The sequence below is a fragment of the Kogia breviceps genome, chromosome 10 (genome assembly GCF_026419965.1).
Source record: "Kogia breviceps isolate mKogBre1 chromosome 10, mKogBre1 haplotype 1, whole genome shotgun sequence".
NCBI classification, from domain to species: Eukaryota; Metazoa; Chordata; class Mammalia; order Artiodactyla; family Physeteridae; genus Kogia; species Kogia breviceps.
The window spans coordinates 86914425-88067857 of NC_081319.1; the positions used below are offsets into that span (position 1 = coordinate 86914425).

The 1153433-nt window shown below is 41.3% G+C and overlaps 27 protein-coding genes, 1 long non-coding RNA gene, 2 other non-coding genes and 5 pseudogenes across 63 annotated transcripts in view; 19 read left to right on the forward strand and 16 right to left on the reverse strand.

Annotated features, from left to right (window-relative positions):
- Positions 1-5601: 5601 nt before the first annotated feature.
- H2AC6 (H2A clustered histone 6) lies at positions 5602-6150 on the reverse strand. Its single transcript, XM_059075517.2, has one exon. It carries the CDS (start codon positions 6092-6094, stop codon positions 5702-5704), a length of 393 nt encoding a protein of 130 aa, XP_058931500.1. The 5' UTR covers positions 6095-6150; the 3' UTR covers positions 5602-5701.
- Positions 6151-6333: 183 nt separating this feature from the next.
- On the forward strand, positions 6334-19203 carry LOC131763399 (histone H2B type 1-C/E/F/G/I-like). Of its 2 annotated transcripts, none has more exons than XM_067043166.1 (2): positions 6334-6819; positions 17182-19203. In XM_067043166.1, exon 1 carries the CDS (start codon positions 6430-6432, stop codon positions 6808-6810), a length of 381 nt encoding a protein of 126 aa, XP_066899267.1. In that variant the 5' UTR covers positions 6334-6429; the 3' UTR covers positions 6811-6819; positions 17182-19203. The 2 variants fall into 2 exon arrangements, with proteins under 2 accessions (XP_066899267.1, XP_066899268.1); XM_067043167.1 differs by lacking the exon at positions 17182-19203 and adding an exon at positions 15126-15217 and having other exon boundaries at positions 6340-6819.
- A 1596-nt stretch (positions 19204-20799) lies between these two features.
- Positions 20800-21472, forward strand: H1-6 (H1.6 linker histone, cluster member). Its single transcript, XM_059077194.2, has one exon. The coding sequence runs from the start codon at positions 20882-20884 to the stop codon at positions 21470-21472; it is 591 nt and encodes a 196-aa protein (XP_058933177.2). The 5' UTR covers positions 20800-20881.
- A 1881-nt stretch (positions 21473-23353) lies between these two features.
- On the reverse strand, positions 23354-23784 carry LOC131764234 (histone H4). The gene has a single exon (XM_059077195.2). The coding sequence runs from the start codon at positions 23782-23784 to the stop codon at positions 23473-23475; it is 312 nt and encodes a 103-aa protein (XP_058933178.1). The 3' UTR covers positions 23354-23472.
- Positions 23785-28966: 5182 nt separating this feature from the next.
- On the reverse strand, positions 28967-37962 carry HFE (homeostatic iron regulator). Of its 3 annotated transcripts, none has more exons than XM_059075473.2 (6): positions 37667-37962; positions 33952-34215; positions 33467-33766; positions 32349-32624; positions 32109-32222; positions 28967-31149 (listed from the first exon to the last, which is right to left on the reverse strand). In XM_059075473.2, exons 1-6 carry the CDS (start codon positions 37740-37742, stop codon positions 31109-31111), a joined length of 1071 nt encoding a protein of 356 aa, XP_058931456.1. In that variant the 5' UTR covers positions 37743-37962; the 3' UTR covers positions 28967-31108. The 3 variants fall into 3 exon arrangements, with proteins under 3 accessions (XP_058931456.1, XP_058931458.1, XP_058931459.1); XM_059075475.2 differs by lacking the exon at positions 37667-37962 and adding an exon at positions 35440-35494; XM_059075476.2 differs by lacking the exon at positions 32109-32222 and having other exon boundaries at positions 37667-37876.
- Positions 37963-48025: 10063 nt separating this feature from the next.
- On the forward strand, positions 48026-48801 carry H1-2 (H1.2 linker histone, cluster member). The gene has a single exon (XM_059075498.2). It carries the CDS (start codon positions 48074-48076, stop codon positions 48713-48715), a length of 642 nt encoding a protein of 213 aa, XP_058931481.1. The 5' UTR covers positions 48026-48073; the 3' UTR covers positions 48716-48801.
- A 4911-nt stretch (positions 48802-53712) lies between these two features.
- On the reverse strand, positions 53713-54204 carry LOC136794930 (histone H3.1). Its single transcript, XM_067043168.1, has one exon. The coding sequence runs from the start codon at positions 54202-54204 to the stop codon at positions 53794-53796; it is 411 nt and encodes a 136-aa protein (XP_066899269.1). The 3' UTR covers positions 53713-53793.
- A 1091-nt stretch (positions 54205-55295) lies between these two features.
- Positions 55296-55960, forward strand: LOC131763400 (histone H2B type 1-B-like). The gene has a single exon (XM_059075539.2). It carries the CDS (start codon positions 55330-55332, stop codon positions 55708-55710), a length of 381 nt encoding a protein of 126 aa, XP_058931522.1. The 5' UTR covers positions 55296-55329; the 3' UTR covers positions 55711-55960.
- Positions 55961-60389: 4429 nt separating this feature from the next.
- On the forward strand, positions 60390-60782 carry H2AC4 (H2A clustered histone 4). Its single transcript, XM_059075518.2, has one exon. It carries the CDS (start codon positions 60390-60392, stop codon positions 60780-60782), a length of 393 nt encoding a protein of 130 aa, XP_058931501.1.
- Positions 60783-61767: 985 nt separating this feature from the next.
- Positions 61768-62178, forward strand: H3C2 (H3 clustered histone 2). Its single transcript, XM_059075513.2, has one exon. The coding sequence runs from the start codon at positions 61768-61770 to the stop codon at positions 62176-62178; it is 411 nt and encodes a 136-aa protein (XP_058931496.1).
- Positions 62179-66879: 4701 nt separating this feature from the next.
- Positions 66880-67191, forward strand: LOC131763404 (histone H4). The gene has a single exon (XM_067043169.1). The coding sequence runs from the start codon at positions 66880-66882 to the stop codon at positions 67189-67191; it is 312 nt and encodes a 103-aa protein (XP_066899270.1).
- A 3568-nt stretch (positions 67192-70759) lies between these two features.
- Positions 70760-72081, reverse strand: H4C1 (H4 clustered histone 1). Its single transcript, XM_059075545.2, has 2 exons — positions 72011-72081; positions 70760-71144 (listed from the first exon to the last, which is right to left on the reverse strand). Exon 2 carries the CDS (start codon positions 71138-71140, stop codon positions 70829-70831), a length of 312 nt encoding a protein of 103 aa, XP_058931528.1. The 5' UTR covers positions 71141-71144; positions 72011-72081; the 3' UTR covers positions 70760-70828.
- On the reverse strand, positions 71903-72313 carry H3C1 (H3 clustered histone 1). Its single transcript, XM_067043171.1, has one exon. It carries the CDS (start codon positions 72311-72313, stop codon positions 71903-71905), a length of 411 nt encoding a protein of 136 aa, XP_066899272.1.
- A 2811-nt stretch (positions 72314-75124) lies between these two features.
- H1-1 (H1.1 linker histone, cluster member) lies at positions 75125-75778 on the forward strand. The gene has a single exon (XM_059075497.2). The coding sequence runs from the start codon at positions 75125-75127 to the stop codon at positions 75776-75778; it is 654 nt and encodes a 217-aa protein (XP_058931480.1).
- Positions 75779-91587: 15809 nt separating this feature from the next.
- On the reverse strand, positions 91588-105526 carry TRIM38 (tripartite motif containing 38). 4 transcript variants are annotated; one of them, XM_059075453.2, is made up of 8 exons: positions 105416-105526; positions 105144-105179; positions 103182-103727; positions 100536-100631; positions 98424-98654; positions 97393-97415; positions 97185-97297; positions 91588-92294 (listed from the first exon to the last, which is right to left on the reverse strand). In XM_059075453.2, the coding sequence occupies exons 3-8, from the start codon at positions 103578-103580 to the stop codon at positions 91771-91773; spliced, it is 1386 nt and encodes a 461-aa protein (XP_058931436.1). In that variant the 5' UTR covers positions 103581-103727; positions 105144-105179; positions 105416-105526; the 3' UTR covers positions 91588-91770. The 4 variants fall into 4 exon arrangements, with proteins under 4 accessions (XP_058931436.1, XP_066862674.1, XP_066862673.1 ...); XM_067006573.1 differs by having other exon boundaries at positions 105432-105520; XM_067006572.1 differs by having other exon boundaries at positions 105386-105514.
- A 32903-nt stretch (positions 105527-138429) lies between these two features.
- Positions 138430-202426, forward strand: SLC17A1 (solute carrier family 17 member 1). The gene is made up of 16 exons (XM_059077197.1): positions 138430-138563; positions 142671-142732; positions 143371-143418; positions 143952-144070; positions 144359-144461; positions 144567-144716; positions 172597-172769; positions 176591-176824; positions 176911-176998; positions 177338-177424; positions 183429-183547; positions 183651-183812; positions 184824-184956; positions 185048-185195; positions 194243-194333; positions 202292-202426. Exons 1-16 carry the CDS (start codon positions 138430-138432, stop codon positions 202424-202426), a joined length of 1986 nt encoding a protein of 661 aa, XP_058933180.1.
- A 16582-nt stretch (positions 202427-219008) lies between these two features.
- Positions 219009-237205, reverse strand: SLC17A4 (solute carrier family 17 member 4). The gene is given in 12 exon segments (XM_059077198.1): positions 219009-219155; positions 220528-220618; positions 221451-221533; positions 221535-221599; positions 221687-221819; positions 228286-228395; positions 228398-228446; positions 228558-228676; positions 230616-230702; positions 231144-231231; positions 231313-231546; positions 237062-237205. Coding segments are annotated over 12 exon segments (1350 nt in total).
- Positions 237206-248055: 10850 nt separating this feature from the next.
- On the reverse strand, positions 248056-248620 carry LOC131764237 (histone H2A type 1-A-like; annotated as a pseudogene).
- A 116-nt stretch (positions 248621-248736) lies between these two features.
- On the forward strand, positions 248737-249121 carry LOC131763535 (histone H2B type 1-A-like). Its single transcript, XM_067043172.1, is given in 2 exon segments — positions 248737-248997; positions 248999-249121. Coding segments are annotated over 2 exon segments (384 nt in total).
- Positions 249122-258018: 8897 nt separating this feature from the next.
- Positions 258019-258402, reverse strand: LOC131763534 (histone H2B type 1-A). Its single transcript, XM_059075818.1, has one exon. The coding sequence runs from the start codon at positions 258400-258402 to the stop codon at positions 258019-258021; it is 384 nt and encodes a 127-aa protein (XP_058931801.1).
- Positions 258403-258729: 327 nt separating this feature from the next.
- Positions 258730-259125, forward strand: LOC131763533 (histone H2A type 1-A-like). The gene has a single exon (XM_059075817.1). It carries the CDS (start codon positions 258730-258732, stop codon positions 259123-259125), a length of 396 nt encoding a protein of 131 aa, XP_058931800.1.
- A 26991-nt stretch (positions 259126-286116) lies between these two features.
- SCGN (secretagogin, EF-hand calcium binding protein) lies at positions 286117-317593 on the reverse strand. The gene is made up of 9 exons (XM_059077199.2): positions 317503-317593; positions 316497-316567; positions 310165-310221; positions 309793-309870; positions 298824-298879; positions 293506-293551; positions 293194-293258; positions 291593-291659; positions 286117-286582 (listed from the first exon to the last, which is right to left on the reverse strand). Exons 1-9 carry the CDS (start codon positions 317573-317575, stop codon positions 286424-286426), a joined length of 672 nt encoding a protein of 223 aa, XP_058933182.1. The 5' UTR covers positions 317576-317593; the 3' UTR covers positions 286117-286423.
- A 21466-nt stretch (positions 317594-339059) lies between these two features.
- On the reverse strand, positions 339060-665400 carry CARMIL1 (capping protein regulator and myosin 1 linker 1). Of its 9 annotated transcripts, none has more exons than XM_067006577.1 (38): positions 664496-665400; positions 660094-660191; positions 539660-539710; positions 534213-534272; positions 523446-523567; positions 512432-512529; positions 512025-512095; positions 511701-511774; positions 492984-493059; positions 487228-487316; positions 485698-485792; positions 473273-473359; positions 465531-465634; positions 462926-463003; positions 462703-462779; positions 459398-459502; positions 454581-454650; positions 446112-446193; positions 445295-445394; positions 445138-445192; positions 440300-440472; positions 438655-438723; positions 435279-435372; positions 428646-428744; positions 417561-417689; positions 416559-416690; positions 405382-405557; positions 401974-402061; positions 397156-397305; positions 370150-370216; positions 369732-369928; positions 361185-361297; positions 355646-356081; positions 351869-351950; positions 349939-350142; positions 348330-348470; positions 346215-346239; positions 339060-339342 (listed from the first exon to the last, which is right to left on the reverse strand). In XM_067006577.1, exons 1-37 carry the CDS (start codon positions 664533-664535, stop codon positions 346220-346222), a joined length of 4002 nt encoding a protein of 1333 aa, XP_066862678.1. In that variant the 5' UTR covers positions 664536-665400; the 3' UTR covers positions 339060-339342; positions 346215-346219. The 9 variants fall into 9 exon arrangements, with proteins under 9 accessions (XP_066862678.1, XP_058933557.1, XP_058933556.1 ...); XM_059077574.2 differs by lacking the exon at positions 346215-346239 and adding an exon at positions 345730-345876 and having other exon boundaries at positions 664496-665399; XM_059077573.2 differs by lacking the exon at positions 346215-346239 and adding an exon at positions 345730-345879 and having other exon boundaries at positions 664496-665399.
- Positions 339248-355378, forward strand: LOC136792023 (uncharacterized). The gene is made up of 5 exons (XR_010835129.1): positions 339248-339414; positions 339907-340085; positions 341563-341638; positions 354181-354427; positions 355287-355378. It is a non-coding gene; the product is annotated as an uncharacterized lncRNA (long non-coding RNA).
- On the forward strand, positions 557275-842882 carry LOC131764413 (cytidine monophosphate-N-acetylneuraminic acid hydroxylase). Of its 9 annotated transcripts, none has more exons than XM_067006584.1 (17): positions 557275-557389; positions 581050-581184; positions 712261-712322; positions 783402-783605; positions 787029-787120; positions 802730-802839; positions 805325-805515; positions 812927-813074; positions 813408-813489; positions 814263-814400; positions 817014-817149; positions 825140-825280; positions 828486-828660; positions 830213-830329; positions 835558-835673; positions 838777-838873; positions 841572-842874. In XM_067006584.1, exons 4-16 carry the CDS (start codon positions 783550-783552, stop codon positions 838850-838852), a joined length of 1578 nt encoding a protein of 525 aa, XP_066862685.1. In that variant the 5' UTR covers positions 557275-557389; positions 581050-581184; positions 712261-712322; positions 783402-783549; the 3' UTR covers positions 838853-838873; positions 841572-842874. The 9 variants fall into 9 exon arrangements, with proteins under 9 accessions (XP_066862685.1, XP_066862686.1, XP_066862687.1 ...); XM_067006589.1 differs by lacking the exons at positions 557275-557389; positions 581050-581184; positions 712261-712322 and adding exons at positions 753006-753479; positions 764428-764476; positions 783064-783161 and having other exon boundaries at positions 783402-783520; positions 842565-842882; XM_067006585.1 differs by lacking the exon at positions 712261-712322 and having other exon boundaries at positions 557319-557389.
- Positions 607709-611994, forward strand: LOC131763593 (small ribosomal subunit protein eS12-like; annotated as a pseudogene).
- LOC131764416 (tubulin alpha-1C chain pseudogene) lies at positions 708132-709454 on the reverse strand (annotated as a pseudogene).
- LOC131763594 (tissue alpha-L-fucosidase-like) lies at positions 810072-812844 on the reverse strand (annotated as a pseudogene).
- Positions 842883-865199: 22317 nt separating the features above from the next.
- On the forward strand, positions 865200-1080321 carry RIPOR2 (RHO family interacting cell polarization regulator 2). Of its 10 annotated transcripts, none has more exons than XM_067006653.1 (22): positions 865203-865285; positions 1025878-1026004; positions 1029699-1029854; positions 1030587-1030665; positions 1032364-1032387; positions 1035435-1035488; positions 1039097-1039246; positions 1042683-1042746; positions 1048197-1048240; positions 1049579-1049704; positions 1050015-1050163; positions 1051512-1051641; positions 1056110-1056787; positions 1059976-1060160; positions 1062648-1062816; positions 1065829-1065964; positions 1067229-1067390; positions 1068337-1068495; positions 1070710-1070912; positions 1072190-1072273; positions 1075917-1076007; positions 1079775-1080321. In XM_067006653.1, exons 1-22 carry the CDS (start codon positions 865210-865212, stop codon positions 1079873-1079875), a joined length of 3147 nt encoding a protein of 1048 aa, XP_066862754.1. In that variant the 5' UTR covers positions 865203-865209; the 3' UTR covers positions 1079876-1080321. The 10 variants fall into 10 exon arrangements, with proteins under 10 accessions (XP_066862758.1, XP_066862754.1, XP_066862753.1 ...); XM_067006652.1 differs by lacking the exon at positions 865203-865285 and adding an exon at positions 967158-967308; XM_059077577.2 differs by lacking the exon at positions 865203-865285 and adding an exon at positions 991431-991684.
- Positions 915127-915199, reverse strand: TRNAR-CCU (transfer RNA arginine (anticodon CCU)). Its single transcript has one exon. It is a non-coding gene; the product is annotated as a tRNA-Arg (tRNA).
- Positions 1010226-1010332, forward strand: LOC131764756 (U6 spliceosomal RNA). Its single transcript, XR_009337954.1, has one exon. It is a non-coding gene; the product is annotated as a U6 spliceosomal RNA (small nuclear RNA).
- Positions 1080322-1088561: 8240 nt separating the features above from the next.
- Positions 1088562-1091174, forward strand: ARMH2 (armadillo like helical domain containing 2). The gene is made up of 2 exons (XM_059077593.2): positions 1088562-1088882; positions 1090701-1091174. Exons 1-2 carry the CDS (start codon positions 1088621-1088623, stop codon positions 1091126-1091128), a joined length of 690 nt encoding a protein of 229 aa, XP_058933576.1. The 5' UTR covers positions 1088562-1088620; the 3' UTR covers positions 1091129-1091174.
- A 3645-nt stretch (positions 1091175-1094819) lies between these two features.
- Positions 1094820-1106159, reverse strand: GMNN (geminin DNA replication inhibitor). 2 transcript variants are annotated; one of them, XM_067043174.1, is made up of 7 exons: positions 1106046-1106159; positions 1103498-1103555; positions 1100461-1100538; positions 1099533-1099680; positions 1097076-1097158; positions 1096659-1096769; positions 1094820-1095233 (listed from the first exon to the last, which is right to left on the reverse strand). In XM_067043174.1, the coding sequence occupies exons 2-7, from the start codon at positions 1103546-1103548 to the stop codon at positions 1095072-1095074; spliced, it is 633 nt and encodes a 210-aa protein (XP_066899275.1). In that variant the 5' UTR covers positions 1103549-1103555; positions 1106046-1106159; the 3' UTR covers positions 1094820-1095071. The 2 variants fall into 2 exon arrangements, with proteins under 2 accessions (XP_066899275.1, XP_058933572.1); XM_059077589.2 differs by having other exon boundaries at positions 1106011-1106143.
- Positions 1106160-1118874: 12715 nt separating this feature from the next.
- Positions 1118875-1120346, forward strand: LOC131764414 (T-complex protein 1 subunit delta pseudogene; annotated as a pseudogene).
- A 31661-nt stretch (positions 1120347-1152007) lies between these two features.
- The window catches only part of C10H6orf62 (chromosome 10 C6orf62 homolog), a 15231-nt gene continuing 13805 nt past the window's right edge, over positions 1152008-1153433 (forward strand). Inside the window, exon 1 of one of the 2 annotated variants that reach the window (XM_067006668.1) lies at positions 1152008-1153433. This exon is cut by the window's right edge and continues 1019 nt beyond it. Coding sequence is in view for 1 of the 2 variants with exons in the window: in XM_059077591.2 (XP_058933574.1) it covers positions 1153062-1153103 (42 nt within the window). In the remaining variant the exon portion in view is untranslated. The other variant, XM_059077591.2, reaches the window with a different exon arrangement.

The window sequence follows — 1153433 nt, forward strand, 5'->3', positions numbered from 1 at the left end:
CCCGCGTACCGCAAAAAAAAAAAAAAAAAAAAAAAAAAAAAAAAAAAGAATATCAACAAGATGATTGATAGAAAGTAACTTGGAGTGTGACGTGAGCAGAGGGAGGTTAGTTACTTTTTTATTTTACTTTCTATACTTGAAGTTACAAATGTAATTCATGCTCCTTTTAACACTTTACACACGTTTATAGAGGTTAACAATCTCTCCTCATATAACCTCACATAATGGGGCTTTTATTTCTAGATGGTAGACACCCTCTCTTGGCCTAGTTTCTACTATCTATCTATCTATCTATCTATCCATCTATCTACCTATCTATCATCTATCTATCTATCTGATACTGCTTTGCTTTACAAAAGGTTGAGTGTCTTTTAATAAATTTTAATATATATTGCTAGGAAATTTTCTCAAAAGATAATATGACTGTGGCACTCCTTCCTCATCCTCAGCCTCCGAAGTATTACTGGTTTTAATGGTTGTCTATCCATAGGTGAGAAATGCTATTCCTTTGCATAACCTAACTTTTAGGAAGGTGAACAGTTGTATGTATTTTGGTTTGTTTTTTCTCATATGCACTGTCTATTTGAATTTAATAAAAGGTATAAAATATCCTGTTCAGTAATTTTTTTCTATTATTGTTTGCCCTTTTCTTAGCAGCCTGCAGGTCTTTCTTGTAAATTAAAGTCATTAACCTTTTGTGTATAATGTTTTACAAATGGTTTATCCCAATTTACTGCTTGTTTTCTACTCTTTTTATGGAATATTGCATCTTAAATTTATTTTTGTCCTATGTGGTCTGTGTCCCTTCCTATATGGCATTTGTGTTTCCTGCCTGGCTTAATAATGACACCTGCCCCTCAAAATACACACATACAAAACTGAGGATATACAAAGTGTATCCCTAAATTTCATCTAGTATTTGTATTTTATACTTAGATCTTTAATCCATCTGGGTAGGTCTATTTCAGATAGGCCTTCTGGAGAAGAGCTGAGAACACGCTTGCCAGAAGAAAAATCAGAGGATGGGCACTGCAGAGAAAGAGACCAACAGTACAAATGTCTTGAAGCAGCAAAGGGCTTGGCAGGTGGAAGAGAGATCAGTGTAGCTGAACAGGGAGATGGAGATGAAGTCAGGGAGGTGGGCAGAGGCCAGGGTGGTCATGGATGGCTCTTCAGGTCATGGTAAGGAGTATGGTAAATAAATTAAGATATGTATTAAAGCTATAGGTGAAGTGACTTACAGATAGTTTGGATTTGTGGAGATGAAGGAAAGGGAGCAAGGCTCATTCCTAGAATTTTTGCTCGAGTAAATGGACTTACAGTAATGTCATTTACTGAGCTGGGGAGGATTGGAGGGAATAACAGGCTTAGGAAGCATAATGTAAACTCTTGTGTCTTGAATGTATTTAGGTTGAGAGACCTGTTAGGGTTTCAAGTGAAGGGGTCAAGTAGAAATTTGTATGCACACATTTGCATTTCAGGGAAGACAGCAGGACTGGAGATGTAAAACTGGAAGTTCATTGCATATAGACAGACTTTGAAACTACAGTACTGATAAAATAATCAAAGAGACAGAGTAAACAGGGGCTAGTACTGAGCTCCAAGGTTCTAAAATTTAGAGCATTTTGAGATAGAGCCATTTTGAGATCAATTTTGAATGCAAGGGCAATTTGTCATGGCGTAAAGTCAGGGCCTGTACTTTCAGCTCAGGTTATCACTGAGTACAGGAAAGAATAGACACGCTCAGCTGCTGCTGCCTGGTGCCGTGAGAGTGAGGAATGTGGTAAAAGTTTAAGCTCCAACTGGCAGACAAGCAACTTACAACAGAGACCCTGAAGCTTAGCACACTTGCTTCTTTCAGAAAGAATCTCAACTGTAAGTAACATTTTAAGTCTAAGTCTTAAGAGATGCTTGTTCTATCACCCTGCCTAAACTACAACTTAACTAACAACTGTAATCTGATTAAGTTCAATGAATTTCTGATATTTTTTTCAATATGACTACATTAATTCCATGTCCTAGAATTCGTTTTATTTTAAAGTATACATGTTATGTTCCAAATTCTTTTGGTGTTATGATTATACTTATTGAGTTTTTTCATAAATTTGTCTACTTATTAATGATACAGTTTTATGGGTATGAATATAGACTATTATCTGCCTTTTGGTAGATCTCCTGGTGATGCTAATCTTATTTTGCTACAAGATCAAGGTACTGAAATAAAATAGAGAGGGAAGAATACTGGGGCTACATGTGAGCCCTTATTCTCAATTTTGGTATGCATGGGGATTCCTCAATTAAATTCTTAATGTCTTCTAGTAACCCACAAGCGTTATACTTAACAGGAATATTTACATTTATAATTATAATTATAATTCAGGCTCAACAGATGACAAAACCCTAGATGGAAACCTACTTCTAACCTTAAAATATACAATTTTATTTTTTACAATTGGTTATAAAATGTATCACACTTGGAAAAATAGAGTTCAAATGATACATTTAAAAAATAGAACGTGAATGGATAATGGATGGATGGAGTAAAGGAAAGGATATTGCTGCATAGATTATTTGGAAATTTTAAAGAAGAATTTATAATTGGCGATCTGTGTTGCTCGGAATACGCTGAATGATGATTCTGTCTCAGCCTCACATCTCAATAAATCCCTTTAATACATAGCTTGTCCCTGGTGTCCAGGTGTCTTCAGTAACTGGAAGCCCTGGGTTTACGATTCACATCAACTTGCCCCAATTTATATGGTCCTCTCCAGGACCCTTGAGGCATGGTAGATGGAGACCTACTCAAGGGCTGGAAACCAGCTAAAGCTACTGAGAGTTTATTGCCCACTAGAGAATTTTCCCAAGTGGTAACTAGGGCTTTTGGATATGAACAGTGACATTTCAAAGTAGCAGGCAAAGATCTATGTTGGAGAGGGGAAGCTAGGCCAGAGCTGTGAGGAATGTCCTCTGCTTGGGGAATAGCCTCTTAGCAGTACCTCTTAGGTAAGAGCTTATCAATTGGCACCTTCTGTGTTTCTTGAAGCTCCCAAAATAAGTTGCCAATGCAAATTGGATTTTTCAGAAGGGATTTTCTACCGGTAAGAGAAGATATTATTAGCAGCCTTTAGTCTGGCGTGTAATTAATGTCTCCTCTGGTAATAAACTGACCCTCTAGAACAAAGTACTTCCTGATAGCCCAGCCACTGACTCAGCTCAACCTTTACTCAATGTGGCCCAGCCACTGACACAGCTCAACATTTACTCAACGTCGGATTATCAAGTGTTTATTGTATGCCAGGGTCTATGCTGACTATCAACAATTTAACAAGATGTGGTCTTTGACTTTAAGGAGGTCTCAGTGAAACACACAAAATTAACAAAATGTATCATTCACTCTTAAGTAATCCAATACAAAGTTTTGTTATTGGAGCCCAGAGGGGAGAATTCAAATTCAAGTCCTCTCTAACTCCTTTCTTCACTTTCCACAATAAATTAGTTTATCAAGTCCTTTGGTTCTTTACTAAACCATCTCCCCACTTGTCCCCTTGTTTCACTTGTCACATACTAAATCAAAAGTGTATTGGTTAACACAAAAATATGTGGCTAGCACACTGTCAGGATCTACCTCCCTCCCTTTATGTAGACTCCAGGGAGATTACCTCTCCTCCTTCTCTTAAATTTTTCAGAGTTTAGGATACAATTAGTAACATTCTGGTATGTGGGCAAAGTTAAATCCATTATGTGTTGAATTTTTACTCGTTTCATTATTCTGACAACCTCTTAGGGAGCAATTGGTTATAAAATTGCCAGTGGTTAGAAGTACTGACTTCCTGACCTTGGGGCTTAGACAAGTTTTTTAAGCTGTCTTCCTGTTTCCTCATCTTTAAAATTGGGATAGGAATAGTACTTATCTCTAAGATTGTTGGGTTAAATTAATATGCTGGAAGCATGCTGACACACAGTAAGTGCTTACTAAGTGTTGGCCATTACTCGAACACCCCCGTGTTCTAAATTTCAGAACCCACACTGCTGAGCCCACTCTTTCCATCACAAGACAAAGGCATACAGGAAGAAATGGACGCAGGGAGAAGTTAAGCACCTAGCCCAAGGTCACCCACCTAGTTAAGTGCTGGAGCTGGGTTCAAAGGCAACCTGGAAAGTCAATGAGAAGTATCCCAAGGCTTATATAAAGCAATTGCAACCTAAGGATCCAAGTTCTCCAACATACAAGAAATGCTGGGCGTAAAGAACCTGGTCCTCTCAGTGGACCCCTACCTGACATGCTGTGAGGCCGGACCTTCCCCAAACTGATTTTCATTCCGGCTATCCTTAAAAATTCAGGAAATTCTAACGTGCGACCATCAAGGTGCTCACTTCTTTTTCCGCCAGTTTGCCTTCACCAAATACCCAGCCCCGGTTCTTTGGCTGGTAGTTTCAAGGCCGGCGTGGGGGTGGGGGGTAGGGGGCTGCGCGGGAGGAGGGGAAGAGAGGGATGGAGGCTGCCTCAAGACCGCAGAATGTCTGTCTGTGCCAACATGAGAATGAGAAAAGTGCGTTCACGGGAACCAGCTTCTGTTTAGATTCTCTCTCCCCACACAGTCGGATTTGAATGCTCCAAAAGAACTGATGCCGCGCAAAATGCTTCAGTGAAGCTCCGAAAGTGTTTGAATGAGGGTGCGTCTCCCTGGGCCGCACAGGTCCCAAGTTTTGGCCTACTCAGCCTCCTTGCCTACTCATCCAAGCACAAACCGAGTCATGCAGAAATGTTTACTTGATGAGACTCAATCCCGGAAAATAGAATCCTAGGAATTTTTGCACAGTACCAGGTCGACACTTTTGGGTTGGAGCAGCTAATTTACCAGTAGTTAACTATTTTAGGGAGGCCTGAAGCCCTACTCTATCACTTTTGGGGCTGTGTTAGGAGCCTAGGCATTTGAACCTCTATTAACTTTATTGTTCGTTGAATGACAGGCATTAAACTAGGTTACGGGTGTTAAGCAGTTTGTCAAAAAAAAAAAAAAAAAAAATCAATGGAAACACCATCACTCTATCCCCAATTTACATACAACAAAACTACCAGGTTAGAAATTGGCCCCAAATCTCACAATTTGTGAATGTGGGAAGAAGCCACAATTCAAGTCTAGATTCAGTCTGTTCTAAGCTACCATTATGTTAACTCCAGGTAATCAAGTTTTCAAAAGCCTCTTAAGTGGTAAATTTCAGATGATACGTTGAAAGTTAGCGGGAGCAGAGAGCCTAACTCCCTTGCGGGATTAGGAAAGACTAGTTGTCTGCAGCCTAGAACGAGGCGTCTAAGAGGTTCTGGTCACTTTACTCGTCATGTTCGTTTGAGACCACCGTATATCCACCCCTGCAATTAAACCGTGCTTAGGCTTTACTAACTAAAGGTAGATCACTCTACTACTACTGTCTGAAATGCCTAACCATTTCGTGGATCATTATACCTTAACCGATTTACCACTTCCTGCAAAGAGAAGCAGATTTTTAGTAACAATGAGAGCCTTTTCTAAAGAACTAGAAAGATTTTTCTTCCATTTCTTGTTATCTTGGATAAAAATTAACTTACCTTCCTTTTCCTTAATATTCCAAGCGGTGTTAGCTCTTCCTCTGAAATAGTGGGGGGCTCTGAAAAGAGCCTTTGGGTTTGAAAGCACTTCCGAAAACTCAAATCCCTGTCAAATCACTTGCCCTTGGCCTTGTGGTGGCTCTCGGTCTTCTTAGGCAACAGCACCGCCTGGATGTTCGGCAAGACCCCACCCTGAGCGATAGTCACGCGGCCCAGCAGTTTGTTAAGCTCTTCATCGTTGCGGATGGCCAACTGCAGGTGGCGCGGGATGATGCGAGTCTTCTTGTTGTCGCGCGCCGCATTACCGGCCAACTCCAGTATCTCGGCCGTCAAGTACTCCAACACCGCTGCCAAATACACCGGCGCGCCAGCCCCAACCCGCTCAGCGTAGTTGCCCTTACGAAGCAGGCGATGCACTCGGCCCACAGGAAACTGGAGACCTGCCCGCGAAGAGCGAGACTTCGCTTTAGCCCGAACCTTACCACCTTGCTTGCCACGCCCAGACATAGCAAAATAAACAAAACAAAGATAAACAATAAAACAGCACTACTCAAAACAAACCAAGTCAGAAAGCAGATAAAACACTGCTGCTTTTATAGGCATTTCCTGGGGAGTAAATCCGGTTGTCTGATTGGTTAGTACCAAGAGTCACCTAAGTAGCCAATAGAAAAGCTCCATTTCCATACCTCATTTGCATAGTTCTGCCCATAGATGACAGCCTTGCTGTTTGTCTTCCAATTAACTAAGACGCAGTCTGCATCCTTCATTAGCATAAAGGCCCTATAAATAGCAGAAATCCGCTTCTTATTTCCATTTTATTTTTTGTGTTTTGAGGTTTTAAAATGCCAGAGTCAGCCAAGTCCGTTCCTGCCCCGAAGAAGGGCTCCAAGAAGGCGGTGACCAAGGCACAGAAGAAGGACGGCAAGAAGCGCAAGCGCAGCCGCAAGGAGAGTTACTCCGTGTACGTGTACAAGGTACTGAAGCAGGTCCACCCGGACACCGGTATCTCGTCCAAGGCCATGGGCATCATGAATTCGTTCGTCAACGATATCTTCGAGCGCATCGCGGGCGAAGCGTCGCGCCTGGCGCATTATAACAAGCGCTCGACCATCACTTCCAGAGAGATCCAGACGGCCGTACGCCTGCTGCTACCTGGGGAGCTGGCCAAGCACGCCGTGTCTGAGGGCACCAAGGCTGTCACCAAGTACACTAGCTCCAAGTAAACTTGCCAAGTAAGCGTAAGCGTCTTTACACCTAACCCCAAAGGCTCTTTTAAGAGCCACCCACATGTCCACAAATGGAGTTGTAATCTGCTGCTTATTTTCTGTAAATTGAAGTTTGGGCCAAAGTACTGTGCATTAATTAGAAGACAAAGGTAGATAAATTTGTAAGTCTTATTAATGGGTCTAAGAAATGACAAGTGAAGGTGTTACACTGTCAGGTTATTGGGTTTTGGCATTGTTGTGTCAAATGTTATCCATTACCTGTTGCAATTAGGGACTCACCCCAAGTATAAAGTCAGCTATTTTTTGAGTCCCAGTGATCAATGTACTGTAATTGACCTACAGCTATCTGAACATGAAAGTTAACTGCGTAGGGGCCTGGTGGTTTGTAATACGCAGTCGGGGTTGACGAACTGTTTTAAGAGATACTTGCAACTTGGCAAGTTTCCATGGAGGTTGAACAGAGGGCTGGCACTGAAAGGCGGGGAAACTAGGCGGTAAGAGAAAGGACGCTATTGAACTTGGCATACAAAGTCTCTAGGAGAGAACCTTCCCAAACCAGGTAGTCGAGCGGCGGGGAGCGGGGTTGGGGGGGAGCTGGCAAGTTCCACCTTCCCTTAAGCAGTTTAATCTTTGTTCCAGGGGAAGATTTTAAGGTGAAAGAAACGCATTTTCCATTTAATTTATTCAAGTCTATAACACATTTTCAGCACCTAGGAGCAAACTTTGCTTTCTCTGTAAAAAAGTGGGAGACTACAGGAATAAAATTTATGTTACAAGGAAAACAGGGTTTTTTGTTGTTTAACGATTTGAGGTAAGATACAATGTGATTTAGATTAATTAACATTAAGACTCCGTGATTCTAAATGTGTAGTTTTCTTTGATACCTGGGAAAAATACTAAGGCCTGTCTGGCGCTAGACAGGCGTCCATTGGAACACGGCTGAACAATTACTGGCTGCCTAACCTGGAAGTTACCTGAGAATGAGGTGCGGGCCTGGCTTAATGGCACATGCTTATCACACAAGCTCTTCAGCCAAACTGTAAGGTTTCCCAAGTCCTTCAACAACTGAAATTGGATTTTTTTCTATACCCCTAATGAGCCTGCCCAAGGACTGATGATCCAAATCAGACCAACCTCTCCTCACTGCCAACTAATCATTTTACCCCCAAAATGTGCAAACATTCACTATCCCAGGCTGACTGCAAGGTTTTGTTTTGTTTTTGTTTTCTCCTTCTCTTCCTCTCTTTTCCTCACATATAAATTCTGGTTTGCCTTTGTTGGATGAAATAACAACTATTGCTTGATTTCTCTTCAATACAAGAGCGGGCTGGCTAATCATTAACACTTGGACCATTTATTTCTGAAGATTCCACCAAGACATTGTTTACCCGAGCCCTACCTTAGGAATCAATAGAAATGTGAACTGAAAATGTACCTTGTCTAGCCCTGTGCACTTTGAGTTTTCTGTTCATCTTCCCTTGGCTCTTGTATGCTAAAATTTATTTTTGCCCAAGTTTGTTTCTTATTTTGGTCCTTAGGTTGTACTTTGTCGATTGGACACACATTAGTGGTTTTATCGCTAGATCATTAATTAGTTGGTGGCAGAGGACAGGGTATCTGGAATCTGGTTCATTTGTTCATCTTTTTCGGTTTGTTTGTGTTTGTCTGAGGATTCTGGTCATCTCTGGCATTTGAGAACACAGGACCGGGAAGTTGTTGTTTTTCTTTCTGGCCTTTGATGGGATCCACTGTGTTTGGTGTTTGGTGTTTGTATACTGTGGGTTCTTTTAACTAAAAATCAGTTTCTTTCTTCCTTTCAAAACTGTCTGTTTTCGTGATTACTCAGTATGAGTCCAAATAATTGTCAGTGTCTGCAAAAATAACATTCCTACTTCAAAGATAAATGAATATAAAATGGCCGCCTAAAACTTTTAACTTTAATAAAGCGTTAGACCTGACAGGAGACTTAAGACAAGAAAGAAAACAAGGAAACAGCATCTCTAGCCCACAATTGGCCTGTCTCTTGCTATGCCGAAGCCTCTAAAGTTTATTATTCAAAAATTCCAAAAAAATATTGTCCCTTCTTGCTCTTTAAGTAAGGTCAGAGAGGAGAGAGAAGAAATATGTCATTATAAATAGAGCTATTGAGTCAGAAAAAAGAGAGGGCTTCCAATACCTGTATAAAACAAACATTAAATAGTTTATTAACCTTAATGAGTTCATTTTGAGGGCTATGGCACTGGAAACTAGAATTTCCTACCAAACGTAGAAGGATATCAGAGAATTTACTCATTCCCAGCAGTGGTGTACCCTGAGGGATCTCTGATCTTAATCACATTTGTTTCTTTACCTGATCAACATACTTAAATCTCTGGTTGATTTTAAATTAAATCTTTTTAAGTTTTGTTCCAGTTTCACAATTAGCTCCTCTAACTTGTACAATGACTGAGAATATTTTCTGCTTTATGAATACAAATAATTTTGGGCAAATTATCTACCTCAGCAGAAAATTTTAAAAGTTATAGTGTAAACTTAGATAGCTTATATAAAGACTAAAAAACATACATCAATTTAAAATAAGAGCAAAATCAAATTCTCCAGATGCTTTAAATGTGCTACCTCTTTAAGTTGTAACTCAGACAGAAAAGAAAGTTTAACTGAATTTAATTAGTGGTCTTAGTTAACACGTTACAAGATAAGAAACAAAACAGAACTATTCCATTATTTTTTAACAACTTAAATATTTAAATACATGGCATGTAGTTCTATAGGAAATTTTAAAATCACATATTTCTAATCGGGTTAACCCTTTGGATAAATTTGCTGGCTTAACAATTTTGCTTTACAAAATGGCTCTACATCTTTTTCTTTATTATTGTCATAATGTAAGAATAATATTAGTATAGTATTCTAGTTTACACAAGTTTAGGGGTTATTTTCTTTAAAAAAAACTAAGTTAGAATTACTAAATTTCTTTAACTCTACTGATTAAATGAGTTATTACTTTATTTAAATTTTTACATTACGTAAATTATGCATTGAACTAAATTATCACAAAATAGTGATACTGTAGACAGATAATGTCATTTTTAAAATGGAATTAATTTTTATAATGTTACAAATCATAGGGACTCATTGTGTCAGCTTAAATTCTGAATTCAAAGTCTATAGATAACTTTAAAAATTTAGATAAATATTAAATTTGGTAAATTAAATAAATTGGAGGGTACAATATACATATCACTAAAAACAGATCTATGCAAGTCTTTTATTTTCACACACTTGAGAATGATCATAGATTAACAGGTTAGAGAACATATAGATGCCATAGGAGAATAGAAATAGGTATGCTTGTTTTTGCTACTTTAAATTTGTAGAAGGGATATGTAAAGTGTATATGTGAGCCCAGAGGACAAGGCAGGTTTTGGACCACCTCCCGGTTTCCTTATGCCTATGAGGGAACACAGTTGCCTGCTTTTCTAAAGGGCTGTCGTTAATACAAACAGCTCTGACTCTACCAAGTACTATAGCTGCAGAGAAACACAAATATGTACACAAGCAATGGCTATGTTTGGTCTGTTTATTTATTAGAAAGTTGTTACCGTTCATTAATGTAGTAAATTCAATTTTATATGTATTGTCTTATTTATGTTGACAAGGTAAAAATACTTTAGAGCTGCCAGTAAAGACTGAATTTACAACTATACTAATTTATCAACCACCCCTCAATAAAAATTGACTATCCAAATCTCTCATCTCTCTGTAGCCCAACCACCTCCAGACTTCATGGTCATGTAACAAAAAATAACTCCAACAACAAGCACAAACTAGTTCAAGTTTTACAAAGATGTTGATTATCTCAAAGACTTGGCAAGTGTTTGAATCTTGCCATATATCCAATTAGTACAAATTGAAAAACAATAAAGGTGGGACAGTGCTTCAACCATATCTCAAGAACCACAGCATTAATAAATCAATTTCATGTTATTGTTTTGAAATATATGGATATTTTTTGCCACCTGGGAATACTTGTAATAGTTTTAAATAATAAAAAATGAGATCATGGATAAAATATAAAACTATTCTTATCAGAACATATCGATCTATATCACCCCCTAACTGCTGAGAAGATAATACAAATAATTTAAAGTAAAATTCCCAAAAGAACATAAACTTACTGTGCCAAAATTTTACTTCTAACCTTAATAATAATGATAATATGACCTACATCTAAATATTGCCATAAATTCTCATCATTTGAAATTGTACCACAAGATCCATGTGACTTGTCTTCTCTTTTGACATGTTTCATGTGTCAGATATTATCTAAAACTAATGTAGGCTACACTGTCATATATACAACAAATGCAATCTACATTTCAAACAAAGACTTCAACAGACACACCTCTACATAAAATACAATTAAAGATTGTATTAAAAGAGACTCCTCAAAGTGTCAACTTTTAACAATGCTTGAAAAGGCCATTTCCAGTATTTTTAACTACAAATGTTGTTTTTAAGCTTCAGGACAAATTGATTTTTTTTTCCACAGCATAAACATGTTTAGAATCCTACCACTTGGATATACACACTCACTGGAAAGCCAATCTTGACACATTAAAAGATTTCCAGAATTTTGGAAGTAGGAAGCTTCCTCCTAAGGATCTACAGATCAATATGAGATCTAGAATAGATAGCTTTTTCCTTCTCCTTCCCGTTGTGTTATTCTTTGCCCTTTTCTCCATTATCAGTTTTTCCAATGATTAGATTTCGGATTTGTTCTTCCCAAGTATTAGAAAAAAATTAAAAATCCTCAGAGCCTAGCCCTCTATCCATACCTTGACTAAAAGTTCCTGAACAAAAGAATGTGTACTACATAACTTATTTCTGAGTATGGCTCAAATCAAAGTTAAAACTGTGGTTAGGAAAAATGACACTTATTTAACTTAAATCCATCAAGGTAATCTTTGAGGCCTGTTCTTCTAATTAAGACATGTCAATTAAGTACTTGAAGATAATAGAGATTTCAAGTATTTCTTATTATATTTGTGATTGTCCTCATAACTTTTCTGTCTTCCTCCTCTGTCTAATATGCAGATGACTAAGTGTTACAAAGAGGAGACTAAAACCTGCTACTCTATTATGAGAGTCTTGACCAAAGTGGGGAAGTTGAGAGACTCTGATGCCAGAAATGGTGAAGATATGACCTACCTAAGATGGAAATGCTGACTGAGTCAGTGGACCATATTATACAGAGGCAGCCTGTCACATATTCTTCACAGCCAATCTTGAGAGTTTTTAGACAATCACTATTTTTCCTTTTTTTTTAATCCTCTTTGGTCTGTGTAAGAAGAGATTGTCCACACTGAACTCTTTCCTACTGAAAATAATGAACAAACATGATATCCTGTTCTTAGACAGTCCAAAGGCATTTCCTCCCCTCTTTCTCTTTCATAGTCATCTTTTTTGACTTTGTTGGATGAAATCAATCTATTGCTTGGCATACCTTAGACACAAGTTAACAGTGTGCTAATAATTAACTAAATGTCCCTGAGTTACTGTTTGACAAACCTAGTACTCTGAGCCTGTGGGGTGATAGTAAATACCTACTTGAGAAGATGGGGTAAGGAGTAAATGAAATAGCAAATATAAAATATTTATCGTAGAAATGGTATGGATGCCAATAAAATGGCTGCACAGCATTGCTCCCTGTTGACAGAAGTGTAGCCCCTGGGGATAGAACCTCCAGGTTTGACACTCAGCTTGCCACCTATTAGCTGTGAGACTGATGCAAGTCATTAATCTCTCTGTGCCTCTTCTATATCTTGAGGATGATGGTAATAGCACCTACCTTCTAGATGTTTGTGATGATCAAAGACCTTTAATGCATAGAACACACTTTGAGGAGTGCCTGGTACATGGTCGGTGCTCAGTTTTTGTGTGATGTTTGACAAGTTTCGTTTATAACCTTCTTTATACCCTAAAGGGAACTAAGGCAGCTTGTGACTGAAGACCTCAGTCGGTAGGAGCTGGTCTTTCTTAAATGATAGGAATTTCACAAGTGATATTAAAAGATTGCCAATGGATTCCTTTGCATTTACCTTGGTCCAACAGGTTGAAAGAAAATGCAGTTTTTTTCCCGCACTTGTACTTAATTAGCTCTCTAGGCGTATACCTAAGGACATAAGGAATGATAGCTGTCACATGTCTTGAAGCGTCCAGATTTCAAAGGGTGTGTAGATTCAGTACTTTGCAGTCCAACAGTCCTAAATTTAAAAGGTATTGAAAATTATTTAGCTTTTCCAAACTTTCACCCTGTGCAATCCTGGATGACTAAGCGTAAAATTAATTGGGCCAAATACACAGCTGCCTTTGACCTTGCCAGCAAGACATTCTAGGCTCTGACTAAATTCTTTGGACTCTGAAAATCAGCTTGACATATCTTCAGGTACTATGGGTTTATTATAAATTAGGAAAAAGTGAGTAAATTTGGAGAATCAACTACTTTCTTATTGTACCACCTCAGTTCTGAGGAAGGAAAATGAACCTTTGGTTTGCTCATTTAAAGACTTACATAATGTTATCATCCAATAAGCAATTTGTATAGTAATTAATGGAAAGAGCTGGTTTCGTCTTGCTATGGGTATTCATGGTATTAGATCTCCCCAGCTGCAGGCTCCAAGGGATGAAGGAACAGAAATGATGGGACTTGTCTCATTCTATGAGGAGACTGATATACTTAGAGGAGGCAATACTAGGGTAAAACCTTGACTTCATCACTTAGAGCTCTAAACTTGTCTTCTGACAAGATCGAGTTCTCCAACAGTAAAAGAATTGGCTTCAAAAGCAATAAGGAAGAAACTTTGTTCTCATTTTCTTTTCTCTCTCCTCTCCTCCTCTCCTCCCTTCTTTTCTTTTCTTTTTTTCCCTTATTTTCTTTTCACTTTTTTCCCCTACTATAATTGGCCCAAACTCAGCTGTAGGACGGGATATAAAAACATCAAAGATTAAAATTTGCTCATTTTGGGAGTCCCCTGGTGATCCAGTGGTTAAGACTTCACCTTCCAATGCAGGGAGTGTCGGTTCGATCCCTGGTCAGGGAGCTAAGATCCCACATGCCTCGTGGCCAAAAGACCAAAACATGAGACAGAAGCAATATTGTAACAAATTCAATAAAGACTTAAAAAAATGGTCCACATCAAAAAAAAAAATCTTTAAAAAAATGTGCCTTTTTTATTGTTAGATTTGCTTAAACAATTGAGGTGTTAGGTACTGGTCACTAAATTTTTAAACACATGCATTTGGGCTTTAATGCACTGAAATACATATATTTTTAAAAATTGAAATAAATAAACAAATACAATTGTGTGTTTAAGAATTCTACAGAGGTGATGCAAGTTCTAAGATCTTGAATGGAAGAAAGGCTGCTAGCCTCAAAGATGGGTTAAGGATACCCAGCAAGCATCAGGGTAAGAGCTTTTTGGAGCTTTTGGAAAGCGCTTGGCCTCCCTGACTCTAAGCATTAGAGACTGAGCCTGGCTCCATCGATTCTAGACATAAATAATGCTGAGTGGATTGGAATTTTTTTTCCTATATACTTTTTTTTAATAAGTTTTTTTTAAGAGCAGTTTTAGGTTTACAACAAAATTGAGAGGGAGGTACAGAGATTCCTCAAATACTCCCTACACCCACACACCCACACATGCATAGCCTTTCCCATTATCAGCACCACTCACCAGAATGGTACTTTTTTTTTTTTTGAAACCAAGGATGAACCTATACTGACACACATAATCACCCAAAGTCCATAGTTTACCTTAGGGTTCATTCTTGATGTTGTACAGTCTATGAATTTGGTCAAATATATAATGACTTATATTCATTGTTATAATATCATACAGAATTTTTTATTGTCCTAAAATGATCGGAAATTTTTATAAGCTGGAAATGAAGGGAAGGGGCTGTGGGGTTTTTGTCCTTCTAGCATGTGAGCTGGGGCATCATGGGTGGTCTGGAATGGGTCTGAAAGAGCTGTATCTTCCTTTAGGATACTCCAAAGACCTGAAACATGGTTTGACGGACTCTTCCCCTGCCCACTGTCTGCGGCCTCCTTCTCTCATGTTCTGTACTGCAGCCAGATTTGCACACACTCTGCTTTTCCTGGTTTTCATCCTCCCACATATGCTGGACCTCGTCTTTGATATTTTCACCACAGAGGGAATGAAGACAGAGTTTTGGGATGGTCTAAGGAGGGGATTTCTTCCCTTTCTCCTCTAGTCCTAAGGACCACCTTCTGGTTCTTGTTCTTCCAGCTATCTTCAGTGACTGTCTCCTTGGAAAAGGACAAAGTCACTATCCTCTTGGAGCTTACATCTCAGCTGGGGAAGAGAGACAACAAACTATTGTTACTATGAGTAATTATATAGACTATGAGAAAGGAATAAATGCTATGGAAAGGGAAAATGGAAAACAGGAAATGGGGGGACCAAGAGGGGAGGTAGATATAATTTGCACATTAGCACTAATTAAAATGCTTAATATAGCAAGAGTAGCTAACACTAGTGTAGCACTTAGTATGGGCCAGGTACTGTTCTGAGTGCTTTACACTATTAACTCAATTTATTCTCAGACAATAAAATGTTAGTTGGAAAGCACATACAAAGCTCTTGGAGGAAAACCCAGTAATGAAGAAAAGAAGAGAAATCAATGCCCTATTGGTTCTACCTTGAGTAACTGTCCCTCTTTTTCTAGTACCACCGTCACTGCCCTCATTCTGGGCGTGAGCTGGTGAGAAGAGCTGTGCTTCCCTCCAGCACAGTCCTTCAATTTGGTGCATTTTCAACAGTGTTAAGTAACACATGCCACTTGCAATTTTTAAGGTTGCTGCATCTGAAGCAACAGTGAGTTTGTTAAACTACTGGAACATCAGAGATCACACCATGAGTCAGCAGAGATGGTCAGTGGTTTGTGTGGGAGACTGTGGCCCTCACCAGCTAAAGAGAGGACTGCTTCCCCCTTGCCCACCCGCCACTACCACCAGGATCTGCTTCCAGGCAGAGGTTTCTCAAAACTTAAATGTGTAACTGTGACTACATTTTTACAAGCACACACAAACCATGTAGCAAGAGCCTCTCTCTGTAAAGTGGAGTGATGGCCTGAGTGTAAGCTGTGTCAAGCATGGCTTATAATTACAAGTATTCATATTACCCAAATATGCGACCAATTTTCACAGAAACCCATATGTCCCCGCCCCACTAATGTGTCAGCGCACAGGTAGTAAAGAGGAGTCCTTAGTAAGCAAACCCTGAATATATTTCCTTGCACTGAATTTGGACACCAAGAGAGCACAAAATCAGGTTTGCCTCTGCCTACTTGTGAAGAGGAGTTGGAAAAATGCATTTTAAAACAACCCACGAAAAAGACTAAGCATTTATTTGGGTACATTTCCATTAGATGTTTGATTTGGCTTATTTGAAAGTGGGGAATGATTTCACCTGCCAGCAGCCCGGAGAGATGAGCATGTGAGAGAAGGGAGGCTTCTGGGAACTGTTAAAACTGCTTCATGTGGGAGTAACAAGCTTGAACACTTCAACCTGTCGTCATTCAAGGGCCTTCCTCATCCTTCACAAGTGGTTCTACAAGGCTCACCCCCAAGCACCTCACCCTAGACAATCCCCACCACCTGGCCTTTGTCACTATGTCTCCTTTGTGAAAAGCCCTAGTACCCTTTCCTCACCTGACAAATTCCTACCCGCCCTTCAAGACTTAGCTCAAATGTAAGTTATAGGACACTGACTAGGCCATGCTCATCTTTTTTTTTTTTTTTTTTTGCGGTATGCGGGCCTCTCACTGTTGTGGCCTCTCCCGTTGCGGAGCACAGGCTCCGGACGCGCAGGCCCAGCGGCCATGGCTCACGGGCTCAGTTGCTCCGCGGCATGTGGGATCTTCCCGGACCAGGGCACGAACCCGTGTCTCCTGCATCGGCAGGCGGATTCTCAACCACTGCGCCGCCAGGGAAGCCCATGCTCATCTTTTATTGACGAGCACACATAGACTCAAATGCTAGAGGGCGTGGGCTTACTGTAGAGGATGGCTCACCATCCAACAGCTGTGCCACCTGGGAAACTCAGTCTCTCTGAGCCTTAATTTCCTCACGTATAAAGCAGGGGGGACCATCATGCGTACCTCAGAAGGTTGTTGCAAGATCAAATGCAATGGTATCTAAAGTGCTTAGAGCACTGCCTGGCACAGAACAAACACCAATGAACATTAGCCATCGCCATTATTACTGTTCTCCAAATCAAGTACATTATCAGATATTTGATGAATTATAGAAGTGAATTAATTAACCAATCTCTCTTTTTACAGGAGGAGCAAATGGGCTTTAGAAATGTATTTTCCCACCACTGGTCACTGCTGGACACTGTTGCATCTCAGAAATAAGTCAATGAAAATGACTGATACTAGAAGAAGATAAAAGGAGGTATTTTTAACAATCACGGAAGGATCAATAAGAACTTGGCTAAAACATTTATTTTGAGTATAAAAATATTAAATGGTAATTGCAGAAATTTATAAGAAGAGAAATATATAACAAACAAAATTAAAATAAATCTTAGTATCTCTTTTCTATATGTATATAAGGTATATGTATATATGACTATGAACATATATATGAGATCCATCTCTAATAAATATATATCATATATAAAGCAAATTTAGGTATCATGCTACATATACACATATAGCTAATTTTCTAGGTAACATGCCTAGAACTGCACATTTTTATAGATGTATTATTACTTATTAATTAGTCCTCTGTTAATGGCTATTTAGACTGAGTTCCATTTTTATGCATTATAAATCATACAGATCACACTTCTTTTTACATAAATCTTTGTTTAAATATTTGATTATTTACTTGGGACAGACTTCTAGAAGTAGAAATACTAAATCACAAGGTAAAACCATTTTTTAAGGCTCTTAATATATACATTCATCAAATTGCCATTCAGAAGGACCATGCCAACTTATAATACCAACATGATACAAAATTTCCTATTTTACAGCAGTCATATTTACTGAGAATATTTTTTAAACACTGTTAATCAGATAGACCAAAAAAAATATTGAAATGTAATTTCCTTCATTATGAGTGAAGGTAGTTTTTTCCCCATATTTTTATTAGCCATGACCCCATAAGAAATAAACTGCTGCAAAACAATGAACATGATTGCAATAGTTCCATGGGAAAGCACTCTGTAAAGAATAAGTAGGATCTTAGGTTAAGACCAAAAATGGGAATATTTATCAGGTGCCTCCTTTGCCCAGGACTGTGCTGGAATAAGGAACCATGTTTGGCTATGTGTAACTAAAACTACTTTTACCTGGGTTATCTCTAATAAGCCTCCTAATCATTCCATGAGAAAAGTATCTGCTATGGATTGATTTATGCCCACCCCTCCTCCAAAATTCATATGCTGAAGCCCTAACCCCCAATGTGACTATATTTGGAGACCGGGCTTTTAGGAGGCAATTTAGGCTACAGAGGTCATATAGGTGGGGCCCTAATCCAATAGGATTCATGGCCTTATAAGAAGAGGAAGAGAGAGCCATCACTCCTGGTGTGCATGCACTCATGAAAGGCCATTAAGGACACAGCAAGAAGGCAGTCATCTATAGGGTAAGAAAAGAGGTCTCGCCAGAACCTGACCATGCTGGCATCCTGACCTCGGATTTCTAGCCTCCAGAGCTTTGAGGAAATAAATTTCTGTTGTTTAAGCCATGCACTCTAGAGTACTTTGTTTGAGTTGCCTGAGCAGACTAAGAGTGAGATGGGAGAAGGAGAGCCCTTTGAAGCCAGACTTCTTGAAATCAAATCCCAGCCTTCCTGCTCACTAGCTCTAAGACTTTGGGCAAGTTATGTGACTTTTCTGTGACTCAGTTTCCTCATCTATAAAAGGATTTCCTATATTTTTAAAAAAAATTTTTTGAGGGGAAAATACTTGGGACAATGACTGGCACATATATATGGTGTATATGTGTGTGAGCTTGTTTTTATGGTATCTTTTAGATTTATAATGCAAAATATGAATCATGTTTTTTTCTCTAGATCTTAAATTATGGAAACTAAGAATTTTAGAAAACTATCCAATTCTCTGTTATTTTTACAGCAATGAGTGACATGTTCTGTCAACCTGTAAATATAAGGATCAATCTACTCATACCTGACCCTAAGCCACTGACATTTAATGGTACGACCTCTCAGGGATCACCGAGGTTCAGAGAAACCAAATACACGTTAAAAGAGAGCCCTTGGTAAGATGCACCCGTAATCTCCCTAAGGAGAAAAGAATTTTTCAAACTGAGGGTCACAATGTATTAGTAGGCTGTGAAATCAATCTCATGATTTGCAACCAGCATTAAAAAAAAAAAAAAAAACTAGATGAAAATATATCAGAATGCACTTAAGGCAGTATTGTTTTCAGAATTTATGTTTCAAATGTGTGTGTAAGTGCACACGTGAGCATGTATGTGAGACAGAGAGAGTGAAAGAGACTTTTCTACCTCACTTTGCAATCAGAAGTTTGAAAGTCTCATCATCTCATTTCCTCTTCAGAAGTATTTCAAATGTAGACTCTCTTTTCCCACACTCTCTCCCCAAATGAAGCTCTTGCCTTTCTTCTGAGACTATTACAACAGACAACCAACCTCTGACATTAGGCTCTCCACAATAATAATTGTTTATGTGAAAAATCGAAAATCAAGGCAGCTACAACAACCATACAGGAAGACAACTACTACAAAAATACGCAAAATCTCTCTTTAAAAGCCTCTAGTCGTTGCCCAGCCTGTAGAATGTTACCAAATTTCTCATGCAGGCCTTTGCGGATCTTTACAAGATGGTCCTTATGGGATTTTCCTTTGCTGAACCCTGGACTCTGGTCATATTACACCGTTCCCTCAACATCCTCCTGGAAGGCCAGGCCTTGAAACTCTTATACACCTCTGAGAAAGGTGAGTCCTAGAACAAGCCCAGAGAAACATCCTAGACATTATTCCAATAACTTTTCCCACAGCTCTGCAGGACACCTGCCAGCCCAGTCCTGTTAGAGATCTGGGTCTGTCGTTTCCACTGAGCTCTTCAGACCAGGGTTCCTGCCTCATATTTTATAGTTAATTAAGTGCAGGGATTGTATCTGTTTCCTTACATATTTTTTTTGAGGGTGGAGGGTGAAGGGGGTGGGGGTGGGTATAGGGGTAAGGTTTGAACTAATGAAACCAGAAGCAAAACTCAGTTCAAGATGCCCTCCGCAAGGGGGACCTGATTTGGGCCAAGCAGATATCATGTGTGAGATCCAGGTAATTTACTCCATGCTTGAGGGTCTGCTATCAAGCTTTAGGGACTGAGAGGTGGTTTTAGTCACAAGCAATCCACATGCCTGTAGATCATTGTTTATTAGATTGTTTGCCCAAATAAGGTGTTATCCTGAAGTTTTTTGACAATTCTAAAAGCATCTTCCAACTCTGCAGTGAGACATCTAAGATATCTGTGTTACTTCCCTCATATACATAAATAATTTTCAATAAAAATCAGTGCGTGAATAATTTATTTTCTCCACCAACTGAAAGCCAACCATTTGGAAGACCACTTAGAAGAGATGAGATAAGTCATTCGTTAAAAATTACTTTTATATTTACACGGAAAAGAGGAAGTTTTGTGCTTCCCTTTGAATTTTGTTGAAAATCGAGGGCTTTATTGAATAGTTTCGGCATGCAGGGTCATTTTTCATTAAAAGGCGAAAAGACTTGTGAAATCTGTATCTCTATGGATTATTCAGCAGTGGAACCTGGGCGATTCCGTGCAGAGGGTATTCGAGGTATTCAACTTTGGGGAATGAAACAAGCACAAATGCTCCTTCCCCAAGGGGCGGGGGCGGTGCCTGAGCGACGCACCAATCACAGCGCGCCCTGCCCTATATAAGGCCCTGAGGGCCGTGCAGCAGTTTACGCTACTTGCTAAGTGATACTTATTGCTTCATTCTAATGTAATGTCTGAGATCCGTCCATGGAGAAACCTCCCTCCAAAAAGCGGGGCAAGAAGCTGGTTGGCTTGACGGGTGGAAGTCACAACACCACAAGCGTCTCATTGTCCAAGTTGATCATTGAGGCCCTTTCCATTTCTCAAGAGAGAACTGGCATGTCTTTGGCAGCACTGAAAAAGGCGTTAGTAGCCGTGGGCTATGACGTGGAGAAGAACAACAGCCGCATCAAGCTGGGTCTCAAGAGCCTGGTTAACAAAGGAATTCTGGTGCAGACCAGGGGTACCGGTGCTTGCGGCTCTTTCAAGCTCAGTAAGAAGGTTGCTGGTGAGCCCACCAAGGAAAAGGTCGAGAAGCCTTCTTCTACCAAGACGAAGAAGCGGGTCTTGGCCAGAGACTCCAAGTCTCCACAGAAAGCTAAGACCAACAAAAGAGCAAAGACGCCGAGGACAGCAATGGCTGAGAAAGCTGGTAAGAGTGGCAGAAAAGCTAAAGGCATTAAGGGCAAACAACAACGGGAAAATCCAGCGAAGGCCAGAGCAGGAAAGCCAAAGGCTGGGAATTCTAAACTGACCCAGCAGGAGACTAATCTTAGGAAAGCAATAACCAAGAAGTAAAATTTCTGCAACGGCCAGTTTTCATAGAACCCAAAGGCTCTTTTAAGAGCCACTCAAATAATTTTAAGAGGGTGTAACATTGCGTTTTCAGAAGACTCTGGAAGAAAAGACTATTCGTCAACCTTATTGCTTGCCAATAAGGAAGTTTGTGATGCGGTGATAGAGTCTTGTCAGACAAACGGTACAGACTCTGAAGAGCTTCGGATACTTAATGGTATGCTGACTGCCCAGTTCCAGAAAGTTAGGTTGTCCATCCTAATAAAAATAAGGCACATTCATTGTATGTAAGTTCCTAAATGCTTACAGAAGTGCTGGATTTTAAGTCGAGAGGAGAGGAGATCAGCTCCGTGCCCAACCATACCTGGCCATGTTTTTTCACCTAATGCTATTCTAGTATATGATTTAATGTGCCTTTCCATGTAAGATTTCTGAAGTCAGTCTCCATGGACTTTACAGGGGTTAATATACAGAAACCAAGGTCACAATTTGGATTGGTGAGAAGTTTACTTCTGGTTAAACAGATTTCTTTCCACTATGAGTGATTAGTTGCATAAATCACAGATGTTTTACATTTGCAAGAATATTGAAATGCTTTTCACCTTCATTAGTTTGCAAGTAGTTACCAGATGACTTTATATATTAAGCACATACTGTTACATTAAAATTCGATTTGATAATATAGTCTTAATATAATTATTTAAGAAGAGAATGATAGGCTTGTTCAGATTGTGCTACACAGGCTGAAAAATGTTAACTAAAACGTGTGGAGATGTTGGAGGTTCAAATATTAGGGTGTGACCTTTAAATCACAAACCTGCTTGTACTAGGAAATGCTTAGGGTCGCAGTTAAAGCATCTTCTTCGCTTTAAACAGTTTAATTTGTTTTCACTTAGTTTGTAATTTAGCATTCTTAAAGATCCTCGTAAATAAATTTATACTGTTAATCTTATTTGGGCCTTGGTATTGGGGGCGACTTCGAACAAAGCCCAGTGCAAAACTACATAAGTAATGCAGTCACACAAACATGTTCTATATCCTGTCTGAATTCATTTGTATAATCGGGCCACGGAAAAAAATTAATTGTATCCTATATGGAAAACGACCAAATACAATAGTTTCAATTTGTACAGAATCAGCCACAGCCCTGCTTTGCTTGGATAAGACGGCCATTGTTTCCCTCTGAGGTTGGAGTTGGGATACTGCAGGAAAATTCTTCACTTGCCGAACAAGGCAGTGAGCTACTTCTCTGTGTCCAGCAGTGGACTGACCCCAGACTATCATCCCAGAGAGAAAGGAGGAACAACTGGCTTCATCCCGCCCAGAAACCAGCCGACCTCCCAGCACTACTCCAACCTGTGTAGAACCGGCTCGGCCACTCTGCGCCTTTGCTCCTCGGGCCCTTTGGCGCCTGGTATGCATCGGATTAAAAAGTTAACCAATGAAGGTTTTTCCTTAAGTTCCGGGTACCGGTATGAAACGCCTTGTTTTGGCCAATAGGAAAACAGCCTTGTAACACCACCCTCCGCAATTTAACAGTGGTTTCTTCGCCACACTGAGAACCAGCCAATGAAAGCTTGTCCCCAAAGAGCCTTCATTTGCATAGCTGTGTGTTGTGTGGGCGACACTGTGAACTTTTGTGCCATGGATGCCTCCAGCCGTCCACTTAAGGACAGTTCTTATATTTCCAGATGCACAAAATAGGCACATTTCTCTGATGGGTCTAACCTTATATCACTTCACGTTTCACCGTTTCTGAAAGCCTTTCTTCATAAAAACCCAAGTTTCTTAACACCTTAGTGAAGGGCAAGGCCCTAAGTATTTAGTTACATAACTACAGCGTTATGTAGCTTCCGACCATACTTCACATGTGAAATTAGCTGACATTTGGCTTTCACACACCTCCGCAACGTCCAACAGCCCTTCAGCGAGTTTGTGGGCGGCCCTGAAAAGGGCCTTTTTGTTTTTTTTAGATGTCGAGTCTGTCTCGGCCGATGCCGCGATCAACCACCGAAGCCATAAAGGGTGCGGCCCTGGCGTTTAAGTGCGTAAACCACGTCCATGGCGGTGACAGTCTTTCGCTTAGCGTGCTCGGTGTAGGTAACAGCGTCCCGAATCACGTTCTCCAAAAACACTTTCAACACCCCGCGAGTCTCCTCATAAATTAGCCCAGAAATGCGCTTGACACCACCACGGCGGGCCAGGCGACGAATTGCCGGCTTGGTGATTCCCTGGATGTTATCCCGTAGGACCTTGCGGTGACGCTTAGCGCCGCCTTTGCCGAGGCCTTTACCACCCTTGCCGCGACCAGACATGGCTGCTGTCGCAGTAATTCCTTGAGCTTAGCACTGCTCTTTAAATAGCATTCTTGCGGACCTGATTGAAAACGAGAGCCCTGGGGGATTTTCCAAATTAGGTCATCAAGGGGTGGGGCAAGGAGGGGCTTATTAACATTTCAATGTTTTGATTGGTCGGAATACGTCGCTCTTCGTCTGGCGGGCCGGAAGGTGAGGTGGCTTTCAATCAGCTGGAAAGCTTTAGTTTCTCTTTTGCGTTACCCTATTTTTCTTCTGTGTGAGTTTGCAAGTTGAGTGTATTCAGCTCAAGTACACGGAGCAAAGAGCTTCACTCCACATTTCCTTTTGGTAACTTGGTAACTAATAAGTTAGATAATGGTTCCTTGGGGAAGGTAAAAATAATGTGTAAAGGAAGATAGAGTTATAGGTCAAGGGACTTTTCCTTTCGGTCCTTTTAATGTTTCAATTTTAAAGGACGCATTTTGATGGGGCGAAGTATGAGCCTGGCCATGAAGAGGCTCTCGTCCTAAAAGATCTGTGTTTGGAAAGACAAAAAGGTAGACAAACGACTGCAAATTAAAACTTCTTCCTTTTCTTCTCTTCCTCAATTCAAGTATGTACTGGGTGACTCCTTTTTCTGCAAATGCATGTGAGAGAAGGAATTTAAAACTAGGCTTGGGTAATCAGTTACCTCTGGACCCTCCTCCTGTCTTATCTGCGCGTGATTGGCCTGCGGTTCCTAAAAGCTCCTTTCCTTCTTTCATTAATCCTTTCTCAACCTCTAGTTTTAGAGACAAGAACATACATTTGTTTTGTAGAGTACAGGATTAATAGTAAGATAGGGCTAATACTTGATTAAGGTCATTACAAAGCCTGCAGGGCCCTCCCCTGGGAGGCCTATTATGAGATTATGGGTGTTTTGAACAGGTTAATCCCATTTTTGTTTTCATTCTTTTTTTAAAAAAGCCGAATAGAACAGAACTGGATCTGAATATGGTTTGAAGAGGATTTCTCAAATCAAAAAGTTTCTATTTGGCTTCCTGACAACTTTAAAAAATTTCCACAGGAAGAGTCACTCTAGTTAAACTGAAAAAAAAAAAAAAAAGACACTCCTTCCCCCCCATCCAGGTTAATAAATAAATGTCTGTTGGGGAGATTTACAATGAGATTATGGCCTGAGAGAGACCTCATATAATAACCTCAGACTTAGGTAAAAAGGGAGAAGAGACCCAAAGATGGAGACAAAAGACCCAGGAGAGGGCAGGAAAGCTCTGGATGACATACGGTTTGTATCACTTCTGAAACAGTTAGATGGTTACATTCTTCTGCCCCAAAGTGAGTGTTTTTAGGCTCCTGACTTTCACTACCCTTTCCCACCACAAACATGCACCTTATAAGCAGAGACTTAGCTAGGAAGAAATGCCATTCATTACAGAGGAAAAGTGCAAGGTCAGAGTTCACAGGTAAACATGAAATCTCAACATGCTTTTTAATTCATGAAAATAAATTTAAAATAATATGTATGACATAGTTCTTTTTTTCTTATTCCCTTCTCCTAATTTCTTCTTTTCTAATTTTTTCTCAATGACATTGACTCAAAAGTCATGAATGTCAAAACAGAAATATTTAAGAGGTATACAATTATAGATTTATATTAAAAATGGATTCTTCCACTCTAGGAAGAGTTCAGGTATTCCTTGGTCCTGTAGCTTGGGAAAGGGTGGGTCACCCTGGAACTCTCCTTCTCAGAGTGAACCTGGCTTCACAGAGCCCCATTCATGTGAGCGAAGCTCTTCAAATAAAAACCCTGCAAACAAGTTGTGGCTAAATGGACGCATGAAATATTCACATAAATAAAACTGTGATGTTAAACAAAAGTCTTCTAAAAATATAAAATGCCCAGAACCACTCTCCACAAACTAACTCAATCAGAATATCAACGTTGAGATATATATATATATATATATATATATATATATATATATATATATATATATATATACACATATCATCCCATGGAATATATATGTATTCAAAAGACAATTCTGATACTTAGCCAGGGTTGAAAACTAACAGAATATACTAACACTTTTCAGGGTACAGTTGTACTTTAGGAAAAAGAAATCCCAGGGTAGAAATACTTTTGAGCAATATTGTAGTTGCAGAAATACATAAGTACAGTCTTACCCCACTTAGCCTGACAGGGATTTATAACATGACAGTAGTTAGCTCTGGGCATTTGGGGACACCACTCCTGGTCTGGGGCAGATAGCTCTTCTGACCCCTGGCTGATTTATCTCCTTCCTATCTAAGTCTTTAATGCATTTCTCTTTTTCAGCCACCTAATCTTTACTTTGGTACAATCTATTTTCTTACTTATTTTTCCTGAATTAAACTGTCATTCCCACTGGCATGTTTTTGGTTCCATAACATACATATACTGTGTCTCTCCATATTTTTCTCATTTCCTCTCCTTATCTTTCTAGGAAAATGTTCCTGCTTTTTCTCCTTGTTTTATTTTTTAATTTTGGGTGTGCCATGTGGCTTGCAGGATCTCAGTTCCCCATCCAGGGATTGAACCGTGGCCACAGCAGTGAAAGTGCTGAATCCTGACCACTAGACCACCAGGGAACTCCCTGCTTTTTCTCTTTAGTTCAAACTCTTTTACTAAAAGTTTTTGGCACTTGCACTTTCTAGGCCTGCTGTCCTTGTGTGGGTTTTCTCCCCTAAATATTCATAATACATTTTGACCTACTAAAGAAAATATTATTTGGAAAGAGAATTTCTAACAGTATCCTTTCTTAAACATTTGCTTCAAAATTTTTATAAACATGTTTGTAGTTAAATTTGATTTTCAAAATTCCATTGAATACTTCCTTAATCACACACACAAAGCCCAAAGAAAGGATTTTGCATTTGTTTTAATGATGAAAACTGAACACAAAGCAAAGAGCATTAACTGTTACATCCATGTTTAAAACAGGTGCTTTCTTGCACACATAGTGAAGCTCCTTTGTCAGTATCCAAGTTGCTTGCTGACTATCTTATGAAAATGCCATTGTAGTCACTCTGTTTACAGAATAAGATCCTGGATATTTCATCAATTCATAGGGTAAGGTTAACTGACAAGACTTTCACTGAAGTTTATACAAACATTGGTATTATCCTCACCTCCCCCTCCACACACAGATGCACTGAAGGCTCCAAAATTCTATTTTAGAATCTTTGGGTCAAAAGCCAGAATTTTTTTTTTTAATTACTTTATTTACAATACTTTCCATGCAAATCTGGTGAAAAATGATTCACAGGTGCTTCAATGCTACCCATCCCATAATACCTCCCTGAATGATAAATAGAATAAATAAAAATGTGAATTTGATAGTTAGAATTTTGTGTGTGAACAGAAAAAAAATTCCCAAATGTTTCAAATATTTATGAAAAAATTATAGAGTATATTCTGAAATGTTAAAACAGGTTCTCTCCTCACTCAGGAAATAATCAGAGGTGCTGACACTAGGTAGCAGAATGGATACTCAAAGGAGTATCCTAAAAAGATGGAACAATGCCAACCACACGTTTTCTTGATTCAGAGAGAGGGATTGTGTAGTGTTTATGAAGATGAGCCAGGCCAGCTGGGGAAAAAAATCAATACAATCATTTTCCAGCTGTGTAATCTTCAGCAAGTTAACCAACCTCTCTGTGCCTTGGTTTCCATACAGCAAAATAAGGGTCGCAGAATAACAAGAGTTTCTACCTCACAGGATTCTTCCGAAGAATTAAATTAATATTTAGAACAGGGCCTGGCATCTAGTAAGTACTCGATAATTATTAGCTGAAAAAAAATTAGTTTTAGAAAATATTTAAGCCTAAGAAGACTTTTCTGTGAATGAAAATTCATTCAGCCAAGAAATAGAAGCTACAGAAGCATCTGCTTAAAACACATCATATGTATCTCTCATACACATGAGTAAACACCTTAGAGAATTACTCAGAATCAGCATATGTGAGATACCAGCATGCATGCCAGGCCAAGTAATAAATGCACGCAGGATGTCAAGGCAACCCACGCTTTTTAATCAAATTGTCACATGAAATGATTTAATATTGTATTAATATTCTACATGTTAATCACTGATTCAAAAAGGGAGAAGAAAAAATGATGACCCAAAGTCCACAGAAAGAAATCAAAATTAAAAATATCACTCCACGCATGTGAAAGTCTCCCATGGTTAAAGTCATGCATTTTAAAATTCTAGTTATTATTAGTGTGTAGCTTATAAGAACCTTGCAGCATTTTAGAGCAGGTCTTTTGTTTTAAAGTGTGTGTGTGTGTACCTGAAGAATGTATCAAGTACACGGTACTCTAAGACTATATTATTACAGCTTAAGCCGAAGTTTTGCCTGTACCGCCCAGCAGCTTTAACCAACTGTTGGCAGGTTGCCTCAAAGATCAGCAGGTTTGTTCGTTTTCCTTCTGTTCTGTTCCCAGTTCAGGTAGCTCAACAGTGCCCTGTGATTCCAGCGATTCAAATAGCTGGTGAATAGTTTCAGCTTTGCTCTCTCAAATTTTCAGGGGCTTTTCTCCAAAAGTGATCCCCAGCGCCCCACACCCCTTGTTTATTCTTTGCCCCTGAGGAACCCCCTCCGCCCAACCCGTAGTCGAAAAACCACTGTGACATTTTTGGCCACCAGATGGCGTGCTTCTCCTTACTACCACCCTTGTAAGTGGTTTTGCCAGAAGCAAAATAAGATACAGATTTTTTAATGTACAGATTTTTAACTCTGACTTTTCAAATGTAGTTGACTTTAAGAATTGATGAACAAGGGCAGAAAAATTAAGCTAAGAAACACTGAAAGAAAATGGAGATTTATAACTACGGTTATTAAAAAAGAAATTAGCAGGCCACAGTTGCTGACTGTTAATAGCTGTGTATTACTGTGAAGAGTAGAATGTTTCTGGAAATTTTGGCCTGTGTGAAACAAAACCAATATAAGACAAATGTTGCCTAATTAATTGTAACATATCCTTAATGAGGTAGGAAGCTCAGTATAAGCCGGGAAGCTTTTTGGCAGTCTGCTGTGAGTATAGGATGATGTTTAAGAATTTGTCAGTGTGCTTCCACCAGGGTTTGGAGGTAAAATGACCAATGTGTTACAGCTTAGATGGTAATGTGTCTAGTGTGAAGAAAAACAATTAATTCAGTTACCATGGTTTAATGAAAATATTCCATGAAACAAAACATTAAAAAATTAGAATCAGTATAAATGTCCCCAAAATTAAATAATGATTAAGTCGATTAAGTCTATACATAAGATGGACAAATACATCAGGAAAACATGCAGTACACAACACAATGAATTATGCATTTATTAAAATATATTATCTACTAATTTTATATATTTTAATACAGCAATAACTGAGAGGAAATACGCAAATTTTTAATAGACTTTATTACTGGCTAATGGAATAATAATTTTAATTTAATTCATTTTCAGCTTTTCTGTAGTAAGCACAAATCCTATATACTTTTATCCACTTAACTTTGGGAACTGCAAAAAAAGAAAAGTTTAAAAAAATATTTGAGATCTCTTTGCCCAAGTTCAATATCTACCAAACAAATTTTTGAGCTGTATTTGGTCTGAGGCAGCTGCCCTCCAAGACAGAAAGCGTTGTTCACAGTTATGCCGCCAAATACACGTGGCAGCACAAGGTAAGCACAAGTTTTCTGCGTGTATATATTACTACTCTTTTGAATATGGTCAGACAAATTATTTTCCCAGAATCGACTAATTCCTGAGTGACCTGGTTAGATTAATTTTTTTGAATGTGCACAGCTGGGGATGAGAACCAGACTCTCAAGGACCCTAGGAAGATGCTGGGGTCAGCATCTTGGTGCTGACCAAGGCCACTTGGTGGCTTCTAGTTTTCCATCTTTAATATGAGAGAAGTTGCTCCAGATTTTGGAGGGAAATGCCTCCACCCTGGTGGTCCTGATTGGAGCAGGACACTGGGAGGTCCAAGACAGTAACTAACTGACACCCCCACCCACAGTCCCATGAGTGATGCCAGATAGAGCTGGCCAGTGGTGGCAACAGGGGTCACATTCCAGGGTTCTTCCCTCAGGGACTTTGAAAGGAAACATGGCTGATATTGTTTTCTGCTGTTTTTTCCCTTCATTTGGGTTGAACTCACCGAGAATACAGACAATGAGACAAGAGAAGAGCGATCTCCACAGCCATCTCCTTCCTTCCCTATTTACTCCAGGCATCTAACCATCTGAATGCAGCGCCAAAGAGCTGGATCACAGAGCCAGATTAACTGAGTTTGAGACCTGTCTCTGTCTCTGGCAAGCTGTGAGATACTCTATTTTATATTTCACTTTCTTCATCTTAAAAAAAAAAAAAGAGGATACTAGTACTTACATCAAACAACTATTGAGATAATGTATGTAAGTAGGCACTCAGAACTAAGTCTGGCACCAAGGAAGAGCTTTATAAATAAGTGTCAGCCACCTTATCATTATCATCATCATCTTAATTATCATTTTCATTGTCAGAACAAGGAGAGGGTGTGAGCAGAGATCAAATCCTGTGCTACTTCAAGTCTGGCATTGTACGTGCGGGTATCATTAACCTAAGGAAACCTACATGGCACCTTTGTGCAAATTAGAAAAAGACATTCCCTCAAGACACTTCCCACCCATTTTCGGGAAGACTATCATAACACGCACAAACATCCATGATGCCTCTTCTGGGAAGGGTCCCTCCTCGGGTTGTGCAGTGCACAACCTTCACTCTGTACAACGGTCCAGGTCTCCCTCTGATGGAAGAGACCACGGGGCTTGGAAACGGGTGAGTTCTTGTATAACAGAGAGAGGGTTAAAAGGAAACTTGAGTGGGTCCAGGAATTGTCTGGATGTGTGTGTCAAATTCTGGTAGGGGTATTAGAGTGTATGTCCTGAGGAGAAGGTTCAAAGCTATTCTCAGATGTTTAAAGGAATCACAAGCCCCCCCCAAATTTAAGGAGCCTCATTCCACCGTTAGGAGATGAGATGACGTAGGTGTATGGAGTCTGAGGTGATGCAGGAAATGGGGGCAGGCTCTAGATGCAGCTTGGGATTCAGGTGAGCCAGTTCTCGGGGAGAGGTCACAACTGGGGCCCTTTAACAAGTAGGAACTCAGAAACCTGGATGGGGAACTTTTTGACAGTGAACGGGGAAGGCTAAGAACAGAGGGTTCCTGAGACAGTTCCTATTTCCTAGGTCCAGCTGTCCGGAAACATGAAGAACGCCTCAAGTGCACCCTCTCTCTCTTTCCCCACAAGGAGTCCGCAGGCTGCACTTCATTCACATTCGGCTAAGACATAGTCCCCTGTGGCTCCTCCTGTAAAGACAAGATCCAGGAAAGAGGCATCACAGACCTACGATCCTCTGCCTCCTCCCCTCTCCAGCCACACATGTCAACTCTTACCACCCCCTTCCCAAGGAACTCCTGGATTTCAGGCACCATTATCTCATCTGGAATCGCTGAATAGCTTCCTAACTGGTCTTCCTGTCTCCCATCTCACCTCCTAACAACTCACTCTCCATATCGAGGAGACTGGGTTCCTCCTTGCTTATTTAAGTCCCTGCATTGATCACCGCCCCTCCAGTGCTCATAACATAACATCCCAAAGGCCCCCAGGGCTCTACAGGAGTTGGCTTCTGTCTGCCCCTCTTTCCCCTGCACCACCAATGTTCAGGGAGTAGAAATGCAGACTGAAAAGTACATAAAGTCAAGGGTCAAATTGATGATAATTTCTCACCTCCCAGCATGCCTCACACTCTCCCACTTGCACGGTTGCTTCATCTGCATTGACTTCCCCTCATCCTCAACCTCACCTAAAGAAATCCTACTTCTTCAAGATCCAGAAGCCTTTCTTGATCCCCAGACGAACGTGATCATCCCTTCCCTTGACACCCCAGAGCATTTGCTTCATATCTGCCTTAGGAACTTTGAGGGTCTTTAACTGCATTTACCTATCATGGATTTCATTCCTTACTAGACCTGGGTTCTGAGATAGCAAAGGTGACTTAACCTCAAAGCACCTGCACTACCTAAAACAGCACCTTGCAAAATAATAGGCGTTCAAAAATGTCTGTTGAATTAGGAGATTTCATTCTGAGGGAAATCATTAATTCCTGATCCCAGGGAGATGCCAGGGCTCCCAGAGAAAGACACATGAGAAGGCTCCTCGTGGATGCCAACTCCCCTTTGCCCTCCCCCTGCCCCACTTCCTGCAGGAGGGTTAGTGTGTCCTGGGGGCAGAGATGCTAAGAGGCTTCCTCCTCCTTCCTACTCACTGGAAGCCTGCCTTCTCCTCAAGATTCTGAACAAGATTCCAATAAGGAAGAGGATGATACAGACAGCAATTCCACTGACGATTCCAGTGACCAGGGTGCCAGACAGCGAGGGCTCTAAAATAGCAAAAGCAAGTGAAAGCCCATGATCACTGCCCCATCCCAGAGCCAACCCTCCCCTCACTGCCCTGTTGACCACTCCCATCCCACCCACACCAGGTTTTCTCAGCCCCTCTTCCATACCCCAGGTGGCAGTGAGGGACTGAGCCAGGCCTGTGTGCTCCACCTGGCAGCTGTATCTCTGCTCTTCCCCAGGGAGCACGGCCAAAGCCACCCAGCCCTGGTAGGTTCCATCCCCGTTGGGCAGCACGTCCTCAGGCTCGATGTCCTTGGCATCCAGTGGCTGCCTGTCCTTCAACCACCTCATGGTGATGTCCTGGGGGTAGAAGTTCAGAGCCTGACACCGTAGAGTGGTCACCGCAGAGGCCACGTGATGAGTCACTTTCACCAAAGGAGGCACTGAACAGGAAGGAGGGAGGATCTGGAGGGAGGATTCCTACCCATGCCAGGAAGACCAGAACTTTCACTTCACTTTCTCTACGGGTTGGAGGAGGGAGCTTCCCTGTGCAGACAGAGCAAGTTGCAGGAGAGACACACAATTTTGTGCCGTAAACATGTTCTGAGATTGGGTTCTGATGTGGTGTCACATGGAGAATAGTCACAGCCATATCAGCCTGTTCTCTGGTCCCACATGTAAATATGCATACCTGTTGCCTATGTCTTACGTTCTTTGTTAATATATTAAGTTGAATCAGATGGATGAGATTGTCCCTATGAGGCTCAAAAGTGATTGAATATGTACTACTGGTAATTTCACCTGGTTCAACCCAATAAGTATTCTTGTAAGAAGGGGCCTGGTAAGATAGGCAGCCTACGCGACTACTACCATGTTTTGTGAGCGTAACCTTTACCCTCCAAGATTCTGCTACTCTGACGGGTTGCCTCCTTGGTATTCATTTCTTGCCTTGGTATTCATGTGATAATTGGCATCTCTGAGTTCCTAAAAGTTATAAATATACATAGCGTTCTTGGTTAAATCAAGAGAAAAATCACAGTTACTTCTTCTTTAGCTACATGCATGGAAAAAAAAATGAAAACCATGACTCATGGCTGGATGATACATCTCAATTGTAAGGTGGAGACCTCAGAGCTGGAGACCTCCGGGTGGAAAACTCAGACCTCATTACTTTCCCAGAGAGTTACACTACCTCAACCATCTTTGCAAACCCAGCCGGGGATCCCATATGCCCTGCATCCCCCTCCCCTCTGTTGCAAGATGGGCAGAGCTGCTCCCGCCGTACCTTGCTGGTCCAGGGCCCCTCTCCCGAGCTCCAGCAATCGCCGCAGCTGTCCAGGGCAGTCCCGTTCGAGGTAGGCCCTGTTCTGCTTGGCCCGAATCTTGTTCACTTCCCACTCCAGCTTGGTGGTCCGAGCCCTGGGCTCTGCTGCTCTCCAATCCAGCGTCTCAGGGCAGAATTCAAGATGGTCCTGCCCATCGTACCCGTACTTCCAGAACCCTCTGGTGCTGTTGTCCTCTTGCACTTCACAGCCCAGGATCACCTGCAGGGTGTGGGACTCTGGCAGCACTCCCAGCTTCGTTACTGAAACCAAAGGAGCAGGCCCCTGTTTTCGCCATTACAGGGATCCAGTGACCTCAGGAATCAAACTCCTGCCCTCTTCCCTGGCCCCCCAGATCTCAAATAGCCAGTTCTCTCCCTCAAGTGCATCCCTGAGGCAGGGACACACTCCACCCACCTGGGGAAGGCGAGGCGTGCTCTCCACTTACCCTTGCTCTGGTTGTGGTTGTCCATGATGGTCCAGAAGTCCACAATGAACATGTGATCCCAGCCTTTCAGGCTCTGGCTCAGCTGCAGCCACAGCTGGCTGGTGGCCCTGCCCCAGAGCCACGGGGCATGAGGCTCTGCACGGCGACTCTCGTGATCGTAGGACACGAACAGCTGGTCGTCCACGTAGCCCAAGGCCTCAAACAGGGGCAGCCCAAGGTCTGGCTCTGAGGCACCCATGAAGAGGAAGCGCAGGGAGTGTGACCCTGGGGAGAGGGCGACAGGCCTTCTCTGTGGGCTGCCTGAGGAACTGGGAGGCGGACCTTCTGAATCAGCTGGTACCAGCTGTGTCTGGTCCCACCCTGTGAAAGTGACATGCGGTGCCTGCCTTCCCCCCGCATGCCCCTCCCGTCTGCTCTCCCCTTGTGCCCCTCTGCCACGTGTGCCTGCCACCCCATTGCAGGCCCCAGCCTCTGCTCCAGTAGTCACGATTACAACAGCCTCCCTTGGATCCAACAGATTCTAGAAAATCCCAAGGTGTGTCTAGCTAGGGCAGGTGAGCTCGAGAGTTAGTGCTCAGAGCCAATTAGATCCAAGTCCAGAGGAATTATTGTTTTTTTTTTTTTTTTTCCACTACTTCCATCTCTAAATGCTTTACTGTATACAGGCAGACCTCGTTTTCTTGCACTTTGCAGCTAATGTGTTTTTTACAAATTGAAGGTTTGGGGCAACCCCGCATCGAGCAAGTCTATCAGCCCACTTTTCCAACAGCCTTTGCTCACTTCGTGTCTCTGTGTCACATTTTGGTAATTCTCACAAGATTTCCAGCTTTTTCATTATTATTATATTTGTTATGGTGATCTGTGATCAGTGATCGTTGATGTTACTATTATAAAAAGATTTTGCCTCTCTGAAGGCTCACATGATGGTTAACGTTTCTCAGCAATAAAGTACTTTTAAATTAAGGTATGTACGTTGTTTTTTTAAGACAATGCTATTGCACACTTAATAGAATACAGTGTAGTAAACATAATTTGAATATGTACTGGGAAACCAAAAACTTCATGTGAGTAGATTTATTGTGACATTCCCTTTATTGTAGTGGTCTGAAACCAAACCCACAATATCTCTGAGGTCTGCCTGTAAATGTTTGCTGTCAAATGCTGCAAGATGTGCTGATAAACAGCTCAGGGCAGCTTTTCAGCAACAAAACAGTTCCAAATCAAATGCAAATATAGAAAAACCCCAGTAAGCCCAAGAAGACAGACTTCTGCGCAGGTGAGAGCTTCCTTACACCTCCCCTCAATTCCAGAATGAGGGAGTTCAGGGATGTATCTGCAATGCCTAGAACAGCGTCTGGCATGTAGTACCTGCTTAATACATACTTGTTGGGTGACTAAATGCTCACTTCTAGATTTTTGTCTCTGGCCATGAACTCTAGACTCTCACACTCCAACTGCCTACATGATACCACCAGTTGGGTGACTCACTGGAATCTCAAACTTGAACAAGTCCAAAACCAGGCTCTCGATTTCCCCCAAACTGCTCTTTCTTCTGTCTTCACCATCTCAGAAATGGCATCACCTATCCCCCTGTTGCTCAGGCCGATAAAATAAAAATAAAAATAAAATAAAATAATAACAGAGGCACCTTCGACTTTGTCTGTCATGTGATCCTTCATAGATCCCTCAGCAACTTCCTTCAGAATAGATTCAGAATACAACCGTTTCTCACCACCACTTCTGCTGCCACCGGCCCAGTCCATCAACTCCTGCCTGTCTGCTTGCCCTGTTTTTATCGTTGCCCCCTTCATGCTTTCCACAGAGCAGCTGGAGCAATCTTTTCAACAGCTGTGCTTGATCACATCACTCCTGGGCTGGAATCCACACTGTAGCCTGTGAGGCCCCAGGAGACTCGCCAGTGGCTCCTCTGCTGAGCCCAATGCCTATTCTAGACCTCCGGCTCCTGCGCTCCTGTTGCCCCCGTGCCCTTGCTCTTTCTTTAACCAGGACATTTCGTCTCTTAAGGGACACTTGGCAATGTCTGGGCACATTTTCTGTTGTCACAACTGGGGAGTGTACTAACATCCAGCGAGTAAAGGACAGGGATGCTGCTAAACATCCTACAATGCACACGACAGTCCCCACAACAACAAAAAAATGTCAGTAGTGCTGAGGTTGCAAATCCTTGCCAGATCTCCCCAGCCTGTCTGGGAAGCGCTGCTCCCAGGCAGCATCACCTCTATTTCCTTCAGGTCTCTGTTCAAACCCGGCCAGGAAGAGTGGCCTGCCCTGATCTCTGTGCTTCACACGCCTTCAGGGCACCCGTTACCTGATGCTCTCTATCCTTTTGTGTATTGTCAGCCCCATCTACTTGAAGGCAAAGCACCAGAGGACTAGGCTCCCTGCTCTCTCCTGGGTCTAGAGCAGCGTAACACATGGGTAGTGTTCCTTCAATACTTGTGAACAGTGAAGACGTGTGTCCAACAAATTTTATGATTCAACCTCTAATGCAGTGTGACTTTTAAGAACCGCAGCTATGAAGCGGAGACACGGGCTCTGCCTCAAAAGCCCTGAGTAACATTGAACAAAGTCACCACCTGTGAGCAAGTCTTACCTCATTCTCGTCATCTATAAAGTGTGGATACACATACTACCTACCCTCCAAGTGTAGTTCTGAGGCTACATGACACAGTATAAAGCATCCAGAGCTGTGCCAGACAACAGTAAGGGCAAACACTGTCAGCTAAGATTAGAACCAGTGGTACTTCATTTAATGTCAGAAAACCAGATAGCGTGAATTCTTTGTAACCTGGGGAAAGGATTTAACCTGAGGTCGTTAACCACTAGTAAAATCAACAAACGAATAGCTCCTACCTCACAAATGCATAGTAGAGTCAAACAAGATCACAGATCTGAAGGCGATTTAAAACTGAGGTCATTACTTTCATGTTAATAACCATCCCTTTGGCATCCTTTAGTAAAACCCTGTTAATTATACAATACTATTAACACTGCAAATCAACAACCCCGGGCTGAAAAGAAGAACTAAGAGATTCAGTTGAAAAGTTCAAAAACAGCAGATATGTTATTTTTCCAGGCAAAAGAACAATCACCAAGTGTCAGTCCCTAGGCCGACCTCTGTCAAGAACCTCCCACCCACAGCGCCAGTGGTTCTGAAATGGACACCCGGCTGGGTCCGCCGTGCGTTCGCTCGTCCCAAAGTCTCCCAACCCTTAGAGCGCCCGGGGAAGGAAACACCGAGGGGGCGCTCCGGCCGAGGTCGCCCTTGGTGAAAAGAACTTCCTGTTGGGGGATGATCGGCGGTAAAACGACACAGCCACCAGTAGAAACAAGAATACCGAGATCCGAGTCCAAAGACCACTAATCCGAGTGTGGCCTCGATGAGAAAAGGTTTATATCTAGAAACGTCACGGTCGGAGGAGGGAGTGGGTGGTTCCGAGTGTAACTCCATAGCAGCTGGGACAGAGACCTGGCCGAGGGTGGGGGTGGAGGTCTTGGGGCGAGAGGCCCCGTAATCCCATCTACACCCCAGTGACCCACGTCCCCTCCGGGGAAAGTTGGGGGAGGGGACCGCGCACAGGGCTGAGCAGTCGTTCCGAGCTTAGCGAACTCCCAATCGCTAGGAAAAGCTAGTTTCGATTTTTCCTCCCCCGCCCCCCTGCTCCCCTCTCTGGCCCGCAGCCCCCAGACTCACGCGGCGGTCGTCCCTGCGTGGCCACCGTCCGCAGGAGTATCAGGAGGAGAAGCGCCGGCCGGGCTCGCGGGCCCATTTCGCCGGCTCGGACCGTCCGTCCTGGCGCTTTTCAGCCGCTTGGGTAGGGCGGGGAAACGGGCGTGGCCCAAGAAGTCAACCTGGAGCCATTGCCGAGGCTCCCGGGATCCCAGATGAAACTTCCTGGCCAGTGGGATCCTTTTCCGGGGCCACTGGCGAAAAGAAATGGGTCTCCTGCACTTGAACTCTCCAGCAATCCAGAGTACCTGCTTGGGAAACACTCGGTGACCCAGCTGTCCTGGTTTTTAAACCCAGAGAGGATGTTGCTGATTGGGGAAAGTATATTTAACGATTTTCTGATCTAAATATTGAATAACTTGAAAATTTAATTATACATTTTCAAAAATTTTAAGTTCAACTTTTCAATCCTGATGTTTTTGCATAAAAATGTTATTTTATTCTTTGATCAGAATTAGTTACTTCATTAGATTAACAGGTTAGATCCTATCTATCGAAACATCTTTCACAATTTATATAGTTAAATTATATTTCACAAGCTACTGCACATTGGAATCACCCGGAGAATCGTTAAACCTACTGATGCCCTGCTATAGCCCCCAGACACTCTGATTTAATTGCTGTATGGTGCCACCAGAGCAACGGGATTTTAAATACCCCTCTTCCCCCCAATACACATAACAAAGTTTGAGAACTACTGTCTGAGAAATTTCAAAAGGATATTAATATCTGATTTTCCTGAAACCTTTAAGTGCCTAATAAATATAATAAGTGATACCTTTTAAAGCATGTATGCAAATTTTGGCCATCTCAGAAAAAATCAGAGTTGAAAATTAAGGCCTTTAACTGTGTGGGGATAAGAAATCAGGTGGGGAAAATGTTGAATATTGCTGATGAGCACATGGGGGTTGATTGTACAATTACTTTTTTTTCTTGGTAACAGCTTTATGGAGATATAATTCACGTACATACAATTCACCCATTTAAATTATAATATTCCACGGCTTTAGTATATTCATAAAGGTGAGCAACCATACCACAATCAATTTTGGAACATTTGTCATCCCCTCCACAATGAAACATTTTAGTACCGTTTAGTCATCATCTCCAAATTCCACCATCCTCCCTCCCTCTCCCCTTACCCAGTCACTAAGCTGCTGCTATAAACCATAATTCAGCAAAGTAAATTGTAAAGATTGAATTGGCTTTATTGAATGATTCATGAGTCAGGCAGCATACCATCTAGCAAGCAGAGGAGAGCTCCAAAGAGCTACAAAAAGGGAAAGATTTAACGGTACTATGGCCTTACTCCAGTTTCTCTGAACTTCAGTTTGCTCATCTGTGAAATGGGGATAATAATTTCTGATCACCAAATGATACTCTATGTGAATGACCTCTTACAGCTGTTAACAGATATGGACACCCCTAGAAGGTAATAATTACAGACTGGCAGATTAGGAATAAACTGTATGTTGTACGTTTTTGTTTAGAGTGCCATCAGAACTAACGAGATACCATGGTATAAATGTCTCTTTCATTTGGGAAGAGTTTGGGACCATTGCAATGACTATTTTTGTCAATTGTTATCTTTCAGCTCTTCCAAGAGCCTCAGAAATTTTAAGGGAGAAAACGTCCTCGATATTTAATATCTTCTAATGAAAACTGTCGCATATATTTTTTTCACTACCGATGAGAAGAACAACAAAGTCTACATTTTTCACTTTAGTATAATCAGAGTTTTTGTAAACTACCCTATTGTATCTCATTTCTGATGAGTATATATCTGTGCTTTAAAGGCACATGAATTATAATCAATCTTCAAGGGAAAGTTATACTGCAAAGCCACTGAAACTCTCTGTCTCAACTTTCTCATTTGTAAAGAGGTGATAATAACAGCTACTTCATAAAATGATTTTTAGAATTAAGTGAAAAATAAGAAAAATTGATAAATGAAGGCTTCAACAAGTGCCTGGCAAATAAGGCTAAACCATGTTTATTATTAGTACATATTCTAATATCATACTAATATTATCAATGACATTTTTTTATCTGAGGATGCTGCTTCCTACCAGGTGATAGGTCAGTATCCTCTTACAGATTGCCTGTATTGTGGTTATCTCACTATCAAAATAATAATAATTTAAAAAGATAAAACATATGCAGTCTCTTTAGGTCTTTGGGGTTCTTATGCCTAATTTGCTACTCACATTTAAAACACAGTTGAAGTGGCTTCTGCACAAGACTGTTTCTACCCCCATGATTTGGTAAAATTGGCCACGTCCTCCTTTAGTCTCTACTCCACACTATACTGCCAGATGTAAAACATTTCTGTCCATTCTCTTTCCATGCCTTTCCCCCTTACTTTAAATTGTATGCACTTCGAGGGTAGTTATCTGTGCTTCTCCTCCTTATTAATTGCTTGAGGAGTTGAATGAATCAACCATGGGTTTCTTGTCCATTTGGCAATTTATTTCTCTTTATAAAGATAATTGACTCCAAAGATCCGGGTAGCCAGCTTGGTACTTGGCTGCTCTGAGCCTTTACTCCAGTCTCACAGCTTCTCAATACTGTCACTGTCAACTGTAGGTAATAATCATTTCTGTCCATCAAAAGACTAAATATGAATGAGTTTTGAAATCTTCTGGGTAATATGTCAACCCAGAGTTAATGATTGATGACTTAGCCCGGCCACAAGGAGCATCAGCTGTCCACCAAGGACGGTGTTAATTTGGAGCTCCATCTAGTGCCTATTGGTGCCAACGACATCCTACATGGTAAATGCCTTTGGGCAGGGAAGGGTTGAAGCCAAAACAAACCCATTTATTAAATTGTTAATTGGACTTTTACACAACCTACACTTCGGTGCAGTCTGGAGCATGTGTGTTACAATGAAGGTGCTGGGTTGATCTTAGGCACACATTGCAAAGTCACAAACGCTTTAAATCTTTTTATCCTTATTAGCACATAGTGTGTAATAAATTTGCTATGACTATCACCATTGTCATAATTAATACACCTTAACCAAGATAGTACCAGTGTTGTTATCTTTGCACAATAGTGTTTTCTTCTGTCATCTGCCTCCTCACTGTGGTAATTTTTACTTTAAGAAAGGAAAGAAAAGTAATTTAGTATTTAAAAGTTGCCTTTGTTAAGACTATGGCTAACCTCCACGCCTGGGGAAAGTCGACTGTTTCCTCCTTTTCATGTCCACTCAGACCTTTTCCACAGTCATTATTCCATATCCTTTTCTAGGTCCCCATCCTCCAAATTCCACTATACGGGTAGAGCCTGTCTTATTTACTTCCTTATTCCCTAAACCCAGATGGGATTATAGAAGGTTCAGATTAATTTTTTGTGGAATGAAATAATTATCCAGCATGATATTTCTGGACTACTTAGACAACTGTCAGTCCAAGCCACTTAATTTGTTCCTCCCTTGCTCTTGCCTGCCTATAGACTTGCGGAAGTCTCAGGGCTTCACAGTGGTGTCAGGATCACCATCTGTCAAACGGGAATGAAAATTTCTGTTCACCAAAAGAGACAGAAAAGTGTTAAGTTATAACTAAAGGTTAAAAATTACATAAGGGCCTGGAGAAACTGTAACATGCCAGCCGCCAAAATGAGCTTTGGTTGGTTGGGTTCGCCATCTAGTGTCCATCAGAACAGACAGCAAGATGTGTTGTAAACACCTTTGATTCTGCCGGAAGGGTATGATATTCATGCAGAATTATTTGCAGGGGTGAAAACGCTTTCTGCCTACAACTCATTAAACAGACTAATAAGTAAGTAATAGTTACGGGAGTATTTTAATTTTATGCACTTTATAATAGAAAAACAAAGGTCTTTGACTTTAGTTCAGTTGGTGTGTGTGTGTGTGTGTGTGTGTGTGTGTGTGTGTGTGTGTGTGTGTGTTCAGGGTACATGAATTGTAATCAGTCTGCAGGGCTCTCCTAGGATAAATCTGAATTCTCAATCTCCATTTCCTTATTGGTGAAGTACTAACGCTTGTAATGGTAGTCATAGGATGGTGGTGAAGACAATGAAAATAGTGCATATAATGCCTGGTGCATAGAAAGTGTTCAATTAACTGTTATCTTTATTAGTATTATTGACACCCTTAAACTAACAATTACAGAATGGTGTTGCGTTTATAAGAATGTATGTAGGGCTTCCCTGGTGGCGCGGTGGTTGAGAGTCCGCCTGTCGATGCAGGGAACGCGGGTTCATGCCCCGGTCCGGGAGGATCCCACGTGCCGTGTAGCGGCTGGGCCCGTGAGCCATGGCCGCTGAGCCTGCGCGTCCGGAGCCTGTGCTCCGCAACGGCAGAGGCCACAACAGTGAGAGGCCCGCGTACCGCAAAGAAAAAAAAAAAGTATGTATAATTTTAAAAATATGTATATAAAAATTTGTACTTACAACATGGCAGATACTATTCTTAGAACTATATAAACATTAACTCATTAATTCTCATAGCAACCTATAAAACAAGTACAACTATTGCCGCTTTATAGATGAGAAAACTGAGGCATAGAGAAGGTAATAAAATTATCTAATGCAAAGTTGAGTTTGAACTCAGGCATTCCAGCTTCTGAGCCAGTCCTTTTGATAAATATACTATGCCACATCTGTATTTTTCCTGGACTCTTTTATAAAATTAAGAGGAAAATATAAGTGCTACTATCATTAACCATGAAAAGTATAAGAAATCTATGCATTAACTGAAGCATAGCTACAAATTCTTAGGTAAGCTAACGTTGTAAGAATTTGGTCCCAACCAGAAATTGTGTTTAACTTAAGAAGGTTTAGGTGAGTTCAGTAGTAAAAAATGCAGGGTGATGGGATACCTTGGTCCCTCTTCTGTATTGACAACACACGGTTCTCCCTGACAGTTATGCCTGTCTGCTGTTGGAAGTATGCACACACTTAGGATGCAGAATGCAGGGAATGTCATCATAATCTTTTCCTTTTGAGTTTTGGTCAAGGAGTGCGCTTCCAAGAACAGCAATGCAGGGGGTAGATTCTGAGTGACAGTGTTGGTCCTTGATTATGTTCTCTCCTCTCACTCCCCAGTACACATACACACACACACATCTCCCTTGTCTAATGGGCAAGCTTCTTCTCTTCTTATTAGAATCTCTTCTTGAGGTCTTCCTTGGGTTAGTTCCTAGGTCTGGTGACCTTTCAGAAGCTGCCAGGGGAAGCATTCATAATTGAAAAGAGTGAACCAGCTTGTTGGACTTGGTCTACTCTTACCCACTCCTCCAAAGGAAAGAGAGTATCAAGTATCTCAGGGTCACCCCAAGACAGGAGGCTCCCATGGTACAAAGATGTAATGGAAATAAACCTCAAATAACAGGCTACTGTGTGCTCCGTCCAATCCCAGGAACTGTACGCACATTATCTAATTCAATCTTCACTATATTCCTGGGGCGAGGGAGCAGTGGGGAGTGTTACAGAGGAGGAAATGAGTGTGCTGGCTCTAAAGCTGGTGTCTTGCCTTCCGCACTTTTGCACTAACAACTCAGCTATGCTCCCAACCTTCAGGCAGCCTTACAAGTCTCAGATTAGCCTGGGGCTGCCAGGATTTTGAATGGGCTAGGGAATGAGGAACTTTCCGGAGTTGACCTTCTATCATTTACATTTATAATACGTAATATTATATATATAGTATTACATATTATAGATTTCATATTCAAGTCTATAATATATATAAAATATACATACTATGTAGAGATTTATATGTAAAATATATAGTGGTGTGTATTTAATATTACATATTTATGCTACTATATATTTTACATATAGATCTCTATATAGTATATATAGTATTATGTGCTATACATTTTATGTACAAATCTATAGTATATAATGTAAATGAATATATTATATGCTGTTTGTTATATATAATTATGAATAGATATAATTAATTTTATAGGTAGTAAACATCATATACATGTGATTATTAAATTTTACTCAGTTTTAATTTCTAAAGTAGTAAATATCTACATATATATGTAACTTACATTAACAAAAGTTACCGGGGGGCTACTAATTTTTAGAAATGTGAAGGGGTCCTGAAATCTAAATTTTGAGAACCACTGTTCTAGCCTGTTCTCTGATGTCTTAATTTCCCAGTTGGATTGATAAGTACTTGAAGGCAAATGTTTAAGCAACACATGAACATTTTTGGTTTTTATACTTTTGTTCTCTCTGTGGTTTGTGCCTTTCTTATCAGATTTATCACACTGTATGATAATCATACTTGTCTGTGTCAGTCTCAAAACGTATAATTCCTTAAGAGGAGACACTTTGCTTGGCTAATCATTGTTTTTGTTACCTCCTGGTGTCCTTTGATTAACAAGTGCTCAGTAAGCATATGTGAAAAGCTTATGCATGGCATAGTGATTAGCTAGAAAATAAAAAGCAATAACATGTCCTAACAAATCTACCAAAATTTGCATGCCCCTGTTTCCTCAAAAATAGTCATCGTGTAAAGCCATATATTTATTCTGATTAAGGCTATTGCCTAATATATGTTTTCATCTTGTGCTTTATAATTGCCTTCATTAGCGGCCTAAACTGAGAAAGTGTAAAAATGTATATCTTCTCGCTATTGACAAATCCTTTTCTTTTGAGGGTAGATTTCACTTTTGAAACCATTTAAAGTCATTTGAAAACATGCTTGAAAAATAAGGTGGCTATTAATGCCCTAGTTTCTTGTGTCACTTATGTGATTCTAATAGCAGTTCCAAATGTTTTGCAATATATTGTTCCTTTTGTAATACTCTCTATGTAAACTGAGCTCCCACTATGTGCTTTACTACTATATTCTCTGTTGGTTTCCGCAGTGTATTTTGAGAGTGTGTCAGGGAATAAGATACAGAAACTTTAGTCTCAACCGAAAGTTTCCTTGGCGAGTCAGGAAAAAACAGGTTTTAATAACTTCCAGTTGGGGCCTATAATGGACAGAAGACTCTTCTGGCATGGTAGAAGGAGGAAGTGAAAGAAAAATCAGTTGTCAGCCCCTGATCCATACACCTGTCCCAACAACTCCTCTCACTCTCCTTTGAGTGTGTCTTGCTGTTTGAATCTCTCTCTCTCTCTCTCCAGCTCCGTTTGGGTTTGACATTCTGCTCTGCATCTTTAACTTTGTCCACCAGCTTTCCCGACCCGAAGAACATGAAACAAAATTAGCCAACTCATAATATTTAGGATGTGTGTAAATACAAGAATACACAATTTATTGCATGGCAACATTTAATTTTGTCCTCAGTTTATTGCTGGCTATCTTGAGACCATCAATTTTGAGTGGGCAGACCACATCCTTAATCTGAATTTTCCCTGGAGCTAATTTTAGTAGGTCCTTTGTTGCTCACAGGTTTGTTCAGTCTTATTTCAAAGCCTGAGACTTCATGGGACATCTACAAGATCTAAGGTGGCTTTCTAGCTCATGGTCAAAAAATCTTGTATCTTCCAATTTTTTGAATGGTTTCTAAAGATTCTGATTCAGAGCTTGTAGGACAAACTGAATAACCAAGTGTCAAAGTATAATTTTCAAAACATGACTCTCATACAAGTACTGTGCATAGTGAGCTTGTGCATGGGTCAGAGAATGATTTCAGTATTAATCACAGAGCAAGCAGAATGACAAAGTTAGTTCAAAGCAGGATACAGGAGAATGAAATATGGATTCAGTCAGGGCAAGAAAGAATGCTGGAAGGCTGAAAAATCAGATACAAAATTGTTTAATGTCCTATTAGGCAATACAATCATAACTTTTAGGGTTATCTTTTCTACTAGAAAGAATTCACTTGCATCTCTACTGAACAAAACCTTTATTAATGTATCAATCTTCTACAAGTAAATGTATAATTTTCCATACTCTGAGCCCAATCGAAAAGGAAATATTAAGTCATACTGGACAGCGTGCTGTCCAGTATGACAGCTATTAGTCACATGTGATCACTGAGCACTTGTAATGTGGCTAGTCTGAAATTTTACAAATGTAAAATACACATCAGACTTTGAAGACTTACCATATGAAAAAAAGAATAGAAACTGTCTTATTTTTTAAAATATCAATTACATGTTGAAGTGATAGTAGTTTGGATATACTGAGTGAAGTAAAATATATTATTAAAATTAGATTCATCTATTTCTTCTTATTTTTTCATTGTGACTACTAGAAAGTTTAAAATTACGTGTATGACTCCTATTCTATTTTACTGTATAGCATGGCCTTAGAGCATTAGATGAACCACAAGTGGATTTGTGGGGAATTCTCTACTACAGCTTGAAAAGACATGAAGAAATATCTTTGCTTTGTTTTTGACTTTTCTCAACACAAGTTACAGGGATCTAGAGAAGGGCTACTTGTTTTTCTGCCTTCTGGCCTCTACTGTGTGGCCAGGAGGTTGAGAGCAAGAATTTGAGTGGCTGGTGTCTGGTTCTGGACTTCAGATTTGCATATAGAGAGATGTGATTTGATTGATTTAAACTGAGTGGTCATATCAGAAAACTGAATTACAGTAATCAAATTTACATGCTGCTGATTTGCAAAAAGGGACACCAATTTATAGTGAAGGGAGGTTCAGTGACCTGGTAATCACGACTCCACACACCTCTTTTCCTGGTAGTTATGCATACTTAGCTGAGTTTCAGATGAAGAGGGGGCTCGTTGCACATAGAATCAGAGCAAAATGGCATGTTCTTATTTTATTTTTTTACCAAAACATATTAGCATGATGAAGGTGCTTTAGTTGTTCATACACTTTCAATGCTTTCATACAATTCCTATGCCCAAAGTCACACTGATGGATGGCAGGTCTAAAGCGATTTTCTGTGGTTGCTAATTCATCCATCACTAATCTTATTAGGCTGTTAATTCCCAGAGGACATGACCAATAGTAGACATAGTTTCCAAATGTTGAATGAATGCTATTCAGTGAAACCATGGGGTTATCCTTAGTCTAAAAGAAGATACCTCATTTTTCATTCATCACAGAACTTAATTTGTATAACCCCTTTTGACTATCACATCTAAGACTGACATCTTTAGTACATATTTTCATCTAGACGCAGTAGTAGTAAAGGGAGCTTTAGAATAGAATACATATGACCGGCTTTAGAGGGGATAAGAGGTGAGCTTAAAAAAAAAAAGTGGCATAATAATTTATTTGTTCTAGTAATTTTCCTCTATTTCTGTTAAAATTTTGCCGTTTCATGATTTCTGTTTCAAATCTGTAGTTCATCTTAAAAGTCAAAAGTGTATCTTGTTGAAGTCAGTTGCTTTATTTCCATCTGTATCTTTGGGTTCCCAGTTAGAGAGTGTCCTGTACCACGATATGTGTTAGATATTGTTACTGGAAGTAACCTAGAATTTTCATGTGCTGAAAGTCATCTCTTTATTGCAGCATGCAAAAATAAATAAATAAATGCTTGGTTTTTTTTGAAAACAGATCATCTAAACGTCCCTAGCTGCCAAGTCTATTTGGGGGTTATTTTCAGGCTTAGGGGGTCTCCTTTCTTCCTTCATCCCTATTCTTGAGGGCCAGACCCCCTGCCTTGCATAACCCAGAGGGAAACCTGAGAGCTTTTAAAAAACAGCCCAATTTCTCGCCTTTGGAGAAGTGAGAAGAGTGCCCCGCCCCCATCTATGAAAAGAGGGATTTGATAGAGTTTCAGTGTCTTCAAATCAAAGATTTAAGTCTCTAACCCCCCATCATCCAGGACCCCCCCCAAGGCTTACGAACCCCCTCCCATCCCGCCCTAACTGCTTTGGACTGGCCCCAGAATCCTGGTCCCAGTCCACAGTTCCTGTGGGTCTGTACGCAGAATTCACAGAGGACCTGTGTTACTTCCCTTGCGAAGAAACAGAATTATGGTGAAAATTTAGGTGGAAACCATTTCATTTTTGGCTCTAAAAGAAGGGAAGCATGTGCCCAACCACCCCTGAGAAAAAGAACTTTCAGGGGCAAAGGAGCGAACAGGTAATTTAGAAGAAAAACAGAAAGTGGTCTCCGACTGCCCAGGACTTCCCTAGGAGTTGGGGGAGTTGGGGACGTCTGGATGAGTAGTCTTTGTGGTTGCGGAAAAAATAAATGGAGAGCACGAAGCCTGAGGCTTCTCGGATCCTTTCCCGACCAAACTCGGGTGATTTGGTGCTGGGTATTTTAATATTTTCCCCCTTTTGTGAAGTGGAACAAACACAACTTGGGCGCACCGCGGCGGCTCAGAGCCTGCCAGCCAGGCGGGCGACCGGAGCACCAATCAGCGCGCGCCTGCGCTCTATATATACGGCGGCCCGGCCCAAGCGTAGATCCATCGGCGACTTGCCACTTGTACCCGAGTCCTAAATCTTCAGCATTCAGCATGTCGGAGACCGCTCCTGCCGCCCCCGCCGCCGCGCCTCCTGCGGAGAAGACCCCGGTTAAGAAAAAGGCGGCCAAGAAGCCGGCCGGGGCGCGCCGGAAGGCGTCTGGGCCGCCGGTGTCCGAGCTCATCACGAAGGCTGTTGCCGCTTCTAAAGAGCGGAGCGGTGTGTCTTTGGCTGCGCTCAAGAAGGCGCTGGCGGCCGCGGGCTACGATGTGGAGAAGAATAATAGCCGCATCAAGCTGGGTCTTAGGAGTCTGGTGAGTAAGGGCACTCTAGTGCAGACCAAGGGCACCGGTGCTTCCGGCTCCTTTAAGTTCAACAAGAAGATGGCCACTGGGGAAGCCAAGCCCAAGGCTAAGAAGGCAGGTGCGACCAAGCCCAAGAAGGCTGCTGGGGCAGCTAAGAAGCCCAAGAAAGCCACGGGTGCGGCTACACCGAAAAAAACCGCCAAGAAGACCCCGAAGAAGGCGAAGAAGCCAGCCGTAGCTACTGTGACCAAGAAAGTTGCGAAGAGTCCAAGGAAAGCTAAAGCTGCTAAACCCAAGAAGGCCGCCAAGAGCGCAGCTAAGGCAGTGAAGCCCAAGGCCGGCAAGCCTAAGGTTGCCAAGCCCAAGAAGGCTGCACCCAAAAAGAAGTAGGTTAATTGTCTACTTCTAAAACCCAAAAAGGCTCTTTTCAGAGCCACCACTGATCTCAAAAGAAAGACCTGTATACTCCTTCCGTACTTGCTGTTTCTGTATACCTGTCACCTTTCGCCTTTTAATCTAGATCAAGGTTGCGCAGGAGTCGTTGCAGAAGGGCTGCTCACTACCCTAAGATGAGCAGCGAGGGCTTGGCAGGGTGCCTGCTGTGACGTTGCAGGGCGTAGACCCATCCCTGTGGGTTGCTCCTTGCTCTGGGGTGTTTTGGTTAGTCTCCTGGTCAGTAATTACAAGCGCTGTCCGGAGGCTTGCGTACTTGGGCTATCTGCCTGCCCCACTCCACTCCCTTGAACAGCAAATACAACCACAAAGAAATTCAGCCAGTTTTAGTCTTAACGGGATATTCCGATTGGGCTAAGAACTCATTCAAAAGTCCCGCCCTGCTCGCGGGTTGGCTCACTTCTCCAGCCCGTGATTTTCACCCTGTATTTAATTGGATGGTGGCCGGCCTCCATCCTTAGTCTCCAATGTTTGTTTTCCTTCCGTTGGGTTAGCACAATATATTCGCTTGATACAGAAATGTTATCTGGTATTTCGGACATTTTCCATGTTTCGAAAGTCAAGTTGCTGGCTCTCGGGGGCGTTGGTATCATCCGATCTTGGGAGGAGGGTGAGTGCAGGTTCTCTTGCCTCGCATTCTTTTGTTAATTCCTGTGGGCTGTGGCAGCAAAGAAACATTTGAAAAACTGCTACAGCGGTAGCAATGAGTCTTCCACCCAGGGCAAGGCTGGACCCCAGGGGTCTTTCTGTTCCTCGCATCGTGTAACTTTCAACAAATGTGTGATGGATTTGAGCGCATGAAAAACAACTTCTGGTCGGCCATTTTGTCCTGGCCGGCCAGTCAAGGATCCTCATTTTAGGTGGACTTTAACATCTAAAAATCGAAGATACTTTAAACGCATTTTTGTGCAATCCAAAATTTTCTGCGCGAAAGAGAAAAAATATATTGGTAAAGTTTTGGAAATTGTGTGTGTATTTGGGGGGGTGATGTCTCTAATAAAGGGCTTTAGTTTTCATTAACAGTATTATATGTGGATTCTTTCATATTCATGGCATTTCTCCTGGGTAGAGAAAGTCCAGCGTCCTATTTCTATTCTGGTGGGCAGAGAATTTCTCAAGACAATTTCCTGGGTCAGGGGCTTCTTCAGACCTGCAGGTCAGTTCTTCAATCATTGCCACAAGGAGGAATCTGTGAGTTGAGTTATTTCCTGCATTAGTGGTAGTGACCATGGAGTTCATTCCTCGTCTTAGTGACTGTGTAGGAAAAACCAAGAGATCTAGTGGATAAAAAGAGTAGAATGGAGCCAAAGTGCATAGAAAAGCAGAGATGAGAGTTGTACAGAGAGTGCTGCAAGATCTGGGTTCCTGACACCTGAGTTCCTGGTTCTTTGAGCCACCTGAACTCCTGCCACCGGGGCCTCTCCACTTAGCTCAGTTTGGGTCAAGTTGCAAAAACCAGGAGACCTAATAAAGACACTCCAAATATAATCACAGATAGGGCTTATAGTAATAGCACCATGTACTTCTATGTTCCCTTTCTCCTTCAAATAATTTCAAGTCCACCCATTTGCTTGATTTTCACATCAGCTCTAAGAGGCAGAGAAGGAATCAACCTAAGCAAAGAGAGTTGGTTCTCTAATTTTTCTTCAAACCTCTTGTGAATGCCTTTTGGGTGTAAATTTATTGGGTTTATATATAGTTGATCCTATCATTGAATGTTTCCTGCAAATGTATTTGCATAGTTGAAACATGTCCTTTACTTTCAAGTAAAACATATTCCTCAAAAAAAAATATAACCATTCTTTAGTAAGGCTGCAGGAAGAGTTCATTCACAGAGAGCTAAGTTATTGTTAAAAATCTCTAATTTTACCTAGTCTTTAGATAGTCTTCAACAATGTTTCCTCAATTTTGTCCGTGTTCTTTAATTTTGTTCCATTCTCTCACAACTGTTCACATAATAAGACATTCATTCAATTCTAAAAATTGGCTAGTTTAACGAAAAGGTCTTTGTCACGATTTTGTTTAGTTTATAAAACCTATATTTTATTTTGACATTATTAATATTATTTTCAGTATTCAATTGTTATTATAAAATAATACTGACAACAGCAATAATATACTCAAACAATTGGCCAAACATGGCTGATTAGCCAAAAATGGCAATGAATACTGCATAAACTAAACTGCTGACTGATAATGATGAAAATTCATGAAATGTTCGTGTACATTGGAAGTGTACACAGAAGTGAAAAGCTCCTTGTAATGCATTATTGTAAAAAAATTTTCTGTACATACACAGTGCTCTCATGGCTGAAAAATTAAATATCCCAGTACTTCCCCTAGGCAGTGCTCTAGATATCATTTCTTCTAAGCCTGAGGGAGATGTAAAAGGTGGATGGATTTCAACTTTGTGGTTGAAATCCATGCCAGAGAGGAACAGGTCCAGTACAAGACGCGATTACATCATTAGAGAATTTCAGAAGGGAACAGGGATATAGGGCACAGTGGTAACAGCAATAGTGTTGACAGCTAGCATTTCTTGAGCACTAATTTACAAGAGTGCCAAGCACTACTGCTGAACACTCTTCATTTATTTTCAAACACATTCTTGTCACAGCACCTTGAGGTAGGCGCCATTATTACTGAGGCTTTGTCACGTTAAGGACATAATGAGTTAATATCTGATCAGTGAGCCAGTATAATTATCCTCCATGTATGAGTACTGTTCCTCACAAATATAATGAGCCACATAAGTAATCAAAAATTTTCTAGTAGCCACATTTTAGAAAAATAAAGCAAGTAGAATATATTTTAATAATATTTTAACCCACTAAAATAAAAATATTTCAACAAGTCATCTAAGGTAAAAATATTAAGGAGATTTTAAATTCTATTTTTCATACTAACTCTGAAATTTAGTATGTATTTTTACACTTAAGCTCATCTCAATTTGGACTAGCCATGTTTCAAGCGCTTAATAGCCACATATGGCTACTGGCTACTTTTTTTAAATAAATTTACTTTATTTATTTATGGCTGTGTTGGGTCTTCATTTCTGTGCGACGGCTTTCTCTAGTTGGGGCTAGTCATCGCGGTACACGGGCCCCTCACCGTCGCGGCCTCTCTTGTTGCAGAGCACAGGTTCCAGACGCGCAGGCTCAGTAGTGGTGGCTCACGGGCCCAGTTGCCCCGCAGCATGTGGGATCTTCCCAGACCAGGGATCGAACCCGTGTCCCCTGCATTGGCAGGCAGATTCTTAACCACTGCACCATCAGGGAAGCCCCTAGCTACCATCTTGAACAATAAAGATCTATAGTAAATGCTGAAAGGAACACACAAGAGAATACTTGCTCTGGAGTAGAATCAAGATGTTTCCAAGGAAATAATTATGCTGACCTGATCCTATAATTACGCTGACTCTATCTCAGAGTCCTGAGTCATCCAAGACCAGTGTTTCTCAACAGGGCAGTCTGCTGAGGTGTGGTATGAGTGGTAGGAGGGCAAGGAAGGCCATGTGTAATTTGGAAAAGCATAGCCAGTGCTGAGAAGCAGACTTACCTTGAAGTTAATGAAACTCAAGTGTCAGACCCTGTACCTCCAAGGTCCTGGGAGGGGCCCCTGGGGGTATAGTATGTTCACTTGCCCTCATTTTAAAAATACTTTTTTAAAAAAATTGCAATGTTGACAGATTTTAATCACAGCTGGTAAAAACCATTTATTTCCATTCAATCTTTTCTGTTACATTTCACCTTTTGTCTGATTATGTTGGGATGTTGATGAGAATATTTGGGACTTGAGAAAATTTACTTGCATCTATATTTTGTTTGGGGTTAATGACATATATAAAGTGATGTGCAGATGTGCTCATATATATTGATAGTTCAGTTGTTGCTAGCTAGTCTGATCTAAGAATGGCTTCAAGGAATACTTCTACTTCCCACTGATAAACTCACTTGGATTAATGGCAAGAAAATATGGGACTAGATGTCATATATCCATGTACCCAGCACTGGGAGTGAGTGCATAAGGGAGAACTGAGATTTGAAATGTATAGAGCCAGAAGCTAGTCTGTGAAGAATTCTTCCAAATTTTACAATTCACATATGAAAGTAGCTTGACAGAGGATTTTCCAAATTTGAAAACAATCCTAAAAACTTGACATCACCTACAGTGCTTTGAAGCTGAAATTCTTCTAAGTTATCAAGGGAATAAAACAAATTGTGATCAACCACCCTAGAGGGAATACTGAATTCTCTTCCTACTGTCTACACTCTATAGAAAATATTACTAAACAATTTTCATTTAAAGAGGGAGAGTATGGTCAAAAATATAGGAAAATAAAGCATTGCAGTGTGTATTCAACTTAATAAAATGTGCTATTTTTCTGAATTTGGTGATAGCTATGGTTTTCTTTTTGTAAAATTGGAATTTAATTTATTTTCTCATTATAAATATTCAGTATCTACTTTGTAATTTTGTTTGTAGTTTTAAGTCACCACGTTGTGTAAGCGTTAAGCCTCAGAAAACTATCTGCTCCAAGAGTTACATTGTACATCAATATGTGGAATTTTTTTAAAAAATTAACATTTAAATGTTCTTTGTATTAAACGGGGGCATGGGTAAAAAAAGCTCTACAGTTGGTATCCTTCAGTATCTCAAACCCCCTTGATTTTAAGATGCATAGGCAAATCTTAAGGTTACATAAATTTAATGGATCTCTGCTGGTGAGTACTGAGGTCAGTTCCTATTGCCTGAGCTACAACTCTATTTTAGGTAGACCAACTGACCTGAAGACAGTATTTCAATTATCAGAGATAATTCACTGAATAACTCTAACCCGAATAAAGGCTTACTTTGGCTTTTATTAATACTAAATTCCCTTAGTTGAATTTTTACTATACGCTTTCCACCATTAGTGATTTCTAACGCCTCAGCAATCATGTCACAACCCCCTTTAAGTAAAATTGTGGGTGGCTCTTAAAAGAGCCTTTTTTAACTTAGGAAGATAACTTTCTTTATGCTCTCTCCCCGCGGATGCGGCGAGCAAGCTGGATGTCCTTGGGCATGATGGTGACGCGCTTGGCGTGGATGGCACACAGGTTGGTGTCCTCGAAGAGCCCCACCAGGTAGGCCTCGCACGCCTCCTGCAGCGCCATCACGGCCGAGCTCTGGAAGCGCAGGTCGGTCTTGAAGTCCTGCGCGATCTCGCGCACCAACCGCTGGAACGGCAGCTTGCGGATCAGCAGCTCCGTGGACTTCTGGTAGCGGCGGATCTCGCGCAGGGCCACCGTGCCGGGCCGGTAGCGGTGCGGCTTCTTCACGCCGCCCGTGGCCGGCGCGCTCTTGCGGGCCGCCTTGGTGGCCAGCTGCTTGCGCGGCGCCTTGCCGCCGGTGGACTTGCGAGCGGTCTGCTTAGTGCGAGCCATTACGAGTGTTTGACCACACACCCACAGTCCTGTTGCAGGCTTAGGCAGTTGTCTTTAAATATAGTTAGAAGCATTCTGATTGGTCTTGTAGTTTTTCAAAAGTACCGCGCGTCAAAACCATTGGCTGAAGGTGACGGGGAAGGAGAATTAATTACTAGAGAATCTGATTGGATGAATTACTTTACCACCCATTCCCGGTGCCTTTTTTTGCTTCTGGGATCTGAAGGAATTTTCATACGTTCTATTTCATCCTGCCGCCAACTACGCGTGCATAACGAGACATTTAAGGACCATGTTAACTTCCGATTCAGTTGATGAGTTCCCGATATTCTCAATATTCTCAGCGTGTCAATATTGACACGCTCGCTGGTTGACAATACTGCTGGTCCAAATACTAAATTGAGTACAATTGTTTTTTTTCGCCCCCAGACAGCTGGGTTAGGTTTAAATAAATCTCGAATCGCCAGGACTGCCACTTTCTCTGAGCGATGGTGACTTTACCGAGCAGCTTGTTGAACTCCTCCTCATTATAGATGGCCAGCTGCAGGTGGCGCGGAACGACCCGCGTCTGCCGCGGGTCACGCTACCCGCCAGCTCCAAAATCTCGGCCGTCGGGTACACGGGGGCCCCGACACCGACCCGTTTGGAGTAGTTGCCCTTACGGAGCAACCAGTGTACGCGGCCTACTGGGAACTGCAAACCAGCTGGGGAAGATCGAGTTTTAGCTTTAGCTCGAATCTTGCCTACTTACTTACCACGTCCAGATGTAACTACCTTATACAATTTAACAACACATAGTGAGCAAAAGGAGAAACCGCTGGATGATATATGAACAAATCATTTTACAGACAGTACAGAGATGCCCCAGTAAGCTATCCGATTGGTCAAAAGTATGCTGTTTTTCTATCCAATAGAAAAACAAATAGTGTATCCTTTATTTGCATAAACCACGCCCATCCCGCCCTTAGTGAACCTTACTACATTTATCCAATCAAAAGTGAGAACTCTTGATTGCTCATTTGCATTGAACGACTATAAATAAATGGGTTCTGAACTCTTCACACTACTAACTTTAGTTGTGGAGAAGGCGGTTTCACGTTTACTACGGTTCTTCGGGGAAAAACTATGCCAGAGCCGTCCAAATCTGCGCCGGCCCCTAAAAAGGGCTCCAAGAAGACCATCACTAAAGCGCAGAAGAAAGACGGGAAGAAACGCAAGCGTAGTCGTAAAGAGAGCTATTCTATTTACGTATACAAAGTTTTGAAGCAGGTTCACCCAGACACCGGCATCTCCTCCAAGGCCATGGGTATCATGAACTCGTTCGTCAACGACATCTTCGAGCGCATCGCGGGTGAGGCGTCGCGCTTGGCGCATTACAACAAGCGCTCCACGATCACATCTAGAGAGATCCAGACGGCTGTGCGCCTACTGCTCCCTGGGGAGCTGGCCAAGCATGCTGTTTCCGAGGGTACCAAGGCCGTTACCAAGTACACCAGCTCCAAGTAAGTGTTTGTATAGGCACTTCTTAATCCAAAGGCTCTTTTCAGAGCCACCCACTTTGTCGAAGAAGAGCTGAAACTTCCGTTTGTTTGATGATGAGTGCAATTCTCCAGTGGTTATACTTACTTTCAAGTGTTTTTTTCCGGTGGTGTTGATAGTTAAAGCAAATTTGGAGCCAGAGCCCCAAGCGACTTGGAAGGTTTATCGGCTTTAAAACAAATTACTGTGTCGTATTACCCAGAAAACTCATCCTTTTCCCAGGGATTAAACTTCCAGATGCTTATTAAGCTGTTGGAAGTGTTCACTCCTTTCTACAAAGCCTCCTGAAATTTCTAATGGTGATGGGAATGTCCCTCGTTGGTAAGGAAGCGGTTAGGGGATTTCAGAGAGTAGAGACCCTGAAGGAGATGATTATCCAGGCTGTCTTTTCAGGGGTTGGGGCGGTGGGAGCGAGGGGGAGGGGGAGGGGGGAGAGCGGGGGACGAGGGGGAGGGGGCGGGGGCGGGGGGAGGGGGGGAGGGAGGGGGACGAGGGGGAGGGGGGAGGTGAATGAGGGGGAGAGGGGAGGGGAACAGGGGGAGGGGGAACGGGGGGAGGGGCGAGGAGGGGTCCCGACGGAACAAAGGGCAGGTAGTGGCATTTTCTCCGGGAGCATGAACTTCCCTGGGATTGTAAAAACAGTAAGCAAAATTGCCTGTTGTTCCTTTAACAAGCTGTGGGCACTTCTGTAGGGTACTACCTCAAGCTCTCTTCACACGGTTGAAGTGAGATTTTCTAATTTCTCATTAGAATTGTTTACTGATGGCAACAGCCAATCTAAAGCCGTTGCAATTTTTCTTTCATTCCTGAAATCTGGGCTCCCGTTTCTTGGGTCATTTACCGTTCAGGTAGAAGAGCTTGAAAGGGTGGCACTCAATCTCGAGGAGGGACAAAGGATTTGAATTTCCCGCCCTCCCCATCTGGTGTCACCTCGTCGCAGACCGGGAGGACCCCAGGTGGAGAGGAAAATGTGCTGATTTTTCTTGGAAACCTTTTTCAAAGAACCCGCGATTCCAACAATAATCCCGATAGGAAGGGCCTTGGTTGAGGAAAAGGAGTCAGTTGGGGCTGGGCTAGGCCTGGGGCTGGGGGAGGGGAAAAAGAGCCAGGAAAAGGGGCAGCAGTTGACAGCCTATTAAAAAGGTGGGGAAAAGTCTTTTCCTTTGGTTTATGAGCACCGTATGTAGGTGACATACAACAGTGTGTCTGGATGAAGAAATAAAACTGGAAGTATAATTTCTCAAAAAGGACCACTTTTAAAAGAAAATTTAAATTTAAATGATTTTTTCCCAGCTCCCACACAAATCAGCTGACTGCTATATGAGAAGCATTTCTTATCTCAGAGTACACAAAACATAGTTGTGAAAGAGAAGCTTGTCTTAGAAGTTTTAATTTTTGTTTTTTAGATTATAACACCCCCCCCCCCAAGCCCCGTAAAAAAAAAAAAAATTATTGAACTCAAGCTGCAGTTTAAGAATCACTCCCTGGAGGGGTGAGATCTGGGAAATAATCAGCCTCTTCAAAATGATCTCCTGAGGCAAGAATTATTTTTTCCCCATCTTGTCTTTCATAATATTTGCCTACTTGCTTGCTTCCATCTTTCTTCTCTCCTCTCCCCATTCTTCCTAATAGTTGATAGTTTACCTAAAACTATACCCTTAAATAAGAAGCCCAAACGTCCCCTAAACTCAAAGCTAGGCCCTTTTGACATCTATACTGATACCTGGCTGATCTTTAACAAGCAAAAAGGAAATTAAAAATCAGATTCCTGGACTCAGGGCTAGACTCCAAAACTATGTGGGGAGTTGTGAGAAGCCAGAAATAAAATTCATACATCTCCCCAGCTGATTCTGATGAGGCACCAACTTTGCTCATTTAAGTGTTTTTATGATGGCTGGTTTAGAATCCTAGTTGGAGAATTCTAACATATGTGTCTTTTGGTCTTAATATATGTTGATTATCTTTATTCACTCAAATGGAGACTTTGGTATGACAGTGATCTTTTTTTAAAATAAACTTATCCTGGGCATTTTGGGTATTGTTATGAGATTCTAGATCTTATTTAAATTTATGGTTTTAAGAGACCTCCCCCCCTTCCCAGCCCCCCTCCCGCCTGGGGTAGAAGGAGGGGCACCGCCTCATTGTCAGGTGGGAGTGGCATCCAAGTTTCTTGCTCAGCCTGTTTGACATTGACAGGGAAGAGGTGCCTCATTATTGCTGTGTAGCGGGTGGAAGTCCAGGATCCCCATGTGGCCTCTGTAGGAGGGAGAACAATTTTCTTCCGTTGGTCTAATAATTAAACTGATATGGCAGTGATGAGTTTCAGGGCAGGCCTTCCCAAGATGTGCCACTTTGGCATGCAGATAATTTAGAGCTGAAAGCAATCAAGGCCCAAAAGATGCAAGAAGAACCTCTGACCTTCCCCCTAAATGCCTAAAAGAATTTTAGATAGAGATAACTACCCTAGATAACTACAGTATAATTTGAACGAGGTGTGCAGACAGGGGGGAACCTAGCAAAGACTGTTCATTAAACTTTTTTTCTGGGTGCCATTGTTTCTGTTTGGCCCAGCAAACATTTGTTCACAAAACATTTTCTTTTTTTCATCTTCCTGTGAATTGCCTTCCTACCCTTTGAAGTCCCAAGCCCCTAACCTCTTCTCTCAGATGGCATAACAAGCCTCAACTGCCTAACTTGTCCTTGGGTCTCATTTTTCTTATTGTGTCTGACCCCCAAATGAAATGAAATTTAATTTTTTCCTGTTAATTTGTCTCGTGTCAATTTAATTCTTAGACCAGCCAGAAGAACCTAGAAGGGTAGAGGAAAATTTTTTCCTCCCCAGCGACCCCAAGGGCACACCATGTCATCACCTAGAACACTCTGGCACTATTTATTTATATTGAATAAATGCTAAATGTACAGCTCTTTCGAGTTCTCTTGACCCTTCTAATTCACAGTGATTACTCTTCTCCATGTGCTCTTATAATATTTATTGCTTAAAATCTTCAGTTTTGGATGCCAAAAATGCTGTACTATTTAAACTTCAGGTATACAACCCCCCAGCTTTGAAACATTTCAGACACTGAGCCAGTGTTGATGTATATTGCTGTTGTCCATAGTGAAAATAATAAATAATAAAAAGGAAGTGAATATTGTCAAGAGAAAACGTCATAGGAGTCAAAAGACTTGAGAGAAGGTAAAAAGGAAACAGGAAATGAGCATCTTTACTCTCCTGCTTGGTTGTCTGGGTCAAAATATAGTTCTCTGACCGAGTTGGTTTAGAAGTAATTTTCTCACACCCAGGCTCTTGTTCCTTTTACCATCCTGTTAGTTAGTAGACTTTTAGGCTGGAGTTCTCAAAACTTCCTGAAACAGTAATCCGCCTCCATCTGGGCCCCATCTATTTCTATTTCATGGACCATTAAAAGAAAAAACGGCAAGATCTCTCTCGGTAATTTCTCTTAATTTTATGTTCCTCAACATGAGCGCTTAAGACCAAACACTCTGTAGTAATATTAATATAGTGTTTTATAATAATATACTGTAATCTCATTTTGAGTATTTTTGTGCTGTGGGGTGTTTGTTCTCTCTCATTTCTTAGGAGTCCTTATGTGCTGCAAAATTTTCACTCTAACTGCAAGAAGTGCAGTACGATATGGAGAATGATGGAGGAGCTTTCTAAAGTAATTAGAATCCTGTGTGTGGTAGCCAAGTGAGAAAAGAGGGAGGGTAGGAAGGTTGAGAGTGGCACTGGGGAACGACGACAAAGTTTTTCAGCCAGGATTTTGTTGTCCTTGGTCCCATTAACCTTGGCAAAGGCAAACAAACTGGGTCTCTCAGTTTCGCAATCTCTCAAATGAGGACAGTAGTCACTCTACATATCTCCCAGGTGATCCTGGAAGGCCTCATAGGTAAGCTATGAATGAAACGGAAGACTTGCTGGATCATCAGTTCTTGCCTTCAGTTTTCATTGTTCAGATAGTTTAAGACTTGGGCCAGGACAAAAAATTGTTTCCTCTTCTCCCTCCTTCCTGTCAAGAGTTAAAGAGTTAGAAGAGTTAAAGTAACACTGGGCATATAAGTACCTACCTCTTAAATATTGTTTAGAAATTGTTCTGCGTTTATTCCTTTCCAAAAATCATGAGTCACAATTTCAATAGCAAAAAGTCAGAACAATAATAATAATCACTCCTGCTTCTGATTGCATTTAATAACAGTGCTTTGAAAAAACAAAAGACTCCTTTTATTTTTTTTGCGGTACGCGGGCCTCTCACTGTTGTGGCCCCTCCCGTTGAGCCCGCGGAGTACAGGCTCCGCGGCCACGGCTCACGGGCCTAGCCTCATCCCCTGCATCGGCAGGCGGACTCCCAACCACGGCGCCACCAGGGAAGCCTTAGACTACCTTATTAACTGTATTAAAAGCCCACCAGACTGTATGAGATTGGAGCAAACGGAAAACTCACACTAGAAGGAAGCCTTGTATGCAAATGAAGGATGCAGGTTCTGATTTCCCATTGGTTCTTAATAGTAGCCAATGGGAGAATAGCACAAGCCTAGCTCTGGTTAGTATAAATATTGCTCTCGCCGCTGTTTTATTTATTGTTTGCTTTTTATTTTGAAGGTTTTTAAGTTGTGGTCTAGTAGTTATGTCTGGTCGTGGTAAACAGGGCGGCAAGGCTCGTGCAAAGGCGAAGACCCGCTCTTCGCGAGCTGGGCTTCAGTTCCCCGTAGGCCGAGTGCACCGCCTGCTCCGCAAGGGTAACTACTCCGAGCGTGTCGGCGCCGGGGCGCCGGTGTACCTGGCGGCGGTGCTGGAGTACCTAACGGCCGAGATCCTGGAGCTGGCGGGCAACGCGGCCCGCGACAACAAGAAGACGCGCATCATTCCGCGCCACCTGCAGCTGGCCATCCGTAACGACGAGGAGCTTAACAAGTTGCTGGGGCGCGTGACCATCGCTCAGGGCGGCGTCCTGCCCAACATCCAGGCGGTACTGCTTCCCAAGAAAACTGAGAGTCACCACAAGGCCAAGGGCAAGTAAAGTGTTTATTAATTTTGCACGGCATTTTTGTTTTCTATTATCCAAAAAAAAAAAAAGTCAACTTGCAAAGGCTCTTCTCAGAGCCACCCACCCTTTTCGTTTAAAGAGCTGTCATGTTTTTCATTTCTGCCCATATGAGGGTTGTGACATCAGGCGAAAAATCACAGCTAATGAGTGTCTCGAAAGAAATCAATTAGAATATGTGTGAAATGACTAGCTGTGAGGAAAGCCACACGAGTTTAAATTGACCGGGTTAGCTATAGGTGAATCAGTTTATAGTCAAAGTACTTTCCTCTTCGTTCCAGCCATGACTTCTGGAAAGTTTTTCTCACAGGAGAGTGAGGAAAGTATACTCACTTTCAGTATATTGAAAAGCGCTGTATTCTTAAAAGTTAATCTTCAACATTTTTTGTTGACTTAAAGGGACACCCAAAACCTCTGCATCTATTCAACTTTATAGAAACATTACACATTTCCTGAAGGGACTGAGTAAATTGCAGATCCTTGGTACTTTGCGCGCGTGTCAGAAACATCTTCCTGACTCCACAATGTTTGTGCCAGACTCAAGAAAATCTGAGTATCATTTTAGATGCAGCCCATCTAATTTTTCTAAGCACTTCCAAAATATCTTTGGTGATTGTACTTTAAAAAGAGAAAAAAAGAAATACAAAAAAATCAATCCGTTGGCGGTGTCCGCGTTGCTTTGTGTAACTTTGGTGTACGTTTTGGGAGCGAAAGTGTAAATAAAATGACGTCAGGGCGTCGGAGTCGCTATAGTTAAAGGGCAGGGTTTCGGATTCATTCACCAACCCGAAAGCAGCTCTTAATTCTTCCGGGCCAGGCACAGAAATGGACCAATCCGAGGAGGGCGCGGGTACTTTTGAATGCTCTTGTGTCCAATAGTTGGTGGCCTGGCTGTATAAAAGAAGGGCGGCTGAGTGCTTTCCACTGGTTTTGGGGAGAACACTCGTCGTGAGGCTTTGTCATGGCTCGCACTAAGCAGACCGCTCGCAAGTCCACCGGCGGCAAGGCGCCGCGCAAGCAGCTGGCCACCAAGGCGGCCCGCAAGAGCGCGCCGGCCACGGGCGGCGTGAAGAAGCCGCACCGCTACCGGCCCGGCACGGTGGCCCTGCGCGAGATCCGCCGCTACCAGAAGTCCACGGAGCTGCTGATCCGCAAGCTGCCGTTCCAGCGGTTGGTGCGCGAGATCGCGCAGGACTTCAAGACCGACCTGCGCTTCCAGAGCTCGGCCGTGATGGCGCTGCAGGAGGCGTGCGAGGCCTACCTTGTGGGGCTCTTCGAGGACACCAACCTGTGTGCCATCCACGCCAAGCGCGTCACCATCATGCCCAAGGACATCCAGCTTGCTCGTCGCATCCGTGGTGAAAGGGCGTAAACGTGCTTTTCCATTAAGTGCCAATCTTGAACCCAAAGGCTCTTTTCAGAGCCACCTACAAATTCATTTTGGAGAGCCTGTACCGTAAGGAAGTAAAATTCTCCCCTCAACAAGGATGGGTTAGGGTAGAATTCTTCCCGTCCCAACCCCTTCCCCCACAGCCAAACATTCCTGGAGTTGTAAGTGAGGTGAGGGTCTAACAATGTTTCCCTAACAGGTAGTAGCCATCCAGGCATAGTTTATCAAACCTTAATTATGACCCTGTTTGTAAGTAGTCCAGTTGGTGGCATTGCTTTATTTCGCATTGCTTTTGTTTCTTCTAGGGCTATGTACCATGGTATCCTATGCTGTACAACTTTTTCACAATTCTTTGCTGTAGTTGTTACTCAAATATAGGACTTTAGCCATTTGACTCAGTGATCTTGCTTTTACGTTTTTTCTGTTTGGAGGATTCAGTACTGGGTGAAAAGTGACACACGGGATAGTGACCAAATGTGAGAAGAAAAATAACCTTTTTATTGTGTAGCTTTTACACTATGTTTTACAAACTATAAAACAATACAGAATGCTGAAAAACATGACAGCCACCAATTCCGAAGGCTTTGCTTCAGTTTTTTCCATACCTTATTCCTAGTCTCTGTCTACCTCTGAGATGAGAATTGATTCACCTTGCTAAAATGATTTGCCCAACTCCCACTTACAACAAAACCCACAAAATACACAGTAATGTGTGTTGTGTTGTTCACTTGGATTTATTTACATTTCAGGGTTTCAATAAAAACTTTGGTTTACAAAATAATGTATTTTTTGAAATGACAAAGATATTTCTCTCTGTGTATATTGTTTTATTTTAACATTTTATTTTTTCCAGACTTGTATAAGCCTCTGCCTGGCACAGACCTTTGTTACCCATATAAGGGGTCTGTCAGAGGCACCAATGCCCTTGGCTTAAACCAAGGTGATTTTGCCCCTCAGCTCTTGGCCGCTGCTGAAGTCCAGGTATCTTGGTTTTTCTTGTTTATTGCTGTGCTGGCTCTTATGTACACTGTTTGACTTTTTCCTTTAATATTTTATGTATCTTGGGAAAAAAGTTTTATGTATAGGGCCTGATAGGATAGCTTTTAAAAAGTAAAAGTGCCCATTTCTGTCTGAGGATCAGTTAGGCAGGGGCCGGTGGCTGGGACTGGCTGATACTTCCCCTCCCCAGCCAAGGAACATGGATTTGGCTTTAAGTCTTCATTTACTTGAGCCCCTCAACAGAACAACTGTGCAGTATCTAGGAAAAAGAGGTTAACACGGTCTTACAATTCATAACCTTGTTAATTTTTCTAGGGTATACTCTGCAAGCTGGCAGCATTTGGATGCTAGCTTACCCGGGTTCATATCCCAGCTTTACTACTTAATGTGTCATCTTAGACAAATCAATTTCTCCATCATCAGAAAAATGGGGGTAACACTACACACTTCGTAGGGCTGTTACTGGAATAATATGCATCAAGTTTGGGACACATAGCATCATATAAATGCTATTAATTTTCCTGAACTGTGTATCATTTTCTCTCATACTCTAGGATTTTTCGAAATTTGAAATAAAGACAAACTTTAGCTTCTAAATTTCCTTTTTATTTGGCATTACTTGCGTTGATTCTGCTCGGTTTAGAAATAAAATTCAGCAGACATTTTAAAATCAAACGTGGAAGAAAATCAAATTTGTGAAAGAAAATTTACTGAACACTTTGGGCAGGGGGGTGGTGCCAGCATTTTAATATCATTGCATTAAGCATCTATTATTTTATATTAGGGGAGTGACTAAGGTCGGGCTGAAGACAAAAGGGGGTGTTTAATGTACAGATTGTATCTTTCAAATGGCTGCTGCAAGGTCTTCAGTCAAAAAGGGTTTTTCTTACCCAGGCCCACAGAGTGATGTTACACCACAGGTTGAAGTTTACAGCTAATGCTGTTGGAGTCTAGAATGAGTTTTGGTTTGTTATAAAGACTCAAAGGAAAGGAGGAGGAAGTCAAGGTCAGGGTAAATTTTTCAGATTTAAAAATTTAGTAGTAGCCTTTCCAGTTGTCCCAGTAGAAGTGAGTTACTGCTCAATGAGTGTTTTCAAGAGATTTAACACAGTAGTGGGAAACTGGTATGGAGATTTGAACAGCACCCCAGGTATGGCTGCAGGATAGCTAGTAGCCTGAGATTGTCAGTGCACCTTGGCAGAGGGCCCAAAGGAACATATTTGGACCCACCATGTTTAACATGTCACGTATGAAAAACAAAACAATGCTTTGATGCTTTGTGCTTTATTAGATGCTGGGATTTAAAAAACAATCCTCATGAGTAAATGCATATTTGTGTGATACTGTGTTAGGAGTAAAGATGAGACCTCAGGGCAATATCTCAAGTCCAGGAAGATTCTTTAAGAAATATATACACTACCAAACATAAAATAGATAGCTAGTGGGAAGCAGCCGCATAGCACAGGGAGATCAGCTGGGTGCTTTGTAACCACCTAGAGGGGTGGGATAGGGAGGGTGGGAGGGAGGGAACCGCAAGAGGGAAGAGATATAGGAACATATGTATATGTATAACTGATCCACTTTGTTATAAAGCAGAAACGAACACACCATTATAAAGCAATTATACTCCAATAAAGATGTTAAAAACAACAAAAAAAGAAATAATACCAACTGACAAGTCACATTTATATAGGACTTCATGGGCCAATCTCTATTCCAATGCTTTGCTTACAATAGCTAAATTAAATCTTCACTAGAGTTCCATCAGTGTTATCATTACCCAGTTTTACAGATAAAGAAAACAAAGGCAAGGTTAAAGGTCACACAGCTGTAGGGAAGGAAAAATAATTTTCCCTCTACGAGACCCAGACCCCTGAAATAAAAGACAGATTAACAAGAGAAAAACAAAACAGAAGTAACATGTAGCCCTCATGTATACGTGGGAGATACCCAGGGAAAAATGAGTAACTCCTCAAGGTGGCTTAAAATTCAGACTTAAACACCATCTTAATAGGGAAAAGGGGTTGGGGGGTGGTATGTATGTAGGCCTCTTAGGGGAGAGTAAATAATTTTTAGGAGAGATGATTGGGCCCTTAGAAGAATAGATGGGAGAGGTATGACAGGATAAAATAAAATTATGCTTAAGGAAGGACAAGAAAATTTCTAAACATAAAATTTTCTCTCTGCTTATTTGGGCCACTATCCCTCTTTAGTGTGCATTGTGCACATTACAGATTGACCAGACTTCCTTAGAAGACACAGGAATGCCTGCTTCATTGAAAAGAGCAATTTTCTCCTGGTTCCAGCAAGGTAACTCCTTAGGGAGATAACATTCCTTTCTCAATCCTGTAAGGGATTGTGATGCCCCACTACTCACCTTGTACGTGAAGGTCTGGACCATGTAGACTCAATATGTAACTTTGATATATGATTCTTTGTCTCAAAAACTTATATAGCTGTGCTTTGACCTCTGACAAGCAGAACAGTCCTCAGAGTTTTCCAAAAGACTGTCTCCCAGGTTATAATCCTCAGGCTGGCTCTAACAAAATCCTCTTTCTTTCTTAGATTGACAATTAATTTTTGTGGACAATAGTTTGTGCCAAGGTTTGTCTGGGTGTGGTGTCAATTTTAGTGTCCTTTCCTCAGATAAGTGTCACTCTTCCCTAGTTAATGAAACTCCTTGGGAAGGGATTTATGACAAATGAGTTCCTTTTGGAGGATCTTTCTTTAGGCAGATAATGGGAGTTCAGAGAAATCTTCCCTCTGCATTTGCTGTTTTTCTGCTACAGCTCAAAATAATCAACATACCTATAAGGGAGGGAAAATAACTTTCCTTCTACCCTTCTAAGTTCTGGGCTGAGAACCACTGTATAAAAGGTAGATTAACAAGAGAAAAGCAAACAGAAGCTTAATAACACGTATACCTCACATAGGCTTGAGAAATACCTAGAAAAACTGAGTAAACTCCCAAAATTGGCCCAAGCCACCACCTTAAATACCATCTTCAGGTAAGAAGTGGGTAGGAGCCAGTTATGAGAGGTTACCAGGAAAAGGAACAACGAGGGTAAGGTTGTTATACAGAATTAAGTCTAGTGCCTCCTCATTGATGAGATACTCTGGTGATTTAGTCATCCTTCTCTTCCCGGTACAGAGAAAAAGACACAAATTAAAATTCCCTTTATAAATGTAAATGACCCTGACAAAAGAGTAAATTGTACTCTGTTTTTAGAAATGTTTTTGTGTATGGTGTTTTTAAAAAAATAATCAGCTCAAAAATAGTCCTTCTGCCAAAGAAGCATATGGGAGTGGGGGAATGGGGAGTCATATTCTGGTACCCTTAGCAACTAACAGTCACTTCCTCCTGAATGAGAAAGTACAGTATTTGCCATAAATACTGTATAAGCCTCCACTAAAATTCTCAGCCGAAGAAATAAACAGCCTCAGATGCAAAGAGCAAAGGGAGCAAAACAATCCAGAGTTTAAAAGCGAACCTCTTTACTAGCTTCGCTCTCCCACATAGTCATTGGATCACTGCCGAGAGGGGCGGAGCCAAAGGGGCGCTGTCAGTGACTCTTTTCCCGCCTGCGCTTTCAGTTCTCAACGAGGTCCGACTATAGCTTATAATTGCTCTTGACCAAGTAGTAGCCTATTGCATTCTGTACGTTTGCGATAATTTAGGTAATCATGTCTGGACGCGGCAAAGGCGGCAAGGGTCTGGGTAAGGGAGGTGCTAAGCGCCACCGCAAGGTTCTGCGCGACAACATCCAGGGCATCACCAAGCCAGCTATCCGCCGCCTGGCCCGGCGTGGCGGGGTGAAGCGCATTTCCGGCCTCATCTACGAAGAGACCCGCGGGGTGCTGAAAGTGTTTCTGGAGAACGTGATCCGGGATGCCGTCACCTACACAGAGCACGCCAAGCGCAAGACTGTCACCGCCATGGACGTGGTCTACGCGCTCAAGCGCCAGGGACGCACTCTCTACGGCTTCGGCGGCTGAAGTCTCGTTCTATATATTTTTTAAAGGCCCTTTTTAGGGCCGCCCACCTCCGCTCAGGAAGAGCTGTACGCGACTTCCGTGTTCAAAAAGCATCTGTTGGAAAAAAAAGTGGTTCTGTTTTAAGGGTAAATTAGCCTTAACTACAGGCCAAACGGTTCGCTTTCACTGCCGGTCTCCATCAGCCAATCTTCGGGCACCTGCTAAGAGTAGCGGTACCCTCGCCTAATCAGGCTGCAAGGGCTCGCTTGTGGGTGGGGCTAACGCTGGACTAAGGAAAGCTAATGAGAGAGGGGTCTGGAAGTCCCGGTAACCTCGATGAAGGACTTACGGCCCGGCGTCCCCAGCTTTTTCTAGCAGGAGGGATCCTGCCTACCCCACATCGTCTGTAAAAGGAGCATCAATTGCCAGCCGGAGTTTCGTCGAGGAGGAAGTTTCTTTCCTGGGAAGCGGGCATGCTTCGCTCACAAGAAGTCAGAAGCCAGATCAATTAAAATACATTGCCAGCAGGACGCCAGCTGTTAGTTCCTAGTGTATTTGCCTTTAGCAACGTCAGGAAAGATCTGCCTTCTATGATCTCTCCCTTCCCAGCACCTCCCCCTCCTCCGCTGGGTCGCGCCCCAGACCTTGGCCTCAGGTACCTCTAGAGTTTGAGCCAGGCATCATGCTGAGTGTCGTCACCCCCCGTAAAGCCAGTGATCTCGGGTTTAAAAATGCCTCGGCATTGCTGATTCTCATCCTCAGGCTGGGGGCCCTCCCTAATCCTCTAGCTAAGCAGAGTTTGTAAATTCCCATTTACTAGACTAAGGGAGTCTGTGCTGAACCCCTAGGCCTCTGTCAGGGCCTTTGAGGTTGTAAAGGAGAAGCTCCCTCTTTTGCAGTTAAGTGGCTCTTAGGTGGCTCTCTTACACCTTCACCTTCCTTCCAGCTCATCTCTTTCCTCTGTCTGCAGTAAACTGTATTTTTTTAAATGAAACTTTCAAACATGACAATATGGTTATTATAAAAGGTTTTTTAAAGTATGTCCTCAAATTGATAAACCAGCTAAATGAATGATCAGCACCTTTGATTTAATGTTTGAAAAGGGTGTGTACTAATGGCTGTTCTAGAAAACAGTTGGCTGCCTGGTTACTCTGCTAATGTCTCTCTCTTGACACCTACTGACTAGGTGGTTGGGAAAGTGAGATTCTAAAGTTCAGGTGAGAGGTCTGGACTAGATAAAAATTTGGGGACTCATCAACATACAAACGGTGAGACTGGATGAGATCACTAAGAACTTAAACATGGTTTAATGCAGCACATTGTTTATAATAATAAATGAGTGGAAACAATGTAAATTGTCATGAGAAGGGACCAGATAAAGAAAATATTATCTATATCCATAAAATGGTGTTTTGGTTCAGGCTGGTATAATAAAAACACCATTGACTGTGCTTTAACAACAAACATTTCTCACAGTTCTGGAGACTGAAGTCTAAGATCAAGGCACTGGACAGATTCAGACAGATCTGGTGTCTGATGACCCATTTCCTGCTTCATAGACTGCTGTCTTCCCTTGTGTCCTTTCATGGCAGAGTTGCATGAATGCATGCATGAATTTTCTACACAAGTGCTCAGGCCCTCTCCCACCCCCCTAGCCCACCAGAGGGCTGCCATAATTGATCCCCCATCTACAATTCCTTGACTTGGCACCGCCTGAATCAGTCAGCATGCCAGGTTTTCTCTGGCTCTTAGAAATGATGCTGGAGTGGCAAATCAGGCAGCATTATCTTTGTCCTGAACAAGGACTTCATGACTGTTAGGCCTGAGGAAGGCTCACAGATTTTTTACTCAGGTAGTGGCTGTGACTAAAATGAGTGTGATACTTTCTACACGGCTTATGAACTAAAAAAGACAGGCCAACCATAACAGAAGCTGGTCTATGGAGCAACCACACCTCCCTCCAGTGTAGGAAAACTATCCACACGCTTCATTACATACTCTCTGAATGGAAGACAGGAAATTCTAATTTGCTTACTGGTGTACCCCAATGCCTACAACAGTATCTGGCACATTACATGAAATCAATACATATCTCCTGACGGACACCAGGACACCAGCTAAGGAAAACATAAAGTGACCACTCTCCCAACCAGGCCCATTTTTGCTCCTCTAGTCATCTAGAATGCAGCCTTGAACTCTCCCCATTGTCAGTTTAAATTAAGCCAGGATCCGTACTTTTATCATTCCCCCCAAAATCTTGGAGGACAGTTATCAGATGGAAAATGGGACCAAAAAAACTAGGAGAAATACTCACCGAAACTGACACACTGAGGCTGAAATCAGCCTTCTATAAAAATGATACAAAAAGGAACCCAATGACAGAGGCATTTGTGAGTATCTTTTTAGATGAGGATAAGCTGTTTCCCTTTTAGCCAACTTTAAGTGAATTCACATCCCTTCTCCAGCTGAGTCCTAAAGTCTGGTATGCTACTGGAACATATGCTACTGGACTAGGGACATTCTTGCTTAAAAACCTCCTGTGGCTATAATGACAGACTAGACCAAGCAGTCCATACTTTCAACTTTAGCAAGAGAAGCTCTTCACAGACCAACAGTGCCTACCCTACAAACAATCTCCTGCTACCCTGCCTGGTGATTATATATGTGTGTGTTTGTGTGTGTGTGTGTATATATATATATATATATACACACATACATACATATATATACATATATGTAAAACAGCTTTATTAAGATATAACTTACATACCATAAAATTCACCCACTTTAAGTGTACAACTCAATGAATTTTAGAATATTTACTTAGTTGTACAACCATCACTACAATCTATTTAATTTTAGAACATTTCCATCACCCTAATTTCCATTCCTCTGTGAAGTAAGGAAGAAAGTACGGCTAATTGCTGAGGGCTGTGTTGACACCGAAAGAGAAGAAAGCGCGTTTTCTTCATAAACGAGATTTTAATTTCGCCTGAAATCAATGCCCTGGGTTTGCTGGCAGTCTGAATTCGGTTTCCCCTTCTGCCTAACATTTCAGAGATTATTTTTTTAATCGAGACAAATCATCCTATTAGCGGCGGTAATTTCAGTACTGTTCTCAGGACATGACTGAGAGCCATTCAGATGTCTCGTCGGAGTCTATTTCATAACCCGTAAAAACACAAATTAAAAAAATTCTCTAAACAAGGGCTTTGGCGTTTCTCGCCCGACTTCCCATCCCCCAAATTTGGGTCGCCGCGGGGAACCACATGAGATCATCAGTTCTGATTGGTTGAAATCCATGGATGGGGCTTGCTGATTGGGCAGTGCTTCTCTTTGTTCCTGCTAACCGATTCAAGTTTCTCGCCGTACTTGGTTCTTTTCCACTTTTCTTTAATAAGTTGGAGTATCATCTTTCCCCCCTGTGTCCAGTGAATGGAGGCAAGAGTGGGAGTTACATGGATATATACAGATATTAATTCCCGCAATGTTTTCTGACTCAGGGATGCCTCAGTTGTTTTCATTTTAACCACACCATTGGGCTGCAGACTCCTGTGCCTTGGCTAATGGTTACAGCTTTCTTTTATGAGTAGTTGGGTGGCCCTGAAAAGGGCCTTTGGTTGAGAAATGCTAACTCCTGATGGCGAAATCGGAAAGCTTAACCGCCGAAGCCGTAGAGAGTGCGTCCCTGGCGCTTAAGCGCATAGACTACGTCCATGGCGGTTACAGTCTTGCGCTTGGCGTGCTCGGTGTAGGTGACGGCGTCCCGGATCACGTTCTCCAGGAACACTTTCAGCACCCCGCGGGTCTCTTCGTAGATGAGGCCGGAGATGCGCTTCACACCGCCACGCCGGGCCAGGCGGCGGATGGCGGGCTTGGTGATGCCCTGGATGTTGTCGCGCAGAACCTTGCGGTGGCGCTTAGCGCCTCCCTTACCCAGACCCTTGCCGCCTTTGCCGCGTCCAGACATGGTTCTGATTGAAACAAACCAACAGCAACTGACAAAGAAGGGGAGAACGGATCCTTATATACCTACCACCTCTCCCCCGCCCAACCCCCTCCAAAGAGAGAATGAAAAGCGCGCAAAACGGAAGTGTGACGCCAACAGTCCCCTCCCTTAACCCCGCCTCCAAGCCCCGGGAACTCAAGCGGAAGGGCGGGGAGGGCGGGGCGGGTGGGGCAGGTGGGAAGAGGTCAGTTTGACCAATAGTCTGCTTCCTTGACTGGGCTACTGTTTTAACTACAGTACTTGGAGAAATTAGGCTTAGAGGAAACATGATTCCAAATATCCTAAGTAGAAGAAATACTTAAAAAGGTGAAAATTTATTATCAATAAATTTGATAATCGTAAAAATATCAAGATCAAAGTTAGAAACGTAAAAATGTTTATACTCATACTATTCCTGTTTGTTTCACAATACTCACAAGGCCATGTTTTAAAAATGCTCTGCAAATGCCAATCATTCCGCGTGCCTCTGAAACTGGCTCTTTACTAAGGTAAGAGAAAACGGTACTATTTACATAAACACAAAGGGCCAGTGTGTTCGCATACGCAGTGGATATTTAGACAAAAATTATCCATAATCTGACAAGTGTTGATGCATGTCTTTATACTCCCAAACAGATGCAGTTATACTGAACTTGAGTTAAGTTAGTTTCTTACAGCCCTTACTTGAAAACGTGGGTGGCTCTGAAAAGAGCCTTTGGTTGAAATTTCAGAGAAAAGCAGTAATTATGCCCGCTCCCCGCGGATCCGGCGGGCTAACTGGATGTCCTTGGGCATGATGGTAACACGTTTAGCATGGATGGCACACAGATTGGTGTCCTCGAAAAGACCCACCAGATAGGCTTCGCATGCCTCCTGCAGTGCCATCACCGCCGAACTCTGGAAGCGCAGGTCGGTCTTGAAGTCCTGGGCAATCTCACGCACAAGGCGCTGGAAAGGCAGTTTACGGATAAGAAGCTCTGTGGACTTTTGGTAGCGGCGGATCTCGCGCAAGGCCACGGTGCCAGGTCGGTAGCGGTGGGGTTTTTTCACGCCGCCGGTGGCCGGCGCACTCTTGCGAGCCGCTTTGGTGGCCAGCTGTTTGCGAGGCGCTTTGCCGCCAGTGGACTTACGAGCAGTTTGCTTAGTACGAGCCATAACAAGTGACAGGTAAACAGGCGTACCGAATATTAACGCAAAATACCGCCCAGCAGTTTGCTAGTATTTATAGTACCTAAGGTGAAGTGATTGGGCGAGAAAAATGTTTAAATATTACGTTACAGGTTCTGATTGGTCTACATTTAAACTTTCCAAAAACCGTGCAGTTTCGTTGGCCACTACGTTATATCTTTGGCTCTTTTCAAATTGTTTATTTGTTCTTTTCCGCACACGATTTTCATGAGAATGCAATGCCTTGAGCGTTACCTTTTCGAAAAAACAGACCTTAACTTCATTAGTACTGTAGTTCTGTATATTTATTTATGTTCTGGGGGGGAGGGGAGATTGAGGGAATATTGCCCTAATGTACTCTACATTCCCTGCTCGATAATCCGATAACGGATTATAAATTTCTAAAACCATTTCACAAAAGAAATCCCTCTGTAAAGCTTAAACTGAGAAACTAATTTGAAACCTACAAGATGTAAACTCAAGCATAGTAAAATCAAACTAGCGTTTCCAGAAATATTTCCTGTAACAAGGTACTTCTTTGTTAAGTGTTGTTTATGCTCTGACTTTACACTTGGAACTAACTGAAACTTAAGTTTTCTAAAGTTTAGAATACATTTAGCCGGGCACAACGCCGGACACACAATCACGCCACGCACGACGTCTCAGAGTTTACCTATGCGGAGCAGGCGACGGACTACGGCCTATGGATGTATTACGGACGAAAACAAGGACAGCTTAATATTGCCAACGACTATTCCTCTACGTCACGTAAAATAGTCGACTTTAAAAACATCTGATGAGGGTTTCCCTGGTGGTGCAGTGGTTGAGAGTCTGCCTGCCGATTCAGGGGACACGGGTTCGTGCCCCGGTCCGGGAGGATCCCACATGCCGCGGAGCGGCTGGGCCCGTGAGCCGTGGCCGCTGGGCCTGCGCGTCCGGAGCCTGTGCTTCGCAATAGGAGAGGCCACAACAGCGAAAGGCCCGCGTTCTGAAAAAAACAAAAAACACCGAATGAGAACCTTTTATACGAAGAAGCGGTAACCCAGATTCTACCTTCTGATTGGCTAAGTTTATTATACTGGGTAGCCATTAAGAAAGGAGATCTAGCATCCTTCATTTGCATGGAGGGTTTCTATTCCATTTGAAGCTGTTTAACCCATTAGACACGGGAGGTACAAATTATTATTTAAATAAGAACATTCTGCATGCATATTTTCTCTTTTAAAAGCTTTGTTTGATTAGAAGCCACGTTTATTACTCTAAGAAAAGTTTGTTTTTCCAGAAATTTTCACTTACGAAACCTTCACCTTGGAGATTCTATACCTGTTATAAATGACTATCCTTCAAACTAAGACGCATAGTTCCAACTGTTCTTTTTCAAGTTCTTAGAAATTACGTAATGCATTTTGTAAATACAGACTCTCAAGAAAACACGTAACAAAGGGTGGTAAAGAAGATGGACGAATCGTGCGTCTGGAACCCGTATATTATTGGCCACAAGCCGGAAACAAGCTCTTATGTGGTCTGAGGGCTACCAGGGAAGCTCGGGTTACTGAGGCCCGTGCGGACTTGTTTGAAAACTGCAGTCGCGCGCGCGGGAATGACTCGTCACTGCATTCTCCCTGCTGCTAGGCGATCCCAGGGCAGAATTGTGAGGGGATGTCATCCAGAACGGGGCTGTGAAAGGGGCATTTTATTGTCTCAGTAGTTAGCCTGATTCGCAGTCTGAAGTCGTTTTAGCATTGTTGATGCTTTTACAACCACAAACAAGTTAAAGCGAGACTTCCCTAAAATATTATCCCCGGGCTGTGCTTTCACACTAAAGCAACGTATCCCCCACCCTCGCCCCGACACCCACACCCACCGCCCTCCCGCGTGCAATGCCTGTCCGGGAACAGTTCAGTCCACCCAGTGCTTACTTGATGTTTCTCTTGTGCTAGGTTTTGAGCTTGGGATATGTTGTGAGGATGAAAAGGGGTCGAAAGTTCGTTAAGTGCATTAGACTGTAGAAGCAAGTTGCAATTACAGAAATTGTTTGCGTGCTGTTTTCCATCGGTGCAGCTTGAGTGTTAATTGCAGTATTAGCCAGTTCTTTTGCTTTCTACAATTCTTTTTTGCCCCAAATAGATGCACGCTGGTTCAGACCAAGGGCACCGGCGTCTTGGGTCTACCACACATCACTCAGCGCTGCCAGGAAAGGCAATGGCATCGATGAGAACTTGTCCCAGACCTGCAGACCAGGCCTACATCCCCTTGCTTTCTGCTCTCCCTCCCCAGTCACTTAAGACACAACGTTTTGCATTTATTGCAGATTAGAAACACATGTCCTTTTGGCATTGCTTCCTAGAGGCGAGGTTTCACGTGAAACTCCTTGGATTCTATGTGATTGCCTTTACAGCTCTTTCCCACCCCACCTCCCCCTAGGAAAAAAACCTGCTTTTTTAAAGGTAAGTAGCACCCTCTGATGGTAATGGGCGGCAGAGCCGTACCCTTCCCTGCCTAGTATTTGTTTCCATTAGGCGACCGGCGGGGGGGTGGATGGGGGGAGGAGGGGGGCAGGGTGCTGTCTGGGTGCCTCAGTGCAAGCGGCAGGGAAGAAGGCCTATAGGCCCCAGCGGCCGGCATTGGCCTTCGGAGACCCGGCGGGGCGTGCAGGGGGCGCTAGGGTGCCGGGGGCGGGTGCCAGCGCGCACCAATCACAGCGCAGCCTCGCCCTATAAATACCGCGCGCGTGGACCGCTCGGGTTTTACTCCCTTGTCAGGTCCTAGTTGATTACTTAGTTCTTCTTTACTTCCGTCATGTCCGAGACCGCACCACCGGTTGCAGCTGCTTCCACTCCCCCTGAGAAGCCTTCAGGTGGCAGGAAGGCGAAGAAGCCTGCGAAGGCTGCAGCAGCCGCCAAGAAGAAACCCGCGGGTCCTTCAGTCTCGGAGCTGATTGTGCAGGCCGTTTCTTCTTCTAAGGAGCGCAGTGGCGTGTCCTTGGCTGCGCTCAAGAAGGCGCTGGCGGCCGCCGGCTACGACGTGGAAAAGAACAACAGCCGCATCAAGCTGGGCCTTAGGAGCCTGGTGAGCAAAGGCACTCTGGTGCAGACCAAGGGCACCGGCGCCTCGGGCTCTTTCAGGCTCAACAAGAAAGTAGCCTCGGTGGATAGCAAACCCACCGCCACAAAGGTGGCAGCGAAAGCGAAGGTAACAAGTTCTAAGAAGCCCAAGAAGGCTACTGGGGCGGCTGCTGGTAAAAAAGGTGTCAAGACTCCGAAGAAGGCTAAAAAGCCTGCGGCGACAAAGAAATCCTCCAAGAGTCCCAAGAAGTCCAGGGTTGTGAAGCCTAAGAAAATAGGCAAGAGTCCTGCTAAAGCCAAAGCTGTGAAACCCAAAGCGGCCAAAGCAAAGGTGACCAAACCAAAGACTGCTGCCAAGCCCAAGAAGGCAGCACCGAAGAAAAAGTAAAAGTTCCGGTTGGAAGCCGCTTCCAATAACCCAACGGCTCTTTTAAGAGCCACCTACTTATTTCAAGGAAAGAGCTTTAAGTACACAGCTTTCCTGTCTTACAAGTTTCATAAATTTCAGCCCTATGCAAATACAGTGTGTTGAAGCCAATCGTTGCTCCACGTCAGAATTCTTCTGAGATTAAGTTAAATTCTCGTTGTGGGATTTGTAAATTGATTCCTGAGGATGCTGGTGGGGGTTTTTTTGGTTTGTTTTTTTTTTTTGGTCTCCCAAGTGATTTAAACTTCAACGCTCAGAAGCTATTTCCCTAGTCCCGTTTTAACCTGAAGCTTACATCTCTACCTGTACGTTAGAAGTACCTGGGGGAGATTTTTGAACCGATCCTGAAGTCCCACACCCCAAACATTTGTCCTCAGTGGTAACTACCTGTAGCTGCGATTGAACCCCCCGTGGCTGAGGCTGGGTCCGTCTACTATGTGCTCGTTTGTCTACTCAACATTTCCTTAGCGTTCTCTGAGAGACCAAAGTGGGCACATTATGTTCTTGGGCAATATTGCTAAATCGGCCTTTTCCAAAATTGGGTGGCCCTGAAAAATGCTTTTGAGGAGATGTGGCTCAAGAGCTGTCTGACCTTGGGAATGACGGTGATCCTCTGGTTTACATGGTACTCAGACTGGTGTCCTTCAGCTTACCAGGTAGGCCTCACATGCCTCCTGCAGCGACAACACAGTCGAGCTCTGACCTTGCAGTTCATTCACGCTCGGCGACTTACCCTGGGTCCATTTGCAGGTTGTCAGCTAGTCCTGGTTTCTCTTTATAGAAAAAGAACTGCCCTGATTGGATAATATTTGAAACTCCCACTCTGTGCCTAACTAGATCATATTTCTCCGCCTGCAGGGTTTTCAACCCTGGTGCCCTACGCCACGTTAAATACTCGGGGACACTTTCACAGAATTGCCCCTTTAAGCTTTTGAAATTTTAATTCTGGGATTCATTTTAATAACATCTTTTTTCACGTCCGAGAAAAAAAAAAAGTACCATATGTTGAACCAGGTTTACTCACTTTTACTTAACGAAGCTCAATTAGTTGTAAAACTTTTACATATGTGCATACAAATTTTTTTTTTTTTTTTTTCAGTACGTGGGCCTCTCACTGCTGTGGTCTCTCCCATTGCGGGGCACAGGCTCCGGACGCGCAGGCCCAGTGGCCACGGCCCACAGGCCCAGCCGCTACGCAGCACGTGGGATCCTCCCGGACCGGGGCACGAACTCGTGTCCCCTGTATCGGCAGGCGGACTCTCAACCACTGCGCCACCAGGGAAGCCCTAAGTTCTTTAATAGTCAATTGTTTTATGTTTTGTCTTTTTTTCCCCATTGTTTTGCATGGCTCCTTGCATTCCTTTTATGTCTGCCTTACTGTCACTTCACATACCTACTCCCCTTCCCCAAACAGGTATGTAGCTATTCATGTTTTCCTTTGAATTCAGTCTTTTACATTCACTTATCCATAAACATGCATGATTGTTTTCTTTTTCTGGTAGGGTTTTATTATTATTTACAAAATGGCGATATGTATGCTTCTGCTTTTCTCTTAACCTTAAAGGAAATCCTTTCAAGTCAAATCTTTTTTGTTTTAATGTCCTGCATGTGGAGTAGAATAATTTATTCATCCATTTCATATTGATAAGTATTGACGTCTCTGTTTACAACTGCTGAGCATGGTGCAATAAGCAATAGAATTACAAAGCTGAAATTGCTAGATTAGTTAGAGTGTAATTTAAATTTCAGTTGGCCCTGACATAGCCTGAAAATGGCTCCCCCTCCTGCATTCCAGCCACCAGGGTGTGATCTCATTAATTTCTGCCAGTCTAAAGGGGGTAAAATTATTTCACATTGTCGCTTTGATTTGCATTACCATGACCACCAGTGCATCCTTTCTTTAGGTTTATTGGCCTTTTGAATAAGCTTTTCAGAGAATTTCCATTTTTATCTCTGCTAATTTTTCATTGGGCAGTTTGTCTTTTTCCTGCCCAATTGTGTTTTTTATATGATAGAAAAATGAACCTTATGCTTATCACCTGTGTTGCAGATAGTTTTCTACTCTTGGCTTTTATCTCTATATTTCCTTTGTTTATGATATATTTTCCATTTATATGTATTATATAAAATTTATTAGATATGTATAAAATTTGAATATTAGACATTTTAATCACAAATGTATCTTTTATAGCTTCTAGATTTCCACTCTTGGTTTAGAAACTGAATCCCACCCCTCTATTATTTATTCACCTCCTAGCTTTACTTGTAAAAATTTTTGCTTCTTAAAAAATGTTTAGTTTCTAATCCATCTAGAATTTGTTTTATGTAGTTTAAGATAGAATCCAAGTTTACATCCTTCCAGATGGATGGCCAGTTGTTTTAACACCATTTGTTAAATAATCCATTCACTTCTCACACTGAACTGAAATAGATCATTTTTATTATTAAATTCTTATATAATGAGATCTATTTCTGTATTCTCATTCTTTTCTACTGTTCTCTCTGTATGAGTCATGTGTCCTTCTCAATTCCATTCCTAATTAATTTCCTTGTTTCTACTGTGAATGGAATACTCATTTCCTATTTTTAGGTCTTACTGCTAGGAAGGAAGAAATGTATTGATATGTTGTATCCAGCAAACTTACTGATTTCTATAATTCTACTTCCTTTAACTCCTTAAACTAAGAGCCCCTTGAGTTTTTCCTAGTCATTAGCAAAATAATTTTAACTTTTTTGTTTTCCTTAAATGTGAATACCAAGCATTTAATTTTCTTTTTGTATAGCATTTGCTAAGAATTTCCAAAATAAAGTTGAATAATATTTTTAGGAGGCATCCCTTTTTAGTTATTGGGTTTTTTTTGTTTGTGTTGTTTGTTTGTTTGTTTGTTTGCGGTACGCAGGCCTCTCACTGTTGTGGCCTCTCCCGTTGAGGAGCGCAGGCTCTGGACGCGCAGGCTCAGCGGCCATGGCTCACGGGCCCAGCCGCTCTTCTGCACGTGGGATCTTCCCAGACCGGGGCACGTACCCGTGTCCCCTGCATCGGCAGGCGGACTCTCAACCACTGCACCACCAGGAGAGCCCTAGTTATTGGTTTTAATTAGCATGGTATTAAGTGTTGTCCTTTAGAATAATATCTGTTATTAACTTTTTGTATGTCCATTATATTTAAATGGTTACCTTCAATTCCTATTTTACTTTAAAAAAATATTTAAATGGCTGCTGTACTTCATGTATTGATATAATCATATGGTTTTTCTCTTTTAATTTGTTCAGTGCTTTCTTAGATGTTAAGCCCTCAAACTCAATGTGGCTGAAAGAATGAGATGAGTTTCCTAAGATGGTCATCTATAAGAGAGAAGCAAGTGTGCTGTGGTGGAGTTGGGGGAGGGTGAATCAGAAATTCTGTTATGAAATTTGCAGAGTCCAAGAGATTACCAAGTGGATAAGGGAGTAATCAACTGGGTTCAACTGTTGATGATAGACTGAAGTGATTAGAAGCCTGAGAATAGTTCCTTGGTTTAGCAGTATGGAGGTCAGTAGTTTTGACAAGAGTAGTTTTGGGGAGGATGGAGTTGAATTAAGATGGAGTCATTGGTCTATGGATGGCATTTAAAGTCATGAGACTTGGTGAGACTGAGGTAGAGAAGAATATAAAGAAAGGGGAAAGGACAGAGGAGACCTGGCCCTGATCATTTATCATAAATCTGAATCATTATTCTACCTCTTTGTGCTTCCATTTGCTTATGTAAAAGCAAAACGGTTAGTATTTTTCATGGCCTGTTAGGAATAGAATAGACTAGAACATATTAGCGTGTGCACATTGTAAGGATAAATACGGCTTCCTGGAATTTAGGCTTCAGACACTTATGTTGTTAGGCATATGTGTGTATGTTCTGGGTCATAAAGAAGAAAGCATGTCTTATTGGGGTTACAGTCAAAGAAGTCTGAAACCCAGTGGTTAACATGCTCCTTATGGTCTTTTACAATTCCAGGAGTCTATTGTTTTGATGTTCTGACCACAGAATTATATCAGCTCTAACATCCATGTAAGAGGAGACAGACTTGAAATCAATCTCATTGATTGTCTGAGAGATCTTCTGAGACAAGTAGGTAAGAGTGGTGACACAGAAATTAAATTCTTTACTAATAATTGGTTTGATTATCCCTGCCTGTGGGGTTTTTTGAAAGAAAAGAAAAAAGAGAGGGACAGAGAAGAGAAGGTTATATGACTGCCAGAACAATTGAAGACCAGTGGGGCCTCCTTAAGAAGATATAAACCATAAATAAGGGGTTTTTCTGTGTAAGAAGTACAATAATAACACATAAAAGAAAAGAAAAAAACAAAGATGAGGGGAGAACTCTCTCATCTTGATGCTACAAGTTTTATTGTATCCTATGTGGCCAAAGTAAAAACGGGGAATATTGGGGGAGGAGAAGGGAATTTGTTTTTTTTTTTTATACCATAACATATTTTTCAGCTCTTCAACAATGTGCTCATGTAGAAAAATATAATTATTCTGTATATAAAAATAGAACTGGATTAAAAAAGAAGTACTAACTCCTAAATAGTAAAATGGCGGCCTTGCAAATACCCACAGTATTCCATTGTGCGATGCTACATAGTTTATTTCACCAGTCACCTATTGCTGGATTCTTAAAAATTTAGTTAACAACAATTACATAATCATTTTCAAGTGTGTCTCAAAAGTAGGTCTCCAGAAGTGGGATTTCTGTTTCAAAGGGTGAAAAGTAACATTGCAAATAACAGGGCATAGTAAAAGTATAACGATGGAAGCTTAAAAACAAATACAAATACCTGAAGACAAAAATATTACTAGATTTCAACTATCATGGGTCACATCTTTTTTAATTTTATTTTTTAATAAATAATTTGATTCAAAAATCAAAACCGTATGAAAAGATATGCACCTAGAAGTCAAGTTCCACACCACTGTCCCTGACGACACAGTTCCCCTTCCACTATTTCTTTATGTAAATAGAAATGAAAAATATATATACTCTTCCTTCTCACCCTTTCATAGGATAATATATACATGTTCTCTACCATTGTTCACTTAGCAGTATGTCCTGGAGCTGTGTCTACAACAGGAAACAGAAGTCTTCCTTTTTCTTTCCATGGGTACATGATATTCATTGTGTAAAGGAACAACGGTTTATTCTGGTTTCAGAAGCTCTATATATATTAGCGAGATTAGCCCTTTATAATAAGAGTTGCAAAATATTTTTTTCAGATAGTCATTTGTCATTTAACTTTGATTATGATAAAATTTGTTATGCAGCCTTTTTATTTTTACATAATTGAATTTACCAATATTTTCTTTCATGGATTTGGATTTTGAGTATTATTTAGAAAGGTCTTTCCCACTTCAAGAATCAAAGGAAAAAAAAAAAGAATCAAAGGAATTTGCCTATATTTTCTTTAAGTACTTCTGGCTTTTTGTTTTGTTTCACTTTTATGTTTCAATCTTTGATCTACTTGAAGTTCCTTCTGGTGTTTTACAAATGGCTATCTAGTTGTCTCAGCACTATTTAAAAAGTCCATCTTTACTCCTAGTGATTAGAAATGCTTTCTTTATTGGATACAAAATTCCTGTATTGTCTATTTCTAGACTTTCTATTCTGTTGTGTCAGTCTTTCTGTTAAGCACTAATACCACATTGTTTTAATTGAGGATTGATGATCCTTTATAAAATATGAATAAGATCATCCACTCTTCCTGTTCTTATTTTTCAATTATAGAGCAATTGTAGGACAATTCCAGCTTTTCAAATAACTGTGGAATTCTTAGAGCTAGAAAAGCCTTGGAAGTCATTTAGTTTTTGTTTCTGCCAGGGAAAATTCTGTAGGAACTAACATGCTCTCTGAACTCCACCCCACAGCATCTCCTTACCAGCTATTAAAGGCCAATAATATCTTAAGGGTAGTATGCTTTTATGTTGAATCTATACTGAGCCATGGTCAATGCAAAACTGTGAGAAAAAAGGGGAGTACGTTTTATAATTTGTGGGTTCTCTCTTTGAACTAATTTATCACTTCTTCCTTGAAACTCTCTGGAGGGTCACGATGCTTCCCTTTCCACATGGGAACTCCTAACTACAAAGGGAGATGTAAGGAAGTAGGTGAAATATTCTCATTCCAGTGCCTAGGAAGATGATGTAGCTTTGGTAAACAGCCACTCTCTGCCACACTTCTGCATGTTTCTGTTTTTAAAAGGCTCATTCACTTATTAGTTGACTCTTCAGAGAGAGGGCAAGGTCCAAGTGTGAAAGCCTAGACAATGTGTAGGTTGAATTATGTCCCACCCACTCCCCCTTCCCCCAAAAGTTATGTTTAAATCATAACCCCCATTGCTTCAGAATGTAACCTTATTTGGAAATAGGGTGGTTGCAAATGTAATTCAGTTAAAATGAGGCCACGGTTGAATAGAAAGGGCCCCTCTGATTGGCAATTCCTAGTAGACCAGCTCCGGCCTGCCACTCTCCTGCCAATGTGGAAGGGAGGCCGCAGCCCAAGGGCAGCCCCTGGGGGTCCTGCCGCCTGCCCTGCTATAGCTGGGGGGAAACACTTGGCCCGAGTGGGGGTGGGACCTTGAACGCCCCCAGGACCCGCATCAGGAAAGAAGTGAGAGTGCCCCGTGGAGGGGGGGAGGTGCTGAAGTTATCTTGTGGTTCGTCTTGGGTGTGGTGGGCCTGGGTAAGGCCAAAGAAGTGACACCCCGGCGACACCCCCCGGGGAGAAGACCCTTCAGCGTCACCTACAGAACCACAGGATGTCAGTCCTCTGCCTGAGCTCCCCTCCCTCACGTCCACACCCCTTTTTAATTTGTCTGGAGCAGGCCAGTCTTCAGTAAGTTATTTAAATGCTCTCTACATACCGGAATTTGCTTCAAGGGTTGAGAACCTCTGATCTGGGCGGAGCCCCTCACAGTAGTGAATGTTGTTTTTTCGACGATCTCTAAAACTGAGTTAATATTTTTCTGGAGTAATGGTAGGCCCAGAGAAAGATTGAATTGCCCAGGATTCCACAAAGATTAAGTGATGGTGGCCCAAGAATTCCTCTTCAGCAGGTCAGAAGTATAAAAGTGCTTTGCAATCATTATATAAATTAACAAAAATCTTGTTTATTGTGTTGTATACCTAGTGCTTTGTGCCTGAGCACTTCTCACTACAAACTGGGAATATTGCCCCACTATTACACTTGAGGAAGCAGATGGAGGCACAGAGGGGTGGTGTCACTTGTCTACTTGTAAGTAAAATCAGAAATTGGACATAGATCTGGCTGGATCATAGAAAGGTGGAAATTTTGTTTGTTTGTTTGTTTGCTTTGTTGTTGGTGTTTTTTTGGAAATTTTTATTTTTAAACTTTACCTAATATCTTTAATGGATCGCAGGATGTCCAGAGAACTAAAAAACTCAGGAGTGGCATCAAGAATGAAAAAAGGAAAAAAACCAGTCTCATCCTCAGAGAACCTAGAGAAAAGAGACACAGGAAGACTGATGGCTGAGATACAAGATGTGGGAAGGAGAAGGAGCTCTGAAGACTGGAGGCCCTGCCCATGAATTGGAGTGATGAGTGGACACCCAGTTCCTGGAATATGACAGACTGGATCATTTTTACTTGTCCAGAGGCATCAGGATAAACTCAAGGAGATTAGCATAGTCTCTTGGCCACAAGCTAATTAATATGCTAATCAAGCACCTTCTTTCTTTCTTTCTTTCTTTTTTTTTTTTGCGGTACGAAGGCCTCTCACCGCTGTGGCCTCTCCTGCTGTGGAGCACAGGCTCCGGACGCGCAGGCCCAGCGGCCATGGCTCACGGGCCCAGCCGCTCCGCGGCATGTGGGATCCTCCCGGACCGGGGCACGAACCTGCGTCCCCTGCACCGGCAGGCAGATTCCCAACCACTGAGCCACCAAGGAAGCCCCAAGCACCTTCTTGAACAACAATCACTGTCTTCCTTATTCCTGGTGAAGAAGGGACTTTTTTGGGGTGAAGAGCCTATGTGCAGAGCTCCTGCATTTCCAGTCCCAGCTGCCTGATAACGCCGTTCTCTCCCTGCGAGTCCCAGAGAACCGGTGCACAGACTCCACTTCAGGCTGTTGGTGTGAGTGGGCTTGAGAGGCTAGGCTGAGAGAGGAGGATGTGAGGAACCGTTCTCACAGAATCCCAGGCACTGAGGCTGTTTGTGCGGATGATGAAAGTGGAATTATTGATGGTGCTGAGAGCTCTAATAGACCTTGTCTTTGGGGAGAAACTGGTGCTGAATCTACTGACTAGGCACTCAGAATGTCTCTGCATCTCTGTCCCTCCTTAATTTAGATTTTGAGACTGTATGCAGCAAATTTCTTATGATAGATTTCAAAAATTGCCGTAAATTTATCTCATCTTATTGCTCGTTACAATGTGACATTGTAGCTCCTCTCATCAAGAGGTGGAGTTTATATCCCTGTTCCTTGAATCTGGGCTTGGCCAAGTGATCTAAAAAATGTGACCTGAGCAGATGCTTGAAAAGAGCCTGGCACATTGCAGCTTGTCCCCGTCTTGTTTCTCCTGCAGCCCTGAAACACCCATGTTACGAAAGAGACTGAGCTCGTCTGCTGGAGAATGAAGCACCCAGTCAACAGCCTACCAACTGCCAGACTTGCAGGTGAGGCCATCCTATATTACCCAATGCCAGCTGACTCTCCAGCTGATAGAGACACAGGAGAAGAACCAGCAGAATTCAACCCTGGCTATAAGAGCCACCAGCTGACCTACAGAATTGTAAGTGAATAAATGGTAGTAGTTTTAAGCAAATAAGTTTTGGGGTGGTTCGATACTCATCAAATATTGGCACATGCTTAGTGAATGGCCATGAATTAGTCTTCTAGGACAGTGACAGCTTTGCCTGTCCTTCAGGAGAAGCAACCATGCTTCTGCAGCAAATCCCAGATGCATCCAGCTCCTTGTTCTCTCCCCTCCCCCCTCCTTTTCTTTTTTTTCATTTTTATATCCCTCCCTTTCCTACGTTAGGAAACAGAAGTGGGGATTAATGAAGTGGTCTAGGCTCCAGTGATGTTTTTACCTGCAAACTTTAGCATTCTCCATTCCCATCTCCTCGGAAAGATTCTCCCATCTGATTCCACATTATCAAAGCCCCTCCAGGTTCCCAGCTCCTGGAGGGGTTGGCTGATGACAGTGAGAGTTATGGAAACATAAGAGATGGGTAGGGGAAGTGGGGGAAAGGGAAAGAGGAAGATAAGAATATATCAATAGTATTTTAAATAAATGTTCATATACTGTGACTCGAAAACTTTCTTTCAAAAACCCACCCTGATTTCGGTATCAGGGTTATGGTGGCCTCATAGAATGAGTTTGGGAGTGTTCCTCCCTCTACAGGCCAATATCAGTGATGAACATAGATGCAAAAATCCTCACCAAAATACTAGCAAACAGAATCCAACAGCACATTAAAAGGATCATACACCATGATCAAGTGGGGTTTATTCCAAGAATGCAAGGATTCTTCAATATATGCAAATCAATCAACGTAATACACCATATCAACAAACTGAAGGAGAAAAACCATATGATCATCTCAATAGATGCAGAGAAAGCTTTTGACAAATTTCAACACCCATTTATGATAAAAACCCTGCAGAAAGTAGGCATAGAAGGAACTTTCCTCAACATAATAAAGGCCATATATGACAAACCCACAGCCAGCATCGTCCTCAATGGCGAAAAACTGAAACCATTTCCACTAAGATCAGGAACAAGACAAGGTTGCCCACTCTCACCACTCTTATTCAACATAGTTTTGGAAGTTCTAGCCACAGCAATCAGAGAAGAAAAAGAAATAAAAGGAATCCACATCAGACAAGAAGAAGTAAAGCTGTCACTGTTTGCAGATGACATGATACTATACATAGAGAATCCTAAGGATGCTACCAGAAAGCTACTAGAGCTAATCAATGAATTTGGTAAAGTAGCAGGATACAAAATTAATGCACAGAAATCTCTAGCATTCCTATACACTAATGATGAAATATCTGAAAGAGAAAATAAGGAAACACACCCATTTACCACTGCAACAAAAAGAATAAAACATCTAGGAATAAACCTACCTAAGGAGACAAAAGACCTGTATGCAGAAAATTATAAGACACTGATGAAAGAAATTAAAGATGATACAAATAGATGGAGAGATATACCATGTTCTTGGATTGGGAGAATCAACATTGTGAAAATGACTCTACTACCCAAAGCAATCTACAGATTCGATGCAATCCCTATCAAACTACCACTGGCATTTTTTACAGAACTAGAACAAAAACTTTCACAATTTGTATGGAAACACAAAAGACCCCGAATAGCCAAAGCAATCTTGAGAACGAAAAATGGAGCTGGAGGAATCAGGCTCCCTGACTTCAGACTATACTACAAAGCTACAGTAATCAAGACAGTATGGTACTGGCACAAAAACAGAAATATAGATCAATGGAACAGGATAGAAAGCCCAGAGATAAACCCATGCACATATGGTCACCTTATCTTCGATAAAGGAGGCAACAATATACAGTGCAGAAAAGACAGCATCTTCAATAAGTGGTGCTGGAAAAACTGGACAGATACATGTAAAAGTATGAAATTAGAACACTCCCTAACACCATACACAAAAATGAACTCAAAACGGGTTAAAGACCAAAATATAAGGCCAGACACTATCAAACTCTTAGAGGAAAACATAGGCAGAACACTCTATGACATAAATCACAGCAAGATCCTTTTTGACCCACCTCCTAGAGAAATGGAAATAAAAAAATAAATAAACAAATGGAACTAATGAAACTTAAAAGCTTTTGCACAGCAAAAGATACCATAAACAAGACCAAAAGACAACCTCAGAATGGGAGAAAATAGTTGCAAATGAAGCAACTGACAAAGGATTAATCTCCAAAATTTATAAGCAGCTCATGCAGCTCAATAACAAAAAACAAACAACCCAATCCAAAAATGGGCAGAAGACCTAAATAGACACTTCTCCAAAGAAGATATACAGATTGCCAACAAACACATGAAAGAATGCTCAACATCATTAATCATCAGAGAAATGCAAATCGAAACTACAGTGAGGTATCATCTCACACCAGTCAGAATGGCCATCATCAAAAAAATCTAGAAACAATAAATGCTGGAGAGGGTGTGGAGAAAAGGGAACACTCTTGCACTGCTGGTGGGAATGTAAATTGATACAGCCACTATGGAGAACAGTAAGGAGGTTCCTTAAGAAACTAAAAATAGAACTACCCTATGACCCAGCAATCCCACTACTGGGCATATACCCTGAGAAAACCATAATTCAAAAAGAGTCATGTACCAAAATGTTCATTGCAGCTCTATTTACAATAGCCAGGACATGGAAGCAACCTAAGTGTCCATCAACAGATGAATGGATAAAGAAGATGTGGCACATATATACAATGGAATATTACTCAGCCATAAAAAGAAATGAAACTGAGTAATTTGTAATGAGGTGGATGGACCTGGAGTCTGTCATACAGAGTGAAATAAGTCAGAAGGAGAAAAATAAATACCGTATGCTAACACATATATATGGAATCTAAGAAAAAAAAAGATGTCATGAAGAGACTAGGGGTAGGATGGGAATAAAACAGAGACCTACTAGAGCATGGACTTGAGGATATGGGGAGGGGGAAGGGTAAGCTGTGATGAAGTGAGAGAGTGGCATGGACATATATACACTACCAAACGTAGGATGGATAGCTAGTGGGAAGCAGCCGCATGGCACAGGGAGATTAGCTAGGTGGTTTGTGACCACCTAGAGTGGTGGGATAGGGAGAGTGGGAGGGAGGGTGACGCAAGAGGGAAGAGATATGGGAACATATACATATATATATATATATATGTATAACTGATTCACTTTGTTGTAAAGCAGAAACTAACACACCATTGTAAAGCAATTATACTCCAATAAAAATGTTAAAGAAAAATAAAAACCAAGACTTGAAAATCACACACACACACAAATAAAACCCACCCTGAGGTAAACAAGAGAAATGGAAACCTACTTACATACAATGATGTTCATTTGAACATAAGTTATAATTGCAAGAAACAACCTGAGCATATGTGCTATTATGAGATCGCTATAGTCATTTAAAACCACATATTAGCATGTTTAATGCCATGGGGGAATGCTCACACTGAGAAAAACATGCAAGATCAAATATATGTATGAGGAAGGTGATTTACCACCACAGTAGGAGTGTTCATTCCTTAGAACTGAGAGTATAATTTATTGTATTTTACAGTATTCCATAATAAATATCTGTTAATTTAATCATTTAATATCTATATATTTATATATAGAAAGAGGACAAGAGTGGGGGAGGTAGCAGTGGTTGCTGTCTCTGAAAAGTTGAGCTCAGATCTGGTTGTGGGTGAAGGTGGTAACTAAGATGTGACCCCAGAATGCAGGGTGCTGGATAGGGAAGGTGGAAAAGGCAATCACAGGTGCATTCCTGACCTGCTTCCCACTTTGAGTACTTGCTTTCATTTCCCTGGATGTCTTTTGAGGCACTGCGTAGATGGGGTCTCGGAATTGTTCGTCTGAAGCTCATTTGGTTGAAGATTTATCCATCCACATCATTCCCTCTTAGTTGAAGTTTTGCTCCTGGGATGTTAATTCCCTAACACTTCCTGTCTGCCAAGCTGGTGATCAAAATGAACTCATCCGGCTTCAGAAAAAGCTGGGAAAGACTACTCTGAACGTAGAATACATTATGCTCAAAGGCTCTTGGACCAGAATGACCTTGGCATTGTCTAGGACCGAAGAGAAGGCCACTGTATATGGAAAATGAGAAGTGGGAGGAACAGATTATTAATCCAGAAAGGCAAGGTTTGCGGGGCCAGAATTTGCCTTCTAGGCCGTTATGAGGAGTTTGGACTTTACCTGAGAACAGACTCTTGCCGTGTCAGTTGGACTGTTTATGTTCCTCTGTCTCCTTCAGTTGCTATCCTGTCTGTCATTCCTGCTGTTCCCTGCCTGTCTGTGTCTCTGGTCCTCTGCTGCAGCACCACATACACTACACATACCTGACCCTTCATGCAATTACAGGGGGAGGGGGTGTCAAAAAGGTATCAGGAAGGGGCAACAGAGGGCCCCTCTTCTTTTGTTTCCTGGCTAATTATGTACCAGATGCTGAGGGTTTTCCAGACTGGGCACGTGAGACATTGGTCTGGGTGGGTGTGGGAGCCACACTCCCTGTAGCTCTCTGATGAATCTTGCTCAGAATTCTAACAACGTAGAGCTAAGCTGCCCGAGTTCATGTACTGCCTCACCAAGGTGGAAGGTGGCTTTGGACTAAGTTCTGGCTAATGGGATGCAAGCAGAAGGTTGTAGGTAGGTAGTAAAAGATAGCTCTTGGATACGTGCCCTTTGCTCAACTTCTGTATCTCTTTCACCATCTTACCTCTTGGAATGAAGGTGTGATGCCTGGAGCTTTAGAAGCTGTCTTGGATCCTAGGGATGGTGGGAGGGTTGCTGGAAGGCTTGGCGATTTTGTGGAGTTGCCATACCAGCCCAGGACTTTCTGGATTTCCTGCACTTCCCCATCTGGACTGCCTTTACATGAGAGAGACATGAACTTGTTTAAGCCACTATCCTTTTGGGTTTTCTATTCTATAGAACTTAATTGAGTCTTCAGCAGTACAATGAGTTGCTATCCTTAAAAAAAAAAATGCAGCCATAAATCCATGTGCTCTTGATTTGTTTTACTTTTTTCCCCTTATTTAATTGCAATTCTATAACTTTCTGAATTTCATTGGTATGTATTAGTCTGTTTAGATTTTCTTACCCCTTCTTCAGTCAGTTAGGTCTTTTAGTTCCTTTTAAAAAAAGTCACCTAGTCAAGATTTTCAGTTTTATATGCACATAATTCTTCAAATTGTTCTCAAAATTATCTCCAGTATATGCTTTTTCATGTTTCCATTTTTTTCTGTATTCTCCTTTTTAAAAAATCTTTATTAGAGCAGCCAATGGTTTATCTAATATAGTAGAATTTTTAACCCATAAGGACAAGTAGGACTTATTTTTCTTTCTATAACTTGCCTGCACCACAATCAACTTGTAATTTTATCTTTATTATCCTATGGTTTCCAAAGATTTATTTTGTTAATTAAAAATTTTTTTCGTTAGTTGAATGTTTATCATCACTTTTTCTTGGTCAGCAATTTAAATGTTTAAGGACATAGAATTTTCTCTGAGCAAAGCACCCTAGGTTTAAGTGTTTAAGGACACAGAATTTTCTCTGAGCAAAGCACTCTAGGCCCTGCCACCATTTTAAGGAGGATACCCCTCACTGGGCAGGACTATACTTGGATAAGACAGGACTGCAGGGCACCTAGAGGTAGAGATGAACTTAGCAATATCCAGATGGTGCCTTCACTTATCCTGCACGAAGGTGGGGTCTCTCAGTTATCCAGTGGGTCTGAGGTTCCAGAGTGGGTACGTGTGTTTGGACTATGGGGACAGAGAACAAATAACATTGGGGTTGCTTGTATAGGGGAGGAAACAATCATTTTCCTCTACCCATCTTAGGTTCTCCAACCAGGGACCTGTAAATTAGACTAAGAAGAGAAAAACAAAAGTTTATTAACATGTCGTGAAATAATAATAAAACATATGTATGTGTATATATACACACACACACACACACACACACACATATATATGAATACACACACACACACATTGGCCTCTTCCCTTGGTTCCTAGTACAGAGCTCCTAAATCCCTTGGAACTTCCTAGGTGATAGGAATGTCTCTTGTTCTAATGAGGCAATTCTTGGTGGGCTCCTGGATAGATCAGGATGGGGGCTGATCACCAGAAGGACCAGGCCATGATTAGTTGCTTGGAACTTTCAGCCTCACTCCCTAGCCTTTGGGAACAGAGGAGGGGCTGGAAATTAAATTGATGGATGATCATGCCCACATGATGAAGCCGCCATAAAAATCCTCAAAGTACAGGGTTTGGAGAGCTTCAGAGTTGGTGAACACATCCACATGCTGGGAGGCTGATGTACTCCAACTCCATGGGGACAGAAGCTCCTGTTCTAGGGACCTTTCTGGACCTCATCCTATGTATCTTTTCATTTGGTTATTTATTTGTATCCTTTATCGTATCTTTTATTACATAATAGACCAGTAAACAAAGTGTTTCTCAGAGTTCTGTGAGGTATTCTAACAAATGATCAAACCCAAAGAAGGGATCATGGGAACCTCCAATTTATAGCCAGTCAGTCAGAAGCACAGGTGACAACCTGGGCTTGCAACAGGCTTCTGAGATGGGGGTAGGAGGGTGGTTATTGCTCAAGCAGATCTCACCAGGTCTGGTAGCCATCCACACTTACTACATCAGATTATTGATGGCTCAGATTATTAATGGCTTACTATGGCTCAGATTATGAATCATGTCAGTGGTTAGATGAGTCATTGCATTTTTTATTTTCCTGCTCTTTTCTGCAGTTGACAGAGACAATTGCAGCTTTTCCTCATCCCCCATCTATGAGTTTAGATGGCACCAAACAAACTGGGAGAAGTCAGACCTCCTGGTCTCTGAGTCACCCTCCTGGTCACTCAAGAACTCTTAGAAATCAAAACTCTGAACCCATTGAAGAGGGATGGAGAGGACAAACCATAATCATCGCTATTATCTTGCTTTTCCCCAGCTCAGGCTGACCACTTGGGGTACTTTTACAGTCATTATAGTCATTTATTCAATACAGATTTATTAAGTATGCAGTAAAAACCCAGCACTATTTTAGGTACAAGGAAATAGCAGCGAAGAAAAGAGACCACATTTCTGCCCTCATGGGATTAAGATTATACTCTCTCTGCTAGTTAAAACAAGGAGGAGACTTTGCTCCTCCCCTTACATATCTGGGGGAGGCAGGAACAAAGGAGAATATTGATAGACCTGGAAGTAGGGCCGGAGAGTGTCAGAGAAGGAGGCCTTTGGGAAGGTGAAGATGTGGGAACCAGTGGTCATGTTGTAAAAGGATACAACTCCAGCCTCGAAGTCCAGAAAAATCCCCACAATCAGGGGCTGCTCCCTCAGATGAAGGAAAGTTAGGGGAGAGGTAAGCGCTACATAGCCTTTCTTTTTGCACAATCTGATGGCCCAGAATCCAGACTGGGGTGTCTGCACCATGACAGTGTCCCTCTGCACATTTTCCATACAGACTCCTAAATCCCACGCAGTTCCCTCTCCCACATCCACTTCAAAGTAATATTTTCCTGAGGAGAAGCCTTCACAGCCCAGGATACAGGGTAAGGCACTAAATCTCCTAGAAGAAGCATCAAGATTCTCCTGGGGGCATCCACGAGTCACTTGTCTCCGATCCTCAGACAGAATTAGTTCGTAATAAGCTGTATCTGGATCCAGAGTCACGCTGACTGGGGGGAGAAAAAGGACATGATTTTTGTAGCTGAGAGCAAAGTTTATTTTAAACCAGCCTGCATTCAAATCCAAGCATTGTTTCTTTGTTTATTTTTATTTTTATTGGAGTATAGTTGATTTACAATGTTGTGTTAGTTTCAGGTGTACAGCAAAGTGACTCTGTAGTACATATACATATAACCACTCTTTTTAAGATTCTTTTCCCATATAGGCCATTACAGAGTACTGAGTAGAGTTCCCTGTGCTATACAGTAGGTCCTTGTTAGTTATCTATTTTTTATATAGTAGTAAAAATATGTCAATCCCAATCTCCCAATTTATCCCTCCCCCCACTTGCCCCACTGGTAACCATAAGTTTGTTTTCTATGCCTGCAACTCTATTTCTATTTTGTAAATAGGTTCATTTGTACCATTTTTTTAGATTCCACATATAAGTGATATCATATGATATTTGTCTTTCTCTGTCTGCCTTACTTCACTGACAATCTCTACGTCTATCCACGTTGCCACAAATGGCATCATTTCGTTCTTTTTTATGGCTGAGTAATATTCCACTGTATATATGTACCACATCGTTTCTTACTAGCTGTTTGTGAGCTTAGGTGAATCATTCTCCGAGGCTCAGTTCTGTTAAATATAAAGTGGAAATCATCATATCTGTCACCAAGCATGATGGGGAGGATTGAAGGAGCTAATGTATGCTTAGTGCTTAGTAAAATTCCTGGTATATAGTAAGTGCCCTGTAAATGGCAGTAATAATAATGATATCATCATCATCTTCTTCAAGATCATCACCATCTTAGTCACTCAGAGAAGCCAAGGAGCAGAACTAAGCAGAGTTAACATGGTTACTGTCCTCTCCAAAGCCCTTCCTCTCCCTTGTAGGACTTCTAGGAATCATGGAAGATTGGAGCAGACATGAGCCCTTCATCATCTCTACTTAATTACCATTAACACTGAGGATCAGAGAAGCAAAATGACACAACTAATGTCATAGCTTGTTATTGGAAAACCCAAAATTTTACCCGGGCTTCGGGAGACACACCTAGTCCCCCAACTTTTAAGTGTAAGCTCTTCTTTCTTGCTTCAGGTAATGCTCTATAAGGATTAGTATAAAGTAACACACCAGAGACCAATATACATGAAAAATATCTGACTAGAGTCAAGTAAGACATAAAAAAGTATGATAAAGTATGATATTGGCCAGAAATGCAATTCTTAAAATGAAAGGTGGTAATGGGGTGGTCCAGCAACAGAGACAGCAAACCTCTGTGTTACTGGGTTAAACGCTGGTCATTTGGGCTGTGGCAATTCGGGAAATCAAGTATTAGGAAACACTTCCACTGCTGGATGTTCTCCACTTGCCCCTCCAGATCACTCCCCACCTTTCTGCAGCCTGCTCTATGTCCAGGAAGGCTAACCCCTATGGACACATCAACCAGACTCCCTTCTCTCTGACTGCTATTTGGTTAAGCCAATGAGAAGCACTAGAGGAGACCACAGGGCAAAAAGAAATAGAGTTAGAAGTATTTAGTACCCCAAGTCCCTCCCCACTAGCTATGATTTGGAGGGTCTGCATTCCTCTGCCTCTGGTTACAGCTCCCTCCATCTGCTACCAAAGCCTTGGGGAGGTGATGACTCCCTACCTATTCCTAGCCCTGGTTTGCTTCACTGTTCCTTGATGATCACCCAAATCCTCGTCTTTTTAAATAATCCCTATATTAAACTCTCTTCAGTCGGTCCTTATCATGAGCCTGACTCACAAAAGTTTTGGGCTTCATTAATATTCCCTGAATCATCCAGGAAAACCAAGCTGAGAAATTAAAATGTTTACCAGTTGTTAATACCGCTAGAAAGATGGTTGATGCCTGAGCTCTTTGGAAACAAAAGTCATAGAACTTGAAGACAAATGTGTATACTCTAAGTTTGAATCTCTATACATCAAAAGATAGAATGAAAATGTAAAATGCCATACACATAACAGAAGATATTGGCTATAATAAACTCCCATAAATCAATAAGGAAAAGAACGCAAAAGAAAAATTCTCAAAACACAGAAGAAGCCTGAAGGGCTAATAGACTTACTAAAAGCTCAACCTCACTAGTGACATTGAAGAAACTCAAATTAAGTCCACAATTAAGTACCATTTCAAATCCATCAGATGGCCAAAAATTATAAGCAGACAGTCAGGGAGATGTGAAACAGTGGGATCTTTTATGTTTCTGGTAGGGTATAAAGTGATACAATTGCAAGATCTGTAGTATCTAGTAAAATTAGTTGTGCATCCCTACACAGCAGCATTTTAAATTCAAGGTATATCCCCAGAGGAAACCATTCACAGGACACAAGAAAGCATGGACAAGAAAGTTCACAGTAGTATTGTGTGTAATAGCAAGAAACAAACAAAACCCAACGACACATACCTTCAGTGTCCACTCCACAAGACAATGAATTAAAAAATACATCATTTTCATTTTTTGCCACATTGCAGAGTGATTAAGAGAGTGAGTTCTAGAGAGATACTACCTGAGTTACCACCTGCTGGTTGTGGAAATTTACAACAGTCACGTAACCTCTCTGTGTTTTGGTTTCCTTATCTATAAAGTAAAACATGCTCCCTAGAGAGGCTTGTGGTGTAAAACAAGATAACACACGTGAAGCTCTTCTTATCTGTCACAGTAAGAGTGTTCAGTATATGTGAATCGTTTTTATTGGTGCTGGTGAGAGAGTGCATGTTGCTACACTGGAACAAGTAATATGGTAACGTGTTAAGATTAACAACAATCCCAGCTTTAGGTATACACCCTACAGGAATGAAAGCACCAGGATATAAGGTTGCATGGACTAGAAAGTTATTGCTGCAGATGTTATAATACCCAAGTGCTGAAAGCAGCCTGAAGCTCCATCCGTAGGAATATGGTTACATATAGTTATGAGGTACTATGGAATATTAGACAGCCTTAAAAAGCAATGGTTGACTAGGAAGAGACGATCTATGTATTAAATGTTTGTAAAAACATAGAGAAAGACCTAGGTCTTGTTACCTGCAGAAGGGTAATAGAAACCTTGAACTTTTTTTTCTTATCTCTCTATACTGTTTGATTACAATTTATTTATATTACTTTTTTAATAAGAAAAGCTTTAATAATGAGGGTTTCAAAAAGAATTATCTAGTTAAAAGATGAGCTCATTTTAGAAACAGATTGACTTGAACCATGTTGTAATGCCTTCTGTGAAAGATAAGAGTAGAAAAATCAACTCAGTTAAATCTGGACATAATTTATATAAAGTCCTTCCTTACATCTGTACAGGATCAAATACAGAATTGCTATTTTTTGGTAGTTGTTATTGTTGTTTGTTCTTGTTAACTTGAGGGGAAACTGTATACAGGTTCATAATCCTTACCTGAAACCCCTGGGGCCAAATGAGTTTTGAACTTCAGAATATTTTTGATGTTATAAAGGCAAACAATACAGATACTCTAAATTATGTGCCCACCCCTGGAAGGGTCTAAGGCATTGTCTTATAATCTAATGCATCAATATTTCTGCAGTAAAACATAAATTCAAGCTAAGCGGGATAAATAAAGACTTTAAATAATCTCATATCAGTGCAGTTCAGGTTTGGCCACCGTGTCACTCAAACACGAGGGTAGCCTTCCGTGATCCTGCCTCTTGGTGTTCATACCCTTATGCAGTTCCTTCCTTCTGAGTGTGGGAAGGACCTGTGAATTGCTTCTGACCAATAGAATATGGCAAAAATGATGGGATGTGACTCTATGACTATATTTCATTTTATAAGCCTCCATCTTTCTGGCGGACTTGCTCTAGGGACTCTCTCCTGAGCTTACTGTGAAGAAATAATTGGCCACGTTGGGAGGCCCATGAGCAAGCAGCTGATGGCTCACTTCTAGAAGCTGAGTGCAGCCTCTGGCCAACAGCCAGCAAGAAGCCAGGTCCCTAAGTCCCATAACCATAAAGAAATAAATTCTGCCAACAACATGAGGGAGCTTGGGAGAGGATTCTTCCCCAGTCTAGCTTCCAGGTAAGAGCATGGCGAGGCTAACACCTTAATTGCAGCCTTGTAAGACCCTAAGCAAAGGACCCAACTAAGCTGTGCCCAGCTGTATCTCACAAAACCTGTGAGATAATATATGTGTGTTGCTTTAAACCACTAAATTTGTCTGCAGCAATAGGTAATTAATACAGCCACCAAATCATTTTAGGTTAGGTCCAATTTTGCAGCCAAACAAGTTATGAAAAAATTGTCAGTTTTCAGAACTTTTGGAATCTTGTAGTTGTTGTGGATAGGGGGTGGTGGAAATATAGCAAGCACTGATGAAGAGAATCAAAGGAGCAGGAAGCTCAGGCTTTGAAATTGGTAAAACTTGGTTTTTGTTGTGGTTCTAACATTTACCATCTGTGTTATCTGGGCCAAGGCCCTAAAACATTTGGACCACAGTCATAATACTCACCTACCTTTCTTGCATTGCTCTGAGAATTGACCGAAATATTAACAATAAACACTATGTCCCAGACACTGTTAAGCACTTTACACATGTTGACATATTTAATTTTCCCGACAACCCAAGGAAGTGGGAGTTGTTAATATTTTCATTTTTCAGATGGGGAAACTGAGGTGGTTATTTGCCTGGAATGACATAGCTGATAAGTGAGAGAGCAGGAATTGGAAGGGTCTGCACAGATAATCAGTATGCCATGTCCCTGTCTAAGCACTGGAGCAAACTAACAAGGGAGAGGGAGACAGCTCAACTGAAAATATCTAAATGACCCCTCTGGCTGTGAGCCTGCCCAGGGATAGGTGGTGAACTTGGTTACCACTTAAGGTCCCTTCTGTCCGTAGCATTTAGGGCTTCTTCACCTACCTTGATGGCTCCTTAACACTTTCTTCACATCAAAGTAAAGCTCAGAAACATTGCACACAGTATGAAGGTCCAAAGAGAGGGCCTCTGGTTGTTCTAGCTTCACAGCCCAACTCCTAGAATAAGCAGAGACCAAGACTTCTTCAGTGGTAAATTCCATTCAGCTCTATATACCCACACCCCTTCCCTCCTGCATTTGTACAGGACTCACCTGCTCAAAGTATCTTTCACATCCTATGGAGAAAGACAAAATGTAAGTGTGGGAGCATCAGCATTTCATGGGACTTAGCATGTGGGGCTGTTCTTTATAAACACTCCTTACAAAGAAGTAAAGAGAGTAACCCTGGCCTTAGATATTGATGGATACCCAGATAGAATGATTTCCATCCCGACCCACTGGGATATTCAGCATATCAGAATGTTTATCTGTTATCTTCCTTGCTGTGGTCTGTGGAGAGCTGCAGTGTCTGCAATCACATCTACCTGCGGGCTGCTTAGGATAGAGGGCCAAGAGCTTTGCCCATGCTCCCTCTGGAAAGACTTGCTTTCAGTGACCTAATTTCCTTCAGAGTGAGCCCACAGTAGAGACCATTCATTGCAAAGGTCCGTGGTGGTGAATCCATGCATAGCCCCTGTGACTGGGCCATTAAGATGGTAGCAGCAGGTATTGTGTGGTGGGACAGTCATGCTACATTCTCAGGCTACAGTGTGACCTCCAGTTCTATTAGTGGGGAATAGAAAAAACAGCTCCAGTCATAGTTTGTCTTAATGGGCTGGATCCATTATGCAGCTGAAACAAGACCCCAAAAGAGCCCTGGAGGGCTCTACAAGCAAATCAGGGAGAAAGTTATCACTCATAACCTTCTTTTGGCTGCCCCACTTTGTCACCCACCAGCCATCTGGAGGAGTATTTCAGGAGACAGTTTGACAGTCAGAGTTTTGTGAACATGGGACAGAGGCAAATGGTAGCAAAAGTTATCCCATGGTTCCATTTGGCCAAGGAACCCACCATATCCATATTTTTTCTGATTCACCTAAAGCCGCTCTATAGACTAGTGAAGGCCACCTTGCAAATATTGATGTGTGTCCAAAAGAAACATTACTTTAAATTCTCTACACTAATGTGCCATTTTTGAGTGTAACAGGCAGGCCTCGCCCAGCTTCCCGTGTTTCCTCACCATTCTCCTCCTAAAAGCTCAGGAACAGATACCTTCCTTCCCTTCTCCAAGAGCATGGCCTTACCTGCAGCAGATTTTGGGCTGAGCCCTGACATTTATGCTCTAGTTCCAGGATGTAGCTCTTGAGTTCATGGCTCTGCTGTTCAAGATTGGCCTCATTGTCCCTCAGTCTCCTCAGAGTCTGCTCTTTTTCTTTCTCCAGTTTCCATAGGTAAGACTTCTCTTCCTCATGGAAGAAGCTCACGAGATTCTTAAAGTCAGACTGGATTTTTTGTTTCTGAACTTCTGTCTTCTCCTAGAGTCAAGAAAGGTGGAAACAAACCAAATGTCCATTGATGGATGAACTGATAAACAAAATGCAGTGTATAGATATAGTGGAATACTATTCAGCCTTAAAAATGAATGAAATTCTGATACATGCTAAAACATGGATGAATCTTGAAGACATTATGCTAAGTGAAATAAGCCAGAAAAAAAAGAACAAATGTTTATGATTCCACTTATATGAGGTATCTAAAATAGATACCTCATATAATAGATACCTCATAGATAGATAGATACCTCATATAATAGATAGGTATCTAGATACCTATAATAGATACCTCATATAATAGATAGGTATCTAGAATAGTCAAATTCATAGAGACAGAAAGTAGAATAGTGGTTACCAGGAGTTACGAGGAAGAAGGAATGGAGCTGTGCACATAAAAATAGTTAAACAGTAAATTTCTTTATGCATATTTTAACACATACATACAAAAAAGAAAGTTTGGTCAGCTACCATAACATTATTTTCCCATGAATTAGTAGAGCTGGAAGAATGTCCCAAATTGCCCGCTGCAGAGTCACGCCCGAAAGGCAGGTACGCAGATGTGGGAGAGGTTATCACCTTATCAATTTCCTTCTTCGGCCAAGGTGCAGGAGTGCTAGATAATTTAATCATGGGACTAGGGCCAAGGTTAAAAACTTCATCAGTCACAAAGATAAAAATGAGTTTTTATTCAGGATATAAGAAAGTAGCTCTGAGTCTGAGGGAATTTCTTGAAGCAAAAGCTTGTAATGAACATCACCAAGACTGGACATTAAGACAACCAGGCTATTAGGAGAGTCCATGATTCTCAGCAGTGGGAGGTCTGGATATCGGGCATTTGTCATAGTTAAGTACGAAATAGTCATCCACCAACTCAGGTCCACCTACTCATCCTTATGGAAAAGAAACCAAATGGTACACCTCGTCGGACTCAGCTTTCATTTGGGGAGATAAGAATTGCAATTTCCATGAGTGCTTTTTCCATTCACTCAGTGTTTTGATGACTGTGATGCTGTGGTAGAGTGTCATTGACAGGGTTTCCATATGTATTAGTTATAATCAAGATCCTCCCCATTGCCCAACATCCCAGAAATGACGGAAGCAAGAGTGTCCTCTGAGAGTTCAAGTTTAACAACTATACACAAAGGATTGTGCAGAGGTTGGAAGGTTGGAAGAGACCTCTGAAAGAGGCAAAATGGCTCACTAGCCTGTAGGATTTGACTGTAAGCCGATTAATTACATAAATATTTCCATAAAGGAATGCATCTCTGATCATGGGGAGGCTGGTCAGCCACGGAAACAGTCTTTCAGACCCTAGAGGCTACAGTGCCAAGTATGTAGGTTCTTGGAGCACTCTGGTCCTCCTTATAAATCAGATAGATTTCCTTCTTCAGTCTAATGAGCCTGAGGAATACCAACCTCAACCTGGAGTGATTCTGTTTTCTTAGTGCTCACAAAGGGTGGTTTCTGAACCTGTAAGGCTGAAAGCCATACCCTGCACTGTGGTACATGTGCCAAAGCAATAAGGTTAATAAGGCCTTCAAATCCAGAAGGTACTTTGAGATATTAAGAACTGAAACCCAGCCAAGAATGGCTCTAGGTAAATGGGCACACCAGTTCTGCTTCTCTTAACTGAGGTTTCGGAATTCTAGCCGGTTACTACTCAAGGGCTGAAGGGGTTGGAGATAAATTCTCATAGATATTAGACAAAGAGGGACATAAAAACAAATGTGGTTTCTTCTTTGGGTTTTATCTGTTTGGTCTGGTTTAGTGAGAATAAGCCATCACTATGCTTTGCTCAATCATCCCCTGTACCTAAGCTCTAGGATGGAAACTAGCTTGAGATCAATAAACCCAGACTCTTACGTTCCATTCGGTTATTTGCTTTGCCGTGAACACCTTCAGGTTCATACATTCCTCTTCCAGTTGCCTCAATTTTGTCACAGCTTCCTGGAGCTTTTCCTGAAGGAAGAATTGGGTGAATAAAGTCTTTTCAATTCAACAATTCTTCATTAGGCACCTAAGGAGCATCCCAGCCCTCCAAGACTATTAGAATAGCATGACTATTGAATATGTATTGAGTCCTTATACTTTGCCAGGAAGCATGCTGAAGCCTGTATAGGCAGTAACATATTTGATTCCCTTGGCAACACTGAGCAGTTAGTAGGATTTTTAACATCATTTCGGTGCCACAGAAACTGAAACTTAGAAAGGGGATACATAACTTGCTCAAGATGCTGTAACTGGTGGGTGGTTGGGCTATGATCCCAGCTCATCTGCTGACCCTGAGCCTGAGCTATATCCACCACTAACAGTCTTGCCAGGGAAATTCTGCACATAAAACAAGATAATAATCATCTAAAAAGATTTTAGGAAGTAATGTGCTGACCCAAACAGAACCAATACCAGAGTGTTTGGCACACATGGAACTTGGTATGTGTTATGGTGAGTCAGGAAGGAAAGACAGACTAAGATGCCAGCTGAAGTTATTAGAAACAGTGAATGGAGGAGGGGAGCTCTGAGACCTTTTGAAGAATGGTATCAGGAAGCCCTTTAAAAATGATTTAGTATCCTTATCAAGCTTTTAGGTTATTTTTCAAAATAGTTTCTCACATTTTCATGGAAAGCAAGTTTAAGCTAAACCAAATTGCTACTTGTGATCAACACTAAAAGAATTGGCTCCTGGGACTTCCCTGGTGGTCCAGTGGTTAAGAATCTGCCTTGTAATACAGGGGATGCAGGTTTGATTCCTGGTTGGAAAACTAAGATCCCACATGCCGCGGGGCAACTAAGCAACTAAGCCTGCACACTCTAGAGCCTGCATGCTGAAGCTGAGACCAGATGCAGCCAAATGAATGAATTAATTAATTAGCAAAAAAAGAAATTTTATCTTGATTTAAAAAGAAAAAGAATCATCTCTTGTCCTAAAGCCAATAAGTATACTCAATTCTCACATGCTCTCAAGAAAGGGCTCTATAAAACTTGTTAGCAAAAGACTGTATTGCCCTCACTATGTGCCAAGTGCTATTCTAAGCTTTACGTGTATTAATGTCCCTAAAACTTATAACAACCTCCTGAGCATGTATATTGGAGAGGAAGGGAACTACTGTTATCCCCATTGATAGTTGGGGAAACCAAGGCATGAAGACATTACATAACTTTGCTCAAAGTCACCCATCTAATAAGTAGCAGAACTAAGATTTCAAATTAAGCAATCTGACTCTCAAGGCTTAGAACCATCACCCCGTGCTGCTCCTTTTACTACTTGGTGGGAAAATAATTCCAACGGGAATATCCCAGTTACAGTAATTAGCTGCTCCCTGGAGTTTAAGGAAGAGCTGCCACGTGCCAAGTGGTGGTCAGTATTGACATGACCTGATGAAGGACCGAGAACCTTAATAGAAGACCACCTCCACGTCATAGGGGAGGGAAAAAGGAGCTCACACTGGGGACAACAATTTTCTCAAATCTAGCCAGGGCAGAGAAGGAATAAGGCAGCAGGACCATGCCCCCTCCTTCGTTCCACAATAGCAAAGGTCAGCCTTCCTTTATATGCTCTTAAGTGATAAACAGGAGTTGCCCCAAACCACTCTCTCCATTTCATAATCCATGACCAATCACTTCCAAACCCTTCCACTCATTCCCCTTCCTGAATCTTGCTTGGAACTGCTCCCTTTCCCCCTTCTTAGAGGAATAATCTGAATTTTACTCTTTGGTATTTCTTTCATTGTATCAGTACCAGAATGTTCTTTTCAATGTCAACACGATCCTTCACTGTGCGAATGCAAATCCACCCGTGTCCAGGACTGTTCTGGGCTAGGGCTTAGACTCTGAGCGGATACCAAGTTCTGGGCCCTGACTTCCTTTCCCATGACATCACCTGCCTTCCCTGCACACACCCTCTGGCCTGGTCTTAGCAAGTCAGGTACGCTCTCATGGCTGTGCCTTTGCACATGTGGGCCCCTCGGTCTGGAATGCCCTCTCTCTTCTCCATACTTCTATATCTGGTTAATTTTTATGTGTTCTTCTAGAGTCACTTTGGGGAAGATTCCTCAGTTACCACTCCACACCCCTTGGTGCTCCTCTCCACCATCCAAATCAGGGGACTCCAGGCAGCCTTGTTGCTGGTTTGTCTGCCCTACTAGACTGTAGGATACCTAAAAGGGGGTGTGTCTTCGTCCCCTGTGTTTTCAGACTCTATCCCATGGACTTGCACACTGTGGTTTCTCAAATTACACACTCGGTGTGAGGCAATAAAACATGCAGGTGTGCATTAGAGCACATGGTATTCTAGAGCAGGGAGGAGTTCATCAGAGCAAGAGTGGATAGGGACAAGAGTGACCATCAGGACTTGATTCAGTGAGGACCCATCATAAACTACTTTTCAGAAGAATGACATGATGAAAGCTGTATTTCAGGATCCTAATCTTGGGTTTCAGGCTAAATAATCTCAGGTCTTAGGGGGCAACACGAGGCCGGGTACTCGACAAGGTCCTCTGGCTCACCACTCACCTTGTAACCTTGGCATGCATCTTCCACCAGAGCTGTGGTGTGCCCTTTGTGCTGCGGTCCCCGATCACAGCGCCAGCAGATGAGCTGGCCCTCGTCTTCACAGAACAGATGGAGCTTCTCTCCATGTTCCTCACATGACATTTCCTGGTCCATCTCCTTGATGGCTTCGATGAGGTTTCCCAGCTGCTTGTTGGGTCGGAGGCTTGCCATTGTATACGGCGCCCGACACTGGGGACAGAAGAACATCTCCAGCCATGGTTGCATCTCAGAGAAGCTCGCTATGCACAAGTGACAGTAGCTGTGTCCACAGCTGATGCTCACTGGCTCAGTCATCAGTTGCAGACAGATGGAACAGATGGCTTCCTCCCTCATCTTCTTGGAGATTGGGGTTGAAGCCATGGCTTTTCCTGAAAATCTCTAATATTGGATCTAGAGACAGAGGTGAGGCAGCCAGAACTTTCCCACAGTGATGGAACTTCACCTTGTCTGAGCCTCTTTCCGATGCACTGGCTGCCACTGGCCTCCACAAGTCACGTGGTCTTCTCTCTAGAGAGAAGAAATAGATTGGAATTTAGAAGATGCATCAAATGTAGCTGTGCTGTGGAATATGGTAGTGACTATTACATGTGGTCACTTTGAATTAATAACAATTAAATAGAATTTAAAATTCCGTTTCTCACACCCACTAGCCGCATTTCAGTGCTTAATAGGCGCAGGTGATTGGTGGCTACATGAAAGCCCAGATAAAGAACATTCCATTATTGTGGAAAGTTTTCTTGGACCAAGCACTGAGAGAGATAGAGAAATGAGGCAGACTTCTTCACCAAAGTTGCAGCAAGATAGAGAACTCAGTGAGGGATTGTCAAACTCTTTCCGGCTCTAATGAATATTAAGAATAATTAGTACCAGAGTTATTTCTTTGTAACTGGTAGTAGCACTTACATCCAGGTAACCCAGGTAACTGTGTGGTCTATGAAGGATTTCATTGAGACAATCACATTTGATTCTAATTTTGTTTGTTTGTTTGTTTGTTTGTTTTGGCCGCGGCTCTCAGCTAGTGGGATCTTAGTTCCCTGACCAGGGATTGAACCGGAGCCCTCGGCAATGAAAGCGAGGAGTCCTAACCACTTGACAGCCAGGAATTCCCTAAATTTGACTCTAATTAAACCCTCACTCCCACCCCACAAAGAACAGAAGACACCAGGTTAATAAAGTCGCCAGTGGATACCCAACCAGGATGATAATGAAAGTAAAAAAGACAACCAGAAAAACCAACAAGTTCTTTTGACCTCCCTGACCTGAGGAAAAGGGAATTGGAAAGAGAGCTGGGAAGAGAAGGGGTTGGTCCTGGGGTGCAGAGCTCCTGGAGAGCTAGGGAGGTGACTATCTATCTTTTCAGGCCAGGACTTGTCTCTCAGGAGAAGTTCAGGGTGACTGGAACACAGGGGGTTGGCAGAACCCAGGATATGGGGAGGTGGGAAGCAGACGGGGAAGGTGGGGCCTCTGTAGGATCCTGGGTGCCGGACACCTAGTGTCCACCAGCGAGGACCTGACAACCAATAGACAAAGGAGGAGTGACTAGGAACAAAGGACTCGGTCCCTTCACCCACTGCTCCGGCTGCTTCGTGAACCTAGCCCTGTTCTCTGCTTCCCCATTCCTGGGAGTTTTTCAGGGAGGGCAGCAGAGGATGGAGGAAGAGGGTGGCCTTTACTTTGAACTGACAGTGGCAGAATTAAAAACAGGGATTCAACTAAAGTTACTGGATAGGCTATGTCCCTCTAATAACCAGGACAAGTCTCTTGGATCCGTAGAGAATTTCTTCCGGAGGCTTCTATTCTTTGGCAGGTTATCTCCCCCAAGAGATACACTAGGCTCCACTCTGACAGGGGTGCTTTGCTCCTGGGGAGAAGGCCCTCCCCTCCTCTGAGGCCCCAGGGTTCCTGTCCTGGGCCTTCACTCACCTCACATCCTGGATCTTCGGAGATCTGACATGGAGTCTGGCGAAAGAGAAAGCAGACAGGGTGTCAGAGCTATGGAGCACAGTCCTGACCATTTTCAGAGTTGCAGCAGCTGTTATCAGGAAACAAACTCCCTTCCCCGTGCCACCCACCACACACACACACACACACACACGCACGCACACACACGCGCGCGCGCGCGCACACACACACACACACGTCTCCTTTCCCTCCACCGAAAAAACCTGGGCCTGGACCCTTCCCACTCCCTTCACCATGCAGCAGGCACACATGCACTGCTAGCTCCCTCCGTAGCTGCGGGTTCCTGAGATCTGGGCGAGGAAGTTAACTCAGACTGCACTAAACTCAGAAGTGAAACTGCTGTGGGAGGTGCCGCCCCTTAGATCCAGGGAGGAAGCTCGTGAAATGGCCCGTCTCTTTTGCACTCAGCTTGTCCTGAAAGGGAGGGGGAACAGTAGGAAAAATATTTTTCTTTTACAGCAATAAAATGAAGGGACAAATTAATAATTCAGTAAAGTCTTTTGTGACCCCAGCTCAGAGGATCTAAAAGCAGGAAGTCTGAGGAGTTCACAGACTCTGACGTGAGATCTCTCTACTTTTGCCGCCACCCCCCTTGGGATTTATAAGCCTTTCTGGCGGATGTTATGCTTTACTATTTTTAATCGCTGATTGCTTTATAACTGCTCTGAAGGGTGTGGTGAAACAAGGGGCGGTACAATAATAGGGCTCATTGGTATCAGAGAATTTGCTCAAGCCGTTCTCCTATTCTTTTCTGTCCTGATACTGTGTCTCATTTTCCTCCTCGGTATCCCTCCGCAAGATTCAAATACTTATCAATAGTCAGAGTCAGGCACCAAGGACAGCAAATGGGAGCTGCTAATGGCCCAGCAGTGAGTGGCCTCAGCTGGGGGCCATGTGAGGCCTGGGGCCCATCACCTGCAATGTGCACAAAAGACTGTGGGGTCTGGGGTTGAGTACTTGGTGCCTCAGCTCCAGCCTCTCCAGTTCAAAGTAAGAGCAAAAATAATGTCCCTACCCAATTTAGAGTTATTATTTAATGGACAATAAATAAATAAATAAATAAGACCCTGCCACATTTATAGCCTTAGGTGTAAGAGGTATTTATGATAAGTGCACAATAAGTGTTTGCTTAGGAAATAAATATATGCAGTGGCCCAAACGAGCCAGTAAGGAAGGCTGAGGACACAGGCAGGGGAAGTTAAATTTGGCTTCTGAGAGCTGCCTGGGGCAAACTCTGGGCCCCTGGCCTGGCAGGTCAGCTGCTGACCCTGAAAGCTCATGGAAGCCTGTGCTCAGGGCAACGGACCCACAGATGGAGCCTGGGGGGAGTTGGGTGCAGCCACAGTCCTGCTGGTCCAGCAGCTCAGGCTGGAGGCAAAACTGTGAAGCAGTTTCCTCTCTTCCCACCCAAACAGGAGTCTCTGTTCAGCACTGCATCCTCCTAGGTGCCCACAGAGCCTTCTGCCAATTTGCCACCAGGTGACTGAATCATCGTGCCCAGGCATGTCCTGTGGTAGCAGGCCCGGCACACAGTACAGGACAGATCTACTCCTGAGGCAACCAGCACAGAGACAGAAGAGAAAGAACGAGCCCCTTTATCCCTGATCCAATGATGACTCCTGACAGATTCCCACGACTTTCACTGTTGTGGCTGTGACTCTGGACATAGGCACAGCTCGCCCCAAATTTGTCCTTTCAAAGGATCAGAAAAAGGAAGCTAGTGGATGCCCAAAAGAAAAAAGACTGCCACTACAGGCAACAAAACAAGACAAAAGCATCAACCTCATGATGGGGACTGTCTTGTGTCAGCTGCCCCATCTTGCACCTGTTTCTTGTTGCATGAAGGAGAGACTGGTTCACACAGAGAGCTGCAGGTCTTAAAGAGGAGAGGGATGCAGATGAGGCTTCAGAGATTTGTTCTCCAAAGGTGAGCCTAGGGAGAGACCAATCGGAGCTTCCCCACGGGAGATGCATCCCCTCCAGTAAATGAGGATGGGCTTGACCCCGTGAGTCTGGGCTGTAGGAAGCTGAAGATCCGGAATGGGGAGTGGGTCACTGGAGTCTCCTTAAAAAGTCCTGGACTCTGGCTGTTCATTCTGTGGGGAACAGTCATCCCTTAGATATCCCTAAGGTGCCTTCCCTCAACTCCTTCAGGTGTCCCTTCTCAGTCAGGCTTACTCTCACTACCTAGTTTACAGTTGCACCCCTCCCCCACTCCCAAGCCCTCTAACAGTGCTCTCTTTTGTTCCCATGGCACTTATTACTGAATATTTTATTTATGTATCTTGCTTATTGTCTGCCTCCTGCATGAGAATGCAAATTCCACAGCGGTAGAGAGTTTTGTCTGTGTTTTTAATTGATGAATCTCGAAAATCTAGAGTGGTTCCAGGCATAGTGGTATGTGTTAAACAAGAGAGTAACTTTCTATGCTGCACTAAACACACACCATAGGAGGTGTGCACACATGTGTGTAATGTATGTAGTGTGGCGTGGGTGATATGTGAGATGTGTGATGGTTTGTGCTATATGTAGTCTGTGATTCATGCTTGCATGAGTGTGATTTGTGTGATATGGTGTCTGGTACGTGTGTGTATGTGTGTGTGTATAGTGTATGTTGTGGGGTGTGTGGCAGTGTGTGCTAGGTGTGGACTGTGATACATGTTTGTGTGTGTGTGATGTGTGCGATGGGGTATGTCTGCGGAGTGTGAGCAGACTGTGTGTATGTACATGTTGGAGGTGGTAGGCAAGTTAACATGGCGAATAGTGCCAGAAAATATCAGAATCCATGATGGCTACTGGTTTTCTAGAGAACTGTTTCTCTCTCCTGTAGGATATATTAATGATTTGAACTGGAATAAAATGAAAATGAAAGAGAAGACCTAGGCTTCTGAGAAAGAGAGCTTAGCAGAGGTTTGATAAGAGCACACTGCAAAAGTGATCTTGAGGACAAACTTCTCAGATGAGCAAAGGGGAGAGAGGAAGCAACACCCAGAGGTAAGAAGAGAGGACACAGGATTATAGGTTTTAAAAAAAAAAGCCTGAGAGAAGACTTATCTGAGCTATTCAGAATGATGAACATAACAAAGACTTCTCCAAAGAAGTCTTAGCATCCTTTGCAAATAGTTTGTACCTATATCTCTCATGATATAGATGACTGTTTCACTGAAGCCTGCTCTGAGGTGAGCTGGGACTTAAAGAGGAGCATTTTCCTTGGCTGGACCTAGGAAGAGCTGGTAATAGCACACCTAATAAGAAAAGGATGTGTTTTCTTACCATTTCTGTTCAACATTGTACTGAAGGTTCAAGGAAATAAAAGGCATCCAGATTTAAAAGGAAGAAGACAAATACTCTATTTGCCAATAACATAATTTTGTATACAGAAAATCTTAAGGAATCTGTATACAAAAAATATAGATCTAATAAATGAGTTTAGCAAGGTTGCAGGATACAAGATCAATATATAAAATTTCATTGTATGTCTATATACTAATAATGAACAATCTGAAAATAAAATTAAGGAAATAATCATTTATAATAGCATCAAAAGTAACAAAAGACTTAGGAATAAAATTAACAGAAGCAAAACAAAATTGTACACTGAAATTTGCAAAACATCATTGAAAGAAATTACATTGACCTACATAAATAGACATTGCATGTTCATGGGTTAAAAGGCTTCATATTATTAATTAGCAGTACTTCCCAAGTTGTTCTACAGACTCAGTGCATGCCTATCAAAATTCCAGCTTGCTTTTTTTTTTAGACATTGGCAAGCTTATCCTAAAATTCATCTGGAAATACAAGAGGCCCACAATAACCAAAACAATCTTTAAAAAGATCAGAGTTGCAGGACTCGCAGTTTGCAATTTCAAAACTTACTATAACACTACAATAATCAAGGCACAAGTGGAGAAATTGGAACCACATACATTGCTTGTGGGGATGTAAAATGGTGCAACGTTTCTGGAAAACAGTTTGGTCGTTCTCTAAAAAGTTAAACATAGAGTTACCATGTAATCCAGTAATTCTACTTCTATGTAAATACCTAAGAGAATTGAAAACATACTCATGTAGAAACTTGTACATGATTGTTTATAGTAGCATTATTCACAGTACCCCCAAAGTGGAAACAACCCAAATGTCCATCTACTGATCAATGGACACGTACAATGTGTTAAAGCCATACAGTGGAATATTACTCAGCCATAAAAAAGAATGAAGTACTGATACATGTTCCAACACTGATGGACCTTGAAAACATACTAAATGAAAGAAGCCAGACACAAAAATAACACATATTGTATGATTCTTTTTATATTATATGTCTAAGATAGGCAAACTCATAGAGACAGAAGGTAGGTTAGTATTGCCAGGGTCTGAGAGGAGGTAATGGGGAATTGCTACTTAAGGATATAGGGATTCTTGTTGAAGATCTTGAAATGTTCTGGAATTTAGATAGTGATAATGATTGTACAACTTTGTGAATACACTACAACCACTAAATTGTACACTTTAAAAAGGTGTGTTTGGGCTTCCCTGGTGGCGCAGTGGTTGAGAGCTTGCCTGCCGATGCAGGGGACGCGGGTTCATGACCCGGTCCGGGAAGATCCCACGTGCCGCGGAGCGGCTGGGCCCGTGAGCCATGGCCACTGAGCCTGTGCATCCAGAGCCTGTGCTCCGCAACGGGAGAGGCCACAACGGTGAGAGGCCCACATACAACAACAACAACAAAAGGTGTGTTTTATGGTATATGAAATATATCTTGATAAAAATTTAATATTGGAAAAAAACAGATATGCAAACAAGAAGGAAAAATATATCCTAGGATAAGAGAGGAATCAATCAATCAAAATTCACCCAGAACTGACACAGGTGTTGGGATTAGCAGATAAGGACATTTAGAATATTTTTATAACTACATTCCATATGTTCAAAAAGTTAGAGACCTGAAAGATTTTTAAAAGACACAAATTAAACTTCTAGAGATGGAAACTATGGCATATGAGATAAAAAGTACTCTGGATAGGATTAACGACAGATTAGACTTTGCAAAAGAAACAATTAGGGAACTAGAAGGCATAGCAATAGAAACGATATAAAATGAAATGCAGGGAGAAAAGAGAATAAAAATAAAAGGTGACTACAGCACCAATGAGCTGTGGAAAAGCTTTAAGTCTCAAATATATATGTACTTCCTATCCCTAAAGGAGAGGAAATATTGGAAGAAGGGATAAAAAAGAATATATGAAAAAATAATGGCTGAATTTTTTTGAAATTTGGTGAAAACTATAAACCTACTAATCCATGAATCTCAATGAACCATAAGCGTGAGAAACAGGAACAAAACTAAACCAATACATAACATAAACAAATTACTCAAAATCAATGATAAAGAGAAGATTCTTAAAAGTAGCCAAGAACAAAAATCATATTATGTATAGAGGAACAAACATAGATCACAGATTTCTCATTGGAAACAATGCAAGCAAGAATACAGTGGAGTAAAATCTGTAAAGTAATGAGAGGCCTAGAATATTTTACCTAGCAAAAATATTTTTCAAAAATGAAGGTGAAATAAGGGCTATTTCAGATACATGAAAGATAAAGGAATTCATCTAGTCACATGTAGGAATTGAATGATGTTCATTACACCATAGATGTAAGTTTTCTGTTTTATTTTTTAAAATCACCTATACAATTAAATATTTTGTTAGTGGATAATCTTGTTTTTAAAAATTGACTCAGCCCTTAGCTGAAATATTGTAAAATATTTTTTCTTTATCTGACCAAAAGCAGTAAACACCTAATCAGCAGATTAGAACTACGAGAAATATTAAAGGAAGTTCTTTAGACAGAAGATACCAAATTGAAATACCAATCTGCACAAAAGAATAAAGAGCACCAGCAATTGTGCCTTCACTGGAAAATAGATTTAAAAATTTTTAATGTTATTTAAATCGCTGTAAAAAGTGGTTGACTGTTTTAGCAAAAATAGTAACAATGTAATGTGGGATTTATAAGATGTAAAAATAAAATGCAAGGTAACACCAGCACAAAAGTAAGAAAGAAAAATAGAATAACAATTTTAAGGTTCTTATTCTATATAAGTGATATATCACTTGAAAATGGATTGTGATAAATTAATGATGTACACTATAAAGTCTAAAGTAACCACTGAAATTACAAAACAAAGAATTATGGCTAATAAGCCACAAAAAGAAATAAAATAGAATCAAAAATATTCATGTTGTTCAATAGAAGAGAATAATGAGGGAAAAGGGAACAAAGAATCGATGGAACAAATGGAAAAGTAATAATAAGGTGTCAGACTTAAATCTACACATATAAATAATCACATTAAAAAAATAAATTTATTTATTTATTTTTGGCTGCGTTGGGTCTTTGTTGCTGTGCGTGGGCTTGTCTCTGGTTGCTGTGTTCAGGCTTCTCACTGCAGTGGCTTCTTTTGTGGAGCATGGGCTCTAGGCACGTGGGCTTCAGTAGTTGTGGCTTGCAGGCTCTAGAACACAGGATCAGTAGTTGTGGCACACGGACTTAGTTGCCCTGTGGCGTGTGGGATCTTTCCGGACCAGAGCTCGAACCTGTGTCCCCTGCATTGGCAGGTGGATTCTCAACCACTGAGCCACCAGGGAAGCCCTCAATAATCACATTTAACGTAAATGATCTAAGTACTCCAATTCAAAGGCAGAGATTGTCAGATTGAATACACACACACACACACACACACACACACACACAGATCAAGCCCCCTCTATATGTTGTCTACAAGAAACTCACTTTAAACAGAAATACACAAATCATCCACCGTCACTTTTCACAGGTTTATTGAAACTTCCTAACTAATCTCCCTTCATCTATTCTTGCTTCTCGCCCTCCAGTCCATTCTGTGTGCTTGGTTCTTTTACTGTTATATTTTTCTTCATTGTTCTGGTAAAATTATTTGTGCTTTTGAGGACTGGGATGAAAGTGCTTTCCTCCAGAGGTGATTTGTGTTTGCTTTTGCCTGGCAGCTAGCATACTACCAGTCAAGAAGTAAACTCAGTTCATGGCTTGAGGGTTTTTTGCTTTTGTTGTTGTTTTTTTAATAACCCAAGTGATGTGAAATTTTACCCCAAATATGTATAAAAATTGGCTTGTGGTTACAACTTACTAGAGTGTCTCTCTCTCTCTCTCTCTCTCTCTCTCTCTCTCTCTCTCTCTCTCTCTCTCTCTCTCTCTCTCTTTTTCTTTTCTTTGTTCCCTGCTCTGCTCAGCACCAGAGTTCCCAGAATTCTTGCAGTTTCCAGGAAGTGAGATCTGTTTACTTCTAGTTCACCTTTATCACCCTTTAGGATCTCAGTTTTATAGGTGGTGATGGAGGTGTGTGTGTTCTCTTAGATATACCACCTTCACAGGATCTAAGCTTTGATTTTTGATTATCTTTGTTTTCTAATGTAAACAGTTTATGCTATAAACTTTCCTCTAGGCACTGTTTTAGTTGCCTCTCACAAAGTTTTGTATGCCTTATTTTCATTATTCTGTAGTTCAAAATACTTTATAATTTTTCTTATGATTTTTAAAGTGGTAGACTATTTAGAAGTATGTTTAATTTCCAAATATTTGGGGTTTTCCCCTAGATATCTTATTTTTTATTGATTTCTAACTTATCCCTCCTGAGGTCAGATAATATACTCTATAGGATTTAAATTCCTCTAAATTTATTGACTTGTATAGTGGCCCAGTATATGGTCTATCATTATGAATGTAACCATGTGTACTTGAAAAGAATGTGGATGCAAATATTCAGTGTAATATCCTATAAATATCAATTCATTCAAGGTGATGGATAGGGTTTTTCAAATCTTCTATGACTTTTCATATATTTTATCTAGTTATTCAATCATTACTGTATGAAAGGTATTAAAATCTCCAACTGGGGTTGTAGAATTGCTTATTTTTCCCTTTAATTCTTTCCATTTTTACTTCATGTATTTTGAAACTTTGTCATTAAGTTCATACACATTTATGATTATGCTTTCCTGGTGAACTGACCCTTTTACCAATATAAAATGTCACTCTTTATCTCTGAAAATGTTCTCTGTCTGCAACTCTACTTTATCTGTTTTTAATATAGATAATCCAGTCTTTTTATGATTACTGTTTGCATAGTACATGTTTTTCTATATATTTATTTTAAACTTATCTGTGTTTTTATATTTCAGGTGTTTTTGTTCTAGCTAACATATGTTCAGTTCTTACATTTTTAAAATCCTTTCTAATAATCTTTGCCTTTTAATTGAAGTATTTAGACCATTAACATTTAACATTAACCTTTATTTTTCTTCCTATACTACACTGGCTAGTATATCCCATACAACACTGAACATAAATTGAAATAGTTGGCATCCTAATTTTATTCCTAATCTAGGGGGGGAAGGACAGAAGTGGAAAAAACTTTCAATAGTTTATCATTTTGTATAATGTTTCTTGTTTTACTGATTTCTTTTTCATTTAAAAATATCATTACATTTTGCATATATTACTAGTATAAAATATTTTCCAGGAAAATATCTTATAACACCTGTCAATTTTGCTTCCATCTTTCTTTCACATTTTATACAAGCTGAATAAGGAACACATTATTCAAAGTAAACATATTTTACCTGGTTTCTTAGTGCCTTATCTGTTTATATGTTTACCAATAGATGGCACTCTTGCATTTTTGGTGGCTTATGTTCCTATGGTTTTGCCTTTATGAAAACATAACTACTTTGACCAATATTAAAGAAATGTAAATTTAATCTGGCTCTTATGAATGATTTTAAGTGATTCATACTAACAATGGCAATTAAATCCAGTCATTTTAAAATGTATTCATTTATTCACACAATGAGCATTTATTGAACAGCTTTTTTATGGCAGACACTAGGCTGGACCCTATGGATATATCAACTAAAAAAAATATATTTCCTTTAAAAGTTTCCAGAAAGTTAAAATATCTCTCAAAAATTAATTATATTCTAAATGTTATACAAGGTAAGAAAAAGTGTTGAGGCTGAGGAAGAAAAACAAAGAAGCAAGTAAATCTTGGCAGAACTTGGATACTTCTGCAGAGGTGATAACCTCTGAGCTATGTTCTGTAGAAGAAGTAAGTTTACCAGGAGAAGAAGGGAGCCCAGGAATTACAGAAAGACTCTTGTAAAAATGTCAAGGGTCATTAAAAGTATTCCATATTATTTGGAAGTTCAGGACTGAGAGCCTGGACTACATGAGGTGGATTGATTTCAAATAAATCTGGGGGGACTTCCCTGGTGGTCCAGTGGTAAAGAATCCATCTTCCAATGCAGGGGGGATGCGGGTTCAATCCCTGTTTGGGGAACTAAGATCCCACATGCCGCGGGGCCACTGAGCCCGCAGGCACCTCAGTGAGAGAACGCGCATGCTGCAAACTACAGAGCCCACGAGCCACAACTAGAGAGAGAAAAACCCGCACGCCACAACCAGAGAGAAGCCTACATGCTGCAATGACAGATCCCACATGCTGCAACTAAGGCCCAGCGCAGCCAAAAAAAACACAAAAAACAAAAACAAATAAATCTGGGAATGAAATAGTCAGTCATCCAGCAGAGCTCACATCTCCTTCCTCCCGTTTCCCATGCACATTTTCTTTATGGAGTGATTACATGCCTGAGAAAATTCATAACCACCGTTGGTCTAGAGTGCTGGGGTAAGGTGGAGAATGAACCTGTTTGTTTGCTCATTCCGAGCTAGGCCCTTCCTCTTTCTCACCCAATCCCCTCCCCTCAATGGGGCCCAGACAGCCTAAGTCTAGATCTCAAGGACCCCTTACCTGCAGACAGAACCTGATTCCATCCAGAGATTAACAAAAACCCTTCCCTGACACTTAGCCACAGCCAAACCCAATCTCAGCCTCCCTTCCCATAAGTCTCCCACCTCTAGAAAGACTCCTCTACATTCTAACACACTTCAGGACAGTGAAGGTGCTGCCAGGTCCCTAGATCTATACCTGATAAAACAGTAGTGGGATGATAAGGCTTTCAGCCCTTGGATCAGACCCTTTTCTGTGGTTCCTATGTATCTTACAATTGTTTCAAACTCTGCTGCTAAAACATCTTTGGCCTTCAAGGGCACATTGCTGGGAAGTTTAAAAAATCAATCTATAAAACACCTCACCTATAATCTTTTAAAACTCATTGTCATGAAAGATAAAGAAGCTGAGGAGCTTTTCCAGATTAAAAGAGAATAAAGAAACATGACCACTAAATGCAATGTGTGATCCTGAATTGAGGGAGGGAAATGTTATAAGAGACACATTGGGACAGCTGGCAAAGTTCAAATTTAGGGATAAAGTATTAAAGCTAAAAGAGGATGAGACCTACAACTTATTCTCAGATGCTTCAGCAATTATATATATAGAGAGAGATACAGATCTATAAATAGATGGATAGGTGGAGAGAAGAGTAATATTAACAATAAGTGAATCTAGGTAAAGGTTATATATGAGTTCTTTGTATTCTTCTTGTAACTTTTCTGTAAGTCTGAAATTATTTCAAAATAAAAAGTTTTTTAAAAACCACAAGTCCTGTTGACCCTTGACCCATATCACTAAGAGTGCAGGCCAAGTAGGGGCCCTGTGTCTTTAGGCTGCAAGATGGAGGGATCCTAGGAAAGAGATAAGCTGTTTGGTTCCTCCCTATTGGGGCTAGGGCTCTATCTCTCTTTTTGTCTCTGTCTATGTCTGTCTCTATCTCTCTGTTTCTCTCTCTCTCTCTCTCTCTCTCTCAAATACACACACACACACACACACACACACACACACACACACACACACACACACACCCCTCTGAATATAAAATCACACTATCACTCCTTAGTCCGGTCTTCCTCTCTCTCCCCTCCACGGTTTTGTGTTGTGGTCGCTTCTTTGCTTGCTTGCTTGTTTTGTTCTTTTTCTCTTTCTGCAGCTGAGAGAACTTCCAGACCAACCTTTTGCCCATTAGAGTTATGATGGCTCTATTCAGCCTTCAGAGAGAGAGATCTGGGTCAACCCAGGGTCGGGCACTTGGGGTTCAGTAGTGGGGAGCATTTATCCAGTTCAAAATAATGCATTCTCTCCAATATATAATTTAAAATAAAACAATACTAAAACACAAAATTTGATATATGCTGAAAGTTGAATCATATTTTTCTGTATGTTTGGGATAGAAAGTCATGCACACACACCCACACACACTCCTGCTTTGTCGATTGACACAGTGGTCACTTTGGTAACACTTCACTGGGAATTAGTATTACAGTGGGAGAGGGTACAGTCTAAAGCCAAGACTCCTATTGCTTCATCCAGCATTTTCTGGAATATCTGCCCTGGTTCTGCTTTAGATACAGTGTGTCCAGGGCTGCTTTATACATCTAGAAGAGGGCAATGGCTTTCTTTGGGAAATGAGTCTGTGGCCTCTCTTTTATTTCTGGTGACTGATCCATGGTTTAGATCAGCTGTCCAGAATAAAATTTCCATGTGAAGGGTTTTAATAATTTCAATAATGTTCAGCCTGGCTGAACATTAGAATCACCCGAGGAGCTTTTAAAATTCTCATCACCCAGGACACACTTGAGAATAATTACAACAGGGTCTCTGGGGTTTGGCTCAGGCTCTAGTGCTCTTTAAAGTTCCCCAGGCAGTTTGAACGTTTATCCAAGGTTGAGAACCACTAGGTTAAGGCCAAGCTTTATAATAAAAATTTAAAAAGCAGTCTTCATTTGTCTAGAGATGCAGCAGCTTTTTTTTTTAAAGAGGAAGCTTTGCTGCCATCCACATGCTTAAGCTTCACTCCTGAGAAGCCCCGCACCTGTGTTTTCCTAAAACTCCCCAGGTGATTCTGAAGCTCCCTCCTAGATAAGAGCCAGTAACCCTGGAATGTCTCCACTGCCAATCTCCCCCATGAAACTTGGGAAGTGGTAAGTTGATTGTTGGAAGATCTTGGGACTTTAAATCCTGAAAAATATTTTCTATCACATTCAGACTAACATTTGGTACAGAGCAGCAAGTTAAGTGAATTTTGGAGACCGAGTCTTTTCGCAGCTTTTGCATTGGAAGATGCTCAGGTGGTAATTATGTAGTTAAAACTATAAGCTCGGCTGAAGGCTTGAGAGGCAGTGTGTTCCTTTGGATGTGGTCTAAAGTTTCGGTTAAGAATTCAGACAAATCCAGGTATCAATCTTCAGGGGTAACTGCCTATCCTGAGACCCAAGTCATGCAAAGCAATTAGGTGGAAAATGACATTGGAGGGACTTGAGGTTATGACGGATGAACATTTTTCTAAGAGGAACTTCTGCCTCTGTTCTGGAGGAGATAGAGTTGGTACTCCCAATAGCATCAACACAGGGTTATTGAGGACTTGGGGTTTTGCATAAATTAGAGAAATAAAAGCAGAAGAACTGGAGACTAGGATTGCATAAAGTACAAGGACATGGGCCTTGTTGGAGAATTGCCTGTTGTAAATGTGAAGTAATGACCACCCTGGAAGGCAGTCTCGTAGTAAGTTTTACAACTGAGCCACTTATTTTACTTCCAAGACATTATCTGAAGAAAATAATCAGACCAGTGTGTAAAAATATATGGGACTTTTGGGTTTTTTTTTTTTTAAGTTTTTAAGTGTCTTTTTAAAAAATATCTTTACTGGAGTATAATTGCTTTACAGTGTTGTTACTATGTTAGTTTCTGCTGTAAAACAAAGTGAATGAGCTATATGCATACATATATCTCCATGTCCCCTCCCTCTTGAGCCTCCCTCCCACCCTCCATATCCCACCCCTCTAGGTCATCACAAAGCATCGAGCTGATTTCCCTGTGTATGCAGCAGCTTCCCACTAGCCACCCATTTTACATTTGACAGTGTATATATGTCAATGCTACTTTATCACTTCGTCCCAGCTTCCCCTTCCCCCCTGTGTCCTCAAGTCCATTCTCTACCTCTGCGTCTTTATCCCTGTCTTGCCACTAGGTTCATCAGTACTGTTTTCTTAGATTCCATAAATATTTGGTTTATAATAGCATATGTTTAGGTAGGCATATATTTGTGATAGAAAAACACTGGAAACAAATTGCATGCTAAGAAATAATAAGTTAAATACATTATGATTCATCTATACAATATATTATATAGATATTTAAAAAGAAAGGTGCTCATATATACAAAGATTCAATATTATATAAAGATCTCAACAAAATATTATGTAAAGAATAGGTCACAAGACAACATGGATACTTTAATCCTATTTTTCCCTTAAAAAGTGCATGTTTTAATGACAATGAAAACATGACAACCCAGAACCTATGGGATGCAGCAAAAGCAGTTCTAAGAGGGAAGTTTATAGCGATACAATCCTACCTCAAGAAAGAAGAAACATCTCAAATAAACAGCCTAACCTTACACCTAAAGCAATTAGAGAAAGAAGGACAAAAAATTCCCAAAGTTAGCAGAAGGAAAGAAACCACAAAGATCAGATCATAAAGAAATGAAGGAAACGATAACAAAGAACAATAAAACCAAAACCTGGCTCTTTGAGAAGATAAACAAAATTGATAAACCACTAGCCAGACTCATCAAGAAAAAAATGGAGAAGACTCAAATCAATAGAAATGAAAAAGGAGAAGTAACAACTGGCACTGCAGAAGTACAAAGGATCATAAGAGATTAATACAAGCAACTATATGCCAATAAAATGGACAACCTGGGGGCTTCCCTGGTGGCGCAGTGGTTGAGAGTCCACCTGCCGATGGAGGGGACACAGGTTCGTGCCCCGGTCCGGGAGGATCCCACATGCCACAGAGCAGCTGGGCCCGTGAGCCATGGCCACTGAGCCTGCGCGTCTGGAGCCTGTGCTCCACAACGGGAGAGGCCACAACAGTGAGAGGCCTGCGTATGGCAAAAAAAAGGACAACCTGGAAGAAATGGACAAATTCTTAGAAAAGCACAACCTTCTGAGACTGAACCAGGAAGAAATCGAAAATATAAACAGACCAATCACAAGCACTGAAATTGAAACTGTGATTAAAAATCTTCCAACAAACAAAAGCCCAGGACCAGATGGCTTCACAGGTGAATTCTATCAAACATTTAGAGAAGAGCTAACACGCATCCTTCTTAAACTCTTCCAAAATATAGCAGAGGGAGGAACACTCCCAAACTCATTCTGCGAGGCCACCATCACCCTGATACCAAAATCAGACAAAGATGTCACAAAGATATTGGCCTGATACTACAGGCCAATATCACTGATGAACATAGATGCAAAAATCCTCAACAAAATACTAGCAAACAGAATCCAACAGCACATTAAAAAGATCATACACCATGATCAAGTGGGGTTTGTTCCAAGAATTCAAGGATTCTTCAATATATGCCAATCAATCCATGTGATAAACCAAATTAACATATGGAAGGAGAAAAGCCATGTGATCATCTCAATAGAGGCAGAAAAAACTTTTGACAAAATTCAGCACCCATTTATGATAAAAACCCTCCAGAAAGTAGGCATAGAGGGAACTTACCTCAACATATTAAAGGCCATATATGACAAACCCACAGCCAACATTGTTCTCAATGGTGAAAAACTGAAACCATTTCCACTAAGATCAGGAACAAGACAAGGTTGCCCACTCTCACCACTCTTATTCAACATACTTTTGGAAGTTTTAGCCACAGGAATCAGAGAAGAAAAAGAAATAAAAGAATCAAATTTGGAAAAGAGGTAAAACTGTCACTATTTGCAGATGACATGATACTATACATAGATAATCCTAAAGATGCTACCAGAAAACTACTAGAGCTAATTAGTGAATTTGGTAAAGTAGCAGGATACAAAATTAATGCAAAGAAATCTCTTGCATTCCTATACACTAATGATGAAATATCTGAAAGAGAAAATAAGGAAACACTCCCATTTACCATTGCAACAAAAAGAATAAGATACCTAGGAATAAATCTATCTAAGGAGACAAAAGACCTGTATGCAGAAAATTATAAGACACTGATGAAAGAAATTAAAGATGATACCAACAGATGGAGAGATATACCATGTTCTTGGGTTGGAAGAATCAACACTGTGAAAATGACTATACTACCTAAAGGAATCTACAGATCCAATGCAATCCCTATCAAACTACCAAAGGCATCTTTTACAGAGCTAGAACAAAAAATTTCACAGTTTGTATGGAAACACAGAAGACCCCGAATAACCAAAGCAATCTTGAGAAAGAAAAACGGAGCTGGAGGAATCAGGCTCCTGGACTTCAGACTATACTACAAAGCTACAATAATCAAGACAGTATGGTTCTGGTACAAAAACAGAAATCTAGATAAACAGAACAGGATCGAAAGCCCAGAGATAAACCCACACACCTGTGGTTAACTAATCTATGACAAAGGAGGCAAGGATATACAATGGAGAAAAGACAGCCTCTTCAATAAGTGGTGCTGGGAAAACTGGACTGCCACATGTAAAAGAATGAAATTAAAACACTCCTTAACACCATACACAAAAATAAACTCAAAATGGATTAAAGACCTAAATGTAAGGCCAGACACTATAAAACTCTTAGATGAAAAAATAGGCAGAACACTCTATGACATAAATACAGCAAGAGCCTCTTTGACCCACCTCCTAAAGAAATGGAAATAAAAACAAAAATAAACAAATGGGACCGAATGACTCTTAAAAGCTTTTGCACAGCAAAGGAAACCATAAAAAAGATGAAAAGACAACCCTCAGATTAGGGTTATATTTCAAAAAAAATTTACAAATGAAGTAACTGACAAAGGATTCATGTCCAAAATTTACAAGCAGCTCATGCATCTCAAAAAAATATCAAAATATCAAAAAAACAAACAACCCAATCCAAAAATGGGCAGAAGACCTAAATAGACATTTCTCCAAAGAAGATATATAGATTGCCAACAAACACATGAAAGAATGCTCTACATCACTAATCATTAGAGAAATGCAAATCAAAACTACAATGAGGTATCACCTCACACCATTCAAAATGACCATCATCAAAAAGTCTACAAACAATAAATGCTGGAGAGGGTGTGGAGAAAAGGGAACCCTCTTACACTGTTGGTGGGAATGTAAATTGATACAGCCACTATGCAGAACAGTATGGACGTTCCTTAAAACACTAAAAATAGAACTACCATATGACCCAGCAATCCCACTACTGGGCATATACCCTGAGAAAACCATAATTCAAAAAGAGTTATGTACCACAATGTTCATTGCAGCTCTGTTTACAATAGCCAGGACATGGAAGCAACCTAAGTGTCCATCGACAGATGAATGGATAAAGAAGATGTGCCACATATATACAATGGAATATTACTCAGCCATAAAGAGAACGAAATTGAGTTATTTGTAGTGAGGTGGATGGACCTAGAGTCTGTCATATAGAGTGAAGTAAGTCAGAAAGAGAAAAACAGTTACCATATGCTAACACATAAATAAGGAATCTTAAAAAAAAAAAAAAAAAAAAAAAAAAAAAAGGTCCTGAAAAACACAGGGACAGGAATAAAAACGCTGATGTAGAGAACAGACTTGAGGACATGAGGAGGGGGAGGGTAAACTGGGACAAAGTCAGAGAGTGGCATGGACATATATACACTACCAAATATAAAATAGATAGCTGGGGGAAGCAGCCGCATAGCACAGGGAGATCATCTCAGTGCTTTGTGTCCACCTAATGGGGTGAGATAGGGAGGGTGGGAGGGAGACGTAAGAGGGAGGAGATATGGGGATATATGTACATATATAGCTGATTCACTTTGTTTATACAGCAGAAACTACCACACCACTGTAAAGCAATTATATTCCAATAAAGATGTTTAAATAATGCATGTTTTTATGAATATGTGATTTGTCTGTGCACCAGAACAAATTATAATTAATAAACACCAAAACTATGATTATCTCTGGATTCCTATTACAGGTGATGCTTACTCTCTTCTTGATAGTTCCTGTGTTGCCTTTATTATTTTTAGAATCTGTATTTTACTCCTTTGGGTATAGAAGCCTTATTGCCATATAGATTCCTTTATCCTTCCTCATTTATGTTTTAGTCATCTTTTGTATTACATCTGCATACATTGATAATCCCATCAAAAAATGTTATAAACTTTGCTTCCAATGTCAAACATATTTTAAGGAACCAAAAAGAGAAGAGTGGTCTACTATTCAATATATTTGCCTAGGTATTCACTATTTCTGTTGCTCTTTCTTCATTCCTAGTGTCCAAGTTTCCTTCTGGTATCAGCTCCCTCCACCTGAAGAACTTTAGCAATTCTTTCTGAGCAGGTTTGCTGTGAATTCTCTTATTTTTCCTTCATTTGAGAAAGTCTTTATTTCACCCTCATTCCCGAGGGATATTTTTACTGGATATATAATTCTGCCTTGACAATTCTTTTCTCTCGGCACTTGAAAAATGTTATGCTACTCCTTTCTGGCTCTTTTTGGTTTCTGATAAGAAATATGTAGTCTTCAAATCACTGTTGCCTTCTAAGTTTTCCTCTGGCTGATTTCAAGATTATTTCTTGGTCTTTATCTTTCAGTAGTTTGATTATGGGCATAGATTTCTTTGGTTTTATCTTGTTTAGAGTTTTCTGATCTTCACAAATCTGTACACATGTTTTTCAGTGCATTCGAGACTTTTTCAGCCAATAGTTCTTCAAATATTTTTTTCTGCTTCTCCTCTGAGACTCTGATGACACAAATGTTAGAGTTTTTCAAGATTGTTCCACAGGCTCCCCAGTCTCTGTCCGTTTTTTAAAAATCTTTTTCCCCCCTTTCTCTCTAGTTCAGATTGGACTTGAAGAAAGAACACTACAAATTATTCACTGACTCTTTCCTCTGTCATCTGCATTCTGCCATTGAGACATTCAGTAAGGTTTTTGAGGGGAGGGGGTATTGTATTTTTCAGTTCTAAAATTTCCATTTGGTCCTTCTTTATATCTTCTGCTTCTTTGCTAGACTTTCTATCTTTCCAGTCATTTCAAGAGGATTTGCAATTTTTTGCTGGAGCGTTTTTTGAAAATAGTTGCTTTAAGTCTTGCCAGAAATTTTTCACATCTGTGTCATTTCAGTATCGGCATCTGTTGATTGCCTTTTCCCTTGTGAAATGTTGCCATTTTTCTGATTCTTCATATGCCTAGTATGTTTGGTTTGTATCCTGGCCATTTTGAACATTGTCGTATGAAACCCTCGCTGTCGTTTAAGTTCTGTTGAGAAGGTTGATATTTTTCCCTCAGTAAACAATCAACCTAATTAGATTCAGGCTGTATGTTCCCATCAGCTTGCTGTGGGTCAGTTCAGTTTTCAAGGCTCTTGCAATGCTATTCAGGTTTACCGCACATGTGTGCCACCCAGTGGTCAGTCAAAGTCCTTGGTGATAATATATCCATAGTTCATTTCTCAATTCTATAGTATACTGTTTAAGGTCGGATCCATGCACACACTGCTTGGAAGTGAGCCCAGGAGTTCATAAACAATCTCATGGGATTGCTTTTCCAAACCCCTCTTTCTTCAAGATCTCCCTGGCACTTTCAGTTTCTTGGTTCTCCCCTTTGAGAATCCCTTTGTCTGGAAAGCTGGCACTTTATTTACTCCATTCTGCTGCATTCTTCCTGTGACTGCACCTCTGTCCAGGGCTAAATATCAGAAACACTGAAAAAAGAAATGGGCATTCACCACATCATTTTGAGACCCCTGACATGAGATGAAGTTTCACTTTACTTGGAGTTTTGGCTATGGGATTGCTTGAGGGCTAGGGTTGGAGAGAACGGAGAAAAGAAAAAAATGGGTTTACGCCCACTCTTTTTAAGGGTTAGAAGAGCCTTTTTCCAGTCCTTGAGCCACAACTGGAGGGCTTCTTTTGAATTTGTCTTTGTGTCCCTGTACCCACTTCTGGGTTGTGAGCTGCCTGGAGGCCAGGTCTGGGGATACTGAAGAAAAATAAATGACTAATTCACTCCAGCTCAGTGGTACTTCAAATTCTCTTCTTCCCCTCTCTGCCTGCTACTGTTTATATTTCAGAGTCTGCAGTTGCTGCTCTATGCATTATTTCCAGGTTTTATAGCTGAAGTCAATGGAGGGACAGCATGGAGTATGTTTATCCACCTTACCCTGAAACTCCTAGGGTAGTTTTAAGGCAGAAGTTAACAAATAAGTTATCTGTTTCTTTTGTATATAGAAAACAATGAAACTAGTTTTATTTTTTTAAAAAACTTTGGTTAAGATGAATGTAAAATTCATTCTCCTTTATTTCATTTCATTATATTTTATCTATTTAATAGGTAAAATATAAATAGAAGAGGGAAATAACAAAACTTAGAAAGAGTATAAACATCCCTGTAAGCTAGAAAGTAAGGAGAAATCTTTGCACAGGGCTGAGGCCACAGGCCTACCGAACCCCAGGACTGAGAGCTGGTAGTATTGTCTGGGAATTTGACCTTTCCGAATTAAGAGGACAGAGATAAAGAGTGGTCTCTGTAAGGACATAGGACCAGAGACAGGCTCACTGTTTGACATCTAGTGCTGATAAACTCTACTGCTCATGGGTATTAGTTATCTATTGCTGCAAAATGAATTACTAGAAACTTAGTGGCTTGAAACAATGCATATTTATTTTTACCCAGTGTCTGTAGGTCAGTTCAGACATGGCTTAGCTGGGTTCTCTGCTTCAGGGTCTCACCTGGCTGCAATCCAGGTGTTGGATGAGCCTGAAGTTTCATCAGAGACATGATGGGGGAAATATCCACTTCCAAGCCCCCTCGAGTTGTTGGCAAAATCCAGTTCCTTGCAGCTACAGATCTGAAGGTTTAAATTTCTTGGTGGAGGCTGCCTCAGCTCCTACAGGCTCCTAGTTTCTGCCTGGGTGGGTGTTCCATAATACAACCACTTGCCTCCTCCAAGCCAACAAAAGCATAAGAGAGCAAACCTGTTAGCAAGATGGAGGATAATATAATATAATATAATACAATATAATATAATATAATATAATAATGGAAATGACATTCCTTCGCCTTTGTTATATTCTGTTGGTTGGAAGCAAATCACAGGTCACACCCACACTCAAGGGCATGAACACAGGCATGAACATGGAGGAGACAGGGGTGACTGAGGTCATCTTAGAATCTAACACATGATGAAAGAGGCGGCAGATCATTCTGTGACTGATGACATCCAGGGCTATGGGCCTTAGCAAGATAGAGTCCTGAGGAGGCAGGGGGGCAAACACAGACTAAGGCTGGCAACTGGGACCTCAATCAAGCTGCCTACAGGATCAGAGACCAGATTTGGGATGACCAGAATATTATCACAGGGCGGGAGACCTGGAATGCTAGGGTAAGCCCTGGAATGGTTCTGGAACATGAATCTTAAAATGCAGATGAAGGTGACACAAAAAATTCTAGACAGTGTAAGGTAAGCACTGAGAGAGACAGTGAGGGGAGAGAAGAGAGAGACTGAGAAAGAGAGATAAGTAAAGACACTAATTTGGTTTGTACCCCCAAATTTCAAAATGTATGAATATAGACCTAAAAGACAGCAGTCAAACTCAACAAACGGAACATGAATTTACTTTAAAAGAAAATAATTTTAGTCAGACAAAGGTAACGATGTTTAGACTGCTCAAAGAAATAAATGAAGGATTAACTTCTAGTTAAAATCACCAGGAAATTACGAAACTGAAATAAGTAGAAATTAAACAAGAAAAGTTGACTATTTTTACAATTTAGAAATCCTAGGAAAAATATGGGCATTGAAAGAAGGACCTCTATTGCTAAATAAATTTTTGACTAAATATTATTCCTAGAATGAATGATAGACTAAATACAATGGAAGAGAGTATAAGAGCATTTCTTTCTACACAAAGTAACAATGGGCCAGCAGCATGGGAACTTGCACCATCTGGAAGCTTGATACAAATGCTAAACCTCAGGCCCACCCAGACCCATATATTTAACACTTTAATAAGTTCCCTGTGTAATTCATATGCACATTAAATTTAAGAAGTGCTATTTTAGGGCAGTGGAAGAAAATTTTGAGAGATTTGTTCAGAATGCAGAACAGAAAAACAAAGAAATCCATCCATACATATATGTACGTACATGTACGTACACACATAGACAAATGTGTGCATATGTAAACTTACACACACACACACACACACACAATTCTACATGTATAGGCTGTAACTGTTGCTTTTTTGTAGTCACCTTTTTGTTTAGTTTTATAGGTTTCTTTTAGCATCTCACTCGTTACCCAAATCAGATAACCGAAGTTAACAGCCAGGTCTGGCTCATAGAATCTCATACAAAAATACTCATAGAGGCTTTTCTTGGGTGAATAAATTAGAAATTGGATAAATAAATTAAAACTTTAGAAAAAATGGATCCCTTTCTATGTACTCTGCATCTGCTTTACTCATTTAAAATTACATGACATTGTACAAAATCATCCAAGTCAAATGGTATAGGTGCAACTCATTCTTTTAAACTGTTGCTTAATTTTCTGTGATAAGGCTGTATCGCAATGTATTCTGTTAGTCCCATTGATTAACATTTAGGCTATTTCCAGTTTGTCCTTCCATCTTTTCTTCTTCTAGTTGGATTTTTACTGAATCTGTCTATTAATTCAGAAAAGATCAATATTTGTATGATATTAAGTTCTCCCACCCAATCATATAGTATATAGTTCCATTTAGCCAGATCTTGTTTTATGTCTTTTAATGCAATTTTATTGTTTTCTTCCTTTGAGTCATACTTTTCTTGTTCAAATAATTCCTAAAAATTTTAAAGTTTTTGTTACTAGAGAACATTAAAAGCTTCGTTCAATTTCCATTCTTGGCTAGTTATTTCTACTACTGAGAAAAACAGTTGATGCTTTTTTAAATGTTTGTCATGTTTCCCATCAGTTGACCAAATTTCCTTCATGCCTTTGTACTTTAATCGCCATGGATGTTGAACAATTCTAATTCCCCACACCTGCCTCTATGGCCTTGTTCTTTCTGGAAAGTCCTTTCCCTATATTACTGGCTCTTTTACGGCACCCATGAAGACTGACCAGACTGCCTTCTCCAGAAGGCCTTCCTCTGACACCACTGTGTTGACAGGGGTCATTATTTGTTCTCTCTTAGTGCTTTGTGCACGCTTATATTGTTAGTTTTTATTACTTTTCATCCTAGTTGTCTGTCTTTGTGTATAGTCTCACTCAGTGGACTCTGAACCCTGTGGAGTCATGGGTCAGGTCTTAAATTGATATTCTCAGGAGCTAGCATCCTGTCTGGAATATAATAAATTCTCAAAAAAGAGTGTGGGATTGAACTGCTCTGATTAGAAAAAGCTGCTAATGCCAGGCCAAAGAGACTTAACTTTTAAAGATTCTGATCTTTTCTGCTACATTACTCTTGATATTTGTTAATAACTTATAGATACTTATTAAGTGTGGAGCTCACTGAGTTGATTTAACACTTTGTTATGTGAAAATCATGATGGGGGCTAAGGGGTTTGGACCAGCTACAGAAATCTTGATTTTTAATGGCAAGTATGACTCAAGCATTCATCCATTCAATGAACTAATGTTTATCGAATATATTCTATAGTCCGAATACTGTGCCAAGAGCTATGGATATAGAAAGTCTCAAAATACACAAGATTCCTTCAGGGAGCTTGCAAAATCCAACTATAGGATTACACTATTTAAACAAAATATGTAGCTTGAAAAATATAGTTTGAACCTTACTTCTGGCGTTGGACACTGTTGATCACTCTTTCCTTATTATATTTAGTCCTATTTGGGGGATCCAGTCTCAGCTATTTTTTCTGCCAAGGCTGCTGCCAGATCATGCTGTACCTTTGCACAGATTAGAAAATGTCACACTTTCATTGGGGCAAACTAGGCAAAAGAAGTTCTCATTTGCCCTCTTTTTAACTATTTTTATTGGCTGACCAAGTACAGAATGACTTTATAATAAGTCATAACCAGAATTTTCAATTACAGGAAGGAAGATACTGTTGTTTCAGCTCTCCATGCTACTTCTCCACTTTTCAAAAGTGGACTGTGATAGGCTGAGTAATGCCACCTGAAGATTTTCACATCCTAATCCCCGGAACCTGTGAATATGTTACCTTGTATGGCAAAGGGGACTTTGTGTGTATGATTAAGGATTTTGAGACGTGAAGATTATCCTGGATTTTCCAAGTGAGCCCGGTATAATTACCAGGGTCCTTATAAAGAGGGAGGTAGGAGGGTCAGAGTTAGAAAGATTTGAAGATGTTATGCTGCTGCCTTTAAAGATGGAGGAAGCGGCCATGAGCCAAGGAAGGCAGGTGACATCTAGAAGCCAGAAAAAAAGAAATAGATTCTCGCCTAAAGCCTCCAGGGAGAGTGTGGCCCTGACGGCAGCTTGATTTTTGGCCCAGGGAAACCCATTTGGGACTTCTGACCTCCAGAACTGTAAGAATAAATATGTGTTGCTTTAAGTCACTAAGTTTGTGGTAATTGATTGCAGCCACAATAGAACACTAATACAGAGGAAACAAGTAGCTAAGCTAAGGTGCAGGTTCCAACAGACTCCTTGGGCAAGACTAACTGGGACAGGGAAACACAACTAAGGCAATTTAAAGGCAATAAAGGCAGAAAGGGCAGGACTTCACCTCATTTTATAAGGGTTGAGAGTCAAACTGGGAAGACCCAGTAGCAACCACAGTTCAAAATTTAAGAATCTCAAATAAAACACAAGTCCAAATACCAAGAGTCAAGTAGAGACTGGATGAGAAAGAGCACAGATAAGAGGTAGGAAGGAAGGATGCAGGGTAGCTTCATGGGAAGATGTCAGAGTAGCCAAAGTTCACATTTATTAAGTTGTGGGTACCAAATGCTTAAGGAAAGTCTAGCTGATTTAACAGAACCCTTTTATGGGAGCATCTCATTTATTCAGGACCTATTACTGGTTAGCATATGTATTTCATTTTATTTGCCCAATAACCCCATGAGTTGAGCATTAAACCCTTGTTTTACTAAGGTAGAAACCAGTTCAAGGAGGTTACATGACTTGTCCAAGGCCACAGAAAACACTAGGAAGTGAAGGTGGAGTTGACCTCATTCCTCCAGTCCCAGGAGCCCTGATCTTTCTTCCACATCATGCTGCCTTCCCTTCAGGAAAAAGTCGTGTTGACTTTTTCAGCTGTCTGCAGAGTTCAAAGCAGAAAAACGTGGTGTCATCTTTTGAGATTTTCTATCAGTGAGAACTTGTAAATGAAGTTAAAAATTAAGCGGCAAAGCCAAACCCAGGCTCTCTGCTCTGAGAACGTAGGGATAAACCTGATGCAGTCTGCCTGCTGTGTGACACATTATTTATCCTTGTGAAATTGTGGAATTATTTGAAAGAGAAGAAGGGACGAAAATGCCTTCCTTCTTCAAGGTAGCCTATAGTCTAGGGCTTACAATACTGATTTAATGGTGAAGGTAAGTGCATTTCTTCTTTTGGTGTCAGAGGATAATTACTAATCAATCAGAGATCTATTAAAGGGAGGGAACAGTTTAAGGGGAAGTCAGAGGAAAACATTATCAGCAGCCTAAGGATCTCTACCTGGGAATGGTTTCTGATGTCAAAATGAAGAAGAAACTTTCTAAAAAATGTAATCGACTCAATCAAGACACTACAGCAAGGCTTGAGAGGCCACCAGTGTCAATGGACTCTGTGGACAATTGTCATTTTTCCAAGGATTCCGTAAGTATTTACTGTGACACCTTTATGAGTCGAACAGGTTTTGGCTGCAGAATAAAATACTGGATCAGAACTAACGAAGTTTGGGACTGGGGACTGTGATTCATGGGCCTTTTCAGATTTCTGTATATAGTTGAAATTGTCTCTCAGGAAAAGGAGAATATGAACAAAGTTGTGGATAAGATTGAAGGCAAGAACACTTCTACACTTGTGGAGATCACCTGGTTTTTTGCCCTCATTGTACAGCTGAGAAAAGGTGCCCCAAGAGATTATGGTTAGTACCTATCAGTGCTGTGATGGGAAGCCCTAGGGGAAAAGACCCAAGGAAGGTGTCCTCTCCCAACCTGCCCAGAGAAAACCCCAATTCCATAGCAGAGATGGACTCATACAGGCCTGGAAGACATAGCCTGAGGTTGTTCCTTGGAGGAAAGGTACCCAGGCACTCCTGTGTTATTGCTTGGTGAGCAGAGCTGTGAGTCCCCTGTGGGCAGGGCCCCAGTTGCACCTTAATTTTGACCTAACCCTGCCTTCTAGGATTGGTGCTTAGTACATTTTTCTTTTTCTTTTTTAAGACCCTGCAAGGCACATGGTGCGGGCAAAAAAAAAAAAAAATTGTTTCAAAATATGCAATATTTAGTACTAAATAATTCTGAATTTTAGATTTAAAAGTACTTAGGGTACAGTTAATAACAATGATCTCATTTTAAATGATTTTTATTGAAGGATCACTTATAACAGGAAAGTTACACATATCAACAAGCTAAATTTTCACGAAGGACAGGCCCATATAATTAGTTCCCAGGTTAAGAAGAGAACCACTACTACCATCTAATAAGACCCTTCAGGCTCCATTCTAGTCTCTAGGCCTCTCAAGGTGACCCTTATCCTGACTTAAATTAGCATACAATTTTTTATTTTAGAGTAATTTTAATTTTCAGAAAAGTTGCAAAGATAGTACAGAGAGTTCCCATATACTTCTCGCCCAGTTTTCCCCCTCGTTAGCATTTTACACTATTGTGGTACATTTGTCAAAAATAAGAAACTAACACTAATACATTAATATTAACTAAACGCCAGAGTTTATTTAGATTTTACCACTTTTTCATCAATATTTTCTTTCTGTCCCAGGGTCCAATCCAGAGTACCACATTGTATTTAGTTGTCATATTTCTTTAGTCTTTCTTGTTTTTCAGAAACTTAGCAGTACTGAAGAGTCCTAGCTAGGTACCTTGTAGAATGTTCCCCAATCTGGGTTTATTTGTTTTTCTTATGATTGGAAACAAGTTATGGATTTTTTGAAATAATACCAAGGAAGTGAAGTGTGCTTCTCATTTCATGATATCAGAGAGTACATAATATTCACATGACATCATTGTGATGTCAACCTTCATCACCTGGTTGAGGTGATATTTGCCAGGTTTTTCCCCTGTAAAGTTATTATCTTCCTTTTCCTCGTCTATTCTTTGAAAGTGAGTCACTAAATCAAGCCCAGCCTCAGCTTATGAATTTTTTTCCCCATGGATCATGCTTTTGGTATTATAGCTAAAACTGTATGCCAAATCTCAAACTATAGCTAAAACTGTATGCCAAATCTCAAACCATACATATTTTCTCCTATATTTTACTTTAAAAGTGCGATAATGTTATATATTACATTTAGGTCTATGATCTATTTTTAGTTAGTTTTTGTGTAAAGTGTGAGGAATGTCTCTAGGTTCTTTTATTGGCATATGCACATCCAACTGTTCCAGCACCATTTGTTGGAAAGATTATCCTCTCTCCATGTCATTCCCTATTCTTCTTTGTCAAAAATCAGTTGATAATATTTGTGGGGGATTATTGACTCCAAATTGCCAAAGCAGTCTTGATTTAATAAAACAAAACTGGAGGTATCATGCTCCCTGATTTCAGACTATACTACAAAGCTATAGTAATCAAAACAGCATGGTACTGGCACCAAAACAGACACATAGATCAATGGAACAGAATAGAGAGCTCAGAAATAAAGCCACGTACCTATGGTCAATTAATTTACGACAAAGGAGGCAAGAATATACAATGGAGAAAAGACAGTCTCTTCAACAAGTGGTGCTGGGAAAACTGGACAGCTACATGTAAAAGAATGAGATTAGAACATTTCCTCACACCATATACAAAAATAAACTCAAAATGAATTAAAGGGCTTCCCTGGTGGCGCAGTGGTTGAGAGTCCACCTGCCGGTGCAGGGGACGCTGGTTTGTGCCCCGGTCTGGGAAGATCCCACATGCCGCAGAGCGGCTGGGCCCGTGAGCCATGGCTGCTGAGCCTGCACGTCCGGAGTCTGTGCTCCGCAGCGGGAGGGGCCACAGCGGTGAGAGGCCCACGTACCACACACACACACAATTTAAAAAAAAGAAAAAGAAAAGAAAAGAATTAAAGACCTAAATGTAAGACCTAAGACCATAAAACTCCAACAAGAGAACATAGGCAGAATGCTCTTTGACATAAATCATAGCAATATTATTTTGGATCTCTATCCTAAGGCAAAAGAGATAAAAGCAAAATAAATGGAGCCTAATTAAACTTAAAATCTTCTGAACAGCAAAGGAAACCATGGACAAAATGAAAAGACAACCTAAGGAATGGGAGAAAATACTTGCACATGATAAGACTGAAAAAGAGTTAATTTTCAAAGTATATTTACAGCTTATATAACTCAATATTTTAAAAAATCAGAAAATGGGCAGAAGAACTGAACAGATATTCTTCCAAGGAAGATATACAGATGGCCAACAGGCACATGAAATTATGCTCAACATTGCTAATAATCAAAGCAATGCAAATCAAAACCAAAATGAGATATCACCTCACACCTGTCAGAATGGCTATCATCAAAAAATCTACAAATGCAGGCAAAGATGTGAAGAAAAGGGAAACCTATTACACTGGTGATGGGAATATAAATTGGTGTAGCTACTATGGAAAATTGTATGGCAGTTCCTCAAAAATCTAAAGATAGAACTACCATATGATAGAATTCAGCAAGATGGCCAATACAATATTACATCACAAATTATCAGTAGCATTCCAACATAGAAAAGCAATGAAAAATATAATGGAAAAATTCCTTATTATATTTCCACCCAGATACATTAATTTTATATCAGATAAGGTAATAGACATTTTAAATAGAAAGGATAAGAGTTTACAAAGAGTGTCAACTTTACAAGACCCTGGACAATTCACAAAGAAGTAACACAGATATTTATATTAGAAATATAAATTCATTGTGATAACTATTAAATGAAAATGTTGATGGCTCTGAAAAGAGCTTTCATCTTATGCTGTTTAAATCCTCCTAACAGCAGCTTATTTGGGTAGAACTGGTGTACTTGATGATGGCCTTGATATCATCAGATACAACATGCTTAATCAATTCCCTGGGCAGGAGCAGGCTCACAGACAATCGGATCTCCCTGGATGGTCCAGAACCTGTAACAAGGAACCAGGTAGGAAGCATCTCCTACTAAGTGCTTGAAGATATCTTTGACAAAATGCTTCTCAATACACTTGGATGAAATGCCCATGTTGGGGTATACCTGCTTCAAAAGGTTAATAAGGTAGATGGACATCTACTTGTCTCTAAGCCATCTCTCCTGCAAATCTGAATTTTGGTAAAAGTTTTCTTGGAGTCATTTTTAGAGACAGCAATTCTTCTCAGAATCATCTATGGAGATAGCAAAATCCTTAAGGGAAGACCCAGGTATAATATATCCAGGCTTCCACTACTTCAAGGTAAAGAAAATGGCAGTTGGGACAAAGTGGGACCTATTTACAATTGCTGTAGTCAAATGAGGTGTTGGGGCAACCCAATCTTTGATTGGATGAAAAGTAGAAAAAAGAATACATGTAAATGAGCTGCTTGAAGTTCACCCTGATTGGATAGTATTAATACTTGGCATCAACCACTCAGGAAGCAAAGTCAACCAGACAGCCTAGTAGCTGACTGTGGCTTCTACCAAGAGCACTTTGAAATGATTCTCTCTACAGCACCTACATTTTGTAGATTTCAATTTCAACCACTTGAGAGAGACTGACCCCCTTAATCTAAATCCATGAGGAATAATGTTGGCCTACTTTGGGTCATATATCCACCCACCCACAATCAACTGTTGTTAGACTGGACCACCCCTGCATTGAGCAAGAACTATTTGACCTGGGGGAGGAGAATGATCTTGGAAAACATGGCACCTGGGCTGAGGCCACAGTGTCTCCAGAACTGATTGAAAAGCTCAGTAAGTTGGAAAAATACTAAACAATTTATAGAGAAGGAGTTGGACTAGCATATTAGGTAACAGATTAAATCAAGGCACCACCAAAGATTGAGAACATTGTGAAGATGGTATTTAAACACTGAAGAAAAGCTTTGAACATGGCATGAAATGACATTTAAAGCCTCTAATCAAAAAGTAAAGGGTAGAGGTTATCATTTCATAACTGGTACATCAGAGCACATGCACACAGTACTATACAACCTTGGAAACAAAAAACTGCAAAAGACGTATTTTATTCATAAGGAAATGTGTCAATGCTGAGAGAAAAATTAAACTGCCTTTTTTTCCCTGCCGTGTTAACTTGCTAGTTGACTGGGTGATTCACAACCAATGAATTATTAACAAAAACACACTCTAACTAGAACTTTAATGTTAAAAACTAAGATGGCTCTTAACAATGTCTTTGGTTTATGATATTCAAGTCTGGTTAAAAACAACTCGCAGCTGGTGTAGTTGTTGATGGCTTTGGCACCCTCAGACACAGTGTGCTTGGCCACTTCTCCAGGCAGAAGGATTCATAAATGTCTGCACATGTGGTAGAAGTTAGTCTAAAACTTGCTTTTATTAAACCTAACGCTAGACTACCTTAAGCTTCTTTAACAACTGCCATTGTCTAACAACCAGAACGTAAGCTCAGTTCCCAGAATGGACTGTGGAATAGAGTCTGATCTGGAGTGAAGAATGAGGCACAACTGCAAACCTTTTACCTTGGAGTTCAGAGGAGAAATGGGTGTATATTGCCGTGAATCTCTGTAGAGTAATGAAAAGTGATTATGTGATTAAGCAATCATTTTCTTTTCTTTTTTTTTTTCTTTTGGAACATCAAAAGCACAAATTTTAATTTATTATCCTAATTGTAATAGAACTTCCTGTGTTTTGTTCTCTTCTTTCCTGTGACTGCTATCTTCAATAGCATAAGATTTTGCAGTTTGAGTTAGGCATTCCTGTTACTGTAGTTGCAGAAGTAAGGGGCATTGAAACTAGAAAGTAGAGTAAAAGAAAGCCATATCTAAGGACAAAAGCAAGGAGTATTTGCAGTATGGCAATCTAGCACATACTTGAATGTGTTGTGTAGATAACAAAAGACATACCATTCTGATCAGCTGATAAAAGTCAGAATAATAGAGATGGTCTTCCAATATGAGCTTGATGACCAGATTGACCCCATTTGTTTATAGCGATGGTGAGGCAAACAGGAGTTTGACTTGAACTTGAAGAAAAAAGGATTTGCCAGTACCATGATGTGGACTTAAGATTCTGAGCAGACATGGCACATCATTTGGGTTCATGGTTTCCAACCCTTCGAGTGTGTGTGAAAAAGCAGCCAAGCTCCAGAGAGTGACCGTTATCATTTAGTCAAGTCTTTCATTTTAGGATTCAGATTCATCCGATGTGATTTCTCAACAGCTGTCCCTGAATCACTGCTAGACATTATGAGGATTGGGGCAGAGTGTGTACATGAGAGGTGCTTCCTCTGCCGGAGCCCCCTAGACTAGAAACAGCAGGATCTCTGTGATTACAACAGGACTGTACACTTGTGCCCTCTGAAACATCAGCCAGAATCAGAGCCCACATCTTACCGAGCTGTCATGTCTAATTATTTTTTATGCCTTTTTAAAAAAAATAAATGTATTTATTTTTTTTTTCTGCAACGGGTCTTCGTTGCTGCACGCAGGCTTTCTCTAGTTGCAGTGAGCAGGGTCTACTCTTCGTTGCGGTGCACAGTCTTCTCATTGCAGTGGCTTCTCTTGTTGCGGAGCACGGACTCTAGGTGCATGGGCTTCAGTAGTTGTGGCACTCAGGCTCAGTAGTTGTGGCTCACGGGCTCTAGAGTGCAGGATCAGTAGTTGTGGTGCATGGGCTTAGTTGCTCTGCAGCATGTGGGATCTTCCCGGACCAGGGCTCGAACCCGTGTCCCCTGCATTGGCAGGTGCATTCCTAACCCCTGTGCCACCAGGGAAGTCCCCGTGTGTCTAATTATTAATGACAGTTGTTCACAGTCTTATGAAAACAGCTCTGAGGATAAACTTCAACAGTTACCACAGGAGAAATGCGCACCCTATCCTTTCTAATAATTCTAGTGACTAAAAGAAAGCAATTTTAAAACCAACCCTTTTCAAAAGGAAAACATATACAAATGTTAAAAGGTAGATATCACAATCTAAGTCAAGATAATATTTCTATCTATATTCAAGCGTTTGAAAATTAATTATAGAAATGAAGCGAAGTTGGATTTTTTTCCCACACAGAGACAACTTACGTCTATTTCTACCAAATCAAAGCAAGTTTAATGCAAGCATGCTCCAAGTTAAGCATTTTAAGATGAAGTTAAAAATTAAATTGCAAAACCAAGTCACATTTTCTGACTTGGATAATAATTCAGGGTTAGATGTATTTGAATTCTAAAGTTGTTGATTATTTATCACAGGGTTCAGAGTCCTTCAAAAAATGACTCAGGGAAAAATTTTTTACACAGGAAGTTGAAATTTTCATCCCTTTCTTCTATATAATGGACTTAGATTATCCATGCTTAAATTCCCAAAGTGCAGATGGAACAAATCTGTTTTTCTTTTTCTCTTCTTACCTCATAATGAATATAATAAAACTTACCTGAAAGAATTGTGAGGAGGACATATAATAAATGCTTGAAAAATAGTAGCTTGGAGGACTTCCCTGGTGGCGCAGTAGTTAAGAACCCGCCTGCCAATGCAGGAGACACGGGCTTGATCCCTGGTTTAAGAAGAACCCACATGCCACGGAGCAACTAAGCCCGCGGGTCACAACTACTGAGCCCGCGTGCCACAACTACTGAAGCCCTCATTCCTAGAGCCTGTGCTCTGCAACAAGAGAAGCCACGACAATGAGAGGCCCAAGCACCACAACGAAGAGTAGCCCCTGCTCGCCACAACTAGAGAAAGCCCACACACAGCAATGAAGACCCAACGCAGCCAAAAAAGAAAAGAAAAATAGTAGCTTGGACTCCCCAAGACCCAGGCACCTCCTTCTGAATCCTTGATCTCAGTAATAGACTTTGCCAGGATCCCACTCCTCCACCAGACTGCTGGGAGGTGATTTACTCTCCCATGATATAGTCCAAATAGGTATAAAGAGTCAAACTCAAAATCAGAAGGAGATCTCCTCAGGGGCCATAAACTAAGAACTAAGAAGGAACTTAAAATCAAAGTGATGAGTCGGAGCTTAAGCCAGGAGAACTCAAAGAAATGCAGAATCAGGTTTAATTCTCCATGGCTGGATACTGACTCTCATGCTCACATAGGGAAAGGAGTCTGGGTTGCAAGCACAGAGCATGCAGGGAGCTGGAAATGAACTATCTACATAAAGCTGGAGATCTGAAGGCGTTGCTTCATCTCTGAGACAAAGACAAACAGAACCATATGCAAACTTGGAAAGCAGTGAGGATGTTTTCAACTGCATAGGCATGTCGTTAAAAAGAAGTCAACATAAACAGAGAGGCTGGCTTCCACTGTGCCCATGTGGGTGTTCCAAATGCATGTTGCTTATTCTCCAAAGTGAGTTATAGTGTGGCCCATACTGCATGATAGCATGTACACAAATTTAGAAATGATACAAAGCATTATTTTATATAGTTTGTGAACATACCTATAGATAGCAAAAATAGAAAAATGTGGAGAAACCTCATTAAATTTATCTGAGACATTATTGTTCGTGTGTGTGTGTGTGTGTGTGTGTAAAAGAGAAAGCATCAGGGAAAGCAATAGAGTGACGTTCAACTTTATCTGTTATAGTTCAATATTTCAAAGAAAAAATTAAAATTTCAAAGAGAAAAAACACAAAAACAACAAAGGGAAGAAAGTACTAAGCTGCATTTAATTATACTATTCTCTTTCTTTTTTTAACCTTTTCAAAAGAGAACTAAAGTCATCGAAGACACAGTAAAGCAAAGTAAAAACCACACGCAAATGTCTGAACTAGAGAACGCATCTGAGGTTTTGAGGAGATACACCTGAGGAGAAAGGTCGAGAATCACACGTTGACAGAGAAGCAGGCAGAACTGCAGAGGGGGTTCAGATTCCGAGTACTCAAGGCACACTTCTCTGAAAATTTCCCCAAAGGCCACTTGCCAAGAAGCTTTCTCATTCAACTTCTAGTTTGATGAATTTCACTAATGATTACCGAGTCAAGCACCAGGTGGCAAAGCATCTTCAGCTGCCTGCTGGCAAAACTGTGGAGGGAGAGAGCGTGAAGGAAGAGCAGGTACTAAGTCGAAGTCCTTCCTCAGACACTAAGTAAGTCACTTATCTTGGTGTTGCTACAAAAGCTCTCAATGGGTCCTTTCTGTGTAACAATTGGCAATTTTTGTATACCCCTCAAGTCGCAGGTTTTCTCATATTGAGTTTTTTTAAAAAGTGAATGAAGATGTAAAAGCCTTATCTCCGTAACAAGGCGGAGAGGAAAGGTAGAAGCAGGAAGCTGAAGTTTTGTGCCCGATCAGCCATAAGCTTTGAGAAAATGCCAACTGTGGAAGACATTTCCAAGAAACAGGCGCTCTAGTGAAATGTTTAAAGGCTGAGTTTTGGGAGTTTAATTTGGGGGCTTGTGAGCAAATATCAACTCTTTCATTTGCCAACGGGATGAGCTGGCTGCAAAGGGTCAGTAATAGCTCCATCTGGGATTGATGTAAACTGCCTGGGTTAGTGGGTAATAACAGTAGCTATCATAATTTCTGTTGTAGCAACAGCTGGTGGGAGAAGAGCTGCAGAGTGGTTGTGAAGGAACACTTCAGATAAGAAAGCCTTGGCAATCACAGCGCCATCTCTTACATGAAGATTCAGTGCCCCCATGAAGGTTGTGCAGGGCTTTTCTCCTGGGCAGATTCACAGCAGCAACAGGACTATTGCCAGTGTCCTGAGGTACTCCATCCTTTTGTAATCAAGTTCATTGCCTTAGTTTCCCACCCAGATCAATTAGGGTCCAGGGCTTTGACACAAGACAGGGCTGGGGGTGACTCTAGTCTAAGACAGCATCTAGAAGAATGTTGAGTCGGAACCAGCGAGATGGTGTGAAATTTAACCAAACTAAAATGGCTGGGGATAGAAGAAGAAATGTCGAGATGAGGCAATGGAACAGTCACCAGGGCCACCAGAAAATGGTAGGTGGGCTGAAGACAGTGGGAAGGAGGTGATCAGGGAGAGTCCTCAAGGCAGAGATGTAGAAGTTACAACTTTTTGATGGCACTTGTGCCCTCACAGATGTATAGGGGGGCTACTATGGGTTGCATACCCCCAGCCTTTAAACCCAGTGGTCTCTGCAGGAAGGTAAACCTCAGTATAATTCCTTGTGAACACTGCTTCGAACCAGAAACATCTCAGGATGCCATATAGTCTCTGACTCAGGCAACCAGCAGCATTTTCTGGACCAATAATGGAAAATAAGGTAGCTGTTAAAAAATACGTGTGCATGTGTGTGTGTATACACACACATATACAAAACATATATAATATATAAATATATATATATATATATATGTAGTTTCTTTTGTATAGTCCTATGCCTTGGAGGCTAGCGGGAGTGGAATTGTATTACCCTTGCAACCTCACTGCCGGGGCATCCAGCCAGAAAACTTTCCTGAGGTCACCAAGAAAGGTCACATTGCTTAGCAGTGTGTGAAAAAAGCCCATGTTGTACCTTGTGCATATGACAGCGTGCAAGAGGAAGTAAGCCCACTTGGAAGCATATCATGTGTTGATTTATTCATTTGTCAACACATCGGGTGTTGGTTGCATATGACAGCACATTATTTGACAGGACATTATTTCAGCATGGCCATTGTAGAATTTGTGATTTCATGAGAACTGTTCATCCTCTTCCTTGGCTCTAGATGAACCCACAGGTGTGAGGTCAATAGTGCAAATGGGTGTGTGTGTGTGTGCTGATCTCCAGAACAACCCAGTATTTGCAGCAACCTCTCTGAGTCAGAGTTTTTCAAGAAAAGGGAACTGATTTTTCTTGAGTAATAACAGTAGTAAACATTTCCTAAAAGTTGCAGAATGGTTAATTTGCTTGTCCAGGGTCACAGCACTGAGTAGCAGAACTGAGATTCAGTCTCAGGCAGTCTGACTGAAGAGTGTGTGCCTGAAACTTCTACGCTAAACTGCCCCTTAGAAGTATATTTTACTTGGATCAGGAATAGCTACTAGCTATCAAAAAATTATAAAATTTAATATAAAATATTTTATTAAATCTTCACAACCTTATGGATTAAGAAATTATTTCCATCTCCTCACAGGGAAGAGATTGAAGGGCCAGAAGGTTAAATGGCTTCCTCAAATGCTATTTGTGTTAGGGGCAAGAATTTTACAGCAGCCAAAATTCCATTGTATAGATTGATATAAATGTTAATCAAGACTGATATTTCTGTTGTTCTTCAAATACTTCGTTGATGTTGCACTGAGCACTTCATCATTTTATCCTGCTGGGTTGCTATCAAAGACCATTAACCATGAGCTATAAGTTTCATCTGCTGGTCCCCATTAGCTCAAGTCTCACCCCAGAACTAAGTGTCCATCAACCTGCTGGTCCTTCTGCACACACATTCCATTAGTTGCTATTTCACCACCAGAGTAAACTCTGAATCAGAGAGCAGGAAGGCCACATAAGGGTAGGTCAGCCATCGAGGTCTGACTTAACCTCACAGAGGAGGTCTCTTCTCAGAAACTAGGTCTTAGAATTGCTCCAGTCAAGGGCAAGAGAGTCTTACCTTTCTTCTCTTCGTATGTGCTCACCTTTATCGTTTCTGAATTCTTCAATTTGGGTCATTTGGACAGAAGTGACCAGTGTCCTCCATAAAGGCTTCAGCCATCTGGCCTCCCCATTTGAGCACATATATGACCAGAGATATGCTGACTGAGGATGGATTTTTGTTTGTATTCTGTATCCTTGCCTTCAGCCTATACACTCTGATCTCCCTTCTCATCGTTCTGTGTGCAAACAATTCATTACCAGGCATACACACAGCCTCTAGTACAACATCTTTCTTATAGTAGTTTTAACGTGAATTTTTAAGTAGGCATAATTTACAGGATACAAGGAGTGAGCTTTTAAGTGTAAAACTACTGAGCTACTTTATTAATATCACAAGTTTACAGGTGATATTCAAAAAATTATGGCATGTATTGTGAAACTTTTGTTTCCCCAGGCAACACCAACCTGGGGCGGAAGTGGGGGGAAATGATTCACACTTACAGGGGAAAGATTGCACTGATCTGACTCCAGCCACACCCTGCTCCTACCAAGACTTCACCCTCCAATAAAGCTCAAATCTTTCTAAGAATCCCAATGAGGGACTTATTATCATGAGTTTTGTATTATCATTGCTATGTCAATATTTGGTGTCCAACCAACAAGAAATTTAAAACCATTGCCAATATGCTCATTTGATTCACTCCTTTTCATTATTTGTAAATTCCATTACACACATGAGTAGTCATCGTGGATGATATAATAAGTATCCCAGGAAGCTGTTCCTATACCAGATTAGCTAGCAGTAATTTAACTCTATCCGTTTTTGACCCAAACCACATAAATGTAGCCTAATTTTTAGCCCGAATTAAGTATATTCCCATTTAAGCTTTGCCTTAGCAATATTAAACCATTCCCTCCATTGCTTCATCACCCATCACTAGGGGGAGTCCAGCAGAATGGTGATGGATAGTGGCCTTACACAATTGTGGTTAAAACTGGTTAAAATTTTCAAACACCTAAGACGACGTGAACACATTTCTAGTGCCCTGCCCCCCTCCACCGGGAGGTTGGAAACAGCCCATGCAAATGACAGGTTCTTAATCTTGTCACTGAGAGTACTATATGGATATGACTGAGTGCTGAAGGCCCTGACATGGCTGTGCCATGCTTCTTTGAGTCTTCAAAGTAAGCACATAATGAATATCTAGTAAACTGAACTGAAGCACCCGTGTGCGGCCAGGCCATTCGGGATGGCTGTTCTCTTGCTCTCTGTACATCTCCTGCTCGACCTACACCGGCTTCACCTCCACCCTACTTACAGGAACGTGCTTTCCCCCTGCCCCTTAGGCCAGAATGGCTTCACCTGCTAGTTTATGAAAGGGAAACAGCTGTCCTCAAGATGGTCGTTAACCTGAGGGGCTGTGAGGGACATGCCCCAGCTGCTGGTTTCCCTGGTAACTGATGAGCCAACCTGACATCATTCCCCCTATAAATGGTAGCCTCGCCACACCCACCCCCTCCATGGTGAAGGCTGCTGCCATGTCCTGCAGGCTGACTGCTGCACACAGTGGGGTGCTGCTCCAGGACCTGGCTTCAGACATGTAAGATCCCCTGTCCGATAAGCCACTGATGTCTCTGTCGCTGTCTCCAAGCTATTTCTTCGGTCTTGAGGCTGGGCAACTACAAGGCTTGCGGGCCTGCGGGGTGCAGACTGGTGAGTCAGCCAGAAGGCCAGGGAAACTCCTGTGAGCGCCACGATATTGGGAGATAAGGACAAGGAATGGAAAGTTGCGAGGAAATATGTGGCTGTCCACTCGCATGTGGGGGCCTGTAGCAGCTGTCAGCCGTGAGAGGTATCTTGCTCTTTCCATTATATTGACGATATCCTGTTAACCTCTGAGTCCCTTTCTAGTTTAGAAGTAGCAGCCCTGTGCTAGTGACTCATCTGATTGCACGGAGATGGCGGGTGAATAAGCCACTGTTTGGGGTCTAGAAGAGCTGTGTGTGAACTATAGGACCCCCATGGACATCAATAGTGACCAAGGGATCCACGCTGTCGGCCGTGAAGTTCAGGAATGGGCCTAAAAGAAGGACACGCACCGGCATCTCCCCCCCCCCCGCCCGCCACAACGCCACTGCTGCTGGGCGGTGAATGAGCTGCTGCAACAGCAACTGAGACGGGAAACCCGCTCCTTCAACGTGTGGACACGTCCCAGGAGCCATCGTCCCCGTGCTGACGCCATGTTAACCCAGAGGCCGCTAGTCTACGCCATTCAGGTTCAACTCTTAACCACCGAAGGACCGATGCCAACTGCTGGCCAGGGCGGTAACTCACTTGTGCCCTCGCCACAGGCTCTACCCCCAGGGGAACACATTATGACACGGCCCTGGGACTGGCAGGTAAGTCTCTGTGGTTTGGGTTTGCTGCCTCATGGGGCAGAGGATTCGAAGGGGACTTAAGGGGTTTCACCTGTCTCCACCCAGCCCCACCTAAGAGGACTAAGGTAATTAATCCGGGCCCCTCCTGGAGAAGGGCACCGTTACACTAAGCCTGCAGTCTGTCATTCGGCCTCTCCAGTGTTCGGCACTGGCTGTGGGGACTGAGGGTAGACAGGCCGTGGGGTCCTGCAGGCCGGGACAGGAACCACGGGCGGGGCTGCTGGGGTCTCAGAACGCTGCTACTGCTTGTATTTTGCTCAGCGGTCATCATCTTCCCCGTACCGTGCCTGTTACACACCTTGCACGTCAGCCCGAGTCTGACTAGAGGGAATCTGTTCACAGACTGGGCGCCAACAGTGGCCTCCCTGTGAAATGAGTCTGACGGCTGGCTCTACAGGAAGATGCCCTCATGGTCCTCCTCGGGCCTCCCCGTGACCCGATAAGCACCTGACTCCATGAGTTTGCCCACCTCTCGGCCTCCTGATACTCTTCAGCTGCTGTTGTCTGTATTGCATTTGTGGTAGCTGGTTGCAGTTCGCCTCTATACCTGACGCCTCGGACCCCTGTCTCCTCCAAGTCTGAGGGGACAACTCGGAAGGCGGGGGGCGAGATTGTAAGGGTCATGCGGGGTGTATAGGGGTGGAGTGTATGGTCAGGTCGCTCAAGATGGCTGCTCTCTTGCTCTCTGCCCATCCCCTGTTCGACCAGTGCCTGCTTCACCTACACCCTACTCACATGACTAAGCTTCCTACATACTTGCCCCGGCCCCAGCTAATGATTGTTCTAGCTTTAAATCAGGACATCTGCATCATAATAGCTTATCAAAGGGGCCGTGAGGGGCGTGCCCCTTTGCTGGTTTTCCTGGTAACCAATGAACCAACCTGACGTCAATTCCCCACAGGAACGTGCTTTCCCCCTGCCCCTTAGGCCAGAATGGCTCCTCCACCTGCTAGTTTATGAAAGGGAAACATCGGCCCTTGCGATGGCTGTGAACCTGAGGGGTTGTGAGGAAAGTGCCCCCACTCCTGGTTTCCCTTGGTAGCTGATGAGCCAACGTGATGTCAAATCCCCCTATAAATGGTAACCTCCCCCTCCCCTCCCCCCCGCAGTGAAGACTGCTCTCACTTCCTGCCCGCCTTCCACCCCACATGGTGCCGCCCCAGGACCCCGCTTCAAACATGTAACATCTCCTACCCATTACACCATTGATGTCTCTGTCACTGACTCCAGGCTCTTTCCTCCGTCTCGAGGATGGCCAAGTACAGGGCTTGCAGGCCTGAGGGGTGCAGCCCCACCAGTGTCTTCCAAATGTCCTATTCCACTTCATCATATGAGTTTCCAAGCAGAACTACCTTGTCCACTATGTCTTAAAGAAGTTTTGATAAAATTGCTCCTTTAGTTTTTATCTGCAAACCCATCGGAACCCTCTTCCCTCAAAGTCTGAGAGGCTGAACCACACTCACTTTTTCTCTCCCAGTAATTGCCTCTCTTTATTTCCTATGCAATTGTTACTGAGTCAGCACTATTGAAATTGTGTGCCTGCCTTCATCATCCCTTTGGGTAAGGTGTTTTCCCAATTTTCCTCATTCCCAGGGAGTCTTCAGTCACTTATGGAGAAGTTCCTAATGGATTCCTCCATAAACCAAGCATATCTGGATTTTACTGATTATTATCAATAAAAAAGCTTAGGTTCATCCTAAGACAATCTCTACCTTAGCTGTATGTGTGCTTAAAAAAAAAAAAAAAAATCAATGTAGAGGTTCTTTCCCATCAAAAATTAAGAAGTCTTGGGCTTCCCTGGTGGCGCAGTGGTTGAGAGTCCGCCTGCGATGCAGGGCGCACGGGTTCGCGCCCCGGTCCGGGAAGATCCCGCGTGCCGCGGAGCGGCTGGGCCCGTGGGCCATGGCCGCTGAGCTTGCACGTCCGGAGCCTGTGCTCCACAGCAGGAGAGGCCGCAGCAGTGAGAGGCCCGCACACCGAAAAAAAAAAAAAAAAAAAAAATTAAGAGGTCTTTCAATTAGTCAGTAACTGCAGTACACATTCTCAGTTCCCTTTGCCAGAACTACATACCATTTTGCAGTGAGCTTTCATTCCCAACACCTGACACCTATTTGCCTTATTGGGTTATAGGAGCCTGTTTTGCCTGCCAGCATGAATGTGCCTGGGAATTTATGTCCTCCTGGGAACAGGAGGCCAATAATTTATCTCCACAGAGATATAAATACTCCAGCTCCCTTGCTCCTACTGGGGACATCTCTGAGGCAAAACCTACACTGTCTCCCACACTCCTAAGAATTGATCTGGACCTTACTCGATATCGCTTCTATATCTTCTCTTCTCTGCCAGTTTTTCCTAGGAATGTGTCCTAACAGATCATTTTCACAGGAATCCTCATTTCAGGATCTGGTTCTTGAGAATTTGATCTAAGACAGTTGTTTCTGCAAGGGAACCTAAGATGCAGACTCTCAGGATAGATTTCTGGGGTTAAATCACTCACAGGTCAGATGGCACAAGGACCCTCTTGCTGTTAGTAAGAGCAGTGGTAATAATCCTTGCCTACTGTAGCAGTATGATTATTAAGACCCTCTCCTGTGGAACACTGGGATGGGAAATACTGGTGAAAGGACATGCACTGGCTTGGTTAATACTTCTAGTGTTGAGAGATATGGGGAAATAACAATTATTACAACTTCGAAGTTGGCTCTTTGTTGGTCAGTACCACTGAGGGACTCAAGCAGGAGAATTACATCAGAGCATGATATGAAAGTCAGAAAATCTCACTGGCAGCACTTAAAGATACCACGATCTCCAATAGCCAGAAGGAAGACCTGTTCTGAAGATCAGACTTAGGATTTGATGGTCAGACTAGCAGAAACACAAAGAAGACTAGATTAAAAGGCCCCAAAATTATCTTATACTAAAGACAAGTTTTGAGTAAACCTGAAACATCCTGCAGGAATGGCCACACCTGGTGCTGGCAGATAACAGCCTCTTTGTCTGAAGATCACAAAGAAAGCACAGTTGATACAGATGCCTTGCAAGGAAAAGCTTACTTCGTCAGTTTCTGTTATAGTTTCCTCTAATATCTGACAAGTAATAAACCTAATACTAGACAAATAACTAGGTCAGGTCTTAGTATGTCCTAACTGGTATAGTACTGGTCCCAGTAAGAGAGGGAAGGGATTTTTCACCAATAAAGTGTCAGGAATAATGAGAGTGTGTCTGGAATATGGGACCAGGGTTTTGGGGCAGAATGTAAGACTGGATAAGGGAGACTTTGTCAATATGGGGATACAGTGCTGTGACTCGGGACTTAATGTTATATAAGCCTAAATGGGATGCCTGAAATGGTCCACTCATGGAAAATTAGTAACTCAAAAGCAATACTGCATGCCAGGTGGAATGGCAGAGAGTAATGTCATTTTAAAAGATTTATAGGATGCTAGGATGATGGCCTCTATCATATTCCCATTCAACTCACCATTTTGTGGCCCCAGCAAAAATGGATTGTAACAGAAGATGAAGGATTACCATAGACTTAATCCAATGGTAGTCTTAATTGTGTATGTTGTGCCAGATGGCATATTTTTAATAGAACAACTTTATTTTCACCATGTATGGAAGTCCTAGTTCCCAGAAGAGAGGAATGCTTCCAGGAAAGGGCTTAGTAAGGCTTCCAAAAAGCCTAAAACTATGAATGCTGACTCGTCATGTTGGGATCCTCTTGCTGGTAGACCGAGAGTGAGTGAAAGAAAGAAGTCGCCATACTGGCCAGGAGTATTTAACCCTGATCATTATGAGATGGTTGGTTGCTACCACATAATAGGGACAGGGACAAGTGTTTCCAGAGCTTAGGGAATCCCACGTCCATTTTAACTATGAAAAGGTAATTACAACACCTACATCAAAGTTATGGCATCAAACCTTCAGAGATGAATTATTGGGTTACCCCACTCTGCAGGCAACCCAAAGCAGCAAAAGTGCTGACCAAGAGAGGAGACCTGTAATGGGTAGATGGAGAAAGATCATGAATATCAGTTAAGTCCTTGGGGCTGATTACAGCAGCAGGGGTGTAAATGTTTCATTAATCTTTTCTTCCTGAAGAATCAGTACTATGAACTTAATGTGAAGAGAGAATGGAACTGAAGAGTGTGAAGGATAACAGAAGCTGTTGGTGCTCTGCCCTTATCTCCTGGGGTCCTTTATATTTTGGAGCACACAAATTCCTCTTGTGCTTTCACTGGCAACAGCCAGCACACCCATCACTTGGTTTGAGGCCTGTCCTTGGGCTGCTGGAACCTACTTGATCTGTGCTCACTGAAAGGTAAAATTGGGGACTCAGGAATCCCAGAGGCAGCCCTTAGCCAGGGATTAATGGGTACTGGCATATACATACTCCAACTTCTTTAGCTTTGGTTAGGAAAACTCTGAGGTATGGTCAAGGCTGTGCCCACTGCTCCCTTGCAGAATGAACCCCAAATTACCTTCCTCCAGATTTAGCTTGTTACCGCACACTTGTTTGCTCTCCTTTATTCTTCTGCCCACTTCCCTCCTTCCCTGCTGTTTTCATTGTTTTTCTGAAAATACTGCCTATTAAATCACTTTTACAGGAATCTTAATGTCAAGATCTGCTTCTAGGAGAGACGACAAATTTATTTTGGTAATAATATTAGTGTTATTTTGATGTTAATTTGGGTATACTATAATAAAGCAAGAAAAGTAATTATATTAACTAAGATGTTCAACATAAGGGGACAATGCAAGAGTATAAAATTAACGAACTTTAAAAGAAATCACTCTAACATTCTATTTGAATTGGAAATATTAGAATTTATGATTTTTCTTTTAAAAACTGTTTCCAAATTCTTCCACTGAAAAGACCTAGATGCAATAAGCACCCCAGTGCCCAGTGTGTGGTCTCCAAATGTTATTTCTTTCTGAAAGGAACCAGCATTCCTTAAAGTCCAGGTCTGGGAAGAGAAAATAGTTGGGGACCCTAGAATGTAATTTGTGCTAGAAAATAAGGAAGCTAACCAAGATCAATAGGGTCATGTCATAATGACATAGAAGCCAACTTGAAGGGACTCTTGCTGGCCAAAGAGGAGACAATCTGAGAATCAAAATAGAGTAAGGACTGTGATGGATTAAAACACATCAAATTCCATGAGGTCATAATTTTACTTGGTCATCTTTGCTAAGGCACTAAATTATTATTCTGGAATTTTATAAAGTATTTATCCTGACTTTCCTATTAAATCTGTATTTAAGGGTAACCACATATTTGATTAGGTATATTTCCTGTTTTGTAGAAAATTCCAGCTCATAAGTGAAGGCATGATAGAATTACAAAATCACCATTTTGCAACTTCTAATGAAATAACAGTTCTAGGTAACATTAACAACAGCTAAAATCACAGGTGAAAGGTTAAGTACTTTATTAGTGGATAAGTCAGAGAATATCTGAACCCCCTGATCAGTCTTACTAAAAGTGAGACAACCTGCTATGGTGAAAACATCCAGCACCCCTACGAAGTATTCTTGTCCTGAATCTAACCAAGTCTCTCTATATACTTAGTAGTTCCCAGGATGTAAGGGGATAAAGAAATATATCAAATGACAGAGGAAGCAATCAGCCAAATCAATTACAAGAGTCATTCTGCAAATGACTCTTGTATTGTTGTTTTAAATAACAGCAAGTAGAAAATAGGGGGAGGAATTGTTGAGAAATTAAAAGAGAGCTGAGAGCCATAACAATTAACTGTCATGTGTGCGTCTTGTTTGGATCTTCATTAAATAAATCAAGTATAAATGGATAACCTTGAAGCAATTTGGAAAATTTTCATAATGACTGGATATTAGATGATATTAAGGAGTTATTGTTTATTTATTAGATGTGCTGATGGCATGTTATGTTTTCAAAAGTCCTGATGAACTATGTAGTTATGTTGTACTTTTTGCAGGAGAAATGATGTGATATAATACAGAAAACAACCTTTGGGTATATGGAAACTCGAATGGCCAATTATTGAAAATTGTGGAAACTGTAATGGGTACATGGTTATATTAGACCGGTCTACTATTTTTTTATGTTTGAAACTTTCCATAATAAAATGTTAAACTTAAAAACTTAATAAGGAAAACACAGAAGCCAGATGTAGAATCCAGAAGTAATTTCAAAGGGTATGACAGAGCAGTGTAAAGCTTTGGGGCCAGCAAATAGAATGATGGTTCCCCCCTGGGTAATCAGTACCTAGAACTGGGGATATTGACACCAGATAGGAAGGTTGTTTGCTTAAAACATGGACATTAAACAGCTGCTGACCTGGGACTTTCAATCAATAAAAGGGCCCCTTCCCAGAAAATGTCAGAAATTGCCAGCCTTCGTGTCAGACAGGACAAACAGCACAAACATCCTGGAACAGCCAGATGAAAATCAGCAGAACCTAGACTTCAGAAAAAGAAAAAAAAATCCAGCTGTATATGACAAGACATCAAAGTCTCTTGGGCAAATGAGTTAAGGTTTTCAACATTTTAAAAAACTTTTTATTGGAGTATAGTTGATTTACAATGTTGTGTTATTTTCAGGTGTACAACAAAGTGAATCAGTTATACATATACATATATCCACTTTTTTTAGATTCTTTTCCCATACAGTTCATTACAGAGTATTGAGTAGAGTTCCCCGTGCTATACAGTAGGTCCTTATTAGTTATCTGTGTTCTATATAGTAGCGAGTATATGTCAATCCCAATCTCCCAATTTATCCCTCGGCCCCTTACCCCCGGGTAACCATAAATTTGTTTTCTACATCTGTGACTCTACTTCTGTTTCAACATTTCTTTAGAGAGAAAACAACTTGTTTAATTTATAGAACATCTTCTATGTGCCAAACATTTATTGGGCACTTTAAAAGCACAATAAAACAATTTTAAATGCTTAAGTATGTAAGAAACTATAGTGCAAAATTTTTTATTTAAGGGTTTAGATGTCCCTACCTGCTCAGTAGTTTGCCTTCAAAGAGTTGCAAGGTAAAATGCTCCCAAGTACTGCTATAGATAGGAGGCTGAACCAGCAGAACTTACAGTCAATGCAGGAGAAGCCACAAGGGAATTCATACTCTTCAGAGGACACACCTCAATAAAATGTACCTCATTCTGAGTAGCTTGAATATCAAACAGATGTGACCTTTGGAAGAGATGAGGAAAGGAGTGTGGGGGGAGGAGGGGTGAGACGGAGGGAGAGGAAGGGAAGAGGAAAGAGAGGAGAGGCAGAAGGGAAAGGAGGGAAGGAGGAAGGGTGGGAAGGAGGGAGGGAAGAAGGGGGAAAAGCCAATAGGTCATTTATAAGGCATTTAGAAAGCCATAGCATGCCTGTCAAAATAGTACTGGACACACAGATCCATCCTCAATAGAAAAATCCTGGAAACTCTTATGGGGCAGGCAGGTTCTACTTCCTGGTAGGGACAGAGACTGGTGGTGTCTGTCTGTCATGGTCATGAAATTACTGACAGATTTCTAGGAGGTTTCTGGCCCATTGGATGACTTTAAGACTTGCACTCCTCCCCTGAAGATTCAAGGCAAGAATGTAAGTGAAGTTAAAAATTAAGTTTTCAACTTTGATCTAGGGAGATCAAAAGATATGGTGAAGAATTTAAATGGCTGAAATTAGCAAATCCAGTAATTCAGTATTTTTAAAAGTTGAGAGAAAAGTCTTCACAGGGGAAGAAGGAATCGCTTTTCTGTTCTGAATCAGGTTAGTGACTGTATGCTTATCTGCTATTCATTAAATGAAATTTACAATTAATTAATTCCCCAGAAGGATTAATCAGGAGGGCTCCTTTGTTAGAGATCTGATCAAAGGTATTTAGCAATCTGGGGAAATCTGGGGGGAAAATATGTATTTTCACAAGTTTTTCACAAGGGAAAGAAAAATTCATAGGGATGAATGTGAGCTGGACAGTTATGTGGATAGACAAGGAAAGAGAAGTGTGTATTGTGTGGTGGATGGTGCTTGTGTATTTGTGAGTGGTGTGTATGTGGTGGAGAGTACATGTGTGTTCGTGAGGTATGTGATGGTGGTGGTGGTGTCTGTGTGTACTGACAAAAACAGCAGCCAGACATTCCAATGTGTAATAATGGTAGTTGACAAACTGCTCATTTAAATACACTTTGCAAATCCAATCTTAGGAATTTTAAGTGTCTTTTGAGCATCTGATGTCGTATATGCTGATATGGTCAAAACTGTTTGATTCACCCACTTTTCTGGGCTTCCTACCAGCAAAGGCAGACCTGGCAGCAGGAGTTGTTTTGTCTAATGTGGTAGGGAGAATAATTTGCCTCTCCTTACAAGGGCGCTATTAAAAAGCAGATCTTAAACTCTATGAAGATATAAGAAAAATAAAGGAATTTATTTGACCTTTAATTCCTTTTCTGACATCTTTCTTTTTGTACATCCAAGTTTCTGACGTTTAGCAATCTCCTCCTGTCTGAGAAACTTCTTTTCATATTCCCTGCAGGGTAGGTTTCCTGGCAATAAATTCCCTCAGGATTTTTGTATTTCATAGTCTTTATTTCTCTTTCACTTTTTAAAAAATTCATTCACATCCTTGCATGTAGCTCAAGTTTCTTTTCTTTTTTTTTTTTTAACATCTTTATTGGAGTATAATTGCTTTACAGTGTTGTGTTAGTTTCTGCTGTATAACAAAGTGAATCAGCTATACGTATATATATATCCCCATATCCCCTCCCTCTCGCGTCTCCCTCCATCCCACCCTCCCTATCCCACCCCTCTAAGTGGTCACAAAGCACCGAGCTGATCTCCCTGTGCTATGCAACTTCTTCCCACTATCTATTTTACATTTGGTAGTGTATATATGTCCATGCCACTCTCTCACTTTGTCACAACTTACCCTTCCCCCTCCCCATATCCTCAAGTCCATTCTCTAGTAGGTCTGTGTCTTTATTCCCATCTTGCCCCTAGGTTCTTCATGACCATTTTTTTTTCTTAGATTCCATATATATATATATATATATATATATATATATATATGTGTGTGTGTGTGTGTGTGTGTTAGCATACAGTATTTGTTTTTCTCTCTCTGACTTACTTCACTCTGTATGACAGACTCTAGGTCCATCCACCTTACTACAAATAATTCAATTTCATTTCTTTTTATGGCTGAGTAATATTCCATTATATATATGTACCACATCTTCTTTCTCCATTCATCTGTCGATGGACACTTAGGTTGCTTCCATGCCCTGGCTATTGTAAATAGTGCTGCAATGAACATTGTGATACATGACTATTTTTGAATTATGGTTTTCTCAGGGCTTATACCCAGTAGTGGGATTGCTAGGTCGTATGGTAGTTCTATTTGTAGTTTTTTAAGGAACCTCCATACTGTTCTCCATAGTGGCTGTATCAATTTACATTCCCACCAACAGTGCAACAGGGTTCCCTTTTCTTCATAGTCTCTCCAGCATTTGTTGTTTGTAGATTTTTTGATGATGGCCATTCTGACCAGTGTGAGGTGATATCTCATTGCAGTTTTGATTTGCATTTCTCTAATGATTAGTGATATTGAGCATCCTTTCATGTGTTCGTTGACAATCTGTATATCTTCTTTGGAGAAATGTCTATGTAGGTATTCTGCCCATTTTTGGATTGGGTTGTTTGCTTTTTTGATATTGAGCTGCATGTGCTGCTTGTAAATTTTGGAGATTAATCCTTTGTCAGTTGCTTCATTTGCAACTATTTTCTCTCATTCTGAGGGTTGTCTTTTGTCTTGTTTATAGTTTCCTTTGCTGTGCAAAAGCTTTTGAGTTTCATTAGGTCCCATTTGTTTATTTTTGTTTTTATTTCCATTCCTCTAGGAGGTGGGTCAAAAAGTATCTTGCTGTGATTTGTCATAGAGTGTTCTGCCTATGTTTTCCTCTAAGAGTTTTATAATGTCTGGCCTTATATCTAGATCTCAAATCCATTTTGAGTTTATTTTTGTGTATGGTTTTAGGGAGTGTTCTAATTTCATTCTTTTACATGTGGCTGTCCAGTTTTCCCAGCACCACTTATTGAAGAGGCTCTCTTTCCTCCATTGTATATTCTTGCCTCCTTTATCAAAGATAAGGTGACCATATGTGCGTGGGTTTATCTCTGGGCTTTCTTTTTTTTTTGCAGTATGCGCACCTCTCACCGCCGTGGCTTCTCCCACTGCACAGGCTCCGGACGTGCAGGCCCAGTGGCCATGGCTCATGGGCCCAGCCGCTCCATGGCACGCTGGATCCTCCCAGACCTGGGCACGAACCCGTGTCCCCTGCATCAGCAGGTGGACCCTCAACCACTGCACCACCAGGGAATCCCCTATCTCTGGGCTTTCTATCCTGTTCCATTGATCTATATTTCTGTTTCTGTGCCAGTACCATACTATCTTGATTACTGTAGCTTTGTAGTATAGTCTGAAGTCTGGCAGCCTGATTCCTCAAGCTCTGTTTTTCTTTCTCAAGATTGCTTTGGCTATTCAGGGTCATTTGTATTTCCATACAAATTGTGAAATTTTTTGTTCTAGTTCTGTGACAAATGCCATTGGTAGTTTGATAGGGATTGCATTGAATCTGTAGATTGCTTTGGGTAGTATAGTCATTTTCACAGTGTTGATTCTTCCAATCCAAGAACATGGTATTATCTCTCCATCTCTTTGTATCATCTTTAATTTCTTTCATCAGTGTCTTATAGTTTTCTGTATACAGGTCTTTTGTCTCCCTAGGTAGGTTTATTCCTAGGTATTTTATTCTTTTTGTTGCAATGGTAAATGGGAGTGTTTTCTTAATTTCACTTTCAGATTTTTCATCATTAGTGTATACGAATGCAAGAGATTTCTGTGCATTAATTTTGTATCCTGCTACTTTACCAAATTCACTGATTAGCTCTAGTAGTTTTCTGGTAGCATCTTTAGGACTCTTTATGTATAGTATCATGTCATCTGCAAACAGTGACAGTTTTACTTCTTTTTCAGTTTTGAGGGATATCGTCACTGGGTTTAGAATTATAGTTTGGCAGGATCTGTTTGTTTTCTATAGTTTTCAGGTTTTCTGTATATTTAGTAATCAACAAATATATCATAAAAATGAAATGTGAAAGTAAGAATGTGATAGAGTTGAAAGGGTACTGGTATGACAAAGCAAATTTCCCTTGGATTAATGTTTTAAATCAGAGAGGAGTGCTAGATGGATTTTTCTCAGTTCCCTCCTGAGTTATGCTGACATCAGTGTGTTTTGCACTTGCAGTGGATAGAGAACAAACTCTTCAGCAAGAAGAGAAGCAACTGGAACACCCTTATGTAAATGGATAACCAGGTCCCTCCCAGGAAAGGTAGAAATTATTCTCTGTTCTGTCACATAGGTTTTCTCCTTCTCAAATGTGACACCATAGATTTCATGTGAGAGGCTTTTGTCCATAAAAGTATGTATGGGGTCTTAGAAATGTTCAGAAAAGGAGGTGAAAGAAAAGAAAAAAAAAGAGTCCTGCTATGGTTTTCCATTAGAAAAACCCTAAATAAAAGAATCCATGTACCTAGATTGTTCACACTTTGTTATTTTGATTCTCATACACTTGTCAGTTTATCACTTGGTGGAGAATATCAGAAAGAGGTGCACTATTTTGGTTTTATCTCAAGGAGAAAGAGATAGATCCATGGATGCAAGTGAGGCAGGATGAATGTTCTTGAGTCACTGCACCCTTGTATATCAACAGGTGGATATTTACAGAATATTTTTTTAGACTAACTGTTTATCTCAAGCAGGGCAGGGGAAAAACAATAAGGAATTACTGCTATCAGATTAGTGTTAGGTCCATGTCATGGGGGACAAAATTCTAGAAGAGAGGGTGGACAACAGATTGCATACTCTTTCAATTTATATAAATGTTAGTGGGCTATTAAATTTTATATTTCTTGTATCAATTTTAATATTTTTATATTCCTCTGAATTTGAATCTATATTCAAATTTATACATGAACATATAAAAGATTTAAACATGTATAAGATATAAGCATATATATATAATTGATTTTTGCCTTTATGCTTAACATTTCCTCCCTTTTAGGTTCTTTGGGTTTGTCCCTTTTTTCATTTTCCAAGTCTTTGAGTTCTCTCTTCTTTTCTGATAAATATGTTTAGGAGTGTACAATTTGCTCTAACTTTCCATGAGTTTGACATGTAGTATCTTACCGTTACTCAGTCCCAAGCACTTTAGAACACCCCTTGTGATTTATTTTTGATTTTTAGATTTTTAAATGTTTTATTGAAGTATAGTTGATTTACACTGTTGTGCTGATTTCTGCTGTAGAGCAAAGTGACTCAGTTATACACACATATATATTACACATAAATATACATATATATATTCTTTTTCTATATTATTTTCTAATTTCTTATGATTTCTTTAATTCAAGACTTATTTAGAAGTAAAACATGTTCTTCCTGGAGCAACGTAGAGGAAAACAAAACACAAAAGGGGACCCCTAACTGACCATGACAAGCCCTCCTCCATACATGGTGAGGATTAGGTTGTTTAGAAAGCTTTGGAGCAAGTCATCTTGGTGTATGTGTGTACATGCATGGTTTGAGATGTTTTTCAGATGGCCCAAGGCCAGTGAGTTTAAAATGAAAGGAAGGGCTCGGTAATGATTAAATTTCTTTTCTTCCTTCTGCTCAGTTCCAAGGTTAAAACAGGGCAAAAATTTTTGCCTGTCTCCCTGGAAAGTTAGGAGGCAGTGTATTTACCCTTCACTGACTCAGTAAGTCTTTGGCATCTAAACGTTTAGGGAAGGGGTCTCTTACTAGACCTTCCCACTGCCAGGGTTTTGGTATCTGACTCCTGTTGTCCACATTCCCTGGGAATCCAAAAAAAAACCTGAGATCAAATGTCTTCTGGGTAAAATCTGCCTTCAATGATCAGATTATGCCATGAAGACTGTCTTCACAAAATCTTTGGCCTAAATATCTCATCTTTCCTGCTAGGTCATCCACGCTTTCAATGAAATGTTATTTTAAATATATTTTATCTAATATTCTTATCTGTTTACAAAGGGAACCAGTCCAGAAAACTTATTTTCCAGACACTAATGTTTCTCTTTTCACTTAATATGTCTAAATAATATCCCACATTTGTACCTAGAGAGTTTCCTCATCATTTTTTAGAGTTGCATATGAATTTGGTATAAATATATTATAACTTATTTAACTAATTATTTATTTAATTTGTTTAAAATCTTTTACTGTTGTTACAAAAAATTCTTCAAAAATGGATAATGATATAAAATTCAATACAGTGAGATTACTGAAAAAATATTTATGCAACTAAATAAAATAGCCTCAAATATATAAAAGCAAAATTAACAGTACATTAAAAAGATACAAAAATCCTAATAAAATATTAGCAAAACAAATTGAAGAATTTATAAAAACATTTTTAAAAATCATGAACACTAAGTCCAGCTTAACCTAGGAAAGGAAGAATAGTTTTATATTAGAAAGTAGATAACTGTCATTCAACACAAATCAATTTAAAGAGGAAAACTCTATGATGATCTCAATAGATATACAAAAATATCTTTATGAAATTAACATTCATTCCCAATGAACACTATTAGGTAACTAGGAATATGTGATGGACAGCACTCTAACATGGCCCCTTTGCACTCTTGGGTGGAACCAAAGTACAAAGGACAAAGCAGAGAGCTCAGAGGACAGAGCCAAGAGCCACAGGGATTATCCCCAGGCCTTGAGAAAGATCCAACATTTGTCTAGCTGAACTTCAAAACTCTTATGGATCAATGACTCCTTTTTACTCTCCATTTTTACCTTTGGAACTAGAATGTCTGTATCAGTTATTCTGTGCCTGTCCCACCACCGTACAGTGAAAGTTTTGGGGGCATGTAACTTGTGTCCTTAGTTTCACAAGTCCACAGATACTGCACCAAGGGTGGTTTACTTTTAGAAGCCTCATCCACACCTGTTTTAGATGATTTGGATCATGAGATTTTGGAAATTTGAGCTAATGAGATTTTGATGAGGCTTTGGACTTGAGTTGATGCTATAATGAGATGAGACCCTTAGGAACCTTGGGAATGGGGTGAGTATGTTTTCCATACGGGATGAACATGGATCTTCTGGGACCAGATGGTGAACTGAAGTAGGTAGAATTCTAAGCCTGCCCACAAGATCCTGGTCCCTGGTATACATACACCTTCCTCCAGTTTTTTAAGCAAACACTAACCTAGGTGCTGCTTGAAGGGATTTTGCAGATCTAATCATGGTCACTAATCAGCTGATCTTAAAATACGGAAATTATCCAGGTAGGACTGATCTAATCATGAGAGCTCTTTAAATCTGTGTCTAGAGGTCAGAGAGCAGTTAGAGAGGTTCGATGCATGAGAGGGATTCAACATAAGAGAGATTCTACCTTGCTGGCTTTGGGGATGGAGGGGACCATGTAAGAAGGAATGTGCACAGCCTCTTAAAACTAACAGCTCTTAGCAGACAGCCAGCAGGAAAATGGCAACTTTTGTACTACAACCATGGAAAACTGAATTCTTCTAATAGACTGAATGAGCTTGGAAATAGATCCTTCCTTAGAACCCATCTTGGCTGATCCCTTGCTTTTAGCCTTTGAGACCAGGAGTGGAATATCCAACCACATCATGCTAAAACTTCTGACCTACAGAATTATGAGCTAATAATTGTGTGTTGTTTTAAGCCATTAAGTTTGTGAAATTTTTTTGCACAGGAATAGAAAACGAATACACTTCATAAAGCATATCTACAGCAGAAACTTCAACAAACATTATCCAAAATGTAGAAACATTAGAATCACTCTGTGTAAATCAGGAGCAATGGCATAAAACCAGGATGCTTGGTGCAATCAATAATACACTGGTGCTTCTGATCCAGTGAGACCATGAAATTAAAGACAGGAGGATAGGAAAAGAAGAAATAAAATCGTCATTATTTGCACACACCCTACATAGAAGACCTTCTCAAATTAGCAGATGAATTTTTAGAAACAATACTAACTTTGGCTAGCTAACTAGATATAACGTCAATATTTAAAAGTCAAATTTATTTCTTTATGCCAACCACAGACAATTTAAAAATATAACCTCCATTGGGTTGTAACAATGTAGGTTCACTCCTCTTTTCTTTCAGGCTGGCCAACAAATGTGCTTTTGGATCTATGCCAATCTGACATGTCGTTGTAGTTTCTCTCTCTACACAAATGTTTTTGGTGTGTGGGGGGCCATTATTCTGCTTATCACACATCCCATAACTGTTATTTGAGTTATAACAAGTTCAACCCACAATAACAAATTCTACTTAATTTAAGTTATAATTTTATTGCTAGAAATCTAATTGGCACAAACTTTTCTGAAACATATTTATTACTTAGACATTAAACCACATAATTTCCTACAGATTTTTTCTTTCTTCCTTCCTTTCTTCCCTCCTTCTGTCCTTTTTTTATACCTCCTGAACCCATTTTTCGTACCACCCCCCTCACCACTGGCAACCACGAATCTGTTTTCTATATATACGAGCTTGATTTCTTTTTTTAAAAAAGATTCCACATATAAGAGAGATCATACACTATATGCCTTTCTCTGTCTGACCTATTTAACTTAGTGTTAATGTCCTTGAGGTCCATCCATGTTGTCCCAAATGGCAAGATTTCATTCTTTTTAAATAAAAACACTAACTCAAAATGATACATGTACCCAATGTTCATAGCAGCATTATTTATAATCACCAAGATATAGAGGCAAACTAAGTGCCCAGCAACAGAGGAATGGATAAAGAAGATGTAGTATATATTTAAAATGGAATATTAGTCATCCATTAAAAAAATCAAATTCTGCCATTTGTAACAACATGGATGGACCTAAAGGGTGTCATGCTTAGTGAAATAAGTCAGACAAAGACAAATATTCTATATTGCCACTTATATATGGAATCTAAAGAATAAAACAAATTAATGAATATAACAAAACAGAAACAGACTCACAAATATAGAGGACAAACTAGTGGTTACTCAGTGGGACGAGGGAAGGGGGGAAGGAGCCAGATAGGGTTAGGAGATTAAGAGATACAAACTACCATGTATAAAATAAATAAGCAACAAGGATATATTGTACAGTACAAGGAAGTACAGCCGTTATTTGTAAAAACTTTAAAAGGAGTATAATTTTAAAATATTGAATTACTGTGATGTGTACCTGAAACTAAAATAATATTATAAATCAACTATACTTCAATTAAAAGAATTTTATTCTTTTTTAAGGTTTAATAATCTTCCATCATATATATAACCACATTTTCTTTATCTATTCATCCATCAGTAGATACTTAGGTTGTTTCCATATCTTGGTTATTGTAAACAGTGCTGCAATGTACATCGGGGTATAGATACATTTTCAAGTTAGTGTTTTCATTTTCCTTGAATAAGTACCCAGAAATGGAATTGCTGGATCACACAATAGCTTTTTTTCTTTTCTGTAATTTAATTTTAATTTTTTAAAATTTCATCCTATTTTTTTAATACAGCAGGTGCTTATCAGTTATCTATTTTATACATATTACTGTATACATGTCAATCCCAATCTCGCAATTCATCCCACCACCACCACCTCCTCACCTTTCATGTTCCCTCCTTGTGTCCATACATTTGTTCTCTACATCTGTGTCTCTCTTTCTGCCTTGCAAACCAGTTCATCTGTACCATTTTTCTAGATTCCATATATATGTGTTAATATACGATATTTGTTTTTCTCTTTCTGACTGACTTCACTCTGTATGACAGTCTCTAGGTCCATCCATGTCTCTACAAATGACCAAATTTCATTCCTTTTTATAGCTGAGTAATATTCCATTGTATATATGTACCACATCTTCTTTATCCATTCGTCTGTCAATGGGCATTTAGGTTGCTTCCAGGACCTGACTATTGTAAATAGTGCTGTGGTGAACATTGGGGTGCATGTGTCTTTTTGAATTATGGTTTTCTCTGGGCATATGCCCAGTAGTGGGATTGTTGGGTCATATGGTAATCCTATTTTTAGTTTTTTAAAGAACCTCCATACTGTTCTCCATAGTGGCTGTATCAATTTACATTCCCACCAACAGTGCAAGAGGGTTCCCTTTTCTCCACACCCTCTAAAGCATTTTATTGTTTGTAGATTTTCTGATGATGGCCATTCTGACTGGTGTGAGGTGATACCTCATTGTAGTTTGATTTGCATTTCTCCAATAATTAGTGATGTTGAGCAGCTTTTCATGTGCTGCTTGTCCATCTGTATGTCTTCTTTGGAGAAATGTCTATTTAGGTCTTCTGCCCATTTTTTTACTGCATTGTTTTATTAATATTGAGCTGCATGAGCTGTTTATATATTTTGGAGGTTAATCCTTTGTCTGTTGATTTGTTTGCAAGTATTTTCTCCCATTCTGAGGGATGTCTTTTCATCCTCTTTATAGTTTCCTTTGTTATACAGTAGCTTTTAATTTCATTAGGTCCCATTTTTAAATTTTTGTTTTTATTTCCATTACTCTAGGAGGTGGGTCAAAATAGATCTTGCTGTGATTTATGTCAAAGAGTGTTCTTCCCATGTTTTCCTCTAATTTTATAGTGTCTGGTCTTACATTTAGGGTTTTAATCCATTTTGAGTTTATTTTTGTGTACAGTGTTAGGGAGTATTCTAATTTCATTCTTTAACATGTGGCTATCCAGTTTTCCCAGCACCACATACTGAAGAGACTGTCTTTTCTCCATTGTATATCCTTGCCTCCTTTATCATAGATTAGTTGAACATAGGTGTGTGGATTTATCTCTGGGCTTTCTAATGTGTTCCATTAATCTATATTTCTGGTTTTGTGCCAGTACCATATTGTCTTGATTACTGTAGCTTTGTAGTATAGTCTGAAGTCAGGGAGTCTGATTCCTCCAGCTCCGTTTTTTCCCCTCAGGATTGCTTTGGCTACTCAGGGTCTTTTGTGTCTTCATACAAATTTTAAGATTTTTTGTTCTAGTTCTGTAAAAACTGCCATTGGTGATTTGATAGGGATTGCATTGAATCTATAGATTACTTTGGGTAGTATAGTCATTTTCACAATATTGATTCTTCCAATCCAAGGACATGGTATATCTCTCCATCTGTTTGTGTCATCTTTGATTTCTTTCATCAGTGTCTTATAGTTTTCTGAGTATAGGTCTTTTACCTCCTTAGGTAGGTAGGTTTTTTCCTAGGTATTTTATTCTTTTTGTTGCAGCGGTGAATGGGATTGTTTTCTTAATTTCACTTTCTGATCTTTCTATGTTAGTGTATAGGAATGGAAGAGATTTCTGTGCATTAATTTTGTATCTTGCAAGTTCACCAAATTTATTGATTAGCTCTAGTAGTTTTCTGGTGGCATCTTTAGGATTATCTATGTATAGGTATCCTGTCATCTGCAAACCGTATCAGTTTTACTTCCTCCTTTCCAATTTGGATTCCTTTTATTTCTTTTTCTTATCTGATTGCCTGGCTAGGACTTCTAAAACTATGTTGAATAAGAGTGGCAAGAGAGCACCTCCTTGTCTTGGACCTGATCGTAGAGGAAATGCTTTCATTTTTTCACCACTGAGAATGATGTTTGCTGTGGGTTTGTCATATATGGCCTTCATTATGTTGAGGTAGCTTCCCTCTATGCCCACTCTCTGGTGTGATGTGTTTTTGGATTCTCTTTGCTAGTATTTTGTTGAGGATTTTTGCATCTATATTCATCAGTGATATTGGCCTGTAATTTTCTTTTTTTGTAGTATCTTTGTCTGATTTTGGTATCAGGGTGATGGTGGCCTCGTAGAATGAGTTTGGGAGTGTTCCTCCCTTTGTAATTTTTTAGAAGAGTTTGAGAAGGATGGGTGTTACCTCTTCTCTAAACGTTTGATAGAATTCACCTGTGAAGCCATCTGGTCCTGGACTTCTGTTTGTTGGAAGATTTTAAATCACACCTTCAATTTCATTACTTGCAATTTGTCTATTCATATTTTCTATTTCTTCCTGGTTCAGTCTTGGAAGGTTATACCTTTCTAAGAATTTGTTCATTTCTTCCAGGTTGTCCATTTTACTAGCATAGAGTTGCTTATAGTAGTCTCTTAGCATGCTTTGTATTTCTGCAATGTCTGTTGTAACTTCTCCCTTTTCATTTCTAACTTTATTGATTTCAGTCCTCTCCCTCTTGATGACTCTGGCTAAAGGTTTGTCAATTTTGTTTATCTTCTCAAAGAACCAGCTTTTAGTTCTATTGATCTTTGCTATTGTTTTCTTTGTTTCTATTTCATTTATTTCCGCTCTGATCTTTATAATTTCTTTCCTTCTACTAACTTTTGGTTTTGTTTGTTCTTCTTTCTCTAGTTCCTTTAGGTGTAAGGTTAGATTGTTTATTTGAGATTTTTCTTGTTTCTTGAGGTAGGATGGTATTGCTATAAACTTCCCTCTTAGAACTGCTTTTGCTGCATCCCATAAGTTTTGGATCATTGTGTGTTTGTTATTTGTCTCTAGGTATTTTTTGATTTCCTCTGATTTCTTCAATAATCTCTTGGTTATTTAGTAATGTTTGTTTAGCCTGCATGTGGTTGTGTTTTTTACCTTTTTTTCCCCCTGTAGTTGATTTCTAATCTCACAGGGTTATGGTCAGAAGAGATGCTTGATATGATTTCAATTTTCTTAAATTTACTGAGGCTTGATTTGTGACCCAAGATGTGATCTATCCTGGAGAATGTTCCATGCAGACTTGAGAAGAAAGTGTAATCTGCTGTTTTTAGATGGTATGTCCTATCAATATCAATTAAATCTATCTGGTCTATTGTGTCATTTAAAGCTTCTGTTACCTTATTTATTTTCATTTTGGATGATCTGTCCTTTGGTGTAAGTGAGGTGTTAAAGTCCCCCACTATTATTGTGTTACTGTCGATTTTCTCTTCTATAGCTTTTAGTATCTGCCTTATGTATTGAGGTCCTCCTATTTTGGGTGCATATATATTTATAATTGTTATATCATCTGCTTGGATTGATCCCTTGATCACTATGTAGTGCCCTTCCTTGTCTCTTGTAACATCCTTTATTTTAAAGTCTATTTTATCTGATATGAGTATTGCTACTCCAGCTTTCTTTTGATTTCCATTTGCATGGAATATCTTTTTCCATCCCCTCACTTTCAGTCTGTATGTGTCCCTTAGGTCTGAAGTGGGTCTCTTGTAGACAGCGTATATATGGGTCTTGTTTTTGTATCCATTCAGCGAGCCTGTGTCTTTTGGGTGGAGCATTTAATCCATTCACATTTAATTCAATTATTGATATGTATATTCCTATTACCATTTTCTTAATTGTTTTGGGTTTGTTTTTGTAGATCCTTTTCTTCTCTTGTGTTTCCAACTTAGAGAAGTTTCTTTATTTGTTATAGGGCTGGTTTGGTAGTGCTGAATTCTCTTAGATTTTGCTTCTTTGTGAAGTTTTTGATTTCATCACTTTAAATATATCGTGCCACTCCCTTCTGACTTGTAGAGTTTCTGCTGAGAAATCAGCTGTTAACCTTATGGGAGGTCCCTTGTATGTTATTTATTATTTTTCCCTTGTTGCTTTTAATAATTTTTCTTTGTCTTTCATTTTTGTCAATTTGATTACTATGTGTCTCAGTGTATTTCGCCTTGGGTTTATCCTGTATGGGACTCTCTGTGCTCCCTGGACTTGGGTGGTTATTTCCTTTCCCATGTTAGGGAAGTTTTCAACTATAATCTCTTCAAATATTTTCTTGGGTCCTTTCTCTCTCTCTTCTTCTGGGACCCCTATAATGCAAATATTGGTGCATTTAATGTTGTCCTAGAGGTCTCTTAGACTGTCTTCACTTCTTTTCATTCTTTTTTCTTTATTCTGTTCCACAGCTATGAATTCTACCATTGTGTCTTCCAGGTCACTGATCCGCTTTTCTGCTTCAGTTATTCTGCTATTGATTCCTTCTACTATATTTTTCATTTCAGTTATTGTATTGTTCATCTATGTTTGTTTGTTCTTTAATTCTTCTAGGTGTTTGTTCTTTAATTCTTCTAGGTCTTTGTTAAACATTTCTTGTGTCTTCTCTATCTTTGCCTCCATTCATTTTCTGAGGTCCTGGATCATCTTCACTATCACTATTCTGAATGCTTTTTCTGGAAGGGTGCCTATCTCCACTTCATTTAGCTGTTTTCCTGGGGTTTTATCTTGTTCCTTCATCTGGTACATAGCCCTCTGTCTTTTCATCTTGTCTGTCTTTCTGTGAATGTGGTTTTCATTCCACAGGCTGCAGGATTATTGTTCTTCTTGCTTCTGCTGTCTGCCCTCTGATGGATGAGGCTATCTTTGTACATTACTTCTATTTTTATTTTTTTAAGGAACCGCCATATTGTTTTTCAGAGTGACTGCCACAATTTATATACCCACCAACAGTACACAGTTCCTTTTCCTCACCTCCTTTCCAACATTTATTTCTTGCCTTTTTGATAATAGCTATTTTAACAGGTATAAGTTGCTATCCCATTATGGTTTTGATTTGCATTTCTGTAATAATGAGTAATGTTGAACATCTTTTCATGTACCTCTTGACCATATGCATGTCTTCTTTGGAAAAATGTCTATTCAGTTCTTCTGCCCATTTCTTAATCGGATTTTTTCTTTGGTTTTCACTGTTTAATTGTATGAGTTTTTTTATATATTGTGTGCAAACCCCTTTTCAGATATATGATTTGCAAATATCTTCTCCCATTCAGTAGGTTTCCCTTTCATTTTGTTGATAATTTCCTTTGCTCTTCAGAAGTCTTTTAGTTTGATATAGTGCTCTTTCTTTATTTTGCTTTCATTGCTTTTGCTTTTAGTGTCATATTCAAAAAATAATTGCCAAGGCATATTTCAAGGAACTTACCACCTATATTTTCTTCTAGCAGTTTTATGTTTTCATGTCTTAAGTTTGTCTTTAATCCATTTTGAGTTAATTTTTGTATATGGTGTAAGATAGTGGTCAGGTTACATTGTTTTGCATATGACTGTCCAGTTTTCAGAACACCATTATTGAATATTTTTATTGAGGTATAATTATATAAAATAAAATATGGATCTTAGGTGTATATTTCGATTTTTTAAAAATTTTTAAATTTTATTTTATTTATTTTTTTATACAGCAGGTTCTTATTAGTCATCAATTTTATACACATCAGTGTATACATGTCAATTCCAATCACCCAATTCAGCACACCACCATCCCCACCCCCAGCCCCCATGGCTTTCCCCCCTTAGTGTGCATACAGTTGTTCTCTACATCTGTGTCTCAACTTCAGCCCTGTAAACCAGTTCATCTATACCATTTTTAGGTTCCACATACATGCGTTAATATACGATATTTGTTTTCTCTTTCTGACTTAATTCACTATGTATGACAGTCTCTAGATCCATCCAGGTCTCAACAAATGAATAATTTCGTTCCTTTTTATGGCTGAGTAATATTCCATTGTATATATGTACCACATCTTCTTTATCCATTCATCTGTCAATAGGCATTTAGGTTGCTGCCATCATCTGACTATTTTAAATAGTGCTGCAGTGAACATTAAGGTGCATGTGTCTTTTTGAATTATGGCTTTCTCTGGGTAAATTCCCAGTAGTCGGATTTCTGGATCATATGGTAATTCTATTTTTAGTTTTTTAAGGAACCTCCATACTGTTCTCCATAGTGGCTGTATCAATTTACATTCCCACCAACAGTGCAAGAGGGTTTCCTTTTCTCCACACACTCTCCAGCATTTGCTGTTTGTAGATTTTCTGTTGATGCCCATTCTCAATGGTGTGAGGTGATACCTCATTGTAGTTTTGATTTGCATTTCTTTAATAATTAGTGATGTTGAGCAGCTTTTCATGTGCTTCTTGGCCATCTGTATGTCTTCTTTGGAGAAATGTCCATTTAGGTCTTCTGCCCATTTTTGGATTGGGTTTTTTGTATCTTTAATATTGAGCTGCATGAGCTGTTTATATATTTTGGAGATTAATCCTTTGTCCGTTGATTCATTTGCAAATATTTTCTCCAATTCTGAGGGTCATCTTTTCGTCTTATTTATGGTTTCCTTTGCTGTGCAAAAGCTTTGAAGTTTCATTAGGTCCCATTTGTTTATTTTTGTTTTTATTTTCATTACTCTAGGAGGTGGATCAAAAAAGATCTTGCTGTGATTTATGTCAAAGAATGTTCTTCCTATGTTTTCCTCTAAGAGTTTTATAGTGTCCGGTCTTAAACTTAGGTCTCAAATCCATTTTGAGTTTATGTTTGTGTATGGTATTAGGGAGTGTTCTAATTTCATTCTTTTACATGTAGCTGTCCAGTTTTCCCAGCACCACTTATTGAAGAGACTGTCTTTTCTCCATTGTATATCCTTGCCTCCTTTGTCATAGATTAGTTGACCATAGGTACATGGGTTTACCTCTGGACTTTCTATCTTTTTCCATTGATCTATGTTTCTGTTTTGCACAAGTACCCTATTGTCTTGATTACTGTAGCTTTGTAGTGTAGTCTGAAGTCAGGGTGTCTGATTCCTCCAGCTTCGTTTTTTTCCCCTCAAGACTGCTTTGGCTATTTGGGGTCTTTTGTGTTTCTTTTGTGTCTTAAAGATTTTTTGTTCTAGTTCTGTAAAAAATGCCATTGGTAATTTGATAGGGATTGCATTGAATCTGTAGATTGCTTTGGGTAGTATAGTCATTTTCACAATATTTATTCTTCCAATCCAAGAACATGGTATATCTTTCCATCTGTTGGTATCATGTTTAATTGCTTTCATCAGTGTCTTATAGTTTTCTGAGTACAGGTCTTTTGTCTCCTTAGGTAGGTTTATTCCTAGGTATTTTATTCTTTTTGTTGCAATGGTAAATGGGAGTGTTTCCTTGATTCCTCTTTCAGATTTTTCATCATTAGTGTATAGGAATGCAAGAGATTTCTGTGCATTAATTTCGTATCCTGCAACTTTACCAAATTCATTGATTAGCTCTAGTAGTTTTCTGGTGGCATTTTTAGGATTCTCTATGTATAGTATCATGTCATCTGCAAATACTGACAGTTTTACTTCTTCTTTTCCAAATTGTATTCCTTTTATTTCTTTTTCTTCTCTGATTGTCATGGCTAGGAATTCCAAAACTATGTTGAATAATAGTGGTGAGAGTGGACATCCTTGTCTTGTTCCTGATCTTAGAGGAAATGCTTTCAGTTTTTCACCATTGAGAATGATGTTTGCTGTGGGTTTGTCATATATGGCCTTTATTATGTTGAAGTAGGTTCACTCTATGCCCACTTTCTGCAAAGCTTTTATCATAAATAGATGTTGAATTTTGTCAAAAGCTTTTTCTGCATCTATTGAGAGGATCATATGGTTTTTCTTCTTCAATTTGTTAATATGGTGTACCACATTGATTGATTTGCATATATTGAAGAATCCTTGCATCCCTGGGATAAATTCCACTTGATCATGGTGTATGATCCTTTCAATGTGTTTTTGGATTCTCTTTGCTAGTATTTTGTTGAGGATTTTTGCATCTATATTCATCAGTGATATTGGTCTGTAATTTTCTTTTTTTGTAGTATCTTTGTCTGGTTTTGGTATCGGGGTAATGGTGGCCTCATAGAATGAGTTTGGGTGTGTTCCTTCCTCTGCAATTGTTTGTAAGAATTTGAGAAGGATGGGTGTTACCTCTTCTCTAAATGTTTGATAGAATTCACCTGTGAAGCTATCTGGTCCGGGGCTTTTGTTTGTTGGAAGATTTTTAATCACAGTTTCAATTTCATTACTTGTGATTGGTCTGTTCATATTTTCTATTTCTTCCTGGTTCAGTCTTGGAAGGTTATACCTTTCTAAGAATTTGTCCATTTCTTCCAGGTTGTCCATTTTGTTGGCATAGAGTTGATTGTAGTAGTCTCTTAGGATGCTTTGTATTTCTGCAGTGTCTGTTGTAACTTCTCCTTTTTCATTTCTAATTTTATTGATTTCAGTCCTCTCCCTCTATTTCTTGATGAGTCTGGCTAATGGTTAATCAATTTTGTTTATCTTCTCAAAGAACCACCTTTTAATTGTATTGATCTTTGCTATTGTTTTCTTTGTTTCTATTTCATTTATTTCTGCTCTGATCTTTATGATTTCTTCCCTTCTACTAACTTTCAGGTTTGTTTGTTCTTCTCTACTTCCTGAGGTGTAGGGTGAGATTGTTTATTTGAGATTTTTCTTGCTCCTTGAGGTAGGCTTGTATAGCTGTAAACTTCCCTCCTAGAACTGCTTTTGCTGTATCCCATAGGTTGTGGATTGTCGTGTTTTCATTGTCATTTGTCTCTAGGTATTTTTTGATTTCCTCTTTGATTTCTTCAGTGATCTCTTGGTTATTTAGTAACGTATTGTTTAGCCTCCATGTGGTTGTGTTTTTTACATTTTTTTCCCTGTAATTCATCTCTAATCTCATAGTGTTGTGGTCAGAAAAGATGCTTGATATGATTTCAATTTTCTTAAATTTACTGAGGCTTGATTTGTGACCCAAGATGTGATCTATCTTGGAGAATGTTCCATGCAGACTTGAGAAGAAAGTGTAATCTGCTGGTTTTGGATGGGAAATCCTATCAATATCAATTAAATCTATCTGGTCTATTGTGTCATTTAAAGCTTGTGTTTCCTTATTAATCTTCTGTCTGGATGATCTGTCCATTGGTGTCAGTGAGGTGTTAAAGTCCCCCACTATTATTGTGTTACTGTCAATTTCCTCTTTTATAGCTGTTAGCAGTTGCCTTATGTATTGAGGTCCTCCTATGTTGGGTGCATATATGTTTATAATTGTTATATCATATGCTTGGATTGATCACTTTGTAGTGCCCTTCCTTGTCTCTTATAATATTTATTTTAAAGTCTATTTTATCTGATATGAGTATTTCTTTTGATTTCCATTTGCAAGGGATATCTTTATCCATTCCCTCACTTTCAGTCTGTATGTGTCCCTTAGGTCTGAAGTGAGTCTCTTGTAGACAGCTTATATATGGGTCTTGTTTTTGTATCCATTCAGCAAGCCTGTGTCTTTTGTTTGGAGCATTTAATCCATTCACATTTAAGATAATTATTGATATATATTTCCTGTGACCATTTTCTTAATTGTTTTGGGTTTGTTTTTGTAGGTCCTTTTCTTCTCTTGTGTTTCCCACTTAGAGAAGTTCCTTTAGCATTTGTTGTAGAGCTGGTTTTGTTGTGCTGAATTTTCTTAGCCTTTGTTTGTCTGTAAAGCTTTTGATTTCTGCATGGAGTCTCAATGAGATCCTTGCTGGTAGAGTAATCTTGGTTGTAGGTTCTTCTTGTCACTACTTTAAGTGTATCATGCCACTCCCTTCTGGCTTGTAAAGTTTCTACTGTGAAATCAGCTGTTAACCTGATGGGAGTTCCCTTGTATGTTATTTGTTGCTTTTTCCTTGCTACTTTCAATAATTTTTCTTTGTCTTTAATTTTTACCAATTTGATTACTATGTGTCTTGACGTGTTTCTCCTTGGGTTTATCCTGTATGGGACTCACTGTGCTTCCTGGACTTGGGTAACTATTTCCTTTCCCATGTTAGGGAAGTTTTTGACCATAATCTCTTCAAATATTTTCTCTGGCTCTTTCTCTCTCTTCTCCTTCTGGGACCCCTATAATGTGATTGTTGTTGCCTTTATTGTTGCCCCAGTGGCCTCTTAGGCTGTCTTTATTTCTTTTCATTCTTTTTTCTTTATTCTCTTCCACAGCAGTGAATTCTACCATTCTGTCTTCCAGGTCACTTATCCATTCTTCTGCCTCAGTTATTCTGGTATTTATTCCTTATAGTGTAGTTTTCATTTCATTTATTGTATTATTCATCTCTGTTTGTTCTTTAATTCTTCTAGGTCTTTGTTAAACATTTATTGCATCTTCTGGATCTTTGCCTCCATTCTTTTTCCGAGGTCCTGGATCATCTTCACTATCATTATTCTGAATTCTTTTTCTGGAAGGTTGCCTGTCTCCACTTCATTTAGTTGTGTTTCTGGGGTTTAATCTTGTTCCTTCATCTGGTACATAGCCCTCTGCCTTTTCATCTTGTCTGTCTTTCTGTGAGTGTGGTTTTTGTTCCACAGGCTGCAGGATTGTTCTTCTTCTTGTTTCTCCTGTCTGCCCTCTGGTGGATGAAGCTATCTAAGAGGCTTGTGTAAGTTTCCTGATGGTAAGAAACTCTACCAGGTGGTGGGTAGAGTTGGCTGTTGCTCTTATGGGCAGAGGTCAGTAAAACTTTAATCTGCTTTACTGTTGATGGGTGGGGCTGGGTTCCCTCCCTGTTCATTGTTTGGCCTGAGGCAACCCAACACTGGAGTCTACCTGGGCTCTTTGGTGGGGCTAATGACAGACTCTGGGAGGGCTCGCACTAAGGAGTACTTCCCAGAACTTCTGCTGCCAGTGTCCATTTCCCCACGGTGAGCCACAGCCACCCCCTGCCTCTGCAGGAGACCCTCCAACATTAGCAGGTATCTCTGGTTCAGTTTCTCTTGGGGTCACTGCTATTTCCCCTGGGTCCTAATGCACACACTACTTTGTGTGTGACCTCCAAGAGTGGAGTCTGTTTCCCCCAGTCCTGTCAGAGTTTTGCAATCAAATCCCGCTAGCCTTCAAAGTCTGATTCTCTAGGAATTTCTCCTCCCGTTGCCGCAACTGCAGGTTGGGAAGCCTGACTTGGCACTCAGAACCTTCACTCCAGAGGGTGGACTTCTGTGCCATAAGTCTTCTGCAGTGTGTGAGTCACCCACCTGGCAGTTATGGGATTTGATTTTGCTGTGATTGTGCCCCTCCTACCATCTCATTGTGACTTCTCCTTTGTCTTTAGTTGTGGGGTATCTTTTTTGGTGAGTTCCAGTGTCTTCCTATCGATGACTGTCCAGCAACTAGTTGTGATTCTAGTGTTCTCACAAGAGGGAGTGAGAGCATGTCCTTCTACTCCATCATCTTGGTTCCTCTCCAATGTCAGTTGTGGTTGTGGTTGTTGTTGCTGTTGGATAATCTTAGATATATTTTGAAAAATGTATAAACTTACAAACAAGACTCATAGAACACTACATTAAAGTCCCTTCTTCTCCTTTTGCCCTCCTCACCAAGAGGGAATTGTTATTGTAATATCTAGGCACATAAATTAATTTTGCCCATTTTTGAAATTCAATGAAATAGTATGCATAAAAATAGTATGCACCCTTTGGTGTCTAGCTTATTCAGCTGAGCATATTTTTGTTGAGATTCATCCAGGTTGTTGAGTTGTATCAGAGTTTCCTTACTTTGTATTTCTGAGTAATATCCATTGTATTAATACACTATGGTATGTTCACCCATTCCAAATATCCAGCTATTTTGAATAAAGCTTCTATAAGCATTTCAGTACAAGCCTTTTTTAGACACGTATTTTTATTTCTCTTGAGAAAGTGCCGTTTGTTGAAAAGACTGTACTTGCCTCCATTGATTTGCATTAGTGTATTTATTCAAAAGCATATGATTATTTATACTCCTCTCTTTCTGGGCTCCCTACTTTCTCCTATTGATGAATTTGTTCAGCCTTACACCAACACTACACTGATTACTCTAGCTTGAAAGTACTTCAAATACATTACATTTTTTTAAGTGCTCTTTTTCTCTGCAGTGTGCAATATGAGTTTCTCAACCAGACTAGTCATATAAGTTTTGAGAATAAAGCAGTTTACTTGAGGGAAGGTCTTTTTTGTTGTTCAGGGGACTTACTTCCAAAAGTAACTCAGGGTATTTGTAAATGGTCCCTTTAAAATAGACATGAGCCAAAGTACTTCAAGGACTGGCTCAATTTTCTGGGACATTCTATTAGGGATTATATTTTAGGGGGTATGAAATTATAAGATCAATTCCACATCTTATTGTGTCATAACTTCTCAAAAGCCATTTAGTACAATAAAATTTTAAATTAATATACAGGGGTCCAAATTTCTAAGTGGCACTTCCTAAAGTTAAAATATGTTTTTACCTCAGATGTGTTAACACTGGATACTTTCTGTTCTACATTCCAGTTCCAAATTTTTGTTCCATTCGTTATGGAGTTTCTCTCTTACTGCTCCTCTGTAATGTTATAATAATGTCACAGCGCGTGTGTATGAGCCTCACAATGATAGCCATGGTGAACAGCACAGAGCCACATGGTTTGTCCAACACCTCCACAAAGGAGCCACAGGATAACATAAAGGTATATAAAAAATATTATAGACAGTCATAAGTTTAAAATCCTATCTTGCTAACTAACTTGTGGAGAGGCTGAATGTTATCATAATTTATATGACAGTAATTATTAGAGAAAGAAGCTCAAGTCTTGATCTGCCTTGCCAGTAGTAACCTAAATAAACATGTCCCACAACTAAAATATGTCTCAGTATTTGTAAAGGGCAAGAGAAGTTTGGACAGGAGAAAAAAGGAAAACATCTTAAATGAGAAGTAGAAGTCAAGGCACTTTTTCTTTCTTATTTACATTTTTAACTTACAGTACATTTACATGTTTCATTAATTTCATCTATGGAAGGTAATGAGTTGATACCTGTCAGAAGATGTAGTATAGGAAAAAATGAAAATAGGTGGGAAAAATATTTTCCACTATATTCTTCCTATGTCCCTTTATGAATACATAGGCAAATAAGAAAATATTTTCTTATTATCATCCCTATTTACATTAAAAATAACACTATATGACGTATACTGTGCCCTGATTTTTTTTAACATAAGCATCAGAACCAGGCTGAGATTTGACACATATGTAGGAGTTCCTAGACAGGTAATTTTAAATAACTATAATTAATATGTCAAGGGCTCTAATGGGAAAAAAATGACAACATACAATACCAGATAGGTAGAGAGATGGTAGAGAGATAGTAGAGAGATGGATATTATTAGAAAGCATGAAAAAGAAATAGTAGAAATCATGGCAACTGTAACAGGTACAAAGAATGCCTTGATGGGCTTATAAGTAATCGCAACACAGCACCAAGATGTTCTATGAAAGAGGCTTATTTGCTTACCATAAACTGTTGGCCTGATGGGGCGGGCATCTAATTTAACACACATCTAGGGCCTGCTGGAGTTCTCTTTGGGGATGGAGACGAGCAGATGCCATCCTTGTGTTCTCTCTTTGCTATGCTCTGGAGAGCCAGTATCTCCCAAAGGGGAGCTTTTACATTCATCTGGCCTCTTGTTCTAGCACCCGATTTTTTTTTTTCTTTTTAACAGCTGCCGCCTTGATCATCTGGCTCTGGTGGCCATCAGGGTTTGACAAAATTAATATCCAAAATTCTAAACAAGTGAGTATAGAGGGAATGTACCCCAACATAATAAAGGCCATGTATAACAAGACCACAGATAAAATCATACTCAATGGTGAAAATCTGAAAGCTTTTCCTCTAATATCAGGAATAAAACAGTGATTCCCACTCCCACCATTTTTATTCAACATAGTATTGGAAGTCCTCTCCAGAGCAATTAGGCAAGGAAAAAAAAAGGCATCCAAATTGATAAGGAAGAAGTAAAATTGTCACTATTTGCAGATGACATGATATTATATATAGAAAATCCTGAAGCCTCCACTAAGGAAACTGTTAGAAATAAAAATGAAATCAGTAAAGTTGTAAGGTACAAAATCAATATACAAAAATCTGTTGCATTTCTATACACTATTAACATACTAACAGAAACAAAATTAAGAAAACAATTCTAATTGCATCAGAAAGACTAAAATATACAGGAATAAATTTAACCAAGAAGGTTAAACACCTATGCACTGAAAACTGTATGACACTGATGAAAGAAACTGAAGAAGACACAGGTAAATGGACAGATATTTTGTGCTCATGGATTGAAAGAATTCATATTGTTAAAATGTCTACAGATTAGATGTAATCATCAAAATTCCAATTGCCTTTTTCACAGAAATAGAACAAACAGTACTACAATTTGTATGGAACTACAAAAGACCCAGAATAGCCAAAGCAATAATGAGAAAGAAAAACAAAGCTAGAGGCATCAAGCTCCCTGATTTCAAACTATATTCCAAAGCTATAGTAATCAAAAAAGTATGATATTTGCATAAACTCAGACACGTCAATCAGCAAAGCAGTGTAGATAGCCCAGAAATAAACCCATACATATTTGGGCAATTAATCTATGACAAAGGAGGCAAGAATATAAAATGATGAAAAGACAATCTCTTCAATATATAGTGTTGGGAAAACTGAGCCACTATCTTATAATGTACACAAAAATTAGCTCAAAATGAATCCAACATTGGAACACTAAGACCTAAAAACATAAAACTAGAAGAGAACATAGGTGAAAAGCTCACTGACATTAGTCTAGGCTATGATGATTTTTTGGATTTTACATCAAAATCAATGGCAACAAAAGCAAAAATAAACAAGTGAGACTACCTCAAACTAAAAAGCTTCTGCACGGCAAAGGAAACCATAAACAAAATGAAAAGGCAACATACTGAATGAGAGAAAATATTTGCAAATCATATCTGATAAGAGATTGGTATCCAAAATATATGAAGAACTCATACAACTCTATTGCAAAAAAAAAAAAATCTAATTAAAAAATGGGCAGAGGATCTGAATAGACATTTTTCCAGAAAAGACGTACAAATTGTCAACAGGCACATGAGAAGGTGTCCAACATCATCAGGGAAATGAATATCAAACCCACAAGGAATCACCTCATACCTGTCAACATAGATATTATCAAAAAGACAAGAAATATCAAGTGATGACTAAGATGTGGAGAGAAGGGAACCCTAGTGCACTGATGGTATAATGTAAATTAGTGCAGTCACTATGGGAAACAGTATGAAGGTTCTTCAAAAACTTAAAAATTAAATTACCATATCCAGCAATTCTAGTTCTGGGTATTTATCCTAAGAAAATAAAAACTCTAACTTGAAAAAATATCTACACCCCCATGTTCACTGCAGCATTATTTACAACAGCCTAAGGATCCATCCAAGTATGAATGGATAGTGCAAATGCGGTGTATATATACAATGGAATATTATTGTCATAAAAAGTAAGAAATCTTGCCATTTGCAACAACATGAATGGACCTTGAGAGTATTATGTTAAGTGAAATAAATCAGACAAAGAAAGACAAATACTATACAATCTTGTTTATATGTGGAATCTAAACAAACAAATGAAACTGAGCTCCTGGTTACAGAGAATAGGCTGGTGGTTGCCAGTAGCAGGGGATCAGGGGAGGGTGGTGTTGGGCAAAATGGGAAAAGAGAGTTAAAAAGTGCAAACTTTCAGCTATAAAATAAGTTATTGGGGGACCTCCCTGGCGGTCCAATGGTTAAGACTTTGCCTTCCAATGAGGGGGTGCAGTTTCAATCCCTGGTTGGGGAGCTAAGATCCCATGTGGTTGGCAGCCAAAAAACCAAATCAGAAGAAATGTTGTAACAAATTCAATAAAAACTTTTAAAAAATGGTCCACATCAAAACAAATCTTTTAAAAAATTGTTATGGGGGTGTAGCATATAGCATGGTGACTTTAGTTAATGACACTGTATTGTATAGTTGAAAGTTGCTAAGAGAGTTGATCTTAGAAGTTTTCATGACAACTATATATATGGTGATGGATGTTAACTAGACTTGTGATCATTTCTCAATATATACAAATATTGAATCATTATGTTGTACACCTGAAACTAATATAATATGCCAATTATATCTAAAATTTTTTTAAAAGCAGGCATTAAACATCTATGTTGTGACAGGTATGGGTGGTATAAATGATGCCGTTGACTGCAAAGACTTTTCGTTATAGTTGAGGGTACCAATGTAATTGGTAAAATGTAATTACACACAGAAAATGATATTATTAGCAATAAAGAAGTCCCATAATAGAGGATTTTAGGCAGAGGGCAGCTATTTTACATGGGGTAAGCTGGAAGACCAGTTTTCCCATATTCCTGAACATCATAGAAAATCATCTGCAGAGTGGCAAGATGTGTCTGCTTTTTCCTTTCAGAGCCCTGTGTATAACTGGAGCACTGAAATCCAGGGGATCATGTTAAGTTCCATCTTCTACGGTCTACTCATCAGCCAAATTCCTGCTGGATATTTATCTGGAATATACTCCTTAAAGAAAATGGTTGGTTCTGCATTGTTCCTCAGCTCTTTATTTACTCTGCTCATCCCACTGGCAGCTGAATTTGGAGAAGCTTTGGTCGTCATATGCCGAGTAATCCAGGGACTATTCCAGGTATTAAGATAATACAAAAACTGAACCAAGAGTTTAAATTCACAGAAAGTGTCAGAGATCAAATGTTCTAATCATTCTTCTTTCAGGGGATAGCATTAACAACTCAGCAAGTAGTATGGATCAAGTGGGCTCCTCCCTTGGAACAAGTCCGACTTACCTCTCTGAGTTTATCAGGTAATGACTAAGGGCCTAGAATGTTTAATCTCATTGTCATCTTACTGTAGCATGTGCTGCTCTAGAGTCGTAAGAAACATGTATGTTTTGAACTGTCAAGGGCTTTGGAAACCATCCTCACTTTAAAGATATGGAAATTGTCTGGGATGGAGAAAAGGCTTCCTTATCTCAAACAACAGAGAAAAGAGAGAAAAGCAAATATTTTATTATTTTCTTCTGTTTGGTGTTATGTTATACAAATATTTCACTATAAATTGTTCACTGCTACCATGAGACTACATTATTTCTACTTCCAGATGCCTGCATTCATTGGGGGTGTTCTTTGTGCCTTCTGATTAGGACTTCTGCTAGGACCCTGTGTTGTCCTACTTATAACTGGATTCATCTGTGACTCCCTGGGATGGCCTATGGTCTTTTATATTTTTGGTGAGTCTCTTTCTATAAAAATCCCAGTCATTATTCAGAATTTTTAAAACTTAAAAATAAAAATGGAATATAGTAGTTTATATGAAGTTAACAATATTAGAAATCATAAATCCCATTGAAGGTAAAAGAGCAGTCAACATTCATGAATTTCTTGTTATAAGCAAGACATCATGCTCAGAACTATACGTGCATTACTGTGTATAATTTCACAATTCTACAACATTGATGCTACAGATGCATGTCCCTTACATGAAACTCTTGGGGAAAGGGATGATCAGAATAGATCAAAGATAATATGAGTATACTATTTATACTTAACATCCCAAGCAAAATTTAGAGGATCATCTCATAATCAAACACATTAATTTCTGAAGTGAAACATGAAATTCTCATAAATTGGACTAAATGAAAAACTATAAAGGATTGGGGTTTCTAAATAAGTTAGAAAATCACTTTTGGCTTTCAAATCTTGGTTTCAGATTTGTGGATAAGGGACTGTGAATGGGTGCTATTGTGCCCGTTTGATATGTAAGGAAAATTACAGAGGCTTAATTCAGAAGGATCTATTACAAAGTGATTCTTTAAAATGGTAAATAAAGATGTGGCAGAATCAAATGGATAGAGCAGTAATCAGGTGCTAGCAAAATGGAAGCTAGTACAATCCCCAGGTCCAAAAGGGCAAGCAAGTGTGTAGTCGATGGGAATCTACTAGGAGAGAGTCCTGTAGAGATGGCTGCCTCGAGAGGATCCATGACTTCTCATAAAAGAGCATATAGACTGAGGCAATGCTAGGGGAGGTGATAACTAGAGAAAAAGACACCCTAATCTCATTCAACTCTCTCCCTCTCATCTTCTGCTCAAGCTTTCTGCTGCCTAAATCTATCTGGAAAGCAGAGAACATAGGGGCCGTTGATATTCACTCAAGTCAGCCATCTGTGGCCAAAGCAGGGTAAAGAAGGGTGGAGAGTGGATCTAGAGGGACAAACAGGGAACCCCCAATACCCACAGTGAGCAAATGGCAGAGGCAAGTCTTCCATCCTCACAGTTTCATTGTTCTTCATCACTGCATTAGTCATCAGTAGTAAGTAATGGTCAGTATAGTGATATTACACAAACCCTATGTCAGGAAAGGGCTGGAAGACTTGAAACTGTCTAACCTGGTGAAATGAAAACTTGAGCAGCCATGCCTTGCAGGACTCTCATGTAAGAGAAATGCATACCTGCTCTGCATTACAAAACTAAAACTAATATGCAGGAAATTATAGGGAGGTGAAGTTTCGGCTCCATGTAAGAAAAACTTTTCAATAATTAACGCTGCCCAACATTGCTAACCAAAAGTTGGGTGAGCTCCAATATTCATGTTGTATTCATATTTCAACATCATATACATGTATACAGCAACATTTGTCATTTGCTATTCTCATGGGTGGCTCTATGAAGCGCAAAGAAAGGGACTATGCATTATACTACGATAACAGCTTTACCATGAATTGCCCCATCTGCTTTTTCTTATCACTTAGAATAGGAGAAGAGTGCCATCACTTAGATGGCAGCAGTATAGGGATTTAGCTGTTGCCTCCACAACTCTTACAATGAGTCATATGGTGCCCATAGATGTGAAATAACCTGCCCAAGTTAGTGGCAGAGACAAACTAAAACCAAGATGTTTTGTGGTTCCATTTGAATGCTCTTCTCAATAAAGTTAAATAAATCTAATCAATACTATTTTAAAGAACAAAATAATACCTGCTTTTAAGCAGTTGATAATTGCTGGGGAAAATTACCATACAGAACAAATTGAACCATACACTCACATTTGCACTTAAAAGGGCCTGACTGTCCTGACATGTTTCTCGCCATAAATACTATTTCAAACTTCTCAAAACTTCTCTACTCTCCTCAAATCTCTAAAATGGCTCCCTTTCCCTGCCGTCTCTTTCAAGTTACCTCCCTTTTAAGAGTCAAAATTATTGAACAACCTGTCTATACCCACTGCCCCCATTTCCTAGACAACCACTGTCTCCTCAACTTACATCTGACTAAGTGTCTGACCCATTCTACTATCAAGAGAGCCCTTGCCAAGATCACTTATGGCTTCCATCAGAGCTAGAGCTGCTCTGAAGCCCAGGCAGGAGGGGTCTTGCCTTGGATTCTATACTGTAATGAGCCCGTTCTGGCTCCCTTCCAGCAAAGCCTTCTTCATAAGGTAGAAGTCTATGACATCAAAATTATAGGCTCATCAGAGCCCATGACCTTCCTTCTAATCATCACTCCCAGAATTTTTTGCTCATATACAACCAAGGCTTTTTCAGACCTGGCAGGACTCTTCCCCACATTCACTGAATTGAGGCTGGGCCGGGAGGTGACAGGTAAAACTATTTGCAGAAAATGTAGATGGAGCATGATGGGGAAGCCAAGAATTTCTATACAGAGCCATTCAAAACCCTTAGTGGTGTGGGACTGGATCTGGGTGGGAACGGAAGAGGTCAAGTCCCAGATCAGTGACCAGTGGAATCTAAGAATTCTAAATTTAAACCCGACTCCCCAGGTCATTTTCTTTCCTCTGGCTTCTTTCAAAATTTTCTCTTTTATTTTCTGCAGTTTGAGTATGATATGCCTAGGTGTAAATTGATTGATTGATTGATATTCATCCTTTTTGTGTTCTCTGAGCTTCTTCTATCTGTGGTTTTGTGTCTATCATTACTTTTGGGAAATTCTCAGTAATTGTTGCTTCAAATATTTCTTCTGTTCCTTTCTCTTACTTCTCTTTCTGATATTCCCATTACACGTATAGTACACTATTGTAATTGTCCCACAATTCTTGGATATTCTGTTCTTTTTTATTCTTTTACTCTATTTGCAATTCAGGTTTGGAAGTTTCTATGGACATTTCTTGAAGCTCAGTGATTTTTCCTCGACCTTGTCTAGTCTCTTAATGAGCTCATTAAAGTCATTCTTCATTTCTGTTACAGTATTTTTTATTTCTAGTCTTTTCTTTCCTTCTTTCTTTCTTTTTTTTTTTTTTTTTTTTTTTTTTTTTTTGGTATGTGGGCCTCTCACTGTGTGCAGAGGCCTCTCCCGTTGCAGAGCACAGGCTCCAGATGGGCAGGCTCAGTGGCCATGGCTCACGGGCCTAGCTGCTCTGCAGCATGTGGGATTCTCCCGGACCAGGGCACAAACCCGCATCCCCTGCATCGGCAGGTGGACTCTCAACCACTGAGCTGCCAGGGAAGCCCTCTAGCATTTTCTTTTGATTCCTTATTAGCGTTTCCATCTCTCTACTTACATTACTCATGTTTTTGTATGTTGTCTGCTTTTTCCATGAACATTTTAATCATAATTGTTTTAAATTCTTGATCTGATCATTCCAACACCTCTGCTATGTCTCCGTCTGGATCTGATGCTTGCTCTGTCTCTTCAAACTACATTTTTTGTCTGTTAGTGAGCCTCATGTTTTTCTTGTTGAAAGCTAACAAGATACACTAGGTAAAAGGAACTGAGAAAAATAGCCCTTTCGTGTGAAGTTTTATGTTTTTCTGGCTAGGGGTTAAGCTGTGCTTACTGTGTGCCATAGTTATAAGTTTCAGAGGCTACAGCTTCCTCTGGTGTCTTTGTTTTTGTCTTTCCTTGTCTTTGAGTTTCTCTAGAGACTTCTTAAATAAGGTTTGTGATGTGCAGTTCTTCTACGTGGATTCCCAATAAAGTGCAGGACACTTTTGATGTGGTGGTAAGGTGTGTACGTGGGGAGACAGTGTTCTATAGTCCTGTGATTAGATGTCAGTATTTTAGTGAGCCTCTGCCCCGAACTTGACCTTCACAAGTCCTTCTCAGTTTTTTTCTCCCCTCCTTAAGTGAGATAGGAAGAAAGGCTGGAATTGGATATTTCCCTTCCCTTAAGTTGGTTAGGCTCTGGTAAAACAGTTTCCCTTTGAGCAGTTTTTGTTAAGAACAGAATGCTCTAGACATAATTGAAAATAGCTACTTTCCCCTTCCTCTCCTGGAAGAATGGAGGGATTTTTCTTTTATATTCACTGTGAGAACATGGTAGGTGTTCTGGAGATAAAACTTACAAAAGTGTGAGGGGTCTTCTTAAGACTGGGCCCCCTATCCCCAGACTTTTCATCTCTCAAACTTGTCTACACTGAACCTAAAGCAAGCCATCAATTGCTAGGTTTTCCTACCCTAGAAATGACTGATTCCAGTGGAGTTTTCTCTTTCTGTTCTTCTGTTCTGGGAAGTTGTAATTCTCTGTATCTGCCTGTCTGTCTCTCTAGAGACAGGAGGGCAGTGGTTTGCCCTGTGACCTCAATTATCTGATGGATCAAAGAAGAGTTATTGATTTTTAGTTTGTTCAACATTTTCCTTGTTGTAAGGATGGGAGTGATAACTTCTAAACTCCTTATATGCCTCCCAAATGCTGGCCAAGCTCCATGCCCATAAATCAAGTGGAAGTTTTTCAGTCCACATTTGACCTGAACTCTCAAGCATATTCAACAATACCATTCTTTCCCTCATGCCTTTGCCTCTGACTCCATGCACTGAACCTCAGTGATTGGACATTTCCTTCTCATCTCAGTCTCTCTGACCCTGTTCTTCCTACAATGGACTTTATCCTTCTGGCCATTCCCTCTCAGTCTCCTTTGCAGACTTCTCCTCTTCTACTTGCCATTAACTGTTGTCTTTCTTCGAAACTTTTCTCCAGCCTCCTCCTCTAGGGCTATTTTCCCTCCCTAGACAATATAATCCATGCTTAAGTGTCAGTTACCACTTACTAATCATGTGTTCCTGGGTAAGAAAGCAGATATTTCTGAGCATCAGTTTTCTTATTTTGAAAAAGAGCTAATAGTATCGAATGTATTTTCTGAGGGTTGAGTACAATAATATAGAGAAATATATGTATTGCATGTGTATTTATTAGGTGCTCACTTTTCTTCATTTACATTTTGCCTTGGGTTTGGGCTCTCAGGTCACAGAATGAAGTGGAAATGGTATATTGTTAAAATATTCTTTTAATGTTGTCTTAAAGTGTGTTGTAAACATCTGAGATCTTACAGTGGCTCCAGGTTTCCACATGGTCTGACCTCATTACCTCTCATCCTCATCCATTTCCACCCTCACCTTGCTCCTTGCCCAGTGACACTGGCCTCATAACTCTGGGCTTTGGTACTTATTTCTCCCTCTGCCCGCAGTATCTGTGCCCCATCCACATCCTAGCCTTCCCTGAACATGGTACTCTTTCCTTCCTCCCCCCATAACTCTCCTCCATAGCTCTTTTCACTGACATTTACTAGCTTTTATTTAATTACTTTTCATTATCTTTGTCTCATCCATTAGAAACTAAAGTCTGTGAAGGCAGGGTTTGTCTGTTTTATTCACTGTTGTATTCCCAGGACCTAGAATGGTTCATGGTACATAAGGGACATTTAACCAATATTTGTCAAATGAATGAATGCAATTCTGGAAGCCTGACTACTGAGTACTACATACTCCCTGTCCTAACAGAGGATTCCTTATGATCAGATCATTAGTATAAAAAACTGAAAAACAACAAATAATTTGGCAAACTCTTATGGGATTTGGACAATCCTTAAGGCCTGGGCTGCATCTTAGGAGCATAGCTAAGGCCTAGCTCTCAAAACTGGGTGATTGTCAAGCCCTGTGTGGGTTCAGCTATGCTGTACTCTCACAGTAGAACACATTAGGAATCTGTATAGATGATGGCCTAAGAGCAGGGTGGCCCAGCTGTCCTGCATGGAGAAAAATAGAGGCTAGGAGATCAGGAGAGGGCAGAGGTCTTACCACCATTTCTGTAAAATTCATTCTGTAGAGAGAGGCAGCTATGGATACAGAGAAAACTATCAAAATGTGAGCTTTGTTGCACAAAGTTCCAAAAAAGAAAAGAGGAGGTCTAGGTTCTCAGACCAATAATGAAAAATGCCAGTTTGGAAAAGAAACTCACTATAGACAGAAGCAATTCCAATTCTAACTTGTCCTGTTCCAATAGGTGCTTGTGGTTGTGCCTTAAGTCTTCTCTGGTTCGTTCTGTTTTATGAGGACCCAAAGGACCACCCGTGTATAAGCAAAAGTGAGAAGGAATACATCATGTCCGCCCTCGCTCAGCAGGTAGAACACGCATGCTCCACTTTCGTATCTCCCAGATTCTGTGCCAAATAAAATGTGTTCCATCTTGTTCTAATGTGCTAATGATTAATGGGTTCCTTTCCAGGTCAGTTCAAGTGCACCATCTCTGCCCATCAAGGCTATGCTTAAGTCTCCTCCACTCTGGGTCATTTCCCTCTGTAATTTTGCTTTTTTCTGGGCAACTAGCTTCCTGAGTCTGTATACACCAATGTTTATCAACTCCAAGTTTCATCTTAATGTAAAAGAGGTAAGTACACCTTCTGTTCTTCACTTTATGAAGGACTTTGCACCCATTTCCTTTTCTCCCATGACTCTAGTCCTAGCTCTTGCCCACCCCTATACTACTTAGCTGATGTTCTTTACCTGGAGATGTCACTGTTTCCAATTATTAGGTCAACATTGCCCAGAACAAAAGGTGTAGACATGGTGTCTAGCACTCCCACAACAATGCACACTCACCCACATTCCCACAGATTCCCTATCTCCCATTTCCTGTATAATCACCCTTATGTATTCCTCAAGGCTCAACGCCATTGTTCCCTGCAGGGTCGGATCCTTTCCTGAAAGTCAGTTGGCAGGCTCTACCACCCTTTCCAGCTCATACCAATTCTCTCCCCTGGGGAAAGGCAAAGAGTCCTGGGTTGTGAACCCATGACTCACAGCTTGCTCTGAAAGGACTGGCACTTTCATTGGTTGTCTGACTTGGAGAATTACTGTTGCCTGGAACCTTCTGTTGTTTGATGCCATAATAACCAGAAAAGACTCCTTTAGAAATGGAATCTGGGCTCGCCATTTTGAGACATTCTATAATGAACGTCCAGTAACCCAGCCTAGGGACCAGTGTAACAATGAGGTCATTTAAGCTCTCTGAGATTCAATTTTATCTTCCACGAGATCATGGATTTGCTGCAAGGATTAACAGCAGCTGGTCCACAATAAGCACCATATACATGTTTTCAATTGTTATCATTATCATCTCCATCATTTTCCCCACAGACAGCATTTCCCATTCCCAACATAGTTTTCCTCTCTACTATCTAGGACTTTCAGGTCCCAGCAGAAAACTAGGCAGATTGTGATGGTTGTTTCTGACGTCAAAACTATTTTTCTCTTTCTCTTGGGTAGTGTGTCCTCAGAAGTAACTCTGGGATTGTACGTTGATGGTTTCCTATATGACAATACAAATTTTAGATACTGAATTTCAGTGTAGGGATTATCCTGTTTCTCATACTCACTCACAATAACATTCCCTCCTCAGAATGGGCTGCTGTCTTCCCTCCCCCATTTGTTTGCCTGGATTTTTGCTATCCTAGCAGGTCATATGGCAGACGTCTTCCTGTCCAGGAATATTCTCAGCCTACTCACTATCCGGAAACTCTTCACCTTGCTAGGTAAGAAACAGCCAGGACATTCAAGCACTTTGGGGTATTTCACCCCCATCTTTGAGATGCACCTGACTGTGTTGTCTGAATCACTCCCCAGGACTTCTCCTGCCTGCCATCTTCAGCCTGGGCCTGCTTTACCTGAGTTCCAGCTTCCATAGCACTATGATTTTCCTGATACTTGCTAATGCAACAGGAAGCTTTTGTATGGGTGGAATATTAATAAATGTCTTGGATATTGCTCCCAGGTAGGGTTTTAAAAATCTCTTTCTTTCTTGTATCCAAGTTCTCAAAGTTTTAAGATTTCAAGTATTTTGGAACTGATGGTCAGCAGGCCAAAAGTTCTGAAGAAGCATCTATATAGGTCAGACATACAACTTAAATAATATTTATATACCAAATGATATATGCAAATGTATGCAACTCTCACATGTGTATGAAGAAGTATAGTCCCGTGATCAGGAGAACAGATTCTAGAGTCAGACTATTGGGTTTCATGACCATTTTCCTCAAGCAAATTACTTACTTTCTCAACACCTGTTTCTCACCTATAAAATGGGAGTAATGAGAAGATGCTTACCTCATAAAGTTATCCTCACAAGAGGATTAAACAAGTTAATATAGTCAAGTACATAGAATAGTGCCTGGAACATAGCAAACATGTATAAGGGTTAGCTGATCCATTAAAATTTTTATTATACCATGTTTATATATTATTACTCATGAAGAAAAGCCATCAGTTAGTAATATTTATTTTGTAACTAAGGAAACTGAGTTTCAGATACTTAATTGTCAGTCTAAGATCTCACCACTGGCTTGGATATTAGCTAGGATTTTAATCCAGATCTCTGTGACAAAGAACTTTTCCTCTTTTTACTATGTAATGCCTTTTTTTAGATATAATAAGTGTGACTAATGGAAGCAGTTCTGTCATTTGCATAACTCCAGGGGACACTCTTCACATTGTACTTTATGGGGCTAGCACTCTCTGGAGAACATAGTTCCAATATGAACAGAATTCTTTGAAGTTTTGTAAACTGGGGTAGAGAGGCAAAAATAAACCAAGAATAATCTACTTTGTCACAATTCTGTAAAGAATCTTGCCCATCAGATCTACACTAGGTGAGGGCCAGAGTAATGAAGAAATGTATCCATTTGATTTATTGAGTTCTGAGACCCTCCTTAAAAATGCCTGCAGGTATTCTGATTACTTGGAATTATATAAAGACATAAAAGGATTATTTGATATACAATACACAATGCCACCTGAGCCATATGCACTCTGAAAAACAGGTAAATTAAGAATGTATATACAAATAGATAAAGGAAATTATAAATAGCTACCATTTACTGAGTATTTTTAATGTGCCTGTTATGCTCCAGTGTGAGATAATATTGTCCACATAGTGTGGGTAAGGAAAAAAAAGACCAGGGAAATGAATGTACGTAAAGTCACATGATTCGTAATAAATAGAGGGAAGGTTCGTACCTAGATATGTCTGCCTCCAGAGCCGTCTAGATGTAGTCAATGCCTCACCAGTGTTATTAACCAGTACCTGGTCACTAAGATGGGAAATATCTCAGCCAGCAATGGCTTGGATAACATAGAACTTGACCTGAGTTGCATCATTCTAATGGGCTCAAATACCATGTTAGCCAGGTAATTTTGTAGCATCAGAGAATATATACTAATAGACAATTTGGAAATATTCTTAGTCTCTTAAGCTAATTCATCCTCAATATTTAGGGCATAAGTGCATTATGTCACAAACATATTAATTTATAATGCTTAAACTTTTTAATGGTTGGGGATGAAACTTATTCCTAATATTTCTAACCATACACTTCCCTTGCCTATTAAAAAGAGTCCCCTTAGAGGGTAAACTATTCAACTGTCCTTTTAGGGGAATTTGATCTTTGCTAGAACTGAGGAATAGGGCAAGTGATTATATTTTTTGAGTATAACAAAGGTGTCAAGGAAGAAGAGGAGACACAGATGTGGTTCTGTGAGAATATTGTTTGGGAAATGAAATTGAGTGAGACAGAGAAGACCTGGAAATGTAATGACCATCTCTTTGGTGGGTAGCATGAGTAGAAAAGCACAGAGGATTCTAAAGATGCTGTGTGATTCATTAAGCAGGCACTGTCATCCTCTTGACATTCTTAAAGGGAGACTCCAAAATTTTTTTAATAACTTTTAATTATTTTTGACTAATGGATGGGTCATGTACCTTGGAATTTCCCCCCATGTGAGACTGAAGTATAGTTCAGGTATCTGAATCTTATTTAGGTTCTACTAAATCATTATTACATCAAAACATAAAATCAATTAAATTGAAAGTCGACTTCAACAGCTATTTACCCTTCCAAAATGCTTTTACCATGGGTTATTGTAGCTGAAGAATAAGCAATTTTAGAGCTAATAGCTGTCCAGGAAACTGTCCTGCATTAAAACAATCTCAAGGTTGTTTTCATTCCCCATATCAAATACCTACTGTTTGGGATTTGGGTGGCATGAGGTATGGAGCATATAAAGCTCTCACCTTGCTACTCTCAGAACTGCTCCGTACTGTGGATGTGTAATGATTTTCAGAGTAATTGTCATGGCACTCAGGACTCTTGACACTGGGGATTTTGTTTATATCTCTAATTATGGAATGAAAGCACCATTTTCAGTAAATATAGGTTAAATCCTTTCCCACCACCACAGCATGCCAAAGACTTCTGAATCTGAAAAGAGAGCATAGTCATTAAAGGTGCTATAGTTACTGAATATATAATAGGATAAATACAAAGAAATACACACCTAGACTTGTTATTGCAAAACTGTGAAAAAGAGAGAGCTCTTTAAAAACAGCTGTATACAAAAGACACATTACTTTCAAAGGAGCAATAGTAATACTGACAACTGCCTTCTCAACAGAAACTATGGAAGCTAGAAGCCAGTTCCTAACATGTAAAAAAAAAAAAAAAAAATCATTGTTAACCTAGAAGTCTTTGTCCAGCAAACATTTCCTTCAAAAATTAAGGTAATATAAAAACATTTTTCAGACAAGTTGGGAATTCATCAGCAACAGACCTCCAGTGAAAAAATTATTAAATGGGAATTCTTCAGGCAGAAGTAAAATAATCACAGATGAAACATAGAGGTATAGAAACAAATGAAGAGAGATGGAGAGGAAAAATATTGGAGTAAATCCAGTAATTACTGAATTCACAAAACAAAAATAATAATACCCTATAGGGTATAAAATATATAAATTAAAATGCATAACAGGGCTTCCCTGGCGGTGCAGTGGTTGAGAATCCACCTGCCGATGCAGGGGACACGGGTTTGTACCCTGATCTGGGAAGATCCCACATGCCGCAGAGTGGCTGGGCCCGTGAGCCATGGCCACTGAGCCTGCGTGTCCAGAGCCTGTGCTCCGCAACGGGACAGGCCACAACAGTGAGAGGCCCACATACCAGAAAAAAATGCATAACAATAAATAGCACATAAGATGAGAGGGTATAAGTGAATTTAATTGTCCAAGGTGCTTTCATTAAAGGGAATTTTTTAAATATTAGAGCATAAGTCAAGGATACATGTTTTAATCTCTAAAGTAACTACTGAGGGATAATAAAAGTATAAAGGGAATGATATTTTAAAAACAATTAATGAAAAAGAAATCAAGTGAAATTATAAAGGAAGATAGGATAGAAGGGAAAAAATAGAATGATGATCATTTTAAGTCAAATGTGTCAGAAAAACATGAAATATAAAAGAACTAATTCTTCCAAATTTTAAGTTAATCTGGATTGAAATAAAAGCAAAAACAAAATGTAGTAGATTAAAAGTAAAATAAGGGAAACTAGATCAGACAATGTAGACTTTAAGACAAGATACATTACTAGAGATAAAGATATTTTATAATTATTTTAATCCACTAGGAGATAGTTCTATGCATCTAACATTTTACAACCATAAAGCAAAATTTGAGAAAACTGGTAAACCTCCTCATGGGATTGAGCAGCTTGTGTATGACTGACATTCTGGCTGGGAAAAACTGGAAAAGTCCAGATAAAATACCATGAGTATTCATTAAAAGGTATCAGACAGCAGCAGAAGCCAGTAGGACCAAAGACATCAGAGGCTAGCACCTCTGAGAGGTGAGCTGACAATCCCCACCAGTTTTTCCTTGGGGCTATTTGCCAATTCCAGAAATTGGCAAAAGGCTGATAATCCAGGTTTGGCCCTGGTAGAAGTCTGCAACTCTGGACATAGAAATTAGCCAAGCATTTGTCAGTTGAACAGGGCTAGAGTGGCAAAATTGGAAATTAAGGGAAATCAAACACAAAGTCAGTTTCTCTCCTTGAGATGTTTTTTGAATTCTGAAGTTTAATAGGGTAAGGGGCAAAAATTCTAAGCTAAAAATCAATGAGAAACATGGCAGAATTTCCCATACCATCTGTGCTAAGGAGACAAGATCTACCAGGGACTGGAGGGACCCAGCTGAGTATATCAAGCTCTCTATTTAACACCATGGAGGGCTATATTCAAGGAACAGGGGGTACCAGACATAAACTGAGTCTTATCAAAATTGACGCCTAGCCTCATCTCATTTCACTCTCTATTTAGGTTAGAGTGCTCAATTTCCTCCTCTCCAAATCTATCTATTAGAGAAAAGAGTAAATCTTTTCTGGCAAAATACAATATATTCCTAAGTCTATAGCTTCTTTATTTAATGTCCATCATTACATAAAAATTACTAGGCATGCCAAGGGACAGGGTCATTTGATTAATAACCATAAAATGCCATTAGAAATAGTCATACAGGGCTTCCCTGGTGGTGCAGTAGTTGAGAGTCCACCTGTCGATGCAGGGGACACAGGTTCGTGCCCTGGTCCAGGAAGATCCCACAGGCCACAGAGCGGCTAGGCCCATGAGCCTTGGCCACTGAGCCTGCACGTCTGGAGCCTGTGCTCCACAATGGGAGAGGCCAAAACAGTGAGAGGCCCACGTACCACAAAAGAAAAAAAAAAGAAAAAAGAAATAGTCATACAAATGATACAGATATTAAAGTTATCAGGTAAGGGCTTCCCTGGTGGTGCAGTGGTTAAGAATCTGCCTTCCAATGCAGGGGACACAGGTTCAATCCCTGGTCCAGGGAGATCCCACACACTGCAGAGCAACTAAGCCTGTGTGCCACAACTACTGAGCCCACATGCCACAACTACTGAAGCCCATGAGCCTAGAACCCATGCTCTGCAACAAGAGAAGCCACCGCAATGAGAAGCCCCTGCTCGCTGCAACTAGAGAAAGCCCGCAAGCAGCAATGAAGACTCAATGCAGCCAAAAATAAGTAAATTTTAAAAAAAGAAACTCTCAGATCTTTATTAAAAATAAATAAATAAATAAAAAGAAAGTTATCAGGCAAAATGAACTTCAAAATATCTATGATAATATACCCAAGAAACCAGGGAGAAAGCTGAAGAAAATAGATGAAAACATAAACAATTGACCAGCACTGGAATCTATAAAAACAATCAAATGGAAATTCTAGAACTGAAAAATAAAATGTCTGAAATTAAGATCTTCATAGATAGGTTTAATAACAAATTAGCCACAAGAGAAGATAGATTGGTAAACTGGAAAACATCATTAACAAAATCCAAATTGAAACATATAGAAAATAAAGAAATTAGCAGAAATGTGGAATTAAGTGAAAAGGCTAACAAATCTGTACTTAAGTCTCAGAAGGAAAAAACAGATAAAATGTGTCATAAGCAGTATTTTAACAGAAAACAGCCCCAAATAGCTCAAAAGCAATAAAAGACCATAAGCCACATATGCACAAAGCTCTGCAAATTTAAATAATGATACAATGTAAATTTATATATATATATAGTAAGAATGTTGAAAGTCAAAGATAAAGAGAAAAATCTTAAAAGGAACTAGAGAGAAAAGACATGCTACTTTCAAGTAGCAAGAATAAGCCTGACATCTGACTTTTCAACAGAAACTATGAAAACCAGAAGATAATGAAATGAGTTGTATAAAATGATGAAAAATAAATGCCAACCTAGAATTTTATGCCTAGTGAAAATATTCTTCAAAAACCAAAGCAAGGGCTTCCCTGGTGGTGCAGTGGTTGAGAATCTGCCTGCTAATGCAGGGGACACGGGTTTGAGCCCTGGTCTGGGAGGATCCCACATGCTGCAGAGCAACTAGGCCTGTGAGCCACAACTACTGAGCCTGCACGTCTGGAGCCTGTGCTCTGCAACAAGAGAGGCCACGATAGTGAGAAGCCCACGCACCACGATGAAGAGTGGCCCCCGCTTGCCACAACTAGAGAAAGCCCTTGCACAGAAATGAAGACCCAACACAGCAAAAATAAATAAATAAACTCCTACCCCCAAAATCTTCTTTAAAAAAAAAAAATCAAAGCAAAATAAAAATGTTTTCAGACAGGCAAACGGAGAAATTTTCATCAGCAGATTTTCACTAAAAGAAATATTAAAAGGAATTTTTCAGTCAGAAAGAAATTATCCCTGATGAAACCTGAAAATGCAAGACAGACTGAGGAGCAATAGGGGGGTAAATATGTGTGTAATTAGGAGACCATTGATCTCTAAAACAACAGAGAGTATCTTATGAATTGAAATGCATATAGAAATAAAATACACTAAAGAATGAAAATACAGGATGAACTGATGCAAAGAACTAAAAATGTTCTCATATTCTGGAATAATGAAAATAGTAAAAGTATAATTCATAATAAACTTAAGAAAAGTGCATGTTATATCTTCAGTGTTGAAAAGAATAGTGAAATAATGTAATAGTAGGAAAAATGAAATGAAAATGGATTAATCTAAAAGAAAAAAATGCAATGAGAAAAGGTAGGTCAGATAGAAAATAAATAGTGAGCAGATAATCACAAATATATCAGTAATTATATTAAATTAATATGGATGAAATACTCCAAGTAAGTAACAAGATTGTCAAGCTCAATAAAAAAGGAAATGCAGCTCTATGTTGCAAATAAAAGACAAACATGAGGATACAGAAATGATGAAATAGAAGGATAGGTAAAGATATGCCAAACAAATATTAACCCAAAGAAACCTGGAATGACTAGGTTAATATCAAATAAAATAGACTTTAATTCATGAAACATTACTAGAAATAGTGATATTTTATAATGGTAAAGAGAAAAATATCAGAATTCTCCTTCTTTAGGAACCCAATCATACAGTTTTAATTTATACTCATCATGAATTGAGCAAACTCAAAGAACTAGACAAATTTACAATGAAAGAAGGGACTTTCACACACTTCTTTCAATAGCTTATACCAAAAAAGGGGTAGACAAAAAGTAAGGATATGGATGATTAAACAACAACAATAACGAACAGAGTTGACCTAATTGACATATGTAGAACACTGCACTCAATAAGGAGAGAATTCACATTCTTTTCAATTGCCCATGGGACATTTTTTTATGAAATTAACAATATGCTGGATCATAAAGCAAGCTGCAATTCATTTTAAATGACTAAAATCATTCAGAATACATTCTTTAATCACTATGAAGTTAAGGTCGCTATCAAAAGCAAAAGATAGGTAACTGATTGCTTTGAAACTAATGTTTAGGTCAAAGAAGAAATCGCATTTGAAATTAGAAAATATTTTAAATTCCAATGAAATATGACATATCAAAGCATTTGGGATGCATTTAAAATCATGCCCAGAGAAATGTATAGCTTTAAACATATATACTGAAAGAAAATTAAGTCTTAATATCAATAATCATGTTTGTATCTCAGGTATTATAGGTAGGGAAAAAAAGCAGCAAAGTAAACCCAAAAAAAGTAGAAGGAAAGAAATTATGAAGAGTAGGACAAAAAAATGATATGTAAAGCCAACAATATCAAAAGTTACTTCTTTGAAAATTAATAAAATTAGTGAAATAAAGAAGATTGATCAAGAAAAAGGGAAAAATTATCAATATAAGTGATGAAAAAGGGTACATTGTAATAACTCAGCGCATAAAGAAAATAACAGAATATTATAAACAAGTTCATACCAATAAATCTGACAATTTAGATGAAATTGAAAAGTTCCACAACACATAGAGAGTCATAAAATAAAATTGTAAGTATTTTTTATGGTGGAAGGTGATTACGAAGGCAAAAGTAACAAGGGCTCCCAAAGGCATAAGTGGCCCTATTACCACTGAAAACCCAGGGGTTCTATTGTTAAAATGAAAAAGGAAAAAATGAATACTGGAGACAAGTGATGGTTTCTGCCCCAATCTGCACCCGCGGCTGCTCGTAATCATAAATGTTCTTCTTCACACATTAAAAGACACTTTCCAGCTCCCCCCAAAAAGGGACAACTCAAATTTCCACCATGTGACTGAATACAGCTCCACATTCCAGGGACTCTAGGTCCAGATGTGATGCTTCTCTGACCCAGGACCCATAAACTAATAAACTATACACTCTCTCCCATATTCAACAGGTTAAGGCAGAGTAAGAATGGAATAGACCCAAGGAAATAAAATAAGAGACAGAACAAAACAAACAAAAAGCCCTCACTTTCATAAAAGGGAAGAATTGAAAACAGAGAACATTTAATGGTGAAATCCGTTGGGCAGGAAAGGCACAGACTCCCTGTCCTGGGGTGAACTAATTTCTTAATTAGACATGGATTCTGTTCTGCAAGAGGCACTTCCTTGCTCTTTATGGCTGATGGATTTGATCCCCACTTTATCTATTATTCTCTGTGACTTCCCTGCTTTTGTAGCTCCACTTTCTGCTGAAGTTGGTTTTGACGCTCAGGAATGGCCAACCACAGTTGCTTGTAAACAAGTTTCTGGTTTCCTTGCCTGAATAATGGGAACAATCATTGGGGTCAGTAGTTCTGGGACTGTGAGAATAGGTCAGGTGAACAGAGTGCTTCAATTTTGTATTAATCCCAAACCTGTTCCTATTACCAACACACATCACCTTTGGAATTTCTCATCTGTATTTATAGATTTCCTAACTCTGCTGGCTTTCACTCTAATATGGCCTCATTTTCTCAATATATTAATATTCTTTACTGCTAAAGCCAACCTTTCTGGCTCTTCAGTGCAACCTGAAAGTTACTTACATCCATATACTTTTTCAGACATTTTTAATGGAATTTGAATAGTGGAAATGGGAAATTTAGGAAGTCAACAGTTATCTCTCTTAAATCTCACTTCATTAGGTTTTTCCTGTAGCACTTGTATTACTTTACATCTGTGTATTGTCTTTCTTTTTTGTATAGATATTATGGATTTCTTAAAGGATTTACAAATGTAATTGGACTAACAGGAGGGCTAGTTTCTTCCACTGTGACGGGAGTGATCCTTAGTCAGGTAAGGAACACCCAGACATGGGTAGTTATTTTTCTCATATTAACTGTACAGAAAAAGAAAGTGTAATGCATACAAAAAGTTGCAGAGGAGACATCAGCAAGAAGTGAGTTATGAGTTTTTGTGTCATATTAAACTTGGCATTCCCTCCAAACTTACAGATGATACAAGTTCTTTCTTGCTATATGTCAGTTAGTTGTGCTGGTAACTCTTTAATCATTAGTTATTGAAACAGAAGTGGACCTCTGTGATTTTTAACAATTAATGTGTGCCTTTATCAAAACAGGTAGTTGACTGGGTGAATGGTAATATAAGTAAGAAGATATAGTTTTGTCAGGAAAGGAATGAAAAATCAGGAACAAATACAATTTTTAAATGGCCAAAAGAAACAATTCTATAAAGGCTGGCTTCTGTTTCTATGGATGAGGTTACCCGAAATTCTCCTCTTAAATATACTTAAAATGCCTTATCTGGTGCTGAAGGAAAGTAACTACTAGTCTAGAATTCTACAATCCATCAAAAAAAAAAAATCCATCATAAAAAATGAAGTTTAAATTCATCCATTTTCAAACAGAAACAGAGAATTCATCAGAAGTAGGCTAGCACTGAGGAAAAAAGCTAGTTTTTAGGGAGAAATAAAATTATCCCAGATGGTAGATTACAGAAAGGAAAAGAGGCAACAGAAATGATCAATACATGAATGATTCTAAAGGAGTATTGTATAAATTAATAGTATTATGTAAAGAAACCCCAGTTCTCAAAGCTGGTTACCTAGTAGAGGCAAAACCACTATCATCACCCAGGTGATAACTGGAAACACGAGCTCGTTCCTCAACCATCACATTTAATCTGACTTTTCTTCTTAAGCCACAGATAATTTACCCGCTAACCATTAATACTAAGTTTCTTCATTATTTGTTAGATTAGTTCATCTTTGACCAGGATTTATTGATCTGTTATGATGACTCTGTTCTAATACACCTGAACATGCTTTCTCCAACACACTATATGAAAATGGCTGTACAATCTTTGCCAACACATTTTGATGAATTCTGTGGTCCCAGAATCTAATAATATATATTTAAAAAATTTTTAAATGCCTTATCAAATTTTAACAATCATGTTAAATGCATGCCTGATCTTGAGAAAAAAAAAAGTAAGGGAAAATTTCAGAGATTGAACATGAAGGAAGAGCTTGATTCCAGAGAGGTAAATGACCATCAAAGCCACTGGCTGTCTTGGAGAAATTGCCCATCCTGGGTGTTATAATGGACACCCAGTTATAATGGACAAGCAGAGCATAAGAGATAATATCCCAGAACCACTCATAAAAGAAGAGTCAGAATGAAAATGCTTATATATATCTGTAACCACTAGGGACTACAACCTCATACTACTACTACCATGTAGCTCATATATAAACTTGGAGGACAATCTCCAAGCTGAGAGGTAGCAGTGTTCAGGAAAATACTCCAATTGCTCTTTGTCCAACTTTGTCCAAGGAGAGACAATTTGTACTCACCATGGCCAAATTTCCCATAGAGAGGAGCCCCCCCGCCACCATCATGTGCTAGGACTTATGGTATCAGAAAGGCTAGAAACATCACTATAAGCTTGGAAGCTCCCTGATCAGAGAGGTAGCCTTACTAAAAAAGAACTCCAGGAGACCAGGGTGTGTTTTCTCCCCGTGAGCATGGAGCCCACTCAGCCTGTTCTTCCAATGAACTCATTCAGACCTGCTGAGCTGACTTCCCCCAAAGGTGGCAGGAAACATGGCTCCAGAACTGTCCAAAGTTGTCTCTGCCCAGTGAGGAGACTTATCTATTTCAGCCTCAGCTACGAAGGGAGAGGAAAAACTGAATAAAGACTCTTCTAAACGTTTGAAACAATAAACCAATCTTCACAATGGTTTGAGGCCCTAATTCAAATTCTATTGTGTCCAAATGCCATAAGCCAAGAATTGAATTTCTAGTAGTCCACAGATGCCTAATAAAAATAAATAATTTTTTTTCTGAAGAAACTCTAAATTCATACTCCAGAATTTCCTTGTACATAAAGTTTTGGTGAATATGATTTCACAATCAATCAAAAATTATAAAATGCTTGAGGAAATAATGTGTTATGTGAGAGATGAATAAAAACCACTGAATCAGATCCTCAGAGATATTGGACATATATTTATATATTTAAAGAAGTAAAATAGAGGATTGAAAATATAAATAAAATATAAATAGGAAAAGAAATATACAAATATAAACTTAAGAAACATAAGTTTAGGGCTTCCCTGGTGGGGCAGTGGTTGAGAATCTGCCTGCCAATGCAGGGGACATGGGTTCGAGCCCTGGCCTGGGAGATCCCACATGCCACGGAGCAACTAGGCCTGTGAGCCACAGCTACTGAGACTGCGTGTCTGGAGCTTGTGCTCCTCAGCAAGAGAGGCCGCAACAGTGAGAGGCCCATGCACCGCGATGGAGTGGCCCCTGCTCGCGGCAACTAGAGAAAGCCCTCGCACAGAAACGAAGACCCAACACAGCCTAAATAAATAAATAAATAAATAAATATGTTCCCTTTAGAAAGGGGAAAAAAAAAAAAAAAAGAAACATAAGTTTAGACAAAGAACTAAATTTAACCTCTGGCAATTAAAAATATAAAAATTAAGATTAAGTACAACTAATAAGAGAATTAGTGAGGCTTCTGCCTCCATTAATGGGAGAGTAAGTAATTTGGACCAATTCTCTTAAGAAAGACAATTTAAAAGCCTGAAAAAATGTATAAACCTACATGCACAACAATTTTACTCCTTCCATAAGGGAGTCAACAGACATCCAAAGTCACACCTAGTTATGGCATCAAGTTCAAAGTGAAGAATGCATCACCCTTTACTGGGGGATAATGCATAATGGCCCTCTGTATCAGGAGTTACGTGCTCCATCATGCTGTATACAATGGTAGCATAACAATCTAATAGCTGCAATAAATACTTCCTTTCAGAAAAGGAGGATTGGAAAACAAACAGCAATCATTTGTCCTTAGTAATGCTGACACACTGCTAGGCAGACATTTTAAGAGTCGCATCCTGATGAATGTTTGAATGTTCTTCAATCAGGCTCTGAAACAGATGAAGGTAGAGATTGGAGGGTCTTTGGAGTGGTCTCCCTTGATTAGTGTGTTTGGCATAGAGGAAGGTGAGTGAATCCAATGTTTGTGGAGCAGAGGGCAGGCTGGAAAGTAACTATTGCAGATACAATAATTTTTTTGGTTCTCCTCTTGGGCAATTCCCCACTTGCTTGAAGTTAGATATATTTATATAACTTATTTTGGCCAGTGACACATGAGAGAAAGTGATATGCATTCATTCATTCTCAATGCTTCAGAGAAGCATTGAGAACTAAGAGGCCACTCTCTTGGACACAGCAACTGGCAATAATCAGAATGTCAACTGCAACTCCATTGACCAGGATCCAGGAATGAAGAGATGTGGAGCATAACCTCTAGCCAACTTGCTATGGACATTTAGTTTAAACAAAACCAAAATCTCTGCCATTAAAAGCCACTAGGAATTGGGGGGGGGGGGGGCGGTGGGTGGGTATTGGTTACTGTAGTATAACCTACTCTATCCTGACTGGTCAGGAGGATCTATCCAGAATGAATCACATTAAGAAAAAAATTATAGAAAATACAGAATATGTGGACTCAGTGAGAAGGCCCAATATACATTTAACTGGAGTTCCAGGAAACAGAATAGGGCAGAAGTTAAATTTGAAGAGAAAATGATTGTTTTCTAGTTTTTCAGAAATATAGCAATTCACATCTTTAAGAAGTCCATTAATGACAAGTAGGATAAACAAAAGAAATCCGCAATTGCACACCTCATAGAGAATTTACAGAAAAGTAAAGACAAAAAGAAAATCATACTAGCAGTAAGAGAAATAAGAAAGGTTGCCTTCAAATGAACAACAGTTAAACTAATCTCTGACTCTTCATCCACAAAAAAGGAAGTCCAGAAGACAGTAGAATGATATCTTCAGTATACTAAATGAAAATAACTGTCAACTTAAATTTGTAAACTCAGTGAAAATATTTTTTTAAAGGAGACAACATATTTCAAGCAAACAAAAATCAAGGAAGTTCAATTCATTAATAGGCATTTAAAGAATGTTTTTAAGCATAAGAAAGTTGGAGGTACAAACAGGAATGAAGAACAGTAAAAGTGGTGTGTGCAAATCCACTTATTTACTTATTTGTTTTATTGTACAAAATAATAAAAGTGTCTTGTGGAGTTTTTTTTAAACTACGTGTCTAGAATGAATGAAGTAGAGTAGACAGTAACAATAGTAAATTAATCAGGAGAGGGTAAATGCAATAAATTATTCCAAAGACTTCATGTTCTCTTGCCATAGGATAAAAGTATTAATAGAGTTTGTTGTGCCAAGGATACATGTTGTAATTTCTAGGGTAATAATTTTTAAAATACAGAAAAATGTGTATAAATTTCAAAGTAACTGGAAAATGAAATGAAAAGCACTTTCTTTAATAAAAGAGGGCAAGAAACAAGAGAAAAAACAATATAGACCAGGAGTTGTCAATGTAAAGCCAACAAAATAAGTAGATAAATTAAAATACATCACTATTTATTCAGAGACTACAGAATTATTCTCCAGCTTTCATTTTTAAATTGCATAAGTGTGTGTGTATGTGTGTGTGTGTTAAAATAAAAACCACACAACATAAACTTACCCTCTTAACAAATTTTGAGTGTATATTACAATATTATATAGTTATTATTGTTAACTATATGCACATCATTGTATAATAGATCTTTAGAACTTTGTCATCTTGCATGATTGAAACTCTATACCCACTGAACAAGAACTCCCTGCTTCCCCTCCTCCTGGACCCTCTAATTTTTTAATACATAAAGATTAGTATTAAATTTTGGGGGTATGTGTATTAAAATTCCAAGACATAGAGTATGGAACTTTCAAACCAGGAGAGAAGGGAAAACATGGAATAAAAAAAATTTTTTTTTTTTTTTTTTTTTTTTTTTTTTTTTTTTTTTTGCGGTATGCGGGCCTCTCACTGTTGTGGCCTCTCCCGTTGCGGAGCACAGGCTCTGGACGCGCAGGCCTAGCGGCCATGGCTCACGGGCTTAGTTGCTCCGCGGCATGTGGGATCTTCCCGGACCAGGGCACGAACCCGTGTCTCCTGCATCGGCAGGCGGACTCTCAACCACTGCGCCACCAGGGAAGCCAAAAAAAAATTTTTTTAAAGGAAGCAAAAACCCCTCAATGTGAAAGAAGGTAAGAAATAGTGTGGGTGTTGGGGGTAGGACTATAGGTAGAAGATAGGACAAATTGAAAGCACAAAGACAGATGGTAGAAATAAATTCAAATATACCAAAGATCACAATAAATATAGATGGACTAAACTCTGCAATTAAAGGACACATTTTGTAAGACTAAAAACAAAAGCCATTCATATGCTATTTATATATAAAATACATACCTAAAATAAAGACATAGAAACACTGAAAGTTGTAAGGACAGCATAAAAAAATGAAGTAAACATTAACCATCAAAAGATGATATTATTATATTATCAGGAGAAATGTTTTTCTTTAAGCAAAAATACTAGAAACAATGAGAATCAGCTACTTAGTAGCTTACAGTGTATATTTCCCCAGCAAAACTATCTTGTTCAAGTCTTAGCTCACCTACTTATAAGATATGTGACCTGGAAACATTTCTTAATTGAAGTCTCAGTGTCACCAGCTGTAAATGGCTAAGATGACATAGAAACCTCATGGGGTTAAGGTAATTACCAAATCAGATCATGTATGCAAGTATCAGATGTTTATGTGTTCAATGCATAACACCTATAAGTATTTTTAATCTCATATACTTTTAAATCAGGAAAAATAAAAGTGTGTTTGCTATCCTATTGTTTAGCATTCTGAAAATGTTAGCAAACACAATTGTCAAGAAAACTTAATTACAGATATATACAATGTAAGTGTAGAGGAAAAATATAACATGTACAGAGAATGCAATTATCTTCCTGGGGAAAAAAAAATTAAAGTTAGGTAGCATACTGTGGAAAAATCTAAAGCACAGTATCAACAAATATTGCAAAATACCTATGGGTATTTAGAAAATTGTACAAAGTCCATATGAAGTCCAAATTGTACAAAGTCCAAAAAGTTGCTGCACACCTATTGAGCAACATCAGTGAAAATATTAGACGGGAGAGGCACATCAAGTTTCTAGGTAGGAAATGTATAATATTGCTTATATGTGGAATCTAGAAAAATGGCAGAGATTAACTTATTTGCAAGGGAGAAATAGATCTACAGATGTAGAAAATAAACTTATGGTTACCAAGGGGGGAAGGGAGGGTAGGATGAATTGGGCTATTGGGTTAACATATATACACTACTATATATAAAATAGATAACTAATGAGAACCTACTGTATAGCACAGGGAGCTCTACTCAATGCTCTGTGGTGACCTAAATGGGAAGGAAATCTACAAAAGAGTGGATATATGATTCACTTCGCTGTACAGCAGAAACTAACACAACATTGTAAAGCAACTATACTCCAATAAAAAATAATTTTTAAAAAGTTTCTAGGTTGGACTTCAATTCCAAATCACAATAGATTTTATTAACTTAAAATTACCACAAGTTTTAGTATTTATCATTAAATTTCTAAGCACATCTTGTTTTTTTCCTCCACTTTCTGTTTGCCTACTCTGTAAAATTTGTCAAATTTGGCATGTTTGATTATAGAAATCACTATAATTAAATATATTTAATGTCTAGTTTGTCAGGAAACATTGTTTTATTTTTTTCAGTGTCTACTCTTAATTATATTTTAAATGAAATTGATGATGATTTAATAATGGTCAAGTTCTGTAAAGAATACATTCTATATAATAAAGTTTCATTTCAAACCAGAAGGAATGGTTTGATTTTTTTGAAAAACATAGTGGCAAGCCCACCTGAAAAATACAATTACACTCTGTTCTCATATTTACCCCCAAGTTAATTCTAGGTGATTAAAAATGTAAATGAAGAAAGGAAACAATAAAGATACTAAAGTAAAATAGGAGTTAATAATTATTTAAGCTTTAGGCAGGACATCCTTGAAAAGCATGGCACCAGAGACCAAAACCCAATCACAATGCATTTTACATTTAACTACATAAAATTTAACCTCAGCTGATGAAAAAGTAAAGGGCAAAGTGGTAAAGAAAATCTGAAACATAACTGAAATTTAATGTCATCTTTGAATATGGATTCCAAAAATAAATTACCTGTGCACAGAATCCACCAACATATTAAAATATATATGACACCATGATTAAGTAGGCCATTTTCTGTGAAAGTAAAAGTGACTCTATCTATTAATAAAATCTGTTAATGAAACTGATCATATTAATAGGCTGAAAGAGAAAATGTGTCAACAATTTTTATAAATAAGGAAAACATATTTGAGAAATCTTATTCAAAAGCATTGCTGTATATGTAATTAATTCAAATTTATAGCACCAAAAAGTGAAAAACAACTTTAAAGAAATAAGGGATGCTTTTGTAAATTTTATAAATCTAAGCTCTGGATTACTGATCAGTCAGTAACAGTTATGATATAGTCAAATATTTCCTGATATACAAACATGTTTATGAGATATTTCTAAATGAAAAACCATATGTATTCTTGGCTTTAGCACTATATACATACAATGTCCTTTTTATACATGAAAAATTATATATACATAGATCTAAATCAAAACATGGAAAGATGAATAATGATTACCTTTGTAGAGTGAAATGGCTTTTTTTGTTCCTATGAGTGTTTTGCTGTGTTTTAGTGACCTGCGTTGAGCCTATATTAATTTTAATATTACATTTTAAATGTTACAAAACACAATTTATAATTTTTTGTACTTTAATTCCTCAGGATCAAGACTCTCCCTGGCTTAAAATCTTCTTCATGATGGTAGTCAATAATGTGATAAGCCTAATCTTCTACCTTATATTTGCTAAAGCAGAAATTCAAGACTGGGCTAAACAAACACAAAACACTTATCTCTGAAGGTAAGAAGTGATCCGATTAAGGGCAGATTTTGAAGCTGGGGATGCAGGAAAGAGAGGAGCTAAAATGGCCCCTGAGCAAACTGTGGTGTTGCTGACCAAGATGGGAAAAAAAGGGGTGCAGGTTTGGGGGAGAAGAGGGGGCCATGTAAAGTCTGAAACTATTTGACATCCTGATGAGATGGCATGCAGCCCAGCGGATATACCGGTCTAGAATTCTTGAGAGATACTGGGGCTAGAGATACAAATTTGGGAGCCTGGGCTTCTCTAATATCTAAAGGTGAGGAAGAGAGGGGGATGCTTGCAAGGGAAACTGGGAAGGGCCTTTGGTGAAGTAGGAAAAACAGTTGAAGAATGTGGTGTCTAAGAAGAAAAGTGAAAAAGGTGGGAATGAGTACCCGTGGCAAATGCTATCAAGGGGTCAAATTATATAAGGTCTGTGAATTTATTAATGGTTTTGGCAAGAGGTACTTTAAAGGTGATCCTGACTAGAGTGGTTTTCAAATGAATGATGGAGACAAAGTATCCATTAAAGTTCAAAGGAGAATCTGATATTGTGCCTTTCTTCTCTAAACTCTGTCAGTGGTAAATAAATAAGTAGGAAAAATGTATTTTTGTAGAATTAGTTCAGCTAGTATCCAAATAAGAATTGATAGATGTAGAAAATCCCCATTTTGCAAACCCCAGTGAATTAAGGGATCTAGGGTTGAGCATCAGTGGCTGATATCACAAAGAGACATTGTGTACATCCTGGTGAAAAAACCCACCACCACCAAGGTCTTTCTAAAAAGATCAAAATGAATGTGATCAAGCCTCAGGATACAGCTACTGTTTTGTAATAAATACAGAAAATAAAGAATATGTTGAACTAAATCCTAAGGATATCATCAGCATATCTAAACTGTCTTATAATTGTTTTTGCAAATGAATTATAAGGAAAAAGAAGAGTGATGGAGGGAGAGTCTCTAGATTCAAAGAGACTTAAAAGACATACAAAATTTTTAAAAACTGGAAAAACTAAAGTCTACACTGATACATATGTGGGTAATAAATCTACAGAGACATGCACAGAAGACATTACACTAAATGTCAGGATAGTCATTACCTTTAGGGGGAGGGAGAGGTTGTGATTAGGAGAGACCACGTGGAAAACTGCTGAGATGCTGGTGATAGTCTGTTTTTCATATCCAAAGTTATGAGTAAAAGAGTGTTCATTGGGTGGAGACTTTAGGGTTCTCTATATAGAGTACCATGTCATCTTCAACTGATGATAGTTTTACCTCTTCCCTTCTGATTTGGATACTTTTTATTTCTTTTTCTTGTCTGATTACTATGGCTAAGGAAGTGGAGACAGCAAGAATAGACAGCCCTATAAAGGAGAGCTGAGAAATGGCATGGTACAGCAGGAGTTTTTTATATGTTTGTTGTTTTAGAATTAGATGTAATAGTATATAAACTGATGGTATATTCCAATAGTGAGGTTTCACAACGTTGGAGAGAAAATGCACATGCAGAATTAAACTACTTGATTTACCAGGCCTCATGCATACTATGAGACTCAGGTTGAAGCAGCAGCTGAGGCCCTGTCCACAGAGAACTTAGAGAGCATGGCACAGGGATAGAGGTGTGCCTCAGTGGGCACTTGCAGTAGAGCTCTCCTTGAAGACTGTGAACTTCTGCAAGGTACAACCTAATGGCTTCAACCACTGAAAATCATCCCAGGTCTTCACCCAGGTCCCCTCTTCCTCTCCCTAAAAATCCATCATGATAGAGACAGAGAGACAGAGGCAGGCTGATGAAGGGGTTCTGACCAACATGCACATGTGTACATCCACAGAAAAAAAGTGGGGAGCAATGCACCAGGCTGTAGAAGTCTAGAGAGTTCTGCCTTTCTTGGCCAGGAAGTGCTGCTGCTACTGATAACAACAATTTTATAGGCAAAGAAAGTATTTGTGCTCAAGTAAGCCTTGATTACACAAATTATGTACATATTAAAAAATGGTGTGTATGATTCCTTGTTAAAAAAAAAAAAAGAAGTCCAGAGGGGATGAAATCCAAGCACAGTGCAGAGGCTGGCCTTGGATACAAACCCAGAGTTTACCCGTAGTAGCTGAGAGAAAGTATGGTTTATGGACACAGACTTGGTAGGTCAGCACATAGGTTGGCATTTTGTCTGTGCAATAAACAATGAGGTTTTCACTTAAACTGTCCTCACTTCTTTTCATTCTTTTTTTCTGTTCAGCGGCAGTGATTTCTCCTACTCTGTCTTCCAGCTCACTGATCTGTTCCTCTGTATCATTTAGTCTACTATTGATTCTTTCTAGTATATTCTTCATTTCAGTTATTGTATTCTTCATCTCTGTTTGGTTGTTCTTTTATATTTTCTAACTCTTTGTTGAAAACTTCTAATTTCTCATTCTGTGCATCCATTCTTCTCCCGAGTTCTTTCATCATCTTTATGATCAGTACTCTGAACTCTTTCTCAGGTAGATTGCCTATCTCCACTTCACTTAGTTCTTCTTCTGGGGTTTTATCTTGTTCCTTCATCTGGGACATGTTCTTCTGCCACCTCATTTTGTCTCAGTTGCTATTAGTATTTTTATGTATGTAGTTGGTTAGTTATATTTCTCGACCTTGGAGAAGTGGCCTTCTGTAGGAGAAGTCTTATGCATTCTTGCAACATACTCCTCTCTTGTCACCCAAGGTATAAGCTTTAGGGATTCCCCCTAAAAAGGCTGTGTGTTGTGGCCCTTCTGTTGTGGCAGTCTGACTATGTGGGTTGTCTGGTAGGCTTGGTTGGCCCCTGGCCCGGTTGGTTGCCAGACCTTGCCTTGTGTGGATGCTGTGCCTAGTAGGGCCTGGTCACAGGTGGCTGACTGCAGAGCCCCTCACAGGGCCCCAGGGTTAGTGCTGGCTCACTGGTGGGTGGAGTAAGGGTCCAGAAGGCTCCAGTGCTGCTTCCCCCATCATTGGTGGGTGAAGCCAGGTCCTAGTGTTAGTGATGGACTACTGGCAGGCAGAGCCAGGTCCTGGAGTCTGGCTGCAGGGCCCAGGGATCCCAGAGCTGCTTTCAGATTGCTGGGGGAAGGGGTGGGATTCCTGACACAGTTGCATATGAGGTCCTTCACGTCCCTGTGTTGTCCTGCTAGTGGGCAGGGCTGGGGCCCAGCTGGTCCCAGGGTAGGGTGTGGCCTGCTACGAGTGTGCTGTGTGGCGCTCAGTCTGTGGAACTGTGGTTTTCTTGTGTCTGGTGTCTGCCCCCTGGTGGGTGAAGCTGGTCTGGAAGCTAGTGCAGGCTTCCTGGAGGGCAGGGTCAGTGCCTTCCCACTGGTGGGAGGAGCTGGGTCTTGGTCTTCTGGTGGGCAGAGCCGTGTGTAGACACCATGTCTAGAGACAGCTGTGGGCTCAGGAAGTTTTTAGGCAGCCTGTCTGCTGATGGATGGGGTTGTGTCCCCACCCAGTTAGTTGTTTGGTCTGAGGCATCCCAGCATTCCAGACTGTTGGGTGAGACCAGGTCTTGCTGCTAACAAGCCAGAGAGAGGATCCCACCACACAGTGGCACCCGCCAGCATCAGTGGCTCCCAAATATGTATGCCACCAGTGTCTGTGTCCCCAGGGTGAGCCGCAGCTGCCCCTCACCTCTCCAGGAGACTCTCCAAGACCAGCAGGTAAGTCTGGCCCGGGCTTGTAACAAATCATTGTTTGTGCCCTGGGTCCTGGTACGTGTGAGTTTTTGTGTGCATCCCTTAAGAGTGAAACCGTGAAGCCTCTATTTCCCACAGTCCATTGGGACTCCTGAAATTAAGACCCAGAGGCCTTCAAAGCCAAATGCTCTGGGGGCTTGTCTTCCTGGTGTAGGACCCCCAGGCTGGGGAGCCTGCTGTGGGGCTTAGAACTCTCCTGTGGGGAAACCTCTGTACTATAATTATTCTCCAGTTTGTGGGTTGCCCACTTGAGTGTATAGGACTTGATTATATTGTGAATCCTCCCCTCCTACCCATCTCATTGTGGTTCTTCTTTCTATCTTTAGTTGTAGATCTTTTTCTCATAGGTTTCAGTCATTTTTCATAGATGATTATTCTGCAAGTAGTGATTCTGATGTGTTTGTGAGAGGAGGTGAGCTCAGGGTCTTTCTACTCCCACATCTTGGCCAATCTCCAAGGTTTTTACTTAAGAGACAGTAGTTGAGAGAAATGGAAAGGAAAGGAATCCACATTGGAAAAGGGTAAAATTACCATTATGAGTTGATTATATGATTGTTTACCTAGAAAATATAACTGGGTTGGCTGGAAAGCTATAGAAACAATAAGTGCACACAGTAAGTTTCCTGACTAACCTATTAATACAGAAAATTTTTTTCATGTTAAACAATAACTAGTTAGCAAATTTATTGAAAGAAATGATCCAAATGATGGTTGGAGGGAAATCTGATATGATCAATTAAAAATTTACTTGACTCAGTTTGCCAGCACCAAGAAATTTCCAAAATGGTGCACTCACAAAAATTCACCTGCATGCATTTATGCTCAAGATTGCTGATTAGAAATGACAAAAATCTGGATCTGGAATTAAACATGTCTATCAATGGCGTCTTCGTTAATAAATTTTGTAAGTAAATGGAATATAACCAACAGCTGAAAAATATGGGATCTCATACAAATATTTTAATATAGAAGTTACTGAGGCCATTGTTATGAATAAGCACATAACAACACTAGGAAATATTCCATAGGTGTTAGCAAAAGTTCATCTTCTATTTCCAAGGTACAGAGTTGGGCACAGCTATGGAAGCAATCACACTACTTTATTCAGACCCTATAAATCTTACTTGTTTCTATATATTTGACCTATTTAAATACTAAAAGTTATACTAAAGTTTTCCATGATTGTTATTTCTATTCATTTCTGTTTATGTCCAAGCAGTCATTATTGAATATTCTGATGTTATAATATAATTTCAAAAATATTTTGACAAGTATATCTTAATTGAAAATTTAATTTTGATTTTGTAAAGTTATCAGCCTTTTCCATTTTATGATTTTTTACTCAATTGACTTTCTGATATTGATATTACATCCTCAAATTTTATGCGTTTACGTGCTTGTTTAAGATTCCCAGGAATACTTTTTCATAGCCTTTAAATTCCGCCTTTCTGAGTCATTTCACTTAGTATGTGTTTCTTACAAAGGGTATATAGTTGGGTTCAATAATTTCACCCATTCCGAGAGTTGTCTTCTATATTAGATGAGTTTAACCCAACCCAAATATACTTCATTTTCTGTCATTTTATATTCCCTTTAAAAAAAGTCCTCCTCCTCCTGCCCCCTTGCCTGTCTCTAGTAATTTGGAAGGTTTATGGAATATTGTAAGTTTTGGTTGTGTTTGCACTCTAATGAAATCTTTGAATATATGTTCATTTTCCATTACCATGCTACATTCTTTTCCTGCCTTCTTTTCCTTCCAAAATATTTAACATATTCGACTTTTCTAATTACTTTTCTCTGGCTAGGACCGCTTCTCCCTGAGCTTGTAATTCCCCAGGCATGGTGTGGGTAGAATTTCCTCAGTTCTTCTGTTTACCTGGTTGCTGTTTCCATTTTCCCATCAGTCTGCAGCTGGAGGTCTGGGAAAGTGAATCTACTTTTCAGACCCTAGGCAAGAGGACAGCTCAGGGAACACCAGCCCGGGTAATGGGGTAGTTCCGGAGACGTTTTCCTTAGCTTTGCTTTTTGTTTTGATGCTCTGATGGTTGTTTCTTCAGTCATCTGTGTCTTCAGAGCTGTCAGCCATAATCAGTGGTATTTTTCCCTGTCAGTCAAACTGACACACTATTGCAAAGGTGATCAATCCCAACTTCCCATCTTTATTTAAGAAATTGGGGGAAAACAAGAAAGGGCTGAGTCACAACCACGTGTTTCTCCTCCAGCCCAGAAGCCATTGCCAAAGGGCCTGGGATGCCAGAATTGCAAGGGTCCACCTGGTTCCCAGATGCCCTGGCCGTGGGGCATTACCCTCTCTTACTTCCAGAGGAATGTACCAAACTTTTGAGTCTGGTAGGCATCGTGAGTTGATTTCCAATGTCGCTTTTTCATTTGATCTCCATTATTTTGAATTTAGCAAATAGTCCTTGTTGTTTTGGGCATGGTGTAGTGCTCTAGTCTTTGTAATTTTCTGATCTTGCTTCTTTGAATTTATTTCAGTGGGTTCCAGATATAGTAGTTGTGTAAAGGGACATACATTCTGCCTGTGAAAGTTCGTTTAGAGCAAGGTTTCTCAACTTTTCTGTGATGGACTTCAATTCACAATATAATGCCCAGAACTCCAAAGGAGAAAGATTATAGTGAAATAGTTATCAAGATATTTTAAAAACATGTTTATGATCATATATATGCTCCTTTATTAATTCATTAAATAATGAGAACTAATTACAGGTCTAATAGAACCATTGTAATTTCAAAACAGTGTTGAGCAAAACAGTATATTTTACGATATTGGTAATAACTGTAATGACACAAGAAGAAATCTGTGATTTCTTATGGTGTCAGTCATCGGTACTGCTAATATTACTGTGGTTTGTTGCCTACATCCATAATAGATAGAAATGTTAAATTTCAGCCAGAGGTTGGAGATATAAAGATGTAATTTTTTTCTATAAAGTTCACAGATCCCAGATTAAGAACCCCTGCTTTCTAATATTCAACCAGATTAAAAAGATACTTTTAAAGCATTTTTATAAGTGCTGAGAAGAGAGCTACATCATCAGGACTTCTATTCCTAAAGGAGATTTATGTTTTGTTGTGTGTGGTAGGGTGTGTGGGGAGGGGATTATAGGGAGAGAAGATGAATGATATCTATAGTTTAAAAGTTAAGACAATTCCAGGTACTAATATCCCATAAAGAACATGAAAGAGGGTAACATGATAGACAGAGTCCAGGAGAGTTACTTTAGTTGCAGATATAGGACGTGACATTTGTGTTGAGACTTCAGTGATGAGAAGGAGAGCCTCATGACAATCAGGGGAAAGAGTGCTCCAAGCATCAAAAATAACCAAGGGAGGGTTTCCCTGGTGGCGCAGTGGTTGAGAGTCCGCCTGCCGTTGCAGGGGACACGGGTTCGTGCCCCGGTCCAAGAAGATCCCAGATGCCGTGGAGCGGCTGGGCCCGTGAGCCATGGCCGCTGAGCCTGCGCGTCCGGAGCCTGTGCTCCGCAACGGGAGAGGCCACAACAGTGAAAGGCCCGCGTACGGAAAAAATTAAAAAATAAAAAAAATAAATAACCGAGGGAAGGACCTAGAGATGGGAATGAGCTCAGTCTACCTAGGAGGGAGAGCAGAGGGCAGTGTGGTTGGAATCTAGTGAGTGACGGGAAGTGAGATTGGGAACTAGTTAAGGGCCAGATCCTGTAGAGCTTGAAGATCATGGTAAGAGCTTGGTCTGAATTTAATTCTATTTATAATTGGATCAGTTAAATACTTTTGAGGAGGGAGGTGACTTGCCAAATTAATGCTTTATAGAGATCCTCTGGCTACCTTCTAGAAAAGGGTCTCTAGGAAAACAAGAGTGGAGGCAGGGAGACCAGACTGAGGCTGTTTCAGAAATTCATGTCAAAGATGTTCGTGGTGTGGGCTAAGATGGATGCAGAACGAATGGTGAGAAGCAGTTAGATGTAGACTCTGCAGGTAGAGCTGGGCAGACATGGCAGGGAGATTATGGATTGTGCAGGAGAGAGAAGAAACAAGGATGGGACCTAGGTTTTGGTTTTAACAACTAAGTGAATAAGGAAGTACATTACACAGAGCTCTCAGAATTTCATTCATGGTGTGTTGTCATACTTGCCTTTGCCACCTGTTTTCCATAGCGGCAGTACCATTTTACATTTCCACAAGCAATGTGTGAGGGTTCCAGTTCTCTGCATCCTTGCATTTGTTATTTCCTCTTTTGTTGTTTTATTATAGCCATCTTATTGGGTTTGAAGTGGTTTTGATTTGCGTTTCTCTAATGATTTCTTTTTAACATCTTTATTGGAGTATAATTGCTTTACAATGTTGTGTTAGTTTCTGCTGTGTAACAAAGTGAATCAGCTATACATATACATATATCCCCATATCCCCTCCCTGTTGGATCTCCCTCCCACCCTCCCTATCCCACCCCTCTAGGTGGTCACAAGGCACCAAGCTGACCTCCCTGTGTTATGTGGCTGCTTCCCACTAGCTATCTATTTCACATTTGGGAGTGTATATATGTAAATGCCATTCTCTCACTTTGTCCCAGCTTACCCTTCCCCCTCCCCGTGTCGTCAAGTCCATTCTCTATGTCTGTGTCTTTATTCCTGTCCTGCTCCTAGGCTCTTCAAACCATTTTTTTTTAGACTCCATATAAATGTGTTAGCATATAGTATTTGTTTTTCTCTTTCTGACTTACTTCACTCTGTATGACAGACTCTAGGTCCATCCACCTCACTACAAATAAATCAGTTTCATTTCTTTTTATGGCTGAGTAATATTCCATTTTATATATGTGCCACATCTTCTTTATCCATTCATCTGTTGATGGACACTTAAGTTGTATCCATGTCCTGGCTATTGAAAATAGTGCTGCAATGAACATTGTGGTACATGATTCTTTGAATTTACAGTTTTCTCAGGGTTTATGCCCAGTAGTGGGATTGCTGGGTCATATGGTAATTCTATTTTTAGTTTTTTAAGAAACCTCCATACTTTTCTCCACAGTGGCTGTATCAGTTTACTTTCCCACCAACAGTGCAAGAAGGTACCCTTTTCTCCACACCCTCTCCATCATTTATTGTTTGTAGATTTTTTGATGATGGCCATTCTGACTGGTGTGAAGTGATACCTCATTGTAGTTTTGATTTGCATTTCTCTAATGATTAGTGATGTTGAGCATTCTTTCATGTGTTTGTTGGCAATCTGTATATCTTCTTTGGAGAAATGTCTAAGTTTTCTTCCCATTTTTGGATTGGGTTGCTTGTTTTTTTGATATTGAACTGTATGAGCTCCTTGTGGATTTTGGAGATTAATCCTTTGTCAGCTGCTTCATTTGCAAATATTTTCTCCCATTCTGAGGGTTGTCTTTTCATCTTGTTTATGGTTTCCTTTGCCGTGCAAAAGATTTTAAGTTTCATTAGGCCCCATTTGTTTATTTTTGTTTGTATTTCCATTTCTCTAGGAGGTGGGTCTAAAAGGATCTTGCTGTTATTTATGTCATAGAGTGTTCTGCCTATGTTTTCTTCTAAGAGTTTGATAGTGTCTGGCCTTATATTTAGATCTTTAATCCATTTTGAGTTTATTTTTGTGTATGGTGTTAAGGAGTGTTCTAATTTCATTCTTTTACATGTAGCTGCCCAGTTTTCCCAGCACCACTTATTGAAGAGGTTGTCTTTTCTCCATTGTATATTCAGGCCTCCTTTATCAAAAATAAGGTGATCATAGGTGCATGGGTTTATCTCTGGGCTTTCTATCCTGTTCCATTGATCTACATTTTTTGTGCCAGTATCACTGTCTTGATTACTGTAGCTTTGTAGTAGAGTCTGAAGTCTGGGAGCCTGATTCCTCCAGCTCCATTTTTCTATCTCAAGATTGCTTTGGCTATTCACGGTCTTTTGTGTTTCCATACAAATTGTGAAATTTTTTGTTCTAGTTCTGTGAAAAATGCTATTTGTAGTTTGATAAGGATTGCATTGAATCTGTAGATTGCTTTGGGTATTATAGTCAGTTTCACAATGTTGATTCTTCCAATCCAAGAATATGGTATATCTCTCCACCTGTCTGTATCATCTTTAATTTCTTTCATCATTGTCTTATAGTTTTCTGCATACAGGTCTTTTGTCTCCCTAGGTAGGTTTATTCCTACTTATTTAATTCTTTTTTTTGCAGTGGTAAATGGGAATGTTTCCTTAATTTCTCTTTCAGATTTTTCATCACTAGTGTATAGGAATGCAAGAGATTTCTGAGCATTAATTTTGTATCCTGCTACTTAACATACTCATTAATTAGCTCTAGTAGTTTTCTGGTGATATCATTAGGATTCACTATGTATAGTATCAGTTCATCTGTAAACAGTGACAGCTTTACTTCTTCCTTTGTGATTTGGATTCCTTTTATTTCTTTTTCTTCTCTGGTTGCTGTTGCTAAAAGTTCCAAAACTATGTTGAATAATAGTGATGAGAGTGGACAACCTTGTCTTTTTCCTGATCTTAGTGGAAATGGTTTCAGTTTTTCACCATTGAGAATGATGTTGGCTGTGGGTTTGCAATATATGGGCTTTATTATGTTGAGGTAAGTTCCCTCCATGCCTAGTTTCTGGAGAGTTTTTATCATAAATGGGTATTGCATTTTGTTGAAAGCTTTTTCTGCATCTATTGAGATGATCACATTGTTTTTCTCCTTCAGTTTGTTAACATGGTTTATCACATTGATTGATTTTCATATATTGAAGAATCCTTGCATTCCTGGGATAAATCCCACTTGATCCTGGTGTATGATCCTTTTAATGTGCTGTTGGATTCTGTTTGTTAGTATTTTGTTGAGGATTTTTGCATCTATGTTCATCAGTGATATTGGCCTGTAGTTTTGGCCTTTAGACATCTTTGTCTGGTTTTGGTATTAGTGTTACAGTGGCCTCATAGAATGAGTTTGGGAGTGTTCCTCCCTCTGCTATATTTTGGAAAACTTTGAGAAGGATAGGTGTTATCTCTTCTTTAAATGTTTGATAGAATTCACCTGTGAAGCCATCTGGTCCTGGGTTTTTGTTTTTTGGAAGATTTTTAATCACAGTCTCAATTTCAATGCTTGTGATTCCTCTGTTTGCATTTTCTATTTCTTCCTGGTTCAGTCTCAGAATGTTGTGCTTTTCTAAGAACTTGCCCATTTCTTGCAGGTTGTCCGCTTGTAGTAATCTCTTGTGATCCTTTGTATTTCTGCAGTGTCAGTTGTTACTTCTCCTTTTTCATTTCTAATTCTATTGATTTGAGTCTTCTCCCTTTTTTTCTTGATGAGTCTGGTTAATTGTTTATCAATTTTTTTTTATCTTCTCAAAGAACAAGCTTTTAGTTTTATTGATCTTTGCTATTGTTTCTTTCATGTCTTTTTCATTTATTTCTGATCTGATCTTTATGATTTCTTTCCTTCTGCTAACTTTGGGGAGTTTTTTGTTCTTCTTTCTCTAATTGCTTTATGTGTAAGGTTAGGTTTTTTATTTGAGATGTTTCTTGTATTGCTATAAACTTCCCTCTTAGAACTGCTTTTGCTGCATCCCATAGGTTTTGGATCATTGTGTTTTCATTGTCATTTATTTCTAGGTATTTTTTGATTTCCTGTTTGATTTCTTCAGTGATCTCTTGGTTATTTAGTAGTGTATTATTTAGCCTCCATGTGTTTGTATTTTTTACAGATTTTTTTTCCTGTAATTGATATCTAGTCTCATAGCATTTTTATTGGAAAAGACTTGATATGATTTCAATTTTCTTAAATTTACCAAGGCTTGATTTGTGACCCAAGGTATGATCTATCCTGGAGAATGTTCCATGAGCACTTGAGAAGAAAGTGTATTCTGTTGTTTTTGGATGGAATGTCCTATAAATATCAATTAAGTCCATCTTGTTTAATGTGTCATTTGAAGCTTGTGTTTCTTTATTTTCATCTTGGATGATCTGTCCCTTGGTGAAAGTGGGGTGTTAAAGTCCCCTACTATAATTGTGTTACCATTGATTTCCCTTTTTATGGTTGTTAAATGCCTTATGTATTGAGGTGCTCCTATGTTGGGTACATAAATATTTACAATTGTTATATCTTCTTCTTGGAATTATCCCTTGATCATTATGTAGTGTCTTTCTTTGTCTCTTGTAATAGTCTTTATTTTAAAGTCCATTTTGTCTGATATGAGAATTGCTACTCCAGCTTTCTTCTGATTTCCATTTACATGGAATATCTTTTTTTCATCCCCTCACTTTCAGTCTATATGTGTCCCTAGGTCTGAAGCACATGTCTTGTAGACAGCATATATACGGGTCTTGTTTTTGTTTCCATTCAGCCAGTCTATGTCTTTTGGTTGGATCATTTAATCCATTTGCATTTAAGGTAATTATTGATATGTATGTTCCTATGACCATTTTCTTAATTGTTTTGGGTTTATTATTGTAGGTCTTTTTCTTCTCTTGTGTTTTCTGCCTAGAGAAGTTCCTTTAGCAGAGTCCCTTTTCTCTTCTTCCTCTGGGACCCCTATAATTCGAATGTTGGTGTGTTTAATGTTGTCCCAGAGGTCTCTGAGACTGCCCTCAATTCTTTTCACTCTTTTTCTTTATTCTGCTCTGTGGTAGTTATTTCCACTATTTTATCTTCCAGGTCACTTATCCGTTCTTCTGCCTCAGTTATTCTGCTATTGATTCCTTCTAGAGAATTTTTAATTTCATTTATTATGTTGTTCACCATTGTTTGTTTGCTCTTTAGTTCTTCTAAGTCCTTGTTAAAAGTTTCTTGTATTTTCTCCATTCTATTTCCAAGATTTTAGATCATCTTTACCATCATTACTCTGAATTCTTTTTCAGGTAGACTGACTATTTCCTCTTCACTTGTTTGGTCTGGTGGGTTTTTACTTTGCTCCATCATTCATACTTTGCTGTGCATTTCTCTGTCTTCTCATTTTGTTTAACTTATTGTCTTTGGGGTCTCCTTTTCATAGGCTGCAGGTTCGTACTTTCCATTGTTTTTGGTGTCTGCCCCCAGTGGGTAAGGTTGGTTCAGTGGGTTGTGTAGGCTTCCTGGTGGAGCGGACTGGTGCCTGTGTTCTGGTGGATGAGGCTGGAACTTTTCTTTCTGGTGGGCAGGACCACATCCGGTTGTGTGTTTGGGGGTGTCTGTGAACTTATTATGATTTTAGGCAGCCTTTCTGCTAATGGGTTGGGTTTTATTCCTGTCTTGCTAGTTGTTTGGCATGGGGTGCCCAGCACTGGAAGTTGCTGGTCGCTGAGTGGAGCTGGGTCTTAGCATTGAGATGGAGATCTCTGGGAGAGCTCTTGCTGATTGATATTACATGGGGCCAGGAGGTCTCTGGTGGTCCAGTGTTCTGAATTCGGCTCTCCCACTTCAGAGGCTCAGACCTGATACCCAGCCGGAGCACCAAGACCCTGTCAGACATACAGCATACCTCCTCACTGAGCCCAGGAATAGCTGATCTCTGCTAGGTGACCTGATGTGAGTTGTCCTGATGCCTCTCTTACCCAAACTCAGAGGCAGAGCACCACTTGGATGAGCATGGGAAGGAAAGTCATGCAGACCAAGCCCTGACCTTTGCTGCAGCCTTCACAACAAGGCCTGGGGCCTGGGCACTGCTGGTTCAGAAGTGGCTCATTTTAATACACTCTGGCCTAAAGTTACAGCTGGTTTCTAGAAAGGGAACAAAAACACCGCCTCCCTAATGATTAATGATGGTGAGCATCCTTTCATTGCATATTGGTCATTTTTATATCTTCTTCATAAAAATGTTTATTCAAGTTTTGCCCATTTTTTAATTGGGTTGTTTGTCTTTTTGTTGTTGAGTTTATATATTCTATATATAAGACCCTTATCAGATATGTGATTTGCACATAGTTTCTCCCATTTGGAGGTTGTCTTTTCACTTTCTTGACAGTGTTCTTTGCCACACAAAAGTTTTTAATATTTATGAAGTCTGCTTTATCAATTTTTTCTTTTGTTGCTTATGCTTTTGGTGTTATATCTAAGACACCATTGCTAAGTCTGAGGTTATGAAGAATTTACCCCTATGTTCTCTTCAAAGAATTTTATTGTTTTAGCTCTTACATTTAGATCTTTGATCTATTTTTATCTATTTTAATTTTTGTAAATGGTGTGAACTAAAGGTCCAGATTCATTCTTTAGAATGTAGCTATCCAGTTATCCCAGGACAATTTGTTAAAAAGACTATTCTTTCCCCATTGAATGGTCTTGGCATGTTTGTCAAAAATCAGTTGACCATAGACACTTTGGTTTATTTCTGGACTTTTAATTCAATTCCACTGGTCTATATATTTATCCTTATGCTAGTACAACTCTGTCTTGATTACTGCTGCTTTGTAGAGAGCTTTGAAGTGTGAGTCCTCCAACTTGGTTCTTCTTTTTCAAGAATGTTTTGGCTATTCTGGGTCCCCCCTTGCAATTCTGTATTAATTTTGGAATCAGCTTGTCAGTTTCCACAGAGATATTGCTGGGATTCTGATAGAAATTGCATTAAACCTATGGCTCAATTTCAGGAGTTTTGCCATTTTAACAGTATTGAAGTCTTCCACTCGATGAACGTCGATTATTTTCATTCATTTAAATCCTCTCTCATTTCTTTCAACAATGTTTTATACTTTCCAGAGTATAAGTCTTACATTTCTATTGTTAATTTTATTCCTAAATTTATTCTTTTTTATGGTACTTTAAATGAAATTAATTTTTGGATTGTCCATTGCAAGTGTATAGAAATATGACTGATTTATGTATATCAATCTTTTATCCTGAAACCTTGCTGAACTCAGTTATTAGTTCAAATAGTTTTTTAGTGGTTCTTTACAATTTCTATATAGAAGATTATGCCATCTGTGAATATAGTTTTATTTCTTCTCTTCCAGCCTACGTGCCTTTTATTTCTTTTTCTTGCCTAGATGTCCTGCCTAGAACCTCTGCTAGGATGTTGAATAGAAATGGCAAGAGTGGACATCCTTGTCTTGTTCTTGATCTTATAGGGAAAACACACATTTAAAATTTTTTTCAAAAGCCTTTCTCTAACTCCACTCTCCTGAGGCTTTTACTTTTATGTAATCCTAAATTGTTTTAGAACCATATGACTTTTAAAAAATCACATCCTGAGCAATATCTGTGAGGCACCCTAACACCTCACGTTGGAATTTCATGTCTGTTATATATGGCCACCTACAGCAAGTCTTCAATGTAACATCATCATACACCCTGTTACAGAATTAGTCACTGCAAATTTGGCCAAATACAGGCCATCCTAGGAAAGAGGAAACAGAGATATCTATTTCTTCCCATGGACTATGTGCACTTAAAGCAGTGATATTTTGGTGAGAGATGTCAACTTTTTTCTCAGTCTTGGGTGAAATACCTGTGTTGCATAGCATTTTCCCTCCTGTGGATAAAACGCATCATGGTTGCTTATGTTAAAGGAATGTTTATATTCAGCTAACATGTAGAAACACATGTGGGGGTACTTACTGGTAGTTATTAGGCAACGTAAGTAACTGTTTCTACAGGGAAACCCAGAAAACGTCTGTTTGCATGAATGGCATGTTTTAGTGTGCCTTCCTCATCATTGCCCCAGATAGGCTCCTGTACTGATATCCAAATTAAGCACCTTGGCCACTTCCCCTTTTTGGGTTTTGGAGAACATTACATTAGATGAGTTGATCTGAACACCTGCTAACCAGGTGAAGCTAGGTTTCAGTCCAATTTTCCAGATAGCACTGTCCCAGTTGCCACCGGTTTTGGTAGCGTTTTCTTTGAAAGGACTGAGAATGCTTCTGAGCAGAACCAGAGTGTGTGGTTGGTGGAGGATCACAAAAAGAAGTTTCATTTTCATTTTCTTAGTAACAAATATTTAAAAAGAATGGGAATTTGGTCAAGTACAAAAAGTGTGCCTTGTGAATGCTATGGATTAAATGTATTCCAATTAAGGAGAGCAACAATATCAAACTACATGAGTCCCAAACCCCAGGAGTGTGCAGTGTTTTTATTTTCAGGATACAGCATAGGTATAGAGCAGATGGTGGATGGTTTCATACCACGTGCTTGGACCTAGTGAGATATTGGAATTGTTCAGACCTCTTACTCAGAGACTTTTGAGAGTAGGAAGAAGTAAGGAGGATTAAATTGCACCATTTTTATGTCAAGAGATGAAAAGTGTAACAAATGCCTAGGATAAACGAATTGGGACAAAGAAAACAACTTGAAGAAAATATACTAAGCCAGACTTTTCCTTCGAACTGTTGTAAAGCTTTCTTATATGCACTAGGTATCAGGACTCAGTGACATTTATGTGTGCTTTTTTCTTTCTCTACAAAACTTAGTGTAAAACAGAGCACTAGGAGAGCCTGGGACTGAACTCCTTATTGAGGGGGAGAAGGACCAGCACACAAGCTGGGACTGAAGGACAGTCACCAGCCCAGGGAAGAAGATGGCATGGAGATTCCTAGGAGGCCAGTACAGGCCCCCACCCCCTGCCACCATGCACTCCCTTTGGGCATCTCTTTTGTCCATGTATTGTTTGTAACAAGTAACACATCTGGATTTTAAATTTGGGTTTATTTGTCTTCTGCTCTGCATTAGTTGCCTTATAAATGGTTGTTAAATAAACCGAAAACAAGCACAAGAAGATAAAATTTTATTCTAAGACTTTATGAAAGAGCCTTTCCATAATTTGCAACTCTCCTCCATGTCCTAGGTATATGGGCCAGTGGAAAATCTGAGATTTCTGTACTTTAAGGACAGCCCATTTTGGGGTAGAACTGTAAGTCAGAGGAATGTCCATGAGGGAATACAGTGAACAACTAAGCACCGGCATCTAATTCATCACTCGGTTTGCTCAGAAGCGGGTGCACATCTACCTTTAGCCCAGTCCTGCACCTCTGCTTGGCCGAAGATGAGGTAGAAAAACAGGCCTGCTATGTTCACAGCAGCTGAAAGCAAGAAGACATTCCTCCAACCGAACTCTGAGTCCTGGAGGCAGAAACTACAAGTTATTAACAGTCTCCTAGTTCTTGTCCCTCCTGGTTCAGAAAGGCATTGGCACCATGTTCTACTGCCCTCATCCCCAACTCTGCCACGCATTATATGTTCCTGGTTGTTCTTAGAATATGCAGGTATATTTCCGGTGCCCTGGCCTTTCCCTCTGCTGGAATATTCCTCCCTTCAAGTAGTCATTTGTCTCGCCCATGTACTTGCTTCCCATAAATGTTACTTTTTCAGTGAGACTTCCTCGGCCACCCTACTTAAAACTGAAATCCCACCCCCTCTTATGTGCCCTATTTTCCTCTCCTGCCCTACTCTTTTCTTAGCGCTTACCACCAATCACTATACCATGTTTTCGTTTAGTTTGTTAGTTTTCTATCGGTTTCTTTCCTACCGACTTCACAAGGGCAGGGACTTCTGTTTGTTTTATTCACTTAAACAGTGCATGGCACATGCTAATGTTCATTGCATATATGTCGAATGAATGAAGAGATAAATGAGTCAGTGAGTGAGTAATAAGAGAAATAAGAGCAGTTTGAGAATTTCTGTTTTAAACAGAAATTAGTTAGTGTTAGTTAGTTAGTGTGTTAGTTAGTGGCTAGAAGAGAACGGAAGCTTCAAAAAAAAAAGGACTTGGTGTCAAAAAGAATACCCTTTCTTTGTTATTCTCCATTCATTTTCCTGGCTTACTGGTGGAAACCACAGGAAACTTAAAGAATGAGTCGTGTGAATGTCATATGTATGTTTCTTCACATAAAGTCTGTATCAGTCTGATTCTTATGAAATTATCATCAGATTAATTTGTTTATTCTGACAACTTTAAATGCATCTCCCAGGATGGAAGGCTGTATGAATGTAAGAACACTATGTAAGCAATACTGGGCAGAGGAATTTCTGTACTAACCACTGATGAGCATACACGTAATGTACAGGTTGCTCCTTTGCTCTGTCATTCACTCATCCACTCAGCATCTCGTTCATTTGTTCTATCAATATTTTGGGGGTTCCTACATAGGGTGACCAACTCTTTTCAGATTGCCTGGAACTTTCAAGGTTTTAGTGTTGAAAGTCCCACATTCCAGGAAAACCCTCAGCCCCAGCCAATCAGAATGGTTGGCCATTCTATACTTCACAAGAAAGGTCATGATTATTGCTAGAAAATGTGATGATTAGCATGAGAAACTCATTCTAAGAACTCATAAAGCACAAACTCATACAATGGAGCATTCTTCTTCACTCCATACCCTGAACATGTGGTAATTATTCTGCATGAGCTGAGCCTAGGGTCAGAATGAGAGGCTAGATGATCTTTTGAGGTGACTCTTGTGAATATCATAATCATCAGAACATTTGACCTTACCTGACTGATGAAAAATCTGGCAACTGTGGGAGAGATGGCTTCTGCTATGTAAGAAAAGATTTGTGATAGTCCCCTGAGTAAGGCACTGTACCTCTGAGAGAGAAAGTGTGAGAAGACAATATTCCTCTGTAAGCAAAGTGTTAATCTCAGCTGATCTGTTGCAACTCCATGATTGTCTCTGGGGATTGCTGGAGTTGTGCTGACCCTTAGTCAAACCTGAATGAAATGTACTGACTAGTGATGAGTATAATCCAGTGCTAGGATCTGGGATTTACAAGGGGTAACCTGCACTAACTTGTCAACATTCATTATACAAAATGTACAGATTGATGGTTGGCAGCTGGTTTATATGTTCTCTTCTCCTATGGAGCCTGATCTCTCAGCCTTGCTTTTAGGTATAAAAGACCTCCCATTGGATGAGACATTGGCTTCCCTGAGACCAAGGTATCTCACATGTAATTTGGTGGTTCATTACCTGAAGATGAAGTGTGTCCTATTGACTGTGAACAGTCCATGGATGGTCCCTGGGAGCTATATTTGGAAGTCTCAGTCATCTGATATTTACCTATATCAGAGGTGAATGTTTCTCCTGCTATACTGTATCCTCTACCTTTATTAAAGCCTTACATGAGCATGTCCTCTGAAGTTTACGAGTCCTTTCAGTGATCCAGCCCTGTGTAACTGCTGCATTCCCCAACAGAAAGAAATTGGTGTGAGTCTCCCACAGTTGAACTGTGAGTGTAGCCACTGACTTATCCTGTTTTCATCTGGAAAAACTAAGTTCACAGAGGTTGGCTAGCTTTGGGTCCCTTCCAGGAATTATTTGGATGTACAGCTGGTGCTGAAATTTCCTGTGACCCATTGCATATGTCACATTTTACCCATGTGTAAGAGCAAGTTTAGGGATGATCACAGGTCCCTACCGAGGAGCAATATCCATGAAGTTGACAAGGGCTCCTGATTGGCTGAGGTTTTTGGTGGCAAAAGACAGTATCAAGAAGGCCACAAGTGACACTGAAGCTGGATCTGACCCAGAAAAGGGACACGAAGAAAGCAGAAGGGAGGAGAACCCCTGGGGCAGGAGAACAAACACGGAGTGAATAGGAAGCTGCCCTGAGCATCCCACATCCACCCCCTCCATGTCTACCTTTGTTCTTACCTATGGCAGTGAAGAGTTTCCTGATGGTATTGAGTCTGAGGATTTTTCTGGAGAGAAGAAAATCTGCCAGTAGATCTCCAGGGACAATGCAGATACAGGCAGAAACAAATGGCAGGGCTGACAGCATCCCACTCTGAGAACCAGAGATGAGGTGAGGTGCATGCCTCACTACACCCACCATGACACAGATTGACCCCTGGGTGGATTGTCTACATCTATAGCTTTTCTTTTATATATACTTCACCTTTAATATGAATTTCTGGAAGAGCCAATATAATTGTAGTGCCTGAGGAAAAATATGCATACAGTTCAATTTGAAAAAAAGATGGACCAATGCTGTCTTCATATATAAGGATCATGTAGAAATAGATATTAAAAAGAACAAAAGCCAGTAGAAAAATAGTCAAAGGATATGAATGGACCATTTACAGAAAAAGAAAAATAAGTGATCTCTAAGCATATTAAAAGGTATCCACCCTCATAATAGTAAAACTACTGTGAGATACCATTTTATCAAACTGGCAAAAGTGCAACAGTTTTTTGACATGATCTGTGGTGATGCCAGGGGGAATCAGGCACTTCCAAATATTATCAATGCCCAATGGAGGGCAACTTGACAATAAATATAAAAGTTTATAGAGGAGATAGATCAAGATAGTGGAGAAAGAGGACGTGGAGCTCACCTCCCCCCATGAAACATCAAAAATACATCTACATGTGGAGCAATTCTCACTGAAAACAAACTGGAGAGTGGCAGAAAGACTCTTATACAACCAAGTCTGTAAGAAAGTTTCACATGTAATTGGGTAGGAAGGGAGAGAAGTGATCAGATCGGGACCTACACCCCTGGGAGGGTACACAGAAGAGGAGGGGGAATTACACAGGCTCAGAGATCCTCCCTGGGAAGTGAGTGGTGAGAACCACTGAGCACGACACCTTAGGGTCTGGCACCAGGAGGACAAGTCCCCTTAGCTGATTCAAAAAACTGTGGGATTGACAGCAGGACTATAAAAAACCAAGGCTCCGCTCATGAAGAGCATGCACACACTGGCTTACTCCCCCCAAAAAGGCAGAGGAAGCAGATTGAAACTGATAGGGACTCTGGCTGGTTTCCCACCACTGCCTAACACACACCCCAGCCTGAGCAGAGCATCTGCTCCAGCCCCTCTTGCTCCCAGTGCAGCTCCACACCGGAGAGAGGGCTGCCATGGTTGAGAGGAGTATGCAGTTGTGAGGGAAAGAGGCAGCTCAGACTTAGCACAGCATCTGGACATTGCTGGTGCCTATGAAGGCAGAAGATCAGGAGTTGTCCAGGACTCTGACTAGTGCCGGCACTACCACAGTCTGCACTCCAACCCATACCAAGCACCCACTCCAGCTCCACTTGCTCCAGCACTGTTCCCTTCTGGGTGAGTGTGCCTGTGCTGGGAGGAGGGAGAGCATACACTTAGAGGGAATGGAGCCAGATCAGACCAACCCTCAGGTCTTCTGACCCAGCAACGTGGAACCCACCCCCACCCTGATAGTGTGGTGTTGGCCACCAAACCGAGGAGAAGCCCTGGCTCACAACTGGCTCTTGCTCTGGCCCTTCTACCTCCAGCCCTACCTCCTACCCTGGCGATAGCTGCCAGCACACCATGGGGGATGAGTGACTTATGCTCAACGTCAAATATAGCTGTGCCAGCAAAGACACTGGGCACATACAGACTGCACAGGGATGCTTCCACACAAGGACACCCCTTCAAGTCCAGGATAGCTAAATGTTTCACCTAATTTCATAGAGACAGAGAAAGTTAAGCAAAATGAAAAGATAGAGAAATTTAATTCAAAGGAAAGAACAAGAGAAAACCCCTGAAAAACCAAGTAATGAAACAGAAATAAGGTACCAGATAAGAGTTCAAAGTATCAGTAATAAGAATGCTAACTAAATTAAAGAGTAGATGAACACAATGATAATTTTAATAAGGAAATAGAAAACATAAAAATGAGCCAGCCAGAACCAAAGAATACAATAACTGAAATGAAAAACACAGTAAAAGGAATTAACAGCTGACTAGGTGATACAAAAGAATGCATGTGTGATCTGGAAGACAGAATAATGGAAATCGCCCGATCAGAGCTGCAAAAAGAAAAACAGAAGAGTTTAAGAGATCTCTAGGATAACATTAAGCAAACCATGATTTGCACTATAGGAGTCCCAGAAGGAGAAGAGAGAGAGAGAGAGAGACAGGTCAAAAATGTATTTGATAAAATTGTGGCTGAAAACTTCCCAAACCTGCAGAAAGAAACAGATATCCAGATACAGGAAGCACAGAGGGTCCCAAACAAGATGAACCTAAACAGACCTACACCAAGACATATCATAATTAAAATGGAAAAATTAAAAATAAAAAGAGAATTCTAAAGGCAGGAAGAGAAAAACAGTCATATACAAGGGAACCCCCATAAGACTATCAGCTGATTTTTCTGCAGAAACTTTGCAGGCCAGAGGTAGTGGCATGATATATTTAAAATGCCGAAAAGGAAAAACCTGCAACTAGGATACTCTACCCAGCAAGATGATCATTTAGAATTGAAGGAGAGATAAAGAACTTCTCAGACAAGCAAAAACTAAAAGAGTTAATCAATACCAAACCTACCCAAAAAGTAATGTTAAAGGGTCATCTCTAAGTGGAAAAGAAAAGGCTACAACAAGAAGTAAGAATCTACAGGAAAGCAAAAATCCCACTAGTAAAAGAAAATAGACAGTAAAGACTGTGGCTCAACCACTTAAATAGGCTAGCATGAAGATTAAAAGATAAAAAATTGTAAAATCAACTATAAATACAATTAACAGTGAAGGGATAAACATGAAGATGTAAAATATGACATCAAAACACAAAACATGGAGGAGGGGAGTAAAAAATGTCGATCTTTTAGAATGTGTTTGAACTTAAATGACTACCAGTTTAAAACAAGTAGATACAGGTAAATATACATGAAACTCATAGTAGCCACAAATTAGAAACCTACAATAGATACAAAAAAATGAGAGAAAGGAACACAAGGATACCACTTAAAAAAATCATCAAACCACAAGGGAATAAACTAAAAGAAAAATAAAGGAACAGAAAAGAACTATAAAAATAATCAGAAAACAAGAAACAAAATGGCAATAAGTACATACCTACCAATAATCACTTAAAATGTTAATGGACTAAAGTCTCTAATCAAAAGACATAAGGTGACTAATTGGATTTAAAAACAAGACCCATCTGTATGCTGCCCACAAAGACTCACTTCAGAGCTAAAAACACATACAGATTGAAAGTGAGGGAATGGAAAAAGATATTTCATGCAAATGGAAATGACAAAAAATGCGGGTAGCAATACTCATATCAAACAAAATAGACTTTAAAACAAAAGTTTATAACAAAAGACAAAGAAAGGCATTATATAATGATAAAGGAATCAATACAAGAAGATATAACACTTTCTAACATATATGGACCTAATATAAGAGCACCTAAATATATAAAGCAAATATTAACAGACATAAAGGGAGAAACTGACAATGATACAATAATAGTAGGAGACTTTAATACCTCACTTACATCAATGGACAGATAATTCAGATAGAAAATCAATAAGGAAACAGTGGTCTTAAATGACACAACAGACCAGTTGGACTTACAGGACATTCCATCCAAAACCAGCAGAATACACATTCTTTTCAGGTGCACATGGAATGTTCTCCAGAATCGATCACATGCCAGGTTACAAAAGAAGTTTCAACAAATGTAAGAGGATAGCAATTTTATCTGGCATTTGTTCCAACCACAATGGTATGGAACTAGAAATCAATTACAGGAAGAAAAATGGGAAAAACACAAACATGTGGAAACTAAAGAACATGCTACTTAAAAAAAAAAAAAAAAAGAGTCAATGAAGACATCAAAGAGGACATAAGAAATACCTTGAGACAAATGAAAATGGAAACACAGTACTCCGAAATCTGTGGGATATGGCAAAAGCAGTTAGTTTATGGCAGTATAGACCTTCCTCAAGAAACAAGAAAAATCTCAAAATCTAGTATTTGAAAGAGAATGAAAAAAGCCCAAAGTCAGCAGAAGGAAGGAAGTAATAAAAATCAGAGAGGAAATAAATAAAACATAGACCAAAAATAAATAGCTATAGAAAAGATCAGTGAAACCAAGACTTGGTTTTCTGAAACAGTAAACAAACTTGATAAACCTTTAGCCAAGATCATCAAGAAGAAAAGAGAGAGGACCCAAATAAACAAAATAAGAAATAAAAGAGGAAAAATACCACCCAATACCACAGAGATACAAAAAAAATCATAAGAGAATACTATGAACAGTTATATCCCAACAATTTGGACAACCTAGAAGAAATAGATAATTTCTAGAAACGTACCTGACTGAACCAAATATAGACAATCTGAACAGACCAATCACTGGTAGTGAAATTGAATCCATAATTTAAAAAATATATCCCAGTAACAAAAGTCCAGGATCAAATGGCTTCACAGGGGAGTTCTACCAAACATTAAAGAAGAGCTCATACCTACCTTTCTCAAACTATTCCAAAAAATGGGAGAGTGGGGACTACTCCCAAATTCATTCTATGAGACCAGTACCCTATACAAAATCAGACAAAGATTCTACAAAAAAGAAAATTATAGGCCAATATCTCTGATGAATATAGAAACAAATATCTTCAACAAAATATTAGCAAACCAAATTCAACAATATATAAAAAGGATCATACCCCCATGATAAAGTGATTTATTCCAGGAAGGCAAGGATGGTTCAATGTTCACAAATCAATCAATGTGAGACATCATATTAACAAAAGGAAGGGTGAAAATCACATAATCATCTCAATAGATGCAGAAAAAAGCATGTGACAAAACTTAATATCCATTCATGATAAAAACTTCCATCAAAATTGGAACATAGGGCTTCCCTGGTGGCGCGGTGGTTGAGAGTCCGCCTGCCGATGCAGCGGACACGGATTCGTGCCCCGGTTCAGGAAGATCCCACATGCCACGGAGCGGCTAGGCCCATGAGCCATGGCCGCTAAGCCAGCGCATCCGGAGCCTGTGCTCCACAACGGGAGAGGCCACAACAAGTGGCCTCAACAAGTGAGAGGCCTGCGTACCGCAAAAAAAAAAAAAAAAAAAAAAAAAAATTGGAACATAACATAATAAAGGCTGAGAAAACAGGGGAGATTGGGGACAGGAATGAGAGTAAGATTTTTCACTCTTTTACCTTTTTATATATTTTTAAAAATGTTGATCCCTGTTTTTATCAATTCAACTCCTAAATTAAATTGCCATTAAAAAAATGCAAGGAAAGGAGGCCATTCTTTGTTGTATGTAACCCAAACAGTGAAAAGGATCTCACTGTCAACTGGTCTGAGATGTTTATTTTACAGATGAGTAAACCAAGGCCATCAAGGTAATGTGAGTTACTGAGAAAAATACCCTAGAGCAATGGGAGTCCAGATCTCTTGGCTTCTCAAGCTGAGAAAACTCTACTGTCTGTTCTCAACTTGTCCTAATCATTCCCTCATCCTCCTCTTCCTCAGCCTGGCCTCTGAGGATAAAGAGCCTACCCCGCTTCACGCCAGGGACCAATCACTTCCAACAGCCAGCCTCAGAATGTCTAGATCTCAGCACTGGCATCCTGCTTGTCTGGCCCTCCTGTCCCTGATTCCCTGGCCTGGGATTCTGGTTTGATTGCCCGCTGCTGCCCACCCCACTCCTTTGGGAAGACCCATAGCTACTCTATCCTTGGGCTTTCTGTTATTAGTACTTCCAGCCTGCTTGCATGCATGCTCCCCAGACTCTGACCTCTGCTAAGAAGGTCAGTTCTCTGTTGACCACTCAGCGTGTTTTCACCAGATGAGCCCAGTCAACATGAGAGAACTGCTTTTTGAATACAAAGGACAAGAATAAAACACTAATTCAATGACCTAGTGAACTGTCACTAATAAGCTAGGAGATGATATACTCTTCACCAATTTTGAGACATTCATCTGGCAGGAATTGACAGGCTCCTCTCAGCCAATCAGAGCATCTGTTCATTTTTTGAAAAGTCAGAGAGATGTACACATATGTGCACTTTTCTTTATATATGTTATACTTGAATAAAATGTTTTTCTAAAAAGACATTGTCCACAAGTTTTTGGTATAAGTCCTATTTAGGACTTTATGTCCTATTAATGTCTTATTTTCAGCGTATGTTGTTTATGCTTCTCTGTCACAGCTTTCTGGAAGGCAGACTTTGTTACATTAATGCTTTATTATTTATGCTGCCAGCAGATGTCTTGTTTGCAAATGTTGATTGGACTGAACATAAAATTTCTGTATAAGTTCCTTTAAAAATACGATATTCTATGAATGACAAGTTGACCTAGAGCCATACCACTCTGCCCCCAATAAGCAGTAGGACACATTGAGTTGAATCAGAATTCAAGTGAATCACGTTGCGTTTCCTACATGAAGATCCTTGGCCTAAGCCCATGACCATAGGAGAAAGAAAGGATTATATATGAAGCAACAGAAGAGCAGAATGAGTTTTCTCCGTACTTACATCTCTGATGTTAGCTTGAAGTACAGAGCCGATGTATGTTGGTAGGTATGACCTGATAACAAAATAATGCCAGTAGTCACTGAAATAAAAGACGAGAATGCTCCAAAGTGTAGGGATTTGATCATAGCCTTAATGGGAAGAGATCAGCCTGGTGGAGAATCCTGGAAGAAAGTACATATAAATATCCCCTCCATCTAAAGACCAGAACTGTACTCTACTGAACTCTTCACCACTGAGACATAGGGAAATGGCAGAGGAGTTCCCCTGTGCACCTCTTGAGCCAGTGAACAGATGATGTATTCCTTCTCACTAGTGCTGATAAACGGATGATTCACGGGGTCATCATAAATGAGAGCAAACCAGAGAAAAGAACAGATGCAGCCAATACCACCTAAAAAAAACACGAGGTTCTGCTTAACACAGAATTGGAGTTCTATCAGTTTGATTCTGCCCTGAGATGATTCCTGTGGTTAACAGAATGGCCCCCATACTCCACTCCTTCCTGCATCTATCCCTTGCATAGTCCTATCATAGGTGGAGGGTACTTCCTCACCACTTGACTTTGGTCTTGGCCATGTAACTGGATTTTGCCAATGACATGGGGCAGTTCAGAGCCTAGGCTTTAAGAAGCACTGCAGTTTTTCACTTGTCCTCTCGAGTCTTATCAATTGGTATAGGAACAACATGCTCCAGCTCAGCCATTGTCCAAGACAGATGAGAGACACAGAGAGCAGAGCTGCCTAGCTGTCCCACAAAACTAAGAGACTAAACATTTGTTGCTTAAAATCACTGAGCTTGGGGAGGTTTTGAAATGCACCAATAATAAGGCTGTACGTTGTTGTTAAAAGTTATTAGTGTGTTTGCCCCATGTGCTTGAAAATGCCCTCACTGTTGAAGTACCAGTCAGCATCCCTCCTGCTAGTCATGCTTTTGCAAAGTTTATGTCTTCATTAAATCTTTTCTTATCTATCTCTAACATTTAAGAGTTAGCAGCAGTACATATGTGCAGCTGATTGCCCAGATAATTTCTGGATATGGAATGAAATTCATCCTCAGCAAAGAAATTTCTCTAATATACACATTATTACAGTGTTGTACAACACAACATTATTAGTATTGAGTGGAAATATGATTCATCTTAAAATTCCCTTTTTAGAATCTTAAAGTCTTGAATTCTCTTCACTTGTTAGCTTGTTGTTTATATGGTCTTTCACGAATATAGAACAGCCACCGTACACCAGGCATTTTGCTAGATTTTGAGAATATAAGAATACAATGACATAATTTTGTCATCAAGGAACTTAAAAGCAAGTGGGGAGTGACAGATATGAAAATTAGCACTGTTGCACGTTGAGGATGGAAGATATTAACACTAATTGAACAAATATTTAGTGAGTTCTTATTTTATACACATTGCTTACATTTTCTCAAAACCAGGAGCACAGTAAGACTCTCTCATTCCTTGAAAATTTTGTAACCCACCCTTTTGAAGTTTCCATGACAGACCCTTTGAAGGGTGATATGCTACAGTAATCAATCTTCATATACATTTTTTTTCTAGTAGGTGTATTGGTCTGATGCTATAAGAATCCTGGATCTAATAGTATTATCCTCTAATGAAAACACCAGTGGTATTTACTGGTCCCACTGGAATCAGGCAGTTTGCAGATGGGATTCCAGAGAATGTTTCAAGAATCAAACAAACACAAACATTAGCTGAAAGCATCTAGGAAGATCCCACCCAGGGCTGGGTAAAGGCAAAATTGAGAAGCAGTAGAATATTGTCTCTGAAACACTCTGATCTTTGGAAACTTCCACAGCATCTCTCTGTCTATTATGTCCAATCCTAAACCTCACATGATCTGCTCTGTCCTGCAGCCTTTACTGGTTGATTCTCTACTCCAATCAGTATTTTACCTATGATTAGGACACATTCCCACAATTTTCTGGTTGTAGTAATAATAGGAGAATTTAAAAGAATGTATTAAATAAATAACATAACTAAAAATATAATCCTACCAAGATTACATTTTCAACATCTTATGAAAGAAATCCCTCTGAGATCCTTTGTGGGTTCAATTTAGAAGCAGGATGGAATGTAACAATGCCTTTAAAGTCATCAGGTTATTCTAGCTATACACTCAGGATATTGAAACTTAAAAATCATTTTCAAGATTCACAACATGATTAGCTCTGAACATTATCAACTTTAGTTATATATTTATATCTACTAGGATTTGGTTAACCATAATTGACTTGCATCACAGAAATCATGCCCAGTAATCTGTGTCATAAAACAATATTCTGCGATTTGAAAAGCAGAAACTCACCAAAGATATAGAAGACATAAGGCCATCCTATGGTCTGGCAGAGGTGACCACCAACCAGGAGGATGATGAAGAAGCCCAGCACTGACCCTAAACAGAAGATGTGAGGATATTCTGGGTGAGAAGGTCAGGCTTGGGACTCTCTGTGCTTCCTGCAGATTGACTTGATCACAAAGCTAAGTTGCAACCCAGGCTACCTAGGTTCAGAATCTGCTCCTACACTCAGTAGCTGTGTGATTTTGGACAAGTTATTAGTCTACTTGTGTCTCAAATCCCCTTATGTGTGAAATGGAAGTAATTATATATAACTGAGTTGGAAGATTGTTCTGTGACTAAAAGGAAATTAAAAGCATTTGCAAGAATGTTTGGTGTCCAGTAAACATTTGGTTATGATCAAGAAAGATAGTATAGGGTAGTGCTTTAGAGCAAGGAGACAGAGTAGTTAGGATTTAAGGTTTGGCTTCTGTTGATAGGCCATGGCAGAGTACTCTTGGACAGTGCACATAAGGTGACAACTAAGTTATCAGTTACCTGATACAGCAATGGTGATGAGCTCACTCCTTTCCGTTGGTGGAACCCATCTGGCCCAGATTGAATACTGACTTGTTAATAACATAACCTGAACAAAAAGTTGATTCTTGGCTATCTGAGGTCATTTTGGAACCTATATTCTACTCGTACTTAGAAAACATCTTGGTACCTGGACAATGCCTTGGATGATCTGTAGGACAATGAGGAAAGTCACTCCAGTATCAGCTGCTAGTGGAGTGAAGATGGTCAGGACTGAGGTAATAAACATGCCAGCACCAGCCAAGTACTTGGTTCCAAATATTTCAGCCAGATAGCCACTGGGGATTGGAGCCAAGAATGAGCCATAGTTGAGTGAGCTAAGGATGATTCCCTGGATTTCAGGACTCCAGTCATACATAGCAGCCTAGATGACAAAGAGAAACTCACTGTTTATCTTTGGCTAGAGAGTTGACAATTTTTATCATGAGGACTTGAGATACAAGAAAATAATTGGCAGTTCTCTTCCTTTACTTCTCTCCAGTTCCTCCAATCTATCAATTTTATCAAGAAAACTTAAATAGGGCTTCCCTGGTGGCACAGTGGTTGAGAGTCCGCCTGCCGATGCAGGGGACACGGGTTCGTGCCCCGGTCTGGGAAGATCCCACATGCCGCGGAGTGGCTGGGCCCGTGGGCCGTGGACGCTGGGCCTGCGCGTCCGGAGCCTGTGCTCCGCAACGGGAGAGGCCACAACAGTGAGAGGCCCACGTACCACAGAAAAAAAAAAAAAAAAAAAAAGAAAACCTAAATATATGCCCAATATACTCTTTCCCCTTTCACAGTTTCCCCAGCTACACAATTAAATGACCAATTAAAATAGAGCCTGTAAAGAAAGAAAACCTATAAAGAAGAAAGCATCATAGGCAAGGTAACAAAAAAATATGTGAAGGAAGAAAGAGAAAATAGACATAAATCTGTGAAACTTATTTTGTGGTGATTTCCATCATTGTAGGGGAAGAATTTACCTCCACTAAATGGTAAAAATCTGTTTCCTTCATTCTAATTTTAATCCCCAGTCACGCTTATAGACACTAAGTCAGGATAAAATCTCAGATACATGTTATGTTTTTGTGTAATATAGTTCCTTGAACATAGTAGATGCTCAATACACTAAGTCCCCTACATACGTACATTCAAGTTGCAAACTTTCAAAGATGTGAAGGTGCATTTGCATGTCCAGTCACGTAAGTTAGTTCATGTGTCTGGCGTACATTGTCACATGTGTGTATCCTCTACAGTTGGTTGTGCTTTTGTGTACTTTACTGTATAGAGTACAGTAGTACAATATCTTTATACATCTTATACATGTATATATCATATACATGTTAATAAAACCCTTGATACCGCTCAAGGGTTAAGGTAAAAAAACTCTGTTAAATATTTTCATACAGTTTTAGAAATAGATTTTAGCTAAAACCTCCTTGATTTTCAGATTAGACCAATAATTTCAAAAGAATTGCTATTTCTTACAAAATCTACTTACCGTTTTTATAATTTTATTGCCCACAATAGTGTCATAAAATCAAACTGCAAATAACTGCTTGATTACTATCCATTTCATCACAGAAGTCACTCACACCACTGACCAATAAATATAGTCCTGACATAAATGTTGATTCTTTTTTTAAAAATTTCACCAAGTAAGAAAAACTAGGTCAGAACATTGCTCAGATGTCATTGACATGAGGGACTCCTTTGCTGAATCAGATAATAGTTTCTGAATACTAGAAAAATATTTCCTTACTATTTGGGGTTATTCACTGTGTAACAGCTGCAGATACACCACACTTTTAAGTTTAATGCACATTTTCTCCAAGATGTTTTTAACTCTAGATAATCACCAAAACAATAAGTTAAGTCCTGCCTTTATAGCATTTGTTGATTTCCATGGGGTAAAAAAATCCTACTAGGCTGATTCAGCTACCAGCACTTCTCTGAAATCAGAACTGGGAAGAGAGCACAATAGCAAGCCATTAAATGGCATGTCTATCATTTAGATCGAATTAAAGAAAATAACCTCAAGGGCATAGGTAATAGTAAACACTGGCAAAAATTAGAAAGTGATGTATATTTTTACCTGTTCTAAATTTATTTAATTGTAGTTTTATACGATTTAATTTTTAGTAATTGTCTTATTTAACACCAGCTTGCAAAATTCCCCCAAATTTAATGGTTGACCCTTGCAATCAGGTTTGCTCTCACTGGAGCCTAATCCATCACAACACTGGCTCCGTGAGTGACAATTTGTAGGGATTAAGGACAGAGTTCAATGCTTAAGAGAATCCCAACTATCTGGCTGAAGCGAACTCATTAGATGTGTTTCTTCAAACTTCCCTACATCCCCATTACAATCCATCCGCATTGGTGCCAACAGTCTCTCAATAACTCTCACATCTGACCATTTCACTCTCACACTCAGAAGCGCTGAACATCTACCCTTTTGATTAGCGATTCCAATCTCTTTAGCATCCCACACAAAAGTTTGTGTCAACTATCCCCAAGCTGCCATCCAGTCAAGCCTTCCCACTGTGTGCCTGTGTTGTCTAGTCATACTGGACTCTTTATTACTCAAAGAGGCATTCTCGCCACACCTCGGGGCCTTTGATGATGCTCTTCTATATCCCTCAGTCTGTCTTGCCCTTTCCTCTGCATAACATTTTGTAATTCCCTCATCCAGGTCTGGCTCACATAACCTTCTCCTTGGAAAACTTTTCTTTACCTTCCTCTCCCGAATGAACCAGACTTTCAATCCGGTAGCTCTTATACACTTTTGTACATATTATCTGCTATACAATAGGTTTTTTTTCTTAAGCACTTACGATTTTTCTAAAATTATCTTGTTCATTTATTTGTTCATTTCCACATCCATAAGTTCTTTGAAACATTGTCTGATTTGCCACCAATTCCCCGGGGCCAAGAGCAGTTATCATTGGCATGTGCATGCTCTGTAACCCTTGTTTAATGAGTGGGTGGAAGGCATTTTAAGTCCTTAAGTATACTGGCACTCCAAGGTTCAACCATCTAGCTTCACAAGGTATTTTTCCTTAATAAACTGCTTGCTTAGATTTTATATTATTCTGTTTAGGACTTTTGCATCTACTTGAGTAATTGAGATTAGCTTTGAGTTTTCCTGTGCTATCTTTGTCTAATTCTGATTTCAGAGTAATGTTAGCTCATAGAACCCCACAGAAGTTCCTTCATTTTTCTGTTAGTTTACAAAACCTGGGATTTCAATTTTTAATTTATTTTCTTCTTATTATTTTCTTTTTAATTTCTGACAGAAATAGAAGGCATCCCAATAAGAATATATCATCAGAGAATTGTGTTCAGAAGTCACTGGAAATAATCCATTCTTTGCGTATTCATGTTACCAATATGATATACAGTCACCTTCATTCATGTCAGTGGGTTTTCAGAAGTTGCTTATTTTCCTTTTGATGTAATTTTATTTCTTGAACCTCAAAATTTCTGTCCTTTACCCCAAAGTAGCACTCAATATGCATTTTTTTCTGCATTTCTTTCTTCACTTCACAGTATATCATGGAGCTCTTTCCCTACCAGCACATGAAGATGATTCTCATTCATTTTCATGGCTTCCCAGGTGCTCCAGTGTGAGTCTGTCCTGGAGATTATTCAACCTTTCCCCTATGGATGGACATTAACATTATTTCCATTTTATAATATATCACAAATAATGCTGCCTGAGCAACTTCGTACAGTTTTGTTAATTCATATATGTAGAATCATATTTTTCAGGTAGATTCTTAGAAGTGGAATTCCTGAGTCCAAGGTTAAGGCATATGTTACTTTGTTAGATATTACTAAACTTTCCCACCATATGTATTATATCATTTTACACTCCCACCAGCAATGTACATGTATGCCCATTTCTCCTTAGCATTGTCAGCTGGGTGGGCTGTAGGATTTTTGACTATCTGTTAGGCAAGAATTGATATCCCAGTGTAGTTTTAACTTGCCCTTTATTTTGATTATAAATGAATATCTTTCCACATATTTAAGGCTCATTTGCCTTCTTCTCCACTGCAAACTTTCTTTTCATCTTGTAAAATAGCAGCACTACATTGAATTTGACATCTTTAGGATGTTATATCATCCTGTCCACAAGTATAAGATGCTTTCTTGTTTATTTAAATCTCCTTTTGATTCTTTTAGGAATATTTAAAGTTTTTCTTATATAGGATTTACATTTCTTATTAAGTTTACTCCTAGATATTTCACTTCTTTTGAAAATTTGGTCTTTTCCTTTTTTATAACTTCTCACTGGTTATAGTTTATAATTAATGCTATTGACTTTTGTCTTAGTTTCATATCCTGCCACTTTACTGAATTATCTTGCTTTTCACTGGTTCTCTTGGGTTATCTTCAAGAAAGCTCTGTTTGCCTGCTGCCTACAGTTAGAGTGTGCCCTTTACTAATCTGATTCTTGGGCTCCCATTTGCTCCCTTTCCAGTGCTCCTTACGAGAGCACTTATACAACACTTTCTATGCATTCATTGGTCAGTGTTTGAAGCACTTTACATACATTTATACTTTTAATACTCACAACAAATCTACAAAATACTGTCATTATCCTTATTTCACAGAGAGGTTAAGTAACTTGCTTGTATGGAATGGAGTCGAGATACCAGCCCTTGACCCTGGCTATAGGGTCTGTCCTCTTACCCTCCACCTATTACAAAATAAAATCGCTTCTCTTAAATTTTCCTTCTTTTAGTTCAACCACCTTGGAATTCTTAGATTGGAGACAAAAGCGAGAGGTGTTTCTTTTTTTCTTCATTTTCTTTTTCTAATACCCAGTTCTCTTTAAGAATGTCAGGCATCCCTTCAGACTCTACTTGACTACTTTCCACTACAACCATTTACTTTAAAGCTTTTGAGTGGGTTTAATGCCATCAGGCTCCTCTCTCTCTCACTCTAATTTTCACTTCCCTTTCAATGAAAGATAAGTACTAAGAGCAAAGACATCAGTATTGTTGCTACAGAAAAAGAAAGGGCAGAAATAAAGGCAGACCACTTATTTGTTCAATATGCTAGTAAATGTGGAATTCTCATTGTGTTGAGTTAGTTTTGGCTTGGATTTGTCACACAATCTCTTGTTAGTGACCGAAGTCAAATTGAAATAGCATTTTAAAAAGAGAGACAGACAAAAGTGGAGGGTGGTGGTTTGTGCTAAGTAGACTGAGACACCTCACATTATAAGAGGCTTTGGAACAAGCACACCTGCTGAGACTGGATATAAATGTATCTCTCCATTCCTCACCCCAAACTTGCAAACTCATTTTTGTTGTTCCCCTTCACTTCACCTTTCTTCTCAATCTTTTCCAAGAGGCCAGAGACACATCCTCAGCCCCTCCAGTCTCATTCACACCCTCATAAAAGAAAGAAAAATTATGTTCAAGCCGCTGAAAATCTCAGAAAGTTCTTTCACTGGCTCAGCTCAGGCCAATTCCCTACTTTGGGGCCAATCACTGTGGCCCAGGAGAGCAGTTCTATTGGCAATAAGCCTGTGTAATTATCCCAGCATTTTTCAAACTGTAGTGTCCTGCCCTGCCTTGAAATCAAAACCAGAACATGGTTTTTAAGAAATGTAACAGTTAGAACAGGATTAAGAATCTAATGAAAATCTAAATTTCAAGAAAAATTAACTTTCACAGAGTAGTTACAAACAATTTACAAGGAAGGTGTCAAGATACATTTTTAACTGGACTGTTTTATTGAAAGATTATATATTGTTCTTTGGAATCTAGCCACAGCTCTTTCTCAGAAACTATGTGCTTGGCCTTTGGTTTTTGGTTTGTTGTTTGTTTCCATTCCCCAGAAATGCATATTACTTACTGGGCTTTGCTAACTGGAGACTTTACTGGCACTTGCCTCTGTGGTGGTGGCCCTTGGTTTCCTTTAATATCGGACTGAACGCCCGCCGTGGGCGATGGTTGTGCAGAGTCAGGCAGGATGATGCCTGACTTGTAGCTGCCATGTTGTTTGCCAGCCCTTGCATCGACCATCGCTCATAGCAGACTCGCTCCTTGCCAGCCAGGGAGAAGAAACGATAAACTTTTGCCTACCTGCTCCCCACCTTCAAAAGAGAGAAAGCTGAAAAACAAGAGTTAACACATGATTGAGGGAAATACCCGCAGGCTATTTTAGCTACTTGACTAAGGTATAAGGTGTGGTTAGTGTTCTGATTGGCTGATGTCAGGGAAGCATTTATCCAATCAGAGAGTTGAATTGGCAGTCCTACTTTTACTTTTATTCTACTGTAATCATCCTCCAATCAGACCTGGTTGTTTCAAAAGTTCATTTGAATACACGGACTATAAATAAAATCCCTCCCGCGGCATCCATGTAAATCGTCAGTCTTTCTTAGAGAGCAAGTTGCGTTACAATAACTGATTTTCTGAGGGGGTTTTGTGAGTCTCTAAGAAAGGCGATTGAAAAGCAAGGACTGCAGATGTTGACATTACAACAGGAGTTGTGCTTGTTTAGTGAGTTCCTAAAGCAAGTTTGCTTCAAAATCCAGCTGTGGTAATGGGGTCAAGTTTTCTGGGAAACACTGGAAGTTATAGAATTTGGTGCCTCTAGTACTGCCCAGAGAACTGCAAGGCTATTGGGCTGTTTTACTAGAACGCAAAGGGTTTATTCAGAGCCATTTCAAGTTCTTTCGTCAAAGGAATGTTTCCTGTTTATTGACCATCTAGGACATCAGCAAGAAGTGGTAATAATTTATAATTTATCTCTATAATTTCGTTATTTTTGAATGTTATATGAATGAGATCATACAGTATGTGACCTTTTGAGATTGACTTTATTTTCACACAACATAATTCCCCAGAGATCCATCCAAGTTGTTGCATGTATCAGTAGCTTGTTCCTTTTTATTGTTGAATAGTATTCCATGGTATGGATAAACAACAGCATATTTAACATTTACCTATTAAAGGACATATTAGTGTTTTTCTAAGCTTCGACCACTACAAAATAAACAAATCAAAAACAAATAAACAAAACCCTGGTATAAACATTCACCCGCAGGTTTTTGTGTCAAGGTAAATTTTCCTTTCTCTGGGATGGATGCTCAGTAGTGGGAGTGCTGGATTACACAGTAAGCATATGTTTAGTTTTTTAAGAAACTACCAAAATATTTTCCTCCACCTTCATGCCAGCATTTCATTTTTGTCACTATTTTTAATTTTAGTTGCCTAATAGGTATATATTAACATCTCATCATAGTCTTAATCTCATTTCTCTAATGGTTATTAATGTTAAACAGCTTTTCATGTGCTTTGCTTGCCATCTGTATGTCTTCTGTGAAATGTCTCTGTGACTTTTGCCCATTTTTTAATGGGATAATTTGGGTTTGGGGTTTTGTTGTTGTTTTTAACTATTGAGCTTGGAAAGCTCTTTATATACTCTAAAAATAAGCCTTTTGTCATATATGTAGTTTGCATATATTTCTTTTATGTCTATAGTTTGTCTTTTTATCCTTTCCACAGGGACTTTCACAAAACAAGTTTTTACTTTTGATGAGTTTTACCAACTTTTTCTTTTCTGGATCTTTGGGGTTTCATTTTTGCCTAGCTCTAGATCCCAATTTTTTTTTTTTTGCAGTACACGGGCCTCTCACTGTTGTGGCCTCCCCCGTTGTGGAGCACAGGCTCCGGATGCGCAGGCTCAGTGGCCATGGCTCACAGGCCCAGCCACTCCGCAGCATGTGGGATCCTCCTGGACCGGGGCACGAACCCGTGTCCCCTGCATCAGCAGGCAGACTCCCAACCACTGCGCCACCAGGGAAGCCCCCCCAAATATTTTTATATCTTTTTTTCTAAAAGGTTCATAGATTTATATTTTACATTTAAGTTTACCATCCATTTTGAGTTACTTTTTGTAAGTGGTTTGAGGCTTAAGTGGAGGTCCTTATTTTTTGCCTATTTCTCCATCATCATTTGTTGAAAAAACTATTCTTCTTCATTGTATTTTTCTTCATCATTGTCAAAAATCGGTTGGCCATACTTGTGTGGGACAATTTGTGGGTTCTCTGTCCTGGTCCACTGATACATTTATCTATCCCTTTCCTGTTACTATACAGCCTTGATTACTGTAATACATAATAAATCTTGAAATTGGGGCGAGTGATTCTTCCCACTTTATTCTTCTTTTTCAAAATGATTTTAGACATTGTAGTTGCTTTACCTGGCAGCTATTAGTTTTAGGAGGTTTTTTGTTTGTATTGTTTCATTTTGTTTGTAGATTCCTTGTTTAATTCTACACAGACCATCATGTCATCTTTGAACAGAAGGAATTTTGTTTTCTTCTTTTGGATCCATATGCCTTTAGTTTCTTTTTCTTGCCTGATTGCACAATGGAGGACTTCAATGTGAAGTTGAATTTAATGGTGAGGATGGATATCTTTGCCTCGTTCCTGACCTTATGGGGAGGCATTGCGTCTCTTCATTAGTTTTGTTGTTACCTGTAGGATATCTGTAGATGCCCTTCATTAGACACAGAAAGTTCTCTTCTACTAGTCTGTTGAGAGTTTTTAATCAGATAACATTGATGAATTTTGTCAAATGTTTTTTCTGCATTCACTGATGTGATCATGTTGTTTTTCTTTATACCATTAATATGATCAATTTTGAATATTGAACCAGTCTTACATTCTTTGATCTACATTGCTGGACTTGATTTGCTAATATTGTATCAATGTTCATAAGGAATATTGGTCTAGGTTTTGTTTGTACTGTTTTAGTCTGATTTTAGTATTAGGGTAATTTTAGACTCATAAAATGAGTTGGGAAGTATTTTATCTTCTTTTATATTCTAGAATAGATTGTGTGAAATCAGTGTGATTTCTTCTTTAAACATTCGGTAGCCTTCTCCAGTGAAACCATCTGGATCTAACAGTTTCATTTCCTGAAGGGTTTTAATTACTATTTCAATTTCTTTAAGATATGAGAATATTTCATTTCTGTAATTTATCTTAGATGAATTCTGCTAGTTTCTATTCCCTTATTATTTTAATAGTCTGTTATTTTATCTCCTGTTTTGAGATTGGTAGTTTGTGTCTTTTATTATCAGTCTTGATACAGCTTTTTCAATTGTATTGGTCTTTTTAAAAGACTTTTTGTTTCAATGATTTTTCTGTTGTTTTTCTGTTTTAATCTCATTGAGTCCTCCTCTTGTTTTTATATTCTTTATGCTTAATTGAACTTACTTTGCTCTTCTTTTTCATGTCTTAACATTGAAACTTAGATTAATGATTTGACAACTTTTACCTTCTCTGATATAAACATTTAGTGCTAAATTTCCCTCTAAGCATCGCTTTCACTGCATTCTACAAATTTTTTAAATTAAACTTTTAAATTTTGAGATCATAGTAGATTCACATGAAGTTGTAAGAAATAATGCAGAGAGATACCATGCACCCTTTACTCAGTTTCCCCCAAAGGTAACATCTTGCAAAACTTAGTACAATATCACAACCAGGATATTGCTATTAATTTAATCAGAATATAGAATATTGCCATCACCGCAAGGATCCCTTATGTTGCCTTTTTATGCCACAGATACTTCTCTGCTACCACCTCCTCAACTCTTAGGCCACTAATATATTCTCTGCTTCTTATGTCATTTCAAGAATGTACTATAAATTGAATTTATAGTAGGTAATCTTTTGGAGTTGGCTTTTTTTTAAATAGATTTTATTTTTTAAAGCAGTTTTAGGTTTAAAGCAGAAAAATTGTGCAGAAAGTACAGAGACTTCTCATATACCTCCTCTTCTTCTACATTAGTATGGTACATTTGTTACAATTAATGAACCACTATTGATATGTTATTATTAATTAAAGTCTATAGTTTGTGTTAGGATTCACTCTTTGTATTGTAAAGTTCTGTAGGTTTTGACACATGCATAATGTTGTGTATCTACCTTATAGTGTCATGCAGAGTGGTTTCCCTGCCCTAAAAATCCTGTGTGCTCCACCTGTTCATCCCTGCCCCCTCCCACCACCAAACCCTGGCAGCTGCTGTTTTCTTTACTATCTCTATCGTTTTACCTTTTCCATGATATGATTAGTTGAACTCATACAGTATGTAGTCTTTTCAGACTGGCTTCTTTCACTTAGCAGTATGCATTTAAGATTCCCCCATGCCTTTCCATGGCCTGATAGTTCACTTCTTTTTATCACTGAATAATACTCCATTGTATGGGTGTAACATAGTTTATTTATCCATTCACCTGTTGAACAACATCTTGGTTGTTTCCAGTTTTTGGCAATTGTGCATAAAACTGCTATAAACATTTTGTGTGTATGTGTGTGAATGTACATTTAAACTCATTTGGATAAATACCTAGGAGCACTATTACTGGATCAAATAGCCAATGTTTACTATTGTAAGAAACTGTGTCTTCCAAAGTGGCCATACCATTTTGTGTTACAAACAGCAATGAATGGGTGTTCTTGTTGCTTCATCTCCAACTTAGCATTTGGTATTGTCAGTGTTTTGGATTTTGGTCATTCTAATAGGTGTGAAATAATAGTGGTATCTCATTGTGGTTTTAATTTGCAGTTCCCTAATAACATATGGTATTGAATACCTTTTCATGTGCTTATTTGTTGTCTGTATACCCTTTTTGGTGAAATGTCCCTTCATGGTTTTTGCCCATTTTCTAATTGGATTCTTTAACATTTTCTAACTGTTGAATTTTGGAAGTTCTTTATATATTCTAGATACTAGCCCTTTATCAAATATGTATTTTGCAACTATTTTCTTTGAACCTGTATCTTGTCTTTTCATCCTCTTAATAGATTGTATTTCTTATGGTCAACGTAACAGATTTTCACAAACTGGGTAGTTTAAAACAACAGAAATTTGTTCTCATGTAATATTGGCAGTATGAAGTCCGAAATCAGGTGCTGGCAGAATTGGTTCTTTCTGGATGCTCTGAGAGATAATTTGTCCCATGCTTCCCTTCTAGTTTCTGGTGGCTTCCAGGAATCTTTTGTGTTGCTTGATCTGTAGCTGCATCTCTTCAATCTCTGCCTTCATCTTCCACGCAATCTTCTCTTCTGTGTGTCTTCTCTTCTGTCTCTTATAAGAATACTTGTTATTGGATTTAGGCCCTACTGGGGCCCTTGAGATGATCTGAGATCCTGGATAACCCAGAATGAACACAGATATCAACTAGAATCCAAGCAGAACCTGAAAGGTTGGGATTAAGGAGAATCAGAATAAAGGTATCAGGAATGAAATGACTTATATCACACAGGATTTATTTTTTATATTTCTTTATGGTAACAAGAGGAGAGACTATTCATTTGGGAAAACCTAAATTTTGCTGCCAGATTTTTTTTAACATCTTTATTGGAATATAATTGCTTTACAATGGTGTGTTAGTTTCTGCTTTACAACAAAGTGAATCAGTTATACATATACATATGTTCCCATATCTCTTCCCTCTTGCATCTCCCTCCCTCCCACCCTCCCTATCCCACCCCTCTAGGTGGTCACAAACCACCTAGCTGATCTTCCTGTGCCATGCAGCTGCTGCCAGATATTTTTTAGGGGGAAACTGTGATCTAATATCACTATTTCAGTGAATGCAGCAAGCTTAGCTCTTATTTCCAGCATCATGTTATTTGGGTGCCATTAGTATATGATGGTCATACATTATTGGTTGATTAACACACTGATGAGTTTAGTTGGACCATGTAAGAAAGTAAAGTTCAAGATGGAAAAGACAAGAAGGTGTCACTTTTATTTCTACTGGGTAGAAAGGGCTTGGAGGCAAACTTAGTTAAATGTGATTCAGGTCTGATAAAATTTCAAGATTTTAGATGACTCATTGGGTAAGAGAAGTAACCATGAGTGACAGACTGATGTCGTCTCACTGCCCTCATATGGATTCTGGCAGTAGAGGTAAGGATTGAAAAGATGACTCCATGGAATGGATCCCCACCCAGAAAGGATGACCCCGTCAGAATGTTCTGATGATCCACAAATACTCTCAAAGGGCCAGCCATACTCCTTTTTTGGTGTTATATTTGTCTTTTAATTGCCTTATATCATTAGAAGAAGGAGGAAAATTCCATCCCTTGACTAAATTTCATCCTTCTCCTCTGCCTCTCTGTCCCTTATTCTGTATTTATCTCTCAGTGGTACACCATGATTAAAAACAAGGCCATTTTCATTTCAGTACTAAAAAAAGTACTGAGATGAAGGGCCCAGATTAATGACCAAACACATTTCATTAACAGTGGTGCGGGACAGAGGGTTTTCGTTGTGTCAGGTTGAAAGCTGTCCCTTGAATTTGCCAGACAAATGTGCTTGCAAGTGAAACACGTAGTTGAAATATATTAAGGAAAAATAGGGGGGACATTAAAAGTAACCTGAATAACCCTGAGAACAGAAAGAAAAGCTACTGGGACTAAGTCCTTAGAGAGCAGAATCTCAGCAGCCACACAATTTCTTTTTTCTGATGTTGCCTTCATTTTCTTAATTTGTTCTAAGAACAAGAGATTAGCCACTGACAGCTCTAGATTAATTTTCTAAAGTCTTCAGATTGCCCTGCACCTGTACAAATGTGTCCCTTCAATTTCCAGGTCTCAGAATCCCAGGAAAGATTGGGTGGGATTCCCACTCTTTGAACGAATATTTTGGCTCAGTGAGTGCAGTTTCTTTATTGGCTAAACCTGTGTGCCTCATGAGCTGCTTGGATCAGCCATTCATTCCTATCATTTCAGCGTTCCAAACAGCAAATTATGAACCATTTGTGAAATAGGATACTCAAGAGAACAGTTGAACAAAATGGAATAATTAAGAATAGTAATCTCAGAATCCTTCCACAGTGGCATATTGTTTATGAAAACTTTTAAGTTATTTGTATGCATGTGTATTTCTGAGTGTTATTTTGCTCACGTACTAAAAGAGATTTCTTAATGTGTTGTAGTAAAAAAAAAGAAAAAGAAAAACTCACTGTCCTGCATTGAATATAAATTTGTGTATTTGAATTCTGTCAGTGCTGCTGATGCTTGTGTAACTCATTACTCACAGCAGTAAGGCAGTTTCCCCTGTTTTGCATAATAGACTGATTTAGAGCATGATTGCTCACTTAACCCCTGGGCTCCTCATTTACCCATTTAGATAGTAATCAGATGTACTTATTTCCCCTTCTGGGCTTCAGCAGCAAGCCTCATTTATCCTTGTTTCTCCTGATTTCATTTATCTTTAACGCCCCTTCTTCTCCCCAATTTTTCCATAGTCTGATTCCAGTGGAATATTACAATTCTTTTACTAAGTGTTTGCTATGGCCTTCTGAAATTATAAATGAAAAACTGCTATCAATCACCAAAAAGTCCGATTTTATTTTACTTATTAAAATGGCTTCTCAGTTTGCATGAACTGAGAATAAAAGATTAACACCAGCCAGCATTTAAAAAAATTTTTTTTAAATTTTTATTCTATTTTGGAGTGTAGTTGATTAACAAATGTTATGTTAGTTTTCCGTGTACAGCATAGTGATTGAGTTATGTGTAACTATTCTTTTTCAAGTTCTTTTCTCATTTAGGTTATTACAGAATATTGAGCAGAGTTCCCTGTGACATACAGTAGGTCCGTTGATGGACATTTAAGTTGCTTCCATGTCTTGGCTATTGTAAATAGAACACTGGGGTGCATGTATCTTTTTGAATTATGGTTTTCTCCAGATATATGCCCAGTACTGGGATTACTGGATCATACAGTAGCTCTATTTTTAGTTTTTTAAGGAACCTCCATACTGTTCTCCATAGTGGCTGTATCAATTTACATTCCCACCAACAGTACATTCTACGCTGTTGGTGGGAATGTAAACCAACCTTTTCTCCACACCCTCTCCTGCACTGATTATTTCTAGACTTTCTGATGATGGCCATTCTGACTGATGTAAGGTGATATCTCATTGTAGTTTTGATTTGCATTTCTCTGATAATTAGGGATGTTGAGCATCTTTTCATGTACCTCTTGGCCATCTGTATATCTTCTTTTTTTTTTTTTTTTTTTTTTTTTTGTGGTATGCAGGCCTCACTGTTGTGGCCTCTCCCATTGCAGAGCACAGGCTCCGGATGCGCAGGCTCAGCGGCCATGGCTCATGGGCCCAGCCGCTCCGTGGCATGTGGGATCCTCCCAGACCGGGACACGAACCCATGTCCCCTGCATCGGCAGGCGGATTCTCAACCACTGCGCCACCAGGGAAGCCCCTGTATATCTTCTTTGGAGAAATATCTATTTAGGTCTTCTGCCCATTTTTGGATTGGGTTGTTTGGTTTTTGATATTCAGCAGCGTGAGCTGTTTGTAAATTTTGGAGATTAATCCCTTGTCGGTTGTATTGTTTGCAAATATTTTCTCCCATCCTGTGGGTTGTCTTTTCGTTTTGTTTATGGTTTCCTTTGCTGTGCAAAAGCTTTTGAGTTTAATTAGGTCCCATTTATTTATTTTTGTTTTTATTTCCATTACTCTAGGAGGTGGATCAAAAAAGATATTGCTGCGATTTATGTCAAACAGTGTTCTGCCTATGTTTTCCTCTAAGATTTTTAGTATCCAGTCCTACATTTAAGGCCTTTAATCCATTTTGAGTTTATTTTTGTGTATGGTGTTAAAGAATGTTCTAATTTCAACACCAGCATTTTGAAGTAGCTATAATTAATATTACATTGACTATAAATGACTCATTGAAATGCTATTTTTTTTGAAACTTGGTCACAGCTCCTTTTCTGAAAGATGGCTCTGAAGAGAACTGTTGATTTCCAATATAATTATTTCTCAGTTAATTGTGAAGCATTACCCTGCAGGTGTTACTTGCACCTAATTTTATTTTCCTTCTGTTACAGCAGACTCCTTTTAATATTTCTAAATGATTTGTCTAACATAGTCCAGAATAGTATTAAAATATAATGATAAGAAAAAGTCTGGTAACAGTAACTATTATTCTACTAAGAAACAAAAACCATCCAACTAGGGCTTCCCTGGTGGTGCAGTGGTTGAGACTCCGCCTGCCGACGCAGGGGACACGGGTTCGTGCCCCGGTCTGGGAAGATCCCACATGCCGCGGAGCGGCTGGGCCCGTGAGCCATGGCCGCTGAGCCTGCGCGTCCGGAGCCTGTGCTCCTCAACGGGAGAGGCCACAGCGATGAGAGGCCCGCGTACCACACACACAAAACTATCCAACTAAAATAAACATACTAGCAAATGTTAAGCACCTTCTGAGTTTTAAACATACTAGCAAATGTTAAGCACCTTCTGAGTTTAACAAGACTATTTTTCCCTTTGGCTTTATAAAGTGAATTGTTTGCTTTCACTCAACATTGAAACAACCTCACATTCTTAGATCCCCATTTGTCATTGTTTGGTAATTTTTTAATGGGCTGCCAAAGTTAGTTCACATTTAATGATTTATGGATTATTTAAAACTTATATTGCACTGTACTTAGTAGCATACTTTTTTCATTAGATTTTATATTTCTTCAAAAATATACTTTTTTCCACAATCTGAAACCACTTCCTTAGCCATAGATTTCTCTTTTCCTTAAGTAAGAGGATGGTAGCTCATCGATGACTTTTTTTCCCATTTATCTTAGTCCTCACTGCCTTCTAGGTTCAATTTAAGCAAGTTATACTTTTCAGAAACTCTTACATTTCATCAGTATTTTTAAATGTGTTAACATAGTTTTTTTTAAACTATGCTTTTGTAATTTTAGAATACTTCAATTCTATATATAGGTTTGGGTATATATTTATAGACAAGAGTAGTGTTCAAATTTTAACTTGGCAACTGTTTAAGGAATTTTAAAATTATAAACATGTAGATTTTTGTTGTGTGTTGTGTTTGGAAATTTTTGATGCTTTCATTTTCGTACAAGAATTTTGTATTTGGCTGCTTTCTTATTTGTCAGTTGTCTCTGTGGGTGTTTACTCATAAGCAGTGCTAAAGGATCAACAAAATATTTTGCTTCATTTTCAGTGGTTAAATCCGTTGAATTCAGTGCCTGCTATTACTGAATAATTGGTGGTAGAAAGCTGCCTTGTCACATTACTTACCCACTGTAATATTGATAGTATTTTACCATAAAAATGGTATGCCTTGAGATTTATCCTACATACTATCAACCCGTTTGCTGTTTTTCACGTAATTAGCTGTCAAGTATGTCTTTTATCTTTTGGCTTAACATGTCATGCTTAGAGATTTCAGGATATGGAACCATCCTAGAACTCTTGGAAATCCCTTGCTAGAAGGCACTTGAGAACAAGAAGCCGTGATGCATGCTGATTTGCTAGCTGCTTGGCTGACATTCTGTAGACATGCTCTCTAAGCATGAGTTAAGCCAAAAGCTGCAACTTTACAAGTCTTTCTTTGCTTCTAATCCATTCATTTGGTCTAATTTTACCCTCACTAAAGATTATGCGTCTTAATTCTTTTTCTTGGGAATTGTGTTCATTGTCAGAACAATCCTAACTTTGCTCCTTTCCCCAAGGAGAATGGCATCTCCTCCAACCCCACCCCCATCCTGCCAGGAGCCCGCTAGGATGTTTGCTCTATCTACTCTAAAATTTACACCCAAGTTCACGAGTTTTGTTGTAAAAATTTTTATGAAGTTAAACTGTTTCAGAGGTGTCAGTCACCGGAGCTAGATACTTTTCAGAGTCCAGAGTTCTGTTAGCGTTAGGAGTTGTGGTGAGCTCTTTTTTGGTGCCAGTCACTGCTCTGTAGTCTCTTGGTAAACCTAAGCTGTTTCTCAGTAATTGAGTGGCTTTGGTTTCAGTTTGAGGCTTTTCTCCTCTAGGCGTTCAGGTTACTCGCTTGGCTTTGCAACTTGTGAGGTGTTACTTGCACTGGACCTTGTGGTGGTGGCTCTTGGTCTTCTTGGGCAGCAGCACCGCCTGGATGTTGGGTAGGACGCCGCCTTGCGCGAAGGTCACACCGCCCAGCAGCTAGTTGAGATTTTCATCATTATAGATGGCCAGTTGCAGGTGACGCGGGATGATACACATCTTCTTGTCACGGGCCGCATTGCCCGCCAGCCCTAGGACCTCAGCCGTCAGGTACTCCAGCACCGTGGCCAAGTAAACCAACGCACCGGACCCAATCCGCTCGACATAATTGCCCTTGCGGAGAAGGTGGTGGACTCGGCCCACAGGGAACTGCAGGCCGGCTGTGGACCAACGAGATTTGACCTTAGTACATGCCTTACCACCCTACTTGCCATGTCCAGACGTTACGATAAGAATACTGGTCTGTTATAATGGAAACAAGTACCGTTAGGGCAGGTATGTGGTCTATTTTTAGTCTCACAGTGTGTTTGATTGACTATTTGATTGGCTGATACCCTTATATCCAATCAGAGAACCATACTGGAATCACCTCATTTACATACACACCACTACCCATTATCCAATCAGATGTGAGCTGCCCAATACGTCATCTGAGCTCCGCGCATATAAATACTACGCTTCAGAGTAACAGCAACTGCTACTGGTTTGCTGTCTTAGAGTTGTAGGTTTATCATGCCAGAGCAGAATGCTAAAAGCAGTGCTAGTTCTAAGAAAGGTTTCAGAAAAGCCGTGACTAAAGCTCAGGAAAAGGAGAAGAAAAAGTGTGAGAGGTGTCGCGAAGAGAGCTACTCATTCTATATCTATAAGGTATTAAAACAAGTTCATCCGGATACTGGTATTTTTTCGAAGGCTATGAGCATCATAAGTTCTTTTGTTACTGACATATTTGAGCGCTTTGCGGCGGAGGCGTCCCGCCTGGCGCATTACAACAAGCCGTTCGACCATCACATCCAGGGAGATCCAGACAGCAGTGCGCTTGCTGCTTCTTGGGGAATTGGCCAAGCACGCAGTGTCCGAGGGCACCAAGGCTGTCACTAAATACAGTAGTTCCAAGTAAAGAGATTTAGCCACGAGACGACTTTTGTAACCCAACGGCTCTTTTAAGAGCCACTTAACTTTCTAGAGAGTTGTAGGCTTTTTACTTGGCTGCTCAGTGTATGTGGGCAGGCTTACTCTTTTAGAGTGAGCTATAGCTGTTATGCTAGTAACTGTCAGATTCACTTTGCTGCCTTTAGTGTGACTAAGAAATACGTAGATAACTCGTCTGTCTCACGTGACTATTAACCAGAATGATTTCAGGTGAGATCCCGGATCTCTTAAGCATATCGAAGAATAGAGCTCTCTGAGTTGAGAGCTCCTTTAAGTCTGTCTTCAGAGAGGGTAGGCCGAGTGCCATGAGAAACGTGGCTTGCTCTTCTCTGGTGTATGGCCTGTTTTAAGTACTTTCTATCAAGAGACTGAAAGGGAACTGAAGCTGTGGAAAGACAAAGAACATAGGCAAGTTCAGCATGGGAGTGTTAAGGCTGTTTTGCTTCCGCTCTGCATTTTCTTAGTGTGTTAAAATTCTTCCTATGGATCAGGTTAGATGCCCTACAGCTGCTGAGATTTCGAGTCCAATAGTTCCTTGGTCTGGTGATGTCATCTGTACATTATTGGGGTGTCTAAACTAGGCTGTTTGTTAAAAACAGCTTGATATTAGAGTGTGGAGGTGTTGCCATATCAAGTAATCCATATTGGAGTCAATCTGGCTAACCACAACCGACTGGCACACAAGTAACACTGACTGAATTTGGGGGGGGGGGGCGTTACTTTTCTTCCAAGTTATAATAGGATCACTTGCATTTTGTTTTATGAGAGGATCATTAAATTGGTGTTTGTGTCCTATATTACTGGACTCCAATACTAACATGTTCCAAATTGGGTCATAGGGTGTTTATCAAGTCAGGGGACTTTGGGTGCAAGATCTACTGTCACGATCGTCTGGACTCTTAGCAGACAAGCATTAAAAAGTGACAAATGACACAAATTAACATTAAAAAAGATCAAATTATTACTACTTCCCACAAACCAGTGGTTTAGGTGGACTCAATTTGTTAATTTATAGTTTTCATTCTTCCCTTTTAAAAACAAGATTTTGTGCTCATGTGTGTCTACCTTACAGTTAAAAAATACTTTAGTATCATTTGGTAGAATATGTGTACTAAAACTCCACAGGAAAAAAAAAAAAAGTACCCTACATTGCTGCACAGAAACAGCCCCTACAAGAACCTCTGAATATCTTAACTGGGAATCATCCAAGGAGTTAACAGATGGGGCATCTGTGCCACATTGTCTGGGAGGGGAGGCATCATCTCCAAGCAGGGGTCCCAGCTGCCCTCATAAGATCTTGTGAAACAGCAGATGTCTGTATAGCTCCCAAATCCTTGTCAACTCTTGAGTTGAAAAGCATGCAGTTTTTCCATGCTGGTTTTTGCCTTAGCAGCACGTGTTTAGATTCACCCATTTTGTTATGTGAATTAAGAGCTTGTCCCTTTTAATAGTTGACTAGTATTCCATGGTATGGATAAACCACAGTTTGTCTATCCATTCATCTAATGACGGGATCTTAGTTGCTTCCACTTTTTAGCTGTTATGAATGAGTTGTTATATAACTATTCACATGCAGGTTTTTGTGTGGACATAAGCTTTCAAATCAGTTGGGTAAGTATTACCAGGAGCACAGTTGCTGGATGGTAGGCTCAAGAGTATGTTTAGCTTTATAAGAAACTGTCAAACTGTCTTCCAAAGTAGCTGTGCCATTTTGCATTACTACCAACAATCAATGAGTGTTCCTGTTGCTCCATATCCTCCTCAGCATTTGGTAATGTACAATATTTTGGATGTTATCCATTCTAATTGATGTTTAATATCTCATTGTTTTAATTTGCATTTTCCTAATAAATGATATTGAGGATCTTTTGGTATGCTAATACCATCTGTAAATTTTTTTGGTGAAATGTCTGTCCAGTTCTTTTGCCCATTCTTTAATTGGGTTATTTTCTTATTGTTTAGTTACAAGCATTCTTTTTTCTATTTTCTTGGACACAGTCCTGTTTCAGATAAACGATTTGAAAATATTCTCTCCTGGTCTGTGGTCTACTTTTACAGTATCCTAGCAGAAGTTTTTAATTTCACAAATGTCTGGTAGAAATATAATACAAGCCACAAATACTGATCACATATGTCACATTAAACGTTCCAGTACCCACATAGCATAAAAAAAGTGAAATTAATTTTAATCAAATATTTTTAGCCCAGTTTAGCCCAGTTTATCTAAAGTGTCAATGTGTAATAAGGGTTAAATTATAATTATTTACATTTTAAAAAATTAGGACTTTGAAATTCAATGTGTATTTTATATTTACAGCATATCTCATATCAGCATATCTCATGCAACATTTCAAGTGCTCAGTAACCATATGTGGCTAGTGGCCACCATATTGGACACTGTAGCACTAAACTCTTTCTCCAGGCAACCTAAGTCATACCCTTGCTCTAAATACCTACAGCAGATGATTCACGAATTATATCTGCAGTCCAGGGCTCTCCATGAACTGCACACCAGTAACTGCTTACTTAATATCACCACCCTGATGGTGCTCATCCATCTCAAAAAATTTCTCTCCACAGGGGTTTCCAATGTATCCTGACAGACCCTGTTTTCAAATTCCAATGCTCCCTATATCCATGGGGCCACCCCAATCACATGGTTGTCCAAGCCAGAAATGTATTTTTTCCTTGATAGTACCTCTGTTCAACCTCCATTTCAATCTTTTGACAACATATGGAGATTTTATTTCCTAAATACTTTATTATTATCTGACTTCTTTTGTCTTCTCTACTGCCACAGTTTTTGTCCAAGTCCCCATCATCTCTCACCTGGGTTACTGTCTCTAACTAGACTCACTGCTCCTAGTGTTTTCTTTCTAAAATCCACTCTCCACACGACTGGCAAAGTAATCTTAGATAAGAAAAATATTTTCGCTAACCATTAACTGAAAGTTAGTATTTCTTTCAGTTTTGAATATAGCAAATAGACCAGTTGCATTAGCTATACCTGTGACTTTATTGCGAATGAAAACCATCGCTATAGTCCTAGCACTTATCCATGGTTACAGATATATCAAAATACTGTTTATGCTCACCCAACCTCAGAATATTAAATTTTGATCTTGCTATTTGAAGCACAAATAAAGAAGCACAAATAAAAAGCACAAATGTTACTGTATCAAACAATATTTTTTAAACTGTTTCAACCTGGCACTGTTTTATTATTAAAATTCATATTTTACTTTATGTATTTAGAAATTTATTTTAAGAAGATGTATATAAGATCAACTAGACTTTCAAAGAAATCCATAATACAATAAAAGCTAAGAACCCCTGTTTAAGGATTCCAGCAAGTACCTTACGTATAAAATAGACTAGAGACGGATGATATAAAAATCAGATGGCAGAATTCCACTAATAATCCAGTTGGGAGCAGATAACTGAATCTTCCTTAGCTGTTAGACTGATTCCTTCATCAAGGATGCCAATTCTACAGCCACAGGATACTGGGGTTACTAGGGTATCCCACTCAATTCATGCATGTGTGTCTGCTGGAAACACACATCTTTATTATTGTTTTTATCACTGAAACAACTTCTCACATGACTTCTGCTAACCATCAGCCCTCTAGTGTGATTGGAGATGAAGAGCTAAAGAATTTGTAGTGGGTGAAAAGAACTTGTAGTGGGTCAAATGATGACTAACCTCTTCTGGAGAGTGAATTCCTCATCAGAAAAGTCCATTTATTAGTTTCCTAGGGCTGCTGCAACAAGTTACCAGAAACCGTTTGGCGTAAAACAGAAATATATTCTTGCACTGTTTTGGAGGCCAAGAAGTCCAAAATCACAGTGTCAGTAGGGTTGATTCCTTGTGGAGGCGCTGAGGGAGAATCTATTCTATGCCTCTTACCTGGCTTCTGGTGGCAGTTGGCAATGTTCGATGTTCCTTGGCTTGCAGCTGCATCATTCCAATCTCTGCCTGTCTCAGTTTTCATATGCCCCTCTCCCTTCTCTTATAAGCATACCCTAAATCCAGGATGATCTCATTTCAAGATTCTTAACTACACCCTATTTCCAAACAAGGATCACATTCATAGGTGCCAGGGGTTAAGACTTGGACATGTCCTTTTTCAGGACACTCAACCTACTACACTTCACAGATCCTAAGGTTTAGCTTGACATTGACTCACACAAAATTTACATCACACTATCTGGATAGAAGTATTTTAGAGTAAATTACAGACAATACAAAGCTTTCCTTAGGCACCTTATTATCTCTCTCATTCATAATCAGCTGAAATGACCTTGTGTGTTTGTATCTGCCTCACTAAACTAGAAAGGAAACAATGAGAGTAAGGACCTCCTCTCTTACACACACAAACACACACACTCTCTTTCTCTATCAGTGAATGTTTGAAGAGTGAAGAAAAGGGAAACGATTTTTTAAAACCTTTTTGGAAAACAAAATAAAGAAAAATAACAAAATGCAGTCACTTGTCTATGACCAGCCCTGCACTGAAGAGCTAGCAATGTCCACCTGCCAGAATGATGCAGTAAGGGCTTGATGTGGTCTAGCTCCCTCTGGCCCTGCTACTTGCGAGGGTTTCCCTTGCCCTGCAGACCTCAGGGACCCATCTGAGATGAGAATAGAAAGTCTCTTTTTTGAGGGCTACACCAGCCCTCTTTCTCCTTTTCTGAATTCAGAGGCACTGTGGTGGCTTTTGGGTAATTACAGTATCTGGGTTTCTAAACAGGCCTAGTGGCTCTGCCCTTTTTCCAGCCCTCTTCTTACTGGCATCCATTATGTTGTTCTCTGTTCTGTGGCACAACAAAACCACAGCCTAGAATCAGGGACAGACAGCAAATATCTCCCCTGCTTCCATGGCAAATCTCAATGGGTAACCATTGCAATGATTTTAGGGTGAAGTTAACAGCCAGATGTAGCTTAAGGAGGGTAGCACCTAAAGGATCTGCTTTCCCCAGTTCCCAAAACAGACCTTATCATATTTAAAGCAGAGTCCTAACTTCGCTGTGGCCCTTTTCTCAGAAAATTCTGTCTTGCCAGTCCTTTATGACTTAGGGATTGAGATGTGGGTAGACAAACAGCACCTTTCTTAAACACTGTAACCTAAAAAAAATAATAAAATAAAATAAAACCTGTTTTCTCTGCTTTCACCTGAATAGTCTTGGACTAAAGCTTTACTCTTATTTCTCTGACATTATTAAAGTCTTTGAAGGTTGCAAACCCATCCCAACGTCCTGTGTTTGTCCCACCAAGTTCCGTAAAGCTGGGTCCTTGGTCTGCATTTGGTCTGCATCTCTGATGGAAGGAGAATTTGACCAGCTGCTTTGCTGGTCGATAACAGTGATTTCCAGGTTCCTAATAGGAAGTGAAGGAATCTGCTTTTCCTAGCATCTCTCTCACATTAATGAAAATTCATAATATATACAGAACTTGTGGGAATAAAGTGAAGCATGGCTCAAAGGAAAAATGAAAGATTTAAATGCTGCTTACATTAATAAATTAGAAAGTGTAAATGCAGGCAGTCCTTCAGGTAGTGTGAAATCTTAAAACTGACTATGCAAAGCAGTCTTAATAATCAATGGGAAAAATCATGATTGTTCCATGATCTTTAAAATTTTTTATCAAAACATTAAAAACTCACTATCATAAATATAAAGGGAAGTGAAAAACTAATATTAAGGACATTGTAATTTTAAATATTAAAACAATGAGAATTAGTATCATTTCTTTTTTAAAAACTTACCAAAAGTAGTTGAATGGTGCTTGATTTTTTTATCATGTAACTTATGATACAGAGTGAGTGTCCTTCCTGTGCTTTGGTGAATTGTCATGTTTCTTTCTAAGTTTGGATTAGCTTCCAACATTTTATCCTTTGCATTTTTAATGCCATGAAATATCTCTGAGAATTCATTTAATATGAAGTGTTTTGCCAGTGTCACTTTCTTTGGAACTTCTTCCTTTTCATCACAACCATTTTCTACATTTATCAGTTGGCCTTCACTAAGTTCCTCTGGTTTGCATAGCTAGTCTCTTCATATCAACAGTGTCAACATTTCCCCGGTCAACTATTACTTCAATAACTCCACTTACCTTCGATTCAAATTCTGCTTCCAGGGTTATTACTTTTTCTTGTCTTGCTGTACTTTCATCTTGTTGGCCAAATCCCTCTTGACTATTGATTTTTGTCATGTGAGTTTATCACTGGAAGACAAAGAGGCAACTAAACTACATGCTTTTTCCTTTTGAATAACATGTGCAGTAACCATGCCAACAAATTTTGGCCAACAAATTTTAAAATAAGTGACAGATTAGGTCACTGATCACAGTGTGTATGTGTTATTTGTGCAGTGACTTGTGAACTAAAAGAGCCAGCAGTGAAGTTTGTAGTTTATGCAATGACTCACCATGCAATGATATTTGAACTGTGTTTTTGGGCAAGTGGTGTCATTTAACTAAACTGTGGTAACTGAAATTCATTTATATCAACATTGCGCAATGTAAAGACTGTTGCTATCAAGTTAGCATCCCACTAAAGAAGCTAGGAAAAACAAAAATAAAGTGAACTACTGGAAGCAGAAAGGCTAAATAATGGAAAAGGGGAAAAAATAATTAGGAAAAAGAAAAAAGTAAAACTAAATGTAAGAGTAAAGAAATAGCAAATAAATAAACACACTTAAAAAATAAAAGATTAACCAATAACCATTGTGGTTTGTGAAAAATCAGAAGACACAAGTACAAAATTTAGAATATTAAAGGAGCTGTAGTTACAAAGACAGTGGAGGTTAAAATCATTAGAGACCAATTTGCTGATCTCTAAGAGAATATCTTTAAATAATTTTCTTGAAAAATACAATTTACCAAAACTTATTACAAATTATTAGCAACTCTAAATAGAAAAATTTCATTAAAGAAAAATAAAGATAATTGTCAAAGAACTGTCATCTGAAAAAGGGCACCGAGTACAAATTGTTTTAAAAAGGAAATTTACCAAAGTTTTAAAGAAAAGGGAATTCCAGTGCTGTTCAAACAGTTCCAGAGTATTAAAAGGATATCTATCCTCCATATTATTTTTATGAATTGAATAAAAATTGGTACCAGAACCTGAACATCATTGCACACACAAAAAAGGGATAATAGAGACCAATTTAATTTATAATATTGAAGCATAAATTGTAAATGATCCATTGGCAACCAGAGTTCAACAGAACATTAAATGAGTTACATATGATGCCCAAGCAGAGGGTTATATAAAAAAAATGCAAAGATAACTATTAGGAAGTTTATTAAAATAACTCATCATAATATATATAAAGAGGGAAGGCCTATGCTCATTCTTCAGAGATGCTCAAAAGGCATTTTATAAATTTCAACATGCATTCTTAACAATTCTCAATAAAGCAGACATAGAATTCTTCCTCATTGTATTATATATCTAATGAGGAATAGTGCAGATCTTCAGCAACGTGAGGGATAAAACAAGAATGGCCACCCTGTTTAACATTGATATGAAGGTATGAGGCACAGAAATCAAGGGAAAGAAATTAGAAGTGAACCAACTGAAAGGAAGCAGTGAAATGTTTACTATTTTCAGACATCATTGCAAACATATAAAACCCAACAGAATTATATCAGAAAGCCAATGCAAAAATTAGTCAATTCAGTAAGATATAATAGGGTATTAAAAAAGCACAAAAATCAGTACTTTCATATAGAAAAAGATGCTGGAAGATATGAATTGGGTAATACACTATTTACAGAAATGAAAACAAAATACCTAGAGCTAAATGTAATAAATATGCCACACATATTAAGTAAACTGGTCCACATCAATCACATTGTCCCAATTTCCCTTCAGATGAATGACTCATGCAGCATCTAGGACTAGGCTCAGTTCTAGAAAAGGGACTTGAGAGGAAATCCTCTGGGGAGGCTTTCATTTGCTCTCAATTGGAAACCCAGGGAGATAGACTGTCTTCCTGCCACTACTTTGACCTGTGTGAACACCTGGAACTGTGACCAGCATGAGGGTGTACAGCCAGGGTCGGAGAAGAGCAGTAAGACTGCAGGGCCTTGGAGCCTGGGCTCTGATCCATGATCATTACCACTGATGTTTCTTTAGTGCTTGTCTGCTGAGTCCAGGTGGTTCAGTAGTACAGGATCCCAACACCTTTTAAAATGATTCATCATACAAAACACCCACAAATGATCACACCTAGTTCATAGGAAAAATCAAAAAAGGAGTTTGTTACTGTTTTCTAGTTAATTGTGGTTAGCCAGATTGCTGGCTTCCAGTATGAGACAGCAATATTCCAACATCCCAGGTCAATATGCTCTGGACAACGTAGGTCACCAGAGCAAAAAGACCCCAAGTTGAGGATCTCAAACCACTTGAGCTTTCAAACAACTTCACTGGCCTATAGGATCCATATTTTTCAGACACAGTAGAAAAAAAAACAGAATAATGTCCCTTACAAAATCTCTCTACACCTTCAAGCCTTTTATAGAAACTTCAGTCAGTTGTAGACGCAAATGCATCTTTTGTACTTTACACCTTCTTCACTCTAAGAACACTCTCCACATGTATTAATCATAAGCTTTCCTGTTAAAAATCACTTCGAAAAATTTATTCACTGCAGTTGACTTCTGAAAGACCGTTGGAGCCTCCCGAGTTTATATACCCCGGAGAAAGTCCGTCACCAAATTACAAACACCAACTGAGTACTAACGTTTACAACATAAGTATCCTACTTAACGTCGAGTCCACAGCTTCCTTTCAGAATCGTGGGTGGCTCTGAAAAGAGCCTTTGGGTTAACTGGAGCAAAGATTATACTTTCGTAAGTTTACTTGCAGGTGGCATACTTCGTAACAGCCTTGGTGCCCTCAGACACAGCATGCTTAGCCAACTCTCCTGGCAGCAACAGGCGCACAGCCGTTTGAATCTCCCTGGACGTGATAGTCGATCGCTTATCGTAATGGGCCAAGGTGGACGCCTCACTTGCAACACGCTCGAAGATATCAACTACGAAAGAATTCATGATACTCATGGCTTTCGATGAGATGCCAGTATCCGGATGTACTTGTTTCAACACTTTGTAGATATACACCGAGTAACTTTCTTTTCTGCTTCTCTTGCGCTTTTTTTCCTCTTTCTTCTGGGCCTTCGTTACAGCTTTCTTAAATCCTTTCTTCGAAACAACAGTACTCTTAAAAGACAACTCCGACATAATTAGTGTTAAGCTCTATAGCGTTAACAGCTCTGACGTTACAGCTCTAACAGCTCCGGTCAACACCAAAAAAGCAAAAACACCTCTTAGCTGGAAAGGGTGGTATTTATAGGGGCAGCACTCGTGACGTGTGGAGAGGCCAGTATCTGATTGGATATCTGGGACTGTCGTGTATGTAAATGAGGTGATTCCGGGGAGCCTTTCTGATTGGATAGACGGCCATCAGCCAATCAGAAAGCAAAGCACACGCTACCGTGAGACTATAAATACGCCCAGTCGTAGACGATACAATTTACTGTAGTGGCGTTGCCGCTTTGGTTTTAAGAAATGTGTCGACGTGGGAAACGAGGTGGTAAAGCTCGCGGAAATGCGAAGTCTCGTTTATCTGGAGGAGGCTTGCAGTTTCCAGTGGGTCGCATCCAATGTCTGCTCCGCAAAGGTAACTATGCCGAGCGCGTTGGAGCTGCTTCGCCTGTGTATATGGCAGCGGTGTTGGAGTTCCTAACGGCCCAAATCTTGGAGTTGGCGGGCAGTGCCTCTCGCGACAACAAGGAGACGCGCATTATGCCGTGCCACTTGCAGTTGGCAGTCCGTAATAATGAGGAGCTCAGCGATCTGTTGGGCGGTGTGAGTATCGCTCAGGGTGGCGTCTTGCCGAACATCCATGCCGTGCTGCTGCCCAGGAAGACCGAGAGCAACCATCAGAAAGTGCAGAGCAAGTAATCCAAGTCGAGGTTACAGGTGAGCAGTCTAAACGGCTGGTGAAGGAACAGAGACCAAAGGCTCTTTTCAGAGCCACTTAAATTATCATTGAGGGCTGTGCCTGGGCTGTCTGTGTCTGTCATTGTGACGTGAAAGTAGGCCGCCAAAAAGATCCATTAACCGTAACTATCATGTTGATTCTAACACGTGAGGTCTTTCGCAACTTTTTTGTTACTGAAGGGCAACTTCATGGGCCTTCAAGATGCCTACCGGGTGAGAGAAAGAGAAAGAGCAAAGCTTCAGAATTCTAATACCCTTTTTAAGGCTCATTTTGATAAGTATTCGCGGTGCCTGTGGTTCAACACGTGCTTAGAAAATGTTTCTTAACATGTAATGTCCATTAAAAACCTAATAGAATAATAGAAATAAAGTGTATAATAAAAGGTAATGTACCCGAATCATCCCGAAGCCACCCCTCCCCCCCCCACCATCCATGGAAAAATTGTGTTCCTTGAAACCAGTCCCAGGTGCCAAAAAGGTTGGGGACTGCTGCTGTAGAGGATAGTCAAGAGTCTTGTCATGAGCCAAGTAGGTCACAAACGAGTTCAGTATTCACATGGCTTCCATAGAGATGCCAGGGTTAGGGCAAACCACAGCACTGTCTGACATCTCTGGTGCTTCTTGCCTTTCTTTTCATCTTGAGGATAGCTTCTTAGAGCCTTTCTTAGACATGACAGTAAGCTTAGAGAAAGAGTGGGAGATAGGATACACAGCCATTATCTACCTTGAGAAAAGAAGGATGGCAGGCTGTGAAGCCACAGAGCTTCTTTATATACTGTGTATTCAAATGAGGTATCGAATAAACAATTTCTGATTGGAATAAAAACGAGGCAACTGAATGCAAATAAGGTATTTCAGGTCAACTCTGATTGGATAGTACTCCTACTGGCATCAACTGCTCAGAAAGCAGAAGGCTATCATGTGAGGTCTTCCTCAAGAGCATTTGAACCCAGGGGTCCCTACAGCTGCTCAGTTTTGTAGATTTCAGCCTCAGCTTGTTTTGAGAGAGACCAACTTCCTTAACCCAAGTTTAAATTTCCAAAGAAATGTATCTGGCCCAGTGTGAATCGTATGTCCACTCACTGTCCATCAATAGTAGTCAGAAGACAATGATCCTGAAAACAATGCATCGGAATTGACACATTAATGTTAGGATTATTTGTTCTCAGTTTTCCTGATGCTGAATAGTATTTTATTATACTTGCCTGTTTTAAAAACCCTGTCCTGTGGTCAAACGTGGTTCTTATCTACTACCTGAGCAAGTGAAGGTGACTCACTGCTATTCAAGTTATTAGCCTGATTGAATTTCCACTTTTTTAATAGTGAGGTGAGGCATCATTTCATGTTTGGTGGTATCTTTTTGACGTTTTTCTTCCTCCTGGTTTTAAAGACTACCATAATGTAAGTACTTTTTGTCAAATGGTGTAAGTTGCCTTTTGTACTTTTCAGAATCAACCTGTGCATTCTCTTTTTTCATATGCATTTCTTAATCCTTTTCCCATTATGAAAGCCTACTTGAGTTATATTAAAGTAAAAGCTTGTATAGAATAAAATATTTGTAAACAACGTGAATACGTGTTTAGGGTGACATGTGCCTTGACTTTTTCAAACCTTTTGTGTATCTCTTATAAACCTTTATAATTTTCCTTATAGAGCTTTTACACATATTTCATGGAGTTTATATCCAGGTGCCCTTTTTTTTTTTATTTTAGGGGCATTTTGTTGTTGTTCTTGTTGTTAGCTTATACCTTTATTTCTTAAAATAATTTTTCACCTGCTGAAAGGAAACAGAGCACCTTGAAAGACAGGCTGATTTCAGGCCTGTGGCAGGAAATTAAGAGGAGTCTGGGACATCTTGCTGTACTGGAAAGCAAGGAAGCTATCAAGAACTAATGGGTCAGGTCAGGAAGACACAAGAACCAGCAGGGGTAAGATACTGGTAAAGGAATGAAAGGAAAGAAAGGAAAAAGGGAGAGAGGGAACAAATATGGCAAAATATTGATCATTGTTTAATCTGGGTGACGTGTATGTGGGATTCATTTTAATATTCTTTCTTGTATTTGAATTTTTTCACTATAAAATAAACATTTACATATTTAGGCCTTCTTTAATGCAAAGCAACGCATGTGTATTATCAATAAAATTAAGTAACACAGATGGGTAAAATAAAAAGCATTGATAATTCTATTAGATAATTAATGAACTACTACTAATAATTTGTTGTGATGCTTTCTCGATATTCTTCACTACATATGCAAATTTTCTAAAACTAATTTCGTCTTCAATTTCTCATATCATCTATGGCCTAAAAGCACCACTTTGATTATACTATTTCCCTGCTTTCTAATCCATTAGGACTTTCCACAATTAGCAAGTACAGTCCGGGCTCCTTGACATTAAAGGTCTTCCAATGTTCTTTCCAGAATTCTTTTTACTACCTTGTCTCCATAAAGCCCCCTATGCTCTAGCCACTCTGGATCTCCTACATTTGAATTTGTATTGGTTTCTGTATAAATGTCATAATTTATCATCTGAACGAGCACTCAAGACCTTTAAGATAATATATTTGGGGATTTCAAAGTTTAAGACTCCTGATACAACTAGCAACTTGTCCCAGCACAGAGCCTAATTTCTGTCAAAAGGCCAAGCTGTTACATAAGCATTGAGCCGAGATTCATGAAAAGAAATCAAGAGAATGCATCTCAGCCTGTAAGGGATAGCTTGAAAACTAAAAAAGAAGTGAGAATCTGCCTCCACAAGTCACAGTGTTTCTGCAATATTTGTTTCCGCTGGTGATGTTAGAAGAAGAAATAACGTCTGTTTTGCTGAATACAGAGAGTGTGAGGTCCCCCAAAGGTCCTAGGCCCTTGTTCAGCTATGCTGCGTTCACTGCACTTCTGCAACTTTGAGAGGTTGTAGTGTTGGTCCAAAAAAATGTAACTCCAATGTTGTTTCTAAACTTAAACAGTCTTGTATGTCAATTTTTAAAAAATATCTGTATTGGAGTATAATTGCTTTACAATGGTGTTAAGTTTCTGCTTTATAACAAAGTGAATCAGCTATACATATACATATATCCCCATATCTCCTCCCTTTTGCGTCTCCCTCCCACCCTCCCTAACCCACCCCTCTAGGTGGTCACAAAGCACAGAGTTGATCTCCCTGTGCTATGCAGCTGCTCCCCACTAGCCATCCATTCTGCATTTGGTAGTGTATACGTGTCCATGCCACTCTCTCATTTCGTCCCAGCTTACCGTTCCCCCTCCCCGTGTCCTCAAGTCCATTCTCCTTTTTTTTTTTTAAAGAAGACAGTGGGGATAGGAGTTAATTAATTTATTTATTTATTTTTGCTGTGTTGGGTCTTCGTTTCTGTGTGAGGGCTTTCTCTAGTTGTGGCAAGCGGGTGCCACTCTTCATCGCAGTGCGCCGGCCTCTCACTATCATGGCCTCTCTTGTTGCAGAACACAGGCTCCAGACGCACAGGCTCAGTAGTTGTGGCTCACGGGCCTAGTTGCTCTGTGGCATGTGGGATCCTCACAGACCAGGGCTCGAACCCGTGTCCCCTGCATCAGCAGGCAGACTCTCAACCGCTGCGCTACCAGAGAAGCCCTACGTCTGCGTCTTTATACCTAGCCTGCCCCTAGGTAGTTCATAACCTTTTTTTAAAAATTCCATATATATGTGTTAGCATACGGTATTAGTTTTTCTCTTTCTGACTTACTTCACTCTGTATGACAAGACTCTAGGTCCTTCCACCTCACTACAAATAACTCAATTTTGTTTCTTTTTATGGCTGAGTAATATTCCATTTTATATATGTGCCAAATCTTCTTTATCCATTCATCTGTTGATGGACACATAGGTTGCTTCCATGTCCTGGCTATTGTAAATAGAGCTGCATTTTGGTACATGACTGTTTTTGAATTATGGTTTTCTCAGGGTATATGCCCAGTAGTGGGATTGCTGGGTCATATGGTAGTTCTATTTGTAGTTTTTTAAGGAACCTCCATACTGTTCTCCATAGTGGCTGTATCAATTTACATTCCCATCAACAGTGCAAGAGGGTTCCCTTTTCTCCACAGCCTCTCCAGCATTTATTGTTTGTAGTTTTTTTGGTGATGGCCATTCTGACTGGTGTGAGGTGATACCTCATTGTAGTTTAGATTTGCATTTCTCTAATGATTAGTGCTGTTGAACATTCTTTCATGTGTTTGCTGGCAATCTATATCTTCTTTGGAGAAATGTCTATTTAGGCCTTCTGCCCATTTTTGGATTGGGTTGTTTGTTTCTTTGGTATTGAGCTGCATGAGCCACTTGTAAATTTTGGAGATTAATCCTTTGTCAGTTGCTTCATTTGCACGTATTTTCTCCCATTCTGAGGGTTGTCTTTTCATCTTGTTTATAGTTTTCTTTGCTGTGCAAAAGCTGTTAAGTTTCATTAGGTCCTATTTGTTTATTTTTGTTTTTATTTCCATTGATTAGCTCTAGTAGTTTTCTGGTAGAGTCCTTAGGATTCTCTATGTATAGTATCATGTCATCTGCAGACAGTGACAGCTTACTTCTTTTCCGATTTGGATTCCTTTTATTTCTTTTTCTTTTTCTGATTGCCGTTGCTAAAACTTCCAAAACTATGTTGAATAATAGTGGTGAGAGTGGGCAACCTTGTCTTGTTCCTGATCTTAGAGGAAATGGTTTCAGTTTTTCACCAATGAGAATGATGTTGGCTGTGGGTTTGTCATATATGACCTTTATTATGTTGAGGTAAGTTCCCTCTATGCCTACTTTCTGGAAACTTTATCATAAATGGGTGTTGATTTTGTCAATCTTTTTTCTGCAACTGTTGAGATGATCACATGGTTTTTCTCCTTCAATTTGTTAATTTGGTTTATCACATTGATTGATTTGCGTATATTGAAGAATCCTTGCATTCCTGGCATGAACCCCACTTGAACATGGTGTATGATCCTTTTAATGTGCTACTGGATTATGTTTGCTAGTCTTTTGTTGAGGATTTTTGCATCTATGTTCATCAGTGATATTGGCTATCATTACTATCATTACTCTGAATTCTTTTTCAGGTATACTGCCTGTTTCCTCTTCACTTGTTTGGTCTGGTGGGTTTTTACCTTGATCCTTCATCTGCTGTGTATTTCTCTGTCTTCTTATTTTGTTTAATTTACTGTCTTTGGGGTCTCCTTTTCACAGGCTGCAGGTTCGTACTTTCCATTGTTTTTGGTGTCTGCCCCCAGTGGCTAAGTTTGGTTCAGTGGGTTTTGTAGGCTTCCTTTTAGAGGGGACTAGTGCCTGTGTTCTGGTGGATGAGGCTGGATCTTGTCTTTCTGGTGGGCAGGGCCGCATCTGGTGGTGTGTTTTGCAGTGTCTGTGAACTTGGTATGATTTTAGGCAGCCTCTCTACTAATAGGTAGGGTTGTGTTACTGTCTTGCTAGTTGTTTGGCATAGGGTATCCAGCACTATAGCTTGCTGGTTGTTGAGTGGAGCTGGGTCTTAGCGTTGAGATGGAGAAGTCTGGGAGAACTTTCACCGTTTGATATTACATGGGGCTGGGAGGTCTCTAGTGGATCAGTATCCTGAACTCGGCTGTCCCACCTCAGAGGCACGGGCCTGACACCCAGCTGGAGCACCAAGACCCTGTCAGCCACACGGCTCAGAAGAAAAGGGAGAAAACAAGAAAGAAAGAGGAAATAAATTAATTAATTAAATAAAGTTATTAAAATAAAAAATAATTATTAAAAATTAAAATAAAAAAAGAAAGAGAGCAACCAAATCAAAAAACAAATCCACCTATGATAACAAGTGCTAAAAACTATACAAAATAATAATAATAATAACAACAACAAAAAAACATGGACAGACAGAACCCTAGGACAAATGGTAAAAGCAAAGCTATACAGACAAAATCACACACAGAAGCATGCAGATACACACTCACAAAAACGGAAAAAGGAAAAAAATATATATATAATTGCTCCCAAAGTCCACTGCCTCAATTTTGCGATGATTCGTTGTCTATTCAGATATTCCACAGAAGTACATCAGGTTGATTGTGGAGATTTAATCTGCTGCCCCTGAGGCTGCTGGGAGAGATTTCCCTTTCTCTTCTTTATTCGCACAGCTCCTGGGGTTCAGCTTTGGATTTGGCCCCGCCTGTGCGTGTAGGTCGCCTGAGGGCATCTGTTCTTCACTCAGATGGGGACAGGGTTAAAGGAGCAGCTGATTAAGGGGCTCTGGCTCACTCAGGCCTGGGGGAGGGAGGGTATATATATATATATATATATATATATATATATTTGTTTTTTCCAGTTAGTTCCATCTTGTGAAATGTCTCTTTCAATCCATTAAAAAATAATTTAAACAACAAATTTGGGGCTTCCCTGGTGGCGCAGTGGTTGAGAATCCGCCTGCCGATGCAGGGGACGCGGGTTCGTGCCCCGGTCTGGGAAGATCCCACATGCCGCGGAGCTGCTGGGCCCGTGAGCCATAGCTGCTGAGCCTGTGCGTCCGGAGCCTGTGCTCCGCAACGGGAGAGGCCACAACAGTGAGAGGCCCGCGTACCACAAAAAAAAAAAAAAAAAAAAAAAAAAAAAAAAAAAAAAAAAAAAAAAATTTGTTGTTCTCTAACATTATAAAACCTAAGTTATGTTGGACCCTTAATAGAATATTTGTGAAATCTGAGTAAAACAATTTACAATGTAGTCAGTAAGAGCCAGTTGAAATTTTTTAATTGCCACTTGACGGAGAACATATTCCTCATTAACTTGAATTGTGGTCACACTTGAGCTCCTTTAAAGGCAAATATAATCTTAGCTGACACCAGAGGGAGCCCGGTAGGCATTCCACGTGAAAGTATATCCAATTTTTAGCACATTTCTGAAATGACACTGGAGAATATATACAGTGAAATTATGAACACTGCACTTAACAGTCCTAGAGAGAAAAACAGAAATCAGTTCTTAAAATATATTTTCAGACTTCAACATTTCTTGAACTAGGAAAAATAAAATAAGAATGGTGATTAAATGAACAATTGTAGAACACTCACAAATGCCTTTACTGATCTTGTTTTAATTGTTAGTTCTGCTTCCTGTGAGCATGGGAATTAGTCGGACCTGCTTCACAGCCCAGCTCTGCTGCTTCTGAGTTGAGTGTTCTTAACCTCTCTGCCTCTGTCTCTTCACTTGCACATTGTAACACCTACCTCGCAGGGTTATTGTGAATGTCAAATTGTAGATCACATCAATAAAACATGTGGCGCATAGCACATGCTTCAGATATGTTAGCTCTTCATCTAGTGCAGTGGTTCTCAACTGGGGGTGACTTTGCCACCCAAAGAACATTTGGCAATATCTGGAGACATGTTTGGCTGATGGAACCTGGGAGAAGAAGACTTTGAGTCAGAAGTCCTGAGTTTGAGTCCTGGCTCCGCCCCTTTCTACCTGAGTGACCTCTCTTGATATGTCAAGCCTCTTTCCACATCTATGGCATGGAAGGAAGAATCCCTTATGAGGTTTATGTGGACTTTAACCATTCATTGCTTCACAAGCATCACCTATAATCCTCTCCTTTGCTTGTCAGGTTCTGCCTCACAAAGGAGTCTTGTAGCCAAGCTCAGAATTTACCACAGAATTACTATTGTATGGCCTTAAGTTGTCAGCAAGAGGCAGGTGGATTCACATTTATTGAGCATCTACTGTGTGAGGATTCCGTGTTCAACACTTCAAGCTTATTGTTCAAGATGCAAAAAATGGCAAAGCATTAAAAGGCAGCCAAGGGGCTGATCCAAGGAGCTATCTACTTTTTCAATGGACGAAGGTTAAGTGACTAAAATGTAATTGATGGCTTCCTAGGCCCTAGAATGGGAACGCTAATTTAGTTCCTCTTTTTTTTTTTTTGGTTCACCTGCCCTACTCACCTCAAAACTTGCTTAAAGGAGGAGGCCACAAATGAATCAACTAGATGCCTGCGAGGTAGGAGATAGGCTGGGGTGAGGAAAGGCTGAAGAAAGGAGATCTTAGGTAGAGGGCCCTTTCCTCCAGCAGCAGGGATTCCAGGGCTGGGGACAGAGCTGTAAGTACACAGCCATTCTATTCCCTCCTCATCTTGGCTTCTCTCTTCTCCTGAGCTGACCCTCTCTGCCCATCTACCTCCCTTGTTTACATATGTCTCTACCTACAGATCTACCTCTCTCAGGCTCAAATTTATCAAGAGTAGTGGGTTGTGGTGAATGCTGACAGAAAGAATGAGTACAAAACACATGGGCAGCCTGTTTTCAAAAGAAGGCTTGGGGCAGGGAGTTTAGCTTTACATTCTCAGAGTTAATGGATTTAATCTTGTTGGAGGGAGAGGGGGGTGTTTCTCTCCAAAAAAAAGTGAAAATGAAAATATCAAAAACTGGTTCAAGGGACTGGCAAAAATGGGGGTGGATTTGGTTGATTTGACCTCGGGGATACCCAAGCACAAGATCTGCTGGTGGGGCTGCTGGTCTGGTTCCTTAAAAGTTTTCAACCAAAGATGCTTATCCAAGCAGAGATGGAAAGATGAGGCAGCCAGCTACAAAGGCTCCCTCATTTATCTGCTCTGGACTGAAGGGTTTTTATATTGAGAATCTACATCTGTGAAAGGTCATCATCAATCCTAGGGCATGTGAGCCAGGCCTGCCAGCCCCCTGGTGACAGCGTGTTTGAGATAATTGCAGGCTGTCCTCTTCGACAGCTCCTTTTGACTGAACAAGTGCCGCCTTTCCCAGTACTGGCTTAATTTGGAGTGAAACAAATGCTGTAAAATTGATGCAACAGCTGAGAGTGGTTCTCAGATAATCACTGTGCAAAGCGATATTATTAGGAATATTAGCGCTTGTTGGTAGATTACTATAATTGTGCCCGTGGTAATCAATGCTGACTCAGAATGACACCGATTTATAAATAAGACAAAAAGTGCATGCCAAGCAAGGACTTCCATGCCAGACAGCCTCTCCCTCCCCCATCATATGTTCGACAACATTCTCACTCAGTTCTTCTACCATCTGCATTCGGATAACTAGGGAAGTAAATTTTGTTTTACTGTCTAGGAGAAAATGATCATTATATTTTGATAGATGAAATTGGGCTGCCTCATTATTTAAGTGGAAAATGTTGATCTCAAGACAGTGCAACAGAGCGGGACAATGGAAAGATTTAAGAGTCTCAAGTATCATAGTCAAGGCTGGCCATGCCATGAGGTGGGGAAGACCACTGCCCACTTTGGAAGGTTTGGGAAGGCCAGAATTCTCCAAAATTATTCTTGCAACTGAATATTGAAGTCTGAAATGCCTTTAACCAGGGACAAAACCTCTCATACTGGCAATAAGAAATGAGGTTGTTTTCTAAATACATTATTTCACTAAAACATCCTAAGAATCTATGCTCTTGTTCTTTCATTATTCCCCACTTTGCAAGAAGTTTAGAGAAGTAAAATCACACACAGCTAATTATATGATAGTAGCCAGGATAAACCTATTACATGCTGGTTCCTGACCCCATCTGACTGTTCTGCACCCCTATTTTACACTAGTGGTACCAGATTTTTCCCTGAAACCTGGCAACAAGGAGAAAACGTGAGAGAAGAATGGGTTTCTGAAGCAAAAGTCCCCTCAAAGGAAAAATAAAATAAAGATGGAAAGAGTAGGTGCCCCTGGGGACCATGAAGACAAGTTCTGTCACTTCCCACCTGTGCTGAGGACTGCCCCTGGGCAGTGTGTCGCTCCTTGACTTTGGCAGGAGTCATGGAGCACTATAGTCCTGTAACAAAAGTCTTGGGAGGCCAGCTCTGCCTGGGCACATTCTTTTGGAGACTAATACTGCTGTGACTAAATAGACCCCACCAGACCTCAGAGGCCCCAGCCTGGGGAAAAGGAAGTCTTGGTGGTTTATTTTATTGTGGTTATTTTCTTTACATTTTTCCCATTCCATTTGTCCTCAAATACCTTTCTTTAGTCTTTAATTGACTGGAAACAGTTGCCAGTAAGGAAGAGAAATATATTGTAAACTATTTGTAGGGATTCCATATTTGTCCAAAACTTGCTCTCTTGCTTCATTTCTTGTGGATAATTTTTGGCCCCCATTTACAATGGCGGCTTGGTCCTCCCCAAGAAAATTCATGGTATAATATTCCATTGAATATATGTGCCACATCTTCTTTATCCATTCATCTGTCACTCAGCCATAAAAAGAAATGAAATTGAGTTATTTGTAGTGAGGTGGATGGACCTCGAGAGTCTGTCATACAGAGTGAAGTAAGTCAGAAAGAGAAAAACAAATACCTTAAGCTAACACATATATACGGAATCTAAAAAAAAAAAAAAATTGTTCTGAAGAACCGAGGGGCAGGACAGGAATAAAGATGCAGATGTGGAGGGTGGACTTGAGGACATGGGTTGAGGGGCGGAGTGGTGGGCTGGGACAAGGTGAGAGAGTGGCATGGACACGTATACACTACCAAATGTAGAATGGATGGCTAATGGGGAGCAGCTGCATAGCACAGGGAGATCAACTCGGTGCTTTGTGACCACCTAGAGGGGTGGGATAGGGAGGGTGGGAGGGAGACGCAACAGGGAGGGGGTATGGGGATATGTGTATATGTATGGCTGATTCACTTTGTTACATAAAAGAAGCTAACACACCATTGTAGAGCAATTATACTCCAATAAAGATGTTGAAAAAAATTCATGGTATAAAAGACTATGGGAGTTCAGGTCTTTTGAGCATGAGATGCCCATTCTCCTTGCTGAGCCCTGCAATAAACCTTTCTCTGCTCCAGACTCCAATATTTTGGGGTTTGGGGCCTCATTGTGTGTCATGCACACAAACTTGTGTTTGTCAACCTTGCTGTAATAATCTATGCTGGTTAATAACCCTCAGATGGAAGGGAGGAGGACTCAGGTGATTTCAATCTCTTTTCTTTGGTATTTACCCTGTATGGTGTTCTCTGTGCTTCCTGGGTCTGTGGTTTGGTATCTGAAATTAATTGGGGGAAATTCTCAGTCATTGTTGTTTCAAACATTTCTTCTGTTCCTTTTATCTCTTTCTTCTCCTATTTCCCTTACATGTATGTTACACCTTTTGTAATTGTCCCACTGTCCCTGGAGAGTCTGTTCTGTCTTTTTAAGTCTTTGTTCTCCTTACTTTTATCCTTTAAAGTTTTGGGGGGATATCCTCAAGCTCAGAGATTCTTCTTTCCTCAGCCATGTCTAGTCTGCTAATGAACCCATCAAAGGCATGGCATTCTTTATTTCTGGTACAGTGTTTTTGATCTCTAGCATTTCTTTTTGTTTTTTTCTTAGGATTTCCATTTCTCTGCTTACATTGTCCATTTGTTCTTGCATCCTGTCTACTTTATCCATTACAGCCCCTACCATATAAATCATAGTTTTAAATTCCGGATCTGATAATTCCAACATCCCTGCCATGTCTGGTTCTGATGATTGCTCTGTCTCTTCAAATTGTCTTTTGTGATGTTTGCTATGCTTTGTCATTTTTTTTCTTGGTGGCTTAACATGATGTACCAGTTAAAAAGAACTGCTATAAATAAGCCTGCAGTCATGTGGTGGTGTGGTGTGGTGTGGGGCAGGGGAAGCATTCTACAGTCCGGTGGTCAGGTCTCAGTCTTTTGCTGAGCTTAGGCCTCTGGACTGTGAACTTTGCAAGAGTTTCTCGGTTTTTTTCTTCCCCCCTTAGGTGGAACAGGGTGGCTAGAGTGGGCTGGAGTTGGGTTTTTCCCTTCCCTCAAGTCAATCAGGCTCTGATAATAACCCAGCAGGTGAGGCTCTGGTTAACTAGTTTCCCCTGCAGGCAGGCTTTTTAAGTAGAACAGAGCACTCTGGGATATTTCAAAATGGCTCCTTTTCTCCTTCCCTCTGCTGGAAGCGGGAGAGGATTTTTCTCCGATGTTTCCTGAGGGAATCTGGCCGGGCTTCCGGAGGTAGAGCTCACAGTATTACTGGGTCCCTGTGGAGTTTTAACTCTCAGACTTGTTCCTGCTGAGCCTCCAGCAATTCGCCAATTACAGTTCCTGGTTTCCGTCCCTGCATGTCGGTTCCCAAAGGTAATCCCTTATATTTGCCTGTCTCTCTAATCTTGGGGGCAGTGGTTTGCTCTGCGTTCTCTCCTCTGTTGTGGATATGAGTTGTTGCTTTTTGTCTGTTCAGCTTTTTACTTGTTTGAATGGGGTTTCGGCTTCCAAGCTCCTTACATGGGGAACCAGAAATCAGACCCCATCCCGCACTCCCCCTCCATCCCAGTTAAAGCAGAGAGCTGCCTGAATAGTAGTAAGGAAAAAACAAAGGACTAAACATATGTGTGGGAGTAGGGAAGTGTGGAAAAAATTACCTAAATCAAGTGTTTATTGTATTTTAGATCTTTAAACAATGTGTGTCTTTACTCATCACAAAAGTCATATGCTGTGTTTTACTGCCAGACATCCCCCTTCCTTTTTCTGATAATCAAATGCTCTGTTGTGAAACATTCAGGCTCTTTTAGGAAGGTCAAACTCTGCATCAGATGCAGCTGGACCACCTAGACAAGCAATCAGCAAACTTTTTCTGGAAAGAACATGAAAAGATGTTCAGCACCACTAATTATTAGGGAAATACAAATCAAAACCACAATAAGGTATCACCTCACACCTGTTAGAATGGCTACTATCAAAAAGACAAGAAATAAATATTGGAGAGGATGTGGAGAAAAGGGAAACTTTTGGTAGGATTTTAAATTGATGCAGCCACTATGGAAACCAATATGAAGATTCCTCAAAAAATTAAGAATAGGGTTACCATATGATCCAGCAATTTCACTTCTGGGTATTTATCCAAAGAACATGAAAACACTAATTCAAAAAGATACCTGCACCCCCACGATCATTGCAGCATTATTTACAGTAGCCAACATATGGAAACAATCTAAGTGCCCATCAATGGATGAATAGCTAAAGAGGATGTAGTATAGGGCTTCGCTGGTGGCGCAGTTGTTGGGAGTCCGCCTGCCGATGCAGGGGACACGGGTTCGTGCCCCGGTCCGGGAGGATCCCTCATGCTGCAGAGCGGCTGGGCCCGTGAGCCATGGCCGCTGGGCCGGCGTGTCTGGAGCCTGTGCTCTGCAACGTGGGAGGCTACAGCAGTGAGAGGCCCGCAAAAAAAAAAAAAAAAAAAAGAGAAGATGTAGTATATATATACACGATGGAATTCCACTCAGCCATGAAAAAGAATGAAATCCTGCCATTTGTGACAACATGGACAGATCTTGAGGGCATTATGCAAAATGAAATAAGTCAGAGAAAGACAAATACCATATGATTTCACCCATATGTGGAATCTTAAAAAAACCAAACAAGCAACTCATAGATACAGAAATCAGAGTAGTGGTTACCAGAGGGAAGCAGGGGAGGAATGGGGGAAATAGGCAAAGGGAGTCAACTGAATGGTGATGGATGGTAACTAGCCTTGTGGTGGTGATCATTTTGTAGTATATACAGATATAGAATTATAATACTGTATACCTGTAACTTATGTAATAATAATTATATACACACACACACCAGATAGAACATATTTTTGGCTTTGCAAGACATACTGTCTCTGTCATAACTACTCACCTCTATGGGTATAGCATGAAAACAGCCATAGACAATATAAACAAATGAGCATGACCAGATGTGGCCTATGTGGGACTGGATTTGACCCCAGGCTTATACTTTGTCCACTCCTGATCTAGACCTTACTAGTTGAAGTGCCCTGCCCTCTGGCCACAGTGATTGGCTCAGGGATAGTATGTAATCCAAGCTAGACCAATCAGAATATGCCCTGGAATTTTTCTATTGAAGCTACAGAAAAGTTGGCCCCGCAGTTAGTTGTGAAGATGTGGATCTGGAGCTGCCAAGGGCCATCTTCTTTGCATGTTAGAAAGGTTCTGGCTGAGAAATGGAGAAAAGAGAGAGAGAGAATTATTGGTGTTTCTTGAGCCCCTAATCCCAGTCAAGGATCCAGATCTTCCTTTATGATTTATAGTTCTATGCACACAACTTTTTGTGGAAGCTAGTTTGAGTCTGGTTTTGCTCTTAAAACTAAAATATTCTGGCTAATATACTATAAGAAATCAACATTATTCCTGTTTTACAAATTAATTTGCATTCTGCTCTGTCACTTACTAACTGGGAGACCTTCAACAGTTTAATTACCCTCTCTAAGCCCAAATTTTCTGATTTGTAAAATAAGAATAATAATGTACATTCATCCCATGATTGAATGGGATAATTTATGTGTAGCACTTATGAATCTCTGTTCACAGATTCAGGTGATCAAGGAATATCGCTTTATTTTCTATGACTTCATTTTACTCTGAAGTCCCTTTTTTCCTGGCTAGTTACAACTTTTCTGTTATTCTTGCGTGTCCCTGCCCCTTACCATCATTGTATTACAACTCCAGAGAGAGTGTGTGTGTGTGTGTGTGTGTGTGTGTGTGTGTGTGTGTGTGTGTGTGTGTGTATGTATTATGTCGAGGGTATTTGTCATTTGGTCTCATAGAAATAGGACTTAAGAAGTGGCCAAAGGAGGCAGCTTTTATATTTTTTTAAGACAAAGAAACAAATTTGAGGGGAATTGACAGGACAAAGAAACTATGTTTGGGCTTTTAATGATAAGGAACATCAGCAAAGTTTGGTCTTTTGTGGTAAATTAAAGAAGTAACAAGGTTTGTTCATAGGGGCTTCTCACCCAAATTCTTCTGGAGATAAGGGTGTCCTTCTACCTCCAGATGCACAGAGGGCACCTTCTATATGAAAGATTTATTTCCTGCTTTCAGGGAGACAGGAGGGTCAGAGTGTTCTTGCATTGGCTCTTTCTTTAAGTAACTTTAATTCAAAATAATCAATATGCCGTTGAGGCACATTTTGGGGCCACCCACCCTGAGCCCCAGCAACTGCATGGTTACAAAATCAGGACTCACAGTCAGCATGATGTACGGACCCACAAGGGAACGTTGAGTAACTGTAAGGGATTTGGGGAGCAGGGATGGTACAAGGGAATGACAGACCTTTTTTGTTTGTTTTTAAGTATAGTTGATTTACAGTATTGTGTTTATTTCAGGTGTACAGCTCAGTGATTTGGGTTTTTTGCTGATCATATTCCATTTAGGTTATTATAAGATATTGGATATAATTCCCTGTGCTATACAGTAAAGCATTGTTCCTTATCTATTTTATGTATAGTAGTTTGTATCTGCTAATCCCATACCCCTAACTTGTCCCCCCACCCCCTTTGATAACCATTAGTTTGCTTTCTACGTCTGTCTGTTTCAGTTTTGTATATAGATTCATTTGTATTTTTTAGATTCCACATATAAGTGATATCACATAGTATTTGTCTTTCTCTGTCTGACTTATTTCACCAAGCATTATATTCTCTAAGTCCATCAGTGTTGCTGCAGGTGGCTATATTTCATTCTTTTTTATGGCTGAGTAATATTCTCTCATATATATATATACCACATCTTTTTTAAATTGAAGTATAGTTGATTTACAATGTTGTGTTAATTTCTTCTGTACAGAGTGACTCAAAAATATATATACATATATATTCTTTTACATATTCTTTTCCATTATGGTTTGTCACAGAATATTGAATATAGTTCTATGTGCTGTACAATAGGACCTTGTGGTTTATCTATCCTATATGTAATAGTTTGTCTCTGCTAATCCCAAACTCCCAATCCTTCCCTCCCCTACCCCCCATTCCCCTTGGCAACCACAAGTTTGTTCTCTATATCTGTCAGTCTGTTTTTGTTTCATAGATATGTTGATTTGTGTCATATTTTAGATTCCTCATATAAATGATATCATATGGTATTTGTCTTTCTCTTTCTGACTTACTTCCCTTAGTATGATAATCTCTAGGTCCATCCATGTTGCTGCAAATGGCATTATTTCATTCTTTTTAATGGCTGAGTAATGTTCCATTGTATGTGTATATATATGTGTGTATATATATATATATATATATATATATATATATATATATATATATACCTCATCTTCTTTATCCATTCATCTGTCAGTGGACATTTATATTGCTTCTGTGTCTTGGCTATTGTAAATAGTGCTGCTATGAAGTTGGGGTACTTATATCTTTTTGAATTATAGTTTTATCTGGGTATATGCCCAGCAGTGAGATTGCTGGATCATATGGCAGCTCTTTTTTTTTTGTTTCTTGAGGAATCTCCATATTGTTTTCCATAGTGGCTGCACCAATTTACATTTCCACCAACAGCGTAGGAAGGTTCCCTTTTCTCCACACCCTCTCCAGCATTTGTTATTTGTAGACTTTTAAATGATGGCCATTCTGACAGGTGTGAGGTGGTACCTCATTGCAGTTTTGATTTGCTTTTCTCTAATAATTAGTGATATTGAGCATCTTTCATGTGCCTACTGGCCATCTGTATGTCTTCTTAGGAGACATGTCTATCAAGGTCTTCTGCCCATTTTTTGACTGGGTTCTTTGGTTTTTGATATTGAGACACATGAGCTGTTTGTAAGTTTTCGAGGTTAATCCCTGGTCGGTCGCATAATTTGCAAATATTTTCTCCCATTTGCAAATATTTTCTACCATTCTGTGGGTTGTCTTTTCATTACGTTTATGGTTTCCTTTGCTGTGCAAGAGCTTGTAAGTTTAAGTCAAACTTTTGTTTATTTTTGCTTTTATTTCTATTGCCTTAGGAGACTGACCTAAGAAAACATTGGTATGATTTGTGTCAGAGAATGTTTTGCCTATGTTCTCTTCTACGAGTTTTATGGTGTCTTGTCTTATATTTAGGTCTTTAAGCCATTTTGAGTTTATTTTTGTATATGGTGTTTGGGTGTGTTCTAACTTCATTGATTTACATGTGGCTGTCCAACTTTCCCAACACCACTTGCTGAAGAGACTGTCTTTTCCCCATTGTATATTCTTTCCCCATTTATTGAAGATTAATTGTCCCTAGCTGTGTGAGTTTATTTCTGGGCTCTTTATTCTGTTCCATTTGATCCATATGTCTGTTTTTGTGCCAGTACCATGCTGTTTTGATTACTGTAGCCTTGCAATATTGTCTGAAGTTTGGGAGGGTTATGCCTCCTGGTTTGTTCCTTTTCCTCAGGATTGCTTTGGCAATTCTGGGTCTTTCATGGTTCCATATAAATGTTAGTATTACTTGTTATTTCTGTGAAAAATGTCATGGGTAATTTAATAGGGATCACATTAAATCTGTAGATTGCTTTGGGTAATATGGCCATTTTAACAATATTAATTCTTCTAATTGAAGAGCATGGGATATCTTTCCATTTCCTTGAATTATCTTTAATTTCCTTCATTCATGTTTTATAGCTCCGAGCATATAATCTTTATCTCTTAGGTGAGGTTTGTTCCTCACCTAAGAGTTTTTTTTTTGGGGGGGTGCGATTTTAAAAGGGATTGTTTGTTTACATTCCCTTTCTGATATTTCATTGTTAGTGTAAAGAAATGCAGCCGTTTTCTGTATGTTGATTTCTATCTACCACATCTTAAGCCAATTGTCTGTTGATGAACACTTGAGTAGCTTCCATGTTTGGCTCTTGTAAATAGTGCATGACAGACGGTTTTAAGCTTTATTACTTAAGATGGTGATGAAACAAACCTCCCCCTTTCCTCCCCACTGTTATTGTCTCACCTACTAATGTACGTGCAAAGCATCACAGTTTATTAAATATTTTCATGTACATTAGTTCATTCAACCACACAGTCTTTTCACCAATCATGTGAGGTAAGTATTTTTATTACTGTTATTATTTCCATTTAACAGATGAGGAAACTGAGGTTCAAACAGGTTGGACATGAGTATCCATAGATATGCATGAGTACATATAGCACATAGCTTGTGAGAATTTAACCAGGTTTCCTGATGCCAAGTTCAGTTACTTTTCTTCTCATTTGTGTAGGTTTTTTGTTTTGTTTTGTTTTGTTTTACATGTCCTTTCTGACCTGGAGTATCCTAGCATTTTCTGCACATTGGAGACATTTGTTTGGTCCAAATGTCCTGCACTTTCTCTCTCTCGTATATAACATACAGACAGGCTCTGTGAAGCCATTTAGTTCATAAAAGCAACTTTCATCTTTGAATCATCTTTGGGACAACAGTTGTTAGGAGGTAATTTTAAACAATAGTATCTGTAATTAAAATACAGAACGAAAACATTTGCTTACACTTCCATCATAGCAGATGTTTCCATGATGGTGGCTGCTCTGCTAACTCGCAAGCTACTGTTTTCATTAATAATGGTATTTTGTCATTCTACAAACAACCATAAGCAAGGGAGGGAGAGAAAGAGAGAGACATCAAAACAACCTGTTGGTTTTTATATTGTCAAGTACTTTTTTTCCCTTAAAATTTTTTTTGGCAAGTGAGGGAACGAGAAAATTGTTTTCTATTTCTGTCTTAGCAGGAGTCAAAACTGGTAAGGATTTCTCCGGACATGCCCTAACTTATTCATGTTTTTTAGGACTATTAGATTAAATGAGAATATTTATCTGACTCTTTTCCTTTAGAATATTGCAGCATTAGAAACATGTCATGAAATTGTCTCCCTTAAGAATGTACCCATCTGATTGATTTTGAATAATAGTTCAACTCATATATTCTCTTACCCTAATGTGAAATTCGTCAGGCCATGCAAAACAGTGACACAGAAACTAGACCAGATGGGAATAGGGATGGAGGAGAGAGTAGGAGTCTGGGGTCTGGTCTAGAATCACATGCCTACCAGCCTCCTTCCCAACCAATAACTTACTCTGAGCTCCTGGCCAAGACATGGTCTCTTTAGACTTAAGAACTGTGTTAATATAAATATGAATAGTTGTGTAAAATAACTTACATATTCACAAGGATATTGGGAAGGAAAATAAGAAACAAATCCCTGCTTTTCATTCAGTGGGGAAGCTTAATATGTCTTCTTACTAAAGACAAATAAGGGAATTGATGGTGTTAATTCTATTAGATTTTTCAATGTACTTGATTTTTTTTCTTTACTTTTCAAAATAGCAGACTAAATTATCTAGTTCTGTTTAACTCAGGCTATGGTAAAAATTCATCAGAACCCTTCAAATCTACTGTGACTGGCAGTGGGCCAGGCTAAAGAGGAGAGTGACAGGGACACACTATAAATAAATGGGGCCTGGTGACATGAAAGGGGGCCCCTGGGGCAAATCCCTGGTGAAGAGTTTGAGCCAGATCCTCCTGACTCAGGGGTTATGATAGGTAGGTCACAAAAATGGCTCGAATTCTTCTCTCCTTAAATCCATGCCCTTGCCATGTAATTTTGCAGTGCCCTCCTCCTCTTGGTCCTACTCTTTGACGCTGCTTTGCTTTGGTCAATGGGGCATTAGCAAATACTGCTCAAGAAGAAGCTTGAGCAGTGCCTGCCCACTCATATTTCTGCAGTTGCCATGAGGATAACATGGGCAGACTAGCCTCCTAGAGAACGAGACACACAGAGCTGAGCTGAGTTATCCCAGTTGCCCAAGCTAAGGCCAACCTCTATCAGCCAGTGGCCAGCTGATCCCCAGATATCTGAGCCAGCCTAGCCAAGATCAGCAAAGTGATTAGCTGATCTTAGACTGGTGAGCAGTAAACACTTAAAATTATGTTACTTAGATTATGTGGTTGTTTGTTTCAAGGGAAATGCTAATTGATACTGCCTCCACCCCCCAAGTTTTCTACCTGGACCCAAACCTAGTGGCCCTGGTGATAGGGAAAACTAACTTGGAGCTAATCCAGAATACCAATTAGCAGTAGGGGAAAGTCAGCCAGTGATTTACAGTTGAGCCAGGATGGTTCTCAATGGGACTCCTTCCCATGTGACCAGTTGAGCTTTGACCACATTTGTTATTTTCAATTTCTCCTTCCATCTGGGGACTGAGAAATGTTCTTTTTTTCATGTTCCCTTTTCATTCCTAAGACTTTTCTAAAGAGCTGAAACAAAGGAACACATACAGGAAACTAGAGAGGCAATCATTCATGTTGCTTGTTGTTAGGAACTCCAAGATGTATCCATGTCTCCCAGAATCTTTTCCACTGGCTTGTGTTTCAGAAAGCCTATCCACTCTTTTGAGAGAAAGCATTGTTCTCCAAAAACAATAACAAAATGATTACAGTGCTAGTATGCTCATCAAAAGGCAATTCATTAAGATATCAGTTCTGCCACACGGTTGTCATCAAGTATGTGGTTAAAATAGAAGGAACCTTAGAGATCTATCAGTCTCGTCTTTGATTTTATGTAAAAGAAGCATAATCCTAGGTAAGTTAGGTGACTTTGTTCAAAATAAAATAACCTAAGTTGAAACACACATTCAGGATTTCAGACCCCAGGTCTGATGCCTCTCCCACCATGCTGCTGCGTTTCGGGCAGCAACTCCCAGCCCCTTAGAGGAGAAAGAAACCCATATGTATCAGACGGCCTCTCTGGGTACTAGCAAGTGTTACCAAATTAAAATTAAGCAGCCTTGTGGCCTACTTATACACAGTGGTTTATTCAAGGAAACACCAATCCAATAACCAAAAAAAAACTTAAAAAGAAACTTAAATCGGGCTTCCCTGGTGGCGCAGTGGTTGAGAATCTGCCTGCAGATGCAGGGGACACGGGTTCATGCACCGGTCCCGGAAGATGCCACATGCTGTGGAGCGGCTGGGCCCGTGAGCCATGGCCACTGAGCCTGTGCGTCCAGAGCCTGTGCTCCGCAACGGGAGATGCCACAACAGTGAGAGGCCTGCGTACCGCAAAAAAAAAAAAAAAAAAAAGAAGAAGCAGAATTAAAGCCTATGGGTCTGGTAGTAGGGCCTCTGAAGCTTTTTTGGGGGTTTGTTTTTTTTTAATGCCAAGTCTTGTCTGAGTTCAGTCAGAAAGTCTGTTATTTGTGCAACTTTTAAATTTATTCAAACTGCTAGATTTTATAGGATTTTTGGCTGAACTGATCAGATACTGCAGTGTCAGGATAAAGTAAAGCTGGTACCCACATCAGTTTTACTGAACTTTTACAAAAATGAATGATTGGATTCTATCACTCAACCTTTTATTTTAGGCTACATTATGCAGCAAATATAATCACATTCTTTTTTGCTTTAATATCATGGAGACATTTATTAAAGCAAAATAGAATGTAATATATATATGTATATACATGTAGAAGAAGATTACATGTATATAATCTTTTTTATTTATTATCCATTGATGGGCACTTAGATGGTCTTTGCATCTTGGCTATTGTGAATGATGCTGCAAAGAAACGTGAAAGTGAAAGGTACCTCTTCAAGATCCTGATTTTATTTCCTTTGGCTGCATACCCAGAAGTAGAATTGCTGGATCCTATGGTAGTTCTGTTTTTATTTCTTTGAGGAACCTCCATACTGTTTTCCACAGTAGCTGAACCAATTTACCTTCCCACCAAGAGTGCACAAACGTTCCCTTTTCTCCACATCCTTGCAAACTCTTATCTCTTGTCTTTTTGATAATGGCCATTCTAATAGGTGTGAGGTAATATCTCATTGTGGTTTTAATTTGTATTTCTCTGATGATTAGTAATGTTGAGCACATTTTGACATACCTGTTGTTCATCTGTATGTCTTCTAAATGTCTATTCAAATCTTCTTCCCATTTTTTAACCAGATTGTTTGTTTTTTGCTACTGAGTTGTATGAGTTTCTTGTATATTTTGGATATTAACCCCTTATTAGACAGATGTTTTGCAAATATATTCTCCCATTCTGTAGTTTGCCTCTTCATTTTAACTGTTTATTCTGCTGTGCAGAAGCTTTTTCATTCGATGTAGTTCCACTTACTGACTTTTGCTCTTGTTGCTTGTGCTTTTGGTGGCATATCCAAAAAAATCATTGCCAAGACCAATGTCAAGGAGATCTTTCTGTGTTTTTGTCTAGGAGTTTTATTGTTTCAGGTCTTATATTTAAATCTTTAATCCATTTCATGTTACTTTTTGTTGAGTGGTATGAGGATCCAGTTTCATTCTTGTGCATGTGGCTATCCAGTTTCCCCAACTCCATTTATTGAAGACACTATTCTTTCTCTTGAGCATTCCTGGCTCCCTTGTCAAATATTAGTTGACCATATATGTGAGAGTTTATTTCTGGCCTCTCAATTCTGTTCCATTGGTCTATGTGTCTGGTTTTTTATGCCATACCATACCATTCTGATTACTGTAGCTTTGTAATATAGTTTGAAATCAGGAAGTGTGATGTCTCCAGCTTTGGTCTTCTTTCTTAGGCTTGCTTTAGTTATTTGAGGTCTTTTGTGGTTCCATACAAATTTTAAGATTGTTTTTTCTACCTATATGAAAACTGCTATTGGAATTTTGATATTGATTGCATTGAATATTAGATGGCTCTAGGTAGTATTGACATTTTAACAATATTAATTCTTCCAAATGATAAACACAGGATATCTTTCCATTTATTTGTGCCTTCTTCAATTTCTTTCATCAAAGTCTTTCAGTTTTCAGTGTACATATCTTTCACTTCCTTGGTTAAATGTATTCCTAAGTAGTTTATTATGTTTGATACAATTGTAAGTGGGATTGTTTTCTTTGTTCCTTTTTCATGTATTTCGTTGTTAGAATATAAAAATGCTATATACTACAGCCTTTTGCATGTTGATTTTGTATACTGCAACTTTACTGAAGTCATTTATTAGTTCTAATAGGTTTTTGTTGGAGTCTTTAGGATTTTCTCTATATAAGATCACATTATCAGCAAATAGAGACAATTTTACTTCTTCCTTTCTGATTTGGAATGAATGAGCAAACATCTTCAGCAAGGAGTACAGCTCTCTGGGGTGCCATCACACCTTTCCCCAACCCATCAAATATTTACAGTATGGGCTTTGATGAGACTTCTGCCTTCTGTCAGTCCCTTATTCAGCACCCTGTTCCCCTTTGGTGTTCCAGCAGAGGGCTAAGACCAGTTATTTTCCTTGGCCATTGCTATAGACTGAATATTTGTGTCCCTCAAATTTATATGGTGAAGCTTAATCCCCAACATGTTGACATTTGGAGATTTGGCCTTTGGGAGGTGACTAGGTCACAGGGAAGAGTCCTCCTCATAAATGAGATTAACGCCTTTATAAAAGAGACTACAGAGAGCTTCATTGCTCCTTCTACCATTGGAGGACACAGGAATAGACTGCAGGAGTCCAGCTCCTGCAGGTACAAGAATACCCGAGGGATGGACAGCGTCGGAGAGGGGAAGGTAAATAAATCAATAACACTGTGTATGTGTGAGCATGGTCTCACATTTTATTTTCTCACAGTCAGATTTATATACCCTAAGTGATTACATCATCAGCTGCTTAGCTAAAACCTCAGAAAATATTCATAATAGATTGTACCTAATATTTCTATATGTACTTAAAATAATTCTAAAGGTTCTCAAAACATCATTGTTTTTTCTTAGAGTAGATTCAATCGATACTAATAACAAAGCCAAGCTAATATGTAACAAGCCATTAAAAGAAACTATGAAGGAGAAAGTTTCCTAAACTTTCCTATGTGTCCCAGAGGTCCGCATGGACAGGTTTTAACAATGTATCCCCTAAATCATCTACAATATTTTTCACAATTTAATCTATCACTGTGTTTTTCTGGGCAAGAAGCCTTGTGTGTGAATGGACGAGTCAACAATTCCAATGTTGGCAGTTGACTCTGTATGATTAATTTATCCTTATACCAGAATCAACAATACCCATAATCATTTATTACTCCCATGTAGGGCCATTTTTTTTTTTTATTATTGGTGTTTTCCATAGAAACAACCCTACAATTACAGGTTTTTTGTTTTTTCTTCCACAAGCCAGAGGCTATTGTTTAAAAGTCCCAATTCGTAGGTTTTGGTTTGGGAGGGGGAAGAGGATGTTTTACACGGTTAAGCTTGGGACAGGGGGCAAATCCCCCATGTACTTTTTCAAGGAAGAAGCACAAAATTACAAAACAGATCAGAAGAGATGTAGTCAGCTTCCTGGGTGCAGCACTGCCCTGCAGTGCTGTCTTGGATTGTTGTTCCATGACCCTGTCATGGCACAGAGGCTCCAGGTTGGCTTCCAACAATAGACATCTGTCTGTGAACCAAGAAGCAGGTTCTTACCAGACACTGAATCTACCAGGACATTGAACTTGGACTTACCAGCCTCTAGAACTGTGAAAAATAAATGTTTGTTGTTTAAGCCACCCAGTCAATAGTATTTTTGTTATAGTAGCCAGAATGGACTGAGATAACTATCATTAATGAACATACCAGCACCTATATTATAGGACATGAGGCTCAATCTTCTTGAGAATGTTTTTGAGTGAACTCATTCCTTAAGTGGAACAAACCCACGTTCTTTCCACTTAAAGATCTCCACCAGCCCTTTCTTTGGATGCTGGGAAAGGTCTTTGCCAACCTAAGGTTATGACTGGGCAAGAAACCTGAGAGCTTCTGATAGAATCTCAGCCATATGCCATGACCGAAAGCTTGCTGGTGCTCAAGGCAAGTAGCTGCCCTCAATGAATCTTAACAAATTACCCTTAAAAGACTAAAGCTTCCCTTCCCCACTCACTTCCACCTCTGTTATCTCCAGAAAGACACTGAGGACCCTTTGGCTAAGAATTTATACAGTCATGGCTGGAGCAGTAACCTCAAAAGTTCTCCTCATGTAGCTAAAGGGAGAGTCATGAATTAAATGAATATATGTCAGCTTTGGGTCCAGTTTTTTTTTTTTTTTAATGTATTCATTTATTTATTTATTTTTGGCTGTGTTGGGTCTTTGTTTCTGTGCGAGGGCTTTCTCCAGTTGCGGCGAGCAGGGGCCACTCTTCATCGCGGTGCGTGGGTCTCTCACTGTCACAGCCTCTCCCGTTGCGGAGCACAGGCTCCAGACGCGCAGGCTCAGTATTGGGTCCAGTTTTTATTCTTTCCTCTTGTGAGCTTAGGTTGTCTCAACCCTGGAAACAAATGTTTGCTCTTTGAAGGGTGTGTGGGTACACAGTTAGCTCAACATTTGGACAATGAGGAGAAGTCTGCCTTCTTGGCTTGCCCTGTACTCACTCCTGGGCTCTCTTTAAGCTCCCATGAGGCATTAATCCACACTGAATGACCCAGACTCAGAGAAATGTTCTGCTGGAGGCTGCTGTGGACCCCACAGTGAGACCAAACCTGTGGGAAAGGGCCAAGGTTTCCTGAAAGATGCATGAAAATTGGCCATTATTTGTATATATGTCCCATATCTTCTTTATCCATTCATCTGTCACTGGATATTTAGGTTGTTTCCATGTTTGGGCTATTGTGAATAGTGCTGCTATGAACATAGGGATGCATGTATCTTTTTGAATTATAGTTTTGTCTGGGTATATTTCCAGGAGTGGAATTGCCGGGTCATAGGGTAATTCTATTTTCAGTTTTCTGAGGAACCTCCATACTGTTCTCCATAGTGGCTGCACCAACTTGCATTCCCACCAACAACGTAGGAGGGTTCCCTTTTCTCCACACCCTCTCCAGCATTTGTCATTTGTAGACATTTTAATGATGGCCATTCTGACAGGTATGAGGTGGTGACTCATTGTAGTTTTGATTCGTATCTCTCTAATAATTAGTGATGTTGAGCATCTTTTTAGTGCCTACTGGCCATCTGTATGTCTTCGTTGGAGAAGTGTTTATCAAGGTCTTCTGCCCATTTTTCAATTGGGTTGTTTGCTTTTTTGTTGTTGAGTTGTATGAACTGTTTTTATATTTTGGAGATTAAGCCCTTGTCTGTCGCATCATTTGAAAATCGGCCATTGTTGACTCCCTGACTCCCAACCAATGATATGTATGAGCACAGACATGCTGCTTAGCTTCTATTTGCCTCAGTTTCTTCATCTCTAAGGTGGGTGTCGTGAGATTACCTACCTCATAGGGTTTGGTGAGGACTAAATTAGTTAAGGCATGGAAAGCATCTAGAAGTACATGGCACATAGAAAGCACTTGATCAGCTAGTAATTATGGATCCTAATTGTCTGTATGTTGGAAGTAAGGGGCACCTAAGAGGAAGGGAACCAGGTTAGGACCTGTGTGTGCCAGTGAGGGACATCTCTCTGAGTGGTAGAATTTCTTGGGTTATGGTCAGCTCTAAGTGAACTATGCTACACTGTAATTTTTCTGAATTACCTACAACACTTCTTTAAACCTGAAATTCCTGCATACTCTGGTATAAGGTAGGGGTGTTCTGGAAAATAAAGTGTCAGGACAGCAGAGGAATCACTCTGTCTGCCCCTGCCCCAAGGGAACTGAGTCAGAGTTCCAGGAGTGAAGGGAGGGGGTCTGGTCCATGGGGGAGCCAGCAGCATGCAGAGGGGCCCACAATAGTCACAGGCATAGGAGGAGGCCTCAGGGGTCCCAGATTTGCCAGAGGAAACTATTGGAAGGGGAGTGGTTGGAGGGGGTGACGGATGCTTGGGTTACCTGGGAAAGATTTTCTCCAGATTTCTTCTGTATTCCTGCCTGCTTGGCCATGTGAGTTCGCAAAGCACCTAAGAGCAAAACCCAGCCCAGGAGGAATGTTCTGGTCTTTTCCATGCAGTGAGATGAAAATGACTATTGGCAACTCCTACTTTGACTCCAACTCATCCTGGCATCTGAGGACTACAGGATTGGTGATGTGGACTCCATCCAGGATCCGGCCCTTCTCTCTCCTTCTCCTCTTTCCCCCACGCCAGTTAGAGAAGTAGTTCATCCACCCATCAGGTAGAACCCTCCAAAGGTCACAACACAAAAACAGTTATCAGTGCATCTTTGTTTCCAGCTGCAGGTTTATTTCCACTTCAAAATCTATTTGTAAAAGTCACGGGACTGCCACGAATGCCACATACCATTCAACAGAAAGCCGACAAGAAGAGCACAGATAGATGGACTCAGCTGCCCCACCTCCCCAGAGACTGGGGGAGGACAAGCCAAGCAGATCCTGGAGGTCAACTGATTCTTTAGGGGGACAGGAAAGCCCAGGGTTAAGGGGAAAATAACAGATCCTGCATGGGGGTCTTCCAGTAAAAGCAGGGAAACACCAGGACATTAAAAAGAAGGCCCTCAGGTCCCTCCCCTTGCCCAAGAACACCACACCATTTGTTAGGAAGTTTGCCTACTGTGTCCCCAATAGCAAAGCGCAGATACAGTTTTACCAGCAGGAGCTCAGAAACACGCTAAGAGCAGAAGGCAAAGCGGTCTGGGATTAGGGGGTCGATTTTCAGCCCAAGACACAAAGCCAGCTCAGACTTCTGAATTTTTCCATCCTTATTCACATCGCAGTGATGCAAAAGAATCTCCCGGAACTTATCAAGGTCCACCCCGCTGATGCTGGGCTGAGGACAATAAAAATAACATGTCAGTAGGCAAGCCAATGGCAGTCCCACCCTTTCATGCCCCTCTGCCTCCCCTCCATGTTTGCTAAGCTTAGGAGACACCCTGCCTTCTGAGAGCCCCTCCCTGGAGACAGGCCATGAGGGAGTGAGTGATTCTGTCTCCTCATCCCACCAAATGTTGCCAAGGATAAGTTTTCTGCCAACAAGTTCATTTCTCAGCATGTCCCTTCAGGCAAAAGAATGTCTATTCCCACATCACTTCTCTGCAGTTCTAACAGAAAGCCTGCCTTTTTCTCAACCATAATAAAGATGTTTTGCCTTAGAGCAGAGGATCATCACCAAAATTCTGTCTCACTACACTGCTGAGAGAAGGCACATTTATTATCTCCCTGTGGGAGGTTTCTGTGCCTCTAGTTTTTAAAAGGGTTACAATGCATGAAAATCTAACTAAAGAATTATGTTGTTGAGCTAGATAGGCCCCATCACATTTATTCCAAGGGACTATTTCAGGAGCTAAGAAGGAATTGTGAATCAGGTCAGCTAGGAGAATATTCTAAACTCAAAGGCCTGCAAAAGTGAGCAATGCTGGAACTGAGTGATTCTCCCAGGTTATTTTATTTAATCCTCATGGTAACTTTGCAAAGTCAATGATTATGCCTTCTTTACAGGTTAGGACACAGAGGCTCAGAAAGCGCTGAGACATCTTGCCAAGCTAGAAAGTGGCAACAGCATTTTTGATCCCAAGTCTTTTGTCTCCGATTAAGTGCTCATTTCACCAGTTCTCTCTGCTCTCACGGCAAAATCACTGGCCTAATGAAGCTGTATGAATGGTGATGAATCTAAATTTAAAAGTCAGTGTCTGGAGAGAAAGGAAAAAATCATATTTCCAAACCCCTTGATTGTAGAGTAGTTATGAGTGTGCAGCAGAGGCTCACTCTGCAGGGTTTGATGTCAGGAACTCTTGGAAGCAGCCCTTATCACCCAACCCCACCCCAAAGTTTCCTCACTTCCAAAGAAAGCTCTAGAAAACCTGCAGTAGGAAACAAAACCTTTCATTCTGCAACTAGACAGCCATATTAAGACAAGCTAATTTGCAATGTCCCACGGGGTAAATGACTGACACGAAATCTACCCTGATAGCAGGTTTTAACAGAGCGAAGGAGGGGAAAGAGCAGCAGGTACTGAGAGCCATACGGCAGAGCAAGAAGAAAAAACACCGAAGTGGGGCAGGATTCTGGGAGATATCAGGAGGTGAAAGAGTCTGGGGCCAGAAGCTAAACTTGACGAACTTCACTCCTCTGCCGAGAATCCCTGAGTGATTGGACTAAGAGGCTAACATGTAACACATTTTCAGTAGGTTCTCTTTGTCGGAGCTCTAGAGGATAGCTCCCTGGGTGTCAGTGCCAGGCAGGTATAGATGTGGCCTGAGGAAATGTGGCCTAGAGGTCCTGAACACAGCCAGCTACACTCTGTGGCTCTGTATTAGAGGCTCATTTGTTGTATGGTTACAAGTGGGGATATTTGGTTTTCAGTATCCTCAAACCACTTTTGCTAAATCCTTTCTGCAGCAAGTGACACCCTGCCCCAGGATCCTTTTAGTAAATTCCCACACTTAGAAAAGACTCGGGTGGTAGTCATTTACATATTAGCATATATTAATTTGCCAAGGCATTTATGCAATACCAAACTATTCTAAGCTCTTTTTTTTTTTTTTCTAATTTGTTTCCCTTAAGTGAGTAGAAATAGGTTGTGTGCAGGCATGTGTTGGAGAGGTAGTTGTGGGTATGAATGTGGATGTGTGTATAAAGGAAGTTTCTTTGGATCTTCTGAGTTGTGGGTTTTGGATTTTGTGGGGGTTTTTTAAATTTATTTATTTATTTTTGGCTGTGTTGGGTCTTTTTTGCTGCACGCAGTCTTTCTCTAGTTGTGGCGAGCGGGGGCTATTCCTCGTTGCGGTGGGTGTGTTTCTCATTGTGGTGGCTTCTCTTCTTGCGGAGCATGGGCTCTAGGCATGTGGGTTTCAGTAGTTGTGGCATGAGGGCTCAGTAGTTGTGGCTTGCAGGCTCTAGGGTGCAGGCTCAGTAGTTGTGGCACATGGGCTTAGTTGCTCCGCAGCATGTGGGATCTTTCCGGACCAGGACTCGAACCCGTGACCCCTGCATTGGCAGACTAATTCCCAACCACTGCAACACCAGGGAAGCCCTTGAGTTATGTTTTTAATGCTTGACAAATCACCAAGATTCAGGAGGACTGAATGCCACTGCTAAAAAATGCTTGGATCACAGAAGACAAATCATTTGAAACCACTGAGGGCTTCCATTCTAATAACAAGTTGCCAATATCAATACATGCAGGTTCCTGATCTAAGGCCTTTATGAGTCCCCTCTTGCCAACCATCTTCTTGTCAACAACAGAGAAAAGCAGATTGTGTATCTACCAGGGGAAAGAATAAACTTTTGGAGGCCTGGGGGCAGGACCTCTCATCATCTCCAGGCAGACACCCTGGTCATCTCTGGCATCCCTTTTATTTGGCTTCCAACATTTTTGTTCACATTGCTACTTCTCCTTGGTGAGTGCTTGGAATCTTCAGTGTCTTGCCTTCCCACTTTCTAGTTTAGGTTGTAGATTCTTGTGTTGATTTTCTTGCTATGCTAAGTGAGCTACAGGCTTTCAAAAAGTCTATGTAGAAATTTTGGTGTCTGCTCCCTCAGGGACTTGCTATCTGATCACACTGATGGAGGACAGCCTTGGGTAGCATTTTCCAGAGGTTAAAGAAAAGGGTGGGTGTTCTGGTAACCAAATAACTTTGTTAACACAAATTCAACATATGCATCTTATATGACTGTACAAGAATTAAAAGGCTATAAAATAAGCTTACTTCAGGGTTATTATTGCAAACAGCAGGGATCCTGACCAAGACTGTATGTTCAGAAACTGAACCAGCTCCTTACTACCCCGTGGCATGCTCTGATAGTTGCTTTTAAAATAAATCCCAGATACTGGTTTAATTATCCCGTGGCCCTTTCTTATAGGATGAAAAGAAAGAAAAAAGTTACAGGAGATGCCTCTAGTTTATGAAGCTGAGAAATGTCAGATCCTCAGTGGTCTCAATGTCAGGGTCTCAATGACCCAGTGGTCATATTTCACTACATCTTTCAAATTGTATGTGAATATATATTGAAGCAACCTGGAAGACTAGAAAGTTCCAATAAAGATAGGCACCCTCAATCATCTGGCTTCAGGATAGAACATTAGTAACTAATTACCGTGTACATACTTTTTAGCTCAACAGATCAGCCTCTTATAAACTGCTTTTGTATTACTGACCACAGTCTGACCCAATCCTTGGAAAACAGCTGTCTCAAATTGTCTGGTATTGACATGGAGAAGTGCTTTTTGTTGCCCCATTAGCCCCACAGAAATAGAGGGGCAAGGACAGAAGTGGTGGGCATCCTCTGATTTCCCATAGAGGTGATATAAGCCCATCAAAGAGTGAGGCTGACTTCTGCCTCCAGCTCAGGTTTTTAGATGGTCATGAATTTTTCCCTTTAATTTTCTCTAGAAAAATGTCTTCTCTGCTCCGTTGCTGGTTTAGGTTTTACTTCCATCATCTCCCATTAACCTTTGGAGGCCATTGCCAAACCCAGAGACAGTTGAAAGATAATTGAAAGGATCTGAAGCCTCTGGGCTCTATACTCAGGCAATCAGGGGCCCTGGCTCCACAGCAAAGAGGAGGCCACACAGCTCTGGAAAACACGTTCCCCATCCCATTTATTCTATCAAAAGCAAATTAAAACTCCAGTTAGGCAAGGCCTTCTGCTGTGCACCTTTAATGTCCCATAGATAATTGCTCACTTTCTATTATAGAAGTCATTCTGGCATTAAATAGGTAGTGAGTGAAATGGGATTTTAATTTAGCAAGCAGTGTAAAAGGCAATATCACACCAACACCCAGAAACTATTCTGGCTGCACAAATGTTGGTGAAATCTCCAACAGGAGCACCACTTGAAGGGGGCAAAGAAGTGGCAAGGGGCCAGTTGGGATGGGACTAATGAGAGTTAGGAGGCATCCTGATAGGAGAAATCTCATCCATGCCTGCTTAACTGCAGTATGTAAACTTCCTGGAGATTTACACAAAAATCGGTATCTGGGCATTTTTCCACAGCAAAACTCCATAGTTTTAATCAGATTTTTCAAAAAGGTCTGAGACTCCAAAAACCGTTAATAATTGTTGCTACTCAGATTTATTGCCATCTGGGCCAATCAGGAAATGACCCTTGTGTCCTATACAAACCTTAAAATAAATCCCTAAGGATATGAGACTATGAAATTCAGTGTCTATACAGTCTCATAGGAAAACACCCACACAGGAGTTGGAAAGTATCTGTTTAACTGGATCGTGCAGCCAGTCAGTACAATTCATCAAGATCTCAAAGATTACTTTTTTAAACGTTGTTTATCCTACATGAAACAGCTCTGTGATGTAGATATAATCTAAATATCATCAGTCCCAATCACTGCCTTTCTCGGTAAAACAGCCATTTAGGCTAGGTGTTAGAACAGCCCCTTGGTGTTAAAAAAAAAAAAAAAAAAAAAGAGAGAGAGAGAGAGAGAGAATCCCAAGTATGGGATTTATTACATGAAATTAAAAGTTTTAGTTATTCTAATAACCAAGTCCACAAGAGAAGGACTTTCTGTAATCAAAAAATAAAGCAGTAAGATATACAGTGGCACTGTGCTCCTTTGGTAAAGTAGATGACATTCAAATGATGGTAACAAGAAGCTTCTATGGGGGCTTCACTTAATTGAAACTACAAATGATCTTAAGAGAGAAGAGAGATTTGGGGGGCTTCAAAGTTTGAAAGCTCAAAGTTTGTGAAACAGACTACATCCCTAGATTTTCTGCAGCATTGATCTTTGGCCCTTCTGATTCCCCAGAATAAACAGTGGAGTCAAAACGGCAACCCCAATCCATGATGGGGATGATCTACACAGCCTCGTGAAGTTACCTGGACAAGCTCCATCATGTCTTTGACAAACCCATCCACTTCTGGGCCTTCTAGGCCTCCAGTTTTACTCTGAAAAATAAAAGATCCAATCCACCAAATATCATTTTCTTAAGTTAGAAAGCTTAAAGAATGAATTATACAAATAGACCAAATCAGTATTCTTTTGTGACTGCAAACAAGTTTGGAAATGGCATGTTCCAACTTATCGTCTCTGTGCGGGATGTGAATGCTCCATATAAATCAGAAGCTCTCACTGTAAATAACTCCCTCCATTTAACCAAATGGGAAGCAGTAGTTTTGAGTTCCTTGGCTCTTACAAATAGCATTAATATGACATGTACCGACTTTATTTGCCTCCTAAATACTAGGACTCAGTTCAGACTAGTGCTAATTGAACATCCACTGATCCTTTGAAGGATAGATTGACATTTTTAGATTTTGCTTTATGGTTTAACAATGATTTAATAAGTATCAAAACATATTTTAAATTCAAGAGAGACTAGATTGAGTGAGCATATTAGAATTACTATATGGTTCATGCATAAAATCTTTTATTTTTTTCTACCCATTTTATAAGAATGCCTATAAAATATAATACATATATTTCAGTTTCTTCTCTAAAGTTCCAGTTAATGATAAGTCATCCATTCTCTTCAAGGTTTTCTAATCCTGAACTTTTAACATATTATAAAAACTCATTCCCTTAGTGTATTTACCAGACACTAATACAGTACTTGCCACATGCCAGGAACTCCTCGAAAAGCTTACGAACATGAATTCATTTAATTCTCATATAACAAGCCCATGAGGTAGGTATTATCATTATCCCCATCACCCTAATTTTATAGATAAGGAAAATGAGACATAGGGAGGTTAAGAAATTTGCCCAAGGTCTCCCAGCTCATGAGCAGTGATTCAAACCCAGGTAATTGGTCACAGAGTCCTATATACTTAAACAGTTTGCTAGACTGCCTCTTCTAGGTGATTTTCTTTTCTGCTCAGAATATGACACACAGATATCCAGTCTGATTAGTTTCAGGATCTCTTATGACCTTTCTCAACTTTCTTTTTATTTCCCTTGCTCCGTGCATCATACCACCTTGTCCTCAAGAAATTCAATCTCTTTGCCGTACTTCGTTCTTTAGAATTATTATTTTCTCCCCTCTAAAGAAGGACCAAATAATAGTCTTATAAGAGAAATAGATTTTGTGCCAAATATGTCTGACTTTCCCCCTATTTCTTTAGGTTGGTTGTGGTTTTTTTATTTGACTGTTTGCTTTTGTGTTTGAGCATACTATGATAGATAGAGACCAGGAAGGAGAAACTTTCTTTTAGCTTGGTTACAAGGAGCAAAATAATAATAATAATAATAATAATAATGTGATTTTATTCTCTTCTCCACCATAAGTACTCCTATGTCTATTTTTACTTAGCTCTCAGAAGTTTCATAGAGAAGCTGAGGGTACCTTGACATAGCAAGACACATGTGCGATAGCTGTTCATTATATAAGTTTAGGGTCTGTAAGTAAGATGACCCCACATAAGGGCTAAAAAAGCTTCCTACCTAAAGATGGACAGCACAATATATTGAAAAGGCACACTTAATGACATCATAGTGAGCAAAGATTTTCTCAAAGTCCCTCTTTCTTTCTTCAGTGGAACAAGCCTGTATATGGACAAAGCATTATGTCAATCAGTAGTGTGAAACTTCCATTGTACAATTCTTCCAGGGTCTTAGATAACTATTATAAACTTTGAGTCAACAGTTCCTAATCCCTTAATTCTGACACAGAGTCTTATCAGTCTCTAGATAAATTAAAGGCAATACAATTAGATACCTTTCTTCCCTCCCTCTCAAATCTATAGAGCAACGTGAATGATACAAATCCACCTAGAGAAATGCCACCACTTACACCCATTTTAAATTGGAGAAGGAAGTTTTCCTGAAGAGCCAGAATCCTAAATGGGGGAAAAAGAAATCAAAAAACATCATCCACATGATGTTCTATCAGCTCTCAATTACGAGTAGATTTATAACTCTGGTGTGAGGAAAAGGCAGGCAATTTCCAGGTTATTCTGCAGAATAGGGTAGGTGCTTAAAAATAGGAATTTGTACAATATGAAAACAAATAAAGATGGGAAGGACTTTCACAGGGATTAGTAGTCACCATAGAAAGACATCTAAAAATTCCAGCAAGGTTGCAGGTACACGATCAATATGCAAATTTCAGTTACATCTTGATATACTAGTAATGGCCAATCCAAAAAAGAAATTAAGAATACCATTCCATTTACAACAGTATCAAAAAGAATAAAATACTTAGGAATAAATATTGCAAAAGAGACCTAAGACTTATAGACTGAAAACTATAAAGCGATGTTGAAGGAAAACAAAGAAGAACTAAATAATAGTATTAAGGACATCCTGTGATCATGAGTTAGAAGACTTAATATTTTTAAGATGGCAGTGCTTCTCAAATTTACCTACAGATCCAATACAATTCCTGTAAAAATCCCAGTTGCCTTTTTTTGCAGAAATTGGTAATCCGATAATTGATGGTCTGCAATTAATGTGGAAATGCAAGGGATTCCGAATAGCCACAACTACACTTTTTAAAAGGGTAAATTATATAGTATATAAATTATGCTCAATAAAAAAGTATGTATTTCTCTTTCTTGCATAACTACAATTGTACTTCAGTGTAACAGAATCAGTTTCAAAAGACTAAAGCATTGGATTTGTGTTGAATTTATAATCATGGGTATATGTAGAGAAAGGCAGAAAAAATATCATACAACAATTTGGAAAGTTTTACTCCTTTGGATGCCCAGGGTAGAGAGAATTCAGGTGAGCCAAATAGAGGGTAAAATATCCTGAGACCCTGCAAGGAATACTGTCCTCATGTCTTTGCTGGCACCAAGCAGTCTAAAGTATGTTGCCAGTCAGAGGACATATACTCGAGAGGTGATTGTATAGGAGTAACAGGGCTACATTTCACAACTGGGGGTAGAGAAAGAAGATTCCCATGTGTAAATGTTTTAAGACCTTTTTGTCATTGAATTAGTTTCTTATTTGCTGCTATAACAAATTTCCACAAACTTAGTGGCTTAAAACAACACAAATTAATATCTTATAGTACTGGAACTCAGAAGTCTGAAATGGATTTCACTGGTGTTTCAAGATGTTGACAGGGCTGTATTCCTTATGGAGGCTGTAGGGGAGAATCTGTTTCCCTGCCCTTTTCAGTTTCTAGAAGCTGTCTGCATTCTTTGGCTTATGGCCCCTTCCTCTATTTCAAAGCCAGCAATATAACATCTTCAAATTTCTCTGTGATTCTGATCTTCTGCCTCCTCCTTCCATGTTTAAAGGACCCTTGTTATCACACTGCACCTACCCAGGTACTCCAGAATAATCTCTTTATTTTAAGGTTTTTAATTAGCAATGTTAATTCTATCTGCAACCTTAGTTACCTTTGCCATATAACATAAAATATTCACTGGTCCTGGGAATTAGGACATGAACATCTTTGTTCTGCTTACCCCAATTGTCATTTTCAAATTCCATAGCAAATTGGTTTTAAAATAATGTAGTAATTGTCTTATTGCTTTGCATCTCTGTTCAATGCCACTTAACCCTTTCTTCAGTCCAGAACTATTCATTGAATCCTCCCATGTACATAACACTCCACTGAGTGAGAAGCTATTCAGGAGATTAAGGCATAGTCCCTATCAGCTAGGTAAGACTATAGTAGGGGGTGTTTGTAAATCTGCAGGGAGGCTTTTTGTTTATCAAAGGGATAGAATGGCCATGACTAGTGCTCTGCTTCATGACTAGTGCTTCTGTCCAGTGTACAATTGCCATCCAGCCTGACCCTGAGGAACCTGGTATTATAGTTGCTCCCCCTGAGGGTTCTATCCATGTATTCTTTTTTTTTAACATCTTTATTAGAGTATAATTGCTTTACAATGTATGTCAGTTTCTGCTTTATAACAAAGTGAATCAGTTATACATATACATATGTCCCCATATCTCTTCCCTCTTGCATCTTCCTCCCTCCCACCCTCCCTATCACACCCCTCTAGGTGGTCACAAAGCACTGAGCTGATCTCCCTGTGCTATGCAGCTGCTTCCCACACATTTGGTAGTATATATAAGTCCATGCCACTCTCTCACTTTGTCCCAGCTTGCCCTTCCCCCTTCCCATGTCCTCAAGTCCATTCCCTACATCTGCATCTTTATTCCTGTCCTGCCCCTAAGTTCTTCAGAACCATTTTTAATTTTAGATTCCATATATATGTGTTAGCATACAGTATTTATTTTTCTCTTTCTGACTTACTTAACTCTGTATGACAGTCTCTAGGTCCATCCACCTCACTACAAATAACTCAGTTTCATTTCTTTTTATGGCTGAGTAATATTCCATTGTATATATGTGCCACATCTTCTTTATCCATTCATCTGTTGATGGACACATAGGTTGCTTCCATGTCCTGGCTATTGTAAATAGAGCTGCAGTGAACATTTTGGTACATGACTCTTTTTGAATTATGGTTTTCTCAGGGTATATGCCCAGTAGTGGGATTGCTGGGTCGTATGGTAGTTCTATTTGTAGTTTTTTAAGGAACCTCCATACTGTTCTCCATAGTGGCTGTATCAATTTACATTCCCATCAACAGTGCAAGAGGGTTCCCTTCTCTCCACACCCTCTCCAGCATTTATTGTTTGTAGATTTTTTGATGATGGCCATTCTGACTGGTGTGAGATGATATCTCACTGTAGTTTTGATTTGCATTTCTCTAATGATTAATGATGAGCATTCTTTCATGTGTTTGTTGGCAATCTGTATATCTTCTTTGGAGAAAGGTCTATTTAGGTCTTCTGCCCATTTTTGGATTGGGTTTTTGTTTTTTTGACATTGAGCTGCATGAGTTGTTTGTATATTTTGGAGATTAATCCTTTGTCATTTGCTTCATTTGCAAATATTTCTCCCATTCTGAGGGTTGTCTTTTCGTCTGATTTATGGTTTCCTTTGCTGTGCAAAAGCTTTTAAGTTTCATTAGGTCCCATTTGTTTATTTTTGTTTTTATTTCCATTCCTCTAGGAGGTGGGTCAAAAAGGATCTTGCTGTGATTTATGTCATAGAGTGTTCTGCCTATGTTTTCCTCTAAGAGTTTGATAAGTGTCTGGCCTTACATTTAGGTCTTTAATCCATTTTGAGTTTATTTTTGTGCATGATGTTAGGGAGTGTTCTAATTTCATACTTTTACATGTAGCTGTCCAGTTTTCCCAGCACCACTTATTGAAGAGATTGTCTTCTCTCCATTGTATCCTTGCCTCCTTTGTCATAGATTAGTTGACCATAGGTGCATGGGTTTATCTCTGGGCTTTCTATCCTGTTCCATTGATCTATATTTCTGTTTTTGTGCCAGTACCATATTGTCTTGATTACTGTAGCTTTTTATTACAGTCTGAAGTCAGGGAGTCTGATTCCTGCAGCTCCGTTTTTTTTCCCTCAAGACCGCTTTGGCTATTCAGGGTCTTTTTTGTCTCCATACAAATTTTAAGATTTTTTATTTTATTCTATAAAAAATGCCATTGATAATTTGATAGGGATTGCATTGAATCTATAGATTGCTTTGGGTAATATAGTCATTTTCACAATATTGATTCTTCCAATCCAAGAACATGGTATGTCTCGCCATCTGTTTGTATCATCTTTAATTTCTTTCATCAGTGTCTTATAGTTTTCTGCATACAGGTCTTTTGTCTCCCTAGGTAGGTTTATTCCTAGGTATTTTACTCTTTTTGTTGCAATGGTAAATGGGAGTGTTTCCTTAATTTCTCTTTCAGATTTTTCATAATTAGTGTATAGGAATGCAAGAGATTTCTGCGCATTAATTTTGTATCCTGCTACTTTACCAAATTCATTGATTAGGTCTCGTAGTTTTCTGGTGGCATCTTTAGGATTCTCTAGGTATAGTATCATGTCATTGGCAAACAGTGACAGCTTTACTTCTTCTTTTCCAATTTGGATTCCTTTTGTTTCTTTTTCTTCTCTGATTGCTGTAGCTAAAACTTCCAAAACTATGTTATGTTGAATAATGGTGAGAGTGAGAAACCTTGTCTTTTTCCTGATCATAGTGGAAATGGTTTCAGTTTTTCACCATTGAGGATGATGTTGGCTGTGGGTTTCTCATATATGGCCTTTATTATGTTGAGGAAGGTTCCCTCTATGCCTACTCACTGGAGGGTTTTTAATCATAAATGGGTGCTGAATTTTGTTGAATGCTTTCTCTGCATCTATTGAGCTTATCATATGGTTTTTCTCCTTCAGTTTGTTAATATGGTGTATCACGTTAATTGATTTGCATATATTGAAGAATCCTTGCATTCCTGGAATAAACCCCACTTGATCATAGTTTATGATCCTTTTAATGTGCTGTTATATTCTGTTTGCTAGTATTTTGTTGAGGATTTTTGCATCTATGTTCATCAGTGATATTGGCCTGTAGTTTTCTTTCTTTGTGACATCTTTGTCTGGTTTTGGTATCAGAGTGATGGTGGCCTTGTAGAATGAGTTTGGGAGTGTTCCTCCCTTATCCATGTATTCTTGATCCAATAATTTCAACTCTCTATCTGCTCAGAATCATCTCTTTTTACCTTTTTGTGGACAATCAGGTTGTTTTGGGGTCAGCTAGACTTGACAGAAACATGCTGACATCATCATGTGTCACAATACCAGCCTCACAGACAGCACTTTTGCAGATACTAGAACACTTCTGCTGTCATCCTCCCCTCTTCCACTTCTATCCTGCAGACACTTAGTGCCCCACGGAGGATACACCAACACTCAGAGACCACAGGGTGCAGCTGTGAGTCTGACTCTGTTGTTCTCTGTCCTGAACTAACTATTCAGTATGCTCAGAACCAGTGAATGGGATTCAGGACTTTTTTTTGTTGTGGGACACTTATGTAGGATCATGAATGTCTGGCCTTTGAGCGCAGGGCTGGCCCATTTATAAAATATTTTGAAAATGTTGTGCATTGTGCTTTTCTGGAGAGAAGTGTTTTTATGATCTTCACAAAGATATCTGTTACCCCTAAAGATTCACCTATTCTTTAAGACTTCAGGTGAGACTTGATCTCTGCCTTTCAAAAAGAAGTGTATGGTGTCAGTAAACCCCTAGGAACATGTTTCTGAATCCATGACACCATTTTCACACTACTCACCTTGCCAAGTCATTAAGATCCAACCGGCCATCATTATTTTTGTCAAAAATCTTCATCTGGAATGCAGAAGGGGAAAGGAGTGTGAAATACTTGTAATGGGAATTTATTTTGAAAGTCATTAAAATGCTTTTCTGTTTTGTTCTTCTGGTTATATATTTGTCTAAATTGGCTAAGGTTGACTCATATCATAGAGTACTCTCCATAGAGTATAGAAGAAATAGTTTTCCACGAAGGCAAAAGTAGCTGAGGAGGATATGATGTAGGAGAAAGTCTGCCTTGTGTATGCCTCAGAGGATTGTAGGAAGGAAAAGAGAGAGATAAGCAGAGATGGCAGAGTAAAGTAGATGTGTGACCTAGCTCTGCTGGAAGGGCATCTGGAAGGAGAGGAGAACTAGCTAAGGAAGGACAACAGTGAGCAGACAGAGTGCTGGGGCTTAGCTTTCCTGGGACCCTCTAAGCACCCAAGGGTTTGGAGGCTTAGCCAAGGACCCGTGGACCTTCCATTGGTCCAGCTGAGTATGAGATGATGCTAGAACAGAGGATGGGGGTGGATCACTGAGTCAGCAAGCTGGAAGGAGGATATGGCAAAGAATTAGTGGTCTGCACCCAGCAAGAGTTAGAGGATGGCTTCAACCATGAATGTCAGCCAAGTAGCAGCAACTGTGTGGTCCACAGACATCACCATGGAAACCAGAGCATTGTGCCTTGGGACCTCGACTCCTCCCCTTCACCATGAGGTCCTATAAGCTGCTTTTTCTCTCCTTACCCAGCTTGATGACATTTTTAGAGAAGGGTCTGGGTTGGAGCCAGAGAACTGAGAAATCTGAGAGACTGAGCTTTTCCTTTTGCAGAGACTTAGCCTTATTCATAGAGGCTGTTTGAATTTATTAGATCAGGCTAAATTTGCTTTTTTTCACATCTTTTTTGGAGTATAATTGCTTTACAATGGTGTGTTAGTCTCTGCTTTATAACAAAGTGAATCAGCTATACATATACATATATCCCCATATCTCCTTCCTCTTGCATAGATCAGACAAAGTTTTAAACAAGATATAAGAGGTTCGTTCTTAGAAAGCTAGATTATCTTGAGTTTTAAGCAAATAGTAGCTCAGCTTGAAAGACATGGGCCCATCTTCACTGCTGTGCAAACGTACACAGCAAGTGTAAGGGGGGAAAGCCCTTTGCTCAAAATTGGCTCAAGGAAGAACTGAACACTAATGTGTAAATTATGCTTCTTCCCATCAGAAAATTGGCTATGTGGTTCACTTAAAAATCAGAATCGGAAAAAAAAAATCATTTGCTTAATTTTACTACCCCTGTGTGTGTACACATGGGGGTGATTAATACACATATTCCCCAGTGTCTACTCTTCTAGTTGACTGGGACATCTTTGACTACAAGAAATACGCATAACAAGGGAAGCTTGAGACATGCCTATTGCACCAGACCAGAAATCAGACCTCTTGTCACATTAGTAAAGTCATATGATCTCTTTGGGTGCAGCTTCTTCAGCTATAACTGTGCCCGTGATTTTAACTTTCCTTATCAGAAGAACCCTATTTTCAAATGAAATTCTGCATGGTGCTTAAATGCATAAAGCAAAGAAATGGAGCTGTACAAGTAGTGGGTGGAAGTGGGCTGGAGCTTTGTCCTCTAGGTTCCCTCTCAATCCTGAACCCAAGGGTTTCTTGGAACCCAATAGTCCAATAACCACTGACCGAATTAGGGCCCAGATTGCATCCAGCTCTGAAAATTTATGATTTCATGACTCTGTCAAAGCAGTTGAAGGGGAGTAAGATTGATGCTGAGCATTTTTCCTGGTAAAGTCAGCAAACAGTCCTTCAGAGCAGGTTCCAGTGTGGCTAATGGGAGGACTGAGTTCTTGGGAAGACTGGGTTCTTAGGTATCCAGGGACCTCAGTGGCACCTGCCCTTGCACTTCACCCCTGAGTAATTGATGGTCAGCATCTCCTCAAAGGATGCTATATTACTACTGAATGGTGGTGTTCAGAGCACCCAAATTACATGCACCGCAGCACAGTTTCTTGTGCAAGTTCACTGCAACAGCCACGAGGGTATCTTCCACCAGAAGCCATCAGTAGAGTAGTAGCTTGTTGCTAATCCAGGTATATGAATTTACCAGGATTTTCTTCCTCCCAAAACTTGATTATGAAAAAGAAAAAGCCTCAGAAAATGACCGGTTTCTAAGAGGGAGGGAAGAGTAGGTTCCTAATAGTTCATGATCTCAGTAACTGAGAAAGTTGTTTGTAAACACGTCCGTACTAACTCACGGAAGTTACTAACGACCTTTGATGAATTTTGAATGTTTGGCAATTTGGGGTGGGCATAATGGCTTCTTAATTTTTAAAACTCTAATAGTGACCATTTGTAGAGCAGCCAAAACTTTGTATGCCATTTCATTTAATCATCCCCACATTCTCAGAAGGTAAGAAATAGCTGCATGCCACACATGCAAGAAACTGGAATGTAGAAAGACTGATTTGTCTAAGAAAGTAGCAAGATTTGAATCTAAGCATATCTGTCACCTGAGCTCTAGAGCTCTTCCCATAAACCAGGCTCTTACCTTTATAGAGTCTGGGTAGCTTATGGTTAATGTAGTTTGCTTCATGGTTGGTTATGAAATAAAACATCTGGTGCTATAGATTATGCCAGAGATGTAGTGTTTACCGTTTTTCATTGCCCTTTACTTCCTAGAAAAGCAAAAAAAGATTATATTTATGTGAGTTTCCCCTCTGACCTTAGTGGTCACGTGCTCATGGCACAGGTCCCTCCTGGAGAGCTGTGGTGATTCATGATGCTGGCCGTGGGGACAAGATTCCATTCTGAAGGGCTGATTATTGAAAGGTTGTGAAGGGTCCTTAACCACTGTTCTCACTTCTGCCACTGCCTTTTCCAAGATTGAACATACACACATTTTTGAGTACTAAGTACATGAAAGGTTCTATAAAGTCTCCTGGAAATGGAACACAAGGACTTACTGACAAACTCCTTAAAATTCTGTAGACCTATGATTCCCCTCAAGAGACCCCTCAGAGACTAGATCTACCCAGCATTCTCCTTAGATTGAATAATAGGTTTACCTTAATTTTTCGATTCCTTAAAGATGCCATGGTGATTGTGAAATGCAAATTCATTTAAAACCATTACTGGGTTAATATTGGGTTGGCCAAAAAGTTCATTCAGGTTTTTCTGTAACATCTTACAGAAAAAACTGAACGAACTTTTTGGCCAACCCAAATAATAATTTCTTACCAGAAACAGTAGATCCAAAGTATGACTGTTGTCATGTGGTGGGAGAGGCAGTCCGTGAATTTTTTAAACAATTGCTAATTGATAATTTGAGATGCAGTGCAAGGTCGAAATTCGGCAGATAGTTCAGCAGAGTGAAGAGTACAAAGTATAAGTCCTTCCTGTCCCTGTTGTAAAGGTAACTACCATTCACAGGACTGTGTATTCTTCCAGAAACTTCTTTATTTTTTTGGACAAATAGGACCACATTCTATGTATTATTTTGCAACTTGCTTTTTTTCGTTAAGCAGTATTCTTAGAAATCACTCCTTATTGGTTATCATATTTTTTTTTTACTTAAAAAGAGTTCCTCAAAAAAAAAAAAAAAAAAAAAAAAAAAGAGTTCCTCATTCTTAAAAAGTCTGGAAATTGTTGCCATACACAATCTCAAAAAGGATTTAGAGGGCCCCCCATATTACTGAATCAACAATTGTATGTCTAATAATCCCCATGTGTCTAACAACATGTGAGGCACTGTGAGAGATTCTCAAAAATCATTAAGGTGGTACAGGCGTTTAGGAGCTTACAGTGTAATTGGAACAGGACTGCGGAAGAAGGTCAGAATGTCAGTTTGGGACATGCTAGTTTGCGAGGTTTAGTGGGCATCCAGGTGGAGACACACACATCCAAGTATATGCAGGCAGCTCAGAAAAGTGCTCTGAGTCAGAGATATAAATTGGAGGCAGTCACCTTTAGTTAGAATTTAAAACCCTCAGACTGTTTGAGATCAACGGTAGAGTGAGGGTGGACGTGGAATAGAGATTTCAAGACAGCCTGGTGGCGGAGGGGGGTATAAATTGGGAGACTGGGACTGACATATACACACTAATGTATGTATAATAGATAACTAATAAGAACCTACTATATAGCACAGGGAACTCTACTCAATACTCTGTAATGGCCTATATGGGAAAAGAATCAAAAAAAGAGTGGATATATGTATATGTACAACTGATTCACTTTGCTGTACACCTGAAACTAACACAGCATTGTAAACAACTAGACTCCAATAAAAATTAAATTAAAAAAATAAAAAGCACAGACATATCTCAGATTGGCCTGGATCAGAGACCTAGAGGGAAGGAAGCAACTGGGAAGTCAGGTGCTTTAATCCAGGCATGACGTACGAGAGCTGGGACCAGGGTAGAGGATGGGGGTATTCTCTTTGCCTGCCACATTCTCAGATTTTAATTTATTGTTTTACAGTAGTTCAAGTTCCATGCTCTAATTAGGTACATGAGCTTAATATCTCCCACATGTATTAGCTTACATTTTACAAAGCTCAGTATTACCAAATAATATTCCATTCAGAGAGCTAATCTTTCCCCCTGCCAGGTGTTGGCAGCATCTCTTAACTAGATGTCATAATTGGATTTTGTTAAGAGTTTCCTTCCTTGTACAGAACATTAATTATGAGTTTAGATGAGACAAGGTCTGCAGACCTCAACTTTTCTCTTCTGATTGGATGTTCTGCCTTGACTTGTTGAATTCATTAGTAGGTTACATCTCTTAAGTAAAGCATTTGATGCTAAACCTCAGAACCAAATCTTTAATGCAGTGTTGCTGTGACTGTGTCCATTGCTCATTAAAAAGCCACTAAAGCAGCAGTAAAGTGATTTCACACTTGGTGTATCACTTAGAGCTCAGATCCTAGAAGATTTTTTTCAGAATGTTGAGTTTCTAAAAGTCAGTATAACCAAAAGTCTCTAAGGAAGCGTAGAGTCTTTAAAAAAAAAAACTGTAGTCCAGTTCCCATATCTGTTCATTGGAGAAGTATAAGTCTCCTTTACAATTTAAGAAAGAAAAAATGAAATAGATGGGCCAAAATCTCATTAAACTAATCTAGTCTTCAGGGCAAACTCAGATCCTTGGGTGGAAACTCTTTCACGAGATTCCTCAACACTTACCTATCACCACAGCACATAAAGAACCAGTGAGGGGCTACCTGGAGTTTAATTGATCATGGGCCTTCATGGGACAATTTAGAGCAAAAATGAATACTTAACTGCAGCACACATGAGGAGAAGAGCCACAGGGTTTTTTGTTTGTTTATTTGTTTGTTTTTGCGGTACGCAGGCCTCTCACTGCTGTGGCCTCTCCCGTTGCGGAGCACAGGCTTCGGACGCGCAGGCTCAGCGGCCATGGCTCACGGGCCCAGCCGCTCCGCAGCATATGGGATCCTACCGGACCGGGACACGAACCTGCGTCCGCTGCATTGGCAGGCGGACTCGCAACCACTGTGCCACCAGGGAAGCCCAGCCACAGGCTTTTAGCAATGAAACAGACATGTATAACAGGAGAAACAGGACAGTCTTGGTCAACTGTCATTTCTCAACCTCTCGATACTCAAAAGTTGGCTAAGACCACTCGGATTCCCCTCAGCTACTTCACAGGACTCTAAGCTTCTGCATCCAAGCTCAAAGCCATCAAAAGTGTACATTGCCATTTCTTTTTTCATTTCATAGATTTTCTTCAGCTCAGGGCATTGCACTGTTAAGAGCTGCCAGCCTGAGGTTTCTTAAATGTAAACCATAGAGCTATGAAGAAAAGAGCTCTGGGCAACTAGGGCTGCGGGGCTGATGCGTGAAGTGCAAAATCTCTTTTCAGCCCAGTACTGACTTTCTAAGCCGTCTGCATTTCTCCTCCTGGCCTGCTCCTGCCCCTTATAATGGGATGTTTGACTGAGGTGAGCCCTGGGCCTTTAGGCAACCACAATTCCCTCTTCTTCTCTTTCTCCCTTCCCCAGTTTAATCAGTGTTCCTCTTTTCTCCAGAACAATTTTGTGGAACCCTTTCTTGTTTCTTTCATTAATTTGTGTTCTTTTTGGTGTTTAAGAAGTTGTCAATTCTTAGGAGTATTTAAGGACTTCATGAGGAGAAAAATCCATTTTTCTGGGTAATAAATTCTGTTGTGGCTGTCAGAGCTCCTGTATTATCTTATCCTTAAAAATACTAAGAGAGGGCTTCCCTGGTGGCGCAGTGGTTGAGAGTCCGCCTGCTGATGCAGGGGACGCGGGTTCGTGCCCCGGTCCGGGAAGATCCCACATGCCGTGGAGCGGCTGGGCCCGTGAGCCATGGCCGCTGGGCCTGCACGTCCGTACCACAAAAAAAAAAAAAAAAAAAAAAAATTACTAAGAGAATCCTAATCTCCTAACATGGCTTTGTCCTCACCTTGCTCTTCACTTTATTCATAGAGATTCGTATCTCTTCTTGATCTCTCATAGAGCTCAGCCCTCCCTCTTTTGAAAGTTTTCATTTTAATAATTTGACATTTAGACTTTCAGATGTGAATGTTATTGTTTGAGTACAGTTTGAAGATGGATTTGGGTCTGAATTTCCACTCCGTCCTTATCATCTCTGACCTGTAATCCTCAGTTTTTTCATTTACAAAATAGGGGTTTAAAAATACTTATTTCATAAGGTTCATGTGAGAATCAAATAAGATGTTTGAAAAGTGCTTCACACAGGGCCCAGCACAGAAGGAACTCTCAATTATTAGGATTAAAGTATTTAATACTAGAACAAACACTGATTACGTTTCAATGAAAATAAAGTACTGTGTGTACTCTGTTAAGAAGACATCTTTTAAAAAATTTAACTTTAATTCTTTTCACCTATTTTTTTTAATTGAAGTATAGCTGATTTATAATGTTTCAGGTATATAGCATAGTGATTCAGTTATACATATATGTCTGTGTATATATACATTTTTCAGATTCTTTCCCATTATAGGTTATTGCAAGATATTAAATATAGTTTCCTGTGCTATATACCTACAAGTAGGTCCTTGTTGTTTATCTATTTTATATATAGTAGTGTGTATCTGTTAATCCCAAATTCCTAATTTATCCCTCTCCTGGCCTTTCCCCTTTGTCCACCTACCTTTTCTTGTCCTGCCTTTGCTGAAGCTCTAGAATTGCTGCCTCATTGCAGTCCATCTTATTTTTTTAAAAATCCAGAAAACTTTTCGAGAATTTTTTCATTGGATCTCAAGGTGAAATTGCTGTATTTAAGGGCTGAAAGGAAAATTGAACTCAATTCCTACTTATGGGTCGATACTCTAGGGCAGTGATACACACAGTGGGGATGAAAGGGAGGGACCAGAGGGAATGTTTGCTCCCTTTCCCGTTCTCAGCAAATTTCCTCCCAGTTGGAAGACTCCATAAGGTCAGAGACCATATCTTCCGTGGTAGGTTCTCCCTAAATATTTGTTGAAGGAATGAACTCACATCTTTGTATGAACTAGTTTACCAGAGCACATTCTAACCTGAGAGAGCAGCATTCAGAGAGTGGGGTTTTGGTGAGGGAGGGGATATTCTCAGTCGCTTTGAGACTCTATCTCTCAGCCCAGAAAAAGCATCTCAGACCCAGCTTAAGAAAAGGAGTGATGTGACTTGCGAATCCACAGGGGCATATACTAGGCTCGCCCTGCTCTGGCTCTCCCTTCTCAATCATCTCTGCTCTGTCTCCATGCCTCCAGCTCTAGCCCTCACTCCTGTCCCTCCCTGCCTCCAGTCATTCCCCCCCCCACCCGCCCCCGCCGTCTGTCTCTGTCCCCTGGGCTCAGCATGGCTCCTACCCACTGCCTGGTTGGGATCCTTCCGGGTGACTCTTTTTGATGAAGGACCCCAGTGAGAGACATAAGGAGGGAGCTCAGCACTTCCAGGCTCCCTTTCTGGTTCTGCCCTGGAGGGTCTGGTTTTAAACAAGGAAAGAGAAAAAGGAGAATTTCGGAACATGAAGCACTGCTTGAGGAAAGCTGGGTCTGTGCAGGATGCTGCGATGTGCAATGTGCAGTATGCGAGGCGCCTCGAGGCATCAAGAGTCATGATGGAGCTGGAGGGTCCCAAGGGACACAGGCAAGGGAGGCAGGAGGGTCCCAAGGGCAAATTTTACTCATATTGTTAGGGTTTATTCATAGCTGTTTATGAAGAAATAACTGAAAATTCAGTTCAGACAATTTACATTAAGTAGCCCACTGTGTGCCAGGCTCCGTGGGAGGGCTGAGAACACAGAGATAAGATGCCACCTTGCCCTTGAGGAATCACAGCCTAGTGGAGTACAGAATCCATAAACAGTGTCAGTGTCATCCTTGACACCCAGCTGCTTCATCAGGAAATCCTACTGATTCCGTCTTCAGACAGATCAAGTTCTCATCTCTTCTGCTACCCGACCCTGGTCCAAACTGCCATCCTCTCTCACCTGGATGGAGCAATGGCCTCTTAACAGGTCTTCCTGATTCCTTCCTTGCCCATTTTGGGCTCTTCTTAACACAGCAGCCAGATCATGGCATCCTCTGCTTCAAATCCGCCAGTGGCTCTCCATCTCCCTCCAACGAAAACCCCAAGTTCTCGCAGTGGTCCCCAAAGCCCAACCTGGTCTGGCCTACATCTCATCCTTGCTTACTCTGCTCCAGCCACACCGGTCTCTTCCTGTTCCTGGAAATCCCAGGCACACCCCTGACCCAGGGACTCTGCTTGCTGCACCTTTGGTCCTTTCTCATGTTGCATCTTCTTGAAGGGCCTCCCCTGACCACCCTATTGAAAATTACACCTCCCCAAGCTCCCATCCTAGCTGCCCTGCTGGCACTGCCTGGTCTACTTTTCAAGTTTTTCCATAACACTATTACCCTCTATCATGCAATGTAATTTATTATTTATTATGTTTATTGTTAGTGTCAGTCTCTCCTTTGTCTATTTCACTTACTGCTGAATCCTTGATGACTAGAATAGTGCCTGAGGCATAGCAGATATTTGAGGAATATATGTGGAATGAATTAAATGGATGACTATGATGTTAAGACAGTGAAATTCACAAGATACTATAGGGGCACAGAGGAGAGGCACTTGGATCCACTATAGAAGAAGGTTATGGAAGATCTTCTAGGGCAAAATGATGTCTAACTAAATATTGAAGGATGAGCAAGAACCAGGTAGAGAAAAGTAAGGAAAAAATAGCCAAGCTATGTTAAAAAGTCAGAAAGCAGTGGCTTAGTATTCTAGTTGGAGGTGGAGGGAAGCCCCTCAGAGTCAAAGGTATTCAAAGAAATACTGGAAACATGCTGGAGATTCTAAATGCAAGCCTTTCATTGTGTAGGGCCTGTTTTATACATTGATAAAATCAAGATAAAAACAACCAGTGCTAACATTGTTAAATCAATGTTGAAAAAAATGCCCAACTGGGAAAATAATCTCCTTGTTATTCTCTCCCCCAGGCAGTTTTAGTCTAATTTCCTTTTTCAGATTATTCATTCTATTAGAGGGTTTCAGCGGAACTTAGGTCAAAAGGAAACTAGAGATATCCCTGTAGCTGGGAACCTGCTTCTAAGGGATTGTCACTCTTTAGTGCTAAGTACCTATTTACTCAGGATTTCAAACAGCGTTTTGCATGCTATTACAACAAGTCAACATAGTAGAAAGCCAGATAATTTCCTTGATTGAGATCCCGGCCTGGGGTGTGATTCTGTCCTTGGCATCAGCTTTGCTCCTGTCCAGGCCATTTACAAGGTATCATGGTCAAGAGCACATTCTACCTTCCTGGGGCTGATGCCCTTGGCTGGAAGCAGCATTCAGAGTAGTCAGAGTACAGAGTGAGAGCCAGGAAAATGCAGGGTTGAAAGCCAGGAGAGCCCAACTTCCACTTTAACTGGTGCCTTAGGCTAGGCAAATTAACATTTCCCAGTTAATCTGATTTTTATAAAAGGAGTCGAGGGATTCAACTTGGTGGTGACTTAGTCACTTACCCTTTTCAAACCTCAATCATCAGATATACAAAATAGCAGGAACAATGCCAGTGCTATAGAGGAGTTGTTAGAATTAATACAGTATTCGGAAACATCAATTTAAGGCCTAAGTAGATGAACCTAGTGGTACACATTTTAACAGGGATCCATAAAACTCTTCTCAGTGATATGCTTCCATGGCTGTTCACAAGAAGGTTCAGTAAGATATGTCTACTCAAGAACTCTTTCTATAGTTAAGTGTAGCAATTGCACAAGTAATTAAACCTTTACCGGCAATTTCCTTGCTTGTTAATTAAGAAACCTACAGAGTCTGATTGGAATGAAGCACACATCTGGGGATGGGAAGGGGCTCGGGGGGGACATAAATGGTAGAGAAGCCAGATCCAATTCAATGCAGATTGTTGATTAGCACTGGGGGAAAAGCATCAAGTTAGGAACTGAAACAGAATATGAGGATGAGTTCACCAAAGGCAGCTTCTCCTACTTCAGCATTTTCCAGGGAGCTTTGATGCTGAAATAGTCCTGGGGTCATATGATGGCATGAGGGGCAAGTGAAATAATGACAAGGACCACAACAACCACCACAGGAAGTGCTAACATGTACCGAACATTTATTATTTCCTTGATGCTCCGCAAAGTGCTTCATATGCATCAACTCACTTGCCCTCGCAGTAACTAGATACTATTAATCTCCATTTTTCAGAGGAAGTAAATGAAGTTGAGAGGCTGGTCGGTTTCTCAAGGCCATGGCTAAAGATGGCAGAGGTGCGACACACATCCCCCATCTATCTGATTCCCAATTGCTCTAAATCGACTTGCTAAATGAGTAGAATCATCCACTGTACCAGACAATGTTTCTGGGCCCTGAGGAGGCAGCGGAGAAGCTGTCCTCATGGGGATGGCATTGCTCAGTTAGTCACCATGGTGCCAGTATATTCTTCCAGCCTAGCCTCAGAAATGGCCTTTTTGTGGTGGCGGAAGAGTTCTCGGAGGAAGTTCTGTGACATCAAGAGAAGAGCTGCATTTTATCTAGTGAGCAAATACACCTAAAAATCTCAAGAGGCTGTATTTTAAGAATTGTGGTTCGTTTGTTTTAGGAAGGAACTGAAATGCTTTTAGCAAGCAATAAATCCAACATACAGTTTCTAAACAAGAATCAGTTTTTTTAAGTAACAAATTCATATCCATGTTTCTTGGAAACACAGAAATCAAACTCATGATACACATATTTCAAATTCCCAGTGATGAGCAAACCCGCCCTTCACCCAGACACAGCTCCCGGCAACACTTACACAAAGCTCAGCAGCTGATACAAAGCCACTGCTGTCAGCATCATATTTGCGCCAAATCTGAAATACACAAAAGCCATTAATCCATTTATCCTCAAATAATCTGGGGTCAACTTATGCTGCTGTCTACTATGGTTCAGCATCTGATAATAGTACTTAACTGGGTGCAACTAAGACTTTGCATGGAGAATTTTAGGCTTTGTTTGGTGACAGCTATTGTTTGGGCAGAACTCACTAGAAACGACTCACTGCATTCACTTAGAGCCACTTAGGAGGACCACAGTGCACTCACTGAAAGGGAGCTACGGAAAGTTCAAAATGGAAAGATATCAAGGGATGGCCTTCAGTGGGCGGCAATATGGCAAACTAAGCAATCTTCTTTGTACTAAATTCCTAAAAATTCAGAGTACTCGAAAAATAACTCTTTAAATACATAGCTCAGCTGGCAAGAAAGTGAGGGGACTTCTAAGAGGTCTGACATGATAGGAAAGCACAAAATGCATGACAGAAACCAAAATCTATCCTAGGTACATCTACTGATCTCTGATAATTTAGCCTGTAGTTTCATCGGGAAACTGCACACAAGGTAGGCAGGAGACAAATCCTGGGGCCACCCAAGGTGGAAAGTCAAACTGAGGCACCTACATAAGACTAAAACCCCGAACAGCAATAACCTTAATGCAAAGGTGAACTTCCCCCAAATAAATTGCACAGCAGAAAGGCCCCCTAAAGAATCTTGCCTTTGTGGTCTTGGCTCCAGGCAAAGAGAATAAAACATCTCTGATAATTCCCAATAGCAAGCTAACCCTTTCATTGGTTTAAGAACAGCATTCATGGGACTTCCCTGGCAGTCCAGTGGTTAAGACTCTGCGCTTCCAACGTAGGTGGCTCGGGTTCGATATCTGGTTGGGGAACTAAGATCCCACATGCTGTGCAGTGTGGCGGAAAAATCCCACAAAAAACAGCATTCATCCAGCTGAAGATACAGTTACTTAAACTGGAAGACAGAACAGCTGAATATTTTTAAGGAAACACTGAACTGCTTTCTTTTGTAAATGGTGTGATTTTGACCACCTCTGATTTTTCCATAGCCAAGCCTCACAAGTTAACACATTCCCTAATGCCTATACAGAATGAAAAAGTAGCATTAAGTATTTTTTTTTAATTGACAGATGTTTCATTGATGTGGAATGGGTTACCTGAGTCATCAACTGCAGGGACCTTAATTCTAAATCACAGCTAGGGTCCTGCCTGAATATCCTGCAGGGATAGTAGGAGATGCTGATATTTAGTGAGAAGTGTTCAGAAACATTGCCCCTTTCAGTCCCTGTCACCGTTTCTGCCTGAATCTAACCAGGCTTAGAAAATCAACTGGTTAAACGTGATTTATATCCTAACTTTAATGTGTGACTATACCAGAACTAAGAATGAGAATTTCAAATAACAAAAACATTTTTACCTGCTTTTTTATGCTGTTCTCCAAACATTTGCCATCTAAATTATCTTATAGTTTTACTGCAACTGAGCTATTGGTGGGGCAAAAATCTTTATGTGACTACTATATATGCCTGTCTTTAAAGAATGAAAGCAAAATAAAGAGGTTTCCAGGCAAACAAAACCAGAATTTATTACCAACAGACTCTTGGTAAAGGATATACTCCAGGAAGGAAGAATACAAAGGAGCAAAATCTAAGATGAAGAAGGAATGATGTACAAACACAATGGGAAACGTGGGCAAATGGAAACATATCTTGTTAGCGTAAAATTTGTGGGATTAAAGAAAGCAAGATAGAGCTAATATTCAGGACAACAATGGCAAGTGAGCTGATTGTTAAAGTGTCTTAAGGTCCTGTAGTTCAGGGGGAATATAAAGACATTAAGGTAGGATTTCTTAAAATATATAAGAGAGTACATAGGTTGTAACAAATTTAATTTAAAAAAAAAAGAATTCAAGAATCCAAAATATTTTTTTAATTGGGTAGAGAAAGAGAAAGCACTTCTTTACAGAAGAAATTGACAAACTAGAAGGGAGGGAGGAAAAATGGAGAAATTTTTTTTTTTTTAAGATGGAAATGGCATTATGGAACCTTTCTTTTTCCCATTTCTCAAGATTATTCAAGCCTACACAGGCATAACATTTTAATTATTTCTACTGATTATAAAAGCAAATCATATTTATTGTATGAAATTACTGAAATAAAAAACACTAAAATCTTCTGAAATTCCTACCCCAAGATAGTCACTTGTCATTTCTGTGTTTCATTTTCATTGTGTTTCTATTATATATGTGACAAAATGAAGGGGAAGTCATATGGCCTACACACTTGGGTAGTCTATTATTTTCATTTAAAATTTTCTGTGAGCATTCTTAAACACAACTAAAATTATTTTGAAAATGTCATTTAAAATAATCTGTAAATAATAGAATAATGATTCTACACAACTGGAAAATACAGAAGTACAGAGAACATAAAGATTATCCAAAACCTTACCCCCCAAAAACCCAATATTTATCTAATGTGTATTTACCCATTGTCTTATTTACGTGGATGTTAGGGTAAAAAAATTTTTAAGCAAAGTTAAGGTCATAACGCATATACAATTTTGTTTCTTAACACCATAATGCATTTCCTTCTTGTCATTAGATAGTCTTTGAAAACTTGATTTTCAGTGATGCATAATGTTCCACAATGGGGTTTTTCTCTCATGAATCTCCAGGGCCTAGAACAGTTTCTGGCATACTGCAGGGGCACATAAGTATTTGTGGAATGAATGAATTGTATGAATGTATCATAATTTACCTAATTTTTCTTTCATGGTTAAGCATTTATGTTATCTTCAGTTTTAACTATACTAAGTAACAGAAATATTTAATGTACATCATTGTGTAGAAAACTTGTCTGCATCTCTGATTATATCCTTAAAATAGATGCTTGGAGAAGTAGAATTATTGAGTCAAAGGGTAAAGATTTTTTTAAATTAACTCTGGATTATGAAATTTTAAAGAATCCTGGTTATATTTTTGCAAAATCGCTCTGCATAAAATTATCCCTGTGTGCGTGCCTACCAGGAGAACATGAGCAACAGTCTCAGCGCTTGCTCACCAGCGCTGTATCTTTTTGTTGATCCTCTTGAAATCTTTGGGGCTTCCCTGGTGGCTCAGTGGTTGAAAGTCCGCCTGCCGATGCAGGGGACGCGGGTTCGTGCCCCGGTCCGGGAAGATCCCACATGCCGTGGAGCGGCTGGGCCCGTGAGCCACGGCCACTGAGCCTGCGCGTCCGGAGCCTGTGCTCCGCAACGGGAGAGGCCACAGCAGTAAGAGGCCCGCGTACCGCAAAAAAATATATAAATAAAAAATAAAAATAAAAGTAGGTGTCACAAGTGGTGATTATCCCTCCACTGAGGGGGACGTGCCCTCTTGTTAAGGACATACTTAGGGACTATTCATTTCTCAGCAGGAAAAAAAAGTCCAGAATTAGGAACAGTTTCCTTAATCATGGTTGTCCCAGTATCTTGGAGCGCTCAGTGAAGGTCCCTGTAACTATGTTCCCTGGGGTAATGCCTCAGCATTTTGAAAGGAAACAATGGCAGATGACAGCATTTCTTTCTTTTTTTTTTTTTTTTTTTTACATCTTTATTGGAGTATAATTACTTTACAATGGTGTTAGTTTCTGCTTTACAACAAAGTGAATCAGTTATACATATACATATGTCCCCATATCTCCTCCCTCTTGCATCTCCCTCCCTCCCACCCTCCCTATCCCACCCCTCTAGGTGGTCACAAAGCACCGAGCTGATCTCTCTGTGCCATGCGGCTGCTTCCCACTAGTTATCCACCCTACGTTTGGTAGTGTATATATGTCCATGCCACTCTCTCACTTTGTCACAGCTTACCCTTCCCCCTCCCCATATCCTCAAGTCCATGCTCTAGTAGGTCTGTGTCTTTATTCCCGTCCTACCCCTAGGCTCTTCATGACATTTCTTTTTCTTAGATTCCATATATATGTGTTAGCATACGGTATTTGTTTTTCTCCTTCTGACTTACTTCACTCTGTATGACAGACTCCAGGTCCATCCACCTCACTACAAATAACTCAGCATTTCTGATTAACAGTTTAAACAGCTTATCCCCTGGCTCCAAAACCTCTCTCCTTTGCCAAGTGCTGAGGAGAGGTACCAGGGGCTACAGCCACAACTCAGCAGGACTGGCCTAATTATATTACAGTCCCCTGTCTGACAGATAATCACTGTTCCTGGAGGGAACAGAGTGAAAGAAGATGCAGTGTGACTCAGGTAGCTTTTAAAATGCAAGACCCCAGACCGACCCCCAAATGTACTGAAATACCTAAGAGGTGGGACCTGGGGCTTTGCATGTTAACATATACAGGTAATTCTTAAGCACACGAAAATTTTATTTTCACTAGCCTAAGGACTCTGCAGCCTTCCAACCCCTTCACCTCTGGACTCAGGAATGCCTGCACTGAACACAGTTGCACAGCAGACTGGTGAGTCATTTGTTGTTTCCTGTCCTCCGAGGTCCATGCCTGTCCATGTGTGAGAAGCTGAGGCCATGGGCCAGATCTGAGGGAGGGGTGATGATAAGATCAGGCAAGCTATGGGAGATAGCATCCACCTTCTCCCTCACTAATGGGATCGATGCCTTTAAAGTCAGCCCAAGCCCCGAAGAAGGCAGCTCGCAGTGTCCTCACTCTAGAGCAGACCCCAGTGTTTGAGTAACCCTACCCCTCATCCCATGACTGAAAATTAGACACTTTCAGTTTCAGTAGTGACAGCAACTTTTCTCCTCCTTTTCTTTAAATCACTAAAGCAAGGAGCTTTCTGAAAAGGCGTGAAGTTCCAAGTCTCTGGGGTTTCGTTTTTTGGACCATCCAGTTTATTGCAAGACTTTGAATGGTTTTGCCTCCATCTTTTTGTTTTCCTCTAATACTCCTGTCATGTTTGACAAAATGGCGTCAGACCCATGGGTTCTGGAATGACACGAGCCTTTGCATTTACAGTAGAAAGTGGCAGCAGAGCAGAGAAAGAGAGAGACAGAGAGATAAGGGAAGGAAAGAGAAAAGGAGAGGAGAGAAACTGATAAAAGAAATGAAGGGCAAAGAGATAGGAAAGAGAGAGGAAAAGAGAGAGGAGTGACAATGAGAGAGCTTGAGAAACAGATTGAAGATAGAAAGCAGGAGAAACAAAGAGACAGGAGAGGGACAAAGACAGATGGAGAGACATGAGGAATAGAGCTGAGAGACAGAGCTGAGAGACAGAGAAGTCACAGAGAAAGTCAAGAGATGATGGGAGAGGAGAGCCATGAAACAGAATGAGAAACAGAAATGGGCAGAAACATAAGAGAAAGAGATCAGAAGAGAGATGGAAAATGAGAGGCAGACGGGCTGCGGGCGAGAGAGGGAGTCTACGAGTTCTGTGTATGGCTGTTAGAGGCAGATGGCAGCCTCTCTTATTCTGAGCTGACTGCCCTTCCCCCAGAAACAGCATCCCCATGCTGCTTATTCTCCACACTGGACTCCTACGTGAAAGTGTGATGCACTCCAGTATTCTTCCATGTAAACAACTATAGCTGAGGATAAGCTGGCACCACAATTCGTTTTAAACGCTATCGTCTCCAGAGCTACTCCTGTTACCATGTATCCCCTGATGGAGTCTTTACCAGGTTATCCCAGCCCCAGGCTGGTGCATCTCTGTGTGCGTTTTTCCTCTGCTTTGGTACAGCGCTCATCAAAAGGTAATCTGCATCTCTCAAGGCCAGATTTACCATCAGGGAGGGATATGGACACTGGATGGATTGGTTTACATTTATACTTGGGCTCTGGGTATGTGTATCATTTTCTGGTTTGCCATTTTCTAAGAAATTTGTAACCTTACTAACAAAATGAAAAATGATTTTGAATGGTTTGTTTGTGGTTTGCTATCCAAGTAATATCAAAGGCACTAAACACCCAGAGCCTCAATAGCTCTTAACATCGTTCTGAACAAAGTGAGCTACCTTATCTCTAGGTTTAAATCCATTAGCAGAGACATAACCAAGGAGACGTTCAAAACAGGGTTGTTTGAATCTACAGTTAAAATCTCTGAGTGGATGACAAATGTCACAATAAAAGTCAGTGACCAGCATGTCAAATGCTACAGCTGAACCTCATAAAACCTACCTAAATCCCTCTGTGCTGCTAGGAGAGGGAGAAAAATTACATGCAGGGGAGAAAAGAGATCAGATGTGATTAATAGGTACAAATCAACATAAGACTTGGATGCTTTTTATAATTCACTGAGAGACAGATAAATTAATGCTTAGTGGCACAAGTACTTACATCAGTACAAAATTTCGGCAACATGTGGTAAAAGAAAGCATCAAGCTCCTTCTCTTCTATGTAACCTTTTTCTAAATGCAAGAAGGTATCCGTAAATAATAGTTAATTACACAGAATAACATGTGACATTTAGTATTTAACATTTAACATCTAAATTTGTTTTTAATCTCAAATTTATAAAATCCCCATGGACACTATCTATTGTAACTCTAATTAAGTGCCAGTATCTACCTCTAGATGACATGGATGTGAATAGCCAATACGCATTTGAGAGTAAATGCTTTGTGCTGTGGTTTGTATAAGTATTGGGGAAAGGAAAGCTATTTGTACATGAATTTTAATCCACAAATAAACATGAGTTTTAGAATAAACTCTAACCCAAGGATTTTGCAGTCTTGGAAAAATTTAAGAGATGTAAGTATTGAATCTTAGTTTGCAAGGTTAAAACACACACTTTAGATATTTTCTTTATGTTTCTTTTTTAATGAAGACAAAGCAAATGTAAGTAGTTCTTTTCAAATAGATTTTTGGGGAGTGAGGGTAGTGTCTTTTTGAACGCTGATAAAATTCACCCTCTCTTTGAGAGACTGGGGGTTACACAACAAAGCCATTGAGTAAAAATGAGCATTTGAGTAAAAATGTCATAGAGGGCTGACTTCAGATACCCGAGTGTCAGCCCACAAGCCTCTAATATATACAATGATATTTGCCATTATATATATGGTATATCACTACACACACACACACACACACACACACACACACAGACACACACGTTGTGGGGTGGGGGCCGGGGTGTAATTTCAGGTCCGTCCTCCCGCCCTGAATGTTCACTAGGTATCAAGAAGTGCAGCTCCAGTACACCAAACGTCTGTTAGGTATACTGCGTTAGGTATATTGCATTAACAGCGCTGGAAGACAACTTTTTCTGCAGGGAAAGACGTATGGGGAAGAGAAAACTCTAGGTCCTTTCAGCAAGGCTGTACAGGTGGCTTATTTTACTCACCCTCCGAGTCAAAGCGCTGCCAGAAGCCAGTGGCGTCCAACCGCCCCTGAGCCGGTTCGCGGGCGCTGTCCATGGTATTGACAACGAAGCGCAGGCAAGAAACACCTAGAGAACTTTGATAAGGACTCCTTTACGGTATCTTCTGACACTCTTGCCTGCTTCTTTCGCCCTCTGATTTCCTTTGAGCACCAGTCTGAGGGGCGGGCACGGGGGCAGCTGGCGAGGCAGCTGCTGGCGCCTTAGCGTCGCTGTGCCGTCCCCAAGGCCCCCCTGCGGACTCTCGGGGAAACCAGCTGCTGGGAACCCGCCCCGCTCATGGCGCGTCGTCCCTGACCCGCCCCGTGCAAGCTGTCTGTCCTGGGCACATCCAGCGGGAAGCTCTTGTCTGCCTCAGCTCTGTGGGGAAGTGGGGGAGAAAGGATCTGTCTCCGGGCGGTCATGGTTCACTCTCCTTGTCCTTTAACTTGTTTGTCAAACTCAGAGAAAGTATCCCCCTTATGTTTCACTCACCTTTCAAACGTGTGTCTCAAGGGGTTTTCTAGAGACAGCTCCCCCATTTAGAGGGTTGGAAGGGTGTCAGTGTTAGGATCCTTTGGCCTGATGATTTAGAAATGTCTTGTGTGGGGAGGGTGGGGGTGAGAAGGAGAGGGGTGATAATGCTGGGGTAGGTAAGAGGTTACCAGTAAGCAAGGAGGCATCAACAGGGCAATTACTGAGCTCTGATTGTAGAGGGCATGCACGTTGCAGAGCTATAATGCACTATAAGGACTTGCATCTAAATAGAGATTCTGCAGGGAACTGTGGTCTAAATCAGGCTATTAAGATGCTGAGGGAAGCTCATACTGTGCCATGCTCTTCTAGGAAAGGATTGTCTAGGGGGAGACATGGTGGCCGACTGCAGAGTTCTTAGGTAGAAGTTTAGATGGTTGTGTCAGAACCACACTAAAACCAAAGGAAAAGCCATTTGGAAGAACACAGAGCTCTCGTGGTCAGAATTGTTCAAAATTTGACTGGAGGGCTTCCGTGGTGGTGGAGTGGTTGAGAATCTGCCTGCCGATGCAGGGGACACGGGTTCATGCCCCGGTCCGGGAAGATCCCACATGCCGCAGAGCGGCTGGGCCCGTGAGCCATGGCCGCTGAGCCTGCACGTCTGGAGCCTGTGCTCTGCAAGGGGAGAGGCCACAACAGTGAGAGGCCCAAGTAATGCAAAAAAAAAAAAAATTTGACTGGATGTTTTGTGAAATAGTGAGCTGAGTGATACTGATGGCTTCTGACCATGTGCTTAGAACCTTTTGTTGAGGAATCTATAGAAGGATAGAAGGAGCTTGGGCAATAGGAGAGTTGGACCAAATATCAATTTTTATGGCACTCTAACTCTGCTATTAACATTTAATATTATTTTTTAAAAGCACATGTACATAAGCCACCTAAATTAGAGTATTTAAAAGAACATGACACTAATGGTCAGACAGTCCCGGGTTAGGATCCCAGCTGCATCACTTACTAGCTTTGTGACCTGCATCATTAGTTTTCATCTCTAAGTCTCAGTTTTCTCAACTGTAGAATGAGGATTATAATAGCTTTGGAGAGTTGCCGTGAGGACCAAAGCCACTCTCAACTCAACAGTGCACAATAAATTGTAATTTTTATGGTCTTGTAGAGGATAAGAGGTGACTATATTGTAAAAACAAAAAAAGTTTAGAGAAGAAAAAAAGCAAAGTCTGAGAAACTGTCACAGCCAAGAGAAGTCTAAGAAGACAGGATTAAATGAAACATTGTATTTGTATTCTGGGTGGTATCCTAGAACAGAAAAAGGACATTAGGCAAAAACTAAGAAAATTTGAATAAAAATGGACTTTAGGTAATAATAATAATAAATTATGTAGAAGAAAACAGGTCTGGGTTTAGGGCCAGCTTTGCCTCTTACTAGCTGTGATATTAGTCAAGTTACTCAAAAGAAGCCTCACTTTCTTTACCTGTGGAAGGGAGATAATAGTAGTATTTGCCTTGTATTACTGTCATACAGTTTAAATGAAAAAAATTCTTATAAACCTCTAAGCACAGAAAACACAGTAAACATTCAGTGTAGGTTAGCTACTAAAATGATGAATCTTCCCTACATACACATTTGGAAGAAGGTGATATAGACTTCAGGATTTTTGAGGAATGTGGCTTAGGTTGAAGGAAGAAAAACAATATCTTCACTCTTGGGGAAAATGTTGGGTACAAAAATTGGAGAACAAAGCAGGAGGAGAGGATAAGGGACTCAGTAACCATATATCCACATATCACATGTGGTCCTGGGAAACTATTGGATATAATGTCAAACATCAGTCAGGAAGGCTGATAAATATGGACTCACAAGGTTGGTGACTGTTTTGTGATAAACAGTGGGGAAAAAAATCACAAGGCAAATGTCAGAAGTAATAATAAAGGTCTAATGTAGTGGATGGTTAAATGATGGTAAGTCACTATGATAATCTTTGCTGCATATACAGGAATCTTGATTTTCAGGCCTGACGACACACAAAAAATGCTCAGAACATATGGTTAAGATTAAAAAGCAAGTTACAGAAATGCACATGTTGCATGACCCAAATCTTTAAAATAAAATACATGTTTCTACACATAGGAAAACAATGGAAGAATATACATTAATAATGTAAATGATTATCTCTGGAATGGGGAAGGGGGAGAATAATGGGTAATTTTAATTTTGTTTTTTTGTAATTCTTCTACTTTAAAACTTTCTACAAAAGCATATAATGCAAACATAGTTTTTAAAAGTTGTAAAGGTGAAATCTAGAGAAACAAGGAAAGAAGTACAGCTACAAGGACTGCTGTTCTTCTCAGAACTCCGGAACAAATGGAACTTGGACCAATTTCCAGGAGCCTGGCATGTGGAGCTCTCTGGGGAGTTGTAATTTCCCTTAAATGACTTACTTCCCTTTTTTTAATTTATTTTTTTTATACAGCAGTTTCTTTTTCTTTTCTTTTTTTTTTTTTTTTTGCGGTACGCGGGCCGTTGTGGAGCACAGGCTCCAAACGCGCAGGCTCAGCGGCCATGGCTCATGGGCCCAGCTGCTCTGCGGCATGTGGGATCTTCCCGGACCGGGGCACGAACCCGTGTCCGCTGCATCAGCAGATGGACTCTCAACAACTGCGCCACCAGGGAAGCCCCAGCAGTTTCTTTTTAGTCATCAATTTTATACATATCACTGTATACATGTCAATCCCAATCTCCCAGTTCATCCCACCACCATCCCCCCCCCCCCGCCACTTTCCCCCCTTGGTGTCCATACGTTTGTTCTCTACATCTGTGTCTCAGTTTCTGCCTTGCAAACCGGTTCATCTGTACCATTTTCCTAGGTTCCACATATATCTGTTAATATACGATATTTGTTTTTCTCTTTCTGACTTACTTCATTCTGTATGACAGTCTCTAGATCCATCCATGTCTCAACAAATGAACCAATTTTGTTCCTTTTTATAGCTGAGTAATATTCCATTGTATATATGTACCGCGTCTTCTTTATCCATTCATCTGTTGGTGGGCATTTAGGTTGCTTCCATGACCTGACTATTGTAAATAGTGCTGCAATGAACATTGGGGTGCATGTGTCTTTTTGAATTACAGTTTTCTCTCTGCATGTGCCCAGTAGGGGGATTGCTGGGTCATATGGTAATTCTATTTTTAGTTTTTTAAGGAACCTCCATACTGTTCTCCATAGTGGCTGTATCAACTTACATTCCCACCAACAGGGCAAGAGGGTTCCCTTTTCTCCACACCCTCTCCAGCATTTGTTGTTTATAGATTTTCTGATGATGCCCATTCTAACTGGTATGAGGTGATACCTCATTGTAGTTTTGATTTGCATTTCTCTAATAATTAGTGATGTTGAGCAGCTTTACATGTGCTTCTTGGCCATCTGTATGTCTTCTTTGGAGAAATGTCTATTTAGGTCTTCTGCCCATTTTTGGATTCAGTTTTTTGTTTTTTTAATATTGAGCTGCATGAGCTGTTTATATATTTGGGAGGTTAATCCTTTGTCCATTGGTTCATTTGCAAATATTTTCTCACATTCTCAGGGTTGTCTTTTCGTCTTGTTTATGGTTTCCTTTGCTGTGCAAAAGCTTTGAAGTTTCATTAGGTCCCATTTGGGTTTTGTTTGTTTGTTTGTTTTTGGTTTTTTTAAAACATCTTTATTGGAGTATAATTGCTTTACAGTGGTGTGTTAGTTTCTGCTTTATAACAAAGTGAATCAGTTATACATATACATATGTCCCTCAGAATGTGAGAAAATATTTGCAAATGAAGCAACTGACAAAGGATTAATCTCCAAAATTTATAAGCAGCCCAGGCAGCTCAATATCAAAAAAACAAAAAACCCAATCCAATAATGGGCAGAAGACCTAAATAGACATTTCTCCAAACAAGATATACAGATTGCCAATAAACACATGAAAGGATGCTCAACATCATTAATCATTAGAGAAATGCAAATGAAAACTACAATGACATATCGTCTCACACTGGTAAGAATGACCATCATCAAAAAATCTACAAACAGTAAATGCTGGAGAGGGTGTGGAGAAAAGGGAACCCTCTTGCACCATTGGTGGGAATGTAAATTGATACAGCCACTATGAAGAACAGTATGGAGGTTCCTTAAAAAACTAAAACTAGAACTACCACATGACACAGCAATCCCACTACTGGGCATATACCCTGAGAAAACCAGAATTCAAAAAGAGTCATGTACCTAAATGTTCATTGCAGCTCTATTTAGAATAGCCAGGACATGGAAGCAATCCATTTGTGTTTTTTTGTTTTGTTTTGCTTTTACTTCCATTACTCTAGAAAGTAGATCAAAAAAGATCTTGCTGTGATTTATGTCAAAGAGTGTTCTTCCTATGTTTTCCTCTAAGAGTTTTATAGTGTCTGGTCTTACATTTAGGTCTCTAATCCATTTTGAGTTTATTTTTGTGTATGGTGTTAGGGAGTGTTCTAATTTCATTCTTTTACATGTAATTGTCCAGTTTTCCCAGCACCAGTTATTGAGGAGACTGTCTTTTCTCCATTGTATATCCTTGCCTCCATGGTCATAGATTAGTTGACCATAGGTGCGTGAGTTTATCTCTGGACTTTCGATCTTGTTCCATTGATCTACGTTTCTGTTTTTGTGCCAGTACCATATTGTCTTGATTACTGTAGCTTTGTAGTATAGTCTGAAGTCAGGGAGCCTGATTCCTCCAGCTCTGCTTTTTCACTCAAGATTACTTTAGTGGGCTTTCCTGGTGGCACAGTGGTTGAGAATCCGCCTGCTGATGCAGGGGACACGGGTTCGTGGCCCAGTCCAGGAAGATCACACAAGCCACAGAGCGGCTGGGCCCATGAGCCATGGCCGCTGAGCCTGTGCGTCCAGAGCCTGTGCTCCACAAAGGGAGAGGCCACAACAGTGAGAGGCCCGCGTACCACAAAAAAAAAAAAAAAAAAAAAAAAAAAAAAAAAAAACTTGCTTTGGTTATTCGGGGTCTTTTGTGTCTCCATACAAATTTTAAGATTTTTTGTTTTAGTTCTGTAAAAAATACCATTGGTAATTTGATAGGGATTGCATTGAATCTGTAGATTGCTTTGGGTACTATAGTCATTTTCACAATGTTGATTCTTCCAATCCAAGAACATGGTATATCTCTCCATCTGTTTGTATCATCTTTAATTTCTTTCATCAGTGTCTTAAAGTTTTCTGCATACAGGTCCTTTGTCTCCATAGGTAGGTTTATTCCTAGGTATTTTATTCTTTTTGTTACAGTGGTAAATGGAAGTGTTTCCTTAATTTCTCCTTCAGATTTTTCATCATTAGTATATAGGAATGGAAGAGATTTCTGTGTGTTAATTTTGTATCCTGCAACTTTACCAAATTCATTGATTTGCTTTAGCAGTTTTCTGGTGACATCTTTAGGATTCTCTATGTATAGTATCACATCATCTGCAAACAGTGACAGTTTTACTTCTTGTTTTCCAATTTGTATTCCTTTTATTTCTTTTTCTTCTCTGATTGTCATGACTAGGACTTCCAAAACTATGTTGAATAATAGTGGTGAGAGTGGACATTCTTGTTTTGTTCCTGATCTTAGAGGAAATGCCTTCAGTTTTTCACCATTGAGAATGATGTTTGCTGTGGGTTTGTCATACATGGCCTTTACTATCTTGAGGTAGGTTCCTTGTATTCCCACTTTCTGGAGAGTTTTTATCATAAACGAGTGTTGAATTTTTTCAAAAACTTTTTCTGCATCTATTGAGAATCTGTTCACAGACTGGGTGCCAACAGGGCCTCCCTGTGAAATGAGTCTGACGGCTGGCTCTACGGGTAGATGCCCTCATGGTCCTCCTCGGGCCCCTCCGTGACCCGATAAGCACCTGACTCCATGAGTTTGCCCACCTCTCGGCCTCCTGATACTCTAGCTGCTGTTGTCTGTATTGCATTTGTGGTAGCTGGTTGCAGTTCGCCTCTATACCTGACCCCTCGGACCCCTGTCTCCTCAAAGTCTGAGGGGACAACGCGGAAGGTGGGGGGGGCAAGATTGTAAGGGTCATGCGGGGTGTATAGGGGTGGAGTGTATGGTCAGGTCGCTCAAGATGGCTGTTGTTCCCTGCACATCCCCTGCTCCACTGACACCTGAGTCACCTACGCCCTACTCACAGGAACGTGCTTTCTCCCTGCCCCTTGGGCCAGAATGGCTTCACTTGCTCATTTATCAAAAGGAAACATCGGCCCTAGTGAGGGGCTGTGAGGGAGGCGCTCCGGCTGCTGGTTTCCCTGGTAACTGATGAGCCTAACTAACGTTGGTCAACTTCCCCTATAAATGGTAGACCACCCCACCCCCACACCCCCACACCACCACCACCACTGTAGCAAAGACTGCTGTTGTGTCCTGCTCGCTGCCTGCCTCACACGGTGGGGTGTTACTCCAGGACCTGGCTTCAGACTTGTAAGATCCCCTGACCAATAAGCCGTTATGTGTCTGTTGTTGTCTCCCGGGTCTTACTTAGGTCTTGAGGCTGGGCAACTATAAGGCTTGCAGGCCTGCAGGGGGCAGCCCAACAGTATTACAGTGGAAACTAATTACGTTGATGTGTACAGTTACTAAAAATATTTTTAAGACAAATTTTGATTTAAAAGTGAATGTGCTTTAGAGGTGAATATGCTTTAGAGGTGAATGTGCTTTATCAATTTATTAAATAACACGATCTAGCAGGATATCTCATAACTACCATAATTCTGAGTTGTGATGAGTGTGAAGGATGTCTTGCAACGCCTGCAATGATTGTAAACTGATAGGAAAATATCCCAAGTGTTGCTAATACAACTGTGGCTTGTTGCATATCCTCAAACTGAAGGAAATGCTAAATTGCATACGAGGTTAAAGAAAATAAAGATGTAATTTTCACGATCCAAGTTCACAGATGCCTTGAATCCTACCCAGCCCGTGGCCTGCAGGTTAAGGACTTTGTTTAGAGTTTGGAAAATCAGTGGCAGGTGGACAAGCTGGTCTCCTCTTTGGACTGAGTCTGGCTTCAGCTCAGGGGAACTCTCCAGGAGCCCAGCAGTTCAGGCCAGCAAATCATATCTTTGCTAGCAAATGGTCCCCCCTGCCCTCTGGCCTGGAGTGGGGAAAAAGCCATGCTTTTCCTCTGCAATCGTGGGCAATGAGGGTGCCATCAAAGTATCTGGGATGGGATAGACGAAGCTCGGCAACCTTTTGCAAAGTCAGTTTCCGCTCTATAGAAATGGAAGGGCATGGTGCTTCTGACCCCTTACCTCTGTCAAGAGTTGGGTCTTGTGAGTCCTAGATCTCTACAGTTATCACAAAATTTGATTTTTGTCATTACTGGGCATGCCTCATGGTCACTCTACACTCATGAATCACTGGTATTGGACACAATTATTTCTTTTTTTAAATGAATTTTTTTAGAGTATAGTTGTTTTACAATGTTGTGTTAATTTCAGGTGTACAGCAAAGTGAATCAGTTATATGTATACCTATATCCACACTTTTTAAAATTCCCTTCCCATTTAGGTCACCACAGAGCACTGAGTAGAGTTCCTTATTCTATACAGCAGGTTCTCATTAGTTATCTATTTTATACATAGTAGTGTATATATAACAATCCCAATCTCCCAGCTCATCCCACCCCCCTTCCCCCTTTGGTAACCATAAGTTTATTCTCTACATCTGTGACTGTATTTCTGCTTTGCAAATAACTTTATCTGTATCATTTATCTAGATTCCACATATAAGTGATATATGAGATTTGTTTTTCTCTTTCTGACTTAACTTCATTCACTTTATGACAATCTCTAGGTCCATCCACATTTTTGCAAAGGGCACTATTTCGTTCCTTTTTATGGCTGTGTAATGTTCCATTGTATATATGTACCACATCTTCTTTATCCATTCCTCTGTCAGTGGACATTTAGGTTGCTTCCATGTCTTGGCTATTGTAAATAGTGCTGCAATGAACACTGGGGTACATGTAATCTTTTTTTTTTTTTTTTAAACATCTTTATTGGAGTATAACTGTTTTACAATAGTGTGTTAGTTTTTCCTTTACAACAAAGTGAATCAGTTATACATATACATATGTTCCCGTATCTCTTCCCTCTTGCATCACCCTCTCTCCCACCCTCCCTATCCCACCCCTCTAGGTGGTCACAAAGCACAGAGGTGATCTCCCTGTGCTATGTGGCAGCTTCCCACTAGCTATCTAATTTACATTTGATAGTGTATATATGTCCCTGCCACTCTCTCACTTCGTCACAGCTTACCCTTCCCCCTCCCCATATCCTCAAGTCCATGCTCTAGTAAGTCTGCGTTTTATTCCTGTCCTACCACTAATCTCTTCATGACATTTTTTTTCCCTTAGAGTCCATATATATGTGTTAGCATATGGTATTTGTTTTTCTCCTTCTGACTTACTTCAGTCTGTATGACAGACTCCAGGTCCATCCACCTCATTATAAATAACTCAGTTTCATTTCTTTTTATGGCTGAGTAATATTCCATTGTATATATGTGACACATCTTCTTTATCCATTCATCTGTTGATGGACACTTAGGTTGCTTCCATGTCCTGGCTATTGTAAATAGAGCTGCAATGAACATTTTGGTACATGACTCTTTTTGAATTATGGTTTTCTCAGGGTATATGCCCAGTAGTGGGATTGCTGGGTTGTATGATAGTTCTATTTTTAGTTTTTTAAGGAACCTCCATACTGTTCTCCATAGTGGCTGTATCAATTTACATTCCCACCATCAGTGCAAGAGGGTTCCCTTTTCTCCACACCCTCTCCAGCATTTATTGTTTCTAGATTTTTTGATGATGGCCATTCTGACCAGTGTGAGGTGATACCTCATTGTAGTTTTGATTTGCATTTCTCTAATGATTAATGAGGTTGAGCATCCTTTCATGTGTTTGTTGGCAATCTGTATATCTTCTTTGGAGAAATGTCTATTTAGTTCTTCTGCCCATTTTTGGATTGGGTTGTTTGTTTTTTGTTATTGAGCTGCATGAGTTGCTTATAAATTTTGGAGATTAATCCTTTGTCAGTTGCTTCATTTGCAAATATTTTCTCCCATTCTGAGGGTTGTCTTTTGGTCTTGTTTATGGTATCTTTGCTGTGCAAAAGCTTTTAAGTTTCATTAGGTCCCATTTGTTTATTTTTGTTTTTATTTCCATTTCTCTAGGAGATGGGTCAAAAAGGATCTTGCTGTGATTTATGTCATAGAGTGTTCTGCCTATGTTTTCCTCTAAGAGTTTGATAGTGTCTGGCCTTACATTTAGGTCTTTAACCCATTTTGAGTTTATTTTTGTGTGTGGTGTTAGGGAGTGTTCTAATTTCATACTTTTACATGTAGCTGTCCAGTTTTCCCAGCACCACTTATTGAAGAGGCTGTCTTTTCTCCACTGTATATCCTTCCCTCCTTTATCAAAGATAAGGTGACCATATGTGTGTGGGTTTATCTCTGGGCTTTCTATCCTGTTCCATTGATCTATATTTCTGTTTTTGTGCCAGTACCATACCGTCTTGATTACTGTAGCCTTGTAGTAGAGTCTGAAGTCAGGGAGCCTGACTTCTCCAACTCCATTTTTCGTTCTCAAGATTGCTTTGGCTATTCGGGGTCTGTGTTTCCATACATATTGTGAAATTTTTTGTTCTAGTTCTGTAAAAAATGCCAGTGGTAATTTGATAGGGATAGCATTGAATCTGTAGATTGCTTTGGGTAGTAGAGCCATTTTCACAATGTTGATTCTTCCAATCCAAGAACATGGTATATTTCTCCACCTATTTGTATCATCTATAATTTCTTTCATCAGTGTCTTATAATTTTCTGCATACAAGTCTTTTGTCTCCTTATTCCTAGATATTTTATTCTTTTTGTTGCAATGGTAAATGGGAGTATTTTCTTAATTTCACTCTCAGATTTTTCATCATTAGTGTATAAGAATACCAGAGATTTCTGTGCATTAATTTTGTATCCTGCAACTTTACCAAATTCATTGATTAGCTCTAGTAGTTTTCTGGTAGCATCCTTAGTATTCTCTATGTATAGTATCATGTCATCTGCAAACAGTGACAGCTTTACTTCTTCTTTTCCTATTTGGATTCCTTTTATTTCTTTTTCTTCTCTGATTGCTGTGGCTAGAACTTCCAAAACTATGTTGAATAAGAGTGGTGAGAGTGGGCAACCTTGTCTTGTTCCTGCTCTTAGTGGAAATGGTTTCAGTTTTTCACCATTGAGAATGATGCTAGCTGTGGGTTTGTCATATATGGCCTTTATTATGTTGAGGAAAGTTCCCTGTATGCCTACTTTCTGCAAGGTTTTTATCATAAATGAGTGTTGAATTTTGTCAAAAGCTTTCTCTGCATCTATTGAGATGATCATATGGTTTTTCTCCTTCAGTTTGTTGATATGGTGTATCACGTTGATTGATTTGCGTATATTGAAGAATCCTTGCATTCCTGGGATAAACCCCACTTGATCATGGTGTATGATCCTTTTAATGTGCTGTTGGATTCTGTCTGCTAATATTTTGTTGAGGATTTTTGCATCTATGTTCATCAGTGATATTGGCCTGTAGTTTTCTTTCTTTGTGACATCTTTGTCTGGTTTTGGTATCAAGGTGATGTTGGCCTCATAGAATGAGTTTGGGAGTGTTCCTCCCTCTGCTATCTGTTGGAAGAGTTTGAGAAGGATAGGTGTTAGCTCTTCTCTAAATGTTTGATAGAATTCGCCTGTGAAGCCATCTGGTCCTGGGCTTTTGTTTGCTGGAAGATTTTTAATCACAGTTTCAATTTCAGTGCTTGTGATTGGTCTGTTCATATTTTCTATTTCTTCCTGGTTCAGTCTCGGCACGTTGTGCATTTCTAAGAATTTGTCCATTTCTTCCAGGTTGTCCATTTTATTGGCATACAGTTGCTTGTAGTAATCTCTAATAATCTTTTGTATTTCTGCAGTGTCAGTTGTTACATCTCCTTTTTCATTTCTAATTCTATTGATTTGAGTCTTCTCCCTTTTATTCTTGATGAATCTGGCTAATGGTTTATCAATTTTATTTATCTTTTCAAAGAACCAGCTTTTACTTTTATTGATCTTTGCTATTGTTTCCTTCATTTCTTTTTCATTTATTTCTGATCTGATCTTTATGATTTCTTTCCTTCTGCTAAATTTGGGGATTTTTTGTTCTTCTTTCTCTAATTGCTTTAAGTGCAAAGTTAGGTTGTTTATTCAAGATGTTTCCTGTTTCTTAAGGTATGATTGTATTGCTATAAACTTGCCTCTTAGAACTGCTTTTGCTGTATCCCATAGGTTTTGGGTCGTTGTGTCTCCATTGTCATTTGCTTCTAAGTATTTTTTGATTTCCTCTTTGATTTCTTCAGTGATCACTTCGTTATTAAGTAGTGTATTGTTTAGCCTCCATGTGTTTGTATTTTTTACAGATCTTTTCCTGTAATTGATATCTAGTCTCATAGCGTTGTGGTCGGAAAAGATACTTGATACGATTTCAATTTTCTTAAATTTGCCAAGGCTAGATTTGTGACCCAATATATGATCAATCCTGGAGAATGTTCCATGAGCACTTGAGAAAAATGTGTATTCTGTTGTTTTTGGATGGAATGTCCTATAAATATCAATTAAGTCCATCTTGTGTAATGTATCATTTAAAGCTTGTGTTTCCTTATTTATTTTCATTTTGGATGATCTGTCCATTGGTGAAAGTGGGGTGTTAAAGTCCCCCATTATAATTGTGTTACTGTCGATTTCCCCTTTTAAGGCTGTTAGTATTCGCCTTATGTATTGAGGTGCTCCTATGTTGGGTGCATAAATATTTACAATTGTTATATCTTCTTCATGGATCGATCCCTTGATCATTATGTAGTGTCCTTCTTTGTCTCTTGTAATAGTCTTTATTTTAAAGTCTATTTTGTCTGATATGAGAATTGCTACTCCAGCTTTCTTCTGATTTCCATTTGCATGGAATATCTTTTTCCATCCCCTCACTTTCAGTCTGTATGTGTCCCTAGGTCTGAAGTGGGTCTCTTGTAGACAGCATATATATGGGTCTTGTTTTTGTATCCATTCAGCCAGTCTGTGTCTTTTGGTGGGAGCATTTAATCCATTTACATTTAAGGTAATTATCGATATGTATGTTCCTATTACCATTTACTTAATTGTTTCGGGTTGTTCTTGTAGGTCTTTTCCTTCTCTTGTGTTTCTTGCCTAGAGAAGTTCCTTTAGGATTTGTTGTAGAGCTGGTTTGGTGGTGCTGAACTCTCTCAGCTTTTGCTTGTCTGTAAAGGTTTTAATTTCTCCATCAAATCTGAATGAGATCCTTGCTGGGTAGAGTAATCTTGGTTGTAGGTTTTTTTCCTTCATCACTTTAAATATGTCCTGCCACTACTCCCTTCTGGCTTGTAGAGTTTCTGCTGAAAGATCAGATGTTAATCTTATGGGGATTCCCTTGTGTGTTATTTGTTGTTTTTCCCTTGCTGCTTTTAATATGTTTTCTTTGTATTTAATTTTTGACAGTTTGATTATTATGTGTCTTGGCGTGTTTCTCTTTGGGTTTATCCTGTATGGGACTCTCTGTGCTTCCTGGACTTGATTGACTATTTCCTTTCCTATATTAGGGAAGTTTTCAACTATAATCTCTTCAAATATTTTCTCAGTCCCTTTCTTTTTCTCTTCTTCTTCTGGGACCCCTATGATTCGAATGTTGGTGCGTTTAATGTTGTCCCAGAGATCTCTGAGACTGTCCTCAGTTCTTTTCATTCTTTTTTCTTTCTTCTGCTCTGCAGTAGTTATTTCCACTATTTTATCTTCCAGGTCACTTATCCGTCCTTCTGCCTCAGTTATTCTGCTATTGATCCCATCTAGAGTATTTTTCATTTCATTTATTGTGTTGCCCATCATTTCTTGCTTCCTCTTTATTTCTTCTAGGTCCCTGTTAACTGTTTCTTGCAAATTGTCTATTCTATTTCCAAGGTTTTGAATCATCTTTACTATCATTATTCTGAATTCTTTTTCAGGTAGACTGCCTATTTCCTCTTCATTTGTTAAGTCTGGTGTGTTTTTATCTTGCTCCTTCATCTGCTGTGTGTTTTTCTGTCTTCTCATTTCGCTTATCTTACTGTGTTTGGGGTCTCCTTTTTGCAGGCTGCAGGTTCGTAGTTCCCGTTGTTTTTGGTGGCTGTCCCCAGTGGCTAAGGTTGGTTCAGTGGGTTGAGTAGGTTCCCTGGTTGGGGGGACTAGTGCCTCTGTTCTGGTGGATGAGGCTGGATCTTGTCTTTCTGGTGGGCAGGTCCACGTCTGGTGGTGTGTTTGGGGATGTTGGTAGCCTTATTATGATTTTAGGCAGCCTCTCTGCTAATGGGTGGGGCTGTAGACCTGTCTTGCTCTTTGTTGGGGATAGGGTGTCCAGCACTGTTCGTTGCTGGTCCTTGAGTGAAGCTGGGTCTTGGTGTTGAGATGGAGATCTCTGGGAGATTTTCGCTGTTTGATATTGCAAGGAGCTGGGAGGTCTCTTGTGGACTAGTGTCTTGAGGTTGGTTCTCCCACCTCAGAGACACAGCCCTGGTGCCTGGCTGGGGCGCTAAGAGCCTTTAATCCACACGGCTCAAAATAAAAGGGAGAAAAAATAGAAAGGAAAGAAAAGGAAGGAAGGAAGGAGGGAGGGAAGGAGGGAGGGAGGGAAGGAAGGAAGAAAGGAAGGAAGAAATGAAGGAAGAAAGCAAGAAAGGAAGGAAGGAAGGTGGAGAGGAAGAAAGGGAGGAAGGAAGAGAGGAAGGGAGGAAGGAAGGGAGGAAAGGGAGGAAGGAAGGAAGAAAGAAGGGAAGAAAGGAAGGAAGAAAGGAAGAAAGAAAGGGAGAAGACAAAATAAAGTAGGATAAAGTATAGTTATTAAAATAAAAAATAATTATTAAGAAGAAAAATTTCTATTAAAAAAAAACAGAAAAATGGGTCGGTCTAACCCTAGGACAAATGGTGAAAGCAAAGCTATACAGACAAAATCTCACACAGCAGGACACACATACACACTCACAAAAAGAAAAAGAGGGGAAAATAATAATATATCTTGCTCCCAAAGTCCACCTCCTCAACTTGGGATGATTCGTTGTCTATTCAGGTTTTCCACAGATGCAGGGCACTTCAAGTTGATTGTGGAGCTTTAATCTGCCGCTTCTGAGGCTGCTGGGAGAGACCTCCCCCTCTCTTTTTTGTTCGCACAGCTCCTGGGGTTCAGCTTTGGACTTGGCCCCGCCTCTGCGTGTAGGTCGTCCAAGGGCATCTGCCCTTCGCTCAGACAGGGCGGGGTTAACGGAGCAGCTGATTCGTGGTCTCTGGCTCACTCAGGCGGGGAGGGGGGGGCACAGATGTGGGGCGAGCCCGCGGCGGCAGAGGCCGGCGTGACGCTGCACCGGCCCGAGGCGCACCGCGCATTTTCCCGGGGAAGCTGTCCCTGGATCCTGGGACCCTGGCGGTGGCGGGCTGCACGGGCTCCCGGGAGGGGCGGTGTGGAGAGTGACCTGTGCTCACACACAGGCCTCTTGGTGGTGGCAGCAGCAAGCTTAGCGTCCCACACCCGTCTCTACTGTCTGTGCCGACAGCCGCGGCGCGCGCCCGTTTCTGGAGCTCCTTTACGCAGTGCTCTTAATCCCGTCTCCTCGCGCCCGAGGAAGCAAAGAGGCAAGAAAAAGTCTCTTGTCTCTTCGGCAGCTCCGCGCCCATTTCTGGGGCTCCTTTAAGCGGCGCGCTTAATCCCCTCTCCTCGCGCCCAGGAAGCAAAGAGGGAAGAAAAGGTCTCTTGCCTCTTCGGCAGCTCCAGACTTCAACCGGACTCCCCCTCCTGGCCAGCCGTGGTGCACTAACCTCTTCAGGCTGTTTTCACTCTGCCAACTCCAGACCTTTCCCTGGGATCCGACTGCAGCCCAAGCCTCAGCTCCCAGCCCCCGCCCGCTGCCGGTCGGCACCGATCCTCTGCGGGAATCTCTCTGCTTTGCCCTCCGCACCCTGTGGCTGCTCTCTCCTCTGCGGCTCCAGAGCTTCCCCCTCCGCCACCCGCAGTCCCCGCCCGTGAAGGGGCTTCTACTGTGTGGGAGTCTTTCCTCCTTCACGGCTCCCTCCCACTGGTGCAGGTCCCGTCCCTATTCTTTGTCTCTGTTTATTCTTTTTTCTTTTGCCCTACCCAGGTATGTGGGGAGTTTCTTGCCTTTTGGGAGGTCTGAGGTCTTCTGCCAGCGTTCGGTGGGTGTTCTATAGGAGAAGTTCCACGTGTAGATGTATTTCTGATGTCTCTGTGAGGAGGAAGGAGATCTCCGCGTCTTACTCTTCCGCCATCTTTAAGCCGTCTCCATGTAATCTTTTTGAATTATGTTTTTCTTCAGACATATGCCCAGGAGTGGGATTGCTGGATCATAAGGTAGCTCTGTTTTTAGTTTTTTAAGGAACCTCCATACTGTTCTCCACAGTGGCTGCACCAACTTACATTCCCACCACCAGTGTTAGGAAGGTTCCCTTTTCTCCACACCGTCTCCAGCATTTATTGTTTGTTCATTTTTTGATGATGGCCATTCTGACCTGTGTGAGGTGATACCTCACTATAGTTCTGATTTGCATTTCTCTAATAATTTGTGATGCTGAGCATCTTTTCATGTGTCTGTTGGCCATCTGTATGTTTTCTTTGGAGAAATGTCTATTTAGATCTTCTGCCCATTTTTTGATTGGTTTTTTTTTTTTTTTTTTTTTTGATATTGAGCTGCATGGGCTGTTGGTATATTTTGGAGATTAATCCCTTGTCAGTTGCTTCATTTGCAAATATTTGTTCCCATTCTGAGGGTTGTTTTTTCATTTTGTTTATGGTTTCCTTTGCTGTGCAAAAGCTTTTAAGTTTGATTAGTGGACATGATGATTTCTGATGCCCATGGGTCATCCTACTGATGCTGAAGAGAGTGGGAAGCAAGAGATGAGGGGGACGTCATCACCAAGATGCAAATTGTAGCCTTGGAAGGGAATAAGGTTACCTGGTGGTGTGATCAAAGTGAGAAGGTGGTCCATGAGGAGCCAGACTCAAAATAATTTGATTACTGAGAGAACAGGCTTCCAGGACTGGCCAGGCCAAAATGTGAATGTGCCACCAAAGGGTCAGATGTCCCCTTGAACTCTTTTGATCTCATAAGTAGGAAACAGCCTTTACTCTCCCCTCTGAGGACCTGAGAGAAGACGGTGACCTCTTGACCCCTTGGATGGATCTAGAAACATCCCTAACATGAGCTGCCCCCTGTACCAACACCTCCCACTCTGCAGGCCCAGTTCCAGGGCTCCCTCCTCCATGGTTACTGCCATGGGTAAGCACCCTGTTCTACGGAAGAATCCATGTATTCTCTGAATTCTCTGCAGGATTCAGTGTCTAGGAGGTCAAAGCACATCTTCCCAGCAGTGGTTTTTCTGCATCCAGCCAGGCTCCTCTGATCACATGGAAACCAACTCCGAGTGTCTGCCACCTTGGCAGTATTTGTCTTTGAGATAATTTCTTCACACCTTAAGAAACAGGTTAAATGTATGCTTTTATTGTCAAAAAAAGACTTCATGATCACAGTATGGCAAGGAGGTGCAGAGTTGTGCCTTATCCCAAAGTACTGGGTTGAGTATGGATGCATGAAACAGGCTCACAGTGTAAACGGTGCGTACAGTGTGACTGCCTCATTCTGAGTTAAATCTAATGCAAGCTGTAATTAGAAAGTATGGATGTATCACGCTAGTTCTATTCATATTTGCCACCATTGAATAACAGCATGGATATTACCCTCGGAGGGATACCCAGTGTGAGAAATCTCTAACAGGGGAGAGCATCTAATTCATACGAAATTTTTCCTTCACCAAGGAAGCTACAAATTCAAGGGGTGATTATGAAACAAGGTAAAAATCTGACCTTAGACTAAGAAATCTTGAGATGCAGTGTGTGGGTCTCACGTGCTTTGTTCTACATTTTGAACCTTGGCAATCTGGGGGATGGTGGCCAGTAGTGATCAACATTCCAAACCCCAGGCAGACGAGCCTGGCTCCGGGCAGGTGCTGACTGACCCACAGAAGCCAAATTCATTGCTCTCCGATGTCTAGATGTGAGACAAACATTGTGTAGATCTTAATATACGGTAATTATGTTACCAGCAGATGAAATCGATGGCCCATGTTAGTGAATCAAGCTTCTCCTGTGCTCAGCTTTGTGTCACATGGGGTGTGTGTGTGAGCTATAGTTGCAGGGGCCTGGGAGGCTCCATAACACAGCTCACTGAGCAGTCTGCCCAGCCCCAGGCCTGTACTGTGAAGGAGGAGAGATGAGGGCCACACTACTTCAAAGTATGGATTTTAAAATTTTATTTACTAAAAAAAATATTTTTACATAGTTTTTATTTTTAAAATTTTTATTAGAGTATAGTTGACTTACAATGTTGTGTTAGTTTCAGGTGTACAGCAAAGTGAATCAGTTATACATATACACATATCCACTCTTTTTAAGATTCTTTTCCTACATAGGCCATTACAGTGTATTGAGTAGAATTCCCTGTGCTATACAGTAGGTCCTTATTAGTTATCTATTTTATATATAGTAGTGTGTATATGTCAGTCCCAGTCTCCCAGTTTATCCCTTCCTCCCCCTTACCCCGTGGTAACCGTCTGTTTTCTACATCTGCAACTCTATTTCTGTTTTGTAGATAAGTTAATCTGTACCCCTTTTTTAGATTCCACATATAAGCAATATCATATGATATTTGTCTTTGTCTGACTTACTTCACTTAGTATGATGATCTCTAGGTCCATCCATGTTGCTGCAAATGGCATTATTTCATTCTTTCTTATGGCTAATATTCCATTGTATATATGTACCATATCTTCTTTATCCATTCCTCTGTCAATGGACATTTAGGTTGCTTCGATGTCTTGGCTATTGTAAATAGTGCTGCAGTGAACACTGGGGTGCATGTATCTTTTTGAATTATGGTTTTCTCCAGATATATGCACAGTACTGGGATTGCTGGATCATACGGTAGCTCTATTCTTATTTTTTTAAGGAACCTCCATACTGTTCTCCACAGTGGCTACACCAATTTACATTCCCACCAACAGTGTAGAAGGGTTCCCTTTTCTCCACACCCTCTCCAGCATTTATTGCTTGTAGATTTTTTGATGATGGCCATTCTGACTGGTGCGAGGTGATACCTCATTGCAGTTTTGATTTGCATTTCTCTAATAATTAGTGACGTTGAGCATCTTTTCATGTGTCTGTTGGGCATCTGTATGTCTTCTTTGGAGAAATGTCTGTTTAGATCTTCTGCCCATTTTTTGATTGGGTTGTTTGGTTTTTTGATATTCAGCTGCATGAGCTGTTTGTATATTTTGGAGATTAATCCCTTGTTAGTTGCTTCATTTGCAAATATTTTTTCCCATTCCGTGGGTTGTCTTTTCATTTTGTTTATGGTTTCCTTTGCTGTGCAAAAGCTTGTAAGTTTCAATAGGTCCAATTTGTTTATTTTTGTTTTCATTACTCTAGGAGGTGGATCAAAAAAGATCTTGCTATGATTTATGTCAGAGTGTTCTGCCGATGATTTTCTCTGAGAGTTTTATAATATCCAGCATTACATTTAGGTCTTTAATCCATTTTGAGCTTATTTTTGTGTATGATGTTAAGGAGTGTTCTTATTTCATTTTTTTTACATGTAGCTGTCCAGTTTTCCTAGCACCACTTATTGAAGAGACTAGCAGGGATTTTATAGTTCTACTTTGTCCAGTCAAAACTCAGAAGAGACAAAATGAAAAATCAAAATGCAAGAGAAGAAAATAATACACTCTTTTCATCCTTCCATTTTCCTTTGTCTTCCCTACTCTGTCTTCCTACTCTGGTCTTCTGCAATTTGGCCAAGGGGTTGGGTTCTGGGCTAAATGAGAGTCGGGAATGTAGGCTTCTAGTTGACTGCATACCTTAGGAAGGGCAGGACCCCAAACACAGCAGTGACAACCCTTGAGGGTCTGAAACCTCTATTTCCTTAGCACCTTATAGAGTGGACATGAGGGTCAGCCTCATAATCTAGAGCCTTCTACCAAGACCTCCCACTGGGCTCCTTCAGCATTCTATAGGTGTTGGTTAATGTTCTTGCTCTGAAGAACAAAAGAGGAACAAGCAGAGAATGAACTCCAAATAGTTTCTACAGCAGGGCCACACTTGGGCAGTGCTTTTAATCTAGCAAGTAAAAAATGCTAAATCTTTTCATGGCCCTCTCAATTTAGGATTTGCACACTAGGGGTTGAGGACAAGTGCAACATTTTTGAAAAACCAGGGCTGCCCTGCCTCCTTAGATTTTCTGTTGTAATTTTTCCATATATTTTCTTTCACAAAAAGAAATGAGTCATTGTTTTCCCTTCAAGTTTGCAAAATTTCCTCTGGGAATAATATTTTGCAAATGGAGAGTGTTAAAGTGGATGGTGAACGGAAGAAGCTGGATCACACGGGGAAACAAGCCAGCACAGGGCAGGATCAAAGGCATGAGAACATCTTTTCTACCACAGGTGGAGCTCCCCATCATAAATAACCAGCTGTCAGTTATCCTCTTCCTGGATTTTCAGTGACCAGTTTTAAATTGCAGTTTGACTTCCTTCCTTCCAGCACCTGACACATGCCTGCCTAATTGCTGGCCAATGGACTCTGCAAAGTAGACCCAGACCAACCAATGTTAAACTAAGGAAAAATAAATTTGGAAGGTCAGCCTGCCCAATCTAGCCATACAATGATGCGTCCTCAAAACAAAGTGATTCCTGGCTTTTTTGGCCCCTGTTTGGCATATCTGAGATGGGGTGTGAACTACTGATAGGCTGATTCTTAGTTTAGGGCTTGCACACGGCACCAGTAGGAAAACCATGGTCTGTCATTTAGGTGAAGATTCCCAGACCCCTCCTAGCAGCAGTCCTCATCTCACAGTGCCTTGGTATTTTCGGAGCGACTCAGGCCCCCACTCCATCATCTGGCCCTGTCATTTGGCCTGAGGGGGCTCTCTTTGACACTCATAATGTAACATTTGATGAATTTCATCCTTTTGCCAAAGGTGAGAGCAGGCCATGGAATTAGCAAGTTGCATTTATTTGGAATGTAATAGGTTTTTGATTATCTGGGAACTGTGGTTATTGTGGATTTTTGGAAAACAGTTCATCACCACCAGCCAATCCTCACTAAAAAAGTCACTGGAGAAAGTCACAATTCCACTTGTAAAATCATTTTATTGGTATAAATATACATATGAATAAAATACCTTCAGCGTGTAATGTAAGTGAATATTTGTGAAATGTCTTAAAAAGTAGTAGTTTGATTTTTTACAGGTGTTAAAGTATTCTCTCTTAATCACACGTTAAAAGCTAATATGCAGACAGAAATTAAAGGCCTTCAAAAAACACGAATATTCATAAAACCTCATTCCAGTCAACTATATACATTAATCTGGGCACATGGTAGAACCAGCCACGGGCCTTTCACTCGGTTCTTAACTTGCTTGTGGATGGTATCACAAAGGTCACCAGACCAAGTTTAAATGTACAATTCCACATCGGGAAGGAAGAAGTTCCCCATGGGAGAATGCAAAAACCATACCCAAGATCTAATATATATAATTTATACAAATTATTAGTGTGCTCTGTTAATATAATTACAGTGTGTAATTGCATACATCAAGAATAAATTGCTCTATCAAGTCAAGTGCAGATTTGACACAGGTATGTGCAGCAGTACCCCAGGGTCAGCTGGATGGTATTACTTGTGAGTGTGTGTCCAGTTACTTTGTTTACCTCCCAAAACTCATCTTACAGGGCAAACTGTAGCTGCCTCAGAGAAATTCAAGTAGGGCCCATGGGATAATTGCTGGCATTCACTGAAGGCATATGAAGGAATGCATAGAAATCAAATGCTAAGGGTTGGGAGAAGATCAGACATGTGCTTTGATTACTGAGAGATGGATCTGTTTCAGTTTTGGTGGGGGCGGGGTGGGAAGGACAAAGGAAAAAGCACCAAGAGAAGATGCTTAGGAAGTAGGAAGAGGTGTTGCCCTGACGGCCAGCAAACGCACCCCGCATGGTAAGACTTCTACATGGGTGACCATTACACAAAAATAAACTCTTTTTCTGCCTCTTCCCCAGAGTCACTGGATTTGCTGCCTTGCTGGCCATCTTTACTGGAGGACCACTGCTTTTGCTCTTGACACTCCTGGGCCTGCTGGCCCCAGCTTCTCCTGGACACTGAAACAGAAAGGAAAGGAAGTCATTACAGTTGATGAACAAGAAGATGCCAGTGGCCTGAGCAGTAATGGGGTGAGATGCAGGGGCCCTGAAGAGTGGGAGGGTTCGGGATGAACTTGCTCAAAAACAACTTGCCAAGTACATTTGAAGACTCTAGACAGAAATTAAAAACAAACCAACAAAACAGAAAACAAAAACCCCAGTCTATGAGACGGTGAGCCTCTCACAGATGTGGTTGCCCGTCTGAGGGCAAGGACCCCGGGAGGTGAGGGGGTGTGTGGGAGTGAAGGGAGAGGCCAGGAAGGAGGAGCACTGAAGCCACTCTGCCCCAGGTGCCCTCCTCAGTCATAGCTGCCCCCTCATGCAGCACAGAGCACAGGAAACAGAGCCCTGAGGTGGACCATTGAGGGTTGGCCGTACCTGCTTCAGGGACGGGATATAAGCAGAGGCCCCAGTAATCCTTGTCAGGGTTTTCTATGTCTTAGAAAACCTCAGTTTCACTCATTAGGAAATGAATAAAGTCTTGTAGAAATGAATTAATACTGCCTATATTCAATCCTCTAGGAACCAGCCTCCAGGTAAAAGAACTGCCATTTTTGTTGCCTGTTCTGATCACATATAAATATGAAGGATCTGCTGTGTCTCTACAAAGCAATGATGAGAGGATAATCACCGGACTAAGCCTTTGTGATGTGTCCTGCCAGGCGCTCTGTTTTATCATTGCTACTCTTCACAGCTACGGGGTAGGTTCCATAAAACTTGGAATCGGGATTTAAACCAAATCTTTCTCCAAAGCCCATGTTCTTTCCCACTAGATCATAGCTTCACTGCTACTATACCTTGGGAAAGGTTCAGAAGCCACACTTCAGCGTGACTGTTAAGGGTTATTAAATCTTACTCACCAAGTCTATTGTAGAGACACCACTTAAGCTAAAAATACCAAACCCATGCACTTTGTGTGGCTTGAAAGAATACAGCTACCTCACTACTCAGAAGTTTAAATGATCCAACCAGGAACATAGTCCTGGAAAAGCAAGAGGATTCATTTGATGCTTCTTATCATTTGGATGTTAGCATTATGCTAAAAAACTCATCTTGGCTACTTAAATGTTTACTCTGCTAAAGAATGGTGTTTCAGGAAGTGAAAGCTCATGAAACCTAATAGTCAAAATGCAAACATAATAAAGTACTTCTCCTGCCACTCCTGCTGTCAGGGCCAGATTCTGACCTTTAGACAATAAAAATTTAAGTTTAGTTAATTACATTAAATTGAAATTACTCAATTCTGAAAAGGATAAACTTTCAAATCTCACCATACAAGTAAGTAATTTTTAAAAATTTTTTGACTTCTTTTTACCCAACAGCTTTGAGCAAATTCTCAGATGGAGGGGAAAAGCAATGAATAAATGTTATATATTGATTTTTATTTTTTAGCTTGAATTGGATAAAAAAATTAAATGTGTTTGGTCCTTTGAAAGTTGTTAACAAGCCAGGTTTTGGAAAAGTAAATAATTTTCTATAAATAGTTTGCCCTTTATCACAAAGCCAATTTGATAGTATTCAATAATATTCAAAGTATTTAAGTTCTCAACTTGTGTGTGTATTATGAACAGGAGTTAATAGAGAAAATTTATAATATTTTCATCTTGAAATACTGTGCAATAAATAATCTAACCTCAAAGTAGAGCATTACTAGTGAAACTGCTAGGAAATTTTATTCATTCATTTTAAAACTAAAATAAGTATTACTCAAAAATTTCCAACACTACAAGCTCTAAGGAAAAAATAAGTATGGTGATACATTATTGCTCATTTGTCTTCAGAGCAAACATATTAGCTTTTTTTCTTAGATTAAAACTTTTCATCCTTCCCAATATTTTAGGCTTCCTCGAAATCCCAGGTCTAGGGCTTCCCTGGTGGCGCAGTGGTTGAGAGTCCGCCTGCCGATGCAGGGGACACGGGTTCGTGCCCCGGTCTGGGAGGATCCCACGTGCTGCGGAGCAGCTGGGCCCGTGAGCCATGGCCGCTGAGCCTGCGCGTCTGGAGCCTGTGCTCCGCAATGGGAGAGGCCACAGCAGTGAAAGGCCCACATACCGCAAAAAAACCAAAAAACAAAACAAAAAAAAGAAATCCCAGGTCTAATCGATGTAACATGATATGACATCAGATTACTCTCTAAAAATGGAGAAGTTGATGCAATCAAATATGTTTCTGTCACAGATTAAAAACTGAGAACCCTGGACCAGGACTAAGCGAAACTGAGAGAAATCCAACACAGGAATCTTCCCTGCAAAAAGTAAGACTGTCCTTTAGTCTCCATCCAAGTGACACTAGTTTTTGAGTCCTCCAGGGATGGGGGGTGGGCAGGGGGCAAGTTAACAGGATGGTTTCTGAGTTGGTACCAGTCATGAAAGCAAAAATTTTAATTTGTCCGACATAGTCACTGAGAGGAATAATAACATGCTCTTTCTGGGGGGCTGTCAAAGCAGTTCACTAGGATAGTGCGATTATCTAAAAATTTATTCTAAAAATATTCACTGTCATTGATTTAACTCTACCAATTGTGAATGTGACAATGAGTCTAGTACCAGGCTGACATTTTCTTTGTATCATAGGTAGGCACCTTTCTTGGATAGGAAAACTGAGGCATGGTGAGATCAAGGAACTAGTTGCACAACTAACTCTGAGTTTGGAAGCCAAACCACTCAGTATTAGTCCAGATCACTAGTGCAAACAACTTTGTAGGGGGAATGTTCTTTGTCAAGTTTGTTTTCCAGCCTTTAGGCAGCATTATTTGATTGCATGTGATTAGGATGTTAATTACAATTATATTGAAGTAGGTTCAATATTTCTGAATTTAGACTCTTTTTACTAATTCAGAAGAATCTTAGGCAGCCTGCTTTAATGTGTGAATTCTTACATTAAAGAAATGTAGTAAAACAATCTAATTTTTTTATACTGTATAAAGTCAAGCATTAAAGTGCTAGAGCATCTCTATATATGTGTCTATACACATATTCATTACCATTCCAGGTACCATTAAAATTATAAAAGATACTTAAGTAAACAGGCAATTTATTCAACACAGACACTCCATGTACATTCACATCCTGTCTACAGTGGCAATAACTGGCCCAGAGAGGCTCAAATGTGAAATCTGTCATTCTTGAAGATGATCTGATTTTGCATATATATATATATATATATATATATATATATATGCAAATACATACATATGCTAATTTTAAAGCTTCTGAAATGTGCATATAAATTCAGAATTAGAGATTCATATAAAAATTTGAACTTTTATTTTAAGCTCCACTGACCTCCATATTTCCCAGGAGAAAACATTATGATGACCTTAAAATAATATTCATAGTTGGCCCTGGTTTTTTAATACTTTCTGGCAAGGGCCCAAAGTGCCAACCAACCATTAAATTTCTTTTGAAGAATTCACGTAGGGGTAGTAGAACCCAGATCTGGTGAAAAATGGGGAACAGAGCACTGGCTTACAATAAGCCACAGCCAAATATTTGTTGGCTATAGGTTGAATTATGGAAGAAGCAAGTGATATATATAAAAGGAATCTCACAATAAGATGGCCTGTATAAATAGGATACATTACAATGTATACAAAGCCAAAACCAACTATTTTCTTCAAGAAAATAGGACATAATCTAATGAAAACATCACAGCTTATGATTAAACAGAGAGGAAATGATATGAAATTCATATCACTTGATGCAGTTACAAGTACTTCCAGGAAAAAAGAAAGTAAGCATTTTAGCTGTCACATCAATATTAAAATAGCCACACAATTAAAACATAATAATCATGATAAAAATAGGTAGCATGCTTTGAGAACAATAGCTTCTGTTTCACGGATACATGATTTAGGAAAATAAGAAAGCTCTTTTAGCATAAACAAAGCTGTTCTTAAAACATTTAAAGAAAAGTACACACCGTGGTTTAATAGAATTGCTCTGCTGAATGCTATTTGTTAACCAGGAAACTATTCAGAAAGACTGCTATGCAGTTCTCAGGGGTAAAGACAAGTGCTGGGAATAGGCACTAACAAAACAGGATTAAAATATTATACATAAAATTACTTTAATTGAAGCTCCTGTAAAAATTACATTTTTGGTTTCCTGTCCATAGTTCAAGAAATCAAGGCAGCAAAGCAAATCAAGATGGTCCTATTTAATTCCATCAAAATTTGATGCAGCCCATCACAATGAGAATTTTAAGCAGAAGAGGTCATGAAAACATCAGAGAGACACAGAATTTCTTGCCTTTCTAGGATCTGGCTTATCTCTGGCTTCATCTTATTTTTACTCTAACTCAAAGCCTCACTGGCTAATCCATGTGGTACTGGCAGGCGGGCTCCTCCTCTGTGTGTTGTATAAAGTGCTCTAGTGGCCTCTTGAAGAAGGAACATTACTTTGCATCAAGGGTGCTTTGTTACTAACAAGTGATATAAGTCAACTGATGCAATAGTTCAAATGTAAATTCCAAAATCTAGAAACATCTATGTAACCTTGGGTGTTCTTATCAAACGAGGCACTATATAGAGATAGAGCTTCTGATTTAATATACTCTAAGAATTAATTCTCTCTCTTCAGAAAACAAGTGTCCTAGGTGTTCAGTTATGTAATTTTTCTGTGACTTGAAGACAACAGATTTTCTTAGAAAATCTCTTGCAGGGAAAAGAGTTACTGTAATCGTGTGTCTATGAACACACCTACCACAAAGGAAGTACTTTAAAAGTGAAGGACCAAGTTGGTTGGTTTTCTCTAGGGCAAGCGCTACTCGGCCCAAACAGAATGTTCCATGCGGATCTACAGACTACGGACTTCGCTTTATGTGGTGGGCATGTCCTTAACTCCACCCTGTCATGTGGCTAGTGTGTGCCAGGCCACCAGGCAAGTCAGAGTACACGGCTCATCCAACGGTACTGGCCAAGAAGGCTGATTCCAAATGCTGTTGCTCGTGGCGGGGCTGGTAGATGTTTTCTTTGTTGTTTTTGTGTTTAAATCTGTCGAGGAAAGTCCTCAAAGACAATAGTTCCTACTTGAGAAATCATAACTCACTGGGCTACTAAGCTCTAAGGTGGTAGAGGTTTACCATCAATAATCAAGTGCTAAAGTTTGAGAACTGTTTAGCCTTTTAAAATAAAGGGAAATTATCCCTATTATAAGGTCACTTCCAGTGCCCTGCCCTCTTGAGGGGTTATGGCTAGACTGCGGGGCTGTGGGCACTTTATCCCTGGAGCCAAGACACTCATATGTTAACCTCTGATAAAGTTGTACAGAAAGAAAAAAAAGCCTTTTTCTAGGGGAAAAAGTCCCTTAAGGAAATTTCTCATACCAGAATACTTTATATTCTTTTTCTTTTATGATACTAAAATTTCCTTTAAAAGACTTTTCAAGTCATATTTATAAAAAGTTATTAACCAGGGGGATGATGAATAGTCATAGAAAAGCCATTTCCTCTCTGAATCAGCAGTGCTTGTTCTAAAATTTCCTATTGGAGACGAAAACTGATTTAAAATGTCTCCTGGGGCTTCCCTGCTGGCGCAGTGGTTGATGCAGGGGACGCGGGTTCGTGTCCCGGTCTGGGACGATCCCACATGCCGCGGAGCGGCTGGGCCCGTGAGCCATGGCCGCTGAGCCTGCGCGTCCGGAGCCTGTGCTCCGCAACGGGAGAGGCCACAACGGTGAGAGGCCCGCGTACCGGGAAAAAAAAAAAAAAAAATCTGTCTCCTTTTTCTCTCCTGGGACTGTCCTCACCTGAAAATAACTTTACAGAATTTACTGCAGTGTCAAATGGCAGACAGAAGTCATTGAGTAACTGCTGTAAAAGAGCATAAGTTGTTCCTAGAGGTTGAAAAGTTAATTGGTACTTTTCCTTTCTTACTAAAGGGTCACAAAATGTCCGCTAAAAGATCACGTGCATCCTTCCCTAAACGAGTGTAAGGTAAGGTGTTAGACCAACTTTCTCTAAAGGATAAACTGTGCTACTCTAAGAATTTCTGACCCCATCCCAGTTGAAATCTAAGAGAAGAGTAAAGAGAGAAAGGGAGAGAATAGGAGACATGACCCTGAATATAAAGATAAACCTCCACGATCACAGAAATTTGAAAGGACAAGTCACCATACTCCAAAGTAACTTGATCCTCCTCATAAGAATTTCTAAATTTAGATTTTTAAGTCAATACTTTTTGCCCCCAATGGAAGGACCATCCTGTTGCCATTTAGAAAAAAAAACCAGTTTATGAATAATCCCTGACCCAGTCCCAGGACAGAAGTTACTCAATTAAAGTTTGTTTTTGTTAGTGCCAGTTCATAAGCTTTGGGACAGTGAGGGATGATAATTGAAGACTCTAACCATTTGTTGGCTGTGACTTCCTGTGCCCAATTGCATTCACTTCCTCTTCTGCAATGGTGGAGTACAGTTTTGAAGGTCTTTTCCCTCTACTGGAAGGCTTGCCACTGTCATGATCTGAATGCCTTTTGTAATAATCTCCTCTTTGCACTACTGAGGAAAAGGGATTCATTTTACCCTTTGTAGTAGCAAATAACATCATGTTGACATTAATATTAAAAAATATTAATATATAAAACTTAAATATCAGCTTACCCACCCCACTTAAGATTCAAGGAACCTCCAGTGTTGGTCCTGAACAGATATACCGTTATCTACAGAATTCAACAGCCAACATTATGGAAATGTCGTGCAAAATGAGGTGAGCGCTGAGCCTGCCCCCAAAAGATACTAATAAAAAGGCCCCCACGTTACCATTTCGATTCCAAGATGGATTAACGAAAGTCACATTCACTATGGAATAATCCAGAAGAATCACAGCCATTTACCTGTTTCAGAAATGAGTTGGGCACGCTAGTCCAAAGGAAGGCACAGAACAAGGAAATGAAGTAACCAGCATGAATAATGTACAAGAAAATAGGAATGAGCACAGCAGGAACATTTTTCTAAAGAAAAAGAGAGGGCTCACAAGCGGCTCTCCTTCCTGGGCCAGCTTAGTGGACAAGCTGAAAAATAAACTGAAGTCAAAATATTACCACCTCAGACACTTACAAACCGTGCTCAGACCTCACATAGGTTTTCAGTCCAATTTCAGTATCAAGAGACACCATCAGAATGATCTCGGTGATTAACTTATCCTGGATGGCAGAGGAGAAAGCAATGGTTTCCCCAGCTCTACAGTCTTTAGCTGGAAAGATGGGGTCACAAACCATCCACGGTATTTGCTGCTGGGGGGAGTGAGGAAGGGAATCAAACATCTATCCCTGAAGCTATGAAATGTTTGTTTGAGAAGCAACTCACTCATTCCTAAGTTCCTGGGGAAAGAACACCTGAATTTTTCAAAGCAGCAATGGGCACATGAGCAGCATCCAGTATTTCACCCACCTCGTTAACTAGAGGCTCCATGGTACGTGCTGTTACTCACGAGGCAAGCAATTATTTCTTGTTCAACCTTCTCCCCCTTTCTTTTTAATCCTTCCATATTTCCAATGGCTTTTTGATGAGATGAGCATTCCTACTTACCCCTACCACCCCTCCATGCCTCCCCATTTCTCTCCAACAAAATTCTCTCAGGCATTTTCAAAGCTTCCTTATAAGTAAAGATGCAAAGTCAGCATGTGCAGAAAGAAGGGCAAATGAGGGGTGGGGCTGTGTGGTGTGACACTCGCTGGCTCCAGTCTCTCTGACCTGTGGCACCACCAAAGTTTCCTCTTCCTACACCAAGACTTCCAAAGGCCTTGGCTGTAGTACCAAGCCCTGTATTTATTGATTACCCCGTGTGAAATGACTATAGGCGTCAACCATTGTTCATGGCTTTAGTTTCTCTGACAGAAGTGGTTTGTCAGCTTTGGTCGAAAAACCCCACCTTTTAAAATTTGTAGCCAATAGGTGAGTGAAGCTTGTACCCACCAAGTAAATCTGCAGAGTGGAGATGGGAAAGCAGGCTGTGTTATTTTTAATTCGTCTCCCAATTAACAAAGACAGTACTCACAAACACTTTCTATTAACTTCAACCCAAGACCATCATGAATAAAAGAAAATGGCCCAAGGGAGGAAGATGTCAGAGCGGTCAAAATTCTAAAGCATCAAACAATAAAATAAAACCAAGCAACTCCAAACCACACTGAGAGCTATCTGGACATGGGTGACGATGGCGCTAGAATTTCTTTATAGGTGGGGCCTAGAGATGGCAGTTACGTTACACTTTACGAAGGACAGGACCCCAAAGGCAACTGTGCATTGAACAGAATGGGAGGAGTGGGGGAAAGACCTGGTGGGGTGCGGAAGACACCCCAAACACACCTCGCCTCCACTGATAACCGACATTTGATCTGACTCCGGGAGATGAGATTCAAGTCCCAGGACTACCTTGTTCTGCTCCCACCTCAGCAAATTAGAAGGAACACACTGGTGCCATGATGCCCTGAGAGCGTCCAGGCAGATGACACACTTCTAAGAATGAGGGCCATCTGACCTCACAACTGAGCGAGCTAACAAGCCACAGGGTCTCCCAGGCCTGTGTGGGCTGCTCCTGAACCATAGCAACGGTGACTGACAGACCACCAGGGGGAGCTCTTCTGAGCAATGATGGGACCTAGAAACCTGCAGGCGGCATCAAACGAGTCACAAAACAATGTGTGTGCACTTCTAATACACTGGCAGTCAGTTCAGGAGCATCTAGAGATTATTATTACAAAGATCTTTGGGCTGAGTGTCTCCATTACGATTTTATAACCTGTTTATGGTCCTTCTTTAAGACCCAGTGTCACCAACAACGTTGAATTAAGTTTCTGAACAAAGAACTGCACTGGTTCCAAAATTTAATCCAAGGGACGCTGAGCTGACCGAAAAACTCCAGGATACAAGTTGAGTCCAAGATTAATTCCTTCCCCTTGAAATGACTCTCCCTGGGGAGAGGCTCACTCAGAGAAGAAATGTCTTACCTTCCCGGGAAAACGTCCTGGGACTGGGCTGTGGGCTGCCCTGGCTCTCTCTCTCCTTGTCCGAAGGAACCTTTTTCAGGAGAGGTGGAAGAAGAGCGACTTTAGGGGAATCCGGGCTGGATGGAGAGTCTGGGATGTCCTCTATGGAGACACAAAGACATGAATCAACCTGTCCCACAAACTGGATTCCTAAAGCATAAGCTGGGTTAATCTTTAAAAACAAATGACTAATAATCTTTTAAAAAGCAGCAGAGAATTTTTCTGGCCAAAAACTAGCTTCATAGCTCAGTGAAGTAACAAACAATAGAGAGAAAAATAATGAAAACTTACGAAGAGTTAAAATCTGCAGATGTGAATCTATCTTGCAGACAGAATTTCAATTTCAGAATTTTAGTGAGCTGGTATTTGAAAATCAGACTGTAAGTGAACTAAATACTCCCTCTGCCTCAAACACAAAGGCTATTTGATTTTCTTAAAATACGTGATCGTTATAACCCATTGCCTTTACCTGTTGTCAAATCCAGTCAAGTGGTCACCATATGTATATCACATATATTTGCACTTTCAGGAGTGGAGGTGCATGTACCTACACACACATACTGAGATCAGTAAGAATAACTTAGAGTCATGGACTTTGAGAACCAGAAAGGGCTGTGGTGAGCACTGTACAACTGGAGAGATTGAATGACCTACTAAGCTAAAAAGATGGCAAAATAGGGCTTCCCTGGTGGCGCAGTGGTTGAGAGTCTGCCTGCCGATGCAGGGGACACGGGTTCGTGCCCCGGTCCGGGAAGATCCCACGTGCCACGGAGCAGCTGGGCCCATGGCTGCTGGTCCTGCACGTCCGGAGCCTGTGCTCCGCAACGGGAGAGGCCACAGCAGTGAGAGGCCCGCATACCGCAAAAAAAAAAAAAAAAAAAAAAAAAAAAAAAAAAAAAAAAAAAAAATATATATATATATATATATATATATATATATATATATATATGGCAAAATAGGTAGGATTAGAACTCTCGTCTCTTAATTCTAAAGGCTGTCCTGTTTCAGTCTAATTGAAAGGATTAACTGCCTTGCACTCCTTTCTCTGCTCTAGCACCAGCAAAGTAATTCTCAGTTTGGTGTGTGTGGGGGCCGGGCTGTGGTTTACACAGACAGTGGGGCTGTGTGCCCATGACATGTTATTTACAAAAACAGGCCCATAGTTTGCCAAGCCCTGTTCTAAACGCTAAATATTTCAGAGGATATGGGATTAAAAACACAGCAACTTATGCGTTCCCTATTTGTGGCCCTCATCCTTAAACTGTGGCCTTCTGAAGGGTCGGAGCACCAGGACACAGCTTTCAGAAAGCTACACCGAGCCCTGTCAAGGGGTCAGCACCCCACGAGGCCGCTTTATCCATCCGCCTCCGAGCCGTAGCCCTGAGCGCAAAGACAGTCCCTGAGCGGGTGACCTCAGTGCTGAATGAAGGCACCCTTCGGCCTTTGTCACTCTGGCAGGTTTCTCACGGCCCCTCCCGCACACATGCCCCCTCCACGTTCACCAGCTGCCCCGGAAACCAGCTGTGGAGGTCCGGTCATGGTGTCACTTCCTGACCAGCAAAACCCTTACCAGGCCGCGAGGCGGTTCTCGGTTTCTGCGGGATGGTGGGCCGCACCGACAGGCTGGGTTTGGGGGACTGCAGGAGGGGCTTCGGGCTGGTGGGCCTGCTGGAAAAGCTCCGGGACCTGGAGCCCGCCTCCACCTTGAGCTCTGCTTTGGTGTTCTTTTCTGGTGTTCCCAAACCGAAGCGGTTCTCTGGATGCACTTTAGTCACTTTTAAAATGAAAATGAGTACAGAAAGCACTTTACTGTAAAAATCAAAGGTGAAAGAAACCAGTCTTTTGAAGGCAGAAGTCTGGTGCAAACTGCTATAATGGTTTCTTGTCATTTCTCATCAGATATTTTAATTGAAGTATAGTTGACTTACAATATTATATTAGTTTCATGTGTACAACATAGTGACTCAATACTTTTATAGATTATACTCCATATAACGTTATTATAAAATATTGGCTATATTCCCTGTGCTGTACATTACAGCCCTGTATCTTATTTATCTTGTACCTAGCAGTCTATACCCCTTAATCCCTAATCTTGCCCCTCCTCCCACCCCTCACCCCACTGGTAAGCACTAGTTTGTTTTCTGTATCTGTCATCAAAGATATTTTAGAACAGGAACATGCTATTCTAGCATGTTTTTAGAATCAAAACACGCTAGTGGAAGACAAAAATTCTTGCTAGAAAAGTGGTGAATTTGGTGGTGCTCTTCCGATCACCCTTGACTATTCCAGAGATGACAAGCCTCATATTTAATAGGGTACATGTCCATACGAGCGTATGGGTGGGAGAGCAGGCCTCAATCCATTTGAAGCCATCAGATCTTCCTTAGACCTGGCACAAGGTACAGGTATAACCAACTGCAGGTGCTTCCGTTCTGGAGGACAGTCAGTTAGGTGTCTGGCTGCAGGTGTTGGGAGAGGAGTGCCGTGCTGATGCCCAGAACCTCAAGTCTAGTGAGAACCACTCCAGGAGCATCAGCTCACGCCCCGCCTCCACAGCTTTTGCTGCCTTGATTATCCAGATAAGAGGCAAAAATAAGCCAGATGAATATGAGTTTTGGTCCAACTCTTACCTTATGAAGATGCTAAAGCCAAACACATGAACGTCAAACAGTAAAATGAGGTAATTTCTGCACAATTTACAAGTTACTCTCCAGTTTGCATCTAAAGTCTCTTACTCTCTTTCTGCACCTGAAAAGTCCGAGGGTCAAAGGAAATCGGATATTCAGGAATATTCAAGCTGAAAGAAAAGAGCGTCCCCTCATGTCAGTTAAAAGGGCCTCCTCCCATATACCATGTATGGCCTATTTTTAAAAACATCAGTAAAACAGAAACAGATTCATAGATGCAGAAAACAAGCAGGTGGATTCTAGAGAAGAAATGGGTGGAGGGATGAGTGAAATTAGGCAAGGGAGATTAAGAGGTACAAACTTCCAGGGACAAAATAAATGAGTCACAGGGATGAAATGTACAGCATGGGGAATCCAGTCAGTGATTTTGGTATAACTTTGTACAGTGACAGATGGTACTTGACTTATCATGGTGATCATTTTGTAATAGAAATATCAAATCACGGTGGTGTGCACCTGGAACTAACAACACAGTGTTGTAGGTCAAGTATACTTCCATAATTAATTAATTAAATTTAATTAATTCATCAGCCATGTCCCCTCTCCAAATGCCCACAGTTTAGGAGTTCTTCTCATTGAAGTCTCTTCCCTTTGGGAAACAGGGAAAGGTGCCCTGCCCAGGTGCCAGGCTACTACGGTGGGAGGTGTCGGGCAGGTGAAGGGCTGTGGTCTTTTAGGTGAAAGCTGAGAGCATGTAACACAGAGGCCCATCCTTGCTCTCCATCTTTATTTGCCTTCTGTCATTCACACTTGATGCGTGGAATCAGAACGTGTATTTCTTAAGGGGGTGACGGCAATGGCTTGACTTACCTGCCCCACCTCCATCCAACCGTTCTGTGCTGCTCAAGGCCAGACTGGAAGAATCCTGGGAGATGGCATCATTTCCAAGTTTCTAAAAAATTCAAGTGCCCCGCCCCCAAAGTGCATAGTTTTTTTAAAGTGTAAGAAAAAGAACGAAGCAGATAATAACTGGCAACAAATAATGGCTCCTTAACTCTACTGTCATTACACTGACTGTGTCCAACCTCCCCATCTCCCTGAGGCTCTGCTGCTGGGACCAAACCATGAGAGACACGCTCTGTTCTGTGTTTACAATCAGGGCTCTGGGGTCCAAAGTGCGGCCAGTTCCTCAGGATGCTCCCCATGGACAGATGGGCGGGGCCAGAGGGAGCCAGTGGGCGTAGTGACATCTCCTGTTTTTCTGATTGAACACCTAGGCGGGCTCTGCAGCCCCTGATGCTCCACGTGATGGGGGCACTGATACTCTAATTGTTTCCAGGACCCTCTCCAGATTGTGTTCCACTGATCTAAAAGCAGTGGAAACCTTCCCAACCTCAGTGTACAAAATAGGTAGGAAGGAGCCTGAAATGGGCCGGGTCTTCCTTGCCACTGAGGCAGAAGGCACAAGACACACATCTATAGTTTAGGAGGCAAGTATAAATAGGTCTGAATTAATTACTTTTTAATCTGCAGGTGGGAGGAGTTGATGATGGCAAAGACAAAGATGGTGAGATGGCGAGGGAGGAATCAGCCTCTGCTTTATGGGGCAGGAAGTCCACAAGAGTGTGAGGCATTTAGATACAAAAAAGATATGGGAAAAAAAAAAAAAAAGGCTAGCGTTTGCTCAATGATACCCGAGAACCCTATTGGCGGAGATGACCGGAGGAGATGACCCACATCTGCCTCCCGTCTAAAACAACAAAAACAAGAGGGGCGGGGGGGGGGGGGACCAGGAGGCACGATGATTACTAAGACAGTTTGAGCTTCAGCCTGCCGGTTCCTGCTCAACTCACGCTTCTGACAAACCTAAAAAGCAAATATCTGCTGCCAATTCTGAGCTTTAAATTGTTTCCGATGATACAGGAGAGATGATCTGAAACACAGTTGAGATCTGCCTCGCTACAATCTGCCACAGCCGCGCATCCGGGAGCGCCAGCTGTGTCAGGAGGGAGCGGGGAGCATGGCAGGAGTGCCCAGGAATTTCTCAGCGAGCCTATGTATAGGCTATGAAGTTCCACTTTCACTAGTGGTGGTTACTGAGGTCTCAGAGGAAGTGTGTACACAAGTACCACAGCGAGAACGGCACGTTATTTGACATCATTATGGGAAAGTGACCCCAAGGAAGGGAAGCCCCGTGCCAGGGGCAGCATGTGGAGCCCTCTGAGCCCGGACGCAGGTCCGCAGGGCCAGGGGCTAGCCATGAACTGCCAGTCAAAACCAGCAGGGGGCGCTTTAGGTCGTCCCCGTCCCCCACCACCACCACCCCCGCCTCCAGCAGTCTAGAGGCTGGGCCAAACTGGTCCTCAAATGCAGAGTGCCTGACCTAGACTTTTATAGCTTCTTAAAAGGCAGGGGCGTGGGTATCCAAGCTCAGATAAAAATGATAAAGTGGAGTATTTAAACAGGGCCAAGAATGAAGAGAAGTTAAATTTGTGCCCTGAGCGCCTTACTAAAGGAGGAACTGCCTTTTAGGCTCATGCAAGTGCAGGGCTGGCATCTAAGAGTAAGGACCTCCTTAAATTTTATACCCTGGGTGCCTCATTTGCCTACATTTAAAATCTAATCCTAGGAGTTGTTTTCACTTTTTCCTTCCAGGCTTTCTGAGGTAGTTATAAATCCCCAAAATGATTGTGTGGAATGAGGATGAAATAACCTCATGTCAATTGTCTCTGAGTGCGGGCAGCAGAAAAGATGTGGCCGCTAAGCTTTCAATACCTCTTACTCTCCTTTGTTAATAAATAATAAACACCATACTTTCATTTTCACAGTTCTTTCTGTGAAAATATATGTATCTTTAAAATAAATACTCATATTAAAAGTAAGTAAAGAGAATTACTCCAGAGGAAAGTGAAGGCTATATATATATATATATATATATATACATACACACATATATATTATATATATATATATATATATATATATACATATTTTTTATCATAGTATATTCACTTCTGGTGCTTATGTTGCTAACTTTATAGGGAACACAGTCATGGAATTTTAGGGGAAAATATTCTAAAACTAATTTTCAAAACACGTTCTCATTATTTTCTAGTTCTGACAGAACACCCTTGACTGGTTCCAATTTTAAATACTAAGGATTTTTATTCTTGTTTTAATAGACACTAGATGGTGCTCAAAGATCATCAGTATAAGTCTTGAACAAATTCAACCGTAAGAATTTTGTCACTTGAAGCTTGGAGCCAATTTATCAAATCCAAAGCACCTGGAAGAAAACCCTCCAGCACTTCTCATCTTTCTACCAAAAGGCAGCTATTCATCAATGGAAACAGTGATAAAAATAAACCTCTCATTAGTGAAAACAGCACATTCCTTGTTGTAAGGAAAGTCTATGAAACAGATGAAAAGGTAAACATTTCCTTTTGGGTGTCTGACTCATCAATGATGTGGTCACAGTGTTCAGAATTCTGACCAGTGAGGCCACAACGTGCCTCCCACATTAACAGAGTCTAGTTTTAGCTCCCGAGCTCTTCTCTGTGGGCTAATGAGTGAGTGAGGAGGGATGTGTAGCTAGAAAATTGCTAGATAACGATGGTGCTGGCGGAAGAACTACGGTGAACAGCTGTAAAATCATGCGGGGTGCAGGATTTAATGAAAAAGTAATCAGTTGTTTAGAAGTAATATAAAACAGCCCTGCATGTCCTGGTAAACAGTTAACCATTTACTTTCTGAAAATCAAGGGTTCATTGGGATGAACTATTTTATTCTGATTCAAATAAAAATCGATGTGCAATTTTCCTTTCATTGGAAAAACAAACATAAAAGAGCTCAGGATAGTGCATAGAAACCAAAACCTGGGTTAAACATATTCATCTTAGTGATCACAATAAGGATACAATCCTCAAGTAGCTGCAGGAAAAAATAGAGGTAAAAGGAGAAAAAAAATAAATACACAACTTACATTTTAAAAAGACGTTCAAAAATAAGTAATGCATTAAGTCAGGCTTTGTGGGGACTCAGCAATTTTTAAATGATAAAAAGTGCTTCTTCATAGCAATAGACAACATATCTCAATGGTCAAGTATTCAATTAATTCTAACAGAATACTTTGACTTTTAAACCTGGAATTTAGCAAGGAACTTTCAGGTTTGGAAAAGGGCATAAATTCTGAAATAACTGAAAAATAGACCTCCCTTGATATAACTAGAATCTGGTTTCAATCATTTTATTTGCCTCTGTCAGCTTTCCTATCTCCCATCACCCTCAGGTCTCCATTTGGATTCAACAGTCTTTCCCCAGAGTGGAGCATGTCCCTGGCACAGCTGTCACATGTTTCTATGACACGCACAGGAGCACCTGAGCAGGTAAGACAAGGCCCGTGGACCTTCAGCCACTGCCTGACCTTCCAAGGCTGAGGCTCTCCGGGAGAGCGTGACCCTCATGCCAGCAGGAAAACATGGGAAGACCAGGCCCTCTGGTCTGTGTTCCGGGTTCTTTAGGAAAAAGTCGTTTGGGGATTTTTATTTAACCCACAGGTTAGTTTTCTGTACCTGTCTTGACCATAAAAACCAAGTGGAGACAAAAACGACAAAGGCAACCAAGTCAAAACAGACCCTCCTCCCTTACCTTCAGTGAGCAAGCAGCCTTGGCTTTCATCTCCTGCTTGGCCTTCATCTCCGCCAGCAGCCCACTGCCCATCATTTGGACCCTGTACCTTCGCCCTCCTTGGGGGCTGCCCTTGCTGTCACTCCGGTCCACCTTCCCCACGTCTTCCCCTTGACTTTCTTCCAGGGAGTCAGGTGTTTTGATCTCCTCTACCCGATCAGCACTGCCATTGTGCTCGGCTGGCTTCGTGTCCTTCCTGGGGGTGTCCACAGCTGGACTTCTGACTCCTGCCTTTGGAGAGGAGAGTTCTTCTGTCATCAAGACTGCTGGTGACCGCTCAGGTCTGGTCCGGGGTTTGATTAAGTTGAGAAAGCCACTTTTCCGAAAGTCTCGCTTTTTCTTCTCGTCTCCTCCTTCACTAAGTTCATGGGACTCTGAGCCTCTTGCTGACCCTCTCCTGTGATTCAAAAGAACAAATCCTATTGGGTTTACTGTAATTAAAGCTCCAGCAAGAATCAGTCAAAACAGAAATAGGGAGATTGCTGCTTATATAGCAACCATTCTGAAGCATTTAGAGAAAAGTTGACTTTGGAAATAGAAAGGAATGTTGAATATCATCATACCCACACAAGTCAACAATGGGAATCTGATGTGACTGGGAGGACTGAGGGCAGAAATGAGTTTATGTTTAAATGCTCTGGTCAAGTGCCTCTCCACTCGCAGGAACTTCCAGAAAAGGTGGCTCCACCCAAGACACAGGTGGGCGACGGACTGCCTTATTTAATTTGGCAGGCACTGCAAAGGGCCAGATTTCCCCTTAAGCCCCTAAAATCCTTCCATGGTCATTAGATAACATCTGAAATCCTGCCCTAAGCGCTCAAACCAAGATCCGGATCCCTGCTTACATGTAATACCACTGAAAGAGGCAACAACATGAAAAAGCAGACAGTAAGCTTTGGTAGAGGTGTGTCAGGAAATGGATGGGGAGAAAGTGTAAATGATGTGAGTTGAGTGGGAGGTATCATCACTGCCTTTCACTTAAGGGATTGAAAAAAGAAGGAAAAAAAAAAAAAAGGCATAAGCCCCAGAGGGGAGAAAAGGCAAGAACAACAACAGTTCCATCGGAAGCCAAAATAGTTAGGAGTAAAAACTGACTTAATCTGGGAAAGCTGACCTCTAAAGCACTAGTAGGCGAGGCCCTGAAGCAAATTGATTTCAGGTGCAGGGGAGCAGAATGTGCCACCCCAAAATATGCCTCTTTGGCACAGGATTATTTGAGGCTGATTATTTTTAAGGTACAGCAGACACGGGAGAAGCTCTGAAAACAGAGTAGTTACCCTTTTGTAAGAGAAATTTACATTTCTAAGGAAAACCTCCATTTGTAAGGGTGTATTCCTTTCAGTACCAGGAAAAATGGAATCACTAAATCCCTAGAAATTTATCAATGGAGAAGGCAGGGACTTAAACCTGCATAATGACCTTACCCTTGTTTTTCCGGTTCAGGATAACCTCCCCAAACTGTCCCCAACCCCATCTTTCTTCTGTCTTTAGCTGAAGATGGTATTTAAGGTGGTAGTGTGGGCCATTTCAGGGAATTATTGTTTTCCTTGGGATCTTCCATGTATACAGGGGGTATACATGTTAATAAACTCCATGAAACAAGAATAATAGAAAAATGTAATAGCATAAGTGGAAGACTCAAGGTTAGAAGATAAGACTGAGGAAACTGCACAGAAAGTTGATGGGGGGAGGCTAAGAAAAAGAATGAAGAAATAGAAGAGAAACAGTTGGAAAAAAAAAACAACTAGTGGATTAATAGAGGAAACAATAATGGGAGTTTAAGAAAAAGAATATAGAGAAAAAGGAAGCAAAGAAATTATAAAAGAAATAACTCACAAAAAACTCCAGAACCAAAGAATATAAATTCCCAGATTGAAATGGCTCATTCGTGCCTAGCAAATGGATTTCAACAAAACAAAATCAAAAAACCCACATAGAAGATATCATCATAAAATGTCAATATACCAGGAGCAGAAAGAAGATCCCAAATGCTTCCTGAGAAGAGGAAAAAAAGAACAAGCCACAAACAAAGGATCGGGATTCAAGGTGACACTGGATTCTTAGAGCAACACTAGAAGCTTGAGGATACTGGGACCAGGTTTTCAAAATTCTAAAGAAAAATGGATTCCAATCTAGAGTTCTATACCTAGTCACACTATTAAGCAAAATGCAAGACATACGCATTTCAGAAACTCACTTCCCATGCTTCCTTTCTCAGCAAGCAACCCGAGGAGGTGCTGCACCAAACAAGAGAGTGAAGTAATAAGACGACAACCGGGCCAAAGGAAACAGGAAAGACACAGGAATGAGTGAGGGGAGGCACCTAGCAGACAGCGAAGGGACATCCCAGGAGGACAGCAGGGAACGAGGCCTACAGGTCACCCTGGGGCGATCAGAGAGCAGTGAAGGATGTGCCCAGGAAGATGAAACTGAGAAGACTTGAGGAAATTTATACCTGTACTGGAGACTTAGGAGATATGTCAGAGATAGGAATACAGAAAACTAAGCGAATGCAAAAGGAAACAATTGTTAACTCCAGGGAAAATAAAAAGTTGTATAGCAGATGAACCTATTTGCAAAGCAGAAATAGAGACACAGACATAGAGAAAAAAACGTATGGACACCATGGGGGGGTGGGGGGTGGGATGAACTGGGAGATTGGGATTCACGTATATACACACTACTATGTATAAAATCGGTAAGTGATGAGAACCTCCTGTAGAGCACAGGGAACTCTACTCAATGCTCTGTGGTGACCTAAATGGGAAGGAAATCCAAAAAGGAGGGGATATATGTATACGTATAGCTGATTCACTCTGCTGTACAGCAGAAACTAACACAACATTGTAGAGCAACTATATCCCAATAAAAATTTTTTTAAAAAAAGTTGTATAGGAAAGGAAATGTAATCATACCATACTGTATAACTCAGCTGTGAATATTTACATTCTTATAATGAAGTAAACATTAAACACTGATGTAACCAACAGTTATGACATAACTAAATGAGATGGCAGGAAGAGGAAAAGTGTGTGTGTGTGTGTGTGTGTGTGTGTGTGTGTGTGTGTGTGTGTGTGTGTGAGTTTGCCTGCATGCTTTTGGTGGACAGAAGGGTCAGACTGTATAAGGGCTAAAGTATCATCCTCTATATAGTAAGAAGCCACCAGTTATGGTTACTGTTTAAAACTGAAAAATAAGAAATAGCAACAACAACAAAAAAGAAATATGGAAGCAAAATCAAAAGTAAACAGCTAAAGGAACAGGAATTAATTGCCTCTGGGGAATAGGGAAAGAAACAGCCCCCCACCTTTTTTGGTTAATAAAAAGCCTTGAAGAACATCTGACATTTTAAACTATGAGGGGCATGTGCAACTTTGATTTTCAAACCTCCTTTATACAACTTGATGGTCTGATCTGTGCCTACACTTCTATGTAAAAAACTGACAATGATCTGTTTTTATATAACAATAAAACAAATCACAACTTTTAGTAGATTCCATCATTATTTGACAAAAATTGATGTACCTAGTTCTATGTGTGCACTTGGACATGAAGATAATCCTCCTAGAGCAGTATCTTTGCAGAAAGTGGGTTTCACACCTTATAAAGTCTGCCCAACTTTCATTCAGAGCCCATTAAAGAAGGAGGCAGCTTTAAGGGCAGAGGACATCACACTGGCGGTGACACCACAGATGATCTAGATCTAACGCGCACAGATCTCTCCACTAATTCAATTTCCAAAGTTTGGGAAGAGGAGAGCCTACAATATTATCTGTTTATACAGATACAGGCCAAGACTGTCTTGATTCATTAAACCAATAGTGACTGAGGGCAGATGATACATTATGGGCTGTGTCAGATACTGAAGTTATAATGAAAAATAAGACCCAGGCATTGTTTGTGAAGAACAGCATCCTTTGGGAAGAAAAGACTTGAAAGCCAGTCATTAAGAAGGATTTTCCCATTTGGCTCAGTTTATGCTGGTATTGCTTGAATCTTTTGCGCTGAGAATATGTCCATCTATTCCCCACGCTGTAAAAAAATTAAAAACCAAACAAACTCTGGAAGGATTATGTTGCCCTAACAGGTGTGTGCAGAGGATGAAAAAAAAAAAAGGCGGGGGGGGGGTTGACTCAGCACTAGAGAAAAAGCAATTAATTTGGGGGGTTGGGGGGTTGGGGAGGAATAATCAGGGCTTTCCCCTGACTACAATAAATGACATTTATTTTGAATAAATGACATTCACATTGGATCTTAAAGGAGAGGAGAATAGAATTTTCCCTAGTATGCCAAGCTTCAAGTGTCAAAGAAGACAAATAATTGGGTCCTAAAGCTTATAACGTTAGGTAAGTTATACTGGTGTGGACACAAAAATTTAACTTATTCCCACCTCGCCATCCTGTTAAGGCAAGATAAGGCACATCAATCTATAGAATGGATTAGATTCTTCCTTCCCGGTGCCTGGCCTGTTCACCCTCAGCTTATCAGGATGGTTAAATTCGTTCTTGAATTTGATATCTCAAGGTGAGGAATACTTTACAGACACAAATCCATATTCAGAGTACTGAATATTCAGAGTACTTGGGGATGGATCTGCATATAGTTGGGGATTAAGTAACTTGGTACAAGTCATGCTTAAAGGCTGGAGTGTTTAAATTAAGCTCTTAATAAAAGTACTATTGAATTGTCTTTAAGGAAACTCCATGTTGTTAATAAGAAAATACAGAGAAAACTTTTTAGAGGCTAACTCTGAAGCCTCTTCACTAATTGTTGTCATTTTGACAGTGTCTGGTAAAGCTGTGCCATTTAGCAATGATATAGGGCCCCCAGATATATCAAATTATGAACGTGAGGAATTTTAAAATACAGCTGACCCCTGAACAATGAGGGGGTTAATTCACATATAACTTAGAGTAGGTCCTCAGTATCCGAGTTTGTCCACATCCACAGATCAACCAACCACAGCCTGTGCAGTACTGTAGTATTTACTGTTGAAAAAAATCCACAAATAAGTGGACCCGTGCTGTTTAAACCTGCGTTGTTCAAGGGTCCACTATAAGTAATTTCAGCCTGCCAACGCCCACTGTCCTAGATATACCCAGGTGAATGTGATGATGCCCTAAAAAAATACCTTGGGGAGGTACATTTTGTGGTCTGATTTAGAAGAGTACAGTGGTCCTTCAACTTGAGCGTGCCTCAGTATACCCTGGAGGGTTTATTAAAACACTGGCTGCTGGGCCCCACCTCTAGCTTCTGATTCAGTATGTCTGGGGTAGAGGTTTGAGAATTTGCATTTCTAATAAGTTCCCAGTTGATAGTGATGTCGCTGACCTGAAGATCAAATCTGCAAACCACCAGAACAGTAAATCCCCTGCAAAATGTGTCCATTTTATATACTTATATGAAATAAGAGCCTTAGTACATACTAAGTTTACTTGTAATTGTTAGTAATTTAAATATGAATTAAATAGTATGATTAGTGAAATGACTCTGAACTCACTTGGAATCCATTTTGGTCACCTTCTTGGTGAAAAATTCATCTACACCTTCATCCACTCTCCCCATAAGACCATTCTGTTCACCATCTTGGGAGACTAGGCTGGTAGCACAGCCCTGCAAACCAAACAGGTGTGATATTAATTTACATTCAACTTAATTCGGCAAACATGTATTGCTAGATTCAAGGCACTGTGATAAAAGCCATGGGAAGGACAAGACTGACTGACATAGGGCCCTTATATTCTACTGGAATAGAAGTCACATTACAACTGTAACAAGGGTAGAAAGAAACAAAAGTGAGAAATGCACTATAAACACAAAGCCTGCTGGAGGATTAAGTCTGACTGCTATCTCAGAAGCAGCTTGGAACCTAGCAGGCTATGAAGAGTCATGTGTTCTTGAAGCAGAGGAAGGCATTGCGGGCATATTGGTAAGGGAAGAGAGAATGCGTGAGAAAATGATACATACACTAAGTTTTGAGAACAGTAATAACTCCAGTGGTCGGGGCCTGAGGTTTAGGGATAGAGTTAACTGCTGAGTATTAACCCTAGCAGATACGAAAAATGGCCACTCCAAACACCCCCCAACACCACCACCACCTGCTTTCTTGCTTGCTTGCTGGAAGAACCCTGATTTCAAAATGGAATACTTATCTGAACAAGTCAAATACATTAATCTCCTTGTCTGTGACTGGTAGCATGGGCATGTGATACAGTTCTGGTCAGTGAGTTACAAGGGGGCTCATGGGCAGGTTTTCCTGCAGAGGAAGGAATGCATTTTTTTCTGAATGGTTGTGGGAGAGCAGATGTGATGTCTGAGCTGCAGCAGCCACCTGGAGTTCAAGAGGAAGCAAACCTGAGGACAAAATCCACCATGCTGAGGATGAAAGAGCAGAACAGTGGAAACCACCTGGGTGCTTATGCTGTGCTGAATAAACTAGTCCTGGATCCCGAGACTTCTGGATTTCTTGTTAAATAAGAAAATAAGTATTTCTCATGATTTAAGTCATTTTTAATTCAGTATCTCTCATTATCTCTAATTGAATGAATACTTCCCAACAAATAATACAAGGACTGACAGTGAACAACCTTGAATCCTATGCTAAAAAGTGCGGAATTTACTTTGTAGGTGAGAGGGAGCCTCAAAGAAATGCCATGGCCCAACCTGTATTTTGGTCAGATGATTCTGGGGCAGCATGAAGGATATACTGGAGAAGCCAGGGATTATAACTAGGGAAATCTGTTCGGGAACACAAACAAAAGACTTCTGTGATTGTTTAGTCTAATCTGGAGGAGATGAGGGACTAAGTACTAGAGAAATGAGAAGAGAAGGAAAGATGCTGCCTAAGATGAGGTTAAAGTTTCCAGGCTGGGTGAATGGGAGCATCATTCTAGGGAACATAGTTCAAAGATTCAAGTTGGGGAAGAAGATGATGAGTCCAATTTCAGGCAGTGTTATTTGAGGTGCGGTGGAAATCCAGGGGCAGATGTCAAAAGCTTGAGTCTCAGGACAGAAGCTGGTGAGAAGGTATATGGAAATTATTCATCAATCTAGCATTTCTCTTTGAATGGACAACTCATAGTGAACTCAGTAACATGCTTGGCTTGCTTCTGCAATAGTGTATTAATATTTCACACAGATAGGTTGTGGGCCATTGAGAAAGGAAATGTATCTTGCCCATTCAGTTGGGCAGAGGACAAATTCCCAGGTGGTTGCGATATCTGGGCGGGATGTCTTGCCATAGAGCCGTGGGAAAGTTCCTTCCTGTAATCTTGATTTGCAAGTCTCAAGTTGCCTCTGGGCGAACCTGGCTCTTGTCTGCACAGACACTGTTTAAAGAAAAGACCCATCATTTGCTTTAAACAATCATTCACTGGTAATGTCCATTATAAAAATGAGCTGTGTGTTTGAGTTCACATTTGTGAAATGCTGAAAAATGAGCAGATAATAGGTAATAAACCAAGAACCCTGTGAAATGTGAATAATGAAAACAATTAGACCTCTCATCTGAATGGCGCTTTATAGTGGAGCAAGGCTTTCTTGTGAATTGCAAGAGAGCAGAGAATCAGCCAAGTTCAAGAATTCAGTTATGGAGAGAAAGCAGCTCACTGAATAACTTCTGTTTCAATTACAAAAGACAAAGTAGCACAGAACTTGCTTGGATTGTCATTATTCCTTTTGTAAAAGAATGGAATCTCTACAGTAATAATAGCTCCCTAAATTTGTACAGTGCTCGATAGTTTACTATTTCATCTTCACACCTACCCTTTGAACTGGAAAGGAAAGATAGCATTATCCTAGGTTTTGGTTAGTAGATCAAACCATGGCTCAGAGGGTGAGGGGTGCCCACACAGGTCACCTGACTGATGGATGAGAAGGATTTGACCCCAGGACATGTGGTCCTAACATGGGGCTTCCTTCCAGGGCACCCTTGCTTGCCCTCAGCGGCTGCCTCTCCAATTCCTCTTCCCGTTTTGAGGGGGGAAAAAAAAGTTTTACTAGTATAATTTCTCCTTTCAGACCTTTTCTTTTTTGCCTGCTTTGAAACAATTCACAGCTAGCATAAAAGGTCTCTGGGGACATGAAGAACAATGAATGGATTTCAGAGATGGAGGCACACAGGGCTCAACAAAGCAATCTGGTTTCCTGTCCTGTAGGACAGGCCAGTTTTTAGGGCTGGACAGGACCTTAGAGACCCCACCCACCACCCTGGGTCCAACCCTATCATTTTAGAGATAAAGAGACTGGGAGTAGAGAGATTAAGAGAAGTCCAGGATCACTGGGAGACCTTGAGCGAGATGCACCTTAAAATGCATCTGTTAAAAGCAAGAGGTGTCAGCAGCCTGTAAGAAGAGCAGCAGAGAAGCTGAAGACTAAAATGACCTGCGGTTTGTCAGGACAGTTCAAAGCCAAACTTTTAGCTCAATATCCAGCAAAAGGAAAGGAAAGGACATACAGACATTGGAAGTTCTCAAAATTCCATTTGATTTTGGTCTTTAATGTCAAAGAGAATTAATTTCAGACTAAAAAGGGGAGCAGAGCTATTGCAAAGGGAGAGCAGAAACCTTAGCCCTGAGCTAGCTGGAACCGACCGCACCTGTGCTCAGAAGCAGGCCTTTGCAAATAAAATCAGAAATTGCTGTTGTTGGTATCTGAGAAATAAAGAAGGTAGATTTCACACCTCTGGTGTATAAGTAAATGCTAATAGGATAATTTGTGAATGCTTAGAAGATAAACCGGTGATTATGAAGACTACAGACAATCAGACCACCCTCCGTTCTCCTCTTCCTGGATTATTAAGATGAATGCGCCAGGGCAGCACTGTAGGGGGTGCACCTGGATTTTGACATGGCAGCTGCCAAATCTCTCATGTCTCCACAGGCCGGGTGGGGCGGGGGGGTGGGGGGGGGAGTTGGGCAGGAAGGAAGGACAATTAGGTACATTAGGGACTGAGCAAAAAAACCCCGAAGAGTGCTAATTAGTGAGTTGAATAATCTTGAAATTTTATATGCATACATTAGACAGTAAGAAACATGGAAAATTAAGAGCTCGATTAAGCAATCGAGCCAGGAATAAAGGAATCCAAGAGGAAGTAAAAGAAACAAAATATAATTTTTTTTAAAAAGACACAAATTAATGAACTTGAGAGGACTAGTAAAGCTAATTCTTTGAAAAAGACTAGTAAACGAGACCTTGCAAAATTAGGAGAGAGGAATTAAGATATATTAGAAATGGAAAAATGGGACACAGCTATTGATACAGAAGAGATTAAAAATGCAAAAGAATTCTATAAACAACTAAATGAACTATCAGACTAAGTGGGCAATATCCTAGAAAAACAGAAATTACCAAAGTGGTCTCAAGGAGAATTAGGTAATCTGAATAGACCTGATGAAATAAAATTCCTATTTTATGGCAAGATGAGAAAAATTTAAACATAAAATTTTTCTCTGTCTGTTTGGACTGACCTCCCTCCCTCCCCTTTAGAGTGTATTGTGCATTCTGCCTTAACCAGACCTCCTTAGGCAATAACCTTCCTTTTTAATCTTGTAAGGGGTCAGGATGACCCACTTCTCACTTTGTTCATGCAGGTCTGGATTGTGTAAACTGTCAGGACACCATTTGACATATAACCCTTTGTCTCAAAAACTTATATAACTGTGTTTTGACCTCTAACAGGCAGAAAAGTCCTCAAAGCTTTCTGAAAAACTGTCTCCCGGGTTATAATCCTCCGGTTGGCCGAAATAGAATTTTCCATTTCTTTCTTAGATTGACTACTATTCTTTTTCATCAACAGATCTATAACAAAAGAAATCAAATCCCTAGTTTAAAAAAATCGACATATCAGCATGACATGCACACAGACAGCACATCAGGCCCAGGTGGCTTCCCGGGAGAGGAACAGAAAATCTATAATACTTGCAAACTGTTCCAGAGCCTAGGAAAGGAGAGAGAGCATCCCAACTATGTCATGAAGATAGTTGTGATATAGTGATTTACAGTAAGAAATGCATATTTGGTCTTCATCCCCATTTCTGGCACAGAGCTCCTAAACGCTTGGAATTTCCTAACTAAAGAAGGTGTTTTGGTTATGTTAATGAGGTGACTTTGGAACCCACCTAAAAATGGGGGTTGATAGCCAGGAGACCCAACCACGTGATTAGAGGGTTTGAATTTTCAGTCCCACCCCCTGCACTTTAGGGAACTGATAGGGCCCAGAAGTTCAATCAATCACCAATGGCCAGTGAGTTACTCAATTATGAGTGTGTAATGAAGTCTCCATAAAAACCCCTAAGGACAAGGTTCGGAGAGCTTCTGGGTTGGTGAACATGTGGAGATGCAGGGAGTGTGATGTTCTGGGAGAGGGCATGGAAGCGCCGTGCCCCTTCTCGCATATCTTTCCCTAAGCATCCCCTCCATCTGGCTGTTCCTGAGTTATATCCTTTTATAATAAACTAGTAATCCAGTAAGTAATGTCTGGGTTCCGTGAGCTGCTATAACAAATACATCAAACCCAAGAAGGATTGTGGGAACCTTTGATTTATAGCCACAGTTGGTCAGTATGGGTAACAACTGCCAACTAAAGATTGTCGCTTGCCATGTGGCTCTACAAGAATTAAGCCATTAGCCACTGCAGTCGCTGACCTTCAACACACCCCAAAGGAGTTCAGGGTGCAGATCAGGAATGAGGCCCTCTGTGCTCAGGGAAAATTGGCAGAACAGGCCTTCAGATAGTTAAATATTTTCAAGAGAAAATTTTATGAACCCAATTTCTTGCATCTTCCCATACTTAGAAAAGAAGCACTACAATCATTAAGATATCTGTGCCCCATGACCAGTAGCAACCTTCTACCAAGATATGTGCTTGACTGCAAGTACCTGTTCTCCAAAATCACACATATGCTGACCTTCCCCCCACCTCTTTGAGCAGTTCCTCAGAGTCTTTGGAGAGGCTGGCTCCCAGGCTATAGTCTTCAGTAAGTCCCCCAATAAAACTGAAACTCACACTGCATGCTTTTATTTCAGTTGACAGTATCCTTTATAATAAACCAGTAATAGTAAGTAAAGTGTCCTCTTGAGTATTCGGAGCCATTCTAGCAAAGTATCTAACCTAAGGAGGGGGGCATGGGAACCTCCCATGAAGTCGGTTGGTCAGAAGTACAGGAGGCGACCTGAGACTGGTATCGGAAGTGAGGGTACCGCTGAGCCCTTCACCTGAGGGGTCAGAATTGAGTTGAATTGCGGGACACCCAGTTGTTGTCCAGAGTTTAAGAATTAGCAGGTGTAGGGGGAAGGAAACCACACATTTGGTATTAGAAATGCTGAAAGTAAAAACAGCCTCCATATCTTGGCTTTGAGAGTTCTGACATCCACAAAAGCTCATTAGGGGCATTAGGGGTCAAGGACAAGCTCTAGAAAAGCTAAGATCCATTTAGGGTGGACTAAGCCTACTCAATCCACCAAAACAAAACCAAAACGATAATATTAAATGACTGCTGCTACTCAATACTGCAGCCTTCTCACCCTCCACTGGAAAATGCGGACAATTGGGCCAGTGTGGCAGCTTCACAGAGGTGTTCAACGTGAGAGCATTTTGAAAATCACAAGCTCTGTGAAACCATTAGGCAGCATATTTTCACTGTGAAACCAAGGGAGAACAAGCTGTGCACGTTTCTCAGGCTACCAAGCCTCTGGGAAGATCTATGTAGACCCGGGACCGTAATCCATTAACCTAGGACATACCCTTGTGCTACAGAGTCCCTAGGATGGAGCAGCCTGGGGTTTGCCAACCCTGTGAGTCTGAGCTTTTCTGTGGACAAGGTTGAAATCACTCTAGAATAGACCTAAGTACACTCCTCCACCAAAACTCTGTCACAGCTTTCTTCCGTTCTTTCTCGTGTTTCAAATGGGTAAAGAAAAAAAGGACACAACGTTCTCTTTTCCTGGGTCACTGACTTAATCAAGGGGAACCTTAAACCATCATGTCACATACAAGCTATACTGCTAATGACCCTCCACAGGGAAAGGGCAGGAGGAACCATTTATTCAGTAACCATGTAGAATCTGGAGTGTGGGATGCTGTCTTTTTCCCCATCTAAAAGGCCTTTCCCTTATTTAAAAAATAAAAAACTTTATTCCTCGAAGAATACGTAAACAGTGCAATAAAAAGTTAAAATCAAGTAAGTTGGAAAAGAAAACAATTTACTAAAATTTTTTTCTTTTGTGTTTTTGAAACCATGTCAAGATATTCAGAATCAAATGAGAGAAATCAACCAAATACACCCAACCTGGATCTGGAATGAGCAAGTGACTGACCATGAAGATTAACTGGTTGTGACTTTTATCCATCTACAACTCCACTCATCCACCTATCATCCAATGAGTACTGAACGCCTGCTACATTGTATTGAATAAATTCGAACTGAGCTCTCAGTATACAACCATGGATAATAAACCACACACCTTCCTACATAGAGCTTATACACAAGGAGGACAGCGTGCTTAGAAAACACTGTACGGCGAGGGCTGTAACAGGGTAAAAGCCAGGCACTGGGGGAGCAGGGCCTCCATGGAAGGTTGCTCAGGCTGTGCACTGTGCACTAGTGTGGGAGAACAACCTTCCCTGGAGTCGTGCACCCCCAGCCATGTGGGAGAACAGAGGCAGAGACAGGGAGGGCTTCCTGGGAGAAGTCTTGCCTCAGTGGAGGTCTGCAAAGTGAGTGGTTATCCACCTAGGAGCTAAGGGTAGGGGGATGAAGGGGTGGGGGCAGGGGAAGCAATGACAAAAAAGGCTGCATCACTGGAGGCCTGAAACAGGGTGAGAGTGAGGGATGCAAGGATGATGAGGGGAAAGGAAGAAGGGGAGGAGCAAACAGGCATGGCAGTGGGGAGTGGTGTTCGGGATCATATCCAGGTTTCTAGCTTGTCGACTGGTGATGCTCCTTGTGGGGCAGGGCAGGTTTGTAGAGAAAGATAGGCTCCCAGTTTTGAATCTGTTGAACCTGAGGTGTTCCGGGACTTTAAAGTTCAGGAGGCTGGTGAACATCTGAATATGGAGTTCAGCAGAGGAGGCAGGAGTCAACAACAGGGAAACTGAAACCACGGGTTTAGATGACATCACCGAGACAAATAATACACTCAAAGGCCAGGCAGAGGAAAACTGAAAAGGCATCACTGGAGAGGTGAACAGGAAAGAAAAGAGAGTGATGACTCGGAGGCCCACAGAAGGATGGAGCTTTCTGGGTCAAGTAACTGCTGAGATGTCAAGTAGGCTGACAGCTGACAAGTGTCCACAGGATTAGGTTAGGAGTGACTTTGGCAGGGTAGTTTCAGAGGTGGGTAGGTACAGAATGAAGATTTTGGTGGGTTGCAAAGTGACAGGAAGGTGAGGGAGAAAGACCACAGGCAAAGACAAACTTTTTCAAGAAGTCTGACTGCAAAGGAGAGAAAAGACACTAACCAAAGAGAGACATGGGGTCCATTGCATTAAGGCTCCTTAGCGCAAACAATTCAGTCCTCTCCTGAGCAGAGAGCAGGAAGCTGAGAAACATGCCACCTGCATGGTTCTCCCAGGTACGGCCTCTTCTCCACCACTCAGCTTGTGGGTAATCAAAAGCCAGGGCACCAGAACAGGTGAGAACAGGTGAGAACATGGAGGTGGGGGAGTATACGGGTGCAGTCCAAAATCAAATGCAAACAATTTTTAATCACAAATCGATTCTTTGATACTTATTTTCCATCTTTTCATACCCGGACACTATACAATTCTATAGATGTAGCCTTTTTATCTCACCCGAGTGACTGATATTTTTCTAACAACTTCCAAGGGGCAACTCTGTTCTAAAGAGTTGAAAACCTTCCAGTGTTGTCTTTTCCAAAATTGTTGAGCACCAAATGAGACATTTTATGTGAATATCACACACACGTAGAGGTTCCACGCTCCTTAACTACAAGCTTTCAGGTATGCAACACGCTTTTATAAGACTCTCCAGGTTTCCCTGGAGGAGGACAGGGTGAGGGAGAGACGGGGCCCCTCCAGCCCACCTACCGCTGCGTGCGTGGATTGCTGCTTCTTAGTCCGTTTTGGTCTTAACTTGGTAAAGTGCTCCAGCTTCTTTCCTTCCTCGGACGGCAAGTCAGAGATAAACCCTGAGCTCTGCTTCTCTTGTCTGATGGATGGGAAAGGCGGGTCTTCAATGTGAATTGGCACTTCTTCCAGGGCTTTATCAAGATCAAATTCCATTTCTAAAATAAAGCAAAGCCCCAGGCTGAAGCTTACTACATAGAGATGGATAAAAAAGTTCCTAAAAGTAATTTTAAGTCTATCACTGAATAGCAAACACTCATTCACAAATCACTTACTTAGAGCATCCCTAAGAAATATCCTTGAAGTGGTCCGAGGTTCTTGCTGAGGGGTGTTTCACGGTTATAAGGAAATGACTGGCATTAGCAAAATACTCACTTACCAAATGCCCTGGAAACAGGCCGCAGCATTCGGCTATGGATAGTCTTCCTTTTGGATTTAGGAGTCATCTAGCAATAAAATAAAGAAAGTACTTAGACAGGCATTCCCAGAAAACTTAACTTTCAAAGTTTAGAAACATTGTTGGGGGGGTAACATTTGGGATCAACTGTTTTACGCTCAGTATTTACTTCTTCAGAGGATGGTTAGTAACGTCTGACAGCCAGACTGAAGGGGCCAAGCCAAGACATTTCTAAATGTTTACCACCTTCTCAAATGATATAGCCAACTTCTTTCCCCTAGCCCTATTCACTTAAATTCTATTTTTATAGCTAAAAGGAACAATGAATGATATAGGATTTAACTCTAACCTGCACACAAGGATGTTGAAACAGATATAAGGAATAAGAATGAAAGACTGTAAAAATCAGTCGCTAAAAATTGAAAACACCATTATTCACTGTTCATTATCACAGCAACATCAATATAAGCAACACCAAACTCTTTGTCATCTTAATGATTTAAGCAGTTTAACTGTTTTGTTTCACACTTCTGCCAGAAAAATTTTGATCTTTACATTATGGGCAAAGACCATAGACCAAAGACCAAAGAAAAAAGTTGCCATGATTTAGAAGTCTATCTGCTGTCACTTCTCAGTAAGACATCTTTGATCCTTCTTTTCCTTTTAAAAGAGGAGACCAAAACCCAAACCATGGCCAAAACTTCTTAGAGCATTTTTCTAGCATTGGTGTCAACTGTTGATTAATCATGTTAAGTCAAACCTTAAGGAAGACATTAGCTTCTTCCTCAACGCGATAACTCGTGTCAAAGCTGGAGGGGACCTTTGTCATCACCTCCACAAACAAACTGCAAAGAAGAAACTGAGTCATGGAGATGAAAAGGACTACCACTCAAGTCAAGAGGAGCAGGGCCAGGGACAGAGCCAGTTATTAAGGTCAGCCCAGCATCCCTCGTGCCTCACCACTTGTGATCAATCAACGGATGGATTTTAGGGGTGTTCACCGCTTTGTTACTGGAAACTGGTGTTCGTGTAAACTACGATGTAACATAACTGAAAGAACTTAGTTTGTAGGCTTTCATTTCACTTAACAGGTTGTCATCTAAAGCTTTCTCAAAACAAAAAAAATCCACAGGTTGATAACAAGGTTCAAAGAATAAATTGTTTCATACTGACCTTTAAAGCAAACAGCTTTACAGTTTTCACAATCTTATGTTATTTTTAACAATAATATCCTTTTGCTATTATTTATTATTGAGAGAAAAAGGAGATTAAAAATGGTGAGCAATAGAATTGAAATCCAGACTGGTCTTCCTGAACATAATGAAACTTGCTGATTTGGTTCTTTCAAGGTTTTCTAAAGGCAGACAATCAGAGGAAAATCTTTTTATAAAGCACCGGGCTTTGCAGATTCAATGAAAATACAACCAATCCAATGCAACTGGAAAGGAATCCAGTTTCAAGATAGTTCTCCCCAACACAGGCCTTACAGTTGGTTGAAGGTGGTGTGACTGGTCTATTCATTAAGTGAAACCTCTAAAAATAATTTTCAAGGAGACACAAACTATCAAAATATATGCTGTGTTTGGTCACGAAAACTTCTTCAGTATTGTATCCACCTTGTGCACAACCTTGACAGGTAAAAGGATTAACAAGTAGCTTGGGATATAATTTCCAGCCAATTCATTTAGACAGTCACAAATAGGAAAGAAGTTTAGAAATGCATAGATTGAAGATGTCTTCCAAAATTTTTTCCTGTGACTCCTGATTAGATTTTATAAGAAAAAGTGTTTGTGGACAAAAATAATCTGGGTCAAGTTTCCCTATTTAGCCTTTATAATGAATACCAAATACATGTTAAAACATATGACAATAATGACATTTCAACTATATTATAATTTTTAAATATATAAAAAGAAATACATATAGAATTACATATAATATATATTACATATATAAAAAATAGACAGAAACTCATTTACAAACTGATGCCCAACTTTAAATGGATCATTCCGCTCAATCTAATTTTACAGACACATTGAGAAACATACAAAATCATCAGGATTTTTGATGGCTGACATTAATCAAAGGGAAACCAGTTTGCCTTTCTTGGTCTAGCTTTCTAATGCCTCAAAACCGAGTACATAAAATTTGAATATCAGAAAGATGCATTCTAATGCATTTTCATTGTTTTCCTTCATTTCATATGCTCTTTACAAGAGCATATAACTTCCAGTTGCATTCTGCATAAAACTCTCTCTGTGTTTGACATATCTGTGAATTCTGAAGTTTTGCCATGTTTGGACAGGGCCAATGGCCTTTTGCTAAAATGGTCAGAGCTTGCAATCAGGCTGGTTTCTACAATTGGTGTTAAGAACGCAATCTGGTTTTATACATTTCTTTCGATGAATGAACTGTTTTACAATCTCTTTCATGAAAAAGAATAAATATGGATTTAAGTATAACAATGGAGAAAAAAGTGAATTTTATTTCTTCATAGTTTTCTTTCTTTTCTTTACAATTGTTTCTTCCCTCCTAACAGTTTTACAGACAGTGTGGACTTGCTCAATCTTATTGGCTCATTCCTATGATTTGATTACATATAAATCTAAAGCAAGAGGAAATGTAAGAATGATATGATTATCCACCTATGTGTACATTTAGGAACACATACTGTATGTTTCTCTAGAAAGATGGTTTCTATGCACTCTCTTTCCCCTTCTCACACCTGTTGGTTAGATAAATTGAATCCTGGAAAAAAAAAATCTGGCTTTACCACCCAGATTTACATTACTCTCTTCCCTTTTGAACCAAAATGAAAGGGTTAATTTTCTCACACTATGTCTTAGTCCTTTGTTTACTCTTCCTGGACATTTGTCAATGCCTAAGTATTTTCTGATCAGAGAAATCACAAAGTGCCCAACAGATGAAGGGGGTCAGCAATGGAAGCAGAAGAGGTACACACACCAAAGGGACCCTTCACAAATCGATGTATGATTAGCACTGCCAACTATTACTTCAGGCCTAGACAAAATTACTTTGTCTTTAAAAGTGCATTTTATGAGTAGTAAGTAATTTGCAATATTCACATCCTCAGGAAGTATGAGGAACAATGTGTTAAACCCTTTAAAGTATAACTTTAGAAGGAAAACTCTAAACATAGACTTATTCTGATATCACAAACATCAGTAAATCCCCATCGTGGCAGACAGTGAATGAAATGCATGGCTCTATTTTCTAAGCATTCAAAACCAGCACAATGTCTACATTGCTCGGAAATCTTACTCATTTGATCCAATTTTTATAATGGATTTATAACTATTCTCCATGTAGCTCAAGAGTGATACATATCCACTTTCACTGTAAGTTAAGGACTAATGTTAGAACCTTATAAACAACACATTTTTCCTGTTAAACTCATTTTTAACACATAATTCCTAGACATACTAATTTTTTTTAATGAGAGTTAAATTGTTTCTATCACCAGAAAAATAGGATGGAGTAGTTTCCTCATTCATTTTACCAAGTTTGCGCAAAGAATAATAAACAACACCCTCACTCCAAAGCTCAAGAATCCTTAATTACTTTTCTTTTCCTTGAGGTTAAAAAAAAAAAAAGAAAACAAAAACAGTTGGAAAGCAGATTAGTAAAATCTTCTAATACAAGAAGGTATTACGATGCCAGTTTTCTACAACTCTGGGAAACAAGTAATATGACAAGAATCAGAAATTAAAAACCTTGGAAGTTTAAGTAATCATGTCTTTTTTTAAAAACATGAATGGAAGAAGCACTTTTCTCCTCTTGAATGTTTATACCCTCTTCATCAACACTCTGCTTGCTTTCAGGCACATGGCTGGGAATATTTTAAATTCATCGCCTGTTTTGCTAAGCTGAACCATCTTGTAAAGTTCAATCTCGTCTCTAAATTGCTGCCTATTTATTCAGGATCCAAGATGGATGACGACACTACAGTCTCCTGGGAGATCAGCCAGGCAGCACGGAAGCAAATGGAGCACAAGAATGTAAACTAGTACAGCCAGAATCGGCAGAGCCACCAAAATACTTACACTTGTACAGCAGAGAGTCTCCATGCAGCAAAAAGAAAGGAAAAAAAAAAAAATTGAATGGAAGAGGAATAAAGCAACAGCATTACAAGAAATGGGGAGGGAGAGACACCATACACAAATAAACAGAAAAGCTACATAAAAAGCCTTCATAGCAAAGGAATGAGGCAAGAATGAGGCCAAACTATTATTAGCTTAAGGCATCCAACCTAGCTTTTCTTAAGCAGAAGCACAAGTACAGCTTGAAAACTGCAGAAACTCTTCAGAGATATTATCTCTTCTGCTAAGTGCATGCAAAATGCCATCTACCAACCCCGTAAGGTATTAATCCCACTTGGGAGATAGAGATGTCATCAGTTCCAAAGGCACATGGTAGACAGAACACTGGATGGACATTAGCAAACTCCATGCAGGTGTTAGTTCTTGGGCCACAGGGCTAGTCCCAGCAACTTAGTGGGGACAACATGTCTTTGGGCACATGTAAGCGTCCCTTCTGGGGGTCTTTACATCATTCTGTCCTCCCCGCTGTAGCAGCGGCTTTGAGTTCTCTCTCCCCCTCAGTCATGAGAGCATTTCAAGCAAGGGTCTGATATCAGGACCTAGCACAGTTACCTATCTATAATATCATTAACATTGATAGTACCTTATACCTTAGTGGGAATTTAGGTCACCTTATATTTCACATTAAATCTCTAATTAAAGAATTTTTAAAACCTCATTGGTCACCATTATTAACAATTGTTAGGACATGTTTAATATTCTGAACATTTATAAAAGAATTTTTAAAAGCATAACAAAACCGAAAAAGTCCCATTGTAGAATGTCAGATCTTTGTGAAGATGGGGGGCATCTTTTCCAAACTTCCTGAAAACACACTGAGGAAGGCCACCTAACTCCATCTACCTGGGGCTGACTTTTCTCCTTCAAGTTCCTTATTTTGTGTGTGTCGATTCTTCTCAATATACAGCAGGATGAAAATACAGGGCTTCTCAGTTTGTGACTGTAAACTGGTGGGTGGCACACAAGTAAAAGGCTTCCCATAACCATCACCACCATCGTTATGATCATCCTCGGTATTATTTGCTTATCAGAAAGGCTTCCATCAGCAAGGTCCTGAAAAAGTCTCAATCCACAGACTTCTAATTTCACATTTCATTAGGCAATTTTCTTCAAAAAGACCTCATTTTATGATACCTTAAATTAGATTGAAAACAGCCTTGCTGAATGAAAGGAGAAAAAGCACAAATGTACTTTCAAATATTCCTGAATGGCCCGAAATAAAGACTCTTGCCCCTGTCTTAACTATACAAACCCTCAAAAGCTTCCTTAAAGGTGTGACTATGGATACATACATACGAGAGTTATAGCTGATGGTTAAGTCCCACAGATAATTTTAGACTTTCTCTTTGTGAAAGGTTAATTCAACATGACAAGTACTCTGTCCCAATTATCCACCTAAAGGTCATTATAAGTGAAGGTAAGGAACCTTTCAGTCGGTTCAACTCCTAAAATGACAGGCAAGCAAAAAAATGTTCCTATGAAGAGTGAAACCATGGCAACTGACATTTCAGCTTTTCAAAGGAATCAACATCATTAGTTCTCTATTCCTTCAGCACACTTTTCGGAACTCATTTACCTATACTGACTTCAGCCTCTCCCCATCAGGGCAAGGGAAGGACTAGTGAGTATAGAGAGCTCATCCTCTCCCAAGAGTATGTCCCATGCTCAAGGTTTTGGCATCTGAGAACTGAGCTCGAATCAGTTAAGGGGTTGTGGAACTTTGGCCAATGTTTTTGTAAAGTCAGGCCTAGTTTTCTAGTTTGTAAAATAAACTGTTGTGAGGATTAGCACAGAGACTGGCATATAGTGCCAGTCAACGGCCCCACAGTGCTTCAACAACTGGCAGTGATTCTGAGCATTAGTAATATTATCATTTTTTCATTTTGCGACTCCCAAGGAGAAAAACTGAGGGGAGAGGAAGCATTTATTAGTAGCTTTATAATGGCAAAAATCTGGGAACAATCTAAAAGCCTATTAAACACAGGAATGGATAACTAAAATGAAGTATATTCAAATGATGGAACAGCAGTTAAAACGAGAAAAAACTTTATATATAGCAACATGAAAAATCTCAAAAGGTAATACTGAGTGAAAAAAGCAAGCTTCAGAAAGATACACATGGTATGATGCCATTTATGTAAATTTTAAAACATACAAAATAAACACTATATACTGTTATGAATACATTTGTTTGGAACATACAAAATAAACAGAAAGCATCCGAAATTGTGACAGTGGTACTTCTCAGGAAAGGGGGAGAAGAGTGAGACTGTCAGGAGAGGTCAAATGAGGCTATAATTTTATCAATAATGTTTAATATTATTTGAGATTCAACAAATATTTACTGAGCACCTACTGTGCACTGGGCACTCTTGGAGAAGGGGCGTGGGTATAGCAGTGAAGAAGACCGATGAGGTCCCTGCATTCTTAGAGTTCATATTCTGGTATCAAAAAAACACACTGGCACGACAAAGATGCTAACGTGTTGTTTGTTCAGGTTGGTGGGAACACAGTTTGACATTTTTTTGGTGTGCTTTTTTGTAATTTTGTAGGAACTCTCCAAAAAGCTTATTTAGGAATACTTAAAGGCATTCCTCAGGTCACTTGGTGCTGACTGATTGCCTGGACTTACTCTGCAGACACCCCAGTAGAAGCTCATCTGCAGGACCATATGCCACCACCACTGTGGCCACCTCTTGATGGGTAATGAGAAGAGACAAATTTTATCATCAGGTGGAAACTGACTGACTGTAATATATGTGAAGAAACTTTAAAGATTCTTAAAGCAACTCAGGGTTACACGTACCAGTGTTTTACAAGTGTTATTATTGCCATGAAGCATTCAAGAATAACTGCCATCTCACTAACAGGCACATGAAAAGATACTCAACATCACTAATTACTAGAGAAATGCAAATAAAAACCATGATGCGTTATCACCTCACACTGGTCAGAATGGCTATCATCAAAAAGTCTACGAAGAACAAATGTTGGAGAAGGTGTGGAGAAAAGGGAACCAACACTGTTGGTGGGAATATAAATTGGTGCAGCCTCTGTGGAAAACAGTATGGAGGTTTCTTAGAAAACTAAAAAAAGAACTACCATATGATCTAGCAATTCCACTCTTGGGTATTTATCTGGAAAAAACCAAAAATACCAAGTCAAAAAGACACATGTACCCCCAAGTTGACAGCAGCATTATTTACAATAGCCAAGGCATGGAAGCAACCCAAGTGCCCATCAACAGATGAGTGGATTAAATGATATGTATACACATGGAATATTACTCAGCCATAAAAAGGAATACTGCCATCTGCAGCAACACGAATGGACCTAGAGAAGAGTATAATGAAATAAATCAGACAGAAAAAGACAAATACTATTTAATATCACTTAAACATGGAATTTAAAAAATAATACAAGTGAATGTATATCCAAACTAAAACAGACTCACAGACATAGAAAACAAACTTGTGGTTACTAAAGGGGAGAGGGAAGTGGGGGAGGGACAAGTTAGGGGTATGGGATTAACAGATACGAACTACTATATATAAAAAGGTACGCAACAAGGATCTACAGTATAGCACAGGAAAGTATACCCATTATCTTGTAATGACCTACAATGGAATATAATCTGCAAAAAAACTGAATCACTATGCTGTACACCTGAAGCTAACACAATACTGCAAATCAACTATACTTCAATTAAAAAATAATTAAAAATCAATAATAATAATTTAAAATATAGCTGCCATCTCAACATTTAGGAGCCCAAGAAGCCAAATTAAAAAAAGAACTTGGTACCACTTCTAACTTTTTCATTTTCTTTACCACAAAACTCACATTTGAGGGAGTAAAAAAATTCAGCATGAACCTGGACAGGATTCACTCTAACAAAACAATGTAAATGTTTTGCTGGACACTTTAGTAATTCATATCAACAAGAACACGGAGATAGCAATTTGGTGTTCAAGAACCGGCCCAGACTGGGTGAGGAAGAAAAGCCATTTAGTTTAAAAAAAAAAAAAAAGCAAATGAGGGAGTTTACCTCCAAGCACAGCAATTTAGGCAAATCTGCCCAAAGACTGCAGAGGTGCCTTTAGGCTCCCACCTCATCGGCCCTCCCTCACCTTCCATGGGCAGAAACAGCATCACGTCTCTGAGGACTTCAACTATGGATAGTTGCCTAGTCAAGTATACTCACTTTTTAAAACTTTTGCAGAGATAAATTCTTTTTACAAGTTAATGGCCAAAGACATTTATTATGGGATCCTTTATCACACACACAAAAAGTTATTTTTTCCAAGTTTTTTTTCTTTTTAATATACAGCAGAATTCTTTTTGAAACATGTTGAACAGTGTCTCAAAAATACAGAAGAGTGAAATGGAATTAACTTGGCTGAAATAGGAAAACGCCTAGAGGTTGACTCAGGAGGTTTCCTTTAAGTGACTCCTCCCTACCCTTGTGGCCACAAACATCCTTGGGGGAAACAAAGTGAAAGTCTTTGGGTGGAAAGGATAAGCCAGAATTCTGTCTTGCTCACCTCTAAATCCCCGCAGCCTGGAGAAAGCCTGGCAAGTAGTGGGCATTCAATAACTGGTGAATGAATGAGTGAACTGACCCACTGTTGTAACCCAGTGCTTCCCTGCACTTGGATTTTATAGACTTGTTTAAAAGAGAACATCTGTCACTACTACCACCATCACTTCCATAAAGGGAATTTAGGCACAGAGATAGAACGGCACAATCTATTATAAAGAACAGGCCTTTAAATTAGATACATTTACATTCATGTAAAGTTTTTCTCTGTTGTCCTTATTTTTCCCGTTTTATGTTAGATTGATAAAAAACTTCCTAATGGACCTTAGTGGTTCACGGATTGGTGTCCACTTCTTTAACTTCAAATACGTACACCTACTCTTTGCTCCCCAACTATTCTTAACATTTTCAAATTTACCACAAAAATCGTATAATAAATACAGGTATACTCTTCACGTGGATTCTCTAAGATTTTGTCACATTATTTCCTCTACTTTCTCTTTTTATCACAAACACACAAATTTTTGGTTGAACCATTTAAAAGTTGTTGACATCCTGACATTTCACCTTTAAATATTTCTGCATGAATATCCTAAGAAGTATATTCTCCTACATAACCATACACCTAACAAAATTAATAGCAATTACATAGTATGTATGTACATACCATGGTCCACATTGAAATTGCCCCAATTGTCCCTCACATGTCTTACAACACTCCGCCTTGCCCCTTTTAGATGCAGGATCTAATGGAGAATTCACCCACGATATACGGTTATGTTTCTCTCATCTTTTTTATCTAGCAAACCCTCCTTCCCCCACCCCCAATCCTGCCTTTCTTTTCCATGATACTGACTTTCTTGAGGAATTCAGGCCAATTGTTTCACAGATTCTCCCACATTCTATATTTGTCTGATTGTCCCCCATAATTAGATTCAGGTGAACTATTTTTAGCACAAATGCCAAACGGGTGATGCTGTAAACGACTGAATCACAACAGGTGGCACCCAGATCAAGTTGTTCCATTCTTGGTGACACTAAATTTGATCACTTCAATAGGGCAGGAACCTCCCAACTGCTTCACAGGAAAGGTACCTTGTCCCTTGGTAATTTGTAAAGGTACCTTGCCTCTTGATAATAATAACACTGTGAGGTGATACTTTCAGTTTATGTGGATGAGCCCATTTGTAAACAACCACTGACAATCCTTGCCTGAATGAATGAATATAAGAGAGCTACAAAACTGTCACTCTGTACTTCTATCATTCCCACATTTTATTAGGTGCCATTTCTCTGTAAGGATCAAATTTCCCTTTTTAAAATCTTCTGTACCATCCTTTCTCTTTTATTTTCTTAGTATTACTATGGACTTAAGGATTTTTAAAAATTAATTCAATGTATCCTAAACTATTACTGTCATTACTGCTTTGGTTGCAGGGAGTATCCCAGCGGAAGCCATTTCAATCTGGATTTTGTATCCTTTGCAATGATCCCACTGGATTTAGAGCGAATCCTTGCTTTTTGATTCAAGATATCCTAGTGTCATCTTGTGCTTTCCTGTGCATTTTTTAAATGAATGTGGGTAATCCCTGTTTAATGAACTAGATTATAATAATGAAATATTTCCTACCACATTGTCATCTGAGTCAAAGCTCAAGGGGAACCCAAAGTTAGTCATTATTATTTTTACCCTCAAAATATCTAACCAAACAGTATCATCACATTTGTAGTTTAAAAAGTAATTTTTATGCATTTCTACTTGTTAAAGTTTGAGGCGGTATAAATCTTACTGAGAAAATGAGATACCTAATCCTTCCTATGATGACTGTTGGAGAGCAACAATCTTTAATATCTAGGAAGAGTAGTATATGGAAGCCATAACTCTGAGAGAGCCACTATAAATCAATGGACAAAAGGAGGAATGATGTGTAGAGATTTAGTGAGGCACCACATTTCCTACTGAATGCAATATTAAATCCAGCTATTTGCATCACACTCATTAACTTTTATATCCAGAATCTCATTTCATATAAAAGTTAAAATGGCATCATGATGTTAAAACAAAAACATTCAGGGAGGTGTACTGATGAGACTGTTGTGAAGATCACAGCAGAGTACTATTTTTATTTTTATTTTTTTTGCCGTATGCGGGCCTCTCACTGCTGTGGCCTCTCCTGTTGCGGAGCACAGGCTCCAGACGCGCAGGCTCAGCGGCCATGACTCACGGGCCCAGCCGCTCCGCGGCATGTGGGATCTTCCCAGACCGGGGCATGAACCTGTGTCCCCTGCATCGGCAGGTGGACCCTCAACCACTGCGCCACCAGGGAAGCCCCTATTTTTAAATGAACATGGTTTGTTTCCTTATTTTCCAGATCGGCACAATTTTTTTGATACAAGAAAATTAAATCTTTATCTTTGTCATGTTTTCTCCAGGAAACAGCCCACTTTTTATTCATTTTAAATAATCTTGCAACCAAGCTATAGTGGAAAGTTGGATAAACTGTCTATCAAACACACGTTTTATACGCCACTGTGATGTTGTATTACAACCAAAGAAGAATGGCTTTCAGAGCATATGTATGTAATCTCTGTTGTCCCGACTTAATATTAACTATAACAAACCCTGTCTTGTCAACGACTGTCTTTCATTAACATTTTCCAACATTTAAGGCTTCAGCATCAAATAACAGGATACAGATGGTCAACGGATTCAGTTACCTGGGGAGCGGAGGCCACACATTGCACAACTAGAAGCCCTTTCTGAGGTTTTGCTACGGCCGTGATACAGGATGCTCTGAAATCTTTTTCAGGGAAGGGCCATTTTGGCCATGCTGAACTGGGTATGGCACTTGGAGATTTCAGCTGGGTACAGTTGACCCTTGAACAATACAGCTTTGAACTTGTGCAGGTCCACTTAAGTGGGGATTATTTTTCAATAAATACATACTACAGTACTAGTCAATCTGAGGCTGGTTGAATCCGCAGAGACGGAACAACAGACATAGAAAACGGGCTGTACAGAGTTACAGCCCAATTTCTGCGGGGGGCGGGGGTGTCGGCGCCCCTAACCACCGTGTTGTTCAAAGGTCCAGTGCCTTCGTGCAAGGGCTGAAGTGGAATGAAGGCTGCTCCCAGAGAATCCTGGCTTGACTTACAGGTACCCACCCTACCGTTCAGCTCTGGTTAGTTGATCTCCTGTCTGGGACAGCAAAATGACCACATACCTCAGTTGTGATAAAGTCAGATCAGTTAGGTCTAAAGCTTGCAAGCACTAGTTCCCATGGTTAGGGCTCCACCTCACCCAGCAAGCAAAACAGAGCACCATGGAGTCATAGACAGGGACTGATCTTGAACTTTGCTGTATCATAACTTCATTCCCTCTTTAGCAAGCCTTTATTCTCAGGAGATATTTGGCTAACCCTCAAATTCTCCTAGGCAAGAAGGAAAACTGTCCAACTGAAGGTCAGGGCCAGTGGCATGGCCTGAGTAAGCAGGACTGAATTGGGGGTGATCACGTGTGTTCTCAGTACGCAGCTTCCAGAGGCAGACAGCCCTCTTTTCTCAGTTTTTTTGCTGCTTGTTCCCATCAGTTCAGACACCTACAACTCGAGCCATCACTTGCCCCATTATTTCAAGAGGTGGGATTTGCTACCACAGGTTAGAATCCCTCCCAGTTCACTAAGAGGAAGAGTAAAACCCTGGCGGGACAGAATTAGCCTGCAGTTAGAGACACCACCCACCAAACTTTCAGTGCAAACCCTCCGTGAAAAGGCTCTTCCCCAACCCAACCTTCCCTGGACTTTTCTTCCAGTGGCCTGGTCCAGCCTGAAGACCAGGGATGCAGCAGAGAGGGTACAGGCTTGGAAACTGGGTCATTTGGAGTTGAGTCCTCTGCTCTGGCTACCCCTAAACCAGCCGTGTGATATGGGGCAAGGGTATTAATGTCTCTGAGCTCTCATCTGAAAAATAGGTTAAAAGAATTACCACATATGGCTGCCATGACAAAGCTGAGGGCACAGTGCGTGTCTCACAGTGGGTACGTGGTTTTCTCCTTTTTTCCTATACAACTTGCTGAGAGCTTGGATCACTGAGGATATGACCTATAAATTCTCATTAATAGAACCTCATAGGTTTAAAGATAGCCTTTTCACACCAAGAATCATTTTCTAGAATTCCCAGAGAAATCTGTTACTGACATTTATTGCTGGCGTTAGCTGTACAGAATTCAAAGACATAACTCCCGTACCCTCAAGGAGCATAGAATCTAGCATGAAAGTTGAGCTAAGCAAGGAACTGCAATGCAAAGCCAAGGCATTAAACAAAATGTACTGAGCAATTATTATGTGCCAGGTACTGGGCACTAGATACTGGGGTTATGTGGTCCAAGTACAATCCCAGTCCCTGCCCTCTAGGAGCATATGCTCCAGCGTGGGGAGATGGCAAAAAGTACCTACACGAGTAAACAAGATCATTTCAAGTACTGATGAGTGCTGAGCAGATAAAACAGGATAACATGGTAGAGAGACTGGAGAGTTTCTTCAGCTCAGAGGGTCAAGGAAAACATTTGAGAGATCTGAGTTAAGACCTGAGTGGTGGGGAAAAGGTAGCGGAGGGAAGATCTGGTGAAGCGTGTTCCAAGCTGAAGGAAGAAAAGGATGGGACGGGAACCAGGGCAAGTTCTAGAGAAAAGCAATAAGGCCACAGTGGCTTGAGGGAAGTGAACAAAGGAGAGAGTAGAGCACATAAAGAGATGTAGGCCAGATCATGGAGGACCCTGTGAACCCGTGGGGAAGAGACTCCATTTATTGTGGGTGCAATGGGAAGCCATCAAAGGGTTTGACACCTCACACTCATTGATCTCTACTTTAGAAAGTTCCTGGGCTACTGAGAGGGGATTGATTGATTGCAGAGAGGCCAGAGTGGAAGCAGAAGTATAAGCGACAAGTCTATTTCAGGAGTACAGGCAAGGGTGGCTAGGGTGAGGGGCCGGAGTGGATATGGACAGTAAGGGAAAGGGTAAGACTGAGACTGACTGTGGAGTTAGGAATAAACAGGTAGAATAGAAGGTGGTGTCCCACACTGAGAAGACGAATGCTCCAGTAAGGGGAAGGGGAAATCAATGATTCTGTTTTGGACACATTAAGTTTGCGATACCCAGTAGACATCTAATTGAGATGTCAAGTAGGCAGATGAATATACAAGTCTGTAGCCCAAGGTAAATTGAGATAAATGTCATGAATGTAGGAAAAGAAAAGTGCATATAGAGCTGAAGGGACAGTGGTCAGGTGAGGGAAGGTGTCTGGTGAGCGCATCTGTACCATGGCTGTGCGTGGGTGATTTACCAATCCAGCCCTGGCTACTGAGCTCCGAGGCCGCCTCTACAATTCCCCACTGGACATCTCAAGCCAGGGTCTTGCAAACACCTCACCTCAACGTAACCAAAACGGGAATCACTAACATCTGTTTCTGCCCAAATCTGCCCTTTCTCCCATATTCCTCACCTTCAGTGTTGCCTTCAAAATAAATAAACAATACAGAAACAAGTAAACCCTTAGCGAGCTCTACAAGGCTCTTTGTGATATGGCCTTCACCCTCACCACCTATCCTCTCTCCTACCCTTTATTCCCGTTGTACCATAATCCCACAATAGTTCCTCAAATCGTGATGCTCTCTCCTCACTCCAAGCCTCTCTATAAGTACTATTCTCTCTGCTAAATTTACTTACTCATTTTCCTCTCGGCCAACTTCTCCTTCAAATGCTAACTCTCACTGTAACAACAGTTACTAAGGGCCTTATTATGTACCAAGCATGATGCTCAGAACTTTCCTCAGGAAGGCCTGCTTGACAATGGCCCTCCCCAGGCTAGGCTGGGCATCCCTTCTCTCCATAGCAACCTACACATCTCTATCAGAGCTCTTTCCCACCATATCTCATATTTCACTGTATTAATGGATAACCACCTCAGTCCAAAAGTGAACTGAGGCTCCTGCAGAACATCAAGTTGTTTTTTTGATTTTTTTTTTTTTTTTTTTTAGTTTATACCCTTTTACTAACCTATATCTATTCCCTAAGGCTCCCAGCCCCTGACCTGACAACCACTTTTCTACTCAGTTTCTATGAGTCTGACTCCTTTCTTTCTTTCTTTCTTTTGAATTTTATTTTATTGTTTTATACAGCAGGTTCTTATTAGTCAACCATTTTATACACATCAGTGTATACATGTCAATCCCAATCGCCCAATTCAGCACACCACCATCCCCACCCCACCCCCACAGCTTTCCCCCCTTAGTGTCCACACATTTGTTCTCTACATCTGTGTCTCAATTTCTGTCCTGCAAACCGATTCATCTGTACCATTTTTCTAGGTTCCACATATATCTGTTAATATACGATATTTCTTTTTTTTTCTGACTTCACTCTGTATGAGTCTCTAGATCCATCCACGTCTCTACAAAAGACCCAATTTCATTCCTTTCTATGGCTGAGTAATATTCCATTGTATATATGCACCACGTCTTCTTTATCCATTCGTCTGTCGATGGGCATTTAGGTTGCTTTCATGACCTGGCTATTGTAAATAGTGCTGCAATGAACACTGGGGTGCATGTGTCTTTTTGAATTATGGTTTTCTCTGCGTATATACCCTGTAGGGGGATTGTTGGGTCACATGGTAATTCTATTTTTAGTTTTATAAGGAACCTTCATACAGTTCTCCACAGTGGCTGTATCAATTTACATTCCCACCAACAGGGCAAGAGGGTTCCCTTTTCTCCACACCCTCTCCAGCATTTGCTGTTGGTAGATTTTCTGATGATGCCCATTCTAACTGGTGTGAGGTGATACCTCATTGTAGTTTTGATTTGCATTTCTTTAATAATTAGTGATGATGAGCAGCTTTTCATGTGCTTCTTGGCCATCTGTATGCCTTCTTTGGAGAAATGTCTATTTATGTCTTCTGCCCATTTTTAGATTGGGTTGTTTGTTTTTTTAATATTGAGCTGCATGAGCTGTTTATATATTTTGGAGATTAATCCTTTGTCCGTTGATTCATTTGCAAATATTTTCTCCCATTCTGAGGGTTGTGTTTTCATCTTGCTTATGGTTTCTTTTGCTGTGCAAAAGCTTTGAAGTTTCATTAGGTTCCATTTGTTTATTTTTGTTTTTATTTCCATTACTCTAGGAGGTGGATCAAAAAAGATCTTGCTGTGATTTGTGTCACGGAGTGTTCTTCCTATGTTTTCCTCTAAGTTTTACAGTGTCCAGTCTTATATTTAGGTCTCGAATCCATTTTGAGTTTATTTTTGTGTATGGTGTTAGGGAGTGTTCTAATTTCATTCTTTTACATGTAGCTCTCCAGTTTTCCCAGCACTACTTACTGAAGCGACTGTCTTTTCTCCATTGTATATCCTTGCCTCCTTTGCCATAGATTAGTTGACCATAGGTGCATGGGTTTATCTTTGGGCTTTCTATCTTGTTCCATTGATCTGTTTCTGTTTCTGTGCCAGTACCATACTGTCTTCATTACTGTAGCTTTGTAGTGTAGCCTGAAGTCAGGGAGTCTGATTCCTCCAGCTCCGTTTTTTTCCCTCAAGACTGCTTTGGCTATTCGGGGTCTTTTGTGTCTCCATACAAATCTTAAGATTTTTTGTTCCAGTTCCATAAAAAATGCCATTGGTAATTCGATAGGGATTGCATTGAATCTGTAGATTGCTTTGGGAAGTGTAGTCATTTTCACAATATTGATTCTTCCACTCCAAGAACATGGTATATCTCTCCAGCTGTTGGTATCATCTTTAATTTCTTTCATCAGTGTCTTACAGTTTCCTGCATACAGGTCTTTTGTCTCCCTAGGTAGGCTTATTCCTAGGTATTTTATTCTTTTTGTTGCAGTAGTAAATGGGAGTGTTTCCTTAATTTCTCTTTCAGATTTTTCATCATTAGTGTACAGGAATGCAAGAGATTTCTGTGCATTAATTTTGTAACCTGCAACTTAAATTCACTGATGAGCTCTAGTAGTTTTCTGGTGGCATCTGTAGGATTCTCTATGTATAGTAGCATCTCATCTGCAAACAGTGACAGTTTTACTTCTTGTTTTCCAATTTGTATTCCTTTAATTTTTTCTTCTCTGATTGCTGTGTCTAGGACTTCCAAAACTTTGTTGAATAATAGTGGCGAGAGTGGACATCCTTGTCTTCTTCCTGATCTTAGAGGAAATGCTTTCAGTTTTTCATCACTGAGAATGATACTTGCTGTGGGTTTGTCATATATGGCCTTTATTATGTTGAGGTAGGTCCCCTCTGTGCCCACTTTCTGGAGCGTTTTATTATAAATGGGTGTTGAATTTTGTCAAAAGCTTTTTCTGCATCTATTGAGATGATCATATGGTTTTTCTTCTTCAATTTGTTAATATGGTGTATCACTGATTCATTTGCATATATTGAAGAATTCTTGCATCACTGGGATAAATCCTACTTGATCATGGTGTATGATCCTTTTAATGTGTTGTTGGATTCTGTTTGCTAGTATTTTGTTGAGGATTTTTGTATCTATATTCATCAGTGATATTGGTAATTTTTTTGTAGTGTCTTTGTCTTGATTTTGGTGATGGTGGCCTCATGGAATGAGTTTGGGAGTGTTCCCTCCTCTGCAATTTTTTGGAAGAGTTTGAGAAGGATGGGGGTTAGCTCTTCTCTAAATGTTTGATAGAATTCACCTGTGAAGCCATCTGGTCCTGGACTTTTGTTTGTTGGAAGATTTTTAATCACAGTTTCAATTTCATTGTTTGTGATTGGTCTGTTCATATTTTCTATTTCTTCCTGGTTCAGTCTTAGGAGGTTATACCTTTCTAAGAATTTGTCCATTTCTTTCAGATTGTCCCTTTAATTGGAATAGAGCTGCTTGTAGTAGTCTCCTAGGATGCTTTGTATTTCTGCAGTATCTGTTGTAACTTCTCCTTTTTCATTTCTAATTTTATTGATTTCAGTCCTCTCCCTCTTTTTCTTGATGAGTCTGGCTAATGGTTTATCAATTTTGTTTATCTTCTCAATGAACCAGCTTTTAGTTTTATTTATCTTTGCTATTATTTTCTTTGTTTCTATTTCATTTATTTCTGCTCTGATCTTTATGATTTCTTTCCTTCTGCTAACTTTGGGTTTTGTTTGTTCTTCTTTCTCTAGTTCCTTTAGGTGTAAGGTTAGATTGTTTATTTGAAATGTTTCTTGTTTCTTGAGGTAGGCTTGTATAGCTATAAACTTCCCTGTTAGAACTGCTTTTGCCGCATCCCATAGGTTTTGTATTGTCGTGTTTTCATTGTCATTTGTCTCTAGGTATTTTTTGATTTCCTCTTTGATTTCTTCAGTGATCTCTTGGTTATTTAATAACGTATTGTTTAGCCTCCATCTGTTTGTGTTTTTTACATTTTTTCCCTGTAATTGATTTCTAATCTCATAGCATTGTAGTCAGAAAAGATGCTTGATATGATTTCAATTTTCTTAAATTTACTGAGGCTTGATTTGTGACCCAAGATGTGATCTATCTTGCAGGATGTTCCGTGTGCACTTGAAAAGAAAGTGTAATCTGCTGTTTTTGGATGGAATGTCCTATCAATATCAATTAAATCTATCTGGTCTATTGTGTCATTTAAAGCTTCCGTTTCCTTATTTTCTGTCTGGATGATCTACACATTGTTGTAAGTGAGGTGTTAAAGTCCCCCACTATTATTGTGTTACTGTCAATTTCCTCTTTATAGCTGTTAGTATCTGCCTTATGTATTGAGGTGCTCCTATGTTGGGTGCATATACCTTTGTAATTGTTATATCTTCTTCTTGAATTAATCCCTTGATCATTATGTAGTGTCCTTCCTTGTCTCTTGTAACATTTGTTGTTTTAAAGTCTATTTTATCTGATATGAGTATTGCTACTCCACCTTTCTTTTGATTTCCATTTGCATGGAATATCTTTTTCCATCCCTTCACTTTCAGTCTGTATGTGTCCCTAGGTCTGAAGTGGGTCTCTTGTAGACAACATACATATAGATCTTGTTTTTGTATCCATTCAGCAAGCCTGTGTCTTTTAGTTGGAGCATTTAATCCATTCACGTTTAAGGTAATTATCGATATTTATGTTCCTATTACCATTTTCTTAATTGTTTTGCATTTGCTTTTGTAGGTCCTTTTCTTCTCTTGTGTTTCCCACTTAGAGAAGTTCCTTTAGCATTTGTTGTAGAGCTGGTTTGGTGGTGCTGAATTCTCTTAGTTTTTGCTTGTCTGTAAAATTTTTGATTTCTCCATTGAATCTGAATGAGATCCTTGCCAGTAGAGTAATCTTGGTTGTACGTTTTTCCCTTTCATCAGTTTAAGTATATCATGCCACTCCCTTCTGGCTTGTAGAGTTTCTGCTGAGACGTCAGCTGTAAACCTTATGGGAGTTCCCTTGTATGTTATTTGTCATTTTTCCCTGGCTGCTTTCAATAAATTTTCTTTGTCTTTAATTTTTGCCAATTTGATTACTATGTGTCTCAGTGTGTTTCTCCTTGGGTTTATCCTGTATGGGACTCTCTGCACTTCCTGGACTTGGGTGGCTATTTCCTTTCCCATGTTAGGGAAATTTTCGACTATAATCTCTTCAAATATTTTCTCAGGTCCTTTCTCTCTCTTCTCCTTCTGGGACACCTATAATGTGAATGTTGTTGCGATTAATGTTGTCCCAGAGGTCTCTTAGGTTGTCTTCATTTTTCATTCTTTTTTCTTTATTCTGTTCTGCAGCAGTGAATTCCACCTTTCTGTCTTCCAGGTCATTTATCCGTTCTTCTGCCTCAGTAATTCTGTTATAGATTCCTTCTAGTGTAGTTTTCATTTCAGTTACTGTATTGTTCATCTCTGTTTGTTCTTTAATTTTTCTAGGTCTTTGTTAAACATATCTTGCATCTTCTCGATCTTTGCCACCATTCATTTTCCGAGGTCCTGAAACATCTTCACTATCATTATTCTGAATTTTTTTTTCTGGAAGATTGCCTATCTCCACTTCATTTAGTTGTTTTTCTGGGGTTTTATCTTGTTCCTTCATCTGGTACATAGCCCTCTGCCTTTTCATCTTATCTGTCTTTCTATGAATGTGGTTTTTGTTCCACGGGCTGCAGGATTGTAGTTCTTCTTGCTTCTGCTGTCTGCCCTCTGATGGATGAGGCTAACTTAGAGGCTTGTGCAAGTATCCTGATGGGAGGGACTGGTGGTGGGTAGACCTGGCTGTTGCTTTGGTGGGCAGAGCTCGGTAAAACTTTAATCCACTTGTCTGTTGATGGGTGGGGCTGGGTTCCCTCCCTGTTGGTTGTTTGGCCTGAGGCAACCCAACACTGGCAATTACCTGGGCTCTTTGGTGGGGTTAATGGCGGACTCTGGGAGGGCTCTCACCAAGGAGTACCTCCCAGAACTTCTGCTGCCAGTGTCCTTGTCCTCACGATGAGACAAAGCCACCTCCCGCATCTGCAGGAGACCCTCCAACACTAGCAGGTAGGTCTGGTTCAGTCTCTACTGGGTCACTGCTCTTTCCCCTGGGTCCCGATGCACACACTACTTTTGTGTGTGCCCTCCAAGAGTGGAGTCTCTGTTCCCCCCAGTCCTCTCAAAGTCCTGCAATCAAATCCCAATAGCCTTCAAAGTCTGATTCTCTAGCAATTCCTCCTCCTGTTGCCGGACCCCCAGGTTCGGAAGCCTGACGTGGGGCTCAGAACCTTCACTCCAGTAAGTGGACTTCTGTGGTATAAGTATTCTCCAGTTTGTGGGTCACCCATCCAGCAGTTATGGGATTTGATTTTATTGTGATTGCACCCCTCCTACCGTCTCACTGTAGGTTCTCCTTTGTCTTTGGATGTGGGGTGTCTTTTTTGGTGAGTTCCAGTGTCTTCCTATCGATGACTGTTCAGCAGTTACTTGTGATTCCAGTGTTCCTTGTTTTGTTTTTAATGAGTAAATTAGGATAAAAATGGGAAATAAATGAAGCCAGAATTAAGACTGAATACAACATACTATACTTCTTTAGGCCTGGAACTGCACCCACGCCCCTATTTTTTTGATGTGGACCATTTTTAAAGTCTCTATTGAATTTGTTACAGTATTGCCTCTGTTTTATGTTTTTGGTTTTTTGGCCACAAGGCATGTGGGATCTTAGCTCCCCAACCAGGGATCGAACCCACTCCCCCTGCATTGGAAGGCAAAGTCCTAACCACTGGACCGCCAAGGAAGTCCCAGGCCCAGAACCCTTTTAATATGTCAAGTGCACATATAGCTCTGAGCCTCTCAACTTACAGTACAAAAGGCAGGCATAAGTCATAGCACAATTCACTGTGTCTGAGACAGAGCAAACTAACGGCTCCAGGTTTCCACTCCTCTTGACAAAGAACTGCAATTTCTTCTGCATAGATTTGCAACAAAGGCATCCTGGCATGAAACTGAACAATGCCCACAACAGTGGTACAGACAGTAGAAAGAGCACATATGGTAACAATTTTTATAGGGATATTAAAGCGGTCCTTAATGAAAGTCAATGACATGATGCAAAAGCACAACACAGTAAGAGCAATGCTGTGAGGCCCAAAAGAATAGGGAAAAAAGGGGTTGAGTCTATTTAGCAGAGACTCTCCAGGGCACCACACCCTCTCCTACCCCCTAATCTCTGTTCAAGGCCCTTCTGGACCTTGGTCCTGAAGGAATGAGATCTGGAATGTGCTTCTGCACTTCCACAAACGGCTGTCAAAAAAATTACTAGAAATTTTAAGGAACATACATTTTAGCTGAATTATACAGATGGTATCATAGTTTCTGAAATTTGGAAATTAAGAGGTTTTCATATGTTGCTTTCTAGTGGTTAATAAGTGAAGCCTCCATTTTTCCAGAGTGATATCAATATGAAAATGACAGTACAGAATAAATAAAACTGTAAGAGGAAACAAACAGGACTTGAATGACCTTCTGTGCACAGTTAATATCAGTGTGACTAATTTTAAATGAGATATCAACTTAATAGTCTGTGCCTGGCAACACTGTTAATAGATTAGTTCAATTAATAACTGTTGGTATGTGAAAATGAGGTGATTTGTTTAAAAATAAAATATCATTTTGACCAAGACAAATGGATCTTAACTGAATTTTAATCTCTGTTAAAAAGCTTAAAAATTATATATGGAAATTTGAGGTTGAATTTGTTAAGGGAAAATAATTGCTATTTGGTCATTGGAGCAAGGATTCACAAGATATATTCTGTAACAATTCAAGCCTTTTAAAATTGTTTTCCTAGGAAAGAGCAGTAAGCATACGACCTGTTCCTCTGCATGAATATATTTTGATTTAAAACTGGTATGACACTCATTAAAATAACTGAAAGAATTACACACAATTAGTGAGCTAGTTCTGCCAAAGGAGCAGATACTGACTCTTCACCACTTGGCACATTATTTGAAACCTCAAACTTATGCAATTTTTTAAAGGTAGTAGACTATATATAGTGACAAATTGAATATGTAGACATTACCAGTCAGTAGAAGGAGAACTGTATCCTTTAATACCCCAAGGGCCAATGACAAACCGAAGTTGAAAGATATGGTGGGAAATACTGATTTCCTAAGAGCACCTGATAGCAGGAAAAGAACAGATGGTCTACGGACAATAAAGACTCTAAGTGAATACACGTTTCAGCTTGACATACAAGGCATGTATGTTGAAATGACAAGAAGCATATTGGAAAGCTAATTAATCACTGTCAGCAACAAAATAACACATGGAGAGGTACAGAATGTTCCAGGGAAGCCAAAAATAGACAGATTCATTTCTAACAATTGGATAACAATTAAGTGGATCAGATCCTTGATGCAGTTGTTTCCAATAATGTTTAAAAACTATGGGCTTACATTATGGTTAAATGGCACACAATTTTCACTTGTGTTTCTGTTCACATTAATTTAGTATGGAAATAGAAGCAGATATTTTGCATAAAACAATGCAGTCTATTTAAATCTAACTTGGAAAAAAAAATCTAACTTGGAATTTAATTCTGATTGCAAGAAATGTACCAGATATGAAATCAGTATACAGATTATAGCAGACTGGTTAAACATGCAATGGTCTACAGACCATTGGGCGCCTGCCTTTGGGTGACCTTAGATCACCTCGGCTAAGTTACTTAATATTTCCATGCCTCAGTTTCCTCATCTGTTAAATAGAAGGTATTAACAACACCTATCCTTCATGGGCTGTCATGAGAATTAAACTGGTTGCTATTTAACAAAAAGCTTAGACTAGTGCCTAGCATGTCAAAGGTGCCATGTAAGTGTTAAATAAATGAATAAGAAGACTTTTCAAGCCATCTGATTCCCAGCCCTGGAGTTAAAGGGTTATCAGAATCTCTGGCGCTACGACAGTGGATACAGGTTGAAAAACCCTGCAGGTTATTCTAATAGTTCTTGTTCTACGCTGCCTTCCTCCCCACCAGGTAAACTAAATTACCTCTTAGTTTCTTTCTAGTTAAAAGGAAAAAAATAATTACTTGATTGGAGACAGAGTTTTTAAAAATGATTCCCTTCTGCCATTTTGTTTAAAGAAATAAGCGTTCTTCTCCAACTTTATGAAATTAAGCTTGATGAGAAGCTCTCAGTCATCCTCCCAACAGATAACAGGCCCCATCAAATCATTCAATCATCCCTATTTCAGCCCTCAAAGTACAAGTTTAATAGGTGTTGACTAAGTGAAGAATTTCCTTCAAAGAAATCAATCATTGTTTCCATCTCCACGAAGGCAATCCTTAAGTTCAAACTAATTTGTATTTCAACAACTAATCTATGACTCTGAACCTTCCCTAGTGCTATCATAGCTATGGGTTCTTTAAAGAGACTTAAGCACTGAAATGGAATTGACTTTTGGACCACAGAGAAATGGAGGAAAACATAAAGATATCCAGGAACAGGGGGAAAAGGAGATGCCCAGAATATCCACTAAGTCTGTTAAAGAAATGTTCAAAAATGGATTTAGTAGATACCATGAACAGCACAAACAGAAAATGCCAGGACCTGTTTAACAATCTTGAATCTATAAGTAGAAGGTTGGTGATGAGTCAGAGTTACTTTGGAATGTCCTAGGGAAACTATTTCAGGGCTTTGGGCTACAAACAAACATTTTAGGGAATAAAGTTACAGCATCTCCCAGAGCAGTCACATTCAAGAATGCTCTGGCTCCATGTGGCACAATTTCTACCTGCCAGGGATGTATAATTCCATGTGGGAAAGGTTGTATGCATGTACTTAAATGCTTCTAGAATTTTCTATGCAACAGTTTATCTTGTGTCCTTCCTGGATCACTTAAGATCTAAACGCTGCCAAAGAATACATATAGGCTCATTTAGAAAATTATCACCAATTAAATGTCTCTCCCTTTGAAATATGTACTTCAAACCTTTTAAAAAATCATACCACATAAGGATAACAACTTGAAATATGTGGTAAGATGTCAATGAGAAACAAAAATGATTTGCTACTTTGATTATGAAAGGTGGCAGTGCAAGTAACTGAAAAAGGCAAATCTAATGCTCTTTTCCAATTAGATGTGAGTTTGTACCACTGGCTTAGGGTAAGAAGTCCAGAGCTTAGAAAGTTGATTTTCTTTCAGAGTGGGACCTTTGCACCTGGGGTAACTGCCACCATGTAAATGGGGCTATCTTTGGGTGGCTTAGAATCAATAGTTAGGCTGAGAGTATAGAGGAAATTATTACAGCACAAAATTCACTGACTTGCACTTTCTACACAAAAATGTTCTTTTTCATCAAACTTGGCTCTGGTTTTCTGCTACTTAACAATTCATTAGCCTTGTTAAAACAATGATCAAAGACAAAATTTTTAGAACTGAAAAAACTGTTATTTTTAATGGCTTAAAAATTCTGCCCAAGTATTTGTTTTCTTTATAGAGAACTCTGTCTTGTCTCAACAAGACACTCGACACCAGAGGCCCTGCTTCTGGTCCTAGGATTCAGTAGGTGCTCACGTCAGGAATGGCCCTAACTGCTTGCCTCACAGCCGTCTGAACCGGAAAAAAGCCACCCTTCTAACCTGGGTCATCCTTTGAGTGAAGTTCAGAGAGCTCTCCATCTAGTTCTGCCTCTTTCTGCATCATGGCAACAAGACAGTTTTTACAAAATGGAAGCCACACTGTGCTGCGTGTGCCTGCAGCATGGTTTGCCCTTTGGTCCTCATAGTGGTCCGGTATCTGCATTTTTTTTTTTTAAAGTACAAACTTCCAGTTATAATAAGTCCTGGTGATGTAAAGTACACCATGGTGACTGTAGTTAACAATACTGTACTGCCTATGTGAAGTTCCTAAGAGAGTAGAGCATAAAGGTTATCATCACAAGGAAAAAAATCATAACTATGTGTGGTGATGATGTTAATTAAACTTGTTGCAATCACTCTGCAATATATACATATATTGAATCATTATGTTGTACACCTGGAACTAATACAATGTTATGTCAATTGTATCTCAATATAAACTAAATTTTAAAAAAGGGTTCTTTTCCTCTATCCTCACCCCACCTACTTTATTTAAGGAGAACAACTTTTTTTTTTCACGTAACAAAAACAAATTAGTCAATCAAACAAAAACAGACCAAGCTTACACAATTTAAAACCATCCTTACATGAGCTAAGCCAATCATTTTAACCAACACTCCATCACCCAAAACCACATGACTTATAAACTCAAAAACTCATGCTTCCTATACCCCTTTCCAACCCACACACAACCAGATAATTCTGGCAGAAAACATCATATGTAGAGTTAATTTTAAATTTTTAATTCAAATCTATTTCCTATTACTCCTTTTTTTTTTTTTTTAGGGTTAGCCTAAGAGGTTTCCAGAATAATTACCCTGTGATAACTTAGTGTCTATTGCCTCAAAGTGTAAACAAAATTTAAAATATTTATTAAACATACATTTTATAACATACTGGACAAGCAAGTTTTTAAAAACTTGATATTCCCTCTACATAGACCGAATATATTTATAGATTATACAGTTATATATTAACAGAAAATTACTTATCTTTAGTTATACTAGAATGTTACTAGTTGAAATATATACTAACATACTAATGTTGAAATCTAAGTTATATTTTAGTCTTTCTTTGCTAGTCTCCTTGTATATGATAAGGTTTTATCTGGAGGGCATTTAACTATTTTATTCACAGATTTTAAAGATGATAGTAATGGTTTATAAATAAGGAACTACTTAAAGCATATTCTCTTCTGGGCTAGAAAAATAGTATCAGTCTCATCAGATCTTTGGTTTTGAAAGTTAAAAAGAAGTACCATTTCTTTACAATGGCTGCTTGAAAAATTACTAAGATCAGAAGCTGATATAGAAATATTTGGGAACATTTGTAGACCAAACCTAGTCTCACCAGCACCCTCTCAGATTATAAGAAATTACTAAAAATGAATGTTTTAGTAAAACATAAAAATACTAAATACAGAGGATGAAAACATACTTAATACAGAGGTACATATAACTATATTAATGGTAAAATGAGAAATAACTATACTAATACCACGAATTTTAGAATAAAATAAAAACTGACATCAAATTGTCCCCAGAAAAATGAAGTATCAACAACCTGAATACTCTAGTTTTATGGTCAGATGGACGCACCAGATTCCATCTTCTAAAGCACATCAAGTCAAGTCAATGAAAGAGAATATGAACTAAACAGTAAATGCAAATCTTAGAGTGTACCCCAAAATTGTGTAAAGAAAAAACAAGAAGAAGCAAGAGATTTTTTTAAAAAACCTATAGGACCAACAAAGAGATAATCATCCTACATATTTTTTTGGGGAAAAAGTCCTTCCCCACGTTTTTCTGAAGGCTTATTTATTTAAAGATATTTTCCTGTCACAAATGACCTTTAAAAGGTAAATAAATACTTTCTCCTAATTAATTTAGGAATTCCCACCCCCCACTATGGCTTTAGGGACAGATCCAAGTTTTATGTTCACTGCAATTTTCACAATTTTTCGTTTTTTGGGGGGTGAGTGGGGTGGGAGGAGGTACTCGTTAAGAAAAGTTTTACAAAATTACAGATAAAAAGTGAGTTATAAGGCCTTCGTGGGAACCATAAGGTTAAGCTTTATCAGCGTCATTAACAGACTATATACAGCAACAAGTTTCTGAAAGAACTATCTCTGCAGGGAAGTTTTAATTGGTCTGGTTTGTAAAGGTGAGATTTTTAAAAAATAAAAACAATAGCAAATCCAGTGAATGGGATAATGCTGTCACCAAAAGATGTGTCTTACCATACAAGTATCCAGATCTTCCAAACGTTCTATCTCTGTGAGCTCCTCCACCGTGATGATGGAGCGTTTAACGGGCTTCTCCTCAGGCAGCTCGATCTCCAAGGAATCTTGCTGAGGAAGGGCCTTGCCACGTCTGCTGAAATGGTCAGCCTAGAGAGTCAAGACACATCCAAGGAGAAATGAAAGTCCAGAGGCAAGGAACAGCAGGTCAGCTGAATTCCAGAAGATACCTTCCACAAGGCGGCGCAGTGAAGGATACTGTCTGCAGTTGGTTAATGGCGACTCTTAATACATTCACACTGGAGTAAGTTACCTCTTTTATCATCTTTCTTTGGAAGGTGGAGTATTTTAAACAAGAAATTACAAAATCTCCTTTTAAAACATCTTTTGAGACGTTAGTTGAAAAACAGGTAATTCATAAATCTTTGCCATGTTTGTGTAAATATGCACAAAGTAGGCATGTATTTTTGTTTTCCAAAAGATGCATTATGAACATTTTCAGGAAGCTGATGTGATTTTTTTCAGCTTTCACTCTTCAATACAATCACCTAAATGTCCGTCGACAGATGAACGGATAAAGAAGATGTGGCACATATATACAATGGAATATTACTCAGCCATAAAAAGAAACGAAATTGAGTTATTTGTAGTGAGGTGGATGGACCTAGACTCCGTCATAGAGAGTGAAGTAAGTCAGAAAGAGAAAAACAAATACCACATGCTAACACATATATATGGAATCTTAAAAAAAAAAAAAAAAAGGTTCTGAAGAATCTAGGGGCAGGACAGGAATAAAGATTCAGACGTAGAGAATGGACTTGAGGACATGGGGCAGGGGAAGGGTAAGCTGGGACGAAGTGAGAGAGTGGCATGGACATATATACAATACCAAATGTAAAATAGATAGTTAGTGGGAAGCAGCCACAGAGCACAGGGAGATCAGCTCGGTGCTTTATGACCACCTAGAGGGGTGGGATAGGGAGGGAGGGAGGGAAGGAGGGAGGCTCAAGAGGGAGGAGATATGGGGACATATGTAAGCATATGGCTGATTCACTTTGGTATAGGACAGAAACTAACACAGTATTGTGAAGCAATTATACTCCAATAAAGATCTATTAAAAAAGAAAAAAAATACACTAGGAAGAAAAGAAGTCAAAGGTGAAGGACAGATTGAAGTAGCTGGATTAGACCCACAACCATAGCAACTCGGGGTTGGTCTGGATGCTGATTCCAACATCTTAACTGTAAGAGGACATCTCTGAGTCAATTGGGGAAATCTGAATATAAAGTGGATTCTAACTGGTAATAAGGAATCTTTGTTGATTTTGTTAGGTGTGACTGTTTCGGCAATCATGTAAAAATCATGCTGACAGTTAGAGACGCTTTCTGAAGTATTTACAGCAAAATGGCATGGTATACGAGAGATGCTTTAAAATAGGCCAGAAAAAAGTGTGTGTGAGTGTGTGTGTGTGTGTGTGTGTGTGTGTGTGTGTGAGAGAGAGAGAGAGAGAGAGAGAGAGGGAGGGAGGGAGGGAGGGAGGAGGAGGGAGGGGGAGGGAGGGAGGGGGGGAGGGAGGGAGGGGGAGAGAGGGGGAGGGAGGGAGGGGGGAGAGAGGGGGAGGGAGAGAGGGGGAGGGAGGGAGGGGGGGGAGAGAGGGGGAGGGAGGGAGGGGGGAGAGAGGGGGAGGGAGGGAGGGAGGGAGGGGGAGAGAGGGGGAGGGAGGGGGAGGGAGGTAGAAAAAGCAAAGAGAGATCAGCAAAATTTGGGGATAATTGTTAAAACTGAATAGTGGGCAAAGGAGAGCTCATTGTCATACTTTCTCTATTCTTGTCTTCTTGTCTGTGTTTGAAATTTTCCACAATAAAAATGTTTTCTCCCCCCTGGAAAAAAAAAAAAAGTAACTGAAGCATGATGTCATTGCCACCAACATTACTGGTGGAAATATAAGGGAAATTTAAACCAGAAAAATAACTGACACAGGGTAAATGAGGAGACCACTTAGTACAAAAGAAAATAAGAAGTGTTCTTTTTTGTTAATTTTATTTCGTATTTCCTCTGAAAGAATTTCTTTCTATATCTAGTGCTCAAAAGTATCTAACGAGGGGAAATAAAATGATTCCAACCTTCATTATTTTTAAAGGACTGAAAGGAAAGCAATTGCTCATAAAATTTTATTTATTGCTAGCTTTCAATGTTTTCATGTAATAATTATTATATTTTACATGACTTATTAATTACCAGTGTTGTACTTTAGATAAACCTAAAAAGGTAAATGGTAAGAGATGAAATAAACTGGGCTGAAATTAATAAGCTCTAAGTGCTGAGCTGATTCATCACCAGGAACTTTGAAACGTTGAGAACCAGTTGACAATTCTATGGAACCTTCGGGAATATTTCTAAACTTAAGTCGGAGAAAATATTAATGCTACTGGAATGTCTTTGAAAGCAGTATTTCATTTTGAAGCTACAATTTCTTTCACACAGCAGTTAAGCTCTCAACTTACAATCCAAATCAGCAGTAAGAAATTCAAAACAAAAAGTGCATTCACACAATTCTTTTTCGATTGTAAAAAGAAAATGACAGTACTTAGAGATACCAAATTCTTCAAAGAAGGACAAATGCAAAAAAAGTGAAAAACTTCGAAGTGTCAGTGTAGTTCTCACATGTAGCCATACTGATACAACATCTAGTATTTGTGTCATCAAGTAGGCATCTTGAGACAGTCCCTGGAGCTGTAGGTTATCGATAAACTATTTCTATAAAGAATGCTTTATTGAGTTTGCTTCTGCTTATTAAAAAAATGTTTGAATTGTGATCTCTTGACAAGGTTGTAGCTCTTTATTGTGCAACGAACTGCAAACCAGTCCTTCTTAAAATCTCTGTGGTGATGAACCAGTTTTTTGTATTTCCAATTTGCCACAAACCAGTATATTGATAAAATACAATACAAATTTTAAAAACATGTGTTTGGATATTATTGCCATGTCAAATTGCTCTAGAAGTCTCTCCACGCTTCCTCTTAGTTTGTGAACTTGCCTTGTCACGAACTAGTAACCATTCATTAGTGGGCCAGCTCCAGTCCACAGGCAATACTTTGAGTAGCTAGAGATGTCCAGCTTATCTTTTATTTTTATTTTTTTAATTTTAATTTTTTTTTTTTTTTGCAGTATGCGGGCCTCTCACTGCTGTGGCCTCTCCCGTTGCGGAGCACAGGCTCCGGACGCACACGCTCAGCGGCCATGGCTCACGGGCCCAGCCGCTCCGCGGCACGTGGGATCCTCCCGGACCGGGGCACGAACCCGCATCCCCTGCATCGGGAGGCGGACTCTCAACCACTGCACCACCAGGGAAGCCCTAGCTTATCTTTTAGATTTTAGAGATGAGTCATATATTTTTCTCAAATGAATTTTTCAAAATACTCATTTTGTCTGCCTCCTCAGAAGAGGCTGTTGCTGCTCCTGTGATTTTGGTTTTATCTACCATCACTCAACAATTCAATGCCATAAAACTGTAGGGTATCTACAGCCTACATAGTTAACCTGCAATTCTTCTCTGGAGAAGACACTGTCATAACTTGTTTGGGAGATTTCTACTGCATCATATCACAAATATTTTCGAGACACAAGATATAGCCACTTATAAAACCTTCATCTGCACCTCAGAGGACTTTGTGAAGTTTCTGATATATTTTTCATATGCACTGATATTGGAAATATTTCTACCTAGTTCTACCTTGATGTAGAACCAGTGTCTAGATGAAGAAAATTTTAGTGTTTCACCTTGGTGATATCCAAAAGGCCTGGCTGGACACTCGGCAGCTATCAATCGCTGGAATATGTCCATTTTACTCTTGCACTCTCTTTGGACTCCAAACATTTCATTTCCATCATGTTTTTAAGAATACTCTGTTATCAGATAATCATATCAGAGAACAACAAAACGAGCACAGATAAATTAAATACAGGTGAGCCTTGTACTACATGGGTTTGAGCTGTGCAGGCCCACTTACACAATAATTTTTTTTAGTAGTAGTACTACAGTACTACACGATCTGGGTTGGTTGAATCCTCAGATGTGGAAAGCTAGCTATAAGTTATACGTGGATTTTCAACTGCAGGGAGGGTCCTGCCCCAAGCCCCAGTGTTGTTCAAGGGTCAACTATAATCTAAAAAAAATTCTCAATTTTAGACCTTAGTCACAACATCATGTCCTATCAAAATTTTTGACCTGTACGCATTATAAATGAACAACAACAGGGCTTCCCTGGTGGCGCAGTGGTTAAGAATACGCTTGCCAATGCAGAGGACACGTGTTCGAGCCCTGGTCCAGGAAGAGCCCACATGCCGCAGAGCAACTAAGCCCATAAGCCACAACTACTGAGCCTGCGTGCATAGAGCCCAAGCTCTGCAACAAGAGAAGCCACTGCAATGAGAAGCCCACACACCACAATGAAGAGTAGCCCCCGCTCACCACAACTAGAGAAAGCCCACATGCAGCAACGAAGACCCAACAATGAAGACCCAATGCAGCCAAAAATAAATAAATAAATAAACTTATGAAAAAAAAAAAACAACAACAATTTCTGAATACCATCGCTTCTGCTTTGCCCTGCCATTCTCTCTGGAGAAATTCTAACATGCTCTAGAAGAGCTGGAAGCAATGAAGAAGGAGGAGGAAAACTAGGATTTTAACCCATAAAGCTGCGAAGGAATAAAATGTAGAAAAGCAACCACATCCCCACGCTGGAGACTGCCCTGCATTACCGCAGACCAAACCAGGGGTTAGGATAAGGTTTCAAGATGTCCACAGCACTTACCAGTTTGTGATGGCAGTGTGAAAGTGCATCCAGAATTTCATCCACGATTCGGTCAGATAGGAAGGAGGCCACTGTCAACTTCACTTCACTGTGTGAAAATCAAAAGCACAGAGTGGCATTTTAGTTTGTGCAAGAGGGATAAAAAATCACCCACCCTTGATACTATGTTGATAAGGTCAACTGTGATTTTGTTTCTGTCTTTGAAAATGGCATACAAGAATGTGCCAACAGGGCTAAGGATTTCCAAAGACAAGCCTTAAACACTGCCATAAACACACAGGTAATAGACTTTCTTCACCAATTCCAACCTGCCTCTGCAATTTCAAAACTCAAGATTTAGTGGTAGAAATGAAAAACATCTGGATAAAGACAAACTTAATGGGAACCATATGTACCATGTGGGAGGAACAATTCATCCACTGACATAAATGAAAACAAACTTGGGCTGGAGTAAATTAAGAAAATCTAGTCTGCTTGTGACGTCTTGGTTATTTCTTTCATATGCATATCCACCGCCTTTTACAAAACTTTTTACCAGTCAAATGGTACCATATTGAACTGCTTCTGCTTTGACTTGCCATCAAGTCAAATTCACTGTTCTCTTGACTTTTATGAACAGAAGGTATCAAAATGTTTAGCTTTAGTGCCTCTTACCTAACCTTACAAAGATGCCCAGACAACAAGAAGTAGCTTGTAGTTTTTACTAATAAAAGACTCGGCCAGTAAGGTTTCCATCAGAGGGCTGGTATTTTAGTTAGCATTTTAGCTATTTGGCATTCCCAAGAATTCAACTTCCATGTGTGTCTTCAGTCTAAATAACCTTACCTAAATGCACACATGCACAAATGTGCATAAATGCACAATATATTGAAAGGTACATGTGCTGGAGAGATACATACCCACGTTCCAACATTGTCACATAATTTCGGCCTACTTCTGAAGTCAATAATTTTAAAAATTTTCGAGCAGGGAAAGGATTTATCAAAATAAGAGTATTTATTCCTAAAGCTAAAATTGAAAGTATATTTGGGTAATAGGGAAAGATCTTTCTAACTGAAAGGCAATAATTTGCATTGCAATGTTTCTGCTCAGAAGATTTCTGATGGTAGGGCAGAGGGGAAGCACCAACTCTGATGACTACAGTAAAAATTTTCCTGGGCTACATATAAAGGAATGTTTCTTTAATTCCTGTCTCTGAAACAAGGTCTCACTAGCTATTTGGTTTATCTAATACTATATTATTCCCCAGAGGTGTCCACTGATAAGGTTCACCAGGGTTGCTTATAAAAAATACATATAACTAGGTCCTACCCCAAACATCCAGAGAGGCCTGGGAATCTAATGTTAACAAGTACTTCCTCTGATGCTTTTAGACATGTTTGGGAATTCTGCTTCCTTCTAAGACTACAGAGTCAGTAGTTTGTTTCTCTTCCCCACCCCCCACCTCTCTGAGGTCGGGAGGGAAAGTTTATTGCAAGTTATAGCATAAAAAAAAGGTTCTTAAAAAGAAAACAATAGATACATGTATATGTATAACTGAATCATTTTGCTGTGCATCTGAAACTAACATAACATTGTTAATCAACTATGCTCCAATATAAAATAAAAATTTTTTTAAAAAGCAATTATTTTTTAATGTTTCAGGACCATTCTATCATTTTGCTACTGGATGCTCTACTTCCTTCCTGAATGAACTTCCAGTTTGCAAAAATTTTAAAGGAAAAGATTCAACTTAGCTTGCATGTGCCTATTTTCATTCTATCAGTGCTCAGTATAATGCATTATAAGAAGCCAAGTAAGGAGTTAGTGGACATATAACTGATTTATTTAAGTGAGGAGTTTTATGCTGCTATTCAAGTTTTAGAATTTGCCCATTTTCAAGGGAAATGAGCATATTTGACAGAATCTGGTACTCCAGGAAAGGCAGAATATGATCTACTGGCGGTTCAATCCACTATTATGAAAAATGGTGGTCAATACATTTTTTTTCTCCTTAATACTTAAGGGGCTTCAATAGAAATTCTGAAACTACATGTTACAGAAATATGTAAGCATACCTGGGCTAGAGTTCATAAAATCACAATCTATGGGGTCCTAAAAAGCCTCTGAAAGTCTTTTCTTAATTTCTCAAGTCCTTCCAGTCGCCTTACAATTCAGTTGAATAGGCATTAGGATCTTTGTTTGAAAGACGGACAAGACACACACACTACAGCTGTATCTTAGACCTGAAACTGTCTAGTTACTACAGAATTCCTAAACCCTCAAAGTTCTATAGTCTAGCTTTAAGGTTATCTATCAGCCTCTGATATCTACACTGTGATGATATAATTTTTTTTGCATATTTTGTTTTTAACTCTTATTTTTCTTGCAGGCTGTCATCAAGCTACATCATGATGTGTCAGTACCTCTCTCAACTCTCCAGATAGGAGCTGTTATTTTTGCTACACCTAATTATTCTTATCAAGATTTGGACATGGTTAAAATGGGAAATTTTTTTTTTTTTTTTTTTTTTTCCCGGTATGCGGGCCTCTCACTGTTGTGGCCTCTCCCGTTGCGGAGCACAGGCTCCGGACGCGCAGGCCTAGCGGCCATGGCTCACGGGCTTAGTTGCTCCGCGGCATGTGGGATCTTCCCGGACCAGGGCACGAACCCGTGTCTCCTGTATTGGCAGGCGGATTCGCAACCACTGCGCCACCAGGGAAGCCCAAAATGGGAAATTTTAAATGCTTCTGATTTTGGTTTTTAGTCACCTGACTCTCCGACTAGAAAAGATAATGAGAATTCGCTGAGCTAAAATGTAATACTGGTGATCATCCCAGAGTTTCTATGTAAAAATCCAGGAAAGTTTGTTGGTGACCACACCTTCTAAATATTTATACCTAGGCATAATTTTCAAACTTTATCAAGCAGAAATCTATGTAAACACTCCAGAGCACCATTAGCACATACAGAGTCTCACAGACCCATCAAAGAACCCAAAGGAAAATATGGTGAAGTCCTAGTGGGCCTCTTTGCCTATTTATAGGCTGTGCATCGGCTCAGAATATTCTGGTGGTAGGAAGCAAACCGACCTCAGTCTTCAAAAGTTAGTGATTTATAAAGGTGAAAGCTTCAGAAGCAGAAAAAAAGAGGGGATTACAAACAGGTACACCCCTCTTAAAAAAATAAAACTCTTAAAAAGAGCAGGTAACTGTTCCTCAGTAATGCAGGCATATCTGTGGTCATCTGTTTTGGAAATGTATTAAACCTATGCATTTATGCACAGCTATATCTGTATATAGTCGCTGCCTCTTAGACATGTCTAAACACATTCTGTACCAATAAAGCCAACGATAACGCTCTTCACAGCTGCCTCAACTGCATTCACAGACACTGCAGCTCCCTGGTTTATTAACATTATAAACCTACCTAATTTTGTTAAGGATATCAATTCCAGACTGCTCCAACAGGACATTTTTAACAAAGGTACGTGGGATGGAAATCTTTTCAGTGCTGGCATGAATCAAGTCTTGCCGAATGTGGGCTTTTTTCATCACATTGGGACAAAGATTCTCGGCAGCATCAACCATGGACTCAAGCAACGCCTGCAATGCAGCACAAGTGGAGAGAGAGATGATGACACAGCCCCGGAGGCGCCCACCATAAAACTGAAAGGTGGTTATTTATGACGCCAAGCTCTCGGAGAACAGGGACACAACAGAGTCCCAGGTGCGACTAGGGATTCGGAGCTGCCCTGGGGTGACTTGTGACTGCGGGGTGATCACTGATCTCGGGTGATCACTTTAAATCAGACACCTGGCAGATCCACGCAGGCTTCACCCTGGCATCTGAAGCATGATGGTGTGCTGGCTGTACTTAACACAGACGCATTCATGATAAGATTTAGAAAGACATATATACACCAATTTACCACACCAGACTGTTCTCCTGGGTATTAGCAAATAAATTTACAGATGTCCCTAGAACATACATCAAGTTAGAATTCTTGTGCAATTTCACAAATCACAGAAACCTCAAATCAGGGTGAAGTATTCAATAGCTCCATCAAAAGAGCAGTCACAGCAAACCACTATATAACAACTGCTAGTTTTCCCCCTTTAAAAGAAAAGCTTTAGTGTTAAGTAAAATTATAATTGTTATTAGAACAATAAAAAACATGAATAACAGACAAAAATATTAACAGAGCACTTTATAAACAACATTAATAATAACAGTCAAAACCTACTTATATAGCACTTCAGAATTTTTAAAATGTTTCCGTCCGTTTTATCCTTCCAACATCTGTGAAGATGGGTACAGAAGCTATTCGTGTGATCACCATCTTATAGTTGAAGAATGTGAGCTAAGGGAAGTTAAACGATTTGCCTGAGATGGGTGGCACGGCTGGTAAGTGTGGAAAGGGCAGCCAAGTTTAGCGTCAGACCTAAATTTGAATCCCAGCGGAGTGACACTGGGTTAAGTTACTGATCTCTCAATTTTACTTTCCTCATCTCTAAAATGGCAAATAAAAAAGTTCTTGCCTCATAGGATTACTGAAGATTAAATGATATTACAAATGTAAAGTGTTCAGTACCGTGTCTAGCATACAATAAAAGTTCAGTATATCACAGATAATGTTATTAATTTGTTTTCAAAGATGCTAATCCTCATGATAAGATCCCAGCATATACCCTGAGAAAACCATAATTCAAAAAGAGTCATGTACCAAAATGTTCATTGCAGGACATGGAAGCAACCTAAGTGTCCATCAACAGATGAATGGATAAAGAAGATGTGGCACATATATACAATGGATATTACTCAGTCATGAAAAGAAATGAAATTGAGTTATTTGTAGTGAGGTGGATGGACCTAGAGTCTGTCATATAGAGTGAAGTAAGTCAGAAAGAGAAAAACAAATACCGTATGCCAGCACATATATATGGAATTTAAGAAAAAAAAAAGTCATGAAGAACGTAGGGGCAAGACGGGAATAAAGACACAGATCTACTGGAGAATGGACTTGAGGATACGGGGAGGGGGAAGGGTAAGCTGTGACAAAGTGAGAGAGTGGCATGGACATATATACACTACCAAATGTAAAACAGAGAGCTAGTGGGAAGCAGCCGCACAGCATAAGGAGATCAGCTCCGTGCTTTGTGACCACCTAGAGGGGTGCGATAGGGAGGGTGGGAGGGAGGGAGACGAAAGATGGAAGAGATATGGGAACATATGTATACGTATAACTGATTTGCTTTGTTATACAGCAGAAACTAACACACAATTGTAAAGCAATTATACTCCAATAAAGATGTTAAAAAAAAAGAAAAAGAAAGCCAAGCTTGATCCCATTATTATTCCAGTATGAAGGGGACTAGTGGAGCATTATTATGGAAAGACTAGTCTCTCTGCTAATATAGTCACATGCAAAGCGCGTGCAAAGCACGATGCCAATAGTACAATCTCTCATTGAGCTGTAGGATGAGCAGCAGAGCAGCAGGATGTTTACAGAGATCCTGTGAAACGCGGAGAGGAGTGGGGGAGGCAGCCACTGAGAAGTTTCCAAAAGCCACTAGTATTCTGACAGTGCGCTGTCCCTGTGAGAACTCTGACTAATCACTCATTTAGTACATTATTCCAAGAGAGCTACAAGCAATGCCAAATGAGTCAGTGTAAGACAAATCATTTTTCTCTTTGGCATTAAAATAAACACATTCTGTTCCAGATGGAATAGCAGAGTCCAGCACTCCTGATAAGAACGACATCAGGTATCAATACGCTGTTTGAATTCTGTCATGTTCATCAATATAGCGTGACTTTCTGAAAAGTCCCCTGCATGACAGTGCTAATTCAGCTGGAATGAACTCCAGACCTAAGGAGGGAAACCTGGCTTCCGACGTAGACCCCGACGTGAAATTTCTGTGGAATGTTAAGTGCGCAGCATTAGGTGAAGAACCTTTGCAGATCTCTGCTTTCTGACCTATAAAATTATTTCTAAGGTCTCTTTCTGCTCTGCAAACTGACTACTACATGATTTTTGACCCTATAAAAAGGAATTTCATCCTGCTCTGGGCATCCAGTTCGACAGATATTTTGCAGTTAATTCCCTACCACCATCTCTAGCCCGACACTTTATACTCTACAAAGTGATTTCATCCATGATTTCCTTTGATCCACATAACAACCCTGTGAGTAGAGGTAGATTTTAGCAAGCCCATTTTATAGATGAGAAAATGGAGACTTGGAGATAAGTGACTTCCTCAAGGTCATGCAGCTGGTTACTGGAGCAAGTGAGAGGGGGACTCAGGTGTTTCGTCTTCTAGTCTTGTTTCCTACTCCAGCCACCCGTTTCCAATCCTCTGCCTATTGCCCAAAGGTGTGTCCCTTTTGGCTCTCTTCATTACCTACAATTTTCATCCCCTAATGCTGGTACCTAATGCCACCATGGTGGATTTTCTGGTGACAGGGCTGGTACAAAGGGGAGAACAGATCACAGGATAAATTTGTAATGCAGCCCCTGACGACTTCTTTCTGTCTAGCCCTCAGCTCAGGTCCTTAAACAGCATCTCCTTCCAAGTCCCATGGCCCTCTGCACACCAAACCATATTCTGCAACATCCATCCTTCCCGTGGCTTCAAATTACTACCTATATTCCAATGGTTCTCAACTAAATGTTTACCTATAGCCACCTACCCAAAACATCCAATGCATATATAATACAGCCTATTAGGAATTTCCACCTGGATATTCTACCATGGCAAGGTCAACTACAACATGTCTGCCCTCCCGTTAACCCCACCTAAACAGTAACTGCAACAGCAAAATCAACCATTGTTGCAAAGTTTTTATTGTGAGGTATGGTACCAAACTAGGGCAGAAATGTGCAACTCTCCTTACACTCCACCTACCTCAGCTCCTTCCACCACAACTATCTCTAAAACTTGTTAAATTTACTCCTAGACATTTTCTCAAAAGTGGAAATATGCCAAAAATATTACTCATTAGCACAGAATAGAAATCCCTGAAATATCTGGTAAATGCTCCATTTTCTAGCCTCATTTTTTGTCATATCTCTATATTCCCCTTATAACTATTCATATCCAGTTAGAGGGCAGTTCCCCACATGATCCAGGCTCTGTCTCTTAGCCTAGAATCCTGTTCCCCTCCGTAGCCAGAATAAATCATCTGTATTCCTCCCTACTCAGCTCAGCTCAAGCATCACTTCCTGGAGGAAATGTTTTTGCTCTTGTTCCTTCCACGCCCTTCACACTCCAAACTGCATTCGATGATCTCATAGCATCCAGTGGGGACCTCAGTAATCAAATGTGTTATAAAACGGTCAAGAATGCAGTAATCTGGGGACCAAAGAACGCCTTTGAGAATCGATGCACACTCATCCAGAAAAATTGGTATGAGATTTTACATATAACTTTGGAAGTTCATGGAGAGCTAGAGGCACCAGACTCCAGATACACAACTTGTACCTGATAGCAACTGTGAAGCCCTACCCTCTCTCCCCAGGGCCTAGAACACTTCTTGGAACAATCTCTAAGAAACATATAAAAAGTATTATAAGCTCAGGAACTTACTGAATGTGGGTTCTGAATAGTCCATCATTTTTCTATTGATCAATGATAACTCACTGAAGGTAGCATTATGAAAATTTGCATAGATGTATGGGTCCATTTCTGGGATCTCTCTGTTGCATTGGTCTGTCTACCTCTGCATGCTGTCCTAATTATGATAAGTCCTAATATGTGGTAGGGCAAGACCACCAACCTTCTTGTGCTTCCTCATATATTTCACTCTAAGTACTGGTTTTGCGGCATCTCACAGGTTCTGATTACTAACTACTTTGTTTAATTATAACTATCCTCAATTATGCCCTCCTCTTTGACCCTTGGGTTACAAGTAACTTTTAAATTTATAAACATGTGGGGTTTTTCCCTTCTTAAAATTTTGTTATTAATTTCTAATTTATTTTAAATTAAACCAGAGAATACCGCCTTTGAAAATTGTTGCGATGTTCTTATAGACCTCATGTCAAATATTTCACGTATCCTTGCAAAGAACTGATAGTCTCCTATTATTGGTGCACTGATCACATAGGTCCACTAGGTCACAATTGAGAATTCTATGGTTCAAATATTCTTTATCATTATAAAGAATTTTTTCAAATATTCTTTATCATTACTTGATCTATCAGTTACTGGCAGTCATTTTGAAAGATCTCTAACATAATAGTAAATGTTATCAATTTTTCTTTGTAATTTTGTCTACTTACTCATATATATAAAGCCATATAATTAAATACATACACAGTTGAAATTATCTTTGGCAAATTGGATCATTTTTCATTATTCACTGATCTAATTTATCTCTAGTAATGCCTTTTTTTTTTTGGCCACGCTGTGCAGCATGTGGGATCTTAGTTCCCTGACCAGGGATCAAACCCATGCCTCCTGCAGTGGAAGCGTGGAGTCTTAACCACTGGACTGCCAGGGAAGTCCTAGTGATGCCTTTTCTACTGCATCACTAGATTTTGAGTGACAGCATTCCTTCTGGTGTGGAAATGAACCTTGTATTACAGGATGTTTAGGATCATTATCACCTGCCCATGCCAACCCAAAATAATCCCAAACATTTCCTAATGCTCTTCTTGGTATGCAGTATGACCCCTGGTGTACTGCCTCTGTTTTGGTGGTTACACTAGAAATTTTAACCTGCATACTTTACTTCACGTCTAAAGTAGCACTGTCCAATAGAACTTTCTGAGATGATGGGAATACCTGTGCTGTGCAATATGGGAGCCACTAGCCACAGGTGGCCATTGCGCCCTTTAAATGTGGCTAGTACAACTGAGAAACTGAATTTTAAATTTCATTGAATTTTAATTAATTTACATTTAAATGACCATATGTGGCTAATGGAAAAGACAATGGACAACCCAGATCTAATGTTGATCCCTTAAGTCTTTTCCAGAATAAAACTAGGATGTTAGACTTCTTTTACTCACTCCTAACTGACTTAGATGCTCACTTCTAGTATTTTACTTGCATTTATTCTTAATATGACAGCAAAAATTAGACATCTATGTTGTTGTCTCATATAGTTGATGTTTCACATTTGGCATTTTCCCTGCTCACTATTCTTTCCTGCAGTTCAGACCCTCTTGCTTTGATAATGTTTCCTTTGTCCTAAAGCATATCCTCTAGATGTTTATTTAGTGTGGTCTACTGGCAGTAAACTATCTTGGATTTTGTTTGGATGAAATGTTTTCATTTCATCCTCATTCTTAAATAGTAGGTGTATTGAGTATATAATTCTTGATTTGTTCTCTCAGAAGCATGAAGATATATATATATATATATATATATATATATATATATATATATATATATTTTTTTTTTTTTTTTTTTTTTTTTTTTTTTTTCCAGTACGTGGGCCTCTCACTGTTGTGGCCTCTCCCGTTGTGGAGCACAGGCTCCGGACGCGCAGGCTCAGCGGCCATGGCTCACGGGCCCAGCCGCTCTGCGGCATGTGGGATCTTCCTGGACCGGGGCACAAACCCGTGTCCCCTGCATCGGCAGGCGGACTCTTAACCACTGCACCACCAGGGAAGCCCCAGCATGAAGATATTATTTCATTGTCTTTTTAGCATCCTGTCGAGAAATGAGCTGTCCTGTCAGTCTTAATTTTGATATTTTTTAAGTAATATGCCTTTTCCTTCCCTCTGGCTCCTTTTAAGATCTTCTCTTTGTCTTCAGTGTTTTCCACTTTTCATTACGATGATTCGAGACATGGATTTGCTTCTACCTTTCCTGCCTGGGTTTCACCGGACTTCCGGAATCTGAAGATTCTAGCCTTTCATCAATCCCTGAAATTCTCAGCCACCATCCCCTCAATTGTTACCTTCTCCTATTTATCTTCTCTTTCCTTCTGGAAATCTAATTTGGCTTATGTTACATTTTCTCGCTCTATCCATGTTTCTTAACTTTTCTTACATATTCTCCATTTTGTGAGTCTATGTGTACTACCTTGAGACAACTGGAACGAGCAGGCCCTGTATTTGAAAAGTGATAATCAGATTTCATTTTGCATGTATCTTCCAAATGATAGTTAGGAGAATCTATATTTCTTTACTGTAAAAATAACTAATGGTACTTAAAAAACCCTGTACAATATTTGTAAAATAAATTGAGTTAATATCCTTAACATGGCCGCTCTGCTCACATATTCTTGCAGTGAGCAAATGACTAGCTGTAATTCATTACAAACAAATACAACTTCCACACTGAAGTGCTCTGAAATTTCTCTTTCTTTTGCTTTGGAAAATATTATATAAAATGTAGGAAAATAAGAAAACTCAGAGAACCCTCCCAGCAAACTGAGTTAGTACTTGCCAAAATGCCACCTACACCCCTCAGGCCTCATTTCCTTGGTAAACCTGATATTTACCAGTGAAGTATTTCACAGTTGAAGCCCTGAAGGAAACGAAGCATTTTCAAGGCCAAAACAAGCATTCTAAAATGTAAGTCCAGAAGGGGAAAATGAAAGTTCCTTTATGTATAAAACATTCAAATCCCACTTATTCATCTACGATTACCCCAGGAATAAATGTTAGGATGAAAAACGGGGAAAACAGGAGGTGAGGTGTCATTTAAAAACACCTAAAACAGGCCAGTCCAGAGAAAATATCACCTCGTTTCAAAGAAGGACTTTCTCCACACTTAACTGCTTTCTTCTCCTCCAGGAAGTTTGCTAAGAAGGCTGGCTCTTCCGGCCATTTCTTTGGCTTTTCTGAACTAGTATTTTTTTGAAAGATGACTCAAAGAGCTATTTGAACTTATTCTTATCCAGAATTCAAAATGTGTACTGCTGGCCATGATACAGGATGAGTAAATATTAAGGAAAAAATCTCCCTAATTATCTTGAGACTAAGACAATCCTGCACAAGAAGGCTCAGTCCCAACAGATTAGGTGACTTGCTTGGAGCAAACAGCTAGTAGCAAACCCAGGTCACCAATCCAGGCTTGCTAGTCCCATTTTTTTAAAATCACTACAATAAAAACATATCTTTACAAAAAAAATACATTCACTTTAGCTTTTGCTAGTATAACATGTTAATCTTAGAGAATTTCAGAAATAGAGAAGGGACTCTTTTTTAACCAAAGTATAATACTACTAGTGAAATAAATAAGAACACAGTTGTTTAATTTAAGAAACTGAATATTGATTGTAGTAAAAATACATTTTTTTCCTACATAATTTTAAGAAAATCAAGGTGCTGGAAAGCTATATAAATAGATAAATGTTTTTTTTTTTTTAAATCATAAAATGATGTCCACTTGTCAGGTCAATTGGAAGGAAAAAGAAAGGAAGTAACTGCCTATAGTCTGTTGAAAGTATCAAAAACTGTGAACTCAGTGAAAGGGAAATTAATAAGTAACATTTAATTAAGAAGTTGTGGTTGAGGATTTGCTTTGATTCATGCCAGAAGTCCCTGAAGGGAAGAGAAGGGAAGAGAACTTGCAACTCAAAAGGACTGAGAGTAAAGAAAACAAAGGAGTGGGGAATAGAAAAAATCAGGGCATTTGGGAGCCTGGGACCTCAGAGATGGCAGGCGATGACACTTGCAAATAAGGAAGCTGTAATGAACGGAGAACACTGGCGACACTGACAAGTGGGGCCAGAAAGGTCAGCCTCAAAAAATCTGGGGAATGTCTATTTACAGAAAGATGTTTTTGGTCCTAAATATATTGTTATTATTTCAGGCTTTTAAAAATTCAAATGCCTTTTACTTTAGACCTCTGCCTTCTACTCCCTCCCAAGAAAGACTGGCAAGAGTCAATTCCAACCATCTGGTGTGCTGGGGAGGAAATGGACCAAAACTTCAAGGGATAACTTGTGGTTTAGACCAGTTGAAACAAGTGCCTGTAGGACGCTGTTTGACAGGAAAGTTCCAGTTGCAATGTTTCGTGCTGATTTAAATGACAGCCCATTCTTTGTATATAAGGAATTCTTACAAAAACTTTAAAGCAAAAAGTTAGGCAATAGATACAAATATGTAATTCACAAAAGAATACAAATGGATAATAAAATTACTTGATGCATCACTGGTTTTTAAAGAAATCCCAACGACAAAATGATTTTTTTTTAACCTGTTACACTGACAAATATTAAAACGTTAAAATGCTTAGTATTGGTGACCGTGTGACAAAACAAGCAATTGGGTACACTACTGGAAAAGGGTTTGTGAATACATACGAACGTATAAAATGTGTGTACCATTTGACCTCGGAATGGATCAACTACAGGCATTGACTCTAATAGGATTAATCAGAAATTAGAAAATAAATGATGCTGGCTGTGAGATAACAGAAAATATATATTGGTCTCTGCCCCCAGTTCCTGGCAGAGAGCTCCTGAAACCCTTGTAATTTCGTAAGTGATAAGAACACTAGGAGCATCTTTTGTTCTAATATTTGGTCCTTGATCCTGGTTCCTGACACTGGGCTCCTGAAACCCTTGTAATTTCCTGGGTGATGGGGGTGTCTTTTGCTTTATTGGGTGGGTTCTTGGATGGCTCCTGGATGCGGGCTGCTCACTGGAAAGACCAAGCCATGATTAGAAGCTTGGAATTTTCAGCTCCACACCACCCTCCTAAGGAGGGCTAAAAATGGAGTTAATGACTGGCCATGCCTACATGACGAAGCCTCCATCAAAACCCCAAAAGTATGGGTTCAGAGGGTTGGTAAACACGTGGAGGTGCTGGGAGAGTGGTGTGCTCCAAGAGAGCATGGAAGCCCTGAAACCTTTCCCACATACCTTGACCTGTACATTTCTTCCATCTGGCTGTTCATCTACATCTTTTATCATATCCTTTAATAAACTGGTAAACATAAGTGTTTCCCTGAGTTCTGGGACCCACTCTGGCAAGTTAATTGAACTGGAGGAGGGGTTATAAGAACCTCGGATTTATTGCCAATTGGTCAGGAGCTCAGGTACAAACTGGACTCCCAGTTGGTATATGAAGTGGGGCGGGGGCAGTCTTGTGGGACTGAGCCCTTAAACTGTGGGATCTAATGCTATCTCCAGGTAGAAGTGTCTGAATTGAGTTAAATAGTAGGACACCCAGCTCGGGGGAGAGGGGGAACCCCTCACATCTGGTGACCAGAAGTGTCAAAAGTGAGGAGTTCTGTGTGAAAGTAAAGGAGAGACACAGAGGAGGACTGAGCTTCTCCAGTATTCTGGTACATCTATACAATGAAATACCATGTAGCCACTGAAATGATGATGAGTACTCACTGACCTAGAATTGTATTCACGATATTGTACCAAATATTAAAAAGTACGTATAGTATGATCACATACGTAAAATTGTGTGGGTAGACAGAGAATGTTTGGAAATTCACTAAAATATTAAAGAATGATGCTGTCTCCGGGATTTCAAGTGATTTTTTACTGTTCAAATGTTTCACAAAGAGTAGTTTCATTTTTTACAGTCAGAAGTAAATAAGCAACAAAGATGACTTTATTTTAAATGTGTAAGAAAGTATCCTTTTTACATATTTGATCCTTCATGGAGGATAAAACAAGTGCTGTTAGGTAACAACTGATCTGGCAGAACTACGTACCAACCAACCAGTCCTTTTTCCACCCCTTTGTCTTTGCTCAGAATGTATTCAAAATAACCACAGTTAAGTAAAATAAAAATGATACACAAGAGTCTCTGTATTGTACTACAGGAAGAAAGGGGCTTAAACGCCTAAATAATCCACAACGTTCTCTCCCACGTTAATTAAATTTACAAACAGAATAATTAGCATGTTGCAAAGTTATGACTGAGTTGCTCATCAAATCCCTCTGAGCTACAGCAATTGTGTTCTCAGAAGAAAACAGACCAAATAAATACAGAAATTTAGACAAGGTCTTTTTAAGGCATCCTTGAACAGACAGATTGAAAATGATGAAAATTTTCGGAAAGTGAATGTCTTCTGCTGTAGCTGTTTTTTGAGGTTACCTTAGGAAAAAGCTGGTCTTAGGTTACTCTCGTCACTTAAATTTCAAAGACTTTTTTTTTTTTTTTCAACCTATGAGCCTATAGACAAGTCTCTGCTACTTTAGGCACCTTGTAACTTCATTCGAAATCCCTTTTTAATCCTTCAACCAGCTCTTTACCTAGTGGCAAACTCTCCATATATGCAGTAGCTTGGCACTGTAAGCACACAGCTCCTGTCATCTCTCCTATTCTCTAAATCGAATGTAATAACAGGAGTTATTTTTTTGCGAAGCAGACTTCTCTTTCTAAGCAAAAATCAATCTTTCCCTTATCAGTGGCAACCTGTCATACGTTAAATACCGTTAGAGATTTACCATCAAAAACAAAATTGAATTTGACAGGTTTTACTTGATCTTATTATGCAAAAAGTTATTCCAAAAATTACAAATGAAGCTGGGAAAGGCACGGTATTCAATTTTTACTACACATGCACACGTGCACGCACACACATGCCTATAAAATATAGGATAGCATGGTATGAAATGCTATCATACAGAGTTAAGTCATAACGATTTCATTTTCCAAAATAACAGAAACCACAAACCTTGAGTTGTTCATCTACAACTCTCGTAACTTCTCCAGCCATTGATTCCAGGGTCTCCTGAATTGGACTGGATAACAAGCCACTGGCTCCCGCCCAAGATGCACCACCAACGTGGTATAAATTTGGTAACAACTGTAAGAAAAATAACCTCTCCATAATAAATATTTAAATAAGCACCAAAGTCACTGCAGAGTTCATAAAACAGGGTCGAGAAATACTTGAGACAAACAAAGATCATCTTGATGAAAGGCCCTTTATACCAATTAAAAAACTGAGGTCCAGCTTTGAAACCAGAGGAACAGAGCCTTACCTGTTTGTGCCTTAATGTCTTCATTTCGGGTGTGAGAGTATTTGACTAATCCACGAGGTTCCTCCTACTTATAAAATTCAATGATTGTGTGATTCTAATAGCAGAGCCTGGACCAGATCCCAGGTTTTCTGACTCCCAGTTAGTCCTTTCTCTATGAAATCACACTGGGGACCACAATCTAAGTTGAGAAAAGCTTCCTTTTAGATGTGATAGAGGAGAGTTTCGTGCTATCAGTTTGGCAGTAGACTCATGTGCAATGAGTTGCTACTCACTGAAACTACAACTACCTCCCAGTTACTTAGAACCTGATTATACCCTTTGTAAATCACACTGACCCTCTGCTTTTAATTCTATACAGCCGGCTGGTTGTATCCGAGGCTGCAGAACCCGTGGACAAGGAGGCCCACCTGTGCTACACCATTTTATATATAAGGGATTTGAGCATCCACAGATTTTGGTGTCTGCAGGGGGTCCTGGAACCAATCCCCCCGCAGATTCTGAGGGACAACTGTACTTTGATTATTGGTAATTAGCACGGGTACAGAAAGCAGGCAAAGACCAACTCAGTTCACCTTGCCACTTGTTAGTAACCTTGAAATTGGGTAGAAAAGTAAATTTAGTTAGAACTAGTTTCTAAAACTGAAAAAGTCTTTTTATTCCACAGGACTCATGTAGCTGGAAGTGAAACTCACCGTTTTAGAGTTCTTAGCATCACGCATGAGCCTTTCTGCTGATTTTAGATCTTCCTGGACAGCATCTCCCCCACAGTTTCGTAAAGAGTTGAGATGATCTTGTACTTTCACACATATTCTGTCAATCATCTGCGCCACACATAACAAGGAGAGCAAGAATCCAAGTCAGCACAGCCAATGTTCAGACAAAAGGAAACACTGAATGAGGCTGAATACTTCTCCTAACTGTAATCTTCAAGAAGACAGCTTATAGCCAATTATTAATTTATCTATTTCTATAAGAAACCTTTAGCAACGTTAATTCCAAACACACATGTAAGGGATTTTGGTCCCCTCTCCTGCCTTAGGAAATGCAGCATGTAGAACAAAAGTGAATACTTCTTGATGATTCAGAATCTCATAGCTACTCAGTGACATTTTGCTTGATAGTAATTCTCCTTCATTAATTTTTATTGAGTACCCTCTATGTGTCAGACATAGTGCTGGGTACTGAGGAAACAGAAAAAGGAGATGTACAGTTCTGAGGCAGTTGATGACAAAATGATGCCCACAGCCAGTTGGTCTCAATATTATGGAAATCAGAACATCCCTGGAAATTAATATTTTTAATTAGTTCAATTATATCAGGTAATTTTTCTACCAAAAAAAAGCACAAGCTGAGGTTTTATTATATTAACATAGGCAATAATAAAGTTAATAACATCTAGTTTCTATTCTATTAAGGTCCTTCTCGACCATGTTAATTACATCTGAATCACTTTCAGATGTTTCATGGATTTAAACGTAAAACCCACAGGGTAGTGGCAGATCACTACTGTGGACAAAAACTAGGACAGAAGGATAAGATTATGCTCTATTCTATTTGTATGCATAAAGAGAAACACGAACAAAGCTAAGATGTCTGAAGAAAAAGATAACTAGTGTGGTTTTAAAAGTTTCTCTGAGGCTTCCCTGGTGGCGCAGTGGTTGAGACTCCGCCTGCCAATGCAAGGGACACGGGTTCGTGCCCCGGTCCGGGAGGATCCCACATGCTGCGGAGCGGCTGGGCCCGTGAGCCATGGCTGCTGAGCCTGCGTGTCCGGAGCCTGTGCTCCGCAACGCAAGAGGCCGCAACAGTGAGAGGCCCGCGTACCACAAAAAAAAAAAAAAAAAAGTTTCTCCAATATTTTTTTTAATAGATCTTTATTGGAGTATAATTGCTTCATGTTAGTTTCTGTTGTACAACAAAGTGAATCAGCCATATGCATACACATATCCCCATATCCCCTCCCTCTTGAGCCTCCCTCCCACCCTCCCTATCCCACCTCTCTGCGTCATCGCAAAGCTGATCTCCCTGTGCTATGCGGCTGCTTCCCACTAGCTATCTGTTTTACATTTGGTAGTGTGTATATGTCCATACTATCTCTCACTTCATCCCAGCTCCCACCCCTCCACCCCAGGTCCTCAAGTCTATATCTTTATTCCTGCCCTGCCACTAGGTTCATCAGTACCAATTTTTTTTTTTTTTTAGATTCCATATATATGTGTTGATCAGAGCTGCAGGTTGTCTATTCTTAAAAAAAATTATTTATTCCCCAGAGACCCTACATATCAAGTCCTATCCTACCTGATAATTCATTCGGCAGAGGTGACGATCCAGCAACAATCTTTTTTATTTAAATTCACACTTTTCTATTTATTTTGAATTATTTGGTACAACAGCTATAGGAAGCCAAAATCAGCCCTCCTTCCCCCATAAATTCCACCATAATAGAAACTTTACCACACTGCTCAGCAAACTGAAGGTCTGATTACAGATCCCGCGTCTACTTGCTGCAGCATCACCAATTCTCCTGCCTTTCTCTTTTAAAAAATCAGGTTCGTAACATCTATTCCATCTTCTTTTCTAGTGTATGATGAAGACGACCCAGTAAAATAACACCACTCAAAGCACTTAGTCTCTTGACAAAGGGTCAGTGATACTAATTTTAATGTATGACCTCTAAAAATGGTTCGTTATTCATCTGACCCAGAAAACCCCACAAAATCATGCAAGTCGAGAGGTTCAAATCATCGCGTTCACTTTAAGAACACTCGTCAAACTGCCCAGGCCATTAACGGTACGCATATCCGAAAAGCCACCAAGTATCTGAAGGATGTCACTTTAAAGAAGCAATGTGTGCCATTCCGCCGTTACAATGGTGGAGCTGGTAGGTGTGCCCTGGCCAAACAATGGGGCTGGATGCTTGGTGGCCCAAAAAAGAGTGCTGAATTTTTACTGCACATGCTCAAAAATGCAGAGAGTAATGATGAACTTAAAGAGCTTAGATGTAAATTCTGTGGTCACTGAGCACATCCAGGTGAACAAAGCCCCCAGGATGGGGGTGCAGGACTTACAGAGCTCATGGTCAGATCAACCCATACATGAGCTCTCCCTGCCACATTGAGATGATCTTCACTGAAAAAGAACAGGTTGTTCCTAAACCAGAAGAGGAGGTTGCACAGAAGAAAAAGATATCCCAGAAGAAACTGAAGAAACAAAAACTTACGGCCTGGTAATAAATGACACAAAAAATAAATGCAAATAAAAGTTAAAAAAAACGAACAGCTCCTATGACTGTAAAATGTACCAAGGCTACATAAGTGAACTATGTGCAACTCCTGTAGGAAAAAGAAGTTACATGAATAATGCTTCTCTTATAATAATCACCTCCCTGACCCAAATCTAAGCTTGTAGGCAAGGATCACATCTTAATTTTCTGCATTTACACAGAGCCCTGAAGAGAACTATGTTTTTTTAAATCTTAATTGATATAAATTCCAGCTCTTCCAACTATTGTATCGATCTGCGCTTCCTAAAACAAAAATGGTCATCAATAATTCATATCTCACCAAGAATGAATACCTAATTTCAAGAAACAAAATGAACCCCGTACTAAGAAAGAAACTGATATACATCTGAGGCCACAAAAGACTAATTTGAGAGGTATGTGGATGTGGCACCGTAAAATTGATCATCTTCAATAATCATGAGAGACCAGAGACCCTTGAAGCGTGTGCCATTAAGCACACACCAAGGAGAGAGGGTCTAAATGAACTCAGAAAAATGGTCTTTAAGTAGAACTTTAAAAATCACATCCAAAAGAAACATAAAAATTTCATTCTTCGATTCAAATAAGACATTAAATCTCACAAGTCTCAAAGATTCTTCTGTACACACACTTGCTAAGGTTCAGCACACCCCAATAGATCACATTCAGATGCTTTGCAACTAAAGACCTCAAGGCCCAGAAAAGTGAAACTATTTAAGATGACACAGAATGATTACACAGAGTACCAACTGGAAATTTTGAAAACAGGAAACCAAGGATTTTGACTCTCAGTTCATATTCAAGTCCCTAAGATACACAAATAAAAACAAAGGAAACTGCAGTCTGAAAGACTGTCATCTCTTTGGTTATCTCATGAAAGACCTCAGGGTAGATGACTGCATTTGGTCTTTTGATTTTCAACTCCCTACTTTACCCTAACCCCTAGTGTTCCATTTTCTAAAGCACCCCAGGAACGTTGTTAACTACCATAGTTTGAGAAGCTCACTTCTTTCCAAGGAAATGTACTTGGACTTGGTCTTCCCATGTTCTTCTACAGGTCACATGTCTTCCCCCTTGAGGGCACTCTGAACAGTCACAAGCTCTCTTCCATGTGACAGTCTTGCCCGTGTTTGAACACAATTATCTTTTCTTATCTAATCTTTTCTTCTTCAGGCTTAACATTCCCAGTTCCTTCTACCATTCTACTGTGACACCACTGTGTGGTCCCTGACTGCCACCTCCCCCTGTCCACCCCAGGTCACTTCTCTGAATTCTCCCTCCATCTAAGACCGTCACAAAACATGCCCCCCCCTCAATAAAATAGATTGTAACACAGGAAGAGTGGATCAGTAAGCTGAACGGGGCTATCACCTTTCTTACCATAGAAAGTATACTTTCATTAATGTGGCATAAGTCAAATTGGCTTCTTTGGCAACTAAATCACACAGCAACTCACATCTCACTTGGTGGTGACCACTTAGGCTTTTCCAAACATACTGGGCTATAGAACCCAAGTGCAGAACTTAGAACCATTAGCAATAAATGCCATCCTTGGTTGCTTGCAACTTGTTACAACTGTTCTCCGTCCCAGCAAATAGCTTACTCATGGAAAATTTTATCTTCCTCCACATCTATTTCTTTATTCGATTCAAAAGAAATATACTCAACACCTTGCACTGAATGAGATACAGTCCTGAGTATACCCTTTGCCACTAAGCAACGTAAAAATCTAGAAGTGGAAAGAAATATTCACAATAACACAAGATACAAAGTTTGCATAATGTAATATCCACAAAGACAGGCACATTTTGTTCACTGCCAAAGCTCCATCTCCTATAATAGTGCCTGCCATATCACAGACCCTTATAAGTGTTTATTCAATGACTAAATAAATGATAGAAAGTTCTAAAGGATTTCAGTCAAGGGAGGGATCACATGTAGCTGATGCTGAAGGTAGCTTTTAGACTGGGTCCTGAAAGATTTTTACAAACTGAGAAAAGAGAAGGGAATTTTAAAAGCAAAGAATGAACATAAGCAATGGCACATCCAGACACTTGTGATTCCTATTTCCTGATTAGGAACAGAGGTACTTTATTGTGGGAGATCAGACTGGAATGCTGAGTTGAGGCAAGATAGTATAAGACTCAGACACAGGCTAAGGAGTTCAAACACCATGTACAAGGCATAGAGCATCTATTCCCCCAGCTTCTCCCACAATTGTGAAGATCTAAAAATTCCTTACCCCATAACACTCACAGTGACTCAGCTTCGCTGATACAAAGGAAAAGGGCTGTAAAAAGCACAAGGAGACGTGCAAGATGAATAAACTAGTTCTTGCAGTGCTTGTAAAAGAAGACATAGGAGGGAGTTAATAAAAAACCTTAACAAGAGGAGAGGCAATAGAAACAGAAAGAAAAGAATGGCTGTAAAAGACGCTTTGAAGGTAAATGGGCAGTGAATAGTGACCTTGGATGAAGAAAACAAACGAGCCATCCAAGATGACTCCAGGAGTTCTAGCCTCAGTGAATGATGATGTCACCGAGAGAAACGGCAAAATCGGTTGTTCCAAGGGATGAGTTTGGTCTTAGTGACCGTGCTATCTCAGAGGGCCATCTGGATGAAGATGCTGAACAAGCAGTTGAAAAAAAGAATTTTCTGGAAAGAAACAGGGACTGATCCAGGAGATCAATAGATCCAGGAGTCATCCACAGATGAGAGAGTTAAAATGGCAGAAGCAGATCAGATAGCACTAAGTACAAAACTCTGGAAAATGATTGCATTTGAAGGATAAAAAGAGAAAGTTATGTAGAAAGGAGACAAAGAGCAGCAGAAAAATATTCAGAACAGCACACTGTCGGATGAACCAAGAAGTGCGTCTTAAGAAAGACGAAACAGTCTATAATGATAATAACCATGATAATAAAAATACAGCTACAAACAATGTTTACCAGTGAGGAGCCAAGTACTTTGCATGCATCACCTCACTGAATTGTCAAGTACTTCTGAGTCATTTTCCCCATTTTTACAGATGAAATCAAGCCTTAAAGAGGTTAGTAAGTGACTAACAACAGTTCCCACTGAGAGGGAATAGCAGAGCCTGTACTTAAATCCAGGTCATCTGACTTGAGAGCCCAAGTTCCTGACCACTACACATACGGATGGCCTCCTTTCATCGAAAGATGAAGAGGGAGAAAAGGCCTCTGACTCGGTGACCAGGCCCACTGAGAGCCACTTCAGCAGACAGGTTGGGACAGAGGGCACATTCTGAAAGGCTGCAAAGTGAGTGGGTAGCAAAGAAGTCATGAAAGCAAGTATAAAAATCTGCACATGAAAGGAAGGAAAGAGAGTGTGCCAATGTAAATAGGTCTAGGCAAAAAAATTGTTTTGTTTTTTCTTTTAAGGGTGAGAAGGCTTAGCATAGGTTGTCAATTCTGGGCCTGTCTTTGTAAATAAAGTTTTACTGGAACAGCCATACTCATTCATGAAGATATTGTCTATGGCTGCTTTTGCTCTACAATAGCACAGCTGAGTAGTTGCAAAAGAGACCATACAGGCTGTAAAGCCTATTTACTGTTGGTTTTTTATAGAAGAAGTTTGCTAACTCTTGATTAAGAGGGTTTATAAGATGGAAAAGAAGAGATCAGAAGCAGAGGTGGAATGTTGAGTCATGTGAAGGTCAGAGGTGGAGTGTTGTCATGTGAAGGTCTTTCCTAAACAAAGACTAGAGACAAAAACAAATATGTGAACAATTATGAAACTTCAATGTTTCATTGAAACATATTTTAATCCCTCAGTGTCACCCGGGAATGATGACTGGCTATGTGGCTGGCAGAAGTAGTCACAGAGGGTCTATTCTTTCTGTGTTCCTATTTCTGGAAACTTCAATAAGAAGTTTTCAATAAGAAGGAGATAAATCTCTCCTAAGGTGACTGAAACAATTAAAGTCTGAAAACTGCTAATCATCATGTCCTGTGAAAAGGTGGCAGTATACCTACTACATAATGACTCAAATAATTCAGAAGGATGTCACCCATGCAGCATGAAACATCTGTATATGCCTCCTGTGTATAATTTCCTCTTGATTGAGAAGACAAAACTTACTTTTAAGAATTAGCATTAAAGGTTGTGGCAGTAATTTTTTTGGATGAGCAAAACCCCTGTAAATGAGGAAAAAAGTTAAAAGGATATTGTATTAAGAAAAGCCTGGGGGGCTTCCCTGGTGGCACAGTGGTTAAGAATCCGCCTGCCAATACAGGGGACACGGGTTTGAGCCCTGGTCCAGGAAGATCCCACATGCTGCGGGGCAACTGGGCCCGTGAGCCACAACTACTGAGCCTGTGCGTCTGGAGCCTGCGCGTCTGGAGCCTGTGCTCCGCAACAAGAGAGGCCCCGATGGTGAGAGGCCCGCGCACCGCAATGAAGAGTGGCCCCCGCTTGCCACAACTAGAGAAAGCCCTCGTGCAGAAACGAAGACCCAACACAGCCCAAAATAAATAAATAAATAAAAATAAATTAAAAAAAAAAAAAGAAAAGCCTGCATATGGTAGCTCAGAAAGGAACACAAGGCAAAGGTTCAATGTAAGATTTTAGCACTCTCATTGCTTTTAATGTTAAACACTAAAACCAGCAAATAACAGTAAACCATATAGTACTAAAGGCTATTATTAGTCCCTTGCAGGAAAAAAATTTAGATTTTTTAAGGCACTGGTAAGGTCAAAATAATTTTTTCCTTCTCAAAACTCCGTTACTTCACTAATATTCATAATTACTATTTTTCTTTTTCTCGACACATATCGCTTTACTTTTTCTTATATACATAATACATGCTTACTGTAAAGCATTCCAACAATACTGTGCAGTATAAGAGAATAAAAATCACCTAATCACAGCACCTGAAAACCATCATTAACATTTTGGTGAACACTATTCCACAAATCTCCATGCATATCTAGGCAGTCATCCATATAATTTTACCTACTTAAAAGATTACACACAATTCATGTATTATGGACATCTTACCTTCATTCTCTTTTAAGAAAATGGAACAACAAAAAATTAAAATGATACTCCATCCCAAAGCAGTAAAATACATATTCTTTTCAAGGGCACATGGAACGTGCTCCATGATAGATCACATGCTGGGCCACAAAACAATTCTCAATATATTTAAGAAGATTGAAATCATATCAAGCATCTTTTCTGACCAGTATAAGACTAGAAATCAGCTACAAGAAAAAAACTTCAAAACCACAAACATGTGGAGGCTAAACAATATGCAACTAAACAACCAATGGGTCACTGAAGAAGTCAAAGAGGAAATCAAAAAACACCTGTAGACAAATGAAAATGGAAACACAACAATCCAAAATCTATGGGACGCAGCAAAAGCAGTTGTAAGAGGGACGTTTATAGCAATACAAGCCTATCCTGGGAAACAAGAACAATCTCAAATAAATAACCTAACTTTGCACCTAAAGGAACTAGAAAAAGGAAAACAAACAAAACCAAAGTGAGTAGAAGGAAAGAAATCCTAAAGATCAGAGTGGAAATAAAAGAAATAGAGACTAAAGAAAAAAATAGAAAAGATTAATGAAACCAAGGGCCAGTTCTTTGAAAATATCAACGAAACTGATAAACCTTTACCCAGACTAATCAAGAAAAAAGAGAGAAAGGGCTCAAATAAATAAATCAGAAATGAAAGAGAAGTTACAAGTGACATTACAGAAATACAAATGATGAGATTACTACAAATATACACCAATAAAATGGATAACCTAGAAGAAATAAATTCCTAGAAACATACAATCTCCCACGACTGAAATCAGTAAGAAATAAAAAATAGGAACAGACCAATTACCGGTAATGAAATTAAATCGGTAATAAAAAAAAAAAAACTCCCAACAAACAAAAGTCCAGGACCAGATGGCCTCACAGGTGAATTCTACCAAACACTGAGAGAAGACTTAAAACTTATCCTTCTCAAAGTATACCAAAAAATTGAAGAGGAAGAAGTGCTTCCAAAGTCATTCTATGAGATGAGTGTTACCCTGATACCAAAACCAAAGACACCACAACAAATTAAAATGACATATGCCCAAGGTAAGAAAATAGAACAAACCATACAAAATGGTCTCAAATGACAAAACTTTCCCTACCAGTCAGTTCCTCTCAATCTGCTGAAATAAACATTTTTGAAAACCCTCTGTTTTAATTCTTTTGGTGGCTTCCATTTTAAATTTAAATAGTAGATTTACATCTGTATTTTTGATTTATGAATTATAGAATATAGAGGATTAGTCCATGAAACAAAAAGTAAAAATTTAGTATACTTATACTACCACTCACCTTTCTCCCTCTTCAACTCCTAATTTCAATTAGTTTCATTACTTTTACATTAAGATTTCGAACATGTACATTTTTTAGTGTAGCAATAATTAGATGTTCCCTTCCTGTCTAAGTTGATATTAAAATTTTAAATCCACTAAAATGTAGCTACAAAATTATGATTATGGGATTCATAGAGAAAGAAATGTAATCCTGTATCTTTTAATTCTGCAGCTCAAAGCAGATTTTCCCAAAGTGGCAACTTTTGAAAGCTTTCTTTCAGCTCTTATAACTTCTATGATTTCATTTCTGGTTCAGTTTCTTATTTATACCTCATATTGTATACTTTCTTATTTTTCTTTGTTGTACTGGAGAATTTCCTCAAAAAGCCTTTTTCATATGAAATATTGAGGGTAAAATTTCTGGGTCCATGTCCGAGTACAGTTTTAGTCTGCCCTTGCATCTGTGTGATAAAATGACTAGATATAGAATTCTTGGTCCAAAACAAATCCCCCTCTGAACCTCATTTGTTTTAGTAATTGAGGTTGATGCTAAGAATTGGTTCCAGTACCTTTGTAAGATAGCCTGTTTATTCTGTCTGGAACTCTTTAAGATGTTTTTTCTTTATTCTCGGTGTTCTGACCAGGTGTGGGCCTTTACCTATTCATCCATATCAATTTCAGTAGGTCATATCAACCTCAAGATTCACATGAAATGCTTTTCTATTATTTTCTCTTTTTTAACTTCTTCTATTATGTCTCTGTTTAAATTTCGAGGTTCCTATTAGAAGGCTATTGGTCACTTTTAATCTCTTCACGATTCTGACTTACTTTTCTCTCATAATTTTTGTCTTTTTTTTTTTTTTTTTTTGCGGTACGCGGGCCTCTCACTGTTGCGGCCTCTCCCATTGCGGAGCACAGGCTCCAGACGCGCAGGCTCAGCAGCCATGGCTCACGGGCCTAGCAGCTCCACGGCATGTGGGATCTTCCCAGACCGGGGCACGAACCCGTGTCCCCTGCATCAGCAGGAGGACTCTCAACCACTGTGCCACCAGGGAAGCTCCTTTTATCTGTCGTCTTTTTACTGCATGTTTTAAGATTTTCTCTTGTTTTCTACCAGAGAAACAGCTTAATTTGTGCCCTATTGGTTAATTTAATTCTATATTACAGTTTTCATATTTTCAACTGTTAAGCATTGTTTCTTACTTTCTGATTATTCTTTTTCATAGCAGCTCATTCCTATTTTATAGATATAATGTTGTCTCAATTCCTTTTGAACTTACTAATTACAATATTTTTTTAAAGTCCTCTGCTGTACTCTGAATTATCTGAGCTCAGTTCTTTGGTTTATCTTCTTTTTTCTTTGACATCCTATAGGTTTTCCTGAAATATCTTATGATCCTTGGTTTTAGTTAATATTTTTGGAGGAAAACATTCCAAACATTTTTTATTCTAAAGTTGGGTAGTGAGAAGAGGAATGAAGTAAAAAACAGTTTAGTTTCTCTTCAGCACTTGTGTTAATTAATATTCAACAAATTCTTAATTATTCAGAAGAATAATTCTTAACAAATTCTTAATTATTCAGAAGAATCTGGGAATTTGTTTCCTACTCATAGAAGTGAGAGGGGGCTTCCCTGGTGGCGCAGTGGTTGCGAGTCCGCCTGACGATGCAGGGGACACGGGTTCGTGCCCTGGTCCGGGAGGATCCCGCATGTCGCGGAGCGACTAGGCCCGTGAGCCATGGCTGCTGAGCCTGCGCGTTCGGACCCTGTGCTCCGCAACTGGAGAGGCCACAACAGTGAGAGGCCCGCGTACAGCAAAAAAAAAAAAAAAAAAAAAAAAAGAAGTGAGAGGGAGTAGAAGAAAAGGAATAGGATGTCTCCAAAGTAGCAAATTTGATTACCCTCACACTTTTATCATCTGTAATCCAGGGTTCCTAATAGTTGTATATAAATCAAAGATACACCTTACTGACAGTCTTAAAAGGCACAAAATCATCAACAATGAAAAGCGCATATTTAGCATTTCTAAACTCTACTTAACATTTGTTGTCATTTTCAGAAACAGGTTCTTACTGCCCCATTGGGAATGATTCAAAGGATAAAAATCCTTGGCCCCTGGCTCTTAAAAGGGTCAGTTCATAATGAGTAAGAGGAGGAACTGTCACTGGGAGAAGACTGGCACCTTCTTACCTGCTGCGTGGTGCTGGTGACAATGCCCTGCTGTAGGCGGTAGGCCTGCTCTTGAAGGTATTTTCTAGTCTCGTGATTCCGGAGCAGATAGTTTTCTATCTGGAAATTAAGCACATGTCTCTCTCAAGAACACATTTCGACTCAGCAGAGAGTAAAGTCATAAGTGCAACAGCCAGCTGCTAAACTGAAGACCCAAGCAACTAATTCACACATCCTGCCAGGGCCTTGACCCCAAAAACGTATGAGATGGGGAAATTGGCTATTCTCGTGATGCATTATGGGTGTTTTTAGTTAGAAATTTCACTGGCAGGTAACCAGGGTAATTTTTATGTGACTCAGTAGTTGACAAAGATGAGCAAGTGTTTAATGGCCTGCAGGGTTAGAGACCCCTTTTAGTGACTTCTCATCACTTTCCTGTACACAATCGCAATCTTTCTCTCTCACAAATTTTTAAACACTAAACAGTTCAGAAGCTAAATAAATACCCCTACAGTGTATGGATGGTCCTTTCTGAACTCCTTGGCCTTATCCAACAGCACTCCTAAAATTCTTTATTTTAAGAGAAAAAAGGAGAAAACAGGTACAAAACTGGAAGGATACAAGCTGGTACAACTCAAAACCATATACCAATTTCCTTAATCCACCAGTTTTACATGTTTTCTCAAAAACAGGAATGGTTTTAGCAAAATTACCAAAAATAAGAAAATGGTTTTCTACAGAAAATGAGAAATCTTGAAGTTGCTTGATAATCTATATTTTTATACATAGACAATGTTTCATGAAAAATTCAAACATACAAATGATAACTAGATTGAAATAAACTATTGAAGAAGAACAATATACAATTGATATATAATACATTGAAAAATGTAAACTATTGATTATAATGAATACCTATTAATGTATTTTTTTAAAGAATGATTTGAGTTAAGTATGCCACCTATTTTTTTTTCAGTTGTTGATTTTATTTGTTTTCATAATGCAACTTAACCATTTGGCTTCTAATTTGTCACTACAGCTCCCTGGTTAAGAATTTCTAGTAACTGTGAGGCTTTCAGGATTATTATATTTTCATTTTCATTTTGTATATGCTAAAATGACTACTACTTAATACCAATTAGGAACAATTAAAATACAGGCTATAATTATTATCATCCTTGGAAACCACAAAGCAGAACAAAATGTACCATTATACTAAACATAAATGAAGATATTATAAAAACAAAAAGATCCCTGAAATGAAGCATCATTAAAGTGACACATTAATACCATGACATTATATTACATTAATTTTCTCTTGATGCTTCCCAAGAAGTCATCTCTTTCCAAGGTGACATTACCATCAAGGTAGAATGTCTTTGCTAAAAAAAGATTCTGCCTGAAATATGACAGGCACACATTGCCACCCAGCTTTGGGTGATTTTGTTTTGTTCTTCTACATTTGGCCTCATTAAGCCCTGGCCATGGGCCGGTTCTGAGAGCAGCTTGTTTATTCAGGAGGCTCAGCTCACAGACAGGCAGTGCACCCAAGGCTGGCCCATGCGCTTCCAGGCCTTCCCCAGGTGCACCAACAATGCTTCACAGACTGAGCCTGGAGGGAATATTTTAGGAAAAAAAATAATAGGCAAAGCTCATTTCTAAAAGCTAGTGCAAGGGGAAGGAAGAAAAACAATGCTTAAGTGTCTTTAATAACGGTCAGGTACACATCACTGCTGAAAGTATTTGCATCTGGAAAGTTTACAAGGTAAACTTTCCTTCTGTGCACGATTAGAGACCAAGACAGAGAACCAGGGCAGGACAGGGGCCCGACTCAGGTCAAAAGGAAAGAGGAAGAGCCAAAAGTGTCATTAATCATATTTGCCAGTACCCCTGGGCAGCAGTGACCTGGGAGACAGTCTACAGTTAGTCAGACATCTTCAGTCTCATTGCTGAAAATAGCAGCAGCACAGAAGGCAAAAAAATTCTGTTTTAATAAAGGAATCTTATATTAAAAAAAAATAAAGATTGAGTATAGAATCACAATATTGTTTTTCAGTAGAGTAAAATTAAAGAGCCATAATTCTTCCAGAGGAAAGTTCTGTTAAAATGAAAACCTGAATATATAAGAGCATAGTTAAATACTATAGGGAAAAAACCCCAATAAATATGAGCTTTAAAGTCACAAATTTTCATTTTAAAAAAACACAACTTTTATAATTAATATATTTGCATACTCCGCATTTGCTCTTTGTTTCTTCTTTTATCCTCCCCTCTTTTTCTGCCTTCTCTGGTTTTAAGTATTGTATATGATTGCACTTTTCTCTCCTTTCTTAGAATATTAAGTATACTTCTTTATAAATATCTTAGTGGTTTCCCTAGTGTCTGCAATATACATTTACAATTCATCCAACTCCTCTTTCAAATAACACTGCAGTTGTCCCTTGAACAAACAGGTTTGAACTGCACAGGTCTGCTTATAAGTGGATATTTTTCAGTAGTAAATACTACAGCATACATGGTCCATGGTTGGTTGAATCTATGGATGTAGACAAGAATGGCCAACTATAAGGTATACTCAGATTAAGCCCTGTGCCCTCCACGGGTCAACTGTATACCGTTTCACAAATAGCGCAGGTACAGGTACATTATAAGGAAGTATCACCAATTTCTCCCTTTCACCCCTTGTAACACTGCTGTCTTTGAAAGTATTTCTTCTTTATTTTTGAAGGAAAATATTGCTAGATACAGAATTCTAGGCTGCTGGGTTTTGGGGGGTTTTTTTCAATCCTTTAAATAAATATTTCACTCTACTTTCTTCTTGCTTGCATGCTTTGTGACTCAAAGTCTGATATAATTCTTACCCTTATTTCTCAATATGTAAGGTATATTTTTCCTCTGGCTTCCTTCAAGATTTTCTCCTTGTCTTTGATTTTCTGCAGTTTGAATATGATACGCCTACACATCATTTTTTTTTGTGGGGGGTGCAGTATTTATCCTGCTTAGTGTTTTCTGAGATCCCTGGATCTGTGGTTTGGTGTTTGGTGGTTGGTCATAAATTTTGGAAAATTGTCAGTCATTATTACTTCAGACATTTCTTCTGTTCTTTCCTCTTTGTTCTCCTTCTGGTATTCCCATTACCAGGATGTTCAATGTTTTGTAATTGTCCCATAGTTCTGGGATCTTCTGCTCTATTTTCCCTTTATTCTTTTTCTCCTCTTTGCATTTCAGTCTGGGAAATTTCTACTGACATATCTTCAAGCTCAATGATTCTTTCCTCAGCTGTGTCTAGTCCACTGATGAGCACATGAAAGGCATTTTTTTGCTTGTTACAGCATTTCTATCTCTAGCATTTCCTTTTGATTTTTTCTTAGAGTTCCTGTCTCTCTGCTTTTATTACCTATCTGTTCTTGCTTCTTTACTTTTTCCATTAGATCCCTTAACATATTTGATCATAGTTATTTTAAATTACCTGTCTGATAATTCTAAAATCTGTGTCATATCTGAGTCTGGTTCTGATGTTTGCTTTGTCTCTTCATACTGTGTTTTTTTCTTGTCTTTTAGCTTGCCTTGTAATTTTTTGTTGAAAGCCAGATATGATGTAGCTAGTAATAGGAACTGAGGTAATCAGTCTTTTAATGTGAGGCTTTTATGTTCATACGGCTAGAAGCTGAGTTGTGTTGAATGTCTGCTGTAACTGTATATGCCAGTTAATTTATTCTACTGACCTTGTTTATGTCTCCCCTGCTGTTTTGGGGTTTCCCTAGAAATGCCTCCTTAAATAAAGTGTCTTACAGCTTTGCTTAGTTGTAATTCAGTGTTATTACAATTGATATGTGATGTAAGTATAATAGGGAGGGGAAGCATTCTATAATCTTATGATTAAATTTAGGCTTTTTTTTTTTTTAAACCAGGCCTGAGTCCCTGGACTGTGACCTTCAGAAGTGTTTCTTGGCCTTTTTTTTTTCCTCCCTTACGTGAAACAGGAAGGCTGGAAGGGGCTGCAGTGGTCTGTCTTCTACTAGGTCAGATAAGGCTCTGGTAGAATAGTTTCTCTTCAGGGTAGGCCTTTGTTATGGAGAACAGCATACTGAGTGTATTTCAAAATGGTTACTTTTTCCCTTCCCCCTGCCAGAAACATGAGTGAATTCTCCTCCTCCAATCCTCACTGTGATAACTTGGGTTCTTGTAACTAAAACCCATGCAAAGGTCAGGGCTTCCCTAAGACTAAGGCACCTAGGAGTATTTAGTTTCTTCTTTTTCTTCTTTTTTTTTTTTTTTTTTTTAAGCTCTTTAACTAGTCCACACTAAGCCTCCAGCAATTCATCAATTACTGTTTAAGCATTCCTCTTGAGTTACCAGCTCCATTAGCTTCTGCCCCTGGTAAGCTGATCTCAGCTTTGATTCTCTGTATTACCATCTCTCCAGTTTCCAGGGTGACAGTTTGCCTTGTAACCTCAATTCTCTGGCAGACCTAAGAAAAGTCACTGATTTTCTGTTTGTTAAGCCTTTTTTTTTCTTGTTGTGAGGATGGGAATGATGACTTCCAAACTCTTTACATGTCTAATCTGAAACCAGAAACCTTGTTTCTGTAGAATATGTCTTTTGTTATAAGCTGACTAATATCCTTTAGGAAAGTGTAAAGATATAGAACATTTGTATATTGCTTTACCATCTACAAACTGCGTTTCACATATACCACCTCATTCCATCCTCATGGACACCTTAGGCAAATTACTTAATCACTCTGTCCTTCAGTTTTCTTATCTGTAAAATGAGCATATAATAGAACCTACCTCATGGGTTTATTTTAAAGATAACAGATGTTAATTTATGTAAATCATTTAAAATAGTGTTAGGCACCCAGTATGAACTATATGCTAAGTGTCAGCTAAATACAGTTATTGTGTAGCTTTATTTTTTATGTAGATGGAGAAACTAAAGTTCAGAAAAATTAAATACATACTGAACTTACAATGCTGGGAAGAGTTTGATTTAGTCAGATCTGCTGAATCCAAACCTTAGATGGTTTCTTTTGCTACACCACAGCTTCCTCTCCCCTCCACTCCCAACCTTACTCTCTTTAATTCATTGAATGTCTAAAGAACAGCCAAGCATGCATGCCAGCCAGGTACTGCACTAGCTTCTGAGAATAAAACAAGATGAAAAATATAGGCTCTGCCTTCAAAGAGCTCACAGTCACTGGGAGAAAAAAAAAAAATAGAGGCAGGTAACTTAAAACAATGTCACAAGGCCAGTGACAGAGAGAATCACAGGAAATTCTGAGAAGACCACCTACCTAGCAGGGAAAAGGGACTCCGAGAAGTCTTCCTGGATGAACTGACCCTTGATTTCAATCTCAACAGATACGCACAGTAGTGGGCAAAGCACGAGTATCATCTAGATTCGAGTATCATCTAGATTCGAGCAGTGATTCTCAAATGTTACAATCATCAGACAACTCAGAAAAACACAGATGGCTAAGTCCCACCCCTGTTTCTGAGGCCCAAGAATTTGCATTTCTAACAAGCTCCCTGAGGTAGAGTAAAACAAAGACTAAGGGTTGTTAAGAGATGAAATTGGTGGTGAATAGGAGGCAGATCCTGGGCAGAAATTCATGATAAGTTAAGGAGATTAGGCTTTATCCTAAAAGCCACCAGGAGGAATGGATTGAACGTTTTAGTCTGATCAACTTCACCATGAAGGAAGATGGCTATTTTTGATTGCAGCATGGAAAACAGACAAGAGGATGTAATCATCCTGGTGAGAGAGGATGAGGTTTGAATAAAGGCATCTGTTATAGGAATAGAGGGAAGGAGAGTTAATGAAGAGATTTATGCACTATAATCTGTAAACTTGGTGACTGATTGGCTACAGAAGATATAGAGGGATAAAAGTCAAGCTTAGGAGATTGGACAGAGGGTGGTACCACCAGATGAAACAACAAAGAGGGAAGAAAGATTTAGAAGATTTCCCAAATTAACACCATAATAAAGGTAGAGTAGGCTTCCTCAGATAGGAAATATTTGAGCACAGCTAAAAGTAGAGAGAAAGGTAGCCATAACCATAGAATGAGAAGGATGAAGATATGAAAGAGTGAGGGAATGACTCACAGGGCAAGTTTCCAGCACAGGGCAGAGTTGTTGGGGTCAAAGGCACTGAAGATGGCTGGGCTTTGAAGGGGAAGGTACCATCATCCTCTGGGGTTGCCAGAAAGAAGGTGGGCATGGGTGTGGATTCAGACACATTTATAGACAAAGGTGGTAAAGCGAGATCTCAGTAATGCCCTAAATTTCTCAATGAAGGAGGAAGGGAAGGCTCTAGCTGTTGAGGATAAAGCAGATGAAGGTTGTACTAGCTGTCATTCTCCTGTACACATTCTCCAATGGATGAAGAGAGAGTTATCAATGCCTAAGTCTGGCATGTTGATGCTGTAAGAATGTTATTTTACTCCACTTAAATTTCATGACAAGTTTTAGTCTTTATTTTATTCCACCCCCAGTCATGCATTAGGCCAGTCATGATCATAAGAATACAAGCTAATGTGAAAAAAGCTTTGTAAAATACAAAGCACTGTTCGTATGTTCAGAATGTATTATTTACACAATTCCACTTGAATGTGAATTTATTATAATTAAGTTACTGATCTTTCAATACCTTCTGCAGAGCCTCTTCTGTTTTTTCAGGGTTTGTTTTTAAGGCTTGAGAAGCATCATACATAGGAATTGGCATAAATCTCAACGTGTAGTTCCTAGAAAAAGGAGAAAATGGTATGTTTATTTGAAAATAACTTCCGATTATCTTAATTCAACACTCTCTTTTAAAATCCAAAAAGAGAGTTGCCAGAGTGTCTTAGAAAATTCTAAACTACCGGACCACCGACTGCAGGTCAGCCTTCTATCCTACCACCCGTGCAAAACCACAAGTGACCTCGTCAATTCACGCTGTCTACAAAACCTACACAACTTGAAGGAATCTGGTTTTGTTGTTTTGCTTTCAGTTTTCAATTACAGTAAGGACAGGATTTTCAAATTGGAACTGGAGAGATGGCCTGAGAGAAAGGCTAGGAAAAAAGTCCAGCATCAACTTGCTACTTGGATTTTAGTCACCAAGAGATCTGAAGGTAACTTGATTACCACAGTGACAATGTGACAGACAGACCCAGAACAGTAGAGGAAAAACCCAAAATAGAACCAAAACATTTGCTCGCCAGGCCAAGGATGTGAGCATCTACAAAAACAGTCTGTTCAGGCTCTGGGCTCCTTTAAATAACCAAGTCCAAGACCAGTGACTGTCTTTAGAAAACCTTCCTGCTGGCTCAACACCCTGACCTCTGCAGGTCCTGGCAGTTGGCACCCAAATCAGCCTGAGTGCCCCAGGCTCTAGACACCAAGTAAAGCAACTGTGGAACTCTGGGTCTATTTAATACCTCACACGGCTGTTGCCTGGCTGATTAGACACAAGAATGCAAGGGTGAGTCATTTTCGTGTGAGAACTCCAAATCCACACTCTGGCCTGTGTTCCTGAACTTGCTACAAAGTGTTATGTGTCTGGATGAACACTCACACCTGCTCCCCTACCCAAACTCTAGACCTGGAGATGCCTCCTCTCCCCCAACCAAAATGCATCTGTTTCTACAACAAGACACTCAGGAAGGATGACCTCGTAGGCCACGTGTTGGCAACTGGTACCTAGGCATCCCACGGCTGGCTTGTTTCAGGTCTAAACAGCAAGCAGCGCTCATGTTGTGACTCTTATGGATAGTCAGATGGCTTCTACTGGAAGAATAAATTAACAACTAATTCCTAAAATAGGCACTAATAATGAAGAAATAATAAAGAAAATAAACAGTCATCTTAATAAAAGCAGCCAATCTGGATGGTTACCTAATGGGAAAAAAAAAAAAAAAAACTGTTCTTCATCCAGTCCAACTGACAAGATGGCTTAAAGTAAAATAATCAGCAAAGACAAGGCTGTTATTTCTATAACTTTAATTTTTCCCTTAGCTTTGTTTGAGCAAAATTGCTTTTGACTTAAGAGGAACCAGCCAACTGAAACTAAGAGATAATGCGTCTCTTTTTGCAGCCTTGAAGATTTTCTCTTCCCTCATCCACTTTTCATCATGCTTCAGACCAGCGTGGTTTATTTAAACCAAATGTGATTTCACACCATTGGCATCTTGTAGCACAGAGTACATAACAGCCTGTGATCAGGGAGTTCTACTTTCAATCTGGAAATGTGGAATGTTGGGGCTGCATCCTCTTGGCTTCTCACAAAGACCTGCCTGGGCTGGCAGTCTGCAATATCATTAGAGTGGCAGCTGTGCTGTTAGCACCCAAATGCAGCAATCTGTAAATATATGTTTCCATTCAAAGGTTTTGTGGGCAACAGGTGTAATTACAGGAGGTTCTGCAGTCACAGAAGGCTCCTGGGAGAGGTGGCCATGATGACTGATGGTACAAGCTGCCTTATCCATGTTTAGTGACGGCCAGTGGTGGCAGCAACTTTGACTTCCTGGCTAAAGGAGAACCACGGGATTTAGAACTGAAGCCACTTAGAGATAATTTACTGTGATTTCTCACTTTATAAAAGAAAAATTCATCAATGAGGTGAAATGATCATAGGCTCAAGATCACAGGCTTACTGGTGACAGAGCTGGGGACTGAATGGAGGGCTCCTAATTCCAGGTCTAGGCTTTTATCCAGGTCACCATGTTGGGCATGACAGCTCCACCTGAGGGGCCGTGCATGGAGGAAAACGCAAAATAATGAGCACCCCCTCCCCCTCCTAAGAGGCCCAACTTCTATGCTACTGGCCCCCTAATTTCCCTCCTACATTTTAACTTTTTTTTTTTTTTTTTTTTTTTGGCGGTACGCGGGCCTCTCACTGTTGTGGCCTCTCCCGCTGCAGAACACAGGCTACGGACACGCAGGCTCAGCGGCCATGGCTCACAGGCCCAGCCGCTCTGCAGCATGTGGGATCTTCCCAGACCGGGGCACGAACCTGTGTCCCCTGCATCGGCAGGCGGACTCGCAACCACTGCGCCACCAGGGAAGCCCTCCCTCCTACATTTTGTAACCTCTCGTTTTTAATGCTATAAATCTGCTTTGATCATTTCTACCATTAGAATACAATATGAGGATTGAAAAGCTCAGAAAGAACCAGATTTCTAGCATTTTTTCAGCCACGTTTGTATTCTTCTTTCCTCATTTAGTTTACTGGGAAAGTAAATTTGACAATAAATAATAGTTGCAGACTTTAGTTATGAAGGTAATAAAAAAAAAAAAGCCTTTTACAGGGGCTCCCTTGGTGGCGCAGTGGTTGGGAGTCTGCCTGCCAATGCAGGGGATGTGGGTTCGCATCCCGGTCTGGGAAGATCCCACATGCCGCGGAGCAACTGGGCCCCTGGGCCACAACTACTGAGCCTGTGCGTCTGGAACCTGTGTTCCGCAACAAGAGAGGCCGCGATAGTGAGAGGCCCACGCACTGTGATGAAGAGTGGCCCCCACTTGCCACAACTAGAGAAAGCCCTCGCACAGAAACGAAGCCCCAACACAGCCATAAATAAATAAATTTCTTTTAAAAAAATGCCTTTTACAGAAATGAGACCAGTGAGCCCTGGCCTTGCCATTTCATCCATTTCATTTTTATTTTCTGCCTCAGCTTTCTTCTCACCACTGGATTCAGAGCTGTCATCCTGGGCAAAAAAAGTGAGATCCAGTGGAAGGAGATTTAAAACCACAAGGAGAAAGAAGCAAGGTGACCGCTGTGTAGCACCCTCCACCCCACCCCCCTGCAACCATGATCTTGTGTGTTCTGTGGAATAAGCATCTGTGCTCTCATTTTATAGATGAAGAAACTCACGCCAGAGGAAAGTCAACGTCTTCCCAGGTCCCATGGCTGGTTAGCAGGAGACTAATCAGACCCAGATCTTCTGATTCCCAATCTATTGCTACTTGTATTACCCCACAGAGACACAAACACCATTGGTTCTTTTCTATTTTTCTAGAAAGAAGTCCTAAGTAAAACTTACTTTTCCATAGCAACAGCTATATCTTGAAAGCCTTGGGCAGTAATGTTGTTCTTGTCCCATATAACAGTCCTGTTTGGAAACCAAATCACATAAATGATCAGATACTTAAGACTGGAGGAAATGATTCTCCCATTGCAGATAAATCTCTTATAGCCAACACTGTCTAGGTATTTTACTACAGTGAGCAAGGAATAATGTTCAGCTTTGTTTCAAACAAAGCAAGGATGAGCATTTCCCCCAACATTAGATTCCAAAGCCATTCTCTGCTCAAGTACTGTGAAAAAAACCATACTTAAAAGCAACAGCACACACATTAACTTACCATTAAGTCACCTAATGCTTTGCTAGCCAGAAAGACCTAAAACCTGATTTCCCTGATATTCTCCCAACATATTCTCCAAACAGCGCTCTAGTAGTCGAGTCTGAGGCTGAAGCTATTTATACAAGAGGCTAAACAGTCTCATGTCCAAAATAAAGAATTCCAGATACTGAGACTTTTTTCTATTCTAAACAACTAGAGGGACAAAGTGGTCATATTTTCTGACATTTCATCATTGCCCTGACGTGATATGATCAGCAACCCCAGCAACTGAGTTTACTCTGCTGATAAACCTCAGTTACTCTAGGAGATGGTTTACTTCTTAAATACAAAATCTATTTTGGAAGAAAAGTATTACTTTCCTTTCAGAATGTGAATACTTCAGAAGTATTTTAGGATTTGTCTATTCACCTGACACATGAAATGGCTTTTATTTGTCTGAACACTCCCAGGCTCACAACCTCTAATTGCTTTCTCTTCCTAACCTCAACGACCTTCTTCACGTACACACTGACCTTCAAAGAAACTGCTGCAGATTTTGGCTTTTGCCTTCAGTTTAGACAGAAGGTGCAGGCTCTGCCTTACACCGGGAAGCAAGGGAAACAGCCAGAAAAAGCCCTTGAGGAGCAGTGTGAATTATTAACTCTTCCTTCACCAGACTGCTGGGCTAGGTAGCAACTGGATCTCTCCGGACGATGGACGGTAACACGGTTACCAGATAACTAGTCCCTAAGAGAAGTGGTTACTGCATAGCTCATCCTTAAGAAAAGCCATGCTTGGGAAGCACTATGGATGAAAACCACTGAACAGAAGAGTTAGCAGCCAGTACAAACTTGCCTTTGACCCAGGGGACTTCACGGATCCCTTGGGTTTTAGGTCTTTATGTTGCAGGAGTGGGAAGGGAAGATAAGACGCTGGGCTCACAACCAAGTACAGGGAAGCCCCTCGTGTAATTCCTCCAGTCTTCCCAGCTCTGCCCCCCAAACCCCTCCTCCGCTGCCCCCTGCCTTTCCCGACACATCCGTCAGCTGCCAATGCTGCTGTGACATGGGAAACTGCAGTGGTCCTCAGCCAGGTTTACCTCGCGGTGGAAATCTTTAAGACAGCAGTTTGAAGGAATGTCTGCGTCTAAATTTGGGAACACCCTCCTCCGTATTTTGAAAAAAGACTTGAAGCTCTCGCTTCTGTCCCCCAGCTGGTCGCCTGGGAAACTCAGGCCTCACGCGAACACAGCCGGCCCCCCAGTGGTTGCTGGGTCAGACCCTCTTCCAGACCCTCCTTTGAGCCAGCATCCACTCCTCGGGGCCGAGGGCCCGGCCCGCGTACCTGAGCTTGGTGTTGATCTGCAGCGCTTTGGCCAGCATCTTTGCCCCCATGTCCCCCATGCCATTCCCACTGATGTCCACTGTGGTCAGGGAGGTGTTGCTTCCCAGGGCATTGATGATGATGGTGACCTCGGTCTTGAGTTTCGAGTCAGCCAGGGACAAGGACTGCAGAGGCTGTGGAGGGAACACCAGGCATTGCTCACACAGTGTTGTCAGAGCTGCCGCTGCTCGCTGGGACCCACTTCATGGAGAACGATCAGGGGAAGGACCCACCGCACAAACACCAAGTGCCTCATTTGGAAACTTCTGGCCAAAAGACACTGATGAATGGGACCTGAAGGTTCTGGACCCTTGGAGTCAAACATGAAGAGCTTGTGTCTTAATGCTGAATATCAGCCACCTCTCTTCTAAGGAAAGATACCCAGAGTGGCAGATGCCAGCTCTTCTGGAGTGGAGGAAGGGAAGAAAGAAATAAAAATACTACACGGAGGGCTTCCCTGGTGGCGCAGTGGTTGAGAATCCGCCTGCCGATGCAGGGGACACGGGTTCGTGCCCCGGTCTGGGAAGATCCCACATGCCGCGGAGCGGCTGGGCCCGTGAGCCATGGCCGCTGAGCCTGCGCGTCCGGAGCCTGTGCTCCACAACAGGAGAGGCCACAACAGTGAGGCCCACATACCACAAAAAAAAAAAAAAAAAAAAAAAAAATACTACACAGAAATGTCTGCGCTTCAGTATGGCAACACTGTCCCTTGACCCATTTTATTTCTATGCAAGGTAAAAGGACGTCTTAAAATACTAGTAGAGGAATACTAGTACTCAATTACTAGAAGTAGTAAATGCAAAATAAAAACCCAGCCAAGATCAATAATAACTGACATTTATTGAACACTTAACCACTATTTAAGCTTTTTACATATATTTACTCATTTAATCCTCCCAGTAACCCAATACTTAGGTATTATTATATTAGGTATTATTATCCCTACTTCTCAAGTAAGAAACAAAAAGGTTAAGTGATTCAACCAAGGTCACACAGAAAGTAGCTGAACAGGAAGCGGACAGACCCGTTACAGATTTTGTGTTTTCAACTCCTACACAACATTGCCCTTATCGGCTTATCCTATCCTCACTCTTAGCTTTGTCTTATAAGATCCAATCAAAAGACACACTTACAATTAAAAAAAAAAAGTCAAATGTGTGTGGCCTTTTCATTACTGTAAGCTGTGTGGTGAACCCAAGCCAATCCACTCACTTGTCTATTTAAACCAGAGACTGAAAGCCCTCTGCCTGGAGGCATGTTTTGTTTGGCCTATACAGTATCTGACAAAAAAAAAAGAATGGGCTCCCTACTTACACCCAGCTCACACTTGTTTCTGTCACCTTCCTAGCCCGTGGGTATATAAATTGCAGTCCCTGATTACAGCCATAACTGAATTAATGAGGTGGTGCGAGAATTCCAGGACTTAAGCCAAGGTTGCTCTAAAAGTCAGAACTAAGACTTCTCCGGGGGATTTGGATGTCTTCTGGGTTGCCTGCGGTGGTCTACACTGGCCCAGCCATAGTCAACAATTGTATATGCTAACTCCATAAGCAGTTTGGACATTACAGGGAGATGGATGCTAGAAGCAGCTTCTAGGATCATCTACGACCAGGTTCCATGGTGGCCCGTGGGACTGGGGTTCTTGAGATGTGCCTAGGTGGTCTGTAGGACCCCCGCACAAATCGTGGGGTGTACTCGTGTCCACTTAACCACTGAACATGGACCTCTAATAGAACACCTGTTCCAGGCACATCTGCCAAAAGGCTCAGGAGGCAGAATAAGAGTGTTGACAGTTTCAAGACTCATGTCCACAAACTAGCATTATGCATTAGGTTCTCGTTTTCCCGAGTGATTGTCCTTATTGTCCAAATTTGACCATGTTTTCTAAACGTAATACATCTATGGTAAAATCAAAAGGTAATATTATATAAATTAGAATCAAATTTTTTAAAGTTAAATGGCATAGTAAGTGCTAAGTCAATTAAAACCTCAGCCCAAAAGCCTGCATAATCTTAGACTCGGGCAGGTTTAGGGAGGGAGCTTCAATTTTCTTAAGAGTCTACGTTCCAGTAGATAGAAAAAAGAAACTAAACGAAAAACGCTTCAGACTCAGGAAACTTCATGTTTTAAATGAAAACATAAGCAATGCTGCTTTAATAAAAAGCTGTAATCTCATCTCCCATCATTTCAATAAGCTCCATTCAACGCCTACAAAAATGACACATTACGGCGTCTTCCTAATACTGGAAAACTGCCAAGTCTCCAAGCTGGAGAGCACCAATTCCAGTACTATATTCAAACCCTAACACACCCCAGTTAACACTTAAAAGTAATCGGCAGAGCCATTACTGCGAACAGAACAGCTGGAATTGCATGCATATTTATAAGGTCATCCCTTCTTGATTTACTGCATTTCCAGGTTACATTACTATTTGAAATCTTACTATTCCTGTTCATAGCTGAACACGCCCAATCGGACAATCTGTCTCCTTGCTACAGGGACTCCCAGGACAAACGCATACTGTTGTATTGTTCACAATACAGGTTTGTATTTAATACTTCAGAACAAGAGTCCCTGTCGCCTTGGCCCCTCAATGTTACCGTCCCTCGACTCTGGGAGCAGCAGCCTGACAACGACTGTCTAGAGTTGAAGGCGACACGGGAGTCCGTGCGTCTACGTTGTCCAAGTGAACATACTGTGCAATATCAGGAGAATAAAGCATTCCACACGCTGTCTAAGAATAAGCTCTACAGATACAAGGTCAGAATGTAAAAAACAAAGAGTTCACTTCCTTAGAAAAAATAAAACCAAAAAAATGAGCCCAATGGTGCCAGTTATGGGTGGAATTTTTATAGTCACAAGACTGAACTCCTAATCATTTTAAATAGTTTTGCACATTACTGATTCAGAAGTAGAAATAAAATAAAAAGAATGTAATTACTTATTGAAAAAGCCACCTTCTTTTCTGTGACATGAACATAAAAGGCTTTTCACTGTACATTATTAGCAGCAACTTTTCAAATTTATAACAGAGTTCACATTTTTGTTGCAAACTTTACCATCTGCGAATATGTTTTTAGGTGTACTTTAAATATCAAGATTATCTTTGAGTAAGAGACTTTAAAAATTATAGGAACAGAGTTTGAAGACCCTCGTGTAATAAGCAAAACATGAAATTAAGAAATATATTTTTCATAACATATAAAATTTCCTGAAATATGTGTTAAGGAACAAATATTTGGGAATGATTATTAAATATGATTCTGCAATACTGGCTTCCCCAACCTTTTAAAACCGGGCCAATACTAGGAAATCAAACTCTCAAATACAGCAGGGTGGTATAAAGTCAAATTAAATATGTAAAACAAACTGCATGAATTCTGAAAAGTGTAAATTACATTCTAATTATGCCTCTAACTTTAATAACCCAGTATAAGAGTAACAAAATATGGGGTTTATTAGCAAATGAGGACAAAGAGAAGTGTCTGAATTCATTTAATAATAATGAGTTTCATTTCTAGTCCACAGGTTGGAAATCATATCCACACAATGAAGAGGCAGGACAACAGAATTTTCTCCTGCCCTCCATGTCAGAGCTCCACAAAGAGATGTGGGCAAGGGTCAGCAAAGAAAAGTACCAGTCTCCATCTCTCCTGACTGCATGGCTTTCTCCAAAAATTTAGCTTATAGTTATAGTAGAATTTTCTATAACCCTATATGAATTCAAAATGGGAAATGATACTTTTTTTTAAGATTTTTTTTTATGTGGACCATTTTTAAAGTCTTTATTGAATATGTAACAACATTGCTTCTGTTTTATGTTTTGGTTTTTTGGCCGTGAGGCATGTGGGATCTTAGTTCCCCCACCAGGGATTGAACCTGCACCCCCTGCATTGGACCGCCAGGGAAGTCCAAAATGATATTTTTTTTAAATGTGACATATCTCACATGATTAATACAGGGAATCACTCTTATGACCTACAAAACTAGCTATCACCAAACATGAATAATATGAATCTTCATTATACAAATTGATTTGGATTTTAGGAACCATAAAAGCTCTTTGGTGGCTGAATAGGACTAAGATAGGAAAGGGACAAAATCTTAAAGAGCATCAGTAAAATATGAAATGCACCAGGTTTCAATGAAAGGAATTAACGGTAGAGCGCTTCTCACTTTGTCCATAAAATATCTTCCTTTATCCTAATGCATTTCTAAGGGCAGCCAAATAGGATACTATTTGACATTAAATTTCTTTACCCTGAACTGAGTCTTAGCCAGGAACAACTAAAGGGAATAAAAATATAAGAAGGATTATTAGAGCCCTAGACACAATTTAAGATGGGGGACAACTTTCTTAGTCTCTTGTAATTCTGCATAATTACTAGATGAAATTCAAATTAGCAACATGATGTTTCTCAGCATGATAGAAGGTTATAAAGTCAACTAGAGAGCAAAACTTCACACTTGCAGATTAGTGTATTAGCTGAAGCTAGGAAGTAGTAAGGCTTATTAAAAGATGGGCTTAGGAGTCAATGTATACCTCTTTTCATCTATTAGTTATAATCTTCCTTTAATTAGTGATAAGCTGAATAAAGTGAAGAGTAGGTAAATTTTAAGTACACCCTAAAACTGTACTAAAGCATAAATATTTATTGCACTTAAAAACAATGACAACAGAAAATGCATACAGAGATAAAATTATCTGAAAGCATATCTGCATTAACCCAGCAGACATAATTAGTAAGAAAGCAACAAACGGCAGATTTTAGGCAAGAGTGTTAAAAATAATACTCACTGATTCTTCATCTTGAATCATCTGTACTAAGTTGTCCAACACAGGTGTCAGATTTCTAAAGAGATTTTAAAGATGTGGACAGTGGAATCAAATCAAAAGCTTTCAGGAGGCTGGTTATTTTCATCATTGTCATATAAAAAAAATGCAAAACTCTTACTTGGATTTCATATTATTAAAATTTTTGCCTAACGCCAGGTGTTGTATGGATCTGTTTTTACTGAGCCACACTATTAAGGTAGATAGGTCAGATTCTAAACCTGGAAAGAATCAGAGTAAATGGAGAATCAACACACATGTGGATCATTCTCAGGTGCAGCAAAATTAAACAAAGGTGCAAGGCAGTGGATGACTTTCTGTACAGTCCTGAGATGCTAATCTTTTTTCCAGGGATAAACTCATTCTCCGCAAAGACTTATCTAAATCTCTTATGCAATCAGTGGCTAAATAAAGTCAACAAGGAATGGGGAGGCATGACAGCAGAAAATTTCCTCTCTCCCCATCCCTTTGTGAAAGAAGATTCTGACATACTGTTCACTGGGGGGTAACTGCAGTTAAAGTTGTCGTCTATGCAAGTTCATATGCACATGCTACTATAACCAGTAGAAATAAAGCTAATGAAACAAGTTTCTGAATAAATAAACAAGACCTCAATTTTATTACCACTAAGCATGCAAAAGGTTGGACTCAGATCTTTATCAATGTAATGATGACAACTTTTTTTTTTTTTTTTTTTTGGTCTGAATTGTTTTACTGCATAGACTTTTCATTTTTGGCCGTAGAAAAATCTTAGTAAGACTTTGGCACAGAATTATTCCATAAATAAACTCTGTTAAATTAAAAGGTCCTCTTAGTCAAGAAGTGAAATAACAATTTTATTAAGGTATCATCTAGATTGAGCTCGAAGATTATTTTCCCTTTCCCAACTTGCTTCAAATAACATTTCTATGTCTCTTCTTCTCTGATTTCTGACTTACCATTATCGGAGATGTCTAGGCTGGTGATGTTGTGAATTTCGGCGATGCAGCCTTCTAATACCTGCGCTCCTCCAGATCTCAGCTAGAGAAACACAAACCAAACAAGAAAAGTGGTCACTGGAGGGGTAAAGCCAAAACAATGAAAAATAGGAGATATAATCTCAAACTTAGCACCAAAGAAAAAGTGAAAACTTATCAACTCCAAAAAAGCTATCATCAATGTAAAGAGCTAATCACTAGTCATTATCTGGTTTCCCATCTCACATAAGTCTGAAAACGATTAGAAAAAGAAACAGAAGACAGAGGCCACCCCACGTCACCATTGCCAAGATGGTCTCCGTCAACCCACAAGAATTTTCTTCATTTCTGACTTTTGGAAAGCTAACAAGTCCCTTTTATACATTAGAAACTGCTACTATTTTATTTGATTACTACAGATTTCACGGTATCTCTCTCCACCATGTAGCAGCAAAACAACCAAAGGAGACAGTAAAGACCTATAAAACCCTTTTCATCTTTTCCCATAAAACCAAAAGCATATTTTACAGAGGTCAGAGTATTTTTGTTTTCTGTTCAGCAACTATCTGAGTTCCTACTATGTGTAAAACACTGTGCAGGATGCAGTTTCCCAAGCTGTGGCCCTTTGTTCAGTAAACTTAACAATCTAATAAGAGAAAAGAAATTCATTTATTGGGAACCTACTATGTGCCAAGGAACATGGTAGCTTCTCTATTCACTTAAGAAAATAAAAATGTATGTAAAACTTCTATACCAAATTAATAACACTTTCTACATGTTCAAGTTTTGATGTAAAAATTTAAAGAACCCTTATTTCACTGTTTTAGATGAAATATGTCTGCGGTACTCTGGACCAAACCCTGCCAATTTCCCTGGCTGCTTACAGGCTAATTAAGCAGAATTTTGCACAGATCTTTGCAACTGCTTTATTCAGGAGTATTTCAGATGGAGTGTTTAAATTCAGTCCTTTCTACTTTTTCAGGTGACAGCACGGTTAGGTGCCTGATGTGAACTCTGACGGGGAGTGTCACACAGAGGCAGACCTCCCCAGGAGGCTGGTCTACACACTTCAGGGAAACCAAGGCCAACCAACTCCACAGCTGCAGGGCTACAAATCCAGGGTGTGGAGCTATGGCCATTTTTATTATATTTTTGCCCAAGTACTGGTTTATGATTGGTTGTAAATTTAAAAACAACAACCAGATTCTTCACAAATACATTTGAGAAACACTGTTCCAGGTCACAGTTTGTTAATATTTGAAGAAGTGAATGTTATATGTAGACTATGTCAACATTAAAGTAGGAAATAATTTAGGCAAACACTTCCAAGGAACAAAATTTGATTTTCAGAGCATGAAAAAAATTATGCTTTTGAGAAGACAAACATAAGTTTTTGCAATTTCATTATTTGCTGTTAGTGATTTCTCTGTTGAGAAGTCAGATTTCTACAACAAAATCTCTACTTCTTATTATAATGTATAGTAAAAATATTCCATTTGCAAAAATGGAAAATAAAGGTGAGATTTCAGTGCTCATTTCTGTTTATTTTACAAATACTCCTGACTGATACTTGTAGCATAATACTAACATTTTCCAATACTAAAAAATGTCAACATACCCTAATTTACTGATTCATAAAGTACTTACACAATGGCCAAGCTAAGGAAAGCCCAAGGAGAAAAAACAAAAAATGTTAAGTAAGCAGAATAAGAACAGAGAAGTAGACGTCTCTATCAACACACAATGTAAAAAAGCAGAGTCAGAAAAATCACTTCAACTAAAATAAACTCCCAAAACAAAAATCCAAAACTTAGATAAGAAAATAACTGAACTTCAGTCACAAGAACATTCGATTGAACTCACAGGTTATTAGATGCCTAAAATTTCCCCAAAGCTTAAGGCTTTCCCAAAACAGTAAAAGCTTTTCCATTACTGTAAATGAAAATCCTTTTAAATAAATTTGCATAATTAGAGGCTGTGTCTGCATGTATGCACGTAAAACTGGTTTTAAATTACCCTCATTTGGATCCCACACACCAGCATTATTTAAAAAGAAAGCAAGATCAAAGAGGAGTAAATGTGACTGAATCACTCAATACTTTTTTGAAATGTTAAAAAATAAAACCACATTTCTTTCAAGAGAGAAGTTACCCATAGTTCTAAGTGATTAGTTCTATCTAATACAAAAACATCCATAATGGGTACAGAAACAAGGAAACTAAAATCTAGAGAACTTTTAATCATTCATTTTCCTTCCTCAAGAGCACTTGCCATTTAAAAAGAGGTGGCAAATATTACAGGTTTAAATATAAAATAACCTCCCTATTTATCACTTGTCCTCTACAGGGGTTCCATTTTTAATGAAAAAATAATTTCTATCCTGGGAAATTTTCTCACATGAAACTGTGAATACTATAAGATTCTCCAAGAACAGAAAATGGTTTGACATGATCCAGTTCAACACATCCTCGCTAGCAGGGTTTGATGCCAAAAGGTAATTCAGAACCCAAGAAAGATATATAATACAACTGACCCTTGAACAACTCTGGGGTGAGGGGAGTTGGGGGCAACCCTCCACACAATCAGAGATCCAAGTATAACTTTACAGTTGGCCCTCAGTATCCGTGGTTCCTTCCCCACATGCAGATTCAACCAACCATGATGTAGTACTATAGGAGGTATTTAGTGAAAAAAATCCACGTGTAAGTGGACCCATGCAGTTCAAACCCGTGCTGTTCAAGGGTCAACTGTATATATACTGTCATTTCCAAGAGAATGGAAATACTTGCATTTCCAAATAGTTGCATGCATTATATTGCTTATGTCCATCCTGTGGTGAAACATTTTCCATTTTGCATTCCACACCCAGCCTAACAGGAAAGTGACAGCAAGGGGTACAGCAATGATGACTCTCAACACACACAAATTGAATGGAATTGTCTGAAAAGTTACTAGTGACTTGCTGCAATGTCCTACTTGTTACAAATTTTAATATCTGATGCTCTTTTTTCTACTCATCATCAAAGCACACTGCAATGAATATGGCATAACGTGCAGGAAAATTTCTCCTTAAAAGAACCAACTCCCACATCCAGACTGCAACAAATCCTCAGTTATGGCTAGCTTTACGTCTTCTCTGAAGTATCAAAGATTTTCCTCTCTCACTTGGAAGGAGATTAAGCTTGAAGAATTCAGTCCCAGCACTGACTTATTCTTCCCTTGAAGTATGACTATGAAGTAATAAGATTTTTAAACACAAGCCAGGATGCATACACCCATTGCCTCCTTTCAGGCAGAGGGGTACATGGGGAGAATGCATATGAATGTCAACATCACTATCACCATATATAAAAGAGTTTTGAAACTCTTGTTTTGGAACTAACCTTGAGGACAAGGGAATACACACATTTATCTGCACAGATGCTAAGTCCTTACGCTTTGAGAGTGAGTTGGGATCAGCCACAGGCCATTCAGAGCCTGGCCGTAGAGGGTAATGCTGTTTTGTGTCCAAAACTAGGTGTGCCTATAAATTGATGAGACTAATTATTCTTGAGAGATTTAAAACAGCTTTGAAGGTGATTTTTTTTAATGGTTTAATAAAGATAGCTACCCTAGGCTTGGCATTGTGCCAAATACTATCTCAGCAAACTATTACAGTCGGCCCTCCGCAAAATTTCAGTCCTAGGTTGGTTGAATAAGCAGATGCAAAACCTGCAGATATGGAGGCCAACTGTATTTATTGTACTCCACTATTTTACATGGGGGACTTGAGCATCTGTGCATTTTGATATCTGTGGGAGCTCCCCAAACCCATCCCCAGCAGATACCGAGGGATGACTGTATAATCCCCATTCCACAGGTGAAAAATGAGGGCTGAAAGAAGGGAACCTTTTGGATTCCAAAGTGCCCACCCTTTGTTTGCTATGACACTCTGTTGCCTTCCATGACTACTCTGAGTCATTTTCTTATTCTTCTCAAAGAAAACTTTTCTGGTACTAGAAGACCAAGAAAATGAAATGATAACATAATTAATGTGAAACAGGTTAAGTTTTTTCTCTAAGTAGAGAAGTTATCTGTAAATGAAAGGTTAATTTCAGTACTGACTAGCTGAGCCCTCAAAGAGCAAAAGATTACAGGCCCAAATTTTGGATTGAAGTTTCTAAATATCAAGGATGTTTGTGTTGTAGGAAAGCAACTCCATAATTTATAAATATCTGCATGACACTTTTTTTTTTAACAGCATGAAGTGTAAATCTCCCTCATTCAAGCTGACAAATGTGAAATGCCTCTTTCAGGGCAGTACTGAAGGATAACGCACCAAGAAAGGTAAACGTGAAAAGTAAAGGAATCAGTAAATGGTAAAAACAAAATAATTTGCTTAAGGAAAGTTATTCTCAGTTTCCTGTCTAGACACTTTTAATTCCTATTTCAAGGTTACAGTCTCTCTCCTCCAAATAAACTCAACCACGATTTTAGATGATGGTCGTTTACTTTCTATGACACCCATATAAACCTAATTTTAAAGTTAATCAGTGGAGAGCAGCTGTTTTATAATAAAATAAGTGATCTATTTATAAGTATGAAAAAATTTTCAAGGTGTTTCACATTTGTTCTTTGCTTCCATGGTTTGGGTAGACTATTGTACTTAGAGGTATCTGTAGGGGGCACTGAACTCATACAGTGCCCACATCTGAAACTCCCCAGTATTATACAACAGACATTTGACCTTTTAGGTCTGTCAGTCCCTCACCTTGAGTAAGCCACCCCTGTAGAAATGACTTCCCGAGATGATTATGGCATCAGGGTGAAGCTTCTTTCCCCCCAACCCACCACAGGTGGGGGCATTTATCTGATCATCAGTTTCTTTTTATTCATCATTAAGTGATGAATTCTTCCATGGTTTTGACTGGCATGATAAGAGTAAAGAAGACTGTGTCTACTGTGGCTAAATAGAGAATGAACAGAAAAAATTCACATATGCATAATTTTAAACTTCCAAGTTAGTGAAAGCTTTTTTCCAAGAGCATTACATAAATTCTGAAGCAATGAATGATTTAAGGAGTAGTAGTTAATACTCTAAGTGGCAAGCATTCTAAACAGAAAATATTGTTAACTTCTAGTACCTTTATAGGAAAGAGGTCTACTGTATCATGGAGATGAGCAAAGTGAAATCTAGTTAACTTTGGACATCTAGCTTTAAGAAGAAAAATGTCACAAGACACCTTAATTTACAAAAATAATTTTGTGTTTCATTAATTTTTATGAGCAGCAATACAATGTGTGACTTTATAAACGTGGTCACCAGTGCTGTGATTCAAGCTGTAAGATGGTGGAACAACATGGCACTAAGGTAGTATTAAGGGGTCCCCATCTCAGCAGTATCATTTTATCATATAATTCATAAATGAATGGCCAAAATGAAGGTGGAATTAGCATCACAATGATGGTCAATCCTACCATCAGAATTTGATCTGGATTCCTGCTTTATTAAGAAAAATTATAAAGGAAAAAGTCTACTAGCCATTTGATGGATCCATATGAAACTGCCAACAGTCTGTCATTTTTTTCTTCCATTTGTGTAAAATATTTTTTTTAACATCTTTATTGGAGTATAATTGCTTTACAGTAGGGTGTTTCTGCTTTGTAACAAAGTGAATCAGCTATACATATACATATACCTCCATATCTCCTCCCTCTTGCGGCTCCCTCCCACCCTCCCTAACCCACCCCTCTAGGTGGTCACAAAGCACCGAGCTGATCTCCCTGTGCTCTGTGGCTGCTTCCCATTAGCTATCTATCTTACATTTGGTATTGTATATATGTCCATGCCACTCTCTCACTTCGTCGCAGCTTCCCCTTCCCCTTCCCCATGTCCTCAAGTCCATTCTCTACGTCTGAATCTTTATTCCTGTCCTGCCCCTAGATTCTTCAGGACCTTTTTTTTTAAGATTCCATATATATGAGTAAGCATGTGGTATTTGTTTTTCTCTTTCTGACTTACTTCACTCTCTATGACAGACTCTAGGTCCATCCACCTCATTACAAATAACTCAATTTCGTTTCTTTTTATGGCTGTGTAATATTCCATTGTATATATGTGCCACATCTTTTTTATCTATTCATCTGTCGATGGACACTTAGGTTGCTTCCATGTCCTGGCTATTGTAAATAGAGCTGCAATGAACATTGTGGTACATGACTCTTTTTGAATTATGGTTTTCTCAGGGTATATGCCCAGTAGTGGGATTGCTGGGTCGTATGGTAGTTCTATATTTAGTTTTTTAAGGAAGCTCCATACTGTTCTCCATAGATGTCTGCCATTTTTGACCCACAAAAATGTCAGTTTTATATGGTTCACCAAATATAACTGTCTCTGAAAGTTATTCTGAATAGGATCACAAAGGAGTTTTAAAAAGAAGCTGTGTGACAATCTAACACAGTGTTCTTTGGGCATATGGTACCTATCAACTTATTTGAGAAGAAAATGTCTAATTGTATAATATTCTAATAATTACTAGTATTAACAACAATCAGGAGAGCATACTTTGATTATGACTCTGCCATTAGTGAGCTGGATTATTTCAGCTTCTTTAGACCTCAGTTTCCTCATCAATAAGCATGAGAATCAGATGATCACTTAATGTCCATTCCAGTTTTGATTACAGAATTAAATGAATGATGTTATATTGGTAGCAATCATGATCTTTAGTCAGGATAGTAAAGCATATGGGTTATTGCTAATTCAGTATTTTGATCTAACAGAGCAATCAAGGTTATACCAACTTGCTTTTTTAATAGAATAACCCTTTCTATCCTCATTTGTCTTACGCCTCCCCTCATAAGGAATTTTTATTATCGGCATGCCCTTAATATTAAGTGCTGGTAAACAAATAATTAATTCATATTACCAGAGCTAGTTTCTGTTTCACGGTCTGTCTTTATAAATGAAAGAGCATTAATTTGCACATGAAAATTTCACAACGCCAGGTTAGGTTTTTAGGATTTTCCCTTTCCCGCACTCCCCCCAACAAACAAAAAGACTAGTAAATCACACACAGTTGGCCTTCACCCCAGCTCAAAATTAATAAAAAATCCTGCACTAACAATTTATATGGTTGATTTCAGACTTGTCAGTTTCTAGAATTTTCAGAGAGGTAAAGCATAAATCTTCAATATTTAGTGTTGGCTTACTGCTCAGCATTTTGTTAGTGGCTAAAGGAAACACAAAGCAAAGTAAGACACAAATACTGCCTTCCATAAAGTCACAACCCAGCTGGGAAAGCATACAGGAGTTAATTTAATAATTGTGCAAGGCACTACGCGTGGTTCAGTGTCCAAATGCATGTTACCGTCATTAAGTACTAGACAATTAGAAAAAAATAAGACCACAAAGTGCTGAAGCAGTCAGGGAAGAAATGTACAGACAGATAAGCAACAATAGGGAACAACCTTCGACATTCTAAGCATCACATTTCAAAGAAGAGCTCTTTTAAACCTCATAACAACCTACTAAGAGAGGCATTAATGTTGTTTCCTTTTTGCAGATGCAGAAATTGAGATGTAATGCTATCAAGTAATCACCCAGGACTGCACAGCTAGTTATGGCCAAACTCAGATCAAACAGTAGGAATCTGATGCAGGTACAGCAGAGACAGGACCTGAACTAGATCCTCAAAGAGAGGGAGGCCTTGGGGAAAAAGAGGGACATGGCAGGAGTGTTCCAGAAAGAGAGACGAGTGGGTATAAAGGCCCAAGAATAGGAATGAATAAACTCCCACCTCCAGCCCTGAGAAAAGGCACCAAGTTTGACATGGTGGGTAAAGTCAGGCTCTGAAGAGGCTGGATAGTTTGTACCCGGGTATTTTCTTACTAATCTCCACACAAACTAAAAGTTTCAAGATAGCGAAAAAGTTCAGGTACCCTCTAAAATGTAGAAGTTTTTAGTCTCAATTCTTCTGTGTGTACTTTGATAGAAACTGCTTGCAGTTACTATAATTTTGAGAAGCATCTTAATTTTCCTGTTTTAAAATGAAGATATTAAAAAGCAAAATTAATGACAAAGATCTTCCCTTTCACACTCTCCAAATCCAAGTTATGCTGGACACATCTGGCCCCTGCAAGGAAGGCTGTATGGTACAATTTTCCTGATGGTAAAGCTAGTTTAAGGCTTGATATCTCCAAGTTTCATCACAAAATACTTAAGCAACTGGCATGAAGAAGGGGAGAAAAAGAAAAGCCATTAAAAGCACATTTGACTGCTTTCTGAATGGTGTTCCATGGCTGTTTGTAGATAAAACTCACGATATACAGAACATCAGAAGTTTCTGTAAGTGTGTTATTCTGCTTCTTGTACACCATCTGGAATCACAGTATCACACTGTTTCCAGGAAAAAGACAAAGCAATTTTCAGGCTATTATCTATTCTAGTGCATCATCTAAAGGTGTTCTTACCTCACAGTTGCTGAGATCAAGAGAAACTCTCTTCAAGTTATGATTACAAGCCAGGCCCAATAACAGCGCTCTGAGGGGAGGAAACACACACACTTTAGATAAAAATTCCACTTGTTGCTCTAAAAATGTGTAAGCACACTGAACAAAACCCAGAGAAAGAAGAAGGCCTTTTCTGAATCATGGGTCAAGCACCAAGCAGCGTCTCACTTTTTAAAGTGCCAACTGCATTTCCGCCCACCAAGAGTAGTGACAAAAATGACAGGGAAACATTCTTTTGTTTGACACGGAGCAGGTCCCTTATAAATGCGAAACCCCACAGGGGTTGCTATTCCTAAGGAAAGAAACCAACAGTGCTCCTAATTGCACACTGAAATTAAATCGCGTTCATCACAGATAAACTGCCCCCTGCATCTGCTTGAGAACACCTTTAATAATGTTTAGAATATTATTAGGCAATTGTTATTAGAATAGCAAAGGAAAGCTAGTTTTCCCTAAGGGTTATGTTAATGGGGGAAGGCAGGCTCTAGAGTATTCCAGGATGTGAAATCATATCTAAATGAGTTTGTTAAAGGACTTGCAGAGGTGGGATGGGTAAGGGTGTAACAGCATGGAAGATAAGGTACTAGTCTTGAGTTTGAGTGCAGGATCCTGCCTGTCTATCCAACTACTAGCTGGTCACAGGATAAATACCATCACCACTCTGCAAAGGAGTTTTCTTATCTGCTTATGGAGGAGACTGGACTCATCATATGGATCTCGTATGTAAGAGAATGAATTGACTCCACTTTTACAAGTCAGTCCTATAACATCCAACACCACTGAACAGGCTTGAAACAAAAATTTCATACATGCACCCACATCCATTAATTACACCGAAAGAGACCCTCAGCTAGGCCCTGTGAGGAGTACAAAGATGAGCATGAGAGGGGTGCCAATCTGAAGCAAAGGAAACAAATATGTGTGCAAATAACCATAATGCAAGGCAGACAGTTGTAAATACTAGAGAGTAGAACCAATGCAACTGCCACCTGGGGGTGACTACCTGTTCTCAATGTTCCCAGGAAAGGCACCTCTACTAGCAGACTCCAAAAATACCCCAGGGGAAGGGGGAGGTGGGAAAGTAGGGAATTACTTCGTGCCAAAGTATCTGAGATTTACCCCCATCCAGTGATTCTCTGGTCTCATCCACTGAGAGAGAATCCCCGAGGTGGGCCGAGCGCAAGAACTTGGTTGCTCCCAGCTGCGAAAACAACCCCTGTGGTAAGAAGGTCAAGGGGACTGCGTGTCTCTTTGTTCCTTTAATCCAGTTCACTGTCCCCTCTTCTAAAACACTATCCTATGAAAAAGGCTGGGCAAGTCTCATCTGTGTGTGTGCCTCTGTTCAATTAATTATTCAAGCGTTTCTCTTTTCCTAAAAAGTGCCTTTTCGCCCTTTCGTTCTTGGACGCAGTATGGAGCTACTGAAAGCTATTGGTACTAAGAACCAAAAGGCCTGTCCTCAGGTCCTGATCCTGTTACTGAGCATTGGGTAGCCTGAAGGACATCACTTTTCCTCTCTGTGTCTCAGGTTCTCATCAGCAAAATGGGAGAGTCGGGACATTACCAAAGAGGTCCCTACATTTCTAAGTTTTAAGTTTCTAGGACTTAGCCACATATTTTAACATTGTATTTGTATAATGCTTAGATGGAGGGAAAACTTCCTACTTTTCTGACGTGTAGGTTAAGGACAAGGAAATAAATGGTGCCTTTTAAGATACTTAACTACAGAAGGCCAATGATTAAGAGGAAACAACTCATGAGACAAATATAAATAACCCACAGAAACTGTCCCTAGTAAAACAAAACAGAACTACAACAAAGCATCGCAGGCTCTGGGGGAAAACTCTATCACAAGGTGTGTTGTTTATTTTAACCCAGTGTGAACTGCCTTCGCAGTGTGATCCTCTTGGTCCTCAATCATCAGCGCCATAGTGACTAACAGAAGAATTTGTATTTCATTTCCATGGCTCTGGCAGCGTTACCATGTTCTTAAAAAGCGCCAAAATACTTCAATGTGGACAGAAAAGAGCCTCCAAGGAAAAACACAACTATGAAATAAGCAATTACATCAAAAGAAGTTGCATTTCTTTAGCTTACTCTCTTATGGCTACTGATCTCCCTTTAAGAAATGAGGGCCCCCCTTTGCCCCTCCTCTTGGTGCTTGGGGATACAACGTGGGTTTAGGAACAGGACGGAGCCAGTGTCCGCTGGCTGACAGCAGTGGACTCTGCAATGTACCTCCTAGAGCCCCCTCAGCTGTCGGTCCTCTTTGGGGGCTGCCTCAGCCCAAGACAAGGGCCTTGCCCAAGGTCACATCTGCTTCTGGGGCAGCCTGTATCCAAGGACTGATCAACACAGGGGTATAAAGGCGCAGCCTCATCGCCCAGCTCAGGGACATTCTAGCAACAAAGCTCCCATCGGGTTGGCTGAGGTCTTCACTGTGACAGCCCCAGTTCAACTTGCCCTCTGTCCCATCCTGCTTTCTTCCTGCTCCCCCCTCCACAGATTCCAAGAGCACTTCCTAATAAACATCCTACATGCTAATCTCCATCTCTAACTTGGCTTCCCAGAAAACCCAACCAGCGATGGCAATGAGTTTTCACAAATTACTTATCTTCTCTGAGCTTCAATTTCCTCAGCTGCAAAATAGGGATAATGATACCTTCCCACAGCTGTTGTCAACACTGCAGGTGACAGTTCGTGGGTAAGCACCCAGTTGTGTGTCTAACTTAGGGCAGTGCGTGGCAAGTTCCCTTCCATCCTCACCCCTTCACAGGCAAACCCAAGCACCTCGGTTTTGTTATATCTTTTCAAATTAGAGTATCACATTAAATGTACATCTGGAATTTAGTTTATAGAATCTTTGGCCATGAAGCCTTTTTCCTCATATTAAAATTTTTACTGAGTAAAACACAGACCTGAAGAGACTACAGGCATACCTCACCGTATTACATTTCACAGCTATTGCGTTTTCGTACAAATTGAAGGTTTACGGCAATTTGCATGAAGCAAGTCTACTGGTGCCACTTTTTCAACAGCATTTGCTCACTTCACGTCTGTGTGTCACATTTTGGTAATTCTCACAATATTTCAAAGCCTCCACCAGCAAGAAGATTATGACTCTCTGATGGCTCAGATGATGCTTAGCATTGTTTAGCAATAAAGTGTTTTTTATTTAAGATATGTACACTTTTTGGACATAATGCTATTGCACACTTAATAAACTACACTATAGTGTAAACATAACTTTTAAATGCACTGGGAAACCCCCAAATTCGTGTGACTCGCTTTACTGCAATATTCACTTTATTGCAGTGATCTGGAACCAAACCCGCAACATCTCCGAGGTCTGCCAGTACTGATTTATTATTAAACATTAACATAAATAACAACAGGTCACAAGATTTAACACTGACCTATAATAAAGTACAGTACATCCAGTGTTGTGGTGGTGAGGATTATTCTATAAAATCAATTGTACTAATCAGTGAAGGACTACTCTATATTTTACAGGAACCAGCAACACTGAATTAGTATACCATGTACCTATCACTTAAACTACTTTGAATATGCTAATCTCCCACTGATATGATATGACAAAAGCAAGTCTGGTTTTGCTTTCTACTCAGTGCCCTCCTGGCATCTAGTCTGCTGTAAATGCTCAATAAATATCAGTTGAATGAATGAGTGTGGTTAAATTATAATGGATCCCCTTTAGAATATTGATGCTGATAGCTTTATTAACATCCATACAAACAGCCTAATCATGATGTTGTCACAATTTGCAGCTGTTATATTTAGAGATCTCTAATACAAAGATTCAATTCTTCCTCTTTTTTTAAAAAAACAGGCCGCTATAACATCAGGATTTTTTTTTTTTGGCACAGGTGGATCAACTGTTCTTAAAGGCATCCATTGTTTTAGTCATATGGTACTTTGTAGAAAACTAATCAAGAACTTCATACCTCTCAAAAAGAAAAGAAAAGGCAATTTACAAATTAGATGATTAATTTTCTAGTAGAACGAACAGCAGACATTGATTTTAACATTTCATACAAATTGCAGGGGAACAATTGAATGCTGATTTACATGTCAGCTGGGGAAAGGAGAAATCTGTGCATACATCTGAACACATCTGACAACGTAGATATTCATAACTACTTGAAAATGTTCTTTTGACTCAAAGAGAATTAGATTCTATAGTCATTTTGCTTATTTCTGGCAATGGTGAAAAGAAATTCAAGGATAACAAATTATTCTAAAAAGTTCAACTTTACCATGACACCTACACTGAGGATATTAACCCATAAGTTGCCTGCCAAGTAAAAATACCAAACAAACAGATACCTAGGTAATTCAGAAAACAAAGCACCTAAAAACTGTTTCTGTTGCACACACGTGTATAGCCTTTGATTATTACTGTTAGTAGAAATATTGAGAATTAACAGATTTTAAAATGCACACAAGAATATACCTAAAATGGACTGAACAGAGGTCAATAGAAAGGTGATGGTACCTAGAAACACAACTTTTAAAGATCAGTGACTACTGCCAAGGTCACAAACCAAAGGAAGATTTTTTTTTTTCATAGAAGACGCAATAATATCAACAGCGTACAATGTACTCAGAAAGAATTTGACTTCCTTTGTGACCCAAAGTAAAAAGGCATTTATATCTGCCTTGTCTTAGGATTGTACATCTTTTTCCCTTCCCTCAAGCACATTTCTAATAACAAATTGAACCTTGAAAGCTCTGAAGAAAATGAATTAACCACTCACTTTAAGGGCTCAGGAGACAGTTTTGTGCCTGAAAGGTTGATTTGCATCAGAGCCAGAGAACTACTAAAAAACTGCTTGAAAGATGGGGGTACTTCTTTTCCTTTCCTGAAAAACAAAACACGAGAGTCTTACATGCAGTTAAACTTCCATCTCTGCACCCCACTTCCAAACTGGCACAATTATTCATCGGTAAACTCAAACACCGTGAAATAATCCATGAACTGGTTGTGTTTCAGTAGAAATTTAAAGGTAAAAAGAAACAAAATGTCTGAAAGTTAAATAAATGAATTCAGTGTACTTTCAAAAATGATATAGGAGAGGTTAAGAAATGTCATTAAGTCTTTAAAACATTTTATTCCTATACTTTGTAGCCAAAGAACTCATTGTGCTCCACCCCCTAGTTCTTCAGGAAACTCCATATTTGAATTTTTAAGAAATAAGTCAAAGAAGACACATATTTCTCACCAATTTAAAGAGCCTTCCCACTGGGTGGCATCAGATTGTTAAGGATCACTACCTGTGTTTGGCTATGTTTTCAGATGCAGCAGGTCTCAGACACAATGAGATTGTGACCAGATGTCAAGTCTGATTGGCAAGAAACCTGCGTGACAAATATCCTCCTCGGCTCTTTTTTTTTTTTTTTTTTTTGCGGTACGCGGGCATCTCACTGCCGTGGCCTCTCCCGTCGCGGAGCACAGGCTCCGGACGCGCAGGCGCAGCGGCCATGGCTCACGGGCCCAGCCGCTCTGCAGCACGTGGGATCTTCCCGGACCGGGGCACGAACCCGCGTCCCCTGCATCGGCAGGCGGACTCTCAACCACTGCGCCACCAGGGAAGCCCCTTCCTCGGCTCTTATATCCATACCACAGATCTAATTATTTCAGACCAAATATTAGAATAAAGACAAAACTCCAAAAAGAAATGCTTATACCTCCAAATATGTCCCCTTGCTATTCCAGTGGGAAGTACATGAATCAAATCATACAACTCAATAAGAGGACAGAGTAACACTGCACTATGAGGATTTAAGAAAAGATTCTAGAGTCAAAATTGGAATACGAATGCTTTGTTTGTTTTGTTCTATCTGATAGAACTGTTGGAAGGTTTGAGTAAGTACAGCATTTAGCCTGATGCATTGTAAACACTTATTCAATGATAGTTATTCACACTCTGTGGAGGGAATCATAGATGGCAGAGGCCATCCTAGGGGTCAAACTCAACCACATAACATTCAACAATATTTTATGTAGAGGTCTAGGAAACCTGTCAATATTTGAAAAAGGTTTTAAAACAGGACAATTTCATGCTGAGAAGAAATACGTAAGCAACCAGAATATCTATTTAAGAGGATGAAAAAAACACTTAAGAGGAAAGAGAATTCCGGTAGAATACATATTAGACATTTCAAACAACTCTGGTCCCCAACAGAAGCTTGTATACTCAGGTTCATTTTCTTTTTCTTTTTTTTTTTAATTGAATAATTGAAGTAAAGGTGAATTACAATGTTATGTTAATTACTGCTGTATAGCGAAGTGACTCAGTTATACATATATATATACATTCTTTTTCTGATGAGCAGACTTTGGCAGACTTCAGAAATGGGGTCTTGGCAACATGAATAAATTGAGGGTGGCTAGCAGCCAAAATCTCAGGAAAAACAAAAAAATTAACCTGCCTTGTATTCCCTGAAGTACAATGGGATGTGAGTGGAAGTGATGTGTGTGATTTCCAGAGACAAGTTTTACCATGATTCTTTCTCCTCTGTACTAGAAAGAGGCTGCTCTGGCTCCCAGAGTGAAGCGGCTAACCCATAAGGGACATGTCGCAAAATCGCTGTTGCTGAAAGCTGTGGAGAGGGTGGTGGGTTGGGGGGATCATTTGTTACTGGAACAACCTGACCTATCCTGACTGCTACACTTATGAAATTATCTGTGAACCAAAGTATGAATAGCCTGGCTAACAATCCACAACTCAGTATAAATGCAGCAATTTCTACATAATTTACTAAGGGCTTTCTATGGTTATATCTAGGTGAGGTAGTGGGTACTAAAACAGTTTAATCACAACCTCTCATTTGGAAGACAAGGAAATTTGTTAGCACAATTCCACTCTATAAGCTTAAGAGCTCTACTTAGGACCAGTAATCATAGAATTCACAGTATTATGAATTCAAAAGAGCAGATTAGATGAAAATCCTTATCGTCTATGATATCATTTCTAACCCAGTTCCTCAGTCTATCATAGCTCCACCAAAGCATGGCTTCATAAGCTGACTTCAAATACATGAGTGGTCTGGGCGGTCAAGTTAATACCCTCTAAGGCCTTTGAAATAAAGTATCTTAGAAAACTCTCAACTTCTCCCACCATTTTATCTCCTACATTTTACTCTCTCTGATCTTATCCTACTGAGGTACATGTGGCATATTTTTGCTATCGTAGACATTTACATACTATAGAAGTAATGGATCAAGAATACTTTAAAATACAGAATAACTCACTATGAGGCATAATTGTAGAATAAAGCATGCTGAACTGTGAATTTTCCAAAGAAGTGACTGTTATCCCCTTGAATATGTAAAGTTTTCAAAAAGTTAACCAATAAAAAAGGAGGTATTTCTAATATTAAGCAATTCTCCATGTTAATAAAGAGCATATAATGACTAAAATATTGTTTACGACTTGTGGTAATAATTACAAATGGTAAGTGTTGAACTGTATTAATACTCTAGATGGTTCCAGAACTCCACAGTTACATAACCCATGTCCTTTCCATAACTTTTCTGCATTCTGCCATTCTAAGTTGCTGCTGTGTGTGAATACTTTGCTTCTAATCTACTGCCTGATTTTGCAAACAATTCTAAGTTGGGAAGGTAGAAGTGAGGTACTTAGGCGGGCCCTCCACTTCTACAAATCAGAATGCATGAGCTCTGAGATGACGATTCTCTTTATCTCCCAGACACAGCTGATACTTAATTCAAAGTGCATTATTGAGAAACACCCATAGAAGTTTCTAAAAGGGTCTTTACCATATTAAGAGAGAATGCCTGTCCACATATGAGAAATAGTACATTATTACATCGTTCATATAGGCAGTCTGGAGTTATTGATAAGGACATTGTCCTGCAGGGAAAAAAGATATAATAAAAACTTGAACTTTCAAGGTCTAATATTCATAGATAATGGTTTAGGACCATCTCCTTTCACGCACAACATTCACCCTTTATCACTCTGTTTTCATCTCACTATAACTTTCTCTGAGAGAAAGACACTCCTAGATGATAATGATAGCAGGAATAAATCCATACCGGTGAGAAAAGACAGTTCTGGAGAGATTGAGCACAGCTAAATACTGAAGGCAGCCACGGAGAAGAGCTCCACAGACCTGGGAAAGAAACAAGGCTCTCTTATTTTCAAATATTTCTAGGACTCGGAGAATATTTTATTGGGAAGAAAGCCCACTGTTTCCCATCTAAATATGGGACCCCCATATTTGAGACACCCTCCCCGAGCAATATAAAAAAATATTACCATGTCCAGGGAACATTCTGTATTGGACAAATCCAGATGAGCAATGGCATTTGGCTGGGCCAAAAAACTGTACATGGACTTGAATAAAAAGCAAAAACCAAATATGTTAGGATCCAGAAACACACATGCACACATTCGCACATGCACACACGATGTTAAGTTAATATTTTAAAATCAAGTTGCCCAAATCCACTGAGGATCATCCTATACTCTTCCCAAAAGGAAGAGTATAAGTATAAGAAGAGTTTTTCACCTTCCCTGAGAGCCAAATTCCAAAGAATATTTTAAAGTATGTTTACGTTTAAAAAAGGCCAAATGGAGTCTTAGCTACCAAACTCCCTTTTTGTTACACATGACTTAGTTTTCCTGATTTAGCTCCATTTTTATTATACAATTTGGAACAGTGCTAATTAATTTTAACTGCTGACATTGAAATACCACCTGAATTGCAGCCACCCTATCAAAATGCGAATCACTTTTGAAAGTGTTTAAGGAGCCACTAATTTGAATTTGAAACACAGGATGGTGGTCTCGGGCTATACTCTCTTCAGTTCAAGAAAATAATTTTTCTATCCTTAGTTACTTCCAAAATCTAACAAGAAAGGGCTTGACAGCACTATTAGGCTTTTTTTTTTCTTAATCTCACTTATAACTAAGACCCTTCAGTTTCTAGAGTGTCACAATGCCTAAACTAGACCCTCATCCCCGTGCAAGGCTATCAAAACAATAAAATTAATAACTCTGTTATTCTCTAATAGCCCTGTGTAAGTAGTAACTGCCAGCATCCACCAACAGCACACCAAATCCAAGCTTCTGCCATCAGGCTAATAGCTACGTTCTGCTTTGCTTCACTGGATGCCACGAGATACTTGCAAAAACAAACAAGCTTACATTGAGATGTCCTAGCCCTTGGCAAAGACTCATAAGTGTAGCAGCTTAGCTATAGATGCTTGAGAAAACTCCTCTGGACCAAGGAATTCCGAATAGCAAAAGACTGGCCTATAAATATTTTAGAATAACCAGACATACAAGGTACTGTATCATGAAAAGTTCTGATTCAGAAAAATAATCGTGTTCTGACTTCGCGAAGATCTGATTCTCTGTCTTTGCCTGGCACTGTGATTTTACTCCTGGCCACCAGCTGGGGAAGCTCTAATCACCCTCAAGTGGTGACAAGACCCTACCTGGCCAACACTTCTCCAGCCGCCCCTGCTAGGCTGCTCTCCCAGAAAGCACAGGGCCAGGTAAGCCCCTCCCTGCACCTGCTGAATGGCTCTCAGAACCCCAGCCTGTCAGGGCTAGAAGCCCACTGTCACTCGGCTCTTCTTTTACCTTTCTCTCTATTCTACTAGTTTGTCACTGTAATGTTTTGGTGGTTTCACATCGGACTCCTTGTTTCATCTTGGGAGGGAGCAGATTTATGAATCATCAGTGAAAGTGACAACTACAACTGGAGAACACACTGAAAAAAGTCATGGCACACCAGGAAGCAAGTATTAATATTATGTAAATGAGTTCAAGTGTAAGGGAGAGGAAAATAACTACCAAGAGGGCTGTGGCAACATTCCCTGTCTTACAGGGAAAGGAAAACAGAAGAGAAATGAGAACACATGTCACAGTGTTTTTCACTCCCATAAACCAATGGAATGTAAATTAAGGTCCTCTGAAGAGGTCCATGTGCTGTGGGTCCCACCCCATCGTTAAGGGAGCATTTCTTCTCAATTCTATCCTGTGACTAGAGGGAACTATTCACCCCATCTGGCAGTGAGATCATACCTAATTCACTGTATCAGTAAGATCTGCCAAACATTTATATTACTGATTCAGCTGCATGAAAAATCTTGTTGTAGTTGAGGGGAAACTTTTTGCCTTCACACTCGAACTTTCAAGAGTGGCCCCAGCTGACTCCTAACCCTCCCCCTCTCTACTGTAATCATGGAATACGGGACTGACGTTCATCCCAATATCCCCTTTCCATCACAAACTATTTTTTTTTAAAAGGCACCAGTCTTCTTAACAATATTATTTAATGATGAAATAATTCATTTTACGTTTCCAATCTTTCTTATCAGGCAATTTTAACAGGTGCAATAACGTTTTGAAGTGGAGAAAAAAATTCCTTCAGAAAAAGTATTTCCAAAAAGAATTTAAACTTCAACAATCTTACATGAGGGGGGAAAAAAATCTCTAGAATAGGCTACATTTAGTAAAGGAAGGCTCTGGAACATTTCTCTAAAACTCTTCATAAGCTCATGACTAAATGATTTGAAGGTGTCATGATAAAGGGAGATGTCGGGAAATATGTTTCAAAATTATTCCAGGGTTGGGCTTCCCTGGTGGCGCAGTGGTTGAGAGTCCGCCTGCCGATGCAGGGGACGCGGGTTCGTGCCCCGGTCCGGGAGGATCCCACGTGCCGCGGAGCGGCTGGGCCCGTGAGCCATGGCCGCTGAGCCTGCGCGTCCGGAGCCTGTGCTCCGCAACGGGAGAGGCCACAGCGGTGAGAGGCCCGCGTACCACAAAAAACAAACAAACAAACAAAAAAAATTATTCCAGGGTTAGTAAGTACAGCTTCTTTGAAGATGGCAGTAAGGAAAAGAAAACCTACCGAGAGGTCATCTCCGCGAAGGATGTTCCCTGAGAGGTCCAGATGGTTAAGAGTGGTGGCGGTCAACAGGTTGGCACTGAGTGACTGAGAAAGGCTATTCACCCCTGCAACATTGATGAGATCCAGGCTCAGTTTCCAAGCCAGGAACCAAAATGAGGTTTGTGAGTTTCTTTAAATGGTCTCGCAGCCCCATCAACTTGCAGGACTGAGGTTAACCAAAAGCCCTGTCCCCAAAAGGCAGCTCCACGATGGTCTTCTGACATCTTCTCAGGAAGAACAGGTTAGTCACAGACACGACCAACTCACCGAGTAGGAGAAAGAAACAGAATCAACTTCATTTTGCTCTACTTCTAATGATGTGGAGGGAAAGGATTTTACTTTGAAGTCTTAAAATGATGCAAGCAGTCTAACTGATCATATTCGTCCTTCTCTTAATCCTGCCAGGTGATTTTTGGCTTAATGTACGGTATTGAAAGGATGCAGATGCAAATTCAGATATTTAGGCTATTGAAAGTACTTGGAAGTTAATACAGGAATGTACTTCTCTACTTAACATATTATACTCAAGGCAGAATTTAGATTGAAATGGACTTTACAAAGAGCTAATGACCTGTACACAATGGAAGAAGCAATCAAAAGGAAAAAGTGATAATTAACACTCTACACACTATTTATATACATAACATAAATGGTTCAAGTTAAAGTCAACTGAAATAAACTGATAATACCACCTCAAGAAACAAAGAATGAACACATGAGGAGGGTAAGATTATTCTGTGGAGAGAGAGGTATGGTCTACTGTCTGTGGGTAACAGGAACTGAAATAGGCCTGTTAGTCAGGAACTTGTGGTGGGTAGATTTTCATCAGGCCACTTCAAAATGGGAGCCCAGGGCTTCCCTGGTGGCACAGTGGTTGAGAGTCCGCCTGCCGATGCAGGGGACATGGGTTCGTGTCCCGGTCCGGGAAGATCCCACATGCCGCGGAGCGGCTGGGCCCGTGAGCCATGGCTGCTGAGCCTGCACGTCCGGAGCCTGTGCTCCGCAACGGGAGAGGCCACAACAGTGAGAGGCCTGCGTACCGCAAAAAAAAAAAAGGGAGCCCAGAAGAGGCTGGTCCCTTGGGATTCAAAGAGGTCAATACACACAATTATCACTGATGATTATTCTTCAGATAACTGGAATATGGATACTGCAAAGCTCTTCGTGTTTCTACTGAAAGTCCATAGTTCTAAATCATATATTTTGGAAATAAGGCTATTTCTAAGGTGGGTATACTTTCATAAATCATTGTTTTTCTTGTTTTTCAGTAAAATTCTTCTTGAAAATCCCAGCCTATCTTAACCACCCGAAAGGAAACAGGGAACGGGGTTTTTGTCTGCACATGGACAGAGCCTTAATCAGGATAAGGGGCAAGGGTCAGGCCAGAACTGGTCACGGCTGCAGGACCCAAGGAGGCACTCCAAGAAAAAAAAAAAAAAAAAAAAAAAAAGCTGAGGGTTACAAGTAGCACCCCACACTGGCACAGTACTCTGCCCCAAGTTTAGAATGTTTGGTGCATGGCACCCATGGAGGGGTTACTACCTCATTCTTCAGCTTTGGAGAGTTAACAGAGAACCAACTCCAGTGTGTGTCCAATAAAGGCTACTGAGCCATTTCTTGATGGTGAGTGTGCATTTGGGTTTGTAGAGAGAAGACTCAGGCAGAGAGGGGAAAATGTTTTACTTAAGTACATGGAAGAATTTCTTGGCCATCAACTGAACATTTATTAAGTGCTCATAACATGTTTATCAAATACTGGGGATTCGGGAGATATGTGTAAATAAGACCCATTCTTTGCCCTCAAAAAGTTCAAAGACCACCACGAAAGAAGCTAAATAAATTCCAGGATGAAAAGCCAGTGCTACACGAGGAATATTTATTCAATACAACAAATTTTTTTTTTTTTTTTTTTTTTTGCGGTACGCGGGCCTCTCACTGCTGTGGCCTCCCCCGTCGCAGAGCACAGGCTCCAGACACCCAGGCTCAGCGGCCATGGTTCACGGGCCCAGCTGCCTCGCAGCATGTGGGATCCTCCCGGACCGGGGCACGAACCCGTGTCCCCTGCATCGGCAGGCGGACTCTCAACCACTGCGCCACCAGGGAAGCCCAACAAATCTTTATTTAAGGTCTACTGTATACCAGGCGTGGGCTTCTGAGACCCAGGGGATACTCTTTTACCCTCTCAAAGCCAATCCAGTGGGAGACCCAGACAGTTGAATAATCATAATCTAGCCAGGTCAGTACTATCAAAGAGGTAAGAGACAAGAGCTTTGCAGTGAAGGAGGTGGAGATTTGATTAATTGTGTCAGATAAAAGGAACTTGCTATGGCCCATAGAAAAGGTTCATTTCTGGAGGCAACTTCTATGATTGTTTAAATGACCAATTTCCTTCAGTTTGTCCTGTTATTTGTAGTACCAATGTATTTTGAAATGGAATAATCGAGTCCAAAACCTGTGGAAAATCTCAGACTCTCATCAAGAAAATCATTTGTGAAATTATGTCCTTAGTGCGGTATAACAAAACTCAATAAATAAATTCCGAAATTAGAAGGTGAAATTAGTCTTGACAGCAAAACGCTCCTTGACAAGCGTGGGCGCTTGGCAGTTGGCCAACATCTGAATAGAACTGGGAGAGAATCAAGTTATCAGCTCAGCTTCAAGCTACTGGAAACAGAATGAAGGACTTCCTCCCCCACGTCTGGAGCCTACATCCACATGAGGCCTGTGTTAATAACACACTAATAGCAGGAAATCACAAAAATATAGGATGGAAAAAAATCAGGGCTCTTCCAACCCAAACTATGCACAGATTTTCATGCTATCCTCGACTCTGTCTGGTGATTTTGACCATTCTTATATTTATTATTGGAGTGTTTACAGCTGGAAAAAGGTGGTACCAGATGGCCCTGCATTGACATAATCTGGCAACCAGCAGGACATTTACTAGAAATCCAGAAAACTATCACTTAGCTAACATCTGAGGAAGAGAAAGGATATTTGGAGACAGTGTGGATGTCATGGGCAGATTAAAGAAAAAACTATGTCTTGAGTTATGAGCCATGAATAGAAATGTTTTCATAGAACAAAAATATAAATGTGAGTCAAATTCAGCAAAAGCTTAAAACTGCAATTTAATCTGAGTTATTCTGAACCTGCAAAACCTTTCAGATCCTTTGTGACAATCTGTAAGAATACTGAAAACCTTTAAGAAATCAATTTTTTGGGCTTCCCTGGTGGCACAGTGGTTGAGAGTCCGCCTGCCGATGCAGGGGACATGGGTTCGTGCCCCGGTCTGGGAGGATCCCACATGCTGCGGAGCGGCTGGGCCCGTGAGCCATGGCCGCTGAGCCTGCGCTTCCGGAGCCTGTGCTCCGCAACGGGAGAGGCCACAGCAATGAGAGGCCCACGTGTCGCAAAAAAAAAAAAAAAAAAAAGAAATCAATTTTTTTAAAAAACAACATTTCAAGATATGCATCTTAGGAAGGGCAACTTAAAATTCTTTGGGTCACATGTTATAAAACAATATCAATTCTCAAACACATTTTATTGCAGAGAAGAGATAAAGGTGTTCATCTTTATTTGTGAAGGGTATAGGGCATGTGGGGCTGCCCTGATTCACATGGAAGCTGAGGAATCCAGCTCTGCCTAGGGAATCTGCCCACTCTCACCACACTGGGAGGGACAGGGCATCAGTGAGTGGGTAGCACTCAGGTGCCTCAGAACCCAAACCTGCCCTCAGAAGGATCAATGATCATAGATAGCATCCCTCTATCTGTCTTACAGTAATGAACAAATAAGTTAAATAAATATAATCAAGTTTAAAAACAAAAAAACCTCTACCTAAAAAAAGAGTTAGACTTATGAAGCACATAATAAATGATTAAAATTTTAATGTGTGGAGAATTCAAATGAATAAAGAAAAAAAATGACGCTGTAAACCGAATAGTGACAGAGGAGGGGGACTAGCAATTTTCTCCAAAAGAAATACAAGTGACTAAGGAACAAGGCAGGAAAAGCTACTTAAGCAATAACTGAAGAAACTAAAATTAAAATATCAGAACACTTTTGTTCATATGCTTGATAAACAATTAAAAAGGAGAACAATATCCACTGATAAGAGTGTAAAGAGGGTTATATGAAATACTTGGAGGACAACTCGACAATAAATATCAGAAAAAGCTTTTAAAAATGTTTGCAAACTCTGATCTAGCAATTCTACTTACAGGAATGTATCCTAAAGAAGAAATTAACACATGACCATTAACTGGATATAGAAGTCATTTAGTGTTCTTTGCACTACTGAAGAATTTTAAATGATCTAAATGTACAACAGATCATTTAAATAAATTAGGGAACATTTTGCATACGCTGAACTATGGCATAGCCTTTGAAAGTGGACCAAGTATTTTCTGACACAAATGTTCACAATTTACTACAGCGGGCAGGGGAGGAAGCTTATGAGATAGTAAGCACAGTACAATCGCATATATGCATGTGAGTGTTTTTTGTAGGTATGTATATAAATAAACTATGTACAGGCAGAAAACAAGTGTGGAAGGACGGGTACCACGTTGTCCACAGTGAGAGTCTTGTAATGGCTTGGTACTGGCATTACAAGTAATTTTTGCTTTCTCGTTTATACTTTTCAGTATCTTCTAAATCTTTACCATAAATATGTAATGCATTGATAATCATCAGAAAAAAAGGTCTTTATGAAACTAATTTGCTGAGGTAGAACAGTGATAGCAAAAAGGGACTACACACACTTAGCTTTAAGATCTGTAGATGGCTTCAGGCATCAAGACAGAAAACACTGGCTCCTGGGGAAATGTTTCCCTTTGGAAAGTTACTTTTATGCCTTCATCTTAAACATGTGGGTACAAATGTGTGCACATAAAATCATGGGACATATGGAACCACCCCCAATTTCAAATCACTCAGTGTAACTGTATGGTCAGAATAAAGTATGACTAGATGGAGAGAAAACCATTCCGGAACCACTTTGCTTCACCCACTCATCCACGACACATTTAGTGAGAACATGCAGTGTGTTGGGTGCCAGGGACATGGCAATGAATGAGGCAAAGCCCTTACCATCCAGAACCTCCCAGGCTAGGACACAACCAAAATACAATGGGAGACGCACTAAAATTGAGGAATTTACAAATTCCTGTGCTATGGAACACAGAGAAGGGAACATCTAGTCCCACAGGGTGTGGTGAGAGGAGGCTGTCTGAGAGGCTTCAAAGAGAAAATGAAACTGCACTGTATGCGTATTAACCCATTTAACCCCACCACCTCTGATGAAGCAGATGCTCGTATTTCCATATTACAAATGAGGTAGGTACAACCAAGAGATTGTAAAGGCATATTTATAGTAAGCAAAAAAGTTAGGATTCAAACCTAGGCAATCTGCAAGAGAACCGGCAATTACTACACATACTGCCCTCAAAAGATAGTGATATAGTTAAGGAATGGGAAATTACTCAAATCAGGAAACTTTCACTAAACACCCACAATGGTCCAAGCACTATGCCAGGTGCTGGAGATACGGAGATGAGAGATACAGAGGCTGCAAGGAGAGCCCCCTTCGAGTAGAGAAGACACCACATTTATACAATAATGTTAGATATGACCTAGAAGTGACACAAAGGAAAGAGAAATTGATTCTTGTTGAGGCCTCAGGAATAAGACGTCTCAGAAGAGATGATCACAGATGAGGGTTTTATAAAATAAACTGAAGCTCTCCAAGAATATTTGGAGATGTGTGAGGTAAGAGAAAATATATATGGGTCTCTGCCTCCCATGCCCGTTCCTGGCACAGAGCTCCTCAAACCCTTGTCATTTCCTAGGTGATAACAGCACTAGAAACATCCCTTGTTCTAATATTTGTCTTTGACCCTGACACTGACCCAGGTCTCCTTAAACTCCTGTAAATTCTTAAGTGGTAAGAGTATTAGGAGCATCTTTTGCTCGAATGAGGTAACCCTGGTGGGCTCCTGGATGGGGGCTGGTCACCAGAAAGACCAAGCCATGCTGAGAAGCCCCACCCCCACCCATCAACACTTCTGCAGAAAAGGGAGAGGGCCTGGAAATGCAGTTAATAACTGACCACGCCTACATGGTGCAGCCTCCGTGAACATCCCAATGGTATGGGTTCTGGAGAGCTTCCAGGTTGATGGACACATCCACACCAGGCGAGTGATGCACCCCCGACTCCACAGGAACAGAAGTTCCTGGGCTCAGGACCCTGCCAGACCTCGCCCTAAATATCTCTTCATCTGGCTGTTCATCTGTATCCTTTATCATACCCTTTAATAAACTAGTAAACGTAAGTAAGTGTTTCCCTGAGTTCTGTGGACCACTCTAGCAAATTAATCAAACTCAAGGAGTGGGGGGGTCTTTGGAACCTCTGATAACCTGGGCGTGTGAACTGGTATGTAACGGAGGTCGGGGGGCATGGCAGTCTTGTGGGACTGAGCCCTTAACCTGTAGGATCTCGTGCCATCTCCAGGTAGATACTGAGCTGAATTGTAGGACACCCAGGTGGTATCACAGAGAATTGCCTGTTGTGAGGGAAAAACTTCCACACATCTTCTGGTGACCAGAGGTGTCAGAAGTGAGATGGTTTGTGTGAGTAGTAAAGGAGATGCACAGGAAAGAGAAACACAGAAGGAAGGCAAGAATGGAGGTTTTCCCTATACAAGATGAAAGACAAGCTTTTCAAGCGGAATACGAAGCGTATACAAAGGCATGGTGTGTGCAGGGAGATTTTAATTATTATTGTGACGGTGCTGATGTAGCAAACTAAGAACAAAACTGAAAAACTGAGAGGATGGTGAGTGGAGTCAGGAAAGAACCTGGGGAAGGAAAGGCAATTTCCAGGACAGGAAATAGAGCAGATAGAGCTACAGTGGTGACTGGGACTGGGCAGTTAGGCCCAACTGTTTTCTGTGCAGCAGACAGTCCATCTGGAGGGGAAGGGGGAACGGGGAAGTGGAGATGGCTGATGTCTTTCCAAGGATGAACCAAGAAAAACACAACCAGTGGTGACCATTTTGTCATATACAGAAATATCGAATCACTATATTACCCACTTGGACCTAACAGAGTGTTGTAGGTCAATTATACTTCAATAAAAACATTGCTAAATCGAAAACAAAAACAACAACAGCAAAACACAACCAGCTACCTCTAGGAATGTGAGGCAGGAGGCAGCCAGGTGAGCATTCCCTGACTCAAAGTTGAAAAAGTTGGAGACCACAGGTATACTTGAAAATTATTCTCTACTCTGAAAGCATTTCACTTTAGAACACCAGAAATCCAATCAGATAACTTCTTTATCTTAAAACTGCCAGAGTACTATAATACACATACAGATGACCCCTGAACAACACGGGGATTAATCTGTGTGATAATTAGATAACTAATCTTTAGTTAGATAACTAATCGTCATCTCTCTGTATCCATGGTTCCTCCACTTCTGCAGATTTAACCAACTGTGGACCATGTACTACTGTAGTATTTACTGTTGAAAAATACATGCATGTAAGTGGACCCGGGAAGTTCAAAGCACATTGTTCAAGGGTCAACTACATTTTTAAATGCAGATACACAACGAGTAATAATTCTAACTATGTAAGGTACCATGGGGCAGCAGAAATATTATAGACACACAGTTAAGTAAATAAGATATACTGTACCTTTAGGTGACAATGAGGTTTTAGATAAATTTAAATGCTTTAATCCCTTTGGGAGTTTGGCAAACTGAATACTTAAAGACGACACACCTGAGAAAGAAAGGGAACAGGGGGATTGTTAGAATTTTTAAGTTGTTAGGATTGCATTTGTTTTACAATGCCTGAAAATTAACTTTGATTCCAATTTAAGTGATCGTTTTTTCTTTCTAATGTTAGACACTGTTTTTTAATCATCTACCATCATGGCTCCTTTACTTTCAGTCCTACCTATAGGGTAAGAGAAAAGCACAATTATCGAAACTTTACCATTAGAGATGTTTTTCTTTGGACCAAGTATTATCCTCTCCTCACAGTGCTATTTCAAATGCCAATAGTCTTGGGAAGAGTGATATAATTTCGACCCTTTTCTTTTTTTTTTTTTTTTTTCCCCCCCGGTACGCGGGCCTCTCACTGTTGTGGCCTCTCCCTTTGCGGAGAACAGGCTCCGGACGCGCAGGCTCAGCGGCCATGGCTCACAGGCCCAGCCGCTCCGTGGTATGTGGGATCTTCCCAGACCGGGGCACGAACCCATGTCCCCTGCATCGGCAGGCGGATTCTCAACCACTGCGCCACCAGGGAAGCCCAGACCCTTTTCTTTTTAACCTGTGTCTTAATGAGCTGATCACTCTTCTTGGTTAACGGATGCATGCTATTTAATTATTGTCAAGAAAAACAATGTGATATTAACTAGTCAGATAACGGCTTCACTTTAAGCAGATGGATTCCAATATTTAATTGGCTTATGGCTAACAACCTCAGACAAAGCAACAGAGCATGTTTTAAACTACCTTTAACCTACGTTTGGTAACATAAAATTAATCCCAAGGAATTTACAGTAATAAAAATCAGGTGGTCTCTAAATTTAATGGCCAGAGTGGGCTACTGTGAAAACCAGCTCACTCATCCAAGGACTGTAATGAATGTAGACTCTTTTCTGGAAGGAAATAAGTAATAGATGAATGTATGCTCTTCCTACAGGTCCTTCAACCAAACTCCTGCTGTATCTCAGTTATCACCTTCCCAGGGGGCATGTTTTGGGAAGAATCCTAATACAGTATTAACTGTATGGTCCCACAGACTGATTCTCAAACTCCAAGCACCAATAAGGAAAAACTGTGCTGGCTGCTGCCCTATCACATAACCCCAAATTATATATAAATTTTATCAATTAATACGTACTACTCTAGAAATAACCTAAACGTCATTCAGCTTGATGAAGCTTCTAGATGGGCATTTCCCCAAGGATGGTAGGGTACTGGGAGACCCTACCTATCTCCCACAGCATTTCCCAAATAAGTTTGACAATCACTGGATTAAATAATGTTAAACAGGTTTTTTAATTTAAAATATTTCTAGAGATTTGAAAATGTTAATCCATAATGTTAATTGCAGAGAGGGAACAGGCCTGATATTTAGTCAATACATTCTTGTAAAATGTATTGGGGTGGGAGGGGAGAGAGGAAAAAGATGGAGAAATTTTGAAAACTCGATTAATCCAAAAGTCAAAAAAAGAGAGAGGAAAAGGGAACAACAACAAAAAAGTGATAAAGAGAAAACAAATATATAGTGGATTGTCACACAAATAAATCAATAATTACATTAAATATAAATGTACTAAGTATTCAGACTAAAAGTCAAAGATGGATTAGCTAAACAATAATATCAGATGGTTTCGAGAGACACACTTAGAAATGCATGTATTCCAAAGTGAACCTAAAAGCATGGAAAAAGATACATGCTGCAAATCTAACCAAAAGAAAGCTGGTTTATCTGTAATAATATAAAACAAGTTAGATATTAAGAAGTATTACTAGAGATAAATGAGGTATTTCTTTAATGAAGAAGATGTAACAGTTTTAAATCTGCACAATCTGAATATCATAGTCTCAAAATATATAAAGTAAATCTAATGGCAAAAAAAGAAAATACACGTATTATTATACATATATATGTGTGTGTATACACACACACTCAATAGTGGGAGATTTTTAAACACATCTCTGTCAGTAGCTGATAAATGGACAAAAAAAGCTATAAAATATACAAGATATCAAGAGCATAATGAAAAAAATCTATTTGATATATTTATAACACTGTACCTAATATCTATAGAATATATTTCTTCAAAGTACACAAGGAAAATTTACCAAAAGTGACCATCTACTGAGTCATAAAGCAAGTCTCAACAAACAGTATATTCCTTAACTTCTGTGAAATCATACAGAGTATATTTTCAAACTATTAGTATGTTCTCTAACTGCTACCATTACTATGGAATTAAGATAGGAATTATTAAAAAAATTATAGTTAGAAAATTCCCCAATAATTAGAACTTAAGCAATATATTCCTATATAACAAATGAGTCCAAGAAAATAAAATCACAATGGAAATCTTTTAAAAATTTTTATTTAAATTTTAAAAATTATGACATCAAATTTTGGGGATACAACTCAAGCCCTCCTTAGAGTGAAGTCTATACTCCTAAATACATATGTGAATAAAGAAGAAAAGCTGGAAACTAATTATCAAAGTATCCATCTCAAGATGTGAAAAAAAAAAAACCACAAAACAGCAAATTAATCCCCACTCCATTCCTATAAACAGAAGGAAAGAAATAACAGAGAGAAGACATCATTAAACAGAAAGCAGTCATAAAATAAGTAAATTTAACAAAGCTTGTTCTTCAGAAAAACAAACCAATAAATTAATAAATTCCAGCAAGACTTTAAAAAAGAGAGAGAAAGAAAAGGATCAAATAAAATTATATAAATCAGAAATGAAAACAGAATGCCAGGAGAGATCCTGCAGACACTACAAATAGAACTGAAGAGTATAAAAAAATCTAAAGATCAAAAAATGTATCATTTTAGAAGAAACTCCACATGAAAAATACAACTTAGCAAAATTTACATAAGAAGAAATAATCTCCTCTATTTAAGAAAATAATAAATCTATTATTAAAAACCTCTCAACAAAGAAAAGCAAAAGAAGACAAATATAAAAGAGTATGTATTATATAATTCTATAGTGGTGAGGTTCCAGAATAAATAAAGCTAATATGTATTATATAATTCTATAGTGGTGAGGTTCCAGAATAAATAAAGCTAATCTATCATAACAGAAGTCAGAATAGTAATTATCTTTTCTGGGTGGTGGAGGGGAAGGGTGGGGCAAAACAAAAGAGAAGTTTGTGCAGTGCTGGTAATGTCCTATTTCTTGATCTTTGTAGAGGTTACATAAGAGCATTCTCTTTGTAAAAATTCATTAAGATGTAAACTTGGGATTTACAAACTTTTATCAATGTACATTATACTTCAATGAAAAAAGTTACTTCAGAAAATTAGATACAGAAGATAACAGAGGAGAAAATCTAGATGTCTGTGGGTGGCAATGACTTTTTAGATACAACAGCAAAGGCACAGTCCATGAAAGAAATCTTGATAAGCTGGACTTCATTAAAATTTAAAAGTTCTGTTGGTTACCAAGGAGGGGGAAGGATAAACTGGGAGACTGAGATTGACATATACACACTACTATATATAAAATAGATAATTAATAAGAACCTACTGTATGGCACAGGAAACTCTACTCAACACTCTATAATGGGCTATATGGGAAAAGAACCTAAAAAAGAGTGGCTATATGTATATGTATAACTGATTCACTTACACAACATTGTAAATCAACTATACTCCAATAAAAATTAATTTTAAAAAATCAAAAAGTTTTGCTCTGCAAAAGACAATGTCAAGAGAATGAGAAGACAAGCCAAAGACTGAGAGGAAATCTTTGCAAACGGCACATCTGATAAAGGACTGTTATTCAAAATATACAAGAACTCTTAAAACTCCACAGTAAGAAAATAAACAATCTAATCAAAAAATGAGTCAAAGACCTTAACAGATATCTCACCAAAGAAGATATACAGGTGGCAAATAAGCATATGAAAAGATGCTCTACATCATATGTCATCAGGGAAATGCAAATTAAAACAACGAGATACTACCACACACCTATTAGGATGGCCAAAATCTGGAACACTGACAACATCAAATGTTCCAGGATGTGGAACAAGAGGAACGCTCACTCATTGCTGGTGGGAATGCAAAATGGTACAGCTGCTTTGGAAGACAGTTTGGTGATTCCTTATAAAACTGAACTTATTACTACCATGTAATTCGGCAATCACACGCCTTGGTATTTACCCACAGTAGTTGAAAACTACACGAAATTCTGGAAAAAGCAAAACTCTGGAGACAGTAGAAAGACCAGTGATTGCCAGGGGTTGGGCACGGGAGTGCACGGGGAGGAAGGATAAACAGGTAGAACACAGAATTTCCAGGCAGTGAAAATACTCTGCATGATACTATAATGAGGGATGCATGTCATTATACATTTGTCCAAACCCATTCAACACCAAGAGTGAACCCTAATGAAAACTATGGACTTTGGGTGATTACGATGCATTTATGGAGGGTCATCAATCGTAACAAATGTCTTAACTCTGCTGATGGATGTTGAAAACGAGGGAGGCTATGCCTATGTGGGCCCAGGGAATATATGAAATCTCTCTACATTTCTCTCAATTGTGCTGTGAACCTAAAACTACTCTAAAAAAGTTAAGTCTTTTAAAAAAAATTAGGTATGGAAGAGGAAAGGACCAGACTCTTACTTTAAATATTGACAAGACTTATCATTGACTACTCATGACCAATTCTTTCACATATTTTTTCACTCAGCAAAGTACATGCTATGACAATGTTTAAAAATGTATATATATATATCCCCAAATCATGCTGAAAATATCTATTAGATCAAAGTTAAACTTCAAATTTGCTTCACTCAGGTTGACTTGAGTTGTTTTGCTTTGTTCTTTGAGAAAATGATAATTTCTAAACTTTCAATATTTTCTTTTGTGTCAGACACACCTGGAACACCACATAAAATTGTAAATGCCTACAACCAAATGCAAGGACAGAATGAAACAACTATTTTACACTACTGGTGACACCCCACCCATCTGTTCATTCCTTAATCATAAACTTTCTTTTAAAAAGGAAGGTAGACAAAAAAGAATAAATAATCCAACAATACTTTTCTCTAGAAATAGAACTATCACACCCTAAGTAATGAAAGTTATAAAAAGTGAAGCTCCTAAGTTAGAATAAAGGTGAATAAAGTCATGTTTGAGGATTTATTTTAAACAAAACAAGCAGGATTAAAGGTAAACAGGATTAAAGGTAAAAAGGACTCAAGTCTCAGATACAAGATTGTTTGGTTAAAGTATTTTTTATCTAATCCCAGACTAAGTTACTAGCTTCTTTTTTTCTTGATGAAATGTTTTGTTTTAGTTTCCTAGGCATTCACAACTCATAAATATATTATATTTCTCCTTTAAAGAAACACCCTTGCTAAGTGCTAATGGAATGAAAGGCATAACTGGGGTCAGTACTGTTCAGTTTTTTGAAAATGAAAAAACTAAATTCATTTTTGATAAAAAGGTAACAGATTATTTACACAAAAGGTCCACCACTTTGGCATACTTCAGAAATGGGGTCTTGGCAACATGAATAAATTGAGGGTGGCTAGCAGCCAAAATTTCAGGAAAAACAAAAAAATTAACCTGCCTGGTACTTCCTGAAGTTAGTTACTCAATAGTGCCATGGAAGAAACTGATCATAGAAAATATTTCCCCACAAAGGATGGACTTTTCAACCTCGAGGCCAAAACTATTCAATTCTGCCCACCCCCCCCAAATAAAGCAAAACTTAGCCTTCAGAGCTGTGAATTAAAACGAAATTTATCACCAAAAGCTTTCATCTGGAGACTTACTGGATGAATAACCCTTCTTGTAATTTATTTTTGTTTTACTGTGTGTCAAATTTAGAAGAAAAAAATGGTTGAATTTTTATTTCTCCTTTCAAAACAAAACTATTATCGAAATATTTATGACTAATAAAAAAGTAATTATAAAATGTTTACAATTATAATTTGCCATCTGATGTAATTAACTTTCTAAGACAGGAAATTAAATTTGACATCGCAGTTTGAACCCACTAATCATGCATGTACTTAAAAGCTTATGACAATAACATATAAAACCCTAAAATTTTGATATTCTGGAATCAATGTGATTCACATGGTTGGAAAAAAACGGTTTAAGGTGGGCCCTTGTTGACTGAAAGCATAATATTAATAATTTAACAAAATCCTGCTATGGAGTTCTAGCAGCATGATAGAGGGAAACAAAAGATCTCTTTCTTGTCTGTTAGAAAGCAAACAGATTTGACACTGTAGATGTCAGAACACAGGTGAATTAAAATCTTTAGATTTCTACTAATTCCAGTGGCCTCCCTGGAGAGTTCAGAAACACTAAAAAAAAAAAAAAAAAAACCTAAGTAAATAAATAAAACACGATGGAGTATTTCCATTTCAAAAACAAGACTGAGAAAAAGAGATTCAAGAACTAGGAATATAGGAATAAAAGACTAGTGGGAAAAAATAGTCAACACACTTAATTTTTGAATGCCATAAAATCCAAATCTATGCAGTTTTTAAAATACTGTTTTACCTTGTATAACCATAAAAATATCAATTAAATATGGCTGAAATCATGACTCTAAACAAAAGTACTTTCTGCTGAGTAGCTGTTACGCAGAAACCTGGCCTCTTTAAATATCAAAGTGATTAAGAAAATGCATTGGGGCTTCCCTGGTGGCGCAGTGGTTGAGAGTCCGCCTGCCAATGCAGGGGACACAGGTTCGTGCCTCGGTCCCGGAGGATCCCACATGCGGCAGAGCAGCTGGGCCCGTGAGCCATGGCCACTGGGCCGGCGCGTCCGGAGCCTGTGCTCCGCAACGGGAGAGGCCACAACAGTGAGAGGCCCGCGTACCAGGAAAAAAAAAAAAAAAGCATTTACATGCTATGGGAAAAGCCAATGTTTTCCAAATCACATACACAAAATTATTTCCTTCCACTTCCAAGGGAAATCTAGACAGCCAAATCAGAAAATCCCAACCACAGTATAAGAGGCTGACTGATTGATCACTAAGGCAATTCTGAACAAGCGTCTGTCGGTACTAGGTATGACTCTGCAAGCTTTTCCAAATTATGTAAACATGGTTTCCTAATCTGTAAAGGGGAATAATAACATTTGTGCCATTTAACTTCACAAGACTATTTTATGAATCAAATATGGTAGTAAAAGTTAACACTTACTGAGTGCATAGTATGTGACAGGCGATTCTTATGGCTTTTATGTGTATTATCTCACTTAATCCTTAGAACACCGTTATGTAGGAGGTGCTATTATTATTTTAGAGATGGGGAATCTGAGGCATAGAGAAGTTAGGTAACTAGTCAAAGGAAACTCAGATGTAAAGTAGAGAAGCCCACATTTGAACCTATGTATTTTGACTCCAAAATCCACTGGTATACACTGAGATATGAAAGATCTACAGCACCCCAAAATGTAAGGGACAATTCTAGAATCTATTTATCTTGTCTCATCCAGAAAATCAAATCAGAGCCACCACTAGATGGTTGGAGGGAAAAAAAATAATATTTGGGTGCTTCAGGTCAACATTTCCAAAAGAAAAACACTCCAAGACAGGAATCTAAATCATCTTTAAACAAAATAATCCAATTTAGAACAAAGTGATGGGAGGAAATAAGGACAGACATTCCTGATGAGGCTAAGATCATAAAATCTAGGATAACTGGGAAGGGTAACTAGGGAGAACAGAACACAGAGCTTGTGACATTTAGGGAAGGAAAGTGTGTGAAATGAGCAGAGAGAAGAGTTGCATTCCCCAGAAACACTCAACTTTGATCCAAAAAGTCATCATATCCAAAGGATTAGTCACGAGGTGATGACTGAAACACCCTGGTTCAGATACTAGGTCAGCCCAGAGGACTCACCACAGAACTAGTTAATGAAGTTCAGCTAGAACAGGGAGTTCCAAGCCTTTTCGACCGTGACCCACATAAAGAAAGAGATGTGTCATCATGATGCAGGAACCTCATACCAAAATAAACACATACACATGTAACAGAAAACTAAAATCCAAGTTTTCCTGAACAATGCATTCTGATATTTTCTACTCTATTTCTTCTTCTTTTTTTAAAAATGCTTACCAGGTCTTGACCTACAATCTGAAAACACACTGGGCTAGACTAAGGCCAAGAGCAAGCTGGGGAGCAGGACCGGCCCCACCAACAGGATAAGAGGAGCTCGTGCATGTGTGTGGTCCATTCACTGCCCTGTGGGGCTCTCGCAGAGCGGAAGGGGGCATCCAGCGTTGGAAACGTTGCCCATACACACTACACCCCTCCTACTAAATCATACTTCAACCTCCTTCACCCCAAGCACCTTAACAACAGAAGGCTGCCTGTCCTCTGCGCATGAGGCTGACAGGGAAGCTGAGCTGTAAATATCGGGGCTTTGCTGCATCAACTTTCATATCACAAAGCTAGGAGCCAAACTTCCTCTCTAAAGTTTCCAAATAAGTCCCTGAAAGGATGGCTCAGGTACAAAATCAAATTCCACTTGGTGCTTAAATTCCTCCAGAATTCTAGGCTGCCAAACTGCCTTGTGTTTCTTTGCAATTCCTTGTAAATAATCTTCCTGGGCTCCGTCTCTCTTTATAGACTAAACAATTCAATTGCAAACTCCTCCCCCACGCTTTTTTATTGTTTTCCATTGAAAAGCTCAGAAAAAAAGTCATGAAAATTTTTCCCTATTTTGAAGTTTCTATACATATTCTACACTCAGTTGGATTTCTTGTGGACTTTCCATCCAGGAGCAGAAAAGCTACCAATCTCTTTCAGATATTTAGCCTGGATGAAAAAAATAGCCTGTAAAGAATTTGTGTTCAGGAGGGTCAGTCCCAAGAGTGAAAAAAGGTGGGGAATACAGGTGCTGGCAATTGTCCCAGAGCACCGGCAAACACAGCAACGAATGAATTAGAGGGGGCAGAAACGTGTCAGGAGTGTCAAAACTTGAATGTAAGTGAGCAGAAAACACCCGGAAGAGTCAGTATCTACACATCAAGCTGTGCAAAACATCCTTGGAAGGATTCATGGTTCTAACACCTGGGAACAGACTGCAGGTAGGTGAAAAGATGCACAAAATCAGGTCACACAGGTAGGAAAGTGGAGGAGAGAGGCAGGGAGATGTCATCTCTGAATGCATGTTCTGACTCTGTACAAAAGAAATCTCTATAAACTTCACCATGGTTTTCAACTGCAATTTAAAAACCACAAGAGGGAATTCAATTAAATGAAATCAAATTCAATTTAAAGAAAATATTTATTGATTACGTACAAGGTCTTAGGCTAGAGGTAGTGTGTCTTAGAAGGTCAGGAGACAATGACAGACAGAAGTCGGGAAGAGAACTAAGCTGGTGGAGAAACATCCACATCTAATTACAATGCGGCAGAATGAAGGAAGCACTGTTGCGGGAGTTTAAACCGAAGGAGAGGGTCCAGTAGGTAAGGCTGTCCAGTAGGGCTGCACCTCAGGGCACATGATGCACGTGACAAGAAAGATGAAGGGCCTCAGACTCATTACGCCCCTCACTGCCTCCCAAACCCAAACAATAACAAGAGGTCTTTGGGGTCTGGCTTCTGGCCCAAAGAGGTCTTTGGGGTCTGGCTTCTTTAACTGAGCATAACGTTTTGGGGGCTTCAACCGTGTCTTAGGCAGGATCTGTGCCACGTTCTCTCGTGCTACTGAGTAGTGTTCCACAGTACAGACACAACCATATTTTGTTTATCCCCTCACCAGTAATGGGCGTTTGGGTTTCCACTTTGGGGCGATCATGAATAACACTGCTATCAACATTCATTCACGAGTCTTCTTGTGGACACAGGTTTCATTTCTCTCGGGTAACACCTAGAAATGGACTTGCTGGGTCATCAAGCAAATTTGTGTTGAACTTTTGAAGCAACTGGTTAACCAGTATCCAAAGAGGCTGCCCCATTTTACACTGCTGCCAGTAATGCATGAGTTCCCATTTCCCACATCCTCTCCAACACTTACGTTGATTATAGGCAAACTATTGGCTCTGAAGTGGTATCTCAATGTGGTTTGAATTTGTGTTTGCCTGATGACTAAGGAGTGTCCCTTACTGCACTCTGGATTTCACATCCTTAGCAACTGGCATTGAACAACTACTGATTTTGTCCTGTGAGTAGATAAAAATGTTTGAGTCCCTTCCATCTTAAAAACAAAAGCCAAACAGCCCTCATGTCTATAGAAGGTGATTTATATGGTTTCCACTTTATTACAGTCACCTCTTTGTAGCATTCGAGTAATAGAATAGTTGTTTTTCTTAAAGAAAAGACTAAACCCCAGAGAAACTCCTGTTGCAGGGTTATGGATCCATTATTTTCAGCTTTGCCCTATATATCTATGAGAGTGTCTTTCATGTGAACTCATTTTCCAATTCAGTCTCAACCTTCCTTTAGGTTCACTACTTCAGATGCTGGGAAGTTCCTCTTCGAATGTTTGTTTGGATACCACATGGGTATCTTTTTCAATGAAGAACAATGTCAATATCAGGAATAAAAAAGCAGAATTGAATGTCTATATCAGTATCTTCAGCTCAGTTTAATAGTTAATCCTCATCAAATATATAACATCACAAGATGAAAGGCCCTTATTCAACAATGCTGGAAAACATCTGCAACAGATAATGAAAATGAAGTAGTCCCTCTCGAGATAAAGCTACTTCATCGTAAACCTCATCCATCAATGTTCCCCTACTGCGAATTCAAACTCTCAAGTTTCACTTTCTAGACCTACTGACTCTTCCCTCTACTCACACAAACACTTTTAATGAAAACTTCTTTTGCCTCATCATGAAATCTAGTCCTTCAACTTCTCTCTATTCTTACATTCAAATCTTGTTAAAAATTTTAAAACATTTGTGATGGTCACAATTGTAAGATGGTCCTCAAGATTCCTGCCCCCTGGTAAACGCACCCGCTATAATTTCTTCAAGTGTGTGGGCAGACCAATGAATATGCTGGGATAGTGAATGTGATTAGGTTACTAATCAGTCCACTCCAAGTTGATCAAAAGGGAGATCGTCTTGGGTGGGTCTGACTCAAACAGGTGAGTGGACTAAAAGAAAGTAGAGCATCAGAGAGATGTGCTTCTGCTGGCCTGGAACGCGAGGCAGACAAGCATGTTGTGAGAGGAGGGGACTACATGGCAAGGACCTGAACACAGCCTCCAGGTGCCGGGAGTGGTCCCTGGCAAGCAGCGAGCAAGAAAATAATGACCTAGTCCTACAGCCTCAGGAAACTGATTCTGCCAACAACCAGTGAGCTTGAGGAAGACCCCAGGTCACAGATAAGTTCACAGCCCCAGCTAACAGCTTGATGTATGCCTCATGACACTGAGAACCCACCTAACCTCTACCCAGACTTCTGACCCCAAAACACTGTGTCATAATAAATCTGTGTCACCTTAAGCTGCCACGCTTGTGGTAATTTGTTACCCAGCAATAAAAAACCAATACAGTAGTTTAAAAATAATATCCTCTTTCCGAGAAAGACAAATGCCATATCACTTATATGCAGAATCTAAAATATGACACAAATGAACATATCTACAAAACAGAAACAGACTCACAGACATAGAGAACAGACATGTGGATGCCAAGGGGGAGGGGAGGTGGGGGAGAGATGGACTGGGAGTCTGGGGTTAGTAGATGCAAACTATTTTGTTTGGAATGGATAGACAACATGGTCCTACTGTATAGCACAGGGAACTATATTCAGTATCCTGGGATAAACCATAATGGAAAAGAATATAAAAGAGAATGTAGGGCTTCCCTGGTGGCGCAGTGGTTGGGAGTCCGCCTGCCGATGCAGGGGACGCGGGTTCGTGCCCCGGTCTGGGAGAATCCCGCGTGCCATGGAGCGGCTGGGCCCATGAGCCATGGCCGCTGGGCCTGTGCGTCCGGAGCCTGTGCTCCTCAACGAGAGAGGCCACAGCGGTGAGAGGCCCACGTACAGCAAAAAAAAAAAAAAAAAAAAAAAAAGAATGTATATATGTGTATAACTGAGTCACTTGGTTGTACAGCAGAAATTAACACAACATTGTAAATCAACTAGACTTCAATAAAAATAATAAATAAAAATAATATCCTCCTTTCCATCTGTGTCACTTCAAGAATAGTTTATCAGCTGATAAAACTGTAGCATGAGTATTTTCACAAAAGGGTGCAAAGAATTAGAAGCCAACAAGGGCATCAGCAGCATTTATAACATAATTACAACTAAGCTTGACACTCTTCTTCAGGCAGGCAGGGCTTAATTAAAACTCCCTAATCCTCTTACAGTTCTGGCATCAATGGTCACGTCAATGTTACGGTACCTCGATCCTCCAGTGGGTTGCCAGCAAGGTTGATCGTATGGAGTCCTGAGTTGGGATTATGTGCTAGAGCACTGGCCAGTTTTTGTGCAAAATCTCTGCAAGTAAACAAAACAGTCAGATGAAATAACACAAAGTGTAAAACTGATCAAATAAAAAATTTAAAGCTAGAATAGCTAGGGTGAAATCCAAAAAGAGAAAAGCATTCTTTACAATATTAACCTATATATCATATATTTGTTAAGAACCAATCTATTTACACTAGGTTCATATCCTCATTAGAGAGTCTGTAAAGCCATAGCTAGAATATGGTTCATCTTGATCAGTCAAAACTTCATTCAAAAGAAAAAAGAAAATATATAATTGCCCCTTTAAAGACACACTGCAGGATGCTATTAGTAGTACTATTTGGCTCCTTCATGACTTAAAAAACAAATCCTGAACTGAACCTCCTTTTCATGAAAAGTACAGTAGGTTATTCACTATATCAGTTCTAATTTCATGCAATAATCATGAATGCAAAACTGACTGCCCTAATCATTGAATTTAAAGGCTACAGTTGCTAGCACTATATTTTAACAAAAGTCAAAAATCACTATTTCAGGTGTGTTTAACGTAAAATAACGCACTAAGTGCTATGACTATGAAACTGTCAACCCAGCTTCCCTGGTGGCGCAGTGGTTGGGTGTCCGCCTGCCGATGCGGGGGACACGGGTTCGTGCCCCGGTCCAGGAAGATGCCACATGCAGCGGAGCGGCTGGGCCCGTGAGCCATGGCCACTGAGCCTGCGCGTCCGGAGCCTGTGCTCCGCAACGGGAGAGGCCACAACAGTGAGAGGCCCGGGTACCGCAAAAAAAAAAAAAAAAAAAAAAAAAAAAAAAGACTGTCAACCCTCCTCACGTAGTAGCAGTAAAGTCTTTACTCCAGCAGATTCAAACTTGCCTGCCCCTGGTAAGGCTTGGGTATTGGTTACTGAACCACTAGATGAAGATTATTTAAGTATGAATCTGAAAAGGGAGAGAAATGGCTAAAACAGCTCAAAACAAAGCAGTAACATCCTATGAAATGGGTTATTACTATGACTACCATTAATGATACTAGTAAAAGCTAACACATGGCATCTATAATACGAAAGATACTTTTCTAAACATCCCATGTATTAATTCATTATCCTTACTACCATAGTCTATAAAGTAGGCATTATTATTATCTCCACCTTAAAGATGAAGAGACTGAGGCACAGAGAACTGAAACAATTTTCCCAAAGCCATCAGGCATCTGGCTCAAGGGTCCATGCTCTTAACCACTATACTTATGTACCCTCAAAACTACTGTGTGACACAACCGCAAAAGGTGTTAGAAAATCCTTGACCTTCATGATAATGAAGGGGATCACGGACTTTTTTTAAGAAGGGAATACACTATACTCTATACGTGAGTAGCCTAACTTTTTTCTCAAAACTATATATTAATTTTAGAGGAAATGGCAAAATGTTTTAAAGCAACACATTCATGTATTCAGGAAATACTCACGTTCTAAGTCCAGCGTTTTCCAACACCAGTTCTTCCAGTCGATTGGACCTACTCACCACCCTCAAGATCTGTTCGCAGACATCAGTGGACTATAACAGAAAATATTCTTTGACCATGTCATAAGTCTAAAAATAATCTCACTTCACTGTCATAAATCTATGCAGATGCAAAGTTTTAGTTAAATAAATCATGCATTCAACAAACTATGACTCAACATCTACTACCGCACACCCTCATGATGAAGGTCCTGGGAATACAACGTAGAGGACAAAGTCTCTGCCTTCAAGAGTGTACCCTCCGGAAGGCAATCAGACAAGAAGGAAATAAACAATTACAATAGAAAAATAGAAATATAGAAATAGAAAAATAGAAAGGCCATTTTTGGTAGTGCTATGGGCATACAGAGGCATATCTCACCCAATCCTGGGAAAACCAAAAGGAATTTCCAAGAAAGTGATATCCAAAATAACGAACTAAAGACTGAGTGGTAGCAACAGTGGTGATGAGGAGGAGGAGGAGGCTCTCTTTACTGAGCTAAGCCCTTTACGTGTATTTCATTATAAAACTGTTAATTAAGTATTCTTATTCCCTTTTTGTAATTAAGAAAATTAAAGATGTCATGTACTTTAAAAGGGAGGCTGAATAACCACTTGATAATCGTTAGGTATTACGATGTTCCTATTAGTAATCTCTAAACTAGGGTAAGGTAATAAGAAAGACTTCAGTAATTAATGGTCTCATGTTAATAAACCTCATGTTTACAAAAATTATGTAGTTGTAAACTTACATCTGTCACAATATTTTAAATTCTCATGATATAATGTTAAACGAAAATGCATAATTAAAATAAAATGTTTAATAAAGATTACAACAATTGAAATAGGTAAGGTATGTAGCAAAGGTCTTGAGGGGACTGTGAAAAATGAAGAGTTGTGCTCTGGTAGAATTGTGCATAATTTTTTCTTTTAAATTTTTATTTATTCATGTTTTATATTTACTTATATCCTGCCTTATTCCAAAAGTTAAGGTGGCTCCTGACCTTAAAATTATTTGGACATTAAAAAGTGATATTTAAATGTCATTATAATCTAGGGTCTATTTAAATCCTTTATATTATTTTTAAAAGAGACAGAGAAAGAAATCATTTTCTGTGTCATGCATACAAATGTCAAAGCAGTTTCTTTTCTTAAAATACCACATAAAAATATTATAGTTCTTTGATTTATCAGTTCATAAATACCCAACTGGATTAACTATTATGGGAACAGTATAAAATATAGCAAAAGTTCTCCAGTCAAGTAGCCTTTAGAAAAACTGACTTGGAAAAACCACCAAGTCACCCAGCATTTAAGGCTGTTATAATTCTTCTGTGCTGCTTGATCCCATTGGGTCTATGACGTTGCTTTCACACTATTCCTGGGCTTCTAATGTGTCCCACAGATTGATGAGGGGAGAGGAAAATTAATTCCAAGTGACCCAATGCCTGCAATTTATATTATGCTGACAGTGGTGATTTTCAAAATGGTGACCCCCTTATCAGTATAATTCTTGGCCTTACAATATAAAACCAGAGGAACTGATCTTATTCTGTGTCGTCATGATAAAAAGTGATTACTGGGTTTCCCTGGTGGCGCAGTGGTTGAGAGTCCACCTGCCGATGCAGGGGACGCAGATTCATGCCCCCGTCCGGGAAGATCCCACATGCCGCAGAGCAGCTGGGCCCGCGAGCCGTGGCCGCTGGGCCTGCACGTCCGGAGCCTGTGCTCCGCAACGGGAGAGGCCACAACAGTGAGAGGCCCGTGTACCATTAAAAAAAAAAAGCGATTACTCAGACATGTTTTTGCGAAGATTATTCCAATTTCCAGAAACAATCCATGGTATCATTACTGTTCCAGGGCTACCTCAGAGCATCCAGAAAAGTAATTTACCAAAGCCAGGATGTGAAGCAGGGCTTTCATTTACGCATTGGGCATAGTTACTGTAATAAGTGTTTTTTTTAATGTAAAAAGTGTGTCCAACTTTTCTTTAAGATGCTAGTAGGGGAGAGGTGTAATAAGTCATTCATGATTACATTAATTTTGCTACTTTTTATTAAGTGCCAACTACATGAAAAGCATTATTTGCTACACCAAAGAATATAAAGTGATGGACATTTTAAAGAGATACACATACAAACCTAGATAACAAGTAAATGTTACCATTATGTTGTCTTCCCCAAATGTCTACTTCATGTTCAGCACTACATATACAGATTTAGGGAAAATGTTTTTTAACAAATTAATACAATGACTCTCTAAGAGCTTGTATTTATTTAAAAATCAAATGTAGGACTTCCCTGGTGGTGCAGTGGTTAAGAATCTGCTTGCCAATGCAGGGGACACGGGTTCAAGCCCTGGTCCAGGAAGATCCCCCATGCTGCAAAGCAACTAAGCCCGTGTGCCACAACTACTAAGCCTGAGCTCTAGAGTCCGTGAGCCACAACTACCGAGCCCGCACACCACAACTACTGAAGCCTGCATGCCTAGAGCCATGCTGTGCAACAAGAGAACAATGAGAAGCCCGCGCACCACAACTAAGAGTAGCCCTGTTCGCCTCAAATAGACATAGCCCGCACGCAGCAACGAAGACCCAACATAGCCAAAAAAATAAAAATAAATAAAATAAATTTTTTAAAAAAGAAAATCAACTTTTAAAAAAAATTTAAAAATAAAAATAAAATGTACAGTATAAGAACTAGAAGAATCACTATAAAATAAGAAATCAACTAATCCAAAATAAAACAAATATGAAAATTTGGAACTAAGAGGAACCACGTGCATTATCCAGCCCAACCATATCATTTTTAAACGATTTTAAAAGACCCAATGATGCTCACTGAGTTGCCTAAATTCTAAAACAAAGAGCGCTGAGCAAGACCTCAATTCTACTGCTAATTTAATGAGTCCAGAATCTTGGTCCTAATTGCATATTCAGCATATCTTCAAAAAAAAATCCCTCTATCCCTCCATTTAAATTTAGGATACTGACTGCTAACTGGCTTCATAAGATCAGCATAAAGCATATGTCATATTTTTCCTGTGGTACCTTAAGCTCAGGAGACTTCTACTGAGCAAGCAGCAATCTTAACAACCCAGAGAATTAACAACCCAGAGAATTCATATAACTTGAGAGAAGGTTACTTCTTTTTACACTTCGTGTTTTAAAAAATTCACAGAGGGTGTAATGCCTTCCTTTGCCTCAAATAAACCAGGTGTTAGAAAATGTTCTGAGATTGTATACTGTAGAGCCATCAAAGGGGAAAGTATCATTTCTTTTCTTTTTTCTTCTTTTTTTTTTTTTTTTTAAATTTCTCATTTTGGCTGTGTTGGGTCTTCATTGTTGCATGCGGGCTTCCTCTAGTTGCAGCGAGCAGGGGCTACTCTTCGTTGGGGTGCACCGGCTTCTTATTGCGATGGCTTCTCTTGTTGCGGAGCACGGGCTCTAGGCGCACGGGCTTCAGTAGTTGTAGCACACAGGCTCAATAGTTGTGGCTCATGGCTCTAGAGCGCAGGCTCAGTAGTTGTGGCACACGGGCTTAGTTGCTCTGCGGCATGTGGGATCTTCCCGGACCAGGGCTCGAACCCGTGTGCCCTGCATGGGCAGGTGGATTCTTAACCACTGCGCCACCAGGGAAGTCCCTATCACTTCTTTTTAACTTTGAGTAACAAACATGGAAGAATTGCTAGTATTCTTTTTGCAAACTTGCAGAGAGATAGCCCAAAGACCATTTTTCATTTTTAAATACCAAATATTAAACTATGCACATTTGCATTTTTATGTTTAAATCTCAATTAATAGATAAGCAGTGAGGGCAATCCTCAAATCCTGTCACTCCACTTCCTGCCATCCCGGGACACCCAAGAAAGCATATGGACACTGACATGCTTTGTCTGGCCAAGACTGAAATAATTAGGTACGTGTTTTCTTCCCTAAACATCTAAGGCAGTTAAAAGGAGATGCTGGCTGGGAGGAATAATGACAGAATGGCAGCATCGGTGGCCCGGTACTAGTGATTTGGGACAATTTCCAAAAGTGGGATATCCACAACTTCCTCATAGCTCTCTTATGCCCCATTTTGAAAATCATGGGCTTAGGTGAATGTCTGAATGAACCAGGAAAACTGACTTGGTAGCAAAGCATTGTTTTCTCTGATCCCACAACCCCTGGGCTAATCTACTTCTCATTCCTCAAAACGGCTCCCCTCGCGCACCTGGAATCTCTGCTGGTTCAGTCCTGCAAATGGTGCCCATCCCTGCAAACAGCAAGGAGAGGCTTCTGTTCCCAGGTCTCCCATCACGGCTGTCTGTTTGTTCCCTGGGAGGTCACCATCCGTACCTCAATCATCACTGACCTCAGATACCACCACCACCCCCGGCCATGTAGCTGATACAGTTTCCATAATTCATGCTCCCCCATTTGTTCATTTCTCAGCCTCTTTGCTAATCTGATTGTGACATGCCTGTAATACGTTAGGCATTGTTAGAATTTCTCTACACATTATTTACTCATCTCAGTAACCTGCAAAACAGTTATATTGCTATGTCCATTCATTCATTCAACAAACTCATTTGCCATCTATTTATTAAACCAATTTTTACTGTGTAGCTATTGAGCCACGGATTCTGATAAGACATGAGCTCCAACTAGCTCACAATAATAGGGACGCAGGAAACAGAGGCCCTGGAAGGTCAAGTAATGTATCTAAGGTCACACAGCCTTGTAATAAGAGTCAGAATCTGAAACCCAGATTTCTGGGTTTCCAAGCTCACACTCTTTTTGTCTACCACACTGGCTCTTAATAATCCCCAAATGAGATCTGCCCATGCTCATACCTATAACGCCTTAAGCCACTCGCATGCCAGGCAAGTTCAGAGAACCAACAGTCTGGCCGCCAGCAAATCTCAACCCTCCACTTTCAACAGATCCATGTCTCAATCCAAATCCTAATCTCTTCACTTTTAAAATCTTAAACCCTCAGTTTCTATGACCTCTGAAAGTTGGAGGCTTGACTGTAAGAGTCTCCAATAAAACAACATCTAAATTATCTTCTGTGCTAAAATGAAGCAGCAGAAAGCTAACTCATGGACAAGCAACTGTGCATATGGCTGCTTTGAATTTGCAAACAAAACCAAACAAAACAACAACAACCCAACAGAGCATCTTATTTCCAATAGTAAAACAGACCAAAACTTAGGCTCCCCCATGCCTTAATGAAAACTAACAGATTTCACCTTGATTTCCTTTTCTTACATAGAAACCTGCCCAAAAACTCATCTAGAAAATTAATGTTAACTATCTTAATTCAACCAGACCAACTCTACCTTAGTAATATTTTCCTAAATTCTCAGGAAGGGAAGCTTTGTGGAGATGGAATGCAAGACAGGAACATAAAACTTGCTAACTGCAGCTGTGCAAATGTAACTTTAATAGTCTTTGCCAACAGAATGAGTGTGTACTGAAGGCTCCACTAAATGTGTCTTTCTGTTCATCATCTAAAATTGCCTAAAGCAGCTGAAAACATGAGGAAGTACTTCTCTGAAGCATCTCACATTACAAACTTTATAAAATGTTCTGCAGATCATTTATAAGAAAATATAACATGTATGCAGCTCACCAGCGTGGTAGAAAAACAAATGTGTGTTGTGTTTTTATATAATTATTATAATTATCAGGTTTTTGAAATTCAGCAAAGCTAAGCAACATCTTCAATTACTTACCAGTTTTAGATCCTTAGAGGACAGCTTAGTGAACCACTGATTGTACTCCAGAGCAGCAATGATAGGTATTAGGTCCCTAGAAGCAGAAATAACAAAATATATGAAAGCGCCCTTACAGTAGCCATATTGGCGCTTGACTTTTTAATCTATGACATCCCAGTTTACCTGTTAATTTCTATTATTTATAAGCACAACATTCAGCTATATCTATTTTGACCCCCAGACAACAATTAAATTCTCTAGGACAGATCTTCAGGATGATGTAAGCAGAATTCCTACAAGTTGAAGGTAAATTACCTCTAGGGACTCTGATTCCTATTTCCAAAGAAAAAGAGGTTGGTAGCAGTGTTTGTTTGAAGAACCTCCTTACTCTAAGAGAAATCATATGTCTGATTCCATACTAACAGGTCCTATTTCTTTAGACTGCTCCTTCATAAGTTCTTTCCCCATCAAGTATATCATATGCTCCCTAGCTAGAGGAGTTTATATGGCAAGCAAGGACAGTATCTAGCCTGATAATAAGTGACATCAGATGGGATCCCCAATGCTTATTGGCAAGCATCCCACAACCGTATGGTACCTTGCTTGCAGTTCTTAGTACTGATTATACACATGAGACAGCCCAGGTGTTTTTTTTGTCTTATGCTTCATACAAGTTCTTCAGCCATAGAGTGAAGCTATTTGTATCAGAGATCTGCCACCACACTACTTTTCCAGCCCCTAACTCATGCTCAAGCCAAAAAGCAGACAATTCACTACTCACCAAACACATGCAATTTCACAATCAGAGTTATCTTTTACTAGGAGGGAAGAAGGGTGGGGGGAAGGAATAGTTAGGGAGTTTGGGACTGACATGTACACACTGCTATATTTAAAATGGATATAAACAAGGGCCTACTGTAGAGCCCAGGGAACTCTGCTCAGTATCATGCAACAACCTAAATGGGAAAATGTATAACTGAACCACTTTGCTGTACACCTGAAACTATCACAGCATTGTTAATCAACTACACTCCAGTATAAAATTAAAAGTTAAAAAAAATTAAAAATTAAAAAAAGCTGTGTTCAGCTATGAAAATCCATGTATCTTTCAACGTCTATATCATAATCCTCTCCTCTATAAGTTCCCCCAAGTCACCTCAACCAGCACAATATTTACACCTCTACTTAGCATTTATTTTATTCTGTCTTATAGTATAATTTGATGCTTAAACATCTATTCCTTATCACCCCAGGTTGTTAAGTTCTTTGAAAACAACTTCCCTGTCTATTTCAGTTTTGTAGCTTCAGGGAGGCCATATCAGTTTTACCCTCAGGGCATGACAAGCAGCCAATGAACAAATTTTTACTGAAATAGAAACGAAAGATAGAAGTGGAAAGAGAACTGAAAATCACTATTATTTCAAGCTTCAAGGTACGAGGCCCCATGCTAGGCACTTTACATTTAAATCTCAAACAACAGCTCATTTAAATCTCAAAACAACACTAGGAGGTATTATTGTTTACATTTTACAGATGAAGAAATAGATGCTCAGAGAAATATAGTGAAACTAGGCCAAAGGGACAGTCGAAACCCAGCCTCTGAAGCACGTGTGTGTAGTTTCATCACATCTGCCTTAAAAAGGGAAATGAGCATCCACAGGTGTTAGAGAAAACGCCAAGGAATTAGTCTTAGTCAAGTGGTTCCACGTGCCATCTTTTCCACCAAAAAGCCTCTTTATTAACTTTGCTAAGTTTTAGATTTAAAAAAAAGGAGTTTCAGATTAAAAAACAAAAACAATTCTTCCCATAGTTGTTTTAGGGTCTCCACTCTCTCATCTCTCTCCACCGACCAAGGGCTCAGAACAAGTCCCAGCATTTCTCCCTGACGTCTAATGACAGTTGCAGCTTCTCTGGGAGTGAATTCCACCTTACAATGCAGGGCCCCCCAAGCCCACGGTATCTGAGAGTCCTCACCTGTACTTCCCCATTCAGGAACTATGGCAAATCATTCTCATCCCATCTCCTTTTGTGGATTTAATGTCAAGTAGTGACTACACTTCAGAACCTCTTTATTGTGTATTTCGTTCTGTCACGTGATATGACTTGAAGTACAGCTGGCTTTTGTCATAATGAATTCATTTCCAGGAGTGGAAGGGCACATCATTAACAGAACCAGGTTTCACGTTAATGCAGTGGGTAGGACAGCACCATCTCTATATATGACATGCAAAAACCTTGAAAATAATATTCTGGCACACTAAAAGTCAAACCTAACACTTAATGACACCAGAAATGTTTGGAGTACAATATTAAATCTTAAAAGTATACAGCGTTACAGGTGCATACTTGTGTGATCAGAGCCAATGAGTGTTATTAGTAAAAACTACATATAAAATGATAGATATAAATACACACAAATATAGACACTGTGTTGTCGTTTTTTTAAGAAGAAAAGTATAGCAAAATGTTACGAGAATACCTTGCCTGGGTGGTAGCATTAAAGATGATATGAATATTTTTTTCTAATAGAATTTTTGTACTATATTTTTAAATTTATCTATAATGATCCATATTCATAATCTAAAAGAATCAGAAAATTAAATGCTCTATGGATGGTGTAAACAAAATTTTATTATAGAAAAAATGTCCATGAAGATGATGGAGACTCGTGCATGCTGGCATGGTCTGCCCACCATGTTTCTCTAAATTATGTTAATGCCTAGGCTTTTTAATGTTAAAAATAAATTAGAAAAGGACATACATATACCGTAATTCATTCAATAAACATTTATTTAGTACCTACTGATTCCTAGGTAGGGATATTAGGGTCTGAGGGTTCAGTGATGAGTAAGGGCAGCTCTCCAGTGGTGCAGAAAGACCCCTCCTCAGCTATCTGCAGCACCACGGGAGACATGCTGAAAAGGGAGCATGTTCAAAGTGCCCTAAGAACACAGGAGGACATAAGCACTTCATCCTGGAGCAAATGGGGAAGGGTCCACAAGGCTTGAGAGATAGGAAGGGGCCAACCAGGCAGGGAAAAGGGAAGAGAGGGTTTCAAGTAATTAGGAAGAGCATGTGCAAAGGCATGGGAACTCGAAAATGACCAGCAACTCCATCCATTCACAGATCCAGCGTGTGCCACCCGCAGTGCATGAATCGCTGGGTTGAGGCCACAGTGAACACAGCACGATAGCCCCTCCCCCCGTGATACTAACCATCCAGCACAGCCTGGCAGAAGGCTCAGAAAATACAAGCAACTCTAATAGAGTGAAATAATCCCTCTGGCATAGGGGGAATATGAAGTACTACTGTGCAAATGAGATGTTAATCACGAAAAAGCAGTCACAAAAGATTCTTGCGGCAAGTTAGTGAGCCTTCTAGATGAGACACATCGCCATCCCAGAAGAAACTGGCAACAGAGTAATGTATGGCTTAGTCAAAGAGTCAAAGAGTTTTTATATCTGATGCCAAAAGCAAAGAAAAAACATTGATACACTGGACTTTATCAAAGTCAAAACGTCTTGCTCAGCAACAGATGCTGTTGAGAGAAGGGTAAGACAACCATATTCTGGAAGAAAATATTTGCAAATCCCAGTTCTGACAAAGGACTCGGTATTCAAAATGCATAAAGAACTCTCAGAAGTCAGTAATAAAAAACGATTAACTCAATTTTGTTCAAATGAGCAGAAAGCTCTAAACAGACACTTCATCAAAGAAAATATACTGGAGGCAAATAAGTACATGAGAGATTTTCAAAATTATTAGCCATTAGAGAAATACAATTTAAAGCCAAAATAAGATGTCACTACAAACCTACTGAATTGCTTAAACAAAAGAAAGTGACAATATCAAGCGCTGACCAGGATGCAAAGCGACTGAAACCTCATACACTGCTGATGGTAATGCAAATGGCACACTCAAGGTAGACAACAGCAGTATGACAGTGGCTTATTAAGTTTGTTGGTTTTTTTTTTTTGCGGTACTTGGGCCTCTCCCGTTGTGGAGCACAGGCTCCAGACGCGCAGGCTCAGCGGCCATGGCTCACGGGCCCAGCCGCTCTGCGGCATGTGGGATCTTCCCAGACCGGGGCACGAACCCATGTCCCCTGCATTGGCAGGCGGACTCTCAACCACTGCGCCACCAGGGAAGCCCAGCTTATTAAGTTTTATGTACATTTACCACGATCCAGCAACCTCAATTCTGGGTATCACCCAAGAGAAATAAAAACTTTTATTTACACAAAAACTTACATATTGGGTTGGCCAAAAAGTTCCTCTGAGTTTTTCCATAAGATGTTAAGGAAAAACCCAAATGAACTTTTTGGCCAACCCAATAGTATTGTTGATATCAGCTGTATTCATAATTGTCAAAAATTGGCAACAACACAGAAGTAGATGTCGTCCAGTGATGCTGTGTGACACCAGGTTAGAAAAGGTAATAATACGGCTGCTGCTTAGCCCATTCTCCCTGTCTCCCTCTTCCTCTGATTTGGTCCCCCTTAAATAGAAAACACACAAGACACTACATAACTAATTTCATTTCTGAGAGTTCATTTTCCGGGACGGCTTTCTCAGAGCACAGTTATCAGTGAGCACATACGCAAATCTTGGATAAATCTTCAATTTGCATTCACATGCGTCTCCCAGCTGCTGTGCTGATGTCACCTAGCTGCAGAGAACTCCCTGCACTTCTCTGATGGGGGTCTGTGTCACTCGGGAACAATTCTTGCCCATGTTTTCACTAAGTACTGCTTATATTACATAATGATTATATTACACGATGTAGAAAGCTTTCCAAACACCCGTGCTAGTCATCTTGACTGATTTTCTCATGGTGGGAAGTGGTTAACAGCTTTTTGCCAACAGTTCATGGCATTTATTGTATATCCCACTATGTTTTGCTTTGACTTCCTAAATGACTCTTCATTACCATGTGACTTCTGATCTGAAGTTAGCCTTGAAGAGTTACAGCCGGTGTGCGGGAAGCCTCTCCTGGGTCTTGGCAACCTCACAACACAGTATTCTCATGTATGTTCTCATGTGACACTTCTACCATTTCCTTAAAATGGGAGCAAAAACCTTTCAAGACTCCAAACCCTGAAAAGGAAGAGCCAGTGTGAATATCCTGGAGGGTCACATGGCAGAATTGTTTCTTATACTCTGCTGAACAGAGACAAAAGACAGTTCCTACCCCCTAACTTTTTGCTGACGTAAACGTACTATATATAGAGTTGGTTTGTTGCTGTTGTACGTCCAGCCTCTAGTTGGGGTTGCTAATAAAAGTTGGGATCCTTATTTCTCATTTCAGTTGACACCTCCGAATAATCCAAACTTTCCCTTAAAACTCAAAAGAACCAAGTATTCCGCTTTTATCTTTCCAGAAGAAATTACCAGCATAAAACTGACAAGACAGAAGCAACACAGAAAAGACCATAAACTACTCTCTGAAATATCTAAAATTTTCTGTAATGTAGGGCTTCTGTAACTCTAATCCTTTTTCTTTCAATTAAGAAAACTGGTCACTTAATATAGTTGTTCATTTAAAAAGAGGGCAAATCTTATAGAATATGAAAATAGCAAGTATTTATTTAAACATTTTAATGGACTAGCACGAAGTGTTTTAAATACATTAATCTATGTAGTCTTCACAGTAACTCCAGGAGGGAGGCACTGTCATTAACAGCACTTTATAGATGGAGACCCACCCTCCTCTCCCAAGGCACAGAGAGGTTAGCGAGCTGCCCATGGTCACAAAGTTAGTCTGGACAGAGACAGGATTCAGACCCAGGCGCTGTGACCTATGATCTGGTTGTCTTAACCACTGTGCTATCATCTCGCTAATGGGTCAGATGCTTTCCATATTGTCAAGAGTCTTCAACCTACTCTACAGGGGAATCCAGGGTGGCATATCCATGGGTTTCTAAATCAAAAATTTCCAACCCCTTTCATTACATCCAACCAACCACTTAGTTTCTAATTTGAAAGCCAACACTAAGATGTATTCTGAGGTGATTTCTTAAACAACGATTGTCCTCTTATTCCTTTGGACATCAAAAATAAACTAATATTGGGGGGCTATTAAAAGAAGTTAAAATGCAAAAACAAAGAAGCTGGCAAGCAATTTGGAGTCTAAATCACTTGCCACATTCTTTGCCACTCTAGATTCTAGATAATCTATTGAATTACAACTTCTCACCTGATCTTTATGATCTAGATGACTTCATAAGAATTCAAGTTTTCCAGTTATTATTTTGGGGCCAAATTTCCCTCCTTATTCCTTTGCCCCCGCCCGCCTCCTCCCTGAAACTGTAAAAACACTGTGACTTTCAAATAGTGTGAAATACTCCAGGACAGTGTTAACGAACAAAAATGACTGACAGATTGGAAGGATGTCAGCAGGCCCAATAATCTACAATGCGAGAAAAGCACAAAGGTACAGAGTAATTATCCAATGAACAATACTGTGATTATCTGAGTGTGCCCACATACCACAGGACTGAAGAGTTCCCCCCAATAAATCTTACAAACATTTAAAGGCTCGAAGGAAGTGTTTCATGCAAGAATACAGAGTTTTGCCACTCTCCTGCTTTCTGTGTGCACACAATGAAATATGCTCTGTAGCAGAAAGGCCGGTAAAACTCAGGACCACAGCAGTCTCTTCCTGACATATTCATTTGATAGCCTTTCTGGGGATAATTTAGACTTTTCTCCTTTATATCTAGTTTGAAAATGGGAGTGGGAGAGCTTTAAAATTTTTTTAATGTCATGGATACCCATCCTGCCTGATATGATCATTTATATAGATGTAGGTTGATGTTTGGGGACATCAACATATCAATGCATACGTCTATATAAATGAGTTCATGAGCTGGACCACTCACCAACTCTTGATGGATATGACAATCTGAAACACTTCCCAGACAAGGACATGCCAGAGGCCTAAAGGGGTATTCTCTAAATTTTTTGATCGTTCACTCCTAACTGAAAAGTATTTTGAGCACACATCTCCCCCAAATCTGTGTGTTAATCTATAAATTATATACATGTGCTACTATATTATTAGGCTCAGTTAAAAAAATGCATAAAATGGATAAGAAAAAAATAAGCATAAAACAAGTTCTACTCTTTTCTCCACATTCCTCAATATATCATCATTTACTGTGTTCACCATACAGTCCATCTGACCCGGGCTGGAGATCATTGTTTTACAGAATTATTTACAGAAATTTAGGAATGGAAATAGAAGCTAATGCTTCTGATTCCACACTCCAGACAGCATTTCTTCCTTTTTAAATGAGAGCAGGAATAAAGAGAAGGAGCTTAGATTAGGAAAGAAGTATACCAGTGTCTTCAGGACAACCTTGACAAACATTAATCCACACTCCAAACTCTTCCCTGAAAGCATCAGGCACATGAATATCACCTTGATGAGTATGAAATATGACAACACAAAAACATGAGTCTGAAGGGGATGAACTGCTGGCTGGGCTCTCATGAGCCAAGTTTAAGCTCGATGATGCATGTCACGGAGGCTTTAGAGGAGGGAGAAGATTAGCTCCTCTTAAAAATCTTCAGGGAACAAGAAAAATCGATGTAGTTAAAGCTATATATTCTCTTCTCCTCAGCACCACTACCTCTAACCTCATCGTTCCCTGCCACTCCAAATTACAGTGTAATTACATTTTTAACATGTCAGCCCACAGGCCACTGAGAGATCCCATGAGAAATGCATAACAAAGCCGTCTTCAATCTGTGCCATCCTTCCGGCCCACTGATACCTAAACTAGAATAAATTTTAAGAATACACTGGGCTTCCCTGATGGCGCAGTGGTTGAGAATCTGCCTGCCAGTGCAGGGGACACGGGTTCGAGCCCTGGTCTGGGAAGATACCACATGCCGCGGAGCAGCTGGGCCCGTGAGCCGCGATTACTGAGCCTGCGCGTCTGGAGCCTGTGCTCCATAACAAGAGAGGCCACGATAGTGAGAGGCCCCCACGCACCGCAATGAAGAGTGGCCCCCGCTCGCCACAATTAGAGAAAGCCCTCGCACGGAAACTAAGATCCAACACAGCCATAAATAAATTACTTAATTTAAGAAAAAAAAAAAAGGATACACTTAAATCAAATTTTGGAAGCTATAAGTAATAACTGAATGGGCAAGTACTTCCTAATTCCTATTCTCCTCCAGAGACTAACTGGATAGATCCAGGATGACCCATGTCATCCTCATACCTGAATGCTTATTCAGCAAGAACAGGGTACCTGGCCCTACATTTAATTCTGATGGAGCCACAGTTCGTTAGTTAGAATCAATTAATTCATTAATCAGTTACAGCATTCAAGTTGCTTATAAATCTACCTTGAAGCTCCTGGGCAGACCCTGAGTGGGCTAGTGAGGTAGCAGAATATATTGGAACAGAGAGGCTGCTCTACAGTGAAGAGAGAATAGCATGCTGGATGACTCCTAAGAAGCCTCAATATGATGTATATGCTTCTCTATTTCTCAGTACATGAGGCTCTACAGGTCATGTGATATAACATGTATCATACCACTGGGCATGTCTCTGAAGAAGAGCAGATCCCAGGCAAATCAGAGGGTGAGGACATTAGTAAGGTCTCTGTGATAAGAACAATGACATGGGCACTGCCCTGTCCCTAGATCTGCACCTTCTTCTAAATCCGTCTCCTATGTGTGATGATGGGGTCACACAGAGATTACTGTTTCTTCCATCTCTGCGCTCCAGATGATAAAGCTGCCAAAACCATGTTTGGTCCTCCCTGTTGCTAGACCTGCAACATTAACATCAGTACCACATACTGGACCCAGATCTCCCACTTTGTATCTGAGCTGGTCCTAGAAAACAGTAGTTACAAACCCCTGGGTGCAAAAAGGCAATGAACTGAAAGAGTGAACTGAAAGAAACAGATGGAATTGCACAGGAATCCACACAGGATTTAGCCCTGGATTGGAGTAGGTAACGCAGAGCAAAACTGGGTGCCGTTACAGAAATAATTGCCAACTTGAGTATGGGGAAGAAAGTATTTGAGTAATCTGATAGACTCTTAACACATTATTGACTGGGGGATTTTTGCAGGAACTAACACCCCTGGCTGCAATACATCTCTGGTCAAAAATGTGTTAAAAATTAATCCGCTCAGCCTCCCAGGATTCCGATCTGCTATCGTAGAGCAGTTCAGTTTCCCTTGAAAAACTTTCACTCTGAGCCACTGGTTTGACTGCAGAGTATCAGGTCATACAGTGTGAACAAGACAGAGAGAGCCCAGCCCCCATGGAACTTCCATCCTGGGAGCACTAATGATTTCAAAGACCCTTAAGTCATCTACCTCTGATGACTAAATGCAATGGGGAGAAAGAATGGAATGAAAAATAAAGTTTTGAATGATGGACAATCAGGAGAGCTTTCAGACTGACTATATGAAATGTGTACAGCTTTCTAGAAGGAAGTCTGATGAAATGATCAGGTTCAGGGACATCAACATATAAATGCATGCAGAATCTCATTTTAACTGTAAACAAAATTGCTTATTTGTACCTGAATTATGATCAAATAGAGATACATGGGAGCCAAATGCCACAGTGGGAAAATTCATCAGTACATGAGAACTATTGCCCCTATTTTCTAACAAACTCCAGCTCAACACACGGCCCATTTAATCTCTCCTCTTTCACCTCTAATTCCTCCGTTCTCTTCTCCCTAACTCATACCCAAATGAGAAAAATACAAACAAGGCGCGTTGTAAAATCTCTCAAATGACCCCCATAACACTCAAATTCTGCCATTATGAATCCTTCCAAACTACTGTGCCATTTAAGTACAGACTGTTCCTTCATGAGTAAGCATGCTCATTCTAATACAGAGAAATGTTCAGCCAATATAATTTGTTGCAACTTGATTAGAAAACTACTATTAATACAGGCCATCTAACAGGACTGGGGGTAGCCTCTTTACACAGAAGCTGGCTTCAATTTTAAGAGTAAGAACCATGGGAAAATATTAAATCCTCAAGAAGAGGAGATAAACTTTAAAGATTTGGGTGATTAAGATAGAACATCTGAAAAAAGCCAACTACTTAGGCATTAGCAAGAGAGATGACATCTAGCGCAGGCCCCCATTCTTATTAATCAAGCCCACTACAGTAAAAAAGTTTTCTAATTTTTTAGAAAAAAGTACTCTAATTTTTTAACATTCAGTTATTATATACTAAATATATCATCGTCATTTTATATTATAAAACCAAGATAGAAATCTTTTTTTTTTTTTTTTTTTTTTTGCAGTACGTGGGCCTCCCACTGCCGTGGCCTCTCCCGTTGCAGAGCACAGGCTCCGGACGCGCAGGCTCAGCGGCCATGGCTCACGGGCCCAACCGCTCCGTGGCATGTGGGATCTTCCCGGACCGGGGCACAAACCCGTGTCCCCTGCATCGGCAGGCAGACTCTCAACCACTGCGCCACCAGGGAAGCCCCAAGATAGAAATCTTAAAAGGAGTCAACAATAAAAATAAATAGAAGTTCGAATGTTTTTTACAGCTCATCTTGCATTTTCCTTTGGTTACATACATCCCACATAAGAAGCCACTGATCTACAGCAAGAGTCAGCAAGCTACAGCCCACAACATAACATATTTTTTAAACAATTCTTTTTAATGATTTATTTATTTATTTTTTGCTGCATCGGGTCTCTTAGTAGCGGCACGTGGGATCTTCGTTGAAGCACGCAGGCTCTTTGTCGCAGCACGTCAGCTTCCTCTCTAGTTGAGGCGCCTGCGGACTCAGTACTTGTGGCGCGCAGGCTTAGTTGCCCTGCGGCATGTGGGATCTTAGTTCCCTGACTAGGGATCGAACCCGTGTCCCCTGCATTTGAAGGTGGATTCTCTACCAGTGGACCACCACGGGAGTCCCCACAACATATATTTTTGCAAATAATGTTTCACTGAAACACAGTCACACTCATTCAGTTACATACTGTCTAGAACTGCTTACACGCTACAGGAGCAGTGATGCATAACTGTAACAGTGACTGTCTCATAAAGCCTGAGATATTTACTATCTGGCCCTTTACAGAAAATATTTCCAACTTCTGATCTAGAGTCTCAGGAATGAAAAAGTCGTTCTAGCCCTTAATGAAGTAAGAAAAGCAGATGATGGCGATCCACCCCATTAATGTGGTGTTCACTGATGAAATAAAAATTCTCCAGCTAAGAAATTAGGAAAAATCTACTCATGGGAAAATTCTAAGTTTTGACAGGGTTTCTTGATTTTGGACAGTACTCTACATATTTCAAGTAACTGTATTTAGTAGCTTCTCTGGATATAGTTTAATCACCAAATTAAGCACAGGGGATTAACTGGAAAGTTTAGCACTGATGCCACGCATAATCTATTAACAGTGTAAAAATCATGAAGAGCATACAAAGGAAAGCTGGAGAAACACCTCAGGCTGCCCTACATGTCTTCACTCCTACAGACCAGCTATTCTCCAAGTATGGTCCATGGACCCCTAGGGGACCCTGAGACTCCCTTAGAGGTTCACAAGTTCAAAACAATTTTCATAATAATACTAAAAAAATTTGTCCTTTCTATCATGTTGACATTGCATGGATGGTGCAAAAGCAATGGTGGCGAAAACTGTTGGTGACTCAGCACAAACCAAGGCAGTAGCAACAAACTATGCTAGTCATCACTGTATTCTTTACCACCACACAAACAAATATCAATTTCATTTAAGAATGTCCTTGATGGGACTTCCCTGGTGGTCCAGTGGCTAAGACTCTGCATTCCCAATGCAGGGGCCCGGGTTCGATCCCTGGTCAGGGAACTAGACCCCGCATGCCGCAGTTAGGAGTTTGCATGCCACTACTAAAGATCCCACATGCCACAACTGAAGATCCCACACACGGCAACTAAGATCTGGTGCTGTATGCATGCATAAATGAATGAATGAATGAATGAATAAATAAATTTTTTTAAAAAGAAAATAAAAAAGAAATCAAACTGATCTGCCAGACTGGTGGAGCTTCAAGATGGCGGAAGAGTAAGACACGGAGCTCACCTTCATCACCTTCCTCCCCACAAATACATCTACATGTGGAACAACGCCTACAGAACACCTATTGAACGCTGGCAGAAGACCTCAGGCCTCCCAAAAGTCAAGAAACTCCCCAAGTACCTGGGTAGGGCAAAAGAAAAAAGAAAAAACAGAGACAAAGAATAGGGACGGGACCTGCACCAGTGGGAGGGAGCTGTGAAGGACGAAAGGTTTCCACACACTAGGAAGTCCCTTCACTGGCAGAGACTGCGGGTGGCAAGGGGGAAGCTTCGGCACCACGGAGGAGAGCGCAGCCACAGGTGTGCGGAGGGCAAAGAGGAGAGATTCCCGCACGGAGGATCGGCGCCGACCCGCACTCACCAGCCCGAGAGGCTTGTCTGCTCACCCGCCCGGGGCTGGCGGGGGCTGGCGGGGGCTGGGGACTGAGGCTCGGGCTTCGGAGGTCAGATCGCAGGGAGAGGACTGGGGTTGGCAGCGTGAACACAGCCTGAAGGGAATAGTGCGCCACGGCTAGCCGGGAGGGAGTCCGGGAAAAGGTCAGGAGCTGCTGAAGAGACAAGAGACTTTTTCTTGCCTGTTTCCTGGTGTGCGAGGAGCGGGATTAAGAGCGCCACTTAAAGGAACTCCACAGACGGGCGCGAGCCACAGCTAGCAGCACAGACCCCAGAGACGGGCATGAGATGCTAAGGCCGCTGCTGCCGCCACCAAGAAGCCTGTGTGCGAGCACAGGTCACTCTCCACACCGCCCCTCCCGGGAGCCTGTGCAGCCCGCCACAGCCAAGGTCCCGTGATCCAGGAACAACTTCCCCAGGAACATGCACGGCGCGCCTCAAGCTGGTATAACATCATGTTGGCCTCTGCTGCCGCAGGCTTGCCCCAAATCCGTACCCCTCCCTCCCCCGGGTCTGAGTGAGCTAGAGTCCCCAAATCAGCGGCTCCTTTAACCCCGTCCTGTCTGAGCAAAGAACAGACGCCCTCAGGCACAGGCGGGGCCAAATCCAAACCTGAACCCCAGGAGCTGTGCGAACAAAGAAGAGAAAGGGAAATCTCTCCCAGCAGACTCAGGAGCAGTGGATTAAATCTCCACAATCAACCTGATGTACACTGCATCTGTGGAATACCTGAATAGACAACTAATCATACCAAATTGAGGCGGTGGACTTTGGGAGCAATGATATATATTTTTTTTCCCTTTTCTCTTTTTGTGAGTTGTATGTGTATGCTTTATTTTTTTTAATAATTATTTTTTATTTTAATAACTTCATGTTACTTTGTTTTACTTTATTTTATCTTCTTCTTTCTTACTTTCTTTCTTTCTTTTTCCCTTTTATTCTCAGCCGTGTGGAGGACAGGCTCTTGGTGCTCCAGCCAGGCATCAGTGCTGTGCCACTGAGGTGGGAGAGCCAAGTTCAGGACACTGGTCCACAAGAGACCTCCCAGCTCCAACTAATATCAAACGGTGAAAATCTCCCAGAGATCTCCATCTCAACACCAAGACCAGCAAGCTACAGTGCAGGACACCCTATGCCAAACAACTAGCAAGACAGGAACACAACACCATCCATTAGCAGAGAGGCTGCCTCAAATCATAATAAGGCCACAGACACCCCAAAACACACCACCAGACATGGACCTCCCACCAGAAAGACAAGACCCAGCCTCATCCACCAGAACACAGGCACTAGTCCCCTCCACCAGGAACCCTACACAACCCACCGAACCAATCTTAGTTAGCCACTGGGGACAGACACCAAAAACAACAGAAACTACGAACCTGCAGCCTGCGAAAAGGAGACTCCAAAACACAGTAAGTTAAGCAAAATGAGAAGACGGAGAAACACACAGCAGGTGAAGGAGCGACGCAAAAACCCACCAGACCTAGCAAATGAAGAGGAAATAGGCAGTCTACCCGAAAAAGAATTCAGAATAATGATAATAAAGATGATCCAAAACCTCGGAAATAGAATGGAGAAAATACAAAAAACGTTTAACAAGGACCTAGAAGAACTAAAGAGCAAACAAAAAGAGATGAACAACGCAATAAAAGAAATTTAAAATTCTCTAGAAAGGATCAATAGCAGAATAACTGAGGCAGAAGAACAGATAAGTGACCTGGAAGATAAAATAGTGGAAATAACTACTGCAGAGCAGATTAAGAAAAAAGAATGGAAAGAATAGAGGACAGTCTCAAAGAACTCTGGGACAACATTAAACGCACCAACATTCGAATTATAGTGGTCCCAGAAGAAGAAGAGAAAAAGAAAGGGACTGAGAAAATATGTGAAGAGATTATAGTTGAAAACTTCCCTAATATAGGAAAGAAAATACTTAATCAAGTCCAGGAAGCACAGAGAGTCCCATACAAGATAAATCCAAGGAGAAGCATGCCAAGACACATATTAATCAAACCATCAAAAATTAAATACAAAGAACAAACATTAAAAGCAGCAAGGGAAAAACAACAAGTAACACATAACAGAATCCCCATAAGGTAAACAGCTGATCTTTCAGCAGAAACTCTGCAAGCCAGAAGGGAGTGGCAGGACATATTTAAAGTGATGAAAGAGAAAAACCTACAACCAAGAGTACTCTACCCAGCAAGGATCTCATTCAGATTTGACAGATAAATTAAAAGCTTTACAGACAAGCAAAAGCTAAGAGAATTCAGCACCACCAAACCAGCTTTACAACAACTAGGCAGGAGACACAAGAGAAGGAAGAGACCTACAATAACAAACCCAAAACAATTAAGAAAATGGTAATAGGAACATACATATCAATATTACCTTAATTGGAAATGGATTAAATGCTCCAACCAAAGGCACAGACTGGCTGAATGGATACAAAAACAAGACCTGTATATATGCTGTCTAAAAGAGACCCACTTCAGAACTAGGGACACATACAGACTGAAAGGGAGGGGATGGAAAAACATATTCCATGCAAATGGAAATCAAAAGAAAGCTGGAGTAGCAATTCTCATATCAGACAAAATAGACTTTAAAACAAAGACTATTACAAGAGACAAAGGAAGACACTACATAATGATCAAGGGATCGATCCAAGAAGATGTAACAACTGTAAATATTTATGCACCGAACATAGGAGCACCTCAATACATAAGGCAAATACTAACAGCCATAAAAGGGGAAATCGACAGTAACACAATCATAGTAGGGTTTGGCCACTAAAAAAACTGGTGACAGCTTTTCCTTCTAATGAACTTAATAACTCCTAAGGTGTCTTGCTGCTTTTCTGCTTCTCTTGGACAAAATTTTGAGCAATCTGTCTTGCTCAGACGTGTGCTCTGGAGTCCCTAGGATGGTTTGGACTTGTGGCAAAATATCTTTTGTGGAGACACCACAGGTTGTCTCGTAGGACAGTCCTTGGCCAGTTTGTTCTTCTGGCTGGAAAGTAATCAAAATTATTTCATGGTAAGGATACCATAAACAAGACCAAAAGACAACCCTCAGAATAGGAGAAAATAGTTACAAATGAAGCAACTGACAAAGGATTAATCTGCAAAATTTATAAGCAACCCGTGCAGCTCAATATCTAAAAAACAAACAACCCAATCCAAAAATGGGCAGAAGACCTAAACAGACATTTCTCCAAAGAAGATATACAGATTGCCAACAAACACATGAAAGAATGCTCAACATCATTAATCATTAGAGAAATGCAAGTCAAAACTCCAATGAGATATCATTTCACACCGGTCAGAATGGCCATCATCCAAAAATCTACAAACAACAAATGCTAGAGAGGGTGTGGAGAGAAGGGAACCCCCTTGCACTGTTCATGGGAATGTAAACTGATACACCCACTATGGAGAACAGTATGGAGGTTGCTTAGAAAACTAAAAATAGAACTACCATATGACCCAGCAATCCCACTACTGGGTGTAGACCCTGAGAAAACCAGAATTCAAAAAGAGTCATGTACCAAACTGTTCACTGCAGCTCTATTTACAATAGCCAGGACATGGAAGCAACCTAAGTGTCCATCAACAGATGAATGGATAAAGATGTGGCACATATATACAATGGAATATTACTCAGCCATAAAAAGGAACATAACTGAATTATTTGTAGTGAGGTGGATGGACCTAGAGACTCATGCAGAGTGAAGTAAGTCAAAAAGAGAAAAACAAATACCGTGTGCTAACACATATGAAAATGGTCAGAAGAACCTAGGGGCAAGATGGGAATAAAGATGCAGACCTACTAGATAATGGACTTGAGGATATGGGGAGGGGGAAGGGTACCTGGGACAAAGTGAGAGAGTGGCATGGACATATATACACTACCAAAATAGCTAGCTAGTGGGAAGCAGCCGCATAGCACAGGGAGATCAGCTCTGTGCTTTGTGACCACCTAGAGGGGTGGGATATGGAGGGTGAGAGGGAGGGAGATGCAAGAGGGAAGAGATATGGGGACATATGTATATGTATAACTGATTCACTTTGTTATAAAGCAGAAACTGACACACCATTTTAAAGCAGTTATACTCTAATAAAGATGTTTAAAAAAAGAAAAGAAAAAACAAAATGATCTGCCAAAAATGTGAACTGATGCCACTTTTCTTGCTGACTGATAACTGTTTTGGAAAATAGTTATTTTTTATAAAAGTGCTTTCTATATTAGCATGTAATAGGTTTACTAACATTAGTGTTTTTTTGGGGGGTTTTGGGTTTTTTTTTTTTGCGGTACGTGGGTCTCTCACTGTTGTGGCCTCTCCCGTTGCGGAGCACAGGCTCTGCACGCGCAGGCCCAGCGGCCATGGCTCATGGGCCCAGCCGCTCCGTGGAATGTGGGATCTTCCCGGACCGGGGCACGAACCCGTGTCCCCTGCATCGGCAGGCGGACTCTCAACCACTGCGCCACCAGGGAAGCCCTAACATTAGTTTTAAAGGACTTAATAAACTTTTTATTTTAGTTTTAACTTCCAAGACAATAAACACCAAAAGATAAAACCCACGTGAACAATGCAACCATTTTTAAGAATATAAAGAGATCCTGGGACCAAAAATATTGAGACTGGATACTGTAGGCCTACCTACTCCTACCTTACTCTACATACAATTTTCTGTTTTTATTGAAAAATATTCACAAAATATCTTCCCTTTATGTTTCTCAGTGCACTTTTTCATGAGCTACACAGGAAACATCTTGCCTAAACGGGAGTATGATATTCCCTCAAATATAGGAAGATGGAGAACGGCTCTAAGCAAGAGAAAACTGCCTGTTCCACAAAAAGGAATCAAATCTGAGCTTGAGAACTGGGGTGTTTAGGCTTTAGCCACATCTACAGACACAGCTGAGCCTGCTTCACTGTCCACCGTAGACCCAGGCTGTGCACAAAGGCCATATCCACCCAGCACACTTTTTCTTTGCTCAATTCAGTTGGCCAGAACTCTTTGGGGACTCTGCTACAATTCTGGACTCCCTGCCAGTTAAGTGGAAAAATAATTTGAAATGGTATTTGGGGGGCAAGATGCTGGGGGTAAAAAGAGGCAACCATCCTCTCTACAATTCCAACTGTCCAAATGGCACGGAAAGTACAGCTGGAATCTCAGATTTCTCTCTCTGCATTCCACACAGAGAGAAAAGATTTCTCAAGCTGGGATTCATTGCGATGGAGCTATCATATCTGCCCACCTAAAATAAGTAGCATTGGGCTTCCCTGGTGGCGCAGTGGTTGGGAGTCCGCCTGCCGATGCAGGAGACACGGGTTCGTGCCCCGGTCCGGGAGGATCCCACGTGCCGCGGAGCGGCTGGGCCCGTGAGCCGTGGCCGCTGGGCCTGCGGGTCCGGAGCCTGTGCTCCGCCACGGGAGAGGCCACAGCAGTGAGAGGCCCGCGTATCGCAAAAAAAAAAATAAAAAAATAAAAAATAAAATAAAATAAGTAGCATCTCCAGGGTTGAGGAGATAGGGCGGGATAGATGACCAGAAAGACTTGCCAGGGGCAGGGGTGTGGGGTGAGAGGGAGGTTGCAACCCTCAGCTTTGTCAGGGATCAGAATCACTTTGCTAGGTCTGCTCTTACGGAGAGAAGGGGAACGGAATGAAGTTTTCTTCTCCGGGGCCTGATCACACAAGCCACAGCCCTAAATATAGTAAAGTCGACATCTTAAAACCTAAAAGTCTCTTAAATAACTTGTAACAGGCTTCAGTGTTTTATTATCCCTATCATAAGGTAGATATTGGCAAACTGATTTCCACCAATATATGCATATAAACCCTAGCCATCCCCAATAAAGGAACTGTAAACTCAAAGTCATTTGTTAGGGTTTTAGCATAAAGTTCTCTTATAGAAAAATGTTCAAAATGGCAATTAGGCAAAATAGTACTGTATTTTATATACAGGGTAGATTAAATAGATTTGTGGGCTGGCATAAGAACCTAAGAATTAAATTGTTTCCACAGTTTATAAGTGTAAATCCTGGACTTGAGGTACACTCATGCACCCCCATCCCAAACCAGTCGTAGTGATAAACACACTGGAAACTCTTACTTAGAAGGCAAAATCCAGAGATTCTTAGGTTCTCCTGATTCCCCTTATAAAAAAAGGATTCTCTGGAGATAATGTACACCTATAAGTACTGACAGACAAGGGCAGCTCTGAAAGCAAAATCAGAAGTGAAAGAAAGGAAAGAAAGAAGCTTACCTGTGGTCAAGATGACTGAAGTCTTGTAAATTCAATTCCCTGGTGTCTTGTGTCAGATAAATTGTATCCACATCCTATTTGAAACATAATTCAGTCATATAAACAGTCCCCATAGAGGATCAGGGAAGCCAAGAGAGATGCAAAGAGAATCAGACACTGACACAGGCAGATTTTTATGTAATCTGAGGAAGGAAGATTTTAAGCAAGCAATGAATGGTGGGGGGGGAAAGAGAGTAAGAGTGAAATAAGCCAGTCAAATACTGGAATATTCTCCAGGTATGTGTGAGAGAAAGTGTGTGTGTACATGCATACAGATACACTTACCCACTGTACTTCTTCCCTGTATGAAAATCCAAGCCAGTCACAAACACAGGCATACATCTGAGAAAATCCACCTGAATTATACAATAGAAATGTGACAGGTTTTCAACTAAATGTTTTTTAATTTAAAATTTAAAAGCTTAAATACGGACGATGTTGAGAATGCTGATTATTCTCTCCTTTTGGGAAAACAGCAAAGATTCTCCCCCCTGTTCTATAGTAAGTACATAGCAGGATGCAATATAGCTTAAATATAGGATGTTTGTCCACCAATCTAAAGTCTGTGTGGTGCTAATTACACCTTAAAAGTAATTGTACCTTTACGGTAGCACACTAGGAATAGACTTAGCTTCCTGGCAAAACGGCAGCCATCCAGCCATTTATTTTTTGGTTTTAAAATGCATGCTCACCACAGGGGCCCTGCTCGGCCACAGTCTGGCTGTCCCACAGAGCCTGGAGACTGGCCAGTCGCTCAGATGGCTCCATGCAGACTTTTTTCATGATTCTCCTGTAAGATCAACAAAAACAACGATACATTTCAAAAATCAAGTTTTCTGAAATGCACTCAGAAATTTATTTTGTGATACACCATTTTTTTTTTAAACCAAGATGAGTTTCAGGACTTCCCTGGTGGTCCAGTGGTAAAGAAACCGCCTTCCAGTGCAGGGGGTGTGGCTTCCATCCCTGGTCAGGGAACTAAGATCCCACCTGCCATGGGGCAACTAAGCCTGCGCACTGCAACTACTGAGCTCACAAACCTCAACTAGACAGCCCGCGTGCCGCAAACTACAGAGCCCATGTGCTCTGGAACCCGCACACCACAACTAGAGAGAAGCCCAGGCGCTGCAACGAAAGATCCCACATGCCTCAACACAGATCCCACGTGCCGCAACTAAGACCCGACGCAGCCAAAAAAAAGAAAAAAAAAAAGATGGGTATCACTTCAATTTTGGTAAATATAATTCCATTTTTTGAGTACTAGGAGCTGGAGAGCTATAGTAACTTAATAATAAAGCCCTTTATTTACGCCCATTTATAAGCTAAAGGTATCTAACAACATAAATATTGTCCATGTTTAGTTCTTTCACAACATTAGATTTTATTAGAATAGTTAGAAAATGGTGTGTTCCACTTAATTATCTAATTTATCTAATAATGTATTAGATTATGTGTACACTAAATATAAATTACTAATTTTCAAGGAATTAAAGTACAAATCTCCTCTTCTGTCCTTTAGGGAGCCTGTGCTTTCCAGAGACTGAACACAGTTCAAATCAGTTAGCAAACAATGTGTGATAGGGAGGGGATGACAGAGGAATCTAGGAGCTAAGTCAGCCTCAGAGGTCAAAGGAAGGGGTTGGGATTTTATTCTCAGGGCAATGAGGAGCCAAGAAAGGCTACCCAGGGAGTACAAGATGATCAGATAGCACTGTGAACAAACATCTACAGGGGTGGGGGATAAGCCTGGGGCAACCTTGGGAAATAAAGAGATAAAATAGATTGAGAAATTAAAAAGAACTTCACGGGACCAGTTAAGAGCCCAGTGAGAGTGAAGGTCATGAATTGTTGGTGGCACCAAGCTGAACAGCTGTGTGATCTTCTCCTGCAGCTCCCAGCAGCCCAAATGTGTGTGGAGAAAGGGCAGTTGGCTTGCTGCAGGGATGCAAGCTTTCCAGGCAGGCGAGCCAGAAAAACAGTGGGGACAGAAGGAGTGGGGCATACTGACAGGGCCCCACTGAAGTGATGGACACCACGGGGCTTGGCGATCAGGAAAGGAAGGGAAGGCAGGAAGGAGATGGAAACAAGGGGAAAGCCAAGGGATCCGTGGCCTGGAGGCCCCCCAGAAGTCCAAGTATGGGTACCGTCAAGGGAGAGAAAGTGAAAGACTAGAGGCTGTGGTCCGAGAGAAATGACATTAAAAGACGATTTCACCCCAGGAGAAGCCGTTCCAGGAGATGACAAGGTCTAGGGTGTGGCCATCAAGGGTAAAGCGGGGTGGAGGGGAAGAGGTCACGGGCTGTGAGGAAGGCTGCTGGCAGGTCGAAATCACCCAGGACCATAACAGGTCCTGGGTGCAAAGTGGTGAAATAAACATACTAAGTCATACTGAACATTATTTTAATCTTTCTTTAATGATTTAAAGCACTTTGGCTATGTGTATAATGCTCATCCTTATGAATTTCAATCACCCTGTAGAGCACTGGAAGAGAATGGTCCCAATTATTTCCACTTTCTAATTGGATGAATATTCCAGATAAAATGTGCTAGAGCCTGACAGGTTGCCTGGTTGGCCTGTCCTACTCCTAGAAAAAATTTCAAAAACATACCCAAGCATTTAAATACAAGCATTCTGCTAGCACTGAAACATACTCCTACTTCTTTATAATTTTTATGACTGAAGCATAAGCAGGTATTACCAATTGATGTCAAATATCAGTGATCCCTTCAAATTCTTGTGTAAATGCATGACATCTACAAATGCAGCATGATTTTTCCCTATTTTACCTGAACACACACACGATTAACTCTCATTATTCTAAAAGTTCTTAATTTGGGGACAACTGTGGGTTAAAGAAGATGTTCATAATGAAAGTGATATTACAGAATCTGGCAATTCGGAATGGTTCATCGCGGTTCAATACCATCATTCTGGTATTGCCGTGGCACTATTTTCTGGCTACAAGACAGCAAAGCTGGATATTATGTAAAGAAGGAGCAGAGTGGTTAGGAGCAGATGCATTTCCACAGATGAATTAAGTAAACCTTGGACACACCAAGCTGGATTTATGTCTGACTTCATCTGAGATCACATTTCTCTTCTAAAATTCCTGCTTTATTTCAGCTGAACTGTAGGGCATGTTGTTTCAATAACACACAGGATGAATGAAGTTGAGCTAGTCCAAAACTGACAGAAAGTAAGGCAGGAAGCTGGTAGGATTAAGAATAGGAAGGTGGCTGTCTAGGATTACAGGGAGAAATCAACTAATCCTTATGGCAGGTTCAGAAACCAGAGCCCAATTTTACTCCAAAAACACATTGGACAGTCACACTCAGAAGTAGGAGGAGGGCTTCCCTGGTGGCGCAGTGGTTAAGAATCCGCCTGCCAATGCAGGGGACACGGGTTCGAGCCCTGGTCTGGGAGGATCCCACATGCCGCGGGGCGACTCGGCCCGTGAGCCACAACTACTGAGCCTGCGCGTCTGGAGCCTGTGCCCCGCAACAAGAGAGGCCGCGACAGTGAAAGGCCCGTGCACTGCAATGAAGAGTGGCCCCCACTCGCCGCAACTAGAGAAAGCCCACGCACAGAAACGAAGACCCAACATAGCCAAAAATAATTGAATAAATAAATAAAAATTAAAAAAAAAAAAAAATAGAAGTAGGAGGAAATCATCTGGAGAGTGAAGGAAGCGGCCAGTATAGACATCCATGTGAATAGGGCCCTGCTGGGAGGAGGTTACACCTGGCATTTTCCCTAAACTTCAAACCACCCTTCAAAAGTATCAGTCTGAGCTTCTCCAAGTAGCTCCCCTTCTGTAACAGTTTTCATCTTTCTTTTTTCAGGAAGGAAAAAAAATTAGGTATCAGGAACTAAAGGAGTATCATGAAACAAGTGCATTTATTTACCTAAGAGTTAAACTCATAAGAACTAAACTTCCAGAAGGCGACAACTGTTTCTTACATATTCTAACACTAGACAGAGACAATGAGGAAAAGAAAAATCTACCCCACGTGAGTTCTGCCTGTAGCTAAATAACAGCAAAGAGCCATCTGTGTATGCACCACAGGGCACCCGCTCACACATACACACACAAAAAGAGCGCGTGTGTGTCAGACACAGACAGACAGACAAAGGAGTTGCTGTCAGAATAAGTGCCCTAAGAGGTAAACCACAATCCTAGCAAACAGATATGTATATCCTGCTACTCACTAACAGGCGGCACTGTACAGTTGAACCAACTATATTTACATTATGTGCACTTAATTTACACAAGACTCAGAAAATAGTTCTATGTGGTAAGAACAGTGAACTCGGTGACAAGCATGCCCGCTCTCTATGCAAATCTCATGCTTAAATTGTTGACATGGAAAAAAAAAATCTCAAATTATTTTAATCCAGGTAAATTAATTGGTTTATCAAAAATTCAATTCCAGTGCTCATCCTATACCATATGGCAGCTGTCTCCAGAAGAGGACACGTTTTATTGACATAAACCACACCACACAGTGCTACCTACTGCTTTAGAAAAGTATAGAAACTGCCACAGCCTGTAAAGCACCTTTCTGTTGTTTAACCATAAACTTCTATTTTGCCACTTCTCTTCACTTATAATAACCTCACCTTTTCATACTTAGCCGGCTTTCGACTTGAAAAGGGATTTGCAATTCCATTTTTATCACGGTAGTAAAGACACACTGTCCTAACACACCGACACTAATACCCAGCCAACTTTCAAAGTGTCACATACATGAAAGAATAATCCAATAGGATGAAAGCCTAGAAGAAAATCATGTTAGAAGGTTACTGTTCTGTCACCTAAAAAGGTGTTATGAGCCACATTTAACAACAAAGAATTAAAATAGAGAAATGCAACCAACTTACATAGAAACATATAATAATAATTTAAAAATCATAAACATCAAAGAAATTCCCTACGGATGTCACCCATTTCCTTTCCAACAGTGCAGGCTTTCATTCCAGGGCCTCTGGGTAAGAACAGCAACGGGCTATACAGCTAAGACTTGTGGAGCACTTGTTAAGCAGTCAGCCCGAGTTAATTGAATCCTCACAAAACTGCGTGAGTATCATTATTCCCATTTTACAGAGGAGGACACTGAGGCATCGAGAAGTGCATTAACTTGCCAAGAGTCTCGCCCCCTAAAGTAACCAGACAATCGGGCACCTTCTAGTTCCACCTGGAGGCTCTCTTTCCCCAGGTTCATAAATCAGTGGTACAAGAATGACTCTCCCTTAAGTGTAGCTGTCATTTCATTCTAAAGTTCAAAAGCCTTCACTAGCTCTCCCTACTGCCTATCCCAGAGGCTTTATTCAGGCCCTCTCCAGGTGTGCCTTACCTTTGTCTCACAGTGATATCTGCAGGCCCCCAATTCTAACTGCTTTAAGCTGGCTGCTTTCCTCCTAAGGCAAATTAAGTTACAGCTGCACCTGCCCTCACCTCTGCCTCCAGCCTCCAACCTCTGCCATTTTCCCCACAGAACTCTCCCTGGAGCTCACCCCCCAACAAAAGCCCACCTCTCAAAACAAAGAGGAAAACAGACACAAATCAAACATTATTTTCTTGACATCCCAAGTTACATGGAACTTTCCCTTCTCTGAAATCTGAGGATGTTTCACTCTCTTCATGATATTATTTGTGGAACTTTCTTACACTACCTTTAGACAATAAACTCTGAGATGGCAGGAAACATTTCACTCATCAATGTTCTCTAGTAAACATTTTCTAAATTAGTTCTAACTCTCCCTAATGATTTAATTTAATATAAAAAAAAATCTAGCTTGGATTTTGAGAACAGCCAGGGTTCTTGGTATTAGAAAAGCTAAAGGCCATTACACAAAACAGTTTCCTGAACGGAACTGCCATTACAGACATCGCCGTGAAATGGATTAAACAACACTTAGGCTACAAATATTTCCCTAGTTTCCTGCCAATATCACTGCCTTAGAGATGAGGCCTCCAGTGATAGTGACTATCACACAGCAAAGATGAGAATGTTGACAAAACAATGTTAATGGTGATTTGATTTTTTTTTTTTTTTTTTTTTGCAGTACACGGGCCTCTCACTGTTGTAGCCTCTCCCATTGCGGAGCACAGGCTCCAGACGCGCAGGCTCAGCGGCCGTGGCTCACGGGCCCAGCCGCTCCGTGGCATGTGGGATCTTCCCAGACCGGAGCACAAACCCGTGTGCCCTGCATCGGCAGGCGGGCTCTCAACCACCGCGCCACCAAGGAAGCCCTGGTGATTTGATTTTTAAATTTAAATTTTCTTCTTGAATCTTTACGTTTTCTCTATATTTTAAAATAAACTTTCCTTATTTAATGCGGGGGGGGGGGGGGGGGGCGCAGGAAAATGGCACTCTGTGAGGGAAAAGAGGGAGAGAGGGAGAGAGAAACATCCTAACACAGATATGTAGCAGGGAGGAGAAGATTCTAGGTGTAAAAACTTAATTTTAATTAAAATTCTTCATTTTGTTATCCTACCAGCATTCTCTTGACTACAGTCAAGGGGATTGGTTATATTTTATAGATATATATACTATTTTTATATATTTGATGTTTTTTTTTTAACATCTTTATTGGAGTATAATTGTTTTACAATAGTGTGTTAGTTTTTCCTTTACAACAAACTGAATCAGTTATACATATACATATGTTCCCATATCTCTTGCATCACCCTCTCCCCCACCCTCCCTATCCCACCCCCCTAGGTGGTCACAAAGCACAGAGGTGATCTCCCTGTGCTATTCAGCAGCTTCCCACTAGCTATCTAATTATATATTTGATGTTGATCATGGATGTTATTTCAAAATTATATTTAAAACCAGAAATTCAGGTCCTGGCAGGTTATCATTTCATTTATAATATATACAGCCAACCTTAGGTTATTCAAGAACATATTATGTTAACTGAGGCCCTGGCTGTGTTTTTCCTCCTGGTTCACCCAGTTTCTGATATCTGCTCATGAGACTTTTCCCCGATGATCAGGCTCTACCTGAGTAAGGAAGGAGGTGAGGGCTAAGGACCCAAGGGCCCCACGATGGGCTCAGGTAACACATCTGATGGGACAAATGACTCAAACAAGCCTTGAGAATTCCAAATCCAGTATCATATTCTCCAACTTACTATGAGTAGGTTGTATGACATTACCGGGGACCTGTTTTCTTTTGCGTGTTCTATACTGTTTACATAAAGGATCTATTTCCCTTCCTGACAGCGTTGACTACTAGGAACGTAGAAGAAAGGGTATGATTACCTCCTCCTTCGAACTTCACGAGTAAAGTGGAACATGCAAGTCACAAAATATGAAGAGTTTATTTTGACAAGCTAACTGTGCATGTTCGGTAAGAAAGCGAAATGAAAGTCAAGTATGTTTATTTAAATTCTCTGCCCAGTCATTTTCTAAATTACAATCTATACCGTCTTCCATGTTGGTATATTCATTTGAACTGCCTCTCCTTTCCCTACCCTTTCCTATAAATTCTCTCGATCCTTTCCAGGTAGATCTCCTCTGCACAGCCAGCCTCCACTCACTCACCGCCCACTTACACCCAATCATTTTCAGCTCAAGAGTCCATGGTTTGAGGGCAGAGCCACCATCTTGTAAGTTCTATACACTCCCAGGGCACCTCTCCCAACAATGTACTAGGCACAGAAGAAGCACGAATTGTATGTGCTCATCCAAAACCTCGGTGACTACCTACTATGTGCCAAGGGCTAGGGACTTAAGATTAAGAAAAAAATGTGGCCTTTGCTCAAGCAGCGCCCAGGGTAGAAGGAAGGTCAGATGTGTCTTGTGATCTCTACCCCTCTTACCTTCTCCAGGATATTGCTGGTTTATTACCAATGTCTCCAGCAACAATCTTTTTCTACTAGATCATTCCCCTTGTTACAGTCATATACTTTAATATCTCCCATTCTGAGTACCAAACAGAAGTTCCCTGCAATTCCTCATACCCGTCATAGCTAAACTTCTCTACTTAGTTTTCTACATTCTCACGTCTGAGTTCATCCTACAGCCACGGCAATCTGCCTCTCCCAATCAGAACACGTGAACTGCTCTGGTCAAGGTCGTCTGTGCCCTTCATGGTGCCAGTACACTGGACACCTCTCTGCCCTTGGCTTATTCAATGCCCAGTAGCATTCTGCAATCACCCACTCCTTCCTCCAGAAAATTCTCCCAGGCTCTGCTTTCCCACTGGAATCCACCAAAAAATCTGGTTTTCTACTAGAGTAAAAACCCAGCTCCCTTTGTGGTTCTTCCTCTTTTGCCTGACCTCTAAACGTTGGGACAGTTTCTCTTCTAGGTCCACATCTCTCTCCAGGTGATCTTATTAACAGTCATGAATTCAAGACCCTCTTTACACTAATGACTCTCACGTTTGCTACATCTCCAGACTTGGACCTCTCCTCCAAGCATATCTAACTGCCTATCTGACTTCCCCACCTAGATGCCCCAGATTTCAAATTTTGCATGTGTAAAACAAAATGGTTGGTAATTTCCCCCCCAAAAAAACTTGCCCCACCCTACTCTAGGCCCTCTTCACCTCACTGAAAAGTAGTGTCAGTCACTAAGTTATTGAACCAGAAACCTAAGAGCCATCCTTGGTTCTTCCCTTTCCTCACTGCTGTCACCTACCTACCTAATCCATCATCATGTCTTACATCCAAAATAAATCTTAATAAATCTACTGTCGCTCTCATCTTTATCTCTAATAGCATTACCTTTAGCTATTAGCTTTCAAATTAGCTTTGATAATTTCCAAGTTAGCTTTCTACTTCTTCTCTTTCCCCTTCACAACCCACTCTATCTAGAAGCGAAAATAATTTCCATAAAATATATAAGGAACCATGTCTTTCCTTACTTACAATCTTACACTGAGTTCCTAGTGGAATTCTACTAAATTCCAAACTCTTTACCAGGAGTCTCTATATGAACTGACCAGGGCCTATGTTTCCAGCCTGATCTTACACAATTTCTCATTTTTCTTTTTTGGGGGGTTTCTTACCCAGTGTAAGTAATGCAACTTCCCAAATGTAAGTTCCATGTGGTCAGGGACCATATTCACTGTTGGGCCCCAACACTTGGCACTCTGCCTAGCATATAGTAGAAAGTCAATAAATACTCACTGAATGTATAAATGTATAAACAAACAATTAGAACACGACGTGATATGTGGTAGTATAGGCAGTAATCACAAAGTTCTATGGAAACATAAATAAACGCTTGACTGATGAGAAACTCTTCACATATGTCTTTTGGGGTCAAAAGACATAGGGAGTCGGTCAGGATTAGGAGCCTATATAAAAGGCATGAAAATATACAAGAGGCTGATGTGGTCAACAACAGGCTAGACTATGGGGCAAGACGGCAGTGGTTTTCTACGCCAGGCCACACATTTTGGATTTTATCAGGAAGGATAGCCATTAAAGAGCTTAGGCAAGGAATAGAGACTATGTGAATTATGGAAAGATAAATTCTGGTGACAGTAGAGAAGATCAGTTGGAAGGGCAAGAACTAGAGACAGAGAAACTAGCTAGAAAAATGCTGCACCGGGCAAGTGAGAAGAAAGACAAAGGACCAAAGAGCTATTAAGACAGAAGCAAAAGAGCTTGGCAACTAATTAGACGGGCAAGTAAGGAACAAGAAATCAAAGCAGCTCAGCTTTTCACTTGGGAGACTATGTAAATGAAGAAGCCACTCACTGAGATAGACTATCCAATACGGGGAGGTTTTAGGGGAAACAGTAAGAAGTTCCGTTTGGGACATACTAAGTGTGAGGTGTGTGGGGACATCCTTGTGGAGATGCTTGATAAGCAGCTGGGGCACAGAAATGAAAACCAGGGTGAGGTGGAGGGTCATGGATTTAGAGACCTCTCTAGAGGTAACTGCCTCTCTAGAAATGGAGCTGCTTCTTTAAGACTTGTGGTTTAATATTTGCTGCCTAAACATTTTAACAAGAAGTTAAATGGAAGATAAAAGAGAAAACACTTTTCGGACACAACTTTCTCCAGGAAAAAAAACTGGGAGAATTCAAACCAAAAATAAAATCGATAATCTCCCCCCCCCACCAATGACAAATTCCTAGAGTATTAAACAAAGTTGCCTTTAAAGAAAATAGAGATTCTAACTATCACTCTGAGGGTCTTAAAAGCCCTTGCTGAATAAGGATGTACTTAATAATTTTCTTATTCCATCGGTGTTGATTTGGAATGAAAGGAAGGACACTGGAAGGAACCTCGTGTCCAAAGTCACATTACTCAAATGCAGTTGCAGGAAAACGGGTTGTATAATTACTGCTAACTCATGATTACCCAGGACAGTTCTCTGGCGGCTCTAAGGATCATGTGGAAAGCATTGCTGAGACTATTTTGCTTCTGGGTATTTCCCCATTGCCACGCCTCACTTCATCTCACCAACCGTCCCAGCTCTGGCGTCCCCTCCACACACACGAGACCAGAGACAGCTGGCCTTTCGGACACCTCAGACCTGGAGACGAAGCCCTGGCCCCCGCTCCGCTCCGCTGGGACGGGGCTGGGACCACTTAGCTCCCTCGGCAACCAGCTACCTGGATACTCAGAGCAGCACGAGGTGACTTCAGCTTCAGGAAGGAGGAAGCCCTTTCTGAACAGCCAGAAAGCACGGGGCCAGCCCCTGCACTGTGGTGTGTGAAGGGAGGGAAGGGACCAGGGAAGAGCTGTGAGAAGGACCAAGCGGGTATCCTGAAGCCGAAGAGACTGAAGGGAAGCTCCTATCCCCCAGACGCCACCAAAAAGGTTTGAAAGACACGAAGGCCAGGTTTTCCTGCTGCTTTGCCTCCTAATTTACACGCAGCAGCAGTGTAGGGACACGTTCCATGAAGGACAACAGCCCCGCAAATTCCCCTCCTACCCCCACCAACGAAGGCACACAGCTACCCATCTCTGTGCTCTATGGGAGGTTTCATGGCCTCAGCAGGGATTTCCTGCGATCTGTGTATCATCTCCTTCCATCAGGAAGGTATTCTGAATATGCGCTATTATTTTAGGGAGCTTTCTGACATAAGGATCTCTCTGCCTTCCCACCTCAGCCAATTTAACTCCCCCTTTCCAACAAGCTACACATTCCCTATGTTCAAACTCTGTTACCCAAGCACAGAATCCTAGTTTAAAATGCTTGACCAAAAAATATGAGGACATGTACAGACAAAATGTACTCATATCCTTGATGTGTATTCCAGAAAAGTGAGAGGAAAATGAAAGAGGCGAATTTTGATGTTCAGTTTTGGCTTTTTAAGGTTCCTCTTCCTGAACAGAAAAAAATAAGGAAAATGAAGCACTCTCACTCTTCATTAATACTCACTGCCGTCCTTTCAAAGCATGCAGCTCCTGGCATTCTGCTAGTAGCTGTGAGTAAAATACACACTAGGGTAAATCTCAGGTTACATTAAAAAGGCTTCTGTTTTAGTCTTAGGAGTAGAGGTTAAAGGACTGCCAAATCCCTTCTTCACTCCAGCTCTTTCAAGAGCAGCCATAGAGAAAATCTCAGACATAAAACGAAAAGGTTTGAGCGAGGGTTGTAACATGTGATGTTTAAGAGGAGAAGGAAGTATGAGAGAGGAACCAAGTGAAGGGGCAAGAGGAAGGCTGTTTTCATGTTGAGGGAGAGACCAGGTCTCTGGCTCTCCTCACCCTCCCGCGGGAGAACTCACACTGGGGAGAAGCCGGGGAAGATTTTCCGCAGGCTGGTGCCGATGTGCGCCAGCACCTCGCTCACGTCCTCAGGTGATGCCATCTTCAGGGAGATGCTGCACTTCTCAGTTTCCACAACCATCTGCAACAACCAGGTTGGACACTGCTTAATGATGAGTCCAATTCCTTCAACTTTCTTAGTTTAAATCATGTAAACTATATACAGCAGCCCCCCCTTAGCCGTGGAGAAACATTCTAAGACCCCCAATGGAAGCTTGAAACCTCGGATAGTACCGAACCCTATATACGCTGTTTTTTCCTATACATACATGCCTGTGATAGAGTTTAAGTTATAAATTAGGCACACTAAGAGATTAACAACAATTAACTAATCATAAAATAGAACAATTATAACAATACACTATAATAAAATTTATGTGAATGTGGTCTCTCTCAAAACATCTTACTGTTTAAATTTAATGCCTTTTCCATTTTTCTTAATTGAAGTATTGATGTACATATTATTACAAGTAACAGGTATACAAGATAGTGATTCACAATTTTTAAAGTTTATACTCCATTTATAATTATTATAAAAATATTGACTATATTCCTTCCTGTGTTGTACAGTATATTCTTGTAGCTTCTTTTCTACCTAATAGTTGTACCTCTTAATCCCCAGCTCATATATTGCCCCTTCCCCTTTCCTCTCCCCACGGGTAACCACTAGTTTGTTCTCCATATCTGTGAGTCTTTCTTTTCTGTTATATTTGCTAGTTTGTTGTATTTTTGGAATTGCACATATAAGTGATATCACACAGTATTTGTCTTTCTCTGTCTGATTTATTTCACTTAGCATGATGCCCTCCAAGTCCAACCATGCTGCTGCAAAAGGCAACATTTCATTCTTTTTTATGGCTGAGTAGTATTCCTCTGTGTATGTGTGTCTGTGTGTGTGTGTGTGTGTGTGTGTGTGTGTGTGTGTACACATACCACATCTTCTTTATCCATTCATCTGTTGGTGAACACTTAGGTTGCTTCCATATCTTGGCTATTGTAAATAGTGCTGCTATGAACACTGGTGTACATGTGTCTTTTCAAATTAGTGTTTTTGGGTTTTTAGGATATATACCCAGGACTGAAACTGCTGGATCATAAGGTAGTTATATTTTTAGTTTTTTTTTGAGAAACCTTCATACTGTCTTCTACAGGGGCTGCACCAATTTACATTCCCACCAATCATGTACACGAGTTCTCTCTTTTCTCCACATCCTTGCCAGTATTTGTTATTTGTGTTCTTTTTGATGACAGCCATTCTGTCAGGTATGAGGTGTATTTCGTTGTTTTGATCTGCATTTCCCTGATGATTAACAATGTTTTGCATCTTTTCATGTGGCTTTTTGCCATCTGCATTTCCTCTTTGGAAAAATGTCTATTCACGTCTTATGCCCGGTTTTTAATCAGGTTGTTTGTGGGGTTTTTTTGATGTTGAGTTGTATGAGCTGTTTATATATGTTGGATATTAACTCCTTATAGGTCATATCATTTGCAAATATTTTCTCCCATTCAGTAGGTTGTCTTTTCACTTTGTTGATGATTTCCTTTAATACCTTTTTCACCTTAATTAAACAGTTATCACACTCTGTGGTCATAACTTCGGCAATTTGAGGTGCAACAGCAAAACTCGCACAAATTTCTTTTTCCTGCTTCACAATTTCACAGATAGAAGATTCGTTCTTGCCATAGATCTTAGCATCCTCAGCATACAAATTTTTTTCTTTCCTTATTAAGTCAAGAACTTTCACCTTTTCTCTTAAAGGGAGCACTTTATGGCTTCTCTTTGGCACTTCCAAATTGTCAATGTCATGACTCTTGTGCTTTGGGGCCATTATTAAGTAAAATAAGGGTTACTTGAACACAAGCACTGCAATACCACAACAGTAGATCTGATAACGTAGCTGGCTACTAAATGACTAACGGGTGGGAAACGCTAGATGAAGAGATGATTCAAGTCCTGGGTGGGAAGGGGCAGGACAGCATAAGATTTTATCACGCTACTCAGAACAGCATGAAATTTAAGATTTATGAATTGTTTATTTCTGGATTTTTCCATTTTCCAACCATAGCTGGCCACAGGTAACTGAAACCACAAAAAGTGAAACTGCGGATAGCGGGAACTTCCGCAATACGGGGAACTTCTGTATTCACGCTGACATATACTAATACAATACCAGCTTTTTAAGAAGCACTTCCTTATAGGGAGGGTGGGAGAGAAGGTGATGCAAGAGGGAAGAGATATGGGAACATATGTATATGTATAACTGATTCAGTTTGTTGTAAAGGAAAAACTAACACACTATTGTAAAACAATTATACTCCAATAAAGATGTTAAAAAAACAAACAAACAAACAAACAAAAAAAGAAGCACTTCCTTAAAATAATGCTCTTAACCTTAAGACTCAAAGAACTGTTTGGGTAGAGGGTGGTTAGTTTGTCAGAAACGTCCAGAAACTGAAGCAAGTTTCTAAGGGCCAAACTGCAGATTCAAACAGACCACCCCCCCACCCCAGGTGATGGAAGCTGACTAGCCACATTTGCAGGTGAGCTCTCCTTTTACCAAGATTTCGTCTTGACTTACAAAGTCTGTCATATCCCTAGCATCTAGTGTAAGTAAGAATACCTCCTTCAGTGAGCACCGGAGGATAACCCAATAGTCACCTTTTTGTAAAATGTGTTTTTAAAACAAGACACATCGTGAGATATTTAAATAAAATGGTAAAACCTTTTGCCTGATAACAAAAGAAAAATCAAGTGCTTATAAAAGCTTCAACTTCTAAGAAGACAGGATACTTGGAAAGGATTATACAAAGGGAACAAAGTAATAAAGTTCATGCTAGGCAGAGACTCGTTCCTATGTTAACTGCTGGAGATGTCCAAAAATGCTGAACTGAGGTCATATAGCTAGTCCTACAAATAAGTATAAAACAACCTGATAAAAAGGGCAGGTCACAAAAGGGATGATACGTTGATTATAAACACGTTCCAAATAAAAAGAACTGACTTACTCTTTTAAAAAAGAAATTCTATTTATTATCTTGGATCTCAAAAATATTCATGTACAATTCAATCCTTTTGATGATCACTGCATCAAAATATCCTTATACATTTACCTCCTGTTGTTACTTAATTTGTACAAAAATATGATGGGGAAACACTACCCTTAATGTGTGACTAGCCAACTGGATTGACAAGGAAGCTTTTAGATTCGCTTTAGGTTGTCCTACGATTAGCTGAATCTTAAAAAAATAATCTGTCTTTCAAAGTGTTTATGTTAAAAGAAAAAGCAATCCAATTTATCTGTCAAAATGTTGAGATCAAAGAAAAAGACTTCAGTGATTTGCGTCCTTAAAATGTTACTTCTTCGTAAGTACCCCTAGAGGAATCTGTTAACAGGTATTTAATACATACCACCTTTGTACCAGTTAATTGGCTACCTATATAAAAAACATTTTTTAATCCTAATTCTAAGTACAGTCTTTCCTCAAGGAATTAATGGCATTGCCTTTGAAATTCTCTAGACAGAGATTGCCCTGGTCTTGTAGAAGCTGGTCCAAGAGATATTTCCCCCCAAAAAGGCAGCAAGCATTATTGTCCTTGGAGGTATTTACTGATATGACACTTCAGTGAGGTGTCTTAAGTAAGACTAAAACTGCTTTATGCAATTAGGCTCAGATATTTTATATGCACCTATCTGGGTGAATATATGTTTTAAAAAGCCAGATACTTTGGGATGCAGCCACCTTATCTATGTTCCACACCCCACCCCCTACCTCCCCACCACAGGTAACTATATTTTTCACTATAAGGTACTTCTTCTTTCTTCACATCTAGTGCATCTATTCAGTTCACAGTTTGGGTACAAGTAATTAGTAATTAGCTTATTCTAATTCCACTTAATCTTAATACCTAATCATCCTTAACTGCACAGGATTGAATAGAATGATATGGAAGAAGAAAAGGTGACAGGTGGGAAGAAACGAGGCCTTGAAATTCAACTTCACATAAAAGCATTCATCCAGCCCTGCATAATATGTCACCACCTTTGCATAATGTGTCACCACCTTTGCATAATGTAAAGAATTACAACAAAGTGATAGAGGTAAGACCAACACAGTAAATCATTTCATCAGGAAAAAGAACTCCCTCTCAAGTATCTCCTTCCCTCCTATTTCAGCTGGGGAAAAATAGAATGTTTGAAACAATTTTTGCTTAGACACCTAGCAGAACATAATTCATGACCACCAATACACATTTAAAATAATAGCGATATAAGCCCTAGTATTCTATTTAAGACTCAAGTTTCCAAACCTACTCTGCCTCTTGTTTTAAGGTAGAACCACCTGACACCTGACTAACCTTTAAGAAAAGCATTTTTTTTTTTTTGGCTGCGTTGGGTCTTCATTGCTGCGCACCGGCTTTCTCTAGTTACGGCAAGCGGAGCCTACTCTTTGTTGTGGTGCATGGGCTTCTAATTGCAGTGGCTTCTCTTGTTGCAGAGCATGGGCTCTAGGCCCGCGGGCTTCAGTAGCTGCAGCAGGCAGGCTCAGTAGTTGCAGCATGTGGGCCCTAGAGCGCGGGGGCTTCAGTAGTTGAGGTGCATGGGCTCAGCAGTTGTGGCTCACAGGCTCTAGAGTGCAGGCTTGGTAGTTGTGGCGCATGGACTTAGCTGCTCCATGGCATGTGGGATCTTCCCAGACCAGGGATCGAACCACTATCCCCTGCATTGGCAGGCAGATTCTTAACAACTGCACCACCAGGGAAGTCCAAGGAAAGCACTTTTTACTAAACCCCAGCCAACAGATCTGTAGTGTGTTTTTCTTTCTTCTAACAAAAACAGCCAGGTGTGGTTTACCAAAATCATTCTATGACATAGCAAATAATTAACTTATAATTTAAAAAAAAATTTTAGCAGGTACTTCAGTTGTACAAAAAAAGGTCCAAAACTTCCATAACTATACAACTGTTGGTCTCTATTTATTGACAGTGACAGCAAGAGAACTTGAACACCAGAAAGTGTGATGGCAAGGAGACTTATAATGATGAAGGTCTCCCCCATTTTCACAAGAAAGAGAAAAAGAGCAATAGTAAAATCACACTTCACAAACTCAATAACACATTCACTCACTCTCACTCATATACCATGAAATGTGTATACCCCATGGCATTTTATTGGAATTTACAAACTGTAATTAAATAATGATAAAAATAGCAATGACAGAGAAGTTAATAAACCCCAGAGAACATTAGAAAAAAATGTTCTAATCAAGGCTAGACTGCAAGTGCCACGGGCAGACACCATCATCCTTATGATTTCACATCAGAAAAAATCAACACCAGAGACATCAAGGGTCCTGAGGTTACACAGGTTATTCATTCTCAAACTTTGGGACACAACAGAATCAAATGCTCACCCCAGACATATCGAAGCCTAACTGTCATGAGTGTGTGTGTGTGTGAGAGAGAGAGAGAGAGAGAGAGAGAGAGAGAGAGAGAGAGAGAGAGAGAGAGAGAGAGAGAGAGAGAGAGAGGAGAGAAAGTGTGTGTGTGTGTGTGTGTGTGTGTGTGTGTGTGTGTGTGTGGCAGGGGGGTGGGGTGGGGCTGCTGGATGTATCATTATCTTTTTGATTTTTTTATTCAATTTTTAAAGGTTACACTCCATTTATAGTTATTAGAAAATATTGGCTATATTTCCCATGTAGTACAATACATCCTTGTAGCCTGTCTTACACCCAATAGCTGAGGTATCAGTATTTTTAAAAAGCACCATAGGCAATTTTGAAACATCAAATTTTGAACCCAACTAAGTGACTCGTATTCCAAGTGTCTGGATTGCTAGCTCCTTTGTGAAGTAGTACCACTGTTTCACTATATAGTAATTTCATTTCCAAGGTCTGTACCATGGGACAAAGTCAAACTGAGGTCATGTTGTAGAGCTATTTTTGTGGTACTTACAACCACAGAACAGCTCCATGGGACTAAAGTGGATTGCTTTACACCCAGTTCCTCTGAATGCTGGACACATTGAAGGGACAGGATCACAAGTGTGGTAAAAGCAGTTCCAGCAGCCACATGGGAAAATTAGTCTTGCTATAGCAACATCCTTTCTCATAATCAAATACCACAGTCTAATCATATTCTGAATATAACCTTGGCATTGGCATTTCAATAGCGCCCTTCTATTCCCATCCCAACCCTGAAATCATAAACATAAACATTCCTGAATTAAGAACATCAAGAAGGCCCTGGTTATGTCATCAATCATGAGTTATCACTCACTCCTGCATATGTTTGCCCATTTGGGCTAATATATGGTGCTGTAATTTTTCTTCCAAACTCCATTCTTGGAGAATAATAAACATAGGATAAAACATTGCTCTAAGATGAACTATGGAAAAGTTCCAAGGATTTGTATGTAATCTCAATCAACATAACGTGATGATTTTGACAATTTCTTTTACGAATGCTATCAACACACACACTCTTTCTCTTTCTCTCTCTCTCTCTCTCTCTCTCTCTCTCTCTCTCTCTCTCTCACACACACACACACACACACACACACACAAACATTTTCTTTAGAGATCTAAAAACCAAAAAAACATAAGAGGAAGGAAGGAAATAAAAAGATCAGAGTAAGAATCAATGAAATAGAAAACAATCAATGAAATCAATAGAGAAAAATTAATGCAACCGAAAAGCAAGTTCTTTGAGAAGATCAAAAGAATTGATCTAGCCAGACTGATATGGAAAACAGAGAAGAACCAAATTATCAATATCAGGAATGATATTCTACAGATATTTATTTATTTATTTTGGTGATATGCGGGCCTCTCACTGTTGTGGCCTCTCCCGTTGCGAAGCACAGGCTCCGGACGCGCAGGCGCAGCGGCCACGGCTCACGGGCCCAGCCGCTCCGCGGCATGTGGGATCTTCCCGAACCGGGGCACGAACCCGTGTCCCCTGCATCGGCAGGCGGACTCTCAACCACTGCGCCACCAGGGAAGCCCTCTACAGATATTTAAAGTGGACACTATGAACAACTTTATACCAATAAATATGACAACTGAGATGAAATGTATAAATTTCTTAGAAGACACAAACTACCAAAGCTCACTCAAGAAAAAAAAAATATGAATGTATCCATATCTATTAAAGAAACAATTTGTAGTTAAAAACCTTCCCTAAGAGAGAACTCCAGGCCCAGATGACTTCACTGGAAATTCAACCGAACATTTAAAGAAGAATTAACACCAAGACTACATAGAATTTTCTAAAAAAAATTGAAGAGGGGGTCTAATTCCCAAGTCATTCCATGATCCCATGATTGCTCTAATATAGAAAGCAGATTAAAACATTTTAAAAGACAGAGAGAAAGAGAGAATTACAGCCAATAAGTCTCATTAACATAGTTGCAAAGCTCCTTCACGAAATTTTAACAAATGAAATCCAACAATATATAAAATGAATAATACATCAGAACCAAGTGGGGTTAATCTCAGGAATGAAATGTTGATTTAATATTTGAAAAATCAATAAAATTTACCATATTAACAAAAGAAAAAAGAAAAGAAAAGCACACAATAATCGTATACAACAATAATTCCTAATAAAAACTTTCAGCAAACTAGGAATAAAAGAGAACTTCCTCAACCAGATAAAGGGCATCTATGAAAACCAACAGCTAAAATCACACTTAATGGAAAAAGAATGATACTTTCTCTCAAAGATAGAAATAAATCAAGAGTATCTGTTCTCACCACTCTATTCAGCACTGTCAGGGTTTCAGGGTTTCAGATTTGATTTTTACCCTACTTACAAGCCAGTAAGTTAGTCTGTTGCTGTTTCGTGAATGCTGGCAGGAGACAAGAAACTCCTGGGTCAGAGACAAAGGACTTTATCATTCATGGCACAGCAAGGGCATTAGCATCATGTTTGCTTAGATTCCTCCTTTCCCCAAAAGTCCCACAGGGTGACACAGAGGGCTCAGAGAGATGCCTGCACACACAGTGGATTGCTTAAGGAAAAGGAATTGTTGAGCTTAGGTAATCTGATTTTCATAGTAAATGGTAAGCAAGCCTGCTCTTCGTTCAGAAGGGGAACATCCCATCATCCCACAAGGCCACTCAATGCAAACATAACCCTGAGAAGTAACCTGGGTAAAGAGCAGTCACAGCACTGAATTCTTGGCATACTCATCAAGACATGTAGGAGTGTGAAAGATCCGTGAGAAATGTCTCCCAACAGCAATAAGGCAAGAATAAGAAATAAAAGACATCAATATTGAAAAAGGAAGAAGTAAAACAATCTTTATTCACAAACAACACAATCATCTACGTAAGTAATGGTAGAATCTATTAAAAAAATAAGCTGCTGGAACTAACAGATGAGTATAGTAAGGTGGCAGGATACTAGATCAATATGCAAAAATCCATTGTTTTTGTATCTATCAGAAAGAAACTACTGGAAATTGAAATTTAAAACAATACCATTTATAATAGCATCAAAACAACCATGAAATACTTAGAAATAAATCTGACTAAACATATATAAGACCTGTACACTGAAAGCTACAACAAAATACTACCGAGATAAATTTTAAAAGACCTAAATACATGGAGGAATATAGTTTTCTTGGATACGGGACTCTATTTTTTTAAGATGTCAATTCTTGTAAAGCAATTATACTCCAATAAAGATGTTATTTTAAAAAGATGTCAATTCACTCCAAACTGATTTATAGATTTAATATAATCCCAATGAAAATCTCAGCAGGCCTTGTAGAAACTCAGCTGAGTCTAAAATTCACATGGAATTGCAAAGAACCTAGAATCACTAAAACAACTTTGAAAAAGAACAAAGTTAGAGGATTAACACTATCTGATTTCAAGTCTTACTATAACAGCCTCAGTAATCAAGACAGTGTGAGAGCAGCATAAGGATAGACAAATAGACCAAAGGGACAGGATTAAAGGGACCAGAGTCCAGAAATAGACCAACATTTATCTGAACAACTGATCTTCAACAAAAGTGAAAGCCAGTTCACTGGGGAAATGACAGTCTTTCAAACAAATGGTACTTGAACAAGTAAAAATATTATACATAATGGAAAAAACAACTGATCCACATACTGCTTTATATACAAAAATTACCTCAAAATGGATCATAGACCTAAATGTATAACTCAGAGCTATAAAACTCCTAGAAGACATAGAACATCTGTGACCTTAGGTTAATCAAGGATTTATTCAATATGATACCAGCATGATCCATAAAAGAAAATACTGATAAGTTGAACTTCATCAAAATTTAAAACTTCCACTCTTTGAAAAGCACTGTAAAGAAAATGAAAAAAGAAGAAGCCACAGACTGAGAGAAAATATGTAAAAATCACATATATGATAAAGGGTTTGTATTCAGAATATATAAAGAACTCTTAAAACAATAAGAAAACAACTCAATTTAAATGGCAAAAGATTTAAACTGACACTTGAACCAAAAAGACATATGACAGCAGATAAGCAGATAAAAAGATGCTCAACATCTTTAGTCATTAGGGAAATGCAAATTAAAACTACAAATGAGAAAGCACTACAAATTTATTAAAATGGCTAAAAATTAAAACACTGACCATACCAGTGTTGGGAGGATGTGGAGGGACTGGAACTCTTACACAATGTTGGTGGCAACGTAAAGTGGTACAACCACTTCAGAAGACAATTTAGCTGCTTCTTAAAAAGTTTACATACATATTTACACTATATACATACATACATTTACATACATACAATTCAGCCACTCCACTCCTAGATATTTACCCACAGGAAATAAAAGCCAATGTCCAATCAAAGATTTGTAAATAAATGTTCATTGCACCTTTGCTTGTCGGCCAAAAACTGGAAACAGCACAAATGTCCATCAGTGGGTGATGGATAAGCAAACTGTGATATAGTCATACAATGGAACACTACTCAGCAATAAAAAGTAATGAGCTATTGAGACATGCAACAAAATTAATCAGTCTCAAAATAATTACACTGGCTAAAAGAAGGCAGACAATCAAGAGTACACACACTGTATGATTCCATTCATATGAATTTTTAGAAAATGCAAACTAATCTATAGTGGCTGAGAGTAGATGCCTGTAGATGATTATGAATGAGGAGGGGCAAGAAGGAATGTTTACTAAGATGCCTGAGAAAACCTTGAGGTGGTATGTTCAGCATCTTGATTGTGGTAATGGTTTCATGGGTCTACGTGTCAAAACTTACCAAACTGTACACTTTAGTTGGCTGCCCGTTACTTATAGTTCAATAAAGCTGTTGTTAAAAATCTACATTTTATTAATACCAAAAGATTCACTTATCACTCTATTCCCAGAAAGATCTTACAGAGCACTGTAGAATAGCTATGAAATTTTAGTGCTGTAACTTGTACAACACCTCTAAGGAACAGTACTCTCATGTTTACATGGCCAGGTAACATAAGAGCTAATTAGTTCTTTTCAAATTGAGTTATGGAGAACGTGTTTCCCTTATCACAAATTCCCCACCCCCTCCCACCTAACCCCTGTTCAGTCTCTCATGCAGAAACTTCCATTTTCCCTTACCTTGTTTTTCCACATTATCTCAAGAAACTTTCAATAGTGAACCAAATAGAAGGTATTAGCTGGTTTCAGAAACTCAAGAAAGGTTCTGACCTTGCAGTAATGACAAACAGGTTATTCACTCACCTGAGTTGGCTTGCTACACAGGACACCGTGAATCTCCAGGTAGCTGAAGGTTACCTCAAGCTGCAATTGAGGGAAGAGGGGGAAATAAAGACCTGTAATGAGGGTTTTAAAATCTATAATTCAAAGTAAAAATGCTGCAATTAGAAACAGTCCAGTGCAAACAAAACACTGGGCATCTTCCGAAGGTAGGCTGGTTTAATATCTCCATACATTCAATACGACATGACCTTGATCTATCATATTTCAGGAAAAGCATTATTCACTTTCCCAAAGGGCTGAAAGGAAACTCCAAGTCTGACTTTTAAAATTTCATCCAAACGGCTTAGGGCTTCCCTGGTAGCGCAGTGGTTGAGAGTCCGCCTGCCGATGCAGGGGACGACACGGGTTCGTGCCCTGGTCCGGGAAGATCCCACATGCCGCGGAGCGGCTGGGCCTGAGCCGTGGCCACTGAGCCTGCACGTCCGGAGCCTGTGCTCCGCAACGGGAGAGGCCACAACAGTGAGAGGCCCGCGTACCACGCAAAAAAAAAAAAAAAAAAAAAAAAAAAAAAATATTCATCCAAGGACAAACCCAATGGAAAGTTTCTGTATTTCTACTATATATAGTATTTATTTACTGAGAAATGAATATATGAAGAGAGCCATCTAAATAGACTTTTTTTCTCGCTTATTTCAAGATGTTGCTTCAGCAAATCAGATCAGGATAGAGACAATGTTTGTTTTCCCTTCTCTCTAAACCCTTATCTCTTTGGGTTACCCTCTGACCACTTACTGGAGTCCTCATTCCTTCTACTGTCTTTCATTAAAGTTCATATTTTGAATGGATTTAAAAGAATATTTAGGAATTTTAATCCGTGTGTCAATGAAACACACATAGTTAAATAAAAGTCTTCTCTCTCTCTGTGCATATACATAAATGATGATTTATTTCCTTTCCATTTTAACAAGTGCCCCTTCCTCCCTTCTCCTGTAATCAGCATTTCTTTTTCTTCAAAATACCTCTAGTCTCACACTCTTTGCCTATTTTTCCTGGAAAATAGCCACTAATCTTTCTCCCAGTTTTTCAGTCTCTCATCTCAGTACAAACAGTCACAGGACCTGGTACTAAAGACAATGAAGAACTGAGTTGGATAAGTTTATTTTACCCTTTCACCTTAAAACTAGAAATGTGGGGACTTCCCTGGTGGAGCAGTGGTTAAGAATCCGCCTGCCAATGCAAGGGACACGGGTTCGAGCTCTGGTCCGGGAAGATCCCACATGCCACAGAGCAACTAAGCCCGTGCACTGCAACTACTGAGCCTGTGCTCTAGAGCCCGTGAGCCACAACTATTGAGCCCACGTGCCACAACTACTGAAGCCTAGGCTCCTAGGGCCCATGCTCCACAACAAGAGAAGCCACCGCAATGAGAAGTCCGCTCGCCGCAACTAGAGAAAGCCCATGCGCAGCAACGAAGGCCCAACTCAGCCAAAAATAAATAAATAAAATAAATAAATTTATTTAAAAAAAAAAAAAAACTAGCAATGTAATGGGAAAAAGAACCCATTCAGAACCAAACCCATAGGACCCTTAGTTCTGCCTGCTGGTGCTATGTTGTACCTTTACACATTTGGTCGGATAAATTTTAGAACAGAGAACCCCTGAATCTCCAGTATGGTGATGAGGGCTGGAGGTAGAAAGATAATTCATTCTTTTGTCATTCACACAGTCAACCAGCAGAATTTATGGAAGGCCTACTGTGTGCCAGGACTGGAAAGAGGAATGAGACATTCATCTTGTCCTCCCATGGTTACATGCAGCATCGGGGGCACATTTTAAACATTCCATTAGAGTGGACGTCTTCTTACTTATCATTATCAAGATCTATACTTGGTGGATTTTGAAAAGTCATTTCAAGCAGGGAATCATTTTCTAAAAACAGTCCCTCTCTACCTTTATTTATTTCAAATTAAAACATAAACATATTTTCATCTTCTAGCCTTGGACACAGTGCCAAATTTTCTTCTTTGAGTCAAGTCCCATTGTCTGGCCCTCCAGTGGCATTTCCTCTGTGGACCACACCTGTAAATGCAGGGCACACAGCTTCCAACTGAAGCCCTTTAAAACGGAGTGAGAGCTGGAAGACACCGGGAAAGCGATGTGAGGGCATAAGTTCTCTAGATTATTATGTTCCCCAACCCCCCAGCCTTTAACAGTTGTCCGGTCCTTAACAAGACAGTAATTTTTTACAGTGAATTATTTTACCAACGTTCAGTACTTCACAGACACTCTCTCCTTTTGCAGCCTATTTCACTGATATGTAAAATATCTTTTTAAAAATTTACTATTGTTAATTATAACTGCTATGAATAGGTTTGGAAGCAAACCACTGACCCTTGGTGGGCATCTCATACAACTGGTGGCAACAGATGTAAACAGCTACATTCTCTTATAACCGAGCGGCTGCGAAGCTGCAGCTGGCATCAGTCAGTGTATCCGGACTAGCACAGGCAGCTTTGGTCAGTTTGGCTGGGGGAGGTTAGCTGGAGGTCAGTTAAGATGCTGCTGCACCTCGGTGCTGTCCCTGGAATAAGCAAAGTGCCAGGGAACCAGGAAAGCACTGAGACATTCCAGCTAGGCCCTGAAGAATGACTTCAAGTGTGTCAAACAAAGAAGGAGTGAAAAGGGAAATCCAGGCAGAAGAAAAAGAATTTGCAAAGGCATAGAGGCATCCAAAGAACAAGGGCAAGACAGAAACGAGAAGTAGACCCTGCAGTTTCAGGGATAAGTAAGGGGGGACAGGCCGAGTATGCGATTCATCGGAGCCCTGGTTCTTATCAGTGGTGAGGAGGGGAATCATGGAGACACACTGATTGACATCACAGCAGGGTTCACACCATTCTCTCTAATCTCACCCATTTTTTTTTTTTTTTTTTTGCGGTATGCAGGCCTCTCACTGCTGTGGCCTCTCCCGTTGCAGAGCAGAAGCTCCGGACGCACAGGCTCAGCGGCCATGGCTCACGGGCCCAGCATGTGGGATCTTCCCGGACCGGGGCACGAACCCGTGTCCCCTGCATTGGCAGGCGGACTCTGAACCACTGCACCACCAGGGAAGCCCCCACGGCTCTTTTTAACAGGCCTTTGCTCTCAGCTCCCACCACTGACCCTCCTGACTCCAGCCCACCCGGAAGACAGTTTAAAGAATGTCACTGGGCGGAGGGGGGGGTGGGGGGGGGGTGGGGGGACTAGTTACAAAGCTGAGACACAGGCAGGCTGCAGGAAGATCTGAGGACATCTTTAAGAGAGAACCACAGATACAAGTGATCAGTTAGATAAGAGGAAGGAATCATCCAAGGCCCACCTCTACCCTCAGCAAGACAGTCCCCACCCAACAGGCAACAGAGCGAATCTAAATGTGATTACGCGATGCTCCTTTGGGAACGCCAACTGTTCCGCGTGCAGAAACCCATGTCACGATTGCCCATCTTTCTGACCCATTTCCCTCCCTCCACAGCCTCCTGACTCAGTCCTGGGCCCACATCTCAGCTCCCCAAACACACTGTGCTCTTGCAAACTGCTAAACCTCTGCCCAGGGGGAGACCCCTTTATCTGCCTGGTTGGCGCAGGCTGGTCCTCCAGCCCAGCTTCTCTGTAGACCCTTCCCCGATATGACAATCACCGCCCCCCCCATCCCCCCTTCTGGAGGGAATGGCAAAGTTCTGTTTCTTCATCTGCGTGTGACTGCAGAGGTATCTGCTTTGCAATTAATCACGGTGATATACATTTCTCTTTTGTGCATTTGACTGCATATGTGGTACATTTAACAATAAAAGGACAAAAGAAGAAAATGTTTAATTAATCAGCCCCCGAAGAGAAGAAACCTATGTGAAAATCGGGGCTGTTGTACACTACTGTTCTGAATATAATTATTTCCCCAAAAAAAGGACATTGACACCGGTTCTGCTTCTCAGCCAAGGTGTACTGTGACACATGAAAACCAGCCTTCTGCAGGCAGGTCCCTTTGGAAGAAGATCTGCCTTTATATGTGATGCTGACAATATCAGAAATCAGAACCGATGTCCAAACTACCCTAGCCAGGCCGATGTGAGATGTTATACACATCTTGGCATGAAGCCGGGCCTTCCCTCAGGAGCAAAGCAAGGAGGGGGCAACAGAAGGGAGGCAGATGACCTCCCAAGAGGTAATACACCTTCTGCCGTGTCAGAACGTTTTTAATTAGGGTAAACATATCTTTCAGGAGCCTTCTACTCAATAGGCTGCTTGACTATTTTCTCAAGCCCATAAAATTTCCTTCCACAATTAATTTTTCACCAGTGGGATAATGTTTAACACTTCCTTATATCCTGCCTTCAGGTACTTTAGCTCATAGGTAATTTAGTCCAACATCACTTATATAATGACTGATTTCACTTATAACACATTATAAACATAAAGACTCACTTTATATTATCAAAAGGGGTGGGATAATATAAAGTCTCATTCCTCAGAGAAACTTTATAAAATTTAGCATTTGTATGATCAGAAAGAAAAAAGGCAGGATGGCCTTTGACTAGCAAATAGTGGGTTGGTTCCTTCTCAAAGTTCAACAAAAATCATGCAAATCATTCGTTTGTCAGTCCTACCAGGTCCACTGCATTACAGCACCGTGTCCAGCACATAAGTAGGTATTCACAAGACAGTGGGCTAAATGTTGAATTTTACGAATCAAGAAAGGACTGAGAAAAAGAGCAAATAACACTGCAGAGCAAACACAGGAGCAAGGCTGAAAGCATCTCCCAAACTCTCCCCATTTTCCTGGGTTTGTGGGCAGCTGAGTTCATATCCTATAAAATCAGTCAACACCTTTCTGTTACCATAAAGAAAATAAAAGAAGCAATTATGATGCCTAATTCATGAGCTATCAGTTCAAATGTTAATTTGCACCCTATAATGAAGGACATCTTATGGAAAATGTTAGATCTTTTAAAGAACCAAGTGGCACCGTGTTATTTTTTATGGGCAACACCAGAGTCTGCCCACGAAAGAGGGCTAGGTGGCTACGTTCCCAGTAATGCACTCTGTAGAGTTATGAAGGTTATTTCCCGCGTATCAAAGCCTTAGAAAAATGGGCCGTCACTGGACCCAAAGAAATAAGAACTAGACTTGAAGAAAGTGTAAACCCCGCTCCAGTTGAAAGAGAAAAATAACTGAAATCCACAAGCCTTGGGGATATGGAGCACGAAATGCTTCGCCACTTTTCTTGGGATGCCTTTAACACAGAGAGGGGACAAAGGAGGAAACGTTTCGGTGCTTTCTGGGAAGAAGGAAGGAAAATATGGTTGTGCAAAGAGAACTCTGGACACATTGGCCTAAATCCTAAGTCTACGCAATTGAGAAGCGAGTGTGTTTTGTGGTGTGTGTGTGTGTGTGTGTGTGTGTGTGTTGGAAGGAGGAAACTCATCAACACTCACCTTGGTGGGGATTCGTGCTGTGACAAGGAAGGCTCGGCATGATGTAAGCACCTGTAAGACAGAAGCAGCCACATCAGTATAAGTAGCGAAAAGTCAGCTGGTGGGCTTTGGTGTGACCCGCAGGCCTTTAATGATACTGAAGCCTCGAGAGGCTTGGTTCCTGACATGTAAGAAGAATAAGTGACCTGGGACAGCTTGTTGGCCTTGTAGGATTATTAGCTGTACTCTAAGAATTCACTGTATGAAGGGCCGTATCAAACAAATCACCTGCAAAATCTCAAGATGAGCAACCAGTCAGCAGCCCAAAGGAGCCACAGATTACTCCAGTTGAGTAAGCAAGACAGGTGTCTGACATATTAAAATACAGATATCTTATCCATAGGAGGAGCCTCACTATATCAACAGCAAACTTAACGAAGAAGCCAAGTACTCATTCACACTTTCCAAATTACAACCGCCACCCACCGTTTGCCCTCTTGCCTCCTGTTCTCTGTCCACTAACTGATAACATTTACATAACGCACAGGCAGCAAAACAGGCTCTCCTCCCAAGAAGTTAACCCCGACTTTGCTTCTCAGCTATACCTCTCTCAGTCCTAGAGAACATTTATCAATTCCAGTCCTCAGCTAAGAACATACAGATAGCTCATGGGGTCCCCATATGCCTATAGCCACCTCTTGCCCAGCAGGGGCCCTTGTGAATACAAAGGGGCTGGAACTAGTCTGAACTCCTAGTTCACCCCTAGAGCAGAGTCTACCAACTTTAACGTCTAAAGGTGCCACTCTGCAACCCGGAGGTTCGGGCAGGCCTCGGGGGCCTTTGCAATAAAGAAGGCGAACTCCAGCACTTCTCAAGTTCTGATGGGAGACCTGTCTTTGATTTTCCAAACAACTTGCTTGTCACTAAATTGATATGTAGCGAATGATACGTATGTGCTAGACTAAGAATGCTAGATTTGAACAAAACTTGAGAAATCATAAGTCAAGGACACTGAGGCCCAAGTTGCTACAGGATTTATCCAGATTCAAGCCAGGGCCCATCCTGTTCATTTACACACAGAAGGTGAGTCCATGCGTGTGCCTGTAGCCTGCTCTGTGCCTCTCCTTAGGCTCCCAACTCTAAACAGAAATGGTATATTTTCTAGATAACTCTTCTTTGAATAATCAGAGGTCACTGCTGCTGGGAATAACTCAAGTCAGGACCCTTTATGAGACAGATGATAAAGAGAGGTAGCCCAACACTGGCTGGGAGAGTCTGATAATGAACAAGGGGAAGGCAGAGAGGGAGGGGCACGGCCCATTGAAGACTTGCCACCCAGATGCCTTCAATCACAGCTATTCACGCGATCCTTTCCCACCTGGGTTCATTTTTGCTACTTGACTTTAGAGGTGGTGTGCTCTAAAAGACTATTAGTAAGTGACTTCTAAAAGTGGAGCCAACAAAAGACATCTATATTTGAATATTCTTAGGCCATGAACCGCAGTTCTTTTCCCAAAGGAATGATCCTTACTTTTTTTACTCAGGCCCTTCAGAGACGGGGGGTGGGGGTGGGGGTGGGGGTGGGGTGGGAAGCAACAAGCAATAGAAAGGGTAGAGGCGTGTAAGAAGTGGGGTCAGATGAGTGAGTGGAGGTCAACTGTAGCCCAGGAGTAGCAGGACTGGCTACATAAACTGCAGGGCCCTTTGTTCAAAAATTATAAAGAATTTTAAAGACAGTGACAGAAAGCATTTACCCAAGCGTAGGGCCCTTCTGAGAGCGGTGCCCTGTGTGCCTGTACAGGTCACATGCCCATGAAGCCAGCCCTGAGTAGTAGCTACCATTTATCAAGTGTTCCCTATGTGCCATAAATGGGCAAACATCCTTGGATATACTGATTCATTTAATCTTCTCAACAACCAAATTCTCTATCATTATTACCCCCATTTTACAGATGAATAGACAGATTCTGTGATATAACCCAAGGGCAGGAGTAGGGTTCGCGTCTGTCAACTCCAAAGCCTATGCTCTTCACCATTAGGCTACCTTTACACATTCTAACCCAATCTTGCCTCCTGGTCTCTAGCCCCTGGCAGTTCAGTTAGATTTGGGGTAGAAGGGTGAGAGCCCAGGGCCACCTGTGACTGGGAAGGGATTCACACAGCTCCCGGCTCAAACAGTATCTTTCTCAACATTCCAGTAGTTTAAAAGATTCTCTTTTCAAATCCAAGAATGGCCTGGAGAGCTAAATTTTTCAAGTCATCTGCACTAGCCAAGCCTTGACTAAGACAGCAGTACCCAGGGAAGTAGAGTTTGGCTGCCTTTGGGGAAAAGGCAAGAGGCAGTTTTGTTGTGTGAGACACACAGGGTTCAGTGGTGAACATCAGACAGTCAGAAGAGTCCTGACAGTAGTACAAAGGGAGATAAAAGGGGGCCAGAGACAGGTGTAGCCAGTGTTCTCATTTGCTTAGGTCTGGCAAACAGGTTATCTGTGACTAAATTACAAGATCAGGACTCATCTTAAAGGATGAAAAATTTGCCTTCTCTGAACTAAGACCTTGTCCCACAGCACATTTTTTTTAATTGAAGTTTAGTTGATTCACAATATTGTGTTAGTTTCAGGTGTGCAGCATAGTGATTCAGTATTTTTGCAGATTATACTCCATTATAGATTATCACAAGATAGTGCGTATAACTCCCTGTACTATACAGTATATACTTGTTGCTTATCTGTTTTATATACAGTAATTTGTATCTGCTAATCCCATACCCCTAATTTGTCCCTCCCCACTTCCCTCTCCTCTTTGGTAACCACAAGTTTGCTTTCTATATCTGTGAATTGGTTTCTGTTTTGCATATACATTCATTTGTATTACTTTTTAGATTCCATATCTAAGTGATATCATTTAGCGTTGTCTTTCTCTGTCTGACTTATTTCACTAAGCATAATTATTCTCTAGGTCCGTCCACACTGCTGCCAATTTCATTCTGTTTTACCTCTGAATAATATTCCTTTCCACGGCACATCTTGATGTGGCACCCTTTCAAACACTGCTCCTCCTCCAGGGGAAAAGGAAAAAAGAAAAAGAAGGAAATAATGCTGACACTCGTGATGACCCGCATGGCTATAGGAAGCCAGACTCCTCACCTCTTTACGTTGACCCTTGACCAATTTGGGGCTTAGTCTGCATATAACTTAGAGTGGGCCCTCCACACCCACAGTTCGGCCACATCTGAGGATTCAACCAACCACAGACCATCTAGTAAGTACTACAGTCTTTACTCCTGAAAAATATCTGCATAAAAGTGGATCTATGCAGTTCAAACTCATGTTGTTCAAGGGTCAATGGCAGCACACACGTTTCTTTCTTCCAGGGGTACTTGTATGATCAATCCCTGATTTTTCAAGAATCTTAAGTCCACAAAACCTTCGCACAGAGGTAAAATAAGAGTCAAATCATAAAACTCACATGCCAGAAAGGACTCAGTATCAATCACCTAGTGAAAGACCCCCTTAGAGTTTATAATCTGAGAGCAGATCCAAAGAAACTCATCTCATAGATAGTTTGTGCCGGAGCGTGACTAGAAGAGGCAACTCCTTATTCCCAGTGTATCACCTTTTCACTCTCTCCTCAAATAGCAATAAGGGTCAATGCCAAAAGCCCCAGACAGGAACACATAGCCTCTTCAGTAGTCAGAAAAATATGTTTAGCTCTGTGAACATTCCCTCTCAAAGGAAAATTGGTCCTACAACATCCAGGATCATTTTACAAGCATAGTAGTAATACCAGCCAATACACGTTGGGTACCATGTTCTCATCGGTTTGCATACATCATCTCCTTTAATCCTCACAGCAGCCTATGGGCTAGATACTATTATTAACCTCATCTTAAGAAGAAGAAACTGAGACACACAGAGAGTATATAACTTGCCCACGTCACCTAGCAAGTAGGTAACAGAGCTGGGATTTGAACCCAGATGGTCTGGCCCCAGAGATTGTGCTAATTACTTATAAAGCCTCTCAAATCTCACCTGTCCAAGAACCAGCTTCCTCAATAGTCTGCACACATGCAAAGACAGATGAGTCACAGAGCTTTAAAGCCAGAAAGAAGCAAACAGGTAAAAGCGTCATCAATAAGATGATGGATATTTGCATATCATAAGAACAAGGACCAGTCTCTACTGTCTGTCCAGACCAGTGTCTGTCTGTCTGTCTCTGTCTCTCTCTGATCATGGGTTAATCTCTGTGAGTCTCTATTTGGATCTGTCTACTTGATTCTACATGAGTATCTCTCAGCTTATCTGTGTCTCTCCTTGCCTGTTCCGCACCCCTCCCTCCAATCCCTTCTCTCTGCTACGGCCTCCGCTAACCCTTCCATGCCCCAACCCACCTTCTCATTCTCTTTTCCCTCCTCTGGCTCCCCCCTCCCTTCACTCTGCCCCCATTTCCCAGCGCTGTCTCTCTGCTAATCACTGAGAGCTTGTATCTTATTTATGCCCATTACAAAACAACAGGCACCCATCACAGAAGAAATACTGTGTTCTCAAAAAGAGTATTTCATTTGGAACAGAGTCACAGAGAAACTTGAAAAAACCATGAAATAAAAAGGACAAGACACCTTTTAACATTATTATACAACGAGCACATCAGTAACTAAGTGATTACAAGGTCCCCTGGGTGAATCTAGTTACTAAAAAACTAATCTCAAAACAGGCACCCACATAACTGACACACGGCAGCAATCTCCAGCATGAGACACAGGCTGGCCTTTCCACCCATTTACAAGTGTCACGTTTTGGAGAATAACGTCTCCCACAAGCAGCCAAGGCATCAGGTGACCTACCTGACTTCTCTTGATCTGCCCTCTCCTGGAAAGTCACCAGGGGGTTTCAAGGAGCCACTGACAAGGTATTAACTGGCTCAATATATTTTTTAAAAGAGAGGGGAAAAAAAGCTCAGCGTGTTCACACGGATTCACCTTTCGAGTAAACAGCAATCTCTTGACCATACGTAGATACATGAGGTTCTACGGATCACTTCTGCTTTCACTCTGGCAACAACAGAGCTCACAAGCTGTGGCCCTGCATGCCAACTCCCTTTTTTTAGAAATATTTTAAAGGCTGCGTAAGTACACGGTGTCCCTCAGAAGTTGGACACGGGCCAAAATCATTTGTTTGAAAAGAGACACACCCAAGGCTTTGAAGGCAGAAGCTTTGTGCTGGCTGGTCCCCATTTCTGGCGATCAGCTCAGGTTCCCAGAGGCACGAGGACTGTTCTTAGAAAGCCTTGAAGGGGATGGAGCCGAAGGGATGAAATTCACCGATGCTGACACCCAGCCTTTCCCAACACCATGCCCACTTGTGAGCACAAGAGCGTAGCAACGTTTTGAAGCAAGTGTGCAAAACTACGAACGCTACCATTCCAAGAATTGTGCTTTTTGTTTTATCACCCCAAACTGGGCCAATAAATGGAGCCACATTCATGCTGGGAATCCCGAAGAACTCAATCTCCTAGCTTTCCTGTTTGGGGCCAAGATGCCCTAGGATTTGTGGCCTTGGAGGTCTTACACACACACACACGGCTTCTAGCAGGTGAGGGGGGAAATCGCGCAGGAAAACTCCTCTTTGATTTATCAGGAAGTGTTTCCTGGTAGTGTGCACTACCCTGGTGCTAGGGATAGCAAGCATCTTCCTTGCAGGGTGAGAACATCTTCATTTCCAGTTTTAGCTCTCAGAATCCTGCCTCCCGGAAACTGGGATGCTTGGCTGCCCTACTTGCCGGGGTTTTGGAATCAGGAAGACAGATTCCAATTCTGGCTCTGCCACTTTCTAGCTGTTTAATGCTGACAGAGTTAGTTAACTTCTCAGTTTGCTCACCTGTAGAACAAGAATAACACTGCTCTGCAGGACTAATCTAATACTGTTGTTTTAAGTAAAATACAAACGTAGATAAAGCTCTAGCCCAGCACGCAGACGTCTCTGCTGAATATATCAAAATAATTGGTGTGAGAGCATCTTAAATTTAGATTCCCAAAGTAAGATGAACATCTATTGAATTTTTAAATAATGCTTTTTGTCAACAGAACAAAACAAACAACAGCAAAACAGAAACAACGATACTGAGACATCTCCTAGGCTGGCATTTTCAGTTCAATATATATACCTTCAACCTTCAAGGAGAAGAATTTTCTCGCAGAGTTAAAAAAAAACGGGGGGTGGGGGAGGGAGGGGGAGGGCATTAGAAGAAGTATATGTGCTGAGCCAAGAAACCTTAACCACAAAGGGCAAGCTAGAACTTCCCTCCCACCTCCTCTGCGAGGCCCATTCTTCCAGAAGAGTCTTAGCATGCAAACCACACTTTCAACCTCTATAATGAATTTCCTCTCCCTTTCATTGAAATGCAAGCAGCAGCTTGGTTCCCTTTGAGGCTTCTTGGTTCAACTTTTAACTTCAAAATTTCACTTGGAAACATTTATAAAAATCCTGCCTACTGTTAAGACTCATAGCTGAGCAGAGAAGCCTAAATTTCCTTATGGAAATGATACAAAATGAGGTCGCCCATGGAACCCTCTCGTGGCACACTTACGAAAAACAAAAGTATCTGTTTCACCCTCTTATAGGACTCCATTATCTAAAGCCTACCGCTGCACAGGCAATCCAGAAATTCACGGCCCCTAAATCCACATCCTTTCCTGCACATTACCAAAAACGCCTTTCCTGTAAAACTGGGCTCTTCATGGCAAACATTCGACCGATGGCCTTGTACCACCCAAATGCCCTCTAATTTGCAAGCAAACTAAATGATGGGTCCCGTTTAATACGTTTCCCCTCTTCCAAACCTCCAGACCTCATTAATCCGAGACACAAGCTTTGGGGAGGGAGAGGGGCAGGTGGTGAGGTCTGTTAGCGACACTGTGGAGAGTTATGAGTGACAGATGCTAAGGGACTTGTGCAAAGGTCACCCAGGAAGTTGAGAAAGAATAAAAAGCCCCTCTGGCTCTGAGCCTCGTAACAACCCACTGCACACAGCTCTGATGACCTTCACCCTCTCTGGCCAAAGCAGGACACTTCACCCAAAAGGAACACAAAACAACACATCGTTTTAGTGCAATTTCTGGCCCCAAATCCCTTATAAAACTGGATCACCACACTAGGAGGCAGCATAGTCCAGAGCAGGTCCTGAAAAACTACCAATCCAGCCACACCTGTTTTTTTATAAATAAAGTTTTACTGGGACGCAGCCCCAACCATGTTTAATGGATCATCTCCAGCTGCTTTCACACTATGAAGGCAGAGCTGAGCAGATGCAACAGAGATTTTTATGCCTCACAAAGCCGAAAATATTTCCTCTTTGGTCCTTTACAGAAAGTAAAGGTTTGCTGACCCCTTGCATAATGGTTTCGAGGACAAATTCTGGGGTCGGGTTGCCTGGGCTTCCAAGCTTCACCGTTTACTATCTGTGTGACTTGGGGCAAACTACTTAACCTTCTCAGTGGCTCAGTTTCCTCTTCTGTAAAATGGGAGCAACAAGGTACACCTCATGGAGCCATGAGGGTTAAATAAGTTAATGTGTGTCAATAAGAGAACATATGTAAAGTTCTGAGAAGAACATACGGCAAGTGCCAGCATATGGAAAGTGCTAGTGTTTGTTATTATTTATATTACAATAGTATAATAATATTATACATGTCCATTATAGTATTACACTAAGAACAGAGTTATTGGATTTAGCCTGGGTTTGGCCTCAAGCTGGCCAAGTGACCTGACTCTGAACAAGTTAACTGTCTCTGTGGACCTCAATTCACCCCAGTGTAAAATAAGGGGGTTGGAATAGGTGTCTAGCTTACCTTGCTACACTCTGGGTCATGACTCAGGCCCACTGTGGAACTGTCCCAGTTCTAGGACCCCTCTTCTCTTTGCTTTGCATGGACTGCCGAGAATGGCAAATCGCCAGTAAATATTTGAGAGGAATTAATTCCTTCTTGGGCCCCTGCTCCCCAGAAGGACAGATGCTCCCTCAATACCGGGGGCAAGGAAGTCACTGGAGTTTGGTTTTCGTCTTCTGATATCTAGTTTCAGGGGAAGTCTTTGTACTCTAACACCTGTGTAAATCCATTTCTTTTCACCTGGTTATTTATGCCATTATGCAGAAATGGAATGTTTACATACAGCCTGTCAAACACAGTCGCTTCATTCTTCATTCTGCAGTCCTCCTGTTGCAAATTGTAAGGTTTTATCAAAGCGTGAAAGAAAACAAATGTTTCTAATTTTTCCCCACGGATGAACATGTGGCTACTTCCAAACAACATCAATTCTTCTTGATGTCACTAACAGTTCAAATCTTCTTTTCAAAGCACTGGCCAAAACAAAACTCTGGAACCAGCTGCACTGATTCTATGATGATAACATATTTTTAAAGGCAGAATAATGGTGTGACCATAATCCCTGGAATGGGACCACCTCCTAGGCTAAGAGTAAAGATGAGCCCAACACCTAGAACCAGCCCCACAGGTCCAGGAAGGTCAGGTTAAGGCACTTACATGGGGCAGAGTTTCTGCCCAGACCTCTCAGCATTGGGGTCTCATGGGTCTGCACGGGGCACGCTTGGAAAGGGACCTCTACTAGTCATCACTGTCATATTTATGGTTTAAATGAATTCACCAACAGTAGAATCACAGTCATTCAAAGAATACAGAAGAATACAACATGAACGTAAAGGTCACATTAACCCAGTTAACAAAACTTCTCCTGCTTCCCTAACACAGGGCCAGCCAGTCTCTTCTTGAACAAGTCATGAGGCACCAGAACCTAACTCTAGCGAAAAATCACAAAGTTAAAAGCAATCTGGAGATAGGCGTATCTAATTCCTTTATTTTATAGACGAGGAAACAGACCAGGAAGGGTCAAACAATTGTCTGCATTTATCAGGGCTTGCTATTTTTTTTTTCCACCCCAAACAATGGAATTTAAGCACAAATAAATTTTTTAAAGGAAATGGGTAGCTCTCATAATAAAAAATTTTTTTAAAATGTTTTTCATTAAAAACCAGACCTCAAGCGGGACTGAAATCAAATCAACTCTACAGATTTAAGAAGCAAGAACTAGTGGGGAGTCCCTTCTGGCTGACCTGATGGAGTGAATGGACTCCAGCCACTTTTCTTCCATGTATGATTTCTCTCAAGATTCAAAACCCAGAAGCGAGAACCCCATCCTGGGCATGGCACCCAAAAAAGACCACAGAGAATAACTTGAAAGGAAAGACACAAAACAGTTACGGCTTAATGACAAAGACCGCGGGCTCCAGAGGCAGAAAGCCTGGGTATGAACCCCCGCTAGACCACTCACTACTAGCTGTGTGACCTGGGGCAGGTTACTTGGCTTCTCCATGACTTAATCACCCCACCTGTAAAAACATGGAGACAATACGCCTACTGAGATGACATACGTACACAGCACGAGACCTAGCACATAAAGGAGTCCAATAAACATGTCCTTGGACAAGTTCAGTGGTAATATTAGTTAACCAGCAATACGGCAGAGCTGGAACATGAAGTAAGTTTCGCTTGTCTTTTATCCGAATTCTCATGCTGTGGTCCCTCCCCAACATACACTATTTCAACTTGCAGCTTACAAGGGGGGGCCCTTAGATCCCCATCTTCTCAAGCCAAGGAGGCACAAATGTCACTTCCTTATTCTTCACCTTTTGTTAATTATCATTTTCACCAAATGAAAAAAAGTTCACATTTTCTCTCCTGCTCTCAGAGAAAATTTATGAAATATTCCTCCACTCTGCAGAAGTGTGGGTGGCATATGGTAGGGGGAATTGGCTTAGATTTAATACTGCTACATAAATAATCCGATTGAGAGATATTCTTCATTACATTCCACGATAAACAGGGAGAGAAGGAGAAAAAAGATTTGGTGATTATACTGAGAAATCCGGGTATGCACATAATTTTCAAACTGAGGGCTGCAGCCCACTGGTAGCTGGTTAAATCAATTCAGGAGAGTTTAACAAGCATATTAATAAAATAGACTGAACTGGAAGTGAAAAGAAAATCAAGTGCATTGCAAATAGAAACCAGAGCATTGTTTCATGAAACTTCTGTTCAGAGATATCAGTGTGCTCATGGCACACATGCATGAGTGTGTGTGTGCACACATGGGGGCGGGGTGCTTCTCAAAATCAATATAAAATGCATTTCTCCTGTGGGTCCAGATTTTGAGAGTATGATAAAAACTGGTTTATGGCACCATCTGCACCTATAAGCGTGATCCACCATGAGGCTATGAGAAGGTTGAGGCAGCGTGGTAGGATGGCAAGAACATGAGCTTTGGAGACAACAAAATCCCAGCTTTGGCATTTTGTGAGCAGACTGGTCATAGGCAAGTTCCTTTAAGTCTCCAGGCTGCAGTATCCACACCTCTAACTTGGAGACAGTATTTGCCCTTGTGTAAGAATTGGAGATTACCTATCAAGTGCTAAGCCTATAGCACACATTAATATAAAAGAAGTCATAACTGGCCTCAAAGAATACAGCTCTGAAAGTGATCTATAGGGATAAAAAACTGAGACCTACAGAGATGTGTACAAACTTGTTAGTTAGGGACAGAGACAAGCCCAGATGCCCCGTCTCCCGCCCTGAATCCCGTCCTCGACACAGCATCTCCAGGATGTAGCTTGAGTCAGTGCAGGGGGAGATTATTCCCATGGTAACTACAGCCTATCTGAGAATTAGAAAAGAATTTCCATGTCTGGGTGCGGATGTAGTGAAACCTGATATAGAGAAAGAACGGGCTTTACATCATAAGAGACTACTACAAGCAACTCTATGCCAATGAAATGGACAACCTGGAAGAAATGGACAAATTCTTAGAAAGGTATAACCTCCCAAGACTGAACAGGAAGAAACAGAAAATATGAACAGACCAATCACAAGTAATGAAATTGAAACTGTGATTAAATAACTTCCAACAAACAAAAGTCCAGGACCAGATGGCTTCACAGGTGAATTCTATCAAACATTCAGAGAAGAGCTAACATCCATCCTTCTCAAACTCTTCCCAAAAATTGCAGAGGAAGGAACACTCCCAAACTCATTCTATGAGGCCACCATCACCCTGATACCAAAACCAGACAAAAGATACTACTAAAAAAGAAAATTACAGATCAATATCACTGATGAATATAGACGCAAAAATCCTCAACAAAATACTAGCAAACAGAATCCAACAACACATTAAAAGGATCATACACCATGATCAAGTGGGATTTAATCCCAGGGATGCAAGGATTCTTCAAAATACACAAATCAATCAATGTGATACACCATATTAACAAACTGAAGAAGAAAAACCATATGATCATCTCAATAGATGCAGAAAAAGCTTTTGACAAAATTCAACACCCATTTATGATAAGAGCACTCCAGAAAGTGGGCACAGAGGGGACCTACCTCAACATAATAAAGGCCATGTATGACAAACCCAGAGCAAACATCATTCTCAATGGTGAAAAACTGAAACCATTTCCTCTTAGATCAGGAACAAAACAAGGATGTCCAGTCTCATCACTATTATTCAACATAGTTTTGGAAGTCCTAGCTACAGCAATCAGAGAAGAAAAAGAAATAAAAGGAATACAAACCGGAAAAGAAGAAGTAAAACTGTCACTGTTTGCAGATGACATGATACTATACATAGAGAATCTTAAAGATGCCACCAGAGGCATGGACATACATACTCTACCAAATGTAAAATAGATAGCTCGTGGGAAACAGCCACATAACACAGATCAGCTCACTGCTTTGTGACCACCTAGAGGGGTGGGATAGGGAGGGTGGGAGGGAGATGCAAGAGGGAGGAGATATGGGGATATATGTATATGTATAGCTGATTCACTTGGTTATAAAGCAGAAACTAACACACCATTGTAAAGCAATTATACTCCAATAAAGATGTTTAAAAGAAGTCACCAGAAGACTACTAGAGCTAATCAATGAATTTGGTAAAGTAGCAGGATACAAAATTAATGCACAGAAATCTCTTGCATTCCTATACACTACTGATGAAAAATCTGAAAGAGAAATTAAGGAAACAATCCCATTCACCACTGCAACAAAAAGAATAAAATACCTAGGAATAAACCTACCTAAGGACGTAAAAGACCTGTACTCAGAAAACTATAAGACACTGATGAAAGAAATCAAAGATGACACAAACAGATGGAGAGATATACCATGTTCTTGGATGGGAAGAATCAATATTGTGAAAATCACTATACTACCAAAGCAATCTACAGATTCAATGCAATCCCTATCAAATTACCAGTGGCATTTTTTTTTTTTAACAGAACTAGAACAAAAAATCTTAAAATTTGTATGGAGACACAAAAGACCCCGGATAGCCAACACAGTCTTGAGGGAAAAAAATGGAGCTGGAGGAATCAGTCTCCCTGACTTCAGAGTATACTACAAAGCTACAGTAATCACAAGACAATATGGTACTGGCACAAAAACAGAAACAGAACAATGGAACAAGATAGAAAGCCCAAAGATAAACCCATGCACCTATAGTCAACTAATCTATGACAAAGGAGGCAAGGATATACAATAGAGAAAAGACAGTCTCTTCAATAAGTGGTGCTGGGAAAACTGGACAGCTAACATGTAAAAGAATGAAATTAGAACACTCCCTAACACCATACACAAAAATAAACTCAAAATGGATTCGAGACCTAAATGTAAGACCAGACACTACAAAACTCTTAGAGGAAAACATAGGAAGAACACTCTTTGACATAAATCACAGCAAGATCTTTTTTGACCCACCTCCTAGAGAAATGGAAATAAAAATAAAAATTAAAAACTGGGACCTAATGGAACTTAAAAGCTTTGGCAAAGCAAAGGAAAACCACAAACAGGATGAAAAGACAACCCTCAGAATGTGAGAAAATATTTGCAAATGAATCAATGGACAAAGGATTAATCTCCAAAATATATAAACAGCTCATGCAGCTCAATATTAAAAAAACAAACAACCCAATCAAAAAAATGGGCAGGAGACCTAAATAGACATTTCTCCAAAGACATACAGATGGCCAAGAAGCACATGAAAAGCTGCTCAACATCACTAATTATTAGAGAAATGCAAATCACAACTACAAAGAGGTATCACCTCACACAGTCAGAATGGGCATTGTCAGAAAACCTACAAACAACAAATGCTGGAGAGGGTGTGGAGAAAAGGGAACCCTCCTGCACTGTTGGTGGGGAATGTAAATTGACACAGCCACTATGGAGAACAGTGTGGAGGTTCCTGAAAAAACTAAAAACAGAATTACCATATGACCCAGCAATCCTACTACTAGGCATTTACCCAGAGAAAACCATAATTCAGAAAGACACATGCACCCCAGTGTTCACTGCAGCACTATTTACAATAGCCAAGTCATGGAAGCAACCTAAATGCCCATCGACAGGCGAGTGGATAAAGATGTGTTACATATATACAATGGAATAGTACTCAACCAGAAAAAGGAACGAAATTGGGTCATTTATAGAGATGTGGATGGATCTAGAGACTCATACAGAGTGAAGTCAGAAAGAGAAAAATAAATATCGTATATTAATGCATATATGTAGAACCTAAAAAATTGGTACAGATGAACCAGTCTGCAGGGCAGAAATAGAGACACAAATGTAGAGAACAAACGTATGGACACCAAGGGGGGAAAGTGACGGGGGTGGGGGGGGGTGATGAATTGGGAGACTGGGATTGACACATATATACTAATATGTATAAAATAGATAATAAGAACCTGCTGTATAAAAAAATAAATAAAAGTCCAAAAAAAAATGGGCTTTGGACTTAGACCAATTTGAATTCACTTGCCAATTCCCCCACTTCAACTATATAATCTCTGAGACTTAATTTTCTTACCTGTAAAATGGGTATGGCATAAGCTCTATATGACAGTTGTGAGGATTAAATGAGATAACTTGTAAAAACCCTAGCACTCTCTTAGACACCCTAACATTATTCACTGATGATGCTAACACCTGGCTAAAAATCTCTATACACCATCTCCTCTCCAACTTCTGAAATCAGAGGTCAGTAATGCTTCCATTCACATAAGGGCACTGGACTCTGGAGATGTACTGGAGTTTGACTGTCCCAGTTCGAATCCTGACTCTGCCACTCACAAGCGTGGGTGATGTGGAGAATGGCCTCCCTGTGTCTCACCTTCTCATCTGTAAAATAAGGAATCATCATACATACCTCATTGGGGACTGTTGTGCGTATATACACAAGGTGCTTAGAACAGTGTTGCCAACAGTAGGGGTTAGCATCATTGTCATGCATCGGCAAGACTCAGTGATCAGGTGGCCTTCTCATTCTTTGACCTTTTGGTCCACGTAAGTCACTCCCTGGGCTGTGCTGTCTATCTGCTCTACCATTCCTAATTCATGCATCCCACTCTCTGACCACAACCTTCTAATTTCTCCTTCAGTGTGACCCATGGGCCAGAGGGGCTGGCATCACTTAGGAGCTTGTTAGAAATGCAGAATCTGAGGCCCCACTCCCAGACCTACTGCATCAGAATCTGCAGTTTAATAAGATCCCCAGGTGATTTATACACACATTACAGTTAGTGAAGCACGTGCATCTTTTCCTCTACTCAGCTGGGCCTGACACTCTGTTACTTGCCCCCTGACCCTGCCAGGTCACTGACCATCCTACATCCTCCCAGCCCAACTTCATCCCACTAAAACCCCACTGAAATCATTCCTCCACTGTTAATACCTTCGGCCTGTGTGTTCCCTATCCTTTCATCACGCCCACAGAGAAAAACCTCAACCCTGGATGAACCCACCCAGCCACCTATTCCAGGTTTGCAGTGGCGTCTGCCAAGTGCAGCTGGAGAACAGGTCTAACCCACGAGCTGATTTCGCTTCCTGCATCTGGAAAGACGACTTCATTCCTACTCCACTGAGTACACAGACTTCATCAGAATGGTACTGCTGACCATCCCACTCCAGCCCTCCACACCTGCCTGCCCCTGTGGCTACATCTGTCCTCTCATCTTCCTCTTCTTCTGAAGTGCTGGAGGTAAATGCCCACCCCCTCATCTGGGCTCTGGATTATATCTTGCCCACCTTTGCAGGAACTTTAAGTGACTAAGTATGCCTTCCATTCCATATGGAAATATCCAGAGAGAGAGATCCCAAGATCTAGATCTGTCTCCTGGATTCTTCACCCCTCTCGTAGCTCCACCTAACTCCCTCCTTCCTCTGAGCCCAACTTCTCAAAAAAGGATCTGCACCTCATGTCTTCACTTTTCTGCCTCAAATTCACTCTACGGTTCAAAATTGGCTTCTGTCCCCACAGCTCCACTGAGGTCCCAATCACTTGTTTGTTGCTGAGCCCCGTGTATAGTTCTTAACATTTCCTAACAAGATTTCTCCTTAGCACTGGGCGCAGCTGAATGAGATTTCTCCTTAGCACTGGCACAGCCCCTCAAGCTTGGAATTCTCTTTTCCACAGGTCTGTCCACCCACCTCCCTGGTCATATCTATTCCCCACTCCCTGCTACCTTCCATTCTCTCCCATGACTTCGATGGATCTCAGAGGAATCCCAAGTTCATGTGCAGCCCAGATCATTCTCGGATCATCAGATCTATCTCTCTAACTCCACTTGGATGTCTCTCCGAACCGTAAACTCAGCATGTGATCTTTCTTCCAGAAACTGCTCCTCCTCTAAGAGTTTGAGCTCAATAATGAGTCATGGCCATGCATACAGTTTCAAGCCAGAAATCCTGGCATTGTCAATGTCACTCCCTACACCTCAGTCATTCACCAAGTTCAGTGCAATCTAAACATCTCTTAAATCCAGTCACTTCTCTCCAGCTCCAGTGCAATGACTGTACTCCAAGCCACCATCCTCTTGCTCCTGTAACACATGCCATAGCCTCCCCACAGACCTATCGTGCCTCACCAAGTCAGCTGCCCATATAGAATCTTGATGCGATCTTCTAAAAACCCAAACATTATCTTATCGCTTCTCTGCTTAAGCTCTCCAGTGGCTCTGCATGACTTCACTGCTCCCTGCTTCCACCTGCAGCCTCCTTTCCCTGCCTCTCCTCCCCACCCCCCCCTCCAGTTCCAGCCACACTGGAACTTGGTCCCCCCAAGGGGACAGCTCCTGCCCCACCCTCTGCTCCAAATGCTCTTCCTTCCCGCTTTACCTTCACGTGATTCACACCTGCTCATCCTTCAAATCCCAACCTAAAGAACTTCCCTAAGAAAATCCAGACTAGAGGTCTCCTGATCATATATTCTCACAGTATTTGCACATTTCCTTAGTAATACCTTTTAATTATTGGTGGAATTGTGTATGTAACATCTAACAGCCCCACCAGACTGTAAGGTACCTGGGAGCAGGGACCATATCCATCCTAGCCAAAGTTTACTGCTCTTCCTCACCCCCTTTCCAGCTGCAAAAACTCAAGAGTTCAGAAGGTTAAAAGAGTTGCTACAGTCTATGAATCCAATTATAAAAATTCTGTTATGCCTGTTTATTCCTGACAGCTACCACATAATAGACACATCCTTCCTATTTAATAGTCAGTCATATCCTATAAGGGAAGTACCTGAAAATCTGTTGTTTGCAGCTCACCTCGACCCACTTCAAACAGATCTACTAGCTAATCCCCAACTCACCTGCCAAAAAAAAAGAAAAATAGAACAAGAAAAAGGTAACCTAGCAGAGGAAAGGTGTAGAAATACCAAATGCTGACATCCTTGCCTTTTGCCTACTGTGTTCAAAGAACTTCTTTACTCAAAAATTCACTACAGAAAGACTCTAGTTTTCTGCAGCTCCCAAAGGCTAGGAATGTCATTTCTAGCAATGGATGCAGGAAAAACAAAATCCACTCCAATAAATGATTTCAGGTCTCCTAAGGCTCTCTAGACCTTGATTTTGCCCTTGATTGTGCTAACAGAGCAACAGAGTTAAGTCCACAAAATGAAACAATTTACAAAAGGTGGGTCAGGGTACTGATGGGACATACTTCATACAAAATACAAGAAAAAATCACATGTTATTTTACTGACAATAGACCATTTAAACAGAAGCAAACTTATCTTTAAAATGCAGGCATAATGAAAGGACATGCCAAAGAGAGGAAACCTATTTTTGTAAATAGAGCATGTTTTTCTTTCTTGAAACTTCAGATACATGAGATTTGCTATGTGGAGAAGTGTTTTGCTCTGGGAACACAGAAACATCACTCACCTGTTCAAAGAACCCCACCTGAACATTGTGCCCAATGGCTCAAAGTTGCCAGACAGGGGCTTCCCTGGTGGTGCAGTGGTTGAGAGTCCGCCTGCCAATGCAGGGGACACGGGTTCGTGCCCCGGTCCGGGAAGGTCCCACGTGCCGCGGAGCGGCTGGGCCCGTGAGTCATGGCCGCTGCGCCTGCGCGTCCGGAGCCTGTGCTCCGCAATGGGAGAGGCCACAACAGCGGGAGGACCGCGTACCAAAAAACAAAAAAAAGTTGCCAGATAAAGTGAAACTTCGGGCAGAGCTTTCTAAGCCAAACCCAGCCTTTGCACAATGGGAGGAAGTGAAAAGCTGACACCCCTCAAGCACAGACACTGCTGCTGCTCCGCCCTTTAATGTAGAAATTAGCAACTGGTTCTCCGTGTGGCTATACCTCCTCCTCCCTGCCTCGGTAGGAACCAGCAAACTGTAAGTGATGCCTTTATTTTGTTTGCTCCCGACCCCTCCCACGCTTTCCCCTCTCCCCAGCTATGCCAGAAACAGGCCGGGTACCCCAGTCTGGCATCAACCACTTCCCAGCGCGGGACAGGAACTCTCTGCCTCTGTTTCTAGATTTCTATTTCTATAGCTCATCACCTCCCCTCCCAAGGCAGCAAACTATGGTTGGCCCCTTCCGCCGCGGCCCCTGCTCCCTCAGAACACACACATACCCGTGCAGCCCGGCTCCACAACCAACAGGATCCGTCTTCTGCCTTCTTTGAATGGCATGACCACAAAGGACTGGCTGGTCTGCCCAAGGACCAGCCCAGCCTGGAGCCCCAAGTTCTTTTCCTTTTCCAAGTTGTCCACATAGAACCCCTGGAGCTCTGGTCCAAACTCTCCTCTCTGTGGCCCCTTAAGACGAGGAGGGAGAGGAACAGAGGCCTCTGGCAGAGCCCGCAAAAAGTGGAGGCTGAACCCAGAGCCACCTCAGAGGGGAACGGGGTAGAGGCAGGATTATGCCGGAAGGTGTGTCTTTGTGTTTCTCTCTCTCTCTTGCTAAAATGAATCTCATTAAATTAGCACTCTTTGGTTCCAAAAAAGTAGAATTCTCTTTTAAATGCACCTATCTTATTCTTTTTTGTACTGTTTATAATTGTCATTAAATATGTAAGTTATTCATTCATTCATTCGATTATGGCTGTCTACCTTGTAGACATTAAGGACGAAAAGACATAAAGCCCTGCCTGCAAGCAGCTTACAGTCTACTGGGGGGAGACAGACTACACACAAATAAATAAGTAAAAATAAGGTATGTCAGATGGTGACAAGTGTTATGGAGAAAAAGCTAGCCGGAAAACGGAAGAGTGAGTGCTGTGTGGGCACTGGAGAGGGGCTGATGGGTAGGTGGCATTTTTAAATAGTTTGGTGAGACCTCATTATGAAGTGATGTTGAAAAACGTCTAAAACAAGTGAAGGAATGAGCCATGTGGACATCTTGGATAAGAGTGGTCCAGGCAGAGGAAGTGGCAAAGGCAAACAGCATATTCCCGAGGCAAGAACATGCCTGTGGTACTTGGAGGAGAAAGAAGAGCTCACTGTGGCTTGAGGGGAATAAGAACCGGTGAGGTCAGAGGGGGCTATGAGACCCGCGAGGCGCTACAATCCACTGTCCACACATTCGCTTTTACTTGGGAGTAAAAGGGGAAGCCACTGGGGGATTTTGAGCACAAGAGTGACATGACCTGACATTTAAAATGATCTCTCTGGGGCTTCCCTGGTGGCGTAGTGGTTGAGAGTCGGCCCGCCGATGCAGGGGACGCGGGTTCGTGCCCCGGTCCGGGAGGATCCCACGTGCCGCGGAGCGGCTGGGCCCGTGAGCCATGGCCGCTGAGCCTGCGCGTCCGGAGCCTGTGCTCCGCAACGGGAGAAGCCACAACAGTGAGAGGCCCGCGTACAGCAAAAAAAAAAAAAAAAAGATCTCTCTGACTGCCGTGTTGAGAACAGACTGGAAAGTGGGTGAGAGGGCAAGAACAGAAGCAGGGAACCAGTCAGGAGGCAACTGCAATAGCTTGCGAGAGAGAGGATGGTGGCTGCGACCAGAGCGGTCAGTGCGGGTGGGGAGAAGTGGGTATCCTTTGATGACAGAACCCAAATGGATTTGTGAACCGAGTGGATTTGGAACATATTAGTTATTTTGCTAAAGGCAACAGTTTGGTTTATACCCGTGAAATAATTATATAACAACTGAGGATGGTACATGATTAAATGACTTTGTATTAGTCTGGGTAACGTTACTTAAGTAAGAAAATAATTATGGAAGAAGTGCCACTTGAGAGCAAAGAACTGGTTCCACGATTTTCCAAGTGTTATTCTGAAAAGCATGTTTGTTCTCAGTAGGGAAACAAATGATGTTTTGAAGTGAGTGGTTCTTCTCTGCCCAAACGCCTTTTGCTTCCCTTAATAATTTCAAATGTACATTTAAAATTTAATAATATAAGGCCAGAGATTCTATTTGAATTCTAAAAAGCAACTGGGGGGAGGAAGAGGAAGGGAATTTTCTTTTGCCTTTGGCAGTTCCTCTAGAGCAGTACTGTCTCACAGAACCTTCTGGAAATGTTCTATATCTGGACTCTCCAATACTGTAGCCACTAGCCACATGTGGCTACTAAGCACTTAAAATGTGACTAATGGGACTAACTAAAATTTTAATTTCATCTAATTATAGTTAATTTTTTAAATTTTATTTGTTTATTTATTTTTGGCTGTGTTGGGTCTTTGTTTCTGTGTGAGGGCTTTCTCCAGCTGCAGCGAGCGGGGGCCACTCTTCATTGTGGTGCGCGGGTCTCTTTCTGTCGCGGCCTCTCTTGTTGCGGAGCACAGGCTCCAGATGCGCAGGCTCAGTAATTGTGGCTCACGGGCCCAGCTGCTCCACAGCATGTGGGATCTTCCCAGACCAGGGCTCAAACCTGTGTCCCCTGCATCGGCAGGCGGACTCTCAACCACTGTGCCTCCAGGGAAGCCCAAATTATAGTTAATTTTAATTAAAATAGCTACCTGTGGCTAGTTGCTACCAGACTGAACCATACAGCTCACCACACAGAGGAACATTCCTGAACTATACATAACACTATTTCCTTGAAACTGAGTTAAAAGGACATATACAAAATAGATCTGTAAAATCTTGAAGCACGCATTCTTATTTTCTATTATACCCTACAGTCACCATCTAATTCTCCTATTTGAAAGGGAACAGTAGATGGCTTGGTTCTAATCATTTTTAAACACATTTTCTTAGTTTTTGCATGCAACTCTAATATCTTCTCGGCCATCATTCTATCAATGACATTCAAAATGAGATTTCCCTCCCTGATGTGTATTCAATGCTAACATTTTAAATGTCACATAAAAATAAAGATAGAAGATTCTTATTTTAATTGAACTTCCCTCCTGCTCTAAATTCAAAGCACTTTGTGGCATCGGTTATCTCATTTTTCTTCCCCAAACGAATAAAAGGGCTGAAGTTAGTATCACCATTTTTCAGTTGAGAAAAATCAAAGCAGAAGATTAAAGGCAGCCCGTTATACAGTGTATATCTATAGTTTTGTTGGAAAAGAGCAGAAATTAAGAAGATATAAAAAGGGAAATCAGTTGAAAATGAGGGGGGGAAAAAAGCTACATGTAAATAAATCCTTGGTTACCAAATTCAAGTGAGCTGAGACATGGGTCTAGAAAATGCTGTCTGGATGAACAGGGTTGGTGTCAGACCTTCCGCGGGTCCCAACAGTGCACCTGATGCAAGATGCTGACTCCACAACTAGATGGTGAAGAAGATGCAGCGCGGTCAGGCTGTGGCTCGATTAATGAGGTGGTCTCAGGATAATGATGCTGGCTTATTCATCAGCAACCCAGATTCAAATGACAGGGCAACATTCTTGAATAATCTCCTAACCCGACAGCTGGAGAATGAGCTTTCATTAATCTTGCTTTTGAAACACTGAGGCTAACCCCAGTTATATCACTAAACTGCATGACCCAAGAGATTAACAGGGCAATTCAATCAGTTTAGAGCTGACCTCAGAAGTTGTCAGTTAAATCCCTTCATTTTGAGAATGAGGGTACTAAATCCCAGGAACCCTGAGATCCTTGCAAAAGAACAAAACGTTACTCATTTTACAAACAAGCAAGGCTGCATTCCTATGTTACGTATAACTGATACGGTGCAGTGTCTCCCATAAATAGTTAAAAGAAGAACAGTTAAAAGACTATTCTTATTTTGTAACTCCAATATGTTCCTAGAAACTATAGGTTAGAGGATAATCAATGTTACATATGTTATATTATACATATATAACATGTATATCACATACCAATAACGTATAACATAATTTTATATATATATATATATATATATATATATATATACACACACACACACACACACACACACACACACACACACAGTTTGTATGTGTAACTTATATAATTTCCCCCACAGGAAGGATATTAAAATTGGTGACTGCATCCCTGAACAACATTCTTAAATCTGAACTGAGACACAACAGTGTTATATAAAGGCAAAGGTAAAGCAAATACAAACCATTAAAATAATTCAAAATTGTTCAAGAGCATTTTAGTTCCTATGAAATAAGCATAAGTATACTAAATACATTATAAACAGAGCCAAAAGTACTATTCAATGTCTAGGAAATGCATAAACTTAGAACTACCTATGTCATAAATCTTGGAATTTATGCTTCTTGGAATCTGGAAGGGTCTCCTCAGGACGGCTTGGTTGGCCTGGTCTTTCAAAACGCAGCCTGGTCAAGTCCGAACTGATGTTTCCTTTCAGTGAGCAGACACTCAGACATCCCACCCACCCCAGCCCCACCGTTAGCGATAAGGCAAAATGCTATAGATGGGGGCAGTGGCTTCAGACGCGTTTCCCACGACAATGAACATGCTGGTGGTGATGGTGTTTTAAATGCTAAAGCGGAGTAAGGCCGATTCTGCTCTGCTGCAGGTTTCCTGCCCAGGTTTCCAGCTGTATGGCGTCACTTGGCTTATCATTTTGATAGCCACTGTTAGGAAAAAACACATTTCCTTCATCAGCGATTTCTTTCATTCCCCAAATTATAAGTTTTTAAAGGAGCTTCAAGATATGAGTCCAAAAAATTCCCCATATTAATCCTGAAAAAAATTTTGGCCAATACCATTTAAGTACAGCCCAGGGCAGGGACATAATCTGCATAAAGCATTTTAGAAAAAAGGGCGATGAGTCAAACTTCCATGGTTATACTTAAAATGTCTTTTTGATACCCTGAGACACCTTCACGGCAGGAAAACTGATTCCAGTTCTTCCAAAGATATGCAGGAAGGAAAAGCTTCCAGGAAGATGCGTGTTGGTCTAACACAGAGAGAAGCTAATGCAATGAGAATGGGCACCAGAAACACCAGGTTCCAGAGACTTCACCTTACAGTCTAGGTCTTTTCAGTGAAAATGCGAAGTGGGTTCATCATAGATTTTGCTAAATTAGCATGATTTACATGTAGATTTTAAGGTGAAAAACTAAAGACAGAGAGGAATAGAACAGAAATGGAAGCTGCACAGACATACGGCATGAATTCTGCATGTCACACAATTCCCACAGACATAATTCTAGATGATGCTACAGTGCTTCTCAAGACGGATATGCCTGAGCCAGCTCTACTGCTTACTAGTGGTGTTAGGCAAATTATCTAATCTCCCTACACCTCACATCCTCAGCTGTCCATGGACACAATACAGTATCCACTTCCTATGAGTGCTGTGAAGATTAGATGCAAGGATGTAAAAGCTTTCCAGCACAGGGCCCAGCCAACAATAACAATTCAATAAATATTAGCTGTCTAATGATAATAACAATAGTAGCCATGGTTCAAACAGTATAATAGCTCTCTGAAAGGGCAAGCTAAACCATTTTTTTAATTCCCCTAACATACCAATAAATTGACTGAAATTGGATTTAAAATTTCCCCCAGGCATAATTTGGTTTATGAGTTCTCTAATGATTACATAAAGGACATACACAGAGCAGGTTCCATCCAAACCATGCCTACACATTCATTAGTGTTATTTTCCAATTTAATAAGTTAGCAGAAACTTTTGTTTTCCACTCATTAGAAGCCAGCCTCTTATATTTTCTGAATGTTCAAGGGCTGGTTTGATATCTGGTTTTGATACCTCTGACATTTTTACAAAACTTGCCATTTGCAATCATTTTCAGAAACCTGTCTCACACCCAGTCACCAAATACACACCCATCTCCAATAGAAGGTGGCCATTCAGGTCTCCTATAAGCATCCCTGGTCAAAGGGACCAGGGAATGTTGAGGAATCTTTTCTAGCACATGAGCAGGTTTACAGCCACACTTGGGCAGAGTGTGAAGACAGGAAGCCCAGAATCCTTCGTTAGCAGATGTATTTGGAGCGACAGCCCCAGCAGCTGGGCAGCCCCTGCCGTCTGTATTATACCTGCACACGCAGGGAACCCAGGCTTTATCTAGACGCAAACACTGGCCTTCCATCCTGGACCACTCATATAGTATCTTTCAGATACGTATCAAAAGATATGCCAGTTCACAACTACTCTTCCTCTTAAGAACTGCCTGGGAGGAGGAAGCAAGGAAGGAAGTCTGCTATAAGCCAGGAATGGGAAGGCACTTCCCTTATTGCATTTAACCCTGTACAGAAGGTACCATAATCCTCGTGTTATAGATGAGGAAACCTAGACACAAAGAGGTTTAATTTAACTTGCCCCAAGGACACTGAAAGGAGTCAGAATTTGAACCCACATCCATCAGTTCCTACACCCGTGTTCCCAGCAGCTCCCCTGCGGGGTGAGCCTCTCACTGTCAGTGCTTGTCATCACCACCTCAAACCAAGTTGTGGTGCCTGAACCGTGAGTCACCTGATCCACTCCTCAGCGTCTTCTCGTGTCGGGCAACAATTTCTATGCACCTCAAAGAGCTTGTCCACGTCACACTTCATTCAGCACAGTGCCTGGCGGAAAGGAGGCAGCTGCCTGATCTAAGTCTCCCCTCTCCTGACCTGAAGACAGCAAGCCTGTGTCCTCTGCATGTGACTATCACATAAACGAGCCTCACTAATGTCAAGCTTCCAAAAACCAGCCTCTTCCCACTAAATAACAGGCTAGTTGGCAATTGAACAGTTGCCAACAAAGATGCACTGGTCCCTCATCCTAAGCACTTCACATTAAGAAAAGGATTAACTCAAATGGAGGACGCTACTGACACTCCTATGTAGGGAGACCTTTGGAGGACGGGGGGAACATGCATTATTTTAATATACGTGCTAATTTCTCCATTTGTGTGTTCCATTGCCTCTGAGTCGTTAAAGAGGCATGTCGTGGCTGTGATTTCTGAGCACAAACAAATGAATTATCCCTAGTTGAAAGCTCTTGGAGGAACAGATCCTAGTCACGAATATCACTGAGTCTCACTATTAGAGATGCAAAGCTCCATCCACATCGGAAAAACATTATAATTGTCTCATTCATTAATTTGTAAATAGTTCTTCCTCCAGCTATGCTGCTTTTGCAGTAAATATTCAGAGATGTGACACCTTTTCTGATTGCTTAGGAAACGGATCCTTTTCCTCCCAATACTCTTAAAACATCCGAATTTGCGCCGAATGACAGCATCAATATTAAATGATAATCCAGGAAAAGGTGTGTACGTGTCCCCCACCCCCCCCACATAGCTATGTAAATAAAAGGAAATAAACCTGAATTTATTTCAAATTTGTACATATGCAAAGAGTATATCTGCCTAATTTGAAGTGCCTAAAATAAGATTTCAAATTTCATGGATTCTCCAGGAAAACTATACTGAGTAAGGGAAGGCCTAGGAATACATTAGGGGGAAAAGAGATGACAGCCAACTTACTAGAGATAAGCCAGACAACAAACCATCTTTTACCCAGATTAAGCAGCACTTCTCCAGTGAATACCGTGCTGTGCACTTGACAGAAAACAAGTGTATCCAAAAATGGTCCCTCCACGGGAACCACTAAAGTGCACATAAAAAAGACCCTTTCTGGAAATTCCCTGGTGGTCCAGTGGTTAGGTCTCCACCCTTCCACTGCAGGGGACACAGGTTCGATCCCTGGTTGGGGAACTAAGATCTGTGCATGCCGTGTGATGCAGCCAAAAAAAAAAAAAAAAAGACCCTTTCTTTGGTTGGTGCCTATAGCTGCAACTTTCATCACTTACCCTCTGCCTCTTTTTTTTTTTTTTGCGGTACGCGGGCCTCTCACCGTTGTGGCCTCTCCCGTTGCGGAGCACAGGCTCCGGACGCGCAGGCCTAGCGGCCATGGCTCACGGGCTTAGTCGCTCCGCGGCATGTGGGATCCTCCCGGACCAGGGCACGAACCCGTGTCTCCTGCATCGGCAGGCGGAATCTCAACCACTGCGCCACCAGGGAAGCCCCCCTCTGCCTCTTTAGACTCATCATTATCTCAGCCCACATTCAGAACTGCCCCCATTCCTGTTGAGTGCTTGTCCCCCAAGGTCTATTTGCTGCCATTTCCCAAAACCATCCAGATTTCTATTCCGACCATCTACTTGACGATGCTCTCTTGATGTGAACTCGGGCCAATCGGCCTGCATTCCCCCCCTCAGACACTGTACACTACCACTTGGTAACCCACCTTTTGTGACAGTTTAACCACCTGGCACTTGTTTTTGTGGAGATATGAAAATAACAAAAATTGTTTTGGAAAAAGAAGCTAGAGGGCTTCCCTGGTGGCGCAGTGGTTGAGAATCCGCCTGCCGATGCAAGGGACGCGGGTTCGTGCCCCGGTCCGGGAAGATCCCACATGCCGCGGAGCGGGTGGGCCCGTGAGCCGTGGCCGGTGAGCCTGCGCGTCCGGAGCCTGTGCTCCACAACGGGAGAGGCCACAACAGTGAGTATCGCAAAAAAAAAAAAAAAAAAAAAGCTAGAATCACTGGGCTAGAAAGACCTTTAAAACTGTAAACATGCCTTCAAACACTTTTCTGGACTATTTGCTCCCTGAGGGCAGGACCAGGCTTTAATCATCTTTATCTTGGTAACTCACTCCCCCAAAAGTGTTTGCTGAATGACAACCTCTTCGATGAAGCCTCTCACCAGCCTCTTTCATCAACTGGCTATTTACATGAAAATTGTTCATCAGCTTGGGACAAGAGACCTTAACGAAAATGGCTCCACGGAGTGAAGAAAGCACCGGACCAGCAATCATTAAGGAGCTATTCCAGTTGGGTGAGCCCCCTAGGCTTGATGCACTCATTTTCTCATCTCTGCAGAGTATGACCAAGACCACTTCTAAGGGACCCTGTGGCCCTATCATTCTCCACATTTAGGTTAAGGAAGAACTTCCTTTAACTTCCTATCGAAACAAAAAACAGACTTTGTTACTGTGAGTTAGTGAAACTACCTAAAGACTAAGATATGATATTTACTGATTTTCCTGGGACGCTTTTGCCCCCAGGGCTTTAGAAAGCAAGGATGTGGGCAATCGGTCCTGGAAGAGCTCTTTCTTTCGGTACTGTGACCAAGTGAGGACTTTTCAAAACAATGTTACAATCTTGCTATTAAGTTGTTTATAATGCTGTGGCTTTTATGAAATAGACAGTCCTTAAGGGAAAAAAAAAAAAAAGGCAGGGCAATTTTAATTTTTCCTGGAAAGAAATGGGGAAAGCCCTCCAAGAAGTGCTGTCAAAATAAATCTGCTTGGCTTTTTCACCGGGAGTCTGCATGCCCTGAAGCCGATAAAGAAGGGCTTGAGTGTTACCCACCAGTCAAGAAATAACCACAGAGTTAGGAAAGATTCTGAGAGGAGGGAGAGGCATGTATTTAGAATTTGTGTCATGTGGAAATCACAAGGACCCCCACGGTCAAGGTAGCCATCCAGAAGAATAGTCAACACCACAGCATGAACAGCAGGCTTCATCACCTTGCTAGAAACTATCTTCCCCTTGCAAGTGTCTCACCTCAACAGGATGACAAATGCAATTTTCTTATTTCCTCCATCCTCTATATAAAATTATCATCTAGAACAGCACCTTTAGAAGAATGCTAATAAGGATGCCTTGCAATGCTCAGGCAGCTCACTGATTCAAAAAAGTAAATAACAATATGAGTGATTACTGAAGAGGTTCTCAAATTTTTACTTATATGTAAATAAAGACACCTTTTTAAATCCTTTAACAGGACAAATGAAAGCAAAACTGCATATTACCTCATTTCCTACTAGAAGAGGCATTCTTCAGTTAACAATCTTATTCACAGATACTGATCAAGGAGTGGGCCCAAAGAGGGTCAACTGAAAATAGTTTATTTTAGCTTAGATTTTTTTTTTTTTTTTTTTACTGTAATTTAAAAAAGCCTACCCCACCCAAAGAAGCCAATGAGCCTGGAGCAGGAAGTTTCTAAATTTTCAGTAGTGCTAAGCATTTATCACAAAGGATGCTTTTGTTCTTGATGTATAAAAATTCTTTACTGTGCCATTCAACCAATGTTGATTAAGGGTGTCATGGCTGCGCCTTGTTTCTGCATCCTGTACACCCTCCCTAATGTGTTCCTCACTCCATCCCTGCCACAACAGTGTACATTCCTAAGGCAATGGGCCTGGGAGCAGCGAGACACAGAAACATATCCACATACACACTGATATGAGCCACCTGGGAGAGGCTCCTGGCCTCTGTTGAGGTTGTAATTTGCACTTTTTGTGCTGTGCTGGTAAACTGAAACAAAAATGTTGAAAAAGATAAAAGTGAGGACTTCCCTGGTGGCGCAGTGCTTAAGAATCCGCCTGCCAATGCAGGGGGCACGGGTTCAAGCCGTGGTCCGGGAATATCCCACATGCCGCAGAGCAACTAGGTTCATGTGCCACAACTACTGAGACTGTGTGCCACAACTACCAAAGCCTGCGCTCCTAGAGCCCGTGCTCTGCAACGAGAAGCCACCGCAATGAGAAGCCCACGCACCACAACGAAGAGTAGCCCCTGCTCACTGCAAGTAGAGAAAGCCCGCGTGTAGCAACGAAGACCCAATGCAGCCAAAAATAAATAGATTAAAAAATAATAATAAAAGGGAAAACATATTGAAGGAACAGTATTTTTTTTAAGTGATAAGATGACTTGGTAAGTGTAATTAAGGTACACTTTACAATACCATTAATCAGAATATGTTTTATGGGTAAAGTAAATAATCCTTGGATATATTTCCCCTAAATTATTTTCCTCTGCTAAGGCAAAAGAAAATAAGTCTGTAAAGAGTAAGACACTTCCAAATAGGTAGTGTTCATTTGCTGGAATCATTTATCCTGTCACAAACACCCCCAAAAAGCAACCGTTTATGTGTAAAGGTTTCTTTGAAGTAAAACTAGATACATAATGTAACGTTCCTTTACTGAAATCCTTCATTTCTAACTATTCCAGCAAAATTGTTTATATTAAAACACTGATCCTTCCAGCAACTCATGATGGCTTTGTCCATTAGACTCGCTTGGGAGAAGACCATGACTTCATCACCTGCATAACCCCAGCTCCTGGCACAGCAGTGGCCAGAAACTAGGAGCTAAAGACAAACGCAGAGATTATTTTTCATGATAATAAATGGTATCTCAAATTTCTTCCATTAGTTCTATAGATTAAAAAAACTTTTTTAAACCTAGCCTAACCAGAGTGATTACCAGATTTCTCATTTTTTTCCTTACTAGTCGTGTGATTTGGGACACATCATTTCATCTCTCTGTGCCTCAGTTTCCCCTTCTATAAAATGGAGATTAATTACAGCACTTGTCTACTAGCATCATTATAAAGATTAAATGAGTTAATAATGTAGTACTTTGTGCTGAGTACCCACGTCATCATCCTAACCATCATTACCAGTGTTGGGAAGAGGGGCAAAACCATGGTGGGAAAAGGGCTCCAGTTCACGGAGAAAATGACTCCCACACATCAGCTCTGTAAATGCAAGTTCATTAACAGTGGATAATGACAGAGGGATGGATAGATTATGTGACAGTAAAATGTAAAAGGTAGAAACTAGGTGGTGGTATGTGGGTATTCACTGTAACAGTCTTTCAACTTTTCTATATGCTTGGAAATTTTCATAATAAAATAGTGAAAGAATTGGATAAGGGGAAGAAAAATGTGAAAAAGAAAGAGAAATTAACATGGGCAATTAGTCACTCGACCTCCCGCCAAAAAAGTATTATTCGTCAGTAGCAACGAGAGCACAACAGTAATAGCCATGATCTTCACAGAAGTCTCACCTACCGTGTACTATCATTTTGATTTTAAGGCTTAGAACAATCCTAGGAGGAAGCTACTCCAAGGACCATTCCCATTTCAGAAATTCAGAAGCAAGGACAGACAGAAAGACCTGCTGGGGTTGATAAGCGTCATCACAGAGAATTAAACAAATTCTGCTGCAACCTTCCCAATTGCCAGAATAGTTCTACCACTCATTTATGCCCTCTTCAAGGAAGAAACCTCTCTCCTTCACCTCTGTGTCCCCAGTGCCATGGTTCTTGACACACAGCAGGCACACAAAGACTGGTGAATGAACGGGATGAAGGAAGAAAGAAAGGGAGGGGGGGAAGGAGGGAGAGACGGAGGGAGGTTGGGAACATTACTTTTTTGTTTCACTCACTACATCCAAACTCTACCCAATATAGTGATTGGAAAGAGAAACAGTACTTTTATTAAAATTATATAATAATATTTTCTGATTATAAAAGTAATACATATTTATTACAGACAACTATATTACTTCTTACCAAAAAAAACTAAGCTACTATGTTTCCTACAGGTAGATAATAGTAGCCATTTTTTTCCCTCAAGAAAGACTTGCGATTTTCTGAATGTACCTAGCCATGAGATACATTCAAATGAAAGATGAAATTTTCAATCACACAGATCTAAGCCATCCTGTGGAGTCTGTCCAGACAGAAGCAAGCAGGATGGTGAGAGGTTTGCAAAACACGTCACATAAGGCATAGCTGACGGAAGTAAGGCCTACTTAGCATATAGGAGAAAAGACATAGGAATGACAGGAAAACAGTCTTCAAGTATTGACAGGACTGCATATCAGAGGGAGCAAATTTTTTTTTGTGACCCAACTTGAACCAATGTGTAGAAATTAAAGGAAGGAACAGGTTAGCTTGATACTAAAAGAAAAAAACAAAAAACGAGATTAGAAGTTGTGGAAAGAAATGAACTCTTTTAGAAGTTCTCTCATCATCAACAGCCTTGTCAAGAGTATGTGCAAGGTTAAACTAGATAACCTTCAAAAGTCCTGTCCAACTCCAATACCCTGATTCTAGATCCCCATGTCCTCTATGTGATGGGCATCATATAGACCAGGGTTAGCAATATATGGCACATGTGGCAAACTACCACTGTACACACATGCAAGTGTACACACACACACACACACACACACACACACACACACACACGGAGCCTAAGGTGAATCACAAATATTTATAAAACTAGAATTATGTAGTAAGAACTAATCTCTAACTCTATTATTGAGTCTCTCTCACAGACTTTGGAAGAAGGATGTAATACTCCAGGGACAAACGTTTTAATTAAAATTATGATGCCCAAAACTGAAGAGCTACATTATATATACATTTTTTAATTGTTAAACTAGCGCAAACTCCTGATTCTGCACTAACTAGCTACATGACCTGGGGCATGCCACTGCATCTCCATAGATGTTGGTGTCCAAAAGAACTTGGAATGCAATTCAATATGGTAGCCACTAGCCACATGTTCCTTTTGGAGCTTTTGCAGTGCAGCTAGTGCAACAGAGGAATTTTTAATGTAAATATAACTTAATTATATCTCGTAATTAATTTATTAAATCTAAACAGGCACATGTGGCTAGTGGCTATTGTATTGAACAGTCGAGCTCTAATGATTCCTGAACACTTCTGAAGGAGAGAGTGAAATTCCAGACCAATTTCATTCAACCCATCATCCTGAGTAAGATCTCAATACCATAGAGGCAGCTGTGTGAGAAGGAAGAGAGATGAAATTCTTGAGGCCCAACCACAGAAGATTATTAGGGCTCCTGCCAGCTACTGCCTCTCCAGTGATCATCTGTCCAATATCCTGGGATAGACAGCCCAGTAGCCCTTTATCCTTTAATGTCCAGAGTTGGGTTCCACATTCAAGTATGGTAGTGTAATTATCAAAGGTCTCCAGAAAAGATCACCTGTGAAGTGCAATGCCCTGTTGGTGGGAAATGCCACCAGCCAGTAATACCACCAGCCACCTACCCTAATATGAAGACATTAGTGAAATATTTGTGAATAGTGAATAAGTAGCACCTACCATTGAAATATAAGGTTCCCTGCAGAGTACAAAAAGCTACCTCTAAATTAGATAAACATCTCTTATGAAGTACACCATCGGATTTTAGTTTTATTTATTTATTTCAAATCAAATTGTGCAACCAACCCTAAAAGCTCCTTCACATGTTTGAAAACATGAGAAGTCATAAAAGCCAAAAATTATGACTTTTTAAAGAGTCATCTTGGTTGTTTAAGAAATGTAAAGAGTCTAGAAAAACTCCCTTTTAAAAAGTTGCTGGATAATGTTAATAACAGGCATATTCCAGAGCTTTAGGAGAAACCTGGAGACAAATCTACTAACATATATTAGTAATATCAATCCTTACAGCACTGGAAAATGAGACCTCAAAACAGCCAATGTGGGCTTCCCTGGTGGTGCAGTGGTTGAGAGTCCGCCTGCCAATGCAGGGTACACGGGTTCGTGCCCCGGTTCGGGAAGATCCCACATGCCGCGGAGCGGCTGGGCCCGTGAGCCATGGCCGCTGAGCCTGCGTGTCCGGAGCCCGTGCTCCGCAACGGGAGAGGCCACAGCAGTGAGAGGCCCGCGTAAAAAAAAAAAAAAAAAAAAACAGCAAATGTGAAAGGGCAGGGAGCCTAATCACAGGGGCTATTTTTAGGAAAAAGTTCACAGCATATCTAGGATATTATTATTATTGCAGTACTCTACTCTTGCGATATTTTGAAGTCTTTGTTTTTAACTAGGCAATGGCCACCAGAAAAAAATCTTACAAATTACAAGCCAATCATCTGTTTAACAACTGAGTGGATGGCTTCTTCCTAGCACCTAACACACCACCACTGGCTAGTCTCACAGAGGAAATTCTATGTAGAAAACTCAGATGTCAGCTTGCTGATTCTTAATTATCATGAGTCCTATATCCAGGGAACAAGGCAGACGAAGGTTCCACTGCTGTGCCCATACCAGCATTAGCTTGTCTTTCCCTGCTTAACTGCCTCTGATCACTGGGCAGACACTGCCTTTTTCTTTTCACATGCTGACTCAAGAATTCCCAGCATGAGTATTCATGTTTCAGACTGTCTGGAATAAAAAACACTGATATTCAACTCCAGCAATTATTCCATTTTAGACTTTAAAGAAAAGTGATCAACTACTTCCAATCTGACTTAAGCAGCTAACATTTTTTAAAATACTTGACTTAAAAATAACTTGGTTATAAATATATATATATAATGGACAGTAGCATAATTTTGTAACATTTAATGAAAGGCTGAAGGACAGATTCCTTTAAAGTTGCCCATAGACCCTGTCTTAGTCCGCTTGGACTGGTATAACGAATACCAGACTGAGTGGCTTAAACAACAATGTTTACTTCTCACAGTTCCAGAGGGCTGAGAAGTCCAGGCTAAAGGTACCAGTCAATTTTGTTCTCGATAAGAGCCCTCCTCCTGGTTGCCAACAGATGCCTTCTTGCTGTATCCGCTCATGGCAGAGAGAGAAAGAGCTAGCTTTCTGGTCTCTTCTTGTAAGGGCACTAATTCCATCATGAGGGCTCCACCCTCATTACCTAATTACTTCTCAAAGGCTCCGCCTCCAAATAACATCACATTGGGATTAGGGCTTCAACAGATGAATTTGGGGGAACACAAACATTTAGTCCATAGCAGACTCCACATAAGGCATGCAAGTCCTCCTCTTATCTTCTGAATTAGATCAGCACATTTTCAGTAGGGAGGGTATCCAGAGGTGAGAGAACCACAGTGCATGGTACAGTTCCAGGCACTTGGAAATGCCTGATGAATGCTGAATTTGCAAACAAGGATGTGTGGGTTTCCCCAGCCGTGATGGAGGAAATCCCCAGCAAAAAGGAACAAAGCTGAATTCCCCTTCAACTAGTTGTTCCTACGTTCAAGGTAAAGCCTATCTCATAAATAAATGGAGAAATCCATATTGAAAAATGAAAAAATAATAATGCCATTGTCTGACTAAATACCTTGGAAAGCTGCAGTATTAATATAACAGGAAGTATCATTCCTATCACAGAACTTCAGTTCTTTCAACTAGGACAGCTATCACCATAAGGAACACTGGCCTTTCAATACTCTCCAGCCTTAACTCTCCTGGAGTTTTCGAGAACAATGCCAAACGTAACATTTATCAGCTCGTGGATATCAAGACTATTTCCAAACACCTGCAGACACATGACAGGTGTGATGCTGCAATCACAACATGATTCACAAGGTCTGGAGGCTCCATGCACTTGAGACATTTGCTCCCACTTGCCCACCCGCTCAAGGTCCCTTTTTTTTTCTCCTTATGAATATGCTGCCCCTGTTTCCTTTTCATTTTTCCAAAAGATATCCAAAATGACAGAATCCATTTGTCAACTCATAGCCAGAGTCCAAGAAGTCATTACCCACTGGAAAAGGGGTCCATAGTCACAACTGGTGATTATTCTCCAGTTCATACAATGCCTACATGCTTACATTTTTCCCTCCAAGGCCTACTTCTTGTACTAAAACTATTCTAATTGTAATTATAAAGTCATCACCACCCATATGTAGAGCTGGTTCATTTTGCTTAGAGGTCACTGCAGCCAAGAAACAAGTCGCTTTAGTTTCCGTCCCTCCCTCTCGGTGTGCTCAACATCTTCTCCAGTTGCACCTAGAGAAAGGCTTGCTGAATTGAACAAAAGTAGAAATTCCAGATTCTGCATCTTCAAATCCAAAAGATGGTTATAAAAATCGTAGCTTGAAAAGCTGCTGAACTGCAGAATGTATATTACTATTTAAGAGTCTGTATGTCCTCTATTTAAGGAAGAGTAGACCTCTTAGAAAATTCAGAACAGTTTACATTAATGTTTCATTTGTCTTGAAATAGGGCTGGTGAGCACAGTGGCCGATAAACTGAGCTATCTAATATTTAGTCACAGACTTTGATGTTTCTGCGTGCATTCTTCAGAATTATTATTTGGGGGACTGTTGAAGAAAAGTCACAGCCGAAATGCTGTATTTACCTGTTCCTCAGTTCGTAGTAAGAATTTTTCAAACGTTAAGTCTACAAGTATAAACACTTCTAACTTTCCTTGAACCTAAGTATTTTAAAACATCTAGTCTGCCCTTGCTAGTGAAGTAAAAGGTGATATAATTTTATATTATCTAGTCTCATATGCCGTATTGTCTTATATTATCTAGATATTGTATCATCTAGTATTGTCCTGATTCTCACCTGTTGCTTATTAATTTCACACAAAGTTTGACTGATTTTCTAAAGTATATAGATCAGTAATAATGGCCAATATTTATATAATATTTACCAAGTGCCGGACCTTAGGCATTGATTATATTAATTCATACGATCCTCACCTTGACCCTAGGAGGTAGGTACTATTACCTCTCCAAGGCCTCAGGGAATTGTCATTTGTTTTTATTTTAAAATTCCTACTCCTAAACTATACCAGCAAAGTTCAAGTAAAAATAAAGATCAGAGGAATAACAAAATAAATTCCATGTCCTTGTATCAGACCAGAGTAACTTATTTCATACTGCAAGCGATTAATGTGATAGGTAAAATAATAAAGTATATTAATTCCTGGGCTATTTGCTCACATCAAATTTCCAAGGTTAATCTGACCCCTCAGGGTGTGAGACACACACCCACCAGATACATCCAGACATGGAGTTACCCAGGCTTCGGAGAGAGTAAGAACTACAGACTAGAACAAGACCATAGACAACTTGCAATCCAATTTTTTATATGAAATATTAATCTCATCACTTTCTTTACCAAATCCGCTAACAAGTAGCAAGTCAAACAGAAGTTTCACTCTCCTCCCTCCTCCCCAGTCTCTGGTAGAGGTGCTAATGAGCAGAAAGATGAGAGTCTACAGCCTAGAATAATCTACAGACTGGAATAATCAATCTTTGAAATCTCAAGAGCTGATTTAATAAAACTTTACTAATTTGTACCACAGAAGTGGCTCAAATCCAAGATAAAATCAGCATATTCCTTTATAAAACAAGCATGTATTCAAAAGTTTGGCATGATTATGAACAGCAAACTCTGCAATTTATTTGGTATTAATAACTTCAAAAAATCTTACTACTATTTCTCTTTTTGCTTCTCCTTTGTGAACGAATATTCCATGTGCCTAGAACAGAGCAGGGCACATAGCAGGTGCCTGAGAAAGGTTTACTTAATGAAATGCATGAACGAATAGTTCAGGCACCTCAGCATTCCCTGAGTTTCCAGTCGCTGGCCCCTGAAAACCAGACTGCACATAAACACGAGAGACTTTTCCAGAACACAAATATATCTACGTTGCTACACTACTTGTATCCCTTTCACAGACTTCCCCACACCTCATCAGCAAGCTGAACAGACCTGACTCTGTCACAGAGCAACTGTGTTACACCTCCAGCCCATAATCTCACCACTCTTGGCCTTAACAAGAGTGAAATTCCCCATGGTGTCCTCTCCTCCCTTTCCATCCACCAGATGCCTTAGCTGACTGTGTTCTCCTGAAAGGCTGCACATATCTTTATCACTGCACTTAGCTCACTGTTACTAACTATTTTGGTGTCTAACTGCCCCCCCCTCCCAGCCTATGAACTCTTTAAGGAAAGATTATTTTAGTAATCACTGTGTCCCCAGCATCTAGTAAAGTATTAAAAACACAGTAGATATCAATAAATGTTTACTGGAGGCCTGGATGGATGAATGGATGGGAAAAATCAAACAGTACCACATCTATTCATAAAAATCCCAGGCAGCCATGCTTTTGAGGATAATTTCAGACTTGCCAGGAGGAAACGAAAAGAACCATAAACAAATTACATAACAAAATACTCCCCATTAGCAACGATTACAGAATGTATACTCATCATGGAAGGCACTGCCTGTTGGGGCTCTCAATTAATTTCTCAGGGCAATGAGGTATGGGCAAAACTAAGAACAGGGAGCTTAAGTGGTAGCTACCCATTCGTGTGTTCTCTGCTCCAGAGGTAACATTCTGAAAGCAAATCTAAAAACAGAAATGACTTTCAGCCAGTGCTAAGGAAAAACAAGCCAATGCCCCTGCAGTGCCATGCAGGCACACGGCTTCCACTCCGCGCAGAGCGGGCGGGGGCTGGCTCCGTGCACCCTCAACCATCACCCCACGGGCAAACCAGTGCAAACCCACCCTCCTGTAGAAGAGAAAGCTGTCAGAAGCCCAAGTACCTGGTGTGCACTGGGCTGGCACTGCAGAATTTAGTTAGTCTAGCTTTAGCTAGAACCAGAATGCTGGCCAGAAGTTTTTGGTTAGTGTCTTAATTGAGGCATCACCTTTGGCACAGGTGCTGAGCGCTGCTGGCCACAGGGGGATCTGAGCATCAACACTGGCAAAAACAGACAAAAGACTAGCGTGGTTGTTTTTGCTGCATCTGAGCTGGGCTAGGGAAGGTCCCACCGTGTCATGCTCCTGCCTTTCAGGCTTTGTCCCCAGATAGAACACTGGGACGATCAGCCTTCACTTCTTGAAAACAAATATTCTGAATTTCTGTATCTTAAAAACAGAAAATAGATGGGAGGTTCATTATGCTACTGTATTTTTGCAGATATTTAAAACTTCCGGTAATAATTTGTTCTCAAGACATTTTCCATAGTAAGTTTTTAAATATATAACTCATAGTTTTCTATCTCAGGACTTTAATTCCAAGGTAATTGGGACACTAAAAAATAAGAAAGTGATTATCCTGTTGAAGGGAAAAAAATGCCAAAATACTAACAATAGATTTCAATTTACATTTCATCCCACCTGGTACAGAGTGACTCAATTAATGTCACCAGAAGCAGATCATACTCTTCTCTATGAATTGTTATATATTTGTGGAAATTGTGCCTTTGCAATATATTATTTTTGTTTTCCATTTCTAAAATACTTCAGATAGGCGTGATGCTTTTCTTCTACATCTATATATGTTTAAAACCTTACACACAGTCCTAGGCACTCTCAAATACCACAATCTGAGCCCATCTTATGCCCACCAGCTGACCCTTCATGACCGCAAAGGGACAAAGTAGAATTTCCCTCTACTTCAAAGCCAGCCACTATTTCATCAAAACAAAAAAGGCCTTTCCTCTGTATTTTTTATAGAGGAATATATAAACTGCTGCCAGTTACATATTTTTAGATTCACTCCCTCATTGTGTCTTCATCACTGACATATTCTGCCAACTGTATTTGTAAAAATGTATCTTTTTATTTCTATTCTTTAAATGTTCTTCCCTCAACCACAACTGCCTCCTCTCACCTCAATAAACTCTAATAAAGCACATCTTTGGGATATTTTTTATAATTATGTAAAGTAAAAAGAGATGAAAGCCCTCTTTCTTCCAAAGCCTTTTCCAAAGTCTCCCGAGCCCAGATCTTTCTCATCTTGAAGCCGAGTCCGCTCCCTCTCTCTCCAACCCCCTTGCATTTTGTTGATAAAAGGAACAATCCCTGGAAAGGAAATCACCTCCTCATTCCATACTCCTACTTATGGAACAAGGTTGTATCTGTCCTCAATTCCATCGCATGTAAATTTCAGCCTGGCTCCCAAGGTCCTCTGCTATCAGAATCACGGATACCTGTCCAACTGCGTCAACCCACAGCGCTCAACGGTCCGCACCACTTGGGGTCGGAGAACTCACATTCCACACTCACTTGGACTTTAGAGCCTTCTCCTTCATGAACTTCCCAACAACTCCACCCAGTCTGCAGGGGCCAGAACGGCTCAGGTGCAAAGAACACTCTGGAAAGGTGACTAGACGCAGGACAATTCTCTACACCTGTGTATTTCGATACTATTAGCATATTACCCTCTGCAATCTGGTGGGGCTGGTCTATAATTTGATGGGGAGAGCCGACAAAAATTCACAAAATGATGTAAGGTGACTAAGTTAAAACTACAAAGGGCAGGAAAACACACAACCTCTTGAATTATCAAGACTGAGAGTGTTGGCAACCAAGTACTAAAATAAATATTTTCACCACTTGTAAATTCTTTGAGCAGACTTTTTCTAACAACACGCAAATAAAGAGATACAGAAGTCCCAAGTGGATATACAACAGAGAAAGAAAAGATGAGTGTCCCCCGCAAAAAGTCTCTTTTTCGATGCAGGTTCCTTGGTACACTGAGCCGTAAATTTGATGTGGTCCAAGGCATGGGCCCTCATGTGGCAACAAGGATGCACTGTCTAGACAGTGGCTCCCTAGAGGAAAGGTTTGTGCCTAAATTATTTGTGAATTTCCAATGACCTACACAGTGTCTGGTACAAAGAAAACAATAAATGGTTGCTTAATAAAGAGAGGCTTGTTTTGAACTTTAGATCCTAAATTCAAAAAAATATATAGATAAAGATGTTTGGGGTTTATTCACAAACCCATCATTAAACATAAAGTTTAATCCAAACAATAGGAGAAAAGTTTTTTCAAGCTTTTGGTGGAATTAATTATCTGAAAAATGTTGTGATTTACCTACTTTTAATTTTCCATTTACCTTTCCAATCCAACAAAATCTCTTTCCTTTAGGGCAGGGTTGGTGGACCAAATTTGACTCTGAAGCAGTCTGCTATCTATTTTTATAAATAAAGTTTTATTGCAAAAAGCTATATGCAACTATTTATCTGTTGTCCATAGCTGCTTTCACACTACAAAGGCAGAGTTGAGGACTTGCCACAGAGAACTGACCTGCAAGCCTAAAATATTTGCTATCTGGCCCTCTATAGGAAAAGTTTGCTGACCCTGCTTTACTGGTCATCATGTTAATACTTAATATCCAATAAAATGCGTCATTTAAAATAGCTGGAAGGTTTACTGAGCTAAAGTTATTTACAAGTTAACTGAATATGCTATTTACTTCGGGCCACTATGGTTTTTATTATATCCTCAAAATTGAAATCTACCAAAGACATGCCTCGAGAAAAAAAAAAAAAAAACAAAAAACAGAAGCCTAATGATAAGGAAATTTTTTTCTTGCCACCTAACTTATGCCATGGTTTTCTTAAAGCCTTTGAGAGCCCACAGAGAGCAGAATAAATTTCACAGAGGTAAGAAGAGGAAAGGAAAAACCACATAGAGAAGTTAAGAAGAAATTTAAGGCTATACCAATTGAAGCAGGGGACAAGGCACACAACACCTTCGTCTCTTCACAGATGGAGCAAATGTGGTATTTAAGAGAAAGAGGTCTGAGTAATGTTAAAGAAGAAATTTTTTAATTGGAGAGAAAATAAGGGAGTGTTTTGTTTGGGGAACATGCAATCCTAGCCATACACCAGGAACTCTCAGTGAAGGCAGTGTGAAAAGAACACACGCATTTCACCCTGACCTGTATAATTCCCCTGACCTGTATCCATTACACCAGAAGGTTCACTCCACCCAGCTTTCTGTAGCTGGAAAGCAGCAAATTCCCGGAACCACCTTGAGCCTCAAAGCCTGCCTACTCATCCTCAGTGCAAACAGCTCTCCTGCCAGCTGGGAGGCCTCAGCTTCCTCTGAAAGAACCTTGTTCATTCCTACCAAGTCTACCCTCATCCTTCTTCCATGCACCCAAACGCCACCTCATCTGGTGCACCTGTACCAGTCAGAGGGACCCATTCACAAAGACGGTAGTGTGAAGGTTGCTCCCAGAGTTGTACAACACGGCGGCCCCAATCCCAGCCCCTCCATAAAGTCTCTCCCATTCCACATCACAGCACGCTGACAGTCCCTCTCTCTTTCCTAAAACTATACATGTGTCTCGTGCCCTCACTGGGCTCGCATTATGTATTTTTTCCATACCCAAGTCAGTAGTGACACGAACAACAAAAAGCCCTCAGTGAGTCAGGCCCTGCGCTAAATGCTCTGTGGGCGTCATCTTATTTAATTCTCAAAATAATCCTATGAGCAGGCAGTGTCACCATTTTCCAGTTTTATAGGTGAGGAAGCGAAGACAAAAATGGTAAATTTGCTGGAGGCCACACAGCTAGAAAGTGGCTGCGCCAGGATTCTGACTGGGGGCTGTGATTCCAAGGCCAATGTCCTTAAATAATACTCTAACTCTCACCCGGAAGGTACTCAGTGAAACTTGCTTCGTAGACCAAAACTCTAGTTCAACCCCTAGCTACCCTTTGGTCTTTCCACTTCTTACTTAGAACAGCCCCCAGAGGGGGAGAGCTTTGAGGCAGACAGATCTCCTAGTGCTCTACCATCCCACACAGAGTGACTTCAAGACTCCATTGGGATGGTACAAAATACCGAATATCCCTATTTTTCACTCCTATGAGCAAGCATATCACACAAACAGTTTCCAATTACTTTCCATGCTTCTTCTGAACAGCCGGGCCATGCATGGCTTTATCTTTGACGCCTGAGCTCCTCATCAGACTACACAGCCTCCAAAATACACACAGTTACGGGAGAGTAGGTCTGTCTGTTCCAGTCTACTCTACAGGTAGTAAAATGACTCTTACGGAACCTTGGAGCTGTGGTCAAAATGAAGACTCTCCTCTCCTTTACCTGTTCCCTCCTCCTCCCAGTGAGATGAGGGATTAAACAAAACGCAGGCCTCCAGCTCCCCATTCTGAAATGAAAATTCCATACTTAGAAAAGCATTAAGAAGGTCCCCTATCAAGCTGGTTTCAAGTGTTTAATTATATGCATCAAGTAATTATATGCATACATACTTTGTCACTATTTTCTACTGAGGTTGGCAGGGAGAGAGAAACTCAGCGTTGGATTCTTAGTTTAATGGGCTTGTTTCTCTGCTTACTGTAACAGCTTGCTGGGGGAGCACTGGAGAGAGAGTCTGATAAGCTTTAAAAGAGGTGGCAAGGAAAACCAGCTCCCTGTGGACGCTACCCATATGGAAACAGGCCAGGACTGGAAACACCTTTAGGAAGAAGGGTATCCAAGGTAAGCGACATCCTTCATAGATGGATGAAACCTTGACTGCAACCCCTCCTATTTTCCAATAAGATTTTGAACTTTAAAAACAAGTGGACGGCGGCGGCGGCGGCGGGGGGGGAGGTGGGCACGCCACAGCTGCTTAATCTGAAAGCACCTTTCAGTTTCCTTGCAAAAGTTTCCAAGTCAAGGAAGGGGAAGAATCAACACTTACCATACAAAGCAGACCCTTGAGGGGCAGCAGTAGCCCAGGGTAGGGTCCCACCTGTAGAAAGTGCTCCCAGTGAAAGAAGCTACTATGAACCTAAGGCCCGTAAGGGTGAGAGGTCAGAAGCTTATCTGGGAATTTGCCACCTTGAAGCATAGCAAGTGAGGAAGTAGTGAGAGGTGGCAGATGGGATGGGGTGAGGGTGAGGGTAGAAGCTACACCCAGACAGCTGTGGTGTTAATAAAACCGCAGCAGCCGAGCAGCATGGAAACAGGAGTCTTAAGCATCTGAGTAACTGAGAAGCAGCTGTGGTAATTTCTGAAATAACTTGAAAAAAAAAAAATCAAAATACAGCATTACATTCAACTGTTAAGTAGACTGCAAGTATGACCAATGGATTGAGAATAAAGCTAAAACCCAAGACACTAAGCGTTGCTCTAATGGCATCTACGCCCGGGGCCAGGCTTACAGGTAAAACCAGCTTATAGTGAGCTCCCCCATCTGGAACCTACAAGAAGAGTTCCCTAGAACAGGGTCCAAGACAGATCCACCCAGTATTTAAATCCAGCCTTTAATGAAGGCCCGACATGGACATCAGACTTAGTCATTTGAGCCTAAGAAGAGACTCCTAAAAATTCAGATACACTTGACTACTTGAACTCACCCATTAGAGCAAAGATAGAAAGAATGTGTAATCCAATCACGTAAAGGTTTTTAAAACTCAACCAAAATGACTGGCAAATAGGACCATATGAAATTTTTCTTGCTAAAATGGCAAAACAACAAAACCCTCCTAAAAGAGCGCTTCATTATAATTCCTTACTGTAAATCAATAACTGTACCATTCTAAATGACATATTGGTCCATACAAGCATTTTGGCTGATTCAAAATTTGGATCGAGAAACGTGAGCCTAGGACAAGGGACAATGATATACATATGTGAAGTAAGGTTGGAGACATGCAGAAGTCTCATTAATTTCACATCTAGACATTTGGGCCATTTCTGAAGGGCGGGCAGAGAGAGGACTTGAAAGACTGCCCAATTCACACACTTCAGTGCAAAGATTCACAGATTATCAGATAGTTCTTGTGCTGTTGGTTATGCCAAGTCGTTTTGCACTGGCTGTTCTGTGAGATTCTCGTGTCTGTTCTGTCTCCCCAAACTGACTGCCCACCTTCAGTTTCATTAGAAAAACCTTGATCTGTGTGCAGCTGGTGCTTATTAGGAGGTGTTACCTGTCTGCTCGAGGAGCTCAAAGAGTGATGTAGTAAGCTCATTTAATGCAAATGGCTTTATAATTCTGTCTCACCCTTCTTTCTGCAGCCGCCTACTTTTTCTAGGGCAGGATAATGGAAATGATTTCAAGAAATGGGAAAAGTGTGATTTAAGTAACTCAACGGAGCTTATTTCCCTTGGGAAAAGGACAGCTAGCTGACTAGGCTCAGAAATTGATTAAGTGGTGTCTGACCTCTATTAGTTATTTAAATTTAGCAGTAACTTTACTAACAAAGAGAAGGTGTCCCAGTCAGCTCCAATGAACATCAGGATTCTTTGCTTTCAGCATACTGAATGATTGAACTCGCTGCACTTCCCTCACAGCTGTACACAGAATTTTCTTTAACGTTCAGCTGACAAAGAAAAGTCAGAATCCAGTACATGAGAGGTGGTTTGGGGGTGTCTGTGGATAATGAAGGAAAGTGTGAGTCGTTTGGGAGCCAAGTGTTCACACGTGGGTCCTGTCTCAAAAAAATGAATGACTTTCTTGCTGCCTTAATTCTCCCTGAACTCTTCCCTCTCCAAACTTTCTCCTCCTGGCACTTTTTTTCTTTAATTGAAGTATAGTTGACTCACAGTATTATATTAGTTTCAGGTGCACAACATAGTAATTCAATATTTTTATAGATTATACTTCATACAAAGTTATTATAAAATATTGACTATGTTCCCTGTGCTGTACATTACATCCTTGTAACTTATTTATTTTATACCTCTTAATCCCCTTCCCCTATCTTGCCCCTCTCCCCACGCTTCTCCCCTCTGGTAACCACTAGTTTTGTACTGGTGAGTCTGTTTCTGTTTTGTTTTTTAGATTTCACATGTAAGTGAAAACATACAGTATTCGTCTTTCTCTATCTGACTTACTTCACTTAGTATGATAATCTCTAGGTCCATCCATGTTGCTGCAAATGGCATTATTTCAGTCTTTTTTCATGGCTGAGTAATGTTCCATTGTATGTGTGTGTATGTGTGTGTGTGTGTGTATATATATATATATATATACACACTACATCTTCTTTATCCATTCATCTGTTGATGGGCACTTAAGTTGCTTCCATATCTTGGCAATTGTCAGTAATGCTGCTATGAACGTTGGGGTGCATGTGTCTTTTTGAATTAGTGTTTCTGTTTTCTCCAGGCATTCTTAACTCATATAGGGCCAAGTAACAGTAACACCCACACAAGGGCCATATAGGGCCAAGTAACACCCACACAGCCACACCAAAGAGAGCTGGAAGTCCTGTGGGCACCGGTGGAGAGGGGGTACTAGCTCTCCCTTAGGAGGCCTTTTCCAGCTACAGCACACCCCCTTTCCTGCTCCTCAGCTGCTGCCACCCTCCAAACCTTGCTCCCCAAACCACTCAATCACTCCCAGGGAAACCAAGCCTTCATCCAGCCCGGAAGCTTCCAATTCCACCCTACCCTACAATGCTGTTGTATAGACAACACTGTATTTTTTTAACCAGAGCATATATTACATAAAGTATCCCTAGAGCAATACTTAACGTCTCTTTCCATTCTTTGCACTAACAAAAACAGCCCCCAAAGAAAAATTTAAACCAACAGTTTACTTCCATCATGGATTCTCCTTTCACCCAGAAAGCAAATGCTCTACAGCACTGGACCACACCCCCCAGATCAAAACAGTGACACAAGCTTCCAGAACAAATGAGGGAAACCAATTTACACAGTAGCAGCCAACATGTGCGAATACTTTCATCGCAAAATTGAAGAGGGTAGCTCACCAAATACATGCTGGAATGCTAATGTGAGTAATTGCACAAGTGGTTGTGCAAACACTGAAGTCATGCTTCAATTTGGCAGAAGGGTAAACATTTCTAGGATAGTTTGCGAGGTTCAATTATCTAGATCGGCTGGTTAATTTCCTTTGCATCTGAAAGAGTTCCCCCAAAGTCGATCATTTTCCAACAGAAAAGTCACTGCTGGGAACATTTTCTGCGTAGGCAAGAAAAGTATACACTTGTAGTAAACTGACTCAACATTTTTAAATGAGCATCTTTACCAGGAGCAGACCTGTGCAGACATGATTATTCTATTGTGTTCTACAACTTAATTCAAACAAATCTTTACTCTTGAAAACATTTATTTGAATAATATCCATTATCTAATATGTGCCAGGCACTATTCTAACATGCCGGGGATACAGCAATGGATGAAATAGGCAAAAATTCCTGCCTTTTGGAGGCTCATGTTCTACCGGGGAAAAACAATACAGTCACATAAATAAAACACAGGGGCTTCCCTGGTGGCGCAGTGGTTGAGAATCCGCCTGCCGATGCAGGGTACATGGGTTCGTGCCCAGGTCCGGGAAGATCCCACATGCCGCAGAGCGGCTGGGCCCGTGAGCCATGGCCGCTGCGCCTGCGCATCCGGAGCCTGTGCTCCGCAATGGGAGAGGCCACAACAGTGAGAGGCCCGCGTACCGAAAAAAGAAAAAAAAAGACATAGGGCATGTTAGATGGTGATCAAAGTGTGATGGAGAAAAATAAATCAAGTAAGGAGAGTGGGGTGGGGGGTGTTATAACTTTAAATATCAGGGAAGACTACAGGGAAAAAGTAACATTGTTCAGAGACTTGAAGAAGGTTGAGGGAAGGAGCCCAGCCAGGTGGAAAAGAGCTTTCCAGGCACAGGGAGCAGCTAGTTCAAAGACCCTGAAAGAGGAGTGTGCCTGCTGGGTTCAGTGATCAACAAAAATCTAGATTTGGCTAACTGTGCCATAATCTTGTTAAAGACTGTATCCCACATAGAGATTTCAAAAGGCTTCACTGTTTACAGTTCTGGAGTTTTCTCTTAAATATATATAGCCTTTGACATGACTGTGATTCATAGACATGTATGTGTTTTGCTTTCCCCCATCCCTGCACGCACTGACAGCTTCTTGTTTGCAGTGAGTTAAGTCCCAAGGGCCCTGGGAGTATGTTTAGCACCACAGCAACCAAAGCTAGTACAGCATTCAGATATGCTATAAGTCAAAGATGCCTATATATGGATTCAAGGAAAGGCGTGCAGGAATCTCTACCTTTATCCCCTAATACCACAACATCCTCCTCATTTGTGCTCCAATGTTAAGGTAATGAGAGGTCAGCAAAAAAATCTCCAAAAATGGAATTAAGCTCAGCAGAGCTGGAGGGGAAAAAATACCCATCACTGCACTTCCAAAATAATAATGTGATCCAACTTGCTTTCTTAAAAGTTACAATTTTTTTAAAAAGAAAAAAAGCCAAGCACTCTAATTTTGAATACAGGGGAAGGAAAAGGAGAACTGAGTATGTAAAAGAACAGAATGTGAATTCCCAGAGTCCAGAGTGAGGTCAAGGGCGGAGCGAGAGGCGCCAGGACTAAGAGTCAGGCACACCTGGGCCCCTCTGTGCTCCACTAGCTGTGTGGCCGTGGCTGTGCCACTTCACCTTTGCGCGGCTTCGCTTCCTCATCTGGGGGAGAGGATTCATAATCCCTACAGTGCTAGGTGGTTGCAAAGATTGGAAGCAGTGGATTAAACGGGGACAGCATGTAGAAAGGCCAATCGCCAAAGGTTATTATTGTGATTCTATTTATAGAGCACGCGTGAAATGACAAAGTTACAGAGGAGGAGAACAGATTGAGTGGTCTTCGGGGCTGAGGGCAGGGGATAGAGAGAAAGTTGGCTATGATTGTAAAAGAGGACCATGAGGGATCCTTGGAATGGAGCTGCTCGGTCTCTTGACTATGGTGGTCACATGAATTGTCACACATGATAAAACTGCATAGAACTAAACACACACACACACAAGTGCATGTAAGCCCTTGGAAATCTAAATAAGATTGATGATTGTATCAATGTTAATTTCTGGATTGTGAAGCTGTAACAGGGTTATGTAACATGTTACCACTTGAGGAAATGGATGCAAGGGATACAGGGTCTCTAGCCTTTCTTATAACTACATATGAATCTATAATTATCTCAAGTAAGTGTTTAAAAAAAAAATCTCGGGCTTCCCTGGTGGCGCAGTGGTTGAGAATCCGCCTGCCGATGCAGGAGACACGGGTTCGTGCCCTGGTCCGGGAAGATCCCACATGCCGCGGAGCAACTAAGCCCGTGAGCCATGGCCGCTGAGCCTGTGTGTCCGGAGCCTGTGCCCCGCAACGGGAGAGGCCACAGCAGTGAGAGGCCCGCATACCGCAAAAAAAAAAAAAAATCTCATCATCTTAAAAAAAAAAGTGGCTGGCATGTCATGAACACTCCCTAAGTGGCATATTGGGCAAGTTATCTGTCATCTATAAACCAGAACTGCAAGTTCCTACTTCTAGCTTTAGATTCCAGAAGAAACGCTGAGCACCACCCCTGAGTGAGCGCACTGTGTGAGGGAGGGTTCGTGCCACAGAGGTTATCACTACGGCCACCTTTGGACCCCAGCCCTCCAAAACTTCACCAATATCCAAGTGAAATACACACACTCTTTACATAACCCATGGAGAAACTTACTGACAGGAATCCATTTACCACACTATTTAAAGAACCTTTTTTCTGTCTCTGAGTAATAAACACATACACACTAATAAAAAAGAGAGAGAAAAAGTACTTTAATGGTCCAGAGCAGCATTTTCCAAACTATTCTCCAACCAAGGAACACTAGTCCCCCTCAGGGACTAATAATTCTATAATGACAATGCAAAATTTTAAAATCACGGTCAAGTAAATGTGCGAAATACTGCATACCTTTTCCCCCTCTGAGAGCTCTAGTGGGGGCGAGGGGCAGGAATCCCCTTCATTTAACTCAGCTTTTTCCAAATTTACTTATTCACAAAACCATTTTATTATACCTACTGGCATCCTGAGAAATACTCCCAAGGTCTAGAAATTTAAAAATCATTCTACATCGGTCAGCTACTCACTACCAAATTTCTTCACCCTCTATGTACTTTAGAAGAGAAATGGATGGTTTTTCTACAGCTAGAGCAGTAGTTTTAACTGCGTGCAATTGGTCATCAACAAACGTTTGCCGAATTAGATTCAATGCAGGTACAATTTCCAGGATGACGACTTTAGGCATAGGAGAAGCAGCATTTCCCGATGTTGTTTTTTGTCTTTTAAGTCTCAGCTGAGAAAACAAAAGTGCTCCTTTCTAGAAGTTTCTGAACATTTCTCAGAAACTTGTCTCCTCCTGAGTGGCAGCCACTCACAACTAAAACAGCAGTTTACCACGTGGTATGATTATAAGGAATAAGCTCAAGACTAAAAAAATCTGTACTCAAAACTCTAGGTCCTAGGGCTTCCCTGGTGGCGCAGCGGTTGAGAATCTGCCTGCTGATGCAGGGGACACGGGTTCGAGCCCTGGTCTGGGAGGATCCCACGTGCCGCGGAGCAACTAGGCCCGTGAGCCACAACTACTGAGCCTGCACGTCTGGAGCCTGTGCTCCGCAACAAGAGAGGCTGCGATAGTGAGAGGCCTGCGCACTGCGATGAAGAGTGGCCCCCGCTTGCCACAACTAGAGAAAGCCCTCGCACAGAAACGAAGACCCAACACAGCCAAAAATAAATTAATTAATAAACTCCTACCCCCAACATCTTCTTTAAAAAAACATAAACCAACAAACAAACAAACAAACAAAACTCTAGGTCCTGAAATTCGATTAGCAGGATATAGGACCTTGCATACCAAAAATAAGGAAAAAAGCTGTAGCTGCGATTATTCCTGGGAAAGGGAATGAGTTAAATTTGTCATTTCATGAAGGTGACTTTAGCTTAAATGAATTTTGAATGTCAGAGAGTTTTCTGAGATCAGGCTTGGATGAGGGCAAGAGAAAGGTGAAGACCCTGAATCCTAGGGAGGGGCAGAGAAGAGAAAAGGGAGGCAGACAGTATCAAAAACAAGCTCCATTTAATTCACAGGTCCCTCAAGGCCAGAGACACTCATTTACAATGACACATTTCCATTTATAGAAATAACCCGTACTCAACTTGAAGAACCATAAACCAACTGGAAAATTAAAACGAATTAATCAGAAAAATTTTAAAAGAATGAAATTAATCAGAAGAATGAAAAAGAAACAAACATTCAGGCTCTTTAAAAAAATACACAAAGCACTTGAGGAATATGCACTTGGAAATTAACTCAATTATACACATCTTCTATGTAAAGATTTGGAAAAGAAGAACTTATCATGAACCCCTGATGTACTGGAAAAATGTCTCAATCAACAAAGGTAATAAAGTGAACTCACTGAGCATTCCACTCCGAGGCACACTCATGCATTTTAGGAACATTTCCAACACGTCTGAAAACAAAATGGGTTTCAGGTAGAACATCAATTTAACCGGCAGAACCTGGCTTCGCGAGCATTCCTGGTCTTCAAGGCTGCTGCGCAGAACTGAGAAATGGTTTGGACATTCCATCACAGTGAATGATCCCCACATCACAGGAATACGGCTATCACACACATCCATTTCTCAGTATGAATAAGGCCAGGTCTAATCGTTCCAGTTCAAATGAACTAAGATGTCAACTGACAGATGTCAATCTGGCCCTCCACTCTGCCTTCTCTGTGGTCCTCCCCTGCAGCATCACAGGACCACATCTCTCCCCTTGGCTACAATAATTTGAGCAGCTTTTGCCTTGGCTGTCTCAGCCTTCTCCTCTTCTTGGCCCAGAAAATATGATGGCAAAAATATTAAGTATTCTGGTTAAAAAAATGTATTCTGGTAATTGAGCTGAAATTGACACAACGACAACAAAGTATCTACGGTTTAGCAGAGATCCCAATGAGCTTCCAGAACTCCGGGCCCCCACAGACTGAACAAATTGGAGATAAGAAAGTCAATAGAAAATTTCTAAATCCGCCTGCCAACTAACTGAAACACCCTAATGGTCCATGATAGTTTTCTTACAAGGAGCTGAGGTATCTTTTATACTCTCACTCTTTGCAGCAAGATGTTCTTTCCCGAATTCAAAGGGAGAAAAGTGGTCTGTTTCTTTCCCTCCCCCATTCACGAACACAGGAAATAGTGATTTTCCTAAATTCCTTTTAACACTGACGGAAGGAGGGAAAGCCTAGGTACTCTATCCCTAATCCAGTATTCTATTTAAAGAATTTTAAATGCTGTGTAGTTTTTTAAATAATGGAAGTGTGGGCTTCCCTGGTGGTGCAATGGTTAAGAACCCGCCTGCCAATGCAGGGGACACGGGTTCAAACCCTGGTCAGGGAAGATCCCACATGCCGCGGAGCAAACAAGCCCATGCGTCACAACTACTGAGCCTGTGCTCTAGAGCCCACAAGCCACAACTACTGAGACCACGTGCCACAACTACTGAAGCCCGTGCACCTAGAGTCCGTGCTCCACAACAAGAGAAGCCACCGCAATGAGAAGCCCGCGCACCGCAACGAAGGGTAGCCCCCGCTCACCGCAACCAGAGAAAACCCGCGCACAGCAACAAAGACCCAATGCAACCAAAAATAAATAATAAAATTTTTTTAAAGTCATATTAGAATAATGTAAGTGGGAGGACAATGAACAATGACTATACTGTGGCACTCTGCTCCCCTCATCTCTCCAGGAGGCTGACTCGTATCTTATCTGGAGGTTCCCATTTGGACACTGATGCACCTGCAAAGTGACAGGCCCTGCCTACCTGCAGCAAAAGCACTCCCTTTTATCCTTTAACCTGCCGTAAGCTCATTTAGGTCAATAAAGCCAGGTTCAAAAACAAGCTAAACTTTTTTCATTTAAAAAACAAAAAAGTTGGGGCTTCCCTGGTGGCGCAGTGGTTGAGAGTCCGCCTGCCGATGCAGGGGACACGGGTTCGTGCCCCGGTCCGGGAAGATCCCACATGCCGTGGAGCGGCTGGGCCCGTGAGCCATGGCCGCTGAGCCTGCGCGTCCGGAGCCTGTGCTCCGCGACGGGAGAGGCCACAACAGTGAGAGCCCCGCGTACCACACACACAAAAAAAAGTGCTGGGACTTCCCTGGCACTCCCAATGAAGGGGGCACGGGTTCAGTCCCTGGTAGGGGAACTAGTAAGATTCCACATGCCACACCACGTGACCAAAAAAAAAAAAAGATTAAAAATTTAAAAAAAAATTTTTTTAAGTGCTTTTGTTTTTGTAAAAGACTAAACCATTCAGCAAGACTTGGCCAAACCTTCCATTTACACAGTGGGAAACACAGTAATAACTGGCCCAAATAACCCTAAGGGAAGAGCCAGACTCAGGGCTTCAGAAATGAGCTAAAGCCTCCAGGTGGGCTTCCTGGTTCCCCACTGTGCACATCAGGGCACTCACAGGAAATGATTCCCGTTGCAATTTCTCTGCTTCCATAGCCAAGGGAAGGCAATCCCAGCAACAGGAAAAATAAAAAAAATTAGTATGGCACTGGAGCTCAAAGCCTGCTGGATCATCAGAGCACCTCCTCTCCAATTCCAAACACAAACCCACATGCCTGAAACGCTGCACTGAGGACAGGCTGTGTGCCTGCCTCCAGGTCTTGCTCCGCTGAGTATCTTCACGTTTATCTTGAGCACTGGGCCAGCCTAATGGCTGATGCTCCTGCCTTCCTGAGTCCAGTGGCAAGTCAGCCAGGAGATCCTCCTGGCCAGGCAGAAAGAGCTTCGGTGAGCTAAGGGAAGCCAGCCGTCAGAGCTCTGTGTGTCTGAGAAAGCAGCCTGCCCTGCCACGCGGTTCAGAAACGCCATCTCATTAAAGACTTCCAGCAGCAGAACTGAATGGTGTCAGCAAAAATCAGTGAGTCCAAGTCCTTCTGGCTTCCCTTTCTGGCCAGTACGGGAGAGTCTTAGCCCCAGCAGCCTTCATAGACCTCTGCCCAGCAAGAGGGAGCCTTCCCTTTAAGGCACTCAAGAAGCCTTTTCTGTGCACCCTGGCAGAAAAGGACAAACCATGATCCCAATAATTAATGCACACCCAGCAGAGAACAAACCAAACTTAGCGTGATTATACATTCACAGTTAGCTTCCCAAACCGGGTGAAACAATCAGTATTCTTGGTCACAATGGCCACATAATAAAACTGCCATCCTAAGAGATTTCTAAGCACAATGCCAGTATACATGAATTGCATGTGACTAACACGATTGCTGTTCAGATCTTTGGACCCTCCTCATGTCATATTTCTTAAATTGCTTATAAACTAAGTTCTGTTGTTTTGCTGTACATTTCCTGGCTTTATTTCTCAGACATGCATGGTACACATTGCCACTGTCTGATAGGGGACCGGCCTTAAACAATCTATGGCTTTTCATATAAGCAGCTAGAGACTACTTATACCTCCTTCAGAGATACAACACTTCCTTATAATAATGGCTCCGTATGACCCAACGATCACTGAGGCATATAGGTTGGCTCTGAATGTCCCAACTTTATACAGCCTTTGATAAGCTTTACAAACATTGTAATGTTTATAGGTAATGTGTTATTTGATCAATTTCCTAACTTTTACTTCTTTTTATCTCTAGCATGTGCTCTAACCCCCAGAAAATAGAAAACCCTGTATATTTTTTCTACATATCACATTAAAGTCATACCTCTCCTACCTTCATATTCCCTCTTTGTTTCTACTGTCTATCTAATCTAACCAGAAATGAAAGGACAAGACAATGATAATGCTTCACCCAGAAATGAAACCCATCTCTTATTTCATGGAAGAAAAATGACAACCAATATGACACTTTCTGCTGATGTTTTTAAGGCAACAGCCAAGACACAGCATAAGTTGTGTTCATAATTCAGTTCAGAAATGGCTGGTCCATGCATTGAATTGGTTTTTATTTTAAACCAATATTAATTTTTATTACCCAAAACTTTTTTTTTTAAGTGCATGCAAGGAAGGCACTGTTGGTTACTCCTTGTATAAACAATACCAGTGAATAAGACAAGTTGGTCCAAGTTGGGGGGTTAAAAGCTTACAACCCGCTCAGTTAACTAACTAGATTCATCCTGCCCTCGCATAAATCATAAAGTGTGTGATTTCAAACTCTGAGATGATCACACCTAGAAATCTGAAGCATTCACAACATACCATCAAAGACAATGTGCCCACCACACCATATCAGTCCACCACTAGGAAGTAAAGTTGAAATTCTTGTGCCTTCATTTCATTTACCAGCTACTTGTCAGAAAGGCACTTCAACTTAAGAAAGTAGTTAGAGCTTCTTACCTCCTTAACCACATAATTACAGGTTGTTTACCCTGAGCTGGGAAATTTACCCCTACCCAGGATAGACAGTAAATGACAGCTTCTCAAGGCTTACTAAACATTAATTAGAATAATAAACCATAAATATTTATGTACTTTCAGACTGTGTTGAGTTTTGTGACACATATTTGTGACTCTGAAATTTCAAGTGTTTTCTCAATTGTATTAAAAAAGAAACAGAACCTGACAACAACGGCCCCAAGAAGGAAATCCCAATTATCTAACTTAATTTCATTTATTCTAGAGGTGAGTCCTCCTGGGGAAAATTCATCTAATAACTGACTTTCCTCAACCCTTACAGGTGGCTACAAAAATAATACAAAAAGCCTCTGCTAAGTCTCAGAACACAGCTCCCATCCCACCCTGATAGATAAGCCCACTAAAATTCTCAAGTGAGGCACAAAACCACCTGCAAAGGTAAGAGGTGGAAGAAAAGACTGCAGTTAAAGGGTCCCCAAAGAGAATTCTGCTTTTCCCACCATTGTTTACTAAAGGCTGTACAAACAGCATCCTTCTAAAAGAAGGTCAGCTGGACAGACCACAGATTGCCAGGGTGCCTGCCTGGTAAACACAACTTAATGACTAATTCATGAATTCAAGAAACCACACAAGAGTCTAACAGCAATAAGGCCAATTAACTCAAAATTAAACAGCACCCAACACCTGTGATTCAGGCCCAGCAAGACAAGGGCATGGCTGCCAGGGGGCTTTAAGAACTAGGGGAGCTACCATATGGGATACTGGAGAGGGAGAAGTGCCAGGAAAAGCAACTCTGTACATCTTTCCATGCTGGGACCTTGTGCTCAACTCAGAGAATATTTTCAGCTGAGGTATCTGATGAGGTTTATACTTGCTGCCCCAAACATTCCCTCTCGTTAAACCAAATCTCTGGTTTTTCAAACCCCACCCCTACCTAGATTCCCAGGTAGCAAGTTTGTAAAGACAATACAACAACTTGGGCAAATTCACTGAATGGCTGGCCCAAAAGTCTTACAGGGAGGAAAGTCTGGCCAGAGGAGCATCTTTTCTGGACTAAAAGCCTCAGCAGGAGCATTTTGTAGAAGGGGGACAAGCAGCAGGGCAAGCGGTAAATGAACAAACATATAAAGACATGTCTCACCCTACATCACTGTGAAGGATACACAGCAGACAAGATGAAAAAGTTATGGAGATGTGTTGACTTTTACCTTCATGTTTGTTACCTCTGGGGCATAAGATGGATGCCCTGCCTCTAGGCTCAAGCCCATGTTGAAGACAGAGGAAGCTGAAAACAGGAAGGGATAGCTCCTGTCTCAGAAAAACAAAACTTTCACAGAAAGCCCCAGTGGACTTTCACTTATATTTAGTTGGCCAGAATGTATCACGTGACTCGCTCTAGGCCAGGGTTTCTCAGCCTCAGCCCTACCAGCATTTGGGGCCAGATAACTCTCTCTTGTGGAGGACCAGCCTGTGCATTACAGGATGTTTACCTGCAGCCCTGGCCTCTACCCACACATGCAACTAGCACCCCAACCCCACTTGTGATGATCAAAAATGTCTCCAGACACTGCCAAATGTCCCCCCGGGAGGGCACAATCACCCCGGGTTGAGAACCACTCTTACGCTAATCACCACTCCATAGGCTAAGATGAACAAGGAAGTGATGAACGGGCAGTCAGCCAACCAACAGAGCCTGCCGCAAAGGCTCTATACCTATTTCTTAAATGTTTTCAAATGAGCTCACTTACCACCATGCTAAGTATTTTGGAAAATTGAGGAGAAACATACAAAGTGCCCCCCCCCCCCGCCTCATAAGTACTAACAATAAAATTTAAAAGTCAAGATTAATACACAAGAAAAAAAAAAGATTAATACACAAGAAATAATCAGCAGGAAAAAATATATTGTAAAGGACTTAAACCATAGAGAGAGGGAAGACATCTTTCATTTGGTCCAGATCAGGAAGGATGAAAGCACATAAGAATGTAGCCTGGAGTCTGTAACGAAAATGTCACTTCAGAGTAGAACTTGCTTTTGAAGACTCGAAATACTTAAACAAGTGGCCGGAGAGAAGGAAAACAATCTAAAGCAGAAGTCATAGAGTGAGCATGGCTAAAAGCTCAGGAGCTACTCTTCAACAGGCCTGGGTTCTGACAAGTCAGGAATGGACTGAGAATGGACAAGGCATTTAGCCTCTCTGTGCCTCAGTTTTATCATCTGTATAATGGGGATAATAACAACATCTACCCACTAGGGTTGTTGAGAGGATCAAGTGAGAGTATTTGACAAAGAGTAAGCAATCAGTTGTTAGTTTCTATTGTTATTATACAGCTATAAGATGATATATTAATTAATATAAAATAAGAATTCAGAAAGAAAGGCTGCCTATCAGGAATCAGAGGAGTCCCTGTTAGAGAGCAGCTGTGATATTCTAAGCAGGACAACCAGAACCTAGAGTTGGTGGGTAAAGCCAGGCTCCTGATGGCCGTGAGATACTGGCTGAGATCCAGGCGGGACACAGCAGGAGGACCACCCTGAAAGCACCATCCATACCTACCAAGAGGTGGTGGCAGGAGGGTTGGCTGGAACCTGTGGGTGATTTCTAGTAAACCTCCTTGCCAGCAGCCATGGTCAAGTCAATAATAAGACATATGTTATAAAGCAGTTGTAGGTTACAAAGCATTTCTACATGTACTAGCTGAGTACTTTGCATGTAACAAGCCCATCCACAGCTAATAGAGTTACCCTGGCAAGAAGGAGTTTGATGTATCATTTGAAAAGTTACTGCCAAACAACATATATACAATGGAATATTACTCAGCCATAAAAAGAAATGAAACTGAGTTATTTACAATGAGGTGGGTGGACCTGGAGCCTGTCATACAGAGTGAAGTAAGTCAGAAAGAGAAAAACAAATACCGTATGCTAACACATATATATGGACTCTAAGGAAAAAAAATGTCATGAAGAGATTAGTGGTAGGACGGGAATAAAACACAGACTTACTAGAGCATGGACGTGAGGATATGGGGAGGGGGAAGGGTAAGCTGTGACGAAGTGAGAGAGTGGCATGGACATATATACACTACCAAATGTAAATTAGAGAGCTAGTGGGAAGCTGCCGCATAGCACAGGGAGATCACCTCTGTGCTTTGTGACCACCTAGAGGGGTGGGATAGGGAGGGTGGGAGAGAGGGTGATGCAAGAGGGAAGAGATATGGGAACATATGTATATGTATAACTGATTCACTTTGTTGTAAAGGAAAAACTAACACACTATTGTAAAACAGTTATACTCCAATAAAGACGTTTAAAAAAAAAAAAATTTACTGCCAAACAAAGCCAAACTGGGGAAAGAAGTGAGAGATATAAGACTTGCCTTTATAACACAAGAGACATGGATTTGAGCCAGAAAATGATTGATTAATGCAGTATCTTTCGTTGATTTAGGGGAAAATAGATAAGCTTTAAAAAAAATTTTCCAGTCTCTGCATTTTTATCTGCGAGCAGGCCACCAATGAGCCTTCGGAGTCCCAAACTCCTATCTTCTGGGTCCTTATTGTTTTATGATCAAAGGAGAAAGGGTTAAAACACACACACACACACACACACACACACACACACAACTACCAATTATTCCTGGTACCCTGTTCTTCCACTCAGGGTTTCTCTAGCAGTTAACACCCCCAGATGCTCCCCTGGGTTATACACATTCATCTTCCACTAGGTTTAATAAGTTCCATAAGGCACATAATAATAGTTTGGGGAAGTGGAAAACGTAGCCCCTTACCTAAAAAAAAGAAAACAACATATACCTACAAAGTACTCCTGTGTGTGCCTGACAACCACAAAGGGAGAGGACCAGATGAAGAGCAGGTATGCGTTCTCCACAGCATGGTTTTGGTTACTCCACCCATACTCACCTGTCCAGCTATCTGGGATCTTTTATGTAGTAATGTATAGATTTTTTTTTTTTTTTTTTTTTTTTTTTTTTTTGCGGTACGCGGGCCTCTCACTGTTGTGGCCTCTCCCGTTGCGGAGCACAGGCTCCGGACACGCAGGCTCAGCGGCCATGGCTCACAGGCCCATGTGAGATCCTCCCGAACCAGGACACGAACCCATATCCCCTGCATCAGCAGGCGGACTCTCAACCACTGCGCCACCAGGGAAGCCCGTAATGTATAGATTGCTTTCTATCCTACCCACAACAGATGCCTCCAGCTTCTGTCAAAATTCAAGGCGTCCAATACTTTCTAGAAGTATCTGTCATTTAGTCCAGTGCTGGTGGGTTTCAATAAATACTGAACCTCAACAACTGAGAAGACTGATCCACTTATAATAAAAACCTTTGCCATGGAAGGAGTGAGTAGAAAAAAAATCCACGCAGAAAGGTTTTCTGGTGGATCCACTATCACATCACAGAAGCAAAAAGGTGCCTTTTTCTGATTTGCAGGGCAGCCTTACTTCTAGCACACAGAATTGATAAAATGAGACTTTTTTTCTACCAGGAATGATAAATTTAAACAAAAGTAAATATCATTTACTGTACTAATACTGTGTCCTCAATATTACACTGGGCATTTAACATGTATTATTTTCCCTAATTTTCACACAACAGGGTGGATCACCAATGTCCCTAATTTTCAGGGCAGGGCTCTGAGGCTCAGGAGGTTAAATAATTGACTCAAGGACATAGTAGAGAAGCTTGAATTCCAACGAGCATCTTTCTGACTTCCAACAGTGTCACACCACCAATACAGCTAAACAAGCAATAGAGCAACTCGGTATCCAACTAAATGCACCAAATACACTACAGTGATCAGTGAAGTACAAACTTCATTAAAGCCAAGAGTTATGAAAACAATTTACCATTCCATTCTGTCCACACTTGTTCTTTGAACTTGACTTTACCACAGCCTAGAAAACAGGCTACTCACCCTTTCTTGCCATCAAATAAAGCAGAATCTAGCACCGCCCCATCCAGTAGAAACATAACATGAGTTATGTCTGTAAGTTTACATTTTCTTGTGGCCACATTTTTTAAGTAAAAAAAGAGATGAAACTAACAACTTAATTTAGTTAATCTAATTATCCAAAATAGTAGCATTTAAACATGTAATCAATATAAAAATTATTACTGAGACATTTTACATGCTTTCCTTCATGGTAAGTCTGAAATCTGGTATGTATTTTACACTCACAGTGCAACTCAATTCAGACTAGCACATTGCAAGTGCTCAGTAGCTCCATATAAATTTGCAGCTACCATATTGGGCCACACAGATATACACCCTTAGAGTTACATGTACAAAACCCCTTAGTAATCAGCCCTGTGTCTCTATAATGATCTGAAAAGAGAATGCTCTCTTCTTGCTTCTATATGTATACGCTCTTAAAGGGGAGGTGGGGTGGAGGATGGAAGGACTGGGAGTTTGGGGTTAGCAGATGCAAATTTTTTATATATAGAATGGATAAACAACAAGGTCATACTGTATAGCACAGGGAACTACATTCAATATGCTGTGATAAACCATAATGGAAAAGAATATGAAAAAGAACGTATATATATGTATAACGGAATAATTTTGCTATACAGCAGGAATTCACACAACACTGTAAGTCACCTACGGTTCTATAAAATAAAATTTTTAAGTACAATTCCTAATTTAAATAAATAAACAAATAAATCAATAAATAGAAGTATACGTTCCTGGGATGAGATTACAGGGATACCAACCAGACACTGCCTGAAATTCCACCACTGTAGCTTCCACTTAGTTCTTAAAATATAGTACTTTGAGCTGTTCTAACAAAAACGCCCCTGAACAGAACACTTTACACTGATATGCATCATTAAACCTTAGGTCACACAGGGAGCTGACAGCATGTTCGGGAAGAGGGGACAGGACACAGAAGACAAAATGAGATAGCCGACTTTCGGCACACCTAGGCTCTGAGCCTATCATAAGTCCCTGTCCCAAATTCCCTTTGTCCTCAACAACTTGGAGGAACTACTGAAATCACTCCTTGTCAAGAAACACAAGAAGGATGGACTTCCCGGGTGGCACAGTGGTTAAGAGTCCACCTGCCAACGCAGGGGACACGAGTTTGAGCCCTGGTCCAGGAAGATCCCACATGCCGCGGAGCAACTAAGCCCTTGTGCCACAACTATGGAGCCTGCGCTCTAGAGCCCATGAGCCACAACTATTGAGCCCGTGTGCTGCAACTACTGAAGCCCGTGCGCCTAGAGCCCGTGCTCCGCAACAAGAGAAGCCACCGCAATGAGAAGCCCATGCACCGCAATGAAGAGTAGCCCCCGCTCGCTGCAACTAGAGAAAGCCCATGGGTGGCTATGAAGACCCAATGCAGCCAAAAATGAATAAATAAATCAATTTTAAAAAGAAACACAAAAAGGAAACTACTGGGGCTTCCCTGGTTTCCAATCCTATAACCTAAGGCAAACGCTGTAAATGCCCACAGGGTCCCACAGATGGAATGCAGGGGCCAGATGAGCCTGTTCCCAGCTGAGGGCACAGACTTGAGTCCAGGCCAGGAGACCATGGTGGGTAGGAATGTGGCCCCAGCGTTGCTTGGTCACCTGACTTCTCAAGAGAAGTCACACAGCTGGATTTTCAGGTGCATCACCTGATTTTTATGTGGTAGCAACTCACATAATGTTTTAGATAACCGTGTACAGCTAAACAGGAAGTGGCTGTAAATCAGATGTTATCTCAGGGAACTCATTTGCAAACTCGGAGTTTGCATGCAGACTCAGCGTGGGACTAGACCTCATGGAGCATTTACACTGCACCCTCTTCCTGCCATAATCTTACTGTCCTCTGGGGGAGACAAAACCATGCCTTGCCAGCTCTGAGACCAAGAGGAGCACAGAAAGCAAGACAGGGTGGGCTACGTGCAACGCTTGCCTCCTGGGGCATCTTCAGCTGTTAGATGAGGGGCTGGTTTAGCCCAGGGCAGCATCGGGAGGGGCACAGTGTGGAGTGAGTGGAATACACTTGCCCATAGCGTAGGGACAGCCACACCTTGGAGCCACACAATCGTCCCAGTCAGTGAACAGACCTGGGGCAGCAGGAGCTACCAATGTCTTAAAAAGAAGACAAAAATTGGGCTTCCCTGGTGGCACAGTGGTTGAGAGTCCGCCTGCTGACGCAGGGGATACGGGTTCGTGCCCCGGTCCGGGAGGATCCCACATGCCGCGGAGCGGCTGGGCCCGAGCGCCATGGCCGCTGAGCCTGCACGTCCGGAGCCTGTGCTCTGCCACGGGAGAGGCCACAACAGTGAGAGGCCCGCGTATCACAAAAAAAAAAAAAAAAAAAAAGAAGGCAAAAATACAGATTTTTCTGGAAAACCTCCTAATCATTAAATGTTGGCAACTAATTCAAATCCTATTCCAATATTGTATGAGCTGAATTCAGCTCATAGGGCCACCTCTTTGTAGCCCCTGGATCAGGACATCTGCAAAGTTCCACCTAGCCCCTTAAACGTGTAATTCTCACAACTTCTCTGCAGCATTAACTTGACCCACTTTCTCATGTAAAGCTTTGAAAGAGGTGCTGTTGATTGCAGGAGACTAGAAGAAAAATGACTATCCTGGATCTGATCCTGGAATTAAAGGACATTAGTGGAAAAACTGGTAAAAATCCAAATGAAGTTGGTAGTTAACAGTATTGTATCACTGTTAATTTCTTGGCTTTGATAAGTTTACTACAGTTAAGTAAGCTGTTAACGTTAGGGAAAGCTGGGTAAATGTACATGGGAACTCTCTGAACTACTTTGGCTACTCTTCCATAAATCTAAAATAATTTCCAAATAAAAATTTTTTTAAAGAACTCATAGAACTGTACCCCACCCGAAGTATTAACTTTATAGTACATTAATTTCTAAAATGAAATGTTTTTAAACTTGCTAGTAAGCAGAACCATGAATTGCCTTGAATCTTCACTCTGATAGACTAAGAGAAACCAGAATGTACCAGAACTGGTTCTGTCCTTTACTTTATAGCGTCTGTGCAATAACCTGTGGGGCATGGAATCAATGGACTTTTACTGAGATAGCAAATGGCTGAATTTAGGTAATTATGATTAATTTGACTTGAGAAAGTTGCCAAGTACTTTAGCTTTTTGGTCTTAGAATACAAATTAACTTAAAACTGGAGGACTGGAGACAATGATTACCCAAACAAGAGAGGTAGAACCCAAATAATAAATGAAAAGTTCTGGCATGGAATAATGCAAACTACACAACAAAAGGCAGTGATCGTGCCCTCTGGCAAATGAGGTAATTAACATAAATAACACACAGTCTACTCACATCACCCAGCGTTTGAAACAGCACTGTTCGTTAGGTTAAAACATACTTACATCATCACGTTTCCAACCAGCTCCTTTCAATCTTTCTTTCCTTTTGTAATACGGCGGGATACATGGACAGAAATAAGCTGACATATTTCCAAATGTATAGAGAAAGCTGTACCATGAATGGGACGCACTGAAATCAACCAGCAGGAAAAGCTGTAGGAACTCTTTTCTAATTTGCACTCTGTCTGCCATTCCTATTATTACGGTCTTAAATCAATGTGACATACATAGTAAATATACTTAATAGAAAACATGAAATAAAGTAATTAGTTTCATTAGTGCTTTGTGGCAAACAGATTTACAATAACTTTAAGCCACAAGAATGCCCAGAGCCAGAAATAGTCATTCTTGTTTAACAAATATTTATGAGGCTCTACCACAAAGCAACCTATGCGCTCAGCCTCAGGAATAAGCAGTAAGCAAAACAAAGACGTCTGGTCCTGTGGAACTTATATTCTAGAAGAAGGGAGAAGAGACAAGGAATGAGATAAGTAAATAAAATGCAGACTCTGTTAGATGATGCTAAATGCTAAGGAATAATAAAGTAAAGAAAGGAGACAGAAAGTGTTGGAGGGGTGTTGAAAGTTAAGACGGGTGGTCAGAAAAGCAGGAAAGGCCTCACTGGACAAGTGACATTTGAGGAAAGACCTGAGGGATGTGAGGGAGCCTTGCCACATGGATAGAGGGTGGGAAAGGAAAGGGAATTTCAGCAAATGCAAAAGCTCTGAGGTAGAAGCAGGCCCAGACTGTTTCAAGAAACAGAATGAAGTGGAGAAAGTAACCGGGGGGGGGGGGGGGGGGGGGTGGGGGGGGGTGGTGTAAGAGATGAAGTCAGAGAGTAATGGCGGCCTAGGTCACAGAGTAGCTTATAGGTCACAGGAATGACTTTGGCTTTTCCTCTGAATGAGATGGAAAGAGGATTGACATGATCTGAGCACATCTAATAACAGACTAAAGGGGATCAGGCTGGAAGCAGAGAGGCCGGTTAGGACATTCCATTAATCCAGGTGAAAAATTATGGTGGCCTGGCCCAGCTTGATAGCAGTCAGATGATAAGAAATGGATTGTGAATATATTTTGAAGGATTTGGATTTGCTGATGGGGTGTGAGAGAAAGATAATTCAAGAATGACTCCAAATGTTTTGTCCTAACTAAACGGAAGAATGGAATGCTGTTCACTGAGATGGAAAGACTGGAGGGGCAGCTTGGTGGGGGAGGGGAGCAGCTTGGAGGTAAGAGGAGAATTAGGATTTCCTTTTTGGACAGTTACATTGTTTGTTTGTTTTTATTGTGGTTTTAAATTCAAGCAGTTGATTTTTTTTTTCATGTGGGAATAGTTTTAATTGGCTATATGCCCTAACTGAACACACTTCCCAAAATTATTAAGTAATAGCCACACCATTTTCATTAAAAACATTTCAAAACCAAAAGAACTTGAAGTTTTGCCTTTTCCCCAAGGTTCATTAAACAGCTAAAAACAGAGCTGAATAGGTAAATCACAAAATAATAACTAGTAACTAGCAATACTGAAGCCTAGTTAACTCTCAGTTACCCAGATAATCATGTTATCCAGAACACTTTACTCACCAAATTCAATGGAGAAATGACACTGAATGTATCGGTGGACTAGAAAATATTAGCAAAACATCTGTACGTTTCAAGCAGTTGATTTTTATTCCAGTATTCCTGAACGTATATAATCAAAAAACAAGCTGACGGGATATTACCTCAAGATCCATTCAGAAAAGGCATTATCAGCCCTAGGTTTCATCACTGATTTACCTTTTCCAAAGCTCGTCCCCACATCCTACATCCCTCTCAGACCCTCCCTCCGAAAACATTAACGCTTCTCAGCAGTAGTAACTTTGACAAGATTCAAGCAATTATCAAGGTAATTTTGCCCCCAGCCTGCCTTTTTTTCCCCTCCCTTTGCCTCTAGAAGCCCTCTTTTGCCCACACATCTTTGTGCGATCCCCCAGATGCAATTTCCCAGAAGGGATCCCCCTAGAAATGATCATCCAGTGAAACAGACACCTCAGCACCCTTGAGGGGTTCCAAGGACATATTATGTTTGAAATGCCTATTAGACGCATCTGAGTATTGATGACCAGCAGGCAGTCAGATAAAGGGGGCCTGGGGTTCACAGGAGAGATCAGGGCTACAAATAAAAATGTAGCAATCTTCATCATACAGATGAGTTTTAAAGCATAAGCTAAATAGCGAAGAGATATAAGTGCCCTGAGGCACTCCATTTCGAGATTGGGGAGATGAGGAACACAGCAAAGGAGGCTGAGAAAGACCAGCCAGAGAGGAACAAGGAAAACCAGGAGGGGTGTGTCCGGGCAGTCAAGTGGAGAATGTATTCAAGGGGGAGAATAATCGACCGTGTCAAATGCTGCTGTAGTTGAAATAAGAGGAGACTGGGACCACTGTGGACCGCAGCGGTGAAACGTCACTGATGACCTGATAAGAGCAGAGGCGGTGGAGTCTGAGTTGAGGGGTAAAAACCCCACCATATGGGTTCCGGATAGAACGGGGCGGGGTTGGGGGCGGACAGCAATGTTTGACATGAATACTGATGACTCATTCCAAATGTTCTGTTGTAAGAGGAAGAGAAGAAATTGGCCAGTAGCTGGAAGGGAAATCAGAGTCGAGAGAGGATGTTTTTATTTAATGGGAAAAATAATAACTTGTATGCCTGTGGGAATTTAGTAGAGAGAAGAAAACTGATGATATAGAAGGGAAAGGAGAAATTTTATGGAGCAATGCCCGTGAGAGGGTATTTGGAGATGGAAACGGGATGTCGTGCCCAAGGACCTGGGGGCTCGGGCACAGACACAGGCAGGTGCTAGGTGTGGTGCAGGGAGCATGTGGAAGTTCTCTTCCGATTGCTTCCATTTTTTTTTAAACTTTTTTAGTGAAAAAGGAAGTGGCAAAGAGTACAGAGACAATGGATGTTTGAAGAGCAAGTATAAAGTATGGGATGGTTGTCTAAGAGAGGGAGGGAATGAACAGACAGTGGCAACACGACATGACTGTCAGGTGACATCAAGGGCCCACCTGGCACTTGTGATCACAAACGTAGAGTGAGATGATCAATACGGTGGGGTATGGTTTTGTCCTGGCACATGTGGCTGCACAGGTGCAGGCACAGAGCAGGTGCAGAGAAAGAGATGGATTTAACCAGAATTGTGGTTTAGTCAAGCAAGAACGACACAGTGTGAGAGGGATAAGGGTGATAAGGATGTACGTAGTGATGAGAGTGGTTGATCAGGGGATTCAAGCTGGGAAAGGAGAGAAGTCAGGACTTGGGGGTGAGGGTGGAACCATGAAGGGGTGGCGGATTCAATGAACAGAAGGTCCTGGTGGTCCAAGGACTGTCGAGGTTGGAGGTACTGCACAAGGCGAGCCAGAAGGACGGGACTGGTGGTCAGAGTGGGGTGTCCAGAGAGAGCTATGGAGGCACTGCGGTTACTGGTGATGACAGGACCAAGGGCATGACCCTGGGATGGAGTCACTGAGGGAGGTGGGAGACCACTCATAGGAGGAGATGAGGTTGAGAAACTGAGGGATGAAGGGGTTGGATTACCGACATGAAATTCAGAACTAATAGGACTTGCGTTGGAAAGAGCGACAGTGAACCAGAAACCGAGATCTTCAGGGAATGAGGGGAGTGACTGGGTGGAGGGGCAGACGCCTGACAAGGGACAGGGGACCACACCGAGAGACCTGAGACAGTGGGAAGCTTTCGGGAGGAGGGGACACAGCACAGAAACCTCGTAGAAAAAACCTTATTTTTGGCGGTACGGGGGTCTCTCACTGTTGTGGCCTCTGCCGTTGCGGAGCACAGGCTCCGGACGCGCAGGCTCAGCGGCCATGGCTCACGGGCCCAGCCGCTCCGCGGCATGTGGGATCTTCCCGGACCGGGGCACGAACCCGCGTCCCCTGCATCGGCAGGCGGACTCTCAACCACTGCGCCACCAGGGAAGCCCATTTTTTTAAAAAAATTTATTTATTTATTTATTATTTTTGGCTGTATTGGGTCTTCGTTGCTGCGTGTGAGCTTTCTCTAGTTGCAACAAGCGGGGGCTGCTCTTCGTTGCAGTCTGCGGGCTTCTCATTGCGGTGGCTTCTCTTGTTGTGGAGCACGGGCTCTGGGCACGCGGTTTTCCGTAGTTACAGCACGTGGGCACAATAGTTGTGGCTCATGGGCTCTAGAGCACAGGCTCAGTAGATGTGGCTCACGGGCTTAGTTGCTCCGCGGCATGTGGGATCTTCCCGGACCAGGGCTCGAACACGTGTCCCTGCATTGGCAGGCGGATTCTTAACCACTGCGCCACCAGGGAAGCGTAGAGGATACTACCCCATCCCTAACCGTGGTTCAAGGGTAAGGTTAAAAACCTGCAGCCACTTGAGAGGCCTGCAGGAGAAGCAGTACTGTCAGGGGAGCTCCAGGTTTCCAGAAAAGCAAGAACGGGAAGGGGACGTCCACAGACAAGGTCAGGAAGTTGGGGATTTGCTGATGCTGACCCCGAGGGCACAGAGTGCACAGCGAGGGAGCTCCAGAGGGAGAGACAGGATTTTAAAAACTGAAGTAAAGAGAGCTTCCCTGGTGGCGCAGTGGTTGAGAGTCCGCCTGCCGATGCAGGGGACGCGGGTTCGTGCCCTGGTCCGCGAGGATCCCACGTGCCGCGGAGCGGCTGGGCCCGTGAGCCATGGCCGCTGAGCCTGCGCGTCTGGAGCCTGCGCTCCGCAACGGGAGAGGCCACAACAGTGAGAGGCCCGCGTACCGCAAAAAAAAAAAAAAAAAAACTAAAGAGTCAAATGAGGACATGACAAAGGGCTGAGGGATGCCTTGGGAGTCCAGGCTTCCTATGGTGACTGGCCCAAATAGGAGTAGGAAGTGTGATGCTGCTGGTCCTGATGCTGAAGGCAGAGTGATGGAGAGGCTGGCAGTGTGGAAGGGTCTTTCCAGGAGCAGAGAACTGGGGGTCCTATCTGACCCCCACTGAGGATGTTAGGGGTGCTGAGGAAGGTGGGGGGCTGCTGAGAAGATACAGACTTACTCCTCACTAATGGGCCGGTAGAGAGACGTTTTGTAATATTAGCCTCTTCCGAAAAATGTGAAAATACTGACTTGACCTAACTTTCCCAGCAATTACCTTAGATCCTTTATGTCTAAAAATAAATGTAAATCCTCTAGAAACCACAATTCTGCATTTTTTAAACTACCCAAGGGAACTCCCTGGCAGTCCAGTGGTTAGGACTCCGTGCTTTCACTGCCGGGGCCCGGGTTCTATCCCTGGTTGGGGAACTAAGATCCCACAAGCCACGTGGCCAAAAAAATAAAATAAAATAAACTACCCCATATTTCCTCAACTACGGGAGAATGAACATGAAAGCACATAAGCCTTCACGGTGACACACTGGCCATTGGGTGCTATAAACATTCTAAGTTAAAGAAACACCCAATGATGTACATTCTTCCGCAAGTACATACAATCTTATAAAACATCGGAACAAGGAGGAGCAGTGCTTAGGCCCTGAACTCTTTAGAAGGATTCTTAGAAGGAAATTGTGTGCTTATTTTACGTCTGGAAAATAAGATTAGACAGATAGTTACATCATATTTCCTGACAAGATTATTAGAGTGCGGTTGCCACAGTAACCAGTGAGGCACTGCATAGCTGGAGGAGAAGGAAAGTTAGAGGGCATCTTTTTCAAAAAGAATAAATGACATACTTTCAGAGCAGGTAAGAATTGCTAAAGGCCCTGTAGTTGGATCCTTCACTCAAAGGGCCCTAGAAGATATAGTTTTTACATATAGAGAAACTATAAGAAATGCTCTTTTGAAATTTCACATCATCCAAAGAGAAAAATAAGGTAAAGATGAAACTTCTTAGGCATGAGTTGAGAGATGTTGGAAAACTTATCAGTAATGATAAATAAAATAAAGATTTCAAGCCTAACTACAAAGAACAGAGACACATCCTTAGTACTTACTAGATGCCGAGCACTTTCTTTTCACTTAATCCTCACAACAATTTCATTTCTTCGGTTGAGCAGTCACAGAAGTAATCAAGGTTTCAGAGTATAGTTGGCCCTTTGGATCAGAGGGCTCCACACCCGCAGACTGAACCAACCACAGATCGAAAATATTTGAAAAACAAAATTCCAGAAAGTTCCAAAAAGCAAAACTTGAATTTCCTGCACTCTAGCAACTATTTACACAGCATTCATATTGTATTATGTATTATAAGTAATCTAGAGATGATTTAAAGTATGCAGGAGGATATGCACAGGTTATATGCAAATATATGCCATTTTATATAAGGAAGGTGAGCATCTTGGATTTCGGTATCCTCGGGGGGTTCCAGAACCAATCCCCTCGCGGATACCGAGGGATGCCTGTAAGTTCCAGAGCTGGGATTTGAACCCCGGTGAGCCCAGCCCCCAAACCTGCCCTGCATCTAGAGACTCTCGGGATGGCCCGGTATCCATGACAGCTGTAGTCAGGTTATCAGTCCAGATGAGCGTCTAGCCTGCCTGTCACCAAAAGCTGACGTGAGCAAGTCACTCTCATCCTCTCCGAACCCGAGTTTCCTCATCTGGAAATGAGATTAAATAACCTCTTCACAGAGGGAAAACCAAAGATCCAAATAAGTCTCTGGCCTAGTTTTATACATACAAAGTCATGCTCTTAGAAACAGGTCAGGGGAAACCTTAATGGTCTCATCACCTCCTGATGTTCATATCGCATCTGAGACATCCCCACGCCGAAGTCTCATCCATCTTACACCTGAATTCTTCCTACACCTGAATTCTTCCAACTGCAGGTTACTCACCAGCCAATGAAGAAAAATACTTTTAACTCCAGACAATTAAACTCTGTCCCATTTAATGTCCTTTCTCTGACTCTAGTTGTATACTATGCACTCATTCAGAGCAAGTTTGGATACTCAGTAAGCTCTAAATATTGGAAGATACCAACTCCTTTGAAGAAGAGCTTCGCAACCTTTTCCACACCTGCGCCCCCCTCCACCTGTCGGGCATTATTTTCTGTTCTCCATGTTCCCTAAAGATCGCAGGCATGGATGAACAACCTCTACCCCCAATGTCCTCAGGACCCTGGGAAGGTATTCTGTTAGGCTAAGAGGCTTAAATTCATTTAGAAAAACTAGATCTTTCTTATTACTTCCCCAACACATTGTTAACATTCTGGATTTTTAAATATGTATATAAAAGATAGACCAAAAAAAAAAAAGGATAATAGGAGCTGAAGGGTTATGCTCCATCAGTACACACACCCTCCCATCAGTTCCGTTCAGATGCAGCTTTTATTTTCTTCTGGCTCTGAGCACTCCTTTGACAACAGTTTATCATCCATAGCATCTTCTGCAAGTCTCACGTCTCTCTAGAATCAGGCAGCCTCGAACCACACCCCAGCTACTTAACTAGCTGTGCAACCTACAGCACTACCCAAAAACTCAGTGCCTCAACTTGCTCATCTGTAAAATGGCAATAACAATAACATCAACCTCATAAAGTTCTAGTGAGGTCAAATAGGAACACTTAGTGCCTGGCACGAGTATGTGAACATTAGCTACTATCACTGCGGTTCCCCTTGACTGTCAGGCCTCTATTTTTGGCGTACTTCCTTTTAAGATCTAAGTTCATCAGGAAACTGACACATTGTCATACTTCTTCCTTCTGGTACTTTCCCCTTATCTTCTCCAAAGGATTCATTTATAAATACACAGTCAGAATTAAAATATCTGAGAGTTGCCTAACTTTCCTGACAGATATCTGGACTATGATCACTTAGCAATTCTTATTCAACATTTTTTAAAGCAACAGCTCCCTTACAGTCTTAGTCTTCTCCAGCATTCATTTTTGAGGTTGAGTCTACTGACTCACCGTCTTGAACGCAGGGGGCGTTTGGATCTCTCCTGCTAGTGAGTGGTTGGTTCGCGGTCTTCTGCGGATCCATCCGGTCTTTCATCAATGTGACCGATGCCCCTTGTGGTCAACAGCAGCATGTTAAAGACAGATGGCTGGGGTCTGAGGTTCCATCTGAAGTTGTGGAACAAAGCTACACTAATTGGGCCTATCTGGGAATTAAACCTCTGGTCTTTGGCCTTTCTAAGTATCACACCATGAACAAACAGGCCCATATTCTTGGCCTCCAGCCCAAAGCAATAAATGCTCGCGGATTGTTCTTAGTCGTTTGTAAAGTTCTACAAGTGGAGGATCTGTCAGATAACCAATATTCTACACTCAAAATGTTGTGACATAAACGCTGGTTCAAAAATAGCAATCGTTACAAAAGACATTAAGCTACACATTGAACACTGAAGACTTTAATGGCAGCTGACTTGAGAAGTAAGGAGAAACCTTCTGCTTCATCACTATGGAGCTTGAAAAACAAATGACCCTCCCAAGGAAGGTCTGCCCACCTGGGTTTGTTGGGGAGAGAATCAGAGGCTCAGTCAAATTTCCATCTTAATGCTATTTAGAAAGTGGTCTCTGGCTGTGGTAAGGCTAAAGAAAACATCTTAAAAAATGTAAGTAATGAATCTATAAGGAGGGGAAAGTAATAAGGAACCAAACAAATAATGAAGTTGACAGTTTCCTTGAGTCTGACAACAACGCATTCTAATGGGCATGATGTTGGAATCTTGGAAAGTGGGAAGGGAGCATCTGCAGCCAATTCTTTCTTAAAAACATCACCATCACCTCCACCATTTACTGATCATGTGCCTGTAAACGACTGTGCTAAGAGGGTTCATGCCATACCTCATTAATCTTTATAAAAACCCCAATGGCAGAGATTACTGAGGTTTAACAAGGGTAAGTAACATGCACAAGGTTGCACAGAACAGGGCTGGGACTCAAACATCAAAGCCTCTCCATGCCCTTAATTACTGGCCTTCCAAAGAACACCAGCATCCCTGCATCTGGCCTCCCACTTCCCGGCCAGAGACAGACCCAACTCTGAAGAGAACAGAAACTTCCATTTGGTGGCTTTACCAGTTCTGGACACCACGGTCCCAAAGGCCACCAATCTGTCTATGGTCACACTGCTAGGAGTTGCTGTTCTGTTCAAGAAAGACCATCTGAAGTATCTACTACCCGAGTATCCACCACACAGGGAAGAATAATGAAAACTGGACAGACTCCATGATAGGAATCAAAGTAAGCCCAGAAAAGAAGCAGGCAGGTTGCATAAAAGGTAAAGGGTTTCCTGCCCCGATATTACATTAAGAAAGTAACCTCCTGGTAAACTCCATGAATCCCAGCGAAAGAAAGCAGAGGGAGATGGAGGTGAGAAAGAGAGGGAGGTGGATGGGGGGAAAACCAAACTCCACCTTCGTATGTTAGCTAGAAGCCAACCAGGCAGCAAGAGCAACCAGAGCTCAGACTCAAATGGTTTCCCAAGAGGCTTCAAACAGCGAAGGAGGGGAAAACATTTTCCCCTCCCAGGCCAAGCTTAAGAGATTGTGGGTGCGTGCATGGGGGAGGTGGTAGGCCCCTATCTATAACAGGGGCAAACTTCTTCATTTTCACCTCCATCGGTTTGTTGTGGTGGTTTTTATTTTATTTTGTATTGCTGGGGGAACAAATGGGAACTTGGATAGGACAAAAAAAAAAAAGTCACAAAGGAAATTCTGTAGTTTGTTTTTCATTCATGGAATATACAAATTCCATCAAAACTATTACACCCTTTAGGGACCCTCTATGGGAGGAGTAATGCTGGTGGAAACTCAAATTCTGAAACAACGGGATCACCCTTTAACTTTCAGCATATAAAACTTATGTGCTGATTCTCTTCATTTTAAATAACTTTCAAAAGACAAAAATAGCACAGCCCAAGAAGTAAGATTTAAGTGTGAAATCCTTTCACAACAGAACAACTCATTCATCAAAATAGCTGTTAAAACCCAATCAATGGCCCACTCACTTATTGGAAAAGTGCTAAATACAAAGATTTCCTCAGAATAAAATTCTCTGAACTGGTCTTCTAAAATCAGTGCGGCGATTTAAACCTGCTCATAGATAATGACATAATGGCAAAACTATTACCAAAAGTACAGACTCTCCTAATAAAAGTAGTCAAGAAATAGAAAAAGGACCACCTTTTTTCTGTAAAACTAATATGTAAAGGCAGAACTACTAGGAAAATCAAGGGAATGTGCCTGCCTCTATTCTCATCAGATACACAGAAAATGAGGACCGTGGCTCCTTCCCTGCCGCCGCGGAGTTGCACAGAGGCAGAGGCTCAGATGCACTCAAGATTCGGCTCCAGCCTTAACCCACCACCATGGCCCCAGGGCCAAGGAAGGCTTTGCTGCTGGAGGTGTAATGGACGTTAACACTGCTCTGCGAGAGGTGCTGAAGACCGCCCTCCCCTCATCCAGGACGGCCTAGCACGTGGAATTCACGAAGCTGCCAAAGCCTTAGACAAGCGCCAAGCCCACCTCTGCGTGCCTGCATCCAACTGTGATGAGCCTATGTATGTCAAGTTGGTGGAGGCCCTCTGTGCTGAGCAGCAAATCAACCTGAGTAAGGCTGATGACAACAAGGAACGAGGGGAATCGGTAGGCAACCCCGTAAAGTGGTTGGTTGCAGCTGTGTGGTGGTTAAGGACTATGGCAAAGAGTCTCAGGCCAAGGATGTCATCGAGGAGCACTTCAAACGCAAGAAAGGATCAAATGAAAAAACTGGGCTCTTGTTCCTCATATCTGGTTTTTTATTTGGGGCAGGAAAGTAAAGTCCCTGCTAACGAAAGACAAAAGATATTCGTTGCAAAATAACTGGAAGCACGCTATCTGTCTCCTGGTTTCTAAGTGAAAGCCTATTCTCCCAACCAGTAAGTAACTTCAGTGTTGGCAAGTAGAAGAGCCCAGTAAAGATAGGCTTACAGTAGGGTACTGTTGACAGTCAGGGCTTCTTGGGTGTGAACATTTATCACGACTATGACAAGGCCAGCCTAGAACCTAGAGAAACGGGTTGAGGCTAGTCAAGTGTGGGTGTCACTAACTTAAAATCCTAAAGCTGGATTGGATTTAGGCTGTGGGACACTAGAAGGTACATGAAGCCCAGGTGCATTTATGCACATGCCCATTAGGGAAGGTCGGGGTGTCTTACCTTTATTTACCTAAATATTAGGCACAGAAACAAGATGTGCTTCCATGTATTCTACTCCCTCTAGAATCTCAGTAGGGAGACGTAATGGTGACCCATGTACTTCAAGCCTGGATCGAGTTGGGTTTGTTGGTATGAGTATGAAAGGTTGAGCCAGGTAGGACTAATGGAAGTCTTAACATTGGAATCCCTTGTAAATTGCCAACTGGGGTGCTTTGAGTTTCTCTCTCCTGCTTTGCCAGTCTTACTATACGGTTACAGGACACATGTGAAGGGAAAATGAATTCAGTTTGCTTTTAATTCTGATTTCCTTACATCATCGTTGGCTTAACATTTTGAGTCCCTATACTGTATTTGGTGCTGTTTGAGTCTGTTGATGCAGTGGAAAAAACATATTTTTGTTTGAAAAAAAAAAAAAAGAAAAGAAAATGAGGACTGTGATTTGACAACCCATGCAAAATAGTCTCCCAGGGGACAAAAGTCCTGGTGACAGAACACAGCAGTGTACAGCCACAGCCACCGGGGTACCCTCCTATCACATTAAACACTACTGAGTATTTATAACTATAATAACCTTCTTTACACACGAAGACCTTGCGGTTAAAGAAGTGTTTTTTTTAATATCTTTACTGAGTCAAAATATTAGTCACCAAATGAAAGTTTTCAAAAACTCTTCACTACATCATGTCCACTCTGAGCAAACAACACTCTCTGCTACAAGAACATTTTCGAGTATTTTGTTTCACCGTGGAACAAAGGAATCGCTCACTGGGCTGTCCTCACTCGCGGCTGGCCTCATTCAGTTCACTTGAAGAACCTCTGACCCATCACCACCATGATCGCCCCCCCCCACTTGTGTTTTCTCTATGGCACCTTTCAGAGAACAACTCCACACAGTTCAAATGTCAATGATGCCATTATGGGCATGGAATCTTTTCGAGGATGTTGGCTGCTTATACCATTGTGTGACTGGACAACTGACTTGACATTCAGTTTTTTAGAGGTGGTCCAGATCTCAGTTTCCTTCCAGCTTCCTTAAAATAGAGGTGAGATCATCGAGGTCAGAAGAAAGGTGCCCAGTTACTATAATACAAATGAATAAACAGAAACGTGAAAAATAAAGAAATTAAGACCCTTAGCTCGTAAATGTTATTGGGGTTTTTAATAGTTGTGGAGAAATGAGATCGAGTGCAAATATACTGGAGCGAATACTGGATGCTGAACCATCAATACTTGAATCTTGAACGGATATATGGTTGACTCACAGCAAGACATTCATTAACTCAGAAGTGGAGATGCATAATAAGGAAGTAGAGAGATGTATTTGAATAGCTCTACTTTTTTTAAAGGCACAAATCATGATAAGCATTTATCTCTTTAAACTTTATGACATCATAATCCAGCACAATGACTGCCTTCACAAAGAAGCACTTCACTTACTAGAGCAGGCATACAGTATATTTAAACATGATTTTTTTACATCCAATCTATACACTGTCTTTTAAAGGGCAACTGTACCAACACTACAAATCTGTTAGTGAAAGAACAGAATTTTTAAAATGTAATTCTAAATGACTCCTGAGTCTGAGGAAGATACAGATATTAAAGTTTATATCTATACATTGTTCCTAAAAGGATGCATCTAAAACAGTGATTCAAATAAACCCTTTTCTGGAGCACAGCTGGGCACAACTTGACAAACACTGAAATAGGTGCTCTGTTTATTGATTGTTTTGGTTCACTCATTCAGGCAGGCAACAATTACTGAGTGCCTACCAGGTACCGTGCACTATGAAAGGGGCTTGAGGGTATAAAAATGGAATGAGAGTAGTTTTTTACTCTTAATAAAAGCTAAAAATAATAATACTAGATTGAAAATATAAATAATAATCAATAGGACTTAAGCATAGGTGCTTTCATGAGTGATTTACATGCATTAACTCATTTATCCTAAAAACAATCCTAGGAGATAACCATTTTACAGGTGACAGAGCTGAAGCACAGAAAGGTTAAGTGACTTGTCCAATGTCACACAGCGTGGAGCCAGGACAGCACGGGTTTGAACCCAGGCCACCTGGGACTACAGTCCACACTCCTCACCATCACGTTATGCTAAGTTGCTCGCAGGCTGATGGGAAGGTGGCTGCGTCTGGAAAGGATTTCAGTCAGAGGTTAATGCTACCTAAGAGCATGGAGGCAAGAAACCTCTTCTCATCCATAGAGCAAGTAGTTGCTAAAGCTGGGACTAAGGACGCACACAGCGAGGGGCAGGAGACGTGGCTGGAAAGGGAAGCAGGGGTCAGAAAACAGCACCTGAAATCTATGGGTGGGAAGGGGGGTGAGTGAAGGGTTTTTCCTCCTGGGAATACAGAGGATGGGTGGAAGGGAGGTGAACTAGGAAGCAAGGAGGCAAGAACCAGAAGCACAAGTTGCGTTGCAAATTGCAATTTAAAAAATAAACACATTCAGACCATGGCATATGGTTCACAGAGACAAGCGTTCTTACATAACAACCCACACGTGATGGGGAAATGAATGTCAAAGACAGGAAAGCCGAGTTGACCTTCCAGACCAGCCCTGACTTGCATGACCTCAGGAAGTCTCTTAATCTATGTGGGACTCAGTTTCCTCACTTGTAAAGATGGGATACTTATAGGTGTTTCACTTCTTCTTTTATTTTTTTTATTTTTTTATTTTTTTATTTTTTGACATGGATCTCTTTATTAAGACATGTGGATTCTCATAGGCACCCGCTTTCCACTTTTAAGAAAATCCAGTTTACTTGAGAATGGCCAAGATCTTAGTATCAGTACATCGTTTCCACCTCATAGGAAACCTGAAGGGGTCTCTTGGGACTCCCAGGTCACTGTACTGTCCACAGACCTGTTTACACTCAAGTGTCTTCTGGAATTCCTTCTAAATTTCAAAAGGCAGCTGGGCAACAGAACACTATTACTCTGCTGGTTTTTAAGGTGCAATTCCAGGGTTAAACATTGTGCCGAAACTTAAACATTTTCAAATTGCTCAGGCTTAACTTCCAAAAATAGTGTATTACTCACTTTACTAATCTCCCTGCCAAATAAAGGCCCCCAAAGCACCGTTAACTGCACAAGTCAGGCAAGGCTCCTCTTCTCTCCCCGAATCAAATTATTTGGAATCCCAAACGAATGCTTGAAGCCGAAGCACACGACAACAGGCTTCCCTGAAAAAGGTTCACTTCTTTTTTTAAACGCACAGTTAAATAAGTTTAGCAAATACTGCGTACTTTACTAATCCTCCTCTGGAAGAGATGCAAAACACATTCAATATTAAATGCTCTGACAAGTTCTGCCATCAAGAAACCTCCTTCTCTAAACTTGTTTGACCAAATAAAGTTCTATTCATTTAACACTTTGGAACCTTGGCATTCCAAGAGACACAGCATAGCAAACAGCAGGGAAGGGGTCTTTCCACAAAGCTCAGCTTTGCTGGGTGAGGACCTCATCCTCCGCTATTCAGAAAGGTTTCCTCCCATGTAGCAGGATCAAGACACAGGCAGCGGAGCGGGTACACAGTACACAGCGGGTACACAGTCTCTCCAACTGAAATCCTGCCTCTCTCTCCAAGGCAGTTATTTCCGAAGACCCCAGTTAGGACTCTTGCTTGGGTCACATGCCCACCTCCTGGACTAATCGCTGTGGTCCAGGGACTAGGGCACAGGGACCAGCAGGCACAGAAACACAGGACGACGACACAATAAATATTTGCAAACAAATGAATAAACTGGGAAAGGGCTGCTGGGCTGGGCAGACAAAAACAGCAGATTGCCAGTTCAACCACTACCTAGGCTTTTATGATTATTACGACTGAAAATTTAGCGCTGAGAGTCCTGGCAACAAAGGTAAAAAGCAAACACAGTGTTATTTTAACTAACGATTTTTTTAAAAGGAAGCAGGTAAGTTTTTTAAATGAGAAACGTTTGGTTGCTAACAGCAATTTAGCATAGAAGCTATTCACTCAAAACCATCCACGAGGGCTTCCCTGGTGGCGCAGTGGTTGACAGTCAGCCTGCCGATGCAGGGGACGCGGGTTCGTGCCCCGGTCTGGGAGGATCCCACGTGCCGCGGAGCGGCTGGGCCCGTGAGCCATGGCCACTGCGCCTGCGCGTCCGGAGCCTGTGCTCCGCGACGGGAGAGGCCACAACAATGAGAGGCCCGCGTACCGCAAAAAAAAAAAAAATCCACGGGTCCTTAATGAAGCACAGAATAGGAAAATGGACTGATTATTGCTTTAACCAAAAAATGTGGACATGTCCTTCACACCCAGCTTCTCATATCAACTTTTGCTAACAGCCAAAGACAAACATTAAAAATTAAAGGCACTTCTTCAGGGTGCTTCTTCCGGGCAGGTCCAGCCAGGTAGTTTTCTAGAAATCTAATAAAAAGAGGACTCTATTCTGACTACCTAGGGGACAGTCCTCTGGGTCCTGCCAGGCAGTGAGGCAGAATAGAAAGAGTAAAGGCCGCAGGGTCGGACAGACAACCAACGTTGTCGGCTTCTGGCCTCCACTGATTAGCTTTGGAAAATGGTTGAAGGATTTTAAGCAGGGAATGATAGGCTTGGATTTGCATTTCAGAAAGCCACCCGGGCAGCTGTGCAGACAGGATCAGAGTGAGGCCACAGGCCATGGGGCTAGTAGTTCAAAGGCTGCTGTGGCTTCCCTGGTTGCGCAGTGATTTAAAGTCCGCCTGCTGATGCAGGGGACACGGGTTCGTGCCCCGGGGGCCCTTGGGCCATGGCTGCTGGGCCTGCGCGTCCGGGGCCTGTGCTCCACAACGGGAGAGGCCACAGCAGTGAGAGGCCCGCGTACCGCAAGAAAAAAAAAAAAAAAAAAAAAAAGGCTGCTGAAGTTTGCCTGGAGAGCCGGTGATGACAGCCTGAACTAAATTTTAAAGGGACTTAGTACCCACAAAATCTCCTTAGTCTACAACAGGTCAGCCTCACTCGTGAGGCATCTATGACAGCAGTGGTGCCCTAGGAACACACAGTCCTTCTCCAGAATATTTTGTGTAGCGCTGTTCCCCCACCTACTAATGAGGTCCTTGCATGTAGCAGAGAACAAGTGACTTCTTCAGCTTTTATACTAAAACAAACAGAAGAAAAATGGTTCTGACAGCAAGAGGCTGGAGGGGGCCCAGAATGAGCTGACCCCAGAGCGCAAGCAGTGGCAAGGCTTCGTTCCTCAGGGTCCTCGTGGGCGGAAGAGATGCTGCCTACCTCCTCCCAGGAAGCTCGCTTCCCCTTGTTGAAGACTGATTTCCCATAGAAACAATGTTAGCATCAAACAAACTTCTTGCATAATTTATCTTGATAAACATGATTCACTTCTGCAAAACTTTTAGCAAAATTATATTACAATAAGTTCTGACCTCCCTCCCCTATCTAGAACACAGAAACAAAAAACAACCTTAAAATACAAACTATCATTTAAGAGCTCAGCAAAATTATAAGACTGATCAACAATCCTCATCTTTCTAAGTCTATAATGGAGCATCTGAGCCAGTCCTTCAAAATGGCAGAGCCAGCACCTCTGAGAAGTGTTCACTTAAACCAAGGCCTAGGCCATCCGAGGTCCCATCCTCACCTGTGTTCTAAAACCAAAAAGGATTTTCTGAGTTGGTTACAACTTAGCAGGTCTCCCAGCCTCCAGCCTTGCCATACTGTAAGCCCATTACCACACTGGGGTCAAATGTAAATCTGATGCCGCCCCTTCTTTCTGGACTCCTTAAAGGGTTCTGGAAAGCCCTCCATGACTTAACCCCAAACTATATTTCATACGTTAAATTCTTTTCCCAATTGTCACTAACTCTTAGCCTTCAAGCCTCAACTCAGGCATCAACTTCCCAGGGGAACGTCCATCTAGCTCTGAACTAAGCCAAGGGCCAGTGTGTCATCCCACAGCACTGTGGGCACACCTCTTACTACATGATACTGAGATTATCAGTTAAGAGTCTGCATGTTCTTTTCGTTTTGCTTATCTTCCTACCCCTCGTAGAAGCACTGGGCCCAACACGTCACAGGCACCTCATTCGTGTTTGCTAAACTAACTACAGAATGAAACTTCTTCTCCGACTTCCCTCTCTACTCCTGACCTTCAATTTCCTGCCCTACAACTGTGTGCCTCAATGTGCACAAATGGGTTATTTTCCCCACAAATCCCCAATGCTGATTAGAATCACATACTCTTCACAAGTTCACCATTAAACAACTCATATCAAAGAATGTCTGCTAGGGGACTTCTCTGGTGGCGCAGGGGTTAAGAATCCACCCGCCAAAGCAGGGGACACGGGTTCGAGCCCTGGTCCGGGAAGATCCCACATGCAGTGGAGCAACTAAGCCCGTGAGCCACAACTACTGAAGCCCACACGCCTAGAGCCCGAGCTCCGCAACAAGAGAAGCCACCGCAATGAGAAGCCCGCGCACCGCAACAAAGAGTAGCCCCCGCTCACCACAACTAGAAAAGCCCACGCGCAGCAACAAAGACCCAACACAGCCAAAAATTAACTAATTAATTAATTTTAAAAAAGAATATCTGCTTAGATTAATAATAATGAGATAATGCCCGGACTAGAGATTGAAACTTTCCACATATCTTCATATACACTGAACAGCCTGAACAACTCTTTGCGGTAAAAATATCCTTTCTTCTCATCATTTTTCTCAACCCAATCTTTCAAAACACACACATGCAACAAGAACAGCTAAGATACTGTCAGTACCTTTGAAAAATCCGGGCTGAAACAAGAAGGGATCTGTACTTAGATATGACGTTAGAGATGATCAGTTCTCTCATTGAACTTCTCCAAAAGATCCCTTATGTGTTCCATTTAAACACGTTTCCTCTTACTCGTATCTTGATCTGAACACCAGCAATGCCTCTTAGACGAGAAGACTTCTCATCCTGTGCTTTTGCAAGGATAATACACATTTCCAAACACATCACTGAGGGCGAGGGTCAGGGAACCCAAACGTGTAGAGAGGCCAAGGTGGTGTTGGGCCAGTCACTACCTCTTCTGATCTGTGTGAGGCACAGACGTAGGCCTGATTCCAAAGTCTAAGCTCTCAAGAGCAGCTGGAACTGAGATATATGACTGAAATCTCCCAATTTGTAAATACTGGCAAGCAACTTAATTTTTTTTAAACTCTGTGTACTTAAAGCACATTAGAATAGGCTGCAGGCCACTAGCTGGTGACATCTGCTTTCCGTCTAAGCTACCCATTGTCACTGTCAGTGGCCCACTGATTCTTATAAACTTTTGTCTTCTCCAACATGACAGAGAGATCTTTTGTGACTGGAAATGCATACGACCCTCTAAGACTGGCACCAATTGTCGGGCCCAACACCCGATGCCCCGGGTTCCAGAACAGCTGGATTAAAGCATCCATGTTAACCAACAGGAGTTTCTTCCAGCTCATCATTCCAGGAGAGTTTCCCCCCATATTTCAGCTTAATTACCTCAACCACTGTTTCCACCGGGAGCCAGGGGAGAGGTGACAGCAGATGGAGTCTACAGGGAACTGCTCCCAAGGCCCACAGAACCCGAGATAAGTCTGGGGGAGAGAGAGAGAGAATGATCCCAAGTTCGTACAGTGGAACTTGAGAAAGAATGGGTGAGGAGGCTGAGACATCTGAACTCAGAGAGATGGAACTTCTATAGGAAAGGAACAAGGCCTTCCAGCTCTAGAGGGAAGAAAAGGTAAATAAATAAACATCAAAATAGAAAGGAAGCTGCTTTTTTTTTTTTTTTTTTTTTTTTTTTTTGCACTACGCAGGCCTCTCACTGTTGTGGCCTCTCCCGTTGCGGAGCACAGGCTCCGGACGCGCAGGCTCAGCGGCCATGGCTCACGGGCCCAGCCGCTCCGCGGCATGTGGGATCTTCCCGGACTGGGGCACGAACCCGTGTCCCCTGCATCGGCAGGCAGACTCCCAACCACAGCGCTACCAGGAAAGCCCCAGAAAGGAAGCTTTTAATGAAATGCCCGAAGAAGCTCCTGGTCTGTAGCTGCTTTAACATAAGATTCACAAGACTATCTAGAGAACTCCCAGGTCTGTCTTTAAGGACCAAGCCCAACACTGAGCATCTAAAGAGTCCTTTCTGTTCTGTGAGGTACTTGCCAGTGAAACTAAACTTAAGCGCCTTGCCATGGCTCAGTCTCCTTTAAAGTACCTCATGGTTAAGACTCCATGCTCCCAATGCAGGGGGCCCAGGGTCCATCCCTGTTCAGGGAACTAGACCCTGCATGCCGCAACTAAAGATCCCTCGTGCCACAACTAAGACCTGGTGAAGCCAAATAAATAAATATTTTAAAAACAAAATAAAATAAAGTACCTTACTGGTCCTTTATCCCTTGCAGACGCCTCTGGCTTTATCTGGAGAAACTCACTCTGTGAGCCCTGTCCCACCCTCTGCTCTCACACCTACTTTGCCCTCATAAGCTTGGCATAGAAGAAAGATCCATTTTAAACTTGGGTTTAAACAGAAATTTTCTTTATTCGCTCATTTCGTCAGCTACAAATGAGGAAATGCCACCTGCCTCACAGTGGGGATGAGATGAAATAATAAATCAATGGTTCCAACCATAAACGGTGCTCACATGTTCTTTTCTCTCCCCAAGTCCAGTCTCCCACTCCAGCCCCAGCATTGTTTTCTCTTTTTTTTTTTTTTAAATTGGAGTATAGTTGATTCACAATGTTGTGTTAATTTCTGCTGTACAGCAAAGTGATTCAGTTACACATATAATATCTACATTCTTTTCTTATATTCTTTTCCATTATGGTTTGTCAAAGGATACTGAATATAGTTCCCTGTGCTATACAGTAGGCCCTTGTTGTTTATCCACTCTCTATATAAAAGCTTACATCTGCTAATCCCAACCTCCCACTCCATCCCTCCCTCAACCCTGTCCCCCTTCAGCCCCAATATTTTATAGTTTATGACCCAAAACGTCAAAGTATAAAATTCTGAAATACTGACTGTACCAAACAGAAGCTTGAAGAGATACACAAGTGATAAATCTCGTTTTCCTCTTCTTACTCATTGATATAAATTTTCTCAGTGACAGATTAACTAAAAAACTGTCAATTCCACCAAGTTGGAAGCAAAAACACAACTTAAAACACACAGTAGCCCATATCAACAGCCAGTAATAATTTTTATTGCCGCCTGTTACGCTAGTTGCCAGGAAATCTTTTTTAATCTTGGATGTTGTTTTAAATATGTAATAAAAGAAAATATGACCGGCTGTTGAAGCCCATATGCTACTCCTTTTCAGGACTACAAAATGCTCATTCAGAGCTGGTTTGCACACAGCAAGGAGCAGCTTGCTTCAAACACTCCCTTGTACACTGGCAAGTCCCAAACATTTTTCTTGAAATTAAACCTTTCCCTGGGCTATACACTCATACTGCCACCAAAGGTCAACATCTTCACTTGGATGTTTCAAAGGCATCCCAAACTCAGTGTGTTCTAAAGTTATGACCTTTCGCAACCCCACCAGTCTCCGGCATCACAGTGAACAAGGTCCCTACCTACCCAGTTTCTCAAACTCATCACTGATTCCTCTTATTTTCCTCAACTCTCATATGCAAGTCCTACTACTTCTATCTTCCAAACACATCCCGAATCTGTCCACCTCTCGCCACCTCCTCTAGCAATCCTGAGACCAGCGGTTCTCAAACTTTTCCGTGCATCAGATCATCTGGAGGGCTTGTTAAAACACAGATTGCTGGGCTTCCCTGGTGGCGCAGTGGTTGAGAGTCCGCCTGCCGATGCAGGGGACACGGGTTCATACCCCGGTCTGGGAGGATACCACATGCCGCGGAGCCGCTGGGCACATGAGCCATGGCCGCTGAGCCTGCACGTCCAGAGCCTGTGCTCTGCAACGGGAGAGCCCACAACAGTGAAAGGCCCGTGTACCGCAAAAAAAAAAAAAAAAAAAAAAAAAAAAACACAGATTGCTGGGTCCGGTCCCACCCCCTAGAGTTTATGATTCAGTAGGTGTGCGGTAAGGCTGAGAATTTGCATTACTAATAAGTTCCCAGGTGATTCTGCTGATGATGATCCTGAAAACACCGTTGAGAACCATCACCTTACACCAAGTCATTACCTCTCACCTCCCTACCCAGGAACACCTAAATTACTGGTTGTCCCACGGTCTTGCCTCCCTCTAATTTATTCTCTACTTCAGAAGCCTCAGTCATCATTTTAACCATATCAGATTGTGTTATTTGAAAATAAAATCCAAACTCCTTAGTTTCCACAGTGTATGTGGTCCGGTGTGGCTTCTCTGATCCATCGTGCTCTAGCCTCGGTGCCCCTTTAGGTCCCCTAAAACCACAAGCTTCCTCAGGATCTTTGCATATTCTGCTGAAGCTGCCTAGAAGCCCCTTCTCCTCACTCTTCTCTCTTGACTGTTCTCTCTTTTCCTTCAGGCATTACCTTAAATGTCACCACCTCAAAAATGTCTCATCTAACTACCCTATACATAACCCCCCACCCCACTCCAAATTCCTTATCATTATACCCTTTTTGACACTTTTTAGCCTTGCCACAATTAATGTGTATGTATTTATTTACTTGTTTGTCTGCCTCACTGTCTAGATGGCTAGTCAAGTCATATGTGTCATACTTGCTGTATACCTAGCACAGGGCCTGCTATATATACGTAGTACATACTGAATAAATTTCTACTGTATAAATGGATGGATAAATGAATGAATAAATAAATAACAAACCTTATAACAAGAGAAGACAATGACTTCAAATTTCTAGCTAACATAATCAAACCACCTTCCAGATTATTTGAATCCATCTCTTTAGGACAAGTTAATTATGTTGCAAACAAGTCAAAACAATACCATATTAGAGCTGTAAGGGGTGGGAAAAATACAACTGAACACAAATCATTTCCACAAAAACAGACGCACAGCAGAACCCCGAAATCTGAAAGTAGATTGTCTTGTCCAGTACTTTTTTTTTAAAGATAACTAAATATCAGCCTTCCCACCAGATGACACTTTTACAAAATATTTCCATATTAAACAACTCATGGTATATGACAATACGTCAACACCCTTTCATAGAATATATATTCCTGTGTCACATAATGGCAAATATTCAAGTTTCAACGAAGTCTCTACCACGTGGTGGCGGAAACCTCCTCTCAAGGCACAGCTCAGGAAACTAACTGGTCTCCACTGATACTCAGAAATAAATCAAGCAAATGATCACAAAGCTCAAAGGAACCTGCACCCCCCAACCCCCCAAAGAGTGTCTGCTCTTCTCTGATCCTTGATAGAAGGCCTACTCCATGCTTGCTCATTTAGCAAATATTTTTTGAGGAATAAGTAAAATAATAAATACATCATGGGCATTCACAGCAGTATTCTGTAATCACAGTGCCACCGACATATTCCTCAAGTCTGTTATCACTTTTCTGCTTATAATCCTCTGAGAGCTCCCAGGGGCCTTCAAGAAAAACTCTATACATTCCTCAGTGTGGCAGCAGAGTCCTTCCTGGCCTGCTTTTCCTAGCTGCAGCTGAGGCTTCCAGCTACGTTTCTCACCACTCCCTGGATTCTCCTCTTGCAATTCTGCAACCAAGTTTGTTTCCCCTCAGAACAAGTCTCCTTGCTCAGCAAACCCACCACTGACCATCTCCTCTTAATCTAGTTCTCGTTTTTCCCCAACACTTCGTTTGGTGTAACAAACGTGGACCACGTGCCACTCTCTGGGCTTCCCACCACCATGGCTCTTCCTGGACTCCACGGAAATAGTTCATTTACTTGCTTTCTCCTTGAGGACACTGTGAATTCCCGGAGGGTGGTCTGATCGGGCCATGTTCTTTTCCCACCCCAGTACCTCGCACAGAGCCTGACACAAGCAGGGTTCAAAAGAGAGTAACGATAGCCAACAGCAGAAGCAACCCAAATGTCTGCCAACGGATGAATGGACAAAGAAAATGGGGTATATTCATACGGTGGAATATTATTCAGTCTCAAGAAAGAAGGAAATCCTGTCCTATGCGAAGGCATGGATGAACTTTATGCTAAATGAAATAACCCAGGCTCCAAAAGACAAATACCTACTGTTTCCATTTATATGTGGTATTTTAAGTAGTCAGACTCTTAGAAACAGAAAGTAGAATGGTGGCTGTGGGTACAGAGGGGGGCAGAGAAAATGAAAGTTGCTATTCAATGGGCATAAAGTTCAGTTTTGCGGGATGAGAAAGGCTCCAAAGCAAACCAAGAGGAGACCATCCGGCAAGCTGAGGGCCGACAAAGCCCTGCGTGGCCCAGCCCCTGGTTACCCCTCCACCAGCCCAGCAGCCTCCTTGGGGTTCGCACGTGTGCTTCCTTGATCAGGCCAAGCACACTTCCACCCCAGGGCCTCCATTCACACTGTGCCCCAGCTGGAGTGCTTCCCCTCCTCACTGCAGAGCTCTCTACTGAATGTCCTCAAGTTCCTGACAACCACCATCCCTGAAACAGCACCCCTCACCCCACTGGGTCCCCTATCCTTCTTGCTCTTATTACTACCAGAGATTTTGTCATGTGTTTATCTATCTAAGCATTCACTGTCCATCTCTCCACTAGAATACAGGACTCTGAGGCTTGTTTTGCTTGCTGCTGTATTCCCAACACCTAGAAAGTCCTTGGCTTACGGTAAACACTCAAATGTTTGTTAAATAAAGAGCAAGATACATTCAGCCCTACATGAGAAACCGTGACACTTAACACTCTTAGGACTGCCATGCCACGCTTAAGCATCGTGCAAAAATAAGCAGCAGGGCTTCCCTGGTGGCGCAGTGGTTGAGAGTCCGCCTGCCGATGCAGGGGACGCGGGTTCGTGTCCCGGTCCGGGAAGATCCCACGTGCCGCGGAGCGGCTGGGCCCGTGAGCCATGGCCGCTGAGCCTGCGCGTCCGGAGCCTGTGCTCCGCAACGGGAGAGGCCACAGCAGTGAGAGGCCCGCGTACCGCAAAAAAAAAAAAAAAAAAAAAAAAATCAGCAACAACTTCCCAACACCAGAAATTTACTTCTCATTTTCTTCTGACCAGTGTGTTTACTATGAGAGCTTTGCCCTGAGAGTCCCTCTATCAACAGATATGTGTTTTGAGCCTCCCCCCAAAAATAAAATGTATTGAATCGTGAGGTATGACGCTCTTCAACATAATTATTACCTTGCATTAGGGATGCTATACTGCTGTCAGAGCATCCCCAGCTCTGTAAGTGGAAACAGGAAGGTCCCCCTTCAGGGGTGACCCCAAGTCTCCTCCACACTCCCCAGCCTGGGGTCTGCTACCCTCTGTAGCAGCAGCAGACAGGAGAAGGCATTCCTACAGGCCAGCGCCCTTGTGGGGCACTAAGTGAGGCGAACAATTCATGACTAGCTAGATGATTATCTGAGCCATGGGCTCCCAAACTGCTGACTTGGGATCCCAGCCAGATACTCGTCTTTCTTCTCTTTTCTCTGTGCCTCTTTTTTTTTCTGCCATGATGATTAATTCCTACAACTGATCACTACTCTTCCATCTTTCTATTCTGAGCTAGAAAACCAAAGTTCCCTAAGTCCTGAGATATCTTTTACCCTCTTGTAACTTGATCACTTATATGTGAAAACGATACCCCAGAGGGGGGAAAAATGAAACAAGCAAACAAGCAAATGAGCAAACTGTGCTTTGCCGGGGGGGGGGGGGGGGGGGGTTGAAGCTGAATGCAACAGTCCCAGTCCCCACAGGTGTATAATCTAGTGACTAGTGACTATCCATAAAAGGAGCTGTCAGGAAAACTGGAAAAAATAACCAGCAGCTACTTATGGTTTTCAAAAATCTTTGCAACCATCCACAAATTCCTTAAGGTCAGCTTCAACTAAGACAACCAACCAAGCTTCAGGAAAACTTTTTAGTTCACTTTCTTTTACCCATTCCTTCCCTCTGTCACTGTGAATATTTTTTTCTACGAATACTTTTCCAAATGTTGATCCAGCACAAAACAGACATCCCTTTTGATTCTATCCACCTAATAGATTTTTACTCTCTGGTTTCATCTGTTGGAACTCAAGAGCTACCTAGCCAGCAGGCTACAGTGAGAGAAACTTTCCAAACGAAGTTGGAATTACTTGTAATATCTGCAAACACCAAAGGCAGAGGGAAAAAGAGTGCTCCTGCAGGAAAAAAATTAATCCCACCATCACTACTCTATAGCTCTCCCCACCCCACCCCCCCAGTCTCCTCCCTCGGTACATGCAGACCATAAATCATCATGTTGTCTTTGAAGTTGAATGGAGCAACCCAGCCAAAGAGATGGGGCCTTGGACTGGATGGAATGGTGATCTGTTCAAAGATCCTAGCTTTGCATTTGGCAGAGAGACCCCTGTGAGAATTATCTGAATATTGATAAGGAGGGGCAGAGAGACGTAAAAACTGGGCTTACGTGATAGCAGTAAGTTATCACAGCTTAACAGAAAGCCTGCTCCTTACAGGCTCTAAGACTGTCACTCAGGTAACGCCATCCAAATCCAGTTGGATCAAAGAACATCCCACTACAGTATGGAGGTAGCATTTTTTCAAATCATTATAAAGCAGAGACTGTGGTAGCAAAGGAAAGTTTACAAGATCACGGAAACAGAAGATTCTGATGGCCAAGCAACTCAAAGGGAGCGCCTAGGTGGACAGAGGAAAATGTTCAATAAGGTCGAATGCAGCTTCACTGTACTTCTGCCATTTTCCTGTGTAGCGTTAGGGAGAATAAGACAACTTTCTGTCTTTTCTCTACTGATAACTTCCATGGAAAGGTTCCCACAGCTAGAAGTGATGGGGACATCATTCCTCAAGTGTTTACCAAGGTCCACGGGCCACACGGGGGGCAGAATGCTAGCAATACAAGGCTCCCACCTCTGGGGCGTCCATAGTCGAGGGGGTCAACCCAACCCACCAGGGAACCCTCTTCCCATGTGAGATTAGGCAGCAGTGCTACTAACCAATGCCGACACATTTGTGTTGAAAATCAGTGGACCCTGAAACACGTGAGCATTAGGGGCAGTGGAAAATCTGGATATAACGTGTGGTCAGCCTCCCCGTACACAGAAGCAGCTCCTCCACACCCTCAGGTTCAACAAGCCCAGATGTGTGGTACTGCAGTATTTACAGCATTCATATCCCCATATAAGTGGATCCGCACGGCTCAAACCTGTGTCGTTCAAGGGTCAACTGTAGTTATTTTCTTAGAGAAGAGATGTTCATCAATACAGCTCTGACCTGAGGCTGGCACTGACAGTAAACACAGATGACAGCTCGGGGAAAGCCCCAATGCTCCCGCAACTTCTCCATGCCCACAGAAGCCATGAGACACACTTCTCATGGGTTGTATCCAATAACTTCATTGGCCAAACTTGAAATCTATTTTTCATCTGCCTCCTGCATTCTTCCTCGTAAGTGTCCTAGCTGCTCTGGGATACATTCTGACACTTACAGAAATTATCTATAGATTGTAAGTACTTCAACACATAATGATATACCATCCCCACAGCAGGAGAGAACACTGAAAATTATACGCAGCATTCACTGACGTGCACACACATTTATGTCACCTAAACAGTGTGTGTGTGTGTGTGTGTGTGTGTGTGTGTGTGTTTAATCCAGAGCACTTTAACAATCATCCTATTTACTGCTTTGCATCAAAACATTGACTTCTTTAAAATTAACTGAAAGAGGGCTTCCCTGGTGGCGCAGTGGTTGAGAATCCGCCTGCCGATGCAGGAGACACGGGTTCGTGCCCTGGTCCGGGAAGATCCCACATGCCGTGGAGCAACTAAGCCCGTGAGCCATGGCCGCTGGGCCTGCGTGTCCGGAGCCTGTGCTCCGCAACGGGAGAGGCCACAGCAGTGAGAGGCCCGCATACCGCAAAAAAAAAAAAAAAAAAAATTAACTGAAAGAAATGAAAGACTCAGAACAGTATCAAATACTTAAATTTATTTTCCCGAGTAATATGTAATGTAACATATTACATGTATGTTGTGTTCTGTGATTCAATTATTTCCATTTTTGGAAGGCTTCTTTGTTCTTTTATTTGGAAACTCAGTTTAACCTTTCCTATTTACATAAAGTGCCCAGGCTGTAACATTCCAAAGGTTTACAGTAACAGTACACGTTTACCATTAATTGACTCATTCATTCAAGTGCCACGTTCCCCTGAACCTTCCCTGTTTCACCAAGGCTGAATCACACCCTCCTTACGCTTCTCAAGCATTTGGTGTGGCTGCTAGCAGAGCTCTGATCTCATTTCCAGAGCTCCTGGACTACCTAGCTGTCCCCCCATGAGTCTGGGAACAAACTGAGTACAAAGACTTTTCTTGTTTTACCACAGCGCCTTCTAAGTTCCTGCAACCCGGTAGGTGGGTGCTGGATAAAGGTAGAAAAATAGTAAATGACCACATTTCTATTGACCAACGACTATATTATATGCAACCAGGTGCTGTAAATCCTCCCTTCGAGGAGTAATTCCAATTCTGGACATTTATAGAAGACAGGCAGAGACCAGGTAACCCGTGTGCGTAAAACGTGGAATGTACACGTTGGGGGTGGAGAAGGCAGACAGGCGTAGCACAGAAAGGTCTAGATGATCTTTAATGCTCCTCCCATTCCCGAGATTCCTAGAAAGAGGCAGGGCATGCCCCTCCCACCTGCGCTCGAGAGAAACTGGGAGGGTGCATTCCCCGCATCTCCACCACTTCCACCAAGAATGCCATGTCCCGTCAGGGAGGAATGCTATCTCAAACATCTGACTAGCCTGCAGGGAGAGAGTACTGTCCACACAGCTTTGTTTCCTTTTTATTTCTACGCAAGGCCTACTCAAAACATGCAATTTGTTGGGGGGATAAAACGGGATAAAATGGGTTGTGACATGTAAAAAGCTTAGAAACAGTAAGCACTCTATGTCTGTTAGCTATTAATATCGTTTTCTATTTAGTTGGGGCAAAGGTGAACCATGACATTTTGCTGACAGTTATCTTCCTGATCCTCTGACTTGTCTACTGTGTCATCATTCAGCCACACATGCAAATGAACAGACCTGGGGAATCGCAATCCTAAAAACAAGCAAACGAAAGCGCACCCTCCCCTGCAAGTTTAGGGCAATAGCTTTGCTTATGTAGATGCGGCAAATTAACAAGGTACTGCTTCCTCTAAAGCATCCAGCGGTGCCCAGCCCTCCTCTAAAACCTGCCTCTAACCACGGAGAAGGGTCAGCAGGAGGGCCAAGATGAGGGAGAATGCTCCCATTTCACCTAATCAGAGTGCTCTTTCTCTTTAGTAACCACGTTACAAGCGTAGTAGAAATAACATGGGTCTTTGAAACAAAATCGCCTGTGTTCATTGACTAGGCCTCAATGATTAATCTTCTTTGACTGTTGTCTGAACATAACATGTGCAGGTGCCTTTGCTGACAGATATGCGGAGCAAACAGGAATTAACTAACCCACTCTCAGGGAGCCATAATTTTTTTTTTTAAGAGGTGAATACGGGAGGGTGACGCAAGAGGGAAGAGATATGGGAACATATGTATATGTATAACTGATTCACTTTGTTGTAAAGCAGAAACTAACACACTATTGTAAAAGTTATATTCAAATAAAGATGTTTTTTAAAAAAAGAGGTGAACACATGTAGAGAGTCAGTATTTCCCAAATCTGCAGCAATGTTATTCCACTCAAGAAAACATTTTACCTAAATTATTAGATAAATTAGGAGTTTGGGATTAATATATACACACTACTATATATAAAACAGATAAACAATAAGGACCCACTGTTTAGCACAGGTAACTATACTCAGTATCTTGTAATAACCTATAATGGAAAAGAATCTGAAAAAGAATAGATATACATCACTTTGCTGTACCATTGAAACTAACACAACACTGTAAATTAACTATACTTCAAGTAAAAAAAAAAAAAAAAAAGTTTTGCAGAGATTCCTACTCTTAAGGGGGCTAACCCCTCCGTTGAAAATGTAATAAACTATGGGTCCCAGAAAAATGAATACAGATTAAGTTAGCATGTATATTCTAGCGGGTTAATGGGTCCAGGATTAGGAGAGTTAGTCTAAAAAACAAAGGCTAAACTCTGTGTGCATCCCGTCTCCTGAAAGGACCATCAGCCTCCCTTAATTAGCTGTTATCAGATTTATACACTCCCTGCCTTTTAAGGAAATCTAGCTCTTTGAAATTAGCAGAATTTTCAATGTCAGATGGCACAGTTTCAAAGTATGCATGCTACTAAACAAAACCTTACCTAAATTATTACACTAATTTTTTAAAGTGTGAATTATAAAAAGTTATTTTATTACTTGCAACATTCAAAAAAATCAGAACAAGTCGGCTGAGTGAAGCCCAGCACAGGCTGCAAAGCAGAGGATTCCTCTGATGAATAAATCAGAATGATTCACAATTAGTCTAATTAGTTTACTCAACACGTAAGCTAAGATTTCTGCAGGGCTAGAGCAGGACACTTAAAAAGGAGTCTATGTTCTTAGCTGTTGCAAACACAGCAACTCCTTCCCATTTGACTTACCTTCCTGTGTCTATATTAGGTGGCCTACCTCGTGAATAAAGAGCTAATAATGGATGTCAACAAGTCCAGCCTCAGATAAATACAATTTTCAAATTCTGCTATTCACTGAGTAAGGCTTTACTAAGTAGGAGATGCGTCCAGATCCCACTTCAGGTCAAAGGAAAAAGCATTCTGACCTTCCCTGGTGGCCCCTGTGTCCCTGTTGGGCACCTCATGAACCTGGGTGAGCAATCCCCTTCAGGATACAGGACTGGGTTTTCTGGGCCATTAAGACCAGGTTGACATCCGGGCACTTCAGGACTCCACCCACTTAACTGAACTCCCAGGTGCTCTGGGGCAGCAGGAACACCTCTCCCAGATACAGAGCATCCTGGGTGTCAGCCTCATAAATACTGCCTCATGCTTCATCCCCAAGACAGAACCGTGGGCAAAGGGGTTGTGTTAGACAAAGGGGGTCCCAAAGAATTTGTCTTGCTTAGGAAGTTCAAGCCACCCACCTCCTCGTGCTGGAGGACTTGAGGCATATGGGGCAGAAGAAAGAAAACAAGAAAAGGTGAGGTGCCTGCTGCAGCCACTTCTCACTTCCCTCAGTAGGATTTATGAAAAACAGCTCAGAAAGGATTAAAAATTTTAAAAAAAAAAAAAAAAAAAAGCAAACTCTCCTGGCTCAAAGCTTAGTTGATAAGGTTTCCCAGAGAGGAGAAAAGAACACCAAACTCTGAAGAGGATTTTCTCAAGGCCACATCAAGGCCTGATAATCAAGGTCACACAGATTCTTCCCTTTCCATTACTCTCTGCACCTGACCAGTAGCCCAGATCAGCTGGTTTTGTCCCCAGAAGGTCTTTCACATCTCTGCATCCCCTCCTTTCCAATTTCATTGGGTATGCTCCAGTCTGAGACCACCCAGACAGCTGTCAAACTGGTGCCCTGCTGATTCCCTTCCAACCCACTGTGCACACAGCTGCCAGAGCAATCTTCCAGGGCAGACCTCCTTCCTCCTGCCCCAAACCTTCACAGCTCCTCAGTTCAGACAGCACAAAATCAGAGGCTGCTTGGTGTGACACATACCAGGCCCAGTCTTGCATACAGAAGATATGCTCAAGCAAGGGGGAGCTAATAACAGAAACAAAATGAATATGCTTCTTTCTTTCTTTCTAAGAAATACTAATATTTATTTCCTCACTACTTCCAAAAAGAATGAAATAAAATGCAGATCCTAAAAAACAAATTTTTAATTAAAACAAGAATTGGAAGACAAGGCGGAAAAGATGGGTGAGATTTAGAAGCTCTGTAAGTAAAGAGAAGCTTCTAGTACAGAGTGAACAAAACTAAGGGACATCCAGGAAGAAGAATATGCAAAGAATGAGTTGTGGCTCTCATTCTCTAGTAAAAGGGGACAAACAGTAAAAAACCTTCCCAACTCAACTTTGAGAGAAACTTGTCCCAAGGACAATCCCCAAAAGATGCATTAGAGAGGAAACAAAATGATTAGCGACAGTTTTCACCTTGTAAATTGTAGAAACAGTCCTCAAGCCTTCCCCCTCCACTCAACATTCTGATTAAAAACTGAGAGCCTACTGATAAATCCTGCCTCTAGAAAAACCACCCTAGGACAGGAGGACCACACCACCCGGTACACTACCTTCATGTAGCGATTCAAGAGTTGTGCCATGATGAGGATTTAATAATTAGCCCTTTGGAATATGAACCATCTTTTCCAGAATCATTAAGACAATTCAAAACTGAGACCCTGCCAGCCCCTGGGGGACAGGCTGCCCACCAAGCTGGAGAACCACAAGGATGGTGTTTCCTGACAAATGCAGACACCCTGAGTCGTGTCAAGGTTCACTCCTAACTCCACACAGTGCTCTGCCTGGCAGCCAGGGCTCCCTGTCAAATTTTTAACCTGGTGTCATCATTTCACTAATTAATTAAGACTACTTTCAGTTCTACCTTCTTAGTTGTTAGAAGCATTTCTCAGCTTACGTCAAGAAACATTTCCCAATTTAATGTCATTCACAAAGCTCTTCAGCACCAGCGTCACTACTAATAATGACATTGAAGGTTTTCACCTGTGACCAAGTCTTAACATTTAGCCTTCAAACAAGGAGGGGGGCGAAGGTAAAGCCGACTCACAGTGTTTCTTAAACATTATGAGCATATAATCACTTTAGACTGAAGGCTCTGGTTCTGTAGGTTTGGGAGGGGCTGGGGTTCTGCAGTTCTAACAAGCTCCCAGATGATGCCAAGGACGCTGGTCCACGGACCACGATTTGAGTAGCAAGGGGCTAGAGAGTGTCTGTTTCTTTTTCTTTTAATTCTATTGTATCTTGTTCTGAGTGAGCACAGGGAAAGGAAAACTAAGCTTAGAAAAGCGATGAATCAGATCCCAGCAATCCCCAATTCATGGGAAGGGGTACCTTCATATGTATGACAAAGGTGTGAAACTAAGAACGCATTTTGTCATAGAATAAGATTTCCTGAGATGGAATCAATTCATATGCCTTGAGGGAAACACATACACACAAAAAGGAGGCTGGAGAGAAAAAAGGAATGAAGTGGTATGTATCGTTATAGGAAAGGCTATGGAAGGGCCAGTGACCTCCACCATAGAGGAGGTATGCAGGGAGCCCTTAGGGTGGACAGTGGAAGAAGCAACAGTGTACAAGCTGCTGTTTCTGCACGGGGGATGTTTATAACTGAGCAGTGCCTATCATTCTCAAACAGTGAGCAATGAATAACAAGAAAAGGATCAAAGCACAGGCTAGAATTGGGGTGTAGGAGAAAACCTCACCACACCACAGGATTCCTAGGATTAGACAGGGTAGACTAGGAAATTTTCCTTCAGGCAGGGGAAATGAGCGCCGTCCTTATAATCTGAGACATACGGCCTCATCCACATTCCTCCCTCCTTCTGCAAACTTGGGTGCCCAGCTAAAGTTTCTGGCTTCAGTTTCCTCATCTGTACAATGGAGAAAATAAGAGGACCCACCTCATGCATTTACTGAGAGGTTTCAACTGGTTACTGCATATAGTAAGGGCATATAGGAAGCCTTTAATAAATGGGAGCCTCTATTCTTTTTCTTTTTTCTCCATTCAACAGAGCAGTGGCACACACTATCTCTGAAGTACCACCCCCTCTATAACATTCTGTGATTCGGTGATACTTTTCGGTCCCCTCTAAGACTTTGCTGCTATTTTTCCGACACTGAAGCAACTCAGTTCATAAGCAAAACCCTAAATATGTAGGCAAATCTAACCATCAGAAAGTTAAAAGTTATTTTGGGGAGTTTATACACACTACATCCATCTGTATCATAGCCAGTTCTTGTAATAACGCCAAGAATACGCTCAACTGTTGATAAATATCTGTAAGATGAAAAAGATTCCATTTCGGAAACAGTTGGATATATCAGGAAATAGCATGGATATACAGAGATATTGACAGAGAGTAGCAGCAAAAATTAGTTTGACTATAATTACAAATATATACACACATTAAAGAAAAATAAGCTGGCTTTAAAATTGGGCAGAAAAAAGACCTGCCAAACAGCTTAGACTTCCTCTAGGATTCTTTTTTTTTTAATTGAAATATAGTTAATTTACAATGTTGTGTTAGTTTCAGGTACATAGCAACGTGATTCAGTTACACATATATTCCTTTTCAGATTCTTTTTTTTTTTTTTTTTTTTTTTTTTTTCCATACGCGGGCCTCTCACTGTTGTGGCCTCTCCCGTTGCGGAGCACAAGGTCCGGACGCGCAGGCTCAGCGGCCATGGCTCACGGGCCCAGCCGCTCCGCAGCATGTGGGATCCTCCCGGACCGGGGCACGAACCCGCGTCCCCTGCATCGGCAGGCGGACTCTCAACCACCGCGCCACCAGGGAAGCCCTCAGATTCTTTTTTTTAATTGAAGTAGAGTTGATCTACAAGGCTGTGTTAGTTTCAGGTGTATATCAAAGTGATTCATATATTTTTTTCAGATTCTCTTCCATTATAGGTTATTACAAGATATTGAATATAGTTCCCTGTGCTGTATACAGTAGGGCCTTCTTTATTTTATATGTAGTAGTGTGTTATCGGTTCCTCTAGGATTCTTTATTCCTTTTACCTAGAATATTTTTCCCAACGTTCAAGTGTCTGAACCACTATAATTAGAAAAAGATCAACTGAAAAGAAAACAGAATAATTGAACCCATAATTTAACAATCTCAATTGGATGCAATAGTTTTCAATTTCTTTTCCCCTCCAAGTTTTGCTGGGGCTTACTTTAGCAAAATTCATTCCATGTTTTACATCCTTTGGTTTCTCACACCCGTTCCCAGGAATGAAAGAAATCATTGAAAGACAAGAAATCAGAGAAGGGACTGGCCAATCTGCCAATAAGTGAGCCCTAAAACACATTTACTTCAAAGTTCAAGGCACCTAACTTTTTAAAAATATATACTACCTCTGGTTTCTCCCAAATAACCTTTAAAAACAAAGCAAAACAAAACTGCTTTCCCTGGGTAAAGATCTAAAGACCTTAGAAATGCCAGCACTACTGGTACACACAAGCAGATCTTTGTCCCCAACTCTGCTGGACTGCTAACTCGTTTCCTGGTCCAGAAGCCCATCCCCTCATCCCCAAGCTGCACCGCCCACCCTACAAGTCTTTCCGATCCTAAACATCATCCATCCAGATGGGTCTCGGCCAAGCGTCCTCAACCCCACATCTTTCTGTCCACTAACTCTGCAGCCTTAGAGACCCAACAGCACACTGGCACTAAAATTACAAAATGATTAGGGAAGCAACTTGACCAGGGAAAGAAAAGCCCCAGGGAAACAAGCCACTCCATGCGAGCCTGGGCTGTGGGCAAGCCGGGCAGGGGGGCCAGCAATTCCTGTCCCCAGAGGAAGGCCATCCTCCAGGGCGGGGTGCAGCCTGGCACAGGAAGGATGGGAGGGGAGAAGGACCCCTCTTTCCCTCTGGGCAAATATTCAGGCTACTCCTTTTGTAAATTTAAGGACAGTGTGTTTCCTCTTCCATTAATCATTCCCACACTTAGGAAGATAACGATATTCACTAAGCGAAAAAGAGAAATTATTTTCCAAATAAAAATGCAGGAGGCAAGGCCAGTTCACACACAGTTTTTGCAGAGTTCTCGCGGGCTGAATTTGGGAGGAGGGTTTCTCTGAGTTCCTCACATACTGTGGTCCACAGAAGGAAACAAGCACAATTAAATGAAAACCTTCCTAAAAGCCCTTGGCAACTCAGAACTGGAAACAAGGGTTTCTTCTCCTCCTCAATTATTCCCCTCCGCTGGCTTTTTTTTTTTTTTTTTTTTTTTTTTTTTTTAACTGAGTCATGCGAAGGAAATTTCAGGCACTGGCGCGGACAGAGTTAGGACACTGCATAAATCTGTTTCCTTAAATAATGCAAATCTCCTTACCACCTGGCAAGACTTCAAACAACTGTCTTCAGTCATTTCTTACGGAAAAGAAGACAAAAGTCATTTGAAAGGGGGGATGGGCATTCCAAAAGCTATCCCAATATTAAGACTGAATGACCCCCCCCAAAAGAAATAAACTCTAAAAAGCAAGTTTCCACATCAGACTATTAACTTCCCACCAAGTATGTATCCTCAATTAAAAAGGCTTATCACACATTTGAGGTAGAAAAAGATGTTAGGAATTAAAATTCCACATGTATTATGGTTGTGGTCCTCAATTTATGTTCTTATATTCATGAAGGCTTGTCTTTTAAAAAGCTTATGTTTTACAATCTTCCTGGCTATTTTCCCAGGAGGAAAAATAAAACTGGTGGAATAAGAGGAAGAACACATAAAATTTGTAAATCATCCTTGGGATCTTAACCACTGAAGGTTTTTTGTCTTGGGGGATATATACTCTCATACTAAAGCAGTCAAACAAAATTTCAATAGGTTTATTACAAACCAGAAGCCCAGCCTTTGGTGAGGCTGCTATAAGGGGCGCTATAAATCTTTGGTGCTTTGAGATGTATTTGGGATCAACCAAAATGAAAGAGGCTGGTAGGAGATATGAACAGAGAAAGGTTTTCACCCTTCATCTTGACAAAATGTCTTATTTTTTAAGTGTATAGCTTAGAATGTATTTAATCACTAATAACTAGATTTTAAGTTCTGTGGGCATGGGATAATCCTGTTGTTGCTGTTACTGTTATTGCCTCCCACCAGACAAAGCACGTGGCTAGGCACACCGTATATACTACGGATGTTCAAACTAGTAGTATTGACCAAAGAGAAAATAATGCACCAGTAGTATGATAGGCAGCTAATGCCTCCTGGAAGAAAATCAGTGACTGGGAAACAAGGGTGGATGGGAGGGTAGTGTCTTCAAAATCACCTTGGAGTGACTTTCAAACTACACATCCCCTGCCCCTCTGAGATTATGACACATCCATAGGGGTTTGGCATCTTTCCCCTCTTCCTCCTCCCCAACCCCATTTGAAAAGCATTGCCCAAGTGTGTCATTGTTTCTGAGGGATGTGTGTGTCTCATCTCAGGTGTGTGGGTGGGTGTTGATGGCTAATGATTTACAGCTTCACTCTGTAACCTTGGCATCTCCTTCAGGATAAGAGGCGGGGCTGTCACCTGAATCTGATGGATGGGGGTGGGGACTGGGGTTTAATAGCTTTTATAGACCTTTACCGAATGCCCTTCTTTTCAGCTCCACATCCTCTAGCCACTGCTGCCAGACCTGGGGCTTCCAAAGCCTGGGTCTTTCTGGGTTCTGTGGAGCTAACTGGCTCACTTCTCATTGGGATCCCTCTTTGAGACCTTAGAGCCCAGCTGCCTCTGCTCTACCAAGTCAGTGACCCGCTCCTTCCAAAAATCTGGTGGTGGCTCTTATCTGCTGTGGTCTCTTCTCCTATTCTCCCATCTTTGTGGGGCCTACGTCTCTTTTATTCCTTTGCTTTCTCCTTTTAGAGATGTTTTGGAAGGACTAGAGATATTCATGTGTTCAGTCCACCACGCTTTACCAGGAGTCCCTGGGATTGCTGCTTTACTTGTACGAGTCTCCCCTGCCGGATTCTAAAATCCAAACGAACAGGGCTTTTACAAACCTTACTTGTGGTATGCCCCCAGAACCTAGCACAGTCCAGACACATGGTAGATATCTTAATATTTGTTGAATAAATGAATAACTCTAAAAGCATAAAGAGGGCTTCCCTGGTGGCGCAGTGGTTGAGAGTCCGCCTGCCGATGCAGGGGACGCGGGTTCGTGCCCCGGTCCGGGAGGATCCCACATGCCGCGGAGCGGCTGGGCCCGTGAGCCATGGCTGCTGAGCCTGCGCGTCTGGAGCCTGTGCTCCGCAACGGGAGAGGCCACAACAGTGAAAGGCCCGTGTACTGCAATCAATCAATCAATCAATCAATAAAATAAAAGCATAAAGATCACATACCTTTAAGCTTTCAAAGGATCTTCAGATTTCTAGGTTATGCTCTTTTCTACCTTTGTGTCTCTCCATCTTCAAGTAGGACCATATTTACACATCCAGATTAATAACCTAATCCCCTTTTCCAAAAGCCCCAGGCTTTCACACTTCTGACTATAACCTAGAGTGCCGAATCCATTTTACACTATAGTTCACTACACAGTCGCATGTAGCTGACAAGAATTTTACACAATACTCACCCTTCCCACATGGGATGCTCTCTGATATCAACTATTCTATTTATTACAATAGTTCAGCTCTTAAAAGCACTAGCCATGATTCACTAAAGTGATTTCACAACCTACTAATGGGTCATGACCTACAGTTTGAAAACCATTTTTTTTTTTTTTTTTGAAAACCATTTTTAATCATACTTTCAAGTCTCAGCTTAGACATCGTGTCCTCAGGGGAAGCTTTCTCTGCCTCCCACAGTTAGGGCTACATGTCACTCCCTTATGTTCCCATAATATCTGACCCCTCTACTGTTACGTAACAGATCTGTGGGATGGGAAGGAGATTTAGGATATCTAAGAGAAGTGAACTCATATGTTCATGCAAAATCTTGTACACACGTGTTCAGAGGAGTATATACTCACAATGGCCAAAAAGTAGAAACAACCCAAATGTCTGCCACGGATGAATGGGTAAACAAAATGTGGTATATATATATATAATCCATACAATGGAATAGTATTCAGCTATAAAAAGGAATGAAGTGCTGACACAAGCTACAACAGAGATGAACCTTGAAAACATTATGCTAAATGAAATAAACCACACGTGAAACGTCACATATATTCTTTTATATGAAACATCCAGAATAGGCTAATCTATAGAGACAGAAAGTAGATCGTGGTTGCCAGGGCTTGAGGGGGATGGGAGGACTCAGACGAGAGCTAAAAGGAATGGGGTTTCTTTTGCAGGAAATATAAAGACTCCAAAATTGATTGTGGTGATGGATGCACAGCTCTGTGAATATGCTAATAACCACTGAGTTACATACTTCAAATGAGTGCATGGCATGGTATATGGATATTTTTAATAAAGCAGCTTAAAAATAAGAGAGGGAACTAGGGGGAGACCTGGGAAGTGGCCTACATTGCAGAAAGCAGGGGAGAATCTGCCTAGTTACACTTAATCCCCGGCATTTGGCACAAGGCCAGAGGCGTGGCAGAGGTTCCGTGAGTATTTGGTGAGTTAATCATTGACTCCAAGAAGAGGACTGGATGGGCTTCCTCCTCAGGCTGACACTCCTACCTCGGGTCAGCCTGAGGTTAACCACTCAAAGAAGGAAATGGGCTTTGTTTTTATTAAACAACCTACCACCTCTGTTTATAAGTTAATCCAGATTCCAATAACCTCGATGATTACAAACTCAAGGGTTTTTTAAAGAGAACATTATTTTTCACCGTTCTACTGTTCCGAAAAGAAAAAGTCATCAAGCAGTACAACAGTCTTCCCTCTAGCACCTCACCTGAAATCCCACTAATAACAGTTTTCTCAGCCACACTGAGAAAGGATTGCTGAAAACTGCGCTGCTCAAAGTTAGGTCATGCCTCCGCAGTGGACCACGACCTCAAACCGCCAATGTTAAGCTTAATTCCTGTAAAATTATAGTTTGGCTCAGCCATGGATGGCAGTTAACCACCAAGAGTCCAGAAATAAAGGCTCGGTGGAACTAAAATCACAAAAGCAGTGGTTTTGTGCTACTGCTACTTTTGATAATAAAAATACAACTTTTATATCCGTGTTAAATATGGAGCTTAATCTACACATTCTTTTAGCCTGAGCATAACTGGATAGCTACTTCACTGAAGGTCTTATCAGTGTCTGAATGCCGACATCCCCAGCCACTTGCCATTAACAACACAAGCTTGCTATAAATAGATGGATAACATTCTGACCCAAGAGGTGAAAATTCTACTCGTCTATTAAAAATAAAACCAACAACCACAAAAAACCGTCTTTCATCCATCCCCCATCTCTTAAAAAAGCCTTTAAACTTCAAATTTAGATGCCTACAGAGTGGTCAAAGGAAAGTCAGTCTAAACAAAATAAGAACTAACACGACCTAAAACTACCCTCAATAATATTCTCTTCCCGTACTATTTCAGTTCCCGATGGAAGCTGTTCCCCAATATGTATTGTTCCCCGATATTTTTCCGTTTTACCATCTTCTTCTTTAGCATTTATTTATTTATTTATTTATTTATTTTTGCGGTACGCGGGCCTCTCACTGTCGTGTCCTCTCCCGTTGCGGGGCACAGGCTCCAGACGCGCAGGCTCAGCGGCCATGGCTCAGAGGCCCAGCCACTCCGCGGCATGTGGGATCTTCCCGGACCGGGGCACGAACCCGTGTCCCCTGCATCGGCAGGCTGACTCCCAACCACTGCGCCACCAGGGAAGCCCGTAGCATTTATTTTTAACAGCAGGAATACTTCCCATTCCGCAACCAAGAGAACTTAAAATAATATCGGATCTTAGCTCTGGCAAAACAAAACTCAGGAAGAACTCCAACGTGTTTCTTTCAAACTGATCTCTTTTTTTAAACGATATTTTAGAGTATGTTGCACATCTAACTAATGTAGCAACAAACAACTATTGCCGTATGAAGTGCAAAAAAGGTGGCCATCAATGGAAAAATGCAGATCAGGTCAAGGAACTTCTAATGAAGTAGAAAACACAGACAGGTACCCAAACAAATGAAATTCCAGCAAGACAAAATGTAAGTACATAAAGTGCTAATACACTCTGTTCAGTTTTCTAATTTAAAGTTCCAAATGGTTGATAAATATCTGAGAACACTTTTTACAAACACAGGTACTACTGCCCACTTTTAAAATCACCAGGGTGGGCTTCCCTGATGGCACAGTGGTTGGGAGTCAGCCTGCTAATGCAGTGACACAGGTTCGAGCCCTGGTCCAGGAAGATCCCACAGGCCGCAAAGCAACTAAGCCCACGCGCCACAACTACTGAGCCTGCGCTCTAGAGTCCACAAGCCACAACTACTGAGCCCACGTGCCTAGAGCCCGTGCTCCGCAACAGAAGCCACCGCAATGAGAAGCCCGCGCACAGCAAGAAGCGCAGCCCCCGCTCGCCACAACTAGAGAAAGTCTGCACACAGCAACGAAGACCCAACAGAGTCAAAAATATAAACAAACAAATAAATAAATAAAATCACCAGGGAACTATAGAAAACAGTTTGGTGGTTCCTCAAAGAGTCAAACACAGAATTCTCATATGATCCAGTAATTTCACTCCTAGGCATATACCCAGAAGAACCAAAAGCAGGGAGCAGTACCTCGATATTCACAGCATTACTCACAACAGCCAAAAGGTGGAAACAATCCAAGTGTCCAGTGACAGATGAATGGATAAATAAAATGTGGAATGTCCATACAATGGAATATCATTCAGCCATAAAAAGGAGGTGTTCCAGTACATGCTACAATGTGCATGAGCCTTGAAAACATTATGCTCCATGAAATAAGCCAAACACCAAAGGAAAAATATTGTATGATTCTACTTACATGAGGTAACTAAATAGGCAAATTCATAGAGACAGGAAGTAAAATGGTGGTTTCTGGGAGCAGAGAGAAGAAAGAAATGAGGTGTTACTGTTTACTGGATACAGAGTTTCTGTTTGGGATGATGAAAAAGTTCAGAAAATGGATAGTGGTGATGCTTGGATTGTGAATATACTTCATGCCACTGAACTTTACTCTTAAAATGGTTAAAATCGTAAGTTTTATGTGATCTATATTTAACCATAGTTTTTTTTTAAGTTAAAATAAATTTTTTAATAGTTGGGGCATAAAGCAGTTCAATGAACATGTCACCAATGGTAGAAACAGATAGGGGCCTCTCTTTCCCCTCCTAGAGGCCAGTAACTTACAGGAGGCTACACATTCACAGAAGAGGACAATTATCTCCAAGTTCCCACAAGAGAAACGTTGTATTGCTTTATTTTGTGTGTTCCCAGCACAACGGCCAGGGCTATCCATAAAGAAAACTTAAGAATAAAAAATTATCAACAGCCCCCATTGCATGCAACTCACTAGATAAAATTTAAGAGCCCAAAGTTGAGACTGCGGGCAGCAATGTTGAAAGAGCAGGTTGCATTAGGGAAGCAACTCCCTAGTCAACTTGCCACTTGTTTTAACTACTTAGCAAAATGAATGTCAGTAGATGTACAATAATAAAACTTTGAGGAAAGCTCCACAGTTTACCTTGGGGGTGGGAGGTGGGGAACTAGTAAGTTATCTTACCTTTTGAAAAGCAAAGAAAGAAGGACTCTCAAAGGGAAAAACTCTTCATGCATTATTAACTGAATGAACTGGGCCCTCTTCTCCTAAAATACTAAAAGCTCTACTTTCCACTTACTCTCATAGTATTCCTAGAAGGAAGCTTTTCCATCCCCATACTATTAACTAAAACAGCAGACCTAAGGACCTTTTTTTTTTTTTTTTTTTTTTTTTTTTGCCATGCCCCGGCATGCGGGATTCCTAGTTTCCCAACCAGGGATTGAACCCACACCCCCTGCATTGGAAGCTTGGAGTCTTAACTACTGGACCACCAGGGAAGTCTCCTAAGGATGTTTTCAAAAGCCTTAGCACTAACCCTCAGGTCTTCCGATTCCCCAAGTCCCCACAAGGAGAATGGCTCTGTAAGTGCCCCTACATCTTTCCCCAACTAGACAGACACACAATGCCTGTTGTTCTCTGCCACTGGGACAGCAGGGGGAGAATTCTGCTCAGAGCAAGATTCAGAAGTGCCAAAATCCAACCCTGATAAACATGTGCGACAAAGCTTCTCACATCTCTACGGGAACTCAAAGCAGCAAACGCGCTGCTGCAGGCCAAAGGGCCAGACTTCCCAATGGGATTTTAACCTCATCAAAGTAATGAAGTGTATTCAATCCTAAAACACAAAGCCAGTCCATACCAGCAGTGTGAGACTCAAGAGTTCTCAGCAACTGCTTTGTCCTAGCCTCACTAATAGAAGTTTTCAGTTTTTAACAGCATAATTGCAATAGTTAATAAGACCTAACTAACAAAAATTATTTGACACATGAGGAGTGAAAACTCTGAACCCTGGAATCTTAGATCAAAGGATGCATTTTCCTACTTGAATGTCCTTTAGGACATCCCAGTTATGAGGTCAAGCAATACACACTTGAACTTGACCAGTTCCAGGGAACTCAAGCTTCCACCCTCCACACAAAGCAGCAAATTCTATTACAGGACATCTCTGGCTGTTGGGGAGATTTTGAGTTTCAAGACAACCCTCGGGCCCTGGTAGTTTTTATTATCCATTGCTCCCACCTGGGGACTACAGACAATAAATCCACGCCCTCTTCTCTGTGACGGCCCCTCCCATATGCGAGGGCTGCTCCGCACTGCGAGATGGCAACTCGTAATATAAACGGCACACAATCTGTGAGATAGTATAGGTAAGGAAACTTTCCCCGCCCCACTTCTCAAAACTTGTTGTAAAGCAGAGTATTCTGGGCTTCTCTGGTGGCGCAGTGGTTGAGAGTCCGCCTGCCGATGCAGGGGACATGGGTTCGTGCCCCGGTCCGGGAAGATCCCACATGCCGCGGAGCGGCTGGGCCCGTGAGCCGTGGCCGCTGAGCCTGCGCATCCGGAGCCTGTGCTCCGCAACGGGAGAGGCCACAACAGTGAGAGTCCCGCGTACCGGGGAAAAAAAAAAAAAAAAAAAAAAAGCAGAGTATTCTGAAATTACCCTAAACATTTATAATAAGCAGACTGACATCCAACGCAACTTCTCTTCCTCAGATCAGACCCAATGGAAGAGATTCCTGAAAAACAGGTTTCTGCTTTGACTTTAACTCAATCAATTCCAAGGCACTGCCTTCTTCCTTCCAGAGTTCCTTTACTCACAGATGGCATGCAATAATTATTTGATAAATGAAACATTTCAATAATCTTCCTAAAAATAGGATGGACGAATGCGTCTTGACATATTTTTTTTTCCAATTGGCTAATTTGTAAAGCATCAGAAGCAGATAACGACAACAGTCCAAAGGGATATGCGAATTCTAATATATAGGTCCTTTGTGTAAAAGATAAAACACTGAAATAAATAAGTTGTCAGCCTTTCTCTGAGTTCCTTGGAACCCTGGTGCCCTATGAGATGTTAACCGGTGCTTTATGACATGTACAATGTATATTAAGTAAGAATGCTAAAGGATCTGAGAATAGAGAAAGGAGAAACCTGTTTAGGTTTGGGAAACACAGGGTCGAAGTCCTTGGGCAGGAGCACGTTGCTGCCAGCACATCTAATCCATATCTTGGGAGCAGGATCTGTTCTCCAATCTAGGAAACACAGGCTTGGAGCTACACAAGGTTTGTATGTTAAAATGGGTTACTAGTGGAACCAACAGGAAATGAGATGCTTTCTTGGCTTTTCCAACAACTGTAGGTGAACTTTCAGATGTCAGTCCTACTTGTTTAAAAATAATAAAATCACACATTATAATTCTATCACACAAAAGCAATGAAGTGTTATCTCTGAAAGCCTAAGAAAAATCCTTTCATTGAATCGGCGTAACTCTCATGATGGAAAGAAAGACTATCTTTCCAGGCAAAGGAGGAGCCAGTAACCAGCAAAAAGTTGAAAGTACATCCAATTTCTCTCCCACGTAACTGATGAAACCAAGCCTTCACAAATAGGAAATAAATCACTCTCTCTGACATGATATGCAGGAAGGGAAACAAGAGAAGTGACTCATTTGCACAAAGGTTCACATTCCTGAGACAGTGGCACGAACACCGCACAGTACCACAACAGGGAGATGTGACCACCTTTCTTTTGAAGCATTCCATAATCTCCTGGGTTAGGAATTGGGCGTAATGGGAAGCAGAGCTCAAGTGAACTAGTCAGGGAGCACTTCATGGCTTTGTTGACTGTTTAATGGAAAAGAGAGGGAGGGAAGGATGATGACTGCAGTGATGAGGGAAGTACTAATGAACTACACAGGGCTGATGTCAATAGTTCAAACCGGAAAGAAATTTCTGTAGGCCCGCTGAATTTTTAGAAAATGATTCACAAGGTTAATTTCAACATTCTCCTGCCAGCGTTTCCACTGGTTTTTTGTTTGTTTGTTTTAAGGGTCTAACTCTTAGCACATCCCTCAAAAGAGATGGTACTGAGATGCCCTCACAGGAAATACTAAGAGAAAATGTTACTGGAGTCAAAGCAATAGATCCTTGGAATGACTGCGGGGAGTTGGCCCCTTTGGTCTGCTCTAAGGAAGTGAAGCCCGGCTTGAGGTTTACTGAAATGTGCTCTACACAGGTTTCTTTGGGGCAAGTCAATAAAACACGCTGAAATGAACAGCCGCCACTGCCCGTTCTTTCCTGTAATGTTAACTTCAGTTGCCTCTGAAAGTGTTTCTAAATAAAGAGGCGGGGCTACCCAGGTGCTTCTGAGGCACAGATAGCTTGAGAGTCTCTGCTTTAAGGAAGCAGCATGCCACGAAGCCAGTCTGCAGAGACCACCTGGTCTTCCAATCTAAGTATGGATTTGCTGGGCCCATTCAGGTGGCAAAGAATAGACATACACTGAAGCCAACTCGGTGAATGACGGCCCACCATGAGGATACCTAGAGAAGTAAGCCAGACTGGAATCCCTATCAGCAGCTGCCCAGTTGGGTCTCCTAGAAAACTGAAAAATACTCTTCCAAGATACAGTCAATAGTTTGAGTCACTCAACTTTTGGAATCATCCTTCAAAAGCAGCCGTCCAGGGCTCTGTCACCCTCTTCCCACTGTTCTTACCACAACTGGCTTACTAACAGCCTCTTCACGCTCCGTGGCTTCTGCTTGTATCGGGGCTTCGGCTTGTACCGGGGCTTTTACTGCCTCGTGCCTTCTACTTTCTTCTGCGTCTCTCTCCATGTCTCAGACTCCCAAGAGGAAGAATCTCTGTCCCATACAGATCGGCCCCGTGGGGCAGAGCTGGGAGGTATAGGCTGTTTGTTGGCCTACAGAGGCTTATCTTGGCGGTCACAACCACCCCTAGTTCAGAGATGCTGAGGAAAGGAAACCCCCAAAAGGAAGCTGTGGATGTGACAGACTCTCAGAGGGGACCAATAGGACCAGCAGACACCCAGCAAGACCTGCCTAGTAAAAGACATTCCCCTCAGCAGATTTCCAAGTTCTGTATATGATGGGTTATGATTATTTCTCAATAAGGCTTATTCTACAGGTATCTAGTTGGAGCTTACTTAAGACGCTAACCCAGTGTTACTCACATTTCAGTGTGCATCAGAATCACCTGAAGGGCTTGTTAAAATGGATAGCCAGGCCCTACTCCCAGAGTCTCTGATTCAGTAGCTCTGGATGTGATGCCTATGGATTTGCATTTCTAACAGGTTCCCAGGTGATGCTAAAGCTGCTGTTCTCAGGACCGCACACTGAGAACCACTGGCCAAATCAGTGGTTTTAAGATTAGGTATCTTAAAACAAGACAAACTTCTGTTTGGTGCCATCTGTTATTTTTTGTTATATACAGATATAGGGATCTAAGTACTCCAAAAATAAGTATTTTAAAGTGCCTACGGGTTTTTAATTAAATTAACCAAAGCTATATTATAGAACATACATTTTCAGCCTTCGATATAACTGTATAAGCTAAGTATGACGAGGTATGCATTTGTTCTCTGACATTTGGGGACCCGCTGATCTAAAACAGTGGTTCTCAACTGGGGGCAATTCTGCCACCCAGAGAACATCTGACAATGTCTGGAAACGTTTGTATTTGTCAGAATCGGGAGAAGGGAAGGCTGCTGCTGCTGGCGTCCAGTGAGTAGAGGCAGGGATGCTAGTAAAATAGCCAGTAACGCACAAGCAGCCCCTGACACCAAATAATTATTGGGTGTAAAATCAATAGCAGTGCTGCGACGAAGAAACGCTGGTGTAACACTTATTTAGAAAGTGAAAATCCAGGATGGCCAGGAGCCCATGAACCCAAATAAAGCCCCTAGCATCAAACAAAGCCATCATAACCGAAACCCAAGAGGAAGCAATCTGAGTGAGGTACCACGAACAGGTGGCAAGGCCCATGGGAGCCCCACGAGGATGAACAGGGGCCAACTACTGATTTTTGGCTTTTTTGAGATCTGACTTGAAAGTGAAAGAGGAACTCGAGTATATTTCTGAATACATCGGGATCTGCAGGGAAAAGGAGGCATAAATGTACCCACAGAAAATGCACAGTCCTGTCTTCAGAGACATATATCTCAATGTACATACCTAAACCCTTTCTTAAAGAAAGATTTTTTTCATAATCCACGGAGCCTCTCTTTAAGACCAGCAGAGTGAAAAAAAAACCTTAACCCATTTGTGGAGACAGCCGATACTGGCTTCAAGAGCAGAGAAAACATCAAAGCAGGTATCTTGCACAGAGCCAGGAAAAGATGCAAAGTAGAAGTACTTCTCTGGGGACTTACCTGGTGGCGCAGTGGTTAAGAATCCGCCTGCCAATGCAGGGGACACGGGTTTGAGCGCTGGTCTGGGAAGATCCCACATGCCGCGGAGCAACTAAGCCTGTGAGCGCCACAACTACCGAGCCTACGATCTAGAGTGCAAGCCACAACTACTGAGCCTGTGTGCCGCAACTACTGAGCCTGTATGCCGCAACTACTGAAGCCCGTGCACCTAGAGCCCATGCTCCGCGACAAGAAACCACCGCAACGAGAAGCCCGCATACCGCAACGAAGAGTAGCCCCCCACTCCCCGCAACTAAGGAAAGCCCGCGCCCAGCAATGAGGACCCAACGCAGCCCAAAATAAACAAATAAATTTATTTTTTTAAAAAAGAAAAGAAGTACTTCTTTGCGAATATTTAGATAACATATATCCAAGTAATCTATGACTCTGGACACATAACCAGATTCTCATATCAGAGCATTTAGCACAGTTCACTGCAACACCCCTCACAACAGTAACCATAGCTACGACTTGAGGACTTACTCTATGCCAGACACTATTTAAAATATTTTATATGAAAAAAAAAAAATTTTATATGGAATGTCTCATTTAATTTTCAAAACAAGTCTAAAGGTAGTTTCTATTATTATACCCATTCTATGGATGAAAAAAGTGAGGCACCGAGGTTAAATAACTTGCCCATAGTTCGTAGTTTTATCTAACCCAGGCAGACTGATCCCATAACACAGAGGAAGCCTCTAAGACAGTGGGAAGTATAAAATGTCAGCAAAGATATGTTTTTTTAAAAGCCATCCCTGAATTTCAGGCTAACTATACCGCAAGCATCACTCTCCAGAATATGAGAGTATGGAGCCCTACTCCGATGGGTAGAGAAACTGTCTACTCCCAGAGAACACAGAGCCTGCCAAAAAGGACCCGAGTGTGAAGGCTTCCTGCACACACAGCATTGCTGACAACACTTGTTCAGTTCCACGGACAACCCGCACATTTCTGATGTAAACACAGATGCTTCATTAAGTCTCTGCAGTGAGAACTCACAAACAGGAGGATGCTTAAGAAACTCTAAGTGACAAAGTGCTAACAGCCTCTCCTTTGCTCCAGTTGTTTTGTTAAGAAGCACACTGGACAGGAAGGACTGGACCGACTTCTTGCATCCAGGCCTTGTGGAGAAAGAGAAATATTGACAGAGACAACCTACCATGTTCCTCGCAGATACCACTTAGAGGAGTGTAAACTGATAGAGGGTTAAGGCCTATTGGAGCTTCAGAAGTTTTTTTTCTAGAGAGAACTGCTGAAATAGAAACAGAACTTCACAGTTAATTCGCCAGTGATGAATTTTGAGGGGGTAAAACTTCTGATAAGGAGAAGGACTCGGAGGAGATTGAAATGGAGACAGCCACACAAGCCAAGTGCCGAATGAACTAAGCCTTTCTCTGCAGGCTGGTTTTGATTTCCATCAGCACAGGCAGTGCCTGTGATTCAGTGAACTAAGTTGTACAAAAAGTTTCCCCAGACTGCAACATTTTTGCTACCCCAAGGATGCAGGCAAAAAATAGAAACTGGCTCATGAAGACTTAAAGGAAAAAGGCCTGAAACGTTCCAAGCGCCAAACTGATCTGTCCAAGAACCACAAGTACTTCTATCCAGGTCTCGGTTTCATTCTCATGCCTAGGAGGGACGATCCAACCTTCTTTTGGTTGCTAGTGACAACCGATTTCAGACAGATGAATTCAGGAAACCGAAAATGCCCACTGGTAACACCTAGCCAACCAGCCTGGACTTCACTAGCCATATTTTAGCTCAGATTCAACAAGAGAGTGTTTCTGGGCCCCTTAGGCCTGGGAGTCAGAAATCGAACTGCAGAGAAACTGTCTTAAAAGAGACTTTGCAAGACTTCGGAAAGCTCAGTAACTTCCCCACTTCTGGTTCTATTTTTTTCCCTTCTCTGTTCCACACTGGGACTGAGGATGTAACTCTGAAAATGGAAGGGGGTCCTATATGCTTGTTTTCTGATAAGCGTAAGAGGTTCCCTGAGGAACCTCATCCCACCTGCCAGTCTTGGAAAGAAAGATAACCACAGGCAACATGGTACCCGAGGGCAGCACTGAAAGGAGAGAAATGCAGGCTGAACACTCGAGGGACTCGCCAGGGAAGATGGGGCTCCAGGAGGAGCTGCTCGTGGGAGGAGAGCCCAAGGGTCCTCGTGACCTGGACACACCCCCTCAGGGGTGGGGAGACAGGGAAAGGGTAAGGTAGTGGGAAGAGAAGCAAGAACTACTCTGCAGGTGCAGGTGCGGTGGGGAAGGACCATGCCACTGAAGAGATGGATGTTAGCTACACAGGTGAAGTCAATTGCCTTCAGAACTGCCTGAGAGAAAAAGCAATGTCTCCTTTCCTTGTGATACTAAAACATCTTCTAAGACACCAGACGAGCTGTACATGCATATTGGCTTAGGGTTCTTCTTAGCTACATTTCATCCAATGAAAGCGCCATGGGCCTCATCAGTTGCACACCTGCTCAGCTACCATTTATCAGAGCCTCAAGGACCCAAGGTAAGAAAGTCTTGAGACCAGAGCAAAGACCAAAGATCTAACTTGTATAATGCAGTCTCACATCAAGCTGGGGTTCAGCCAAGAAAAAGCTGTGGCCGATTCAGCAGAAGCCAGGGCCAAGCAAGACCTGGGACTCCGGAACCCACCAGCAAACACCAGAGCCACAGGACTCCTTGCCTGCAAACATACTCCAGTAGAAGACAATGACGCCATCCACCCAGGCAGACTTAAAAGGGCCCTAAACTGCAAGGAAAACGTTTGCCTCAGGAGCTAGGGTCCAGGGAGTCCTTGCCTAAGAAATATAAGGACCTGAAAAAAGAGATCCAGCCATTCTGCTAAGCAGACCTTTCAAAAGACAATAAAATTAATGAGGTGGAGGAATTATTCTCTATTGAGACTTCCTGAATAACAATCAGGTGAAAAATACATCCTTTAAAAAGTCTGTCAGGCAGCAATTCCACTGCCAGGAATTTATCCAAGAAAAATAAAAGTGAGGATGTGTCACTTATAAGGCAAAATACTGGAAGCAACCTAACTATCTCATTATAAGTGTTAGATAAATTATGGTATACTTCTCAAGTGGGCTAATAGAGTGCCAGGCAGAAATTCAAAACATTATATATATATATACACAGATATATAATATATATATAATTGTCATGGAAAGCTTTGACCTCAAAAAGTAAAATTTAAAAGTAGGTTACAAAATAGGACTCAGGATTCCATTTTAAAAACAGATCATATAGTTTATGTATATTAGCATAGAAAACATTTTTCCAATGATTACATGCAGATTGATAGGACTAGGTGATGCTTCAATTTTTCTATCTTATATTTTATAACTTTTTAGTAATGCAAATAGCATAGATACTTTCAAAATTTTAAGAACAACAAGAAGAAAACTTTTACTTGGCCAAAGCAATGTGCAGCTGGTACTCTTCGCCTGGCCGACTGCACCCACGGACCAATGTTTCCTACAGAGTCTGGAGAACGTTCTGTGATGCCACACACTGCATTCCCCCCTTCAAGAGGCACAATCCACACAAGCCCATTAAAGACTCTGAGAAAGTCTGTTTAATTCCGTTTTAACAGTGCTCGCCAAACATTTGCAATCCCCAAACACCTACGGCTTATAAGGCTCACTGGTAAAGTAGGACGAGTCCAAAGCAAGGCGATCAGAACAGTGAAAAGCCTGAAAGCAATGTCCTCCAAGGATTAAGATTTGTAGGAAGTGAGCGTATTTCGCCTGAGGACTGAAAGACCAAGGGGAAACATAACGGTCTTCAAATACCTGACCCGCACTCATGTAGGAGGGAGCAAAATTGTCCTATGATGTTCCAGTAGACTACGTTACAGTGAATTCAGAGAAGTTACTGAGAAGCAGGTTCCAGCCTGAACTAAGACAGGGCTTTCTGAGCTTCTTGCTTTTCCCATCACCAGAAACACTGAAGCAGAAAGTGGATACTCAGCTATCAGGAGTGCTACAGAAGCAACTTCTCATAGGCTAGGGTGCATGGTTAGATGGCTACAGGAGTCCTCCAGCCTCAAGATCTTCTGGGCGGCAATCAAGAGGGGCCAGGTCTGAAGAAACTTTGCCCCAGAGTCAGCTTAATCCAATCTGTCCACACCAGATCCGGTCTGGAGGACACGCCTACTCAGCCCAGTTGATGTCTGTAAATGTCTCCGGAGACCCCAAAGCCCAGGGATCAGTAGGAATGGACACACCTGCCTCCTTAGTGGGAACTCAGCACATTCATCTCAAACCCTTGCCACAGGCTGGAGATGCTCTAAGCACAGTTCAGGGCATTTGTACAGCCCTGCTTCTACTTCTAAGAGGACTTGCTGTGCACCCAGCGTGTCTAAAGAGACAAAGATACCTGCTGGCCAAGGCTCACCGAGAGATAATGTTTTCAAAAAAGAAAAATTCTCTCCCAAACAACCAAGATGAAGGAAAGGACCCAATGGGTGAAAGTGAACAGACTTTTATGTAAACACACGCACACACCCCCCACCCCAAGCATCCTTCTTTCCTCCCTTTATTTTACCCCTCTTTTCTCAAAGAATTGGGGAAAGAGAGAGAGAGAGAAAGTGTAATAGGGCACAGGAAGATTTAGACAACAATAGGCCCCATATATACCAATCCAAATCCTTGTATTCTGTTCAAAGACAACAAGCTTTTTAGAAAGGGGGAGAGAGTTCCATCCTTCATCAGATTTTTGTTGCATTTTCAACCTACCTTAACAATAGATATTAACAGCATTTCTAATGAAATGAAACATAAAGGTGTTACAGTAACCTTTCACTAAAGCCTTTCTGTTTTGTTTTCTCTGTACCTATTTTACACCATGAAAAATGAGTTCTTCCAATTCATGGCGTATTCTAGTTAGATATCCCAGCTCCTCCTTGTCCAAAATGCCCCCTTCACAAGGCTCGAATACTCCCTCTCCTCCACCAGGGTGTACCTAAATGCCCCTTCCCAGGGTGCCTAAATCCCAGAGGCTGGAAAAGAGTATGTTTTTAAGAACAATGAAAAGTTACACCAAGGCTGGTGTATGTTCAACTGCTTCTTGCCCAAGGTCATTTGACTCACCTAACCCAACTACAAAAGAAACTGGGGCAGATGCAGATGAGAAAGTAGAATGTAAATGCAGCTCAGGTAACAAGTTCAAGTTGGCCAGAACTGTCTCCTGGAAACATGTGCCCAGAGCCATAACCTGCCTCCAACCCCTTACCCAGAGATCAGCGGGAGCTGACTCCAGTTCTGAGTTGGGGAAAATTCTGATGTACTCAAATATGGATTATTTTATTTTGAGTTTCCCAGAACTTTTGCCAGGACCCTTGGCAACAATGTGTGCCCTCTGATACCTACTCCTGAAGATTGTTTCAATGTTGTTGCTGTTTTCTAAAGCTCAATTTTCTAGTCATGTAACTTCACCCAGGTGCTTTGAAAATTACCTATGCACTGAATTGTAAGTGATCCTTAAAAGTTGAGGCTCCTAAAGTTCCACAAAGAGAACTGTTCAAATTACCCAACAACTGGTACAAGAGCCTCCTGCAGAGGGAAGTAAACCCGGAGGCCTAGAACAACGATTTTCCAATAGCATTCTTCAGAAGCCACTGCAATCTACAAACATCTGATGTGAATTTCATTCTTACTTCTATTTTAACTGCTGGGATAAAACACAAACACATGATTTGATGTTACACCAAATTTAACTTACTGGAGATCAACAATGAGATAAGCTTCGTTGTCAGCATACCCCACTTTTGTGCAGAACTCAGGATAAAGTGTCTCCTGACATCTCTATTTCCTTAGAAAGCATCCTGAGATTGCAAAAGTAGCTATTTTTAAAACTGTGACATTTGTACTACTTAAAGGGTAAATAGGGAGTCTCTCTAACAAAATCCAATCTCTCCTCTATTTGTAAGTTATGTTCATCAAAACAGCCTCACACAAATCAGATTGGGTTTATACTAGTATTTTGGATTTTAACTATAAACTTGCAAAACACACTTACACTCCTAAAATAACACTATTTTATTGGTCCCATGGAAAATTATGTGTTTTAAAAGGGTACAACTGATTTTTAAAAAAAAAAAAAGTCTGGAAACCATTGGCTAAGGTTGATGTCACCTGAAAGTAGCTGCAAAGCGTAATTTTCCAGAGTGAATATTTGTCTGAGAAGTGACTATGCCGTGGGTCGTGCTGCTGAATCAAGTTAGGTATTATAGACAGGGGAATTAGGAAAATATTAAACAGACTAGCCACAGAAAATGAGCATGGCCTCGTGTAAAAGAACAACACTATCCATATCAGAGACTGAGGTTTAAACCAATTCCTGACTATGTGGGCCAGATGCTTACAAAACTTTTAGGTGAGAGATATTCCCTTTTCAATGCATTTTTAAAAAATAAACAGGTAGGGGCTTCCCTGATGGCGCAGTGGTTGAGAGTCCGCCTGCCGATGCTGGGGACACGGGTTCGTGCCCCGGTCCGGGAAGATCCCACGTGCCGCGGAGCGGCTGGGCCCGTGAGCCATGGCCGCTGAGCCTGCGCGTCCGGAGCCTGTGCTCCGCAACGGGAGAGGCCACAGCGGTGAGAGGCCGCGTACCGCAAATAAATAAAAAGGTAGGAGTAGAGTTTATATTTTAATGAAAGACAGCACTGCCACCAAAATATTCTAAGGATACATGTTACCCCAAATAACGTCCTTTTACTTTTCCTCATCTTCAAGTTAACTTAGTTATTCCAATCAAGCCAAATCCAGATGCTCGAAAGTTATAAATAAATAGCCAAGCAAGAGAAAATACATTAAAGAGATTCAGGTTAACTTTCCAAAAGAAAATAAATGAACGGTGGATGAAGTGTTTTCAAGGGAACAGGTGAACAAACTGACATGGTTACCTTTACATGCCATTCCTCGACGTGCTCGGTCTAATAAGAAAGGGAGTCCTGCGTCTGCCCCATTTTAAGAGGCATGTGGAAGAACAAGGGGTTGGCAAAGATGATTGAACCCAAATTCCAAAGTGAAACAGCAAAAACAAAGCTGAGACCAGGAACGGATCTGCCACACACTTCAGAGGCGCTATTCTGGAGAGAGAGACACATTCCTCTCCTGCAGACTAGCAACAGCAGAAGCGTGGGTGGGGGCCCTTGCTTTCCCTTGACAACATTTTTTTCAACCATTAGTCCTCAAAAAAAAAAAAAAAAAACAAAGGCCAGGCAATACCAAATTGCCTGGATCACACATGCATTGCTGGTAGGACTACACAATGATTCAGCCATTCTGGAAAATGGAAAATGACGGCTTCTAAAAAAAAAAAGGGCAATTCCTATACAAACCCACAATTATACTCTTCGGCATTTCAAAGGGAGAAAGGGAGCCTTATTTTCACACCAAAATCTATAAACAAATATTTATATCGGTTTTATTCCTAAGAGCCCCAAACTGGAAACAACTTACAAGTCTGTCAGTGCGTGAACGAAGTGTGGTACCTCCATACCATGGACTCTACTCCTCAGAAACAACAACTAGGGACTTCCCTGGTGGCTCAAGTGGTTGGGAATCCGCCTACCGATGCAGAGGACATGGGTTCGGGCCCTGGTCCGGGAGGATCCCACGTGCCGCGGAGCGGCTAAGCCCGTGTGCCACAGCTGCTGAGCCTGCGCTCTAGAGCCCGCAAGCCACGGCTGCCGAGCCCACGTGCCACAACGGCTGAAGTCCGCGCGCCTGGAGCCCGCGCTCCGCGGCAGGAGAGGCCACCGCAGTGAGGGGCCTGTGCACGGTGTGAGTAGCCCCCGCTAGCTGCAACTAGAGAAGGCCCGCGTAGCAGCAAAGACCCAATGCAGCCAAAAATAAATAAAATAATTTTTTTTAAAAAAGAAACAACTAAAAAGGAACAATGGATACACACAACTTCGATCAATGTCCAGGGAATTATTAGAAGCCAAAAGAGCCAATCCCAAAAAGGCACATATACTGTGTGATTACACTATCCAACATTTTTGAAGTGACAAAATTACGGAAGGAAGTGGAGAACACAGCAGGGGCTACCAGCAGTCAGAGAAGTGGTGGGTGTCTGGGTGTGGCCCTGAAAGGCAATGTGAGGGATCTCTATGGTGACACAAATGTTCTGCATTTTCCAGTATCAGTGTCAACATCTTGACTGTGGTCATGCCCCACAAGTTTGCAAGATAGAGGAGACTGGATAAAAAGGGTACAGAGGATCTCTCTGCATTAGTTCTTATGACTGCAGGTAAACCTACAATTACCTAAAAATGCAAAGTTTAATGGGAAAAAAAGTGTAAATTAAATTACACTTTAAAAAGTCCAGGTACTACAAAACTTGGGTGGAGATTCAAGTAGCAAATGGGAGGAAGGACTAAAAGTCTAGAGAACACAGAATCTCCTCCTGATGACACCCCCGAAAGACAACAGAGAAAGGCAGTACAGCAAAAGATGACATAGTGCCAGTGTGTGGCTTGCGGCAGACCTGCCCACCACTTAGATAAAAAGTACAGGCCAGGGACTTCCCTGGTGGTCCAGTGGTTAAGACTCCGTGCTTCCACTGCAGGGGGCACGGGTTCGATCCCTGGTTGGGGAACTAAGATCCCACATGCCGAGCAGCACAGCCAAAAAAAAAAAAAAAAAAAAATCCCAAAAATGTACAGGCCAAAGAACTGTCCGCCAGGAGGACACTCCAAGTGACAGAGAGCCTGTTCTAGTCTGTTCCATGTTCCCTTTAACTGTTCCCAAAGGCACCAGCTTGGACCTGTTCCATCCCAGTTTCCCGAACTATGGTCAGTAGGGTCTCTAGCCTTATAAGCTTGAGAAAGACAGTATACTTCCGCTCATTCTGAGAAATCTACTACGCACAAAGGTGTACTAAAGGCTCTGAGTCAAAGCCATGCAGTAAAGATGCTGGTTTATCCTGGCTTACCACTTGACTGTCAAACTTGTTTGACCACAGAACACTCTTCCTCCAACATCGATTTCTGATTTCACTAGACCAGTGCATACCTTAGGAATGTGAGATCTCATCAGGTGCACTCCATCCAGCTTAAAAGGTACCACAGACTATAAATAATTATTGGCCTTATAGTGAACTAAGCTCAATCCCTCAATAAAGGCAGTGAATACTTGGGCATGGAAAGAATAGGCATTTTCTGTGCCACTGAAAAAACAGAATGCACAAGCCTTTGGTTCTTTCTGCTGTATCATCTGTTGGGTGTTCATCATGTGCTAGGCATTGTGCTAAGCAGTGTTAAGACATATTCCAGTTAATCTACAAAGAAACCACACACAAATAGAAGGTCTGTTTCATTAGAGAAAGGAATTGAGGCTGAACAATGTTATAAAGTGGCTAGGCTGCCAGTGTGAACTAGGCATGACTCAAGGTCCAAGGCCTTAACCGCTGAGCCCTACTGCCTCCCTAAAAGAGGGGAGGATAAAGTTCATGTGATGGTCCTTAGAAACAGGTGGTGGGAAGAGACCTGTTCAACCAGTCCCAACTTTCACCTGATCCCAATTGCAAGAAAAAGAATCAGCTTTGCCCAGACATTCTCCACCCCGTACCCCTTGCTCCAGCTGTACTTGGTATTTGCCTCTAACATGCTAAGCTCTCTCTGGCTTCCCAGGCATATTCTGTTTCCTTTGTCTATAACATGTCTCTGCTCTCTTCCCTCAGTAACCCTTATTCATCCATTGGGTGTCAGTTTACCTTTGCCTTCTTTCTGGAAGTCTTCCCTGACCCTCAGGCCTGAGTCAGGGGTTCCTCCCATGTGCCCCCAATCATCTTGCTCATAGCACATCTCAAAGCACTGCCTGTAGAGATGTTTACCTCCCAACTCAACTCTGAGCTCTGACTCCCATGAAGTCAGAATCTTATGTCCATCTTGCACATTTGGCACATGGGAGAGGCTCAACCAGTGTGGAACCGAGCAATGTATAATGTTATCAATCCATCAGTCAAATCCACACAAGGGAGAACTAATCCTTCTAAAGTCCAAATCTTCCTGAAAGTTTGCAACCACTGAACAACAAGCCAAAGGGTATTTTCTTTCTATTTTGAGCATAATGGGGAAGTGGATAGGCTCTGAGTGAGACAGATCTAGGTTCATTCAACTCCAGGCTCGGTCATTCATCAGCTGGATGACCTGAAACAAGCTCCTTTAGCCTCTCCAAATCTCAGTTTCCGCAAATACAGGTGTAAACAGTGCCTACCTCAGAGGGCTGCTGCTGGAGCGAATACAGCAATGCATAATCCAGTGTCCAACAGAGGCTGCTGAACAAACATTAGCTCTTATGACCATGAAAAGGAAGATGAAGATAGACCCTCTACAAAAGATAAGCTAGGAATAGCGTAAAGTCTCAAAGTGTGAAAAGAAGGAACCAAGTCCTATATAACACACTCCCAGCTTTATAAGAAAGGACACTAAGAGTGCGTGGGGCGGGGGCGGGGGGTGGCACTTGGGGAAAAGGAACAAGAAATAAAAATTAGGACAGAAATACTTTCTGAAGACCTAATGTACAGCATGTTGGCTATAGTTAACAATAATATACTTTATATTTGAAATGTGCTAAGAGACTAGATCCCAAATGTTCTCCCCCCACACACACAAATGGTCACTAAGTGAGGTGGTGGGTATGTTAATTGGCTTGATTGTGGTAATCATTTCACAATGTATACGTATATCAAAACACCACATTGTACACCTTAAAAATTAATAAAAGTTAAACATATAAAATTTAATTTTAAAAAAAAGAACAGAAATACTGACTTAAGCCAATTCAGGTATACCCTATTTTACTGAACTGACAGACAAAAGAAAGTCAGAAATGCAAATTTTAAGGAAATTCCCAATGTTTTAATTTAAGTAACTGAATTTCTCTAAATTCAGAAACTCGAAAATCAACGACTTAAAGAAGCTTAATTCATAGACCATCCTGCTCAAACCTGAAGCTTGTCAAACCTTGAATATTTCTATTAACAATTCCTGCCCCTGCAAGTAAGGAACAGGCAAGACAAGTTTACCCCAAGCCACTAGAAACTGCTCAGATTCCAGAGTTGGGGAGATAAATGCTTAAATTCAAATACATTTGTAATTTGGTTACAACCTTAATCAACCCCAGCTGACATTAAGAGCCCTCCCACAACATCTTAACAGTAAGTACCAATCATAACTATTCTTTAATGGTGCCAACTTTATTACACTGGACATGTAAATTTGTCTTTGCAGTTTTAACTTTGCAAATTTTACTCATGGCATGGGTTTATGAATACTACTCTGATGAGATTTATTTTTAAATACTCCAGAAGTGTGGGGGCGTGTTCTCTACTTTTGCATATGTTTAAAATTTTCTAATGGTAAAAAGATAAACAAAAAGATGAAACCAAATATTCTCTTCAACAAAAACACAAACAAGGTGTATTTACCTAAGCTTAAATTAAGGTTTGCCACAGTTTCAACACAGAAACCACTAAAACACCACAAAAGGCTTTTCACCTCTCTAAAGGTACAACTCAGGCACTGACAACTCCGTAGCAATCCCGGGCTCAACAAGGGCCAATCCCTTAGCCCCCCAGCAACTCTTCTCAAAAGCCAGAGGGAGGAGCTGGCCTTTCCCTCCCAAACACCAAAAACCAATTTTAAAAGACAAATGTTTTCTTCACCTTCTCAGACCATCACCCAGAGATGGCTGCGGATATAACATTTGAGAAAATTTAATAATTAAACTGACATAGGAGGAGTTTAAAAAAATTCATCTCAAGTCCTCGCAAATAAAATCAGATAATCAGCCACAACAAAGATAATAAGCAAGCTCCCTTTAACATCCAACTTTGAATAAATTGAAAACGGTCTCTAGGAGATGACCTAGATGTGGGTGACTTTACAACATTAAGAAAGACAATTTTTAAAAACTTCAGTCTCTAAAATTTAAATTAACCCTACCTTTAACTTTCAGTGGACAAATATTCCAACTAACCTAGGACAAAATGGGCATCAGAACTTTTGAACAAAATATAAAACACAGAACCAGTGCTGCATGAAAATGAGGCAATCAAAACAATAGAGGGGAAAAACACTTTTACTTCCAAACTTTTTTTTTTAAGAAAAACATTAATACTTACCAGCACTTTGTTTTCAACTTTGTCTCCCTTCACTTCCAACTTTACTTTCTTTTTCAATGCAATCTTTATCTCTCTGCCAATAACATCCTTTATGCTTTCTGAAAGAAAGGAATAATTTTGTTATACTCTTTTATTAATAAGAGAAAAGCATTGGGGAGGACAACATTTGAAGGAGCATTTTTGGTTGTTTTTATTTTTTATTGTTGTCTTTTTTTTTCTTTGTAGTTTTCTTTTTTTGTTTGTTTGTTGTTGTTGCTTCTTTTAACAAGCCTGATAGTTATTGGTCACCACGTATTTGATGAATACCTACTTTGTGCCTTGGACCATGTGCTCAGATGCTGAGGCAAATATAAAAGCATATGATATAATACCAGTCCATGCAAGGCATGATATAATCTTGCCGGGCAAAGAGGATAAGCACACACAAAGAAAAAAAAAAAGAAGCAAGGTCAGGCAGTAGCATAGAGCACTATATTGCAGGCACCATAGTGCAGGCAGGCAGACCATAAACACAACAGGAATTCATAAAATCCCTTGGCTGGTTACCTCTGGCCCCCAGCAGACTCTGTGTTCATGACAGTGCCATAAACATATTATCATTTTCTAGGAGTGCCTTGACATGAAGGTTGGGAAATATGACAAAGAACAAGAACCGGCCCAAACAATTTAGTCAGGGTGTTCCTGGCTGTCTGTCCTTTCAAAATCTTCATACCACCACATCCCCGAAGAGTGGTCAAAGGCGGAATTGAGAGAGAAGGGGAGACTTGAAAACTTGGATGGTAGCGGGAAGGCCCTTCTAGGACTCCCGTGAGGACCCCAAACTGAACAGGTCCCAAATCAAAGTCACTATTTTCCCTGCTCCTCCTCTGGCCCTTAATGAAGCTAGAAATCTTGTTTATCTCCAACTCCATTCTCTCAGGGAGCCAGTTACCTACTCTCCTAGGACCACCTCCTAACAGCTCCTGACCCGTGGGCTTGATCCTGCATTCAGGGCCTCAGAATCTCTCACCGAGACTAAGCCTACCACCTCCAACCTATCAGCCCCTGTAGCACACCTCCCAGAGAACTAGAGAGACCCTTCCAAAGCCACAGATCTGATCATGTCCCTCTTGCTCTATGAGTCACAGTCATTTTTGGATGAACCCAAACTTTGCAGTAGGTCACTCAAGATCTTTCACACTTTTCCAGCTTAACTTTTCAGCACACACCCAATTATCTCTATCCTCTCCATCCTTTACACCCCTAGGATCCTGTATATATTATTCTCTTTCCTGGGCTGCACTTTCCTTATTCTCCTGCTGGTTAGATTCTACCTTCCTTCAAAACGTAGCAAACTCCTTTATACCCCCACCACTCTGAATTGTGTATTATAATCATTTTGGTTTATTCATATATTCAACAAATATACCTAGAGTGCCAACTACTCTACTAGATGCCGGGCTAGAGATGACCCCTGCATTCCACAAGTGCTTCCTATCTAGTGGAGGATTGTAAGCCACTAGACGGATTGATGTCACTAGATGAATCTGCACTTACTACCATGAGATCATGGACAAGAAGATACATGAAGGTTTCAGGGAGGAGGGGACCCTTGAGCTGAAGCTTGAAGGAGTAGGAAATAGACCACTGGTTTCCAAAGCACAGTGTACAATACAATCCATTGGGGTGCAGGAAGAAAACAGAATTTCTACTTCTACTTGCAATGTGTTTCAGTTTGTTTTAGATTCCACACACTAAATGAAATATGCATGCAGCTTAATAAATATATGCTTATTAAGGGGTGATCAAAATATTCTTATTGGAAACCCACCACAAAGAGTTTAGAGCCACTCAGATAAGAAGAGTGAAGGAAGGGAGGATAGGGCAGTGCCAGCAAAGAGAAGGGCATGGGAACAAGAAAAGTTACAGTTTGTCCAGCGAACAGCAATGAGGTGGAATGTTGGCGGGGGTGGGGGTAGGTCAGGGAGCTCATTGCACGGGGAGTTCTCTAGGCAGCTCCTATCTTATCAGAACTCAAAACGGGTACGGGCTACTCGTCCCTCCCCTAAAAAGAACTGTGGGAAATGAGCAACTGAAAGTGATTTAAGAATATATACACAAAGAAAAAGATGGGAAAGTTATATACCCATAGGTCAAAAGTAGCTATCTTGGAGTGGTAACATGGGTGACATATATTCTCATTCTTCTCTGCATTTAAATGTTTAAAATAAAAAGCCTGTATTACTTTAATAATCAGAAAGATACACCACACATGTTTTAAATGCCTTGGGGGATTAGCTTCAGGGACTATATTGAGGTTTTCACGTGGTTGCCATTTTGAACTGATGAGAGCAGAACTCCTGCAAGCCCTTGAAATTAGAGACTAAAGCAGATGCAGGAATTTCCCCTAGCCCAGGCCAATTAGACCATTTAAAGGCCCAGAAAAATCATATTGGGCCTATCACAAAAACATTTGTCCCTTGTTTGAAAGATATGTGAGATTGGCAGGACACGATAAACAACAAAAATTCCATTTCTAGATAAGGGTTAAATTCAACTTTTAAAATATACCAAAGGATTTCTTTTGAGCACCATCAATATAGACCAGGTACCTTATTTCCATCCTATCCTTCATCACCCTTTTTCCTGGGTAATTACCTAAACTTTTCACCACCAGGCTCAAGGACAACTAATTAAATACTCTGCCCCCTTCTTTAGTTATCCTTATCCCCTGGCCAGCCAGGCAAACCCTCCCCTAAATTCTCTTTCTCAGGACCTCTGGAGGCATCTTCAGAGGTTCTGTGTGTTGGTTTCCTTCCTGGAAGGGTGTTGGAAAGATCTCAGCCTCCCAGAACTGGATGGACCACTCACTCCCAGTGGACTCTACAGGGTTGGGGAGAGAAGGGGCATGATTGGGGGGCAAGGGGGGTAAGACTTTATACCCTAAATTTGGTAGTTAGGTTTTTTTTTATTCCACAAAAGCAGAAGCTTCCATCTTCCATACAAGCCTAGCAACAGCTTTTTTACATCTAGTTTCACCTGCTGAGTTAACAGTCACTAATGGAAGAGCACACACAAACTCCTCCGAAGTATATTACTAATAAAAGGTGAAACAGAGGGGCAAATTCCTCAGATGCAGATGAGTGGGCGGTTAGAACTCTTGTCAGGACCGATTAAACATCATCTTTTTTTTTTTTTTGCGGTACGCAGGCCTCTCACTGTTGTGGCCTCCCCCGTTGCGGAGCGCAGGCTCAGCGGCCATGGCTCACGGGCCCAGCCGCTCCGCGGCATGTGGGATCTTCCCGGACCGGGGCACGAACCCGTGTCCCCTGCATCGGCAGGCTGACTCTCAACCACTGCGCCACCAGAGAAGCCCAACATCATCTTTTCTGAGCTGTAGGCTGTGTGGTGTGCCAAGGATGCGACAGTAAGGAATATAGGTCACTGGGGCTCAAAACACACACGCACACAGAAACACATACCTTGTTACAATACAACATGCTACACACACGCTTAAACGCTTGGTTTTCCGAACAGTCTTCCCCCCAAACCTCATTTGAGCTCTGCCATTGTAACCTTCCACTTAATTAAGTTAAACCCCAAGACAAAATATTCACCCCCCCAAAAAAAAAACCCTCAAGGGACTCAAACAATGGGTCACCTTGCACAGGGTACCACACACGGCTTCCCTAAGAGATCCAGGATCGGGAGAATCGGTAGGTTAATCATTACTGAAATAAGGCTTTTTATCATTAACCCTCAATTTCCTGGCCCGAGTTTGCGTCAGTCCTGTAACCCTTTCGCTCCCAGTTCGCTAGGCGAAGCCACGCCTTGCTAGGCTCAGTCATTATACCGGACTAGCGTCCCCCTCCCCCAAGTCTGTACGTCACAGGGGCACCTCCCGCCGGTTATTTCCTGGGGACAGGGTGGTCCTGGCACGTGCCAGAGGCGACCCACTGTGCGCTCGCCAGCCGTCCCGGTGCTGGGCTTTCCCGGACTTCCCGAGTTGGGGACACTGGGCTGGGCGCTGTAAAGGATTCTCCTCGCTTCCAGAACTCCCCAGACCCTGGCAGACCTCCCCCTTCCTCCGCCAACCTGGACCCCCGGTCGCGGCGGAAGGAGCCGCCTGGGGGGTGTTCCAGCGGCGCAGCAGAGTGTGCTGCCGGGGCTCCCGATTCCTCCCCGCGCCGGCCCTCTCCGGACTCGGCTTTGCAAGCGGTCAGATGGGAACAAACTTCCCGGCGCCCCCCAGCGACCCTGCCCGACAGCACTCCGGCCCCAGAGGCGCCGGGACTTCGCAGGACGCACGGGAGGGCAGAGGTGGGAAGGGCGGTGGAGGTGAGGGGGAGGTGGAGGTGATGGTGAGGGGGAGGTGAGGGGGACGCAGAGGCAGAAGGAAAATCAACCACCGCGCGACTCTTACCTATCAACTCCCTGGGCAGCTCGGAGCTCTCTTCGGTCATGGTGGCCTTCTAGGTGCGGGGGTGCTGCAGGTCCAACTCTGATTTACAGCTCCCCACCCTACCCTGAACCCCTCAATTTCTTAGAGGCAGATGCAGCTTGCAAATGGGAATAGGCAAGAAAACGGGGGCGGAGATAGAATTTTGCCGCGCCCCCCGCCCCACCAAAAAAAAAAAAAAAAAAAAGAGTTGCAAATTCGAGGTGGGTTTGCGGCTGCTGCTACATGACGCCTCCTTGCAGTTCCTGGCGGCGGAACGGAGACCCGGCAAGATTGGGAGCGGGCGCGGGGCGGCTGCGGCTCGCGGCGGTGCTGCTTCGGCAGCTAGCAGCTCCCGCCCGGTTCCGGCGTCGCACCTACGGCCCTAGGTGAAGGCGGAAGGCGTGGGGAGAGGCGGGGAGAGCGGCGCGGGGCGGGGGACTAGGGTTTCCTCGCGCTCCTGCCGGGCTTCATCTGGGCGGGGGCAGCTTCGGCGCTCCTCCTCCTGCTTTTCCCTCCTCCTCCTCCTTCTCCTCCTCCTGCTCTCCTCCTCCAGCGTTTCCTCCTCACCTCGCGAGACCCGGCCTCCCGCGCCCAGGCTCACGTTCCCCAGCGTGGAGCGCACAGCCCGGAGGCACGCGGCGCGGGGCTGCGGCGGCGGGCACTGTGCCCCTCCTCGCAGCCTCCCTCCCGAACCGCCAAAGCCCTGCGTCTGGAGAGGGGGCGAGAGAGCCCGGGAGCCATCTGCTGGCTGCTGGCGAGGACAGCCGGGTGGGCCTCGGCTGCCCGATTTCCCGTCCCCACCTCCCGGCGGGCCGAAGGCGCCAGGGGATGGGAGGCTGCAGGCTCGCGCAGATTCCGCAGACCCGTCTGCACGGAAACCGGGTCTTTCTGGGAGACCCTCTGCACTCTTTCCTTTTTCAGCCCTCCCTGTGACTGCTGACATTTCCTCAACGTTATTAATTTTCCATTTCTGGGGAGCAGGAACTAGACGAAACCTGTAAACACTAACCATATGGTAAGAAAACACTTTTTTGTATGCTCAGCGGGCGCGCCGCCGCCGCCGCCGTTTCCCATCTCAGATACTCGAAGTGGGAGAGCGACCGGAAAATGCCTTTCACTCGCTGCGGAACCTCCTTTAACCCCAGGGCATATTCGGTCAGCTGAGCGTAATTCACAAAGGCCAGAATAAGCAGGCTGATAGGTCTGACGGACCTGGCCCAACTCCCTCCGACTTTCCCTGCGCTCCGCCCCCGGAGTGGTGGAGCAACTGGGCAACTTCTCGCCTCAACTGCTGCATCAGTGCCTGACGGCTGGGAATGCCTGTCGAATCAGGTTCTATTTCTAAAGGACGGAAGGAGGGGAGGGAGAAAAGGAAAGGGAATCCTACGCATTGATAGTCTGGTTTTAAACACTGCCGTCGACCTTGGATCCCCAAGAATCATCTTCAGCCTCTCCGCCAGGCGTTACCGTTAAGGCATTTACCAATCTGGCCCCTTCCCACTCTTACAACCTGACTCTCCAAAACTATTTGCTATTTGCTTTTCCCTTCCATTTAAGGTTATCTGATTCTTACCTATGTTTTCAATTCCAGCCCAATGTGTACCTTCTTTGTGAAGATTTTCCAGGGTTTTTCAAATCACTGTGATCCCTCTATTCAAAACCACTAGAATATATTGCCTAAAACACTATTTTCTAAGCCCAACCACACAGTGCCTTGTTTCATTACTTGTGTATTTGTCTAGTTTTACTACTTAACTCTTGCTTTGTTCCCTGAGTTTGTGTTTGTCTGCCCAACTAGACTGGGCGATTTAAGGGCGAGAGTTTATCTCAGACTTCTGAACCTCTTCAGATTTGTGCAAAATAGGTGTTCCGTAAACATTTCTTAACTTACTGGTTTTAGAGCTTTGGACCTCAGACTCCCTACTGTTTCTCAAATGTTGGCGATTTATTGAAGATAGACCTGTCCTTTACGCATTAAATATCTTTTTATGCAATAAATAAAATAAAAACAAATAAAATAAAATAAAACATCTCAAAACTATCTTCCATTCAACTGTGGGTGTTAAAGAGGATTTTTCTGGCACTTACCAATGAAGTTTCAGAAATTGCCCTGAAGGTTCCACACCATGTGGTAACTCGTGAAAATAAAGACAAAACTTTTTTCCCCCCTTGGCCTGGGGTGGTCAGAAGAATAAAGAACAGGCTGTATGGCATTCCTGTAATTCAGTGCTCCTTGGTGCCTTTAAAAGGAAGCTGGGGTTTCAAGGAAGAATCAAGTTTTTTCACTGGAGCAGGATCCTGATTGACTCCTACACCTCTGAAGGCATGGATTCAAATGAATCTCCTATATTAATGCTCAAAAATGACTGATTTTTGAAATGAAAATCATTTCCTTCCTGGGAGCAAAACTCAAGTATGTTTCAGAATAGCAAGCAGAGAACTCAAAGGAGCACTGTTTATAACACTGTAAAACCCAACAAGTGGTAAATGTCCCCGGCACAGGACAACTTGGAGTCAGCTTAGAGAATGCATTTTGAATTCCGAAATGTGCACTTGTTGACTGAAATCTGCCCACTCCCTCCAATGCTGCAATCTTTCCTCAGCATCTCTGCCCTCCAACTTCCATGCTTTTAAGTTTACCCCTGCCATTGTGCTGTTGATTAAGAGGGTGATTAAACCACTACCTGAAACGAATTGCCACTGTAAATGTGATTACCTACAGTTTCATCTAACATGTATATATGTGGCTTTGTTTAAGTCTTATAACTAGCACTGATGAACTGAAACCTATTGGTCAGAAAGGAAGAGAAAACCAGCTTTTCAGGGAATATCTACTGCACCTGAACTTTTAAAATGTTAAACACAATCGCAACAAATTTAACACATACCCAGAAGCAAAATTTTTTTGGAAAACTATCCCTGGACTTTTATTTTTAGTTCCAAGGTATACATTCTTATCTCTATTGTATATTTTGTAGTGCATTATGGTGAGAAAATATGCTATGAATTTAAAAATCTGCTGAAAATACTTAATGTCTATAATGGTCTAACATACTCTCATTAGAACCATATTATATAGGGACTTCCCTGGTGGTGCAGTTGGGTAGGAGTCTGCACTCCCAATGCAGGGAGCCTGGGTTCGATCTCTGGTCAGGGAACTAGATACCACATGCATGCTGCAACTAAGACCCAGTGCAAACAAGTAAATTTTTTTTTAAAAAAGAACCATATCGTATAATGATTAAACCCATGGAGACAAAACAAAAATTAAGAAATCAGCAAGCTAACAATAGCAAAAAAAAAAACTCCACTATTTACCCAAATCCATTTCTGATCTTGCCTACTGCCTTAGAACTGGTTTTAAAACTGGAAGATATTCAGTTATGTGGGAACCAATGACATTTCCACTCCCCAAGTAGTGACTTGCAGACCAAATTCCCTCGCTTAGCAACTACTATTGGTCTGGGGTCTGCTTAATGAGGTGTGTGTTTCTCAAATGGGTTAATTAGACCTTTCAGGGGAAAGTACAAAATGAAATACTAAGCTTATGAACACCTCTGGGAAAAAATTAGCTTATCTCTGATTAGAAGACAGTGAGAGGTAAAATGTCTATTGGACAATATGCCTTTAAAGTATTTACAAGTGATATTATATTAGATTTGCTTGAAAAATAATCCATGGGAGAGGGGGGGTTTGTGGAGTGGGGTGGGGGACTGAGTAGGGATAAACATGAAACAAGAGGGGCCCTGTGCTGATTTTTGTTGTAGCTGGAAAATGGGGTACATGGGAATTCATTGCTCTCACTTTTAAGTGTGTTTGAAATTTTCAGTCATCATCATAATCAGAGCAAATCCTCAACAGATATGACCAAGAGAGAGGAAAGTCAACTCAGTCATTGATGCAGAAAATATCTGTTTGAGTGTGCCATTATCAGAGCTCATAGTACGATTGTTTTCCAGTTTTCCATATTCAGAACACTTGAACAGAGCACTTAAACAGATGGGATAGTGCTGTGATTCAAAGAAGCAATTGTTTTCATTTTAATGATAATGAAATCAGAATGCATTTTATAATTGTTGTAGACAATTAACTTCATGCTTCTCATACCCCACCCCCAACACAAATACAAAATCTGCTATCAGATCACTGGTGCATCTAACAACTGATGACCGCTGACAAATAAGGAGATAAGGATTTAGCATATTTGAGTTACCCAGTGACTCCTTAGGTTAGAAGGTGTACTCACTATATCTTTATCACAACTGGGCATAAATTCAGATTTGTGGGGTAACTTGCTCAAAGTTGCAAGGGTTGAACCTAGATTTGAGATCTCCAGACCAAAGTTCATTTCACTATGCCACTTCACCAGGCCCTTGGTCCGTGTTCCATGGAAAGTGTAAAGATGGCCAAGGTTGGGCCCCACCCACTCACAAGGAGCTCCACCTCTAGAAGGAAAATTAAGGTGACCTTCGATTGCCCTGCAACTAGTCCAGTGCTGACCACGCAGTAGGTGGTGAGCTAGTTGAATCTGAGCAATTTTAGAAAATAATAAGATAAACGAAAAATGTGCAGGACTTCCCTGGTGGCGCAGTGGTTAAGAATCCACCTGCCAATGCAGGGGACATGGGTTTGATACCTGGTCAGGGAAGATGCCACATGCTGGGGAGCAACTAAGACCGTGAGCTGCAACTACTGAAGCCCTCACACTCTAGGGCCTGCGTGCAACAAGTGGAGCCACTGCAAGCGATGAGAAGCCTGGCCCCGCTTGCCACAACTAGAGAAAGCCCACGCGTGGCAACGAAGACCCAATGCAGCCAAAAAGAAAAAGAAAAATGTGCTAGTTAGGTGCAAAATGATGTGTTCAGTATATGCTATAGAAATTCATAGAGGTGGTGGGGAGAGAGCATTAAAAGGAGGAGAGTTGTTTTATAATGTCACTCAACAAATGTGAGGGGAGCACTTACTATTCGCCAGAGGATATAATGGTGAATCACACAGAGGCTTCATGGAACCCTCAAGAAACAGTCTGGGGGGCAGGGGCGGGGGGAGAGAGAGAGAGAGAGGCAATTACTATAAGTGCGGACGTGGAGAAAAATAGAATTATGGAAATGAAAGGGTTTGGGGGGGGGGGGAGAAAGGGAGTGAAAATGTTCCTGGTAGCAGGAACAGAATGTGTACAGGCCAGAAGACAAGATAAAAACATTGAGAAACTGAAATAAATTCAGTGGTTTTTTTGGCTGCGTGGGGTCTTACCTGCGGCAAGTGGGCTCTTTGTTGTGGCGCGTGGGCTTCTCTCTAGTTGTGGTGCACAGGCTCCAGAGCACATGGGCTTGGTAGTTTTCGGCACGCAGGCTCTCTAGTTGAGGTGCGCAGGCTTAGTTGCCCCAGGGCATGTGGAATCTTAATTCCTTGACCAGGGATCAAACCCTCGTCCCCTGCATTGTAATGCAGATTCTCTACCACCGGGCCACCAGGGAAGTCCCAATTCAGTGGGTTTTAATCAATAGAGATGGAGTAGGAACAGAAGGTAAAAAAAAAAAAGGACCTTACCATGTAGGACCTTGTGAACCACTAAATGAGCTTGAATTTCCCAAAGAGCAAAGGGTAATTCTTGAGAGATTTTGAGTAAGGCAGTATCACAGCAGGTTTTCTTGTTTAGAAAGATTACCTAGTTGGAATAATTTAAAAGACTGGAAGGGAGGCGAGAGTATTCTAAGTAGAGAAGTTAGGAGGCTGTTGCAATCCTGAAGCCAAACAAAAACACCATAGTAATGGTGACAGCAGATGGACAGATCTGAGAGCTGCAGGTGTGGGAGGGGAGGAGGAGACAGGGAGGCCCAGGGTCTCCCCGTCAGGAGGCAGTGGTTGCTAACTGGAAAGGGGAGCCTGGAGGAGAGCATATGTGGTGAATCAAGATGAGGTGTTAGGGTTTGGTCTGAAGGGGTGGAGGTACTGTGGGACATCCAAGGGAGATGTCCATTAGGTGAATGGATATGGAAGTCTGAAGTTCAGGAGACATTCTGGTATGTAGACTCAAGATTCATCAACATACAGCATATGAAATGATAGGATTTAGTAGGAAAATCTAGCTTATCTGATGAGATGACAGTGGGGGTTGGGTACATTGTTACTAAAGGCAACGTGCCTCTCGGGAAATGGGTGAGATCTAACAAGGCAAGTTATACGCAGTATGAGGAGGAAAGGAACTCCGAAGAATTACAGGCATCCAGAAAAAGAAGAGCTGCAAAGGAGGCTATAGCAGTTATCTCTTGCAGGGTAACAAATTACCCCCAAACTTGGCAGCTTAAATCAACAACCATTTAATATGTCAAAGATTCTGTGGATCAGGAACCTGGGAGCAGCTTAGGTGGGTGGTTCTAGCTCAGAGTCTCTCATGAGTTGGGATCAGGCTGTCAGGTGGGTCTGTGGTCAACTGAAGGCTCAACTGGGGCTTCCTCTGGTGTGGGCAGGTGTCAGTTCCTTACTGGTTGTTGGCTGAAGCCTCAGTTCCTCAGGACACACAGGGCTGCTTGAATGTCTTCATGAAGAACAGCTGACTCCCAGAGTGAGTGATGGGGGGGGCAGAGATAGAAAATACAGTGCCTTTTATAACTTTATCTTGGAAATGACATACCATCCTTTCTGCTGTATGCTACTGTCACATAGATCAAGCAATCACCCCAGGACAATGAGAGAGATGACACAAGAATGTGAATACCAAGAGGCAGGGAGGGATCATTGGAGGCATCTTGGAAAATGGCTACTATAGAGTCAGTGAAGGACCAACCAACAGAGAAGTAGTAGGAAACCAGGAATATAAGATGTCAAGTTGGGAAGATGTGAAAAAATAATATTTCGAGAAAGGGGAAACAGTTTAACAGTGTCATGTTTTGCTAAAAAGTCAAATGTGATAAGGTAACATGTATTTGAATTTAGCAATAAGGGAGGCATTAATTTGTTTTTGTTTTGCGGAGAGATCGATTTTAGTAGAATAATGGGGGAAGAAGATAAATTGCAGTGGGTTGAAGAGTGACTAGGAGATGGAAAAGGAGAGGAAAACAATGCAGATAACTCCGGAACTGGGGATATGAAGGAAAATAAAGGCAGAGGAGTAGCCAAAAGGCTGTATAGGGGACCTTCTATTAAGCATTGAGGATTTAATACTTGCATTTATATAACTATGCTTCTTCCCAATGAGAGTAGAAGAAAAAAAACACACATAGAATCCCTAATGTAAACAGTGGACTTTAGTTAATAATATTGTATCAATATTGGCAATTGTAGAAAATATACCAAACTAAAGTAAGATGTTACAATAGGGGAAACTGTAGAGAGTGAGGGGGTATATGGAAATTCTCTGTACTTTCTATTCAATTTTTCTGTAAATCCAGAACTGCTCTAAAAATAGTTTATTCACTTATATTAAAAATGCATAAAGCCACAAGGACAAAGAAGATAGGAGACAGTAGCAAACTAGAAACTGTAACATTTTGGAAACTGGGAAAGTCAGTAGAGGAATGGTAACTAACTTAACAGACCAGGGAAAGACAAATTCTAAGCCAGAGGGGAGAAAGCAAATAAAAAGCAAGCTAATTTCTATAGCAGAGCCCAAGAAAAACCTCAGGAACTAGAGACACAAATGATCTCTGAATGCAGAAGTGCAGAATGAGAGAACAACTAAAAACAGGAGGATTGGTAAAGAGTTTAAAAGGAAGAGTTAGACCCTCCATAAATTCCCCCCTCTATCTCACGCAGCCAGTCAGCTCTGCACTGCCTTAGACTGCAGGCTTACTCTTAGAAGAGATTGAAACCAAAAGGACCTAGTCTTAGAACAGCAGAAGGTAAAAGTGAGCCATCATACCATACAGAAAAGAGGGAAATTTAGAGAAAAATCTACCTTCTAAATATAAAGCCACCACAAATTGTTTCTCTGCTTGATTCTTAAAAGTCTTAACAGCAGGGTTTATAATCCTGGCATCAGATTCCTCTCCTAGATTACTGACTATCCTTAAAAGAAAAACCTGTAGGATACTGATATGTGTTGATTTGCCATTGAAAAGACCAGGTCCCCACCTGTCACCCTAAATTGAGCCCCACCAGTTGAGAAGCCCCATCCACTCATGTAGAGCTTCAGATCAGCTTTATAAAGCCTCACTGTTAATATAGACATCCAAAGAACACTGACATTTGAGGAAAGCCTCTATCATGAGAGCCAGAGACCAAAACAAACAAGCCTTAACAAGGATCATAGAAGAGCCTGGGAGCAAAAGAAAACTTAAGAATTCAGAGTCAGGGTACTTTTGCTTGAGGTCATGATGGAATAATAAGGATTAGACATTTCCTTCCTTCAAAAACTAGAAAATAGTACAAAATATAAGGAACTACTGTTTTTCAGACGTTGAACATTAGCTAGGACAGGACTGTGATCCTTGAAAGAAGGGAAGCAAACGAAGTAAGCACTACAGTTGCCCCAGATTTCTACCTGGAAATAACTGGATGATGGGTGCAAAGAGGGGGACCCTCAGCAGAGTCCACTAGGTCCAGGAGATGTAAAGTTTGTAGAGAGAGAGGTGGCTGTATCTTGTGAGGCAGAGTTCCAAGGAGCAGGGAGCTGTACCGAAAATCAGATCAATAAATCAAATCAATAAATTTGATACAATTCTAGGTACACTGATCAAGACAAAAAGATACAAGATACAAATTAGCAATATGAGGAATTAAAGAGGAGGCCTCACTACAAACATTAAAAAGATATTAAGAGGATACTAAGAACAACTTAATGCCAATAAATTTGATAATTTAGTTGAAACATACAAAAGACAGAAATTCCCAAAATTGACTCAAGAACAAACAGAAAAATCTGAAGAGCCCTATATCGATTAAAGAAATTTATGTATATATTTTGGCCATGCTGCGTAGCTTGTGGGATCTTATTTCCCCAACCAGAGATTGAACCCAGGCCATGGCAGTGAGAGCACCGAGTCCTAACCACTGGACCACCAGGGAATTCCCTCAAGTAAAGAAATTTGAATTTGAAATTAAAAGCTTCCCATAAATAAAAGGAGAAATAATCACAAAACACCTCAAGAGATGTGCACACACTCTCTCTCTCTCACACATGCACACAAAGACAAAATTCAATACCCATTTATAATAAAAACTCCAAGTAAACTAGAAGAAAAGACAATTTCCTCAACTTGATAACAGGCATCTATATAAAAAAAAACAAAAACCAAAAAACCTACACCTAATGATATAGACTAAATGCTTTCCCCCTAAAACCAGGAACAAGAGAAGGATATCTACTCTTCTTACTTGTATTTAATATTAGGCTAGAAGTCTTAGCTATTCCAATAGGGCAAGCAAAATAAATGAAAGTCATAGTGATCAGAAAGTCATAGTGATCAAAAATCATAGTGATCTGTAGACAACATGATTGTGTTCATAGAAAATCCTAAGAAAATTACAAAAAAAAAGCTATGAGAAATAATAAGTGAGTTTAGCAAGATTGCAGGACACAAGGTCAATATATAATCAATTGTATTTCTGTATGCCAGAAATGAAAAATTAGAAATTAAAATTTTAAAATTATCATTTATGATGGCATAAAAAACATGAGATGTGTAAAGATAAATTTAATAAAATGTGTGCAAGACATGTACAATGAAAACTACAAAACATTGCTGAGAGAAAGTAAAGAAGACCTAAATAATTGGAGAATACAGCCATAACAATGGATTGGAAGATTCAATATGATTAAGGTGTTACTTCTGAAATTGAACTAGAGATGGTAATGCAACCTCAACAATAATCATAACAGTATTTTCTGTAGAAATTAACAAGATGACTCTAAAATTCATATGGAAATTCAAAGAAACTAAGATGACCAAAAAGTTTTGAAGAACAAAGGTGTAGAACTTATATTACCTAAATTCAAGACTTAAAGCTATTATAATTAAGATGTGTCATATTGGCATAAAAATAGACTTATAGATCAGCGGAACAGAGTAGAAAGTACAGAAATAAGCCCACACGTATTTGATCTATTGGTTTTTTGTTTGTTTGTTTGTTTTTGTTTTTTAACCAATTGCCAAGGTAATTCAATAGGAAAGAGCAGTTTCTTTGATGAGTGATTCTGGAATAACTGGCTATTCCCATGGAAAACAATGATCGGTGACCTTTATTTTATGCCATAAAAGATAAATTTCTAAATGGATCAAAAATTAAATGTAAAAGTTAAAGCTATACAAACTCCTGGAGGACAACACAGGAGAAAATCTTCACGGCTTTGAAGTAGGCCAAAAATTCTTGTATGCTATACATAAAGCACAAGCATAAAAGAAAAAATTGATAAATTGGACTTTATCAAAATTAAAAACTATTGCCCCCCTTTGAATGATGCTGTTAAAAAAGTGGGAACATTTTCTTCCTTTCTTTTTTTTTGACCATGCCTTGTGGGATCTTAGCTCCCCAACCAGGGATCAAACCCCAGAGCCCCAGCAGTGAAAGCACTGAGTCCTAAGCACTGGACTGCCAGGGAATTCCCAGGAGAACATTTTCTCAATACGTATATCTGGCAAAGGATGATATATGGAATATACAAATATCGCTTACAACTCAAGAAAAATGGGCAAAACATTTGAACAGCCATTTGCCCAAAGATATATGAAATAAGCATATGAAAAGGAGCTGAATACCATTAGTCATCACAGAAATGCTAATTAAAACCACATTGAGATACCACCATTCCCACTAGAATGGCTAAAATAAAAAAGGTTGACAGTGTTGGTGAAGTTACAGAGTAACTAAACTCTCATACATTGTTAGTAGGAATGTAAAATGATACAATTACTTTGGAAAGTATTTTGTCAGTTTCTTACAAAATTTACCAAATACTTAATATACAGTCCTTCAATTCACTCCTATATATTTACCTAAGGCAAATAAAAAGGTATGTCCACACAAAGACTGATACATAAATATTTATAGCAGCTTTATCCTCCATAGCCAAAAAACTGGAATCAAACGAAACATACACAACAGATGAATAGATAGACAAATGTAGCACGTTCATACAATGGAATATGACTCAACAGTACAAAGGAATGAACTAATGTTAATTGCAACATCATGCATGAATCTCAAAAACATGCTGGGCAACATATTCCAGACACAAAAGAGTACATGCTGAACGATACGATTTATGTAAAACTCTACAAAAAGGACTTCCGTTGTGGTCCGGTGGTTAAGAATCCCCCTCCCAATGCAGGGGATGCAGGTTTGATCCCTGGTCAGGGAACTAAGATCCCACATGCCACAGGGCAACTAAGCCCGTGTACCGCAACTACTGAGCCCACACGCTCTGGAGCCTGTGCACCACAACCAGAGAGAAGCCTGTGCACTGCAAGGAAAGATCCAACGTGCCACAACTAAGACCTGAGGCAGTCAAAATAACCAAAACCAAAACAAAATAAACTCTACAAAAGACAAACCTAATCCATAGTGGCAGATCAGTTGTTACCTGGGGCCTGGGGCTCAGAGGTATTTGGCAAGGGGTCCAGGAAACAATTTGTAGTGATCAAAATATTTCATAACCTGATTGTGATTGTGGGAACAGAGTGCATACATTTGTCAAAACTCATTGAATCGTACACCTAAAATGTATGCATATTATTGTCTGTAAGTTATGTCACAATAAGGTTGTTGAAAATATCTATAATTATATCATCAGAGATTTTAAAAAAATCATTGCATCCATGTAAATGAAAGAATCCACGGGGATTCTATTTTAGAAATCAGAGAAGATAAAAGAGCTCTCCGAATTTTAAAATATACTACCAGGAATTTTCATTTCTGGAGGCCCTTGGGAAGAATCTGTTTCCAAGCACATTCAGGATGTTGGCAGAATTTAGTTTCTGGCAATTGTAGGACCCAGGGCTCCATTTCCAGAGAAGCTGCTGTCAGCCAGGGCCCATTCTCAGCTCCTAGAGGCTATTCACATTCCTTCACATGTGCCCCCTCCACCATTTCAATGCTGGCCAAAATAAAATCCCTTGCATCAAATCCCTCCCCTCTCATGTTGCAAATCTCCTTTGCCCCTGAAACACCTGTTCCTTTTAAGAGCTCACCTGATTAGATCAGGCCCACCAAATACAGTCTCCTTTTGGTCAGTCACTTGTGCTGTATTAACATACTCATGGCAGTGATGTCCCATCATATCTCAGGTCCCTTCCACACTACGGGAGAGGGAATGTACAAGGGGAGGGGTCTTTGGGGGTGATTTTGGAATTCTGCTACCACAGTAAGGCTGGCCTAAAACTTAGAGAAAAATAATTAGGATGAAATTTCAACAAATTATTATGTATGGATGCAGACTGATGAGCTACACTTGTTTTTGCTTTGCTTTGCTTTGCTTTGCTTTGCTTTGCTTTGCTTTGCTTTGCTTTGCTGAACTTACGGGTGTGTGTGTGCTTGTGTTGTATTTTTAGCATACTGGTCCATTATAAAGTCAAGCAAGGATATCAAACTGTTTTTATTAGTGAATTTAAGTATTTCCCACACTCTTTCTCTTTTCAATTGATACCTGTGTACTCAGGGTTAGGCTTTATTTCACTTATCTCTTCTGGAACTTGATATCAGGAAGCATTTCAAGAAGCGGTCTTTGAAGTGGGAGTAAAAAATAAGTCAAGTTAAAAGCAAAGACAGGGACTTCCCTGGTGGCACAGTGGTTAAGAATTCACCTGCCAATGCAGGGGACACGGGTTTGAGCCCTGGTCCGGGAAGATCCCACATGCTGTGGAGCAACTAAGCCCGTGCACTACAACTACTGAGCCTGTGCTCTAGAGCTCGCGAGCCACAACTACTGAAGCCCACATGCCTACAGCCCACGCTATGCAACAAGAGAAGCCACCGCAATGAAAAGCCCACGCACCGCAACAAAGAGTAGCCCGCCAGCTCTGCAACTAGAGAAAGCCCGCATGCAGCAATAAAGACCCAATGCAGCCAAAAATAAATTAAAAAAAAAAAAATCACACACACAAAATGACACACACACACAAGTGAAGACAGTTCATGACATTTTTTCAAATGCTCTTAATTAAAAAATCTAGCAACCAAGATGCCCTTCAGTACATGAATGGATAAATAAACTGTGGTGCGTCCAGATGATGGAATTCAACGCTAAAAAGAAATGACTTATCAAGCCATTAAAAAACATGGAGGAATCTTAAATGCGTATTACTGAATGAAAGAAGCCAATCTGAAAAGGCTACTTACTGTATGATTCCAACCATGTGAAATTCTGGAAAAGGCAACCCTGTGAACACAGTAAAAGATCAATGGTGGCCAGGGGTTTGAGAGGAGGGAGGGATGAATAGGAGTTCAAGGATTTTTAGGCCAGTGAAACTACTCTGTATGATACTCTAACGGTAGATACATTTCATCATATATTTGTCCAAACCCTAAGAATGAACACCAAAAGTGAACCCTAGTATAAACCATGGACTTTGAGTGACAATGATGTGTCCATGGAGATTCATCAGTTGTAATAAATTACCACTCTGGCGCTGGATGTGGATAATGGGAAAGGTTGTGCATATGTGGAGGCAGGGAGTATATGGGAAATCTCTGTGCCTTCCACTCAGTTTTGCTGTGAACCTCACACTGTTCTAAAAAAAGTAAGTCTACTTTTTTAAAAAAGTAATAATACCAACAGTAATATCTGCCACTTAATGATGCTAAGCCCTTGACATATTTCATCAGCATTGTTTATATCCCATTTTCCCTGTTCAGTTTCATCACATGAATTTTCATAAAAATGAGACTACTGCTGCTTAGTTGCTCATCAGCTCAGACTGTGGAGCTCTCCCCAAAAGAGTAACCTTCCTGTGAGACAGCACTGTTCATTAGTATTGAATAGAAAATGTGTGGGATGTTTTGGACTGCGAATGGAAATACAGTTTGTCTCTTTAATTGAACTCTTGAGATTGTATGGAAATCATCTCTTCCCGGTAGCACCTTAATCACTCCCATATGGATGAATTCATTCAATAAACACCTGTCTTTGCATATCTGGATTTTCACTAGAAATAGCGGTCCCTGTTTGGGGGAACATTTGCTGTTTAAGCAGTTCTCAAAAGCGTATGAAAGGATCCCTATCTACAGACCCCTGAACCCCGACTTCATCCCCCAGTGTTTCTCCCCCACATTTTTCTAGAAGTAAAGTAAGCTGACTCTGAGGCTTTTAAATTCTGAATTCTGGCTCCTTCTAACTGAATCATTCCAGCTCATTCTAACTGAGTCATTCCAGAGGTCCGGAGGTCTTGAAACAATGTCTCCTTTGTCCAGAAAACAATAAGCTTAAGTCAAACTGTTCACTTTCTAATAGCCCTGGGATTCCCTTGGCTATCTAGGTAGGAACTCCATTAGCAAGCCAAAATACCCCTTGGATAAATAGGAAATCTACAAATAATTCACCACTACTTTGAGTTAGTACAACTAGGAAGTTATCAGACAACCAAGATACTCAAAGTGATCTGTGAGAAAAGCAGCAATTTAAAAAATCTGCCCAATTTATGGCTTTCTTTCAAATGATTACCTTAAGTGCATATTGCACTCTTTGTTAAATTTTCAGGTATTTAGATCTCTTTTTTCTCTGTTGTTAAAATTTCTCTGTTTTTAATATTATTATTGCTCTATGAAGAAATACCTCTTTAAAAATTAATTTTTATTTATATTATTCATTTTTGGCTGCTTGGGTCTTCATTGCTGCGCACTGGACTTTCTCTAGTTGCAGCGAGCTGGGGCTACTCTTCGTTGCGGTGCGCAGGCTTCTCATTTCGGTGGCTTCTCTTGTTGAGGAGCACGGGCTCGAGGCACATGGGTTTCAGTAGTTGTGGCACACGGGCTCAGTAGTCGTGGCTCGTGGGCTCGAGAGCTTAGGCTCAGTAGTTGTGGTGCACGGGCTTAGTTGCGATTCTTAACCAGTGTACCACCAGGAAAGTCCCAGAAATACCTCTTTTAACCGTCTGATTTGATTCCTATTTTGGCAAATTGACACTTTGCCAAGTGGCATGAGAACAGTATCTACCGTACTGAATAAAAACAACATTTATGGTCCTTCCTTCATGCTGAACAATTTAAATCTTTTCTCATTTAATCCTCAAGACAATTTTTACTATCTCCATTATTCAGGTAGGGAAACCACCCCAGAGAGGTTAAACGACTGTCCCAAGGTCACATATCAACACCACAGAGTAGCTCTGATTTACAGGTTGGGTTTAAAATGTGGTATTTCCATTTATTTCTAAAGCCAATAAGCTGCTTAAACAACTGACTACTACTGCCATCTGCTGGTAGCTATCTGAGTTGCTCTTCCTTAGGTTGCACTACAGGCACACGTGATTCTGACACACACTAGTGCCGTCTATCATGCTGGCGTCCAGAACAGTGCCTGACACATAGTAGACGCTCAAAATTTGTGAAACGAATCTCCGGGAGATCCCAGGAGAATTTTGGTTGATAAAATCTCTCAAGTTGTTCTTTAACTCCGCAAATAACCAAATCCAGAAAGAATATGAAGGCTACCTCCACATAAGACAATGATATTGTTGTAGAGTGTTGACTCCATCAATTGTGCTAGCTCTGCATTTATATACACACTTCATATTTCATTGCTTTAAACCTAGTTTATCAGTTGAGTCTCACTCTTATGTTTCAATCCAGCTCTACTATTTGTACTGTATAGATTTCAGAAAGAATCTTACTTTTACCACTGAAAAGGACCTGAGAAATCCTGGCTAGTGTTCCTCAAGTCCTGTTTCAAAAGATGGTGATAAAAAAGTGTTTCATAGATAAATAAGTTTCAGCAACAATATAATAAATGAAGTTCCAATGGTTTCTTCACAGAAAACAATGTAGAACTTCTCAGAGTAATTACTGTGCCTCAGGGCTTTCTGAAAGAAGGAATATACGATACAGCACTTCCCAAATGTACTTGACTACTGAATTCTTTTCCATTAAACTTCTGTTAATATCTCAAGGAATGTTAGTGTTCTGTGGAACTCAATTTGGAAAGCTCCAATATCCCAATTCCAGTTATTACAGATGGAGCCAAATGAGAATAATTTCCTTAATATCATTCAGCAGAGCTAGGACTCTCATTTTAAGTGTTCTTTTCACAGTCTCACTCTTGTTCTATGTAATTTCTCCATATGAAAAACAAACACTAATACCTACTGACTGGTACAGAACTTTATAGTTATAAAGGGGATGTGAAGTAACATTTAATGAGTGCTATTATGTGCTCTTTTCTCCCCCTCCCCCCTGCTATCAATGGGCTAAACATTCCAGACCTTATGACTGTTGTATTTCACACCATGAAATAATAAATGAGTCTTCTTGTTTAAACATATCCCTCTGTAGGATTGGTCAATGAGAGTCTGCTCTGAGAGATACATCTTGTTGATTTTCGATGTATCAGCCACATTGGCCTTTTTTATTTTCTAGAAAGTTAGACTATTTCCTGCCCTAGACCATTCATACATCCTGTGTCCTTTTCTATTCCTCCTGTTTTATTTCTCCCACTGGACTTCAGCTGCATAGAATTAGCTTAATCATAACTTCTGGTTGATAATACACCATCATCATTGATCCATTCACAGAATCCTTTATTTTAATAAAATAATGAACATAATCCAACCCAAGGGCCAGAATACAACCAGAAATATATTTACCTATATGTTTCTTCCTCATCCCATCTTGCTGCATCTCCCTCAAAGGATAAGCTTGATCTTAAATATTAGATTTATCATTTCCTTGCTTTTTGGTTGTTTTTAATTTGCTCACATGCATATTGTGAACACACAAACACACACATTTATTTTCTTTTTTAAGAGAACCTTTTTTAAAATTTTTATTTATTTTTGGCTGCATTGGGCCTTCGTTGCTGTGCGCGGGCTTTCTCTAGTTGTGGTTAGCGGGGGCTACTTTTCATTGTGGTGTGCGGGCTTCTCATTGCGGTGGCTTCTCTTGTTGCGGAGCACGGGCTCTAGGCACACAAGCTTCAGTGGTTGCAGCACACAGGTTCAGTAGTTGTGGCTCGCGGGCTCCAGAGGGCAAGCTCAGTAGTGTGGCACGGGGGCTTAGCTGCTCCGCGACATGTGGGATCTTCCCCGACGAGGGATTGAACCCGTGTCCCTTGCATTGGCAGATGGATTCTTAATCACTGCGCCACCAGGGAAGTCCCCATTTCTTTTGATTACTTTATTCTGGGTCACATTCTCTTGCTTCTTTGTCTGAGAATCTTTGAGTAGATGCTGGACATTGTGAAGGTTATATTAGTTAGTGTCTGGGTTTTATTTTCTACCTGGGGTCCACTTACATCCCAAGTCTACTGAGACCAACGGACCCATTACATAGTGTCAAGCCTGGTTCAGTTTGTCAATTCCATTGAGATTGTTTTATTATTTGATTACATTAAATAATCTATTGAAGGTTTAATTTTATTCTGAAAATTTTCCACATTTGCTAAATAAGATCGGGTGGATTTGACTTTTCCCTCTTATCTTGTCTAGTTCTAGGTCGCAGATCAAAGGTCATTTTAATGATGCCTTCAAGCAGATACAGACATTGCCAGGAACCTTGCTGATCATTAACAGATTAATGTTTCAGTCCTTGGACACCCCATGTTTAGAAAAGGCAGCCCTGTCTGTGCAAAAAGCATAAATAATTTAGAGCAACAAAATAGGAACATCTAGAAAGGGAACTAATGCAAAGTCAAGCCAAGTCACAGAAGTAGATCACTTAAATGCACAAATGATCTCCAATGAGATCGAGCTCTATCACGGGGCTTCCCAACCCTATTTCTGACATGCACACATAGAAAATAATTGTATTTGTCCAGAACACTGGCATAAACAGATAGGGCAACTCTCAACAGGAGGGGCGTCTTTCTAGGGCCTCCAGCACATCCTCAGGCCCTGCCTGGCTGCCCTGAGGGCTGAGAGGAGCAAGATGTTAACATACTTAATATCTATTCACTGGGTGATAGTTGAGATTCTCTAGGCTAAAGGTTCTTGTAATTTTATAAATACTGTTCAAGAAAGAAATAAGATAAAAAACATACAGTTTCTATGACTCCATAGACTCATAGTCAGCAATTGTTGAGATGTTTAAGATCTGCACTGACTCATGGTGAGGCCGAACAAGTATTATATATTTCTCTGCCAATCGGTTATATGACATCATCTTATTCATGCCTTTGATACACACACTAATATATACATACAATTGCATAATACATTTTACATCAGAGAACACTTCATCATAAAAGCTTTTTTAAAAAACACCAAAACCAGGGACTTCCCTGGTGGTCCAGTGGTTAAGACTCCATGCTTCCACTGCAGGGGGCATGGGTTCAATCCCTGGTGGGGGAACTAAGGTCCCACATGCCACGTGGCATGGCCAAAAAATAAAAAGAATTTTTTAAAATCTCATCAAAACCTCTTATGGCACTTAAAAAAATTCATCCTTTTTAGGTAATCTTATTCACTTTGACTAACAAGGAATAGGAAAGGAGAGCTTCTTGTTTTGTTTTGTTTGACGAAGGGTATACATCTAGTAAGTGAAAGAGCTAGTACTTGAATCTGGGTTCTTAATTATACAATATGAGTACACATGTGACAGCTGAGGAACACATCTTGAACCATCACTGGCAGGTATGTTTTTCTGTGGAACGAAAGAGACATCCATGGGCAACATAGCAAATGCCACCATCAGGATGGGTCCTGAAAGAATAAGATCTTGGATATTTTCGTTTCGCTCAAACGCAGCTAACATTTCCACAACTCGAAAGGAAAGAGGGAGTTTGGTGACATTCCTGTGTACAACCATAAAAGTTTGAATTCTTTTAATCACATGAGGAAAGCTGAAATAGCATCAGTTTCTTTTTCTTGGAACAGACAAGGGCACTCAAGTACAAGAAAGACCATGTCCCTGATTTAATCTTAAAAGGGACTATTTTGTTCTTTCCTCTTTAGAATAATAAGGCCTGAAAGAGGCTAGAGAACAACCATAGAATTTTAGAATTACAACGAACAGCCATTAGATTGTAGCAAAACTAGCTGATGGTCAAATAAGCTTTCAAAAAGAAAGTCCTTCATTAGGTTAAAAAAAAAATATATATATATATATATATATATATATATACATTTATAGTTTAAACTTCCTGTACGAAACACACCTGCATGCAACCTCAAGGAAATAGAAAGAACTGAAAAAACTTTACCATGGAGCTATAGTACCCTTGACTAAAATAACAAATACAGAGGATGGAAATCTTAATTCCAAGAAAAAAATATACTTAAGCCACAGCATAAGAAATGCGGGTTGGAATTAAGGAAGATTTCACTGACACCTAAGTTTATTACTTACTGGAAGAAGAAACAGGAAAAGGTAGTTAATTTCCTTCTCTGAAGATCTCATTTTGTTTGTATTTTCAATTTATTAAATATAACCACAATAGGCAATATTCAGGGAATAGAAAACACATTTAAATTATCTATACTCTCATAGTGTTATATTTCTAACAAAGCAACTGTCACCATTTTTGGTGTATCTTTGGCTACTGTTTGAAATACGGGCACTGATTACATAGCTGTAGCTGTACCACAACAAAACTTCATATTTTACCATTTTCTTTTTTTTCTTCTTTTTTGGCTGCACCTTGAAGCATGCGAGATCTTAAGTCCCCAACAAGGGATCGAACCCGTGCCCCCTGAAGTGGAGATGTGGAGTCTTATCCACTGGACCTCCATGGAAGTCCCTACAATTTTTTTTTTTTTTTTTTAATGAAGATGTTGGGGGTAGAAGTTTATTAATTAATTTATTTATTTTTGCTGTGTTGGGTCTTCGTTTCTGTGCGAGGGCTTTCTCTAGTTGTGGCAAGCGGGGGCCACTCTTCATCGCGGTGCGCGGGCCTCTCACTATTGTGGCCTCTCTTGTTGCGGAGCACAGGCTCCAGACGCGCAGGCTCAGTAGTTGTGGCTCACGGGCCTAGTTGCTCCGCGGCATGTGGGATTCTCCCAGACCAGGGCTCGAACCCGTGTCCCCGGCATTGGCAGGAGGATCCTCAACCACTGCGCCACCAGGGAAGCCCATCCCTATAATTTTTGGTCAACATTCTCCAAGTATTTTTCGATATTGCTATGGATTCCATAATTGTTCTTGAAATTAACATTCCATAGAGGAGGTACAGTGTAACATTAAGCATTGCCTTAAACCTTTGCCCTATTGTCACTTCTCATTTCCTATCAGTATGAATTATACTGCAACAGACATTTTCATGCAGATAGTTTTTGTTCATGTTTGGACAAGTTTCTTGGGATAAAGTCCCAGAAGTTTGGATCAGAAGCTAGGAACATTTTTTTGTGGCTTCCCAAATTGCTTTAGAAAGGTATTATTTTTATTGCTGTCAGCCATGTCCAAGAGCACCAGTTGGCCTAAAACTCTACTGACACCAAATATCATAGCTTTTTACATTTTCACTAATTCAGTAGGCAGTAACTGTTCCCTCACTCTGATTTCTTTTTGCAACCACCGGACAACACAGCAATTAGCAACGTATCTAATTTATCTCTTGACCAGTTCATAGAATGGGACGTTTAGCTAACTCCTTAAAGTGATCTGTACAGGTGATGACTCCCATTTGGAATGTTGTTCAATCATTCCTTTTTGGGGTGCATAAATGGAGAAGCCTGGCTTCTTCAAATACCAGTTTACAGTTCATATTTTTGCAGCTTGATTTAAACCCTGTTTGTATTTTGAAGTACTTGAAACTGAAAACAGCAATTGGGGGAGAGATATTCACAGGCAAGAATATTTAGGAGGAATTTAATTCGAAATATGCACAACTCTATCCAAACCTCCACACATAATTAACAAGCTTTCTAACTGGTGCAAATTATCCCAGCCTTGAAAGAGATCAGCTTGTGCTCATGACTGACTCTCAGCTGCAGTAAGATGATGAGAATCACTTTTAATGTGAAAAGTAAAGTATTTCTTCAGTCCACTAATTCTTTCTGCCCTCAAACATACCCGCTCGAATTAGTTCAATTTAACCCACAGTTATTTAGCACCTAATGAATTCACGGTACTGTATACTCTGATCTGCAAAGGCTGCTGAGATGAATAAGGCATGATCTTTCGCTCATGGCACACACAGCTTTATACTATTGATCAGGGAATACTTTTCAGGTGGCAGATATTTCAGGACTTACCTCCAAGACTGCAAAATAACACGTTGCATCTGGAAGACTGTGAAACTTAGGGGGCAATATGCTCTAAGGCATATTTGTCTTGGATTCCATCCAAGGAAGCATCAAACTTTTTTTTTTTAATGATGCAGAATTCCGCACAATGGACGTGACAAGCATCTATGGTAGTAAACCAAGAGATTCTCTGTGGCTTGTAGCTTTAGAAAGATCCCAAATTCCCACTATGTTGCCCTGGGTGCAAACTCAGGGAGGGTAAACTTGAACATAATTAAGATTTAGTTAGTAGAAAAAAAATCAATAATATCAACCCCCTTTTTTTTTTTTTTTGCGGTACACGGGCCTCTCACTGTTGTGGCCTCTCCCATTGCGGAGGACAGGCTCCGGACGCGCAGGCTCAGCGGCCATGGCTCACGGGCCCAGCCGCTCCGCGGCATGTGGGATCTTCCCGGACCGGGGCACGAACCCGTGTCCCCTGCACCGGCAGGCGGACTCTCAACCACTGAGCCACCAGGGAATCCCTGCCCCAAGCATTTTTGCTGCAAACATTTCAGCCATGAAACTAATTGACCGTAGGGCAATTTTGCCATAAAAGATTAAATAAGTGGTTAACAGTTTGGTCTGACAGTTTGGTTTCAACTGGTTGAAATGCATTAGCATTTCTTCCATTTAGTGATGTTATTGATAGCTTTATTGAGCTGACAGATATTGATGGATTGCCCCCAAGAATTGGTTTCTTACTTTGAAACACACCACATTGGAAGAGAAAGAGGCTGAGAACCTCAAAGGCGCAGAATTGAACGAACCCACATTTCTCTAAAAAATTGGAACATCTCTCAACGGACATGTGACCATATGCCAAGAACAACAAACAACAAACAACTGTGTAGATGCTTTCACGTCGCAATAGAAAGCTCAGTTACAAATATGCATCCTAGGGTTTGGAAACTGATACCTGCCTTAATGAAGGAGGAAATTTTAGCGAAAACGAAAACGTACGGTTTGGAATGAGGAGAAAAAAATTCAACAATAAAAAAAAAGTGTGTGATTAAATATTCTGAACAAAAGACTTGGAGGACAAATGCTTAGGTACAACCCCAAAATAAAATCAGTTATTTGTGCAGTATTGCCATGAATCAACACACATTTTAAATGTATTCAAATATTTTGTATTTTGCAATAAAGTCTTTTAAAGTTTGCTATTCATTTTTCCTGTTTCGTTATGTCCTTTTTAATGCCCCGCTTTTCTATTTTATCTTTTATGGCAAAATTGCCTCATGGCCATTGTTTTGCGGCAAAAATCCTTGCAGCAAAATTGTCTACAATGAAGATGCTTATGGCCAAAGTACCAGACACCATCTTGAGCATCTGCGACTATTTGAGCAAGTAAACCAGCCCTGCCTTTGAGGTTATTTGGGCTACCTCTATGCTCTTAAGTTACTTGGGGTTACCAAGCAGTAAATAAAGTAAGCCAATAAATATGGTGAATTTTAATTGTATTTGATTTTGTCTAATGGAAACTTAGGGGAGGTAATGAAGAACAAAGTCAGGAGGAAATTAGAATGCTCTCATTTGAAACGGAAACAATTTCCTTTAATCTAAAATACATAATACTGAAATGTAGATGTATGTAGCATTGGCATTAAAAGGTATGTGAAAATGAGACTCGGGCTCCGTGGGTTCATTTATTTAAAAAACTTGATTGACGTGCTATTTTACATGACCAATTTACTTATTAGAGCTGACATATCTAAACTATATCTTTCTCTTGCCTGACTCTCTCTGGCTTCTGTAACTTTTGCCACTTAGATCCTCTTTTTCTTTTTGTTGTTTATCATCTACCGCTGGCAGCTGTCAAATCACGCTAGCTGACAGCAAAATTATCATGCATTTAGCACACAGTGACAATACTCTGGCCCATCCATGTTTGCACAGGAAGCTGGGTGGTTTTTTTTTTTTTTTTTTTTTTTTTTTTTTTTTTTTTTTTTTTTTTTTTTTTTGCGGTATGCGGGCCTCTCACTGTTGTGGCCTCTCCCGTTGCGGAGCGCAGGCTCCGGACGCACAGGCTCAGCGGCCATGGCTCACGGGCTCAGTTGCTCCGCGGCATGTGGGATCCTCCCGGACCAGGGCACGAACCCGTGTCTCCTGCATCGGCAGGCGGATTCTCAACCACTGCGCCACCAGGGAAGCCCTGGGTGGTTTTTTTTAACGTATTGTTGGGCATCATTATGAAGTGGTAGCAACTGTCCTTCAGTAGAAGGTCGGGACAATTTGCCTAACAAAGCCATTTGTCAAGTTCGTCCAGTGAAGCGTCTGTGGTCATCCAAGGGTAAGCAACAGGAGGTGGGTCTTGGCAGAAGAAGTGACACCTAAAAAGCTTTGAAAAGGTATCAATTCTCCACAGAAGTGAAAAAACAAGAGCACAGCTGTTAGACACACAACGGAAAAATACCTTGTGCCCAACACTTATGAAGGGGTGGTGGCTTGGGCTCACGCAGGATTCAAATACTAGACTCAGTACGACACGTCAGCTCTCTTGAGAGTCCATGTCCCCATCTGTGAAAGAAAGATTATTATGTATCAGCCGTGCAGGGTAGGTATTGGGATTAAATGGGTTAAAAAATAAAGCACTGACACATGATAGAGACTCAGCAGATGATAGCTCCTGCTTCAACTCACGCTTACGCTCCTAAAGCATTTTTAGCCACCTGTGAGGACAGCAAGACACCATGTGTTTCCTCTCTCTGTTACCTCAAGTGCTTGCTGTGTTGATGCAGGTTCAAGTTTTTTTTTGTGTGTGTGTGATACGCGGGCCTCTCACTGTCGTGGCCTCTCCCGTTGCGGAGCACAGGCTCCGGACGCGCAGGCTCAGCGGCCATAGCTCACGGGCCCAGGCGCTCCGCGGCATGTGGGATCTTCCCGGACCGGGGCACGAACCCGTGACCCCTGCATCGGCAGGCGGATTCTCAACCACTGCGCCACCAGGGAAGCCCTGGGTTCAAGTTTAATTTAAAAACTTTCCTCCCTCCTTCCCTTCCTCCCTTCCTCCTTTATTCCTTCCTCCCTTTCTTTTTCTCCTTCTCCACTCCCTCCCTCTCATCCTTCCTCTTTCCATCATTCCATCCAATTTTTATTGCTTTTCAAGTTACATGCATTCAATTACATGTTTATTGCAGAAAATGTACATGTTTATTGCAGACAACATAAATAAGCAAAAAGAATATACAATTTCCCATAAGCCACATCACAGGTAGCTCTACTGCAAGTGTGTGTGTGTGTATCTCTAACTCAGTAATTCTCAACCTTGGCTGTAATTAGGATCACATGGGGAGCTTTTGAAGTAGGTGCCTGGGATCCCCAACCAGATTCTGACTTAATCGAACTGAGGTGGGGTCTGCTTATTGGATTTTTAAAAAGTGTCCAGGTGATCCTTCTGTGCAACCAGTACCTGTTCCAAACTACTTTTCTAAACTTACTTATATATTTCACAAAAATAAGCTCATAGCCTGCTATTTCCCCTTAATATACCATGAAGATCTTCCTATGGAGATAATGTACTTACATAAAATCATTTTTTTAAAAAAAACAGAAGTTATACATAGTGAATTTATTCAAATAAAAGAAATGACTGACACAGAACTAATGATATCAGAAATCTGCATACAGTTAAACAAAAGTGAGTATAAATTAGCTAAATCCCTAAACATTTCAAGTGCAGCATCTGTAAAGGAATTTTTCATCCCTTTTCTTTCACATAGATACTCATTCATGACACGTTGATTCTGGCAAAAATCAGAGAAACCAAAAATAGTCTTGAGTTTTATAAACTGTGTGAAATTAATTTCAACCACCACATTCTATATGGATGTACAACCCTGATTTCATCGATGTATTTTATCATGTCAGAAATATGGTTTTTGTTTTTTAACAGTTGTTGATATCATGACATATTGGCTTATTAATAATTATGATATTTTGCTTACCTAGTGTCTCTGTGAACAAAATATTATTTACTTTTAAAAGCATTTAAAACACTTCAACATAAGAGAATAGCTACACACATTTAAACGTTTCCTTGTGAAACACAATCTCAAGCAAATGAATGGCGATTGCTGTTTGCTGTTTCTGGTAATAAATGTCTTTCACTTTTCTTCATAGAATTATAAATTATATTCTTGGGCAATATGAAGAACTGCTTAAGGGCAAAGTATTCTTAAACGACATTAGACATTTCAGCAAAGGAATTTCTCACAGTGCACTTTTACCTCCTTTCACATATTTTTCAACTTTGCTGTGAAGTAGATTGCTATTTTTCATTGGTTGTTTCATTATGTGGTTTTTTTTTTTTTTTTAAATATTTATTTCTGGCTGTGTTGGGTCTTCGTTTCTTGCGTGGGCTTTCTCTAGTTGCGGCGAGCTGGGGCCACTCTTCATCGCGGTGCGCGGGCCTGTCACCGTCGTGGCCTCTCTTTCTGTGGAGCACAAGCTCCAGACGCGCAGGCTCAGTAGTTGTGGCTCACGGGCCCAGTTGCTCCGCGGCATGTGGGATCTTCCCAGACCAGGACTCGAACCTGTGTCCCCTGCATTGGCAGGCAGATTCTCAACCACTGTGCCACCAGGGAAGCCCCATTATATGGTTTTTAAAAAGGTTTTGAATAGATGTCTTTCTGGAAATCATGTATTTCAAGAGATTTTGGATAACCAGTAGTCTTTAATAGGCAAAGCCTCTCAATACAACTGTAATAAATATTACCAGGTTGTTCTGGAACTAATGGAAGATGATATTCTCATTTCCACAGTCCTTTCAATTGTTTGAAAATCTTAACATTTGCATCACACTCAATTTCTGGATGCACTGGTAGGCCTGACATGATTTAAATGATTGCTTAAAATCAGTTTAAATCAATTGTTACATATTCTTCAAATTGCTTTTGAGTCATGATGTTGTAAGAGGCAACAACACAACAGCCAAGTGAGATGTATTCTTTTTCTTTCTGTAAACTATTGGTGAACATAAGAATTCAGCTAAAACCTCACTTTCTCTGGGAAGCCTTTCATAACCTCCCTACCCCAGCAGAACATAAGGAATTATTCCTTTCTCTATGCCATTTTACCTTATACCTATGTCTATAATTACGTGATGCACTTGTGTTACTGAATTACATACTCACCTTCCCCACTAGAATTGTGAGCTTCTGGTGAGACCAGGTTTCCAAGTCTTATTCATTCATTTTTCCCCACCTGCTCCTAGCAAAACGTCTGGCATATATTAAGTGTTCAATAAGTGTCTTTGAATGAATGAATAAATGAATTTTAAAAAGACTGCCTTTTATTTAAAGAATTTTTTCCTTGAAAGTGCTTTGTATAGATATTATTTCTCTTGATCCATATAAGAATCCGAAGAAGTAGCCATTATCATCCCTAAGAGATGTTAAGCGAATTTGCCAAGGTCAAGGAGCTAGTTGGGTAGAAGTTCAAGGACCACTTCTCGAACTCCCACCCTAAATACATTAAGATGTTACCCACAAGCGGTCCTCCACTTTCAAGTAGAATGAAACAGGTCATGGCTACACAGTGCTTCTGTGCAGCAATCAGAAAAACTGGATAAATGACAAAAGCATGTTGTTTTAGGTACAGAGAGCTGTGAGAGCAATGCAAACCAGATGATTGGGTTTTGCCTGTACAGTGGGACTCTGCTGGAGGAAAGAGAAACCAGTGAAGTTTTGTGCATGGCTGGTATGACATGCTGGACATTTGAAGAGAGGCAGGAGACATATGCTGGGTTCTGGGGTTGTGTGAAGGAAGCTGAGAGGCTGGGTTTGGATCAGCAGAATGAAGTCTTCTTCAATTCCACATTGTCTAGACGCAAACTTCTAGATAATGCTAGAGGGAGGGAACCCATCTTTCATATATAGCTGGTCTACCCCTCAAGACGTCTTCCATATTTGAAGCTATTAAGAGAAGGAGGCTAAATAGATAAGCTCAGAGTCTCTAAAGAGCAGGGCAGAATGTGTTGCACTCTTTCAAGGCTAAGGAGACAAAAACTGCCAGGCTCTTAATCAAAAGCCATGTAGGACCATGTCCAAGGAATGGGGAGGGACCAGAGCAGACCTAACCTTTGTGTGCGGGGGGGGGGTCTTCTCTCTCCGTACTTCTCCTTGATCTTTTCTTTTTTTTAAATTTATTTTTTTAACATCTTTATTGGAGTATAACTGTTTTACAATGGTGTGTTAGTTTCTGCTTTACAACAAAGTGAATCAGTTACACATATACATATGTTCCCATATCTCTTCCCTCTTGCGTCTCCCTCTTTTCTTTAACTAGTAGGTTCTAGAAGAAGAAGGTCAGAACCATTTGGCTTTCTGCATGCTTCCCAAAGCCATAACCACTTCAGAGATTCTGCATCAGTTAAGATATTTCCAGGTGCAAGTAACAGAAATTCAAACTGCATTACACAGCAAAGGGAATGTATTCCTTAAGGTGTGGATCAATCAGGGTTACAGTTCTCTAATTTTTTCAGTTTTCCCTTCTTGGTGTGTTGGATTGATTCTGAGGTTAGCATCCTATATGGTGGCAAAGTAACAATAACAATTCTAACTTTATGTCCTACACTACACAGAAAGAAAGAAACATGTTTCAGAAGTGTCAATAATAGTCCTGAAATTCACTATGGGCTAAGACCAAGGCCCATCTCTGATCTAATCACTGTAGTCTGTACAGCAGAATGTCCTCTTTGGCCCAGTACGTGTTGTTTGTTCCTGCCCTGAAGTGGGATATTTGAGGGTAACAATGGATCTGCAGTGTAAGTGGGGACTATTGGAAAAGGTTAAGTGGGGCATGGATATTGGGGTTCAGCCATTAGGTGACCTTCACAGTGCTTGACACAGATTCTAACACAGACACACACACCCCAACCAGCAGCAACTAGAAGCTTAACCAAATAAACGAACATAAATCATTTAGAGTATGTTAGAGCAATAGACTCATATAGAAGACAAGAATTGTGTTAAATTGTAAAACTATAGTTTAGTGAACCAGAGAGGATAAATAATATATAACATTGTGATGGGTTTTCTTTCATCTTTCTGTAGGAGGTTTTGTGCGAAAAAGAGCACTGACTTTCCTTTGCACTTCAAAGCTTAAGCATTCGAGAATTTCTCTTGTACTCTCAAGTATAATCATATTATATCAGATTTTAAATCAAGACTTTAACATCTTTGTTAATGTTCTAAGAATGTTCCATACTCATGACTATAAGCATTACTGAACTTGGCATTCTGGTTCTGTAACATTGTTAGATTAATGCTCATGTAAAAACATTGACATAATTACAGCAATGGTGGTTGGCAGACACCCTCTGGGAGAATAAACGGAAACTTAAAGAAACAAAGAAAATGTGTGGTAAAGAGGAAAGGGCTTGACTGAGCAGTGGATGATAAGTTCTCCAAGCTAAAGCTCATTGAATATAAAAGTTGGATTTACATACTGAGCTGGAAAGGATCTCAAGAGGTCATCTGGTCCAGTCCCCAACATCTAGGAAGCAACGCACGTTAGTATTATTTAAGAATAAGAGTTAACTGTATTCTGTGCAGCACTTTTTTTTTTCTCTTAAAAAATTGAACAAACAGTAGGGGAAAGAAAAGCCCAATTAATTCTTAATTCAAAGCTTATTGTATTTTGTGGTTCTGGAATATTTGAGAGAAGATTTTAAAATTCCAAATCCCTGCCAGATAGAAAGCAGATATTCCAAAATAAATATTTTACTATTTGTTCTGCCAGTGTGACATTAGGCAATAATTCCTTTATTACCACAAAAGCCTAGGGGAAACCTTTGGAACTAGGATCAAACTAGCAATTCTGCTTTTCTGAGACTGCTGAGGGACAGTCTGTTCTTTAATTTTCCCAGGGATCATTAAGCACACAGTCCAACCAAAATGCTAAAAATAATATCAATTATATTTGTAAGAAACTCTCACATACTTCATGAAAGTATATTACTCTTTTCTGCATATCCTATTGACTTATATGTAATTTAAATTACGATAGCAACATGATTTTGTACCACACGTTGCTCCAGCAACTCAATTTCCACTTCTAAAAGTTTATCCTGGGCTTCCCTGGTGGCGCAGTGGTTGGGAGTCCGCCTGCCGATGCAGGGGACACGGGTTCGTGCCCCGGTCCGGGAGGATCCCACATGCCGCGGAGCGGCTGGGCCCGTGAGCCATGGACGCTGAGCCTGCGCGTCCGGAGGCTGTGCTCTGCAACGGGAGAGGCCACAACAGTGAGAGGCCCACGTACCGCAAAAAAATAAATAAATAAATAAAATCAAAGTTTACCCTGAGGAAATAATCACAGATGTGAGAAAATACTTATATACAAATGTTAATTACAACATTATTTCTAAGAGCCAAAATTGGAAACCACTAAAATACCAAACAACAGAAAAGTGGTTAAATAAATTATGGTGCATCTGTACAACAAAATATTACATAACCATTAAAATTATGTCATAGTGTATCCAATGTTATGGGAAAATGTTTGTGACATGTATCTTCGTGAAAAAGTCCAAGCGTGTATCCTATGATCCTATTTTTAAAGCAAACAATATGATCTAAAGGAAATATACCAAAATATTAATAAGAAGTTAAGCTGAGTGGTAGATATACATGTGATTGCTACATTTTTCTTTGTGCTCTATTGTATTTTCTATAGTGAATGTCACTTTGATAGCCAGAAAAAAAAAACCCATAAGTACCCTCCTACACTGTTGTTGGGAATGTGAATTGGTGCAGCCACTATGGAGAAGAGTACGGAGGTTTCTTAAAAAACTAAAAATAGGGACTTCCCTGGTGGTCCAGTGGTTAAGACTATGTGCTTCCAATGCAGGGGGCATGGGTTTGATCCCCAGTCAGGGAACTAAGATCTTGCATGCCACATGGTGCGGCCAAAAAAAAACAAAACCTAAAAATAAAGTTACCATATGATCCAGCAATCCTTCTCCTGGGCATATATCGAGAAAAGGAGAAAACTTTAATTTGAAAAGATACATGCACCCCAATGTTCATAGCAGCACTATTTACAATAGCAAAGACATGGAAGCAACCTAAATGTCCATCGACAAATGAATGGATAAAGAAGATGTTGCACATATACATACACATACACACACACACACACACACACACACACACACACACACACACAGGAATATTACTCAGTCGTAAAAAAGAATGAAATCATGCCATTTGCAGCAATGTGGATGGACCTAGAGATTAGTATACTAAGTGAAGTAAGTCAGATAGAGAAAGACAATATCATATGACACCACTTATATGTGGAATCTAAAAAAAGATATGAATGAACTTATTTACATAACAGAAACAGACTCACAGACATAGAAACCAAACTTATGGTTACCAAGGGGTAGAGGGGAATAAATTAGGAGTTTGGGATTAACAGTACACACTACTATATATAAAATAGATAAACAACAAGGACCTACTGTATAGCACAGGGAACTATAATCAATATCTTATAATAATCTATAAGGAAAAGAATCTGAAAAATAATATATATATAACTAAATCACTTTGTTGTATAGCTGAAACTAACACAACATTGTAAATCAACTATACTTCCATTAAAAAAAACTCACAACTATTATTTTTACTGCTATATCTCTTAGTTTAAGTACGTAAATGTTCAGAATATTCAGTTTCTATGCATTGTGGAAGATATACATTGATATATACATTGCATGTTATCTGTATATATTTCTTGCATGTTTCTACATATATGCTGGGAACCCATTGCCTTAAATGATTATATACATTATCTCGAAATAGTTCCATGTGTTGTCATTTGTATTAAAAAAAATTTTTTTATCATTGTGTTCTGAATTCACAGCATTATTTATTTATTTATTTATTATTTATTTATTTATGGCTGCATTGGGTCTTCGTTGCTGTGTGCAGGCTTTCTGTAGTTGCGGTGAGCGGGGGCTACTCTTCGTTGCAGTGTACAGACTTCTCATTGCGGTGGCTTCTCTTATTGTGGAGCACAGGCTCTAGGCACGCAGGCTTCAGTAGTTGTGGCTCGCGGGCTCTAGAGCGCAGGCTCAGTAGTCGTGGTGCACAGGCTTAGTTGCTCCACGACATGTGGGATCTTCCCAGACCGGGGACCTAACTCATGTCCCCTGCACTGGCAGGCGGATTCTTAACCACTGCACCACCAGGGAAGTCCCTGTCACTTGTATTTCTAATTCTTCATTCTAATATCTTTCCACCTGACTAATGCTTTCTATATCTCAGTAGTGCTTTGAGACTCTTTCACAGTGTTTTTCTATTAGATGTGGTGTTGCCTTATACCGTAATTCACTCTGGAGAAAGGGTATTTTCTACCCGACTGCTCCTCTGCAAAATTATGGGCCATCTTGACAAGTTTCGTCAGTCCTTACTCTGATGTGAACTCGGGTCATTTTAGGAAATTTCTTTGAAAAGAAATTTACCTCTGATACTAAATATCACGCTGATTTTAATAAACAGAGAAGATTCCTTTTCACAAGGCCGTGCATCAGTGAAAGTAAATATTCTGCTTCATGTGACACCCTCAATGAGGGGTGTCTCTTGCAAATTAAAGAGGCATTAAGATCACACTATTAAAACATCCTCACCTGACTCCACTCTAAGTAGACCAGATGAGACTGTACAGAACTTTGTAGGCTGTCCTAAAGAGCTATACAACAGGCTAGTTTATGCTCCCGATTGTCTAAGATATTTTAATTGCTTTGTACCTGCCAGCTTGTCTGCTTTCCTGAATAACTCAGTCCAAAGTCACCATGAAAGACAGAGTGAAGTAGGCCTTTGCGTGGGCGTGGGCAGCAAACTAGTACCAGGAAGGCATCTGTATCTGGTTGTGCAGTCAATGAGGCGGTGAGGAGAACACCCACACGGCAGTGTTGGCAGTGGCCTCACACAGGGTGTTAGAGCCCAGCTGGGTTTAGGAGGTCACCCACATGAGCCTGGGGGATTTTGGTGGTAGCACCAATGGGAGATTAGTAGTGTAGCGGGGCCGGTGAAGATCAAGGCACTGAAAGATTCGGTATCTGGTGAGAGCCCACTTCCTCATAGATGTCTGTCTTTTTGCTGTGTCCTTACATAGTACAGGGGGATAGGAAGATCTGTGGGCTCTCTTTTATAAGTGTATTAATCCCTTTCATGAGGGCTCCATCCTCATGACCTAAGCACCTCCCAAAGCCCTCACCTCCTGATACCATCACGTTAGGTATCAGGTTTCAGTGTAAGAATTTTGAGGGGGACACAAATATTCGATCCATAGCACCCATTAAGAGACAAAGTACTAAACAATTAGAATTATATTCCAGATAGCCTAATCTAAGGGGTTCCAGGTATCTGGGCCAGTTCCTCAGGGTCATGTACCAGCCCTTCAGCAGGTCATTTAGATTTGATAGAAAAGGAATCTCCACAGAGGTTAAAACTGGTCTTCGGGGGATACAGGAGGTTCTAGAGCAGCACAGTCTTATAGAAATATAATGCAGACCTCAATCTGAGGCACATGCATAATATGAAATTTCTTAAAAGCCACATTTAAAAAGTAAAAAGAAACAGGTAAAGTTAACTATAATAATCTGTCTTCTTTAACCCAATATATACCATATGTCATCCTTTTCACATGTAGTCAATATAAAATTATTAATGAAATATTTATATTTCTTGTTTATACTAAGTATTCACAATCTGGTGATATTTTACACTGACAGCACATCTCAGTTTGGACCAGCCATATTTCGAGTGTTCAATAGATACATTTGGTACCTTACTGAGCCTTTCTAGGGTCTTCAGGCCCTGTTCACAGTAGCAAAGCAGTTCTTACCACCTCTCTTCTGGGTAGAGCCAGGTCATTTTTTACAAAATACTACAAATACCCTGATGTAACATTCTGTGTACGCTGCTGGCTTACAGCAGACTTTGTTAGTGGTCTTTATTAAGCTCCTTCAAGCAGGAATCCTCTCCCCTAGGGCTTCAGGGACACACACACTGGCAGTTCCCTTAGCTTAGGGGAACCCACCAGAAACATCCTCTAGGATTGAGAGAAAGTGGTGAGAGCCCATCTGGCAGGTTAGAACATCTGCTGTGTGAGTTGGATTTTGGCAAGGTCATGATATTAGCTAAAATGATTTTGGCAAAGCAGCAGTAACAAAATAAAACAATTAATTCCATCATAGAAAAACAAGAGACACATGAGTGTGGCATGTGAGAAGGAGCTTGATAGTTTTGGAAACACAGCTGGGTCAGGTTCCAAGGGCTCTGATAGACCCAGCACAAGATTTTGTTGCTCAGGAAACTTTGGAGCAAAACTTTTTATTCTGGGGCCCATGCACCCTTAGAGGTCCAGAGATGGGCTTCTGGGGACCTCTGGATTCCTAGAGATTATAAGCAAAATGCTGTGTTTCCATGTTTGGGGAGACAGATACACACAGGAACGCATTAACCACAGAAGACAGAGAATCGTGCTTTATGAGGCCTGGGGTGATCAAGTACAAGGTCAGAGTAAGAACTGTCACTTACTCAAAGCCAGGAGGAGCTTGGGGCTCCTGAATGAATCCTGTCATTTTCCAGCAGAGAATACAGAGACACAGAGATGTCGAATTACTTGGCCAGGCAAGGATTTTCACCAGCTACTTATTTACTGAAATACAGAAATACAAGATTTAGGGGAACTAAATGGCCTGTGAGACTTAGGAGAAATGAGGTACCCTGGACCACAGAAAACCCACTTGAAGACTCAAAACCTTCTCTGATTACCCCAAGTGGACGTGATCTTTCCTTCTTTGCTCTTCTGGAGCACCTGATTTGTATCCAACTTACAGCACTACACTAATTACATTATAATGTAATTATAATGTCTTCTCAACCTTGAAGAAAGCACAGAGTTGCTCTACCTTGGCACTGTTGACATTTGGGGTGGTATACTTTGCCGATTGGGGCTGTTCCGTGCATGGTAGGCTGTTTAGCAGCATCCCTGGCCTCCACCCACTAGATGCCGGCAGCTTCATTCTCCATCCCCACCCCCAACCGAAGTTGCAACAATCGAAATTGCCTCCAGACAGAACCAAATATCTGGGGGTAGGGGGTGGAGCGAGGCAAAATTACCTTCAGCTGAGAACCACTGCCTCATCCTGAAGGTATTACGTGCCATGCTTCTAGATGGAACGTTGCAAGGGCCTCACCTTGCAAAGCTCGAGGCAAGCACAGTTCTTAGCATCGCATGCTTAATGTATTGGATAAATAAATGGTCAGCCTTCTGTTCCTGAATCCTGCAGGCCACACTGACTGTTTCCAAATAAGCAATGGCTTAATGGTTTCAAAAGAGAAGAAAATAAAAAGGAAGCATTTCATTCCACTTGTGCTTTTAGGCGCTCCTGAGTTCTGCAATGGGAACAAGTTAAGGCTTTTATTTTCCTTTTTGAGCAGTAAAATATAGGTTGTCAGCTTGTCCAGCGTGATAAGGAAGAATACAATTAGAATCTTACCCAAGCGAAGTTTTCCTTTGGCCTCACACAATGCATTCCATTCAGAGTTCTTCACAAAGAGAACGTTTCCCTCTTACTTCCCTCATATTTTTTGGTACGCGGGCCTCTCACTGTTGTGGCCTCTCCCGTTGCGGAGCACAGGCTCCGGATGCGCAGGCTCAGCGGCCATGGCTCACGGGCCCAGCTGCTCCGCGACATGTGGGATCTTCCCGGACCGGGGCACGAACCCGCATCCCCTGCATCGGCAGGTGGACTCTCAACCACTGCGCCACCAGGGAAGCCCTCCTCATATTCTTTTTTTTTTTTTTTTTCTCATATTCTTTTAATTGGGAGTTTTAAAAGGGCCCAAAACTCACCGTAAAATTTAAAAAAAGAAATTGTCCCTCTTAATAGTTACCTTTTAAAGTAAGCATGCTGGAGCACAATTTAAAAAATCTGCTCTCCTCCCTCCCCCCCCCCAAATTAAACCATGCCTTATAAAGCATTTCAAGTAAAGTTGATGAGCCCCCACATTTTCTTTCTTTTCCACTCTCACCCACAGTGTCTTGTGTGATTCTTATAGGAAGTACATATGCAAAGAGTATCAATAGGAAGGAAATACATTTCAAACCAAATTTTAGATGTAGACAAATTAATTCCACACCATTTCAACATTATAACCTTAACTAGATAGAAATAGTACAGTCGTTTCCCGGGGGATAGGGTTGGAGGTGCAGGGCTGGAAGAAACAGCTTGTGTGGCTTGGATGGGCTTGTGTAAAGGATTAAGTAGAGGCTATATATAAAAAGTCCCAGCCAGGGGCTTCCCTGGTGGTCCAGTGGTTGAGAGTCCTCCTGCCGATGCAGGGGACATGGGTTCGTGCCCCGGTCCGGGAAGATCCCACGTGCCGCGGAGCGGCTGGGCCTGTGAGCCATGGCCGCTGAGCCTGCGCGTCCGGAGCCTGTGCTCCGCAACGCGAGAGGCCACAACAGTGAGAGGCCCGCGTACCGCAAAAAAAAAAAAAAAAAAAAAAAAAAAAAAAAGTACCAGCCACCCCACTAGGAGAGGGAAACAGGACTAAGACACCATCCTAAGGGATGACGGAACAAGAGAATCCTCTAGTCATGGAAGCTGAGCTTCTGCCAGAGAGGCCAGACCCTGGGGAAGGGCTGGGACCTGAGACAGACCCACCTGGGGCCCTGCAGGCTCTAGCAGGTGGTTTCCATTTGTTTACCCACTTTTAACAAACTTCTATTTTAGAATAATTACAGATTTAAAATTGCAAAGGGAGAGGGTTCCCATATACCTCTTACCCATTTCCCCTCACTGTTGACATCTTACATTACCATGGTGTTGGGCTGTACCCCGCAGGCCTACAAAGCCTGTACCTGCCCAACTTCAAGACCAAAGACAGAGCCCAGAGTCAGCAACAGAGACATCATTGGTTTAATGGACAGGAGAGCTTACACGTCTGAAGCCAGGTCTTGGAGCAGCACCCCACCGTGTGCAGCAGATAGCTGGGCAGGACATGGCAGCAGTTTTCTGCGGGGGGGGGCGGTTGGAGGGGGTTACCAGTTATAGGGGGAACTGATGTCATCTTGGCTCATCGGTTACCAGGGAAACCAGCGGAGGGGCACGCCCCTCACAATCCCTTTAATAAGCATAGTGGAGAGCTCTGATCTAAAGCTAGAACAGTCATTAGCTGGGGCCGGGGCAAGTGTGTAGGAAGGTCAGTCATGTGAGTAGGGTGTAGGTGAAGCAGGTGCTGGTCGGGCAGAGGATGTACAGAGAGCAAGAGAACAGCCATCTTGGGTGGCCTGACCATACACATGGAGTATTTGTCAAAACTAAGGTTGGTGTAGTATTATTATTTGTTTATTTTTAACTAAAAGGTCTAACTATTTTCTTTAACATGAAAACATTCAACACACATTTGAGGTTTCAGATGTCTGGGAGTGCAGGCTAGTGGCTCCCTCAAGGACACAAAAAAAGGCAGTTAATTAGATGCTCCTGTTACCTCCGTGATAAAGAACGAACCCATAGCAAGCCTTGTTCCCCAGCGTTTGAAGTAATTCCTTATGTCCCTGAATATTTTCAGTTATAAGCCTGTAGGGGTGTTGAGGGTCTCAGAGGGAGTCCCCCTCCTGCAGGATGGTAGGGTGGGCAGGGCAATTTCCCTAGCATCCTACCCATAGGGTTCCTCGGTGGGGGTGGGGTTAAAAACCTGAAGAATAGAGCTCTTGAGGCCTACATCTGGTCATCCCACAGGTGCTGGTGGAAGCACGGTGTCTTCCACCTATTTGGGAAACGCTGGGTCTAGCTTAAGAGGATAAGTGTCATCTGGTCTTCAAAGGCCAGCTCTGGGGCTCTCGGAGCCTCTAGGGCAGGATCCAGGACTGACGTTCCAGCCCATCCCCTTCAGAAAGGTCAGGAATCTAGCATCTTTCTTAGAGGGGATGCCCTCATTTCCTTGTTATGAAGTGTAAGCTCCACCACGGTTGTTTGTCTCACAACCATCTTGGGGAAGTGCTGACAAGCAGATCCTGAATCCCAGATGCAGTGGCTCTGGGATGGGTCCTAAACGTTTGTGTTTCTAACAGGCTCCCCAGATAATTCTGATTCAAGCAGTTGGTGCTTAGGTGGGCTTATGCTGTTTGACTAGCCTGCCCATTCTAGGCACTAGATATTTCAATTACTGTCAGCTGAGAGGGTCACGGTTCGCACTCCCCAGGGGGAAGGCTCCTTAATTTAGTTTTTTTTTTTTTTTTTTTTTTGTACGCGGGCCTCTCACTGTTGTGGTCTCTCCCGTTGCGGAGCACAGGCTCCGGACGCGCAGGCTCAGCGGCCATGGCTCACGGGCCCAGCCGCTCCGCAGCACGTGGGATCTTCCCGGACCGGGGCACGAACCCGCGTCCCCTGCGTCGGCAGGCGGATTCTCAACCACTCCGCCACCAGGGAAGCCCCTTAATTTAGGATTTTATGAATTTTATTTTACTGCCGTTCATTGACAGCAACCCAACATACATTATGGGAGGAGAACTAGGTACAATTTCCTAAACACTTAACTCGAGCATGAATGTATATATCACAAGTTACATGCAGTGCTGTTCTAGTGATAAACAACCGTTCTCCACTAGATGGGGTCAAGGGAATTGTTCTTTTCTGGGTCTTGGCTCCTGGATTTCTGTTGGCTTCCAGGATCTTTCAGTATTTTGAGAATGTCATTTCACCCTCTCCTGGCCTGTAGAGTTTCTGCTGAGAAATCTGCTGAAAGCCTAACGGGGGTTCCTTTGTAGGTTGTCACCCTTTTCCCCTGGCTGTCTTTAAAATTCTTTCTTTGCCATTGACTTTTTTTTTTTTTTTAAGTATCTTATGTGTTTTTATTTTTTGCATAAAAATGAGGAAGATAACAATTTGTTTACTTGAATATATATATATATAGCAGCCTCAGGAAGGATACATATGAAACCAGGAACAGTGGTTCCCCGTGTTGAGTGTCAGGGGAACTAAGCAATTAGGGACATTTTATGGAATCCAATTTTTAATTTACTGTCAATTTACAAAGAATCATATAGTTCTATATGTAGTAACAATGTAAAGATGTACTAAATTTAGAAGTCAGACTCAAAATAGTAACCTGATTTTGCCAATTATAGCATATTTAATATAATGTGGTCTTATTTTTTTTAGATGCTTCAGAATCTTGCGTTGTTTTCTAGATCTGAAGATCAATTCTTTTTTTTTAAACATCTTTGTGGGAGTATAACTGCTTTACAATGGTGTGTTAGTTTCTGCTGTGTAACAAAGTCAATCAGTTATACATATACATATATCCCCATATCTCCTCCCTCTTGCATCTCCCTCCCACCCTCCCTATTCCACCCCTCTAGGTGGTCACAAAGCACCGAGCTGATCTCCCTGTGCCATGCCGCTGCTTCCCACTAGCTAGCTATTTTACATTTGGTAGTGTATATATGTCCATGCCACTCTCTCACTTCGTCCCAGCTTACCCTTCCCCCTCCCCGTGTCCTCAAGTCCATTCTCTATGTCTGCATCTTTATTCCTTCCCATTGACTTTTGACAATTTTAATATAATGTGTCTTGGAGAAGATTTTTTGCATTGAGGTAATTAGGTGTTCTCTTAGCTTCATGGACTTGTATATCCAGTTCCTTCCCCAGGTTTGGGAAGTTCTCAGCTATTATTTCTTTAAATCAACTCTCTGCACCCTTCTCCCTCTCATCTCCTGGATACCTATCATCCTAATATTGCCCTTCCTAAAAGAGTTGGACAGTTCCCGTAGAATTTCCTCATTTTTTAAGATCTTAATTCTCTTTCCTCTTCTACCTGTATCATTTCTAGATTTCCATCTTCAAGCTCACCAATCACCAATTCTCTCTTCCATATTGTCTGCTCTATTTCCAGTGCATTTTTCATCTTGTTTATTGAGTTCTTCAGCTCCAGAATTTCTGTTTGGTTCTTTTATAGAGTTGCAATCACTTTGGTGAAGTATTCCTTCTGTTCATTAATTTTATTCCTGAGCTCACTGAACTGCCTTTGAGTTTTCTTGTAGCTTGCTGCGTTTCTTCATGACAGCTGTTTTGAATTCTCTATCAGATATCACAATATTCTGTGACTTCAAGTTTGGTTTCTGGAAGATCGTCATTTTATTTTTGTGATACACTGTTAACTGACTAAGCACCATGAAGAACCACAGTTATTCCTTTGCTGGCACATTTGAAGTAGCCAACACCTTTCTTCTTTCTTCGTTAAACATGATTGTAATGATTCAACACTTTAGAAATTAGAGGCCTTTCTTTTACTTTCCAGTAGGTGGTGCTACAGCACAAGTTTGGGGTTTTTCTTACCTGCGCTGCCTATTTGAGAGTCAACACTTTCCACCCGCCATCGCCTCTGTCAGAGGTGTGCCCTCCTAGTCGCTGCTTGTGCCTCCGGGGTCGTTGGTGCCTTGCTGCTGCTGGTGTCACTAGCTTCGCCACCTGAGGCACTGGGATGGTAGGTGCTTCCACTGCGTCCAGGATCTCTGGAGTTGCAGGCTCTGCTGACATGCGGAGAGGGGAAGGGTGGGGTGGAAGAAGGTGAGCTTGCACGTACCTCTGCCCCGTCTAGGGTCGTTGGGTTTATGGGTACTGCCGCTGCTGGTGGGGGGTGGACGGCTGAAGTCATGGGTGCCTCAGTGGCTGGAGGGAGGAGGCCCTGTTGCCGCTGCTGCCCAGTTACCTGTGGCTCTAAGTGCTGCTGTGTGCTGTAGCTGGAAGGCCAGAGTTGGGTGTGCTGCCTCCCCTGCTGTTACTGGGCTCTCTGTGGCTGTGGGTTCAGCTCTTGTGCCCTGGGGGCCGGCATTGCAGGCATGGTCTCTGCTGTTCCCCTGGTTCCACTCCTCTATAAGTTCCAGTCCACCCACCTTTAAATGTACAGATGTGTGGGCTTCTCTGGCATCCTAGTGTGTTGGGCAGAGCCACCTTTGTTGAGTTGTGGACGTTTTACTGGTTGTAGATTGAAGGGGAGAGATAAAGAGACCACCACCATGATGGTGACGTCACTCCTCCACTCTTACAGAGACAAGAGTTCCCTTGACTCTCTCCTTGGTCCTAAGAACCTCAGCTCCGGCATCTCTTCTTGGCTCCAGTCATAGAAGAATTCAAGCTAAGCTCATGATAGTCTCTCAGTCACAGGGCCAAGATTAAAGCAGTGAAATACTCATTAAGGCACAGATTTTAAGGGAGCATCAAAAAGCCCAATAATCACAGTCAATAATATTTTAGCACAATATTTTAAAAAATTAAAATGAATGCAGAAAATCCATGATGAACAAAATATCAAAAGTTCAAATAAAGACAGGCTGTTTGTTTTATGACTCTGCGTTGTTGTGCAACAGGAGCAGTAGTTGCCATTCAGCCCGAGGTTCCTGGACCCATAGGCCAAGTGGATTTATGAGGGGTGACAATGGTGCACGAATAAATTGGGCAACATGGGGCTTTATATACAGTCATATTTTTAAATCGTAATGCTTTTATTAACTCTTTCCACGTGGCTGAAGGTATAGCAGGGTATTTTGTGCACGTATGTAGAGGTACACATTTTCCCCTTGGCCTCAGTCTCCAATGGGGCACTGCTCAGCAGTGTTCATCCACAACGAAAAGAGGTTGGTTTTGTTTGTTTGTTTTTTTTGCGGTACGCGGGCCTCTCACTGTTGTGGCCTCTCCCGTTGCGGAGCACAGGCTCCGGACGCGCAGGCTCAGCGGCCATGGCTCACGGGCCCAGCTGCTCGGCGGCATGTGGGATCTTCCCGGACCGGGGCACGAACCCGCGTCCCCTGCATCGGCAGGCGGATTCTCAACCACTGCGCCACCAGGGAAGCCCCCAAAAGAGGTTTTTATATTATTGTCATAGTGGGATTCTGGGCCTTGCCATGTATAATTAAAGCCTATCAGTGTGTACCCTCTACCTGAAAGTAAAAAAGCAGTCCCCTCTCAAAATGAAGTCTGCCACCCCTACAGTAATAAGTATAAACCACAGGCAGCTTTTTAAATTCACAAAATCATATTCTCACAAAATGCATTCCACTAATGATTATTTGTGAATCAGTTCTCTGCTCTGCACTCTTCGTGGGAAGAGGGAGGATTTTCTGCAAACCTCTGGTTCTTTGGTGGGAAAAGCAATTCCTAGATCGAGGTGCAGAAGTCATTAAAATCTTTAACACTCTACCTGACTTGCAACCACGGACTGGTTATTGTTACATTCCCTGTTCATGTCTATGAAGGCTACACTTTTCTATGCATTATCTCATTTAATCTTTGCCAAAAAATCCATGACACTAGTATTATAATTCCCTTTTTACAGCTGAAGAAACTGAGTATCAGGGAAGTTAAATGACTTTCCTCATTAGCACAGTTGGGACCTGACATACAAGGGTCCAGTAAGTACAACTATGCTAGCACTCTGTTTACGGACTGTAAGTTTTGCTAACTATATCAATCTTGTCATTTGAACAAAATATGCAGGAGTCTCCTGAATTCATAACTCTATGTACCTGCTTCCGAGAGAAGCAGCATCCAAATTATTATTATTATTATTTTTTTTTTTTCTGCGGTACGCGGGCCTCTCACCATTGTGGCCTCTCCCGTTGGGGAGCACAGGCTCCGGATGCGCAGGCTCAGCGGCCATGGCTCACGGGCCCAGCCGCTCCGCAGCATGTGGGATCTTCCCGGACCAGGGAACGAACCCGCGACCCCTGCATCGGCAGGCGGACTCTCAAGCACTGTGCCACCAGGGAAGCCGCCAAATTATTTTTTACTGAAGGATATGTTATAACATCCCTTAGTAGCTAATTGACAACTGATATATATACCTGAGGGGGGAATCTTAATTACACATATTAGTTTAATAAGAAAACCTGATAATAAATTAATTAAAACTAGGGAATGGAAGACAAAGTGGTATATGGCATAGAAGCTTTAATTTTATTACCATAATCCTTGACTGGTGAGAGAGAGAGAGAGAGAGAGAGTGTGTGGTGTGTGTGTGTGTGTGTGTGTGTGTGTGTGTGTGTGTGTATGTGTATGGCAATACTGCCCAGTAGAATTTTCTGTAATAATGGAAATGCTCTGTATCTGCACTCTTTAATGAAGTAGTCTCATGTGACAACTGAACATTTGAAGGGTGGCTGGTACAACTGGGGAGCTGAATTTTTAATTTTATTAAAGTTCCATTAATTTACATTTAAATTTAAATAGCCACATGTGGCTATGGCTACCATATTGGACAGCATGGGGCTATAGAACAGGTGTGAAAATGTTGTCATTCAGTTCTTCTGGCAGTTCCTCTGATCATTTTCTTGAACATATTCCAAGATGGAACGTTTTTACCCTAAATGCTGAGAACAAAAAGGATTGCAGTGAAACGCTAGTGTAGTCATGCGAATGAAAGCCGAATAAGGACAAACCTTTCCAAAAAGGGGTCATATATCTACAAGGGAGGAAAATCTGGTCCAACAAACCAGGTAAATTGTACATTGGGAAGCTCTACTGTGTTTCACTGCTAATGCTCATCTAGTGAACGGATTGATTTTCTTGTTAGGATGTAATGCAAACACAATCTGAATGTTTTTTGACACTGAAGACAACCACAGCTAATAAAAAGAACACCATTTGTATTTCAGTGGTCCTGATGGATTATGATAAATGGCTGCATAACACATTCCAAGTAGAATTTGTATAGCACAGTGCTTCCCATTTTTCTTTCTTGTCAAGCAGCTATTTTACCTTCTATTAAATTATACAAATATAGTTTCATTTTTATAACATTATTCCTCCTATCTCTGAATACTTGCATCTTCTCTCTCACAATATCACCTTCTCTCTTTGTATTGCAATTTGGCTCCCATACCTACTCTGTTCCTTTCATGCTCAGAATATTCTTGAGAAGAATATTCTCAAGAATATATATATATATATATATTTTTTTTTTTTTTTTAGAAATATCACTTTTATTGACAAGATAGGGCCACAATGGACAGCTCCACAGAACACAAATAAGACAGTCCCCAAGACAAGAGGGTAAAACTGCAGCAGACAGGTTAATATTCTCTCTTTTTTTTTTTTGCGGTACGGGGGCCTCTCACTGTTGTGGCCTCTCCCGTTGCGGAGCACAGGCTGCAGACGCGCAGGCTCAGCGGCCGTGGCTCACGGGCCCAGCCGCTCCGCTGCACGTGGGATCTTCCCGGACCGGGGCACGAACCCGTGTCCCCTGCATCGGCAGGCGGATTCTCAACCACTGCGCCACCAGGGAAGCCCTAGGTTAATATTCTTCACCCTCATCTTCTCCCTCAGCGCTATCGGCTCTAACCTCCTCATAATCCTTCTCAAGGGCAGCCATGTCCTCACGGGCCTCAGAAAACTCTCCTTCCTCCATGCCCTCACCCACGTACCAGTGAACAAAGGCATGCTTGGCATACATCAGGTCAAAATTATGGTCCAGGCGAGCCCAGGCCTGAGCGATGGCTGTGGTGTCGCTCAGCATTCACACGGCTCGCTGTACTTTGGCCAAGTCTCCACCAGCTACCACAATGGGAGGCTATTAATTAATGCCAACTTTGAAGCCAGTGGGGCACCCGTCCACAAACTGGATGGTACGCTTGGTCTTGATGATGGCAATGGCAGCATTGATGTCTTTGGGAACCACATCGCCACGGTACAGTAGGCAGCAAGCCATGTATTTACCATGGCAAGGGTTGCGTTTCACCATCTGGGTGGCTGGCTCAAAGCCAGCATTGGTGATCTCTGCTACAGTAAGCTGTTCATGGTGGGCTTTCTCAGCAGAGATGACAGGGGCATACGTGGCCAGAAGGAAGTGGATGCGGGAACAGGGCACCAGGTTGGTCTGGAACTCTGTCAGATCAACATTCAGGGCTCCATCAAACCTCAGGGAAGCAGTGATGGAGGACACAATCTGGCTCGAGGCAGTTAAGATTAGTGTATGTTGGGCGCTCAATATCGAGGTTTCTACGACATGTCATAGGTGGCCTCATTGTCTACCATGAAGGTGCAATCAGAGTGCTCCAGGGTGGTGTGGGTGGTGAGTTTGGAGTTGTAGGGCTCAGCTACAGCTGTGGAAACCTGAGGGGCTGGGTAAATGGAGAACTCCAGCTTAGACTTCTTGCCATAATCGACAGAGAGATGTTCCATCAGCAGGGAGGTGAGTTCCCCCACCAAAGCTGTGGAAAACCAAGAAGCCCTGAAGACCTGTGCACTGGTCAGCCAGTTTCCGAGTTCGGTCCAAGACGAGGTCAATGATCTCCTTGCCAATGTTGTAGTGACCTAGGGCGTAGTTATTGGCAGCGTCTTCCTTGCCTGTGATGAGCTGCTCAGGGTGGAAGAGCTGGCAGTAGGTGCCAGTGCGAACTTCATCAATGACCGTGGGTTCCAGGTCCACAAACACTGCCCTGGACACATGCTTGCCAGCGCCTGTCTCACTGAAGACGTTGTTGAAGGTGTCATCTCCTCCCCCAGTAGTCTTGTCAGTTGGCATCTGGCCATCGTGTTCCAGGCAGTAGAGCTCCCAGCAGGCATTGCCGATCTGGACACCAGCCTGGCCAACGTAGATGGAGATGCACTCATGCATGACTGAGACTTGTAGGGTTCTGTGGGGCTGGAGGAGGCGAGGGGACGGCCACAAAACTCTCCAACTGACAGACTACCAAGGAGTCCAGGGGAGAAGTAGTCTTAAGAATATTCTTGATCTCCTTCTCTAATGCTTACTGGGTTCCACAGTCTTTTCCTTTCTTTTTAAAAATTAATTGATTAACTTATCTTGGTTGCATTGGGTCTTCGTTGCTGTGCATGGGCTTCTCATTGCAGTGGTTTCTCTTGTTGCAGAGCACGGGTTCCAGGCACGCGGGCTTCAGTAGTTGTGGCACGTGGGCTCAGTAGTTGTGGCTCGTGGGCTCTAGAGCGCAGGTTCAGTAGTTGTGGCACACAGACTTAGTTGCTCTTTGGCATGTGGGATCCTCCTGGACCAGGGATCGAACTCGTGCCCCCTGCATTGGCAGGCTGATTCTTAACCACTGCACCACAGGGAAGTCCCTTCTCTTCCTTTTTTACACCATCCACTTTATGATTCAACCGTAGTCAAATTCAATATAACAGATTTCCCACCCCCCACCTAATGGAGCAACATAAGAATCCTTCTGGGTGCTGGTTGAACTGCAGCCCCTCGGGTGCCAATGCTAACATTTAAGCTACAAAGAGTAAGAGCAGCCCATGGCAAAGGCCATAGGAAAGGTCAGAAAGTGATGGAAGATACAAAGAAAGTTATCAGTGGTGCCTCCTGGGGAGGAGATGTCCTGTCAGTTAAGGACTGAGAATGTTACCCATCTACAACCTTGGTGAGAACCGTCTCCAGATGGCACTGGGGTGAGAAGTTAATGGAAGATGTTGAAGCTGCCACCACAAATGTAGACCACGCTTCCAAGAAGGTTGGATAAGGAGAGAAGTAGAAAGGGAAAAGGAGCTACAAAGGGCTCAGGGAGAAGAGGCTTTTGTTTAGAATGGGAGAAACGTGAACAAGTTAACATCAGCTGGAACCTCCCTGACTCTGAGAGATTTAGGCAAACCTGGTCCAAAGTCACGGTCAAGGGCTTCCTGCCCTGATTTCAGTGACCTGAGAGCTTGCTCCCTCAGGCTTCTGTCCACTTGCACACCTACACCTGCGGTCTCAGGTCCATCTCATGTCACCTCAGTGGAAATTTTAGCCCTTTCCACAGTTTCTAAAGAGATACATATATTCATGTTAATAGTAATCTATATAACCAAAAATGTCATAAGTTTAAAAACTTAAAGGAAGTCTGCAGGTGCTCCCAGAGAGGGATTGCACTGCAAACCACGTTGCCTTCTGCCATCCAGATGGCTCCTCCTCCACCCTCCCCAACTCTCTCCTTTTTCTTTAGAGCAAGGAACTACTTTCCTTGTCTAAAGCAGAGCGGTGCTCCCACAGTCAGGCCCCTGTAAGGTCGCAGTTTCAACCTCTATGGGTTTATCCATTGGTTCTTCTAACAAATCCTCAACAGGAACTTTCATGCCATTTGCTAACAGAATTCAACTTTTCTCTATCCTGTTATGTTAGTGATCTGGGGATTAAGGGTTTATAGAGATACAGAGATTGATTCATGGAGCAAAGGGCTGGGAGACACTTGGAGGAGATGGGAGGGTGGCTCTTTTATTTCTTATCATTGGTGGGGCTGGAGGTGAGAATGAAGATGAGCCTGTATGGGTAGCAGGATATTTATGAGGGGCGGATGGGAAAGTGAGGACTTGAAGGTTTGTGGACTCAACATTCTCTGTGGAGCGAGATCATCTGCTAGGAGAGAGAGAGAGCTGAAGAAGGTTTGGGATAGTAGCCCAAGAGAGGGGGGGGGGAGAGAGAGAGAGAGAGAGAGAGAGAGAGATTCTTAAACAGGGAAAGGGATTGACAAGCTGACTTGAGACTCCTTATGAGGTTAAGAATCATACATCTGTGAAAACACTAATTCCCGTGGTTGTACTTTTCTCCAGCCGTGCTGTCACTAACTTCTGGAAGCAGAGCAGGGGGAGTGCAGGATTGATCCAAGGTTGAGGGCTTATAGAGCAGGACAGCCTGGGGACTGGCTGATGAGAGCTCAGTTCTAGAGTTTTCTTTTGAAGTCCTGGCAAACAAAGGAAGAGCCAGTGCAGGAGCCTCCCCAGCAGTAGAGAGTCACCCTTGGTGGACTTTCAGCTCACTTTGGACCATACCTTGGTAATAATAAAGAGGGAAGGAAGGATGCTTTTGTACCAGTTTTATTTAAGCACCTTTGGCAATTTTTTTCAAATTTGTGATGATGACGCCTGCATTTTCTCCTGACTCCTCCTATGTTTCCTTTCACCTGCTTTGGTCAAAAATGATTGATCTTACGACTTTATGTTATTTCCTTAAACGTTATTTATCCCTAACTTTCTGGTTTCCTGGACTTTTTTCCCTAACCCCCACTATAATACTGACACCCAGTGGCCTGTTAGTACAGAGCTGCAGACATGCTGGGTTTTCTTCAGCACAGCCTTAGGAAAAGATATTAAGAAAGCATATGCTTCCCTGGGGAAGAAAGTAAAAGAAGAGCTTCTTGTTCCTTAAGCAATCAGAAGAAAAATACATCTTCTTAGGAACTCAGAGGACCCTGAGAATAAGAAAAGCTTTGACCTCAGAACTAGACATGCTTCTTTAAGAGCTAAGTAAATTTAGCCAGAAACTATACTAAACTGGGAATGAAAGGAGATCAGGATTTTGAAGAAAAAGAAAAAGAAAGGAAGAAAAAGGCCTCTCAAATTAGAGAGAGCTAGGTAAAAGAGATTCTGAATGTAAAGCCATTAGGGGAGGATGTGCGCTCTTGGATAAATCTTTTTTTTTTTTTTTTCAGCAAGCATGTATTAAGGACCTACTGTAACTGGCTCACTAAGCAGTCTTGGTTCCATGGGAGAGGTAAGTGTGAAGAAATTTTATTTTTTCCTGTCATTGTTTTCAATCTGTCAAATATCTCTTTCTTGACCTTTAATGAAATCTTGGGCAGATTTAATAACATTTGGTCACTGAAAGTCCATTAGTTTAAAACTCCGATAGTACCCAATTTAAATCTCAGATATTACCATCACCTTACTCCCACTCCAGGTACTAGGTCACAAAGAAAATCTTAACTTAAAGAAGTCATAATTTTTTAAATTTAGGTATAACTGACATATAACGTTGTATTAGTTTTAGGTGTACAACAAAATAAGTTGATATATGTCTATATTGTGAATGAATATCACAAGTTTAGTTAACATCCATTATTACACATCATTACACATATTTTTTCTTGTGATGAGAATTTTTTTTTTTTTTTTGGCCACATGGCATGAGGGATCTTAGTTCCCCGACCAAGGATCAAACCCACGCCCCCTGCTCTAGAAACGCAGCGTCTTAACCACTGGACCACCAGAGAATTCCCAATGAGAACTTTTAAGATTTACTCTCTTAATGACTTTCAAATACATGATAGTTACCATACTGGACACTACATCCCCAGAACTTATAATCTTATAACCAAGAAGTCATAATTTTGAGAATCTAAGTTATATAAAACATATTATCTGGTTATATTGAAATAATTACATCAGAAATAAGCAATAAAAAGATTTGATAGAATCTAAATATTTGGAAACTTAAAACGGAATTCTCAAATACACATGAGTTAAACAGGAACTATATCAGAAATGACAAAATATTTGTACTGAAGGACTGGGAAGGTACTACAGATCTGAACCTGTGAGATTAAGTTAAAGGAAAATTTATAACCTTGTATGCATTATTTAAAAACAACAAGATCTAGAAATAAATAAATTAACCTTTTTATTCATGAAGCTATTGAAAGAGTTATAGGGCAAACTTAAAGAAAATAGAAGCAAAAAAGTAGTAAAGATGGCAGAAGATAAAGAATTAGAAAACAAAACAACAAAGAGAATCAAAAATCTAAAAATTTCTTTGTAAACAGAAAATCATAATACAAATCATCTTCTAATGAGATGAATAAAAGAAGGCATAAATAAACAGTATTAGGAATGAGAAACAGATATGACTACAGATACAGTAGAGATTTTTAAAAACATGAGACAACTATAAATAATTTTGCCAATAAATTTGAAAATATGAACAAGATTCAGTGTCTTCTAGAAAATGTAAATGATCAAAAACTAATTCAATAAGAATTAGGAGACTTAAAAAGAACTATAGTTGATATTTAGAACTTCCTTCTTTTGAAAACTGCTGCATGTTTTCTGTTACCTTCAGTCATGATCTCAGCTGGCCAAGATTCTTTACCTGCTGGTCTGACCCAAACCCTCATTTCTGAAGGGTTGAATCTTCAGCAGTCTTGCCTTTTCTTGTTTGATGTAGTTTTTCATTAACTTTTCCCTCCTGATTGCAATTTAATAAGGGTTGCATTTAACAACAGACTTTTTACATATTGCAAACATTTTAAAGTATAGTCAAGCATCCTTCAATTATCGATCATTATGGGGATTTTAGTAAAGGTAAAAATTCTTCTGAAAACACTTGTAAAATGTGTTACCATATTAATATTTGTGTAAATATTAAGAAATACTTAGGAAAGATTATCTTTTTCTTTTCAAAAGGTTTTCACTATAAGGCACATAATATTAGACTCTAGAAGCCATTAGATTATTTAATATTTCCCTTTTAATCATTATTTGCCTTTTACCTTGTATTGCCTGAATGAAGCAGGTGAGTAGTGTAGTTATAACAGAATTGATCAAAACTACTGGATTTAATAAATAACATATTTGTATGCAGAAAAGGTATTATTAACTTCATTTAATGAGAAAAATGGCATATTATATGTAAACTATGGATCCTATACTGTTATAGGCAAAAAAAATTGTGAGGCACTTAGATTAACAGTGAAGGAGAAAAGTATTGAGATATTTTTTTAACATCTTTATTGGAGTATAATTGCTTTACAATGTTGTGTTAGTTTCTTCTGTATAACAAAGTGATTCAGCTATATGTATACATATATCCCCATATCCCCTCCCTCTTGCATCTCCCTCCCTGCCTCCCTATCCCACCCCTCTAGGTGGTCACAAAGCACCAAGCTGATCTCCCTGTGCTATGTGGCTGCTTCCTATTAGCTATCTATTTTACATTTGGTAGTGTATATGTCCATGCCACTCTCTCACTTTGTCCCAACTTACCCTTCTCCCTCCCCGTGTCCTCAAGTCCATTCTCTACATCTGTGTCTTTATTCCTGTCCTGCCCCTAGGTTCTTCAGAACCATTTTTTTTTTTTTTTTTAGATTCCATATATATGTGTTAGCATATGGTATTTGTCCAGTGGTAAACATTAAAAGTAACTTCTATTTTGTTTTTGAATGCTCTGTTCCTTCTTCATTTGGGAGTGGTCTTGAGTTGCACTGCTATAATCTAGCTTGTCATTTAAAAAAACCAGAGTGTGTTATACCAAACCCAGGCCCCTTGCCTTTCTTTGGTAAGAAGCCCCTCTCTTTAGGCCTTTTTTAAAAAAAAATTATTTATTTATTTATTTTATTTTTGGCTGCATTGGGTCTTTGTTGCTGCATGTGGGCTTTCTCTAGTTGCAGTGATCGGGGGCTACTCTTCGTTGCAGTGCGCGGGCTCCTCATTGCGGTGACTTCTCTTGTGGAGCACAGGCTCTAGGAACACGGGCTTCAGTAGTTGTGGCTCACGGGCTCTAGGGCACAGGCTCAGTAGTTGTGGCGCCTGGGCTCAGTTGCTCTGCGGTATGTGGGATCTTCCTTGACCTGGGTTTGAACCCATGTCCCCTGCGTTGACAGGCAGATTCTTAACCACTGCACCACCAGGGAAGCCCAGCATTTCATTTTTTTTGCTGCTATTGAAATGGAATTTTAAAAATTTATTTCAAATTATTTGCTACTTTTAATATGTTCCTTTGTTGACCTTGTTGACATGTTGACCTTGTATCTTACAATTTTGCTAAATTCATTTATTCTAGAAGTTGTTTTGTAGATTACTTAGGATTTTCTATATTGATGACCATATCATCTGCAAATAGAAACAGTTTTATCTGTTCTTTCCCAATCTTCATGATTTTATTTTTCTTACTTTATTGCACTAACGTCTCCAATACAATGTTGATTAGATGTGTTCAGAGTGGACAATCTTGCCTTGTTTGTTATCTAATGGGGAAAACATTTAATATTTCTCCACTAAGCATGATGTTAACTGTAGGTATTTTGCAGATGCCCTTTATCAGATTGAGGAAGTTCCTCACTAATTCTAATTTGCTGAGATTTCACCATAAATAATGTTAAATTTTGTCAAATGTTTTTTCTGCACCTATTAATATGATCATATGAATTTTCTCCTTTATTCCATTAATACAGTGAATTACATTGTTTGATTTTCAAATTTTAAACTAACCTCATATTCCTAAGTTAAATTCCAGTTGGTTATGATGTATTATCTTTCTTTTATACACTGCTGGATTTGACTTGCTAATATCTAAGAATTTTTTTCATTCATTTTCTAACAACTTGATATTAAAACCCAAAGCAATGTATGCTTATTGGGAAAAAAGGACCCTCAACAAATATGAAAGCATGTGAAGTAAAAAATGAAAGAGCTTCTCCCCTCCCACCCACCGTCTTGCAAGAGGCAATCATAATTAACAATTTGGTGTGTATCCTTTCCCACTTTTTTCTGTGCATGTACAAATATATTACATACAGTGTAAATTCTGCTTTTTCACTTAACACTTCCTCATAACATTAACTGTTCTCTTAAAACATGGTTGTTTTGTTATTTAAATGGTAGTATTACATAGCATTGACTCTAATTTATCTATTGATATTTTCCTATTGTTGGACGTATAGGTTGCCTATCTTACTTTATAATGGAATGAAACAAAATGGTATGACGTTCGTTCAGGTTTTTCTGTAAGATGTTACGGAAAATCCCAAACAAACATTATGGCCAGCACAATGATAATGATGTATGATAGGATTGTAATAGAGATGTACACCACCTGCTGAAAAAACTTCCCAGGTAAGATGGCTGGGCTTCACTCTCACCACTCTTATTCAACATAATTTTAGAAGTTCTAGCCACAGCAATCAGAGAAAATAAAGAAATAAAAGGAATCCAAATAGGAAAAGAAGAAGTAAAGCTGTCACTGTTTGCAGATGACATGATACTATATACATAGAGAATACTAAGGATGCTACCAGAAAACTACTAGAACTAATCAATGAATTTGGTAAAGTAGCAGGATACAAAATTAATGCACAGAAATCGCTTGCATTCTTATACACTAACGATGAAAAATCCGAGAGGGAAATTAAGAAAACACTCCCATTTACCATTGCAACAAAAAGAATAAAATATCTAGGAATAAACCTACCTAAGGAGACAAAAGACTTGTATGCAGAAAACTATAAGACACTGATGAAAGAAATTAAAGATGATACAAATAGGTGGAGAAATATACCATGTTCTTGGATTGGAAGAATCAACATTGTGAAAATGACTCTATTACCCAAAGCAATCTACAGATTCAATGCAATCCCTATCAAATTACCACTGGCATTTTTTACAGAACTAGAACAAAAAATTTCACAATTTGTATGGAAACACAAAAGACCCCGAATAGCCAAAGCAATCTTGAGAACGAAAAATGGAGCTGGAGGAATCAGGCTCCCTGACTTCAGACTATACTACAAGGCCACAGTAATCAAGACAGTATGGTACTGGCACAAAAACAGAAATATAGATCAATGGAACAGGATAGAAAGCCCAGAGATAAACCCACACACATATGGTCACATTATCTTTGATAAAGGAGGGAAGGATATACAGTGGAGAAAAGACAGCCTCTTCAATAAGTGGTGCTGGGAAAACTGGACAGCTACCTGTAGAAGTATGAAATTAGAACACTCCCTAACACCACACACAAAAATAAACTCAAAATGGGTTAAAGACCTAAATGTAAGGCTAGACACTATCAAACTCTTAGAGGAAAACATAGGCAGAACACTCTGACATAAACCACAGCAAGATCCTTTTTGACCCATCTCCTAGAGAAATGGAAATAAAAACAAAAATAAACAAATGGGATCTAATGAAACTTAAAAGCTTTTGCACAGCAAAGGATACCATAAACAAGACCAAAAGACAACCCTCAGAATGGGAGAAAATATTTGCAAATGAAGCAACTGACAAAGGATTAATATCCAAAATCTATAAGCAACTCATGCAGCTCAATAACAAAAAAACAAACAACCCAATCCAAAAATGGGCAGAAGAACTAAATAGACATTTCTCCAAAGAAGATATACAGATCACCAACAAACACATGAAAGAATGCTCAACATCATTAATCATTAGAGAAATACAAATCAAAACTACAATGAGATATCACCTAACACCGGTCAGATTGGCCATCATCAAAAACTCTAGAAAAAATAAATGCTGGAGAGGGTGTGGAGAAAAGGGAACTCTCTTGCACTGCTGGTGGGAATGTAAATTGATACAGCCACTATGGAGAACAGTATGGAGGTTCCTTAAAAAACTACAAATAGAGCTACCATATGACCCCGCAATCCCACTACTAGGCATATACCCTGAGAAAACCATAATTCAAAAAGAGTCATGTACCAAAATGTTTATTGCAGCTCTATTTACAATAGCCAGGACATGGAAGCAACCTAAGTGCCCATCAACAGATGAATGGATAAAGAAGATATGGCACATACATACAATGGAATATTACTCAGCCATAAAAAGAAATGAAACTGAGTTATTTGTAATGAGGTGGATAGACCTGGAGTCTGTCATACAGAGTGAAGTAAGTCAGAAGGAGAAAAACAAATACCGTATGCTAACACATATATATGGAATCTAAGAAAAAAAAATGTCATGAGGAGATTAGTGGTAGGACTGGAATAAAACACAGACCTACTAGAGCATGGACTTGAGGATATGGGGAGGGGGAAGGGTAAGCTGTGACGATGTGAGAGAGTGGCAGGGACATATACACACTACCAAAAGTAAATTAGATAGCTAGTGGGAAGCTGCCGCATAGCACAGGGAGTTCACCTCTGTGCTTTATGACCACCTAGAGGGGTGGGATAGGGAGGGTGGGAGGGAGGGTGACGCAAGAGGGAAGAGATTTGGGAACATATGTATATGTATAACTGATTCACTTTGTTGTAAAGGAGAAACTAACACACTATTGTAAAACAGTTATACTCAAATAAAGATGTTTAAAAAAAAAAAAGATGGCTGGGCTTGACCTGAGTTCTAACGGTTCAGTGAGTGCTGAGTTTCTTCAGTAAGAAAGGAAGGGATGGGAATTCCCTGGTGGTCTAGTGGTTAGGACTCTGCACCTTCACTGCTGTGACGCGGGTTCAATCCCCGGTCGGGGAATTAAGAGAAAGGGAGGGAGAGAGGAAGATAATGAAAGAAAGGTAGGAAGACAAGAAAGGGAGGGGGGAAAGGAGGGGAGAAGGAAGGAAGAAAGAGGAAAAGAAAGAAGGAAAACAACATCAGTGTCAAGCCCAGGAGTTGGCTGACATAGACTATATCCATTTTTCCATCCCAGTGGTAAAACACTTAGAAAAAAATAATCTCTTCCCGATATAGTTCATTCTTTTCTTGAAAAACTTTTCTCGTTATTTGACTTTTATTATTCTTAGCTGATGAAAAGCCAGCAACTCACTGAAAACTTTCCCATGAGGTAATGGGAGGAACCACTGAACCACATTCCAAATTTCTTATTGTAAGTTGATTACATGTAAACGTTATTTTCCTCCTCTGCTTTCCCTGTGGATAATGAAGAACATCTATAGATGTTTGTTTTGTAATGGCTCCAACTCCTCTTGTAGATTCTATCATGGTTTGTCTTCTAAACTCTCACTAAACAGGGAATTTTGGGCAGGGGATTTTTGCTTCATTTGACCTCTTTCTTTTGAATGGCCTACATCAGACTCTTTCCACTTAAGTCTGGCTTTAAAAATTTACCTAAATTCTCCTTCTTTAGCATGCCACTGTCTTCCTACTGAATGGTATTTAAAAGACTTTGAAGATCTTTATCATTTATTTCCTGCTAGTCTTCTAATATTATTGGTGTGAACAACAGGAAATTTACTCCTGGATTATTCTAATTATTGTAGTGCCCCTTGAATTTTTTTCAGGTGAAACCAATCCGTGTATTAGTTCCCTATATTGAGATGTGTTTCTTTTCTGTGCATTATTTTTCACATTTGAAAAATGGATATAAACTTGCCTTGCTTCTTCCCAAGGGAAGAATTGATAACCAAATGAAATAATACAGGTAAAAATAATTTAAATATTCAAAGGTGGAAGAGGTCCTATATCAGTAAGTGCTCATTATCAATAATAGAGCTACCATTAAGCTGAGTTCCTGATGCGACCCAGGCCGGGTGCCAAGTGCTTTATTGACATTATCTCATTTTCATTCTCACAACTCCCTTATTCACATTTTACAGATGAGGAGATTAAGTAATTCACCTAATGGAACACAGAGGCAGAATTCAGATCTGTCTTAACCTATTTGTCTGTGCCCTTAGACATCGTACTGCATACATCTCAATAATATTTATTGAACATGCAGTATCCAGTGCAATGACGTCACTGGATGGTCTCCAAATAACAGAAGGTCTATGATGGCTTAGGTGGTTCCCCCCGCCCACTGTTAGTTTAGTCAGAGCTAGCAATAATAATTTTAAAAATAACTTGTTTGTGTAGTAACCCTTACTGTATAGACATTTCTACCACTTTGTTTAATCCTATCAACACTGCATTAACCACAGCAGATATTAACCTCACTTTATTCAGAGAGGCTGGTAGTCCAAGATCTCACAATGCCAGATTCTTTCTTAAGTGGGTTTTGTGTCTGTTAGTATCCAGTTGATCAGCAGTCAGATGCACTTCTTACATGTATAATTATCTCTCAGATCAGAATTCTTCAAGTGGGCCTTTGTTTATCGATCATGGTAAGTCTCCCACACTCGGGGTTTTCATCCATGGGGGCTGTGTGAACTTTCTATGGTTGCTGTAACAAATTACCACAAATTTAGTGGCTTAAAACAATACAAATTTACTATCTTACAGTTTTGTAGGTTAGAAGTCCAACATGGGGCTCCCTGGAATAAAATCCAGGTGTTAGCAAGGCTGTGTTCCTTTCTTGAGGCTCCAGAGGAGACTCTGTTTCCTTGCTTTTTCTAGCTTCTGAGGCTGCCCACATTCCTTGGCTCATGGCCCCTTCCTCTTTCCTCAAAGCCAGCCACAGCTGATCAAGTTCACCTCACATCCTATCACTCTGGACTCCCCTTTTTCCTTCCTCCCTCTTCCACTTTTATGGACCCTTGTGATTCCACTGGACTCACCTGGACAATCTAGGATAATTGCTCTATCTTAAGGTCAGCTGACCTTAATTTCATCTGCAACTTTAGTTTCCCTTTGCCATAGAACCTAATTTCTTCATAGTTCCCAGGGATTAGAACGTAGATATCTTTGGGGGCCATTATTCTGGCTACCACAGGGGCTCATTTATGTTTTTTTAAAAAAATATTTCTTTCTTTCTTTGGCTGTGCCGGGTCTTAGTTGCAGCATGCAGAATCTTTGCTGTGGCACGCGGGATCTTTTAGTTGTGGCATGTGGCATCTAGTTCCCTGACCCCCCTGCGTTGGGAGTGCAGTCTTAGCCACTGGACCACCAGGGAAGTAGCATCATTTTCGTTTAAAATGAATGCTCATCTGTGTTTAAGATGGATGAGCGTAGGTGGTTGGTGTGAATTTCCACAGTGGCCTGTAGATCTATTTCCACCATGGGAAAGGGGAGAGTTGACTCTTTCTTTTAGGTAAGTGGGCTGGGCCTGCTCCCACACAAACTGCTCATTACCTTCCTTACATTGGGCAATTGAATGGGCACTGCTATAGTCTTAGGGAAAACTGTTTCTAAACTTTCTTGGAAGATGAAGAAAAATGTGAAAAATGAAGAAAGGGACAAGAACTGCAGTGTCTTTGCCCACAGAAAGTGGATGTCAAAGGGCTGTCTGGCCTGTGACACTAGAGTTCTGCACTGTATCCTCAGGTCTCTGAAGAGAAAATGTGATTTCCTGAAAAGAGGTATTGACTGACTTCTCCATTTTCACCACAAAAACAGACTGGAAGTCGCTGGTGTAATTTTATTTTTATTGTGTATTTGACTCCTAATCGTTTCATGGCTGTGCAGAAAAGAATTAACATAACAGGCCTGAACAGCATCTTTTGACAAGCCTGCTTACAAGGTTGGCCCTTGGCTAGCAATTGGGAACTTAAATTTGGGGAAGGTTCCCATGGCTAACTGGTAAGAGGGGTTCACTGAGCCCAAACTATTTGTACAAATAGTATGATTTATGCCAAACACCTGATTTTCTTCTGGGAGTCTGAAATTTGGCTATGTGCCAAACTGAGGGTGCCTATGTGATAAGCCTCCAATAAAACCCTGGGAACTTAGTCTCTAATGAGCTCTCTTGGTTGCAAACAGTTTACATTGTCATCACAACTTGCTGCTGGGGGTACTAAGTACATCCCATGGGACTCCCTTGAGAGATGACTCTGAAAGCTTGTGCCTGGTTTCCCCTTTGCCTCATGTGCCTTTTTCCTTTGCTGATTTTGCTTTGCCTTCCTTCACTGTAATAAATCATGGCCATGAGTTCAAATATATGCTGAGTCCTGTGAGTCCTCCTAACAAATCATCAAACCTGGGGGTGATCTTGGAACTTTCCAACACAGTGGCTATTTTAGGTTTATTTAAAAGAAACATGAGAAGATGATGGCCTTGAACTTTGGAGAATTGCCATCATATTTATATTTATTACATTTACTAGGGTAGGATCAGTGTGCTGTATGGGGTGAGGTTATAGACCTTGGCATGAAAGAGACTGAGATTAGGAGCCTAGCTATGACTTGAGTAAGTAACTTTGCCACTCAAAACTTCAGTATCCTTACATGTAAAATGTAGATCATGATATTTACACCAAAGAATTATTCTGGAGATTAAATGAGATAATGTGACTAAAACTTAAGTCTGTATCTGGCACAGAATCATGTTCAATACTGTTGCTGTGATTGAAGGAAGACTACTGAGTTGTATCTTCAGAATTCTTCCAATTGAAGAAAACAGTGTATCTATGGTAGAGAAAAATCTAAATTATTCCTGATATTGAAGAAAGATTACAGGAAGAAAGGAATATATTTATATATTATCTTACATATGATATGTATATTTCATGGTATTCATATTTCATACATTATGAATAGAATATGTTCATAATACATACCTAAGATATAGACATGATATTTCAACCTGTATTTTTTCTGTATTATAAGGTTAATATACGCTTACTGTCAGAAGCATTTAAATGATACAAAAATGTAAAAAGTAGAAAGTGAAATTCCTCCCTAATTTTACATCTTCCCTCCAAGATTTGGTGCTTATTCTTTTAGATTTCTTTATGTGTATATAGAAACACGCAATTTGGAGGCAAAAGTGGATCACATTACTCATATTGTTTCATGTTCATTCACCAATGTATGTTGGCACTTGGCATTTCCATGTCATTCCATGTAGGTCAACCTCATTATTTTAAAATGTGACTTGGTTTCCCATGGTTTGGACATGCCATAGTCTGTTTAGCCAAGCCCCTTCTGATGGACATTTGGGTTAGTTGTAAACTGAAGTTACTATAGATAAGGCTACCATAAATTAACTCTACATTTTAGAGAACAATTGCTGCTTTCTCCACTCCATTAGAAGAAATAATAAAAGCATAAAAAAGAAAAAAAAAAAAAAGAAAGGCCTGGCTAGTTTCCCTTAACTAAATTGCAAGATAGCCTTACTTGACCCGGAGATGTGGGCTGAGGGAGGATGAGTCACGTCAACTTGCAGCCAAGGGCAGCTTCAGCGTCAGACAATCTTTATCTACCTGCCAATCAGAATCTGATTTCTAAAAGAAAATTGAAATGAAAAAGCTGTGTTCAAACAAAATTGAGCTTGTAAAAGGTTGTGCAGTTATTGATGTCTCCTTAAAAATTTGGCTGTAATGTATTGAACAGGTTTGGATCCTGATTTGACCCAGTATATATATGAGACAATTGGAGGAATTTGACTACTGACTGGATACTTGATATTAAGGAATTTTAAATAAATGTGTTAGATTTGGTCATGATGTTATAATTATGTTGATTAGAATCCTTATATTTCAGAGATACATACTGAGATATGAGAAGATAAGATCATGATGTCTGGAGTTAGCTTTTGAATCATCCAGCTGGGGAGGAGAGAATTGCTTATAAATGTGCACGTGTGAGGGCATGTGGGGTAGAGATGAATTGTCTAAGTTGGGTTAAGGGAGTTGATGGTATCATTCTTTCTACTTTTGTATATTGTGAACTTTTCTATAAGAAGTTGAAAAAACATTTAGGCCTTGATGACTGATTATTTCTATGGGGACAGAAGGAAGTTGTGAAAGGACTTGAGGGTGGGAAAATGGCACTCTATCAGAGTTGACTGGTACTAATAATGGAATTTTTTCTCCTGGTCTTAGTCCAGGGGTGGGAAGCTTTTTATTCTTAAGGTCACTGATTCATGGAAGGAAATGAAACCAAACCAGGATGTAAGCTTTCAATTTAAAAGAATTAAAAAAAAATAAATGGAAAGCATTAACTTTAAAAATTCAAGAAAGAAATCACAAAATTTGAATGACTAAGTAATTGAGGTAATAATAATGAGTGAGAAATAAACATGCCCCAATTAATATTGCAAATCATGATAAAGTAATGTCAAAACTGATATTAGAGTTTAAAGGAGAGATAAATTAATCCTGATTGGGGGTGGAGGTGTCAGAAAGTCAGTGTGGCATGGTGATCTTTTTGGTCAGTAGATCTAGGTTCAAATCGCATCTCTGCCAATAACTAGCTGTGCGATGTTACATTTAACCTCCCTGAGCATCAGTTACAGATATTGGGTTGGCCAAAACGTTCGTTCGGGTTTTTCCATAAGATGTTATGGAATGGTTGGCCAACCCAATAGAATCACCACGCCAAACTTACAGCTTTGTTGTAAAAAATAGAAACATTGACTATGAATGACATAATTCTTGGCACATTGATTAAAAGCAATAAGTAGTGCGGTTATAATATTAACACTGTTTTCATATTCAGTTTTCAAATAAATAATAATGTCAACATTTTGGGGTTAAAAAAAATCATCTTTTTTTTTTTTTGACTGAGCAGCATTCATTCTCTCTTCCTATCAGGACAGCCAATTTCAGACACTTCCCCCCCTACTATGTGTAGTCTCTTTTTAAAAAAAATATACATATTTATTTATTGGCTGTGTCGGGTCTTAGTTGCGACACGCAAGCTCCTCTCTCGTTGTGGCTCACGGGCTTAGTTCCCCACGAGGGATCGAACTGATGTCCCCTGCATTGCAAGATCGATTCTTAACCACTGGACCACCAGGGAAGTCCCCCATGTGTAGTCTTGATGGGAGAGTAAATCCAGTGGGCTGCCTCTCACTTTATCTCATGATGTTGGCAAAACAAGCTCTCTTTTGAGATTCTGACAAATGGTTTATCCCAGACATCCTGGACCAGACCGTTCCTGCCGGGAAACTGATCCATTAGCTCCTACTTCCTCGCTCCTGGAGCTACCCAGTGTCCTGCCAGCTTCCAAGGTGGGTTCTCTTAGCTTGCTTATTGATTTTCAGAGCTTATCCATTTCCTCACAATAACTCATTTGCTGGAGGTAGGCAGCATTGGGTTTTCCCATTAGTAAGCAAAAATTCTCATTCTTGTATTCCAAATATTGGCCAATTAAGGGTTCTTGGAGAAAGAGGCTATTGCCTGGAAATAGGAATAGAGAGAGAGTATGGGAAATAGAGCAAAGATGGGGCTTGCAGGAGCAAAATTCAGCAGGAAGTTAGAAGTGGAAGGAGATGGAGACAGAGGAAGAAAGGCCAATTTTTTTACATCCATTCCCTGCCCCAGTAACAGCCATATCCACCTCTCGCCTTAACTAGCTTCCTACCAAGGCCTGTACTTCAGATCCTACCCCTCCCATTCAAAGGCTTCAGACTGTCCAGGGCCCATCTGCAACTTCACAGGCACTTTCCATGCATGTGCTTCCCCATCCACCAACCAAAGGCCTCATATCTCTCAACCAATCTGTCATTCCACCCCCCCATCCTGTCCCTGCGGAGCCCTTGGACCTGCCTCACCCATGTTTGTCTGTATTAGACAATTATTTTAGGTTGAAATGCTCAGGTGAGGATGACCTGAAGTAGGCAATTAAGACTTGCATCTTTTCACAGAAGTGCTCCTTTAAAAATAGAGGCTAAGCCTGTAAAGTGGTTGCTTTTCTTTAAACATCTTTATTGGAGTATAATTGCTTTACAATGGTGTGTTCGTTTCTGCTTCATAACAAAGTGAATCAGTTATACATATACATATATCCCCATATCTCTTCCCTCTTGCATCTCCCTCCCTCCCACCATCCCTATCCCACCCCTCTAGGTGGTCACAAAGCACCAACCTGATCTCCCTGTGCTATGCAGCTGCTTCCCACTAGCTATCTGTTTTACATTTGGTAGTGTATGTATGTCCATGCCACTCTCTCACTTTGTCACAGCTTACCCTTCCCCCTCACCGTATCCTCAAGTCCATTCTCTAGTAGGTCTGCGTCTTTATTCCTGTCTTGCCCCTAGGTTCTTTATGACCATTTTTTTTTTTTAAGATTTCATATATATGGGGCTTCCCTGGTGGCGCAGTGGTTGAGAATCCGCCTGCCAATGCAGGGGACACACGTTCGTGCCCTGGTCCAGGAAGATCCCACATGCCGCAGAGCGGCAGGGCCCATGAGCCATGGCCACCAAGCCTGTGCGTCCGGAGCCTGTGCTCCGCAAAAGGAGAGGCCACAACAGTGAGAGACCCGCGTACCACCAAAAAAAAATGTAAAAAAAAAAAAAGATATATCAACCAATCATGATACGAAAGCTTGTTTAGATCCTGAATTTTTTTTAATGCTAAAAAACTCCTTTTAATGACAGTTATGAGACAATTGGAAATTTGAACACTCAGTGTTTAATAATATTGAGGAATATTTTAGACGTAATGTTGGCATATAGTTTTTTTAAAGATAAATTTATTCAGTTATTTGTTTTTGGCTGTGTTGGGTCCTTGTTGCTGTGCGCGGGCTTTCTCTAGTTGCAGTGAGTGGGGGCTTCTCTTTGTTGTGGTGCGCGGGCTTCTCATTGCGGTGGCTTCTCTTGTTGTGGAGCACAGGCTCTAGGTGCGTGGGCGTCAGTAGTTGAGGCATGCGGGCTCTAGAGTGCAGGCTCAGTAGTTGTGGTGCATGGACTTAGTTGCTCCGCAGTATGTGGGATCTTCTGGACCAGGGATCAAACCAGTGTCCCCTGCACTGGCAGGCGGATTCTTAACCACTGCGCCACCAGGGAAGCCCCAGCATATAGTTTTGTTTTAAAAGTGTTATTTCTTTTAGAGATTCATATGTAAACACATATGGATATAAGGGATTTGTTTTAAAAAAATACTGGATACAGGGAGAGGATGGGAGTTTGGATGGGACTGTGGGTTGGCTGTGGGTTGCTGGTTGTTGGACTGGGTAATGGGTATGTGAGAGGTCAAATTATTCTGTCTACTTTGCGTGTGTTTTAGATTGCCTGGAGTAGAAAATTTTTTAAAAGAGTGGTTATAATTTTTAAGTGGCCATTTAGTGTCAAATCTGACAAGGGAAGAGAGTAGATCAAAGCAGGTCTGTTTTTCATAATGTTTAGAAAGGTAAATACCAAACTGTCATTGGTGGCTGTTATGTAAAGCTTTAAGAAAATATTTTTTCCCCATTGTGTCTAATAACTTAGCTCAGATGATCACAAATATCCAATTCCTTAAAATAACGAAAGCATTTTTGCAACAAGTGTCACTGAAATGAAAGAGTATCACATGTTTTGACATGTAGAATTCTGATGCATTATTTAAGTCTTGTGATTATTTAGTTCTGAGTCATACATAAAATCAAATAGATCTTATTGATGAAGCATAAACTGATTTTGGAAAATGAGTGTAGAGCCAAGGGAAATCACGCCAAGGACTAGAGCCAGAGACTCCCCACCTACTCGGAGGCTGTCTATTTATTTAGCCAAATGGCCAGACACAACAGGGATTGGGGACGCAGTATGACAAAGACAGACCAAAAATGTGCTGATGTTGCTAACTCTTCCTTCAGTGCCCGTGACATTCAGTTTTTGTTCCTAGAAGCCAAGGTAGAAAGTACACAATATAATTTGTGATAACTTTATATAAGGGTCTCTCTTTGTTTTTGTGATCTGTGTCTTCAAGTATGTTATCTCAGCCAGGAGGCCATTTATTCATTCAATTTACCCATGGTGGGAGGCAATATAGTATGGTGGTAAATGCTTTTGTTTCTATTTGCCACAAACCACATAGCAGGCATTTAACGGGCAGATAGAGATAATGAGGGCCATAACAACCATTTTTTCGATAAATATTTGTGGTGTGCTAACTAGGAGCCGCGTGTTATTGTAAGTCCTGTGGATAGAGGTGAACAAAGCAAAATTCCTTCTCATATGGAGCTTATGAACTAGTGGGACAGAGAGATAAGCATTACAAATGTATAATATAATGTCAAATACTGATACTAACAGTGAAGAAAAACAAAGCAAGGTGTGTAGATAGTTATGGGGCTGCTACTGATTATCACGTATTAAAAGGCTACTGTGTGGCAAATGCAGTCATAGAAGCTTTGTATCCATAAGCTCACTAACTCCACAGCCTCTGTGGAGTAGGCGTGGTAGACTATTTCACTGTTGCAGATGTGGAAACTGAGGCTTAAAGAGGTGAAGGTCATTTAGCAAGTAAAGGGGAAGCCGCAGATTAGAACCTCCTCTCCCCTCCCCAACTCCCCTCCTGTCCCTTCCCATCCCTCCCCTCTCTCTCCCAATTCCAAACCTTGGGATCTTAACCATTATGATGGAGGCACAGTAGAGAGATGGAAAGTCATGTTAAGGTGGAAGAAATGACCTCTCTCTTATACCAGTGGCCATGTTGTGTGCTCTCTCTGTGTCTCACTTTTCTCATCTATAAAGATAATCGTACCCACTACATAGAGTAGGTTTTAGAATTCCATGGTAAAAGACGTGTAAATCAGTAAGAACACACCTGGCTTATCAAAGGTCCTCAGTACATGTTAGATTCTCAAATAGAATTGATGCGCAGGTGATGAGGGGGCTTGATAAACACTGGGAACTTGCAGTACTTTCTCAGGGGTGCAGGTGGCACCTGATCACACAGACCATGGGCATATACAGATCAGGAGACTCCTGGGTGTTTGGGGGAAAACTGGGAGGACATTAAAGGCCAAAGTCACCCACTTCACATTTGCCTCAGACAGGCCCTGGATGCCAGTATAACGTGAGGAAAGAGTAGCACCTAGATATTTAACAAAACCGTTTTCTAAAAATCAACAGCAGGGGGTGTCGCGAGCTGCTTTTTTCATTGATAAGGACCATCTCAACTTGCTGTTTTGATAGTGGTTCCCCAAACTGGCTGAAAACCAAAATAACCTGCGGAACTTTTTGAAAATACAAACTCAAATGTTCCAAGGTAAAATATTTCTATGGTGGGGAAGTTTTGAGGACGCTAGTGTAAAGGGAACAAAAGCATTTGTTCATTGCTTCGTCCCCAAAACCTAGAGCAGTGCCTGGTATGTAGGAGAGAATCAATTAGGATTTGCTGAATGAAATTTCTGTATTCTCACCGCCTTCCTATCTTTCCTTCCCCAAACACATAGGGTGTTTCCCCCCCTCTGGGAAATACTCTCTGAGATGCTGAGTATTCAATTTAGAGTCTTCTCAGTGGTAGGCCCTATGTAGAGGAAAAAGAAGAGAGGTCTAAGGGGCATGGTCAGGACCTTCTTGCTCCAAACTTCCTCTCTGTGTCTGCCAGAGAATTAGCAATTTCTACCCCTGCAGCTCTTCTTGGGTTAAGATGTTGTGTCTCTGGGCAACTTCACTTACTGGACAAAATACATTATATCAAGAGAGGGAGGTTGTTGGAAAGGGAAGGTGGAGAGTGCCAGGGGTAAAAACACCTTATTCATAGTATATCACACGTTAGGACAGATAGCAGAACTGATGGGAAGTAGCAGTAAGGAAAAGTCTCAAGGCTTGGGGATAGCAGGCTAGGAGGAGCACCCCGGAAGCTGACTGGGATGGGGGTTGGGAGAGTTGATGGGGCGGGAAGGGAGGACAGTGGTGGTAATGGTGGTGAGCATTTGAAGAGTACAGAGAGGTTCACACTTAAAAGAAACTTTTCCTAAGTAACACTTTGTCTGTGGAGTAGGGTGGGCTCGGGGCTCGGGGGTCAGGAGACATTAACAGCTCCAAGTGCTTGGTACACAGTTGATTGTGACCTGTTGAAATGCATTGCTGAGAGTTAGCGGTTCAATCCCATGAACATTGTTGGATATCTTCTAAGTGCTAAGGTTTGGGATACAGAGATTGTCCTGTATGCTGCCTTCAAGACTTCGCACTTCCACTGCAGGGGGCGCAGTTTCGATCCCTGGTCGGGGAACTAAGATCCTGCATGTGTGGTGCGGCCAAACAAAAACACAAACAAACAAGAACACCCCACATGACTTGTCAGATTCACAGATTCACACCATACCCAGGGCTCTGTTATTGTTTCCTGAAATCATTTCAGTGGTTCTGTGGTTCTTTCCCTGGCCTTAGCCCTTTCTCACACACACACACACACACACACACACACACACTCATTGGTACTCAGCTGAATACGTGAGCGGCCCTCTGCAGACCTCAAAGTTCTCTCTTGGTGTAGAGCTCTTGTCTTTCGTGCTCTGCCCCACAAACCCTAACTGCCCCAAACTCTCCAGACCCTCAGGTGTTTCCTCATCTCAGGGAGACTTTTGGAAAGGTGTCCCTTTCCTTCTCTGTGACCTGAAAATTCTCTGAACAATAAGCTGGGGCAATCATTTGGCTTACCTTATCTGTTTGTTTCTTGAAGGTCACCATTCTTTATTATCTGATTTGTTTTGAGAACTGTTCCTTCATATATTTTATCTATTTTTTTTTGGTTGTTTCAAACAAGAGGGTAAATATGGTTCTTATTTACTTCATCTTCCAGAAGTGGAAATGTATGAGTCATTCTTGATGCTTTTTTTTTCTACTATTTTTGGTTTCAATTTACATTTCTCTGATGACTTGTGATGTTGGGCACTGTTTCATGTGCTTATTGGCCTTTGGTTTATCTTTTTTGTTGATATGTCTCTTCAAATCTTTTGCCTTTTTTTTTTTTTTTTTAAATTGGGTTCCTTTTTTTTTTTACTTGAGTTGTAGGGATTCTTGAGTTGTATATCATGGACATGAGTTTTTCAGCAGATATGTGTTTTACAAACATTTTCTCCCAGTCTGTAGCTTGCCTATGTCTTCTGTTATGCAGAAGTTTTAAAATTTTTGATGAAGTCTAATTTGTTAATTCCTTTTTTTATATGGTTATGCTTTCTGTACCATTTCTAAGAAATCTTTGTGTGCCTCCAAGTCCTGAAGTTATTTTCTGGGCTTTCTTCTAAAAGCTTCATAGTTTAGTGTTTAAATTTAGGTCTATGTTTTATCTCACATTAATTTTTGTATATGGTGTGAGGTAGGGATAAAGGTTAATTTTTTTCCTCCATATGAGCACTCAGCTGTTCCAGTACCATTTGTTAAAAAGTAACAAACAATTTGTATTGTGTTCCATCAACCTAATTTTTCAGTCCTTTACTAGTACCACAGTCTTGATTCTGGAGCTTTACAATAAGTTTTGAAGTCAGATAGTATAAGTCCTCCAACTTTATTCTTCTTTTTCAAGATTGTCGTGGCTATTTAGGTTGTTTGTATTTCCATATACATCTTAGAATAAACTTGTAAATTTCTACAAAAAAAGCCCTTGGATTATGATTAGAAATGCACTGAACCTATTACATCGACAGATCAGTTTGGAGAACTGATATTTTAACAACTGAGTCTTCCTACCCCTGATATTTTATTTTTTTTTTTTTTTTTTTTTTTTGCGGTACGCGGGCCTCTCACTGTTGTGGCCTCTCCCGTTGCGGAGCACAGGCTCCGGACGCGCAGGCCTAGCGGCCGTGGCTCACGGGCTTAGCTGCTCCGCGGCACGTGGGATCCTCCCGGACCAGGGCACGAACCCGTGTCTCCTGCATCGGCAGGCGGACTCTCAACCACTGCGCCACCAGGGAAGCCCCCCCTGATATTTTAGTGTTACTACTTATGCAGGGTTTTAATTTATATATTATATAATTAAGTTTTAATGAAATACTGGATTTAATATTGGTCTAGGATTTTATCCATTGCATCTATATATTTATTGGTACAAAGATTTATACATTATGTTATCTTTTTAATGTCTACAGCATCTATAGTATATCCTCTTCTTTCTTCCCTATAATGGTGATTTATGTCTTCTTCCTTTTTTTTTCTGACCAATAATATTGCTAGATATTTTTCATTTTTGTTTTGACCTTTTCAAAGAACTAATTATTGAATAGATTATTTTATATATATATATATATCTTTATTGGAGTATAATTGCTTTACAATGTTATGTTAGTTTCTGTTGTACAACAAAGTGAATCAGCTATAAGTATACATATATCCCTATATCCCCTCCCTCTGGAGCCCTCCCATCCTCCCTATCCCACCCCTCTAGTTCGTCACAAAGTATCGAGCTGATCTCCCTGTGCTATGTAGCAGCTTCCCACTAGCCATCCATTTTACATATAGTAGTGTATATATGTCAATCTTACTCTCTCACTTCATCCCAGCTTGAATAGTTTATTTTGAATAGGTTATCTCCATTGTATGTCAATTTTCTATTTTATTAAACACTGCTCTGTATTTTCTTTCTTTTTTTCTGTTTATTTTGCAGTTCTTTTTCTAACTTCTTGGAATTAATATTTAGCTCATTAAATTTCAGTTTCTTTTCTAGTGTCAGCATTTACCTCTAAATATTGCTTCAGTGAATCCCCTGGGTTTGTTATGTATATTTTCATTAGTACCTAGTTCTAAATATTTTCTCATCTATTATGATTTATTTATGACCAATATACCACATAAATATCTGTTTCTTTATTTACAACAGTAAATTTTATTAGTTGTTTTGGTTTTGATTCTGAGCTTAGTTGCATCATAATGTATGCAATATTGTATCTCTATATGATATTATCTCTTTGAAATTAGTTGAGATTCAACATGTGTATGATCAGCTATGGTAACTGGATAACTGTTACATATGTGCAGGAAAATAATGTATATTCTGTAGTTGTTAAGTGGTATGTTATATATGATATATGTTATATATATCATATAGAGGCAATATATAAAATTATATATTATAAATATATAGCATATCATATATGCTATATATCATATAGAGGCATTATATATGAACAAAGGCATTGCATATGATACTATATATATACTATTTAATGTATTATACAATGTTATATATGATATTGAGGTAGTATATATGTTACATATAATACAGAGAATAAATAAATAAATAAATAAATAAATAAATAAATAAATAAATATATATATATGTATATTTGGTTGTTTCAAACAAGAGGGTAAATCTGGTCCCTACTACGCCATCTTGGCCAGAAGTGGAAATACATGAGTCATTCTTGATACTTTTGTTTCCTATTCATTTTGGGTTTTAATTTACATTTCTCTGATAACTAATGATGCTGACCACTTTTTCATGTGCTCATCCGCCATGTGTATAATATATATATTATATCCATTATGTCAAGTTTATTAATTGTGTTATTCAAACCCTCTTCATCCTTACTAATTTTTTCCCCTCTGACGTATCCCAACATGTATTTGTGCCTTTGTGGGGCTAACACTTTTCTGATGATGGCTCTAGTGAGTCTGGAGACTGCACAGATACCATCATTAGGATAAAATTCTTCCTGAAGTCACTGCCTGAGCTAAGTTATTGCTTTCTCTTGAGGGAAAAGAAACACCACGCGGGATCTGCCGCGAGCGTCCTGGTGGAGGGAGAGTGGGGGGCAGGGAGCCTCGGTGCGGGGCTCATGGAGCCGAGCGCCCGCCCTGCGCGCAGGGGCGCAGGAGGCACTGGGGAGGTTTCGCCTCGGTGGAGAGTGCTGGGCGGGTTCTCAGATGTCCTTGAGCCATCAATAATCTGTGACGCGGTGGGGAGGAGCCTTTCCCGATGTAACGGGACGGGGAGGAACCGTTCCCTAGTTCCCTGTGCTGACGCCTGGGCTGTGCCCAGGAGGTACCTCCTGACCCCACACGGTTCCCAGCCAGGCACCTCTGGTGGAGCCTATTTTATATTCCCTTGACTGGTGCCTCTCCCTCCCGCCCCTCCGTGTGCAGCCATACTCCTGCTGTGCCTGCTTCTCCGGGGGTGCATCCGATCAGGCCACTCGCCTCCTGACTACCCTTCCTTAGTTCCCACAGGTGAGAAGGCCTTATTCGCTGCTGGTGAGCCGCGCCCTCCGCCCTCCACTCCACGCACTTCCTGCTGCGCTTGCGCACTCCTAATTGCTAAAATACATTTTTAATCGGCTTATGCTATCAGTTACTGAGGAAGCATTTACAAATCTACTATGATTTTGAACTTGCTTTTTACTCCTTATAGTTTGTTAATATATCTTGAGGCTGTTATGAGTCCATGCAAATTTAAAATGATTAAGGTTTCTGGTGAACTGAACCTTTATCTTTATGAAATGCCTATCTCTGGCGATGTTTATTGCTTGAAATATTCTTTCTCTATTGTCAGTTTGGCCCTGTCAGTGTTCTCTTGGTTAGAATTTGCCTTATACTTCTTTTATGCATACGTGATATATGTATAAGTATGGAAACAGACATATTTCAGGCCGCAGTTCATAGAATTGAATTCATGATAATTTTATGGACTTTTTATGCTGTTGTTTTGGCTTATGGTGCTTTGGCTGTTTAGTTATTTTGTACTACAAGATCCTTGATGCTTTAGAATTTTACCTGCAGAAATCGTCTTCATCTGGATTGTCCTCCAGAGAGGGTCTTCATTTGCTTCTTCCAGGTTTATGGGGACGAATAGTCTAAGTGCACTGAAAATTAAATCTTTCTCTATTTCTCCCAGGTAGTGTGAATTCAGGCTGAAACCATTCATGAAGGCCAAGTTCTGTTTTTTGGTTTTTTTCCCCTTCTAAACTGATGGTTTAACCCACCCTGATGCTGACTTTTGATGAGAAGATCTGTTAGATTCCTCAGGTCGGGCAGGCTCTGGACGGTGTCTTTGGAGTCCTTTTGAGGCTATGACTTCAAAACTCAGTCTTCACTTCCCCTTTCCCCTTTGTTTGGTAAATACCTGGCTATAGTGCTCCCTCAATATCCCTACAGATTTCTGTGCCTTCACTTAATCCTTGATTGGAGAAGTCCTAACTTCTTCTGTGACAGCTTATTGACTCTTTTAAGATTTTTGTCTGTTTTTTGTTGTTTTCAACAAGAGGATCCATTCAAGTATTTAGCTCACCACCTTAATGGAAACAGAATCTAAATTTGGTAGCTGGCACATCAAACTCTATTAGGTGGCTGACTTATGCTTTTTCCCCTGTCAAGTAATTTAATGTCTCAGTACACTATAAATGAGAAAATTTGTTTTCTTTAACTGAATTCCATAAAGAGAAGTTGGAAGGGTGAAAGGCCTTAGTATGTGATAACTGGTTTTTTTTTTTTTTTTAAAGATGTTGGGGGTAGGAGTTTATTAATTAATTTATTTATTTTTGCTGTGTTGGGTCTTTGTTTCTGTGCGAGGGCTTTCTCTAATTGTGCCAAGCGGGGGCCACTCTTCATCGCGGTGCGCGGGCCTCTCTCCTTCGCGGCCTCTCTTGTTCCGGAGCACAGGCTCAGTAGTTGTGGCTCACGGGCCCAGTTGCTCCGCGGCATGTGGGATCCTCCCAGACCAGGGCTCGAACCCGTGTCTCCTGCATTAGCAGGCAGATTCTCAACCACTGCGCCACCAGGGAAGCCCCGTGATAACTGTTTTAGTAACATTTTTAGCATGGGCCAGTTTAAAAAGAGGACACCACAAAGTTTTGAAGAGGATACCACAGACCATTTACATCTGTCTATTAGAAACTGCCTGGGAAACTCGGCTTTTTTATTTTTAGCTTTTACTTCCCTTTAGATTATATTTCTATTCTAGTAGCCTTCTTTCAAAAGTAAAACCACACAAACACATGGTGGTGAGTTGATTGGTTCCCCCAGCCTCCAAAAATGTGTCTAGTCAGAACCTCTGAATATGACTTTATTTGGAAAAAGGGTTTTTGTAGATACAATTAAGACTTTTAAGATGAGATCATCCTGGATTATCCACTTAGACCTGACCCTAAATGGCAAGTGTCTTTATAAGAACAGAAAAACACACAGAGAGGAAGGGGAGAAACAGAGATAAGAAGGTGATTAAAGATGGAGGCAGAGACTGAAGTGACGATCTATGAGCCAGGGACTGTCTCTTTCTTTTTTTTTTTTTTTTTTTTTGCGGTACGCGGGCCTCTCACTGTTGTGGCCTCTCCCGTTGCGGAGCACAGGCTCTGGACGCGCAGGCTCAGCGGCCATGGCTCACGGGCCCAGCCGCTCCGCGGCACGTGGGATCCTCCCGGACCGGGGCACGAACCCGTGTCCCCTGCATCGGCAGGCGGGCTCTCAACCACTGCGCCACCAGGGAAGCCCGAGCCAGGGACTGTCAAGGATTGCCAGCACCGAAGCTAAAAGAGAGGCATGGACGTAAAGGCAGGGCCCTTTGCAGCCGCCAGAAGGAACCAACCCTGCTGACACCTTGATTGCAGACTTCTGGCCTCTAGAACTGTGAGAGGATACATTTCAGTTATTCTAAGCCACCCAGTTTGTCATCCTTGGTCATGGCAGTCCTAGGAAACTCAGAACCAAGTTTGTAGACTCCCTCCGCTCCCATAATTTTGAAAAGCCTGCAATCTAGTTTCCCTTCAAGCATAATTAAGGAATGACAGTCTGGTGAGGGAACTAACATGTAAAGTCTCTGGGGGCCCCTCCCAACTTCAAGAGTTTCCTGGTTGTGAGGATTAAATGTAGTGCATGCTTAAAGCTTAATACAAGTATAAAGCTTTTCCTGACTATTACTGTCACTTTTTTTTTTAACACGCTAGCCTTCAAACGCGGCACTTGCCATCAGCCTCCTCTTCATCTTCAACTATGGCAGTGTTTTTAATGTTTGACCCTTCCTCCTGCCCCTTCCTGCTTCTCCCCTCTTCTCACATAAACATTGAAATAAGGCTCCCTGAAACTTCCCAGAGTGACTCTGAACTTGGCAGAGAAGTCGTTTTTATCCAGTGAAGACCAACCACAAAATAGCTCCTGGAATTTGTACAGCACATTATAACTTAGAACCGAATTTTGCATATCTTGTTTATCATCATGGCAGCTCTTTGAGGGAGGTATTATCATGACCATTTTATTAATAAGAACGGTTTTTCTCCAGGTAGAATCAAAGAACTGGAACTGGAAGGAACCTTGGCACTGTTGGCCTGACCATTTCATTCACTGATGAAACAGTTCTTGAGTAACTGTCATGTACTAGATTGAAAGAGTTTCTGGAAATTCAAATGTAATCAATATGTTCCGGGCTTCACCTGCTGGTGAGCAAATACATATCACTCCCAGCAACAGTGTAGCAATTTTGTAGCATTAGTAAAGCGGATATTAATTTTAAAGCAAAGTAATTATAAGTAGAATTTTTGGCACACTCCAAATCAAAAAGTATGAATGAACAATATGTGTTGTAGAGCCCTATTTATGCTGGTTTCTATAAATCTACTTCATTTTTAACTGCTATATCCACAGAAGGTTGTGCCGTAATTTATTTCCTCACTCCTCTATTGGTATTTCGGATATCTTGTTGCAACAGACATGTTTTTGTACAAGTGCTAAAGTACTTCTTAAAAAAAAAACAAACTTATACTAGAAGTAGAATTGCTGAGTCAAAGGCTACTCACATTTAAAATTTGCTAGATACTGTCAAATTTCCCCCTAAAGCTACCAATTTATACTGTTTTGAGCATCATGAACATACACCTTTCCCCATGTGCTCACCAACACTGAATAATATTCACCTTTAAAATTCTGTCAGACTGAAGGGTGAAAGATAACTCAATCTTGTTTTAATTGATGGGAGGAGGGCAGAGGAGAAGGTTAGGGGAGGTTTTCACTTTCTTCTCTTTGTATCTGTTGGGAGACAAACCTGGATGGCCTGAGTACCTATCTCCTTCTCCCAGGCTGAGCTGGCCGGAGCCAGTCTGTAAAGGGGCAGCGAGGCTTTTGGCTGATGCTAGCATTCTGGGTATACAGAGGCACTTCAGGATAGTTCCAGGGCCTTCCATATGCAGACTTTGACCTTCACTATAGACCCAGGCCCTCAATACGCATTCTCCCTACTCTTCTTGCTGTACCTAAAAATCCTGTTATTCATTTCCCAGGACCTGGAGAACCTAAGTATTCCATAGGCCAACATACCTTTGCAACAACATAAATGTGTAACGTGGCAACATCTTTGCTGTGAGATCATGTCCTTTCTCTTGTGAATCCAGACTACTGTCAGAGGCTGGCCCTTCTCGGCTGCACGTTGCCCGTGGTGGGTACAGAGTATCTCTGCCTGGCCCAGGCTATGGGGAAATGAGAGTTGGGGGACTGCATGTGCTCTGTTTCTTCTGTGTACGTTTTCTCTAACAGACTCTATAACTATACTTCGTGGAGCCACTGCTGTGTCTCTGTGGCCCTCTAGCCCGACAAGACCTGTGATGTTTTCCTTTTATACTAATAGAAACTAAATTTAAGTATCACGTCAGTACTTTTGCCCCCAGTATTTATTAGGCTTACAGAGCCTGTGGGTCAGGCATTTTCAGTCAGGGCACCGCCACAGGGACAGCTTGTTTCTGCTACGTGCTGTCTGGAGCCTCAGCTGGAAGACTCGAGGGGCTGGCGATGGAGTCATCAGAAATCTCACTCCCTCACATGCCTGGAGTTGCTGGACACCTACGCACGGGCCCAGGCTTCCTTATAACATGGTGGCATCCAAGGACAGGTCCCAAAGAGAGAGGGCCGGGTGGAAGCTGTATGATTTTAGACACAGCTTCAGAAGCCACGAGGCATCACATCTGTCATATGCTCCACTGTTTGGAGACATCGCGATCTCCCACCCAGGTACAAGGGGAGGGAACACAGATCTCAGTGAGAGGAATGCCTGTCACGTTGTAAGAACAGCCTCGTGGGAAGGTGCTGCCATCTTTGGAAATGCAATCTACTTCCTAGCAACTCATTCTTTTAATTTCCAAACTGGAGGATACTTGGTCAAATGTTTCCCACCAGAAAAAATGTAATATAAGATTGGAACTGCTGGAATGATATAGGGGGATCACACATGTATCTCCCTAAACTAGAGTCTAGTTCCAGTAATTATTTAATCATATATCTTTCATTTATTGTAGGTGCCCTGGAAGTAAATGTCTTAAGGAAAATGATTTCCCTTATATTTATTATGACCTTCAAAATTGCTGATCCTAAAGCTGACTATACACAAAGTTGATATATTCCTCTTAATGCTTCCTCAGTACTTAGGAGGGTCACCAGGAAGATGAGTGGCTAGAAACGCCTTTACTGCATTGTAGGTGATGACCTCTAGATGTCAAATCTGGACACAAGGCCTGACCATTTGAACAGGATAGCCATATTTCTTGCAGGTGGTACTCTTTAAGTATTAGTCGATGTCATATATTCTTCATTGAATTTAGTGCTGGCAGAATGTATGCATCAGGTGTTTTTTTGTTTCTCTCACAGCTTTACATTTAATTTCTGATCCTGGAAATTATATTTACCTGTATACAACATCTACCCCTTTTAAACTAAAAATCCTGCCTCTCCACGTTTACATAGGAAATTCAGTTGTTCGTAGTTTGGAAACTAGAAATGGAACGGGGCTCAGAAGGAAAGAAGATAACACCCAGAGCCACAGTCTTCACAGCATAAAGGCGGAGGGGGAGGAAGTTCCCAGGCCCGAGAAACACTGCTCTTCTGTTCATGTGTTAGATAGTTCCTGGCCCTGTGCATCAGATCAGTGTGTCAGTTCAAGAAACTCTGGTCTTGAACTTGAACAGAAAGAGAAGTGGAGCCCAAAGAACTAGCTGCAAACTTCTGATTCTTGGGGTTACAATTCTGCAACTTAAAAAGCATGATTTGTTTCCACACCTTAACTTCAATCTCACAGACAGCAGGGCAGTTCCGTATCATCACTCTCTTTTAAGGCACTACCTTGCTCCATTCCCCAGCATACACGATGATTTAGTCAATCCTGGATTGAACTGCTGCTGTCCGTACAGGGTGTGTGTAGCTAGTAGAGCTCAGTATGGCAGCATTCGACTTCACAGGAGCCAAGTGTCACAACAGAGGAAGAGAAGGTGTGTCTGTCCTCATCTGAGCATGTTTCAGTTTTGATGCATCGCAGGAAGAGGACACTGGTGCTTTATAAAGAGGGAAACTGAATAAAGTAATGTGCTTTACTGATGTTGGCTTGTTTGGAAAATAAGCATATGAATCCATTTAGCCTTAAGTTTTAACTATTTTCTCACAAGTTGAATATTTAAAGTGTGGCTCAAAATGATACATTACACAAGATGGACTTAATTGATATTTATAGGACATTCCATCCAAAAACAACAGAATACACATTTTTCTCAAGTGCTCATGGAACATTCTCCAGGATTGATCATATATTGGGTCACAAATCTAGCCTTGGCAAATTTAAGAAAATTGAAATCGTATCAAGTATCTTTTCCGACCACAACGCTATGAGACTAAATATCAATTATAGGAAAAGATCTGTAAAAAATACAAACACATGGAGGCTAAACAATACACTACTTAATAACGAAGTGATCACTGAAGAAATCAAAGAGGAAATCAAAAAATACTTAGAAACAAATGACAATGGAGACACAACGACCCAAAACCTATGGGATACAGCAAAAGCAGTTCTAAGAGGCAAGTTTATAGCAATACAATCATACCTTAAGAAACAGGAAACATCTCGAATAAACAACCTAACTTTGCACTTAAAGCAATTAGAGAAAGAAGAACAAAAAACCCCCAAATTTAGCAGAAGGAAAGAAATCATAAAGATCAGATCAGAAATAAATGAAAAAGAAGTGAAGGAAACAATAGCAAAGATCAATAAAACTAAAAGCTGGTTCTTTGAGAAGATAAATAAAATTGATAAACCATTAGCCAGACTCATCAAGAATAAAAGGGAGAAGACTCAAATCAATAGAATTAGAAATGAAAAAGGAGATATAACAACTGACACTGCAGAAATACAAAAGATTATTAGAGATTACTACAAGCAACTGTATGCCAATAAAATGGACAACCTGGAAGAAATGGACAAATTCTTAGAAATGCACAACCTGCCGAGACTGAACCAGGAAGAAATAGAAAATATGAACAGACCAATCACAAGCACTGAAATTGAAACTGTGATTAAAAATCTTCCAGCAAACAAAAGTCCAGGACCAGATGGCTTCACAGGCGAATTCTATCAAACATTTAGAGAAGAGCTAACACCTATCCTTCTCAAACTCTTCCAACAGATAGCAGAGGGAGGAACACTCCCAAACTCATTCTATGAGGCCAACATCACCCTGATACCAAAACCAGACAAAGACGTCACAAAGAAAGAAAACTACAGGCCAATATCACTGATGAACATAGATGCAAAAATCCTCAACAAAATATTAGCAAACAGAATCCAACAGCACATCAAAAGGATCATACACCATGATCAAGTGGGGTTTATCCCAGGAATGCAAGGATTCTTCAATATACGCAAATCAATCAATGTGATACACCATATCAACAAACTGAAGGAGAAAAACCATATGATCATCTCAATAGATGCAGAGAAAGCTTTTGACAAAATTCAACACTCATTTATGATAAAAACCTTGCAGAAAGTGGGCATAGAGGGAACTTTCCTCAACATAATAAAGGCCATATATGACAAACCCACAGCTAGCATCGTTCTCAATGGTGAAAAACTGAAACCATTTCCACTAAGATCAGGAACAAGACAAGGTTGCCCACTCTCACCACTCTTATTCAACATAGTTTTGGAAGTTCTAGCCACAGCAATCAGAGAAGAAAAAGAAATAAAAGGAATCCAAATAGGAAAAGAAGAAGTAAAGCTGTCACTGTTTGCAGATGACATGATACTATACATAGAGAATCCTAAGGATGCTACCAGAAAACTACTAGAGCTAATCAATGAATTTGGTAAAGTTGCAGGATACAAAATTAATGCACAGAAATCTCTGGCATTCTTATACACTAATGATGAAAAATCTGAGAGTGAAATTAAGAAAACGCTCCCATTTACCATTGCAACAAAAAGAATAAAATATCTAGGAATAAACCTACCTAAGGAGACAAAAGACTTGTATGCAGAAAACTATAAGACACTGATGAAAGAAATTAAAGATGATACAAATAGGTGGAGAAATATACCATGTTCTTGGATTGGAAGAATCAACATTGTGAAAATGACTATACTACCCAAAGCAATCTACCGATTCAATGCAATCCCTATCAAATTACCACTGGCATTTTTTACAGAACTAGAACAAAAAATTTCACAATTTGTATGGAAACACAAAAGACCCCGAATAGCCAAAGCAATCTTGAGAACGAGAAATGGAGCTGGAGGAATTAGGCTCCCTGACTTCAGACTCTACTACAAGGCTACAGTAATCAAGACAATATGGTACTGGCACAAAAACAGAAATATAGATCAATGGAACAGGATAGAGAGCCCAGAGATAAACCCACACACATATGGTCACCTTATCTTTGATAAAGGAGGGAAGGATACACAGTGGAGAAAAGACAGCCTCTTCAATAAGTGGTGCTGGGAAAACTGGACAGCTACATGTAAAAGTATGAAATTAGAACAATCCCTAACACCACACACAAAAATAAACTCAAAATGGGTTAAAGACCTAAATGTAAGGCCAGACACTATCAAACTCTTAGAGGAAAACATAGGCAGAACACTATACGACATAAATCACAGCAAGATCCTTTTTGACCCATCTCCTAGAGAAATGGAAATAAAAACACAAATAAACAAATGGGACCTAATGAAACTTAAAAGCTTTTGCACAGCAAAGGATACCATAAACAAGACCAAAAGACAACCCTCAGAATGGGAGAAAATATTTGCAAATGAAGCAACTGACAAAGGATTAATTTCCAAAATTTATAAGCAACTCATGCAGCTCAATAACAAAAAAACAAACAACCCAATCCAAAAATGGGCAGAAGAACTAAATAGACATTTCTCCAAAGAAGATATACAGATTGCTAACAAACACATGAAAGAATGCTCAACCTCATTAATCATTAGAGAAATGCAAATCAAAACTACAATGAGATATCATCTCACACCGGTCAGATTGGCCATCATCAAAAACTCTAGAAACAATAAATGCTGGAGAGGGTGTGGAGAAAAGGGAACCCTCTTGCACTGCTGGTGGGAATGTAAATTGATACAGCCGCTATGGAGAACAGTATGGAGGTTCCTTAAAAAACTACAAATAGAACTACCATACGACCCAGCAATCCCACTACTGGGAATATACCCTGAGAAAACTATAATTCAGAAAGACTCATGTACCAAAATGTTCATTGCAGCTCTATTTACAATAGCCAGGACATGGAAGCAACCTAAGTGTCCATCAACAGATGAATGGATAAAGAAGATGTGGCACATATATACAATGGAATATTACTCAGCCATAAAAAGAAATGAAACTGAGTTATTTATAATGAGGTGGATGGACCTGGAGTCTGTCATACAGAGTGAAGTAAGTCAGAAGGAGAAAAACAAATACCGTATGCTAACACATATATATGGACTCTAAGGGAAAAAAATGTCATGAAGAGGTTAGTGGTAGGACGGGAATAAAACACAGACTCACTCGAGCATGGACTTGAGGATATGGGGAGGGGGAGGGGTGGGCTGTGACGAAGTGGGGGAGTGGCAGGGACATATATACACTATCAAATGTAAATTAGATAGCTGGTGGGAAGCTGCTGCATAGCACAGGGAGATCACCTCTGTGCTGTGTGACCGCCTGGGGGGGTGGGATAGGGAGGGTGATGCAAGAGGGAGGAGATGTGGGAGCATGTGTGTATGTATAACTGATTTAGTTTGTTGTAGAGGGAAAACTAACACACTATTGTAAAACAATTATACTCCAATAAAGATGTTAAAAAAAAAAAAAAAAGAAAAAAAAAAAAGAAAAAAAAAAAAAAAAAAAAAAATAAAGTGTGGCTCAAAATTAATGATTACTGATTACATCAACATTAATATAGTCAAATCTTGCTCTTTTTGTTTAACGTATAGTATATCTTTTCCTATCCTTTTACTTTCTATCTTTCTGTGTCATATCTGAAATGAATTTCTTACAGACAGCATATTGTTGGGTCATGGCTTTTCATTCTCTTTGCAAATTTCTGTCTTGTAATTACTGTATTTAGACTACTTATATTTAAGGTAATTTTTTGTTTGTTGTTTGTTTGTTTTGGCCACACTGCCCGCATGGCATGTGGGATCTTAGTTCCCCAACCAGAGATCAAACCCGTGCCCCCCTCAGTGGAAGCACGAAGCCTCAACCACTGGCTCGCCAGGGAAGTCCCTAAGGTAATTGTTGATATGTTAGAGCTTATATCTTGCATTTTATTTTTTATTTTGTTTGTTTCCTCTGTTTCTTGTTCCTTGGTTTCTCTTTTTGTACCTTCCTTTGGTTGCTTGAACATGTTTTAGGATTCCATCTTGGCTGGAACCGAGAGCTGTTGAGTAATTTTTTTTTTTGTATTGTAGTAAAATATATATAAAACATAAAATTCACAATCTTCACCATTTTTAAGTGTATACTCAGTGGCATTAAGTACATTTACAAGGTTGTGAAACAATCACCACTATTCCAGAACATTTTCATCAGCCCAAACAGAAACTATGTACTCATTAAGCAATACCTTTTTCATCATCTCAAACAGAAACTATGTACCCATTAAGAAATAACTCCCGGGCTTCCCTGGTGGTGCAGTGGTTGGGAGTCCACCTGCCGATGCAGGGGACATGGGTTCATGCCCCAGTCTAGGAGGATCCCACATGCCGCGGAGCGGCTGGGCCCGTGAGCCATGGCTGCTGAGCCTGCGCATCCAGAGCCTGTGCTCCACAACAAGAGAGGCCACAACAGTGAGAGGCCCGTGTAGAGCAAAAAAAAAAAAAAAAAAAGAAATAACTCCCTCCCTCCTGCCCTTGGTAACTCTGTTCCACAGTATTGCATCTAAATGAAATTGTACAATATGTGTCCTTTTGTGTCTGACTTATTTCACTTAGCATAATATTTGCAAGTTGTATTCATGTGGTAGCATGTATCAGAATTTCGTTCCTTTTTTAATGTCTAAATAATATTCCATTGTGTATATATCACATTCTGTTTATCAACTCGTCTATGGATGGACTCTTGGGTAGTTTCCACCTTCTGGCTGTTGTGGATAATGCTGCTAAGAACATTGGTATACAAGTATCTGTTTGAGTCCCTGCGTTAAATTCTTTTGGATACATACCTATGAGTGGAGTTGCTAGATCATCTTCAATAAGTTTTTAAAACACGAGAAGTTTTCCAAATATTCTATGACAGCAAAGAGACTGATTGTCCCAGAACTCAGAAAGGACAGATGAGAACAAAGTCGTATGACGCCATAGAGGACTTACTCCTTGAGTCCTCCTTTATGGCGTGATGTCAAGGCGTTCCTCAGAGTCCTTCAGTTACTACTATTATCACCTCCTGAGCCTTTCAGAAGTGTGGGTGGTGAGGGGAAGGTGTTATTTAGCAGCACCTAAAGGGTCTCTCTATGCAGGGTATGCTGTTTGGTGAGCCAAGATCAGATTCAAGGAAGGCAAGGATTTCCAGAAAACCTTTTTCAGGACATAGTTTGGAGAAAGCTTATAAATTCCATAAAATTAGAGTCAAGGATCAGAAAGAATTCAGTTTCATTGATACAGAAACTGGGTTTATATGACCAAATTTGCCACGAACTGGGCACAAAACTTCAGGAAAGTGACTTAACCTCATCCAACAGTGGGAGGGAGAAGAGCAGGAGGGTTCAGCTGGATAATGTAAGGTCTCTTGCAGGCCTAAACATCTATGATTTTTTAATTTTTTGTGGATTTCTTTTTCTCTAGATCGAATTTTTGTATAAAGCCTTGATTCTAGGTCCAGGCTTTGTTGATTTATGGAATGAGCTAACGCCAAATGTCTCATCCCAGAAACTCTTGTTTGTGTCTGTGCTGCCACACATCTACTTAGCTCAAGATATGCACCCTGAGTTTATCAAATATAACAAATATGTCCTCAGGATATGAAGCATACTACTGGCCACAGGTATTGGATATTGTCACACTGTAGATTCTGTTGTATTTTATATTATAAAACTTCAGAATAACAATGATTCTCTTAAAACCCATTCAGTCTCCTTAGCTGATTTCCACAAATATTCTCACCCTTTACAAACATCCAGCTCTTTCTATAAACTCTTGCATTGGTTTTGATTGAATTTCCCCTAGAAATTATAGTAGTATAGGTGTAGAAGCAGCTTGGCCCTCCTTTCCCTCTGAGGACAGGCTTAGGTGTCCCTCTTTTTTATTTTTAACAGCATTCAGTGTATCCATTCATTCATTCAAAAATATGCACCATGCTAGATGTTGGGGATACAGCAACAAACAAGGCAAGTATGACCCCCTGCTTTCATTTAGCTCAATGTCTAGGGATGAAGACAGACATTGAATAAGTAATAATGGGCGTGCTGGATATTAAGAAAGAGAAATGCAAAGTTCTGAATGCTACGGGATCTTGTATGGGGATGTAACTGAAATTGTGGTATAAGAAATTTCTAGATGAAGTGGCATTTAAGTGGAAATCTGAGTAGTGAGTTGGAGTTAGGCAGGCCAAGATGGGGAGGGAGGACATTCAAGCAAAAGGAACAGCTGAAATGAAAAAGTCCATGGAACATGTGAAAAACGATAAGGTCACACTGGCCAGAGTAGGGAGAGGGAAGGAGAGAATGGTAGGAAAACATGGCTGTAGTGGCAGACACAAGTCTGACCAGGATGCGTGTTATAAGCCATACTAAGGATTTTGAACTTCATCCTCAAGGAAGGTGGAAATCATAGAGAGTTTAAGGAAGAAAAGAGACAGGATTAAATCTGACATTTACAAAGCTCATTTGGCTATAATGTAGCAAGTGGGTTGGAGGCGGGTTGGCAAGAGAAGAGTTAGGATGTTCCTGCTGCGGTTGGATGAGAATGATATGCACTGGGACCAGGGCACTCTGTTCACTTGGAGGCGACAGGGTTTGGTGTTGTGAAGAAGTTGGTGGAGGAAGGGAGGACAAGAATGGTTCTGTGAAGACCAGAATGAGAGGGTGCTTCTAAAAGGAGGATGCTGTCAACTGGAGCTGAGCTGTCCAGCAAAGGGATGACTGAAAAATATTGTTTAGATTTCATGATGTGGAAGATATTGCTGCCTTAGGGAGAATACTTCTGGTGGAATGAAGGGGGTAGAATTCATATGGGGTGGCTTGAGGGGTCAACGGAAAGGAAAGAGAAAGGAGGAAGAGAGGCAGACAGTGAGTGACTACTACTTTTCACTGCTTTGACTATGAAAGTGAGAGGAAGCATCATTGCTGGGAGATACTGGTGAGTTAAGAATTACAGTTTTCAAACTAGGAGAGGCTTCCATATCTATAAATGCTAAAATGAAGTAGCAGGTAGAGGGGAGAGTGGAAGAATTAGGAGAGAAAGGGACAAAGCCAAAGTTTCCTGAGACTATGGATTAGAGGATGAATTCTGGAACCAAGGTGGAGGAATTGGTCATTTGTCACATTTTGCCGACATTTTCAGACTAGATGTCTGTCTCCTTCGCTAGGCTGTGAACTCCTGAACTCCTGTACCTTCTTTGATTTTATATCTCCAGCACTCAGTTTGAGGCTCACCACCCAAAGGTGCCCTGTAAGTGTTTAGCTGAACTGTGGGTCATTTGTGGTAGAGAAGACCACAGATGTTTTCCCTTAAGGATATAGATTAAATGCCTTGACACTTAGAGGACTGGGGATCCACTTGAGAGTGGGCTTCTAGAATAGATTTAAAAAATGACCAACAGCTGTGGAAGGCAGAGCTGTCTGGCCAGTTGTGAGGCTAATTAACTTGGGTTTATCCCTGATGAGAAGGCCTCAGATGAAATTAATCAAGTGGAGATGAAAGAGCAACCTATAGTGTGTAGGTCAGGAATAATTAAAAAACGAACTCCCTCCCTCTTGGCTGTCTCCTTGGTCCAGAAAAGAAGATGAACAATCCAACAACACTCCACAGGAAAAGAAACAATGCTTGATCCTTTGGAGTCCCATTTTCATCAGCTAGGATGCAGCTGTGCACTCAGGCCATGAACAGAGCAACAAATAGCTGACCTCTAATGTTTCTCCATCCAGTTGATCCTAGTGTTTTACAAATAGGGAAGTTAAACTAATTCAAGTGAAACGATTACATTAGAATGTTTCTTTTGTACTGGCAGAGGACGCCATTAGCATTGATTAGCAAATGTTATCCCATATTTATTTGTTCTCCTGAAATTTCAAAATCCTTCAAAAATGTTTGATATTTACGTCAGATTCTCCCAGGAATGAGAAAAGGAGATGGAAGTGGACTTTCAGTATTTGTAGGAAGGGAAAATGGAAGCAGGATGAAAAGGACATATGGATTTGGTTACAGAAGTAAACTAGTTAATACTTCTAAGAAGGGAATATGCTGAGGATCTCCGTTGAACCAATATTTATTAAATATTTACTGTGTGCTTCTGGCCTAGGCTCTTCTTGCCAGATACGGGCAATAAAAAGGAGGGTACTGCTTGTCTTTCAGAGTTCATAATCTAGAATGCTCACAGTCTTAGAATGAATTCAAGTTTCTCTAATTCTATTCAGGGAGAGAGTTCCCTAAGTTCTAGCAAATGGGGCATACACATAAAGACCCACTTGCAAATGGGCAGAAAGAATGATTTTATTACTCAGAAGAGTACTTTATAAATCCCAGTGCAGACTTCTTTGATAAAAGCCAGATTACAGAACATGGCTGAGGACAGAGGCTTACATGGGGTCCTCAATCTTCCATCCTGGATTTCCCTTGGGGAACTTGCATGTTCCTATGTGCCTGCGGAGATATGACTGGGCTTGCAGAGGGGATTCTGAGTCCAACCAGTAGCCTAAAAAAGAACCCCAGGCCTTCCCCCTTCACTGGGCCCATTCCTTAGTGGCCCTGCCCACTCTTGAACTTGATCCTGTAAATGCTAGTGTCTAGTCATCCAGATTAGTCTTCTCCCTTTCTCCCATATGCCATGGAAACACAGAGAAGGGGGATACGTGTTTTGCCCTATCCTGATATGAGAGGAAGAGTTCTTTGAGATCTGCTGGATCCTCCCAGCAGATCCCTCTTTTTACTTGAGGAGGTTTTGCTCTCTGGAAACAAATGAGTGAGGCAGACAGTCTCTGTAATACGATCAGTGAAGCAAGGGAGCCTGGGAAACAGGGACATTTAAGGTCAGGCAGAAAAGAAGGAGAAAAACAAAACAAACAGAGCTAGAACAAAACAGAAACAGAGCGATGGAGACCCAGGAGAGAATATATTTACTTTTCAGATTTCTAGAGAGTGGGAAAGTTTCAAGAAGGAGGTAGGCAGCGGTACCGAGTGTAACAATGAGGTCAAAGTAATAACGAAGTAAGGTCTGACAAATGCTCATTACCCTTCACAGTGTGGAGGCTACTGATGGCATCTGTCCCGGTGAATTGGTGGGAGAAGCCAGATGGCATGGGGGAGGGATAAAGTTAGGGAACTGAGAGGAGGAAGAAGGGAAGCAAAAAACTTGGTAGATGGGGAGAGAAAAGAGAGAGGATAGTTGCTAAAAGAGGTCATCGGAGGTTTTTATTAGGACAATGATTTGAGGCCTAGAGACCAAGGGTATTGTGTGGGTGAGAGTGGGAACGTTACAAATCTTCTACCAGAGAAGGCGGGAGGGCTTCTTTGGAGGGGATGGAGCGTTCTGTTACAGAGGAGTGTGAGGCTGCAACGACTAGAATACTGTGGAACTGGTTTTCTGAGGGCACAGTTGAAAAGTGTATATTCTGAGTCCTTGTACGTCTGAAAAGGTCTTTATTTTATAGCCTTGCTTGAATTACAGATAGGCTGTAGACTTCTTCCTCAAAATTGCGTAAATATCCTTCCATGTGGTTCCCTGGCATTCAGTTTACAAATGAGAGGATGTCAGCAGGTTTCTTTTCCCTTGTCTGGTGCTTGAGTCGGGGGAGTCTTTTGGTGGAGGGAGTAGGGTAGGGTAGGGGCATGGTCTGGAAGCTTGTAGAATTTCTTGTAGTTTTTTTTGTGTGTGTCATTTGTAAATTTCATCAGATTATCTATAGCAGGGGTCCCCAACCCCCAGGCCACAGACCGGTACCGGCCCGTGGCCTGTTAGGAACTGGGCCTCACAGCAAGAGGTGAGCAGTGGACGAGTGAGCAGAGCTTCATCTGTACTTACAGCCACGCCCCATCGCTCTCATTACCGCCTGAGCTCCGCCTCCCGTCAGATCAGCGGCGACATTAGATTCTCAGAGGAGCGCGAACCCTACTGTGAACTGCGCAAGCGAGGGATCCAGGTTGCGCGCTCCTTACGGGAATCTGATGCCTGATGATCTGAGGTGGAGCTGAGGCGGTGATGCTGGCGCTGGCGAACGGCTGCAAATACAGATTGTCGTTAGCAGAGATGTTTGACTGCACAGACACCACAATAAATCAATCGCTTGCAGACTCACATCAAAACCCTATCAGTGGGCTTCCCTGGTGGCGCAGTGGTTGAGAGTCCGCCTGCCGATGCAGGGGACGCGGGTTCGTGCCCTGGTCCGGGGGGGTCCCACATGCCGCGGAGCGGCTGGGCCCGTGGGCCATGGCCGCTGGGCCTGCGCGTCCGGAGCCTGTGCTCCGCGACGGGAGGGGCCACGGCAGTGAGAGGCCCGCATACCGCAAAAAAAAAAAAAAAAAAAAAAAAAAAAAAAAAAACCTATCAGTGAGCGACAAGTGACAGTTAAGCTGCATCTGGTGGCAGGCTTTATAGTGACAAGTGAGTTGACGTACTTCAATTGTACAGCTGCATCTGGTGGCAGGCCGTAAGTCAGAATCCGACACTTACTTTAGTCTGCACCTGGCCCGCCCATTATTTCATTTACCACTTCCGCCCGCGCCTCTTTCCCGCACTGTTGCACTTGTCTCAGTCACAGTTTTGGTAAGCCCACAAGCTAACCCTAGCCAAAATGAGTAAAAAAACAAACGTTGCTGGAGAGCTTCTTTGAAAAGGGGGAAAGACCCAATGATGAGACAGCAGAAGACTCTAAGACTGCCCACAAAAAGAAAGCTGCATTTAAAAGAAAATACCAAGAGTCCTACTTAAATTACAGGTTCATTGCAACAGGTGATCACATTCTCCAGTCCCGCTTTGTATAGTAGGTAGCGACCGGCTACACAATGAAGCCATGAAACCTTCAAAACTGCTTTGCCACGTGGAGGCCAAGCAGCCTGCATTAAAAGTCAAGCCTTTGGAGTTTTTCAAAAGGAAAAGACATGAACACAAAGAACAGAAGCAATTACTGAAGGCCACCACTTCATCAAATGTGTTTGCACTGAGAGCATCATACTTAGTGGCTAATGGCATTGCTAAAGCTAAGAAGCCCTTTACTATTGGTGAAGAGTTGATCCTGCCTGCTGCTAAGGACATTTGTCATGAACTTTTAGGAGAGGCTGCAGTTCAAAAGGTGGCACGTGTTCCTCTATCGGCTAGTACCATAACTAAATGAGTTGATGAAATAGCAGAGGATATTGAGGCACAATTGTTAGTGAGAATTCATGAGCCACCGTGGTACGCAATCCAGGTTGACGAGTCTACCAATGTTGACAACAAGGCAACAGTGTTTGTTTTTGATATATAAATTTATTTATTTTGTTTTATTTATTCTTGGCTGCTTTGGGTCTTTATTGCTGCACGCGGGCTTTCTCTAGCTGTGGCAAGCGGGGGCTATTCTTCGTTGCAGTGCGCGGGCTTCTCACTGAGGTGGCTTCTCTTGTTGTGGAGTACGGACTCTAGATGCGCGGGCTTCAGTAGTTGTGGCACGTGGGCTCGGTAGTTGTGGCTCATGGGCTCTAGAGCACAGCCTCAGTAGTTGTGGCACACGGGCTTAGCTGCTCTGCGGCATGTGGAATCTTCCTGGACCAGGGCTCGAACTCGTGTCCCCTGCATTGGCAGGTGGATTCTTTTTTTTTTTTTTTTTTTTTTTTTTTTGTGATATGCGGGCCTCTCACTGTTGTGGCCTCTCCCGTTGCGAAGCACAAGCACAGGCTCCGGACGCGCAGGCTCAGCGGCCATGGCTCACGGGCCCAGCCGCTCCGCGGCATGTGGGATCTTCCCGGACCGGGGCACGAACCCGTGTCCCCTGCATCGGCAGGCGGATTCTCAACCACTGCGCCACCAGGGAAGCCCTGGCAGGTGGATTCTTAACCACTGCACCACCAGGGCAGTCCAACAATGCTTGTTTTTGTGTGATATATTTTTCAGGAGGATGTGCTTGAGGATATGTTATGTGCACTTTTGCTGCCAACTAACAGCACAGCTGCAGAACTATTCAAGTCTTTGAATGATTACATATCAGGAAAATTGAACTGGTCATTTTCTGTCGGTATATGCACAGACAGCAACTGCCACGACTGGACGGCTTTCTGGTTTCACTACTCGGGTCAAAGAGGTCACTTCTGAATGTGAGTCTACGCACTGTGTCATCCATAGAGAAATGCTGGCTAGCTGAAAAATGTCACCTGAACTTAACAACGTTTTGCAGGATGTGATTAAAATGATCATCCACATTAAAGTACATGCCCTTAACCCACGTCTGTTCGTGCAGCTCTGTGAGGAGGTGGACACAGAGCGCACACGTCTTCGCTTATACACAGAAGTGAGAAGGCTTTCTAAGGTAGATCACTGGCCAGAGTTTTTGAGTTACGAGAGCCGCTCCAGAGATTTCTTTCAGAAAAACAGTCACCACTGGCAGCACATTTCAGTGACGCAGAATGGGTCACAAAACTTTGCTTACTGGTGTGACATATTCAGCCTGTTCAACAAACTCAATCTGTCACTTCAGGGGAGAACGACAGCTGTGTTCAAGTCGGCAGATAAAGTGGCTGCATTCAAAGCCAAACTGGAATTATGGGGGTGAGGAGTGAACATTGGGATTTTTGACATGTTTCAAACATTAGCAGAAATTTTGAAAGAGACTGAGCCAGGGCCTTCTTTCTCCCAGCTGGTGCATGATTGCCTATCTCAGCTTTCAAAAGAGTTTGAGCATTACTTCCCAACCACAAAAGACCCATTTGTGAATAAGCCAGGTGAATCGATTTTGTCTGTGCCAGAAGAGGATCAACTGCTTGAGAGTGTAAGTGACAGTGGCCTTAAAAGTATGTTTGAGACAACTTCAAATCTCCATACGTTCTGGATTACAGTCAGGGTGGAATATCCTGAGATTGCCACCAAAGCACTGAAAAGCCTGCTTCCATTTCCAACATCCCATCTTTGTGAAGCAGGGTTTCCTGCAGTGACAGTGACCAAAACGAGATTACGGAGTAGACTGGACCTAAGCAACACATGTCGGTGTCACTGTCTCTCATCACCCCAGATGGGACCATCTAGTTGCAGGAAAACAAGCTCAGGGCTCCCACTGATTCTGCATTATGGTGAGTTGTATAATTATTTCATTATATATTACAACGTAATAATAATAATAGAAATAATGTGCACAATAAATGCAATGGCCCTTGAATCATCCCCAAATCATACCCCCTGCCCCCAGTCCTTGGAAAAAATGTCTTCCATGAAACCAGTCCCTGGTGCAAAAAGGTTGGGGACGGGGGGCTAATCTATAGGATGCCTTTTTTTCAGTATTTCTGCCCTACAATTATTAGATCCTTTAAATATGAAATCAACTTTTTCTTTAGCTCAGAAAAAGTTCTATTATTTCCTTGATCATTCCTTCTTCATTTATTGTCTTTTCTCCTTCTGGAATTCCTGTTATACAGAAATGAGTTATCATACATTTTTCTTCCTGTTATTTTGTTTTTCATAACTATTCTCTCTCACTTCCTTGTTCTCTTTCTTCCACTCTTTTTTTTTTCTGTCGCTGTTGTTTTAGATTCCTTACATTGCTTTTCTGTGTCACAGATTCTAGATTTGGTTTTTGACATATTATTCTGCTACTTAAGGTCTCTACTGCTTCTGTTTTGTTTGGGCACTCTTGGTTTTTTTTTTTTTTTTTTTTTTTTAACGTTTTGTTCTCTTGTTGCCACTTTTCATGGCTCCTGTTTCATTTACACATCTTCCTGAAGGCTACCCTGTCCTCTGAGATTTAAATTAAAATGTCTAATTCCCGGGCTTCCCTGGTGGCGCAGTGGTTGAGAGTCCGCCTGCCGATGCAGGGGACATGGGTTCGTGCCCCGGTCCGGGAGGATCCCACGTGCCGCGGAGCGGCTGGGCCCGTGAGCCATGGCCGCTGAGCCTGCGCGTCCGGAGCCTGTGCTCCACAATGGGAGAGGCCACAACAGTGAGAGGCCCACGTACCACAAAAACAAACAAACAAACAAAAAGTCTAATTCCCAATATCATATATGATGAGAAATGTAATGCCTCCCTTAGGGTTTTTCCATTTTAATTCTGAGGGGTTTTGTACTTGGGGTCCCCTCTGGGTCCAGTTTTCTTTGACCAATGATCTCCTGATTTCACTCCTTCTTACAGCCCATCCTGGCCTGAGCACATCTGTCTCCTTTGTATTTCCCAAATGACATTCACCTTATGTAAGGTGAAGTCGTAAGGAAGTGGTGATATCACAGCCCTCCAGAGAGCACATACTGTTGTTTTTTTTTTTTTCTTAAATTTATTTATTTATTTTTGGCTGTGTTGGGTGTTTGTTGCAGCACATGGGCTTTCTCTAGTTGCGGAGAGTGGGAGATACTCTTCCTTGCAGTGCGCGGGCCTCTCATTGCGGTGGCTTCTCTCATTGAGCACGGGCTGGAGGCGCGTGGGCTTCCATAGTTGAGGCACATGGGCTCAGTAGTTGTGGCTCATGGGCTCTAGAGCACAGGCTCAGTAGTTATGGCGCACGGGCTTAGTTGCTCCGCGGCATGTGGGATCTTCCCGGACCAGGCCTCGAACCCGTGTCCCCTGCATTGGCAGGCGGATTCTCAACCACTGAGCCACCAGGGAAGCCCCCCACATACTGTTCTTAAAAGTCCTTTGGCCACCCTGTCTCAGTAGGACCCCTCTCCTGTCCCGTTGAGAGGCTATTGGTTCACCAACTGGTCCCATACAAGGAGGGCAGGGGAAGACCAAAGAAAGGCTGACTGCTCAGATTGGTAGGTGGCAGGTTTAATAAGCAAGGAAACTTATCTACGAGGCTTGTCTTGGGCGACTGCATGAGTAGGTCTCCGAACCCATCCACCAGAATCTTAAAGTGTATGTATCAGTAGAAGCCTTAACTGGGTTCAGTCATGTATTCGGTCCAGATGGTCTCAACACCCTACTCTCTCAAGGCGACGACCTTGGAACAGCTCCCACTGTGGGAAAGGTGGGCAAACATACATTCCAAGGATGGGGAAGGAGCGATGAGCTCCCCATTGCCCAGATCTAGCTCAAGGGTCAACCGGTGGTCATGCCCTCCTGACGACCCTCACAGGCCTGCCTCTCTTCTTATCTCCCACTTCTATCTCTTTGTGCTAGTTCCAGAATGTCTTTCTCTTGCATTCTAAATTTCCTTTGTTTCTCTGTCAATACTCAAATAAGTCAGAAAGGTGTTGCCAAACCTGTTCTCTCCTCAAGAGAATTCAGTGGATTGAATTCAGGTTCCTGCTGTTAAAATGACAATTTTTATACCTTGATACACTAATGAAAAAGATGAAAGTCCTTTCTTGTTTCTTTTACTAAAACCATCTTGGCAAGAGATATCTTTGCTCTGATTGCTCAACTTGTTGTTTTTTCTGATAGCTAATTTTTCTCCACCCTTCATGGATTTCTCTTATTTCTAAACAGCGGTCTAGGTGCCTCTTGGCAGTTGCTGTGGGTTTCTTCAGCAGTTGTGCATATCATGGGTCAGTTACTTCTGGTGGTTTCCTGCTTCCTTTCCCTAAATGAGGCTTATATAGGATTTATTAACCATGTAATAAATATACAACCATACTGCCTCCAGCAATAAAACATGGACCCTAGAGGGGGCTGTTCTAACCTGAACTATTGCTTCTCTCTCAGATATTTGAATCACTGTTAGCCAGGAGTAAATAACAGACTCGTTACTGTCTGTCCTCCTGTGTTTACCTGATTTAGATTCATTTTTCTGATGCATCTGTTGGGTTGTCCATATGCTTGCGTTAGGGTTGATAAGCCAATCACAAAAGTTCATAGTTGCTTTGCATGCAACTGGCAATGTCCAGTTGACTAATTGCACACTAAAAAACACGCAAAAATGTCTGATGCAAAAAGATGTGATAGTGCAACAGGAACTCTTTTGCATTTGCTACTGGGAGTGTAAATTGGCACAGCCTTGTTGGAAAATTGGTTGACAGTGTCTACCACAGTTTAATGTTTATGTACCATTTGACCCAGAAATGCCACTCCAGAGATGAGGGCTTATGTCCACCAAAAGTTATGCACAGGAATGTTTATAGCATATTTAGTCAAATAGCCAAAACAAGGAACAATCCAAATATCTAACAATAGTAGGATAAAGAAAATGTGGTGTATTTATGCAATGGAATATTATACAGTAATGAAAAGGAACACACCACTGCTATGTGTAACAAGGTAGATAAATCCTACAGTCATAATGGTGGGAGAAAAAGCCAGATATATTACTGTATGATTCCATTTATATAAAAGGCAAGAGTAGGCATAACTAACCTATGGTGATAGAGGTTAGAAGAGTGATTACTGTTTGAATGGGTATTCTTTTTTGAATTTTATTTTATTTATTTTTTTATACAGCAGGTTCTTATTAGTTATCCATTTTATACATATTAGTGTATATATGTCAATCCCAATCTCCCAATTCATCACACACACACCACCCCGCCACTTTGGCCCCTTGGTGTCCATGTGTTTGTTCTCTACATCTGTGTCTCAATTTCTGACCTGAAAACCATTTCATGTGTACCATTTTTCTAGGTTCCACATGTATGCGTTAATATACGATATTCGTTTTTCTCTTTCTGACTTACTTCACTCTGTATGACAGTCTCTAGATACATCTATGTCTCTACAAATGACCCAATTTCATTCCTTTTTATGGCTGCTGAGTAATATTCCATTGTATATATGTACCACATCTTCTTTATCCACTCGTCTGTCAATGGGCGTTTAGGTTGCTTCCATGACTTGGCTATTGTAAATAGTACTGCAGTGAACATTGGGGTGCTTGTGTCTTTTTGAATTATGGTTTTCTCAGGGTATATGCCCAGGAGTGGGATTGAGGGGTCATATGGTAGTTCTATTTGTAGTTTTTTAAGTAACCTCCATACTGTTCTCCATACTGGCTGTATCAATTTACATTCCCAGCAACAGTGCAAAAGGGTTCCCTTTTCTCCACACCCTCTCCAGCATTTGTTGTTTATAGATTTTCTGATGATGCCCATTCTAACTGCTGTGAGGTGATACCTCATTGTAGTTTTGATTTGCATTTCTCTAATGATTATGATGTTGAGCATTCTTTCATGTGTTTGTTGGCAATCTGTATTTCTTCTTTGGAGAAATGTCTATTTTGGTCTTCTGCCCATTTTTGGATTGTGTTGTTTGTTTCTTTAATATTGAGCTGCATGAGCTGTTTATATATTTTGGAGATTAATCCTTTGTCTGTTTATTTGTTTGCAAATATTTTCTCCCATTCTGAGGGTTATCTTTTTGTCTTGTTTGCAGTTTCCTTTGCTGTGCAAAAGCTTTGAAGTTTCATTAGGTCCCATTTGTTTATTTTTGTTTTTATTTCCATTACTCTAGGAGGTGGATCAAAGAAGATCTTGCTGGGATTTATGTCAAAGAGTATTCTTCCTATGTCTTCCTCTAAGAGGTTTATTGTGTCTGATCTTACATTTAGGTCTGGAATCCATTTTGAGTTTATTTTTGTGTATGGTGTTAGGGAGTGTTCTAATTTCATTCTTTTATATGTAGCTGTCCAGTTTTCCCAGCACCACTTATTGAAGAGACTGTCTTCTCTCCATTGTATCCGTGCCTGCTTTGTCATAAATTAGTTGACCATAGGTGCGTGGGTTTGTCTCTGGGCTTTGTATCCTGTTCCATTGATCTATATTTCTGTTTTTGTGCCAGTACCATATTGTCTTGATTGCTGTAGCTTTGTAGTATAGTCTGAAGTCAGGGAGTCTGATTCCTCCAGCTCCGTTTTTTTCCCTCAAGACCGATTTGGCTATTCAGGGTCTTTTGTGTCTCCATACAAATTTTAAGACTTTTTGTTTTATTCTGTAAAAAATGTCATTGGTAATTTGATAGGGATTGCATTGAATCTGTAGATTGCTTTGGGTAATATAGTCATTTTCACAATATTGATTCTTCCAATCCAAGAATATGGTATATCTCTCCATCTGTTTGTATCATCTTTAATTTCTTTCATCAGTGTCTTATAGTTTTCTGCATATAGGTCTTTTGTCTCCCTAGGTAGGTTTATTCCTAGGTATTTTACTCTTTTTGTTGCAATGGTAAATGGGAGTGTTTCCTTAATTTCTCTTTCAGATTTTTCATCATTAGTGTATAGGAATGCAAGAGATTTCTGTGCATTAATTTTGTCTCCTGCAACTTTACCAAATTCATTGATTAGGTCTAGTAGTTTTCTGGTGGTGTCTTTAGGATTCTCTATGTATAGTATCATGTCATCTGCAAACAGTGACAGTTTTATTTCTTCTTTTCCAATTTGTATTTATTTTCTTTCTTTTTCTTCTCTGATTGCCATGGCTAGGACTTCCAAAACTATGTTGAGTAATAGTGATGCGAGTGGACATACTTGTCTTGTTCCTGATCTTAGAGGAAATGCTTTCAGTTTTTCACCATTGAGAATGATGTTTGCTGTGGGTTTGTCATACATGGCCTTTATTATGTTGAGGTAGGTCCCCTCTGTGCCCACTTTCTGGAGAGTTCTTATCATAAATCGGTGTTGAATTTTGTCAGAAGCTTTTTCTGCCTTTTGAGATGATCATATGCTTTTTCTTCTTCAATTTGTTAATATGGTGTATCGCATTCATTGATTTGAGTATATTGAAGAATCCTTGCATCCCTGGGATAAATCCCACTTGATCATGTTGTATGATCTTGATAATGTGTTGTTGGATTCTGTTTGCTAGTATTTTGTTGAGGATTTTAAAATCTATATTCATCAGTGATATTGGTCTGTAATTTTCTTTTTTTTGTAGTATCTTTGTCTGGTTTTGGTATCAGGGTGATGGTGGCCTCATAGAATGAGTTTGGGAGTGTTCCTTCCTCTGCAATTTTTTGGAAGAGTTTGAGAAGGATGGGTGTTAGCTCTTCTCTGAATGTTTGATAGAATTCACCTGTGAAGCCATCTGGTCCTGGACTTTTGTTTGTTGGAAGATTTTTAATCACAGTTTCAATTTCATTACTTGTGATTGGTCTGTTCATATTTTCTATTTCTTCCTGGTTCAGCCTTGGAAGGTTATACATTTCTAAGAATTTCCCCATTTCTTCCAAGTTGTCCATTTTATTGGCATAGAGTTGCTTGTAGTAGTCTCTTAGGATTCTTTGTATTTCTGCGGTGTCTGTTGTAACTTCTCCTTTTTCATTTCTAATTTTATTGATATGAGTCCTCTCCCTCTTTTTCTTGATGAGTCTGGCTAATGGTTTATCAATTTTGCTTATCTTCTCAAAGAACCAGCTTTTAGTTTTATTGATCTTTGCTATTATCTTCATTTCTATTTCATTTATTTCTCCTCTGATCTTTATTTCTTTCCTTCTACTAACTTTGGGTTTTGTTTGTTCTTCTTTTTCTAGTTCCTTTAGGTAAATGTTACATTGTTTATTTGAGATTTTTCTTGTTTCTTGAGGTAGGATTGTATTGCTATAAACTTCCCTCTTAGAACTGCTTTTGCTGCATCCCATAGGTTTTGGATCATCGTGTTTTCATTGTCATTTGTCTCTAGGTGTTTTTTGATTTCCTCTTTGATTTCTTCAGTGATCTCTCGGTTGTTTAGTAACGTATTTTTTAGCCTCCATGTATTCGTGTTTTTTACGTTTTTCTCCCTGTAATTGATTTCTAATCTCATAGTGTTGTGGTCAGAAAAGGTGCTTGATATGATTTCAATTTTCTTAAATTTACTGAGGCTTGATTTGTGACCAAAGATGTGATCTGTCCTGGAGGATGTTCCATGTACACTTGAGAAGAAAGTGTAATCTGCTGTTTTTGGATGGAATGTCCTATAAATATCAATTAAATCTATCTGGTCTATTATGTCATTTAAAGCTTGTGTTTCCTTATTAATTTTCTGTTTGGATGATCTGTCCATTGGTGTAAGTGAAGTGTTAAAAGTCCTCCACTATTATTGTGTTACTGTTGATTTCCTCTTTTATATCTGTTAGCAGTTGCCTTATGTATTGAGGTGCTCCTATGTTGGGTGCATATATATTTATAATTGTTATATCTTCTTCTTGGATTGATCCCTTGATCATTATGTAGTGTCCTTCCTTGTCTCTTGTAACATTCTTTATTTTAAAGTCTATTTTATCTAATATGAGTATTGCTACTCCACCTTTGATTTCCATTTGCATGGAATATCTTTTTCCATCCCCTCACTTTCAGTCTGTATGTGTCCCTAGGTCTGAAGTGGGTCTCTTGTAGACAGCATATATATGGGTCTTGTGTTTGTATTCATTCAGCAAGCCTGTGTCTTTTGGTTGGAACATTTAATCCAGTCACATTTAAGGTAATTATCGATATGTATGTTCCTATTACCATTTTCTTAATTGTTTTGGGTTTGTTTTTGCAGGTCCTTTTCTTCTCTTGTGTTTCCCACTTAGAGAAGTTCCTGTAGCATTTGTTATAGAGCTGGTTTGGTAGTGCTGAATTCTTCTAGCTTTTGCTTGTCTGTAAAGCTTTTGATTTCTCCATCAAATCTGAATGAGATCCTTGACTGGTAGAGTAATCTTGGTTGTAGGTTCTTCCCTTTCATCACTTTAAATATATCGTGCCACTTCCTTCTGGCCTGTAGAGTTTCTGCTGAGAACTCAGCTGTTAACCTTGTGGAAGTTCCCTTGTGTGTTATTTGTCATTTTTCCCTTGCTGCTTTCAGTAATTTTTCTTTGTCTTTAATTTTTGCCAGTTTGATTACTATGTGTCTTGGCATGTTTCTCCTTGGGTTTATCCTGTATGGGACTCTCTGCGCTTCCTGGACTTGGGTGACTTTCCTTTCATGTTAGGGAAGTTTTTGAATATAATCTCTTCAAATATTTTCTTGGGTCCTTTCTCTCTCTCTTCTCCTTCTGGGACCCCTATAATGTGAATGTTGTTGCATTTAATGTTGTCGCAGAGGTCTCTTAGGCTGTCTTCATTTCTTTTCATTCTGTTTTCTTTATTCTGTTCCGCATCAGTGAATTCCACCATCTGTCTTCCAGGTCACTTATCCATTCTTCTGCCTCAGTTATTCTGTTTTTGATTCCTTCTAGTGTAGTTTTCATTTCAGTTATTGTATTGTTCATCTCTGTTTGTTCTTTAATTCTTCTAGGTCTTTGTTAAACATTTCTTGCATCTTCTTGATCTTTACCTCCATTCTTTTTCTGAGGTCCTGGATCATCTTCATTATCATTCTGAATCCTTTTTCTGGAAGGCTGCCTATCTCCACTTCATTTAGTTGTTTTTCTGGGGTCTTATCTTGTTCCTTCATGTGGTACATAGCCTTTTGCCTTTTCATCTTGTCTATCTTTCTGTGAATGTGGATTTTGTCCCACAGGCTGAAGGATTTTAGTTCTGCTTGCTTCTGCTGTCTGCCCTCTGGTGGATGAGGCTATCTAAGAGGCTGGTGCAAGTTTCCTGATGGAAGGGACTGGTGGTGGGTAGAGCTGGGTGTTGCTCTGGTGGGCAGAGCTCAGTAAAACTTTAATCCGCTTGTCTGCTGATGGGTGGGGCTGGGTTCCCTCCCTGTTGGTTGTTTGGCCTGAGGCGACCCAACACTGGAGCCTACCTGGGCTCTTTGGTGGAGCTAATAGCAGACTCTGGGAGGGCTCATGACAAGGGGTACTTCCCAGAACTTCTGCTGCCAGTGTCCTTGTCCTCACAGTGAGACAGAACCACCACCCACCTCTGCAGGAGACCCTCCAACACCAGCAGGAGGTCTGGTTCAGTCTCCTATGGGGTCACTGCTCCTTCCCCTGGGTCCTGATGTGCACACTACTTTGTGTGTACTCTCCAGGAGTGGAGTCTCTGTTTCCCCCAGTCCTGTCAAAATCCTGCAATAAAATCCTGCTAGCCTTCAAAGTCTGATTCTCTGGGAATTCCTCCTCCCATTGCCGGACCCCCAGTTTTGGAAACCTGATGTGGGGCTCAGAACCTTCACTCCAGTGGGTGGACTTCTGTGGTATAATTGTTCTCCAGTTTGTGAGTCACCCACCAGCAGTTGTGGGATTTGATTTTATTGTGATTGCACCCCTCCTACCATCTCATTGTGGCTTCTCCTTTGTCTTTGAATGTGAGGTATCTTTTTTGGTGAGTTCCAGTGTCTTCCTGTAAATGATTGTTCAGCAGTTAGTTGTGATTCTGGTGCTCTCACAAGAGGGAGTGAGAGCACGTCCTTTTACTCCACCATCTTGAAACAATCTCCCACAAATCATTATTGTATTAGAGGCCAGAAGTCCATGATCACAGCACTGGCATGGCTGGGTGAGGGCCTCCTTCCAGGTCACTGACTTCTTGTATTCTCAGTAGGCAGAAAGGGCCAGGGAGCCACTTCTGATTAATCCAAGAATGGATCCTTGAGTGGGTATTGATTGGAGTACTAGAGTACTAGAATTGAGTGGAGTTAGCTGGAGTACTAGAAATGTTCTATACCTTGGAAGTAGTTACATGGATATATACCTATGTGCATGCGAGATTAGTACACCTTACTTTGTTATACCTCAATTTAAAAAAATCATGTGATGTCTTCTAGAACAAGAGAAGGAAGGATTTGAGAGAGCTTCTTGATTTGGGAAAGAAAAGAATACTTTCAGGATAAGATGTTAACTAGAAGAATTGCCTTATGTAGAAGCCCTTTCGTCCTTTATCCTATTAAGAGGCATTTCTCCAACTAGAACAGGTGTGGTTAAAACTGACCCTTGCTGCTTTACTGGGAATTTGCCACTGAGTTTGCTTATACATCATTGTAAGCACTGTGGTGAATACAAGTCCTAAGACACATTCCCTGTACTCCATAAGCTTATAATCTAATAGACAAGACCAACACAAATAAAATATTTAGAGAACTTAGTATTATTTTTTTTCTAAAGTGCAAATTGTGAGGTGCAGAATTCTCTAGGAATTCAGGAGGAAGAAAAAAATGGGTGAGAAATGGAGTAGGTGATTTTCATGAAGAAGGAAGGGCTTGATATGAGTTTTTAAAACTAGATGGGCGGGCTTCCCTGGTGGCGCAGTGGTTGAGAATCCGCCTGCCGATGCAGGAGACATGGGTTCGTGCCCTGGTCCGGGAAGATCCCACATGCCGCGGAGCAACTAAGCTCGTGAGCCGTGGCCGCTGCGCCTGCGCATCCGGAGCCTGTGCTCCGCAATGGGAGAGGCCACAACAGTGAGAGGCCCGAATACCGCAAAAAAAAAAAAAAAAACTAGATGGGCAGACAAAATGTCAGAGAGTTCTTCACTTTATTGTACTCGTTTAAAGAATCATAGAAAACCTGTTTGCTAGAGCTGGAATGGTGACCAGCCAAAAGACAGGATATTTGTCAAACAGGAGGCAGGACCACAGACTTCTTGGGACATCCAGGACTGGACCCTGAATTGACACTGGTTGGGGCTCTAGGAGTGGGAAGACAGAAATACAGAGGTGTGTAGGGATCAGAAATAAACTGAGGCCAGAACTAAACCACACCCCAATGGGAAATATTCTACAGAGATCCTTTCTTTTTCTAATAAAGCAATTATTCTTATTGCATTAAAAAAACATTTGTGTGTATGTGACAGGCTGAGTCACTTTCAGAAGAGTTCAGAAAGTCTGGGGAAGGATATTAATTCTTCCTTAATGCGTTTTCCTCTTTCACCCCACTGACGGGTCTGCCAAACACCCCCCCCACACACCGCTCCCCTCCACCCCCCAACACACAAACACTTCATATTCTGGTGTTGGCAGGGAATTAGGAGTTTACCTAAAGTTGCTAGGCTGTGGGTGGAGCCTGAACAGTAACAGAAACATTCGAAGATATATAAAGACAACTGAAATTCACATCAGCTGACTGAGCGTGCATTTTACCAGAAGTCTGACTGGCCTGCTATGCTCTCATAATTGCTTTTGAAAGGGTTTTCTCTGAAGAAATCAAATCAAGTCTGTTACCAAGCAAATTGAAATTTCCAAGCTGCAGCCATTCTAGAAATTCTAAACATCATTTAAAAGAAGATCTCAATCTCACTCTGTTTCTACTTTCTCTAAGGAGCTGTTTTTGTGCTGTTTGGCCCCTTTCTACCTGGAATGGAACAAAGGTACAGTTGAAAATTGTTTTCCTACTGAATTTAGGATTGATATTTTTGGTAGTTTGTCTTTACTTCTTCTGGTGAAAAGGTACAAGAACTGAGAGCTCTTGGGGGATGGGGTGGCGTTCATGATGTTAAAACAGTTTTTGTGGATATAGTATGCACCGTCTCAGAAACATCTGATTCACAGCTCACCCAGTTATTTGGGTACCGAGCTTGCCTTCCCCATGGCCTGCTTGCCCTGGATAGTCTATTTGTCAGAGCCCCTCTCTCCAAGCTCTGTCCTCTTCACCCAGCCCTGTCACTGGTGATATCTTTTCTGGAGATTTCCCTTATTTTTCCTCTGGCTGCCAGTGTATCTTGTCTTTTGGAACTTTCCTTCTGCCAATACATTACCTACTGCTTTGCTCAGGCCTCAGAAATCCATAGGACCAAAAGAGATGCTTAAGACTCAGGGCTGAAAGAGTCCAGAGGACTCAGGGTTTGGAGTTGAGGTGTGGTCTGGACTAAGATGTGCCCTGAATTCATGGTTCAAAGCTGCAGTCCATTTTACAGCTCCTCACAGGAAAATGCTGACTTCTTCAGGGCATAGACAAGATTTTGTAGGCTGGATTAGAACATAATTGCAATTAACAACTTGTTTCTATGGGGAAATATTAACTTCAATACAAGTCAACTTTAAGGTTGCCACCTAGTCATAATGGGGCACTGTCTGTAGGATAGTTAATTTTTAAAATGTCAGTGTCACATTTGGGTACATGCTAGTTCTTAAGAAAATATGAACAGGTTCCAGGTTCATAAAAAAGGTTTTGTAGGAATCATTGTGGGCCAGTAATTGCAATGTTCATTTATTCTTTCAACAAATATTCATTGGATTCCTCATGTGTGCTAGGCTCTAGGGGTACAATGGAAACTCACACAGGCATGGTTCCTTCCTTCGTGTGTCTGTCAGTTATCTTTAGGGGATACAGGTATTAATTTGATAATTAAAGATGAAATTAAAAGTTTGATAAGTCACATGAAAGCACAGGTACGTAGTGCTGTGAGTGTTTATAATAGTAGGATTTGACCTTCTTTGGGGTGTTGGGGAAGACTTCCCAGTGGAGATGATGATTGAACTGAGATCAAAAGGATAAGGAGAGTTAAATCTGTGAAGAAGGCATCAGGAAGTATATTCTGGGCACAGGGCTGTACTTTGAGCAAATGAAAGAAGGTCAGGTGTCATAGAAGAAAGAATATAGTTCAAAAAGAGCTGGAGGAAGTGATTAGGGGTCCCTAAGCGTCACCTCTTAGGCCATATTAGGAATTTTGTTCTTTCTCCTGGGAGCAATGGGAGGATATGAGGCATTTTGAAGACGTGGGAGAAGGATTGGCAGGATGAGGTTATTTTGGAATTTCCATTTTAAATATGTTATTCTGGCCATAGTGGAAAGAGCAGAGAGTGAATGCAGGGTGACCAGTTAGGGACCCATGGCAGTGGTCCAGAAGGGAGATGATGGTAGCTTGGATAAGCGTTGTAGAAGGGGATGCTTATGAAATAGACTTAAAAGTTAAATTGACAGGGCTTCCCTGGTGGCGCAGTGGTTGAGAATCCGCCTGCCAATGCAGGGGACACGGGTTCGTGCCCCGGTCCGGGAAGATCCCACATGCCGCGGAGCAGCTGGGTCCGTGAGCCATGGCCACTGAGCCTGTGCTTCCGGAGCCTGCGCTCTGCAACGGGAGAGGCCACAACAGTGTGAGGCCCGCATACCAGAAAAAAAAAAAAAAAAGTTAAATTGACAGACTTGAATTGAATATGGGATAGTGAGAGAAAGGGAAGGGTCAAAGATAACAGGGGGTGTCATGGTGGACATTTGAAGGTTTGGGGGTGGGTGAGATGTGCTGAATTGGATTTTGGATGCACTAAGTTTCAGGGGTCTTTAGGACATCCTAATGGACATGTACAAAAGGCAATTAGCTCTCCACATAGGGCTTCCTGACTCAGGTCTGCTCATATGGGAGTTACTGTGTTCTGGAGCCATGGGTATGGATGATCCCTTAGGGGGAAAACGTCAAATGAAGAGGATACAGAACTGAGCCTTGAGGAACTACAACATTTCCTGACCAGGTAGAGGAAGGATGAGTCTACAATGGAAACAGAAGAATGGCCAGAAATGTAGGGTGAAAACTAATAAGCTATTAGGTGTGTAGAAACCACCACCACAGAAAGTATGTCTGACTGTGAAGGAGAGGAGAAAGAGAACTAGCTGGAGAGTATGTGAGGCTGAGCTGTAATTTTTTTAATGGGAGATATTTGGACAATTTAAAAGTTTAAAAGGCAATTTAATGCTGTAGGATTCCATTTATATATCATTTGTGAAATGACCACATTATAAGGGTAGAGAACAAATCAGTGGTTGCCAGAGGATAGGCAATAGTGGGGGTATGACTATAAAAGGCAGTCCTTGGGAATTATATCCAGCAAGTTCTTTGGTCTTGATGGAAGAGTTAGATGTCTTGATTTTAGTGGTAGCTATGAAAATCTATCAATGGAATAAAATTTCATAGAACTATCTATGCAGACACATACACATATGCAAAAATGGTTGCACGTACAAACTGGTGACATCAGAATAAAGTTTGTACTCTAGTGAACAGTATTGTACCACTGTCAACTTCCTGGTTTGATATCGTAATACAGTAATAAAGTGATGTAAGATGTCCCTATTAGGGGAAGCTAGTTCCCCTAAGGTACAGGGGACTCGACTATCACTGCAAATTCCTGTGGATCTATTTTATTTTCATTTGAAACTTTATTTCAAAATAAAAAGTTGTAAAAAGTCAATGAGAGAGAAAGATATGAAATTTACAGTGAAAATTGTGGAGTAACGTCTTTTTCTCTTTTTCTTTAGTACTTTGTCCTTCAGGTGCAACCCAATTATTATCATCATCATTATTACTCATGCATAATGTACAGGAATCACTTCTCATTAATGTATAACTCAAAACTCCCAAGGTCTTGCCACTAGAAGACACTTTCCAGAGGCAATTTGGCAGACTTAAATAGCCAAATATGTTCATGGTTAGGACCTTATGCATTGATTATAGCTGGTGGCAGGAGTGGGCTGCTCCCTCCTGGGAGGGCAAGCTTTACCCTTCCACATCCGTGGATTCAACCACCTAGGATCAAACATATTTGAAAAAAAACTTCCAGAAAGTTGTAAAAAGCAAAACCTGAAATTGCTGCCCCCCACCCTACCCCATCAACTATTTACATAGCATTTACATTTTATTAGATATTATAAGTAATCTAGAGATGGTTTAAAGTATCTGGGTGGTTGTGTGTAGGTTGTATGCAAATACTATGCCATTTTACATAAAGGACTTGAGCATCTGCAGATTTTGGTATCTGCTTGGGTTCTGGAACCAATCCCCCTCAAATACCGAGGGACGACTGTATACATCAGAATAAGTAGGGCTTCCCTGGTGGCGCAGTGGTTGAGGGTCCGCCTGCCGATGCAGGAGACGCGGGTTCATGCCCTGGTCCGGGAGGATCCCACATGCCGCGGAGCAACTAAGCCCGTGAGCCATGGCCGCCAGGCCTGTGCATCCGGAGCCTGTGCTCCGCAGCGGGAGAGGCCACGACGGTGGGAGGCCCGCATACCGCAAAAAAAAAAAAAAGAATAAGTGATGTGTGCATATGCTTTGAAAGAACATGTTTAAAATATCAGCTTCTCCATTATTTTTATTGTGCAATATAATGTACGTAAGAAAAGTTTATAAAATATAAATAAAATTTAGCACTTATAAAACAAATACCAGTTTACCCCAGCTCAAAAATAATAACATTACATACCACCACCCCACAATTCTCTCATGTGCCCCTTTCTTTTTTTGAAAATATCTTTATTGATATATGATTTAGTACTATGAAATTGACCTGATTTAATTGTACCAGTCAATGATCTTCAGTATATTTGCAGAGTCTTGCAGCTATTTCCACAATCTAATTTTAGACTCTTTCCATCACTCCCCCCAAAGAATGCCCAATCATCAGTCACTCCCCATTCCCATACACACCCCTACTCCCACCCTTGGTAACTACCAATCTACTGTCTGTCTCTATAGATGTGCCTATTCTGGATATTTCACATAAATGGAATTATACTATATGTGGTCTTTTGTGTCTGGCTTCTTTCACTTAGCATGATTTTTTTTTTTTTTTTTTCTCGTTACGCGGGCCTCTCACTGTTGTGGCCTCTCCCGCAGCGGAGCACAGGCTCCGGACGCGGAGGCGCAGCGGCCATGGCTCACGGGCCCAGCCGCTCCGCGGCATGTGGGATCTTCCCGGACTGGGGCACGAACCCGCGTCCCCTGCATCGACAGGCGGACTCTCAACCACTGCGCCACCAGGGAAGCCCCAGCATGATTTTTTGAGGTTCATCTATGTTGTAGTATGTATCAATCACTACTTCATTCCTTTTTATTGCCAAATAGTACAGCTTGAACAATGTAGATTCGAACTGTGCTGGTCCACTTATACACAGATTTTTAAAAATAGTAAATACAGTACTACATGCTCCACCACTGGTTGACTCTGTGGATGAGGAAGTGTGGATATGGAGGGCGGACTATAAAGTTATGTGCAGATTTTTAACTGCTCAGAGGGTCAGCATCCCTAGTCCCCACACTGTTCAAGGGTACATGTATTCCACTGTGTGGACATACACATTTTATTTACCCACTAATCAATTGATGGACATTTGGGTTGTTTCACTTTTTGGCTATTATGAATAATTAGCTAAATGAATGTTCATGTACAAGTTTCTGTGTGGACATATGTTTCCAGTTTTTTTTTTTAAATTCTCAATCTCCTTTTCTTTTTTAAAAAAAGTTATTTATTTTATTTTTGGCTGCGCTGGGTTTGCGTTGCTGCACACGGGCTTTCTCTAGTTGCGGCGAGCAGGGGCTACTCTTTGTTGTGGTGCACGGACTTCTCATTGCGGAGGCTTCTCTTGCTGTGGAACATGGGCTCTAGGTGTGCAGGCTTTGGTAGTTGTGGCTCACGGACTCTAGAGCACAGGCTCAGTAGTTGTGGTGCACAGGCTTAGTTGCTCTGTGGCCTGTGGGATCTTCCTGGACCAGGGCTCGAACCCGTATCCCCTTCATTGGCAGGCAGATTCTTAACCACTGAGCCACCAGAGGAGCCCCACAGTTCTTTTAGGTAGAGACCTAGGAGTTGAATTGCTGGATCCTACAGACACTATATGTTTAACATGTTGAGAATATGACAAACTGTTTTCAAAAGTCCCACCAGCAATAGATGTTGGATCCTGTTTCTCTACATCCTCACCAACACTAGTACTACCTGTATTTGTTATTATAACCATCCTAATGGATGTGAAGTGTTAGCTCATTGTAGTTTTGATTTGTGTTTCCCTCTTGACTAATGATGTGAAGCTTCTATTCATGTGTGTTACTGACCATTCATATATCTTCTTTGGAGAAATGTCTATTCAAATCCTTTGACCATTCCTAATTGGGCTATTTGTTTTGTTATTGAGTTTTAAGAGTTTTAAAAAAATAAATTCCTGATTTGTGATCCTTATCAGATATGTAATTTGCAAACATTTTTTCTTGGTTTGTGTGTTGTCCTTTCACTTTCTTGGTGGTGCCATTCTCAAAGGACTACCTTTGTCTTTATTGATACTGTCTAATATATGCAGATTTTCTGTTTTATAATTCTTTCTTCTTTCTTTGGATTATTTTATTGTTCTTTAACATTCTTGAGATGGATGCTTTTTAGCCTTTCTTTTTTAACGTTCACATCCAAGGCTATATATTTATCTCTGAGTATACTCCATTACCACATTGATCATTCTAGCTTCATTCCCTTGCTTATCTATTGAGTCCCAATCCAACAATGAGAAAGCTGGCTCTCACCATTGTTGTCCATGTATTTAATTATGCAATTCCAGTATACATGTATAGAAGTATCAGAATTGCTAACCCATACCCTTATGCAAAATAGCTTTATCAACTAGAGTATAGTGGTTCCTATGTGCAGCTCCTTGTACCTCTAACCTTACAGACTCCATTCATTTCCAGAGATACTTGGCCAGCACTTTTCCCCTCACCCACTTCAGTTAGGTTGTTTCATACATTCGTAATAGTTAGATTCTCTTGTCAGTCTATATTCTGTCTTGGGATTCCTCAACCTCCTAAATGATTTTTTTTCTTGTTCTTACTTTCTCAGAGCCAAAAAAAACAACAACAACCTTCTAGATTTGAATAAGTATAGATGTTACTACATTTATATATTTTACCTGTAACAACTACTGTGTATTTTCTGACTAATGGATAAAATCTTCTTTTATTTGCCTACATCTTTTATTTCAAACTTCAAAATGCTGCCCTCTCCTCTCTAATATTTTGAATTTTGATGAATAAACCTGTACTCCATTTATGCTTCCCCTCTCCCCTAAATCTTCATCTCTTCAGAATAAAAGAGTTCTAAATTTTAGGTTCTAAGTAGAAAGCTCTTCCATCTACTTTATAACTTCAGTCTCATTTCTCAGGACCTCTCTCAACTCTGGTATGTCTTCCTTACTGTATAGGGAACCAAAAACGCACAGCATATCTAGCTGTGGAAACTGAGGGTTTTTGAATAAACAAATTTCATTTTGTTTCCAGTGTCCTTTCTGGTAACACTCAGTGTTTAATGGCCTTTTGTAATGAAACATGCATTGTGGTGTCTTAAGGGAATAGTCTAAGCTGGTGCCCTTTTATTAAATAGTTTAGCTTAGAACCCATTATTCTAAAAGTATAATTGGAATTACTTTTCCCAAACGTTTCTTCATATTTGCCTGTTGCTCTTTTGCCATAATTTTGCCTATTCATACAGCCTCATTAGAACTTGTTGTCTCTCAATTTCTCATTTTGATTTCTGGAACAGCGTGAAGGCCATTTGCAATCTTGAAGGTTTCACGTTACTGGTTCAACACATATTTATTCAGTTCCTAATGGTAAATGCAGTAATGAAAGATTCCCATATGAAGCTTGCAGCCTAATGTTCTTCTGCTAGATCATTGGTTACTAAAGCGTTTTGAGTACAGACCTCCGTTTTAAATTAATTTTTTATTGGCTCTCATTCAATAGTGGTGTTTTTAATGGCTGGTCATTGGGAACAATATGTAGATTGGGAACTAAAATTCTAGGTAATTTATGAAAGCATTAAGCTCCAGTCCAGAACTGGTCAATGGGTTTCAAAACTCCACTGTTTCATGGTCCCCCATAAGTGACAGTCACATAAACACACGCACATACACAGACCCACACACCATAACATTTGCCCAAGTTCTGTGGAATGCAGGGGTTTTTTTTGGTTTGTTTTTGGTGGAATTTGGGCATTTAAAGTCTATAGAAATTCTGTCTACTAGTTTTGCTGTAATCATATTGTTTTTACCCATTCAAAGAATTCTAGTAGGCTAATGAGGCCTTTTCAAAATTAAGATATTCCCTCCCCTTCATCCAGTTGATATGTTTTCTTAAGTATTTGGAAAATTTCCTAGTCAACTAGTAGATCCTGTAATAAAAACTGAGAATTTATATTCACTTTTGATTTTTTTTTTTTAGTTTCCAGATCTTCCTTGAATAGAAACTTATCCTGAGAGAGGACACAGTGTCAATCTGCCAGTCCTGGAGTTGTTATTTACCCCCAAGGGGGTTGTACTTACTGTAGCATGGTTCCACTGTCTCATTTTTGAGTGAAATTTGGTCTCAGCCTAGACCAGAGAACTGAGGAGCCTGCCTTGTCTGTTGACTAGGCCACACTAGATCACTAGGTGAGCTCATCATGCCTGAGTCCAGCTTGTTCGGATGCTACAGGGTAAGCCCTGCTGAGTGTTCTGCAGGGTAGGCCATGGTCCCTGCTGGTACTTATGGACATGGGGCGGGGGCCATGACCAGACTCTGAGCCCTGAGCACGGCCCCCAGGCAAGGTAGGCAGCTGTCTGTGGTTTGCTCTTCCTAACTTTGATATGCCACTTGAAACAGGTTGCAGAGACTGGTGCATGCTGAAGCTTTTAATCTTGACTATACCTTTTATTTTAATTAAGTTACTTCATTGATTTTTTACCTTGCTGAGTCATGTCAGTGCTTTAAGAATTTTATATTAATGATCTTTAGAGTCTTCTGTAAGAAGCTCATTAAATTTTTTGATTTGCCTAATTTCTTACTATATATTAAATATATAATTTAATAAAATTACATAAGCAATATAATTTGAAATAAATGCTTTGAAAAAAATTGAAAATACAGATAAACAATAGAAAATAATCTAATCATCTGTTGAGATACATTTAACATTTTAGAGTATTCCTCTACCCTTTTTCATAAAAATTATATTTATTAAATTTTTTTGTTAAATAGAGATTTGCTGTATGTACACTTCAGTATCCCTTTTTTCTCATTTTATATTAGGAGCATTTCTTTTTTTTTTTTTTTTTTTTTTTTTTTTTTTTTTTTTTAATTTGCGGTACATGGGCCTCTCACTGTCGTGGCGTCTCCCATTGCGGAGCACAGGCTCCGGACGCGCAGGCCCAGCGGCCACGGCTCACGGACCCAGCCGCTCCACGGCACGCGGGATCCTCCCGGACCGGGGCACGAACCCGCGCCCCCCGCATCGGCAGGCAGACTCCCAACCACTGCGCCACCAGGGAAGCCCTAGGAGCATTTCTAATAGCCTTAAACATTGATCTATAAATGATGCCTATCAGTTAATTGTGTTAATATACTGTAATTTACGGAACTAATTTCCTGTTGCTAGAACTTTAGGTTGTGTTGTATTTTTTGTTATATAATTTTGTTATAAATAATTCTGTAATGATTATCTTTGTCATGTGTGTCTCTATCCTTAGGATAAATTTCTGGAAGTGGAATTATTGAGGCATATATATATATATATATATATATATATATATATATATATGTGTATTGCTAAAGTTCTGTGGAAAATGCCATTGGTATCTTGGAAAGTGATTGCACTAAACCTATAGATTGCCTTGGGTCCTATGGTCATTTTAACAATATTAATTCTTCCAATCCATGAGCATAGTTTATCTTTCTATTTGTTTGTGTCATCTTCAATTTCTTTCATAGGTGTCATAGTTTTCAGAATACAGGTTTTTTACCTCCTTAGTTAGATTTATTCTAGGTTTTTTTTTTTTTTTTGACACGACTGTAAATGGGATTGTTTCCTTAATTTTTCTTTCGGATAGTTCATTGTTAGTGTATATAAACACAATAGATTTCTGTGTATTCATTTCATATCCTGCAACTATAGTGAATTCGTTGATGAGTTCTAATAGTTTTTTTGGTGGCGTTTACAGGGTTTTGGTATCATATCATGTGCATACACTAACAGTTCTACTTCTTCCTTTCCAATTTGGATGGCCTTTATTTCTTTTACTTGTCTGATTGCTGTGGCTATGACTTCCAATACTGTGTTGAATAAAAATGGTGAGAGTAGGCATCCTTGTCCTGTTCCTGATCTTAGAGGAAATATTTTCAGCTTTTCACCATTGAGTATGATGTTAGCTTTGGGCTTGTCATTTATGGCCTTTATTATGTCGTATGTTCCCTCTATACCCACTTCTTTGACATTTTTTTAATCACAAATGGATGTTGAATTTTGTCAAAAGGTTTTTCTGCATTAATTTAGATGATCATATGGTTTTTATTCTTCAGTTTGTTAATGTGATGCATCACATTTATTGATTTGTGGAAAATGAATCTTTATTGCATCCCTGGGATAAATCCCATTTAATCATGTTATATGATCCTTTTAATGTGTTGTTGAATTCAGTTTGCTAATATTTTGTTGATGATTTTTGCATCTATGTTCATCAGTGATTTTGACCTGTAATTTTCTTTTTCTGTGGTATCTTTGTCTGGTTTTGGTATCAGCGTGATGCAGGTCTTATAAAATGAGTTCAGAAGCATTCCTTCTTCTGTAATTTTTGGAACAGTTTGAAAAGGATAGGTGTTAACTCATATTTAAATGTTTAGTAGAAGTTACCTGTGAAGCCATCTGGTCCTGGACTTTTGTTTGTTGGGAGGTTTTTTTTTTTTGGTTCAATTTTATCACTGGTAGTTAGTATATTCACATTTTCTATTTCTTCCTGATTCAGTCTTGGGAGATTGTGCATTTCTAGGAATTTGTCTTTCTCCTACATTGTCCATTTTATTGGCATATATATTGTTCATGGTAATCTCTTATGATCCCTTTATTTCTGTGGTATTGTTTGTAACTTCTCTTTCATTTCTGATTTTATTTACTTGAGCCCTCTCTTTTTCTTGATGAGCCTGGCTAATTTTCATCAATTTTATTTATCTTTTCAAATAACCAGCTTATAGTTTCATTAATCTTTTTTATATTTTTAGCCTCTATTTCATTTATTTCTGCTATGATTTTTATGATTTTTTTCCCCCTTCTACTAAACTTGGGTTTTGTTTGTTCTTCTTTCTCTAGTTCCTTTAGGTGTACAGTTAGGTCATTTATTTCAGATTTTTCTTGTTTCCTGAGATAGGCTTCTATTCCTATAAATTTCCCTCTTGGAACTGCTTTTGCTGCATCCCATAGATTTTGGATCATCATTGTGTTTTTGTTTTCATTTATCTTCAGGTATTTCTTGATTTCTACTTTGATTTTTTTCAATGACCCATTGGTTTTTTTAGTAGCATGTTGTTTAGCCTCCATGTATTTGTTTTTTGCAGTTTTTTCTCGTAGTTCATTTCTAACCTCATAGTGTTGTGGTTGATATGATTTTAGTCTTGTTAAATTTACTGAGACTTGTTTTGTGGCCTAGCCTGAGATCTATCCTGGATAATGCTCCATTTGCACTTGAAAAGAATGTGTATTGCTGCTTTTGGATGGAATGTTCTATCTATATCTGTTAAGTCCATCTGATCTAATGTGTTGTTTCAGGCTAGCGTTTCTTTACTAATTTTCTCTCTGGATGATCTGTCCATTGATGTAAGTGGGGTGTTGAAGTCCCCTACTGTTATTGTGTTACTATCAATTTCTCCCTCTATTTTAATATTTGCTTAACATATTCAGGTGCTCGTATGTTGGGTGCATATGTATTTACAATCATTATAGCTTCTTCTTGAACTGACCCCTTTATTATATAATGTCCTTCTTTGTCTCTTGTTCCAGTTTTTGTTTTAAAGTCTATTTTGTCTGATATTGCTACCCTAGCTTTCTTTTTTGTTTCCATTTGCTTGGAATACCATTTTCCATCCCCCTCACTTTCAGTCTTTGTGTGTCTTTAGATCTGATGTGAATCTCTTGTAGGCAACATATGTATAGGTCTTGTTTTTGTATCCACTCAGCCATTCCATGTCTTTTGATTGAAGTATTTAGTCCATTTACATTTAAAGTAATTATTGATAGGTATGTATTTATTGCCATTTTGTTAATTATTTTCTGGTGTTTTTGTAGTTCTTCTTTTGCCATATTCCCTTGTGATTTGATGTCTATCTTTAGTGTTATGTGTGGGTTCTTTTTTCTTTTGGGTGTGTGTATCCATTACAGATTTTTGGTTTGTGATTACCATGAGGTTTATATATAGCAATCTATATATATGGTCAATTGCTTTAAGTTGCTGATCTCTTAAGTTAGAATGCATTTTAACAACTGCTTTCTTACTCACCTCTCTCTATTTTGACACCATATTTTACATCTTGTTTTGTGTATCCCTTAACTACTTATTGTGGATATAGATGGTTTTACTGCTTTTGACATTTAACCTTCCTACTAGCTTTATAAGTGTTTTATCTACTACCTTCCCGGTATTCTGCCTTTACCACTGAAATTTTTCCTTTCATAATTTTCATATTTCTAGTTGTGGCCTTTCCTTTTCTATTTAGGGAAGTCCGTTTAACATTTCTTGTAAAGGTGGTTTGGTGGTGCTGAACTCTTAGCTTTTGCTTGTCTGTAAAATCTTGATTTCTCCTTCAAAGGTGAATAATAGCATTGCCAGGTAGAGTTTTCCTGGTTGTAAGTTTTTTCATCACTTTAAATATATTGTGCCACTCCCTTCTGGAGTGCAGAGTTTCTGTTGAAAAGTCAACTGATAGTCATGGAATTACCCTTGTACATAACTAGTTGCTTTTTTCTTGTTGATTTAATATTCTCTCTTCATCTTTAATTTTGGCACTTTAAATACAGTGTGTCTTGGTGTGGTCCTCTTTGGGTTGATCTTGTTGGGGACACTTTGTGTTTCCTGAATGCCTGTTTCCTTTCCCAAGTTAGGGAATTTTTTCAGCTATTATATCTTCAAATATGTTTTCTGTCCCTTTCTCTCATTTCCTTTGGGATTCCTATAAGATGAATGTTAGGATGCTTGATGTTGTTCCAGGTCTCTTAAGCTGTCCTAATTTAAACAATTGTTTTTTCTATTTTTCCATTCAGCTTGAGTGATTTCTACCACTCTGTCTTCCAGCTCACTGATCAATTTATCTGTATCATCTAATCCACCGTTGATTCCACCTAATTTTTTTTTTTTATGGAGGAGAAAGAAAGAGTGGCTTTATTTCTTTGCCAGGCAAAGAGGGAACACAGTAGGCTAGTACCTCAAGAACTGTGTCCCCAATTCCATCTAATGTATTTTTTATTTCAGTTATTGTGTTCTTCAGCTCTATTTGATTCTTGTTTATATTTTCTAACTCTGTTAAAAACTTCTAACTTCTGATTTTGTTCATCCATTCTTCTCTAGAGTTCTTTAAACATCCTTTTTTTTTTTTTTTTTTTTGCGGTACGCGGGCCTCTCACTGTTGTGGCCTCTCCCGTTGTGGAGCACAGGCTCCAGACACGCAGGCTCAGCGGCCATGGCTCACAGGGCTAGCCGCTCTGCGGCATGTGGGATCTTCCCGGACCGGGGCACGAACCCGTGTCCCCTGCATTGGCAGGCGGACTCTCAACCACTGCACCACCAGGGAAGCCCCTAAACATCCTTTTTTTTAAAGATAAATTTATTTATTTATTTATCTATTTTTGGCTGAGTTGGGTCTTTGTTGCTGAGCACAGGCTTTCTCTAGTTGTGACGAGTGGGGGCTACTCTTCGCTGCAGTACGTGGGCTTCTCATTGTGGTGGCTTCTCTTGTTGCAAAGCATGGGCTCTAGGTGCATGGGCTTCAGTAGTTGTGGCATGTGGGCTCAGTAGTTGTGGCTCATGGGCTCAAGAGCACAGGCTTAGTAGTGTGGCACATGGGCTTAGTTGCTCCACAGCATGTGGAATCTTCTCGGACTAGGGATTGAACCCGTGTCCCCTGCATTGGCAGGTGGATTCTTAACTACTGCACCACCAGGGAAGCCCTGAGCATCTTTTTGATCTTTAACTTAAACTCTTTATCAGGCAGATTGCTTATCTCCATTTCATTTAGTTCTTCTTCCAGGGTTTTATCTTATTCCATAGTTTGGAATATATTCCTCTATCACCTCATTTTGCTGAATTCTCTGTTTTTATTTCTGAGTATTAGGTAGGTCAGTTACACTATTGATCTTGGAGGAGTGGCCTTATGTAGGAGATTTCCTATGGGGCCCAGCTCAAGTTCTTCCTACTCCACCATTTTGGCCACTCCCCATTCTGACCCATTTTTAAATTTTTAAATTGGGTTGTTTGTTTTCTTGTTGTTGAGTCTTAGGAGTTCTTTGTATATTTTGGATAACAGTCCTCTATCAGATATATCTTTTGCAAATATTTTCTGAACAAAATATGATACACACACACAATGGAATATTATTCAGCCTTAAAAAGGAAAGAAATCCTGTTAGTACCTGTTAGTTATAATATAGATGAACCTTGAGGACATTATGCTAAATGAAATAAGCCGATCACAAAAAGACAAATACTGTATGATTACACTTATATCAAGTAGCTAAGGTAGTCAAATTCATAGAAACAGAAAGTGGAGTGGTGTTACCAGGGGCTTGGCGGGGGGAGGGAAATGGGGAGTTGTTGTATAATGCGTATGGAGTTTTGGTTTTGCAAGATAAAATATTTTGGAATTTTGTTGCACTTAACAATGCATATGTACTTAACACTACTGAAATGTATGCTTAAAAATGGTTAAGATGATCAGTTTTACATTAAATGTAGTAAAACAATTAAAGTGCAGTAAAGCAATTAAAAAAAAATTCGTTACATCTCTCTACCAAGAATAACTGATCCAAAAATAAAATTACAATGATACCAATTACAATGGCAGCAACAGCTATAAAATATCTAAGAATTAGCTATGAAAAAGTAAATTTTCAAAACCATAATAAAGAGCAAACAAGATGATTTGAATAAATGAGGAAGTACCCTCTGCTTTTTCATGGGATGAAAAACAACAACAACAACAATGCTCCTAAGTTGCTTTTTATTATTATTATTATTATTTTGGCTGCACCATGCAGCTTATGGGATCTTAGTTCTCTGACTAGGGATTGAACCTGGGGCCCCGGGAAGTGAGACTGCTGAGTCCTAACCACTGGACCACCAGGGAATTCCCTTAAGTTGCTTTTCAAAACTTGTATGTGCCATTAATTTGATTTTTCCCTTAACACATCTGTGACCTTTGGAAGCAATTTCACATTGTTTGTCTACATGGAGTACATATTTCATTCTTGTGAGTGTATTCCTTCATTAGCCAGATATTTACTGGGCACCTACCATGTGACAGGCACTTTATGTGTCAGCTTTCATGGAGTTTACATCCCTGTGAACAGAATACTGAACATCTTCCCATTTAAGACAAAACTAATCTAATTAAGAAATTATGATATTGAGCTGCATGAGCTGCTTGTAAATTTTGGAGATTAAAGGATTAATCTCCAAAATTTACAAGCAGCTCATGCAGCTCAATATCAAAAAAACAAACAACCCAATCCAAAAATGGGCAGAAGACCTAAATAGTCATTTCTCCAAAGAAGATATACAGATTTCCAACAAACACATGAAAGAATGCTCAACATCATTAATCATTAGAGAAATGCAAATCAAAACTACAATGAGATATCATCTCATACTGGTCAGAATGGCCATCACCAAAAAATCTAGAAACAATAAATGCTGGAGAGGGTGTGGAGAAAAGGGAACCCTCTTGCACTGTTGGTGGGAATGTAAATTGATACAGCCACTATGGAGAACAGTATGGAGGTTCCTTAAAAAACTACAAATAGAACTACCATACGACCCAGCAATCCCACTACTGGGCATATACCCTGAGAAAACCATAATTCAAAAAGAGTCATGTACCTAAATGTTCATTGCAGCTCTATTTACAATAGCCAGGACATGGAAGCAACCTAAGTGCCCATCAACAGATGAATGGATAAAGAAGATGTGGCACATATATACAATGGAATATTACTCAGCCATAAAAAGAAACGAAATTGAATTATTTGTAGTGAGGTGGATGGACCTAGTGTCTGTCATACAGAGTGAAGTAAGTCAGAAAGAGAAAAAGAAATACCATATGCTAACACATATATATGGAATCTAAGAAAAAAAATTAAAAAGGTCATGAAGAACCTAGGGGCAAGACGGGAATAAAGATACAGACCTACTAGAGAATGGACTTGAGGATGTGGGGAGGGGGAAGGGTAAGCTGTGACAAAGTGAGAGAGTGGCATGGACATATATACACTACCAAACGTAAAATATATAGCTAGTGGAAAGCAGCTGCATAGCACAGGGAGATCAGCTTGGTGCTTTGTGACCACCTAGAGGGGTGGGATAGGGAGGGTGGGAGGGAGGGAGACACAAGAGGGAAGAGATATGGGAACATATGTATATGTATAACTGATTTACTTTGTTATAAAGCAGAAACTAACACATCATTGTAAAGCAGTTATACTCCAATAAGGATGTTAAAAGAAAAAAAAAGAAATTATGGGTAGCAAAATGTATTTATAGATTGACAATTCTGAGTGAACTGCCTTTTCTTCCTTTATCCCTTTTTCTCAGTGCTTAAACTTCTGAATGATTCCTGGCTTCATGAGATGAATATAATCAAGATGAATATCATTAACATAATATTTAAAAAAATCAAAACTAAAGCCAAAATTTCATAACGAACAAAATATCAAAATTTTAAAGACAGGATGCTGCACTGCAATGCCATGCCACCAAGTCTGAGGCAAAAGGCAAAAATGTATGTCCCTATATAAATGTTTTTGTGTATTTTTTAATAATTATTTTTTCACAAACATTAAAGTATTTGAAAAAAATAATGAAATGTTGAAACGTAGGTGTACTAAAACTCACATCATTTTAGTTTAAATATTTTATTTATACCCAAACCAGAACTGACTATAATTTTACTTTCCTGATTTTAATGGAATCCAATCCAATTTTTAATAGCTTTAAAAATTGACTTTTGGGAAAAACTAACCATTAAAAAATACACAAAAGCATGTATATAGGAGTGCACATTTTAAAATTTTGCTTTAGGTTCCAATATACGTTTTCACAGAATTGATAAAGATGTAGTTAGTTCAACCTGCTTTACACAGTGCATGGAAAACCCTAGAATCTAACACAGAACTTTGGCTAACTGGTTCATTCAGTCAAGTAAAACAAAATATTTAGAAAGGTTTACTTTTTACACTTTTAGGCTAATTATTCCAGAAATTGCCTCAGTGCTTGCTTTGGCTTGGTGTCAGATATTTGTACTCATAAGAACAAAGATAAAAGAACTTCATGAGGCTTAACATGGAATCCTTTCTATCAAAGACATTTAAAACATATATTTGGAAACATTTCAAGTCTACTGTGAACAGAATTACCAGGAATTTGGGACAGAAGTGACAATGTGAATCTGCTATGAAGAAATGGATCATACTCAATTATAGAGCTCTGCCTTATTAGTTGAGAATTGGAAGTAGCTTCCCTGTTATTTTCTATTGTAGTGTGTTTTTTACATTGTTTTAATTTCCTGTTTAAGAAATTTGTGCGATTTCCCTGGTGGTCCGTCTTGCAATGCAGGGGACACTGATTTGATCCCTGGTCAAGAAATGAAGATCGCACATGCCGTGGGACAACTAAGCCCATACGCGGCAACTACTGAGCCCATGCGCTCTGGAGCCCGCGCGCCGCAATGAAAGATCCCGCATGCTGCAACTAGGACATGATGCAGCCAAACAATTAATTAAAACCTGATCTTTAAGAAAAAAGAAATTTGCAGTACTTCCAAAAATGAAAGTGAAAGTGCCACAAATGTACATGAGCTCCAAATCAATTTTTTTTTTTTTTTTTTTTTTTTGCGGTATGTGGGCCTCTCACTGCTGTGGCCTCTGCCGTTGCGGAGCACAGGCTCCGGACGCGCAGGCTCAGCGGCCATGGCTCACGGGCCCCGCCTCTCCGCGGCACGTGGGATCTTCCCAGACCGGGGCACGAACCCGTGTCCTCTGCATCGGCAGGCGGATTTCTCAACCACTGCGCCACCAGGGAAGGGAAGGGAAGGGAAGGGAAGCCCTCAGAGAAGCCCTCAGGGAAGCCCTAAGTAGCTAGCTCTTAAAGATAGTCTGCTAAGTGGTGGGAAGAGAAAAGCAGAGAGATAGAGTGCTTTTAAAAGCATCTGTGTGCAAGTAAGCAGGGCAGTGCACTGGTACCAGGTTATAATGTTCTACAGAATAGTAATATGCATTGAGGAGTGCTAGACTTATCATGGTGATCATTTTTAAATGTATAGAAATCTTTTTTTTTTTTTTTTTTTTTTTTTTTTTTGTGATACGCGGGCCTCTCACTGTTGTGGCCTCTCCCGTTGCGGAGCACAGGCTCCGGACGCGCAGGCTCAGCGGCCATGGCTCACGGGCCCAGCCGCTCCGCGGCACGCGGGATCCTCCCAGACCGGGGCACGAACCCGTGTCCCCTGCACCAGCAGGCGGACTCTCAACCACTGCACCACCAGGGAAGCCCTAGAAATCTTGAATCACTATGTTGTGTGCTGGGAACTAACATAGTGTTGTAGGTCAATTATACTTTAAAAACAAACAAAAAAAACCTCATAGAAAAAGAGATCAGATTTGTGGTTACCAGAGGCAGGGGGTGGAGAGAAGGGGATTTGGATGTAGGTGATCAAAAGGTACAAACTTCCAGTTGTAAGGTAAGTACTGAGAATGTAGTGTACAACAGGATCAGCATAACTAACACTACTGTACATTATCTATGAAAGCTGAGTAAATCAGCTAAGAGTTCTCATCCTATCTTTGATTTTGTATCTCTATGAGATGATGGATGTTCACTAAAAGAAAAAGAAAGAATACATTTCTATGTCTTCTGGAAAGTAAAGAAAAAGAAGTGTTAGACTTGACCTGGGGGTCAGGGGAGTGGTGGGTAGCTCGGAAGGCTTATCCAAGGAGGGGATGATTGAGTTATGTTTGCACCTAAAGGGTGACTCTCAGTGGGAAAGGCGAGCAGGTGCAGAGACAAAAGCCTGGAGGTGGGGAGAGCAGACTGCGTTCTTGAAACTAGATATAAAATTCGGCTTCTAGGAGAGATACGGTAGAGGAGGAAGCAGTAGGACGGAAATACTGAGCTGGGCCCATCCCCTCTTTATTCACACAGACTAATGCCTTGTGGGAGCGGATAAGTCATAGACGCTGAAGAAGCAACTGCCATTCTTCTGAAATACCCAGAGACAGGCAAGAACAGACCATGGGCAGGCAAGTGAGAGGGGCATGAGCTCTCTGGGGAAGTAGAGATAAACCCTCAACAAGTAGGATGGACATTGAAAGGAGGGGAGAAAATTCACCATCAGGTGCCACCCGGCCTGGGCACTTGGAGGGATGGCCTTAAAAAGTATTTTAATAAAAAAGAGGTTTTTGAGGTGTCAATGCCAAATTGTTCTCTCTTAAAACCTAACAGTATCACTCTTTCCTCTCCAAATGTTTGCCTTTTCATAGCATCGAACAAACAACTGAGATCCTGTTGTGTCTCTCACCTGCTGAAGTTGCCGATCTCAAGGAAGGAATCAATTTTGTTCGAAATAAGAGCACTGGCAAAGATTACATCTTATATAAAAGTAAGAGCCACCTGCGAGCATGCAAGAATATGTGCAAACACCAAGGAGGCCTGTTCATAAAAGATATCGAGGATTTAGACGGAAGGTAACATGAGCCCTTTGCTTTCTCCCTGGTGACCCTTCTTACAATTAGATTTGGCAGGAAATGTGTTCATTGAGAAATCAAATGAACCAGCTGACAAATTATTTCTTTTAGCAAATTCATAACTTTTACTTGTGCTCACTGAGGCAACTCTCTGATCTCAAAACGTGTAACTTAATTTCCCACTCTCTCTTAAGAACTCTAACTGAAAATTGATTCCTAGCTTGATAAGCAGTGAAATTTCTAAGGTACATGTGTCTGTGTGTGTCAGTGAGTGGTTGGGTGTATGTAACAGCTTTTATTTTCCAGGACTAAAGCCTCCTTTGGGTTTCCTTTCCCGCTCCCCCAGAAGTATGAGTGGGGCAGGCCCTTATCCAAACACTGCTGGAGAGCAGATAGACTTGCCCTGACTGCCTCATGGTGATTAAACACCCAAAATGGCAGAGCCCCAACTGTACCTGCCCTGAACAGCAGTTCTTCTAATCATTTCTTGGAAGAACTAGTGTTGGTACCCCTCTCCCCACCACTTGATGAAGCCTACATGTAGATCACCTTCCTCCCCAGTTCGGGAGCGATACCAGGACAGGATGGTTGTGGGTTTTGTTTGTTTGTTTGTTTTCAGTGACTGCCAAAGAGATAGCAGCACTGCCTGGAAGAGTCGGGGGAAGTTCTGGGTGAGGGATGCTTTGTCAGCCTGGTGCTCAGCACCGGCAACGAATGAGTGGTTGGCTGCACCTTTCCAAGCTTTGCTTCAGCCTAACTTGACCTGGGTGCTTTTTAGCCATTCCCACGTCAGGCTTGACTTCCACTGTGCTGTTGATCTGATTTCTCGGGTCATCTGTGGGCAGTTTAGTGCAGGTGGACTCAGAGGGAGCTGCGTAGTTTTCTAAGAGCTCCCTGCTGTAAGAGTATAGAAGACCATCACCCAAGTCTAGAATGTTCTCACACCTGCACACAGATTCGCTTCACTGCATACTTAGTTTCAGGGCCCAGATGCACACTATTAGATTTCTAAATGTTGATTAACACTGTTGCACCTGTGGCTTGCTTGGCTCCTTCGATGGGGTTGCTAGATTAGGCAAATAGAAGGCGCCCAGTTAAATTTGCATTTCAGATAAACAGCGAATATATTTTTAGCATAGATAGTTTCTAAGTATTGCATGGGACACAGTTTTAGCGACAGCTCTACTCTAGGAGAGCCTCATGGTTATTTGCTGACAGCCCTGTTAGGAGTCCCTTCCATCTTCTCAGTGGATTCAAGTTAGGGAAACCTCAGACACGGCTTGTTCTATCACTGGTAAGTTTCGGCAGGCACTCTTGGACCTTGAGGTTTTCTGACTGTTGCGGTCTGGGGACTCCGTGTTTCCTCTCTCCCTTTCTCTCCTTATTGGGCTTTGAACGTGGCGCTCACTGAGCCAGCCGTTCGTTTAAGGAAGTGTTGCAGCTTTGTGATTAGAAGCATGACCTTTCCTCACAACCTGCCCTGTTCAGAAGCCTGCCCCCACTACTTACCAGCTCCGTGACCTTGGACAAGTTTCTTAGCCTTTCTGGACCTCAATCCTCTCCTCTATACAGTGAAATGGAGAGTATTCCCTACTCTGTCTGACTGCCGAGAGGGTTAAGTGATTTCAAACACATAAAGCACTTAAAACAATGTCTGGCCGTATGATAAGTGCTCAATAAATGTCAATTACATTGACAGTTATTACTCTGTCATGAGCTTCTACTGTAACTTAGGTACAAAGGTTATTTACAGGAATCCAAATTGTTCTTGAACCTGGCTGGCTCATCTTAACAGAGTGATTGCTTTGCCACAGGCTGGTCTTTCTCTCCTTCACCCAAAGCCTTGGGGGTGATTGATCCTAGTTTCACCCTATTCTGTTGGCAGGCTAACCTAGAGCTGGCACTGTCTTAGTGCCCCAGCACATGAGGAACCAGCTTTATCTCCTGCACATTCTCCCAGCTTTACTCCCAGATGCAGCTCACCAAGCATTGATGTGCTGAAACTCCATCTTCAGAGTAACTCACACCCTATACTTCCCCATCCATCGCTCCAAATTTGACTGCTTCTCTGTGTAGCAATTCACCCGAGGAATCTCTCACCTAGGAGACAGTCAAGAGTAATGACCTACCTCTTCTACCCTCCCTACATTTTTCTTCTTCACACATTTTTCCTAGCCATTTTTCTTCTTCACACGTAACCAACATCAGCAACTCTCATAAGCTGTGGTTCTCATTTTCTAAATCTAACAACTTTTCCCAACCTCTTTGCACATGAAGCTGTCACCTCCCTCCTGTCTACTCGCTGCCTATGAACAGTTAAGATCCTGTCATGTTTCCCCTTTAATGACCCAGCATGCTGAATAGCTGCGTTTGGAACGTTCTCAAGTTTTGAAATGTTGTTGGCTACTCATTGATGAGAAAGTAGACGTTTCAGAATAATCCTCTATAAATTGAAGTGCGGAATATGTTTTTTGCCTTATTACTAGAAAAGAGCGTGAACAATTCTTGATACGATGAAGCTCGGAAAAATCAGTGTAATGTACTGATATATAAGTTAAAATAGACATTGTTAGATTAAAACATCTGATGTTTCCGGTTTGAGACATATTTGTTTGTAAAAAATATTCTTTAACTGTGAAAAGAAAAAATCTTCACAAGAAACACTACCAAAATAGAGAGGAAATGGAACTTTTATGCCTCTTCTTCCACCACCACAACCCCCTTCACGGTCTGGTAAGAAATGGAAAAAAAATTACTAAGCCTCCTATTTTGCTGCAATCTGATTCTCATTCTGAAATAGGGTTGCCAGAGTTAGCAAATAAAAATGAAGCACACTCAGTTAAATTGCAGATAAATGACGAATTTCCAGTATATGTCATATATTGTGTGAGTTGTGTTTTTAAATTATTTCTTTTTTTTCTGAAATTCATATTTAACGGGGCATCCTGTATTTTATCTGGCAACCGTGCTCTGAAATCTTAAACTCTAAGGAAGTCTTTTCTCTTCCTGAAAACTTGAGTTGAACTTAGGTTTAGCACACTATACTAGGGGCTAAGGGTTGTAAAGTGATTATAAATCATAGGTATGTCTTTATGACTGTATTCTTTCCTCATATTGGCCCCAGTTGAATCTTAACCGACTTAGCTTTTGTATGAGAGCCATCCCTAAAGATGACTTTATTCTGATGGCTCTGTTGATCTCTAACACATATTATTTTGTGACATGGCATTTATCTTCACTTTTAAAATTACCTACTGATGATTAATCTATATTTCCTTGGATATTTGAGTATGAGCTATTAGTAGTTTTTCTTTCATGCATTTTATGTTCAACCAACTACAGTTGTTTATAATGCATTTAAGCCTAATAAGATTAATTTTTATTTTCACCATTTTATAAACCTAAGTGTAATTTTTCATCCAGGTCTGTTAGATGCACAAAACACAACTGGAAGTTGGATGTGAGCACCATGAAGTATGTCAATCCTCCAGGCAGCTTCTGTCAAGACGAACTGGGTAAATATAATCCATATCGATCAATGTTTACTGCTATTATTATTATTGGGGTCCTTCTTGTCAACTTGTTTCCAGTCTCACTTGAAGCTTTGAGTATATTCTGAGTTTAAACTGTGGACATTAGGTCTTTTAAAAATAATTAACACTGAAAATTCTAAACAGGATTTCTCCAAAAGATCCCTTCATGCATTCATTTGTTCAGTAAGTATTTGATGAGAACTTACCAGGTGTAAACATTGTATTGGGTATTAAGAGATACAAAGATGGATAAGATAGAGTCAGTGTAAATGAGATGATATTAACATGAGGTGGTGACAAAGACAAGCCTGTGAACAACTAAGATCAGGGATACTCTGATAGGTTTCTTTGGTACAGTGTACTATAGAGTAGTGGCTCTGAATATTGTATCAGTGAAGACACACAAGATAGATATTCAAGTGCATGATCTTTTCAACAGTTACAATGAAACTTCACAGTTTCGGTTGGGAAATAAAGTCCTTCAAATTCCATGGCTCTTTCTGGCATAGGTAAGATGCTACAGTTTACATGTGATTCTCAGTATGCTGGCTCCACTTCTACTTTTTCCTTCCTCCTACTCAAGAAAGCAGGTAGAAATATGAGTAAAGAGGGCTTAATAATAGGAATAAATTTGTCTTTGACGTAAGTGATTAAAAGCGTGTTTTATCGGTAGAAAAAGTTACTTGGGAAGATTCTTAAAACTGCTCATGCACACTGTTTCAGAATGTCTGTTATAAGAATAAAAAAAGAGATTTGATCTAATTGGGGGAATCATAGAAAGCTTCATGCCAGAGATGGCATTTGTGTTGGGTTTTGAAAGATGGATGGGCAGAATTTCATCAGGCAGAGAAGAGAAAGGAGGACATTTCTGGTAGAGGGGACAGCTTGGGCTGTTTTCGTTTATTTGGGGCCAAATGTGTAGTTTAGTTGGCCGGAGTACAGGGTATGTGCCTCAAAGTAGTAGAACATAAGATTTCAAAGGTACATTGTAGGGAGGGCCTTGAATGTAGTTGAAGAATCATGACCTAATCCAGAATGTTATTGTGTGTTAGGTGTAGTATTAGGCACTTTGTGTGAATTATTTCACATTATCTTCACATTGACAATGCAGGAATGGGACTCAGTAATGGAGAGTCATTTTACCAGCAATTTGTTCAACCCATCTGCCTCTGTGCCTGCACATTCTTCCTTGACTCCTGTGACAGTTGACAGTGGCTGCACTGACCCTGCTCCTATGGCTCGACCTGCTCTTGCATCCTGGATCCCACCTCGCACCTACTTGAGGACTTCCCTCCTGCAACTGTCCTCTCTGATGTATCATAAATTTTGTCTTTGCCTATTAACCCACATGTACACACACACACACACACACACACACGCACACATGTGTGCACGCGCCCTAGTGTTCAGATAAGCCCTCTTATGTTTCCATTTCTCCAACTGTCTAAACAGCTAAACCCCTTGAAACAGGCATCTCACACTCATTGTCTCTGCTCCTTCCCCTCCCATCATCTCTCAGTGGAGCTTCCATCCCTACCACTCCGTTAACACTGCTCCTGTCAAGGTCACCAGTTTGCTAAATTCAGTGGTCGCTTTGCCATGGCCATTGTACTCAAACTCTCGGCATGCAGCACAGCGGCCCACTCTCTCCTCAATATGCAGCTGACCTTTTAACAATGCGGTTTGAACTGCACAGATATTTTCCAGTAGTAAATACTATAGGACTACACCAGCCAAGGTTGGTTGAATCTGTGGATGCAGAGGAACCGCGGTTAAGAAGGGCCAACTATTGAGTTCTACATGAATTGACTTCTTTTATATATATATTATTTATTTATTTATTCAGTTGCACTGGATCTTAGTTGTGGCATGTGTGCTCCTTAGTTGTGGCAGGTGGGCTCCTTAGTTGCAGCATGTGAGCTCTTAGTTGCAGCATGCATGTGGGATCTAGTTCCCTGACCAGGAATCGAACCCCGGCCCCCTGCATCGGGAGCACGGAATCTTAACCACTGCGCCACCAGGGAAGTCCCATGAATTGATTTATAATAGGCATTACAAGCTGCAGCCAAAACAGAACTCCTAATGGCCAAACCCACCTTATCCCCAGACCTGTCCCTCCTCCAGCCTTCTCCATCTTGGTAAATGACGCTGCTTCCACTCAACTGAACAAAACCTGGTGGTCACTCTTGAGTCTTCTCTTTCCTTAAATCCCCATATCCAAACCATCAATAAATCCTGTGCCAAAACACCTTCAGAATCCATCCACTTCTCTCCGTCTGCACTGTCTCCAACCAGGTGCAAGTCACACAGTCACCTTTTGTCTGCACAACTGGCTTCCCTGCTTCCATGCTTGCTTCCTGCAGTCCATCCTGCTTACAGCACACAGCTTGATATTTTATTTTATTTTTGTTAATTTAATTTTATTTCATATTGGAGAATAGTTGATTTACTATGTTGTGTTAGTTGCAGGCAGGTTAGTACCAGACTGATATTTTTTAAATTCAAGTAAATTCATGTCATTCCCCTGCTTAAAACTCTCCAATGAGCTTCCTATCACACATGAAGAAGGTGCATCCCTTTGACCCGGCAATTCCACATCCGAGACCATATGCCTAAGATCTTTTTTTTTTTTTTGCGGTATGCGGGCCTCTCACTGCTGTGGCCTCTCCCGTTGCGGAGCACAGGCTCCGGACGCGCAGGCTCAGCGGCCATGGCTCACGGGCCCAGCCGCTCCGCAGCATGTGGGATCTTCCCAGACCAGGGCACGAACCCGTGTCTCCTGCATCGGCAGGCGGATTCTCAACCACTGCGCCACCAGGGAAGCCCTGCCTAAGATCTTAATAATCACTGATATGTCAAAAGATATGGCTATGAGAATGTTCATTCACAGCAATACTATCTACAAAAGAGAAAAATTGAAAACAATTTAAACACTAAAAGTAATTCCACTGTGTCTTAAAAGTGATACTATTGAAGAAACTAAAATAATAAGAGTGATTTTTGATAAATAAAGCAGATTATAAATATTACATATAGTATGGCCCTATTATGAAAAAACATGTATGTATAAGCACTTATGGACGGCGGGCAGGCTGACCACTGGTTACTTGTGAGGGGAGCTGAATAGTGGGCTTCCTGGTCTGGACCTCCAGTCTGGGAACTTTGATTACACTACCTCTACAACTTTTTCAGGCTCAAATTATTGTATATGGAATAGGCTGTCAGGGCCAGTGTTGTCCAGGTGTATCGGTGAGACCAACTCCTAATCACTTTTTTTTTCTTTTTTTTGCGGTACGCGGGCCTCTCACTGTTGTGGCCTCTCCCGTTGCGGAGCACAGGCTCCGGACGCGCAGGCTCAGCGGCCACGGCTCACGGGCCCAGCCGCTCCGCGGCATGTGGGATCTTCCCGGACCGGGGCACGAACCTGTGTCCCCTGAATCAGCAGGCAGACTCCCAACCACTGTGCCACCAGGGAAGCCCCCTAATCACTTTTTAAAGAAGGGTCTGACCTGCAAAGGCATTCTCCCAGTTACCAGACCAGAGGTGTCACTTACTGAGGTGCATGTCCTTTTCCTGTCACCCCCCAAAAGAGATAGAATGCTATTCTGGGGAAGTTGCTAATTGCTTTGACTACAAGTTCATCTTCCCCCTACCCCTCAAAGGGATGCCTCGGTTACTAGGTTCTTTTGCCAGTAAGCCTCATTCCATGTCTGTTGACCTAGCCTAGGAAACGTGCAGATTGCATTGTTAGCAGGAACTGTACAAATACTGTTCAATTTATTTAGCAGAAAACGGGTAAGAAGCAGAGGTTTGAACATATCAAACTGTTTGTGTAAGTGAAAGGACAATAGACTATCAAATTTATGAGTATGTAACCCAGAAATCGATAGCTGCTTAGGGGCCTTTATAAAACCTCTAAGTCTTTTGGACAAGACCTATAGCGAGACATTATAGCAAAGTGGTTAAGAGTGAATGGTGCAGGACAGCCTGGGTTCAGATCCTGATGTTCAAACACACAGTTAAATGACTTGGGACAAGTTAGTCAATCTCTTTGTTCTTTAGTTTCCTCACTAGGATATAATATTGGTAGTAACTATCTTATTGCATTGTTGAAAGAATTTTCAAAGTGAACAGCTGTTAAATTCTCAGAGCTTGGTACACAGAGCATAATGTTTTATTTGTATATGTACGTCTCAAATAATCTGCACATCACCCCTGTAACTGGGACCTTAGGAGCAGGAGGAAGGGATTTCCCACCCAGCAGAAAATTGGATCAATTGGAAAATAGATCAAGGTTGGGAACTGATGCAGAGGGCTGATGTTTGCTGCCATGGCAGGTGAAGGGCAGGGCTAGAGGTGGCAGCAGAGTCAGTGGAGGGCTGGAAATAACAAGACCCACTGAAGCTTCTAGCCTTTGCTCCAGTAAGGAAATGCTGTGAGAGTGGAAAATTTTGTTAACAGAGCCCACTTTTCAGTCCAGTGCTACCTACACTGTAGTGATTTCCTACCACATCCCAAGAAAGAGAAGGATGGCTTGATCTTGTACAAACTTAGATTATTTGATTTTATTATTATTATAAATAACAATATATGGTCGTCATTAAAAAGGTAAAAGTCAGGAAAGTAGAAGGAAGAAGACGCTCACTTGCACTCCCATCACCTCAAGACAACACCTGTTTTGGTATCTTTTCTTCCAGTCGTCACCGAGGTCCCCTTCTTTCCTCTCCCCAGCCTTCTCCTCCTCCTTCTCTTAACTGAGATATAATTCATGTACCATAAAATTCACCTTTTTAGAGTGTGCAACTCAATGGTTTTTAGTATTTTCACATGTTGTGCCATTACCACCACTATCTAATTCCAGAACGTTCTCATCATCCCCCAAAGAAACCTTGTAACTATTAGCAGTCAATCCCATTCCCCTCTTCCCACATCCCCTGGCCAACCACTAATCTACTTTCTGTCGCTATGGTTTTTCCTGTATTGAACCAGGCTGGCATAAACCCCACTTGGTCATGGTCATAATTATTATTATTATTATTATTTTTTTTTTTTTTTTTTTTGCGGTATGCGGGCCTCTCACTGTTGTGGCCTCTCCCGTTGCGGGGCACAGGCTCCGGACGCACAGGCTCAGCGGCCATGGCTCACGGGCCCAGCCGCTCCGCGGCATGTGGGATCTTCCCGGACCGGGGCACGAACCCGTGTCCCCTGCATCGGCAGGCGGATTCTCAACCACTGCGCCACCAGGGAAGCCCCCATAATTATTTTTTATATTGCTAAATTGTATTTGCTAATATTTGGTTAAGCATTTTTATGTCTATATTCATAAGGAATATTGGTCTGTAGTTTTTTGTGTGTGATGTCTTTGTCTGATTTTGGGATCAGGGTAGTAATACTGCCCTCATAAAATGAGTTAGGAAGTGTTCCCTCCTCTTCTGCTTATTGGAAGAATTTGTGAAGTTTGGTATTGATTCTTCTTTAGACATTCAGTCAAATTCACCAGTGAAGCCATCTGGGCTTGGGCTAATGTTTGTGAAGTTTTTTGTTTAATAATTAAATCTCTTTATTTGTTATGGGTCTTCTCAGATATTCTATTTCTTCTTGAGTCAATTTTGTTAGTTTGTTTCTTCCTAGGAATTTCTCCATTTCATCTGGGTTATCAATTTGTTGATATATACTATTTATTATATTTCCTTATGTTCTTTTATATTTCTGTAAGATTGATAGTAATGTCCCCCTTTTCATTCCTGATTTTAGTAATTTGAACCTTTTCTCTTTTTTCTTGGTTAGTCTAAATAAAGGATTGGAAATTTTGTTAATCTTTTCAAAGAACAAACTTTTGTTTTCATTGATTTTCTCTTGTTTTTCTAGTCTCAATTCTGTTTATTTTAGCTCTAATTTTTTAAATATTGCCTTCCTTTTGTTTCCTTTGGGTTTAGTTTGCTCTTCTTTTTCTAATTTCATAAGGTGGAAGGTTTGGTTTTTTACTTGAGATCTTTTTTATTATAGGTGTGTTTCTTTTATGCATTGCACTGTTTTAGCTGCATTCCATAAGTTTCAGAATATTATGTTTTTATTTTTCCTTGTCACAAAGTATTTTCTCATTTGTCTTGTGATCTTCCTCCTTCAATCATTTGTATTTAGAAGTATGTTGTCTGATTTCTACATATTTGTGAATTTTCCAACTTTCTTCTCTCATTGGTATCTAATTTCATTTCATTGTGGTCAGAGAACATACTTTATATGACTTGATCCTTTTAACTTTATTTTATGGCCTAACATATGGTTTGTACTGGTTTGTGGAGAATATTCTACATGTACTTGAGAAGAATGTGTATTTTATTGTTGGGTGGAGTGTTCTTTGTCTTTTGGGTCTGGTTGGTTTATAGTGTTGAATCTTGAATTTCCTTGTTGATTTTCTATCTAGTTGTTCCAACTTCCAGTCATCTTTTTAAGCATACTTTTACAAATAATTATAATTATTCTATATATTATTTTTGCATCCTGTTTTTTGTCTTGTTAATTTATTATATTAGTCATATTATGTCAGATTCTATATATACATAATTTTAAAGTGTGCTTACATTAAATATTAACTTAAATAATTTATTTAGCCATTTCTCTGTTGTTGGAATTTAGGATGTTCACAGATTTTTTTTTTTTTTTTTTGCCATCAAAACCAAAACTGTGATCTTTCTGCTTAAGAACTTCTCTGTTTTTGGAGTTTTTTCTGTAAGATAGGTGAATTACTGGCAACAGGGTATGATTAATTAATGCTTTTACCCATATTTAACACCTCATACGTTGTAACATAAAGATGGGCTTCACATGGACTAATAGCCTAAATGAAAAAGGTCAGACTGTAAAAGTAACAGAAGAAATGTAGAATATCTTTGTGACCTAGAAATTGGTAGCACTTCCTGACTCTTCAAACAACACTTCAGAAGTACAGCTCAAAGGATAACCACCCTACCAATACACACACACACACACACACACACACACACACACACACACACACACAAAACCTTGGTGAATGTGATTTCATCAGCACTAAAGATTTCTCCTAATTGGAGGACACCATGGACAAAGTTAAAAGGCATTTGACAGTTTGGGTGACTATTTTGCAATATTGGCAACCAAAAAGGGAATATTATCTAGCATATAGAAGGAAGTAATGCAAATTGACAAGATAAAGATAAGAAACCCAATATAAAAATACAGAAAGGATATGAACTAGCATTTTACAGAAGAATCCGCAAAGGTCAATAAGCACATGAAGATATGCTCAAACTCGTTAATTATCAGAAAACTGCAAAGTAAAGCAATGAGGTGTTACTCTATGTGTTTTTTGACTGATAGAAAGAAACGAAGGTGCCACAGAATGTTGTCAGAGATATAAGGGTATAGGAAATAGTCAGGCCTGTGGTGGGAATGTGACTGGTACAGCCACGCTAGAGAGGAACCCGACAGTGACTAGTCAGGGGAGCTTTATGCATACGCCATGATCCATCACTCCCATTCCTGTTTGTATACCAAAGAAACCTTGTGTGGCAGAGTCTATGGGTCCACCACTGGGAGACTGAATCAGTAAAATGCGGTGAACCAGGGAATACCAAACTGCAGTTAGAGGAAGTGGACTAGATGTACATGTGGTAACGTGAATGAATCTTAAAAACAGGGTATTGTGTGAAAAAGAGTAAGAAACAGACTGGAGACCCAATACCGTTTATATAAACTAAAGATGCACATATACAATATAATACATATTTTGCATGACAATTCAAATTGTAGCCTGTAGGGGAGGAGGGGGAAATAAGAGTGGGAAACAGAGATAAAGGGAATAAGTAAGTAAGTAAGTAGCTCTGCCTGGAGCGAATATCATGTGTCATGAACTGAAATATATGATTAGCACAGTCATCTTTACTTGAGGTACCAAATGAATGAGTGAGTCCATTATTTATTCATCTATTCTTTAATATGTATTGCATTACAGTCCATTTTTTAGAACGAACCAGTTTTTGTTCCCTCTATCTAGTTAATAAGCCTGCCTTTTCTCTTCATGCCTTAAGCAGCTCAGGGCATTCTTACTTTTTCAAACTTTCCTCGTTTGAGTCAAAAAGAGCATTGTTGGGCTTCCCTGGTGGCGCAGTGGTTGAGAAATCCGCCTGCCGATGCAGAGGACACGGGTTCATGCCCCGGTCTGGGAAGATCCCACATGCCGCGGAGCGACTGGGCCAGTGAGCCATGGCCGCTGAGCCTGCGCGTCCGGAGCCTGTGCTCCGCAACAGGAGAGGCCACAACAGTGAGAGGCCCACGTGACGCAAAAAAAAAAAAAAAAAAAAGAGCATTGTTGTTTTAAATTACACTTGTTTCTCAAATATGTTGCTAATATTTTCCAAACATGTTTGCCAATTTTCTTTGGTGGTAGAACTTTTTCATTTTACATTTGTATCTATTCAGATTTTCTACTGGAATTGTTTCCATTGCTATTAAACTTAGAAGTCCTGCCTTTGATATTCTATTTTTTCATACTTTTTAACCACTTGGTTGCTTTTCTTTGTGTCTTTAATCAACTGGAATACTTAGCTAACCAGTTGCACAGCACCTTTGTTAGATAGCCCTTCTTTTTCCACCAATCTATGATCCCTCTCTTAGAATACTAAACTGTTATTTAATTAGGATCCTCTCCTTGACCGTCCTTATGCCAATAATCAATGATTTAATTATTACAGTTTTCTAAAATGTTTTTGCTCTAATTCTTCTTCATTATTCTTCCTTATAAAAATATTTTAATGAATTCCATTTGTTTGTTCTTCTGGATAAATATTAAGTTATAACCCAAATAACCTAGATTGCATCAGTTTGTGCAGTCAAAATAGGGATAATACATTCTCCTGCTTTATAGAGGCAGGGAGTTGGCAGATGTTATGCTTTTCTTCCATGCATAAATGCATTATCTTTGTGTGAGGGGCATAAAAACTTTTATGGTGTTTGCTTTGAAATAACAGTTAAGAGTTACAGACTCTTATTTTTTTCTGCTTTTCTTGAGAGAGAACAATTCTAAAGAAGGAAAATCCTTAAGAGTGGATATCAATGCAGTTTTCTGAGAGTCTTCCATAATACCTTGTATTTTCGAAATGGTATTTGCTAGTATATAATTTTGTTTGTCCAATATTGAACTTTCTTTTTAACTCTTCATTCTTTGAAGGTAAAATAATTGCCATAATAATTATATTATTTTTAAAATCTCTTCTCTGTGCCAGGCATAGTGCTAGACACTATAGGATTTATTATATAATTTAATCCCTACAACAACTCTGCAAAGTATGTATCATAATCCTGTTTTACAGATCAGGAAACTGCAGCCCAGGATGCTGATAATAGGCAGCCCAGTCATAATCCCAACCCAGATGTTTCCAAATCCAGCATTCTTTCTATTTCATGACTATTTTTTTGGGTAATCATATAGCCTGGAAATAATAATAAGTTGTATCTTTATTATATCACTTGCATTTTCAAGGACATAGTTTAATAAGAATAGTGCTATTAAGCATCCTTTGTGTGTTCCTGATTTTATTAAGAAAGCCAATTGTGTTTTACTATTAAATAAGTTGATAACTATTACTAGGAAAAATATTAATATGCTTCTATTAAATTCTTAAGCAATATTTAAAAGGTATAAAAATAACAGAGTGAACAGCCATGTGCCCAGTGCTCAGCTCAAGACATAAAACATTAACAGCAGAAGATCTTTAAATACCTTTCCTTGGTCATATTACATATCCCCTCATCCCCCAAAGGTAATCACTCTTCTGAATTTGGGGTTTCAGGATAGCGATTCTTAATTATTGTATTAGTTATATTCACAAAAGGAAAAAACATGGCACCCTCAAATTGGGATAATTTGTAGAGTGTGTTTTCATCAAAGGATATTTCATAAGGTGTGGATGTGGGAGAATCACAGGGAAGGTGGAGTAACCTGTAGTTGATAACAGCCAAATTATCTGTTTTTAGGCCAAAGGGATGAGGAGGGAGCAGTTTCCAGAATCTGGAAGAAGAGAGAGTCATAAAGAATTGGCTTCTATGAGATGAGCAGTGACCTCTGTCCATGCCCAGAGCATAACTAGTTCAAGGTGACCTTACGGGGAAAGAGCCAGAGGTATAAGCGACCCAACCTCACTGAGTTCTCTTACCATCTCACCCTGGAGCTTCCCAATAGCCAAACTCACCTAAAAGGAGGAGAGTGTGGGAGCCCTTTGATGTGGTCAAACCTCCTAAGTCAACCTCCTGAAGGAGACAGTAGGTGGACAGGGTGCAGACGGGTAGAGAAGAGGGGGTTTGTAGGGACCAACTGAAGCTATCTGGTGCGATCATGTTTCTAGCTTTTAAAGTGCTCTTTTAAAAATGAAAAAGTAATATACTTTATTTGGGCCTTCTGTTGAGATAATCTTATATCTAAATTTCCCAACTTGAGGTGCCCAGTCTGGGCAGGAGCGGTGCCTGGGTTGGAAGAGGGGGCTGTGCACCCCAAGAGAGTCTTGGGAGACATGGAATGATGACCATTAATTAATCAATTAACTCAACAGATATTTAACAAATGCCAATTGTGAGTCAGGGAACGTTCTTGGCACACTACTGACAGAGCATCAAACAAACCACAATGCCAGCTCTCACAGAGCTCATAGTCTTATAGGGGAGACAGACCATAAGCAAACAATATACAATATGTCCAGTGACAATAGGGCTAGGAAGAAAAAAATGAGGTTAGAGGGCTGGAGGGTGCTCTTTGAGATGGAGTGGTCAGAAAGCCCTGTCTGATAATATGGCAGCTGAGTCCCAAATGAAGCCAGGAAGTGGGCAGTCAGTGCTGATACTGAGGAGAGCTTTCCAAGGGGATCGTCTAAATGTGTCATCAGTGTGTCAGGGGCAGAGAGGGAGAATATGTAGCCACGAGGATGAAGGTAGGGCAGTGAGAGAGCAAAACAGACTTTAGGGGAGGTAATTCTTTAAGTTTCCAACTCTTCTTTATTACAGTCCCTCAAGTTGACCTTGAAAATTGAAATTTGACAGCATATATAAGTTTTTGTTTTCAACTATTAGGGAATATTAAAAAATGCACCATTTTTCATTTTAGGGGTAATTTTTACCTCAGTTTCTTCCATTAGCAGTTGTCTTAAAGTGAGTATAATTATTCATTTGGAAAGTGTAGGCAAAATATTTTTTTTATATGCTTTGAAGAAAGTAGGAAAATGCTTGGCTTAGAGGGCAGGGCAATGATGCCTTTTCCACAGGGACTGCTTTGGTCTAGGACCTCATTTGCTTTCATTGAGCAGTTAGTAAAATTGCTGGCATTTATTAGGATGACTGTCCTCGGAGGGGGCTGGGTTATAGATAAAAACACTGAAGAATGGAGAAGTCAAGTAAGTTGTCCAAGGTCATCAAGCTATTAAGCTATTAAGTGAGAGAGTGAGGGCTCCAAATAGTCCATCTTTCTCCTGAGTGCATGTCCATCAGTGGTTTGCAGATGGCCTCCAAAAACAATGGGGAGGGCTCTCAAATATGGTCCTGCCTCCCTCCAATTGATCCTCTCCATGTGTCACACAGTGGTCTTTCTAAAATTAAGTTCTTATTTTAATACTCTCTTCCTATAGCATTTAGGTATTGCTTTCAGCCATTGTAATAGAAAACGCAAATAAGAGTGGCCCAATCATACCTGAGGTTTTCTTACATCACAAGAAGTTGGAAATCAGGCAGTCTTGGGCATTATGGCTGTTGGTTAATCAAGGAGCCAAGCTCCTTCTGTCTTCCCAGTCTGTCATCCTTAGTACCTGACTTTTTTCCTCAGGGTCTCAAGATGGCTCCTGCTCCTCCAAGCATGGCAACCAAGTTTCACACAAGGGGTGGGGGGAAAATGAAGGGTGAACAGTCCAAATCTGTTGAGTTTGTGCCTCTTTGTCAGGAAAATAAACATGTTCCTGGAAGTCCTACTAGTACACTTCTGCTCACATCTCACTGGGCAGAACTATATAAACTGTATGTAGAGCTATGGCCACCCATAATTGCAAGGAGGTCTGGGAAATCATGATCTTTAGATAGGTGTATCACCACTCCTTAAAAAAAAACAACTAGATGCTAATAGTAAAGAAGAAGGAGAAAACAGATTTTGTGCAAGCCACCAACACGTCTGCTACAATTGCTTAAAATTCTTCATTGGCCCCTCATTGCCACAAGATAAAATCCAAACTCCTCCTTAGGAGGGAATCTAGGGTCCTTCATGACCTTCTCTGCCCTACCTGTCTATCCTGGCCTGGCTCAAATACCATTTTCCTCGGCCATAAATGAGTAGTCACTTTGTGCATATCAAGCTCTCTCGTGCCTCTCTGCCTTTACACATGCTGTTGTCTCATCCTGTTTGCTTCACATCATCATATTTCTTTTGTTGGGCCCAGATACCTCATCTTTAAAGTCTAGCTGAAGCATTACCTCCTATTTGAAATCTGCTGTGACTCTTAGAACCAAACTAGGTACTCCTTCCTGGACACTCCCATAGCACCTTGAACTCATCTCTAGCAATCATTCATTTGATGGTAATGAAGCTGTTGGTGTGTGGCTGTGTCCCCGACACACCTGAGATCTCATGATTTCCTTAAGTGTAACATGAAGAAAGAAATGAATGGGGCGCCCTTCCCAGGCGCCGGCTGGGCGAGCGGCGCAGCTGGGTAGGAGGCTGTTCCCTCGCTCCCCCCACCCGCCCCGCCAGGCTCCAACCGCCGCCGCCCGTGCCCCCGGCCCCCGGCCTCCGGCCCCGCGGGGCCTCCCGCCCCCATGCAGGGGGCGTAGCCACCGCCATCACCGCTGCGCTCCACGGCCCGTCAGGCGCCCTCCTTCCCTCCCTCCCTACAGCCCGCCGGCCTGTGAGGGCGGTGGGGCAGCCCGCCGGCCATGCACTCGGCGCAGCCTGCGCCCCCGGCCCCCGCTGAGCCCCACCGTGGCGGAGGCCATGTTCCCCGTGTTCCCTTGTACGGTGCTGCCCCCCCGCTTCCCCGTGCTGGGCCTGGACTGCCGCGGGGGTGGAGGGGAAGGGCTCTTGAACTCCTTCCTGCCACCTGAGGGTCACGCCCAGAACCCCCCGCAGTTGGGTCTGAGCTCCAGCCCGGCCTCTGCCTCCCAGGGCTGCGTCCAGAGTCCATTCCAGGCCGCGCCGGCGCCCCCACCCACGCTCCAGGCCCCGGCGACCGAGCGCCTCCAGGTGGACTTGCTCCCGGTTCTCGCCGCCGCCCAGGAGTCCGCCGCGGCCGCCGCCTTTGCTGCTGCGGCCGCCGCTTCCGCTGTGGACACAGCAGTTCTGAAGCAGCCCCCGGCGCCCCCTCCGCCGCCCCTGCCGGTGTCTGCGCCCGCCGCCGAGGCCGCGCCCCCTGTCTCTGCCGCCACCATCGCCGCAGCTGAGGCCACCGCCGTCGTTGCCCCAGCCGCGACGGTCGCTGTGGCCCCAGTCGCATCTGCCTTGGAGAAGCAGCATAGAGCAAGGAACCCTACCTCTGCGCCGTGTGCGCCAAGGAGTTCAAGAACGGCTACAGCCTCCGGAGGCACGACGCCATCCACACGGGAGCCAAAGCCGGCCGGGTCCCCTCGGGTGCTATGAAGATGTCCACCATGGTGCCCTTGAGCCTCCTGAACGTGCCCCAGCTGAGCGGGGCCGGCGGCCGAGTGGCTGCAGTGGCCGCGGGTGCCGTGGGTGTGGTGGAAAACGCATCCAGAAGAACCACGCCTGCGAGATGTGCGGCAAGGCCTTCCGCGACTTCTACCACCGGAAACGACAGAAGGACCGCAGGAGCTACCACGTGTGCTCACACGACGACGCAGTGCACAAGCCCTACAGTTGTTCCCACTGTGGCAAGAGCTTCCCCCGGCGGGGTCACCTCAACAGTCACGTCAGCCAAGTGCACTCAACAGACCGGCCCTTCAGATGTGAGAACTGCGAGGCAGCTTTTGCTACAAAGATCAAGGATCGACTGCGGGTCCGCACAGTACGATACGAAAAGGCGCCGGGTCATGTGTGTGGCAAGATGTTGAGCTCGGCTTATATTTCGGACCACATGAAGGTGCGTAAGCCAGGGCCTTCACCACGTCCGTGAGCACTGCAACAAAGGCTTTACCACGGCAGCATACGGGCTGACTTCATCCTGTGCGAGCTGTGCAGCGTGCGCTGCGAGACCCTGCCCAGCTGGCCGGCCACATGCGGACCCATGGTGGGGGGGCGACGCCCCTGTCCCGGAGACGCCTCCCCGGCCACAGCCCACCAGCTGAGGGGGACCCCCACACCCACCAGGTATAGGTGAGGCCTGTCCAATGGTGGCAGCAGCCCCTCCCAGAGCTGTGGCTCCCCCTCGGGGGCCGAGGGGGTGCGTGTGAGCTCTCAGCCACTTCCCTCCCAGACCTGGTGAGCTCCAAGTTGGTGTGGGGGAGAGGGGAGAATGGAGGAAAATCCCTCGGTACCATCTCCTCTTCCCCTGTCTCTTCCCACCAACTCCTCACTACTTGCCCTGCCAACCAAGGAGCCTCCAGAAGGAAAGGAGGAAGAAGTGTTTTCTTTGGGGAATTTGCTAGGTTTTAACGATTTGTTTCTCCTGCTCCTCTCTTCTCCCTATCAGACCTGACCCCATATGCACACCTGGCCCCTCAGTCGTGTTGAAGCCCCCTGGACAGTGGGCAGGGGTGGCAGAGGACAGGAGCCGCCACTGCCCTCACCCCTTCTCCTCTCTGTAACCCCCTGCCCTGCCCTGCCCTGCCCTTCCGGGGATTTGTGAGCCTTTCCCTCGATGGTCCTTCGTGCTCTCCTCCTTCCAGTGTCCCCCTACTGTCTACTGCCCCTTCCTGGGGAGTTGGTGCTTTTTGTTTTTTCCAGGAGGAGGGAGGAGAGGAAGGAAGGAAATCAAAGATTCTGTCCCAGAGAGGGGGACAGGTGAGATCTGAGGAGGGGCAGAAACAGGGAAGGCCGAGGTTATACCTTCATAAGGTGGGGTGCTTTGGGGTCAGGCCCTAAACATCATCCTGCTTGAGAATCTGTCAGGGGAAAACAAGTCAAGGGGAGCAAAAGAAGGAGCCGCTAGGGCCAGAGGCAGGACAAGAGATGGAATCTTAGGGGGCCATGGTAAATGGGGGGATCCAGGGACTAGAGGTGCTTCCTGGGGGTGGGGGAAAATGCAGCCACAGTGTCTCCCCCTTCCCTCTTCCACCCTAGCTCCAGCCCTGGCCTTTTCATCCCTCCCCCAGCAACAGAAGCTGTGGCCCTGGCCATGTCATCGTGTTCCTGTGTCCCCTGCATGTTCCCCACCCTTCACCCCCTCCTTTTGTGCAGACCCCATTACAATAAATTTTAAATTTAAAAAAAAAAAGAAATGAATGGGTGATGGTCTTCAGCCCTCATCTCAGTAGACATTGCTTGACCCAAATGAGTATTGCCTTTTGTTTTTATTTTCCTTTGATTTTTGTACTCTGTGTACCTGAGCCATGCATTTCCATTTCAGTGATGCTTTTTAAAAGTCATTTTGTTATTGTTGTTAATCCAGATTTGTTCCCCTTTGGTTCTAGTTGTGGAAAAGAATGAAGAAAATGGACTTTTGTTTCTAGAACTGAATCCTCCTAACCCCTGGGATTCAGAGCCCAGATCTCCTGAAGATTTGGCTTTTGGGGAAGTGCAGGTAAGGAAACATTAAATTGTAATAATCTTAAAAACAAAAATAGAATTAAGATTTTCTCATATATATATATTTACATCCTGTATTACCTTGAATATTCTTGGAGGTGGCTGGTTAGGACATATAATATAGTTATTCTGAACTCTTGAGCAAATTTTTTAGGAACCCCCAGAACTTGGCAGGGATTACAAGGAATACATCCAGAAAAAAACAAAATAAAACAAAAAAACTTTTAGCGGAGGTCCCAAAGGAGAGTCATGCAAAACTATTGGCAGAAGTTCAGAAATTGCCCTTGATACCAAATCACTATCAGGTAAAATGGCCAGTTGTATATTCTGCACATTGCCCTGAGAACTTTACAAACCTTCTTGTGCATTGTCCTACCTTTAGAAGAGAGTTTCCTCCAGAGAAAACACTTTGATAGTTTGAGAGAGTTAAACAATCAAAAATTAATTTTTCTGGAGTATTTGAGAATCTTTTCATTTGAGAAAATGGGCTGTTACTTTTTTGAGGAAACAAATGGAAACCTATATAGAATAGGCATAATCACCTGAATTTGATTTCTTCTTAAAAAAAAAAAAAATTATTTATTTATTTTTGGCTGCATTGGGTCTTCGTTGCTGCACGTGGGTTTTTCTCTAGTTGCAGAGAGCGAGGGCTACTCTTCACTGTGGTGCGCGGGCTTCTCTTGTTGCGGAGCACGGGCTCTAGGCGCGTGGGCTCAGTAGTTGTGGCTTGCGGGCTCTAGAGCGCAGGCTCAGTAGTTGTGGTGCACGGGCTTAGTTGCTTCGCAGCATGTGGGATCTTCCCGGACCAGGTTTCAAACCCGTTTCCCCTGCATCGGCAGGAGAATTCTTAACCACTGTGCCACCAGGGAAGCCCTGATTTCTTGATCTCTCCTTACCCTCTTTATTGGCTTTTCACACTGGAGTTTCTATTACCTTATCTCTGCTCCTGGTATTTTCCTTTTTCCTGTGGATATGCCAGATCAGGGGAAGGAAGTGAGGGATTGATTTAGAATCCTCTAGTCTATGCCAGTCTCTAAGTCATTGTTTATAGCCATTCTCAGAGGACCCTGACATCCTTAGTGAGTCAGCAGGTAATTTAGAAGAGAAGGCCTTACAAGCCTGTAGCCAGGCTGCATGGCTATGCCAACCCAATCTCGGGTGGCCTCAGCCTGCAGCGGCTTGAAGCAGAATCTCAATTCCCTGACCAGAGATTGAAGCCAGGCCACGGCAGTGAGAGCACTGAATGCTAACCACTAGACCATGAGGGCCAGTGACAAGGCCTTGGCTTGTCTGCTTTGTAGAAATAAATTTCAACAAAGAGACGAAAAGTAGTGAAACAGTATTTATTAGGAGGAAGAATGTATGTGTGAATAGACACACATGGGCGGGCTCAGAGAGAGATAGTTATCCCTTCGTGGTAGTTTAAATCACTTATATGGGGCATTTCTTCTGGGTTTCCTCTGGTTAATCATCTTGCTTTGCCTGGCTCTGAGTCCATATTTGGTTATAACTCAGGGTCCTCCCCTGTGTGTGCTCCTGCATCTCTTAGCCAAGATGGATTCTAGCAAAGAGGCCTATGGGAAGGTTGACATCACCTACTGTGCGGTGGCGCCCCCTCCCTTTTTGGCCCTCGAGGAGCCTTTCTGCGCATGTGTAGTCAGGAAGGTCTCCTTGACCTTGAGAATGAGGAATATATGGTCTCTTTATCTCTTATCTGGGCAGGACTCAGCTCATCTCTGCTCCAGCTATTATCTTTGTCTCAGAGTTTCTGTCCACAGGTGACAGACTCCAGCTGCTCAGCCTGGGGCCCATCTATCTCCGGCCTTAAACCCACCAGGAATCATTCATTCGTGTACCTATTCGCAGCCACTCCAGCATTTAAATCCCCAGGTGTCTGTCATAACATCTCTAATTGCCCTTCCCTGTAAATTGTGCTCTGAAGGACTGGCCACAAATGCTATTCTGCAGTGCAGACTGTAAATAAATATTTAGGAGCTAATTTAAATAGAGTCGAGCTGGGTAAATCAATTGGTTTGACACCTAAAACCCACCATGAACATTTCTATTCTACTAAACTAGTGACCTGTGCTAAGAGTTGTATTCTATATAAACACTCCTGCTGGGTCTCACTTGCATCCTGTTTCACTGAACATACTTAGGAGCCAAGTTCTTCAACGTGACTTGTCAGCTAAGCAGCTGAGTTAGTTCATTTTTGCTGGGTGGTAATGATTTTTTTTTTTTTTGCGGTACACAGGCCTCTCACTGTTGTGGCCTCTCCTGTTGCGGAGCACAGGCTCCGGACGCGCAGGCTCAGCGGCCATGGCTCACGGGCCCAGCCGCTCCACGGCATGTGGGATCTTCCCGGACCGGGGCATGAACCCGTCCGTGTCCCCTGCGTCGGCAGGTGGACTCTCAACCACTGCGCCACCAGGGAAGCCTGGTAATGATTTACTAATCTGAATCTCACTGTCTTCCGACAGATAACATACCTGACTCATGCCTGCATGGACCTCAAGCTGGGAGACAAGAGGATGGTGTTTGACCCTTGGTTAATCGGTCCTGCTTTTGCCCGAGGATGGTGGTTACTACATGAGCCTCCATCTGACTGGCTGGAGAGGCTGTACCAAGCGGACCTAATTTACATCAGTCACATGCACTCAGACCATCTGAGGTAATGAAGTCTGAGCACTCAACTCTGAAGAAAATGCTGCAGTAAAGGCATGGCTGCTTTTCAGGTTCTTTTGCAATCACTGCTCATTTTGAGGTAGATTCAGTTGGGCTGATGATAAGAGGACTAATTTAGATAAATGCTTACATTTGCATAGCATAATTTTTTTTTTTTTTTTCCCGCTACGCGGGCCTCTCACTGTTGTGGCCTCTCCCGTTGCGGGGCACAGGCTCCGGATGCGCAGGCTCAGCGGCCATGGCTCACGGGCCCAGCAACTCCGCGGCATGTGGGATCTTCCCGGACCGGGGCACGAACCCGCATCCCCTGCATCAGCAGGTGGACTCCCAACCACTGCGCCACCAGGGAGGCCCTGCATAGCATAATTTTTAAAGTGCTTTCACGCTTTATACCACTGGGAATGCGAAAGGAGCTATTGTGGGAAGGAGAACAGGGGTTAATACCCCTCCACCCTCTCACTTCCCACCCTCAGGGTACTTGGTGAAAGCCTAGGTTTAAGGATTATTAATGTTGACTCCCTCTTTTAGTTTAACATTTATGGCAGGAATCAGCACACGTTTCCTATAAAGGGCCAGGGTATAACTATTTTCGGCTTCACAAGCCATATGGTTGGTGTTGCAGTGACACAGTTCCGCTTTTGTAGCACAAAAGCAGCCATAAACGGTCCTGAATCAGCCTGATTGTCTTCAATAAACCTTATTTATGGACAATGACATGTAAATATCATAAAATTTTAATGTGTCACCAAATAGGATTGCCCCTCTGATTTCCTTTTCAACCATTTAAAAGGGTAAAAGGTATTCCTAGCTTACAGCAGCAGGTCGCTGTGGTTTGCCAACTCCCGATTGGTGGCATTTCAACAACACTGAGCTCCCAGCTTTTGAACCCTGAGTCCAGTTCATCCTTCACTGAAACCAGAGCCATGTGATACTAAGGATAGGAACTGAGACTTCCTTAACCCAGGCAATCAAAAAGGAGGGAGAAAGAGGAACTTGGATTTACAAAACCACACACATTTGTGAATGAACTGTTACCAGAAGAGGCAGAGTCATATTCCCAATCCCCTGGTGTCATTTCAGGGTCCCGTTTGTTCATGCTTATTCAGAAGTTTGTGTCACAACTGCTGGGCTGCCAGTGTAAACATCTAGCAGTGCCCACAGTGTTCTAAAATGAAGCATCTTCACTGTATTTTCTTTTGTGACTTTACATGACAAAATTCACATGAAGGACATACTTCGATCGAAATGTCCATGGTGAGAGAAAATACGTTGTTTGCTGGTTGACTGGACCCTTGATTTTTCTATTGAAAGCATATGAGATCTCTAAGGCGTGACTATGTTCTCTCTCTTTTTTTAAGGAAACGGTTTAAAAACAAGTAATTAACTGCTTTAGTAACAAATTACCTGCAGCACACTTAAAAATTGAGCATCACCCACTGGGATATTGTGATGCATCGACTGGGCTACTGCGCAATACCCTTTTTTTAAAGGATATTTTATTTTATTTATATATATTTTTTGCAGTACGCGGGCCTCTCACTGCTGTGGCCTCTCCCGTTGCGGAGCACAGGCTCCGGATGCGCAGGCTCAGCGGCCATGGCTCACGAGCCCAGCAACTCCGTGGCATGTGGGATCTTCCCGGACCGGGGCACGAACCCCCATCCCCTGCATCAGCAGGTGGACTCCCAACCACTGCGCCACCAGGGAGGCCCTGCGTAGCATAATTTTTAAAGTGCTTTCACGCTTTATACCACTGGGAATGCGAAAGGAGCTATTTGGGAAGGAGAACAGGGGTTAATAACCCTCCACCCTCTCACTTCCCACCCTCAGGGTACTTGGTGAAAGCCTAGGTTTAAGGATTATTAATGTTGACTCCCTCTTTTAGTTTAACATTTATGGCAGGAATCAGCACACGTTTCCTATAAAGGGCCAGGGTGTAACTATTTTCGGCTTCACAAGCCATATGGTTGGTGTTGCAGTGACACAGTTCCGCTTTTGTAGCACAAAAGCAGCCATAAACGGTCCTGAATCAGCCTGATTGTCTTCCAATAAACCTTATTTATGGACAATGACATGTAAATATCATAAAAGTTTAATGTGTCACCAAATAGGATTGCCCCTCTGATTTCCTTTTCAACCATTTAAAAGGGTAAAAGGTATTCCTAGCTTACAGCAGCAGGTCGCTGTGGTTTGCCAACTCCCGATTGGTGGCATTTCAACAACACTGAGCTCCCAGCTTTTGAACCCTGAGTCCAGTTCATCCTTCATTGAAACCAGAGCCATGTGATACTAAGGATAGGAACTGAGACTTCCTTAACCCAGGCAATCAAAAAGGAGGGAGAAAGAGGAACTTGGATTTACAAAACCACACACATTTGTGAATGAACTGTTACCAGAAGAGGCAGGGTCATATTCCCAATCCCCTGGTGTCATTTCAGGGTCCCGTTTGTTCATGCTTATTCAGAAGTTTGTGTCACAACTGCTGGGCTGCCAGTGTAAATATCTAGCAGTGCCCACAGTGTTCTAAAATGAAGCATCTTCACTGTATTTTTTTTTGTGACTTTACATGACAAAATTCACATGAAGGACATACTTCGATTGAAATGTCCATGGTGAGAGAAAATACGTTGTTTGCTGGTTGACTGGACCCTTGATTTTTCTATTGAAAGCATATGAGATCTCTAAGGCATGACTATGTTCTCTCTCTTTTTTTAAGGAAACGGTTTAAAAACAAGTAATTAACTGCTTTAGTAACAAATTACCTGCAGCACACTTAAAAATTGAGCATCACCCACTGGGATATTGTGATGCATCGACTTGGCTACTGCGCAATACCCTTTTTTTAAAGGATATTTTATTTTATTTATATATATTTTTTGCAGTACGCGGGCCTCTCACTGCTGTGGCCTCTCCCGTTGCGGAGCACAGGCTCCGGATGCGCAGGCTCAGCGGCCATGGCTCACGGGCCCAGCAACTCCGCGGCATGTGGGATCTTCCCGGACCGGGACACGAACCCCCATCCCCTGCATCGGCAGGCGGACTCTCAGCCACTGCGCCACCAGGGAAGCCCTGCGCAATACCTTTGTTCCATACAAGCGTCTGGAACCAAACACATACAACTGCAGAATTATGAGAGGCCTGGGTTCATGCATTGTGTAATAACAATATTGTGTGGTACTAATTTTATATAACTTGTATACAAAGAACAGTATCACATAAACCAGATGATTGCTTTATAGTACCTGTTACAAGATGCCATTGCCTAAGTTCCTGATAAGGGACATTCTATGGGAAAGTCCTGAATTTTAGGGAAGATAAGAACTTTTCAAGTCACTTAGCCCAGTTATTTCTCAACCACTGTCCTGAAAACATTTCAGGGAATTGTGTGGGCAAAGTTTCCAGGCATTAAAACACTGGTCCTCTACTGTAGTATCACAGTGCATTGGTTGTGTAGTGTACTGTGAATAGTTTATTACTGAAAGTTACCGAAACATAATTTTCACTCCTTTGAGTTTATTTCTCTGATATAGAATAGACCCTTACTTTTGACTCTTACCTAGTCAACTAATAAATACCAAAGTAATTTGTCCGCAGTCCTCTTGTCTGACCTTGATTTACTGAATAAAACCTCCTTTATTTACAAAAACAAAGGGGAAAGGCCAATGTGCTTTAGAAAACAGTCTTTGTTTTTTGGTAGAAAATAATTTGATGTACAAATTTACTTACTTGATTGTATTAAAGAAAGCAGGACAGAATCACATTCATTTTCTTCATAGTATCACTGTAAACAGACTGAATTTCAGAGCTCTTAGTTTGCTTTGGAAACTTCTCAAAAGCTGACTGTTAGCAGCCTGGGAAGCATTTTCCTTCCCCTCCAGGATCTCCTGCTCCTGGGGGTAGGTGGGGGTAATTGGTCACATTTGATGCTAAAGAAATAGCATGTGGTGGATTTTGCCAAATCCTTTTCAGCTCCTCCCATAGGCAACGGGATGACTTGGCTTATTCTTGATCTGAAGTCATTTGAATAAACAAGCAGGTTATGAAACACAGAATGGAGTGAAGTTTCCATCGTAGGTAATTCCCAAAGTTAGGGTGAGCTTAACTGTTCAATCCCTTCTGATCAGAGGGAGAGATGCTAGCAATGGATCTCAGATCTTTGATCCTGTGAGCCATCAGCGTAACATAATCCATTCCTTTTATTAAAATGCGTTGGGGGCTTCCCTGGTGGCACAGTGGTTGAGAGTCCGCCTGCCGATGCAGGGGACACGGGTTCGTGCCCCGGTCCGGGAAGATCCCACGTGCCATGGAGCGTCTGGGCCCGTGAGCCATGGCCGCTGAGCCTGTGCGTCCGGAGCCTGTGCTCCGCAACGGGAGAGGCCACAACAGTGAGAGGCCCATGTACAGCAAAAAAAAAAAAAAAAAAAAAAAAAAAAAGCGTTGGAAAAGAGATGTCTGAGTAGACAAGGGTAGTTTATTACACTGATGGTACTATAAGGAAAATCAAAGTGTAGGCAGTATCCCTTTCTTGTTGAACTCCAGTGGTCACTCCACTCCTGTCAGCTTTACAGTCCAAGCAAACTCAATCAGAAGAGCAGAGGCTGGTAACTGGGACAGGTACATGAGGAGTCCTTTACCTGGATTTGGGGACCACTTCAGATGGTTTTCGATTCCCAGCTTTGTTCACTCTGTAGTCGAAGTAGTTATGGGGGATTTAAGGCTTAAGATTCCATCTTCTGGCCAGTGCAGGAAAATGGCATAAACAGCTGATCCTTTTGAGGTATATCCCACAGAGGTCATGTTGTTTTCAGATTGTACCCTCCATGGTTTGGAGGCATAGATAGCCTCCCCATTGGCGCTCAGCCACTCCCCCAAGGCAAGAAGCCTTTCTTGGAAGATGCGAGCAATCAGTCCATCTTTAGTTGGTCCAATGTTGAGGAGATAGTTGCCTCCCAAACTTACTGTCTGAATCAGTTCCGAAATGATTCGAGATTCACTTGTGATGTCATCCATTGCCATGTCGTGACGATAGCCCTAGGACAGCTTTTCTATGGAGGCGCACATCTCCCACTTGTGATCTGGCAAGGTCTCTGGCTTGAATTTATCTTGACAGTTGTAGTATCCTCCATGGCGACAGTAAATGACCCCAGAGGTCATTTACTATGACCACATCCTTCACTGGCCTATCATTGTGGAGCCAAGTAAGAAAATTTGTAGAATTCCAATAAGTATCAGGACATTCCCACTCTCCGTCAGACCAAATCAAGTCAGGTTTGTACCTGTTTACAGCTTGTAAGTAACAAGAGCCAGGATTCAGATACAAATCTGCCAGATGCCAAATCCTCTTCAGGGTCCGGCAGACCATGTCGCCCTTCTTCAAGGTCCTGCTAACAAGGTCATATAGCTCTGGAATTGTTTTTGCACGGACAAAATGCTGTGTTGTGAAGCCATTTTTCTTATCACATAGGTAGAGAGGATGGAACCATTCTAAGAGTGGGTGATAGAGTCCATAGTGTGTGTTCCTCTTTCACATGGCTGTTCCCAACTCACCAACCAAATCACGATGGGGCCCCAGATCCTTAGAGTTGCAGTTCCAAGACACAGGACTTGGCCAGTTTTTGAAGACCTCGTGATGCTTTGTTGTCAGGACTCCATGCCTGCTGGCATTGGAGGGTCTCCTGCAGAGGCGGGGGGTGGCTGTGGCTCACCGTGAGGACAAGGACACTGGCAACAGAAGTTCAGGGCTAGAAAACAGTCTTTAGTCAAAGAAATGTGATTTACTATGTAAATATATGAGTATCGTAATGGATGATATTATTAACAGACGCCAGTAAGAATTGTCAACAATTTAAAAATCGCAAAGCAATAAACATTCATTTTAGAATAACTTATCCTAACTCCTAAGGTCCTTTAAAGGAGAAGATTTAGATGGTTAACCCAGAGACTGAAGATGTGTTCAAAGAATCCTTGATTTTTTGAATCCTTTGTTTTTAGAGAAGAAAACCTACTGATTTTTTTCCTCTGGATTCTACTTTTTTAATATAGTTCTGGAACTTGTATATTAGTGAAGTTAATAAGTGCTGATACGCTGATTTTGTTTATACTTTCCTTATTGTTAAATATCTTATTTCACCTGACATTATACTCTATGTACAAGTCTGATTCTTAAACCAGATAGCACATTCATTAAAGTTGGAATTGCCTTCTTTTTTTCTTTTGAACCTTTTATTTTATATTGGAGTATAGTTGATTAACAATGTAGTGCTAGTTTCAGGTGTACAGCAAAGTGATTCAGTTATACATATACATGTATCTATTCTTTTTCAAATTCTTTTCCCATTTAGGTTGTTACGTAATATTGAGCAGAGTTCCCTGTGCTGTACAGTAGGTCCTTGTTGGTGATCCATTTTAAGTATAGCAGTGTGTACATGTCAATCTCAAATTGTCTTCTAATAGAAGAAGCACTAAGTTTAGGATCAGAATACCTGAATTTGAATACCAATTTACTATCTGTTAGTCATGTATTTCTGAATATGTGTCCTCATTTATTAAAAGCAAACAAAAAATTAGAGGGTTTTTTGGTGAGAATCAAATAAAATAACATGTGAAAGTGCCTAGCACCATGACTGATATATAGTAGATATCTAAACAGCCATTTATTTGTTTATTATTCATGTTTTACCATACCCCACAGTGGTATATAATTCTTTTATGCAATGAATGCTCAGAAATGAGAATTGACAATCTATATAGGTACTAAAAAAATGCTTGGATGGTTAATGGTGTACTGAGTTGGGATTACTACAAATGGTGAATGTTATTTTCCTCTACACTAAATTTACTGTCGTGCCTACCTGCTACCAAGCTCTCCTAAAGGACAAAGAACTCATTTATACTGTGGTATAAACACAGTGTGACTATCAACCTTTGATGGTTGAAAAACTGTCTCCAGTGATGGGCAGCTCATAGGTTCTCCTTGTTTAATGGCCAAGACCTTTCTCTTATTGGGAGCTGCTAGTTGAGGGATGAGAAAAAATGAAGATCATGGAGACCTTCACCTACCAGAAACCTTTTCAGCAGGACTTTTCCACTCTGCAACTTCTGTTAGAACTACCCTTGCTCAAAGCAGCATCAGTGTGGAAGATGGAATTTGCACTCCTGGTTTGATATACACACTGTGGTATATGGTATGTTCTCACAATAAAGAGGAATCTCCTAGGAAATTCCCCTAATTGTTACAGTCAACCTTGAGAAAAAACTCTTCTTTTGGACTCTGCGGAGAGTCTGGTTTTTCAGTACCTTTCTTCTTGGTCAACATGTTGGTATAAGGAGCAGACTGTCTCTTATACTAGATGATTCTGTTTTTTCACCTTTCAACCTTCGAATTCTTCTGATCCTAGTTACCCCACACTGAAGAAGGTTGCTGGAAGAAGACCAGATATTCCCATTTATGTCGGAAACACGGAAAGACCTGTCTTTTGGAATCTGAAGCAGAGTGGTGTCCAGTTGACGAATATCAATGTAGTGCCATTTGGAATATGGCAGCAGGTCAGATATCTGTGTTCTTTCCACACTTTTCAGTTATGCTTTCTGGGGTAAATTTTAGGCGAGGTAGTCACTCTAAACACGAAGGAAACAATGGCCTACTTTTTCTGTACATAGTAAGTACTGTGTAAATACATAGCACTGTGTAAATCTCTGTTTGAGCTAAAATAAAAGGTGGCTTTTCTCTCCATTTATCAATGGGATCATTCTACTGGATAATAAATCCAGTTCTGAATAAAAGGGATTTCTTTCCAGAAGAGATGACAATTTCTTCAAATACTGAATTACAAGCCAAACTGACATAAACAGTTGTTGGTTTTATTGTTAAAATTCCAGGTAGACAAAAATCTTCGATTCATGATCTTGATGGATGGCGTTCATCCTGAGATGGACACTTGCATTATCGTGGAATATAAAGGTATTTTCTTATTCTCATTAACAGTGAAAAATGAAAAATATTCTTGGTAAGAAGGATAATAAGAGCTATCCAAATTTCATCCTATGTTCATCTTCTTCTTCCATCTTCATTTTCCATAGAATATAATATATTCTATCCCTGTCTTAGGAAAAGGGGCTCTCATTCAGATAATCTTACAGACAACAAATTAGCAGTAACGTGCTCGATGTAGTGACAGGTACAAAGATTTTTTTTCATCAGGCAACAGATATTCTATATTTCACCTATAGTAACTTATTCAAAACTGCCTTTATTGAATAAGTGTTTTACTTTCATCCTGAAATATTATGATATAATGTAATCATACACTTCTGCCTTTCATGTGAGAAGATGGCTTTACGCCAACACTCATTGAATAGAATTTCCAACGGGTTGAGAGATTTGTGTTGATTTGGTTACTCTTTCCCCTGCATCCTTTGGGCTCAACATCTGAAGATAGCCGGCCAAGGAAAGTAGTCTATCTACGATCTGGAGTGGAATCAAGCTAACTCTCCTCACCCAGAACCCACCAATCAGACAGGATGAGTTTATTCGCTTGAAAGTTCAAAATGTGCTATTGAAATGTTTAGATTTTGAAATCTTACTCTCTCTTTTCCTTGGACATAAGCAACTCTTCTATCATTGAATGAGTCAGATTATACAGACTTACATGGAAGACTTCATTGACCTAGGATTTCAGACTGTGGTTTTCAAGATTTCACCTTGAGTATTGATGCCACTTTATTTTTCCACAGGTCATAAAATACTCAATACAGTGGATTGCACCAGACCCAATGGGGGAAGGCTGCCTATGAAGGTTGATCTAATGATGAGTGATTTTGCCGGAGGGGCATCAGGCTTTCCGATGACTTTCAGTGGTGGAAAATTTACTGGTAATACTTTATATCAAAGTGATGCCAAGGAGTAGGCATGGCACTTTGCTAAATGCTCTGCGAATCAATACAAAGATAATTAAGACATGATCCTTCCCCCACAAGAAGCTTACAATCTTACTGGGAAACCAGACTTGCAAATCACAGATATACAAGCTAAAGTTTCCAGCTCAGAATATGCTGATGGAGCATGAAGGAAACACTAAGGAGATTAGGGAGCATCTCAGGAAAAGTCAAGAAAAAGAATCATTTGGATCAATTTGATTCCTGATGTAGACTGTAGAGCAGAATAGGAAGAGTCTGACATTGGTAATCCAGGCTTACATGCCGTTGGTATGTGGTTCAGAATAGGATGTGGGCAACTCGAGGTGGGCACATCCCCTTGGACTTGTGGAATGCCCATACAGGGGAGGGATGAGGCAAAGGAAGCCCCCCTAAAGTATGGGGTTTCTGGGGCCCAGGGAAATAGTGGTCAAAGAATACAAACTTCTAGTAAGATGAGTAAGTTCTGGGGACGTATTGTACAGCATGATGACCATAGTTAACAATACCGTGCTGTATACTTAAAAGTTGCTGGCAGGGTAGATCTTACATGTTCTCATCACACACACAAAATGGTAATATGTGAGGTGATGGAGGTTAACCAACCTTATCGTGGTAATCATTTAGCCATACATGCATGTAATGAACCCATCCTGGTGTATACCTTAAACTTATGTAATGTTATATATCAGTTATATCTTAAAGCTTGAAAAAAAGTGGGATCCAAGGCAGAAGCTCTTCTGCTCTGGGTCTAAGGGTGGTACTAGGGTTGGGATGGGGGAGGGCATGTAAGTGGTATATTTTGTTCCTACTTCTGCTCAGTGTGTAAGCATTGCTAGCATTGTAAGTTCTCAATATGTGTCCACTTAATAAATTAATATTTTCTGTAAGCGATCTCTGTTTAGCAATGTGGCAGAAATGCCCTACTTGCAGTATGAGGAAAGCCTGTCCAGTTCCTTCCTTTCTTCTCTGAGTCTGTGGTCATTGCCTCCCAGAATGAGTCACCAGTGAGAGATAGAGAGGAGGTGCGGTCTTTACGGGGTTAAGAGTGTGACTGGAGGTGACATATACCTACTAAAGGGTAGCTAGCATAACTCCATTCTTATGTGAGTGTGTGTGTGTGTGTGTGTGTGTGTGCACACACACATACATTTTAAAAGGTCTAGGGCTTCCTTGGTGGCGCAGTGGTTGAGAGTCCGCCTGCCGTTGCAGGGGACGCGGGTTCGTGCCCCGGTCCAGGAAGATCCCACATGCCGCAAAGTGGCTGGGCCCGTGAGCCATGGCCGCTGAGCCTGCACGTCCGGAGCCTGTGCTCCACAATGGGAGAGGCCACAACAGTGAGAGGCCCACGTACCGCAAAAAAAAAAAAAAAAAAAAAAAAAAAGGTCTAGAATATACCAAAATGTTAATAGTGGTTATGTCTACCTTATGGATAACTTATATTTTTCTGTATCCTTGTCTGTGTTTATCAGATTTTCATAGCAGTAACAGTAGGAGCAATTCCCTGACATGGTACCCCACGTGCTCTGGGCCCTGCCTAGTTCAACTTCCTTTACTGCCTGTATCCCTATTGCTTGACAAGTGTCAGCCCATACTGGCCCGCTTTTTGTTCCTCAGACCCAATACACCAAGTCCTTCTGTGCCCTGGACCTTTGTATGTGCTGTTTCTGCCACCTGGAACGCTATTGCTCTTGACCTCCACGTGGTCAGCAGCTTCTATATCTCTGTCTGTGTTCTGTGATTCCAATGTCATCTTCACTAACTGCCTTAATATTGCCCCTCCACCCCACACCTCATCACCCCAGCCACTCTCCATCCCATGGCCCTGTTTTACTTTCTTCCTAGCTCATCACTCTTTGAAATGAACTTATTTCCTTATTCCTTATTTGCTCCTTTCACTAGAATGAATGCTCCTTAAGAGCAGGGACCTGCTTTGTCTTGTTCACTACTGTATTCTCAGTGCCTAGAACTACATCTGGCACATAGTAGGTGCTCAATAGATATCAATCAAATGAACGAGCAAACGAACAAATGAACAACCTGTGAGGTAGGCAACATGATTCTATTTTACAGAGGAGAAAACAGACTTAAAGAATTTAAGTGGTGGAGCTGCATTTTGATCCTAAGTCTTAACTGACTCCAACATCCACGCCCTTGACCACTGTGCATCGCCTGGGTGTAGTGAACATGCTTTGCTTTTATAATCCATCCAAACAGCAAAGCCATTTCCATGTTAGTAGAGAGTTAAGCATTACAAGAATTACAGTGCCCTTAAAATGTGCGTGCATTCAAGATACAACTACACATGCCACCCTATTTATTCAGGTAGGGTTCAAATGGATTGCCATTAACAAGGAGAGGGTTCAGTATCTCTGGCTGGTTTGGGAACATTTTCCTAGTAATTAACTGAAATTTGCAAAATAAAGCCACTAATGACAAGGAGCTTTGCTCTATGTCTGTATTAGTCAGCTGTCGATTTTTATCTCCTGAAAGCCTTCTAATCTACTAGAACTCTTGTTTTTCTGTGATTTCTGAACAGAGGAAATTCTAATCCAAACCCTGTTATTCCAGAGGAATGGAAAGCCCAATTCATTAAAACAGAAAGGAAGAAACTCCTGAACTACAAGGCTCGGCTGGTGAAGGACCTACAACCCCGAATTTATTGCCCTTTTGCTGGGTATTTTGTGGAATCTCACCCATCAGACAAGTATGGCTGGACATTTTGCATAACATATTTACATACGAGTTAATGTATGCTGGGATGAATGATTTAGCTGTGAATACAACATGAAATGAGAAAAAGTAATTAGTAGGAGTCTGGAGCTTATTTAACAAGCTGCCTGGGAACAGAGAGCCATGCTTGACAGCTAGAGTTAATTCAGATAGATTTGTCCAAAAGGATCCTGGAAAGCATGAAGGCAACTGATATGTATTCAGTATACACTAGGAATTGAACTGGGGCTTTTAATCATTTAGTCTTCCAACGACACTGTAAGGTAGGTGTTATTATGCCTGTTTAAGTTAGGGAATCTAAAACTCAAGAGAGGCTAAGGGACTTGCTTCAAGTCACCCCACTGGAAACACTGGAGGTGAGAAATGAATCCTGGTATGCCTAGCTCTAAAGCTATTTTCTCTATACCACACTACCTCTCACAATAGAGACTGTATCATTATCAAGTTATTTTCTCATTTTTGTGTATCTAAAAGGACTTCTCTTGCAGCAATGTAACTTCTAGATCTTATTTTTCAAGTGTATTTTTGGAGGTCAGTGAGTTTTCTTTGAGAATGTTTAAATGTTGAGTTTTCATTTTAATGGTCAAATGAATGACAATCTTAATACTGGATATTGCACAAGATTTCATAACTGAATATTCACACTTATGATTCTTTTTTGGTCACTTTGATACCAAGTCATCATTAAAGATTTAGCAGTTAACTTTTAATAAAACGTTTCTCAAACAGGAGAAACTTCAAATTTAAGAAACATTGTTTTTAGTTCAGCCTAACTACTGTTTTTAGATTGGATTGTCCTTCTTGGGACTTTACTACTGTCAGGTGCCTGAGCTGGGGAAGTGCTTTTCCTTTTCTCTCAAGACATGGACCCTGTGATCCAAAATTTCCTATGAATTTCTAAAGCCAAACTAAACATTTGCAAGATTGTTAGTGTCCTTTTGAGATTTTGAGTAGACCTGCTAGGGCTGAAGTATGAGAACACTTATTATTTATATTGCAGTCACATTAACTATATAAGTTAGTTTAGTATAAATGATATCATTTTGTTATCTAGTCCAAAAACAAGGCATGTCTTTTCATTTGTTTAGGTTTTCTTTTGTGTCATTCAGCGGCATGTTAAAGTTTTCTTTGTATAAGACTCACATACTTCTGGTTATGTTTATTCCTAGGTATTTTCACTTTTTCTTTCGGTTGCTGTTGCAAATTCAGTCTTTTCTATAATTATATTTCCTAAGTAGTAGTTGTTTTGATTGTTTGGAATAGTTTTCAGCTGATTCTCTTTAAATCATCTGCAAAGAGTGGTAGTGATACCTCCTTTCATTACTCTGTATGTCTGATTCATTGCTGTTGTTTTATTGGATTATTTCAAGTAAAATATTCCTGACTTAGAATGTTTATGCTCACTTAACTATGAAGGATGGAAGATGGAGTAGGTACAGTGGAATTAATGGAGGTAGACAGCAAATGAAGGATTTAGTGAACCAGGGAAGGGTTATCTGTGTCAAGTGACAATGATACAGGACCAGGGAAATGAGCTACTCCAGTATTACTAGAAGTTGATGGCCCTGGAAAACTTCCCTTCCATTTCCCCCAAACCCTTCAGTTTTCTAAAGAAAATACCCAGGTATCAGTGAATAGGTGTGTCTCACACTCAATCTTGATCTAGAGCGAAATGACAGTCAGGGAATGTGACAAAAATAAACTTCTCAGTGCCTACCAATGTAGACATGGCACAAAGGTTTCACTTAAGTGCACTAAGATTCAATGTAGTTAAGAACCAGTATGGCATAGACACCAAGGAATCAGAACAGAAAACAGGAAGTGCTGGATCAGGTCCTGGAGGCTCTTGCTCTCTCAAACTTTAATCCTTTAGTTGACTGAACTGAGAGAGAGCTAGGAGGCCCCAGAGGAGGGTCAGGTGCCTGGGACAGCAAAGAGGGCACTCAGGGAAGCAGCTTTGAACCAACTGGCATAGAACTATTTCAATATTTTAGCAACCGTTATGCCTTCTGGCTGAACATCAGCCTGTCCTTAGGGCAATGGAAAAAGGAGCAGAGAAGAGATTCTGCTGCCATTTTCAGCTCTCACATCACACTACGTGGAAATACCCAAGAACTAAGGGATTAGACTCTGGTGGTATTTTGCATACCACACTGCTTTGGACAGTGATGAGCATCTGTTAAAAGATATAAAGAGAAAGCATGTCTAAGATAAATGCAGGAGAGTCTGTTTGAATAGGTGAAAACACTGGGTTTGTTCTATCACTTTCATGTTCTTAGTTATGGGTCACTCAAGTAAAAAGTACAAAATCGATAGCAATATTTGCCACATGACACTGTGGAGAGTATTAAAGTCAGGCCAGTGAGGAAGTATTATTGAACTTGAATTTTTTTTAAAAACTCAGAGAATTTCCTAAATTGGCTTCATGTTAAATGTTCCATGTCAGAGCATGGAGTCTGAATGCAGATAAGTTAAGCATCCTTTGGGATGATCCTATGGTCTAAGGTTTAACTAGAGAAGAGGAACCAGACAAGATAATGGACATTTGAAGTGACTTAATCTGTTACCTAAAATGTGAGAAGGAAATAACTTTTTGCATCGGACCCACAAAGGGTTCTCTGCCTGAGAGGTCAAAAAATGGAATTGTACCCCAGACTCAGGTGTATTGGGTAGAGAGATGGTCTGTATCTGTGGAAAAACAGAAATACAAGCAGAGAAAAGAATGCATTGTACATATGGAAAAATTCAAGTAACTGGATTTCTAGTCATAAACCAGACTAGAAGGTAGTAAGATAGTATTTTTAAATTGCTTAAAGAAAAGAATGGTCAACATAGACTCTATATCCAGTGAAAATATCCTTCAGGAATGAGGGTAAAATAAAAACATTCCCAGATGAAGGAAAACTAAGGCAATTCATTATAAGAAGACCTACTTTAAAAGAAATGCTAAAGAAAGTTATTTAGATAAAAGGGAAATGAGGGCTTCCCTGGTGGTGCAGTGGTTGAGAGTTCGCCTGCCGATGCAGGGGACACGGGTTCGTGCCCCGGTCCAGGAGGATCCCACATGCCGCGGAGCGGCTGGGCCCGTGAGCCATGGCCGCTGAGCCTGCCTGTCCGGAGCCTGTGCTCCGCAACGGGAGAGGCCACAGCAGTGAGAGGCCCGCGTACCGCAAAAAAAAAAAAAAAAGGGGGGGGGGGAATGACACTAGAGGGAAACTTGTGGAGGGACCACACTACCCAATTGTAAGACTTGCTATAAAGCTCCAGTAATCAAGACAGCATGATATTGATGAAGGGATAAACACATAGATTAATGGAATAGAGTCCAAAAACAGAGCCACCCAAATATAGCCATTTGATTTTTGACAAAGGTACAAAAACAATTCAGTGGAGAAAAGATGGTCTTTTCAATAAATGTTATTGAATGTTGAGCAATTAACTGGACATGCATATGCAAAAAATGAACCTCAATATAGTAGACCCTGCACTGTATACCAAAAAGTAAGTCAAAATGGGTCATAGATCGAAATGTAAATGTAAAACTATGAAATTTTTAGAGGAAAATATAGGAGAAAATCTTCATGACCTTGGTTTAGCAAAGCATTCTTAGATAGGACACCAAAAGCACAATCCATAAGTGAAAATTTTAATAAATTGGGCTTTATCAAAATGAAAATTTTTGCTCTATGAAAGACACTGCTAAGAGGATGAAATGAAAAACTACAGACCATGAGAAAAAGTTTGCAAATCATATATCTGATTAACAATTTGTATCTAGAATATATAATGAACTTTCAAAAATCAGTGTAAGGAAACAAAGAACTCAATAATAAATGGGCGAAACATTTTGAACAGATACTCCACCAAAGAAGATATATTGATGCAAATGAGCATAAGAAATGACGTGCCCATACCACTAGTCATTGGAGAATGCAGATTAAAACCACAATGAAATAAGAATTAAAGTTAATAAAATTTTGAAAGATTAACACTATCCAGTTATGGCAAAGATACAGAGCAATAGGACCTCTCAGCCATTGCTGTTGAGAATTCAAAACGATACAGCTACCGGGAAAGCAGTATGGCTGTTGCTTTAAATATACATTTATCATACAACCCAGAAATTCCATTCATGTATATTTACCCTAGAGAAACTAAACTTTTATTCACACAGAAGTGTACACAAATATTAATAGTAGTTCTAGTCATAATTACCAAATCAACTCAAATGTCCTTCAACAGGTGAATGGATAAACAAACCGTGGTATATCTACACCATGGAACACAATAGAATATAAATAACTATTGGTATACATACAACCTGGTTGAATCTCAGAGGTATCGTGCTAAGTGAAAGAAGTCAGTCCCAAAAGATTATATATTGTGATTCCACTTATATGACATTCTGAGAAAGGCAAAACTATTGGGATGGAGAAAAAAGTCAGTGGTTGCCAGAGGTTAGGCTGAGGGGAAGGGAGGGTTTGACTAAAAAGGGCCAACATGAGGAAGTTTTGAGAGAACAGAATATAGAGCAGAGAGAAGTGCTCTGTATCCTGATTTTGGTAGTAGCACAAATCTATACATGTGTTAAAAGTCATAGAGCTGTTCACCAAAAAATGTCCAAAAATTGGATCTAAGTAAATCTTAAAAATCAAAACAACAACAACAAAAAAGCTAACAGTTATTCTTAACACCTCAGTCATGTTAATTAAAGCTACATATTTATTTAGGTCATATTTGTGATACAACAAATATATATGCACATCTTATATATTACACAACCCCTTGAAAAAACCAAAATATACAATTAATCCATTTGGTAGTATTTGAAGCATAGTTTTATTTTATTTTATTATTATTACTTTTTGTGGTACACGGGCCTCTCACTGTTGTGGCCTCTCCCGTTGTGGAGCACAGGCTCCGGACGCGCAGGCTCAGCGGCCATGGCTCACGGGCCCAGCCGCTCCGCGGCATGTTGGGATCTTCCCGGACCGGGGCACGAACCCGTGTCCCCTGCATCGGCAGGCGGACTCTCAACCACTGCGCCACCAGGGAAGCCCTATTATTTTAAATGTTAAAGTCTTTTAGATGTTTTAATTTTGCTTTTATAAGATTCTGTCAATTGTATAGAGCATCTATTTGATCACGAAGTGACTCAGCCCCTAAGATTAATAGTGTTTTCATGTGCAGTACCATCTACTTCATTACTGATCATTTTATAATCGGTACCTGGAGCATTTTGTGAACAAAGGTCAGGGTCTGCCCACATGCAGACGGAATGCGTTAAGTCTTTCTACTCTGAGAGTACACTTACCTGTACATTTGTTGGATAGTAAAGAAACCAGTCCTTGTGATAAGTTTTTATGACAAAATCCTGTAAGTACTGGCCATAATTTCTCATCCACTGAGGCAGCAGAGTACAGTAGGGGAAATAGTGTACATGGAATTTAGGGTCTTTCCTACTACCACGTATTAGGACCAATTTTTTTTTTACTTCTCTGGGCTTCATGTGACTCATCATTAAAACCTGACTGTTTTCACTTTGAAGTTCTTCTTTGTCCTCTGATGACATATCTATATGTGTCTAGTCACTTAATGTGTCCTTTTGCTGATATGTTTCCTTCTTTATTACCTTCTTGTTGATATTACTTAGCTGTCTCTCATCTTCCAACTATTTCCAGAAAGATTGGCCTTAAGTTAAAATATAATTTATTTCGATCAGTGCTGTTCCTCATTCATTCATGCATTTGTTGAGCAGCATGTGCTAGGTGCTGGAGAACTAGAGATGAAATGCCTGTCTTCAGAGTTGGAAGAGAAAAACAATAGTAATACAGAATGATAAATGTTCTGGTACATGTATGTTCTGGAGGCAATGGGATACAGATGGGAGTCGGAAAATGACTACTGGATGAGACTGTGAAGCAAAGTTTTGAAGTATGAGTAGACACCCACCAGCAAAGATGGAAAGATGCTGGTATGAGAGGTTGCAGTTCAGCGTAGGGGACTGAGGCGGGTGTATTGGCAATGGGAACCAGACAGTGAACACCGCTGTGTACCACTCCACGTGGCTTGGATTTTATCCTTAAGAATGAGGAACCTGGTAAAGGAGTCTAACAAGGAACAGAGACATGACCAGATGTGCACTGGAGAGGTTAGGTTGTATGTCTGTATGGTGGGAAGGGAGACGGGAATGTTGATCCTGGAGTACAGTTTGAAAATCGTTACAATAATCTTGGAAGGACTGATGAATGACAGTGGAGATTGAGAATTCATATTCTAGAAATAAATAAAGGAGGTTGCATTGCAAGAACTTGGAGATGAACTGGATATGGTGGTTTTTTTACTCAAGGACACTTGACCACTTCATGTGATGCTGCCATTTAAAGTAGTTGGAAGTCACACTTCTGTGTATTAGTAGTTGGCAGATGTTACCCTCTGTACGCACAATACCCCTCAGGGGGCAGCTTCTGGGTATTAATTTTATTATTATTTTAGAGAGGCCGACAAAGAAGCATCAAGAAGTTAAAGACTGTTGTGAACGACACACATTATGTTTTAGGAAGAGTAATCTGATAGCATCCCGCTTCGGAGGCAGGGAGATCAGTTGGTGAACCATTTTGAGACTAGAGGTAGTAAGATGATGAGACAAAGAGGTGACACTGCTTCCAAGTGAGGACTGCGCCAGGGGGAGGACATTCACATGCGTAGGAAGGGACAAATTAGACATCTTTGGGTGGAGAGATGTCTTTACTCATGTCTGCAAGATCATAAATAATGTAAGTCACCTTGGTGCTATAGAAATACAAATGCTTACATATGTTTTATGTTTGTCTATCTGACTGAAAATATCTATCCCGTCTAGGTAACCCAATTGTAGCTCAAGAAAGTAAAATTTCCTTTAACAGAAATGTCTGTCTATGTAACCCACGTCTGCTCCAGCATCACCACAATTACCTTCCCATATGACATTAAAATCGATGATTTACAGCTTTTCCAGAAAGACTGTGGCTTGGAATTAAATTGGGGAGATACCCAGCACTGATCAGTAGCACAATTAGAAACTAGATCACAGGATGGACTATGACTGAGGATGTCTGTGCTCTTTTGTAACAGGTGGATTTCAATGGTTTTGAATGGAAAGCCTTTTTTGGGGGAGGGGGTTTCTAAACAACAGAAATTTATTTCTCAAACTTCTGGAGACTGGAAAGTCTAAGATCAAGGCGCTGGCAGATTTGGTATCTAGTGAGGGCCCACTTCCTGGTTCATAGACGCCTGTCTTTTTAAATATAACCTCACATGATGGAAGGGGTTGGAAAGACTTATCAGACTTTACTCCCAAAGTTGGGGAGAGGCTCCTCCTTGTGGCCTCCTGGGAAGGATAAGCCCTGCTTTGCAGTGGAGAGCTGGGTGGACACTGCCGACCTGGGGCAAGTCACCTGACCCCTCTGATGCTTAGTCTCTTTCTCTATAAAAGAGTAATAATGGCAGGTATCTCAGTGGGTTGTGAAGATAAAATCAATTAGTTCATGTTGAGTGTTTAGTATATACCTGCCAAGTAATATTTAATCATCTATATATGTCATTAATATTAAATATAAGAAAATGAATCACTGTGCTATAAACTGAAACTAACACACTACTGTAAATAGCTATACTTCAATTTTTAAAAACTGGAAAAAAAATTAAATACAAGATTGTGCTATTCCTACCTCTTTATAGTAGTCCTGCTACATCTAACTTCAATTCCAATCACTATGTGATTATACTAAAAAACAAAGTATAAATAATAGCTGTTCCCTAATTAGGGACATTAGCCCAAATATAGTCTTTATTTTTCCTGGGATAAGTGCAGGGGGATTGGGAAGTAGGAATGCAGAGGAAACAAACAAAAATTCTGTCATTGTTCTAATCAAAATTTCACCTGAGAATAAACTTTCTTACATGGGAATGTTCTTATTTCTCAGGTATATTAAGGAAACAAACATCAAAAATGACCCAAATGAACTCAACAATCTTATCAAGAAAAATTCTGATGTGTTAACATGGACCCCACGACCTGGAGCCACTCTTGATCTGGGTAGGATGCTAAAGGATCCAACAAACAGGTTTGACTTAAATACTTATAGAGAAAAAAATGATTCAGGGATTTTTTCAATTTTATGAGAAAATAAAGGACATACCTGTGGTCTCTTGGTAGGTCCCTATTTGTCGGAATATTAAGTTTTTATTGAGTAGCATCCTGAGCTTGTCATGCATTAAGATCCACACATCACTTTTTAAAATGGAAGTCTTACTGTTTAAAGAAAATAAACTATTAAATAAGTATCTTTCAAATCTAGGGGAAAAAAGGCTGAGTTTTTTCTCAGTCCTATATAATAATTTTCTCATCCTATGTAATAATTACTCAAATGTTTTCCTCATCTCAGAGCCTTACTTGAAAACAAAGAGTGAGGAAGTTTTTTCTATGAAGGACAATTGATGCAGCTCAAAAATAAGTTGTCTGAAGTAAAAAGCAGTAAGCATGAGAATTAGTTTTCATATCAGTATAAACATTACCCAACTGCCAATTTCGCAGACAGTACCTTTGAACAAGTAACAGTGCACTGGGAGTGCAATTCAGGAAAAGTTACTATTGATGTCACAGACCTATATTTTTACATATACTTGTCTTGAGCCAAACGGAACTGTTAGTTCCTCACCCTTATTTAGGAATGGACTGAACGTGTTGGAGAGCTGGGCACACAGTTGCCAAAAGCACACCCCTCTCCTGGCCTTACCTTTGCAAAGTTGGTGGTGTGAATGGCGCAGCCAGCTGATTATGCCCTTTTGCTAACTTCCCATATCCAGCTAGTTACCACATCTGGTCAATTCTTCATAAATCTCTCACAAATCCACCACTCGTCTCCAGCCTCTTCCGTCGTGACCTTAATTTGGCCTCTCGCGATTTTTTTTTCACCTAGATTCATGCAGCGGCCCTTGACTTGGCTCTGTGCCTCCACCCTGCTCTCCTCTGATCTACCCTCCATGCCAGCCTTTTTCAATCGGCTGGCCACAATCCACTGGTGGGTTGTAAAATCAATGGCATTGATCATGACCAGCATTTAAAAAAATGAAATAGAATAAAATAGAATAGACCTGAGTACATTGCCCGAGTACATATAACAAGGAGTAGTATTATTTCAGGAGACTTTGTTTCACAGGTACGCTTGGTATGTGGACCCCCAGGGTCCTCAAGTAAAATATAATTCTTACTGGGATCATAAGAGAGGAAAGCCTCCACTCTGCATTGTTGCCGAAGAAACCTTTTCTAAATGCAAAACTCCTCCTGTTCCTTTCCCTGCTTAAAATTCCTTAGGATCTCCCCAGTACCTCTAGGATAAAAGCAGTTTGTATTCTCCAGATCAAGGGTGAGAGAAGTTTTTCATTATTTCAGGTTTTAGCAGGACATTCAAGAGTCTGGCATTTGGCACTGGCAGAATTCTCCATCATCTCTCTCCAGTTCCCCAGATGTATCCTATGGTAATAATCCTCAGACTTGAATGAACACCAGAATAACCTGAAGCACTTGGATAAATGCAGCTCCCTGGGCTCGACCCCCTGAGATTCTGATTCAGTAGATCTGAGGCAGAGCCTGGGAATCTGCATTTGTATCATTGTGCCACACCAAAGCATTCTGGGTAAAAAGAAGAGTCGATATTGTTGGATTCTCAGTAGTAAGACAGAGTGTAAGGACACAGGGAGACTAAGTGCTTAACTCTGCCTTGTGAGGGGAAGAGGGGCCAGGAGAGAACAGGAAATGTGGTCAAGGAAAGCTCAATCTGAAGTCTTAGGCATCTGAGCTATGTCTTAGAGATCAGGAGGAGGTTATAATTAAGAGAGGCAGATGGAGATTCCGGCCAGAGGGACTGACACGTGCTGGAGAAGGGAGGTGTAAATAGTGTCATGAGTTTGGTGAGTGCAGATACTTTAAGTGAATAGACCTATGCCATTCATTCGGAAATGATTTATTGAGCTCCTTCTGTATACCTGGCATCGTGCTAGGTACAAGGAAACAGCTGTGAAGAGGTCCTTCCCTTATGAGTCCAACCATCCACCTGACTGTAGGGTTGGTAAGTGAAGGTGGAGGAAAAGGATGAGACGGGAATGCCCTGTCGGGCCAGGGTCTGAAAGGACTTGTGAGACAGTCCCAAGGAACCTGCCTGTGAGTAAGGAGAGCTTGAGAAAGTTATAAAGCGAAGAAGGAATATTACTGCATTGTGTTTTAGAAAAACTCTTCTAATTTTTGGAAGACCATGTCCTGGGGAAGAGACCTCAGGGGGAAGAACTAGAGTCAAGGAGGCCAGCTGGAAGACTGAGGCTTTATCCAGGAAGAGATTAGTGAGACTGTAAACTGAGATGGGGTGGGGGGAGGAGTTGGAGAAGCAGATCTGACATTCATTTAGAAGTTAGAAACTTTAGGTTTTGAGAAGTAATTTATTACCGAAACCAGTGCCTCTCTAGCTTTGGGCAAATAATGGACTAAAAGTGTTGTTTTGGTAAGTGGGACATAGTTACCAAATCACTAGTAGCCAGGTGCCCGTTTCCCTCCTCATCCTTCCCTTATCCAGATCACATCCTATTCTATTGCCAGAATTCAATATTCCATGTTCCATGCAATGATCCATCTTCACACTGGCTGGACAGCTCTGGGAATGTCAGAGAACTCTCTCGTCCATATTGCTGACTGGGCTTACATACAGAATTGCCCATCTGAGAGTTGTGGTTTGATTAGTATAGTGAGAGGACCATATATTAGAGACACAAAATTCTGCGTATATCTCAAAGATAGGCTAAAGTCATTCCTACGTTCAGCAGATATTTATGGGGCCCCTTCTATGTGCCAGTCATGGTTGCTGCTCTCATCAAATGTATTCTAGTGGAGGTGGGGGGCAGGGCAGGAGTGAGCAGACTCCCACAAAATCAGTATGACCACTTATATTCAACATTTCCATAATTTAGTTATTTGAGCTGAAAGGGTCCGCATCAGTGGTTTTCCAATTTTTGGTTCCCCGACACGGACTTTTATCTTTAAATGTATTCTGACTTGGAGAGCCATCACACTAAACAGTGAACAGGAGCTGTTCTGGTTTAGGCTGGGGTGGGGTCCTACCCCTCACTGTTCCCCAGGGCACTTCTGTGAGACCCCTTGGTATCATCTGAACAGTCTGAAAGCTGCTTGTCTGGTTGACTGTTGAAATTGAAGTGCTAATTTCTGCCTTCCTTATTTGTTGCTTTCTTCTTTCCTTGTCCTCTCACGTTTGTGTCTTTAAGCAAGGGCATCATAGAGCCTCCAGAGGGGACTAAAATTTACAAGGATTCCTGGGACTTTGGACCATATTTGAGAATCTTGAATGCTGCTGTAGGAGATGAAATATTTCGTCACTCATGCTGGATAAAAGAATACTTCACTTGGGCTGGATTTAAGGATTATAACCTGGTGGTCAGGGTATGCTATGAAGTATTATTTGTCTTTGCTGTCTTGTGTTATGAAGTATTCCAATTTGTTCCTCAGAAAAACATGTATTAAGCCCTACCATCTGCTTCACAGGAAATAGATTGGACAATGTGCTAAAACAATCCCTTGTTGAAAATGTAGGGAACGTTCTGAGGTCCAGCTCAGTTTCTCTCTGGGAGCACTTTTTCCTCCCATCACCATGTGTTAGTTTTTGTTTTGTGGGTGTTTTGTTGTGTTGTGTTTGTAGCAGAAACAGGTACTTAGACTGTGGAACAGGCAAGTGGGCTCCACTGGAGAGGTGGTGTCCTGTAGCAGCAGAGAAGCAGGTAATTCTTACCTGCAGCTGTGGTAAGGAATGAACTGCACAAACCGTGAGGTCAGCTTAGAACTTAAATTAGCCCCAGCATGTACGCACAGAGCTCACAAGCCCAAGTGGTTCACGTTATATATAAGCTGGTCACCAAAACTGAGGAGGTATCCAAAAACAAAATAAGTCCCAACAGGCAGGGGGTGAAAGAGAAAGAGGAGGCCTGAAATGGGCTGGAAATCCCTGCAATACTTATATGTATATTTTATCCCACTTACATATAGTGCCTGAATTTGTGCATCGGGAGCAAAGTTTAAGGAAAGCATCAGGAAATGGACAGCATTCATACCCAAGTTTACCTTTGTTCCCAAGTTTACCTTTCAACCCCTGAACATTAATACCGGGTACCAGGCAACGCTTAGCATTCTTAAAATCAGTGAGTCCTAAAAACCTCCCTGGGGGTCAGAGCCAGTCTGTGACAAAGTTTTTGACGGTCAATAATGAAACAAGTATGAGTATGCATGTGAGTGTGGTTGCAAAGATGTCAACTCTCTTTTCTTGGGATGAATTGTCATTATTCCAAGATTAGGTCCTTTCTATTTTTGAGGCATGAAAGCAGTCTTCCTTTAATGAAATAAAAGGATAGTAGATGTAAGAATTTTTTTTAAGTCCTCACTTAGCAAAATGAAATGTTGATGCCTACATTAGCTACCAAATATATTTTAGAAAATTGTCTTTGAACCCAAAGACCTGGGAAACATTGGTCTACATTGTATTTTCAGTTGAGCAATTAGTATGAAAAAGAGAAAACATTTGGAATTTTCAATGACATTCTTTATGTTTAGCTGCTATGTGATGGTGAGAAAAATTTCACATTGTATTTATTTTTTAGCCTGCCAACATACAGTGGTATTTGATATCTCATTACTAATAGTGCTTAAGATAATGATATCCTTCTCTGTAAATTTGACTGAAGCTAGTGATATGAAGCAGTTTTGCTAGTGTAGAAGAGTAGGATTAGAATTCAGTTCAGGAAAGAGGAGAGAGGGAGAGAGGGATTGAAGGAGGGGGTAGAGGAGGGGGGAAGAGAAGGGAGCAGAGAGGAGAGACTCTTTTTATATTAACTCTACTTCACTGCCATCATTTAAGAGCATTTGGGTCTTGTACATTCCAAAATTTTTTAAGGACCACCAGATTGATATGCTTCTTCCCTTTCCCATGTTGTCATTTGCACAGATGATTGAGACAGATGAGGACTTCAGCCCTTTTCCTGGAGGATATGACTATTTGGTTGACTTTCTAGATTTATCCTTTCCGAAAGAAAGACCAAGCCGGGAACATCCGTATGAGGAAGTAAGCAGGAACACCAGTGGAAGTGCTCCCTCCTTCCTTCTTTCCTTCCTTCCATCTTTCCTTCCTTCCTAAATAAACTTTTTAGTTTGGAATAACCTTTAGATTTACAGAAAAGTTGCAAGGATAGTACAGAGAGTACTGTTAACATCTTACTTTACTGTGCTACATTTGTCACAACTAACATGCCAATACTGAAACATTATTATTAACTGAACTCCATACTTGTTTCTTTTTGAGTTATTTGCAAAGGCTGGCTTTTCTACCTGCTTCCTTCCAAACAGCTGACCCGCCTGCACTGTTACCAGACCTGCAAGCACTGATCTCTGCCTTCCTTGCCTTCTCTCCAGTGGTGTCTCCTTCCCCAAACAAACCCAAAGGGTGGCTCTCTAAAGAAAGGGAAGTCAGCATAAACCAACACATATTTTGTTGACCTCCAATTCTTAACAGATCCCTAACCCACGGTAGGCATGGTGTTAAGAGCCGGGGCTTCGGACACAACGTCAAGACTGGGATGGGTACCCCATCCCTACTGATGAGGATTTTTTTTTTTTTTTCGGTACGCGGGCCTCTCACCGTTGTGGCCTCTCCGGTTGCGGAGCACAGGCTCTGGACGCGCAGGCTCAGCAGCCATGGCTCACGGGCCCAGCCGCTCCGCAGCCTGTGGGATCTTCCCGGACCGGGGCACGAACCCGTGACCCCTGCATCGGCAGGCAGACTCTTAACCACTGCGCCACCAGGGAAGGCCGAGAATTATTGATTATGAGCCTTTGAGTCCCTGTCCGAGCCTTGGTGGTTTTTTTTTTTTTTTCTTCCATTGGAGCTCCTTCCCACCTTATCAGGTTTTTTTTATTATAGTCAAATGACATAAAATATGTGAGCATACATTATAATTTTAAATTCTATATAAATGCAAAAATCACTAAATAAATTAGGAGGGTGTATAGTCTGCCCTTAAGTGTATTACGCATGCCATATAAATGTGCGATGCCTTAATTATAGAGGTTTAAATGTACCTTTATAAAATAGATGTATTCTTAAACTTTTAATAATTTGACTTGTATTTTTATGTTTTGTACTTGCTGTTGAAGAGAATCTTATGGTGAAACTTTAGTAAAACCAATAATCCACTGACTGCTTTATGGGTTTTAAAAAACTGGGTTTTCACATATAGGAAAACCCTACATGAAAAGCACCCATTTTGGGCTTCCCTGGTTGTGCAGTGGTTGAGAGTCAGCCTGCCGATGCAGGAGATACGGGTTCGTGCCTTGGTCTGGGAAGATCCCACGTGCCGCAGAGCGGCTGGGCCCGTGGGCCATGGCCGCTGAGCCTGCATGTCCAGAGCCTGTGCTCCGCAACGGGAGAGGCCACAGCAGTGAGAGGCCCGCGTACCGCAAAAAAACAAAAACAAAACACCCATTTTAAGCAAAATGAATCTGCAAAATTTATTGCTTTATTTACCAAACACGTACATATACATAACACAGCTTCATAAATCTTAGATCATTTAATACGACCACCTCGTGAGCCCATATTACTGTACTCCCCATTTATGGATGAGGAAAATGCCATGCCAAGGGGTTGCATAACCTGCCCAAGTTCATACAGCTAGTGAATGCGTGGTGCAGGCCTTTGACCACAAGTGGTCTAGCTCCAGAGTCTGTATATTTAGCCACTGTCTTGCTTCTTAACTCTGAATTTACAAAACTTATAAATTAAGGTATCTCTTGCCATAAGGGAGATTTTTCTTTGGAATTTTTAAAATCACAAGTTCATTAAAAATATTTCATTGAAAAAAAGTCATGTTTCCAAGCTTTTCATAATGCATCTGTTGGATAAAGCAGGCAACAGCTCTCTTGCAGATTTAATACACCATGGGATAAACCATCATGGCTGCAGTGTACCTGGTGGTCCCTACTTTGACTCTCAGTGCTTTTGTCTCCCAGGATTTTAGTGAGATTTCTGTATGTTGAGGTTCATATATAGTGGATATGCCTATACTTGGAAGAGCTCCTTTTCTTGCCACCTGGAGCCTTCTCATATTGCCTTTTTTTTGAAGGCGGGGGCCATTCATTGCCTTTTAAACTCATAAATATATTTTCTATCACACCAACTCTCCATCTTTCCTAGATGCATGGCTCCTGTAGCTCTCCATCCCCCTGCTCCAATCTGGATGGGCTCCTCTCTAGGTCTGCTGCCAATCTGTCCCCCTGTGACATCCCTTACCCACTTCCAGACCCCACCCATGTCTTCACCTTCTTTGCTTTCCTCCTCTGTGGGACTTTTTGCTTAAGTACCTGCTGAAGAAATGTTACATGGGAGCTAAACTTCAAGTACTTTCCTGTCTGATCGTGCACGACAGCTTGGCTGAACCCCATTATGTTGGGTGGCAATCACTTTCCATGGTTACCTGAAGGCATTGCTCCTTCAGCTTCTACTGTAGTTGCATGCAGTGTTGCTTACCCCAGGCTGACCTTTCTTCCACTGTAGGTGACTTTTAAGAATTTAGGGATTAATCTATATTTACCAAAAATAAAAAATAAAAATAAAGACCTTTTCAAGCAGCAGGCTTTACTTGAAGGCAGGGGTTAAACACTTAAATGCTCACAGGCGGACCCGAGGCTGATCTTGTAAATAGGGGGAGCTGGGTGGGGACTGTATCAAATGGAAAGCATGGGAAGGGAGGAGCCCCTACTGAGCTCCAGCTGATCTTCCGAATTTTCCAGAAAACTCGGAAATCTGGATTTTCATGTAAAATACCCAGATTTATAAATATGGAAAGTTAATTCAATTTTTTATAAAGGGACTGTAAGCTGTTAACTAAGACCTAGGTTGTATTTGGACAGGGGGTCACCTGTTTAAGTTATGAAGGTGAGGAGCCAGCTATTAGGCTGAGGGACCTCTAAATACCAAAATGTGGAGGTCCTTTCTCTGGGGCATCACATATACACTGCTGCCCTCATTCTTCCTGCAAAATTGATTCCGTTTATTCAGACAACTGTCTGAATGTATTCGGCCCTGGAGCCATGCATAGGCGTAAGGAAGGGGTTGACTGTCTTGTGTACATACTTTTGTGCTCTGTGTCCCTGCTGTCATCCATGGTACGTACCTCTTCTTCTGAATCTGAATGTCCCTCCACATGCTCTCTGGGATTCTGCAGCCTCTGCCCTGGTCTTTAGATGCCACTCACCCTCCTGCTTTCCAGATTCACATTAGTTAATTGAAATATCTCCTGCTGTCAACGACTCACTTCATTTCTCCTTCACTGTGACAGTTCATACCTGTACGCCAGCTTTGTCAACACTTCACTTGCGTCTGGAAGAGGGCAGAGGCGGGTTATGTATGGGATCTGTCCATCATTTTGAATTAGAAGCCCTTTCTCAGCTCCAGTGACACTAGCCCTCGTTTTCTTCACTTCTTGTCTGTTCTTCTGCATTCTTTCAGGGTCTCTCTTTCTCCAGCCACCACTGAAATCTCTTGTTTTCCTCCAGGGTTCTGTACTCAACCCACCAAACACATCTGCTAGCACTGCTTCTCTGACGCCAAAAATCCATAGGTCCTGCCCAGACTTTGCCCAGCTCCCGCCAACTCTGTCCAGCTTCAGATTCATTCGAGTTAATCACCTGCTAGATATCATCACCTGGATATCCAAACCCCTGGTACCTCATCTTCAGCCTGCTCAAAGTGTGACACATCATCTTTCTCTTAAAACTGCTCTTTCTCCTTTTCTGTCTTGATCGTTGGCAATATCAATTCCTCCTCCACACTCCCCCCGCCCCACAGTGAGCCCAGCCAGAAACAGGGGGGTAACCTTCGACTTTTTCCTTTTCCCTCATCCACAAATCTAATCAATCACCAAGACCTCCCCAGTTTACAATCTAAACGTGTCTCAAAACCTCCCCAATTCTTCCACGTGCTCCTCTCTAGTTTGAAAGGTCAAGAAAGGTCATCTCCCCTCCACTGTGAGGAACTAGATTTTTTTTTTTTTTTTGTGATATGCGGGCTTCTCACTGTTGTGGCCTCTCCCGTTGCGAAGCACAGGCTCCGGACGCGCAGGCTCAGCAGCCATGGCTCACGGGCCCAGCCGCTCCGCGGCATGTGGGATCTTCCCGGACCGGGGCACGAACCCATGTCCCCTGCATCGGCAGGCGGATTCTCAACCACTGCGCCACCAGGGAAGCCCCAGGAACTAGATCTTGATACTGCACTTTAGCTGGGCAATCCTCAACTTAACAGACTGTGCAGTCACGTTTCCAAGTCTCTATTGGCAAAACAGGAGATCTTCTGACCTGTGTTTGCGATCTCAGTTCACAATGGATCTAATCGTTTTGTAGGAATGGTGCAGGAAAGAGAAATCCTAAATGCCAATCTTCTGATCATTCCGTGTCATTTAATAGCCTGTCATTTATGGTAAAGTTGCCTCTACTGGCATTAGCACGATATTTATCAGGAAAGAAAAATGTGATGCCAGATACTGAAAAAGGCTCTTGATAAACTGGAACATGTGTACCTATGAAGTGTTAAAACCATGTCCAGTCTTAGTAACTTCCCTTCATGCTACCTCATGCTCTTTTTTTTTTTCTTTTAATGAATTATCTCTTTTTTTCTCACAACAGTAACAGAGGAGACCGAGGCTTAGCAAGGTTAAGGTCACATGATTAGTAAGTGCTGGGCTGAGACTCAAAACCATCTCTGCCTGTCTCCTAACCCTGTGCACCTTTGACTATTCAACAGATCCCGTGTCAGGAGTTGGGATTCTTTAAAGGTAAGGGCCTTGCCCACCGAATTAAGATAATCTTGCTCTGTGGCAGGCCTTGTTTTCAGTATTTTATATACACTGGCTCAGTGAATCCTCACAGCAAGGCTGTGAGGCATGTTCTGTTATCTTCATTTTATAGATGAGGAAACTGAGGCACAGAATGTTTGCCAGGATCGCACAGCTCGACCGTGGATTTGAACGCAGCAATCTGATTCTGTGCTCTCAGCCACTCTGCGCCACCCCCAAACCCTGGCTCCTGATCCATTTCCTGTTTTCCTTCCCTCAATTTCTACTAAACTCGGGAGCCTCTCTTTCCCTCTCCACCTGTGATATCTACTTCAGTAGGCTTTTCTCCTTGACTCCTCAGACCCCTGCCGTTATAGGCAGCTGCTTCTTTCAGGGACGCAGGGGTCAGTACCGATGCTCAGTGCTGGCTGGGTCACCCCTGCTAGTTGTTCCATATCTGTTTCAGATTCGGAGCCGGGTTGATGTCATCAGACACGTGGTGAAGAATGGTCTGCTCTGGGATGACTTGTATATAGGATTCCAAACCCGGCTGCAGCGGGATCCTGACATATACCATCATCTGTAAGTCTGAAAATGCCTGTCGTGCTCTAGGCCACTGCAGAGGATGCTGTGGACATATAAGCAGAGTCGGTGACCGACTGTGCCCCCAGATTTTGATGGGTGTGTGAGATTCTGCCATTAGAGCTTTATTTCTTCGTTAATGTGTTAAAAAGCAAATCTGGTTAGGAAAATAACATTTTAAAGAGTCATTGTTTCTATAGTCTTGCAAATGTGTTTCAGTCTTTTCTGAAAGTGGTTTATGGTATAGGAAAGGGAAGGATGTTATGAGAGGGACAGGGTGTGTTTGGCCAAGACAAGAATGAGGAGGGGGTTTTATGGGGCAAAGATGTGATCATCGAAGACAATTATTTCCCATGACAAATTTTTGCCTGTGCCCAACTCTGAGCATGAATTTGGTGAACTAGCTGGTTAAGGGGAATGGCCCTCCGAGTCTCTACCGGCTTACACTTCAAAACCATGTAAGTTTCTTATGGCAAAACTGTACACGTGGACTTCCCTGGTGGCACAGTGGTTAAGAATCCGCCTGCCAATGCAGGGGAACATGGGTTTGATCCCTGGTCCGGGAAGATCCCATGTGCTGTGGAGCAACTAAACCCGTACGCCACAACTACTGAGCCTGCACTCTAGAGCCCCTGAGCCACAACTCCTGAGCCCGCGTGCTGCAACTACTGAAGCCTGTGCGCCTAGAGCCTCTGCTCCGCAGCAAGAGAAGCCACCGCAGTGAGAAACCCGCACACCACAACAAAGAGTAGTCCCCGCTCGCCACAACTAGAGAAAGTCCATGTGCAGCAACGAAGACCCAATGCAGCCAAAAACAAAAACAAAACCCAAATGCATGTCTTTAAGACTATAGTTGGAATATTTGAGTTGAAGTGTCAGAAGGGCCCATTTGCCATTTTCATATTTGCAAAATAATCAGCAAGAGGGAGAATACTTTCTTATCATTACCACTGACCCTCTGAAAAGTTCAGGAATTTAATTTAATTAATTAATTAATTTATTTTATTTATTTATTTATTTTGCGGTACGTGGGCCTCTCATTGCTGTGGCCTCTCCTGTTGCGGAGCACAGGCTCCGGACGCGCAGGCTCAGCGGCCATGGCTCACGGGCCCAGCCGCTCTGCGGCATGTGGGATCTTCCCGGGCCGGGGCACGAACCTGTGTCCCCTGCATCGGCAGGCGGACTCTCAACCACTGCGGCATCAGGGAAGCCCAGGAATTTAATTTTAAATAAGCAAAGCCTACTATCTAGCTTCTGCCTTGAGCTTCCAGGCACAGGCATGTCTTGAATTTTCTTTTTTATTTATTTCTTTTTGAATGTTTTGAAATGATTTTTAAAATATTTAAAGGATGTAGACATATATAAAATAAAAGGAAAGAACCCTACCCCACACTTCCCAGAAAACCTTGTCTGTTTCCTGTCTTTCCCTCTATCCACTCTCCAGGGTAACACGTGATCACAGCACAGTGTGTGTCATCCCAGGCCTAATTCTGAATACATCAACATTTAACTAAATATATTTGTTCTCAATAAAACGTCCCAGATAGTTGGGGAGGGAAGGTTATTGTTGCTGTTGTTTTTAATGTAATCCTAGTACATCTGTAACTTGCATTTTTTACTCATTAATATATCTTTGGTATCCCTAGTGTTGGGACACACAGATCAACCCCAAACATTTTAACAGCAGTAGAACATTACAAGTTTTGTTCATTTTCAACAAAACTTACACATGTCTTCTTGTTCTGGAAAAAAAGGAAATGTAACAACTTTGGGGGAGATTCGAATGTTACTTTTCTTAAAAAAATAATTCCATATTGGAAGCTTCTAGGATATTGGTGCTGAAGCCTATTTCTTATGTTTTTTTGATAGCAAAGGTCATAAATGTAAGAGAATCCCATAATGAATCTTGGAAGGCAGTCACCACCCAATTTATCTTTGTTGCTTTCAAAATGGGATTTATGAGTTTATTAAATATTTTTCTGGTCATAAAACTAATACATATCTACTGCAGAAAATTTGAAAAACAAATTTAAATACAAAAACAAAATAAAAAACAACAGTTAAAACCACAAATGATCACACCATCCAGAGAGAGCAATTTGCATTTTGGTATCTAGTTAATCTGTCTTCACATGCACCTTTTTTGAATAAAAATGGGATAATACTGGACTGCCCAGTGGCGCAGTGATTAGGAATCTGCCTGCCAATGCAGGGGAACACGGGTTTGATCCCTGGTCCAGGAAGATCCCATATGCCGCTGGAGCAACTAAGCCTGTGCACCACAACTACTGAGCCTGTGATCTGGAGCCCATGAGCCACAACTACTGAGCCCGCGAACTGCAACTACTGAAGCCCGCACACCTAGAGCCTGTGCTCTGCAACAAGAGAAGTCATCGCAATGAGAAGCCTGCACACTACAACGAAGAGTAGCTCCCGCTCGCCACAACTAGAGAAAGCGTGCGCGCAGCAATGAAGACCCAATGCAGCCATAAATAAATAAATTTGAAAATAAATCAATCAAAAATTTTAAAAACTGGGATAATACTATATATACTTTTGTTCCTGCATGTTTACTGAACAATCTTTGATCCACCCTGTAAGTTTCTAACTTTCACTATTTGAAATGATGTTTTGCGAAATAAACACATAGGTGTGTCTTGCACACTTTCATAGTGATTTCTTAGGATAAATTCCTAGGAGTGGAGCTGCTGGATCCAACATGCACTCAGTGTGTAGACTTGCTGCACGCTGCCAAATCATTCTTAGGAAGCCAGCTCACCTCCCCAGAAAAAACGTACAACACATTTATCTGCACCTTCACCAATACCAGGTCCTTTTGTGTACAGAATACAAATCTGTATTTTTACATATAAGAATTCCTCAAAGCAAGGCACATAACAGAAAAATAAAAATAAGACACAGTTGTCATGTTTTAAGGGACTGCATTCAACACATTGGAAATGTTAAGCTACATTAACATCCAAAACAGTACAGGAAAATGCTGCCTCAGGGAGAGCTGAGTACCAGGTACCCAACAGATCTTGGCAAAACAATAGGCATGGAAGTTTCAAAAACATATTTCTCTGCTTTATCTCTTTTACAGGTTTTGGAACCATTTTCAAATAAAACTCCCCCTAACACCACCCAACTGGAAGTCCTTCCTGATGTACTGTGGGTAGAGAGGACCTGAGATTTCCCAGGTAAAGCATCCTGTAGATCTGGGAGACACCTTTATATCCATCCCATCACACTCTCTTTGGCATCTGAATTAAGCAGGCATCATGCCTATCAGAAAACCTGACTTTCGGGGGAATGAGAGGAGCTAACATTACAGGAAGAACATTCAAGTTTAAAAACAAGTAGCTAAAAATGAGTAGTGAGTGCCTCCAGCCCAAAGTCCATGGAATCTTTGGATTCCAATTAATAAACAAGACAAAAATGATCCTAGGTGGTCAGTGAGTATTCAGAGCTAAATCCTGAACATATGAAGGAAGGCAGCAACCAAAGACAAATACTGTGTGATTTCACTTCTATGTGGAATCTAAAAAGCAAAACAAATGAACACACATAACAGACCAGAGACAGTTATAGAGAATGAACAAGGTGGTTGACAGAGGGGAGATGGGTGGAGGAGGAAGGAAATGGGTGAGGGAGATTAAGAGATACCAACTTCAGTTTAAAAATAAACTTCCAGATGCAGTCACAGGTATGAAATGTACAATGTGGGGAATATAGACAATAACAATGTAATATCTTTGTGTGGTGACATTTCATAACTAGACCTATGGAGGTGATCATTTTGAAATGTATAGAAATATTGAATCACTATATTGTGTGACAGGAACTAACACAGTGTTACAGGTCAATTATACTTCAAAAACAAACTCAGAAAAAGAGATCAGATGTGTGATTGCCAGAGATGGGGGGGTAGGGGGAGGAGGAATTGGATGAAGGTGGCCAAAAGGTACAAACTTCTAGTTATAAGATAATTAAGCACTCAGAATTTAATATACAACATGATAAATATAATTAACAGTGCTCTATGTTATATATGAAAGTGGTTAAGAAAGTAAGTCCTAAGAATTCTCATCACAAGGAAAACATATTTTCTACTTCTTTAATTGTGTCTCGATATATGATGGATGCTTATTAACCTTAACGTGATAATCATGTCATGAAATAGATAAGTCAAATCATTATGCTGTATACCTTAAACTTATATAGTGCTGTATGTCCATTATATCTCAATAAAATAAACAAAAGCACTGGAAGAAAAAAATAAACACCAAAAAGAAAAGCAGCAACCAAAACTGAAAGGAGAAAAACTAAAAACAGAGTGAGATGGAAAACATCACCTCTCCATTTCAATAGACCCCTCTCTTTTTCAGACTGATGGAGATCAGCTTGTCTGACACAAACCAGACTTGACATTCCTTCCTACCGCTTGGGATGTGATTTTATAAATTGAACTACAAAACCTGTTTCCATACATTTGTTATTGGAAAGGTCACATAATATTACTACAAAGATAGTAAATTCCTTGACTCATGCATTTATTTATTCCACAAACAGCTATCCCATCACGTTGTATTGTAATAATCTATTGTCTCTTCCAGTCAGTAGACTCTGAATTTCTTAAAAGTAGACACTTTTGCCTGTGTAACTGTAGTACCCCACACAGTGCTCTGTGCACACACAGTATTATTCATAGTATGCATTTAAGGAAGGAAGGAACAAGTGAATTTCCATCTTTAACTGTCAGTGTGACTGACATCTTAAACTAAGCTTTGGTGTCCTTACCAGTAAAATTAAGGATCTAAATAGAATACTCTTTTCAGTTGTAACATTCTTTATTCCATACTCTAGCCTAGATCTTCTAAGTTACCATAGGCTGGAAGGGATGTGAAAGGAATTCATATACAACTAGATTATAAGGCAGACTTAGTAAGCACTATATTTGTTGTACCAACTTAGTGTTGGGAAGACTGAGGAGAGAGAAATGACATCTGACTTTTTGCAATGACCAGGAAGAACATTACAGAAAAGGTAGTATTTCAGGGGGGTAGGGAGGGGGCGTTAGGAGAGCACCTTGAAGGTTGGGGAATATTTTTAATAAGCTGAAATGGAGGGAGCGATGATAGAATATTCCAGACAGAAGGAGTGGGTGAAGTTAAAAGGTAGAAAAATACAAGGTGAATTAGAGCAATGGCAAGTCCTCCTGGTGAGACAGAGAAGGAAGGGAAAGCAGGAACGAGGCATGAGTGGCCCTGGGAGAATAAAGAGAGTCAAGAGGCTCAATGGGGATGCTGAGCGTCTTCAGTAGTTGCAAAAAAGCAGGAGGCATTAAAGGTAAGGAGGCAGCTGAACGAGAGAATGCCAAGTCCAAGGTCTTGGAGATGGAGCAGATCTGAAAAAAGGTCAAATATCAAGGAGGCAATAGTACGGTGGTCAACACTTCAGACTTGGAAACTGACTTCTTGAGATAAAGTCTTGGTTCTGTCACCTACTATGTGACCTTTGGGGAATCTGTGTCTCAGATTTTCATGTGTGAAGGGAATATAATAATAGCACCTACCTCACAGGGTTGTGTTATATTCTTAAGGCCCTTCTAGAAGAGTGAGTGGCACATGGTAAGAGAACCATAAATGTCGACTATAACAACCTTATGAAATAGGAGAGTCATGTGACCTATAACCAGTCATTTGGTGAATCTGTAAAAAGTTGGGAGGAGAGTCAATTCCAGTTTACATTCCAGCTTTAGATCCTCTTTTACCTTAAAGCATCATAGACTATATAACCTGAACTAAAGACTAAAACTAAAAATTCACCCCAATGCAATAAAAAAAGAAAAAGTATTAAAATGAGTTTCATACTGTTGCTCATTAGTAATATCTTTAGTTCACAGGGATACCAAGCAACATGAAAAATTCAAGTATTTACTGATGCTACATCTTGAACATAGAAGCTTATACCAAAGAGACCATGCCTTATTGACATCAGCAGTGGATAATTACATGTTGCATTTGTGAAATGTTCACATATCTTATATTTGTTGGATCACTACATAGCCAGATTATTAATATTTTACTTATTCCATCCATAATTTTCTATAAAAGAACCAATGAATGCAATAGGAACAACTTCTCTGTGGAAAAGAAAGATAACAGGAGATGTAAATCCAAGTACAGAAGAAACAGAATGGGCGGAGAAAAGGTTTCCTAGAAGACAGTGAAGAAAAAGGAAAGGGGTGGGGGAGCAGAAGTTAAGCTAGAAGAAGAGAAGAAAGAAGAGAAATAGATAAATGAGAGGCTATAAGAAGAAAATAGGGAAGAGAAAAAATTAAGATGGAATTTAAAAAGGAGAATGTAAAAACAGACATTTTGCTCCTTAATAGATTCCCCAAATAGAGTCCATGAATCTAATTGAGTAAGAAGTGTTCATGAGCTGTTTTCAATTTTTCAGAAAGCTTTGTTGAAATCATCTATTTACCAAAACAAGGCTGCGGAGGCTACCCTAAAATGTAATACTTTCGTTGGGACTGAAAGTATTTTAACTTGGTAACAAAATCTGTTATTTAATGTAAATTATAAATTCTAAAAAATGGCGGTATCTTTATCTAAAAATATGAACACTAGCTAGTGATAAAATGAGTTTTATAGACAATAATTTTCAAAATCGATAGAATAATCAACAATAAAGACCCATATCTTGAAAAAAATTAGGAAATCCTCTTCTGAACATTTGAAAATGCTGTTGCAATGGTTAAAATAGGCAACTAATTTATTTCTGCTAATGTCTGTAGTTTTTGATGATATTCCCATGATTATCACATTATCCCTAGGAATATGTGATTGTTAACTACATTTCTATTTTACATATTTTTGTTTCCAGTAACACAAACCCCTCACTGATCTGAACATCAAAATTGATTTTCTGATTATGTATACTACCTCTTTAATTCTGAAGATACAAGAATCTAATGATGGAATTTATCTCCTTAAATCTCTTGATTATCTACTTCTCATAAAGATGAACACCAGTGAAGTTTGATGGCTCTGGTTCACTTCACACATTATGCATATATTTTGTGATTTACATTATGCACATATTTTATAAATTATTTAATTATCACCAAAAAATAAATGTATATCAACAGAATATGTGTTAAAATGTATATGATGAGCAAATAAAAGATTATTTTAAAATACGAATTTGTTTTCTCACCACCAAGCCTATCTTTATTCTCTTGCTGTCTTCCTAGTTATTGCTGTCTGATACCCTGACTCCAGCAATTCTTTGATATTACCAAGACCTTCAATCCATTGACCCTACATGTCCTCACTTCTCTCCTTAATCATCTTCAATGGTTCTTTTCTACCTGTGTCCACATCACCCCCCTTTTCTTTTTCTACCCCACATCACCTGCCCTTGTTCCCTCTCTCATATTCCAGATCTCATTTCCATGACTTAAACCCCAAACTATGAAATCATTCTTTATACCTTGCTCTAACATCCACTGCATCAGCAGATCCGTCACCTTTACATTCAAAATATACCCAGAGTGTAACCACTTTCCACCATCTCCACTGCTATCAAATCAGGAGAAAAAGGAAACCGACAGAGGTAATCTTGGCATTAGGAACTGGTTTTCCTTATGCCATGAATAGGCATCTGTCCATTCCAAAAAAGGCTGACAAGCTGAATGCCTTGAAACTGGCTCAGAGCTGCTCAAGGGGATGCTGGGAAAGCCATTCTTGGGGAGATGACTTGCAGGCTACACAATCCTAAAGCCACTTTAGAGGGTACCAGGGTAACAGCTAGATGCTGGGCGCTGCTGCTCATCTCATTACTTCAGGAGCCCAGCTCTGGAGAAACTAAGGAGAGCCAGAACAGAAACCATTTCCTTCTCTAGTGCCCCTCTAGTGCCCTCTACAGACAAAGCTTCATACTAGCTAGCAAAAGAGAAATAATTCTTTTTTGCATAGCCGGCAATAAAGAGTGAATTTAAAGCTGAGAGCCAATAAATTGATAACTGACACACACTTGATAAGAATACATATTGTAGTCTCTAAGGTAACCATTTAAGGAATATTAAAAGAATGTGTAACCACAAAGGTCATAGAGGGAAAATGAAATAGTTTAAAAATATTAATCTGTGAAAGAAGCCAATTAAAGGAAAACAAACATAAATGAGACAATAGAAAGTAAAAATCAAGATGGTAGATTATATCAATAATTGCATTAAATGTAAATGGATTAAATGCTGTCATTAAAAGTTTGACAGACTGGATTTGAAAAAATACTCTTTGCTTACAAGACACATACTTAAAAGATAAGTACACTGAAAGCTTCAAAGAAAAAAAAAAGAGGAAATATATACCATGAAAATACTAATAAAAAGATGACATAGCCATCTTAAAGTCAAACAAGGAGGAACATCTCATAATGTAAAAAGTCTTAGTTAACCAGGAAGCTATAAAATCTAAATTTATATGCACATAATAAGAGCTTCAAAATGTATAAAACAAAGAATGACATAACTAGAAGAAGAAGTACACAAATTCAAATCAAAGATATTTGAAAACACCCTTTTCAGTAAATGATAAGCCAAGAAAATTTTCAGGGCTATACTTGTACATCTTTTCTTCAGAATTTTAAGATCAGTTTATCACGCTCCAACTTGCTTTTGGAAAAATTCATTATCAGCAACTTTATTTCCACGTCTGTTAAGGATCTAAGAGATTCTAGTGAGGGAAATGCTGAGACCTGGCCTAACACAGGTGGAGGTGCAGAAGGAGGGGAAAAATAGACACGGTAGATACATCCTGTCTTGAAGACGTCACAGTTTAAATGCCTAAAGATTTTGAAGGACCATTAAGTAACTGGAATTATTTTCCTTGATGACCCAGCTGCCCAAGCTGGATACCCCACTTTGGCCCCCTTGTTTACTGCCAGGTAATAAGTAGCTTGCCAAAGAAAGGAAAACAAAGTTTACTATTCCCAAACTGTGGTTTTTCTTCTCTCTCTCTCTCCTTTTTATTTTTTGTATCTAAATCCAATTTTTGTGTATTAAGAGGACATGAAAACAATCTGTTGATTGCTTTCCCTTGTATACAAGCAAATTATAGGCTGATGATTATACTTCTTTGAGTTATTTGACAGATCATTATAGCTTTAAGAAACTGCTGTGGTTTCAACTGGAGCTGGTGTAACTGTTTCAGTTAAAAAGTATTTCAGTTATGTAAATAGCCATTGAAAATGTCTTATGTAATATAAATTCCCACAAGAAGTGTACAGGATCTAAAGAAAACAATAACATTTTGTCAAGGGATATAAAAGAAAACTAGAACAAATAGGGAAGGATATTATGCTCTGGATGGAAATATGTTGTACCAATCTCTAAATTCAGTGAAATCTCAATAAAAATCTAAAATTCATAAAGAACTCCAACAAATAAATTTTTTAAATGTAAACAATGAAATAGAAACTTTTGCAAGAGATATGAATAGGAAATTCTCTAAGGAAATACAAGTGGCCAATGAATAAATGAAGCTTAAATTCATTAATAAGGTGTATCAGGATAAGTATACAGGAGAGCTCATTTGCAAAATTATTTAACATTTTTAAAATGAGAAGAAATAAGTATCAATTGTGAAATAATTAAATGTACTAGAATAGATTACATTCAATAGTGGTTAAAAACAATATAAATAGTAAATATATACTATTGATCCAAAAAGACCTATAATGCAGATTTTAAAAAGAATCAAGTTGCAAGTAATACAATATTATGACTTTTATGTTAAAATAACACTACAGGGGGCTTCCCTGGTGGCGCAGTGGTTGAGCGTCCGCCTGCCGATGCAGGGGATGCAGGTTCGTGCCCCGGTCCGGGAAGATCCCACGTGCCGCCGAGCGGCTGAGCCTGTGAGCTATGGCCGCTGAGCCTATGCTCCGTGACGTGAGATGCCCGTGTACCGCAAAAAAAAAAAAAAAAAAAAAAAAAAAAAAAACACTACAGGGAATTCCTTGGCGGTCCAGTGTTTAGGACTTTGTGCTTCACTGCAGAGGGCCCGGGTTTGATCCCTGGTCGGGGAACTAAGATCCCGCAAGCCATGTGGCAAAAAAAAAAAAGTTTCTAAAAAAAATAACACTACACATAGTAATGTGTACGTGTGTGTATGTGTGTGTAATTCCAAGGAAGAAGATCTGGAGAGCTTACGTCAATCTATTAACAGGATTCTTCATTTCTTAATATATTTCGTATAATTTAAATGTAATAACAAGAAAGCATTCCTGTATTTATCATGTAATTAGGAAAACATAAATATTAGTATACATAGCATTGTAGACTCTAAATCCACCCTCTAACTCAATTTTGATATTTTAAATATTCTTTTCCAGTTTTATTCGATATTTCTATTTTTACTATTTTATATCTTCTTGGGTATGCATTTTTTAATATTGCTGTGTTAAGATAATTTTCATGTCTGCAATATTCTATATTTTGAATGAACAATAACTCTTCTTCTGTTGCTGAGCATTAACTAATCTTATAAAGACTATCATCCATATTACTTTTTTCACATTTTGGGATTCTTTTCTCGGGATAGAATTCTTGAAGTTGGATTACTGAATCGAAGAATATGAACAATTGGGCTTTTGGTAGCACCTTCTCAATCATCCAGCTAATGTACAGACCGCTAAAACATATGGACCATCTCCCATGCTATACTTGCTTTTGTTTATTCCCCATGGAGCTCCATAATGTTAATTCTGCAGGTCCGATGCACCCTCTTGCTTGCAAATCTTACTCATATACTATTCCTCTAATAAAAATTCCTTCATTACCTGTAGGGTGATCATTTTTTCCGAAAAGCAGCAACAACAAAAAAATACACAATACATTATGTATTCTAAAGCATTAAGCTAATGTAAGAAAGACAATTACAAAACTGCCTACCTCTTACTCCCATATATTATTATTTTGGCAGCTGAAAATCAGAGCTAATTTACTCAGTAAAATAAGCCATCTAGATTTTAAAGATATGTATTTTCCCTGACGACTCAATAAATCTATATTAATTTGAAGGCAGAAAAATGTGCCTTGAATGGTTTTAAGTTTCCTGGGCTGCTCCTTATCCTGATTTGGTCCACTTCATAGGGAGCCTAGGGCCCTTTGGAAACTGCAATGAGCAGATGTCGTCGATAGGTGGCGGAAGAGGAGCGCATCCAAACCTCGCGGCCCGCGAGACCGACCCCTTCGGCGGGTTTCTGCACGGGGCCTGAGTGCTGCATGTCGTTCGCTCAGTGATGTCTTCAGAGTAATTCAAGCAGCAGCTCTCACTCTTTCAAGAACCCTCTTCCTCTGGTGTATCTGGGAAGAGAGGGGCTCAGTGGTCCCTCGGAAGCTCGCAGTCGTCTTCCCCGGCTCCTCCTCAGGACACGGGACACCTGTCGTCCGGTCTCCACGCCACCGCCTCGCAGACTGAAGGTACGGCCACTTCACCCCAGTGTTGGGATAATTAAGGGAACAGCGGAGTAGGAGGTTAAAACTTAAAAGCTGTGCGCTAAACGTGGCTTTCCCCTATGTTGGTGGGAAAACACGTGAGGCATCAAATCCTTTACAGGAGGGCCGCTGGAGTGGCACACAATCCCAGGTTTCACTGTAGGAGAGGAGACAGATTAAACACCCTGCTTCCTATATCACCCAGGCATCCCTCACCCACCATTTAGGGGACCCTTTCCCACCTGTTGAAACGGAGCCAGGACCACGCCTGTTCCCAGGTAGTGCATTTCCTCGAGTCTGAAATATTTACTCAGTAATTCCTCGAGGGCTTCAGTGGCGCAGTCAACGCCGCCTTTACGGCTGCAAGACCTGTAGGCCCTGCCGCTTTGGCCTCAAGGACCCCCATGTCCAGGGCAGCGGTGGGCCTCTTAGCCCAGTCCACTTAGAGCTTCCTCTGAGTAAACCTGCAGGTTACAGTTGAATCAAACCCACCGTTCATCGAGGGACAAATGTTTATTTTTGGAAAAAGCAGTTTCAGATTTTCAGAAGGAAGGGCTAGTTTCCTAACTTGCTAAACAGCAGAGTTCAGACTTTGCTTTATGGGTCAAAGCAGTGTTACTTCTTGTCCTTTGACATCATCACGCACCCGCTCCCGTCCAAACCTTCTTTTCAAACTGTGCAGCTTTGGGACAAGCGGGCATAAGAAAGAGCTTTGTGTCTGAGCCATTCCCTGCTTAATGGACCCTCCCTTCGGTACACAAACGCTACAGTCCCTTAACTTTGAAATGTCATTTTGTAATGGTTAGATGCTTAGTGTCCTCCTCAACCTCAGTCTATAGGAGGATGGGAAGTTAGGTAGTTTTATTCTTCTGTTTCCATAATTAAAACACCAAGATGGGAGGATTGTACTGCTATGTGTTACCACAACGATCACACAATTGAAAGGCATAGGCCTGCTGAAAGGGCCTCATGTGTAACTAATAATCTGATAAAGGATGGTGGAGCTGCCCAATAATAATCCAGCTAAAAGAAGGGATTTTTTTCCTTTTGGAGGCATGGACCTATCCAAGCTGGACCTGGGAAGCCCATGTTTCCACTAAAACGGCATTTATAGAGCTGATTATTTCAGTAGCTAAAATTGACTCAGGTGAATGGAACCTCTTCAGTAGTAAAAAACTGTCATTTATCCCTTTTGCATGAAAAAATTCTAGGACCAGGGTTAATTTGCCCTCAGAAAAACAGATCAAGCAAATTCTTATAATGCCAGGCAATGAAACAATGTTCCCAGATCCTCAGGCTAATATTTCCCTAGAAAAAAAATTAAAATATCAGTGGCCTCACAGTCCGGGAACAAACATTCTGTTGCCCTCTGGGTAGACAAACATTATTAAGTATGAAGTTCAATGAGACATTTGGGACCCAGTGACCAGAGCATTTATGACTATTGCAACAGTGGGTCCCAGCTGCCCTGCCCCCACCAGCTGAAGTGCCCAGGAAGTCAGGTGCAACTCTATGGAACTTACAGTGAATTCTGAAAATGGCACATGTCCAATAATAATGATCATTGTTATTACTGTATACTTTTTACTAAGTGTTTATGAAGCCAGATAGCTTATTATTCAACAACATCACCCAGGAAACGTGGCACTTGTGTTCCTGCCCAAAAAGAGAACCATTTGGAACTTGAGTCCCATCTAGAATTTACTTTTCCCTTCAAGAGGACAAAATACCAAAATTCATTTTCATCTCCCATCAGTGACTAGGGGAGAAAAGAGGCAAATGGGAGAAAAAAGTGCTCGGAAGAGCAGTGCTGCACAATTGGGCAAACAAGGGAAGAAATCCTTCCCAGGATAAAAATTCAGCCGAGACTGATAGTTTGCAAAGCTTACTAGAGAAAGCATGAACTCCTTAGGGACATAATAGCAAAAAACTCTGAACCTATAGTGCTGTGCCAAAACGAAGAATTTTCTTTGATGAGTAATTAGATAGTTTTAGCATTTACCTGAATTCAGCCCCCAATAGAATAACTTTGGACGCAGAGGGGGGTAGGAACTGGAAAGCCAGAGAACAGTAAAAGCCCAGACAGTTCAATCTGATTATCATACTCAGCTAAGAGTTTTCATCAATTTATATTGGAAATGAATGAGCGATTCACGTCAGAAATCTGCAGTATCATCTGCAGTTTGTTGTATGTAATGTCGCTTTAGAGAAACCTGTACCCGGCTGTCATTCCAGAGTGTGGCTTCCATCATTCTCAGCTCCTGTGCTGGTTTTTAGAGGCTTGTGATTTGAAGAACCCTTGAGTGGTGGGTGGTAGACATGTGACTCCTGTCAGAGGATCTGCCGCACCATTGAGACCAGCTTCTGGATCTCAGCTGGCATAGCTCAGATGAGGGGAAAGCAGCTCCTGTTTTCTTCTGGAGTGCCACCTGCCCCGTTGACCCAGCATGCCTCTCCTCCAGGCCTGTGCTGGCTTCCATTGAGCTTTTTCTTTCTTTACATCTTTCAAAACCCCAAGTATCCTCATCGCTTACCTCCTGGGCATGTCCAGCCTGCACCTGTCTGTACCCACTTCTTTCTTCTCTGAACCCTCATCACACCAAAAAGCTGAGCACACCCTGGATGGCCGATCATTTTATATGATCAGTCTTGTCTCCCCTTTGAGTCCATAGGCTGTGGAGGTCAGGGTCTGTATATTTCCATGCTCACACTTCCTAACAGAGATGTTTTCAATGAATACTTATTATTAACAATAGTTAATATTTATGAAACTCTACTAGGAGTCAGGCACTCTGCTAAGCATACACTATACATTGCTTTTTCTTTTATTGAGGGATGGCAAATTTACAATATTATATTAGGTTCAGGTGTACAACAGAGCAATTCAAATACATTGTTTCTTTCGAGATAGGAGGAAGGTTTTATTATCCCTATTTTACCAATGAGGAAGCCAAGGCTCAAGGAGCTAGTTAACTAACTTGCCCAAGGTCACACCATCCATTTGATCTCGAAACTTGAAAGGGCGTCTTCCTGCATACGAAGCCCTGGTCCTAACCCCTCAGGTGCTACTTCTCTGGTAGGTAGACTGGAGGCTGGTGGCATTTCTCAGTGACTGTGTTTCTCCCGTGCCCTTTGCCTGGGCGTCGCTCAGGGCTTGAGGGAGGTGCTTCTGATTAACTCATGTGGCCGCAGGACCTTTGCAAGGACTGGAGGGAAATATGTAGCATTCTCCCTGAGTACCTGTAAAACAGGGCCTTTGCAATGCTAATGGCTTTTCTGGAGACAGGTGAGCAGCTCTTGGGGGTGGAATGACCCATGGTGCCTGGTTATGCATTCCTAGCACACGAGCCTCCTTTTGGGAGGAACTGGGGCAGATGAGTTAACAACTATTCTCTCTCTCCCTCCCCAGCCCAATCTGCTGCCTTCTGTCCACCGAGGATACTTGCTTTTTTAAAAAATAACTCTCTGGGTTTAAGGATACATGTGAATATCTTCTTTTCCCAACTGCATCAAGAAGTACCTGGATGTTTCAGATTCTTGGGGCTCTCAGAGATGGTTCACATCAGCAATGCTGTCCTCTTAGGATATGGCGGGTTAGAAAGATGGTCCAGATTAGTGCCTTCCAAATTACAAATGTAAGATAACAATAATCCTGAATAGTAAATTATCATCATTGGGGACTAACATTTAGCCAGGGCTTTCTCTTAGCTTTCAGTCAATATGCTAAGTTTTTAATAAGCCTTTTCTCATTTAATCACCAAAAAGCTCCCACCAGATAGATCTTTATTAATTGTGTGACCTGGACTAAGTTCTTAACCTCCCTGAGCTTCAGTGCCTTGGTGTGCAAAATGGAGATGATAATAGTACCTGCCTCCTAAGTTTGTAATGATGACGGAATTAACTAATCCATGTGAAGGGCTTAGCCCCTGAAGACCAAGTAAGGGCTCAGTGTGTGCTCTCATCCCCATCTTACAGAATCAGGAATCTGAGCCCTCCAGAATCTTGCCTAAGGTCTCATGTCTGAGATCTAAACCTCAAAGTAAAATCCATTAACCAGTCTGATGTACTGCCTTCCTTAGTTAATTGCTGGTTTAATTTAAAATGGTAATTATTTAAACTGTGTCTTTTGTCCCCTGACTACACTCTGTCTGGTTGGGTAGGGAACAGGGCTGCCTCCCTCAAAGGGTTTACGTTTTAACAATAGACATGTTTTCAGCCCAAAGAGGTGGATTTGTGCAGTAGGATTTTAGTCTTCAGTGTCTAGCCGAGGTGGCCAGAATATTTTGAAGTGGGAAGAAGAAGTAGAGACAGCCCATTTCCACCATGCCAAGGACTGTCTTATCGGCTTGGCATTGAGACTGGCCCAAAGGAGAGCCAGTCCTGAAGCTTGTTTGACTTCAGGCCTAGGACACAGCCAGCCCTGTACGATCTCTCCATGTAAGAGCCGTTCTCATTGACGTCCACTCAAAGTGTTCATCCTCCTAACCAAGCAGTAGCAATCCCTGCCATAGGCATTAGGAGTATTACTATGTAAGAATCAGCTAAGGTGGCAGCTTGTCCTAGAAATGTCACCTCTTATGCTGCCTTCATTTACTGGCCTTCCCATGTTTAGCTTTCAGACGGGCAGCTTGACTTGGCAGGAAGAGTCTATTTTTCTGAAAGTTACAGTGGCTCTCCCAGCTGGCAGGAGGAAGGGGGCCAGCAAAGAAGATCAGGTCACATACCAGACCAACCTTCTTTTTTTTTTTCCTTTTTTTTCTGTCTTTTTCTTTTTTCTTTCTTTCTTTCTTCTTCTTCTTTTTTTTTTTTTAAATCAGAGTGGCTGTCCCCCTTGTTTTCTTTGAAAGACGATCATTTTCTGAAGGCAGAGAGATTGGGCTCTCCAACAGCCTCTCTCGGTGGGTGGGACCTGCTGAAGAATGCAAGGGTGAGAAACAAAACCAAACCTCAGAGGATGGAAAGCATACCTTTCCCGTGGACATCGGTTACATTCATTAATGGCTCACCAATGAGTTCAGACGCATTTTTTGATCTGTGGGATTGTTTTAAATTGAGCTCCAGAAACAGGTCCTGAGCACGTTGGAGGTGAGTGAGAGGCACGTCGGCAAGATGAGTGTGCGTGTGTTTGGGGTGTCTGGGGTACTGCCCCCTCCCCAAGAAGGAGGCTTCCAGAAGAAGAGGTCTGCTAGGCAGAAAGGGAAGAGTATGAGAAGGTTGAGAGAGGGTTTGGAGTCTGCAGTTTTGTCTTCATTAGAAAGAAGGAGGGGGGCTTCCCTGGTGGCGCAGTGGTTGGGAGTCCGCCTGCCGATGCAGGGGACGCGGGTTCGTGCCCCGGTCCGGGAGGATCCCCCATGCTGTGGAGCGGCTGGGCCCGTGAGCCGTGGCCGCTGAGCCTGCGTGTCCAGAGCCTGGGCTCCACAACGGGAGAGGCCACAACAGTGAGAGGACCGTGTACCGCAAAAAAAAAAAAAAAAAAAAAGAGAGAGAGAGAGAGAGAGAAGGAGGAAGTCTATTCTGAGTGTTTCAGTAAGAAGAGAGCAGGTAGGGAGGGAATTTACTGATTCAACACCCAAGGGTCCAGCCAGAACGGGTTGGGAAAGCCCCAAGATTTGGCTGTAGAAGAAGCTGGCCTCAGGAAACAGCTACTTGCTGGGCCACAAGCTGGGTCCCCAGCGGGTTCTTAATGGTCATTGATTTACTTGGTGGAAAGCGGGAAGTTGCCAGCAACAAACCAGTCTTTGAGTTTGAGGCCCTGGCTCCGGAACATTCATCCATCTCTCAGGTTCCAGGCTGGGTTTGCCCACCTCCCTTTGTCCAATCCAGAGCTAGCCTCTCAGGTTGCTTGAATCAGGGACCAGTGACCATAATGGGTCGTGTCGTAGGGACCCACCACCCCCAAACTGGAACCTTGGGGTCCAGACACCATCAAGCATATCTGGGAGGAAGACAACTTCGTTTGCTCTTCTGTTGACACCAGTTTCTTAAGTATCTCTAATGATGTCTGTGGTGGTTCAGTTTGCTGAGCCTGCCTCAGCGGTGTAACTTAGAAGATGGAGTGCAGTGCACTCATGTTTAGTGGCCTGTGTGACCAAGGCATACTGCCCTTAAGCATTTCAGAGAAAGAAGGGTAAACAGAGCCACCATTCTTGAATCTACAGCTTGTTCTCTGAAACAGGTTTTCTTTAAATCCAGGACACAGGATGGCAGAAGGGTTTCAGGGCCAGTTTACAGGAGGTCTGCATGAAGGTGACTTCTGAACAAGGCCGATGTTAGTGGCAGGTTCATGAAGCGTGGGTTTGCTCACTGCATGGTTGCATGTGAACTGCTGGATGCCTCTGGGGCACTCCTCACGGTGTCCACTCAGCCCTCCCGGCTTCTAGGGCATCTGTGGGGTCTGAAGGAGGTTGTTCCTTCTTCCCCCTCGGCAGAGAAATTTAAGAAAAGGGCAGTGAACCCAGTGCTGTCAATTTGAGTGCTAAAAAATTTCCAGGATCGATGGTGGTGCTAAACTCTCTCCATGTTTCTAATAGTGGGTTTTTTTTTTTTTAATTTTCTCATCACAAAAATGCAGCGTCCTTGGGGAAGGGACTCAGCCCCTTGACCTGCCGCTTTCCAGGTGTCCTTTATCATTTTGACGGGATTCTTTGGTCTGCAGAAAATACTCTGTCTTGGCATGCTTCTAGACTGTAAGCTTTGTTTATGTTTACATGCATCTTGTATTTCCCTGAAAACTAAATAAAATTTTTGCCTTTTTAAAAAATAAATAGAAAAAGAAATAGGTCCTGAGAGCAGGATTCATGTGTAAGTGATTTATTAAGGAAATGTTCCCAGGGAAGCCAGGAAGTTAGGGGAAGATGGACAGAGAAGGGGAAGAACCCAAGAAAAGCGCCATCTCAGGTCAAATACCTGCCTCAGCCCGATCCTCTAGGGGAGCTCTGGAGGGTGAATTATGCCTCAGGGTGTGTCCCCACTCAAGGGCAAGGTTGCTGGGCTTTCAGACTCCCTCACCAGCAGTTGACACTCCCAGTTATGGGCCACCCTGGAGGAAGGGAGAACTCCCAGGCCTTTCTGGCTCTTTATCACGAAAGATTACAAAGTGCAGGCTTTCTGGGCTCACCCCTTTGGGGAGGATTAACCAGCCCATAAAGACACCCTTTTTTTCTTTGAGAACTACTATGGCCCCCTCCACTCCCATCTCTCCACCCCTGTGCCCCCACACACGTGCAACGCCACCCTCCACAGCTGAGTTCCTCTGTCTCCACGACCACAGTCCAGCCAAGGAGGTTCTTTCTCCCGAGATTTTGGTTTGGGGACTGAGAGAATCCTGTGCCGTCTGGCTGTTGGCCTGGCTGGGGGTCGTGTGGACTTAGAAGTGAGCTCCCCACGTGGGCTGGCTGAGCTTGGACATGGGCCCAGTGAAGCAGAGAAAACCAATCCATGGAGAGAAAAAAGAGGATGTAACCAGATTAATAGCTAATAAATATGAAGTGCTGGCACTGTTTTCACAAGGATGAGCTCATCTCATCCTCACAACCTTGTGGGGTCAGAGCTGTAGTTGTTCTCATCCAAGGTCAGGGACATTCAAGTCTCAAGTGGTTTAGTAGCTTCTCCAAGGTCACACAGCTTGAAAGGGTGCAGTCACGATTCACTCCTCTGGTTTAACTCCAGGGCCACACGCTGCCCACGAGGCCAGGAGGGCCGCTGAGTGCTCAGAAGCCCAGATTAGATTTTGTGACTCTTGAGAGCAAGTGAAGGCCAGGCAGGGTCTGACTGATTGCTGCCCGGGTCCCTGGTGGTGGTCCTCTCCTCAGAGACCTGCTTGAAACATTTGCTGTAACATGTTATTATAAAGACTCCTCCCTCGCTTAAAAAAAGAAACTCATAAACTATAATGTTTATAGTGGATTTCTGTTGCTTGCAACTAAAAGACTCATAGGGAGAACACCTGCTCTTGATGAAATGAGTAAGAAACTGAAATTTGTCTCCAGTGCTTTTCAACTCCAAAAGTTCCTTTTCTGGTCCTTGTGCCCCGGGTTGGGTGCACAGGAGTTTCACCCTAGTGAAACTCACGTTTCACTTCAAGTTAGTCTCCGGGTGTCATAACAGGCAATGCCTGGGCAATGTGATACTAGCAGCTGCATGGCCTATAACATCCCCACTACAGCCTCACCTTTGGGCCCTCTGAGTTTGAGAGTAAAAATCTCCCTGGGAGAGAAAACCCCTCCTAAGAGAGATGAGCCTTTTCAGGTGGAGGTGATACAAGGGAGAATCAAGGAGGAACCCCAGACTCTAAAAACTGTCAGAGAAATCATGCTGTGTGTTGTATTTAGATTATGTCTGAGTGGCTTGATTAATGCCCTTCCAGACATAAGAAGAGTCAGCCAAAGTGCTCCGTGTCTAACAGGAGAAATGGGCAATGTATATAGTGGAAGAGAAAATAACGCAAGGCTGATAACTTCATTCATAGTTTAAGTGAGAAGATTCAGTTTCCTATAATAGTCATATTCTATGGTCAAGGGAACAAATACAATTTCCTCTTTCAAGCACATATTACAACCTTTCTACAGGATTAAACAAAATTTTATTCTAAACTGTTGGATAGTAAAGGAAATAGTAAATGAGTATAGGAAATAGAATAGAGATTTAAATTTCAGTAAGATCTTCATTCCTTCTCTTTAGCCACTCTTTGCAACACTCCTTAAATGTAATATATAGATCTTTATAGTGAATACATAATACTTGCTAGAATGTAACATTTTTTTCATCTTCTTTATCTTTGCTGAGCAGATTTTCAATAGAACATTTACATTCTTCAAGAACTTATGTCAACAATTTTTCAACCTTTGATATCAAATACAATTGTAGCTTATACTTCTAAGATTAAAGTTATCTGTCTAAAATTTCTGATCTCCAGTGTTAAACTCACAAAATCAGCACCTTAGTAGAAGATACCTTTGAGATGACAGTATTGTTGTAAAACAAAAGAAGAAAGACATGGTTTTGTCAACAGTCTTAACCACAGATGGCAAAACTGCAATTATTCCCCCTTTGGTATCCTAACAGAGACCCCCAATCCATCAGAGCAGCCTTGCTCACTGAGCCTGGATGAGGCCTCAGAGTTCTTTCCAAAGCAGCATCCAGGAAGCAAATATTAAGCTGTTGGTGATGGCATCTTATTTACCTTCTGTATCACTCTGTGTTTCCTTGTAAACTACAGGGTCTTCTGGCTAATTTATGCTAAAGAAGAGTTATGATGGCTCATAAAATCACTAAGAGGGCTGAAGGTGCACAGTCTAGCCTGAACTTCTCAAAAGAACTGGGAGCTATAGCCAGCAGGGCCTCAGAAGCACCATGCCTCTGGCATGATCAGGGAGCTTCTGAGTCTACAAGCTGCCCTGCTCCTGCTGGTTTTAGCAGAATAAAAGCTATCGATCGCACTGGCCAGAAGGCCTACTCTCCCTACACAAGGCCAACAGCTTGCTTTGCCCACTCACTCCATCAAGACTCACATCAGTGCACGGGCCTGGCGGACTCTAAGTCACGTGAGGAGCCCTAGCTGCAAGCGAGTCTGCAGGATGCTTGTAGGTTTCCACCACTACGGAGCAGGAAGGCGCACTGCAGGAGGGACGGGTATTGAGGGAGACAATCTGTAGGTCTGCTTCACAGTCTCACAATGAATCTATGGCATTAGCTATAGGAAGGAAGCACGGGAGAATAAGGAAGAACTATAAAACAGTTGGGATTTGCCAGAGTTCATTCAGCACCGTCCAGGAGAGAAGGCACCCCAATGACATAGATGTCCAGTCCTTTGTAGAGGTAAACCTCTATAAAGAGAGGAGAGAGAAGCTCTGGGCCATTATAACCTGACAGAGGGTGATCAACCATCCTGGTTTCCCCAGGACTGGGGGATTTCCCAGAATGTACAACTTTCAGCACTCAAACTGGGAAGGTCTCTGGCACACCAGAATGAATTGATTATCTTAACTCGATGACAGGTACCATTGGCATCAGCCACCTAACTCACTGACTCGGTTCAGGTTTTACTCTCATCAAGCAAAATTCTGGTTAGCACTTGTCTTTCCCGATGTGTGGGAAATAATGCCGCCCAAAACATTCAGCCCAGTGTCTATTTTAAGTTTATTTCACTTTTGAATATGTCCCGACCAGGTATCTACATGTTTCATCTCCTTGGCAGTTTTTCTTCCTCTGTGCACGAACATACTTCCTTTCTGATTTGCATGTCTTTCTGTTGAGATTTCGCTTAGTGTGAGGGGGTTCCCGCAGACAGGTCTCCCCTCGGCGCCTCCTTCTTGGGCTCCCGACCTCAGCACCACACGTGGGAACCACAGGGGTCCATGAGGGCTGCTCCCCGCTCCGAGGCTCTAAGTGAGCAGCTGCTGGTGTCGCCCTGACTCCTTTACGTGGCAACGCCCTGGGGTCTAAGTAGCATCTTCGACACTTCCTTGTCAGGCCGGCCCTGGTGAAGGGAGGAAGGCTGAGGACTGAGGGCTGCTGAGGGCTAGGAGGCAGCTCAGCCAGTTGGTGAGGGAGGCCCACGGAGGCCAGAACAAGTTCACCTTCTTTACCACGACCAGAAGGCTGTTCCACCCCCGCTGTGGTGCCTCCCCACAGCCCTGCCTTTGCAGGCCACACTCTGCTCCACCTTCCCTCCTGCTTTCACTCGGTTCACAGTGCCCCCTCATTTCCTCCCATGGCCTTTGCTCATGTGAGTCTGTGGCTGCAATGCCTTTTTTTCTCATTCCCCTCCACCCCTTGATATACAGCCCGTCTTCAAGGCATAGCTCAAATGCCTTGGATTTGCTCTTCCGGTCAGGACTGGTTCTCTGACATCCAGGCTCCCAAAAAGACTTGATGCTGCTGCTCTAATACCAATCACATTGGATCTGGTAATGGAGTTAATTTGTGCATCCGTCTGCATTCCCTGCTGGATTTTAAGTTCTCCAGGGCAAAGCCATGTATTATGCATCTTTGTGTACCCAGTGCCTACTGCATATTTAAAACCTGAATTAGATGAACCGGGTAAGGAAGAGACCTCCAGGCTCCTTTGAAGACCTCCCTCAAGCAGCCTAGATAGATCCCCACAAGTCCAGGACCCCTGGCAGAAACGTCACAGAGAGAAGATGCCCTTACTGTTTCTTTCTTTATCTCCCTTCAGTCTCTTCCCCCTCCATCCTAAAGATACATAAAAATACACGTTACTCCAATTAGATAAATACCCCTTTGGGAGCAAGCTGGGTGAAACGTGGAGAGTGTCTCGTTTTATAGCACAATTTAAAAATATAGTCCTTGTTATGCTATTTGTTCACGCATAAAATACAATGTTTAAAACATTGCTGAAAAACACCAATATTTTATATCCAAGACGTCTTTGAAATGACTTGCAAATATGGAAAGAGCCCTGAACCATGAATCAGAACAACTATTAATATTGCCTCAGGAACTGAGTGGTTTTGTGCCACTGACAAGACATTTATCCCCTTTGAGTCTCTGCTGCTGCTTCTGTGAAATGAAAGAGTGGAGCAGAGATGTCTGAGGTCTCTCCAGCTCTAAAGGTCTGGAAGATTCTGACGCTGTAATTTCTGAAGGTAAAAAGAAGAGAACCTGCCCTCGAATCATGGAGTCTTTCACCCCCTCCTCATGTGACAAGACTGGGAAGAGTCCAAATCCAGTGACATTAAGATCAAAGAAGAGCTGAATTTTCTTTTTTTTTTTTTTTAACATCTTTATTGGAGTATAATTGCTTTACAATGGTGTGTTAGTTTCTGCCGTATAACAAAGTGAATCAGCTATACGTAAATATATATCCCCATATCCCCTCCCTCTTGTGTCTCCCTCCCTCCCAGCCTCCCTATCCCACCCCCCTAAGTGGTCGCAAAGCACCCAGCTGATCTCCCTGTGCTATGCGGCTGCTTCCCACTAGCTGTCTGTTCTACATTTGGTAGTGTATATATGTCCATGCCACTAAGAGGAGTTGAATTTTCTAAAAGTAGATGTAATAAGGAAATATTTCTCCTCCACATCTTGAGTGTTCCCGGAGGAAGCCACCACAATGGTAACACCAATCACTGCTCTAACATTTTTCTTCTGCCCAAGTCAAGGCTGCTGCACTGGGCTGGTGGAGTCAGCTGGGAAAACGGACCTTGTTCTTGTCCCTCCTGTGCCACGTAAGGGCAACTCTGCTCCACTGATGTCACCCAGGCACGACTTGCATAATAAATTATTTTCAAACTAAAAATATCTGGGCCCTTAATCACAGAAGAAAACAAGTTTCTTCCATGAGGGCTCATAGTGGTTGTAAATTTCGAGGGCTCTTGGGACAGACATTGATTGCATGGCCGAATTAACCAGCTCACACCCAGCTGCTTTCATAGTCTTTCCTATATCTGTTTCTCTGGGCGTGGTCTGGGTCTCTGCCTTCTGAAGCTTAGACTCAGTGCACGGGCACTTTCTCTCTTTTGTGCCCAGGTGGTGAGTGCTTCAAACTGGGCCCTGGATGTCATCTCCCAAATGGCTCCTTTCTCTCTCTCTTCCAATAAGTCAATCATCAGTTCCATTGGTTTCACATCTTCATTACGTTTTCTCCTCTTCTCCACTGTTGTGGGAGTAAGTTAGCTTGGAAGTAAGATTAAGGAAGGTGGATTTTATCCTGAGAGGAAATACCTTACTAAAAGGGTTTGAGTGGTGGCAGTATACGGTCAGACCTGCCTTTTCCAAAGATTTCTCTGGCTATAAAGAGCAAATGGATTGGGGTGGGTGGCAAAAGTGGGACAGGAGGACACCAATGAGGAGGTTGTCAAGGCAGCTCACGTGACAGACGGTGGTGGTTTGGTCCAGGATCATGGCTGTGGGGACAGCTAGAGGGAGGATCTGGGAGGGAACTAGGAGGTAGATTCCATGGGATCAGCTGTTGGCCTGAATGTGGGCAGGGGGCTGAGGGCGCGAGGAGGATCACCTACGTCTCTGGTGGGAGCAGTGGATGGAAGGTGTGGCTGCTTCACTGAGATAGGAAATGCTGTGGAGAAGCAGTTTGAGAGGGAGGAAGAGGAGGAGGGAGAGGGCAGGGATGGGCTGTGTCTGACAGGAGGAGAGCAGGTAAAATGCAGGCACTGCCCTCTCTTTGGCTCATTGCCTCTCTTTTATCATCCAACTCAAAATTCTCTGTCTCTACTCCACCAAAACCATCCTCCAAAAATGTTCTAGGCCTAAAAGCTCCTGGAAAATCTGATCTCAGCATTGGAGGAAAGAACACTGTATTGAGGTTGGGAGATGGGGTGGGTGAAGACTTGGCCCGGATCCACCAACCTGCTGTGCAAACTTGGATGTGTCCCCTCACGTGTCTGAGCCTCAGTTTCATATTCTCTAACGTGAGGCTTTTGGATGTGGTGTTGTCTAAGATAATTCTCTAATAAGAGTTGTCAGATGTTCTAATTCTTTATTATTCAGTAATAGCCTTTGCCAAGGCTACATGGGACATATTTCAAAAACAGAACGGTATTGCCAAACTTAAGAAGCACTGAATATGTAGAGCATAGTGCATAGTTACACCGCAGCGTTTTAAAATTACTTAACGTAAAGAGTTAATATAGGTTGTGGTTAAACACAGAGCTGGGCTATCTGAATTCAGATTTCATCTCAGCCACCTGCTGCTGTGTGAGCCCTGCAAATTATTGAACTTCTCTCTGCCCCAGTTCCACCACCTACAAAATGGGTGCAGGATTATCGTGACAGTGATCTGAAATTAAAATCTGTAAAGTACTGTATTCGATCATTGCTATTTAGAGTAACCACTCTTTAGCCTTCACTCTTGTATCGGTAAAATAGGTTTACTAATAACCACTTATTAATAAGAATATGGGGAAATTAAGTAAAATTGCATAGCTACTTAAAGCATGCAACACAAAGCCTATTTCTTGGTAAGTACTCAATCAATGCAGGTAGATAGACAGCCCAATAGCCACAACTAGAATCTGCCTCTCAATCCCATTCCAGTTTCCAAAGAATAAACAAAACCCTCTGTCCTTTTTGGGTGTGTTTGTGACAGGAGAGAAATAAATCAGACGCTATGCTGTTGTTTTCTCCTGGTGTTTAATAAGCTTTTATTTGAAAAGAATACCAAGTTTTCCTAAATGGCTTTCTTTCAAAGGCGCACAGTGTGCCTTGGCTTAGCAATTTCCATTCTCCACTGAGTAATTGAAGGTCTGTTTCTCCCCAGGACAGTGTTCAAGTAGAAACAGACATGCTGGTGCGCCTTATATTTCTCCTGAATATAACATTTAGCTTCCATTTATTGAAAATGAGTTGAAGGAAAAATGTAACAGCAAGGATCACATAATTATGCTTTTCTCCATATTCTTTTTAACACGTTTCTCCTAGCAGACTCTCTGTATTTCGCCATGAAATTCTGCAACTTATGAAAATTTAATAGCATCACAAGCCCAGAGAAGAGTAAAAATTGATATCCTACACTTAACACAAATGAAAATGTTCCTTGGGAGAATAACACTCCACACACCATCTACTGCAGGCATTTATGAGTGTGTACTTGATAAAAGAAGAGATAAAGCTGGAAGAGTCAGGAGAAGGAACCATATAGTGTGAGCCAGGGATCTTCAGCGTTGCCAACCTGACTGGAAAGAATGACAGTAAGAGATGGAGGTGAGTCTTCTGTTTCTAGTTTCGCCCCCCCCACCTCCAGGTCCCTCCATGACTGTAAGGAGTAAACTGGCAAGACTTGTATTTAAATTCACAAGAGAAGAGGAAACGCAAACTTTTCAGCTGCCTCTCATTTTAGACCCAACTGTACTTTCTGCCCCCTCTGGCCCACTGTTCCCTCTCATCTGCTCTTGTAAATTATGTACATCAGAAAGGCAGTGACTCGTGCGGCAGAAGCTTGAGGAAATGTGTGGCTTAATGAGGAGGAAAGAAGGTCTGATACTGATTGCAAAGAAAAAAATAAAAGGGGGTACTTCATTTTGTATGACATGCTCCACGTTCAAGTTCATCGTGGGCACAGACTTGCAAGAGCCAAATGGTGAAAGGAGGTAACGGAAGGGAACATGACGACAACACCCTAACAGCCTCCCTGAGTTTCCCCTCTAATTTGCCTAGCTGGCGGCTGCCCGATTTGATTTATGGTAAGTGACAGGATGGGCAGAAATGTGTTGCAGTTAGCAGTTGTACAGGTCAAGACCAGACCAGATCGGTGGAACAGCCATCCTAGGGCTCTCAAACATACAGCTTTCTTATGCTGCGTGTGTCGCTCTAGGGAATTATGTCCAGCTGCAACAGTCAATAAAATCTCAATGGCTATTCTTCCATAGCTTTTGTCCTCATCTTGGTGTCTACCCTCCCCTCTCTTCAGAAACTGAAGCTTGGGGTGCAGGCTCATCAGCGAGGGCTCAGGGTCCTACGGCAATTGTCTGGACCAGCGAAGTCCCGTGAGACCCACAATTGCCAAGTCACTACATTTGATATAAAGGCCCAGGTCACGGTCCCTTAGGCTGAGAAAGATAACCTGGAAATCGATTCAAGGCATACTCTAGAAGTTGGACAAGGCAAGGAACGGATCCTCCTCTGGAGCCTTCAGAAGGAATGCCACCCTGCGGACATCTCAGCTGTAATCCTGTTAGACCCTTTCCGACTCGGCCCTCCAGAGCTGTAAGATAATAAATTTGTGTTGTTTTAGGCCACTAAATGTGTGGTGATTAGTTATAGGAGCAATAGGAAACTGAAACCCAGGACTCTTGATGTAATGTATCCCAGACCACCTCATTTTGTAGATAAGGAAAATGAGACCCAGGGAATTTGCTAACTTTCACAAAATTGCGTGGCTAGTGACCAGTAGCCACTGATGACGTGGAGCAGTTCACCGATGCTAAGTCCGAAGCCCTTTGAGTGTATTAATTCACGAAATCATCAGCATGACCCTAAGGCAGCAGCTCTTGTTCTTATCCTCATTTTGCAGATGAAGAAGCTGAGGTACAGTGATGTTAAAGTCATGATGCTACTAAGACTCTGCACCTGGGCACTGCGGCTCTGGAACGTACTCCCTTCACTACTAGGCATAGTGCTAATTGCACGAGGAGCACTCCCACACTCTGCCAACCCCTAAAGAGTTATTTTTTTTAAATAAATTTATTTTTTGCTGCGTTGGGTCTTTGTTGCTGTGTGCGGGCTTTCTCTGGTTGTGGCGAGCGGGGCCTACTCTTTGTTGTGGTGCGCGGGCTTCTCATTGCAGTGGCTTCTCTTGTTGCAGAGCACGGGTCCTAGGCATGCCGGCTTCAGTAGTTGTGGCATGCAGCCTCAGTAGTTGTGGCACGCGAGCTCTAGAGTGCAGGCTCAGTAGCTGTGGCACACGGGCTTAGTTGCTCCAGCGGCATGTGGGGTCCTCCCGGGCCAGGGCTCGAACCCGTGTCCCTTGCATTGGCAGGTGGATTCTTAACCATTGCGCCACCGGGGAAGCCCCACTAAAGAGTTATTTTACCTTTATCTCATTTCATCTCCACAACCCCATGGGGTGTGCAGGTTATTTCCATTTTAAGATGAAGGAAACAAGGCACAGAGACTAAAGCATAGCTCTGGTTAGTTGCGATTATGACCCCCCCCAACCCCCCTCTCTTGGCAGTTTTGCCTCAGTGGCACCACGAGGGACACAAAAGATAGAGGGCAGAGTTTCTGCCTTCTGCAAGCTTCTGGATTATCTTGGGCTAAATTTGGTAACGTGAATGTCACTTTCTCCAGCCCCGACCTCTTGGCAAGACTGTTCCTGAGGCTTTGATCAATAACTGCTGTCTGGAGCAATCTGACATCGCACATTGAAGAGCTTGGAACAAAGTAGGCGATCAATCATAAACAGCAGTTCCCCTGCCAGGCACAGCGCCCAGGGCTTACGAATGGAGGCTGTGTTTTTATAACCAGTACAGTGTATTTCGTTAGACTGTGTATTTATTTGGGGTGGCTTGAGGAGGGGCTGCTGGAGCTTTGGGGACCAGACTCAAGCTGCCCCAGCCACTCCTCACTATCACCAGTTTCCCATGCAAACCACTGAAGGCTCAGGAGAGGAAGACACAGTTCCTGCCCCCAAGAAGCTGACTCGCTGTTCAGACGTGCACACTGAGACAAGCCAGCGAACAAACAAGAGCCCTAACAAGTCAGGGCCATCCGGGCATAAGGAGCGTGAGAGACACAGGTGCGTGGGTGCCGGCCCCATCAGTGCGGGTGCAGGAAAGGCTCACAGGAAAATGAGATTCTGAAGCATGAACGGGTGGGTGAGGAGGGAGTGTGATCTTCGGTGGAGAGAAAAGCGTAGGCAATGGGATGGGCGAGAAGGTTCACATAAGCATTCTGAAGACAGTGTCTATAGCGGGTCAACCGGCGTAAAGGACTCGTGCAGGCACAGTACAGTGCTGATGCTGGTTCCCACTGAGCCGTTCATTTAGTCAACAAATATTTATTGTTCACCTACCCTGTGCCAGGCGCTAGCCTCGGCACTAGGGACCCAGCAGCCAGTAAATCATGTGCCCTAAAATGTGACGACTGTTGCCCTGATTTGGGCTCCAGCAGCCCTGCCCCATGTTCCTGGCAGCCAAGCTCTGATCTTCAATCCTGCCCACAGAGAGGGATCCTCATTTCAGCCACTCGTCGTGCAGACAGATTACACCTGCCCTCCCCCAGCCTCTGACGTGGGGCAGACACAGGAGCCCGGTGATCGGCTCGGCTGGAATAAATTACTGGCCCATCATCTTCATGCATAAAACATGGCACAGGAGGCCTGGGCCGGGCAGCCCAGCACAGCAGCTGCCTTCGGGCCAGTCGGGAGTTAAGGGAAGGAAAGAAAAGGCAAGTTTCAAGATAAAAGAAGTCAGCGGAAGCCTTGGATATAAAAAAGGAGAAGAGAGCTTTAAAACAAATTTTTTTTTATACGTCTGGCCTTGACTTCCTGTATCGCTACAAGCACTTCTTTTGCTCTCCAGCCATGAGAAGGTACTAGACCCTCACTTTGGGACCATGGTGTTACCTTCACGATTGCACTGGATCAGAAACAGGCCATGGAGGGACAGGATCCGGAGGCGGCAGCTCAACCGTGAGTGTTCCAGGGTGTTGCCCGCTCCCCCCAGACCCCCTCCCACTGCCCCCGCCTTCCTTCTCCACACCTTTCCCAGTATACGCATTTATGCCTCTCCTGCAAATCCGCTCCAAGCTTCCCCCCACCCTCTCCTCCTTCGTGTCCTGTGCACCCTCTTCCAATGGTCTTAATTTTCATCCACTTCTCTCTCCCTATTTCCTTCCTACAGCTCTATCCTAATTGGAGGTAACTAAACAAACTTTGTTTCAAGTAGCAAGCAAGAGAGGGCCTCTTTTCTTTATTTCTCCACTTGATGGAAAATACAAATACTTATACCAGTCAAGGGGTTGTGTGGATCGGAACTTTTGTTTATTATGGTGGGGGGAAAATGCAGTGTCTGAATCAAACAGGTATCAGTGGTGTAGTCAGAATGCATGAAACTCAAGGATCAGCGAGTCACATTTCCTTTAAGGATCCAATCATATGGTTTCTTATATTATCAAACTCATACTAAGATTCCCCTTGAGTTGACAGGAACTCTAACCAAAAGTGAGCTTTAATTAAATTAATTTATTTATGATTTATTAAACTATAGTTATTTACAATATTGTTTTAGTTTCAGATGTAAAGCTTCAGATTCTTTTCCATTATAGGTTACTACAAGATATTGAATATAATTCCATGTGCTATACAGGAAACACTTGTTGTTTATCTATTTTATATATAGTGGTGTGTATCTATTAATCCCATACTCCTAATTTATCCATCTCCTTCCTCTCTTCCCTTTAGTGACCATAAATTTGTTTTCTATGTCTTTGAGTCTGTTTCTGTTTGTAAATAAGTTGATTTGTATTATTATTTTAGATTCCACATATACGTGATATCATATAATATTTTTCTCTACCTGATTTACTTCACTTAGTATGATAATCTCTGGGTCCATCCATGTTGCTGCAAATGGCAATATTTCATTATTTTTTATGGCCGAGTAATATTTCATTGTATATATATACCACATCTTCTTTATCCATTCATGTGTCAATGGACACTTAGGTTGCTTCCATGTCTTGGCTATTGTAAACAGTGCTGCTATGAACACTGGGGTACATGTATCTTTTCAAATTAGCATTTTCATCTTTCTGGACGTATGCTCAGGAGTAGGATTGCTGGATCCTATGGTAACTCTATTTTTAGTTTTTTAATGAACCTCTACTGTTTTTCATAGTGTCTGCACCAATTTACATTCCCACTAACATTGTAGGAAGGTTCCCTTTTCTCCACACTCTCTCCGGCATTTATTATTTGTAGACTTTTTGATGATGGCATTCTGACCAGTGTGAGGTGATCAAAAGGGAGATTTTAGTGTTGATGTAATCTGAGAAAGAGAAAGCATTCTAAGATGTATGTGTCAAGACCACTATCCTTCAATAAGTAACAAATTGGTGTGTGTCTGTTGCTGGAAAGGTGTATTTAACTCAGATGTCAGCAAATTCAAATGGTTAGAGGGGCTGTGCTGCTAAGTTCAGTGAGCAAAAGGGCTGTTTTCAGGGTGGTAAGGAATAGCTCACTTTCTTATCTCTGTCATGGGAAAAACAATAGTGAAACCACGATGATAAATTACAACTGCCACTTGGCCTCAGTCTGAGGAGGCAATAGGGCATGGTGGAGACTGTGGTACATGGGAAGGCACTTGTACAGGAGGGCACCCACCATTCAGTGCCATCAGATTATTTGCATGAGGAATGGGGGTCTGACCGGTGGCCAGATTTCCCAATTTCCCTTTTTTTTTTTTTTTTTCAAAATATCCTATTTTCTAAGTGAAAGCTCTCAAGCTTAAACATTGGAAGTTAATTCTTTAAATTGCAAATATAGCCCATAGTGTGCTCTAATGCAAAATGTGACAGCTGTGGGGCACCAAGCCCTGGTTTAAGTGCTGGGTGCTGTTCTCATTAAAAGCCCATCACATAGTTTATTTAAGTCTAGTTATATGTTGGCAAGCCTTTCTTATGTGTTAAAAGCCCCTGGGGAAGACAGTTAAATTACGATGAATGAGTGGTTTAGGAACATAAATAAACAGAGTCTGCTAGCTTAGGAGGGCAAGCTGGGCTGGTTGCATTCCAAATGGCACCCCAATACAAGGAACTGCACCCAGCAAAATCATTCCTTAATATAATTGAAGACGCTCTTAGTAGTTTTTTCAGAGTCTCCACCTTATTCATCTGCTTCTTTCAGCTGCACCTACCTTGACCTTAAATTCCAGTTTTTGTGACACCTCATTTTGTGTTAGTATAAAAACAGTTGTGGCCCCACAGATTTAGGGCAGCATCTCTGCTGTCACTGAGAAAGGGTGGAGTGTGACCTGCATTATTGCCTACTGTTGGCCGGGTGGGGTTGGCCTTCCCTCTAAAAACAAGAACTTGGGAGAAAGGCCTGCTTCATTGTACTGATTTCACTTAAATTATGAGACTAAAATCTGGGTACTGTGATACAGTGTCTGCATGGTTTTAATATGAAACAATGATGTGTTAATAAATGTTTAATCCAAGCTTGATGTTCAGCAGGTTAGTCCTGACCTCTCTGGCCTATGTGTCTGAGGAAGGAGGGATTCTGACATTCCTCCAGGATGGTCAAGAGCTCTGCTGTATCAGGGTCAGGGTGAGTCAGAAATAGCAGCAGGATCAAGTGACTTTGGGGTTGATTTTTCCAACTCATGGAACCACTGAGCATGTTTGAAGGCAGAGAATTAGAGGCTGTGGAAAGGGAGACAGCGTGAAGACACTGAAGAGGGAAGGAACAATGGAGAAGCCTCTCACTGCAAACACCGGCTTGCAAGGCTAGTCCTAGACATTGTTTTGCGATTGCTAAGATTTGTCTTGGATAACTTTTCCTGTCCTCTTTCTCTGAGGTCTTTCTCACAGGTCAGCATCACCTCTGACTTGGAGACCCAAGCGTTGTTGCCTCTTGGGGTTATTCTGTCATTGAGAAAAATAAGTTAATAACCCTTTTTTCCTCAAATACACAAAGTCACCTTGAATGGCAATAGAGGGTATACATGCCACCACTCACCCTTTCCATGCCCGTGCAGACATTGCTAATCAACCACAGCTTTCTCCATATCTTTCTTTCCCAAGGAGGCCATACCCAATCTTAGAATCCTTTCCAATATAGTGCTGCTATTTGTAATCAATTATAATTGCCACAACAGTTGAAACCTGGATTTTTTTTCTATTGCTTCATAACAAATTGTCACAAGCTTATTGTCTTAAGACAACATACATTAATTATCTCACAGTTTCCATGGGACAGGACACTGGGTGTGAAGTAGCTGGGTCTTCTGCTCAGAGTCTCCCAGTGCTGCAGTCAAGGTGTTAGCCAAGACCACAGTCTCCTGAGGCTCATTGTCTCCTTCCAAGTTCAGTGGTTGTTGGCAGAATTCAATTCCCTGTGGTTGTAGGACTGAGGCTCTGAGCAACTAAAGGCTGCGCATTGTTCCCTGCCACATGGCCCTTTCTACATCATGGTAGTCTGCTTCCTCAAGGCCAACTAGAGAGTGTCTGTTGCTGCTTCTAATCTCTCCTTAAAGGACTTGCCTGATTAGGTCAGGCCCACCCAAGATAATTTCCTTTTTGATTAGTTCAAAATAAACTGATCAGGGACCTTAATTACATCTGCAAATCATTTATTTATTTATTTATTTTTGGCTGCATTGGGTCTTCGCTGCTGTGCATGGGCTTTCTCTAGTTGTGGTGAGCACAGGCTCTAGGCATGTGGGCTTCAATAGCTGTAGCACGTAGGCTCAGTACTTGTGGATCATAGGCTCTAGAGCACAGGCTCAGTAGTTGGGGCGCACGGGCTTCGTTGCTCCGCGGCATGTGGGATCTTCCCGGACCAGGGCTCGAACCCATGTCCCCTGCATTGGCAGGCGGATTCTTAGCCACTGTGCCACCAGGGAGGCCCTGCAAATTTTAAATATTTGCCATATACCAAAACCTAATAATGGAAGTAAAATCTCACCATATTCACGAGTTTTGCCCGCACCTACATGAGGGAATGACACAGAGCATGTGTACCAGGGGGCAGGAATCATGGGGCCATCTTAGAATTCTGCTTACTACAAAACCCAGTTGTCATCCTTGTAATAGAACCTTGATTCTGAGCTACTGGCTTTGTTTTTCTTTTTTACTTTCTATTGTGAAAAATCTTTAAATATACAGGAAAGTAGAGAAAATAATATAATGAATCACATATACCCATCTAATTTAACAGTTGTTAACATTTTGCCATATTTGCTTCTTCTGTTTTCCTACTGAAATAGTTTAAAATAAATTGCAGGCATTATGACATTTCAACTCTAAATATTTTAGTAAGAGCATCCCTAAAAAATAAGGGCCTTTTTCTACATAACTGCCTAATAAAATTAACAACGATCCCCTAATATTGTTTAATACATAGTTTATATTCAAATCTCCCAGGCAGAATACAATTCTTAATGTGCTCTCCTAATGCCTGTAAACCCTTAGAAAATGCCTGGAGCCGAGTGTACTCAAAAAGGTTTGAATTCAATCAAAATTATATTCATATTTTATAATCATGTTAAATCAGTGACTCCCAAAGTCCAATTTCCCCTAGTCCCTCTCACTTCTTTTCACTGCCAGGGTCTGTAATGAGATATTTACATTACTTACAGTCTATAATAGTGTGGGGTGGAAAATAATGGAACCAAGGTATGAGAGCTGTAATGTGTTACCCTTCTTAAGGATATTCAAATTTTATAAGAGGCCATCAATTAAATAAATTGTTTAAATAATAAAATGAAACATACCAGCAGAGATACCCAAATATGTGATGGTGGGCAGATATCTTGAGGAGAGGCTTATCTGGCACCCTGAAAACTGTTTTAAGCTGCTTACTGAGACCTCCCCAGGTAAAAAGAGGTCTAGAGAGAACACAGTGGGCACTTGGCCTTCTGAATGACGACAGCAGTGTCAGGGCAGGGGCTGGCAGTAAGGGGTAGGCACAGATAAGAGGGTGCCCTGTGACCCTTTCTTCCCTTGAACCTGCTAAAGTTTAGGGGTGATGAAAGGGAAAGTGTATAAACTTTGATAACAGGGAGATATGACTTCACATCCTACTTCTACATCTTAGCTCTTGGTCTGTGGGCAAGTCACTCTACATCCCTGAATGTCTACTTCCTTAAGCCCAAAATGGTTGTTATAACGACACCAACCTCACAGTGTTATTAGGGGGATTAAAAGACATAAAATGTATCAAGTGCCTGGCAAGTGGCAGCGGTGGCTATTGGGATCCGAGAGACTGGTAACGGTAATGGTGACCTTTGGGACAGGATAAAGGGGCTACCGTTGTCACCACCACGCTTTGGGGTTGGGGAAAATGCCATGCTGGAGAAGGTAGTCCCCTCTTACTCAGATCCTAACATCACCCCACTTCACCCCCATACCCGGCCAGCTTGCAACACACCAGGTAGGAGGCAACCCAGCCCCGCCAGGGGGAGACCCCTGGCCCCTGGGGGTGCAGTTCACTCCTGTTCTTCTGGGAAGCTGGGGTGAGTGTTCTCCCCAGTGGTGGATCCCCAGGCTGTTTGCAGTACAAGTAAATGCATCCAGGTGACATAGCCCAAGTGGAACTTACTGCTTTGCTGCCTTGAAAGGTAGAACTCCATGTCTGGGGAGAGCTTTGTTGGAGGAGGCTCAGGATGACACCCTCTGTGGACCCAACTGAAGCAATGGGAATGAGTTCTCTCTGTCCCTGAGAAGACAACAGTGACAAAGCTGATACCCGTTTGAGATTTGGGAATGCTGCTGTCTCAAAGATACCACTTGTCACTTCCTTCCCAGTGTTGATGTGACGTGGTCGTCTTGTTCGGCCGTTCTCCTGACTCAGTGTGGTGGTATTCTCCATTGCGATGGGGCAAGAAGGGGAGCCGTAAGCAGCAGTCTTGAGTTCCACACACCCATCCCTGGACAGTGGTTGGGAGAGCGGGTGTGATTTTGAAAGGGGGCTCTCCTGGACTGCTGGTTCTCCTACACAAGGAGGTAAGAACCCAGCCGGTTATTCCTTACCCGGTGTGGCCTTGGAGCCTTTTCTAAATACCTCTGTGTCTCCAGATGAAACGGAAGACAAGGGCTGGTGCTGGGCAGGCCCCAGGTAGCCAGGGGCTGATGGATGGAGGCGTGTGCACAGCGCCTTTCCCAGAGCCTCTTCCATCCGCGCAGGGCCACCCACTCTGCAGATGGCCCCTGCTCGCCAGAGACCCAGCATCAGCTTACAGAGCAGCCTGCTGACTATCGGTTTTCCGCCCAGCTCACCTGTTATCTGGGGAGGGTCGGCAGACGTGCTGTGAGGCTGGAACGACTCTCACGTTTCTCCTCAGGGCTCCTCCCCTCCGGGATTTTGCACCAGCTTAGGGAAGCCATATGGCTGCAGATTGACCTTTTCAGCCTGGATACAGACACCCAAACGTCCTAGACCACAGCAGAAGCCGTGCTGCTGCCTTTCCTGACTTGCTGCCTCGGTATCTTGCCATTGATCGAACTTAATTAGAATTACTCCCAAATGTCAGATTCCCAGTGCTGCTGTCGCTGATTCAGGCTGGGCTTCTCTGTTTTTGTTTTTAATTGAAGTATAGTTGATTTACAAAGTTGTGTTAATTTCTGGTGTACAGTAAAGTGATTCAGTTAGACATGTATATTCTTTTCCATTATAGTTTATTAGAAGATATTGAATATAGTTCCCTATGCTATACAGTAGGACCTTGTTGTTTCTTTTATATATAGTAGTTTATATCTGCTAATCTCAAACTCCTAATTTATCCCCCTCTGCCCCCTGCTTTCCCCTTTGGTAACCACAAGTTTGTTTTCTATGTTTGTGTGTCTGTTTCTGTTTTGCAGATAAGTTCATTTGTATCACTTTTTAAGATTCCACATATAAGTCATTTCACGTGATATCTGTCTTTCTCTGTTTGGCGTACTTCACTTAGTATGATAATCTCTGGGTCCATCCATGTTGCTGCAAGTGGCATGATTTCATTCTTTTTTATGGCTGAGTAATATTCCATTGAATATATGTACCACGTGTTCTTTATCCATTCATCTGTCAATGGACATTTAGGTTGCTTCCACGTCTTGGCTATTGTAGATGCTGCTGCTATGAACATCACGCTGCACGTATCTTTTCAAATTAGAGTTGTCTCCAGATATGTGCCCAGGAGTGGGATCACTGGATCATATGGTAGCTCTATTTTAAGTTTTTTAAGGAACCGCCATACTGTTTTCCATAGTGGCTCTGTTCTGTCTTATACCCCATGAACTCCTCGCTTGGCTCCTGTTTCCTTTAAAGCCATAAGCTTAAAGATTTGGGAGGAGGTAAGCAAGGGGATCACCCCAAGTGTAAAAAAAAAAACCAAATAAAGAAGCCTTTTAGAACGTTTCTGTAAACCACGGGTCACATGTTTTCCTAGGTTCCAGTCTAGCCACCCGCTAAAGTCGCCCATGAACAGCCTCAGCCCAGACAGCGGGCAGGCTGGCCCCCCAGGGCCTGAGTTTCTCCACAGTTCTGCATCCTGTTTACCAGCTGTTCTGTCAAGTACTGAGAATCTGACTGTATTTTGTTTAGTGAGCCTAATATTCATACTGGTGTAAGAGTTAAGTGATATAGCTTCCAACATGACATTACCTGTTTTCTCATCATCCAGAAAATGAATTGCTTTCCATAGAAGACTTATCCTCAGCCTTCCTGCCTGAGTGATTGAGTCCCAGAGTGCTACTTCCAAATGCCCCATTCCAGCTTATACTGTCAAGGATTAAAAGCATGGGAAACCCGAGAAAGGGAGATACTTTGAATAATTCAAGGGGGTTCTGTTGGTTGAGAAAGTGCTCTCTTTGTATGTCCATTGATCTGGACAGATATTTTAGCCATCTCCAGCCAAGGACGGACAAAAGAGAGGGTGTGGAGGGAAAGAGAGGAAGAAGAAACAAATTCGAACACAACTAACTGAAATTATAAAGAATGAAAACTTCAAACAGTGGGATTAGAGGACGCAGAGCTTGGTGGCGGGTCTTAAAGCCTTTCATCCTCAGATTGGTCGTTGGTGGACAGATCTAAAGAGCCCACAAGTTAACCGCTGGAATAACAACCTGGACTCTGGTTGGAAGCAGAAAATTACCAAAACAGCAAATTTTCTCAGCAGCATTAAGCCAGTGTATTACGTTGGGGAGGAGGAGGGTCTTAGGGGATAGGAACCATCTGGAAATATGTTAGCCTAAAAGCAAGCCACTATGTGAGTACCAGTTTTTCTATATCAAGATCCAAGAAACTGTTTAACTGCACAGGAATGTGTGCATATGTTTGTGTACACGTACACAAACACACACACAGACACACCCCAGTTGTCAAGAATGTGAGGACTGTGAGCTTGGGCAGCAGCACTAAAAAATAAATGTCTTTCGTTTGTTTTGATCTGATACAAAGCTATTATGTCTTTGTTGTATAAAACTCAAACAATTCAGAAACACATAAGAGGGAGAGGGAAAGTCATCTAGAATTCCCAGCCCCCTCATTGTACAGCATAGAGCTCCCATTTCTTTTTCTAAAACATACTCAATATATTATTTTCATCGGCTCTGTTCTGCAACTTGTTTGTTTCACTTAACAACACAACTTGAATACCTTTCTGACAGTCAATGGCCATAAATATCTTTAGGCTGGGTCCATACAGCCAAATTCAAATGGAGGCCTGCAGAGTTTGGGCAGTTTAAATGTATCTAATCTGATTCACTTATTCCTGAAAAATTATTATAATTATAAAAGTGGATTGTATTGGATGGGGACTGAACTGTTTGCTTAATTATTCACATAGCCTGGGTGTCACTGACTCTCCAGCTGTGCCGTGCTGGCCTGCCTGTACTCAGATGATAAGGAGGAGTGTTTAAAAGGTCAGGGTAATCAGGAGAGGGTTTGTGTATCTACTTTCAGAAAACTATCCCACACACAGTCCTTGAAGGGTAAATCTTTTCATCCCCCACCAAAATGAAGGGTGATTTGGGAACAAGACCATTCCCTATCCCATTGCAGGTTGGTGCCATTGGTGCCTGGTTCCCAAGGCACCAGGATGTCCTTGTACTTCGGGGTGGGTAGCTTGGCACTTAGCTCCATCATAGAATGGAATGCGAAGAGGCATCTTAAACCTGAGCCTGCACACAAAAAGGGTCCGGCAAGATCGAGAAAAACAATCTAGGATATTTGCTATCTTTGAATTGCTGCTGCCCAGAGCTTTGTTCCCTGAGTTTCTGTGTACGAATAGAGTCAAATTAATCCAATCCTTCAATTTTCAAGCAAGTAACAAAAACCCATAAAGGACTTACTTGCTAATATTGTGTTAATGCGAGGATAGCAAATTCATGTAAATGAGCCTGCAAATAATCTCAAGAGATTTCCGCCCCCCCATGGACCAAGAGGAAGCTTTACTTCTGTCAGGATGGTTTCAAAGGGAGAGAAAGGATGCTCTTTTGAGCTATCAGAAATGATGAAAGCAATTTTGTGGGCCTGCAAGCACCCTCTAAATGGTACAGATGATGAAGGGATGTGTTAGATGTATTTTTTAATGTTTTCTGAGATTTCATAAGCAACAATTTTTACATACAGAAAAGTTAAAAGAATTATAGAGGGAACATCCATATAACTACCAGCTAGATTCTACTACTAATATTTTATTATACTTGCTTTATCTTATATCTACCCATATATCCACCCCTCTATCAATCCATCAATAAATCTTATTTTAATGCTTTCAAATTTAGTTACAGACATCCATACACTTCACTCCAAACACTTCAATATGTATGTCATTTAATCTTTGTTACTGGTTCTCTAAAAATATTTAGTCAAGTTTTTTGAAGTTTAATTTACATAGAGTACTTTTTTTATAAGAGCACTTTTACTTTTTAGTGTACAGTCCTGTGAGTCTTGGCAAACACCTATGGTTGTGTAACTACCACAACAATCAAGATATGAAAAGTTCCACCACCTCAAACATCCCCTCATGCTCCTCTGTAGTCAACCACGCCTTCGTCAGCTGATGGTCTGCTTTCTGTCCTTATCGTTTTGCCTTTTTCAGAATGTCTTACAAATGGAACTATAACCTGTAGCCTTGTGAGTATGGCTTCTTTCGTTTAGCATAATACATTTGAGGTTCATCCCCGTTGTTGCATGCACCTTTGTGCATCTTCATTGCAGAGTAGCATCCATTACTGGATGTATTTTTATCAGGTATAATCATGTGCAGGTGGTAAGATCTCTCATCACCAAAAAGCATGGCCAAACAGCAATCACCAGAGTGGACAGCCCCTGAGGTCTCCATGGTCCTCATGGCTCTGTGCCTGTCTTGGGAATCTCTAGGCAAATCAAGGACAAGGAACCTCTCTGGGGTCCCAATGTGCCTCATCTGTGCCCTGGGAATATTAGTGGGAACTACTCAGGGATACTTTATTCAATCAGCAGTAAAGGATTATGGTTCAGAAGGTAGCAATCCTACGTTTTTTTTCTTTGACGTTGTATGTGATTGCAGAACCTGTACACAAGTCAGGGATTGTTTCTCCCAATGTGAGACCTAAACTCAGGCTGATACGGAAGAGCAGAGGCCAGGGGAGGCAGGAGAACCAGGATGGGAGAGGGGGAAGAGCCGTTCTCTAGTGGAGGCTGTGCTGGCCCTGACAAGCTATGACACAGTCACAGTGGATCCAGGAGTCCTGCTGGGGTTCAAGAGCTTTCTGGCTGCCTTGTTCTTACCCTCTCCATTTTCTTTCCCTAACTCAAGTTAAACTTCTGTGTTTTGCATCTAAAATAATAACACCCAGCACACAGAGAGAAAAGAGTGAAAGAACATCTTGATTTCTTTAGGAAATCATGTCGTTTAGCTTTATGCTTCTAGTACAGCTTTGAGCTGAGCAGCCCACACACCGTTACCATTCTCCCAGAGGACAAGGAATCGACTTCCTTCTGTTTCCTCCACAGCTGAAATGAAGCTGTGTGGTTTTTAAGATGAGAAACATAATCTTCAGGGAGAGACTACATATTTTTTTCTTCACCCTCACTCCTAATGCGAACTCCATTTCTGTATCATCTGAGAAGGTGATGGTGGGGTGGGATGTGAGTGTCCCTGCCAAGGGCTTGGGATTTGTTTCCGGATCTTGCCTCTGAGCACCTGGGAGACATCAGTCAGACCACTCACCCTCTTCATACGGGCAATATACATTCTTTTTTGCCCAGGCCAGGAGTTTGCACTTGGTTTCTTGTGCACCCCTTCTTACATCACCTCTTCAGGGGTAACTGCTTCCAGGACTCTGCTGCCTCCAGCTGTACTAGGAAATGATGTCCCCCTCTGTCCTAGACACAGCCCAATTCTCACCTTTCCTCTTCCCACATCAAACCAAACTCACTCCTCCCTGTCACTCCTCACTTATTGGGGACAGAACTTGTGCCAGGCACTGTGTGAGTCATTCTCCCCCCCCCCCAGGGAATTCCCCCATCTTATTATTATTATTTTTTTAATTAATTTGTTTTATTTTTGGTTGCATTGGGTCTTTGTTGTTGCACGTGGGCTTTCTCTAGTAGCCGTGAGCAGAGGCAGCTCTTCGTTGGGGTACGGCGGGCTTCTAATTGCAGTGGCTTCTCTTGTTGCGGAGCATGGGCTCTAGGCACATGGGCTTTAGTAGTTGTGGCACGTGGGCTCAGTAGTTGTGGCTCGCGGGTTCTAGAGCGCAGGCTCAGTAGTTGTGGCTCGTGGGCTTAGGTGCTTCGCGGCATGTGGGATCTTCCCAGGCCAGGGCTCGAACCCATATCCCCTGAACTGGCAGGCAGATTCTTAACCACTGCGCCACCAGGGAAGCCCTATATGAGTCTTTCTTTCACTTAATCCTCATCCAAAACCCTACGAGGTTGGTCACTGTATCCATTTAGCAGGTGAGGACTTTGAGGCTCAGAGAAGTTAAAGCATTACTAAGTAGCAGAACAGAGCCAGTATTCAAAGTCATTTCTGTACAAGTACAAAGCATTTTTCATGGTAAGAACTTTTATCTCCAGGACTCAATCCCCAATCAGCTGTCTCCCAGTCTAGCAGTTTTTCCAGCTTCCTGCACTGTCTATTCAGAAAATCCATCTTACCATGCTTCCCCAAATATAAAAATGTGGGCCCAGTTGAAATGCACACAGTGCTGGGAGTCTCCTAAAGGTGGATTCCAGGGCTAGGAACGTCTGACAGCAGTCAGAGGTATATCTGGTGTCTGCTGGGAACAGTATCTTCCAATGCTGTGCTAAACGCACCAGTGTTTGAGAAATATACAGAAGGAAAATGCTAACCAAATGTTAAAACTGTATGGAATATCTACCCTGAGTCTCTGGATTCTTTTCTGTGCCAGACAGGCCCACCACGAGGCCCACTCAGAAAGAAACCTGAACACCCAGGACCCCTGGGCTCAGAGCTAGTGCCTGTCTTGGCCAGACATTGCCCTGTCTTCTCCAAAAGCAACTGAAAGCAGACACACACAACCCCACCTCCCACCGCGCCCCGCCCCCACACCCCCCAGCCTTCCCCTCCATGACCTGAAGCGTCCCTGCCTCCAGGGTCCCAGCACCATTTAGTGATCCCTTGCCACAGGAAACTTGCCTGTTCCCACCTGTTAAGTGACTGTTAAGTGAGTTTCCCATCCTGGTGGTGGCTTCTGACCATTGTGCCTCCTCCCCACGTGGCACTGCCTCCAAGCCGAGTCGAAGCGCAGAACAGAGCAGGACAAGACCTGAAGTCGCACCAGGATGTGGTGACCCACACCCAGGGGCCCCTTTCCTCTGCAGCACAAACTCGGTTCAAGGCCGCGCCCACGCTCACTGGAAGATGCCTCCTTCAGTACTCAGAAGGGGGCTCGGCTCCTAGTTTGCCATTTGTAATGTGGCCATCGGGAGCCTGGTGACCCATGTACTGGCGGAGCTGGGGCGATGTGTGCCCTCCGTTATGCGCCGAGCAGGGAGAAACAGAAACCCCACACTGCACATCGATATTTGAAGTCTGGACACTGACCCTCCCGCAGAGGTCACGCTCATAGACTTTCCTTTCTGACCTTGGGGATGAGTTTGTCCGTCACCGTTGCGCTCCTCCTCTTACGAACCCGCCGCAGGCTGGGCCACTGACCAGCCCCGTTACACCGTGTGCTTCCGCTTTTCTAGGCTCCTGGGCTGCACCGGGAGGGTGGAATCCACCCCTCAACAATAGTCCTGAACATTAAGTAAGATAACACACGTGAAAGTATTTTGTCAGCCTGAAGAACCATTCAAATATCTCTGTTCTTAGTCTAGCAGATTAGAGTATGCCTTTAAAATTTAATTTTTTCTATCTTAAAAATATAATATATCAGGAAGTCCTTCATGGGCTTACGCTTCTTTTAGTATTTGAAAATTTGAACACTTGATTACAGGAGACTGGCAGATCCGAAAAGTGCCGTTTGCCTGAGTGGTTCCTTTTGGCCTTGCTGTGTCAGGGCTTGTGGGGCGCCCTGGGGTCAGCTCCAGGCCCTCATCTCAGCAGCCATGGAATGGGTGGACAGAGCGAGGACAGACAGACCTGCCTCTTCTTGCTCTCTGCCCCCACTGGAGAACAGGTGTGTTATTTATTTCCTCCAGGCCTTCAGCCTCCTATCTCCTGCCAGCTTCCTTTCAGAGGGAATTCCTGCTCCATATCTCAGGATTTTTCTCTGTTTATTCTCTTTAAAATTGTCAGGGTCTTGCATTTAAGATCACTGTAATCTCCATTGTACTGTGAAGGGTCACCAAGTCAAAGAAATAGCAGGGGAATTCATATTCTAAATTCATGCAAATGATTTCTTTAAAAGTATACATTAATTTTTTCCCTTTTAAAAATGGACAGAAAAAGGAAAGATGTACAGCAATTCAAAATAGAGAACAAAAGTCACGCCTCCAGAAATTCTGAGGCTTCTTGTTTTTCAGGAGAAACAAGAAGGATTTATAATTAGTGTCACCATTGTTTACATACTGACCTTCCAAAGTGCTTTAGAAGATTAATCTCTTCAATCTACCTTCTTCGTCCTTTATTTTTATCTGCCCTTCAGTCCTTTATTTTTATCTGCAAAGCAAAGGTAGACTTTAGCCTGCCTTTATGTGAATTGTCATAAACTGAACTAGTGAGACCTGAAATAATGAAACTCAACTCTCCTTTCTACATGTGGTGAAATGCATACCTATATAAATATCTAAGAAAAATGTACTAACAGCCAAATGCAACCAATGGAAGCAACTTCCCTCTTTTCCGCACACAATAGCCCTGATTAATTATACAGCACTGGGAATAAAAAACCTCTTATGTAGCATTTTGTGCTTTTGTTCACCTTTCGTTTTACGTGTAATTAGCATTCATTTATAAAACTGTCTTTCTGAACACAATCCTTTCAAAAATGGCTCACCTCAGAAAAACCTAGTCTCTGTAACTTTTAATCCCATGCAATTTCTTCAGTTTCTTTTGCTCATGAATACACTTAGAATTTGGCTTCAAAATACCATGAGTTAAAGGACAAATAAAATATCACTTAGAGTCAGAAAGAATCTCATCAGGCCTTTCTCACCTTCTGAGATGGCCCACACTCTGTATGTGGAGTGTGTTTCTCTCTAAATAAATCTACTTCTTTTTTTAAAAAAAATAAATTTATTATTTAAAAAAAAAAAGAATCTCATCAATGCATTACAGTCCTTCCATTCAAGCCTGTATTTCAGTCTCCTACAGCTCTGATTCTTGACCTCTAGGAAAATCAACTTCTTACTCTTCCTGAACAAAAATGACTCACTGGAGGGACTATGTGAAAGTCCTTGAAGTTCAGAATCAGAGCTTCCACTGCTGGTGGGACTGTAAACTGATACAACCACTATGGAGAACAGTATGGAGGTTCCTGAAAAAACTAAACATAGAACTACGATATGACCCAGCAATCCCACTACTGGGCATATATCCTGAGAAAACCAGAATTCAAAAAGAGTCATGTACCACAATGTTCGTTGCAGCTCTATTTACAATAGCCAGAGCATGGAAGCAACCTAAGTGTCCATCGACAGATGAATGGATAAAGAAGATGTGGTACATATATACAATGGAATATTACTCAGCCATAAAAAGAAATGAAACTGAGTTATTTGTAGTGAGGTGGATGGACCTGGAGTCTGTCATACAGAGTGAAGTAAGTCAGAAGGAGAAAAGGAAATACCGTATGCTAACACATATATATGGAATCTAAGAAAAAAATGAAAGGTCATAAAGAACCTAGGGGAAAGATGGGAATAAAGACACAGACCTACTAGAGCATGGACTTGAGGATATGGGGAGGGGGAAGGGTAAGCTGTGACAAAGTGAGAGAGCGGCATGGACATAATATACACTACCAAATGTAAAATAGATAGCTAGTGGGAAGCTGCCGCACAGCACAGGGAGATCAGCTCGGTGCTTTGTGACCACCTAGAGGGGTGGGATAGGGAGGGTGGGAGGGAGGGAGACACAAGAGGGAAGAGATATGGGAACATGTGTATATGTATAGCTGATTCACTTTGTTATAAAGCAGAAAGTAACACACCATTGTAAAGCAATTATACTCCAATAAAGATGTTAAAAAAAAAAGAAAAAAAATCAGTGTTTCTAAAGCCATGTTGGAATATTCGTAGTCATCACATCACAGGAAGTATATCTTTTTAAACCCTGTGTGCATTTTTCTTTAGACAAATATATGGTCTTTTCAATTCCAGCATCTAATTTTTATTTCAATCCATTGTATTCTGCAAAGAGTAAAAGAAAAATATTTTTGTGTGTCCTCAGAAGTTCAGTTTAAATTCAGAAGATCTCTGACTTTTCCCTTCTTTTATGACACAACTGTTGCTGGGGTGGGGATGAGGGGAATAGAAAGAGCTTCCTTATTGGTTTCTGTCATTTTTTTTAAAGGCCCCATTGCTTTTCCATTTCTAACCCTGAAAGGTCTCATTGTCATGATACCCAGTGTCCCCCTAGCTCTGGCCTCCCAGAACACTATTGTTCACTAGATAGTTTCTATATAAATCCAAGGTGCTATCTCCAAGTAGCAGAAAATTTAAACAGCACTGGCACTTTTTGGAATTTCTTTGTCTATAAGAACCATAGTGCTAAATAAGTAGAAGCTTTTAAATTACCCTTTTCCCCCTTTGACTATATCTTAGATAAAATTCATAGAACTCGCACCACCCACGTGAACACCAGGACCTGTGGGTGGGAGTGGACATGAGGCAGAGAGGGTGTCGAGTGCCCATTCAGTGGAGAGACAGACACCCCCATGCACACCTCCATCCTCCCTGTCCGCTCCCCTCTCCCCGCCCATCTTCTCTTTCTTTCTTGGCTCTTCTTCCCTCCATTTAGTGTGAATATTTGGAGGTTAACTGGGCATGATTACACGTCTCATTACTCACCTAACAATATCTAACCCAGAGTCACAAACTTGGCCTCCGAGAATGTTGTGAACCCAAAAAAGATGGCAACTTCGTTTTTCAAATGTGTAGCTAGAAACATAGAAAATAGCTTTCCATGTCCTAGAGAGACACTGTAGTGGGTTGTCGGTGTAGGGTCAGGCCGCTCCAGGACACAGAACTGGAGACCTTCAATCATTCACTGTCTCTGACTGCTCTGAAAATGAGTCTACTGGACAGTGACATTCACATTTCCAAAATTAATTTATACTATACTTGGATTTTCTCTTTTTCCTGTCTCCAACTACCTTTGACAATTAGTAAACAGTTCTCCAAAACTTAGAAATCTTGTTTGGGCTGATTGAAGGTACAATATTAGTTATATATGTTATATTAAAAAGAAATATATTGCCCTTCAGTTGCGGATGACTAAACAAACCGTGGTACATCTATACATGGAGATACTACTCAGCAATACCCAAAAAAATTTAAAAAAAAGAATGGTTACATGCAACCACATGGATTGTTCTCAAATGCATTATGCTAAGTGAAAGAAGCCAGACTCCAAAGGCTGGATCATACACACTGTATGATTCAACTTACATGACATTCTGGGAAAGGCAAAACTATAAGGACAGAAAACAAATCATTGGTTGCCAAGGGCTGGATGGAGAGGTTGACTACAAAGAGGTCTGAGGGAACTTTTTTTGTATGATGGAACTCTTCTAAATCTTGATTGTGATGGGGGTTACACTATCATATGCATTTGTTAAAACTCATAGGACTGTACACTAAAAAGGATGAATTTTACTCCACGTAAATTATACCTTAAAAAGTCTAATCCCATTAAATTTATGGGTTTATTGCTATATAGTTACAGAGCATTTTTAAAAGTTTGATATGTAGGTCCCCTTGCCACCAACCTTCATTATAAACCAATTATTTGATTCAAAGAATTAAGGAATGTAGGGTGGTTATTTCGTATAATAGGGTAGATATCAGTCTGGTCCCTTACCAACTCATGCTATAGACAGACTCCCCAGCCAAATGCTGGGACCCTTCACAATCTTGCCATATGTGCCACAACCTTTCGCCTATAACTCCCCCACCTGATCCCTCTTATCAGGCAGGGCTGTCTCCCCACAGCCTCTCTAATGCTCAGAGCTTATCCCTCCATCCAGGGTTTCTCCCACGCAGTCGCCTGTCCAGGAATGCTTTCCTTTTCCCTCTCTTCTTCCTCCTTTTCACCTCCCTTCCATCGTCAGGAAACACCCAGGAAATGAGCACTATTCTAGGTACAAAGGAAACAAACGATAAACTAGATATGAGTCTTATCCCCAGAGAGCTAACAGGCTAGTCATATAGGTCCAGGAAATAGGATTTATGCAACATGCTAGAAGTGTTTTGACAGAATGATTTGTGAATTTTATTTTCTTTTAGCTCATCGGGGTTATCCAATCGACATTGAATACTTTAATAAGTAATTTTCGGTAATAAGAAGGGAAAGCAGAAATTAAGGGCTTAATAAGTGGTGTGGATCAGAGGTTGTCAGACAGCTAGACATTAGGATGTCAAAAGTTAGAAATTGTCAGTATCAAGAAGGGAACTGGTGGGAGGAGATGTCCTGTGGAAACCTGTTACAAATGACAGACACACCCATCTTAATCTATGTTGATGTGTCTCATTCACATTAAGAATCAAGCTGAAATATCAGATTGACTCATTGGATGGCACAGGGGAAATTGACTTTTGGAGAGCATAATTAATTGCAATGATCAGATCCTAGGAGGGAAAATATAACATATCTCCCATATGTTGCATTTCGAAGTCAGCTCAGTTCTATATTCATTCTTTAAGTCAGAATGATCTTTTGGTTAAGGGAAAAAAATGTGCTTTCTTTCTTGCACAATTACCACTAACAAAAAAGGACATTTACTTCGGTTTATTATTCAAAGAATAATAAATCAACGTTACCCACAAGCAAATTTCAATACTAGCTGCTTTTAGATAAGATCTACTGTGATACATAGTATTGGAGATCATTGGTAAAATAAAGTACAAAGGAGACATAAAAAATTCTGTAATCCACCATCTAGATAGAACTACTATTAACACTTTGAAGTATGTCTTCCTAGACTTCTGTTTACATACATATTTGTATAAAATAATTGGGGTAATATTATATAAATAAGATTTTGGTAATCTTCTTTCAATTAATATAATACCATAAAAATGTCCCCATGATAATAAAAATTCCTCAAAAACTAGATTTTTCACATGGTAGCTATATTTCATCATACAAATTATCAAAACCTATTGACATCACTTTCTAATTGTTCACTAGAATTAACATCTTTCTACAATTATTATCTACACCTCTGATCATCTTCATAGAAAAGATTTCTTTAAGTATGATACTAGGGTATAAATCAAAGGCTATAAATATTTTTAAGTCTCCTGATACATACTGCCAAATTGCCCTCCTTGAAAGTGGTAACAATTTATCCCGAGAGTGTAACAACTTTACGATTTAGCTTTGAACCTATTAGAGTATTTGTGTTAAAAATATACACGTTGGTCAAAAGTGGTACAATTTGGGCATCAAGAAGAATAATGCCTGCTGTTGGTTGAAATACATTAAATATATAACAATCTTGAATTCATAATGAAACACACATAAGCATTGACCACCTTTGGAAGTTTCTAGAACACTAATTTATTATCCTAAAAATATGCTTTAAATAAATAAATTACACATTTTTCCTTTCTTCCCTGTATGAGCTATACTTCAAACTAAGTAAATAGATCATGAGGGAATCACAGCTAATAAATGTAGAAGGAATAACCGAATTTATAAAATTACCGTTTTGCAATTCTCGTGAAATAATGGATAGAGACAATGATCATCAGTGGATGTCTAAACTATCAATGAGAAGTTTGGGGGGAACTTTATAATGTAGGGATCCAGCTGACATCACATGAACCCACCAACTGATCTTAACATCATAGCTGGTCATTAGGGCCTGGGACTTTGATGGAAATAGGAAGCATACAGCATCACCTACGAGTAGTCTTACCAAAAAAAAAAAACTGAACTGGAATCTAATCAAGATCTCATCTAATCTAAATCTTATAAACTACTAGTTTATAGGCAACAAGGAATAGAGGAACAAATTAAGCCACATCATGAGGAAGTAATCAGCCCAAACTAGAATGTGGAAAATTCTACAGGACAAATTTTCTACCAGTAAATAGTGTTTGTTGGCTAAAATGCTGGGGATGAAATCAGTGCTGGGGGTGATGAAGGGAAGTTCTGTGCAGAAGAATCCCTACTTTAAAAAAAAGCTGGAGAAAAAGTAACAGAATAAGAAATTCTTATTACACAGTGGAAATCCAATATAGTCCAATGAGTACTAAATACAAACTCTCTTTTTTTGGTGGTAGATTATTCTGCGTATTATTGGGTTTGCTTCAGCCAGAATTCTAAATGTTTTCTCTGTTTCTGATTTTCTGGGAACATGTATCAGTTTGCTATTTTAACATAAAGCATTAGGCTTTACGTTAGGCTTCTGAGCTAGTCAAGATTTCTTACTGTATTTGAAATCACAAGCCTAATTCAAACATTTAGGGTAGTGGCCACCAGGTGGTGCCACTTTATAGTTTTTCTCAACCCAACATAAAACATTTCTTCAGAAATTAATAGAAAGAAGCAAGGACCTAACACGTTATCCACTCATATAATTTTTCTAGAAAACTATAGCTCCTCATTAAATAATTTTGTATAATGATCAATCTTTAACTTACTGGCAAACCTAAATCTCTGTTATGGTTCCTTGTCACTAAACACAACTGTCATTTGAGGATTGTTCAACTAAACTTTTTTTTCTTAAGGAGAACGTTTAGCTTTCTCTCACCTTTGGAGTTTTCTCAGGATTTATGTATATTTGACAACTTTATTTCCTACTTTACAATAATGAAATTACATTTCTTTCTTCCCTATGAGAATGTGAGCTTCTTGGGGACAAATATGATTTTATTTCTGTTGGTAATTTTGTGCTTGGCAATGTGTGGCTCCTGGTAGATGCTCAGCATATGTCCGCAGAAAGAAACGATAGAATCAGGAAGGGTATGAAGTGCACCCGTGAGTTTACATTTTACAATTCTGTCCTCTACCCGTCGTTACTATCTTTCTTACCAATATGGGATATTCTTTACACTTCTCCAAGTAATAGCTCTTCTGGATAAATCGTCTACTACATAGTGGTCTGCAGAGAAAAAGCAATAAGTAAACACCACCACACGCTTGTGTCTGCACCTTGATTTTTTTCAGTACCAACAAGTCTTTATGCATTCATTGTATTTTTTTTCAGGGCAAAAAGAGAGGAGAGGGAGAGAGTTGGCATGTTTTACAAAATGACAGAAGGGAAAGGAAGTACCCAGTAGAGTGAAATCGACCAATAAGTAAATATCCTCCAGTAATGGGGTCAGGAATGAAGGGAAAGAGAAGGGAATGACCAGACATACTTTTCCATCCCCTTTCCATTCCTCCCTCACCATAAATTCAAAAATTTTGGTTTCTAGTAGTAAACATAGTTGTACATTCATTTGCCTCCTATTTTGTGGCCACTTTGACATAAGTTTCTTGCAGCCATGTAAAACTTCCTGAATGACATACATATATTCATTTCCTTTTCTCCTCCCACCCCCACTTTTTAAGCCCTGACACCCCTCTGCCCCCACTTCTCTCTACCCTAGATTGGAGATTAAATAGGTTTGGTCCATCCAAATATAGTAGAATGTGTGTTTCATGTGAATTACAGCAAGAAAATTGTACTTGACCAGGAGGATTGGGCAAGAGGGTAGCAGTGGTCCCAGTTTCTTCAGATTTTCCACACAAATGGTTCAGGAATCATCACAAGATACAAATATGTATGTGTGTGTGTGGACACAAGGGGGACACACCTTGTTTTTTGAAGTTTTAGTTTTAGTTTCTTTCTAATCAGTGCTTTCTCCAGCAACACACTTCTAAGTCACTGAATCATATTTCTTGAAAAATAATTGATTTTTAGTTTCAAAACCAGATGCTGCTCCACCATGGCAGCTTCTCACGAAAGAATCCTTAATTCTGTAAACAATTTTAGAATATCGGTAAATAGAATTAAACTGTTTTAAAATAGAATTATATGATAGCTTCCTCACTTACTCCAATAAACCAGTCATTTTCTTGGGTGTTGGATTATTACATTTTTGTTACTGTGGTAGTCAGAATAATGACCCCTTAAAGAAGTCTTCTCCAATCCCTGCAACTGGTTACATGGCAAAGGAGAATTAAAGTTGCAGATAGAATTGATGTTGCTAATCACTAACCTTAAAATACGAAGATTATCCTGTATTATCTAGGTGGGTCCAAAGTATTCATAAGGATCCTTATAAAAGGGAGCTGGAGAATCAGAGTCTAAGAGATTGCTTGGCTGGCTTTGGTTAAGATTGCTTGGCTGGCTTTGAAGATGGAGGTTGGGTCCACAAGCCAAGGAATGCGAGTGGCCTCTAGAGACTAGAAAAGGCAAGGAAAAGGTTTCCCCTTAGGGCTTCCAAAAGAAAAGCAGTCCCACTGACACCTCGATTTTAGGATCTCTGACCTTCAGAATAAATTTCTGTTGTTTAAGCCACTAAATTTGTGGTAATTTGTTATAGCAGCCATAGGGCCCTGATACAGTCACCAAATACTTGAATTCAATCCATGTGTTCCCTTGACATTAAGAAATTACTTATATGTGTAGCTCATCCTACTTGTTGACAACCCTTATTACTTACAGGTTTTAAGCAGAAATGTGTGTTTTAAGTATACTACTAGTAACCAAAATATCCATTTCAGCTCCCAAAAGAACTATTCCTATCATGAAGCCATCTAAATACTTTACAGTAAATTTAGTTTTTCTTTTGAAACCAGTGCAAACCCATGGGGCTTTGCCAGTGTCCACACTTCCTCTCTCTGTTGGTTTCTGCGTTCCCATCTATCACTAAACTGACAGGGGTTTACTGGACTCCTACACTGCAATCACCACTATCCTGAATTAAAACACAAGAATGGCAAATCACAACCCCAGCCCTCCAGGAGTTTACTATTTGGTTACTATTCAATGTCATGACCAGATTAAAGAACAAGTAAGAGCTAAAACCAAGGGCTCTGGTTAGGGGTGAGGGGCATGGCCAGGTGAAACCAGTGGACTGGAAGAGGGGTCACCTGAGTTAAGTCTTAAAGAAAGGACTTAATTTGAATGCACACCAAAGAGAAGAAAAGCTGAAGAGCATCAGCAAGTGTTTGCAGGACTGTGAACTCAAAGCCTTTGAGCAGGCAACATGAAAAGTGGGCAGTCTAGGTGTCAGATATTAGAGAGTAGAGAGGGCTGTGGCAAACTACAGAGCGTTTGCTCTGACTAGAAGGTGTTTATTTCTTTTTTTTTTTTAACATGGTGCCAGCCTGTATCACCCCCAAAAATGTCTGCCAACTGACCAGATGCCAGTTTGAAATCTCTGGGAGAGGCAGGCAAATTCTTTAGCTCTTTTTTCCCACAGAACCTATCAGTCTACCATGTCAAAGTGTAATACCTACAAGGTGACACCCGAAGAAGATATATACAATGAGGAGATCTTTATCCCTAGGTTCTTTCTGGAATTGTTTTTTAAAGACCCAGAATTAAAATTGAAATCAGTAAATATTTTTTAAATTACAAGATAGAAAAGCACAACTGAAAGGAGACAGTTTGACATTTTAAGGTCAGAGCTTATTTGATGAGTGTTCATGATTATAGGAAGAAAAAGAGTGATGAATCAGTTGAAGGGACTTTATTACCATTAGAAATGGAAGTTTTAGTCATGCATTGCTTGTGAAGCTCACTCCATCTCTAGTTACTACATGTTCCTGGATCCATGACTATGTTGTCACTCAACAATCAAACACGTTATTTGCCTTTCTTTTCTTTCCCCTTAGGTGTTTCAGCAGCATTAAGTCATGCTGTGGAATGCTTACTGCAATAGAAAATGTCATGAAAATGGAACATACAGCTAATTTTACTTTTCATGAATAGAGACCCTGTGGTTTCCCTTCAAGGCTAATGGAGGGGATACATTCCATCCTTATTCTCTATTTTAAATCATGAAGATTTATCTTCAAGGATCCAGCTTCCACTTAGTCGAAATTTTTCAACATTGTGGTTTTATTTCAGACAGTTCCATTCCATTGTTGATGGCATATGCCTCGGGAAGTACTGGAGTGAATAGCTATTTATTATTTATTTTTAACCTGCGTTTTCAAGAGAAGGCTTTCAAACCATGATTAACCTCGCTTTCTGTAGGCCTGTGAAAGACGGCGTCCTCCTCCAGCTGCAGTTCCAGTATGTAAGCGTGCCCTACAAAACCCCCACAGAAAACCAGGGAAATTTATTCCTGGGAGGAATAAGCAAGAGAGGCACTTCCTTTTCCCCCCAGTTACTATAATAATGTTTGACATCAATTAGTAAGCAGAGTTTGAAAAGGAAATGAGAATCTGGTAAAAGTGACCAATTGAATTGTCCTGAAGTTAACACAGGGTGGGGAAGATCCTACGAATTTTCCCCCGGCTTGTAAATATAACACTATCTAAGAGGGCAGCATGCCTGCTAGAGCCGTTTAAAAGACAAAACACATTTCATTAGGCTACATGGATGACGCAGCCTTTCACTTCCCATCCCATCTTATCAGGAAGGTTTTGTTATTTTGTGCTCATTTCAGAAGCTGATGTGTAAATGGTGTGTATGTCTGTTGCCATGACAACCCAGCAGCAGTTGGCCTGGGCTTCTTAACAGAGTATAAATGTGCTCTGGAAGAGATGCTGTCAGAATTTGCCAGACTATTTTCCCTCCTGGATTCACACAAAAGGTTTAGAAGGTTCCTAACTGCATTTAGAGAGACAGGCTGAATTTAGCGTTTGGCTAACACGAATGATGAATTTCAAAAGCTCTGATCCCCTGCTGAAGTAATCGTGTTCCAGTCTGTCATTTCAGTACTTTGGGGGCAACTCTATACAATTAAAGAGAAGGACCAAGTATAAATGCAGCAAAAAATCTTGATGATTACTGGAACTGAGGCTTTTGTTGACTTTTAATGTGACTCATAACTATCTCTGCATTTAATAAGAGGTCATTGTGACTGCCTGTGTTCTTATTCCTATTTTGTTTTGTCAAATTTGTGTGTAGGTGCTGTACCAAAAGAGAAAAAAATAACAAACCCAAACCAGCGCAAGCCAAGTGCATGATCCCACAGGCCCCTCTCCACGCACTTGCTAGGCCCTGGTTTTCCTTGTCCTTAGTGACCAAAAGAATTCAACTCATAGCATTTTGTGCCAAGTTACACACAATTGTCAATTATTTAGGGATGGATGGACTACACTTTGGAGTTCTTCAAGTCCTTCATTTTTTCTCTTTGCCTTCCCCGCTATCTGCCAAATCTCCTTCAGAGGACAAATAAAGGAAGTGAAACACAAATTAATTCAACCCTTCTCAGCAGCTTTCAAAAGGGTTTTATTAGGAAGATGGGATCTAGTTAAATGACTTGTGGGTATTATTTGTGCTTTATGCTAACCCGGTCTTCAGAATCATGAGTAAACTCTAATCAACTCTACTTACAGATAACTTCTGTTAGTTACTTCTTTATTCCATTAAAGTAGTTCAGAAAGTCAAATAAATACCAGATTTAAAAAAATAATCTTCATATATCTGAAAAGGTGAGTGCTATTGAGATAATCGGGTATAAAAGTTTACAGGAAATTTCAAGGTGATCATAGTTTCGTTTGGATCCTAGTTACCAGTTACAACTTGATCCATTGAAAGAAATATTAACTACACTAGGATTTAGCCACAGATGTCTGACATGTCTTTAAAGAAGCAGTTTGAACATAATGAACCTTAGTTCCGTCAACTGTAAAATAAGGGAGTAGGAAAACAATAGTTCTGAGGGCCACTCCAGGTCCATTGTTCTGTTTCCTTCTGGGAATTCTGGAAAACCTAAGTCCCAAATGTGCTGATACATTGTAATGAATTAGAGCTTTAAAAAATGTAGGTATACATCAGAGATATTGTGGGTTCGGTTCCATACCACTACAATAAAGCATATATCTCAGTAAAGAGTCACACAAATTTTTTTGTTTCCTGGTGCATATAAAAGTTATGTTTCCACTATACAGTAGCCTATTAAGTGTGAAGTAACATTTTGTCTAAAAAAACAATGTGCATACCTACTTTAAAAATACTTTATTGCTAAAACATGCTAATCATCCTCTGAGCCTTTATCAAGTCGTAATCCTTTTGTAATAGTAATATCAAAGATCACTGATCACACATCACCATACAAATATAATAATAATAATGAAAAAGTTTGAAATATTGCAAGAATTACCAAAATGTGACAGAGACACAAACTGAGCAAATCCTGTTGGAAAAATGTCAGCAACAGACTTGCTTGCTGCAGGGTTGCTACAAACTTTCAGTTTGTAAAAAAAATGCAATATCTGCAAAGTTCAATAAAACAAGGTATGCCTGTATTAGGATTAGCAATAAGAGAGAATCATTTAAAAAATCAACAGTGAAGCTCTTTCCAGCCCTATATGTTAGGCTTGCTCCCCTCAACCCACCTCTACCTCCATCTCCTTACCTCATCCTACCTTGCAATGTTTTAAATAAGAAGCCAACGAAGAAACTGCACATTTCTGGTTTGAATTATTAACTTACTTAAATTCAGGGTGACCATCTGTTACAGAAGTGATTTTAACATGGAGTGGGAGGTTAGATTAGATGAACTCCAGGTACCATTTTAATACTCACTTTCTGATTTGAAATTCAAATTTGAAATTTTGATATTAATTGTACAAAAGAACCAGGACAGAGACCACTTATAGCCTAGATCACACAGCTGTGGTCTGTGGTTGGAACTCAGCCCACAAATGCTTTGTTTGGCCTGCACAAGTGATTTAAATTTTTTTTAAGTTTTGTTACCGGCATTTTAAAAAATGAAGAGTTTACATTAAAAAAAAAATCCTGTTTTCCAGCTTCTATTACCAGTGGAAAGTGGCTGCCCTACTTAGGCAAGGCAGCTCTGACCACACTGTTCACCACCATCCTCACCACACTGTGTCCTCTGTCATCCTCCCCGCCCTGCCCTGCCCTGTCGACAAGGGAGCCCCAGATGCCTGATTTACTGGCTGGGCAAGGACCACCTGCTGGCTTCAGACCACCATTGAAGAACCACTCTACCAGGAGAAAAATCATTGAGCTTTCAGAGCATATGACCTGGGTATTATCCAATCAAAAGTTAGAGCTTCCTATTGGGGAACTGTACTTATTTAATTTTTTTTTTTTTTAAAAAGGGAGAGGAAAAATGAAAAAGCAATCTGAACATAGATGACAGATATTCGGTAGGTGGGATGCTATTTCTGCATATCCTGATGGAACACCTCACTCCGTGCCAGAGAGCTGTCTGCAGATGCTCACCTCTCTGAACAAAAGGAGAGGAATAAATCAAAGGTTTCCAGTGTGGGCTTCCCTGGTGGTGCAGTGGTTGGGAATCCGCCTGCCAATGCAGGGGACACGAGTTCGAGCCCTGGTCCGGGAAGATCCCACATGCTGCAGAGCAACTAAGCCTGTGCGCCACCACTACTGAGCCTGCTCTCTACAGCCCGTGAGCCACAACTACTGAGCCAGCGAGCCTAGAGCCCGTGCTCCGCAACAAGAGAAGCCACTGCAATGAGCAACCGGCGCACCGTGACAAAGAGTAGCCCCCACTCACCGCAACTAGAGAAAGCCCGCGCGCAGCAACGAAGACCTAAAGCAGCCGAAAATAAATATAATTAAATAAATAATTTTTTTAAAAAAAGGTTTCCAGTGATTGGCAATGCAGTGCTTCTTAATCAGACCACCCTCTGTTGATAAGAGAATAAGTAGTGGTCCCGGACCTCCCCCTCTATGGATGCAGGGATTGTGCATTCTGGGGTTTTCTAATAGCTTTATTGAGATATAATTCACATACCATAAAATTTGTCCTTTTAAAGTGGACAATCCAATGATTTTTAGCCTATTCACAACGTTGTACAGCCATCACCACTAATTGCAGAATATTTTCATCACCCCCAAAAGAAACCCCTTTCCCATTAGCAGTCACTCCTCATTTCTCCCTCCCCCTCCTCCTCCTGTAGCCCTAGAAAGCCACTAATCTGCGTTCTATCTCTATGGATTTGCATATTCTGGACATGTATAATACATACAATATGTGTCTGACTTCTTTCACTTAGCATGATGTTGTCAAGTTCACCTGTGTAGTAACGTGTCAGTACTTCTTTTCTATGGCCAAATAATATTCCATTGTATGGATATACCACCTCGTGTTTATCCATTTTAAAGTTGATGGACATTTGAGTTGTTTTCACTTTTTGGCTATTTCGAAAAATTCTGCTACTTTTACAAATTCCTGTACAAGTCTTTGTGTGTACATACGTTTTCATTTCTCTTGGAGTGGAATTGCTGGATCATATGGTAATTCTATATTTAACTTTTGAGGAACTACCAAATTGTTTTCCCTGATGGCTGCACCATTTTACATTCCCATCAGCAATGTATGTGTGAGGGTTCCAACTTCTCCACATCCTCACCTACACTTGTTATTGTCTGTCTTTTTTAGTTTAACCGTCCTACTGGGTGTGAACTAGTATCTCATCGTGGGTTTGATTCACATTTGTCTAGTGACATATGGCTTTAATTATCTTTTCATGTTATCTTTTTATTGGCCATTTGTATATCTTCTTTGGAGAAATGTCTATTCAAATTTCATCCCACTTCTAAAATTAGGTTATTTGTCTTCTTATGGTTAGCTGCAAGAGTTCTCTATATATCCTGGAAACAACTTCCTTGTCAAATATATAATTTGCAAATATTTTCTCCCATTCTGTAGGGTCATCTTCTTGTTTTCATAAAAATGTCCTTTGAAGCACAAAAGTTTTTAACTTGATGAAGTCTGATTTATCTACTTTTGTCACTTTTGCTTTCAGTGTCATATCTAAGAAACCTTTACCTAATCCCGAGTCACAAAGAATTACTCCTGAGTTTTCTTTTAAGAGTTTTTTTGCATTAACATTTAGGCCTATGGCCCATTTTGAGTTAGCTTTTGTATGCCATATGAGATAGGGGCATGAAGTCTGGTTTTATAGTTTATAGAACTTGTTTCGTGTGACTTGTGCTTCAGGTTGTGCTTTATTAAGGAGTGCAAAATATGAAAATGTAATGTGCTTGTAGATATTATCCTAAGGAAAAAAGCTTTCCTCAGATCTTCAGTGTGATACAGAATGATATCATGCAATTAACCTCATGCATTATAGTGTAACATAGGTCAACTGGCGTTTCCTGATAACCTTTTACTTTGCAGAAGAGCAGAGTAAAATGTGGCTGTATGATTATGTGATATTCGAGAGTTCAGATAAAAGATCCAAAGTCATGTGGCAGTGATGCATGGAGTCCTGGCCTCCCCTGCCTCATTCCCGGTATCTCACCCAAAGACTCAAAGGCTGGGTACTGGGAAACTGCTCCTCTCTGCGAGATTCTTTCGACTCCTAAATCCATGTTTGTGTGTGTATGTAAATATGTATGCGTGTATACATGTGTATATACGTACGTGTGGGAGGGTTGTATGTATACACATATGCATGTGTGTATATGTATGTGCCCTCAATTCCCAACATAAAATAGTAAATTGTGTAATCATCTTTTCTGCTGGCATTTTCATCCAGCCTTGAACAGCAAAAGACTGTGTGCTCTTGGTTTCTCACTTGCTTGGAGACAATTGAACACCTCCACCACCCCTAGCCCAGGAATTGTAGTTCTTCTTTAGTCTGCTTTTCTCCCAGAAAATACGCATGGAGAATTTCTAGAATTCTCCTTTCCGTTAATAATCTTGGTTATCTCCTGCATGAGATAAACTTTATGGGAGAGGTTGAGAATGTTACCACTACTTCAACGATGGTTTCTGCAGGAAAGCCTATATGCATTCCAAACAACTGATTTACAAACTTTTGGAATTCAACTTATTCACAACCTAGGGGCTATCTGAGTGGTGGCTAGTTTTATGGTTTCTTATTCTTCTTTGAGTTTCATGGTTTTGAACAAAGTTCAATTGAAGTTAAAACTGAGGAACTACTTCCTACTAATTCATGGATATTTTCATGAACCTTGGAATCTGGCAGAAGTGAATGTTTCTGGGGAAATTTGGCCTTTAGAGTCTTAAGATGACTTCTAAGAGATTCCTTTTGTTTAATCAACCAAATTAACACCTCAGGCTGGAGTGTCTAGGATTGAGTCACTGGATGAGGGCAAGTGAATTCAGAGAAACCATTAATCAAGATGAAGATTGCGGGCTTCCCTGGTGGTGCAGTGGTTGAGAGTCCGCCTGCTTATGCAGGGGACACGGGTTTGTGCCCCGGTCCGGGAGGATCCCACGTGCCGCAGAGCGGCTAGGCCCGTGACCCATGGCCGCTGAGCCTGCGTGTCCGGAGCCTGTGCTCTGCAACAGGAGAGGCCACAACAGTGAGAGACCCGCGTACCGCAAAAAAAAAAAAAAAAAAGAAGATTGGGGCTTCCCTGGTGGTGCAGTGGTTAAGAATCCGCCTGCCAATGCAGGAGACACGGGTTTGAGGCCTGGTCCGGGAAGATCCCACATGCCAGCGGAGCAACTAAGCCCGTGCGCCACAACTACTGAACCTGTGCTCTAGAGCCTTCGAGCCACAGCTACTGAAGCCCATAGGCACCTGTGGTCTGCAACAAGAGAAGCCACAGCAATGAGAAGCCCACGCACCACCTCGAAGAGTAGCCCCCACTCGCCTCAACTAGAGAAAGCCCGCGCACAGCAACAAAGACCCAACATAAACCTAAATAAATAAATAAATTTATTTTTTTTAAAAGAGATAAAGATTGATAGGCAAAGAAGCACACGGTAAAGAATGTTGTATTTTGTCTGACCTGTCACAAGGAAGCTGGTCTTCTCTTGTTTTTGACATTGGCCCTAGTAAACGGCACTTCCCCTTGGGCTCCCTACTGCTAATGGCCTTCCTTCCCCCCATGAGGCCAACGTTGCTGGCACTTTCTAAGCTAAGACCCTGCACATTAATCAGAGCTCCATTCACTATTTGTGCTGCCTTCCCTGAGGTGAAGCCATCCTGAATCTGTGTCCTGATTCCATCCTTATGAAGCTACATGAGCTCAAGCAAATTATTTAACCTCTCTCTGCTTCCACTTTCCCATATACCAAGTGGAGGTAGTACCTGCACCACTTGGAGAGCAGAGCTTCTCCTTCCTAGCTGCCTGGTAGAATCACAAAAAGATTGTTTTTTTAAAATATCAGTGCCTGAGCCCACACCAAGTAATTACATCAGTGTCGATGGGGCTGGGGCCTGGGGAAGAATATTTTTTGAAAGCAGCCACACTAGAGACCACGGTTCTGCTGAAGTCAGTTAGATGGGCTTGTGAAAAGTGCCTTGATGCCTATAAATTGCTACACAAATTAAAGACAGAATTTTTATCTTTTACTTCCATTAAACTGACCCTCGTGGAATGTGGACTATATGTCCTAAAGGACACTGTTCTAGAGGAGGCAAAGGGGCCTAAAACCTGATCCTTGATGTTGGGAATTTACCAGACTAGTGGTTCACCATAGAGTGGAGGAGATGTATGTTATCGTGTAATCATGTATTATAAAGTGTAACACAATCAATCAGGTCATGGTTAAGGGACCACACCCAGCCACTGCTGCTGTCGGTTGTACCTCTCTGCTTATCAGCATCTCAGTAGACTGAGCATCCAGAGGGTCCTCAGGACAAAGGCCACGTCTTACCTACCTGGTACCCCAGCAGCCAGCACAGTGCCCTGCACTGGGAATGAATAAAGTGCTGGTGGGACCCAAAGGAGGAAGAGAGGGAGGGTCACTTCTGCTCGGGAAGACCGGCCAAGGCTTCATAGCGGAACTGACATTTCCACTGGGCCTTCGATGGATGGTTTAGGACTTTCACAAAGAGTGGGGTGTGATGGGCTAGGGGAGGGGGTGACCAGAGAAGAGGAAGAGCAAATGTACTGGGGTGTATGATATGTTCAGAGAGGGGCAAGCAGGCCCAGTAACAAGAAGACAAGGAACATGGTGTGAGTGACAGGAAGCAGGGTTGTGAAGGGCCCTGAAGGCCACACAAAGCAGCTGGAACCTCATTCTCTAGACCTGAGATCGGGGAGCTGCCCGGAAGTTCTGAGCAACTCGTGACAGGGTCATTGAGAATTGGGGAGGATGGCAGAGGCCACAGTGGTGAAGGCGGACTGGAAGGGGGTGGGGAGATGAGGGCAGGGAGACCGAGTAGCACGTAAAGGAGTGGTGGGTCTGAGAGCAGGCAGGGAGCGGTGGGACTTGGCCAAGAGCAGCGAGGAACATCCAGGGGTGGGACAGGTAGTGCACAAGCAAGAGGCAGGGTTTGTATCAAAAGGCAACTTTATTTTCTCCCACTTTCCCTTTGAACTTTATCGGGGATGGGGGAGGGGGCCCATTGTTTCTGGCTAAGACGAGGCAGCCCCTGCGTGACTTTTCTGGTTACGCTTGGACAAAGCCTCTCTAGTCACTTTTAGTTACAGAACAGGCTCAATTTGGGAATTAAAATGTCCAGTCTCATGGACTAGTCAGAACTCAGAAGAGATAAGGGGCTGGGGCAGCTCTTACTTTGGCTTCGGCTGTTTGAGCTGCTCACTGGGAGCGCTTCAGGGATTCCCTGCTGGCCTGTCTCTGCAGCACCCGCTCCTTCCTCAGCCCCGGGCAGGCGTTGGGCAGTGCATCCCTGGCACTTTCCTTCCTCTGCCTTGCCCTCCAGGTGACCCCATTGGACAGACGACCCCACACCTTCACTGTCTCTCGGGTGACCCACACTGGCCCCAGGGAAATCCTAACGCACCCCTGGTCGCCACTGTCTCTGGGAGGGAAGGTCCCACAGCAGCACTCGGCTGCCTCAGCCTCCCAGTCTGTCCTCCTGAGTCCTTCACTTGCCCTTGGATTTCTATACTCTCTGGCCCTCTCAACTTCCCAGATGGGGTCGGACCTCAGCCTTTGACCTCAGTCAGCCTCAGCCTTTGCAGGGGTGCATCAAGAGGTAGTCGTCTGTGTGTCCCAACAGCAAGAAACACATTCTGAAGCTCTCAGTAGGTACACTTGAAGCCCCTTTCACCAGGCTGTGGTTGGAAGTTGCACCCACCCCCTCCCCTAAAAGGGGGAAAGGGAGGAGACCCACAAAGGCCCACAGCTCCCCGAGAGCTATCCCCTTTGCCCATCTCCTTACCAAATGCCCTCTGCACCCTGACCCATCTCTGTCAACCTGATCCTTGGAGCAGATATCAGAGAGGACGCTTTCTTTGGAAAACTGCCTCCCACTCACTTTGCTATTTGAAATCCCTTGTTGTACTAGTTTCCTATGGTTGCTGTAACAAATTACCACAAACTTAAAACAACATGATTGTATTATCTTGCAACTTTGCAGGTCAGAAGTCTGAAATGGGTCTTACGGGGCTAAAATCAAAGACTGTATTCCTTCTGGGGGTTCTAGAAGAGTCTGGGTTTTTTATTGGTTTGTTTGCTTTTTCCAACTTCTAGAGCCACGTTGGCTCAGGGTTGCATCATTCCAAGCTCGGCTTCTGTCCTCTCCCCTCCTTCCCGGACTGACCTCTCTTACAAAGGCCCTTGTGATTACATTGGGCCCACCAGGAGAACCCACGGCAAACTCCCCATCTCAAGATCCTTAACTAAATCACATCCACAAAGTCCTGTTTGCCATGGAAGGTAACATATTCACCGGTTCTAGAGATTAGGATGCGGCCATCTTTGGGGGGAACAATTACTCACTCAGCCTACCACACCTGTCTTGGTACCTCAATAAAAAAATGAGGCAGAAACAGCCCCGTTTGACATTCCGGTAGGAGGTTTTGCCAGTGTCTCCAGCTTTGGTTGCCTGAAGTGATGCCACTAAATGCAGCAGGAAATAGCGGTGGCAGAGCCGGTGGGGTGGGAGCAGGTGGGAACATAAGGAGGTGGTAAGTTATATTTGAGGTCCCTCCAGGACATCAGTGTAGAAAATGCTTACAAGGCAGTTGGAAGACCAGGTCTGGGGCCCTGGAGGAAAGCCGGGGCATAGATGTAGATTTAGGAGCACAGACAGAGAGGTGTACGCTAAAGCCATGAGGTGCCAAGATCACCAGGAAGGGAGATGGGAGTGGGCAGGGAAGAAGGGGCAAAGGATAAAAGGTGTGTGGGGAAGAGAAATACATTTAGAAAGCAGAGGGCTTTTAGAGAGGCAAGAGAATGAAATAATAATTCTGAAAACAATTGCCTTGGAAATCAAGTGAAACTTTATTTGATCATATCTTTTAAAAATATCTTTATTGGGGTATAATCGCTTTACAGTGTTGCATTAGTTTCTGCTGCATAACAAAGTGAATCAGCTATACATATACATATATCCCCATATCCCCTCCCTCTTTAGCAGCTCTCCCACCCTCCCTATCGCACCCCTCTAGGTGGTCACAAAGCACCCAGCTGATCTCCCAGTGCTATGCAGCAGCTTCCCACTAGCTGTCTGTTTTACACTTGGTAGTGTATGTATGTCCATGCTACTCTCTCACTTTATCCCAGCTTCCCCTTTCCCACTGTGTCCTCAAGTCCGTTCTCTACTTCTGCGTCTTGATTCCTGCCCTGCCACTAGGTTCATCAGTACCGGTTTTTTACATTCTATATATGTGCGTTAGCATACGGTATTTGTTTTTCTCTTTCTGATTTACTTCACTCTGTATGTATTTGATCATATCTTGCTGCTTATGTATGGAGTAGAAACCCACTCCATTCGTGCTAACATTTTTCGGCATGTCACATTCTCAGTTTATCAAGTAAGGATTTGTCATAGTGTTTCATAGTGTTGAGTGCCTGCTATGGACCAGGCCCTACCTCAGTACTGAGGATGCAAAAATGGATCAGAAGGTCCTCTGTGCTTAGTCCTTCTACAGAGGGAAAGTCAAATATTATCAAATAAATGATGTCCTCTGGGGTACAGACCATGACTAAGTGGACTGTAAGGTCCAGCTTACCATGCAAACATGGAACATCCTCTCTTCAGGGTCTTCTGCATTTAACAGTCTTTTCTTCATCTATTGAAAAGGTTAAGATATTGGCCATTTCCCTCAGCAATATTAGGAAGACATTAAAAAAAAAAAAAAAAAAAAAAAAAAAAAGAAAGAGTACATGTGTCCACAGCCAAATCAGGGTAGAAATTTGGGTGAAGCTAATCAAATAATTGCTCCCAGTCCTTGGCCAGTAGAACCAGACCCAGCTTCTGGCTGAGCAAGAGGCCCACTCAGAACCTGGCACTGAGACTCACACAGCATCCCATTCCAGGGCCACAAGGCCTGGCGCAGCAACACCACACAGCATAGGGGTTCCGGTTCCTCTAGGCTTTCAGCCATGGCACAATTTGTTTTTCCTCAAAGAAAAGTGCTGCCTGGCAGCCAAAAAGGAGAATTAATGTTTCCTCTTTCTTAGCCCAGCTTCTTTGATAGCTGTGCTATGACCACCAGCTCTGACTTCCTCTTCCAAACGCCTCTCCTTCCTATCAGTAGAATTCTCAGAACTCTCAGAGCTTTGTAGGTGTAAACAGAAACTTTTGCAAAGACCACTTGTGGTACAATCCGTGCTCTACAGAGCTGCCTCCACGCTCAGTGACTCATCTGCCCTTGGAGGACATGGGGGTGAAATGTACAAGAAGGAACCGAGAGTTCCAGGGCACCTCTCATTTGAATTGTGATGCCGGTGTATGAATGCACAAAAAGTAGGAGATTGGCATTTGTGGGGACGAGATAGTGGGAGAGATTTGAAAGGGAGATGAAACTTTAAGGCCAATAGACAAATATCTTGTCCTCAAAGAGAAATGAGTAATTTTTTTTTCAGATCTATCTTCTTTAGGTTATAAATGTCATGAGGACCATGAGGGGCTATGGCAACTTTGTAGTTCATTTTTACCCCATAAAGTGCTGGCTGGTATGTAGTATTGGGTTGGCCAAAAAGTTCGTTCATTTTTAAGTGAAAATAAAAGGTATTTTTCATTTTCACGAAGAACTAATACACAATTTTCCTTAATAGGTAGCTAAGCTCAGCTCACTATGCTGTACTAGAATTCTACTAGCACTCCCTTTTCCTTATGACTTCTTCTTTCTCTTTTCCTTCCTCTAAAGGACTTCAGGTTTTCCCTTCTTCTTTTTTTTTTTTTTTTTTTTTTTTTTTTGCGGTATGCGGGCCTCTCACAGTTGTGGCCTCACGGGCGGCATGTGGGATTCTCCTGGACCGGGGCAGGAACCCGTGTCCCCTGCATCGGCAGGCGGACTCTCAACCACTGCGCCACCAGGGAAGCCCCCGAAGAACTTTACAGAACGACGTATTCACTAACCAAACGAACTTTTTGGCCAACCCAATAGGTGCTCAATAAATGTTTATTGAATGAATGAACCAGTGAATAAAGGTAGAACAGAGCCATAAGAGCATTGAGAAATAATCCATTTTAAAATATGCATTAGTGTATGAAGAGAAAAAACTGGATTTAAACATATTAACAATGTTCATCTCTGGGTGGAGGGATTAGAGATTATTCTAATTGGTTTTCTTTTATGATTTTTTGTGATGATTTCTAAAATTAGTTCTCATATTTGTTTAATAGAAATATTTTAAAGTGAGGTTTCAAAATTTTAAAGGTCTGGAAAGGAATATATAAAACTTAAAGCAGTTTTGTGTGGGGCATGGAATTACAGAGTTTCATTTTGTTCACTTTCTGAAGTTTTGTTGCTTTTATCATCTGAAAACATTTAAACAAGTGTCTTCGTTCAAGCTGCTCTAACAAAATGCCATAGACTGTGTGGTTTATAAACAACAGAAATTTATTTCTCACAGTTCTGGACTCTGAAAAGTCCAAGCTCAAGGGGCCGGCGGATTCAACGTCTGGTTTAGGCCCACTTCCTGGTTCACAGGTAGTGTGTCCTCTTGTGTTCTCAAATGGAAAAGGGGATGAGGGTCTCTTCACTAATCCTATTCATGGCCTAAGCACCTCCCAGAGGCCCCACTTTCTAATGCCATCTCATTGGGGAGTTAGGATTTCAACATAGGGATTTCAGGGGACACAAACATTCAGATCATAGCACCAGGTTAGTGAGTCATCCTGGTAGGAGCGCTACATTGTATAAGGAAGGGCTGGGACCCCAGAGTTCACTAACCATGAAGAAAATACCAAATTTAAGAGGAGAAGCAGGCGAAGAGCTCTATGATAGCATATTTTTCAATTGGTGAAAAAACATGTTTATAGAGTTTTTATTTTTGAAATCCCCCTTGGAATTTTTAAAATTCCCTGTCACAATTACCAGAAGCTAAGTTAGCCCTGCATGCTTTCTTCATCTCCTCTTATCAGAGGCTTGTTTTCTGACTTTCTGTTCATGGTTAAGGATTTTTTTTTTTCTATTTATTAAGATAAGACATAGATTTCTTATGCTTCTTTCAAGTGGAAAATTAGAAACACTGGTTATTTGGGCATATTTTGCAAATGCACAGGTAGGAAAATGAGAGCACAAAATATGATTGTTGTATAAATTATATAAAGAACTGTGGAGGTCAGTGGCCCTATGACACTTTACAGATGAGTTAGGAGTTTTGTCTAATGGGTTTGATTTGTAATCTGGTACATGAACACTGTGAGCTAATACCTGCTCTGATTGAGGTGGAACCTGGCCTGAGTCTAGGGACAACCCAGTCAGGTTCAGCCTTTGTAGGTGAGAATTCCAGGGTCTCCATCAACCTCTGGTGAACAGAACCGTGTGAAGGAATAGCTGTAGGAGTAGGCACTCCAGCTCCTATTAGCACCACCAAATTGGGAAATAAGCAGGGAAGTTCTCCTGGTGCAAAGCTATCAGCTATGGCTTAAGGGTGGAAGAGTTCACGACTGAATACCATGATGCTGGACATAGTGGAATGGATGATAGCGGAGTGTGTGGGGGGGCTGTATGAATATATTTGGGGAATTAGCTTGTTTTTGGAGTATAACAGATTTGAATGGTAATGATACCAATACGAAGGAGGAAATTAAAATGTGAGGATACTAAAGCACCTTAAGGAAGGAACTGGAAAACATTTTGTCTCCTTTTGAAGACAGAAGATTCTCTCTCTCTCTCTCTCTCTCTCTCTCTCTCTCTCCCTCTCTCCCCCCCCCCCCTCACACACACACACACACACACACACACACACACACACACACACACACACGGTGCCAAACACAAAGTGGGCGTGGCTTCTCTCCCAAAACAGCCCATGCAAACTCTAAAGTTCAATTTTTGGCTTCCACTTGGTGGGGGGAGGAGAACAGGACCTGGGTGGCCTCTTGCATAACGGGAGCTCTCTGGCTGGCTTGAGCAGGGATGCAGGCAATTTTCCTGATGCAGATGACTGTCAAACCAGTGCTGTTTGCAGACACTTATCTCCCTTCTTGGCGGGAGAAAACCTGGGTCGGGGGAGGGAGGTGGAGAAAAGCCCAGCATGAGTGGTGAGTGGTTGGACATAAAGGAGAAGCTATTATCCCGTCAAAATAGAACTGATATGGAAATGCTGGGCTGGGACCAAGAGGCAGGTATTATGAGCTATAAAGAGACTTTCTGTTTGCCTCTGATTATGTGGTGTTTAATTACATGACTTTGGTTGTCGAAAGCCTGTCTGTGCTCACCAGCCAGTTCATTCTTTCTTTTTCATCTCCATCATTCAACAGCCAGATCCTATCAGCTGTGCCATTTTAATTTCCATCTTTCTTTTCCTGGGGTCTGAGTATCACTGTAGTTTTAGCTATTCGACAGATATATTGCTTTTTTGAGATATTCAGAAATCATCTATAAGTCATGGGAGGTTGAGACAGTGGACACATCACGACCCTGATTTCCCTTGTCTTAGTTCTACTCAGTTACTCCTTTTCACTGCATGTGGCTCACAGTCCCAAGAAGTGCACTACTGTCTATCGATACTTGGAACTCCTAAGGTACAACTGCAGCTGCTTCTATTTTTTATCTATTCTCACAGTGACCTAGCAGATGAAAGAATAGTGGAAAGTGGCCATAACTGCTCTGAGGTCAGATTTATTAGAATATTTTTAACTTTTTTTTTTTTTTTTTTGCGGTACATGGGCCTCTCACTGTTGTGGCCTCTCCCGTTGCGGAGCACAGGCTCCGGACGCGCAGGCCCAGCGGCCATGGCTCACGGGCCCAGCCGCTCCGCGGCATGTGGGATCCTCCCAGACCCGAACATGAACCCATGTCCCCGGCATCGGCAGGTGGACTCTCAACCACTGAGCCACCAGGGAAGCCCGAGAATATTTTTAACATTTAACATGAATTCAGAAATACTGTTTGAGCAAGTAAACATCAGAGGTGTTCAAAAAAATCTGAGACTGGAGAAAGAATGCCTTCTACTGAAGGTGTAAAAAAATTAGACTTGGAATAAAAGGTAACACTACCTTTAAAGGCAATGATAGTAACTATGGTATGTTAATTCTGAAAAACTCATAGTTTATGTAGACTCAGGGTGGAGGGAAGAGTTCCATAAAAATAAATATTGAGATACCTCTTATGCAATGATACTCTCAAAGTCGGAAGTCAAAATATATTCCCTTAATTTTGTTCCTCAATTGTGAAATGATCAGTATTGTGATTTAGAAATGCATCTTCTGGGAAAAATTATTTAGAATGTTTTAAAGACTCAACCCTACCTCAAAGGTGAAGAAGTGAGTTGCCAGTCTTTCCTCTCTACAGGCTAATCTGCTCAGTGAAAACCACAGTGAATGGCAAAGAGTTCTGAACGTTCATGTCTTGACCACAGAAAAATTCGCAGGAGCTGCAATCCATGTGAACTTGTCTTCAGTCACTTTTGTACTTGAGTCTTTGATAACTTGCACAAGGCAGTGCTGGCTATAAATGCAATTAACCGCACACCTCATTTCAGGATGGCTGTTTCATCTTTCTCAGACTGGACAATGCTCAGTCATTTCTCGCCATGACATTTGTTCACCCCAGGCACACAGGGCAGAGTGTGCCCGCCATCACATCTGCATATGGTGTTCCTGACTGATATTGTGCTGAGTAGAGGCCAAGTGCCTTGCTTTTATTCTGGTCAAGAGATTGTGTGACAAAAATTGAATGTGAGCCAGAAAGGGGTAAAATGGCATATGTCTAAAAGGTTAGGTTGCCTTTAAAGGACACTGTTGTTATTGCAGGTTCTTTCAGGACTTGTAGGGGGGAAACATGTAATATAGATTTTGTTTTCTTTCTTTTTTGGGGGTAAATTTATTCATTTATTTATTTTGGCTGCACCGGGTCTTAGCTGCAGCATGAGGGATCTTTTAGTTACAGCACGTGGACTTCTTAGTTGCGGCATGTAGACTTCTTAGTTGCAGCGTGCGTGTGGGTTCTAGTTCCCTGACCAAGGATTGAACCCGGGCCCCCTGCATTGGGAGCTCAGAGTCTTACCCACTGCACCCCCAGGGAAGTCCCTAGATTTTATTTTCTATGGAAAATGTAGGAAATCAAAAAGCATCCACTTCCAGAGAGCTTGCTGAATGGATGAGGAAATATGGATGATTCACAGAGCATTTTAAAATATTGATGCTGGACAACATTATTATAATTATTAAAGATGAAAAATGGAGAATACTTGTGCTTTGGATAAATCCCTTTATAACAGGTAGTTGTTCTCATAGTTTTTATGGATTTAAATTCTACTAACCAGAGAACACACTTTATGTTCTTATCCATACAATTTGTACTTTGTCATAGTATTCAATATGAGAATATAATAACTACATTATATGGTTATCAAAACCTTAGATAATTTTGTGTTAAATGCCATTTACTAAGTTTTCCAATCATATCTGTAATCTAAGAAGAGGGTTGGCAAACTATGGCTAGTGGGCCTAATCCAGCCCACTCCTGTTTTGTAAATAAGGCTTTATTGGAACACAGCCAAACTCATATGTTTATGTACTGTCTATGCCTGTTTTCACAGTATAATGGCAGAGTTGAATACTAGTTGTATCAGAGGATGGTGTGGCCCACAAAGCCCACCTGACCCCTTACATTAAAAGTTTACTGGGCTTCCCTGGTGGCGCAGTGGTTGAGAGTCCGCCTGCCGATGCAGGGGACGTGGGTTCGTGCCCCGGTCCGGGAAGATCCCACATGCCGCGGAGCGGCTGGGCCCGTGAGCCATGGCCGCTGAGCCTGCGCGTCCGGAGCCTGTGCTCCGCAACGGGAGAGGCCACAACAGTGAGAGGCCCGCGTACCGCAAAAAAAAAAAAAAAATTTACTGACTCCTGACCTAAATTATTAAAATTTTAGAAGACTATAAATATGCATATAATCTTTGTATTTGCATAATTATATATGCACATATGCATATCTATATGTGGCTATATATACACATGTATGCAGACATACATAGATGCATAAGTACATATATAAGCATATATAGATACACATGTGTATATATGGGTTTACATGTACATATGTGCATATTTGTGTATACATGTGCACATGCTCAAAAATTTTTTCCTTCCGGTTTCATTGAGATATAATTACCATACAGCACTGTATAAGTTTAAGGTGTACGACATAATAATTTGATTTACATACCTCATGAAATGATTACCACAATAGGTTTAGTGAAAATTTGTCATCTCATATAGATACAAAATTAAAGGAATAGGGCTTCCCTGGTGGCGCAGTGGTTGAGAATCCGCCTGCCGATGCAGGGGATACGGGTTCGTGCCCCGGTACGGGAAGATCCCACATGCCGCGGAGCGGCTGGGCCCGTGAGCCATGGCCGCTGAGCCTGCGCGTCCGGAGCCTGTGCCCCGCAACGGGAGAGGCCACAACAGTGAGAGGCCCGCGTAACACACACACACACACACAAAAAAAAAAAAAAAAAAAAAAAAAAAATTAAAGGAATAGAAAAAACCATATTTTTCCTTGTGATGAGAACTCAGGATTTACTGTCTTAACTTTCATATATAACATACAGCAGTGTTAATTATATTTATCATGTTGTACATTACATCCCTAGTACTTATTTATCTTATAACTGGAAGCTTGTACCTTTTTACCACCTTCCTCCAATTCCCCCTCCCCTCCCCACCCACACATGCTCAAAATTAATCGAATTCTAGGTGAGCCATCACTAGGGAATATCTTTAATTATACTTGAAAAAAAATCGAGGTTGGCAGCCCCTTTCCTGAACATGTTATACTGGTTCCCTTCTACAGAAGTGGTAAATAATGCCTAATGCAGGTTTTATAGAAAGCATGTTCTATGTCTCTTTGACTCATGGGTCTTTCTCTGGAGAAAGCACTGCTGTGAGGGTGTTTGAGGGCCAGTGTTTCTTTGCTGCTGATGCAGGAGGCGTGCGGTGCCAGGACTTCAGCGCAGCAGGCTCAGCGCCAGGTTCCTGGGTGACGCCTGCTGTTCTCCCACAGAGGGACGCAAAGCCCCGAAAAGAGCAGAGGAGAAAAGAGCACAGGCAGAAAACAAAGGTTGACTGTACTTAACAATACAGTGTAGTGTGACATTGCTAACTACTTTTAATTTGGGGGGAAGAAATGTGGTGTTTATTTTAGCTTCAAAGCCCCTCAACCCAGGTATTAATTCATTTAATTAGTCATTTAATAAACGGCTAATTGAGCATTTACTCTGTGTCGAGAACTGGGCTAGGCTCAGGGGATATAAGAGTACACAGGATACAATCCTGCCCTTGAGGACCTAACAGTCCAGTTCAGGAGAGAGATGCGTGAACGCTTACACTGGGGGAGCCGTGAATGAAGCACATGTGGTCCGAGCAGGGTGCTGCAGAGCCCACAGGAAGGACACCTAACCTAGTCTTGCAGCCATTGGGGGTCAGGAAAGGGTTTCTAGAGGAAGCAACCTCTAATCAAGAGTGAAGTGAAAGTAGAAGTTTGCCCAGCAAAAAGACACCGGTAAGAACCTTCTCTGCATGAGAGGCAACTTGTGCAAAGGACTCGAGTTGGGAGAAACCGTGGTGTTGGGGTTATGCAAATGGGCTGGGAGGCTGGAGCCCAAAGACAAAGTGGGTGTGTGTGGCCAAGGGGCAGCGTGGGGGGCTCAATGTTCACTTAGAGCTAAAAATCCGAGCAAGGTAGCTGACCTTCTCCCCCCACCATGCATATTACTGTCCCCAAGGATCCCAGATCAGCCTTCATTGGATCTCCCAGATCAAATAGGAGGATGTGATAACTCTGATTCAGTGCCATGTGCAGCCATACTGGAGGCTGAAGCGAAAAAAAAAAAAAAAGAAAAAAAAATATATATGCACCCTTCTATGCACTTACCCCAAAATGCTCCATAGGTTGAATCAAGTGGAAGAAGCTAATAAAATCTCTACAGTCATAAAACATGTCTACGTATAAAGTCCCACATTGCCCAATCTGGCTGCAGGCCACTGTCAACCCTCATAAAACCGCCTCTCCTGGCCAGGGTTGGTCTGATTAGAATTCCCATCGCACACTCTAAGAAAAAAAAAAATGTCATGGAGAGATTAGTGGTAGGACGAGAATAAAACACAGACTTACTAGAGCATGGACTTGAGGATATGGGGAGGGGGAAGGGTAAGCTGTGACGAAGTGAGAGAGTGGCAGGGACATATACACACTACCAAATGTAAATTAGATAGCTAGTGGGAAGCTGCCGCATAGCACAGGGAGATTACTTCTGTGCTTTGTGACCACCTAGAGGGGTGGGATAGGGAGGGTGGGAGTGAGGGTGACGCAAGAGGGAAGAGATATGGGAACATATGTATACGTATAACTGTTTCACTTTGTTGTAAAGGAAAAACTAACACTATTGTAAAACAGTTATACTCCAATAAAGATGTTTTAAAAAAAAACAAAAAAAACAGTAGAGACTTAGCTTAAAAGAACTAACAGTGAACAATAAAAGCATGGTTAAAAAAAAAAGAATTCCCATCGCACAATAACAGAGGTCACTAAGCAAATATCAACAGATAGCCTGTCTCTACCTACATTTTTGATATTTTGTTCATCGTGGATTTTTTTTTGCCCATAATTTAATCTATAGATGAGACTAGAAAGATAAGTAAGCCTAGGTAGTGAAAGGTCTTGTGAAAAATAATGAGTTTGGACTTTATCCTGAGGCCCATAAGGAATCACTGAAAGGCTTTAAGTAAGAGAATGAAGGGATTGGAGTTTTTGGTTTAGAAATCTCACTCTAGCTGCGGGTTTGAGGATAGATTTGAGATATTAGATCTGAAATCCACTAAAAGTAGAAATTAAGGGGATTGTTATTAACTGTATAAAAATGGTCCACAATACAAAATCCCTGTAAATGAGAAATACATTTATAAATATGTAGTGATTTGTACATATGTCTGAAGGTAAATATTTGATTATGCACAACTTTTCAAAAACACACTCCTGTGGTTTTGCAAGTGATCATCTGTTTTGTTGAGATTCTCAGAGAATTACTTGAACAACTTGACGAACACATCACAGAGTACAAAGTGCAGGAGAAATGGTTTTATTTTTATTTTATTTTTTTAATTTTTTTTTTTTTTTTTTTGCGGTACGTGGGCCTCTCACCATTGTGGCCTCTCCCATTGCAGAGCACAGGCTCCGGACGCGCAGGCTCAGCGGCCATGGCTCACGGGCCCAGCCGCTCCGCGGCATGTGAGATCTTCCCAGACCGGGGCACGAACCCATGTCCCCTGCATCGGCAGGCGGATTCTTAACCACTGCGCCACTGGGGAAGTCCCTAGGAGAAATGGTTTTAAATCAAAATTCAAGAAAGCAAACAGTTGAGAAAGTTTAAAAAAATTAAGGGAGAAAATGAGGGATTTGGCAGTTTCAGAGTATAGGCTAATATACATCTGAAAATCCTTCTCCAATGGTGTTTCCTTCACCTGTAATACCCTCCCGGCCAACCCCGAATCAAGCTCTACTCCTAAGAATTTTCCGATTGCTCCAAAGCATTCAATCTTCCATCCCTCTTTAGACCATTTAGTAGTGCACCTGAAAATTGAACATGTGTGAAGATCACCCAGAGGACTTATTAAAACAGAGTTTGGGGGTCATCTGGGGTGAGGCCCAAGAATATAGATGTCCAACAAGTTCCTAGGTGATGCTGCTGACCGGGGGCCACACGTTGAGAAGCAATGCTCTAGAATGGTGCTTGTTTCTCACTTTAATGTGCATACCAATCATGTGGTCTCGTTCAAATGCAACACCTAAATGAAAATCAGTGGTTCTCAATAAGGAACGATTTTAGTCCCAGAGGACATTGGGCCATGTTTGAAGACATTTTTGATTTTGATAAATGGTGATGGAGACGGGAGTGTTCATCTAGTGGATACAGCTGTTTCTAAATATCCTATCCTACTGTGCACAGGACAGCCTCCCACAACTAAGAATAATCTAACCCAAAACATCACTGTTGTGAAACCTGAATCTAAACCATACAATTTAGATACCATCTTAGGCCATATTCTATTGCCTCTTGCAACTGTAAGGAATGCAGTTTCTTCAGGGCAAGTACTATGACTAACATAGAAATTCTGAGGCTGCCCTTAGGGGCAGACTCCACCTCCCACCCCACTTCCAAATGCCTAACACAGTGCTTATATTGTAGTATATGGGGGGCACACAGGAAAAGCTTTTTTTAACTAACTGCTCAGGAGTGTTCAAGCTAGTGATTCTCGGCGTGAGGCTGTATATTGGAATCGACTGCGGAATGGTCCTTAAAGCACAAATGCCTGCCTCCTCCCAGCAGAGATTCTGATTTAATTGTTCTGTGCTTATTGGTGGTGGGGGGGGGGGGGGTTTGTAAGCTCCACAGGTGAATCCGACGAGTAGCCAACTTTGAGAACCACCGGAATTCAACCTTGCTAGTGATCCAGCAATTGAAACAATGAGACTAAGAAGGGACAGTTGTAGTCTCTTGATCATATATACCATTGCAGCTGAAGAATGAGTTCTATTCCAAAACAAGTTAGACCCATAAAATGTCATTAATTTAGCAAGCATCTGTTGTGTACCACGTCGGGTTGTGCATTATGCTGTGTGCTAGAAACACAAAGTTGAAAAGTTTGAGGGCTCTGTCTTGCAGGGAACTCACAGTGCAACAGCGAAGTGAACTACATACAATACAATAAGTGCTAGAACAGAAGTCTGTGCAACGGCAATGTGCCAGGGTCACACGGGGGGTACTTCACAAGGGAGGAAGTGGCTTGCTCTTCCCTGGGGCACTGAGGGAAAGACTTCCCAAAGAAGGCAACCTCCAGGCTGGGTGTTGAGAGTAAATGGTGGTGTTTGGGTGTGTCAAGTACGTCAACATGGTTGGACTGTCCAATGTTAAAGGAAGCAGGAAAAGTGGTGGGGAAGAGGGGAACGTGGCACAGAGCTGGGGGTTCGGTAGGGCCACGTCATGAAGGACATTATGTTCAGGGTTTGGACTGTAGAGACAAGGGGAGCCAGGGATGGTTTCTAAGCAGAGAAGTGATGTGAGAAGGTGAGTCCACCACGATCACCCCATCCTCATCATACTTGATAGCTGTAACTGAGCAGGGGGTGCCTCGTGTGTTGTAGTCTGTGTGAGCAGTGCCCCCTGGGGTTGTGCAGCACTGTGGCCCTGCAACCCTCACCCCCAAGCTTGCTTAGCTCACCCTCCTTGGGCAGAGAGCCTAGAAGATGACGAACCATACAAGGGGGTAGATTAGGCTTTAGGGATTACCAGCTCCCAGACCAGGTGTAGCTGCCCAGACCCCTCCCTCCCCCCGGTTGCCTGCCTGCTGTGGGATGCTTTCCCTTGGTCCCGCCCTCCCCCCATGGTGCCGCTGAGGATATAGAGGGATCCTACGAAACAGTTCTTCTCCGGAACTGTTGTCCTCCGTTCTCATGGGCTCATTTGGACCAACCTTTGCCTCTCCAGCAGATCCCACTGCTGGGGCCCCGGCTTCCTCAGCAGCCACAATCAATGCCAGGGAAGGTCTCTGTGCACTTCCAGGCTGAGCATCCCCTTCAGAGGGAAGACATGTGGCAGAGCTGAGAGGCCAGTCAGGGCTGGGATCCTGCACTGCAGCACAGCCCTCACAATAAAAAGAGAAGATGATTCAGGCAGGGAGGCTAAATGCCTGCATGTTCACAGGCAGCTTTGGCCTAGTTCTCAGCCATTTTACACAAGTCACTAACTTCTTCCTATTAAAACTGAGTTGTTAATTAAAGCAAACTTGAAGTAGCATCTTATACCTAAAAAAATTCAGCCAAAAAATAATGGCAAGACGCATTGCTGATGAAATTATGGTGAAATTAATTTAGTTATATACTCTTGGAGGCATTGTACATTTATATAATACTTTGGAAAAGCAATTTAAGAACCATCAAGATACTCATAGCCTTTAACACATTATTGATAAAATGAAAAGCTAAATGCACAAAGCTGCTTGTTGAAGTGTTGTCTGTAATATCAAATAACTAAAAACAACCTATATCCTCAACAATAAAATGATGTCATTAAATTATAGCATATCAACAAAATGTTATGACCTATTGCAAAGAATAATTAAGAAATTAAGTAGAAATAAAATGCTTTAATCTGCTAGAATTATATTCAGCTGTAACAGACAGCCTAACCACAGTGGCTCAGATAGAGTTTATTTTTCTCATAAAGCAAGAAATCCAATTTCAGTGTTGGTTCAAAGCCAACACCCCTGTAATTCTCCTGAGCTTTTCCTCTTGGTCACAAGATGGCTGCCAAAGCTCTAGCCATCACGTCTTTGATCAATGTAGGAAGAAGGGGTAAGGGAATTCCCTTTTATGATGAAAGTGAGAATGTTCCCAGAAGCACTCCCAGCAGGCATTCCCTATGTCTCTTTTAACAAAGCTGGTTCACAGATTACACCGTAGCTGTAAGGAAAAACGGGAAGCAGGATGATTACAGTTGTTTTACCAAATCTGATTCATTACCTGGGACCAGGCACATTGCCACTTGGAAGCAAGATCAGGGTTTTATTAACAAGAAAAAATGGGGAAATGAGTATTTAGGAACAAAGTGAGAGTATCTTCCTCAAAATCAAATAATATGAACCCTTTGATGACAACCGTGTCAAACTATGTATGCATCCAAGCAAAGGTTGGTTGGGAAGAAAGATGCAAAAGGAAAAGTGTATTTGTATATAGGATTATGCATGTTTTTCCTAAATTTTCTATAACACTGTTAATATAATTTCTAAAAGGAAGAAATGCTTTGGTGTAGTCAAAGACAGAAAGAAAATGACTCCAAAAATGCTGTGGCCTTGTTTATATATGCTCATCCTTCACCAAAAATTGGTTTCAGCTCTCAAAACTCATAATGATTCCTCATCAGGTGGTTATTCTTTTCAAACTGAAAATGATATATTTACCTGAGCAATCACATTTGTCCTCCAGATCTTCTTTCTGTAATTGTGCCATATTATCATCGAACCTTCCATTTGCAAATGTTCTATTCTCATTGAGCGAGAAGGTGGTCAGACCCTTAGCATCTGTCTTGTTCTTAGATGTCGGAAGTATATATGTGAGGCTGCTGAATGTATTTACTGAAGGTGAAGCAAATTTGGGGGAGTGTTGCAAGCAGAAGCCTGCTGGTCTCCAGCCAAGGGTTTTAAAGGGAAATTCCTTCTCTGATTGAGGCTTCAGCTAAGTGGCCTCTAGGATTTCTTCCAACTCAGAGTCCTCATTTGTCTGAGCTGAAGTTGCTGTTACATGTCTAAATAGAAATTCCAGATGGTTAATCTCCCTCCAGTATCTAAGGATGGTTATAAAAATCAATTTGACAACTTCTAGTCTTATTAAATAATTTGAGCTGTAATTTGTCAAGTCTATGGGCAAACAGAAGCAGTTCAGGGGCTCAGTATACGACCTAATAAATATGAAATAGAACTGGGGGGAAAATCCACAATGAGACAGTAGAGGAAGTTTGCCTCTGTGCCCTGACTCCTCACTCCTGACGGTGGTTCCATCTTCTTTTGTGGCAGCCCCCTTGGGGCTCCCCCTCCCTGCCGCCCTTCACTGGGGTGACCACAGCAGCAGCCATTTATTTTATGTGCTTTCTATTCCATATACCCAGCAAAACTTCCTACTTCCTATCCTTTAAGAATCTTTCTTCTTCAGGACACCTAGCGAATGTGATAACGAGTTCTCCATTTCAGGTGCCCTACACACGTTCAAGCGGTGACCTGTCTTCCAGAGATGCAGTGGTGGGAATCTCAGGTTCACTCTGGCCACAGATAAAACAAGGAAGTGGGGGAATTCCCCGGTGGTCCAGTGGTTAGGACTCTGCGCTTTCACTGCAGAGGCCTGGGTACAGTCCCTAGTGGGGGAACTAAGATCCTGCAAGCCGAGCAGCCAACAAAAGAGGCACCAACAAAAATTCTTAATCGTCTGACTTCCCATCCTTCCTAGTACCGAACCTCTAATGGTTATCTTTCATCCAACACTGACACCGTTCTATTACAGGCATGTTAAAATAAAGGCCATCGCTTGATGCCATTTTGTCTGTTTGGTTCACAGCACGTTTTAAGTTTGAAACACTATCTTTGTTTAAAAATTGTGAGCTTTCACATATAAATCCAGATTTCAGGCATCTCTTGCAGAATCAGAAGATCTGGCAACCCTGGGCCAACAATTCTCTCGGCTCGCCTCTCCATAGAGTTGAGTTGAGGCTGCCTTTCTTGAACAGGATAGAGCTCCCTAGGGCACGGTCTCCGCCGTTTCCCACAATGCCCAGCGAGTTTGTGGTCACACATCATCTTTTACCTTCCTGCTTCCCTCATTTGCCTTACCTTCCTGGCTCTGGAAGGCATTTGAGTTTGTAACCCTGCTTTAAAGATTGCAACCAGTGCTCACTTTGTATGGTTGTGCAGGCCTAAAAATGACTGTGTAAGCGGAAATCATGCAAAGTTATCTTGATAATCAATAGGAAAATGAAAATTGTTCCATAAACTTTAAAAATGTTTGTCAAAACATTAAAGACTCTTTTACTGCCAGTTATAAATAGATAGGAAAATGAAAAAATTGCAAAACTAATATTTAGTACACTGTAATTTCAAGGTTTTTTTTCTTATTTATTTGGTTGTATCAGGTCTTAGTTATGGCAGCTGGGCTCCTTAGTTGTGGCATGCGGACTCTTAGTTGCAGCATGCATGTGGGATCTAGTTCCCTGACGAGGGATCGAACCCCGGCCCCCTGCATTAGGAGTGCAGAATCTTAACCACTGTGCCACCAGGGAAGTCCCTGGTACACTGTAATTTAAACGTTAGAAATACAGAGAATTAATGTGTTTTATTTCTTTGTAAAAAACTTATCAAAAGCAATTTAGACTGTACTTCACTTCTGTATAATATACCGTATGGAGCAAGCATCTTTCCTACACCTTAGCAAATTGTCATACTGCTTTCTAAATATGGATCGGCTTCCAACATTTTGTCCTTCGTGATTTCAATGTCATAAAATCTCTCTGAGAGTTTTTTTAGTGAGAAGTTTTGGCCGGTATCACTTCCGCTGAGACATCCTCATCCTCTCCTTCATTTATGTCAGTAAGTTCTCCTTCCCAAAGTTCCTCTGACTGAATATCTAGTCTCTACAACATGGCAGTGACACTATTCCCACAGTTACTTGTTACTTCTATAACTCGCCTTACATGCAGTTGGAATTTCACTTACCACATCATCCCTTTTTGTTTCTGTGTTTATTGGCCAATTCCCTCTTTCAGTTATCCATTTTGATAAAACGTCACATGGTTTTTGTCACTGAGAGATAATGAGGCAACAAAACTACACACTTTGCTGTCTGTGTGCAAACTGTCTGACGTGACCAGTCACAGACCATAATGCAAATCTGTCATTTCCATAAGTGATTTGTGGACTGAGGAGCTATAAGCGAAGTTTGTACCGATGCAATCACTCATGGTTAATATACTGCAGGAACTGAAATTGGAGGCGTGTAGTTGAGGGACTGGTGTTACTAACTAAATCGTGGAACTGGAAATTCGTGCATATTGGAATCATGCAAAGTGAGGACTGCCTGTAATGTCTTTTGCATTTGTGACAAGACAAATTATGAAAGGTTCATAAGATCTAAGATGTAGAGTGGACTTTAGAGGTCACCCAGGCCACCTGGCCTCCAAAGGAAGGGTCTCCTATAGTATTCTATCTTGTGACCATTTGCAGAGCCCTTGAGAAAACAAACCATTATCGACTGCTTAAATAATTCAGTGCAACCAATTCTTAGTAAAAACCTGTTAATACAATATTCTGACCACCAGGTGGAGTGCTTGGCTCCCTCTCTTGCCCCCGCCCCCCCCCCCCCCCCCCCCACCCAGGGCCTTGGTGCTAAGGGCCAGAGCTTTCAAAATGTGATGGTAGACACAAAATGAATTGGAACCCTGAGTCCCTATGGTGAACTTTCTCTGTGGAATCCTTTCTTATCCCAGAAATCAGGGACGTGGGAAGGCCTGGAGTGAGATTAGACTAGTTCATGTAACTCTTCCCTTGACCCATTGTCTCCAGGATGCCGTTGTTTTTTTCCCTTGATCCTTTGAGCTAAAGTTTGGTTATGGGCCCGGGTGATAAGGATGCCACTTAGTCAGTTTTGGTGGACACCTAATCTAAGCAGAAGAACTCATGGCTCCAAGTGGCCCAGAACACTGGGAGCCCATGGTCAGATTTCACTGTGAATTCCGTGGGCCTAAATCCACACATAGGATTCCATAGATGCCCCCAGACACTGTGTATAGAATGTCCCTTGGGAACCTAGCTGCGGGACATGATCATAGTAGTTAGCTGGTTAAGGTTCCAGAATCCTGGATTCCATCTGTCTTGTGCAAAATTACCTTGATGCAGTATGTACCTCCTAGGGCACTACCAGGCAAGCTATCCCAGAGGTCACAACAGAAAGGCTCACAGATCAAATTAAAATGCTCAAGTCACATGGGTTATTAATTTAAAATACACAGGGAGGGCTTCCCTGGTGGAGCAGTGGTTGAGAATTTGCCTGCCGATGCAGGGGATACGGGTTCGTGCCCCGGTCCGGGAGGATCCCACATGCTGCGGAGCAGCTGGGCCCGTGAGCCATGCCCGCTGGGCCTGCACGTCCAGAGCCTGTGCTCCGCAACGGGAGAGGCCACAGCAGTGAGAGGCCCGCGTACTGCAAAAAATAAAAAAATAAAAAAAATAAATAAGATAAAATACACAGGGAGAAGCAAGTGGTAGTAACACAAAACAGGATGTAAATGGGGTGGAAGGACCATGGCGCCTGAATCCTAGGGTATGCAAAGTTCATCTGTTCTCTTTCTCTCTCTGTCTCTGTATCTCTCTGTTCTCTCTCTTTCTCTCCCAGCCACATCAACCTTCGCCACTGATGCTTTGGTTTGTAAAAACCACAACTGAAGCTTGAGCAAGAGGGTCCACAGGCAGACGGTGTCTGGAGCTAAGGACACACACTTGTCAGAGAGACACAGGGATGGGGACAAGTATGCCCTTGTCATTATCTAGGTCATTAATTAGGTTAGTGAACAACCACGAGTTTTATTTGTAGTTCATGGAGAGAGAATGCATTGGCCATGATGGCTGACACCAATGGTTGGCCGAATTAAGGCCTTAGGAACATTGAGTGTTCGTGCATATTTTGTATCCTGAGTATTTGGGTTTTCTTGTTAGTGCTTCATATGTCTCATGTATATTTATTATTTCATGAATATTAAGATTCTCCTAGCTTGTCCACTCACTCATTTCTGTCTACGTTTAACATACACATGCTCTACTTACTAGCTATTTACGTTTACTTAGCACATCTTATGAGTTTCATCCATGCTATTTGGTTTATTTCTTCTATGGCATAGCTTTATCTTCTCAACGGTGCAACAAATGCACATTACAAGTCACGCTCTGAATATTCGCTGTTTCCATTCTAATATCATACAGATATGTTATTATAAAGAGTCATTATTAAACGATATGGAAATAGCATCTTTTAAACAATTCACCCATATCAACATGAGTCCAATCAGTCCAATCTTTTCAGAAGCCCCGGGGCTGTGACTTCTGTCAGCTTCTCCAGACCATGAGGCCACATGAAGCTCTGTACATCCAGGCGTCATATCTTTTTTATCTGCTCTATTGTCTTTGCAATGTCAAGATTCCTCTTTTGGTGTTGAATTCTTATTTGTTGATTTAGCTCTTGTGCTTCCTTATCAGAAGCATTGTTTGTGATGTTTGTGTAATTATCCACCTATTGAAGTTGATTTCATCGTGTCCTCTGACAGGTCCAGAAGGTAAGACCTTTATCTTCTCAGCACACTGAGACATAGTCTAAAAAAAGCACATATTACAACCTGACCACAAGTATCATTAATTTTTAGGTAAGCCAACAACACTCTCATTGTGAAAAAATATCCAGAAACCAAGACTGAAAATTTTATTTCTGACATAGTATGTTTTGTGGTACCTGGCCTGTTTTATTTATGTAAGTACAACAGGAGGTATTGAGTATTGAATCTATGCAATTAACTATATCACAACAAAATGTTTAAAAAACAGTAAATGTACTTTGCAAAGCTTTCAACTACTTTTCTAAGTAGTGAAATCAATCAATATATAACATCTTTTCTACAGAATTGTTTTTCGTTGGGTTTTCTTGACAACCTATCAGAAGAGCTTTTATAGAAAGTTTTCTGAAACCTGAGGGATCAGTTAGGAAAAGATACCAGTTGAACGTGTGTTCAGTGTTCAACTGACAGATCAAGACAGCTTAAGGAGTAATTCACAATGGAACATTAACCACAATCAAATTCATTATTTCAGTCTTAGGTAATTAGTTCTTGTTTTGTGATCTTGGGTTAAGCTCGACTTTCATGAAGTCTGCTTCATGACTAAAAGAGTCCTGAAAATCCCAATTCTGTCCTTGGGTAGAGTCTGGCAGGTATCAGATACCATCTGTTATTGAGATTCTTTGATGTTTCTTCTAAAACTCAATTTCAGAGCTGTAGTTTGTGGTGAGGGCCTTTAGATGAGTGTAAGGGAAAAACAAGAACCATCTGTTGAGGACAAGACAGTATAGGTCTGGTTAATTTATTATCAGTATGGAGAAGGATAAAATCTTCTATTTAGGTGCAATGCTGTGAATAGAGAAGCCTCTGACAACCCCCAGGGCTTTCTGACTTACCCCATGAGGTGTATGCTATACTTGCCACCAAACGACAAGGCCATTTGCACCTGGGTGCAAAGTCAGTTTGTTGGCAGTTTGCTGTCAGTCTTTGTTTTGTGAACATTGCACATCCCAGGCTTTACATGGCATGGTCCTCCACTCTGCTTGTAACCCTATCGTAAGCGTATTGATAGGACTCCACCTTACTCCCTTTGCATCTCTTTTTGTGTTTTAAAATGATTGAATGAAATTTGTGATTTGAGCCTTTTAGTTTGGTCTGGGAGCCTCTCTGTTCCGTAACATCTAGGATAGTTGGTCTGATGGTATATACTTGGAGACTTCCATGGCATCAAGCAATTTCCCATAGGACACCACCCATCAGTCACTCTATCATTAAACTTCTTTCTACCCTCCCAATATGAAATACGTGTCCTTACCTCCATTTGACTGCTGGGAAACTGAGACGGGCTGGGATGTAGGTCCCGTAGCTATGGTCCTCTGACCACACTCTTTCCACCACGCCACAGCTGTCTCCATGGCCGTGTCAGCCAGCCTTGACTCCTGCTCAGCCATCCCAGAGAGTCAGGTATCCAAGACTTCACAAAAAGCCTGTTGTATTCTAAGAAATTCTCCTTCATTCTGAGTGGAAATTTGCTTCTCTAGTACTTTTGCTTGTTCATCCCATTCCTGTCCTCTAAAGGAATACCCAGAAGCCCTTCAGATACTTAAAGAAGTTAGTATCTTCCTCTCAGCCCCTCTCCAGACTACACTCCCCCATCCATGTCAGCTGTTTCTCAGCTGATAGTGAGGTTCAAGTGACTCTTGGTCATCTTTGGTTTATGAGAAAACATGGTACCCAGCACTGAGCAGAATGTTCCAGGTGAGGCTGGATAAGCACAGGGTACACAGTCAAACAACTACATCTCTGGAATAAAATTGTTCTTCTGTTCATTTATTTCGGTTTGAGGATGACTGTACCACTTTACTGGTCTTCATTATGGTCAACTAACCTTCTTAGCACTGGTTCCCAACTTGTTTAAAGAAACACTAATCTATAAGGTATAATTGGGGCGCCTTAAAAAAAAAGTGTTCAGGTACTTCCCTGGTGGTCCAGTGGTTAAGACTCCACATTTCCACTGCAGGGGGTGTGGGTTCAATCCCTGATCGAGGTACTAAGATCCTGCATGCTGCATGGTGTGACCAAAAAAAAAAACAGTGTTCAGTGCTCAAACAAGTATGTGAAATTTTAATTCAAAGTAAAACCAGTTTCTTTACTTATGAGTCCTTGGAGAGGCATTATGACATAGCAGTGAAGAGTGGTTTAAATTCTAGTTCTGCCAGCTATGTGACCTTGATCAAATGTCCTTCCGTTTCCCCACAGGGAGACTGGAACAACAATAATAGTACCTGCCACAGAGAGTTGTTACGAGAAATAAATCAGTGAATATACCCGAAGCCTTACAACAATGCCCAGCATGTAATAAGTGCTTAGGAAAACATGAATTAATATTATGCAATGTACGCTATGAACCTTCTGAAAGAGAATTCTATGGAAGAAGGTTTGGAGAGTGCTTCCCTTTGTTTTTATCATGTTGAAATATTATCAAGATTTTTTTCCCATCCTTTGTTCATGCAGCTGATATCTGGAATGTAAACATAGGACTTTATAATATGTAGCTCTTATTTATATTTTGCATGATTTTTAGTACATTATTCCAGCCTTTCTACAGTCTTTGAATGTTGATTCTGTCATTGGTTCTGTTAACTACCACTCCAAATCATGTGAAATAAAATAGAAGTTTCCCAGAGTAACTTACTCTCTACCTCAGCCCAGACACTTCTCTATCTAGGGCCCATGAAGAGTAATTGGATTTATGTTAACCAGGGGCCTAGCGGTCCCGGAATCCCCTACTTCGCATTCCCAAGTCATCTCTGATGGGAAGTGTGGGTGTGGCAGTCGTGCGGCTGTGGGGGGGGGACACAAAGTCATCTTGTCTATGGCCCTTTCATCACCAGCTGAAGGAACATGTCAGGGCTGGGTGTCCTGAGTAACTGCCCTCCATTCTCAGGTTTATAATACACTTGGGTTAGGATTTCCTGGGACAATGTGGTCCCGCTGAGATATTCAGGGACAGTCAACCACTTGTTATTGTCGAGAGATTTTGCTCACTTACAGCCTTCTCTTTCATTTCAGTGGGTTTTCTTCTTTTTTAATTACTTGGCCTGTGGAACCCCAGATACCACCTCTTGCTTTTCAGAATCCAGTTTTACCTACAGCTGCTCTTCTTGGCCGTCTTCTGGCAGTGTTAAAAGAGAGGAAGCTCTTGAATTCCAAACAGTAACTGACCCCTTTTCTCCTAGCAAAGCTGCCTTCTGTCCTCTTAAACCACCCAGCCAAGTTTACGGAACTGAAAATTAACTTGTCCAAGGAGTCGATGCCCCTGTTGAGAATACTGAGAGGATGACACTGGCTCAGGTAGTGGTGTTTCCTTGTGGTTTTTAGTCAATTATCCACTCCCAACTGGAAAAAATTAAGGTCCTTTGGATATGGAATTGCTCACAGCAAAGAAACCTGGTGCCAGTCATGTATGTTGTCCAGGGAGAGCACTTCCAGAGGAGAGGATGCCAAATCCACTGCCTTTTACTTTCAGTCAGACGTGTGTTCGTTTAATTGATCAGAATAGGTGGCAGAGCGGTTGGCAGGGCTTCCCCAGGCCCCGATACCAGTCTCAGCAGCAGCACTGGGATGTGTAGAGCACCAGGAAGAACTTCCATCAAGGTGCCTCCTTGGGGCACCAGGGTGCCAGGGCAAAGGGGGGGCCCACTATGCCCTCCTTTCCTTTGTACTACATAGTGGTCGCTGAACTAAGATCTTGGGGCTGATTTTATTTCCTAAGTCAGGGATGAGTTCATGTAAATAATAACAATAAGTGAAGCTTATATTTTATTGAGCACTTACTGTGGGGTCAGATTCAACTCCAAGTGTTTAAATGTATTGTCTCATTTAGTCCTCACAATAACTCTTTAAGATAGAAACTATTATAAACTTATTCAAATTTGACAGATTAGAAAATTGTGAGTAATTTGTCCAATATATAAGTTAGGGTTTGGACCACTTGTACATGTTAGGAAACAGGGAGATTTAAACAAAAGGTAGAAGTTTATTTCATTTTCTCTGTGAAAAAGGCTGGAAGTAAGTTGTGCAGGGCTGATGTAATGCTTCAGGGTGTCAAGATCTAGAACTCCTTCCATGTTGTCACCCATTATTGTTCACATATGGCTTCTTCTTCATGGTTCAATAAGGCCACTCAGGTTCCAGCCATCACATCCTCATTCCAGCCAGCAGAAATGAGGAAAGCCAAAGAAGTGTGTGTTCCACCCTTTAAAGACACTTCTCAGAAGTCACACATAATCTTTCTGCTTATATTCCATTGACTAGAACTTAATCATGGCCACAGCTAGCTGCAGAGAGGGTCAGAAAACTATAGTCTTTATTCTAGGCAGCCATGAGCTTAGCTAAGACTCAAGCATTCTAATATTAAGAGATAAGTGGAGAAAAGGCATTTGGGAACAGCTAACTATCTTTGCCAGAATTAAAACCCAGGTCAGTCAGATTCCAAAGTTTATATGCTTATTCGCATAGTTGCTTTATTTTAGTATATATATATATAAATGTCGGTCTGGCCTCTAAATAGAAGAATTGGGGAGAAATTTCATAAGGGCACTAGAAATAAGAAGTAGTGCTACTATGGTACTCTGAGGCTATATTTCTAGAACTACATCATTTTTTAAAACAACTTTACTGAAGTATAATTGACTAATTGACATACAGCAAACTGCATATATTTTAAATATACAATTTGATAAGTTTGGAATATGTGTAAACTTATGAAAACACTACTGCAGTCAAGACAGTGTACGTATTCATCATCCTCAAAAGTTTCCCTGTGCTCCTTTATAATACATTTCTCCTGCCTCCCTTTGACCTCCTCCCCAAGCAATCACTGATCTTCTTTCTGTCACTATAGATTATTTGTGTTTTTCTAGAATTTTACATAAATGGAATAAAAGCAGATATACTCTTTTTTGGTCTGACTTCAGTCACTCAGCATAATTATTTAAAGATTAATCTATGTTGTTGCATATATCCATAGTTTGTTCCTTTTTATTACTGAGTAGTAGTCCATTGTATGGGCATACCATAATTTGTTTATCCATTCATTTGCTGATGAATATTTGAGTCATTTCCAGTTTTTGGCTATTACCAAAAAAGCTTCTATGATTGTTGGTGTACAAGTCTTTGTATAGACATATGTTGTCATTTCTCTTGGATAAATACTTATTCCTGCAGAGACTGTGTTGTATGGCAGGTATATGTTTAGCTTCTTAAGAAACTGACAGACTTTTCCAAAGAGGTTGTACTGTTGTGCATTCCCACCAGCAGTGTATGAGAGCTCCAGTTCCTCCATATCCTCACCAACACCTGGTATGGTCAGTCTATTTAATTTTAGCCATTCTAATTGATGTATAGTAACATCTCATTGTGATTTTAATTTGTGTTTTTCTAATGACTAATGACATTGAGTATCTTTTCATGTACTTATTTGACATTTGTATATCTTCTTTGGTAAAGTGTCTGCTCAAATCTTTTGCCTACTATTATTTTTTTTTAATTGTTGAGATTTGAGAGCTCTTTATATACTGCAGATATAAGTCCTTTAACAGATATGTGCTTTGCAAAGATTGTTTTTCAATCTGTGGCTTATCTTCTTATTCACTAATAGTATCTTTCAAAGGGCAGACGTTTTTAATTTTGATGAAGCCCAGTTTAACAATTTGCAGAAATATAGTATCTTAACTAGTTTTTTAAAAATTAATTTATTTTTAAATTTTTGGCTGTGTTGGGTCTTTGTTGCTGTATGTGGGCTTTCTCTAGTTGCAGACAGCGGGGGCTACTCTGTTGAGGTGCACAGGCTTCTCATTGCGGTGGCTTTTCTTGTTGTGGAGCACGGGCTCTAGGTGCGTGGACTTCAGTAGTTGTGGCACGTGGGCTCAGTAGTTGTGGCTCACGGGCTCTAGAGTGCAAGCTCAGTAGTTGTGGCACACAGGCTTAGTTGCTCTGTGGCATGTGGGATATTCCCAGACCATGGCTTGAACCCGTGTCCCCTGCATTGGCAGGTGGATCGTTAACCACTGTGCCACCAGGGAAGTCCCTATCTTAACTAGTTTTTAATGGTGGTATTTCAAACTTATTAGGTCCTTATTATGACCATCTGACAAACTAATATATGGCATCCATTCTTTATGTAGAGAAACAGGGACATCGACCAACTACTTTTTTTTGATTCTCTAGAAGTCACACAGTAAGCAAGTCATTGAGATCAAATGTTCTCTAATGTGTGAAGAAATTTAGACACTTAGAAACGTTTTTTCAAAATAAATATTTAGTGCCTGAATATGTGTATGTGATAAGCTTGCTTGGCCTCAGAAATATGTAATTAACAAAATGCAACACTACGCAAGAATAAATCTTACTAAGACAATAGTAACAAGGCAAGTTGAGTCACTCATAAGTGGAACTAAAGGAAACAAAAAACAAAAAACCCTTGACTAAATTACTAAATTCATTCACATGGGCCATGTTAGTCACACTAACTACTGAATAATTCATTCTGCATGAATTCATTCTGCAGAACTAAAAGAATCTGGATCCTGGAAGTAGCAACAACCAAGCAAAACTATTACTCTTTTTATTTTATATATTTCTTATTTTTGAACAAAGCCAATAATTGTTAATAGCCTTTGGAAAACGGGTTTTGTGGAAGAAAGCTTTTGGTTTTCATTTTCTATAGTTTAGAATTATATGAATTTTAACCACAAATATGTTTTTCTTCTGTTACTGAAAAAGGAAAGAAGAAAAATCTTTTAGAAATCAGAGATTGCAAAGACATTATTAACCTTTGAAAGGTTGAGACTGGGGCAAATACTCTGGATTAGGGTCAGTTTTCATCAGTTCATTCCTTGTGAATCAAGGAGCTGAAGCCCAGCCCCGGGACCATGTCTAGAGCAAAAGGCGTGCCAAGCTCTGTGTCTCACTAACGCCAAAGGACGAGGTGAGCCCGTCCCTCTCCACGCTTCTGTGGGCTTACAGCAAAATAATCACCATGTATTGAGCATGTACTAGGTGCCAGAAAACCTTCTAAGCATTTTACAAGTATTACCTCATTGAATCCACTCAACAACCCTGTGAGGTAGCTACTATTATAACCTCTATTTTACAGATGACAAAACTGTAGCACAGAGAGGCTAAGTGACTTCTTCAGGGTTGCAGGGTTAGAAAGTGGTGGAAGCAGGGATTAGATCCCAAGCAATATGGTTCCAGAGTCTGTGGTATTTTCCGCTGAAGCCAAACAGACCAGGCTGTAGGTGGGATTCAAGGCTAAGCTGGGACTGGGGGACTGGCCAGGAGACCCTGGGCCTACTCAGTACAGATTCCTTCTACCAGTTCTGCAGCCAGAGCAGGCTCAGTCAGGACCCAGTTGGCTAGTGTGGGGACAAAGGCAGGGAAGCGCTCCCTAGAGGTGAAGAGAGAAAGCCCTCTCCTCCATTACGCGTCATACTTTGTCATTCAACCTCAATCTCCTTCCTTCCTAAATTCAGAATTCCTTCTGCTTTAGAGGGGAAAAAGTGTGGAGGGTAAGCAAGAATTTATGCTGACTGTTTCCTTTTGAGAATTCAGTGTGGCTCTGTGGGGAAGGGAAACCTGGGAAAATATTTCTTTGGGTTGATCAGTGCTTTCCACTTACTCACTCACGAGGCAACTCTGCTGCTCAGGACACAGAAAGCAGCTATTGAAAGCCTTATCCAAAGATAAAATTCTTTATAACCCTGTTGGTTTTCATCCAAACTCTACACCCTTTTGTTTGAATGGAAGAGAGCAAAAGCAGTGGCAAAGGAGAAAAGAATTTCAGCTATTTGAGACCCACCCCTGTTTTTGTATCTCACACAGAGGTGGAGAAAATATCCCACAGAGAAGTGAGGCAGAGGAATTTGAGATAGAAGCCTGGGACAATGAATGAATGTGCTCATTCATTCAAGGACCAGAGAAAGGATGTGTGCCCGCTCCCCACTCCCCTGGTCCCAGCGCTGTCACACCACTTCCCTGCTCTCATCCTGACTAACTAACCCCGCTTACCTCCCCAAAGCCCAGCCTCAGCATGCCAAGGCAAGCCTCTGAGGTGCTGGAGGCAAGGAGACAGGTTAATGGAATAAAAGGAGGCACCAAGGCCCCTACCCCCTCCATGACTCCACGACACCCTCGCCTGCATCCCTCATGCACCTGTGGATTGCCGGGTGTTCCCGTGCACGTGGAGACTTACAGAGCTCTGTGTACCCCCTGCTCCTCATCCACCCTTTACCCTATAGGTGTGAGGGACCACCTGCTTCCCCAATTCACAAACCGTGGTTGCACCTGTGGCTATAACAAGAGCAGGAAAGGGAGGAAAACCATAGCTTAGCCATGATCTTATTTTCGCATCAGGGAAGTACACAATTCATACTTTAAAAAAAAATTATATAAAAATGCATATATTTGTAAAACATTATGTTATTGGGTCACATTTAAGATGTCCAGGTGTCCTGATTTTGTTTACTATTGGTGATGTGTAAACGGTATATGGATGTCTGAGGAAGCATTCCTGCTATAACAGACTCAACTCATATTACTCCGGCAGATAAACTCAGAGGCGCTTTATTTGCTTTGTAAATTTCCAAATCTGGGCAAAGATAATGAGAGAGTAATTCAAAGTTAATTTATGGTGTCTATTGAGTTCTTAGCAACTTCTCAGATTAACAATGCTGGACTGTGGAATAGCAAAGGGAAGATTTGGATTGCATTACATACTCAAGGCCAAGGAGACTCTCTAGGATGGAATTCTCTGACGCATCCTCGCAGAGGGATGCCACCTGGGGATACAGTTTCTTATAGGCTATTCCTCTCCCACGTGCTCTCCTACATCCAGTGCTATATTTGGTTGGTCAAAAACACGGTCACTAGCCAACTAGCAGCAATAATAATGTTAACTGCCATTTATTCAGTTCCTACTATGTGCCAGATATATAACTTCGTTTAATTTCTGTGAAGTTTGTATTACTATTCTTCCATGCAGAGGAGGAAAGTATAGCTGTGAGACTGGTAACTCACAAAGCTGTTAAGTGGCTAAATGGAAATTTGAACCCAGATCTGTCCATTTTAAAACCTGTGCTTTTAATCACCATTCTATACTAGCAACTTGCTTTCAGTACTCAAACTAGGCTTGTAATTTTCCAAATTAAAACTAATCATATGGGACTTCCCTGGTGGTGCAGTGGTTAAGAATCCGCCTCCCAATGCAGGGGACACGGGTTCGAGCCCTGGCCCTGGAAGATCCCACATGCCGCGGAGCAACTAAGTCCGTGCGCCGCAACTCCTGAGACTGCATCCTACAACTACTGAAGCTCACACACCTAGCGCCCATGCTCCACAACAAAGACAAGCCACCGCAATGAGAAGCCCGCGCACCGCAGCGAAGAGTAGCCCCCGCTCGCCACAACTAGAGAAAGCCCGTGCACAGCAACAAAGACCCAAAGCAGCCAAAAATAAATAAATAAATAAATTTATTTTTTAAACCCAAAAAACAACAACTAGTCATATGGATGACAGATGGACCATTTCTTTGGTTCTGGGTCCCAACGTGGTATAGAGAAAGTCTTGAGAAGTGGCCTTGCCCTTTCCCAGCAAAGCAGAACTGGTGGCTTCCCATCAACCTACAAGTCTTTTTTTTTTAACAGATAGTTGGTTACATAAAGAAGAATAAGATCCAATTCACATTAATCTCATCAGGATTTTTTCAAAATGGGAAGCTCCCTGCGTTCAATTTTGCAGAAAACACATTTATGCTTGGTGTTGTGGACTTGCTAATATGGCTTAGGGATGACTTGGAAGAGGGCATGGTCGCTCCCACAGGACAATAGGTGTACAGTGTGACTTTTAAAAATAAGAAAAAGAATGTTAGGGCTAAGAAACCAGCAAAATACATATGTCTTTGCAAATAACTAGCTCACCATTCAGGTTCCTTCCATGGTCCTTTGTTCACCCAGGTGTAGACCCAGTGAGAATGGAGCAGAGAGGGGCTCTGTGCAGCCCATAGATAAGAAGCACAACAGATGAAAGAGGAAAATTAAGCCCATTGGTTTTGATTATTCCATAAGGAGCAATAGAAAATGTTGAGAGGTCAATTATAAAAAAGAGTTGTAGACGGGAAGGAACTAGTTCATGAAATAGAGAAAACCATATTAAACCTTTACTCCAAAATATATCAGTCTCAATAGGGTGTACTTCAGGCCCAAGCAAATGTATCCAGCATGTGAAGTAATGTCAGCTTTATTTCATCACCATTTCCACCCTGGGGGCTTTTTGCATCTTTCCCTGAGATGCTCACATTGCTCTGAAATTCTCCCACCAGAAGAAATAATAAGCATCTATTGAGAATTTACATGTGTCATAATTCTTATGACATAATTCTTATGATAACCCTCTGAGAAAGGTACTAATATTCACCCCATTTTATGAATGAGAACACTGAAGAATGAATGATTAAACAGCCTGCCCAAGGTCATACAATGAAGTAGAATTTAGGATTTGCACCCTGCGCACATGCTCCTAGCCTTCATTCACCATGCAGCATTAGTGACAACAAACTCACTCCTAAATAATAAATCTCTGAAAGTGGAAATGCAGACACTGTGCTGTCTGGTGTGAGAAGATACTTGGAAGTTAGGGAGGAAAGGGGTCATTTTTTTCATGGCGACTGGTTGAATCAGTTGGCTTTTATCCTCAGAGAATATCTTTGGTATTAATAAGACTCTGATTCTAAACTAGTCATTTAAAATGTTATGTATTGGGCTTCCCTGGTGGCGCAGTGGTTGAGGGTCCGCCTGCCGATGCAGGGGACGTGGGTTCATGCCCCGGTCTGGGAGGAGCCATGGCCACTGGGCCTGCGCGCCCGGAGCCTGTGCTCCGCAACGGGAGAGGCCACAACAGTGAGAGGCCAGCGTACTGCAAAAAAAAAGTTATGTATTTATATATTCATGTGAAGGGTGTGTGTGTGTATGAATAAAAGTGGTGGCTTCAGTGAATTATGTAATTTTAAAATTTAAAGGCATCCTCATATTGAAAACAAGGAAATTCAGGCTCACAGAAGTTAAGGGAATGCACCTAAAACTATACATACAAGTGGTGATCTTCAACTTAACAAAAATAGTTCTGAAACTGCAATAAGCTAGCCTGGTGCTTTTATATATATGTTATTTATATATCTGTGTATTCATTTGGAAAGTCTACGAAATTCAGAATGTAGAAGGGAAAAGACTCATTCACACTAGATTCATATTTGGGCAATACAGTTGTTTTTAAAGCATTTTTCACCTTAAAAACTTTCTTACTTATCCTAATGAGATACCAAAACCTCACTCTGGCTGTTGTAGGGAAGCTATAACTCTTATAGCTTCATAGGCTGAATGCTGCATTTCCTTCATGAGTTTATTTCAAAATAAACAGGCAGCCCTGACTCACCATATGTCGGTGGAGTTTTGACTGACATTCAAGCTGGTAACCCAAAACCCACTGTGGTTTATACAGCTTTAGATGCAGTTGAATAAACACTTCTAACTTTTTTTGAGATGCTGATGACTTTAGTTCTCAAAACATATTCATGCTGAATAATTAGGCTTTCAAAGAGCAAGATGTTTCTAGAAGCCATCAAAAAATCAGGGCAGCCTTTCAGCAGGAGCAATAGTTACCCTCCCACCACTGACGTGTCAGTGGCTGCAGCTCATTGTTTCCTTCCATCATCAAGATTTTCATCAAAACTAAAAGGTATTTATTACATATCACTCCCCTGAGTCTTCTTATATTTGAACAATAAAATGTGAAACTACAGTGCTTTATTTTTGGAGATAATAATTTGCTCTCAATTACCTCTAATGTTCCAGAAAGACCTTGCTCTTAAGTGAGGATTAAAGTGGTTTACCTCATGTTCCATATTTCTTTGTTTTAAATTAAATATTTATCTTTATTATGATTCAAAAGAAATACAAAAAAAGGAATACATGTTCATTGTAGGCCTTTTAGAATGATCAGAAAAGTTTCAAGCAAAAAATAGAAAACATTAGTATCCATTCCATGCTTTGGTGTATTTTTTTCTATATGTGTGGCTTATTTCCCACAAAATTATCATACTCTATTTGCAGTGGGTTTTTTTTCCTTTTTCTTAAAATTGTAAGCATTTTCTAGGATAATATATTCTTCTTCAAAAACATAATTTAAATGGTTGCATGGTATTTCAACATATGGATGTACCATAATATATGTAACTATTTTCTTATTGTCATACATTTGGTGTGTAGCAATTTTTTCCATTATAAATGATGCCATAGTAGTATGTTTATATATATTCTGTTTCCTTATTATATTCTAAATGTAAAACTGTCAACAGGGATGAGTATATTCGAGAGTCTCTTAGCATGTTTCTGATTTGCTCTCCAAAAACACTGGACCAATGAACACTTCCGTTGGCCTTTCTTTAAGCTGTTCATGAGTTTGATGCTTTTCTGGGTTTACTGTCCATCTGTACTTCTCTTAAATACTGTGTCCTTACGCAGTTTTTTACTGTGCTATTCATCTTTTTCTTTTTTTTTTTTTTTTTTTTTTTTTTTTTTTTTTTCGGTATGCGGGCCTCTCACTGCTGTGGCCTCTCCCGTTGCGGAGCACAGGCTCCGGACGCGCAGGCCTAGCGGCCATGGCTCACGGGCTTAGTTGCTCCGCGGCATGTGGGATCTTCCCGGACCAGGGCACGAACCCGTGTCTCCTGCATCGGCAGGCGGATTCTCAACCACTGCGCCACCAGGGAAGCCCCATCTTTTTCTTTATATATATTTATTTTATTTGGAAGAGTTCTTTATTAAAGGATATTTCCCATTCTTTGTCATACTTGGTGTAAATATTTCTAAGTGCTTTACGTTTAGGTGGACTATTACAGTTAAAAGTTAGTAGTTTGGTAGAATTTCAAAATGGATATATATATGTATATACACATTATATATATAATATGTGTATGTATATATATAACAGCTTTATTGAGATGTAATTCACATTCCATATGATTCACCAACTTAAAGTGTACAATTTAATGGTTTTAGTGTATTCAGTTGTACAACCATCACCACAATCAATTTTTAGAGTATTTTTATCACCCCGTGCTGTTAGCAGTCACTACCTATTTCCCCTTCTCCCCAGCCCCTGGCAACCACCAATCTACTTTTTATCTCTATAGATTGGCTTATTCTGTATATTTCATCAATGAATTCTTGCAATATGTAGTCTTTTATAATTGGCTTCTTTCACTTAGTATAATGTTTTGAAAGTCCATCCATGCTGTAGCATGTATCATTGTTCACTATTTTTCATTGTTGAATATTCTTGCACTACACAAATAACCACATTATGTTTATCCATTCTTCAGTTGATGGACACTTGAGTTGTTTTCATTTTTTGGCTATTATTAATAATGCTATTATGAACATTCAATTACAAGTCATTGCATGGACATATGTTTTTATTTCTCTTGGGTATATACCTAGGAAAAGAATTGCTGGCTCTTACAGTAACTTTTGAGGAACTGCCAAACTGTTTTCCAAAGCTGCAGCACCATTTTACATTCCCACCAGCAATGTGTGGGTTCCAATTTCTCCACATCCTATTCAACACTTGTTATTTTTTATTTATTTATTTATTTTTTGTGGTACGCGGGCCTCTCACTGTTGTGGCCTCTCCCGTTGCAGAGCACAGGCTCCGGACGCGCAGGCTCAGCGGCCATGGCTCACAGGCCCAGCCGCTCCGCGGCACGTGGGATCTTCCCGGACCGGGGCACGAACCCGCATCCGCCGCATCAGCAGGCGGATTCTCAACCACTGCGCCACCAGGGAAGCCCTCAACACTTGTTATTATCTGTCTTTTTGACATAGCCATCCTAGTGGGGGTGAAGTGATATCTCATTGTAGTTTCGATTTTCATTTTCTGATGAATAATGATATTGAGCATTTTTTCATGTGCTAATAGGCTATTTAAATACCTTATTTGAAGAAATGTCTATTCTGATCAGATGAACATATTTTGACAGATACCTCCCTCTCTACCTCCCTCTTCCTTCCCTTCCTTTCTTCTTTTCTTCCACCCTCTCTTTCCATTACTTATTCTCAAATTTGTACTTTAAAACAATCGAAAGAGCTGGAAAATGCCTATGTCCCTCAGCAGCTGAGCAAGCCCACTTCCAGCATGAGTGCTGGTCCAGGCTTCACATTAACAGACGTTTTCAGTAAAGAGATCCTGTCCTTGTCTCTACCTGTAAAATAAAGTCATTACTGAGCATTTCAAAATTCATTAGGAAAACAGTTTTCAATGTTGAAAGGGCTTTTAAAAATTACCCAGTCTAGGGCTTCCCTGGTGGTGCAGTGGTTGAGAATCTGCCTGCCAATGCAGGGGACACGGGTTCGAGCCCCGGTCTGGGAAGATCCCACATGCCGTGGAGCAACTAGGCCCACGAGCCACAACTACCGAGCCTGCGCGTCTGGAGCCTGTGCTCCGCAACGAGAGGCCGCGATAGTGACAGGCCTGCGCACCGCGATGAAGAGTGGCCCCCGCTTGCCACAACTAGAGAAAGCCCTCACATAGAAACGAAGACCCAACACAGCCAAAACTAAATAAATAAATTAAAAAAAAAAAAATTACCCAGTCTAACCCGTCATGAGTTCCTTCTGTAATACACCTCACCAAGTCATGCACACGGCCAATGACAGGGAATTATTGCCTCTCAGGCAGATCATTGTATCGCTGGACCAACAACTTCGTTCCTAGAAAGTTCTTCATTATATTGAACTTAAATCTTCCTCTCTGAAGCTTCCAGCATCTAGTTCTACCTTTGAGTCATTATTAAATCCGTGAGTCCTACTCAGATATCTGAAAACCTCTATCCTGTTACCCTCCTCTGAGATTTCTCTTCTTCGAGGTAAATATCATAAATCCTCAGCTATCCTCGGACACTATGGTTCGTGTATAGAGCCTTCACCAACCTTCTCTGAAAAGTCCAATTTTGTTATTTCCCTATGAGAGTGTGACTCTCAGCATGGAAGGGGTGAACTGACCAGGGGCAGGTAAGACAGAAATTTTCTAAATTATGCAGTTTATGTGCTCTTTTCCTGTTGTTCCTGTCATATGGTTGGCTTTTACACTGAGTTTCACTTGCAACAAAAACACCTATGTGTTTTTTTCCTACGTGAACTGCTAATGAACTCCATCTCTGTGTTTCTGCATATCTTTGTAGGATTCAAATATAGGATTTTATTTTTACCCTGTTAAATGTCATTTTGCCAAATTTGGTTTCATCAAGTACAGATAATTAATGATAATAATAATAATATTAAAAATAATAATATGTCAAAAGTTCTATGGCCGTTTTTCCATCTGAATCTCACAAATACCCTATGAGGTAAGCACAATTACTGTCCCCATTTTATAGTTGAAGAATTTGTGACTTGGCATGGTTAACTTGTTGAAAGTCACATCCATATTTGCTGTATTTAAAAGCCAAGCTCTTAGGCGATTCACCGTGTTGTCTCCTATGGCTTGGAAGGCTAGCACTCTTGAGACGGTGGAGACACCGCCTTCCAACATTCTGATCTGCGCACCTGGCAAGCGTGGCTTCCGTGGCTCCATCCAGCTCAGTTTTCAAACCACAGAGCCCTAAAGGTTCCATAGCTCCTTCAGGAGATGAAGGGTGCCCTCCCCGGTGTCATCTGACCCTTCCATCAGAGCAGCTCTGCTTTCATCTGGGATGGTGTTTATGTGGGCCTGGGAGCTACAACCTGAGAGACCTGTGGTTCCCCACAGATCACCAGTATAACTTTAAGTTAAACACATTCTTGGGCTCCTCCCCAAAGAGGTCTGGCTTACCTGGCATGGGAGAGAAAGCAGGACTTTGTATCTGAAAAGTAACCCAGCTACTAGCCCTCCTCAGTCTTGCTCTTGCTTCCCGAAACCTGTCCCTTCCATTTTCAGCCCTGTGCCAACAAGTATACAGAACTCAGAAGCATTTTGAGTTTCCCCTAAATAATCCTCTACCCCCAACGTCATTATTGGGTCATGTAGACTTGACTGAAGACTTTGTAGGAGAGAAGGAATAGGGGTTTCCAATACAAGGTAAACATCCCTCACAAGGTAAACAACCAAGTTAGGTGTTTCTGTTTTTCATGGTTTCTTCTGCTCTCCCGGACAGTAGGGCCTTTTTGTTATGCCCCCTGTTTTCCCTGCACCTTCCCTGCAGTGCTCTGCCCCCTCAGCTCCCTTCTTTTCTCAAACTTCCTATCCAGGAACTTCAAAGACCTCTTGCCTCTCTTGTAAAAGACATTTGAACTCTCAGCCTTAAAACTATCCCCAAACTAATTTATTTTGTTTATGTGACGGATATTTATTGAGCATCTACTACGTGGAGCAGTTCCTTCTTGCTTTGGTGGAAGGGGCACGTAAATCAATAGATAATTTCACTTAGTAAGAGTAACGAGTCCTTGAAGAAGATGAGAAAGGCCGGTGGGATAGAAAGAGTGGAACAGGTAGCCACTCTCAGTGGGAGGGGACTCTGGGAACGTTCCTCCAGGAGGGGACACATCACGTAGGAATGTCCTGAGATGTGTGAGCTCAGCAGGTTGGAAGAACAGAAATAGGGGGAGGGCCGGTGGCTGGATGCCTGGCTGAGCAAGTAAGAGAGAGAGAGTGGAAGGAGGTGAAGTTGGAGAGCAGGGCAGGGCTGATCCCAGAGAACCTTGTCAGTGAAACCCATCCTGGCACTGGTCCAGGGCCTGTCCACTTTAGACTGCAGCCTGGTAGCTTAGTGGGCACCTTGGCAATTCAAGTGTGTCCTTGGGGTCTCTCCCCCCACCCATCCAGTGACTCATAAAACTGCCCTTCCCAGGAAAAATAGTGAATAAAGGTTCTTCACCTCAGTAAGTCAAAAGCTTCCTCTGGTTATTCTAATGTGCAACCGGAATGGAGAACCACTGATTCTGAGGCCAGCTCCTCTAAGTTTAATGTGCACGTAAATCACCTGGGGATCTGTTAACTGGCAAATTCAGATTCTTACCCACAGTGGCTCAGCAGGGGAGGGCCCGAGATTCTGCATTTCTCCCAGGGGATCAGATACTCCCAGGTCCCTTTGGCCACTCCTTACACAGCCAGGCCCTAGAATAGTGGTTCTCGAAAATTGTGGTTCCTGGACCAGCAGTAACAGCATCACCTGGGAGCGTGTACAAAATGCATTTCCAGGCCCTACCCCAGATTTACTGAATCAGAGACATTGGGGGGGCCCAGAGGTCTGTGGTTTAACCAGCTCCAGGTGATTCTGATGCAAGCTAAACTTTGAGAGCCGTTGCCCTGGAACACCTAGGTTCTTTTTCACAAGCAACTTATACAACTTGTCTCATGATGGGAAAGTGGTTGAAGGTAATGAGAAGAGAAGGAAAAGCAATGAGCTGATTAAACTGGTCACCTGCAGGAGCAGCCCGGAGTCAAAGGCACAGTCTCTGAAAGGTGTAGCCCTTTCAGTATTGTTCAAGCAACTGATATCATGATGTCGTATGGGGTTTCTTACCCTGGGCACTATGACAGGTTGGGCTGGATAACTCCGTGTTGCTGGAGGCTGTCTTGTGCATTGTAGGCTATTTAGAGCAAGCCAGGGGCTGGAGTGAGGCAAGTGGGGCATCTAGGGCACGCAATTTAAGGAGGCACTTGCTCTCAGGGACCTACATGTAGAGGTTTGGCATTTGCATGACTCTGAGAGTAAGTGCCTCCTTAAATCATGCATCCTAGGTGCCTCACGTGCCTCGCCCTAGTCCTGACTGTTTAGCAGCATCCCTGCCCTCTACTCCCTAAACGCTGGTAGCAACCTCACATTCCCCATTCCCTATTTTTGACCATGAAAAATGTCTCCAGACACTGGGGGAGCACAGTTGCCCAGCTGAGAACCACTGATATAGAGGCAAGCACAAGGATTTGTTACAGACTTAAGATTCTAATCCTCGGGTCCTCTGGCTGGAGGCTGGGTGTAGAAGGTGCTTCCACTCAGCAGGGAGTGACACCATTGGGAGAAGACACTGAAAATACCCCAAAGATGCTCCCCTCAGGCTAGAGAGGGCTCGCCTTCCCTCTCGGTGGCAGCAAGAGCTCAAATCCTTGAGCTACTGCTTGATTTCTGAATATGAATCCTTGATATAGGAAAGGCAATTGAAGTCAACCTTTGATGCACGGGGGTCAAGGTGCGATGTATGAAAGTTCACTGCATGTGGCAGGACCGGGGTCTTGCAGCTGAGACACGTGTCTCAGGGGGGCTCTGAGGACCTGGGCTCCAATTCAGGGCCCAGCCATTTAATCTGTAAATCATGTCATTTCTCTTAATCCTCAATCCCCTCATCCATAAAAGAAAATAATGAAGATACCTACTGTACAGAGCTATTTTGAGGATTGAATTAGATCGCATAATGTCTCACAGGAAAACAACTAATATATTCTTTAATTCATGTAGTAAACTCTTGTCCTAATGGAAGCTTTTTGCCAGTTAGAAGAGGGGCCAATTATATGTTATAACCGGATTTGTAAGTTCAGCAAGTCACCTGAGAAATGTGCACAAGACCCATCGGGGGAATTCTCTGGCGGTCCAGTGGTTAGGACTCCAAGCTTCCACTGCAGGACTGCAGGGGGCACGGGTTCAATCCCTGGTCAGGGAACTAAGATTCCTACATGCTGCGCTGCAAGGCTAAAAAATAAATAAAATAAAATAATAAAAGAAGACACATCGGGTGTCCTGCATTACAGGGACCACTTGACTTCCCATCAGCTGTGTGATCCTGATCACTCTTGCCAGGTCTCAGTCCCTCAGCAGCAAAATGAAGGGGCTGGAGCAGATGGTCTTAAATGTCCTCCTTCCCTTCACTGCACTGTGATTCTGTGCATGGTGGCATTGGACAATATGTCTTTGTCCTTTATTTTGCACTTGGACAATATCTTAGACCAAGGATTCCTCCCACATCCTTCTCTCTTCTTGGTGCCCACTTCCACACTCCCACACACAGCCTCCTTCCAAATCACACCCCCAGAACGCTGTGAAAATGAGCTGATTTCCCAAGCTGCAGCGTGCTCCTTTCCCAGCCAGAGTTCTGAGATTTGATAATGATGAGAATGGCTTAGGCTTTGCTGGCTTTCTTCAGAACCTTCCCCAAAGACTGACTAGCTCCCATAATTTTGTACCGCTTCCCAGTGGGGAGCCACTCCTTTGGTCAGTAACTTGAATCATCTCTAGAGCCAGGAGGGAGGAAAGCACTCACTCCCCTCCAGCCAATCTCCCTCCAGGGTATTTAGGGTAACAGGTAGTTACAAGGGAGGGTGATGATCTGGAGTAACTCCACCCCTAGACCCCCCTGAAGGACTTGTCATGGAGAAAGGAACTAGTATCTAGGGAGCTCCTACCATGTGCCAGATACTCTGCCCTTTAATCCTCCTTGAGGGATAATGGCATAAGCTTATATTTAATAAGGTATTCATTGCATCCCAAGTCCAGAGGGAGCCAGGTACAGCACAATGACTTCATCAAGCTTGTTACTTGAACTCATCTTTCCCTGGCTGCATAATGTGGGTTCGCCCAGCAGTGCTGTACCCTGGATCATGCCTTGTTCTCCATCCTCCTTCCCATTTAGACAGAAATAAACACAGAGATGAGCCTCCCGTGTAACGTGACTTCATCGTGCATGATTGTTGGAATGAAAACCTCCCGGTTGCATATCTGCACAATGCCAGTGATTACAGTGATTAAATCAATCAAGTCCAATTTCATAATCATCAAATGTATAATTTCCCAACTCGGCGGGGCCCCAACACATGGCATCCCAGCTGTCCGATACAGGGATCAAAAACACAGTATTAAACAAAACATTTCGGGCTAGGGTTAGGTAATTTGGTAAACTTAATAGCATATTAATAACAATGATGAGACTCAATAAAACTCCATGCAGATTTTGTATAATGATGAAATATCTGCTTTGTGATTTCCCCAGTGGTGACTTACTTCAGTAGCTGAAGTATGAAAAATACTCCCATTCCACCAGGAAATTGCCCCACTGAATGTTTTATTCCCAGAAAGAATCATTCAGTCAATTACGTGTATACCTTCATTATATTATTATTGTTACCATTACATAAGGAGCTTTGCAGGATGCCTTAGCGTGGGTCCTATAGAGAGCTTGATGGCAATATGTCCATCCGATTTTATGTGCTGATTGATGCCTCTGAGGTCCCAGGTTGAGATCTTGAGCATCACGTTTAAAGCAAAGAGAACATCAGGTGGGAAGCATGGTTTCACAGGCTCTCTTTCTTCTCCATAGCTAAAGAGAAGAAATTGTTCCAGAGCCAAAGGAGGAAGAAGAAAGATTATACATTCCTTTTTGTGCCTTTCACCTAATCCCATTCTATTTCTCTACATGAGGCAATCATTTCGTTTCATGCTGCAGTTGATTTTGTAAAAGTTTCGAAGTATCCAGTTTATTCAGTTGTGATCATCAGAGATCCTACAATTTCTAGGGCTTGAAACTCTGGCAAGACAAAGGAAAATTCTTTTATCCAGAATTGTGTCTACCATGTGATGAGTAATTTTGAAGGTTACTGGTTAGGGTAGGGATGGGGCACATGGAGGGGTTTTGGCAGTGGCTGTCACAGTTTAACTTCTAGACCTAGGCAGAAGTTACGGTAGCATTTGCCTTATAATAATTCATTAGCTATATATTTGTTTTGCATATTTTTCTTATGTTTTATTTTACAATAAAACATTCTTTAAATATCATTGATCTGCAGATAATTTGTAAAAGAATTTCCCATCTGAATTGGACCAAATGACCTAGAGACTTCTCCCTCTAAGGTAGCCAGAATAATGGTCCCCCAAAGATGTTCATGTCCTAACCCATGAAACCTATGAATATGTTTCATTACATGGTAAGGGGGAATTACATTTGCAGATAGAATTAAGGATATTAATCAGCTGACCCTGACATGAGGAGATTATCCTGGAATGTCCTATTAGGCTCAATGAAATCATAAATGGTTTTTAAAAGTGGAAGAGGGATACAGAGGGGTTGGCATTAGAGTGGTGCAGTGTGGGAAAGACTCAATCAGCCACCACTTCAGGCTTTGAAGATGGAAGGAGGCCATGAGCCAGGGAATGCAGGCAGCCCCTAGAAGCTGGAAAAGGCAAGGAAACTGATTCACCCCTAGAGCTTCCAGAAGGAATGTGACAACTTGATTTCAGACCAGTGAGATCCATTTCAGACTTCTGACCAGAACTGCAAAATAACAAACTTGTGTTGTTTTAAGCCACTAAGTTTGTGGTAATTTGTTACAGCAGCCGTCGGAACTAGCCGCTCCGCGGCATGTGGGATCTTCCCAGACCGGGGCACGGACCCGTGTCCCCTGCATCGGCAGGTGGACTCTCAACCACTGCGCCACCAGGGAAGCCCCTTCCCGTCTTCTTTAAAGAAACATTTACCCCAAAAAATGGTTTCACATCCTCTGGAACTCTTCAGCTCTTCCACACTTACTGCTGTTTACGAAATAGTAAATTAGTTAGCTATGTAACCATCTTTCTCTCCTTAATGTTGGCTTTTTAAAAAGCATTTTTTTTTTTTTTTTTTTTTTTTTTTTTTTTTTTTTTGCGGTATGCGGGCCTCTCACTGTTGTGGCCTCTCCCTTTGCGGAGCACAGGCTCCGGACGCGCAGGCCTAGCGGCCATGGCTCACGGACTTAGTTGCTCCGCGGCATGTGGGATCTTCCCGGACCAGGGCACGAACCCGTGTCTCCTGCATCAGCAGGCGGATTCTCAACCACTGCGCCACCAGGGAAGCCCTAAAAAGCATTTTTAAAGCAAAGATTTTATTTATTTTAGCATTTTGTTTTAATATTTTTATTAAGTTTTAAAATTAAAAACATATAAAAGGGAAGCTAAATCTCCCATAATCTCATGATTGAAAAAATTGTCTTTGGAAAAAATATATTCGCACAGCAGGCAAAACCCAGGGCTAGCCTAAGGTTTCACAGGAGATCTTCCCTTACCCAACTCCACCCCATACAAAGCTAGGATCCCAAAGGACTCACTTTCAATATAAGAGTGAACTGGAAATAAACCAGCTCCCTCACCCCGTCTCCACCATCACCCCTACTGGGGAACCTTAGGCATTATGTCAAACCTTGAAACTGAGAAGAGGAAGGGAAAAAAAGCAAGAATTTGCTAGTTATCAATCTGTGTGGCAGAAGTCTGGATAGAGGGGTGAAAAACATCAGCATCCTCTGCTGAGGTCTCCGTAGCCAACCAAGGAAAAGGTTAAATGTCGGAGGACTAGATAATCCTGCCCCAGTGGAATTTGGAGCTCAAATTCTCTCCCACCTGGCCTTGATCAGAACAACGGTATTATGAGTCATTCTTTCATTTCCAGACCACTGAATCCTAAGACCTCAAGCCAATGCAGCTATTTGACTTTCTAATATCGCTCTTGAAGATTAGCAGATATACTTCATTCTCTAAATTGTGAGGTTTGCATAGAACTAATTTGGCCAGAAGATTTATATCACCTTTTTACATACACCCATCTACAATCTCCTGTTTGAGCTCTATCACCCTTTTTCAAATGCTATTCTTTAAGCAGCCTCAAAACCTACCGCAGTAAACAAACATGAAGTCTCTTTTCTCCCAATTCTCCCAGGCAATATATAATACCATGAAAACCAAATAAAAAGATGAACTATGAAAGAAAGGTATCCATCCTTGAGATCAACTGCCTCCTTTTTTTTTTTTTTTTTTTAATTTTATGTCTTTATTTTTGGCTGTGTTGGGTCTTTGTTGCTGTGTGCAGGCTTTCTCTAGTTGTGCCGAGCGAGGGCTACTCTTCGTTGAGGTGCGTGGGCTTCTCATTGCAGTGGTTTCTCATTGCAGAGCACAGGCTCTAGGTGCACGGGCTTCAGTAGTTGTGGCACGTCGGGCTTTAGAGCGCAGGCTCAGTAGTTGTGGCGCATGGACTTAGTTGCCCCACCGCATGTGGGATCTTCCTAGACCAGGGCTTGAACCAGTGTCCCCTGCGTTGGCAGGCAGATTCTTAACCACTGCACCACCAGGGAAGCCCTCAAATGCCTCCTTTTAATGATTACCTGTGCCTTTCCTCTCAGCACTTTGAATAGATTAATTAATTAGTGATTGCAGAGTCCTTTAAAAACCACAGCCCTGTATATCCATGGCATTAAATACTATGATAGACTAGTATATTAAGCATTGTTAAATGGAGCCAATATTCTCCCTTTTAGTACCATTCAAGTTGGCTCCTTATTTTTCATTTCTACAGCCCCTGCCCCAGGTCCAGACCTTATCATCCCTTCTAATTGTTGCCCACTACCACCAAACTCTCTCCTCGCCAAACCATAATTTATGTCACAGGAAGAACAATCTTAAAATAATTTATACTTACCTCTCCTGCGAGGCTTTCAATGGCCACATGGAACCTATAATTATAAGTCCAAAACAACTCATTCAAGAAGCAAAGCAGTAAATGGAAAAGAATTCCAGTTGCAAGATATTCTTATTTCCCTTAACTCTGGTGCTCAAGGTCATTACCACACTATGCAATCGCATATCCCACTGCCATCCTATCCCCTCTGTGAGGCCTCCATCTCGAAGGCCAGCTGGCACAATGGGTTAAGAGCATGGGTTCTGGCACTAGACTGCCTGGGCGGGCATCCTGCCTCTGCCCCTTGTGAGCTGTAAGACCTAGAACAAGGTGATTAGCTTCTCTGGACCACACTTTCTGCATTTGTAAAACGAAGCTAATAAAAGCACCCACCTCCCTGGGTTATTCTGTGGATTAAATAAGTTAACACCTATAAAGTTCTTAGAATAGCACCCGTGCCATACAGTAAGCACAAATAACAAATAGGGACTTTTGTTACTTACTGTCATATCCTCAGCACCCAGCACGTAGATGGGAAACTGAGGCTTGCAGAGTTTAATGGCTTGCCCTAGATCTCCCCGATGCGTCCAAGCTGGAATTCCAGTCTACAAATCTGGCTTCAGAGCCCACCCTCTTGACAACCCCGTTACACTGTATCCACCTCATTCCCTGGTTTTTCACACAGCAGGGACTCCTTAAATGTTGCTTGAATTGCTTACTAAAATATCTTGAACATTCTAACTTTTCGTACACAATTCCCCTGGCCCGGAATACTCTCTTCTCCTACAAGTATCCCCCCAATATTTTATCAGTTCAAAGTGTTCCACAGTGTTCTTCTCCTCGTCTGAATTTTCATGGCTCTTTAACTGTCTATAAAACTCACTGGCACTGACCACATCCTGTCTTGTTTTGTAACTTGTCTTTTTTATGTGCCTTGTTTCTCTAACAAGACTGTAAATCCATTGAGCATAGACTTTGTTTGCCTTATGTTTCTTTGTGTTCCCGGTGGGGACTAGGATGGCGCCTTGCCCAGAGCAGACTCTCCTTAAATGTTTGATAAACGGGCACAAAAGCAGCTAGAAATGGACAAAGCATCCTCTTATTCTCACCACTGCTCCTTTTAGCGCTGCAACATATCCAGCTCCTCACTCATGACTGTGAAAAGAGGCGGGAAGTTAATAAGAGGCATCCTCCATATCTTTCCTTTCTGTCTGTCGCATATGGTACTTAGGATAGAGGGAGTATCTGAAAATGAGCTAATTGCATCCTTTTCTGGAGGTTCAAGGAAACCTAGAGAGGCATCTTTTTTTTTTTTTTCTGAACTTAGAACCATTTGCAGGAAGTAGGTAGAAGAAAATCAAAATAACACCTGTATCACAGGAAATGCAGACACATTTCCAATGTAGATAAAGGCCGGGTTGGAGGGTGTGGCTTAGATCTCTTGGCCAAGCGATGGGCTAATCCTGACCGCCCCAGCCTCCCGAATTAGTCAGACTTACCTACCCAGTCATAAGCAGCACTGGGCAACCGCTGGCCTCCCCCATGGGGCATTGCCCTAGGACAGTTTAGTGTGTAGACGAACAGAGAACATGCAAGCAGCTGGCTCCAAAGAGGAGAGAAAGGAGGTGGTTGGAGCCTGCTCAGAGCCATCTTCCAAGGTCACCAATCAGCTAAGTCACTCTTCCTCCACTGAGAAGGCTGATGGAGGGAGAGATGAGGACAGGGACACTTCTCTAACGTGCATCCCTCCATGTGGAAATACAAAACCAGGGAAGAGAATCTCCCCACAACAGCATCCATCTGTCTTCACCCATCAGGCTTCACCATTACTTCCATGGTCAGCCAAAAGTGAGGCCACCCTCTTAGGGAGAAAAGCCAGCAGCCTATTAGAGCAATCCATCCCACTTTCATATGACCATTCCCCCATTACCACTTCTCCTGAGTGGATCCTCCTAGGGCCTGTCATGCAGCCTAGAGTGTGCTCTGAGAAAATTCTGGAATGAATCAGAACAGTATGTTAATTAAATTATCTCCAAGGCCACCTGTTAGGGGTTGGATTTTGTCCCCCTAAAAAGTATATTGAAGTCCTAACACAGAGTACCTCAGATTGTAACCATATTTGGAAATAAGGGTTATTATAAATGTGATTAATTAAATCAAAACGAGGTTAGACTGGAGTAGGGTGGGCCTGTAATCCATATCCTTATAAGAAGATACAGAGACACAGGGAGAAAATGCCATGTGAAGCCAGAGACAAAGATTGGAATGATGTATCTTCAAGCCAGGGAGCACCAGGGATTGACGGGAGTCACCAGAAGCTGGGAAGAAGCATGGAACAGAGTCTCCTCAGAGCCCTCGAAAGGAACCAGTCCTGCTGACACCTTGATTTCAGACTTCTAGCCTCCAGAACTGTGAGAGAATCCATTTTTGTTGTTTAAGACACCCAGTTTGTAGTACTTTGCTACAGCAGCCCCAGGAAATAAATACACCACCCTATACCCACAAACTGAAAGCTCACTCTTTCTCACCCCAAATTCTATGCAGACACATTCTCAATGTAACTCATCAAACATCAAAGAAATAACATTTCATTAAGGCACTGGTTACACTTCTCAGGAATGAGAATTCTCAACAGCTAAATTCTGAGAAATCTTTACTTTCTTCTTTCCAAGTTTTTATTCTTTCTTTCCTAGATAGTAAAATAAGGATTCAGCGAATTGGGAAATAGCTAAGAAAAAGATGTGTTGAAGAAATAGGAAGGTGTTTATTTTGCCTTTCAGAAAGAGTTTATTTTAACTTCCATTTTATATTCAAACAGCCTTTTTTTCTGTGCAAAACAATCTAATAGATATTAATATTGTGCTATATTAATTTTAAGCTTTGTCGTCATCCATCCATCTTTAGACTGTTTTCAATTAACGTGTATGTGCAAATTCTGTTTTGCTCACTTCAACATTATTTAGTATATGCACTCGTGTGTATTACCAGACCACACTACAGTAACCATAGTTATTATTTAGGGTTCTATTTCACTATAGAACGTAGTCTATTTAACATAGTTTATTTATCTGTCCTCTTCTTCTTGGGCATTGGGATATCTTTCCATTCTTGCCTATTATAAATAATACATCTTAGTATGTATTTTTTTCTACTCCTAGAATATTTCCTTAAGTTATTTTCCAAAAGACCTTACTTGGTGAAACCATTAACAGTATGTTACATGTTGCAAAGGTACTTTCACGAAAGACTGATACAGTTGACAATACTACCAGCAATGTGCTCAGAAGGAGTTAAACATTTTAAAGTTTCATTTGACAGATGTATAATACCAAACATTATGTACTTCTCCATAAACCTCGAAAAGATTTTTTGTTTGTTTGTTTTTTGTTTTGTTTTTTTTGCGATACGCGGGCCTCTCACTGCCGTGGCCTCTCCCGCTGCGGAGCACCGGCTCCGGACGCGCAGGCCCAGCGGCCATGGCTCACGGGCCCAGCCGCTCCGCTGCACGTGGGATCCTCCCGGACCGGGGCACGAGCCCGCGTCCCCTGCATTGGCAGGCGGACTCTCAACCACTGCGCCACCAGGAAAGCCCTCAAAAAGATTTTTTAAATTGACATTATAATCAAATAACTCTTGCAGCTAAACTACGTTTATTTCCTGCCCCAGCACAAGAGTAACTTCTCCCATGTAACTGATACATAACATCCTTAGGGAAATTATTAGCTATTTTTAAGGACCTTCACTTTACTTGTACAGCTAAAATTCACAAAGTAGGTCTGCTCTCACAAACTCTAAAACAGTAGGACTTGAGAGGAGACTGGCTATTTTCACAGTGAGCAAAGGACAAAAGGATGGCTTGATCTGGTGTCAGAAAAGATCCCCGGCTAAACCCAGCTCAACTGAAATGTTTGGTGCATATGCTGTTTTTAATGATCTACTGCTTCTTCCATTAAAAAGGGGGGAAAAATGTGGATTTGATGTTCTTTCTTTTTGTCTTTCTGTAATTTGGGGAGAGAAAGTAAAATATAAAGACTAAAAGTTAAATTATGCATGCCAAGACAATTCATATGGGGAATTTTTCAACAAATGGTGCTGAATATCCACATGCAAAAGAAAGAAGCTAGACCTCTTCCTTACACGATATACAAAAACTAACTCAAAATGGACCTTTGCCTAAATATAAGCGCTAAAAGTATAACATTCCCAGAAGAAAGCGTAGGACCAAATCTTCATGACTCGGTTAGGCAGTGGTTTCCTGTAAAGCACAAGTAACAAACAAATGAATAAATTGAATTACATCAATATTTAAAATTTTGTGTAACAAAGGACACCATCAAGAAAATACAACCCATAGAATGGGAGAAAATACTTGCAAATCACACATCTGACAAGGGGCTTGTGTCTACAATCTATAAAGAATGCTTACAAAGATAAGTAACCCAATTTTTAAAATGGGCCAAGAATTTATACAGACCTTTACCCAAAGAAGATTAACAAATGCCCAATAAGCATGTGAAAAATTGTTCAACATCATTAGTCATTAGAGAAATACAAACCAAAACTACAAAGAGATACCGCTTCACACCCAGTAGGATGTGAAGACAGAGAATAGCAAGTATTAAAGAAGAGGTGGAGACATTGAAAGCATCACACATTGCTGGTGGGAATATAAAGTGGTGCAGCAGCTTTGGAAAATACACGTCTGTACAAAAAGGTGTACAGCAGTGTTGACAGCAGCAAACTTCTTAATAGCAAAAAGGTAGAATAAACTCAAATGTCTATTAACTAATGAATATATAAACTAAATGTGGTATATTCATTCAACCATGAAAGGGAATGAAGTGCTGTTACAGGTTTTAATGAGAATGGACCTTGAAGACATTATGCTAAGTGAAAGAAGCAAGCCACAAAAGACTGCATATTACATGACAGTATTTCTGTGAAATGTCCAGAATAGACAAATCCTACCAATTCTACAGAAAGTAAATAAATGGTTGCCTGGGGCTGCGTGAGGTGGGGAAACTGGAATAGGGAGTGCCTACTTACCGGTACAGGGTTTCTTTTTGAGATATTGAATGTGTTCTAAAGTTAGGTTGTGGTAATGGTTGCACAACTCTGACCATACCAAAAACCACTCAAGTAAATACTTTAAATGGGTGCATTGTATGGTACATGAAATATATCTCAATAAAGCTGCAAAATTTTTTTTTTAATTTGCCTAATCCTGCCACGAGAGATAATGCACGTAACATTTGCCATATTTATAAACTTTGCAGACCTCCCTTAATAAGGGTTTAGTGAGTGGTGAAGGAGGACGTCATGGGAATGTTATAATTAGACTCTAGGCAAGTTATCTTTTCTCCTCTGCATATTAGGTCTAGTCTATTTATTATCCACATTTTAACCAAAGCCATAGATGGTAATATGGGAGACTTACTAGGTAAGCCAGGGCCCAGGTCATAATCACTGAATCCCCTTCTTTTCACCGCCTGTCCAATGAAGTTCCTTCAGAGGGACATCTGAATCCACCTGTTTGTTTCTCTCCGTCCCATTTCTACTGCTCTACAGGCAACATCATGTCTCACCCAGATTGCTGGAAGAACCCCTTTAACAGTTTACTCTGCCCACGCTCTTGCCCTCTTGACATCCACCCTCCACCCAGCAGCTAGAGTAATCTCTCTCCTGCCCAAAACCCTTCTCTGTCTCCTCTGATATTTAGACTACAGTTAAATCTCATTAAAGAGACTCACAAGAAGATGGGCTTTTGTTGACCCTTCCAACTCCAGGACCTTTCACCTCCCACCCACCCTACCCCACCCTTTGTCCCAACCATACATCATTTCCTTCAGCTTCTAGTACATAACATTCTCTCTTTTCTATGCCTTGTACTACTACTCTCTCCAGCTTAAGTATTTCTACCCCTCCCCCCGACTGCCCACTCACAGTTCCCTTCTCCAGTCTGTGTCCGGCCTACTCCTCATTCTTTAGGAATCATTTGGATGTCACTCCCTCCAAAAGTCTTTCCTGACCCCCATGGCCCTTGCTAAGAGTTCTCACAGAACCCTCTATTTCCCCATGGTAAATAACATTTATTGCATTAAATGGGAATTGCCTACTCACTTCCCCCAACTCCCCAGTCACCAGTTAAGAGACTTTGGGCAAGTTACTTAACCTCTCCATGCTTCATTTCTTCATATGAAAAATGGAGATAAAAAGAGTACCTACCTTGGGACTTACCTGGAGGTCCAGTGGTTAAGACTCTGCGCTACCAATGCAGGGGGCGCTTGTTAGATCCCTAGTCGGAGACCTAAGATCCCACGTGCCACATGGCATGGCCAAAAGATTTAAAAAAAAAGAAGAAGAAAGAAAGAAAGAAAGAATACCTACCTTATACAGCCTTGCTATGAGGATTAAATGAGATAATATTTTTTTAAATTAATTTTTATTGGAGTATAGTTGCTTTACAATGTTGTATTAGTTTCTACTGTACGGCAAAGTGATAGTATTTCTAAATCACTAAGAAAAATACCAGGCACATTACAAGTGCAAGATAAGTGTTTTTTAAAAGTGTTGTATATGTCCCTAGACTTTACGCCTCAAAAGAGATTTTTTTTTTTTTTTTTTGCGGTACACGGGCCTCTCACTGTTGTGGTCTCTCCCGTTGCGGAGCACAGGCTCCGGACGCGCAGGCCTAGCGGCCATGGCTCACGGGCCCAGCCGCTCCGCGGCATGTGGGATCTTCCCGGACCGGGGCACGAACCCGTGTCCCCTGCATCGGCAGGCGGATTCTCAACCACTGCGCCACCAGGGAAGCCCAAAAGAGATTTTTTAAATCTTATTTACTGTTGCATTCCCTATAAATATCATTGAATGAACAAGTATATCAATCAATTAATTGATATACCAATTAATTAACAAGTATATCAATTAACCAATCAGTTACAGATAACTGAAAGCTAGCTCATATTTTCAAGATCTAGGAGAAATAGTGGATGCTAAATAAAACAAGGAAAGCAAGAGAAGATAGAAGCAAAAACAATGGTAGCAGTTTAAATTAGTGGAGAAAGGATAGGTTTCTCAAGAAATAAGTCTTGGATCACTGACTAACCATGTGGAAAAAGCTGAAGTGAGAATTCACGCACAGAATAAAAGTAATTCCACATGCAACCATGAATTGAAAAAGAAAATCTTAGAAGAACCATGCAGAAACAAAACTCAGTATTTGATCCTGGTGTATGGTAGATCTCTATAAGCATGGCACAGAACATAATATTTATCATGGAATATTTAACATGGGAAGATGTTCTCTATAAGCTGAGAGCTCTATAGATGGGTTGTGAAGAATTCAGCCTCTGGAGGCAAACTGCCTCGATCCAAATCCCAATTCCACTGCTTACTGTTATGTAACTTTGGACAGGTTACTGAGCTTCTCTAGGCATCAGTTACCTCAGCTAGAAAATGGAGGTTAGCATCATAATACCAACTACACGATGTGTTATGAGAATTCAATGAGATAATATTCGTATATCACAAATACTATAGAATGATGCCTGATGGAGACTTTTTTCCTTGTAGTTTTATACATGTTTTTAATTGAAGTATAGTTGATTTACAATATTAGTTTCATAGGTATAACATAGTGATTCAATATTTTTATAGATTATACTTCATTTAGAGTTATTATAAAGTATTGGCTATATTCACTGTGCTGTACAATATATCCTTGTAGTGACTGAACCTACTTTTGTAAAGTAGTTTCATATAAAATTATGTCAGCTGGTTACATCTCAGAGGTGGGGCTATAGGTATTTTGTTTTTCCTCCTTTTAACTATATTTTCTAATTTTTCTACAATGAGCATGCATTGCTTTTATTTATTTTTTTAAAGTCTCTATTGAATTTGTTACAATATTGCTTCTGTTTTTTTTAATGTTTTTTTGTTTTTTGGCTGCGAGGCATGTGGGATCTTAGCTCCTGACCAGGGATTGAACTTGCACCTCCTGCTTTGGAAGGCGAAGTCCTAACCACTGGACCGCCAGGGAAGTCCCTGCACTGCTTTTAAATTAAGAAAAAAAATTATTCGTAACTTTAAAAAATTATTTTAAAATCTCATTGTAGGAGACTATTTGCAGTCATGCAAGAAATATTCATCATCTATTATAAGAGGGAAAAGATTAATGAAATAGTATTTACAGAATAATTTCCATTGTGTGAAAAATATTTATTTAAGGTACAGATATATACAGTCATGCATGGAAAAAGCAAAGAATTTACAATGTTAGCAGCGATTGTCTCTCAGTGTTTGAGTTACATCTGATTTTTATTTTCTCCCTTGTGTTTTCTTATTTTTCTAAATTTTTCAATACTGGTATGATTACTTGTGAAGCCAGGAAGAAAATGTGATTTTTTTTTTTCAAAGAAACAGCATGAACCTTGGTCAGGGAAAAAGGTAGGTTTTCATCTGACACAGCAGGGAAGAAGGAATGGGCACAGATTTAAAGGTGGAAGGGAAAGAATTGAAGAGTCACATACGATGGTCTATATTTTCTCTGAAATAGGAAGTAATACAAAGAATGGCTTAAGCTCTGAAATAGTTGTGGGGAATGCAAAGGGGCTAATTAGAGATAAATCTTTAAAAAAAAATGTGTGAGCTGAGATGAAGGGCTTACTGTGTTAAAACAAAACAAAGCAAAACAAAACACAATAATAGTGTGAGCTGTTTTGCCCCGCAGTGCTCAGAAGTGCTGGTCAGGAAATGGAGACAGACTAACCTAAGGCTGAAGAGAGGTAACAAAGGAAAATACATCAAGCATAGGAGAAGGTCTAGAAGGTCACAAACCAAAATACCAACTGTGGTTATTTCCAGCTGTTGGGGTTATGGTTGTATTTTTAGTTTCCATCTTTAACCTTATTTATTTATTTGTTTATTTATTTATAATTTATCTATTTTTGGCTGCGTTGGGTCTTCATTGCTGCGCGCGGGCTTTCTCTAGTTGTGGCGAGCGGGGTCTACTCTTCATTGCGGTGGCTTCTCTTGTTGCAGAGCACGGGCTCTAGGCGTGCGGGCTTCAGTAGTTGTGGCACGTGGGTTCAGTAGTTGTGGCTCGCGGGCTCTAGAGCGCAGGCTCAGTAGTTGTGGCACATGGACTTAGTTTCTCTGTGGCATGTGGGATCTTCCCTGACCAGGGCTCGAACCTGTGTCCCCTGCATTAGCGGGCGGATTCTCAACCACTGCGCCACCAGGGAAGCCCCGTTGTTTATCTTTTTCACAATTAGCAGATATTGTTTACTGCCACAAAAAATTATTTACGTTATTTTTTGGCAAAAAAAGATAAAATTATTAAACCATGCAAGCAAATATGTAAAAATTAACCCTCCCTGCAGAAATATCATCCAGAGGGAATCACTTGTTAACATTTTGGCCAACATCTTTTTCTCTAAGCCCATACACACAAACGTGGTTGATTATGTCACCTATGACCTGCTCTGCAAATCAGAATATAAAGGTCACAACTCTTAATTTCGTTTTTTACTATTTGCTCAAGGCCACATGTGCCACATTAGGGGGAAACCCCTCAAGTTCTGTCCAGCCACCAAGTTGTCTAAAAAAATCTCAGGGACTTTATCATTCCAAAGGGCATAAATTTTGCTATCAATGCCAGGAATCGAGGGAATTAGAAAATGTCATTAATCCTATTTATGCTGTTCATTTTGTTGCCACGAGATGTCGCTGTTGAAGACAGGGCCTGTACAGTTCAACAGGTGTGACTCCTCTTGTTACACTGAGGGGTCCTTGTTCACCCCAGTACATACCTGCCCTGCTAGGGTGTCTCAGCTTGGGCTCCAAAGTTAGAGTTTCCCATTGCCCAGTCAGCAGACTGCCAAGGATAACAATTGTGCCAGGGTGTTTGGGTCTGAAGACACTGTGTAGAGATAGAAAATATTATTGAGAAAGGAAGGGCCACATGCTGAGTTCAAACTAGTCTTGCTGTGTGTATTCTTAGGTGCTTGTGTTGAGTCCAAATCAACACCCTTTCCTCAAGGTAATTTTATTCTGGGAGTCTCACTGTACTTCCCCACTAATGCTAATACCCACATTTTCCCCTACTGCAATATCACATCAGCTGTAGGGCTACTGATTATTTACATATGTATACATCTTCCTTTCTAGACAAAAGACTTTTGTAAAGCAGACAGCCTACATTATTTATCTCTGTCCAGTGTTGTGCTGGAGACAGCTCATGCCTGCTCGCAAGAGCCAACTGTTACATTTTCAGGGATGTTGTGAGCTGATTGCTGAAACAGCTATTATGTAAAATTAAATTACATAAATGTACAATTGAATAAATTATATGACAACAAACTTAGTAAGTACTCAAAACTTATCACTTCCTAATTACCCCCATTTAACTAATACCTGTGTACTTGAGGCTTTGCATCTATTGCACCTGTAGGGTGGAAACACTATATAATGGTGTGCTCCTGTGCCTGTCTTCCCAACTTTGTGTTCAGTGATGCCATCCATGTGGGAGTTTGAAATCAGCCACGGTGGGAGTATTTACACTATAAAAATCAACAAACACTGCAAATCATCTCCCCCACCAGAAGCTAGTTCTTTAACTTTTGCAGCATGTCACTGATAGTCTGTATTCCCAGCAGCTAGAATGGCAGGGTGCCCAAATGTTGGGTGGATGGATGGATAGATGGACAGATGGATGATGGGAAAGAATAATGGATGAGGGGAAAGTTGCAGAGCCTTGGAGGCAGGAGTAACACCCACAAGAGGATGTTAGCTAGGTGGGGTATTTCATATTCTGCTCTTTTCCTTGCAGCCTGCCCAGCCAACAACCTAAATTGTTCTATTTCCTTCTTTTGTAGGTTTCTCACGTTGTGTTCTTTCGTATTGTGCAAAAGAGTGCAATATAGTACAGAAAATGTAGTCATCCTATTTCTGAATTCAATGTTGCTTCATCACATTTCAAAAGAGGCGTACATTTTCCATTCTAGCTCATTCTACTGGAGATAGTGGTGTGGCAATGCACACTGCAGGAAACTCCACGTTTACCACTCACCACATATTTACAATAGATCCAGCGGAAGGTAAGCAGGGGTGGAGTCCTTTTGTGGCAAGGTTATTTTTACCACAAGTTCCGTTCACATGTGCCATCTATCCCAGTGAGTACAAAGAAAAGGGAACTAGATATTACTACTGAAGTCCTCTGTGTTAAGGACCAGTGAAAATCTTATCCAGAAAATGCGAGAAGGAAGGAAGGTCTGAACTTTTTCTCACCAAACCTTCATAACGTGCCTTATCATGAAATTTCCCTTATACCAGTTTTTAATGTTTCTATTGAGTCTGTTATATAGTTTTCTTTTAGGGCGTTAAAAAGAGGAGAGGAACCAGGAAAAAGAACTACAGGGGCAGATGCCTGGGGCAAAGTGGTAGAGAAACATTTATTATAGTTATAAACAGCTTGCTTTGGATTTCCTTATTAAACACCACTGAGGGATCCTTTTATGGAAGTCTCACCTTTGTCAATAAAATTGGAAGATATCTCCTCCAGGAGTTGACAGATAACATTGTGTAAAGACATCGATTTAACTGTAAAACTCATGGATTAGCTGATTAATTTACATGAGACAATATCTGTCAGTCCCTCTCTGCAGTACCTGCAGAGGGGTCTGCAGTACCTGGAAGGCAACACAGATCCTTCTAAAGATTAAAAACCGAATCAGGCCCTGTGTGATGTTTCCGCTTCCACCCTGTATTTGGAAGTGGGATAAAGTTCACTCACAGGCAAAGCTGTGTTCCCAACCATCCTAACACCAGCAGGTGACCTGGTGACCACCTGCTGCTCGCCCAGGTGTCATTCCACCAGTTAATAGGAACCTTTTAAAATCTCTGATCACAATGAGATTAGAGAACTTCAGGGAATTCATTACTTATTCATTTAGAAAATGTCTGTGGAGCGCTGGTTCCCACTGGGCTTGAAATGAAGATGCCAAGGTCTTGCTTGACCTTTGCCTTCTGGGAATCTCCAAGTCTAGCAGGACAGCCTGGTTTAAAAACAAATAAATATGACCTAGATCCTGCAGCTTCAAGTCATATGCTTGCGCTCTGTTCAGAGTTCAGCACCGAAAATGAAAGATTTGAGAAATGAGCCCCAGTGCAGCAAACCCTACTCACTCACCCCTGTGCCCTTTGCCTGTTACGTATCTCCACTTTGGGGCTTTTTTTGCATGCATATATTTTCTTTTCATGTATATGGAGCAGTTCAGCCATCCCTGAAAAACTTCTCTGGCACGGCTTTCACAATCCTGACGCACTTGCTCTTTGAGAGCTTTTTGACTCGCTCTGGCGACTGTGCCGCGTCACGGGTGCCCTGCTGCCCGTGCATCTATAGCTCCTTTGTCCTAAATCTCCCCATCAATAACTTGAGGACAGTCATACTGAACTCCCTTTCTTACCGCATAGGGAACTCAGAAGAACAAGCAACAGACGCTCCTAAATTCCTTAGGAGAAAAGTGCCTTCGTTGCTATTAAAATTCTCATCGCAAAGGAAACCGTGAGATCCTAGGGGTGTGCAGAAGCCAAGGCAGGGCCCAAATTTTCCTGAGGGTGAGGAAAGGATTGTGGGAGGGGAGAGAGGGAGGAAAACAAAAGAAAGAATCTTGCTTTTAATGTGCGCAGTATCAACTTTCTCCCCTCATAGAGTTACCTGGTCCAAACAGGAACTTAACAGAATTATTATTATCAGATAATATCTATAATCAATAATAGTTCATTACTTTTGCAAAAAGCTTTTATTAGATTCTGTCCAGTGAAAGAAACACTACTAGGTGCTCTTCCGGGACCAAGAACACCCTGTTCCGTACGAACATCAGGGACATGTATAGGATTCTATACATAACGACCGAGCCATGTGGATGAAACAGGCAGCTGGTTGCATGTGCAGGTTGTGACACTAGGTCACACCCTCCCCCCATCCCTCCCCTCATCGAGGGCAAAGAAGACCTGTCCTCCTGAGCTCTTGCTAACCTACTTCTGACCTCTGGGGCCTCTCTTCCACCTCAAGGTGGTTCGGGAGGCCCCTGCCCCATCACCACCCCGGGTTTCCATGATATTAGAAGATGGGAAGTTGACATTTACACTGCCTTTGGCTTCTGCCAAGTCCATGCTGGAAGAAGCCCACCCACTCACCTTCCTTTACCCCTGACCCATTTTCTCCAAATTTGCTTGCTTCTTTGCTGATGGAATGACCGGAAAGCTGGCCCAACTGAACCACCTCACAAAAGCTGAATGTGAGGTTACCTGAGGAGCACAGAGACCCTTTCCACCGAGACCCTTCCCTTAGACCCTATACCGTGAGGCTGAACTTTTAAGGATTTGGGTTTATAGCTCTAGGGTACCTCGGGGTAATGGAAGAAGTCTCTAAAATCTGCAGTAGAAAGGACTCTCAAAACCTTCCCCCTCATGACAGTTTCATGAGGTTTGTGTTTCGGTTTTTGATTCCTGTTTTTTGAAGGGCTGGCTGCTTTCTGCTCACCTAGCACTTGAAGCTGCGGTGCTTTTATCTTCTTGCTTTCTTTCTCCTCCTCTGGTCTCATCACATTCTCTGGTCTACGCCCTTGTTTATGAGTCTAGGTTCATTGATTCAGCTCTGTTTGTGGTCTCAGAGAGGATGGGTGGCACTTTTCAACCTGTTAACACACCTGATACGGCTTTAGGAAAAGAAACAAAAAATTGGTCTTATGTTGAAGAGGTAAGTAAGAGGGATTGACACAGCTGTGCAGAGACCAAACAAACCATAGATGGTTTTTCACACCTGTCAGCTGAAAAGAGATCAGAGAGCAGGAACCAGAGGGAGCATGGCAGAGAGAAGAGGAAAGGGGAGTCCAGTGCCTAAAAATAAAGATCCCTTGGTCATAACACAGTTTCTCCATGGGCAACCTGAACTCACAATTAAAAGGGAAATTTTAAACAATATGCAGACTGTTCAATAACTCCACATTCCCATGTGCAATAATTTGAGAGAGACAGAGAGAGCCACCTTTGAGAGGAAGCTAAGCTCATCCCCTCACTGCTTCCGGTTATGGCCGTGGTCAAGTATTGTGTTTAGAATCAAAGCAGCTTTTTCTTCTCCTTCTCTTCTTCCTCCTCCTTTTTTCCTTTTCTCTCTCTTTCTTCTGTTTCTTCTCTTCTCATCTTCTTCCCTCTCCCCCTCCCCCTTCCTCTCTCTCTCCATCTTCTCCTCCTTCTCTTTCAGCTAGCTTTTCCTTTTAGTTTGAGGGCAGAGACGAAACCATAGCCCCCCCTTTTCCCACTGAAGTTCAAGGCTGCTCATTGAACTGTAAAGCGGCAGAGCTACATCACCCTCTTCCTCTACCAGCTTGCTGCTATGTTTTCAGGGAGGGGAGGGAAGCAGCTGTTGCTACTCCACTTCTTTAGAGGGAAAAGCTTAAAAGCCACCATTGGGCTGGTAGATTGGGAACATTGGAAAGCCAGAGTTAGGAGATGGGAACTTAGTCCCTCCTGGGCAGGACTGTGCCCTTAATTGGTAGATGGGGTGCATTGCATTGTCTTTCCTTTTACTCCATGCTCTGTTTTCACTGATCCTCTTGATTGTGATTTACACTTCAAAACAAAACGTTAAAGGAGAAAGGAGCCTGCAGAGGAACAAAGGAGGAATCATGATTTCTTCATCTATAATTCTCCATTTTCTCCATCCAAATAACTCAGTGCATTAGGTCTTTCTGGGTGCCTGACAAAGCAGGTTTGAAGCTTATCTAAGGTGAGCCAGGAACTTGGGAATCAGAGTTTAAGCATGTCAAGGGTTTATCCAGGGCCCAACTCTGCCCTGTAGTGTTCATACAGCACCCAGAGCCGGATTTCTGAAATTCCAGGACGGCTAAAATTTCAAATCAAGGAGTGTTCTGGATATCTTCCCCTAGAACCTTTTAAAAAAAAAAAAAAAAAATGCAATCTGGAAGTATTTTCCTTCCAAAAGAGAAATGTTCTGCCCTTAGCCTCATGCTTTCCTTTTCTTTCTCTCCCCTCCCTCCTTCCCTCTCTCCCTCCCTTTCTTCCTTCTTTGAATGTTGTCTCTGAAAGATCTCTTTCCCCGGATTGTTTTTCCATCCTCTGTATAGTCAGGGGTCACTGAGACATATCTATTAAAGAGAAGCCACACTGGGAAGAATTTTCAAAAACATTTGGCCAAAATCAGAACATAGCAAGTCCCAAATTTCAACTCCTAACTTTTGTTGCTATCCTTGAGGGGAAGAAATTCTGAGGCGAAGAAGAAACCGGTCAAGAGATGAATGGGTCACAACCCATAAAGCTAGTACGTGTAAAGGGATGGAGCTGCCAGGCCTTCCCTCTGCAGATGCCCAGATGCCATGGGCCCCAGCTTCCATATGGGACACCCGATCATGGTCCCAGGTCCTACAGGGCCTGCTGCAGTCCTGCTCCACTCAACGCGGGATCTGTACCAGGGGTCTTTAACTGTCTAGTTTTTGAAACCCAAAGTAAATTTTGGGAAACTATGTACCTTTGTATATCTAAAAATTTTTATTATAAGTTTTAAAATTTACAAAGGATGCAATTTATGTAATTTAGATGATCATTAACATATTGGACTTTTAAAAAACAAATTTCTAGTTTAGTATCGTCAATATCTTAGCTCAATATAAGGCTATAAGTTAGGCAGGTAGGATAAATCGATATTCCAGAAAGACTCTTAACTAATGAAAATCTATCAGGAAACTGATGGTACATTTTATTAAGAATGTTAGATACATCCCAGAAGGTACTGCTGTTCCAATCACACCACAAAGTTTGACTTCAGCCCAAGTTTGGGACAACTTCCCTTTTTATAATGTAATGTATTTTTATTACATTAATATAATAATGTAATATTATTACATTATTAATATTATTTGAAACTCTTTTTCGATCATTCTATCATATCTCTCTGTCAGAAAAAAAAATATGTATACATATGGCTTTCATTTTTTGTTGAGGTACAGTTGACATACAATGTTATATTAATTTCAGGTACACAACATAGTGATTCGACATTTATATACATTATGAGATGATTACCGCGATAAGTCTAGTTACCATCTGTCACCATCTTAAGTTATTATGATATTATTGAATATATTCCCTCTTCTGTATATTACATCCCCATGACTTATTTATTTGATAACTGGGAGTGTGTGCCTCTTAATCCCCTTCACCTCTTTTGCCCATCCCCCCACTCCAGTTGCCCACCTCTGGCAACCACCAGTTTTTACGCTGTATCTGTGAGTCTGTTTCTATTTTGTTTTGTTTGTTTATCTGCTTTGTTTTTTTAGATACCACATGTAAGTGAAATCATACAGTATTTGTCTTTCTCTGTCTGACATTTTGCATCATACCCTCTAGATTCGTCCATGTTGTTGACAAAGGACAAGATTTCATTCTTTTATTATAGCTGAGTAGTATTCCATTGTGTATATATACCACGTCTTCTTTATCCATTCATCCATTGATGTGCACTAAGGTTGTTCCCATATCTTGACTATTGTAAATAACACAGCCATGAACATGGGGGTACATATATCTTTTTGCGTTAGTGTTTTTTGTTTTCTGCAGACAATATCTTCATGTTGATATTCTCCATCATGAGACATTCTTCTCATATTTAGTTTCCTTTAGTTGTTTGAATACATTTTAAATAGATGATTTAAAGTCTTTGTCCTAGCAAGTCTAACATCTGGGCTTCTTCAGGGACAGTTTCTATTGATTGGTTTTGTTTTGTTTTATGGACCATACTTTCTTGTTTCTTTGCATGTCTCAATTTTTTGTTGAAAACTGGACAATTTATTTAATATTATATGGGAACTTTGGAAATCAGATTCTCCCCCTTCCCTAGGGGTTTTTATTGTTGTTTAGTGACTTTTCTGAACTAGTTCTGTGAAGTCTGTATTCTTTGTCATTTGTGAACACTGAAATCTCTGCTTAGTTACTTAGCAGTCAGCTAACGTTGGACAGAGATTTCTTTAGATGCTTGGAAACAATGAGTCTTAGCTTTTGCTAAGTGACTCTGTATGTAAGCTGGGACACACCTTCAACACTCAGCTAGACACTTTATAAGTTTGCCTTAACATTCACTTCCTGCTTCTGCGGAGCCTCAAGATTAGACAGAGGTGAGAATTTATGGCCTTTGCAGGTCTCTTCTAAGCAGGTGCACAGCCTGGTCATGCACACAGCCCTACACATGTTCGGCCTTCTGGATTCCCAGGAACATGTCAGAGCTCCCTGTGGCCATCTGTTTCCTCAGCTCTTTTTTTTTTAGGATTTTTGTTCACCTACTGTTTGCTCCCAATTCTTACCACTGCCCTAGGCAGCTTAGTTATTCACCAATTGCTTCTGATTGTTTTCAGCAAGCAGGCCCAGGGAAGAGGCTCTTCACTCGGGCAGCACTGAGTCAAGTTAAATAAAGACAGCCTTGTAAATGGGGGCTTCCAGGGAACCCAAAGACAGGTCAAATCATGACAATTTTCTGGGAAAGGGGCTTTAAAGAAGCTCCAAACCCATTCTCTAGCCACTCCAGTGACTACCAGTCTGCTGGTTTCACTATATTGTACGCTCTTGGTTTTGAAGGCTACGACAGAGCTGGGGAGGCAAATCCATCCAGAGCTTTGGTCAGCCTGTTCTTCAGCCTTCCTCAGCACCTGTAGTAAGTGACCTTGAGTGTGGCTTCTACAGTTGAAAGATACCCCTAAAATGGGGGAAGGTGAACAGGAAGACTTCCGAAGCCTCTGGGAGAGCTGTAATCCCATGACGTGGGTGTCTCCTCTTGTAATGTGAAAACAGGAACACCATTAAAATCATGTTCCTTTAGAACATGGAACTAACAAGCCACCACCAAACAGAAGAATAAGGGAAAGGTCAAAAGGAGAGAGGAGACGCCAGTCCACATGTCCTACCAACCTCCCAAGATCCTCCTCGCTGGAATCCATCTTGGCTGAGCGGTTCCACTCGCCACCAGAAAGGACTCTGAGTCAGAATGATTGGCCAGAGACAACCTGAAACTAATCCCATCACTATAAAACCCGAGACCTCGAGCCACGTGGCAGAGCAGTCCTCCTGGGTTCCCTTATCCTCCTGCTCTCCATCCGGGTGCCCCTTGCAATAAAGTCTCTTGTTTTGTCAGCAAAAAAAAAACAACAACAACAAAATCATGTTCCTTTAGTCTCAGCTCCTTGTCCATGGCATTCTGCAGTTAGACACATTTTATGTGCATTTTTACAGGCAAAGTTACCCAAAGATAAACCTATTTCTGGCTCTGTGGTATTTTTACCTTCTTTTTCTTTCTTGATTCCAAACACTCCTCACAGTTTCAATTCCTCTTTCCTACTTTGTTCTCCTTTTAGTTTCTAATACCCCTAATTATTTCAGATTCTTCTCCCTGCTCTGAAGTTTTTGTATCTGAAAATTATGTATTTAGAAATACTTTCTGGAGGGAGTGGGAAATTCTCCAGAAATGGGTACAGAGAGAAGGTTGTGAAGCCCATCCTCTATTGAAATGAAAGCCCACATTGGATGATGACATCTTCCCATCAGTGTGACTTCCTCCTCTAAGCACTTCGCAGGCGGTAATTTTTTTCAAAACAGCAAACCATGCAGAGATGTTTAAAATTAATCAATAGCCAATCATTATAACAAATTCTCATACCACAAAATAATATCACCCTGTTGATTTTCACATATTCAACACAACACAAGCACAGTCATTTATATACTTACTTGTTTCCCACTGTGCCTGAAATATAGTAGGCATTCATTATCATTTTTCACATAGATAGATGGATGGATGGATGGATGAATGAATGAATGAGTAAATGAATGAACACAGGAATGGGCAAGTAAAGCTCCTCAAAGCGAGGACTAGACCTTGCATATTTGCATACCTGGTATAGCACAAGGTGGATACCAACTGTTCAGAGTATAAAAGCTTTGCCATGTTCCTGTGCTTTTGACCTTGGTGAGTTCTGTTGTTAAACTTAGGCCAGGTTATCACAAATCAGCCTTTTATTAAAATAGTTGGCTCACACCGGTTCCTCCTTACTTTTGTTCTCTTCCTCAAATCCAAGTATCAGCTGTTTGCCTCAATCACTGAAATGCAAAGTCCTTTAGTCATTGTTCCAGACTCATCTCTCACTGCTTAGTCAAAACTACTCTCTATAACCTACACCCCCTTAACTCCACCTCACTGACTTGCCTAGCTCTGAGCACTGAGTTTCCCTAGCTTTAGTCTTACTTTTCTAGTATGGATTTGAAGAGGATCAGAATACGCCACCCCAAAATATGGCACATTGGCATTAGGATTATTTTTAGCTGAAGGCAATTCAGAAATAGCAGACACAGGGCATAAATTTCTCTTTGTAAAAGTGTTCCCCTCTCCCATACCAGGAAGAGGAAAATGACTCTTTATCAACTGAAGGCCACTTTTATCACCAGAGATGAGATGAGTCTGCATAACATTTTTTTTTCTTTTAGAACAGCACCTATTTATTAATTCACAGTTCTGTAGGTTAGGCTTAACTGAGTACTCTGCTCTGGGTATCACAAGACTGAAAACAAAATATCAGCTGGGTGGGGCTCTGGGGAAGAAGTTACTTCCAAATTCATTCAGGTTGTTGGCAAAACTCATCTTCTTGCAGCTGTAAGATTAAAGTGCCTGTTACCTTGTTGGCTGTCAGCTAGGGGGTCACTGTTTGCTCCTAGATGCTGCTCTTTGGTCCTTGCATGGGACCCCCTCCATCTTCAAGCTGGCAAAGGTGCATCAACTCCTTACACTTCAGTGTCTCTGTATAACATATCTTATTAAGCAACCCTTATCTGTCATACATTTCTTAGTCTCCTTCCCACAAGTCACTACCCCTAAGAGTCCAAACCTCCCGGCCTTTCTTTGTCTAGTCACTTCTCCACAACTTATCACTCTTCGTTAAAATAGTATATAGCCCCCAAGTCTAACCACTTCTTTGTGATTTTCACTTCTTTTCTGTGAAGCCCCCAGGCATTATACAAACGTTAATAAAATTTGTATGCCTCTTCTCCTGTTAATCTGTTTTTGTCAATTTAGCTGTTATTTATATATTTTTTCCTTTTGCCCATTTTTGTGATTTATATAAGTCAACTCATATTATTTATATTTGTATGAGACTTTCTTAGTTAACATGATGTTTCTGGAGTGGATCCGTATGGATGCATGCATCCGTAGGTCATTCATTTTCCCCCTTAGCCAACACGTCATGCATGTATGCCTTCTCTTTGTAAGGTGATTGTGAACTTTGGGAGCAAGGAACATGTTTTCTATAATGCTGATCTCAAGGCATTCTTAGTGGCATTTATGACTTGTTCTCTAAGATTCTTAGCTGTCTATTTAAAAAATCTAGGGGCTTCCCTAGATTCTCAGTGGTTGAGAATCCGCCTGCCGATGCAGGGGACACGGGTTCGTGCCCCGGTCCGGGAAGATCCCACATGCTGCGGAGCGGCTGGGCTCGTGAGCCATGGCCGCTGAGCCTGCGCATCCGGAGCCTGTGCTCCACAACGGGAGAGGCCACAACAGTGAGAGGCCCGCGTACCCAGAAAAAAAAAAAAAAAAAAAAAAATCTAAGTTGGAGAAGAGACTGAGGAGAATGTCCAAAGGGTTATTGAGATTTTGTGCTGAGCATGGCGGCTGCTTACTCTCCACCCACACTGAGGCCTCAGCCCAAGAAATGGCCCTAAACTGCCCTGTGATTTAATTTAGATAATTACAATTGGGTATGTATGGTGTGCCATGCGCTATGTCAGTTCCTTTACGTGAATTATCCTTTGTAATCCTCAAAACAAGCCAAATGAGGAGGTGTATTAGCTTGCTAGGGCTCCCATAACGAAGCACCCCAAGCTGGGTGGCTTAAATAACCGAGATTTATTGTTTCATAGTTTTGGAGGCTAGAAGGCTGCGATTAAGGTGTCAGTAGGGTTGGTTCCTTCTGAAGAAGGTGAGGCAGAATCTGTTCCATAGCTTCTGGTGGTTTGCTGGCAATCTTTGGCATTCCTTGATTTCTAGATCTGTGCCTTCATCTTCACATGGTGTTCTCCCTGTGTGTGTCCAAATCTCCCCTTTTTATAAGGACAACTGGATTTTTAGGGGGCCCATCCTATTCAAGTATGACTTCATCTTAACCGATTACATCTGCAATTATCCTATTTCCAAATAAGGTCACATTCTGAGGTACTGGGGGTTAGGACATCAACATATGGACTTCGGTTGTGGATGGGGGAGGGACACAATTAAGACCTTAACAGGGAGATTTTATTTTCTCCATTTGAAGATAAGGAGGTAGGCCTCGCGAGGTTATGTTCACTTGCCGAAGTGGAATGGCTAGGGACCCCAGGGTTACTACGCTAACCTGGTGGTTCTGGGGTGGGGAGAAATGGAGGCAGTGCAGGTCCCCAGGAGCCACAGGGATGCTCTGGTGACCCATGTCATTGGCAGTCACTCCATAAAGCTGTTTAGATGATAGGTAATGGGGTGAGCTTTAGAGTTAGTGCAATCTGCCGCTCGCTACCTATGTGCTCTTAGGAAAGTTATTTAAGCTCTCAGAGTCCCACCGCTTTAGCTATAAAATGAGATAACACCCACCTTGTGCAGTTATGCAGATTAAAAGGCACAGGACCATGGGTGAGAAACGTAGTGATCATCAGAATTGATACCTAACCTCTCATCCCAGCCACAACAAATGGAGCTCGGGTCTGCGTGCAAATTTCCTACATTTGGGACCATTTTTTGGTTTTGTTTTGTTTGTATATAGTAAAAAAAAAAAAAACCACATAACATAGATTTACCCTCTTAACAATTTTTTTTTTTTTTTTTTTTTTTTTTTTTTTTTTTTTTTTTGTGGTACGCGGGCCTCTCACTGTTGTGGCCTCTCCCGTTGCGGGGCACAGGCTCCGGACGCGCAAGCTCAGCGGCCATGGCTCACGGGCCCAGCTGCTCCGCGGCATGTGGGATCTTCCCGGACCGGGGCACGAACCCATATCCCCTGCATCGGCAGGCGGATTCTCAACCACTGCGCCACCAGGGAAGCCCCTTCTTAACAATTTTTAAGTCCACATTTTAAGTCCACAATATGCACATTGTTGTACAACAGATCTCTAGAACTTTTTCATCTTGCATGACTGAATCTCTATACCAATTGAACAACTTCCCATTTTCCTCTCCCCCCAGCCCCCAGCAACCACCATTCTCCTTGCTGTTCTACGAATTTGACTACTTTAGATACATTATATAAGGGGATTCATACAGTATTGGTCTTTTCGTGATTGGCTTATTGCATTTAGCATAATGTCCTTAAGATTCATCCATGTTATAGCATATAACAGGATTTCCTTCTTTTTTTAATGCTGAATGATATTCCATTGTATCTATATGCCACATTTTCTTTATCCATTCACCCACTGATGGACATTTAGATGACTTTTACATCTTGACTATTGTGAATAATGCTGCAATGAACATGGCAATGCAAGCATCAATTCAAGATCTTGCTTTCAAATTTTGGGGATGTATGCCCAGGAGTAGGCTTGCTGGGTCATATGGTAATTCTATTTTTAATTTTTTGAAGAACCCCCATACTATATTCCATAGTGGCTTCACCATCCTCCAGTTCAGGCCCATTTAAATTAATTTAATTTAGATAATTAAGCACAACCCTTGATCAGAAAAGTCATTTGAGTGGGAATTGGGGTGGGGGATGGTGGTGGAAGGGTCAGAAAGGAGGGGAGCAAAGGCAATCTAGAGGAAGGCTTCAACTCCAGCTGTCTGCCTCTCAGGGTATTTCTCAAGGGGGTAAGGGCACTATTGGCCTTTAGGGCTGGACACTAAATGCCTCTCGAGCCACTGTCCCATGCATTACAGGAAGGTTACCAAGACATTAAATATCAGTCATACCCCCAGTCATTGTACAACCGAAAACACTCACCATTTCCAAACTCTCCCCTAAGGATGGTCTAAAGCCTGGTTGAGAGCAATTGGAGGTTCCAACAGGCCCCAGACTACATATCGTCTCTGGAAACCCCACAGCGCCCAGCACAGGGGTAAGCCCACTGCTGGCGCTCAAATAACCCTTCATGATCAACTGACTCTAGAATTCCTCTGTACACATCCTTTCTCACAGCTGGGCTTCTCCAGCTCCACTTTCCAGACTCTCCCCTGGGAGGAGCTGGTGTAATTTCAAGGATACGGTTAAGGGAGGAGGGGATAGTTCTTAGCTTGGAACGTAGCACCAGGAGTCTCTTCAAAAGCACTTAGTAATCCGAGATACCACTACACACCTATTAGAATGGCCAAAATCCAGGACACCAAATGCTGGCAAGGACGCGGAGCAGCAGGACCTTTCACTCATTAGTGGTGGGGATCCAAAATGATACAGCCACTTTGGAAGACAGTTTGGCAGTTTCATACAAAACTTCACCTACTTTCACCATACCATCAAGTAATCACCCTCCTTTTTATGCACTCAAAGGAGGTGAAAATTTATGTCCACACAAAAACCTGCACATGGATGTTTATACCAGCTTTATTCATAATTGCCCAAACTTGGAAGGAACCAAGATATCCTTCTGTAGGTGAACAGATAAACTGTGTTACATCCAGACAATGGAATATTATTCAAAATTAAGAAGAAATGAGCTATCAAACCATGAAAAGACAAGGAGGAAACTTACATGCATACTACTAAGTGAAAGAAGCCAATCTGAAAAGTCTACCTTGTATATGATTCCAACTATGACATTCTGGAACAGGCAGAACTATGGAGACAGTAAAAAAATCAGTGGTTGGGACTTCCCTGGTGGTGCAGTGGTTAAGAATCCACCTGCCAGCTCAGGGGACACGGGTTTGAGCTCTGGTCCGGGAAGATCCCACATGCCGCGGAGCAGCTAAGCCCGTGGGCCACAGCTACTAAGCCTGCGATCTACAGCCTGTGAGCCACAACTACTGAGCCTGTGCTCCGCAACAAGAGAAGCCACCGCAATGAGAAGCCTGCGCACCACAACGAAGAGTAGCCCCAGTGGTTGCCAGGGGTTGTGGTGGGGGCGGATAAACAGGCGAAGCACAGAGGATTTTTAGGGCAGAGAAAGTACTTTGTATGAAACTATAATGGTGGATACATGTCATTATGTATTTGTCCAAGTCCATAGAATATACAACACCAAGAATGCACCTTGGACTAATGTCAACCTTGGATTCTGGGTGATAATAATGTATCAGTGTAGGTTCATCAGTTGTAAGAAATGTACCACTCGGGGGTTCGGGGTGTTGATAATGGGGGAGGCTATATGTGTGTGGGGGGGCAGGGTGTTACGGGGAACCTCTATTACTTCCTCTCAATTTTGCTGTGAACCTGAAACTGCTCTAAAAAACAGTCTATTAATATATGTACATATTTTTTAAACCCTACTCAATAAATAAGGTTGCCAGAAATAAACACCTTGGGCCAACAACTCCCTACCATCATCTCCATTTGCATTTTCCAAGCTTCTGATGCCTGAGATGTCTATAACACAAGGTAGAGGGCTGGGAAACCCCAAGTGAAGTTGCAGTATCACTCAGAGATTTGTGTTTGAACTGCCATACAGAATTTAGCACACTTTGGGTGTTTCAATATGGTGATGCCAACCACTGGTACTGACGTGACAGCTCAGTGGTTAGTCCTCCCTCTGGGAGGAACTACCTTCTGAGTTACATTTTCTCCTTTCTGCTTTAGTGATAAGTCTGAAGTATCATACTGAGTGAGTATTATGAAATGGAAGTCGTCTGACCCAAACGATTTATCCACTTATTAACCATAGATTAATTGAGTCAGTAAGAGCCTAGATGTGCATTAAATTTTGTTTGAGTGTTAGAAATGTTCTAATCCTCAAATGCCAGGGGTTTGCAAAGAAAGAAAAATGCACCTGTTACTGAGTGAAAGAAAAGCTCTGTCCCTCCAGATGCCTGCCTGGGTCTAGCATAGTGGCTTGCTTTCCTTTCAGATAAATTGTCATTGAAGCAAAACCAAGATAGGAGAAATGTGAACCCCCTCTCTTTCAACACTACCCATTGTGTTCAAATCCATAAGAAAGTTAAACGGCCACCTTCCTCTTTAAGAAAATATGAAAGCTGTCGCTTTGAAATAGAATTCATTGCCCTCAGACTTTAAGCGCTATCTCTGTTCAGCTCCAACCGGATCTGCAGCCCCCTTCCAAAAAGAAAAAAAAAGAAAAAAATTCTTTCTTCTCAGTGGTGAAAATTACCCCACCTGGAATGCACTCTTCAAAAGGCTCACGAAGCCTGTTCATATGAATGAAGCTGCTTTCTCGAGGGCAGAAGCTGACTCTGCCCTCTCGGGGCGCTTAGCCAACCTGGGAAAAGGAAGTCGCCTCTGGGGGCAGGGTAGATGCTGAGGCCGCTGCACACGCTGACTGCCGGCTCCAAGATGCAGTATCTAGACTCCAAGGAGCTCCTGATGGATGAAGAGGATGATGTTTTTGGTGAAGGTAAACACGTCATTCTGGCAGGAGCCTTTCTGATCTACTTTGCTTAGCTTTGACACTGTTGGAAACTGTGGCCCGGCTTGGGTAAGGGACTTGAGGACTTTGAAAGCATCCTGGATGGGGTGGCACCCAAGAAGTACACTGCATAAACCCGGGACAAGGGAACTGAATGGTTCCTCCAAGTAAAATTTTTTTTTTTAAGTCATGACCAGAGGTTTAGTTTAAGGTAGAAAATAGTACTAAAATTTCCCCTTGTCCCTCTTCTGTGCTCTCTTGTCTAACACCTTAAGGAAATAAGTCTGTCTCTGTGCTCAGCACACAGCTGGACTGCAGGGCAGCAGCTGGACAGATGGGCTGGGGAATGTGCACCACGGTGCCACATTGCTTTGCTCTGCACTCCCCACCTCTCCTTCTTTTCTCTCTCTGCCTTTGGGTCTTGCCCTCTCCACTCTTCCGTGGACTTATTTGGCACCCCAACTCTCTCTCGGTTGCCTTTCCCTGTTCCTCTTCTTTCAGGCTGGGAGGCAGCAGCCATGCTAGCTTCTGACATCAACTGCACCACTTAGGTTTCCCCAGGTAGACCGGTGTTGTGGGATTTGACTGTAAGGGTTGCAATTTGAAATGGCTAATCTTGTAATCTACAGATGCCTTGTAATCAAATGCTGCCTATGAGGTTGGGCTGTAGGCAAGAGCTTTTCAAGAATTTGGAACTGTCTAAAGAAATGGTAATCTGGACTCGGGACCTCATAAACTCGTTGGTTTCCGCAAGAACCGTATCTGGTAGTTTTTTAAAAACTCTCATCAAGTGATTTTTTAAAGAAGCTCTAGTAAAATTTTTTGCAGTTATCCAGGTAGTACAAGTTCATTGAAGAAAAATGAAAGAGTATAGCATAATAAGAATCCCTTGTAATCTAGTCATCTAGGAGGTAACCATTACTGATGTCTGTCTTCACATTACTTTGTTGTAGCCTCAGAAGTATTTAAAACCATAATTTGGGTTTTTATCACAATTTCAACCAGCTTCAAGAATATCTCCCCCAGCTTCCTTGCTGTTTGGCATGTTCTCAAGCTGTTGCTCTACTTGGATGACAGGTAGAGCCACTCTGACTCAAAGTTTGATCTTAGGCTCCATTCCTCAGCTTTCACTTCTACTTAAAGATGTTTTCTCTGTGTATACATACTTAGTTATTCCCTTCAGGAATTAGAACATGTTTACAACTAGGAAGATAAGCCTAAATGGGACAATTTAGTAATCAACTACCCAACCTCCAAAATGTCAGGCCACATTTCTTTCCCCCAAAGGGATTTTTCTCTTCTACCAATGGCTACAGTGCTAAAGAGTGCCACCTATAGACGGATAGGTGAGCGGCCCCACTCAGGGAAAGAATTAAGACCTGCTTGATGAGTAAGATCTCTCTCTTGAGCATTCATGATTATCAATGTGATTATTTCAACCTCAACAGCACGGTGAAGAGTCAAGTTGGGAGTCAGACAAGATTCCGATTCAAATTCTCATTTTGCTTTTTATTACCTATATGATTTAAGCAAGGTAATTGCTAAACTAAACCTCTGTTTCTTCAGTGGTGAGATGGGACAATAATACCTATTGGGTTGTACAGAGTATCTTCATAATAGATTCATAACATTTGCGTTGTACTTCACAGGTGATATGCTTCGTACTTTCCAGACTGATTATCTCATTTAACTTAATCTCTAAAGATTAGAGAGAGAATCCTTGCAAGTCCAATATCCAGCGTATTTGTATTCAGCTTTCAGAGTCATGGATCATGTTTGCCTATTTATGTGAAAGCTTGTCTGGGTAGTTCCTTCATTTTAAGTAAGCTCCCTGCAGGGTAATAGTCAAGAGCTTCCTCTCCAGACTTGCACTGCCTGGGCTTTGCCACTTAATTCACTCTATGACTTTGAGCTGGTTACTTAATCTCTCTGTGTTTCAGTTGACTCACTTATAAATGGAGTACTAACTTCCTAGGATGGTATGTGGATTAAATATTGTTACAGGGAAGGTGCTTAGAATAGTGCCTCAAACACAGTAAGCACTCAATAAATACTAATTCTGACTATGTATTCGTAAAAATGGGTTCTTAGAATAGGTTAGAAAGCAATGTATAAAAGGAATTCTGCACAGAGTTTTTTCACATGTCTGGTTAACCTAGTATATTCAGAATAGGACTTATTACAGAAAATCAGTTTATAAACCACTTTTTAGATGTATGCCTGTGTGGAAACAGCACTGGACAAGTTGTCAGGAGCCTGGATTGTACCCCTGCACCTGCTGTTATGTAGATGTAGGATCTTGGGCAAGTCACTTAATCTTGCTGAGCCATATTTTTTACCTAAAAACAAGAGTGTTGATTACACATTCTCTCAGATCTCATTTGAAAAGCTCCAGCATTCTATTACTTCATCTTTTCTGCACAGTGGCATACATCTACCTAGAAGAGTTCAAGCTTGCTCTAGGTTTCCTCCATGCTTTTAGCTCACTTTAACATGCCTAAGAAAGCAGAAAGCTTTCCGTCCAGTGAGTTTCCTCTAACATAAAGGAAGGAAGATGCCTAGGAGCTTGTTACCAAGGCAACCATATTTCCTTGCAATGGACACATTTTTAAAGGACCCTTTCCCCTTAAAGAAAAACAAATTTAGCATTTAGGTCCATTTGGTTAAAAGTATATATAATCCATTTAGATTTATGGACCACATAAAGATCTGGGAAGAAACAACTGAGTCATGCTGACAATATGTTTTTTTAACTGCCTTTCTGAGATCCTGTTTGCTTCAGCTATTGTTTTCTGTGGTTAAAGAAAATGTTAAGGTGCAAGAAATTAAGAAGCATTGGTGTGTAACTTTGCTCTTGTTCTAGAGGAGCGTTGCATATGATTAGTGAGAGGGAGAGGGGGAGAGGGAGAGAGAGAAAAGCAGTCACCCACCTACCCACCAGAAACCCCAATATTTTATTCCTCTTTCTCTCCTTCCCTCCCCCACCCCCACCTCAGGTTGGCTTTCCAAATATCACTATGTATTTATTTATTTTTATATCACCATTCCATTTAGAAAATGGTTACTATCCAGTAGACTTTATTCCTTCTTGGGGGAATGATTGGTTTGATTACCAAGCTATTGAAAAACCAGTAATTGGAATTAGAGGGCTCCTTTCCCATTGTTGTTTCAAACTTATCAACTTAAAGGGCTTTCATCTGTTTTGTCACTGTGCGTTCTTGACAGCCAGTCTGGTGCATGTTAGTAGAAATAGCTGGATGGATAATAATAGTAATGATAACTCTAACAATTATGATGGCGATAATAATAATAGAAAAAAAGTGTCACGCACAGTGGAGACCCTTGGCCAGCTTTCAAGAACAGAACAGGATTCGTGTGTGGGAGGAAACAGTTCCCCAGGTGGTGGTCAGCCAGTAGGTTAGCAGTCAGAATTACTCCTTGGCACAAGTTAAAGTCTCAGTCCTTCTTTCCTTAGAACCACAAGCCCTCACTGCCTTTGTTTTCAGCAGTGCTCGGTAATCTGTGGTCAAGTGCAATGATTAGAATAATAAAACTCCACAAGTTCACGGTCATGTGTGCAAAGTATTTCTCAGGCTTATATAGTCCCTGGACACTTACATGCCTTTTAAAATCTTGCTTCTAGAAAGACCACAGGAAACTGCAAAGCTTTGCCAAAACTTCGAATGTTCTGGTACAAAGCCGCATAGCATAAGAATACTTCTGTCCTGGATTACAGTATCTAGGAAAGTTGTTTCAAACTTCCCGAAGGAGAAGAACTCTCCCAGATAGAGAGAAACTCAAAGGGAAGTCCACTCGACCATTAGCTGCCTGTCGCTCTTAAAGAGACTGACAGATGCTTTAAAAAAAATGCCACACACTTTCAAACCAAACCTCTCTCCTTTCTCCAAGCCAAGTAAGTTAGCATTTTTTCCCTTTCAATGGGATCTTCAGCTCAGAGAGAGCAAGAAAATTGCAAAAGTTTGAACAAAAAGAGAATTGTAAATATAGAATAGATGCCCACTTTGTCTTTCTGTGTAAACTGCTTATGAAGACAAGGTAGATTTTTTAAAATGGGTAAACAATTATACAACCTGTTGTAATCTGGCACGTTTTGATATTTACTGAATTACATTTGCCCTCCCCAAAATTAAAAGAAAGAAGGAAGAAGAGATTAAATTAAGATTATGTACAAAACCACTAAATCCTGAAAGTTCAGACTGGTTAAATCCATACCCTCTATGGAAAAAGTGTTGAGAAAGAGAACATAAAAGTGTATGTGCCTTGGCTAGAGAGAGTTGGACCTTTTTGTTTGATTATGCCACATTTTATAGCATGTAGGTATAATAATTGTTATTTAGCTATGTTAGCCCTTTCTCAAGAACATCCATATCTGGGGTTCTCAAGTGGACCCAAGTAATGGGATTGGAGAAGGAACAGGAAGAGGCTGCCTTAGTTTCCTGGGTTGAAAAAAGTTGGCCACTCTTTGCTTTTGCAATTTGCTGAGATTGCTTGGGTCAATTTCCATTCCTGGAATCCTGGATAAACATTTTGGTTGGAAGTCGTTTCCCTACTTTATTTGTCACAGGGTCTGGAGCAGACACAGACCTCCCCACAATATTTCATGCCTGTGTGACCTATGCCTTGGATTACTGCAAAACATTCTCTTCCCATAGATGTCTAGGAAGCTTGATTTGGCTGGTGCCAAAGAGATGGTGTCATTTCAGGGGCACAGACTAAAATAGCACATTGCACTAAAGCTATGCAGGCTGTCTTAGCCACCAGTCCACCCCCCTGATTGATGGCCCCCAGTGACCTCAGGGTGACTTATTTAGATCAGGCCAAAGCCAAAAAGGGGTCCAGTATCACAAAGAAAAAATTTTTTTTTTTTTTTTTTTTTTTTTTGTGGTACGCGGGCCTCTCACTGTTGTGGCCTCTCCCGTTGTGGAACGCAGGCTCTGGACACACAGGCTCAGCGGCCATGGCTCACGGGCCTAGCCGCTCTGCAGCATGTGGGATCTTCCCACACCGGGGTACGAACCCACGTCCCTTGCCGCGGCAGGTGGACTCTCAACCACTGCGCCACCAGGGAAGACCGCAAAGAAAGCATTTAAAATACTTATTTAGGGCTTCCCTGGTGGCGCAGTGGTTGAGAATCTGCCTGCCGATGCAGAGCACACGGGTTCGTGCCCCGGTCCGGGAAGATCCCACATGCCGCGGAGCGGGTGGGCCTGTGAGCCATGGCCGCTGAGCCTGCGCGTCCGGAGCCTGTGCTTCGCAACAGGAGAGGCCACAACAGTGAGAGGCCCGCATATCACACACAAAAAAATAAAATAAAATACTTATTTAATCTCTATAAGCAGCCAGTAAAGTGTTTTTAGGAGATAGCCTTGAGTATATCTTCCACAGGACTTGAGTTGAAAACTACAAGTACATGCATACCCATTGGTTGTGTGGGGGGAACAATAGTTAAAAAAAAAAAATGTGTAGTTGTTATGACAAAAGCAGTGGAATAAATTGGGAGTATTGCCCTTGCTCTTTGATGGGAGTTACTTCACTTACTGAAGTCAACCTATTTATTAAAGAAATGTGATGTATCCCGTTACCTATACCTCACATGTTTTACTGTGCTTAGCAAGTATAAGCTTATTCCACTTCTCATTTATTTTTGGATGGCTAAATTTTGTCTATTGATTGTTTACCAAACAGCTGTGATGTTTAATGAAAATGTTTGCAATTCAGTTGGTTTCAGGAGAGATTTTAAAGAAGGAAAAGGTATTAGTTGAGTCAAGTTGAAATGACTGTTTCAAGTACCAGAAGAAGGACAGAGAGGAAGAAAAAAAAATAGTGACTGGTCCTGTCAAGTAAAAATAGACAGAAGAAAATGAAACCACAATGCAGGGGCTGGTCGGATATTGAACATTCATGTAGTTCCTTGACAGTAAGTTCCAGGCTGGATTGGGGGCTGGTTTCTGGGGCGCCTGAAATGTGGATATGCCTGGCTGACTGGGAGGGTGATGATTCCATACCATGTGTACACTGCAGAGTGAAGAGATTTGTCAAGACTCTGAAGTGTTCGATCCTTGTTGATAGACAAACGAGGTCGTTTGAGCTGAAAAACCACTTCACTTTGTGCTGTGTAGACAGAGTGTATCTCATCACTCATCAAGAATTTCCCTTCAAGAAAAATGACAATTTACTTGATCACTTTTAGATATTTTTAAGAGAAAGATTTTGACATATACACAGGGATAACAATCAAAAGACAGGTATAATGGCCAGCTTCACTCCAGAAGGCAAGTCAATGATAATGTATATTATCGTCATTCTTTCACGTGTGGACTTTCCATATCTTATGCTTTTTCATGCCTCAACTTGCTTAACAGAGGCTTCAGGCAGACTTGAAGATCAATGATTGATACAAGTAAAACATTCTAGATGTTAAAATATAAAAGTGAGGAAAATGTGAAGTTTTGGCAGGGTGAGGTGTGTATTTTCCCAACTGAGGGAGAGAGAAAACACTGTGTCAAGTTTTGTAAAGATTGTCACTAATAGATAACCTAGTAAACAGAGCAAAGATCTCGAGGGTATGTCATCTCTGCTGTATTAGGAGGTTTAACCCTAGGAAATAATTATTTCTAAATAAAATAAAGAGAACTAAAAACAAGTTGCTGCCTTCTGGAAAGTGACGAGGTTATGGTGCCATCTTTTCACTGCAAATCTTTCCTTCTTAGTCTTTGGATCACTGGGAGTTAAAAGTTTAAATGTTTATACTGTACAACTCAAACAGCAACAGGGGGACACCGGCTGGTCTCTTCTCCCTTTCGACGTCATTCTAAACTGCCCATGCAGTGTAAGAAGTGATGAGCCGAGAAGCAGGGAGAAAATAACTTGACTTTCAGATCATAAATTGAGTCAACTGGTTGAGCAGTTGAAGATATTTTTTTTTTCTCTCTATGAACTGGCATTCAGGAAACTCTGAGAGGGAGTAAATATGAAAACATGTTCTATGGTGGGATTTTCCTTCCTATTTATAACAGCACAACGAACTGATAGAATGGCATTTGAAGAAAAGTGTGTAAAAGAATCAAATATGAAGATAGGATTTGTAGAAGGCGCTTTTAACCACCTTCAGATAAATTATTTGACTGAAATATTACGAAAAAATATTACGAAAAACCAACTTCTGGTTTATATGTTCAGGGTTACCAAGGATGTCTTTGAGGTGGGGCATGCCTCAGCCCACTATTTATCTCCATTAGCATCTTTAAAGACTAAAAAATCAATTAGAATTTAGAGTCCCAATATAAAGCATGATAAAAAGCTTTTTCAGAAAACATTGCTATTTTGAATGATTTGAACTCTATAATCTGAGTAAAACATCGTATGCTTACGCCGCAAACAGTTTCCAGTGGAGGACAGACCCCTTTTCTGGCCATATTTCTGTACTAAGTACTTGGCATCCAAAAATTCTAGAGCCACCCATGTGTGTAAATCTTTGATTTTTTTTTTTTTTTTTTTTTTTTTTTTTTTTTTTTACCATTCAGACTTCCAAACTGAGGGAAGATAGCATAGCTGAAAGAGCAAAATATAGGGACTCAAAAGACCTAATTCAAGTTACTAGTAGCTTGACTTTAGGCAAGTTACCTAACCCTTCAGAATCTTCGCTTTCCTTCTTCCACTTGGAGATGATGATAATTATGATGATGGTGATGTGATAAAGATGGTGGCCGTGGTGGTGGTCACCTTCCCCCCAAATTGCTTGAAGTTAAAGGAGATAATGTATGCGATAATGGAAAACCAGTAAGGACTTCCTACATAAATGTCAGTGATTTTTTAATTGTGATTTTCTCAGCTGTCCCAGTCTCCCAAGTCTATACAATTCTCCTCTTCTACTCTTGGCCTGTGATTAACAAAGACACAAGCTGATGAGAGCACAGCTATTGAGACTGCTTACTTCAAATGCTTTCCTGGGAATATAGAGGTGCGTCTGGCTCATGAATTGACAAGCCTGGCTGCTATCCGACCTCCACCATTTGACAAAGGCAGGACTCAGAATAACCCCTTCACTTGGCACAAAATAAATTTGTGATTTCTTACTTTTTTTTTTTGCTTCAATCAATCTGGTCCCCCTCTGAAAATCTGTTGAGTATTAAAGAGTGATATAAGCTATGGCAGTTTTCTTGTGGAGAGAGTCCCCTTTGCCTTGGTGAGGAATGCTGGAGGTGAGGAATCATATCTTTAACAGTATCTTTAACAATACACAGGCCCTTTCTCCTGGGTAAATATTTACTTGGGGTAAACACACCACAGTTACTGCCTCTGCATGCTGCTTTACAGAGTACTTTTTTTTTGGTTTTTTTGTGGTACGCGGGCCTCTCACTGTTGTGGCCTCTCCCGTTGCGGAGCACTGGCTCCGGACGCACAGGCTCAGCGGCCATGGCTCACGGGCCCAGCCGCTCCGCGGCATGTGGGATCTTCCCGGACCGGGGCACGAACCCGTGTCCCCTGCATCGGCAGGCGGATTCTCAACCACTGTGCCACCAGGGAAGCCCTACAGAGTACTTTTTAAAAAGTAATTTGATAAAGGCTGGGCTCTCTATATTTGTTAAACCATTTCTAATTTAAAGATAACACTTATTGAAACTTGAATTATACATATGTTAATGGCATTTTAGGACAGTAATTAAGATTTTAAACAAAGCCTCTACAACGCTTCCTCTACTGGTGTTTTGCTTTGTTTTCACTTCCATTGCTTTTTAAAATATTTTCAGTGGTAAAACCTCCTGGAGGAATCATGGTAATCTGTTTATGTATATTTGTGTGTAAATATATTAATGTGCACACGTGTTTACAGGAGGACAAACATTAATTCGGTTGTTTAATAATAATACTTCATGGGACAGACAGCAAGTTAATGGGATCTACCCGCTGTGAACAAATCACCAAATCTTTATGGAGCACCACTCAATAAAAGTTAGGACTAGGGCACATAACTGGTCAGGCTGGAAATGGTCCCAGCTGTAGGAGGGGAGACTGGGGAGGGTCAACCCAGGTCCCTCGCCACTCCTGGAAGGACAGCTGCTGCTGGGTCAGAAGCACCCTGACAACACATCTTGTCATTTACACCACGGACTAGAGTGCAGAGGACAGAAAACAGCCCTGCGTGTCTTCCTAACATTAATGATACACCCAAAAGACAGATGTTTGTGCCTTTATAAGCTACCAGGCAATATTGAAAACTGCACTTAGTGAGTCAGTAGCTCATTACCCACCTCTTGGCCTAGGCAGGAGATGGCAAAGCTGAAGGCCAGACCCAGCCCACTGCCTGTTTCTGTACCTCCTGCCGTAAATGGTTTTTACAAAAAGACGGACATTTGCAATCGATTTGATGATAGGGAACATTGACCTTGAACTTCAATTAAGCAAGATGTTATCCCAAAGGAAAAGAATTCCATTCTTCTCCTTAGTAGACTGGTGTTATTTAAAAACAGAAAAAGCTCAATTATTATTACATTTTGAATTTTGTCCATAAAAAATGTGAAAGTTTGTTTTCTCTCTTGTTATATGTAAGTATACAGTTTCCTCATTTTTTGCCTCTTGGCCCCAAGCCTAAAATATTTACTATCTGACTCTTTACAGAAGAAGCCTGCTGAGCCCTGGTTTAGGTCATCACGTTCCATCATCTTGCCTCTTAAGGTCATTGAGAGTTTCTTAACCATCTCTCCCACTAGCTCTTCCCCTTTTCATGTCTGGTGAGAGGGTCCTATCATTTTAAAATCCCCATTTAAGAGAAGATTTATCCCCTCTTGTTTTTTTTTTTTTTTTTTGCGGTATGTGGGCCTCTCACTGTTGTGGCCTCTCCCGTTGCGGAGCACAGGCTCCGGACACGCAGGCCTAGCGGCCATGGCTCACGGGCTTAGTTGCTCCGCGGCATGTGGGATCTTCCCAGACCAGGGCACGAACCCGTGTCTCCTGCATCGGCAGGCGGATTCTCAACCACTGCGCCACCAGGGAAGCCCCCCCTCTTGTTTTTATTTAAATATTATTTTTAAGAGAACACATGTCCCCATATTACATTGCTCTGTAACACCAACTGGTAGGATGATGAAAAATGAATAGTCCAAGACGAAACCAAAGACAGAACGCGCTGGGTGGGGGAGGGCAGAGAAGGCACACAGGAGGACTAAGGCCTGGTTCTCCCAGCCCACCGGTAAACGAGGTGACACACAGGAGGTGTCCAGGGTCCTTCCCACTTACTCCTCTGCGTGACTTCAAGGCAATCTCCTCCTCATTTGACTCTTTGGGTTCTTCGTCCCCGAGATCTGAAACCCTTGGACCTCCTTGCAAGAGATGACTGATGTACGATCATGACTCAAGGCCGTCTTCTCGGCTTTTCCACACACACACACACCACTCCAAGTCTCCCAATTCATCAAAAAGTGACAGTGCCAACCTTGGGGGCATCTTTCAAAGACACCACAAGTTGGAAATATATCCCCTTTACGCTATAGGAGATTACAAGGCATTAGCAGAGCTTTGATCATCCCCAAAACGGTGCTGGCTCTTGCCCACTGCCCTCTGTCTGTAGGGCAGACCCATGGATGTCCGCTCAGCCTGCATGTTAATTCAAGGACAAGGAAGCCGTTTCAAAACAGTCACGAAGGAAAGAGCGAAAAGCACCACCACACACGCCCTCGCTCGTTCAGTGGGGGCCACCCGGCTCCTGGTTGCTAAGCATTGGAAGGAGCTGGAATGTTTAGCACTATTAGGCATCTCTGAGCAGTTCTAACTTGCTGGAGGGGAAAAATATCTTACTATAAAAAGAGTTCAGGAGCCATTGTACACTGTCGGTGAGACTATAAAATGGTGCAGCCGCTATGGAAAACAGGTGCAGTTCCTCAAACACTTAAAAGTTAAAATTAATTCTTTAACATATGATCTAGCAATCCCACTTCTGGGCATATATACAGAAGAACTGAAAGCAAGGTCTTGAAGAGATATTTGTACATATGTTCACAGCAGCAGTATTCACAATAGTCGAAAGGTAGAGACAACACAAGTGTCCATCAGCAGAAGAATGGGTCAACAAAATATGGTCTATACACGCAATGGAATATTATTCAGCCCTAAAAAGGAAGGAAATTCGGACACATGGTATAACATGGATGAACCCTGGGGATATTAAGCCAGGTGAAATAAGCCAGACACATCACTGTATGATTTCATGTGTCTGAGGTGTGTAGAGAGTGAAATTCATAGAGACAGAAAATGTCAGGGTGACCGCCAGGCGGTAGGCAGAGGGGGAAATGGGGAGTTGTTGTTTAATGGGTCTAGCTTCAGTTTTCAGTGTTACAAGATGAAAAGTGTCCTGGAGACTGGTTGCATAACAGTGTGAATGTACTTAATGCTACTAAACTGTAGACTTAAAAATGATTAAGGTGGTAAATCTTACATGTATTATACCTACATACATATATAACATACATATTTCCACATTTAAAAAAAAAAGAGTTAGGAATGGGTACACCAAAAAACAAAACAAAACAAAACAAAACAAAACAGGAAAGAACCAGGCAGTTCCTGAAAGTCTGCAAAAAAAGTTGCTTTTTCTTGAGCCATGTAAACTTAACAACAGGGAACTGAATACCCAGGTGAGATAGAAATGGTCCCAGGGAGCTGATTCTGCCCAGGGCTGGGCATATCTGACAGTCTTAGAAAGACTGTTTTCTCCATAGCAGGATCTGTAAGAATGAGGTCTGGGAATTTTTTCTACCAAGGTCTGCCTAGCTGGGAATCAGTTTTAGAATCTCTGCATAAATATTTTGGGATTAGCACTTACCGAGGCTTCTCTAGAAAGGAGTAGCATAGTTAGCAGATGCAGCCCCTCAGGAGCTTATGAACTATATAGGGATAGAAGATGTATTTTTTTCATTCATTCAAGACTATCTGTTGATAGTCTACCATGTGCTGGATTCAGCTCTATTCGGCTCCAGAGGCTTGAAGGGACCGCAGGGCCGACTTGGATATCAGGAGGAGAATGTTCCAGGGACAATCGGGAGGCCAGTGTGGCTGCAGCACAATGCGAGCCCGGCCAAGAGCAGTAGAAGCTGCAATCCTAGAGGTTTCTGTTAGGAGGGAGGGGATCCAGCCCTTACAGGCCTTACAGGCCATTGTAAGCGTTTGGGGTTTGCTCTATGGGAGATGGGGAGCCATTGGTGAATGCTGAGCAGAGTCACAATCGGATTTGCCTTTCAAAAGGATCATTCTGACTACTGTCTGGAAAATTTAAATGGGGGCATAAAGGGCAAAAGCAGCGAAGCCAGTTAGAAGAGGATGGCAGCCATCCAGGAGAGAATTGGTGGGGAACTTAGCAGGCCTGGTACCGATTGAATTCTGGAGGTAAGGAGGGAAATGTTACCAAGGATGTCTCCAAGACTCTGGCCCAAGCATCTGGAAGGATGCTGCTGCTCTTTACTGAGATGAGGGAGGCTGCTGGAGAAGCAGGCTTGCAGTGAGGTAGTATGGCCACGATGGGAAAGCAGGAGTCCACTTAGGGATAGTTTAGATACAAATAGTGGATGACTTCATGAAGTCCCACTCCAAGTACCCAGAATAGTGGGCACTAGGAAATATCTGTTGCGATGTTGAAGATAAAGCAGCACATGCATAAATGAGAATTATTCATAGATTTATCTCTAGCTTATGGGGATTGGGCTATATAACCTATGTGGGCTGTTCCATAAAACCAGGAGTTGGAGAATGCAATACAAACTGTGCATAATCACTTAAAGGAAATTAAAGGAAAGATCAGGGGAAGGGGTGGATCATCTGGGCAGGCTTCTTTTTTTAAAAAATTTATTTATTTTATTTATATTTATTTTTGGCTGTGTTGGGTCTTCGTTGCTGCGCACGGGCTTTCTCTGGCTGTGGCGAGCGGGGGCTACTCTTTGTTGCGGTGCGCAGGCTTCTCGTTGTGGTGGAGCACGGCTTCAGCAGTTGTGGCTCACAGGCTCTAGAGCACAGGCTTTGTAGTTGTGGCGCACGGGCTTAGTTGCTCCGCGGCATGTGGGATCTTCCCAAACCAGGGCTCAAACCGTGGTCCCTGCATTGGCTGGCGGATTCTTAACCACTGAGCCACCAGGGAAGCCCTGGGCAGCCTTCTTGAAGATGAATATATGAAGGAGAGTGCTTAACACCCTTGGGAGCACTGTTCTGATATATAGAATAATTGTGGAAATGCTTCCATGAACTTTCCATCTTCACGTGGCCTCTCTGCTTTTGGTGCTATGCTCACCACGTTGAAATGCTTGCATCTCAGGCAGGAATAAAGAAGTAGACACAGAGAATGGACTTGATGACATGGGGTGGGAGGTCAAAGCTGGGGCGAAGTGATAGTAACATCAGTATATATATACTACCAAATGTAAAACAGTTGGCTGGTGGGAAGCAGCAGCATAGCACAGGGAGATCAGCTCGGTGCTTTGTGAGGACCTAAGGGGTGGGATAGGGAGGGGATATGGGGATATATGTATGCACATGGCTGATTCACTTTGTTGTGCAACAGAAACTAACACGGTATTGTGAAGCAATTATATTCCAATAAAGTTCTATTAAAACAAAAATGCTGGGCTTCCCTGGTGGCGCAGTGGTTGAGAATCCGCCTGCCGATGCAGGGGACGCGGGTTCGTGCCCCGGTCCGGGAAGATCCCACATGCCGCGGAGCGACTTAGGCCCGTGAGCCATGGCCGCTGAGCCTGCGCCTCCAGAGCCTGTGCTCCGCGACGGGGGAGGCCACAACAGTGAGAGGCCCGCGTACCATAAAAAAAAAAAAAAAAAAAAAAAAAAAAAATGCTTGCATCTCTTGCCCTTTTGCTCCAAGGCTGTACATCCATAGCATCTCAGCTGAAAGAGACCTCTTTAGAGGTTTTTATTCTTATTCTCCTAATAGAAGGCAGGCAAGGGGTCAATCCCATTGCTAAACTCCCTGCCTTTTTTCCCTTCCCCGAGGAGATGTATCAGCCTCCCTCAGTCACGTATCCATTTAACAGTCAAGAGCTAGCAATCAGCACATTTGCTTGTATTTTAACTCAAATCCCATGAACTATGTCTTCAGTCACCTTACTTAACTCTAATCCTAGGGGAAAATTGTTCTTCCTCCTGTAAGATAGTCTTTCGTATCCTCGAAAACCATTAAAGGAACATATTAACACGCCAGTAATTCTCCAGACCTTACAATAGCCAGTCAAATATTTGTATTCCACCAGGCACTTGAGTTGAATAGTATATCTATGCCAACAAGAGGGCAAGTATATCCTGAGTGCCGAAGAGGCCCAAATGTCTGTGAATTAGGATCTGAAATGCAGGGGCACACGCCCCACAGCTGTTGAACTTGAATTCCTCTTTGACTGCGGCACCCGGGGCTGAGAGGCACTTCTCAGAGAGAAGTGTGCCCCTGTGTGCGTTCATTCTTCTAAAACCTGCCCTTGCCCAGTTCTTACATCCTCATTCTGACCCGGCTGCCGTCTTGGGCGCAGAGAACAAACGAGAGCAGGTGTTCAGATTTATCTTCCTCAAGCAGCCCCTTGAGGCTCGTTGAGGACGGGTCATTGAAGGAAGAGGCTGATATGTAGCCTTCCAGCCCACAACTCTCGTGCCTGCCAGCAGACAGCTGTTCCAGATGCTTCCTGCTACTGCTCATGAAAACATAACTGCGATTCAATGAAAGATATTTAATAGGGGATTGCTTGGAGCAGCCCCTTACCTTGGAGATTGGCTGAAACCAAAGCACTTGGATCTGTTGCCATCCCTGTGAAATTTTCACCTCCCAGCAGCCTTAGGGCGAATGACCTATTTCAAATGTGACAGCTGATTACACTTGGGAGGCGTGAATAATTTAATAGGTGTGAGAGCTCTGTCAATGCTGTGATATCACAGCAGCCTTGCCTGCCTGGCTAATTATGGAGGGTAACAGCGCCCTGTCCTGTTGTCACGGCTCCTATCCGAAGCTGCCAGGGACGTGGATTGTGTGTGTGAGCAGAGAATGAAAGAGGGGAAGTGGGGCCAGGTCTCGTCCCTGCTACCAAAGAAGGCTTTGTGGGTTGAGCAAGCCTGGCTGCAGGAGTCAGATTTCCACTTTCACCTCTGCAAAGTGAAACTGTGCGGGGCCCACGGGGATGGAGCTTTGTATCCAGTATCCCGATTGTGCATAAAATGTATGTTAGTAAGGGGAGGCACCGGACGCTGAAGCTAGCAGGGATAGCTAATGGTTTCCAGGCCTCACAGAGGCGGCCCTGGCCTTTGAAACATGCAGCTGAGCTCAAGGCCCAGGAGCAGGAATATGAAAGCAGCTGTAGAGAAGAGCAAACAGCCAGGAGGAACCTCTGTCTTGGCTTCAGAATCTTTCCCTTGTGTTCTAAGGTACCTTGATACTCCCTCCAGCTCTCTCTAACTTTGCTTGAATGGTAGTGACAGCCATTTAACCTCAGAGACCTGTTTCCAATGTGAATTGGACTCCAGAATAATGTCCATGAAGATGGTGAAGATTAACAACCAGTGACAAAGTTTTAAGTAAAATGGCTTCTGGGCCCGTAATTCCTCCTAAAGTTAATGATCTCAATTTCGTGAGTTAGGGAGGGACCAAACTTTGAAAAGATTTGTGCATCGTTGGGAGGCAGTAAGGAGGAAAGGAATTGAATGAGATTAACAACAGATCTTGCCTAAAATTGAAAGAGAAATGAAAATAATTAAAGGCGTTACTTTAGAAATATTTTAAAAATATGAATGACTGGATAAAAACAGATTTAATTTTTTTTTTTTCAATAATCAGTACCCTATTGTTAATGTGTATCAGTCAGGGCAATGTCAGGAAACTGATAGCTCCCATTAGAATAATTCCAAGAAGGTTTATTTACAAAGAGATGACTTACAGAGGTGTGGGTGGATTGTGGGGGAACCAGAGGGCAGAGAGAGGCCAACACCACCTGGCTCCAAAGGATGGGAGAGGAAGAGGTTGCTGGAATCTGCAAGGAGAAAGAGATGTGTAGAGAGGGCTGCCTTGAGGGGGTGGGGGGTAGAGCAGTTGTCTTTTATGAAGGGGCGCAGCCGGCCCAATGTGACCTCAGAGGGAGGAGCCAGGTAATTAATATCCTCACCTCACTCCGTTACCTTTTTCCGCTCTCCTGTTGGGGCTCCCCACTGGCCAAACCCTACTGGACATCACAGGGTAGTCGTTGATGTGGTCCCTACCTGGGGACCGCCAGGGCGGGAAGCAGGAGAGAGAAAGGTGGAGAATGGACAGGAAGGGGCCACGTGGGACAACCTGCAAGCCACGGACTGCAGGGGGCCCGGGGACACAATATAAATAAATCACCTTGGAGAACCTTACAGACAAATCTCTTCTTTTATGTTTCCCCTACTAATGAGAGAAAAGGTAAGGGAGTCATTATGAGGGAAAAGTCCATTTTAGAACCTTAAGAAGAGTCTACATGTCAAGTACCTAGCACTGTGTTTACACGTGCATAGTGATAGCTTCCAGTCACTTCTACATTCATTCTGCATTATTCTGTACTTCTTTTAATATCTTTGTGCAATAATATTTGTTAAATTAGATTTTATACTCTTTACCTTCGGCCTTACTGGGTTCAGAGCTATAGGAATTTATAAAGTTAATATTCTACCAAAATGTTTGTCAGTCTAGAGCAGAGGTTCTCAAAATATAGTCTGAGAAGCCATCAAGTTTCCCAAGACTCTTTCAGGGGGTCCCCAAGGTCCTCAACAATTTTTAAAAATATAAGAGGGTTTAATCTAGATTATGTTATATGTATAAATGTGGGTGTTTTTTTAATTGAAGTACAGTCGATATACAATATTATATGTTACAGGTGTACAATATAATGGTTCACAATTTTAAGGTTATATTCCATTTATAGTTATTAAAAATAGTTGCTATATTCCCCATATTATATCCTTGTAGCTTATTTTATACCTAATAGTTTGTACCTTTTAACCCCCTTTCCCTATAATGTCCCTCCCCTTACCCTCCCCACTGGTAACCACTAGTTTGTTTTCTATATTTGTGAGTCTGCTTCTTTTTGTTATATTCACTAGTTTGTTGTGTTTTTTTTAGATTCCACACATAAGTGATATCATGCAGTATTTGTCTTTCTCTGTCTGATGTATTTCACTTAGCATAATGCCCTCCAAGTACAAATACACATAAACATATGTATATATATATATATATTTTATATAAAATGGCTAGTCTAGATTATGTTATCGTGTAACGGGTCTTGAGACCAAAAAATTGGGAAGTGATATTTATAGATTGTATTATTGCAGAAAATGACCTCTACATGTAATATAATAATAATGTGTGAGAAATCCAATCTCAGGTTGCTGGACAGAAGGGATTGTTTGCTACATGTAAGACATGTTTTATTTCCTGTCAGCCTTGAACATTTTGCTGACTATCTTCCAGCCATGCAACTTCCAGGTCACTTGGTGCAGAAGCTAGAAGTGGGGGTGAAGGCAGGGTTTAGGATTGGGATCATTTGCCTTAATGCATAGGCCTGATTTCAGCCCCCCTGGGACATCCACTCCTGGGACATACTAAAATGGTAAGGGTGTTGGCCCAACTAGTTTCCCATTGTGCAAGCAGATGCGTGTGACAAGGGTAAGAAAACAACAGCTTGAGATGTTTACTGCCTTGAGGACCTTATCATCAGTACCAGACATGGGGACAGGAAAATGGGGTTTTGCTCTCACCAGTTCAGAAAGCAGCAAGCAAGACCCAGCTATCACTTGTCAGGTGGAAACATACTTCTGTAGGTACAGCTCTGATGTCAATAAATACAGGCTTGTTATACACTTTTTCCAAGAGAAAAGGTGACAGAAAGCAGCAGGGCCACTGTATGCTCTCATTCCTAACGCAGTCAATATTCACTGACAATCCTCTACGCTGATTAATATAGAGGTTACAATCCTGTAAGTGGTACCAAACAGATTTCCTGACATCAAGGAATTTACAAACTGATGAGGAGATGTGTACCAAATATTTATGACGGAAGGTGTGTGATAGGGTCTTATTCAGGGGACACACCAGGGACTTGCAGGAGGATGCAGGTAGGGTTTAGAGGGCCAAGAAGACGTTGGGAAGGAGGTAGTGTTTGAACAGGGCTTTATAGGCTAGACAGGGTTTTCAGAGACAAATGTCAGAGGTAAAAGAAAAAGTGATGGGCAATTCTCAGCGGAAAATTTCCAGGCAGTGGAAATAGCCCGAGCAAAAAGGTAGAAGTAAGAAGTATCATAGGCAGAAGGAATATAGAGCAATATAAATGGATAGAGGTCCCTAGATATAACCAAATCTCTGGGACCTTCTGATCAGAACATCTACTTCATTGCACAGTGGCAGTGGGTCTTCAGACATGTTCTGAATTCTGCAGTAAATATCTGATGCTCTAAATGAGGAAACTAAATTGGCTGCACTTTGGATGGTCTTCTGCTTTCTTCTAATGAATTATGCATTTACTAGGATTGATTGGTGGTGCAAAGAACAATCAGCCTGGCATTGCCAATTCTGTTTTCTAAACAAAAACTGGCTTTAAAAATGCCCATGAGAGAAAAACAGGATAAAATTCAGTTTTTAGAAGAGACCATTTTCAGTGCTGCTGAAGTTCAAACACCCTGTTTTATGGCACCAAAAATAATCACAGTTCCCATAGCACCCATAGTACTTCCTCTTTCATAACACCCACCTCAGTTATTTACCGCTGTCCTCACCACCAGGCTCCCCGAGATGGGTTCCATGCCTTTCTTACTTACCTCTGTGGCGCCTTCCCTTAGCAGAGTGCCTGGCACCTGAGTTGAAATAATAGCTTGGTGAAATAATAGCTATCATTTGTACCTAGGGATTTTAAAATTAAAATCGATACATGGGTGGGACAGGGGGAGGGGAACTTGTGTTAAGCTGTTACTCCTTTGGAGGGAATCTTTCTTTCCATTGGTGTTAAAGAGTGACAAACTCTCACACTAGCAGAGTTTTCTATAACATCCCCACCCCAGTGCCTAACAAGCTCTGACCTTCACTGTTTCCCCGGATGAGGCTTAAGGGCTTTACCAGGGAATCTCTGAATGCTTTGATCAGTGAAGTTTTTGAGGTAGATGAATTAGAGAACCTTCACCAGAAATCAAATCAGCCAGAAACTTGATCTTGGACTTCCAGCTTCCAGATCTGTGAGAAAATACATTTCTGTTGTTTAAGCCCCCCAGTCTGTGGTATTTTGTTATGGCACCCCTAGCAGACTAATACAGTGGGGAAATGGAAAGTCTGCTTCTCTCCAGGGGAGGTGTTAGACCCTGCTCCCACCCCCGCCCCCAGATTTTTCCTAGGTAGCCTATTAGCTCTGATGCTAATCTGCAGTAGCTCTTATTTCTCCCAAGACTTTTCCTGCATATCTGTGCTTCTTTCCAGGCCTCTATCTCTAGAATGAGGTAAATGGAGAAATGTTTGGAACCATCTGACTCTACACAAATAGCTGTAATACAAGGTGGCAGGTGCCCAGCATCTCAGGAGATGTTAAGAGCTAAGATGTTATGAAAGTTCTGAAGTGAGAGGGCAGGGAATGGGGTGAGAGATCTGGGAAAAACAGATGCAAACTCGAGTACTGAAACTGGATCTTGATGAATAGATGTGGTTATTAGGAAATGCGTGAAGGCTACATGGATGGAGATAGGCTGGGGGAGGGGGTGTTGACAAGGTAATAAAAAGATCGAGGTAAGGGTACAGGTGTGCTCCAGAATGGCAGAGTTATTCATTTTTCATTCAGTAAGTAGTTATTGAGCTCTTGTTCTCTGTGAAGATATGGTATATAAGACAGAAACAGTCTCTACCCTTACGATCTCACAGTCCAGTGAAAAAGAGACAAAGAACAACTAAAAAGGTAAAGAAAACCATTACAATTTACAATTGGTGTTATAAAAGGTACAGGGCATTCAAAAAGAATAACTGAGGGGAAGGATGTACTTAAAGATGTGGGTGGTCAGGGAAGAACTCTCTTAGAAGTGACTTGCCATGTTTAAGGAACTGAAAGAAGGCCTTTGTGACCTGAGTCAGTAACCTGAGCTTAGTAAGAGGGAAGCCAGCGGCATGAGTGAGGCTGGAAGGACTAGAAGGGATTAGCTCACCAGGGTCTTGTAAGCATTGGTGTGGAATTTGGGTATTATTCTATAATAAATGGGGAATGAAGGCAGGGTTTTAAGCAGGAGAGTGACCACAACATAATTTTTATTTTTAAAGATTACTCTTTCTGTATTAGTTATCTATTGCTACATAACAAATTGTCACAAATTCAGCTGTTTAAAACAACACATGCTTATCATTTCACAGTTTCTGTGGGTCAGGAGTCCAGGCACAGCTTAGCTTCAGGCTGCAATCAATGTGTCATCCAGGGCTGGGGTCTCATCTGAAGGTTGGACTAAGGACAGATCCACTTTCAAGCTAACATGATGATGGCGAGATTCAGTTTCTGTGGGCTACTGAACAGAGGACCTCAGTTCCTTGTCACACGAGCTTCTCCAACATGGCAGCTTGCGTTATCGAAGCCAACAAGGGACAGCTTCAGCTAGCAAGATAGAAGTCAAAACCTTTTATAATCTAATCATGAAAGTGACATCTCAGCCCATTTGCCATATTCTATTGGTTAGAAGTAAGTCACTAGACTCACGCTCATGGGGAAGGGGTTACACAAGGCTGTGACTACTAGGGGGTGGGAATCATTGAGCACCATCTTAAAGTTGGCCCGCCACAGTGTAGAATGGATTCTAGGGAAGGGCAAACTGGAGGCAAGGAGGTAAGCGATACAGTCTAGAGATGAAGGATCTCAGAGAAGGATGATGGTAGTACAGCTGGAGAGAGTAACCAAGAATGAGAAGTGTCCTGGAGACAAAAGCAACAGGTTTTGTTGATGAATTGCGTGTGGGAGGTAAAGGAAAAAGAGGCATCAGTAACGACTTCTAGATTTCTGGCCCTCTAGCAACTGGTTGGATATTGGTGCTATTTATTTATTTTTTTAAACTAAGGTGGTTAAGTACAGGGGAGGACCAGGTTTGGTTTTGGGGGAGGAGAATCAAGAATTGGCCAGCAAGAAATTAACAGGAATTTTAGGTAGGTACTCAGATATCTGACCTTAGAGGAGAGTTCTGAGTTGGATTGTAAATCTGGGAGTCTTTAGCACATGAACATGACTTAAAGCCATGAACTGAATGAGTAGATGAGGCCCCACTGTGGGGCCTTGAATACCCCTCTAAACTGTTTATGTGCAGATCATTCCTAGAACCCCATTTAGTCCTCTGTATAATCTATCTTTTAAGAAAAGTATCCCGGTTCCATCCTCTCTCTCCCGCTGTTTTTGCTTACTTAGCGGGGTTGCGGGGTGGGGGGGCGGTGGGGGGGGTGAGTGTATCATTTGACTTAATCCTACTTGGCCTTGTGGTCTATTGCACCATTGTCTTAAACAATGTCATTCAGCTCCCATTCTTAATCTCATTATGGCCATTTAGGTTGTAAACCTTTTGAGGTGTGGGGGTGGGGGGAGCGTTCTTTCTTTTATCCCCCCATCCCTTTCTCAGTTCTCCACAAGTACTTATTGTATGAATGAATGTTTCAATAGCAGTTTTATTTATGGCCATTTTAATAGCTACCAAGAGGCCAAGGGGTGCTATGGGAGTTGTGCAACTGTTTGGACCTTTGTGACTCTCAGATTTATTGATGCTGAAAAGGACTGGGGGAGTCATCAGATAGGTAAAAGGAAGTGAGAAGGGAGATAGAGTAAGGAAAATACCCACAAAACCTGGGCTCAGCTGTCAAGTATCAACAGGGATACAACAGAGATGAACCCAGGTCCAGAATGAAGAGAAGAACAAGGATCTATGACGGACAGGATAGTGGGGCCACTGCCACCCATGTTTGCAGGTGCCAAAACCCAGCTTTTGCACATGTATCTAAAGTTGATTCAATTGTGTCACCCTGGACAACTCACATTAACTCCCTTGAATCTTGGTTTTCCCATCCATGAAATGGGAGCAATAATACCTACTGCAGACTTCTAGTCAGGAATAAATGATACAGTGCTTCTAAAGTATCTGCTTCAGAATCTAGGGTATAAGAAGTAGCCAATGGAAAAACAAAACAAGACAAAACGAAACGGTACTGATGAACCTAGTGGCAGAGCAGGAATAAAGACGTAGACGTAGAAAACGGACTTGAGGACACGGGGTGGGGGGGAAGCTGGGACGAAGTGAGAGAGTGGCATGGACATATATATATATTACCAAATGTAAAATGGATGGCTAGTGGGAAGCTACTGTGTAGCACAGGGAGATCAGCTCTGTGCTTTGTGTCCACCTAGAGGGGTGGGTTAGGGAGGGTGGGAGGGAGGGAGACGCAAGAGGGAAGAGATATGGGGACATATGTATATGTATAGCTGATTCACTTTGAGTACAGCAGAAAGTAACGCAACAATGTAAAGCAATTATACTCCAATAAAGATTTTTTTAAAAAACGAAAGAAGATAGCCAATGAACTGTAGTGTTCCGCATCAAAAGAATTATGTCTAGTCAACCAAACTCACTAGGGACACATATATTGACCAGAGTACCAATATTGAACACATACGAGGAATTAGTTGCCAGGAAGACTGGAATGTTCGTATCATGTGCTCAACACATTTTCTCTTCTGAAGGAAAGTGTATGTGGGAAGACTGAGTGCTGTCAGGAACTATTTAGTAAGTTGGAAGAGGACAGAGGGAGGTGGGTGTCTGGAAAAATCCAGCTGTCATGAAGCATTCAGCCTGTCAAGGCACTCACTGCTCAGGCTGCCTTTCATGGTCGAAGGCAGAGACACAGTGACCAGAGCTTGCTTTGGGGCGCCCTTTCTAGGCATCCAGCGCACTCTGCTCCTACGGTTGTATCGTTGGTCGGTTATGACGTCATTGATTAGGCTATGATTTGGGTGGCTTAGAGTCCAGGCCTGAGGATGCAGTCTCCTTATCACAACTGGATAAGGACACAGTGTCCTCAAATGTTCCCTTTTGGTTCATATCTATGCTCATCGACTCTTACTCCCTTACAAAGTGACTGAATTTCAAGCTGGGGAGGGCGGATGCACCTTGCAGTACCATTCTATTTAACATATTCTACGTACACAATTTATTCAGAATGGTGGCTTTACAGATAAGGAAACTGAGGTATAAGGGATTCCCTATTTAAGGGCGGAGGCAGGGCTTCCCTGGTGGCGCAGTGGTTGAGAGTCCGCCTGCCGATGCAGGGGACACGGGTTCGTGCCCCGGTCCGGGAAGATCCCATATGCTGCGGAGCGACTGGGCCCGTGAGCCATGGCCGCTGAGCCTGCGCGTCCGGAGCCTGTGCTCCGCAACGGGAGAGGCCACGACAGTGAGAGGCCCGCGTACCACAAAAAGAAAAAAAAAAAAAAAAGGACGGAGGCAGAGACCTTGTCTCTGGGTCTTTGTAGACGCCCTGTCTTGGACAATTTCCACTCCAAAGACTCTTTCTATGGAATGTCTTTGTCTGTCATATCCACACTTTCCTACAGGGAACCTTTATATATAGTTCAAATCCACCAAAACAAAATTAAAAGAAAAAAAACCACAACTCTGCTTCACCCGCCACACACACACACACACACACACACACACACACACACCCCACACACCACCACCAGAGTCGCCCCAACGCATTGTTTCAATACACAGCCTCTCGTTGAAGTACCAAAAGGTTAGCCGAAAGGGCCTTTCATGGCCTCGGCTGTTCTCCCCTGCCCTCTCCCGCCGATGCACTCGGTCTCCTGCGCGAATTCCAAGGATAACTCCAAAGCGGTGACACCAGCTAGTGCCAAGGAGCTCGGCGTGGCGGCGATCCGCTGGACGCAGACAGCAAAGCTCACCCTTCGGAGTTGCGCTGAAGTAACTGTCAAGCATCTAGCTCCCCCGCCCCCTCCCCGCCCGGGTGACGCCGCAGGCCCCTCGGCCGAGCCCCGCCCCCACGCGCTCCGCGCTCCCCGCCCCCCGCGCGGCCGCGGCGCTCGCTCCACGCGCTGTCGACCCCGCAACTTCAGCCCGCGCCGCAGCTGCCGGGAGCCGACGTGGGAGGGCCGCCGGCGCCGGGGCCTGGACTCGGGTACACGACTGCTTCCCGCGACGCTTTGTCCCTTCACCCGAGTGAGCGCGCTCAGGGTAGCTGCAAAGCCGGAGGTGCGGGCGGCCCCGGGGCATTGCATTGGCACGGAGGCTGTTATTCTAAGCCGGAGACCTCAAGTGTCCTCCTGTCATGACAAGGAGCCTTCGTCTTTAGGTATGAGCACCTTTTTATTTGTTCTTTTTTGCTGACAACCCGAGTGAGGTCTGTGTGGCGAGGGTGTCCTCGGCTTGCATGAGTGTTGTCTGTTAAGGAGCTGTTGGGACTGGGGCGTCCTCGGCTTCCTCCGCCTGGGAGGGTTCGGGTCTCTGATGCCCACGGGGTAGAGACGCGAAGTTGCCGAGCGGTGCAGGGCACAAGCACTTTTGCAGTCAGAACCGAGGGATGCCCAGGCGAGTGGAGGGACCGGCCCAGAAGATGGTAAGGAGCCCCCGGCAGTGCCCGGCGGCTGGAGCATTTCTGGGGCTAGGACACGCGTGGCCGGACGTTAGGTGCCCTGTGGTGGGCGGGGGGAGGGGGGTGAGAGCGCCCCGGGATGCGGGTCCTGAGCTGCCGGCTGCCACCGAACGACTTCCGGCACTCTCAGCGCCCACGGGGAGTCCAGCTCAGGGCTGAGATCGCAGTCTCTGGGGTCCCAACTTGCCCCCAGGCTTCCCGGATTCAACTTGGCAACGAACCAGCCTTATCCCCGCGTGTCTGAATTACAAACTGGCAATGTAGGGTGACGGGGGGCCGTAGGGGGGATGAGAATTGGGAGGAGGGGCAAGAAGGAGAAATTTGTTGCATTGATGCCAACTAGCGTCTGGAAAAACGGGGTTGGGGAGTGGGAGTGGGGTGGGTGATGATGCACCTGAGGACCGGAGCACCCCTGCAAGTTTCTGTGGCTCGGGAGATGGTCTAGAGAAGGGAAGCATCTGCAGCTCTGTTACTGCGAAACTGTAACCTCCTATCCTCCTCCCCCAGGGTAGTGGGGAGCGGATAGAGAACCTCATGTTAGAAGGGAGTAGGTGCTGCTGGAAATTAGACAAGCGGAAGCCATCCAGATGTTAAGGTGGCAGAAGCGCTGTGCCAGTTCCCTCGTGCGAAGGGACAGCTCCCGCAGGAGCAAGGGAGCAAGTGGCAAAGCAAGATAACCGGGCGGATTTTGTTGGGGGAGGGGCGGGGTGGTGCAGAGGGGATGTTGGCAGCGTGGAAGGTTCTTATCCTGAAGATACCAACGTGTTGCTCGAGTGACGGAGAGGAAAGGTTTAAGCTTTTGGTCCGGGGGAAACAACCATGATTGTCTTGGAAAACATGCTGGGTCCGTCTTTCCTCCCTGCTCCCCACTTCTTCCACGCTCACAGACATGCAGTTGGTTGAAGTTCTAGGAATGGGACTAATCGTCGCCCCCATTCCCAAAGAGATTGTACTTGGCGCTCTGTATGGGACTGGGCGTCTTCTGTGAGCATTTGCCCCTTTGTTTTCTGACACGTGATCACTTCTTCGTTTTTGTTTTCTATCAGGGTTATCTGGCTCTGAGAATGTTCCTCTCCTCCTACCCACCCCCTCCCCAGATATTCCTATTCGCCTATTTCCCCTCTTCCTCTTCCTCCTCCAGCCTTTTCGGACCAGCCTCTGAGTTTTCCCTCTAATCACCACGCCCCCACCCCCCACCTCCATTGTGTCTCCATCAGACTGTTTTAGCTGCTGTTCCAAGCAAGGGATGTCAGCTGTGAACTCTTCAAGAAGGAGCATCATCAGGCTACTCTCCAGTGGTTAATTAGGAAGCAGCCAGTGGCTAACCTTCTGTAGGAACAAATTGCAGGGGTGTGGCTACTCAGGGTAACAGCCACTAGAGGAAAGGGCCTCCCTGCTTTTCACTGCCCCTGGTAGCCCAGCCCTCAGGCTCAGCCTCTTGTGTCCAGCTCCCCCTTCAGTAGAGATACTGCCTAATCCTGTCTCTTCCCCAGGAAGGTGATACATTTGTCCAAAAATCTGCTGCATCCAAGCATCTGAAAACCTGAATACTGGAGAATCTGTTGAGTAAAAACGTACTGCGTATGTTGCTTTTCTGAAAGGCCCCCAATGGGTGCTGCTTCTCTCTTCCTCTGCCTATCCAGTGTGCGATTTTTGCTTTATATATTTTATCTTATGTATAAATATAAAGAAATACCAAGCTAGAGCGAGGAAAAGCTAATAAAAGCCTGCACTAGGAACTTGCACAGAATTCTGAGTACCCTAACACAAGCGCCAGCAATGGCTCTTTCTTTTTGTTGACTGCAAAGTCAAATTATTTCCAGCAGAAAAGGGACCCATCCCTTTTCAAGGGTGACCTGGAGAAACCAAGGGGCCTGGGAAGGAGATATTTATATCTACAGGTGTTGGTAGCTAAACTCATATCAAATTCCACTCTTTAGTACTGAAGTCCATTGACTTGGAGCCCTGCTGATGATGGCCAGGTGTCCTGCCCTAAGTCTGAGGTTGCTAAATAGATACATCCCTAGTGTAGTTAAACCCCACAGCCCAGCTGTGATACCAACCACATGCTCACTTCTGAATATAACCAAGTCACTTCTCTGCTATATTTTGGGTTAATTCACAGATTATTGGCTCACCCCTTGGTGTCAAGAGACTAGAACACAGACAAAGGCAGTTCTGGAGGGTGAGCAGCACAGCCTGCACGTTTCACATTAAATGGTAGAATCGGGTGAACAACAGTCCCTGTGGTTGAGGCGTTTGCAAACCAGTGTTTTATTTTTACTGTTCATTTCATTCAGTGGGTTGGGGAAAAAAAAATAAAAAGCTGTCTTGTCTCTATTCTGCAAAGAAGTCAGAAGTCTGAAACCGGTTGCTTCCTTTTCTTGGGAGGAGGTGGTGGTAAAGTGAAAGTCCGTTTTGTTTATGCAGTGGGTGCTCCTCTGGACAATGGCAAATTTGACTTTCCACTTGGGCCTTCTCTGCCCTGGTGGCCATGAGCAGGGCCTCGTGCTTCTGAACAGCTCCTCTACCAAGGTTATTTTCATCTGCCAAGCTGAACTCCACGAGCTGGAGGAGAAAGACAGCTTGTGTTTGTGGCCATTCAACCAGAAAAGAATACCAGCTGAAAACAGACAATGAAACAAGGGAATTGGGGCTGGGGGTGGGGAGAGGAGGTACAGATAGGCTAGCAGCACATAATTGGTTCCCCAAAGGCAAACCTAGACATGGGATGGCTCCCGTAAAGCAGTTGTCATGTAAACACCCCCACAGCGATTATTTGAAAGATCTGTTCAACAAAGGAGAACGATTATGACTATGTGCCTTTTCATCTGGAGGGAACCCTCCTTTGGCTTCATTCCTCTCCGCTTTCAAAATCATATCCTTCTAGACAGTTTCTCCGCACAACATTTTCCCCCTGAAAATGAAAACCTCCCCACTGTGCACGTGGAGGCCTTCCAGCCGATTCAACTAAACAAAAGCACTCAATGCACAGATCTTGAATGAATGAATATCGAAACACCCACTCGTCCTCCTCCCTCTCCTGTCTCCCCTCTGAGGCCACCAAGTTCCTCTCTGGCTGAATGGCCAAGGTTTGTTGTTGTTGGGTTTTTCGTTTTATTTTGGTTTTGTTTTTTGCTTTTTGGTCACTGTACACTCATCCCATCTTGGTTGGAAGTATTCCCAAATAATAATAGATGTTTTTCTCAGAATGTGGCCGGCTATGTAGAAAAGATCATTTTACACATGGCCCAATGCTGGGGTGCCCTCCCTGGACACCATCAAGAAAAGAAGCCACTCCGACTTACTGTCTTTTGTGCATGGTTTACATGACACCGATGAGCCCTGCATAGAGGAGACGAATGTTTTCACATGTCTATCACACTAATTAAAAAAGAAAATTAGATGTCTTTTCAACAGTGAAAGCAAATGGGGTGCAATATTTCTATGTTGTATTTCGTAAGATCAAAACGAGCTCTCTGCCAGACCAAGGAGGGGAGAGTCTTAGACAAAGGGAATGGTTTCCACACCATTTAGCATTCAAAAATATAACAAAGTGATTAACAAGTATTTTTATTTCTGAGGTGCATTGGAAGTCGAAGTCCTCAGTGTTTTGTAATTTAAGGGAGTACTGGGATCTGGCCAGAGATAGATTTTTCATTCAATATAAAAGTGTAAGATATTGATTATACCTTCTAGGAAGTGCACAGTCTGGTAGAGAAGGAGGAAGAACCCAACTGGGTTGGACAGAGTGCTGTCCACACATGTCTTGGTTTGCCCTGTATACATCTGTTGTTGCAGCATAATTTTGTTTGTTTGGGTTTTTTTGGTACGCGGGCCTCTCACTGTTGTGGCCTCTCCCATTGCGGGGCACAGGCTCCGGACGCGCAGGCTCAGCGGCCATGGCTCACGGGCCCAGCCGCTCTGCGGCATGTGGAATCTTCCCGGACCGGGGCACGAACCCGTGTCCCCTGCAATGGCAGGCGGACTCTCAACCACTGCGCCACCGGGGAAGCCCCAGCATAATTATTAATAGCACCCCTTTCCCTCAGAAGGATTCCGGTTTGGTCACCCTAGAAATAGGGCTGTGAGAGGTCAGAGGAAGGAGAGAAAGGCTGTGATTGAAGTAGCCAGTGAAGATTTCATCCATGCCTATGGTAAGATTACAGATAAATGGAAGGGAAAAGGGAAGACTCACCATGTAAGAAGACTAGGAAGACGGTGAGCTCCCTGAGGGCACAGAGGGTCTATTTTATTCCTTCCTGGATCCTCAGGGCTTGCATGCTGCCTAGCAAGTCATAGGCATCAAATGTGAATTCATTGCCTGTGACCTAGATTGAAGATCAAGACTGAAGGTAGTAGGAAAGTTCAGGATAGTGAGGCAGCGTGCCTGGCAAAGGTCAGATGAGCGTGATTACGAAATTAGGGTATTAATAATGGTGATGGTGCTAAAACGAGGCTGGCGATGCCCATCTCGTAAAACAACCTGTGTACAGGAGAACAATGTCCTGTAACTCTTGTATAATAAAGTCACTTGTCTTTGAGGTTTAATGCTGTGGCTTTCACCTCTAGCACTGGAAGTGATCTATTCCTTCTCAAACAAATTGTTCGGGAAGGAACTGAAGGAACAATGACTCCATTCTCTTCAAGCTGGTCCCCTTCTGTCTTTGTCTTCTGGGAGGACTTTTGGAAGATAGGCAAGAGCGGGGTGGGGGGAGGGTACCTCACAAATACAAAAGTAATACAGATGAACACAAAGGACACACGGTTTTTCCTTCCCCTAATAGGGGGAATAAATCCAAATTGACAGTTTGCTGGAGCTAGTGCAACTCCTGAGAGGTTATTCCCAGTACAGCATTTGTTTTCCCTACTTTTTGCTATATATGAAGGCCCAGAGTGACTTGGTCTTGGCCTTAACTGTGACAGTCTACCTTCTAATTAATGTGACCCCGCTAATGTATGGAGGTTCAAGGTTAACTTCCCTAAATGAAGATTCCCATATAACTACCGGGTAACCCTTGAACGGCAGTGCCATACTTTTCATTTATAAAGTTATTTAGCAGTGTTTTAGCCACTTTGAAATGATCTGTATCTTCCTAAGTTGTAATATAATTTAGTGTTGTCTTGGTGATGGTTCAGAGATATGTGGAGTTTAGAAAAGAGAGAGAGACACACACACAGGGATATAGCACTGAGAACATGCATCGGGGTCCATTGCAGACAACAGAATCCACTCAGCAGAAAGGATATAAAATGACTTATGGAATTGTCAGGTCAGGAAGACCAGGGAAACACACCCTAGGTCGAGCTTTCTGTAACAACTTTGAAAGTCGTGTTGTAATGGAGTCACTGCCTGATCAATAATCAAGATGCTGCCTGCTGATTTAGGAAGCTACTGTCTCCAGAATGAGGCTGCCATTGCCACGATCAGGAAACAGCCAGCCAGGAAGGCACCACAGAAAAGCCAGACAGTCCATGAAGGTGGTTTGCCAGTGGTGACAACAGAAAAGGCAGAAGTATAGCATAGCAGGCAAAATAATGTGTCATCACCCCCCCCCCCGCAATGATATCCATGTCTTAATCCCTGAAACCTGTGAATGAAGAGATTACCTTACATGGCAAAAGGAACTTTTCAAATATGATAAAGTCAAGCACCTTAGGATTATCCTGGATTCTCCAGGTGGGCTCAGGCTAATTTCATCAGTCCTTAGAAGCAGAGAACCTGTCCCAGCTGTGGTCATGTGACTATGGAAGAAGGGTCAGAGAGATGCAACATTGCTGACTTTAGAGGTGGAGCAAGAGGCACCAAGAGAAGAAATGTGGGTGACCTCTAGGAGCTAGAAAAAGCAAGGAAATGGATTCTCCCCTGGAGTCTCCAGAAGGGAACACACCTGTGCTGACACCTTGACTTTAGCCCAGTGAGACCCATTTCAGACTTCTGACCTCCTGAAGTGTAAGCTAATAATTGTGTGTCACCTTATGCCACTAAATTTGTAGTAATTTGTTAAAACAGCCATAGGAAACTAATATCCACAGCCTCCCCATAAAATCTTGCGGCAAGTACACCTGGTGGAGGCCCCCTGCATCATGTGCATAATCCGAGCTGTAGGAGATTCTCAAAAATGTTTTCAGCTTCTGGGATTCGGTAGTGGAAGGCACCAAGATGGGGCTGGAATGACGTCGAATGTCAATGACTCATATCCAGTGCAGCTACCGTGGGAGCACATGGGGAGCCCGGGGAGCCACAGGTGTATATGCACAGTGCCCTGAGGGATGGACACATGTAAATATGGCAGAACAGAATTGGATGCTGGAGATCGTTAGGAAAATTAACAAGTGTTATTTAGTCATTAAGGCACAAGGGGGAGGGGAAGAGAAGGCATCAGAATAGTTGCCTGTTTTACCGAACTAGAAGTTACTATCTGATCTGTTAGCTATCGCTGGCAGGGTGGTAGTAAGGAGAGATTGTAAGTAAGTATCAGTATCAGGGATAATTATTGACATTCTACAACTTATCTCAACTTTATACAGTCAGTCTATATGGCAGACGATATTTTCCAAAGATGACCTCAACAGTACCTTCCACCCTACAGGCCTTCCTGCACAGTGACTTTGATACTCTTCCCATTGAGAAAGGAGGCCTTTGTTTCTCAGTCAAAAACCTGACTCTCTGGACTAATAGGGAATGTGACTTCTAAGCCTAGATCACAAAAAATAACTCAGCTTCTTATTAGCTCTTGAAGCTATCAGCCACCAGGTAAGCTATCTGACTATCCTGAGGCTGCCATGCTGTGAGGAAGCCCAAACTAACCAGCCACATGGAGAGGCCTGGCATCACAAGAAGAGAGAGAGAGATGCCTGGCCAGTACCCAGCTTCTCTGGTCCCTACTGCTCCATGTCCAGCCACCATCTGACTGCATGGTAGACCTTGAGCCAGACTGTCCAGCAGAGCCCTTCCCAACTCCTGACTCACTCTTGTTGTTTAGGCCAATGGATTTTGGGATGATTTGTCACGCAGCAATAAATAACCGGATTGGGCCATGCTGTCGGATGCAGAAAAAATGTCAATTAAAACCACAATCTTGTGTTATTCCTATCAAATTTCTTCACTGTGAGGTAAATAGTGTGACAGTTGTCAGTAGTAGAATAACCAAATCTAAAGCCCACCTTCTCTTGCTGTAGAATATTGGCCTAAGAAACTCATTCTTAAAATATGTATCAGAAGCAGTTGGTTGGTTTATTGGGGGAGGATTTAGGAAAAGGGGAATCGGTAGCATTGAGAAAGAATTTCAAACTGGCTAATTCAACATGTGAATAAGCAAGACTCCTGGTAACTTCTTTTGAAAGTAGAATTGCCTCAGTGTGGCAGGTAGAGGCGCTGCAAATCTTTACTTTGGGAAGTGTCATCCAATTTGGGACCCACTTAGGAGATGGAGAAAAAGAGATGAAACACAGCCGGACTAACACACAATGAAGTGTGTTAGCCCTTCTCCCCAGCAGGCTGACTGCTCTTCTTTCTTTTTCTACCACTTCTTTTTTGCACATGCCTCCTTCCTTGATACCTAAAGTTTACTGTTCCTGAAGTTCAAGTTCAAGGTCCCCTCGGAAATGGTAACATAATAATACATTGGTCTAAGTTACAGTACCTTATATTTCTGCACGTTTTTGCAGTTTTCAACAACTTTCATCACATCCGTTATCCCATTTCAACCAGAGAACCCCATGATGTAGGCAGGACTAACATTAATGTCCCTGGTTTCACCAATTAGGGAACAAAACAAAAGGCTTGTCCAAAATCACGGTGCCAGTATGTCTAAGAGGCTGGGTTAGTGCTGAACTGTTCTCACTCTCATTTGGCGTCTGCCACCCCAGAATATCCATTCAACTGGCCTTTGTAGCAAAATCAATGTTAAGCCGGAGAGAGGGAGGGGTGATTTGTTCTGCCTGTCTGCCATCTTCAGTCACCAAAATATGGCCTATTTGAAGCCCAATTCATTGAGAGCCTGAAGCATGACTCTTTCCTCTTATTACCTGACTAATGATGTCAGTTTGACACTGTATTTTGCAAGTGGAAACCTGCCCCGATAATGTCATAAGAAAGGTCAGGAACTGCTCCCTTTGCAGGCTCCCATGACATCCCTAAAAAAGCTTGCCCTTTGAATTTTGTCAAATGGTCTGTGGCCTAAAATAGGATAGAAATGGCATGTGCTGTTTCTTTTTTTAAGGGTTATTTATTTATTATTATTATTTTTAGATCCTCAAAGTGTGTTTCTTCACATTAATATATTTTCCAGATGTAATTTTTTTTTTTTGGCTCTGAGTATTACAAAATGGCTCTTTCGCCACTGATGAAAGAAAACAGCCAAAGCAAGAAGAGGCTAAGGGGGGCTTCCCTGGTGGCGCAGTGGTTGAGAGTCCTCCTGCCAATGCAGGGGACACGGGCTCATGTCCCGGTCCGGGAAGATCCCACGTGCCGCGGAGCAGCTGGGCCCGTGAGCCATGGCCGCTGAGCCTGCGCATCCGGAGCCGGTGCTCCGCGGCGGGAGAGGCCACAACAGTGAGAGGCCCGCGTACCGCAAAAAAAAAAAAAAAAAAAAAAAAAAAAACCAACAACAAAAAAAGAAGAGGCTAAGGGGCTACATTAACTCAAGGTGCTTTCATATATGTGAATATACAGTTATCAAGCTAGAGGTACTGAAAAAAAAATTGAAAGAATGTGTAGTTTTCATTTAAGGAATGAGTCTCACTCCTTTACAGTCTAATTGGCGGGAAATAAGTGCAGGTAGACCTTGCATGTAGATTCTATGTACAAAAAAGATGTTCCTTGCATCTTCTCCCCTTAAGTAAATTATGTGATAATGAAGGCACAGGGAAGTCTGAAGCCATTGCAATTTTTTAAAATAAACCCAATTTCTGAATTACATATGTGTCCACGTGTATCTCATATCGCATGTTGACATAAAGCCCCTCTTCTGTAGTGAAACATCGAATCTAAATAAAATGTTTTATATAATAATAATAATAATAGCTATCATTTAATAGCATTTCCTGTGTGCCAGGCACATGTATTCATTCACTGAATTCTCTCAGTGACCCCAAGGTAATTGCCATTACCATCTGTAATTTATAGATGAGAGAACTGAGGTTCAGCAAAATTAGTAAAGACAGAGTACAGCTTTAAATCTGGGCCGCCTGGTATCAGTCTGGGCTGTAGCTGTGCATGTAAATATACAAAGACCCCAGCCAGATTCAGAGTTCCTATAGCTGGCGGTTAGTAGCATGTTCCATAAGCCTGAGTTCTGCCACAGAACTGAGCTGGACTGTGGTTGCCAGGTCACTTGGCTTAATCACTCAGTACTCAGATGGTCCATGCAGTTTTCAGGTTGAGAGTCTTAGCTGATATCAAGGCATTAATGAGACACTTCGGGATTTTATTGTAATCACTGAGAAGCTTTTTCACATCATCCAGCCAAAAGGTTCATTAGTCCCGCTAAGTAAGCAGTGTGCCTGTGCTGAGAGGTACCCGATCGCGGGGAAACAGACACTTTTCCTCTGAGTAGACGATGCATCCTGTTAAGTGATGCGTGTCAGTGGCAAGCCTTCCCCTTCCTCATGCAAACAACGGTCCTTCGCAATGCCTCCCATCTGAAACCCCACAAAAGGGGAGGGAAATGGAGAAAAAGCAAACTTGAGAGAAAAAAGGAGTCATTCCTTCCCTTTCAGAAGGACTATTGTCTAATCCATACCCGCATGTAAAGTGTCCCTTGATCTATTTTGTCTTAATTACTGAATGTAGGAAAACAAGATCATTGTTAATTCATGCAGTTTAATTTATGCATAGGAGAATTATACAGGATAATTACCTGCAGTTGAAGGAAATGAATAGTGTCAGAGCTGGTTAATCCATGCATGGTTCACCCTTCTATCCCTCTCTCAGAAAAGACTTAAAGCGGTAACCAGTGTGTGTGATATGCAAAATTGCATTGGTTTGTTAAACAGAAGTATTTTTTGCCTTTGATTTGCATCACAAGTAGGGTTCTCAGATTTGGACTGACTACATTTGAATATCATTTTCCGAACAAAAGCTTTGATTCCCTGACTTAGCTCCTGTTTGATCTTTTCCAGAAGTGCCCATTTTTCAAATCAGTGCAAGAGAAATCATCTTCATGGGCCCTATGTTAGCCTGAGTAAAATTTCTTTCGTGGGAATAATTCAATGGGAATGATGATTATTTCGTTTATCAAGATTTATGGGGGATTTATAATAATGATTGCTAGTTTCCTCATTGTCTGGAACCTCTGGGATCCAGTGGCTTCCAAAAACTAAAACCGAAACAAACAGCTGGAACAAATTATGAGACAATGAGTGGACACAGATGGAAATATCCTTGTGACTTTTGTCAAGCAATAGATAGCTGTTAGAGCCTCTTGGAATTCATCTATGGTAATTGGGAGAAGAACAAGACTTGGTTAAAGTTTATTAAAAAAATTATTCTCCATAACTTTTCAAGCATTTTAGATAGGTTACAATAATACACAATTTAAAAAGAATAAGTATCAAAAGAAGGAGCTCAGAAAAGTCAATATTATAACTTTTAAAAATTAAAGTTTATGCTACAATTGAGCAGCAAGTTTTTCTCTGAGCTTCGCTGTAGCCAGACCAAAACGGGTACATACTCGGTTATCACTGAAGTTACTGCTATCAGGAAGATGGACATGGAAAATACAGCAGTTCCTCCTCGGAGGGCCAATTCCCCCAGCAATGAATTATGAAAGAAATGTCTTATGTGGGAACTGACACAGAGGAGGTTAATTTGAGCTCATTAAGCCAGAGCATTGCAGTGAAGTTCAAGAGTCGACACTTTGTATGTCGACCTTCACTCTTATTTTCTTATCCCTCCATCAGGTTCTCCTAAAGATCCAAAAGGAGCAATCAAAGGAAACTTCATGAAGAGAAAAAGAAATATGTTTAGTTGGCCTTCAATTGCTCTGTTTTGGACAAAAAAAAAAAAAAAAGAGAGAGAGAGAGAGATTCAACTTTTCTAAGGCAAAGTTACATGCCATAATCAGATTTTTGTCTTCAGGCAAGGTTAGCAGGAGTTGAGGGTGACCCCTCCCCGCCTACACGTTCTCACAGGGGAGCCCGGCTGAGACAATTGAGTTGCAACTGCATGATAATCTTATTACAGTGCCAGAATTCAGCACTTGAGATCTTAGGTTTTAGCAAGACCAACCTGATGAGCAAAACGAAGAAGAGCATAAAAACATAAAACTTTCATTGCTTAGGTAAGGCCATTTGTCTTCATATCCTTGACCTTGATGTTGGTGATGAGGGTGGTAGTCACAGGCGTGTGTTTTACTGAGTGTATACTCTGTGCCTGGCGTTATGCTTTACAGGCTTGATGTCCCTTACTCCTCACAGTAACTTAACGATGTAAATATTAGGAGCCCCATTTTAGAGAAGAGGAAACTGAGCAGAGGTCATTGTTCCAAAGAGGAAATTCACACCAGTTGTGTGACCGCGGACTGATGATCTAACCACACACCACACAACTTGAGGTATGTGTGTGCACGTGTGTGTTCAAGCTTCTGGGTCCTTTTGCTCCCTTGCTCTTACTCGCTGCTTCTCTCTGTTGCTTACAAAGACACTGACTGTGGCAATCTCCAAGATTCTGTCTAACTTAAGACCCTCTATTAATTAGAGCTGTGATGGCATGACATTGCCTCTGAGCTGACTCTCAGGAAATACGTAACATATATACACATGGGTTAAGTTTAAGTGTATTCTCATTTACGAAGACAAATGCTCCCACTTAAACCATTTTCCTTGACTCTGGAAGTGCTAACAGAAACATAACTGATAAATTTGATACTGCCCTTCCCTGCTGAGAATAGTAATTGTGGCACACAGCGTGGTCTGAAATCCAGCTCTGGAAGGCGGCAGGAGGGTAGGGGGTGCAGTGGCTGGCTGTGTCCAGCCACCTGTCCACACTGTTGCCCCCTTTTTCTCTTTACCCTGAATACCCCAAGCGGAACAGTTGGAGGGCATCTGCTCTTGGGGCTGGAACATCCGCACTGCTGACTCGGAAACAATAAACCCATCCTGCCAAATGGTATATTTTTGGTACAGAGAAAAATTTGTCCCTCCTAGGGATCAAAATACATTCTTACGTGAATGCATGTCATTTTTTTAAAGACATTGCCCAGTTCACATTCCACAGTCTGCTCATCCCATTGGACTGTACTCAGCACCCACACTTAGTGTTCTCTGTACTTTCAATTCCAAAGTCTTGGGATGAGGTTTGAGAAACACACAGTGTGAACGACACCCTTCAAAAAAGAAAATGTTCAGAGCAGCTGGTTGTCTGGAGGGCATCCACTGAAAAGCTCACAAATCATACCGTAGAAAATCAACTCTTAGAAATGCCTGCTTGGTGGTAAAATATCCTAGGATCTTGTGCCACATTTAATACCAACTGCATTTTTTTATTTAGGAAGAATCAACTGTCTTTTTATCCCCTCTGCAGATATTATATAGTCTCTCTAATTGAAGCCTAGCTCAGCTAATTCGACTTTAAAGAGACTTGAGAACGCACAATACTATAAATGAGATCCTAGGTAAATTATAAAGCTCAGGAAATCAACCTCCTTTGAAAGATTTTTCCTCTGGGAGACGCACAGGAAGTCTCCATCCAGACCTCATTAAACTGGAGACAACTTAATAATACATCCTCATCATTGTAACGATAAGAATAGCAAATGCTATTCACTGTTCTAAGCACTGTAATTCAGTAACCTATTTAATTTTCACAGCAAACTGTGAGTTTGGTTCTTTTCCCAATTTTACAGATGAGGCAAGTAAGGTCTGGAGAGGTTAAGCAACCCATCAAGGCCATACAATATAAAGGGGTACTGCCGGGCCACAACCCCAGGCAGGCTGAATTCTTTGGTCTCAGCAGCCCTGGGATGGAAGGCTCATTTGTTTTGTCAGCACACAATTGGAAAACAGAAGATTAGATGACCATGAGTTCCAGTCCTGATAGGCAGTTACTTTTTTTTTTTTTTTTTTTTTTTTTTTTTTGCGGTACGCGGGCCTCTCACTGTTGTGGCCTCTCCCGTTGCGGAGCACAGGCTCTGGACGCGCAGGCTCAGCGGCCATGGCTCACGGGCCCAGCCGCTCCGCAGCATGTGGGATCTTCCCGGACCGGGGCACGAACCCGCGTCCCCTGCATCGGCAGGCAGACTCTCAACCCCTGCGCCACCAGGGAAGCCCCGGGCAGTTACTTTTGAGTCTTTACAACAGTGGAAAAGTTTTCTCTTTTAAATCCTAAGATTCTCAGAGCCACTAAATAAGAGAGACAATTTTGTCCTGTGTTTCTGGTAAAGACTACAATGCCTTTTTCAAATATTTCTTGTAGTGGAGTTGGAATCAAGCGACTAAAGAACATTAATCGTGACTCAATTTTTTACATATTGAAAGAATGGAAGGCAGATGTGATCAAGATTATGGCATACTGTGTGCACAGAGAAAAATTAAACCCTGGGAAGATTTTTTAAAGTATCTCTGGCGAGGCTCCACCCCAGCACAATGAAAATCTCTGGGGATGAGGCTTAGACAATCACATTTTTAAAAAGCTCTCCAGGAAATTCTAATACACAGCCAGGTTTGAGACTCTCTAAATTATATTAGGCTCTTTCTAGATGTTATTGATAGTTACGTCAATAGGAAGGTGCAGAGGCTGAGATATAGGTTAAATATTTATTTTAATGTGGTAAATATCTTCAAATAAACCCAATAATTCAGTTCTGGGTTTAGTCAAAACTGAACTTTCTGGATTTAGCCACAAGAGTTTAAGGTACAAGGCATTACTCCTGAATAGCAAGGATTACTCATTTATTATTTATTTATTTACTTTTAAAATTATTATATTATTTATTTAATTTTGGCTGAGTTGGGTCTTCGTTGCTGCAAGTGGGCTTTATCTAGTTGCGGCGAGCGTGGGCTACTCTTTGTTGTGGTGCGCGGGCTTTTCATTTCAGTGGCTTCTCTTGTTGCGGAGCACCGTCTCTAGGTGCGCGGGCTTCAGTAGTTGCGGCACACGGGCTCAGTAGTTGTGGCTCGCGGGCTGTAGAGTGCAGGCTCAGTAGTTGTGGCACACGGGCTTAGTTGCTCCGCGGCATGTGGGATCTTCCTGGACCAGGGCTCGAACCCACATCCGCTGCATTGGTAGGCAGGCTCTCAACCACTGAGCCACCAGGGAAGCCCTACCCATTTATTTTTGTTGAATCTAAAATGCTGTTATTATTGTTATACTATGTTATACTATGTTATAATGAGCATCTCATTGTGGGGAAAGGTTCTGGAATAAGAAAATAAAAAGCAAGGAGAGTGACAGTGAGACAAAGATCAATTGTTCCTGAACCCTCTGAGCACCTGATCAGAACTGATTAATGATGTCTTCGGGGCCACAGGGCATTCTGAGTACTGGTGACCCTCCACTCCAAGTTGAAGGAAAGTCACATTAAGAAGCAGGCAGGGGCTTCCCTGGTGGCGCAGTGGTTGAGAATCCGCCTGCCGATGCAGGAGACACGGGTTCGTGCCCTGGTCCGGGAAGATCCCACATGCCGCGGAGCAACTAAGCTCGTGAGCCATGGCCGCTGAGCCTGTGCGTCCGGAGCCTGTGCTCCGCAACGGGAGAGGCCACAACAGTGAGAGGCCCGCATACCGCAAAAAAAAAAAAAAAAAAAAAGAAGCAGGCAGGGCTTCCCTGGTGGCGCAGTGGTTGAGAATCCGCCTGCCGATGCAGGGGACACGGGTTCGTGCCCCGGTCCGGGAAGATCCCACGTGCCGTGGAGCAGCTGGGTCCGTGAGCCATGGCCACTGAGCCTGCGCATCCGGAGCCTGTGCTCCGCAATGGGAGAGGCCACAACGGTGAGAGGCCCGCGTACCACAGGAAAAAAAAAAAAAAAAAAAGGAGCAGGCAAAGAAGGGAATTCCCTAGCGATGCAGCGGTTAGGACTCTGCGCTCTCACTGCCAAGGGTGTGGGTTCAGTCCCTGGTCGGGGAACTAAGATCCTGCAAGCCACGCAGCGCGGCCAAATTTTTAAAAAAGAAAAGAAAAAGAAACAGGCAAAGACAATGGGAGGAGGAATTCTGCTTTCTCAGCTAAAGGAAAATAGAGATAGGTAGAAGGAAGACCACCTGTGGGTGGTAGGAACTCCAATTCTAGTTCTAGTTCTGCCAGCAGCCTTGTTGGAACAGTGGTCTACAGGTCAATTTCCTTACCTAGGAATCACGGTAATTGTCCTACCTAATTTAGAGGGTTGCTGTCAGGATATAGATGTCAAAGCATTTGGAAAAGAGCAATCTGCAAACATGAAATGTTATTACGAGTCTCCTCATTAGGTGATACTACAGACAGCTGTGTGGCCACCAAAAGATGCACCATTCTGTTTATTTTTATTCCCCAAAGGGTCACCTATTCCAAAGTCTTCTAAATTGAGCAGCAGGTACTAAATTCTTTGAATGCTCCATGTGGTGGATAAGGCCTCTGTCAGCTGGCTTGAACACCTAACTTCCCTACACAGAGATTATTTCATCTTTTCATTTTTGCATGACTAATGCTACCAAGCTCAGTGCTGCCACTTTGTTCAAAGTATGCATTTGTTTCTCAAGTCCTGACAGCCTTAGACCCCTCTGTGCCCTTGTCCATGGTGAAAGCCTCAGGATATTCCCACGAGCTTCTCCCTACAAGCCAGAGGACGGGGGCAAAATCGGGGGCCCCTTGACCACACAGTTCCTTTCCCTGTTAATCTGCTCCATGTCCAAGAGAGATGGTCCCAGTTTGGGGGTTTCTGTGTTTACACAGATGTTGGTCTGGGAGGAATGGAAAATTAGGTGGATCTGGAACTTATTAAAGCCAGTTAATTTGACCACCAATGTGGTCAAATTATAGGTTTCTTGTTTGCTTCGAAGTGGGATTGGGTCGACTCACCAAGGAAAAAGGCTAAACCAAATCTCCCTCTCCTTCTAGAGAAAACAGGCAAATTTCCCTTCTCTATGGCCTCATCTTTACCTGCACCGAGATTCGAGGAGGACAAGGATTATCACACATTGCATTCATCCTGCATCTCCCATTCTGACCTTCACTGTGTTCTAAAGTGCTCCATAAAGCAGGTGAAGGTTAAGAATTACTGTCTCTGACACTATACTTGCCCGCTTCATGCTAGATGCGGGCCCTGACACCCATACGCTATTTGGGATTGCCTTCTTATATCAGTACTGGGCCAGTAGACACCCAATAAATTAAAATGTTCAAATATGCATGTAAATAAAGAAAATGAGATAACAAATTCCTAAAAACCCATCACCGAGTGGAACGATTGTCAAGGATTTTCCACACTTGCTTCATCCATCCCTTTTTAAATTGTTGTTATTAAAGCATCTTAAAGTAAATCTAGACCGTATGTCATTTCACTCCTACAAGCTTCTGTGGGCATCTCAAAAGGGTGGACATTTTCCTGCATGATCCTAATTCCATTTTGCACCTAGCAAAATGAGCGATATTTCCTTAGTATCGTCTAATATCTAATCCATATTAAAATGTCCCAAGTGTCTCAAAAATGACTTTTTTCGTTAGGTTTTTCATCATGATTAAAACAGGGTCCACACATTGCATCAAGATGGTATGTCTTTTGAGTCTCTTGTCCTTTCTCCTCCCTTTTTTCCCATGAATAAATGATTTGGTGAGTAGGGAGTCTGAAGCCCTGAGAAGATCTGTCCAGAGAAAGCCTGTTACGTGCTTTATTTCTCCCAGGCTGACCAAAGAATCACTCGCTCTCACTCTGCTTTTTATAACTTCGCCTAGGCTGACCAGATGGGTGGGGTGGTGGAGACAGTGGCTAAGGACCCAAGGAAATGAGTGAAAACCACTTTCTCACTAGTGAACCAGAGACAAAATTTAAAACACAGAGCCAAAAGAAAGCCAGGCATTTCAGAGTGAGATTTGAGTCCCAGAAGATTAAAAGTATCCCTTCAAACAATTCTACTGTGACCCAGAGGATGGAGTGAATTCACAGAGAATGGCCTAGAACAGGGTTGAAACTGGTGAGAGTCAGGTGATGGAGTGGTATGGTAGGGGAGACAGGTTGTCTTGGGAAAAGTCTTCCAACCCCTCTTTTTCCTGCTCTATAAAAATGGATCTGTCTCCCCTTTAGGTAGATTGGCTAAGGGCATGAATGAGCAAAGGGTCAGAGACAGCTAAGAGCAGAAGTTAATTTGCTAGCTGAGTGGGAGCTTGGTGTGATTTTAGGAGTTATGTGGGCACCTGAGAGGGGAAGCATCCTGACAGTGCCTTTGGGCTCAGAATCCAAGTAATATGGCATTTCACATGTGTACAAATAAGCCCGTAATGTATTCTTTTGTCTTTGCTGTTGCGAATTTGCCATATGTTGATGGGTCCAGTGTGGGACCCATAAACATTTGTTCTTTCTTTGCACTAAATTGTACTTTAAGCTAAGGATTAAATGGACTTTTTGCTTCATTCCTGTTTCTACAGCTTCAAATCCTCTGGACAGAGCAAGGGATAGTAAGAAATTATTTTACGCCCTTGGCATACCATAAAAAGTAACATAATTCTGCTTTGTTGATAATCTAGGTATTTGCACGTCGCTATACCTAACTGCTTTGCATTCTGGTTATAAATTACTTGGTTTTGGCAAACAAAAATAACTCAGCAGATGTTGTTAATATGACCACCTCCTTGGTATGCAGCAGCAAGGACCAGTAATGAAACCACTATCCCTATTATAGCAGTTTAATTTGCTAAAATTACCATTCAGAGAACACGTGTACAGGACTCTGGGAAACCACTCAGCTTTGAAACTGCTGGCATGTGATGGCACATTTATACACAGCCTTATTCTATTTGAACCACAGAGTAACTTTCTGACACTAAGCTTTTCTGAAATGTTATCGTTTGCATCCTCCTTTTTTTTATCACCTCTACTTTGTTTAGTAATAATTCACCGTGACTTCAGACAGAACGCCACAGGTCTAAGGAGACCAAGGTAAAATTATCAGAGAAATTTACTTTAAGGCAGAGAGAATTAACAAGACAGATAAATGTCCCCCTATTAGTACATAATGATTGGAAAGTGCTAACATTCAACTAGCTCATTTCCTTAATAAAAACATTTTTTTATTTGTATGTTGCTTAAAAAACAACAACAACAACAAATTAGTGCTCACTTTGGCAACACATATACTAAAATTGGAACAAGAATGAGAAGATTAGCACAGCCCCTGTGCAAGGATCACATGCAAATTTGTGAAGCGTTCTGTATTTTTCTATTATACATAAAATAGATAAGCAATAAAGTTTTACTGTATAACACAGGGAACTATGTTCAATATCTTGTAATAACGTAATGGAAAATAATCTGAAAAAATATATGTATAATTGAATCACGTTGCTGTACACCTGAAACTAACACAATATTTTAATAAATCAAGTATACTTCAATTGAAAAACAACATAAGATTTAACAAACATTTTTGTGTTTTTATCAGACTGTAGTGCAAACACAACAGGTCATTGCTTCATGTAGTAGATTCACTCCAATACCACTATCCCTTTATCGATTTTTTTAACATTAATTTTTATTGGAGTATGGTTGCTTTACAATGTTGTGTTAGCCTCCACTGCACAACAAAATGAATCAGCCATACACATACAGATATCCCCTCCCTTTTGGACTCCCTCCCATTTAGGTTGCCACAGTGCATTAGGTAGAGTTCCCTATGCTATACAGTATGTTCCCATCAGTTGTCTTTTTTTTTTTTTTTTTTTTTTTTTTGCTGTACGCGGGCCTCTCACTGTTTTGTTTTTTTTTTTAACATCTTTATTGGAGTATAACTGTTTTACAATGGTGTGTTAGTTTCTGCTTTACAACAAAGTGAATCAGTTATACATAAACATATGTTTCCATATCTCTTCCCTCTTGCATCACCCTCCCTCCCACCCTCCCTATCCCACCCCTCTAGGTGGTCACAAAGCACAGAGGTAATCTCCCTGTGCTATGCGGCAGCTTCCCACTAGCTATCTATTTCACATTTGGTAGTGTATATATGTCCATGCCATTCTCTCACTTTGTCACAGCTTACCCTTCCCCCTCCCCATATCCTCAAGTCCATGCTCTAGTAGGTCTGTGTTTTATTCCCGTCCTACCACTAATCTCTTCATGACATTTTTTTTCTTAGATTCCATATATATGTGTTAGCATACAGTATTTGTTTTTCTCCTTCTGACTTACTTCACTCTGTATGACAGACTCCAGGTCTATCCACCTCATTACAAATAACTCAGTTTCATTTCTTTTTATGGCTGAGTAACATTCCATTGTATATATGTACCACATCTTCTTTATCCATTCATCTGTTGATGGACACTTAGGTTGCTTCCATGTCCTGGCTATTGTAAACAGAGCTGCAATGAACATTGTGGTACATGACTCTTTTTGAATTATGGTTTTCTCAGGATATATGCCCAGTAGTGGGATTGCAGGGTCGTATGGTAGTTCTATTTGTAGTTTTTTAAGGAACCTCCATACTGTTCTCCATAGTGGCTGTATCAATTTACATTCCCACCAGCAGTGCAAGAGTGTTCCCTTTTCTCCACACCCTCTCCAGCATTTATTGTTTCTAGAGTTTTTGATGATGGCCATTCTGACCGGTGTGAAATGATATCTCATTGTAGTTTTGATTTGCATTTCTCTAATGATTAATGATGTTGAGCATTCTTTCATGTGTTTGTTGGCAATCTGTATATCTTCTTTGGAGAAATGTCTATTTATTTCTTCTGCCCATTTTTGGATTGGGTTGATTGAGCTGCATGAGTTGATTGTACATTTTGGATATTAATCCTTTGTCAGTTGATTCATTTGCAAATATTTTCTCCCATTCTGAGGGTTGTCTTTTGGTCTTGTTTATGGTATTCTTTGCTGTGCAAAAGCTTTTAAGTTTCATTAGGTCCCATTTGTTGAGTTTTGGTTTTATTTCCATTCTTCTGGGAGGTGGGTCAAAAAGGTTCTTGCTGTGATTTATGTCATAGAGTGTTCTGCCTATGTTTTCCTCTAAGACTTTGATAGTGTCTGGCCTTACATTTAGGTCTTTAATCCATTTTGAGTTTATTTTTGTGTGTGGTGTTAGGGAGTGTTCTAATTTCATACTTTTACATGTAGCTGTCCAGTTTTCCCAGCACCACTTATTGAAGAGGCTGTCTTTTCTCCACTGTATATCCTTCCCTCCTTTATCAAAGATAATGTGACCATATGTGTGTGGGTTTATCTCTGGGCTTTCTATCCTGTTCCATTGATCTGTATTTCTGTTTTTGTGCCAGTACCATACTGTCTTGATTACTGTAGCCTTGTAGTATAGTCTGAAGTCAAGGAGCCTGATTCCTCCAGCTCCATTTTTCGTTCTCAAGATTGCTTTGGCTATTCAGGGTCTTTTGTGTTTCCATACAAATTGTGAAATTTTTTGTTCTAGTTCTGTAAAAAATGCCAGTGGTAATTTGATAGGGATTGCATTGAATCTGTAGATTGCTTTGGGTAGTAGAGTCATTTTCACAATGTTGATTCTTCCAATCCAAGAACATGGTATATTTCTCCACCTATTTATATCATCTTTAATTTCTTTCATCAGTGTCTTATAGTTTTCTGTCTTATAGTTTTCTCACTGTTGTGGCCTCTCCCGTTGCGGAGCGCAGGCTCAGCGGCCACGGCTCACGGGCCCAGCCGCTCCGTGGCATGTGGGATCTTCCCAGACCGGGGCACAGACCCATATCCCCTGCATCGGCAGGCAGATTCTCAACCACTGCGCCACCAGGGAAGCCCAGTTGTCTATTTTATACATAGTACCAATAATATATATGTGTCAATCCCAGTCTCCCAAATATCGATTATTAATTTTCATAATAAGTCTGTGTTATGAGAAGTCTTTCTATAAAGTTACAGTTACATAAATGAATCATTCCAATAGCTAACAATAAGCACCTGACATTGATCAGCACACGCCATCATTTACAGACTTCTAAAAACTGCATGACGCAGGCTGTAATCAAGAGAATGAGAACAGAGACTGTGAATAATAATGCATATCTTCCCACATAAATTCTTTCATCTTCCCTCCTCTGGATGAGCCCTCACTTCTTTTTTTTTTTTAGTAGAAAAAGCCAAGTTGAGGAGCTCCAGGGGCCAAAGCTGAGAAGGCATCCAGGTGTTCTAACCCTGCATCCCTTGGCCCCTTTAAAACCCCTATGAGCTGCACTTTATACCTTCATATATTATATTCAAGTCTATAATAAGATGCCTGAATGCTAAGCATTTGAAGTGCTGCTTTTAAAAGTGTTGTCATAACAACAGGAATAAAATGACAAGTGTAACTTGACTTTGAAAAGACTGCCTTAGTTTTAAGTCCATTGCTTTACCTAAGCAAGGGCTTAAGTGTAGCCTCTAGTGCAAACGAAGGCTGTGATCAAATGACATTACCATAATTGAGTCGGTATCTTTAGCTATATTTGCCATCACATAAAATTGTCAGTCCTCCATCAATTCAATTTAATTGCTCGGATGGCCAGAAATAAATTAATTGACCATAAGAAGAATCTGTTTGATTATGTAGGCCATATCTGAAAAGCTTTAAGATAATTTCTTATCCTTTCTCTGAGATGAACTGTACCATGTAGCTTAATTATAAGGTTCAATTCCATTTTCTACCTGACTTTCATGCCTGCAAATGAATACCAGTGTTGGTCACCCACCCATGCTGGGCAAGGAAATAGTACATGGTGCATGATTATGCTTCCCAGCACACTGTTGGGTACATTCTTCCAGGACCTAAGGATTTTTTTTTCTCTTTAAGATGTCCAGGGCTTCCCTGGTGGCGCAGTGGTTGAGAATCCGCCTGCCGATGCAGGAGACACGGGTTCGTGCCCTGGTCCGGGAAGATCCCACATGCCGCGGAGCAACTAAGCCCGTGAGCCATGGCCGCTGAGCCTGTGCGTCCGGAGCCTGTGCTCCGCAACGGGAGAGGCCACAACAGTGAGAGGCCCGCATAACGAAAAAAAAAAAAAAAAAAAAAAAAAAAGATGTCCAAAGATGTAGCTCCATTCTAGTGAAAATGATTAACTATATGAGCTTATAAAAATGGTAATTTCAGTAAAGTCAAGTAACAATAGAAGATGTCGGTGTCATTTTGATGCTGTTTTGAAGTAAAGAAGCAACAATCACCATTAGCTAGAAATGAGTTGCCAAGCTCTAGGGGTAAACAGGCTACATGCCTGAAGGAGTTGATAATACCAGGCATGGGACCATTTTCTTCTATGTTGGAGTGTTGTTTTTGAATCTGATGATCAAATAATGAGGATTTGTGGTGGGTGTATTTTTTTCTCAGCAGGATCAGCCAAGCTGTCTATGAGGACCATGTTTCCAAGAAAGTTTCCCTTTTGATGTACATGGTTTTGAAGAGGTTTTAAAAAAGTTAGGTAATAAGTGCAAAATGCTTTTTCCTTCAAACCAGGAAACAGTTGGTCCTGTTTTGATGTCTAGTTTGCACCAAATGAGGGTCTCCAAGTGTTCTAGACCTTGCATTTTAAAATGAGTTATAACAACATTAGTCAAAATCCATTCAGCCCCTCTTGACATTTAAGCGAGTTTTATGTCCTGAGTCATTTCTCTTCTAATTATCATGAGGCCAGCTGCTTCTCCCTGCATTTATTTAATCCACAAGAATGGAAGAAGAAATAGAGTTTTCATTTTCCCCAGGCTGAAATGGTGTCAATTATCTAGAAGTTCCTACAACTGACTGTCCCAGTGAGTAGCCGTGCAATTAATGTTTCTTCTTTACTCTTCAAATGGTTCAGCCAGACCCTTAAAATAGCTTCACAGTTCTCTGCTGTCATTGCTTAGAGGGGGAATAAAAGGGAAAGAAAGAGGAGAGCAGTAATGTCAAATTACTTTATTTCTGTATATCTCTTCACCTGTAAAGTATGTATGATTTTATAATTAGTGCATTCTATTTGATGGATAAAAGCCAGATATATCTTCAAAGGGCACATTCTAGTTAGTAGAAAAGACCATTACTCCACACCAAGATTTTTACATATGTTTTCTCATTTTCTCCTTGCAATAACATTGGTGACTTAGGTCTTATTAGACTCATTTTATTGACAAGAAAAATTGGAACTCAGAGAGAACTTGGGTGAACCCTGGGGTTAGCCTGGCTCCAGACACAATGCTTTTCTATTCTACCCTGTATTGAGCATGAAAGAAGTTGGTACAGACAGGTGGTACCTACACTCAAGAAGTTTGTAGCTTATTAAAGAGATGAAACATTCAGGGAGATAATTATAATACACTGAGCCCCTGAGTATGTTAATTCCCATTAATAATTGGAAGTTTTGTCAGAAATAGAGTCACAGATGTAGAAAACAAACTTATAGTTACCAAGAGGGAAAGGGGGGAAGGATGAATTGGGAGATTGGGATTGACATATAAACACTACTATATATAAAATAGATAACTAATAAGAACCTACTGTATAGTACAGGGAACTCTGATTCAATACTCTGTAATGACCTATATGGGAAAAGAATCTAAAAAAGAGGATATATGTATATGTATAACTGATTCACTTTGTTGTATAGCAGAAACTAACATAGCATTGTAAATCAACTATACTCCAATAAAAATTTATTTTAAAAGCTCAAAAAATAAAATAAAATAAAACCCAAGCTTTGAAAACAAAAAATAAATAAATAAAATAGAAGTGCAACAACAAAAACTAGTTGGAAGTTTTGTGGTTCACAAGGCAAGATCCCTCTGATTGAGCTGGTTGAGCTGCTCAGAAAATGCTTCAAGAAACAGTTGGCTTTTGCATCAAATGATAGTCATGGATCAAACCCATTGAATAAAATAAGAATCCAAGAATCCATGCTGACAGTCCTGAAAATAAATAAAAACAAATAAATAAAAGGATTCAAGAAAGCTCTTATAAGATATGGGAACATATGTATATGTATAACTGATTCACTTTGTTGTAAAGGAAAAACTAACACACTATTGTAAAACAGTTATACTCCAATAAAGATGTTTAAAAAATAAAAAAAAAAGAAAGCTCTTATAGTAGAAAACAATGATTGAGTTCAAAGAGTACCATTTTGCCACCATCATAATAATAATTGATTTGGGCAAAAATTATCAATGGATGTTAAAACTTCTGGGTTAAAGAAACAAGATATTTGCATAGCCCCAAAGTACCTCCTTACTAACCGCTTGCCAGTTGCAAAGGCAAAAATAGAAACTTTCCAGGGGAGAAACTGTCCAACAACACCTTAACCAAGTAATCAAAGTTAACATCACTAGTAATAGGACCAAGTGATTCCTTGTGCCTTCCGATGCAGTGCCTTCAAAAGGACAACAATATCACTTATGTGATGTCACTCCCCAAAATGCATAGCCTAAGCCTAATTATGAGACAACATCAGACAGACCCAAACTAAGGAAAGTTCTATAGAACAACTGGTCTGTACTCTGTGAAAATATCCAAGTCACAGAAGACAAAGAAAGGACAAGGAACCATCCCAGATTATAGGAGACTAAACGCACATTTCAAGAGAGGCAGCGCGGGCTTCCTTGGTGGCGCAGTGGTTGAGAGTCCGCCTGCCGATGCAGGGGACACAGGTTCGTGCCCCGGTCCGGGAGAATCCCACGTGCCACGGGACGGCTGGGCCCGTGAGCCATGGCCGCTGAGCCTGCGCGTCCGGAGCCTGTGCTCCGCAACGGGAGAGGCCACAGCAGTGAGAGGCCCGCGTAACCAAAAAAAAAAAAAAAAAAGAACGCAACACATGATCCTGGATTGGCTCCTAGCATGGGGGTGGGGGTGGGGGTGGGGGTGGGGGTGGGGGGACAGTATACCAAACATTATTGGAACCACTTGTAAAATTTGAATGAGGTCTGCATATTAGATGATAGTATCATATTGATGTTAAATTTCCTGATGGTGATAATTGTACTGCAATTATGTAAGTGATGACCACATCTTTAGGATATACACATTGATGCATCAAATCTGCAGATTGCTCAACGGGAAAGAGCAAATATATATATAAGTATGTATATGCAAGTTGCTCTCAAATGATTCAGGAAGTAGTAATGGGTATGTGTGTGTGGGGGGGGAGACATAATAATAATTATGACAGTAAAACATGACAGATTTCAACAAATGGTGAATCTGGATGAAAGATGTATGAGAGCTTTTTGTTCTTTTCTTGTAACTTTTCTGTAAGCTTCCAATTATATCAAAAAAACAAAAACAAAGCCGTAATTCGTTTTTGAACTGGGCTTCTAAAGTACCCATGGTTTTAGTTTTTATCAGTCAGTATTTAAAGTAGTTCTGCTTTTTAATTATCTAAAAATTGCTATGTTCACAAAGATGCTAGTTTCTGGCTTCCCTTGATTTCACCTGTTCAGATCACATCCATTCTTCCGGATGTAGCCAGCGTTTTATCTACTCTATGAAACTTCCTGGCTGTACCTGTCTCATTTATCTCCCTCTCCATTGAGAGAACTCTTTTATTTTAAATTTTATTAAGCACTTACCACACACCAGGTATTGAGTATACTAACTCATTTCACCTCAGAAATCCTCTGAAGTGTTAGTCCTTTTATACAAATGAGGAAACTGGGATTCAGAGAGGTTAAGTAACCTGCATAAGTTCAAACAGCTGTAAACTGCAGCCCCCAAATGTAGCCCCGATTTGTCTGACTTGGGAGTCCACATTCTAATCATCTCAGCTCTACTGCTTTCCTTGGAGCACTGAGAAATAGACATCACTTAAAATTTCACTGTGTGTTATTTCTTACATATTTCTTACATCAGAAATGATCTCCCATCTGCTTTATGTACAGTCCTATTTTCTTCTCCCATTAAATTATTAAAACTGTTTATAGCAGAGATCAGTCTTTGGTTCTTTTTGGATCTTGGGCAACATATAGCATCCTGCCAGTGATGAGCCGATAATATGTACTTAATAATTGTGTTGATTGAGGTGTCTTAGAAAATATGGAAAGAAAACGATTGATATCAGTTTCCAGAGATTCTGAAAATGAGTTCCTTTTCTTCCACGTTAGTTGAACCTCAGTCTTTGTTATCGCAATCTTTGTATTTCTCAAGCACCTTACTTTTTATGAAGTACTTCCTCATTTTCTGTATGTTTTTAAGCAGAAGTCTTACCGTCTGTAGGGCTGGTGGGAAGTCAGGTTAGAGGATGTCCAAGTAGCCTCACGATTGTAAGATCGAATGATGCTTTGATCTCAGTTGAACCTTACAATGCTTGTCTGTTTAAATGGGGAGGAATTACTACTCTTATTCTCTAGATACCAAATTTGAGCTTCAGCAAGTTTAGTATGTGCCCAAGAGGCCAGTAAGAACACCTGAGCTTCGTTCTTCCATCTCTCACTGGGGAGTGAGTCTATGTTGCTCTGTAAGTTTTTTCATCCATTCACATCACTTGTCTCAGTCAATCAATGTAATATCTCATGCATGTATTTATTGTTTGGTTAGCAAACAAAGCTGACAACTGAGAGGCAAATATTAGCCTTGCCTTGATTTATTTTAAGGCAGTACACTCCCCCCCCAAAAAATAAGCCCGTGACTTAAATATATCCACTTTTTTTAAGATTAGTCAACTGTTCTGTAATAGGTACCTTGCAGCCATATAATAAGCAGACACCTACTTTTAGGATTCACCTTAAATAATCATTTAGCATAGCAGGCTATTTACCTCTGACCCACATGCCTCTTCCAGACAACTGAATTACACTTCTGCCCTTGACCAAGATGTGGAGGTGCATAAACAGGACAGCACTGTTAGGAGAGGAGAGCGGAGGAACACAAAGCAGGCAAGAAGAAGTGACTCAGAAAGTACAGTGGGGCCAGCGTGCTGCATCTTATGTGGTGTTGATGGGGAAAAGGATCAAATCACGAAAATATTCAACTCTCAAGTGGTTGCTTGCCGATCGAGCTTTTCCTTTTCAGGTCCCGATTCCTTGGCACTTCCTCTTGCAGAAGGAATGATGAGAAGCAGAAAGAAGTCAGGGCAGGACTGGAAATTGATAGTTATTTTCTGGAAATTGATAGTTATTTTCCAACAGCTCTATTGATGTAAAACTCATATATCATATAAAATTAATTCGTCCTAAGTGTACAGTTTGAGTTTTAGTAAATGTATGCAGTTGTGCAACAATCACCACAACACAGTTTTAGAACACTTCCTGCCCCGCCCCCAAAAGTTCTCTCATGGTCCTTTGCCTGCTCCCATCCCTGGCACCAGGCCAGCACTTGGGTCGACTGTAGAGTCGTCTACTTTTGCCAGCATTGTCACTCCAGCAACCTGCCAACTGACCTAATGGCCATTGCCTTATCTCAGAGGGTTGGTCTCAGTCTAACGTGGAGATGGCGTAGCTTTGTAGCTATGCAACTATTGATTTCTAAGTCAACATTTTCGCTCCACATGCTTTGGTGAGAACTGAGATGTCCTTACTAACTTCATTCAGAAATTACAGATGTCTGTTATATTTTCTGTCCATGGTGGGGGTCTTCCAGAATTACCTGTTTGTGTTCTGTATTAGAGAATTTGGCTAAATGGAAAAAAGGACAACACCATAAAAACCTTGCTCTTCCAGGATTAAGACAGTGATGTCAGCTGTTGTGTTGTTGTTTTTTAAGTTTCATAATGTTTGATGTCCTGCAACTCCAGCATGTACAAATGCTAATCTTCTCCTCCGTCTCCCATAGAGAGGCCCAGGTGTCATCCTGGCAAGGGTCCACTTTGCTTTCGACCATATCTTAAAATCAGAAATAAAAGGCATATATAATGTAGACTGTATGGATTCCCTTTTATTATCCAAGTTAGCACATGGAATGTGGGGTAGACCTAAGTACCCTCTTAAAGGTGGTTGAAGAAAAAAGCTAATTTATAAACCCGTCGACATACCTTTAAAAAAAAAAGAATATGATAGGGACTTCCCCAGTGGCACAGTGGTTAAGAATCCACCTGCCAATGCAGGGGACGTGCGTTCGATCCCTGGTCCAGGAAGATCCCACATGCTGCAGAGCAACTAAGCCCACGCGCCACAACTACTGAGCCTGTGTGCCACAACTACTGAAGCCCACATGCCTAGACCCCTTGCTCTGCAACAAGGGAAGCCACTGCAATGAGAAGCCCATGCACCGCAGCGAAGAGTAGCCCCTGCTCTTGACAGGTAGAGAAAGCCCACGCACAGCAACAAAGACCCAATGCAGCCAAAAATTAATTAATTAATGAATTAATTTTTTTAAAAAAGAATATGATAGAAAAAGCAGGATACAAAATTTAACATGCATTGTGCTCAAAATTCTTATGTTTTATGCGGAAAGGGAAGAGTTGAAGAAAATTACATGCACCAAAATTCCGCTGGTGGTTATTGATGGGTGCTAGAAAACAATATGGTTTTGCCCAATATGGCAGGCCCCCAGCCTGCCCTGACTTCTTTCTGCTTCTCTGTATTTTCCTAATACAGCAGAGTGCTTTTATGCTTGGAAAAACTAAAAATAACCTAATGATTCCTATTTGCTTTCATGAGTCTTAGTATATTTAACTCTAACGATCAATATTAACATTCCTTCTAGCTGACTGGTTGCTTTGTCCAGTTACCGTATCAGTTAATCAATGCCTCTAACACTTCTACTGTGAACTGGTCAGTTTGGAGATTCATGCCCAAGAAGTGATGAAAGGAGGTTGGCCTGTCTTACCTAACCTTGGGGTTCCCCGAGAGGAATTGTTCACATTTGGAGAGAGAAGCTTGCTAACTCAGGCTAATCAAATTTACAAGAAAGTTTAAGCCAGAATACCAGTTTATAAAAATGCAATGGGAAATGGAACTGTCAGCTAGACTGAACTTTCAAGCATTTTTCTTCCATTTTTACTACTTGTAGCACCATCAGGAGCTGCAGTTGAGGGTCTGGTGCATAGCCCTGCTGTGTGATGGATGCCCTTCACTGCCTGTCTTCCAAGCAACCCTCCCAGGTTGACTTCTATCATTCATTCGTTTATTCTTAAGAATCAGGTTATCTCTGTGTTCTCCAGGTCACTGGCTATTTCCCCCCTCTGAACTGCACTCATATTGTACCTTTTATTTCTGATCTAAACAAGACATGAGACCTGGTGGGATGAAGGGGGACCTCTTGACCCTTGATCTTTTTTTTATCTGCCTCAGCCCCCTCCCCAGACCCTGCCATCTCCAGCCAGGCTCAGTGCTGTTTCCCAACTGCCTGCTGATTTGATAAGCTACCTTCTCATTTAAACAAACTAGGAACTTCCGGTCGGCTGGTGGCTCATGGTACCCACCAAGGCCCGGTGTACTTGTATCCCCGTGTCATATCAGAACACATGAAATCCTATACTCATTTCAATTTCAAAAGACTCTGGTATGTGTTCAGTTGGATCTTAGCACTGCATAGACGGGGAGAAGGCAGCGGTTTGCACTGTATGAAGAGTCGAGAAGAGAAACAACTGTGACTTTCTGGCTTCTGTGCTAAGAGACTCAGCTCAGAATGGTAGCGTTTGTTCAACTCTTAGTCAAGGTGCTGGGGATTCTTCAGAAAGATTCCATTCTTCCCAGGGATTGTGCGAATGGCAGGTCAGGGGTGGCCACCCGGTGTAACAGCCTGGGCCTCCTGGGCCAAAACAAAGTAAGGAGCAAAGCACAGCAGCTTTATCGTTTGCCTAAGATTTGAGACCTTTCTGGGATTTAATGTGCAAAAATGAATGTTAGTTCTGCTGGCATTTTCAGAAAGACCAGGTGAGAAGTCAATAACTTAGGGACTGGAAACATTTTTCAAAGCGCCAGGAATTTCAAGTAGCAGCAGCCAAAGAAGGATTTGTGGTTTTATGTGGAATTTCATGCTTATTAGATATGGTATTTGGTGAACCTTGACAATACATACTGGGTATAGTGCGTCCTACCAGGAGTACAGTACCACCTGTAAAAATCCTTCAGATGAAAATAAAGAAGTTGGTACGTAGCTCAGAGCTCAGAATGGGAACCTCACTGGGGAATCTGAATTATTCTAGTGTAATCAGAATTTATGAAACCTAATACATTATTTCTTAGAAATTATATTTCTCCTCTTCAGGACTTACAAATATAAACTATATAAATATAGCCATTACCCATCAAAGCTATCTTATATGTTCTTGTATGTGAGCTCTCTCTCCTCTCCAGTCCCAACTCTAGACAACTCCAAATGTCTGCAGTTTCAAAAAAGAATTTTGCATCATATCAGTCGTACACAAATCCATTTCCTTTATAAAAACTCAAACAATATAGAAAAAATTAAAATGTTTCTGACTACTACTCAATCCCACCTCTTCATAGACTGTGTATACTTTCAGAACTTTTCTATTCATGTACATAATTTTATATTTTGTTTTCAACATTCCTGGTATCATACTCTATTTTGTTCTGCAATGTGTCCTCGACTGGGCGGGTGTGTGGGGGGGGTGGATCTTTCTATGTGGGCATATTGTTTTTAACTGCTATGGTTATGCCATAGTGTATTAACCATTCCTGTAATGATTAACATTTACATCATGTCCGTTTTTCCGCTATTACACTAACTGTCGTGAACATCCCTGTATGTAACTTTTTGTGAACTTGAGTCTTTCTCCATAGGAGATGGCAAAGAGTAGATGTGACATATTAAAGGATAAGTATGTTTTACATATTAAGCAGTAGATACTACCTAGTTGTCTTACAAACTTTTGGTACCACTTTATACCCCTACCAGCAGTGATACTGCAAGTCTACTACAGTCCTTTCTTTAGGTAAAGGTTCAAAGAAGCATCTGCTACTAAAATGCAAATGACAAGGAACCAGTTTGAAGTCCTTAAAGCCTGAAAATGAGTAATGTAGCTTTAAGGGTAGTTTTGCTGGAAGAAAGCAGGTCTGTGAGATTCTAGGAAGCCAGGGAGCAGCTTGAAGACTTAGGGCTCCAAGAGGTGGGAGTGGTGTTGTCAAGAAGATGATAACAGAATAACTAGCCACTGGGGAATGGCTGAGGCCATTGGAAGAGTCGTAGCAAAGAACTGTCACCCCTACTTCAGAGTTAGAGGTGTGGGCGGGGAGGTGCTTTGCATACTCTTATCCTTCAACCCACCTGCTCTTCCATCTCCCAACCTACTCCTTTTCTCCAGGAGCCTGACCTTGTGCAGAGGCCCTCAAACTTGTTTTATGACTCTCCTTAGGCAGTGAGCCAGCCTCTAGGGGAACTGATGGCAGGATAGAGATCTCAGCCTAAGCCAGCTATCGGTCGAATTCTTTTCTGATAGATAATGATCATTTCTAAGACCAGACAGGCAAAACCACTTACCCCGCTTCCCGTTCCCAGCGGCATCCATTCAACACGTAAATGTAATGAAAAGCGTCTGAGGATTTTATCCATCCCGAAGCAATTTACAAACTCAGAATCCAGGACAAACATTTGTTTTGTTCTCAAGAAGCTTTCTTACCTATTACTGAAAAGGGGGAAGAAGGAAAATTATTTCACTATCCAGTTCTAATGTTTAATTCATTTAACATTTCAACTTTGCAAAGAGAGGCTTATTTAAGACTTTTAAAAAGTTGGACATTTGAGAAATTGTAGCAGATGATTGTAACTGAAGTTTGAACATTTTCAACCAATTCAGCATCATCCTTTTTTTCTTTTCTAGGCTGAGCATCAGAACCATCTGGGGTCCTTTTCAAAATCCCAGTACTCAGGTCCATACTAGTTAAGTCAGAATGCCTGGGAGTATGTGAAACTACTGACCCAGTGGATAAGAGAAAAAAATCTCCTTGGTTTAAAAGCATAATCTCTAGGAAGCACAAGACAACAACGCAGTTAAAATAGTTCAAATACTTTAAGTCTTTTCCCTGTGACCAAAGAACGCCATGCTGCAACAGACCTGTTGAACAATAATTTACAAAATGAGATACAATGCTAATTAAATTTGCCAAATTGAGACTTTGAGGTGGGTTTTAGGTTATAAAATTATTGAGCACAGAAAGAACATGTTTTCCTGATATTTATTAAATTTTCTGGATCTTTTTCTTGATATTTATTACGTTTTCTTGATATTTGCTACGTTTGCATGTGATACAAAGATAGCACAGGCATGCTTTATGAACCTAAGAGGTGTTTTTAATGAGTACTAGACAGACTGCTTAGTAAGCAACAAAGGACACCTAAGAGAACCCCATTAAGGATTTATGTGAATCATGGTTATTTTTGAAACTTGGGGGTGCGGGGAAGTAACCAGAAAGAGTCTTATTTGCACCGCATTTTGTCCTGCCGTTCGTGCACTAGATATTAATTTTATTGCACGTGCATACTTCTACGTCATTACTTTTAAAATTCTAGAGAATGTTCCAAAACTTAAGCCTCCCTGTCCCCATCCCTAGCTGGACTGGGTGGGATTCCTGTCCTACCCAGATCAAAGAGCAACCTGTTGCTCATTGCAAAGCCTCTTGCCAAGTGAGTCAGCGCCCGTACCCTGCAAGAATGCACGCTTGCGTCCTCAGAGCTGCTTTCTCCTGGGGTGGGTGGGGAGGAGGGGATTTAGAAACCTGCAGCCTCATGGGGAAGGGGGCTGTTGGTTCTCTCTCTGGGGAAGTAACTCACTCAAACCTCCTCCCTTGGTTGAGCTGCTTCAAATAGCTTTGAGTAGGGCCCAGTGAAGTTGGCTTTTCCATTACATCTAGATGGACTACAAGAGTGTTTTGCTGCTGTTTGTTAGCTTTGCTTGCTTGCTTGCTTGCTTGTTTGCTGGGTTTTTAAAGGGCAACTATTGATGCTCTTAGTGTCTGCCCACTTTGGAAGTCTTTAGTCTGGTAAGTGGCTGTGTCCCCTTTCTCCTGCTAGCCCGTCCCCGTCTCTGGACTGAGGTTACCTGCTAAGACAATGGTATGTGCTTTGACTCTTCCTGATCTAAAGGGAATAGAATTACCTAACTGTTCTAGGGCAGTCCTTTGGGGGAACTAACCTTGGGCTTCTGTCCAGCTGAAGTTGTGTTTTGACAACGTGTCTTGGTCAGTGGTGATGAGTCTTTACAAAAGGTGAGCTAGCGACTGAAATAGGGTGTGTGCCTTCTGCTGTATTTTCCCCTTTACCTTTCTTGCCTCTTCTCTTGTGTTCTTATCATAACCTAGATTATCACTACTTCTGTGAGCGCTCTCTGTGCTCTTCTTTTTTTCTCACTGCCACAAGAGCAGCACGATCTTATCTTTCAAAATATACTTAAGGGTAGAAAAAGGGAGAACAAGTTTAAGTAAGTTCATCTCTCAAGAAACCTAGTGTTTTTAGCCTTGTGACTTCTAAGTGTAGAATTCCACCCTAAGACTGGACTGTGTTTTGAATGTCATGCAGAAACTATCTGAAACTTGACTTGGCCTATTTGTGTACTTTTGCTGTTGCTATTGTTGTCCTAAATGGAGGGAAACATTCCAAAGTTTCTGCGTATTTTGAAGGTATGGTTGAACCTTGTTTAAAAAAATAATCCCTGAAGGAACCCTAAAGTAACTGATAATGGTGTGTAATTTATATTTATTTACATCTTCATGTGTTTCTTCAGGTTCACCTGAGACCTGAACCCTTTGGCTTAAAAAGAACACGTCGTAGGAAAGAAGTCTTACAAGCATCTAATGGCCTCATGACTCACCTTTCCTCATGTCACCTCCTATTATCGTTGACAAGCTTAGCGTGTTTTCTGTTTGAACCTGCCTGTAATTTGCCTTAATCTTTCTGTTGTCTTATAGGGCTACCAGCCAGACTCCCAGAAATCATGTTGGTAGGATCCCAGTCCTTCTCGCCTGGAGGGCCCAATGGGATCATCAGGAGCCAGTCCTTTGCGGGGTTCAGTGGCCTTCAGGAGAGGCGATCCAGGCAAGTTGTGTGTGGTTCTCTCCTGGGACGCAGCTTGAGAGGGATGTGAGCCTTGGTACTCTGAAGAGGGTCCGCGTGCATGTGGCCTTGTCAAAACACACACCTGTGTTATTTTCATCTCTTTTATGAAAAAGATGTAATGTTCCCCAAATTTCTATCATTTAGAATTCCTCCTTCAAAGAAGGTTTAGGACAAGCTAGCAATACATATGTATAGCTCTCCCTACCCCCACCCCATTTCTTTCAGATCGTTTGATGCCTATTGCCAGAGTGCCTCCAAATGTTTGAACCCATTTATCCTCTAACCAGTAGCAACAGATTTACCTTTATCCACACATCTGTTGATACTGAGCATTTTCTAAAAATCTTTTCCAGTCTTTTATGTCATCCCTAATGAGGTTAAATGTGCTTTCATAAGTTTACTTGTCTTTTGTATTTATTTTGGGAATAACCAGTGCATTCACATCCATTGCCTATTTTGGGGGTGGATATTTACATATTTTCTTACAGAACATAAAGCCTTTTTATATATATCCATTGTAATACCATATATTGTAGTCTTTTCCCCCCTAATTTGAATTGCTACCTTTTTTAAAAAAAATTTTGACCTCCTTCACCCACTTCTTCTATCCTGCCCACACTCCCTGACTCTGACAGTCACCAATATCTATGAGCTTGGTTTTTTGTTGTTTTTCTTTTAGATTCCATGTATGAGAGATTGTACAGTATTTGTCTTTGTCTGACTTACTTCACTTAAGTATGATGCCCTCGAGGTCTTTCCATGTGGTCACAAATGGCAAGATTTCATTCTTTTTTATGGCTGAGTAATATTCGTATATATATATACGAATATTACTCAGCCATATATATATGTATCACAATTTCTTTATCCATTCATCCATTCATTGGACACTAGGTTGTTTCCATAAATCTTGGCTATGGTAAATAGTGCTATAATGAACATGGGGGTGCAGAAATCTTTTTGAGTTCATGTTTTCATTGTCTTTGGTTAAATACTCAGAAGTAGAATTGCCAGATCATATGGTAATTCTATTTTTAATTTTTTGAAGAACTTTATACTGTCTTCCATAGGGACTGCACCAATTTACATTCCAAGCAACAGAGCACAAAGGTTCCCTTTTTTCCACATACCTGCCAACACATGTTATTTCTTGTCTTTTTGATAATAGCCATTCTAACAGGGGTGAGGTGATATCCCATTGTGGTTTTGATTTGCATTTCCGTGATGATTAATGCTGTTGAGCATCTTTTCACATACCCTTTGGCCATTTGTATGTCTTCTTTGGATATGTGTCTGTTCAGATCTTCTGCCCATTTTTTAACTGGGTTGTTTGGTTTTTGTTATTGAGTTGTATGAGTTCTTTATATATTTTGGATATTAACTCCTTATCAGATATGATTTGCAAATATTTCCTCCTATTTAGTAGGTTGCCTTTTTATTTTGTTGATGGTTTCCTTTGCTTTGCAGAAGCTTTTTATTTTTTAGTTTGATGTAGTCTTACTTGTATAATTTTGCTTTTGTTGCTTTTGCTTTCAGTATCATATTCAAAAAAGTCAAAGCCAAGACCTGTGTCAAGGAGTTTACTACCTATGTTTTCTTTTAGGAGTTTTATGGTTTCAAGTCTTACATTCAAGTCTTTAATCCATTTTGAGCTTTTTTTTTTTTTTTTTTTTTTTTTTTTTGCCGTACGCAGGCCTCTCACTGTTGTGGTGGCCTCTCCCATTGCAGAGCATAGGCTCCAGACGTGCAGGCTCAGCAGCCATGGCTCACGGGCCTAGCTGCTCCACAGCATGTGGGATCTTCCTGGACTGGAGCATGAACCCGTATCCCCTGCATTGGCAGGCTGACTCTCAACCACTGCGCCACCAGGGAAGCCCATTGAGTTAATTTTTTTATATGGTGTAAGAGAGGGTCTAGTTTTATTCTTTTGCATGTAGCTGTCCAGTTTTTCCAGCACCATTTATTGAAGAGACTGTCTTCTCCCCATTGCATATTATTGGCTCCTTAGTCGTAAATTAACTGACCATACATGAGTGGGTTTATTTCTGGGCTGTCTATTCATTGATCTATGTGTCTGTTTTTATGCCAATACCATACTGTTTTAATTACTATAGCTTTGTAATAGAGTTTGAAATCACCCTGCACCCCTTTTTGAAGCACATTCCATTGTATCCAGATTTGGGAGATTATTTTTGGTATAAAGTTATGTAGTCGATAAAGACTGACTCTGCAGACTGACTCTGGGGAGCAGATGTCTTTCAGACACAAGCTTGGGAATGTTAGTCTTCAGTTTCCCTAGAATCTCCCCTCATCTAAAATAGGACTTAGAGGAACTCAAGAAAGAGAACACAGGTAGTGAAATAGGTAACATGGAATAAAGTTCGTCCTCAGTTTTTCTGACATGATAAAGATCTTACATTCTTAGGGGTCTTATGTGCTTTGACCTGTATTGTCCCCTTTGGTGCACACGGTAATGGCAGAGGAAAGTAAGAATTAACCTGGAAGGTGCACAGCAGACACCTACCAGACTCGGAGGTCACGGCTTTCCACTCAACAGCTGGGTCAGTGAGTAGTCTGGCCTCTGAGCTTCCTAATCAGATCAGTAGATTGGGTTTAAGTTACCAGGTGTCCATCTTACCACTGTAGGCTGCCTCCCTGCCACTAATAGGGATGTTGAGTTTCATGTTATACCTAAACAAAATTTACACCATAAAAATAAAGCTTAAGGGAATTCCCTGGCTGTCCAGTGGTTAGGATTCAGTGCTTTCACTGCTGGGACCCCAGTTCGACCCCTAATCAGGGAACTAAGATCCCACAAGCCTCTCGGTGCAGCCAAAAAATAAATAAATAAATAAGTAAACTTTTAAAAAGTCTATTCATCAAGCTATGTGTGCTTTTCTTTACTTTAACACTACAGACATACCTTAGAGATACTGCAGGTTTGGTTCTAGGCCACTGCAATAAAACAAATATCATAATAAAGCAAGTCACACAAATCTTTTGGTTTCACAGTGCATATAAAGGTTATGTTTACACTATAGTCTATTAAGTATGCAATAGCATTATGTCTAAAAAAACATTGTACATACCTTAAATACTTTATTGCTAAAAAATGCTATCCATCATCTAACATACAGAGTTGCCACAAATCTTCAATCTGTGAAAAAACACAATATCTTTGAAGTGCAATAAAATAAGATGTGTTTGTATACAGCATTAGCCCTTTGTCATGCTTATGGCCCTTTATTTAAAAACTATTCATTCACATCCCAGTCAAATTTAATAGACGCTTATGCCTGATGTCACATAGTGCACATATTTTTTTTAGCTGAATACATTCTTCTGCCTGTTCATTATTTCCACCTAGAAGTGTTTGTTCTTGACTTCCCGTGAGGTTTCAGTGATGTGACATGCTTTCACTCAGAGTGTACATTACTTGAATCCAGGCTTTGACTCTGGGTAACTGCTGCCCAGAAAAGCTTCCAGATTTCAGCAGTTAACTCTAATACCACAAAACTAAATGAAGGATGGCTCAGATCTATTAATATACGAGGGAACTGTTACCTTCCCCAAAAGACACTAACACAAGATGAATAAAAGGCATTTCTTTGGTCAGATCGTTTTGGATGCCCAAGACTCAAACAATTTCAGCTTTTCTTTTCTCTTTCCATAGATGTAACTCCTTCATTGAAAATTCCTGTGCTCTCAAGAAGCCTCAGGCCAAACTGAAGAAAATGCACAATTTAGGACACAAAAACAGCAGCCCTCCCAAAGAGCCTCAACCTAAAAGGGTGGAAGAGGTCTACAGGGCTTTGAAAAATGGACTTGAGTAAGAACATCAAAACTAATAATGCACTGAAAGCTTTTTCCTTTCTAAAATGCTCAGGAGGGTCAGAAAGCTAGTCTTATGAAATAATTTTAGAATGTCTATTTCTGTAGTAGGTGTTTTATTATTGCACCATAATTGAGGAAGCCTTAAATGAGTCCCAAAGATATGAACTTGATCGGGTTTCCATATCATAACCAAACATTGAAGGAGACCTGAAATAGTAATATGTTTATATTTAACTCTGTGTAATATTGTATTTTACTTAAACACTAGTAGACTGACATATCTGTTTTAGAGATTGCTGAAGAAGCATTCTAAAACCTTCCTGAGTATATTATAGCAATAATTTGTCCAGAATAAAACTTCCCTAGTACGTGGTGAGATGCATACTGTCAGTGTCCTATGGAACTAGATAGAATTCTGTGAGCCCAGATCCAGGACTGACTCCACAGTTCTTGCCATTCCCTCCACATTGGTTTTTCTTTCCTGCTATGCCAGCCTCATAGGGATTCTCCTTTTTGACTATCTGGATAGTATCAGATTCAACTGCTAGAGCTTTCAAAATGTGGAGAGTTTAGGAAAATGCAGAGCCTCTTCCCTGCCAGCTCTGTGCTGCACAGAGCAAGGTTCAGGTTCTTAATGCCCCCCCTTTAGAAGAGAAAGGTCAGCATCAGCATCAGATTCCACTTGACAGTCACAGAGTTCACGATCACGTCTCTCTTATCTTTGCAGTGAGTATCTGGAGGTTCATCAGACAGAGCTGGACAAGTTGACAGCTCAGTTAAAAGATATGAGAAGAAACTCTCGCCTGGTAGGTACCATCTAATCCTTAGGGTATTAACACAATGGGTTTTTTTGTTTGTTTGTTTGTTTGTTTTGGCTAACTTCTCTTACTGGATAGACATGGGGACGAGGAAGAAAGTTCAAGAAAAGCAGATCCAAGGGACAAAGTGCCATGTGCTTCCTGATGTTTATTTTAATGCTTAATGCTTAATATGTTCCAGTATTTTCCAAGCATGTTTATGCAGACAAACTTTGTAATCAGGAAAAAAATACTTTAAAAAAAAAACAACTCCCTATACTCCTCTTCCCAAGTAATATAAGGAAATGAAAAGTTGGGTTTTTCCTACCATATTGTTAGTACAGCATTTGGAACCCAGAACTTTCCTTTATATCCAATTTTTAAAATTTGTAATAGGTCAGTGATACCTGAGAGGAAAAGGAGGCTCAAGAGGTCATTAGTAGAAGAAATCGGAGGAGTCCTTGAGCCAGTTCAACTACACACTGTATTGTTGGAGATGTTTGCAAGTTTCCTTTACTCTAATGAATTGTGAGGACTTGACTGCTTGAAGAGGTGTTTCTAATGATTTTAAATGATTTTGTTAAGTTCTAAATGATATTATGCCTTAAAGTTTTAAGGCGTCAGAAAGCCCAGGAAAAGTCTACATATACGAGGTACACATATACATGAATAGCTGTTATCTTCTTTTTTAAAAGATGTTATCCTTTTCAAAGGCTTAGAGGTTAAAGCTGTCACAGAAGTTAAGAGTTTTATATTCTAATAATATTAGAAGATAAGTTGCTCCCACTTATGTGGAACTCTCTGTGGAGTGGCCTTCAGAGCTTTTGAATGTCCCTGGCAGTCCTCAATGGCAACAAATGTTCCTCCTTGGAGAACAATGGCTTATGGATGCAGGAGCTTCCAGCAGGACCTCATGTTCCATAAAAACCCTCCTGATGGGGGATGTCGGCTTAGTGTACTGATTATACTGTGATATTGTGAGCACACAGGAATAAACTTGCTTTAAAAACAATTTGGGAAAAGCTTTCACCACTCTCAAGGGCTCTTCTTAAATGCCAATTTTTATGTGTTTAAGCAGGAAGGCAAGTCTTTTTTTAACACATATAATCAATGCTACTTCTTATGTTAAAAACATTTTTTAAAAAATTTGGGCTTCCCTGGTGGCGCAGTGGTTGAGAGTCCGCCTGCCGATGCAGGGGACACGGGTTCGTGCCCTGGTCCGGGAGGATCCCACATGCCGCGGAGCGGCTAGGCCTGTGAGCCGTGGCCGCTGGGCCTGCGCGTCCGGAGCCTGTGCTCCGCAACGGGAGGGGCCACAGCAGTGAGAGGCCCGCATACCGAAAAAAAAAAAAAAAAAAAAAAAAAAATTTAAGTGGACGTGAATTTATGTGTCCCTCACTATGTAAGAGAGGAGAGCCCAAAGCAAGTGAACATCTTAAGGCTCCCAGAAGGCAGAGAGGACTGGGTAGAATTCTGGAGACACAGAGTATAAATAAATATTAACTCTTAAAAGTATTCTTACTATTATTTAAAATAACCCAGATTTACTCTTTTAAAACAAATATCAAAACGTCCAACCGACATTATGGGGCTAATCATTATTTCACTGACGATGCAGAAATGCAGACAAAATCCTTCGATTCATATCAGTAACGGTTTTAAGGAAGATGTGTTTTAATCCAGATACTCCTTTTTTTTTAATTTTAGGGTGTGCTGTATGACCTAGACAAGGTAAGTTATTGTTCTGTGTTGGGGAGTTACTGGGAAAAAGAATCCTTCATCCTTGAGAAGTCAGTGATCCTTGCTTAGGTACAGTAAGATCCTAGAGAAATGATGATTTTTCTAATCCTAGAAAAGTTCGTGCTTTTATCTAATGAGGATGATGAATAAATACTATGATCTACAGACCCAATAATGTGTTTAAGGTCACTTTTATTAAAAAAAAAAAAAAAAAAAGTCACTTGGTTGCAGGGTTTCTCAGTGTGCTGGTTAAGTTTAAGAATTTCCCAAAGGTTTGAAGGTCCTTACCTGTGTTCTCTCTAAATGGGAACTATCATATTTCATCAAATTGAAGACCACTTTGATTGGAAAACACATCATTATCTTATTTGCCACTAAGAAAAAGAGTGATTATAGCTACACTGTGACACAGTTCTTTCTTTTCACTTAAAATATGTATTTTTTACTTAGTGACAAAACTCTTAGGCCTATTTTAAATGTAGATATATTTTTTAAAGTTATATATGATGCTTTCTCTTTCCACACCTTTCTGTATATATGAGACCTTTAATACTGAATCATATTCAATGCAATCCCTATCAAACTACCAATGGCATTTTTCACAGAACTAGAACAAAAATTTTCACAATTTGTATGGAAACACTAAAGACCCCGAATAGCCAAAGCAATCTTGAGAAAGAAAAACAGAGCTGGAGGAATCAGGCTCCTGGACTTCCAACTATACCACAAAGCTACAGTAATCAAGACAGTATGGTACTGGCACAAAAACAGAAATATAGATCAATGGAACAGGATAGAAAGCCCAGAGATAAACCCACGCACATATGGTCACTTAATCTTTGATTAAGGAGGCAAGAATATACAATGGAGAAAAGACAGCCTCTTCAATAAGTGGTGCTGGGAAAACTGGACAGCCACACGTAAAAGAATGAAATTAGAACACTCTCTGACACCATACACAAAAATAAACTCAAAATGGATTAAAGACCTAAATGTAAGGCCAGAGACCATAAAACTCTTAGAGGACAACATAGGCAGAACACTCTATGACATAAATCACAGCAATATCCTTTTTGACCCACCTCCTAGAGAAATGGAAATAAAAACAAAAATAAACGCATGGGACCTAATGAAACTTAAAAGCTTTTGCACAGCGAAGGAAACCATAAACAAGACGAAAAGACAACCCTCAGAATAGGGGGAAATATTTGCAAATGAAGCAACTGACAAAGGATTAATCTCCATAATTTACAAGCAGCTCATGCAGCTCAATATCAAAAAGCAAACAACCTAATCCAAAAATGGGCCGAAGACCTAGATAGACATTTCTCCAAAGAAGATATACAGATTGCCGACAAACACATGAAAGGATGCTCAACATCACTGATCATTAGAGAAATGCAAATCAAAACTACAATGAGATATCATTTCACACCAGTCAGAATGGCCATCATCAAAAGATCTACAAACAATAAATGCTGGAGAGGGTGTGGAGAAAAGGGAACCTTCTTGCACTGTTGGTGAGAATGTAAATTGATACAGACACTATGGAGAACAGTATGGAGGTTCCTTAAAAAACTAAAAATAGAACTACCCTATGACCCAGCAATCCCACTACTGGGCATATACCCTGAGAAAACCATAATTCAAAAAGAGTCATGTACCACAATGTTCATTGCAGCTCTGTTTACAATAGCCAGGACATGGAAGCAACTGAAGTGTCCATCGACAGATGAATGGATAAAGAAGATGTGGCACATATATACAATGAAATATTACTCAGCCATAAAAAGAAACGAAATTGAGTTATCTGTAGTGAGGTGGATGGACCTAGAGTCTGTCATACAGAGTGAAGTAAGTCAGAAAGAGGAAAACAAATACCGTATGCTAACACATATATATGGAATCTAAAAAAAAAAAAGGTTCTGAAGAACCTCAGGGCAGGACAGGAATAAAGACGCAGACATAGAGAATGGACTTGAGGACACGGGAAGTGGGAAGGGTAAGCTGGGATGAAGTGAGAGAGTGGCATGGACATATATACACTACCAAATGTAAAATAGATAGCTAGTGGGAAGCAGCCGCATATCTCAGGGAGATCAGCTTGGTGCTTTGTGACTACCTCATGGGGTGAGATAGGGAGGGTGGGAGGGAGACGCAAGAGGGAGGAGATATGGGGATATATGTATATGTATAGTTGATTTACTTTGTTATAAAGCAGAAACTAACACACCATTGTAAAGCAATTATATTCCAATAAAGATGTTTTAAAAAAAATACTGAATCAGGGGCTTCCCTGGTGGCTCAGTGGTTGAGAATCCGCCTGCCGATGCAGGGGACACGGGTTCGTGCCCCGGTCTGGGAAGATCCCACATGCCGCGGAGCAGCTGGGCCCGTGAGCCATGGCCGCTGAGCCTGCACATCCGGAGCCTGTGCTCCGCAACGGGAGAGGCCACGACAGTGAGAGGCCCGCATACGGCAAAAAAAAAAAAAAATACTGAATCATAGTATAATCTGTTTGCAGATACTTTAAAGGGTAATTAAATTTAACTCGTGTGATAATATTTATAACTCAAATGGAAGAGATGACACATAACCAACTATGATTATCTTGGGGCGTGGACAGACAGTTGCAGTTGTAAAATGCACCCCGTTTCAGAGACATTAAAATGGGGGGGGCGAGTTCATATTTGAGCTGATAAAATGTTATTATGAAGAATCTTAAGTGTACTCCAATATGATACTGTCCTGCCTGAAATCCAGTGAATTCCATTTGGTTGGCCCCTCTTAATGTTAAACATAAGGATTCCAATAGCTAACTCAAGTTTATCTCTCAGAGTATTTATTCAATATTTTTTTAAAAAATACTTTCTAAGTTGATACTAGAGAATCTTTAGAGTAGCAGCAGAGATAGGAGGAAAGGAAATAGTTAACATCTTCTGGTACTTTTGAGTATGAGATAATAAAGATAGCCACACAAGTCTAATCAGTGAAACTGTAAATGGCTGTACTTTTTCAAATTTCTTCTTTTATTCCAGCAAATTAAAACAACTGAAAGATACATGAGACGCCTGGAGTTTCACATCAGTAAGGTAAGTGACATTCCTCTTGTCTTTGCCTGTTTTTCAGTTCTCAGTCACTGATCAATACACCTTTGGCCTGAGCATAGCCTCTAGTCCATGGAGAATTTCTTATCCAATTGACTCTTAAGCTGATTAGCAATTAAATCCTCAAGAGGCAGTAAAGTTGTAGAAAAAAAATAAGAATGGAGAGCCTGATTACCTAGCACATCGTTTACTCTGCTTCAGTTCGACAGATATTTATTAAGTGCTTCCTATGCAGCGTGCACAGTGCCTGGTAGAGGATACAGTCTGGGTGTAGTCTGGTTAGAGATAAGATTAAACCAAACTGACCTACAAAAAATCTTCACACTTGCCTAACTTTACATTCAGGTCCCACATACAACTTGGTACCCCCATAGCCTTCTTCATGAAGGCCTTTAAAGTACTTAACAACAGTTGTCATGTAGCTCCCTCAATCTTTCTCAAGCTCTCAGTTCCTTCCACTCTTCTTCACGTGGCTTAGTTTCCAGATTCCTTTTCATCCTCATTGCCCCCGTCTACGTACACCAGTTTGTCAGGGTCCCTGACATCCAGCCCTGAACCCTACAAATAGTAGACTGATGGGCCCACCAGCCTAACGTGGAGTGGGTCTATCGCCCCCACCCTGTTCTGGACACGATCAGGCAGTATCAGTACAACCTAGAAACAATGTCCCTTTGAGGGCAGCTGGATCACACCATTGGCAATTCCTGTTCTTATCTGCACCCATCATCCTGTGTTCCAAGTGGAGAGACTGGAGGTGTTAGCAGTTCTCTGTACTAGTGGTCAGAAGCCCTAGGTTTTAGTCCCATCTCTGCCACATACTCACTGAGCTATAACATCTATGTGGACCTTGGCTTTCCACTCCATGCAGTGAGGCTGGAGGTGCACATAGTCAATCTAGATGACCCTAAGAATCCCTTCCAGTTTAAAATTCTATGATGATCTAAACATATGTATATGCTACTGCCGTTGTACCTTCCCATTCCCACTTTGAAAGATTTTTATTACCTTGGCAAATCTGAAATTGCTCCTATTTCTGTTCAACTCAGTAAATAAAACAGGGACCTCCCTGGTTGGTCCAGTGGGTAAGACTCCTCACTCCCAGTGCAGGGGGTCCGGGTTTGATCCCTGGTCGGGGAACTAGCTCCTGCATGCAGGCTGCAACTAAGAGTTCGCCTGCCACACCTAAGAGTCTGCATACCACAACTAAGATCCGGTGCAGCCTAAATAAATAAATAAACAAACAAACAATGACATCCATTAGAAGATAGTTATGTGGTGGGCAAGCTTTGAAACTACTCTGTTTATTTGGAAAAATACCCAGAAAACAATTAGTATTAGGTAAGAGAGTATTTATCCATCTTGTATCCATCATTGTAAGATATAACAATCCTAGTGGTTATTAAAGGTTGGTAGTCCTCTATCTGCAGCATCTTATGGATGGATCCCTAACAAATCCTAACAAATGACATTTAATTGATTAATCAGTTTATTTTGATGAGAGCCACTGCTGACTTATAGGTAAGACAAATTCTTGCCTACAGATGGGCCAGTTTCTGCTTAGGTGAGTACATAGATATCCTTCATTCTAAAGGTTAACTCCGTTTGGCTAGGGTAGATTGATATTTAAATGAAAACAAGGGTAAACATTTCTTTAAATGCAAAGCAGTATACTGAGTCGTTAGGGCTATACCAGTGGTCCAGTTAGCAGTTTCCTTATTGAGAGGATTACAGTCTTTGGACTACAGTGGGGGAAGGGCTGAGGGGACAGTCCCCCAGGAGGCCATATGGGTGAAACAGCCTGACCTGCATCGGAAGAGGTATCAGCTTTTGTGTTTCTAAGTCTCTAGGGGACCTGGCACATCAGAACAATCTGCACTGTTTACTTAAAATTTCAGACTCCTCACCCATCCCTAACCTACTGAATCAGCCTCTCAAAGTGTGGCCTGGGCATCATGATTTTAACAAGCTCACCAAGTGAGTCTTAGCTTAGTTTTAATGTATGGAAACCACCCTCTGTGCCAGTCACCCAACCAAAGGATCTTATCAGCAGATATGCCACAACCCCTTGGGTCTTATACCTCCCTCTTATTCAGAGACAAACCCCCCAACCCCAAAGAGGAAAGACTGTTCCTTCCAGAGTTTTGACGATTCCTCTCAGTGAAGTGGAGTGAATTGTTGAAGAGCCACAAAGAATCCTTTAACCAAGAGAATCATTTTCCGTCTCTTAACTAACATTCATATGCTAAGTATCATTGACATCTGTTTAGAGAAAGCAACTATGGAAAATTGTACTATTAACAGGTAATAGTAATGCTTTTTAGTGATCAGCCAAAAGTTCGCCTTCAGAACAAAAGGGGAATGTTAAACCCTGAAGTCCATCACATTCACCTCTACCTTCTTCTGGTTCTACAACTGTAGCCTCCTTTTTGAGGGAACAAAGTTTGTACTGAAATGAAAAATTCAAGTAGTCCTAGGTAGATAACTGCCTCCCAGAAAACATAATGTCTGGTGATATCCTTCTTCTTAATCTACCTGATAATTCCTGTAGTTAACTGTGGTTGGTGTGTTGATAATTGAAGATAGGACGAGAGACTATAGAGATAAGTATCATCAGGAACAGCTGTAAGTTTGCTCAGCCTAGGCACTATTGATATTTGGGGATAATTCTTTGTTGTAGGGGGCTGTCCTCTGTGTTATAGGATGTTTAGCAGCATCTTGTGGCCTCTACCAACTAGATGCTAGTAACACCTCCCAGCTGTGACACTGAAAAATGTCTCCAGTTGTTGCCAAATGTCCCCTGAATATCAAAATCACCTTGGATTGACTTAGAATCATTGCCTTAGAAGTATTAAGTGACTGTCAGGCTTATATAATGAATATGATCAATAGCCATTTGCAATGGGTATATTATTATTTAAAAGCCTAAGTATAGAGGTATCGCAGAGAAATGTTCATTTCCATCCCTCCCGTTTACTTTTTAAAATTGTGGTAGAAATGACAGGCCCAAAATGTCACAGTTATTATGTTCAGTCTGTTAAGTTTTAACAGTCATGCTTCACCCTAATTTTAAGAATAACTTACCTTTGTTTTCTCTCTTTTTTGGGGGCCACATCTTTACAGAAATCATTTTCGATAGCCTTGAGTTCTTTTTTTTTTTTTTAAATCTAAATCTGGATGCGTGAATATCACCTGGTGACACTCTCTTAAAATAAAGTGATAATAGCCCAGTATAATGCAACGTCTTCACATTGGTTTGAAACTGCATACGCTCTTCCAGTGTTCGTTTCTTGTATAAAAGACTCCTGTCTTCATTATCTAAAACCTTGTCTCACGCAGTCCACCAATGTTAAGTTCATTTTCATTTTGTGTCATTTGAAAAGAGAGCTCAGAGTAAAATCCGGTTGGAAACAGAAAAGGGATCATGTGACTAAAACAAAAATGATGGATCTGTCTAAAAGGATGGCATTTCTACAAGATTCTCCTTTTGAGGTCAGAAACATAAAGTATCTTAAGCACTTGACAGTGGCCAATGTCACTTCCTTCAAGTGTGACGAATATTTATGTCCCTTGTGTGTCTGTTTTGATTCCGGCAGGTAGATGAACTCTATGAAGCTTATTGTATCCAAAGACGCCTCCGAGATGGTGCCAGCAAAATGAAGCAAGCCTTCGCAATGTCCCCTGCCAGCAAAGCGGCCCGGGAGAGCCTGTCAGAGATCAACCGGAGCTACAAAGAGTACACAGAGGTATGTGCCAACCAGCCCGGCTGCTGAACTCCACCTGGCCCAACCTGAATTGTCGATACCTGCTAAGAGAGCATTCTACTCTTTAGAGAGAGACGTTTTACTGTTTGCCTGTCTTGCGTTTCCTTGCGGCCATTGGTGAAGCTGTTTAAAATGGCTCTCGGGTGGTTTTGTTGGTTGTATTTTTGTTTAGAGCCTTCTGTGGACTCCAGAGCATGTGACTTTCCGTTGGGAACGTCACCGGTCAGGCACTGACCTCCTAGTGCCTGGTAATAGGTTTGTTCATGGGCGTGTAAATCCACAAGATTTTAGACACTGTGAAGCCATTCACTGACCAAATCTTATACTTCTTTACGTGTATAGTCTCTGCACAAATAGACTACGAATGCATGTTAAAAATTTCAGCCAATGAATAAGTCACAAATGCCCTGGCATTGGTCATTGAAATGCACTTCCAAATTCTCTAGTGTACAATCTAGTCTAGCTTTATCCCTGCAAATTGAACAGACCTTGTAGTTACGATGGCTGCCCTGGATATTGGGTTCACCCACCCCCTGCCTATGATTATTTTTGGTAAGAAATTTCCCTTCTATCTAAAAGGAGGCAAGATAAAGAACCATGAACAGAAGCATGCTTTCCTGCTTTCTGACTGTCTCTGGGGCCCAAACATATGACACAGGGAGGTCTTCACTCCTCCGGGGGTCACCCGAAACCAGTGCCTTTGATTAAATGACTGAATTATTAAAGCAGCACTTCTCACTCTCCCATGTGTCTTTGTTCAGAGATCCAATTTCATGAATGAAGTCATCGGCCTGATGAGGGTCTGCTGGACAATTCCCAGAGCTGAGCATCCGGTCTCGGCCCTGGGACGGGAGGGATGTCTTGGCTCACTTGCCGCAGCATTGCTTCCTATGTAACCCTCCAGCCCCGCCTCTTGTCTGAACCAAATTTGTCTTTTTTCTTGGTCTAAAACAGGGCTTCTTTCTCTCCATTTGGGAGAATGCTTTTTGAATGCATAAAAATGAAACCCATAGGAATTCAAAGGAAACAAATTATATTGCATACAGTTATTTCAATATTGTCAGTACAGTGATCAAAATATTTTTTAAATCAAATGTGTGATACAGTACAAGACTGCTGCTTTATTAACTCATCAAACTACAAGATTTAGCAGTGGCTCCAATAACTATTGCAATTTGAAAGTAATGAAAAATAGAAATGATTACTCAAGGTACCTGCAACAATTGATGTGACATGAACATAGACGTGACTTTTATCAGGTCTAAGTCACAGGTACTAGTCATACGGCTGCGGCATGTTTTCTACGTTCATGACGTATGGACGTATTAGATACCAGTTAGTTAGAGGTTAGTGGAAATAGCGATGTGACTTTCTTTTCTCCCCATCCAAGTTGATGGAGCACAGGGTAAGAATCTCTGGCTTCGAAGCAGCCCTAGTTCATGAGACCTCATTTCCACACATCTGTGAAATCAAAAGAGCAGTTGCCAATGAAGGAGGCCGTCCAGAGTACACACGTAGGAGGACTGAGTGGCAGCTCGTGCCTGTCACAGAACTTTTGTAGTTTGTTTCAGAAATACCCCCTGGTGGTCAAGCGCCAAGACATGGCATCATATTTCCTCACAAATTCAAAGATGTAGCGTGTTATTTCAGCAAGAGGAGAAAGAAGTCCAAGACTTCTGTAGCTTCCTACCTCACTTGACATCAAGTGGATTTGTATCTTCACATAACCACAAAAACCAGGATTTTGTCACAAAGAGGGTTTAGGAATAGATGGTTCTGGGTGCCTTTGCAAGGGCAGGAGTGTTCATCCATGGCTGTCTGGGTGAGACAGAAGGCAATTCTGACCATGGATGTCCTCAGCTGTTAAACTAGCTGCCCCCCAAGTTTTTCAAAGACGTTGGTCGCAGTCCTGGCGTGATGATAACATCGTTGATATATTTCTAGAAACAGTAATGCATTCCTTCCCAGAGACACCCAGTGCTCTGAGGAAGAAAATTGGTTTACAAAACTGAGACTTTGTTTTCAAAGCTTTCCAGCTGCACAGAACTCAACCTCAGGAGTTTTCCCCAGCTTTGCGAAGCTACTTGAGGTACCAACATTTAAGAGTCAGAACCTCTAGCTTGCAAATCAATTCTGAAGTCCTTGGCAAACAAAATCCAAATGGAAGCAGCCCCTGTCCGTGCTCACTGAGCTGCCCAGGCCATGCGTCCGAGCCCCTAGTTGGGATGGAGGAAGAAGCTTGTAGATGCTGCCCTGGGGGGCAGGGGTGTGTGTGTGTGTGGGGGGGTGCGCACGCACACGCGTGTGCAGGGGGATGGGACGGGGACTTCTGCTTAGAACACCAGAGGTGGCATCAAAAACTTAAACTGGCCATGCTGCAGAAGGACCACAGCACTTTTCCTCTTGATTTCTGACTGCAATTGCTCTGTTTAGGTCCTCAGACACTGAGGAGGTGGGGTGTGAGTGGCTAGATATCTAACCACAGGCATAGATGGTGTGGCTCCTCTGCCTTTACTGTTCCTCAGCATTAGAGTGAGGAGAGGATGCTTGTCAAACCCAAGAATCATTTTGAGGGCCTCAGGGCATGGCAGCAGGAACTCTGCCTCATTCACTTTGAGTACAGCTGAGCTCCTGACCTCTTTTTGCCCCAAATTCTTATTAAGAAAAATTTCAGCCCTTCAGAAAAGTCAAGCCTAGTATGTTGAACATCATATACCTTTATTTAGACTTACCAATTGGTAATGTTTTGCCATATTTGCTTTTCTTCTCTTGCATATGCTTGACTTTTTTTCCTTTTTTACTCAGTCATTTGATAGTAAATGGTAGATAACATGCCATTTCACCCCATAAATATTTTAGCACAGATCCTTTCATGATAACCTATGTAACTTGTATCCCTTGCATAACCACACACCATTATCACATCTAAGAAAATTACCAGTCCTCCTGTAGAATTATCTAATATCCTGTGCATTTTCAAATCTCCCTTATTTGGCCCAATGATGTCTTTTATAACTGTTTTAGTTTATTTACTTTCAAATCAGGATGGAATCAAAGTTAACACATTGCATTTGGTTGTTATGTCACTTTAATCTCTTTTATCTAAAATTTTTTTTCCCATAATTCTACTGCCTTTTTATAGAATCCAGGCCAGTTCTTTTAGAATCTCCCACATTCTGGATTTATCTGACTGTGTATGATATAACTTAACTTGGTCTTCTATGCTCTAAATTTCCGGTACACTAGAAGGCTTGCTTAGGCTTAGGTTAAACATTTTGTGACGATTTGCTACATACGTGTAACTCACTGCAAACAGGTAAATGCCTCCCATTTGAGCAGTGGTTGTCCGCTGCTGTGAGAACGTCCTGTGCTTTGAAAGGAATGTAGCCCTAATGCTGATCTCCTGTGCTCTTCTTAGAACATGTGCACCATTGAAGCAGAGCTGGAGAAGCAGCTGGGGGAGTTCTCCATCAAGATGAAAGGTATTCTTCCTCCTTTTTATAGAGAGCGGGGTGCCATCTCCGCCTAGCTCCTTGAAGTGTGACATCACACACTGTTTTTATTTTCCTTGCAAAGATACTGGGCCACTCTCTCTCAACCCTCCCCACTTACGTTAATTTATTGATGCTCCAGAACCTTCTCGTCCTGAGGCTTGCCTACCTACTTAACTATTTACTGTGACAGGATCTCAAACGTACACAAACATGGAAGAATATTATAAGAAACTCCCATAGACCCATCACCTCCATTTAATCATTCACAAGATTTTGCCACCTTTGTTTCATCTGTTTTCTTGTCTTTGTTTTTCCTTTGATGAAATAAAACCCAGATGTAGACTGCGATGTGCCTCTCTTAAAGAATAGGGACATCTTATGATAGGGACACCACAATGCCAAGTATTATCACTTCGAATAAAATGAATATGCCTTTGTTATGAATCCGTTCCATTAGCAAATGACCCGGTGGTCTCAAAAGTGAGTTATACAGTTGTTCAAATCAGGATTCAAATGAGGTCCATGCATTATCGTTGGTCGTTAGATATCTCTTTTCAGTTTCCTTTCATCTAAAACAGACCCCCTCCTTGTTTTTTTTCCTACCACTGACTTGTCATGTTGAAGCTGTTGTCGCTGTTGTCACTTTCAACGTGTTGTCACTGTTGTACAGAATGTCCCACGTTCTAGACTTGTCTGTTGGCTTCTTGGTGGTGTCATTTAGTTTGTTCCTTTATGCTCTACTTTCCTATAGATGACCTACCAACTTCTTTATTTCTAAATGTTTTTTAGTGTTAAACCCACATAGGACTGTGCATTTTCCTCTTTTTCCCAGTGCCTTTCTGGTGTTGACTCCAGGAAGTCCTATCTCTGAAAGCATTGTTGATTTGTACTGCAAGCATCTTCGGAACAAAAGGAGGCTCTAGTTGTAGAAAATGGAGCGCCCTTCAGGTGTTGTCACATTTACAACTCAGTGGCCGACAGGTCTTCAGATGAGCAGCCGTCACAGCGAGTCCGTCTTCCTTCTGAGTTTGGGCCACTCACCCACTCACGCAGGGAGAAGGGCTACTTTGTGTGCCTTTCCTTTTCTGAGGTTTCTTAGCAGCTGGACCCCTGGGTTACGAATGGGGATTTAATCACCCTCTTGTCTACTTTTTGCCATTCAGGGGGTAGAAAAGGGGCACTTTTTTTTTTTTAAGTGCTTAACAAGGAGCTTAATTTTCCAATGAGTCCCCTAACTCAGGAGGCAAAGTTTTCTGTGACGTGTGATGCCCGTGGAGCTGCTCTGGTTGAGTGTACCTGCAGTCAACGTGACCTTGACCCTCAGCTGCCCACAGGGCTGCGTTCTTCTCTCCAGCAGATCCCGTAGTGAATCAGTCAGTTATTCAGTATGAAGTCTCACTACTTACTTCACTACTGATCAGGGCATCTGTGCTGTTTCAGTTTTTTAGGTCCATTCTCTTCACTGTGGGTCCTCACCGAGTCAGTGGTTCTAAAACCACTCAGGCCCTGCCCCCATCTCAGCAAGTCAGGGCAGGGCCCTGGCACCAAGGAGCTCCACAGCTCTCTTCCCAGCATTCTCTCATTCTAAGGCAAGGGTTACAATCGGAAGCCGTCCTCTTCCCCGTTTCCCTCCCCCAAGATAGGTGGGTGGCACCCTTCGGGTATATTTTTCATCCTCAGGATGATTCTGTCAGCAGCCTGCTTCTGGAAAACCACTGCCCCGAGTCAGTGTTTAGCAGAAAACACGTCTCTCTCCTTCCGCTAACTCTCGGGCACGCCTCCGTGCAGGCTAGCACAGTCTAGGGTCTTACAGCTGAGAGAAATTCCCATCATGCCATCTTCTCACTGTTAATACAAGCAGTACCGTATTTCTCCTATTTCTGACGCTCACTATTATCAAACTCACCAATCTGGGGTGGGTTGGTGATTTCCCCATTTTGTCGATGGGGGGCGGGGTTAAGTGACTTGTCCCAGAAGTCACACAGTACGTTGGAGTCAAACTTGAAACTGAATTCCAGAGCTCATGGCTGCTAGTGCATTCCCGTCCCCCAGCCCCATATGAGGAGGGAAGTTCTAACAAAGATGAACAGATACTATAAATTATCGCTCAAAAAATGTTCTCTTCTATGGGACGGTAGTCTTCCACCCAGCACACAGGCACTCAGGAGTGGGTGGGAGGAAAGGGACACCCACCCACCAGAGCTGGGCCTCAGGCCTGAGGGTCAGTGAGGATGCTCTGGGGGCCCTACCATCCAGCGGGGGGCCTGGCTGCCCAGCTAAAGAACAGCTCTGGGTTATGATGGGTTATCATGACGGACGGGCTTAACTTTTTGCTAGCCCTGCTCTTCCATCTCTACCCTCAACGTTGTTCTCTCTTTCCTGCCCGAAGGGCTTCCCTGGCTTCTATCTGGGTTCAGGGTTTCCCCCGGGGGGGGGTCACTCAAACCTGCAAGTGATCCTCCTTTTTCCTTATTGATTTATCTCACTTCCACTTTCCTAATCTAACATGAAAACTTGAACTATTTCTATGCAGCCTTTCAAGGGTAACACCCCTGTGGAAATCTTCCTCTCTCTTGATAAAAGGAAGCCTCTCACGCTGCCAAGAAATCTTGCATCTTTGCAGTTACCTACTTTCTTATCTGTTATTCATTCTGGTTAAAAAAAAAAAAAAAAAATTACCACCCCCAACATCCATAGTGACCTAAGCTGAGGATCTTTCGTAATATTCTCAGACCTGGTAAGGCAACTTCCTCCTGCCACACCCTTCCCCAACACACAGACAGCAATCATTCTGTGGGGTTTTGGAGGGGTGGGGTAAGTGATGATGGTAAAGACGGTTGATCCTGCTGTTGGCCAGGCTCTTGGCTGCATCCTAGTGAATGGTCTCTGGCCTTGACTTCCACACAGTCTACTGGAGACAATGGTTGCATGAGCCAGTCTAATCTAATTCCATGGAATAAATGATCTACTGGGTCAATGATGTGGCCAATTGCTTCGATGCCTGGGGGAAAGGGGGGTGGGAGGGAGGGGGCGCAAAGGATGCCACCTATCTTGTGAGACGGAAATGGAGAAGAGGAAGCCTTCCCGCTGTGACCTTTGCATTAGAATGAGAGGACCCTGGGAATAGAGTTGTGGAACTCCTTGATGCCAGATTTTGAAGAGGGTCCAATGCCAGGCTAAAGAGGGAGCACTAGACCCATCCACCCATTTGCAGATGGAGAGATGTGGTCTGTTGCAGAAAAACTACTTCTTCTCCCAAGTATTACCTACTTCATATGAAGTTCCAGGCAGTGTGTATAGCCAAAAGTCTGTGTTGGCACCTGCAACTTTTAGGGCAGGTGCGGCCTTGGGAGAGGGGACATCTACCAGGGAGCTAGTAAATCTGCATTATTTATGCCTGGTCAGTAAATCAGTCAGTCCTGTAATGGGAGCACCTATCTATTCAGCTGTCTGGCTGTTTTCCTTGGAGTAGAAGGTGTCACTTCCTTAGCTTCAGAATCGCTCCCCTCACCCAGTGCTAAAATCGTCATGAATATCCAACCAGCCTCTTCTCTGTGTATATGCTGCCTGCCAACGTGTGTGATCTTTTTTATCTTTGGAAAGGAAGATCCTCACAGAAGTAGAAAAAAAGGTGACACATTCTTCTGGCAGAATGGTCCCTCAGCAAAAGAACAGGGTGGGCGGCTGCAGACTGTAGCATCTGGGCCTTCCGAATGAGGTCATGGAAGAGCTGTTTTATCAGTAATAGGTGTTTACGGTAAAACATCCACAAGGTGCAGGAAGATGCACCATGGAGATTAAAGTCCCCTCACCCCCTCCACTCCCCCATGCTCATCCCTGGGTGCTAACCCCCACGATGGTTTTTGGAGTGGCCGTAATGAAAGCTTTGTAGACAGTGCAGCAGTAATCCCCAAACCACTGAGAAAACACGGAGCTTTCCACAACTGAAAATCCCAACAGGTCTCAGACCAGAGTCTGAAAGAAACCTGGCCAGGTTTAAAAAGACACAAGGTGGTAACTCGCACTGACCCACTGTTAGTTTCAATTCTGCAATCAGTACCATGAGTGGCTTACATTAGCAGGTAGGACTTGAAGAATCATAGCACAGCCCCAGGCCTGTCTTTGCCTGTCTACTGCCACGTGCCACGGTATGGGTATAATCAGAGTATCAGAGTGATACCGCCTCCAGCATTTCCAAAAAATTTTGCTTTAATAAAATGAGCTGAGAAATTCAAAAACATCACTAACCAAGTCGCTTTCTCCTATCTGGATAAGTTCTTCCAATATGACATTTCTGGTGATTTTGAAAGGAAAAATAAAAACCCTCAGAGGATTTTCCCCTTTACTCTCCTTTAGCCAGCACTGATATCAGATCAGTTTTTTAGGTTTTTTGTTTTGTTTTTTAACCAGGCTTCCATTGTAATTGCATAGGTATGTAAATAGGCAGTAGATAAATCCTGAATGTTCTGCAGAGGTTTTTTTTTGTTTGGTTGGTTTTTTTGAAAACATCTTTATTGGAGTATAATTGCTTTACAATGGTGTGTTGGTTTCTGCTTTATAACAAAGTGAATCAGCTATACATATACATATATCCCCATATCTCCTCCCTCTTGCGTCTCCCTCCCACCCTCCCTATCCCACCCCTCTAGGTGGTCACAATGCACCGAGCTGATCTCCCTGTGCTACGCGGCTGCTTCCCACTAGCTATTTTACATTTGGTAGTGTACATATGTCCATGCTACTCTCTCACGTCGTCCCAGCCTACCCTTCCCCCTCCCCGTGTCCTCAAGTCCATTCTCTATGTCTTCGGCAGAGGTTTTTAAAGAGTGTTTAGGACTTTATTAGAATTGGTATATCCAGCCAATTGTGATTTATAAAGATCAGTCGATTGTGCTTTTTTCAGAAGTATTAAAAACAAAAGACTAATCCTCCAGAAAATTATTAGTGAAAATTGGCTTCTTTAATTCTGCTCTTATTTCAGTAAATCTTTTAAGAGGCTTGTTATGCTCTGCTTGTTAGTGGAAACTGGTCCTCAATGGACCGGATCCGTGGATGGAGAGGTGTGACGAACTGGTGAGTTGCTGCCATCTACTGACAGAGGGTGGTAACAGCAGGTGCCTTTTTAGGCCTCCCTGGACCTTCTCTATCGTCTTAACACTGGCATAGCCCGTGAGACTGGTGCAAAGCAGATTCATCCGTCCCAGTCTCACAACTTAACGGGGCTCTTCCTAGAAAGAACAGTCTTCTCTGCCCCAGAGAGCACCTCTCCCATCACCCCAGCAAGGAATATCCTCTCGTGCTGCCACAGTTGTTCCCCAGAAACTATTATATGAGTCTTCACAAAGGCCTGACACTTTGAGTTTTATAAGTGTGCCAGTGTGGGTTTATAAAGAGGGGAAATAAATTCTGCACCTCTGATCCCAATTGCTTGCTTACAGGTCTGGCTGGTTTTGCTCGCCTCTGTCCTGGAGATCAATATGAAGTAAGTGTGGTGTCGGTCTGGGTGTTGGACTTGAGAGGCAGGAGTCAGCTGTCATTATTTTGCTTCTTCAATTTTTTTTTTACATTTTTTTATCTTGAGAAAGAAATGTGAGCCAATAAGTAATTTTGGAGATTAGCGTAAGACCTCCCATATATGGGTCACTTAGACACCAATTTTTAACATTATGTCACATTTGCTTTATTATTATTAATACTATTATTGTTGTTGTTATTTTGCTGAACTATTTTAGATTAATGCACAGATATCATGACCCCTCACCCCTAAATTATTTGCCTGAGGGAATTTCCTGGCGGTCCAGTGGTTAGGACTTGGCACTTTCACTGCCTTGGCCCAGGTTCAATCCCTGGTTGGGGAAATAAGGTCCTGCAAGCAATGCGGCACAGCCAAAAAAAATTATTTTCCTGAATGTGGAAAGACATTCTCTCGTATAAACGTTGTACAGTTCTCTACACCAAACAAACTTAGCACTGGCCCTTTAGCTAATGTCATTTGACGTATAATCTATATTCGTATTTTTCCAAGTGTCCCAATATTGGACTTGACGGCAGTTTTTTTTTTCCTGATGCAAGATCCAATCCAGGATTATGACTACTCAAAAGTATCATGATTGAAGAATAATGGAATCTAGATCTTTCTTTATAAAAATATACTCCATAAAATAAAAAAGCTTTTTATCTTTTCCCTCTTCAAAAGGGAACTTACATAATGATTTCCTCTAACTATCTCCTCCAAAACCTTCTATAATCATTCACCTTGGCCGGGGGGTGGTGAGGGGGAATGTGTCTTCCTCTGAGCAGTAAAGCTGTCTGACTGAGGAGAAAAAGCACACCCTCTCCCCAGAGTGTGTCAGATCTCAAAATCCTTGTCCAGATCTGTCTCCCTTATCCGAAAGAAGGATGCCCTATTTCTTGCTTCTGGCCACTAAGTAGATTTTAGCTGATGGTTCCTTGTCTTTCTAAAGGAGCTGTGGAGTATGGAGAATTAATCCAGTGGTTGTTCTACTGAAGTAGAACTGACGAGAGGAAGAGCTGAGCCAAAGGGCACGATGCAGTGACCTTTCTCTAAAGAAAGCCCTTCATACCCTCTATCCTAGAGAAGCAGAACTTACCCCCTTTGAAAGTCTTTCCCTGCTGGTGCCCTGCTCCGTGCCCCCTGCCAGGGAATCTGGAAGAAGAGACAGTCAGTGGGTATCATGAGGATGCTGGAGCAGGGGAGGAACAGTAGCTGCCGTATTTACTCGCCTTTCTCATCCTGGTGTTTGGTAGGAAGGCGGGTGAGGGCAGTGGAGCCTGAGGGCCCTTGGGTGTCTTTCCCCAGATTTTCATGAAGTATGGCCGACAGAGGTGGAAACTGAAAGGCCGAATAGAAGTAAATGGCAAACAGACCTGGGATGGAGAAGAAATGGTGTTCCTGCCCCTGATAGTTGGATTAATTTCCATCAAGGTACAATATCGTCATCGCAGTTTGTTGTCTTTGCTGGTGCCACGGCTGGATGGTCCATCACGGAGACCTGTGCCCGCTGCCCCTCCAGCCCACAGACCTCTGTCTGTACTACAAGTACATCAAAAGACTTGCCCTCGTGTCAGAGCGGGCAATGGAAATGTGAGCTGGGCTTGGGAAACATCCACCTCTGATTTCAGATATGATTCTGAAATGCCTGCCCTGGACGAGAAAAACAAAAGAAAGAGTAACCTGCCTTCGTCCTCTGCACTCCTGTAAGGGGGGGGGTTCTTACCTCTCCTTCTCTCACCAGGTCACAGAAATCAAAGGGCTAGCAACTCATCTCCTGGTCGGCAGTGTGACCTGCGAGACCAAAGAGCTGTTTGCAGCCCGGCCTCAGGTGGTGGCTGTGGACATCAATGACCTTGGCACCATCAAACTCAACCTGGAAATCACCTGGTAGTAAGTTGCCCTTTTCAATATCATCATGATAGAAACAAGTGCTGTAGGCTCGTGCTGTCCGAGGGTGGTGTGTGGACCATCAAAATCACTGGGGAGCTTGGTACGAAAGCAGAGTCTCAGGCCCCACCCCAGACTCGCTGTGTCAGAATCTCTCAGGGCCCAGGAATCTCTTTAAGAAGCTGGGTGACGTTCACACATGTTAAAGGAGAACCCTCTGCCATATCACTACTCTCCTCTTCAACTTCCTATTTTTAAATATTTTATTCTGTCTCCTCCTCTCCTTCTCAAGCTTTAGATGTGTACAAAGAAGTATATCTCTCACGTCCACTAATCTGAAAGAAAATAACTGTCCAGTATGAGATATTTTATCCACAGAAAGATCCTGATTCTTGCTATAGTGTTTTAATTGCTTAGCCCTCTTTATCTCAGATACCTGACACTGCTTTGGAAATTTTTGGATATCCTTAGTCTCTCCACACTCTATATACTGAAACAGAATATTTCCAAAGGGCCAGAGATACCTTTTGTCAAAGCAGGGAACTTAAAAGTGGTTTTCTGAAGTCACCCCGTGAGAAAGGTCATGATAAGCTATTAAATACTGGTTGCTCACAACATTTGATCTTATGCCCCTGGTATATTACCAAGTAACCAGGACATGTTCAGTATTAATGTTTGGGGCCACCTTTACAATATCGAGGGTCAGGCATGGAAGCAGCAAAGACATGTTGCCTTGTTATTGGAACAGTGTCCACAGCTTTTGCCCAGCCCATCTCTCCTCGTAACTTGTAACGATTGACGTCTCAAATGCAAGATCGGTGCTTCTGCTGGAGGAACACATGGCATGCTGATAAATGGCGTCATTGTGAACAGACTGTTATCCTCTCAGTCACACAACAGGCTCTGGGTCACCTGAAAGGAATAGGAGAGTTTTCTTTAGAACCGAACAATAATCCTGTTGCTCTCTTGTATCATTAAAGCGTCTGCCCTTGCAAAGCTCCAGGAATTTTTGCAGACTTCTTCAACGTCTCGTGTTGGGACAAACATTAATACGTTTGTGTCTCTGATACGAATGAGGAAGCAAATTTATCTGGTATGCAGGTGTGCACACAAATTGTGCTTAAAGCTGTGATGATAATCTGGGGTCCCTTGGGTGAGTCTAGACCCCGTTTTCTGCTCCACTTTTTTTTAATCTTGGTTTGTTTGCTGACGGACCAATTTGGCCAAAACTAGCCCAGTTCCTACTGGTTTGAGTTTACGTTAGTATAATGAGGTGCTTTCTTGGCCTGTGGACCGGTGAATATAGGTGACTTTAACAGACGTGTGTTCATGGGGACCTGTTGTTTTGCAGTCCGTTTGACGTGGAGGACGTGACCCCGTCCTCAGGCACTGGGAACAAGGCAGCCGCCCTCCAGAGAAGAATGTCCATGTACAGCCAGGGCACCCCAGAAACGCCCACCTTCAAAGACCACTCCTTCTTTGTAAGTTCAGTGTGATTTCTAGAGGAGAAATGATGAGCCTGAGGCAGTGCTTGCACCCAGGGTTTGAAATGCTTAATATATGGTGTTAGGGAGTCTCTATAATTCCTAATACAGTCGTCCCTCAATATCCGAGAGGGATTGGTTCCGAGAACCCCCCCTTGATACCAAAATCCTAGGATGCGCAAGTCTCTTATGTTAAAAGGCATAGTGTTTGCACGTAACCTATGCACATCCTCCCGCATACTTTAGATCATCTCTAGATTACTTATAATACCGAATGCAATGTAAATGCTGTGTAAATAGTTACCAGCAAATTGGCAAATTCAAGTTTTGCTTTTTTGGAACTCTCTGGAATTTTTTTTTCCTGGATGCATAACCCTTGGATACGGAGGGCTGACTGTAATGTCATCTTCAAGTTCACCCTAAGCACGCGGTGACTAAGGAAACCACGTTCGGAGCTGTCTGTGACCACCCGCGCACAGGTGGTAAACCTCCTGTGGCTCTCCTCTCCTCTCCCCCCACTTAACCTGTTGCTTTGGTAAACACATGTAGACTTTTCTGCACATTCCCTAAGATCAGACGTTTAAAGAAGTGGGTGTAGATAATGGCCTCCTTGTTTTAATCAGAAATGCTCGCTAAAAAGCTGACAAAGACATGGTAACCTGCTGCTTTCCACTAACTCCCCCATTTTGCTTTGACTTCTGAAGAGATGGTTGCATCCTTCACCAGACAAGCCAAGGCTGTCTGTCTTGAGTGCCTTGCAAGACTCTTTCTTTGCCAAGCTGCACCGCAGCCGCTCTTTCAGTGACCTGCCCTCCCTCAGGCTGAGACCCAAGGCCGTGCTAGAGTTTTATGTGAGTGTGTGTGGCCCGCCTGGGTGTGCCGTGCTTGCTGTAGGGGGCTTGTGGCATGTGGGCTTTGGCGTGGCTCTTGTTTTATCTTCTCTCTCTCTCTCTCTCTGTCTCTCTCTCTGTCTCTCTCTCTCTTGCTCGCTCACTGGCTAACGGTTACAGGCCTCCTGTCCCCGGGTGGGAAATTGGGGCATGTATGCACCTTTGTGAGAGAGGCCGTTTGTCCTTCCCTGCTCATGATCTCCGCTTTTGTGCTGTGACGTTTCTGCGCTGGGGCAAAGATATCCATGGTAACAGTATTGTCATTTAAAAAAAAAATACAATTGCACTCAAGGTCAAAGAAGATTTTCGTTCACAAGTTAAGCTAATGTGTCACTAATAGCAATCTTAACAGTTGTAGCCTTCAAAACCTGGTATTGGATTTAAACCAATTTTCCCAAAACTATTTTTATTGAAAGAGGTTCTTAGCCTTAATTGATTGTATTGTTTGCTAGTTTTATACTATCGAAGTAAAAGAAACTCTTTAATTTGCAATCAGGAATGTAATAGGTAACCTACATGATATGTGTTATCCATTATGTCACAAGAGAATACACATACACATATGTACATACATACCTGGAATGTTCTGCCGTTTACAGACATATAAAAGTAATCTTTGAATGTCCAGAGAGGAAAGGGTTAAAAGTCTTCTGGTTAATAATAATAATAATTGTTATACTCCAATAAAGATGTTAAAAAAAAAGAGTGCAGCTCCTACACTAACTGGCAGCCTAAATTAGTAGAGAGACTGATTATAGAGGAGTTTGAAATAGATTTTTTTAAATCACTTTCAAGTACCCACTCTGCATGCTCAAATGAGGTAAAAGAATGTTGCATTAGTAAGATATCTTTTTAAATATACTTTAAATAAAAATTTAAAATAGATTTATTTTTCTTTCTAAATGACTATTTGAAATGCATTTTTAATTTTTCTTCCAAATAAATAAACCATCCCCCCAAATAATAATAATTGCATCTTATTCATTGGATTAAAAAGCACAGGTGAAATGGACCAGGCTAAACTCTAGTGGAGTTTCCACGGAAAATGGGAAGACTACATGGGAAAGATATGCACGAGCCAGAGAGGAGTAGAGCTGATACAGTAACTGTCAATGTCATGTGTATATTCATGCTCATACGCTGCAAGTTGGAGGGTGTAGAGATGGTTAGTAGAGGTTTTAATTGCATCACGTAAACAAGAGCAAGATTAGAAAAGAATGTGATGGCTTCCTATAGCCTTTTGCATAAACGCAAACTCCTCAGAGCAGCTGTTCCATTCTGGCCCAGTTTTCCAGGCCCACCTCTCGTCTCTCCAGGCTTTATTCTCTGCCTGACTGCCCCCCGCCGACCCCGAACCCCCCTCACTGTCCTCCAAATGCACTCTCCCTCTCGAGAGCTCCCACAGACCGTTGTTCCTTCTAGGACTCACTTCCTCCTCCTCTGCCTTTCTTCTCTGCACTTTCCAGGGCTGAGTTCCAGACCTTCTCTCTCCTGGGCACCCCCCTCCCCGCCCCCGCCGGGGCTCCTACCACCCTGCAGCATCCATACATCGTCCCTCAGTTACAGCACGCCTTCCCCGTGTGCCCGTTTATAGGCTTGCCCTCTTGGCAGGCTGTACGTCCCCTTCAGCAGGGCATCTCAGTCTAACTGGATATTTGCCACTTAAGTACATGCAAATTGGGTTTGGGAATGTGAGACTTGAGAGAAATGGCTGAAGAGGAGTTTGGAATTTAAATAAGAATCGTGACCACCAGGCCCCCTCCTTACTTAGCCAGCGCCTCCCGCCTGCCTCAGAGCTGCTTGGAATGTGTGTTCTGAAGATGAGCTGAGGCTGGGCAGGAGCGCTCAGAGGACCCAGGGCTTCTGTGAGATCCCCAGGGGACCCCACGGAGGAAGCAGGACTCAGCCTTCCCCCATCCCTCCCCAGAAGCTTCCTTTTTTGTCTGTCCTGGAGGCATAAAGCATGTTTGGGGGGAAAAGAGGGGTACAGATACAGGAGGAAGGAAACTGAAGTAAAGGAGGCTGGGAGTAGTGAGTCGCACGGGGACCCACCCCCTCCCCATCCCCACCCAAGGACGGTCCCTGGAACTCCCTACCCCCCACTCTCCCCCGCCCCCCCGGGACTCCGGAGTACAGTTCAATAATCACTAATCCAGGAAAACATTCTCACTTTTCGAGGCAAAGAAACTGAGCCTGCAGAGGTTACTTGAGTGCCCCAGTGACACATCCTTTTACTCATCCTGTGGTTAAAGTCAAAAACCTTCCAACCAGACGGGAATGGAGAGTTTGAGTTGAAACTGCATGTATTGGGAGCTGGTGGCCCACATCCAGCAGTGAAGGGGCCATGGACGCTGCTGGAGGAGGATGGCGAGCCTCTTTCTGTCTGCTCCCCATTTCACTTGCTGTAACATTTTTATTTCCTGGGCTAATTCCCAGTACTATCGTGATCATTCGTTGTTTTATTTATTTATTATTATTATTATTATTTTTTTTGGCTGCACCACGCGGCATGTGGGATCTCAGTTCTCCCATCAGGGATCGTGGAGCCCACGCCCCCTGCAGTGGAAGTGCAGAGTCCTAACCACTGGACTGCCAGGGAGTTCCCTCATTGTTTTATGTATAATTAAAATAGGTACTTACCTTTCCTTAAACAATCAATTCTGGAATCCAAGAGAGAGTATTCATTTTGAAGGAGTTGATCTCAAATAACTAAAAAGCGTTTCCCACAGGACAACATTTAGCACTTCGCCAAGACCACAGTGTCAGGAAGGGTGACTTGGAAATTGCCTTAACGCCTGCATAAACAAATTATCTTGGTTACCTGGATATTTCTGGCCTCTGTCTTCTGAGTTCTGCTTCAGGGATCACAGAGCCTGGGGCTGCCTGACAGAGCACTTGGGATTTCTAGACACCCTGGGAGCTCTGGGGTTTGCAGCCCTGGAAGATAGTTGTTCAGTTTATCAGTCTTTTTCTCCTCTTTTTATAGAAGCTCTGCGAACGTATTTCTGGTCTTGAATTGTTTGTGGCATGGTTACTGAATGAATAAAACTTTTTCCAGGGCTTGGGATTTGTGGGTAGAGATTTTCAAAAAAATAATGTATGAGAACTGAAGCAGAACAAAGTATCACATCTTTTGAGTGAAATAGCAAGAATGTTGTAAAGTCTTTTAAGATCGATGCCAAAAAACAAAAACAACCCAAAAAAATCAAAACAAAACAAAAATAACAGTGGTGCTGTTCTTAACTATGGCTGCCAAATATTGTGAGATCCTGGGATTTGGGAAACAAGCACCGCTCCCCTGCCTCCAACCTCTTCTTTTGAAAAATGTCAAACCTGAGAATAGTGCAATGAACTTTCACCTAGATTCTACAATGGTAATAGAGTTTTTAAAGGCTTGTTTTCTTTTGTCACGCTCCTGCGCTGCCCGCGCACACACACAAAATCAACAATGCAATGTTAATATCATGAAAGGTCTGTTTTTTAAGTTTTAATTGTCTTACATTTTGTCTGGAAACGGACCATGCCAAACGCATCGCTTGTATTTAAAATCATAATGATTTGCCTTATGTCCGCAGTCGAATCTACCTGATGACATCTTTGAAAACGGGAAGGCAGCTGGGGAGAAAATGCCACTGTCCCTCAGCTTCAGTGACCTGCCCAATGGGGGCTGCGCCCTCTCCCACAGCCCAGCCGGCTCTCTCCCCAGCGCGTGCTTGGCAAATCCAGAAATCACCATCACCCCCGCGGAGCTGAACCTCGGCAGCCCCTCCTCCCAGAACGAGGGCCTGGATGACTCCAGCTCGGCCTCTTCCAAGAGCTCCTTGGGAGAAGGCTCAGAGCCCAGGCCCCACCGGGAGGAAGAGACCGAGGGGCCCGGGAAACCTGAGGCCTGCAGAGCATCCGCGGGTGCCCGGACGGAGCGCCTGTTCTTGGAGAAGGGTGTCGCAGAGGCCCTTCTGCAGGAGTCTGACGAGGCCTCTGAACTCAAGCCCGTGGAACTGGACACTTTTGAAGGAAACATCACGAAGCAGCTGGTCAAGAGGCTCACCTCGTCAGAGGTGCCAGCGACCACCGAGAGGCTGCTCTTTGAGGGCTCTGTCAGTGGAGAGTCTGAAGGCTGTAGATCGTTCCTAGATGGAAGCTTAGAGGATGCCTTTAATGGGCTTTTCCTTGCATTAGAACCACATAAAGAGCAATATAAAGAGTTTCAGGATCTGAACCAAGAAGTCATGCACTTGGATGATATTCTAAAAGTAAGTACATTTTTAGGGAAATTGGATTAGGTCTGGAGACAGGTATCTTCAGCCAACATTCTATTTAAAATAGCCTATCTTTTTTTTTTTTTTATCCTGCCCCATCACAGGATCAGTAGATAATCATCACGTAAATAGCACTGATTTTTAATACTAGTAGTGTATATTAATTTTTATTTTCCTGACAACTGATCAATTTAAGGAAAATGATTAGGAGTTAAATTAACAGCTCTAGAGAACGTCTAAATTCCCTCAGTCCCTAAGTTCATCATTCAGATCCCAAATGTGAAATGGTGGCGTTTTGAGCATCATAATCTCATTGAGATGTTACTGGAGAGGGTACCTCTCTGAGTATCAGGGAAGCAGGAAAGCCCTCCCATGGGTGAAGACAGAGTTAGACAGTACAGATGTGAGAGCCACGGGCATCTCTCCCCCACCCAGGGCACCACCTCCTGGAGGATTCCCTTCTCTGCAATTGGCCCACATCGGTGAGTCGGAACCCCAGATAATCACCCACGAATAATCTAGAAGCCAGAGAACCCTGACTCCACCAGAGTTATCTTCCTCTCTCCTGCTCCTAATCAGACCGCTCAGGATAGACATGGGAAGATAGGAGTGAGGGGGTGAGTTCCTCTTAGGCAGGAGGTCCTAGCGGTGAGGTCGTTAATGCTACCCCAGGATGTATCTGTCTCCACTTGGCATGCAGATGAAATTTTTAAAAGCAAGACACAAGAAGACAGACCTGGGGCTTCCCTGGTGGCGCAGTGGTTGAGAGTCCGCCTGCCGATGCAGGGGACGCGGGTTCGTGCCCTGGTCCGGGAAGATCCCACGTGCCGCGGAGCGGCTGGGCCCGTGAGCCGTGGCCGCTGAGCCTGTGCGTCCGGAGCCTGTGCTCCGCAACGGGAGAGGCCACAACAGTGAGAGGCCCGCGTACCACAAAAAAAAAAAAAAAAAAAAAAAAAGAAGACAGACCTGGAATTTTTGTCCCGAATCCCACTACCACTTCTTGTATTCTTTGAGTTGCCACTCTGATTTATAGTGCCATAGAGAAGAGAGCTCGGATCTTTTCTCCTGAAAGAGCAGTTCTTTGGGAACCTGTTCTATAAAATAAGCTTGAAAATACGGTGTCAGGGGCAAGTCAACCCACAGCAGGCTGTTGCATCCCTTGGCGTGACGGTTTTAAAATGTGGCCTTCCGCATATTCCAAATGTGGCATCTGGAACAACCTTCCCAAGGCTTTTCTCACAGTCTCAGTCACGCTGACCTAGGTCTGGAGGGGATGTCTGGCCAGGGCAGATAATAATTCATGCTCTGACTCCCCGCATCCTCTAATGCTCATGACAGATTGATTCAGCTGTAGGTATAGCCTCTGAGCAGTAGGGATGGGCATTCTGAATCTGCTTCCTGTAAAGCGTAACTCAAAAGCATCCTCTCAGGGCTCATGCATGGAGGCTGTTTGTCCAGTGCTGCAGTGAAAACATCTTTTATCCCCTCAACAAGCTCATGTCAGCACAGTTGACCAGCTTTTGCTTCCTGGGCAAAAAGTTGTTAAATGTAAAGAGCTAAGACACAGTTGATCCACCTAAAGTAAATGCCTCAAATGTCTAGATGCCCCCATTTCCGGGCATCTAGGGTGCTGATCAGTAGCTCAATCCACCAGGAAGCACTAAGCGAGCCATCTATTAGTCTTACAAAAACCTGGTGGCTATAGGTTTCTTTCCAGAGTATTATTTCAATCTGCTGTTGTTCCAAAACTATCCCGCTACTAAAATCCTTAACTGCCCCTTTCTTTATTTTGATCAATATTTAAACACATCCATACTGTACAAGATCAGGTTCTGCAATCTAGCTTAGGGAAGAAGACCCTAGAAGTGGGTCGAGTCGGGACTGGCTCCTCCTCTCTCTCTGAGATGGAAAAACGGCATTAGAGTTGAGGTCTGGGGCAAGTGGCTTTGTCTCCAGCCAGGATTAAAGCATCCTCTGGACAAAGCTTTCTCTTTTTTCCCTCCTTCACATTCCTAGGATGCTAAACACCTTGAGGATCTGAAAGTAAAAGATGCTGCCTCTTGGACGGAGATCACTGAGGGCGAATGAAACAACTCTGCTTTAAAAGACTGAAAGACGGTTTCCTATATGCTCTGTCTTGAGTGTCAGAGACTCAGACCCCTGCAAGGCCCTTCCGACCTTGTGTAATGAAGTCAGCAGGGAGTGCCACCTAACTGGATGGAGAACATTTAGTTCCTCTTGCTTGCAGAATTTGTCCCATTCAGTAACCCCCAGCATCCTCTCGACTCTTTGGAAGAACTTCTCTCCATCTCTGTGCCCATAGCAACTGGCATTACCCTGTTTGTAATGTTTCTGCTTAATATCCAGCAATGTAGAATTCTCCAGACCATAGAATGGGTTTGCTCACATAATTCCAGGGCCCAGTCAGGGAAGAAATGGAACTTGTTCCTTCAAAGAGAGGAAGCGCGGCGACTCCTTCTCATGCCCATGCCATTTATTTTCTCCTCGATGCTCGACGAAAAATTACATGCCGTGAATGTAAAATTAATATTTAAGTGTACTTACCTAGGGAGCGTGGCTTAGGTGAATTCGAGTCGTTTTCTGTTTCTGGGATTTGTTTTGTGAATCCTTTAGAACAGGTGCCTCAGATAGCTCACCCCTGTCTCAGGACACTAGACATGTTGCCACTTGGAATTAGAGATTCGTTAGTAGTTGGCATTGACTGTGACTCTTTAGATTTGTCTGCCAGTTGAATTTTATTTGGGGTTGAGCACTAGGCGGAGAGGGTATAGCAGTTCTACTTCCCAAAGCCTTCTGATTGTCATATTTTTTAAACTGTTTATTATAAAAATTTCAAACAGAAGTAGAAAGAATCAGATCCTGGATCCTGATGTGCCCATCCCCCAGCCTCCACCGTGCTCAATTCATAGCCAGTCTTGTGTCTATTCTTCTACCTGCTTCCTTCCCTCTGGATTGTTTTGGAACAAATCCCAGATGTTGTGTCATTTTATCCACGGTTGTACTTTCTTTTATTAAGAAGATTTGAAATGAGTTTTTTAATGCCAACAAAAATAAATTAAAGTTTGAAAAAAAGAAAGTGTCACATCTCCCACTGAGTGTCTTTGTTGTGTTTCTCCTTCTGAATATGTTGATATTCTCCTTGGTACCTTCTACCTTTGCAGTGCAAGCCAGCAGTAAGCCGAAGCAGGTCTTCCAGTTTAAGTCTTACAGTTGAAAGTGCTCTAGAAAGCTTTGATTTCCTGAACACCTCTGATTTTGACGAGGAGGAAGATGATGGTGATGAGGTTTGTAATGTTGGAGGAGGTGCTGACTCAGTATTTTCAGACACTGAGACTGAGAAAAATAGGTAAGTCTGAAGTTAGCATCTGCTTCTATTTCTACTGTCATAGCTAGTACAGCAGTTCTTTGTAGCTACCAGACGGGACCTGATACACATCTCCAGGAAGATAAAAAAACCCCTATACATGAATTGGCTTACCGTTCCTTTGCATTGTTAAGTACAACTTTTAAATATCATTCACCTGTTTTGGTGTTGTTTAAGGAAAATTAAATTGACTCTCTTCCTTATAAATGAAGGGGAGATTTTTGTATGAGTGTGTGTGTGTATTTATGTGTATGCACATACATCTTGTAGGTTTCAGTGTCTACAACTTGTCCCCAATGTAATTAATTCCAAATTAAGTAGGTTTACCATGTTTCTGGAGAACTCTTACTGGATGATCAGTTTGGACCTGGTTCTCCTTGATTTGCATCGTATTTCTCATTTCTTCATTTTGTTAGACTTTGCTTTTCCCACCCCTTATCTCTCCGTTCCTTTTGGCCATTGGGTCTTTGCAGTAGATTAAGCTCATCAGTGCCTATATCAAAGCCAGGTTTAAGCCCCGTGGTCCATGTTTTCCTTAGAGCGTAAGAAGAGATGACTGATAACTGATAACTCCCACTGGGTCTGCAGGGCTCCAGCTGGAATGTGGCCTTCTCTAGGGGTGGGACAGGGCAATGGGAAGGGAGGATAAAGGTGAAATGTTGTCACCTTCTCCATTGGGCTTTCTTGTACCAAACCGCGTGTTCAGAGCTAGAACCTGGGGTCCATTCTGTAAGCTCAGTGAACATACTCGGCTCCATCAATTACTGCGAAAAAAAAAAAATACACAAACACTTTCCCAAAGGAAAGGGTGGGTTTCCATCCATCTTTTCTTTTGACATGTTATATACACTGATTTTCAAGTTACAACAAGCTATGGCTGTTCAACCGTCGCAAACCTCTCTGTGGGTGGTGTTAACATTTTGGAGTTTTGTTGTTCCTGGAGGGTTTCTTCTGCCAAAGTGAAACCAGGAAAAGAAAAAGTGAGAAATAGAATTTATCCTTTGAGCAAAGTGGGGGCATAGCAAAGAAAATTCATGAAATGCATGTCATGTTTAAATTATCCTTCTACATTCTACAGTGAGAGTTTTCTAACTTGATTGAATTTGCGAAATGCTTCTTAAACCAAACATCTTCCTGTGTACTTGTTAGCTTAAGCTATTAGATGATTGATCAAGGTCCGATTAAACTTTTTTTCTTCTTGCTATAAGAAGCATTTTAAAAACATCATAGCCTTTGTAAATTTTACAGAACATTGCTATTAAATATGTCTAATTTGATCAGTCTTGCCCTATGTCACCAGGGGTATAATGGAAAATTGTGGAAATTATATGTGTGTTTTAAATATGTGCTGACTACCAGGACACAAGCTGAATGTTTTCTCCTTGGAGGTAAATGTGAATCAGAGTAAGGCATTCAACGCCTCTAAACTCTGGTGCATGATCTTTTTATTTTTATTTTTATTTTTTTTTTTTATTTTTTTGCGGTACGCGGGCCTCTCACTGCTCTGGCCTCTCCCGTTGCGGAGCACAGGCTCCGGATGCGCAGGCTCAGCGGCCATGGCTCACGGGCCCAGCCGCTCCGCGGCACGTGGGATCCTCCCGGACCGGGGCACGAACCCGCGTCCCCTGCATCGGCAGGCGGGCTCTCAACCGCTGTGCCACCAGGGAAGCCCATGATCTTTTTAAATTGTGGAGACTGGGGAACATGAAACTAGAAGCCAAAAACCACCTGGCTGTGTGAACTAGGATGCTCTGGTTAACACCTCTGCTGGTCATTCCTTCCATGTGCGAAATGAGACCCTTCCCTCCCCCTCGCCGTCCTGCACAGATTCATATTAAGAATAAAATTAAATAACAGGTGCAACAGATTTATTTTTACATGTAAGTGCCATCACGATACAACTTTAGATGGTTCAACGGTGGGCTTTACACAAAGCCTGCGAGGCAGAACTAAGCGATACAAATGCCCCTTTTAGCTTTTGTCTGGAGTAGAACATCATGTTTCTTCCTAACAGCTTTCCTTTCTCCTTTTCTTCAAGTCACGATTGATTTAAGGCCAGGAAAAAGCCTTGACTGATTATTTCTTAATGGTATTGCTCTTGGGAAACCACAGGTTCACAGGACAGTTTAATCCCAGAAAATTTGGCAAACCACTCAGTCAACAGAGCAGGAAAGTGCCACAAAATGAGGGCACATTGCGAAAGACTTCTTGGTGAGCCAACTTTACAGATGGTTCGTTGTGCTTGAGAAGCAAACAGAGAACTCTGGAAAGAGTCTGTTTGCAGGATCTTTTTAATATTAGGCAAATTGGTGACCAGGCTTAGTTATAAAATAGTTTTTGAAAGGTATCTCTATTTTTCAAGATAGGCAAGCTCAAGACTCTTTTCAGTGGGTGCTGTGATTGAGTTGATCTGTGATTTCCATGCAGAAAGAACCAGCTAACATTTCGCACACCTTCCTGCTTCAACAGTTACAGATCGGTACACCCGGAAGCCAGGGGGCACCTCAGCGAAGCCCTGACTGAGGACACGGGAGTTGGGGCTAGTGTGGCAGGAAGCCCTCTCCCACTGACCACGGGAAATGAAAGCCTGGACCTCAGCATCATCAGGCACCTCCAGTACTGCACCCAACTCGTCCAGGTAGGACTGGTGACGGCACTGGGTTTTTAGAGCCCAGGTTGTTGATGCAGCAAGAATGAATGTGTGCTTCCTTTTTTGAGTTTTCCCAGGAAAATGAGAATTCAGGAATAAGAGAACCATCCCGCTTTGATTTGACCCAACTCAGAAACTCGCTCTCTCAACCCTGGGTTTTCTATCTTAAAACCTAGATCTCCAGACTTTAACAGGTAGTAGGTGACATATAATGTGCTCTTGCTTTCAAATCATTTGATAAGAGGTGAGAGTAATGTGATTTCTTTTTAGATAAGGAATTTGCATTCTGCCATCTACAAGTGGACTTTGAAAGCCAGTATTATTGAACATATGTTAATATGAACCCATCACATGAGCTAGTTTTCTACCATCTGGACAGCTAAAGGCAAAATGCTCCAGAACATAACCACAGTTTCCCAGATCTTGAATAAGTACTTGTTAGCAACAAGAAAGAACATTTTACAGGTATTATCCTCCTCACCAGTTCGCTTTCATTCTGCGACACCCTGGGGCTCACTTTTCTTCTCATTTCAGGCTGTTTATCACTTAAGATTTTGCCACAGCAGAGCAACTATTTTGACATTCTTTTGTTGCAGGGAGAGTTTCAGCTGTCTTGAACAAAGCATTTTCCCCCAAGCAGCTATTGGTACTCGAATGCTTCCTCCTCACCTGGTGGCTTGTCTTCTCCCAATCTTGTTCTTCTCCCGCTTGCTTGGATGTGTGGGGAACAGGAAAAGAATGTGAAAGCCAGTGTATAATGGTTTCAGGGGGATGGGCCAGGCAAGAAAAGGAGGAATCGTGCTTTTAAGAGCACATGGCCAACTGGAAGACTAGAGGCAGGGTGAGGAGGAAGGACCCCAGGGAGGCGGGGAGTCCGTTAATGTTGCTTTTTTAGTAACACACTTGTGATGAGATGTAGAAGAATCTGCTTCTCCTCCACGAATGTAAACCCTCAAAGCAGCCTCAGACACCTCACGTGCTCTGGGAAACTGGTTGGCAGTTATGACTCTTGCACTAGGTTGGCCAACACCCCAGCAGATCTCTTCTGTTGAGCGTTGAATTTGCAAGCCAGACGCCGACAACCAATCTGGCAGAAGGTGCAATTTTTTTTTTTTTTTTTTCTGACCAAAATGGACAAGGATTGTCGTTGACTTATAGCTATCCTCTATTCACCAAGCGCTGGAATGAGATGGTTTTCACAGCTCTTTGTCCTTGGTGAGCCCGAGACTGTGCTGAGCAAACTCCCCGTTCACCTTTTAGACGTAAAGTCATTACTTTGTGTGGCATGGGAGAATTCTCTTCCATGAAGCGATGGATGTTTTCTCTCAAAGAATAATTGGCATACAGTTGTCAGTGCAGTGTTTCTCTCGATAATAATGCCTTGGTTATAACACTTCAACTCCTCTGTGGAGAAAATCAACACTAGAAAAACAAGAGGGGAGTTCCTCTCTACGTGGTGCATGAGATACTCCCCAATCCATGAATTGTTTAGTAAAGCCAATTAGATCTTTAAAATTTTAAAAAAGGAAAAGAATTTGTAGAGAGGTGGATGGACCTAGAGATGGTCATACAGAGTGAAGTAAGTCAGAAAGAGAAAAAGAAATATCGTATATTAACGCTTACATGTGGAATCCAGAAAAATGGTACAGATGAACCGGTTCGCAAGGCAGAAATAGAGACATAGATGTAGAGAACAAACGTATGGACACCAAGTGGGGAAAGGAGGGGTGGTGGGATGAAGTAGGAGATTGGGATTGACATATATACACTAATATGTGTAAAATAGGTAACTAATGAGAACCTGCTGTATAGCACAGGGAACTCCACTGTACAGTAGAAACAAACACAACATTGTAAAACAACTATACCCCAATAAAAATAAATAAAGAAAGAAAAACAAAAGAGGTAGACATAAAGATATAGAATAAAAGAGTAAGGGTTAGAAGCTTGATTTCTAATTCACACCCATTCCTGAATCAGTGAGTTTACTTATTCATTTGGTATATAATTGCAAAGAGATAAAAATGAGCAGCCCATAAGAATCATAATAGCTATAATTATGTTTAAAATAAAGCAGTTATTTTCTACCGTATTTATTTACAGGAAAGGCATTAGTACATAATTGCTACACTTGACTTTTGAATTTAAAATATCCTCTTTGCCTTAGAGTCCAAATGCTTTAGACCATACAGGATGGTGGTACAGGTCTGCATCCTGCAGCCATGCCTACCAAGTGAAGGGGACGGGTTTCTGAGAGACACAGAAAGGACTAGAACCTTCAGGCAGCAACTGACTTCTGTCCTTTCCCCTCCCAAGCCCTTCCTTATTCTTGTGATCTGCACACAAGTGAAATCACTTGCTATTTATGTGCCCTTGAGCACGTTACTTCACCTCTCTGTGCCTCAATTTCCTCATCAGTAAAATGGAAAATCAAAAGTTCCCACCTCATTGGATTGTTGTGCAAAATAGCACAAACTAATACATGTATAAGGCTCAGACCAGTGCCTGGTACATAGTAAGCACTTGTTAACTATAGTGAGAGAGCTTTGATTGTAATTAGGATTATTCTACAACACGCTCTTAATTTTCAGCTTGATGACAAGGATATAAATCAGGCTGTGAAAAATTACTACGCTTGTAAAAAAAAAAAGTCTTTTTTCTCTTTCCATACTGGAGGGCAACCTAAACATGCCCTTCAAGTTTCAGAGAGGATTTTTAGATTGACATACATACAAGAAAGGTAACTTTATAATAACCTTGCAACCCTACTACTGAGAAAATTCAGGAATTTACACAGGCATGAAAAAAGTTGAAAGCAACAAAAAACATGTCTGATTTCAGCAGATGTTGTAACCGGCCTGGAATGAGGAACATTTTCAAACTGGAAGAGAAACGTGTGTGCGTTTAACATCCCCACTGCATTCCGAAGGACAGGGTTGAGTGGGCAAAGCTCTGTTGACAACAACGTAATTGACACAGTGGTTTTGTTTGTTTTATCAGCAAATTGTTTTCTCAAGCAAAACCCCATTTGTGGCCAGAAACCTCTTAGAGAAGCTTTCTAGGCAAATCCAAGTGATGGAGAAGCTCTCGGCCGTCAGCGATGAGAACATAGGAAACATCAGTTCTGTCATCGAAGGTGAGCGCCTGCAATTACGCCGCCATTCTTGTAAATGATGAGCCCATGAGCCCCCTCCCCTGCCTGCATCTATTCATGGCTTTGTTAGGATGGCAGAGAAGCACTCTTGGGCTGTAGAGGAAGGTCTCCACGCTAGTGTGGTGATAATTAACACCATGCTTCAGCCTTTGGAGTCAAAGCAGCAGACGCCTAGCTTTTGATAGAGGGGCCTCCACCTCCACAAGGCAGACTCTAGCGTATACACAGAACCAGCATCCACCTGTCAGGCAGTTTCACAGACTTGTTCTCCTGGTGTGGTTCCATTTGGGACAGGTAATCAGGATTGTGCTTGCATCACAGAGCTGGCTGAGACAGCTCCCATAGTGGTTGACTGTCAAGGCAAGGTGCCCTCAAACCCTACTGGGAAAGGTAGAAAAATGAGAAGTCAAAGGCCTTCAGGAGCGTCCCTGGTTCAGAGAGCTTTAGGTAGAGAACTTGACCCAAGAAAGATGCCTCTGAATCTTTGTGGTCTGGCTACAGGGCTGTTTCCTAAAGGCAAGAATCTGTATCGTTTTTCACATCAGATAGTCTGTGGAAATAGTGGAAAACTAGGATCTTCTGGATTATCTCCGATTAAGCTTAAAACACCCTGTAGGTTCTTTCTATACATTTCTGCCTCCTGCTTCTGGTCCTCCCAGGAGCAGGTGACCTTGGCAGGTCTCTGAGAGATGTGAAAAGGGGCAGGACATTCAGACTCCTGTCCGTTCCTCCCCCAGGCCCCTCTGCATGATCACAGCCACATGAGTGAAATGCTGACCGTGGCATATGGCTCTTCAGTCATTTCAGTCAGAGAGCTGCCTGGGCAGGGTGAAAAAACTCCTCCAGTCATCCTCCGCTCTGTTGCACCCCCTGCAGAAAAGTCTCCTGAGGTTTGAGTCTCTGATCCTGTACGTTTTTTGCTGTTACGTTATAGGAGATGAGATGATTGGACCTTCTCCCAAGGGTAGACCTGCTGTTTTCTATCACCTAAAGCAAACAGCTTTGCTTTTGCTGCATTTTCTTTGCTGCCCAGGCTGGATGAGATCCTCATCTCGACTTCTTTGCCCTCGGGACACCTGCCAACCACGGAGGAATCCTGTAGTTCTGATTAAAAAACAGTCTTTAAAAAAAAAAAAAAAAAGGAAGGCCCTTGGTGATGGCTTCCCCATTCTCCCCCAGGTCCATCTCTTCATCTATTTCATTCAAAACATGTGTCATGGGATGGGGGGTTGCTCTTCTATTCCAGCCATACCGGAATTTCACAAAAAGCTGTCTTTGCTGTCATTCTGGACCAAGTGCTGCAGCCCGGCTGGGGTCTACCACAGCTCAGCGGACAGAGTGATTAAGCAGCTAGAAGCCAGCTTTGCCAGAACTGTCAACAGAGACTATCCCGGACTTGCAGACCCAGGTACAGGGCAGCAGAAGCAGGGGAAACATTTCTGTCGTTTGTTTTGAGAGTGAGCGCTGGAGAGGTTCCCTCAACACTTTCCCCGCAGCCAGCCCTGAGAAAGGGCTTTCCCTCCAGAGAAACTATCATCTCCTCAGTAAAATCGAAGAAAAGAAAGACACTGAACATGTTTTCATTCTGAATATCAGCAGTGACTTTGAAAAAGACTATATGTCTGTGTTGCTATTGAAGTACGTATCCTTTTTTCATTAAAATGTCAGCAATACAGGAGTGTCAAATGGTATAACCACTTGGGAAGAACTGTTCAGCAGTGTCTATGAAAACTAAATATGTATACTCCTACCCTGGGGTCCAGCAATTCCACTCCTAAATGTGTCAGGAGCAATACATGCTTATGCTCATTGTTTAATAGCAGCTTTATTCACAAGAGCCAGAAATTAGAAACAAGTCAAATGCCCATCAACAAGAACATGGATAAATTGTAATATAGTCATATAATGGGGTATTACATAGCAGTTTTCGAAAAGAATAAATTACCGCGACAAGCAACAATTTGGGTGAATCTCACAGATATTTTTTGAGCAAAAGGAGCTAGATACAAAAAGTACATACTATATAGTTCCATTTATATGAAGTTCAAGAACAGATAAAGCTAATATATTGATAGAAGTTAGATTATTAGTTGCCTATGGTGGGGATAGGTGGGTAACTATAGACTGGAAAGGGGCACAGGAAAACCTAATGGAGTCCTAGCAGTGTTCTGTATCTTGATCCACATGACAAGCTGTACAGGTGTATAGATATGCAAAAATCATCTGGCTGTACACTGATTTCACTTTACAGACTTCACCCTGTCGTGTACCACAATAGAAAGACGAATGAGTGAATGATTGAATGATTGACCATGTTTCTTAAAAGCTGCTCCGTATCTTCCCCTTCCAAATAGTGTTTCGCACACTGGTGTCCCAAATCCTGGACCGGGCTGAACCCCTGCTTACCTCCAGCCTCTCCTCCGAAGTCATCACTGTTTTCCAGTATTACAGTTACTTTACGAGCCACGGTGTGAGTGACCTAGAGAGTTATCTGAACCAGCTGGCCAAGCAAGGTGGGACACGTTCTTTGGTCACACTGTGTGGGGCTCAGTTTGGAGTGATCCCTGGTCTTTCTAGTCATAGTTTTTAGTGATGGTAATTTTTTTTTTCTTTTTTTTTTTTTTTGCGGTACGCGGGCCTCCCACCGCTGCGGCCTCTCCCGTTGCGGAGCACAGGCTCCGGACGCGCAGGCTCAGCGGCCATGGCTCACGGGGCCCAGCCGCTCCGCGGCCTGTGGGATCTTCCCGGACCGGGGCACGAACCCTTGTCCCCTGCATCGGCAGGCGGACTCTCAACCACTGCGCCACCAGGGAAGCCCGAGTGGAGCCAGGCAGTAAGGGGCTGGTCTCTGGTTCCCAAGTTTGTGCTCTATTTCTCCACCCGCGCTGGACAATGGGGCAATGGAGGGCGGGGAGAGGAGGGAGTGAGGTGTGTTCTTGGGAGTAGACAGGTTGGCACAGCGCTAGTGGCTAGCGCTTCCGATCCTGACCCAGACCCGGGCTCAGCCCTTCTCTCTCCAGAACATTAAACCCTGCGGCACCATGTTCAGCACCGTGATTGGCATCACAGGGAGAAGAAAATCTTCCTCCACCCAGGGCCACTCCGGCCTGAGCACGGGAGTCTGTGCTCAGCTCCCACTCCATGCTAGTCCCGAGTGCCAGAGAGGGCAAGCCTGGGCAGGAGACACCTCTCATGGAAACTGAGTAATATAGAAATTTACTCAGAAAATGGTTTTTTGGTTTTTTTTTTTTTTAGAAAATCGATTTAGATTGTGACAAATTTAGAATCAAGAAATGAAGAGCATAACAAAGTGAGACCCTGGGGTCCTAAAACCGCATCCCCTTCCTCCTGTTACACAGCCCTGGAGAATGACCATGGGAAGAACTCTAAGCCTTTACTTATGTATTTTCCCCTTTCTTTATACAAAGAAAAGCCCTTCCTTATACAAAAAAAAAAAAAAAAAAAAAATTTAGAAAACATGGAGAAGCATGAAGAAAGAGATTCAAATCACCTATTCTCCTATTTTTAATATATAATGTGTTTTTCAGTTGATTGTGCGCTGGTTTTCAATTTCAAAATTGTGATGACCCATTATAGAATATTATATCCTGGTTTTTTAATTTGACATTATATCCCATGTTATTAATTCTTTGAAACGTGTTTTAGTTTTATAATATCCCTGCATTTAGATGCATACTAATATATTTGATTATTGTTGAATGTTTTGGTTGTTCTTCTGTTACTTATTTAGCTGTTATACATAATATTATCTGGAGACTTTTTACTAGAGTGTTTATTTATAAAACAGTGAAGTTACCAGAACAACCACAACAGGAGAAATGGGAAATTAAAGCAAAAAAAATCTTGATCATTCACAAATTTGTTCATGTGTAGAGGATGTGGCTCTATCAATGGAATGTGAATTTTAGGTTATATTTTCCCATCTGCACGGACCAGATACACTCTTATCCTAATGTTTTTGTGGCTAATGGATACCCATGCTGGATCTCTAGTTAAGGATTAGAGCACATAGAGCATGGTCAATTTGTCCAAATGGAACTCAGAATCCTGTTTTTTATCATATTGTCCCCATATTCCAACCAACTGGATTTTCCATCAGGGTCCAGTTTCCTGAGTGCAGACAGAGAGAAGGCTGAGTCAGGGGTCATTCAGGGTAAGGGTTTTGCCAGGCAAGTATGACTGAAATACAGGGACCTGGGGACTTCCCTGGCAGTCCAGTGGTTAAGACTTCACCTTCCAATGCCGGGGGTGTGGGTTCGATCCCTGGTTGGAGAGCTGAGATCCCACATGCCTCACTGCCAAAAAACCAAAGCATAAAACAGAAGCAATATTGTAACAAATTCAATGAAGACTTTAAAAATAAAAAGACAGTAAAAAAGAACACTGTAAAAACTGTTTACTTGTATTTTCTTCACTATTATTTTTACATGTGACTGTTTAATTCATCTTTAAGTTATTATAGTAGCCATTATGAGGTGGAAATCCACTTTCACTTTTTTCTCATATGATTCTTCATTTGCCTTGATATAGCTATTTGAATAATCTGTCCTTTTCTCACTAATTGGAAACATCGCCTTTCTAATATGCTAATTTTCATATATCCTTGGGTCTGTTATTATATTATATCCTTGAGTCTTATTTATATTTTTAATGAGCATGTTCCTTTACTGTCAGAAGGTGACCTCTGTTTTCTTCTCACTCTCCAGTTTCCATGGTTCAGACTCTGCAGTCACTGAGAGATGAAAAACTGCTACAGGCCATGAGTGACCTTGTACCCAGCAGTCTCCCGGCCCAACAGGAAATACTCAGGACTCTGGCTCTGCTCTTAACCGGGGATGACAGTGGAGTTAGTGAGGCTGTGATGCTTTACTTGGCAGCAGCCTCCAGAAACGAGCATTTCAGGGAAAAGGTAGGGCATGAAATGATGGACATCAAGGCAGAAGCTTATTTAATTTTATGCCATTTACTATTAATAGTTTGTCATCTTTTCCTTTATAAAAATAATTTTCTGTCACTTATTAATAATATATATTCTGTAAAATGATTTAAACTACAAAAATATACTGAAAATAGTTAAGTACCTGTAGGTCCAGCCACCAGAGAAAACTGTTAATAACTTGGTGTACATTCCTTCAGATTTTTTCTATTTTATCCATGCTAACATGGATAGTAATTTTTTCCTTAAACTAGATCACACTATTCTGTTGTGCAACTGATTTTTTAAATGTAATATATCATGGTTATTTTCTTTCCATGGCAGAACGTATTAATCTACTTCATTCTATTTGATGGATAAATGGCATCCCAGTGTATGAATAACCCATTATTTTCTTATAACATATTGATGAGCATTTGTGTAGTTTCCAACTCTGAAAAATATTATGATGAACGTACATATGTATGTTCATGCACATGCATTTCTTATGAGTAGTTTGGGGTGAAGTCATCAAACTATTGGGTCAAACAGCTAGAATATTTTTAATTTGAAAAGCCATCACTCCTGATGCTAGGGAAGAGGCACTTTACCTCTCTCAGCTTTAATTCAACAGTCATCCAGGTATAATAAACATCTGCAATTCAAGCACATTGGGGCCCAGTACAAGCAAGGGCCTCGGTCCTCTGGGAGCCCTTTACAACTTGAACAGTCATTCTAAAAATCAATTCATGTCAACCTTCAGATCAGCTCAAGAAAATCAAACTTGGTCCTTCTTGTCCTTGGGGAGGTCGATGTTGAACTCTGAGAAGAGTTTGCTGAACTTTTCTAAGGGATTACATAAGCTAGCATGTGGTGGGATGTACTCACAGGAAGATAGCCCATTCTAATGCCATTGTGGCCCAAGAGCATGAACTTCATAGTGTTCTTTCCTACAAAGTTCTGATACTTTGGTAGAATTTGCTCAAAACTCTCTTCTATGGGCCGAATACCATCACCCCCACTGAAAGAGCAAGACACGAGAGGCCAGGTATTATGTGATTCCAGTCATAGAATAGAAGGCATGATGAATTGAGTAAAGAGACAGCTCTTTTAATAAACATGAATTTTAATGGATTTTTTGTTGTTGTTCTGAAGGTAGTGCAAAATGTCTTGTTTTATCTGTAGCTTATCTCAGGGAGTAAAAATGATATATACATCTAAAACTACAAACAAATCGAAGTGTCTTCACAGCATCCTTTCTTCTTCTTCAGGCCCTGCTCTATTACTGTGAAGCCCTAACAAAGACTGACCTCTGGCTCCAGAAGGGAGCTTGCCTGGCCCTGAAAAGCCTGAAGGTAAGTCTCAGCCTCAGAGCCCCTGGCAGGTCAGCTTTGAGCTGACTTTGGCTTTGAGACTAAGCCGGGTGCATAGAACAGCTTTCTTTCTGTATTTGGAAGTACCTGCTTTAGCAGCATTTCTCCTCTCCTTTACACTGTATATTAGTTCGGGAGTCCTTTTTGTCTTTTTCTTTAACTGAAGTAGAGTTGATTTATAATGTTGTGTCAATCTCTGCTGTACAGCAAAGTGACTCAGTTGTATACACATATACATTCTTTTTAAAATATTCTTTTCGGGCTTCCCTGGTGGCGCAGTGGTTGGGAATCTGCCTGCCGATGCAGGGGACACGGGTTCGTGCCCCGGTCCGAGAAGATCCCACATGCTGCAGAGCGGCTAGGCCCGTGAGCCATGGCCGCTGAGCCTGCGCATCCGGAGCCTGTGCTCCACAACGGGAGAGGCCACAACAGTGAGAGGCCCGCGTACCACAAAAAAAAAAAAAAAAAAATTCTTTTCCATTATAGTTTATCCCAGGAGATTGGATATAGTTCCCTGGGCTATACAGTAGGACCTTGTTGTTTATCCATTCTAAATGTGATAGTTTGCATCTACCAACCCCAAATTTAGTACCTAAATGTAACTTAGTTTTGTTAAAGTCAATACGTTTCAGAAAACAATTCCATTTCTCAGTAGCCCACAGGAATCAGTTTGCCTCAGAATGACTGTTAGAAAAGTATCTCCCGTCCCAAAAAAGAGATGACGTGCTGATTTCATCAGTTTTTCTTGTGTACAAAAAAATAGCAGGGACAAATAAAATTGGCAAAGAAGTACTAAAATCCAGTGTGCCAGTAAACTCCCAAATCCTTCCCGGAGAACTCTTTTTTACTAAGCGGCTCATCAATCTTAACTGTGTCAGAGGGAGGTGTAAATGAAAAAAGGGCTGAGAATTGCCAACATTAAAGAGCTTGCCTTTTAGTAGTCAAGATTTAATGTTTGACCGACCTTAATCACAAAATATAAGATTAATCATCCTTGAGAAAAGAATGAAAAGGCCACACCTTAAAATTTGCTGAACTCTTGGGTTGGTGCAAGGACCTGCAGGCCTGATAGAACATGAAGGAAAGGATTAACACCTCAAAAGAAAAAGTTAATGACCTGTGAAGAAAAACGGCTCTGGGAAAATTTGCCTTCCTTGTTACTTGGTCAAAAAATTACCTTGAGGTGGCCAAAAAAAGCCCACAGTGGCTGCTGTGTATTTGGGCGCTCTCCTGATATACAGTGACAGGTCGGTGCTGATAGCTCTGATATAGAGTTAACATAAATTAAGACATGAGGATAAGTGATCTGCACCAGTTTTTGTGGATTTACATGCTGTGAAGGTTACCATAAAAGCTACAGTTTTAGGACTTCCTTGGTGGCCCAGTGGTTAAGAATCGGCCTGCCAATGCAGGGGACACGGGTTCGAGCCCTGGTCCGGGAGGATCCCATATGCCGCGGAGCAACTAAGCCTGTGCGCCACAACTACTGAGCCCATGTGCCACAACTACTGAGCCCACGCGCCTAGAGCCCATGCTCCTCAACAAGAGAAACCACCACAATGAGAAGCCCACGCACCTCAACGAAGAGTAGCCCCCGCTTGCCGCAACTAGAGAGAGCCCGTGCACAGTAACAAAGACCCAACACAGCCATAAATAAATAAATCTATTTTTTTTTAAAAAAGCTACAGTTTTAAAGTCTAGCGTATCCAGAGTCTGGGAGCACCAATTCCTCTCCTTTACCTTTTTCTCCTAGAGGATAGGATCCTTTGTGCTGACTAAAAGATCTCTTTCTAAACCATCTGCAGCCCCCCAGCTCCTGAAAGGGGCTCCATGTAGCATGATGTGAAAAACAGTGCAGACTCAACCAATCAACTCCTGTTAACTTGTCAGGGGAAAAAACTTTTTTTTAATTAATGATGGCAAACAGACAGCTGACATTATTCTTTCCTATTATCCAAATGAAAACAAGCTTGAGAGGTCAAGGTCCTCAAATCCAGTGGCCCTCCAAGTTTAGGTTCCCCATCTGTCTTACTGGGCTAAAATAAACCATAGTCTACCCATGCAGCTACCATTTCATAAGCGTACCTTTCTTCCAAAAAAGAAAACTGTAATTTGTTACCCCATATCGACTCCTCAAAATGACAGGAAGAGCATTTTATTTCATAGCAGGCTCTCTTTCATCTACCTGCCTTCAATACTGGTGTTTGTAGAGACACCTGATGGGCCCTCTTCTCCCTCTACGAGTCCTCCCTGGGGAAACATCAATTCCTACGTTTTCCATCATCATCTCTATGCTAATAATTCCTCGTATTTCCAGTCCAGGTCTTCCCTTCCCATCTCTGATCAGCTTGCTCTTAGGTATCTCCCCTAGGAAGTCACCTCAAGCTCCACCCATCTCACCCCCACCTCTAGTCTCTGGTATCTTAGTGGATTGTACAACTGTCTCTCAGTAGCTCAGGCCAGAAACCTAGGAGCCATCAGTGACCCCGCCCTCCCCCTCATCCTCCACATCCAACCAGCCTCCTCATCCTGCAGATCCTATCTCCTTAGTAGCCGGAATTTGTCCACTCTTTATCCCCACTCTGTTCACCTGGATTCGAGCTACCTTCCCACTCGTCTCTCTGCCTCCCTGCAGTCCGTCCTCTCCACCGCAGTTAGAAAGCTTAGAATAAAAGACAACTCCTTCTTAAAACTCTTAACATGGCTTTCCATGATCTTAGAATGATGTCCAAAATCTTTAATGTGGCTTATAAGCCTCCCCTCGATTTGGACCCTGTAACAAGCTATTCCCCTTATCTAGAATGTATTTCCTTCTCCACACCCCCAAACACCATACATAAACACACACACACACGTACACACACACATACACACACACACACACACTCACACACCTCTACCATGTGCCCAAACTTGACTAACTCCTCTAAAATATCACTTCCTCCAGGAAGACTTCCCTGATCAGACCAGGCTGAATTTCCCAGTCGTGTTCTGCCCTACCACCCTGACTCAGCCTATCATTCATCATAATAATTAGTTTACTTGTTTCACGGTCTGTCTTTCCACCAGACTGTAAACTCTTGAGGGCCAGGACCATGTCATGTTCCTGGCTTGAGTCTCGCAGACGCTGTGAACTGCCTGGTTCACAGAGTGCTCAGTAAATGCTTGTGGAATAAACAAACAGAAGAATTCCCATCCTTGATCTTTATTCCCCTCCTCTATTTTAGTATATAGACTAAAATTAGGAATTCTTACATTAGAGCTGTTTTGGAGGGAATGAGATATAGTAGAAAGAACTAAGAGAATTGGATTCTATTCTGGAAAAGCAGGCTGGTCACTTCACTTCTCTAGGCCTGGAATCCCCTGTGAAATAGGAACTTAGCTGATCATCAGAGCTCCCACAAGTACAAATCCTGGGCTCCAACCCAGGAAGTTCTAATACAGTGTGTCTGTAGTGGCACCCAGGAATCTGTACTTTTACAAGAGCTCCCTAAGTCATCTTGATACTCAACTAGGTTTGGGAAGCCCTGGGTTTTTAAAGTCCCTACCAGCTACGAAACGCTAAGTCTCATGTAATCCCACACATAAATGTCAGAACACTATTTTAACTATTTTCTCCTTGTAGGCTACTGAAAGCATTAAAATGCTGGTGACATTGTGTCAGTCTGATACTGAAGAAATCAGAAATGTGGCCTCAGAAACTCTCTTATCTCTTGGTGAGTTATGTTTTTTTTTTTTTTACATGATTGTTTATTTCTGACACCCTCAAAGGGAATGGTAAGGAAAATTTTCATGTGCCTTGTTTTAGCAATTTTTCCCCTATAGGCTATCAGCTCACACTTACACACACACACACACACACACACACACACACACACACACACACACACACACACACACACACACACACACAGTGTGACTGATCAATTTCCAGCTCCTCGTTCTAACTCTCTGGATGTTGAGGGAGAAAGTTGCTGTCTCGAGCCTCTCTAGCTGGTTTCATAGTCTAGGCACTATTTGGAATCAAGAACATAAAAATCAAGCTACCAGGCAGAGGTCAGAGTCGGGAATCCAGGTTGGATTGCCAGGTTGGGGTTCGCACTACCTGGAGGACAGTGATGCATTCCCCAGGAAGCCACAATCCCCCACGCACCACGGCCTCCCCCAGACTCTCAGGTTAACCTCTGATTGCCCTGCGGGCCTGTTGCCCCTGAGCCCCGACACCAAAGAAAAGAAACGAAGTATTTTTTTTTTTTCTGGAACATCCAAATAACCCTTCTCCTTCACTTCACGCTAAGCATAAATACTATACTCATCAAAGTCCTCGAATATAATCCGCTCAGTAATACTAGTTGGGAAAAAGCCGCTGCCCTGGTGTGACTCTAGTAGCAGCTCAAGAATGTAAAGAAGACTCTCATGGCACTTACAGTCACCGTGGCAATCACGCTCGTTGTCTGGTGCTCTTTCTTAGGGTTTAATAAGACTTCGTTCTGCTATTGATATGTCATGCAATGCATAGACATCTTAGCCAACATATGTGTGTTTAAAGGATAAAACAGTTATTCCTCACGGCTTGCTTTAGGCATAGGAATTATTTAATTCCCTAAAAATGTGCCCAGGGTATTACTAGTTTGAACTTCTTTTCTCCTTTAGTGTTCTGAAATAACAATGCAGGAAGGCATAGCCAGCAACGCCCTCTTCCCACTGTAACCTGAGGAGGCTCAAGCCTGTAGGTGATCCAGATCCAGTTCAGCTGCACAGACAGCCGTATCTCCAGGGCTGGTCATCACACCTGCTTCACCTTAACTCTTTACAGATGTGGCCCCAAAGCCCCCATAGCCCAGCACACCACCGGTTCCTGATTCTCAGCACTAGATGCCCATTGGAATCACCAGGGAACCTTTAAAATACACCTGTACCTGGGCTCCACCTCCGATGATTCTGCTCTTGTTGGACTGAGCTGGACCTTGGCACTGGGATTATTAAAAGCCTCCCAGGTTGAGACCCTCTGAACTCAATGTTATGAATTTCCTTGGACCCTAAGACACAAGTACTCGTGTGTTTTTATCTCACACAGACGACTGAGTTAATGTAGTGAGAATAGTATTTTTGATGGGAATTGGTAAAAGATACTCTATGATAAAGGGCTGAGGGTTGTCACAGGACACTCGAGGGGCTCCTAGCAGCCACTGTTTACCAACCAGTATGGAATTATTTCAATATTTGAACCCAGAGCTGTCCAGTAGATCCCTCTGTGATGATGGGGCCGCTCTATATGCACTGTCCCAGACGGCAGGAAGTATTCTTCACATGTGGCAGCTGAGCAGTTCGACGTGGCTATTATGACTGAGGAATTAAAGTTTCATTTTGAGTAGTTACCAGTTAAACGTAAACAGCCACCTGAGGCTGGTGGCCTCTCTATTGGACAGAGCAGTTTTCACCGTGGCTCTGGCCGTTCCAGTGCGTCCCGGCTGGACCTCAGTCTTGTTTGGAACCACACTGCCTGACACCCCAAAGCTCGAGCTCTTTCTCCTCCAACACCCTGCCTACTTCACAGGGCTGTGAAACGGACCAGCAGAGGAGCCAACGCAGATCCAAGCCCCTGAAAACTGAATCTTAGTAACAGTGAGATGCCCTGAAACCCCGGCCCAGGTTGTGTCACTGTAAAGAATACTGGGTAACACGTGCCAGGCACTGTTTCGAGGGATCTACATGGATTAGCTCATTTAATTCTCCTGAGACTCTATGAGGGACAGTTAATCCCAATTTACAGAGGGGCACAGTAGGCATGTTAGGGTTGCATAACTCACCCATGACACCCAGACCCAGTCAAGCACTGCAATGGAATCCTGACCCTCTAGGTCACCTGGATGCTGTAGTTACTGGAGGAAGAACTGAAGACCTCTAAATTGGAATCTCCCTGTGAGCAAACTAGGAACTAGCCTGGTATTATTGGGTTTTTAAGTAGCATTCATTAGCCTAGGCATCCACGGTGGGGGGGGGGGGCGGGGTGAGCTGGCAGGGAGTATGGTATAAATGTGCTTAATTTAAGGGCCCTCTCTCTCTCCTCCCACTATCGTCAGCCGGAAAGGCATTGCTGTTAATGTTTTATATTCAGGGTTTTGCATAAATATTTTGTTTCAAATAAAGGGTTCTACTCCAAAGTAAGAAAAAGTTGGAAACTACTGAATTAGGGAAAAAATAGCATTTGCCTCAGAAAAGTCAAGGCATGCAGAAGCAATCAACAAAAGAATCTAAAAATTGATGGCTTTTGCTTATAGAAGAGTTCACTACAAAGTTCTTTTAAATACACGCAAATCTCTACTTTTGTATCTAATGTACTACTGAAAAAGTTAAATGTACTGAAAAAAAAAAAAACAACCAAAAACAGACTTTTGGTTTATTGAAAGGGCTTTATATCCAATAAATTATACATATATAGATGCAATATATTATAAAATCCATGATTACACTCCTTTTCTAAAACACGCTAATATCAATATATTTCTAGCATTTCAAGGAATCTTTTCTTCTGTTTTTCTTCACAGAGAACTTCTGATTGAGCACAATTAATTATTTGCATCTTTTTCTCATTTGTATTAAATGTATGAAAGCCTGTTTCTTATCACTAGTTATCTGTACTTCATTTTCCCATTTTCTAATCATTTTTTCTTAAATAGGAAAAACGGAGTAAAATATTCATATAATTTGCAAATACATGTTGGCTGTTCAAGATGGTACTACTGATAGGACCGGCCTAGTTGTTGGCTGGTAGACAGCATGTGTACATGTGTACAGAGCAAAGAATAATTTTTTAGCAGACGTTTGAAAGCCTAAACTTGACTTTATGACAATCATTTGGATGTACCACTATCTAATGTATAAAAGTGAAAGTTATGTAAAAGTTCAGTGCACTGAAATCAAGGACAAGCCATACTGAAATCGCTAATGCACTTAAAATATAATCCATATAATTTCCCAGGAATAAATCTATTATGTGACATTATTGACATCAGATGCCCATAGGACGTCTACTGTGTTTCACATTCTTTTAGTCTCTGGCATTAGCTCAAAAGTTCTTGGCTGTTCTAAACATTACCTATAAAACAACATAATTAAGAATAGCCAGGGCTTCCCTGGTGGCGCAGTGGTTGAGAGTCTGCCTGCCAATGCAGGGCACACGGGGTTGTGCCCCGGTCCAGGAGGATCCCACATGCCACGGAGCGCCTGGGCCCGTGAGCCATGGCCGCTGAGCCTGCGCGTCCGGAGCCTGTGCTCCACAACAGTGAGAGGCCGGCGTACTGAAAAAAAAAAAAAAAAAAAAAAAAAAAGAATAGCCAAAGATGACTTTTCCTCACCTAAAGTCAACCTTAGCAAAATATAGCGACCCCTACCTAGACAACTGGTATTAAGTTATTATTCTGAGTGATGAATTAAAAAGTTAAGTTCAAACTGGTATTCATTTTTGATGCTCTATATCCAGGAGAAGATGGGCGGCTGGCATATGAACAGTTGGACAAATTTCCTCGAGACTGTGTTAAAGTTGGAAGTCGTCATGCAAGTGAAGTTGCCACGGCCTTTTAATTACAAGTTAACTCTGCCTAACAGCTGTCTTAATAAATGGCCCTGTTACTCAAGATGGTGCTGTGACTTAGCTCGAAGTTGTTGAGGTTGTCTGGAAATTTAACATGTTAGGGGAGGAATTCAAAGTCCCCTTTCACAGTACTTATCTGCTTTTCCTTCAGCCAACAGAATAGGGCTATGTATATTTTAGTAGATTACATGGTTGATTGTGTCTGACAATACTTAGTAAAAGAGTCTGTCTTATCTAGTATGTATGGGATTTTAAAACAGCCGTCTTTATACATTTTGGGGAGTTCTTCTATAAGCTTGAAATAGTCACATGATACTTTGGTAAATATCATATGCCTTGCAGTTTTTCCTCTGTTGTGTTCTCAGGGTTGAGTGGCCCCCTTAGCTACCTAATTTTACCTTAAGTGCAAAGCAAAAATAAAGATTTCTTCAAGTAGAAGTTTGCCTGCAGAACCTGGTAAAAGAACATATTGTAAGAGTTTATTTCTTTTTAATTTCATTTTTTCAAGCCTCCACTATTTCTCTTGTTTCTTTTGTCTATTGTGAAAATCCCAAAGGCATGTTTCCATTATGGTAAAAAAGATGGGTAGATTACTAAAAACTACCTTATTAAGATTATACCCATGCTCATTTTTAAAAAGATACTCAAGGGCTTCCCTGGTGGCGCAGTGGTTGAGAATCCGCCTGCCGATGCAGGGGACACGGGTTCGTGCCCTGGTCCGGGAAGATCCCACATGCCGCGGAGCAACTAGGCCCGTGAGCCATGGCCGGTGAGCCTGTGCGTCCGGAGCCTGTGCTCCGCAACGGGAGAGGCCACAACAGTGAGAGGCCCGCATACCGCAAAAAAAAAAAAAAAAAAAAAAAAAAAAAAAAAAAAAAAAAAAAAAGATACTCAAAACTTAAGCTTTTTTTTTTATACAAGAGCCATTTTATAATGATACTTTTACAATAGAGGTATTTTGCTGCTAAGACAAATCAAACCCAGAAGTTTTCAGACAGCTGTGATTAATTCAGAAAGTTATGATGCTCCTTGAAGTAGAAGAACATAGAAGTTGGAGGAATCCTAATGGGGTGGAAGCAGAGGGTCATTAACAGTGGTCTTTTCTTCTATACAAATTACCATAAGGTTAGGAAGAAGAATGCCCTCAATGATGGTTACTGCCCCCAGAGAAATCATTCATCACTGAATAGGATCCTTTGGCCAAATAGTTAAACCAACAGCTCCCATATTGCTTCCATATCAGGATAGCAAGTCCTTTAAATAAAGTACAAGTCCATTCAGTAGCTCTTATTAAATAACTTTTCTTCCTCTTAAGAGTATACAAGGTGGGATATGCCAAGATATCAAAATAATATGTGTGAGTGTAATTTGAACTGTGGAATATCAACTGTTCTCTGAATGTGCTTATATAAAATATCATTTAGATGTCATTTTAAATATTTACATTTTAGCAAGACCTTTAAAAACAACTCTTATTGCATTTTAAAGTGAAAATTGTTTGTCAGGCTTCCTGGCAAATAAGTTCTTTCAACTGTGAAGTTATAATGTATATATATATTTGTAAATTTATAAATATTATATATATGCATATATCTTTCATTTTAAAGGTACATTGTACAGTCTATAGTTAGTATGTATAGTCTACAGTCTCTGTTAAATGGTTGAAATGATTCTTTTTATATAAAGTCAAATCACAAATGTTACAGAGTTGTTTGCTTTGGGTTTTTTTTAAATTTTTTGAATATTGCATGAGTACTTCCATATCTTTTGTATTCACTTCTGCATTTTTTTTTTTTTTTTGGTTGAAGGTGGTGCTTTTAGTTTTGTGGCATTTGTATTCGTCACTCTTTCAATCATGTAAGTTAAAATAAAAATTATTTTTGAATTACTAGTCTCATGTTCAGAGTCTGGTGTATTTTCTTCACATGCCCTTCTTGAGTTGGTATTTACACAACACACTACACCTCATTCTCAACTTGAATTTATTCTTATCTTGAAATTCCTTTATCCATACATGAGGATGATATTTACTTCTCAGATTTGTTGTAATGCTAACTGGAGAAAAAAGAGCTGCCTTTCATCATACCCCTTCGTCTGGAACATATTCCTGTACCACCTCATTTTGTCTAAGTTGCCATTGGTATTTTTATGTGTGTGGTAGGTTAGTTACGTTTCTCGGCCTTAGAGAAGTGGCCTTCTGTAGGAGGCTCCTATGCGTCCTAGCAGCGCCCTCCTCTCTTGTCATCCAAGCTGTATGCTCTGGGGCTTCCCCCTAAGAGGGCTGCGTGGGTCCTTCTTTTGTGGCAGGCTATGTGGGCCGTCTGGTAGGCTTGGTTGGCCCCTAGTCTGGTGGGTTGCCAGGCCCTGCCTTGTACAGATGCTGCTGGCTGCTGTTTAGTGGGGCGTGGTCACGAGGTAGCTGGTGGTAGAATCCTTGGGGGCCCTGAGGCCGGTGCTGGCTCACTGGTGGGTGGAGTCAGGGTCCCGAAGAGTCTGGAGCTGTTGCCCACCCACTGGCAGGTGAAGCCAGATCCTGGGGTTAGTGCCGTACTACTGGCAGGCAGAGCCACGTCCTGGAGTCTGGCTGCAGGGCCCAGGGATCCCAGAACTCCTTTCAGATCGTCGGCGAGTTGGGGATGGCGGTTCCTGATACAGTTGGGTGTGGGGTCCAGGGTGTCCAGGAGGCTGCGTTGGCCTGCTAGTGGGTAGGATCAGGGCCCAGCTGGTCCCAGGGTAGGGTCTGGTCTGTGGGCTGGTGGTTTCCTCGCTTCTGGTGTCTGCCCCCTGGTGGTTGAAGCTGCTCTGGAGACTTAATGCAGGCTTCCTGGAGGGAGGGGCCAGTGGCCGGCTACTGGTGGGTGGAGCTGGGTCTTGGCCCTCAGGTGGGCAGGGCCGTGTCTAGAGGTGTGTCCAGAGGCAGCTGTGGGCTCTTTAGTCTTCAGGCAGCCTGTCTGCTGATGGGCGGGGCTGTATTCCCGCTCCCCCCACCCCCTCCGCCAGGTCTTAACGATCCAAGATGTCGGCCGCCAGGAGTGTTCGCGCAGCTGACTGTTTTCTGCCGTCCGCGTCTGTGTCCCCAGGCTGAGCTGCATCTGCCCCACCCCGCCTCTCCAGGAGACTCTCCAAGACCAGCAGGTAGGTGTGGCCCAGGCTCCTACCAATTAACTGCTTTTGCCCTGGTCCCAGTGCGCATGAGATTTTGTGGGCGCCCTTTAAGAACGAAGCCACTTGGGCTTCTCTGGTGGCGCAGTGGTTGGAAATCCGCCTACCGATTCAGGGGACACGGGTTCGTGCCCCGGTAAGGAGTGAAGTTTCTTATTTCCCCTGTCCTGTGGGGATCCTGCAATAAAGCCCCGCTGGCTGTAGGGCCTCGTCTTCCCAGTGCTGGAACTCCGGGCTGGGGAGCCTAATATATGAGGCTCAAAGCTCTCACTCCTGTGTGAGAACCTTTACAATGTATTTATTCTCCAGCTTGTGGGTCAGCCGTCTGTAGGGGGAGGGGGTATGGAATTTGATTATATCACAGTCCTCCCCTCCTACCCATTTAGTTGTGGTTCCTCCTTTAGGTCTTTAGTTGTAGATCTTTTCTGGTAGTTTCCAGTCTTTTGCACTGATGGTTGTTCTGCAGATCGTTGTGATTTTGGTGTGGTTGTGAGAGGAGGTGAGCTCAGGTTCTTTCTGCTCCCACGTTTTGGCCTCTCTCAGTGCATGTGTTTATCACCCAAAGGTCTTAACTTTGTCTTCCCAACGCCAGCATAAACAGTTTCTTTAGGAGAGGTACCTGATTGAAGAAATCTCGATAGACCTGTGCACGCCTTGCTAATGCCAAGGTACTGCTTCCATCACGGGTGGCTTTCCTTGCTGTAGTTACTGCAGGTGGCCATAACATAGAGCCTGCGCCGTTTCCAAACTAAGCTTTTTTGTTCTACTTTGTGCTGATGCGTTGCAATGCCACCGTGACTGCAACTGTGCAAACCCCATGTCCCAGAGCTGCATTTCAGAGTTGTGGTATCTATGAGCAGAGACTGTAAGCCCCCTGAGGCTAAATGAGTCTTTGTTTATTTGTATATCTTCTCAACCCAAACCCCCACCAGCATCATCACAGAGAAGCCCCTGACATTCAGCTCTGAGAGTATTTACCAAGTGATTCGTTAAATACCAGTGATTGCTTAGTTACTGAGTCAGCAGGAAAAACAATTTCCCCTATATGGTTTGTTGCTGTACTGCTTAACTGAATTACCTTACTTACTTTATAAAATTATAAAGTAAAATTGTAAACCAAAGTCAGCAGAAAACACCAGCACTTCTCACTATATCAGAAAAACAAATGAGTTAAATAGAAAAATAAATATTTTTATCCCTGAAATTTTCCTGGGGACATTATCTCTTATAAAACAAATATGATGGATTTTGAGAAAATTTTAAGTACACTTTTTGCAGGGAACAGCAGTTGTTTGCTAAAAACTAGTTCTCTAATTTCTCATTTATTCAACAAGTATTTGTTGCATACTTAACTATAAATGAGGTGTGCGTATATGCCAGGGACTCTTCTTGGCAATGGAGCTATAGCAGTGAAGAAAAAAAAAAATGAGAGGACATAAAAATCCCTACCCTTGCGGGGCTCCTATCCTGGAAAGAAGAGACAATAAGACAGAGAAAAGGAAGGAATTCCCTGGTGGTCCAGTGGTTAGGACTCCGCACTTCCACTGCGGGGGGCCTGGGAACTAAGATCCCACAAGCTGTGCAGCACGGCTAAAAAAAAAAAAAAAGACAGAGAAAAGTAATGTAATTGCCCGATGTTGGCGTGGGAGATGTGATAGGGCAAAGATCACAAGTTTCAAAGAGTGTTCAGGGAAGGCCGAATAGAAAACTACATTTGAGGATGGCCTGCGGAACTGATGGGGTGAGTCGGTCATGTGGATGTGTGCATATCCCTGGGAAGAACATTCTGGGCAGAAGCAACAATAACCACAAAGACCTTAGAAAGGGACCACGCTTGATGTTTTAGATTTTCTAGTAGCTGCTAGAAAAGAAGTAACAAGAACAGGGAAAGCTAATTCTAATAATATGTTTTATTTAACCTAATATATCCAAAATCTTTCAACTTGTAATCAATATAAAAATTATTAATAAGATATTTTACATTCTTTTTCTCATACTAAGTCTTTGAAATACAGTATATATTTTACACTTACAGCACATCTCAATTCAGACTAGTCACATTTCAGGTGCTCCATAGCCACATGTAGCTGGTGGGTACCATATTGGATACGCAGGTCTATGTTTCCCCAGTTGTCCCATCCTTTATAGCATACACACACATACACATGCTCACACGCATGCATGCACACACATGGATACAGCATCCAGCCATGGGTTACATGTTTAATTTAGTTGTCATGCCTCTTCAGGTTCTTTTTTTTTTTTTTTTTTAAACAAATTTTATTTTATTTATTATTATTATTTTTTTTTTTTTTTGCGGTACGCGGCCTCTCACTGTTATGGCCTCTCCCGTTGCAGAGCACAGGCTCTGGACACACAGGCTCAGCGGCCATGGCTCACGGGCCCAGCCGCTCCGCGGCACGTGGGATCTTCCCGGACTGGGGCACGAACCCGCGTCCCCTGCATCGGCAGGCGGACCCTCAACCACTGCGCCACCAGGGAAGCCCTATATATATTCTTTTAAAAATTCTTTTCCATTATGGTTTATTACAAGATATTGAGTATAGTTCCCTGTGCTATATAGTAGAACCTTGTTGTTTATCTATTGGATTTATAATAGTTTTTATCTGCTAATCCCAAACTCCTAATTTATCCCTCCCCCCACTTTCCCCTTTGATAACCATAAGTTTGTTTTCCATGTCTGTGAGCCTGCTTCTGTTTTGTAAATAAGTTCATTTGTATCATATTTTTGATTCTACATATAAGTGCTATCATATGATATTTTTCTTCCTCTGTCTGGCTTACTTTACTTAGTATGATAATCTCTTTGTCCATCCATGTTGCTGCAAATAGCATTATTTCATTCTTGTTTATGGCTGAGTAGTATTCCATTGTATATATATACCACATCTTCTTTATCCATTCATCTGTAGATGGACATTTAGGTTACCTTCATGTCTTGGCTATTGTAAATAGTGCTGTTATAAATATTGGGGTGCGTGTATCTTTTCAAATTAGAGTTTTCTCCAGATATATGCCCAGGAGTGGGATTGCTGGGTCATGTGGTAACTCTCCTCTTCAGGTTCTTTTACTCTAGAACAGTAATGGGCCCCCCTTTTTCTTAAACTTCCACACCTTACTATATTTGAAGTGTACAAGCAAGTACATTTTGTAGGATGTCCCAAATTTGGACAGGGTGTCCAAATATCTACTTTGAAAGTAGAGCCAAAAGGATTTGTCGATAAATTGGAAATGAGATGTAAAACAGACAAAAGCCAAGGATGAATCCAAAAATTTCAATCTAAACAACTGGAAGGAAGGAATGCCATCTTCCAAGATAGGGAAACTGAGAAGCAGGAGATTTAAAGAAGACCGGGGGCTTCCCTGGTGGTGCAGTGGTTGGGAATCCACCTGCCAGTACAGGGGACGTGGGTTCAGGCCTAGTCCAGGGGGATCCTGAATGCCGCGGAGCAGCTGGGTCCGTGTGCCACAGCTGCTGAACCTGCGCTCTAGAGCCTGTGGGCCACAACTGCTGAGCCTACGTGCCATAGCTGCTGAGGCCCCTATGCCTAGAGCCTGTGCTCCGCAACGAAGACAAGAGACCGCAGTGAGAAACCCATGCGCCGCAATGAACAGTAGCCCCCGCTCGCTGCAACTAGGGAAAGCCTGCGCACAGCGACAAAGACCCAACGCAGCCAAAAATTAATTAATTAATTAATTTAATTAAAAAATAATAAAGAAGACCAGGTATTTTGCTTCAGGCGTGTTAAGTTGGGGAAGCCTCTTAGACATCCAAATGGAGATACCAAGTTGGTGATTGAAAGTAATTGTGTTTGGAGTTCAGGTGAGAAATCCAGTTAAAATTATAAAATCGGGAGTCTTCAGCATGTGAATGGTATTTAAAGCCATGAGACTGGTTTGTTTCCTCCAGGAAGTATAGATAGAAAACAAGAGATATAAGAACTGAGCCTTGGGGCACTCCAATATTTAGAGGTCATAAAGAAGAGGGGGAAGCAGCAAAGGAAAAGAAGAGCGACCAGTAGGGAATTAAAAGACTATGACATCTTAGAAGCCAAGTGAAAAAAGTGTTTCACGGAGAAACGAGTGACAAATGCTGAGGACTGAGAATTGGATTCAGCAGAATGAAGGTCATGCGTGACCCTGACGAGCAATTTCAGTAGAGTCGTGGTGAGGTTAAAATCCAATTTGGAGTACATCCAGGAGAGGATAAAAGAATATTTCAGGGACTTCCCTGGTGGCCCAGTGGTTGAGAATCCACCTTGCAATGCAGGGGACGTGGGTTCGATCCCTGGTCGGGGAACTAGGATCCCACATGCCATGGGGCTATGAAGCCCATGCGCTGCAGCCTCTGAGCCTGCACTCTCTGGAGCCTGCACGCCACAACTAGAGAGGAACCCACGTGTCGCCACGAAGAGCCCACACTAGCAATGACAGATCCTGCATGCCACATCTAAGACCCAACGCAGCCAAAAGTAAATAAATATTTTTTAAAAAAGAATGCTTCAGGGCTTCCCTGGTGGCGCAGTGGTTGAGAATCCGCCTGCCAATGCAGGGGACACGGGTTCGTGCCCCGGTCCGGGAAGATCCCACATGCCGCGGAGCGGCTGGGCCCGTGAGCCATGGCCGCTGAGCCTGCGCGTCCGGAGCCTGTGCTCCGCAATGGGAGAGGCCAGAACAGTGAGAGGCCCGCGTGCCGCAAAAAAAAAAAAAAAAAAAAAAAAAAAATGTTTCAAACGGCAAGTATGACAACTCTTTGAAGAGTTTTTGTATACAGGGGAGCGGAATATTGCACATTGTGTGAATGTGCAATAACCAGGAGGAGGGGCTATATGAAGTCAAAAGAGTTGTTTTATTTTTTTAATGAGAAAAAGTACAGCATGTTTGTTGATGCAAAGAACCCAGTTGAGACTGAAAACTTAATAAGGCAAGAGAAGAATAGTGAGCAGTCTCCCTGAATGGAGTGAGAAGGATTGGCTGAAATCTGCATAAATGGAGGGGGCATTCGTATGACAGGAGGAAAGCCAGAGGATATGGGCACAGGCGCAGATCGGTGGGTAGATGTGATGGGGAGAGCTGTGGAAGTTCTTTTTTGATTGCTTCTATTTTCTCAGCAAAATAAGATCAATATAGGAAATCTATGATGTAGAGAAAAACTCTATGTAACAAATAAGCAAAATAGGCGTAATACTGTGAAAGATCGATGGAAAGTTCAGTACGGGTTGGAACAGTCAAAGCCGAACGGGCAAGTTCCCAGTAGGCGACACCTAAGCAAAGGCGCAAAGACAGGAACAAGCTGAGTGTGTGTTAGGGGAAGGCAGTTTAGTTTAAGCTGAGATCCTGTGCACCAGAGAAGTGAAAGTAAGCTTGGTTTAGCTGAAACTGTAGAAGGCCTTCAGTGCTAGGCTGAAGAAAGAATCTAGGCATACATGGCTTCACCCGGATTTGTGTATTCCATTCTATGGCGTTGCTAAGCAATGCATTCCAGAGTTCTTGACTGTTCACTTCCGTTACTGCCAGTGGTGTGACTTAAGCACCCTTGGCCTTTTTACACAATGGCAAAGACCCAGGCTTACTATGCAGAATTTTGGATTCAGGTTTATCGATATTTTGTGGGGCTGTATCACCGCCTCAAGAAATGCTGGAGTGCCGTTAAGGGCTTTTTCACTAAAAAGGAGGAAGAACACATCCCTCCAGCTGAGAGTATTTTTCACAAAGAAAAAATTGCGGTGCTTGGCCACATGTTGAAGGATAAATCTCTAGCCCTTGAACAGAGAGCTCAAGCTGCCTATAGAATTGGACTGTTGGCCTTTACAGGTACTGATTTAACCAGTTGTGCTGACAGAAGTGTTCCACAGTCTTTTTGCCTGTTCTAACACTGTCAGTGAGTGATTCTCATAGCACTCGTCTTAACATTCCAGTAACATTTCCTTTGCCTAAATTATTAGTTTTTTGTCTTTGCACTGCCAAAGATATTACTAACTACTTTCTCCTCAAGGATCTCATGTTTTCAAAAGAATGTGTCCATCAAATAAATTACTAATTAGGTACTTTCCTGTTTTTAATTTAAAAAGTATATATATATATATATATATATACACACACTGAAATTGCCTATCAAACTTTTCAGTATCATGAAAAAATTGAATCTATACTGAATTGATATAATTTCAACCCTTTTACAGGATAAAACTACTCGGTATTTTATTTTTTATCTTGTAAAAATGCATTACACAGACAATAGTTCAGAAAAATCATGAAGAACTTAAGGCTTTTAAAATACCTACTAGGAAAGCCAATAGGTGCATTAGTGAAAAGCGACTATTAATGTATACCTGGCTAGAGAATTAAGTGGTAAACCGTTTAAAGACACACTGCTCTGATTGTCAAGTCCAAACTTGCTTCACTTTTTTTTTCTAATAAATTTCATGTAAAAAAATTTTATAGACAATCCTCAACAACGCATTGCCTTATTAGAAGCTCTTGTTGGTAGCTGTTAGTGTCCTTGGTAGATCGATTATTTTTTAAATGGGAAAATGAATTACTTCAATGCAGTTTAATAGACTACTTTCACGGAGTGGTGTCCATGAGAGAAAACACTTACTGTTTTCAAGGGCCAAGGGGTCCTAGGTACCAGACTGATTGAGAACCACTAGCATAGGACCAGAGAGAAGACAGAAACTCAGGAGAACACCCAGGTGACGGGGGTGTAAATGGCACCCACCACTTGAGGCAGCCTCAGTTCCCTGTAGAGCTGTGGTCACCATTGGGGGTAAGAGTCAGCTAATTATAAAGGGATCAGAATCCTTTAACTTGATGTTACTTAGCCTTGGTTGTACTGGTGGGAAACAATGGAAAGGGCTTATGCCCAGGCTTTGGCTAAAGCTTTACACTGCGTAGAATATCCTTGGGACCATGAGACTGTGGTAGTGCAAATAAGAGGAATCCAAACCAGGTCAAAATTCCAGCGGCTAGAATCCAGCCAACTGTGCCAGCTTCCCCTCACCAGCTAAATCGTCTTCATCAGTGCCTTCTCATCTAGGACCTGCTCGGTGTTTGAGATTTGAACTAGGATGATCTGGGGTTCAGGTATATGATGGAAGTAGAGCCAAGCACCAGGTTGGTCCCAGATCTGCAAAAGATTTGGGCTGAGAAATGTGTAAGGAGAACGGGACAGTGATTGACAACTCATGAAAAACCTCTCTCTTACCATTTAGACCCTGGCTCTGCAGCTCGGCCTTTTGGTTTTTCCTTTGTTTGCTCTAACGCTCTGGTACTTTTTCAAGTACTGAAGACAGAGACTCAGGAATGAGACCATGAGGGAGACTTGCTAGGTGAACACAGCCGGGCTTTATTCATCTTGCAATACTGACTCACAGGCGCCTGATTGAAGGGAACAGGGAGGAGCTTTGGGCAGGCAGGGACCTCCCAGTGCTCCATCGTGTAACTCCACGATGATCAACACACACTTTCTCATCTTCACAGCAGCACACGGGGTGGGGCAGAAAGAGGAAAACTCAAAATATCCAAAGTATCACATCCATAGCGACGAGAGTATGAACACAGGAGTACTCAAATGTCACTAGCTACTAGATACACCAAATACTTCTGGAAATGCAAATGCTTGTTTTACAGGAGGACCAACTGCTGGGAATTTTGCAGCTGAGTACATGAAAGAAGTAGCTCACTTGTTGCAAAATCACGAGATGGAACCAAAAATAAAGATCGAGCTGCTCCAGAGTGTTGCATCTTGGTGTTACTTAAACCCTGTCAACCAGAGAAAAGCCAAACATTTGCAGTTTATTCCTATTCTCGTTGATCTTTTTGATAACAGACTTGAGCCTACCATGAAAAGTGACATAAACAGCAACCTCCTGGTTCAATTTTGGAGTTGCTATGTTCTCTCTATCATGACATGCAATAACCTGTCTTGTATGCAGGAGCTTAGAGACTGCAGTTCTCTAAAATACCACTTGCAAATGTTGGCCAGTGAGAATTGGTCTGGATGGCCCGAGAATTTTGCAGAGGTGCTGTATTTCCTCATTGGTTTTCACAGGAATTGATTTCTCTAAATCCAGTTACCTGATGCAGCTGTCTGCACCATTGTATCACCCTGGAAAACTGAAATAAATAACAATATCCGATCACAGTATCCTTCAGCGTTTTCTTTTAGATAGTTGAAAAATTCTATATACATTTTCATAGTTACTGCAATAACCAAACTTATGAAAAGCGCCACTGTTTAAAATAACCTCATAATAATTAAGTTCATAAAATGAGAATTCATTGGAAGATGCATTCCCTATATAACTGTTAGGAGCAATGGTGTGTCTGGGGGGGCTCTTAGATGACATCAAGCTAAGGCACCCAGAAATGCCAAATCCAAACCCAACTCACAGCCACACCCTACAGTGGACACTGTCGTCCCACCCATATGTATCCTTCCAGCCCTAGTTCAGTGCCGGCCTTCCGGTTGCCCCATCTTTGGCTGAGGTTGTGTTCTGGCTACCAGACCATGATGTTTCTGCCCATGAGGTGACCGGTTTGGGGGAATTTACACTGAATAGGAGCTGTGCTTACCTCCACTGGCACAACTCTGGATAGAAATGGGGTACCATGTGTTCAGACACCTAACGACAGCCTGAGCTGGGCTCTTGGATTTTTACTCTCCCTATTTTGCCTGTCAAGAGAATATGTAACAGAAAGCTTGCACGTGACTTTTTGTACTGCCCAGCCTCATCAAAAGCTTGGTTACAAAAAAATGCTTACGGAGAAGCACTTACGGGACGTGTACCTGTTTGTCTCTAACTACATTAACATTTGCCGCTAGCTTAAGTCGGAGCCATCATAGGTTGAACTGCGTACTTTTCCTATTTCACAGACTTGCCTTGACTAAGCTTACTTTAGCGTTACGCTTCTACCTTTCACTGAGGGGCCTGTAAAAAAGGGAGTGTAGGTCCGTGATCCTTGCTTGTGTTTATCACAGGAATGTTGTTAGGGATGCTAATCACATCACGTGGATTCATGAGGCTGGGGGGTGGGGGGGCAGTTTTCTCAAAACTTCAACCAGGAAAAGCCGTGTTCTACTGAGCAACTGTTATCTTTTCATCCTTTGTGGATTTTGTGAATTGTGTTAACGCAGAGTTTCTCAAACTAGAATTCAGTTTACAGTGGGAGAATAAGGGTCGGAGATCCTAAGTCCCCTTTAGAAACTGGGTCACGGTCACAAATTACTTTTTTCAAGAGTTTTTTTTTTTTTTTTTTTTTGTGATACGCGAGCCTCTCACCGCTGTGGCCTCTCCCGTTGCGGAGCACAGGCTCCGGACGCGCAGGCCCAGCGGCCATGGCTCACGGGCCCAGCTGCTCCGCTACACGTGGGATCCTCCCGGACCGGGGCACGAACCCGTGTCCCCTGCATCGGCAGGCGGACTCGCAACCACTGCGCCACCAGGGAAGCCCTTTTCAAGTGCTTTTTAAATTGAATTTTAATTTTTCCTCAAAGTAATTCATGAACGTAGTTTGAAGAGTCAAATAATGCCAGGCCTCTGATGAGAAACAGAGGTTCAGATTTGGGCCTTGAGGCATTTTTATGCTAAGCTATGATTTTTAAATCGCTTACCAAAATTTTAACAACAAATGGTTGCTATTTTCCTTTGTTGTCCCTTGTAAGCTCATCTCTCTCCAACATTTGGATTTTCTCAGAAGCAAGTCCACGATAAGAATTTGAGCACAAAGGCTTTATTTGCTAATTTTCATGTGGATATATGCTTTCATTTCTCTTAGGTAAATACCTAGAACGGCCGGGTCATACAGAATGTGTATGTTTAACTTTTAAGAAATTGCCAAACAGTTCGATAGCATCTGTGGCATTTAACGTTGCCACCAGCACTGCCGGAGAGTCCCAGCTGCTTCACATCCTTCACACTCGGTATGGTCAAGTTTTGTTTTTCAAACTTCAGCCATTCTGATGGGCACATAACAGTATCTCACTGTAGGTTTAATTTGCGCTTCCCTAAGGACTGTGTTGCCATCTTTTCACGTGCTTATTTGCTATCTGTACATATGCTCTGCAAGTGTCCAAATCTTTCCTCTATTTAAAAAAAAAGGTTGTCTACTTAATGAGTAGTAAGTTCTTTATAGATAGAAATTCTTTGTTGGGTATATTTTGCAAGTATTTTCTTGCAGTCTATGGCTTGTCTTTTCCATTCTCTTAAAAGTCTTTCAGGGCTTCCCTGGTGGCGCAGTGGTTGAGAATCCGCCTGCCGATGCAGGAGACACGGGTTCGTGCCCTGGTCCGGGAAGATCCCACATGCCGCGGAGCAACTAAGCCCGTGAGCCATGGCCGCTGAGCCTGTGCGTCCGGAGCCTGTGCTCCGCAACGGGAGAGGCCACAACAGTGAGAGGCCCGCATAACCAAAAAAAAAAAAAAAAAAAAAAAAAAAAAAAAAGTCTTTCAAAGAGAAGTTTTTGATTTTTATTTATGTAGTCTGATTGATAATTCGTGATTTTTGTGTCCTTTTTGAGAAATCTTTAGCAAATCCAAGGTCACTAAAATTTTCTCCAATATTTTCTTCTAGAAGATTAATAATTTTAGCTCTGACATTAAATTTTAAAACCCTCTTCAATTCCTTCCTCTTTTGCTCCCTGCCAAATCCTGGCAATCCATTTTTGACATTTTCCAGAAATACTTTCTATTTGCCAAGTCATCTTATTCTACTTAGCTCTCCTCTTTCTTTGGGCTAATGGCCCAAATCTAAAACATATACAGCTGCACTATTACAGTAGCCACTGGCCTCACGTGGCTCTTTAAATATAAACTAAAATTTAAAAAATTGAAATGTTAGTTCCTCATTCATACTAGCCACATTTTGTGCTCAAAAGCCATATATGGCTACCTGGTTATTATACTGGACAACTCAGTTCTAGCATCCCAGAAAACTTTATTGGACAGTGTTGCTATAGATTAATAATATTTATTTAAGCATTTAGATCAGGCATTCTAGTAAAGGTTTTAATTCTCACAAAAACAGAGGTGGACTTAATATCAGAGATAAGAAAATTAAAGTTCTATAAGAATAACTTGCCTAAAGTAATCCTTTAAAGCTTGACATTGCTCTTTATTGCCAATTTATACAAAGCTTCTTGTATGCTTTCCACAGAACTAAATCCCAGTGCTGTATACTTTGCAAACAATTTCCCTTTATTTTGTCCTTTTCTTCCTTCAGAACAGTACATATGAGAAATCCTTGATTTCACCCTACTCTTACTTCTACTCCTTCAATATACATACTTTGTCTATACCAGTATGTGAAATGTGCAAATGGAACGTTTCAGAACCCTTAGCTATTCATGCATCTCTTCATCTGCTCCCCACTTTGCTTCTCTAGAGGACTACCAACACCACCCCAACATTTTAAGCTTCCAAGAAGAGTATGATCATACCAGCCTTTACTTGGCTGCTCTCAGATTCACTTGGGGAGCCTTTGACTCTAGATGCTCACACTCCTACTGGGTTAGATTACCTGGGCATGGGGTCTAGAAATCAACATTCCCTCCAGTGAGCCTGAGGTGCACCCAGGTTCACGAGGTAAAAGCTCACCTATCTCAGTCTAAAAAGGGAGAACTCATTTTCCCCTTGTTTCCTCCAAGCTGGTTGGTTAGCAGATTAGAAAGGAAGCAAAACAAAAGCACAGAAATAAGACAAATTTTCTACCCAGACTCCTTATACTTCATTCTTCAAGATACACACAAAGCTCAACAGAATGAAGTTTATTTATCATATACGCAAGTCATGTCTGACAACTGAGAAAATGCTATGTACACAAAACAACACCATAGATTAAAAATACATAGTATTTGTATTATTATACAATAATAGGGCCCCGGGATACAAACAAGGAAGTCTGGGTCCAAGTTTTCATTATAAAGTTATTTGCTCTGCTACAAAGAACTACAGTGGAGGTGAATGTTGGCAGTATATTTCTCAAGAGTCAATATTACTGAATTTCACACACACGGTTTTGCATCTGTAGAGGAAGAGACAACCTCTTCAGCACATGTACCAATTTCTGAGTCTTCTACTTCAGAATCCTCACCAGTTTCCTCTTCAGAATCAAACTCCTGACTATCCGGTGATTCAAAGCTATCCAGGGGTTCTTGATTCAGTCTCTTGTAAAGAATAAACCAATAATTTATTGTAAAAACTTCACAATCCAAGCCCATTATCAGTATGCTGATATAACTGACCCTCAATGTTATAATGAGGTTTCATTTCATAATGTCTCTATATTAAATTCACTTAAATGCAGTCAAGTGTTTGTTAGATCAAAGTGCCAACCGTGTTAGGTCATATTTCTGCCAAGTCACAGTGTTTAAAAATTTGCTTATTATTTTTTTTTAAGTACTCACATTCTTTCAGAATACAATTTAAATCAGTACTTCTCCAACTATCTACAGTAAAGGACCAGGTTTCCTAATTTCCCATCTGCTCTGGACCAATACTTCCATGGCAGTTAAGAGAGCTACTACAGTACTTCCAAATGAAAACTTCAAACGTGAGTTCTGTCGTGGCACTAAAATGTACGGCAGAAATTCAGTACAAGAGAAGTTTCGATTTGAAAAATGTCCTTCCCAACAGCAAGATGATTTTTTGCAGACATGAATAAGTTTAAGACCTATTTTTTAAGACTGGTAAAGTAACGGTCATCAGGCTAATTCTTATAAACGCATTAGCCACTTCCAAATTTTAAAAAAAAGTCAGATAAGACGACCAAAGTTATTTCGTACACCAATTACCAGTTTTATAAATGACGGTAGTATCTCACTGGCATTATAGTTAAATTAAAAACTGTCTGGAGGGCTTCCCTGGTGGCGCAGTGGTTGAGAATCCGCCTGCCGATGCAGGGGACACGGGTTCGTGCCCCGGTCCGGGAAGATCCCACATGCCGCGTAGCGGCTGGGCCCGTGAGCCATGGCCGCTGAGCCTGCGCGTCCGGAGCCTGTGCTCCGCAAAGGGAGAGGCCACAGCAGTGAGAGGCCTGTGTACCACCAAAAAAAAAAAAAAAACTGTCTGGAGATATATATATATCTGATTCACTTTGCTGTACACCTGAAACTAACACAACGCTCTAAATCAACTATACTCCAATAAAAACTTTTAAAAAAACAACCTGTCTGAAAATTTGACAACTGTGAAATATAATTTTCCGTATATTTTTCAGATGTAAGTATTCCTTTCTATATTGTTACAAGAAAATAGGTGTTCTTTTGCTTCATAATAATAGCATCTAACAATTATTGAGCTCTCACTTATGTACAAGCAATTCTCTCAATTTTCTACCTATTCTCTACTTGTTATTCTCATAGCAAGCCAATAAAGGTAGGCATTATTACTCCCATTTTATAAATGAGGAAAACGGAGCCCTGACAGGATAGATAACCTGCTTGACTCAAACTTAACGGTGCTAGGCAGGGGGCTAGGACTGCAACCCGGGAAATCTCATTCTAGAGCCCAAACACTTTCTGAGCGCGCTGCTGCCTCGACTTCATAGAAAAACAGATGCCTCTGAACCAGGAGAATGGTAAAATACCCACCTCGATTATCTCTGCCATATACTGTACGTGTTCGGCCACTTCTGCCAGTTCCTTATTCTCCTTCTTCAGGCGGGCAATGTCATTGTCCTTTTGTTCAATTTCTTTATGAAGCTATGTGACATAAATCAAAAAGTTCAGTTTTTCATAGATTTGCTATGCTATAAACCAAATTATATGCCTCCAAGTATATAGCTGACACACATTTAGCACAAAGTTCCTAACAAAGGTGCTGTCTTTGGCTCTCAACACAATAGGCTTCTTTTTGTATAATAGTTCTGGTAACAGAGTTGCCTGATTAAATTTTTATTAAGACAACATTAAAGCTAGTTTATATTGCTCTAATAAAATATCCTGGGCAGCAGAAAGAAAATAATCCTGGAATGTTTAAAAATTCCACAAATTATATTCAGTACATACTTTCTCGTTTTCCTTAAGTGCTTCATAGAGAGCCTTCCTCCGTTTTTCCGCCACTTCTTTCCAATATTGAGAGGATGGATTTTCTAAAATAAATTGTTTTACATGTAACTTTGAAAACCATTACTGTTATATACTGCTGTAAAAGCCCAATAACTAAAAAAAAAAAAAAAAAAAAAAAACCAGTAACTTTTTTGTCTATTTTTTAAAAGTTTACAATATCATTCAGTACTTAGTAATACCCATTTTTTTAAAGATTAAAGTTAGAAAGCCAAATCAGTTTTTTTCTCTTATTTTTCCCAACATTTTGAAGATTTCAATCCCTTCAAAGGAATTGCAACACAAGTACGATACACATATAACTTTCACCTAGATTGTTAAAGGTGTTTGCAACATTTGTTATGTGTGTTCGTATTTTTTGTTTAACATTCACATTTGTGAAAAGTCCAGATCAGTTATTTTTACACTGTCCTTAAATTTGGATTTGTCCATGTCCATGATTAAATTCAAGCTACACAAGTTGGCAGAAACACTGTGTAAGAATGTTGTATCCTTCTCAGGGTATCACCAAAGAAGCACATACTAATTGGTCACAATACTGGAGATGTTAAATTTGATCACTTGATTAAGATGATTTCTCCCTTGTAAAGATACTTTTTTCCTTTGGTAACAAATAAATGATCTATGGAGTAAAATTTTTGAGTCTGTGGTATTAATATCCAGTTCCCTAACAACCTTTCACCCAATTTTACCTCCACTGATGTTTCTTGTTCCTTCTACATTTAGTAGTTGGCATTATTCTGTAAAAGAAATTTCCCTACCCCAATTCAAAAGAAAATTACCAGTATGGATTCATGTATTCTTTTTTAATTCAATGTATTATGATCCGTTCTTGTCATTATTCATTTTGATGCTCAAATTTTCCCAAATTTAGCCAGCGGGGGAATCCCTTCAAGCAGACTCCTTGTCCTTTTAACTGGCACCTATCAGGTTTTGAGTACTTCCATATTTCCTAACAACACAAGAGATTCCAAGCTCACTCTCTAGTTTCCCTGCCCCAGTCCTGGAAGCAGCCTTTTCTCCAGGGAGCTTTAGTGGAGAATAGTGTTTACAAACCAAGAACTGAATGCGAATGTGCTGCTTATTATTCGGGTGTCATTTGTTTCTGGGCTCTTTCATTGGCAGAGTTAGGAAAGGTTCTTTTTAAAAAATCATCAGTTTATACCAACACTCCCAATTCCAGTTCCACAACAAGAGTTCTTCCTTTTCTTCCCCATTACATACTGTATCTCCCTTAACCATACCATGGGCCCAACAATAGCAACATATTACTCATTTGCTCAATCCTAAAATATACACACATTTTCCCCCAAACTGCTACTACACCAAAACCACTGCCAACAAAAATTAAATTCAAGATTTCTTTGTAGTTCTTCTAATCCTCACAGTATAGCCCTCTGAGGGTCTATAGTCAGAGTTCTGTGTTCAAGTTGCATGGATTAATGTTTTTCATCTATGTGGTATGTTAGCAATATAATGTACAGTTGAGTTGTTTATTTCCATATTTAACGTTAGTGTTTTTTTCCCACCAATCTTCATTAATTTTAGCCAAATCAGATATGAGTGTCACAAATCCTGTTGTTTATTCTACGTTATTATTAGAGCTTCTTTATTTGTATGCAGTCAACCTTTCTATTGGGTTGGCCAAAAAGTTCATTCGGGTTTTAACATCTTACAGAAAAGCCTGAACGAACTTTTTGGCCAACCCAGTAAATGAAATCCCACTGTCTACTTACTTCTCCCCGCACTGTCCTCAGGGGACTCAAAATGAGCCCAAATGTCACTATAACCTTGAGTAAGACAATTAACTTCTCTAGGCTCAATCTTTTTCCTCAGTAATAATGACCCATGATTAGGACAGAAGTAATCACCTTCCATAATACTTGTAAAACATCATGAACTTCCTCTTCTGATTTCCACTGCCATTAAAAACTAGTATTTATTATAGGTACATGCTTCTCATTCAACTTCACTCCCCTTATTATTCCTATTGTTCCCCTATTTCATTCTCCTGGTATCTTTTCTTCAAATTCATTATCTCTAGCCATTTTTCTTCTGAAAAGACTATTTCCAAGTCTTACAAGTCCAATATCAGAGCTGCCATATTAATCACTTTCCTTTTCTTTAATATTTCATCTATATATGGATTTACCAAACAGTAGGATCTGTCCAAATGTACAGTTTTATATATTTACACCATAAAAAAATCTTAAATTATCAAAAACATAAAAGTAAAATATCTAATAAATTAAGAAGCTGTGGGCAGATTTCATAAACAGTACAACAAATAATATTTACCCTTATTATAATTTAAAAATTTAAGATAAAAGCCATATATATATATATATATATATATATATACACACACACACACACACACACATTTTGTTTTTTCCATACCTGTAATCATAAGATCAAATGCTTCTTGGGTGACACCTCCAAGATTTTTATTTTCACTGTGTTCTGGGTCAGTAATAACTCCAGAGCTGGAAGTCTTAGATATTAACTGGTCGTTCCAATGTTTCCGTTTGGACAAGCTTTTAACCAACTATAATGAAAATATATACATCCGTCATTTTGTTTAATGAACAAGAGAGCTAAGCGGTTTAGTCTCTTACGAATTAAAACTAAAGCACTCAGATATGGGGATATATGTACAGCTGATTCACTCTGTCATAAAGCAGAAACTAACACACGTTTTAAAGCAATTATACTCCAATAAAGTTTTTTATTTTATTTTATTTATTTACTTATTTATTTTAAAGATTTTTTTAAAAAATGAAAGCACTCATATCTATCTTTCTGATATCTTTGGCCCTTTTAAGAAATTACACAATTCAAAACTCTACCAAAATGTATAGTTATATTTTAGGAATTTTATTTACATCAATTATTTTGAATTAGACTTGAGTCTAAGGCTTAGCTGAATTTATTTTTATTATTTAAATGATTCAGTACCATAGAAAGGCACTATTTTCAACCTGCAAGACTAGAAACCCTCATCCATGATTTCATCATTTACATACAGGGGTAAATGATTGAATCTAACATTTTATTCTTAAAAAACAAAAATCAAACGTTATGCCTATAGGTTAACTCATAACTTATTACATTATCCCAGTTCTACTACAGGTATTCATACCATTTTTGAACTTCCTGAATTGAAAAATTAAAACAAAAACCACTTTTGTGGGGAATATACAATTGTTATCCTTACATTATTTCCAAATTTCAATAATTTAGGTATTTCTAACCAAGGAACTCTTTGAAATGTTTTTAATGTAAAGGTAGCATCATCTATACCCCATTCTAGGTCAATAATACACACCTCATTTTCTCTTCCAACTAGAGATCCAGCCGTAGAAGGCTGAATCATCTTCAGAGTTCTTCTTGGAACAGGACTACTCTGAAAGTCAAGATAATGAATTATCTGGTTACTAAGTTCCTATATGGATTGTTACCATCTTAATCCTACCATAATTTACAAAAGAAAAAAAAAATGCTACGGACACTAACGTTTGTTCTGCTATATAATATTATAATGCTACATATGATTTGATCAACTAGCAAGCTTATTATTTCCCTAAAATTATAATAAAGTTTGAAGAAATTCTAAGAATAAATCACATTACCCAAACTTGACACCAACAAGTAGCTCTTTTTCCATTTCAATATATGTTCTTGCTATAGTCATGTAGTCATTTGTTTAGTTAAAAACAAAATATAACATTAAGTTCTAATACTCCAAACCATATATGATGAAATTCCAGTAAAACAGGAATATTTGTATTCCCTCTTAAAAAGATCTTCTACACAGAAACTAGAAATTTACCAAACATCATAACATTTAATGCTACCCACAAAAGAGGTAATTGGAGGAAAAGGTTAATTATTTACACTACAAAATACTTCTTTCCCCTAATCAAAAGGATTCATCTCAGGCTTCCATTAAATTGCGAATAGTCCCTAACACATTTATATGAATCCACCAAAAGAATATCACTTTAAAGAATATTACACATGTAAGAAGACCCGCTTCCCCCCCTTCAACCTTTACCTGACTGTAGAAACAGTTTTGCTTCAAGCCCATTCATTAGCAGACAGAGAAAATGTCAGTGCTTGAGGCATACAAACACTCTAAAATGCACAAGCTATTGTTTTTGGAAAAAAATTGGTTTCCTTGTAATATGTAAATACCTTCCTGTATATTTCCTGATCTAAAAGGTCTCTCTAGTTTTGCAAAAAATCATTATACTGCCACCACGGGATAGCAAACAATGGTGAATACTCAAACAAGGTCAGCAAGAACATGACACCAAAGCAGCGTGAGAAAGTTACTGATTCCACGCTTGTACTTCACAGGACTAGAGTTCACCTTTCCCACAGTAAAGCTTTTACTGCTGATTATTATCTCACTATTTAACTGAAAAACAAATGCTAGCTACTGTGAGAACAAATATTACACCAACATTTCAGATATAATTTAGATTATAGATTAGTCAACATTGTCCAGACAAATAGAAGAAAATACAACTTTGGAACCTTAATAATAGGAGGTGTTAATTTATTTAAATGCTTGCTACTCATAAAGGCCAAAGAAGCCAGCTAAATGACCACTTCCAAGATTTAACTTCCACAACTGTAAGCTTTATAGCATACAGCCATTCAAATGTAATATTGCTATTATCATTCTATTCATACAGATCATGCATTAGAATAATAAGCTCTTTACAGCCAGAAATATATTGAGTCGTAATCTTTTTTAGAAAACAATTTGAGATTCTGTGAACCCCCCCAAAAAACAAAAAGAGCATACGCACACAGAATTTTGTGTATAATTGGCAAGGAATCCATGAACTCTTAAAATATACTCTTACAGACCTAGTTTCAGTCCAACTCCCTCATTTTACAGATGACTAAACTGAGGCTGAGATGCTAAATAACTCACCGAACATCACAGTTTTGGAGGCAGAACCAGAACCAAACAGAACCCAGATCCTTTTATATCCCAGATAGTTGTACTATAGATGGTAAAAATTAGACTTCTCTTTAACTGTTAGAATCTGCTGAAATTACATACATTATTTGTCTGGGATTTGATTCAGTGGAGGAAAGGGGGATTGAATGGAGATGGAGATGAAACAAGGCTGGCCATATACTGATAATTGTTGAAAATGGGGGAAGTAAAATGAGATAATACTATTGACTATTTTTGAATATTTAAAAATTTTCATAATAAAAAGTTTAAAAACACACAAATACACAGCACAGTGGGAAGATGCCATCACCCTTTATGAAAGCTGATGGAATAAAAGTCACAAATTATGGATGCAAGTTATTCACGAAAAATAATGTAAGGAAGATACTACGGCAAGGTAAACAAAACAACCTATCAAAAAGCACCTGCTATCACTTACAAAAAGGCTTTTATTTATACTATTTAATTTAAATCTGGAAACTGTACACTTTCCTGACAATGTAGTCTCATTCCCAGGAATCCTGAGAATACGTATAGTCTAAGTTGTGTGGCAGGACCTCCTAGCTAAGTTGTAAATTCATTTAGAACCTTAAGAGCGAAGCCAGTCAAAATCACAAACTCAAAATTAAGCTCTGTCTTTATTGTTACAAGAATAAACATTCAGAACAAGATTTCCAGTGACAGTGTTAATACAGGGATTCAAAAAGTGTGGCAAAATGAGCAAGTTGGATGGTAATGAGCATAATGCACCCTGGAAATATACGCAAGATAATGCAAACTGTGTCTCTGAGGTCAAAGACACTAATCTGAAGATACACGAAAAGGATTTTAACAAAATCATTTCATGAAAGGCAGGAAAAGTAGAAACAAAGCATTTCTTGTATATAGAAAATCCTAAGGAATTTACTAAAAAACTGTTAGAATAAACAAGTTTAGCAAGGTTGCAAGATACAAGATCAAGGTACAAAAATCAATAGTACTTCTATACCGTAGCAATGAGCCCCCCAAAAATTTAATTAAGGAAATGATTCCAGCTACAATAGCATTAAAAAGAATAAAATACTTAGGAAAAATTTTAACAAAAAAGTGAAAAACTCAAAACTCGAAAAACTTTGTTGAAACTTTTTTCTTTCAACAAAACATTGTTGAAAGAATGTAAAGAAAACCTAAATAAATGGAAAGATATCCCATGTGTGTGGATCAGAAAACTTAATATTCAACCATAATTAATTTTTAAACAGTTCTCTATTGTTACTTGCCCTCCGACTAAAAACGGATTAATTCAACATTCATAGAAATTATATTCAGGTTAAATTTGACTAAATTATGTCAAAAAACATCTGACTACATGCTTTCTATAACAAATTAAAGTGATTGCATCACATACCTTTACATTCTCTTGGATTCCTTCTTGTTTCTGCTTCATACTGTGATTCATTATACACCTGGTAAAGAACAGAAGATTAGTAATTCAGAAACAGAATATGGTCTGCATCAGAAAGTGAAACTAGTTTTTTGTTATTGTTGAAAGTACAATCATAAAAATAAAAATTAAAAAATCATAGCAATAAAAAATAATGGAACTTTTTTCTCAGTGCAAACTCAGCCCTGTCAATGACAAGTGACTAAAGCTAGTGACTCTTAATATCTTTACTTTATTTATTTTTAAATTTATTTATTTATTTATTTTTGTGGTACGCGGGCCTCTCACTGTTGTGGCCTCTCCCGTTGCGGAGCACAGGCTCCGGACGCACAAGCTCAGCGGCCGCACAAGCTCAGCGGCCATGACTCACGGACCCAGCCGCTCCGCAGCATGTGGGATCTACACGGACTGGGGCACGAATCCGTGTCCCCTGCATCGGCAGGCGGATTCTCAACCACTGCGCCACCAGGGAAGCCCAATATCTTTACTTTATACATACACACACACACACACACACACACACACACACACACACACACACACACACTAATTCTGGCTGGAAAAATATTGTTACAAAAGAGAAAATCTGTATTCTAAACAAACTTACAAAACGTGACAGTGTCCTGGATTAAATACAGGGTTCTCAAAGACCTGAAAAACGGACCTCCCTGGTAGCAGTGGTTAAGAATCAGCCTGCCAATGCAGGGGACACAAGTTTGAGCCCTGGTCTGGGAAGATCCCACATGCCACGGAGCAACTAAGCCCATGTGCCACAACTACTGAGCCTGCGCTCTAGAGCCCGCGAGCCACAACTACTGAGCCCACGTGCCATAACTACTGAAGCCCACATGCCTAGGGCCCATACTCCGCAACAAGAGAAGCTACTGTAATGGAAGCACACGCACCACAGTGAAGAGTAGCCTCCGCTCCCCTCAACGAGAGAAAGCGCCCCCGCACAGCAACGAAGACCCAACACAGCCAAAAATAAATAATTTTTTAAAAAAGATCTGAGAAACAGTAACCAGGAAAAGCAAAACACAGATACTTAGGTGTGCCCAAGTCAGGAGCAGCATCCTAACTCTGCTGTTTCAAAGGCAGATTTAAGCTATAATAAACTTGGCTCTGGTAACCAGCAATAACTTAATAGTGATTTAATATCCAATCATATAAGATTATGCATTTACATTTGTAGGGAATGTTTAACCACCATCATGAACTGAGACACTGGTGGAAGCAAAGAAAAGGGAGCAAGAGACAAAGGGCTATGTAACGCTGTTAACACACCACTGGGCCGGACTCACTCCAAACCCAACTTTGAAGTCCCCAGCCATGTCTCTCCCTCAAACAGATCTCCCTGATTTCTGTGGCATGCCTTTCTTTACCCAGTGCAGTGGCTTTTATACGTTGACTATGACCCATCCCATGTGAATACACTGTGCCCTAGCACACACAAACACAAACGAAAATGTTTAGAAAAGAAAATCTAACTGTGTGACGCACCCTATTTTCTATTCTAGTTAATATTAAGCAAATGCTGGTCGAGCTGAGCCAGGGCAATGATTTTCAAACTGCGGGTTGCAGCCTGGGATTCCAAAATCACTCAGTGGTTGTTTAGAAAAATGTAACTAAACAAACGAGAAAATATCAGAGTGCAAGGCATATGAGAAATAAATACTGCTTAGTGAAGGTTCTAATTTAGTTGGAGGGTTGCATCCTAAATTGCGATGTAAAAAATGCGCTTTAGTACATGTCCAGATTTAAAAAGTTGAAAGCCACGGATCAAGTCTAATCCTTCATTTGTTCATCACACTCCCGCCAGAAACCTTGCGTCCTTACTTTTTATTCTGTAGTTCTTTTAAACAACTAGATTGAAAACTCTGGCATAGGACTGGGTCCAAGGAAATCCTGATAAAGTGGTGAAACCAAGTGTCACCAAGTTCAGTTTTTTGTTTGTTTTTTTTTTTAACAAGGACGCAGAATTCAGGGACCTTGTCCCATGAGCCCAGTTTGCAGACCCCCTTGGATCACCGCCAGTTAATTACTGGTCAAGAGGGTGGATGTTCCGCCTCATCCCGACAGCCAGGCACGCCCACGCTCACACCAACCAGCTGCACACAAACCGCCCCACGACCCCGCCAGCTCGTCCTACTGACAGAGAGACTTAGAAATCAAAACCTGGGCAGATCCGGTGCCGCGCGCCCGGGCCCTCCAACCGCTGAGCGCGCCACAGGGACTGCGCCCGCCAGCCAATAGAGAGCGCGGACGGGACAGCGCGCCAAAACCTATCCAACCAATGGGGCAGCCCCGAGCCTCACCTCCCTCCCCGTCCCGGCTCCTGTGACCGTTCAACAGCCCCTTCACTTAGACCCCGGCAGCGGCCCGGCAACTGTCACAGGAGACCTCCGGCCGGTGGGAGCCCAAAGCGGCTGGTCTAGCAGCCCCTGCGGACCTACTCCGGCCACCTCTCTCACATTTACTGGATGGAAGCGGGCAATCCTCGTAGCGAACTCACGTAGTAGTGGCTGCGGCGCCTCGCGTGGGGTCCACAGGCAATACGCGTTCGTCCCAGCAGCCGCAGGAATGCTGGCGCGCTTGGCTGTAAAAGACTAGAACTCCGCCCTTCGGCCCTAGATGGCCACGTGATCGCCTGACACGAGACGGAGGGCGGGGCCATCCGAATCCGGCGAATCGCCTCTCGTCTCCGCCCGCTTCGGCTCTGCCCCTTCCTGCGCCTGCGTGGTGGGCGTAGCGTGTGTTTGGGCTGGAGTATCCTGGGGCTTCTTCTACTTGATTCTTTAGTGTCCTCGGATCCTGCCCTCTGACCCGAGCTCGGAACTTCCGTCCAGACTGGAATCCTCTTTTTTTTGACTTTTACAAGCGCGGAAAAGACCTGCGCCCACTAGTTGTAAACACTGGGAGAACAAAATAATGTATATGTAGTACAGCTTATTTTTCTTTAAAACCCTCGTTCCACGGACTCCTAATTGTATTAAGGGCTTTTATATTTTGGCTTTTTGTATTTTGACTACATTGTGGTGCGGTAGTAATGCCGGAAGGCCTAATCCTGCAATGAATCCTGCTATTCACTGAGCACCTAGTACGTACCAAGTACTCTTCTGGGCGCTGGGAAAACAACTGCCATTTGAATTTGAAGGAGCAGGAAAGCCTTAATAATAATTACGTCTAGGGCTTCCCTGGTGGCGCAGTGGTTGAGAGTCCGCCTGCCGATGCAGGGGACACGGGTTTGTACCCCGGTCCAGGAGGATCCCACATGCCGTGGAGCGGCTGGGCCCGTGAGCCATGGCCGCTGAGCCTGCGCGCCCGGGGCCTGTGCTCCACAACGGGAGAGGCCCGCGTACCGCAAAAAAAAAAAAAAAAAAAAAAGGCATCACTGATGAAAATAGCCCAGATAGTAAGTATATATTTTAAAATATATAAAAAGTTATATTCAGGTAGTCTGTACTAAGTATTGTATAAAGCAAAGTACCTAATGTTATTTCTTAACAGAACTAAGAAGCTGGAAAAGAAAAATGTCTTCCGCATGAAAATGATAACCAAATCAGAGAGAGAGAGAATTTAGAGGTTATCATAGTTGAAAATCTAGAGGCAATAAAACAATTGATTTTTTAAAACGTCTTATGAAGCACACCTCCCCAAATGTTATCTGTAGTTGCTAACAGTATTGGTAATTTTGGAATGGTGTGGAGAGACATTAACTTTATACATTTTAGTGTTGTTTGACTTTTTTTAAGGTCAGCATACCAAAGGAGATGATGCCTCCCTTAGGAAAAATTGTGAAGCCTCCAGAGTCTGCAACAACCTTTTCACCAGCTTAGGTAAGATCCCTTATGCTTTGCCTGCTAAATGATAAGCTAGTTGATGTGACAAATTAATTCAGATATCTACCTATGCTATTCATTTAGGTGGCTACCAGCCACATGATGGTTATTGAGCACTTGAAATATGTCTAGTTTTCATTGAAATGTACTATAATGTAAAACACACATCGAATTTCAAAGATTTAGTGTGAAAAGAAGGTAGAATGTAAAATGTTTCCATAATTTTTTGTATTGATTACATGTTGAAATAATACTTTGGATATATTGGGTTGAATACAAATATTGTTAAAATTAATTTCACTTTTAATTTTTTAAATATGGCTACCAGAAAAAATTGTAATTACAGATGTGCTTCACATTTGTGTCTCACATTTTATTTCCATGGCACCTGGCTGCTCTAAACTATCGTAATGTACATTATCCCATTGAATCCTCTCAGTAGCCATGTAGGGCAAATGTTTTCTACTCCCTTTTTTTATAAGACTGAGAGGCTAAATCACAAGTCCAAGATCTCACACAACTAGGCAGTGGTAGACTGAGACTTAAGATCTTCTGACTCAAAGTCCACATGTGGAAAGAGGGAGGTTCTAAAAATATTCCTCTCTCAAGAGACAAAGGTTCCTCAAACCCTTGAAGTACTGGGGAATATCTCCAAAACATACGCTTTTTGTTTGTTTGTCTTTTGGCCATGTTGCTTGTGACTTGTGGGATCTTAGTTCCCCCACCAGGGATCTAATTTGAGTCCTCGGCAGTGAAAGTGCGGAGTCCTAATCACTGGACCTCCGGGGAATTCACCGTATCCTTTCCTATTGCTTTTGAAGAACAATTTATAAGGAAACAATTTCGCAGGTATCTGGAAACAAGTTATAAGTAGTTAATCATTGAATCAGAATTTTTCTCTAGGCATACAAATATAGTGTCTTTAGTAAAAAACCATGGGTTTTGATAGGGTTAAGTTTATGCAGTGATATTGACTCATGTATAATCCTTTAATTTATTGCACTCTTCCACTATACAAGTTTTGAAAAATTATGGGTATTTTTATGTAATCTTTCTATTAGCCACTTGTAGCTTAGCACAGACCCCGTTGCTGGGCATTGTAGAGCTGTGTCTTCTTATTTTGCCCAAGAGCATTTATCAGTTTGTGAAAGAGAAAGAAAGAAAGAAACACAATACTGTATGATAATAGAAAAATAAAGCTAAATCATTTAGCATGGCATAAAGAATAATGATAAATTAAAATGTTAATGAAAAGCAATAGAACCTTTTAAAATTTTGTTTTTACTTATAAAGGCTAAACTCAATTCCCAAGGTTTTCAGCCAGAGTGCAGAAATTGCCTGACTTTTACGTGATAATCTCTATCCTTCTGAAAACTGCCAAGGGGAACAAATAATAATCTGTTACATTCTGATTCAGAAAGCTCATGTAAGATCGTTAGCAGAGCATCCATTTTACCCAGTTCCCCAGCTCTGAATTGTATTCACATAGTTTAATTTAGGTTTTAGGTTACCTGTGACATGTGCAAGGTTAAAAAAAAAAAGAGAGTAGGAAAAAATGTTAAAATTCAATGTATCAGAATTAAGGTTTTTATTTTTAAGATAACATTTTAATAATAAGTAATATGAGACACAAAGTAATTTTAAAGATGACTAATCAGCTATAAAAGATAGTTAACAGGTAATTACAAAGCACAAAGGAAATGAAAAATAAAACATACAATGAGTGCAGTCCATGAGGAACATAAACCTTTTACTTGAGCCATTATAATTTCTCTTCTCGTTGTATATTTCATTCTCACTTTAAAAGGGTGTTTTCATTTTCAAGTGTCAGAACAGTGAGTATCGATCCTGAGAAGTCCATTATTTACAGAAGACATATTTCGGTCTACTAGTTGTCATTTGTATAAAGTAACTGTTGATTTTTTTTTTTTTTTTTTTGCGGTACGCGGGCCTCTCACTGTCGTGGCCTCTCCCTTTGCAAAGCACAGGCTCCAGACGCGCAGGCTAAGCAGCCATGGCTCATGGGCCCAGCCGCTCCGCGGCATGTGGGATCTTCCCGGACCGGGGCACGAACCCGCGTCCCCTGCATCGTCAGGCGGACTCTCAACCACTGCGCCACCAGGGAAGCCCATAACTGTTGAATTTTGATAATGGCCTGTCAGTGTTCTTTTTTCAAAACAAGTGCATTCCTGGCAGAAATTTTCTTCTTAATCTTTCATTTTCATTTGAAAACTGTCAGTAGACGACTGAGTTTCCGATTAAGAATTTTGATGACCTTGTAATTTGTGTAATTTGACTTTGAAACACCAGCCAGTCAAAACTAAATCTGACTTCTAATTTCTTCATTCAGCCACATGATAAAAAGTCATCACTGGGCTTCCCTGGTGGTGCAGCGGTTGAGAGTCCACCTGCCAATGCAGGGGACACGGGTTCGTGCCCCGGTCCGGGAAGATCCCACATGCCGCAGAGCAGCATGTTTATTTATATTTTATTCCTTAAACCCAGACCATTTCTGAAAGGATTTGAACATGGAGAAATATTTCACAAAATCCATAGCAGTAATTTTATAAAAGTTAGTTGGTAAATTTGTGTGATTAAAATGAATTGTTGGCTACGTAAGGAAGGATGGGTGTAATAGGGTTCTCCAGAGAAACAGAACCAATAGGGTATATTTTATATATATATATAAATAAGGAATTGGCTCACATGATTATGGAAGCTGGCAAGTCTAAAATCTGCAGATCCAATGAACATTTTGAGTCCAAAGACCTGTAGCTGCTGTAGAACCAGGGACCAGTTCAAAGGCTCCCAGGCAGGAAAGTGCTCTCTTGAAGGGGGAAGGGGAGGTAGTGAGGTTTTCATTTGATTGAGTGAGGCCCACCCACATTATGGAGGCCAATCTGCTTTACTCAGTTTACTGATTTAAATGTTTATCTCATTCAGAAACACCCTCACAACTTATATATACTACCAAATGTAAAATAGATAGCTAGTGGGAAGCAGCCACATAGCGCAGGGAGATCAGCTCAGTGCTTTGTGACCACCTAGAGGGGTGGGATAGGGAGGGTGGGAGGGAGACGCAAGAGGGAGGAGATATGGGGATATAGGTATATGTATAGCTGATTCACTTTGCTATAACACAGAAACTAACACACCATTGTAAAGCAATTATACTCCAATAAAGATGTTAAAAAAAAAAAAAAACACCCTCACAGAAACACTCAGAATACTTGTTCAAATACCTGGGTATCCTGTGGTGCAGTCAAGTTGACCCATAAAATTAGCCATCACAATGGGAAAGAAAGCCTTGCCTGGACCTTGACTGAGGATTTACTTGGATGCCCTTAGAATGGGAAGGCCTGGGAGTACACTACAGTCCATACTTAGCTGATGGGTTAATAGGAATGTCTTACATGAAGGAGAGAGCAAATTATGTCTTGTGTCTTATTAGTATAGAGGAACCAAAAATTGTTGAGCTTTATGTGTAGGTGAGTAATTGCAGCTCTGTTTTCTAACAGCAGACTTTGGTTCCTTCTGAGGGCTATGAGGGAAGGATCTCTCTCCTTGGCTTATCAATGGCTATCTTGTCTCTGTGCCTTTTCCCATCATCTTCCTGCTATATGTGTCTCTGTCCAAATCTCCCCTTTTTGTAAGGACATCAGTCATATTGGTTAGGGTTGGCTGTAGGCTGAATGTTTGTGCCCCTCCAAGATTCATATGTTGGAACCTAATTCCCAACGTGATATTGTTTGGAGGTGGGGCCTTTGGACAGTAATTAGATCTTGAAGGTGGAGCCCTCATAAATGGGATTAGTGCCCTTATAAAAGAGACCCCAGAGAGCTCCTTCACCCCTTCTACTATATAAGGAAACAGTGAGAACATGGCCATTTATGAACTGAAAAATAGGTCCTCACCAGATGGAATCTCCTGGCACCTTGATCTTGGACTTCCCAGAACCAAGAGAAATAAATGTTTATTGTATAGGCCACGCGGTCTCTGGTAAGTTTTTTTTGGCCACGCCATGCGGCATGTGGGATCTTAGCTCCCCAGCCAGGGATCGAACCCATGCCACCTGCATTGGAAGCGTGGAGTCCTAACCACTGGACCACCAGGGAAGTCCCTCTGGTATTTTTATTATACCAGCCCACACTGATTAAGATAGGATCATCCTGATTTTCTCATTTTAACTTGATTACCTTTGTAAAGACCTTGTCTCCAAATAAAGTCACATTGTGAGGTACTGGGCAATAGGACCTAAGCATAGGGATTTGGGGGAGGGTACACAATTCGATGCATAACAGGAAGCTTTTCAGCTTTCCCACTCTACCTTTCTCAGCTGCTTGCTCCTCACTTCAGAGTGGGAGTAGCCAGCATAAACTCTAGAACTAATGCAAAGCAGCTCCCTAAGCCATTCTGCAATTTGTGTAATTTTTCCTTTTTATGGTCATTTCATTTCAACTTTATTGTATTTGAAGCAATGCTAAGCAGCTCCTGCATTTTAAAAGGGCTCTCAAGAGGAGAAAACCCCTTTTCTTTGAAAAATCTGTTTATCTTGTTCTCAATGAAAAGAAGTATTTCTAAGTAAGTTTTGATATATGAGGCCCAAATTTAACTTTTGACATTATACATCACCAATCTCAGGAAGGTCTGTCCTGTTATATTATGTTTCTGAACATGTAAAATGTGTTCCAGTAACACATTTGTCAGAAATAATACAGGAGACATAGAATTTTATTCACAGACATTAGGAAATATGAATGAAAATAATAGCATATATTTTAAAAAACAATAAAAATCTTGAGGTAGAGAAAAGGCTTAAGACTGGCCGAAAGAAAAGTGGTCAGACTTGTGTTCAGATGGGGCAGGAGACCTTCTGGGTAGATGGATTCCCAATACAGGAAGAAGCCTGGTCAAGTAAGCTACATTATACTTCCCCTCTCAGTAGCTCTTGGGACTAGGTTTCTGTCGGCCAGTAAAAGAACAATTGTATTCTACTTTTGAGGGGAAATTGTACCAGTTAGTAGAGGTTTCGGTTTAGTAAAGTATCTCAGATTGCACACAACAGACATTAATTGGTTAACTTCAGGAAAGAAAGGGAAAGTTCATGGAATGAGAAGGGATGAAATCATGGGGACAACTCTGGGGACATCAACAGCAGGAGTGCTTAGATTGTGTCTCCAGGATCTTCCCATAGTGCAGTGCAGCTCCAATGACAGTCTGTGCCCCTATGGTCCACCCTTGAAATTCCTGGGAACGAGAATCTGACTGACTCTGCTTGGGTCAGCTGGTCCAATAAGCTCTGGCTTAGACATGTATATGGGGGGAGGTGGTGTGATGCATTGTCCCATAGACATGCCACTTCACCCCACTCCAGGTATAAGGGCTGTTCCTGGAGAACAGTGGATGGCTGGTACCCTAGGAGGTCTCCTTCAGGCATTAAAAAATATAACAAGATCATTAAAGATCACCACACTTTGAGGGTGGAGGTAAAATGACTAAGAAAAAACTTACGATGGACACTTCACATTTGAGCCAGGAAAAGACTCTTTAGTTATTGAACTCTAAACCTGTCAGTTACTTCTACTCTGCAAAATAGACAGAAACAGGGATGTTTCTCAGAAAAATGAAACATGGTGACCAGCACAGAACGTGAGTCTGAGTATTGAAAGTGGAAAATGCAAGGATGTAGTTCAAGTGATCAAAAGTAGTTGAGGCCAAGGAGACTTTGAGGATCAAGGATATGCTCTATATCTTAGTGTGATGGTGGTTACAAGACTGTATATAGTTACCAAAACTCATTAAACTGTATACTTAGCATAGGTGAATTTCATTGTGTGTAAATCATACAATAACGCTAGAAAATAAAACAGGCCAGTTCCTGGGAGAGGCTGCCTGGATGCTGAAGGAGAATGTAGACAGAACCCCTCACTTGTAGGAGGCTAGAGCCAACTTATCTGCCACCAAGTGACTGTGCTTCAGCAGATAACAAAGCAGAAACAGAACTTGGGCTCAGGAAAAGCTTCAAGTGGCCAGAGAAAATTCAGCAAAATTAGCATTGGAGAGCCTGAAACCAAGGACAGGCATCCTTACAGCCAAATAATTTTTAATCCTATCTTAACATTTGTATCTTTTATGAAGCATTTCACATGTGCCATTTCACTTTCATCAGCACAAAAACCTGCAAAGTTAACAAAATTATTTTTTCTATATGCCACAGACAAACTGAACAGTAGGGCTGGTGTCAGAATGTGTGCCAGGTATCGATTTATTTCCTGTCGGCCCCAGATTCACTGTCAAGTTCCAGAGGGAAGATTTTCTCACAAGTTCTGCCAGCACAGCACCACAGCAACTTCCGCCACTGTCTTTTCCATCCTCTCCAAAGAGGTCTGGATCTCAGAAAGGAGGAAATTCCTTAGATGCTCTATCTCAGCACCCAAGGAAGCAAAGAGAACTCTCAAGAGTGCAATATAAGAGCAGCCACTGTTCCCGCATCTAAAACACAGCATCCAAGGCAGACCCCATGCCGCCACAACATTGCCCAAGATGTGGGGGCCGGTGGCACCTGGGAAGCTGCTGGCTGCTGGGTGCTGATGGCCTCTGCAGACTCCTGTCACACGCACTATTGGGTACTAACCGGAAACTTGGAAATGTAGCTTACTCAGCAAAGTCTCCTTCTACACATGAATCTGCAGGACAGCAGTTCTAACTGGCTGCCACTCCAGTGACTTTGGGATGTGTTGATCCCTGCGCACCTGTACGCGCACATAGAAACACCCTTAATCCCCTTTAGAACTTGCTTCTGACTGAATCCTTACTTCTTTTTTTTTTTTTTTTTTTTTTTTTTTGCGGTATGCGGGCCTCTCACTGTTGTGGCCTCTCCCGTTGCGGAGCACAGGCTCCGGAAGCGCAGGCTCAGCGGCCACGGCTCACGGGCCCAGCCGCTCTGCGGCATGTGGGATCTTCCCGGACTGGGGCACGAACCCGTGTCCCCTGCATCGGCAGGCGGACTCCCAACCACTGCGCCACCAGGGAAGCCCTGAATCCTTACTTCTGACAAGTAGGAGGAACACCTTGTTTTAAATCAGATTGTCTTTTCTTTCTCCCTAGGGTAGCATTTATTATTTTATCCCCAAGAGACTAGATACAGCTTGTTCAAGGCTGTCAGGAAATTTGAAGTCATTCATCTTACTCTCAGGTCATCTCGTTTAGGCACTGGGCTGTAGGCAGGAAAATTACATGGGACTCTTGAGGCTTGGGTAAGTGCCTAGAAGGGCCATCATCCTAGGTGAAGCTGCCATCTGAGAAAAGTGCTGAGAGTATGAGTTCTAAAGACTCTGCTCTTAAATCGTCCAATATGAGAATGTCAAGAGTTCAGAATTTATTTTCCAGATCAGCAAAGTTATATTTAGAAACAAAGATTCTCTGGCTTTTTCCTGGAAATTTCTTTAAAGATAAATGCACCACCTATGAGGTATTCTTACCCCCAAATTAAATGTGAATTGGAAATCTACTGCCAGTTTAAGGAAATACTGGGGACAGAAATGTGGTGAGCACCATGGGGATGCCATCAGCAAAATCCAAAGTATAGGAAATGCTACAGGACAAATAACCTGGTTTCTTAAACAACTAAATGGCAAGATGAGAAGGGAAAAAAAAAAAGCAGAAGGAAGGATCTGTAGAGTACAAAGAGACATAATAACAGGTGCAATATATGGATCTTGTGTGGAATAACCAAATGTAAAAAAAAAATGAAATAATAAGGGAAATCTGAATGCTGACTGGGTATTTTCTGATGTTATTAGGTGTAATAATGGTATTATGGTTTTTACTGTAATGGCTTTGTCTGTACATAGTGTTTACATATTGGATATTTTCTTTGAAATAATCATTGTGGGAAGGAAGGGTAAAGGTATAAGTTAGGCTTTCTAACATGGGCACCATTGACACTTTGAGCCAGATAGCTTTGTTGTGGAGGCTGCCCTGTGCATTGTATGCTGTTTAGCAGCATCCCTGGCCTCTACCCACTAGCCGCCGGGAGCACTGCCCAGTTGTGATGATCAAAAATGTCAACAGACGTTGACAGATGTCCCTTGTGGGGCAAAATCACCCCCAGTTGAGAGTCTTTGGGGTAAATAAGACAAGATTGGCCTAGTGTTGATAACTGTTGAAGTCAGTGTATATGAATACATGAGGATTCGTTATTCTGTTTCCTCTACTCATATATGTTTGAAACTTTCAACAATACATCTTGTAAAAATATTAACTTAAAACGGGTGAAGAGATAGAAATACTGCAAAGTGTTTGACCATAAAAACCTTGGCAACCACAAATATATGCAGCAATTAATTTTTGGAGACAAAAGACAAATGACAAGCTGAGAGAAAATAGATGCAATGTATTTCACAGGTAAAGGACTAATTTCTCTAATTTACGGAGTTCTAAAACATTGAAAGAGAAAAAAGACACCAACTCGATAGAAAAATGGGCAAAAAGACAGGAACAGTCAATTCCCAGAAAAAGATATACAAATGGTCCTTGAATATATGAAACATTACTCAACTCTACTCATAAGAAGCTATATGCAGGGCTTCTCTGGTGGTGCAGTGGTTGAGAGTCCGCCTGCCGATGCAGGGGACACGGGTTTGTTCCCCAGTCTGGGAAGATCCCACATGGCGCGGAGCGGCTGGGCCCGTGAGCCATGGCCGCTGAGCCTGCGCGTCCGGAGCCTGTGCTCCGCAATGGGAGAGGCCACAATAGTGAGAGGCCCGCGTACTGCAAAAAAAAAAAAAAAAAAAAAAGCTATATGCAAAGTAAAACACTGAGAAATCATTTCTCACCTATCAGATTAGCAAATATTTGAAAACTTGACAACATCCTTGTGATAGGCAGAATTCTAAAATGCCCCCCACCATGATGTTTGACCTCTGGAGTTATAACCTCGAATAGGTTATGTTATATAGCAAAGACAATTGAATTTTATGAATGTATTTAAGGTCCCAAATGAGTTGTCTTTAAATTAATCAAAAGGGGAATGATCCTGGAGCCCTGACTTAACCAGTAGGACGCCCTTCAGCAGAAGGCTCAGACCTTTCTTGAAGGTGGAGACATTCTCCTACTGTCCTTTAAGAAGCCAGCCACCATGAGTTTTATAGCCTCAAGGAAATGAATTCTGCCAACAACCTGAATGAGCTTGGAGCCAGATTCTTCCCCAGTAGAGCCCTCAGATGAGAACACAGCCTGGCCAACACCTCCTTTAATGCTGTGTAAGACCCTGAGCACAGGGTCCAGTTAAGCTGTGCTCAGACTCTTGACACAAAAACTATAAGATAGTAAATATGTTTTATTTTAAGCCACTAAGATTGTAGCTATTAAAAAAAGAAGACTGTAGCTGTTTGCTACACAGCAGCAGAAAACTGATAGAACATTCTATAGGCTAGCCTTGGTGAAAACAAGCACTCTCATTCATGGCTAATGGGGGTGCAAAATGATAAAAGCCCTATAGAATTTGGTAATATGCAACAATGCATTTCTACAGTGTCTATATATGCATTGACTTTATATATAAATTTATTTATTTTATTTATTTATTTTTGGCTATGTTGGGTCTCCATTGCTGAGTACAGGCTTTCTCTAGTTGCGGTGAGCGGGGGCTACTCTTGGTTGCAGTGCATGGGCTTCTCATTGCAGTGGCTTCTCTTGTTGCAGAGCATGGGCTCTAGGCACATGGGCTTCAGTAGTTGTGGCACGCGGGCTCAGTAGTTGTGGCTTGTGGGCTCCAGAGCAGAGGCTCAATAGTGTGGCGTACGGGCTTAGTTTCTCTGTGGCACGTGGGATCTTCCGGACCAGGGCTCAAACCCATGTCCCCTGCATTGGCAGGAGGATTCTCAACCACTGCACCTCCAAGGAAGCCCTGCATTGACTTTTGACTTAGCAGTTGCACTTCTGGGAATTTACTCTGAAGATATACTGCTATACATTTATAACAACATGTGCTCAGGGCTTTTCACTATAGCTTTATTTATAATATCTATAATATATTATAGATAATATCTATATTTATAATATCTATAATAGCTAAGTGTTGGAAACAACCTAATTGCACACCCATGGGAAACAGGTTGAATAATTATGGTTTCTCTACACAGTGTAGTACTGTGAAACCATAATAAAAGAATTAGGGAGCTCTTTGAGATGGAGAATTCCTAGAATATATCATTAAATGAAAAGAGTAGAGTAAGAGAGTATATATAGCATTCTACCTTTAGTAAAGAAAGAAATAAGAATATAGGTGTGTGTGTATTTGCTTATTTTTTATTAAAAAAGAAACAGAAAAGCTAAATAAGAAACTGATGAAAATAGAAAGTCATTACTTAGGATAGGGGAACAGGATGGGAGTTAGTCTTTTGAGTGTATATTAAATTTTTGAACTCTGTAAATGTTTTACAAATGCAAAAAAGTTAAATCAAAAACTCTATTATTGATGTGGATGTGGCAGTATATAGTGGGAAATGTACCAGTATCTGCAATCTATTTTGAAATGTTTCAAAAATATAAGATACACAGATGGATACAGAGCTGTTTAGATGAATGTGATAAAGTAAATATACTAAAATGTTAATGGTAAATTTAGGCAGTGGATATACAAGTGTTCACTTTAAATTTTTTTCTGCTGCTCTCTATGTTTGAAAATTTTATGGTAAAATGTTGGAAAAAATTAAATGAAAATGAACGCACAAAAGCAAACCCTAAACTAATTCTAATTGTGCATCAAATTGCTAATGTAACCACATAGAGAAAAGAATTAATTCAAGTACGTTTTGAACATAGTACTCCGCGCACTCTTAGTGGGATGTATTCAAAGGACAAAAAATTTCAAAGAAAACTTGAACTTTGCTTATTAGGAATCTATGTTGACTTCATGATAAGCAGTCAGTCAGATCTCCCAAGTTAAAGTAAATACCAGGACAACAGAATTCTTCCTGAAATAACTTGCTTAGATTCAGTTTCAGAATGTTAATAACCTTATTCACAATAATTTACCAGACAGTATTCATGGTATATAGTTCCAGGAAGAATTTTTTTTACTACCCACTAGGTGGCAGTGCTCTCTAATCTAATTAAAAGCAGAACTTGAATTGGAAAGACTCATCTTAGCAATCTATATGCTACGTTGATTTTCTCACCTATCGAGCAAACTAGATTTTCATTAATATCTGTGCAAAGTAATGTTCTTCAGAATTTTAACAACCATAAAAATAGATCCGAGTCCCGGGCCAGCCGGAATCCGCGTCCATCCGTCCTTCCAGAGCTCGCGCAGACCCGTCCAAGCTTGCCACGCCAGAGAACGTAGCCCCCAGGAGCGGGCCGCCTGCCGGGACTGCCGGCGGCCGCGGGAGGAGCGCCTATCAGGACCGCGATAAGCCGGCCCAGATCCGCTTCAGCAACATCTCCGCGGCCAAAGCCGTTGCTGATGCCATTAGAACAAGCCTTGGACCGAAAGGAATGGATAAAGTGATTCAAGATGGAAAAGGTGATGTGACCATTACAAATGACGGTGCGACCGTTTCTGAAACAAATGCAGGTGTTACATCCAGCAGCCAGAACGCTGGTGGAGCTGTCTGAGGCTCAGGATATAGAGGCGGGAGATGGCACGACATCAGTGGTCATTATTGCTGGCTCTCTCTTGGCTTCGTGTACCAAGCTTCTTCAGAAAGGGATTCATCCCACCATCATTTCTGAGTCGTTCCAGAAGGCTTTGGAAAAGGGTGTTGAAATCTTGACTGGCATGTCTCGACCTGTGGAACTGAGTGACAGAGAAACTTTGTTAAATAGTGCAGCCACTTCATTGAACTCAAAGGTTGTCTCTCAATATCCAAGTCTCCTTTCTCCGGTGACTGTAAACGCAGTGATGAAAGTGATTGACCCAGCCACAGCTACTAGTGTGGATCTCAGAGATGTTAACATAGTTAAGAAACTTGGTGGGACAATTGATGACTGTGAGTTGGTGTAAGGTCTGGTTCTTACTGAAAAGGTGGCAAATTCTGGCATAAACAGGGTTGGAAAGGCTAAGATTGGGCTTATTCAGTTCTGCTTATCTGCTCCCCAAACAGATATGGACAATCAAATAGTAGTTTCTGACTACGTCCAGATGGACCGAGTGCTTCTAGAGGAGAGAGCCTGTATTCTAAATTTAGTGAAGCAAATCAAGAAAACAGGATGTAGTGTTCTGCTAATACAGAAGTCTATTCTAAGAGATGCTCTTAGTGATCTTGCATTACATTTCCTGAACAAAATGAAGATTATGGTGGTTAAGGATATTGAAAGAGAAGACATTGAATTCATTTGTAAGACTACTGGAACCAAACCAGTTGCTCACGTTGACCAGTTCACTGCTGACATGCTGGGATCGGCTGAGTTAGCTGAGGAGGTCAGCTTAAATGGTTCTGGCAAACTGACCAAGATTACAAGCTGTGCAAGCCCTGGAAAAACAGTTACAATCGTTGTTCGTGGTTCTGACACATTGGCGATTGAAGAAGCTGAGCGTTCCATTCATGATGCCCTATGTGTTATTCGCTGTTTAGTGAAGAAGAGGGCTCTTATTGCAGCAGGTGGTGCTCCAGAAATAGAGTTGGCCTGGCTGTTAACTGAATACTCGCGAACACTGAGTGGTATGGAATCCTAGTGCGTTCGTGCTTTTGCAGATGCTATGGAGGTCATTCCATCTACACTAGCTGAAAATGCTGTCCTGAGTCCCATTCCTACAGTAACAGAACTAAGAAACAGGCACGCCCGAGGAGAACAAACTACAGGCATTAATGTCCAAAAGGGTGGTATTTCCAACATGCTGGAGGAACTGGCTGTCCAGCCTCTGTGGGTTTCTGTCAGTGCACTGACTCTAGCAACTGAAACTGCCCAGAGCATTCTGAAAAGTGATGATGTGGTAAACAGTCGGTAACGGATAACACTGGCTGACGGACACCGTCATGGCCACTAATAGTGCAACTGGAGTGCAAGAGCACCTTGGCGTTCCTTGTTGTTTGGAAGATTGTTTCACTTACGAATTTCTGGGCCTGGTCTTCCAGCTGGCATTTGCTTCAAATTGTATTGACACAGTTTGATGAAAACATTAAAAATACGGTTTCAAAGGGCAGATTTAAAAAAAAAAAAAAAGATCCTCTTTCCCCATACATGGGCTATATTAAATCAAATTCAGAATCACTGGATTGGTGGGGACTTCCAGAAGTCAGCTAGTCCCTTTACCTACCTTCAAACAGAATAACCTTCTGACTCATTATCTTTTCTCTGCCTGGGAAATAGGACAGTTCTCAAAGTTCTGTTCCAACATTTAGCATAAAGTCAAGTGGTTCACTTATTTCTTCATTCATTCCTCATAAGGCAAACAATTTCTGAGCAATTACCATACGCCAGGTAATTTGCTAGGTGTTGGGGATAGGATGGTGCCCGCAGACACAGTCTGTTGCCCTCAATGATGTATATTATTATCAATTGCCCTGGCAGTTGGCCTTCCTGAAAAAGTGGAAAAGTTGGTGTGGCTCCTAGTAACATGGCTCAGTCCGCTCTTTTCAGCTCAAGCAGAGGAAAGATCTTACAAACTATAAGAAATGGAGGCCAGTGGGGAAGAACAAGATTAGTAAATAATTACAAGGCAACACGAGAAATGCAAGGGAGTAAGTAGAGGGTGCTGTGAAGCCCACAGGAGGGGGAAAGAGCCCAGCCAGGCTTAGGAGTAGGGTGGAGGGGCATCCTAAGTTGACTTGTGAAGGATAAGTAGACACTAGATAGGGAGGGGGCCAGATGGAATGGGAGAGGGGAAGGGCCATCCAGGTTGCAAAAGTTGGAGGGGGAGGAATAGCATCTTATTCAAATCTGTACCCCCAGTGCCCAGCACAATGCCTAGCCCACAGTAGTAGACTTTTGTTAAACATAACTGTCACTCTGATGCCGTCATACAGTGTGACTTTGGACAGTTGTGCCACTTCTTCGAGCCCAGGTGTCCTCACTCTGAAGGTGAATAAGATCACTTGAGGAGATTGTGGAGAGGGAGATAAGAGGGCTCAAGACCTCAGCCTGAGGGCCTCAGATACTTAAGAGACAGGCGGAGAAAAAAGAGTTACCGAGGAAGGCTGGGAATCAGCAACGTCAGAGGCAGGAGAAACCAGGCGAGCGTGGTATCTCGGAGGCGAGCATTTAAGAACTTAGCATTGGTCAACTGTCAGAAGTCAAGTAATTTAAGAAATAGTCAAACGTGACCGTTAATTTATTGATAAGAAGTTGCCATTAGACTTGGTGAGAGAAGATTCAGCGGCCTGGTGGGTGCAGCAGCCACACTACAGTGGGTTGAGGCTAGAGTAGCAGGTGAACCTATGGAGCCAGCAAGTACAGACAACTCAAGAAATCCGGTAGTGAAGGGAGGATCCAGATAGGAAAACAACTGAACATTTAAACCATGTTTAAATGCTGCTGCAAAGGAGACAGGGAAAGGTCACAGGTAGTGGCGAAGAGGCAGATGAGGCTGGGGGGCAAGGGTGGCATCTGGGAAGGTGGGAGAGCACGGGAGGTAAAGCCTTGTGGACTGGAAGAGGGTCACCCAGAGGTGTATTGAGCTTATTAGACACCCAGAGTGGGCCTTCTTTTTATTTTATGAGACTTTGCCTTTTTAGAGCAGTTTTAGATTCACAACAAGATTGAGCGGAAGGTACAGAGGTTTCCCGTATAATCCTCCCTGCCCCAGTCACATGTATAGCCTCCCCCATGATCGACAGCCCCACCAGAGTGGTGCATTTGTTACAATTCATGCGCCTTCGCTGACACATCTTTATCAGCCAAAGTCCATAGTCCCTTAGGGTTCACTCTTGCTGGAGTACGTTCTATGGGTTTGGACAAATGTACAGTGACATGTAGACATCTTTATAATATCATACAGAGTATTTTCACTGCCCTAAAAGTCTTGTTTGCTCCACCTATTTATCCCTCTCTCCCCCACAATGCCTGGCAACCCCTGATCCTTTTACACTCTCCAGAGGTTTGCCTTTTTCAGATGTCATATAGTTGGAATCATATAATATGTAGCTGTTTCAGATTGGCTTCTTTCACTTAGTAATATGCATTTAAGGCTCTTACGTGTTTTCTCCTGGCTAGATAACTCATTTCTGTTCAGTGCTGAATAATAATATTCCTCTGTCTGGATGTACCACAGTTTATTTAGAGTGGATCTTTTTTTAAAAATTGAAGTACAGTTAATTTACAATGTGTTAGTTTCAGGCGTACAGAAAAGTGATTCAGGTATTCTTCTTCAGATCCTTTTCCATTAGAGTTTATTACACGATATTAGATGTGGTTCCCTGTGCTATACAGTAGATCCTTGTTATCTGTTTTATATATAGTAGTGTATATCTGTTAACCCCAAACTAATTTACCCTTCTCTCGCCCCTTTCCCCTTTGGTAACCCTAAATTTGTTTTCTATATCTGTGAGTCTATTTCTGTTTTGTAAATAAGTTCATTTGTATATTTTTTAAAAATTCTATGTATGTGATATCCTATGATATTTGTCTTCCTCTGTCTGACTTATTTCACTTAGTATGATAATCTCTAGTTCCATCCATGTTGCTGCAAATGATATTATTTCTTTCTTTTTTATGGCTGAGTCATATTTCATTGTATATATATACCACATCTTCTTTATCCACTCATCTGTTGATGGATATTTAGGTTGCTTCCATGTCTTGGCAATTGCAAAGAGTAATGCTGTGAACATTGGGATTTGTGTATCTTTTCGAATTAGGGTTTTCATATTTTCTGAGTATATGCCCAGGAGTGGGATTGCTGGGTCATATTGTAGTTCTATTTGTAGTTTTGTTTTTTTTTTTTCCTCCGGTACGCGGGCCTCTCACTGCTGTGGCCTCTCCCATTGCGGAGCACAGGCTCCGGACGCGCAGGCTCAGCGGCCATGGCTCACGGGCCCAGCCGCTCCGCAGCATGTGGGATCCTCCCGGACCGGGGCACGAACCCGTGTCCCCTGCATGGGCAGGCGGACTCTCAACCACTGCGCCACCAGGGAAGCCCTATTTGTAGTTTTTTAAGGAACCTCCATACTGTTCTCCATAGTGGCTGCACCAATTTACATTCCCACCAACAGTGCAGGAGGGTTCCCTTCTCTCCACACCCTCTCCAGGGTTTATTATTTGTAGACTTTTTTTTTTTTTTTTGTGATATGCGGGCCTCTCACTGTTGTGGCCTCTCCCGTCGCGGAGCACAGGCTCCGGACGCGCAGGCTCAGCGGCCATGGCTCACGGGCCCAGCCGCTCCGCGGCATGTGGGATCTTCCCGGACCGGGGCACGAACCCGCGTCCCCTGCATCGGCAGGCGGACTCTCAACCACTGCGCCACCAGGGAAGCCCTATTTGTAGACTTTTTGATGATGCCCATTCTGATCCGTGTGAGGTGACGGCTCATTGTAGTTTTGATTTACATTTCAGAGTGGGTGATTTTTAACACATTATTTTTAGGAATCATGAAATGAAACAGATAGATAATTAAATGGCCAGAAAGTAAATGCAGAAAGTAAAAATTTTCTCTTATTGAACTTTGTACTTATGTGAGTAAAAAGAAATTTAATTTAAAAAATTACAGTACAAAGGGGGAAAAGTAATGCATTAATACTTTTGTATTACATGCAAAAGATACAGTTTAGGAAGAATACTGAATTGTACCACCGATGCGGATATGTTCTTTAGTCATTCTCCTGTTTTAAACAATTAATTTTAAAAGAAGAAATGTCAATTTTAAAGAGTTTGCTCAAATTCAGTAAAATATTTCAAGTATGAACTAAAATGTGTACTTACCAAACAAAAATACCACACTTTTCAGTTTGCACTGTTCGTTGTCTTATGCTTTAAACACATAAAAATCCCAAATGGTCAAATATACAATGATAGAATTGAAGTAACTCCAGTTCTGTTTCTCCACCTCTACAATCAACGTGCCATCATTTATTTTGAATCTAGTGTTTAAAAACAAAACTGTAATACCCCACGGACTAGAGACAGGAACTGTACCCAAAGAGAACTCCAATGATTCCAGTAGAAATAGGACTCTCCAAACCAACTGTCTGTGGCTGAGGCTGGGTGTATTGGATGCCCACTCTGTGGCTGGGAGGTCTCTGAACTACTTTCCAGTTAGAATATAATGTTTATTAAAGAACGAGTAACAAAAATGTGTTCATTTCAAGCTTATACATATATTATGCAAACTCAACAATAAGTGCGTTAATTGTTTAGAACTGACTAGCAAAAGATTTTTTCCAGCAAGGAGTATTTTATCTGACATTGTTTAGCATTGCCAATGTTTGGGGATGGTTAAAAGCAGACCAACTAAGCGGGTTTTGTTTTTAAATAGCTACAGACAACACATCCTTCATGGCCTGCACCTGGGCGACTGCACCTCCCCCTCCCCCTCCCCCTTGGTAGGCCACCGAGACCTTCTGCCCTGTGGTAGAAGGAAAGCCAAAGGAGGCTTAGCAAGGTGGTAGGGGCAACGCCATCTGTGAGATAAGGGGAAGCTGACGCGGGTGGTGATTGTAGCAGAAAGTGCACTATTAAGGCTCGCGCAGATTGGAAGAGGCACAGAAGCGGGTGGGATCCAGAAATAGCATAGGAGACCAGCTCAGCAGCTGACCAGTCACTCTAGGTCCCAGGACTTCTAAAACCTGGGTGAACAACAGACCTCAGATAATTGGGTGGATAATCTGAGTTCACATAAGCATTTGTCCTCACTAAGGGAGCGTTTGGATTGGGTGGGTGTGCCAGTATTCACCGTAAGGAGCATCCCTGTTAGGAAGAGTTCCCCTATACCCTCTCGGAGGAGGGGGACGGGGGAGGGAGAGGAGGCTCTGCCTTTACCCCGGCTACTTTTGACTCCTGGCCGGGCAGCAGCATTGGCTTCTCGAAAATGGCGCAAACCACAAACGTTTTGCGAGGAAAATACTTTGCCTGGGACTACTTTCCTCAGAAAGGTCTAAGGGCTTTTGCCCTTAGAGTATAGAGCTCAGTAGAGTGCTGTTCAGCACAGGAGAAATAGTTTGAAATAGCTGCTGCGAAGAGTGAGACAGAACTGAAAGGAAATACAGGATGAAGGACGCAGAGGAGGTTGAAGACCACAAGTTCCTTTTGCTAAAGCTTGGAGTCATTTGTTCTATTACGACCTCAGTGGGGAGGGAAGGCAGATTGTTACTGTTCTCTAAATCAAGGGCTGGGAAACTTTTTTTCTGTGAAAGGCCAGGTAGTAAATATTTTAGGCTTTCCCTATTGCATAGTGTTTGTTTTTACAACCCTTAAAAAACATAAAAACCATTCATAGCTCTCAGGAAGAACAAAAATAGGCCATGGGCCCAAATTGGCCTGAGGACCATACTTTGGTGAACTTTGCTCTAGATAGTTGACACATTCTTGAACTGAAAAGAAATCACAAGCAATATGTTAGAGATAATGAAGTTACTTCTACTGTTCTAAGGCTATTTTCTTGCAAGAGACTTGGTAAATCATTTTGAAAGGGGTGTGTGAAAGATTCATTTTCTTTCTACCTGTGTGAAATAAAAGTTATAGTTTTATTGCAAGACGAGAAATTTAAGCAAAAAAATCTCTGCCCTTTGGCCTCCTCTCTTCCTTCAGTGTGCATTGTGTATCTGCGTTATGCATCAACCAAACCTCCCCCATTGCTCAACTGTAAAGGGCAACATTCTCCCGGTATCAACAAGATACTCCTTAAAAGACAGCATTCTTTCTTGGTCTTGTAAGAGGTCACATAACCCACACGATGCCGCTTAGATCTGGTTTATGTAAACTGTCAATAATATGTCATTTGATGTACAGCCCTCTGTCTCAAAAAACTTATATAACTGTGACTTGACTTCTAACAGGTAGAACAGTTCTCAGAGCTTGCTGAGATGCTCTTCCCAGGTGATAATCCTCGGATTTGGCTAGAATAAAATTTCCCATTTCTTTCTTAGATCAACATTAATTTTTCATCGACATGAGTGAGAAAGAAAAGGGACAAGTGGGCAAGCAAGGTACAATTAAATAGGCTTATGAAAAGAGCTAAGGCAGGTGCCCTCAGGTGAAAGGAGAATTAGGGGAAGTTATATGATGGCTTATTTGTGTCATTGATTTGCTCAATACATCTTTTTCTCTTTGGGGAATTTATAGGTTAGATGTGAAACAGATTTTTAGAAAATGGACTGAAAAACAATTCAGTGAAAAGAAGAAAATATACCCCATGATTTAGGACTGCAAAAGTGTTTAAGAAAAGTAGAAACACAAGCTCCAGTCTAAATTGTGAATAATCTCAGTGAGAATGAAGAGAGAAGAGAGCCATCTGAAGAACCATTGTGAGTACAAAGAGTTTTCCTAGGAGTTCAGCATTTTTAAAGATTTGTACAAAAGATGAAAGACGGAGTACATTCCTCAAAATGAATGCAACACTAGCAAAAGCCTACATGAACAGTGTTTGAAAAGCTAAAACCTAGAACAAACTGAAAGTTATATCCTCCCCTTTAAGAAGCTAAAGGTTTTGGTTAGAAGCTGTGGTGGGATTGAGTGCAGGTAGTGATTAGCCTGGGTCAGGACCAGCTGTGTATTTGGGGGACCCAGTGCAAAATGAAAATGCAAGTCTCCTTGTTAAAAAATTATGAGTAGTTTTAAGATGGCGACAGCAGAGCAGTAAACCGAGCAAAGGGCCCTTCTGAGTGACTGCTCAGGTACACATTTAGGAAGCAGGCCCTGGGCTGAGGACATAAGACTGATCAAACCCTGCCTTAACCAAGCCATCTCTGCTTCATGGTTCTCAAGGGAGCCATGCAAGACACAACATATAGGATACTATACCAGGTACCCCTTCATTCTTAGTGGGTTCCTATAACTGCCTCTGCGGGGCTCTCTGGTAAACTCAGCTGCAGGACACAGTTGAGGCTCAGGACAGAAATCTTTCTTCCAAGCAGGAACTGAGAATGCCTGAGGGTTTATGTAAATAGAGGAGAGAAAAAGAGCAAATGACTGAAGGTACCAACTAAGCTAGAGAGAAAAGCCAACTCTAATGACCTCTCCCTCTGGCAGAAGCATCCTGTTCACTATTTATGACTCCAGATCAGTAGTAGCCTCCTCTAGTAGGTGGACAAAGTTGGAGGTGAGAAAAGGACTTTCTCCAGTCCCTTCACCCCATCCTGAGGGAAAGGGCTTTTAAAAGTATATTTGAATTGAAAAAGAAACAGAAAAAGCAGTATTCTTTGCTGTTTTGATGGAGTAAGCATAAATGCTAAGAGGTAACAATAAGCAAGGAAACCAATTGTTTTTCTTCTTTTCTGTAAAGCAAGGTTAAGTAATCTGCAAAGTTTTAACAAAGAAAAAAATGGAAACAATAAAAGAGTGTGTAAGAGCATCAGATAATAATGCAGATGTTTTAAATGAATTTAAGTGTCTGGAACTAGACAAAGTTCATTCCTGGGATACTGTAGGAATTGGTACATGTGCACTGAGTCACTGTAATTACTCTTTGAGAAATCGTAGGATGTGTACGGAGAAACAACAACAAAAAAAAACTGGGGGAAAAGTCTCAAATTTTCACAAGAGGAAAAAATTTAATTCTCAAACCAGGGACTGGTAATGTCAAACCCAAGTTCATGTGCCCAATGCACACTGAGGCCAAACAAACCGAAATGTCAGAGTTTAGAGCAGAGAATGGTTTATTGCAGGGCCAAGGAAGGAGAACGGGTGGCTTGTGCTCAGAAGACCCAAACTCCTTGATGGTTTTCAGGCAAGTTTTTGTTTTTTGTTTTTTGTTTTTTTTGTGGTATGCGGGCCTCTCACTGTTGTGGCCTCTCCCGTTGTGGAGCACAGGCTCCGGACGCGCAGACTCAGCGGCCATGGCTCATGGGCCCAGCCACTCCATGGCACGTGGGATCCTCCCGGACCGGGGCACAAACCCGTGCCCCCTGCATTGGTAAGCGGACCCCCCACCACTGCACCACCAGGTAAGCCCTCAGGGAAGTTTTTAAAGGCAACATTTGGGGTGCTGGCTGCAGGGTGTATGACTTTCTTCTGATTGGTTGATGGTAAGGTGACAGGGTGGTGCTCCAGGAATCTCAATCATCAGCCTTCTGGTTCCAACCAGTCTGGGATCTCAGTAAGTAGTTACCATCCTCTCCCTAGGTGGGGGCCTTAGTTCCTGTAGAACAACTCAAAGATGTGTGTCAGATTGTTATGTATGTCCCTTGAGGAGGAACTAGGACTCTGTTTTATCACTGCATTGTTGTTTCTTCACTGCTTTTCCTTTGTTCCTTCATTCCCTTACTTAGTAACTGCTTGAATCCGCCCTTTGGAACTCAGAGAAGGTGTAGCTGAAGGCTTTTTTTCCTACAAACAAGAAACAGGGAACATGAAAAGGCTGTGGTACCCAGGAGGGCCCTCTAACACCCCCACACACTCAATTTCAATAAATTTGAAATTTAAATTTTTGGTAAAATCATGAATAAACACCACTATACAAATAGTTTGCAAAAACTTATGTAAGAATGAAATGATGATAGAAGTCCTATTATGTGTCTGTAAACAAATCTTTTCAATCTAGTCTATTTTTAAAAGGGGGCATGGTGGATACAGTTGTGGTGGCAGATTGACTGAATAAGACAGAAATTACAGCAAAATGATGAGCAGAATCTATCATATTGTCCTTGGGAACAAGATGAAGAGATGTTGACAGACGAATCAGCAGTTTGAACCATCCAAACAGTGTTGATGAGTTAATATATCACAGTCAACTTGTCTGGGTGGCATCTTACAAGGGTTTACCCATCACTGTCTTATTTGGCACCTTTTTCAATGTTAAAAAAGAAAATTCAACCAAAACATTTGAAGATCTAATAGGCTTTATTAAGCGATTCATGAATCCAGCAGCATCCCATCTAGCAAGTAGAAGTGCACTTGGAGGAGTGGTACAAAATAGAAGGCTTTTATAGAAAGGATGATGGAGCAAGAAAGTCATTAGCAAAAGAAAAGAATGGGTTCTTTGGGACAAGGACAACTTCTTAGGGTTGGGTGGGGAGTGGGCGGTGGTAGCAAGGGTCTTTATCATGCAGACTACCTTTCTTTCCTCTGGGGCGGAGTGGGGGAATGGAGAGGGCCCAGACAAATTACCTCTTTGGTATCGTGGGCTTTAACACAAGTGATGCCATTTTGTGCCTGTGGTTTTCTCTTTAATGTCAGTAATTTACATGTTGGCACAGAAAGTGTGCTTACAAGGTTTAATGATTATCCCTAACTAGGAGGGATAGTTAACACACTGGCTTAGCTAAAGATCCCCAACTATCTTCACAGCTGGAATCTCAATCCCAAATCAACAGGTTGACATTTTATCTAGAAAAAATGTAAAGAGATGTTTTTTAGGTTAAAAAAAAATTGTGCAAATATAGGAAGGAGGAGACCAGGCTTGGTAACAACTCATGAAACAACACAAAACAAATAAAAATGTGGAAGGTTTGATTGATTATGGGTTAAAGTGAACCATCTCTACACCCTAGCTGTTGAAAAAGCTCATATTGCTTTTGGCCAAATTATCAGAAACATAATAATCATTTATTGAGAGGGAGTTATGAGCACTGGCTCTGGAACTAGATTGTCAGCGTCAAGTACTAGCTCTGCTACATTGGGTGACCTTGGACAAATTATTTAATCTCTTTGTGTCCTTGAGCCTCCATTTAAAAAGTGAGGGTGGGCTTCCCTGGTGGCGCAGTGGTTGAGAATCCGCCTGCCGATGCAGGAGACACGGGTTCGTGCCCCGGTCCGGGAAGATCCCACATGCCGTGGAGCAACTAAGCCCGTGAGCCATGGCCGCTGGGCCTGCGCGTCCGGAGCCTGTGCTCCGCAACGGGGAGAGGCCACAACAGTGAGAGGCCCGCATACTGCAAAAAAAAAAAAAAAAAAAAAAAGTGAGGGTAAGAATAAAGCACACTTAATAGGGTTCTTTTGAATATTCAAAGATAATACATGTAAAACAGGATAGTGCTCTATACATGTTAGCTGTTATTGTTCTGTTCTGGGCACTTTACAAACTATGTTTGCATGTATTTGTGTGTGGCTTTTATTTAATTGCATGTATTTATTGAAAAATAAATATTAAATATTAAAACAGGACTAGCACTTCCCTGGTGGTGCAGTGGTTGGGAATCTGCCTGCCAGTGCAGGGGACATGGGTTTGAGCCCTGGTCCAGGAGGATCCCACATGCTGCGGAGCAACTAAGCCCGTGTGCCACAACTACTGGGCCTGTGCTCTAGAGCCCGTGAGCTACAAGTACTGAGCCCGTGTGCCACAGCTACTGAAGCCTGTGCGCCTAGAGCCCGTGCTCTGCAACGAGAAGCCACTGCAATGAGAAGCCCGTGCACCTCATCGAAGAGTAGCCCCCTCTCGCCATAACTAGAGAAAAGCCTGTGCACAGCAACAAAGACCCAATGCAGCCAAAAATAAATAAATAAATTAAAAAATATAAAAACGGGGCTAAAAGATATATACTGGGGGCTTCCCTGGTGGCACAGTGGTTAAGAATCTGCTTGCCAATGCAGGGGACACGGGTTCGAGCCCTGGTCCAGGAGGATCCCACATGCCGCAGAGCAACTAAACCCGTGAGCCACAACTACTGAGCCTGTGCTCTGGAGCCCGTGAGCCACAACTGCTGAGCCCACGTGGCATAACTACTGAAGCCCACATGCCTAGGGGCCCATACTCCGCAACAAGAGAAGCCACTGCCAGGTGAAGCCCGTGCACCACAATGAAGAGTAGCCCCCGCTCGCCGCAGCTAGAGAAAGCCCATGCACAGCAACGAAGACCCAATGCAGCCAAAAATAAATAAATTTATAGAAAAATAGATATACACTGAAAAATTCTTCCTTGATTACCAGACCTTCTCCCCAGAGATAAACCATTGCTCAGAGTTTCTTGTGTACCTTTCATTATTATGTACAAATGGAGACATAAGACTACAATGTTCTGTAGCTTGCTTTTTCCCTCATATATAGTGTGTATCTTGGAGACTTTCTCATATCAGAACACACAGATTTACTCCATTCTTTTTTAAGCTTCATAGTATTCCATTGTGTAGAGGTACCATAATTTGTTTACCCTGTCCCCAAATCAGGGTCATTTGTGTTTATATGCAGTCTTATGTTTTTACAAACAATGCTGCTGTGGGTTCTCTTATAGCTCAGACGCTGGAGTCAGATTGACTGGGTTTAAATCTCAGTGCTGTCACTTATTTACTCTGTGACCATGTCTTAGCTTCACCAGCCTTAATTTCCTCAAGTGTAAAATGGTGATAATAATAGTGCCAAACTCATAGGTTCTTGTGAGGATTAAATGTAAAGTGCCTTAGTGCATAGTAAGCTCTCAACAAATATAAAATGCTCCTATTTTTTTATTTTCCAACTTTATTTACATTTGAGTTTCTCTGTAGGGTGAGTTCTTAGAAGTCGAATGGCTAGATCCAAGGGTGTTTATTTAAAATTGATAGATAATGTCAACTTGTTTCTGTGTTGGATAGTCTCTTTGTCCTCTGAATATACACTGCCTTTCACCACTCTGCTTGGTACCCCAGGAGGCTGACCTCCAAGAAAACTCTTATCAGCCAGTGTCTTTGCCCACCAACTTCCAATCAGGTTCCCTGTGAGAAACACTAGCACCAGACGGAAGGGCAGGAGAAAGGAGTTCCAGGCTTGTTTGGCAGTGGCTGCATTCCTTTTCCAGAAACCTGTTTGGCAGCTCCTCCCCAGTGGCCACTGCTCCCTCCATGCTTCAATAAAAGCTCCCTCTCCTTGCCAGTTCAGGCCTGGTGGCAACCACTTCCTGCAGCTGCCTGTCCTTGGGTGCTTCGCCAACCCTGATACGTTCCCTCAACCCTTACATCTCTATAAATAATCTTTTCGTTAATCTTCCTTTAGTTACCCTCTTAACATGCCATCTGACTGGTACACTAGCCAATTTACACTCTCTCTAATAAGCTGAGAACACTTGTTTTCCCATACTTTTTGGCAATACTGTCATGGCAAATGTTTTTTGAGGCTTTACTTAGCATCTACCCTTATTTCTTTATTTTTTCTTGGCACCGATGTTGTTATTTATCTTTTATCACAGATAGTTTTTCCTGTTGAACTTCAGTTTCTTAACGGCCATTGCATAAGTATGATCTCAATCCCTTCAGGCTGCTGTACCAAAATACCATAGACTGGGTGGCTTATAAACAATAGAAATTTATTTCCTACGGTTGTGGAGGCTGGGAAGCCCAAGATCAAGCCCAATCAGCTGGCAGATTCTGTATCTGGTGAGAACCAGCTTCCTGGTTCATGTGTGTCCTCACATGGTAGAAGGGGTGAAGGAGCCCTCTAGGGTCTCTCTCTCTTTTTTTAAAAAAAGTGAGGTATAGTTGATGTACAATATTATGTCAGTTTCAGGTGTACAACATAGTGATTCACAATTTTTAAAGGTTATACTCCATTTATAGTTATTATAAAATATTGGCTATACTCCCTCTGTTGTACTGTATATCCTTGTAGATTATTTACTTTATACATAGTAGTTTGTACCTCTTAATCCCTTACCTCTATCTTGCCCCTCCCCCACTTTCATCTCCTCACTGGTAACCACTCATTTGTTCTCTGTATCTGTGAGTCTGTTTCTATTTTGTTGTATTCACTAGTTAGTTTATTTTTTAAATTCCACATATAAGTGGTTTCATACAGTATTTGTCTTGCTCTGACTTATTTCACTTAGTATAATGCCCTCCAAATTCATCCATGTTGCTGCAAATGACAACATTTCATTCTTTTTTATGGCTGAGTAGTATTCCATTGTGTATATATACCACTTCTTCTTTATGCATTCATCTGTTCATGGACACTTAGTTTGCTTCCATATCTTGGCAATTGTAAATAATGCTGCTGTTAACGTTGGAGTGCATGTATCTTTTTGAATTACTGTTTTTGTTTTTTTTGGATAAATACCCAAGAGTGGAATTACTGAGTGATATGGTAGTTCTATTTTTATCTTTTTGAGGAACCTCCATAATGTTTTCCATACTTGCTGTACCAATGTACATTCTTACCAACAGTGTATGAGGGTTCCCTTTTCTCCACATCCTCACCAACATTTGTTATTTTTGGTCTTTTTGACGGTAGCCATTCTGACAGGTGTGAGGTGATATCACATTGTGGTTTTGATTTGCATTTCTCTGACGATTAGTTAGGTTGAGCATCTTTTCATGTGCCTGTTGGCCATCTGTATGTCTTCTTTGGAGAAATGTCTATTCAGGTCTTCTGCCCATTTTTTAACTGTTTTTTTGTTTGTTTGTTTATTTGTTTGTTTGTTTTGTGGTACGCGGGCCTCTCACTGCTGTGGCCTCTCCCGTTGCGGAGCACAGGCTCCGGACGCGCAGGCTCAGTGACCATAGCTCACGGGCCCAGCCGCTCCGCGGCATGTGGGATCTTCCCGGACCGGGGCACGAACCCGCGTCCCCTGCATCGGCAGGCGGACTCTAAACCACTGCGCCACCAGGGAAGCCCCCACCTTCTAATCTTGAAGCAAAGGTCACTGCCCCGTTTTACACTGCTATCTGGGGTTGGATGGCATTAGGTCCAAAACTACTAATGACATTCAGAAGAAAATCAAGCACGTGAGGGGAACCCTACCTTCTCATAGATTTAACTCCTGTGATGGATGCTGAAGAAAAACTGTTTATCTCTCGACCACTAGATTTTCCTTGATACTGGTCTTCCTCCACTTAAAATGGTGTTCCGTCCTGATGCACCCATCATAAGCTGAACATATCGTAAGTCAAAAATGCATTTAATACACCCAACTTACAGAACCTCATAGCTTAGCCTGGCCCACCTTAAACATGCTCAGACACTTACATTAGCCTACAGTTGGGCAAAATCATCTAGCACAAAGCCTAGTTCATAATAAAGTGTTGGATATCTCATGTTATTTATTGAATACTGTACTGAAAGTGAAAAACAGAATTGTTTACCCTTGTGCTTGAGTGGCTGACTGGGGGCGGCAGCTCGCCGGCCGCTGCCCAGCCTCACAAGAAAGGATCATACTGTTTATCACTTGCCCAGGAAAAGATCAAAATTCAAAATTTGAAAGACGGCTTCCACTGAATGCATATCACTTTCACACCACTGTGAAGCTGAAAAATAAGTCAAACCATCGTAAGTTGGAGATCATCTGTACACGGTTCCACAAAGTATTGATTACAAGATATCTTTACTTTTATATCTTTACCTTGGGGCAGAAGCTTGTCCTTCTTTCATGACTAGGCCACATATCTAGTTCCATTATCAAAGTGAAAAGCTATCTTACCCATCTTCCAAGCAAGAAAATCTCCCTCATAGGTCACTAGAAGCCCCCCCCCCCCCCCCCCCGTGCCTACGTTCATCCCAATTCCCGTCTGACTATACAGGAAGTGTATCCTCTAATGAACAAGAGTTGGGCGATGAAAAGTGACAAAAAGAGGGAAGTCATTAAGTTGTATTGATTCAATCATTTAATAGCCGGGAATAAAAATAGACAATTTTTTTGATTTGATAAATCAAGTGTAGTAGAATAAGTATGTTTTAAAATGTAAAGATAAATACTAAAAAGAGCAGAAAGAAGGAAGAAGTAATAATTTCATCGATGCTGATAGTATGGGGTCAATTGGTCCTGTCTAAGGAATAGAGGATTAAGTGTATTACATAAATTTACATTTATAAAGAACCATTACGTTAGGAGTTTGGGATTAACATATATACACTACTATATATAAAGTATATATAGGTCCTTGTTAACCAACAAGGACCTACTGTATAGAACAGGGAACTATACTCAATATTTTCTAATAACCTATAAGGGAAAAGAATCTGAAAAAGAATATATATACACACACACACACACACACACACACACACACACACACACACACACACACACACACACACATATATCTGAATCACTTTGCTGTGCACCTGAAACTAACACAACATTGTAAATCAGCTATACGTCAATAAAAAAATAATTTTTTTAAAAAAGGTAACTGCTGGGGTAAAAATACAAATATGTATTTCCTTATAACCCACACCCATACCCACAGAAGAAAATACAGTCTGAGTATTGAAAGATTTAAACAGTAACAAAATAAAACACCACAAACAAACAAAAAACAACCAATCCAGAAAACGTTCTACAAAATGTGATGCAGAGTTAAGACCAAACGTATATGTATATGAGCTTAATTAACTCTGACAGGCACTGTTGCCTACCCAACAGCCATTGCCCTGCCTTTTCCCTGTTTTTTTGTACCCTGCTTTTGTTTGGAGCATGTACCCAGCCCTATGGGATGAGTCACTATTGGCTAAGCTGGGCATGGGTATTCTGTGTCCTTTTGTCAGCATCCCTTACATCTAAGAGTAGCCAGGAGTTGACTGAAGGAAAATGTACAACCTAAAAGTTTCAAGTTATGTTTTAATCAGGGACCTTAGTGAAGACTATATAGCCCAGGAGACAGCCTCTCGGATAGCTCTGAGAAACTGTTCCAAAGAGGGAAGGGAGGAGCCAGGGTATACAGGACATTTTGTTGGGAAACAAAAACAGGGATCCCCCCCTGCCGCCCAGAAAAAAAAAACCATGTCGTCAAACATCAAAAGATTACTGCTAATCACAAAAAACATCTCAAGTTAATGATTTTAGTGCTTGTCTGTGTATGGAAAGATGCAAGAGTCTGGACTCATTGAAATTATTCCTTAGATGTGTATCTTAACTATCTAGGGCCAGTATCCTGTTTTTCTCCATCCTGAATTCTCCTCAGGGTGCACCATTGGGGTGACTGCAGTGGCTGATGGCTTGATTACAAGCAACATTTGTTGTTTACTGGAATGGTAGGCAATGTGGGGTTTTTTGTTTTGTTTTTTTGGTTTTTTTTGCGGTACGCGGGCCTCTCACTGCTGTGGCCTCTCCCTTTGCGGAGCACAGGCTCCGGACGCGCAGGCTCACGGGCCCAGCCGCTCCGCGGCATGTGGGATCCTCCCAGACCCGGGCACGAACCCGTGTCCCCTGCATCGGCAGGCGGACTCTCAACCACTGCACCACCAGGGAAGCCCTGGGTTTTTTTTTATACACTGGTATATGACCCGTTTTTATGGCCAGTGAGACTTGAGGGGACATCTACTGCAGGGCACCGGGAAATATCGTTTTTTCCCCTGATAAGAGTAGCCCCAGGAGGATAAAACCTTTTACCCTGACTACGCTTTGTGTTCTGCCTGTGAATGTGCCTGTGATGTTCGGAGCTGTGGGAGCCATCTTGTGTTCATGAATCAACAAGAATAAGGGCTGGCAGAGCAGAGGGAAGGAGCCTGAGATCTGATGACTTTGCTGAATGAAGGCCAGCTACCGAGTTGCAGAGTGACTCATACCTTTCCTTGCAACTTTCATTTCTGTCTTCAGGCCTATAGTACAAGGAGGTCATGATTAATCTTGCTTAGCCAAATAGTCCCCTCCAAAGCTTTTAACCATTTGCCTTGGCAGACGTTTAGGTATTTCGCTTGCAGCAGAGAAGAGTTGACTTTGTACTAAAAATCTTCCTAGCAGAGAATCTTCCCAGCTTCAGATTACATAAGTGACCTTTAGCTTGTGGCATAGAATTCCAGAACACTGGAAATGGCAATGCAATAACGGAAAATGATTCAGAAGGAGCTTCTTGAGGTCACACACTTGGGTTACATAAACTGCTTCAAACAGCCTTTAATTCTTTATTCTTATACACGCTTAAGCTCCTATTAGTTATTGGGTATTACTACTGCTTGGTATCTTTTACTGATTTCAACAAGGACCTCTTTTTAGCTAAATCCATTATTCTTCTCTGGTTCTTCATTTTCTTGACCTCTCTATTGCATTTTTAGAAAACAATTACTCCTACCCTCAAATGCTCTCTTCCTTGACTTCCGTTCTATTTGCTAGCAGTTTCTTCTCTTTTATTGCCTTCGATTCCTCATGCCACCCCTTCACGGGATATTCCCTTTCCGCAGTCCTTTGCTGCCTGCGCCCTTTATTCTTTCACTCAAGGTCACATCATTTTCCCTACAGCCATTACCTCTGTGCTAACAAAGGCCGGTGCTACTTTCTCACTTAAATTGTAGTCCCCCACTGCCTCTTGCTATTTACTCTTGGATATTGCACTGGTACTGCAATTTGAACGTATCTCCCTTCTCAAACTGGCTCCTTTTTCCATTTTCCTGCCTGTGGTCATGGCACGGTCATTTTCTTAGTCACTGCTGTTGTTTGGTAGAAAGGAAAGAAATTTAAGTTGGCTCAAAAACAGCAGAAATTTATTTTCTTACAGCTCTGGAGGCTAGGAGTCCAAGATTAAGGCATTGACGAGTTCAGGCCTCCCTCCTTGGCTTGTTGATGGCTGCCTTCTTGCTGTGTCTTCATATGGTGTTTTCTCTATCCACACACATCCCTCGTGTCTCTCCCTCTCTCTTTTTTTTTTTCTTTGTTTTGTCTCTCCCTCTTTTTATAAGGACACTAGTCATATTGGATTAGCACTCACCCTAATGACCTCATTTAACCTTAATTACATCTTTAGAGGCTTTATCTCCTGATGCAGTCACACTCTGAGGTGTGCTGGGAGTTTCGAGTGGGGGGGACATAATTTCATCCATTATAGTCACCCAGGCCATAAAACTTTGTTCTCCTCTTTACTTATCTCCATTATCTTCTATCCAGACATTTAGCCTTCTAGACTTTTCCTATTGTGTCTAAATCTATTTCTTTACCACCATTCCCAGTGCCATTCTCAGACCTTAACCAATTCTAAATTTCCTTGCCTAGTCTTTATAAGGCCCTCTATAATGCCTCACCTAATCTTTTCTTTTGGTATTTTTGTCAAAGCCATTCATGTTCGTAAGAAATATAAATGCTAGTAATCAGAAGGAACAGTCCTCTGCCCTAATCCCAGGCCCATTGCCCAGATGTAGCCTCCATGTAGAGCCAAGTACTGTGCCAGGAGTACATTTTTTCCTTAAGATCCACTGGTCTTAGAGACTAGAAGCAAGATAGTTTGTGACACACATGCGTTCCAAAAACTAGAATAGATTTTTACTGAATAGTGGTATAACTGATGGTATAAGTTTCTTAAAAGTCCAAATGTAATTTTAAAAATGGAAAAGGAAAAAAAAGACCCACTGTTAACAACCCCTGGGCCATCCAAAATAAACTGCTCTTAACAACCATACAAATACATCCTCTTTTCTGTCACTCCACCAGTTGCTCAAAAATCTTGCCACATTTAGTTCATTTCATATTTGGACATTTTCTAATTATTTTTAGAGCTTCTAATTATTTTTTTTTCCTTATTGAAAGGTATATTAGTTTTCTAGGGCTGCCATAACAAACTACCACAAACTAGATGGCTTAAAACAATATACATTTATTCTCTCATAGTTCTGGAAGCCTGGAGTCAAGGTGTTGGGAAGGGGATGCTCTCTCGGGGCTCTAGGGAAGAAGCCATTCTTGCCTCTTTCTAGCTTCTGTGGAACCAGCAATCTTTGACATTCCTTAACTTGTGGTTTCATTATTCGGTTTCTGCCTCCATCTTCACATGGCCTTCTTCCTTGTGATTCTGTGTGTGTCTCCTCTTCTTCTTGTAAGGACACCAGTCATTGGATTTAGGGACCACCCTAAATCCAGGATGTTTGCATCTTGAGACCCTTAACTAATTACATCTGCAAAATCCCTATGTCCAAATAAGGTCACATTTTTTTTAAGGGTGTTGTTTTTCACTTTGTTTCACGAAAAGAAATATTTACCAGGTTACCAAGAAAATACGTAAGGCAACAGTAAGTACCAGAAAAAAAAAGACGGAATGTGCATTTGAGTTCAGCTAAATCATAGTATCTAGCATGTTGACTGGTACAACTTCCAGATTTGCAATGTATTTTTTTTTTTTTTTTTTTTTTGCGGTATGCGGGCCTCTCACTGCTGTGGCCTCCCCCGCTGCGGAGCACAGGCTCCGGACGCGCAGGCTCAGCGGCCATGGCTCACGGGCCCAGCCGCTCCGCGGCATGTGGGATCCTCCCGGACCGGGGCACGAACCCGTGTCCCCTGCATCGACAGGCGGACTCTCAACCACTGCGCCACCAGGAAAGCCCTGCAATGTATTCTTGATTGAGGATCCAGATTCCAGTCTTCTTTTTCTCCGCTAATTCTCATTTTTTAGGGTTAGATCTGTATTCCCTTACAGGTTTTCTTCTCTTTCCACAAAGGGACAAAAATTCAGGTCAAAAACTGTAGTCACATCCCGGGCTTGAGACAATAATTGGTAGTTAAATAACGAAAGCGGTTATTCCTCCCCTACACATTCCCCGAAGAGAACACGAGGGCTGGATAATTATACATTGGCTTTTTGACCATCAATCCCCAACAGGACTTTTCCATCCTACCATTAAAGTGTTGATTTCTCAACACTGTCCTGTCGTGGTGTTGGACTGCTCTGGTTAGAAAGCTCTGGATGTTCGGAGGTTCTTCCCAACATTAAGAAAGAATCCGGAGTGAACGTTCTTGTCTTCTGCTGAACGTAAAGCTTCTGTTTGGAGGAACATAAACCAAGACTAGTTTCCCTTTCATGCAACAGCCCTTCATGTGTTTGAAGGTGGCTACTCTGCTGCCGCTGAGCCATCCTCCCATCAACTAAGAAATGCCCCAGTTCTTTCAATCATTCTTTGAATAACTTGATTTCTAGTACTTTACCCAGCTTATCTGTGCCTTCTAGACAGTGCAATTCTTCAATACGCCTAAGTAAGTACCTAAAACTAAACACAATGCCCCAAAGGTGACATCGTGTCCTGCCCAGAGTTATGTGGTTACTTCCCATCAGCCATGCAGTGTTTCTTTTAATGCAAACTAAGTTTGGGGACTATTTTAAAGTATCTGCATCCACTGTTGTACCAAGCTTGTGATGAACTAAAGTCTTTATCTTTTATTTCAAGACTTAAAACCATTCTGAGTCTTTAATTGCACTTATGCAATTGATTTTTTAAAAAACTAAGTATGAGATTTTACATTTATTCCTATTAAATATTTCTTGAAGCTTCCAGCCCATGGAGGCCATGTTGATACTCTCCTGAGCTCTGAGGGCCAGAAGGTCACATTTTGAGGTTCCATGTGGACATGAAGTTTCAGGGGACACTATTCAACCCACTATAAGGGAAAAATATGACTTGCTCAGTATATCATTAATGTTTTTCCCACCCTAACTACTTTGAAGAAAGAGGGAATTATGGTCCAGAATGAACCCAGAAGCTCAAACAGTGTCATCACTGCCTTGTTTCTTTCTCTCCAACACTATGGCTTTGTTTTCCTCTATGTTGGCTTCATTCTCAAGCAAGCTTACCTCATGTGCCAGCAAAGATAGGTTCTAGCATCTCTCTAGGCTCATCCTCTTCATAGATTATGATCCAAGAAAAAATACAAATGACTTTCCTGATAGTTCCAGCAAAATACCTAAGGAAGTCTCAGATAGACCTTGTTTGGCTCATCTCTGAACCAATCACTGTGGACAAGGGAATGAACAAAGCTTACTTGGCCTAACCTGGGTCACATGCCCACCCCTAGTATGAGAGGTGAAATGACCCTACCTAAACGACAGGGAATAAGAATGGGGAAGGATGGTGCCCTAAGAGATCCTTGGTAGATGAAAATCACATTATTCCTTGCAAAGCTGAAAATAGCTTTATCAATAGCTTGATTGATAGTTTAACTGTACATAAAATTCTAGATTTATGATAATTTTCTTCCAAAATGTCTAAAGGAATATTTCATTGTTTTCTTTTTCCCCAGAATTTATTATGAAAAAGTTCAAAAGTACAGAAAAATTGAAAGCATTTTATGTGAACACCCGTATGTCTATCACCTAGATTCTACAATTGTTATATTTACATTATCAACTATCTATCCATTATTCATCCATCTATTCATTTCTTGATCCATCTTATTTCTTAGGCATTTCAAAATCAGTTTCAGACATTACTACACTTTACTCCCAAACATTTTGGCATGCAAATCATTACCTAGAGTTCAATATTTGTTTGTAATTTTTTAATTTGAGTTAAAATTTGTATACAACAAAAGGCAAAAATTTTAAGTGTACCATTCAATGAGTTTTGACACTGCAACCCAAATCCATATCAAGATACATGATGTTCCTTCATGTCCCTTTCCAGTAAATCCTTGTACCTACCCCTCGCAGAGACAACCATTATTCTGGTTTTTTTTTTAAACATAAGTTAATTATGCCTGTTTTAGGACTTTATGTAGATGGATTCATACAGTATTCATTCTTTGTAAGAATTATTTTATTCCACATAATGTTTTTGATGTTCATCTACATCATAGTCTGTATCTATTCCACTGTATGAATGAATATACCACAATTGATCCATTCCCCTATTGATAGACACATGGGGGCTGTTTCCAATTTTCAGCTATTATAAATAAAGCTGTTATACACATTCTTATACACATGTTTTTGTGGGCATAGTTTTCAGCTTTCTTGGACAGACACTTAGGAGTGGAAATGTTGAGTCATAGAATAGCTGTAGGTTTCATTTTATAAGGACCTGCCAGATCTTTATGCAAAGGAGTCATACCGTTTTATAGTCTTCCAACAATATATGAGAGTTTTAGTTGCTCCACAGTCCTTGCCAACATTTGTTGTTGTCAGTCTTTTCAATTTCAGCCATATTGATGAATATGTTGTGATGTTTCATTTTGATTTTAGTGTTCATTCCCTAATGTCTAATGATTTTGAGCACTTTTTCATGTGCAATTCATGTATTTTCTTTTAGGTAGTGTCTAAGCAAATCTTCGTTCATTTAAAAATGTGGATTATCTTTTTATGAATTGTAGGGGTTCTTTTATATTCTGGATTCTACACCTTTGTCAAATATGTGTTTTGGAAATATTTTTTCCCAGTCTGTGGCTTGACTATTCTTTTTTTTTTTTTTTTTTTTTTTCACAAATTTATTTATTTATTTATTTTTGGCTGTGTTGTGTCTTCGTTGCTGCGTGCGGGCTTTCTCTAGTTGCAGTGAACGGGGGCTGCTCTTCACTGCAGTGTACGGGCTTCTCATTGTGGTGGCTTCTCTTGTTGTGGAACATGGGCTCTAGGTGCGCGAGCTTCAGTAGTTGTGGCATGCGGGCTCAGTAGTTGTGGCATGCAGGCTTAGTTGCTCCGCGGCATGTGTGATCTTCCTGAACCAGGGCTCGAACCCGTGTCCCCTGCATTGGCAGGTGGATTCTTAACCACTGTGCAACCAGGGAAGTCCTATTCATTTTCTTAATAGCATCTTTTTGATGAGCAGAAGTTTGAAAATTTGATGAATTTATCAATTCTTTTTTTAATGGTTTTTGCTGTCAGCATCCTTACTACTCCCAAGTCATGAAGATATTCTCCTGTGTTTTCTTCTATGTTTTTATTTTAGTTATTACAATTAGGTCAAGAATTCATCTCAATTTTTGTGTGTGGTTTGATGGGGGGGGGGTCAAGAATCTGTTTCCTCCCATATGAATATCCAGTAGTTTTAGCAGTGTTTAAAAAAAGATTCTGTTGTTTTTTTGAAGTTGACCTATTTTCTCTCATCTCTGAGTGCTTTCTGGATTCTCTCTTTTCCTTAGTACATCTAATATTATCTTGCTTATCTTTCAGTTTACCCTTTGAATCTGAAGATTCGTGGCTATCTTAGCTTTGGCATATTTTCTTCAATGATTTGTATAATATCTTCTATCGTTGCACTTTCTTTGAGCTTTCTTTCTGGAATTCCTATTGGTTAGGTCTTGGACCTGGATTGGACCTCTAGGTCTTTTATATTTTCACTTTATTTTTGGTCTTTTTCTGTTTTCTAATGTCATATTACCATCTTTCTAGAAAATATTTCCGTTTGGGAAACATATTTTTAATTTCCAAGTGGCCATTCTTGACTTTCTTGTTTTCCAAGTGTCTCTTATTATAGCACCCTGTTTTTTACATTAGGTGTTCACTGTCTTATAGAATACCTCTGAGAATATTAATTAGAGGTTTGAAAAAAATCTTTTTCTGTTACCCAAGTTGGTTCTTGTGAGGTCAGCTTTTATTTTTGCCTCTTCTGTTTTTTTTCTCTTTTCTGTTTTATGTAGCTGATTTCCCTTGTGTGTCCAGTGATGTGAGGGTCCTTTTTTTTAACATTTGAAAAAGAGGAAATAGGCTGATTTTTTTCTAGATTTGTTTCTTCAACTGTTACATATCAGGCTGTTTTCTGCTAGTTAATTTCCAGGAAAAACAGAAGATATTGACAGAAAATTCTGTGTTCATGAGCAGAGCTTACTAAACAGGAAGGCTTCTAGTTATAAGGAAAGGCTAGGGAGCCAGAGAGAGGAGGGCTTACCTGGAGGGCTACCACTCACCTTAGCATTAGTTCATCAGTATTTAATTAAAGTTATTGTCCTGTTCCCATTACTCTTAGCTTTTATGGCTTTATTAATTTAAAAAATTCTTTACTGCTCTTTTAAATTGTGTATTGTAAGGGAGGGGAGACAAAAGTTTTTGCTTAGGCTGCTGTTTTGAACCAAATCTTCTATCTTTTAAAAATTATTTCCTGCTCTTTCTAAATGGGCATCTTCTACTATATTTAGGTTATGTTTACTGTCTCATGGATACACCAGACTAGTAGCTACCTTCTTGCCCTCAGTTATTGTGTTTCTTTTCCAGATATTTCCTTCTTCTCTTTGCCCTCTTCTTCCACCTAAGCCTAATGAAATTTTTTCCCAACTTTTGAAGCTAACTTGAGCACACTTCCTCCATGAATCCCATCTGTTTAATCCAGCTTTCATTGACATCCCTTTCATCTTACTACTATCCAACTCAGTACCTGTCATTCACAATTCAGCTCTTTTATTTAAAAATATTTATTTATTTATTTGGCTGCACCAGGTCTTAGTTGCGGCACGCAGGATCTTCTCTGTGGCATGTGGGATCTAGTTCCTTGGACAGTGATTGAACCCGGGCCCCCTGCATTGGGAGCGTGGAGTCTTAACCACTGGACAACCAGGGAAGTCCCCACAATTCAGCTCTTAATTATACAGGCTAGTATTGCTCATTCTTGTTTCAGATGTTTATTATTATGTTGGTAACTATGAAAAATTCTTTGGGAACAGGTATTTATTTTTTCTCTGTCCTTCAAAACACATAGCATAGTATGCATGTGTAGTAGATATTCAGTAAGTATTTGTAATAACTTCCCTACTATTTGCAAGAAAGGAGGCAGACAACAGCTTTTTTTTTTCTTTCTTTCTGAAAACAGTAGGAGACCTGTCTTTGAATTGGAAGCTGAACTGGGGACACTCCATTCTGGGCAGAAGAAATGCTTATTCTTCTCCACTAAGGAAAAAAAATAAGTTACATAGCATAAATGTTTGCTGAAAGCAATGGAGATGGAATGATCCACTGAATCAACAGAGGCAAGAGTGGTTTGGAAAAAAACCAAAGTAACAAAATGTGATTTAAAAATACATTTTACAGTCTAGAATTCCACAACATTTCTAACAGTGGGTTCTCACAACATTGCTAACACTGTCATTTTCAATTAAAAAGGAAAGAAGTCTAGTGGTGGAACAAGAGCAAGGGGATTCGTTATAAGTGCTGTTCACCAGATATATCAGTTTCACCAACCTTCTGGGCGCATGGTAGGCTTGTACTGCCTTGATCCCATGAAGTTAGGGGTAGCCATGCAACTTGCTTTGGCCAAAGAAATGAGAGTGGGAGTGATGTCACTTCCGGGTGGAAGCTTTAAAAGCCAGTGAGGGATTTGCCATATTCCTGTTTTCTGCTTCAGTGGTCATGGAAGCATGTGATGCTCCATAATTCTGAATTCTTAAAAGTCCATAATGAACAGTCTCTCTGAAGACCTGTGATGGAAACATAGTGTGACAGATAAGCCTTTGTTGTTTAAAGCCACTGAGTATAAATTATTGCTGTCCAGGGTCAAGCAAACTACAGCCTGCAGGCCAGCTGTTTTGGTAAAATTTTATTGGAACACAGTGATGCCCATTTGTTTATGTATTGTCTGTGGCTGCTTTCATGTTACAGCTGAGTTGAATAGTTGCAACAGAGACTGTGTGGCCTTCAAGTCAAAAATATTTACTATTACTCTTTAAGAAAAAGTTTGCTGACCTCTGACCTAGTCTGTCTTGCCTGTGATAGAACTAGAGGTCTTTGATAAGTGCCCTTATGCGGCCACTATCTGTTTTGTGCACAACGCAAATGACGTTTATGGTAGCCAGCCTCCAAGATAGCCCGGATGATCCCTATCTCTTGGTGTTCACCCCCTTGTGCATTTCCTTCTCACGCTGAATAAGGGCTGACTTGTATGACCAATGTGGAAGTGATGCAGTGTAGCTTCCAAGCCTATGTCATGAAAGACACTGTCACCTCCATCTCCCCCTCTCTGAGATCACTCTGGAGGAGGCCAGCTACCACCATGTTCTGAGGACACCCAAGAAGCCCTCTGGAGAAGCCCATGTGGTAAGAAACTGTGGCCTCCTGCCAAGTCATGTGAGTCAAGCCTTCAGATGACTGCAGCCTTGGCCAACATCTTGACTGCAACCTCATGAGTGACTCTGAGCCCAGATCACCCAGTTAAGCTACTCCTGAATCCTGATCCCTGGAAATTATGAGATAGTAAATGTGTTGTTTTAAACCACTAAGTTTTGGCATAATTGGTTATGAAGAAATAATTAATGCAAGGTTCAGATGAAAAAGTGTACTGGTACTCTATATGCTTATATATATATTTGTACATAGAACTTTATACACACACATTATTTTATTACTAGACAAAGAATTTATGTACTTTAATAATTAGAGTATACTTGTGTGAATATAGATAGGTGGAATTATCCTGTGAAGGAAATTATTATACATATATGTTATCTTCCCCATTTGCTTTTCAACACCTTAATCTTTGTGGAATAAAGGGTGAAATGTGTTCTGGGAAAGAAGGGAAAAAATTCCCCAGATATTTAAATTTTCCTTGATATGTTAACTGCTCAATTTGCTTTAAGTTCTTTGTAAAAGAATTGGGTAGAATGAATGGAGCAAACTTTTTTTTTTAATTGGAGTAAAATTGCTTTACAATGTTGTGTTAGTTTCTGCTGTACAATGAAGTGAATCAGCTATATGTATACCTATATCCCCTCCCTCTTGGACATCCCTCCTCCCCTTCCACCAACATCTAGGTCATCACAGAGCACGAGGCTGAGCTCCCTGTGCTCTACAGCAGGTTCCCACTAGCTCTATTTTACACATGGTAGTGTATTTATGTCAAACCTAATCTCCCAATTCGTCCCACCCTCCCCTTCCCTCCGTGTCCACATGTCCTTTCTCTACATCTGCATCTCTATTCCTGCCCTACAAATAGGTTCATCGGTACCATTTTTCTAGATTCCACTTATATGCGTTAATATACGATATTTGTTCTTCTCTTTCTGGCTTACTTTACTCTGTATGGCAGACTCTAGGTCCATCCACATCTCTACAAATGACCCAATTTTGTTCCTTTTTATGACTGAGTAATATTCCATTGTATATATATACCACATCTTCTTTATCCATTCATCTATCATTGGACATTTAGGTTGTTTCCATGTCCTGGCTATTGTAAATAGTGCTGCAATGAACATTGGGGTACATGTGTCCTTTTGAATTATGTTTTTCTCAGGGCAGGGTGTATGCCCAGTAGTGGGATTGGAGCGAACTCTTTATAATACTTTATTTCTAATGGTGATCATGTATTTCTAACAGAAGTGTCAGAAGCCAGATTTTTCCAACTGACTGCTATAACCTTCCTATATACAGTAAATGGAATAGTTAGTAATAGCATTTGGAATTTGGGGAGTGACAGGGAATCAAGAAAGATCTTTGAAATGAAGTTTATAATGAAGAAGCAAAAGTCAGTGGGAGCCAGGGTTCAAGGAAAACGAAATTAAAATGTTTCTGATGGCATTTACTTTTTCTTTTACAAATTGAGACTAACAGACAGAGATAATGGGTAAAAAATTCCTTCTCAAATAGTATCAGCAGCTTCTTCTGGACAGCAGTCTGTACATCTTTAACCCAAAGTATAAACAAGAGGGCGTGAAATAATATTTTTGGATAATACCTGTTGGCATAAAGCATGAGAAGTAGAAAAGAAAAAAGGAAAGTTAGGAGAGAGAAAGAAAGGAAGTGGGGAAAGAAGAAGAGGTTAAACAATAAAGAAAAAACATAGTGTGGTGGAAGTACTCCCTAGCTTATTCCTCTGGTTCTTAACTGTGTTCCAAACTTAGGATCATGCTGGTTACCTGGCCAAATCTTATTTTCCAAGCCTGTAACTTGCTTTAGGCCTTCAGTAAATATTCAACTATCAGGCTGCAAATAGGTACTGATCTCCACAGTTCAGGCCTACATGAAATTAGGGTAAGCCTAGAGGAGAAATTAACTATCTCCTTATGCTCCCCCAACACCCCAGAAAAGGCCCAGAAAACAAATATAATTTCTCCTTTTATATCATTTTTGTTTAGTAACCATGTGACTGCTGGGGATGGGAGGGCTGTATGTGCCAGAGTGTGTGCTGTGAATAAACCCTCTTGGACTGTGGGATTTTATTGCCCCATATTATCAGTTACCTTAGATGGTACACCTGTAAGGTTGAAATCTGGAGACCAGGCTCTGGTGCTGCTACTTTTTTTTTTTTTTTTTTGCAGTATGCAGGCCTCTCCCGTTGCGGAGCACAGGCTCCGTGCGCACAGGCTCAGAGGCCATGGCTCACGGGCCCAGCCGCTCCGCAGCATGTGGGATCTTCCCATACCGGGGCACGAACCCACATCTCCTGCATCTCCTGCATCGGTGGGCGGACTCTCAACCACTGCGCCAGCAGGGAAGCCCTGCTGCAGCAGGGAAGCCCTGCTGCTGCTTTTAGGATCAAACTGGAGAGTTTCAGAACTAGTTCTCTAGGCCTGGATTGACTTAAGCATAAACTTGTTCTGTATAGATGTTTGTCATGCTTATTAAACTGTAAGTCATACATATGACCAAAATCAAGGCCCATGTCTGATAAACTTAACAGCATGAATGAAGGGAGACAAAATATTTGAGAATTCCCGAAACAGCTAGTATGCTTACTGGCCGTAATTGTAGTTATAGAGAAAGCTGAGCTAGAAGTGTTTTCTTCCTCCAGGGAACATTGCTGCTATTCCTTGGCTCATGTCACTGAGACCTGACACAGACCCACAGCACACAGTGTCTTATGATTTGTTCAGCTTGTGACCAGGTGTCTCATTCTATTTCATAGGAGCTGAAACTGAAAATTCATTTTTTTACCTCAACATCTGCTCCATCCTGCTTTTTCACGATTATTATAGCAGTGTAAAAAGTTTTCAGTGGTTTCATAGCTAAGACACCAAAAGCACAAGTAACAAAAGAAAAAACAGATCAAATTAACTTGAACAAAATTTAAAACTTTGTGTTGCAAAGACCACCACAAAGAAAGGGAAAACCCACAACCCACAGAATGGGAGCAAATATTTGCAAGTCATATATCTGATAAGGGACTTGTATCTAGAATAAAGAACTCCTGCATCTCAATAATAAAAACACAAGTAAATCAACTCCAAAAAAATGGGCAAAATCTCTGAATAGAAATTTCTCCAAAGAAGATAGAACAGCCAAAAGCACATGAAAAGATGTGCAACACCATTAATCATTACGGAAAGGCAAATCAAAACCAATGTCAGATACCACTTTACAGCCACTAGGATGACTATAATCAAAAAGGCAGATAATAACAAGGATGTGGAGAAATTAGAGTCCTTATACACTGCTGACTAAAATGTAAAATGATGCCAACACTTTGTGAAAACAGTCTGGCAGTTTCTCAAATGGTTAAAGATAAGAGTTAACATTTGCCCCGTAATTCCATCCAAGAGAACTGAAAACAGAAGTCTACACAAAAACATTTACACAAATGCTCATAGTAGCATTATTCCTTTTATGTATGTATGTATGTGTGTGTGTGTATGTTTTGGCTGCGTTGGGTCTTCGTTGCTGCACGCGGGCTTTCTCTAGTTGCGGTGAGCGGGGGCCACTCTTTGTTTGCTGTGTGCGGGCTTCTCATTGTGGTGGCTTCTCCTGTTACGGAGCACGGGCTCTAGGCACGCGGGCTGCAGTAGTTGTGGCATGCGGGCGCAGACTCGTGGGCTCTAGAATGCAGGCTCAGTAGTTGTGGCACACGGGCTTAGTTGCTCCGCGGCATGTGGGATCTTCCCGGACCAGGGCTCGAACCCGTGTCCCCTGCACTGGCAGGCGGATTCTTAACCACTGCACCACCAGGGAAGTCCCAGCAGCATTATTCTTAATAGCCAAAAAGCAGAAACAACCTAAAAGTCCATCAGCTGATGAATGGATCAACAAAATATGGAATGGTACCATTCAGTGGAATGTTATTCGGCAATAAAAAAGAGTTAAGTACTGAAACATGCTACAACACAGATGAACCTTGAAAACATTAGGCTAAGTAAAGGACCATGCATTGTATGATTCCATATATATGAAACGTCCAAAGAAGGAAAATCTATAGAGACAGAACATAGATTAGTGGTTGGGCTGGGAAGAGGCAGAAGTGGAGTGACTGCTACTGGGCATGGGGTTTCTTGTTTGGGTGTTGAAAATGTTCTCAAATTCTGGTGATGGTTGCACAACTCTGTGAGTATACTAAAATCCATTGAATTGTACACTTTAAATAGGTAAATTCTGTGGTGTGTGGATTTTATTTCTAATAAAGCTACTTAAAAAAAAAAAATCTTCCAAGGAGATGATCTTGGATACAAATTAGGGCCAGATCAAGAAGACATGAACCATTACTATTTTTTTATATCTTTTTTTAAAACCCAATGTCCTAAACTACCTGAAATCCTCAATTTTACCCTTTGAGTTTTTTGCACAGTTATCATTATGTGATTGTGAAAATCCATCAGAGATGCACTAGGAAAATGCTAGATTTACCTTTCAAGGCTAGCAATTATTTGGAAACCTCAGGAATCTCATCTTTTAGTTGTGAACAATTTATTTTGAAGGGTGGGTGGCAATTATTCTTTTAACTCATGGGTGAAAAATATGTCATTACAGCTCATCTATTTTGATTTTACCAAGTGAAGAGCAGTAATTTGGGGACCCAATTGAGTTCTAAAATTTCATCACAGAGAGTAGCTCATAAAGGATTATGTAGGCTTTGCTTTTATTGAGTGTTGGCCTTTGCTGATTACTTTTTATATAACGGAGTTTTTATAGGCACACTGGAGCTCTGAAAAATGGGATTCATTGCTTTTTGGTGCCAAAGACCTGTGATTTGGATGTGTGGGTCCGTCCCACAGTACCCTCTTCATATTTTGAGGAAGACAGAGAACCACCTAAGGGACAGGTCCTAGGTCTAAGGTCCTGATTGACGGATTGCCATAGAAATTGTGTTCTCCAAACGTATGGACACCAAGGGGGGAAAGCTGTGGAGGGGTGGTGGTGGTGTGATGAATTGGTTGATTGGTATTGACATGTATACGCTGATGCGTAGAAAACTGATGACTAATAAGAACCTGCTGTATAAAAAAAAAGATAAAATAAAATACAAAAACTCAAAAAAAAAAGAAATTGTGTTCTCAAAGTAGGGTTAAAATGATCCAAGGGGCAGGTTCGGCACTTTTTCTGCTAAGCCACAGCAGCAACGCTCCAACGTCGTCTCTCACCTTCTTCGGAGCTTGAGGGCCGCCCTCCCTCCCTGCGCACGTGGCGAGGTAGGGACAGAGAGCCATGTGCGACCAACGTGAGCCACTTTCTGCTGCACGCTGTTTAAATTCCAGGTATTGGAAATGAATTTTCAGCTGCAAGATACCGTGGGGCAGACCAGAAGGACTACCAATCAGTGGTTTAGAAATAAAACCACAACGAACTGAAATGAGAGTCTTCGCCTCCTCTTCCGGCACACACTTCCCTTTTCCTCCCTCACTCCGCCTCCTTCGCCTTCGCTTACTCTCTGCCCACCGGCTCCGCCCCGTCCCGCGACCCGGCGGAGTCCAAGAGGCGGACGAGACCAGCGAAGAGCGAATCCATCCTGCGGCTTCGTCTGGGAGGGCATAAGGGCGTGGCTCTATGACGACAGAGGGGGAGGGGCGAGGGGCCAACCCTGGAGCCCGGGACCTCCCGACAGAGAGGGCGGAGGCAGAATGGGTCGGCCCTTTCCACGCCCTGTGGCAACTCCATACTGGACAAGAGGGTAGTGTCTATTCTCAAACTTCCCTTTGAGGCGGGAATGTTAACTAAGAAGCTTAAGCTCAAAGAGTCACCCTTTTAAAAGCTTGCTCACACCCTCTGCTCCAGCTCTTCTTTCCTCCCTCCTTTGACAACCATGTAAACCTTCCCCCCCTTCCAGTTTTTTCTCCCTCTTCGCTTCTGTGCAGATGGTGGCGGCCCGCAGGGTGCGCAGCCGCAGAGAGTTCGGGGCGGTGCCGGTGAGGGGCGGGTGACGCAGCGGCCGTCGCTGCCATTTTAAGTTGTTTGTTCTCGCTTCTCTTCTCAAACGCGACTCTGCCCCGGACCCGGGAGGCGCTGAAGTCGCCGCCGCCGCCGCCGCTTCCGCAGCCACCGGTGGGGGGGAAACCGAGCTGTGCCACCGCGGAAGCCCACCCTCCGCTTCAGCATCTCCCCTCTCCTGGTCTCCTCGACCTTCTTTCCGAGAGCCGGAACTCGACCTGTGCGGAGAAGAAAGACTCCAGAGCAGATGCTTGAACTGAAATAACTTTATTTTGGGGGGTTTACTTCGCTGACAGACCCCCCCCTTAGCGCAGGGCTCCCCTCCCCTTCCTCCCTTCCCCCTCCGCCGCCAGTACAAATCCGACCCCCCTCTTCCTCCTCGTTTCTCCTCCTCCTCTCTTTCTCTCGCCGTCTCCGCCGTACCCGCGTCCTTCCAGTCCGCCGCCGCCCGGGGCGCCGAGCCAGACTATGGGTCCCAGGTGGGGGCTGAGCGGCGGCAGCAGCGCGGGCGGCCCGGTCACAGTGCGCACTGCAGCGGGGATGGAGGGGCTCAGTTGGCTGGTGGTTTTCTCTTGACATGGCTCCTGCCCGTGCTGCGAGCAGCGCCCCCGCCGCCGCCTCCTCTTCCGCCGCCGCCAACGCTCCGCCCGCGGGCTGCGGCTAGAGGGCCCGAACCCCGCCCGAGAGTCGGTCAGTGAGTCCCGGTCTCCGCGGGGACAGGGAGGGGACTTCCCCGTCATCCATCCCCGCCCCAGCTGCCTCGAGTCCACCCTCTACCCCTTTGGGAAACCAACTAACGACCCCGCCCTAAGCAATTCAAACTCGGGAAACATGGTCTGTTCAACGTGAGAGCGGAATCCGGGAACTTAATTTTTTTTTTCTTGGGGGGGTGGGGTGGGCATACTTTAAAAAGTAATTAATATTAACGCAACTATTTTCTTTTCTTCCCACTGATCCTTCCCATTTACCCTCTCCCGCCTCCTCTACCCGGGCGGGGATTGTTTCCACGATGAAATGAGTGAAAACCCGAGTGATCCAGTGTCTCCCGTGGTGCGAGTGAGTCGCTGCCGCTGAAGGCAAAGGGTGGGGGTGGGAGCTGGGGGGTGGAAGGCCGGTGGTCCCCGGGCACTGCCTGGGATTTGGGAGAAGAGCCCGCCACCTTTGCCTCAGCAATGCTCACAAGAAGATAAGTCGCACTCCCCACGGTCTTGCACGGGGGCAGATTCAGAGGGAAGGCTCCCTTGGGGAATGTAGGACTCATTGCAGGACTGGGGGTGTTGGGATCCCGGGCATTAATCAGGTCTAACCACAGAGCCGGAGTCATTATTATTGTATCGTATTCTGTACCCCCTTTCCCTGTGCCATCATGATTCTCCTTGGCAGCAG

Bases quoted from the DNA above. Each gene is read 5' to 3' on its own strand.
- H2AC6 (XM_059075517.2), bottom strand. From the start codon at position 6,094: ATGTCTGGGCGTGGCAAGCAAGGTGGTAAGGTTCGGGCTAAAGCGAAG.
- LOC131763399 (XM_067043166.1), top strand. From the start codon at position 6,430: ATGCCAGAGTCAGCCAAGTCCGTTCCTGCCCCGAAGAAGGGCTCCAAG.
- H1-6 (XM_059077194.2), top strand. From the start codon at position 20,882: ATGGAGAAACCTCCCTCCAAAAAGCGGGGCAAGAAGCTGGTTGGCTTG.
- LOC131764234 (XM_059077195.2), bottom strand. From the start codon at position 23,784: ATGTCTGGTCGCGGCAAGGGTGGTAAAGGCCTCGGCAAAGGCGGCGCT.
- HFE (XM_059075473.2), bottom strand. From the start codon at position 37,742: ATGGGCCCGCGAGCCCGGCCGGCGCTTCTCCTCCTGATACTCCTGCGG. The intron at 33,767-33,951 runs GTAAGTGGAGAG...CTTTGGTTTCAG, and splicing joins CAACCACAACCAGAGCAAGG to TAACGAAGCTGGGAGTGCTG. The intron at 32,223-32,348 runs GTATGGAAGAGG...TTGCTATTTTAG, and splicing joins GTCCCTCACTGCCACCTGGG to AGCCCTCGCTGTCTGGCACC.
- H1-2 (XM_059075498.2), top strand. From the start codon at position 48,074: ATGTCGGAGACCGCTCCTGCCGCCCCCGCCGCCGCGCCTCCTGCGGAG.
- LOC136794930 (XM_067043168.1), bottom strand. From the start codon at position 54,204: ATGGCTCGCACTAAGCAGACCGCTCGCAAGTCCACCGGCGGCAAGGCG.
- LOC131763400 (XM_059075539.2), top strand. From the start codon at position 55,330: ATGCCAGAGCCGTCCAAATCTGCGCCGGCCCCTAAAAAGGGCTCCAAG.
- H2AC4 (XM_059075518.2), top strand. From the start codon at position 60,390: ATGTCTGGTCGTGGTAAACAGGGCGGCAAGGCTCGTGCAAAGGCGAAG.
- H3C2 (XM_059075513.2), top strand. From the start codon at position 61,768: ATGGCTCGCACTAAGCAGACCGCTCGCAAGTCCACCGGCGGCAAGGCG.
- LOC131763404 (XM_067043169.1), top strand. From the start codon at position 66,880: ATGTCTGGACGCGGCAAAGGCGGCAAGGGTCTGGGTAAGGGAGGTGCT.
- H4C1 (XM_059075545.2), bottom strand. From the start codon at position 71,140: ATGTCTGGACGCGGCAAAGGCGGCAAGGGTCTGGGTAAGGGAGGCGCT.
- H3C1 (XM_067043171.1), bottom strand. From the start codon at position 72,313: ATGGCTCGTACTAAGCAAACTGCTCGTAAGTCCACTGGCGGCAAAGCG.
- H1-1 (XM_059075497.2), top strand. From the start codon at position 75,125: ATGTCCGAGACCGCACCACCGGTTGCAGCTGCTTCCACTCCCCCTGAG.
- TRIM38 (XM_059075453.2), bottom strand. From the start codon at position 103,580: ATGGCTTCAACCCCAATCTCCAAGAAGATGAGGGAGGAAGCCATCTGT. The intron at 97,416-98,423 runs GTAAGGCCATGC...CTTTCTCCATAG, and splicing joins CAGCCCAAAATCTGCTGCAG to GATGTGAAAGATACTTTGAG. The intron at 92,295-97,184 runs GTAGGTGAAGAA...TTCTCCCCCCAG, and splicing joins AGTGTTAAGGAGCCATCAAG to TCAGCGTGACTCTGGATCCA.
- SLC17A1 (XM_059077197.1), top strand. From the start codon at position 138,430: ATGAATTTCACTAATGATTACCGAGTCAAGCACCAGGTGGCAAAGCAT. The intron at 138,564-142,670 runs GTAAGTCACTTA...GCTGTCTCCAAG, and splicing joins AGTCCTTCCTCAGACACTAA to CTATTTCTTCGGTCTTGAGG. The intron at 184,957-185,047 runs GTAAGAAACAGC...ATCACTCCCCAG, and splicing joins GAAACTCTTCACCTTGCTAG to GACTTCTCCTGCCTGCCATC.
- LOC131763534 (XM_059075818.1), bottom strand. From the start codon at position 258,402: ATGTCGGAGTTGTCTTTTAAGAGTACTGTTGTTTCGAAGAAAGGATTT.
- LOC131763533 (XM_059075817.1), top strand. From the start codon at position 258,730: ATGTGTCGACGTGGGAAACGAGGTGGTAAAGCTCGCGGAAATGCGAAG.
- SCGN (XM_059077199.2), bottom strand. From the start codon at position 317,575: ATGGACAGCGCCCGCGAACCGGCTCAGGGGCGGTTGGACGCCACTGGC. The intron at 316,568-317,502 runs GTGAGTAAAATA...TCTTGCATTTAG, and splicing joins GCAGCGCTTTGACTCGGAGG to AAAAAGGTTACATAGAAGAG. The intron at 293,552-298,823 runs GTGAGTAGTGTG...TCCCCCATTTAG, and splicing joins GATCTTAATGACTTGGCAAG to GATTCTGGCTCTTCAGGAAA.
- CARMIL1 (XM_059077573.2), bottom strand. From the start codon at position 664,535: ATGACCGAAGAGAGCTCCGAGCTGCCCAGGGAGTTGATAG. The intron at 487,317-492,983 runs GTAAGTAATTGA...TTTCTGTTATAG, and splicing joins CCTCTAAGGATCTAAAACTG to TCCACTGATGTCTGCGAACA. The intron at 445,193-445,294 runs GTAAGAGTTTTG...AAATCTCTTTAG, and splicing joins TTTAATAATATGAAATCCAA to AAATCTGACACCTGTGTTGG.
- LOC131764413 (XM_067006581.1), top strand. From the start codon at position 752,990: ATGTTTCAAACATTAGCAGAAATTTTGAAAGAGACTGAGCCAGGGCCT. The intron at 805,516-812,926 runs GTAATGAAGTCT...TTCTGATCCTAG, and splicing joins ATGCACTCAGACCATCTGAG to TTACCCCACACTGAAGAAGG. The intron at 817,150-825,139 runs GTATGGCTGGAC...CTTATTTCTCAG, and splicing joins GAATCTCACCCATCAGACAA to GTATATTAAGGAAACAAACA.
- RIPOR2 (XM_067006652.1), top strand. From the start codon at position 967,209: ATGCTGAGGCCGCTGCACACGCTGACTGCCGGCTCCAAGATGCAGTAT. The intron at 1,029,855-1,030,586 runs GTAAGAACATCA...TTATCTTTGCAG, and splicing joins GCTTTGAAAAATGGACTTGA to TGAGTATCTGGAGGTTCATC. The intron at 1,072,274-1,075,916 runs GTAAGTCTCAGC...TTCTCCTTGTAG, and splicing joins TGGCCCTGAAAAGCCTGAAG to GCTACTGAAAGCATTAAAAT.
- ARMH2 (XM_059077593.2), top strand. From the start codon at position 1,088,621: ATGGCAAAGACCCAGGCTTACTATGCAGAATTTTGGATTCAGGTTTAT. The intron at 1,088,883-1,090,700 runs GTACTGATTTAA...CTTGTTTTACAG, and splicing joins TGGACTGTTGGCCTTTACAG to GAGGACCAACTGCTGGGAAT.
- GMNN (XM_067043174.1), bottom strand. From the start codon at position 1,103,548: ATGAATCACAGTATGAAGCAGAAACAAGAAGGAATCCAAGAGAATGTA. The intron at 1,096,770-1,097,075 runs GTATGTACTGAA...TATGTCACATAG, and splicing joins CACTTAAGGAAAACGAGAAA to CTTCATAAAGAAATTGAACA. The intron at 1,095,234-1,096,658 runs GTGGGTATTTTA...ATTCTTTACAAG, and splicing joins ATATGGCAGAGATAATCGAG to AGACTGAATCAAGAACCCCT.